Below are 1,153,433 nucleotides of genomic sequence, written 5' to 3'. Positions count from 1 at the left end.
ATCCAACAAATCCTCAGTCTTCCTCTGTTTCTCATTCCTTGCACTCTGGCATGTGATGCCATTGAAGTTGTCTTTCTTGAATTTGCTGTAACAGCTTTGTTTCTTGCCCTAGCCATTTTCTTATCTCGTTTATTTTCTGCAGTCTTGAAATTCTCAGTATTCCCCTCATCCAGTTCATTTCTGCAGTCAAAATCTTTCATTCATCGTTTTTTTCTCATACTCCAACATTCTGACCCGTACAGCAATTTCAGCATGGCAGTTTCCCATATACACTGATTTTTATTGTTGGTGAAATATTTTTAGTCTTCCAGACCTTGCAGAGTTTTCCAAAAACAGCAGCTAGTCATATTCACAATTCCCACTGTTCATTACCAGTCCTCCAAGGTTCACAAGGGTTTTACACTTGTTCTGGTTCTTTGTCTCCAACGTTGATGGTTACCTCTGTCTCTTGTCTTCCAAATGCCCTATTTTTTTTAGCTTTTCCATCTTCAATCTGAATTTTCTGTTTTCCTTGTCTATCTTGTCAGTTATCCCCTGTAAATCCGCCTTGGTCTGTGATGTGAGGTCAATATAATCTGTGAATCTAAGGTTATGCTCTGTGCTACCCCCTAACATGACTCCTCCCATTTCAGCTGTTCCTTCCAGTATCAAGTTGAACAAATCAGGTAATAGTGAGCACCCTTGTTCCACTCCTACAGTCATCCTGAACCATTCTGTCAGTTTCTTGCCTACTCTCACCACACTCATCAATTTGCTGTAGATGTTTTCTATCAACTTGATCATTTTTTGTGGATGCCATACATTCTAATAACTTGTCATAACCCTTTCTGCCAAATGCTATCAAAAGTCCGTTTGAAGTCTATACATTTGTAAGAGGTTTTGGATGTGTTCTTCTCTGATATCTGTCTTATCACAAGTAGCTGATCTATTGTATTTAGTCCTGATCTAAATCCATCCTGTTCCTCTGCAAGCTCTCCTTCCCCATGCCGTTTTGTTCTCCTCTACAGCATCTCAGTGAATGCTTTCCTGGTGCACTCAATAAGCTGATAATTCCTCTGTAATACTTGTACTCACTCTCTCTGCTTTTTTATAAATCAGTGCTATTATTGCTTTCCCTCATTCGCTCAGCACTTGGTCTTGTCTGTAAATCTTGTTGGATAGCTTGTTCATCACTTACCATGTGTTCCTCACTTCTTGCAGCAGCTCTGAGGTTATGTTGTCACTTCCCAGTGCTTTTTTCTTTTTCAAGCTTTCTATCAAAATCTTTACTACTCCTAAGAATTCTGGCATTTGCTCTCCCTCATTTGTGCTGGGATGCTCTTTCAATTTGTGCATGTCATAGATCTTAGTTCTTGTCATTTTTTTCAATGTCTTTCAGCCTCAACCTCATTGATGCTATCATTACTTTATGATCCGATCTGATATCAGCCACAAATGATCTGTACAAGAACGTATTTGATTTCCATCTGACATTCACAAGTACAAAGTCTGTTGTGTTCTTTGTTTGCCCATGAGGTGATATCCACAACCACTTCCTCTGCAGCTTTCTTTGTTGAAATAGCAAGTTCATTATCATTAGGTTGTTGCTCAGGCAGAAATTTAATAGACTTTCCCCTCTTTGTTTTCACACCTAGTCCAAGTGTACCTATTGCTCCAGCCCAGGAATTCCAGTTCAATCCTACTAAAATTTCCCATCAGCAATAACATGTCTTGTCTTGAAACTTCTTGTATTGTTTTCTGTGGATTGTTATCAAATTTGTCAATTGCCTCCTTGAGCACTGCTGAGGTTGAAATATTTTTACTCTTGTAACTGCACTGAATTTTATTCTGATTCTCACGTTCAGCATACTAGGAGAGATATGATTAAATGCCATCAGAGCCTGGCTCGCCTTCAGTTTTAGCACCAGTGCAACCCTACAGGAGGAGCTGGATGAAATTCTATGGCTTGTGATATCCAGGAGTTCAGACTAGATGAACTGATGGTGCCTTCTAGCCGTAATGTCTATTAATCTAATTTGTTTATAAAGAGGTGCATTCGTATTCTGAAACTTCATGTTAAGGAACGAACTACACAGTTATCAGTTTTCCAGATAGTTCTTTAATGGCAGTAGGTATGCAGACTGCACTAGCATTAATGGGAGAAGGGTAGCTATATAACACAATATTGATATGATTTTTCACTGGCTGACATAAGCTCAAACCCTCCCTGGTCTGGAATCCTACCAATCATGTTCCTAGTGTACCAGCCAATGACGTTGATGAGCAACCTAATTCCTTTAGTTGGGAATCGTGTAAGCAGCCACTGCCACCTATCTCCACCCACCATCTAGCTGTTGTATGGTAGGAAGATACCCGACAGGACTGGGAGACATTAGTGTAGATATCACATATTTTTCACTGTGCAAAAAATAGGCAACTGATTTTTCCATGAATTCGTCTGATGCTTATGGAACTATCAAATTATTTACATCTACCTTGAAACCCTTACTTCTGCGCTGCTGCTGGCGGGGCGCTGCCTTCAGAGCTCTCCGGCCACTCAACTCTGAAGGCAGCGCAAAAGTAAGGGTGGCAATACCGTGACCACCCCCCTCTAAAATAACCTTGGGACCCCCTGTAACTCCTTTTTGGGTCAGGACCCCCAACTTGAATAACTCTGGTCTCTCCCATGAAAACAGTATAGGGTAAAAGCGCACAAAAGACCACATTTCACAGTGGGGAGACCAGATTTCACTGTGCATGATGCATTTTTCATTGCTGTAAATTTCGTAGGGCCCTAACAGTAGGGTGAAAACCTCTGGCATTTCCACAGTACAACTAGGAAACATTATTAATAATTTGATAACTTGAGAGAGAAATCTTAGAAATGAACTTCCCAAGATCTGTCAGTAACTTTTCTATGACAACACAAACGTATCACACTATCAAATCATCTCCTGTTTTCTCTCTCTTTACTGCAGTTGGCTCAAGCACTGAATTGCTCCTTTGATTATTTTTCAGTGAAAGGACAAACATACACACACACAAATTACCCAACTTGACAATGTTTATCAATCTGAACCAGCTTTTATTACCACTGCAAAGAGACTAATGGAATGTTCCGTTTTTATCTCAGACATAGAGAGAGCAAATGAATTATGTGTGAGGATCACTTTATGGGAGATCTATAATAAAGATCAGTTTGAAAAGGAAATTTGTTTAGACCTTTAAAATCACTTTGCACTTTTTTCCTCTCCTCAATATCCATATCAATTCCTAAAGAGTTTGTAAGTAAAATATTGGATGGAGGGAGCTACAGATACAATATATCTTGATTTTAGGAAGACTTTTCACACAATCCCATGTGACATCCTCATAAACAAACTAGGGAAATGTGGTCTAGATTAAATTACTATAAAATTGTAAAACTGTGAAACTGATTGAAAGACTGTACTCAAAGAGCATTTATCAGTGGTTTGCTGTCATACTGGGGAGATGTTTCTAGTATGACAAAGGTCTGTCCTGGGTCTGCTACTCGTCAATATTTTCACTGATGTCTTCGATAATAGAGTGAAGAGTTTGTTTATAATGCACAACTTCAAAATGGGGAATAACTGACTAAGAGGTGGTATTACTGAAAAGAATCTGGAGGTTATAGTGGATCACAAATTAAATATAAGTCAATGTAATACTGTGGGGAAAAAAGCAAACATCACTCTAGAATGTATTAGTAGAAGTGTTCTAAGCAAGACAAGAGAAGTAATTCTTCTACTCTATTCAGCACCTATAAGGCTTCAGCTGGAGTGCTATGTCCAGTTCTGGATACCAGACTTTAAAAAAGATGTGGACAAATTGAAGTGTCCAGAGGAGAGCAGCAAAAATGAGAAATGGTTTAGAAAACCTATGAGGAAAAGCTAAAAAATATGGGTGTGTTGAGTCTTGAGAAAAGAAGACTGAGGAGAGACCTGATAAGTCTTCAACTATGTTAAGGGCTGCAATAAAAAGAACTGTGATTAAGTGTTCTCCATGTCTGCTGAAGGTAGGACAAGATGTAATTGGTTTAATCTGCAGTGAGGAAGATTGTGGCTAGCTATTAGGAAAAGACCTTTCTAGCTATAAAGATGGCTAAGCACTGAAATGGGCTGTCATGGAGTTACAAGGTCTGGCTATGTCCCAGTATGTAACCAGTCTCCTGGGAGTGGCCCCTATAATGTGTTTGGCCCTAAAGACCCACACAGTTCCACAGGGGCAGGCCCATGGCCTCCATGACTCTGAGACACAGCCTTTAGCAGCAGCTATATCTGTCTGTCTCTATGGTTCCCTGCAGCGAATCCAGCCAAGCCAGAGTCCTGTAGGAGGCTCATACTGTGCTCCTTCAGGGCACAATGCTCTCAGTTAGTATTTACAGTGATACTGGCAGTGTTTCCAAAACACAGTAACCATTTACACACAATCTGAAAGTCCTGGACTGGACTCAAGATCCCTTCTGGTCCTACATTTCTAAGATTCTATACTACCTTCCTGCTATTTGTTCCTTCCATGGCATACATCCACACTCATTTGTTCTCGTAGGCTTCAAAGTGCCAGGCTGCTAGGCTTAATTACTATTATTTTCATCACTGGGGAAAAAGGAGATTAATGAACCACTGAAAATACAGAAGGGATTATAAATGGAGTTTGCAAATGGATAAGAAATATCCAAGAAAAGTAAAATTTTAAATCTTGCCTAACTGCAAAAGGAAGCCACATATTATTATTATTATTTATTATTTAAATTATTATTTATTTATTTATTTATTATTTTATGTATTTGTATTGCAGTAGAGTCTAGTGATCCCAATCATGAACCAGGTGCTCCATTGTACAAACACAGAATGAAAAGATGCCCAATTCCGGGCATAAAATGTATTCATTGACCCTTTAGGATGATGTTACTACACAAAAATAGTTGCCCAACTATGCATATTATCTTCTCCGAGAGAATAATATTTTGTAAGTCTGCTGTGTACAAGAGTCCTAACACATTTGTTGGGCAGACTCTCAGCAGTGGCAAAACATGCTGCCAACCGGCAATCTGATCAAAACACGAGCAGGTTGAAATTGCAACATGGTTTGCTTGTGTGACCAGTGAGCTGCAATGCTAATCTGTACTTAGCTCAGTGACAGTATCTCTGAGGTAGCCTATATACCACCATTATCTGTCTGTTCATTTTTTCTTGAAAAATCAAGTAAGATTGCTGGATAAAAACCGTGCACAGACACTCTTACCCTTATGTGTAGAGCCTGGGTTTTGCTACACTGTTACATGTACGAATAAATAGTTCTGTGATGCAATCAAATTCTCATCCCCTCCCATCATCACACTCAATTCCAGCCGAGGAAGGAAGGACAGCAAATTATGCAAGTGGGATTTCAGTGATGCACAAACAAATGGATCCCATCTGATGCCAAAAAAAAAAAGATGTTCCACAAGGGCTGCATCATTTCCTTGGAGATGCCTTAGGTGACATGTCATTCACATTATTAGTATTTTTACATTTCAATGTTCCTACTTTATTCATCATCATTTGAAATATCATTGGAAACATTTTGTCAGCCCTACAGTTGATCAGAAAATGAAGTGGGCAGCTGGAGGTGGGAGCAAAGAGGAAATTCACACATATCTAATTACAGGTTTCAGAGTAGCAGCCCTGTTAGCCTGTATTTGCAAAAAGAAAAGGAGGACTTGTGGCACCTTAGAGAATAACACATTTATTTGAGCATGAGCTTTCATGAGCTACAGCTCACTTCATCGGATGCATTCAGTGGGGAGATTTATATACATAGAGAACATGAAACAATGGGTGTTACCATACACACTGTAAGGAGAGTGATCACTTAAGGTGAGCTATTACCAGCAGGAGAGCTGGGGCGGGGGGGGAACCTTTTGTAGTGATAATCAAGGTAGGCCATTTCCAGCACTTGACAAGAATGTCTGAGGAACAGTGGGGGGGTTGGGGGGAGGAATAAACATGGGGAAATAGTTTACTTTGTGTAATGACGCATCCACTCCCAGTCTCTATTCAAGCCTACGTTAATTATATCCAGTTTGCAAATTAATTCCAATTCAGCAGTCTCTCGTTGGAGTCTGTTTTTGAAGTTTTTTTGTTAAAGAATTGCAACTTTTAGGTCTGTAATCGAGGGACCAAAGAGATTGAAGTGTTCTCCGACTGGTTTGTGAATGTTATAATTCTTGATGTCTAATTTGTGTTCATTTATTCTTTTACGTAGAGACTGTCCAGTGTGCCTTGCACCTGGAAAAGAATGTGAACCAGTCACTCCTTGATCTGCACAAGCTGGCAACTGACGAGAATGACCCTCATTTGTGTGACATCAGGGTACTATTGGTGCTTACAGCCATACAAACACAGAGGGAAGAGAGCCAAACCCTGCCATGAAAAGCTTACAATCTAAATAGACAAGTCAGAAGGTGGGAGGAAGGAATTATAGCTTGTTTATCTGCTTTTAAACACATTTTCTGTGCAACAAACTATTTTAAACCCACTTCCATGTGTCTTCCCCCACCTCCCCAGCCAATAATTTTGGAAATAAAACCTTAAGAACTTTCAGAAACCCATGGCCCAGACTCCCTTCTATGCCAAATTCTTCTTGGTGCAGAACAGGTGAGGGTGAGAGAGGAAATGGTTACAGCTCAGATTGATCTGGGATGGCCCCAGCATAAATTAGAGCAGCCTGGGGTGGGTTCTATTGTTTCAGCTGACAACAGTCTCACAAGCACCCTACCTCAGTTTGAAATTGCCATTTGCGCCACACTCCTGCCATGCTCTCTCCCTGCCTCTTCTTGGCCTCACGTACCATGATGTCACAGTTGGACGGGGGGATTGGCGGGGGGGGTGGGTGGGTCACAGGCCAGCTATATCAGATGGGGGAATTCTCCGCTGGGCAGATCTAATTGCTTTCTGGGAGGAATAAAGGGGCTTGAACACAACGAGAATTGGCCCTCAATCTGATTTTTACATTCATATCCATCAGTGTGGGAATTATGACGATGTCATTAACTTTCTCAAGGGCACACACCCAGCGGTTAAAAGTAATTTTGTCACATTTTTATGTCTGCACCCCATCTGAGCCATTTTTCCATTAACTTTGTCCATCATGTGTAAGTAAAGATGAGGCGATTTTTTTCTGTAAGAGAAAGAAAATAGATCTGTTACATTTTAAACATCAATAACATGCAATTTATGCTAAAACAATAGAAAGAAAGAAAGAAAAAACCCTAAGGTCTGCAGTTTTTCAGTATAAATAACCCATGAATTGCATGGTAAAAGACCCATGATTTTTTCATGAACTTGTCCCTTTTGGTGTCACTGCTGAGTTTAGCCTTTTGATTGTACAGCGCTGTTAGCCCTGTATTTCTCCATTTGCGCAGCAATGTACTTCTCATGTTCCCTGGTGACACTTAATCCTTTGCTATGCCGCACACTTTTTACTTAGCTAACAAGTGCTGCACTCTAAAATTAAACCTGATGACACCTCTCCTGGTCCAACAGCTTTCCACATCACTGCAGACACTGCAGACCAACCATAGGGAAAGTCACAGAAGCAGTTTGTTTATGAACAGCAGTTTCATATATGAGTGTCACATCATTGAACAGAACTAATTATCTATTTGCCCATGTCATTCCATTCCTTATTACAAAAAATACAGTATTGTACAATAATGGCCCAATATATTACAGCTTATAATAATGTTACTCCAGTGTTTTGTACTATGACTGTAGAATATTGATGTAAAAATAATATCGACTGAGGCTGGGAACTAAAGGTTTCAAATGCTGATGTTTTCCACTCAGCTAGCAGAATGAATGTTGAGGAGGAGACGTGCCCATGCAGTAGCTCCTTGGTTATTTCTACTAGGTGGACTGTAAGCAAAGCAAGGATTTGGACAGGTAACATTACATTCAAAGTTTGGGATAAAAATAATGAGCAGCTATAGATTAGTGTGATGTCTACCTCCTCTTCAGTGCCCCATCACAGTCATTCCAGACCTACCAGATTGGGCTGGGACAGAGTGGAGGAAGTTTGCACTGCTTCTGCCAAGCAACTGTGCTCTGTAGATCAAAAAAACCTTTTGGTCTATAAGGGCTGTCATTCTGGCATCTATCATCCTCACTAAAATCACTTTAATGTTTTTATACATGTATAAGGTACTTATCTGGCCCCCATCACCATAACATCTGAGCACCTCATAATTATTAATACATTTATTCTCACAGCACCTTTGTGTGATAGGGAAAGTACAATTACCCCCATGTAACAGGTGGGAAACTGAGGCTTAAAGAGGGTGACTTGCTCAAGGTCACATAGGAAATCTGTGGCAGAGCAAGGAATTTAATCCAGGTCTCTCAAGTCCCAGACTAGTGCCCTATCACTGGGCCATCCTTCATCTTCTCTCTCGCTTGCTTTCTGTCACACACACACATACTCTCCCTCTCTCACTCACACACACACACACACACACATACACACACAATATTTTCTCTCATACCTCTATTTTAAAAAGTTAAGATATACCAAGGAAACAGAGACACATCAGGACAGTGTTTAATAAGCCTTGTAAATTTCCAGTCATGTGTATATTGATCTTCATGACCTATGCAAATTTATATTCATGGAATGTTCGTGCAATTTACCAGTGTACCTGTACAGTGTACCTGTTTCCCTAGCTGCCACATTCTGTCTCCCAGTGCCTTACTCTTTGTTTACCTGGATGCATTTATCTTTGGATGACCCTGGATGTAACCAACATGGTTTCAAACCTCTCCTATGAGATGGGGCTTGAGCAAATACGTTCAAAACTCTGGAGTTCAAGGACACTGAATGTTTTGACCATTGTGTTGTGCACACCCATAGAAATGGTAGTGAAGTTGAAATAGCTGAGGGTTCCTGATGGGTATAGTAAATATCCTGTTACTAATGCTGCAATAGATCAGCAAAAGTAAATGCTGTCTCTGCTAGTAGAAAAGTCCCCAAGCCCACATTTGCTCTAACATATAAAGGCTGCATGAAAGCAAGCACAGAGTTATAATTCTATATTCATTTATATTGCATCTTTCTTCAAAGGAGCTCAAGTATTTAGAAAAGGAATTAAGTCTGACGACACCCACGTGAGCTATCTATATGTAGAGAATATTATTCTGCCTGTTTTCCAAATGGGCATACTGAGGTACAAAGAGGTTAGGCTGCTGGTGTGCTGATACAATTGCCTATCATGCTGGCCAATATTGTCTCCTGGCTTCTTTGTACTCCCCAATCTGCCTATATCCACCTGCTGTGTCTTGTCTTATACTTAGTTTGCAAGCTGTTTGGGGCAGGGACCATCTTTTTATGCTGTGTTTGTATTGCGCCTACTACAACAGGGTCCTGATCCTTGACTAGGGTTCCTAGGTGCTGTGGTTAATACCAAAAATATATAGTCATAATAAATGACTCCCCAAAGTTTACACAGTGAGTCAAGTAGTGGAGCCAGCAGTAGAATCTATGAATCTGCCCAACTAGCTCTGTTCACCATGAGGTCACATCACCTCCCTGATTGTAGCATAATGAATTAACGCATCTCAATGAGACAGATATTGAGGCTTTGCAGTTTATTATAGTGGCTTTGTACACCTTGGTTTTAACAATCACTTAGAGTTGTAAAGGTAGAGAGAATGTCAGTTGTGTGAAGCTCCAAACTTTGAAAATGTAGGAACTACTGGATTCGCTATACATTTTTATTATAAAAGATATATCTGTAGCTGAATAACTGTTATGGAAAAGGCTTGGCCTCAATGTATTTATTACTTATTATTTATTTTATTATTATTTTATTTTATTATTATGTTACTTATCATGATTACGTTTTTGGAACCTCAAGTGAGAAAAATGTACAGTGCAAAAGTAGATCATCATGGTCTAATTCACTCCCAATTGCTTTACTCCATTTTGACAGCAGTGTAACTCCTTGGATTATGATGGGTCCCATCACTATATGATTAGAGTAAAACAGTGGTGAATCAGGCGACACAAGGTCACTGAAGCATTTTTCTTGAATTCAGTTAAGTACCTTTAGTTAATATGGAAGATTCTGGTTTGGCAGCACCAGAAACCAGTGCTTGAGATGATTACCTTCACATAACAGGTACAATACAGCCGGTAGCAACACACGCTGCTGTGCATTGCCCTGCCATGATGCCTTAGCCTTGCTCCAGAAGAACCAGCTCTAGGATGGAATGAGTAGTCAGTCTCCAACTCAGTACAATACATCTCCTCTTTACCAGGATTAAGACAGGTACCAGTTTGCTGTGGCCATTTGTTCAGTAGCAATTCAGATCACAAGTTCATTTCCATAGGCAGCCAACAACCCATTTTTGGCCATTACCAGCCTGAAGTGAATGATGAGTATGGAACAGTCACCTAGACGTGAAACAGACTTGTAAATTATAGACATGCCTGCATGGGATTGGACCTCTCTGAGAATGACGCTAATTTCCACTCCCTGTGTGAAGTGATGCTCACCCACCTAGGCCCAAGAAGAAGGAAGCATCTGCTAATGCACAGTAAGAGGTTTGCTCCCCCCACTCTCTTTACTGAGGTGCAAATTATGTGTGGGCAGAGTTTCAACAGTAATAAAAATAAATTAATTAGCAAGGAGGAAAAAAGGATGACACACTCAACCAACCAATTTCTGCAAAAACACAATGGGCAAAGCACTTGGGATTTGAGTGGCGAGCAATGAGCTGCTTATTTTACAGCTTTGCTAATCATAGTCTGGTTACTGTGTCAGTTTCAGTGACTGACTGACATCATGCAATTTGCTTACAACTATTTTAAATTACCCTGAAGCATATTCCAATCCAGCCCTGTGGAATATTAATCATCACTTCACTACATTTGTCAGAAAGAGAAGTTGGAATTTATTATCACAATTTCTAATTATAGGTTATAGAGTTATGCTAAGATTGAAAGAAAAAATCCATATTATTAATTTGGATTAATGATAACCTGGTGGAGAGAAAAACAACATGTCAACAGTAGGTTTTCCTATATGATGCCAAAAAAAGTAGTATAAAACCAACTAAAGCAAAGTATCAAAAGTTCTTGTTCAGTGATTTTGAATTGAGTCACTTATTTGTGAAATATAAGGAGAATTTAACTGGCCTAGAATGTAGTTTTATGCAACTCCTTCCATGCCCTCAATTTCCCAAAGCACTTTACAAACCAATGACGGTAACCATGTAGGCAGATAGCCTATATACAACAGGTCAGATTCTTAACTGGTGTACATTGGCACAGCTCTGTTGCAAGTACAAAATGCAACTGCCCTGATGTACACCAGCTGAGGATCTGCCCCAGTAAGTGTATATATATAACATCATGGCTATTAGAAACATGTATTTAAATATAAATGGAATGTAGGCCAGAATGCCCAGTGCATTCCATATTACTTTTTAAAGATCTGATTGATCCAAAGCCCATTGAAGTCAATTGGAATCATTCCACTGACTTCAGTGGGCTGTAGATTAAACCCTAAAACAACCATGAGATCTTCAAGGAAGAAATTTAGGTAGGCAGGAGAAACTTCAGTTAATGTCTCATCCATTAAGTGGTGTCTTTATCAGGAGTGCACCCTCCCCTACCTAATACTGCACCAAATATTCGGTATCAGAATTAGCCCATACAGAGTCAAGCCTGTTTCCTTACTTTGAAAAGAAGTCAAAACAAAGCTGAATGGTAAGTCCCAACTAGAGAACAATATCTTGGAGGATGGAGGGACGGGAACAGATCTCTTTTCATGCTCACAATATTACTATTAGCATGGGGAAATGGAAAAATAATATCTTCCTAAAGATGTTTGCTGTTTGTCAGCTAAAGATTCCAGTCAGATATTACTAGAGTACTGGGTAGCAAGTTAAGAGGATGGAAGTTGTTATCTGCTCTAGCGGATCTGCACATATACTTATCTGAAGACATATTTTCCTCCCAGTAATTAATTACCACCACAATGGTCAGTGACCCTTATTACAGGCTCCATGCAGAGGCCTGGTCACACTTTGGATTCAATTACTAATGCTTTTTAATCAACCAGAGGGATTGCTGTTGAGTATCACAGGAGAAATCTTCCATTAGTGTTTGAGTATCCTCTGCCTGGGCAGGGCTCCCAAATCCTGAAAACTTAGTGAGAGGCAGGGACCATGAGTTGACTCAGTAGGGGAGCTCGAATCAGAGGGAATGATTTGGGGCATTTTTTTTTAAATATCCTGTACTTTTCTTTGCGTCCGTTTCATACACAATCAGTTGAGCCCACAAAAGATAGCAATGTGTGTCTACATGTCAAATTTCATTTGCAATCACAAATTCTTCGGTCCAAATTCAAAGGCCTCATTTGTTACATTTTAATGTGCTAATGTTACAGGACACTTTGCAAACAAAAGTGTGCTTCAGACGTTAGGACCTCACATTCTCCCGACTTTGAGGAAGTGCTCCCCGGGTGAGATTTTCAAACATGTCAAAACAAGCTAGATGCCTCACTCCTGTTAAAAATCAATGTGGACTTAATTTGCTTAACCACTTCTGAAAATCCCCCATATCCGTTGCCTGCCGTACCTGAATTAAGTTTCACACATTTCTTAAGAAATAATTTATCGGTTACACTTTTTATTTTCTTGGCTGGTCTAAGCAAAAGCAAAATGTACTGTGGGATTAGACAGGAAGGTGTAGTTAAGGCATTGGCCTAGGACTCATGAGACCTGGGTTCAATTTCTGGTTCTACAGCAGACTTCTTGTGTGACCTTTGGCATGTAGCATAATCTCTTTGGGTCTCAATTCCCCATCTGTACAATGGGAATAAGAGCACTTCCTTTCTTTCACATTTTGTCTTTTTAGATTTAAGATTCTTGGAAATGGGATTGTCTTTTACTGTTTCTTTGTATACATAGTAGAGAACCTAACACAATGGTGCCACAATTAGAGCTGGTAGACATTTTTTCACTGAAACATTTATTCAATAAAAATTACATTGTGACCAAAGTGGATATTTTCATTTTGATCATATTTTCCAGTTCCTCATCAAAAAATCCTCCAAATCCAGAAGGTATTTGGGTCAAAATATTCAATTTTTAAACCAGAAAATCACTCTTTTAACAAGCAAAAACAGTTTTTAAAAACTGAAAATGTTTTGTTTTCAGTCTGTTTTTCACTGTTCTCTAAGTGTTTGTATTAGAGTAGCACCATGAGAACCCAAATGAATTGTGGCCATCATTGGATGAGAAATGCCAATTATATGTTGTAGGAATTTTTTATTATTTTATTTTTTAAAAATTCACTGATCATACACCACTGGTAAAAACACTGGGCCCAAAGGCAGACATTCCATTGCAAGTGGCAGCTAGGCTGCTGAGCTGGGCTTTGACTTTAGCTGCCTACCCAGTATGACATTTTTTATAGACCATCAGAAATTATAGGGGAGGGATGAAGAGAGAAAAGGGTGTAGTAAGGCAGATATTGGCACCAGTGACATATTTGGTAGAGGCAAAAGGGGAGACAAAGAAGAGGCCTATTGATCAACTGTTACCAGATAATTACTCTGTACAGTTACAGGATGTGGCCCTTGAAGTTAGTAAAACTGGTTATAGGTTTGGGTGGCCTTGAGGAAGAAGAGAAGGTGGTATCAGAAAATGGTAGTGAGGAAGAGGAGAGTGAGAGTGCTCCTCCATGGTCTAAACAGGACAAAACTAAGGTATCGCTTTCTCTACCTGGATACCACCAACCATAGTGAAACTGAAAACCTCCCATAAGGTTAAACTTGTGATTTTTTTAAAATTGTATTTGTTAGTTAAGGACATTACCAGGGAGGAGAGTGGTGTGTTTAAAAACTGTGTTAAAGTTACAAGCTGTCACGTTAAATGGTAATGGGCTTCCTGGTCCTGCTTGCAGATTAGGGGGCTCTGCATGGAAGCGTGTGATCTAGGTCTGGAATAGTTAGTTCGCAGTGAGCATATTAGAGTGAGTTGTGCCTGCATCAGAGAACAGCCTGCTTTCTCTCTCTCTCTCTCTCTCTCTCTCTCTCCTGTGTTGGTTCTTGTGTGCTAAGGTTCTGGATTTTAAGAAATAGTGTTACAATGCAACCTTCCAAAAAGTGTAATCTATGTTTTTGTCTAATTTCTCTGTTTTTATGCCATGAAGATACCAGTACTTAATAGGTCCTTTCTGTTCTCCAAAGCTTACAGAATAGTGTAATATATGTGACAAGGGGAATGGATGGCATTTCAGGATTGGTAATAGGATCTGGATGATGTGACTGTTTTCCAGGTAGCCCAGATTGATACTGACCTCTGGGGCCATGTGAAATGAGACGGCATTCAGAATCCATTTCTTGATGGGTAACATCACATTGAATACCCTACACAAACTGATTGGATGCTGATGGTATAGAAACAATTTTCTTATTGTGTAGAGGAGATTTCTCCATTCCATGACTTAAGAACCTGCATGGGACCATGTGTGTATGTGTGGGGTGGGAGCTGGGGGTGGGAAAGCTTGTGCTGCTGTTGCCCAGGCTGTCTGTTTTGTTGTAGGAAAAATTTTGTGGCTGATCCTGTGAATTCAGCACCTTTCACCAGCACTAAAACCCCTCTGCTCAAAAGTACTGTAAACAATAATATCGGAAGCATCCCGGAGTGGCATCACATTCAGAAAATGATCATGATGTTCCTATCCATTTGCAGAAGAGGGGTTAGAGTTCCCCCCATGTATATAAGAGATGTCACAAACAATGTCTCCTTGCGTTTTATTGCAGTCAAGTCTCCTTGCGTTTTATTGCAGTCAAGTCAATTTATTGTCTCTAGCCTGCCAAGTGATTTCCAGTTCTATTAACACTTATTTCTAAGCAAATTGGAAAAGTGAATGGACTGCTTTCGCATTTAAATTGGGGTGTTTGTGGACCTTTTTGGAGCACTGATTGTGTCCATCCCCCTTATCAAACATCCACCACCTCCAAACAAAAATACTCAGCATTGCTAGTGTTTTTAGGTCTCTGGAGACATGGGAGGTAAAGGCAGTTCCCACAGGAATTCTTCATGAAAAGATAACATTAGCACAGCAGTTATTTTAGACTCCCCTTTGCAGATGGCTTGTCAAGCTGTTGCAAGTTACATCCCTATCTGCAATCTTTCCCCCCTTCTTTAAGACCCTGTCTAGCTCAAAACCTGTATCCCTTCTGTCCTAACGACAGGCTTTGTGTGATGAGCTTTCTGCAGATATCCGCTGATCAGCAGGATGACTCCATATCCTATTATAATCTGCCAGGTAGAAATAGATAAATCTATTATCCCAGGCTCAGCTTGTTTCATCATTGTGACAGCTTCCCATGAGCCTGCATTCATCAGGACCCTTTAAAACAGCCAGCCCCCACATCATCTGACAGCTAAATCTCCATGACTGAACTGCAGGTTAATAGATCTGTAATCTCTATTTAATTACTCATTAATAATCTAGCTCCTGGTCCCCCCCACCTATCCTTTTGTTTTAAATTGATTAGTAGCTGTTTACTAAGACCAGAGTGATGGGTAAAATTTCTGCAGTGAATGCTTTGGTATTAGCTTCCTTGCAATTCTGATCATCAAGATAAAATAAACATCAAAATATCCCCTGTAGACTTTTAAAGTGCTGAGGATATAGTCCAGTTAAATATAGCAACAGAGCAGAGGCCATGGGAAGGTTGCAATATCACCTTTCATGCTCCACCAGCCATTGTGCAGATCACATCGAACAAATAAACATTGGGCCTCATTCTTCTCCCACTAGCATTGGAGTAAATTAGGACTAAGTATCAAGTATACCAGTGAAAAAACAATGCAGGTAAAGGAGAATCTGGCCTATTGCCATGTATCTAAATGGTTGTGCTTCATTCCCTGTACAGTTGCATGAAAACAGGTTTCCTTTTACAAAGGACAGTTGCATAAAAACAGGTTTCTTGTTGCATTAGAGTTTATTTGATTCAGCTGCTTATTCCCCATTTGGTAAAGACCTGTGTCAGATTCTGTGACAAAGGGAGAGAAGCTGAGGTAAGGAAAGGCAAAAAGGAAATGTTCTTTAGGATCTCATCGTAATCAGTTAAACAATCAAATCATATCCCACTTGGAATTTGTCTTTCTCAGAGTTGTCTCTGCTTAAATCAGGATTGCATCGTAATGAGAAATGGTAGATGACTAATCTGTCAGGTTTCTGCACAGAATCAGCTTAGCCTTCTTTTCATGCAGTTTTACTATCCTCTCCTATGAACTTTAATTTCTGTACCTGGAGGTTCTTATTATATCAGGGCCAACTATTAAATAGGTTTTTGAGTTCTGTAACTCTTCCCTCCCCTTGCCACACTGACAATTTCTTGCAGCTCTCTACCTGCTTTGCTATTATCCAACTCACTAAAATTAATCTCCCATCTTTGTACTATTTCCGTTCAAGGATTACAAAAGCTAATACAAAATCAGCTCTGTCTAATACTTTAGTTCTTTATGGATAGATAAATCAGAGCTGTCCAAGCTGATATAAAGAGATGCTGTTGTGTCACCTGGAAAGATAACTGGATCCTTTCCAGATAAATCCAACTTTCCCCATAGCAAGGCCTCCCACCTGAAGGGTGACTAGGTTAATTCAGCAAGGAAATGTCAAGTAGGAGGAAGCAGAATTTCACAATAATCGCTTATTACAATAACCCTCCACCTCAACAGACCTTCTTCTGGGAAGCAAAATGTATAATCGCTGTGCCTGCTGCCCTACCATCTAATACAGGGTTCTCAACATATCTCAAAAGATCTGGTCAGTTCTTGGATGGCAGGCCTCCAAGCGAAGTACAGGATGTTGCAGGCAGCGTTGTTGCTAATAAAGTAACTGACACGCTTAGCTCTGAATTATTATTAACCCAATGTTGTTGCATGATGTTATGGGGCACTGTATAGTTTCTGTGCCTCCTGTGGACAAGATGAAAAATCTAAATCCTGTCCACATGGGCTTGATGTTCCCATCATGGATCTTGTCTGTCTCTGACCCACACCTCACTCCTTCCCCTTGTTTAGCCTCAGTATCCTTTCTGCCATTTCTCATAAACTCACCATTGTAAGAGCCTTCAATAATTGCCATTCTATATCTCCCTGGCTCATTGATTCTCCAGCTATTTTCAAAACGAAACTGAAAACTGATTGAGCAAAATTCATCCCTGGTGTAAGCCCACTTAAGTCAATTTGGTCCATTTGAGCCATCTTTCCTACCGTGCCCATGCTTATTAATATATCTTCTCAGATGAAAAAGACCATCTTAAGATGTGACCTCAGCATTTTAGAGTGTGTGACTACTAAATCTAAAAAAGGATGTAATACTGGTACATGGCACCATACCTCTGGTAGTATACATGTATACAACATGGAGAATAGTAATCACAACCTTCAGTTCTAAAACCACAGGCCTAAAAGAGAACCTCTGTTACCCATTGGAAGTGGCAGGATTTTTCATCTTTTTAGATGAGCCTCCTGAGAGCAAGCCTGTTATAAACACATAGGTAGTTCAGATTCCAGGTAGCCCAGTGTCACAGACATACAGTGAGCGAAAGAAGATGGGGGTGGATGGGGCAGGGGTTCTGGGGGGGGGCATCAAGGAACACAGGGGGGTTGGATGGGGCAGGAGTCCCGGTGGCTTCCCACTCAGGCCGAGGGTGGCGGAGGTGAGCTGGAGTGGGGGGGCGCGAGGAGGGCCACCCGCGCTGCAGCAGGTAACCTGGGGGGGGCATGCAAGGGAACCGCTCCCCGCCCCAGCTCACCTCCGCCACCCTCGGCCTGAGTGGGAAGCCACCGCCTGCTTCTCAGCCCTCCCCAGCTTCCCTCCAAACAGCTGATTCGCGGGAAGCCAGGGTGTGGGGTGGAGAAGCAGAGTGGGACAGTGCATTCAGGGGAGAAGGCGGAGCGGAGGTGAGGTGAGCTGGGGCCGGGCGTGGGGCGGGGAGCTGCCAGTGGGTGCTCTGCACCCACCAAATTTTCCCCATAGGTGCTCCAGCCCCAGAGCACCCAGGGAGTCGGCACCTAAGGCACCACTTTTGATGTGATCAGTGCAGGAGCGGCCGCTCCCCCTGCTTTCCCCCCAGCTAAGCTCCCCCGCCCCTAGGAGCCAGAGGGACCTGCCAGATGCTTCCTGGGAGCTGCCCCAGGTAAGCATCTCCGGGACTCTCCACCTCACCCCCCAGCAGGTGCATCTGGCCCTTAGGGGTGGGGTGGGCTCCCACTACAGTGGCCCATGAGACCCTCCTGCCTGGTTCTGGGGGAAGTCAGAGGACAGGGGATGGGGGTGGATGGGGCAGGGGTTCTGGGGGGGGGCATCAAGGAACACAGGGGGGTTGGATGGGGCAGGAGTCCCAGGGGGCAGGGGTTTATCTAGTCAGTTGAAATTGCTTATACACTAATGCTAGGTAACAACTAATGCTGGGTAACAAACAAGAGAAATTAAAATAGCTCATTTATGAGCATAAATTCAATCTTGCTGGTATTACTGAAACCTGGTGGGATAATTCACACAACTGGAATGTTAACAAAACTTAAAATCAATTGTTATAACCTCTTTAGGCAGGATTGAGTAGGCATAGGGGGAGGAGGAGTGACACTGTATGTCAAAAATGGCTTTATCTGTTTCCAAGCAACAGGTAACTTGGAAGAAAATGATCTTGAATGCTTGTAGATCAATGTCCTAACAGATAAAGTGCAAGATGGAGTACTAGCTGGTGTCTGCTATAGACCACCAAATTGCATTAGGAAACAGGATGACTATCTCCTTATGCACCTATCTGTAATGTGTGTGTGGGTGGGGGGAGAACTGTATGATTATGGGAGACTTCAATTTGAGTCACATATGCTGGAGTCTCATTCTGCCAGTACTAAAACATCTTTGCATCCTATGAAGTGGGTATTCACCCACAAAAGCTTATGCTCCAATACGTCTGTTAGTCTATAAGGTGCCACAGGACTCTTTGCCGCTAAAACATCTTTGGAATTTCTAAATATTATAGATGACAATTTCCTAACTCAAAAACATTGCAGCCCATATGGGGGAATTCAATATTAGACCTTGTCCTAACAGATAAAGAGGAACTGATTACAGAACTAAAAGTTAACGGCAGCCTAGGTATAGGTGATCATGACTTGATCACTTTTATTATGTGCAAGCAAAATAAAGTCCAGACCAGAAATATATATATAATTGGTGCCCTAGTAGGGCCAATTTCACAAAGTTGAAAATAATTATGTGCAAAATCAGCTGGGAGGAAGTATTTCATCAGAAAAGTGTGAACAATAATTGGGAATCATTTTAAGAACACCTTATTAGATGCCCCAAAAACCACAATTGTGGAAGAAGGCTGTGTTGGTTAAAAAAACAAAGTGGTTTAGAGGAAAAGTGAAGGCAGCTGTAAAATATGTAACGAATGGGAGAAAGGGGAAGTTGATAGTCATGAATATGAATAATCAGTTAGGAATTGTAGAAAATTGACAAGAGGTTATTTTACTTCTGTATTTGGCACTGGTGCAACCACTGCTCAGATATTATGTCCAGTTCCAGTGCTCACAGTCCAAGAAGGCTGTTGATAAATTAGAGAGGATTCAGAGAAGAACTAGGAGAATGATTAAAAGATTATAAAACATGCCTTATAGTGAGAGACTCAAGAAGTGCAATCTGTGTAGCTTAACAAAAACAAGGTGAAGAAGTGACTTAATTAGAGACTATAAATACCCAGGTGAAGAACAAATATTTATTAATGGATTCTTCAATCTAGCAGACAAACGTATAACATGATCCAATGGCTGGAAGTTGAAGCTGGACAAATTCAGACTGGAAATAAGGTGTACATTTTTAACAATGAGAGTAACTAGCCATTGGAACAATTTATCAAGGCTGATGGTGGATTCTCCATCACAGACAATTTTTAAATCAGGATTGGATGTTGTTCTAAAAGATCTGCTCTCTGAATTATTTTGGAAATTTTTGTGGCCTGTGTTACATAGGACAGCACACTAGACAATTACAGTGGTCCTTTCTGGCCTGAGAATCTATGAATCTGTGAAATAATTCTCATGCACTTGCAGTTGCTACAGGACTGGGGCTAGTGGTGAGGAAAGACTTCCCACATTTTTGCCGTGACTAGGGACTGAGTTGGTCCCTGGTATAACTTAGAGCAGCTTAAAGCAGATGTAAGTTATGTCAGCTACAGAGGGCCCCTAACGACCACCTGACAGGTGGGATCAGCAGAGCACAATGACTGGGCCAGATACACCCCAGCCATGCTTCCAAACCCACCCAGGAATGCCCACTATGTCTGCAAAGATATTCAGGAAAAAGAAAGGGAAGTAGATGGAAGTGAGCCAGCTATGTTGTCTTTATGCCTTTCATGATTCCCACCTCTGTCAAGGGAATCACTGCTTGTTTAGAATGGCACAAGGAGACTTGTCCTGGACCCAAAATAAGTTTCCACTAATAAAAGCTGGACATCAGAGTACATACAATTTTAAAAGCTTTGGTGAATTCTATGATTTCTGTTTCTCTGGGAGACTGGTAAAGACAAAATATACTTTATGTGCTTGGCATCTAATGGCTTCCTGGGGTAGCTGAAAGAGACTGGATAAGTTTATGAGGAATGTGGTAGAGAAAGAGCATGCACCATAAGTTATACAGAGAAGTAAAAATATATGACAACTTTGAAGTATATTCATAGAAACCAATATAAAAACAAAAGTTCACCCGCTATATTGATGTAAGAAATAGCTCAGATATATTTACAGGACCTTTTTATTTTATTTTATTTTAAGTTTTGAGTGAACTCAGTGCTCTTGAAAGTGAAGGGTTGGTAATACTAACAAAGGCCAGACAAACCAGGAGATAGGGATATAAAAGAATAGGTATGAACCAGAATAATACAAGCCTTACTCAGCTCTTCAGTGAAGGCAGGAGCTGCTCATGTTTCTTTCATACAGAACTGCCAGTGCCCCTTCATTCTGATCAATGATCTCCAACTGTTGATATTCTAGTTCTTAGCCCAATAGATATGTCTATACTTGAGCTGGGAGTGATCCACCCAGCACAGGGAGACAGACTCTCACTAATGGGGCTTGAGCTAGTGTGCTAAAAAATATTACAGTGTGGACGCTTCAGCTAGTGAAGGAGCTCAGGCTCTGAAGCTCCATGTCACTATTTTTTAGTGCACTAGCTCGAGCCCCAATGGCACAAATCTGTCTGCCCACCCTGGGACACTTTCTCCCAGCTACAGTGCAGAAGTACTCCTAGATCACTACCTAATGAACTTCACTCTTGACCTGAAATGTACCCTTGCTTTTGCAGTCCTGACCCTTTCTTGAACAGAAGTTGTCATGGGTGAAGTAGTTTTGTGATATAGACAGTGATTATTGCCACCAAATTCATTTTCACTGGTGATCTGAATTGGAATATTACATCACATCTCTAGATGTTAAAGGCTGATCTATTTAAACATCAGAAATAGTTCCCTTTTAGTTCTGAGCAAAGGTTCAGGTAGATTATTATTTTATCCAACTCAGTTTGCCTAGCCATGAGATTTATTATGACTTAAAAAGACACCTTCTTAGCTGGCTCCAGTTTGTTCTAATTTGTCATGTTTTAACACTATTAGTAAAACTGCAACCATTAAATTACCATATGCACTTGAAAGGAAAGCTATTTCAGCTATGAGAAAATGGATACATTTTTTATTAGTGTCTGTTTTTTAATATGGCTTTGTGGATACCTGCCAATAGGTAGAGGTATCTCTCTAAAATCACTGGACTGGGTTCTGCCCTCAGTTCTATCTGTGCATCCCAACTAAAGTCACTTTAACTCTGAGTAATGACAAGATTAGAAGGATGCAATGTGGTGGTTTATTAATACAGGTCCACTGTCATCATGATTCATGTGCCTACAGACAAGAGTGACACATTTGTCATATATATGACAATACATCTGCGGTGGCAGGTTGGGTAGTTATGATACCCAGAGTTGTTTGACTAGAGTAGGGGCTGCTGCTATTACTTCCTGCCCTTCTATACCTTGTTTAGGAAATGTCTTTGGATCAGGTCCATAGAACATCAGGTAGTGCTGCCGTGACATCCTGAATACCAAAACCATCTTTTTTGTATTCCTTCCGACGCTGCCCAGTTCAACCTCTCATTTTTAAATCTATGACTTCTCTATCAAGAAAACAGAGGAGAAATTGCTGACTGCAGTGTAAAATTCTCTGAGCTGTGAGGCTCATAGATCAGCTTTATTTGAGCTGGAGCATTTTCTGGGGAAAAACTATTAGCAATCTATCCCTGGATTAGATGTGGGCTGGGTACATAATTTCCATTCCACTCTTTCAAATGGGCCTGGATAGAATGACCAACTGCTTTTCCAATAGTAATGACCTGCTATTATAGGGCCAGGTTGTGCCCCCCTTACTCATTCTGAATAGTACCTTCCTAACCTAGTAATCCCATCCATTTTAATGGGGCTACTTGGGTTGTAAGGCCCTGCTCAAGGCAAGTAAGGCTACCCCTCACAGGCATTGTCCATATTTAAATTATTTCGGAACTGGGACTGAATTTCATATAGCTACTCCATAGTACCACTGGAAAGTTTTCCAGCAAAGCCTTTTACTCAGGCTTGATGGTGAGTCTGTGGATTTAGACCTGATTGTGTGCTGCCCACAGTATAGAATTCATATCCATAAACACAAACAACATGGCTCTGACTCATGCTCTCTTCATGTTCCATGTTACAGATTGGAGAGAGTTATTTATCTGAGATAGCTTAGTAAACCTGAGGGTACAAGAAATCTCCTAAGTGTCTCATATGCTCTTCTCATTCTCTGTTCAACCAGAGTTTGTTGAATAGCAGGACAATAGTGGGTCATATTCTGAACTTCTATGAATCAGTGTGACCTCAAAGGATCTAGGACAATTTAAACCTGCTGAGGATCTGATTTGGTATTTGGTCAGTTGTAGAGCTGCTTAACACAGAAGAAAAGCATTTATATTAGTGACAACAAAATCATGAAACTGAGTAACTAAATATTCACTGAATGCTATTTCAACTAGCTCTACTTCTGATGTTATTTTTTGTTGAAAATAATGCAAAATTGACATCTGCAAAATTTTGATGTCCAGGTAGCAGACCAATCAGATCTGAGCAGCAGCAACCTACATGGAGAAGCTGTGGCCAATGAGATGGATATGATTATGTCTAGACTATTTGAGAAGAGATGGACTTCAGAGCTATTCATCAATCAAGGAACAGTGATGATTTATAAAATGGCTTAGGAGAAGGCCCATTGGTCCTAAAGGCAGAATCAGGCCACATGGAAGGATTTCCAAATTCATCTCTTCCTGGCCATTATTTTTATTACACTGACAATATATGGGAAGAATGAAAAGTTACAGAGTTCAAATGTTTACACTAAAGATAACATTTACTGAAAGACATCCAGGTTTTTCTGCATCATGTTACAAGTCTCTCTTCTTATTAGTCAAAAAGTGTCAAATTTATTAATTAAATAAATAAATAACACATCGACATCTGGAATTTCAATCACTTCCTAATTATTGTCCTATCTATAGCTCTAGAAACAATTTCATGTTTTACCATTTAAAATTAGGGATCAAATTCTGAGCTGAATTACATTTCATTAAAGTAACTCCACGTTACACTGAAATCTAAAATTAGGGCTATATGTTTAGCTAATATAAATCGGCTAGCTGCACTGATGTAATTGGAGCTACATCGATTTACTCCAGCTGAGGAAATGGCTTTTGGTCTCTAGTGTTTCAGGTCATAAGTGGGTCACATAGATCTCATCTACGTACCAAATTTTTACTGCATCTGAACATAATTGTGAACAATTGAATTAACTTACGCGATTCTGGACACAGTTTAGCAAGGCCAGTGTAGAGCAGGAGAGACCATAATTGGTGTTGTGTTAGCTGCATTAACATTTCTGAATATCAACAAAATAGAAACATTAGGTTAAGAAGAAACATAACTCCCATGCCTCCTACATTCCATGCTATTACAAATCTGGTGTATTGGACACAACTACCATTGGATACTGTTAGAATCTGAATATCAGACTAGTAAACACGCTATGATTTTCAAAAGTGACCAGTGATTTTGAATACCTCAATATTTGAATGCCAGATTTGAGACTTCCTACAAGTGGCTGTTTATCAGAAAGTGCTGACCACACATGCTCTGAAAATTAAGCTGTCAATTAGTTTCTAGAAGGTTACTTCCATTTTTCAGTGTTTTAGTGGAATAATTTATTTTTTTAAAATGTGAGTTTTTTTAAAAAAAATCAAGGGGGGGGTTTCCTCGCCCTTTTTTCCTTTTTTTTTTTTTTTGACCAATGGGTAAGACAGGAAAATTTACAGTCAAAACTGTTTGATGACTGAAAATTAGAGTTTTGACAAAATGCCAATTTTTGTGAAAAGGGTATCCTTTGTGGGGAAAATTTTGACTTTTCTTGAAAAGAAAAGAAAAGAAAAGAAAAGAAAAGAAAAGAAAAGAAAAGAAAAGTTTCTGGTGATTCTTTAAAAAATTTGGAAATGTCCAGGGAATTCCATGGCCCAATTGGGTAGTTCAGCAAGAGTAGAGACCTTAGGGTCACCTGGGAGATGGAGCCTGGCCCATAAAGAAGAATGAGGACAATGGGCACATGAACTATAATTCCCATGAGACACCATGGCAACATTTCCAAATCAAGTTTTTCTCTTCTAAACCAAATATTTGTGTGGAGCTATTTCTGACTTTTGATTTTTTTTGCCAAAAAGTAAAAATTTTCCATGGGGGGAGAACCTCATTTTCTGACCAACTCCACAAATAAGTGATATATGAAAATTAAGGATTTTTTCTTTTAATTTTTCATTTTGACACTTAAACTTTTCTAAACTTTCTCAGCTTTGGCAAAGTTATAGATTGGCAAAAGAAAAACAAGAACACTCTACACATGATTATTTGATTGCATTCACTGGCAGAATGAAATAAAATCAAAAACAGGGAGAGGGCGAAAAAAATCAAATTTTGTGTGTGTGTTTTGAAAAGAAAACAGGTTGTTTTTTCTTAATTAAAGCCTTTGGAGAGTGTTTGGTTTTGAAAAAATGCCATTTACCACTGAAGAAAAAAGGAATATATCTTTTTTTACCAGCTCTGCTCATCACTTTTGATAATTTTGGCTGTTTTTGTATTGGCTATGGTATTGCCTGTGATTGCATTTTCTTTGGGTCATTATAGAAAAAAATGCAGAGAACTAAAACTGCTATGGTAGGAATTGCTTTAAAATCAATAAAACAAACTACACAACTACAAACTACAGTAAAAGCTGATCAACAGGGCCTATTCACCACTCAGTTTTCATGAAACTAGTTATGAAACAATGTCTAACTTAACCTGTGATTTAAATTAAACAGCCAGTTGAATTAGTTTATTTTGTAACTTTCTGTTCAATACATTTAAGAAGTGGAAGAAATATACTCTTGCCCCTTAACAGTAAGCCAGAAATCCAGGGTACTCCGGGAGTTTTGATTACAAGGAGAAATTGATGATAGTTCTTTCTTTGATGGAAACCTGTTTATGTATATAGAATATATGAAATCCTGTTTCCTTGAACACAGGAGGAATCAAACTACTGGAGGTAGTTCTTAGCTCTCAACTCCCCAAGCTTGTTTAGTTCAACCTATAGCAGTATTTTTTTTAAGAAACATTACATAGAACAGATATTTTTCTTTCTACAGTTGATATGTCTGTAAAATGACACGAATATAGCGATGATTTTAGTAGGTAACCAGAACTTTCATGGTTATTGTCTTGGTAATAAATTGGCAAAAAATTGGGCTATTCCACATGTCAGATCACATATTGCCTCACAATTGAAGCATGACTGGCAACATACAAAATTATCTGGCAGGAGCAAAAGGAACATTTGTCCCAGTTTCATTTGCATATCTACCCTCCAAAGTGCAGTTACATGAAAGATAAGCCCTTGCATTTGCATTTTGTTTTAAATTGCAGGCAATAAGTTTGTTGCCACAGTTGCCACATAGCTTGTAGATCATAAGCAACCTGACAATCCTCGTGCTTTTATCGTTCTGAAATAATATTTAAGTAACACACCTTGGTTAGGCCAACAATGGGGTATGAAACCCTTGTCTGTTAGTGATAAAAGCATGAGCCACCGCTACTTGAGCTAAAGGACTAATGCTCCTGTTCTGCAAGTCATTTAGGTATCTGATCATATGCTTAAAATTAATCACATGCTGGCAGGTGTAGCAGACCCATTAATCCCGAGACCCATACTTCTGTGAGTTACATTTTCTTACATTAAGAATATTTACATAAAATGCAATATTACAACAATTGCAACACTATGCTATGTACATGTAGTTAGACATTAAGAATGATCAGAGCCCCAAAATTCTGGCAGTTTTGGTTTGTTTTTAACCATTTTTTTTAAATGCTATATTAGGAACATGTGGATTATTCAGCTTCTGACTATTTAAATGTATGAACTACATTTGTATTTGCTATTCACAGCATGCTTACTGGTGATTTTGACCCCCACCATTCCTTCCAAGGGCAAACACATACATGTGTTGGCCTTCTCCCATGTCTAGTTCCATAGAATTTCATAACACCAGGTGTGGGAGTGTTTCCACAGCATCAGGCCTTAGGGCCATATGAGAGACAAGGCAGCACTGTGTTTTAGCATTCTAGTAGTGTGTGTCATAAGGTTAGGATATTAACTGGATGACAGTGATGCCTTATCTCTGTTTCTCTAGCACACAGGCATAACAAGATTTGTGACGGTGAATTTGATAAATGCAAGTTTGATACTGCAGGTCTAAATATACTATTTTAAAATGTTAATTAAACTCAAAGTATTGCAGGTGAGCAGGGAAGAATGCAAGGTGTGGGAGGGGGGCAAATTATGTTCTAATTATGACCGGCATGATTCCAGAATAACTCAAATAAAGCTAATGGCCAAATCGAGAGGTGAGTCAAAACTGGTGTAACTTAACACTTGCAGCATGTAAGTTACTTAACCCTCAACACTCTTTGACTCTCCTGCTTTCTGATACGTAATGTACAGGCCCCTTCATATCAGATCCAAAAATGAATCTGAGGGACTTTAGTTTGGTTTAATTTATATGCTGAGAAGCCAGAAGAGGGCAGTGTCATCAAAAAGCAGCTAACAAGAGAAAAAAATATAGCAAATAGTAAAACTACGATACCCACAAGAGGAAATAAGGAAACAGATCAACAGAGTCAGATGTGTACCCAGAACCCTCCCGCTGCAAGACAAGCCCAAGAAAGAAACCAACAGAATTCCACTGGCCATCACACACAGTCCTCAGCTAAAACGTCTCTAATGCATCATCAGTGATCTACAGCCCATCCTGGACAACAATCCCTCACTTTCACAGGCCTTGGGAGGCAGGCCAGTCCTCGCCCACAGACAACCCGCCAATCTGAAGCATATTCTCACCAGCAACTACACACTGCACCATAGTAACTCTAACTCAGGAACCAATCCATGCAACAAACCTCGATGCCAACTCTGCCCACATATCTGCACCAGAGACACCATCACAGGACCTAACCAGGTCAGCCATACCATCATCGGTTTATTCACCTGCACGTCCACCAATATAATATACACCATCAACACCAGCAATGCCCCTCTGCTATGTACATCGGCCAAACTGGACAGTCCCTACGTAAAAGGATAAATGGACACAAATCAGATATTAGGAATGGCAATAGACAAAAACCTATAGGAGGACACTTCAACCTCCCTGGACACACAATAGCAGATTTAAAGGTAGCCATCCTGCAGCAAAAAAACTTCAGGACCAGACTTCAAAGAGAAACTGCTGAGCTTCAGTTCATTTGCAAAGTTGACACCATCAGCTCAGGATTAAACAAAGACTGTGAATGGCTAGCCAACTACAAAAGCAGTTTCTCCTCCCTTGGTGTTCACACCTCAACTGCTAGAAGATAGCCTCATCCTCCCTGATTGAACTAACCTCGTTATCCCTAGCCTGATTCTTGCGTGCATATTTATACCTGCCTCTGGAAATTTCTACTACATGCATCTGACGAGTGGGTATTCACCCATGAAAGCTCATGCTCCAATATGTCTGTTAGTCCATAAGGTGCCACGGGACTCTTTGCCACTTTTACAGATCCAGACTAACACGGCTACCCCTCTGATAGTAAATTATAGTAGATGCTGTGCTAGATTCTGGTGCAGGAGGGAAGGGACAGTGGGAGAGGAAACAACACAGCAGGTTTCCTTGTCTTTTCCTCCACTTCTGCTGTACTGGATTTGGGAGGACAACACCCTTTTAGCTATACTCCTCCTCCTCCTATTTCTGCTTGCTTTGGTCAGTTATACAGCAGCACGTGTGCTGCATCCCCATCTCCGTGCTGCTGACATTTAAGATAAATGAAAAGGGGGGGAAAAAAAAACATGAGCAAAAATACCCAATAGCACACAGTGGATGTTGCACATCCCTGGAGAAGGCGTGGGCAGAACTGTAGAATGGATCCCAGTTTTCTGGTTTCAGCAGCTGTAATATAAATAGAATACCAGGGTTGGAAGGGACATCAAGAGGACATTTAGCCCAACCCCCTGCTCAAAGCAGGACCAATCCCCAATTTTTGCCCCAGATCCCTAAATGGCCCCCTTGTAGATTGAACTCAGAACCCTGGGTTTAGCAGGCCAATGCTCAAACCACTGAGCTATCCTTCCCTTGTTGTTGTGTTCTGGATTCTCTTTGTATCAGTAGAAGCAATACCTCAGCAATTTGCCAGATCTCACTACTGATATGCTGTTTAGTGAAAGCATGAGCCCAGCAGTCATATTCATTGACTCCACATACCTGTTTGTTGGGATTCACTTGAACACAAGAAATACCCAACGGTGTGTGCTATTGTCCAATACACATTTGCAGCTGTGGTAACTGTGTGCACAAGTGTAGGCATGAGATTCTGAGCGCGTTTCCGAGCACTCAGGGGGACCTCTACATTTAAAAACTATAAGCCTATGAATCACAATAACAATGCTCATCAAGCACCCCATATTAGTATCTACCTGGGGCTGAATTCAGTGAGAGATGGAATCTGTTTTACATAAATAGTAGTACACAGCACATGTGGGTGAAATTCACCCAAATGCGAAGTTCCAGCAGAAGGGTTATGCCTCATCTATATTCTTCATAAATACTCAAAAAAGACTTAAACTGAACTTAAATGGTGCTTGCCCTCCACAAAGGGTGAAGTTCACCCTTATTACATAAAACATAACTGTAACTCGCGAGATATGAGATCTTATATTGTCTCTGAAATTCATAGCAATACAGAAACGCACAACACAGAGGACTCAGAGGTGGTTGATGGTAATTAATTTACAATAGAGCAACACAAGGGGAAAGATGTCAGTGCTCTATGTAAATAATGTTAGGTATCAAAGATTCCCATCAGGATCAGGCTCCATGAGTGCAGCTGTGAACTGTTGCAAGGGAAGAAGACAAATATAACAATATTTTGAGCGTCCATCTATACGACACAAAATTTTAACAGTTAAAAAACAAGGAGGGTTGTCAGCTGTCCAATGCCCTTGAAAAATCCCAATTTCACCTCACAGTTGCTTCCCTGTTTGCTTGCTACTTTCTTCACCTGTCACGATTCCTTAGTGCTGGAATTCTCAACAGCAGAGAAGGGGGTTGCCATGTTGGCAACTGAAAACAATAATTCCAGAAAAAAGATGAGTCCGGAGGCTCCAAATGAATGAAGATGTTATAGCAGTGAGGTTAAAAAAGGAACTGAAGAATTATTACAACATAATCCTAAATAGGGTGTAGACATACACCCAAATAAAAATAAAAATCATTTATAGCCTGTTTATAACATTTTTTTGTGCAATGCTCTGAGGCGGTCAGGGCTGAACTCTTTCAGAATGAACATTTATTATTCTGAATTCCAGAAAACATAAACTAACCTTAGAGCTGCAGTTTACTAAGCCTATTAAAGTGATTCATTCAAGACTTCAAGTTCATAGCTTTAGAAGGGGTAATGCCAGGCAAGAAAAAACAAGCCCATACAGTACAATACCCTGCTTTGCTCAGAGGGTGCCATATTTATACCTGGTTGACTGGCACAGATATCCTCATTTGTTAAGATGCGTCCAATTTTCCTCTACCTATTACATGGATTGCACCAACCAGTTGACATCATTGAAAATCTGTAGCAATGCTACCATGTTAACTGGCTTTCATCAATACCATTGGATCGATAAATATACCCAGAGAAACTTCAGAGGCATTTATATAGGGGTTAGTTACTCCTCTCCTGTCTCTGGCCCCCTTCTATACTGAGGCTAGAGAGATGTCCTGCAGACAGCTACTTATCCCTAGAGGGTCTGTGCCAGAGGAGCATATCCCCCAGCCAGTCCTGCGGCTTTTATAGCCCTGTATTCTAGCACAGTGGCATAGAGGGCTGTAGTAGTAGGGAGAAGCCCTCCCAATGTCCCTAGTTCAAATAACTATTTAAATTGCTATCATTTAAAACTTTTTCCCCTACTCCCCAGCCCTCAAGCCCCCCAGTCTGTCCTATCTTTGTATCATGAATCAATTCTGGGTTTGTTTGTTGCTGTTGTGTTTTTTGTTTTGATTTTGGTTTTGCTTTGTTTTAGGTCACATTTTTGAATACTCAATGTTAAATATTAATAATACCTTCAAAATATTTATGAGATCAGTGAAGGCTCATTCCCAAAGATTCATAGAAGAAGCATCAGAAGAAGAAAAAGAGAGCTCATTATGTGTATGCATACTGGTAACCATATAACATCCAGCAGTTCTAGGTTTAGAGTGGTTGAGGCTCTGATTTAGCAACATACTTGACTACAAGCCTAATTACATGTGTAGTCCCATTGATTTCAATGGGCATTTGCTCAGGACTTTTGGTCCCAATTTAGGAAGGTACTTAACATGTGCTTAACTTTAAACATGTTCTTAACTCTCACCAATTTCAATAGGACTTAAGCACTTTCCTTTGCATTTACCTATCATAGTTGCCTACTCAATTTCAAATTGACTGAGGGGGTTCAAAAGGATTGAGGGGGGTTGAGGTCATTGTGCTGTGTCCTGAGCAGAGCCTATGTGAGGTTATTTTTATGTGAGGTTATGAGCCTATGTGAGGTTATGTTTAGGAATTCTTCCATACGGTATTAAACTAAATTGTATATCCATTATATAGGTGTTTTGTTTTTATGATGGGAGTAAAATTTCCCACAGGTTATTTTAATTCTTACTATGTTTTTATTATGTCTTTTGAAAGTCGATAAAATACTTTTTAAACAATGAATAGACCGGGCATAATAAGGTATTATTTGTATCATACAAAACAATTTCTGGCCTGTTGAGTATCATAGAAACACACCTGTTTTCTCTAATAAAGCCCACATTAATGCAGGTAATTCAGTAGAAATCTGGCATTGGTTTAAGTGAGGAATCCAAATTGAAGCATTTCTAATTGGAGGGACAAATAGCTTTATTGGTCCAGATTTTATAGCAAAGGAGAAGAAGCTAGGTCTGTAAACATATTTATCTCAGACAAAAAAATTACTTACACTGCAACTAAGACTGAAATTTGTTGTAAACCCTACAAAAACATTCTAGTTTTCTTTTAAAAACATATTCCATATATTAAAGGTGAAAACCCCCAATCATTTGATAGCAATGAAATTCATATTTAAGGACACCCAAACATGCTTAACTCTGTCCTAGCAGTGACACCCTAAGTATATGTCTTTTCTGAAAATTAAGGTGTGATTGTAGTGCAGGTAGACATACCCATGCTAGGTTTAATCTAGCTGGCACAGGTAACTATAGTAGTAAAGATGGTGTGGCACAGGCTTCAGTGAGCTGGCCACCCCTAATACAAGCCCACCCGGTATCCACAGTATGTAATTGAATTGCTGGTGAATGCTGAAATCTGTAAACAAGAACAAGTAGAAATTCTGAGACTTAACCCTCTATACTGGCATGCTCCATAACAAAGTCTTATCTCACCTCTAATTAAATAATTCAAAGTCCCTACTCTTAATCCTTAAATAGTTAACCCAAGTCTGTCTTTATTTATGGTTACTCACACGCCACAGAAAGACTTGCTTTCTCAGTTCCTGATTACATAAACGATACACTGAAGGCATTATTCTCTACTGGTCAAACCAAGATTTTATGTTCCATTAATGATACAATTTGTGTTCAAATACAGTGCCGTTGTATCTATATTTAGAAAAATAAACTTCCTGGGCCTATATCATTAAATTAGAGTACATTAAGTCTGATGCTGTTCATAAAATTAATGATCTGTTGTTCATATTTTTTAAACTTGACCCAAACTCATGCAAGGATAGTGCTTTCTCAAAATGTAAGATGTCTGAATTTATAGGCTGTGGATTTCTTGAAGCACTTTTTAAAGCATTTAAAAACAAAACAAACAAAAAAAAAGCCTCTTTACAAACAGAAAATAACATGTGATTATTCCCATTCTCTTTTGTAGCCCACATTCTCCTACTTGCTCCTACAGCGAAGTCATAATTCTGTATTTGACATTACAGTCTGATCTCAAATGATTGTGATTTCATAAATTCACTGTTATGGTGTCAGTACAAGGTGGCAGTTCAAACGGACTGTATTTCAAGACCAGCACTTGTTTAAAAACCATTTACTTTAATAGTGCTCAAAACACAAAATAATTAATCTGATCTAAAAGGAAATGGGATTTATATTCAAACTGGAGAGCTGGAGATATTTGAAGATGTACTCTTTATATAGATCACTTTTAAAAATGAAAACAATATTTATTTAACCCACCAAATTATAGTGACTTAACCTAAAGCATTAGAACTTTTAATAGGGCCTACATTGAGGTGAATTAAGAAGGAGAGAATATCATCCATTCTTGATGGACAGCTACACTCCTTTATATTTCCTAGTGACTGGCTGCTACCACTGTGCAGCTCTCAAATTACAAGCAGGAAAACTGACCCATCACCCATTTGGACACATCATAAACTTTTAGAATTTTTCCCTTGTTGGACATCTGGTAGACAAGAACCTGGAGGATATTTGGGAGAAGGAGATAATTTGCAAGCAAGGACAAGGAAACCAAAATAACTGCTGTGGTTTACTGGCAAGTGTTTGCCTAAAAAGCTTGGCTACTCAATTTCTAATTGTTTGATCATAAAGGACTGAGAGGACTGAGGTCAGCACACCCTGCCTTGTTGAAGATATTCCTAACCTGGGACATGCCAGTCCTGTGAACCATAAATATTTATTTGCACTGCACCAAATTTCAAAACTTGTTACTTCAGTTGAGACTCTTCTGAAAGGTTTAAGCACAATGGACCAAATCTTCAGCTGGTGTAAATTAACATAATTCTATTGACTTCACTGGAGCTATGCCAATTTATGTCAGGTAAAGAAGGATTGGCCTTGGTCCTGAAAGCTGAGAAAACATAGCAATGCTTTAAGAATGATGTAGTCCTGAGACTTTAGCAATAGCCAGATGAAGAAGCTGAATTCTTCCTTTTGGGAAATGCATCAACTAGCAAAAAAGTACACAGCAAATATTCTTCAGCTGTCAACAAAACAGTTGTATGCAACTGAACTGAGACCTAACTCTGGCCTACAGAACCTTAGGCTAGTTGAACTTTGGTTATGGTCTTTCTTCTACATCTTTGTGTTCACTAGTGCTCTGACATGAAAAGTCTAATTTTATTAGCGCACCCTAGGCTTTTTCTCCCTCAGCGATAATGTGACAATCTCCGGATCTTACTTATGAAACCTGACACCATGTCAGCATCCTAACAAGAACCTTCCATCACTTGTTTCCCTCCCACTTAAAGCCATCATTAAGGCAAATTGTTGGCTGCACCTCACCCAGCATGACAATTGGGGTGATCTTATGAGATACCTAAACCCAAATATTGTTTCTAAATTTATTAGCCTATAAGGGCTGCAAATGGATTTGAATGATTTTTTTTAGTTTTACTTTCTGCAGCTTGTGCATCTTTGATGGGAAAGAAGTGTCAAAGGGCAATATTTTGCAAGGACAGTCAGTGTTAAATCAATATTCGTTAAATTGGCTTAGTCTTATTTAACAAAGCATCCAAGTGTAGAGCAAAGGAGCTGCTGTGTGACTGTTTTCTGCTCCCATCTGTTATATAAGGTAACATCTCCAAAACACATACATCAGCACTTTAAAAAATACATCCTATTTTCAGCTCAAGCTGCTTACTTAATGATGTATTTAGTCCATATATGTGGTAATTTACTAGGCAGCGAACTGTGCCCTGAAATAAAGGAGAAAGCAGAGGGAAGACAAAAATATTTAGCATCCAATGAACAATTTGTATGGGGTCTCTTAACTACTGTACTTAATATAGAACATTATTGAAAAGAAATAAGCTGGTAGCAGTGTGTGATATCTGGAATTCCAGGCTGTGTTCTTTCAGAGCAAAGGCACAGAGACAATATGGACAGTTTTGTTATCGGCCAAACTGGAAACAATTAGGCAATAATGGATTTGAAACTTGATTTGTGCTGAGTTGGCACGTCTTGTGTTTTCACGAAGCAGAGCTTCCATTAACCTGTTTCTGTTTCTGTAAGGTACTATTGAGTGAAATGCATATGTGGAACAACAAAAGGTCATGGAGCCAACCTCTACAGATGGCCAAGAAAATCCAAGAGTGCTTCCTGTGGAGAGTTGTTCACGAACTGAGATTTACTTATTAAAGTATGCAGTTGTGCCCATCAGCTGTATGCATAATTCTTGGTGACCTCTGTAAGTTCTGCATGCAGGTAAAGAGTACCATATAATCCTGTGTACTGCATATATTTCCTTCTTTCTCACATGCAGAACACTAATCCTGTTGCATATAAAGCATAGACTACATATTTTATTCAGTATATTGGGGATTTTTAAAGTGAATCCAGAATCCAAGAGCTCCAGAATGACATATCCCCTCTTGCCATACATGCTGGTCTGCGCTGAATGCTTTTTAAACATTTTGGGATGTGGTTTGGCTACCAGCATTGAAACTTCGGGCACAAACTGTTTCCCTGGCATGCTTATACTCTTGCCCATCTGTTAAGGTGGCATTGCGCCTGCTAAAAATTGTAGAGCTCTGAAAAACTGTGTTGTGCATAGTAAGTGAAAATGACATATATATTGTCATTGATTTTTCAAAAGAATAACTCCTCTTTTGTCAGAAAAAGTTCCTAGAACTCCCTTCATGTGAAAAAAAAATTTCTTGATACATTCAAACAGATTACTGTTTTTACCACAATAGTATTTTTCTATTGGCAGACTTTCTGTCTTCATCTACCTATCATTAATACAGTCATCAGTGTGGTATCAAAGAGCTGCTATCTCTCCTTCCTGTCTCACATGTTGCACATATGCAGCTCATATGTTGAGGATAGTTCTTGTACTCAATTAGCTGTTGCTCACGGCCTCTCCTGGAAAGAGACAGTCTTTGTCAAATTCTTCCCAATTGATTAAAACTTTTTTTCTAGCTGACAGGAAGGCATGATGTTTGATGTGCCTCAGCCTTTATTAAGTACCCAAATATGATGGTGATGGGCACCAAATAAATATATAATAACATTTGTTACAATGTAATAACACAAAAACCTCTGTGGTGTCTGAGGGCCCTATGGTCCCCAGAATCCATCTTATTTGTAGAACCATCCATTGAAAAATTGTCTAATCCTGTGGTTGGATGGAATCCAGACAATATGCTGGATACCCTTGCTGTTTTAGCAGAAAAGGCTGATTTTAGCATGAAAATCACCCTTTTATCTAAAAATGTCAGTTAAGTCTTAGAGTGAAGTCTGTGTTTATCTTACCAAACTCGTCTTCCCAAAAATCTTAAAGCCAGCTCTGATATGTGCTGATGGATATTTCCTGTTTAGTGCCTTAATTTAATCTTCTTTCAGAACCAACAGACTGATTTTTGCAAGTAGATTGTTGTCTTCAAATCAGATACATCATTTAATATATGCAGAGCAGGGTTATCCACAAAGTTAAATTCAAAATGGAGAAGGACAACTTTAGCATTCTTTTTAGAATCCTTGTAGAGCACATCCTAAAACAGATGGACTAGGGCCCCAATACAGCAAGAATTTGAAGACCGCGGACCAGTTCATCTACTTTATGACATCTGTTCAAATGATAATATGTTGAAGAACTGCAATGTTAGGTTTGCATCTCCAACCATGTTATGATTTTTAAAAATCATATTGAAGCACATTTTCAATGGGTCATAGATACCTAAAGGAATCACTACCAGTACTATTTCATGCAAATAAGAATAAATATATATAATTTGCATTTACTTTCTGATGATTGCCCTATGCTATAATAAACACATTCCTTGAAGAATGGCAAAAGAAGAACATTTGGCATAAGCATCAGTGCAAATGATAATCAAGCTAAATATATAACACTGGAAGTTATAGAAAAGTGACATGTGTTGATTGTGACAATTGTCACAGATAATCAAAGTGACAATTGTCACAGATAATGACACTAACCCAGTGCTCTCTTTATATATTCTTCCAGTGAGGCAGATGTTGCTTCATTTACATTTGTAGAGACCAGGTAATGTTGCTATGCACCCCAACTATGTATCTGTTAAGTATAAACAAATACTTTAGCCCCTTGGATATGAAGAGTGAAATATCAACAACTGGACTTGCCATGCTCAAGAGTACAAATCTAGTCAGGATCCAAAGTAAAACGAGACACAAGTTAGGTCTCAGGTACTCAGCATGAGACTCAAGCATGCCTGACTCATGCAGACCGGTCATAAAAGGATAGATGGACATTCTCCCAGTGATAAGATTTCCAGAACCTCTCTTCTCTGAGAACTCAATAAAACCCTAACTCTTCTCTCCTCTTCCCATTGGATTATAGTGAACATTTCCAACCTAATCTTGAAACACAGAGCCAGAGACTTGCTGTACAAAGAGCTGCAACGTATTTGTGACAGTTTTCTTACAAGCATCTCTTCTAGTGCTTCATTATTTCAGCACATATAAACAACATCAAACAGAGAATGATTCTGAAGGTGGATTTTCTCAGTTGCAAATTTCTGTCACAAAGTAGCAGTTTCTGATGATCTGAGAAAACCAGAGGAATTTATTTAGACTTATTAATCAGAGAAACTCCATAATAACATAAAGCAACCCTAGGAGATGGATTGTGTACTGAAAAGAAACCATTCCCCCTAAGGAGATGACAGCAAGCCTAGTTACATCTTCACATCATGTTGCTTAAGAAGATCCTGAGTTATTAAATCCACAAAAAACTACATGCAACACACAATGGAAATATATCTGGTTCCTCTTTGTATTTCTATGTTTCACAGTGAGACACTTTGATTCTGTTGCAGCTGGCTGAAAAACCTACTATGGGTTACATATATGGATGTGTCTGGTATATTCAGATGATATATTCGGGTAGTGATCAATGGCTCCATGACTAGTTGGCAGCTGGTATCAAGTGGAGTGCCCCAAGGGTCGGTCCTGGGGCCGGTTTTGTTCAATATCTTCATAAATGATCTGGAGGATGGTGTGGATTGCACCCTCAGCAAGTTTGCAGATGACACTAACCTGGGAGGAGAGGTAGATATGCTGGAGGGTAGGGATAGGTTACAGAGGGACCTAGACAAATTGGAGAATTGGGCCAAAAGAAATCTGATGAGGTTCAACAAGGACAAGTGCAGAGTCCTGCACTTGGGACGGAAGAATCCCATGCACTGCTACAGACTAGGGACCGAATGGCTTGGCAGCAGTTCTGCAGAAAAGGACCGAGGGGTTACAGTGGACAAGAAGCTGGATATGAGTCAACAGTGTGCCCTTGTTGCCAAGAAGGCCAATGGCATTTTGGGATGTATAAGTAGGGGCATTGCCAGCAGATCGAGGGATGTGATTGTTCCCCTCTATTCGACATTAGTGAGGCCTCATCTGGAGTACTGTGTCCAGTTTTGGGCCCCACACTACAAGAAGGATGTAGAAAAATTGGAAAGAGTCCAGCGGAGGGCAACAAAAATGAGTAGGGGACTGGAACACATGACTTATGAGGAGAGGCTGAGGGAACTGGGGATGTTTAGTCTATGGAAGAGAAGAATGAGGGGGGATTTGATAGCTGCTTTCAACTACCTGAAAGGGGGTTCCAAAGAAGATGGCTCTAGACTGTTCTCAGTGGTAGCAGATGACAGAACAAGGAGTAATGGTCTCAAGTTGCAGTGGGGGCGATTTAGGTTGGATATTAGGAAAAACTTTTTCACTAGGAGGGTGGTGAAACACTGGAATGCGTTACCTAGGGAGGTGGTGGAATCTCCTTCCTTAGAAGTTTTTAAGGTCAGGCTTAACAAAGCCCTGGCTGGGATGATTTAATTGGGGATTGGTCCTGCTTTGAGCAGGGGGTTGGACTAGATGACCTCCTGAGATCCCTTCCAATCCTGATATTCTATGATTCTATGACTTTGGGATCAGAAGGCTCCTGTAGCCCCACCTTTCAATATAAGCCCTTCTAGTTGGACATTTTGAGAACAGCTTTCAGGATTTTAATTTTATTGTTGGTGTCTAGGGCTTATAAAGGTCAAAGTAGAGTTTTTCATGGGATAGAATCATAGAATCATAGAATATCAGGGTTGGAAGGGACCTCAGGAGGTCATCTAGTCCAACCCCCTGCTCAAAAGCAGGACCAATCCCCAATTAAATCATCCCAGCCAGGGCTTTGTCAAGCCTGACCTTAAAAACTTCTAAGGAAGGAATATTCCACCACCTCCCTAGGCAACGCATTCCAGTGTTTCACCACCCTCCTACTGAAAAAGTTTTTCCTAATATCCAACCTAAACCTCCCCCACTGCAACTTGAGACCATTACTCCTTGTTCTGTCCTCTTCTACCACTGAGAATAGTCTAGAACCATCCTCTCTGGAACCACCTCTCAGGTAATTGAAAGCAGCTATCAAATCCCCCCTCATTCTTCTCTTCTGCAGACTAAACAATCCCAGTTCCCTCAGCCTCTCCTCATAACTCATGTGTTCCAGACCACTAATCATTTTTGTTGCCTTTCGCTGGACTCTTTCCAATTTATTCACATCCTTCTTGTAGTGTGGGGCCCAAAACTGGACACAGTACTCCAGATGAGGCCTCACCAATGTCGAATAGAGGGGGACGATCACGTCCCTCGATCTGCTCTCTATGCCCCTACTTATACATCCCAAAATGCCATCGGCCTTCTTGGCAACAAGGGCACACTGCTGACTCATATCCAGCTTCTCGTCCACTGTCACCGTAGGTCCTTTTCTGCAGAACTGCTGCCTAGCCATTCGGTCCCTAGTCTGTAGCTGTGCATTGGGTTCTTCCGTCCTAAGTGCAGGACCCTGCACTTATCCTTATTGAACCTCATCAGATTTCTTTTGGCCCAATCCTCCAATTTGTCCAGGTCCCTCTGTATCCTATCCCTGCCCTCCAGCATATCTACCACTCCTCCCAGTTTAGTATCATCCGCAAATTTGCTGAGAGTGCAATCCACACCATCCTCCAGATCATTTATGAAGATATTGAACAAAACCGGCCCCAGGACCGACCCCTGGATAGCACATGCCAGCTGGAAAACTGTCAATAATTAGTATCCGCTAGCATCCAGGAATCACAGTAATGGGTATGGAGAGAGAAAGAAAAAAAAATGTCAAGGCTTCCTAAGCTGCTGAAATATCTCTTTACTCTAACCCAGAGCTGTATCAAGTAAAACAAAATGGTGGTTTTGCCTCAGTTTCTTTTGGACAACGTGCTCAGGGGGAAAACCTGCTTTTTAATTCTGAGTTAACGGTCTACTTCCATTTTTACCAGTATGGAAAGTGAGTTCACAAACAAAACTGGCTACGGTGAACATTTGGGGAAGGCAAAACTGCAAGCTGAGTATAAATTCTTCACAAACAACAGGTACTGTCATGAATTTTGTGAATCTCTCCTCCATGACAGGAGAAGATAACATTTGCCAACACATTTCCAGTTCCTTCTGACTTTGTCATTCCCTGAACACAAAACCTGAAACATAATGTTAACTGAAGTTGAAATGCCTCCTTCTTGGATCCACTTCTAAAATTAATAGTCATGTTTTGTTTCAAATGAGCACCTGAAAGATTGAATCTTTTGTTCTAAAAACAAGGGTGAGTGTCTTGGGTTTGTTACAAAGACTAACGGAAAGACTCTCATAGTCCTCAGTAGGCTTTGAATCAGGGTACCCTGGGAGAATGAGAGGGATTTCTTGTGAGATTTCCAGTAGTTGCTTCTGTTTGGGTCGCGATCTTTCTTGCAGTTGCTGCATTTCTGTGTCCAGTTAGGACAAGGAGTGTGTAGGATGATTATGAAATTAAAAAGAAGAATTAAAGTTCACGTAAGTATGGTTAAGACAACAATATATTTGCTTTATGGTTTGTGGCTAGTAAGGAAAAAATCCTAATCAGCAAGTAAAGGAAGTCCGTGAGAATTACTTATTACTTGTAGTGTAGAAAGGAGATGTATGGTTAAAAAAGTAACGAATAAAATAAACAGCTGTAGTAACAAAACAAAGAAAAACTGCCTTAAAAGAAACAAGCACAAACCTTCCCATAGTTCTGCTGAGAAGCAAGAAAGAAGGGAAGAGATGGGGAGGAAAGACCTTGGGGAAGAAAGGAGATTGTCAACCTTATCTGGATTAAGACTGGAAATAAAGGTGAATTGTCTCAGATTGTTTTTTAGCTAAAGTCAGTAATTGGCAATGACACCACTTCTTTGTTAAAGGCTATAAAAAGTAAACTGTCGAAGATTCATTGGTAATACCTGTGTGACCACACAAGAGACGATCAATATGGGTGTAAGTGCCCCTGGGTTTAGCCTGTTTGTAAATATCTTGCTCAAATGCCTATAAATGTTTTGTTACTGTTTGGACAGGGTAAATTACTTATGATCAAGGCTTTTCATAGGCATGTGTAGAGCAACTGTATAAAATACCATTTGGCCTTTGGAGTTAATAAAGGGATTTATGGTTAAACTAGAGTTTGGTTTCCCATATTAATAATTTCAAATATTATTAATAATTCCAACAAGGTGCTAAATAAAGAAGAAAGAAAAATGTTACTTAATTTTGTCAACATAAAAACATTTACAAAATGTTGGGGCAGAGGTTCATGCTGTTTTGGAGGGTTGGGAGTTGTTTGTTTGTTTCCATTTTATAACAAACCAGCCAAAAAATAAGTGTGAATTACTTCTGGACATGTGACATAATACTAAGAAGCATGTTTTTAACAGGGAGGGTAAGCAACTGCTGAAGCAGCTTTCCTAGAGATGTGGTAATCCCCTATCATGTGGAGACTTTAAAGCAAGACTGGACTTGTTTCTAAAGAGATGCTTTAGTTCAGCCATATATTACGGGGCTCAGTGCAGGAATCACTGGGTGACATTTGATGGCCTGTGTTTTGCAGGTCAGATGTAGGTGATCATTCAGGCCTGTACAATCTATGCACTTATGAAGATGCTATTTCTATTTACCGCACAGTTGAAATCACCACTTGAGCCACCTCCTCCTCACCAATATTTTCTGTTTTTTCCTATTCCCTATCCATGATATTATTGCTTCCATTCCATAGGAACCACTTGCAACAGTAAGCATATCATCGAATTTCCTATGTACTCCTTCTCGTCACAGGAAACCACCCATTGATGATCAGCCAAAGGAGATGCCTATTCACCAATTTATCTCCAAATTAGAAGACTGGCTGGTTCCATACACCAGAGCTGGTAACAGGTGAAGTTGATGAAACTGGCACACAGGAAGGGCTACTATGCAACTGGGGTAGTTATCCGTTGCTCTAATTTTAAATAATTATTTTCTTCCTGCTCTTCTAGGCAATAACTGTATGACGGGAGGTTTTATAATCTCCCAGGCCTGCATTGCAGTTGGCCACTGTGCAGGGGAGTGAGGAGGGAGAAGGTTGCAGGGTATCTTTTCCTGTCCTTGCAAAGCAAGCAGGCCCATACCATAGCAGCCCCTGCAACTCCTGTTAGAGTGCTAGCCACCATAACGGGGATATAGAGGCATCAGTCCTTCTCTCCTCCCATCCTTCACACCAGCCACCGCACCCTGTAACCCTAATAAGTGGTGGTGCAGTGAGAGCACACCCTCTATGAAGTTGAGGAGGGATTGTGCCTCCATGAGGCGTGATACAATCCCGGGGCCCACCCAAGCGTGGTATGACTCTGCTCAGCAATGTGGACCTGTGACTTAATGGAACAATCTGCCCTTAAAGCTTGGTCTTCCCTCTCCCCACCACTCCCCACCAAGACATAGTCACTGCCATAGTGAATTACTCCTCCAAAGAACAAATCCTATTAATTCAGTCAGACTTCTTCTCTGTCCACGTTTTTTTTTTTTTTCTCTTTAGGTTTCAAAGAGCAGAATGCACAGGCTCTGCCACCTGCAATACTAAATAGGTTGATTTGCTAGGATGTCAGTTTAGCAAAACAAACAGAGCAGACTTTTAAAAAATGGAATATCAGAAACAAGAGGGGAAGAGAGGAAAAAAGGGATGCAATATTAAATAATGAATCAAAATTTGACATGATCATTTATATAAGGGCTTCCCCTGCCCCCCTCTTCCCCCAACCATTCAAAAAGAGTTTCCTTTGAACCAGTTTGTCACAGAAAATATGTAGTGGGAACCAAGGAAAGGTTTGTCTTTAATTAACTGTCATCAAGTTGAGAGGGAGAAGAAAAAGCCTCTTACAGCCTCTAAAATAAGAAAGGTCCCACAACATAGTGACTGTGCTAAGGAATTGTGCTTTCACATACCATGCTCCTGAATATCAGTTTGCTTTGTTCCTTTCTGGCTGCTTTTGCTGTAATGTAAAACACTCGAACTACAGCACCAAGGCCTTAGGCAAATGATGTTCAGAAAGCCCTGTGATGCTGCAGTTAGTACTATTAGATTCAGGGTTTAGCAATCTGGATTGTTAATGTGTTCTCTAACAGCTCGTTGTTGTAGGTGCATTAGCTTGAGTGTCCCCTTTAATGTCCCCTTTCAATGTTTAATATAATCTGCTTGTGATAAATGGTAGGGAAATTTATCTCCTTCCTCTCAGGAGAGGGGGAGCACATTAGTGAGTTCAGAAATGTCAAGATGGCTAGACTCACTTGCCAGAGAGCAGGTCTAAATCAGTGCAGTGTCCATTTCTTTTGCATGCCTGATCCTGCCTTCTTTGCCTACTGACAATACAACTGATATATGACATACTGTGTTTTGTTAGTTTTTTTCCTCCCAGCTAAATTCAGATCAAACTGCCAAAATGTTTAAAGAGACAAGGTGGATGAGATAATAGCTTTTATTGGACCAACTTCTGTTGGTGGAAGAAACTAACTTTTGAGCTCTGTGTAAGAAGTTGATCCAATAAAAGCTATTACCTCTCCCACCTTGTTTCTCTAATATCCTGAGAGCAGCATGGCTGCAACAACACTGCAAACAAAAAATGTTTTAAGGGTAATGTTAGGGGGCTTATTCCTTCACCCACTTACTTCCCTGGTCCTTCTCGCATGAACAGAGAGCAACAATACCCAAAGTCCAAAGGTGCAAACAATTCGATGTTTATTGGGGTGAACTTCCAGCAAGCATGATTCCAGTTTCCTTCCTTAGTATCCTCCTTCCCAGCTCTGACACCACAGAGCCTTACACCTGTGTCCCTGTTCCCATTCCTACCCTTAGCCAAACATGATTCCAACTTCCTTACTCCCATTCCCTGTTCCCATTTCTCCCTTTAGCAAAACATGATTCCCAATTTTCTTACCCCCATTCCCTGTTTCCATCTCCCTCCCACCACACACACCCACCCCCACCCCCTCCCACCCACACCCACACCCACACCCACTTCCTCATTGACTACAGATTATATAGTAAAACTTGAGTTCTGCTTAGCTATACCTTAACCAATCATTTTCCTGAAATTTAACTAACCAATCCTAACATATTGTAACATGATTATGTAACCAATTATATCCCACCACCTTAATTAGTTTACACCCAGCAAAATTAATTATACAGCAGACAGGAACAATCACAGAACCAGACAGAGATTATACAGACAAACAATAGCAAAGTGGGAACTATAATGACAAAACAATACAGAAGTGAGGATTTCACATCCCAGCTATTGATAAGTGAGTTCTTGCCAGACAGGATGCTATCAAACTAAGTTTCCTTTTACATTTTCTAGGCACTTCTCTTTCTCTGGAGGTGATAGGAATACAATCCTGTCCTGATAGTGCCTAACAGCCCAATAGCACCTTATTTCAATGTGACTAGTTTGGAATGTGAGGATGTGACTGTTCGCTTCCTAGCTTATGGCTGCCTCTGCTGCTTAGCCAAAGGCCTTAGCCTAAGAACAGGGCCTCAGACTGTCACACTGTCTTACTGTCACAGTAAGAGAAGGCCCTTACACCAGCAGATAGCGATTTTGATTCTTTCTTTTATACCTCTATAATTAGCCAAGTGATAAGAATACACCTAAATTCTTAGAGTATAGGCCTTTACAGACAGGCCTGAATATCTATATCCTAACAAGTAAGACTATGAAAACCATTGTTCTCCCATCATGCAGAATCCCCAGTCACCCTGCTATTGCTAAACATGTGGCTTTCTGCTCCTTTCAGGATGTGTGGAAATTCACAAAATTGATTAAGAGAGAGAGAGATTTTCTTCTTCCCAAATATACCAAACCCTGCTTGTCCTACTTCAGCAGAACTACCATTTAAATCAAGAGGAGGTTTAAAGAAATAATGACAGTAAGGAAGATTTGGCCTGGAGTGTCTCACTATACTCTGGAATTAGTAAAAATAACTCTATTACTTTAAAGTATAATAAAAATCATTGGGTTTATCTCTCATGGTGTAAGGGCTGGTCTACAATGAAAACTTGCGTCGGCATAGCTACATCTCTATCTCACACGCACACCCCCAAGAGATCTAGCCCAGAACAGACAATGCTAGGTCAACAGAAGAATTCTTCTGTCTAGGTAGCTACCTGCTCTCTGGGAGATGGAATAGCTACAAGCACAGGAGACAAGCCCGAAGAGAGTAGACATACTCAAAGTGTGCCATTTCATTCATTTCTTCCCAAGCCCAAACCACTAAAAAAAAAAAAAAAAAAGTCCAAGAGTTTTCAAAAGTGCCTGGTGAGTCTGTGCCCCCAAACATTTGGGATCCAACTTGAGACCTCTTGAAGAGCCTGATTTTCAGAAAGTGCTGAGCAAGAGCATTGTATCGATTTATCTTAATTTAATCTGCTACCAAATTCGGCTCAGCTGATGTTAGCCATTCTGAATCCGATTTCATTGTGTCCATCCAATGAGGTGGCATCCATTTAGCTACCTCGATTTGGAAACTGACTAATTAAATCGGTGCAATTTCTCTCTGGACCAAGTTCTTCTGGGGCAAGGACTTCTCGTTATATGCTATATAACTACTGAAGCTGGAAATAAGAGAGAGCCATTATGACTTTCCACAACAGACATTTTGGGCTTGCATGGTATAGCACCATTCCACTACATCAGTATCAAATACCTTTCATAAGGTTTTTCCTTTGCATACATGTCAATTATTATAATTAAACCCATTTGGAGCAGTGGCTGTGTCCTAGATTCTCCTTTGTTCTGCTGACAGAGAAGAATGAACATAGATGGTCCACTTTTTTTTTTTTTCATTTTTGGAGACAGACATTGCATTAAAATGTAATGGAGGAGTTTATACAGAAAAGAGAGTAATGTCTGGCAGTTTTTGTTTGATCTTAGATTTACAGCACAATTACAAACTTAAAAAAGTTTATTATAACAGAGTATTTTCCATATATCCAGCCAAAGCCCCAGAAAGAGGCTCACCTTTAGACGTATGACAGTTACCTGTCATGGGGAACAGCTGTAAATTACCTGGATAAAATGCCACTGTGAAGCATGAAATCAAGTGCCTTGTTCAATACTCTGGACGTTTTCTTCTTAATAGTAAGTGTCTTAGAGAGAACACTGGGTAAAGACAAACAATTCTGTAGGAAGGAAATTACAAGTGTGAGATTCTTTTATTTAAGAAGAAAACTTGCTTTGTGTTGACAGTCCCTGTGTTTTCAATCCACAGATGTGAAAACCTCTATTGACTTCATTTTCATTAATATTGCTGTAAAGAAAAACAAAACTAGGAGTACACATACACTAGAGAGAGTAGAAGGGGAAGACGGAGAGAAATTTAACCATTTTTCTTATATCTCCCATACCAGCTGCATATCCAGTACTTTATCTACCATATCACAAATTGGAGGGGGTACCTGCTAACAGGGATCCACGAGGCCTCTCCTCCAGTAACTATAGCATGGCTTTTCTGATTGCCAGGGGGGCAAGATGCTGCAGGAAGCTCAGTCTTCCAGTCTGCTTTCCTGGAGTGAAAGAATGCATCAGTTCATTCACTGACTAGACCTCAGGCTAAACCTTGATTTCCTTTCACTAGCTCAGAACACCCAGCAAAATATTCTGCTTTGTTACAAGCAATCAGAGGAGCTGAACTCATCTCTCTCATCCTTAGAAGGTTTACCCAGCCTACGCCAGGGTGGAGAACATTTTATAAACCACTATTCAAAAGAGTCATATATGGGCAGTGAGGGAATCAAGATAGATAACAGCAGAGACAACTTAATTCCTCTGGGATATGCAGAGTGCAAGTTGAATTCTGAATGACTTTATTTAGCTTTGGCCATCTTTCAATGCTGAAAGGCTGTCTTGTTCTATATCTCTTTACCAGCCTGCAGGTAAACAAACAGATTCAAAGACAATTACAAAATACAATATAGCAAACTTCTTCCCTATTATAATGGGCAAGCACATGCTTATAGTATGGCCGTATTTACCTTGAAGACTTGGATTTTTACACATTTGTCTTAAGAATGAAATAGAACATTACAATACAAGTAATCTTTCACTAATGCTAAAACATTGTCAGCTGGCAACTGAAGTGCAGCAGTCTGAAGGATGCTGAAAAGCACAGATAGAATATTTCCTGCATACTATTTGCTGTTAATGTCAGTGCTTCTTCCTGGTTTGGACTTTTAACCTAGCTGATAACCTTTGGTTTTCCCATTACAGGGGTTTAGAGTACCAAAAGGTGATCTGTGACTGGCTTTTGTATTTTCAGAACAATATACATTTATCATCCAATTCTGTTTTCCTTGTGCCGGCAATGCACCCACCTCTTCAGTAAGAGCTTTGTCTAGGCAAAGCACTACAGGACCAGTCCTGAGTTCAGTGTTCTGTATTATCCCTACAAGGGATACGATAGGTCTCTATGGTCATGTCTACCCTGCAATTAAACACCTGTGGATGACCTGTGTCTTGCGGGCTTGGGCTATGGGGCTATTTAATTGCAGTGTAGACATCTGAGCTCAGACTGGAGCATCCAATTTCTGGGTTTCTCCCCACTCGTGGGGTCCCAGAGCCTGAGTTCCATCCCAAGCCCAAACATCTACACTGCAGCTAAACAGCCCCATCGTCCAAGACCCATGAGCCCAAGTCAGCTGACACTGGCCAGTCCTGAGTGTTTAATTACAATATAGACATATCCTAAGGCCCCATGTACACATAAAAATTGCATCAGTTTAACTTAAATCAGTTTTTAATCAGATTTTAATTAAACCAGTGCAAATCCATGGTTGAACACATATTTCAGTCGGAATGGCTTGTTTCAGTTTAGTTTAAACCAATTCCTAACCGACTTTAGTTAAACTGAAATGAACCCAATTTAAATCAAAATTAGAGCATCCACACAGATTTGTGTACATATTTAATTACATTGGTTTAAAAATCACACCTTCAACTAAACTGGTGAAACTTTGTCATGTAGACAAGGAGTAAGTACAGCATGGGAGGAGTCAATATATTTCACCTCAACATCATAGATTCTAGAGTTCAGTTCACACTGAAGGCTTGTCTATACTTCCGCACAGTTTGGACCATGAGAGCATAAACAGCCATGTGCACCAAAGTCCTGCATTGTAACACCCCTGGATGCTGCAGGCACAAACTAAAGGGTTACTACTCTGCATGAACGTAGTCCTATATGAAGAGGACTATATTAATGCAAACTAGGAACCTTTTTGTTTGTGCTCACAGCATCCACATGAAGAAGTTACAATGCAGCACTCTATGCACATTGCTCTTCACAACTCCCACAGTCTGAACTATGGGCAGAATAAACTTGCTGAATACCACTGATGCAATCATCTTCTGCTGAGGAAAGCTGTGGGAAATAAAAAAGCAGCAAGAGGCCAAAGTGAGGAAAATCCAATGTGCTTACAAGCTAGAGAGTGGATAACATATTCTTTGTGTAAAAGCATTTATGCACAATGTTTAAAGACTACAGTATATTTCCATTACAGATTAGGAATATTTGTAGGTTTTCTTTTTTAAATATAAGAAGCTTTGAAGCTCATCTTCAACTTACAGAGACAGAATCTGATGAGAAATGTGAAGTCCAAGAATTTGTGTTAAATATGTGTATTCTTAAAATAGATTTCTCTTAAAGGAATAAGTTACTGCAACCCTCGGCTAGACTTTGCCATTTAGTGTCTATTTTCTGTAGGTTTTATGGGCCCATTTTACTCTGCTATTTCCCCCAAATGGTTGTAACCTTAGCAACTGCCAAATCACATACATATGCTTGTTCTGAGATGCAGAGCCTAAAATGTATAGAAAGCCAATATTTAAGAAGAGACCAAGAAGCTGGTGTAAACTATGGGTTTACAGATGTTCTCATTGAAATCCACCACTGTAGAAAACTTAATATTTAATTCAGAAGAAAACAAAGAAGGGAAGAGAAATTCTAGGGACACGATGATGCATTCACAGTGTGAGTATGTGTATGTAATGAGATTATTAAGTCAGATGCAGCAACGTTCTGTCCTTTGGATGAAATATTGAACTGGCCAGTCTTGCCCATTACTGGTGTGGTTGTCCATCCCGATACAAGATAAATATTTGGCAGGGACACACTGCTGGGGATAAAATTAGAACAAACTTGAAACTTTGCCCAACCCTTGAATTCAAACTTTTTGTGAAAAAAAAAATGTTGGAAAACATCACTCTATTTGTTACCAACCCCTGCCGAACCAGGCCTTTGTAACTAATATTCTTTCAACTGAATGGGGACTGTAACCCCATATTTATCAGCAAACCTCTCATCTGCCACATGTAGTCATCTGCTTCCTTCTCCCCCTTACATAAGGTGACGTATCTAAATAAGCATGCATCAATACAGGGATGTCACAGGAGGGAATGTCAGCTTGATATTAAGGGCATTCTTTTCACTTAGTTTTCCAGCTAAATTCCTGAGTTGCAAGTAGGCAACTGATTTACCTAAGTTTACAAAGTGAGTTATTGGCTCAGCCAAGATTATAAACTTCAAAGATGCTTCCGTTTCACAAGCCTTAGCTTTGCCTACTTTAAGCCACATCACTTCCTCTTGCAGACCACATGGCTGACACGCTGTGCTGAAGTCCCACGACAATGATCTTAAAAGTGTGCACTACTATTGATATTGATAAAGTCCTTTCTGAAAAAGACCCCTCAGGGATTTTTGTTTTCCTTAGTTCTGCTTTCAGCTCCACATTTGACTGGAAAAAATAACTCGATATCACTTGCTTAAATAATTTAGGGGATGGAAGTAATGGGAGAATTTGCTTAACTGTTCTAATCATGCATTCTAAATTCATTAGGCACCATTGCAGCAGCTCATACCAATAGTATACAAAGCAAGAGGGAAGGATCAGGATATTTTACCCAATAGAATACACGGGATCTGAAACCAATCTGTTTTTTTTCCTGTGATCTGACAGCCCCAGTGTCAGTCAATTTCCTGGTTCCTTCATTGCATCATCAGTCCCCACAGATCAGTTTATAATTTATCTCTGGAACCATCACAGTTTACACAAACAGTGATGTAGGAGAACAAAGATGAGTGCAGGGGATTTGCCTTTTCACGTAACATGTTAAAGTCACCATCATACAGACATACTCTGGCTAGCAAAGAAAAGAACAAAATGTAGGGAAAGAAAGAGAATAAAGGAGTTAAAATGCTAAGCCTCGTGGCCTTATTATTCTTTTTCTTACAGATAGCCCTGTCACAGGCGAAAAGTCAAAATCAGCATTTTAATAAAGTGCCATGCCAGGGATCAGCTCCCCTTTTCTAGAGGAGAAACTGAACCAAGTGCTCTATTTGCCAGAATGATCTGGGGTCCCAGCATGAAATTCAACTGTGATTTTATTTTAATTTTAAAAAAAACGTGTCAATGTTATGGCACCATTGTTACATCCTGTTCTTTTCCGATCCCTCATCTCCCCATTTGCAATGATATTCCCTCATAAAATCTTCTATAAAGTTCAATATATTGATCAAATGCCACGGGCTTTTATCCTCTATCCTAAGAGGCACAATCCACTAGATGAGAAGTTATTTCATCTGGTGTACATAATAATAATGACAATGATGGCTATAATCATACTTTACATTTCACTAGCACCGAACCCTTGAAGATTTTTCTATTGAGGACGGAAAGAGCCAGCTAAGAGAACAAAATGAAAGAACAAAAATTCTATAACCAATCCAAAATTAAGACCTAGATTAGAAAGATTATAAAGGAAGTTTGACACGGAGATGACCTAACTGAGAATCAAGTCTTCATTTTTTAAAAAATAACAATAACAGGCATGGATGCTGCAATGCTGCTGATCCTTCGATTCCAGTCAAGATCTGCCAGTGGGTGATATACATGTGTAAGAATAGTAGAGTAGTAAAGCTGAGCACCAGCTTGTGGATAAGAGAGAAGAAATTTACTTTTAAATTAAAATGTTTAATGGAAAGAGAAAAGGGAGGAGGGTCTAGTTGAAAGAGAGAGTTGAGAATGATCACAGAACCACAAACTGCAGTTGGAAGTGGGTAGAAACATGTGTCTACATTCTTTTAGGTAAAATTGTAAGAAAAAGTTAGAAAAACATAACTTAAAATAATTCACAAGAGCAGAGGAAAGATGTTTATAACCTTGTCCCAGCTATGATCTCTTATCCTACTACCATATTAAGAGGGAATGGATTCATATCATGTGGCCTTAAAGCCACCTGCCCCAGACCCTTCATTATATTTTTAAATTAAATGTAAAATCATGTAGCTCTACTCTAATAGCAATAATCCACCCAAAATATGATTAGCAGACTTTTGGTGTATTTCTTGGGCAGATGAGTGCACAAGGCAATGGTAACATACTAATGCAGTAATTAACCTTGCTTATGAACTAATTAGACTACTTGTGCACACCGTGTTATTCCTTACTGCTACATTGGAAGAGGCATTTGAGAAAATAAAAATTATAACACAGACATAGAATTGCCTATCTCATTTTCCTCACCAAATTTCAGTATGAATAATTGTATTCTGCCTACCTTAAATTCACCCATGTCATTTCAAATGTATTTGACATTTTTCTTCATTTCCTGCCCTTAACTGTTGTTGTGGTTGGAAAGGCAACATAATTTAGAGGTTAGAGTATGGGACTATGAGCTAGAAAACATGGGATCTATTTCTCAATGGGTGACTTTGGGTAAATCACTTAATTTCTCTGTCATCATATTACTCATCCATACAATAAGAATAAAGAGATCTGTTTGATTCATAAGGGTTGTGTGCGGATTAATTAGTGATTGCAAAATTCATCAAGAATTTTGGATAAAAGGTGCTACAGAAGAGCAAAGTATTGCAATTATTAGTGCTGTTAAACAACTGATACATTCAGCCTTCAAACAGTGACTGTAGCTCAGTGAAAAAAGAAAAGGAGTACTTGTGGCACCTTAGAGACTAACCAATTTATTTGAGCATGAGCTGTAGCTCACGAAAGCTTATGCTCAAATAAATTGGTTAGTCTCTAAGGTGCCACAAGTACTCCTTTTCTTTTGGCGAATACAGACTAACACGGCTGTTACTCTGAAACCTGTAGCTCAGTGGCAAGTAGTGTGATTTGTATGTATTGTATATAATACAGAATAGATTGTAAATTTCTTTGTTATTTATTGAGATGAAAAGTGCTAAACGTAAGTCATTACCATTATTGGAAGACTTTTGTTAGGATGCTTCCTTGCTGGAGTGAGTAGCTGTGTCAACCCAAATGGTATTTTTCTGGTTTACTGAAAGAGATTTTGGGAGAGTCTGTGAGAGGAAATTGTCTGCTGCCATTTAGGAGGTTGGATGGATTAGATCTGAATGTTCCTTAATAAAGTTCAAGTGCTGTTTATTAATAAGACCATCTCTGCTAATTATGTTTGCAATCCACGAAGCATTCTGGCCTAAATATAGCAGCTGCCATTCTGGTGTGGTTTCCTTATAGAGATGGACTTTAACCAAAAACCTAGAACCCAACGCAGAGCCAGATCGGAGTTTTGCAAGTGAACCATTCCTTTACAATGGGCCAAACAAAATCTTTGGATTCAGTCACCGAGTGTTCATAATCCAGATGCAAATGTTACAACTTGAGCTCATCTGTAGTTCTGTTGCCAGTGTTTGCCAGTCAGGAGAAAAACTTAGCTCTAGTTGAATGCTTTTTGCACCTGTATCAAGGCGTAGAGAGGGAATCAGGCCTAACAAATGTCTCATTTGAGTGAGAGTCACTAATTTTTTGAAGTGCATCCCACAGAAGCTTCCTTTGTGCAGAAGAAATATGGTAGCAGGATCCATTTATTAAAAAAAGGCAAGCTTTGGCTGGAGCCTATACTTCCTGATGTGTCAGAAGAGCTGACAGATGGAAAACGATATCCTTGGAGATCAAATCTATCCCCAAATTAATTGTCCCTTGCTTTTGCCAGAGGTGAACAGGATCATCATGAGCAACACTACCTTGAAGGCAGTTGTCTACCAAATAATTATTCACTGGCAGTAAATACTGCACAAGAGTTGGCTCAGGGTGCATGCAAAGGGAGTGCTCGGAGATTACAAGAAATTAGAAAGGAGAGAAGAAAATTAACAAAAGCTTATATAAAGCCCAATGAAAAGATTCTCATTGAGTTCAATGGACTTTTGATCAGGCCCCATGTTAGTAAATGGTAATATGTGTCTGTGTCATCTCTTACCACCTTAGGAACTGCTCTCTCATTTTCAACACAATTTTTATGCTTATCTCAAGTTTTTGTTAATTTCTTGAAAAGAAAAGTTAGGGATTACATACTGAAAGGAGAAAAGGGATTAGGGAATGCTATTGCCTTTTGCAGTAAAGAGACAGAACTTGGTGGTAAAGGGGTTTACTGATTGAAGCTGCTGGGCACAGACCTCACCTGGTTGTTTTCTTCATTTCCTTAACTTCCATAACAACTAAATTCATCAGCAGTGGCTATTGATGCCTCACACAATCTCCATGTCTTTGACTGATCAAAGAAGTAGTGGAAGGCCTTGTTGTCCATACCACAGGAAGAATCATAAATTGTCTAGCAGCACAGTTCCAAGCTCCACTCCCTCCCTTCCTCCCTCCCTGCACTGTTGAAATAAATGTCATTCAACCTTCCACCCACATTCTCTGTGCAGTAAAGGAATGGATCAGCCAATCCATCAAAACACCAAGTCAGAACAGTAGAGAAGAATAAAGGAGACATTAACATTCTGAGAATTCCTTCCCCTACCAAAAAATAGAACAAGAGTCTTGAAAATAATTATCCCCAACAAAGATTGCAAGAGGAACTGAAAAGAGAAAAAGTTAATGCCTTATCATATTCTGATCCTATGATGGGTGTCGAATGTATCAAGCATACAGAGCATAATACTGAAGCAAAACTATAAAAATTACTGAAATTCACAGCTTAGCAAAGTATCCAAATAGTTCCACAAGAACCTTGCAGTATCCAGGGAAAAAACTCCCATGCCACGCAAATTACATGTTTTACATACATACTACATTTATCAATGTTTTTAATAAATAATATTCTGTATTTTCCAGGGATAACCATGGCTGAGAAAATTTGAAGAACCTTCTTAGCATAAACTCCCTTTTCAAAGAGACATAGAACCACACAAGAACCTTAACTTCTTAGCAACTGACAAATCTTCAAGAGCATAATTTTCACATAGGATACCAATCTATGCTTCACAAATTTTCATACAGTTCATGTCTTGCTGTCTTTTAAATCTTCCATTCTGCAACATGATAGAAAGAAGTGATGAGAGGATTAGCCACAGACTCATATTTTGCTTCTACCAACTTCTCCCCACAAATCTGCAAAATGAAACATTGGACTGGGAGGCAATCTTCATGCTTCTGATTTTCATCCATTAAATTAAAAGAAGAAAAATCAGAGGGAATTCTGACTAATGGAAACTCTTCTGGATACTTTATTTTGTTCAGACATTTTGATGTTTTTATTTGAAGAAAATTCATTTCCACATATCAACCCTCCAGATAGGGAAGTACTTTTATTCCAGAAGTTATCTCGTCTCTTTAGCAATAATCTTGCTTAAGGAGGCTGAGTTTTTATCTGCTGCAAAAGCCAGTCTAATGCTGTGCTACACTTGCTAGAAGACTGGAAGAGGTTATAACACGTCCTACAATAGACATATTAACTTTTGTTATCCCAGAAGAAAAAAAGTCACCCATGTTTCTATTTAGCAATTCGTATAATAATAAAGGGTCAGACCTTCAGCTGGAATAAATTGGCATAGCTTTGTTGTCTTCATTTGAGCTGTGCTGACTTACACTAGCTGAAGATATAGATGTTTTATTTTGCCTCAGTGCAGGGGAATGGAATGGATAACCTCTTGCAGTCCCTTTCTGACACTGTAAGATCTGATACATTTCTGATACTGTAAGATCTGGTTCTCTGTTATGATCATTATGTTTATGAAGATGGTTTTCAGTAATTATAGTGAGCCAAGTGTCTTCAAGAATTGCTGCAAAGCATAATATTTTATCTAAACCTAATAAGGTTATCTTATGCCTTTACACTGTATTTTGTTTCCTGCCATTGTTGGGTCAACAAAATGCATGTATATGTTTTAACCTTCTTCCTAGCCTGTGTGCTCTAACTGTCCAAAGCATGCAACATTCCAGTGTATGTGGTGTTACAATCTCTTCTATGATGATAAGTATGATGTTGCAAGCTATGGGTTTTTTCACAATTAAGCCATGAGTCAGGCTGAAATGAAAGAAGGAAACTTTAGAATGGGGAGAGCTTTATATGACTGATTTATTTTCTTTGGTGGGGTCCAATCCTGGGCTCAATAGCATGGAGGATAAAGCCCACAGAACCTCAACAGCCTGCCAGCATAGGGGGGAAGTCTTTGCTGAAGAATCATTTCATGGCCACCCAACTCCTACTCCTTTTCAGAAGTAGTGTAGTCATACGCTCTGCCCAGGCTGAGAGCCATAAGTGGCAATCAGGTGCATGGAGAGTCCTTGCACTGGAATAACTCCTGCATCAAACATAGCTGATTTGAGAAGGAGGCAGAGAGCTCATTTATGTTAGTTACCAGTACCTCTAAGAACCTCTGCAGCTCCTGCCTGCTGTTTGGGTAATGGACAGCCTTCCACAGGGTCTCTGAGAGCCCTGTCTGCAGCCAGTTTATGCTCTCCATAATGCTGAAGAACAGACTTGAGGGCATGACTTATAGTTTGCACTAGTCAGCAGATGATGGAGAGGTGCCTGTATCTACATATGCATAATAAGATGGAGGCTGCCGATCACAACTGGAGTCTTCTAGACATTTATTTAATCCCTTCTCAACCTGTATTCTTGTATCTTGTATATTCCTGTATTCTTGTATCTCTACAGTAGGTATATTTTTTACTATATTTCTTTCTGTTTATTCATGAGCTTCATAAAACTATGCTTATTAAACTTTTTTTTAAAAAAATTCTATTTGCAAGCAGCCAGGAACACAAAGTGAATGACAATTCATAGGGCTTTAGTAATATACAGAACATTTACTGAAAAGAAGGGAGCTCAGTTGTTGCATATGTTGCAGAACTAACAATGATCTTGGAAACAATGTGTATCACAGGAGGAATGATTGTGCAAAAATACTTTCCCTGTCACGCGAATACAATAGGTGTTGTGTGCAGTGGTAACATATAAATAATTATGAACATTAAGTGGCAGGCACAGCTGCCGTGACATTTTTTAGATCGTAGATGATAAAACAGTTCTGCATTAGAAACCCTCCCCATTCTGATGTAAGAGGGTTTCTTTCAACCAGCACTGATCACATATGTCACCTTGGTATGGCAGTTTTTGCTGAGCTTTAATTTGAGAGCTTTCACAAGCAAGATGAGTGACCATAGTAAAAACAATCTAGCAATCAATCTCACCTTTCCCACCCTTTAAAATGGGCCCTGAGCCAAAATCCAGATCAACCAGCCCTGAATTTTTGGGGATGAGGAAAGGTCCGATATGAAAATTTGATCTGGATCTGAATTATGCAACTGGCACCTATCTTTAATATGGGTTTATTGCATATGTAACTTTTGTCTTCTGTGTAGCACACTTTTAAATTTCTGTATGCCCACACTGTGTTCAGAAGGATGAACCAGAGGGATCCTTTTTGGATCATGATTCTGAGTCAAGTGTCATAGGAGACACCTACCGAGTATCTGCTTATGGATACTTCATTTTTATCCTTTCTAGTTTTGTTGTTCTTTAAATATAATATTGATGTTCTGTGTATGGGAAAATGGTAGGGTCAGAACCAGTGTTCAGTATCTGGATCTGAATTTTGCAGACAATGACCAGGTCTGTATTAAAAAGAACTTTTCATGTATTGAAGCCAAAGTTATGTTTTCTGGAGCAGAGGATTAGAGGGTAAAGGATGAGGAATGGCTAAAGAAAGTGTGGGTAGACACCGCTCCTGTGATTGTAAGACAGAGATAAATATCTCAAAGCAAGAAGTGAGTGGAGAGAGATCTGGAACTTTTCTGTGAGGAAGGGAAGGGAGGGGAGAGGAGGTACTGGAAATCAGACCACAAACTGGAAACTGTAGCTATGGATAAAGTCAAGAAAAGACTCTATATATTTTCAGGGGTGCTGGAACAATTTTTATAGTGGGGATGCTGATGATGTATTTGATGTTTGTTATTACTACTTCAAGCCAGGGGTTGTGGAAGCACTCTCAGCACCCTTAGTTCCCTAGTTGTATATTTAGATAGATAAGAGATGGATCACAAAGATCTAAGACATAACTGGTGAGGGCTAGAGAGAGGCAGGGGGAAGGAAGGGAGGATGAGAAGTTATCAGAGACTTAGAGTCATATAATGCCTGAGCCATTGTCTGGAAACTCAAAAGCAGCTGGAGTCCCATTAGATAGAAAGGAAATGTTTCCCCAGTTATCTCATCTTAATACAACTTGGAAGGCTCAGTACTTCAGCAGCACCTAACCTTGAGAAATTCAGATGGTATCTTGAGTAGTCACATGACCTTGATTATCCCAAATCTGCCTCCTTAGGACAATTCATTGGCACAGACCTGGTGGAACTTCTCATGTATTAGCAGCAAAATGATGAGGTATAAACCTCCTAAAGTTAACCATTAGAGATAATTGAGAAATAGATGATAGAGGGAATGATGAACCCACTAGGTGATTCTGAATTCACATTCATCTGCCTGATCAAGAGCTATAATTACACAAAATTACAAATTAAGTGTGGTTTCATTAGGTTCACACCAAGAGAGATAGGTTTTTCTAATGATACAAGTAAATTTACACCAGGGGACCCTGAATACCTGAGCCAAATGTTTTCTTTCAGCTCCAAAAGCCTTGAATGAAGTTTAAATAGTGTCCATTATCTTTTAAAGGTGTATTGCAAGAGCTGAACCCTGCACTGAAGTTGAAAGTACATTGAGCACAACTAATTACATGAAATCCTCCCCACAACATAGCCCCATATTCCCGTTACCTCCAGGGCAGCTGTGTCTCATTTCTGAAGTAAATTAAAGCCATTGTTCCAAGATAAGCCACTTGTTTAGGTTCTTAAGAGCAGCTGTACGTGAAAAAGTTCAATACTGTAGAATTTAGTAAGTGTTTTGTTTCCATAAATAATCAAATAATTTTGCATAAAGAACCCCATCCTCCAACATGGCCTGCAACACACTTGTAAATCATTCCCACTATTCCAAGTACCTGTAAAGATGAATAGAAGAAAAATGTATGTAATCTCTGTGACATGACTGGATTCTTTATCCTTGAATTCAATGTATGTAGCACCCCTTATTGACTAGGCATTAGCTCACTGGCCCAATCCAGCAAAACACTGAAGTGCATGCTTAATTTTAAGCACAAGTAGTCCCATTGAATTCACGTAGTTCATGAGTAGTCCCAATTCAGTGGGACTAATCATGCTTAAAGTTAAGCACATGATTAAATATTTTGGATTGGACCACAGTGCTCCACACCCTGTAGGACTAAGCTCTTTATTCATTGCTATGTATATGGTAGCTTTATTTATCCACAGTGAAGGAAATTGGTTGTTGTCTATGAATAAACTTAAACTATGTATTCTAATAACATATCACAACAAATTAAAATTAAACAGGCCCCAGTGTTTGCAGGAGTTGGGGGTCTTGCCTGTGGACCTCACAAAGATCATGAGACAGGTTGATCTGATGGTGTCTAGCTCCAGAGGATGGAATTTCCTTGAGATATTGCCTATTGGTTGCAAGCCAGCAGACCTTCAAATTTCAATGCAGTTGAACTTTCCTTTTTAAAAACGTCTTTTTTTTCTCATTAAAAATAAAGGAAATTCTATACAAACATGAGGAGAATAGTAATCATTCAAAACTCAGAAAATGCAAAGGCTTCTTTTGCATATGCATTTTGAGAATAATAGTGAACATATTCTTGTATACTTAGCCCATATAAGTTCGCAGAGAGATCTCTGATTTTTTCATGAGCTCTGTGTAAGCAGTGGAGCCTCCCACTGATGACAATGTCTGCCCAGATGGAGTTCACTGTGGGATCATGGCCTCAGTTTGCTTTATTGTTAACTGCACCTAAGAATGCTACACACATGAGGAAAAGAAAATGTATGGGACATAGCTACTGGTGAAAGTACTAAAATACAAAATTTAGACAGATGAAAACTTGAGAGGTGAAATCTCAGCCCTATTGACTGTCAATGGAAGTTTTGCTATTCAAAAGAGCCAGGATTTTATCCAGGAAGTCCAAGTCAATTAAGATATACTGGGCCATTTTGTCAATGAAATTAGTATAAGTTTAAAAAGGGAAAAATCTTATCTTAGTGACTGATAATGTTTAGATATTGTAATATAAAGACTATATCATAATGGATGTGCTCAAGGGAAAGAGATACATATGCATCATTAACTTTAGTATCAAAAGAAGTGATATTCTCAGAACATGCTTTTTATGGAGTGTAATAAACAAAACTAACTTTCCCACCCTTCCATTGTCCCCCAAGTAATGCTAAAAGCTTGTTCTCTTTCTATAACCCCACACTGGAGCCTTGATGCAAGTCTTTGGCTTTACTGGAGCTTAAAATACAAACTAGAGAACTGCAAAGAACAAGGAATATGTGAACTTGAGACTGAACCAAATCAGGAAAAGAAATGGTGACATTCCAAAACAAATATCTTTATGATATTGGATTATATAGCATTCCTTTCTTTCTAGACAGATGGAAACTTTGGTGTGGGGTTCTATTGATCCCACTGGCTGAAAATAGCAAATATAGTCAAGATCTAAAACTTCACCCATTAGTGCCAGGAACTCAGTGCCTGATCAGTGCTACTTCAGCCAAACTGGAATAATGGCATTTCATTTGTTAGCCTAAAACCTAGGTTTTCTTCTTTCTAAGTGGCAAACACTGTCCACATGAGCATGTTTTTCTCTCAGCAGTGTGTGGATAAACAGCAGACAGTTTCTTATTTCTATGTACAGTGTAAGAGAACTCCGTCATTTATTAAGAGATCTGATGATAGAGCCACACTTAGCCCCTTCATACCAACTCTTTCAGACCCAGTTCCTGGAATGTTCTTTCTGATGTATTCCTAGTGATTGGAGGATCCAGATCTGGGGTCCATCATATTCCTGAGGATTCAAGTTTGGGCTTTATCTCTTCACAGCTAGGTCTTCCTGTTTCCTTCCTTAAAGATCTTTTCTCTTTATCCTCCCCATAAGGGCTTTTCTATATCTGCCCCTCCACTGTGGAGAGGGGAAGGAAAAGCCGGTGGTGGAAGTAGACTTTTTCTTCTCCCTCTCTACAGAAGGGAATTGAAGGAGGCCCATACTGTTTTCTTTCTCTATTTCTGTATGCAAGGCCCACGGTTGTTCTTCTTTCCTTCTCCCTACACTGCTGAGAGATTAGGAACATGTCCTTTAGCAGAGCAGAGAGGGCACTAATTTGTGGGAAATGCTTCCTGAAAGTCCAGCTGTTCAGGAATTTTTTGATTAAATATTTTTTGTTGAAAAATGCAGATTTGTGAGAACTAAATTTTTTTTCAAGGAAAGGATGCATCCTGACTAATTTCCTCTTCTTTGAAAACTTTTTTGGAAAAAACTTCCAAAACTGTTGAAATGTCCCATGTTGACATTTTCTAAGTGTAAAAGTTATTTTTTTCAGTTTTAAACAAGTTTTTATTTAGAAATTAAACTTAATTTATAGTAAAAAAAAATTCATAGAAATTTAAAAGTTCAAAATTAAAACTTTTTTTTAGAAGTATCAGATGGAAATGTTGTAATTGACCTGATCTGATTTTTTAAATAGATTTTTCAGTTCATGAACATTTTCAGGATGTGGACTTTTTGCCCTGACTCAGAATGGAAATAAAAATGAAGTCTTGAAAAGACTCACAGGATGAAAAAACTCTTTCCTGCCTCTCTCTACAGAAAAGAATGGCAGACCAAGACATACTTGTGAGAGCACTTGGCCTAGTTAGAAACCATGATTAAAGCTGTGCAAAATGCAGTTGTCAGATCTGAGCCTTTTTCCTGCTTGTGATTTGTCAACAAACCAATTACAGTTTGGGGGTATTTATTTGTTATTCAAAATATGTTGACAATGAGGTTTTACCATCATAACTGAGCCTTGCATTTTTGGCAAAATTGTCTAGTGAAAGTGCCCCTTAAACACTATATTTGATATTCAGAATTCTGTACTCAGTTTGTGCCATTATGTCATGCAGTATGGTTTCTGTTCCCTGATTGGATAATTTCACTTTTATAAATAGGAGCAGTGCTATAGGAGCATTGAATCTTTCAGGGAATAAGTGGGGAGCCTCTAGGAGAATGTCGCAGAGGTAAGCAGACCTAAGGAATTACAAGAGGTCGTTTGAAATATTTTCTATCCTCTTTTGCCCAAGAAAGATTTTTATATGTGACTGTGTACATGACACCTAATTATTTTTTAAGAGCTGGATTCCTTCCTGACTAAGGGGAAAAGATATAAACCATAATTATTAGGCATTGTCAGTCTTTGCATTCAAGTTTTTTCTCATCACATTTCCAACAATTGGATATATATGTAAAGGGAGTTGGTCGGTTGGCAGATGAGCATCTCAGTAGGAAGGTACCAGTCATCATGAGTAAAGGTGGCAGAATCAGACTGGTCCAGTGGATAGTGCTCTGGGTAAGGACTCATGATTTTATTCCCAACTCAGCCACTAAATTGCTGTGTTCCCTTGGGTGCAAATTGGTTCACCTCTTGTGCATCAGTTTCCTCATCCATAAAATGGGGATGACGATTGTGATGGTTTCCCTCCGGGATGCCATCTGGAACACTGCCACCTGCACGTTGAGCCCTCTGCCCCATCAGCCTGGGCTCCTTCTCACACTGTGCTGCTGTAACAAGTTGCAAAGCCCTCCAAGCTTGCACTTTCTCCAGCATTCACACAGGTAGGGACATACCCAGCTGCAGTCACATGCAGGCTCTCTAACCACCGGCTTCCTAGCCTAGGACCCCAGAGCAGAACCATCCTGCCCTGGCCAAATAGGGCCAGTATATGGATTTAACACTTGGTCCTCTTCTCCCACAATGTGAAGAGGATCATGCACGTTTGTGGTAAACAAGCTGAGACTTTCCCTATACATCTTAGTCAAACACACACTGGTTTGGATTAAAACATAAAATGAGTTTATTAACTACAAATTGATAGATTTTAAGTGATTATAAGTGATAGCAAACAGATCAAAGGAAATAACCTAGTAAATAAACAAAACTGCAAACTGAGCTTAACACACTAGATAGGTAGGATATGAATTAGCAAATTCCCACCCTGAGTGATAAACAGGCTGGCAGATTTTTAAGGCACAATCTGCCTTGGCTTTGCAGCTTGGCTTTCCCAGGTTTTCATACACAGGCCAGAAATCACTTTAGCCTTGGACCATCACTTCCCCCTGGTTCTGTCTTTATTCCTCAAGTGTTTCCAAGTGTGTTATTGTAGGGAGAATGAGGTATCCCCATGATGTCATTTTCCCCCTTTTATACCTTCTTCCCACTTGCTGGAAAGCTCTTTTGCTGTGACCTGGGTCAAAGAGTTCCCATTGTGTAATGCAATCTCTGAGAGGTTTCTATTGTACACAGTTCTTGGGGTAATCCTTGTGCTTGTGTGCATTTCCTCAATAAGTCATTAACATTGTTTGACATTTTTACTGTTGTACCTGAAAGGCTGCTTGTGGCTGTTTTCAACCTCACAACATGTTTCAATAACACATACTTAGCCAAACTTCATAACTTCATACAACATACAATCCAACAAGATATTAATGTCTAGCAGATCAAGACTTTTAGAATGATACCTCACAAGGCATACTTTGCACAAAACATATCCTAATTACATGACAGAGGTGAATATTGGGGTGCCAGGATGTCACAATGATTGCATGAGTTCTTTTGTAAAGTGTGTTGAGATCTCTGGATGGAAAGAGTTGTATAAGAACTAGATACTATGATGTGTTTTTAAAAGCTAGAATATAGTTTATTCTATATATAATATATAGAGACTATAAGTATGTAAGCTTAAATGTAGTCAGGACTATAAAGGGAAGAATGTAACCCTGCTACAGAATATGTGTTGCTCTGTGCATACCATCTATAATTTCCATTCGCTATGATGAGTGCGAGTGTGTGTCACACATCTAATGGTTTCATTGGGAATACTCATGAAATAATGTACTACTCAGTGTGAGTGAGGATGGCGGAACTGAGTTCAGTGATTTGAGGAGGTTGTTTGTTGTTCACATTGTGATTTTTCCTTCTTGTTCTTAGTTACTATAGGAATAGGCTTTTTTTACACCATTTAAATAGAAATCCCCAATGACTGAATATATTGAACATATTATCCTGTCAGTGCTGAAGGCTCAGCTTAGAAGAGAATTGAAGTTATGGTAGTGATGGAAAGTGTAGTATTCTCTGTTTGACTCCTAGTAGATACTTGGTCCTTCCTCCTCATAATAACACCACCAATCCCCAAGCAATCTGGGTTTCTTGGCAGCGTTGCCTTCACAAGTGTTGAGGGATTGAAGGGATATACATACAAGTCATCCTCTTGCCTTTCCCTCCTAGGAAAAGAGATTTCTCTTGCCAGGTCCCCTTGATATGCTGGAAGCAGAGCAATTTAACAAATCTGATTAAAGTAGTTGGGATGCAGTGTGTGGATTATAAGGCACTTGAAAACTACACATTACCTGTAGTATTTCTGGCCAGGGTGAGGAGAGCACTTGTGTCGCCCTCCTTCACCTCTCCTGAACTGCTGGATGATTAGAAGAATCACAATTATAGACTGGCAAATCATTCAAATAAAAGAAGAAACTACTCTGATCTTTGTTCAAAGCTTAAGCCCAACCTGAACTGAATCTTCTTTGAGGTTTGCATGGGGCCTGTCTAGCACTGATCAAATGCTCTATATGATCAGGAAAAAAAATTTGGACCAAGCAGATTTGGTCCTTGCACATTCTTTACTCCTATCCTAAAACCCTCTTTCCTCAGTCCTTGCTTTCAATGGGAGTTTGTCTGAGTTAAGGACTGAATAAAAAGTAAGGAGCAAGAGAAAGGATGTTTTTGTGATTAAAGCACTAGACTGGCATTCTGGAGATCTTGGTTCACTTCCTAGCTCTGCCACAGGCTTCCTGTGTGATGCTGGACAAGTCACATCACTTTTTGTACCTCATCCCCATCTGTAAAATAGGGATAATAATGCTTTTTCTTCCACTTTTGGTCTTTTATTTAAATATCAGGGGTCCTAGGGACTATTGTAATTTAATTAGGACCTCAGGATTTGGCCCAACAAAAAGGCATTTTCATTTACAAAGGAGATTTGCTAAGGAAACTATTTTTTTTAATTAAGAGTTGGCAACTTTTAGAAAAAACTTTAAAAGGATATGATTATACTGACAACTATTTTCCATATGAAATACAAGGAATTACTGTAAGGACAATAAAGAGTCCAGTGACAGGGTGCCATGCCCCCAGGCCAGTGGGAAACAGATGCTCAGGTATAGCCTGGCCATTATGAAGATTTATACACTGGTAAGGGGAGTGGGACAGTGCAAATTTTCATCACTGCATATCATGATCAACTGCAGTTAATTGTCTTTTTCCTTTACAGTCTTGGTGCTATGGGCCAGATTCCTCAGTTGGTTTAAATGGGCCCTACTCTACAGACTTCAGCAGATTTGAGCATATTTCTACTAGCTGAGGATCCAATCTGATATTTTTAAATGAAACAATTCTTGTGCGTTTCTTCTTCAGTCAACCAAAACCAACTTAAATATCTCTCCTGGACCTAATACTTTTTCATTAAAGAGATTCTGCTTGCTCCGTTGATATGTGTATGGTTGGCAAAGGCACTTTCCCTTTCATTCTTTACTTAAACCTTTATTTAATTTCAGAGTGCTATATCCTATTGTAGGAAGGAGCAATAGCACCTGGTCATTTTATTCGGTTCCAAATAGCCACGTATCATGGTTGGGTTATCTTATATTATTAATTTTTCTCTTTGTCCCCTTCTCTTGCCCTTTTTCAATCTTGCGTTAAAATAAATCAATATTCCATTGTGTGTGAAATATCACAAAATGCAAATAAATCCACGGCAAACTGATTCAGAAACAGGATTTTAATTTCATCATAAATCCCTCTATTAAATAAAATTTTATTTTTCTTAAAGAATTTTTTAAAAACAATCAAAAGCATCTTAAACACTTCCTTTTCCATATGGCAACTCACACTGGCACAAAATATGGGCCTGATCCTGAGATCAGTTGCCATACGATAAAAGATCAGTTATGCAGTAAATAAGATGTTCTCTGCCTTCTCTCCTTACTGACCAGCGTCCTGAGTGCTTGTTTTTAATTACAAAATAGCACAGTCATTTCTAAGGCCAATAGCCATGATACCACAGAAAGAAGGCAGTGGCTTCCCCCCACAAGATGGAGAAGCTTCTGTTTGTGAATGACAGACTCTTCAAATATATATCTTCAAGGCCACCAACAAAAACAAATGGTGATTGACCACATCAACTTTTTCCCTTTCAAATTTATTCTGGTGTAAGAGTTCTGCGGTAAAGTAGGCAACCTGATTCAGGGGATGTCTAATGCACGGTGGCACCGGTTGGCCTCTGAGAGACTGAGGGAATTCCCTGTAATCCCTGTCTGTCCTCAATGTTTTACTTTCCTGCCAAAGCTTAGACTCACAAACTGTAGCTCAACAGTCAGGTATCCTGACTGAGAAGCTTTTGAAATATTGCTCATTTTGGCCAAGCTGATTTGATGGTTCTGGAGCTAGCACCTCCCATCAGTAACAAAAGATATTGGCTCAGCTGGTGCTGACTGGGAGCCAGTCCTGAAGTTCTTAAAGCAGGAACTATGGGTGTTCTTATTCTGGCAGGATTGCAACTGAACCAGCGTGAGTTTTCCTTGAGAAAGGATTGAGCTTAATCTACTGCACAGTGTGGAGGTGAGCAAATCTGCTGGGGCAGATGTGGTAAGTACTTGAAGTTGGAGAAAGGAGCTAGGCAGAATATTCATCATACTTCTGTGTAGCTAACTAACCTCTTTTGCAAATATCCATGTGGCCTCTTTAAGGGGGAAAGGCCTATGGTTGGTAGGAGGAGCTGTATTAAGTTATATGCTATCTCCCAAAAACTCTGTGGGGTGCTCCTGAGAAAATGTTGCAGAAAGCTACCTATTCCCTTCTATGGAGCAACAGAGGATAACTGGGTCAGTGAGCCAACTGCTGCCTAGCAATTGGTCTTCCCATGCTCAGAAAGGAAGCTGGTCCAGAGATTAGGATGCTAGCCTGGGATCTAATCTTGGGAGGCCTGCATTCAATCTCTTGCTTCACCCGAAACTTCCTACGTGATGGGCACAGCCTTTCTGTTCCAGTTTCCCGTCTGTGAAATGGGGATAATAATAATTCTCTAACTCACAAGATTGTTGTGATGATAAATACATTAGAGTCAGTAAGACATTCAGATACTCAATGTGGGACATAGAAGTACCCAGGATAGATGGAAGGCTTACCTCCTAGAGGCCTACAAGGGAGTGCAGGAAGAAATCCCTTCACAAAGATAACTGAGATCTGCTTGGTTGAGGGCCTTTCTGGTTCCACCCTCTGGCTGCCGCACATCTCCACTGATGCTGCAGGTAGGAGGAGATTGTATAAACTCCATAGGTCCATTGGAACCCCTAAGTTTTGGCATTAGTTTGTTCTTGTCCCCTAGTTTTTGTGCAGGAAGGTAGCATATGACCTGATTAAGGATAACAGGTTTTAGCCTTTATTTCAGTTGAAGTGAGACATGGAAAGCAACAGCTAGAAGCTTTTTTCAATGTGTTTATGATAGCTCTATTTGTCTTGAGCACAATATTGGACAGAATTACCTAAATTCACATCTGGACTTATAGAAAATATTGATGTGAGTAATTACTCCTTGTCCATATATTTAATTATTTTTGATTGTGGAGAAGGCAAGACTTGGAAGATTTTTTTCCAACCACGGGTCATGAAGAATCATTGAGTCAGCTCACAGGAAAGATTTCAAGATATGGAAAGTGAAGGACTGTAGCAGCAGGAAAAACAGAGAAGTTTTTCACTGTAAAAACATAAAAAGCCAAGAAATCTATCACAATGGTTAAAAGTTGCTGCAAGAAGGGACGCTGAATATGACAAAGGACAGGCCATACTCAGAATATATCAAAGAAAAAAAAATGAGCAAAGTGTCTTAGGGAAGGATGTTATGTTCTCCAATTCTTATTCTGCAGTGAGAGAAGGAAGAAGAGAAAATGAAATAAAAGATGGGAAACATTTAAGGTATCACAGGGTTGTACAAGAATATTTTAGAGACAAGGAAAATGAGATGCCACTGAACACTGCAATTACAACCAAAAAATTACATTGAAATTACATAGCTGGATAATAAAGTGAATATTGATATGGGGTGACCCTTAAAGATAAAACTTACAAGGTCAGGATATATCACTGTCTTCAGACTCCTCCCGCCGCCCCCCCAAAAAATGGGGAAGGAAATTGCCCCCAAAGGAAAGAGAAAGATAATAAATGGGGATAGGAATGAAAAAACATTTAGAGCTGTGTGTCTCAACCTCTCTCAAGTGATCACAGTAAATTTCTGTATTTGTGGGTCTGTCTATTTTAGTACCAGATAGCGCAAAACACTACCTCAGTTGGCTTTCTGCAGAGAAGTAGCAACATCCAGTGATTTTTTTTTATTTTCAGTTAATTTGATCTATGTAGGTGGATCACCTGTTGTGTATCTTAAGGAGCTATCCCTTTTTTCACAGCCAATGTACCTTGTCCCAGACAAATGTTGATAAATAAGTTGATGTATCATTTTCTTACTTTCATACATCTGTCATGTATTTTGAAATGCAATGGAATTCTCTCTCTCTCTCTCTCTCTCTCTCTCTCTTTAATTTATTTCTTTCAAAATAGACTTTGTGGTAGTTATTGTTTGAACACTGTTTTTGTACCGTCAACTCTGACATGAAACAGTCTCCAAAGCTGCTCAAAAATTGGCCTTTCCAGGAAGATGTCAAAAAAGGTGTCCTGAGCTCTTCACCACAGCTGACCTGAGTTGTCTTTGAAGCTGTATTACTGGTGTAGTTGCACAGCATTCTTTTATTCAGGATAGCATAGTCCTGGCATGGCAAATTCAAATTCTGCCTTTATATACACAGTAGAGTCATGTGGCAAATGTGGCAAAGATAGAAAATTATTTAGATTAGTTACGTCTAAGAAGGCTTGTGAAGAATCTCAGAAAGAATTCTAAGGCCTGGTCTACACTTAACGTTTTGATTGGCAGCTGAACCACTACTCAGGGGAGTGAAAAATTCACACCACTGAGAGATGTATCTATACCAGCTGAACCCTGGGGTAGATACAGCTATCTAGCTACCACCATTTAGGAAGGAGGATTACCTACAGCAATGGGGGAAAAAAAACAACAAGAAAAAAACTTCCATTGCTGTAGGAAAAGTCTACACAATAACACTATCAGGGGATAGCTACAGCATCATAACTGTGCCACACCTTTAGTGTAGACTTAGCCTGGGTGTTAGGAAATGTGATGACAGGTCAAACTCAGTGTGGAAGAATATAAGGTGTCATGAAACCTGTAAGGCACCTTGGAGACGAACAAATTTATTTGACAATAAGCTTTCGTGAGATACAGCTCACTTCATCGGATGCATTCAGTGGAAAATACAGTGGGGAGATTATATACATAGAGAACATGAAACAGTGGGTCTTACCATACACACTGTAACTGCTGGAAATGGCCCACCTTGATTATCACTACAAAAGGCCTCCCCCTCCCCGCCCACTCTCCTGCTGGTAATAGCTCACCTTAAGTGATCACTCTTGTTACAGTCTGTATGGTCGCACCCATTGTTTCATGTTCTCTATGTATATAAATCTCCACACTGTATTTTCCACTGAATGCATCCAATGAAGTGAGCTGTAGCTCACAAAAGCTTATGCTCAAATAAATTTGTTCGTCTCCAAGATGCCACAAGTACTTCTTTTCTTTTTGCAAATACAGACTAACACAGCTGCTACTCTGAAACCTGTAAGGAAATAGGTTGCAACTAACCTGTGTATTTGGAGGAGAAAGATCTAGCTACCGCTGTGTGTGACTCAGCAAAGGACTCACCTCAACATGCAGCAACAGTGAATAACATGTGAGGCCAATAACAGTATTAGGAAGAGGGATATAATAATTACAGAAACTGACCATGTATACTCACATGTATCAATGAAAATCATCAAGTGCATAAGCTGAACTCTGAGTTCACTTTTTGCCACCTCATCTTCTAAAGGAAATATAGTAGCAGAAAGAGAAAAGTCTAGAAATGAGCAGTGGGAATGATTACAGGAGTGGGATGGGGGCTTCCATGCAAAAAACAGAGAAACAAAAAACAACCCCCCCTCCCAAGATTTAAAGGACTTGGGTATGACTTCTCAAAGTTAGATGTGTAATTTTCATACATGCTGAGCAACTGAAGCTTCTATTTACTTCAAGGAGGAGTACAGGTGCTGAGAACCTTAGAAAATTAGTGTCTGTTAGTGGGTAAATACAGATTTGGGTACGTAAAGTTCGAAACTAAACCCCATATTTTGACAGCAAGATGAATGGTCTGATTTTCAGTTAAAAGATTGTGCTTTAGGTTTATTTATTTAGACTATTTATTCTAGAAAGGGAGACAATAAGATTCCTATTTTTAGTGAGGGTTATTACCCACTGGAACAACTTAACAAGGGGTATGGTCCAAGGCTTTCTAAAATATATTCTCTATTTCAAGCACAAATTTTTAGACTAGTTGCAGGACTCACTGTGGTGAAATTCTATGCCGTGTGTCATGCAAGAGGTCATCTAGTTCATTTTAATGGCCTTAAAATCTATGCATTCTGAATGGTAAGAAGTTATAAGAGGCCTGCAATTTAATGCACATCATAGAGAAGATCTGCTCTGTGTTCCTATTTACCCTGTCCTATAATAAAAGGAGACATCCAAATAAAACCTCAGCACATTTAAATTTGCTCATTTTTATGTATCATATAATTAGCCTCCAAAATGTTTGGCCTCAAGATATTATTGAGGCAAATAGATTAGTATAGATTTTAGAAGGATAAGAAACTTATCTGAATAAGAACAAAGGATAGTCTAGCTTTGTTGTGATCAAATGGCATTCTTATTCATATCTGTTTCTTTACTTTTAAAAAATCTATACAAAGCTATTTGACTCAATCATATCTTCAGGCAGTATGAGCCTGATTCAAAGGCATTGAAATTAATTATAAGATTCCCACTTACTTCAGTCATCTTTGGATCAGGCCCTAAAAACTGGAGGCTGATTAAATTCTGATTCTATAGTGCATTATTTCAGTTTTATGCTGGCATGAATCCATAAAAATCAGATATTAAAAGGCACCTGCAGCAGAATTACAATTTGTATTTACAATACATCTGGTTGGAAAATGAAAATTCTCTTTTGTTTTGGTTAAAAATTTGTGTCCATTAACATTTTTGATAAGCTCTAATTTCCATAATTCCTCCCCATATTTAGAACACTTATTCACAGGAATATTATTGACTCCTATTTCTGAATGAGCTGTGTGTGGCCCTTGGGGTCTTAAAAGCAGGCTGAAATGGAAACTGATGATGAGCAGAGTTTACTATGATGGCTTATTCTTTGCTTGGTGTGTGCCAATCACCTCACATCAAGTTCTGTCCTATTATGTTCTGTTTAGGTTCTTATTAAAGCTGCCAAAATTTTTCACACAAAATATTTTCCCTCCCCCGTAAATAAATAAATGACCTTTAAAAATGGCAAAACATTATCAACCATCTCTTTTCCAAGCTGAAAAGTCCCAGTTTTATTAATCTCTCCTCATACGGAAGCCATTTCATACCCTTAATCATTTTTGTTTCCCTTTTCTGAATCTTTTGCAATTCTAATATAGCTTTTTTGAGATGGGGCAACCACATCTACACACACAGTATTCAAGCTGTGGGTGCACCAGGGATTTATATAGAGTCAACATGATATTTTTTGTCCTATTACCTATCCCTTTCTTAATTATTCCCAGCATTCTGTTCACTTTTTTGACTGTCGCTGAACATTGAGTGGACATTTTCAGAGAACTATCCACAATGACTCCAAGATCTCTTTCTTGAGTGGTAACAGCTAATTTAGGCCCCATCATTTTATATGTATAGTTGGGATTATGCTTATCGGGTATTGGATTGGGACTCAGGAGACATGAGTTATATTCCTGGCTCTGCCACTGGTTTGCTGGGTGATCTTTGTAAGGTCACTTCCTTTTCTGTGCCTCATTTTCCATATCTGTAAAATGGCAATAACGATACTGACCTCCCTTGTAAAGTTATTTGAGTATTATGGGATTCAAACCACTATATAAGAACTGGGTGCTGTTAATATGAGTGTCTTTTGGCACATGTAATTCTTAATATATTCTATATATATTCTAAATATTCACCAGATCTCTGTGGATATATGGATAGTTTGATTGACTGAGAAGGCTCGTAGAGACAGTTTAAGGGTTTATTTACATATTCCTTTATTTTCTTATTAACATCAACTTTTGTTAATTATTTAAATTAAGAAATAACATTTTCGCTCTCTTTTTTTGTTTTGTTCTTATTTTATTCCCTCTCTCTCTAAACCCTTTACTGGATTTGGTTAAACTTGTTCTTTGCTTCAGAAGCCCTGGATAACTGAGAAGCATTTAAAAGCAAAATGCATAGACCTTGTTCATAACTAAGGCCCCAGTCCTGGTAACACTTTAGTACTTGTTTAACTCAATAGGATTATTCATACTCTCAGACTTGTTCATGTGCTTAAGTATTTAAAGGGTCAGGACTTTAGGGAAAAATTCACCCAGTAAAGAGGTCCAGTACTTAAATCATTTAAAACTTATTTTGAGGACTGACATAGAAATTATATGGTGGTCTGTAAGTGGATTTCTCTCTAAGAATGTAATTTTATCTCACACAGCACTAGACATGGCCAGAAACTGACATCTGAAGAAGAGCTCTGGGTAACTCAAAAGCTTGTCTCTTTCACCAACAGAAGTTGGTCCAATAAAAGATATTACCTCACTCACCTTGTCTCTCTAATTCTGTTTCATGATGACTTCTGAGTTTAAAAAAAAAAAAATCCCTATCAGAATGAAACCAACAAAAACTTGTCAAAATGTCTGTTTTCAGATTAAAAAAAAAAAGGACAGGTTTTCTCTGTGTCTCTCTTTTCTTTCTCTCTGGAGTTGGACAGTGAGTTCACCCTGGACACCAGAAACACTTCCATTGAAAATACTGTCAGACTCAATACATCTCTGCAAAATGTATGTACATTTTGATTTAGACAAAAATAGCATTTGCTGATGAAAAAATGTTTAATCAAAAATGTTCCAACCAGTCCTACCCAGCACTCTTATTTGGCTCTTTTTACTAATCATACTTCATTGTACGTACAATGTACTTTTTACTAATTGTACTGTATGGGGTGCAGTTGAGTTGACTGATCTGATTTCCAGCTCTGACAGGGTTAAAAATGACTTGAATTGAAATTGAAATAAATTTGGTGATCTCTGTTGGTTATATTTAATTGTTTCACTTCATACTGAAATAAATTGGCATAGGTCAGACTTTGCTCATGAAAACTGCAGCTTTGGGTTTGCAGGCAAGGAGTGACTCATGAACATAGCAATGTAGAGTCCCAGGAAGAGGAGATCCTGGGCATTACAAATGAGGTCGAGAGTCACTGGAAGAACTGATGGGTGAAGAGGCTCAAAGCTTACAAGGCAGTACCTACCTAAATTCTCTCTGCTCCGAGCTAGCATAATTATTCTGTACTTTTCATGAACACTGAGATGTCAAAAATAATGAATATAAGACGTATGAGATGTGAATATTTTGAGGAAGATCAACAGTTCTTTGAAAAAAGTAACTCAGAGAAAATTAAAGAGTATCTGCCTAGAAACCATACTGAAAACCCCTACACTACTGAATGGATCTGAAAACAATAATCATCTTGAGCCCAAGATGACTAAAAAAGAACCAAATATAAATTCCCCATTTGTGGAGATCCATAGAATACCATGCATGAAAAAACTCAAGAAAACTGAAATCTTTGCTGAAATCTTTCACACTTTTTATGGGATCCCCACCCCCTTAGATGTAACTGCATTGATTTCAGTTGAGTTAATCCATATTTACGCCAGTAAAAGAGAGATCAAAATCACAGTCTCCAAATGGGAGAAATTAATGATGTCTCTGATGACTTGTCAATTAATATTAGTTTACATATACAGTATATGAATGATGGAGGATGATTAGAATGAGCAGATAGAGATATACATGAAAGCTACATGAAAGCTACAGCCAGTAATTGAATAATCTTTCAGCTGTATTAACCCGCTGACAATGGCGGATTTAGAGTTAGTGGGGTCCTGTGCGCAGCTTCATTTTCACACTCACCCCCCACCTTGGGACCCAACCAAGAAAAAGAACATTCTCTCTTATTCACACACACGCATGTCTGGTTTTCATTCTTTTTTTCTTCAGCCTCCTCCTATATTATAAGTAATGGGAAGTAAATGAAAATAAAGTGAGGTACCTTGATTGGGGCAGGGGGTTGGGGTTCAGGAGGGGATGCGGGCTCTGAGAGGAAGTTAGAGTGTTGGGTGCGGGCTCTGGGCTGGGGCAGGGATGTGCGGGAGGGGTCAGGCTCTGAGAGGAAGTTTGGGTGCAGGCTCTGGGCTGGGGCAGGGGGTTGAAGTGTGTGGGGGGGTAGGGGGGCAGTGCTTACCTTGGGCGGCATGGCTCCCAAAGTGACCGACACACACACACACCCCTCCAGCAGTGGCTCTTAGGCAGGGGTAGGGGCAAGGGGGTCTCCGCACGCCACTGCCCAATGGGAGTTGCGGAGTCGGCACTCAGGGCAGGGGCAGTGCACAGAGACACCCCACCCTCACCCCCCAGGGGCCGCAGGGACATGCCAGCCGCTTCCGGGAGCGAAGTGGCGTGGAGGGAGGGAGGAAAGCAGAGTGGGCAGGGAGCCACCTTAGGCCTGTTGCTGGCATGTCTCTGTGCACCCCTTGGTGGGAGGGGAGCAGCCCCACCCCAGCCAGGGGCATGCAGAGATGTGCCAGCAGCCAGCCACTTCCAGGAGTGGCGTGGAGCCACCAGCCATAGCATGCAGGCAGCCTGTCTGCCTGAGCCCTGCTGCGCCACCGGCTTGCATTTTGGGGGTCCCCCGTCACAGGGGGCCCCATGCCACCGCACAGTTCGTTTCATGGTAAATCCGTTCCTGTCAGCTGAGCATCTGGCTTTAAGGCTTTGCGTCTGATCCTGCAGTCTTTGCTACATAAACTTCCATCAGCTTCAGTGAGTTTTTTGCTTGAATAAGGACTGCAGGACTCAACACTTTAAACAGCTTTTAGCACTCATTTAGAATTTTGAAATAACTCTAAATATTTAATGAACATTATCAGCCTTATAACAGTTCTCATGGTGTTTCTAATGCTGAGGCTTTTTCAACTTTTCATGAATTCAGAAATTAATTTAATTAATTCCCTGAGAGAAAAATGCTTGTCTTCAAAGCAAATAAATAAATAAAATTAATAAACAAAACCCTTTTTGTAATTTCGTGAATGTAACACTCAAATGGAGCAGTTTGTTGAAAGCAGCAAAATGCCAATAAACCAATATGTTAACAAAGAAGAACTGTGGCTGGAGGAGCAAATTTTGTTAGGCTTTTCCCCTGCCCTTTATTTTGTAGACATTTAGTCACTGTTGTAAAGTTGCTGAGTCCGTGCTGAGCAGAACCAGACGTTTACATAATTATTAATTATGGGACAAGAAAACAAGAAGAACACAAAAAGCCCATACATTTTTGAAGAGATCCAGTGTTTCAAGGTTTTATACTGTCAGAAGACAGGTAACCACAAAGGGTATGTCTACACTACGGAATAAGGTCGAATTTATAGAAGTCGGTTTTTTAGAAATCGGTTTTATATATTCGAGTGTGTGTGTCCCCACAGAAAATGCTCTAAGTGCATTAAGTGCATTAACTCGGCGGAGCGCTTCCACAGTACCGAGGCTAGAGTCGACTTCCGGAGCGTTGCACTGTGGGTAGCTATCCCACAGTTCCCGCAGTCTCCGCTGCCCATTGGAATTCTGGGTTGAGATCCCAATGCCTGATGGGGCTAAAACATTGTCGCGGGTGGTTCTGGGTACATATCGTCAGGCCCCCGTTCCCTCCCTCCCTCCGTGAAAGCAAGGGCAGACAATCATTTTGCGCCTTTTTTCCTGAGTTACCTGTGCAGACGCCATACCACGACAAGCATGGAGCCCGCTCAGGTAACCGTCACCCTATGTCTCCTGGGTGCTGGCAGACGCGGTACGGCATTGCTACACAGTAGCAGCAACCCCTTGCCTTGTGGCAGCAGACGGTACAGTACGACTGGTAGCCGTCATCGTCATGTCCGAGGTGCTCCTGGCCACGTCGGCTGGGAGCGCCTGGGCAGACATGGGCGCAGGGACTAAATTTGGAGTGACTTGACCAGGTCATTCTCTTTAGTCCTGCAGTCAGTCCTATTGAACCGTCTTATGGTGAGCGGGCAGGCGATACGGACTGCTAGCAGTCGTACTGTACCATCTTCTGCCGAGCAGCCATGAGATGTGGATGGCATGCAGTCCTTCTGCACCGTCTGCTGCCAGCCAAAGATGTAGAAGATAGATGGAGTGGATCAAAACAAGAAATAGACCAGATTTGTTTTGTACTCATTTGCTTCCCCCCTCCCCTGTCTAGGGGACTCATTCTTCTAGGTCACACTGCAGTCACTCACAGAGAAGGTGCAGCGATGTAAATCTAGCCATGTATCAATCAGAGGCCAGGCTAACCTTCTTGTTCCAATAAGGACAATAACTTAGGTGCACCATTTCTTATTGGAACCCTCCGTGAAGTCCTGCCTGAAATACTCCTTGATGTAAAGCCACCCCCTTTGTTGATTTTAGCTCCCTGAAGCCAACCCTGTAAGCCGTGTCCTCAGTCGCCCCTCCCGGCGTCAGAGCAACAGCAAACAATTGGGCATCTGAGAGTGCTGTCCAGAGCAGTCACAATGGAGCACTCTGATGGGGCTAAAACATTGTCGCGGGTGGTTCTGGGTACGTATCGTCAGGCCCCCGTTCCCTCCCTCCCTCCGTGAAAGCAAGGGCAGACAATCATTTTGCACCTTTTTTCCTGAGTTACCTGTGCAGACGCCATACCACGGCAAGCATGGAGCCCGCTCAGGTAACCGTCACCCTATGTCTCCTGGGTGCTGGCAGACGCGGTACGGCTTTGCTGCACAGTAGCAGCAACCCATTGCCTTGTGGCAGCAGACGGTGCAATACGACTGGTAGTCGTCCTCGTCGTGTCCGAGGTGCTCCTGGCCACGTCGGCTGGGAGTGCCTGGGCAGACATGGGCGCAGGGACTAAATTTGGAGTGACTTGACCAGGTCATTCTCTTTAGTCCTGCAGTCAGTCCTATTGAACCGTCTTATGGTGAGCGGGCAGGCGATACGGACTGCTAGCAGTCGTACTGTACCATCTTCTGCCAGGCAGGCAAGAGATGAGGATTGCTAGTAGTCGTATTGTACCATCTTCTGCCAGGCAGGCAAGAGATGAGGATGGCTAGCAGTCGTACTGTACCATCTTCTGCCGAGCAGCCATGAGATGTGGATGGCATGCAGTCCTTCTGCACCGTCTGCTGCCAGCCAAAGATGTAAAAGATAGATGGAGTGGGTCAAAACAAGAAATAGACCAGATTTGTTTTGTACTCATTTGCCTCCTCCCCTGTCTAGGGGACTCATTCCTCTAGGTCACACTGCAGTCACTCACAGAGAAGGTGCAGCGATGTAAATCTAGCCATGTATCAATCAGAGGCCAGGCTAACCTCCTTGTTCCAATAAGAACGATAACTTAGGTGCACCATTTCTTATTGGAACCCTCCGTGAAGTCCTGCCTGAAATACTCCTTGATGTACAGACACCCCCTTTGTTGATTTTAGCTCCCTGAAGCCAACCCTGTAAGCCGTGTCGTCAGTCGCCCCTCCCTCCGTCAGAGCAATGGCAGACAATCGTTCCGCGCCTTTTTTCTGTATGGACGCCATACCAAGGCAAGCATGGAGGCCGCTCAGCTCACTTTGGCAATTAGGAGCACATTAAACACCACACGCATTATCCAGCAGTATATGCAGCACCAGAACCTGGCAAAGCGATACCGGGCGAGGAGGCGACGTCAGCGCAGTCACATGAGTGATCAGGACATGGACACAGATTTCTCTGAAAGCATGGGCCCTGACAATGCATGCATCATGGTGCTAATGGGGCAGGTTCATGCTGTGGAACGCCGATTCTGGGCTCGGGAAACAAGCACAGACTGTTGGGACCGCATAGCGTTGCAGGTCTGGGACGATTCCCAGTGGCTGCGAAACTTTCGCATGTGTAAGGGCACTTTCATGGAACTTTGTGACTTGCTTTCCCCTGCCCTGAGGCGCATGAATACCAAGATGAGAGCAGCCCTCACAGTTGAGAAGCGAGTGGCGATAGCCCTGTGGAAGCTTGCAATGCCAGACAGCTACCGGTCAGTTGGGAATCAATTTGGAGTGAGCAAATCTACTGTGGGGGCTGCTGTGATGCAAGTAGCCAACGCAATCAAAGATCTGCTGATATCAAGGGTAGTGACCCTGGGAAATGTGCAGGTCATAGTGGATGGCTTTGCTGCAATGGGATTCCCTAACTGAGGTGGGGCTATAGACGGAACCCATATCCCTATCTTGGCACCGGAGCACCAAGCCGCCGAGTACATAAACCGCAAGGGGTACTTTTCGATAGTGCTGCAAGCTCTGGTAGATCACAAGGGACGTTTCACCAACATCAATGTGGGATGGCCGGGAAAGGTACATGACGCTCACATCTTCAGGAACTCTGGTCTGTTTCAAAAGCTGCAGGAAGGGACTTTATTCCCAGACCAGAAAATAACTGTTGGGGATGTTGAAATGCCTATATGTATCCTTGGGGAGCCAGCCTACCCGTTAATGCCATGGCTCATGAAGCCGTACACAGGCAGCCTGGACAGTAGTCAGGAGCTGTTCAACTACAGGCTGAGCAAGTGCAGAATGGTGGTAGAATGTGCATTTGGACATTTAAAGGCACGCTGGCGCAGTTTACTGACTCACTTAGACCTCAGCGAAACCAATATTCCCACTGTTATTACTGCTTGCTGTGTGCTCCACAATATCTGTGAGAGTAAGGGGGAGACGTTTATGGAGGGTTGGAGGTTGAGGCAAATCGCCTGGCTGCTGGTTACGCGCAGCCAGACACCAGGGTGGTTAGAAGAGCACAGGAGGGCGCGGTACGCATCAGAGAAGCTTTGAAAACCAGTTTCATGACTGGCCAGGCTACGGTGCGAAAGTTCTGTTTGTTTCTCCTTGATGAAACCCCCCGCCCATTGGTTCACTCTACTTCCCTGTAAGCTAACCACCCACCCCTCCTCCCTTCAATCACCGCTTGCAGAGGCAATAAAGTCATTGTTGCTTCACATTCATGCATTCTTTATTCATTCATCACACAAATAGGGGGATGACTACCAAGGTAGCCCAGGAGGGGTGGTGGAGGAGGGAAGGAAAATGCCACACAGCACTTTAAGCACAGCACTTTAAAAGTTTACAACTTTAAAATTTATTGAATGACAGCCTTCTTTTTTTTGGGCAATCCTCTGTGGTGGAGTGGCTGGTTGGCCGGAGGCCCCCCCACCGCGTTCTTGGGCGTCTGGGTGTGGAGGCTATAGAACTTGGGGAGGAGGGCAGTTGGTTACACAGGGGCTGCAGTGGCAGTCTGTGCTCCAGCTGCCTTTGCTGCAGCTCAACCATACACTGGAGCATACTGGTTTGGTCCTGCAGCAGCCTCAGCATTGAATCCTGCCTCCTCTCATCACGCTGCTGCCACATTTGAGCTTCAGCCCTGTCTTCAGCCCGCCACTTACTCTCTTCAGCCCGCCACTTACTCTCTTCAGCCCGCCACCTCTCCTCCCGGTCATTTTGTGCTTTCCTGCACTCTGACATTATTTGCCTCCACGCATTCGTCTGTGCTCTGTCAGTGTGGGAGGACAGCATGAGCTCGGAGAACATTTCATCGTGAGTGCGTTTTTTTTTCTTTCTAAGCTTCACTAGCCTCTGGGAAGGAGAAGATCCTGTGATCATTGAAACACATCCAGCTGGTGGAGAAAAAAAAAGGGACAGCGGTATTTAAAAAGACACATTTTATAAAACAGTGGCTACACTCTTTCAGGGTAAACCTTGCTGTTAACATTACATACATAGCACATGTGCTTTCGTTACAAGGTCGCATTTTGCCTCCTCCCACTGCGTGACTACTCCTTCAACCTTCCCCCCTCCCTGTGGCTAACAGCGGGAAACATTTCTATTTAGCCACAGGCAAACAGCCCCGCAGGAATGGGCTCCTCTGAGTGTCCCCTGAAGAAAACCACTCTATTTCAACCAGGTGACCATGCATTATATCTCACTCTCCTGAGGATAACACAGAGAGATAAAGAACGGACGTTGTTTGAATGCCAGCAAACATACACTGCAATGCTTTGTTCTACAATGATTCCTGAGTACGTGTTACTGGCCTGGAGTGGTAAAGTGTCCTACCATGAAGGACGCTATAAGGCTGCCCTCCCCAGAAACATTTTGCAAAGGCTTTAGGACTACATCTAGCAGAACCGCAAATGCCAGGGCAAAGTAATCCTTTCACATGCTTGCTTTTAAATCATGTATAGTATTTTAAAAGGTACACTCACCAGAGGTCCCTTCTCTGCCTGCTGGGTCCAGGAGGCAGCCTTGGGTGGGTTCGGGGGGGTACTGGCTCCAGGTCTAGGGTGAGAAACAGTTCCTGGCTGTCGGGAAAACCGGTTTCTCCGCTTGCTTGCTGTGAGCTATCTACAACCTCGTCATCATCATCATCTTCTTCGTCCCCAAAACCTGCTTCCGTATTGCCTCCATCTCCATTGAAGGAGTCAAACAACACGGCTGGGGTAGTGGTGGAACCCCCTAAAATGGCATGCAGCTCATCATAGAAGCGGCATGTTTGGGGCTCTGACCCAGAGCGGCTGTTCGCCTCTCTGGTTTTCTGGTAGGCTTGCCTCAGCTCCTTCAGTTTCACGCGACACTGCTTCGGGTCCCTGTTATGGCCTCTGTCCTTCATGCCCTGGGAGATTTTCACAAAGGTTTTGGCATTTCGAAAACTGGAACGGAGTTCTGATAGCACGGATTCCTCTCCCCAAACAGCGATCAGATCCCGTACCTCCCGTTCGGTCCATGCTGGAGCTCTTTTGCGATTCTGGGACTCCATCATGGTCACCTGTGCTGATGAGTTCTGCATGGTCACCTGCAGCTTGCCACGCTGGCCAAACAGGAAATGAGATTCAAAAGTTCGCGGTTCTTTTCCTGTCTACCTGGCCAGTGCATCTGAGTTGAGAGTGCTGTCCAGAGCGGTCATAATGGAGCTCTCTGGGATAGCTCCCGGAGGCCAATACCATCGAATTGTGTCCACAGTACCCCAAATTCGAGCCGGCAATGTCGATTTAAGCGCTAATCCACTTGTCAGGGGTGGAGTAAGGAAATCGATTTTAAGAGCCCTTTAAGTCGAAATAAAGGGCTTCATTGTGTGGACGGGTGCAGGTTTACATTGATTTAACGCTGCTAAATTCGACCTAAAGTCCTAGTGTAGACCAGGGCAAAGTGAGATAAAGGCCTGTTTTGTGTTGTGGTAAGAACTCCAGAGCAGATGCTTAGGTGGTTCAGGGCTTATGTTTAACTCTCTGATCCACTCTGTATCTAGGGAGAAGAATGGCTGATGCTTAAGAAGCATAATTCTTAAGTATTTGCCTAACTATAAAAAGCTAGGCACCAAATCTCCGAGCATATTAAGTCACTCACATTATCATTCACCAATAAAACAGCAGCTTGCAAAATGAGGAGAAATGGATAGCACAGTAGTTGCTTTTAGACCTGATAGAGGCTGCTAACATTTGAAAAGTGGTGTGCTTCATTAGAGTCCAGAAAAATCCAACAAAATGGGGAGTAGATGGGCAGAAAAAAATCATTTTTGGATCAACCTGAAACAAATGCTGCCCCACCACCACCACCATTTTTCAGCACTTCCAGCAAACCAACAAAACAACTCTAGTAAGGGTACACAAGTGAGCACATCCCTACAGATACTGGAATGCCTATACCAAAGGTGGCTCTAACAAACAGCTTTTTAGTTTGGACTGGGGTTTTACAAGCCGGGGAAAATATTGGCTAAATTTAAGTATTCCATGAACTATTTGTTTTATTGTGCTAACAAACAGTCTAAACTGGACACTGGCTCATGCTACTGTCTGATTTATTTAAGACACAGTCTTACAAAAAAAGTCATGTTTCTAGCCAAGCAAATTTCCTTAAACAAAATATGTCCAAAAATATCAGCTAAGACAGAAAACAGCTCAGGTGAGGCTTTCCAGCAGTTTATATACAACCACTTTCCATACTCTATCAACTCCAAATGATCCTTGCCTCTGTGTCCACTGGTACTCATAGCTATACATATTCCTGCTCATATATCTGCACAATCAAATACATGCCATATAACTAACAGGCTCCGGAATACATATTATTGGTATTATGACAGGTTTATGCAATCAGTTCAGGTATATGACCTTTGTTTTTAATTTCTCTCTTCTGTGCTTGTTCTTGTCTGCTTAGATTTTTCAGCAATCATTATTTTTTAAAAAAGAAAAATCAATCTTCCCTAAGAACATAATTAGCAATACAGATTCCCTCGTTTAAGGCTTCATTTCGAAGGATTTTTGAACATTTGCAGATCCCATTAAAGCCCTTCTTCAGAGCCGGTCCTTCATGTTCATCACTTCAGAAATGGCCTTGCAACTGTTCACACAAATGGAAGATTCTGAGATTCTCTCAGTGATATCATAGCAATTTCAGAAATGCCTCATCTGGATTATACTGTTGGCTTTTTTTCCTGTGGTTTCAGTTTTAAAACATCAATAAATCACTCCTTAGATGGCATTATTAAAGAACTATGACTGTCACTGTTAAGGTCCCTCAGCCATTAGAAGTCTCTCATAAAACAATCTGAAATATCGACTTTGATAACATAATTGTTCATTCGTGGGTGTAAGTTAGAGTTGATGTCAATTCACAGGTTGAGTTTTAAGTTAGGATTCAGGCTGGTTTTGTGAATCGGTTTAGGACAGGGGTGAGTTTGAAGGCTTGGACTAAAAATACACAAACAAAATAAGCCTGGGGGCCTGACTTTAGTCTCCAGCTCAGAGTAGATTTAGGGTGGGTTCTAGATAGGGGTCAAGCTTGAGGTAATTTTGTAGGGGCAAGTTAAGCTTACAGCTAAAATCCTTTGTATGAACTATGGTTAGTTTCAGTGCCAGGTGAAGGGTGTATGCTAAAGTTAATTGGGGGCTGGTTTGTGAACCTGGGTTAGGGTTAGGATTGATACCAGTTCCTTGGCTTGTGCCAGGATCAGTAATGGAGTCTGTTCAATGGTCCAGCTTGTGAGCCCAAACAAGTACTGAAGATTGGGCTGTTTCTCTGGCCGAAGTAAATGAGAGATTTGGGGCTGGTTTGTGGGGCCTGGCTGAGGCTAGGAGTGGCAGTAATATGGGCCTCATTCTATGGTTGGTTTCGGGGGTGGTTTTGAGCCTGAGCTTAGGTAGAGTTTGGTGCCAGTTTGAATGCAAGTTCAACAGCTTGAGTGTCCCTTATTTCGAGACTCCTTTTCACCACTCTGGCATTGAAAAGGGTCCTTAAAGCAGGTGTAAATGATAACACCAGAGAGCGGCCTAAGTATTGTGGAAGTATAACATTGTATAAGTATAAGGTTGTATAAGGGAACATGCTGGATACATTCTATATGAGAGGGCATGCCAAAACATGTTACAAAGTATCTGAGGGAGCATACGTAGGGACAATTAGCTTTTGAATGGAGAAGCAATTAAGATAGAGCCAGCACGTCTAAGAAGCAGGCATCAGAATGGAAGGTGTGAAGGGCAATTAGTTAAGTTAACTGGAAGCTGTTAAAGGAGATTGTTAAGGGTGGCAGGTAATTGAAGATACGTGACTGGTCTCAGGGATCTCAAAGGGTGGTGACTAAAATCTTTTTCTTCTTTTGTCTGTAACTTCTCTGTAACTTGTGCTCCAAAAAACTGTATAAATTAAGAGACACAAGCCCCACTTGGGGGGCTCACTTCTAAATGTATTAGCAGAGCAGCTTTGCTAATAAAACAGAGTGGTCTGATAAATTGTGAGTCTGAGTCAAACTTTGACAGTATAAATGGGGATCAAGCCTCTATGTTCGATAATATAGTAACATCCTAATTTCATTATTATTTTTTACATCATTATATTTATTTGGAATATTTTTAATTAATTCTCTGTGTGCCATGGTAGCAGCAGGAGGCAATTTAAAAACACACATTTTTTATTAATTCTAAATAATTACATACATTAATGAAGGGTTCATTTAGCAATGTGACAGACAGATGGAAATCTACAGAAAGAACACAACAAAGATAGAAATAAGAGTTGACGTTGGGAAGAATTAGGTAAAAATAATGTGATTAATTCACTTCCAAGAGAAGAGAAGGTGGAAGTAGCAGGACAGTGGGTAAACAAAAAAAAAAAAAAAAACCTTACTCCTACAGCAGTTCATGCTGAATCAGTGGGTTCCAAGATGAGGTCACCAAAGCTGCATCTGCGTCTCCTTACAGTGGTTTTACTTTGCAAACACCACAGGTGTGCAGCCTACAAACTCCACTGAGGGTCAGGGCATTCAAGATGAGCGTCAAAGTTACATATGAATACTAAAAGAACTGGCAGCAGCGACAGTGGCTGAGACATCAGTCTGTTGTCAAACCTCCTTGGCTCTTGGCACATTACATAAAATGCACATTTACGTCAAAGTCTGTGCATGTACCTGACACTTATGTAAAGCACAAACTTAGTTCAGGGAGAGTTTCAGACAATTTTCTTCCTCTTTTTGGGGAATAAAAAAGGAATGAAAGAAATCAAGCAGAGGATGCATAAAATAAAGAAAACGGATTATGAAACAAACAGCGTTTGGGGTTAGAAAGAATACAGACACTAATCAGTGTTTGTTACAACTAGGACAAAGCCACGTAGAATACATATGTTATCAGGGTTCAAAAAGGCAGGTTTCCTAAATTTAGGAAGTGAGGAGGAAACTGTGGCTTGGATATGACTGTTATATCTGCATTTTTTTCCATTGAGCCCAAAGAAAGAAGGGGACAATTGATGAAACTAAGCAGAAGTCAACATTAATTTAGCGCATAAGGACAGACCATCCCAGATAACATGTCTTGGGCATAGATGGACAAGTTCAACAAATGTGGACAAATGTGAATAGAAAGAAAGCTAATGTAACTTAAAGGAGGGGTGAGCAGTAGCAGATCATCTCATTCCATTAAAAGATATTTCAGTCAATCAACTAGGCCAAAAGTAGGTTGTGTGTTTGTGATAAGGGGGCACTTATTGCATGAAATCAGAAAAACACTCAGTATTTGCAGAGTAACCCATACACATCCAGGGGATTTATATTTACTACGGTTAAAATTAAAGCAATCCTATTTTGTGTGAAAAATTTTGTGTATAATAATAGGATGACTTCACATATTTCTTGAATACTTGATTTAGAGGCATTAAATTCCTGTCTATGCTGGGCAGGGCTGTTTTGTTCTCATTAAATGTTCCCAGTCCATTTGTGTAGCAGTTCAGATGATACTCTTAACAACTGGGGTCTTGGCTGGGTAGGCAAGTGAGAGAGCCTAAAGCACTGGACCTGGTGTAAGAGCTGAGCCTGAACCATAGTCAGCAAAGTTAGGCCATGTCATGAATCAAAGTCAGACCACAGATTAAAGTGGATGCTTACAAGCTCACTGTTTGATACATGAATTTGGCAAGGGCACTGCTTGTGTTGCTAAAACACAGGCACTCCTAAGAAGCAACGGATACTGGGTACATACGTGAACACACTCCAAAAGGTTAGCTCAGGTGCATCCTGGCCTAACACCAGATAAGAGGGTTTGACCAACGTGATGAATAGGGATGTTTTTTCCCCAAGCTATCAAGCAAGATACAAATGGAGGTAACAAGCAGATGTCATGAAACGTGTAAGGTGGTACATACGTTGTTTGTCCCAGTCTATAAATGTCAGGTTACCTTGCCTTAACCCTTTATCCAGCCTAGAGGGCAGTTGAGAGTCCCGTGGCTGACTGAGCTGGTCCATTGTAATGAGCATACATGTATACCTGTAGCGTCTATGGGGCATTAGTACTGTGATTCGTTAATAAGAAACCTAGCCAAGTGCCTTCAGCATTGAACAGAGCCTCTGGTCTTTATGGCAGTTCCATCAAGGTCTGCTGAGCCAGCTAGCTGCACAGGGCTGGGACAGCCCACAGAGAGAACATACACATGCAAGTCAACTAACAACAATCTGAACTAAACCAAATTTTGGAACCCTTTGAGAATTGTACTTATCACTAAGGGCCTAATCCCATGAGCTTTTCTGTTAATTCAACATGATCTGACGACTTCATAGGACTGAGCCACAATATTCTTTATATATGTGTATCACGAATAGTAGCACTAAGATCTCTAATAGATATGCAGACACTAGAGAAACCTCAAACAAGCAATATGGCCATGGCCATATTGGTTTAGTCAAGAAAACAAACCAGGAAGCAAGTTCTAATCCTGAACACCACTGTTAGGGGGCTTATTCCTTCACCCACTACTTCCCTGGTCCTTCTCAAATGAACAGAGAGCAACAATACCCGAAGTCCAAAGGTGCAAACAATTTGATGTTTATTGGGGTGAACTTCCAGCAAGCATGATTCCAGTTTCCTTCCTTAGTGTCCTCCTTCCCAGCTCTGACACCACAGAGCCTTACACCTGTGTCCCTGTTCCCATTCCTGCCCTTAGCAAAACATGATTCCAACTTCCTTACTCCCATTCCCTGTTCCCATTTCCCCCTTTAGCAAAACATGATTCCAATTTCCACACCCCCATTCCCAGTTTCCATCTCCCCACCCACATGCATCCCCTCCCACCCACACCCACCAAAGCAACAATCTAATCCCCCAGAGCCATCCCAAGGCTCAGTGTTCCCATCATTCCTCCCCTTTTCCTTTTCTTTTACCACACAAAATTCTCTTTTGCCTAACATTTCTTGCACTGTGATTACTCTTTTACACAACTGTACCCCGATTACACTTCCATCTTGTACAACTAGACACAACCAGGAGCAGCCAAGTTAAGTTCCAATAGAAACCCCTTACATCCTTTAGTGATTTTGATTACATTACCCAATAGTCAAATAATTTTGATCAGATTCTCTCTCTGCCTGCTGCCTGCAGCAGTCCCTTATAGACCATTTCTGGGGAAAAGGGCCCATTTTCCCTCAGAATAGCTGTAAAGGCTTCTGGGGACAGAAGCATAGTGGTGGTAGTAGCCACTCTACCTGACCCCCTTGGATAATTTAATTACCAATCTTCCATCCAATGTGACTGCACAGAGTTGCACATACAGTTACATGTATATAACTGGGTTTTATCATTAAACAAAAACTTCTTTCTTGACATCTCACATAAGTATCCAAAGTACCCTTCATTAAAACTTCAGAAAAACAAAAGAGTGTGGAAAGGCAGGTTGCACTTTGAAACTTTTTTTTTTCTCCACTCCCCCAGGACCAAGTCTCAGATCCAGTCTCTAAAGGTAGTCTGTTAACTCTGCTTTTGACTTTAAACCCTTTTGTGCCAAATCATCTTTAACTACCCCTAACTAATTTACAACCCTTCAGCAGCCCTTGCTGAAGCAGCACCAAACTTGAAAGATTACTGGCAGCTTCCCATAATGCTGCCCTTACTTCAAACCTCTCACAAGCAGACTGAAGTGCCTCCTTTCCCTGGAAGGCATTCAGTCCCCGTGGGCAGGGACCTTCTTCCACTACCCATGTACCAAGGAGGGTGGGCTCCTCAGCCACCCCCCATCCCTCTGGGTCCCCTAACAACCACAGCTAGAACTTTGGGATTTGAATGTTTTAAACTGGAATCTATATCAGTATTATGGGGCTCCTGAATCTCCCCTTGAGATACATCTAAGACAATGCCATTATTAGTGGGCCATCACATCACCTCTTTGTAGAGTGAGCAAATAGTCTTGGCAATAGGAGTTAATAAAATTATTGGTTATTGGTTTAGCATCCGTACAAAGGATCCATGGCTGTAATTACCCGACCAGCCGCCCCTTCATATTGGATATGAATTAAGCCTATTTAGAGTTGAAGGTATTTCCCACATGTGGAGCTCTGGCCCTGGGCAAAATGATTATTTTCTAGGATTACGATTCTTTGACTGGGCTAGGTAAGTGTTGAAAAGAAATAGCCCCTTCCTAGCCTGGAGCTGTTTCTTTTAATTATTGAAAGTGAGTCCATTTTTATTATTCATAGAAACTGGCACATTGTCCCTCGAACAGTGGGATGGTTCCCCCTACGTGTCTAAAAGGCAACGTTTTGTCAGCTTAAAGGTAGTGTCTCTCCTGAGACACCAGTGATGGAAGGTCCTGTATCTAAATGAAAGCACAGTAGAAATAGCTCCTGAGAGGGACAAGCCTGCCCAAATGTGTCTGGGTAAAACACCTTCTTTTGCAAAGTGAGAACAGAACACAGGAATATGAATCATGGCAGCTGACAGGCCAATTTTATCACTGGCAGAACACTTTCCAAAACAATTCCACTGAAGCAGCAGTCTCTTTCTTCACTATTTACTGAAAAATGTCTCACTCTTTTAAATGCTGAGTGCCACATGGTATGGTATAATCCAATAGGACACAAAACAATAGAAAAGAAAGAGAACACAATACCACATAGCATTGTATCCCACAGTGAAATACATCATAATGCATCACAAATAATACACTAGAACAAAACAGATACTTGGAGAGACCCTCTTTCCTAAAAAAATACTGTAGAAGATGTTTCCTGGGATGTAGATGGATTGGTTAATTAGCTTGGGAGACTCTGACAAGCCTGGGATAAGCATATTGTGAAAAGGAGAGGAGAATAGAAGAAGCTATTTCCCCATCAGTGCCCACTTTGTGCCCTGGGCAGGAACTAATCATGATCTCAGTTTTTGCACTCCCCAAGCACAAGGATAAAGCAAACAACAGTAGGATCCTCACTATAAGGCGTCATGAGGGTTGTGGTTACGCAGGCACTATTTATGTTATTCCTCATGATTGTATAACTATTCTCATAATACTTGGTGTTTTTCTTAAAGCTCCAGCTCCTGGACTCCTTTGATTATGTGAAAATCTCAGCTTTCACTAAAAAAGCTAAATTTCTAGCCCTTGGGTCTGAAGATAAAAGCCTGAAAATGCTATCAGAGTTCATACTAAAGGCTCAGAAACAAGAAGACAATGAAAAAGAATCCCAAAATCTATTTACAAAAAAAAAAATCTTGATTTTGAGGCTTGTTTCGTGATTTTTGAATGCGTGGGGTTTGCTATAGAAGAGGCATCAGTGTGTGACTTTTCCCCTACACCAAACAGCAGGATGGAGACATTTGAAAGCTCTACCTGTGCTTCTTCAAACACAAAATCTCTGGGAGCTCCTTCCTGGTTCATGCACCTCCATAACTACAGCCCCCTTCTGTGTGATTCTGCCTTAAAGTACAGCCCATTGTCATAGCCCATTCATATGAATGGAGGATCTGTCCCTCAGAGTTTAGACAAATCTGATCCATAGATAGTCCACTCCATGATGTCTAAGTGTTGAAGCTGCTTTGGTTTGTGAAGTTCCTTGTAAACACCCAAAGCAAAACATTGAATGTAAAAGACTTTGAATGACTTCACATTTATCGATTTAAGTCAGGACCTTATCTTCATTTACTCTCATTTACTCCTGTATATTTAATGAAACCTTTAAAATATTTTTAATTAAAGTATTTATTTACACTTTCTGGCAGAACTGAGTTCTCACAAAAGTGAAGAGTTAAAATCTATTACCAGGCATTTTGTTGAAATATGCTATTCCAGTCTCTGCCCACTCTTTCTGTGTACCTCAGTCCTGAAAACTCTCTTGATATTTTAGTCCCAAATAGCACTGCCAGACTTCTGATGACAGCTTCCAGTGGGACCTTTGCAAAATTTTATGGTTCCTGTTATGTTTTTACACATACAAAGATCAAACACATACTCTGTTTTTAAATGGCTTTTAATTTAGAGCAAGAAAAAAATAACAAAAGAAGAAAGAACAAAAGTAATGTCTCCCTGAGAGATAAAAAGTATGTGTGTTCTCTTTACCAAGCTACAACTGAACTGAACATGTAACATCAACTGCCTCCAGTTGCTTAGAGATTTTAAGATGTAGTATACACGTGCATGCACACACACATACATTAAAAGTAATACACACTACAAATTCCCTTTGCAAAGATCTGTGCAAAGATGTTGTTTCTTTTCTCTACATGGGTTAACCACTCCTTAGATTTACTTTGAATTTCACATTTAAATGAAGTGGAAAAACTCAAAACAAAGCTAAGTCTTAGTTAAAAGTACCACATCTAAAATGTTGAACACTAACTATCATCTAGGGAGATAATCATGGAAATAACAAAGAGATATTGATGCTGATGCTTCAGCTTTTATCCGTCATGCCTCAGGAGACTATTTTTTTCTGCCTAAATAGAAGATTAGTCAACTGTGTCTAAATTAAGCTGAAGATGGTTTATGTATTTGGTTGGTTTAAACATAATGCTATTTTAAGAGTGATTTTTTAAAAATTATATTATGTTTTCTCTATTAAATCTTGGAGGGATGGCAAATGAAAAACTTCTCTGTGATAAATCCTAATGCAATCTGTACCTTTTTAATATGACAGCATTTTATATTTTAAGTCTCAAGAAAAGGGAGAGAAGCATTTGGGAGGAAGCTAGGATTTATTGTAATCATCTGTGTTTCTGCCCATATGCAGAAAGCAGAGCAGAGAGCATAGTTACAAGTAGTGTGAAAAGTCCCAAGGACCAATGCTACCATTAAGAGTACAGTATTCTTTATATTCCTCATACTCTATATTGAGGCTGACAGAGCTGGAAAGGAGAGAAGTTCATTTATAGGAGCTGATGGGAATTCCTCTCAGACTCAGCCAGAAGAAGCTCTGAAAATGTGGTTGCTATCATGACTGAGATTGCAATATTTAAATTAAGCTAGGTCTACACTGCACAGTTAACTCGGGCGATTGGTACCACGTTTGAGCACCCAGATTTGTGTAGCTCAGTTGTGAGCATCCCCACTCCAGTGCTGTTCTTGTCTCTTCACTGTTTCTGCACTCAGCCACATGTCTCTGGGACATACTCCAAGGCTGTTTTCACTGAGAAGCTCTAGGAGTCTTTCCTAGTCAATTGTATCAGTTGTGGGAGCACTTGTCATTCCTTTGGGGGGAAGCTGTGGGAAGGGCATTGGTAGACTGTCAGCACGCCAATGACTTAACCTGAATCCTCACTGCAGAGTTACAGTGAAGCCCAGGCTCTAACCCACACCCGCAGCTAAGTCAGTTAAAGCACTTCCAAACCAAGGTCAGATTTGTTCTGTGTGGATGATAGATGGGTTAAGGCTGAAACCCATGTAAAAGCCCAGATTAACTCTGCAGTATAAACATACCATACGTGTTATTCAAGCCTTTACCCATTGTACAAGTAATGGATGGTTCACCATGATGTGTTTTACTGACATAGACAAAGTTCTAGGAGAGGAGTTTTTGTCACTTTCAGTTGCTACAGAGCCCCTACAATTTGCTTTTAACTATTACCTAGTTGCTTTAAATTGGGAATCTGTCTCATTTAACAAGGAAAAGAAAAGATGCAGAAATCAATGAGACTAAGGATTTGTAAATATGTTATCTGAGCAAGCGGGGCTTACTGGGAAAGGCTAGTGTTGTGTGTAAGTGGAACCCTATGGAAATCCAGGAAGTTAATTTCATTGTGATGTTGTTCCGTGGCTGCACGCATGATTTCCTATCTGACCAGACAAACTAAGGAGAGAGAGACAGCCATTAAAAGCATATTAAGCACTGTTACTTTGAAGGACTTGCAGACTAAGCTAAGAAGGCAGAACCAGAATGATAAAACAAGAACAAGAGCCAATGCAGATTTCATTCCTGCTGCCATATAGGCCTAAATTGCCCAGAATCCCTTATGGTTATGCCCAGGGGAACTAAAAAGTGTTACGTAATTTTAAGAGTATTGAACTCATGTAAGACATGCCCACAGAAGGAATGGAAATGTGCCTAGGTCTTGACCAATTTTTTGTATCTACAGCATGACCTCTTTTTGCAGATGTATAGGGTAGTTTAACCACATAATCAAGTGTTATAATATAAACTGGCAGAACTGAGTTAGGTACCACATGTGACCAGAGTCCCATGAAGCTTTGCAGCATGAAAAGTTACTGGTGTGATACATGTGCTATCAAATGTAGCAAATAAGGAGTACAATTGTTAGGCAAAATGTGATTGGTTCTCTTACTAGAAGAACAAGTTGTGTAAAACTGAACCAAAGCAGAAATCGGTAGGTAGACATGTTGCATACATGTAGGGTGTAAAACTGAACAGTGCTGTGACTGCTGTGGGACATTAGGAGCATGTGAGCTGTAACTAATGAAAAACTGTTTCCCAAATTGGCAAAGTATTAACTTTTCCATACTGTGCTGTTTAATCTTGTCTAATAAACTGATTGAGCCTGGTTGTCTGACTTCTTATCAATAAAGGAATTGATTCCTCAGTATTCCCATTCTTCTTAAATAACTGAAGAATTCAGGAAAAACTATGTTTTAAATTGGAAATTATCCCGGTGTGGCTGATAAGCAGAAGTTCTAGGCAAGTTGAGCATTTAAAATGTAAATGTAATTCCCAGAATTGACACCCTTCAACCATTCTGTGGGCCTTATATGCCAAGATAGGCATAGCTTGGAGTCTGGTCAGCCTCTAGAATGTTTATAGCTTTAAAAATTGTATTAAATATGAACTCTCATAGTATTGTGATTTTAGAGCATAAGAAGTTCAACTATTTTGATGGTTGTAGAAAGAAGGTGCTGTCACTGAGCTAAATTCAGGCAAATAAAATCTAGAAAAAGTGACTATAACTTTATTAAATGTCTCTATGATAGGCCAATATCAGCAGAGACATGTATAAAAGTGTCAGTTAAATGACAGGTACACATCTGTCAGAAAACTGGGGTAAATGGATCAAAGTGACAAAATAACATAACTTGAATCAATTTAGATGCACAAAACTAGTATTATTTGTATGGCAAGAGGTGGGAGTTGAGCAGGAAACCATCTAGCAAGAGGGTGTCAAACAATGGAGAAAAGAGATGGCATTAACTCTATCTGCACCTCTTTAACACTTAGAGCCAAATTCAGGCCTGGCTCTGGGTTTCACTCACAGAAGTTTTATTCGGAGTTGCATAACTTTACACATTTTGCACAATCTCGGAATGCCAAATCAGGGCTGCTTCCTCTATTTCACAATATACACCCATTTCCTGGCCAATTTACACCCAGGGGAAGATTTTTGAAAGCACAAAGTGCCCAACTCCCACTGAAAGTCAATGGGTCTTAGAAGCCTAACTCCTAATACAACACTTGAAAATTCCTCCTCATCCCCAGTGTGTACCTTACACCATATTTATATCTATATATGTTAAATGTGGCTCTTTACGTTGGCCTCCATGTCCAAAAACATCAAACTCGCAGACTTTAAAGCAGTTTAAGATACATTTCTAATTTTCTACAAAGCCAGACAAACAGTCCCCAGTATTCTACCAATACCGTTTCCATAAAGGAGCAAGACTAATTCCACTGGGACTAAGACAGTCCTGTGATCTGACAGATACAGATAAAGATGTTCTCATAAAGATGTCTGGATGAGCATTCATAACTACCTGATGCCAAAAGCAGGAGATGAAAAGGAGAATATCCAGATCCAAAGATTATTACATGTAAGAATGACAAGACACTCCAGAGAAGCTTTCTTGAACAACAATTTGCACTCAGGGCAGAATATGTTAAGGGCAGGAAAACACAGTGTGAGGCCAAGGAAAGCCTGGCCTCTGGGAGATCCTGTGCTGCAGTCTATCATTTAAAAAGTAATGTACACTGCAGCTGCTTGATGAAACTCCACTCGGGAAATTTAAACTGGCATGTAACTTACTTTTCAACTGGGAAAGCTACTGTCAGCTCTACAACAGCTTTTCCTGGCTGAGCAAAGGACATCAGCTTAACCAAAAACAAGAGAGAAAGAAGTAAAAGAAATAGTCTATTAAGGAAACTGGCACAAGCAAAAGGTTTCTACAAAATACTGAGTAAGATCACACCCAGGGGTCTGTGGAAGAAATCTACCTAAGGATCCCCTTGCAGAATTTATATCTGCCTCTCTCCACCAACCCAGGATGAGTCCTGAATCCCATCCGAACCCAAAGGATCCTGGATAATCAGTAGGTATCCAGGACCCATCAGGTAGAGGACCTATGTCTTTGTAGTAGCTATAGCCATTAGGGACGGTTAAGTTTTTTCAGAGTTGCTATGCACTTGCAGCTCCAATTAATATCATTTTGGAGCTGGGAAGGATCAGCACCTCTAAAATCTGGACCAGAGTTTATAAAAGTGGGCCTCAAAACCTGGCCCTTGGTGAGTTACCTGAGGTCATACAATGAGTCAATGGTAGAAATAGATTCTGGGTTATCTGATTCTTTCCAGCTCTGCTCCCTTAAACTAGACGCCCTCCCTCCTTAAGAGTAGACAGGTTCTTCATAGATGTGAAGGCTAATAGTAGCACTGAATCAGGCACAAAGAAGAGCAAGTCTTTGGGCCAGATTCCCCTCCATGGCTTTACCAATGCACCTCAGTCCAGGCCCTCAACACCACTTTCTATTCCAGTCCGGGGCCTCACAAAGCTCTTCCAATTGTTTTCAGTACTGAATCACAGAATCCTGCGGTACTGCAATACTGGGCCTCACCTGAACTAAGTCAGCCAATGTGCTAATTTTCTGAAACAAACGACAATTTAGCATGAAAGTCCTTTCTGGATGGAGCTAATAATAATGCCGCTGTGGAATTTTTAAATGTCATAATATAAAGCGAAGACAACCAGACTAAATCTCCTTGCCCCTTACCTCCTACATAGCCTGCTGTTGCCATTCTATGCTCTGCTACAGGCTACTTACCAAGGTATGACCTTGGGTAAGTCACTTAACTTATCTGTACTTAGGGAGTCAATCCTGCTAAGTGCTAAACACTTTGGTGCTGATCCAGAAAATCACTTACGCATGTGCTTAACTTTAAGCATGTGAGTGATCCCACTGAAGTCAATATTGTTGAGTGGAGCCAGAGAGCTCAGCACATTGCAATGCTGAGTTCTCAATAGCTTTTCCTAGTACACCTCTCTGAGTATGTAAGTCAGTCCCCATCTGCAAGTCTCACTCATTTTGTTCATTCACTGAATGCCAGTTTGAGACAGGTATTACTAGTTAATCGTGTGTTCAGACCAATTTACACATGAGATGTAACATACCCGAACTGAATTTGGTCAAGACACTTTGTCCTCATTTTTAATTTGTACCCACAACTAGGTATATCTGAACACAAATTACTCACAGAAACTGTTTGGAAAATTATGTTTGAATAATGAATAAACAATAGAAAACTCATGATGATTCATAGACAATACACACAAAGAGATGAAATTCATCAACTCCACTATTAACTACAAATTATTCATCCATCTCTAATATACATGCTTTCCCTCTCTCTTTAGAGGAGAGCAAGGATTACATTCTTAAATGTATTTCCATTTGATTTCTGCACTTGTCAAAAGGGTTTAATTTGAAAACCATATGACACTATCAATAACCTTCTTGAAAATGGTCTATTCCCCTATGCCAACCTACCATTTCTCATCTCAGTCCTGTCCTTTCAATCTCACACCTTTTTACACTCAAACATTAGAACTATAATTCCAAATTTCCTGAGACCTAGAAGTCTCTCTCTCTTCTTCTGATCTGGGAGGATTCACAATGCTGCTTAAGCAGAACAGACAGAACAAAATCATTGTGTTTTTATTTTAAACAGCTGGGTTTTCCCGTCTATAAAGTTAATAGCCCCAGACTAGATCAGCTGCAATGAAAAGCCAGTATTATAATCCTTCTGCTATAATAAGAAAGTGATTTTCTTTGCTCTTTGGAATTCATCAGGTTAAATGTTTTTGTCCATCTATAAAGATGGAAAGTGAAAAACAGTGGACTTTCAAGAGTGACATTTTTTCCTGAATTTTGTTTGCAAATGTTGAAATTTAGAAATCTGGGACGACCCCCTCTATCCCCTTCACACACACACCTATTAGCTCTAGTAATTTTCTGTTCTAGGTGAACTGAGGGCTGGAGGTGAACGTGGTATTTAGAAGTCAGGACTGAGATGCATTGAAGAGCTATGTAGAGCCCAGTATTGCAGTCACAGTGGGGTTTGCATGTGAGGATTGAGTAGCACTAAGACATGGGAGTGGTCCAGGACAGGAGTTCTAGAGCAGTGGTTCTCAATCAGGGGTACACAGAGGTCTTCCAGGGGATATATCAACTCATCTAGCTATTTGCCTACTTTCACAACAGGCTACATAAAAAGCACTAGTGAAGTCAGTACAGACTAAAATGTTATAAAGACAATGACTTGTTTATACAGCTCTGTATACCACACTGAAATGTAAGTACAATATTTATATTCCAATTGATTGATTTTCTATCTATAGCATAAAAGTGAGACATCAAAGCATTTTTTGCAATAATAGTGTGCTGTGGCACTTTTTTATTTGTATGTCTGATTTGGTCAGCAAGTAGTTTTGAAGTGAGGTGTTACTTGGGGAAAGCAAGACAAATCAGGTTCCTGAAAGGGGTACAGTAGGCTGGAAAGGTTGAGAGCCACTACACTAAAGAGTGCAGTGGGACTGATGTAGGTCAGTAATTTTCTGTCCTGTTCCAGATCAACATTGCCTTTTTATGAGCACTACATTCACCTAAGTGTTTATAAACAAGGGTCTTCTTCACATTTTGCTCCCTAATATTGGCTGATTAATATTTCACAGCTTCCATGTTATGTAAGTTTATATCTAATCTAATCTATCTATCTCTTATGAGAAAGAGAGAGCGAGAGAGAATGTTTAACTTCTTCCCCCTATGACACTGGTCTGAGGGATAGAGGGGAAAGCCCTTCTTTTTGATACACATTAAGAGCATGAACTAATGCGCACTGCAGGCTGAACTGGGTTTTCTAGCAGGGAGGTACCACGCTGTGTTGCGGGATGGGGAGTCTTCTTGACTAAGTGAGATTCTGAAAGACTCCTGTTGTGTTAATTTAAATGTAATATATGGTCTAAAGGCATTAAATTGACCCTGTCACTGCCCACCATTAAACAGTGTTAAAATCTGGTATTTGATGCACAGAACCTACAGCCTGCTTAATAGCATGGCAAACACTATAAAACTCAGTCCAAAGGTTAGAAATTTATTGATTGAAAGATACAAAAGGAGAAGAATAAAAATTAGGTAAAGAGCATTTGAAATTGATTGTTTATGCAAAACAAACAATCAAAACCCATCAAAGTCCTTCCTAGAGACATTGATTATTGGTTAAAGACCTTTAATCAGCCAAAGAGTCCTCCTTAGTGGGGAAAGACAGGAGTTAGTTCTGTTGTTCAATTCTGAGATGAGAATGAAAGTCACTTTCCTGCCTTAAACAAAACAGACAGACACAGAAGGGAGAGATGAAAGAGGATAGCAAAGATGAGGGAAATATAGCTTTTGTTGACATTCTCAGTATATAGGGTGGTTGGTCAGTCATGGACAGAAGCTTTGGGCTGGCAAGTTGGCCACGAAAATTGTTGCTTTAGCCCTGGGCTCACCGTCCCCATCAGGGATATCATCTGGTTGGTCTGGTCAGGTCCACCTCCGTCACTGCTCTTTCTCAAGCTGGGAAGAGCTGGATGGACCATCTTGCTGGGCTGGTGCCATGCAGTACAGTTGATTTGGAGATCCAATGAAAAGCTGAGGGAGAGACAGAGGACAGGAGGTAGATGGGGAGGTGTCAGAAAGGACCACATGAGAGAGGGGAAGACAGACCAAATTCAGTGGAGGTATGTTAAATGTAGGTGTTCATGGACTGCGCCCATGGGCAGCAGGTGAACGCGCCATTGGGGAGGCTAGCCCCTGCCCCCCCCAATGCCTGATGCCCCGCTCCTCCTCTTCTGCCCTCTCACCCCACCAAAGCCCGGAGCACGTACACACACCTCCCCGCACAGCCCCAGCCCCAGTGTGCCAGGTAGGCTGTGCAGCCAGTGCACCTCCAGCCACAGTACTGGGTGGGTGGGCAAGCAGCCGAAGCGCCCTCAGCCCCAGGGCGCTGGGCGGGTGGAGCTGCTGGAGCATCCCCAGCCCTGGAGTGCCCCCGGTCCCAGAGTGCTAGGTGAGTGGCACAATCCCAGCGCCCCGAGCACTGGATGGATGGATGGGCGACACAGCTTGCCTCAGCCCCAGTGCCCCCAGCCCCAGGCCTTGTGTGCACTGGCCCAAGCCTGCCTGCCTGCCCAGCCTCTTGGCCACAGAAGAGCTAGAAGGGAACTGGAAACAGGCAGGAGGGAGCCTGTAATAGGCTGTTTGGGGAAGCACAGATGCCCCTGCCTATACTACCCGCTGCCCATGACTGCGCCTATAAAGCAAAATCACTCTCATTTTCACAAAAAAAGCATCCATCTATGTAATTGGTAACATTTGAATACTGTAAAGTAGTTCACTATATAAATTTAATAGTTAGCACATCCATAATCACTATACCCAAATGAGGGCATGTGGATAGGCATTTGCCTTGCAAGCTGGAGACAATCTATGGAACCAGCTACAGCTGATCAAAAGATTTTATCTCAAAACTTTGAATTATGTAAGTTGTTTCCATTTTGCAGGGTTCAAAATGGAACTTTCTTTGTTTTTATTTTTCAATTTTTTGGTTTTTAATTTTTTTTCAATTTTTCATATTTCAAACAAATTGAATTTTCAGAAATTTGAACGTTCATTTGAATGTTCATGTCTTTTTGTGACTCAATGCAATAAAATTATATTTTGTTCCCTTTTCCGATTATCCTTTTTCTTTTTGCTACTTTGTAACTTTTGAATTTGTTGCATAGTGGCAATTTGTTTGAAAAATGTTACCTGGGGCAAAAAAGAAAATGAAACTCTGTTACTTTCAAAAACTACTCTGGCTTATGAATCGTTACAGATTTTGTTTTTCTTTTGCCATTATGACTTTTCCAAAGTTGAGGAAGTTTTGAAACGTTAGAGGGGCAAAAGGCAAAATGTAAAAGTGAAAGAGAGAAAGAGCTGTTGTATTGCATTCAGAGAGGAAAAACACTGAAATTTCTAAATTTTCTATTTCAATGAAAAATTACAAAATTCAAAGAAAAATTTTTTGTGAAAGTTTTTTTTTTAAAGGTCATTGTTGGCTGTAAAAAGGAACGCAAAGTTCTGAGTGTAAAATTTAAACCAGCTCTAGAAGCAGCATTGGGATGATTATCAAAGAAGTAGTTGCTACAAGTGCCAGGCATCACATAATCAGCCTGAATTTAACTCATTTTTGGCTATAACTAATGTGTCCAATTTATATTCAGTAGACAGTATGAAAATAATTTGAGCTCAAAGGGGACTATGAATCAGAAGAAATGCCAAGAGACTGGGATTCTTGGACATGTTTCAGAGTCAATTTTTAGCTAGAGGAGAAAGGCAGTTTTCTCTACCAGACAGCGGGACAAAATAAATACTTGAGTCTTAGTGGGTTAACTTGTAAGCTTAGTAAGCCTGGAAGACTTTACAGGTTCAGATTCATACCCATTAAACTGCCAAAGAAGGGGGGAAATGCTGTTTGTGAAACCTCTCACCATACAGAGTCATTTCTTCAATCTCCTATTCAGGAACTGACGACCTCCCCAGTGGACTGCCCTATCCTCTGCTAACTAAATTTCAAAAAAGTGTTCACGCAGTAGTTTAATGAACTGAAACTCAGTGAGTAACTGCCTGGTTATACAATAATTCCTTCCTCATAACTATGTACTACAGGGCTTTTACTCAATGTTGCATTAAGACACACAGGAATGCTGATGAGCAACCCTGGCAAGGAAGGATCAGAGTCATCTTACAAGTGGAAATGTAGAGAGTTTAAGTAATTAGAAGGTGAGATGGTGGCTTCTCGGTTTGTAAGGCACTAGAAGATACCCCAGGATGTTTGGAGTCTCCAAAAGCAAGACAAGACAGGGGGATGAAGTGGACTCTCCTTCCCTCCCCTCCCCTCCCCTCCCCCACCCCCCATCTTCTATACCCCAGTACACATAACCCTGTGACATTTAGCTTCTTTTTATTTTCCTTTTATTCAGTACAGGCTGCACTAGATAGGCCTGGAAAGTTCATGGCAAAATCATGAGCATGAATATTCATATTTATATTTGGATGTAGACATATGAAGTGTTTAGTTTTTACTGAGATTTGCTTCAATAAAATATAAATTAATAACAGAAGACATGTAAACATGACATGAATAATGAACAGTCAAAAAAGATCTACAAGGAACAGTGAATAACTTTGCAAGCACTGTGAATGTGAGATCCATTGGAACAATTATGATCTATGTTTCCAGAAGGAGAAGTGAAAGCCACAAATCATAAGTTTTATTTTTTACTCAAAAATTTGAAAGTAAATGCAAGTATTGACCTCCCTCAATATTCATAATTGGTACTAGCCATGGACAGACTTACCAACCCTGTAACGCATACAGGCATCTAGCGTCCAAGTCTAAAACCTTTAGTATATTCCTCTCTTTCCATGTAACATCCCAACTTTTTCCATCTCTTCTTATAGAGCGCCCCTGGTCACTGGCTATAGCCTATGGTTTTAACTTTATCAGGCTAGAATACAGTAAGCTCCTTAGATTCTCGAGGAAAGGCTCTTCAGAAGTAGGATGCATTTGTGTAGATATACTAGGCTTCAGTGAGTATAAGGGCTGCTCTACATTATGATTGATTAACAGGGATTGTTGCACTAGCAAAGGATCCCACACCTGCCTCTTTCACTTGTTCCCCCACCCAATCCCAGCCCCAGCCATGTCCCAATCTACCCCCAGTACATCCCCCTACAAAGAAGGGACAGTAGGTGGCATCCAACTACTTATACCAGCTTTCAAGACACTAAATTATTCACTAAATGATCCTAATTTGTCCCTGTAGGGAAGTTCTCTGGTTGCTTTCTCAGAAATCCATAGCAGCTAGACCCCAGGGGCTGAGACTTGAGACCATTGTATTAAAATAGTAATGATAAAAAGATGGCATTAACAAGGCCTTAAGAACAAGGAGGCAAAGGAATGATAAAAAGAAATACTTCATACAACAGTCTGCCCTTCATCAACATATGGTGTTACAGTTTACTCCTCCAAAAACCTCCATTACCAGCTCAAGCAGTCAGTAACTTTGGCTCATGCTGATCTTTCCCAGAGGAATATTTGTGAACTTATCCACTTTCATAATCCAACAGGAATGTTATCTCTGTGAATCTCTTCAGCTAAGGGATTCAGATATTGGATCTTCCAGATAGTGCAAAAGTAATAAGAGTAGGATTATTTAGAAATGCTGGTGTGTTCCATGAAAATGTATGTTTGCAATTTTGAAGATATCGATAACTGATCTTTAAAAGGGATAGTTGCCAAAATATTATTGGTTTATTTTGGGGAGTGGGAAGACAGGGTAAGGAGGTAGAGAGATGATGTTAACTGTTTCTGCATGCTAAACTCAACCAGTGCTGTGCAACTAAATTTAACTCTATCCAACACTTATAAATCTATAAAATCTATATCCATCTTATATAGGATAGCACCATTACAGATGTTCTTATGGGTTTGGTGATGCAGTGGATTACAGTCGACTCCTATTCTTTAACACATGGAGACCTGCATTCAGATACTGATTTAGGCCTCATGTGGAATTCAGTTTATTGATTCTTTCCTCATCCCTCTTTATCCATATCATAAAACTCTTCTGCAGTTTGGTATAATTAGTAAGGCTGGGGCAGTGAACAGGCGATGTTACTGATCAGAATGGAAGAGCACTGTGGCCAAAGAGAAAGGTTGAAAAAAATAGCTGTACACAGTGCATTCACAGCAGCTGTTTTCACTCAGTGTCCAATATCAGTCAGTGGCCAAAGAGATGCCCTGCCCTGGCAATAGAACTGGTGTGGTATTGTAGTGGGCACACAGGGAATGTGCACCCTGCATGGCATTGAGCCCTGTTCCACAATAACTCCCTGTACACAGGTATTAGGTGGGAATGGGGCCGGACTCTTGAGTTTGCTGTGTCATGGTTTGAAGGCCACTTCAGCCAATCAGCTGAAATACTGGTAGCCTCCATGGAGCCAATCCAGAGAAGTTCCAAAGCCTTCCACTCCGACACCTCTGCCTAACATCCAGTCAAGTTTTTTGTGAGGACCATGAGGGTTTGTTGCTTAGGGAAATCTTACACCGGTGATTTCTGTCCCTCAAGTTCTTAAACACCAACATCATCTGAAAAGATTAATAACATAAAAAGATTTCCAGCTTTAAGGACTGCTTTTTAGGGGATTTTGTGACACATGAAAAAGTCCTATATGTTCAACCCCTTGTGTGGTAGAAATAAAATCTTGATTTTGGAATTTGTCAGTGCTATAGTATTAATTTAAGAGGATGAAAGTTCACCTTACCACAGATTGCATTATAGGGTGTATTTCAATTCTTTTCTTAGCACAAGACCACAGCAGCACTGTCCCACACTCTGCAAGAAGAAAATGGTGGGATTATAGTTTATCATCTGCACATTTTCCCTGGATTCCCATATTCTAGGTTCTTTACTTTGTTTTCCCTCTGTATTTTTCATTGCTACCCAGTGGTTACAAAGGGGTTAAGACTACTGCTGGACTAGCACAGGAGACAGGAGATGTGTGTGTCACCCCTGTCGGTTGGAATGAATGGGTCATTAAAGAACTGGTTGAAACTGAGGCCTATCAACAGAGGATCTGAAAAAACAATGAGACGCCCCAATGACTGATCAACTGACACATCACAGCAGAAAACCCAAGCAGCTGGAACTAGGCCAAAAGGGCTGCCCTTAGGAGGGAGTCAGCAGCTCTCATCTGGGTCTATGAACAAAGGAGGAAGACAGAGACAGAAATAGGAGGAAGACAGAGACAGAAATAGAGTCTTTTACAGTGCACTGGCTTGGCCAGGATGGCTTAACCTTTGCTTTTCTTTGCAAACCTAAGGACTTTCAGATTCTGTATGCCAGGTGACTAATAAATTGTTACCTCATTTTGAAACGACTGCCTGCTGTCACTAAGAGCAGGGTCCAGTACAAGCATCCAACAGGAGTATGGCTCAGCAGTACAAGCATCCAACAGGAGTATAGTTCAGCTGGATTCACTGCAGGAAGCCACAGATTGCTGGAGTCTGAAGGCCAATTTTCAAAATCTTGGAGGCTATGGACCTACCCCTATGGAACTGTGTGTGTCTTGGCACACTAAAGGGGTCACTCTCAGGGGCCTGGACACAGTCTGGGGCATAGATTAGACCTGTTGATCCATGACATGGCTGATATAGAACTCAGCCATGTGTTTGTTGTTTTATTATTTTTGAAAGATTTTATCATGTTTTTCATATAAACACAGTGGCAGCACATGAGCCTGTTCAGGACAGACTTCATGGTAAATCTCACAAGCCACAGGGAAAAAAATTCTAGTACATAAGAAATTATTTTAAAAAATACATTGTAAGGGAATCTGTGAAAAATGTGGACTGTTTGTCTAGAAATTTCAATATGGAGAATTGTTGTGTTATTCAGCTGGAAAGTGCCTGCTGGAATTGCAGTGTAATTCAGCTGGAATGTGATTTTCTATTGATTTCAGTGGGTGAAAGCGCCTAGGGCTAGATTCACAAAGGGCACTTAAGCTCTATGCAGTTTTCCTTATGCTACAGAACTGGCAAAATGTGGCCATCTTTAAACTTCCAAAAGCTCAGAAAGTTTTTGCGCTAATTTTCTGCAACTTGTCAAGAATATTTGTCTTTTTGCAATGAAAAAAGATACTGAGCAAAATATTCTCTTGAAATAATTGCATTTATTGTGCATCAGCATGGTATCTCTATTAACATTCAAAGAACTGTGCAAATCATTAAAAACATTGCTGCCTCAAGAACGAAACCTTTTGTCTCTCCATGTAAAGGTTAATTGGCTAGTGCAGTTGTTTAAGAAGCTAACTGGCAACTTTGCATGTTGCAGGTACATGAACGTGGCTGTTCATGCTGCTATCTCCTATTGTATTTTAAAAGGGCAAAAAGCAGATCTGTGCAACATTCCTGTGATATTACTTAGTGGATTACATCGAAAGCTGTTGATCGCAACATTTAAGGGCAACTAAGTACAGACCTGGCTCCTAACCCCTGTTTGTGCTGAAACATAATTTTAGGGGATCTTTTAAGTCTTATCGGATTTGGAAAAGCTTTGTTGAGCCAAAGTTAAAGGGTTAAAAGTGACAAAAGACCATTTTAACTCCTAAAGTCACGTAAAGACAATAAAAACAAGAACAAAATGGAATCCAAGCATTTGCATGAACTAAGTTTCTTTAGGCTGTTATGAGGTTGTGATCTCTAAACAAGTACACAACAAAGTGTGTGGGGAGGGCTCAAGGGGCCAGACTCCCTCCCTGGCCCCTTTCCCCAGGCATAGAGGGTATAGCCTCTCCTCCTGGGGCTCTGGTTCCCAGCACCACCTAGATCCAGCTCTCTGCTTCCCAGAAGCCCAAGCCACCATCTCCTCATGCTGCCTCTTCTACCTCTTAAGCTTCCAGGCTTGATCTGGAATGAGACATCGAGCTCAGTGGTGACATACATGTGCCGTAAAGCAAAGTGAAGAGGAAGAACCCCATGCACATCCATGCATACATTTTGGAATGCAATACCTGCATAAAGCAAGATCACAATGATGAGTAAATTAGGAATGTAGTGATCTTTGCTGTTAGTCAGGTAACCCTGGGTCCCCTCCTTAGGAAAATTCTGCCTCTATGGATATAATGAGGTCAAAACTTTTCATTATAATGGGCTAGAAATTCTCTGTAATAGAAGGAAATGCCTATGTTTGAAGAATAAGAAATAGAGCTGCGCAAAAATTTTCAGATGAAAGTTGGTTTTGGCAGAAAAATGCAAATTCAGGACGGCCAAATGATTTTGCAAACTTATTTTGAATTTGCTAAATTGTTTGGATCAAAAACAAACACACACAAAAAGTCAAAATGTTTCATTTCAACTTTTCATTTAAAAAAAATGGTTTTGTTTAGAACTTTGTTTCAATTCTGTTAGTTCTTTTTAAAATACAAAAAAACCCAAAACAAAACAAAACACAAACCCTCAAAAATGAAACAAAGTGTTTAGTTTCAGGTTGAATGAAAAGCGTAATGCAAACTGAAACAATTCTTTGTTACTTTTTCAGTTCATAAAACCAAAATATTGTTTATTTGAACAGTTTTGATTGGGCATTGTGTTGGTAGGGTGGTGATAATGACAATGACCCTTTGGGGCATTTTAGAGAAACCCAGGGTATGTGTTTGAAGGATCCTTTTGGATCTGGAAAGTTCTCATAGAGAGAGATCCCAATTAAAGGGCAACACCCTGGGGAGTACACCAGTACATTCAGGTTACAAACAGACTTAACAAAGACAGCAGGAAATTGATGGCTGAATCTTAAGCAGCCTCTGCTCTGTAAAATTATAGAACCCTCTTCTCCCTAAAGTATCATTTAATCTCCTACTATTTTTCCTTGCCTATTTTTCTTTTTGGTTTCTGTCTAATTGATTCCAAGGTTGAGTAGCTTTGAAATTAACTAAACTCCATGAGATCATTGCCAAAACCAGAATGACAGGCTAAATCACAATGAGTAATCTCATCCCAGCATGAAGGAGGACCGTTGGGAGAAGGCCAGAACACTCCAGCCAGATGTCATTCCAGACCTGGCAAAGTACTGAACCCAGAAGTTAAAGTGATCCTGTGTATGACTGACCTGTCTGTGCACAGTATTCTGCCTGCAGCATGTGAATGAGGCAAGGGTAACTGAAACAGAACATTTCCTTTCATATCCCCTTATGAGTATGCAATGATCAGCTAGAGAGGGGGAATAACCTTACAAATAACCATTGAGCCCAACAGTGGGTTCATATTTTCTTTTACCTTAGAGACCTTTGGGTCAAGACCCTTTTTAGTCATTATTTTTTTCTTCAAAAGAGTTTGTGATGTAAATAAAAGAAAAGGGGAATTTCCCCAGAATGAATAAATAAAAGGAGGTGTCTAGAAACACCACACTGAATATTCCTTCTTCACAACCCTGCATTGGAAAGGATGGGAAAATAGCAATATTTTAAACTCAAGAATGCAGCTGACCCTTTCTCAAGAAGGTACAGTTTGTGTGTGTGTGTAGCAATATAAAGAAACAGGAGCATTCCTATGAGTTTTAATTACAAAGCTTCTTTCATATCTTGTGAAAGACATGTGCAGATTTACTTCTTCAGAGAAACCCAGCATGTGACTGCTAGCCTGGAACTGGAGTAGTAACTGCCTAGAAATGATACACTGTGACTCAGGTTTTCTGCTTGTCGGCTGGTGTGACTGTTCCAGCTGTTGTAGAGTATCTTTTCTACTGAGAACATGTTTGACAGCAGTTAGATCAGCGCTCATTACAGTACCTACAAAAGCCTTGTATCAAAGCTCCTGCTGCTGTTTGAAATACTGAAAGGCATTTCTCCAAAGCTGGTCCAAAGGTAGTAACGGCCAAGATTTATCCTGGTAATTTTGGTCTTGGCCCATTGGAAATGTTTTCTAGCCTTCAGACTTGCTGCTGGCCAAAGCCTTTCCAATGGGATCTGAGCCCTAGACTTTCTCAGTCATCGTAGCTGAATGATTTTGCTACTCAGCTATGCAGAAGCAGCAGGCCTTCAGGCTAATTAATAAATCATCAACGCATTTGTGGTGTGAAAAATGAAATATTTATGCTTGCCAGAGTAATATTTCTGTCTTGCAGCCCCATGCTCTGTTGATGCCTGATGGAGGATGAAGTAAATACCAGCTGGTGTAGAATGAGCAGAATATAATTACTTTCTACAGAGTTAACTGAATATTAAAAACAGAAGTCAAAGAAACTAGCAAAAATAAAATATAATAAAAATAAAGAAACTGCATGAAAGGCAGGGTACAGCCATCACAAGAAGCTTCATGGTGCTGCAGGGCTTGGGAAACTGCAGGATCCATATTGTGTAGAAATGGCTCCTGCAGAGGTCCTTTTACTGAGTAGTTAGTGACCAGCTGGAGTAGTTAAAGGCCTGAAAGGAAGCCAAGAATACTTTCATGTTCCAGTAGGTCATCGTTAAGGGACTAGTGAAGGACTTATAACATCAGATGTTGTTGCTTTTCTAAAATGTATCCACTATTTTTAAAAAGAAAATGTTACTGTTGTTTTTTTAAGGCAATGAGTAGTCATTTTTGTTCTTTAAACTCTGACAATGCAGTGGGTCCAAGGGAGATGCAGCAGGTTTAATTCTGATTTTTGCAATCACTTCTCCAGTCCTTTCCCCGCATTCAAAGTATGTGAGCACCAGACCAATCAGGCAACTCAGGAGAAAAGCAGTATCATGTAAGGAGAATTTAACCTTTTATTTGAAGGGGAGAGCATCTTTACTCTAATCATATAAAAGCAATCTACTTTTTTGATTTTTGAGGAACTGATTTTGATATTGATGGCAGCTGCAATCACTGAAATTGAAACAGTCAACCATCCCAAAAAGGAGGGCAAGACATAAGACTTTTTTCTAGTTCTGATTTTAGTATATAGATGTTTGAAAGTTGTTATTTTGTTTTGTTTTTGGGGGGAGGGGCGATGTCACAGTTTCTGGCCTTGGTTCATCCCTTCACCTTCTGCTCAGGTGTTTTAGACCCTTGATTATGGGATTACCCGTGTGCTTTGCTGGGCCAAAACCTGTGTGTGTCCTTCCTCTGTCCTTGTCCTCCTGCACTTATGTATTCCTCCACTGGACAAGACATATTTTGTCTTTCTGGGTAATAATATAGTAGATAAATATATATACCAGCATTTATAATTATATGTTCATGGATACATTTCTTGTTTTTAATCAGGTAAATTTCCAGCCCAGAACTGGGAGGTGCTGATTGCTCAAGAGCTCCGTTTAAAACTATGAGGGCCCACATGCGACTTCTTGGAGAATTCTTGAAATATGAAAAAAGTTTGGTTAGATTTCTTTTTTCTAGCTAATTTTAATTCAAGTCCAGTCCCCACACAGTCACATGAACATTGCTGGGTTCTGTCCACAAGTGGCCCAAACTCTGTAAGACATCCTGTTCCTGTGAGATTTCCCGCTGTCTTTTGTGGACCCAAGAGCTAGGGTTTGGAAGAGCATCTGAACTTGAGCCTGTGACTGGATCAAATCTGAATGCTAAATCTCAGACTTGGCACATGTCAGGGTTCCTTCCCCACTCCGAACTCTAGGGTATAGATGTGGGGACCTGCATGAAAACCCCCTAAGCTTATTTTTACCAGCTTAGGTTAAAACTTCCCCAAGGTACAAACTATTTTACCTTTAGCCCTTGGACTTTATTGCTGCCACTACCAAGTGGTCTAACAAATATATAACAAGGAAAGAGCCCACTTGGAAACGCCTTTCCCACCAAAATCCTCCCCAAACCCTAGACCCCCTTTCCTGGGGAAGGCTTGATAAAAATCCTCACCAATTTCCATAGGTGAACACAGACCCAAACCCTTGGATCTTAAGAACAATGAAAAAGCAATTGGGTTCTTAAAAGAAGAATTTTAATTGAAGAAAAAGTAAACGAATCACCTCTGTAAAATCAGGATGGTAAATACCTTACAGGGTAATCAGATTCAAAACAGAGAATCCCTATAGGCAAAACCTTAAGTTACAAAAAGACACAAAAACAGGAATATACATTCCATTCAGCACAACTTATTTTATCAGCCATTTAAACAAAACAGAATCTAACACATATCTAGCTAGATTACTTACTAAGTTCTGACAGGTTTCAGAGTAACAGCCATGTTAGTCTGTATTCGCAAAAAGAAAAGGAGTACTTGTGGCACCTTAGAGACTAACCAATTTATTTGAGCATAAGCTTTCGTGAGCTACAGCTCACTTCATTGGATGCATACTGTGGAAAGTTTAGAAGATCTTTTTATGTACACACAAAGCATGAAAAAATACCTCCTCCCACCCCAATCTCCTGCTGGTAATAGCTTATCTAAAGTGATCACTCTCCTTACAATGTGTATGATAATCAAGTTGGGCCATTTCCAGCATAAATCCAGGTTTTCTCACCCCTCTCCCCCCACACACACACACAAACTCACTCTCCTGCTGGTAATAGCTTATCCAAAGTGACCACTCTCCTTACATTGTGTATGATAATCAAGGTGGGCCATTTCCAGCACAAATCCAGGGTTTAACAAGAACGTCTGGGGTGGGGGGGGGGTAGGAAAAAACAAGGGGAAATAGGCTACCTTGCATAATGACTAAGCCACTCCCAGTCTCTATTCAAGGTCACACAGCAGATCAGTAGCAGAGAGGGGAATGGACCAAACCCAGCATACCTGAATCTCAGAGTTGTGTTATGTCCATTGAACCACACTGCCTCTCACATTGACTGTGTTTTTAATGATCAGGTGGGGCATCTAGAGACTGAGCTAGGTACTCTTTTTCTATCTATATGCTGGGTGGGGAAGCATTCAGGGAATTTGAAAAATAGATATAACCATTTCAGAAGAAGGTTACTTTAAAAACTTCAAATATTATATTTTGTGGCTATCCATTTGAGAATGCCCCTTTATAATTGAAATTTTACAAAGGGTAATAAATGCTTTTTTCATATTTCCAACAGGGATTAGAATTAAATGTCATATTTTAGCTCTCATGCTTACGTGTTTGCTTCAATGAGAACAGACAATTTAAATGCCACTTATTATAGCTTGTCAATAAATTTCACAATCTAAGCAAATTGAGCCTACATGACTGACAGCTATAAATTAGTTTCTTTTTAAATAACCAGCCAGGACTGCACTGCCATTGTTGACAAGCGTCAGTGTGTAACGCTAATAGCTCAGCAAAGCATGTGTGCAGTTGTGTTGTTATGGAGTGCAAATTGTGCAGACTTTACTTTTCTTTAAAGAGAGAAATATTTAAGGCCTGGCAATGTTCCTTCAGGGAAAATGCTCATCAGTGTACAAAATCATAACCACCAGTGTGGATGGTTTAAAAAAAAAGGCATGTTCTGTTACAAGAGAACAGCAGAAATATTGTTGGAATTAGTATAATCACACAGCATAAAGTCAGTGGGAGCTGCCAGGTGTGCAGAACTTCTGCAAATCCAAGCCACTGAGTCACACACAAAAATAAGGGTTTAGGAGTCTATGTTTAGACACCCATTTGTAAAAAATATTGGTGTATGTAAATATTAAAGTTTTGTACCTAGTAAAATATTGTACCCGTTGAGGTTCTGGAACAGCCCCCAATAGGAGTGAGCAAACAATTGTGGGAGCAAACAATGTATATAGTTTTAAGAGATAGCTGGACAAATGTATTTGTGAGATTGTACGATGGATGGGTTTCTTTGTGATGGGGCGGGGGGAGGGCTCAACAGCCTTGGGGTCTCTTCCAGTTTGTCTTATGTTCTTAAAAGCCCCATGCCTTAGGACTTCAGCTGATCACCTGAAAGAGTCAGGGAAGGATTCCTTCCCCCCTCCTGTAATGTATTCTGCTTCTGGTCTCTTTCCTCTGAGGCATCAGAGCTGGCCAGGGCTGGGGATGGAACATTGCACTGGGTGGGACAGTGCTCTGAGGTGACCCCAAGCATTATCACTCCCATGTGCATAATGGCTGATTCTTGCTCAAATGCTCAGGGTCCGACTGCCAATGTTCCTTTGGGGAAGGAATGTTTGCCTAGGCAGTGCATTGGGGGTTTTTCCTTTCCGCTGCAGTGTGGGGTGCAGGTCATTTGTTGGGATTATAGCTCAAGGGCTGCAGACACTGGTGCACCTTGGTCCCACCTATTCTTTGCCTGTGCACATAATGGTTTAGTCTCCTTAGGGCTATAATACTTTGGTCTAATTTTGGTTGTTGGATTTAGTATGCAGGTGCTGGGTGGTGTCAATGGCCTGTAACATGGAAGAGATCATCTGGTGATCCCCAATGTCCTTAAGCTCTCTGATTCTAAGACTCCTCTCACTGATTCCAATCAATACGCTTGCTTGTAAAGGCTCAACTTTGTTCCAATGGAAGCAGGCTCAGCTCCTAAGTATGGAGGTATAATTTACAATAGTCAATTAATCTGGCTCCCCAAACACTCTGACCATTCAGAAATTAAAAGATCTCTCCGAAACAACATACAATTAGGCCAGTTGGCGGGATAGACTGCATAATACATTGTAATAGACATTTAATGGGTTGTTCTGTGGCCATTGTAGCATGGCACTATCACTAAACACACACACACTATTGTTGTGCTTTCTATTGATGTCATTATAGTATTTTTCTCAAATTCCCAACAGACTTTCTAGATTACATTCTAGTGTTCTGGAATGTACTGGCACCAGTGTATTTATATGAGTAAAATATTATGCCAAATTCTTGCCCTCCATACATGACTCTGTATGCGCCCATAATCAGCCAGATTTTCCAAAGAGCTCATTGGATGTGCCATGGGCTGCGCACTTTTGGAAATCTTGCCACTTCACTTCAGTGATGGCATGTAATTATCCAGACTCTGATAAATATGGGAATGGAAGACCCACTGAAAGTCAGCTACCAGGGTTATCCAGCTTTTTGAAAACCCTGACAGCTTGTTCCGCAGACAAATTTTTTCAAAACTTCCACTGCTGTAATCTTAATGAGCTAAAATCATCCTATTAGGCTCATGCTGTCCCAAGCTTATTAAACTGTCCTGAGACATTTAGCTTCAGTCTGTGACGTCTTGCTCAGGTTACCCTGTACTGTGAGCCACTGTGCTACTGTTCTGCTTTAGCAAGAGTGAGCTTTGCTGCTGCTAAGCTGTGTGTCAGCTCCCTGTGACACCAGCTGGTCAGCCTTGCCAACAAACTTCTCAGGACCCTGCCAGTCCAAACCTTGCCTTGCAGGTAACAATCAGTGAACCCCAAGTCCTGAGTTTCCCTAGAGATATCTTCTTGCAGCATCCAGTCTCTCTCACTAAATACTCACAAAAATGATTGTTTGCTGCCTCCAAAGACACAGAGCACTCACCAGCTTATTAGGTTAGCTGCAGAGCCAGACTTCAGTTTAATACACAGCACAGAGATGGTTTTGTAATAAAGCAATAGTAAGTTTATTAATAAAGAGCAGAGATTTAAGTAATAAGTAAGAATAGATATGGTTCCAAGTAAAACATAACAAAACATGCTTTCTCGTGACTAAAACTTAACTTGAGAAAGTTCTGATCTTTGTCTAAGCAAGTTTTTCACCTATAGTCAGTTACCAGCGATTTCAACCCCATTGGCTCAAGGATCCATCTTTCTAAGATTATAAGAGCTCTAGCCAGGTGATAATACCAATAAGGTTTTCTGCCTTTGTTTATATTTCCCAAAATCTATTGTTTCAAGAGCCAGGAAGGTTTCTTGGAAGTGAAGATTCCATCTCCCATTGTGATCATTAGGGATCCTCCCCCAGCTCATTTAGCTTGATAGCTTTGTTTACCTTCTGTGTAGATGTACTTTTCATTGTTCTCTGAGGTGTTACTTTGTTCAGTTTATATCGGAAACAGAGATGAAACAACATTCCTCTGCTGAGGACAGGCTAAGCTTATGCAGTGTTTGCAAAACACCTTTTAAGGACATATTTCCAGCACTCAACTATAATACTTTATACACCACACAATAATATTAATGACCAATGTGTTACCAGGTTGTGTATGATATTGCCCAGGAGACCTTTTAGATAAAGATTATGACAACAGTGTGTGAGCAATGAGTGTGTCAGGTCTTATGGTTTGCCTTCTCCCAGTTGGCACTGAGGGACCCTCTGGGTCACATGGATCTCATCTCATCCATGTGTAAGTGAACTTCCTACTACAAAGAATGAAATATTTACAAACATTAAACTCCTGTGTTTCCTGCCAGAAAATGTTTCCACTTCCTGTCCTCCTAGCGCTCTGGATCTCCATAGAGTTGACTGATTGGTTGAGAATGTTCCAAGAATCCCCAATATTTGCATGCTATAAATGTGTCATTCCAACCTCCTATGCAAACAATCCTACAGAAAAAATGAATGTGGTATAAATAGAATACGTAATGAAATTGGTCGTGGTCTGAAACTCATTAATCTGGAACTCATAGACACTGTAAACCCAACAGGTAATAGATAAAAGGTCACCCTATTTCATGCACCTGGTTTTGAGATAAAATAGCTGCTAGAGTTAATAATTCTCACTATAAATCTTTGTACTATAAGGAGCGCTTTTATACAGCTCAAGTTATTTTTATAACAGTGACCTTAATTATTATAATGATCCCTTCATTGTCACATAATTTGCTTAATCAAATATATGCAGAGACTACAGGACTCCCCAAAACAACCACTAGGGAAAGGAGAAGATAACTTCATAGTATATGTACAAGAGGTAACTTATATCAAAAATGAATTGACTAGTCATAACAGATTCATGAACAAATTACATAATCTGTTGACTACACATAATGAAGTGCATGCTAGGAAGATGCTTGAGTTTAACCCTTAAGTTTAACTGATGTGTTCAATTTAAAAGTCTTTTTTAAATTGTTTTTATTTATTATATATATGGCCAGATACTGAAGGTGAGCAATGTGGGGGAGAGTTTACAGTTCTGGCTTTGTGCACATGTGAATGGGACAGCCGGGATCTCACTGGTTGCACAGGTTAGCCCACAAAGTGGACATGGACACTCCAAGGCAAAGGGATCATGCACAATGTAGCACATAATAATATATATATTTACAATCACTGAAGAGCTGTATAATACAATAAAGGACATGGATTTCTGCAACTGTATTTATGTTCTCTTTTAGACCCTAAACTGCCTCATGCTGATACCAAACCTACTTGCTGGTATCCAACCTTACACACCTTCGGAATGGCATCATCTTATTTCTGTTCCAGGCAATATTTATTTATTGAGTGATCTTTAAACAAAGAAGCTTGAATTTTTGTATGAACCTAATAGGGTGTATTTAAGTACCCTGAGTATTTGGTCAAAATGTTTTGGAGCTATATGAGGAGTTCTAGCGTATGTCTACACTGCACACTAATCATGGACTGTGATTGAGGTCTGAGCCCAAGCCCCGTTTCTGTCCACACCCAGATCAGCCTGACTCAAGTCAGCCAGTACTCAGCACCCTGGGGGGGAAGAAGGGAGGTAGGCCAAGGCCTGACTCCCACTGTGACTTGGGTCCAAGCCCTGTCATTTTGCAGTGTGGATGCAGCTCAAGTCACAAACGTGAGTCAGAAGATCTGTGTGCTGCATTATGGATTAGTTAGCAGAGCTGTGAGAACTGGGTCCAGCAACTGTAAACCCAGATTTACAATGCAGTCTGGACACTCTAGCACAGGCTTGGAAACACTGTGTCTACAAGCCCATCCCAAAAATCTGGGTTTACATTGAAGAGCAGACATACCATTAGTCAGGGGCACCATAATGGGGCCGGGGGGGAGGGAAGCAAGGGTTTTGAAAGTGGATTGGCCTGGTCTGTCCACTTTTCACCACAGGCCTGGCCCCTGCCCTCCTCTTCCCCTGAAGCCCTGCCCCTCAGCCAGGCAGGAAACTGGAGCCCAGCCCTGGTAAGAGCTGCCTGAGGAGCCCAGGCAGCTGTGGGGAGGCGCTGCAAGCTTTCCACCTGCCCGGCATGGGGGCACCTGAGAGCAGCCCCTGGCCCATGTCCCCACCCCTCAGGCCCCATGCCCAGTGCAGGTGGAGGGTCCATGGCTCCCCACAGCTGCCCACACAACTCTTACCATGGCCTGGCTGTGGCTCTTCAGCCTCTGAGGCCCCACCCCCATGCCAGGCCAGAAGCCAGAGCTGGGTGGGTGTAAGAGCTCCGGCTTCAGCCTCTGGCTTGGCTGAGAGGTGGGGCAGGGTCACAGAGGGGGTGGGTCCTCATTCCTACCCACCCACCCACCCATCCACGCTTTTAGGAAGAATCTGTTGCCCCTGCCCTTAATACCACAAGCTGTGGTGATGGTCACTTACATTTGATTTTTGACATGAACATAAAAAGCAATTTGATATCTAAACAGAATCATTTTTGAAATTCTGCATTTCAGAAGGACAAGAGGAAAAAATGCTTTATTAATCATCTGAAGACTTGTAACTTGATTCTGTAAAGAAAAAAAAACAACCTACAGCATGCTTGAATATTCCTCATGGATTTATAGTTAAGTGGTTGTTATGAGATAGTGTTTTATTTCAAAACATTATTATGGCTGGATTTTTTTATATACATGAGTCCTATATAGTTTACTTGGCCAATAATATGTAACTTCATTTCCTGGCCTTAACTGTAGTCTATGGGAAGTGTACCAGTATAGGACTGCCAGGCTGGACCACATGTAATTAGAAACAATATTAATTGCTGCTTAAATTTTGTAGATTACACAGCAATCATCATACAAATGGCACTGTATGTTAACATTCATAGTTAAGCATTCAAAAGTCAGGATCTGCCAATGTTAATGTTGCCCACACAACCTTAATTCTGTCCCCCTCATGTGCATTTACTAGGAGCCTGACCCAAAGTCTTGCTGGTTATTTCAGTGGGGGTATGGGTCAGACCTCAGGCTAGCATCTTTAATTATATTTTTGTATACTGCTTCTCATAACACAATATAATACCATATAAGTTTGCCACTACTTCAAAAGGCGTGTGTGTGTGTAAAAAGCAAGCCAAAGTAAAAGTAAATGGAAATTGCAAGAACACAGAGAGGCAAAATACAGGCAGTAATTTTTTGACATTAGTACATACTGAATGTGTGGTTTCATTAAGAGTTCTGCTTCCTGGTGACATGTAACCTTTGTTAAGGTGTTTAGCATTTGAATTTCCCAACTGATAGGTATTTGGAACATTCAGCTTTTGGAATTTTGTAGGTATTGACAGTATATTTACTTGAACCATCAATTCTTTTTTCCTGAAGGTACTCAGTAGAGATCCTGTAACTGTTTTTTTCGTTTCTTTTAAGTGTTCAGCATTAGCAAACTTAGCACCAGTCATTTCTTGTTGAGAATAAAAGCAATGCCTGTCACTTTTCATCTCCAGGACTGTACATTTATTCAGTTCTATTTTGATATTTATGATTCTTTCAGGTTCAAAGATATTTAACAAGTGCAGGAGATGGAGATCATAGGAATTTTTTTGGAGTTTAGTTAAGCAAGCTGCCACTATGCAAATATTAGCAGTTCTTCCTGAATTGCTTGAAAGCAAATACTAAATAAAATCTGAGGAGGCAGCGATTGACTGGTGGACAGAAAGGTCAGTCAGCTATTTTAGAGAAAGGGTTAATCTCTTCCATACCACTTTCTTCCTTTATTACCAGACCTCTCTCCTACCTATCCATGTTTTAACAGTCCTCCAATATTGCCTGTCTGTAGATGTCCATCAAAATCCTTTTGTTGCTAGTACTGTTAGCTACTGCTCCTGTCAGAATTCGTAATAGCTCCCAAAGATTTCCCTGCTTTCTCCAACTGCCTTGCTATACTTTACAGTACCTTGGAAATATTACCTATGGACTGCAAAGGCCAGATCATCAACTGCTGTAAGTTAGCATCACAAGAGCGACTTCAGGAATTTGTCCCTATGCATTGACAGGAGAAGATGAACACATAATTAAATAGCTGGGCATGGTTCATTTTGTATCATAGCAGTTAAAAAACTGGAGTAAATTACATCCCATTAGAAGAGTTATATACATGGAAGCCAGAGCTAATCCTTGAGTAACACTTCTGCCAGGTGTTGTCAGCAGCAAGAGGGCTGGATTCAAATGTCTAGGTGTCCCTGTTAAAATTACGAAACACCCTGACTTGAGCCTCTATCCAGACACCTGGGAAAAGTCAACCCACGCCCTGGCCAGCTTTCACAGGCAATAATTCCCAACTTGTATGTGCTCAGTCTGTGTATGAAAAAAGGGGAAGCTTTATCAGGGGACAAGGGAACACAGCGTCAACTTGGGAAAACACAGCAGCAAAAAATGAACAATATATCTATATGAATAATAAGTAAAACACCCACTGCTTCCGTGGTATCTTTGGCAGTCATCTTTCACCTCAAGTTTCCACCCACTAGTGTGAATGTCCAATAGGCAAATGTCCCCTTAATACACCATGTCTCCTTCCGCCACACCCCATGGTTTGATGTCAGAGGGTAGCCTCTTCTCAGAGGCCAAGAGTACACTCGGGCAGTTCTGTATCCAGCCCCTCCAGCCTGGACTTGTCCTGAGGTTCTATCACATAACCCAGCTGTAGAGATTTCAGATTTACTGGTGCTAGGTAGGGGTGTCAACACCGGAGATCACCCAGCTCCGTTGCTGCCCTCTGCAGCTTCATTGAAGAGCCACCTCCGTGCTGCCTCCCACCATGAAAGTGACCCTTTCCCCCTGCTTCTCTTTCCTTCTCAGTTCTGTCCTACTACCTAGCCAGTTGTGTTCAGTTCTGGTAACTCCCCAAGGTGGCACTTGGATGATTGATGGGTAGAAAATAAACTCTTTCTATAGCAGTACGTTCCCTTTTCAATAATAATAGATGGTGAAAGAGAGCCCCTTCCCTGTTCTTTCCCCTATTCATCAACAGCAGAGAGCTCCCTAGCCACTAGAGCCTCAAGGCACAGTTTTGTTATTTTGCTTCCCTGGCTATCTTTAACCTTGTGGGGCCATATCTTCAGCTGGTAAATTGGTCTAGCTCCATTGACTTCAATTGAGCTGCATTTAGTTGCACTAACTGAGAATCTGGCCTGTAGTCTTGTAGAGTGTTTTTTTATTTAATCATCCTGTAACTGTTTTGTTGATGTATGACAGTTTAGATCAGGTTTGGAAACATGACATCACAGCATGCTGCAGTTGTGTGTTTTAAGTTGGAGGGAGGACACAGAATCTGTCTGGAGTCTCCAGGGGATCACAGCTCAGTTGCTTCAAAAGAGGCGGGTCTTTTAGTGACTTAACCTAGGGGTTCCATTTAAGGTCTAAAGATATATATGAATTCTCTCAAGCTTATTATAAATGAGGTATGACACTTCAAGGAGAAAAATCTATGATTTACCATAAAAAAGAAACCTCTTTGGTTTTCTGCTATTTGGCTTGACTATTCCACTGCGCAAGCAGAATAAAAATTAATATGCTATTAGATGACATTAAATTAATGTTGCTCACAAAGCAACAGCTTTCTGGGCAGCATTCTTATGTGAATAATTATACTATAATTATTTGTGAGATTGTTTGATTTTCTTATGACCTTTTCTTTTGTATTGTTTTGTTTGAAGTATGCCTATGTTTATAGAATTGATTTCCGCCCCCGCCCATCCCCGTGTAATAATATATTGAGGGAGCTTATTCAGTGATATATGACCCTGTCTATATGATTCTTTTTTACCTACTGCAGTTTGTGAGCCATTCTGATTGTGTATCCATTGTACATGAAAGCTTTGTCTCAAAGGACTTAATCTGTTAAAATAAAAGTTTTGATTGACTGAGTAGCCAAGTGATTTCTCCTGTAGATTTCTGCATAACACAGGACAGTCAAGTATCCTAAAGACTGAGCCAGGAAGAGGTTTGCACCAGGCTGACTGTGTTTGCTTGAAAATTCCACCTTGTTAGCAGGTGGCAGTCCTGCTGGAAAAAATTTAAATGCTTTTTGCTAACTCACTCTTGCATGTGACTCATTACCCATTACTCACACAAGCAAATGGGAGTGGCTCTCTATAAAGAGGATATAAAGTGTAGGCTAAGTAATCCTCAGGGAGGAACCCTGGGAGCTGTCAAGGCTAGGTGACAAACTGGACTTTGTGTTATTTTGTTCTGAGTTTCTTTGAGGAACTCAAATCACAGGCCGACATGCATTTTCTATCTTAGCTATTTAAGTTGTTTGTGGCAGGGACTGTCTCATACTATGTGTATGAACAATGTCTAAGAGAATGAGGTCCCATCTTGATTGCAGTCTGTAGTTGGTACTGTGATTCAAATGTTTTCCAACAATAAATCCATCAATTCAGTTTCTCACTAACTTCACCTGAAGATGAAAAATGCCTATATATATATATATATATATATATATATAAACCAAAATGGGTCTGTAAAGTGCTGAGAGGGAAACAGATGTGTCTTTTCTCCCTATTCCTAAGAGAGCTTGCTGAAGTTTTGTGTGAATGTGTATATAGAAAGTATTCTTAGAGGTTCAAGTTCTAACTTGCAACACTGAGTTAACCTGCAGAGTTGGTCTGGTACGAAATCTTGCAAATATATAATGCACACGCAGAACCCTATAGGGGTTGTCCAGATCTAATTATAGATCCCATTGTGCTCTCTTAACACAAGATAAGAGGTCTTTCTAAAATACATACTCTAGCTCAGCCAGAAGTTATGGGTTTGATGCAGAAATTACTGTTTGAAATTCTATGGCTTGTATTACACAGGAGGACAGAACAGAGGATCACAACTTCTAGCATTAATATCTATGAATTGTGTAATGTTATATCTTTATATAGGGGCCAGTTTGCTCTAGATAGAACATAAGATGCTGGGATCTGTAGTCTCTCTAGACTTCAACTCCATATTGAAGATGAATTGGTTGTTGGGCTGTATTATAGAACTCCATTATTCATATTTGGCCCATGGAAAGTACTTTGGCCATCTTGACTCTAGATTTATGGAAGCTACAAAGCCATTTTTACAAATGTTCTTTGGCAGGAAGAGGAAGAACATGAACATTTGTCTCGGTGATTGCCCATGATCATTTAATTAGGGTTTTGAGATCACAGGGAAAACAATATTGGAAAAACAAAAAACACTGAGGGGCAAATGCAACATTTTCCAGGAAATCATACATATCGCTCCATTATATTTAGTGTCCTGGGAGTAAAGAGAATACTCTACATTACATTATTTTATTGAAGAGTGTAATAGGCTTTGCCTTCCGAAAGCTTCCAAATAATTTGTCAGGTTGCAATTCATCAAGAAATGCACTTGATGTAAGTCCAAAAGGCACTTTCATAACTCAGCCTTTCTCCTGAAACACCACTGAGCTAGAAGTAAAATTGCAAATTGGTCGTGTGGTTGATCAGGACAAAATGATTTTGCAATGAAAAAAGAACAATAATCCTAAAACTAGCCTTACAAAGAGTGTTGTGGACTCTGTCATCGCTCAGGGTGGAGTATTATTTGTTACCTGCCACTGATGGCCTTAACTAATGGGACTGAAACAGATATTCAATGGGCCCCCTAAAAACCCAAGCTGCCTGTCTCTGATAGTAGAACGCTTGCTCAGAATGGAGTGAGGGTGCCCAGAACATGCACTGAGTTAGGTAATTTCCCACCAGAGAGTAAAGCTGCTGTATGAGGGCAGGAGCCTGAAAGGGAGAGTAAAGTTGTACTCCCACCTCGGGCATAGCTGCCTGGGTGAATCTAGCCCAATGGCTTTCTTTAAAAAAACAAAACAAAAAGCACAGATCACTCATAAAAATATATTTAGATAATAATATAGGCCCTTGACAAAGTAGTTCTTTGAATAGCAAGGGGGATCCAAATTACAGTGTCTTTGTTTTTAAGATGTGATCCATTTTTATCCTTCTTGTTCAATCTGCCTGTGATAGACTGTATCCTCCCACTTTTACAAAACTATGATAAATGTTATGCCTTGAGAGGTACCATTTGAAAACTCATAATTCACTGATCATTATTGTCCGGGTAAAATATGTGTGGTAACATTGTATGTGAAGTTATAAGATTCTTTTGTATGACTTTACTAAGACATGCTCCAAGTTTAGAAAAGCAGGCACAGACCAGTTCCTCAGAGACAAGAGGCAGAGTGACACCTCAGCCTGGTGTCAACAAAATCAAATGCACTATCACTGGGTAAGCGGCCATTCTTTGGCAGGAAGAATGATGTGAAAGTTACATCTTGGCAATAGAATAGCTGGCGGTTCCCATATAAACAGATTGGCTGTCACCTGAACCCCCTACTAGAGCTAATCCTCAAAAAGGGGAGAAGAGTATAAGTGACCAGTTCTGACTTTTATGGCTCATTACTTGCAATCACTTAAATCCAAAAACGCTTGTTTAGATAAAACAGTAAAACAAGTTTATTAACTACAGAAAGACTGAGAATTTGTTGGTATCACTCTGCAATATAATTCAGGAGTGACTGGCTAGAGCACTCATATCATTCAGCTGGGAGTGATTTTGCATGCTAGAGTTCTATGTGAACAGGCCAGTAGGGCTTGTTCTCATAGCAAAGCATTGTAAATGGATCCCAGTTTGGGGAGTTGAGAGAACACAACTGTTCAACCGTCCAGACTGTACTCTGAGTAATGTCATATATACTGAATGCGAACAGAATGTAGCTTCTGTCTATCTCTGAACTATATCAGATTCCTTTTCTTCTGGCCCAGGACCCAATTCTGAATTGGATCAAATATATTCTGTTAAGATTAGAACTCTAGGTACATGAACGAGAAATGAATGAAAGTGGAGTTAAACTAATGTAAAAATGCAGGGCTGTAAAACTCCTTACAATGTCAGTATGACCCAAGTGACAGACCTCTCACTGTGAGTTAGAAGGTCAAATTCCATTGCAGGCCTCTAATCAATGTACACATTACAGTGTAGTCCTGGAAGGATGCTGTTATATAAATCCTGACACTGCTGTATAAAGATGGAGGTAAAAAAAGAAGCTGGAATTTGGGCAATGCTATTGATCAGCTAGTTTGCTGATCAATAGAAGCTCCTCCACTTGTTAGAACACCACAGGGGATGTTTTAGAGTGCTGTGGTCTTCTGAACCAGACACAAATGGTGTAAACAGGATGCTCCTTTTTAACCTTTCTCATAATACAAGTGTAACAGGGTCTACAAACCCCATACTGAACATAGATGGGGAAGGGGGAGAGAGTGCCTCCTGTTTACAAGCAAGCGGCTTAATCACCATCCCATGCAGCTGTCAGAGCTTCCACTCACAGATGCAGGCACCCACAACTGCAACCAGTAGAGGAAACAAAGCCTGCTATAGAGGGGAGAGCACAGAGAAGAAAGGCAGAAAGGCCTGGGACAGCAAATGGGGTGATAGCCTCACACCAGGCTGCTTCCAAGGAAACAGCCAGGAGACTGCAAGCCCAGAAAGTGAAGGGCAAACAGGCTTAATTGAAGGTGGGGGTCCAAGAATTGATCTGACTGAGAGCAAACTAAGGAGGGTCAGTCAGAAGAAGCTGAGGCCCCTCAAGAAACCATCCCAAGAGGCAATGACAAGAATAAAGGCCTATTCAACAAGACTGAAACTGAACAAACTTAAAACTAATCACAAGAAATATGTATTATACAATGCCAAATTTCCATGTGGAATTCATTGCCACAGGGTATCACTGAGGTCAAGAAATTAGGAGCTTTCAAAAAAAAAAAAGATTAGAGATTTAAAGGAACAGGCTATTGGGGTTATATTCAAAAGGAGGAGTTAGGCGCCTAACTGCCACTTTAGGCTCACAATCTGGCCAAGTGTCTAAAAGTGATGTGAAGTCTAGATTATATGTAAATGGACTGATTTCTTACAGCACAAAATACTTTTTTTTTAACTTATTTTCATGGAAGGACTTTTATTTTGGTTAGCTCTTATTTCCCCTAGCCCTTAACCCACACCCTCTTGTTGGCTAGCAGTTACCAGTTTACATGTAAGTAGTTAAAAATTCAACTTGATGAGTTATAGGTTGTTGCTAATATTTCAACTCCATCTCAATGGCTAAACTTCAAGAAAGTTATCAAATCTGTGTAATCCATCATGCAATCTGTTGTGTGTTCTACTTTTTTCACACAAGGAAATATTAATGCTTTTAAGATCTTTTACATACGACCTAGCAGTTATTTAAGAAAACAGTAATTAAACACGTTGAGATAATTAACAGTATGCATACGATTAACAATGTGCATAGAAAGCTTTTTAGATGCCAGGCATTAATGGAGTAGATGCCAAATACATGTAATCCTACACTTCAGTTAAGATTTTAGTTCCTAATTACATTAATTTGCAATTTAAAAATAAAATCCTCTATTCAGAGTTCACTCATTTTAAAAAATGGAGAGGCTAGAAATCACTGCCTTCCACTTTGTGGAGTCATTTATACCTGTGCAAAATGAGATCACACTGACACCAAATCAAAATAATAGTGTGTTATGCCGCAATGGTGTAAATTAACTCCACCAGGTGCAAGGCAGTGGAGATTCTGCCCTTAGATTTCTTTTTTCATTCCAAGCATGTTGACATTAGTAATGCTGAGTTATCTAAGTAGCAGTACACTATACAAGATAGGCACATAGTCCAGGTAAAAAGGACAATGTAATTCACTAAAAACTAGAACCACAGTTTGACTCATTCAACTCTTTCACTTATATAATTCGTTGTCTAGCTAATGTACCCACCGATGTCAAACCAAATGGAAAAAAATTATGGTGGTGCGATGCGTTTGAGCTTTCCCTGGAACTAAATTATTTAAATGACCTGTTATTGTTTCAAAATTAAACATTTAAGGTTGCTAAATGGCTGCTCTTCTGGCCCAGTGGTTAGAGTATCATACTTGGTATTGTCTAGCCTGAAGTTGGAGACTAATAGTGGGTTATCTCCTCAGCCTTTTCAACACTAGATTGTTTGTTTTCTTTAAAACATCCCATCGTTGCTAAGAGTGGTTCAGTTCCTCTGGTGGTAACACTGGAGGTGAGCACCAGTGTAGATAAGGCACCAGCAACTATACCATGTTAGCTATCATGTTATACAGACTGACCCTTGGCAGGTTTAGGCTGTATAATGATTAAAATGGCAGTAGCTGCCTGGAGTGTTGACTACATTAATTACTACCCCCGGTAGAACTGCATTGGTTTTAGCAATTGTGGGAAAATTGTATTTTCAGAATACAATACAGAGATTTGGACGAGTGGATGAGAAGCTGAATATGAGTCAACAGTGTGCCCTTGTTGCCAAAAAGGCCAATGGCATTTTGGGATGTATAAGTAGGGGCATAGCGAGCAGATCGAGGGACATGATCGTCCCCCTCTATTCGACATTGGTGAGGCCTCATCTGGAGTACTGTGTCCAGTTTTGGGCCCCACACTACAAGAAGGATGTGGATAAATTGGAGAGAGTCCAGCAAAGGGCAACAAAAATGATTAGCGGTCTGGAACACATGACTTATGAGGAGAGGCTGAGGGAAGTGGGATTGTTTAGTCTGCAGAAGAGAAGAATGAGGGGGGATTTGATAGCTGCTTTCAACTACCTGAAAGGTGGTTCCAGAGAGGATGGTTCTAGACTATTCTCAGTGGTAGAAGAGGACAGGACAAGGAGTAATGGTCTCAAGTTGCAGTGGGGGAGGTTTAGGTTGGATATTAGGAAAAACTTTTTCACTAGGAGGGTGGTGAAATACTGGAATGCGTTACCTCGGGAGGTGGTAGAATCTCCTTCCTTAGAAGTTTTTAAGGTCAGGCTTGACAAAGCCCTGGCTGGGATGATTTAATTGGGGATTGGTCCTGCTTTGAGCAGGGGGTTGGACTAGATGACCTCCTGAGGTCTCTTCCAACTCTCATATTCTATGATTCTATGATTTGCAGTGTCTGAGTTGATTTTACCAGTGATAGCTGGTGTGCTGGGGAAAAAAAATGTTTATTTTCCATTGGAATTGCCTCCAAGCTGGTGAGGTGGAGGTGATGTGTGAGACATTTGGAAGACTTCTCTCCAAAACTCTTCCTTTACAGAGATGTTGGCATTCTAATTCCCGGGTTTCTCTTATGCACTGTGACTGTTTTGACGCCAAAAAAGAGCTGCATAATATCTGGCAATTAGTCCTTTAAATATGCCTCTTTGTCTAAGTTTTCTTATTTCAGTTTTCAATGTGGACAACAGTGGGCATATGTTTTTTTTTCCCCAGGATGATACTGTGTTTAGGAATTACTGCATCTGGTGATAATTATGAAAATCTGACCTTTCTAGTTTGTGCTGTTCAGATCATTTTAGGGCTGGGAGAGTTGGTCTAATTGAGTCAATTTCCTCTGCTTTTATTGATCTGCACCGTGTCATGAAAGAAGGTAGAGATAAACTCTGGGGTATCAGAGATATGTATTAGTTAGATTCACATATTTTAAGGGCGGAATGGAATATTATCATTACTTAGTCAGATGCTTTGCGTAACAGGCCACAGAGTTTCACCCAGTGATTTTTTTAAATGGATCCCAATAACTTGTGGTTGAACTACAATCAGGATAAAAGAATTATAATGCCCAATTTCTTTTATACATCTTTCCAGCTAAAGGACCAGATCTTCACTTGATGTAAATAAATACATACAGATTTGAAACAGCTGAGTGTCTAGTCCAAATTGTTTGAACCTATTTTGCCCTGAAAATGCTTTGCTATTTTTATTGTCTATAAAAGACACTGACTTAAGAAACACAGTGAAAAGGTCCAATTGTTCCTACATGTGTGATCTCTGAAATGCATTACGGGCAATATTTAAAGGAAAGGGTTATTTAATAGTGTATGGTAAAGTTCTGTTCTTAAACACACAAAGAAAGCTCTACATGAAGTCAATGGGACCAGCTCACATACATCTGTATCTCAGGGAAGAATATGAGCAACAAATGGGGAGTATATTCCTCACAGGGAAGGCCCCTGAGTGGATGAACACCAAGGGGCTAGTGGGTTATTGTAACTGAAGAACTGAAAGGGTTGTCCCAGTGCTTGTTAGCATGAGGAAAAACAAGGACAATGTTAAGATGAATGAATAAATCTAGTGAATGCAAATCAAAGGAAGTTATTCTAAGAGCTGGGCGAACTCACATTTGGAATATTGTGTTCTGTTTTTATTGCCTGTTTATACAAGGGATGTGACAGGAGAGATACAGTGGAAGGCAAGCAGACTGATTCAGGGACGTTTGCTACACGAAAAGACTTGAGACTCTAGGCCTCTATTTTGGTGGAAAGAGAAGACTGAGAGGTGAACTCTTAGAGGTATGTAACATTCCAAAGGGATTAGAACACAGATGATACAAGACGATTTGAGCTTGTGTCAAGGCATAAACTAAAGCAAAGAGAGGGTAAAACTTTAAAGGAATTCAGGCAGCATTCATTTTCACACAGAGAACTTAAGCTGCAAAATACTCTTTTAAAAAGGCAGAAATCAGACCAATGTATATAAATAGTTTCAAAAGGAGCTAGACCATTAATCGGAGAGAAAAGTAGTGTGCTGCTGACTCATCATAAAAGTCAAAGTCAATAACCTGGACAGGCTACCTGATGTTCTTCTATCTGTTTCCTATTATTTAATAATAACAGTGAAGGAACATTAGGCAGGGAAGTTAGTCATGATAATATTAATTCCTTGACTTCTAGGGGTCTGTTTCTGATCCTTGATGTTACTCTAATTGTAGCAAAGCATTTAAGCACGTGATTAAATTAAGCATGGGTAGTTATGACCAAATGTATATGAGTTGCTGGATTAAGACCTAAAAGCTCTTAGAAGTCATGTAAAGTCATATCATCTTCATTAAAGAGATAATACAGTAGAAAATTTTGGATTATTCAGTTCAGTATTTCCTATCCTGTACTTTCAAAACTCATGAGTAACGGCACAAAAATTGAGAGATTGGCTTAAAATTCATGTTTGTTTAAAATAATATATTTGGGGTTATTTGGCGTTCTCTTTATCAGCCTCCTGATTATTGGACCTTTAGGGACATTCCAAATATTGCAAAGCTTGTAGTAAAAGCATGAGAACTGGCAACACTATAAATACCCCTTTTGTTATATTAGGAAAGCAGATTCATGACCGAGTCCTACAAAAACTTAGGCACTTGTTTAACTTTAATGATACGTGGAGTCCCATTAGTTTCGCTTGCACAATTGGAGCCTAAAAATTACTAGCTGTAGCTAATTCTACAAGGTTACGGGACAGTGCTCATCCCATATCAAGGCTCAGAATCTACCTCTACATGTCTGAACAAATGCATGGTTTACTTTAAAACAATCCAACAATCGAATGCAATGCATATCTTGACATTGTTTAAATGTAACAATAAAAGAAACTATAAGTGCTTCTATTGTTTGTATGAAGAACTTCGCCTCTTGAAGAAACCCTACTGAGTTAATCTTCCTCCCCACATTTTTATCTGTATGACAAAGCACTGCATGCTTGAATTTAGATAGTTATTTGTCCATTGAATAAAATTTCATCTGCATTTTTGGCTCTGGGGTCTTATATATTTAAAGCTATTTATTTTAAAAGTCAAATATAATTTCTAAGTAGGGAAGATTCCTAAAACTGCAGAAAAACTCAACTGTTTAGCTTCTTCTGTAATTATGATAACGTTGTACTTAGAGGCAGGAAACCATTTCACTTATAGAAAGGGTACTTAGCATGCCATCTCCATTGTTTAATGATGTTTTGGATTCTTGGCTAAAGTGTAACCTGGCGAGTAAGTTCAAAAGTAAAAGTGACAGTTCTCCAGGTGGAAAGTATGTTTTTTTTAAAAAAAGAGATCCATGAGTGTGATGTGAGCATAGAATTTTATTTTATTCCTAATGTGAGTGCTGGCAGAAAACTGAGGCATCATGTAGTGTGACTTGTGTAGCTTTTTGTGGTAATCTGAGCTCAATTCAAACTATAATTAGCTAATCACTGGCAATTTTCAGATATGAGTCAAGCTAATTTTCAGACAATCAACCCATTAGATGGTTTCATTGAACAGCCCTGGAAACAATGTTTATGTTTATGTCCATCAGCATTGTAGCTGATAGTAATGTTGAGCTGTGAAGAAACAGGTCTACAATCTGAATTGCAGAGCATAGAAGACTGCCAAATATTTTGTACTCACTTCCCCATCTTCCTGGTAGGCTTCTTTAATGGAGAGTGAGTGTTTGGGGATGCAGAGGAGTCATTTAGGACACTTAGTCTAGTGTGAAATCATGGATTAGCTTTTGTTCAGCTTTGAAGGTCAGAGTTTTGACTGAGCATAAAAAGTAGTGAAAATAAAAGCATTCTTTTAATCTCGGTCAGTCAATGTGTTCATTTCTTTTTCAAGAGGTTTTGTGTTCAAACTCCATGCAACACCACTGACATACATCAATGTACAATATGTAAATCAGATGGGAATTTGACCTGTTTTATTTAAGTTTTTCTGTGTCTCCTATTACTAATTCTTCAGCATCTCAGAGACATTAAGGAACTTATCCAAACAATGCCCCTGTGGAGTAAGGAAGATTATCCATTTTACAGATACTGAGTGACATGTTGCTAGTCACAATGGAAATCTATGGTGAAGGAAAAGAAAGATTTCCTTAGACCAAGTCCAATGACTTAACCACAAAATCAGCCTTCATTTGTAAAAGTGTTGACTTGAGTCATAAGATCTATGTGTGTGAAAGGGAGCAAAAAATACTTAGACAGAGTGTGATCCCTGCATCATTAAGTCCAAGGGAGTCTTTCCATTTAATTTAATGTTGGGTCAGATCAGTCTCTGAGGTCTGGTTCTTGGAATAGTAATGTTCAGGACACAGGGACATGAACTTTACCAACAGGGCTTTGTAGCACATGACTGCCGTTGAAATTCAGTTTAATAAAAACCTCTTTGAAGTCATTCCCTGCATTCCCCTGGCCATCCAAGCTCCCTTGATGCCGAACCAGTAGACAGACACCTCTGTTCCCCTCAACATCTTAGAAGCATAGAAATGTAGGGCTAGAAGGAACCTTGAGAGATGATCACATCCAGCCACCTGTGCTGAGGCAGGACTTCGTAAACCAAGACCATCCCGGACAGGTGTTTGTCCAGTCTGGTCTTAAAAATCTCCAGGGATGGAGATTCTACAACCTCCCTTAGAAGTCAGTTTCAGAGTTTAACTACTCTTTTAGGTTAGATATTAGGAAGTTTTTCCTAACTATATCTCCTTTGCTGCAGATTTAAGCCCATTACTCTTTGTCCTGTCTTCAATGGACATGGAGAACAATTGACCACCATCATTTTTATAGCATCCCGTAACATATTTAAAGACTGTTATTAGATCCCATCTCAGTCTTCGTTTCTCTGGACTACACATGCCCAGTTTTTTTAACCTTCCTAATAGGTCAGGGTTGCTAAGCCTTTTATCACAGTTACTCTTGTCCGGACTTTCTACAGTTTCTTTCCTGATGTGTGAAACCCAGAATTGGACACAGTACTCCAACTAAAGCCTGTAGTGCCAAGTGGGACAATTACTTTCTGTGTCTTACATACAACACTCCTGTTAAAACAACTCAGAATGATATTATCCTTTTTTGCAACTGTATCACATTGTTGACTCATATTCAGTTTGTCATCCAGTATAACCCACAGAAGTTTTTCAGCAGTGCTTCCACATAGCCAGTTATTCCCCATTTTGTAGCTGTGCATTTGATTTTTCCTTTGTAAGTGAAGTATGTTGTACTTGTCCTATTGAGTTTCATCTTGTTGATTGTAGACACGTTCTCCAATTTGTCAAAGACATTTTGAATTCTAATCCTGTCTCCAAAGTGCTTGCAACCTCGCTGAGCTTGGTGCCATCCACAAAGCATACTGTTCATTCTATTATCAAAGTCATTAATGAAAATATTGACTAGTACTGGACCCAGGACTGACCCTTGTAGGAACCCACTAGATACATCCTCCCAGTTTGACAGAAAACCATTGATAACTACTTTTTGAGTATGGTTTATCAACCAGTTGTGCACCCTCCTCATGGTAATTTCATCTAGACAATATTTCCCTAGTTTGCTTATGAGAATGTCATGTGGGACAGTGTCAAAAGTATTCCTAAAATCAAGATTTATCACATCTACTGCCTCTGTCCATCAATTAGGCCAGTAACCTTGTCAAAGTAGGAAATTAGATGGATTGGCATAATTTGTTCTTGACAAATCCATGCTGGCTATTCCTTACCAACCTGTTATCCTCTAGGTGCTTACAAATTGATTGTTTAATAATATATTCCAGTATCTTTCCAGGGTTAGAAGTTGGGCTTGCTGTTTCCCTTTTTAAAAAGAGGTACCATGTTTGCCCTTCCCCAGTCCTCTGAGAGCTCACCCGTCCTCCATGAGTTCTCAAAGATAATTGCTAGTGGTTCCAGGATTGCTTCAGCTAATTCTTTAAATACTCGAGGTTAATTTCGTCAGGCCCTGTCAATTTGACTACATATAATTTATCTAGATATTCTTTAATCTGTTCTTTCCCTATTTTCGCTTGTTTCTTCTCCCTTGTTAAAATTGATTGTGTTGAGTTTCTGGTCACCATTAATCTTTTTAGTGAAGACAAACAAAATAGGTATTGAACACCTCAGCCTTCTTGATATAATCACTTATTAGTTCTCCTTCCCCACTAAGTGGAGGGCCTACATTTTCCTTCATCTTTCTATTTCTCCCAGTGTATTTAAAGAATCCTGGTGCCTGTCGTGAAAATGGATTCTCTCAACAACTTCCAGGTGGTTATGGAACAACAACATTGATGTCTTCTACTACAGCCGCCTTATCTCAATGCTCTTTTAGTAGAGAACGGGAATATGGAAGGCCAGGTCTTCTTTTAACATGTCAGGGTATTCTAAATGTACACCCACTTAAATCCTGGAGGGAGAATCTGAACACAGTCCTGGTCCAGTTAAAATGACTTCTTAATTAAGAAGCAAGTTCTAGTGACCAGTGTGGTTTAATATATTTATTGAAGATCTTGAAAAAGGGTAAAACTGTGAAGTGGCAAAATTTGCAAGTGGCACAAAAATATTTATGGTAGGTTAGCCAAGTCTAGAGTAGGCTGTGGGGAACTTAAGATTGATATTTTAAAAAATAACCTAGATGATGGCAGATGAAACTCAGCTATGTAAGGAATGATTTAAACTGCTCATACACATTACTGGATTCTAAATTAACTGCAATCACTCACGGAATAGACTTGTGAGTCACTATGGACATCCCAAGAGAGATCTCTGCTCAGTGTGCAGGGGTGGTCAAAAAAGGCAAACAATATGTTAATATGTATATGGATGGAATAGGCAATAATCAAAAAAGTATAATACCCTTATATAAATCAATGTTATGCCTCCATCTGGAATACCATGTTCAGTTCTGCTCACTCTATCTCAAAAAACAAATGGCAGAAATAGAAGTTCAGAGATGGGAGACAAAATATTTGTTGGCATGAAGAATTTTAAATATGAAGTGAGATTGAGAAGACCGGGACTGTTTAGTATAGAGTAGCTGAGTCAGACTAAACATGATAGAGTTATACAGAATAATGAATGGTATAAATATGCTCATAATGTATCTTATAAGATAAAAAACATTATGAGATTCAATTCATTTAAAGGGAAACACATTTAATATTGATAAAAGTTAATTCTTTTTTTATACAATGAATATTTAACCTGTGGGACTAAAAATAAGTGATATCACTGAGGCTAAAGGCTTACTATGATTCAAAAAAAGATTGGACATGTATATGGATAGTGAGAACATTCCCAGTTACATTGGAGATAATTATATAGAGAGAGAAACATAACCTATAGTGGCCATTCCATGACTGTCCATTAAGGCTTACTTGTGCCTTCATTTGAAGTATTTAGAAATGACTAATGGCAGAGAAAAGACACTAATCTAGATATACCATTGGTTTAATCTGACCTAGTAATTCCTATGTTCTGTCATGCATAAGTCTCAAAACAGGTACAAAATAATGCTGCAAAAGAAGCCATATTTTGCCCATCTTAGCAGTGCCTTTCCAACACTCTTATAGCTGCCAGTGCAATTGCTCATGACATGAACACACACAATCTTAGCAGGGAGAGCCCTGGGAGAGGATAAGTACTAAATCGCAAATGTTTTTTGCAGAATAGGTCAACAGTTGTGGGTTTGGGGAGGGTACAGAGGCAAAAACATGTGTCCAGCTTGACTGTGTCTTTTCCCTGTACACAGAAAAGACAGCCTGAATCTCCTGAGATTTGCAGGAGACATGAATATCCCCAGAGCTATGCAATTTGGGGGGTATGGCAGACGTTCACAGATTTTCATCCTCCGTTAAGTATTTCAGCCACACTTAAGCCATTGATTGTTTGTTTTTGAGATAAGCACAGACAGATGTGACACCGGAATTTCTCTAATCGTTTAATAGTTTAATAGTTTTACTGGATTTGTTCTGATCCAGAACATTGCATTGTATTGCCTGGGAAAGATGAAGCATAGTAACTAGTACCAACATTCTAATGATTGGCAAAATTGTTTTGATAAAAGAAGAAACAATACAATGTTTAAGTATTAATGTAAATCGGGGTGGCCAACCTGTGGCTCCGGAGCCACATGCGGCTCTTCAGAAGTTAATATGCAGCTCCTTGTATAGGCACCGACTCCGGGGCTAGAGCTATAAGTGCCAACTTTCCCATGTGCCAGGGGGTGCTCACGGCTCAACCCCTAGCTCTGCCACAGGCCCTGCCCCCACTCCACCCCTTCCCACCCCCTCCCTTGAGCCTGTCATGTCCTCGCTCCTCCCCCTCCCCCCAGAGCCTCCTGCACACCACAAAATAGCTGATCAGGAGGTGGGGGGAGCGAGGGGGAGACGCTGATCAGTGGGGCTCACGGTGAGTGGGAGGTGCTGGGGTGGGGGGAGCTGAGGGGGGCTGCTGACATATTACTGTGGCTCTTTGGCAATGTACATTGGTAAATTCTGGCTCCTTGAACCTGAACCCAAACTTCAGAGTTTTGGACAAGTGTCATATATAGATTTGTATGTTCCTTGGTGCTCACACATTCTCATCTCTCTGATCCAGTTTGTAGTTTCTGCAGTTCCCTTTTACCTGGGCTTTGCTTCTTGAATGAGTATTTTGCATAACTATGTTTAATCTTTTAATTGAGGGCCCATCACTGTGTGTCCTAAATGCTTCAGAGAAAAAAAAATCAGGGAAGAGAGGTGTTGTTTCTATTTCTTTGTTCCCCTGAAATAGAGGAGTGTAACGTCATGTGTACATTTGTTGGGTTTTTTGGTGTGGGGTTTGGTTGGTTTTTTTGTTTTTGTTTTTTTTTTTTTGGTTGAGTTTTGTTTTTACTTAGATCAGTAATTCTGTGTAAAGGCTTTATTGAAAAGTTGTGTTTTGAACACCTTCATTCATGCTCAGTCTGATCTCTTCCAGCAAGTCTTTGAAGAGCCAGGCTTCTCCTGCTGCTGAAAATACTCTGTGCCCAGTGCCTGATAGCTGGAACTGGACCTATGCAGCTGCACCACCCCTGTGGAGTGTAGTCTTGAGGGATCATGGAGGGTAAGGGTGATTTCAGAAGTGGATAGGTTCCAATCCATTAAGTGCCTTGTAGATTAGGACCAGGACTTTGAACTTTGTGCTGAAGCAAATGGGGAGTAAGTGAAATTTGAACCCACAGGTGTGATGCATTCCCATCAGTCTGTATGGCTAATGAGGCATGCTGCTGTGAGCTGTCCCAGCTTCAGTCTTTTGGTAGTGGTCATGTCCACACCCCACACAGTGTAAGTTACAATAGACAAATCTGGGGATAACAAAAGCAATGGAATGTGCATTCTCTTGTGTCAACCTCTTTATCTTCCAGTTTGCCTGCTCTGGTACATTTCCCTGCGTGATCTGCACAAGTGCATTGTGCACTGTCTTCTGTAAAGGTGCATTGAGCAGCGTGTCATCCATAGTTCATTTGCTTATTTTATTTGTGCTATACAGCTTGTCAGAGGTGCATATTAGAGTGATACAAAGTACAAATTTTGTCTGTTTCAACTCACAGGCTAAAACAAAGTATCTGATCCTTTTGCTATGAATTTTCTCCTATTTTGTGATTAGATACATAAAAGTGCATGCATTGAATTATAGCTGCTTTAGTGGCTACTTGGTTAGCATTGTGTTGAGCAACCAGTGCTATGCTTGGCAGGAAAATGTGCCCCAATCCTGATACTGAGGGAGTTTTACCATATTAAGTATTATCACAAGAAAGCATTGATACTTGATGAGGTTTCTAGCACATTTATTTTAATGAGTAAAAAAAAAATTCAACAAATTTTTCCTTAATTCCTCATCACATTGTATCTGTGAACAGATTGCAATTTCCCCACGTGTATTCATTATTCAAAATAATTCAATTAATTTTATATGTATATTTTAACACAATAGACTGATTGCAAACAGTTCTCTGCAAATATTTTCTACTTTTATGCTTTGATTCTTCTGTGTTATTTAGACTATAAACGTATTGGGGCATAGATCATCTTTTTCTCATGAGTTGTATGGTGCCTAGCACAATGGAGGTCTAGGCATTATTGCAACACAAACAGTAATATTTGATATTCACTGTTCTCTGTTGTAGTTATGTTGGTTAGCAGTGATTGATCACACAAGTCACATGATTTTGTTTCTGTTCACTGATTGTATGAGTGTGGGAGCATTTCCAACATGAGTACTCACAAAGGGAAGTTTGAAATTGGCTTTCTATGAATATTTGTGTGAGGAAAAAACTGTACAAAGGTTCATTGAAAAGTAGAGTCAAAGCAAAGCAAAAGTTACAAAAAGTTTTCAAAATTTGTGTCACTGACTAGTTTTTTAATCATAACTGAAGCTCCAAACTCTGCTGGATGTTGATATTTTTAGTCCTCTAAAGTCAGGCTGAGTAATAGACTATCGTAATATTACTTTGCATTTTTGTAAGAACTTCTATTTAAGGAGCTCTAAGTATTCTATAAACACTGATCAATTTAGCCCCACAATATCCCTGTGAAGTTGGGACATATTATTATCCCCATATTACAGGTATGGAACCTGAGGCACAGCGAGATTCAATGACTTGTCTATGCTCATATAGGAAATCTGACATATCTAGAAATAGAACCCAGGTGTCCAGACTCCCAGATCATTCATCTAGTACCAGTGAGCAAGCCCAATGCCATTTTTTCCAGGAGCTACTCTCCTCAAAGGCAAATAGTTATGACAAAGAGAAAGGTGTAATATACTGGGAAGTGTACCACTCCTTTGAAAAGACAGACCAAGTGGATTGGAGGGATTATGAAATCAACATTTCAGGTATAAATAGGGATTAAGTTAGTCTCACACTAATTTGATAGATAAACAATTTTGCATTAAAAATAAATCCAGAACAATCGACAGGAAATAGGTTATAGTAAAAGAGAAAGAAAGTGGAAGAATACTTGGTGCAGAGACAGACTGAACTGTAATCTTTCCCTGCTCCTCTCACAATTATTTTCTAGCAAGATTAAGATTTATTGAACCCTGTTTGTTCAAGATGAACAATGGTTTCCTTCCCAAAGCTAGTTATTGAACTGAAAGAGTTCATTCCATAGGGCTATGTAGTGGATACCGATTTATCTCCTTTTTAGGGCCATACTTTCATGAAAATGATTAAGGATGGTATGCGAGGTAAATATCCCTGGTAAAGCTTTCAGACACATCAGCATCCTAACCTAAATGATGGTTTGAACCATTGCAAAGTAAAAAAGACCAGAAAAACCTTGTCCACTTCAGAGTTATCCAGAAGGAGCTATCCTTACAGCATATATTCAACTATGTGGACAGTACCTATGCAATGCCTACAGGGTTGCAAGGAATTGAGAAAGGACTAGGTTACACTTGCAGCATAGTTTATAGTTCACTTATCCAAGACTAAAATCATAGAGAATCATAGAATATCAGGGTTGTAAGGGACCTCAGGAGGTCATCTAGTCCAACCCCCTGCTCAAAGCAGGACCAATCCCCAGCTAAATCATCCCAGCCAGGGCTTTGTCAAGCCTGACCTTAAAAACTTCTAAGGAAGGAGATTCCACCACCTCTCTAGGTAACGCATTCCAGTGTTTCACCATCCTCCTAGTGAAAAAGTTTTTCCTAATATCCAACCTAAACCTCCCCCACTGCAACTTGTGCCCATTACTCCTTGTTCTGTCATCTGCTACCACTGAGAACAGTCTAGAGCCATCCTCTTTGGAACCCCCTTTCAGGTAGTTGAAAGCAGCTATCAAATCCCCCCTCATTCTTCTCTTCTGCAGACTAAACGATCCCAGTTCCCTCAGCCTCTCCTCATAAGCCATGTGTTCCAGTCCCCTAATAATTTTTGTTACCCTCCGCTGGATGTTTTCCAGTTTTTCCACATCCTTCTTGTAGTGTGGGGCCCAAAACTGGATACAGTACTCCAGATGAGGCCTCACCAATGTTGAATAGAGGGGAACGATCATGTCCCTCGATCTGCTGGCAATGCCGTTACTTATACATCCCAAAATGCCATTGGCCTTCTTGGCAACAAGGGCACACTGTTGACTCATATCCAGCTTTTCGTCCACTGTAACCCCTCGGTCCTTTTCTGCAGAACTGCTGCCTAGCCATTCGGTCCCTAGTCTGTACCGGTGCATGGGATTCTTCTGTCCTAAGTGCAGGGCTCTGCACTTGTCCTTGTTGAACCTCATCAGACTTCTTTTGGCCCAATCCTCTAATTTGTCTAGGTCCCTCTATATTCTATACCTACCCTACCCTCCAGCACATCTACCTCTCCTCCCAGTTTAGTGTCATCTGCAAACTTGCTGAGGGTGCAATCCACACTATCCTCCAGATCATTTATGAAGATATTGAACAAAACTGGCCCGAGGACCGACCTGTGGGGCACTCCGCTTGATATCGGCTGCCAACTAGACATGGAGCCATTGATCACTACCCGTTGAGCCCGACAATCTAGCCAACTTTCTATCCACCTTTGGACAAGAGCCATTGTCCCATCCCCTCCCATCCCCATCACAAGTCTTTGAGGCATGTGGTTTTTTAATGAGTTGTTTAAGACTCTTGGAGGTGAAGTAACTTGTGCAAGATTACTTAGTGATTCATTGAGATTAGAAGAGATTCAGGATCCTGCATGCTCTGAGGTCTATCTTTAATTATCAGTATCATAAAGCTTTCTTGTAATATATTGCTCTAGCCGGCACATACTTTGCATAGGATTAATATTTATTCATATGCCAGATAGCCACCCATGCATCTGTGTTACCAGGAAAATTCTACAGCAACCCTAACCTCTCCACAGTCCTGAATGATTCCAGAGTGACTGGAAAAGGGATATCCAGAGAGCATAATTGTTCCCTAAGTGTTCTTATTAGCACCTACATCATCTACTGCCATCTGGCACCTCTTGTTGGGAGGTGCTGTAAACAAGAATTTAAGAGGCTCAATTTATATATATATATATATATCCATGAAATATATCCCCAGCAGTGTGACCATGCTACATAACTTTCTGGACTCCTATCTCCTCTTCTTTCATTTCACTTCCCTAATGAATCTGCATAACAAGTGGGGTTTGTGTGTATCTTGTTATTGCAAACTATAGTTTATAGAATAATACTAAATGATGATACTTTTAAGTTTGTTCTTAATAGTAAAGGGCAAATCTCAAAATGTTTAGAGGTTTTGTTTTTTTTTAGATAAGCACAATTTTGGATGCTTATCCATACCTTATGCCAAGTCACCTGGACCCTCTTCAGTAATAAAACAGAGCTGAAGTGTAACTGGCTTTCTCACAATATCCCTAGAGAGGTATGTTTTTAGCAAGAAGTAAAACTTTCTGCAAGGGAAAGCACTAAATGGAAAACAAATCCTGTCTGAGAATTGCCAGTGTCATCACCCAGTCTAATCTCTCAGGGTACGTCTATGTTACAATCAGAGTGGGTGATTGCAGCAAGTGCAGACATACCCAAGCTGAATTCTGTGCTTCTACAACTTCACTACTATTTGTATTTGTGCTATGGAGATTAAAGCTAGCTCAGGTATGCCTACACATGCTGCAGTGACACCTCCAGTTGCAGTGCAGACACTGTAAGCCTGAAGCTAATCTTTAGTAAAAATTGAGTCTGGAGTACAGGATGTATTTTTTTTTTCCAAAATAACTTGCCTTCAAAATGGCAGCTGTGCATCTGATGTGTTAACATGGTAACATTAGTAGTTATAAACATTATTGTGCTTGAGAGTCCACAGTTCAGAAAGGAAGCTTTTTGGAGTAGGGAACCATATTTTTCCTCTTTTGTTTGTACACAGGCTATCACAATGGATCCATGAGTACCTCAAGACAAATAAATAATCATCATTATTTGACTAACATTGGCAAACCATTCACTGCTATATGTCCTCTTATAGTCACTCATTCATTATCATTGTACACTCATCATAAACATCAGCCTCTTTCCCTTTCAACAGCTCCCTCCATCAATACAAATGGCTGACAAAGAGTAAGGTCAAAACTGTAGTTAGTGCAGTTATATTGTATCTGCATAAAACCTGAAAAAAGAGAGCATAGAAGAAAACAGAATATTCTGCATTGTGACAGGAGTTCACTTAAACAACTAGGTCCTGGATTCTGTTTGAATTCTATTGGCTGTAACAAAAAGTTGTCCAAGGTTACCATAAAACATAGAAGACAAGTGTACTCTTCCTTCCTTTTTGCAACGCCTAATTCTTGCTTCCTAAATGGAAGAGTTCATGGTATATATGTCAATCACCCATGATGAAATTCTTTTAGTTGCCAGTAATTAAGTTTGGCTAAATGGAATTGTACAGTAAATCTTAATTACGACCAGATGTGTTTGAATACAGACTTTCATCCCTTGAATTGCCCAATATGCACTCTCTTGCATTTTGAATTTATCTCATTAATTTACTCATTAAATAATTACAGACAACTATCTCTGATATAACTCTAATGAGGGATCTATTAACTCAGGAAAAAGAATAAGAACTAGACTGTGATTTGGAATACATTTTTCAAAAGTACCTAAGTCTGATTTTGACAAGTTACTTAGCCCTGGTCTACACTACAAGGTTAGATCAAATTTAGCCACGTTAGGTCAATTTTAAAATGAATGCGTCTACACAACCAACCCTGTTCCATCGACCTAAATGGCTCTTAAAATCGACTTCTGTACTCCTCCCCAGCGAGGGGAGTAGCCCTAAAATCGACCTTGCTGGGTCGAATTTGGGGTAGTGCAGACGCAATTTGACAGTATTGGCCTCCAGGAGCTATCCCAGAGTGCTCCAGTGTGACCCCTCTGGACAGCACTTTGAACTCTGGTGCACTAGCCAAGTACACAGGAAAAGCCCTCGGAAATTTTGAATTTCATTTCCTGTTTGGTCAGTGTGGTGAGCTCAGCAGCACAGGTGACCACGCAGTCCCCCCAGAATTGCAAACGAGCTCCAGCAAGGACCAAAAGGGAGACAATGGATATGATTGCTGTATAGGGAGAAGAATCTGTGCAGGCCGAACTCCGATCAAAAAGAAGAAATGCTAATACACCAGACCCTCGCTAGAACTTGGGATTTGGGATCCATGCAAGGTATTGCATTAACACGGGGACCTCATTATAGCAGGGACCATGTTAAAATGAATTCCAATTAAAATAATTAAATTTGAGATTCATGGCCGTGACCACATTATATGTGAACTCATGCTATATTGATGCGAGTTCTAGCAAGGGTTCGGTGTATATATGCCAAAATCGCACAGGGCATGGTGGAGAGAGGCTACAACGGTGCTGCATGACAGTGAAGTAGCTCAGGCAAGCATATTAAAAGACAAAGGAGGCAAATGGTCGCTCCGGGTCAGAGCTCCATACATGCCACTTTTATGATCAGCTGCATGGCATTCTAGGGAGGGACCCTACCACTACCCCACCACTGTCCATGGACACCTGCAAGGGGGGAGTCTCACACAACAGGGAGGAGGATTTTGTGGATGAGGAAGAGAAGGAGGAGGAGAACGTGCAGCAGGCAAGTGGTGAATCCATTCTCCCCGGCAGCCAGGACCTTTTCATCACCCTGGAGCCAATACCCTCCCAAGGCATGATCCCCAACCCTGAAGCCGGAGAAGGCAGCTCTGGTGAGTGCACATCTGTAACTACAGTACAGGGTTTAAAAGCAATAGTTTTTAATGTTTCATTTTTCCTGAAGAATTGGGATGCATTCGCGGCCAGTACAGCTACTGGAAAAGTCTGTTAACGTGTCTGGGGATGGAGCGGGAATTCTCCAGGGACAGCTCCATGAAGCTTTCCTGGAGGTACTGTGAAAGCCTTTGCAGAAGGTTTCTGGGGAGGGCTGCCTTATTTTGTCCTCCACGGTAGGACACTTTACTACGCCAAGCCAGTAGCATGTAGTCTGGAATCATTGCAGCACAAAGTATGGCAGCGAATGGTCCTGGGTTTTGGTCGCATTCAAGCAACATTCGATCTATATCTTTCTGTGTTTGCCTCAGGAGAGTGATATCATTGATGATCACCTGGTTGACATAGGGGAATTTTTGTAAGGGAATAGTAAAAGGACCCCGTTCATGCTGGGTTATTTGTGCTTGGCTAAAAGGGATCATCCCAGAAAATAGCCATGAGGCGGGGGGAGGGGTGAAGGGATCATTCCAGAAAATAGCCACATGGTGGGGTGTGGGGAGATGTGTGCTGCACATTCACCCAAAAACCGCAGCCCCTCCTTTTAAATGTGAAACCCAACCGGCATTGCTTGCTATGGGAAAGGATGGCGCTGCAGTTTGAAACAATTCCCACATGTTATGAATGCATAAGAAGCCAACCCTGCGTACCAAAAGGCTTACCATGGCTGCCTGGAAACCAAATTCTGTTGCCCAGTCATTTGTGATGTGTCACCATACTGGCAGGCGCTCAATATAAAAGGCAAAATGCGATCTTGTACCTAAAGCACATGTGCTGTCTGCTGTGAATTGCTTGATTCACTGTGAAAGAGTCTCCCTTTTGTTCTCAGAAATATATCATCTTAAATTTTACTCTCCCTTTTTATCTCTCACCAGGTGCAAATGTTTATATGCTCCCCTTATCATCTACGTCCCTGAGGTTATCACAGACTAAAAGGCAAAAAAAACTTACTCGCAATGACATGTTTTCTGAGCTCATGCAGTCCTGCCACACTGATAGGGCTCAGCTTAATGCATGGAGGCATTCAGTGGCAGAGGCCATGAAAGTATTAAGTGAGCATGAATAGCAGAGGCAGGAGGCGATGATGAGGCTAATGGGGGAGCAAACAGACATGATGAAGCACCTGTTGGAGCTGCAGGAAAGCCAACAAGAGCACAGACCCCCGCTGCATCCATTGTATAACCACCTGCCCTCCTCCCCAAGTTGCATATCCTCCTCACCCAGATGCCCAAGAACATGGGTGGGGGGAGGCTCCGGGCACCCAGCCACTCCACTCCAGAGGATGGCCCAAGCAACAGAAGGCTGTCATTCAAACAGTTTTGATTTGTAGTGTGGCTACAATAAGCAATGGGGCCTTGTCCTTCCCTCCTCCCACACCCCACCCCACCCTGGGCTACCTTGTCAGTTATCTCACTTTTTTTTTAATTAATAAAGAAAGAATGAATGGTTTCAAAACAATAGTTACTTTATTTTTCTTTGCCAGCTGTGATTGAAGTGGGGAGCGTGGTTGGCTTACAGGGAATTAAAATCAACAAAGGGGGCAGGTTTGCTGCAAGGAGAAACACACAACTGTCACCGTAGCCTGGCCAGTCATGAAACTGGTTTTCAAAGCCTCTCTGATGTGCAGCAGGCCTAGCTGTGCTCATCTAATCGCCCTGGAGTCTGGCTGCTCAAAATCGGCCACCAGGTGATTTGCCTCAACCTCTCACCCCGCCATAAATGTCTCCTCCTTACTCACACAGCAAGCAGCAATAACTATGGGAATGTTGGTTCGCTGAGGTCTAACCTAGTCAGTAAACACTGCCAGCGAGCTTTTAAACGTCCAAAGGCACATTCTACCACCATTCTGCACTTGCTCAGCCTGTAGTTGAACTGCTCCTTACTACTGTCCAGGCTGCCTGTGAATGGCTTCATGAGCCGTGGAAACAAGGGGTAGGCTGGGTCCCCAAGGATAACTATAGGCATTTCAACATCCCCAACAGTTATTTTCTGGTCTGGGAATAAAGTCCCTTCCTGCAACTGGCAGAAGAGCCTGGAGTTCCTGAAGATGCGAGCGTCATGCACCTTTCCCAGCCATCCCACGTTGATGTCGGTGAAACGTCCCTTGTGATCGACCAGTGTTTGCAGCACCATTGAGAAGTACCCCTCAGGGTTTACGTCCTGGTTGGCAATGTGCTCCAGTGCCAAGATAGGGACATGCGTTCCGTCTATCACCCCACCACAGTTAGGGAACCCCATTGCAGCAAAGCCATCCAGTATGACCTGCACATTTCCCAGAGTCACTACCCTTGATAACAGAACATCAGTGATTGCATTGGCTACTTGGATCACAGCAGTCCCCTCAGTAGACTTGACCGCTCCAAACTGATTCCCAACTGACCGGTATCAGTCAAGCATTGCAAGCTTCCACAGGGCTATTGCCACTCACTTCTCAACCATCAGGGCAGCTCTCATCTTGGTATTCCTGCGCTGCAGGGCAGGGGAAAGCAACTCACAAAGTTCAAGGAAAGTGGCTTTATGCATACAAAATTTTGCAGCTACTGTGAATCATCCCATACCTGCAACACTATGTGGTCCCACCAGTCTGTGCTTGTTTGCCCAGATTCGGTGTTCCACTGTATCAACTAGCACCACTGACGCCATGATGTCCCAATTCCCACAGCCAGTGCTTTCAGGAACGTCTGTGTCCATGTCCTCATCACAATCGTCCTTGTGCTGGCATCTCTTAGCCCGGTTCTGCACATACTGCAGGATAACGTGTGAGGTGTTTACAATGCTCACAACAGCAGTGGTGAGCTGAGCGGGCTCCACGCTTGCTGTGGTATGGCGTCTGCATGGACAACCCAAGAAAAAAGGCACGAAACCATTGTCTACCATTGCTTTCACAGAGGGAGGAAGGGAAGGGCGACTGATGACATGTACCCAAAACCACCCTCAACAATGTTTTTTCCCCATCAGGCATTGGGAGATTAACCCAGAAATCCAATGGGCAGCAGAGACTGAGGGAACTGTGGGATACCTACCCATAGTGCACCGCTCCGTAAGTCAATGCTAGCCACAGTATTGAGGACACACTCCGCCGACTTAATGCACTTAGTGGGGACATACACAATCGACTGTATGAAATCGATTTCTAAAAATTGACTTCTATAAAATTGACCTAATTTTGTAGTGTAGACATACCCTTACAATGGGGCTTAGGCTCAGAAATGCATAAAACACTTTTGAAAGTGAAATTTTTTTGAAAAGTCATAATGGTTAGATAAATTTCTTAAATAGCTTTGTGAAAGAGAAGTCAAAATGTTTGATCCCAAATAGTCAAAATAAAACATTCTGAAACAAAAAGTTGAAATGTTTCAGTTCAAAATAGCCAAAACTAATTAAAATACTCATTAAAAATGAAATGTTTCATTAAACCAAAACCACTTTGCTTCTTTTCTTTTCTTTTTCTTTTGTTTTCTTTTTGTTGTTTTGTTTGAGCAAGAAAAAATGAAAAAAGTCAGTTAAAAATTATTTTTGTTAGTTTTTGCTAGTTTTGACACCCCCCAAAATTAAAACCCCCAAAGAAAGCCAATTAGTCTCTCAGCCCTGGTCTACACTAAGGATTTAGGTCGAATTTAGCAACATTAAATCAATGTAAACCTGCACCTGTCCACACAATGAAGCCCTTTTTTTCAACTTAAAGGGCTCTTAAAATCGATTTCCTTAATCCACCTCTGACAAGTGGATTAGCGCTTAAATTGGCCTTGCCGGGTCGAATTTGGGGTACTGTGGACGCAATTAGACGGTATTGGCCTCCGGGAGCTATCCCAGAGTGCTCTGTTGTGACCGCTCTGGACAGCACTCTCAACTCAGATGCACTGGCCAGGTAGACAGGAAAAGGCCCGCCAACTTTTGAATTTCAGTTTCCTGTTTGCATGGTCACCTGCAGCTTGCCACGCTGACCAGAGCTCATCAGCAGAGGTGACCATGATGGAGTCCCAGAATCGCAAAAGAGCTCCAGCATGGACCGAACGGGAGGTACAGGATCTGATCACTGTATGGGGAGAGGAATCCGTGCTATCAGAACTCCATTCCAGTTTTCGAAATGCCAAAACCTTTGTCAAAATCTCCCAGGGCATGAAGGACAGAGGCCATAACAGGGACCCGAAGCAATGCCGCGTGAAACTTAAGGAGCTGAGGCAAGCCTACCAGAAAACCAGAGAGGCAAACGGCCACTCCAGGTCAGAGCCCCAAACATGCCGCTTCTATGATGAGCTGCATGCCATTTTAGGGGGTTCAGCCACCACTACCCCAGCCGTGTTGTTTGACTCCTTCAATGGAGATGGAGGCAATACGGAAGTAGGTTTTGGTGATGAAGAAGATGATGAGGAGGAGGAAGTTGTAGATAGCTCACAGCAAGCAAGCGGAGAAACCGGTTTTCCCGACAGCCATGAACTGTTTCTCACCCTGGACCTGGAGGCAGTCCCCCCCGAACCCACGCAAGGCTGCCTCCTGGACCCGCCAGGTGGAGAAGGGACCTCTGGTGAGTGTACCTTTTAAAATACTATACATGGTTTAAAAGCAAGCATGTTTAATGATTAATTTGCCCTGGCATTTGCGGCTCTCCTGGATGTACTCCCAAAGCCTTTGCAAAAGGTTTCTGGGGAGGGCAGGCTTATTCCACCCACCATAGTAGGACACTTTACCACACCAGGCCAGTAGCACGTACTTGGGAATCATTGAAGAACAAAGCATTGCAGTGTATGTTTGCTGGCATTCAAACAACATCCGTTCTTTATCTCTCTGTGTTATCCTCAGGAGAGTGATATCATTCATGGTCACCTGATTGAAATAGGGTGTTTTTCTTAAGGGGACATTCAGAGGTGTCCGTTCCTGCTGGGCTGTTTGCCTGTGGCTGAACAGAAATGTTCCCCACTTTTAGCCATGGGGGGTGGTGAGGGGCTAGCCATGTGGTGAGGGGAGGCAAAATGCGACCTTGGAATGAAAGCACATGTACTATGTATGTAATGTTAACAGCAAGGTTTACCGTGAAACAGTGTACCCATTGTTCTATAAAATGTGTCTTTTTAAATACCACTGTCCCTTTTTTTTCCTCCAGCAGCTGCATGTGTTTCAAGGATCACAGGATCTTCTCCTTCCCAGAGGCTAGCGAAGATTAGAAGGCGAAAAAAACGCACTCGCAATGAAATGTTCTCTGAGCTCATGCTGTCCTCCCACACTGACATAGCACAGATGAATGCGTGGAGGCAGACAATGTCAGAGTGCAGGAAAGCACAATATGACTGGGATGAGAGGTGGCGGGCTGAACAGAGTAAGTGGCGGGCTGAAGAGAGGGCTGAAGCTGAAAGGTGGCGGCAGCATGATGAGAGGAGGCAGGATTCAATGCTGAGGCTGCTGGAGGATCAAACCAATATGCTCCAGCGTATGGTTGAGCTGCAGGAAAGGCAGCAGGAGCACAGACCGCCACTACAGCCCCTATGTAACCAACCGCCCTCCTCCCCAAGTTCCATAGCCTCCTCACCCAGACACCCAAGAACGCGGTGGGGGGGCCTCCGGCCACCTGGCCACTCCACCCCAGAGGATTACCCAAGCAACAGAAGGCTGGCATTCAATAAGTTTTAGAGTTTTAAACTTTTAAAGTGCTGTGTGGCCTTGTCCTTCCCTCCTCCACCACCCCTCCTGGTGCTTCTTCTCCTCCACCACTCCTCCTGGGCTATCTTGGTAGTTATCCCCCTATTTGTGTGATGAATGAATAAAGAATGCATGAATGTGAAGCAACAATGACTTTATTGCCTCTGCAAGCAGTGATCGAAGGGAGGAGTGGAGGGTTGTTAGCTTACAGGGAAGTAGAGTGAACCAAGGGGCGGTGGGTTTCATCAAGGAGAAACAAACAGAACTTTCACACCGTAGCCTGTCCAGTCATGAAAACTGGTTTTCAAAGCTTCTCTGATGCGCACTGCGCCCTTCTGTGTTCTTCTAACCGCCCTGGTGTCTGGCTGTGCAAAACCAGCAGCCAGGTGATTTGCCTCAACCTCCCATCCCACCATAAACGTCTCCCCCTTACTCTCACAGATATTGTGGAGCTCACAGCAAGCAGTGATAACAGTGGGAATATTGGTTTCACTGAGGTGTAACTGAGTCAGTAAACTGCGCCAGCGTGCTTTTAAACGTCCAAATGCACATTCTACCACCATTCTGCACTTGCTCAGCCTGTAGTTGAACAGCTCCTGACTACTGTCCAGGCTGCCTGTGTATGGCTTCATGAGCCATGGCATTAAGGGGTAGGCTGGGTCCCCAAGGATACATATAGGCATTTCAACGTCCCCAACAGTTATTTTCTGGTCTGGGAATAAAGTCCCTTCTTGCAGCTTTTGAAACAGACCAGAATTCCTGAAGATGCGAGCGTCATGTACCTTTCCCAGCCATCCCACATTGATGTTGGTGAAACGTCCCTAGTGATCCACCTGTGTTTGCAGCACTATTGAAAAGTACCCCTTGCGGTTTATGTACTCACCGGCTTGGTGCTCTGGTGCCAAGATAGGGATATGGGTTCCATCTATGGCCCCACCACAGTTAGGGAATCCCATTGCAGCAAAGCCATCCACTATGACCTGCACATTCCCCAGGGTCACTACCCTTGATCTCAGCAGATCTTTGATTGCGTTGGCTACTTGCATCACAGCAGCCCCCACAGTAGATTTGCCCACTCCAAATTGATTCCCGACTGACTGGTAGCTGTCTAGCGTTGCAAGATTCCACAGGGCTATTGCCACTCGCTTCTCAACTGTGAGGGCTGCTCTCATCTTGGTATTCTTGCACCTCAGGGCAGGGGAAAGCAAGTCACAAAGTTCCATGAAAGTACCCTTACGCATGCGAAAGTTTTGCAACCCCTGGGAATCGTCCGAGACCTGCAACACTATGGGGTCCCACCAGTCTGTGCTTGTTTCCTGAGCCCAGAATTGGCATTCCATCTCATGAACCTGCCCCATTAGCACCATGATGCCCACATTACCAGGGCCATACTTTGAGAGAAGTCTGTGTCCATGTCCTCATCACTCACGTCACCGCGCTGATGTCGCCTACTCACCCGGTATCGCTTTGCCAGGTTCTGGTGCTGCATATACTGCTGGATAATGCGTGTGGTGTTTAATGTGCTCCTAATTCCCAAAGTGATCTGAGCAGGCTCCATGCTTGCTGTGGTATGGTGTCTGCACAGAAAAAAGGCGCGGAACAGTTATCTGCTGTTGCCCTGATGGAGGGAGCGGGGACTGACGACATGGCTTACAGGGTTGGCTTACAGGGAATTAAAATCCACAAAGGGGGTGGCTTTGCGAGAAACTGAATGGCCCCCTCAAGGATAGAACTCAAAACCTCAAGGACAGAACTCAAAACTGGGTTTAGCAGGCCGTTGATTTCACAGAAGGAAGGAGGGAGGGAGGAGAAAATGAATACAAAACAAATCTGGTCTATTTCTTGTTTTGAGCCACTTCATCTATCTTAATACATCTTGCTGGCAGCAGACTGTGCAGTACGACCTCTAGCCATCATCATCATCTCCTGGTTCTTGGCAGAAGACGGTGCAGTATGACGACTAGCCATCATCTTCTGCTGGCTGGAGGTTAAAAGACAGCGCACTGCCGGTAGGACTGAATCGCCATGAGACAAAACTTAAAAGGGAAATAACCTGGCTGAGTCACTCCCATGTTTGCCTAGGCGCCTGATTAAAAGAGCACCCTGGACTACGTCGATGATGGCTACCAGTCATACTGCACTGTCTGCTGCCAAAAGGCAATTAACTGCTGCTGTGTAGCAATGCAGTACCACGTCTGCCAGCACCCCGGAAACATACGGTGACGGTTAGCTGAGCAGACTCCATGCTTGCCATGGTATGGCTTCTGCACAGGTAACTCAAGAAAAAAGGCACAAAACAATTGTCTGCCCTTGCTTTCACGGAGGGAGGGAGGGAATGGGGGCCTGATGATATGTACCCAGAACCACCCTCAACAATGTTTTAACCCCATCAGGCATTGGGATTTCTACCCAGAATTCAAATGGGCGGCGGAGACTGCGGGAACTGTGGGATAGCCACCCACAGTGCAACGCTCCGGAAGTCGATGGTTGCCTCGGTACTGTGGACACACTCCGCCGACTACATCCACTTAGAGCACTTGTGTGGGGACACACAATTGTATAAAACTGCTTTCTACAAAACTGACTTCTATAAATTCGACCTAATTTTGTAGTGTAGACATACCCTCAGCTGTAGTCAAGACCTATTTTCTATAAAACCATGTTGACTGGCATTAATTATCATTCTGTCCTTTAATTCTTTATCAGTTGAAACCCTTGTCAGCTTTTCCATTATTGTGCCTTGGATTGAGGGCAGGCTAACTGGCCTATAGTTACCTGAATCATCTCACTTGCCCTTCTTGAATATTGGTCCAGGATTAGCACTCTTCCATTTTCTGACAGGTTTCAGTGCCTTGCATAATGACAGTTTTTTTCTGGAATTTCTCCAAGTCAGTTGGGTGCTTTTGAAAATATTGTCCCTGGACTATATGCCTCCACAAGACAATAAGGCTACATTTATACTTGGAGCTAAGGGTGTGATTCCCAGCTTGCATCCTGAGTACCCCCCGCCCCCGAGTCCTGGGGCAATGTACTCAGCATGGCGAGCAGGTGGTGCTGCTGCCTTCGCTACCCCAGCTACACTGCTACATTTAGCATGCTAGCATATCTCTGTGAGCTGGAAATTACATCCCCAGCTCCCAGTGTAGACATACCCTAAGAGGGAGTAAGTAATTTTTAGACTCTGCTCTACCTGTTCCTTGGGCCTGGCAGCATATGAAGGAGCAAGCTATTTACCTTGCAGGAGCAAGTGAGTGAGGAGTGAATGGGGAATGGGCAGGGCCGTATTTGCTGTTCAGATGGATGGTTAGTAATCAACTGCTGCTATAGGGAAGTGCTCAATCACTGCATCCTTGCCCCGATAGCAAGAAGGAAGGAGAGGAGGATTTTGGCTCAGAAGTGGGCCACTATGCCTTCCAGGGACATTCCTGTTGACACTATTCGGAGTCACTGTGCCTCCCAGGGACATTTCTGTTGGTGCAGTTTACACCCTTGTTCAGGGCTTTGCTGAAGTCACAGCCTAGCACATGCAATTTTCATTCTCATAAGAGAAGGAGAGCCCTTTGCCTGCTGGAAATGGAAAGGTCCTTTAGAAGAAGAGAGAAGCAGACCTATGTCTACAGTGCATTTCTTTGCCATTTTTATGAGCTGTTTGTGGAATTAGCCCTTGTTGTTTCATCTCTCTCCAAACTGTCTCTCTCGTGTAAACTTGTGTTTTCTAAAATAATGGTATCTCCCACTAGGGAAACAGGGCAGAGTTTTTAGCATTTGCTCTGGAATGTTTGCTGAATGGCTTAAAGGCATGATAAAACATTTTTCCAGCAGCTTATTTCAAGAGTTTATTTAATACAGCTATCAAAGAAATTGATATTCTAATACCAAGCAACATCCAGGAGTGCTGATTCATAAGGAACTTATTTTGTTTATTAAAAAAAAGGTAATGAATCTTTCCAATTCCTTTTGAGTGTATTCAAGCCCAATCAGCTCTCCATCACCAATCATTCCTTCCGTTTGTGCAGAAAAGAGATTATCACTGGACAGTTATGTGGTTAATAAAGCAAATATATAGTAGACATATTTTTCATTTCCAGATCAATAGCCATGTGAGAATGAAACAGTCATGAAGCTAGCTTTTCCCATGGCAGAATTCAAGTGATGAAGGTGACAAATTTTTACAATGTGTTGACCTGAGAGGCCCAGAATAACAAGGTGTAGAATGAAGAAGGGTGTGTGGAAAATAAACCCCGGCTTAGGAATGAAAAAAGAAATATTGTCTGTATACTGCAAACACCTATATGCCACGAAGGGCTGAGAAAAGTAGCAGGCTCAAGTTTGGGATAGTGAGAAAATGGAAGGCATATTTTAAAGACAGAGTTTTGTGCAATATTCCATTTTTGAGGTACCTACAGTTAAAAATAAAGTATTTCAAGAAGCATTCATTCCTGGAAGTATTTAGAGGCTATCTGAGAGATGATGGATTTACAAAGTCTCATGGAGGGAAAATGGCACATAGCATGTATATGACCCAACACAAATATGTCAGGGAGGCTGCTGAATTGGTACCAGTTTTGTGCTGTGGAATACTTTCTTTGAAAAGCTACTAATCTTTTTGAAAAAAGCCTTCCTTTCCAGAACCTGAGCCTCCTCCATGAGAAAAAGTAGATTTGTGAGGCCTATAGTTGAATTCTGAAAAGCAACAGCTGGGGCTCACAGCAGAAGAATCATGCCCTACCTTTAGATTGCTCTGGAATGGATCAATTTTCAACATGGAGGATGGGCAACAACTGATTTTTGAATGTTCAACAGCCTCTCAATGTACCCAGCTTGTTGGATGCTCTGGCTCCATCTAAGCCCTGGTCTACACTGAGGGGGTTGGGGGGGGGGGAATCGATCTAAGTTACGCAACTTCAGCTACATGAATAGCGTAGCTGAAGTCAACGTACTTAGATCGACTTACCGTGGTTTCTTCACCACGGTGAGTCGACTGCTGCCGCTTCCCCATCGACTCTGCCTGCGCCTCTCTCTGCGCTGGAGTACAGGAGTCGACGGGAGAGCGCTGTATATTTTCATAGTTTACATGTAGACCAAATTGCTTGCCTGTCTTCTGCTTATATGCTAGAATGTGTTCCTGTGTGAGTAACCCTGGTGAGTTTCAAAACATGATTTCTTTTTGTTGCTTTTCTTAGTTTGTGTCCAAGACCAGGTACATGATGTCTTGACTCCTTAGGGTTTGATTAATTATAATTTAGTTGCTATAAAAATACTTAGTCTTAAACTACAGTCCTTCTAGCTCAATCTTCTTAGACCTCTGCATGAGCAGACCCCCAGCTCCTACCTGGAGTAGAACTGACTTTTTTTAGAGCTCACGGGTGCCAGGGGATACCCACATGTAGATCACTCTAAGACCTTAGTTATTTCTCAGTGTTTTGTGTTGAGCTGTGAGCATTAACCTGCAGCTTCCTTGGTTTGCATATCTTAACCAAAGCCAAACTAATGCATTCTTCTTTAAATGCCCCTCAGTGATAGTTCGGAAACAGTTATTTAAAACACAATAAATGGCTGTTGTCAAGGTTCCTCCCCCACTCTGAACTCTAGGGTACAGATGTGGGGACCTGCATGAAAACCTCCTAAGCTTACTTTTACCAGCTTAGGTTAAAACTTCCCCAAGGTACAAATTAATTTTATCCTTTGTCCTTGGAATAACCACTGCCACCACCAAACTCTAACTGGGTTTACTGGGAAATGTAGTTTGGACATGTCTTTCCCCCCAAAATCCTCCCAACCCTTGCACCCCACTTCCTGGGAAAAGTTTGGTAAAAAGCCTCACCAATTTGCATAGGTGACCAGAGACCCAAACCCTTGGATCTGAGAACAATGAAAAAGCATTCAGTTTTCTTACAAGAAGACTTTTAATAGAAATAGAAGTAAATAGGAGTAAAGGAATCACCCCTGTAAAATCAGGATGGTAGGTACCTTACAGGGTAATTAGATTCAAAACATAGAGAATCCCTCTAGGCAAAACCTTAAGTTACAAAAAAGACACACAGACAGGGATAGTCATTCTATTCAGCACAATTCTTTTCTCAGCCATTTAAAGAAATCATAATCTAACGCATACCTAGTTAGATTACTTACTTAGAACTAAAAGTTCTAAGACTCCATTCCTGTTCTATCCCCAGCAAAGCAGCATACCAACAGACACAGACCCTTTGTTTCTTTTCCTCCTCCCAGCTTTTGAAAGTATCTTGTCTCCTCATTGGTCATTTTGGTCAGGTGCCAGCGAGGTTACCTTTAGCTTCTTAACCCTTTACAGGTGAGAGGATTTTTCCTCTGGCCAGGAGGGATTTTAAAGGGGTTTACCCTTCCCTTTACATTTATGACAGCTGTTTAAAAGAAAAGGCAAACAGGCAAAGAAAAAACTAAACGCCATTTCCAAATAGAAAATAAAAGCTGCCTTTATTTTTAGGACTGAAAGCAGCTCAATGGCTCTTATATCATTTTTGTGATTCCTTTCTCTTTCAGTGAGTGAAAGGCAGTGAGAGGAAGAGAGAGAGAAATATTTTTTTAAAAAGAAAAGCTGTATCAGAAGCCTTCTCTAACATGATTTTCTTTGTTAACTCATCCAAGGATAAAAATAAAACGGAATCTATTTGAATAAACTCATAATTTGGAAGCTTTGAGTAAGTCTTACCTTAGAGATTAGCCTAAATAGATGTCATCAAAGACTTGATAAGTGCAGTGTGGGATTTTAAAGACTTCTAAAACTAAGCATGAGTTGCAGAACAACTCCAGAGGAGTGAAAATTCAAAATGTAGTGGAAACAGAGTCTGAACTGGGGAAATTGGGGTACAAAGTGCCCCACCACATACTGCTGAGAGGGAGGTTGGATTCAGTTTTAAGGAACTACACTGGGATTCAGGTGATCTAGGTTCAATCTTTGGCTGTCATGCATTCACTATGTGACCCTGGATTGGTCATCTGCTTCCAAGTATGCCTCTATACAGACTCTAACTAAAAGGGGCCCCAATCTTAGTTGGGACTTCTAGGCATTTGTGAGCAAACAATAATGTAGAATACCTTTACAGCACTCATTGTCAACATCTACCTTGTAAACAGCTCCCTTGAATTCATTACATTTTTTTTATTAATTTGAAGAATTTTTTTTTTTGGTTCTGAGATGTATTATAGCACTGGAAATATCTAATTCGTTCATAAAAGTTTTAAACAAAAGGTCCTGTGTGGTAAACATTAGGCTTCTCAATCTAAATCAGCTCAGAGTCTTGGAATACTGACATCAGGCTTCCATGCTGCCTTGCACACACCATACTATACATACTGTATTTCTCTAAATGGTGACTGAGCCACCAGCCATGACAACAGGAAAAACAAATAGGAATGAAGTGAGCTGTAGCTCACAAAAGCTTATGCTCAAATAAATTTGTTAGTCTCTAAGGTGCCACAAGTACTCCTTTTCTTTTTGCAACGCTCAATAAATCTTTCTGCAGACCATTCCAATAGGCTGAGTTCTTGCCTCTTCATTGGGGTGATGTAAGTTACTCTGGGAGTCTGCTAGATAGTGCTAGAGCACAATTATGTATTGCTTTTAAACTTCTTCCCCAGGGCTAGCTCCAGCTAATAAGATATCCCCCAAGAGCACTGTAACCAGGACTCCTTGTAACCTTCACACTATGTTGTAAAAACCCACTTTACAATTATAGATAGTGGGGATTCTCTGTTAACTCAAGTTACTAGAAATTTAGGTTTTCAAGCTGGGTTTTTCCATCACCACAGCTGTATAGGTTTGGTTTAAGAGACAAACACTATATCTGTGGGTCTGTCTCTACAAATCCGTTATGTCATCTTTTATTTTGTTTGTATGTAACATATTTAAAAGGGGGAAATGTGGGATTTGTGATTATAAGAGCACACATTTGTCATGAAAAACAGCTCAGACAGGGAAAATTGCATGTTGAACCTGGTAGCATTCTGCCCAGTATAAGCAGCTGCATTGCCAACAAGCCACAGGTTTACTATATCTGGGAAGCTAAAAATGCATTTTTGAGGGATGTGAGCAATAGTAGTTTTAAGTCCATAATCTATTCATGGCAGGAGCATGCATGCCTCTACTGTTAAGTTAGGTATTTTTACACACCTTTATGGAAAAGTCCTTTAGAATTTAATAGAAAATAACCTTTCTGTAGGTTTTTGAACTGTTCTATACAAGTGAATCAAATGGTTAAAAAAAAACCTATAGATTTCTATAGAACACTACTAACTTGCTTCAGAAACTGACTTGTTTCGTTCCTAAGTCTCAGGGAAGAGCTTTTTTAGAGAGAATAAAGTGGTGAGCCTCTGCGGTATGTTTTGATGATCAAACATTGACGAGATATGCAAGTACAGCAGCAATAGAAAACAGGCTCACCATGGGCTGATCCAAAGCCCACTGAAGTCAATAGAATGACTTTCATTGACTTTAGTAGGCTTGCCCACAGGTAAGTGAGATTTGAGTAAGATATTTTGAGATTGGAATTGTATCTAGAATCATATCTTACTCAAATCTAGATACATGGATTACACTGTAGTGATTTCCCTCCTTAATAAGCCTGTTTTTGGCTTAATGCTAGAAGGCTTCTCCTAGCAACTTCTCCTAGCAACCACACTATAATTCTGGTCTTAATTTGGAATTTTATTAGCATCAAGAAGAGGTGTATATCAGGGCCTGAGGGATAGTGTTTTGTAGTTATCCCTGCTTTCTTGAATTTACAAAACATAATTCCCAAATCCACTAGTTCTCAAACTTTTTTCATAGTAGGATCTCCTCATCCACACTGGGATCAACCCCATTCAGGTCAACCTCCCATTTATAAAAGACCTTCTCTCATTTAGCAGTAAGACTTGAGTTAGTAGCTGCAATCCCCTGACACCTGTTGCAGGGATGGCAACTCATAGCTTGGGAAGCTTTGTCCTAAGCTAAACAAATCAATGATCATGATAATACGCCCTCCGAATAAGCAATTACATACACTACCTCCCCTCATCATCACACTTTTAAGAAAGCTCCTTCCACTTTCTTCTCAGTGAATCTTCATGGGTCCACTAGAGCATAATAAAGAGTCAGATTAAATGAAATGGTAGTGAATATTATTTTTGATATGCAAATAGCTATGAAGATTTGTGTATAGTTTGAGCCTTTGAGAGTCAGGCATGTCTATTAAAGTGAAATATTATATGCAGTGTTTTAGCCATGTCAGTCCCAGGATATTAGAGAGACAAGGTGGGTGAGGTAATGTCTTTTATTGGTCCAACTTCTGTTGGTGAGAAAGACAAGCTTTAGAAAGCCTGTTGCTCTCACCAACACACGTTAGTCCAATAAAAGATATTACCTCACCTACCTTGTCTCAGTGAAATATTAGGCATTTCATCCGTGCCTAGAAAAGTTCAGTCTCAATTCTGAGTGAATGAAAATATTAAAAATGTTGTTGATATTTTTCTGCTAAATTGGGTTTCTCTTACCTAACCTTATGTCAAACTATGGTGTTTTCAATGAAAGAACTGGGACTAAATAAGGTAGAGAAAATGATAATATATATACCTCTGTTGTACAAGATACATGTGACTTATATAAGAATTAAAAAAAGAATGATAACATTGGAATTTTTCTGGATTCCTCACCAGAGGTATACACGCAAGAAAATGAAAATGAGAGATGTCCAAATAAGATGGATAATAACAAGTTCTTTTCAAGATTCTAATATACAACAGTTTAGAAAACAACCATTTCATTTAATAATTCCAGGGTGGTCCCCTCAGCCTTCCCTCCGCCTCAAGGGCCTGATTCTGCCATCCTTATTCACATTAAGTAATATCTTGCTCTGGACTAGAGTCTGACTTTAGGGATAGTACTGAGTATGGGGTGATTTAAAGCCACATGAATACAAGAGTAGCCCTGTGACTCTGATATACACCTTTCACTTCCCATGCATCTTCCTTCGTCCTGAGGGGGTAGTAATCTATTGCTGGCCTAAATCAGCAGTAAATTTGTTACCTCACCACCCACACTGTGCAGCTGATAGTGGGGTGGAGCCACAACTCTGCCCATTCCCCAAACCTCCCGACCCTCTCCTCCACCTGATCTGGGTGAGCAGCTCTGTGTACTTTGACATGCCCAGATTCTAGGACCAGGTAATTGGCATAGTGATTTAAGGAGGGAGGTGGAGAAATTTTATTCCCTTGCCTGGCCATGTAGTCTGAATCAGAATGTGGCCTTCAGTGAATAGTTCCATTGGGATCATTGAAGGAGTATCAATCCCAAATGATTTAATCTAATTTTGTAACTATTTTTCACTCAAGAAAACTCACCACTGAGCAGTGAGTGACCCATGTCATGTAAGGGGCTGATTTTTTTCCCCCTCTTTTTTGTGATTACCCTTTTGTGGCTCTGCTAGCAGTTTTCCCCTTATATTTTAAGGACTCCAGCAGTTTTTCTTTCATCCAAGAAAAAGAGAGTAGAGAAGCTGTGAGGACAATAAGAATTAAACAGCAGATTCAATGTCAATAGGCACTTTTCTAACAAAATAAAACCCTCAAACTCTGTATTTCAGTGGTATCACTCTTTCTGCCTCAGTGCCTATTTGAATAAGAACATAAGAACGGCCATACTGGGTCAGACCAAAGGTCCATCAAGACCATTATCCTGTCCTCTGACAGTGGCCAATGGCAGGTGACCCAAAGGGAATGAACAGACAGGTTATCATCAAGTGATCCATGCCCTGTCACCCAATCCCAGCTTCTAGCAAACAGAGGCTTGGGACACCATTCCTGCCCATCCTGGCTAATAGCCATTGATGGACTTACCTTCCATGAATTTGTCTAGCTCCCTTTTGAACCCTGTTATAGTATTGGCCTTCACAACACTCTCTGGCAAGGAGTTCTAGAGGTTGGCAGTGCATTGCATGAAAAAATGCTTTCTTTTGTTTGTTTTAAACCTCCTGCCTATTAATTTCATTTGGTGGCACCTTGTTCTTGTATTATGAGAAGAAGTAAATAATACTTCCTTATTTAGTTTCTCTATACCATTCATGATTTTATAGACCTCTGTCATAGCCCCCCCTTAGTCGCCTCTTTTCCAAGCTGAAAAGTCCCAGTCTTATTAATGTCTCCTCATACGGAAGCTGTTCTATACCCCTAATCATTTTTGTTGCCCTTTTCTGAACCTTTTCCAATTTCAATATACCTTTTTTGAGATGGTGTGACCACATCTGCATGCAGTATTCAAGGTGTGGGAATACTATTGATTTATATAGAGGCAATATGATATTTTCTGTCTTATTGAAGTTGTTAAATATTCTTCATAATATTTATTAAATATTAAAGGGTTTTTCTATACTTTTAAATGAAACAGCATTGACATGCTGTGGGACTGGATGCTGGGTCTCCCACCTCTCAGGTGGGTGCTGTAACCACTAGGCTGAAAAGTCATTATTCTTTCTCATGCCCAATTACTCTTTAATTATGTATACACAGTGGAACAGATTCAATACGAGAAATTAAAGGGGTATGTCTATAGTGATTGATCCAGTGGGGGTCGATTTATCGTGTCTAGTCTAGACGCGATAACTTGACCCCGAGCACTCTCCTGTCAACTCCTGTACTCCACCTCCGCAAGAGGTGCAGGCAGAGTCAATGGGGGAGTGGCAGCAGTCAACTCATCGCAGTGAAGACACCACGGTGAGTAGATCTAAGTACATCGACTTCAGCTAAGTTATTCTTGTTGCTGAAGTTGCGTAATTTAGGCCTGGTCAGGCTTTGTGAAGTGCAGTGTTGTTCCTGTAATATTCTCGGGGCCTAAAAGGCAGGCATTCCAATGCTGAGCATCCAGCTTTAGGATGGGCAATGTCCAAGAGCTTGTGTAAAGAAAAGATAAACTTTTGCTGTAACTCTGAAAGTCTGAATTGTGCTGTTTGGCTGTGCATTTCTATGCAAAGTCTATAGATAGGGATTGTACATACGTAAAAATAGATGGGTATAATGTATTAATCAGGAGTCTGCTATACATTTACTTCCTCTCCTAAAAGTGATAACTCATGCTCAAGTCAAGTGTGCTAACTGCTCAGTACTCCCAGATTAAAGAAACTGACTGCCACATTAATGATTAAAACAGCATCTGGCAATGATTTGGAGCTGGTTAACAAGCTTTAGTACCTTGGAATATGGGTAGAGCCCACTCTTATTATTAGCAAATTGGCCTGCGGTTGGGAGTTTGTATGGTTAGCCAGTACCAATTTACACTGGGATTCTACTACATATCACAGGCTAGACACAATAGACTAGTCATTAAGCACGTAATCCAACTTTCACTGAAGACTTTCCTTTTGACTTCAGTGGTGGTTGATACAGGTGGAACATTGTCAGGACTAAAGACAGTTCCTCAGCTACTGTATGTATTGATGTTGATGATTCAGTAGGTGTCATTTTGTCCTCAAGGCACTATTCAGTCAACATCACATTTTATTAAGCATTGCGTTTTTGGAGAAGCCATCTTTGGGTGAGACCATCTAGTAACGAGAGCTCAAATTCCCTGCTCCATGACCAAAATCCACCCTGTGATCATTTCTCTGCCATGCCCAGAGTTCAGATAGTCACAATCTCAAACAAAACTAAATAAATAGTATTTAATTACATTAAACATTTTATCATTGGGCCCAGTTTGAAGTTCTTCCATTTAATCATTTCTCCTTCTTCCACTCAATGAAACATTTGACCAAGTAAAAACTTCAGGATCAGACAGTGCATTTGATATAGACATATATGAGTCACAGTGCAATGGTCAGAGCTCATAATAACAGTTTTTAATGTATATTAAAATTTATACTCATATACCATACATAATTTTTAAAAGAATGGCACTCTTTTTCATTGTTCAAATAAAGACCATTGGTAAAACTAAAAATCTGACTATGTGTACAGAATCTGTTTTAAAGTTTTTGTTTTTCTTCAGGTTAATTATCCCCCGGTGCAAAATGTTTTTAATCAGAATTTTGTGATATAATTTCTATTTCTCAAGAGAAAACAATCTAGCCATTGTTCTATACTATATTTCAATATTGAGAGAAACAAAGAATAACATTAAAGCCAGTATTCCCCAGAAAAGAAATCTAAAACACATTCTCACATATTCCCACTGGAAGACCTGAACATCTGTCATGCATCTGATGTTCTCTTGATATGGAAAGATGAAAACTCAACATACCGTCTCCAAAAGAAAAAAAGCCCCAAAGTTCACAGCCTCAAACAACATCAATATTCATTTTTATGTTGCACCAGGACTTGCAGAAAGAAGCTTCAAAAGCTGACTGTTCTCACAAAGGATACTTGAAGACTGCAATGCTAACTGTATCAGCAGAGGATTCTTCAGGTCAGGAATTCTTCATTCTCTCTCTCAATTTACTGACCATTAGATTGGAAAGGTAATTTTAACCATCAAGGTGGTTTTAATAAGAAACATGGGAAATATTCTCAGGCAATGGAATTTCTGGATAGAGCCTATCATATTGCTGTTAGACTATAAACCCTGCACAGTTCATATTAAAAAGTATGGGATGAGAATAAAGAGAATAATGAGCATATTTGGATTCAGTTGAAATCTGTATTCACACGTACTTGTATGTGGATGATATTTACCTTCAAATCTCATATGTGGTGGAAACTGAGCAGATAAACTTTTCAACTAAGAACTTCATGCAAATGATCTCGACTAATAAAGAAGAAAAAATATATGGCAAATATGACATTTCAGCAGAATTTTTATTAAAAATAATAGATTTTTCAAAACTGTCTATTACACCTCACCAACTATTTAATACTTCCAAAAATGTAGGTAAACATTTGATTCCAATCTAATTAGGTCTAAAGTTTCATGACTACCATTGGCATATGACTTTAGTTCATTTGATTGTATCTCCCAGAAACAAACATTTTTGTTGATTTGTATTGTATTTTCACTTCTTAATTCTGATATTTTTTAACTGGCAAAACTCCTGGATCACTGAATGTATAAATAAATATCTGAATAAAGTAAAGCAGCCAATTAAAAAGATGTAACATGAAAACCAACTTGTTTTCCTGCATGAACAAGTCAGGGTGTAAGAAGGTAGAGCTCTTTTTGAGAGGAAAATGGCTATTTTACAGACACTGTGGTGTTATGATTACATTATTCCTTCTTGATAGACATGATGAGCCAGATTGTGACCCGCTTGCTTGCACTGGACAGCAGTTACTCACACAAACTGTTCCATTGCCTTAAGTGGAACTACTTGTGTAATTGCTGATTGAAGTGAGCACTACCGTCACAATCTTGATTTATATCATTAAGATAAAGTACTAAGTATGCTGCTGCTTTTTTATTCAGTGAGTCAGAACTTAGATCCGTTAGCCTGACTATAAGTACCTATAAGTACATCAACAAGACCTGAGATCCCTGCTGATATCCCCTGGTGATATCCTCCTTTAGTCTATGCAAGGAGCAATGTTTGTAGGCTCTGGAGGAAACTGAGACTGACTAACATCTACCGTAGGGGAAATTATCGTTACATGAAGCTTTTGTGGGAGGAAGGGGTGGGCAGTGAGTAAACAAAGAAGTTCCTAAGGTCTCCAAGGAATTCTGAGGATACCCCACCTCAGGCACAAAAATAATTTTGTTGTAGTGTAACGTAGACAGACCCCCATCATCAGTGGGCGGGATCGAACCTGGGGCCTTTGGAGCTTAGGGCATGAGCCTCTACTGCAGAAGCTAAAAGCCATCTGCCTGTTAGCTGAGGCTGTAGTGGAGACCTCCTGCCCGCGCCCCCCCCGTCCTCAGTGGTCTCCGTGCCACTACATGAGACAGAACACCATAGCCAAAAGGTGTGTGTGGGTTACAGTAGCACAGTGGAACATGTTAATAGGGGTCACAACAGAGGGACTCCATATATGTTGGCTGTTTTAACAAATGTCTTCTTAATACAAAAGACTGAAAAAGAGCATTAGGACATTGTTCTTTATGGACATGTCACATGCAGACATGTATTTCAACTCACTTTCCCCATATTTAAAATATCCTGAAGTGTCTTACTTTCTGGCCACATTGCCAGATTGACTGTAATGCTATTAATGCATCTGTGATGCAGATATCTGGAAACGGGTTGAGGGATTTTGCTTTTCACTCCAGTGAGTTAACATAGAAGAGATAGGAAACCTCACGGGAATATCTGGTGGGAATTAGTCAGAGATTTCATTTTGAATGCTCTAACACTCCCATGAGGGTCACATCTATCCAAGACAAACTATTAATCTGATCAGATTAAAAGCAATGGAAATGGGCTGGATGACTCAGCAGGCTGTTCATGGGATCTGGGGCTTTTCACCTTTATGTCACAGATCAAAACCCAGCTCAGTCTGATAATGACTGCAGTAACATAATGGAACATTTTTAATAGTGGGCCTGCATGAGGTAGGTTTGATGGCCCCAGTCCAGTCCCCAATGCACCACTGCCCACATCACAATTGGTATTCTATTGGGCTGCCTCAGGAGTCGTCAAGTTGTTCATAATACTTAGTTCTCATACCATGCCTAACATGCTTCTCAAAGTGCTCTGCAAAGGAGGTCAGCATCATTAGCCCTGTTTTACAGATGAGGAAAGTGAGGGACTTGCCAAAGGTCACCCACCAAACCAGTGGCTGAGCTAGGACCACGCCTTCTGAGTCCCAACACAGTTCTATGTCCACTAGGTTACATAGAAAATTTGGCCCTGGGCCCTTAACTATAGACAGGCAAAGACATTTAGGCATCTAAAGCTGCAGACAGATGCCTATTGAGATTTTCAAAAGCACCTAGAAGCCTCTGGGAATTACGCTCATAGATGCTTTGGAAAATCCTACCAAGTGCCTATTTGCATGTTTAGGTGCCTAAATACCTTTGAAAGTCTGGCCCTGAAGGCATATAGATAACTATAGAGATTGTCCCTCCATGCATATAAGGGGTCAGACGAGAAGATTGCCCTGCTACTGCCCATCCTGTACCAGAAGATAAACAGAGCAATAAATACAGCCTTCAGAGAAGTCAGTCTAACGCTTTTTATCAGCATTTTAAAAATTACACAAAAATCATTGAAATAAATAAGCGGAAAAGTCTCTACTAATAATTGAAATCTTGCCCAATTTATTTGTGTGTTGTTCACACTAACAGTTTAGTTTCACGGTTTTAGCAAATAATCTCTTGATTGAGAGACAGTAATAAAAATTCAGAAGAGCAGAGCATTTGACGTCTCAAAACTTTTACATGTTTGCTAGGATTAAAAAATAAAAGGATAAAAACCAAGGCTGTAAGAAAGGCCAAGAACTTCTCATCCTTGAAATATGTGTTTTAAAATTCCCCCATTCCTCATAAATCAAAACTGAATAAACAGATCCTAGAGTTGAGGAGCAGGTGGTAAAACTGACTAAAAATCTTTTCTATTATTTCAGCAGAGAACTAATTTCATGTTGAAAAGAATGGATCATTTTTACTATTAGTTTAGCTACATGGTTCCAAGGTACCCATTTTGTGAAGCATGATCCATTTTCACTATGGGTCATTTGTTTCCTCTACAAATTTCCTGGAGATGTATGGATCTGATGCTCATAGATTTTTTTCTATGTATGTTTTTGGCAGTGCATAATGATGATTGGCTGAATTATCTTTCCTTCAACCTGTGGAGGACATGACAGAGAGAGCAAAAATCTTATCCTGTGTCAGATTGAGCAACATTTTGATTACGGTGGCTGAAAGAGACAGAAGCACTGATGCCCTATAAATTCCCCATTTTCCACTTTCTTCTAGGCCAGCTGCAGCCACTAAAACCATTTCTACTAGGCACAATTCTCTTGGAAATAGAGGGATATACGTGAGAGCTTTTCTGGAAGAAAACTGATTGCTAGGAGAGTTTTGAGGAATGGGTGCATATTATTTTAATATCAGGGGAATATAGTTCCTCCCTATTAAAATGAATACTGATTTATACCCATATTATGCATATGTTATATACAAGTATACAGTTAGATATCACACACATTCTTAATTCTTATCCAGAAAGAAAAATAGAAACTGGGACAAGACTTTGATTACATGAGCAGAATAACTCTCAATGTGTTCAATCACGTGTCATGTGGAAACCTAAATAATAATTTTCAGTTTGCTGAGTGTACTTGTTAGGATATAGATATTCAGGCCTGTCTGTAAAGGCCCGTACTTTAAGAATTTAGGCATATTTTTATCACTTGGCTAGTTAGAGGTATAAAAGAAAGAATCAAAATCACTGTCTGCCAATGTAAGGTCCTTCTCTTACTGTGACAGTCTGGGGCCCTGTTCTTAGGCTAAGGCCTTTGGCTAAGCAACAGAGGCAGCCATAAGCTGGAAAGCGACCGGTCACATCCTCACATTCCAAAGCAGTCACATGGAAAGAAGGTGCTATTGGGCTGTTAGGAATATAATCCTGTCCTGATAGTGCCTATCAGCTCCAGAGAAAGGGAAGTGCCTAGAAAATGTAAAAGAAAACTTAGTTTGATAGCATCCTGTCTGGCAAGAACTCACTTATCAATACTGGGATGTGAAATCCTCACTTCTGTATTGTCTTGCCATTATAGTTCCCACTTTGCTATTGTTTGTCTGTATAATCTCTGTCTGGTTCTGTGATTGTTCCTGTCTGCTGTATAATTAATTTTGCTGGGTGTAAACTAATTAAGGTGGTGGGATATAATTGGTTACATAATCATGTTACAATATGTTAGGATTGGTTAGTTAAATTTTAGTAGAATGATTGGTTAAGGTATAGCTAAGAATATTACTATATAAATTAGGGGCAAACAGGAAGTAAGTTGGGATTCGGAAATAAGGAAAAGGAACTTGTATTTAAGCTTGCTGGAAGTTCACCCCAATAAACATCGAATTGTTTGCACCTTCGGACTTCGGGTATTGTTGCTCTCTGTTCATGTGAGAAGGACCAGGGAAGTGGGAGAGTGAAGGAATAAGCTCTCTAACAGTACTGAATAGGAATTTATCTCCAGTTCATGCTAATGTATTAAACATGGTGTGTGACTGTGTAAGGAAGCGTATATAAGCAACATGAAGACAGATACTGCGTGTATTTAATGAAATCAAGGACAGATTTTAAGCCATTTCACTTTTATCTTGCATTTGCATTTGATGGAGACTCTTTCCAGCAAATCACTGAAAAAATGTGCTTTTTTTCAGAAGTTTACACCAGTATGATGTATAAAGCTTTGAATAGCACATCATGTTAAAGGATAAAGGCATTAATATATAACATCTGAGAGAGATTGCCACTGAGCCTGTATGAAATTAGGCTATAGAGCAGGGATTGGCAACCTTTGGCACGCGGCCCCTCAGGAAAATCCGCTTGCGGGCTGGGGCGGTTTGTTTACCTGCAGGGTCTGCAGGTTCGGCCGATCGCATCTCCCACTGGCTGTGGTTCACTGTTCCAGGCCAATGGGGGCTGCGGAAACTGGTGTGGGCTGAAGGATGTGCTGGAGGAAATGTTGGGACCTCTCAGGGGGTTGCGAGGTTATTACATGGGGGGTCACGAGCCGTCAGCCTCCACCCCAAACCCTGCTTTGCCTCCAGCATTTATAATGCTGTTAAATATATAAAACGGTGTTTTTAATTTAATAGCGGGGAGTTGCACTCAGAGGCTTGTTATGTGAAAGGGGTCACCAGCTCAAAAGTTTGACAACCCAGCCCTGGCTGCTGCTGGTTCCACCTGGCAGAAGGGTTACAAAGGTTATCCATATCACTAATTTCTACCATAAGGAAATGAGCATTTTATGCATCCCAGAAGTAGTAGGACTGTGCAACTTAAATGCAGTAGCAGTGACATTGCTGAATATAAGTATGTGTGTGTTTTTCCCCCCCAGCACAGTGAAAGATAAGACGGATGTTGGGTAATGATTATGCTGAGCTTAGGGCTGCAATAACATGATTGTGGGCATGATGGAAACTATATAATACAGAAATATTGTTCATGATTTATGGTTTCTGAAATGAGCTAAGTTTTGCTGCACTTCTGTACATTTAGCTCAGAGCACTGAAAGAAAGGATTTATTTAACAGACAAGCCGGTATATTTTAAAAGAATGCCATTATACTTAAAAAAAAAGAAGTTGGTACAGCACTTTCAAACACATTGAAACTATTCCTTAAGCCTGCTAACTCCTCAGTTCCCTATGCTGATATTTGGAGGGCCCTTTAGATTCCTTCTGAAAGTATGAGCATTGTTCAGATTTTTCTGCTTTATTGTTAAATCGTTGTTGCGCTCCATTTTTGGGGCGGTTGCACAGTAATGGTAGATGAATGTACTTACATAAATTTCCTCATGCAAATCTATATCACACATTTTTCACTTGGTTCTGTGCAGGGAAAAAACAGACCACAAAAAGTGCAGAATATGAAACAGAAACCTACCATTCAGACTGAAGAGGAGATTATAATATATAAATAAAATGAACACAAACACAATGTTTGTGTGAATGCACATACACACACAAATGTGTAGTACAGTATATGCGTACGTATAAGGTTCTCAAGTATTCTAGTTTAACTCTAACAACACCAATAGTATCATACATGTTATAGATATTCTTTTTATTATATGGGTTTTGTGGATTTAATGGGAAAATGGCCAGACCACATTTGGGGGCGATGACAGCTATTGGTACTGCCCCAGGCTGAGCTGAGCACTTCAGAGACAGTGATCTGAACCTGAAGTCCCATATATGTCAGATATTCCTGCAGTTGGCTGCAGTAGGGTGTCCCAGTGAGAGCAAGGATGGTAGATACGTAGCTTCCAGGGAGCCATCTTCTACTTTACCTGTAGATATGGAAGCATAAACGCAGGGTGCATGTGAAAGACCTGAACTTGAGGTCTGGATCTGGGCTCCTGCAGCTTTCTCCACTCACACTAATCTTCCCTGTAGTCACACACCCTTGAAGTAGTCTGCAGGCCCTACAGTGGTAGAGGGTGGGGTAATCCCCCCGATGAGGAACAACTGCCCAAAGCATATCTATCTCTTGACTAATTATCTCACATTTGTTATGCAAAGTTTCAGGGCACTGAATACATTCTGCTGTTTATGCAGGGAGCATTGGAGCTTAGAGTACAGCTGGATTATATCACTCACAAACCTTGGTTCCCCCAGCGGACTAGTTATCACTCCAAGTCTTTCCAGTTAGAGTAGCAAGTATAATCCTCAATTGTCAGGCCCGAGAACTCATTACTTTCACTCACATGTACCAGCTTATTTTGATTTCGCCCAGAACTGAAATTGTCTTGGGTTAATAGGAGGCACAAATATTCAGGGAAATCTCCATATGGGACTTCTTCACATTGGTTAATGTCTGAACTGGTTCCCAATTCAACTTTGTTACTGAAAGACAAGCACTTTGGAAGAGCAGATATAGGCTAGATCATTAAAACCAGCCTGAAAATTAGACACGTTTAAAGCATCAAATGATAGTAGGTAGCAAAAGCTTTGCCTTCCAAGGCAAACTGAGAAAGCAGATAAAATTAATGGGAATTAAAAGGTGTAACTCTAAGGATAGAATCTGGGCCCTAAGGTGCCTAAATGGCACCTCAACTCACTTAAAAATCCATCCTCAGTTACAAGTACTGTGCGTTTAACAATCTAAAATGTATGGGCTAGCGTAGAATTGAAATAACTGTGTGGTGCACTCAGTGGTAGCTCACAGCTCTATGGAGAGATCCTGTTCTAGCCATGAATAAAGAAAAAAGTAAAACAAGGTGAAAAGATAATCCATTTACAGTGAAATAGTTAATTTTTTTATGCTTGATTGTACATTCCAGTTGCAGTAATTTGTCTGTAAATTAACAGGATTATTTTTAACTGACTGAGGTTAACAGCATTACCTGTTCAGGTTTCATTTACAGAACATAATCATAAAAAATAAATTCTCTGTAATTAGTTAAATTACATTAGTTAATTTAAGTTGCCATAAAATATATATAAATTGATAAAATTACAGACAGCTGGGGTGCATGATGAACTGCAATAAACTCAACCAAATCCATACTCAAAGGAAAACAGAAATGCTAAATTAAGTGTGTCAGGTTAACCATTTAAATAAGGTAATTTAACAGTGATAAAGACAGTTTAAACCCAAGTCCTGCCTGACTTTATACCATATGGATATGAAGTTGTAGATAACTACTGATAAACAGACTGGTGCTAAAGGACAGCTGGGGAATAAGTAGCTGGACCAGTAGTTCTTTCCCAACTAATTTCCCATGTCCCTAATAGTTTTCAGTAAAAACTTCAATTGGGGAAATTACTTAGGCAAGATTGGTTTTGGTCCTGGAAAATTATTAAGGAATAATGTTCATAGCAGAAGAGCATACGAAGCAATAAATGGCTTTTGAGGGTTCCTTGAACAAAGAAGCAAAGCTGAGGCATTTGATAATTGCAGAAGATGGTTATTGCAAATATACATTGCTGCTGCGAATGCATGACAAGATAAAATAAAGGGATCCCATAAACCAGAACACAAAAAATATTGACAAAAATATTATTTCCTTTCTACCTGCAGGATTGAAAGCCTTATAATGTAGCTTTTGCTGAGCAGCTGACAATGTCACATTGGGGGCAAGGCTGAAGAAGATAACTGAGCAGGGATTCATTTAAAACAGAACTGCATGCTAAAGGTTACTGCTTATCTCGAGTTAGAAGTGTTGTCAATGGACACACTCTCCCCTTTTTCATCTTCTCCTCATGATTTTGTTCACACTTCCCTTTAGACTTGAAACAGTGTCTCTATCCCCCTATAAAACAAGTGATCTCCATCTTTTCCCACAACTCTCTCCTTGAATGCAGTTCAGCTAGGTATTCTAGCACTAGTTCTCTTCTGGCACTGTGTGGACTAGATCCACAAAGGGAACTTAGGCTCATTGTGATGCCTGACATTTAAGGGCTCTGCCACCCACTGGAATCTTCAGCCCTGAGACAGGTGCCCGGGCTCCCTGTGTAATACATGGGTACAGTTAGGTGCATAAGAATGGAATTAACAAAAGCCAGAAAAATGAGCAGGAAGCCACCTAAGCTAGGCAGTAGGCAATACTGAGGAGAGGGCTGTGGTCTAAGCCCTACCCCTCAGAGGGAGTTCGGTGCCTGAGACTGGGCTTGAGGGAATTTATAGCTGTGAACCCTCCTCTGAGTTAGCCCCCTCCCCAAGCCAGGTCAGCCCTTCCTCACAAAACACCAAGGAGGAAGTGGTATCACATGCCTCCCCCCTTATACCCTACATTCCAGTAGTTAGATCACTCACCTAGGATGTAGGAGAGTGGGGTTCAAATCCCTACTCTGCCTCATTCAGAGCAAGGAGGTAGGTGCCCTAACAACCACTGGGGCAGCTGAATGGGGGTTTTGGGATCTACATTTTGAAGTTAGGTGCCTAAAACCCTTTGTGGAACTAGCCCTATTTTCCTACCACTGTTGTAGCTGACCCTTACTAGTTTGTGTAAGACTTAAGGAGCCTGATGGCACTCCCTGAGCCAGTCATGTATCTCACCCCTCTTGCTTGAAAAGGGGAGTCCACTGCCACCCCAGAATGTTGGATGCCGCTGAGCACTCACTGCAGAGTTTGGACCCATTTGGGAAAGGGTGGTGAAGACTGGGCAAGTTGGGGCTAAGGGACAGGGCAGTCACATTTTATATGGCACAGGCATTTTATATAAGGCACAGGATCGTGGACAACCACGTCTTACCTCTATATTGACCCTACAGAGATAGACCCTATATTGACCCTCAGGAAGGTAACTCAGCCAACAGCCCTCTGTGGTACAGAACCTCTCCCCCCTTAAGCATATCCCTGGAGAGTCATGCTACCAGAGAGCCGTGGGGGTACCACTGGATCTGTAAAGCCAGTGGACATGCCTTTTTATGCAGGGCCCTGATACTAGCTACTGAGTCACAGAGCTTTAAGGATAGGCCCATGACTCATTCTGCAGAGGATGGGGACCCCTCCCACCTGACAGAACACGAGTGAAACTCCACGAACAGAGCTCATTAAATTTTCCTTCCTTTCACCCCTATTCCCAGGATTTTTACTATGGGAAGAGGTGTAAATCGACCTTACATAAAAGTTCCAAACCACCCCTTAACCAGAACTGCCATTGAAGAGAATGGGAACTCGGTAAGCAGAATGCACAAAGGCTCAGGCCCCTTGCTTGTAAATTCCTTGAAGCAGGGAACTTGTCTTCCTTTGTCTTTGCAAAGCACCACAGATGCTTAGTTTGTTATACAGAGAATAATAAAAACATATAGGATCATAAAATGTTAAGGTCAGCTTCATTAATGAGAGAATAGTGTTTGGTTTTTCTAGGCCAGGGGTAGGCAACCTAATGGCACACGTGCCAAAGGCGGCACACGAGCTGATTTCCAGTGGCACTCACACTACCCAGGTCCTGGCCACCAGTCCAGGGGGCTCTGCATTTTAATTGAATTTTAAATGAAACTTCTGAAACGTTTTAAAAACCTTATTTACTTTATATACAACAATAGTTTAGTCATATATTATAGACTTCTAGAAAGAAACCTTCTAAAAACGTTAAAATGTATTACTGGCACGCGAAACCTTAAATTAGAGTGAATAAATGAAGACTCAGCACACCACTTCTGAACGGTTGCCGACCCCTGTTCTAGGCTATGACTGCCTGCAATCCCCGATTGTCACATTGTATCATTCATAATAAAGGTATTTATATGCTCTAATATTTTAATTGATTCCCATCGTTTGCAGCAGTGAAGAACTGTTTTACTTTGCAATTTAAAATCCGTCAAGTAGATTCACAGCCTCATGTTCAAATCACAGAATCAAAAGAGAAGAGAACTTAGAAAAATAATTTTTCATGTCAAAAGCATTATTTGGAGTTGGCTACTAAATAAGAAGTTTTCTTTTTGGATATTTGAAATGTAATTAAGTATGATACCTACAGGTCTGAAATGCTAATTTCAAATATATTAGGGTTTACAAGATGTTCATCACCAATAATTTAGTGATTAAATAATTTGGTAATTAAAAGAAAAAGCTAATCAACTACAATCAGTCTCCACTTAGCTATATGTATTAAATGCATTTGTCAGAATCTATGTTCCTCCAGTATACAGAAGATCTCATCCCCCAGATCCCAGGTAACAAAACAAGAGAAGAAATTATTTTAATAAGGTTTTGAGATCTTTTTACAGTTGTATGGTGTGTGGTCATGAAATATATGTTAAAGAAACAGAGACAAAATTGCTACGTGCCATCCATTGCTTTTCTGGAATGCAAAATAACAGATCCTGACTATCACACAGAAGGAATGATGATGATATAACCCTTATACAGTACGTAACTTTCACAGACCTTTGACATACTTTTTCCCCTATGTAAATGTTTTATAAAATCATTAGTTTCCTTCCTTCACGTAGCTGTTGCATTCCCCTTCTGTTCATGTTTACATAGAATGGACAAAAATTTAAAAAAAACATACAACAAATTGACATTATGGAAATCTTGAGACCTTATAAACACGTAAAATCCATTTGGATACTAGCCATGAGAGAATGCTTTCAGTTGATGGTTTCATGGGAAATCACTGGTTCAATTTCATCATCCACTCCTTCAAGGATGAAAATTCCTAAGATTAACATACCTGTAATGCCTTGTTTGACTTGTTAGGAAAGATATCTGAACACAGAAAAGGAGAGTTACAGATAATAGATGGAAAGGTTTTCAAGTGGACATATATGTCAATTACCATAGTTTATGCAACACACTATGACCTTTTTTGGCATGAGTAATCCCACTGACTTTCATAAGGCTACTCACATAAATAACCCATGTAAAGAAGTGTTGCAGGATCAAACCCTTAAATTGGGAGCCTTATTAGTTTGAACTATTGGGCCAGGTTCCGCTTCACCCAGGTGAATCCAGAATAATTCTCACCCAGGTGAATCCAGAATAATTCTCTTGTCCAGATTTACACTAGAGAGGAACGTAGCCTACTGTCTTTTACTTGTTAGTAAAGTATCATACATATTTACAGTAACAATAATCAGAAGTGATTAATTGAGGCTATAGATCTGATTCACCTTCAAAGGCATGCTGATGGATATGGTATTATAGGTGGAACTGACCGTGTCACCTAGAGGTAAGGTTGCCTGATGCTTTCTATTATAAAACCCTATTTTTTCAGTTGCTTATAACTTTGTCAGACTTTAACAGTTTGGGCTGAAATTTTCCATGACAGATGTTTGCCTTAGGTGTTTTTAACATTTCAGCAAATATGGTTCAGCCATTTCCAAGAATAAGCGTAGGGAAAATTCATTGTTTTCTTGTTGTTTTTAACAGCTGTTTCACTGAGCGACTCCAAAACCTCACTGCTTTGGAGCAAGGACTTGAAATTTGGTCTTTGTGTCAGGAATATGCCCTTTTGCCATCCCTGTGGGAAAAAATGCCCAAATTTGGCCAAATTATAAAGCATAAAAACCTTTAACTTTGCACATTGTCTGTAGAGACTTTTCAGAGTTTGGTAGGTAAATTCTTCAAAGATTTCATCTGCCCTGAACTGACTCCTGCCCAGGTCTGATGGTGCTGAGCAGGATTTTCCCTGCTATTGCTGTTCCTGCTATTGCTGATGAAAGCTACTATGATTGTGGGCACAAGACAGATTGGAGGCAGAGACGGGCAAAGAGACCGCAGCCACTGGGACCAGCTAGGTAAGGAGCCTGTCTGGGGAACTTTCTCAGTCAGAATCATGAGAACAATGGCACAGTAATGGATCTTGGAGTGAGGCAGAGCATGGGGTTCACTAGGTAAATATCAAGATGGGGAGAGGGGAAAGGAATCTAAAGTAATGGAGAGGGTGGAGTGGAGATGATCAATGACTGAGTCAAGGGAGAGGTGAAGAATGAACAAGAAAGGGAGGGATCAGGACAGACAAGAACCCATGGATATTCTTGATGGATGCGATGAATACATTAATAACTTTTATTAGGCCATTAAAACATTTGTAAACACATGCTTTGGGGGCAAAATCGCTGACTTCTCTACGAAAAGGCTTGGCTTTTGAACAGTCTATTTATGTTTGTTAAAAATATATTGGTTTAAATTTCCAGCTAACAGGTTAAAATTTATAGCCGTGGATTTATGGTACATTAAAATTTAGTATAGTATGCACTCCCTAATATAAACAAAACTTGTTTTTATGTAAATAACTAATTGCTTATTATTCCAATCATTACGTGGAGAACAAATACCCAATTGTTCCCCCTTCACTGTTAAGCTGAATGGGGAGCAGTAAACTGTCTCGTGGGTTTCCTTCGGTTTTATTTTCAATGCTGATATAATAAATCCTCTTAGATAGAAAAGTGGGTAATGAAAAAGTACTATTTCATCTTCGTGCCAGCCAGCACACTTCATCCATCACACAAAGAGTAATTTCATTAGTTGGCTACTATCGTGCGGGCACTGTGTGAAGAAAACAGGGCAAAGGAGCAAGCAATTGTGTCTGGACTGGACTGGCCAGTTCTCAGGATTACAGCTGGTGGAAGTTAGAGGCTTCTTTTCACATTGGAATGATAACTGTTCCCTCTAAGCTATGCGTGTGTGCGCACGCACACAGATCCTAAACCCCGCGCACACGGTGAAACACCGCGAGCACAAAAATTTCCACAGAAGCACAAAAATTTCCACAGAAGAAATTTTTTGCGCACACGGCCTGTCAAAAATTTGCACAGAAGAATTTTTTTGCGCACACGGCCTGTCAAAAATTAGAGGGAACATTGATGTAATCAGAGTAACTTCTGAATAGTATTAAAACATTAGGAACTTTGATGTTTAGATCTGAATGATATTTGTATTCAATTTAGTCCCTCATCCTGACTGTCTGCTGTGTTCCAGCAAGATAGCGCTGTAGCAGGGATGGAAAAGTGATCTCTTTCTACCTGGGGCCAGATTTCTTTTAAAAGTTCAGAACCAGGTTTTCAGGTGCTCAGCACCCACACTCAGAGCCAGGTTTTCCAGAGAGCTCAGCTGCCATCTGTAAGGGCCAGATTTTCTAGAGTTCATCACCTAGCAGCTCGTACTGTGACCTTTCAGGCCAGATTTTCTAAAGAACTCAACATGTTGCTCTTTGGAAAAACTGGCACATACTGTTCAGTTTTTAAAGCCAAGTGGAATATTTCTAAATTAAAGACTCTATGGGCCACCCCTACACCAGTGGTTCTCATACCGGTCCACTGCTTGTTCAGGGAAAGCCCCTGGCGGGCCGGGCCAGTTTGTTTACCTGCCACGTCCACAGGTTCAGCTGATCGCGGCTCCCACTGTCCGTGGTTCGCCGCTCCAGGCCAACGGGGGCTGCAGGAAGCGGCGCGGGCCAAGGGACATGCTGGCCGCCCTTCTCGCAACCCCCATTGGCCTGGAGCGGTGAACCACGGCCAGTGAGAGCCGCGATTGGCCGAACCTGCGGACGCAGCAGGTAAACAAGCCGGTCTGGCCTGCCAGGGGCTTTCCCTGAACAAGCAACGGACCGGCTTTGAGAACCGCTGCCCTACACTGTAGTATTCAATGACACTCTTCTCAGACTACAGTATTAAAGTGCCCCAACATACACATAAGGTTTCATTTGTATTATATTTACAGAAGTAGAACAGGAATAAATGGAATTTACTAGCTGTGTGGATTATTACGTACAATTCATATCAATATCATGCCTAAGAAACCTTGGTAAAACTTGTAGTACAGAAAAAGAAAATAATATTACTGTTTGATTACTAAATATTTCAGAGGCATTCAGTTATGGGCATTTCCCCCCAGCGCTTTTTATGAAAATCATGGTTACTGGAGAAGAAAGTCACTGTCATTGTGGTTTTGCTACCGTTGCACTAATAGGGCAGTCCATCTTTCCAAAGGGCTGCTTTTTTTTGAAGAAAGCTACAGTAAATTGTTTATCATATTCACAATTCAATAGCTCCCTCTAGTATTGCATCCATCTTTCACTGATTAATAATGATGCAATAATGAAAATGTTCCTCTCTGCCCCTGTGCTCCCACCGATTAAACATGTTGCAGAAAAATGCAGCCTTTGGAAATTGTTGTTTGTCTTACCATCTAGTAAAGAATTACATTGTGTACTAAGAACATTGGTAAAACAAGTTCTGCAGTCACAGGATTCAGATGGGTAAAGATGGATCCTTAAACTGACATTTAAGAGTCACTGACTCTCAAATACCACATTAGTAATCAGAAAATCAACGGTGTTTAGAATAAATGTAATTACCCCTGTATGCTCTGTTTGAAACGAACACTGTAGCTATTTGCCTGACTAAATGCCAAAGAGAAGAAATGGGAAATATGTGGGTTTTATTGGAATGCATTATACTTTATAATTTTTCTATTAAATGACATTACTGTAGTTCAACGTGGGTTTTCCCTATTAACCAACTAAGCTTTTGGAACAGCTGCCAATCTTTCTTCTGCTTTGGTCTTAATTAAAGATTAGATTAATTAAAGGAAGGAGTATCATATAAGTGGATCAAGTATGTGGTAAGTTATCAATATGTCTTCATTTCATCTGTGAAAGTTAGTGAGCCCACAGTTTGCACTATATTCTATAATACATCATTATTAATTATGGATTAATAGAATCAATTAAGTGTTGGGGAGGTCAAGCAAGCAGATTACAAAAAACTGAGTTCTGAGTTGGTGAAGTTACTGTGGAGAGAGATTTTTTAATGGGATACAGGACAGTGCATTAGGTCAAATCCAGCCCACATTGGGAGTGATTTAAAGTTGTCATGATTTGGTATCTCCTTAGCCGTTCATGTGAAACAACTTGTGGTCTCAAACCATTTCATGATGGAAGGTGGCCATGTTCCAATTTCCGTTAGTGGAAGTCTCAGGAGGGAGACTAAGGGTTAAGGACTTGATCCAAAGTCCAGTGAAGTCAATGAACAGATGCTCATACACTTCAATGGACTTTGGATCAGGTTCTAAATTGGCATGGAAATTTAACTACCACTGTATCCCCAAAGTTTATCCTTCCAGAATATGGTGTGGAACAATTTTAAAAAGCTTGACTGTAGGATCCAGAACTATCACTTTGGTACCTTTTACAGGCACAAAAGCCACCTACAAATGGTGCTCTGAAATATCACACACATTTCTAAAGAGGGTTAGAGATCTCCATTACCAAACAAAGGCATTAGTGAAAGAATCTAAATAAAGTTTGGAGACTGACTGAAAGTATCTGGTCTTTAGAAGTTAGAAGAAATAGTTCTATCACATCAGGTCTCATTCGAAAGCATCAGGTCTCATTCAAACTTTAATCAGCCCCTGTAATCAAGAAGTCACGAACTACTTGCTTCAGTTGAGTTCAGAGATGTACCCTCTGTTCCTCCCTCTTGTCTCTGTTACTCACATTAACCTACCATTAGCTGTTCGGGGCCAGATTCTGCAGTACATTCCAGCTGCTTTCACTATTCAGGTGATGTAAAGCAGGCATAAAGCCTATGTAAACAACTAATTAAACTAGATTTACAGCAGCTTTTCATAATGAGAATATAGCAAAACAGCCAGTTCATACCGTGCACTCTGACCCTCTGTACACTCATGTGTTCACAGATCTCTGAAGTAGAATAGTATTGCAGTATCTGAGGGTTTCAGAATCTTTATGTACTCAGTCTCACGACCCCCCTCCCCTTCAAGTTAGGGAAGTACTGCTGACCCCATTCTACAGATGGATAATGGAGGCATGTAGAAGCCATCGCTCAGATCTTCACAAGTGCTTAAGCATTACTCTGTGCAGCATAGAAATGGGGAGAACCCCCATTTATTTAGCATGTGCATAGTGGTCTAGCCAAGCGATGGCATCTTCAGTGGCGTGATGCAGTTCTTCTAGGCCACCGCTGAACCTAGTCAGCAGGCATTCATCGACAATGTGCATCCTCGTCCGTGTTGCACCACAGCTGCACAAAGGGCTACCATGAAGGCCTCAGCGATACTGGTTGGAACCCCCTTGGGGAGAACCCAAGCTAGGGTATGGATTGTTTTCAGTGTCTACCTTAATTCAATCTCTCTCCCTATGCTGTGTTCATTTGAACCTAATTGAGTATTGTGACAATGGGACATTGGTTCACCACTTCTGTGTGGTTCAGTCTAATTTTCTTGGGGTGGGTAGAGTAAAATATTGGTTTTAAAAGGCAGTTACCAACCAGAGACACTGTTTCAGAATTTATTAAATAACATGCAGGGCTTTCCAGATGAATATTTGGAAGGTTGGAGCCAAGGGTTATACTCAGCTCCCTAAAATTAGTTCAGGTGATGGCCAACAGAGGAGTCCTGCATGTTCCCAGAGATGGAAACAATGGCTCTGGAGGCATTTTTATCATAGTTGATGTACATGTGAATGGTGCAATTAGCTAACTGTTGGCAGTGGCATCACTGTAGCTGTAAAAGTGCACCTGAATTGCTACCAACCCCGATCTATTAACACCCTGATCTCTGACAAGCTCACCTTAAACACCAGCCTGTGAGGAAAGGGGATTGTGTTTTCCTATTTACGGTCAGATCTTCATTTGAGAGATGACAGAGGTGATTCTAAGGCATCTTTATGTTCACTCATTCTCTGATGCAGCCACTGGAATTATTTAGAGCAACGTTGGGGGGTGCCCAAATTTACTATGGCTTGTAAGAGCCCCCGAGGAACCATTTTGCCAGCCGAGAAGTGACAGCATGCCCCCTCTTGCCTCTAACACTGCCAGAAGTTGGGAAGGAGGCAGATAAAATGGGCTGATATTGGGGTAGCTATGCTGATTCAATGGCAGCCAATGGTTCCTTTCTGAGGCATCTCTTTGGCCCCTTTGTGCAATTCCAGATCTAGCCCTATACTTTGAAATAGTTAAACATTTACACTGGCAATAAAAGGTAGAGAAAAGCTAAAGCTTATGACCCTTTTTTCCATGAATATTACAGTGGAGCCTAACTCAAGTTAATGACATTTATTGTGAAATAAGTATTATTATTTTGATGCCAGTCACAGCTAGAACTTGCTATATTTTAACCTTATTAATTTGTATAATGTCCTTATCTTGTTAACAAAAACACCTCAGCAGTGTAACATAATATCACCTGAACTGAAGGATATTGCTTTGTGAGAACAGTCCTGTGGCACAAAATCCAGAGCAAAATGGATAAGGACTATGCATTGGATTTAAGAGAACTCCACATTTTGAATACAGATCAGGAAAAGGAGATAAAGAGGAGGGCAGCATATATTTATTAATTCCCCCCCACACGCAGACGCACACACACTTATTTCCATTTAGCATATTGACAAAGTACACTGATCTAGCCATGTAAGGGGCCTTAAAGTGGATAAAATTACATTTGGCCTCTTTATGCTGTCAGAGTTGTGTAAAGGGTCTTAGTGTAAATGAAGATCAGGCTCTTTAAAAAAAGTTCACGTTTTTTCTTTCCCACTAATTATTCCTTTTCACGTTCAGTGCCTTCTGATCTCTGTCTGGGATCAGAAGTGAAAGTGCTAAAATACGGTAGGAGGCACCCACTTACAGATGTCCTAGTATGTGCAGGACAGTATACTTCAACAATGTCTTAGCAAAATGGCTTACAGATATAGAGTTTATGCACCTTATTGTTAGTTTGCTGCAGGCCATCAGCGTTTCAAAGTCCTGGACACTTGATATCCTACCTTTTAAGGGTGGTTGCTTTAAATTATATTTCTTTCCACAATATTTTTTTGAAAATGTATATGAAAATTTATTAAAGGCTGTCTGGGTAGGTATTCAAAACTCCAAAGCCATGGTTCATGTTGCATGTGCAAACTTAACTCTACACCCTTGTTCATATGCATTATGATGTAAGGCCACATCCTGATGTTAATAACAATGAAAAGGAAAAAAAACCCTACTCCAGCAGAGGATTTGATCTTTATGACCACAGACTATTTCTCAAATACAATATATTTTTTTTAAAATGTCTACAACCTTAGTTGCACATATGTAGTGCCTAGCATTGCTGTGAGAATCCACAGAAGTAATGTATGGGAAGTGCTCAGCAAGCCACATTAACATGACAATTTACTACACTCCTACATTGTTGTGTATTCCACTATAATATTTAATATACAACACTGAATTACAGTGATATTTGGTAGGATATATATGCCACCTAATCTTCTAATCCCCGAAACACATGCATGAACTACCAGTGGGTCTACTTATAAACTAAGCACTTGCAGTATCATTGTCTATATTTACAATGAGCTTATCTTAATCAAAGCTTAGTGCCTCAGTCCCTTAAATGCACCAAAGGAAGGCTGTGCTGGTACATGGGAAATTTATTGTACTTGGACATGGATGGACCTGTTTGGCTACAATATGATGCAGATAAAAGCTTTGCATATCCCTAAAAACAAACAAACTGCAAAAAATTCTCCAGAAGTGTTTTTTCTGTAACACTGGTTCATTTAGTGCTGCCCCCTGTCTTGAAGAGATACTACAGCTCAGTTCTGAGGACGTTCAGTAGCGGTGACCACAAATTCACAGTGTATCTATGGAAGTCCGGATCTCTAAGGTGTTGTAAATGTGCAGTAGGAGGCCAAGCATCATTACCTCTTATTGCAGTGGAAAAGCCATGGAATTTCCCCTAAGAAACTTCTACAGCTAGCAGGGCAGGGGAAAAACTGCACAGTGGAGCTAAGCAAATAATTCTTAACAAATCATTTACTTAACCAATTTGGCCTGTTTTTCTGTTTAAAATTACCCATGAGCAGATAAAGATTTTCTTGAACATATTGATTACTTGATACCAAATAATGTCTGTGAATAATCTCTGGTTTGTAGCTTCCAATGCATTTGGATCAATGGTTATGGTCAAGTTTGAGACAATTTCTTGCATTTACAAATTCAAAACTTATTGTTTGCACAAGCATTTCTGCCCAGGACAGACATATACTAGCGGAGTCGCAGAATGACAATGCAAAACAAAGTCAAAGCAACCGCATTTCAAAAATTGAACCAATATTGGTGGAATGGTTTTACCATATCCTCCCACAAATGTGCATAACCTCCCCTAAGATGGATGCTACCAGGAAAGAAATAAAGCAGCCCCACAACTAATAAAAACACATGCCACATGTGCTAACATACATAATGGTAAATATCTGAGTATTCAATATCCTGGATATTGAACCAATGGGCAATGTGACATGAAAATTGGCAATACAGTTTGAAGGAAATGTACTTATGAGACTTTTTTGCAGTTAGAGTCTCAAGTTTAACTTTGAATTTAAAAAGCATTTTCAAAGTGAAATATCCTTGCTTAATAAAAGTAAAAAAGAGGAAAAAAAGAAGAGAAACAATGATAAATATCCAAGCTAACCCTGCCTTACCATGGTGCTCACAGTTCTGTGCCCTGCCTCCTCCTAACTGCAACACCTGAATCTGACCCAGTGCCCAGGTTCCAAGCCCTCCCAAATCTGAGAAATGAATAAGGAAATATAATGGCAAGGTGGAGAAGTTTAACCAGAACTAACTGAAATAGCACCTGCCGTTTGCTGCACAAGTGATACAGGTCCCACTGCCTCCTATTTTTGCTAGAAGTCTCCCGTATAAGCACTACCCTAGCAAAATCTTGTTTACTTTATGAGATCTGACAAATCACAGCCCTTTGATAGCAGCTATTATTACCATAGAGAAAAGCCTGACACCTACCCGTTATTCTCATAATGTCACCCCTCCAAGTTCTAATAATACCTATGGTTAGCATTAAAATTAGGCAACATCAAGTTTATTCAGACCAATCAAAGCACCTGCTTGAAGCACTAAGCAACAGCTCTTTGAGCTACATCTTACCATGATTCCTATAATTTCTTCAACGTAGAATACACTCATCAACTGTAAGATATAAAATAGGATTCTGAACAGTTATCAGCCTGAAGCCAAGCTCTTTAAGCTGCATACAAGTTTGCTGTATGATAACCAGACATGACTGAAAGACTACATCGTCTTCTAAAGCATTATCTGATTTTCCAGTGCACATTAAGAGATGTTCCAAGGCCTGGTGCATTATACCCAGTTGGCATCCACTTCATGCCCATCAGCATGTTCACCACTATGATCTGGTGCTGTATCAGGCTCTGTCAGGTAAAATTTTCAAAAGTTCCTAAAAGTACGTCTATACAGGAAATGAAGGTATGATTGTAGTGTTGCTATGCAGACCCATGCTAACTTTCATCTAGTTAGTGCCGCAACAATAGTGGTTTCAGAGTAGCAGCTGTGTTGGTCTGTATTTGCAAAAAGAACAGGAGTACTTGTGGTACCTTAGAAACTAACCAATTTATTTGAGCATAAACTTTCGTGAGCTACAGCTCACTTCATCGGATGCATAAAGTGAAAACTTATTTGAGCATGAGCTTTCGTGAGCTACAACTCACTTCATCGGATGCATAAAGTTTCTACTTTATGCATCCGATGAAGTGAGCTGTAGCTCACGAAAGCTCATGCTCAAATAAATTGGTTAGTCTCTAAGGTGCCACAAGTCCTCCTTTTCTTTTAACAATAATTGTGTATATATGGTTGCATGAGCTTCACCATGGACTAGTAACATATGTATTTACCATGCTCCCTGGCAGACATGTACCGGGGGAGCTAGCCCACACTGGAGCCCATGCCACCACATCATCACTACTATTGTTACCAGCATTAGCTAGATTAGTGCGGATATGTCTATCTGTGCTCTAATCCACATCTTCATTTGCTGTGTAGATGTACCCTAAGTGATATAGGAGTCTAAGTCCCATTGATAGTCTACTAGAACATGCTGCCTGTGGTAATTAATAGCTTTAGCCAACAATGTAAATGTCACATGTAATAAACAAACAAACAAAACTCATCACAGGGACAAAATCCTTATGGCTGTTCTTTTATTTAAAACATACATAATATCCTATTTGGTGGATAGAGAAACAGAATGTACTAGCCCCAAACCAAAATGTGCTAGACATATTCTTAAAGGCCATTTATGCTTTAGTGTAACTTCATGAATGGTAGAGGGTGAACAGCTTCAAAATTGCCACTAAGTTCACATTTTAATTTTTGAACCTAATGTGTATTGGAATCATTGACCTATTTTGAGCAAAACTCACCAAGTGAGCAGAGGAATAAAGCAGTGCAGCTTAACAGGAGTTCTGTCTAACTTTGCTTCCTTGTGCCCTCGGAGCTATAGGGACTAAATACAAGAAGAAAAGCCTGATCATAAAGCTGGATACCATCCAGAAGTTTAGAGCCTTCAAAAGAGCTCTCTGGTGAACATGCAGCTACTTAACATTTTGACTTTTCCCATCTGTTTGGAAATAAGAAAAAAGTAGCTAGTTTTAATTAGCGGTCACAACAGACTTTATTGTTGTTAACTGCAGTAAGATGTTGCAGGTTGTAGAGATTCAGCACAAGCATGTCTCTGTGTTAAGGAATACCTGGAAATGGTACATACTGTACATCTCTCACTGAGAAAGACTCAGACCAATGCTGTCAATATTTCAGCCCCATTTTTAGGGCTACTGACAGTCCATGTGTAAAAATAAGGATGGGCCCCGATGTTTTTATCACTATAAAAGACAACAATGCATTGCAAAGGAGAAAACAGAGTAATTTTGCCAGTGAAATGCTGTCCTAAAAGCTATTATGGATTATTTTAAAACTCTGCAATAAACGCTTTGAAGAAAGGCTTCCCCACTGGGAAAAAAAGAAATTGATATCCTTCTTATATACAAATCCTTGCATTTGTAGTTTGCCTCTAAATGCTAATGATCATATGTCCTCTATCATGGGACTATACCCTTCCCTTGCTCATAGATGGAATTAACGATCTAATAGGTATTCTCCTTCTATGTTTCATTTTCAAAAGGGACTCCGCTTCCACATTTCTTAGGCTTCTACTCTTTATTCTTACAGAAGGATTTTAGCACAGATTCTGTGGCATCTTATTTTCACAGCATCAGGCCCTGTGATGTCCTAAGTAGTAAAAGATGAACTAAAATGGGTTCAGTCTGGATAAATATCTGAAAGTATGGACACTTATTCAAACTTCTTTAGCCTAGAAAGCAGACTGGAATATGTAATAAGAGTACACTGTATCTCAAGATCTTCAGTACTACTGATTTCAGACAGGTCAGAATTAATGCAAAATTAGACTCGTGTTTCTTGCTTCAGAAAATGTAGATGTGCGCAGAACTGAAAAGTAATAAGCTTTCACCAAAGTTCTTTGAACCCCAGAAAAGTTTCACTTTGGATATTGACTCCATTACCAGATGCTTCATGTGACAAATTTTCATTTTACCTACACCAGTTAACCAATGGTATTTGGCACGAATGCATTAGCGATTACCAGAAGACAAAAATTCTGTTTCACAGCAACTTTCCCTGTTTCAAAATTTGTTTTTGTTCCATATTGGAACATGTGGCATTTGATAGAGGTTACTAGAAGGTCAGGCTAACTGATGAGTGTTAAACTGTGTTGGGAAGAGGTAATTATCCATATACAGTAGTAAGTAAGTATGTACCACAGGTAAGAGAGGACCAAAAGGCAAAAAGAGGAGGATTTTTGATGAGTTATTGTGCTTTACTGGAAACATACCATCCAATGGGAAGATAATCACCAGAGCAGATCTAAATGCTGTGATACAGCATGGCCAGAGGACAGCAGGAGGGTGATAGAGGGGAGATATGTAAGTCCCAGGATGATGAGAACCTTATTCCCTGTAGAGGGAAGAGAGGTTGCTATAGATTAATTAGAGCAGCTGAAGCCAATTAGAGCACCTGAAGCCAGTCACCTGATAAAACGCTCCTGCTTCAGTCAGACAGTTGGAGGAGTTGAAGCAGAGTGGTCTGGTGTTGGAGCAGAGAGCAGTTCGAAGGAGAGCAGTTTGGAGAAGTGCTGTGGCAGGCTGGAAGACCAAGACCCTAGGTAAAGGGAAACCCGGCTTGTGCAGAGCAGAGGGACTCCACAGGCACAAGGAGTTGGGATAAACCTGGCCCAAACAGAGAGAGGGCAGGAAGTCCCACAAGATGAAGATCTGGAGAGGGAAGTAGCCCAGGGGAAGGAATTGCTTGTTCAAGTGGTTTGTCGCTATCCCTAGGGCCCCTGGGCTGGGACCTGGAGTACAGGGTGGACCCGGGTCCCTCTCTCTCCACTCCTCTTCTCTGGGATACTAGTGGGACAGTTGATACCCCAGATCAGGGGTGAGAAATGGTGCCCTGAAACCTACCTCCCCCCGTGCCACAAGAAGAGAAAGTGTGTGACCCATCACAGTAATGCCGGCAATTTGCCACAATACATACATTGGAACTGTGAAGGTTAGATAAGTAACAGTCCATGGAAGGCATGTCTTGGAATGAGAACCTGAGGGGGAAATGGTCCTACAGACTTGTCCAGCATCTGACGTGCTGATTGAATGACACCCAGATTCAGACAAGAGAAAGCCACCTCATCGCTTATGCCAGTGGAGGACAAAAGTCCAAAACTGATTTCTTTTTAACAAGATTTCTTTTAAAATCTTTTAAAATCAAATGTAAGGTAATATGTGGTGAGTACATTGTAAGACAGCACAGACTTCTCCTTATGGACTTCAGAATACAGAGACTTGGAAGCAGCTGAATCCCTGGGCACCCGAAAGGCCTAAGTTATAGAAATTTAAAGATGGGAATGAAAAACTTCATGCAAGGAGTAATGCATAGACTTCCTGATTACACCAAGGGATGTGTGGAGAATCGGTTGAAGGGGGGGGGAAAGGTAATCGTCAAAAATGGCAGGCTAATGGCTTGAGCTGTGATAAGATGGTGTACATGGAGGCAAAAAAGGAGTCTAAAGGAAATGTTGCAACAGCTAAAATATGGCCCATGACGTGCTATATAATCGACTAGAAGGACATGAGGGAGCAAAGATCATCTGTAGGCTTTTCAAGGCAAGAGAGCAAATGATGAGAGATGTGCTCAAGTTTGCTGACAGTAGAAACGAATGTTGCATATTGCAAACAATGGTGAATCAATCAAAAAGTTTGGAGTGATTATTTTGAAAGAGTGGTGAATGAGGAGAATCCAACGGTGGAACTAAGAACATGTCAGCCAAATCAGGGCAGGATACATTGCAGGAGGCAGAGGTTGCAGATACACTTAGAAAACTGAAAAAAAGAGACAGCATCTGGGTCAGGTGAAGTACCAGTAGATGCACTGAACTCACTGGGAAGGGAAGGCATTAGGTATCTTACAAGACTGTTCAATGATATTCTTAACAAAGAGAGAATGCCTGATGAATTATGTAAAAGGTTTGTGGTGCCTTTTTTACATGGCCAGTGGGTCTGTGACCTGTGGGGTATACAGGCCAGTCATAAGGGATGAGTAGCAGACATTGGATACATCTGCAACCTAGTGTCTGTATCATCAAAGACCGCATAATTGTGTAAGGCTGCAGCACACTGGTAGGCGGAGAGCTAGTCTAGCCCCGAATAGGCCTTGCACAGAAAACCCTGTTACTTGGCCTCCAGATGAGAATTTGTCCCAAATTAGCATTTTCATAAAATTATGGTGATTTTATTTGAGAGTCTGGAAGGGCTCCACTCAGAGAAATGCATGATGAGGCAGCTGCATTGCCAAACATCTGTTAATTAACTGTCATTAAAAAAATAATAATCAAAAATAGACTGTCAGAAGTCAATTAAAAATGTACATGTCAGTAAAAAAAATAGCAAGCTCATTTACAAAAGTATTTTCCTCTAATGTAGTATAAATTACCAGACTGTGGGCAAAATTGGGAGCTACATCTCTGCAGCCTCATCAAATTCACTGAGCTTGTCCCGACATAACTAAGGGCAGTGATTTACTATTTAAATCACATTTGTTGACATTTTGTTGATATAGTATCAGTTTTTACACAATTTCACTCTGACCCTGAACAGAGGTTGTACAAAGCCAAAAGTGCTTTAAAATTCTAATTTTCTCAATTATATTTTTAATCCGAGAGGAAGGCTGGGTATTATAGTTAAGGGACTAGACTAGAACTCAGGAGATCTGGGTTCATTTCCTGGTTCTGCCAGAGACTTTTTGTATGGACTTAGCTGGGTAAGTCACTGAGAGCAGATCCACAACAGGCTTCTGGTGCCCAACTGCCACTTCAGGCACCTGCATCCAAAATGCAGGTCCTCAAAACCCACACTCAGCTTCTGCCTAAGCCCACAAGCATCTAAGTTTCCACCAGTAAAGTCCCCTCAATTTCTGCTGGTGAGCATGCACAAAGCCACCGAAGTCCAGAAAGCACTGAGCAGCTCAGCACCTAAGTGCCAGCATGATGCTCAAAGTAGGCATTCCCCAACCTCTCTCACTTTTGGGGCATGATACAGGAGGGTTCTCAGAACACACCTAACCCCTGGAAAGCTCTCTTTCAACTTCCCCGCCGTCAAAAATTTCATTGGAATAACCACGTTGCCACAAAAGATCTTAATTTCTATAAAATTGCATTTGCTAATGGAAAGCTGTTCAGCCTAATTATAAGTAAATTGGGTAGAGGAGGGTTGGCTGGGAGGATTTGTATCTTCGCTAGGTCATAATTCCACACATTAGTTATATACTAAAAAATTGGCACATCCTTCCTGGTGTAATCTTTCTTAGCAGGATTCTTGTAAACATGCATTTAGAACTTTTCGAGTTTAACAAAAACATACACACGCACCCTATTTCATTAATAAAGTGTGGAATTAACACATTAGGAAAGAATAGATTCTTGCAAGACTTAGATGGATAGATATTAAGGTCAGAAGGGACCATTATGATCATCTAGTCTGATCTCCCGCACAATGCAGGCCACAGAATCTCACCCGTCCACTCCTGCAATAAACCTCTCACCTATGTCTGAGCTATTGAAGTCCTCAAATCATGGTTTAAAGACTTCAAGGAGCAGAAAATCCTCCAGCAAGTGACCCATGCCCAATGCTACAGAGGAAAGCAAAAAACCTCCAGGGCCTCTTCCAATCTGCCCTGGAGGAAAATTTCTTCCCGACCCCAAGTATGGCGATCAGGTGAACCCTGGGCATATGGGCAAGATTCACCAGCCAGATACCCAGGAAAGAATTCTCTGTAGTAACTCAGATCCCACCCCATCCAACATTTCATCACAGGCCATTGGGCCTATTTACCATGAATATTTAAAGATCAATTAATTGCCAAAATCATGTTATCCCATCATACCATCTCCTTCATAAACTTATCGAGTTTAATCTTAAAGCCAGATAGGTCTTTTGCCCTCACTGCTTCCTTTGGAAGGCTATTCCAAAACTTCACTCTGATGGTTAGAAACCTTCATCTAATTTCAAGTCTAAACTTCCCGATGACCAGTTTATATCCATTTGTTCTTGTGTCCACACTGGTACTGAGCTTAAATAATTCCTCTCCCTCTCCGGTATTTATCCCTCTGATATATTTATAGAGAGCAATCATATCTCCCCTCGACCTTCTTTTGGTTAGGCTAAACAAGCCAAGCTCCTTGAGTCTCCTTTCATAAGACAGGTTTTCCATTCCTCGGATCATCCTAGTAGTCCTTCTCTGTACCTTTTCCAGTTTGAATTCATCCTTCTTAAACATGGGAGACCAGAACTGCACTCAGTATTCTGACTTCTTGTAGTGCAGTTTAAGAGATGCATCACTTCAAACTGGATCTTGCACAAAGATAGATAGATAATCTCCTGGTCCTTTTTTACATTATAGATATAGATATATAGATAGATAGATGAATGAAATCTTAAACCAGCAACTTCCTGGGCAGAGGAGTGGTTTTGTTTTGTGATATGGTTGGGTAGAGAAATAGGATTTATCGCTATATTAAAGGAGTCAACCCATTGTTTTGAAGACATGAATGAATACAAGTGACCATAATAGGCTGAAAATGGTGTGTATCAAATCTCAGTCCAGACAAAATGTTGGTGACTAAGGACCTATTCCAAAGCCTACAGAAGTCAATATGTTTCCTTCCATGGACTTCAATGGGTGTTGGATCAGACCCTGTTTTAAATACACGGTCCCCAGCCATGTACATATAAAAGCACCCTCACCAGTAAAAACATCTGTTCGGAGAGCGAGCAAGCATTGGGACTAGAACTCTTGAACTTTCACCACAAAGCATAATGCCACCACATTCACCACTTAATGGAAGGGGAATCTTCATCCAGTATCATTAATACAGTATTAGGTTCTGTGTAGACCAGCTTCACAAGGTCTGGTTCCATTCAGATGAAGGCAGTAGTGTGCATGTGCACATATAAGTCTGAATATTAAAGAAAACTGACACATACTCACAACAATGACCTCCCAAACCATGATGGCATGGTTGTATCCTTAAGCAGATAAGATGGCAGGTGATCCCCATTAATATTCTCCACAGTAACACACATCACTATATTTATTTCCAGATCCTGTTTTCAAATAAATGTGGCATTAGGAGCCATAAAAAGAACTGAATAGGGTGATTCAGTCCAATTAAACATGCAGCAGATTTTAAAACATGCCTGTTCCCTGATGCCAGAGCTGTTATATTAGAAACTGCTCTAATGAAACTCCATTTCCCTCTTGGGTTTTCTTTGTGTTTATTTCTCCTCCCCTTCTATCCAGGAAGCGAATGGAGAGAAAAGGAGAGATTTGTCTGTGTTTTCAATATCAACTACAGTTACATCTGAAGGGTAAAATAAAAAGCAGATGATACTCTGAAATATAGCTGTGCCAAATCTGGAGTTCCAGCACAGCCAACTACAACTCACAGCTCCTAGGTTTCCTCTCCACCACTTGTTCTTCCTACCTATGGTAGTTATTTTCCCTCAAAATATAATTTGTGCTTTGTGATGAGCAATGAAGATGTAGTATTAACTGGGCATTGCTCCACTGTACATGGCATAGATTTCATGTACCATAAAATATTGTTTATTTACTAGGTAACTGTTAACAATTTAGTTATATAGTAAACACTTTGCAATTACTTTTGAAGCTGAATTATATACATTATCACTTATCTCCTGTAAAAGAGATTGCAGATTACATAATACAGTGAGTTCCACTTAAGACAGGTGTAGATTGTTCAAACAATTGGATAAAATGCAGTTATCATAAAACAAAAAACAAATCTTGCATATATTTTTGTCGTTACTGATCTATAAAGTGGCTTTTGTGTTTGGCTTAGATATTTTCTTAACCCTGCTCCTCTCCCCAGCCTGATCACACTTAAAATCCTTCTCAGTCTTCCTCAACAGCTCCCTAAATTTTTCCTGTACTTTCTTCACTCACCTACCTATTGGTTGCCAGCATGCTTCCCTCTTCCTCTTCAGCTTCTGTCTCCTTTCCAAAATTTCCCCTTTATTAATAAACTTTTAACAAATCCCCATAATTACTTTAAATGGATGTTTGTTGAAACTAAGATCAGGCCTTTTCAGTGAATCCATTAGAACTAGCTCACACGATATTTATTGCTGTTTTTTTTAATTGCTACAGTATCTAGTACAATTGTTCTTCAATCCTATAAACATTTATGAATGTACAGGTGAGTCACATCGTATGCGCATTTAGCTTACACGAAATCAACTATACGCGCTCGGCAAAAAAAAAAAGAAAAATAACAAGATACCTGTAAATAGTGCAGCTGATTCCGCCCACCATTCCACTCAGTGAGCGTATGCCCCGGAGTGAGCATGAGATGGGAGACGTGAATCTGCTGTTCCCTCAGTTGGTCTCAGTTCCTGTGTGCCTCTCATAGTGTGAGCATCTCACAGCGCTGAGTGTGATTCTAGTGTTTAAAGATATGTATTTTTCATACAACATGGCCCCTAAATGCAAGCCAACTACTTCATCTGGTGCTCAACTGAAGAAACAGCGATCTGTTCCAACGCTGGAGGAAAAACTGGCTGTGTTGGACTTATTGAGAGATGGTATGTTGGTCTCCAAAGTGGCACGTAAATATGGCCGCAACGAACCTAGCATCTGTGCCATCAAGTTTCGAGAGAGAGAAATTCATCAAGCCGTGTCATCAAGTGCTCCAATAACTGCTAAGATGATGAGCCAGGTGCGTGATAAGACTTTAATAAGGACTGAAAAGGCATTAAAGTTATGGCTGGAAGACATGAACCGTAAATGTGTGCCTATCGATGGCAACACGTTGCGAGAAAAGGCTCTTAGCCTCTATGCGCTGTTCAAACCTCCCTCCAAAGAGGGACAGCCTTCTGATGAGAAGGAATTCTCATCCTTCATTAACAGTTTTAGGAATCGCTTCAACCTCAAAAATGTGCAGACGACTGGTGAAGCTGCATCTGCCAATGAAGAGGCAGCAAAAGCCTGCCCCAGAGAATTAAAGAAAATCATAGAAGAAAAGGGCTATCTTCCGGAACAAGTTTTTAATGCTGACAAGACTGGGCTCTTCTGGGAAAAAAATGCCCAACCGCACTTACATTTCAAAATCAGAAAGACAAGCCCCTGGCTTCAAAGCAGCTAAAGACCGTGTGACTGTATTGTTTTGTGGCAATGCGGCTGGGCATTTAATAAAGCCGGGCTTGCTGTACAGGGCAGCAAATCCCTGTGCCCTGAAAGGCAAGAACAAAAATCTCCTGCCTGTGTTCTGGAAATCAAATAAAAAGGCTTGGGTGACGGCAGCATTATTTCTGGATTTGTTCCAGTATTTCATTCCAGAGGTCAAGCAGTACCTCGAAGAGAAAGGACTTGACTTTAAAGTGTTGCTGATCATAGACAATGCTCCCGGTCACCCTGCGGCACTCCAGTTTGCGCATAACGAAGTTGAAGTCGTCTTTCTCCTCCCCAATACCACCTCCATCCTCCAACCTCTTGACCAAGGCATGATTCGCTGTTTCAAGGCCACATACACGAGGCTTACGTTCTCACGGATACGTAGCGCTATAGATGCTGATCCAATCTTAATGTGATGGAGTGTTGGAAGTCCTTCAACACTGCAGATTGCATCACTTATATTAAACAGGAAATGGATGCAATCAAGCCTGAAACAGTCAATGCATGTTGGCGAAACCTATGGAAAGAATGTGTGAATGATTTTAAGGGTTTCCCGACCATTGACAAAGAAGTGAAACGTATTGTTCAGGTGACCAGGCTAGTGAGTGGTGATGGCTTCATCGACATCCTTGAGGAAGAAATTGAAGAATTAATTGAGAGCCATAGAGAAACATTGACTAACAAGAGTTAGAGGAACTGATAAAATTGTCTACAGAAGACGAAGATGATGACGACGAACAGGACGAGCCAGCAAGTTGGAATCTTCATAAATTTGCTGAAGTGTTCAAAGCAGCGAAACACTTGAATGATTTAATTTCTGAATACGATCCCTCCATGGAACAAAGCCTCAAAATCACACATAGTATTACGGACAATATCAAGAAATGTTTGAGCAGCTCAAGAGACAAGATCAACAGTTGCTGACCACCATGTTTTTCAAGGAAAAACAACCAGCAGCAGATGAGCCTACACAATCAACTTCTCGAGCTGAACCAGAGCCAACCACTTCGTCTACGACTCGCTCTCCATCACCCAAGCTCTCCGTCACCTCCATCTCCTGGATCAACATCAAGCCCTGACGACCCCTTGTAATTACTCCCCTGTAGTTACCCCCTGTAATTAAAAATACAGTACTGTAAATTATATTTTGCATATGTACTCTTTATTATATACTGTACATTACTGTATACATTATACATTTATACATATTACTGTACAGGGTTGTTTACACAAAACCATGAACTGTACTTTATGGGCGATTTAAGGGATTTTCAAGGGTAATTTTGACTATATGCAATTTTCGCCTTAGGCGCTGACTTTAGAACCTAACCCCGCATAAGATATGACTCCACTGTACTTAAATTTACACACTGTGAGGAGTCCCCCTTGACGGTCTCATGTCAAGTAAAACACAGGCATAAGTTTTCACAGGATCAAGTCCACTTTGCATGACAATGAGTGAGTCATTTATCTGAAGAGTCAGAGGCCACTCATCCATCACCAACAGACATATCCTTCAGCTCTGCAGGCCTCAATCTCCCATGCACACCCCTGAAACTTCCACCCATCTGTCTTCTTCTGCTGCAACTAATTGTTTCTTCCACCTCTCCCCAGTAAGATTCCTTGCCCAAACCTTAGCTCCTCCTACCCACTTTCTTCCTATCCCCAAATAAAAAGGTGGGAAATTCAAAAGTGATAAGAAGAAATACTTTTCCACACAAGGTGTAATTAAATTGCGGAACTCGTTGCCACAGGAAGTCATTGAAATCAAGAATTTAGCAATTTTCAAAAAGGAATAGTACATTGATAGAGATAACAAGAATAGCCAGAGATATACGTATTGACAACAAATTTTGGAAGGGATATTAAACTTCATGCTTCAGGGATTAAACCAATCTCCAACTATTAGAGACAAGGATGAGAGGGCAGATTACTGGGTATCTACCCACTGCTGGATTTCTACCTTTCACTGAAGCATCTGCTAATGGTCACTGTCAGAAACAAGCTAATGGAGTAGATGGTCTTGGGTCTGATGCAGAAAGGCAATCACTGTGTTCCACTGTGATCAGCCACAGTTCCATGACCTTTCAAAATACACTGTTTCATTACCTCTCTGAAGGGCCACAAGTGCTTGCCTTATGAAAATGTCCTATAGAATTTAATAGAAAATGATAACCTTGCTACTGAATCCTATACTATATGAGTCTATAAAATATGAGAATTGTATAGAATTAGGATTCAGTTGGACAGGTTTTTGTTTTGTTTTAATCTAGAGGAAGCTTAACATTATCTATAAAATTGTATAGGTTTTTATATATGACTAATTTCTATTAACTGAAGGAACCACCATCCAGGATAAATTAGGCTTTGACATTGCAGCAATGTACTCATAAATGTCACAGTCAGGGAGAATAAATCATTTTAAACATGTAATATACATAATTTTGCCATTAAACTAATGTTTTGCTTTAGTATAGATCTTAGTCACTAAAATATTATTATTTACTATTTGCATTGCCATAGAGCATGGGATCCCTCATTATGCACCAGGATGACATTGTATTAGGCACTGTATAAACACAGATAGGCGCTGAGGAGTAAATAAATGACCAACTGCAAATGTTGCTGTGCTGTAAGGTTAACATGGGGCTGTTACTGCTACAGAATATTTCCCTTTTCTTTTCAACTGTTTATAGAGATTAAAGGTAACCTTGCTGTACTTTAATATGGTGTATATGCCTTGATTTTCACACAAATACCTGAACTGCCCACATACCTTTAAACAATCCATCTGTTAAGGAACACCTCAACGTGATCACACTAAATAAGTTAATCTCAGCCTGTATAATTACTATTGCCCCATTCTATCTCCTGTATGGGAGCTCAGGACTAGACCTCGGCAAACTATTTGTTGTGAAAAATGTATTCTCACGTAAATGCTTTTTTCCTGTTCATGAATTATCTGCAGAGACATAATTGGCAAATTTGTTCTTTATTCAGAGTTCTTCAAAGAATGGTGTATGTAAACATATGGGAATGTATGGATTGTTTACAAAATATATGAAGGGCTATAGCTTCACAAATTTTCTATTCATGCTGTGTTATTCATGTGTTGTTTCTGCCATCTGATTGGATAGGTCTGCAACCCACATAGCCTTGGAGATGGCTCCATTGCTGGTGTGTATATATATATATATATATATATATATATATATATATATATATATATATGCACAAGGGCAATCACAAGTAAATGCATGCATACATGTATATTCAGGCAGGAGGGGAGAAACCACCTGGAAGACTTGGATTGTCTGTGTTTAAGATAGAGAAATAGGGATGGGAACAGCAAGAAATTCAAGTACCAGAAGCAAAGGCATCCTCTACTTTCTAGGAAGCACTGACTAACAGTTTAGGCTAGCTAAGTTAGCTGTGTCTGTAGCTTGCCTGCTGCCTGCCTCCACCCCTCACACAGACCCCTAAACCTGCAGGGAAGCAGCCAGAGGAAGGGCATGAGTGTTTGTTTGGGGGGCAGTGCTGACATGGAGGTGGCTCATTTCCCCCGACCCTTTCCATAAGGGGAAGTGTAGCTCCACGTATGATGAGTCTCCTCCATGAGGAGGGCATGATCTGGTTTTCAGTCCTTTAAATACATGAGCCAAGATAAAATGCTAAAAATGTTTAAAGAGCCCAACCCTATGAGATTCCTCTCCCCACCCCCCCGAAACCCCTCTGTTTAAAAAGAAGTCAAGATTGAAATAACATTAGCTCTGTTGTTCAAACTCCTTAGGATACACATTGTAAACAGAATCCCTCCATGACATGATGGAAGGAAGGCTGGGAATTCACAAGTAAGTTATCATAGTGGTGAGCCCGGAACAGCTTCCCCACATGGACCTCCCAGGTGCCACTACACAACTACAGATCACCCTAGAGGAAAGAAGTCTCTGTCTCTGGTGTTCACTGAGGTAAGCTCTTGCCCACCAGCTAACTGTCCCTTCAGTCTTTGAGGGGGCAGATGAACAGGCCTAACCCCAAAATGTTCTTAACAAAAGGTAAATAGCTCAATACTGAGCCAACTAACAGCCTGCCCTTGGGGTATCCCTGCCCTTTCCTTTAGGCTTGGTTCCCCCAACAGTCTCTTACACAGAATGTCTCTTGCTCCTTGGGATCTTACTCCTCCTCCCCTGTGGCTGTTCTCCCTTTGGGCAGAGCACCATCTTCCTTCTTGGCCAGTCAGCCCTGAACTGAGCCAGGCTCTTTCCATGTATTTCCCTTTGGCAGTGGCTGCAGATATATTGGGCGGGGGGGGCAGGGAGGGAGCTAGCTGGGTCCATAGGTTATCCTTAACCCCTCCTCTGCTGGCATGGAGCCTCTCTGCCCCAGCTCCATTGCCATGTAGAGTAATAGGGTATTCAGCCCTAATCCTGCTGCCATAGATGTCAGTATGAGGGTTCTCATTGACTTCAGAGGTACCAGCATCAGGCCCTTGATGTTCAGTCAATAATGTACTGTTTGTACAAGTTTAATGACAGAATGGAGTGTTGAAAGGGAGAATATTAATGTATGAATGGAACTGGAACTCCCCCCGCCACCCAATTAATAACTTTGGGGGGGGGGTTATGTTGGTGGAGGTAAGTAAATAATGCATGCGCTGCTTCATAGTGAGTGACTCTGGATAGTGTGATATTGGTGTGTGATGTTAAATTTATTCATTACAAAGAACTGTTTCTGTTTCATGACTATACTTTGTTACACTGATGTCTGTTAATTTTTGAAGATTATGTAAAAAGGCCAGATTAAGGCAGAGTGAGTGGTAGAAATCCATTGGGATGAATGGTGTATTATTACATGGCTGAAACAGATTGACTGGATACTCTGACTGTGGCCAGTTGTACCTCCCTGATAAATAAATAGAAGACTCCATTCCCCAACACGGCTAATCTGACACTTCTGATGAGCGTTACATTCAGTTTTAAAAGTCCAAATACTGGAAACGGTCTAAAATTTTGTTGTGCAGGTTTCCTATCCTCTTGTGGTTCAGGATGCTGTAGAACATATACCTTTTTAATAGAGCATATTACATAAGGCAGGATAAATGTATAAAGTAGAGATGAATTTGAACCCTGGTTCTGAATACAAATTTTAAAAAAAAACCCACTAAACTTCAAAAAAACTTTGGATTCATATATGAGTTTGAACTTCACAGCTCAGATCCATGTCTAGTTTGTATAGTGTTAAATGGAAGCACTATATCCTCAACATGCGTTTTGATGCGTGAGTGAGGGTGAGTTTTACTTGAACAAGATTGCAGACAAAGTTAACATCAGGAACTCTCTTGCAAAATACCATCTGTCTCCCTGAATACATCTACAGTCATCTCACAGCTTGAGAAAGAGACATACAATCACCTGAGCCAAGTTCTCCCTTGGTTTAATTGCATTGATTTTGGTGGTTTTACACCAAGGATTAATCTGCCTCACTTCTTGAAAATCTGAAACAGGATTGATGATTCTAAGAATTCCCAGTTCTCAATACTGAGTTTGATTAGAGGCTTTCTCCTAATTGTTACAATCATTACAGCTGACTCTGGTAGCAGGTACAAATTATCTCACGGCTAACACTGAAGCACAGAGAAGGGTGAGCAAGAAACCAAAAGGTAGCTCTCCTGGTATCACGGAAATTCTTTAATTGAAACTGCAGAGGAATTACAGCAAAAGTACATAAAATATCCACATTATGCTGAATAAATTCATTATGATTCATTTTATTACAATGAATAGCAAATGAATTAATAATGGAGGCATTTAAAATTCCACAAAGTGCTACCTAGCTAGGCAGCCCTGCACTGGAGGGAGCATCTAATGGAAAAGCCATGTAAAGATAAAAAGCAATGCAATTATAGGCTCCAATTGCAGCCAGTTTTAGAGAAGAATCAGATTAACTGTCATAATCCTACAAACTAAGTTTTTTAAAGGAGAAAATGATGCCAGATTTCACTTCTGAGCCTCTTTTTCAAGCTAAGTTCTTCTACATGCAGAGTCATAAGGGTCATTAACCAGAGGTACCGCAGCGGTAAGAAATAAAGCCTCCACAATGTGGGTAGGGGAGGAGCAATGTCGCTTTCTATTCCTGCAAGTTAATACATAGAGCAAACAGTATTGGCTGTGTTCTCTCCTTGCCTTTCTGACTCATGCAATAATAAATCTGGTGTGTCAGTTTCAGGGAATGCACAGTTGACAACCTTGCCTGCAGCTGCAGCTGCTCTGCAAAGCACAGCGAAGGTCGCCGTTGGTGACTTCCTGATTTCAGGTCACTGTTGTGCAGAAAGCCTCCCTCCAGCGGTATATGCATTTCACACCTAGCTGCTCCTTTTGTCAAGCTGTCATATATAATTAAAATGCTGAAGGCTTTAAGGATCTTTACAATGTGTAGAAAATACATAAGAGCAGCACTTCACACTTTTTCTGGCAATTATTCTCTTCCTATAGTAATTTCATTTTCTTTCTCTGTTTCTTCCTCCTCCCTTCTCGTTACCTTTTTCCCCAAGAATGGCAGGAAAGGCCTCTTCAGTACCCTGAACTATTTGACAGAGATTTGTCTTCACCAGTAGCTATCTCCTCTCCTCTCCCCTCCTTACCCCCCCCCCACTGCGCCCCAGCCCCCCGGATATATTTCCTCAACCTTTTTCTGTTTGAGGAAAAACTCATTTGGGGCTGCTGAAACGAGGGTCCTTTCTGTGCATCATAACAAAGGAGCTGATCATTTGATGAACAATGCAGGGACAAAGCCCCTCTTCAGAGGGAGGTAATTTTCAAATCTCCAAGTACAGTCACTAAGTATTTATTGGAAATTAATAAGAAATGTGGCCTCTGCTATTTATTGTCCACTCCCAGTGTCTCTGGCAAAGGTTATCAACATCTATCCCGAATGGGACTAAATTCTGCAGCTGTACTGGTGGTGCTGCTCTTCTTTTGTTCACAATTTCATCCTCACAATCTATTGCCACCAGTTTGCATTAAGAAGTTTTCTGAGACTGCACAAATCAATGTTTGATACACTTCAAGTAGCACAGAGACATATATGCAGGCTGGGATCTCAGTGAGTTATGCACTCAATTCCCATTGAATGTTAATGAGAACTGGGCACCTAACGCCCTTATTCTCTTTTGAAAATGCAGTCCTAGTCCTTAAAAGTATATCATCAAGTTATTTCTCATGCACTATAACATCTTTATCTTGCTCCTTGTTGTTTTTAAATGTTGTAAGCATTATTGAGAACATTGGACTTAACTTTCCCTCTTTTCAAAGATTTCAATGAGGTATTTAACTTCCATCAATGCAGGGCCACTAGGGACCATAGCTGAGATGCCAAGTTTTCAAAGGTCTTTCGTTTGCCCTCCAAAATCTATTGAGACACTTTAGCATCATTTTAATTTACACAAGAGGGATGCTAGAAGTGCCTGCTGGTGCAATGTATATGTACAGCACCTAGCACAACAGAAACATGAGAAGAGACAGGGCTTATCTTAATAGACGAGAGAGAAAGTGTGGGGAGGAAGAAATGAAGTATTAATGCCATTGTGCAGACTGAGGCACAGCGAGATAATGGCATACACTTGGAGTTGGTGGAGAGAAATAGCCACAGACCATTGTGAATCCGTGATTCAGACCCACCACATCCCTCAGGAAGAGTATTCCAGTGGAGGATTGAGCACAGTAGAGGTCCACTGAATGACATCTTCTCCCTCTTTTCCCCATGCCACACCTCTGGAAAGCTTGGACAAGCTTTCTCCTTCTCCTTATGCTTGGTATAGGAGGCAGTTAGTGTATGAGGTGGCAGAGCCACCTCCACCAGATATACAGCTGTGGACCATTCCCCTGTACACAAGAAATCTCCCTTGGCGTGTCTAGCACAGAGTGACATTAATGAAGCCACTTACTTTGTATAAAGTGGCCCTAGAAGATGGAAGACTCCTATTCCATGTGACTTGCCCAGAGTCAGACAAGAAATCTGTGGCAGAGCCAGACGCTAAAACCAAATTTTGTCAGTGCCAGTTCAGTGCCTTAACCACAAGGTCATTCTTCCTCTCAAATTCATTCCAGTTAGCACAGGAATTTATTCTCTGCTGTCTCCGGTAGGAGGAGGCTTGATTAGAACTAGTTTGGTTAGTTTGTGAGCTCAGCAACTTACCAAGTTAAAATTGTTGGAAAAAAAGTTTGGCATCAGGAATGGACAGCAAAAAGGCAGCTCAAGTTCAAGTTGATTAAAGCAGAAAACACCATCCATGAAGTGAAAATGTTCATGAAAATGCCCTGTGACACTCGGTGGGAGAGTTCAGTGGGAGCTTGCTCATTGACTTCATCTCCTTATCTGAAATTCCTGACTTTAGTATAGCTTGACTGGCATAAAACTGGACTAATGCAATGGTGATTTGAGCCTATGGTGTCAAAAGACAGGGATCCAGAACCTAAGAAGCATAATGACATCAGTAACTTCCATGGGAGTTGCAGGCCCACCACACCTTTCAAAATCCGGCATGAGGGGGTCTCAAGCTAGTCACACTGAAAGCGACAAATCTGAAATTAGTGAAAACAACTGAAAATGTTGCCGTTCAGAAATTGAGCTTTGGACACAATGCTTCCAGGAAGTGAAATGATGGTAAACACATTTTAAATTTGCATGTGTAAATGGTAACACCAGGAGTATTTGTGCACTCATTCAATTAGTGCAGAGAAATAATTATATTATGTATCTGACCAACAACTAACCAAAACAGCTTGATTAGCTAAAACAAAACAAAACAAAATAGATATGCACAGAGGACTGTTGCAATCAATCCATTCAGTGAAAAAGTATAATATTATAATTTTAAAAAAAAAAAACAACTCTGTAATTACTATGCTATAAAAAGATAAAGAAGCTACATTCATCAGCTAAATTATTTATTTTAATTACTCTGCTCTAATAGATACATATCTAATACTTATACAGGACAGAGAGAGTCAATAATAATCCAGCTGGCTCGTTACCATCTGTGCAGTTTCTGTTCCCCACTGCTCAAAGGAAATGGTTTATCTGCTAGGACATGTGTAGGGTTGTGAGGGCTATGCAGGGAAATGCACATGTAGACCATATACTGTATTGTGGGCATTACATCGAACTACATCATATTTACAGGTTGATGCTGAAGATGTGCTTCCTGAAAAGGGTTTTTTCTGGCTGCATTCTTTAGAAATGGGAGAACAACTCTTAGTACCATTTCTGTCTTTGCTAAAGCAGATATATTTAGCTGCTAACATGGAGTGTTATAGCATGCAGAACGGATGAGTTAAAAATCACCTGCAGTGCTAGTCACATCTGTTTCCTTTGTTCATCCAGGAGATATCAAATAACGAACGTGGCTGCTTTCAGCCCGTCCTCATTCCTGGCTGCCAATATGGAACCTCTCCCTCTGAACAGGTGCCAGCATTGCTAGGAGAATCAGCTGGCAAAGGGGACTAAACTGTGATGGCCAACTATTTCTTGGCCTCGCAATCACCCTAACAGCAGCATTAAGTGTCTGGATACTGGCCTGCATTTGCTTGGGGTGGTGAAAAGAATCTTAGAAATCTATGACTGAAAGAGACCTCAATACACGAGCTAGTCCTGTTCCCTGCGCTGAGGCAAGACTAAGGGCTAGTCTACACTGCCATGCTACATCAGTGCAGCTGCATTGCTTCAGCATGTCTGGTGAAGACACACTATGCTCTCCCATCAGCATAATTATTCCACCTCAAGAAGAGGAGGAAGCTATGCCAGCCCGAGAGCATCTCCCACTCACATAACACGGTGTAGACACCACTTTAAGTTGATGTAACTTACATTGCTCAGGTGGATGGCCTTTTCATACCCCTGAGTGACATAAGTTACAGCAACTTCAGTGCTAGTGTAATAAGCCCTAAGTATTAACTAGCCTATCCCTGACACTTGTTTGTCTAACCTGTTCTTAAAAATCTCCAATGATGGAGTTTCCATACCTTCCCTAGGCAATTTGTTGCAGTGCTTAACCTCCCTGACAGGAAGTTTTTCCTAATGTCCAACCTAAACTTCCCTCGCTGAAATTTAAATCTTTTACTTCTTGTCCTATCCTCAGTGGTTAAGAAGAACAATTTATCACCCTCCTCTTTATAACAACCTGTTACGTACTTGAAGATTGCTATGAGGTCCCCCTCAGTCTTCTCTTCTCCAGACTGAACAAACCCAGGTTTTTTTTAAATCTTTCTTCATAGGTCACATTTTCTAGACCGTTAATCATTTTTGTCTCCCCTGCATTTTCTCCAATTTGTCCACCTCTTTCCTGAAGTCTGGTGCCCAGAAGTGGACACAATACTCCAGCTGAGGCCTTATCAGTGCTGTGTAGAGTGGAAGAATTACTTCCTCGAGTCTTGCTTACAACACTCCTGCTAAAACTCCTGCCAAGAAATCCCCAAAGCCATTTCAAAGACTGTCTCCAAGCATGTCAAACCCTAGTAATATTGCCTGAATGAGCTGGCTTTCTCCTGCTTTATTAATTAAAAAAAAATCTTGAACTTTATAAGTCTCAATATGATAGTACCTGGTTCTATTCTTTGGGTGAGATGTAGTTATATGGCCTGAAGCTTGGTCCCTTCTCAAGAACGTAGATTTACTCTCCAGTTCTTTTCTTTTCTTTTCTTTTCTTTTCTCTGTGCCACTGTTTATTTTTTCCCTCATAATTATTAAACTAGGTGAGATTCACAGTGACATAAACCTAATAAATTGAAAGTGATTTTTACCTAGCAGAATGTCTGCTTATTGTCAGTTTTATGCTGCTTGAGCATGCATGTGTGTGAGTGTGTGTATCTTTGGCTTTCTGTCATTACAGCTGTGTGTGTGTCTCTTTCCCTCCTAACCATATTGTAGTTCCTTCATAAATCTCTCAAAACACAATGAAGCATCACTTATTTATACAGAACCAATAATGTGGGAATACATCACGGTGTGTGGAATGGGCTCTTAACTCTTCCATTGTTTATTAATCTGCTTGAAATGCACAGTGAAAACACATCAATATTGTTAAGGTTAATGACTGACTGATTCATAACGAGAGAGAGAAATGGCATTTACAGTCAAATGATCCTTAGTAATTGTTGTAATAAACACGGTAGATAATCCCTTTAAAAAAAAGGTACACAGCTATCTGCAATAATCTCTTTCAGATGGGGCATCATCTGAATTTCTCCTGGGAATGTGGGGCGGGGATACAGTGAAGGTGATGTCATATGCTAAATTAATGTCCTTCCTGGCCAAAGTAATGCACATTTAGCTGCTACCACTGCCAGCCTTGTTAAATGGAGAGTGAGCCACTGAGACTCAATACACCTTCTGTGACTTGCTATGCATTTCATTGCTCTTTGGCTAGGAGCTAGATGTAGAAAGGAAAGGAGCTGTTTCTACTCAACCAAAAGAATCCTCTACATTGGGACTGATTCATGAAGAAGGACAGGGGAATTAATAACTCCTTTTGTCAGTGTTCAGAGACTTGGTTCCATAGTGTAGTACAGTGCAACTGTGCTAATCAGTATTCTTGTAGCTTTTGTGCAAGTCGTAGTGGGCTAAGTTGTGTGATTGCAGTCTGCCCTGAGTGCCAGGCACTCTCCCGTAAACTGCTCCAGCGTATGGGAAAAGTGACTCTAAGTGTCCCTGGGCTCCCCATTTACTGTAGGGAGAAAATACTCTGCTACTGCAATAAACTACACAAATAGACCAACTGCAGGTTACTGACCATTCTGCACTGGCTCACCTTTGCCAGCTGGTGAGTTGGGGTGGGCTTTGATGGAGCCTGGACTTTGTTTCCTGCCCCTGCTGTTCTATTCTTTCCTCATCTATATAACAGGAGGAGAGGCCCCATAGAGGCTACTCTTTCCCCCATTATGGGTCCTGCTAGGCATGTAGTTCATGGAGAGGAGTAAGGGGGCTCCTTTATACGCGTCAGTGTTCCAGGACACTCATGTAGGGCAAGGGCTAACATAGCAGCAACTACTTGCGCAGCATATTCACATCTTACCCTTTACTAAAAGGTGACATACAATCAAGAATATTTCGGGGGAGACCTGTTGAGAAAAGTGGAGACAACTATCAGATGTATAAATTTGTCATATCAAGGCCTTTTTCTGGTCTGTTTTACTTGTAAGTGGTAAGGGAGTTATAGTTTGGAACCACACACTTTCCTCTCTTGTGCATCTGTTTTTATAACACGTGCAGGCAGTAATCTGGACTGGCAGCTGCATCCATCTACAAACAGCTGTATTGGGAGTTAGCAGCCCATGGTGCTGGCAAATATGCCAATAGTGAACTTTATACCATGTGAAACAGCAGTCGTATTTGAAGTGACTGCAGAAGGCTGTTGCCAGTTCTCATCACTGCCTAGATTATAGCCTTTAGCTTTTCCAGCCATCCTCCCATTTTAGGGAAGGCTTTAATTTTCATAGCCTATGGACAGTGTTCACGGAACTGAAAGGGACACAGTCAATTTGAAACCCAATTAATTGAAAAAAGTGTTAAAAGTATTTCATGGTGCTACACATATCTGAGAGTGCTAATTTTTGTAAATAGTTTCACCATTGCATTTTCTATTTATAGAAAACACCCATGAAAACGGCAAGAGAAACTAATTGACAACTGAAAGGGAACTGTGAAAACTGCTTTACAGAACGGCCATTGGACAATACACATGAGAATTTACTTACATCCTATTGATGCCAATGAGATTTGAGCATGTACCTAAAGTTAAGCATCTGCTTAAATGCTTTGTTGAATTAGGGACAAAGGAGCAGATTTTCAAAGGTATTTAGACACCTAAAGAGGTAGCTATGTACCTCATGAGATTTTCAAAAGGGGCTAGGTGCTTTAACACCTAGCTTCCTTTAAAAATCAGGCCCAAAATGCTGTCAAATGCATAAAGAAACTCAAGAAATAAAGACAACTGTTTTTCCTCTACTTCTGTCAGTTAGCTTTTAACTTGTAACATGGGAAGGTATAACATTTTCAGACAGCAGTGTGATTTATTTTTTTTTACTCACAGTATCCCTTTACTTAAAGGTGCATTCTAGTTATGTCAGAGGGATGAGATTTGGACTATTTCTCAAAGCAGAAGAGGTTTTGAAACTGGCACTTCAAAAGCAATGGCAGCAGGAATTATCAGAGCTCCCACTGGTGAGCGACTGACACCACACAGCTTGCTTGAGAACTTGTCAAATAAGGCGTGAGAGAAGCAGAAGCAGCAAATATGACCCTTGCTTTGGATTGGATGTCTTAGTGGCCATAAGTTGTGGAGTTATTCATTTCTAGCTCCATGGCTCAAGTTCCAACCCTAGTTGGTAGACAAAACAATTACGGATGGTCATGTAATGACCCCTGCTAAATGAGTTGATTATCTCAGTCCAGGTCTTACAGGTGTCCATATCATAAAAACTGCCATCATAGTTAGCTCTGATTTCAAGTCTCAACACAGAGGATTAAATGATTAGGTAGAATGAACTCCTGGTAGAGATACATTAGGGGGGCAGTGTGGGTGAGGCTTGTACTGCTTCTTTGAGGCCCTTAATAATACCTGTCACCCAAGATGTTGTGTTCTGGTAGTGCTTACTATTACTGGATTCCCTTCGAAGAAGACGTAACACTCTGTTTTCATTTGCCCCTTTTGTTAATAAAATCCACTCATCCACCTAAGCAGCATAATTGTGAGCAAGACTGCAGTTCCATTAATCTTGCCTTCCCAGTTTGATATTGGTTATCTGGTGGTGACCTTCTCTAATGAACTTTTTAACTTTTCCAATAAATTATCCTTTTGATAATTAACCGCATACCTCTGCAGCATGCTACATCCAAAAAAGTATAATTTTGCAGATAATACATGTGTCATCTGCATTTGAATGAAGCCAGCTGTGCCATTCCCTTCTCAAATAGCACTTTCACCCTTGTATTTGTTTCAAAAAGATGTCAGCCCTCAATTTGTCCTTCCTAGAACCCAAAGGAAAAGAGAAGAATGTACTTAGCCTTTGATCAAACAAGAGATCTAAACCCACCCCAAGCTTTAAGAATTGCTTTTTATCCAGGGCTAGATTATCGCTCAGCCTTTGCACTGAGGTGAAAACACCACTTTACCTCCATGCAAGCTAATCTTGTGTCAGGGAATGCAGTAAGTAAGGTGTGCCTGCTGGAATGGGGAGCGGTTGTTGGCATCTTGACTCCACATCCTCTCCATCCCCACAATATGCTGGCCAGCAGAGTTGAAACTGCATGCCAGGGTGAGTGGAGCCATAATTAACTTTTACTACGGACCAGTAGCAAATCACTACCCCCTTTGAGTAAGGGAGAGTGGGGGAGGGAATTGTGGCTCACTGGATCACAGTTTCTACCCTGGAATGATCTTGGGGTGCCACAGCAACACCTTGCCATTAACTGTGCCCATGTGGCACAATCTAGCCATTACTCAGCATCAGCGAACAGCTCTTAGGACCAAGTTTTACAGATCTACACCCTGTAATCAGGACAGAATTTTTCCTTTGGGTCAAGGCTTACCTTTCTTTATAGAGGACTGAAAACACCATAAACTTGAATTAAAAACAGAGGCAACCTTTGTGCCAAATTCTGACCCCAATCCTCACTTTGGCACCCTTACTCATGGGGAGTAGTACAGTGCACCACATGTATTCCCAATTGATTTCAATGGGACTAGTAGAGGAATAAGGTGCTACTTAAAGTCAAGGTGGCAAAATCTAGTCCTAAGTAGTTCCATTGTAAACAGTGCACCGTATTGTCACCTGTACAAAATCTAGTCAAAAGTAGACCTGCTGCAGGTGAAGGTACTAATGGCAGCAGAATGCAGCCCAGTGGGATTACCTCTGAGAGGTAAAATTCTATTCAAAAATAAAGATGGAAATAGCAGGTCTCCAGCTAGGGTTCTCCTTGTGATAGACTGGTATTCCCAGTAAGCCTCATAGGCTTTGGAAGGTTTTCACGTAGAACTCTTATGAGAGAACCAAAAGGGCTCATCGAGGCTAGGACACTGACGTTAAGAGACTAACTTGTAGGAATCTTACAACCACGGGCTTCTGCAGGGAAAGAGATCGAAACAGTAAATAGGACTATGTGAAAAGTTCCTTACTGCCAGAGGAACTTGCCAAAAATATCATGACAACAGGGAGTATTTTTTAGGTTCACCTGGATTCTCGGGCTGATTTTCATAAAAATGAAAGGCTGTTTGCATAAAGGGGAAAAGTGCTATTTTTCTGCAAATACAGTTTTCACCATAAAAATAGTAAAAATATTGCAAGCCAACCAGTATGTTTTCCCCATGAGCAACTCAGGCAAAGTCCTTACATTATCAGTGGTGAAATTCACCAGGGGTCAATTGTCCCTGCCACAGGCATTCCTGTGAAAGTGTACAGGGAGACAAGGTGGGTGAAGTAATACCTTTTATTGGACCAACTTCTGTTGGCGAGGGAGACAAGCTTTCGAGCCATACAGAGCTCTTCTTCAGGTCTGGGAAAGGTACTCCCAGCTGCACAACAAAATACCAGGTGGAACCGACTGTTTAGTATAAGTAGCGAGCACATACTGACTTGTGAAATGAACAGACAGCCACACCTAAGTCCTTGCATTCTCCTGAGAGCCACCCCAAAATGAACAAGCAGGATATGGGGCAATGCCCTCCTATATCATCATCAATGGAACAACCTAACTGTGCAAGAGATGCACAGACTGCAACCTCCTACGCAGTGGTGTGGTGTTCATGCCCCCATGGTGCTCTGTAAAGCTCAATGGCTCAACTGAATTCACAGTGCTTCCTATAGTTCCCCTCCAGGGTTCCACCAACCTTCTCAAAGATCCATAGTGTAACCCCCTGGTTGCAGAGAAAAGTTGTGTTCACCTGCAGCAATACCGACATTTCCTCTCAGATCAGACTCACAAATATGAATAATAATCTCACAAATTACAAAAAGGTTTAGCAGCATCTAAAAACAGAATTTTCAATGTCACAAATTCACATTCGTATAGATACCTTCAGGTAAAGTATATACAGTGAACAATTTAAAAGACGCTTTGCTAAATTTAGAAACAATCTGGTTTGGCTCGGCCCAGGATTTAGTTTCTGGTATATGTTTATGGCATATGTATCCCTTAGTAATGAATAACAAAAGTTCTCAGGAGGAATAGAACACATTTAACTTGCACTTTAGTAATTGTAAAATAGCTGAAAGTAAGGAGGGGTTTTTTTAGGTTATAGAATTCCAGCTTAAAATTTGTGTAATCCTTTTACTTTAGGATGAACCAGCTATTTTAGGATTCTGTTATCTCTCACACACACTCCTCCCTATTTAGAAAGAAAGAGAGGATGGTCAAGTGCTTAAGGCAATGAACTGTGACTTAGGAAACCTTCCTGTGTGACCTTGGGCAGGGAATTTAATCTGTCTCAGATTACGGTCTGCTTGTCTATTTGCATGCTTTATGACAGAGCTTGTTTCTTAGTGTGCCTTCATACAGCACTTAGCACCCTGATCTCACCTGGGACTTTATGTGTTTCTGTAATACAAATAATTATAAACTGCTTACTCAAAATGTCGCTAAAATAATGAATCCTCAAATAAGTGGGAGATCATGCTGCAAGTCCCAGTACTGGATCCGGATTGCTCTGGGTATGACTACACTAAGAGGTAGGGGTGTGATTCATCTACTTGTGTACAAATACATGCGCTCGCTGTCATCAAGCTAGCATGAGTATAAATAGCAGTGTAGCCGAGGTAGCACAGGTAATAGTATACTGACCAGTTTCTGACAGGATTGTACTTGGCATGGCTCAGCCGTGCCTCCCCTGCCACTATCCGTTCTACTGTGGCTACACTGCTATTTATACTCACTCTAGGCTTGATGAGAGTGCAAATATGTGTACAGAAGTAGGAGAATCACACCCCCTATCATAGTGTAGACATAGAGGAAGAAAGACATTTGATTCCATAAATACAAGAATGAGGCAAATGTACTAACAAATTTCTTAAACTCTTAAAAGATCATTGGCCAAATTCTGCCTTCTGAAACATAAGCAAGGGGGTTTTTTTGGCTTCAGTGGAAACCCTGACTATGCATCAGAGTCTATAATTTTACCTTGTTTTGATTTTTGATTGCAGAAGACAAAAATGGTTATTCTGTCCCTATCAACTTGCAGAATGTCTTGTCTCCAGCTATGAAAATTGTGACAGTCTGCAGTGTACATGGCATGCATCTTAGGACACATACTTCAGAGATGTAGCAGAAATGTCTGACTTCAAGAAAAACTATTTGCAGATATTTCATTTGAATGTGAAGAGATATATTGTGTGTCAATGGAAAGAAGGGATCCGCCACAGTCAAAGAAAACTTCACAGAGCTGGTTGGATTTATATAATGATTTGTTGAAATCTTTTTGCTGGATAGAGTCCATTTTGCCATGTTTCTTGACTTGGCAAAATTTTGAAAATTTTCTAAGCTATAAAACCATTTCACTTCAAACTTTTGGAAACAAAATGTCTACTTTTCAGGTTCAAAATGACTATTTATTTTTAAATTTAAGCTAACTTTGGTAGAAAAAATCAAAAGTAAAAGTAAATCTTTCAAAATTATCTAAACAAAACGTTTTAATTGACCTGAACTTACTCTGTTTTTCCAGATTTTCAGTCGGTGAAATTTTTTGTCCTGATTTAGGATAAGAATTTTTTTGAAATTTTGAAAATTTTCACAAGAGAGTAAGAAGGCTTATAGAGAAACCCATTGTATATTTGTTTACAGTTATGTTAGAGCATCTCATGTAATTTCAAAAAAAAAATTCTTTGGAAATCCTATATGTATCTTAAATTGTCTTCCAACTTCCAAAGTATAACAAAACATATTGCATATTTTATGTTATTAGTCTAATAAAGTTGGTGCATGCCCCTGTGATGGGTTGGATCACAGAAACCCACTTGGGAACTGCCAATTGATGTGTTGAGACGACTTCTGTTCCTGCTTTCCTGCCCTGGCAGCTTAGGACTTCAGTGCCCTGCTTGGTTTGAGCCAGACCTGCTAGCCTGCTGCAATCCCAGACCCAGGTCTGAACCACATCCCCTAGCAGCTGTAGGCTTAATTGAAAGCAGCTTAAGAAGTGTTCCTGTCTCTAACACTCAGATGCTCAACTCCCAATGGGGTCCAAACCCCAAATAAATCCGTTTTACCCTGTATAAAGCTTGTGCAGGGTAAACTCATAAATTGTTCACCCTCTACAATGCTGATAGAGAGATATGCACATGGCATATGTAGCATAAAACATATTCCAGTTATATCATATATATACATTCATAAGCATATTTCCATATAGCCTTATGGGGTGCACCATCACAGCCCCCTTCTCTGTCTGTGGTGTTCATATGTCTCATGACCAAGGTAACTTTTGGTTACTTTTGGTCACTGTACCCCAGAAACCAAAATAAAATGAGGTGTAATCTGATCTGGCCATAGATCTGCAATAGAGCATAAAAAAGCAAGCTGACGTATAGATTTATTCTATTACACCTAGTCCAACAGATAGGCAAACTTATGTCTGATTCCTATGGGACTTCAAGGCTTCGATGAAAATGTATTCTGGGCCTTCTATATGTAAAGCAGGAACAGGATTTACATTTTGAATAATGAAATGAGCAAAAGGTGTATGCGTGGACATAATATAGAAAGAATCAAAATACAGTGTTTCTTCTCTTTCATTCGTTTAAAAGTGTACATGTGAGTTTAATGCAGATGTTTACCCAAAGAACAGGTATAGCAATGTCAGCATCAATACAAGCTTCCCCCACAATATCCTGCTAATGTGACTCAACCCATAGGCCTGGAAGGAGTATCTCTAGATGTGGGAGGATAGTTTTCTTTCTATGCTTATTTGATCTTTGGCCCCTGGACTAGTCTACCAATTCATTCAGTTCATTGTCCACTGAAAACCAGAGGAAGACTGCCGGTTGAACTCATATAGTAATTTAGGCATATCTGATACTTCCTTAACAATAGCTCTCCTCCTCCACAAATCATCCCATTTTATCAATAAATGTAATCTGTTACTACAGTTCTTGGGGGCTCTTTGCCTTTCTTTCTTTTTCTTTCTTCTTCTCAAAGACAGCTGGTTAAAGCAGTATATATACAGGGCCATGGCAGGGTTTTTGTGCTTTTCTACAGCCATGGAAACACATTGCCACATCTGTCATAATGTTGAAAAGGCATTTAGAATCCTTCCCATGCTTTCCGTGGCAGATTTTTTTATAGCATTTTTCTCCAGGGGAAATAAAAGAATGAAAAAGTGTTTCAAAAGACAGAGGCTTCAGGGTACCCATTATCAACTACAAGGCAATAAGCAGACTTACTAACACCACGTGAAACACTTAGAAAACCAACATTAATATAATTGCTTTAGGCAAAGTTAACAGCCAAAACACTTTCTAATAGCTCTTACCAAGCATCCTTCCCTGTCTGTGAGTCTTTGGTGATTAGTTGAAAAAGCAGGGACATTTGCAGTACTTAAGTACCATCACTTGATACATACATACCTACAGTTCTTACTCAGTGTAATTTTTGCAAGCCTTGGAATTAGATTTTTTTCTTTGTTTTTGTTGTTGCATCATTTCTCTCTAATAATCTATAACTGACATAGTGCTTTTAGTATCACATGCACTGTGCTGGATTATGCATCATGCTTTTTTTAAACATTTTCTGTATTTTTGTAGATATTTTCATTCTAAGGAACTACAAAAAGCACCTCTTAAAGGGGCCCCATCAATGCTGAGAGGACAAAAATAAAGCTAATCTTAAATTTCATATTTCATTTACACTGGCTTATCAATGATCTCTAGATCGCTGTGATCATTGGTCTTCTCCCACCAAAACCTCCAAATTTTCTCATTCATGAATACACCCTCCTCCTGTGTTGCCCAAAAGAAATCGGCCAACCAATTATGGCTAGGCTGAGTGGCAATTAGACATAACTCACTTGATTTGGAATTACAAAACTGTCCAATAGCTTTCTAATGAACGTATTTGATCTTGTTACTGTTACCATCTTTCCTCCTATTTTTTTCTCACTCACTTTTGTCTGATCTCCTAGTAGATCCTGATCTTGCAGCTAAAACATGTACTTAACTTTACACACTGTGAATAGTCCCATCAAGGTTACTCACAATGTATAAAGTTAAAGCACAAACATAAGAGTATCCAGGATCAGGGCATTAGCTGGTAAACTCTTCAGTGCATGAATTGTAGGTTCTATATATTTATACAGTGTCTAGTGTTCATTGACATGTTTGGGAGCTGTCACAATATAAATAAATAAAGTAAATCATAATACCCAACCCTAACAATACAACCTACCCTACCAAAACAAAGCCCAAGGTAAAATGAGTTTTTTTCATGATTAGGGATGAATACTGGCATTTAACACTTTCCATGCCGTGAACAGAATCAGTGGCTTAGAAGAAAGTTGCTCTTAGTTATACAAGTTAGTTATATATGATTTTGTCATAAGTCTGAGATAATTATTGTTTTCCTTAAAGCTCCAGCTCCTGGAGTCAAGTGGATATGTGATGATTTTCATTCTTAAAGAAAAAGTAAGTTTCTAGGCCTTGTGACTGTGGAGAAAGCTTCAAAATGTACCCTAAAGGTTCAAAAAGCAGAAGGAAAATTATTTACACATAATTTAATTAGTTTAAAGCCAATCTCATGATTTTTGAGCATTTGGGGTTGGCAATACTGCAATACTCTCATAGAGCTGCATAGCTTTATGTGCTATCTCCTTGGACAACAGGACACACATGGAAAGGTATTTCTTCCACCTGTATAAAAGGCTTGGATGCACTATTTATGTAAACAGCTGTTCAAATAGGAGACATATACAATACAATACACCTTAAATGTACTTACAGGTGGAGAGATGAGAACTGACGTGCCTACAATGAGCTATACTAAGCTAATATATGTATGTCTCCCACTTTTTCTCTCTCTGTATCTATTCAATTCTTCCTAAGACTTTTCAGTTGCCTATTAACAGACCAAAAATATCAATATCTAAAATGTACTCCATGGTGTTACCTTGGCTAGTAAATCAGTTTAAATTAACAGTGACATGTTGACATTTTGAAGGCTAATGATCCAATGGCTTATGAGATAGGAGACATTTTAACTCCAATTGTTAGTATTAATTGTTTTATGGAACAACATGAACCAACATTGATTTTATAATTCTGCATTCATTGGAGGCAGTGATTTGTCCTGTGCTGTATCAGTCACCATTCATTGTCTATGTCCTACGGTTAAGTGGCAGTTAGAAAAACCTTTTCCAGAACTTCTCACCTCAACTTGAGTAAATTAAAATTAAAATTAAATTAATAATAAAAATTTTCAGTGCAATCCTGAGACTGCTGAGTTAGAATCATAAGAACTTTGAGCAAGGGGAAACATAGAAAAATGGTAAAAAGTAAATAAAAATATAACATATGTTGAAAAAAGATAGCAAGATAGATATTTTTCAGCCTCAGTCAAGATTCCACTGCCTAGAAGGTTTCCTTTCTGATTGCCTCTTTAATGTTCTGTTTAGGTTTTTCTTCCAATTCATTCATAAACATGCTTAATTTAGTGTTGTACAACAAGGATGAGTGTTAACTCCAGACTCCTTTTCCCAATCTAATACGCTGCCATCCAGTAATACTCTGATGTTGGTCTTCCAGACAGTTTTTCAGTCCACATGACAGTGTTCGTATCCAAGCCAATCTGAATTTATTTTGAGAGACTCTTTCATGTGATACTATGTCAGGCATTTTACTAACATTTCAAGGGCCTGTTTTTGACCTCAGACTAGTTTTAGATTGATGTAATTCCTTTGACTTTAATGGAGTTACTTAAGATTTGTGCCAGTGAAAACAGGAGATTTAGGTCCCAAGTATTTAATGCCCAGTGTATTTTTTTCAAATGCGAATTTTGAAACTGTGGCAAAATAAATAATAAATAAATAAAACAAAAATCAATCAAGTTTGCCTGGAAAGATTTGTTCACCTGATGTTTCATTTCATTTGTGGGAAAATATGTTCATACATACATACACACTGAGAGAGAAATAGAACATGACTGCATTCTGCAGGATAGATAATGCTATAATTGTGTACGTTTTCTTTTAGTGGAGGTACAATAGCCGCTAGATCCCTTAAACAGTGATTGCCAGGGCTAGTTGAAAATTTTCTATATAGACACTTTCTTTGATGGAAAATTGTGTTTTTCACGAAACAACATTTTTCAAGAAAAGTATCTGCTTTCTATAGAAAATGAGAAACTTTAAATTTTGCATCAAAAAACTGAACACCCCAAATCCAAAATATGTTAGTTAAAAACCAACATATTTCAGTTCTGAAATGGGACCAAAGTGCCTCATGGGAGTTGTAGTTTGTCTAATACTCCCATTCTTTTCTATGGGCCAGACTCCCCAGGTGGACCACATTGGTACATGCATCCTGGCCTTGCACATGCCATGACATATGGCTTCCCTTCACCAAAAGTGGAAATGAGAGCATGAGGCACCCAAATGCTCAAGAGGTATCACTGCAGCATTTCTGAATAAAAATATTTCAGCTTTTAGCTGAGATATTTCATTTTTTTTATTTTTTGCTGGAAATTCAAAATTTTCAGTGGAAATGTTCTATGATTTTTTTTTTATTTTCATCCAATTTTCCATGGGAAAAAAACAATTTTCCAATCAGATGAAATCATCACTATTACCTCCCAGCTATATAGTACTTGCAGTAGCTGAAGTGCATGCATAAATCTGCAGCACTGAGGAGAAAGAAGCTGCTATTCCAGAATAACTTGGCCATAATAAACCTCTTAAAATCTATTGCCTCCATTATTTATTTTGCCCAAACTGCAGCCAAAAACATACATGTAGAATGACAAAGGATATTTTCTTCTGATGTGACTGGTTTCAAATAAATATAGTTTATATCTAACACTAAAAAGAAGCCTCCTTATACTTATGCAGTGCATTTTAATAAGTTGCCAAGAGAAGTGACAATATGAAATATATAGGTTACAGAGTGGTAGCCGTGTTAGTCTGAATCAGCAAAAACAACAAGGAGTCCTTGTGGCACCTTAGAGACCAACAAATTTGGGCATAAGCTTTCGTGGGCTAAAACCCACTTCATCAGATGCATGGAGTGGAAAATACAGTAGGCAGGTATAAATACACAGCAAGTTGGGGGTCAGTGCTAACAAGCCAATTCAATTTAGGTGGAAGTGGACTATTCTCAACAGTTGACAAGAAGCGGTGAATACCAAGGGAGGAAAAATCACTTTTATAGTGCTAATGAGGTCAATGTAATCAAGGTGGCCCATTTCAAACAGTGAACAAGGTGTGAGTATCAGCAGGGGGAAATTAGTTTTTGTAGTGACGCATCCACTCCCAGTCTTTATTCAGGCCTAATTAATTCCAGTTCTGCAGTTTCTCCTTGGAGTCTGTTTTTGAAGTTTTTGTTGTTGAAGAATTGCCACTTTTAAGTCTGTTATTGAGTATCCAGGGAGATTGAAGTGTTCTCCTACTGGTTTTTTAATGTTGTTATAATTCTTGATGTCTGATTTGTGTCCATTTAGTCTTTTGCAGAGAGACTGTCTGGTTTGGCCAATGTACATGGCAGAGGGGCATGGCTGGCACATGATGGCATATATCACATTGGTACATGTGCCGGTGAACAAACTCCTGATGGTATGGCTGATGTAGTTAGGTCCTATGATGGTGTCCCTTGAATAGATATGCAGACAGAGTCAGCAACGGGGTTTGTTGCAGGGATTAGTTCCTGGATTAGTGTTTTTGTTGTGTGGTGTATAGTTGCTGGTTGGGGTGCTGTCTGTAAGCAAGGACTGGTCTGTCTCCCAAAGTCTGTGAGAGTAAGGGACTGTCCTTCAGGATAGGTTGTAGATCTGTTGCCGGCACTGAGTGCTCAAGGCAAGCAACAGCTGGGTTCATTGCCCGGTGTGCATCGTGCCAATGACCACAATGGGGTGGAGAAGCAGAGAGATTTATTTGAAGCTTCAGATAGGGCACAGGGAGACTGAGCTGTCTCAAATCCTGCAGCCCGGCATGCAGATTCCAGTACACATTTTATACCTTTGCCTACTTCACTACACAAGCTTATGCAACCAATTACCTGTTGCCCCATACAGTACCGTAGCCAATCAGCTAAAGCAGCCAGTTGTGTTTTTCCTCAGTAACATTGCCCGAGCCTTGCCTTATTTGGGTCTATTTGTTACTGGTTTTTGCTAAACAGTTCTGCCTTATCTATACGTTTCCCAGGCCGAAGCTGGCCTTGGCTGGCGAGCCGTGCGCAAACCTGTCTGTTTGTGTGCTAGCTTCCTCATAGTTGTGCCAGGTCACAGACAGTTCAAGGAGCGGGGGGCTTCAGTTTGCCTGGGCCTAGAGCAAGAGAGCTTCATCGACACTCGTGGTCTTCCACCCTCCTGAGTTACCTAGAGTAGTGCCCAGTGTCACCAACAGATCCTTGATGATGCACTGGAGAGGTTTTGGTTGGGAGCTGTAGGTGACAGCTAGTGGTGTTATGTTACTTTGTTGGGCCTGTCCTGTAGTATGTGACTTCTGGGCACCCTTCTGGCTCTGTCAGTCTGTTTCTTCACTTCAGCAGGTGGGTACTGTAGTTTTAAGAATGCTTGATCCTGTAGGTGTTTGTCTCTGTCTGAAGGGTTGGAGCAAATGTGGTTGTATCTTAGAGCTTGGCTGTAGACAATGGATCACGTGGTGTGGTCTGGATGAAAGCTGGAGGCATGTAGGTACGTATAGCAGTCAGTAGGTTTTGGTATAGGGTGGTGTTTATGTGACCATCGCTTATTTGCACTGTAGTGTTTAGGAAGTGGATCTCTTGTGTGGACTGGTCCAGGCTGAGGTTGATGGTGGACTGGAAATTGTTGAAATCCTGGTGGAATTCCTCAAGGGCCTCCTTGCCATGGGCCCAGATGATGAAGTTGTCATCAATGTAGTGCAAGTAGAGTAGGGGCCTTCGGGGAAGAGAGCTGAGGAAGCGTTTTAAGTCAGCCATAAAAATGTTGGCATCCACCTTTGAAAATCAAGTCCTTTTTACAGTGTCTTACGTTGGGCACCCAAAAATTGAGGCATGCAAAATCACAAGTTGCTACTGAGAATTCAGGCCAATGTGTGTTGGGATTAGGCCCAACCCATAAAGTCTGGATTCCAAATACCAGAGCATTTGGAGATAACTTGATACAGGATTTTAGGTTGGTTCACGGTTTTGTTGTTGTTTGTTTGTTTTTTGTAAGGGGCTATTTGCAAAATTTGAATCCAGATTCAGATAGTGAACATCCACTGCCCCTTCCAAATTTAAGAGTGGTTGGCTCCAGGGTTTGGTCTGGTTCCATATCTAGTTGGGAATTCAGAGTTTTGTCTTAGCAGGATTACTTCTTGGGAGACATTGTTAGCTAGTAGGTGACAGTCTACAAATGAAACATTTTGTATTACTATTTGGGAAAATGACATGAGGGGATTGGTGAAAGGCCACAATCAGAGGAAGATACACTGGGGGAAGGGGAGAGTTAAACATTAGAGCTGGCTGAAAATTTTCAAACAATATTTTTTCATCAGAAAATGATGTGTCATCAGAACTGAAACTTCCTGTGTCAATTTCAATTAAATGTTTCAGGAGAAAAAAAGCTAAAAAGTGTTCTGACATATATGGAATGGAACGGAATTTCAATTTCATATTGAAAGAACTTTTCAACTTGAATTTTTTAAAATTTTATACTATAGAAAAATTGTAAAAAAAACTTTAAAAAGTCAAAATTTCAGTGAAATGAAATTTACTAAAAAGAAAAAAAGTTGATTGACCTGAAACAAATTGTTTCTGAAAAATCCATTTTTTTGGGAAGTTACAAAATTCTTTGGTTTTGTAATTTGTTTAGTTCTGAATTGGAACAAAAACAAAGAATGTCCTCTGAAATCAATATTCCAGTTCCCAAACAGCTTTAGTTAACACTGAATTCTGTGTATTAATCAGTTAAGAATTTGACTGCCAATGAGATTAGCTGCACCAGACCTAGCAGTCACTCCTTGTCTCAGCTGGAGGTACATTTCAGCTATCAGCATTGAAATCTACAGAACATGGAAAAGATCTGAGCACATTTTCAAAACACCTATGCCAGTGGGATTTCCCAGATGTTTAGAGAACAAAAAAGGTAGCTGTCAAATACAGTAGAGAAAACAATTCTGCCAGTGTTCAAATCAGCTGTCAATTTACCCACTTAGGTGACCTAACTTGGGCTCCAGGGGGAAGACCAACACACGCAGATGGAAACACAGAAGGCTTTAAAGCCAGACCTATTCAATTTCCTTTGAAAGTGAGAGACTAGCTACAGCAGCACTTACTTGAACCAGAAGTGAGGTAAGCAGGAATATCTACCTATTTATATGGTGCCCATCAAGGAACTTGAGAGACAATGTAATTTCTTTCTGTAGGTAATGCAGACTTTGTACCTAAAGTATTTGCACTCTTTCTTTCCTCCAACCCAAATGAAGAGGGCTCCATTTACAGCTGTATGAAACTAAAACTCAAACAGTGATAAATGAAAGGTTCAGTGACCTGCATGCAAAGCCCCCCTCAAAGGGGCCAGAAAGCTGTTTATTATTTCCACTCAGACCTATGTGTTTTCACCTGAGTTCCACTTTGAATTTTCAGGCTCATCAGAAATCAAAAAAAGGTTAAGATTAAACCCTCTGTAAAGAAAAATCACCAAGTTTTGCACAGGTTTCTTTCTGTTAAGGACCAAGGCCAAACTCGTGTTTTATACAGCAACCACTGGATTTACCCAAAGGTAACAGCTACAATTCCAAGGACAGTTTTGGATTACCAGATGGTAACATTTTCAAATAGGCCTGAGTGATTTAGATGCCTCAATCCCATTGACTTTCAATGGGATTTGGACACCTAAGCCGTCTACACCCTTTAGAAAATTGTATTAATAATTTCTTTCCTACTAACCATACTGGAATGCTCTCAACACTTCCCTTACCAGATTCAATACAAAACTAGCTAAACAGTCAGATCAGTTGACTGCACTTTCCACATCATTGTCTTAGCAGATTCCCTACAAGCCACAAATACTAAAACATGTTTCAAATGAGCTCCTCCTACCCCCCCCCCCCCACACAATACAATATGCAAAATAGAAAAATCATGAAACAAGATGAATGTGCATCCTTTATTTGGACTGTCATTTTTCCTGGTTGGAAGAAGTATCATTCTTAATGATTTTTAGAAGAGGTTGGGAAGGTGGGAAGAGGTGAAAATTAATAGTCCTTTTAGCAGAAAGCAGAGCTGTCAGTTGCCTGATCCAGGCATTATGGGGGCTCTGGTTTTTCCCCCTACAAGGACATCTTTAATTTGAAGTCATTTTAACCTGAAAATTACACATATATAGTTGGAGGACTGACAATCAGATTATCATGCTAACAGCACGGTGTGAAAATATGAGCACCACAGTATCCATGCAGATGTGCTGGAGAGTTTAATTGATTGTTAGGTACAATACAAATAGCCATGAGAAACACACACTATTAATGTAGGGAGCCAAGGACAAATGGTATAAGTCAGACAGACAATTAAGCTACACTATACTACAATTAAGGTAGTTACAAATGCTATTTCATATTTTAACCCCATAAAAGTTATACAGGCATATACACATTGCCCGATATACAACATCACCCTACATACAACCTTTCAACAGAAAGAGGACATGACACATGCAGCTTCTGCTACATCCACTGTAAATGTCATGAAGACAACAACAGTCCTATTATGTGTATTTGAAGATGAAGCTGTGAAGGGGGGGTACGAGAGAGAGAGAGAGAACGAGAACTCAGAGGGAATTTTAGATGATAAAGGCTTGTTTGTTTATGCATTATGCACACAAAATGTGCCCGATGAAAGTATCAGAGAGAGTTCTAAATATGTGAAAGGTCTGTAACATTATCCGTAACCAAATTACAAACTATGCTGATCGTCTGAATATCTGGGGTTAAATGGATAGCAATTGAAGCTAATACTGTAGTGGAATGAAGAGAAAGTATTAATTCTGTCTTACAATTGGAAGCTGAGAGATAACCCGTGGTGCTAAGGGCTTATTTTGTATGCAAGACTTTCAAAGAACACTGGGGGAGCCTTTTTACAGTTAAGCGACTCAATGAAATTCCACTAGTTAAGCCCCAGAGTTACCATCAGAGAAGTGACCAAATTAATTGATATGCAAATCTTCCTAGGGTTTCTACATGGGGGGAGGGGTAGTATTTTATAGCATTTGGGCCATCATTGGTACTTTAGTTGATTAAAGTATATTCCAAAGCCCACTGAACTCTTTCAATAAAAATCTAAGGCCTGTGCAATGCAAGGGATCAGAAAAGATGATCATAATATTCCCTTCTGGCCTTAAAAACTGTGAGTCTATAAATTACTTCATTTAGCTTTTTTATCAGGCCTCATATGGTTTATGCAAGTGGAGAAAAGAAAGAGGAAGCCTTTTTCAGCCTCTGCCAGCTCAGTGCACCAGAATCACAATGGTTCCACTTTGTAGGGGTAACATTTGTCCCTGAAATGGGTGGGGAGTCACATTCAAATAAAACACTCTGCTTTATATTGTATAGGTGGATGCATGCACTATATCCACCTTACAGTGTGTGATAGAGAAGAAACTAAAAACGTATGTGTCATAAATAAAAGGGAAGGGTAACTACCTTTCTGTATACAGTGCTATAAAATCCCTCGTGGCCAGAGGCAAAATCCTTTCACCTGTAAAGGGTTAAGGAGCTAAGGTAACCCCGCTGGCACCTGACCCAAAATGGCTAATAAGGGGACAAGATTCTTTGAAATCTGGAGGGGGAGGGACAAAGGGTTTGCTCTGTCTGTGTGACGCTTTTGCTGGAACAGATCAGGAATGCAGCCTTACAACTCCTGTAAAGTTAGTAAGTAATCTAGCTAGAAAATGAGTTAGGTTTTCCTTGTTTAATGGCTTGGAAAATAAGCTGTGCTGTAGGGAATGTATATTCCTGTTTGTGTCTTTTTGTAACTTAAGGTTTTGCATAGAGATTCTCTCTGTTTTGAATCTGATTACGCTGTAAGGTATTTACCATCCTGATTTTACAGAGGTGATACTTTTACCTTTTCTTTAATTAAAATTTTTTTTTAAGAACCTGATCGATTTTTCATTGTTCTTAAGATCCAAGGGTTTGGGTCTGTGTTCACCTGTACCAATTGGTGAGGATTATTATCAAATCTTCCCCAGGAAAGGGGGTATAGGGCTTGGGGGGATATTTTGGGGGAAGATGTCTCCAAGTGGGCTCTTTCCCTGTTCTTGGTTTAAAACGCTTGGTGGTGGCAGCATACTGTTCAAGGACAAGGCAAAGTTTTTACCTTGTGGAAGTTTTTAACCTAAACTGGTAAGAATAAGCTTAGGGGTCTTTCATGCAGGTCCCCACATCTGTACCCTAGAGTTCAGAGTGGGGAAGGAACCTTGACAGTATGCTACTTGATATATTTTCTGAGGGGCACATATATAGCATAAGCTATCTCATATCACAAAAAGGGATTGAATATGAGAAATTTCCTGCCATGCATTTAAGCAGGAAAGAAATAAAATAAATGGTAATCACTATCCTACCTCCAAGCTATAGCACTTACTGGTCTCTTGGTTATAAAATGTCATATGCAACACTCAGGGCTCATTATGCCACTTATGTAGTGTCATAAATACTATAATCTTTGCTTTCCAAAGATGGGAGTCTTCATCTTTTGTGGGAGCAGCAGGTAGCCTTGGGTAGTTGGTCTTGTGACACTGTGCAAAAGAAATAAAAATAGGAGATCATGTCAACCTAGATTTACATAAGAATGCCTACTATATGTGCAGACCATGTAATATAAGGTTTACATCTAATCAATGTCATACTACAATGTCACACCACATGGAAGAATCCCCTCCTGAACAGTTTTAGAGGTCATATGGAATCTAGTGCATTATAGGTTTAGTTTTACATGAATAACAGTTCTACTGTTACTTCAGTTGGTTTTAAACAGCGTCAGAGACAAAAGTGATTTATTGTGATAAAAAGCAATGGTTAATAAATGTCAACATCTCATCTGTAAGTATTTATAATCCTAGCACTTTAAAAATGGTATCATTTTGTAACAGGTCACAAGTAAAACAAACACATTTTTCATTGTAGCAGTTTGTCTTTACAAGCTTAGACTGTTCTAATCACTTTTTTTCCTTTCCACTTGAATAGAGAATTCTATTGTTTCCTGCAATTAAAGGAGCTATCTAAAATATGGAACACATCATAATGTGCTATGATATAAAAGTTTTGTCAGAATATATTTGGGATGATCAAATTACTTACAAAACAGTAACTTTATTAGTTATGAAGATCATTACAAGTGCATATAAAACCTTCATACCACCTCATTATAGGAATCAACAGTGTAACACTTGCAAAAAAAGCAAATATCTTTCTGGGATGTATTACCAGGAGTGTTGTAAGCAAGACACACAAAGTAATTCTTCTGTGCCATGCTGCATTGATTAGGCCTCAACTCGAGTATTGTGTCCTGTTCTGGATGCTACATTTCAGGAAAGATGTGGACAAACTGGAGAAAGTCCAGAGAAGAGCAACAAAAATTATTAAAGGTCTAGAAAACATGACATATGAGGGAAGACTGAAAAAACTGGGTTTGTTTAGTCTGGAGAAGAGAAGACTGAGAGGGGACATAAAAGTTTTCAAGTACATAAAAGGTTGTTACAAGGAGAAGGAGAAAAATTGTTCTCCTTAACCTCTGAGGATAACCTCTGAGGACAAGAAGCAATAGACTTAAATTGCAGCAAGGGCAGTTTAGGTTGGACATTAAGAAAAAATTCCTTCCTGTCAGCATGATTAAACACTGGAATAAATTGCCTAGGGAGGTTGTGGAATCTCTGTCATTGGAAATTTGTAAGAGCAGGTTAGACAAACACCTGTCAGGGATGGTCTAGAGATAATACTTAGTCCTACTATGAGTGCAGGGGACTGGACTAGATGACCTCTCAAGATCCCTTCCAGTCCTATGATTCTATCTATTCTACATATGCCACGATGAAAGAAAGAGAGAAAGAAATAGAGAAAGAGAAAGAAAGAATACTTTTTAGAGCATCTTAAAAAATATATTGGGACTATTTCTTCTACACCTGTAAGTGTAAACCAGGTACCTTAATTAAAACAACCTTAACTGTACAAGGCTCAGACAGAGAAAATTTAAAACACATCTAAAAATTACCAACTGCATCTTTAAATATCTCACAACTTGGAAACTTCCAGAGCTAAAAGTGCTATCCCATTGGAAAATGGCACTGTCCCCTTTCTAAAGAGATAAAACTTCTATTTCCAGCCCCAGTGGGTCACATAATATAGGAAACCTATCAGTGATCCCGAACTGAATATTGCTCATTCTGCACCTTCACGCATTGTAATTTTCTGGAAGAGGGTAGAAGGTCAAAATTAGGAGTAAGAAATATATCTTTATGTCAAGCAAATCTTATAAGGAAATAGTAGTTGTTTGAATATGCTCAGGTAGGTCTTGGGGAAATGAATTTGTGGTGAGAGTGCAGGTAAGACAGTCAAAGAGTCATGTTAAGGGCAACTTACCATGTAGCCATCTGTCACCATGCAGAGTTTATTTGTACATGTGTTTAATTTTAAACTCTCACAAACCATCCCATGGCAGGGTGGTGGGATTTTGTCGATAGAGCTAACTCCATCAGTTTTGTGGAATACCTAACAAATCAATTTGCATGCTGCAATCTTAATAGTTAAAATGCTGAAAAATTTTCCTTTTTGGGGTGGGGTGTTCTTACAATTATAAACAAAGGGCCAAAACGGAGGCACACTGAGTTACAACTGGCTCACAGTATCTAAATGCCAAAGCTCCATCTTCTCCATTGCCCTGAAGCTTGTGTAGTCATTTGCACCACTGCAAAAGTGGGTGAAAGTGATATTCTGATTTGATAGCATTTTACATCCACCTTGCATTGTGTAAATGGCCATACAAGGTGCAGGGCAATGGTTAATTTGATCCCAAATTCGTACCTGGTGAAAGCAGGTGATGCGCTACTGAAAGTGGTGGTGTTGCCTCTGCTAAACCACCTCTGAAAATTCCCCACAAACTTGAGAGTCAACATTCTCTTTCAATTTGTTATAGGTGTGTTTGTTTCATATATATCAGTAGCTGCACTTGAATTAAAGATGATTAAAACATTTTCAACATTTTTCCCCATCAGAAAATGCTGATTCCTTGAATTCATAACCATTTGTGGAAAGGATTTGTTTCGACAATTTTATCATTTTGAAAAAAAATAATCAAAACAAGTTTTGAAATTGTCAAAATGTCTCATTCTGACATTTCCTTAACACAAAAAAAAAATTCATTTTGGGGATTTGATATAATATTTTGTTTTGAAATTTAAGCTAATTATAATAAAAATAGAGGTCAAAATTAAAATGAAACATTTCAAAATTATTGAAATGAAACCTTTTGATTGACTCAGACTGAATTTTTCGTCAGAATGTCAGTTCACAAAAATTTTCAAGATTTTGACTTTGCATCCTGATTCAAGATGGGAAAGATTTTCTAATTCTTGAAAATTTTCCCAGGATGGGAAAACTATTTCCTGCCCATCTCTAAGTGAAATACCCAAGATATGCCCATCTTGACTTCTAAACTGAGTTCCCCTCTGCTCTCAGCGTTCCAGCATAATCAAACAACTGATTGGAATACAGTAGGCATCTGCATTGTGTGGAGAAAAAAAAGAAGTTCAGCTTTTTTTCCAATACATGATGAAACCCTTCCCCAGCAATTTACACAGGCCTGCAGCTCATTGGTGGAATCAAAAGTTTCCTTCTGCAATGTTGCCTTTCAAATTTCAGGGACCCTTAGATGAGCTTTTAGAGCCCAAGCCCATTGACTTTCAAGGTAATGTGTGTGCAGACAGTGGGGGGGGAAGAAGTAATGCAAAATTTATGCCACTCTCCTACTGTTCCCCTGTTCCTACTGTTCTGTGTCAAGAGAAACCTCCATCTTCCTGCCAGAAAACCTGATAACCTACTGTGGAAAGGTGCTTCATGTAAATCAAGAGAGGCTGAGAAATGACAGGTAATAAAAAAGAGCATAATGCATTAAAAAAATAAAAGAGGATTTGGCATATTATTCTCTCAGTCCATGCTGAGGCCATCATGTGCCTCATACTGGTCAGGCAATCCAAGCAATTAAACTTCAATAAAGCAGACAAAATTGTGTTGTTGGCTAAAGGGAACAGCCAACAACTTTCCTCAACAGATCAGATCAGCAAGTCGAAATAAATGTGAAGTTCAAAGCAATGGACAAGGCAGGTGTGTGGGGACAGGGAGAACAAGCAAACTGTCTATGCAGCTCAGACACATGGTTTGAAACCTAGTGGTTGGTCATTTATATTATGAAATGGTCTTCAGATCTTGGATGGTGATCAGTTAAATGCATGTGCCCATGCAGATGTTTTGCCACTCCACACAAATCAGGATGACTTTCAAGCAGAAGACAGCAACACAGTCATAAATGGCATCTTGGGAAAATATGTCAAATACACTGTAAAGACTAGTTTACGCTGTTCCTTTTGAATCCCCTAACTTCTCCCCATTCCGCATATCTTTGGTCTCTCATCCTGGGCCCTTTCTGCCTTCTTGCTCCCTTCTGTCATTTGTCTCTTCTCTTGACCCTCTTCTGTGTCTTTTATACACTGCTGCGCCCTTTATTGATCTCTTCCCGGCTCAGCAATCTACTCTTTTTCTAATGAAAAGCCCAGTAGGTAGCTGTTTAATGTTCACTGTTGGGTTTTTCAGTAGAAATTTAAACCAAAAGACTAATTGTAGCTGCAGAGCAGCAGGGGGAATCTTGGCTTTAGAATCCCTTTGAAATGTAACAGTTTTCGTTTGTCTCTCTAAAGTGGGGTCATGGCTGGGCGTCACCCTTAAATCTCTCCTCCCAACCAGAACCCATCATGAGACTGCATTAGCGCTTTCATTTAAATTCCTCTGGAAAAACTCCAGTGTGGGGCACGCATCAACTCCCAACTAGGCAGTTTTTATAGAAATTTAAGCTAAACTACAAAGGTGGAGGCAGAGGACCTTAGCTACATTTGGGCTTGAAGAGAGCTGCATGGGCTCAGAGGAGAAGGCAGAGAAAAGTGCACTAGCAGCTGGGAAATGAAAGAGAAAGGGGGGAAGAAGGAGGTGAATGCACCACTCAAATAAATAGTCAAAAAGCTAATTCCACAGGAATTATGTGATGTGATAAGAGAATATTTAAAACAATCTAAATATTATGAGCCAGATCCTGGCCTCCCAGTCTACCTGCATTGTGCTTCTTCATTAGCAGGCAGAAAGACACCTTAAGCAGCCAGTGGTGATTCCCCAGAATAGGGAAATACTTAACTGGAGCAGGAGGGAGAGGACAGCCAGCATGTTGCTGTAGTCCTGACTGTAGAAGAGCCTTCTGTGGGGGAGTGAAGGGAAAGAGAGGTGTCTGTAGCCAAACAAAATTCAGAGAAGCCCTGAAGCTGCTCTAATTTACACAGAGGCTCAGATTGGCCTCTAGCTATCCCCAGGCTTGGGAATTGCAAAGATGGTTTAAAGCTACTTTAGCTGTGCTAAACAGAGATCTAGCCATGTACTTTTAATAACCTTTTTTATAGTCACAGTAAGACATATTAGCTCATGTTGTAGAGCTGAGTAAAACTTCTGGGACACGTTTGGAACGTGCAATTTAACCTCATGTCTCTCTACTGTGCAAAAAGTGCACCTCTCAGCACTGCCATGTGATCTGAATAAATTTGAGAGTAAATCAGGAAGTCTGTGTTATTAGGGGTGAGTATAGCTGTGTAACAAAGAAGAGGTCATTCTCTTTTCTGCACACTTCCCCATATTATAGAGGAGTCTACACTTCCCTGCTGCCATTTTTGTTTCAGTTCAGATGCGGAGTAGTGGCACAGTGAGTCATTGTGTTCTTTTTGTCTTGGAACATTTTTATTTGTACTTCCTTTCTTTGGTTTTCTTAATCAGAATTGTTGCCATCAGGCTCAAAAGCAGATGATTTGAGCTTTGTAGGGGATCACAGAAGGGGAATGCTAACACCTTTTAGGAATGCAGTGGTTATTTAGGGAGTAGATATAACTTCTGCATATAAATGTAGTTGCTATACACAGAGAGTATTTATGCCAATGATTCTGTCTGAATCATTTATGTCAAAATACCGGCTCATAGCATTACGACTTTTCTGAATTTTAGAATATTAGAAACAGTCTTTTTTTCCCCCTTTCTCCCCGAATGTGTAATAATGCCCATTACCTCAGTAACTGGGTGCCTGGCTCAAAGATACTTTTAACAACGAAATAAAGCCCTGAAAATAAAAGACAGCATCGGAAGAGAAACCCAACTCCTTGCCATTAAGATGATAGAATGGTAAGGGCTGGACCAGACAACACTGAACTACACTAACCTAATGATCACCAAACATAGGCTCACAGGAAAGAGCTCCAAATCCAGAGGTATGGGATCTCCACTGAAAATGCCATGACACCCATCCTTGCGCAGAGGGTGCATGTGAGTCAGGGAAATGCACCCCGCCCCCATAGGACAGAGAAAGAGGTGATTGTTTGCAGATAAATTTCCCTCTGTGGCAGCCGCCATAGCTCAGGTGGAGGGCTCAGCTGCCTGTCTCTCCCACACTAAAGATCCTTAGGATTGGAAGGGTGAGCAGTAGCTTTGTCTGGCTTCTCCCTGCAAGGACTGATAGAGCTCTAGAGAGAGACTGCACTGTCAGCCCCCACCGTCTTCAGTCAGGCACTTCATGCATAAAACTCCCTCCTTGGGGGTGCTCACCAGCATCCCCTCTATGGTTGTTTGAGACCTTTTCATGTGTTTTAATATGAATTGCTTTTCTCATCTTGTTGTATCTGACTGAGTGATTCTCTTGACCATTAGGTCCTGTTCTGATTCACTGTAGTTTTAAATTAGCACACCTGCTCAGATATCTACTCAGACATTTAAAAGATAATAGGCAAAATGAATCACTGAAACTCCTAAAATACCTGTTTTAGGTGTTGCTGTTCCTCCTCAAGTCACTGCACTGATACAACCAGTTAATAGCATTTCAATGTAGAGCTCTTTGTAATCACTAATGCAGACTTATTTAGTCTCGGCAGAATTTAATTTTTATTTATTAATAATTTCAACAGATATCTTTTTATTTTAGGCATTTTTTCAATTTTTATCTATTTAAATTTTCACAGTTGCAAGAAGTGGCGGTGGTGCCAGACAATAAAAGAGGTCAAACAACTATTTAATGACAGTAGATGCTTAGACTCAAAAAGTTAAAGCTTCATAACCATTAAAGCACAAGTTGTCAACATCACATCAAAATATACAAAGTAAATATCCTTATATCAAACTCTAATAAGTTCTCAAGAGCATTTTTATTACTTTGTCTATCTGTAAATTTCAGTCATCATTGATAGACATATTGGTTTGTGTATGTATGCTGAAATTGACAATTACTGATATTTACCTTTACAAATCTAATCCTTTCAAGCCTATCCGTGTTGCTTTCTTTCGTGCTTTCATCTTTCACTATCACAGTCTGTTCCCCATAGCCTCAGCTCAATATACACCCCCTCTTCAACACTTTCACTTCTAAGACTGATACCTGAATCCCAGTTTGAGAATCCAATGGTTCTTTTATAGTCAGGTGACTGTGCTGTGGAGCAGAAATGAGCATAAATCACCATCTCAGTCTGAGGGTTTTTTGTTCTGGGAGGGAGGAAGACGGTGGGGCAGCACTTTGGGAATTAGGCTGCCTGACCATTTGGATACAGAAGGATTGGGACAGCAGCACAGGAACCTGAAGAGAAGAAAAGATGATGAGTTAAGAAGTGAAGGGAAACAGCAGAAGGGAAAGTAATCATATTCAATTAACAGAAATGTACAAGACCACCTCCCCAATGAAGTGGCAAATCTTTGAAACAGATAATGAGCCAGATCCTCTTCTCATTTATATCAGTAGGACTCCATTTTTTACTTCCACATTGTTAATCTGGATGTCAACTGGTGTAAAAAGAGACCCAGGCTGAAAATCTGAATCAGTCATTTCATAATGATACAAAAATAATTAAAATTAAATTAAGACATTTCAATTCAGACTATTTAACAAACTTTCTGAATGTACACACAGTTTAATGAAGTGATCTGAAATGTGGAGAGACTTTGCCACCCTGCCTGTTTGGGAAATAAATGCAAGGATTCAGCATATTCTGCTGCCAATCAGAATGCACTTTCCAGTCAAAGTCATTTTATAAACACAACAACATAAGGTATGACATAAGGCTTGAATAGGCTAGAAAGAAAGGACTGTGAAACATAATTCTGAGGAATATTTTCATTGATTTTCTTAACAAAAAAATCTTGGCTATCAAACACTATATCAAATATATTAGGCATTTTAAAAGATAAAACCTGAAGATAAGACATTGCTTCTTTATGGTCTTGCCAGAGGCATACCCAGACTTTAAGGTCAGAAGGGACCATCGTGTTCATCTTGTCTGACCTGCACACTGCAGACCACAGAACCTCACCCACACTCCCCTCTAATAGACCCCCAACCTTTGGCTGAGTTACTGAAGTCCTCAAATCATGGTTTAAAGACTTCCAGTTTCAGAAAATGCACCATTTACACTAATTTAAACCTGGCAGTAACCCATGCTGCAGAGGAAGGTGACACCCCCCACACAGGGACAGCTTCTTAAATGTGGCGCCAGAGAGAAACAAAAAATGGAGATGAAATAGGAGTTTGGTACATTTATTATACTTATATAGGCCTGAGCAAAGTAAGCATTTAAATGAGCATTTAACGTATGCAGGTATACCTCCTTATTCCAGAGAAGGTGTCCACCTTAACTATACCTTCTACATACTGAGATACACACATCAGCTGAGTTTTGAAGTGTAACTGGAGTGAGCGTGTCTGAGTTCAGCTAAGGGTCCTGAATTTTAATTTTTTTAAAGATAGATCTCAAATGAACCTGTAGTGAGCCAGTGTGGCTCCCCGCCCCCCACAGAGAGGGAAGAGCCCATCCGGCAGTCGGGGTGGGCAGAGCTAGGGAGCTCTGAGCCCGCCCCTCAGAGGGTCAGGCGGTGACCTGGAAGTATAAAGGCTCGCCCTCAGAGCCCACTGGAGGGCCAGAGGCCCTCCAGACGAGACCCCTCCAGCCTAGCCTGCGACTGGGAAACCCCTGCGGTCCAAGGTGCATGCCAGGACTGGCCTGACTTGCCCTGTGCCTGCTACCTGAAGAAACCCTTGGTGCTGGACCCCCTGGAGGACCCCACTGTGACTCAGGTACCACAAGAGGGGGAGTCAGGAAGTAGCTTGGGGGCAGCCAACCCTAGTCTGGCTGTAGCACTGCCAGAGCCCATGTCAGTGTGTTGCGGCCAGGATCCCCACTGACACAGCAGCGGGTCTTCTACCGCTGCTAGGGCCCCGGGCTGGGACGCAGTGGAGTGGGAGGGCCTGCGTCACCCCCTGCCACCCAACTCGTGGGTGGCAGTCTCCCCCTGTCCCAGACTGTGTGGAGGCTTGGGCCTACTGTTACTACTCAGCCCTGCCTGAGGGCCTGAGCCCCCGACGCCTTATTGCCCCGCCCTGACCCAGGGCCTGGGCTCACTACTGTTTGTACTGCCACTGCTCAGCCCTGCCTGAGGTCCTGACTCAGTATTGCCCCGCCCTGACCTAGGACTGGGCTTACTACTGTTTATATTGCTACTGCTATCGTATTATTGCGCAGCCCCACCTGAGGGCCTGAGTCATTGTTGCCCCACCCTGACCTAGGGCCCCGGCATAACTGTACTTATTTTCTGCCTCCACAAGAGCTGCCAGGGAAGACTTCCGCGGCTGAACTAATTCTCCAATCCTCAGCTGTGTGTAGTGTGCCGATTTGGCTCCCGCTGCCCCGGAAAAGGTCAAGCTCTGGCTAACCCCTTTACAGAACCTTAGACCAAAGAGCTCATTTAAGAAATATTTCCAATATTTTGTGTTCAGACAACTTATGGCTTTTCTAAAAAACAGCATAAAATTCATGTAGCATTCAATGAGGATTAGTGCTTTTGGCATCTGTGAAGAAATTTGGTTGATAAATAATGAAGTTATAAGTGTTTCATACCATATACTCTAACTTTTTAATACCAAACAAAGATATTTTTTTCCTAACATAGTCTTGTGTGAGCAGGGCTACTATTTATTTCGACCATATCATTTCAAAATAAATACAAACCCTATTCCAAAAAAATCATTTCAAATAAAACTTTATTTGTACTTCCAATTAACATGGATACGTATGGATTTCAAACTAACTTGTTCATTCATTTTAAGATATGCAACGTAAGTATATTTATTTGCATCTAAGATCATATGAATAAATACTGCCCTTACTTCATTCTGAGATTGTGGACCAGATCCTCTTGTGGTGTAAATGGCCATAGCTCCATTGAAGCTAATGGGGCTGCATTAATTTACACCATTTGAGAATCTGGTCCACTGTTTGTCCAATTTTATAATAGATCAGAATTTCCTTTTTTTTCCCTTCTCAGTTTCTACTAGTAAATATTTATGTTATGTTAGCACTCAGTTCACAACCTGAAGGTCTTGTCCATCCATGGCAAGAATTATTTAGCCTGGGCTTTAGTGACCAGTTGCAACTAAATTCAAACACCCTAATCCAAATGCAAAGTAAAGGGCTTAATGCATCCGGAGTTTCAAAACAATCACATGTCAACTAAAGTCACTGAACCCCCATGAGCCTAGTCCTCAGCGGATGTCATTCAGCATAGCTGATTCAATAAGGCCATACTGATTTATACTAGCTGATGAGTTGGCCCCAAATTTGCTTCCTAAAGCCAAAGGGCCAAATTCTCCCCTCACATTACATCACACGAGGGCAGAATTTGCCCCAAAGATATTTAGATGAAACTAAAGCTTCCTGCAACTAGAGTTATGGAAGTGGAGGAACTGCAAGACTGCTTATGCATCTGTCTCATTAAGAGACTACTTCTGCATTTCATCTACCTTTCAGCAAGAAAATTATTTTTAACCCTTCTCCTTTGTTATATTTAGTTTTCTTCTACCTGGCTTGGTAGTCGTCCAGAGCTGAATATTACCCTAGTGCCACAGTTGTCAGTTCACTGCACTATCCCTGACAAACATTGGGCAGTATACACTCTAAAACATTTTCCTCTTTCTTGGTAAAAAACGAAAGCCTTCAGAGAGTTAAATTCAAGGGTTATATTTTAAGCATTGGCAACCCCAGTGCCATGAAACAAAATATTGATCAGCTCCTGTGGGAGCTCAACGGTAGAATGGAGCGACCACTATTCCTATCTCATGCTCATACTGAAGTTACACACTACCTGAACACACCCAAGTTAATCTGATACGGGACTTCTGCATCAGAAGACAACTGCAAATAAGACAAATAACCCACCACATTTTTTTTTCATCCCACACTGAGTGCTCATTTGAAGTTAGATTTGCTAAGAATGAACCAGTAGTCTCAGATCTGAGTTATATTAAGAGTCCATGGATGACAGATGCAAAAATACAAAATCATCGAGTGGATAGGGCAGCTGGGTTGGGACTCAGGACATAAGCTATATTTCTGGTTATGCTGAGTGACCTTGGGTAAGCCAGTTCACCTCTTTGTGCCTCTATGGCCCTTGCTACTCTTTGTTAGTTTTAGATTTAAGCTCTTACTCTTGTCTCTTACTATGTGTTTGTGCAGTGCCTAGTACAATAGACCCGGAGTCTTACTTCATGCCCCTAAGCAGTACCATAGTACAAATAAAACAATATGCTTACATTACACATCATGAACGAAAAGAGATTAGTCCCTGACAGATGATTTCCTGGGCACCCAACATGAAACACTCCCATGGGATCAATAACTATCTAGCCAATGGTCCAGGTTCTCTCTGCCAGGTCTCTTAATGGTTGTCACCCCATGAATCAAGAGCTCAGCCTCTGCAGAAACAATTGTCCAAGGACATCCATATCCCCAGCTGAGAGCATGAGTGTTTAACCAAACAGCAGCTCCCAACGGAGGAGAGATCCCAGAACTGGAGTATTAAGCAGGGACCTCTAAGTCAGAATGCCAGAGGCAAGGTGTCAGATCCATGTTCTAACAAAAAGTTCTTCACTTCCCAATCAAATACGAAAATTCCAAGCAAGATGGAAGGGGAGGGGGAAAACTACAAAACAAAATATTTGCCTCATTTGTTGTTGACATTTATCTATTCATATTTGGGCATATTCGGATATACTTCATCAGCTGAATAGTACCTTACTCCCTGTGTTATCCATTTGAAATTAGGGAGCTTTTTTAGCATGAGACATTACTCAACATGAGCAAGTGCATGATCTTTTTTCCTTATGATATCATCCAAATAAGAACTATTGTCAGCCTCTCTAAAAAGCAAGCACATTTCTGTTACTGTACTCTTAATTGTCTCATTTATTACTTTCAGTACAAAACTAGTAACCTATATATCAACCATTATATTAATATTTAAAAACTACTAATTGCAAATTCTATGAACTCGATACTGTTACACGGTGCTAATCAGATCAATCATCATATGAGTGCTTCCAGAAAGGGTATGGATAAACACAATTTGACTTCAGTATGAGTATGCAGCATCAAATACTTACATTTTGGCAGAAATTAGCCCAAAGCTAAGACTACTGAAGCCTATCACAGTGTACAAATAGCCCTGGGCAGTAGCAGAAGCTCAGCATTGCACTTCTGTACTGGAATGAACAAACATTCCATTTAGTTTTGCACTGAGAGAACTGATCATCATTCAACAGGGCGTGAGAAATATATTCCTATTCACAACAGAAATAAATTGAGTTTTTAGCCTTGCCACGAACTCTATACTTACTGTATGAAGAACAGGATGTAGTTCTGTACACAGTAGCACCGTTCATACCTTGAATATTTCAAAGGGCATTACAGAAAATACTGCAGATGAAAATGGACAATGGCTGACTAGGCAGAGAGCAGCCATTATTATACTTTCGCCTCCCTCCCCTCTCAATACCCCACCAGTCTCATTCTTTCTGGAGTGAAAGTGATTGTGCCTTGTGTAAATAAAACAAGTCAAATGGAATGTTTTAATTAGGCTCTTTAAAGGATTTTTCAAATCTTATAGACTATCAGTGTTCCTGCAGCAAGTATCTGTGACATAGCAAATTGGTTGCTTACTTTAGTCATCCCTATCTCTATAAAGTATCTCATTGTAAGATAGCTGTGCTTTTTCCCATGAAAGGAACTATTTGAAAAGAAATTAATTTCCCACCACAAGTGCTATCGAAATACAGCTTTTTAATTCAGCAGATAGGCTGAGCAGTTTGCACACTTGTGAGAAAACTGTTGTTTTAGTAGTGTCCATAATGTTTCAAAGGTGACTGAGGCAGGTTTTCAGATGAGCTATTTCTTGATAGCTTAAAAATAAGTTAGTTATAAAGTACAAAATAGTATTGATGCTACTATAACCTAATGTGGCTGCATTGTCTGTCTCAGCCTCTCCAGCTCACTCCTGTCTCTGCTTGAGAACTAGTAAAAGTCCTTGTCACTGTGGCAACTTTACAATGCTTGCTGAAGCTTAACTTTTTTATAGGATTTCCCTGTCTTTAGTCTATCTCTGGTGTAAAGCCCAGTCTTTAGTCATGTCCATGGTTTTAAAGTCCTTCCTGTCTTTCACAAGCTCAAATGATCAATCCATGTGGTTTTGTTCTTCAAATGTGTCTGATCTCACCTCACTCTCCTTTGCTAGTTGTTCAGTTTTGTCTCTCACCTTCATTATCGGATACCTTTAGCAACTGTTTACAATTTGCAACCATCATAAAAATAGTTTCACTCTTCATGATCACTGATCTATAAATGAGGGGATGTCTTTAAATCACTGTAGCTTCTTTGAGACAGTGAGTCTCTTGCCATAGTCAATCTGAGGCAGAGATTTTCAATGGATTCCAATTCTGATTAAAAAAATCAATCGAACTTTGGGTACTTAATTCCCTTATGCCTCCCCTTGAGAAGCCCAGCAGAGTCTTGGTACTTTAACTGTAGTAAAGGTCACAATAGGTAGTTTTGTTGACTGCTATAATCTCTTTTCCTAGATCACAGAACTATCAGTCATCCTTTGGTTACATTTCACCTGATTACTGAGTGTGTGTGTGTGTGTATATATAGCCGGTTATTTGTTAATTGTACTCTGTAGTGCCTCAAAGCCCCACTGATGGATCAAGACCCCATGGGGCTAAGCACTGTACAAACACAGAATAATAAGACAGTCCTTGCATGTTGGTGTATTGATTTTATGGGCCAAAAAGAGTTGAAAAGGTGTTAATAAACTTTTCTTACTGTCCAACATTAAAACAGTGTTACTTTGGTTTGCAGTTTCATTCTACAGAGACTTGGTTAACTGTTTCTTGGCAAACACTGAAAAGCATTCATTGTAAAGTTGAAAGTGGATTTATCAAACACAAGAGAGAACAAAAAAATGAAACAAGCATTTATATTGAAACTTTAATTGAGTGATTATGCAAAACAAATAATCAAAGACTATTAAAGTTTCTCTCCTTTTGGAGGCAAAATATCAGTCTTATTTTTATTAACAACCTTTCTTTGATGAAAAGGAAAAGGTTAATCTTACTGCCAGTCCTGATGCATAAAGGGTATTTAGTTCTCCTGTTTTTAAACAAAGAAACAAACAGACAGATTCAAGGTGGAGAGAGAGGATAGAAAAGGTGGGAGAAATGTGGCATTTGTTGATGTTTCTGGAACAAGAGGAGGCTGATAATTTACAAATGGATACTTTAGCTGGAAAGTCAACAATAACACCTATCGCCTGGTTCACATTCTGGTTAGAGATGTTATCTGTCTGGGCCTTTTCTCCTTTGACAGGACATAAGTACATAGAACATAAGAATGGCCATACTGGGTCAGACCAAAGGTCCAACCAGCCCAGTAGCCTGTCTGCCAACAGTGGCCAATGCCAGGTGCCTCAGAGGGAGTGAACCTAAGGGTAATGATCAACAAAAAGAACGAGGAGTACTTGTGGCACCTCAGAGACTAACAAATTTATCTGAGCATAAGCTTTCATGGGCTAAAACCCACTTCATCAGATGCATGCAGTAATATGATAGAATGAACATGAAAAAATGGGTGTTGCCATACCCACTATAATGGGAGTGATCAGTTAAGGTGAGCTATTATCAGCAGGAGAAATAAAAAAAGCCTTTTGTAGTGATAATCAGGATGGCCCATTTCCAAGAGTTGACAAGAAGGTATGAGTAACTGAAAAAATAAGCATTGGGAAATAGTTTTACTTTGTGTAATGATGCATCCACTCCCAGTCTTTATTCAAGCCTAATTTAATGGTGTCCAGTTTGCAAATTAATTCCAATTCAGCAGTTTCTCATTGGAGTCTGTTTTGAAGGTTTTTTTATTGTAGTATTGCAACTTTTAGGTCTGTGACCAGGGAGATTGAAGTGTTCTCCGACTGGTTTTTGAATGTTATAATTCTTGACATCTGATTTGTGTCCATTTATTCTTTTACGTAGAGACTGTCCAGTTTGCCCAATGTACATGGCAGAGGGGCATTGCTGGCACATGATGGCATATATCACATTGGTAGATGTGCAAGTGAATGAGCCTCTGACAGCGTGGCTGATGTGATTAGGTCCTATGATGGTGTCCCCTGAATAAATATGTGGACACAGTTGGCAATGGGTTTTGTTGCAAGGATAGGTTCCTGGGTTAGTGTTTTTGTTGTGTGGCATGTGGTTGCTGGTGAGTATTTGCTTCAGGTTGGGGGGCTATCTTCTGTAAGCAAGAACTGGCCTGTCTCCCAAGATCTATGAGAGTGAGGGATCATCCTTCAGGACAGGTTGTAGATCCTTGATGATGTGCTGCAGAGGTTTTAGTTGGGAACTGAAGGTGTAGTTCTGTTACTTTCTTTGTTGGGCCTATCCTGTAGTAGGTGACTTCTGAGTACCCTTCTGGCTCTGTCAATCTGTTTCTTCACTTCAACAGGTGGGTATTGTAGTTGTAAGAACGCTTGATAGAGATCCTGTAGGTGTTTGTCTCTGTCTGAGGGTTGGAGCAAATGTGGTTATCTCTTAGAGCTTGGCTGTAGACAATGGATTGTGTAGTGTTGTCTGATGAAAGCTGGAGGCATATAGGTAAGTATAGCGGTCAGTAGGTTTCCAGTATAGGGTGGTGTTTATGTGACCATCACTTATTAGCACTGTAGTGTCCAGGAAGTGGACCTCTTGTGTGGACTGGTCCAGGCTGAGGTTGATGGTGGGATGGAAATTGTTGAAATCATGATGGAATTCCTCAAGGTAATGATCAAGTGATCTCTCTCCTGCCATCCATCTCCACCCTCTGACAACATAGACTAGGGACACCATTCCTTACCCAGGACAAGACTGTAGTCATCTCACCTCACTGTGCTAATGCAGTGTAGCTGATTTGAGGAATCCATGAAGAGACAGGACAGGAGGAAAGCATGGAGCAAAAAGTAACGCAACAGGGAAGGAAACAGAACATGAGCGTACGTGTTTGCTCTGTGGTGCTGGCAATTAGGAGTCCCCACTGAATGGCTGACGATGTCATGATATGATGACTTTCAGAACTCATAGGTGAAAACGAAGTTCCTTGAATAGGAGCAAGACTTGCTGGCCCTTTCTCTCAGAAAGAAATTCCTTCTCTGATCTCTTCTTTTTGTCTTGGGTTTGGGGAAGATAAGATGAGTCAAGATCTGGGAAATGAGAGCTGGGATGAGTTGAGCTGGGATGCAAGGTGGATTGGAAGAGAGATTAAATGTTTTTTTTTTCCAAAGTCTTTTTAAGAATCCCTCAAGAGTTACAAATGGGCAGCATAGCTCATGCCCTCATTATTTTGCCCATCAGTTAGACCTAATATCACTTGTATTGATCAAGGACTGCATGTGTTTGTATACTTTTTAGCAAAATCCAGGAATTGCTTAGTTTTCAGATGTGGTCCATTGAAGTCCAGGGTCTATAAAAACGGACAATCTAGATATCATATGCCTGGTCACCTTGGAGACAGTGACATCTCCAAGAGTCTCTACCACTGGAAAATGATGAAGAGTTTGTTATGATCAGGTTTCAGAGGAACAGCCGTGTTAGTCTGTATTCGCAAAAAGAAAAGGAGTACTTGTGGCACCTTAGAGACTAACCAATTTATTTGAGCATGAGCTTTCGTGAGCTATCTGATGAAGTGAGCTGTAGCTCACGAAAGCTCATGCTCAAATAAATTGGTTAGTCTCTAAGGTGCCACAAGTACTCCTTTTCTTGTTATGATCAGGTGATCACAGAGCAAACAAATCAATTGGGAAGTAGTTCCATGGAGCCGCAGGCTGTGTATGTGAAATCACAGCTCCTTTCCACTGTTCATTACAGAACCTTAGGCAAATTCCTCACCTTGTTCACCTTCATCAATAACATTCCTCATCTGTGCCTAGAATACACCTTCTCCAACCTATCTTTTTGACTCCATTATTGCAAAGTTCTCTCCATGAATTCTTTCAAACATTTGGGTAACTGCAGCAACTGTTATTTTGTGCCTTTCAAGAATTCTCACAAAATTCTCTGAAGTTCATCTTTATATTAGGAATATGCAGGTGGGAAACATTGTTTTCTCCATTTATTGCTTTTAGGTATTATTGCTTGAGACTAGTTTCATCCTTAGCTGTTTCTATTTCCAGCTCATCCCATATGCCTGGTAATACAGCACATGAATGCATCTGTCTGGTTCACATGTACTGTTACAGCTTGTTCAAGATTAGCTGGTTGTGTATCATTAAGAGGAGCACACACTCTTGGAAGCATGTCTGGAATCACCATCTTATGTCCTGATTGCAACTCTAGAGTCATACCATACTCTGGAACTCCAAGAAAAAAAAATGCTGTACCCTTGGGCATCCTTTTTGTTGTGCATTGCAGTCAGTAGTTTATGGTCAGCTCCAGCTCTGAAGCTATGAAAATTGTGAAGCGTGCTACAGCCACTTGCAAGGCCCACCATCTTTTTTTCAAATTCTGAATGCATTTGCTCTGCCCTGGTTATAGGCAGACCCTAAATCTCATAGCTCTGCATCCGTACAGCTTCCAACACACCTTTCAAAGCATCTGTGAAGAGCTTGAACTCTTGCAATAGGTCAAAGATTTGCAGTACTAGTGCTTAGGTCAGTATATGGTTGAAATCCATGAAATCACCTTCATGCTCTGTCATCCATACCAATGTTTAATCTTTAGGAAATGGATTTTTTTTAAGTGAGTTGTTCAAGTTATATAATTAGGTATAAAATTACTGGCAGAATTCAGCATTTCTTTCAGTTTCCAGTTTCCTATACATCTTTGAGTCTCTCCATGTTCACTAAGCATTGAACCTTAGGCTCATCAGCCACTATTCCCTTTGTAGTCAGTTTACCTCCTAAGCAAGTAAGTTCAGTTGTTTGAAGCTGAACTTGGACTTGCACAATTTAAGGCCATTTCTTCTTACAAATTCCAGTAATCTTCAGAACATCCCTCATGCTCAAAAGCAGCGCCACCCCAGCCATTTATGTCATCAATATGCAATTGCATTCCTGTCAGAGTTTCCAGCATCTGGGACATTGGGTGTGGCGAAGTATTTCCAGTGCTGAACATATCCTGACATGCACCCTCCAGAAGTAGTATCTGCTAATTTGTGCACTCAAAGAACAAATCTGTGTGTGTCTAGGACAGTGGTGTTCAACTTGGGGTCCGCAGACTATGTCTAAGATTTCCAAAGGGGTCTGCAGCTCCATTTAAAATTTGTAGTGATCTGCAAATGAAAAAAGTTTGAACCAACTGGTCTAGCAGAACTGGCCAATAATTCTGAGTCCTAAAGAATTTTATTGCTGCAATCTTAGGTAATAAGGTGTTCTTTGTGTACAAATGGAAATATTTCCTCTTGATGCTTTTCTTAAGCTTCTAAGAGTCAATTCAATGTCTGCATCCACTTCCTCCTCTCTAACATTCCTCAGGAATGAACCGAAACTTTTGGTTCTTCTGTTCTAAAAATGCTGATTATGTTGATGTTTTGCTACTGTTCAAGTCTTTTATTCAGAATTTGTGGAACGCTCTGAGCAGCTCATATAACAGGCTTTGTATCTTATTACCATATCTTGAATGTCACCAGGAGACATCTTCTTAGAGAGCAATTAGCCTTCATATTGGTTCAGATTTGTTACCCCACTTCGTCAGGCACCTCACAGATGTGCAAGTACAGGACTGTTTGCTTCACTTTGTTTACTACTACTTACTCCCACCACCTTTTTTTAAAAAAAGTACTGTTTTGCCTTTGTACTATCCCATAAATTGAATTTATTCCTCCTATAGAAGTTCAGTCTTACCTTTGACTTTTCTAGCCCTATACTGTCTTTGAAACATGGTATCTTAACATTTAGTATTACAGTCACTTGTACTTCAGTGTTTATTTTGTATGACACATGCAGACCATTTGTGCAGGCTTCTATGAGCCATTCCTTTGAGTCTGTAATAGCTTTTCTTACTGTGTTTATGAACAGCTCATCCCCTTCCCTTGAGGAAGTCTCACAGATAGGTTTAACCCTTGCATTTTCCTGCTTTGCCTACATACTTCTGAAAAGTGGTTGAGTCTTACTATAGTTCCCATATGTTTATCTGAATTCTGGGCCTTTTCTCTACATCTGTCAGTCACCATGTTGTTATTGTTCCTTATTGTGCTCTTTTTCCTTCTTCTTTTCCCCTGGTTTTGTATTTTCTATAAACGTTGTCCTTACTTTAACTATGTGCTCTCTTCCTATCTCTGGGGGAACATTTGTCCGTTCTGCTGCTTGGCATATCAATATTGCCTTTTAAAGTGTTAGATCCATGTTTGTAAGTAGCTTTACATGTTCCTTTTTACTGTTATTTCAACAAAACTACTGGGTCTTGAGTGAAGAAGTCTTTTCACACCACTTTTAAATTTTATGTCTGGGGCACACTCCTCTACTGCCTCCCCTTCTCCGGGCAAGAAATATTAAAAAGATCGCATTTTTTTCAAGGGGTAGAGTGAGCCACACCCCTTTTCATTACTTATTGAAAGCTTTCTTGTTCACTGTACAAAATGCTTTATATGTATAGATCCATTGCTTCTGTACCAGGCATTGTTGAAAGCTGTGCACTTCTTTGTTCCTCTTACTAGCTCCTGTGGCTTTCATTTATGGTTCAAATTGCTGTTTAAAGCTTTGCCTTATCTGCTCAGCCTTCTCCATATTTTTTAAGGCTGATGAGGGATTCACATAGTGCAGTCAAACAGGTGCCACAGCAGCATTTTTTATTTTTATTTTTGTAGTTAGCAGTACATTCACCAAACAGATGCAGGCTGCTGGCTCTTTTTCTGGATTCCTCAGCATTCCATGCCTTTCACTTCTGCTACAATGCTGTATGTAATTCAGGAAGGTCTGAGACTGGTTTTCAGATAGCTGTTTAACAATGAGAAATAAGTAAGAGTCCAATTCTATCACCCTTACTCGCTCCAAGTAATATCTTACTCGGAAAAGATGATCCTCTGGCCAAGATCTAGTAGCCTAGAACTTGAAACCTAGGTTGTGCTATAGACTTCCTGTGTGACCTTGGGCAAGGTACTTTCTTCCTTTGTGAATCTAGAGCTATTCAGCATCACCTTGCCTGTCACCATGGCTAATGTTTAGGTGGCTAGAAAATCACTGTGATTCACAAAGCCTGAGGGCAAGTCCACACTACAGCGCTATATCAGAAGAGAGAGCACTCTCCCATTGGCATAATTACTTCACCTCAGCAGGAAGCTCCTCTGTTGGTGGAGAGTGTCTCCTGTTGACATAGCGCAGTGTGGACAGCGCAAAACTTTCATCAGTTGGAGGGGCCTTTTTCGGACCCCTAACTTATGTCACTTAGATCGACTTAAGCGATAGCATAGACTTGCCCTGAGTTAGGGGCCTACACTCTCTATGCAATGAATGGGAAGAGATAGGTAACTCAGAATGGGAATCACAAAAGCCAACATACTAGGCAGCTCCCTACCTAAAGTAGCCAATAGAGATGCCAGGAAAGGGATGTGTCCTAAGCCTCACCACCTCAGGGAGTTTGGCATCTAAATTCAGTCTAGGACAGTCAGGCTGCAGGGAGGTACCTCCATCTGCTTGGGATTCTCAGCTGCCTACAGTGATTTTGTAAGAAGCTGGTGGGGGACCATTCTCTTGAATTTTAGCCCACTGGTTAGGATGCTCACCTGGGATATGGGAGACCCCACTTCCCCCTCCTGTTGAGGGGGAGAAAAGATCTGAATGTCCTAACCACTAGGCTATAGGATATTCTGACAGGGGGCTCCTTCAACAGGAGAGATTGAGGACATGCCACTGTGGAAAAATAGAAGAATCATTGGGAGACAGGAAAGAGAGAGAGAGCATGTGCCCAGGCGAGTGCACTCACACACATGAGCACAAGCAAGAGAATGAATCTGTAGCCTCGTGGCTAAAGCAGGGACATAGGAGGTAGGAGACCCAGATCTAGTACCCATGATCCAATGACTTATTTATTTAGCCACAGTGGAATAGCTTCAACAGGAGAGACTGAAGAAACCCCACATCTGAATATATCCTATAGCTCAATGGTTGGGGCACTTACATAAGGGGTGGCAGATCTCTGTTCAAATCCCATTTATCCCCCAGGCAGATGGGAGCCTTCAACTGGCGTCTCCCACATCCAATATGAATACCCTCACGACTTGGCTAAAAGTTACAATGGAACGGCTCCTCCTCCCCAGGGCTGTTTTCCATACAAGGCCCGATCCAGCTGTGTTGCCAGAATCTAGGTCAGCATGTTTCAGTGGGGTCCCCGCTGATCCAGTGGCAGAACTCTCTGCCACTGTCACGACACTGGGCTGTGACTCAGTGGAGCAGGGTGGGTCCGAGTCTCTCTACCCCCTTAGACGGGTCGGCCTGTGTTTGCTTATTGCTCTACCTCACCCCGGGGGTCCAGAGCCCCTAGACTGCTTGTTGATTTGCTCCACCCAGAGGGTCAGAGCCTCTTGTCTGCTTGTTGCTCTGCCCTGCTCAGGGGGGCAGAGCCCCTAGACTGCTTGTTGTTCTGCCCCATCCAGAGGGTCAGAGCCCTGAGATTTCAATATTTAATAGGGGACTAAGCATTTATAGGCACACAGTACTGAGAGGGCCTGGCCTCCCTCCGAAACTGATAGGGACGCACAGCTACGAATCATTACAAAGGACAATTCGCTTCCCAAACTCTGATTATACTTGTCCTCTCTGACAAACTACCAATGAAAAATGTCAGCCAGCACCAGTTGAGGCTGTGGCTATTGTTATACGGACACTGGTCTACTAGTAAACAAATTGAGAACAATAGTTCATGTAATACAGAACATTAAAGAGCCCCCACATAATGGTCATACTGCCAAAATGGGCTGACTTTGACCAGGATCCTAGAAGTAAAAGGCTCCTTGGCTGAGGCTTTTTGTGTGTGTGTGTGTGTGTGTGTGTGTGTGTGTGTGTGTGTGTGTGTGTGTATATATATATATGGGACACTAAATTAGGTTTCCAAATACATATTTAGGTACCTGAACAGCTTGCCTGATTTTCATAAGTGCTGACCACCCATTGACTGCAGTGGGAGTTGTTAGGTCTGGAACACTGATGGAAATCAGGCAAGCTGTTTAGATACCCATATATAGGTGCCTAACTTCTAACTATTTTTTATACCTCAGCCCACATATTTTGCCATTTCTGTCCCCACTTGTGATACCACTTTAAAAAAAAAAGGTGTAACGAGTATCACAACAGTAACTAGTTTTACTGGACCACAGTTAGAGCTCCTCACTTAGTGCTTTTTTTCTTTGCACTTCCGGGAACGTTGCTTTGAAGTTCTGTATCACTTGTTGCCATTCCATTTCATCTAACAATTGCTGATCATTGATGTCAAGGGAACATTTGAGACTGCAAGATGTTGTTGACAAAAAACTCTTAGATTTGATGGTGCTGTCAAATATGAAAGCTTTACCATTAAACTGTCCTTTGTCATCACTTTCCTTCTGACCGGGCCCACAAGTCAAACCATCAAGCACTTTGCTTTTGTTCTTCCTTTTCAAAGGAGAAGCTATGTGTGAGAGTAAAAACTCAAGTGTTAACTCGGTTAATCAGGTGCAGAACAACAAGAATAACTTGCATCAGGGAGGTGGGAGGGACAGCTGAAAAGAAGTGCACAGGGACAAAATAACTGACCCAAAGACTTGCTGGGTGAGGAGAAGAGGCAGTGGTGCAATGGCTTTTCACTCCCCAAGTTCAAACCCTGCTCTAGAATACAAGTATGGTGATCTCAGTCTGGTTCCCAACTGTGTGCTTCATAAAAATACTGCACAGTTTGTAATAATTCAACATGACTGAGACACTCTGTTCGAGAGCAGCCCAGGACTGAGATTTACAGGTCAGAACTGAAGGTGTATTGGCCGGAATAGCAGAATTGAAATAATAAAGGAGGGGGAGGAAGAAGTTTGTACAGTATTTGCCTGTATAATTCATGTCCCTGGGTTCCACACTTTCAGAAGTGCTACCATAAATTCATTCTTCAAACTACAGGAATTCTGCCTTCTCACTTCAAGAAATCATTGTGCATCAGTCTATTGGAGCTCATAGACCATGCAGTAGAGTAATTTGGGTAAGTGCTTAGACTTTAAGTCCAGAAAGGATCATCATGATCATCTAATCTGACTTCCTGCACATCACAGGCCACAGAACCTTATCCACCCACTCCAGTAACAGGCCCATAACTTCTGGCTGAGTTACTGAAGTCCTCTAATCTTTATGTAAAGACTAAGTTCCACACAATCCATTTATAATGACAGGTTTCAGAGTAACAGCCGTGTTAGTCTGTATTCGCAAAAAGAAAAGGAGTACTTGTGGCACCTTAGAGACTAACCAATTTATTTGAGCATAAGCTTTCATGAGCTACAGCTCACTTCATCGGATGCGAAGAAGTGAGCTGTAGCTCACGAAAGCTTATGCTCAGATAAATTGGTTAGTCTAAGGTGCCACAAGTACTCCTTTTCTTTTTACAATCCATTTACTCTCGTTCAAATTAGCAAGTGACCCATGCCCCATACTACAGAGAAAAGAAACAAAGAAAAAAATACTTCAGGTCTCTGCCAATCTGCTATGGGGGGAAAAATTCCTTCCCAAATATGATTATCAATTAGACCCACAGCATGTGGGCAAGACCCACCAGCCAGGCACCTGGGAAAGAATTTTCTGTAGTAACTCAGAGCCCTTCCCATCTTCCCCATTGGAAATTTTTGCTAATAGTAGTTGCAGATTGGCCACATATCAGTGTAGGCAGTTTGTCTCATCATACCATCCCCTCCATAAACTTACCAAGCTCAATCTTGAAACAAGGGAGGTTTTTTGTCCCTACTGCTCCCCTTGGGAGGCTGCTCCAGAACTTCACTCCTTTGATGGAGAGAAGCCTTTGTCTAATTTCAAGCCTAAATTTGTTGATGTCCAATTTGTATCTATTTGTTTTTGTGCCAACATTGGCCCTTAACTGAAATAAGTCCTCTCCCTCCATGGTATTTGCTCTAGATAAATAAATGAGAGGGATAATCATATCTCCCCTCATCCTTCTTTTTGTTAGGCTAAAAATCCAATTTCCTTAAGTCTTTTTGTAGATTGTCCATTCTTCTAATCAGCCTAGTAGACCTTCTCTGCACCTGTTCCAGTTGAATTTATCTTTCTTAAACAAGGGAGACCATAACTGCATACAGTATTCCAGTTGAGGTCTGACTAGTGCCTTGTACAATGGCAATAAAACTACTGGAAATACCTTGCCTGGTGCATCCTAGGATTGCATTAGCCTGTTTTACAGCTGCATCACACAGGCAGCTCATAGTCAACCTGTAATCAACCAATACACCCAGATTTTTCTCCTCTGTTGCTTCCAAATGATACATCCCCAGTTTATGGCAAAAATTCTTGTTGTTAGTCCCTAGAGTGCATGATCTTGTACTATTAAATTGCATTCCATTTCTATTACTCCAGTTTTCAAGATTGTCCAAATCTCAGATGATATTTTGGTCCTCCTCCATATAAGCAATACTCCCAACTTTGTGTCATCCACAGATTTTATTAGCACACACCTACTTTTTGTGCCACGGTCATTAATGAAAATGTAAAATAAGATTGATCCCAAGACTGATCTCTGAGGAATTCCCCTAGTAACCTTCCTCCAGCCTGAGTTCACCTTTCAACGTAACCTATTGTAGTCTCCCTTTAACTTGTTCCTTATCCACCTTTTTATTCTCTTATTAATCACTACCTTCTCCAATTTAATAATTTCCCATGTGGAAATGTTTAAATGTTTATTGAAATCCAGGTAGATTAGCTCTACTGCATTTTCTTTGTCTATACAATCAAAGAAAGAAATCAAAGAAAATCTCTCTCAAAGAAAGATCATGTTGGTCTGGCATGATCTACCTTTTGTAAAACTAAGTTGTATTTTATCCCAATTACTGTTTACCTTTATGTCCTTAACTACTTTCAAAATTTGTTCTAAGACCTTGCAATTGACAACTGAAGTCAAAATAATGGCGTGTAGTTTCTCGATCGGTTTTTTCTCCTTTCTTAAATAGAATTACTACATTTGTAATTCTCCAGTCATAGGGATGACCCTCAAGTTTCTGGATTCTTTTAAAAGAAATCTTGCTATTGGGCTTGCTATTTCATGTGCCAGTTCCTTTAATATTCTTGTATGAAGAGGATCTTGCCCCCTCCCCCCCAGTTTGGTCCTGTTAAGCTGTTTGAGTTTGCTTCCACCTCAGATGTGGTCATTTCTACTTCCATATGATTTTTCCCAATAGCCACCCAGCCACTGTCCCCAAGCTCCTTATTATTTGTATTAGAAACCGAGGCAAAGTATTAAGTGCTAGACTATACCTAGATTATCTTTAGTTTCCACCCCATCCTCAGTACTTAGCAGGCCCACTTCTTTCCTTTTTTTCTTTTTATTTATATGGCTTTTACTATTGGTTTAGATTTCCTTTGTAAGGTCCAACTCAGCTTTTGGCAGTTTCAACTTTTTCCCTACACTTTGACAGTCGAGATAGCTTTCCTTGCTGATCCATCCCTTCTTACATTCCTTGTAGGCTTTCTGCTTTCTCTTAACTTGTTTGAGATGTTTCTTCATACAGAAGGGTTGCTGACCAAACTGGATGAATTCCCTCCCCCACTCCCCCTTTGCTTAGGATGTAGGCTTCATATAGTTTCTGCAACTTAGAGCTCTTCTGACTTACTTTATTTATTGTTCTTCAAAGCAATGAAGCCTGTGACAAACTTTCCAAAACACATTCTAGAAAGCAAGATACTTTTTTTTTCCTTCTGGCCTTAGAATGATCATGTAAGAAATTTCATCCTAAATCTATCCTGAGCACAAGACATTTTATAACAAGACCACAGTTCTGTATGAAGGGGTACTAAGTATGGAAAACCATGCTATATCTGCTTTTGAATGACTTTGGAGGTTATGTGCTGCAGCTGAAAGCTGCTTCTGTGTTCAAATAGAGCTGCTCTCCAACTGTTCTATATAGATGTACAAATTGCCAGTGTCAAATAAATGACCCCTGGATATGAAGCACCATTCATACATATGCTCTGATATGCAGATATCACTTGCAAGTGTCAGAGAGGGGTTTCATTAAGGATGAGCCCAAGCTAAAACACCAGATATGAAACAAAGAATGTAGGTCATACTTAGAGTGGTGGATGCTAATCTGGGAAGCACTGCTCCTGAAACAGATTTGGAGATCATGGTAGATAATTATCTGAAAGTGAGCTCCACGGGTGAGGCTGTGGTCCAAAAAAAAAAAAGTGACTCTTGAGTAACAAAACAGAGATGTGGTCAGGAAAGATGTTTTCCTCAAGGAATATTATTCATAATCAGAAATCATAATAAATTAGCATAAGCAAAAAGGTTACCATAAACTTTTCAGCCTAGGGTTCAAGCAGAACTATGACCCCATATGTGGATTCCTGCCTTTGCATAGGCATCAACTTTCTCTAGTCTCCCAAGTAATCATGTCATAGTCCTTCCCCTGAGTAAGGGGAGGAAAAAGATAATCCAAGTTTTAAAAAATTGTATCTACCTGTAATATTGACTATTGTCTATGCCTTCTGAGCAGTAAATGAGGGAGTCCCCACACTAGCTTTAGAAGACAATGGAATTGCCTGAAAAGCATAATGAAATACCCATCCTTGTAAATAGTCATTGCTGAAAATCATCATCTATATATTTTTTACATCAGTGGATATTTTCAATCAGTGGGACTGTGTGTGGTTGTGGGGAGAAGTAGGAATAAATGGTATTTAATGAGGTAGAATAAACAGAATAAATTAGAATATTTATTGTGGTAGTGCCTACAAGCCCAGTCACAAATCAGGATCCCATTGTGCTAGGCTCTGTTCAAATGTAGGACGAAAAGACTGTCTCTATCAAAGAGTTTACCATCTAAGTAAATTAATGTACCACAAAAACTAGGAGTTGCTGTCCAGAATTTAGGAGCTGATGCCACAGAATTTGCCAGAGTACATAAGGCCGTGCTAAAAAGGTAATGGGACAAGAGATAGAGTCCATGAGAACACAATGGATTCTGGTATTTTTACACAACCAAAAGACCCACCCTCACATATGGAGACTTCCTGGTCATTGAAACACATGCTCCTTGCTGGGATACCGACAAACAGACATGTTTGCAATAGGTGGCTAAGACAAAGATTTCTCTCACATATAAAGTTTTGATCTTGCTTGACATACAGGAGATATTTTAAAATTACAATTTACATGCACACTTAATGTATCTGGTCTTGCTGAACTAAAATTCCTAAGCTTAGAGCCTACCTAGTGACATGTTTCCTAGTGATTAGACTAGCTGTGTTTATATTCTGCTTAATGTTTATTCTGATTATCTCTTCAGTTTCTCCTTGCAAATAAACCTTGCTGTTATGCAAGATACAGCAACTGAAATTTGTGGTGGGAGTGACTTTTGTGGAACAATAGTTGGATGCTCTAGAGAGAAAGGAACTGATTTTTTAACGTAAGGTTCACAGTCAGATTTGGGCATTCACTCAGCAAGATTTCACCTGTTCGAGCCATAAGGCATGGGCTCTTTTGCAGTAACTTTGAGGATCCCAGCCAGTAACGCAATGCTCAGCAAAGGTGACAGCAAATGCTTTTGCCTCTCATCATCTGTCTAACAACAAGACGCCAACAGACAAGATTACATGTTAGGAGATCCAGCGGGAACTCCGCAAAAATCTTCAACAATGCCCAGAGGAATCCCCACTCTCTTCTCCATATTCTGTCAAGGAGATCAATGTTGTGCTGTTGGAAACCAAAAGCCGGAAAGCTGCAGGAGTTGATGACATTCCTCCAGAGTTTCTCAAGAATCTGGCGACATGGGGATGGGAATCACTGGCAGTGCTTTTTATTGCTGTGCATAGAACCGGAGAAGTGCCAACAAGCTGGTGACAGGCAACAGTGGTTGCCCTACTGAAGCCTGGGAAACTCCCAGAGGACGCAGCCAGCTACCACCCCATCTTTCCTCTCAACCACCAGCAAGCTCATGGAATGAGTGCTGCTCCACCATATTTCTGATATTATTGAAGACATCCTCCCAGTAGAGCAGGCAGGATTTCGCCCGAAGAGGAATTGCTGTGACGAAGTAGCTTCACTTACCAGCCACACTGAGGCAGGAATCCAATGTAAGTTGAAGACCGGAATCACCCTTGTTGATCTGTCCTTGGCATAAGACACTGTTTGGAGACAGGGCTTCCTCCTCAAGGTCTCCAATGTTATTCACGGTTGGCGAATGAGCCGCCTCTTGGTGGCAATGACTGAGGACTGCCACTTTAAAGGTAAAACCTTAATGGCCCAGATCAGTAGACCAAGAACTCTTAACTCGGGCAACCCTCAGGGCTCTGTCCTGGCTCAAATACTTTTTAATCTATACACCGCGGCTCTACCAGCAACGGAGTGAAGGAAATTCATGTATGTGGATGATATTGCCCTAGCAATTCAGCATACAAGCCTCCATACCATCCGCTGCACCCTAACCTAAGATCTTAGCATAATGGCTGATTATTGCCAATGCAGGAAAATGAGGCCTAATCCCCCCACCCCCCCAAAAAAAACCCATGGTAACTGCTTTCCATCTGAACAATAAAATGGCTAACACCAAACTTTATGTGCAGTTCTGTGGTGATAGCGTCAACCATGAAGCTAATCCAAAGTATCTTGGCATTACACTGGACTGGAATTTGACTTTTCAACAACACCTCGAACACCTACAGTGAGGTCAAGTCTCGTGTCGCATTTATCAGAAAATTGGCCGGAACATTATGGAGCTCCAGTCTACAGACCTTACAAACCTCAACAATTGCCTTGGTATACTCTGCAGCTGAATATTGTACACCAGTGTCGTCTCATAACAGTCACACTAAACTCCTTGACACTCAACTCAATAATGCTATGTGCACAGTGTTGAGGACACTCAAATCTACTCCAGTTGACTGGTTCCCGGTCCTATCACATATCCAGCCTCCGCAGATTAGAAAAGGGGATCAGACATCTTGTTTTCTTAGTCATGTCAATGTAAATATGAGGATCCCACTTCATCATGACCTGCAGAACCCACCAAAGATGAGATTAAAATCACACAACCCTCTGTGGAACCGTATCAAGATCCTTACACCCAAATTTGATCAGAGGCTCAATGGGGATTCACAGGGAGCACTTTGACCATTCAAAACAAACAGTTTGTCATTGATCCTGCTGAGGAAGCACTGGGTTTTGATTTTTGTCAGACTGGTGCAGATTGAATGCATCAGGACATCTCATGGAGATGTGGACAAACCCTCTTTAAATGTGTGTGCGATTGTGGTCACCAGGAACAAACAATAGAGCACATTGTTTCTTAATGGCCCCTTCGTTCCTTTGCTGGAGGCCTGAAGGACATTCACAGCTCACTGCTGTGGCAATGTGCTGGCTATGAAACTTAGATATAAATTTGTTGTTGCTGCTACCTACGCAAGCCATATGAAAGAAGAAGACAACTCAGCTAGGTGGACTCTTGTTTTGGCTCCCTGAATGGTGACAAAAAGACTGATAAATGGGCACAGGAAATGCCAACAGGTCTGATTACAAAGCTTTAAAAAAAGTTAAAAAATGAAGTGTTTGATCGCCACTGAAGTCCCAGTCATGTCCAAGTTGAGCACACTTTTTATGAAACTAAACTATTTCAAATGTTGTTACATGCCATTGTCATCCGCGCACTGTTAAAAGAGACTGCAGCACCACAAGTGCAGGAGAGTAGTATTCTGGGTCTCCTTAGTTTTGTTTAGGTGAGTTTGGTTCCTGTTGTAGGACTGACCCAAAAGGAGTGATTAACATGTATGATTTTGCTACAGCTGTTACCTTAGCAAAATAGACTAACTTCCTGTCCCTCTTCCACTGCGGGTAACAGATTGGCATTCTTGTCATAATAACTGCTTCTTCTATTATAGCTTCTTGGCACATAACTCCTTTGTAACTATTTCAGGATTAACTCTCTTTGGCTCAAGAAGCTTGTTAGATGTTGACATTAAAGATTTTATCGTTCCATGAGTCTCTGAACTGTTGGTCCTAATTAAGCATTGTGAGAAATGTTGCAATATTCTACCTATGCTAAGAATGGATCTCTTCAATCCACTAGGGCTTACTTAAAAAAAAAAAAGGTTTTTTGCTCTTTATATTCTTTTGCACTTTGTGCTGAGGGCAACACAGTTTCACTGGATACCTCTGCACAGTGTTGTAGCTGCTTTCATATTGCTTGCAAAAACCATGGCCATTTCTTGCAGCAACCTGGCTTTGACCTAGAAATTAGCTATATCACAAATAAGCCAGTCCATTTCTTAACCATGCACATTCACATTACTTAGCTTTATGATGTGGATTTGCAATACAGTCCATGCTCTGCCCCAACAGCTAGTTTCTTTTTTGAATATATTCTTGAGGTTTATTAAAAGCTTTTTTGTTTAGCAATTTCCAGCCCTACTTCATGCTCCCTGTGTAATATATATTTTACATCATAAATGCCTCTGGTCCGCCTACATATAGTTGAGTGGAGGATTTCACCCCATTCAGTTTTTATGCAATACCATTTGGTTTTAACTCAAATACTGTCACCACCTCCTCCAGTTCTCTGTCAGGCTGATGGGATACATATGGCTTCATTTGTTCCTTTTTTGCCAGAGATTGTTTTCTTTTATGCACTCAGGATGTGAGAGAGTGCTGGTAGGAGACTGAATTTTATACCTTGGTATCAGTCACTTAGCATTCAGCATTACAAAGGATTATACCCAATGTCATATCACGGGGGCCAGTACTAGAGCAGGGTGAGAAACTTTTCCCACCCCATGAACTTTTTCAAGATTACAAAAAAAATTCATATCCGAAACCAGGAAGAAGAATCAAAGAAAAATTTCACAAACTGAAAGTGTTTGTACAGTTCAAAGGACAACATTGATAACTTTAAAATTGAAACAAAAGATTTCAACCTTTTACAACTTTTTTACACTGTATATTAACTTAATTTTTCCAAACAAAAGCCCATATTGAACCAAAAACATTGAACTTTTCATCTTTAAAGTGTCAGAATGGAATATTTCAAGAATTTCATTTAAAAAAAATCAAAACCAGGAAATTTGTTGACACTGACCTTTTCCTGCAAACTTTTGGTTTAGATAAATCAGCATTTTCTGACAAAATAGGTAAAAAAAAAAAAATCCCTCACCAACTCTAGTCAGTATCCACTGGCTCCTATGGCAAGAATCACCTTGCAACCCAACAGACCATTAATGCAATGATGCACTCAGATAATTTCTTAGTTACTGTTTACTCAAGAGACCCATTCTTGGTGTTGCCAGTGAGCATTTGCTTTGCTGCCTAGAGTTTCCTTCTCCATTCCTAAGGAAATTCTCTCCAAAATATTTTTTAAATGCCCTACACATTCAATAGACTCTTTGGACATAAACCATGACTATATCTATATATGTACAAAGCCTAGCATTGATTGGAGCCTCTGGATACAACAGCAACACCTTTATGATCTGAAAGAGGGGAGGTACTCATGTAGGAGATGGGATAAATTCTCTCACTAAGGTAATACTTTCAGGAAACTCAAACACCATTAGCCACTGGAGAATCCTCGATTTGTTATTTATTTATTGGTGGTGGTGGAGTTGATGCAGAATGTAAGAACATGTGAGACAGAAGGGGTGATTTTGATTATTCACTGTTTCAGTAAGATACGGAGGAATGCTCCCTTACCATATGTTTCAGCTAAGGTAGAACCCATTACAGTATAAAAGCCAACATGAAATACAGGGCTAAACATATGATTGACACTTTGGAGGCTTAGAAACCATACTTTCTAGGGGAAGATCTTCAGGTAGGGTAAATAGTCGGCGCTTCTACTTTTCAATGGAGTTATGACAGTTTACATAAGATAAAGATCAGGCACTCACTATCAAACGACATTGCTTAATGCCAAGTGCCCCCCAGAGCTGCAAAGTGTGTGTGTGAGTGGAAAAACTATGCGGACAAAAGGAATGTCCCATATGATGACAGCAATATCAATTCATGAGGGTTAATGAACATAGGACAAAGTTAATTTTTTTCAACAGTAATTGCATGCAGAGCTGTCAGAGAAAAGAAAAGTATAACTCAGAGTCGATAATGTAACCCTCCATGCTCCTCTTCATTGACAAACGCAGCACGCTCCCTAAATGTCAAAACCATTATAGTACGTTAGCTAGGTATAATGAAAGCAGGGTAGCCAAGTCACCACTTTGCATCTCTAATGACAGTGCTTGCTTTTGACGTTTATCTTAACACACCAGTTTACAATGATTTGAAACAAATTGTTTTAACGAAAAGAAAGAGGCCACGGAAAGAAAGAAAAATAAAGCTCACAAGTTAAACTTCTTAGAATTGTTTCCATCACTCAACAAATATTGATTTCTTTATTATATCCGTAGAAATGTGTCAGTGCTATCAGTGCAGGATTGATTCCCTTGCCTCTGGGAATGTTCATTATCAGTGTCATTACAGTGTTACCATCAGTACATTTTCACAATCCTTTCTGACATTTCTGCTCCAGTGGCAAATTAGTGCCATTTTGACTTCTCCCTTCCGTGCACCAGCTACCAATGAGCAAAAAGGATCTCTTAATCTCTCCTTCCAGAAAAAAGGGGTTATTGACTGTAACAGTAGAGAGGGGTTAACTGGAAATGATAAAATAATAATAGCCATGTCTCCTTATAATGCATTTACTGAAGCTGTTTTTCCAGATGCATTTAGTGCACGTGCAAAATTGTAACTTTAAAATTCCTTCAATATGAAAACAGATAACTTTTTAAATCTCAAGGATTATGTTGCATTACCATACTTTGTAAGTAAAGAATAAACCAGCAGATTCTTCCGAAAGCTACTGTTTAGATAGATATCCCCAACACATTTTGGGATTGTGGTGGTGGTGGTGATTCACCACAACTCCACTGGAGCTCAGTACCTTCCTGAATCAGGCCACTTACTAGCACCTGAAATGTATTCAGTCAAGTGTGTACTAGGTAAAGTTGCTATAAAATGACAAATTAAGCTAACATGTCCCACGGGTGATAAAGCCCATTATTCTCTTCAGGACCAATTGAACTGTAAATTTCACCAAGATTTTCAAATTTTACTCTCTCGGACATTTTATCTGTGAGTAAAAATCCTCTCTTCTGCATGTTTACAAACAGAGAATAATGTGTCTGGAAGGAGCTCTGGCTCAGTCTACTGATTTATCTCACAAGACATCATTTCAAATCACCTCTTCTGTTACAAGTGAAAATGGGTTTGGTATTCTGTTCTCAACTTCTCCATTTTTGTACACAGAGATGGGGGAATTGATTAGAACAACCTAAACCTTCTTCCAAGCCAAGAATGAAATTGTACCTGAATTGTTACCATCAGGTTGACATTTATCCAGTTTCCTCTGGATGAGATCATAATATAGGACCAATCCAAAGCCTGCTGAAGCCAGTGGGCTTAGGACCAGGCCCATCATGACCTCATGGGTGCTTACATACAGAACTCTCAGTCATGAGCGATGATCCTTGGGGATCCCAGGTCCTTCAGCAGCAAGACTCCAAACTTACTTTAGACTTGAACCTGGATCTCCTACATCCTAGGTGAGTGCTCTGACTGCTAGGCTATTGGTTATTCTGAGGTCTCTCTCTCACAAAAGTGAGAGTGAAAACCAATGTCAAAACCTCAGACTTGTTCACAAAATTGAATTCTTGCTCCCAACCCTACCTATGACCTCCCACCCTCAACATATTTCTTTTCAACGCACTGGTCATTGCATTCAGACTGTTCTCTCTACTCCAATTCACAAAGTCACCTACAGAGTTCAGTATGGCAAGTCACACCTCAGAAATTCCTCTAATAATAATGGTAATAATCTTTTGGGGTTAACTGGGCTGGTGCAGGTTGGGTCCTAATGAGTCCTCTAATAGGTTCCTTCTATCCTCTTTCTCTCCCTATGCATTATACACACGTGTCATGTACAAAGCCCATTATTTATAAACCTCTATAACATGTATAAAACAGCTTTGATTTAATATGTGATTCATGTGGGGGAGGGGGGAGGTTCAATCACTTATTTGTGTGTGTCATGGGCAACTGGTTCAAGATGCTCACATTCGGTGCTTATATTAAGAAAAAACAGTTCCCTCATTCTCTACTTACCAGAGACAACTGTAAATTATTTAATCATGTGTTCAGTAAAGAGATTTTTTTTCCCCTACTGAGGTTAATTTAATTTTTTTTGTACATCTGCATAAACATAGCTCCCAGGAAGATTTTTAACTAAAAGGTTGCAGAGACCTCTGGTCTCTTAGAGTTCCCTTTGCTGAAATTATTGCATTACCAGGTTAGGGACAAATTCACTTTTGCTGAACTCCTGCCCTGACAAACATACATTTACAACAAATAGATATGTGCATAAACAATTCAGAGGGATTACTGAGATTACCTGCGGTTTTCTCTGCTGCTGCCAACATAACAAACAATCTCCCTTGTAATGAAAGAGCCTGTTGGACACCTGCAGTACTTATAAATTAACTAAACTTGAGAAAGAAATACATTCACTGGGAAATGCCAATGCAGGGTGCATATACACACACACACCACCACCCCCGCCTCCCCTAGTCAGAGGGATCAGGTTAGAAATAGGCAGACTCCTTGAAATAACAGATTCAATTCCCACCAGGGTCAACTCTTCCCAATCCAGATAAGTTGAGTTCACTGTATGTGTGTGGTGGGGGAAGTGTCTTTCAAGTGAGACCTCAAAAGCATGTGAACAGTCCTATTGATCTAATTGGAAGTAATCATGGACATACAGTGAAGCACGTACTTAAGTGCTTTGCTGGTTCAGGGGCTGTAAAATTAAGGCTAACCTACAAAGGTCAGATAAAGCGGTGGGCTTTCCGAAATGGAAGGAAAGATGGAAACATGCAACATGTTGAGGGGCACAGAAATTTGGAGGAGTTGGAGTTAATAATAAAACAGCTGATGAATATTACTTGTCTTTTTGTACCATGAGTAAATTTGTCCACTTTTAATAAGGGGAGATAAACATGTGTCTGTTCCGTGCTCAGTATCCCTCAGACAGAGACAAACACCTATAAGATCTCTATCAAGCATTCTTAAAAAACAATACCCACCTGCTGAAGTGAAAAAACAGATTGACAGAGCCAGAAAAGTACCCAGAAATCACCTACTACAGGACAGGCCCAACAAAGAAAATAACAGAACGCCACTAGCTGTCACTTTCAGCCCCCAACTAAAACCTCTCCAGCACATCAAAGATTTACAACCTATTCTGAAAAGTGATCCCTCGCTCTCACAGATCTTGGGAGACAGGCCAGTTCTCACTTACAGACAGCCCCCAACCTGAAGCAAATACCAGCAACCAAGTACCACACAACAAAAACACTAACCCAGGAACCTATCCTTGCAACAAAGCCCGATGCCAACTCTGTCCACATATTTATTCAAGTGACACCAATCATGTAAGCCGCGCCATCAGGGGCTCGTTCACCTGCACATCTACCAATGTGATATATGTCATCATGTGCCAGCAATGCCCCTCTGCCATGTACATTGGCCAAACCGGACAGTCTCTGCACAAAAGAAAAAATGGACACAAATCTCACATCAGGAATCATAACATTCCAAAACTGGTAGGAGAACACTTCAACCTCTCTGGCCACTCAGTAAAAGATTTAAGGGTGGCAATTTTGCAACAGAAAAGCTTCAACAACAGGCTCCAATGAGAATTAATATGCTGCTGAGCTTGAATTAATATGCAAACTAGATACCATTAACTTGGGTTAATAGAGACTGGGAGTGGCTGGGTCATTACACATATTGAATCTATTTCCCTATGTTAAGTACCCTCACACCTTCTTGTCAACTGTCTAAATGGACTGTCTTGATTATCACTACAAAAGGTTTTTTTCTCCTGCTGATAATAGCTCAACTTAATTAGCCCCTTACAGTTTGTATGGCAACTTCCACCTTCTGTGTGTGTGTGTGTGTGTTTCTTACTATATGTTCCATTCTATGCATCTGATGAAGTGGACTGTAGCCCACGAAAGCTAATGCTCTAATAAATTTGTTAGTCTAAGGTGCCACAATACTCCTGTTCTTTTTGCGGATACAGACTAACATGGCTGCTACTCTGAAACCTGTCAGTATTTTCTTACTGTCTTAATACAATCCCTTAAATTGTCTATGCCAAGGAGGGCTGTTGGGGGATGGGGAAGGAGGGGATCAAGCTAAGGAGAGGTCCTTCAGCTGCATCTCTACTAAACCACTCTGCTGTCATTCTCAGCTCCTTTAGGTGACCAGAATTCAAGCATTTATGAAGAACAGGGCAAAACACCATTGTTTTCAAACCAAGAGGCACACTGGGACAAGCCCCAGAAACAAGAGAATCTCCTATTAAGATGGCTAAGTTGAACAGATAGTCTGCATGCATGTGGCTGGAATGTTAGTAGCAGCTGCAGCACTTCTATAAATAGTTCTTTTAAGAGCAACTTTAGTTTTAAAAGCATGGAGTCCTTTCATATTATCACCCAGCATGTGGTATGTTAAACAATGTGGTACATGAGTTTTTTGCTTGTCTGTTGGCCTCCACCTCAGATGTGGTAGAATTTCACTAGTGCTGTCTGATTAACTGGGGAATTCTGTGGGACGAGAGGTTCTTTATAAATACAAAATATCATGTCTGTTCATCTCTCATGTACTATGATGCCAGCAGATAATGGCACTACTAACAAGGTTGCTCTGCAAACCACAGTTTTTCCATCAGCTGACCTTCCTGAGTTAAGCAGAACCTTAACTATGAGTGCTAAACATGCCAAGTTGTGTATCATCTGCAAAAACAAGTTCAGGTTTTATTTGTAAATTAAAACCACAAATATACCTTTATCTACCTTTTCTATTAAACAATAGCTTTATTAATTAATATTCCACAGGAGTGAGATCTGTGTGATGGAGCATTACTATAACATTTTAAAAATGAAGTTCCTGTTCTACTTCAGCTATTCTGTAAATATTTGGTAATCTATCTTGATATGTTCCTGTCTGTCAAGGGCTGTTACCTACCTGATGCTTTTGCTTAAAAAAGCAGACAGAGGGATGAGGAAGCACCTTCCTCTGATTCTAAATCCTCTTTTTTTTAATTGTACATGAGGCTGAAGCTGCAGTTTCAGTGTTTTGAAGTTGGTATGCGACATGAATAATTACTAGCAATGGATAATATTTATGGCTGGCATTTAGCTGTGTGTAAAAGGATAACGATGCCAAACAGACAAAGGTTTCAGTTCTACTTTACCTACAAGTAAGGACAAATACATACCTTTCAATGATTATTTAACACAACAATTGCCTGGGAAAATTTGGGTACAAACACCTGGCTTTATTTTTATTTTTTTAATCACTTGTTTATTAAAAAGGGATGTGACAAGCTTGATAGACCTAAAATGTGATTTACCAGGGCCATTTTCTTATATAGCCTCGCAAAGTCCTGTACTGCAACTCTCTTTGAGATTTGATTTTGATCATGATTTTCCTGGATATTAATTATGTGTAATTGCTTGGTTTTTCAAAATGAGTCACTTCTTTTTACTCTTATTTAAGAGCAATGTGAAAATTCATAAATAACCCTACAGTAACTAACCAGTAGGCACAGCTCAACACCCACAAGCAACCCTAGAACAAAAAAAAAACAATGCACATCTCTAGATTCATTAAAGGTTCTCAGATTTAGGTTAAACTTCATCTTCTGTTCAACATATTGTATTTACAAAAGCATTTGAATTTATGGGATTTTTTCAAACTGCCTGTAGTGGATGCTCTTTCAAGGATATGATATTTGGTCACCTGGTATGGTTCTGTTCCCCATTGGACAACCAAATGTTTATAAACAGGAGCAGCAACTGAAGAAATCAATGGGTATTGAGAGGGGAAGTAGGAAGTTCTCTAGGTAGGAGGGAGATAGCAAGTGATAAGATGTAGGAAATTTTAAGGACATTTTAAATGTTTACTTTCTCTTTTGCACAAGAAAGAGCGTTTTTGCCTTCAAGTGATGTGTATCCTAGATTTTAAGATAGCTGGGTTCCTTCCTTCTCCCCAAAGGAGGGAGAGGAAGAGAAAAATAGCTAAGATGTAATGACTGTCTAACTGATCTCACATTCAGTGTACCCCTCACATTCATAGCACATACTTGTTGCTGTTATCACTGTCACTTTAACTGATGTTGCTTGTTTTGACCCCTCATTTCTACCTGACAAAGGCAGGGGGGCAGATGACTCTCCCATTACCATCAGTTCTTTGATGTTGAACAATGTCTGGCCCCGTGTCACGGATAGAGTGGTTGACTCTTGGTGTTCGTCCTTCTAACACATTATCTGGTCGCTCTATAGACACCTTGCCCTGCATTCTGAGGGAAGGGACATATTGAGAGTGTGGATCCGGAGAAGTGATAGTCCTACTGCTCAAACATTTTTCTCTCTGTCTCCTCTCTTCCTCATGCTGCCGATGTTCATGTTTGTGAAAGAAATTGCCTTTAAAAACCTCTTTTGTTTCCTCCTTCTGTCCCAACACCCTCAGTTCCAAATGCACAAAGCCTACAGGAACAAAGATGGATGAGCGAGCACTTGTTGCACAACTACTAATTGTGTGCAAATACACTAATTGATGTGCAAATACCTATAATTGCACAAAGAGCTGCTTCCCAAATCTTCATTTGAATGAAAACCAGTCACCCTCATGGTTCTGAAAAAGGACTAGAAAGGGTACAGACACAGCCAGATCCTCAGCTTTGTAGATCAGGATATCTCCATTGAGTTAACTGATTTACACCGGGGAGAGCATGGCCTTTAGCAAATGCGTGCAGATATGTTTTCCCTCACCAAGCAATCTTCTATTCTTCTACTGTCCTTCAAACACATCTGCTACATGGGCATGTCTAGAAATCCTTCAAAAGATCTAGGCTTTGATGCATGTGAAATGAATCTGGTCATCCCAGTCAACAAGTGTTTACATAATTAAAAAAAAAAATCACAGTTGACACCCTGGGAAGCAGAAAGACCAAGAATGGGACATGGAGCCTATCCTTTCTCTGCTAAATGATGATTATTTAGGAGTTATTCACTGACTGCCCCAAAATGGACTCATACAGATAAGAGAGAGACAGTGTCTCTGGGCCAGTGCCAAGGTGTATTGAAAAGGCAGTAGTTCAGATCCTCAGCTGGTGTAAGTCAAAGTAGCTCCACTGAAGTATCTGATGTTACACCAGAGTTAAGCCATTCTCCCCAGCTAAGGATCTGAGCAAGCATTGAATTGCTCTCTGCTGCTGCGTCTTCTGTACCGCTGCTATGGGACAGATGACTTCAATGTCCAGGTCTCTCACCCTGGCACGTCACATGAGCACTCGCCGAAAATCTCACAATTAACAAACCCAAACCCATAAATCTAGATTTCGACAGTTAAAATGTAAACAGCCACCAACGCTCCCATACTTCCCTAGCCCATGACATGGCTTTGTGTCATCTCAGTATGTCCCCATATCAGGGGAATCCTCAGCTCTGTGGTTGGGGCAGTCTTAGAATCCCATAGAATAGAAGGAGCAATATTAGTGACCAGGCTGGCTCATTGTTCTGTATAAAACAAGTGCAGAATATTAATGAAGGCTCTTCTGCAACAACAGCTTAATAGAGCTAGTCTTTTCCAGCCCCCTTCTGTTTGGATTTCAATCAAAAGCAGCTTTTGTGGGCTTGGGAGATGTCACTTGAGTCTGTAAACCAAGCCAAAAGAATCCAAAATGCTCTTTTCCTCCCTTAGCTAGGTTTTATAGTTACAACACTGCCAGCTTTTCAGCAGACCTTACTGACTGCTCAATAAACAAGTTAAAGAAACCAAGTTTTACCCTCCATGTGTGTGTCATTGGATCAGATAGTACAGTACACTGCAGATTTATGTTGTATATCATCTTTCATCCAGTCTATGTTCTAAGACATTTAACTAGAGTTACAGTTCTCTCCAGAGACAGAGAATTAAGAAGCCCGACAAAAAATATTTTCCATGATGAAATTTCAAATTAGCTAGAGAATCAACGGTATTTAACAATACAAGCCCATTCCAGGGGCAGGAATTACTGTAACACCCACTTGGGAATTTCCTCTGGGGGCTCTATTCAAACACCTATAAGTCAGATGGCTACCAAAGCCCTCTGACCCATTCCCAGCATGCTTCGAGTCAGGCGTGGGGACAATCAATTAAAACCCCGACTGGTGCCAATAGTGAGGATTCATAAACAAACTAAGGAAATACAACCTAGATGGAGCTACTATAAGGTGGATGCATAACTGGTTGGAAAACCATTCCCAGAGAGAAGTTATCAGTGGCTCACAGTCAGACTGGAAGGATATATCGAGGGATTAGTTCTGGGTCCGGTTCTGTTCAACATGTTCATCAAAGATTTATATAATAGCATAGAAAGTACACTGTGGCAAGGCACCTCTTTTTTCTTGCCAGCCTTCGTGCTTTCCCCTCTGCTGATGGTGGGCGTGGGGTAATCAGCCCCCCTCAGGCAGGGTTTGACTTCCTCCTTCTGTTGTCCCTTGGTCGTATTTTCAGGGTAGGCCTGAGGATCAGCCTAAGGGGTGATCCTCCACCATACAAAAAAGAACCAGTCTTATAAACAAAAACCCAGGGGGGTACCTCTTGCTTGCTCTGGGGCAAGGTGTTGTCCTGTTGGTTGCACTCAGGTTTAGCTGTCTCCCCTATGTGAAGGAGCACAGCCTCTCACCCTGGAGCAGTTTATTTCCCTGCTGCCACTAGCCTGGCAGCAGCTTGCTTTTTTTTTTTTTTTTTTTTGTGTGTGTGTGTGTGTGTGTGTGTGTCACTCACTCACTCACACACACCAGAGGAGGAGATTTTTAAAGGCCACAGGCAGCCCTTAATTGCATTCAGGTGCCCCTAATTGACCTGAGGTAACCCCTTCTCAGCTTGTAGGAAAAAGGGCCTTTAACCTTCTAGGGCTAATATATCCGACTCCCAGTACCCTCTTGCAGCCGTCCCACCTGACTTTGTCACAACACCCATAAAGTTTGTGGACAATACCATGCAGGGAGAGGTTGCAAGTGCTTTGGAAGATAAGATTAAAATTCAAAATGATCTGGACAAACTAGAGAAATGGTCTGAAGTAAATAGGATAAAATTCAATAAGGACAAATGCAAAGTATTCCACTTAGGAAGGAAACATCAGTTGCACACATACAAAATGGGAAATGACTGCCTAAGAAGGACTACTGTGGAAAGGGATCTGGGGGTCATAGTGGATCACAAGCTAAATTGACAGGTTTCAGAGTAGCAGCCGTGTTAGTCTGTATCCTCAAAAAGAAAAGGAGGACTTGTGGCACCTTAGAGACTAACAAATTTATTTGAGCATAAGCTTTTGTGAGCTACAACTCACTTCATCGGATGCATTCAGTGGAAAATACAGTGGGGAGATTTATATACACAGAGAACATGAAACAATGGGTGTTACCATACACATTGTAATGAGAGTGATCAGGTAAGGTGAGCTATTACCAGCAGGAGAGGGTGGAGGGGAAACCTCTAAATATGAGTCAACAGTGTAGCACTGTTACAAAAAAAGCAAACGTTGTTCTGGGATGTATTAGTGGGAGTACTGTTGTAATGAAGACATGAATTCTTCCACTCTACTCTGTGCTGATTAGGCCTCAACTGGAGTATTGTGTCCAGTTCTGGGCACCACATTTCAGGAAACATGTACAGATTGGACAAAGTCCAGAGAAAAAGCAACAAAAATGATTAAAGGTCTAGAAAACATGACCTTTGAGGGCAAAGTGAAAAAAATGGGTTTGTTTAGTCTGGAGAAGAGAAGACTGATGGGGGGTGAGGGGGACATGATAAGTGTTTTCAAATACATAAAAGGTTGTTTCAAAGTGGAGGGAGGGGAAATTGTTCTTGCTAACCTCAGCGGTTAGGACAAAAAGCTATGTCCTAAATTACAGAAAGGGCAGTTTAGGTTGGATGTTAAACTCGATAAGTTTATGGAGGAGATAGTATGATGGGATAACATGGTTTTGGTAATTAAATATTCATGGTAACTAGGCCCAATGGCCTGTGATGGGCTATTAGATGGGGTGCGCTCCAAGTTACCCAGGAAATAATTTTCTGTAGCATCTGGCTGATGAATCTTGCCCATATGCTCAGGGTTTAGCTGATTGCCATATTTGGGGTCGGGAAGGAATTTTCCTCCAGGGCAGATTGGAAGAGGCCCTGGAGGTTTTTCGCCTTCCTCTGTAGCATGGGGCACGGGTCACTTGCTGGAGGATTCTCTGCTCCTTGAAGTCTTTAAACTACGATTGGAGGACTTGAATAGCACAGATATAGGTGTGAGGTATTTTTTGTAGGAGTGGTGGGTGAAATTCTGTGGCCTGCGTTGTGCAGGAGGTCAGACTAGATGATCATAATGGTCCCTTCTGACCTAAATATCTATGAATCTATGTTAGGAAAACCTTCCTAATATCAGTATAGTTAAGGAAATTTCCTAGGGAGGTTGTGGAATCTCCATCATTGGAGATTTTTAAGAGCAGGTTAGACAAAAAACTGTCAGGGATTGTTTAGATAATACTGAGTCCTGCCATAAGTGCAGGGGACTGGACTAGAAGACCTCTCAAGGTTCCTTCCAGTCCTATGATTCTATGATGATTCTTCATGGGATCAACAAATAGTCTGCTGGACCACTTACAAGCCAGAGCAAAACAGCCCACATTTAGTCAGCTGCGGAAGAGGTGACAGATTGTAAAGAAAGAGTTTTAAGTTTGGAAACAGGAACAGAGACAGTGTGCCTCAGAGATTCCCTGCTAACTTCTCATTCCCCAGAAAGGGAGTATGTATGTAAGCAGTGTCAGGATGAGCTCCACCCTGACATCTGGTGGTGAGGTGTGGCAAGTTGTGGAAAAGAACTTCAGGGGCCGATCTCATTTGCATAGGCACACCCACCACGCCTAGAATGAGACCATAGCTGCCCAAATGGTCACTTTGGCTGCTGTGGGATCCCCAGTGTCTCTGTTATTGGGGCAGGAAGAATAAATTGTTATTACCCTGATTATGGGAACTGTGCTTGGAACTGTACGTGGCCTTTTGTTATGATGGAGGGATTCACCATCAACTAAGTAGCACTCGCTAGGCAAGGGTCATGGGTTCCAAAACTGTGTGAATGGAGAGAGGCTGGGGACAAGTATTAATACTTGGTGGCATGGGCCTCTTGGTGAGGGCCTTACATGCTAATTGCACTTCCTCCTCTCTCCACTGTGGAATATCAGCGCTAATTTTGATTTCATTAGAAGTCTAGTTATAGGCTGCTGAGCTCACTTTGGGCTGACAGTGCTCCAGCACTAGGGCTCCCCTACTACAAGCTAAATTCACCTAAGAGCTGAAATCACTGAGTGTTGTGTTAAGTAGTGGGGGAGCCTGGAGCTATATTGTGGAGCGGTTGGCGGGCCGGCTGGAGTGCCTTGCGGACCGGCTGGTGGAGCAGTTTGTGGGCCATGGAGCTGAGCGAAGGAGTTCGTGGGGCGGCTGGCAGAGCGGAGTGCAGCTGAGCGAAGGAGTTCGTGGGGCGGCTGGCAGAGCGGAGCGCTGCTATGGAGCTATGGGGCGGTCAGCTTCAGATCATGTAAGGTGCCTCTTACCCCCGTCCCATTTCCACCCAGGTTGGGAGGTAAAGCTCCGCAGATAAACTTTCGAACTCTGGGGCTGCCCTGACCAGGGACAGAGACTTTTGGGGCATTGGACTTTTGGGAATTTGGGTGATTTGGGGTTGCTGGACTCAAGAACCAAAGGGAAAAGGGCATGCCCCAATTTGCTTGGGGTGGGTTTTTTTTGCTCATGGGTTGTGTTATGAATCCTGTTGGTGGTGTTTCCCAAACATAATGCCACATTGTTTCTCTCTGTTATTAAAAGGCTTTTGCTACACTCAGACTATGTGCTTGCGAGAGGGGAAGTATTGCCTCTTGGAGGCGCCCAGCGGGGGTGGTATATATTTGTCCCAGGTCACTGGGTGGGGGCTCGAGCCGGTTTGCATTGTGTTATTGGAATGGATCCCCTAGATATTGAACCCGGCCCTTGTTGCTGCCAACTCTGACGGGCAGAAGGGTTACATGTACATCTCTGAGACTCAATACAGAGATCAGCATCCAGAGAGAGAGATCTCTAAGCTGTCATCAGCAATCAAGAGCCAGCAGAGACCTGGAAGATGGGAGGGAAGAAGCTGATCAAAATAGTGGTGATACTAAGCACCTGGAAGAGAAATGGGAGAAGGCTTAACACACACCCCAGGGAATTACATTGATTGTGGTGAGACTGTATGATGGCACAGAACGAAGGGCTGCTGTAGATTAAACAATTATGTTCTACAATGGGGTAAGTTTGAGGGTTTTATGACGATGGAGGACAATTTTCAACTAGGGTCTGAAAAGATGTCTAGTAAAGGTGTTTGGAGATTGACGCAACACTGTCAGGCTTCCTAATGTGTTCGAGAAGGCAGTAGGAATGCTGGAGAGCTGGAACTTGGGGGAAGCAAAGTAAAAGGAGTTGTAATTGTCAGAGCAAAAGGAGATGATGTCATGGATGAGGAGTTCAGCCGAGATGACTATGGAGAAAGTACCACCACAGACTTTACTTGTCTACTTCACATTAGCCACATATAACCTAAGAGGTTTATCTACACTGGAGCTGGAAGGTTGAGTTTCCAGCTTAGGTAGACATAACCGCACTAGCGCTCATTGAGCTAGCACACTAAAAATAGAAGTGTAGACACAGCAGCAGTAGTGGCAGGTGAGGCTAGCAGCTTCAAGTTTGTTTCCATCTGAGACAACTTACTTGGGGCAGCTAGCACATTCCTGCTGCTCACACTGCCATGGCTACACCTCTATTTTCAGCATACTAGCTTGATCACAGAGAGTGTAGCTATGTCTCCTCAAGTTGGAAATTACACCTCCAACTCCATTGTAGACATATCCTAAGTGTGTGATGTATGTGCTTTTGTTGCTTAGCTACTGTACCTGGATTCAATGCCACCAATTCCTTCTTTTGTCACCTTCCAATGAAAGCTGGGGGAACTCCTAAATTGTCTGTGGATGCTGCAAGAGATTCTCTCTCTCTCTCTCATATGAAACCTAGCATAAATAAAGCCCTAGAAATCCTACACAGTTACTAACAAGGGTTCTCATTGGCTGTTGGCAAATTTAAGGTAGCAGACAATCCAAGAACTCCAAGTCAAATGTAAAGATTTTCGGAGAGAGGATTTATGGCACGTATGTATGGGTGGCATATGATATGCTAGCTAGCATTTTTAGACGTGAGAATACCTTAATTAACATCATATTATTGTCTTTATGATAAAACATTGCTGTTGTCAAATGTATTGGGAATCCACTCTTCACACCCACTTGTAATCTGACATTTAAAGCTGTATTCTTTACCAGCTCCTTATATCTGATACTATTTTTTTTAAGATTCCCAGCTAGCTTGCCCATAAGAACTCCCAGCTCCTGTCCCTGCAAAACAAGGTTATTTTCTATGGTAAGCTGCTTCTTTTCTGTATAAAGGTAGCCTCCCATTGTCAGTGAAAACTAATCCTCCAGCTGGGAGCCAAGGTCATTAAAAAGAGACAGATTCTTGCTTTTAGATACTTTACATTGTGTTGCATTTAAAAGTGTGGATTTCAGTTTCCATCTATGATGGTGGCCACTCACAACAGCGGCGCCTCCTGCTGGCCATCACAGAGATTTCCTCCACCAGCCAGTGTGCCTTCTCCAAGTGGTGCCTCTCCTGTCATTGTTTCACCTACAGACCCTCCTCAGTCCAAAAATCATAGCATCCTCTTCATGACTCAGCCCTCTGGCCGAGTTATGATCTGTATATCCCCCTTCCCAGGTACAGTCCATCATTACAGCCACTTCCCCAGTGGTTAAAAGAGGTGCTGGGGTGAGGGAAACCTGGGCCCACCCACTACTTGGGTCCCAACTCAGGGACCCTGTAGATAGCAGCCTCCTGCTGCAGTTCTTCAACTAAATTGAGCCCAGTAACTTCTTCATACTGACCTCAGGGCATTCAGCTAGCAAGTCCCAGCAGCTGGCCAGAAATTCCCTCTTGTTCCCATGGGCCCTGCCATCAATTGTTCTGGACAAGGTGCTACCCTTCGTGCAGCCTACTAGGAACACAGTCCTCACTCCTTGAATTCCCCTCAGCAACTAACCCCTGCTCTGCTCTACAGCTTCTTTTGTACTAGCCCACTGGGCCTTGATTGGCTGCTCCATTCAGTCTCTCTAGGCCACTTGGAGGATTCACCTCCACTGCTTCTTTCTGGGATGGGGTGTGGAAGACCCACAAGACTACCATTAATACATTTCACACCCATGTGGGGTGAACACCCCCATCACATCGTATCAGGTAGAAAATGTCTGTTTGGGTAGAAGAATCCCTCCTCCCACTAAATGAGGACCAATTTTATAAGTGCTCATTATTATTTTTTTCCCTGCTTTATAATTCCACTTTCCTCTGTGCAAGACATGGTTTTAAATAAAGTGTATCAACTGATTCTTGATGAACAGAGATGCAAATAGAAATATGTCTTGGATCTCATATTTATATAACACCTTTATTAGGTCAGGTAATTCAGCTGCTAGTTAACATAACACTGCCTGGGCTAAATTTCTGTGTTTCTTTCTTAACTAGCATCTTAGACTTATTTTGGAAATCTTTATTAATTTACTTAAAGAATAGGATTTCCTCAAGGAGACCACACAGTATATTTTAAATATACAATGTGTGTCTGTGCACACATACAACATATAGTGCTTTTGGGCCTTAATCCAACTCTGGTTAACTTTAGTGGAAAGACTCCCACTGAGTTCAATAAGAGCAGGCCCTTGCTGTTCAGTCCAGTCACATGTCCCTGTAACATTATGGGAATGTTGCTGGCACCCAGTGCCGAGAGGCTGAACAACAGCTTGAGTTGGTTCGTTACCCGGTGTGCTGCACCCAATAATCACAACGGGGTGGAGAAGCAGAAAAGTTTATTTGAAGCTTCAAAAAGGTACAGGGAGATTTGAATCTCAAATCCTGTACAACAGAGCAGGAAGTTACACAGGCTTTTATACATCCTTTTTCCCAGCATACTTATCCAATAGCAAGCTGCTCCAAGTATCCATATAGCCAGCCAATCCAGTTCCCAGCTAGTTCCCTGATTCTCTGTATCATTTGTTAAACTATACATAAAGCTGCTTTATTCAGCATTGTTCTTCCATATCTCCCCTGTTTGGCCTTGCTTAGTTTCAGGCAGTCTGACTCTGCAACATACTGTTGCAGATTCTCAGCATAACTGCTGTGTGTGCCTCCAGGCGGGGGGGCCAAGGACACTTGGGCCTAGCACGCAGAGCTGCTGCAAGTGCCTCCAGGCAGGAGGGGGGGGGGGGGCAAGGACACCGGGGCCTAGTGCGAGGGGGCTTCATCGACACTCGTGGTCTTCCATCCCCTCGAGTTACCTAGTGGCCATGCCCCAGTGTTCCCAACAGGAACAGTAATCATTTTGAAAAAAGCCATTAGTATGTTAAAGTTATTTAAAAGACAAAAAAAATCTGGTAATAGGGAGGTAGAACAATAAAGAAAGAAGCTTGTTATGACTTTGAGTAAGGGCCTGTTTTTTTGGCTCTTCCATGAAGCTTGATTAAATGATTTAAAGGGCCTCCTGAGCCTCAGTGCAGGCAAACCCACAACAGACTGATCGCTTCCCGTTTCTATTTGCTCTTGAGATAATTGACAAAGTATGCATCTGCTGTAATTGGCAGTCTCAGAGTTGTAGATTAAGCTTGCAAGAAGACTGAATAACCACTCAAGCTTGATAATCAATTGGCAAAAGAAAAAAACCTACCTGTACTACTCCTAAATTACTATACAGAGCCGAAGGTTAAAAGTGGCAAACTTTGCTCTTTGCATTCATAAAATAACTAGAACACCGAGAATAAAAATGTCACTAGCAACAATTAGGATAAGATACCTACAATGAGGAGCAAGGCATACACTCCCTCAAGGGTCCGTTTTAGTTAAGTACTTGTTTCCTTCTTTAAAGCTGTGTGAAATATTCAGCTCAAAATTAAAGACTTGGAATTCCCCTTTTTTTACAGCTCATTGCTGTTGGCTGCATTTCCTATTAAAATGTTTCACATCAGTGAAAACTGAAGTCACTGGAGTTACTTTGATACAAAGGCCTGGTCTACACTGGGGTTGGGGAGAATCGGTCTAAGTTACTCAACTTCAGCTACGTGAATAAAGTAGCTTAAGTCAACGTACTTAGAGCTACTTACCATGGTGTCTTCACTGTGGTAAATCAAGTGCTGACACTCCCCTGTTGACTCCACCTGCGCCTCTCACTCCGGTGGAGTACTGGAGTTGACGGGAGAGCACTCAGCGGTCAATTTATTGCATCTTCACTAGATGCGATAAATCAACCCTTGCTGGATCGATCGCTCTGGAGGTAAGTGTAGACATGAGTGAGGGCATGTCTACACTTACCTCCAGAGCGAGTAATCCAGCGGGGGTCGATTTATCACGTCTAATGAAGATGAGATAAATCAACTGCCGAGCACTCTTCCGTCGACTCCGGCATAGGCGCCGACTTCTGCTGGTGCCGGTGGGTGCTTGATCCCCCCTTGCCCCCGGCCTTGCCCCAGCTCCACCCCTGCCCTGCCCCCATTCCAACCCCTTCCCCAAATCCCTGCCCCAGTCCCGCCTCTTCCCCAAGCTTGTTATGCTGCGAAACAGCTGTTTCATTGCGGCAAGTGCTGGGAGGAGAAGCGGGGATGCAGAGCCCTCAGGGGAGGAGGCGGAGGTGAGGTGAGCTGCAGGGGGGCAGGATGGGGAGCTTGGCTGCCAGTGGGTGCAGAGCACCCACCAATTTTTCCCTGTGGGTGCTCCATCCCCGGAGCACCCACAGAGTCGGCGCCTATGGACTCTGGTACTCCACCAAAGCGAAAAGCATAGGCAGAGTCAACGGGGGATCATCAGCAGTCAACCTACCACAGTGAAGACAGCATAGTAAGTAGCTCTAAGTACATTGACTTCAGCTACGCTATTTTCGAAGCTGAAGTTGCGTAACTTAGACCAACTTAGCTCGCCCCCCCTCCCCAGTGTAGACCAGGCCTGAGAGTAGAATTAGGCCAAGAAAAAGAGGTATTTTAAATTGTCTTGACCTGATTGAGTACCTAAGACCTGATTTTCCTCTCATTACACTGGTTTACTATGTCAAAAATCAAAGGCACTATATGGGGGTGGGTAAAGGAAGAATTGGGTCCACAGACTCAGACATAGCTTGCCTATTTCCTGCTCCAATTTGTTTGTAGTTGCATTAAAGTGACTGGGAAAAAGTTGTGGCACGACCTACAGAAAACATCAGAGTTTCAAGTATCAGAGGGGTAGCTGTGTTAGTTAGAAGGGGAACTACACGATCCATTGTCTACAGCCAAGCGCTGAGGTACAACCGCATTTGCTCCAAACTCTCAGACAGAGAACAACACCTACAAGAAATTCACCAAGCATTCTCAAAACTACGATATCCTCATGAGGAAATAAGGAAACAGATCAACAGAGTCAGACGTGTACCCAGAAGCCTCCCGCTGCAAGACAAGCCCAAGAAAGAAACCAACAGAACTCCATTGGCCATCACATACAGTCCTCAGCTAAAACCTCTCCAATGCATCATCAGTGATCTACAACCCATCCTGGACAACGATCCCTCACTTTCACAGGCCTTGGGAGGCAGGCCAGTCCTCACCCACAGACAACCCGCCAACCTGAAGCATATTCTCACCAGCAACTACACACCGCACCATAGTAACTCTAACTCAGGAACCAATCCATGCAACCAATCCATCAATGCCACCTCTGCCCAAATATCTACACCAGCGACACTATCACAGGACCTAACCAGATCAGCCATACCATCACCAGTTCATTCACCTGCACGTCCACCAATATAATATACACCTTCAACGCCAGCAATGCCCCTCTGCTATGTACATCAGCCAAACTGGACAGTCCCTACATAAAAGGATAAATGGACACATATCAGATATTAGGAATGGCAATAGACAAAAACCTATAGGAGGACACTTCAACCTCTCTGGACACACGATAGCAGATTTAAAGGTAGCCATCCTGCAGCAAAAAAACTTCAGGACCAGACTTCAAAGAGAAACTGCTGAGCTTCAGTTCATTTGCAAATTTGACACCATCTGCTCAGGATTAAACAAAGACTGTGAATGGCTAGCCAACTACAAAAGCAGTTTCTCCTCCCTTGGTGTTCACACCTCAACTGCTAGAAGAGGGCCTCATTCTCCCTGATTGAACTAACCTCCTTATCCCTAGCCTGATTCTTGCGTGCATATTTATACCTGCCTCTGGAAATTTCTACTACATGCATCTGACGAATGGGTATTCACGCATGAAAGCTCATGCTCCAATACATCTGTTAGTCTATAAGGTGCCACAGGACTCTTTGCCAATCAGAGTTTCAGTACAGCAATTACGTGAGCACAACTGACATCTAATCTGGCAGCTCAAAGAAAACTCAGAGATCGTTCAAAGATGGAAACCATTTATAATCTGTGACTTTTCTGAATTAGAAAAATCAAACCCATTGATTGTTTTAACCAAAATATACCACCTTAGAGGGAGAAATGCTCAGGTAGCTCACACATCACCCCCACTTTCAGTTCCTATTGCACAGCGCATATCTGGGGAAAAGGAAGCATGACTGCAGATTCCCTGTGCCCAAGTGATGCCCAACAACTGATAATGCCCCTTAGGGACAAGAGCAGCCAAACATAAATTGAAGTTGCACTAAATTACACCAGGTTGGCCCCAAATTCAGGGGTATAAATGTGGCTTAAAGCAATATTTGCACACTAGGCTCAGAAACAGTCCAAAATGTCAGCAATTAAGTTTAATGAGGTTTGCCTAGTGTGGAAGAGTGGACTTGCTACTAGACCACCTGCTTATGGCTGAATGTGGTGTAGAATGGCCTCTTCATTTAGCATGCCCGAATGATGGCCACTCCTGTCCCAAAGTGATGTTTCTTCTTACCACTCACCCCTCCAGTCATGGTCACAGTTTTGTCCCTCCCCTGCTGAGACAACAGAAAGTCTAACAAAAACAAATGTCTGATCCTTCCATCTGGTCTGCCGCCCTCATTTCTGGACCCAGTAGTCCGTACACCCTTTTCGCAGGGCGTCGAGTAGTCCACCTCCCCTTCTCAGGGGCTTCATACTGGGACTAGAAGGGGAACCCAAGCCCTTCCATTACACTGGGTTCTAGTCCAGGGACCCCAGCCCAAGTAATTAGGGTTCAGTCTGCCAGACTCCTTGCTGCAACCTCCCTGGAAAAGTTCTTATCAAGTCTGTTGGCAGACCTTGCCTACAGCCTCTCGAAGTTCACCCTTCTTTCAGGGCCAGGAGTCGCAGGGCTCTTCCCTACAATCCCCAAACTAGGAGTATGAATGTAAATCCACTTCTGCCCTCCTCATACTTGACTCACTCCTCTATGTTCTTCAACTGAATGTCTCTTAAGACATTAAGATCCTGCCCTGTTATCAGGGCTCAATTTGCACTCTCAGCAAATTTGCGGATGATACTAAACGGGGAGGAGTGGTAGATACGCTGGAGGGCGGGGATAGGATGCAGAGGGACCTAGACAAATTGGAGGATTGGGCCAAAAGAAATCTGATGAGGTTCAATAAGGATAAGTGCAGGGTCCTGCACTTAGGATGGAAGAACCCAATGCACAGCTACAGACTAGGGACCGAATGGCTAGGCAGCAGTTCTGCGGAAAAGGACCTAGGGTGACAGTGGACGAGAAGCTGGATATGAGTCAGCAGTGTGCCCTTGTTGCCAAGAAGGCCAATGGCATTTTGGGATGTATAAGTAGGGGCATAGCGAGCAGATCGAGGGATGTGATCGTCCCCCTCTATTTGACACTGGTGAGGCCTCATCTGGAGTACTGTGTCCAGTTTTGGGCCCCACACTACAAGAAGGATGTGGATAAATTGGAAAGAGTCCAGCGAAGGGCAACAAAAATGATTAGGGGTCTGGAACACATGACTTATGAGGAGAGGCTGAGGGAACTGGGATTGTTTAGTCTGTGGAAGAGAAGAATGAGGGGGGATTTGATAGCTGCTTTCAACTACCTGAGAGGTGGTTCCAGAGAGGATGGTTCTAGACTATTCTCAGTGGTAGAAGAGGACAGGACAAGGAGTAATGGTCTCAAGTTGCAGTGGGGGAGGTTTAGGTTGGATATTAGGAAAAACTTTTTCACTAGGAGGGTGGTGAAACACTGGAATGCGTTGCCTAGGGAGGTGGTAGAATCTCCTTCCTTAGAAGTTTTTAAGGTCAGGCTTGACAAAGCCCTGGCTGGGATGATTTAATTGGGGATTGGTCCTGCTTTTGAGCAGGGGGTTGGACTAGATGACCTCCTGAGGTCCCTTCCAACCCTGATATTCTATGATTCTCAACACTGTAGCTCTCTCCATCCTGGTGGCATCTCCATGTTTCCCTATTACGAAGAGACTGACGACAGAGTTTCTCCCTACATCACTCTTCTCCTACAGACTTCCTTTCTTTATAGTTATCACCCAAGCTCCTTTCCCAAAATGGCGTCATCTTTAACTGGAGCTGGCCCACTCTCCAAGTGCAGTCAGGAGCATTAATTGGCTTCCCAGGCTCACTTTAACCCTTTCAGAATCAGGATGGGGTATATACCCCATCACACCCATATATAAGAAAAGGTTCAATTTTGGTTCCCCCAACCTTGCTCAGTTTTTTTAGAGCACTGACAATAAAAGTGACTGTTAGGGGGCTTGTTCCTTCACCCACTTATTTCCCTGGTCCTTCTCGCATGAACAGAGAGCAACAATACCCAAAGTCCAAAGGTGGAAATAATTCAATGTTTATTGGGGTGAACTTCCAGCAAGCATGATTCCAGTTTCCTTCCTTAGTGTCCCCCTTCCCAGCTCTGACACCACAGAGCCTGTGTCCCTGTTCCCATTCCTGCCCTTAGTCAAACATGATTCCAATTTCCCCACCCCCATTCCCTGTTCCCATTTCCCCCTTTAGCAAAACATGATTACAATTTCCCCACCCACATTCCCTGTTCCCATTTCCCCCACCCAGCCACTTCCTGATTGACTGCAGACTATATAGTAAAACTTGAGTTCTGCTTAGCTATACCTTAACCAATCATTTACTGAAATTTAACTAACCAATGCTAACCTATTGTAACATGATTATTTAACCAATTATATCCCACCACCTTAATTAGTTTACACCCAGCAAAATTAATTATACAGCAGACAGAAACAATCACAGAACCAGACAGACAGAGATTATACAGACAAACAATGGAGAAATGGGGATGTGACAGGTTTCAGTCAGTCCTCCAAGCCCCTAGGGGACGATGGACAGCTATGGTCCCACTGGCAGGCCTTAGTCACACCTTTCGGGCACTGGGGAATTAGCAGGGAAGGTGTGCCGGCCGGAGTCTGCAGCGCGCCCCTCAGTCGGGGCGGGGGGGGGGGGGCGCTGGCACGAGTCTGTAGCGTGCCCCTCAGGCAGGGGAGCGCTGGTATGGGTTTGTAGCGCACAGTGCTACCCAAGGCAGGTTGGCCGGGGTAGGGGAACACAGGCCCACCCAACTCCACTGCATTCCAGCCCAGGACCCTGACAGTGGCGGGAGGCAAAGGTCCCGCCACTGGGTCAGCGGGGGGCTATCCGCTCCCGCTGACCAAACACACACACCCCACGGTGCAGTTCTGCCCCTGGGCTACTTCCTACCCAGTCTCTCAAGCGGGTCTCTCCGGTCCCTCCAGCTCGTCCGGGTATTCCGCTGCTGGCAGCTCCAGCTCCCCCTCTGTGTCGGACTCACACTGGCCCGGGCTATAGCCGGGCCCCTCCAGGTCCTCCGGGTACTCAGCGGCTGGCAGTCCTGGTCGCCACAGGCCTTCCTCCCGGTCAGGTTCCTCCTAGCCCAGGGCCTCCCCTGGGTCAGCAGCAGGATAGCAAGGGAGCAGCCTGTGCCTGTCTCCCTCCCTGGTGTTCTCCTCACTGGACAAAGGGCCCCGCCCTTTGTACTTCCTGTCCCACCCCTCCCCTTCCGGGGATTGGCGGAAGCTTGGTCTGGCCCCGCCCACTCAGGCTGAGAGTGTGGCTCTTTACCCTCTGGTTCAGAGGGAAGCCACCCTGGCTCCCTACATACCCCACCCCTCAAATCCAGCTCCCGATCCTCGGAGGTGGCGTCCTCACCCTCTCCGAGGCGGGATAGGAAATCCGCATTGGCATTGTCCCGTCCCACCCAATGGTGAATCGTGAAGGCATACGGCTGCAGAGCTAGATACCACCGCATCAGCCTGGCATTATTGTCCTTCATCTTATTAAGCCACTTCAGGGGTGTGTGGTCCGTAATCAGTATAAAGGGGGCCCCGAGGATGTAGTAGCAGAGAGCATCGACCACCCATTTAACTGCTAGGGCCTCTTTCTCCATGATGGAGTAGTTCCGTTCTCTGGGGAACAGCTTCCGGCTGAGGTAAACAATAGGGTGTTCCTCCCCATCCACCTCCTGTGAGAGGACCGCCCCAAGCCCTACACCTGAGGCATCAGTCTGAACGATAAAGTCACGATGTAAGTCAGGGCTGAAGAGTACTGGATCACTACACAGCCGTTCTTTGATAGAAAGGCCGTCTCGCACTCGTTGGACCAGTGCACCGGGCGGGGACTGTCCTTGGTCAGGAGCTCCGTTAGCGGGGCTGTAATGCCTGCGAAGTGGGGTACAAACCACCGGTAATAACCAGCTAAGCCCAAGAATTGACGCACCTGCCACTTCGTGGTCGGCACCAGACATTCCTGGAGTGCTTGGACTTTCCTGATGAGGGGGCAGACCTGTCCTCAGCCCAAGGTGTACCCCAGGTAAGTGGTTTACTCCCGCCCGATTCGGCATTTTTTTGGATTGGCCGTAAGCCCAGCTGTGCGGAGGTCCCGCAGGACCGCCGCTACTTGGTTAAGATGCTCCTCCCAGTTATTGCCATAGATGACCACATCGTCCAGGTAGGCCGCAGCGTACTTCGTGTGTGGTTGCAACACCTGGTCCATCAAACGTTGGAAGGTTGCCGGGGCCCCATGTAGGCCGAAAGGCATCCGGGTGAAATGGTATAACCCTGAAGGGGTGGCAAATGTGGTCTTCTCCTTGGACCTGGGATCCAAGGGGATCTGCCAGTACCCCTTGGTGAGATCTAAAGTGGTGATATAAAAGGCCTCCCCGAGCCGGTAGAGGAGCTCATCGACGCGGGGCATCGGATAGGCGTCAAATTTTGAAATGGCATTTACCCTCCGGAAGTCAATACAAAACCACCGGCTCCCATCTGGCTTTGGTACGAGGACGACGGGGCTCCGCCACTCGCTCTAGGAGCGCTCAATAACACCCAGATCCAACATCGCCTAGACTTCCTCCTCTACGGCCTCCCGCATTCGCCTAGGCAATGGCCGGATTGTCTCTCGGACCACCACCCCGGGTTCCGTCTGGATCACATGGTAGGTGAGCATAGTCCACCTGGGTTTCATGGTGAATGTCTTGCGGAATGCCCTTACTAAGCAGAGTGCCTGTTCTTGCTGCTCAACTGTGAGTGTCTCTGCTAGCTGGGGCTCACCATTATCTGACTTCTTGGGCGGTTGGGGCCCCAGGTCTGGTTTGGGGGGATATGGGGCAACTAGGAGCCCTTCCCAGTCCTGCCAGGGTTTTAAGAGATTTACATGATAAATCTGCTTTTCCTTACGGCGACCAGGTTGCCGAATTTCGTAGGTGACAGGCCCTACCTGGCAGAGGACCTCATACGGACCCTGCCAGTGGGCAAAAAGCTTTGATTCCTCCGAGGGGAGGAGGAGGAGTACTCGGTCCCCTGGCCCAAATGATCGAGCCTGGGCGCCTCGATTGTAGTGTTGCTCCTGGGCTCTTTGGGCTGTATTTAAGTTCTCCCGCGTGAGCTCGCCCGCCTGTGCCAGCCACCCCTGCAGTTGTAAGATGTATTGCAAGAGACCCTGTGTTGCGGATGGGTTGTGTTCCCAAGTCTCCCTCAAGAGGTCCAACACCCCGCGGGGTCGCCGCCCATAGAGGAGCTCAAACGGGGAGAACTTCGTGGATGCCTGGGGGACTTCTCGAATTGCCAGTAGTAAAGGAGGGAGCAGCTGGTCCCACTGGCGGAGGTCCTGGATGGGGAAACACCGCAACATTCCCTTCAGGGTCTGGTTAAACCGTTCAACCAATCAGTCAGTCTTGGGATGGTAGACCGAGGTCTGCAATTTCTTAATCCCCAATAGGGCACATACCTGACGGAACAGCTTAGACGTGAAATTGGTCCCTTGATCAGTGAGAATCTCCCGTGGGAGGCCTACCCTTGCAAAGATCTTCATGAGCTCCACAGCGATAGTGCAGGTGGTTATACTTCTTAAGGGGACGGCCTTGGGGAAGCGGGTGGCGTAGTCCATCAGGACGAGGATGTATTGATGGCCCGCCTTACTTTTTGGAAAAGGCCCGACCAGGTCCATTGCTACCCACTCATATGGTACACCTATGACTGGTAAAGGGACCGGGGGGCCTTCCGTACCCCTGCCGGGGCTGCACGTTGGCAGTCTGGGCACGACACACAGTAATCCTTCACCTCACGGTGGACGCCGGGCCAGAAGAACCTGGCCAGGACCCTGGCCACAGTTTTTTCCTGCCCTAAGTGGCTGGCAGTCGGGATGTCATGTGCAAGCTTCAGGACAGCCCGACGATGACCTGGGACATTGGGTGGTGCGCTGCGCTTCCACGACCTCACCATCCACCCAGGCCAGCTGCTCATAGGCAAACCGGAGCGTAGGGTCCTCCCTTTGATCCCGGCTAAAGTCCACCAGGTCAGGAGGGGGACCAGCCATTTCCAGTCCATCCTGCCCCAGCATGGGACCTGGGTCAGCTCCAGGGTTGGAGCTCAAGTCAGGTCCTGTCTTCTTCTCAGGCGGGGCTCCCTCGAACGCCTCTTTGGTGGGTAGGGATTGGAGCACCTCGACGAAGTCTGGCCAGTCACGGCCCAGGATCACTGGGTAGGCGAGGGATAAAGCCACCGCCACATTCATTAACTGAGTTGCTCGGTTCACTGTGATGGGGACCCGAACCCTGGGGTACGATTTTACGTCTCCGTGGATGCACTGAATCCGTACTTCCCCAATGGTCCGCTTGGTGTCTGAGAAGAGCGCCTGGCAGACAAGGGTCTGCCCACAGCCCGAAACAACTAGACCCACCACGGGGACCCCAGCGACTTCCATGGGAGCTGTCAGTTTGGCCACGGAGGGCGGACGGGCCCGTCGCTCCCTGGCACACACCAGGCCAAAGTTGCTTTCCATTGCAGGACAGCCCCGTTGCAGATGATCATACTTGCCACATCGGAAACAAGGTCCTACCTCTGGGTGCGTCGGCCGCATGGGGGCACCAGTGGGGCTGCAGAGTGGACTGGGACCCGGTGGTCGGGTTAAGCGTCCAGGGCCGGAGAGTGGTGTGGACTCGGGGCGTCGGGAAAACTCGGTCCTGCCACCATCTGGTCATTGGGTACGGTGGGGTGCATTGGTTTGGGAGGTGGGCCCCCTCCGTTCAAGTTTCTGTGCATTGGGTCCAGGGCTTGGGGGGCGGGATGCTGGTCCTATCGGGGCCTCTGCCTCAAGAAAGTCCTCCATAAGCGTGGCGGCTGTGCTCAAACTTTGTGGCCGGTGCCACAACATCCAAGCCCTCCCCTGGGGTGGGAGGATGTGCACGAATTGTTCAAGGATGACCTGTTCAGTCACCTCAGCTGCGGTTTGACGCTCGGGTTGGAGCCATCGGGTACCTGCGTCCTTCAGTTCCTGGGCCACGGCCCGGGGTCTGGCGCCCAGTGAGTAGACCTTTTCCCGAAACCGTCGCCGAAAAGTTTCCAGGGTAATGTCAAAGGCATCCAAGATAGCTGTTTTCACTTGAGCATAAATGCGGGCCTCATCATCTGGGAGCCCACAGTAAGCCTTCTGGGCGAGCCCCGTCAGATATGGGGCAAGGAAGGTCGCCCATTGGTCGCCCAACCAGCCACTGAGGCAACCCGCTCGAAGGTCACCAGATAGGCCTCCGGGTCATCCTCAGGCCCCATCTTGGCCAGACGGATCGGTGGGAGGGGTCGGGGTGGCTGCCCTCTCCGGTTGAGCACCACCATGGCCCGGCCACAGGGTTGCAAGCTGCTGGAAGCATTGGGTTTGTTGTTCATGGTGCTGGGCCCCAAGGGTTTGAAGCAACTGCTGCTGGTGGGCTCCCAGCTGCTGTATGAGTTAGTGCTGCTGCTGTTGCTGGCTCTCAGCCAGGAACTTGATAAGCCTTTCCGTCTCCATCTTTCCAGTAGGGGAGCTTCAGAGGCCCCCTCGCGCTAACCCCTTTCTGCAGGGATAGGGATCGCCTGCCCGCATTCTCCACCACTTGTGACAGGTTTCAGTCAGTCCTCCGAGCCCCTAGGGGGCGATGGAGAGCTATGGTCCCACTGGCAGGCCTTAGTCACACCTTTCAGGCGCTGGGAAATTAGCGGGGAAGGTGTGCCGGCCGGAGTCTGCAGCGCGCCCCTCAGGCAGGGGAGCGCTGGCACGAGTCTGTAGCGCGCCCCTCAAGCAGGGGAGTGCTGGTATGGGTTTGTAGCGCACAGTGCTACCCAAGGCAGGTTGGCCGGGGTAGGGGAACGCAGGCCCACCCAACTCCACTGCATTCCACCCAAGGCCCTGACAGTGGCGGGAGGCGAAGGTCCCGCTGCTGGGTCAGCGGGGGGCCATCCGCGCCTGCTGACCAAACACACCCACCCCTCCTAGCCCAGGGCCTCCCCTGGGTCAGCAGCAGGATCGCGAGGGAGCAGCCTGTGCCTGACTCCCTCCCTGGTGCTCTCCTCACTGGACAAAGGGCCCCGCCCTTTGTACTTCCTGTCCCACCCCTCCCCTTCCAGGGATTGGCAGAAGCTTGGTCTGGCCCCACCCACTCAGGCTGAAAGTGTGGCTCTTTACCCTCTGGTTTGGAGGGAGGTCACCCTGGCTCCCTACAGGGGACTACAGTGATAGAACAAACACAGAAATGACGATTTCACATCCCAGTATTGATAAGTGAGTTCTTGCCAGACAGGATGTTGTCAAACTAAGTTTCCTTTTACATCTCTAGGCACTTCCCTTTCTCTGGAGGTGACAGGCATTATTAGTTCAGGATTGTATTCCTAACAGCCCAATAGCACCTTATTTCAATGTGACTAGGTTGGAATGTGAGGATGTGACCGGTCACTTCCCAGCTTATGGCTGTCTCTGTTGCTTAGCCAAAGGCCTTAGCCTAAGCACAGGGCCTCAGACTGTCACAGTAAGAGAAGGACCTTACACTGGCAGACAGTGATTTTGATTCTTTCTTTTATACCTCTATAACTAGCCATGTGATAAGAATACACCTAAATTCTTAGAGTATAGGACTTTACAGACAGGCCTGAATATCTATATCCTAACAGGTTTCAGAGTAACAGCCGTGTTAGTCTGTATTCGCAAAAAGAAAAGGAGTACTTGTGGCACCTTAGAGATTAACCAATTTATTTGAGCATGAGCTTTCGTGAGCTACAGCTCACTTCATCGGATGCATACCGTGGAAACTGCAGAAGACAGTGACTTTCTACTTTCAAAATATTTTTAAGAATGACTCTGGAGAGTTTATTTAAGAGTTTGACCTTACCGGTAACAGGAGGAAAGCATTTAGATTATATATAAATATCATCCATCAGCTATCCTTCCACTTCTTTTCCTTTTCAATAATTAATCTTCAGATTTTCATTATACATCAATATCACTGAGCATAGGAATACTTAAGAAGCTTGGGCTCGGCTCAAAGTTTTAGGTGTGAAAGATTGCAAAGTTCAGCTCAGTTTTACAGGGACACCATCAGGTAGTTTAGGCCCAAACAGTTTGGAACTGCATGTGCGGATTACAAACCCTAATATGAACAAAGAAATAGCACCATGACTTTTTGATTATGGTCTTCTCCTGCCTCTGCTTTTTTGCCTCCTAATCTCTGGGAGCAGTTATGGCTCATCTTCATGCCAGCATCTATTCTTGTGTGCCCTGCTGAATGTCACTAGCAACAGAAGGTCGGATTTTCATCCCAAATTTCCATTCATTTCAATGAGAATTGGGTGTCCAGCTATCTTAGGCATCTTTGAAAATTTTAGCCAGGAAGTCCACCATGAATCAAAGTTCTGGCAGCACAAAGGAGTAGTATCCTATCAAACCAAGCATTAGGGAACCTGCAAGCTCGAAAACTGGGCAGCACTCAGTCGGAAGGGGTGTTGAGTTAAACTGGCCAGAGAGAGAACTGATTGAGTGCCTCCCCTCAAAATCTCCCGCTCTACAACCCCTGCAGGAGTTGAAGTAGCCCCCTCCGGCCATCCACCAGAAATGAATTCTCTATCTGGCACAAGGAGCTACTTCCTGCACCTGCCTTTATGAACCTGATCTGATATTTTAATATCCGGTATTGGTTTTATTTTATGAGCTAGGTGAAGTAATCCAGGTGTGTGCCCTTACAGGAAGATATATTAATTGTGAATTGAAATCCTCTTTGGGAGTCAGGCTGCACCTGATATCCAAGTCTTTTTTATGTATTTATAGAAGGTGTGTATATTTTTTTTAATTTATATTAAGGTTGCAGTTTAAAAATCGCAACGGGATAGGAAGTGCAAAACCAAAAGCTCTCACATCCTCCATCTCAATGCTGCACAACCTGTACATTCTCTGGTTTGCATTTTGCAAAACAGAGAATAACACGAAAGACTAAGATATGTATTTCAGCAGAAAGTCGAAAAGAAAAAAAACATGGCATATTTGCAACACAGCCTGTCATAAATATAAAGGGAAGGGTAAACCCCTTTGAAATCCCTCCTGGCCAGGGGAAAGCTCCTCTCACCTGTAAAGAAAAGGAGTACTTGTAGCACCTTAGACACTAACCAATTTATTTGAGCATGAGCTTTCGTGAGCTACAGCTCACTTCATCGGATGCATACCGTGGAAACTGCAGCAGACGTTATATACACACAGAGAACATGAAACAATACCTCCTCCCACCCCACTGTCCTGCTGGTAATAGCTTATCTAAAGTGATCATCAAGTTGGGCCATTTCCAGCACAAATCCAGGTTTTCTCACCCTCCACCCCCCCATACACAAACTCACTCTCCTGCTGGTAATAGCCCATCCAAAGTGACAACTCTCTACACAATGTGCATGATAATCAAGTTGGGCCATTTCCTGCACAAATCCAGGTTCTCTCACCCCCTCACCCTCCTCCAAAAACACACACACACAAACTCACTCTCCTGCTAGTACTAGCTCATCCAAAGTGACCACTCTCCCTACAATGTGCATGGTAATCAAGGTGGGCCATTTCCAGCACAAATCCAGGCTTTCTCACCCCCCCCCCCTTTTTTTTCCCCGGGGACACACACACACACACAAACTCACTCTCCTGCGGGCAATAGCTCATCCAAACTGACCACTCTCCAAGTTTAAATCCAAGTTTAACCAGAACGTCTGGGGGGGGGAGTAGGAAAAAACAAGGGGAAATAAGCTACCTTGCATAATGACTTAGCCACTCCCAGTCTCTATTTAAGCCTAAATTAATAGTATTTAATTTGCAAATGAATTCCAATTCAGCAGTTTCTCGCTGGAGTCTGGATTTGAAGTTTTTTTGTTTTATGATAGCGACCTTCATGTCTGTGATTGCGTGACCAGAGAGATTGAAGTGTTCTCCGACTGGTTTATGAATGTTATAATTCTTGACATCTGATTTGTGTCCATTTATTCTTTTACGTAGAGACTGTCCAGTTTGACCAATGTAAATGGCAGAGGGGCATTGCTGTCACATGATGGCATATATCACATTGGTGGATGTGCAGGTGAACGAGCCTCTGATAGTGTGGCTGATGTTATTAGGCCCTGTGATGGTGTCCCCTAAATAGATATGTGGGCACAGTTGGCAACGGGCTTTGTTGCAAGGATAAGTTCCTGGGTTAGTGGTTCTGTTGTGTGGTATGTGGTTGTTGGTGAGTATTTGCTTCAGGTTGTGGGGCTGTCTGTAGGCAAGGACTGGCCTGTCTCCTGAGATTTGTGAGAGTGTTGGGTCATCCTTTAGGATAGGTTGTAGATCCTTAATAATGCGTTGGAGGGGTTTTAGTTGGGGGCTGAAGGTGACGGCTAGTGGCGTTCTGTTATTTTCTTTGTTAGGCCTGTCCTGTAGTAGGTAACTTCTGGGAACTCTTCTGGCTCTATCAATCTGATTCTTCACTTCCGCAGGTGGGTATTGTAGTTGTAAGAAAGCTTGACAGAGATCTTGTAGGTGTTTGTCTCTGTCTGAGGGGTTGGAGCAAATGCGGTTGTATCGCAGAGCTTAGCTGTAGATGATGGATCATGTGGTGTGGTCAGGGTGAAAGCTGGAGGCATGTAGGTAGGAATAGCGGTCAGTAGGTTTCTGGTATAGGGTGGTGTTTATGTGACCATTGTTTATGAGCACTGTAATGTCCAGGAAGTGGATCTCTTGTGTGGACTGGACCAGGCTGAGGTTGATGGTGGGATGGAAGTTGTTGAAATCATGGTGGAATTCCTCAAGGGCTTCTTTTCCACGGGTCCAGATGATGAAGATGTCATCAATATAGCGCAAGTAGAGTAGGGGCTTTAGGGGACGAGAGCTGAGGAAGCGTTGTTCTAAATCAGCCATAAAAATGTTGGCATACTGTGGGGCCATGCGGGTACCCATAGCAGTGCCGCTGATCTGAAGGTATACATTGTCCCCAAATGTAAAATAGTTATGGGTAAGGACAAAGTCACAAAGTTCAGCCACCAGGTTAGCCGTGACATTATCAGGGATAGTGTTCTTGACGGCTTGTAGTCCATCTTTGTGTGGAATGTTGGTGTAGAGGGCTTCTACATCCATAGTGGCCAGGACGGTATTATCAGGAAGATCACCGATGGATTGAAGTTTCCTCAGGAAGTCAGTGGTGTCTCGAAGGTAGCTGGGAGTGCTGGTAGCGTAGGGCCTGAGGAGGGAGTCTACATAGCCAGACAATCCTGCTGTCAGGGTGCCAATGCCTGAGATGATGGGGTGCCCAGGATTTCCAGGTTTATGGATCTTGGGTAGTAGATAGAGTATCCCAGGTCGGGGTTCCTGGGGTGTGTCTGTGCGGATTTGATCTTGTGCTTTTTCAGGAAGTTTCTTGAGCAAATGCTGTAGTTGCTTTTGGTAACTCTCAGTGGGATCATAGGGTAATGGCTTGTAGAAACTCGTGTTGGAGAGCTGCCGAGCAGCCTCTTGTTCATATTCCGACCTATTCGTGATGACAACAGCACCTCCTTTGTCAGCCTTTTTGATTATGATGTCAGAGTTGTTTCTGAGGCTGTGGATGGCATTGCGTTCCACATGGCTGAGGTTATGGGGCAAGTGATGCTGCTTTTCCACAATTTCAGCCCGTGCACGTCGGCAGAAGCACTCTATGTAGAAGTCCAGTCTGCTGTTTCAACCTTCAGGAGGAGTCCACCTAGAATCCTTCTTTCTGTAGAGTTGGTAGGGAGGCCTCTGTGGATTAGTATGTTGTTCAGAGGTATTTTGGAAATATTCCTTGGAAATATTCCTTGAGTCGGAGACGTCGAAAATAGGATTCTAGGTCACCACAGAACTGTATCATGTTCGTGGGGGTGGAGGGGCAGAAGGAGAGGCCCCGAGATAGGACAGCTGCTTCTGCTGGGCTGAGAGTATAGTTGGATAGGTTAACAATATTGCTAGGTGGGTTGAGGGAACCATTGCTGTGGCCCCTTGTAGCATGTAGTAGTTTAGAAAGTTTAGTGTCCTTTTTCTTTTGTAGAGAAGCAAAGTGTGCGTTGTAAATGGCTTGTCTAGTTTTAGTAAAATCCAGCCACGAGGAAGTTTGTGTGGAAGGTTGGTTTTTTATGAGAGTATCCATTTGTGAGAGCTCATTCTTAATCTTTCCCTGTTTGCTGTAGAGGATGTTGATCAGGTGATTCCGCAGTTTCTTTGAGAGCATGTGGCACAAGCTGTCAGCATAGTCTGTGTGGTATGTAGATTGTAATGGATTTTTTACCTTCAGTCCTTTTGGTACGATGTCCATCTGTTTGCATTTGGAAAGGAAGATGATGTCTGTCTGTATCTGTACAAGTTTTTTCATGCAGTTGATAGATTTCCACTCCATACGGCTAAATGCAGTGCCTTGCATAATGACAGGTTTCAGAGTAACAGCCGTGTTAGTCTGTATTCGCAAAAAGAAAAGGAGTACTTGTGGCACCTTAGAAGCTAAAGGTAACCTCGCTGGCACCTGACCAAAATGACCAATGAGGAGACAAGATACTTTCAAAAGCTGGGAGGAGGGAGAGAAACAAAGGGTCTCTGTCTGTCTATATGCTGTCTTTGCCAGGGATAGACCAGGAATGGAGTCTTAGAACTTTTAGTAAGTAATCTAGCTAGGTACGTGTTAGATTATGATTTCTTTAAATGGCTGAGAAAAGAACTGTGCTGAATAGAATAACTATTTCTGTCTGTGTATCTTTTTTGTAACTTAAGGTTTTGCCTAGAGGGGTTCTCTATGTTTTTGAATCTAATTACCCTGTAAGGTATCTACCATCCTGATTTTACAGGGGGGGATTTCTTTATTTCTATTTACTTCTATTTTTATTAAAAGTCTTCTTGTAAGAAAACTGAATGCTTTTTCATTGTTCTCAGATCCAAGGGTTTGGGTCTGTGGTCACCTATGCAAATTGGTGAGGCTTTTTATCCAACACTTCCCAGGAAAGGGGGGGTGCAAGTGTTGGGAGGATTGTTCATTGTTCTTAAGATCCAAGGGTCTGGGTCTGTAGTCACCTAGGCAAATTGATGAGGCTTTGTACCAAACCTTGTCCAGAAAGTGGTGTGCAAGGTTTTGGGAAGTATTTTGGGGGGAAAGACGCGTCCGAACAGCTCTTCCCCAGTAACCAGTATTAGTGTGGTGGTGGTAGCGGCCAATCCAAGGACAAAGGGTGGAATATTTTGTACCTTGGGGAAGTTTTGACCTAAGCTGGTAAAGATAAGCTTAGGAGGTTTTTCATGCAGGTCCCCACATCTGTACCCTAGAGTTCAGAGTGGGGGAGGAACCTTGACACAGCCAAACTGACATTACTGTTGGTAAAAATAAGTGAGCAGGGCCTCGATCTTTCAAAATGTCTGTCTTGTCTCCCTGTGTAAAAATCAATCTTATATTATAATGAACAGGCTAATATATGTGGACTTCTGCCTTCCACTGGGTGAAATCAGAACTATTCAACTGTGTATGATAGGCCTAATATCACTAAGTGTTAGTGCAAATACTAGGAGCCTGTGCTGCAGGTGGAGAATGACCTTTGTGTATAGCACAGAGAAAACAATGAAGTTCTAGGTGGACTCAGGTTTGCTACAATAACTTCATCTAATATATGAGCTGTGTCATCATTTCTCTGTGATTTTAAGCCAAGACTGGTGATCCACCAGGAGCCTTTTACTGCCTCCCAAGCATCCCCTCATATCTAGTGTTGCCTCTGTGTCTATCCTGCCTCTATTTCCTCTTCATCCAGGCCCCTTTAAGAATTCACTCAGTCTCCAATAACCTTCTATATCCAGTCCTTTAATTCACTCTTCACTAGTTCTCCTGAGGCTGGCAACAGAGTTGGTCACACGAAAAAAAACAACCCAGAATTCAAAATGTCAAAACCAGAGTTTTTCAGCTCATCTTCACTTCTTTAAATCCCATTCACAGCCTTCACCTGGCTAGGGTTCTACAGTCACAGCTACTCTCTCAGCCCCACCCTCCCCTGCAGCATCCTTTTTCAGTGGAATCTCCTGATTCCTTACAGATGGCTCTCATCTTGCAATCAGGGCTGGCTTAGCGTCAGGCTTACCAGCCCACAGGCAAGACATGCTGTTAAAGTGGAAATCCAAGAAAACACTTAGAATCATAGAACATCAGGGTTGGAAGGGACCTCAGGAGGTCATCTAGTCCAACTCCCTGCTCAAAGCAGGACCAATCCCCAGCTAAATCATCCCAGCCAGGGCTTTGTCAAGCCTGACCTTAAAAACCTCTAAGGAAGGAGATTCCACCACCTCCCTAGGTAACCCATTCCAGTGCTTCACCACCCTCCTAGTGAAAACGTTTTTCCTAATATCCAACCTAAATCTGCCCCACTGCAACTTGAGACCATTACTCCTTGATCTGTCATCTGCTACCACTGAGAACAGTCTATATCCATCCTCCTGATCCATCCTCTTTGGAGCCCGCTTTCAGGTAGTTGAAAGCAGCTATCAAATCCCCCCTCATTCTTCTCTTCTGCAGACTAAATAATCCCAGTTCCCTTAGCCTCCCCTCATAAGTCATGTGCTCTAGACGCTTAATCATTTTTGTTGCCCTCCGCTGGACTCTTTCCAATTTTTCCGCATCATTCTTGTAGTGTGGGGTGCAAAACTGGACAAAGTACTCCAGATGAGGCCTCACCAATGTTGAATAGAGGGGAATGATCACGTCCCTAAATCTGCTGGCAATGCTCCTATTTATACAGCCCAAAATGCCGTTAGCCTTCTCGGCAACAATGGCGCACTGTTGACTCATATCCAGCTTCTCGTCCACTGTAACCCCTCGATCCTTTTCTGCAGAACTGCTGCCTAGCCATTCGGTCCCTAATCTGTAGCGGTACATGGGATTCTTCCGTCCTAAGTGCAGGACTCTGCACATGTCCTTGTTGAACCTCATCAGATTTCTTTTGGCCCAATCCTCTAATTTGTCTAGGTCCCTCTATATCCTATCATGGTAGCCTTTCCTCTGCTGCTCAGCAAATTCTAAAGATAGGCCTTTAGTAGATCTGTACTTTGTCTTTCAAAGCCATTGAAACTAATGTATGTCTAGTTTCAATAAGATTATTAGATTTGCAAAATCGGAATCTTGGGCATATTTTTTCCTACATTCTTTTAGGGTAATGAAATGCTCAGATAAAATAGTGGCAGCTTCTGACTCAACACCACAAATATTTCATGGAATGGAGGTTCTCTCCAGACACTCAGTCTTCCTAGTGACTGTAGTAAATGACACCAAGTGTTGTTCACATTCACTTTGACCAAAAGATCCACTTTGATAGCATCCACACTCATGTGGCTTTTCTCATCATTCCCAAAATTGCTCAGCATGCTGATCACTTGTTTTAATAGACAATGTGATTCTACTTCATGCAGCTACATCTGCTGAAGAAACAACATTTTTCGTTGTGAATTTAAAAAAAACCCACTTTTTGATCAGTGAAATGAAAACCCAGGATAGTTCAGGTGTATCTAAAGAGTCCCCAGGACATCATATGAAAAGTGAAGACATATGGTCCCTTTAAATATAGATGGAAATTCAGGTTACTCTGTCCTGTTCAAGTTAGCAGAGTCCAAGACTAACATTCAGAAAGTATTTCTGTAATCTGAACTACCTTAGAGAGAAGCTTTAATTTTTAAGGCATGTCACAGTGTCCAAGGGCCAAATAAGGAGTTGTTCATACAAATTCTATTTTGGGTATCACTTCTGTCTGTGAAGAAGGCAAGCTTATCTCTGACACAATGTTCTGTCCAGAATGATGACCTTGGAAAGTAATTTTGTTGATCAATATTTGTTGGGACTGAGATTAAGCAACAGCAAGTGCTTGTGGGCAGACTGCAGAAGAAGTGAATTTCAAACTAGTAAGAGACTCTTGTGGCTTTGTCTTTTACTGTACAGTTTTGACTGTTACATCTCTGAAATCAATTTTACTGCTTGTCTTCAACCACTTATATCAGTACAGTCGTTTACTGCAGCTACAAACCACAATAAGGTTCTGCAAATTAACCCTTTGTATTCGGAAATAACAGGTAAAAAACCAGAGAGATCCCACAAAACATTTATAGTGCTCATCACTGCAGACAAGCAACAATATGTACTCTAAGGGCTTGTCTACACTACCACGCAGGGTCGATCTAAGATATACAACTTCAGCTACGTGAATATTGTAGCTGAAGTCAACGTACTTATATCTACTTACCGCGGTGTCTTCACTGCGGTAAGTAGACCGCTGGCACTCTCCTGTCGACGCCGCTTGCGCTTCTCATTCTGATGGAGTACCGGGGTCAACAGGAGAGTGTTCAGAGGTCGATTTATCGCGTCTATACTAGACACAATAAATCAACCCCCGCTGGATCTATCACTGCCTGCCGAGCCAGAGGGTAGTGTAGACAAGCCCTAAGGCACCAGACCAAGCAGTAATAAAATTCCAGTTTTTGCACAGGGAGGTTTAGAGAAAAATAGAAGTACAAAATAGTGCAATATTTTTGAGTCACAACTATTCAGTATTCATACATATCCAGAGAGCCACTGCATTTTCTCACACTCTCTCTCACACACACTTTAGTCCCACTTGACACAGAGGGTTGTATATATGGAGAGCCAGATGGGATGCATCTCAGAGCTAATCTACACTGCTCCTTAGCTAATGAAAGAGGTTATTGTTAAGTGATAGGACACACCCAGCTGTTAAGCACCACCTCCAAACACTTCTAGCAAAAGACCAAGGGATGGCTTCTATATCTATATCCTGGTTCTCAGCATTTTCAGCTGAGGGCCAGAAATATTACTTCAGAATGTCAAGGGACCCAATCAGGAAGGCAGTTTACAGCTGACTTTTCCTCCTCCAGGTCTCAGTTCACGTTCCTCTATCTTAAGTTCTAAAGAAAATTAATTGGGAGCCTAACTCAAGTCCCCCTGAATACCAGATTTTATGTTCAAAGCTGATCATCTGTTTTCTCAGATTACCAACAGGACTCAGAGGGGGAAGTGGTGGCTTCTTTTATAAAGTCTTGCCTTCAGCTCCTCTACCCTCAGAAATACACCCATCTCTGGCTTCTTTCCTACCCTATCCCTGTGAGACCACCCTCCTCAGTCCCAATTCCTGAATGAACCATTTGCTTCCCTCCCTGGGAACCCTCCAACCAGCCTCTCAGGAACTCAGCCTCTCTCTCCCTTCACACACACAATGTTCCCAGATATACTCCCTAACCCTGAACCCTCCCCACCGGGATATGTCTCACTCCTCAAACAGTCTCTCCCTTTTGACTCTATTCCACCCCTTCCCCAGTCAATTACTGAGGTCTGTATCCCACCCTAAAATCAATTGCTGCTACTGCCACCGCTGCCCCATATGTCTTTTTAGGGAACCTCTGCAATTGCTGTTCCTCTTCCTAGCATGCTCTTTCCTGGGTACAACAGCTCCTTCTCCTGCACGGGTTGTTGTGCTGCTTGCTTACTCCCCAGCTTATAAAGACTACATGACTCCAGCATTCTGGTCTCTCATTACCCGTTCCCCATCTCTTAAAGGGGCAGCAGTTCACAGGCCACAGTGCTCTTCATTCCCCTTCTGCTCCTGAAAAAGAGCTATCAATGGTCACATTTTCAATTTGTAATCAAATACAAATATACATTTTCTTCCTAACATGGCTTGCCCCAAGGGCCACAATTAAGAGGCTTAGGCCACCAGTTTGACACACTGTTCTATATATGTGTAGCCCTTCTCCCAGGTGCCAATGTCAGCAATGATGGCTAGAGGCAATAATATGTCTATGGGACCATTTCTAATTCAAACTAAAGATATAACTCAAGCTCCCACCTAAAATTGTGTCCATTCCCTAGCAACTTAAAATTGTAATTTCCTGGCCACCTTTCCAGGTAATTATTTCTAGTTTTTCAAGCACACAATAGTCCCTTTGAACATATATGGGAAAAGCTTTCAATAAAACCAGAAAGGAGTGTGCCAAACCCCTTGAACCCAGTCGTTAATTGACCAGCATGCTGGGGTCAAGACTCTGTGTAAGGCACACAGTCCTATTTAGCTATGACATCATACTCATATTTAAATAAATTCAGTAGTGGCTTAAATGGTCCCTAGGATGCCGACTGTCTGTTTCAGTTCAGCCCCACCAGATCTATGGCTGCTCTAACCTGTGGGCTGCTCTGCTACCACCTATCCAGTTGTGCCAAATTGACTCCTTTTCTATTGCTGCCAGTCCAGTACTGTAGTGAGCCTTGCAGAGGGGGTCAGTATCTCTGGGTAGACAGAGTCCTTGATCTGTCAAAGAGAGCCCTTTGAATCCTCTCATTTAGTTTAGATTTATCTATCTACTGGACTCCACTACCTGCCAGATCAGCATGAACTACTAACCATACGGTATATAGCTTGCATAATAAATATATAAACTATTATCTTTTATCAGAACATAAACTCCAAATAATGGAGCTCAACATACTACATAAAACTGGGGGTAAGCAAAATTATATTGATGCCTATCAGCTACTTTTTCACTTTTTTTCCTGTGCGGAGGGGAGCAGAGAGTTCCATCCCTTAGTCTAAACCTTCTCAATGTGGAGCCTTCTTTTTTACTGAACCTGCAGAAAAGGAGCTATTTGCTTATTTAGTTATATTTTATATGTTCAAGTTTTCTTATTGTTCTTGGTGATACTTTACGGTGTATAAGAAATCTATATTTGCTGATTTCCATTGGAGATGGATACGTTTCCCGTTTGTAATAAAATAGCTCTCCCTAACCTTCCCAACCACTGGTTTTGGGAGATCTGTGTTTGCCATGATGATCAGACACCAGCTGAGTATGGGGACAAGTTTATGTTGCTATAACTATAAGGGAATCTCTGTAACATACACAACACACCTTTTTGCTTTATAACTGCACAATAGGAAATTGCTTAATCTTTCCCATCCGTGCTATTAGCATGTTTTTTCCCCTAATTTTATTTTCAAGTGATCAGAAATATGATCAGGCAGCCTGCCAGGAGAGGTAAGATAATGAAACTTCTGCAACAGCAGTTAAGGAACAGTATATGCCCCCTTTATAAAAGATTGTTAACGTGGTGAACCAACTAGGTTAGGCTACGCTAACTGTGTGGAGAGACAGAAGCAAATCAAGACAAAAGGGATAATTTTAAATTTTTAGAACTTTATAAGGGAAAACCCCAAAATAGTACCCCTAGCATAAATAATATAGAACATTACAAGATACTTCTTACATATAATACTACACTCTAGGTTACCATCTCATTAACCTTTGTGAGTTTGTACATGCTACTCTTCTTTATTCTGTGCAGATAATTCCAAATGCATTATTATTAACAAGAACAAAATAGATTACTCAACAATATACTGTGTCACTTCAAAGAAGAATCAATTTTTCTCTCTTTGGCTGTAAGTCCAGCTCCACTCTTGCTGTCCTTTTTCTTTGTTTCTCTTTGGCTTTAACTGCTCCTTAATGTCAATATTCCTGTGGCTATAACTTTTCACTAAGTTTATCCACAAGTGTGGTTTCTCCACCTAGTGGGCCTTCACTTGTCCATTAGGCACCTTTGAACCTAAATGTTCAGACAGTCATTCTCTCTGTTCATATATTTTAGACCCTTTGTGGGTGGGCTTCTCATTTCTTCTTTTCGGGATCTGTTTTCATCTAACACAGCTTTTTGATCAATTCTCTTTTTCACCAATTATATTTCCTTTCAGGTTTTTTTCTTGATAGTCTCTCTCTGGTATGTCTGAAGGTTTTATTTCCCTCTACTTCCCTTCTCTACTAGTGTCTGCTCACACACCCAGGTATGGATTTTTTCTGGTTCTCCTGAACTGAAACCTTTCCTATTTTCCTTTGTTCCTCCTTCTCACTCCCCAGGCCCTATTTTTATTCTCTGGTTCTTTTATTTTATCACTTCTCCTCCTACCCAGGCTCCAGTTTATCCACTCAGCATCTCATTTTTTCACCTTCTCTCACAGCTTTTTTTCCAACTGCCACTTTGGGTGGATTCTGAGTCCCTCCCCAGCTTGAGCTGCCCTCTCATTTGCTCTTTCTCTCCCCAGGACAGCATTCTATATTGCTGCATCACAGCTGCAGCAGGTGCTATTGCCAGGGTCCGGGTTACTACACTAACTCTGAATGGATAAAGTAGACTCAGTATATGGATGGGTGGATGAAGGAAGGGTAGGAGAGAGAGCAGACGGATAGAGAGATACAAAAGAAATGTAAAATAAAAATCCCATTTAGCCTATGCATGAAATGGGGAAACATACATACCCCACACACTGCTGAATCCTGAACTGATGTAAATAGGCATAGCTGGCTCATTTTTCATAGGAACTGTGATCAGATAAAATCATGGATTACATACAGTGGATGGCTTTCCGTGTCTGTTCCCTGGTTCATTTTTATGGAGAACAATTAGTTCTGTTTATATTTTATGAAACTGCAATATTGTCCTTCCCATGTCTGTGCAAACTTCCTATATCCTTGAGCTCTACCACATGATGTTTCAAAAGATTATCTTTGCAAAAGAATGACACCTAGACACACTGGAGCTATTTTAATCCCATCAAGGTCATTATCACAGACTTTTTAAAAAGCATTTCTTTTCTATTTAACTATCCTATTTATAGTCTGAGTTTATCTACAGATTTCACATTCAATAAATGTAAAGCTTGTTCTGATAAGCCAGGGTGCATGAGTTGTTTCTCCCCCTGAACTTGCTTATAACATTTTGCTTCCATTGAGAATACAGCTAATGTAACAGAATAATATTTTTAGAGTGTTTAAAATGTGTAGCTAAGACATTGTGGCAGAAAGGGGACATTGATGAAGGGTTGGCTACATGTTTTAGACACTTAAAGGTGATACCAGTGTGCTAAGATCTCTCTGCTACTATATTTGTAACTAATTAAAAAGGACAAACAGTAAATGGGAAAGAAATCAGGAAAATGTAGGTTATATTAAACAGACAAAAATCAAAATAGCAATAGCACACTTTTGATCGAGGCACTAAGCAATTTATTTCATTAAGTAGAGACACCTGAGGGGGATTAAACATTGCTAAAGAGGTCGGCTGAGCACAGAATTTGTCAAGGGAATTTCTATACAGCCTTTCACACCTCTTGGTCACAGATTTTAATCCAGCCGTAGGCCTTGACCGAGCAATCTGATCCGAGCAGTCAGACCACCACACTAAAACAATGACTTCAGTGAGACACCTTGTAGGAACACGGGTTCATCTGCATGGACCAGACTGCATGATAGGACTTAAGTAATAACCTAAAGTTATTACCATTTAACAGCACTTTGGTGGCAAAGCAGAAGCTATCCTCCCTCCATTGCTAGCGGAAAATCGTCCACTTCACCTGCAAAAAATCGAACATTCCAAATGTCATTACAGATCACAAGGCCTGAAATGGCCAAAATGCTCTGTCCTCTGTGGAGGTTGAATCTCTGTGTCAAAGCTGAAGCGCAGTGGGGCTGAGAAGTTTGCACTGCTACCTGTTCTGTGGCTATACGGAGAGCTTTATCTTTATTTGTACCACCCGGCCATCAAAAATAGGGCTGCAATTGTGAATGATCTCCAGCGGCCAATAAACTTTCCAATAATCATAAAGTAAGCTGGGCGATGTGAATACAACTGCACAGAGAGAAGAGGGATAATTCAACACTGGCTGACAGAGATTGATCACTTTAGATAAGCTATTACCAGCAGGAGAGTGGGGTGGGAGGAGGTATTGTTTCATGATCTCTGTATATAATGTCTTCTGCAGTTTCCACAGTATGCATCCGATGAAGTGAGCTGTAGCTCACGAAAGCTTATGCTCAAATAAATTGGTTAATCTCTAAGGTGCCACAAGTACTCCTTTTCTTTTTGTGAATACAGACTAACACGGCTGTTACTCTGAAACCTTCCTAAGAATGGTTTTGTTAAATACCCTGTCAGCATTTCACTTCAATGTATGTTGAGGGGCTTCCAGTTTCACTAGTTCAGCTGATCATAACTGAATCAGTAATGCATGGGAAGAGAGACTACCAACCCCGAATTCCAACTGGAAACTTATTGGGAACCAGAGGAGATCCCAGAAAACTGGTGTTATGTATGTCTGGGGGAGTTCCACTTAATACAGAACAGTTGCATTCTACATGCGTGGTCATAAGTAAAACTGGGTGAAATTTTTAGTGCAAACCATTGTTTTCCCCAAGAAATGCAGATTTGGGCTGATTGAAACCGTTTCTAAATTTGAGTCATTTACAGCTAATAGTTTTGGTAGAATTTAAAAAAAAACTGGAACTGTTGAAAAGGTACATTTCTGGAACACAACATTTAAACTTTTCAATTCTGAAAGATGATTCTTGTCAGAATTTCACTCCTTTTTCTTTATAACATATTATAGAACATTTTAAAACCTCAAAAATAAAACAAAATATTTTGTTTGATGCAAAACTAATTTTTGTTTGTTTGCTTGTTTTGTTTTACCAGAAAAAATTATTATTTTTTTTTGTTTCCAGTCAACCTTAATTTTTTTTCCCATTTTGTGGGGGGAGTGGGAGGCTTGGCCATCAATAAAAAAAAATTAGTTCTTCACACAGCTCTAGTCTTAAGTCAAGGTACCACATAGGGTTCAGTAAAGTGATCTAATCTTAAGGTGATAGAAGCATGTTTAATGGATTTTATTCCCTATGAGTACCCTGAATTGACTAGTCTTTAAATCTAAGCTACTCCAATTCATATTTCTCAGAGGCATTTGGCTAAGTGATACCGTATTCACAAGGGTAGGAATGACCACAGTTTCTTTGTACCCCTGAATATATGTGAATCCACCTGTTGTCTCTTCCTTAGCTTGTAAGCTCTTTGAGGCAGGACATTGCCTAGCACAATTGGAGTTCTGGTCTATGACTGGGGTTTCTACATGCTATGGTAATACAAATAAATAATAAGCTAGCGAGATCCCTTTGCTGGAGTTGAGGTCAGTCTTACTAGAGCCATTTTATTTACATTCAACTCCACTGAATTCAAAATCTCAGAAATGGCACATGTAGGTTTTCTGACAAGCAGTTGACTGTTAATATGACAGTTCCAAACCACTCTGTGTACAAGCTGACCTAATTCTGACCTGGCAAGTAACAGTTAAAGAAAAACAAATCTATGCTTGCAATGGCTTATCATTAACTGACTGACGTGCTGAATATTTTTGTTTCATTTAAAAAAAAAACACAAAACAAGCATTGTGAAATGTCATTACTCATACCAAAATAAAGAAAAAAAATCTATGAGTGACAGGGTGTGATTATTTCCTCTCAGCACACCAAACTAGTATTTAGAAAAAAGGACTTCAGAGAGAATCAGCCTCTTGGTTCAAAACCAAGCTACATAGCACTGGCTAGATTGCTCTCCAGAGATGGTGTAAAATTGTTCCCTGCTCAGAGTCTATAGAGAGTAGTGCTAATCGGTGGGTGGGGCTTCCAGGGCTTGGAAAAGGATAAAAATAAAATCAAAACAATGGGCTTGATTCCTCTTCTCATTTGCTCAGGGGTCAGTGGAGGTGTACTGATGTAAATCTAGCAAGAGAGGAGAATACGGCCCATTAATAGTTTTAAAAACAAATTTTTATTCTCCCTGACCCTCAGTGTACCTATGTAGCACCTCTAAATTTGGCCCCATGAGCTTTACCTTAACAGCATGGACCAAATTCAGTCCTGTGCTAAAAGGATGTAATAACTCCTACTGAAGTCAACGTGAACTGCAGCCATTTACTCCAGAACCTGACTCTGCTCTCACTCACACCAGTGTAAATTTGCCGAGGTCAATCAAGTTGATTCTCAGTCTAATAACATATTCAGTATTCTGGATACTGGCCAATGCACCTTGAGTGTAATTTATGCTTTACTTTCCGTTGTCCCCATCCCCAACCCTCCGGGGCCTTAGCATACAAATATCTGGAGCCCAGTACATTCTGATCACACACCCTGCCTCTAGTTCCTTTGTTCCAGCGGCTGGGTATGAGGTGGACATATGGCTGTCTGAAAAGCTCCATGCCAACTGGGGAGCCCCCTTACATTTAGGATTCTGGCCCCTAAAAAGCCACTTTGCACCACGAGAGTGGCATGATGGGGCTTTAGAAGAATGTAGAGTCTGACGCAATGTATTTATCATGTTATAAAGCTGGCATAAGCAACAGGAATGAAATATGGCTCCTTATTAGAGCCGGGCAAAATTTTTCAATTGAAACCTTTTTTCAATCAAAAATGCAGACTTGGGTCAAACAAAACCTTCCATGAATTCTTGTCAAATTCACCAATTGTTTCATTTGCAGGGAAAAAAAGTATTCTGAAGAAACCTAAACTTTTTATTATTTAAAATAAAACATTTTGATTTCTCAATTCAAAATGACTTTTTGTTTCGAAATTTCCTTCAATGTAATTTTTTAAAGGGTCTCTATAAAAATGAGACATTTCACTCAATCCCAAATGATTTTCTTTTCTTTTTAAATTTTCAATTCATTGAAAATTTTGAAAAAAAGATTGGTTTTGAGTCATCCCAAAACATTTATTTTTCAGCAAACCAAATGATTAGACAGATAGAGAGATATCAGACATTTGCACAGCACTACTTGATATATTATCAACAGTATGATTTTTTTTCTAAGTAAAAAATTGGGACACCTCAATCCCCTACATTTTTCAGGACAATATAATCCCTTTCTATGCATGACATCTAATGCACAATCAGATAATTGACGTACTGTATATTGCAATGGGGGAACATATTCTAAATGGTTTGGGTCATTGCCCATGGGTAGGAGATAACTCTATACCTCTGTATTGAATAGAACATTTCAATTTAATTCCACTGGGACATGTCAGAACTCTTTCAAATACATTTATATTTTAATAATGGATTAGTGATATATCAATTAATATGTACCAATAATCCAATTAAAAATATTCTCTGAATAGACATTCTGGCTGTATTCCAAATTTACAGACTATATAAACAATCTAATGGAAACATTAGGTGCCGGGATGCATATTTTGTTTTCTAATTATGGTAATATTTGGCTGACATTGAACCAATTTACATGTAGAAACCAAACAATTTAAAAGGTCACATAACTAAAACGTGTGCATTTTATATATGCAAATTGGTATGTAACAAATTAGCATGTGCAAACAAGACTGAACTTTATTGCACATGCACTCACTAACACATGGAGATGAGCAACTAATTTGTGCCTTTATTTGCATTTTATAATTGCCTATCATAAATTCTAAAAGCAGAACCAAATTCATATTAAAATTAGAAAATAAAGTTGCAACCAATGTTGTGAACATTCTGGCCTCCATCCTCTTCCCACTGAAGACAATGGGAGTTTTGTTATTTACATTAATGGGAACAGGATCATGCCTTCTGGGGGAGTTTTTGGACCATGTGGGCCTGAGAGGAAGAATAATCCGCATTTTTCTGAGAGTGAGGTGTGTGTGGTGGTTTGAGCAAAGAACTGGGAGCCAGAAATTCCTGAGTACTAATTCTGCCTCTGAATTGATGTTAACCCTTCCAGAAACATAGACCAACTTCTGTCTCAGTTTTCTTATCTACAAAATGAGGATATAATAATCATTTCCTTCAGACTGCTCTAATTTCCATAGAACCAGATAGGCCCAGAACAATAGAGTAAAATGAGAAATCTTGAAATTAGGGCAGTGGTCAGGAACTGATTTTGGCTCTATATGACCTTTGTCAAGTCACTTAATCTCTTCTGGCCTCAACTCCCAATCTATAAAATGGGAATAACTACCTGAGTTGATCAAAAATATTGCCAACTAAATTATTTTTCCCCTGAAAAAAATTAGGTATAATAGAAATTTCTGGTTTCAGAGTAACAGCCATGTTAGTCTGTATTCGCAAAAAGAAAAGGAGTACTTGTGGCACCTTAGAGACTAACCAATTTATTTGAGCATAAGCTTTCGTGAGAAAGCTTATGCTCAAATAAATTGGTTAGTCTCTAAGGTGCCACAAGTACTCCTTTTCTTTTTATAGAAATTTCTGTTTCTGTGGAAAAATCATTTTAAGTGAAGATAGCAGGGTTTTCAATAAATCTTAGAACCAATTTTATTTATTGATTGATTTTTGACAATTGACAGTCAAAAAAGATCAGTTTTAGGCTGAAAACTTTTCAGTTTTTGTTTGTTGAAAATTGAAACTTTTTGGTTTTGTTTTCCAAAACAAAACAAAAAAGTTCTCAATATTCAACAAAACCCACATTTTTTCAGGGGAAGTTTTGACAAAAATGATTTTTTTTTTTAATTTTCATTGAAATTTTTTACAGGATAAACAATCACTTTCTGACCAGCTGTAATAGTAACACTTCTTTTTAAACAACATCCGAAACACCGGCCTTGGTGGTGATGGGGGACTTCAACTATCCAGACATCTGTTGGGAAAATAATGCAGCAGGGCACAGATTGTCCAACAAGTTCTGGGAATGCATTGAAGACAACTTTTATTATAGAAGGCAGAGAAAGCAACTAGGGGAGAGGTTATTCTGGGTTTGATTCTGACAAACAGGGAGGAACAAATTGGTAATCCGAAGATGGAAGACACCTTGTGTGAAAGTGATCATAAGAATTCATGTCTCTAAGGAATGATGGGGGAAACAATGGAATAAAGACAATGGATTTCAAGAAGGCAGACTTTAGCAGACTCAGAGAATTGGTTGGTAAGATCCCATGGGAAGCAAGTCTAAGGGAAAAAAAAATTCAGGAGAGATGGAAGTTTTTTAAAGCGACATTATTAAGGGCACAAGAATACACTGTACAAATTCACAGGAAAGATAGAAACTCTCTATCAAAATGTAAAATCAAAATTCAAAATGTAAAAGGCTACCCTGGCTTAATGGTTAAGCCTTAACCAAGAGTTCTTCTATGACCTGAAACTCAAAAGACTATCATTCAAGAAGTCGAAACTAGGTCAAACTACAAAAGATGAGTATAAAATCCCCCCCACAAAATTAGAAAGGCCAAGGCACAAAATGAGATTAAACCAGCTATGAATATAAAGGGTAACAAGAAAGCATTTTACAAATACATGAGAAGCAAGAGCAAACAGGGTAGGACCATTACTAAATGAGGAAGGAAGGAGAATAATAGAAAATGGGCGAAGAGTTAAATGTCTTTTTTGTTTCAGTTTTTACCAAAAAAATTTAGCACTGATCTGATAACTAACATAGAGATCATCAATGTAAATAGAGTAGGATCTAAGGCTAAAATAGGAAAAGAACAAGTTAAGAATTACTTAGACAAGTTAGATCTCTTCAAGTCAGCAAGGCCTGATCAAAAACATCCTAGCAGACTGAAGAGATCTCTCAGCCATTAGTGAAATTATCTCTGAGAGCTTGTGGAGGGAGGAAGATGGGAAAATGGCAAATATAGTACTGTCAATAAAAAGGGGGATAAGGACAACCCAGGGAATTATAGACCAATCAGCTTAACTTTGGTACCTGGAAAGATAATAGAGCAAATATTCAAACAATCAGTTTGTAAGCACCTAGAAGAAAATCAAGTTAATAAGTAACAGGCAACATGGATTTTTCAAAAACAAATCATGTCAAATCAACTTAATATCCTTCTTTGATAGGGCAACAAGCCTTATGGATGGGAAGAAGCAGTATACATTATATATTTTAATTTTAGAAAGGCTTTTGATACTGTCTCACATAACCTTCTCATGAACAAACTTAAGCAATATAGCTGAGATGAATTTACTGTAAAGTGGGTGCACAGCTGGCTGGAAAAACCATACTCAGAGTAGTTATGAATGGTTCACAATTGAGCTGGAAGGGTATATTGAGTAGGGTTCCACAGAGATTTGTCCTGGTTCTGGTTCTATTGAATATCTTCATAAATGATTTGGGTAAAGTCATAGAGAGCACACTTAATAAAGTTTGCTGGTGATACCAAGTTGAAAGGGATTGCAAGCATTTTGGAGGACAGGATTAAAATTCAAAATGTTCTTGACAATCTGGAGAAATGGTCTGAAGTAGGATGAAATTCAGTAACAACAAATGCAAAGTACTGCAGTTAGTTAGGAAGAAATAATTATTTACACTAATACAAAATGGGGGAAACTGCTTAGGAAGGAATACTGCAGAAAAGAATCTGGGGATTATAGTGGATCACAAACAAAATATGAGTCAACAATATAATGCTGTTGCAAAAACAGTGAACATCATTCTGGTATATATTAGCAGGAGTGTTGTAAGCAAGACACAAGAAATAATACTTCCACTCTACTCAGCACTGATAAGGACTCAGTTGGAATATTGTTCCAGTTCTGGGTACCACACTTAGGACAGATGTCTACAAATTAGAGAAAGTCCAGAGAAGAGCAAGAAAAATTATTAAAGGTCTGCATGGGAAGACTGAAAAAATTGGGGTTTTTTTACTCTGGAGTAAATTTACTCTGGAAAAGAGAAGACTGAGGGGGACATGATAACAGTCTTCTAGTACATAAAAGGTTATTATATAGAGGAGGGTGATAAATTGTTCTCCTTAACCACTGAGGACAGGACAAGTAGTAACAGGCTTAAATTGCAGCAAGGGAGATGTAGCTTGGACATTCGGAAAACTTCCTAACTGTAAGGGTAGTGAAGCACTGAACCAAATAATCTAGAGAGGTTGTGTCATTGGAGCTTTAGGTTAAACAAACATCTGCCAGAGATGGTCAAGATACTTAGTTCTGCCTCAGTGTAGGGGACTGGACTAGATGACCTATCAAGGGCCCTTCCAGTTTTATATTTCTATGAGTCTATTATTCTTTTCTGCGATCCTTTGTCTGTCTAGTCTATTTACCTGGGGAAAACTCATATAAAGGTTAGGGTTTAGCGTGCCAGTGGATATTTAGATGATAAGCTGTTTGGGACAGGAGCTGCTTCTTATTATGTGTATGTTCATTGCCTAGTTACAGTACAATGGAGCCCAAGTCTCAGATGGGACCTTTAGACTGTACTATAATACAAATGAATAACAATAAGGAGGAAGTCCCTTATCAGCCACAAATGAGTATCTGGCCCTAGATGTCAGTGAGCAAATAGTGTTTCCAAGTGATGGGGAATGCTCAGTTGTTGATGAAAAGGTAATGAATTACAATACAAGTGAAAAGGCAAACATAATGGAACCATCACTGTTTCCTGAGATGTTTGATCATTTATTTAGAAGAAAATATTTATTTGGCTTCAGCATTGGTCACATGACATTCACAGGCAAATCTCAGACTACAATTCTATCCTAGCCTGCTGAAATGGAGTCCAACAAAGCATCCGATACATGGGAAGAAATACAAAAGATCCAAAGGTGCAAAAGGGTACAAACTAGTTTAACGATAAAAAGGCTAATTTGAGAAACAGAGCTGTGATCGTTTCTTGCTCACAATAGAGACTTTTAGAATGCATAGCTGTTAAGATTAGTATGATATCCAGGGGATAAATCATTAATTCTTTAGTAGCAAAAAATAATATCTACAGGAATGGGAATTCAGATGAACAGAGACTTTTACTATTTATTGTCAAGCTATATTTCTTTCTTTCTTTCTTTCCTCCCAGAACTGCATGTGCACACGACACCCAGTAGTTCTTTGGTTCCTGAGTTTCCCTGTGAGAAATAAATGTATCCATCTGAAGAGATCTCATTTAATAATGAACCCTTCCTTTAAGAAGAAAGCAAAGTTTCCACATAGGCAGCTCCCAAAAAAGGGAGCTAGGAGTGATAAGATTGGAGTTATTGAAGCTTCTGGATCCAGACACTGACACAAGATGGAGTCACTGGAAAGGACAAAGAGACAACGTCTAGTAGATGAAAGACAGTGCCTTTTTACTGGGGGGGGGGTGTGGAAGAGGTACAGGTTTTTGGATGAACAACAGGGAGAATCCTAACTGTGAACTGAGGCACTGTCACAGCTAACACATAAGATATCATTACTTATCTGTGTCCTTTATCATGTCAGTTTCCCAGCTCATAGTACTGCAGATTCCCACAGCTGTGGCTACATGAGAATATGAGTAAATGCTACCCTTCCCCACTCTTTTCCCTAAATAAACAATACCCTGTTGAAATGCAGCTAAAATTGACGCTGGTTTGTGGATCTGGAGAAGTTGTTTACAACTGCTGTCTCTATATTCCTATGAACTAAAGGGGTCAGATCTCCAATTAGTGTAAATCAGTGTAGCTCTATGGAATTAAACATGACAGATGTGATGATTTGGAAACATGGAATATTCAAATACTGTTGTATCAACTTTATAAATGTTATATGTATCTTTATGGGCTCAATAGTTATTGTATTCCTGGCTCAATGAGTGAGCTAAAGGATGCTCCCTCTAGGAACTACAGTCACAGTGTGAGTGGGCGAGTGAGATGTGGTTAATGCAAATCCGTAATGCAAGTGGCAAATCTGTGGCAGTTTCATTCCCTGGGGAAATGGCATATAGTGGTTTGACCTGGTTCAAAAAACCTGAGAACACAGAAGACTTGAGACTGTACAAATTAACTGCCCTGACTTAGGTATAGAAGTCATTCACACTCAATCGAAGAACAGACATGACCAAGAGAGACAAGCCCTGGGTAGCAGAAGGTGCCAGCACTGGAAGTAAGGGTTCCAGGCGGACATAAAGTGAACTCTCCGGTCTTAAGGATGCTGAGTTACGGTGACTCATTCTGGCTCTATTTGGAAAGAATGGTTTCCAAACTTCACATTCCTCTTCCAGATAGTCTTACAGAAAGCAACAGGTTGGTGTGGTCAATTACTCCTCCTCCTGCTGCTGTAACCTTATTTAAAGAAACTCATTTAGCAATTCTCCATAATACAGTACAATAACTACCCTATTCATTGGATTGCTTAGAGGAAGACCTGGGATTGGCTTTTAGGAGGTTTGTTTTTCCAAAGTTCATGAACAGAGCTGGCCAAAACATCTCATACTTTGAAATTTTTGATGAAAAACGAGGACACATTTTGTTGTGAAAATGTTCACCAGAAGACTCATCCTATTTTTGACCAAATACAGAGCTGGACAAAAAAACTTCAATGTTGATTTGTTTTTCAGCAAAAAAGAGAGAAAATTTTTGTGACGATTTTTTGGGAAAAAAACAACAACTTTCTATTTGTTTTCACCAGCTCTATTCATTAGATTTGTTTCTGACAAATGCTTGTGCTATTCAATTACTGCACCCAAAGTAGCTGATAGGCGCAATGTAACCAATATATATTAAAAAATAAAGAGGAAAATATTTCTCTTTCCCATATCCCTCTGCAAGGCATAACATTGTCCTTGTGTTCACATGCTAAGCAATTTAATCCTGTATTTAGGCTTAGTTTAATGAGACAGCAGATGCAGTATGAAATATTGCACTAAATTAACAAAAGGAGATAAAAATACCAACAGCATTAGCATTAAATGAATATAAGCATATTAATATATAGTTTCATTAGAAGTCTCTTCAGAAAAAGTCCTTGAAATGTATTCTCTCTCTTCTGGATCTTACGGTCAAAGAGACTCACTGTTGAACTGTGGTGAAAGTTTTATGAACAGTCCAATCTCTTCATAGCACTTAAAGTGAGCATAAACTTCGTTCTCTGAACTATAAAGGAACTAAGTGTATCAGAATACCCAATATCTGAGGTACTGAGATGCTAGAATGAGACTGAGTCATTGCTAAGTTAAATTCACTATGTGCTCACCAGAATCTTGCCCAGTTATTAAGTGAATCTTAGGTAGTATGAAATTCAGAACTATGAGGAATTAAGACACTCCTTTAAGTGATTATGGTGCACAACTAGTGTTTGGTGGTCCACATTAGGTACAATTTTATACTTTAGTTTTTGAGCTGTTCAGAAAGCATGTACTTTTAGAGTTTTTTTCAATTGGAAAAACTGAAAACCCAAAAATGAAAAGAAAAAAAAAAGTTCAGGATTCAACAATCAAAAAATGAAAGAAAATTTCAGACAAAAATTGATGAAGATTGGAAAAAGTTCTGCTGAAAAGTGAAAAATAGGAGCCAAAAGTTTTTAGTTTTCTGATGTAACATTGACAAGTTTTGAGGAAAGCAGACAAGTCTTGATGGAAATTTTTCAATCAGCCTTAGTATGGCAAGTCATTCTATCACTAAATAGTTGAGTTGTATCTTATCTATGAGAAAGTATCAAGAGGTAACACTAAAAATTGGGTGGGTTCATTGGTTGGAGTTAGATGGATTCAGGAGAAAGATGGACATGAACATCCCAGGTATAGTGACAGTATCTTTGCCATGTACTGTGAAAGGCATAACCCTTTCTCTAAATAAATAGGAAGCCTTTTCCAGCTTGTGCTTCATATTCACAACCTGCTTATAGTAAATGGTTGTATGCTGATATATCTCTGAATATGGCAATTGTGCTTTGCAACCCGAGAGCATAAAGGGAGGACTTTGGTGAATGGTGGTAGAACACAAGGTTAAAAGGCAAATCCACCATAGTAGGATAAAAGTATTTTTCTTCCTAATTAGAAACAGTACACATGGCAGACCAGAATACTAATAACTCCTATTATCCAGATGTCTTGTGGGGCATCTGAAACCATATGTGTAATCACAGTTTTATAAATATAAGTTTTTTTATTTCTCTGTTATTATTTATTTGTATTACCAAGATGCCTAGAAGCTGTAGTCGTGCACCAGGACCCTATTGTGCTAGGTTCTGTACAAACACAGAACAAAGACTGAATTTTGTCTCAGAGCCTGGGCTCCAGCCCAAGCGAGAAAGTCTACATTGCTACTTTTAGTTCCATAGAGTGAGCCCTGCACACCCGAGTCATTTGACCCAGGCTCTGACACTCACTGCTGAGGGGGGTGGGGGGCTTGCAGTGTAGAGATACCTTAACTCCCTTAGGCTTCTTTGAAAAATCACAGCTTTAATGTTTATGCTGAAAAGTTCTGACCTTTCCATGCTCATTGGCATGAGAGGGGAAGAGTGGGTATTTCAAGGGTGGGAAAGAAAAGATGTTTCTCTACAGTGCTTGAGAAAACAATGATGAATGACATTTAGACATGTTCAACTTATGCTACTATTAAACCTCTCAATAGTGATTAATAAACCTATCAAAACTAAAGCTGGGTGAGTAATTTATAACTAATTATTCATTCATTAAATTTCACTCTGCTGCTGAGTTTCAGTGAAAATTTTCTTGACTGTATTTGTCTTTCAAAAATGTTCACTAAATAATTTCTATGAATAATTTTTAATCTATAGCTTATTTAGTGAATGTCCATTGCATTATGAGTTCATGTCCTTACCAGATGAATTCCAGTCACAAAAAGACCAGAAAATCCAAATAAGCAGCAAATCACTCTCTCACTGATTTCTTTGAAACGTTGCTTTTGTTTAAGGACCTAGATTGCAGCAGAACACCCAGCATGGAACGTGCTAGACCTCTTGCAGTCTTCTGATAAACTGGGAGTTTTTCTTAGAATAATCAGTTATTACTTGAATAGGCCTCCAGAGCAGACGAGGGTGATCTATGGATGTATGGAGCTGTCAGATGCCCAGATTGACAGATATCTGGATTTTGCACCTTCTAGTCAGGATGGAATTTGTTTGCTGCATAAAAATTATGAGGCTTTTATTCTAAAACAGCCATGGGACTTGTTCACAATAGACCTATACCCAGATAGATATATACTGTTTTTTCTTCTGTCAGTGGATGTAAACAAACTATATCTGAGATAAAATATGGTTTACAAGCCCAGTGAATTGATAGAGCTGCATATCCTTTTGTGCCAGATGTTACAAATATGCAGACAGACAGTTCTTATTGATCCAAATGGTCTGAAGAAATTCCATTTGAAAGCATATGTATTTCTGCCTGTCATTTTGATGTGCTTGACATGGCAATGCCAGGAATGCAAATATGTGAGAAGAAAGTATGCTCTCATGTTATAACAGCAGATTTCTCTGCCAGACAGTTGGAAATATATTGCACAACTAATCATAGATCAGAGGAGACATGATCATCATCATAACTCATCTAAAGACATAAAAGAGGACTTGATATCAAGCAGTGTGGACTTTTTTTTTTAATTTGAACCATTTCAGTCTTGCCTGTTACAAATATGAACCCACCAGTTGCTCTTCTTACAATCAAAGTACAGTGGCTTCAACTGGAAAGCCTTCCAAAAAACAAAATAAGTCTTGCAGGTCCTTCCCATACAGTGAAAGAAATCACAGCCTTCTCCCTCAAAACCCCACAAAGACCTGTAGCATCCAATGTATTCAACAACAAAATTTACAAAACCATGTGATGGCTAATTGGCCTGAAAGCCAATTAGTTAGCCTTCTTCAAATCTTATCCTCTTTTGGCTTTCATGAGTCTGTCATCTCCTAGTTCTTTTCCTACCACTTTAATTGCTCCTTCAGAGTCTTATTTAGTGGGTCCCCTTTGCCCCCTTCCAGCTCCATCTTTGGCCCACTTCTTTTCTGCCCGTACACCTTATCTCTGGGGAAGGCTCTAATTCTACTCTGCTCCAGATCTAGTCTTCCTCATTCCAAACAAAAATCTCACCTTGTCTTTCCAATATCTCATGGATGTCCAGCTACCAACGCAACAATATGCCAACACTGAGCTCTTGATCTTCATGCCACAGCCTCCCCACCCTCTTTCTCATCATATGGACAACATCACCATAAGCATGTAATTCGGGCCCTTAATCTGAGTCATTGAGCACTCTCCCTATACCCACACCTCCAGACCACCATCATCTTGTATTCTGTAACCTCTGGCCTTCATGCAGCCAGACTTGCCCCCTTGAATATATTCAAAATGCAGCTGCTTAAACTATCTTCTGTTATTCTGACTACATCATTCTTTCTTTGTGTGCCTCCACTGGCTTCCTCTTCTTTATCATATCACATACAATCTTCTTATCTTCACCATTAGGGATCTTCCTGACTGAATCTCACTCTAGCTAGCTGTTCTATTAACTCATTTTGACATTGATTGTCACTTTTGACCCACCAATATTCCTGGCCTTCTACCAGTGAGCTTTTGTAACTCATCTGTCAGGTCACCCTGTCTGCAAAACCTCTCAAGCAGAAAAATCTGTCTAGCCACCTTTGCATCTATTTTCAAATTCCTCCTTAAAACTCACCTCTTGCTATGATGCCAATGAGGCATTGTCAGGTGACCATGTTAAGGAAAGTGGCAAACGGTAACTAGTGCTAATTGTACCAAGATATGCTTGCCTTATTGTTAACCCATCTTCCACTTTTGAGGTGGTGGAAAGCAGAATAAAAAATTATAAGTGGGCATCTGCCAATATTTTCACAGAGAATAATGAAGTGACATCACCTTCCATTTTCTCTGCCCAACTTGGCAGGAATAGAAGCTACTGATTTCAGAATGTCAATGGGAATATTTGTGCAAGGACATCTGTGACTGTTTCATTGAAGCACACTCGTGTAGACGCCACCTGTCACTGTGTGACATGGCAACATCATGTGTTTGCAATCCCACCAGGATCCCATGATTGTAGGGGTTCTCTGCAATTTTTTCTGCATTCTGCAATATTCTGCAAATTCAGAATTTTAAATTTGGGGGGAAAGTGTTTTGCATCTTTTTTCACTTCCAGGTTTACAGCCACCTAATGTGCTTCTTCAGTGTTAATTCACCTTGCTGAAAGCTGGGCAAAATTTTGCTCTCCGAGCGCTCTCCCTGTATTGTGGTACCGGAATTTTTCCAGTATTATTTGCCTCAGATTTTAAAGGAAAACTATTATAAACGTTGGGCCTGATTCTCCATTGAGTGCATGTTGTGTAGTCATTTCTACCCATGTAAAGCTACAGCATTCTTATATGTTAGCAGTTTAAATATACCTATATAATAGTGACTATTCAATATAGAAATCCTTGATTGTTGTCAGATTCAAAGCATGTTCATGAAAGCTCAGTTGCTTTGGTCAACTTGAGACTACCCAGAGCCACAGTTTATGGTCTATTAAAGCAGTGCACCTGTTCTCATGGTGGCCAATACAAACAATATTAAGACATATTGAAGTCAAATTTGAAAGCACATCAAGTTGACCTCCAACAACTGGGAAGCAACAACTCTTGAAAGACCAAGATGGCATCAGATTTGTCATGTCACCATTAACTACTTTGATATAAGGCCCATTCACACCTTTTGTGAAAAACATGAACAGCGCAAAGCAAGGATACAACATTTTGCAATGGTCATGGACAAACTTGTCTTTACGACATGTAAACATGTTTTCTATTCTGACATTTGTCTGGACTCACATAAACAGGTCGACATATAGTGTTTTCTGAATCCTCATATGTTAACATCGGCATAAGAATCCCAGTTCAGCAAAACACTTAGCATGTGGTCAACCACATCTCTAGCCCGCAACTCATTTAAAAATGGTCGTGTTTTCCTGATCTGAAGGATAATGGCTACACAAGGTTCAGAAAGATGGATTATCAGGGCCAGTGTGTCAGGATGGAGACAGTCTTGATAAGCTAATTTTTTTAATAGTTCATCATATTGTTATGCTGTGTTTCAGTACTGATGCCACATGAAAAAAAAACTTGAAAAATATTCTCTTCAGGGAAGCCTGTGTGTCTGAGATATATCTTTTGCCTGTCTTCCCCTATTCTGTATTATCGGTCAGATACTGCATGCATGAAAACGCAATCTTTGTGCTTCAGGAGTTTATTAGTCTCAGATGTGCATGCTTATCTGCTCTTCCTGCTGCATGCCTCATCTGAAATTACAGTCTCCATTGGTGTCCTCATCATTAGTTGCAGTGGAAATATCAGCAAGGAGGAAATAAAAATATTAATAATGGGCCAAGTTCTTTTAGGTTACTTAATTCATTAATTAGATTGTGAACACTTTGGGGCAGGGACTGTTTTTTTGTTCTGGGTTTGTACAGTGCCTGGCAGAATGGGGTCTGGGCCATGACTGGGGTTTCGACATACACCACAATAACTCATCCCTAGCACAGTTACATCAGGGATGAGTTTATTAGTAAAGTTTGACCTGGTAGAGCTTTTACATGAAAGTTTAGGGCTATATCCTCAGCAGGCGTAAGGGGCTGCGGGGACACAGATTTATACCAGTTGAGGATCTGGTAAACGGTTTAGAGCATTATCAAGTAAATAGTCCCAACTCTTAAATAATATAACAACATTTATCCAGTACAACAAATGCTGCTTTTATTTTGATTTTCTAAAAAGAAAAAGAAAAAAATGAGGCTACCGCTTGTATAATGGAATCTATGCTTCTGATACAGTATTATAATAATAGTTCTGCTGGACATCTCAAATAGATGCATTGTACCCCTCCCCCCCATTCATTATTACCTAATATTTTACTTTTCTTCATAGCTTTTTCTTTTATAGGTCCCCTTGCCTTTTTCCATTGGTGCAAAAGGATATGGATTCTTTGGGAAATTTCCAATTGAGTCCTCAAATGAGTTATATAGACCTAGCTCTTCGTTTAGCCATTCACAACATAAATTCAGCTAAGTGAACGGAATAAAATATGGTCTGAACGTTGTAGTTACTATACTGCCCCATGAATGTAGTCTCCTTTAAAAGAAAAGTTCCATTTGTCATTATGTCACCAACTTCTAACCTCTGTCAGAGTGGAGGTGCACCTAACTTTGAACAGGCTTTGAGAAGAAATTTGTGCTTAAACTAGTTCATCCAGCAGCTATAACTAAAATCCCTGTTAATTGGCCAACAAAGTTTCTTTCTGAATTTCATTATTAGCACTTACTTATAACATTTTCTTTTCAGAGCCAGCAGTGAATACAGATTTATAAGAAGCAGTGCTTTCAAGCTCAACATTAAGGGTTTGTCTATATGACCACTGAGCTTGTGGCAAGCCGGGGTTGGGGCAATCCCTACTTCACACTAACCCTTTGCTGCTGCTCACTAAAAGTTCCATAGTGCACTTTGAGCTAACCTGCTTTGATCTTCTACTAGTTTAAATCAGCCTGGGTCTAATGCAATCAATGGAGCTATGCTGATTTACACCAGTTGAGGATCAGGTCCTGAGTATTTTATTCTACCAGCAGACTAAGTGAAGGTGGGTTATTCTTGCTCTGCTTAGGCTTCACAAACAGTGCAGTAATGCCAGGTTATAAAAGCAAGGCAGAATGTTGGGAATTTCACTTTGCAAGACAAATATTGCACACAAGTAATTATAACTCAGCATTAAAAAAGGTCCTATCAAGTTTTATCTTTGAAATCTAAAAGCACAATTAATATTGTTTCATTGCGACAGGAAAACATGACACATTATGCAGAAATAACAGCAATGCATTCTCCAGAGCTAGTGGACTGCAAGCAAATCTAAGAAACTGAGTCACAGTTTTGTATGAAAATAAAGTATTGTTTCGAAACTAATGGATTAACAGAACAAGAAACACTACAAGTGCTGTGCCACAGATGTCACACTACCAGAAATTCATCAATAAAAGAGCACAATCAAACAAGGTATAGGCACTCAATTTCAGCTTTGCAATGTAAACATCTTGGAGAACCTGGAACACTTGGGCCCCTAGATTATCCCCATTTTTAAGCAGAACCATTACACTCTGGTACACTCCTTGGGGAGTTCTGTTTAAAACTCAAGGGCACAATATGGCCCTCATAGTTTACAGAAACTTATGCAACTTGCTTCCTCTTCATGTCTGCAAAATATTTAAAATGAAGGGCTAGATCCACTGCTGGTATAGATAGGCATATCTCCATTACTTCACTGATTTACACCAATTGAGGATCTGGCCTAAAATCTTCACTTATACTTTAATTCATCTATGAATAACTCTGTCTCTGTGTGCATATAAATGCATGAGTTTATGGTGTATGCATACAAAGTCAACATGTATAAAAATGCTTTGAACAGTCAACATTAAAATAGAAATCTAAAACATGGAAGTAATACATTCTGAATTTGCTTTGAAAATTGAAATATATTGGGAAATAAATATTTTTAATTCTCCCGAGAGAACTTGTTGATTTATTTAAATAACCTGAAACTGAAGCATCAACACATGAGAGATCTAAAAGGCTCTGTCATGATTGATGGGTTCAGGATATAACTATCTAAGTTTTTAATAAACTAATCTTCTCTAAAGAGTGGGAGACTCATTGTGAATTGCTAATTTCACAGTCTAGCCCTTGATGCAACAAAACACATGCTTAACATTAAGCAGAGACTAGTCCCACTGAAGTCAATGGCAATATTCGACATGTGCTTCACGTTCAGCATGTGCTTAAACCCATTTTTAATCAGGAAAGCACTTAAGCATGCCACTAAAGCATCTGCTTCAATGACACCAAAGCACATGCGTAAAATTAAGCACACATTTAAGTACTTGCTAAATAAGGATCATCATGGGCTTGATCCTGTACTCTATATGCCATCCTGCCAAGCACTTAAACGAGTATTTAACTTTAAGCCTTGAGTAATCCCATTGACATGAATGGGACTACTCACATGCACAAAGTTAAGCACACACTTAAGTGATTTGTAGCACCTTGCAGGATCAAGCCCAAAGCAAAGACATAATAAAAAATATCAATGCTAAAGGAGCCCCAAATGTACTTTGTTCATTCATTTCATAAATGTAGTTTAATATAAATTGTTTATGATGATGCTTTAAAACATACTAATGAAAGTTACATAATTTGTTTTCAGAAAGTAATAAAGTCTCAGTAAAATGAGATTTCACTATGATCTTTACTGCAAATAAGTGAGTATTGCCTTTTTTGTGTGTGTAAGGGATGCAGATTAGAAAGATTCTTCTGTTCTTGTTTCCTAATAGCATTGACTCAGGTCCAAGTTTTGGCCCAGATCCACAGATGCACTAAGGTTGCACTATGATACTGCAGCGCCAGTTCAACATGACCCTAAAGTCTTTTATAGCCAGCTACGGGAAGATCATAGTGGGGGATCCTCTTGGTCAATGAAGCATAGTAGGCTCCTACATCATGCCTACTCCTTGGAGGCCTGGCCAGGGGGAAAGTGCTCATGGCTGGGGTGCCCCTACAGGCAGCTGATACCCAAATGTTGTATGGGATCATTGGCAGGCATTGCAAATGAGAGGAGTCTTCAGGGCTGGGAGACCTTCACTGTACCCACACAGCCCAGGATCAGGGGAGATCTAAGGTGGCTTCTTCTGGATCACACTCATTGGTCCTCAGAAGCAGCTAAAGATCTGGGCTTTACTGTGAATTAGGGAAGAGAGGACAGGGAGGTGACCGTGAGGGACACTTTCAAAACAGATGCTTCAATGCTTTTCTCTTGTTAAATCATATATACATGTGCACAGCGTCCCAGCATGACCAATCTTAAAAACATTGTACACATGGCAGATGAACAATAGTTTCAGTAAAAATATTAAATTTGGCTGCAAATGTTCATAACTTGTTACAAATATGGAGGAAAATAATTTTTGGGATGCTGGTGTGGAATCTAAATGGACCAAATCTATCACTGATGAAAATCCAGTGACAAACATTATTGTTGTCTATTTTTAATTAGTTTGAAGCAGGAAGTACAACTTGGCCAGATTGCAGAATGTTATTGTCTACATCAGGAGGCAGCTTGACTGGAGATGCTGGAATTAATCACCACTGGAATACATCTAGCAGCAAATTGTCAACATTCCTTAGTTAAAAAGTAGTGTTGTAAGTACACTTTTTCCCTTGGGTAGTTTTTCTATCACTTTTGATTCAGTTTTAGTGTTTCTTCTCTGCTTAATCATTTAATGCAGGGCTTTTCTAAAGAAAACAATTCTTGGAAAGTTATCACCCCATAACTAGTTGAGTAATTATGCAAGCCAGTATACCAGACAATAAATTCAACTGTTTATTTCTCCAAATGCATAACCCACACTGTCTGCTTCCTCTTGGAGATATGTATGCATTTTTACTTTTGTTCAGTCACTTTTTTTTGGCCTCAATGTAGGCAGTGATTTTGCTGCACCCGATGATACTGCATTTTCCAAATGATCATGTTCTAACAATGTGAAGAAATCCAACTATGCCTGGAAATAGCAACCTTGCTATTGTGACACGTTTGAGAGGTTACTAAATTACTCAAATTCTGAAAGCCAATGTTTGCCCAGGAGCATCAGAAAGGAAGAAAAAAACCTAGTTACCTGAGCATCTGAGTCACTATTTGGGAAGGAAACAATGGTTTTGAAATGTTCATGTTAAACTGAACTGGTAATGTTCTCAGACAAGACATTAAGCTAGCTCTATGTGTTACTCCATCTTTTTCCGTTGATTGAGTTTCACAGCAAAAAACAAACAAACAAAAAAGGCATTTGATAGCCGATTATGGACATAACCATTAAATGCTTCTTTAAATAAATCAATGGAAAAAAACAGAAGCTGTGCTTATAGTCATGAATTTAGCCTAGTCATTCAGAGATATGACTTTAACAGAGAATGCTGCCTCCATTATACAGTAGTCCTTGAAACATAAAAGAAAGAAATCATACCATAGGGCTATAGTCCCTGTAACATGATCATTGCCTCACTATCAAATAAAGGTTTCAGAGTAACAGCCGTGTTAGTCTGTATTCGCAAAAAGAAAAGGAGTACTTGTGGCACCTTAGAGACTAACCCATTTATTTGAGCATAAGCTTTCGTGAGCTGCAGCTGAAGTGAGCTGCAGCTCACGAAAGCTTATGCTCAAATAAATGGGTTAGTCTCTAAGGTGCCACAAGTACTCCTGTTCTTTTTATCAAATAAAGCTTTGCCTTGTTTTATTCCTTTAAGTCATTGGTTCCATTCCACTTTAACTTGTGCACACAAGAAACAAAAAAGAGCTGATTGCAGGTTTTGCTTCATAGCCTTATCCATAACCTTATTTATCAAATATTATATATATATATATATATATATATATATATATATATATATATATATATATATATATATATATATAAATAAAACACATAAGGGTAAATTAAAAAAGCCACACAGTACGCACATAAAACACAATTCAGTAAACCTGTGCTTCAACTTAGAAACTGTGTGGAAATTTAATCCCTGTTAGAAGGAAAGAGTTCAGTTGTTTTGTTTATTGTTTGCTTGTTTATAGTTATAATTCAGGTTTAAAACATATATTACTGCTTTGCTAATATCTGCTGTTAGCTTTTCAAGCGAACTGCCACCATGGCTATGAAATAGGGTACCAAGAAGAAGGAAGTGCTGAGGAGAGTAAACTTTTACAGCAACAAATGGATAACTTTACTGCTTTAAAAACAAAAATAGTAAAACAAAAATAGAACAAATAAGGAATAAGGGTTGAAATCCATGATATTTTGTTTAACTGCCCTCAATCCCAGCAACAGGTCTTCTTTGGCACTTGAGAACGATCACAAGTAGTTTGCCTTTTTATTCATATAGAACAAAATTTACAAAGTCATTCATACATTTTTTTTTCTTTTCGTTTTTGTTTTTTTGTTTTGTTTTGTTTTTTTACTGACTTTGAAAATTGGGAATATTCAAAATACACTTTTACCCCACTTCATTCTTTCATTATTTACAGATATGTACACGAAAAATGTAAAAGTTTTTGTTTTTGTTTCAGATTGTATTAAAAAGCTCTGCTGGTTGTTTTTTTGTTTGTTTTCATTATATGGATGTTCCATGGGAAGGCTCCATGGCTTCTGGAATGACTCCCCCTGGCACAGACTGAAATGACATCGGGATAGGTGTTTTCACGGGGCTTTGACGAAACAGTCCTCCATTTGGCGATCTGTGTTTACACTGTATAGAGGGCATGGTGGCTGAGCTGCTAAGGGGCAATGGCAGGTTACTACCAGAGGCAGTTGTGAGTGTCCTGCTGGCACCATGACTTGTCTGTTCTGGTAAAAAGGTGGTGACAGAAAGTTGTGTGTTCTGGTATTCGCGTACTGGCTCCAGGGTCTGACTTGTCTGCATGCCACCAATCTCCAAGGCTGAGATTTCAATGGACGCTGGAGAGATTTGCTTGTGAGCTATGTCTTCATCAATTAAACTGTTCATACGTCTGTGGACCTGCTCCAGATTTACTTCTTTATCCTATTGAGTTAAAAACAATTGAATCAGTCCAAACAAAAATCTCTCTCTCTCCCCACACTATGTGGTGGGAGCCACTGTTTATTCATTCACTTAATTTGATTTGCTAAGGTAAAAGCTCTAGGTACGCATAACAGCTCAGTCTTAAAAACACATACCAAAAAAAAAAAAAAGTTAACTCAGTGACAATCCACAACTGAACCCCTTAAACCACTCCCTCTTTGAGGCAAAACCAGAGCTCTGGTTCCACCCATACACAGTGGAATGTCACATCAGCACCTTCCTTGAGCTACAATCTTGTCTGCCAGAACCTCAGTTTTCATTCTGGAGCAAAGAGTGAGTTTCTAGCTGTTATGGTTATGAAGAAATCCCACCTCCCAAATGTGAACGGAGTGTAATCGATACAGAGATGTCAGAGAGCCTGGAACAATAGTGCTGGCTGGGAGGTGTGAACTGCCCTATTTATCTCAGTGAGATGAACTCAGATGCTCATTCACGACAATCTAAATATCAACATTGTTAAATATTTCATTTCTCATATCAGAAAAGAGAGGAGGATCACAAAACTGTACAACATACTGAGTGATGGCTCATTTTGGGAAGCAGTTGGGAGATACAATCACATACTTTTTCACGAGTCAAGAAGGAGCCCAGCCCAAGAAGCCTACTGGGCATATTCAAGCCCTACCAATGGTGAGCCATGCTCAGGAGGTTCATGTGATCTACTTGGAGCAGCAGCTCATTCATTCATTTTTTGTTGATTCACATGGAGGTTATTTTGAGTCACATGGAGTTTATTTTGTAGGAGAAGCTTGGAAGCACACACTCACCTTTTTTATTTCCCCCAGTTTTAGTCCTGAACAAAATAGATAACAGACACAATATGACCTGAAGGTTGACAAATATGGCCTGTGTCAGAACAAAGGAAGGACTTAGTTCCAAAGTTGAGTCCTTCCACTGAGATTGCCTTGCCTTAAACTCCCTTGAGGGACTGTCAGCTCAAGCATCGCAGCAGGTTGTAGTGGCCAGGATAAAAACACAAGGGGAGAGCTGGTCTTTAAAACACAAACCAGTGAGGAACTAAAATGGGCTGCTTACTGCATCATTATTGTATTTCCCATATGTAGAATGGAAAGCAACATAAACTGCATGGCGAATGCAAGCACCAGGGTGGTGTTTTTAGAGAGGACAATGTAAGTGGTAATGTTATATACCTTCCACATATTTCATAAAGCAGACCTAAAGTATGTAATATTTTTAAAGTACAGAATTTGATTATTTGATCTCATTGAAATAGTGGCCCAGAAACAAAGCATCTGTTAGCCCACAAACTCTGGAAGAGAGAAGATCCCACTTGTATTCTAGACTTCAAAAGTGATATTGAGCTTCCATAGTGAGAATGTCCTGGGTAAAAATGTATGTGATCTGCATCTAGAGGATTCCCTGGCTGCTGAAATAGTCTCATAGGGATGTGGGTGGCTGGGTGCTAGGTAGAATAGCTTTGCAGATTCTCTGTCTTATGCCAGAGAATAACCCAGTGACCCTGGGAATGAAGGGATGTAAAACTGGCTCCAGCCCACATTTTCCCTATGGTCCTGTGCCAAGCAAAGTTCAGCTGGACTAGAGAATCTGATCCAATTACACAATAGTTCTTCAGTCATCAGCTGCCAACAGTCTGTATCTCCATCTTTTAATTAACGATGAGCCCAAATCAAAACCCTGGATTCCAAAAATTGTCAAACACTAACTTTGTGACTTGGGTCAATCTCTACTTTTCAGTACCATTTAATAACTGACTTGCTGGTCCCCCAAAGGCCTGAAGATCAGAACACATTGCTGGCGTCAAACCTGCAGGCCTAGCTCAGGCTAAACTCCTATTGAATCTATTGGGAATTTTGCTTATTTAAAGGTTAAAGGCATGGAACTGATCCAAAGCCCTTTGACACTAATGGAAGGTCTCCTAATGACTTGCATTAATTTTTTAATAGGAGCACATTTCTGGCATGCCAAACTCTTATAGCTGCTCCTAGAAAAGTAACAATGAAGCCTGACACACCACAAAATCATCACCAGGAAAAAAAAACTTTTTTGCCAAATCATTTATATATGTCATCCATTCCCAAATTAAGAAAAATCACTAGAAAATTAGAAAAGAACCCTTAAAGACAAAAATAGAATGTACCCTACTTACATTTAACAAGAGGTCTATTACACTTTTAGTAGTGTAGAAGCCCTTTTAATGACTTCCACACTTGAATTATCATTCTTTTCATTCATGAAGGTCGACAACACATTAGCTCTAACCTATTATGTGTTCTCTCTCACACACACAGTAGCTGGGTATCCAAAGGATTTGTAATACAAAGTCTCAAAGGAAGCACTGTAATGCGCCACTGGTTTGTCAGTTTAGAAAAACCTTGAAAAAATTGACTTTGGGGGAAAAGATACAGTCATTGGACTGGCTGTTTATATTGTAGCAGCCACTAGGGAACAAATGCTGTACTTAAGATGGCTAAGTTGTTTTCATTAGAACCTACACATCCTACCTGGGTCTACCACTGAAGGTCACTTGCAAGCTTTATCTAATTCAACATATGATGAGCTTCCTGCCTGGCTATGGTAACTACAGAGAGCTTATTACACCAATTCTTCATGAGCTGCCCTGGACTCCTATTCACTTGAGGGTGTACTTGTAAGGGGCTGCTGATTTGGGTCTAAAGAGCTGAAGGCTTGGGTATGTGAGAGACCACTGTTGTTGCTCTAATCAGGGGCAAAATTAGAGTGGAAAGAATGCTGGAAACTTTTTCCCTGAATATGTGTTCAGATTCAAAGATAAATTTTAATTTTTACTGTGTTCATGATATGTTCATGTCTCTTGATTTCTGCTAGTGATCTTGTAAAATGTAAAACTAATGTTAAGCAAAAATATACACCAACATTGCTTACTGGTATTTTTATGGCAATATTAATAATTAATTCTGTGCTGCTTTGTTACCTGAGTCAGGAACAGAAATAATATGACTGGGATAATGAACCAGTAGGGTGAAAATGGTAAAGTTCTAATTAGGGCTGTCGATTAACCGCAGTTAACTCATGCAATTAACTCAAACACATTAACTGTGATTAAAAAAATTAATCATGATTAATCGCAGTATTAATCGCACTGTTAAGCAATAGGATGCCAATTAAAATTTATTAAATATCTGTGGATGTTTTTCTACATTTTCAAATATATTGATTTCAATTACAACACAGAATATGCAGTGTACACTGCTCACTTTATATTATTTTTATTACAAATATTTGCACTGTAAAAATGATAAACAAAAAAGAAATAGTATTTTTCAGTTCACCTCATACAAGTACTGTAGTGCAATCTCTATCATGAAAATGCAACTTGCAAATGTAGATTTTTTTTGTTACATAACTGCACTCAAAAACAAAAAAATGTAAAACTTTAGAGTCTACAAGTCCACTCAGTCCTACTTCTTGATCAGCCAATTGCTAAGACAAACAAGTTTGTTTACATTTACATCTTATTTACAATCTCACCAGAAAGTGAGAACAGGTGTTTGCATGGGACTTTTGTAACCAGCATTCCAAGATATTTACATGCCAGATATACTAAATGTTCATATGCCCCTTCATGCTTTGGCTACCATTCCAGAGGACATGCTTCCATGCTGATGATGCTCTTTAAAAAAATAGCATGTTAATTACATTTGTGACTGAACTCCTTGGGGGAGAATTGTATGTCTCTGGCTCTGTTTTACCCACATTCTGCCATATCGTTCATGTCATAATAGTCTCGGATGATGACTCAGCACGTTATTCATTTTAAGAACACTTTTGCTACATATTTGACAAAACACAAAGAAGGTACCAATGTAAGATTTCTAAAGATAGCTAGCTCATTTGACCCAAGGTTTAAGAATCTGAAGTGCCTTCCAAAATCTGAGAAGGATGAGCGTGGCGCATGCTTTCAGAAGTCTTAAAAGAGCAACACTCCGATGCAGAAATTACAGAGCCCGAACCACCAAAAAAGAAAATCAGCCTTCTGTTGGTGGCATCAGATTATGAAAATGAACATGCGCTGATCTGCACTGCTTTGGATTGTTGAGCAAAGCCTGTCATCAGCATGGACGCACGTCCTCTGGAATGGTGAATAAAGCATGAGGGACATATGAATCTTAAGTGCATCTGGCATGTAAATACCTTGCAATGCCAGCTGCAACAGTGTCATGTGAATGCCTATTCTCACTTTCAGGTGACATTGTGAACAAGAAGCAGGGAGCATTATTTCTGCAAATGTAAACAAACTTGTTTGTCTGAGCGATCGACTGAACAACGAGTAGGACTGAGTGGACTTGTGGGCTCTAAAGTTTGACATTGTTTTATTTTTGAGTGAGGTTATTTCTTGTACATAATTCTACATTTGTAAATTCAACTTTCATGATAAAGAGATTGCACTACAGTACTTGTATTAGGTGAATTGAAAAATACTATTTCTTTTGTTTTTACAGTGCTAATATTTGTAATAAAAATAAATATGAAGTGAGCACTGTACACTTTGTATTCTGTATTGTAATTGAAATCAATATATTTTAAAATGTAGAAAACATCCACAAATATTTAAATAACTGGTATTCTATTATTGTTTAACAGTGAGATTAATCATGATTAATTTTTGTAATCGCTTGACAGTCCTAATTCTAATACTTGCAACAAACAGGCTATGAGCTATTTGAAGAGCAAAAACAAAATTGTGACTAATCTAGAATTATGAATAGATTCAAAACTTCTGTGATCTTCTCACAAACAGAAAAAGAGGTGAACGTCAACACATAAATTCTTCCTTGTGATATATTCATCGTAGCTCTTTTAAGATATAAACATGAAAAGGCTACAGACAGGGCATTCTCAGTAGAGGAGATTCAATTCAGACATTTTAAGGCCAAGGAACTATTGTGATAATCTAGTCTGGAAATCACGTCTCCAACTGGTCTGAGAGTACGAGATTGGTTACCTTTTTGACATAGTGTATAACACATCTCTTTTGAAGGCCCTTTTCCGAAAGTGTGAATAGATAAGTCATTGCATGTTTGCAACTCATTTGTTTTTATTTTGGCAGATGTTCACATTGATTTCAAGGAGGAAGGATCAGGCACAAGATCATTTTTACATAGGTGCCCAGATTATTGTGTAAGTATAAATGAACACCCTTCTTTTCTGCCATTTCATTCACTCAAAAACTCTGAGAAATTCTGTGTTAGATGTGAAATCCTGGCCCTATTGAAATCAATGGGAGTTTTGCCACTGGCTTCAGTGGGCCAGAATTTCACCCTATGTCTCCATTCTAAAGTAAAACATGTTTTGTGTGGAAAGTTTAATGAAAACTGGTTCTGCCTCTTTGAGGGTGAGAAATGACACATTCTTCCTATTTTTTAAGCTTTTTTTCTGCTCACCATCTTTTTCCCTGCAGAAAAATAACTGAAAAACCAAGCTTCAAAATTGGCATGTGAAAAGTTATCAGTGAGGATTGATGATTCGCCAATTTTTTAAAAAACTTTAAGATAAAGTTATGAGCACTTAAGGTCATGAGCCTGAGCTGGCACAACAGACAATTTCTGTAAATTATAACTAAGTTGCGACTGGAGGACAGAGAGACTGGGCACATATGTGCAGCTGGGGCCAAATTCTTCAAACAATCCCTATTCAGCGATGCACTTAAACACATGCCTACGTCCCATTAAAATCAATGTTAAGCAAGTACCTACATGCTTTACTGAATAGGGATGGATTTAAGCATGTGCTTAAGTGCTTTGCTAATTTGGGGTTGTAGAGAAGTGTGCTTTTTAAACTGCTCAGGACTCCAGCCACCTCCTGCAGAGCTCTTAAATCCTCCAGCAAAGCATTCCTATTCCTATACAACTCCTCAGCTTCCAAGCACAGCAGTCCAAGTCCTGTAGAATCTGAAGTTCCCCAAATCACAGCCCTGCTAAAAGCCCCAGCAAGACAGTGCTGCTTTCATGGAGAAACAAAGTTCCCCAAAACCGCAGCCCCAATGAGGTTTAAGGAAAGTACAGGCTCCACTAATAAAGTCAACAGAACTTGTAAACTATAAGCTTAATCAGAACTAATTGCTGTTTCTTTTTTCTTTAAGGCTTACCTAGGAAATTAAATAGAGAAAAATGAGTTAATGAAATAGTAAAAGCCAGAGAATGTAAAAGTTCAGATTCCAGGTGCTTTAATCCGGCCATTTTCCCCTTCTGTAATTCTTGTCAAATATGAAGCTTTTTGTATTACACTTTATGTCTTTCTATGTTTACCATAAAATGTACAGGCCGCATGGTGGGTTAACATTGCCACTGGATCCTTGACTTTTGCATCTCTTGATGCTTTGTGCTTTTAATTGTGCAATGCTAATGTAGTGTAGCAAAAGTCAAAAAGAGTCTTTGGGCCTATTTAATTCTATATTTGTACAGTGCCTCACAAGACAGTGACACAACCTGATTGGTCTCCGGGCACTATTGGAGTAAGGAAGATAATTAATAATAGTTAATAATTGCTGCTCAATAACTTTATTGAACTAATTATCTGAACTGAGGCTGTTCAGCAGAATTAATGGTATGGCTCATTGCAGGAGACAGTGCCTGAATAGATGTGATAAGCAACTCAGCTCCTGTCTGCAGCTTGCTATAATGATGCCATTACAAAGGGACTTTTAATCGGCTTCAGGCAGGATAAAGAGGCATAGGAGTCATCAATTGTGCAGGGAAGAGCAAAGGACAGAGAAGCAGTTTGGCTGGAGATTTTGAACACAGAACTGTGTTGCACACTGGGACTTGAAGTCTGGTTACTAGTCTGGAAGCTTTGTTTCTGTTCTTCCCACATATTTCTGACTATCTCCACTCATTTCACTTCCAAAGGTGAATAAACCTCTCCAGACTTGACTGTTTGGAGGCTGGGTCATTGACATTCCTGCAGATTTTTGCAGTTAATATGTATACGGTATATTCATTCATACTGTATATATTTATGTAATATCCATACTGATGTATATTTCTATCAATGTATGTATTCCATAGGGATATGTGTATTATTTAGATATAGCTGTGTCCATACTTACACACTATCAGATAAAATGTGTGTGCTCTCACACTTTTTTATTAAGTGCCATTAATGTCAACCATATAATGTCATTTTCTTTTACTCTCTCAATACATTCTCTTTCATTATTTTTATGACGATTATTATTACATTCCTTGAAGGTTATCTGAAGAGAATGATCAGTGAAATGGAGCAAAACACATATGTATATGGAGGATGAATATAAGTGCCTGTACTCCTCTTGATTGAGAAAAACAACTAACCACCCATTTCTGCTGGGTAAGCAAATTATCTTTCATAGAAGATTAGGGTTGGAAGAGACTCAGGAGGTCATCTAAGCCAACCCCCTGCTCAAAGCAGGACCAACCCTAACTAAATACTAATTTGAATTTCATTCTTTCCCCCAGTAAATTGAGCTAGAAGAGGGAAAGGGAAAGGCAGATTTCTGAAATATTTTAAGAAATTGATCATGAAAAACAGGTCCTGTGACTATGGCTATTGGTACCCTGACTGACAAAGTACACAGCTATGATCGCTCCTACAGAGAACTGAAGGCTGCCCTCAGGAAATTCCTTGAAACAACTAACCCTCTATGAGAACAAGTACAATTAACTAAGACTCTCTACCCGGGATAACTTGGGTATCATTTTTATTTTTGAGAGAGATTGTGATCATTAACCACCTTGTAATATAGTTTTAAGGAGTAATCAATACTCTTTATGTAGGTGTGCAGATATAAACAGTTTTTTTGTTTTGTTTTTTCAGTTTTTTTTTAAATGAGTGTTTGGAGAGAGTTTGGACAAACATGGGAATTACCTTGGATACTTTTTGCTAATTGACGTTAGCAGTGCCTCATTGACTTTGAGAGAGGAGCTGTTGAGTGAAGGATGTCTAGAAGGATATCCAAAACCTTCTGAACACAGCTAATAAAATGTCTAAGTTCTTAGCAGCATGGCTGAAGGCCGGAGATTCCTTGAGGGAGGGCTTTTAGGTGAGAATCTTTTCTTTAAGGAAACTAACACCTCTTCTTTATTCTCCTCAGACCTTATCAATGAGTTCAGTGGAATCCCCTTGACCAGGGAAAGTCACTACAGGTTAGTGAAGCTGTTTTGGACAAGTCAAAAGCAGATGAACCCAAGAAAGGTGAATGGTCAGGTGATGGATTACATAACTAATACTATGATAAAGAATGCCTACACCAAACGTATGCTAGCAGAACCACACTGGACTGAAGGGTGGAGAGGAAGGTCGCTGAGTATCAAACAATAAAGATTTAGAAAAACAACATGCACATACCCTGAGGGACTATGATGGGTGTATTGACATCTCTAGGTCGCATGCAGCCATCTCTGCCTCGAGTATTAAAGTGATGTTAATGCAGTTCTTAATATACCTGAGGTATGCATGGTCTGTTTATGGTAAAATTTTCTTAAGCCTGGTCTACACTAAAAAGTTAGGTTGACACAGTTACATCACTCAAGGGTGTGAAAAACCCATACATACCCCCTGAGTGATGTAGTCAAGTCCATTTAACCCCTTGTGTAGACAGCGCTACATCAATGGAAGAATTTTTCTGTTGACCTAGCTACTGCCTCTCAGGGAGGTGGATTACCTCCGCCTATGGAAGAAGTGCAGCTGTGCTACTGTAGCATTTCAAGTGTAGACAGGCTCTCAATCATCATTCATGGACCAATTTCTCTCTCTCTACATATATATATATATATATATACATATATGAAATGTATGGAAGAATGCCACTTGAAATATATGGAAGAATGATACTTGAGGTTTGACCAAAAAGAATAAAATAAAAATATGAAACTTGCATTGTGTAAAAGAAATTTAATAAAAAACAAGCAAGGATGATTCTGTGGTCATGGCAGTGGACTCGGACTCATGACATCTGGGTTAAATCCCCATTTCTGTCACATTTCCTGTGTAACCTTGACCAAATCCCATGCCAATCTCTCTGTTCCTTAGCTGTAAAGCAGGGATGATAATATTCTTAGCTCACAAGGTCATGCTGAAAATAAAGGTATTAATGATTGAGACACACTCAGAGTGATGGCACACACATAAATATCCAGATAAGTGGAAAATGAACTCTGAGAAACTTTTAAGCCCTGCTGGACAGCCTGTTTAAAAAATACAAAAATCTTAGAGGCAGTTTTTCATGCTCTAGTATCCATAAGCTATACTACTGGTTCAACTCCAATTAGCCCACATTGAAATCAATATCCCCAACCAACTACAAAATTCCAGGTATTCTTTTCATCAGACATGAACTTTTCAAGCATGTGGTTGCTGAGAAGTGAATGGAGGACAACCCATGTGTATAAAGTATGACAAATAGGAGAGTCATTTTGAAATCCTGAATTCACTACATTCACTATTACTTTTGACTTCATGTAATGCATTTGCAAAGCCATAAATCAATTTCATTCCATCAGGCTCAGAGAGAGGTAAAAAATGGAGCTGATAATTGGTCTGCCCAAAGAAAGAAACAGGAATGATATATATAATTCGGTATATTTTAAGGGGGGAAAAACCCTGATGTGTTATGTTATATGAGGCTAATACAAATAATAATTTAAATATAAATTAGTTTCCACTCTCATTATTCTAGGGTTTCATTAGTCAGAAATATGTGATATGCAGACAGATGTGGAAACTGACACAGTGATGTATGTTTGCTGTCATTAATTTACCTCAGGCAAGTGACCTAGTCAAATAGCACTTAATGTTACATAAAATTTGCTGTGTTTTGCATGTATTCTGCTGGATGCTGATTTGAATACTGTTGTATCTTATTAAATCTGACTAGAGATGCACCTCAAGTCTGCCTTTACAAATAGACCAAGTTCTGCAATCAAACTTGTTGTGAGGATCCGCAGGTCCTGAACCTCGGCCCCCCCAGCCAGTGTCTCTACCAGTGACTGGAGCATTGGGAGCCCTCAGGCCTTACATTCCACTAAAGGTACCACCCGTAGGGACCTGACTGGAGGAGCTTCGGAATCCCTGATTGGGCCAGGTGCACTATTCAAGTTACAAAAACACAGGAAGTTGTCTGTGCCAAAAGGTGGATCCTAGCTTGAAGGCTGCTTCAGACCTTGCTGTGTATGCTACCTCACTCGTGGTCTCACCTCAGGTTCCTAACTTGGACCCCATCCTGTTCCTGGCTCCTGCCCTCAGCCTTATTCCAGTCCCTGAACCCTGTTGCTCTGTTTCGGACTGCTCTGGCTCTCACCCTAGAGTGCAGTTCTTTGGCTTCTGACTCAGCATTGACACTCGGCTCCTGTTTCCTGTCTAATCCTGGCTTCAACTTTTGGCTCTGACACCTGGCTCCTGGTTCAGACCTGCCTATTGGTCTCTGGTTCCTGAACACAGAGGTGATCACCAAGCCAGACCACCCACGTCCTGGTTGCTGGTAGCAGTCTTCCACAATCTTCTGTTCATATAAGTGGAAACAATACTATGTATTTTAAAATAGTAATTAACTAAACAAGAAGACCTCAGTAAGACTGACATTGTCCACTGGACTCTGATCCAGTTGAAAGGAAAAAGAAATTAGATGAGTTGACAATGTAAAATTATTTTCAACACATGTGTCAACATCTTCACAGAACACAAAAGCTTCAGCTAAAGCTATTTGGTAGAGATGACCTGATTCATTTGGAATTGGTTTGCTTAATTAAATAGAAGAAACTGTACACCTTCACACAAAAGAGAAATTGATATTACTCTTCACTTCTAACTGAAAGAAAATAGGAAAACATAATGAACAAAAGGATGCTGGCAAGAGCTGGTCAGTGCAATAGTCTTTTCTTTCAACTACATTTCCAGTTTTCAGAGTATCAGCCGTGTTGGTCTGTATCCGCAAAAAGAACAGAAGTACTTGTGGCACCTTAGAGACTAACAGATTTATTTGAGCATAAACTTTCGTGGGCTAAAACCCACTTCATCAGATGCATGCAGTGGAAAATACAGTAGGAATATATATATATATATATATATATATACACACACACACACACACAGAGAACATGAAACAATGGGTGTTATCATACACACTATAACGAGAGTGATCAGTTAAGGTGAGCTATTACCAGCAGGAGAGAAAAAAACAAACAAAAAAACCCAACCTTTTCTGGTGATAATCAAGATGGGCCATTTCCAGCAGTTGACAAGAATGCGTGAGAAACAGTAGGGGGGAAAAAAACATGGGGAAATAGTTTTACTTTGTGTAATGACACATCCACTCCCAATCTTTATTCAAGCCTAATTTAATGGTGTCCAGTTTGCAAATTAATTCCAATTCACCAGTCTCTCATTGGAGTCTGTTTCTGAAGTTTTTTGTTGTAATATTGCGACTTTTAGATCTGTAATCAAGTGACCAAGGAGATTGAAGTGTTCTCTGACTGGTTTTTTGAATGTTATAATTCTTGACATCTGATTTGTTACCATTTATTCTTTTTACATAGAGATTGTTCAGTTTGGCCAATGTACATGGCAGAGGGGCATTGCTGGCACATGATGGTATATATCACATTGGTAGATGTGCAGGTGAAAGAGCCTCTGATAGTGTGGCTGATGTGATTAGGCCCTATGATGGTGTCCTCTGAATAGATATGTGGACACAGTTGGCAACGGGCTTTGTTGCAAGGATAGATTCCTGGGTTAGTGTTTTTGTTGTGTGGTGTATGGTTGCTGGTGAGTATTTGCTTCAGGTTGGGGGGCTGTCTGTAAGCAAGGACTGGCTTGTCTCCCAAGATCTGTGAGAGTGATGGGTCGTCCTTCAGGATAGGTTGTAGATCCTTGATGATGCGTTGGAGAGGTTTTAGTTGGGGGCTGAAGGTGACGGCTAGTGGTGTTCTGTTACTTCCTTTGTTAGGCCTGTCCTGTAGTAGGTGACTTCTGGCTCTGACAATCTGTTTCTTCACTTCAGCAGGTGGGTACTGTAGTTGTAAGAATGCTTGATAGAGATCTTGTAGGTGTTTGTCTCTGTCTGAGGGGTTGGAGCAAATGCAGTTGTATGCTGTAGACAACGGATTGTGTGGTGTGGTTTGGATGAAAGTTGGAGGCATGTAGGTAAGTAAAGCGGTCAGTAGGTTTCCAGTATAGGGTGGTGTTTATGTGACCATCACTTATTAGCACTGTAGTGTCCAGGAAGTGACTCTCTTGTGTGGACTGGTCCATGCTGAGGTTGATGGTGGGATGGAAATTGTTGAAATCATGGTGGAATTCCTCAAGGGCTTCTTTTCCATGGGTCCAGATTATGAAGATGTCATCAATGTAGCACAAGTAGGGTAGGGACATTAGGGACAAAGCGCAGGAAGTGTTGTTCTAAGTCAGCCATAAAAATGTTGGCATACTGTGGGGCCATGCCCAAGAAACTCCGAGAAAAAGCACAAGAGCAAATCCGCACAAACACACCCCTAGAACTGTGACCAGGGGTATTCTATCTGCTACCCAAGATCCATAAACCTGGAAATCCTGGATGCCCCATCATCTCAGGCATTGGCACCCTGACAGCAGGATTGTCTGGCTATGTAGACTGCCTACTGAGGCCCTACACTGCCTTTGAAACACCACTGACTTCCTGAGGAAACTACAATCAATCCGTGATCTTCCTGAAAACACCATCCTAGCCACTATGGATGTAGAAGCCGTCTACACCAACATTCCACATATAGATGGACTACAAGCTGTCAGGAACAGTATCCCCGATAATGTCACGGCAAACCTGGTGGCTGAACTTTGTGACTTTGTCCTCACCCATAACTATTTCACATTTGGGGACAATATATACCTTCAAATCAGTGGCACTGCTATGGGTACCCGCATGGCCCCACAGTATGCCAACATTTTTATGGCTGACTTAGAACAACGCTTCCTCAGCTCCGTCCCCTAAAGCCCCTACTCTACTTGTGCTACATTGATGACATCTTCATCATCTAGACCCATGGAAAAGGAACCTATCCTTGCAACAAAACCCATTGCCAACTGTGTCCATAGCTATTCAGAGGACACCATCATGGGGCCTAATCACATCAGCCACACTATCAGAGGCTCGTTCACCTGCACATCTACCAATGTGATATACACCATCATGTGCCAGCAATGCCCCTCTGCCATGTACATTGGCCAAACCGGACAGTCTCTATGTAAAAGCATAAATGGACACAAATCAGATGTCAAGAATTATAACATTCAAAAACCAATCGGAGAACACGTTAATCTCTTTCGTCACTCGATTACAGACCTAAAAGTCGCAATATTACAACAAAAACAATTCAAAAATAGACTCCAATGAGAGACTGCTGAATTGGAATTAATTTGCAAACTGGACACCATTAAATTAGGCTTGAATAAAGACTGGGAGTGGATGTATCGTTACACAAAGTACAACTATTTCCCCATGTTTATTTTCCCCCCCTACTGTTTCTCACACATTCTTGTCAACTGCTGGAAATGGCCCATCTTGATTATCATTACAAAAGGTTGGGTTTTTTTTTCTCTCCTGTTGGTAATAGCTCACCTTAACTGATCACTCTCGTTATAGTGTGTATGATAACACCCATTGTTTCATGTTCTCTGTGTATACATATATAGAACACACATATATATATCTTCCTACTGTATTTTCCACTGCATGCATTCGATGAAGTGGGTTTTAGCCCATGAAAGCTTATGCTCAAATAAATTTGTTAGTCTCTAAGGTGCCACAAGTACTCCTGTTCATTTTACATTTCCAGTGTTGACTCACACTCCTGTACCAAATTAATACAAATAATTTTAAAGAGAAATAAAGAAAGAGTTTAAAAAAACACGTCCCAATAAGGTAGAATAGACATAATGTCTACACTACAAAAGCAAGTAATTTCATGACCTTACTTTGTGCAATCCATATCCCTCCCTTCCCCTTCCCACCTTGTCTGCTGCCATTTAGGACTTTGTCATGAGGGCCTGGTCCTAAAGATTATTCATACAGTGTTTGTAGGATCAGTCCCATAAACTGAAAGTACCATACCAGATCTTCAATTGGTATAAATCAATGTAACGCCGATAAGCCAATGAAGTTCTGCCAGTTGAAACCACTGAAGATCCAGCTCCATTTTTTATATTTGTCTCTATATCAACAAACATCCATATTGTATGGTGCTGTGTTAATAAACATGCAGAATATACAGTACATGTGGGAAGTACATCACAAACGAGGTGATTGCTGGTGAACATGCTAATGCCTCGTGGCCATTTGCAGAAGTTCAACACCACACCTCATTATCTAACTGCAGTAACTAGCATATTTGATGGTCTTTGTTGCTAATAGTAGAGTCAAACCCAAGAAAATGGAAGGAAGGAAGTCTCATAGCACTCATTTGTTACTGCTATAGAGGGCCTTTAAGCCACAGGGTGAGGCAACCAGGCTTCTGAGTCCTTATCAAACCTAATAAAAAAAGAATGATTGGGCATATGACACGTCCACAGGCTTCAAGAGGTTAAAATAAACAGCACAAAAGGAGGGTGCATGGAAGCATTTTCCAGCACAAGCAACAGGCATATGCAGCATCAAATGAGTAGTGTTTTATGAGCATGCCAATATCTTTTGAAATGGACTATTTGGGAGAGAGAGAGTTGCATGTTGAGAAAATAGCTACTATGTTCACATTATGTATACAGTAGCTATAGACATTTGCCGCAATAGGAAGGTTAGGATCAAGGGGGCTTTCAGGAGGTGAAGATGAGAAAGTTAGCAAGGGCTAAACTGTGCAGCACTTTCAACAATAAATCAAATATTGGTATGTGTTTTTTTATAAAATCTCACCATAGTTCTGAGGCCCAGCCTCACCTCTTTGGCCATCTCCAGATAGGAAAGGGAAAGAAGAACAGGGAATAAAAATGGATCAAAATAGTGATGCTAATAGTATACTTAATATTTTACTCTTTTTAATAAACATTTTCTGCCATATGTCTAACGTCGGTGTTTGTTTTGGTGACAGTATATCATATTCTAGCAAGATAGCCCCATTGCAGCCAGAGTCACATGCTAAAATAAAGCCTATTTTTCATGAGGCAATACATAGACCATCTAAAACTGTAGTGTGATCAGATAGGTTGATTGGCTCTCTGTAACCCTTTCATCATTCTGATATTTAAAAAAAAATTGAATTCACTAAGGGCCTGATCCAAAACACATTGAAATCTATTGGAGTTTTTCCATTGTCTTCAGGGGGCCTTGGGTCATGTCCTAAATCATTGGATGTTGACATATAAAGTGCTTGATTCTGCATTCTGTTAGGGCTGTACCTGTACATCCTGACTTGCACCAGTGAAGGAGCTGGCATAGCAGAGCCATGCTCTGTCATACCCCTTACCCTCTCCATCCTGTCCAGGCCCCACCGCTGAAACACCCACTTTTGCCCATTATGCTGGGAGCATTGAAGGCAGCTGGCAGAGGTCACAGAGGGGTCTCTTCCACCAGCTTTATGCCCATGGAGAGTTTCCCTGCACACGTGGAATACTTCACTAGCCATCTCAGAGTTCTTGTAAGTCACTTTGATCTTATCCAGTGCAAATCAATCTTAGCGAACTGGGCAATCTAGCCTAACGTCCATAGTGGTCTCCAATAAAAGCTAGATTTTCAAAAGTGCTCAGCATGCACCATCTGAAAACAGCTCCACTCCCATTTAGGCACCAACAGATTTTCAAAAAAGCTCAACACAGTGAAAGTTGCAATGGGAGCTGCTGGGTGCTGAACACTTCTCAAAATCTGGTCCTTATTTAGTGCCTAAATGGGAGCTGAGCTCTTTCAGAAACCTGGCCGCGTTGCAGGTGCTGAATTTGTGAAAATCAGGCCCTATATGTCAACTTTTACCAACAATTATGACATGTTAATATTTGAGATTCCTCAGTATTTCTCTGTGTTTAGGATGGGGAAAAATAACTTACCTCAGATACTGGAAAGTAAGTTGAGATCTATATAATTTTATAGTTTTATATAATTCTAAATATAATTATATACAGGTATAATATAATTATTCTTACTAGTGGTGATGCTTGTGAAATTTAACGGTCACGATAATAATAGAACTAGGAAATAATTTTGTTTTTTGGTGGGAGTGAGTTCTAGCTCTAAATATGTTGTTTTCAAAAACAACCTTTCGGGCCTGATTACTTTCTAAGTGGCTCTTAGTAATCTGTTGTCAATAGCTTTTAAAATACTGAAGGTATTTACGTTAAAAATGTGTTACTATAACATTTTTTTTTGCCAGAAAGTAATTATGCCCCGATCCAGCACAACCCTGCAGCACATGCATACCTTTCAGTACATGATTAATCCAGGCTGACTTCAAAGAACCTAAGGCTTGATCCTCCATCATTAAAGTTAATGGGAGCCTTTCCATTGATTTGAATGGCAGCAGAATCAAGACTCTACTCATGCACTTAAAATTAAGTATGTGCTTAAATGATTTGTTGGATCAAGGCCTCAGGCTTTACAAACCTCAATGTGGGGAAACACTGTTACATTTCATTTTTTAAATTCTGATTCAAATATATGTTTTAATTATCATTGAACATTCACTGTCAAAACAATCAACTTGGAAATACCACTGTGAGCTGAGATAAAACACAACAACAACAACAAAAAGGCCTTCAACGCACAGTGTCAGGAACCTAACTAGCTACAACCCCAAGTTCAGCAAGATACTTAAGCACATGCCAAACTTTAATCACATGATTAACCCCACTGACCTCAATGGGAACACACTGTAATTAAAGTTAAGCACATACTCAAGTTGCTTGCTGAACTGAGACTTTAAATGGTGTTGTTTCTAACAGCATGCCTCGCACTCCAAGGGGACTTGTTTTATGCTCACTTTTGTCCAGGGATATTTTTTTTCCTAAGAAACATGCTGCTAAATCATGTTCTAGTCTAGACTACCCCTCTAGGACTCTTATAGCAGGATTTCCTAATATGGGTCTCAGACAAGAAACTGCTGCCCCCAAAGGACAGGAAAACCTTAGTGGTACTAAGCTAGCAACAAACATATTTAAATATCACAGTAGCTGGCACAGTTCTGGTCCCAGTGTCAGCAAGCAAAAGAATGACATGTCATCCTCAAGTCACTTAAGGCCCAATCCAAAGACCATTGTGGTCAGTGGTGAGATTCCCATTGACTTCAATGGGCTTTTGATCAGCCCATTTGCTGTGACTAGGTATTGCAGAATATCTGGTTCTGCTCAGAAAAGAGGTGAGTTTTCAGACCATTTATATTGCAATTGTTCAAATAATCAGTAAGAAGTGTATTAAGGCTGTTTAATTCATAATTTCTCAGTTTTTATCAATATCTGTACAAGGGAGAGTACAGATATTTTTTCTCTTCTTTTTGTCTGTACCTCCTCCCTCAAGCTTTGTGTTTTGTCATACAACAGCATGAAGCCCTGCAGCCTAGAGTGATTGATGGTTGCTTCTGAAACCTCATTGCTGGTTTAAAGCTGCTAGTTAAGTGAAGTTTGCCAGTTCTTATGTTCATAGTTAGTCTTGAACCTGTGTTTTCTGGGTGGCATTACAATGCACTATTTTGCCAAAGTTTGTATTATTTAAATTTCCCCCTCAAAAAACTTTATTTATTCTTAGAAAAAGTAGAGTACAATACAGTTGTACAAACAAGTGATCATTTATATGTAACTGAGCAAAAAATGTACAAAGATTTCAGACATGTCAAAATACATAAAAATAATTTAAAAAACAACATAAAATATAAAGAACATACAATGAAGGGAAAATAAAATGTCAGTTCAATTATCTTGTGTTTTCTTTCACCATCAGAAGTAACTGTCCCAAGGGGGAATCAAATAGTCAGAGAAAAAAGATAGCAGCAGAAAGAAGGCAAGTGGAGAAGAAAAGAAAGGTAAGAACAGGAAAGAATAAAGGAAGAGAAAAATTGGTGTAAGTATAAGAACCTTTAATAACCAAAAAGGTGGCTGACACCATACGGAAAATGTGCCAGGACCTATGAAATAATATCTTGTTGGAGATCTGAGGCGAGGTAAACTTGATCCTGATTAGAATTCTCAGCAGTAATCATCTTTGACCCATTATGATCATATTAATAAACTCATATTTCTATTTCCGAGATACAGTGGGTTTCAGGTTACCAATTCCAAAGAGAAAGACTAAAAAGCTAAAGCTGTAAGTGCAGATTTTTTGAGGTAGGTTAAAATAGGTGTGTCCTCATCCAGCAGAGATATATGATGCACTATAGGGAAACTTAAGGCAGAAGATATAAGGCTGTGCATCCCAGTCCAGAGAGATAGGTTGTTGTTTTTTGTTATCCCCTCTCCACAGACCAAATTACCTGTGACTATTTCAGGGCAATTTCATCACCTTCCTCAATCCTGCACAGTTAGAAAGTTTTGCAGAGTGATGACTTGTGGGGTTGCAATAGTATCTATTGAAGTTATTTTGTTGAAAACAGAGTGAAAGCAGTAATGATGACATGATGCTGTTACAAATATATGAGTCAGTTAGTATAATTCTGTTCCTGCTGTGGACAGAGCATTAGATGTCGGCCTCCTTAATCTGAAAAATAGAGGAGAAGGAGAACACTGAGGACAGGAGAAAGAAAAAGACTGCTCGGTAGAATGATTTTACACTGGCTGATTAAAACGATGAGAAATTATAAACCAAGCAGCTTTAATTCACACTGTGATAGTTAAAGAATTGCAAATATATGGTATGAAAGATCCTTAGGGTACTTAAAGGAGAGAGAGGATGCAATATCTAATTGCAATTGAGTAAGATGAAAATGACGTAATTTCCTAGCTAGCAGGACATTAAGGTTCCATGTACACCAGCATTATAACTGTGATTTGTGTCATGTTCCAGTCTCTTCAGATTAAATACATTTATGTTTTATAGTCCACTTCATTCTAGATAAGGAAAGATCGAAAGAGAAATTTGATGAGCAAGTTGTAATAGTGGCAAGATGTGGCTTAACGGCCAATGTGTCAATCTTATCTTCTATAAGTGATGCAATACATTTCAGTTCTTGGCAAAGGAATCATTCTGTAAATAGCTGAAGAAAGTCAATGATTAGCCCAAAGTTGCTAATTCTCCTTAATGTGAAGATGTCACATAATTTGTTTTCTGGGATTAGATTGCACACACAGAGAATTTTACAGGATTTCCATGGTTGACTTTTTTATTCTTCTCAGTTTCAAAGTTTTAGTTATATAGAGTGTAACATTTGATATGGAAAAAAGGGAGGGGGGGGCTACAATGGCTTGATGACTTTGAGGATAGCACAAGAGAATTGTTCTTCTGGGGGGATAGCTGAGGGCAGAAAGACATAGCTGATAAAGTATCGATGGAGCCTGCTAAGTCTATTACAGTTAGCAGCCATGTTGGGTCATAATGGCAGTGAGCATTTGGAAACCATCTTTCAGACTGTCAAATAAATTGAAAAATAGCCAAGACTCGGTGTTGTGGGAAAGCCCTCACAAATTGACTGACCCAAATTATATTCGTTTGTTGAGCTTGTGAAAGACATGAGCAGCAATTGTACTAAAAGGTTACTGGACTTAGGATGCTCTGACCCTCTGTACCTCAAATTAGCACCCTGGAACCACCATATTCACCACTGTGATATTATGATATTTTTGTAGAAAGTATACCTTCTGAGGTATCATTTCAAAAGCCTTGATCTGCTGAACATTAATATCCTTTTGATTGTATGTACTATCATTGTATGTGAAGTTATGAAGTATTGCTATATGTGTTACTGAAATATGTTGTGAAGTTGGGAACACCCACAACAACAAAGTTACAACAAAGGAGTTACAACAAAGGAGTAGCCAGCAACAGCCAGACAGTGTCAATGGCCCATCAACACCCATCAAGAAAAGAATCCACTATCCCAGAGACTTCTCAGAGAGATCACGTATGCAATGGAGACTGCTTGACCAATGGCGACTGCCTGATCCCCATGTGACAACAAGGATCTTTCCAGCAAGCTGGAAGACAGTATAAAAGAAGGAAAGTGATATCATCACTTGGCCTGTCTCCACCCCTTCCACCCATCTCAACATCTGGGAACACATCTGGAAGACAAAAGCTTTAAACTAAGAAAGTTTGGTTCCAGGCTGGAAAGGGAGTTCAGCCTGTATATTGGGGAACTGAAACCTGCTTGTGCCATCTGTCAGGATGAGAAAAGCTGCTTGATTCAACTCTTGGTTAGACTAAAAGTTTAGGATTTAGCAAACATGTTTACTTTTTATTTTCTTAAGTTAACTATCTTTGACCATTATGCCTACCCCTTATAATCACTTAAAAGCTATTTTTCTGTATTTAATAAACATATTTTAATGTTGTATCCTTATAAGTGAGTTTGTGTAAAGTGCTTAGGAAATCTCAGCTCAGGTTACAAAGGCTGGTGCACGTCCACTTTCCTATGAAGAAGTGGTGAACTAAATAACGAAATTACACTGGTCAGGCTTCTGACCCAGTGCAAGACAGTACAGTTCTGGGGTGCGAGGCTGGGGAATTGACTGCAGCTTCCCTGTTAATGGTTCATGAGTGACTGGGAAATCATTCATGTATCAAAGTTGGGGGTGTCCATGCCTGTGTATGTCTGTGTAAAGGGCAGTGCCTGTCAAGGTTTTGCAACTTGACATTAGCATCACAGTGTGAGGGCCAACCCAGGTTGGTGGGTTTGGAGGGCTCAACAGTCCCAAAAGCCAGGTGGCACCCTGGGGACCCCATCACAGAGACACTATTCATTTTCTGAATTTCTTTTACTATGAGAGAGAGACTCTGTTTTCAATATATGTAAGTGATTAATTTATAATGTAGACCACACTGACAGACACACGTTAGAGGTCGGGGACCAATACATTACTTGCTCAGTTATTCAAAAGGGACAGAGAATAATCTAGTTTAAAGTCCAAAATGGTCATTAGTTTGAATTTTTCACTCATTTTACTGACTAAAAAGCTTCTAAAGACAATATTAGTATCCAAAATATTACATATAAACTATTGTGGATCAGTAAGAAACAGCCTAATATCACTGGTGCAAAATACACACTTCTGTTTAATGGGCCAAGTTATGATGCATCTGAAGATTTGTGGAAGTGCTCTGATATTCATGACCAGGATCAGAGGACTGGCCACTGAAAATAATTGGAACAATACATTGCAGAAAATCTAGTCAAAGTTAGAAGAGATTGTCTATAAATTGTAGAAAATCTAGTTACTGAAGGAAGATCAAATATAATTTCCCCAAAGTTAGAAGTAATCAAGGCCATTTAAATGTTTCTAAATGTCTTTTGAGCATTAATAGACTATAAATGTGCATCCTACTGGAAGATTCTGGCATTGTGGTGCAAATATAATTTTTTTCTAATATCATCATAGGCAAGTCTTCCTTTCCACAAACCAGTTTGTGTTACCAGTACATTAATTATTTATGTATGCTGTGTTGTAGTCATGTTGGTTCCCAGATATTAGAGAGACAAGGTGACCTGAAGAAGAGCTCTGTGAAAGCTCAAAAGCTTGTCCCTCTCACCAGCAGAAGTTGGTCCACTAAAAGGTATTACTTCACCCACCTTCTCTCTATAATAATTTATACCATTTAAATATCTGAGTACTTGATTGCTCCAATGTACATGAAGAACAACGGGCTCACCTGACCCAGAAAACACCAATGTGATTCTAAGTGGAAGAGGAAAATGCTTTGAGGAACTGGCAAATATCAGTACTTCATCCTCAGCTGAAGTCAAGATAACACACAGCCTTCGGGTCATGCTGGACTCGGTACTGACTCTGGAAGCACAAACTGCAGCAGTTACTAAAAGTGATCTCTCCCCTCTCCAGGTAGTAAGAAGACTCCATCCATTCCTCTGGTGAATTAGCAAAAGTGGTTTGTGCACTTGTCACCTTTAGAATATTTCCCTCTTCCTGGGCCAAGATAAGAAGTTCACAAAGAAGCAGGAGTTGGTGTAGAGTTCCGTCTACTGAGTGGATCATACCATTCATGTTATGCCAGTGCTTTTCAACAAGAACTGATTTAATCCTGGATTCACTACAAGTGTCTAGAACTGATTTACAAACCCATTAATGAGATACGGTCATACTATCTGAAGGATTGCCTCTTTTGTTTGACAAGCCAGGGAAACTCATTGCCCAGTACCCTATGGCTAGCAGAGCCAAGTATAATCTTCAGGGAACGAGAGACTAACCCTCTTCAACTGCTCTGTTTTTCAAAAGGGATAGAGAATAGTCTAACTGAAAGTCCAAAGCGGTCATTAGTTCGGATTTTTCACTCTTTATTTTACTGGTTTAAAAGGAAGTACTTCTTCACACATAGCATAGTCAACCTGTGGAACTCGTTGCCTCTGTATGTTGTGAAAGCCAAAACTAATACTGAATTCAAAAAAGAATTAGATACATTTATGGAAGATAAGTCCATCAGTGGCCATGCACAGGGGGTCCCTAGGCCTCTGACTGCAAGATGCTGGGTCTGGATGACAGGAGATGGATCACTTCGTAATTGCCCTCTTCTGTTCATTACCACTGAAGCCTCTGGCATTGGGCACTGTCAGAAGACAGGATACTGGCCTAGCTGGACCATCGGTCTGACCCAGTATGACCATTTGTGTGTACTTACGCTCATACGAGACTCTGGAACACTCTTCCAAGGGTGATCCAGAAAAATCTAACTCTCACCATTTTCAGCTGACATTGCAAGTCACATGTCTTTGCCAAAGCCTTCCAAAAAGCAGAAGAGAAGAAAAATCCAGCAGTGTGTTCAAAGTTAGAAGCTGTTAATTAAACTACAGAATTGGATGGTATATTGACTGCACCAGTGGGACAGATTTCACTGTTTTCTGTAATCCATGTGTTTATACTTTACAGTGATTGGCACCATAGAAATGCTCTTTCTCCTCCTCCCCCATATCCTGTCCCTTCATAATGCTGAAACATTTTTCTATTTAACATTATCAGAATATTCTCTTTTCAATATCCCAACTACTTGCACTTGCATCCTTGGTGGACATTTCTCACCTTGACTACAGGAACCTACACCTCTTCATCAATCCTATTTCTTACTTCACCTTCTAGTGCATCCAAATGCTCCTTCTACCTAATCCATCTGGGAATTTATACAATAATGAGAAGTATGGTATCTGAGTGCCTGCTAAAGTCATCTTCCTCTCTGGTTGCTCTGACCTTTTTATGCCATCTCCTTGAACCACTTTACTGGCTTCCTGCATTTTATTTAATTAAATTCAAGCTCCTTGTACTCTTCTTAGGGCCTTACATAATCACTATTTTCATTTCCTTCTACCTCATGCCTGCTCCTTATACTTCTCCAAGACCTTTCATTACTGATTCCTTCATCTCCTTCTCCCATTCTCAACTTTGTACCTTCATCCATTCTGCCACCTGCATCTGGAAAAGTCTCCCACATTTTGTCCATGCAGTACCCTCTCTCTGCTAAAATTAAAACCAGCTTCTTGCAGGACTGCACCCTCCTTGTTCCCTTTCCCAGTCTCTCCACACACACCCTCACTTTCTTGACCTGTTCTCCTGTGTCTTGTCTTAGTTTAATTTGTCTTGTTTACCTCTACCTTGGAAGTGCTTTTGGCTCAGACTTGAAACCACTTATTCCCACACATCTGCTTATTCCCACAGATGAGTGATCTTCCTGGAGTAAAGCTGTACCATACATCCATCTGTTGAGTCTGCTGAAGTATTTTAGTGATTTTTATGTGGGAATGTTAAGACCCTGAGCATTCCAAGAAAGAAAGTTAAGGGCGGCCATAATTTAGAACAGTAAAAGCCTAAAGCATTGTATTTCTGATTAAGAAAAGTGGGATAGGGGAATGATGAAAGCTGTAAGAATTTCAGTTAGACACAGAAAAAGAAAAAGAAAATAAGGTGAAGCAGGAGCAAAGGAAGCAGAACATTAAAGATAAGAGACACAGATCCTTCCCCAAGGAATGGGAAATAGAAATAAAATAGAGCTTGGGATATCTTGAACTAAATCAGTGACTGACCTTATCTAACGCTTACTTTACCTTTTCTGTTTTTGTCTCTGATTTTTGGGTATATGCTCATTTAAGTCTGCAAAGATTTATGCATTGGACTCCCTGAGCATTGAAAGGAGAATACACCCAGAGTACATCACACCCAAATATGGCTAATATTAGTGGACTTTGAATAGTTACCACCTTTGTCCATGATCCTGCAAGGTATTCTGCAAAGGTGAGGAGGTCCCCCTGCATAGAGCTCCCTTACAGGGTATGGGCCTTATTGTGGAGTAGCCCTCCACAGTTCTAGTGGGGATGAGGTCTACAGTGTACTAAGGGAAAGGCTAAAGCCGTGCATCAAAAATATAAATGCATCTGTCTTTATAGGCAAAGCTATTTGTCCTCACTGTGTATGCTCTCCAAATGCTATACTGTGCTAAGCAAAATGGATACAAAATTTCCATTATCAAAAGGCTCCCTTTCAGCAATATACATCGTGGAGTTGTGTGCAAGTGACTTCACAGGTTTGGCCCACAAGCATGATATGGATGTTTATCACTGAACACTTTGTGGATGAATTAAAATGGGTGAAGAGGGAACACAGAGAATGGAATCTTAGTGACAAATATTTGATAACATTACAGACTGCAACATATATTTTCAGATTCCATATGCCACAATTGTTTATGTGTGGTAGGCATGTCAATTATTGTAATACTCCTAGAAATTAAGATTGGAATTGATGGGCTTTGTATTCTTTTCCAGCAGTGATACAGCTTGCCTGTAACAAATACCTGTTCAAAATGTAAGAATCTGCAAGTGTCTCAATGTTTAAAAAATTCCCAGAGGTTAGCTTGTTAAACTTTTTAATTGATGCAAATAAATACATGCTTCATGCAAGATAGCTCTGCATATGGACTGTTTAGTCTACCATAATGTTACTATTAGTTAGTTTGTACTGTTGCAAGAAAATTTTTGCAAACAAGTCATTCCAAATGGTATTGTTCTAGGTAAAATATTTTATATGAAAGGCATTTGCTCAGAAAAGTCATTAATTTTTTTTAAAGGTTCCAAAAGTAAAGTTGTTAAACAGTGTTGGTGGCTGCCTAGCGTACTGTATTAATAATGGGATCATTAACTTTTAATCACTAAGTCACCTGCTCCAATTTGATCTAGATTGGTTGTAACCAAAAATTGTTGCCATCTGATGGCAGTTATGTTGAATGAGCTGGGTCACAGCCCACTAGACAAGGATCCAAATCACAAAAACATCAGTTGGTGCCAATTAGTATCCTTGCTATCAGTCTTAGCAGAGAGGCCAAGGGCATGGTGTCTCAGCTACTCTCTTACCCCTAAAGCTGGTCTCTCCAGGTCAGGGTTGAGGCACATTGGTGGGACAACGTAGGGAAGTTTGCACTGCTGCTGCCCATGCTGTAACTGCTCTATAAATAAATAGAGGACTTTAGTCTCCAGGGCTGTCAATTTGGCACCTTCCATGAAAGTCACATTTAAAAAAAATCATAAACTTCATGAAATAATTTAGTATCTCCAATCAAAACAAAGTGAGTGTATTGGTACGAGAGCACCTAAAATCCCACAGCTTCCATTTGCTCTCTGTATTTTGTGTTTTCTACTCTTAATTGTGATAAGAATAAAAGTTATGGACCTCTTTTGGAGTTTCTTGATGACAACGGTTGCTGTTCCACCACAACTCCAGCGCTGCCACCAAACACGCAAGAAGAAGGCCTACTGCTAAAATGCAGAAGACGCCTGCAAAACTGTGAAGCTTCAGTGCCTTGCCATCTGTCTGTGCATTGGTGTGGCTGTTCAGGTCACAACGTCCCATCCGCGGCCACCATTTCTGTTTGAGTACATCCAAGTCTCCAGTGTCTTGTAATTCTAAGATCCTGCAGAAATTTTAAAACAGCCATTATTTCAGTTGATTTCTGTATATTGTGTATGCATTTATCAGCAACTCTGCAGCCCTGGAATCCTGATATTATGATTGGGCTGCAGAAATTATCTTTCGACAGGAATTCAGTGTTATTCAGTGGAATTCTGTCTTTAGGGCAGAGCATCTCCAGCAGGACCGGTGTAATGCTATGGTTGCAGGACTTTCTTGCTCTCTGTCCATAATAAATCAGTGAGGTAGATTTCCTGCATATCAAATATACACTGTACATTTTCCTTAAGCACTGAAGTGGTTGTGAGAGTGCCACTTTCACAAGCATAACTTTCAGTAAGTAACAAGTTTGATGAATATCTCCTAGTCAAATGTAATTTCATCCAAAAAAATCCCCCTGGGAAGGGGTGAAACTAGCTACTCTTTTATACCAAACTTCATACTGTATATTCCAGTCCAGAGCAGCCACAAGACTTCACAGATCAGCTTTAGAAATAAGTGTGACTTTAAAAACTGCTCTTAATCAGCAAAGCTTTAGCTAGGGCTTCACTTAAAATTTTGGCTTTGGTCAGATTTCCAGTAGATTATAATGGTTATTGAAGAAGAAACAGCTCATGAAAGATTCAACTCTCCCACCCATACATGGTCCATCATAATAATTTCAAATTATATTTGAATCAAGCATGCAACCATTTGCACAGTACTTAATACAAATTGGTTTAAGCAGCAATAGAGTTGCCTATTTCTGCTTTGAGCTACAGCAAATGCAGCTCATTCAAAAGTATTTTACTACAATGCTATTACTTTACTCTTGAAGTAGTGTGTTAACAATTACTAATTAATCATTGTTTCCCATTTGTGAAGTGTCCCCTCTCTCCATGAATGATTCATTTTGGGTCTAGTTTGATAACTGTCTTTGCTATTTAATAACAAGCTTTCCTTTTGAGGCAACTTTGTCTCTGGTTATCACGAAAATTCAGGCGGACTGCAGCTGGTGTTTTACCGCTTCCTAAAGAATAATGCACACAAACAGAAAGTTTGCCTTGGCTTTTTGCATGTAACTCTGTGCTCAGCCACTTTCTACTAAGGCTGCATGTATCTACATCACCGGGCAGATGTTTGCTTTAGCATAAGGGGAAAGTATATATGTATACTTTTAAAAGATTCTGATAGACTGGGATCACTGAATTGTGATAGACGGAGTAGAGTCACTATCTTTCTGAACCCATGCAATCACTCAATTCCTATTATCTGCCTATTCTATAATGATACATAATAGACAGCATTGCTTTTCTCATATGGATCAATGCTCCCCCCGTCTAAAGACAAAATTGTGGCTTTGACACAAGCCCTGAGTTTCACTGCCCCAAAAGCAGCCTGGGAAGCAGATTGTGACTCAGAGAGTTACAGTCTCCTTCCCAGTTAACCCACTGCTCTGGGGAATGTATCAGGCACACCATGGGCTGCCCGGAGCGTTGGGAGCACAGCCAATGTTCCATGCATTTCCAGCTCCCTCCTACCTACCCTCTGACCACATGCACAGGAGAGGAAGTAGCAGCTTTGTTGAGGTTGTTCCCCACCCCTCTGCCCTAAGCCCTAAAGGAAGAGAATTGGTTAGTCTCTAAGGTGCCACTAGTACTCCTTTTCTTAATTCAAACAACTGATTTCAAAAGATAGAGATTCATTTAATAAACACACATTGCCAAAGTTAATCAGCTGTGAACACGAGATTTGTTGTTGCAGAGAGGAATCCTATGAAATAAGCATGGTTTTGCATTACCTTTGGGAGAAGAGATCCCTGTAGGGGCTGCCATGCTGGAGTGCGATCCCATACCCTTTACTACTGATGCGGTTTCCAATGACGGTCACAGAACACTCATCATCTGTCAAGGCTGCATATTCCACAACTGTTACATCCCACAAAAAAGCATAGTTGCCTTTCTTTGCCTGCAAATGCACCACAAATAGAACTAAATTATATAGTTGATCGAGGGCTTAAATGGGTCTTAAAGTCATGCTGAGCCTTTCATTGACCAGTGCTGGCATTTTGTTAGTTCATAACAACATTTTAGACCTCTCACATCTTCAGACACTTCTAAAGCCCCCACAACAGTTCCTCATCTACTTCACACCCACCTTCGAGCACTCCCATTGTTTCCATGAGCCAGAGAGGTGCAGAAGGCTGGGTGCGAGACTTTTTGTGTGTGACATGGCTAACTTCAGGCCTCACATGGGTCTGTTAAATAATTATAACTTAAAAGATATCACTTTAAATTATATTATTTGATATGGTTTCCCTAGGATTAGTGAAAGCATATTACTTCTTCCACTTCTACACAGTTACACACCTGGGTAGACACACTGTAAGCACTATGGTATGTTCTAGCAGTCACGGTCACCAAAATGGTAGTTACCAAAAGCAAAAAGAAAACCCTTTGAAAAGAGCTACTCTAATCTGCAACTGTCATAAATATAAAGGGAAGGGTAAACCCCTTTGAAATCCCTCCTGGCCAGGGGAAAGCTCCTCTCACCTGTAAAGGGTTAAGAAGCTAAAGGTAACCTCGCTGGCACCTGACCAAAATGACCAATGAGGAGACAAGATACTCTCAAAAGCTGGGAGGAGGGAGAGAAACAAAGGGTCTGTGTGTCTGTCTATATGCTGGTCTTTACCGGGGATAGACCAGGAATGGAGTCTTAGAACTTTTAGTAAGTAATCTAGCTAGGTATGTGTTAGATTATGATTTCTTTAAATGGCTGAGAAAAGAATTGTGCTGAATAGAATAACTATTTCTGTCTGTGTATCTTTTTTGTAACTTAAGGTTTTGCCTAGAGGGGTTCTCTATGTTTTTGAATCTAATTACCCTGCAAGATATCTACCATCCTGATTTTACAGGGGGATTTCTTTATTTCTATTTACTTCTATTTTTATTAAAAGTCTTCTTGTAAGAAAACTGAATGTTTTTTCATTGTTCTCAGATCCAAGGATTTGGGTCTGTGGTCACCTATGCAAATTGGTGAGGCTTTTTATCCAACATTTCCCAGGAAAGGGGGGGTGCAAGTGTTTGGAGGATTGTTCATTGTTCTTAAGATCCAAGGGTCTGGGTCTGTAGTCACCTAGGGAAATTGGTGAGGCTTTTTACCAAACCTTGTCCAGGAAGTGGGGTGCAAGGTTTTGGGAAGTATTTTGGGGGGAAGGACGCGTCCAAACAGCTCTTCCCCAGTAACCAGTATTAGTTTGGTGGTGGTAGCGGCCAGTCCAAGGACAACGGGTGGAATATTTTGTACCTTGGGGAAGTTTTGACCTAAGCTGGTAAAGATAAGCTTAGGAGGTTTTTCATGCAGGTCCCCACATCTGTACCCTAGAGTTCAGAGTGGGGGAGGAACCTTGACAGCAACAAAAGGTAGGATTCAAATTTTAGAGACCAATTTTCTCCCTTAGCACGGAAGAGTCACCAGATTCTCCCACTAGCTTTATTTGTGACCAATATTGACTTATTTTAGTGCACACCTATACAGCTGTCCTCAAATGTCAGCCTTAATTGGATTCAAACTGATGCCTGAGTGCACTGCACATGATGAATGTAAATTACTTTACTTAACATAAGATGTAAGAAATGTCTCTGGATGGGGATTTTAATAAAAAAAGTCATTACTTTGCTTGGTTAAAGTAATAATTGATTTCCTAATGTATTTAAGTAATACGTTTTTTAAGTCTCTAGTGAACATACAAAGCACAGTGGAACAGATGGGCTGGAGAATCTCATGCAAATAAATGAGTAATCATAGATGCAGGCTTCCAAGACTTAATTTTTTTAAGTTTGGGTGATTTGTCTTTTCTCATCAAGTAAAAAAGAGTTGGCAAGGCAGGAAGCTGACATTCTACATATATTTGTTTACAAGATTAAATCCTCAAGCACTCTCAACTAGCGGCCTCATTTCTGACCATAAGCAGTTCCCAGTGGTTCTTTTCCATCTCCTTGTAAGATTGACCTAGAAGACAAGACTCTCTCAGTTGTTTTATATCAGCTGCTGCCTGCTGGAGTCTGGGCTAGGGAATTAAACCCATTTCCCTTTAGCATGCTTGGTGCTTAATGATCACAGTACACTGAACTCCTTGATGGCTATTCAAAAAGAACAAGAAACCAAATGTGGGTGAGTGGCCCTCCAGTGACAAGAACCCAAACAACCAGAAAGGAAAAGAAACAGTTCTTGCTAATATTCACCCCAAACCAAAACACCCCAAACCAAGTCCCACTGTTCCCCCTCTTCTGGGTCAAGACACACAAAAATCCCAAAAGCCCCCTGGAAAGAGGGGCAGGAATCCCAAAGTCCCTTTCTTTAGGGTTTAAATAAACTGCATCAATTGTTTTTAGAAGGATTTCCTTGGCAGGCAGCTGGCTTCCTTCAGCATGGCTTGTGTGGCTTTCCATTACAGCCATTCCCCAAAGGCAGCCCATGTCTTGTTCTTTCTCCTCCTCTTATATGTTCCAGGCTAGTTTCCTGGAACGCTGATGGACTCCAGCTACTTCTCATCTGCCCATATACCCCTAGCTCTTAGCACATTATCTCAGGCCAGAAAATCAGCCCCAGACAAACAGTATATCCCATCACACCAAACAACTACAGTAAGGCAGCAAAATAACAAATTCATATGTTCAGAAGGCTAAAATAATTCATTCATGTAACATGCTTTGAGAGGCTAGGATGACTCTTGCTGTATTAGTACAAAGTATTTTTACAGTTCCAAATACCACTTGGGCTAGGCAAATAGGAAGGACATGTGCCAGCATCGTGAATTAAGCCAGAGAGTGACACATAATTATTAATTATTATTATTATTACTATTATTAAAATAGTCCAGAAAATGCCAATTCCTAAAAAGGCATCTCTGAGGTATTATACCACACCAAAACAACCCCTCAACATATTAGTATGCCTGACATTTCAGGCCCATCTGTCTACATTCCAAGTGGGCAGAGAGAGTTTGATGTGAATGGGGCAGGAATCAAGGACGCAGTTATCCCATATGGCTGGAAACATAAAAGTCTGTTTCTTCAAACATGTACAGCCGTCTATGTGTGTACTGAATGATCCTCTACCCCCAACCATTGGAGTTAGTTGCAAATCTGTTCATATCAGTCTCTGTCCTACCTGTGAATATGCTTGTCTCTTTCTTGACTATTCCAATTTCATGTTAGCGGGAGTGTCCATTGTAGGACCATACTTCCATATCTGTGATCGATCTGACAGGATTTCTGGTTCAGGGCAATATGCATCTTTTATAACCACGTCCACTGTTATACATAACAGCCTATTTGTATATTTTTAAGCCTAAGCTCCATAATAAATAATGCACCTGCATTATAAAGATGCAATTCTGCTGCATATACGTACAATTACACAAGAGGCCAGAAGGAACTGCTATGAAATCATTTGGTATCCCCAACACAGAATTTAGTCAAAGTGTGTAGAGCAATAAGGCCAGGGTGACCAGATAGCAATTGTGAAAAAATGGGATAGGGGGTGAGTAATAGGTGGGGGTAATAAGTGCATATATAAGAAAAAGTTCCCCAAAAAATGGGACTGTCCCTTTAAAAATGGGACATCTGGTCACCCTAAATAAGGCAAAAAACAGGCTTAGTGCTAATGGAGAGATGGGACTCATAAGAGATGGACTCTGAGACAGGTTATGTCGGTCTTGTTTTCTTCTAGTTTTCACATCTGTAAGTATTTGTTGCTTCAGAGTTGATCTGCAGACAGCTGTCTTGAGCTTCCAGTCTTCAGAAGGGGAGCAGAGCCAATTTCTATACTAGCGTACTCTTATTTGTCTCAGGGCTGCTTGGGGAAACATTAACTTCCTCAGGCATTCCATTTCCATTACAAGGCAATGTCTGAAAAATCATGCAGCTATGGCCTCTATTACCCAAGCTGCCCTGGATCTCTATTTTGCCCAGAGAAGCTTCCCACTACTGAGTTACAGTTGGTGGGAAGCCTTTTGACAAGGTCAGTCTCTCTCTGCCGTTTATGATATTGCTATCCTGATGATGATCTGAGACTATGAAACAGTAAATAAAGTCCACCAGGCCTTTGTGTATCAGTTATATATTTTTGTGATATAACCAATTCTGCCCAGTGCCATCAGAACTGTATATCATTATTTCTCTGAAATCCTCAGGATTTTAGCATAAACAGAAGTCTGAGTTATAAACCCTTAATTATGCACACTTCTCAACCTCCAGAAATCCTGGAGGAGGTAAGATTGTTTTCTTTCTCTGATTGCCAAAGAGAGAGGTCCCAAAGATCTTTTTTCCATGGAGATGATTTTCTTTTCTGCCGTTTCCTCTACTTTCATAATATTTGCTTCTTTAAAGAAGGGAGATTCCTTTCTCTTAGTATTTATATTACATAAAAAGCTTCCTGTGTGACCAAATATTTGGCTGCAGTCTAAATTCAGCACACTTCAAATCCACATTAACATCCAATCTGACAGGTAGGCAGTATCATTTGTGCAATTTAAAGAGGGGCTGTCGCACTGGGAAAACTTAAAATTATATGCAATATAGTTACCTTTCATATGCTTTTCATTAGGAATGTGTGAAATGAGCTGGAGAAAATACAAACTGATGAGAACTTTCACCCCAAATCCTAACAATCTCTTTGAGTAAGTCCTGTTAACTTTTGTTTTCATTGCATTTTGAACTTCTTGACATTTTCAGGTCCAAGCCAGTATCAGAAATGGATGGGTCAAAGTGCCATAATTAAGGCTTTTTTCATGGTATTTGGGACCCAAAATGAAATCTGGAAGTGTTAGGGGCAGCTGTCAGTGGAAAGATATATGTGTTTATAGACGGTGGAAAGAAGGGGGCAGATACACGAGGCAAGAAAGGGGCTAGGGTTCTTTGGAGGAGCAGGAAGTGTGAAGTGGAATAAGAAATACCTTAAAATGTATACATTGGGGATTGGGATTTGAATTTGACTCAGTCACATATATTATGCCCATGATTGGAGTCCCAGGGTGCATGCAGGTAATACATCAAAACTAGCCAGAGCTAAACTAATAGCTTGTGGTGGTAGCCCTGATGGTGGTGTTTTTTCCCCTCTGCCCATAAAACATGCTTTCAAATGGAAATCCAGCAGATGCTAATAGAATGGGACAATTGCCCTGGCTAGCAGGGAAAGAGGTATGGTACAGACTAAGAGGGTAAAGAGGAAATTTGAAGGAAAAAAAGCCCCAAAGTTATATCAACAAAATTTCTTCTTTACATTCATCAAAATGGGTTTATCAGACTCCCAGGATATAAAAGGGAAAATCAAAGAGGATAAGGAGAGTGCAGAGAAGAACTCAGTAATTGCTTTCCATTATTCCTCACTATAGAAGAAGACTGGAAAAAGACCTGTCACAGGGCCCTTGTTTATTAGTAGTGAAGTGAGGCTTTTTTAGAGAACAGATTGAAACAAGAAATGATGAAACAACTTGACTTTCAAATAAATACCCAGATGTGGCTGGAATTCATCTGAAACTTCTGATGAAACTGACACATGAAGCATCTTGAATTACAAACAATACTGCATTCATCATTACAAGACAGATCACTTCTTCGCACAGCTAATATACTGGCAGATAGAACGGTCACCAACATTGTACCCTTCTCTATAGTGTACCAAAGAAACGTAGAGGAGTTTGCTTTATTCTGGTATCAGAAAAATAGATCAGAAAATCTATAAGGATAGAACTATAGAGCACCAAGCTTGGTATTAGAGAATGGCAAACAATCATGACTTGTATAAGGAAACAACTAGGTTATTTAATATGTTGTGACTATTTGAAAGAGTTAACAAAATAATGGATAAAAAGCCAGTGGATATTTAGGCTTTCAAAAGGCATGGGCAAGAGACTATTGAAGCAATTTTGTAATTTCTGGGGTTGAGAGGTAAAGCCCTACCATGGATTACAAAAGGTTTCAGAGACAGGAAGCAAAGAGTAGAGATAAATGGTTGATATTTAGCATACAGAGAGGCTAACAGAAAAGTGCCCCAGAGATCAGTTTGAGGCCATGTATTGCTTTGTCTAAAGGTGTGAATTGTGAGGTGGCAACATTATTGGTGACAGAGAATGTAGATCCGTCAAGAGAACAGGAGGGCTGCAAGGAATTCCAGAGGACCTAAGAAAATGCATATGGTAACTGGACAGCACAATGGTATATATGAACAAAGGCCATGTATACTGGAAAGAATAATCTAACTATTCCTATGCACCAACATTTTGAGTGAAGTGTTGTAATATCTCAGGAAAAACAATGATATGTGGACTGCTCAGTAAAAAATAAAAGCCCGGTTCAACATTCAGTGGTGATTTTAAAAATTAACAAGATATTAGGAGGCTGTTAAAAGGGGAGAGAGAACAATATAGAAAAATATTATAATGCTATTATATAAATCAATGCTACATCCTTACCTTAGATACTGTATTCGGTTTAGGTCACTTCTTGCCAATAAAACATAGCAGAAATAGAAAAGATTCAAAGAATGGCAATGAGAATTATTAGAATCAGGAGAAGGAAGGGTTCCAACAGGGAGAACTTTAAAAGATTATTGCTATTTAGTTTGGAAAAGAAAAGAGTAAGAGGATTTATCATGTCTACATCTGAAATAATGAACAGTATAGAAGGAACTTATCAGGTCATCCTATTTATCCTAACCCTATCATGAAAACACGCACAAAATAAAAAAAAGGCAACAATGCAAAATGTCTAAAAATAAATATTTTGTATGCAACATACACTTAACCTGTGGAACACATTATCACAGGATATCATGCAGGCAAATAGCTTACTAAGCTTCACAGAGGGATTAAAAATGTATATGATTAAGAATAGTGTTTTCAGTTGCATTACCTAGGATAAAATTACAGGAGCTACCAAACTTCATGCTTCTTGGTGTACACTGATCAATAGCTGGAATGAAAAGGAAATTTCCCGCACAGAACAGTATTGCTGAATTAGTTTTATTTTGGGGAATCTGCACCAGTATTCCCATTTTCAGTACTGTATTATATGGACCATTGTTACCATCAGAGACTTTTGAACCTGTAAGACCAAATTTACAGTCCAAATCAACTCTCCTCACATATCTTTGGAGTTAAACGAAACCTCACTTGACTCTCTGAGTGCAAATCAGAAATACATTTGTGTCATTGCAGTGCTTAGATACCTTTTGTGTGGTTGCCATCAATGTTTTTAGAAGCTGTGCCTTGAGACAATGGTACATGGTCACTCTGGATGTACAGACCATATCTTTTATGAAAAGATGCATTTTCCATGGCAACAGAAATGCATGAAAGCTTTGAGAACCCTCCTCAACTTTATCTTTTTGTTTTGAGCTGCTTAAAGAGTTCAAATTGCAGAAGCTGATAGGAAATCCTCCGCTAGATTAATGGAGGTGAGTGGAATAGGGCAAAATTGACATGTCTAACACTTATCTATAAAAAAATCCCAGACTCTCTCTCATTGCTTCTCACTGCAGTTGGCATTGCTTTTCTTAGAAATGCACTGGTAACTAATGTCCATTTTATAATCCAGTGTAACTGAAAGATATGGGGAAACTGAGAAGAGTCACAGAAGTTTGGGTTTCAGGGAGAAGTCATATTTTTTCATTGTGCTTACAAAAGTCCTTGTTCTGAAAGATGCACGAGAAATATTTGTGGTTTTGTGCTACGGAGAAATTTAGATTTTACACTGCAAAATATCAGAGTTTTAAGACTACATTTACATTTCACTTTTGTGTTCTAGGAAATGTATACTGATTAAAAGTCCAGTTTCATTGGCGAACACTGATTTCTCTTAAAAAAAAAAAACAATTTCTAGATATGATATTTGACATGAGCAACTTGTCTGTTTGTTCAAGGAGCTCAATGAGTTGCGAAAAGAGACATTTAAACTATAAACACCATATTTTACTTGACAATTTTATTAAATATTAAGCCTGATTTAGTAAATGTTTAATCAAATGGAAGCACAGGTCAGCTATGGGACTGAAGAGAAACTGGATTATAGTCAATGTTATTGATGGAGTTGATCAAGTTTTATATATATCACACCAGAACATTAAAATCAGACTTAATTTGACACAGTTATTATCATATAAATTTGAGCCACTTCCCAACTCTGCACTGAATCCCAAAGTTCTTCTAATTGGTATTCTAAACAGTTTGCCAATCTAAAGCTAAAACCTGAGGCTTAAGTAAATCTAGCTATAATAAATGGAAGCCCGTAATAGGTTTATAAAATATGGATATTTACAGCCTTACTGTTGTTGAATATCTTATGACATACTACGAGTGATACAAGGAAAATACATTTAAATACATCCTGCATTTTTCTACAGTTTTAATTTTTTTTACACATCAATGCATGTGACAGAGTGCTTATCTATATTTTGTGTATTTATTTTTACTATTTTTTCATGCTGAGAAAGCCTCATGAAATAGATGTCTCATTTCCATACATATCCTAAAATCATACACCAGCACACTTTGTTACACCCATATAATGAGGGACAGTACATATAAAAGAAGGAGAAACGGTGACTGGGCCAAGGGCAAGGCATTTGGCAAAGTCAGCCTAATATTTTACAGTGGTTACAGGTTGAGGCAAACTGTGGCGAAGCCAAAAAAAAAAATAGCTGAAGTTTATAGCAAGAGGACTTGACCCAGAGAAACCGTTACTAGTACAATAATATTCCTACGAGAGAGAGAGAGAGAATGAACAAGCCTGACCCCAGGGTCATAGCAGTCAGTGAGAGGCTTTGCATTTACTTTAATGGGCTTTGGATCAGGCTTCAGGTGCAGGGTTTATTCTTCTTCTGCCTCATGCTGTTTTAGGCACACACTGTGCACTCACTCAGTCTTTCACAGACAGAGCAGGGTCAATAGCTCCCAACTGCAACTGCATCCTGCTCAATACTGTTAATGGCAGAGCTGAGAGAATCATTTTCAAAGAACATGTTATCTGACAGATGTAGCCTCACTTTATTCTCCCAGGATCTCTCTGAGAGCTCAGCACCATTTCCTAGAACTGATTTGTTATCTGAAACTATCTGTGGCTTTCTTCGTTTTTTAAATTCTCTGGACTGACTGATCCTGACCAGTTCTCAATGGGCATGTAATAGTCAGTATTTGAGCTGGGTTGGTTAGCTGTGAGGAGTCAAACAAGTCACATGATATTGTTTATGTTCTGTGCTTGAACAGCGTGCACGTACTTCCAGCCAAAATGTTAGTGTTTGTGAATCCAGAATTTGGTTTGTACAAATTCTTGTACATGCAAACATGAAATCCACATTTGTGCCAAAAACTAGATTGCACTTATATTTGCAGAAAGTAAACAAACAAACTGGTGCAAACAAATTTATTTTAAAATTCCACATATTTTACAGGGAATTTGTTGCAATGTACATATAAATTCAACTTTTATATGTATTTAAAAGGTTACCCAAATAGCTTCATATGTAAAAAGTGAAAGTGGTGTCTCCTTTGCTATTTGACAGCAGTGGTTTCAGAGTGATAGCTTTAATAACAAAAGTATTTGGAGGTAGAGCTTAGAGACAACTTTGGGAACAGAGGTCTTGAGCGAAGCAGTGGGAAGAGAAACCTCTGCATGATGGATGCAGCTGTTCAAGCACAGCTGCAAATGCTGGAGTTCTGAAAGTGGAATTACACCTGTGATATTTTAGCGTGGCTGCTGCTTTTGCCAACAAAATCTGTTCAAGCATGTAAATACTTGTTAATAAAGTTGATTAGGAATAGAGTATTTCTGATTGAGCATCCACACTTATTTTCCCCTAACAATGGAATATCCCTGGCCTGGAGTCCATTCTTTCCCACTAACTCAGCCTGTGACATTTTAAAAATCTGAAGATTTTAATTTTTCTCTTTGAGCTTCTAGAAAAATAAATATAAAACATTTGAAAAAGTAAAATCATATAGACAAGTCTACATTTTAGTCTCACCTTTTCAAAAGCATAAAAAACTTGTAACACGGTTGTGGACCCAGAGATACGAGTTTTCAGTTTACACCAAAATAAACTGATCAATGATTTTACATTTATAATATTTTATTTAAAAAAATTAAAAGACTGATAAAAATGAGAATATGATATTCCTCTAAAGAAAGTTTTAACTTTCATTGACTTCCTGTGCACTGTCTGCTGTAATTTACTTCTGATTCACATTTGTCATTCACTTTCTGGCCATGCAGAGCTACAGCACAAGAAATGTGTGTATGCATGCACGCATGTACACTTCTAAGCAACTGGTTGGCTGAAAGTTGAGTGTCTGATTCCTGTGTCATTGCTCTGGATCAAATTCCATCATTTCTTTGTACTAATGAGAGAACATATTTCAATTAGAAAGTCACAATTAAAAGAAATGGTCACAGGCTTTAGGACCCTGAACAAAGATCATGGCTGCTTGAATCCTGCAGGAACAGTTAATTTTGCTTAAAAATAAGTGTGTGTGGGTGTGTGTGTGTGTATGCACGTGCGTATGAGAGAGAGAGAGAGAGAGAGAGAAAACAGGTGAGTGAATATATTAGTGAGCAGATAACTGCATGAATGGGTAATATGTGAGTGGGTAGATGAATTTTTGAACAACTGGAGCACCATTGTATAAACAAAAATGACCAAAAACCTGGTTTATACTTCTGCCCTAACGTAAGTGGACATGATTTTGCTGAAGTGAATAGGACTAAATTTAATCCACTGACAACAATAATCCTGGGTAAAGGACAAGTTTCAGCACCCAGGGAAAATATAAGATGACCCAAGGTAACTTTTTCAAAAGTGTTTTAGGTACCTAGGTACCACAATCTCATTAAATGTCAATGAGACTTAAGCCATAAAAATGGGACTTACTTACATAAGAAAAGTTTACCTTCAGTCTTAAAAAGAGGAATGGGAAAGGTGCAGAAGAATTAGACATTGTAGTGGACTAGAACAACAGCCGCCTTTCAGAAATGGAGATCTGAGTTCCATGTGAGAGTTGGCCAAAGGCTGACATAATTTTGTTGGGAAAAGCATAATTCCTTAGTAGAAGCATAATGCAATCAACAGCTTTGTCCTCAAACCAATTTGCAAGCTTTACTTAAAAGAAACCTAGGACTGGAATATTTTTTTTTTTAAATCCTGCCTTTACCACATGACAATCATTTTCATTCATTAACTCCATGAAAGCTACACAAACACAACACAAAATTTAAAGTAAAACAGCACTATTAATCCATTCTTACCTTCCTGATGCCTTCTGAAGGGTTCGATACACAGTTATCTGCCCCATTATTTTTACTGATTGTCCTCCACAGTTCAGCAAATGTGTTATCCTGCTCCAAAGGGTTTGTCCCTTTCGCTTTGAAGTATTCATACACTGCTGAATCCCTGACGGTACCGTAAGACATATCCATTTGTTTGGACAGATCTTGAAATGTTCTGAAATTCAAGAGATGTTGAACTATTAGTGTTATCTAGTACAATAAAGAGATTTTATTAGTTAAATGATCTCTTTCTATGGCTGTCTTTAGAGAGAAACAAAACACCTACCATCAATCAGTCTCATTTGCATGTCTCTCTTTTATCATAAAAGGAACCCAAAGTGTAATTCAGCTGCACTGAAATCAAATGAGGTTTAATTTTACCTGAGTTCTTTTAGTGAAGAGGTTTATGTGGAAGAGATGCCCATCAACATACTGAAATCATGTTGCTATGCTTGTTCAAGAGCACCCAGCAATCAAGATTTATTAAAGCATGTGGAAAACAATGTTTAAAGATATAGGTCAAAATCAGCTCTAATTTACATCTATGTAAATAGGGAGCACTTCCACTGAAATTAGTAGGGTTACTCTGGATTCACCCCAGTGTAAAATTGGGCCAAAAATCAATACACTAACTTTCAGTGTACATAGGGCATTACATTCCAAATCTCTTTCCCACACCCTCCAATAAAATAAACAGTTTCCATATGGGCCTAATTCTTATTTACACTAAAGTTGCTTTATCTCACTCTGACAGTGTGGCTGGCCCCAGGGCCACTCCAGCAGCGGCTGGTGCAGCTGGCTGCAGGGCTGCCCCAGTGGTTGGATACAGAGCCGCTCCAGCAGCAGCCGGTGTGGCTGGCTCCACCAGAAGTGGCAGAGGTTGCAGAAAGTCACTGAATCTGTGACTTCCACGACTTCCATGACAACATGGAGCCCTACTTATAGTGCTTTGCTGCTGGAGGCCTTATCCTGGGATGCTCAGAGCCAGCCTACAGACATACAGGTCACACCCTGAGCATGTGTGTGCTAGATAGCCCTATACCAGCAGCCTGTTTACAGCCCCACTCTGGCTTCCACCAGTCTTGGCTACAACCAGCAAGGCGACCCCAACATGATCCTAGTGCAGAGTTTCCCCAAAACCATGTGCTCTGCAATGTCCAGCCCTCTCCTGGATAGCCCAGAGAAATAATAAGGTGTGTTTTTTTAACTTTAAAAGAGACCAAAGCAAATCACAGCATATTAACTGGGATAGATACACTCTTTCCCTCAAACACAGTTCTGCGTTGTTTTATAGTAAAATAAAACAAATTTATTAACTATAGGACAGAGGTTGAGTGATGCCAAGTAAAAGAAACAGAAGCAGAGATAGTTACAACCAAATAAAAATGAAAACGCATTTTAAAAAGTCTAAATCTTAATCTACCAAGGTACAGGTTTCGTTCAAGATGGTTTCTCTCACCAATCCACATTCTTCTCAGCCACAGCTGACTTTCCTTCTGTCAGAATCCCGGAACAAACTTAGTGTCCATAGTACTTCTGGCTACAGGCAGCATGATGGGGTCCATCATACCCACATCTGGTTGTCTGCCAGCCCCTGATCAGGCAAACCCTTATGTCATTCCTTCTGGGATCCACGGGTGAGACTTGTCCCTCCTCTTCTGTCTGAGCTGCCTGTGTTTCTCCTGGTCAGCAAGCTTCCACTACTTCAACTCTGCCTCCCCACTAACACCTGGCCTCCAGCTCTGCCCATCTCTCCTCCACTAGCAGCTTTTTCCACTGTAGTCTCCACAACTCTGGAGGCCATTGCTGCTGCTGCTGCTTCTGGATCATCTTGGGAAACATCTGCTTGGTCTCCTGCATGCTCTGTAGGAGAAAAATGGACCCTGCTTCTTGCCACCTGGTTTGTCCACTAGCTCCAATTTCTTCTGATTAGCTGCTGACAGACCTCAATACACACCCAGCTTTTCTAACTTCTTGGTGAGCTCAGCACCTGCTCCTTTGTTGCTCATCTTTCCTTTCTTCTATTTCCAAAATAAACAGAACACAATCAAACTGTAACATTTCTTTGACTGTGCCCTTTCACTTGTAAATCACTTAAACCTATTTCACCAATGCTTAAACTGTAAACCTTAGTTAAATTAACAAGTTTTGTGTAAATCCTTTTTAGATTACACCAATTTCATGAGGCTCAGGGGTGCAATCCAGACCAGTAGGAGATTGTGTCACCACTTGCCCTGCAATCACTTTGCTGCTGGAGCTCCCAGCCTGGGATGCTCCCAGCCAGCCTACAAGCACAAAGGTCTCACCCAGAGTATCTGTGTGCTAGAATGTCCTGGTTCAGCAGCTCTGACCCAGCAGCTTGTCTACAGCCCAACTCTGGCTTCCACCAGCCTTGGCTACAACCAGCAAGGTGACTGCAACACACTCCCAGTCCCAAATTTCCCCAAAACCATGTGCCTGGAATTTTCCAGTGTCACCAGGACAGAGAAATAATAGGGTTCATTGCTCCTTTAAAGAGACAAAAGCACATTACAGCTTATTAACTTAATTGTGGTAAGTATACCCTTCCCTACAAACATAGCACTGAGTTGGTTTATAGTAAAAACAAAGCAAATGTATTAACAACAGGACATAGGCTGAGCAATACCAAGTAAAATAAACAGAAGTAAAGAGGTTAAAAGCAAATAAAAGTGAAAAAAATGCATCTAAAAGTCTAAACCTCAACTTAGCAAGGTACAGGTTTGGTCAAGATGGTTTCTCTCACCAATCATTCTTGCCAGCCATGACTGACTTTCCCTCAGTCAGGACCTTCCACAGAAGAACAAGATGGTGGCTTCCCTTGTCTTCCTAGATGAAAGATCTTTGCCTAAGCATTTTTCTCATCTACATCTATAGACTTCAACCCCTCCTTGTTTGAAGGACCCATCTTTCTCAGCTTGCAAGAGCTCTAATCCCTTGTGTCTGTCTAGAGATGGATGCCAAAGACGGCTTCTGTCTTTTCTTATGTCTTCCAAAGTTCAATGACCTTGTTTCAAGAGGCAGAATGACCTCATGCTCTTTCCCTTCCTGTGGGCTTCCCATCCCTCTGCTACTGTCTATGAAAATGGTACTTCCCATATTTTGGTCACATCTTGCTTAACTTCTTTGGAGACAGGTAGACAGCTGCCCTCCCTCCTGATGGAGGAAAGCCTGTTTAACACTTTGTTTGGTCACAGACTGGAAAGCATATAGTGTTAATACATATATTCCACAATGCTATTAATCACCAGTGTTATAGGTTTTCATAAAAGACCTCACTCAGTACACTGTTACAATACAGTAATATTGTATACAATCAGTAGAGTCAATTGCTTATCACTTGAGGTTCAGCTCCTCTGTCTTTATAGACTAGTAAACTTTTGCAATGTATTCTTTGAAAAGTAAAATCCGGCCCAAGCTTCTGTCTTCTGCCAAGTTTAGACACTGTGCTGTCTCCTCCTTCACTTGTAGCCTGATAGCTTTGTTTACGTAATATTAAATGGACCTTCATTGTCTCTGTCTGATGTCCAGGCTGGTTAGAGAAGCAAATACATTTTCCTTTGTCTAGGGAAGATCTGTTTCCCAATTCCCCCTGACATTCCACGCTAAAATACATTTTAGTCATCGTTCTAACATATATAAAACATTCTACATGCATTCATCACACAAGAATCAGTTTTCCAATGACATATTACATGACATGTTTTAGTTAGAGATTATAATCATTGTGAGTAGTGGTACACAGAATTGGTCAGGCCAGCTGAAACTCATGCCCTGATACCAATGAGCCCCTTACCCTCCAAATGGTCCTCTGTATCATAGCACAGTTTATCTCTTTTTTAACAACACACAACAAGGCACTCTGGGTGCCTTCGACATTATTTAAAACAATGACACTAAAACAAACAGCAAACCTCCAGCAAAAGTATCCCCTCAACCTAAACCAATAAGTGGGCCTTTCCCCATCAAATCTCCATCCCCTGCAAACAATCACTCCCACCAGCCTCCAAACTCTTAACAAAAAAGGCAAAAAGATAGGCCTTGCACTGTGCTCATTTTCATGGCTTATAGATGAAAGAAAACATAAAATAATAAATTCAGTGAAGAGATCTTTCTAATTATTGTTCATTAATTATATCTAATTGCAGCAAGATATTATTTTGTTTCAAGAGGTCTAAGGGTTATTACTTTGTCATAATTTTATTTTAATGAAAATGGGGGGGGTATAATCTTTTGCATACTTTTTATTTTTCTCATTTTAGTATAAAAATAAATAAATCTTTGCTGAATGGAGAGCATCAGAATGAATTACATTGTTGACCTTAATAAGGAACCACTCTAAATTATTGCAGGGCCAGCCACAACAAAATTAATAAATAACTGTCACACTGCTTTCATCCAGTATATTTGAAATGGTAATTTCCTCCTCTCTATTAGTATTTATTCAGGGTGTTTCTAGTGGTCAGACAAGGAGGAAATGTCTTCACAGGACATGAGAGCAGTTCCGCTCTTTGAATTTTAATATCCAGTTTATTTTTTTAACGTTATTCACTATTCTTCACTTCAGATCTGCAACTCTTTCTTATGAAGAGCACCTTCATATCAGCAGCCCCGCTCTATGGGCCAGATGTCTTCAGAGCTATGCCAGTTTCCAACAGCTTATGATGTGAGCAAGTAGTTCTGTCTAGGTTCTTATATCTTCTTCATCACAGCAGTGTTTAAACACCTATCACTTCCACTACTTGCCATTTGGTTTCTACAAATAGCCTACTCCACCCCGGACACACAGGTACCCACACTGCAGTCTACTTGGATTTTCTTCAAACAGGTCCCTACCCACAAGGCATCCAACTACCCCTACAAAGTCTTCAAGCTCTTAAGCTCCTTCAAGCATTTTAAGTGGTTTAAGCTCATAAATTGCTTTAGGGACTTGTATCAATTTAAGCTGTTAAGTAGCTTTAAGTATGAGTTTGTGAACAGCATGTGTGGACCTGGGATGAGTTTGGAGCTATACAAGAATCCCAAACCTGGTCTTATTTCAGTTGCTCTCTATTTAGCCAAGATATAATATTAACACCCTAACAACTGCTGGTGATTAAAGAGACTAATGTACACAAAAAGAGTAAGACTATTAGTCTAGTCTTCTAGCATTATTATAACTCTGAAGTGTGTATTCTGGTCTGCCTAAATTGCCTCTGTAATTTCAGTTGGATACGTTATTCTTCAAATACAATTCTAAACTATTATACATTACTGATGGCCCTGTTAGGGCTTTCATCAGCTCAACCATATGGACTTGGTTACATTATAGTGATGAATTTTATGGATGCATTATATTCATACACACATTTATGTATATTTTATATGCAACTTTCTAGTAAAGGTACAGTAGAAGGGTACTCAATACATCTGGGTTTTTTGGTGGCACTCTTAAGGATGCCTAATAATGTTGGTCTCTTGTACAGGTTATTGTGTGTATACATAAACATATATTACATTGTAGGCAGAATAGCTTTGACAACTTTAGTTAATATTGCCTAACACTTTCCATTACAGATCCTTCCTTTCAGTTGCTTACAACTTTTGTATACTTCCACTGTTTAGGAAGCAATATTTGAATGTTTAATCAGACAAGAGTTAGGCCAACCTTAGGAACAAGGTTAATGAAAAATTGATAGTTTTTCCAATGTTAGAATATTTATCTGGCCATTTTTAATAGCTCCACTTTCTCTGTTGTTTGGAATAGGATCTTGACATTTGGCATTCTACAGTCTTAAACTCAGAAAGTGCCTTTTTCCCTCCATGAAAATCTGGCCAAGCTATAATCCACTGAAAATCAACATTTTTACACGCATAGTACATTTTTTTCAGCATTTGTCCTTCAATTTTCTGAACATACGAGTGCACTAATTTCAATAGGACTAATGATGTACTTAAGTTTATGTGCTTTGCTGAATTAGTGTGGCTTAAATGAATACATGATGTGGGTGGCATTAGTCGGGGAGATTCATGTTATGGTTATGGTCATCTTCTCTTGGATGGTATGAGTGAGATAATCATCCATGACACAGACAAGCTAGTATTTGTGAAGGAACTATTCTTTCAAAATATAGACAACCAATATTCCAAAAATAGAATCTAACATCACTGAGAACAGGGTTGCAGTTTCTGGACTATGGTGGTTGAGCGTGAAATAAGGGAGATTAGGACAGATTTAGGGTATGTCTACATGGGAACGTAAACCCAGGGTTAGTAAAATTCAAGTTAGCAGATCCTGGGTTTGTTAACCTAGGACTTGAGCATTGACAATCATTTATAACCCCAGGAATATTTGAACCCTCATATTTGTACCCAGGAACCCTGGGTCCTCATCAGGGGCTCGTGTCTACACTGCATTATGGGGGCTCAAGTCCAACGACCCATATCCCAGACTTCCTAGGGCCCTCCCAAAATGTGGCCAGTATCGCTCTTTGTTCATGATGCAGTGTGAGAACACTTGACTATCCACCAAACTTGACTGTCTAGAGGACAAAGAAAGTCAGCCTGTGGAATTGTGGAGTACTTTTGGCTGACTCCAAGAGAACGACACCAGTGGGGCTGCGTCTACACTGCAGAGCGATAAGGCTGGTAGCCAGATCATAGCTTGACTCTGGCTCAGACCCTCCATCCCTATGGGGTCCTGGGACTGAGCCTTGGACCAGTGTGATTTGTGTGTAAATGAAAGAGAAGTTAGGCTTCAGCCAGAGTTCAATCCCTGGTCTTATATTGCCATGTAAATATACCCATGGTTTCCTTCCTTCCTCCAACAAGTTTTCTGAAGAAGTCTCAGTTCAAACAAAATTGTGTGAATATACTTAGCCTTTCCCAGTGTTTTCTGGTAGTGCTGCATGCTTGTGTATTTTCTTGATGTAGTCTGTAAATATCATTATAATTAAACCATTTGCTTTATTTATAACTAGAAAATGGATGGCTACTTTAAAATATAGAGGTTAGCTGTGGACCATAAGATTTGCCTTTGAGGCACATAGTTAGCACTACAGGAAAGGAGAGGAAGGGTTGGGAAGTAGCCTCTAGTAACAAATAGTCTCTGGTGTCAGTGCATTGGTGCAAAATATACAAGGTGAAATCATAGCCCATTGAAGTCAAAGGCAAGCTCACAGTATTCATCCAGATCTAAGCAAAACATGTAAGGAGCTTTGTACCAAAACATTTGTAGCATAATAGGGATCCCAATGCAATTCAATCAGCTGCAAAAAAATCTTTTCACCATTTTATTTATAGAATTAATATGTTTTACAAATCACATCATCCTCCCCAGCCCGTAGTGTCATTGCAATGTACTAATATGACTTTGGAACATTTCCCACTACTCCTACGGCTCCATACATGGAAGATTCCATCAGAGAATGGATCTGCGCTCCTTTATTCAAAAGGGGGTAGAGTTGGCAGTCACTTTTATGGCAGTGTTCTCCACCTCCTAGAGAGGTGATTCTGTGGGTCCGGAATCAATCTGTAAGGAGGAGCAGAGGAACTGAGCATGCTGTGAGGGAGAAGTAGACAGATTACAGGTAGTGCCATGGGGACACATATCTTTTCCCCTTTTGGCCCACAGAGATTCTCTGGAAGAAACAATGCAGACTGGGATGGGCTGTCTTTTCTGCAGTGTTCCACTTAGTGGACCCTGAGAACAGCCATGGCCAAGGGAAGTCCCTGGTAGCATAGTCTCATTGGAATCACATTGCCAGGGAGCCAGTAGAGTACTGAAGGAAACAGCCAATATAGGTTTCAGAGTAACAGCCGTGTTAGTCTGTATTCGCAAAAAGAAAAGGAGTACTTGTGGCACCTTAGAGACTAACCAATTTATTTGAGCATAAGCTTTCGTGAGCTACAGCTCACTTCATCGGATGCATACTTTGGAAAGTGTAGATCATCTTTTTATATACACACAAAGCATGAAAAAATACCTCCTCCCACCCCACTCTCCTGCTGCTAATAGCTTATCTAAAGTGATCACTCTCCTTACCATGTGTATGATAATCAAGTTGGGCCATTTCCAGGGGGGATGGGGTGAGTGAGAAAACCTGGATTTGTGCTGGAAATGGCCTAACTTGATTATCATACACATTGTAAGGAGAGTGATCACTTTAGATAAGCTATTAGCAGCAGGAGAGTGGGGTGGGAGGAGGTATTTTTTCATGCTTTGTGTGTATATAAAAAGATGATCTACACTTTCCACAGTATGCATCCGATGAAGTGAGCTGTAGCTCACGAAAGCTTATGCTCAAATAAATTGGTTAGTCTCTAAGGTGCCACAAGTACTCCTTTTCTTTTAGCCAATATAAAGAACCCTGGCTTTCTACCAATCCCTGAGCATCTACCAAGTTTGTGAGCAGGTGCTGTGGTATAACCTGCAAGAAGGCGGGAGGATGCGATAATAACTCTACCCATTTCCCAAATGGCATAATTAAGTAAGAATTACCTCCAAAATGATAATTCTGGTGAAGACTTCCTCTCCTACAGATACTCTACAATAGGGGATGATCTAGGCCATGGTATTTACCAAACAAATCTTTATTGCTATATAAAGTAAAGAAATGTGCATGAAATGTGTACCCTGTAACCGGAAGTGATGCTGAACGTTCTCTTTGCAGCAGAAGAAAAAGGCCTGCAGATGGTTAAGACTTGGAAGATGCAAAAGAAAGCTGTTATCGCCCTATGCTTTGTATGATGAATTAATAGCCAGCACAGTGCAGTTTTCCCAGTACTTTCTCATAGCCTTTTATTTTAAACTTTAAAAACTAATCCCTGTTTGCTCAAATACCAGGCAATAAATCTTCCACTCCTAGTGAAAATCATGCTGCTCTAATCAAATTTTGGATTCTGATCAGATCTCAGGCTTGTTTCATTCCTTAAAGCCAGCTGCTGTCACCACTCAGATTTTATTTCCTTTTGTAAACAGCCATTAGTTGAACTCAGCTTCCTTAACTGTCCATATTATATCTCACCACTCCAACGAGAAAAGTCCCATGCACTTAATACTGGAAAATATTTGCAACAAAAATCTACCAAAAAGCAGGATGGCCCCATTAACTGTACCATCAAAGTTACTGGATCTCATAATCCGTTACGGGACTGCCTGTTAAGTGTGATTAAAGTTAAAGCCAGTGAAGCAGCAAGAGACAATATACTTTATTTACAATTATAAGAGCAGAATTTTTAATTTGTAGATAAACAAGTCCATTATGTAGATATTAGGCAATATGCTGTAAACCAATTGTTTTAAGTAGACGTCTTTTTTGTTAATCAAAACAAAAATGTGTCTCAATCATTTCAAGCTGGTATATTTTAGAACTATATTATTGGCTAAGAACATATTTAGCATATATTCTCACCTGCTAGTTAGGATGTAATTTTGTGATGTAATGTATGTTACAATGGTGTTGCATTTGTTTGACATTAATTTAACAGAAAGATAGAGTTGTGTCAGTAACTAACAGAATTTAAGAGAGTCCTGGAGCATACCATGACCAGGAACAAATATTTGTGTCCTAGAATGAACATTTCTGAAGTTTCTATATTAGCATTTATAATTGTGTTATGCCAGGTCAACACTAAACACTTTTGACAGTATAGCAATGTAGCTTGGGTTATGGGCTATTTTATGATATTTTTTTACCAGCACACCTCCGGAACATTCATTCAGCTTATATTAAACAAGCAAGTACATGGTTCTGCCCATGTCACTTATTTCTCTCAGGGAACTGGTATAAGCTTTGCTGCCAAAAGCACTCATTTGGTGGTTTAAGCTGCTGAGACACTAGCACAGACCTGGACCTAGGTAACTAGAGTTAATTGGTGATCAGCGAAACAAACAGAAACTATATACTGGGCCTCAGCTTCAGGGAGGGAGAACTAAAACTCGAGCTACAGCTTCATGTAACATCACTATTCAGGTCCTCCAAAGATCTGGGTGAGGTCTTCCACCAAGAGAGAAATGAGAATCTAATATTTCTCATGTGGAAATCGACCAGTTTTGTTTTGTTTCTTTAACATTGAGATGGCCTTTACACAAAGGAAAGTTAGTGTAAAAAGCAAAAATATTTCTTGTTTGTTTTTTTCCTTTGTAGTTCACTTTTTAAAAGGCTTGGAGAAAGCAGCACGTCTGGATGCTAGTGTGTAAATTCCATTACTGTAAACAAATTATATAGTTATCAGTGTGATGTCATTTCAAAAGTAATCAGAAGTCATGTCACAGCAATCAATGGCATTTTATCTTGACTGCAGCCTCACGGGATAACCATAGACAATAATGGAAACACTGACAGATCCTTAATTTAGAAGTGCACTGTTATTAGCATTCACTGCTGCAAATGCTCGGTACTGTAGAACTGAGGATTTTTACAGTACAATGCTTTTATGGAGAATTTTCCTACAGCAGTTACTGAATTTACAATATTGTTTGGAAATGCTGAAATACACACACTTTTCGTTCCTGTGTGCGCAATGCCCCAAAATAGTATTTATTAATAAGTTAAAGTTGAGAAATCAAACAGTCAAGAGTCAGATTTTTAAAAAATACATGTTCACTACCCAGCCTTAATTCTACCACCTCGGGAATGTGCCTTAAAATATGGTCTTTGTTCATATCACTAAATATTAGTTGTCAAATAATACAAGTTAGAGATCTGTTCTCTTAAGTGGAATTCACACATGTTGTTAACTTATGCTATACAATATTTGCATAAATTAAGATTTTCCAGAGATCGTTAAATACATTTACTACTTATCCAGTTTGAGCAAGGACATTGTTAACCCAAAAGAAGCCAATAAGGGAAGCGTTTAGCTCAGGGTGACCACACTAAGCTTTTAGTTCAATGGTACAGCTAAGCTTTTACCAGAAGAGCGCCACTAAGATGAAGTGCTGCTAAGTGCATGCAATGTTCTAAGCCATTCTTCTTAAACAGAGGCTCAGAAAAAGAACAGAAAACATATATTACAAATGTTCCAAATTCCCAATTTAAAAACTCCTAACTTTTAATCTTCTTAGTAGCTTTTCTTCAAACTTGGCTCAAATGCTGGAGCTCTCTGACACCTATGAAATTAGATCAATTTGAGGTTTATAGCTACAGCTGCTTTAGAATTATGTGAGTGCTAAATTTTTGATCAGAATGTAAGGGAAAAACATGTATTTTTACACCAGAAAAAGGAAGATGGAGGATTTGTAAGTAAAAAATCAAACAAATAGCTGAACTGATGTTGCCCTCCTTCTGAAAACAAGCCTCTCCAAAACAACTATGGATCGAAACCAAGCATGATTAATCTCATCCCTAAAGAAATTTTTTGAGAAAGTGATCAGCAGCAAGCAGAGGAGGGTTAGAAGCGAATTCTGAATCCAAGTTCAACTATATAAGACTGTTCATGTTTCAAAATGTATAAAACTGTTAAATTCAAATGGACTTGTCAGCTTCCACGGAGACAGAATGATGGCTCCAGGGGACAAACGCCGGCTCTTCTCTGTCTGAGTTCCAGACAGATTTGATCACTTGGGAACCGGAGGTGTAATGTGTGCTCCGGGCCACAGCCTGTGACATGTCCTTACTGGCTGGTGAAGACTGGCAGAGAAAAGCTGAGTCCATTACTTTTGGAGATTGCCAGTTGTCATAAATATAAAGGGAAGGGTAAAACCCTTTGAAATCCCTCCTGGCCAGGGGAAAGCTCCTCTCACCTGTAAAGGGTTAAGAAGCTAAAGGTAACCTCGCTGGCACCTGACCAAAATGACCAATGAGGAGACAAGATACTTTCAAAAGCTGGGAGGAGGGAGAGAAACAAAGGGTTTGGGTGTCTGTCTGTAGTCGTCTTGGCCAGGGACAGAACAGGAATGGAGCCTTAGAACTTTTAGTAAGTAATCTAGCTAGGTATGTGTTAGATTATGATTTCTTTAAATGGCTGAGAAAAGAATTGTGCTGAATAGAATAACTATTTCTGTCTGTGTATCTTTTTTGTAACTTAAGGTTTTGCCTAGAGGGGTTCTCTATGTTTTTGAATCTAATTACCCTGTAAGATATCTACCATCCTGATTTTACAGGGGGGATTTCTTTATTTCTATTTACTTCTATTTTTTATTAAAAGTCTTCTTGTAAAACACTGAATGCTTTTTCATTGTTCTCAGATCCAAGGGTTTGGGTCTGTGGTCACCTATGCAAATTGGTGAGGCTTTTTACCAAACCTTGTCCAGGAAGTAGGGTGCAAGGTTTTGGGAAGTATTTTGGGGGGAAGGACGCGTCCAAACAGCTCTTCCCCAGTAACCAGTATTAGTTTGGTGGTGGTAGCGGCCATTCCAAGGATAACGGGGGTAATATTTTGTACCTTGGGGAAGTTTTGACCTAAGCTGGTAAAGATAAGCTTAGGAGGTTTTTCATGCAGGTCCCCACATCTGTACCCTAGAGTTCAGAGTGGGGGAGGAACCTTGACATGGTGGCACAGTGGTGGGATTAACCTGAAATCATTTTGAGATCCAGTTGAGATTTTTTTGAACTAGAAATACAGATTTTAAAAAGGAATTTTTAGGAAGTCCAGAAGGCAGCTTTGAAACTGAAAGCAGCTTGGTTTCTCTCTGCTTTGTGGCCAAGCAGAGACAAAAGGGGATTATCTTGTGAATTGCAGGTTTCATTTGCCTGGAGGCAGGGTACTTAACTCCTGCAGGGAAATTCACAGTCTTCCAACCCAGAGGTTTTTTTTTTTTTTCTTTTCTTCCTAAAAGTAAATAGGGGGTGTGTGCTCTACCCATTTGCCTGGAGACAAAAGTGGCAGGGTTTTTTTTAGGATTTTGATTTTTTTGTTTTGTTTTACAAGGAGCACAGGTTTGAAAAGAAATTTTTTTTTTCTTCGTTGGGCTGGGTAAGCAGGTTTCCAAGTAGTTGGAGGTTTTTTGCTTTAATTTGGGCCCAGAGCAGAGACAAGGGAATTGTCTTTTTCTGTAGGCTGACAATCACTATCAGAGAATAGGTATTCTATTCCAGCACAGCAAAATTTTACAGCCAAGTTTTGTTTGTTTATTTCTAAACCTCAGGTGTAAAGTTAGTTAAAAACAGAGAGGTTAGAATGACCAAATCCTCAGCTCGACTACAGCTGGAATTAGCCAAATTTCAGGCTGAGGAAAAACAAAGGGAACATGAAAGACAGATAGAACTCATGCAGCTGAAGAAGGAACAAGAAAGGGAGGCAGAACAACACCAAGAGGCTGCCCACAAGAGGGAAATGGAGGCAAGGAAGCATGTGGAGGAGGAGAGGGAAAAAGAGAGGAAGCATGTGGAGGAGGAGAAGGAAAAAGAGAGGAAGCATGTGGAGGAGGAGAGGGAAAAAGAGAGGAAGCATGTGGAGGAGATGGAGAGGATAAAGGCCCAGCAGAATATACCAACAAACCCTAGCAATCCTTCTCCAGGTACCACTTCCCATCCCAGAAAGTTCCCCACCTACAAGGCAGGTGATGATACTGAGGCCTTCTTAGAAAACTTCGAAAGGGCCTGCCTTGGGTACAGCATCTCTACTGACCAATACATGGTAGAGCTGAGGCCGCAGCTCAGTGGACCCTTAGCTGAGGTGGCAGCTGAAATGCCTAAAGAACACATGAACAAGTATGAACTGTTTAAATCCAAGGCGAGAGTCAGAATGGGGATAACACCCGAGCAGTCTCGTCGGAGGTTCAGAGCCCTAAGGTGGAAACCAGACATGTCATTTACCCGACATGCCTACCACATTGTGAAACATTGGGATGCCTGGATATCAGGAGCAAGTGTTGAATCTCCAGTAAATTTGCCCTTCCTAATGCAAATGGAACAATTCTTAGAGGGTGTTCCTGAGGAAATAGAAAGATACATCCTAGATGGGAAACCCAAAACTGTAATCGAGGCAGGAGAGATTGGAGCCAGATGGGTGGAGGTGGCAGAGAAGAAGAAAACTGGTCGCAGTTGGAGCGGAGACCAGAAGGGACCACCCCAGACCACACCCTATTACCGGGGGCCGCCCAAAGCCCCACCTACCTCCCAAAGAACCCTCCAGACCCCTTATCGTCCCACCACCCCGTTCTCCAGCAACCCTCCTCGTCCCAGTGACCCGTCAGCTGGACGATGTTTTAAGTGTAACGAGCTGGGGCATGTAAAGGCCAACTGCCCCAAGAACCCCAACAGATTACAGTTCATTGCACCGGAATCACACCAGAGGTCCACAGGCCCAGATACCTCCCAGATACCCTTGGAGCGGAGGGAAACTGTGAGTGTGGGTGGGAAGAAGGTCACCGCGTGGAGGGACACCGGAGCACAAGTGTCAGCTATCCATGCTTCCTTAGTGGACCCCAATTTAATCAACCCAGAGATCCAAGTGACGATTCAACCCTTCAAGTCCAACTCTTTCAATTTGCCTACAGCCAAGTTGCCTGTCCAGTACAAGGGCTGGTCAGGAATGTGGACTTTTGCAGTCTATGATGATTATCCCATCCCCATGCTGTTGGGGGAAGACTTGGCCAATCATGTGAAGCAGGCCAAGAGGGTGGGAATGGTCACCCGCAACCAGGCTAAACAAGCCGTGAGGCCTAGCTCTGTTCCGGAAACTTCTATCAGGACCCAGTCAGAGGTGATGGACCTGGACCCCAGGCCAATGTCTGCAACAGCAGTAGTGGATCCAGTCCCAGAGACCCAGACGGAACCAGTCCCAGAACCGGAACCAGCCAAACAACCAACACCAGACCCCGTGTCAGCACTGAATCCAGTACTTGCAACCTCAACACCAGAGGGCCCCACCGAACCTGAACTGGCAGCAGCCGATAACCCTACACAAGAGGCTCAGCCGGAGCCTGAATCCCAACATAGTACACCAGCGGAGAGCGGTTCACAGTCAACAGAAACAGCTCCATCCCCTATATCGCTTCCAGAGGGACCAAGCCTAGGTCCACAATCCCATGAGGAACTGATGTCTCCAGCATCAAGGGAACAGTTCCAGACCGAACAGGAAGCAGATGAAAGCCTCCAGAGAGCTTGGACGGCGGCACGGAGCAACCCACCGCCTCTCAGCTCTTCTAATAGATCCAGGTTTGTTGTAGAAAGAGGACTTTTATACAAGGAAACTCTTTCTGGGGGACACCAGGAAGACTGGCATCCTCAGAGACAGTTGGTAGTTCCAACTAAATACCGGGCCAAGCTCTTGAGCTTAGCCCATGATCACCCTAGTGGCCATGCTGGGGTGAACAGGACCAAAGACCGTTTGGGGGGGTCATTCCACTGGGAGGGAATGGGCAAGGATGTTTCTACCTATGTCCAGTCTTGTGAGGTGTGCCAAAGAGTGGGAAAACCCCAAGACCAGGTCAAAGCTCCTCTCCAGCCACTCCCCATCATTGAAGTTCCATTTCAGCGAGTAGCTGTGGATATTCTGGGTCCTTTTCCGAAAAAGACACCCAGAGGAAAGCAGTACATACTGACTTTCATGGATTTTGCCACCCGATGGCCGGAAGCAGTAGCTCTAAGCAACACCAGGGCTAAAAGTGTGTGCCAGGCACTAGCAGACATTTTTGCCAGGGTAGGTTGGCCCTCCGACATCCTCACAGATGCAGGGACTAATTTCCTGGCAGGAACTATGAAAAACCTTTGGGAAGCTCATGGGGTAAATCACTTGGTTGCCACTCCTTACCATCATCAAACAAATGGCATGGTGGAGAAGTTTAATGGAACTTTGGGGGCCATGATACGTAAATTCGTAAATGAGCACTCCAATGATTGGGACCTAGTATTGCAGCAGTTGCTCTTTGCCTACAGAGCTGTACCACATCCCAGTTTAGGGTTTTCCCCATTTGAACTTGTATATGGCCGTGAGGTTAAGGGGCCATTGCAGTTGGTGAAGCAGCAATGGGAGGGATTTACACCTTCTCCAGGAACTAACATTCTGGACTTTGTAACCAACCTACAAAACACCCTCCGAACCTCTTTAGCCCTTGCTAGAGAAAACTTACAGGATGCTCAAAAAGAGCAAAAAGCCTGGTATGATAAACATGCCAGAGAGCGTTCCTTCAAAGTAGGAGACCAGGTCATGGTCTTAAAGGCGCTCCAGGCCCATAAAATGGAAGCATCGTGGGAAGGGCCATTCGTGGTCCAGGAGCGCCTGGGAGCTGTTAATTATCTCATAGCATTCCCCACCTCCAACCGAAAGCCTAAGGTGTATCATATTAATTCTCTAAAGCCCTTTTATTCCAGAGAATTAAAGGTTTGTCAGTTTACAGCCCAGGGAGGAGACGACGCTGAGTGGCCTGAAGGTGTCTATTACGAAGGGAAATGTGCTGGTGGTGTGGAAGAGGTGAACCTCTCCATGACCCTTGGGCGTATGCAGCGACAGCAGATCCAGGAGCTGTGCACTAGCTACGCGCCAACGTTCTCAGCCACCCCAGGACTGACTGAACGGGCATACCACTCCATTGACACAGGTAATGCTCACCCAATTAGGGTCCAACCTTACCGGGTGTCTCCTCAAGCTAAAACTGCTATAGAACGGGAGATCCAGGATATGTTACAGATGGGTGTAATCCGCCCCTCTGAAAGTGCATGGGCATCTCCAGTGGTTCTAGTTCCCAAACCAGATGGGGAAATACGTTTTTGCGTGGACTACCGTAAGCTAAATGCTATAACTCGCCCAGACAACTATCCCATGCCACGCACAGATGAACTATTAGAGAAACTGGGAAGGGCCCAGTTCATCTCTACCTTGGACTTAACCAAGGGGTACTGGCAGGTACCGCTAGATGAATCTGCCAAGGAAAGGTCAGCCTTCATCACACATCTCGGGCTGTATGAATTTAATGTACTCCCTTTCGGGCTGCGAAATGCACCCGCCACTTTCCAAAGACTTGTAGATGGTCTCCTAGCGGGATTAGGAGAATATGCAGTCGCCTACCTTGACGATGTGGCCATATTTTCGGATTCCTGGGCAGACCACCTGGAACATCTACAAAAAGTCCTTGAGCGCATAAGGGAGGCAGGACTAACTGTTAAGGCTAAGAAGTGTCAAATAGGCCTAAACCGAGTGACTTACCTTGGACACCAGGTGGGTCAAGGAACTATCAGCCCCCTACAGGCCAAAGTGGATGCTATCCAAAAGTGGCCTGTCCCAAAGTCAAAGAAACAGGTTCAATCCTTCTTAGGCTTGGCCGGTTATTACAGACGATTTGTACCGCACTACAGCCAAATCGCTGCCCCACTGACAGACCTAACCAAAAAGAAACAGCCAAATGCTGTTCAGTGGACCGGAAAGTGTCAGAAGGCCTTTAACAAGCTTAAAGCGACACTCATGTCTGACCCTGTACTAAGGGCCCCAGACTTTGACAAACCGTTCCTAGTAACCACAGATGCATCCGAGCGTGGTGTGGGAGCAGTTTTAATGCAGAAAGGACCTGATCAAGAATTCCACCCTGTAGTGTTTCTCAGCAAAAAACTGTCTGAGAGGGAAAGCAACTGGTCAGTCACTGAAAAAGAATGTTATGCCATTGTCTACGCTCTGGAAAAGCTACGCCCATATGTTTGGGGACGGCGTTTCCACCTGCAAACCGACCATGCTGCACTAAAGTGGCTTCACACCGTCAAAGAAACTAACAGAAAACTTCTTCGGTGGAGTTTAGCTCTCCAAGATTTTGATTTCGACATCCAACACATCTCAGGAGCTTCTAACAAAGTGGCTGATGCACTCTCCCGTGAAAGTTTCCCAGAATCAACTGGTTAAAATCGTCCTTGAGATGTGGAAAATATTGTTAGTCTTTATGTACTTGGTAGTATATTTAGAGATGCATGTGTCTTATTAACTCTGTTTTCCTAGAGCTCCAGGAAGAAATCCCAGCCAGTGTTTCACCCTAGCTGAGATTTGGGGGGCGTGTCATAAATATAAAGGGAAGGGTAAAACCCTTTGAAATCCCTCCTGGCCAGGGGAAAGCTCCTCTCACCTGTAAAGGGTTAAGAAGCTAAAGGTAACCTCGCTGGCACCTGACCAAAATGACCAATGAGGAGACAAGATACTTTCAAAAGCTGGGAGGAGGGAGAGAAACAAAGGGTTTGGGTGTCTGTCTGTAGTCGTCTTGGCCAGGGACAGAACAGGAATGGAGCCTTAGAACTTTTAGTAAGTAATCTAGCTAGGTATGTGTTAGATTATGATTTCTTTAAATGGCTGAGAAAAGAATTGTGCTGAATAGAATAACTATTTCTGTCTGTGTATCTTTTTTGTAACTTAAGGTTTTGCCTAGAGGGGTTCTCTATGTTTTTGAATCTAATTACCCTGTAAGATATCTACCATCCTGATTTTACAGGGGGGATTTCTTTATTTCTATTTACTTCTATTTTTTATTAAAAGTCTTCTTGTAAAACACTGAATGCTTTTTCATTGTTCTCAGATCCAAGGGTTTGGGTCTGTGGTCACCTATGCAAATTGGTGAGGCTTTTTACCAAACCTTGTCCAGGAAGTAGGGTGCAAGGTTTTGGGAAGTATTTTGGGGGGAAGGACGCGTCCAAACAGCTCTTCCCCAGTAACCAGTATTAGTTTGGTGGTGGTAGCGGCCATTCCAAGGATAACGGGGGTAATATTTTGTACCTTGGGGAAGTTTTGACCTAAGCTGGTAAAGATAAGCTTAGGAGGTTTTTCATGCAGGTCCCCACATCTGTACCCTAGAGTTCAGAGTGGGGGAGGAACCTTGACACCAGTGTCGTTCTCCTCTGCTCACATACGTAAATTAGGCTCATGCTCAGTTGCCTTTCTTAATTGGAGCCAAAGAACACTTATGAACCAGATAGACCCCCAAGCCCACAAGTTAACACCACAGACTAGGTAACAGCGAGTATTCTAAACCTTTTAAAACCAGTATTAAAACTGGTTGTAAACATATTATGTAAGCACAATGAAATAACTGGACAATGTGATAAGAGAAATGTTCCATTGTTAAGGATGACCTATAATAATCACTATGCCACCTAACGAAGAAAAATCTTAATATCAGATTGCCCAGAAATTCACAATGTACTGTATAGAGATATTACTAATGAGATATTACCATGAGAGTAGGTTGTGTGACGTAATATAACATATTCTAATGTCAATGTCTACTTCGAAGCAATAATGCCAAAACTGTTTGAAGCTTGGTTGAACAAGCACTTGTTTTAATAGAGAGTATATTTCACTGAAAGATAGTCCTGATCTAGATACAAACATTCCCAAATTCTGGGAGGTTCAGATCCATAGCTTTAGTTTGTGCCCAGCTCTAATTTAATTTAGGATTAAGGATCAGATAGATGAGCTCTTAAATCATCCATCATTAGATTGCCAGCCCCTCTGCAATGACATTATAGAATTCTGCACTGTTCTGTTTTACTGCAAATCAAAGTCATATTTAATTATCCCCGACTGGGGCTTGATCTTCCAAGTGCTGAGCAGCAGGGTCCTGATCCAGCAAAGAACGTAAGCATATATTTAACTTCAAGAATTTAAGTGGCCCCATTGAAATCACACGCAGAATGTTCACCTGGCAGCAACAAATCCTTCTCTAGTAGCTACACTGATCCATATTTTACATAAAATTTACGTTACTGGTTATAATTGGGGGGAGGGACCACAAAAATGCTCCAAATGACTCCCAGAAATCCTGGCGGACAAAGCCTCATGGGAGTTTTTACAGGAGAAGCCACACGTATTAGAGCCTGTAAGAAGTGATGCACTCTGTAGCATTGCAAATATCTGAATGGAACACAGAGATGTAATATAATTCCAGAAAACACTGAATAAATATTTGTGAACTCTGCCAATTTATGATCTTTTTGCAACATGATTTAATTTTCTCAGTGCGGTAATGAACAATGAGGAAAAACGCTTCCTTTCAGCTGAACAGGAGGAATTCTTTAAAATATTTGCATTTAAATTCTTCAACACAAAATACAGAGCAGAGGCTTCCTAAAAAGGTCTCCAGGAGTTGGTGAGCTACTCAGAGTGAGCAAGCTCCCCAACATAGTTAAAAGATCTGCAAATGCCCCATGGAAAACTCCACAGAGCACTCAGTTTAAAGAATGTTCTGTCTGTACATGCCCAAGTTGTTAGGTGGCTGTCTAGTTTACTGGGCAAGCTGGGGGTGATTTGTGTGCTCCTGCTTTTGGCAGTGTGTGATACCCTAAAGAGGGAGAGAGTGGTGGGGACAGTCCTTGCAGAAAGGACTCAAAGGTGGCAGGACATGCTAGATTGGGGTGGGAGGAGGATAGCACCTGGCTTCCCCTTCCCATTTGGCCTCTATGGATCTACCAGGCCCCCAGTGGTTCTTCTCCCATCTCCCCGACCCTGAGACATAGAGTGGAAGAGGAGCCAAATCTCTTGGAAGAAGTGGACACTCAATCAATGGCACCAGAGGCATTTGGAAGTGCTAAAGCAGGAAAGGAGAGGACAGAGAAGCCACCTCTTTCTGAACCAAGGGACCTTAGAGATATCAGAACCTCAACTCTTACATTTGAAATGTTGACATTTTGCTGTCTGATTAGACCAGCGAATCTTCAGGAACTCTCCCCGCACAACCATCCTCTCCCTATGGACAGCAATGCCTTCTCTTCTCTCCTTGCCCTTTTTGCTGCTGAGTGCTCCCCTCCTCAAGACTCCTTCCCCAACATCCTGTGGCTCTATCCTTAGAGGAGAGAATGAAGAGCTGTGGGCAGAGAAGCAAGCTTGAATGGACCTTGGGCAATAGGGTAGTCACTCTTCCCTGATAGCTGACAAAGGCATATGCTCAGAAGAGGAGGATAGGAAGTCAACATACCTGAAAGATGGACTCCCTTATTGAATTACCCCATTTGGCATCTGCATAGCTCCAAATGAATAAGCCTCATTGGCTCTAGGGGCCAAGAGTTCAGCCTGTTCCTTTGGAACAATAATATTTTGCAGCTCCTCCTCTTCAGCCTGAAACATGTCCCTCTGCTCCTACTCATTATCAGCACCCTCACTGACACCCTCCATGCCTGATTTCAATGTCATCCTATTCATTAAGTCAGTCTAACAGTATATAATCTTTAATTGCAGCAACATCTCCATCAAGATCGAACCCCTACATCCCCAATAGCTTGGTCCCTCTTAGGGATTTTGCATTCAATCTCAGTTTTAATGCCACAGTGCTTTGACATTTAGAGTCAGAACTGCCTGGTCAGGAGAAGGAACATTATGAGGAAACTGTGCTGCTTTTGCCCTTAGCCCTCTTGCTTCCATGTTCTTGGGAATGTTGCCTCTATCAGAGCAATGCTTTCTGATGTTTTGCATGAGGTATCGCCTCTCCTCCTGTTGTTGAAGTGATTGCTGCTGATCCTTGCCATTTGCTCTGGAAGCTATTCTGAAATAGACCTATATGTGGGTAGGGAATTCATCCATGGCCTAACAGGGAACCCTGGCCTACAAAATAAAAACAACAATAATGCCTTCTACTTAGAGATGGAAACACTAGCAAGGCAGACGAACACTCTAGATCAAACTGATGTAGTGTAAGCAAGTTATATTCGACTAAAGTCAATGGAGCTGCAGCCACTGACACCAAGTGTGAATGTAGCTGAATATCTAAAGGAAAAACTGATATGGGCCTCGACTGCTGTTTATGGGCTTCTTATCATCAGTGAAGCAGCAACAGGCTCTAAGAGTGGTTTAAACTAGCAGAGACCTTTGTCCTGCTAAATAAAATGATAAGACTTTCTACTTAGGAATGGAATTTATTTTATTTTTTTTACAAACCCTGTCACCATGGCAATGAGTCGCTTTCCTTACGAGTAAAACAAAACATAAACTAACCCTCGGCAGACTAAAACACTACTAAAAACTAAAACACCTAGTTATCATAACTGTCACTATTTGGCATCTAAAAGCCCCAGTCAGGATTGTGGCCTCATTGCACCAAACAGTGCAAACAAAGAGCAAAATACAGTCCCTGCCCCAAAGAATTTAGAATCTAAAGCCCTGATCCTTCAACCAATTACACACATATGCGAGCAGTCCTATTGAGTTCAATGGAACTACCCCTCCATGTAAAGCTAAGCACATGCAAAAGTGTTTGAAGGATCAGGGCCAAGAAAGTCAGACAGAAATAGACAGACAAAAAGTATTAGCCAAAGAACATATATACAACACATCAAAAGCACGGAACTTGTCAGAAACTCCCACCACTACTTAATGTCTCCAAAACAACCTTCTCCCCTTCCTGCATGACTTAGCCCAGATGAAAAATACAGAAAACAAGACAAATACAAACAAAAAATACCCTTAAAAGCTTCAGTTCTGCCATGAACTCCAAATGGGCTCACAGCAGTCAATGGGGCTCTACCTTTACAGAGATTATTAAAGGATCAGGGTCTAAATTAACAAGAAAACATACTAACCATGCAAACAAAAAGCTGAAACAAAATGATTAACTAAACACTAAGCTGAAAAAATGGCCTATAATATTATTTATTATTGGTTCCTAAATATTAATTAATACTAGCTGCACATGCCATAGCATCAAACTTTCTTTGGCTTTGGGCAGCTGCTGTATTTGAATGAGACTTAACCGACAGGCACAGACATTCGTCCTACACAGTCAACTGAAATATCACTTTCCCCTCACAGATGGAATTACTAATTGTGGTATTTTTGCCAAAGGGGAGGCCCTCTCCCACATCCCCCGCCCCAATCCCTCCTAAAAACAGCCTTCTTTCCGAGCTTACTCATACTTTAGATAAAGACAAGGCCTGATCATCTTCCCATTAAATCAAAAGGGAGCGGGATTGAACGCTTGGTGATTCATTGTGCAAACGTTTATTTAAAAACCTGTAATATCTGCAGGGTTGTCTTTTGAATACAGGAATTAGAGCTTGCCTAATCACGGCCTCGCTCCTTGAGACCCCAGCCATAACTGGCACTATCAATGCTGTTTATTACAATTATTATTATTTAACATTTATATTGTGATGGTACCTCAAGGCCACAATCGCGTTGGTCCCCACTATGGTAGGTGGTGTGCAGACAGATAATAAATGACAGTCACTGCCCAAGGATATTACAATCTAGAAGAGAGCTTACAGTTTACATAGGGTAGACTCTGCCAGACAGGAACCCATGGGATCTTTTATAGTAACCCCAATTCACATCCCAACCAATGGTCCAATCCTGCATTTGTGTGTGTGGCTGGATTACTGCATCCACAAGTTAGTGGTACTTGGCACAGGGGCAGAACTCTCCCCACAAGCAACAAATTGGAAAATCAGGGCCCAAGCCATTAAAATTCATCTTTTGAAGAGTCTCCCCTCTCCAGATAGGAAGCCAACTGTTTTGCTCAGTTACTACCAAAACCTCACATACTGGGGGCGAGGGGTGTGGAGGGGGAGGGGGGAGTTCAAATGAAACACAGCTTGTTCAAATGTTGTATGAGAATCTTGAACCAGGCAAGTTTCTTTTGGGTTAGAGCTACCAACATTTCATGTAGCTCTGTATAACCAGCCAGTGCAAATATCTGGCAGAAGCCGTGACAGATAAAGCCCAAAAAGAGAACAGTAAGTATAGGAAGTTGCATCCAAGTAGCGTTGTGTCATTGTGGCAGCTGATTCTGCGCTACAGCTATCCAAATGACACAAGGAAAATTAACATCACCTCAAATACAACTGAGTAAACATCTCCCTACACATGCTCTTTTAGAAATGTGATTCCCACCCCCATGCACTGAAGAAAGTTTTTGGGGAAATGTTTCAGTGCAATTGAATAATAAAAGTCAAACTGGTTAAAGATTTCCCACCAGAACAGTATTCCATCAGTAAATGCTGATTTAGTGGAACTGGGACCCCTGAGCCCCAGCTGCCAGCCTTTTTGTCTGGTGGGCTATCAGGAAGTCAGGTATCCCTGGGCTGGCCAGCTCCCCAGGCCCCTGGGCTGCCTGGCTCTTCAGCTGCTCAGCTAGTGGGCTACTGAGGAGCCTGAGAGACCAAAGAACATACTTCATTTTGGAAACACCAAAACGTTCCCACTGCTAGAAAGCTGTGGTGTTTCCAAAATAAAATACTGAGGAATTTCTGTTCTTTGAAGCATTTCTGGCTTTTCATCATGATTTGGGATGAAAAAAAAATTCCAATGAACTCACAATTTTTTACTGAACTGAAATTCTCTCTCCTGGCCAGCTCTGAACCAAAGGTTTTTCAGCACGCATATGGACAATGAATTGCTAAAAGAATGAATACTTTGTTTGTGTGACTCTCTATTTGTAAACTAGAAGGAAGAGTCATCATAGTGCATTTGCACACCGACTCTCACAAACATATAGGCAGGGATATATACTACATATGTGGAAGTGATATCCATAAGCAAACTAGGAAAATATAGCATAGACAAAACTACTATGAGGTGAGTGCACAACTGGTTGAAAAACCATATTTAGAGAGTAGTTATCTCCTAAACAAATAAATGTGCCAGTTTACAAGGAAAAGAAAGCATAATTCCCAGCCCTCCAAACTCACATTTGGATCTGAGTCAAACTGGGGTCTTCTTATCCATCATTACCAGAAATAACAGTTCTTCTGTAGACCAAATCAGGCCCTCAATTACACCAGTCCATCCCAATCATCTTCAAATTATGCACTCTAACCCCCAACTAGTGCCAGTGGTTTCTGCTGGCTCAGTGGTTTCCACAGGTATATCTGATCAGCTCCATCTTGCATCCTGCTTCTGACCCAGCATAGCTCTTAAACATGCACTTAACTTTAGGCATATAAGCAGTCCCATTAAAGTCAAAGGGACTACTGAAGCTGAAAGTTAAGCATGTATTTAAGAGTTCTGCAGGGATCAGGACCAGAGTGCTCAGAGCCTTTCAAGCCCTTAGTGAACAATTCTGCTGATACTGTACAAGGAGGACTGAAATCCAACTCTTACACCCTCGAACCTTCTGGCTCTGCAGGGTAAACAAAGTCAGAGTAATACAATTTTTCTCACTGAAGTAATCTCATCTGATGCTGAATATACACAGAATAGTTCAGTTGCAAAAGAGGCCATTTCTACATGCTTATTTTTCAAAGTAGAACCACACTTTAACCACAAAGTCATTTTCCCCTCTCTTCTTCCACCACAATGACAATTGCTTACTATTGTTATTTGCACTTGTTATTTATATTACAGTGTCACCTAGAAGCCCCACATGAGATTAGGACCACATTGTGGTAAGCATTTTTTAAAAGCTCTATTTTGATGCTGTATTGATAGCATAAGAAGAACAGAGGTACAGTGGCAAATCAAGGCTGACTTTCAAAAACAGTAGCCTAAAGTTAGACTTCTAAATCTATATTTATGCTCCTAAATGACTGGATAGGCTTTCAGTACTAATCAATTGATAATCTTCACCCAACGGCATGTCTTGAAGCCTATAGATCCAAATCCAAGGCCCAGAAAGGGCCCATGAGCATCTGAAGGGCGGATCTGAAGGACAGCTGCTGTCAACTCCGAAAATCTGATAGTGTTGATCCCTACATCTGAACCTGGCCCAAGATCCACCCTTCATTTATCATTAGAGAAGGAAATGAAATATAGAAAATTTAGGATCTACCATAGACAAGGAGCCACTGCAAAGCTGGCTGCAGTTATTTTCTGAAAACAAGGAGCAGGTTTTTAAAGTTCACATTGGATTATTAAAAAACAAAACAAAAAAACATCCCCTATGCCAATGGTTTTCAACCTTTTTTTAATTTGTGGTCCCCTAAAAATTTTCAAATGGAGGTACAGACCCCTTTGGAAATCTTACACAACCTGTGGATCTCCAGGAGTCTGTGACCATGGGCTGAAAACCATTGTTCTATGGTAACAACAACCTTTCGCTGATCCCTGAGTCAGAGTATATAAACCCCCAGGGGTCTGTGGACCACAGGTTTAAAACCATTGCACTAGGCCATCATGCCTTTTATTTGAGTATTTTGAAGGGTTATTGTGTAAATTAAAGCAAGGTATTCTACACTTCTTGCAATATTAATTAAAATAAAAACTGCAGCTGGTGTTTAACTACTACTCAGTCCCAGCAGCAGGTTTCAGTCACTTTACCTAAATCAAACATATCATAAAGTTGGCATGAAAATCATATTGTCTCAACCAAACACATCTGGTGAGTGACACATGTTTTCACTTAAAATGAAAATAACAAACTACCTCTATTACTAATGCAGATGTGTTTTTAAACTGTTCACCGTACTGATTTCTTCTACCACTCACATTTGGAAAGCTAAAATCATTAGGGAGATTAATAACTAAGATGAAGAAAACAACAAGTTCATTCTTCTATTCTGATATCATAAGCGTCTCATACTTCATTATGAAGTTGTCGCAGTGTGACTTTGTAAAGAAAAATAATTACTTTTTGTTCAGATGGTAATCTCTTTGGGGAAGGGATCATCTTTTTGTTCTCTGTTTGTACAGCTCCTAGCACAATGGGGCCCAAGTCTATGACTGGGTTTCCTAGATGCTGTGGTAATATAAATAATAATAAATAGCAATAATTAAATAGTGTCAAGAATGAGTACACCTGGTAGCTTGTTGCTAGATTGTGATATTCCTACTAATGCTGAATAGCACAGTACACAACTATTATATCTTTATACCATGAGTAGTTCCACCAAAGTCAATGAGACTACTGGACTATGGCACCACTCAACTTTGTTGTGTGTGAGTTTACTGAAACTGACATATAATCTAAAACTGGCTGAACTTGGAGCACTGCGGAACCCAGTGAATTTAGGATTTAGTTGCTGCAGAGTAAGTTGGGGTGTTGCCTGCATCAGTACCACTAATCTCATGGCCAAGGAGGACTGGAGAGGGATCCTTTTGAAGCTTTGGCCCTGGTGCCTTTGGCCCCTCCTGTACAATAAGCCATTATTCTCGCTCTCCCTCTCCCTCAGTTTGAACACCAGTCTCACTTTATTTGTGGGCCTGATTTGGTATCACTGAAAGCTTTAAAGCAAAATCAACAGGCTGCTCCATGCGTTGATGATAACCATTCTTATTAGGCCAGACTAATCACGTTTCTTAGCTTGAAAATGTCATCACTTCTCTAGCTAAGAAACAGTATTTTTTTTTTTGCCATTTTGATGGTTGTTCTCTATTTTTCATTAGATCAGTGGTTCCCAAACTGGGGTTTGCGAAATGTTACAGGGGGTTCTCAGGAAAAAATTCCCTAATGGCGGACAGAGCAGTCCCTAGGAACCCCGGGCAGCACGGGGCTAGCAGCCCAGAGCCCCTGGACTTCCAAGAGCTAAGCAGATCAAAGCGAGCATATCTGTCACACTGAGGAGATTTAAACTTCAAGACTCCTTATAAGAAATGGAAAGAGAGGTGGATATTTTTTGCTGTTTTTAAAATTAAATAGGCAACTGGTATTGTTTTTAAAATTATTATGAAGAACAAGTTTAAGCTTTGTTGTAACGTGTATTGTTTGCCTGGACTGCTCAAGACCTGAATGCTTGTGTAGGAGGAACTCTGAGTTGGCTTCTTAAATACCTTCATGCTGTTTCACATCTGATACTCCTTGACGAAACATAGGAGCCTTGTCTTATAACAGGCTTATTCAAAGTGATATAAGCTACAAAAGTGAGATCCTGGAAAAGTGTTGCTGTTTGCATAATATAATAAAAATACTGTAATGGTAAATAATAACTAATAATAAATAGTGTGTAATAAGCATGTCATAAGAACAAATTTTATATTTCCAAGATCATTGCTTTTATTATGTATACTCAGGTAAAGGACAAAATCCCTGGAAATATTCATGAATAGGAGGGGGTTTGAGAGACTTGACATTTTAGTGAAAGGGGTTCACAGGTTGTTAAAGTTTGGGAACCACTGCATTAGATGGATATGCATAGTTATAAAACAATGAAAATAAGTCAGTGATTTATTTTCCTAGACTGACTCCAACATTTTGGGTGGAGATGCAAATTTCGCTAACTGCATATGATTATTAAGGTAGGTTTTGCAACTGTACCAACATGGCTTCTCTAGAATACTACTACTCTTCTCCTGTACACAGATGAGACTGGAAACACTCCAATACCGAACAGCTGAAGGAAGCGCACACACAGAGAAAAAGAGGTTTTATTCAGCAAAGCTGATGAGTTCAGGAAATGATGATAACATATACCACCTTCCCATTATTAAGAGATTGATTGTTCCAGGAAAGCTGTTCTCCTTATTAGAAAACTATTTGGGATATGACAGTGATAACTCATTAAAGATGCCAGTGCAGGAAAGTATTCGGTAAATAAATAAATAAATAAATAAAACCCAACAGCTCCACCCCCCAAAAAAGTGATGAACACTTTCAGTAGCATGTTATTATCACGAAAATTAAGAACACCAATTCCTGTCTCACAAAAATCCTTTAACATTCGATTAATCCATCAGGAGTAACACAAATAATTCCAACTCTACTTAAGAGAATATAAGATTTTAAAAGCCTCAGTGAGTAAAAGGTTAATCATGATCCATGGTGAAATGTAAAAGAACACTGAAAGCTTCTGGTGGAAAATGGAGGAAACAACGATTGATTAGCTTGAGAAAAACAAATAAACCCTGCTTCCAATCCCAAACCTCCTGTTCCTCTTTAATAGCTAGTCATTCTTATACTCAGAGAAACCTGGTAAGGGTTCTGAAGGTGCTAGTAGGCTATGTCAGATAATAGGGAGAGAAAAGAAAAAAAGAGTTCACAAGGGAAACCAAGCCATTATAAATATATAATGTAAATAACATTATAAACGTTAGTTTGAGAAAGGAGAATAAAAGAGATTTCAGTGCTACAGGAGTTACAGTTTGAAAGGATAATTGTGTAAAGACATTTTTCTAGGTGAGTAACGTATTCCATATCTTCACCTTTTTTGGGTGGATCCACAATTCTGGGCATACAGTTGGTTAATTGTTAACAGATTTAATACACAAAAATACAAAGTGAAGTGGTTCCACTTTTAATTTTTGTCACCACAAAATGTTTTTATTTCCTTTTGTGGCTATATCATTTTGACAGCAGATGCACCTAAGAAATCCTTCATGGAGAGAACTACACAGCTACTAAGACAAATTAAACCACAGCTAATAATTAGTATTTGTCCAAGATCTAACTGCCTATACATTCAGTTAAACAGAATTTGTAAGACTTTTTGTAATAGTGTCAAATGGTGACTCCAAATAATAAGACATTCTTTCATAGCGATGAGAATCACCAAAGCAGAGATGTTACGAACAAGGGGAAAAAAATAAAGAAAAGGAGTGTTTTTATTACAGCAGAAACTACAGATATGAACAGAATATTTTACAGTGAATTCTAAAAGTTCCTCAGAAGTTTCAAATATGTGCACAATACTGCTCCATATCTTAAATGAGCTAAAAAGTGTTATATACTACCTTGAGTTCTCATTTTTCACTGAAGTACATCAAACTTAGGCTCTGGAAGACCATCCTTTGGGGTTATTATATGAATTGAACTTCTAGCTATATTACATAACTTAGTTCAACACTTGAAATATGAAATAGAAGCAAACCTATAGCAGTATGATGTTGGTCACTGTTTACCACTCTAATATTGGCCAGCGTTGTTCTAGTAATAAAATAAATATTTATATTTTCAGCTGTTTAGAGCAACATTAGGGAAAGGGTTCCCTTGCATTATGGGATCGTTCCTGCATCTTTCTGGTAAAAATATAAACCAAAATATACTATAACCAAAGTTCTATAATGGCACGCTGTGATTCCCATATTCATCTTGGTACCACTGAGCACATGGTATCAGAAAATAATTGGGATACGTCCCTCTTGCTGTCAGATATGAAAGAAATACTAATATTTTCTAACTAAAGTGACAGCAAATGAAAAATTGCTGTCCAGGAAGGAAAGATGAACTCTGCTTTCCTAACAGGCTTTCAATGATAGTTCCTAGTTACAGATCTAGGTCAGTATTTTAAGAGAGGTGGTGGAGTTGCAACTCATTGTAGCTAAATATATACTGATTAATTACGGGAACTTTTCAAAGTGCACCTCAGAATTCTGCTGTGCTCATCAGTGAAATCCTGTACCCCTGTTGCTTTGGAGCCCTTTATGAGATTGTGCTCTGCGTAGCTGGGTAACCGGAGAATATGGACACTTCACATGGAAGAGCTATTCTCTTACACTAATAACTGTAGATAGCACAGAGAAATGGTATAAATATAAAATGTATTTTACTTTAATTATATTTTTCTCTGAGTGGATCAGTTCTGCTGGTAATTCCATGAAAATAGCTACCCTTTGTCCCAGGTTCTATCTGGCATCCTACTTTGAGATTCTTAATACTGTCTAAGGAAGGATATATCCAGTGGATGGGACAAGATTTGACTGTACAAAAGAAGAGCAAATACAGCCAACAGGCAAACACTGTATAGGGAAAAGACACAGCTACTAAAGGGATTGGGGCCATATAAGTATCTAGCTAGAATATGGTATAGTGGATAAAGGATAGACTCCCATCAGGCCCTCTCAGAGGTCCAGAGAGGCCCATGCCACTTCCAGCTTTTGAGGTGCTAGCCATAATAAAAATTAAAAATGACAACACATGAAAACAAAATAAGGCACCAAAAAACAAGTCTGGAAACTTATCAAATGCCAAAAAATTAACAAATTTTTGTCTAAATTTGAGGCCCCCTTTGAGTTTGAGGCCCAGGCCAAATTACCCTCCTGGCCCGCCTTCTGATTGGCCCTCTCTCCCATGTCTTGCAATGGTGAAACACAAAAATTCAAGTATAGGGTGTTAGTTTGCTTTGCATTTGGTTGTTCCTAGGCCAGAACAGATTTCCATAACGGAGGACACAGTTAGTTTTTCTTCTATTCTTGGCTTGGTCCTTAAAAATGATGGATGATGGCAATCTTTACAGTTAGGAAATGTTTGCAACTTTAAGACCTGTTCTGTCTTAACTGTTGTAGTAATCTTTATTATGCTTTATTGATAACCTTTTTCATTAGTGTTTTTTATTGGTTCATTCAGGGCACTTTGTAAGCATCTTTACAGTAGACCAATGGAACAATAAAATGTTGTACTGGAAAAAAATTGACTGCTGCATCCTGCATTCTCTCCTCCTGTAGCAGCCAGACAGAAAAAAGTATAAAGGGGGGGGGGAGGAACCATATAGAAGTGGGGTTACTGAGTGGAACGATTCTTGCCGTATAAAGAAACCAAATATAAATAGAACAGTGAATGGAACAATGATTAGGAGAGCGGGCAGAGCAATGAAAGATGATACAAAATGCATAAAGCAGTTCTGCTTCTGAGATTACAAATGAGTAGGCTATATTAAAGAGAAAAGCAGAACTTCAAAGAAACAGAGAGGTGAGAGGTTCGAAATCCCAAGATTCGAATGAGCCCTTTGAATATTGGCTGACATATCACGAGAACTGCTGCTCTTGTTAGAGTTCCACCACTGCAGTTGAGCAAAAAAAACCATGTAAAAGCCAAAGATTTAGCAGGATATCCACTGTTGTGAGCCAAAGGATCAAGAGCCCAGCTGATGAATTTTGGCATAGTCATATCCAAATCACTGTCCTTATTTGGCCTCTAATGCAAATGTTTGTCTAAACTTAATCTGGATCTCAACACTGACTCCTCAAGCCATTTCAACTACAGAACTTCCCTAGAAGGGGAAGAATGAATAGACACATCACAGAATCATAGAATATCAGGGTTGGAAGGGACCTCAGGAGGTCATCTAGCCCAACCCCCTGCTCAAAGCAGGACCAATCCCCAATTTTTGCCCCAGATCCCTAAATGGCCCCCTCAAGGATTGAACTCACAACCCTGGGTTTAGCAGGCCAATGCTCAAACCACTGAGCTATCCCTCCCCCCCATAAATTACAATGCAGCACAAGAAATTATAGAAATCCACCAGTACTTCACTCTTCCAACAGCCTCCACTATAAACCTTCCTTTAAAAATCACAGCTGGAGATGTGTAATGCATGTTTAACTTTCAGTTGTGCTCTCCAAATTTTGCACCCACAAAAATGACTCATGCTAGTGTTTGCACCTATACGTTGCACACATGCCCAACTGGTATGAAAGGTTAGTATCCATCTCATCTGCTGCTGAACTATGAAGATTCACTAGTAGAAATAGACACCGGTGTGGAGAGCTCCTAAGAAGCTCCAAATTTTGTGTAGTATGGGGCTTCCCAGGAGCACTTGACTACTGGCGTCAACACTGAGGAAAGTCAAGTGAGGCAGCAGCAGCTTTATTACATTTCTGCTTGTGGCTGGTCTTGGGATGGGGAAGGAACAGTGCTGGCCCGGAGGACAGCCGAGTCTTTCCCCTGGAATTTCTGTGCCATGGTGCGTCAGCAGCAAAGCATTTCCAAAGAAATGCTCCTCTGTGTGCACTGGGAGTCCAAGCAAGCCATACAGAAGACTCAAAGGCAACTATTACACTACAGGTGTTTTTCTCCTCTCCTAGTTAACTCACTTGAGTCCTGTACTCTTTTTAGCCATCTCTTTTTTATGAGATCCTTAATCATGATGATGATGGGTTATTTTTAATAATGCCCCCCCACACACACACACACACAAACCCTTCCTGTTTAGGTGCCCGAGGTGCTGCATAGACATGTTAAAATACTGTAAAAATAAACAAAATTAACAATATAAGAAATATTGAAAATCAAATCCTGTCGCATCAGTAAGAAAAGGGCTGCTTTCAAGCTCAAGCAGTTCCAATTCAAGGTCCCAGCAAGTGCAGATACCTACGAGTTTTCTTGCTACCAAAAAAAACCATCGTAACAGTTTCACAGTAAGCCTCTCTTTATTCCCCAAAACGAGCTTTTTCTCTAAGGCCATATCTACACTACAGGGCTAGCCCCATAGCATAGATGCAGACTACAGTGGTATAAGGGGTTTCTCTATTTCTGCAGGAATAACACCTCCCTGGGAGATGGTAGCTAGATCGACAGAAGCATTCTTCCATTAAGTTAGCTGTATCAATGCTGAGAATTCAGTAGGCATATCTATAGCACTCAGGGGTGTGGATTTTTCACATGCCTGACCAATGTAGCTATTTTGACCTAAATTTTAAGTGTAGACCAACCCTAAGAAGTAAGCCTTCTACTACTTTTTCCACTATCTGGGATTTAGAGGAAGTTCTCCTTGATTTTCTTTAATATATATATATATATATATATATTTTCAATGGAACTTAGAAGTCTATCTTAGGTACTTTTATGGCCCCCATTACTGTAGTATCTGAGTAACTAACAATCTTTAAAGAATTTATCTTCACAACACCCCTGTGCACTACGGAAATGCTATTAGACCCCTTGCACAGATAGAGAACTGATGCATAAAGAGGCAAAGTAATTTGTCCAAGGTCACACAAGAAATCTGCGGCAGAGGAGGAACTTCTCCCTAAACACTGGCCCATCCTTCCTACTAGCATCCTGGGAAAGCAGGCAAGCTACTGTAAAATTTCAGCTCTCAAAAACAAAACAGAAACCCACACCAAAAACAGGTAAACTTAGGAAGTAGAGCACAAATAAAGAAACCCCAAATCATGAGATGACACAAGAAGCAATTATAACATCAGACATAATATACTCTTCATGTGCAATCAGCAAATGAACATGTACAGATGCATTTAAAATATTCATAATGTCTGATGCAAGGACCTATTTGACAAAAGCTCTAATTTAAACTCTTTCAAATTTGCAGACAGCTTACTTTATGCCCTAGTTTTTTTACGATGCGGTACTTAATTACCATCAGGAGAGCTCTCCTAAACCTGAGTTTTGGAATATATATGTAACTGTTGAACTGCTTGTATTTTGCTTGCTAACAAGGAGCAAAGATGGAAGTTACATCATTGCTAATTAAACTCATAATTACATATGGCTGGCTTAGTCAGACAGCAGATCACATGGCTGTCAGAAAACACAAACAAATCAAAGCATAATCTATCATGTAAAAGTTTAGATCATTTTTTTGTGGATTGTCTCATTGGAGGGCTCCATACTTTACACAAAGTTCTGAAGTTGGCAATTGGAAAAGCAAAGTAGAATTGCTTGGACCTAGCAAGAAAGAACACTTGGGATTTACCTGGGATGGCCTAGTGATCATTTGATTTTAACTGCAAGGTCCCTGTAAGGTTTTTGCCCTTAAGGGACTGATATAGCCCCTCAGCCTTCCTTAAGGTGTTTGTCTGAAAATTTCTCTAGATTTTCAAAAATGTTTAAAAATTACTCAATCAGTCCTGGTAGAACTTGGATCATTGCCTTCTCATCCCCAGCAGCAGCTCCTCACCAAGTGCCACAAATCTGGTCCCTTGCGGACACTATATTCATCTGCTCCTCTGTCCCAACCTGGGTAATGTCTGGACCTTGAGGGCCTTATTTTCAGATGCCCCAAGCACTCACTACTTCCAATTATCTCAACTGGAGATGTGAGTGCTCAGCACTTCCCAAAATCAGACTCTAGGACCTCATTGTCTTGTTGTTTTCTGCAGCATCCCCATGGTCACTGAGATCTTAAGTGTACACAATCATCAGTGTTCCTCAAGACATCCACCTTGCTTAGTATTGTAGATCTGGGAACAGCAGGGTATCAGAGTTAGGAGGAAGTTGAAAAGTGTGAAGCCAAGACAGGAAAAGGGGATGTGGCGAAGGCCTTTAAAAAGTGGGGCTACAGATGGTTACAGAAGCATAAAGTGTAGTTCACCAGGAACTGGAGGATGGACAGGATGGCCCAGACCTTCTCTGTGCTATCTACACTGTGTTTGAGCTCCTAAAACATAGCCAACCATCAGTGCAGTTCTGGTGCTCCAACATCCAGAATGCTGGAAAACTCCTGCAATGTGTGGGAACTCCTGAGAACCTTAGGAAGTCCACAAGAGGGGAGTCATGTGCTTTTGGAGAAGATGCCTCTCCTAACGGATTCATAGATTTGGTCAGGGCACAGCCCCTTTTCTTCTGGGGCTAACAAAGTCTTTGAGCAACCTTCTCTAGCCTCCTCTCGGATACTGCACTATCTGGTGTGTTGGGACTGCTTTCTTCCCCCTGTACTGATGCTCCTAATCTGACTAATTTCCCTTTCTGTGGACTTTAGGAGGGGCATTGGAGCTCAAACAAGGGTCTGGCAAATCTTGTAAAGCTCATCAGTGCCATGATCTTTAAATGGCCTACTGCCATTCTGCAGTTTCTAATCTGACATTTTAATTTAATGAATTTGCTTTCCAACAGCTTGACTTTGCTCTGGTGCACATCTCTTGAAGATCTTGCTAACACACACTATTTGTGGTTTCTCTGAAAAGCCGTTTTGTAGCTGGCATGCGGAGAACAATGAGTATTAGTAGAATGATTGACATCTGTTTATTTTCTTCTATACTTCAGCTCTCTGCTAGTCACAGATAACATGCGGCAAATTTAAATTCTAGAGGGAGCTTGGGAGCAAAATCAGGCTTGTAATGAACTTAACTATGTTGCAGCTACTGCTGCACCATAATACTAGTTTCTCCCCTGCTGGCAATTTAACAGCAAGCAATACTGCACACCAGAAGACTCTTCTATGGAGAGAGAGCGATAACAGCATATATTATATAGGGGTTCAGTTTCCTAACACGGAAAAAATGCAGGAGGATTTGATCGCTCTCAGTTGGTGGTAAAATTGTCAACTATTATTTATGGTGCCTCAAATCTCACTATGGGAGGGAAAAAAAGAAATTCAAATATATATTTCCCTTCTACAAAAGGTCTTATCTGGAAAAGTTCCAATGACTAGTATAGAAGGGAGACAAAAGTTATTTGCATTATACATTACTTCACTGAAACCAAGTAGTAGTAAGATCAGGAAACACAGATGCCAACTTTCACTCGTTAAATAAGCACCCCGACTTTCACAATAAACCAGAAATCAGGCTAATCCCATTTCAAAACAAGCCAAATCCCTAAGAACCCCAATACTCTATGTGACTAGATCCCCCCAGCATGCAGTCTGGGACTGTTGTGGTTCCACTGTTCACCCCGACTCTCTCCCCACCTTGTCACTGTTTACCCTTTGCCCCTGCTTGCCCTCCCTTGCACTTGCTTGCTGGGAGCTGATCAAAAAAAAAAAAAAGAAGAAGAAGCAACAAGCTACATGAAGCCAAACACTAGCCAATAAGCAACTCACAAGCCAGTTAAGCCAAAAACAAGCCCAATTTCTGTGTTATTTTCACAGGTTTGGCATGTCTGTCTGGGAACTTGCAGACTAGGGTCTGATGCAGCAGAAGAAACACATGGCAGAGATGAAGTTTCAGCCTCAGGGAAATCTCCCACTCTGTGGCTGGTGATGAATTAATTTTTTACAGGAAATCTGTGCCTACCTGGCTGGGGCATGAAATCATCTCCACCATATTGAAGATGGAAGGGGGCAGCCAGTCTTTTGAACACGTTTAGTATTGTTTTCAGGGAAAGTGGCACTAAGGTGACATTAGAAGTTTCCAATAAAAACCAAACACAAATCTTAAAAAAACAGATTCTTTGCAGAGGAAAAATCAGGTAGGGACACAGGTGGCTTTCAACCACTTTTACATCCCTCAGTGTTTAAACTTTCTGGCCCCTACTATAAGTCTGAGCAGCCTTCAAGCTGCTGTAAATTGTGCTTAACTACTCATAGTCATAAGATACTCTTCTAGCAGCTGGGGACTGTCAAGGAATAGGACCACCCTGACCACCTAGGGATTTTCCATTGTACAACCAGAATTCTCAAAGGACAAGATCTGCCAGCTTTCTACCACCAAAGAGGTGTAAAACAGCTATAGAAAGTGTGACAGGGCGCTATCAGCAGCATCCCGATCACTGATATTGCCTCAACCTGAGGAAGGCCACAGGCCCAGCTGGGGGCAATTATACATTTTCTGTTGGGGGACTGGGAGCACTGGGTAACAATCACTGGTCCAACAAGGTAATTAGGGTGAATATAAGGGGAAGAAACAGGAATCAAGGGGCAGCTCAGAAGGAAGCTCAGGGGATGAGGGCTACAAGGAAGCCTACGCTTTCCGTAAGGCTGTGTTGCACAATATTACTATGTAAGAGGGGAGCAAATACACACCTTGGTGGAAGATAAACAGCCCAGTGTGTGTTTGTGACTGTGAAACCATCTGAACTGACCAGGCAGTGAGGGTCACCAGGCAGTGATGGAGGCACCTTGTGACAGAAGGGCTGAGAATTTGGGCCAACATCTTTCTACTAGTTACTGAAGAGACATGTAAATTCAACCTCACAAATACTATTTTTTCAATTTAACATAATATTTGAATAGGTAGGGATTTTTCCTTGCCAAGGCATGAATTTAGGACTCTGTGTGTGTCGCCTTAATGACATACCAGCGTTGAATTCCCAAGACTGCTTTTTTTAATAGGATATTTTGACACACCATTCCCTGTCCCAAGAGTTAGAAGCTTCCATTGTCTGTTATCCTTCATTCAGTTTTGGAGTAAAATGGGAGGGAAGACTCACTTGACCAATGTCTGTGAAATAAGTCTATGGATAATCAGAAAGGGCAAAACTCCAAACAACAAGAAAGTTGAAGACCCAACATTAATTACTCTTGCCAGCATCAGGGCATGCCATAGAGTTCTGAGAGTGACCTGCTCTATTAGAGATGCACTGTATGAGGGAAACCAAGTGTTATTGTTCCCTCATCTTAGCCTCACTATTCAGGCCAGATGGAAGGAACTGGCCATTTAAAGGTGCTCCTTTTTAGATGAAGGAGTTAAGGTCTGAAACATATTTGTAGCAACAGTCAAAACAAGGGTTTTTTTAGCAGCTAGCACTGCAAGTTCAACACAGCTTTGTTATCAGATACCAGGTTGATTTCTGCCTTGTATATCATCACTGACCATAAGGAATCTGTTATTGGGACCTGGCAGTTGCCATTTTGTTGACAGTTGGCCACAATTACATTTCACGGGCCAACACTGGAAATGCACTCTGTGTCATAACTCAAGGTAAAAGGCTGATTGCTTTCTGAGGTCACAAGACAAAGTCAAATGGGTCCTGTAACTGAACTATCATTTTAGAGATTTAGGTAGAGATTTTCCAAGACACTTAGTGGATTTGGATGGCCAATTCTGATTAATTTCAATAGGAATTAGGTGTCCAAATCCCATGAGAGGTTTTGAATACTTCAGCCTGAAAAATCTGCTGTTGATTTTACCTCTCCACTGAAATTTTTTTACTGCATCTATTGTGCTCTTGTCTTCCACTGAAATCAGAGGAGTTTTAGGAAGCACCTGACAGATTGCACAACGAACTCCTTCTACTACAAGAAACTGTAACATTCAGAAGTAGGTCATTTTTCAAGCTCTACAGCTCATTGTTCCTGACTTGAGTTTAACACTGATTTGCGCATTGTGCTTCCACCTCAAACCCATATTACAATTTGTTACCGAAGTCAGGACTGAGCATTGTGGCAATTTGCAGCACTCATTGTCTACCATGAACAAAATCTTCTTATACTTGCTGTGCGCATGAAGCATTTCCTAACGGAGCATTCTCTGTTTGCAACATCACACCCAGACCACTATTATAGGATGTATATATAAAATGACAAGTTATGGTATACAGGTTTTATTAACGTGAGTTTGGGATGACAATATTACTCATGAGAGATTAAGTCAACTGGACTTAATCAACTGGACATTTAGTTGCTGGACTACAGAGAGGGAAAAGGGGATATTACTGCAACTGGTTGTGGGAGTTCTCCTTTAGCTTATGGAGTAGAGGTCTCTATGTTAGGACAAGGATTCTAGTCCTACCTCCCCCGTATGTATATTTGGGAGATATATAGTAACTGTGTCTATTTGTAGCACAAGAATTCATTACATCAGCACCTTCCACGGTTAGAAGAAGATCCTGTGTCCCTTCATAACACTGGGAATCTTCCATTTCCAGTGGAATAAAGCTCTCATTTCACTTATGGGCCACAGGATATCAGACCATAAATCTGTCACTGGGGAAAGACTGATGACAAACTGCCTGCCTTGCACTTCATTCAAGTGTATAAGGTAGTGGCCGTAGTAAGGATGTTTTATTAAATGTGCATTTCTCTGCATATATGTTGGCAATATCATTGTGACAAATTACAGAGCCTTGTAATAAACTGCATTTATTCTGCACCTTTATCCTCCTTACCTTGCACTCATTCACATCTGATAAGAGTATTTCCAAGCCTCTGGGCAGTTTTTGGACAACTGCCATTTAAAAAAAACCAACTTGCCAGCGAAATGCTTCCTTTTTTCCTCCTAAATATGGATAAACTTCCCAAAATTACACTGGCAAGAAGTGCAGGGCTCTTAGGGAGTTAGTCCATATTTGAGAAGAAAGAAGGAGACATTTCCCTGCCAAGCTGATTTTTTTTTTTTTGAATGGCAGAAATTCTGCCCAGAATTCCCAAAATTGCCCAGAGGCTTAGAAATACTCTCATCAGATGTGAATGAGTGCAAGGTAAGGAGGACAAAGATAAAGAATAAATGCAGTTTATTACAAGGCTCTGCAATTTATCACAATGATACCGCCAACATATATATATGGAGAAATATATATTTAATAAAACAACTTCCTTACTGCATCTACTACCTTAGAGTCTGATTCTGCCATCCTTTCTCCCTTCCTAGGAGTACCTTGCTCTTCAAATAGTCATAATAAATCTGGTCTTTTGATTTTAAGAGTGTGCCTATCATTTGGTACATGGAATTTTGTGTGCATAATCATTTTCATGCAGTACTATATAAAACTGCAGATGACAACATACACAAAATTGCACATGCAAAACTAGAAGCCATATGTTGCACGATGTCATAGAGATATAAATTCTATACCATTCTTTCAGATTTCCTCTTTTACAACCAGAAATATTAAGACTCACAAATATAGGTAACCTAAATAGTGACGAAGAAAACCTGCATAAGAAAATGAGTTCTCTCAGTTAGGGAGATTTGTATTTTCCTTTCAAATCAGCAAAAGTTTTCTCTTAAAGTCTAAGTGCCATGATCTTCCTTATACAAATGTGAAAACTGCTTGGCATTTGTAGGAAAAAGAGGGAAATAGGGAAGGGAGAAATGCAGACACTGAAAATAAGGAGAAAATTCCCTCCAATATTCTCCTTCTCTCAAGAATGAACATTCAAAGGGATGATGCATATCTATGAAATTGAGGTTTCCAGCTCTGTGTAAAGAAAGGCACTTACCTTATAGGATTATCCATCCTTGATACTGTGAGAAATGCTGCTAAATTAGCTGTGTAGGATGAACACACAATAAGGGTAAAGAGCCACCAACTTCCCATCACAATGCGCATAGCCACAGAATTGATAGCAGATTCACCACCTACAAATAAGGAGAGAAATTGAGGTCTCACAGAAACCTGCATTTAAGATCACCTACAGTACATGTTCCATGTCTAAAGTGACACTGTGAACAATCCCTATGAATTTTACTTGATGTTCAACTTGCATTAACAGATCACCCCATCAATATGTTCAAAGACCTATCTTAAGTAGGTCTGATATTTTATAAAAACATACTATCTAACTGCTAAGTCATCCAGAAAGTTGTAGAATACTCTGGTGTACTGGTGAGGTTGATCTGCAACAAAAAAAATACTAACCTGTGTTAAAATCACTGGTTTGAATTAAATCTTGTAAAATTTCTACATCAACCCTCTGATCCCACTTGCCTCTCACATAGTCATAGAATAATGCTCTCAAGAAAATCCACACAGGGCCTTACCCAGAATTGTCAGGATCTAATCCACAGAATGACTTCCATAAATACAGGCAAATTAATAATAAATAATAATAATAATTAATAATGCAATATCACTATCTAAACATAGAGGTTAAATATTCAGAGTATATCAGAGTAGACCTATATTGTCTGTGAGGGGGTAATATAACTTTTAAACTGAGTACAACTGTTCAAACTTCTGTATGCTACTTATGCTGAATTAAATAATATGAGATTGTGGCATCAGCTACACCACACTGCACTATAAGGTGAGTAGAAAGTTGGCTAGATTGTCGGGCTCAACGGGTAGTGATCAATGGCTCCATGTCTAGTTGGCAGCCGGTGTCAAGTGGAGTGCCCCAGGGGTCGGTCCTGGGGCCGGTTTTGTTCAATATCTTCATAAATGATCTGGAGGATGGTGTGGATTGCACTCTCAGCAAATTTGCAGATGATACTAAACTGGGAGGAGTGGTAGATATGCTGGAGGGCAGGGATAGGATACAGAGGGACCTAGACAAATTGGAGGATTGGGCCAAAAGAAATCTGATGAGGTTCAATAAGGATAAGTGCAGGGTCCTGCACTTAGGACGGAAGAACCCAATGCACAGCTACAGACTAGGGACCGAATGGCTAGGCAGCAGTTCTGCGGAAAAGGACCTAGGGGTGACAGTGGACCAGAAGCTGGATATGAGTCAGCAGTGTGCCCTTGTTGCCAAGAAGGCCAATGGCATTTTGGAATGTATAAGTAGGGGCATAGCGAGCAGATCAAGGGACGTGATCGTCCCCCTCTATTCGACATTGGTGAGGCCTCATCTGGAGTACTGTGTCCAGTTTTGGGCCCCACACTACAAGAAGGATGTGGATAAATTGGAAAGAGTCCAGAGAAGGGCAACAAAAATTATTAGGGGTCTGGAACACATGACTTATGAGGAGAGGCCGAGGGAACTGGGATTGTTTAGTCTGCGGAAGAGAAGAATGAGGGGGGATTTGATAGCTGCTTTCAACTACCTGAGAGGTGGTTCTAGAGAGGATGGTTCTAGACTATTCTCAGTGGTGGAAGAGGACAGGACAAGGAGTAATGGTCTCAAGTTGCAGTGCGGGAGGTTTAGGTTGGATATTAGGAAAAACTTTTTCACTAGGAGGGTGGTGAAACACTGGAATGTTGCCTAGGGAGGTGGTGGAATCTCCTTCCTTAGAAGTTTTTAAGGTCAGGCTTGACAAAGCTCTGGCTGGGATGATTTAATTGGGGATGGGTCCTGCTCTTGAGCAGGGGGTTGGACTAGATGACCTCCTGAGGTCCCTTCCAACCCTGATATTCTATGATTCTATGATTCTACAGTAGATTTCTCTGTGACGTTTCCAGCACAATTATGCTTGACCTTTAGTTAAAGACAAAACTCTGTTAAACAACTGATTTTTGCTAGTCCCTCTGGTGTCTGCTTATGTTAAGAAACATAAGAAAGGCCACACTGGATCAGATCAATGGTCCACCTAGACCAGTGGTTTTCAAACGTTTTTTCTGTCAACCCAGTTGAAGAAAATTGTTGATGCCCATGACACAACAGAGCTGGGAATGAGGGGTTTGGGACATGGGAAGGGCTCAGGGCTGGGGCAGAGGATTGGGGTGAGGACTGTGTGGTGGGGACAGGGATGAAGGCTTTGGGGCGCAAGAGGGGGCTCTGGATTTGGGGCGGCTCAGGCCTGGGGCAGGGGATTGGGGTGTGGGAGGGAGTCAGGGCTCTGGGCTGGGGGTGCAGGCTCTGGGGGGGAGCTAAGATTGAGGGGTTTGGGGTGCAGGAAGGGACTCTGGGTTTGGGGGGGCTCAGAGCTGGGGCAGGGGATTGGCATGCAGGGTTGGGGCACGGGCTTACCTCAGGCAGCTCCCAATCAGGGGCATAGCAGGGGGACTAAGGCAGGCTTCCTGCTGTCCTGGCACCGAGGACCATGCTGTGCCCCAGAAGCTGCCAGCAGCAGGTCTGGCTCCTAGGCGGAGTCACGCAAGCGGCTCTGTGCGGCTTTCACCCGCTGGCACCGCCCCCCCGCCAGCTCCCATTGGACAGGAACCAGCCAATGGGAGTGCAGAGCTGGTGCTTGGGGTGGGGGAAGCATGCGGAGCCCCGTGGTCCCCCTGCCTAGGAGATACCTGCTGCTGGCTGCTTCCAGGGCGTAGTGCAGTATCAGAACAGGTAGGGACTAGGCTGCCTTACCTGGGCAGCACCACCGACAGGACTTTTAATGGCCCAGTCGGATGTGCTCACAAGAGCCGCCATGACCAAGTGCCTTATATTCCGAGTACCAGTAATGGGTCGTGACCTACAGTTTGAAAACCACTGATCTAGAACAGCATCATGACTTCCAACAGTGCCAGATGCTTCAGAGGGAATAATGAGAACAGGGAAATTATTGAGTAATCCATCCCCTATAGTCCAGCTTCCAGCAATCAGAAGTTTAGGGACACTCAGAGCATGGCGTGGCATCCCTGGACATCTTGGCTAATAGCCACTGATGTATCTATTCTCAATTCATTTTGGAACCCAGTGATACTTTTCACGTTCACTACATCCACTGGCAATGAGTTCCACAGGTTGACTGTGCATTGTGTGAAGAAGTACTTCCTTACATCGGTGCCGGCCTACTCCTTCGTACTGAGATTGAAAAGTACTGACTGTAAGATATTAAATGTTGACAGTACCTTGCTGAACAAAGGCCCCATACACAATCCAAATGGCACTGTGAAGCGTGGAGGAAGCAGAGGGACTGGGATGTGAAGAATTCTGTGCTCTGACTGCCTGGATACGGTTTAAAACAAATATCAAGACACCAACTACAGGGATGGCAGCTGCAATGCAGGCCCAAACCGCAAAATCAAAGGGAGCAAAGAGAGAGAAGATGCTGATTTTCTCTTCAGGCTTCTTGATTAGAATCCCCACTGAATAATCCATGTACCGCTTGCTGAAGTCCACAACACTTTCCCGTTCCGGTGTTATAGTGATAGCTGAGATTGCCATATCTGCTCTCTGCAAGAGAAATGCAACAAGTCATATTTCTTCCTGCCCCTAGCAAGCACATTGTTTAGATTGGGCAGATTTGGACTATAAAAGGAGAAGCTCCAAAGCAGCCAATGGTTTACGTATTTCGTTGATTTCTTTCTCTCATCTAATTTTAAATTGAAGTCTAGTTCAATGCGTAAAAAGCAGTAGAATCATTTCAATTTATTGAGAGAAATTAATAAAATAAAAATATGTACTAGTTGAAAGTGGAGTACTGAAATGTACCCTGTGAAATTACTGTATAACAAAGAGCATCTAATTGTCTTACAGGTGGAATTTACTTAACCTTTCTGTCTCGCTTTCCTCATCTACAGAATGGAGGCTAATAATCCTAGCCCTTACCTAACTGGGGCATTGTGAAGATTAATGAAAGAGTCATCATCAATATAAAAATCACACTCCGCATAAACACTTCTTTTTATCTACTTTTGTTACAAATAACTTCTGCAATTACTCTAACTGAAAGATATTAATGGGAAAAAAACCCTACTGTATTTCCCCCCACTTTGTTTATTTTGTGTACTTTGTGTATAGTTAGATTTCACTGTTTTCTCGGTACAGTGCATCAGTTTTCCATACTCACATAAGATTTTCATGCAACAGCCAGGGAGACTGTTTTGTTTGGTCGGTTGGTTTAAAAAAAAAAAAAGGGATTAGGACAATGTGATTGTACAGCCATAAACATTGGAAGAAGGTTTCAGGGACAGTTTACCTCCTGAATCTATTTTAAACTCATTGTTTAAGTGAATAGATTTCATGGTAACAGTCCTGCTGGCAACCTTTGTGGAAGATAAACATTTTGTTTGAATGTTAATTTGAAAAAAAGTTTTTAAAACATATTTTCTGTTTCCTAACTTCCCTTTTGGGAAAGAACTCAGGGAGGAGAGGCTGATATAAAGCTTATTGAAGTCAATGGAAAGACTAGTAACAGAAATACCATAAGTACTCAGTAGCTCACAAGAAAGCCTGATCTCATGGGACCTCTAACCAGATTTCCAAATTAATTAAATTCAGAAAAGCTGGGATAACTTTAGAATAAATATGAAAATATCTAATGCTTACCTAACGCACAATGTAATGAATATTGATTATAGATATGTATTTATTACATCTGTTCACTGAACTTGTGTTTTGCTTCAATTTTCATCTCAACCTCCTCTTTCTAGTAATACTAAGTAACGATAAACCTTTTACTTTCCGTTAAAACATATACTGCAGCAGAGCAACCTCCTGTGCAAAGGACAACACCATTGGATATTAATTCCTCTAAATGTCCTTGCACTACATTGATTTTGATTGTTCCATGTTAGAAACTACTACGTGCATCTCTAAGAAAACATATTTCATTTCCTCTAGGGATTCTTGACTATAATCAGTTCTCGGTTATTTCAGTGGTGTTCAATTGTACTCTTCCTGATTTACACAAGTGTAACTAAAAAAAGAATCTGGCCCTCCAAGTGTTATCTGACTGGATCATCTTGAGACCAGCTTTCCATTCTTCTTCTTCAAAATGTTCCTGTACAATACATCCATTGAAATCAAATAGTTGATTATTATAAAACCATATTGCTACAAAGTAGCTGTCCCAAAGGAAGTTTAACAGAGTTAGAAATGAAGTTGTAGTAGCTTTGAATTAGTGGCAAAGATATAACAGAAAGTCCTCGAATGATAATGGAAGTGGAATACATATTTTGGTATCTATTTCCCATATGGTAAATGTGCATAGTCTATAGTTACATGAGCATAGCTTACATTGTCATTAGGAGTTACCTTTGCTGTCACTGACAGAATAATATACTCTAGAGTCTTTGTTTTGTGGAGATGGGCCAAAAGCACAAAAGTTTAGATCAGGATCCAAACTTCAGGAATGTTTAGAATTGGGGTTTTCATTCTGACTCATCCCTTGTATTTTACTGGGGAGGATTTCACTATACCCTTAAAAAAAAGTTAGCTGTACTCTGCCTGAAGATCTCTTCTTCTGCTCTCTGTACCTTGTTAATAAGTTCTCCAATCATGCCGTTCCAAGAGCTGTTATGGAGCTGGTGTCCATACTTGCCATCAGGAGATTGATAAATCTCATACTTGAAGCCCAGATTCTTGGCAAGTGCATCCAGGACATCAATGGAAAATCCTTTATAGCGCTTCGGTTGCCCAAGTATGTTCTCTGCCACCATCACAAAAGGCTCTTCCTGAGAAAAAAATAACATCGAAGCTAATATTTAAAGAAGTTTTTTTAAATACCTAAAAAAATGGATCTAACTCTCATCAACCCAGTGCTATTGTTGGCTTTTAGAATACTGAGATTGTCCAGGCCAGAGTAATGTAGTTTTAGATATATTTCTTTCATAAGGTAACAAACGTATCATCTACACAGGACACACACTGAAATAATAACTAGAAAACCCTTTGATTATTTTTCTATTATTTAGCATTATGAACAATCCAAGAATAGTTCTTACAGGGGTTGGCCCCTGAAGTGCTTTTAGAGTTAACAAAATGCATTTTGGAAATCGTGCAATAGGGAATCCTGCAGGGCGATGGTGTTTCAGTCTGACACAGGCTGTGTGCTCACTTGCCAAGGGAATGCCAGCTCTACTGATTTTACAGTCATTGCTGTTGGCCATGTCTGCAAACTGGTGCTGACATCCACAAAGAAGGGAGATATGATCACTGCCTTTACCCGCTAGAGGGAAGAAAGATAAAAACAGATGGAAAGAAAACTGTCCTAATGATCTCCTACAGTTCTCCAAATCTCTCTAATGCACTTTGATCTAGGAGAAGAGAGAAAATACACATAGAAAAATAAGTAACTTAAGAAGTGTGCATTATTTACATAGCCAACTATAGTATCTTTCAATCAGAGGATGACATTATTATAATGAAGAACTGGCGTGGGCATATAGTTTTGGTAAAGAAGAAAAACAACATAATGAGGTCACCATGTTCAGCATATTAAGCAGTTATAAAGTAACTGCTCCCTTAAAAAGTATATCTTGGTGGCTTAGCCAAGCAGAAAATTAATGAACTACCCTTTTATCTCTGGAAACAAGTTCAAATCCTAATTTATTCCCAATGTAGCTTTAGCTAACTTGAGCTCTAGTACCTTCTAAGTTACTAGTGGGAAGTGGCCCTATACCATCTCATAACATGACAAGATTAGAAGACTTCTCCAAGAAAGCCCAGGAGTCTTTATAAAAGATATACTTTACCTCAACAAGCAATTATGGACTTAATGAAAGAATCGCTTGATGAAATTCTATGGCGTGCATTATGCAGGAGGTGAGAACAGATGATCACAATGCTCCTGACTGGTCTTAAAAATCTATTAATCTATGGGATCAGTACAGGAAAATGTTACAGGTCAGAGTAAGGAGCACTGTGGCTGAAATTCACCCCTGTGCAGAGGACTAGTACAAGTCCTGGGCACCATTTGAGCAATGCACAGGCGTTGTATTGGTCATCTGAATGGAGGTGAATTTCAGCCTGGGTGACTGTTTGAGACTAGCACACAGTCTCAGTATGCAGTTCTCTAAACCCCTGATTTTAATGAGCATCAACAAAGTCACACAAAACCATAAAAGTCCTCCATCTCTCTTCTCTTGCTTATGCAGCTGGTCAGCCCAAGTAGATGATAAAGGATTAAAAGACTTAATGAAAAATTATGGGGGCAGGGGTAACAACCAAATGTCCTATCACATCATTTTTCTTTTGAGTATTTTGTCTCCTGAACTCAAATAGGATCATACCAAGACAGTCACCACTTTCAGTGTCAGTCCTTGCAAATCACTGCCCAGACGCCGTTCTTGTAGGCTGCCATTCAGTCCCTTTTCAGAGTCCCATGTTGCCAACTACAAATGGAAATAATACAGTGAGTATGAAGGCAATATTAGGCACGCACATTTTTAACATTTTCCTAAAATGCTCTAACAGCACTTTGACTGAATGGTTATTCTCAAAAACAGTAGAGAATAAAAGGGGTAGGGGGTAGAGAGAATGAGGCATTTTTGCTCCCCATTAGTGTCTGGATTATGATGAGTGAAATTTAAGGGGATAAAAATGCCCAAGTACTTTGGCTGAATGTGTTTTCTTCGATACATCTCACAATAACTATGCTTTGTTATCTACAGTACTTGTCATATCATTTAACCAAAGTCACTTTGATAAGACTTTTCTTTTTGGCAAGTTTCTATTGCCTCATCACCATCAAGATTACCTGTGGTCTCACCACCGCTCCCTCTGTGTTCTCATTCTCTGCCTATATTTCAACCCATTCCCCACCGCTCATCAAATGCCAGTTCCTTTCTCTGGTGCACAACCCTGTATCTGACCAATAAGTATCTCACTTCTCACTAATAAAACAATCACATCCATTTCTCTCAAATGCCATGGTTGCTGAAGATCAAACATCTCCTAAGCTTTAAAATAAGCTATAAACCTTGTGTATGCACCCTGCTTAACCCCAGCCCTGCAATATTTATTGATGCAATGTTTGTCAGTATATCTAAATGCATTAGTTTTCAATTAAATATGATACAGCACATCAAACTAAATTGTACTGCATTTTCTGACAAGAAGTCTAATATGGTAGTCAGCCTCAAAAGACCTATTGGATTTTTTCACAGTGAATACTCTCTCCTTAGTCAGTAGCAGGCTGCTCCTTTTACCTTAGAATGGAATCCATTAAATTGTTTTGTTCTTGGACGGAAATAAGTGATATTGAGGTCAAATCTCTTGTGTTTGTCATCAGCCCTGCACTTAGAGATATGTAGGCCGGTATATATGCTGCTAGCTGTAGGCATACCCCTCAGAAATTAAACATAGGCCATAGAACTTTAAAATGTGGCTTCTTCCAGTTGGGTATCCTTAATGTAAAGAGTCAAAGCTTTTCTGAGCGGGAATGTATTTTTCTGATAATGTCTCTGGTTAAGAGTTCTACTAGACTTACTTCTGTTACTTTAATTTTACCATTCACCCCCAAAAGTTGGACAAGAACACAACAAATAATTGGGGACCACATAACAAATCCTCAGCCAGGGCTTTGGATATAGTGAGTGCAAAAAAAAATAATCTCACAGATCCATCTTAGTTTGATGATTGGTTGGTCATATGAATGAAATGGGCACTAGAGTTATTGTAGCTGTCACAACAAGATTCACGTACCTATGAAAACTGGGTACAGTATAGGAAAGTCAGGAATTAGGCTACATCTCTCTTAACACATCTGTGATTGCTAAGAGGTGGGAGGTATAGGTGGTGTCAAAAGCTACAATGACCCAAACTTGAATACTCTCCCACTGATATGTCATTTTGGAAATATCACCCACTCGGTGCAGTAGTAATTCCACTAGGATGGTCTCCTATGAACACCTACAGCTATGGCTAGTGGAATTTAACAGGAACGTTTAATTTTAAATTTAATGTCATATATTTGCTCTCAAAATAAATCTAAATAAGGATTTTTCCTATTTGTTTGTTGTTGTTGTTGTTGTTATTTAACAAAGCCAGCCAGATCCCCAACAAATATAAATCAGCATAACTTAATTGACTGAAAAGGAGCAAGTCCAATTTGCACCAGTTGAGAATCTGGATATTTATTCAAAACTAGGAAGCAAAACACAACCTTGTATTACTCACCATCTCGTCTTTCAATGTCTTAGCAAACAATTCCTTCTCCCACCCTTTTTCTCTTCCCCACCTTTAAAAATAGCCTTTATCTGAAGACTAAGATATGAATCATTTGAATATCATCTAAATACATTCCTCACCAAGGCTGGGAGCTCTCAGAGAGGAGCTGAAAAATATGCCAGCATAAATAAGGATTTATTTCTTTTGCTTGAGTTTAAAAGGGAAAAGGGGAGAAACTGTCTTCTCATATATTAAATAGGATGAGGTTCAGGGAGGAGGGGAATATGCCTAAGATATTTTTATGGTTTCTCCCTATTTCATTTCAGCCTCAACTGCACACTGTTTTGTATGCAGAGGTAAACTTTGCAGTCTATAAAAAGTAAATGATGCAGATAAGGTTGATAAATGGAACATAAGGAAAAGGAATTTACCAAAAGGGATTCTTCCTCTGAATCCTTGAGCTTCAGACCATTTCATTTGTTCATAAGTGTGTCAATTTTGACTTCCACTTGTTCTTGTAGACAGAATTTTGTTTATAGGATCAATGAATTTACGCTTATATACACCAGTTCTTGACAGCTGACCTGTCAAGATCAGTCCCTGAAAAACTAATTTCCAGCACTGTTAAACAAAATGAGTGCTGCTGCTATTTGATAAGACAGTTACAGTTTTCATTCTTTGTAGAAATGTGCTGTACTTCTACCAGGAATCTGAAGCCAGAGGTTACAACACAATCATCAATTGATAGGAGATATATGGCTTCTAAATCTGATTATGACAAACAACTGCTCAGAGGATCAGCCACTCATAGAATAAATTTCATAAACCACTGGTCTCTGGAAAATATATTTGCTGAAGCAATCCAGGGTATTCTTGATTCTCAAGTTATTGAATTTCAGGGTTTGGGTTTCCTGGTTGTGTCTTTAATAAAGCTTTTGGCTTAAAGCCTTCTATCTAGGCTGTCTGTCTGATTAAGGCTTATATTGGGCATAGCCATATTACAGACAAATCCTACATTCCCTTCATAAAACAGGTGGTCAATCATCACTGAAGCCTAACCTGGAGAACGAGCTACAAAATCCTGATGAAATTATCATTTATCTGGAAATTCTGGCACAAGGCATGGTGCTGATATTTCTCAGATAGTAGTTGTGTTTAGCTGAGAAAATCTTGGCAAGAAACTAACAAGCGTAATTGTATTTTACAGCACATACATGCAGAACATGGTCATGCACATACAGCATATACAACAATGAAACACTGTTACTAGTTGGTTAATGAACTGTTAATGATACATTGTAAAGGGTTTGATCCTATAAGCTGCTAAAAGGCCCTGCAATGCGCTGAGCGCCTTCTACTTCTCCTGACTGGGAGATCAAATTGCTCAGGACCTCACAGGAGGCACTGACATGTTGTGTGCTTGGACTCCATGTGCTTCCATCAATAAATAAGGAGCCAGATCCTGCTAGTTGCCAATGGGAGATACACACACACAAAAGATGGGCCAGACGGGACCCTATGTTAATATAAAAAGAAAAGAAGTACTTGTGGCCCCTTAGAGACAAACAAATTTATTAGAGCATAAGCTTTTGTGAGCTTCAGCTCACTTCATCGGATGCATACAGTGGAAAATATAGTGGGGAGATTTTATATACACAGAGAACACGAAACAATGGGTGTTACCATACAGACTGTAACAAGAGTGATCAGGAAAGGTGAGCTCACCTTACCTGATCACTCTCATTACAGTTTGTATGGTAACACCCACTGTTTCATGTTCTCTGTGTATATAAAATCTCCCCACTATATTTTCCTATGTGTGCATTCGACGAAGTGAGCTGTAACTCACAAAAGCTTATGCTCTAATAAATTTGTTAGTCTCTAAAGTGCCACAAGTACTCCTTTTCTTTTTATGGATACAGACTAACACGGCTGCTACTCTGAAACCTATGTTAATATAGTTCCTGATCTCTCACAGCCTTACTCATGTAATTGGTCCCATTCAAGTTAGTAGGTCTAATTGTGCTTTCACACCAGAGGAGATCTGAAATAACACCACTGAAGTCAATGGAGTTACATTGATGTAAAATTGTTGAGTAAGAACAGAATCTCAGCCAATGAGACTGCTCATAATAATAATGTTAAGTCATGTAAGTAATGTTTGCATGGATTGTACATAGGTTATAAGTAAATTATGTCTTATATGATAGACAGCATATAGTAGCAACGACATATATTATCCATAACTAGCAATATGCTTTTATAACCATTTGCTTATGCATCAACTGCCATTGCAAATGCATTTTCTTTAAGAGCAGTACTTTGATATAAATTGTACAGCTATGTTCAGTAAGCCATTTATAATTAAATCCACAGCCATTTCAGTGAAAAAATGCAGACATTCTACTGACAATTAGACAGTAAACATTTAATAAACCTCATGTAATCAAGTGCATGTAGAAATAAATGTCTATAATAATCAGTTACATTTCAATGTACTAGATACTTAAATTAACAGATATAAGTGGAAAAATATGTATTTTATCTTTTCTACTAAAAGATGAAAATTGTCCCTTTCACCTATCAAGCAAATATAGCTGAAAAATTAAAAGTGACATAAAAAGTGAATATTTATATTTATACCAAATCAGTAACTAAGCCCACCCACATCTGTATTATTTAAGTTTAGGCTACAGTAGTTACTGTCAAAATAATCTGTGCCACTATCATCTTACTCTCCTATTAGATATGACATCACCTAACACGATCTACTTTTCAAAGAAAATGCGGTCCCTTAGCAAATAAAACATTATCATTTTTAGCAGAAGCACATTAATTGCTTGAAGGGGCCTGCATTAACCAAAAATATAGATCTTCAATCCCGCCAAGAAATAGCAAAACCTTGCTTGGGAACTTCTTTGTAGCATAAAGACCTTCTTGGACTTTTAGCACTAGGAAGAAAGCAAAAGAGAGGAATGTGTGTCAGGCAGTCATTTCTCAGAGCATGAGACATGGACCTCTAGTTCAATGCAAACTATGTTTCCTAGAAATGTGGAAGCTCAGTCCAAGCATGGAGACAGATAAACTGGGGCATCCTATCCTCAGTCAACCTGATTAAAGTTATCTGAAATGGACTCCTAGGCCCATTGCAATTCCAATACAATACATTTTTGTATTTTATGGCAAAGGAGTAGATATCAGAATTTTTTAAAAATCTTCTTGTGCTAAATTAATTTAATTACATGTTGGACCACTCTGGTTAACATTGCTAGTCATTTATTGTACAGTCAAGTTAAACAGATCATTTGGGAGGTTTCTTGTGTCTTCCTCCCAAACATCTGGTACTGGTCATTGTCAGAGACAGGATACTAGATACGACTTGACAAGTGAGCTCATCCCAAATAGTGTTACTGTGTAACACCACCTGCTCATGTTGCAACAGATTTACTTTTAAATATTATTATATACTGATTTCATTTTACAATACTTTTGTGTTAAAGACGTAGCCTGTTTCTGAACATTCACATAATTGGAATGTCAGTATTCAATGAATGGGTATAATCAGTTTAAGACAGATACTGTAACAAGGAAAGGAGAGATAGAAGGTGGGCATTATATGGTCAAAAGCCTCTGTGAGGTAAAATCTGACAATGGCAAGTTTGGGACTGGGATAATTTGGTTGAGAATTCCATCAGAAATGAAGTAAAGGAGAAACACAGTGCACCTCTGCCACTGATTAATAGGACTGGAAGACAGCAAGAACCAAGAATTCCTGGATCAGCTCCTGAGGTGCTTGAGCAGTAAGAAACCATACTAATAGGGGACTCTCACTGCCCAGGCAAACAGAAAAGAACACCTCAAAGCAGTTCTTAGACTACATGAAGGACAATTTTATGATCCAGAAAGCAGAAAACTCAATCAGAAGAGAAGTCATGTGATTCAAATAGAGAAAAGCTAATTAAGAACATGACAATAATAGTGATGGTTAGTTTCATTCACTGTGAGATATATGAATTCAACATAGGACGGAACAGATATATAGCCCACTGGTCAGCATATACTGTGCATCCTCTCTATGCACCCAATCCACAAAAGGTATGAGTCTGTTACAGATGCCAGCTACAGACCCTAGCTCTTTAGTTCAAACTGTGGAGACTCATGCTACAAACTCTAAGAGCTGGATTTTCTAAGATATTTAGGCACCTAAAGGTAAGCATGCAGGGTTAGGTCCATCCATGGGATTTAGACTCTGCATTGCAAGGCCTAGCTTTTAGGCTCTCAGCCACCTAATGGAATTCACAACCCTGACCTAGATGTCCAGGCTCCCTCTACAAAGCGTGGGGAGCACTGGGAGCCTAAGAATGGGACTCACAAAAGGATGCAAGCTGAGAAGGAGCTATTTAAATTAGCCAAGACAAAATGCTAAGGATAGGGGTATGATCTAAGCCCCACTCCTCAGAGAGTGTCAGTCACCTAACAGGAGGCACCACTCTCTGCTTGGGATTCACATCAGTGAACGCTCTTCTGGAGTCGGGGCCAAAGACAGGTCGTCCCTTCTTCACAAAAGATAGCCCAGTTCAATGGTCAGAGCACTCTTGCAAGATGCGGGCGATCCCACCTTCAGCTTCTCATTCTGCCTGATGTGGAGCAGGAAACTGATCCCAGAAACTTCAGCTCCCACCTTTCCGGTGAGCAATTCATCCAGAGTACCCCATAGCCCAGTGATTAGGGCACTCATCTGAGAAACCCAGGTTACAGTCCCTGTTGCAATGAATGTGGGATATGCAGGCCACTGAATCCCATGGAGGAAAACTTTGTTCCAGTTTTGTTGATCCAAAAGACAGTCCACTTGGCATGGCAAGGGGCCTGCAAAAAAATTGCTCAGCCATTCAGTAAATCCTCAGAGCAGGGAAGAGAAATCATGTATGTGTTCTCTGCCACTCCAGTGGTCTTTTGCTGATTCTGGCTGCCATATCTTTTCCAAGTAAGCCCTTTAGAGGCAGTGAGTTGCTCTTGCAGAGCAACTTCTGCAGGGAAAAATCGAGGACTAAGGAAGGGAGTACTGTACAGGAACTGCCATGCTAATGCTTGGTTCCCTGCCACAATTCTGTAACCTATCTGAGAGAGAGCACTATGTTCTTGTCCAAGAGAATGATGTGTGCTAGCAGTGTTATTGCAGTGTAAATGGGCCCTTAGAGTATGAATTCTTCAGGGGAAAGAATGTCGCTTATTCTGTTTTAAAGTACTGTGCAAATTTATGGTGCTATATAAATGATAATAAAACATTTCTGGAGAATAACTGAAGCATGAGCATTAAGCAGTATAACTTTATAATGAACAAATCATTCTAGACAAACTTGATTGCTTTTTTTGATAGAATTGCAAAATTAGTAGCTAACAGGAAAGAAGATGGCATACAATACCAGTATCTAAATGTAAGTATTGTACTTCAGTCAGTGTCTCCTGAAATCTTACCTCGCACCATTTGAATTAATTTCCTGGGGAAAGGCAATACCACATGGCTTACAAACTACCTGATGAACCACAGTCAAGGGGAACAATCAAGAGTGATGTATCAAGCTGAAAGGAGGTCTCTAGTGGATGCTTCAGGGGTCAGTGTTCAGGTCTAGTCTTATTTAACAGCATTATTAAATATTTGGAACAGGGAAGAAATAGCACACTACTAAAATGTGCCGATATCACCAAATTACAAGGTATTGCAAACACGAGTGAGGATAGAAAAGAAATATGAAGAGAGAAGGAGCAGTTAGAAATATGGGCATGAAATAATTTGTCTTGGAGAAATACAAGCTAATACCTCTGGGGAAAAAGAATCTAACACACATATATGCAAGTGGAAAGAGAAACCTGGTAACAAATGTCAAAGAGATGTATTGGAGTGAAACTGGACAGAAAATGAGTGAAGAGTTTGCAATGTGATATGGTTGCAATATTGCCAATGTGATTTTGGGCTGCATAAGTAGAGGCTGCACATGGCAAATTGCCCGGGAGACAGTCCCTCTCTATAAGTAACTGTGGTGAGGCCACACTGAAAATATTGTGTTTAGTTCTGGGAAAATCAATAGCAGGAAGAGGTAAGAAATATTGGACAGAGTTCAAAGGAGACCAAAAAAAATTATTAGAGGGCTGATGGAACTGGCTTATCCAAAATGATTAAAGGAACTAAACAGGTAAAGCTAGGCTAAGAACAACTAACAGTATGGCTACACTGAAGCTGGAGGTATAATTTCCAGCTCACGTAGATGTACATGCGCTAGCTATGATGAAACTAGAATGTTAAAAATAGCAGCGTAGACGCAGCTTCCTGGGCTTATCTGACACCCTAGCTATGCAGCTGGGCAGCTAAGCTCATCATGCTGCCTGCACTGCCATGGCTACACAGGTTTCAGAGTAGCAGCCATGTTAGTCTGTATTCGCAAAAAGAAAAGGAGGACTTGTGGCACCTTAGAGACTAACAAATTTATTTGAGCATGAGCTTTCGTGAGCTACAGCTGACTCCACTGAGTGCATCCGATGAAGTGAGCTGTAGCTCATGAAAGCTTATGCTCAAATAAATTTGTTAGTCTCTAAGGTGCCACAAGTACTCCTTTTCGTCTCCTAGCTACACAGTTATTGTTAGCATGCTAACTCAATCAAAGCTAGCATACGTACAACTACCCAAGCGAAAATTACAGCTGCAGTGTAGACATACCCGAAGACATGCAGGAAATTTATATGTACCATAAAATAATAATGACTATTACTACTTTGAATCTATATAACGTCTTTCTTATGAGGATCCAAAACATGTGCAGTTTGCAAAAAACAAAAAAACTCATTAAGCCTCGCTGCAGACTTTGAGATAAGAAAAGGACATAGAAAGATCAATTCAGCAGTGCTGAAATGCAAACTTTGTGGGATGGGACATGTAACAATGTACAGCAACAGTTTAAGGTCTTGATCCTGCAAACATTTTGTATGTTCTTCATTTAAACACACGACTAGTACTACTGAAGACTATAGGATTACTCAGCTGTAAAGTTAAGGGTGTGCATAAATGTTTGCCAGATAAGAGTCTAAGACAGGAAGTAAAGAAGGATATCATATGCAAGTGAAGATGAAGGAGAGATTTAAATAGGTAAAATGTAATTACTTGAGTTGGAATTTGGTCAGGAAACATAGATATAACCCCCTATTCTTTTGAAAAGCATACAGCAAATGGCAGGACTTAGATTCTACATCTCATCTGAAAGACAACACTTCTAGCAACATCAGGCCCACAAACCATGCAAGGGAGTTGGTTCAATATGGGCACAGAGAGAAGAGTACCACCCACTGAATCGCCATCACATAGATATTCCTAGGAGATCTTTCATTCAAGTACTGATCCAGCCCAGTGCAGCTTCATTGTGGGATCAGAATGGATCATAGCGCAAAGCAGTATATTTGTAGGTTGTGAACACCAAGGATGGAGAGAAATGTTTTAGGGTGGTGCAAACAGCTAAAATCTGGTGTAAAGGAATGAAACTAAATAAAGACAATTTGTGGATTAGTATTAGAAAAATCTCTTTGACAGTAAAATCATTTAGAGTATGGAATGGTGCTCCCATTTAAAAAAAATAATAGAAATGTCATTAGAAAACATATTATAAGACACAATCACCATTGTCCTGGGGAAGGTCTGGTGTTCTAATAGGGGTTTTTAACTCTAATTTTTTGAGATTCTCCAGAAGCCTCTTTAAAAGCACTGGACCACATTATGTTCTCTGTTATGCTGGTGTAAAATCACTGAAGTCAATGTAGTCAATCTGGATTTACCTTTGTGTGACAGAGAACAGAACCTAGCCCTACTATATTTGTGGTTCGTTATTGCAGAGGAGTAAAACGTTACGAAGCCAGATGCAGTAGTTGTCAGATGAAATCATTAACCAAAACTAAATTTAGTAAAATGCCTTGTTGCCTTTTGAATAGTAAAGAGAGCTCTGTGATATAAAACGAGTAGTATAATTGGTAGTATACTTATATCAGAGGAAGCCATGACAGCCCTGTACAGTGAGCTCTAGAGGCTGCTTACAATATTTGTGATTGGTACGTCACACACAGAATACACATAAGCCTAAGCCAGTGGCTGTTTATATTTCCTGTAACTGATATATATCACAAGGGACAACATAATCCATTCTTTGACACTGTCCAGTCACAGATATATCTTCAGCTGTGTATTGTGGATGGGTCAGCCCACCTGTGTTACACATTCAGGGATCTACATGTTGATTATTAATTGTATGCTCCCATGCTTCCAGTGGGGTGGCAGATCCATTGTTGTTCTACACGATAGGCAAAATGAAACATCACCATGACCAGATAGTTGAAGCAGGATGATCGGATACTGCAACACAGAAACAAAAGCAACCCAAAAGCAGTAACTATTAATGATCCTGCAGCTGCTTTGAATAATGAAGAAACACATTCATCCCAATGCTTTGACCAAAGCTTGAGCAAAATGTTATAAGGGGAACCAAATACACACTAAATAGAAAGAGTAACCAAGCAGAAGTGACAAGGTAAATGTAGCCCGTTAATTTTAGTGCTATAAATGTATAAATATGCCATCTCCACCTCTGATAGAATAAATTGCCTCAATTAATACTACTCTTTGTAGAAACAGTGACAGCAACATGCTAATGACGATGAAACAGAGGAAATTAGTGGGGGACATGGGCTGCCGTGGCAACGTAGGTACTGAGTAAGATACAGTATTTAATAAAGCAATCATAACAGTGAGGAAAACAGTATGAAAAAACACATTTTGCTTTAGTGGCTTTTGTGTATAATATTGGCAACTATTGCATTGCCACAAGAGATTTGTATACTATTTCCATAATAGAGTAAATCAAAGGTATGGAAATCAACATGCAAAATAAATTAAATGTTTTTCTTCCTTACTAGTTCCAGCATGTGTTTGTAATGTAAAAATAGAAGAGTCCCCCTTTTTGTGCTCTTCACACCTTCCATCCATCTCATCCACTTAAGAGTGAACAACATCATACAATGGAACAACAGTGCTGCTTAATTAGCTAGTAGGGTTGCTGTGACATAACAAAAGGTATACTCTGCCCACCAACCTCACTTCCTGAGCTTGAGCATTCTGCTTCCAAACACCTGAGAGAGACTACCAGATCAGGTACAGAGGTTCTGGGAATCAAACCCAGATCTCTGCATGGTATTGCTGACTACCAGTGTTTATGGCCAGCCACCCTTCTGTACATTAAGTTTAAAAATGATAAAGAATAATAATAATTGGACCAAGCCAAGTGGAAAATGTATTAGTGAAGGCACTAGGAGGTTGACTGAGAAACAATTCAAAATTGCCTCTTGAAAGTACATTAACCATTTGGGAACCAAAATAGCTGTCCTAGCTCCTTTCACAATTGCATAGGATTTTAAGACAAACAAATTGTTGTCCAATCTACATATGACAGGTGCTTGGAGTCAAAATGAATTCTGAAAATTCTGCATGCTGCTATCAAACCAGGAGAGGGAAGGCAGATGTGCACCAGAGTTGCTGTTTGTGGACAAAACAACATCTACTGCATCTGCCATTGCTAACTACCAGTGGATTATAATGAAAAAAACCCATTTCACACGGATGGACTTTTTATATAGCTACCTAAGTGAGAGGGCAGGGAGCAACTAGCTTCTGACAGCAGAACTATTCTGTTATCTGTGAAGAAGTGAAATGGGGAGGCTATTTTGTGATGAATAGGAAATTCATTTGAAAAAGTTGAAACTAACCAAAAAAAAAACCCCCACAATTTCTACTCTCTATAGATTTTCACATCACCCTCATGACCCTAGTATCTGAGCACCTTCCAATCATGATGTCCCAATTATAATCCCCTATGCTAAAGAGGAAAAGGGAGAAGGGGGCTGTAGCTATAAAATACTAAATATTTGGTATCTATCCCGAATTCTTCACATAGAAACTCTGTACTGATGCAATTAATCAAATAATTGTAACTGGTTATGCCAAAACATCTGCCGTTTCTGGCAGTTCTCATTCTGCTATATATGCAAGAAGTTCTTTTCTTCTCTGTCCATAGCTGGACTTTTAAGTTGCGTGGTTCACTGGACAGTCCATTCTGCCACCAGATTGGAGACTTGGGTTGAAGGATAACTGAGCAGTGGCATCTTACATATTTGCTGGATTCATAACATGAAGGGACAATTGGAGTTTTCACCCAAACTATTTGCTACAGGATGACTAAAGTCCATTTCCCTGTGTGCAAGGCCCAGAGCTGAAGAAAATACAAAATGAACATTTTTCTGGGAAGATATTCTAAATCTTATTTGGCCCATATATGAATGATACCCATCTCCCTCATTGATTAGTGGGATGTTTCATATCATCCTGTCTAGTAGTCAGCCCAAAAGAGAGTTATGTAACTCCCTGACTGATGGCAGACTGATAAAAAATAGATTTCTAACCCCAACAGGAGCAAAGGGTGAACCGCAACCTCAAGTTTTAAAAAAAATAAAAATCTGACCTTAATAATGATGTACTATTTAACCCGCACTCTTTCCCCGTCTCTAGTTGCAGAATAAACATATGGGCCAAAGTGTGGTCAGCTTGAAAAAGAGACAGAGAGATTGGACTGTTGGAAAGTTATCAGTGGGAGGGGGTAAACTGGGATGTCTGAGATATTTATATCAGATAAACTTCAGGAAAACTCAGGAGTAAATTCCTGATCTTATAGAAGTCAGTGGCAAAATTCCCATTGATTTCAATTGGACCATGATTTCACTCAACTTATGGTCTTCTGAAGTTCATTCATTACCAATACATTCTCTCCTTGATCCCAATTAATGGGACATAAGCACCTAAAGAAAAAGGAAAAAAAGAACCCTTCAGTCCCTTTTTCTAATGTTGCAAGTAGTGGAAGATAGACCCATATCTGCACAAAGTTGGAAATCTTGTGTTAAGGTTACAAATGCATTTTTAATTTTTAAGTACTTTTCTCCCATTTTTGGCATTCCCCTTTCAAGTTTTGCTGCCTATGGGACTGATCACAGCTACATTTAGGTTTTGGGGGCTCTTTTCAACATAGAAAATAATACAAAGGAAGTCAGGATCATTCTTTAATGGGTAATTAGCTCTCCAAGAAACAAATTAAACATAGACCATACTATTAAAAACACATGAATGTTCATCTGCATAATGATATGCATTTAATGGTTTTAATTTACAAGAAAAACAATTTAAAAACAGCTTTTCAAGATATATTTTCTCCCTTTGGTTTTGTTGTATACATATAGTGAGTTTTGCAAGCCAATTACCATCAGCCTACACACAAAGCTAATTAGAACTGGATGTACAAATTTGCTATATCTACAGTTAGTGTTATAATTTCATGATTCCAACACTATTAAAGCATTTGCAGTGTCCATAACAACATACTTTGGCTGCCTCTATTACTCTTCCTAGTCATGCCGGCAACCTTGAGTGATGTGAATTTTAATTACAGTTTTTTCTTATTTTTCTTTTCAAAGTTTTTGTCTTTCTTTGACTGTGTTTTTTCCAAGGTATATTTAATGCTTTTTTTAGCCTTTTAAAAAATGCCAGCAGTCCTGAACTTACGAGCAACCTTACAATAACAAAGCAGTGTATCCAATGGCCTAGATTCCCAAAGATCCCTAAACCCCAGACTTTGGCACCTAAGTTTCAGGTTTAGGTGCTAAAACTAGCTCCACTGTGATCCACAAAACTCCTGCCACACCCTGTAGGTGCCTAAGCTCACTTGGTGCTTAAGTTTTAACAGTAAAAGTTCCTTAGATGCCTACATTTCAGTCTCTAGGCATATACGCTGCTGGCCCCATCTAGGCATCCAGACACCTATCTCCTGCCTAACCCCAGAGAGTTTCACAAACCAGGAAAGATAGGCATTCAGGCCACCTATGTCACAGGTGGCACCCAATCCAGTAGGTGTACTCAGAGACCAGTCACTGGATCAGGTTCCATTCAAAATGCATTTGGAGGAGCTGCTGCTGCTGCCCGCTCACCTTGTAACCCAAAAGTTCGAGCACTTGGCTGGGATGTGGGAGAGCCAAGTTCAATTCCCTCCTCTCTGACAGAGGGGGAGAAAGGATTTGAAGAGAGGTCTCCCCTCCCTCCGGTGAGTGCAATAATCACTGGGTTATGGGATATACTGATGTGGGGCTCCCTCCATCTCTCCTGTTTCAGAATTTCTCCATAGCTGAACAGTCGTTGGGCCAAGGAGAAAGCAAATATGCATGTGAGAACGATTCTGTAGTCCAGTGGTTGAGGTACCCACCTGGGGCCAGTCCCCCGCTCCAACCACTTCATTGTTTATATGCAGTGGAACAGTTTCAACAGGAGAGACAGAGGGAATACCATCACCTCAGAATATCGCACAGCTCAGTGGTTAGAGCACTCGGCTGAGAGGTGGGAGATCCTTCTTCTAATCCTTCTCCCCCTCTACCAGAGCGGGGAACTATACCTGGTTCTTCTACAACCCAGGTAAGTGCTCTAACCACTAGGATAAAAGTTATAAGGTGGGCACCGACCCAGACCTCCTCCTCTTCCTTTGGCTGTTTTGTGCGTGAAACAAGGCAAGTGCCTACCCCGTTCTCTCAAGAAACACCCTAGGTGTCTAAGCCGCCTGACTCCAGATGGTAGGTTTCTGCTGAGGATCACTACGCAGAGATAGGCACCATTGTCCAAGGGAAGGGGACTTAGCAGACTCTTCTCATCAGCATCTCCCCTTGGTTGGCTTAGGCAGCTTCCTGCCTAACATGCTGGTTTTTGTGGATCGAATTTTCTGATGGCTGTCTCTCCCCATTCATTGTATAGGGAGCCTATGCACCTAACTCAGGCTTTGTGGGTTGCATTATTGTTTCTGGAATTTTCTAAAAGTTAGGCATTATGATGCTTAACTGTTGCAATGCCTAATTCTCTTTATGGATCCCACCCAATATGACCAAGAAATATTACAGACCTCTCTCCATTTCCACCAATAAGCAACATAGCAAACTAGCTAGCAAACTCCAGCCATATTAAACTACATTTTCCTCTGGTCAATTCAGTGAAGTAATTGGAAGCAGGAAATTTAGCAGAAGGTAAAGTCACATGAGTAATGTAGACAGTATCCACACAGGTGTTTTGGATACTGATGCATTAAGTAAAGGGAAAGGCAGACAGGTTGGGACTCAGGAACAAGGTAAGAAGGGCAGCTGAAAACAGACAGCCAAGAAGCTGGGAAACTACACAAAGGTGCTGTAGATATAGTGCTGTATTTGGTGGATAAAACACATTGTGAGTTGTTAGCCAATACATATTTGTTATGTGCATGGCATATCAATATGCTCTAAATCAAATCAATATGTATAACATGCATGTAATTAATATTGTACACATTAAATCATATATGAATGCTGGGTAGTTGTGTTAAATTGTGTCACTGTGAGTTATATTATGCCTTTCCCAGAATGCAGTAAACTCTTGTTCACTCATGCTAACGTATATCCCATCACACTTTGCACAGTTGAATTCCGTCCTTGGACAGACACATACAAAACCTGTCAGAAGCAAGATGCATGAATGGTGTGCCCTAGTATTGTTAGGGAGTGCATTAATGTCCCACTGTTACCTGGAATGTGGTATCCAAGACAAAGGTAAGGAAGGTACACTACTTATTTTTCTGTACTGTTGAGACAGGTGGGTGAAATACATATTGCACTCTAACTTATAAACAACTGTGCTATAAATCTACGTAGTTTTCACTGCATATTTTCAAAGCACACCTTTTATAACTGCGTCTCAGAAGTACTATATGTATGCCTCCTTTTTGTATTGTACTGCTTTGTCTTTGACTAATAAACTGACTAAGCTTGGCTATTTGGTATCTTAAATATTTTTAATATAGAACTGTAAGTGGAGTATAATAATTGGCTATTCTTAGTTAACAGAGTTATTCTTAAAATGTATTTGTAATGTCTTGGCAACATCCCCTGCAGAATCCCGACCATGGCTTTGAAACACAGTCTCAGGTTTAGGTTAACTAAACTTGAGTTAACACTGCTCTGCAAGAACCTTTGTGAGGATGGCACATCAGCATGTTGGGACAGGATTCTGAGAAGTTAGTAAGTGTTACGTGAACACCTCAGCGAGCAGACATGATCACTAAAGCTCATTCATGGATTTCAATATCATGCCTTGGTGCTTGGATTTAAGGACCTCCCAATAAACTAGGATAACAACCATATCCTTCAAACTGCTGAGGACCAATTGCAGGACACAATATGTGACAAAGGCCCAAAATGCAGGACAATCAATCAATTAATAAATAAATAAATTCAGGCAGGAAATGAAGTGCCGCAGGATTCATTCCTTTAGTGTAAATAACTCCCTCTGCAGTTGCAGTTTCATGATTTCCCATTTCTGATGTAAACAATTTTCAGCAATAAAAGTGAGGACACACCAAAGCTGTTTGGAACATTGGGACTAAAATGAGTAATGCCCCTTCAAACAAGGGAGTACTTGAGAGATATGGATACAGCAACACTGTGCAGATTTATTGCAAATTATCTGAGGAGAAAAGGAACATCATACATTCATTAAATCTTTTTTGAATAACTTTCACTTGACATTCTTCAGTTGCTATGGTGATTATTATCTAGCTGTTTGTATATTTAAAGAACAATCCAGTATTCTTTCTTATGAGAAACAGACTTGCCAATTCAAGAATATCAGTGATCTCCTTTTAGTGAAATACAGTAACATAGGTTGACCTGTTTGTTTCAGTGTTTCAGAGAATTGCTCCATCTTGGGAGATTTTAAGGTAAACTCAGACTGTCCCCACCTATTCAGTCTTAAGGGGACAGCCATGATAAAATATGGTATTTCCTTGATGAGCAAGGAAGGAAACTCAGACAGCAGTGCAGAACACACAGACAGACACAGATAGATTCAGGCACAGGGTGCTGGAACAATTTTTATAGTGGGGGTGCTGATGATGGAAACCATGTATTCAGTGTTCATTATTACTACTTCAAGCCAGGGGGTGCAGCAGCATTCCTTGCTCCTCTAGTTCCAGCACCACTGTTCAGGCATAAAAAGTTAGTGAGCCGAGATAGTGGCCACCCACGGAGGAAGCAGAGATCCCAGTTCTTTTCTGCCAAAGCAGCTGCTAAATCATAACACAAACTATTCTGGACTGTGAACTGCTTTGTCAGCCTGGTGCCCTCTTCCAAAATCCAGAGCCTAGCACCCGCCACTGCAAATAAAGATAAGACTACTTCTAAGTCATCTACAAGAAAGCACCATTCAAGACATCTCTAACCAGACACAACACCTTCCCTCTACATATGGCCTGTTCACACAACAAATGCACAGTAGCAAATCCTGCAAACACAGTCCTTGCCCTTTGTGGCTAGTAAATGAGCACAGAATAAGCATCTGGAACAGATACAAATTGATGTTAAAACCTCCTTTGAAGAAATCAGTCACCATCCACCTAAAGCACACCATATTACAGTCAATATTTAAATCAGCACCATTCAGTTCTACGGACCTCCTCAGCTATCACCGAGTATCTAACCTCCAAATCCTGAATAAGTTAACTGAGTACCTCAGTAAGGGTAGACTCCAATTTTAAGTTAAATTGGCAACTGCCAATATCCCCAGCCTTCCCAATACAGAGCTAGGGCAGAATTTGGAATGGAGAATCACAGCACTTCCAGAATCAAACGTAAACCACAGATCTTTGACAAAAAACTCCTCTCTCTCTCTCCCGTCTGATGCTGTTCCTAAGGGGTAATGTCTAATATACTACTGAGAAGACTTACCAGACTCAGTCAATATGCACATTCTTTTAAAAGTTATCCACTCAGTAGAAACTAATCCACACAGCAGTTCAGAAACTGGAATTTCCATCCCACGGGAAATTCCAACAATTTGAAATTAGTTTTTGCTCCAAATCAGAATGAAAAGTTTAAATTTTTAAATTTTTCTCAGAAGTTCTGAAAATTGCAGTTCAGAAACATCAAACACTTCTTTTTAATAATGTTGGGTCATGTCATTTTCATAATATAAAAACATTTTAATGTCAACATTATAAAATATTACATAAATATAAATATAAAGATAATATCAAATACAGTATTTATATAGATATTACCTTATTAAAATTATTGTAATCATATGAAAGTTCAAATACAACATTTCAACATTACTAAAATGAAATGAAAAAGTCTGAATTATTCATTTATACACCTTTCAGTGAAAAAACTGTCAAAATTGACATGTTCCTGGAAAACATTTTTATTGGACAAAACTGCATTTTTTGATGGAAAACTTTTATATCAAATTACTTTTTGGCCAACTCTCCTAATCAAACACCATTAAATGAGAGGGACATCCCAAAACCATGATATCGAAGTGAGTTCTGAAGACACAGTAAGAAGAACAGTGTTCCCAGTGCCACACACTACCCGGTTAAAAACTTGTTTGTTTTGCATGTGGCCATGAAGGTAGTTTTTGTTTGTCATCCCTATCCTCTTCCTAAGTTATCAAGAACTTCAATTCTTCCTCCAACTGGCATACAAGAAGTGACTCAGACACATGATAAATGCAGACACCAATTAAGGTTTTCCTTGTAACAAATAACCAAGAGTATGAGAGGCTGTCTTAGGTTAGCAAAGCTGATTTTACAAGTTTTCAGAGGACCTGAAAAAGTCTCCTAGGGGATGCCAGTTATTCAGCAAAGCAGCTAGTTAGCAATTTAATTGTGATTTTTTTTAAAAAAGGGGGTGAGGGAAAGAAGCCAATAAAAAGCCCCTTTGGAACTCCACATCCCCAGTGGTGAGCTGTAAAGACATTATAAATAATGGTCAAAATCAGTCCCAGGAAACTTTGGCTTTGGAAGATTCACAGATGCTCTGTAAAACCTTTATTTAAAGGAAGCTCAGGGGAGTCTCCCCATTATTCTTTTTAATGATGCATTTCAGAATTAAAATCTGTACAGTTGAGCAAGGAAAAAGGAGAGCAAACACCACTTGCCAAACAGAAACTCACTGCATTTTGATAAGAGACTTACACTAAGAAAGTGAAAAAGAACTGCTTGCCTAGTGTATGCAGAATGATATGTAGAATTATCCAACACTGCTTGCAGGGAGAAACTGCACTCACTGGAAGAAATAAAGGAAACATGCATCATGTTGTTTGGAGATTTTTCCTAGACTTCTTTTTTTCTTGTTTTCTCCATATACATGTAAAACGGGTCAGGGAACGCAAAGCAGACAGCACTGGCTCCACATAATATCTCTCAACTCTGCCAATTCCCATGAATAAGACTGGCAAGGTCATGGCTGGATGGTTCTTAGGTATGACATTGTCTCTCCTCGAAGCTAAAGGGAATTTGCAGCATTTGCAGCACTTTTTAGCCTGTCAGCATCATCTTATGCTGCTTTCCTGCCAGAATGTTAAGTGTGAAGGAACACCAAGGCTTCCTTGTATGCTCCAACCCTTTACTTGCAGACCTCAGAGATAACTCATGAGGGGTATGAACTAAAGGAAACTCACAATTCTTAGTCCTTACAGTTGCTTATCTTCTCCTCCCCCCGCTAATGCCTTATTTGTTTGAGCCAGGCATAGTGCAGGCACCAATGATTGAAAGTCATTGTCCTCTGCTGGCTGTCCATTGACCTTGAACTGCGAATGAATTGTTGGTTACTAGTATGACAGGGAGATCTAGGTTCAAGTCCCTGCTCTGAAACAGGTGAAGCTGAATCTGGGTCTCCGACAACCTAAGTGAGTGCCCTAACAATCGGGGTATAATCTCTCTCTGGCCCTCTGAAAATTTATTTATACAGTGGTACAGCACCAACAGGAAAGACAGAAAGAGTGAGAGTAAGACAGACTCTAAAGCCCAGTGGCTAGAGTGCTGACCTGGGTCACTGGAGACACCCCTGCTTCACACCAGCCAAAGGGAGGATTTCAAACTAGGTCTCCCATATCTTGCACGAATGCCCTAACCATCATGCTGTTGGCTGTACTGTGGTAGGCCTCTCACTTTTTCACAAAAACTTCGAAAGATCTAGCTTGCATTCTGACGTGGGACAAAAAATAATGTGGCATTCCAATAAATGCTCCTTTTTAGCGTGACTCTTCTGTCCATTGGAATTGGCAGCAACAAGGGCTGGGTTCAATATCTAGGGTTTCCTCTTCAACAACACAACACAAAACCGGCTCAAGCCCCCACCCAGTAACCTGGGACAATTACATATCACTCCTTGGGCACCTCTAAGAGGCAATACTTCCTCTCTCGCAAGCACAGAGTCTTAGTGTAGAAAAGAAACTTTTAAAAAAAGGAGGGAAGTAACCTGGCATTAATTTGGGAAAACACCACAAACAGGGTTAAAAAACATAAACCATGAGCAAATATCCACCCCCAAGTAAGTTGGGCTGTGTCCTCTTCAGACAGGTTCTTAAATCCAGCAACTCAAAGTCCCTTTAACTCAAAGTCCCTTCTCTGCACCCCACTCACAGTTATTGTTCTTGGTCAGTGCAGACCCAGAGTCCAGAGGTGCATCTGCAGAGTTCACCTCCCACCCTGGGTTCGGGGTGCGGAAGGGAGCAGGAGAAGAAGGCACTTTACTTGCACTGCTGTCCAGGCATTTGCTCACCACTCCTCTTCACCAGATGCACTGCCACCCTGCTTGCCAACCACCACACCTCTATATCAGTCACCTTGCTGGCCGATCTCGATGCCTCTCTGCTGCCTGCCCTGCCAGATACTCACCAATCTGCCGAGATGTCTTCAGATCCCACCACTTAACACAGCTCTCAGTGGTTACAGCTGTTAGTGGGGAGACTCATTGCTGGTACATGGTGGAAAGTCTCTTTCATCAGAAACACTGTCTCAAAGCAAATCTAACACTTAGATCTACGTACCAGTGATTTCAGCTCTGCGGTGTGCAACACGACTCTCAATTGAGTCTAAATTAGCTCTGTTATTACACAGTGGAGAAAGGAAGGGTCAAACGGTACCTGGGGCCCGTAGGCAGGGCCCTCACCACCAGGTACAAGTACCTGTCCCCACCCGTTCTCAACTCACTGGGCTTTGGTACCCATGTCCCCTTCCTAGTGAGTGCCATTTAGTTGAGGGTGAGTCCCTCAATCAGGATATGACAACTATAGTTCTGCTGCCCTTGATTCACACAACAAGGGTAACAACACTTTATACTCCTTCCCCAGTAACAAAGAGACTGGGGATCCCACATCAGCCAAAAGTGATAATTTGGGCAAACATCCCTGTGATGGTGCCCCATGGAAATATGCTTATATGACGTAACTGGAATATGTTTTATGCTACATATGCCCTGTAACATATTTATGTAAAGGTTATGATCTACTGAATCTATTAATCCTATTTGTATGCATGTATCATTTTTGTACTCAAAGTTACGAATACTGGTTTGATTTCTAAGCAGCCTTCGTAGAGCATTTGGTCAGCTTCTTGAGAAAGGAATGTGCAAATTAGGTGCCCAATCAAGAAATACTTAAAGGACAATGAATCTTGTAAGGCTCCAATCCACATAAGAAGTCTACCTGAGGACGTTCAAGGAAGCATGTGAACCATGGCTTCCACCTATAAGTTCTGAGTCATGTATGGACAGGTGTCTCAAAAACTCCATCTTGGTGCTGGACTTTGCATAGGAGAGACGAGGGGGTCTCCACCCCCAAGAGAAAATCTATATAAGCCCGTGGGAGACCCCTCCCTTTGGTCTTCAGCTGGCTAAGGAGATAGCCTCTCCACCCCCAAGGATACCTGAAAGAAACTGGAACAAAGGACAGTAACTACAGGGGGTGTGAGTGATTGCTGGACCCAGACTGGAAGAGTCTAGTCTGTAAAAGGAAGCTTACTGGAATTCCTCTAAGGCAGAGGTTTTTATCTGTATTCAGAGTTCTTACTGTATTAGACATAGACTTGCGTGGTCTATTTTATTTTGCTTGGTAATTCACTTTGTTCTGTCTCTTACTACTTGGAACCACTTAAATCCTACTTTCTGTATTTAATAAAATCACTTTTTACTTATTAATTAACCCAGAGTATGTGTTAATACTGGGGGGGGGGTGTCAAACCGCTGTGCATGTCTCTCTGCGTTATAGAGGGTGAACAATTTATGAGTTTACCCTGTATAACCTTTATACAGGGTAAAATGGATTTATTTAGGGTTTGGACCCCATTGGGAGTTGAGCATCTGAGCATTAAAGACAGGAACACTTCTTAAGTTGCTTTCAATTAAGTCTGCTACTTTGGGGCACATGGTTCAGACACTGGGTCTGTGTTGGAGCAGATGGGTGTGTCTGGCTCAACAAGACAGGGTGCTGGAATCCCAACCTGGCAGGGAAAACAGGGGTAGAAGTAGTCTTGGCACATCAGTTGGCAACCCAAGGGGGTTTCTGTGATCCAACCCATCACAATCCCATCATGCTGAACACCTAGGCAGGAGGGGTGTGCCCATGCAAACAAGATCAGCTCCTGAAGTCCTCTTCCACAGCTTATAACTGGGTGTCAGGGGAGAGCTCATTCAGACTCTGCTTACAACACAGACAGCTCTTCCAACAGAAAAAGATTGTGCTCACCCTGCTGAGTGACAACATTCAGCATCTAAGCTCAACACTGAATGAGTTAAAAGTATTTCTGTTAAAAATATACCCCTTTTTATGTTCAGCCAGGGCTGTCATATAAAATGGAATATTCTCATCTCTACTCTAGGGAACATACTGCTTTTGTGATATACATAAAGAATCACTTGCAATTAGCATTGGCAAGATATTGTTAATTTTTAATTCCATTCCATCCTTTAAACCTCACAGTAACTCTGGAGACAGTTCTGTCTTAAAGCAAGCTCACAGAATGAGAAAAAGAAATTATTCCTTCAGACTTTGATATACTTTTCTGAGCTTGTCTTCATGGCTATTTAACATGGTTTTCTTTACTCTTTTATTTATTTATTTAGGTTGGATTTTGTCAAGACTGAACTGGTGCCAAATTACTTGGGGTGGGGGGGGGTATTAGACAGTTCAAGAAGCAAGAGTTTGCTGTTAGCCTGCATAATTCTGCTGTCATGTGATTTATATACATCAGGCTTAGTAAACTTGGCTTTCAGTCTGCACCACACAGTCAGTGTTATTGAAGCTGCTCTGAAACCACATGTATACAATTATTTTGAAGAGAGAAAGTGGGTATATTCCTCCATACAAATACTTTGCTACTTAGAGTTAAGTACTGTTAAGATTTCTTCTATCATCAAACCACCCACACCGCACCAAAGCTAATATCTTCTCTAACACACACAATTTTACTTCTCTAGTACTGTCGCCCTGAATGTATTAATCAAAAACTGATCACAATGCAACCCACAAACCTAACTTTGGCCTTCCAATTATCTCATTTATTGTAAAATGTGATAATTGTTATAATATCAAAGTTCAATCATATCATACCTCTGATAAGAAAATAATTACAATGTGACTATACACTCATTCCTTCTGAAAACATAAACCAACCTATACTATGTATTTACTTTATAATCTGAAAATCAGATCAACTATGACACTAAACAGAACAATCCACAAATATGTTTTATACGTACATTCATAATATGATATCAAACAAAATGACAGACAAACAGTTTGGAATTAAGGTAAGGCATTGTAGAATGACTTTTTTTTAAGTTTTACTATATAGTGTTTGTCTGAAATATTCTAAAGATTAATTATGGAATGAAATTTAAAATCTGTAGAACTTTTGTTTTAATTTAGAGGAACCTAAAGAAATATCAGAAAAGAGTTCCATGTTTCACAAAAGGGAGTACTTTTAAAGGTATTCTCTACTAAAGTTGCAAATGCTGTCTAGAAAACTCAAGTCCCTTCATGTAGGGGAAGATGAAGGACATGTTTCTCTTCTTCCTTTTATTTATATGGTGTTTATTTTAAGGAAGGCTGGCTGAAAATTTTCCAATTGTACAGAAAATTTGGTTTTGACTTTTGTTTTGTTCATTTCCTGTTCATTAAAAAAAATAATCAGAAAACTGCCCTCCCCCAATTAGGCAGTTTTTTGGCCAAAAATTTTCAGTCTTTGTTTTTTGACAAAAGTAAAAAAAAAATTCTCTTTTTTTCCTGACCAGTTCTAGCTTTAAGCAGCTCAAGGGTTTGCAGTTATCGAATCAATTCTGGGGACATGGAAGAAGAACAGGATAGATAGTTAAAAGCAGTCACAGAGCTGCTATATACATATATACATGCTATTATAGCTCAGGACTTTAGCAGCCTCTGCAACTGGTGCACCTTTGCAGGAAGAGTGGTCAGTGGATCCAGATACCCACAGAGTCACAGACCTTGTCCCCATCTGTTCTCAAACCCTTTATATAGGACGGGTGCAGCTTCCATGAAGCTGGAATCTATGGCACGCACCAGCTGCATGCCAGCTGGCTGGGGTCCTAGCATGACGTTCCAACCTTGTGCAGTAGAACCAATTGTGCCATAAAGAAGATCTTTTCACAGCCATGAAGGTGGTGTCATGATTTGTCCCTTACGGAATAAGTGACTTGGGTAAGAAAATAGATCAAACAGTATCAATGAGTTCAGAAAATGCCTCAATTTGTTTCTAGAGAAGCTAAAAATAGAAAAGAAAGGTGAAATAGTTAAAAATAAAACAGGGTAAAGCAGGCACATTAGGTTAGATGGCTTTAATACACCTCATAAATTTATTTTGTTCAACTTTTCCATTTTTGATGTAAGACCATAGTCAAACCTGATGTAAGTGGATATAATTCACTCCTGCACCATTTACACCAGCTCTGAATTTGGCTCTTACCATTTTTATTGCTTTTTGAAAATATTCTAAGTTCTGGATGAGAAACATGGTCACACAGCTCTCATTGCCGGTGAACCTGCCTTGTTTCTCCTGGAATCCATACTCTTTCTCTTGTTAGTTTCACCACTACTTTTTTGTCCTCATATAGCACTGGCATAAACACCTTATACATTTCAGACTGCTGTCACTGCTATATGTCTTTCCAATAAAGTACCTTTTGGACAGCTTTCCCAATCTGCAGTGTTTTTTCCTTAATGCAGTAATTTTATCCACCTGTATCTCACAACTATTTCTCCCTCCCTCCTACCCACCAAGGTCTTGCTGCACACTAGGGTTGCCAATTTTGGTTGGATGTATTTCTGGAGATTAAAATCACATGACATAATCTTTAATAAAAGATTAATCTTTAACTCCTGGAGACTCCAGGCCAATCCTGGAGGGCTGGCAACCCTACTGCCCACCTTAACTCTCTTCTAAGGTTTGACTGGCTTTGGCAAATATATTACTAGAGGACTTTAATCCACTAGGGCTGTGGCCCTGAAAGCTGTCCAAAGCAAGCAGAACTCTGTGCTCATTGACTACAGTAGGGCTCCAGGCTGGCACTGGGATGGAACAGCTTGCAGGATAGGTGCCTAATTTTGTAATTAAAGGATCAGCTAAATCCAATCACAGCTCCAAACATCCAGTAGGAACACAGAGCAATCACATAAAAAGCAGGGGCAGAACCAGAAATGACAATGCATGAGTCCTAGGGTTACATTCAGGGAGACATCACAAGGATGGGAATAAGTTGGATAACAGGAGATGTATGTCCCCTACAGGGGCAGCAAGAATAGTTTTGTAGGCCTTGTGACAATTTGGCTATTGCTAATGCGAATAGCATCAAATTTTTCTAACCCATTACATTTAAAATAAATAAGTAAAGTAAATTTTATCAGCATCCAGAAACTAATGGGGGGGGGAGGAAGGGGAGTTGGTTTGTTTCATTACATTGAAAAGCATAGAGTGTGCCAACCAGCCCCATTCCTATATAACCCCAAACCCTTAATTAACAAAGCCTGATATTAAGTTGTACTCAGTTACATATGTAATTTGCCATTGTGCTCCCAAAGCTAGTCCATACACTTGTGTGGCACCTTTTCAAACTCTCTTTTGGGCACACTATGACTATCATACAATGTGCTTGTAGTATAATTAAATTTGGCATAATTACTTTACAGAGTGATCAGTGACATTCTATTGTTCAGGAAGAATTAATCCTCTGAGCCTTCCAAAATCATTTGAGTTCCTAGTTCTAAATGAGATTTCAAAAAATGTAATTTATAATAACCCAAATCCCTAATGCACACTTTAATATAGCTTTCCTTTGTTACAGCAGTTCATTGGTAAAATGCTTCTGAATTAGAACCCTCCTGGGGTAATGAGTTACCTATGCTGCATCGGGCCTCCTGAATTGAAGCAGAAACTTATTAAGAATTCTTAATAGCTTCAATTTTTGATGCCCCAAAAAATCTTTATTGATACTGTAAGACATAAAACTAATTCATTTATTTAAACATCTACTTTAATTGTTAAATATGTCCACTTTCAGAGAGCAAGACAACAGATCCTTTAACCTAAAACCACATATTAAACTCCCCACACATTTTCAAAATAGGTATTATGATTAGAGCTGAGGAAAATTTCAACAATTGTTTTTGTCCTGAAATGAGAAAAAGAGTTGAAATATCTTTTCTGCAGAATGAAAATTCTAAAAAAAAATTGATTCAGAAATGTCAATACATTTTGATTAGATTTCTTCAAAGAAAACTAAAGATTTGGAATAGTGCCAAAATAGAAACGTTTCATTTTGATTTGTTGAACATTTGAGCATTAACATGCATTTTTCTTTTGTCCATTGGGAAGTTTTAGATCCAGTTCCCATTTTCCTCTGTGGGTCAGGCTCTTTGGCCAGACTACATTTCCCATAATGCAGCTAGATTCATATAATTCAGATGCTACGCCACACAAAAAATGCGTTGTGGGAGCTGAAGTCCTCCGGGGAACGAGGCCCATAGGTGAGAATTGGAGCTGGAACTACTATTCTCATAAGGCAATGTGTCATAGGTAAATGCAGTGGTTGTTTTTTTTTTTTAAGGTTCAAATAAAACATTTGATGTCAGTTCAAAACGTAAAATATTCTGATTTGGGTAGAACTGCCCTGACATGATATGGTTCATTTCAATTACAATTTTTTTTGCAAAATCAAATCCCATAGAAAATTTTGATTTTGTGAAAACTGCAGTTTCCATTAAAAAAATCAGTCTGATAGAAAATTGCAAACCAGTTCTAATTATGATATCTGATTTCTGTTGTGTTTTGTTTTCAAATAAAGGGCACACAAAATAAGAAAGCTTTTGTCTAGTCAATGTTGTAATATTTCCTCTGAGCTACATTGGCTCAATCTCATTTAAAGTAAATGGGATTGCATTTTATGGGATATTACATTTCAGACACTTAGATACCAACATAATATTTAGTTACCAAAATGATCAGCACCTTATAAATACAGTATTGAACATGTTAGAAGTGAAAGTCACACTAGAACACATTCTGAAAGCCTGACAAAATTTGTATGTATTTGTAGCATTGCCACCTGGTGGGTGGAATATCAATTTGTTCAAACATTATCAGTTTATTTTACTGGCTAAAATAATGTAGCAAAATTGGACAGAAGTCTATGATTCCAGTGCCAAGTATTGGAAGTTCTATTTCCCATGTTGCTTGCATGAGGTCAGTTACTAGCTATTGTATGCCCCAATTATCTTTTGAGGATAGCAGTGTTGCCAGCTCTTGCAATTTTATCATGAATCCCCAAACGCTGGTGTTTTTATTAAGCTCCAGTGTTGAAGTCATGTGATTATGGGAGAATCTCAGGGAACAGGGAGTTTGTCTTTTAAGTCTAGTCCTCCTGTTTATAGAGAAAAAGGCTGAAAATATGAATCCTAAATACTCCAAAACCATAAAGCAAATAAAAAGGACCCAAAATTATTTTTTAAATCTCGTGATTCTTAATTGACTCATGATTTTGAGGGCTGACTCCTTTATCTCCCTTCCCAATTTCTGTCCAAAGTTTATTATAAAAAGAGCCTTTGCTTGAAAAGTGTCTTAAATAACATCCAACCTTCTTGTTGGAAAAAGGAAATTCCCTTTCAATGGTAGCACTCAGGGTCTCTAATTAAAGTCCAACCATTTGACTTCTTAAAACAAAAGTACAAAAAGGGGCAAAGAAAAAAATAGCAGAAGACAAGAATATGCAACTTCCATCTCTGATCTCTGCACAGTGCATTCTTTAGAAGACCACAAACACAGCACACAGACCATTCCAGAACCTCAGCTTTACTCCTCTGGCTGTGGAAAACTTGGCTAGGTTGCATTTATTTTCCTCTGGCCAGTCTGTGAGAGAGAAAGCTTTTTTTCAAACACAATAACCAAAAACTGAGATCAGACTGTTCGGGAATTCATTATAGCATGGCAATCTGGTTACATCAAAGTGCTGCAAGGTCCTGGCTGGCTCATCTGGACTCCATTAGGCAAATAAAATGAGAGAGAGGAAAGCAGAAGAAATAAGCGTGACATAGAAATCGATACAGTAATAGGGGAAGCAGGAAACTCAGATTCACACCTCAGGAGGTACTCAGGACACAGTCATGGAGACTGGAAAGTCATCTGGTCTGGCCTGGTTAGAAAAAGAAGACTCAGTGGTAAATCCCTATGTGTGGTACTGGTGACTCATAGAAGCCCCTTGGCTTGATTTCTGCAAAATGTGGGCTCCCAAATAAAGTAAACTTCATGACAACACTGAGGCAGATAAAGGAAATATAAGGATCGTTTCCTCTATTACTGAAATCCAGGTTTGGAAGATAGCTGCTATTTATCAGCACACAGCAACACTACACCATAATTTAGGATTGAAAGTGGAGATGACTATACCCTATTTAAACTACAGGAAGACTGTCATGTAGACAGGAATTTAGCCACAGGACAAAAGACTATTAACACTTCTCTTACTGATGGGCAGTAATATCAACCCTAAAATAGATTGGAGGAGACAGAATGTATGTATGCAGAAGGTGTGAGAGACACAGAGGGTCCAGAGGAGGGGGAGAATTGTCTCAGGCAGCAAGAATAATACTGTGGGGAAGACAGGAGAGTGTTACTTGGGTACTGGGGACCCACTGGACACCTCAGTAAGCCTGGATGACCAGGTAGTATCCGTATATAAAAATGCCTTCTTTCACCTGCTTCTTCCTAGGAAACTTCATCCCTTCTTCCCAGATAAAGACCTGGCCACAGTGATCCATGCATTTGTCACCTCCCGGCTGGGTTACAGAATGCAGCTACCTGCTTTCTCCATAGCTTAGGCCACCACAAGCATTTCAGACTTGTGCACCAATCCCTCTACTGGCTTCCAGAGCGTGTCTATGCTGCATTTTGAAACCCATGACAGACAGTCCTAGAGCCTGGTTCTATAGACTTGCACTCATGCTACTGCTCTAAAAGCAGCTGTGTAGACATTTGAGCTTGGGCTCTGAAATTCATTCCCTACCCCAAGCTTCTGAGCCTGAGCATTTACATACCTGTTTTTAGCACCGTAGTCTGCTATTTAAACTGCAGGAAGACTGTTATATAGACAGGAATTTAGCCACAGGACAAAAGACTATTAACACTTCTCTTACTGATGGGCAGTAATATCAACCCTCAAATAGATTGGAGGAGACAGAAACTCAAGCCTGAGTTTGCAGACCCAGGGTCTGAGGCTCGCTGCTGTGGGTTTTGAAATGCAGTGTAGACATACACCCAAGTTTGCTTCTAAATCCAATTTAAGGCCTTGGTCCTATTTTTCAAAGTAACTAACGCATCAAACCTTAGCCACACTGAGGAGTGATTTTTGATCTATGAACCACAGCAACAGCTGCACTCCTCTAGGACAATGCATACCACGCAACCCAGGACGATGCACCTGAGGGCTTGGGGATAAAGCATTTTTGGACAAGAGGATCCAGCTATGGAACAATCCTTCAGAAGAGATCAGGTGAATCCAGAGTCTGTCTTTACAACATGAAGCAAAATCTTCCTCTTTGAAAAAGCCTTTCCAAAATCTCCTGGCAGCAGCAACAACAACCAAAAAGAGGAAATTAATAAACTAAAACAAACCCTAGCAGAACCCCTAGCAGAATTGTTACCTACAAAGAGGGAAAATGCCAGAGACTTAATGAAGCCTACTAGGGACTTTGCTATTGCTGCTGATTTTACATGAAAGGCACTCCAATATTATGGTGATGGGCAGTAATATAAACCCTAAAATAGATTGGAGGAGAGAGGAAGAGAATGAGAATGTATGTATGCATAAATGTATGCAAGACACAGAAGGTCCATGGGATTGGGAGAGCAAGGCAACGTGTGTGTATTGGAGGGGCAGGGGGGAAGAAGGATGAGCAGCAGAGAGGTATGGGAGGGGATGGAGCATGAACTATGAAAGGAGAGTGAAGACCGTGGTGGGGGAAGAGGTGGCCGATGCAGGCATCCAGATCCTACTTTGCTTGCTTGCATCCACCAGAAGCATCAGCTACTGAGACTGATAGGCTGATGGGGATGTTTATTTACCAATAAAAAAGATATGGGGAAAAGAACATTTATTTACCTTTTCAAAGCTGTTCCAAAATGTCATAGCAAAGTACTACTGATGGCACATCTGGTGAATTGTCTAATAAAGTTCCTCTCATCCTCCAGTTTACATAATGTGACTAATCTGAAATTATTTTGTAAGAACTTAGTCTCTGTCTTTAACACAAACATTTCTCCTCATCTACTGAAGCTCACCTATGAATGATAAAATATCATTCATTAATGTCTTCAAGCATGCTTATGATTTATAATACAAATCTGAGCTTATTATTACTGCATAGATATACAAGCAAAAGTGAAGCAGATGCATTATGCTTACGCTACTTCTGTTAATTTTATATCTTTCCGTGTCTTTCTTAGAACTTGCAGTATGTAGACAGTTTTGAATAAGTATAACACGCTCATTAACTATAACATTAGCACTGACATTTTAATTTAATCAGAATTTTGGCAGACAAGTGAAGTGATTCTCTCCTGTTCATACATAAATAGTATTATCTTTTCATTTCAAAAGGTGCCAATACGTGATCAAGGAAGCTTGGGAGTTAATTACAGCATTGTATAGGAAAACTCTCACAAAACCCTCCTCAAAGATCTTTTTGGACTGGATTTAGACATTGTGTGACACTTTTTGCCCTTGGATGCATGTGTGGGGCTTCCATGGAAGTCAACCGGGGATCACATGAGTATCAACAGGCAGAATTTAGGCCCAAACTCAGCAAAGTACCTACACACATGCCTAACTTTAAGCACATGACTAGTTCAATTGAACTTAGTTAGGTTGTATTTCATAACCTTGCTGCATCAAGATCTTAGCCCTTGAAGATTAAGCAGTACATAAACATGGAAAGCTTGCTAGATAATTCTACCAGTAACTAGTGAAATGTAAACAAGAACAAGAACCTTCAGACAGAAGTCAGATTACCCCTTAAGAGTACAAAATCCTTTGAAATATACACTCTTGGTCTGGTTCTCCATGGCCTTCTACCTTGTGCAATCATTTATGCTTGTGCATAATGGACATACAATGCTACCGAATCAAAATTCTCCTCTCCAGTCAGCCCTTTGCATTCGCTTAGTACTCACTTTGTCAAGAGTAAATGATGAGACAATGCGAAAGGCAGTAGAGAATTAGGCCAAAAATGTATCTTATAAGCCATGCAGACTTTAGGGCCATTTCGACATTGATTTTATCAGCTGTTGACACTTTGCTATGCCAGTATTCATTAGTATTCATTCACACACCAAGACTCTTCAAAACCAGTTCCAGATATCACCTTAGGTGGTATTTGTCTGGATCTTGTTGACCAATGTTGCTACCTTGGCTCTACTGTTACCAGTAGTGTACATCGTGATGCAGAGTTCAATAGTAGAATTGGCAAAGCAGCCAGGAAATTTGGTCTTTTGCAAGACAGAAACTGGAACAATAACAAATTGTTAACTAAATTAACTAAAGTGTAAATTAACTAAAGTTAACTAAAGTGTAAATCCATATTTATGAGACGTGTTTTATTCACTCTTCTATATGGCTCAGAAACATGTAGGACTAATTTCAAGCATACCAAAAAACTAAACAACTTTCATATCAGATGTTTGTGTAAAATTCTTCAGATAATATGGCAAGATACGGTGACAAATGTGGAAGTGCTAAATAGTGCTGGTATGTCTTTATGGGAATATTGATTAGTAAGAAAAGACTCAGGTGGCTTGGGCATATCAAGTGAATGCCGGATTACAGGATCCCAAAGAGCACACTATACTCTGAAGCTTGTGAATGGTCTAGAAAGAGAGGCAGACTGCTGCACAGATTTTGGGATGCTTGATCCTTTGGAATCTCTGTGCATGATTGGAAAATAAGAGCAGAATGCCACTCCGGTTGGCAGAGTCAGCTTGTAGATGGAGCGAGGCGCCACAAGGCCGACTAGATCAAGCTTTGTGATCACCAGCATCAGAGAAGGAAAGAATCTGCTGCTCGGATTCAGAGCATAGCTAGTGTGCAGGTGTGCCCTACCTGTGGACAAGACTGTCACTCACACATCGGACTCAGCAACTATCAAAGAACTCATCTGTGCATATGCCATGCTCTGTAAAGAGTGACGTGCCATTGGTATTCATTAGACAAAGACTCTAATCATGCACCTCTCATTCAGGTCAGTAGTCTCATATAAATTAAGTCACCAGAGCTACTCATTTAAGCAAGGGCTGGAATGTTAGTTTTTTGGCATGATACGGCACAAATTAAGTCCTTCACAAGAAAACACATTACAAAATCAATGGGCCTGATTCTCTTCTCCCACCAGTTTAACCGTGTAACTCCACTGGCATTAGATAGTCTTGACTCTCACAGAGGTTGGCTCAGAATCAAACCATGCACTTTATTGAGTAAACAAAACAAACACCATGGATCAAATTAAGGGCCTAATTGCCATCAGCAAGACCAAGGCTGGTGGCCACCAGCTGTGGGCAGAGTGAGACAACCTGCCTACAATCCCCACTTTGATGGTGGACACAGAGTTTAGTTATGCATCCTGCAAAGTTAGCATGGTCACCTGGGGAGAGCATAGGGCCAGAATAAGAGCTGAGTAAAGCCTCATTCCAGGAAAATCATATTCCACAGGAGGAAATACTAGAAGCTCCAACAGAAATCACACATATTTCCAAGATCACTGAAATGCACAGGAAAGATCCCCAGCATGGTTCCCTGTCACTAAGACTTTGGAAAAATTAAAGCAGAAATAGCCATCAAAGGATCAATGCCAAGTTTTGCAAAAAAAATTTTGCTTGGATAGGACAATGAAAGTTTTAATTAGACCACCAACCTTTGATTTTTTTCTATTTATTAGTATAATACCAAAAGGAATATACATCTTGAGAGTGTGTGTGTGAGTATAAACAATATAGGCAATAACGTAGGAGCTCTGTCTATATAAAGGAAGTTTACACTGGGGTGACTATTTCAATATAGTTACACCAGTGAGAATCCCTAATGTAGACATGCTGCAACAGCCAAAAGCAGGACTTGCATGGATACAGCTCAGTCTGGTAATTTACCAAAGCTGTGCTGGTCTAAACCTTGCTATAATAATGTCTACATTAGGGTTTTTCACTGTATTAATGCAGTTATATTGGTGCAAATTTCCAGTGTAAACAAACAGAGCCTTAGACTTCTTACCCCATGGAAAAGTCTATAGTATATCCCACAATCTCATGCGCCCTGCAAAACCCCGAGAAAATAGTTGATCCTTATACTGTGCCATGAAAATTAACAGAGTTGGACTCTGCTTGGGAATTGATTTCCATTGAGAATGCTCTTCCCTCAAGCTCTAGTTGTTCAAATGTAAGATAGCATTACACTCCCAGGGGCATATTACACCTATGTAGTCAAAGCTTCCCGCTCTTGATATAGTCAAAGTTGTTAGCTCTTTAACTTATTACTGAGTCTGAGTTTTACTTTTGCTTTTATAAAAGGTGGAAATGATCAGCAACACCATGCTTAAATACATCTGTACTCAGAAGATATGTAAACAAAGAACAAGCAGTTGTTTCAAATTGCTGTCATAGGGTGATTCAGAGCCTACTGAAAGTAATGGAGAGTATCCCATTAACTGCACTGCACTATGGATCAGGTCCATAGGTTCAAAATTATTATAGTACATCAATGCCATCTGAGTCCAGAAGGGAAGAACTCTAAGTGGTCTAACTCTATGGTTTTTTCTCTGTGGCAAAATAACACTATAATTGTACTTTCTTCTATGTATCCGTAACTAGAGCTGGTAGAAAAACAGGAAATGTTTGCAAAGCATTTCAAAATGTGAGGTTGTTTCTACTTTTCAGGATTCAAAATGGACATGTTTTAAATAAAAAAATCATGAGATTTTTGCATGTTTTTCTACTGAAATGTTATCACATATTTACTGACCATTTAAAAATGTTTTGTTTATTAGCAAAATATGTTTTTATGGAACAAGAAAAAATCAAATAATTTTGAGAAAAAAAATCAATAATACAGTAAATAGAAAACCATAACAAAATTTTCATTGAAAATTTTGAAAAAAAACCACATTTCGATGTCAATTTTTCATAAAGTTTTGTTTACATTTTAAGACCAAACAATTTTTTTGTGCATACAAATTTTGACCAGCTTCACTAGTAGCCTCAAGTGTGAAGTACTAATATAACCTTGATTAAATTAGAGAGGGATTAAAGTTGAAAAAATGTGGATCTGTAGTTGAACACACTAAAGCTCGGAGTTGTTTGCATCACTAGCTTTGGTTGGAGACCTTCTGAACTCTAAACTGAGTTATTTTCCCCTTTCAATTACATTTTTCCTCCATACAATCAACACAAACCAATAAATACAGTAAAATAGACTACAGATGGCCAATGTACTGACTACTTTGTAGGAACCTAGTCCAACAAACATTTCAGACAATTGCTAACATCACTAAAGTCTAAGTGGCATAGTTACATTGGATTAGCAAACAGTCCTTTAGTCTGCCTGGTTGTTTTATAGAGATTAAGTTCTCTAGTCCAGTAATTTTGGAATGATGTGTTTTTATGTTATTATGTTCTGTATGTGGATGTCTTTGTCTGGCCCCCGTAATTTAAGTGATTGTGTTATGGAAAGAGGGCTGGTTGGGAAAGTTCAATTTCAGTTATGTTCATTGATGTTAACATTTCATGTTACTAATCTATATTTGAACCAGCAAGAGCATCAAAAGAAAAATAAGGGAAAGACAAAATACTCATTCTTTCTTTCAAAGAAGCCAGAAAGAAAGCACAACTGAAAGACCATCCAGTGGAAATGTCTGGGCTATATCACAGGTAATTTTCAAAGCTGTGGAAGTCCAGCATTTGAAGCTGAAGGCCAAACTTCATTTGATGGATTAATACGGCTGATGACAGAAGTACTTGGCCTATGCTGAAGGTCACTTGACTCCTCTATTTTTCAGACTACTCCTGATATTTCATCATGGGCTAAGCTCTGTGTAAGCATCTAACAGTTTTTCAGTGTGGGAGATCATTTTGCATCACTGAATATCAGGATCACTTTTTGGTACCTTGTGGTCCTAACAATGACATAACAATAAGCTTTCTTAGAAAAAAACATGTTATGCTGTTCTGAATCGCTCCAGAATGTCACATTTCTCCAATAGCCTGGCTGGAAAATCAATAACGAGACTAGATATGTCCTGCAGAGGTAGATTTACAATGAAACACACAGTGCCCTGGCCAACCCCGCAGTCTCCCCACAACCGCAGCCCTGACTCCTGCATCCCACTCACGCACACCCAGCCCCCTGACCTCCCTGACTCCTGCCCCCGCACACCCAGCCCCCCAACACCCCTGCCCTGACTTCTGCCTGCCCCCGTCCCCACCTGAACACCAAACAGAAGCTGCCCCAGGTAAGCGCTCCACACCCCAACCCTCTGCCCCAGCCCTGAGCCCCCTCCCACACCCCAACTCCTGGCCAGACCCCACACCCCAACTCCCAGCCCGCTCCTGCACCCTAACTCCCTTCCAGACCCCACACTCCAACCCTGAGCCCCCTCCCACATCCTAACTCCTGGCCAGACCCTGCACCCCAATGTTTTTTTACTTTTTTTTTTTTATAAAGCACTCTTATCCAAAGCACTTTACAATCGTTAGCTAACGGTACAAACAATATTTGGAAAGATCATTAGGTGGTCTGCCGAGACCCCCAGCGATTTTCAAGTGGTCTGTGAAAAAAAAGTTAGACTACAAAAAAAATCAAGGTACCTCACTTTATTTTCATTTACTTCCTATTACTTATAATATAGGAGGAGGATGAAGAAAAAAGAATGAAAAACAGAGATGGGGAGACAAGATAAAATGTTCTTTTTCTTGGCTGGGTCCCAAGTGGAGGCCTCAAAAATGAAGCTGAGCAAAGGGCCCCACTAACTCTAAATCCGCCACTGATGTCCTGCATAATAGGAATCTTGCCCTTTGCTTCGGATAGCGACAGAAGGACAGAATTAACCCTGATAACTACATGAACTGTTGCAGGTTATAAAAGTTGCTCTATGAATATTGAATTCTGTTGTGACATTTGTCTGGAAGGTCCTGTATTGGCTGCAGGCTAATGATCTGGCATGTCTCAAATATTTGAGGTTGCTCTACAGTTTGAAGTTGGCCACTGTATCACTGCTAGTAGACACATGGTCCGTGACACCAACCCAGTATTAATCACAAGGGAAATGGACTCACTTCCTAAAATGATACTAACAAGAACTTTCATCTACTGTGAGTTTGGTGCCATGGTTGCAATTGTTCAGCTATGCTGGAAGGAGCATGGGAGACACTGGATGTGGTTTAACTAGGCCACAACTTTATTCCTAAATGTCTGGGAGTACCAGGCAGATAAAATTATACAGTACAGGTAATATATCCCCTGGGGGGCAGTGCCAGCCATCCCCCTTACCCATTCTGGTCCCCAGCCAACCTACTGCTCTTGCCACCACCCCACCTCAAATCAGGATTAAGGGGGGGGCTATAAAGGAGGGAGGGTTGACTCCCTGCTGTACCAATCATAGGAGCCCTGAACTCACCTCCCCCCAATCTCTTCCCACTCCTTTAAAGAGTACCTTCTTTAAATCATTTCGCAATCCAATTTCTCTGATCACTGTCTCCATTCCCTACGGAGTAACTGCACCAGAAATCTGCCCCAAACTTACATAAGGAGTTGCGACGTCATAGCTTAAGCCCCCTTTCATTCTTTGGGGGCTTAGTGAGGAGCAACCAACTGTAAGAAAGGTGAAAACCCCCCGTCTCGCTTTGGCCAATCTGGTGGTGAGGGAAAAATTCCTTTGCAGGAAGGAACAACTAGCGTAATTCCTGCAGCGGATCGTAACAAAAAGCTGCTGCTGCTGCTCAGCTTGACAAGAGGGCTTTTACTGCACAGACATAAGCATAAATAGTGCCCTTCTCTTCCAGTCATCTGGGGAGGGGGAATGGGTCAGCGTTCCCATGCTGCCCTCGTATGGAGCTGCCTACATGTGGCAGGTGCTCTCTAACCGCGCTTAAAGGAGCAACAACACCTTCTCCAACCAGCCCAGCAAAAGATCCCCTCCGTTTAATATGCCTTCTGCTGAACTGGTGCCTTTCCAGTGGGAACAAAATGGATGATTTGTAAACAGTTGCTTATCAAAGATATACTCCCTTGGCAGCATGTCATAATCAGAGCCATTGCACCTGCCCTCTGTACGGAGAAGCATTCCTTTTTTTGTATGATGGACAAGGGGTCCTTGATAATTAACACAGGAGTATGAATTCTACTGTTAGGTGGAACTAAAATTGATTCAAAAAACTGGGGGGGGGTGGAGAAAATGGGGAAATAATCACATTTCTGCATACTGGAAAGAATTTTCTATTCTGTTATGTTTTGCATTTTCCAGCTTCCATGTTCATAACTTTCCTCAGAATTTTACTATGAAATCAGATAATTTCAAAAACAAAATGTTCCAATTTTTAAAAAGTATCCTATCATGTGACTATGCTGACCAATCATAACTTACACAATGGCGATATACAAAAATGGACACAGCCCTCCCCCCAGCCCAAAAAAGAGGGAATTTTAAAAAAAGTCAGAGTCACGTGCAAGATTAATTTTTTCATTTGAATTTGCTAGCTTAATATTTTGGAAAATTCTAAATGAAATATGTTTTTAAAAGTTCTGTGTTCAAATAAAGGCCAGGTCATGGGGGGAGGGGGAGGGTTGCTTGTTTTTTGTTTTGTTTTGTTTTGTGCATAAGAAAAATTCCAGTCAGTTTAAAGGGCTTAATTGGGACTCAGTGGGACTCTTTCAACTGAATTCAGCAGGCTTTGGATCAAGTGGGTATTCTGCTCAATGTGAATGTGTGTGTGGCAAAGGGGCATTTGAAAGCATTTCTTTGTAAAACTCCAGTGTATGTATGCTCTCTTTTGGGTTATTGATTGTTTTTAGTTCTCCTGCTTTTGCCTTAGCATTTTTTTCTTCAGTTTTTAGTTCTTTCATAGAAGTAGTTAAATCCACAATAATTTGATGCGGTATTAAATGCAAGAGAATGTAAGGTTGTAACTGGGTTTGATAATCCCAACTACAAGTGCTTCGCAGTTACAGTTAGCAAAGACGATCCTAACAGTGTTAGCTTAGAGGACTAAATAAACTACAGAAAAGTAATTTTTCAAGTCTACTTCTCTCATAGGCCCCAATTCAAATTATTCAAGGACAGTAACTCCTCACTTAACGTCGTCCTGGTAAACTTGTTTCGTTGTTACATCACTGACATATTAGAGAACACACTCATTTAAAGTTGTGCAATAACGTTGTTTGGCTGTGGGGGCTTGGAACCAGGGTGGGCCAGCAGCCATCCTATCAGCTCCCCTCCAGCCCCCCACTGCCTCCTGCCCACCAGCGGCCCTGCGGATCAGCAACGCCCCCGCGCCTCCCGCCTGCAGCAGTCAGCTGTTTCATGGCATTCAGGAGGCTCGGGGGCGGGCAGGAGGAAGGAGCTCGCTCAGGAGGAGGAGGGAGTGGAGTAGGGGCAGGAAGAGGCAGGGAGGGATTGTGGCCTTGGGGAAAGGGCTGCAGTGGGGGCGGGGACTGGGGTTGAGCCAGGGGTTGAGCATCCCTCAGCACTTTGGAAAGAACAGCAAGAGGAGCAGCCAGACGATCCACCCACTTTCACCCTCTGATTCTGCCACTTCAACCAAGCTTCACAATCATCATTGCTGAGTACAATATTACATTGTTTGTTTAAAATTGTTTAAAACTTATACTGTATATGTATATAATGTCTTTTGTCTGGCAAAAATAATTCCCTGGAACCTAATTCCCCCTTCCCCCCTCACCCCTCCCGTTTACATTCATTCTTATGAGGAAATTGGATTCGCTTAACATCATTTCGCTTAAAGTCGCATTTTTCAAGAACATAACCACAGCGTTAAACGAGGCGTTACTGTACATGCTTAACTTTAGGCTAACTCTAGGTGCTTTGTTGAATTGGGGCTACTGTGCAGAAAAGAACACCACTCTAAAAGTTCCTTTATTACTTCTATTGGCAAAATATTGCAGGCAAGATTCTCAGCTGGTATAAATCGATACAGACTCATTGACTTCAGTGCACCTGCATCAGTTGAAAATCTGGCCCTCTCTTCTACTAGCAATCTTTATTCTGCACTACCAGTAGCAACTTTAGTAATAGAAACTGCATTATGTTTCCTTTTAAATTACAGTTCTACACTATGAACCTCTGGCAGTTCACACCACAGAATTTATCCACCATAAAATCATCTTACAACATTCTCAGTGAGAGTAATACCCTTTGGGATTCTGTGCTCATTTACACCAATATAACTCTTTACTGACTTAATTGGGGTTCCTCTTGGTTTACCATCAATATAAGTGAGCAGTGAATCAGGCCCTTTGCATTTAGTGAAGCACAGTGAAAGCCTTAAATTGTTTTAATGCATTGAAGTGCGAAAACGACAATTCCATTTATAGGGAACATACGCTTACAGTGAAGTTGTTCTGTGAAATAAAAACAGAGGGCTTCCCTGTATAAACATAAAGGTACAGGAAATACACAATAATCTGTAAACAAGTCAAGAAGAGAAGTAAGGTTTATGCACAAAATAAAAAAGAGACCTTTTATAAAAATAGTCCTACATGAACTATTTATTGGCTGTTTGTATCTTTGTAAATTGCTCAAAATGTACTGCAAGCTCATGGGCAAATTAAAAAAACCCAACAGGTTTGTTGCTTTACCCTCCCTTCCTTCGCACATTCCTCTCTTCATTTTTCACTTAATTAAAACATGTTAATATAGAAAGGCTTCAGATGCATTTGACAGTGTTATCCACAATACCAGCAGAAATATGACAAGGTTAATCATTTGGTTTAAAAGACTCTAACTTCCCCTCGCGGGCAATTCCTCCTATCAGTTTTCTTACGGATGGACAGTCAATAATGCCTCCTAATCTCTTACAACAGACAGCACAAACATCCTATTACATCCCAAATAAAAAAAGAAACTTTAATATTAGACCTGTCTGTCAAAAAGACATTGCAGTAATTACTACACCAGTAGCTGGGTTATTTTTAACGAATGAGCCGTTTAATCAAAATGCTGATTACAAACAATGACCATTAGGACTGGGTGGAAAAAAGTAATTCTGTTTCATGCAGGATTCCTATATTTCAAATTTTGGTTTTGTTCTGATTCAGAATGAAAACCTATAATTTCTAAATTCTCCATAGAAGGGAATGGAGTTGGAGTTCCAGGGCAGCCTGCCAGGTGGACTGCCCTGGAGCCACGGATCCTGGAAATACTGGGTCCACAGAGCTGGAGACCCTGGCACCCTTGGGAGCCCAGATTAGTGAGAAGCTGGAGGACTAAAACCCTGGGCTCTCCAGCAGCGCACCAGATGGGCTGGTAAAGTGCTGGGCTGGTGAGCTGACTGGATACTTTCCTGGCAGGCAGGGGTCCCACTGGAATTCTGTCTGGGTTCCATTGGCACTTTGTCAAAAATCAAACTATCTTCACAAAATAAACACATACATTTCTTTACTATTTCCACTGATGGGTCTAAATCTCACATTTAAAATCTGAATCCCAATCAAGCCAAAGTTATAGAGTATTTGAATCCAGGTTTTTGGTTCTGCCCACATTATAGAGGAGGGATCTCAAACACGTGACCTGTGGGCCGCATGCGACCCGCGGAGTTTTTTGCTGCAGCCCGCCAAGCTCCCCACCCCCCACAGAGTTATTTCCTGCAGCCGCCAAGCTCCTCTCCCCCACCGCCACCCCCCAGCGCAACGTGTCCCCGATCCTCTGCCTACCTCCAGGCGCTTCCTGCCGCCAAACAGCTGTTTGGCAGCATTTAGTGCTTTCCAGGAAGGAGCGGGGAGGAGCGGGGAGCCGCACGCTTAGGGGAGGAGGTGGAGAAGAGGCAGAAGCGGAAGGGGTTGGAATAGGGGCAGGAAGGGGGCGGAGTTGGGGTGGGGAGTTTGGGGAAGGGGTTGGAATAGGGGCGGGGAAGGAGTGGGAAGAGGTAGGGCAAGGGCCTCATGGAAGGGATAGAGTGGGGGTGGGAGCGGGATTTGTATCTTTATATGAAAAGGTGTCAGTGATGCAGCCCTCAGGCCAATATACTAGTCCTCATGTGGCCCTGGTGGTGATTGAGTTTGAGATCCCTGTTACAGAGTTAGAGGACAGCTATGAAATCCACTTCCTGATTCAGATGAATAGATTAATAGATTTTAAGACCAAAAGGTCTTGATAATCATCCAGTCTGACCTCCTGCATAACACAGGCTCAAGAACCTCACCCAACAATTTCTGTGTCAAGCTTGTACCTTCTATCTGAGCTGTAGCATGTCTTTTAGAAATACATCTAGTCTTAACTTAAAGATGGAAAGTGATGGGATAGATGATAGACCACATCCGTAGATAAAGTGTTCCAATTTTATTCCAAGTGAATTACCCTCATTGATCAAATTTGCATAATATCTGATTCTGACTAGCTCCTCTTGGCCATCTAAACCGATTTTGTGCCTATGGATTTGGTTTTGTCCTTCTCTATTTTTTCCCCCATTTTATTTTGTGACAGGTGAAAAGCAGAATGGTCCAGTTTGAAAACTTATCCAAAACTAGCAGAACTGTCCGGATCTCCTTCAAAACTGGGTTAGAGACTGAACATGAACAGTCTTTTCTGCCAACATTTCCAATGCTTCCTGCTTCTGACTAAGCTGGCAATATCGTGACAAAAGCCTTGTTCTTAGCCAAGTGTTCTTTGGCACTTACATTTTCTGCCCCAGCTGGAACGTGAAAGTTTACAGGCACCAAATGTTCACCATTAGTAGGGGCCTTGATTTCATGTCTCATACAAAGACTGTATCCCACTCATTCAAAAGACTGTAGCCCCCAGAGCACATTGCTTTCCAGAACTTTGTTCTTGGTTTTAAGCTATTTCAGAGAAAAGAATGCCACTGTTTTGGCTGGTTCTATTAGTTTTCATCAAGAAACAGACAATAAAACATACAAAGGTAAATGAGTTACAGCTTATGTATGTTTCTAAATACCACATGCTTTACAAGATCTCCAGTAGAATTATGCAATTATGAAAATATATGACTTATCAAAGCACCAAGACCAGACAATAATACATAGACATAACATGTTAGGGTGTGGGTAACCGTAATAAAATAGTAGAAGACATAGATGAATAGGGAGAGGAGGGAAGGATGAGACTGGGGAGGAGAAAAAAAAGTGGGGTTAGGTGGAATAGAGGTCTGGCATTCTTTGAGCCATCACAGTATTATTATTATTATTATATATATATATATATATACACACACACACACAGAGAGAGAGAGAGAGAAACGGGATCCAGAAATCTTCAAATTCAAATAATTGCTCTCTATGGCAATAAGCCATTCTTTCTTTGGCTTCTAACTCAGACCACTGTATTAGCAATATCATTATCCAAATGTTTTCCTCCGTGGCCTGCCACATAAGTACCAATTCCGCTTATTAGACCATATTTTGACATGGCACTGTAGTGGGTCATTGTAGCAGGGTGGTCACCCCGCTCCACTCAGAAGGGGTTAAAAGCCAACCCTTGGAGAGGGCCGGGGCTGAGAGAAAAGACTAGGCTGACTGGGGAAACAGCCACAGCTGGGGCCACACCCCAGTCAGGCCAGAGCTGGCCCTATGAAAGGGCTGTGAGCAAGGAGCTCAAAAAGAGTCTCTCTCTAGCTGTAAAGAGAGAAGGACCTGGCTGCCTGGGAGCTGAGCAGGGTACCTAGAGTGGAGCAGGGCTGGGGGAAGGCCAGGGGAGCTCCAGCCTGGAAAACCCCCAGGCTGCAGGCCTTGCTAAAGGCTAGAAAAGGTACTGGGGTTACAGAGGTGTAGCCTGAAAATAGGCAAAGGTAGAAGGTCCAAACCCACCTTGCTGATGGTAAGTGGTTTACCGACTGCAATCTGCCCCAGTGAGTGGGGGCTAGATGCTGACTGGCAGTAGCCACTGAAGCAAGGTGGGGACAGAAGGTTGGGGGGTTCCTCTGGGAGGGGAGACCCAGAGTGGGGCACTGCCAGGGGGCAGCCCCCCCACGGTAAAGGGGCACCAGGGTTCGGGAGGGACACAGGGGCCAGTGACAGGCAAGACACTGGCCTGCAGAGGGCGCTCTGGGCTGGAAGAGCTCATTCCCCAGACAACCAGCAGGAGGCGCCTTCACTACAGTCATAATATGCTCTGGAATATACAATAAGAGGTATATCTATGCTGCTGATGGTATGCCTTCAACTGCTACTATTACATGCACAGAATTTCTATTAATGCTATTAATATTAATTAATATTAATGCTATCAGTTATAAAATAGACCCTATCTGTCATGGAGTCCCCGGGCGATGCTCTGGAACTGCTCCCTACAAAGCCAGTCAGGACTCTGGGGAAGTCTCCTCTCTGTGAGCAGACTGTCTTTATGGCAAAAAGCTCACACAGCTTTCACCTTCCTGGGTCTGACACCAGAGAATTCAGCATCCTCTCCCCCTCCGTGCGCTTCCCACAGCGAGTCCACCCAGGCGGGGTCCTGGGGAAGCCAGAGGGTCCTGCACCCCAACTTTGCAGTCAGACATGACTCTTAGCCAGCCAGTAAAACAGAGTTTATTAGATGACAGGAACATGGTCTAAAACAGAGCTTGTAGGTACAAAGAACAGGATCCCTCAGCCAGGTCCATTTTGGGGGGCAGTGAGTCAGACAACCACGTCTGCACTTCACTCCACGTCCCCAGCCAGCCCCCAACTGATACACTCTCCAGCCCCTCCTTCTCTGGGCTTTGTCTCTTTCCTGGGCCAGGAGGTCACCTGATTCCTTTGTTCTCCAACCCTTTAGTTCTCACCTTGCAGGGAGGAAGGGCCCAGGCCATCAGTTGCCAGGAGACAGAGTATGGACCATTTATATACACTGGCCCTTTGCTCTGCAACAATTATACCCTCTTATCCCACCACCTAGAGACTTAAGAAATGCATAGGGGAAACTGAGGCACCCCTAAAGTATTCAGAGGAAGCATTAAGAATGGTCCCACTTCGTCACACTATCACATGCTTTGTCATTGTTAAACTAATGGGTGATGGGAGAACAATGATGAGAGAACAGACCCTTTCATTTTAACCAGGCAGCTTCTAATAGCATGAATGGCTACACTTGCATGTTGAAAGAATGGCCATTTTTTAGCAATTTTGACCCTTTTCATCTGCAACTTACTAATTTTCATTGCATTTCCTAAGAACATTTCTCTTTTATTACAGTTCTGGTTTCAGCTAAAAGTTAGTATCTTGTTTCAAACACATTGGGCCATTCTCTTACATATTGGCGAAAAGCTTTTTAAACAATCAATTCAAATATAATGTCTGCTGTGCTATTCACTGCAGAAATGTTCAAGCATACATTCCCTGGATCATAATTGGAAAGAGAATAAGCTCCTGAGGGCATAATGTAATAAAATCCCAAAGTTTCAGGCTTGTTTAAAACCTAATTCAGGTAGAGGTCTGCTATTTTAATCAGCAAAAACCTATGACATTTACAACATTGTTTCTGAATCTTTTTGCCTCTTTTTTTCACATGCAGTCTGGAATTTCATTAGAGATTATAATAACTAATCATAAATAAGTTTGTACAGTGATTTTTCATCCTACAGGATCACAAATTGCTTTACACATGTATCCATGCATCATTTCAACCACCACTGAAATGCAGCCACCTCTGGGGTAGAGTGTAACAGATGTTTAACAATGCTCTGCAATTGAAGACTCACTACACAGTAGTTTGCAGTATACAACAGTGCAGGACACAAAGGGCCCAGGTTTCAGAGGTGCTGATTCCCAGCATGGTCCCATTTACCTCCTCAAGAATTGTGGATGTTCAGAAACTCTGAAAATCAGGCCCAAAGTGAGAAACAATACTGCTGAGATTGAAAATACTGGGGAAAATTAACTAATCCCAGTGGACCAAATTCACTTCAATTTAAATCAAATATTTACAAAAGTGATTAATGTGGCACAGAGACTGGCGCGAACATTCTTAAATGTGTAAAAAGACTATAATGGGATTAGATCTGTGCAAAATAGTCTCTTAAATCCCTGAAATCAGAGTGGGATTGGGCCCCTCTCCCAAATTGAAACATTGTCCCAAATTCATCAAAGTTCAACTGAACTAGGCTGATGGTGTTCTCACAGCCTTATTACTTCCCTTTCCACCTTCCCAAATCTTGCAGCCACCACTCCTCCATGTACCGTTAGCCATTTTTGGAGTGGAGGGGAGGAATAAAAGGGGTAGATCCTTTAGAACTGACCTGGAGCTCTCCTTTGGAAGGGGTGAACTGGGTAACTACTCCCCAGAATCTTCAGGTACTGCTAAGAAAAACCACTCCAGGCCCTAATGTGAAGCATAGTCTCCCATTGGCCAGGAATCAAACCACAAGATACTGAGAGCCAGCAAGCTGTCCCACTCTAGTAGTAGCATCACAGACCAGTGACCGAGAAAGCAGTGCCCCAGGAACTAGTAAAGATTCTGGGGAGCTGCTCAGGAGACACTCAGATGCTGGGATAGTAACAGAGGAAACGACTCACAACTACCCCCAAAGAGGATTAAGGTTGTATGGGGAGCTATGTGGGCGGGGTGGTACATGACACTTCATGTTTGCCATGTGAACTATTAGGATTCTGTCAGAAGGCAAATCCTTACAAATCTGGAAGTTAAGTTGACATAACTTACATGAACGAAACCCAGAAGAATTCCCATGCGAGTTCTTTGATAATCACAAAAGGTCAAGACCTCAACTTTATATCTCACTCAAAAGACTAAGCCAGATTCTTGGCTGGTGCGACGCATACTAACTCCATTGACTGCCTGGCATCTCCACCAAGATAATGTTCCCTAACTCCACGGGGAGGCACTGGTTCTGCACAAATGGGGAGGAAAAGTGCTATTCACTGACTACCAGCACCACTTCCTGAATCACATGAAGAGAGTGTCTCTGCCACTCAAGTACCAACCAGAACTGGCAGCGGCTCACAGCATCTGGAGATATCTGTTGAGATCACAGCCTATACAGCTATACCTGCATATTAACTGATTGTTTTTTAAATCCAATAACAGCCTCTGTCCCTGGCCAATAAATATCAAGATTATACGAAAACATTTATTTTTACTAGTAGCTGAGCAATATCGGGGCACAAACTCAGATTCTATTTACCAAGGCCTCAGATATAAACATTTAAATAGGTGGAAGAAAAAAAGATCAATGTTAATTTCCCCAGATGAAGATTGGTGAAGGAGGCATCAGATACCGCTCATTTAAAATCATATAAAATGTACGGAACTAAACAGTGAATTTTAAAGAAATTAAATTAATAAATCATTTGAACTACAAGGTTGTCCTTTTGTGCTCTGGATACTGGTACAATACAAGGACTTTACTGGTACTTTTTGGAAAGAATGCATTCTGATTCTGAAGGCAGGTTTTTTTTTGTTTGTTTGGCTTTTTTTGATTCTGAAGGCAAATGAAAAATGCTGTGACATAAGAGAACAATTTGGAGTAAGGGGGCACCAGCATTTGGAAGGAGTGTCTAGTTCAAGTGCAATTTGGGTGGGTGTGAAAGGAAACCAGCAGCTGAGAGGCAGAGATGACACATTCCTGCCGATCCCGGGGCGGCGGCGGGGCGGGGCGGGGCACAGAGTGAGGTCAGTGGCTTCAGTAGATGTTATGAAGCATGCTCAGTCTGTGGGAGCATGCTTAGTACAAGCCAAGCAGCAACTCTGGGGGCACATGGCCCCCCGAGCCCTGCCCCAGCACGTTGCCTCTACTGAGAGGTGTGTTGAAGGAGATTTATCAGTTGGGAGGACGGATAATAAAAGCAATAAATGAAGAACTAATAGGAAGTTGGCCTATAGGAAATCTGAGTAGAGGAATAATGAGTTATCCTTAGATGCAGACCAAGATTTTCAAAAAGATTAACTTATTGCCATAGAGAACAATTATATGAATTTGAAGACATTTGGATCCCATTTCTATATACATTTGGATAAAAATGTTGATTTGGATCAGAGAATACCAGACCTCTATGACAATCAGGATCCAAACACTCCAAGGAGCCGAAGCCCCCAAAATAAACAGTTTGAATCAACTGTTTATATACAGTGTCATTGTACTGTAAAATACATCAAGTTCTTTTATTTAAGCTTGTAATGCACTCAACTTAATAGTCATGAGATATGTATACAGACTATGATTATGAATTTATGTATTTCTGTATATAGAAAACTGTTCTCATAAGCTGTGGGGCAACTTCAGCTATACCTCACAGCACAATGGTGAAGCAGTCAAGCAGGAAGGGACACCTCCCAAGCTAGATGTTTAGGCAAAATCAGCTCCAAGAAATCATCCATTGACCAGCCTAGGAAAAGACAAGGATGGGCTATTAGAGTTAATGGGAAGACATTGATATACCAGCGCTATCTTTTTGCGAATACAGACTAACACGACTGTTACTCTGAAACCTATCAAATTAAGAGGGAATTTCCCCCACTCTGCATAACCATGACTCATCACATGCCAGGAGAACAGGAAAAAGGAAAAAGCCTTGGAAAAAGAAAGCTTGAATCTGTGGTTTTCATCCAAAAACTGAGGGACAAGCTAAAGGCAGGTGTCAGGGAAACAGTGAATCCCTCTCATAGCTAGGGGGTAACTCCAGGAAACCGTTCAAAGGCAATACATAAACTTGGATTTGAAAAGGGGTTTTATCTCATATGGAAGTTCAAAGCCTGAGGTTGCATCTTTACGCTTATTTACTGTGTAACTTGTATGTGATTGCTCTCCCCTTACTATTTCATCTTTGAATCTGTGATTTGTTCCGTTAAATAAACATTTTATTTTTACCCCAAGCATGTCTCTGGTTTGCAAATTGTGCAGAGTGTATGTGCCACAGCGAACTGATAGCTGGGGGCTAGTTTCAAACCTTGAGAGGTGATAAACCAGAGAGGAATGGTCCAAGTGTCTGGTAATTAAGAACTCAGGGTGGGTGGATTTGGGGAGACTCAACTGGACATGCTGTTGGTGTCACTCTGCAAGGAGTAGTTAGGCTAGTAAAACCTAGGGTGAGAGCTTATGCTCCTTGGCTAGTGTCAGAGACAGCACAGTCCCCAGCTGCCCTGAAGTTACAGAATCCCTTCCCAGTATGTCACAACCTTCATTCCACATAACTCATCCTTTTCTCAGCCCCACCCAGTCCCCTCCTTCCCCTATTCAGATATGTCTTCTCCTATTTTATTACTCTTACCTCCATCCTAACATGTCTACATAATATTGTCTGGTTTTGTATTGTATAGTCTTGCCAACAAGTGGTAAAGTCACATAATTGTATAATTGCAATGGAGATTCTGTGAAGCATCTGGTACTTGGAAACATATACAAGCTGCAAATCATTTACCTTTGGGTACTTTTCATTGTCTGTTTCTTTATGAAAAAAACAATGCAAAATGAACCATAAAAATGACTTATAATTATTCTTATGGCCAGTGTCAATAGTGATTAATGATTTTAGGTGCCTCAAGGGAGCTGATTTTCAGAAAGTGATCATCACCTGCCCGGCAAAAATCAGCTCCTTTTAAGAAGTCTTCAGTTGGACCTATAAAATTTTGGAGTCACCCAAAATCATTAATCACTGTTGACACTTGCCTTTAAAAGATTTAAGAAGAGTTTAAATAAATAGAGAGAATTAAGTGTATTTTTATCTTACTTTTCCATATTTAATTCATTATTTAAATTCAACAGATCACACAAAACAAAGAATCCTCTGCCATAAGGTATGTATTAAGAGGGGGGAACTATCTAGATAAGACAGGTGCAGACAGCCCATGGATTGAATACAACTGTTCTGGATTGGAATATATTAGCCAATTAATATAGCTGTGTAACAGAAAACATTTATAAAAGTAATAACTCCACAGAGTACAATTATATATCCCTGCTTCGAAGGTGGTTGACGATACTTGATTTTTGGCCTCCTGTCTCATAACACACCTGAGGTAAATATAACTATGCAACATGTTGTATGTTTTGTTTTCAAAGGGAATATGCAAAACTTACCATGTACAGTAACACAATGCTGGTGCAGGAAAAAAAAGCTTTGTGCTGTCCATTAATTTCATTAGAATCATTTAGTAGAATCGTATCCCATGCCTCTCTGAAGGAGTCAGTCAGTAGTAGAGTCATCCTCAAAATTGTACGTACTTGATACCCAGCTATACTCTTGATGAAGCCTGGGTAATTATGTTTTCTACATTGGGGAATATGCTACCTCACTACCTGGATGCTATTGCTGCTCTTAATATAGCATATGTATAGCAATTATAACAGTCAAAAGAAGTAGTTCAATAAGAACATGTTCAAATAGCTCAGCACGTCCCTGTGTCCTTTCAAACAAAGCAAATAATTTTGGCAGCTAGATAGGTCTCAGCTGTGGATAATACCATTTGGAATTCTACCACATATGCAAACTTCAAAATACCTGTAGGTACAGCACTTAACATTAGAGTTACATTTTTCTTGTTTTTTGTTGTTGTTGCAAAATCATTGATTTATCTTTGACACTTCTTTACTCCACCAAAAAATTAAAAGGTCATATCATAACTCGTTTCCAAGACAGCATTGTTCCCCCCTCCCCCCAAACAAAAATAAATATCTGCAGATACATCAAGGTCTTCATGTGAATTGCCAGGCAAGAAGCAGTAGAGCTGGGGAGAAAGCATTTAATGTAAAAAACAACAGTTGCAGTAGCAAGCAACAACAACAAAATCCAGCTGGCTTAATGGTCATCATCCTTGTTCTTTGCAAAATTTTCATGACTTCAAGTATTCTGCTTCAGATGATGAAAAGAAAAGCCCCAAGAAGAGTAAATGATTTAAAAAGTAGGCTTTGATATTTAGGGAATCTGAGATACACAAATAGACATAGGATATATATAACATTGAATGGTCTGTTGACTAAAGTCCCATGATATATGACAGTGATACAAAGCCAAATGGTATTGATTTAAAACTGCTGGGGACGGAAAGAGCAAGAGGGGACACTTCAGGAGTTTCAGAAGTTAGCTTATGAGTAGCACTGTTTACAGAACAGAACCTCTAACAATAATATCATAAAGCTTTCACAAATGCTAAATAGTATGACATTCCTTTTCAATGGGAGGGGAGTTGTCAGTGCCTAGCACCTCTGAAAATCAGACTCAATTGATTTAGGTGCATAATTGTAAATGCCAAAGTTTAAACATTTCAGTCCAATTACTTACAAAACATAGAATACATAGGCCATTTCTTACTATAAGGTTTTTAGGTGGTTTCTGATCTTATATACTTGCTACATTGCACATGGATTGCATTGTCTGTCTGGGAGTAAGCTAGGAAAGAAAACCAAAACTGGTCTGATTAATTATCACTACTACTTTTTAGCTACTGAAAAAATTGGGACATGCTGTAACCCTTAGACAGTGCTGTAACCTTTAGACTGCATGACACAATGCCTAATGGTTATAGTGAAGACCTCCTTGAGCATACACCTGATGGGATTTCATGCTCACACGCCACGCAGTGGTTAGGGGTTCCACTATCATGCCTGAAATCAGTAGCTGACTGAGGTTTTGCTGTGGTGACCCTGGAATTGGACCCTGGGAAATGCTTCCTCCTGAAATCCATCGTACTTCATCTCTCCCCAAATTTAAAAAAATACCTAAACAATTATTTTTTTGCCAGAGGTACTTTTAAATTACTACCACTGTTGCAGTTATTTTTTGTTCTGTTCTCATTGTATTTTGTATCTACACCTTGTTTGTAGTTGTACTCAGGTTGAGATGTTCTTCTTGTTAGTTAATGAGAAATTGTTTTTATAGGTGGTGGTCAGCATCCTGGATACTTTGGTGGAGTTTGGGTTCTTCATTATAATTATTTTATCATTCATTTGAACTATTTTTGTGTCATTTGGGTTAATTTCTGTTCTGAGGGTGTTGAACATGGAAATGAAGTAATAACTTACATGACAGGTAATTTTTACTGGCTAAAAGTTTGACTTTTGTTATCCAAGTGTGGGAAGGATGGAGACACAAGCTACTGCATTGTTCCTAGGTGTTTCCTGGAAACACATGGAATTTTAGCAGTTTTTGCCATCACCCTAGTTTTGCTTTCCTTAACTCTAAACCAGAGGTGGGCAAACTACGGCCCATGGGACCACCCTGCCCAGCCCTTGAGCTCCTGGCCGGGGAAGCTAGCCCTCCAACCCCTCCCCTGCTATCCCCCCTACCCCCAGTAGTAATTTACAACTAAATAAAATAACTCTTAGTGTACTGTTTTTAGATGTCAGCTTTCCCAAACTTCACTACCCCCAATTCCTTTCTTGCAATTCTGTATTTCTACTTGGCAAGCCGGACTTCTCAAAAACCACATTTTTAGAATCTTAATAATTTTATCTAAGTAAAATTTGAATATTATTAAGACTTTTTTATTTTCTAAATTTGTGTACAGGAAGCTCTCAATCTGCACGAACCATGTTTGAAAAATGTGTTAGAGACCCACAGGAAAGAAAAGCACATCTCTAAACACCTCAGAAGGGAGATTAAGATCATATGAAAGATTTATTTCTTTTAGGGGTATAATGTTTTCTATAACGTCAGATATAAGAGTTAGCTTTTTGATGCTAGTAATTTACAGTAACAAATAAGGAGAGAACACTGGGATGTGGGAGAGCAAGCAAATTTGGATCTAACTAGTGCGATGATCAGGCACAGTTTAAAGGTCTATACCCTTAAGCACAGCAGAAACGCATTCTTGCTATATAAACAAGGCCTGATTTGGTGTAAATCATAAGTAACATCACTGAAGTCAGTAGAGTAACACCAGTTGAAGAGAAAAGAGGATCTCTCCTAAAATATACAACTAACGTACCACTACTGATAGTAGTCAATGAAAGACGGAGAGTACAGATCACAGTGCTAATTACAAGGGGTGCTGCAGAAGACTGCCTACCAAAGTAGTCACAGTATGAGCAGCATTACACCACTGCAAGCAGACTTGTAAATTGAAACACTGAAGGAGGGAGTTCAGAGATGTAGCCTAGATCCAGGCCAGATCAATGTGCAATAAAACCACTGCATCTTCAGAGCTCAGACAAACTAGCAGTTCCCAAATATGTCTGCTAAGAACAAATAAGTGAAAGTTTATATACTGCAAAATAAAGCTAGCCCCTGCAATGTCACCTTAGCAAGTGAAATTCATGGAAATCTGTTGCAAAAGTGCCAGTTGCGTGCAAGAAAACTTCCTAACTGCTGCACGTTGATTTAATGCTAAGCCCTTCCTTTCAAGGTTTTGTCTTGTTTCAGTTTTAGATCACATAACTATAGCGTTTAGACAATTTAAAATGCCTGTCAGTCTCTACTCAGGTTCTCCAGTAACACCCACGGTGAAAATAGCAAAAGGACTATGGAAAACTACCAGTATTGGTCCAAATTCTGCCCTCAGTTGTACTGGTTTGAATTAGAAACAGATGAAATTTCCTACTATTGCCCGGCACTCCATGCATCATGCCCAGATGATTAACTGAAAAAATACTTGTTAAAACAAAGTTTACTAAAATCACAATAACTAAGAAATTGATAGGATTCCAACACGGGCAGACCACAGAGCCTAACAGTCCACAAGACTGTTACACTAGTTCACCGAAGCCTTTGAGGGACTTCAAGGCAAGCAGGATACTGAAATCAATGGCATGAAAAGTCCTGGGGAATTTTTCATTCTTCTTCTTTTGGGAGTGTGGGCCTTGTGCTTTCATGCCAGGGAGTGTTTAGACTTCAGAGAAACTTACACAAAAAAGCAGTTGAGAAAACTGGGTGTAAGGCTGCAAAATTTCAAACCATTTTAATCAGGATTCAGATGCACTGGCAAAATTGTGTGGGATGCCTGAACTGGAACTGCAGATATTACAGGCTTCTAAAATACATCTTACTTCTGCTCTGCAGATGCTATTCCTACAATTTCACAAGTACCAATTCAGTCCTGACTCTCAGTGTTCCACTTAGTCCAGTCCTGTGAACATATCCAGCTTTGTGCATTAAAACACAGTTATTTGCTAGTGGAGAGGTTTTAGACTAGAAGAACTGCACCATCTTTTAGTTATATATCTGTACAGTACTGAGCACATGGAGCTGAAAGCTCGAGGCACGGATGCAAAATAAATCAGAGTGATCCTGCAGATCAGTATTGAAGTATAGTGCCATCACTGTGGCTCCCTGGACAGGAAGAAAGAGTGCGGCAGATCAGGATTTAAGTGTATTACAGGATTTACATATGGGAATCTTACACGTGTAAGCCGGGGAATGGGCCCGCTATTGTGGGGAACTTTCCTGGCTTCTGCACTACCCCAGTGAAATGGGCGAGCGCAGTAGTTCTCAAACTTTTGTACTGGTGACCCCTTTCACATAGCAAGCCTTTGAGTGCGACCCCCCCCTTACACATTAAAAACACTTTTTTATATATTTAACACCATTATAAATGCTTGAGGCAAAGCAGGGTTTCGGGTGGAGACTGACAGCTCGCGACCCCCTATGTACTAACCTTGCGACCCCCTGAGGGGTCCCGACCCCCAGTTTGAGAACTGGCTAGCAGAAGGATCTGAGTCCTCGCTCCCACTTCCTTTACCCAGAGGCCTCCCTGCCCTTGAGGAATCCCCTTCTACTCTCCTGTCTGGCAGAGTGTCACCCCAACGGGACTGGGCCCAGGATTGCTGTGGGGCTTGACCCCCAACCTTGCTGTGATCACCTAGGACAGGGGCTAGGGTGTCCCCACTCCAGGGTACTCTCTGCACTGGACACTTCCCTGACCCACTGATCATTACATACAATTTAAAGCAAATAAAATGTATTTAATCAGCAATTAATTTAAAAAGGAATAAGGAAAAATGGGAACGGTTAAAGGAAAACACATCACCCTGCTCTGTGGCAGGGAACATTACAGGGTCTCTTGAATGCCAGGGCAGTTCACAGTCTCTTCCTTGTAGGTCCCAGGCCTCCTGCTCAGGCCCTGGCTGTGCTGTAGGGATGCTGTGGGTTGGACACTTGCTCTGGTGGTGGCACACACACTTCCGGGCTTTGGGTGCTGGGACTCCTTTTCCCAGCGTCAGCCCCCTGTCGGGTTAAGGTCCCCCTCCCAGTCTGGCCTGCAGAAGGACCCTTGGCTGGGGGTGTCTTTCTGCGCTGGGTCCTTTGCCCAGGGTCCCCCCTTGGCTGGCCCCAGTTGCTCACCCCACCCAGCTCCAGACTGCCCCAGCTCTACTGTTCTAGCTCTGGCTCTACTCTGCCTCAGCAGTGATGCTGACACTCTGCCTCCAGTCCCTTGGGCTACTTCTCTGGCCCCTCTGGCTCTGTGGCAGCAGCCCTGCTCCCAGCACAGGGCCTGCTCTCCCTGGGATGTGTCTCTGGCATTGTGGCTGCAGCTCTGCTCCCAGCACAGAATCTGCTCCCTCGGCTGCTTTTCTAGCCCCTCTGGATCTGGCACAGCTCTGCTCCCCAGCTCAGCTGGGCCCCACTCTGTCTGACCCAGGCAATTCCAGCTCACATGGAGGATAGGACCCCCTGGCCTCCTGACTCCCTGATTAGCCTGCTCGCCCTGTCATTCAGGCTGACCTGGAGCATTGGCCTCCCCCCCTTGTTCCTGGGGACTGTCAGTCTCAGGTACCTGATTTCCCATCGACCCTTCCCCTTTCTTTTGGCACTGGGAGTTAGCCCACCAAAAATACCCTCACTGAGTTTTAGTAAGGGGACAACAGTCCCCTTACACACGGCACCTACAGTTATAATTACTTCAGCAGATTAAATTACACTATATAGAGATTTAAAAACCTAATAACTGATACCAGATCTATTTAAACTGATTTTTTCTCTTTTTAATATCAAATAGGCTCCAAGACTTTTTTCCATGCAGGAAATTGCTGATTTTCCTAGTGTCACGCTGCTTTCTCTGGATTGTTAAAGCCTCTGGAGACTACACACTTCAACTGGTGCAGACATTCTGTTATCTTCCCAAGTGAAGTACTGTATTTCACAAGTTTTAGCAAGGTATGTAGACATATACCTATTTTTACCTAACAGTCACTCGAGTTTTAATAACATACACAAGAATTGGTATCATCCAAATAAAAAGAAATTCACAACTGTCTATTTTGCAGTGTATGTGACTGACACATAGCAGACTCTAACTTTATCACATGGGCAAGGTAGACAAAGATAGGTTTCTTCTGTCCTGAAAGAGAAGCTCAATCATTACTGTCTCTCTACAGCAGGGGCAGGCAAACTTTTTGGCCTGAGGGCCACATTGTGTTTCCAAAATTGTATGGAGGGCCAGTTAGGGGAGGCTGTGACTCCCCCAACAGCCAGGCATGGCCCGGCCCCTGCCTCCTATCCAACCCTCCCCGCCCTCCGCTCGCCCCCTGACGGCCCCCCAGGACTCCTGCCCCATCCACCACCCCTGCTCCCTGTCCCCTGACCACCCCTGGACCCCCCACCCCTGACTGTCCCCTGCCGTCCCATCCAACCCCCCCGCCCTCATTCCTGACTGTCCGCCCCAGGACTCCTGCCCCATCCAACCCACCCTGTTCCCTGCCATTTGACCGCCCCGACCCCTATCCACACCCCCGACCCCTGACCACAGCCCCCAAACTCCCCTGCCCTCTATCCAGCCCCCTCCCACCCCCTTACCACACTGCCTGGAGCACCGGGTCAGGCTGTGGCTCTGCAACTGCGCCTCCTGGCCGCTCAGAGGATTGCACCGCCGGCACAGTGAGCTGAGGCTGCGGGGGAGGGGGAACAGCAGGGGAGGGGCCGGGGACTAGCCTCCTGGGCCTGGAACTCAGGGGCTAGGCAGGAGGGTCCTGCAGGCCGGATGTGGCCCACGGGCCGTAGTTTGCCCACCTCTGCTCTACAGGGACTCCAAGCTTTCTCTCCTCCTTCTTTTGACACTTTTCCTCTCAACAAAAAATGATCTCTGTGAAGTCTTTTATCTAGATGACAGTAAAATTAACCTAATTTTGTAACATATAATACCCACATTTCAAAGAGAACATTTTATTTCAAGTGAACTGGATATTGGCAGTCTATAGGTCTATTGCCACCCTTAAGACAAATAAACTCTGTTCCAAAGAAATCCATGAAATTCTTCTGAAGAGTTATACATGAATATCATCTGTCATCCAATGATCTCAAATCACTGTACAAGTATTAATAATTGAAATAAGAAAGCAACGTCACACAGGGTTCACACCGCATCTTAAATTCATTGGCCGAATTCTCTTTTGGCTTTTTGCATACCTTACACTTTTTAAGATTCGTATTTATAATAATTTGATGTTGACCAGAGTGGGAAAATGTACATGCTTTCTCAACATGCAGTTTGATTTCAGGACAGTTACATCATGGTTCATAACAGAATTTAGACTGTACAAGTGATTTGGCTGATCAGGATATAGTTGACTTCAGTTCTTTTGCATGTTATCCTGTCACCTCTAGGCTGGACTAATAGAATGTGCTCTGAGGCAGCTCTTAACCAAGCCTTCAGAAACAACACCTAAGTTTGCTGGGCCACTGTCAGTAAATAACACTTGTTTGTGTGATCTACTAGCAACCATTTAAGTTCCAGCTGCCAAACAAGTTGCTCGTGATCTTTTCAGCTCAACGTGGTTTGGAACCCACTTACTTAAACCACCTCCAACCCCATTTTCCATTCAATCAGTTGAGGTGCACTGAAGCAGAACCTCAGTTTTACAAACTCTAATCTTACCAACAACCAGTTATATGTACCATTTCCCCTGACTTCCCTCCCAAAAAATCACAATGAAAATTATGCCAGTGAAGAACTTTCTGACTCCTTTAGTGCCTTGGAAATCACTTTCCACTGGTCAGAAGGACAAGAAAGTGATGTTGTGCACTGGAGACTAGACCGCATCTTATGTACCAGACCTAGTGTCATTCTGAGATATTAAATTTTATGAACTTTTTCATTTTATACATTCCTCCATGCCCAATTATTTCATAAAATAGACATGCTAATGTATCTTACTGTCAATGGCAGGAACTTGGCTTCCTATGGTAAATAATAAGGCCAGTTCAGTACAGGGCTCCTACCACTGGAAATCACTCCCTGTAGTTTTCCATCAAAGCCTCAGCTTGGCAAGCTTCAGTTCTCCTGCTGCAAGGCTTTTTTTTTTTTTTGGTTCACTCTAATTTTTAATGGAATAATAATATGTTGTTTTAGTTAATGACAATTTCAGACTAGGGGGGACATATGGAGAGCTGACTATTTTTCAATTGTTTTGACTTTAGAAAGTATTATTGTACAGTGCCTACACACTTCTTTTATACTAGAAAATGCCACATAAGACATCCAAAACACATTTTTAGTATTTAAAGAAATATATTTTGTTTTATTGATATCACAACTATACAATATTACCTGTGGGTAACCATATATGTTATACCATATAATAACCATATAGGTTTTAGATTCCATACATGCATTTGTATATTACACAAACGTGCAATGGTCACACTTCAGAAGTTTCCTCCATTTTGAGAGAGGTTATCCATTTCAGGAGCATTCCTCATTTTTAGAATAGGAAATGTTTTGAAGTATGACCTCTGTAGATTACATAAAAGAACATACATACGCACTCAGAGTTCTACTGTGTAAAAGTGGAATATTGCAGGCCCATTTATTTTATAAGTTGGTTTTTAGATATTTTAAAATTTGATTTCTTTTTAGTTGGTACTCAACCCTGCAAATGTCAAAATTATCCATGAATGAGAATTGCATTTCAGTTCCGGGGGTTTGGGCTGAAGAGCCACAGACCCTGAAAGCTTTGGAGTCCTGACTCAGAGGCAGTCCTACCTGCGTTTCCTTTGCAACTTAGTTGAAGTTGAGCCATCTTCATGCAATGTTTCAATTTAAACAAATTAGCAAATTCCAACAAAAAAGTTTTGTCTGGATTTTTCCGACCAGCTCTAGCATTTATCTCACAGCAACTCTGTGAGATGGGGAAATATTGTTATCCCTATTTTACAGGTGCAGAACTGAGACACAAGGCAACTATGGGGTTTGTTGAAGATCAGACATGTATTCTGTACCAGAGCCGTGAGTTGAGCCCCGGTCTCTCAGGTCTAAACTAGTGCTCTAAGAACTGGATCATCCTTCCACTAAACTTGAGTTGACATCAGTTTGACTACTCATGTAAGTGCCTTCCAATTTAAGGGTTGAATAATCTAGTCCTAAACGACAGAAACAAAAGCAGAAATATATAGAGAGAGATTTCAGTAATAATTTTCATCTTCTGTTTCTGGCCACTTTCTTGAAATTAATAATAATATAAAATCATCCTGAAACTTTCCGCATCTTCTATAAGAAAAGCATGATCTTTCCCATGGTTTGCCATGAGAAACAACTAGCCTTAATTATATGCCTATCAATGTCAACCTTGTGTCAGTTTCCCCTGTCTAAATCCAGAATGGAAAACAATGGAATGATATGGAATTAAAACATAATTGAGATTATAATCCAGTCCATTGAGTATGTTTTGTGCATATATCTATATGTAGCTATATTTCCAATCAAATGGTACTAAATGCTATAATAATTAGAGGAACTAACTATGTTTCACATAACTCCAGAGAAGGGAACATGCGCATGCAGGGCTTGCCTGTTGGCATATAGTCCTTGCAACTGTCCTTGACACTGAATAAATGATTTTCCACTAAAAGTGAAGAGATGATACAATCTGTTTAGTTTATGTATGTATTACAACCAAGGTGACATCTATTATTTTATTTGTTCATTAAAATAATTTGGTTTACCTTTTATGGCACAGTCATTAATAACTTTCAAACCCATTGTGCTAATCAGACAATGTGGTTAAAAGCAAGTCTGATGGCACATAGATAATTCTTCAGGCTTTGGTGATACTTTAAATAGCAATCATGACTCAGGAAGATTCATCATGGTAGGAAATGTTAGAGAGGAAGAAAAACTGTCATACTTTATTCTGAAATGCAGAATTTACTGCCTTGGTCCCTGACAGATGCTGTGTAATTGGGAACAGCAAATAATCTCTCTCTTGACATTTCCAAAGAGGTAAAAGGAACTTGTCGGGGTGTTTTTCAATATTTTCCCCCTCATTATAATAAGATCATAGCATCTGGAAACTGAAATCTGTTTCCCCACAGAAATTATTTTCCTCCATGGTGGGCACACATCAGTTTATTATTGCAGAGTTCTTTATAAGTGCTGAGCTACTGGAATTAATTCCTCACCCTCACACCACCCTCCATTCTGTAGGGTCTTCAGTAAATTATGGTGCTTTAGTAGAAAGTCCATAGTTAAGGTTGTGAGACACTTACAACAAGGTTGATTGCAATATCCCTTTTAACACCCGAAGATTTTGCGTATGTATAAAAGAAAAAAGCTGGAGACGGCACTCTTGTAGAATTTACAACCATGATATTCTATTTGTGAGATCAATGGATACTCCAAACATCAAAAGAATGACACTGCTGTATATGTGCAGGAGTGAAGAAGCCTCAGGAAAGTAGTTAATTATTGAAAATATGCTAATCCATTTAGGACTCGAAAAGAGGAGTGCATTTTGAAAACATGGCCTCTGTGTTCACACATACAGATGGCATATAAACAGATCCACCAGCACAGACTGAGACCTGCATATACCATTATATATATGAGCAATAGTTTATGCAGAAATATGTGTATAAATTAGTATGGACCCTTAGACAATTTGTCCCAGAATATATAAAGAAATAAAGAATTTCGAATAAAAATATAACTGCCATATGTTTGGGACACACAACCACTTCAATGAATGATGACACTCTTATCTATACCTGGCTATACAATCTTATTTTAGAATTTAGAGTTATAAAATTTTGCTATAGAAACTTATTGAACATTACAAGAAAATATTGACTTTTAAAAACTCAGTTGCAAAATTCAAACAAACCAGTACCTTGCTTCTTATCAAGATAAACACGCACACCAATTGCTATGAAGTTTACTCAATAGTGTAATTAACTTTTTTATTAAAATGTCTTCCTACATTTTAAGACATAATTTTCTCCATAAATAAGGCACTTTATAGAATTTCCAATTCTTATTTTGTAAGTCACATACTGAATAACATCTAGGTGCCTTCTGGAGAAAATTATAGCTAAAAGTGTAACGGATACTTGTTATTGTCACAGGGCAATATCCTAGAGTTCCCATTGAGCTTGGGTCTCTATATGTATGGTATAAATAGTAGTAAATCTTTTTCCAATTTGGTCTACCATGACACTCAGTTTTTTTAAGAGGATAAGGGAAAATTAAACCAAATGTAAATATATAAGAATTGTATTTTGTCCAGGACATTGGTCTATTACCCCTATTTCTCTGAAAAAGTGCCATTGGATCTTTAAAGACCACAACCAGGAAGAATCTCAGTTTTACATCTCATCTGAAAGACAGTGTAGTAACATAGATTAACCTGAATTACTAAACCCAAATGCATGTTTATGAACTGCTCAGATAGGAGATAGGCATCTGTTTTACAGCTAAACCAAGGCAATTTGGTTAGGTATTTTTCATATGAGTAAAACTGATTCAATTACTGTAGTAACTACCTGAGATAATTCCCTGCAATATATTACTTTTAGAAGCCGTATGATGACTTTGCTGTATTCTTATGGATGCAGCCATCTAATAACTCAGACTCCTGAACAATACAGGCCATTTGCTAACGAAGAGGGAGCACAAACCGTTGGTGAAAGAATGGTGATATTTCTTCCAAAAGTAACAGTTTGAAATAAAGTGTTTTATCTGACTTCACCAGCAAGTCTTCAGTCAATAACAAGCGAATCACAGAAGTAGCAAAAGTGACTTCTGCAATCTGCCTGAAAGTGCAAAGGGAAACAGTAAGGCTGGTTTATGAAGCAGATGCTATTTCAAGAAAATCAAGTTTTCAGAAAAAGACTTGGAATGACATAAATGAATACCCAGTGGTAAATGTTATCGTTCTGAACAGAGTGTGTCTTGTGAAATACAGTATATGTGCAAAATATTAGCTCTGCCTGCATTCCAGCCAGCTTGGGAAATAACTGCAGAGCTTGCTTTAAAAAAAGTAATAAAATATCATAAATAATAACACCACTTTGTACATACACAGCATTTTCCTGCTAAGGATGATGATGATTATAATAATATCAAAGCTCTTTACAAACATTAATTAAGTGCTTGTTCACATGAACAATTAGACTGTGGCAAGCTTGGGTATGACTCCATCCTGCTAAGTGTCCATTCGCACCCTGCTGATGTGAGTTAAATTTGTTACAGAGCTTTGATCTAGTGCCCTTTGAAACAGGACTAACTCAAAGTGCGTTAATGAACAGTTCACATGTGTCAGCAGGACACACAGAGATAGTTAGATCACGGCAGGCTAGTGCCGGGTAGGTAGCGTCACACCCCATCTTGCTACAGTCTAATTGCTCTTTTACAAAGCCTTAAGCCTAATAACACCCCTGTGAGGGTAGTTAATTGATATTATGCTCCTTTTATACATGCACAAAGAGGGACAGATAGGTTAATTGCCCAAGACTACAGAAGAAAATTGTATACATTCAAAAGCTTGTCTCATTCACCAACAGAAGTTGGTGTAATAAAAGCTATTACCCTACAGACCTTGTCTTTCTAATACCCTGGGACCAACACGGCTACAGCAACAATATAAATGAGACTACAGAGTGAATCAGTGATTTTCTGGGACTACAACCCTGGAGGCCAGGCTCCCTGTTCTTTGCCCTGAACACTAGAGCATTAAAAGGAAACATATAGGATAGATTTTAGAGTAGCAGCCATGTTAGTCTGTATCCACAAAAAGAAAAGGAGTACTTGTGGCACCTTAGAGACTAACACATTTATTTGAGCATAAGCTTTTGTGAGCTACAGCTCACTTCACTGGACGCATGCAGTGAGCTCTCGCTCACGAAAGCTTATGCTCAAATAAATGTGTTAGTCTCTAAGGTGCCACAAGTACTCCTTTTCTTAATATAGGATAGAATCCACCCACGTGCACAGGCATTAGAGATAGTAAGCGTCTTGCATGCCTTCCCTTCCCCTCATGTTGAGATTTTCATTAATAAAATAAATAACTTAGATCTATTCCAGATTTCCTGCTTAGTTTGCAGTATGGGGAGAAAAGCAAACCCTTTCCTGCCTCTATCCTTACTCTAGGGTAAGGAGACCAGACCATACTGAGAGAGCAATACACACTTCCGTACAGCATGACCCACGGGAACACTCTGCATGGAGAATCCCCTAGACCTAGCGATGTAATCCGGTTCTTTATACTTAAAATTATTAACACCACCACCTCGCTCTTTCATCAGGAGATCTCAAAGCACTGAACAAAGGAGCTCGGTATCATTATCCCCATGTTACAGCTTGGAGAAGTCAGTCACAGAGAGATGAAGTGACTTGCCCAAAGTCACACAGCAGGTCAGAGGCAGGGCCTGGATTAGAACCCAAAGCCAGGTCTACACTATACATTTATATCAATAGAACTCCATCACTCAAGAGCGTGAAAAATCCACATCCCTGAGTGACGCAGATATACCGACATAACCTCCAGTGCAGACAGCACTATATTGATGGGAGGACATAGTCAATCCACCTCCGTGAGCGGTGGTGGATTAACTATGCTGATGGGAAAAGCTCATTGTAGCGTCTTCACTAAAGCATTACCGTGCACTGCACAGCAGCACTGGTGCCTCTGTAGCATTTTAAGTGTAGACCTGCCCGAAATCTCAGCCCGCTGTTTTATTCATTAGGCCACAAATGGAACTGAACAGAATACTGGTTTTAATACAGGACTGTTAAAAATACATATATTGTTGCTGAATAAGCAAAGAGAAGAAAAAAATATTTTTAAACGGGGAAAAAAAAGGTTTGTAAATGAGTGTCTCTGAGCTCAGAATAAGAAAGTTAGCATGTGACATTCAGTAACAGAGTGTAATAGCAGCTAACTTTGGTGTTGAGTTCAAACCAGGCATCCTTAAAGATACCTTAAAAAATGGAGGTGGGGGGTGGGGAGAACATTTCTCCTACAAGTACAGTTGCCAGCTATAATGAAAACATCAAAACACATGAAGCACTTTGAAGAAAAATGGCTACTAGACTCACTCTGGCTGCTCCTTAGGCTCTACCTGAATTCTGCATGCCAATTTATAGCATTTCACCACCTTTCTCTGCCTCCACATTTCTCTCCCGCTCACATTTCCTTTGCTTTAAAAACTCATCAGCAGAGGTTCTGCTCATAGACGCACCTTGCTTCAGTGGCTGTAATTTTCGCTTTTTGATTGATTGATTTGGCCATTTTTTACTTTTTTTATATGATGATCTTTGAACTTAAAATTGCATTTGCCTTCCTCTCTCAACTCATATCAAGCCAATTTCCCTTTGGAAGTGGTAACACTTTCAGGCTGGGGTTTTAAAATGAGTATAAAGGAATTAGGCACTTAAATCCCATTGAAGTCCAGTGGAGTTGGGAGGCTCCGTTGAAAATCTCAACCTTAAGTCTAAAAAGCATTCATGAGGTCATCACAGCCTCCTCTTTTCCAGTGAAATATGTCACACGTTCTCAGTCTTCGTTTAGGATGTACAGGAAATAGGAAAGACCCAAGTGATTACCATCTAAGGCAGGGGAACCTTTACTGAATATGGTATTAAAGCTAAGGTACTAGTGCCTTATACACAGGGTTTGCGGGAATGGTTATTAAATATGTATCAGTCAAAACATCCACTTCTTCATAAGATTTTTAAACTGAGGAGTTTTTATTTATTGTTTTGGCAAAAAGAAACAGAGAATTTCCTGTCATTCCAGTCTGGCAAATCTAGAGGCAAATAGAGATATCATGCCAAGTAAGTCACAAAGGCTTATATCCTCCACCCCCACAAAAATATGCATGGGGTGGACACTGGGCGAGGAAGGAGAAAACTGAAGATTCCTTCACTCCATGTTCCCTGAAATAGTTCATTTTTATGGCAGAGTACAGTAGAACCTAAGAGTTATGAACACGAGAGTTACAAACTGACCAGTCAATCACACCTCATTTGGAACCGGAAGTACACAATCAGGCAGCAGCAGACCAGGAAAAAAAAGCAAATACAGTACAATACTGTATTAAACGTAAACTACTAAAAAAATAAAGGGAAAGCAGCATTTTCCTTCTACATAGTAAAGTTTCAAAGCTGTATTACGTCAATGTTCAGATGCACACTTTTGAAAGAACAACCATAACATTTTGTTCAGAGTTACATTTCGGAGTTATGAACAACCTTCATTCCCGATGTATTTATAACTAGAGGTTCTACTGTACACTTCTAAAGTTTCCAGATGATATCAAGCTGGGAGGGGTTGCAAGTGCTTTGGAGTATAGCATCAAAATTCAAAATGATCTGGACAAACTGGAGAAATGGTCTGAAGTAAATAAGATGAAATTCAGTACAGACAAATGCAAAGGACTCCACTTAGGAAGAAACAATCAGTTGCACACATACAAAATGGGAAATGGCTGCCCAGGAAGTACTGCAGAAGGAATCTGGGGGGTCACAGTGGATCACAAGCTAAATATGATTCAACACTGTAACACTACTGCAAAAAAAGCAACATCCTTCTGGGATGTATTAGCAGGAGTTTTGTAAGCAAGACACGAGAAGTAATTCTTCCGCTCTACTCTACACTGATTAGACCTCAACTAGAATAGGAGATGAATATGAAAATCTAATAGAGTTCAAGAGAGGAGTGAGACAAAGTTGTATAATGTCATCAACTTTATTGAACATTTACAGCAAGTGTTTGATTAAATTAATCGAAGAAATAGAAGAAGGTATTAAGATAAAAGGAAAATGGATGAATCACATTCACAATGCAGATTAAAAAGAAGGTCTGATGAAGTTAGTGGAGATTTTATATGAATATGGTAAAGAATATGGTCTAAAGTGAAATGTGGACAAGACAAAAACTATTGTGGTATGCAAGGTTCCTGGGAAAACATGCAAGATTCCAGTGAATGACACAGCCATTCAGTAAATGAGAAATTATTGCTACTTAAGAAGCATTATTGCAGACGATAGAAGACTGGATAACGAAGACAGCACCAGAATAGCAAGAATGAAAGAGACATTCGGGAAGAATAAAAATCTGATGAGAAGGGACATAAATTTGAAGGCTAAATTCTGATTGTTAAAAGCTTACATCTGGTCTGCATTAAAATTACTGCTGTGAAACATGGACAGTCCAACAATCGATAATAAGGAAACTGCAATTCTTCAACTTATGGTGTTATAGAAGAATTCTGAAAATAGTATGGTTAGACAAAGTAGCCAATGAAAATTTGGGGAGGATACTGATAATTGGAACTCAGCAAACACTTCTCAGAGATCTTACAAAAGGAAAGATTTGATTTGCAATGCACATTTTAACAAGTTCAGTGGGTGATGCATGTTTATGAGCACTTGAAGGGAAAGTTGATAGCAGAAAAACATGAGGTAGAAAAAGATGATCTTGGATGGACAATGTGGTATCCTGGGTGGATCAAAAGGAATATTCATCCACAAAGAGATTAGCAGAAGATCATACAGAATGGGCTACCCTGGTTGCAAACCTCCAGTAACAGAGATGTCACATAAGAATAAAAGAAAAAGAGAAAGAATCAAAATAACAGACTCATGCAGATACTAGAGTACTTATGCTGTGAAAAATATCACCTCTTCCAAAGGATTTCCAGTCAGATACTCTTTCTTTACTATTTCCACACATTAAACTAAAAGGTAAATACATGTTTTCAGAATCTTTTCCTGCTCAAAGCAGTACATTGCAATAAGCAGCTCTCCACAGAGTTCCTCTCTTTCAGAAATATATCCTCTTACATTCTTTGCACTGGATACCATTGTTCATTAACAATCAAGGTGTCTGAGTAGACTTAAGCACTCCTCCATCTAACTGTTTTGTCCCAAATTATTACGTGATCCTCTCACTTTAATATCAATTATAAACTTAGAAATCTTTCATATAAACAAATCAGGAGATCAAACATGAAGCCTTGTTATATCCTATTTGTACATCATCATCTTTCCCCAATCCAATTAGTCAGATAATATTTCCTTTCTTGTCTTAGAATCATTAATGAATAACCTTATCTGGTCATTATAAGGGTGCATGGATTTCACCTAAGTTAAGCCAGTTTGTTCTGCTCCAATTTACTGTAGGAACTCTTGCATGTATGCTGGCAGAAACTGATGTAAATAATAAAAATAACCATTTACACTTACATGGTGATTTCCATCCAAAGATCTGAAAGTATTTCTCAAGAGGGGTAAGCATTGTAATACCAGTTTTACAGAGAGAGAAGCTGAAGCATAAAGTTAAGTGACTTGCTCAATGTCACTGAAGAAATCTGTAGCAGAGACAGTAATGGAACCCAGGTCTCCCAACCCAGTTTTGTGCTCTGCTCAACAGCCATTTTTGCCTCCCAAAGTGACCTTAATTTTCCATTAGTGACATGGAGTGATTTCAAAAGGAAGACAGCTGCAGACTTGGAGAGGATTCCTTCTTTCAAGGAAAACAAGTGTGGAACATGCAGTAAAGTAGACAGAAAAGTAACCTTTTCCTACCCACTTGAATACAGAGAGGGTTCATACCCTAATCTAAATTCTTCAGAGACAGTTCCTGGCCAAGTAGGAAGTTTAATATCTAATCCTTCAGCCTTATACATTGAAATGATTTTTTTTCTGTTTTAATGACCATTTCAGGACATAAGCTCCCTCTGCAAAGCCCTATTGACTTTCTGAAAATCAGACTCCTTTAAGGTATCTCAAAAATTGGGCATCCAAAATTAGAGGAGAATGTTTGAAAATCTGGATGGATAAACACAAAATGTTATTGCTGAGCCTGACAAACTTCAGACAACTTCTGGCCATTTCTGTTTCAATTAATATTTTTTAAGTAAGACTGTAGATGTGTACCTTTATTCATTTGTCCGTTAGAGAAATTCAGGGAGATGAAATTTGGATTAATAAAAACAAACAAGACAAATAAAAAACTAAAATTTTGTAAACTTTGAGCCACTATGAAATCCTGTCTCTTTACTCACTTCTGCTTTTTCAGACAAAAAGTTTATTCACCAAAAAGTGCAGTTTTTGGTTGACTGAAACTATTTGGAAATTTAATCAAATTGAATGCGGTGGGGAAAAAACTTTTCCCAGGCCAGCAAACCATGTGTATACATCTGTCCTCTTTATCAACTTGTAATGTTCTATCTTCCTGATTCAGAAGAGGAATTTGAATCCACGTCTCCTACCTCCCAGGCGAGTGCCTTAATTTCATCAGGCTATAGAGTCATTCTTAGGCCACCTCTACACTACCCGCCGGATCGATTTATCGGGGATCGATTTATCATGTCTAGTGTAGACGTGATAAATCAATCCCCGATCGCTCTGGCATCAACTCCGGAACTCCACCACGGCGAGAAGCGGAAGCGGAGTCGACGGGAGTGGCGGCTGTTGATCCCGCGCTGAGAGGATGCAAAGTAAGTGATTCTAAGTCGATCTACGATACGTCGACTTCAGCTATGCTATTCTCGTAGCTGAAGTTGCGTATCTTAGATCAATCCACCTCCCTCCACCAGTGTAGACCAGGCCTTAGTCCTCTCTTTGGCAAGGTGGAAGAAGTCCATCAGGAGAGATTGAGAGAAGCCCACCCAAAATAACCCATAGTGTGGTGATTGGGCTACTTATCTGGAACAGAGGAGATCCGAGTTCAAATCCTTACTGCAGAGTGGGGATTCAAACTTGGATTTCCACTTCCCAGGCATGTGTTTTAGCCACTGAGCTAAAGGTAATAAATGGGGACATGCTCACAGTCAGTTTGCTGGCCCGAAACAGACTTTCCCTGTTTGCTGACAAATTCCAAATATTTTTTGAACTGAACCAAATCTTTTTTCTGATTTTTTGGTTTGCTGTCCCAACTGAAAAAAAAAATCAATTTATCTCCCAGCTCTGCTCTGCACTGCACAGTATAAGAAATACCATGGTAATGTGAATTATTTAAAAACAATATTTTAACAGAAACCCCTATATATACCTATTATGTGGGAATTTTTCAGCTTCTGTTTCAGTCAAAGCCAATGCAAATCAACTGTTCCTATTCATGTTCTAGCCTTAATTTACAGTCCTCCATCTGTATGAACATTTCCTACTAAGCTTTCTCATCCTATGGCAGCATATATTAATGCTCATTTTTTAGCAGTCCTATCTCCCATCTCATTCCAAATGGTCTCTGCTCCACTAGCTAGTTTTGATGTCATTCCTGTCTTCAAATATAACATCCTCCTCTCACATTACTATACCTACTCCAGTTTTCCAGCTTCTTACAGAGACTGTACTTTCAAAAGGCTTTATGTGTTCTGGTAATTTAATATCCCAGTTAGTTTCCTGATTAGGACAAGTCTCAGTTATGCCAATTATATTATAATTCACCTGAAAGTCTTCACTATTATCCTCACCGCATCACTATAGAATATATTAAAGAATACTGCACATTTAAGAACAATTTGCAGGCCTCCCTTCTGATGGCATAAAAGTGTTATCTTTCAAGGTTTAAGTATATGAAATATTATAATATATTATTTCTGTAATAAGTGACTTTTGTACTGTGAGCAAAAGCACTTCTTCCATTCTTTCTAAAATGATAGCATTTTCCCCCAGATAAACAGGATCTCTCTCTTTTTCAGGGGGGGGGGAAAAAACTGAATCTTTACCCTCCGCACATCTTTGCCAAATGTTTCGCTATAGCTGGTGCCCAGTATTTCAAACTGGACATAGGGGTTGGAGCCGTCTTCTCTAAATTCCATAACGCCAGTGAGCCCAGTTATATGGCCCTAAGGAAACAATGTTAAAGATATTAGAATACAATTTTTATAAAGCACCTTTCATGCTCCAGGTATCCTAACATGCCTTGCAAATGCTTGCAATTAAATTAATGTGCAGGCCTGATATGCTCTGCAATAGCTCACACATAGCCTTAGACAAAATATACGACCTTCCTGAGAAAGAGACCGTTAGCCAAGACACATGTACTACTCGTTTTGAAAAATGCCTTGGGATCTTTAACTTACACAAGGAGAGCCACCAGTGAAAAGTAGACAGAACCTTAGCTGAATCTGAAACTATAACACTTGTAACATGATTGAGTTTGCCTAGATTCCGGTGTACAACACAAAGCCACCACTTTCAGGCTCAGAAAAAAAGAGCTACTAAGTCAGGCTGAAAACAATGTATTTTTAGTGTTATTAAAACTTCAGTGAACAAAGCTCATGCCAGTTTAACAGTGGCGTAACTAAAAAAATATTTAACCTTGCTTTAAATTATCAATGAAACAGTGGTGTCATTAATCTTGGTTGGAACATTTTCACCAAAATGAAATTTCACCAACACATGCTGTTTCACTGATACATATTGGTTTCAATGAACATTTTGTCAGAAAGGGGTGTGTGTCCAGGGCATAGTGAGAAAGAGTGCATATGAATTGGACTCAGCATTTACTCCAGATTTACAGTAGTTTGAAATCCGAATCAAGATATTAGATTATACAATGCACCATTTTTCCTCTTGTTTCCTAAAAGCCAAACACGTTAGCAGCTTTGCTAAGGAATTTACATCTTATCCATGGTCTACTCTGACAACTACTTAAGGTTTCATCTATTTGGTGGAATGCATAAAGCTATATGACTATTCATCATTACATGACTTATATAAAACATAGCCATGACATCACCAGTTTAAGAGGAAACACCTTCATGACCACACAGTTTCATTAATAACAACTTAAAATCAAGGTTAAATCATTTTTGAGAAGTTCCTCTGAAAGAAAAAATCGGAGTACTTTGGTTCTTTTGGAGATTTTATTGCACATTTGGCTTCCAACCTTGTCCACTCTTACCTTCTTAATAGTCTCCAACATGGATCGACCTCCATTCCAAGGTTTGGTGGATTTCCTCATGCAGTTCAAACTTGCCATGCTGTGCCATTTCCTGTCTTCCAGCTTTCTATGGAAGGCATTGGCCAACATGAGCACGCTGTCATATAGATAGAGGTTAGAGACCTGCAAACAATAAAAAGAGTAAAACAGAAATTGTACTCTTGAAGATCTCCTCAAAAAAACAACAACAACAACAACAACAAAAAAACCGCTTTAAATGATAAAACACAGGAGGACTAGTAAACATGAATATGGAGCTTTTCACTTCAAGTGCACCAGTTCAAATACACTAGGCTGGTAGTTATTACAGCTTCATCAGTAAAATAGTCACTCAATGGTACCTTGCCAGTCATCTTAACAGGGAGACTAAAGAGTGAATGGAATACCCTGTCATCTTCTATGCTCACTCTACCTCACTCTCTCTGCAACTTTTTACACAGTAGAGCACAAGGTACTGCTAATAAACCTACCAGGCACAAATGGAGTAGATGTAGTAATGCTGCTCTGACTCCAATCATTTCTCTCTAGCATAACCCTCAGAGTGGTGATGGGTAACTGCTCCTGGTCCTCTTTCCTGAAGAGGAAGCTTGCAGGGTACTGCAGGATCCTTAATATCCCTTCTTTTTTATATGAGAGTATTTGAAGAGACAGTGAGATGACAGCGGTTCCACTACCAATCACTGATAACAGCCAAATGAATACATCATTCTCCACCGATATAACCATTACCACTACTAAAATGTCATAATGACTACAAGACATACAGCAGCTGCCTCAAACTCAACCAAGGCAAGACTGAAGTGATACAGGTTGAAAAAATATCTAGACGCTGTGCCATGTCTTCCACTGAAAGTATACAGCCCCCATTTGTCAAAATTATGCAAAGCCTTACGGATCTTCTTTGATTCCTCATTGAGCTGGGAGGACCAAGTAGCATCAGTAATGAAAAGTGTCTTTCCCCTGTAGCTCATTAAGAAATAGCACCCCTTTCTGCTGGACAAAGACCTGGCCAAAGATCCATGCATTTATCACCTCGAGATTTAATTTCTGTAATTCACTGTATCTGAAACATGGAAACAGTGAAATGCACACCATGCAGCTGCCCACTTCCTCCAAAGTTCAGGCCTCTATAAGCACATCAAGTCTGTGCTCCAGTCCTACTGGCTCCCAATCGACTTCTGAGGCCAGCGTAAGGGCTTAATCTGCCAGGGATGGTCTAGATAACACTTAGCCCTGCCTTGAGGGCAAGAGACTGAAGTAGAAGACCTTCTGAGTTCCCTTTGAGTCTACAATTCTATGATCTTCAAAGCAATAAATGGATCAGGTTCCCTAATGTAGGAGGCCCCAGAGGAAATGAAACAATCCAGAATCAGATCAGCTTGGAGAGGGCTGAAAACCTTCCTATTTGGCCATAGCCAGAATAACAGTAAACAAAATCATTTAAAATGATAATTTAAAAATATATGCAGACACTCCCTAAAAAGTGATATGCCAATAGAGGTTATTGCCTTCTGTAATTCCCATGAAGTACATATCTCTATATAAATGTTCATCTTAATTAGCCGTATATTTACTTAACATATCGTATCACTGCAGACAACTTGGTATTTTCATAATGAACTAATATTTCTACAAAATCCAGGACTAAATCAAATGTGAATTAAACAGGCACACAGCTATACACTACTAAAAAGACCTATGCATACATTTTAAAAAAGACATCTTTTAGGTGGTACAGAAAAGAAAAATGCAAAAAGAGGGATGCCCATTTATAGAGTGAAGAGTAGGGCTGATTAATTATGAAAAGGGATTTTAATGTTGAAAACATACAGTGCGTGAGAGATACTTTCTTAGGTAAAAAGCTCTTCCATTTTACACTATCACTAAATAAAATCTTTCCCTTCCCCAATAGCTACACATCCTTCATGTTCATTATTTTACCCTTCTACTACTGTCTGATTATCATGCTCCTTGAAATAGCTTACAAAAAATAGCCCCTTGCCAGATTTCTTCTCTTTTTTTTTCAATAGCAAGTGTTTAAAGAGTTAATGAGAATGGTCCCAGTGACTATGCCCCTGGTTTGGTTAAGTATCTGCTGCTTCTGCTCAGCTGTGTATCTCCTTATACTGTAGATCAGTGGTTCTCAAACTAGGGGCTCTGCTTGTTCAGGGAAAGCCCCTGGCGGGCCGGGCCAGTTTGTTTACCTGCCGTGTCTACAGGTTTGGCCGATCGCGGCTCCCACTGGCAGCGGTTCGCCGCTCCAGGCCAATGGGGGCTGCGGGAAGGGCGGCCAGCACATGTGCTCCTCTCCCATCCTCACCCTTCCCATCTATCCAGCTGTTGTATTTGATCATACCCTTGAATTGTAAGCTCTTCTGGGACCATCTCTTGGTTATATGTTTGTACAGTGGCCAGCACAACAGGGTCCTATCTTCTGAGGGCTACCAAAAGACAAACAAACAATAACAATTACTGATGTGTAATTTCATATCTCTCATGTCCCATGCACACCCCTAATCTCTATGGCCAAGACTTATTTGGAGTCTGACAATGCTACGTTTAAATTAGCAATTATTACTAAAGCCATGTCTACACTACAGACTTATGTCAGTATAAATATGTCACTCAGAGGTGTGAAAAATCTACACCCTGGAGCAACATAGTTATACTGACATAATGCTATGTCAGGTAGTGCTATGTCGATGGGAGAGCTTCTCCAGTCAACAGAGCTACTGCCTCTCGTGGAGGTGGATTAATTACACGGACAAGAGAAGCTCTTCCATTGGCGTAGTAGCGTCTTCACTAAAGCATTAAAGCTGTAGCACTGTACGTGAAGACAAGTCCTGAGTGCTACCAGTATCCCTTTCTGCCCAGGAGTTAAGCATACCATCTCTGTAGGACTCCCAACTCTGGCTAGTCCAGACTGCACGACCTGGAATCAAACCCAGATCTCCCACATTGAAGTGCAGAACACTGATTACTTGGTTACCAAGCTAGTCCGTCCTTTTTAGTTTGACCAACAGAACCATAACCACGTTGTCAAGGCAGATTGATGTCACAGTGCTATGCTTCATTCCTACTTTGAAGCAATTGAGGTAGCTGTCAGTAAAAGAAGTATCCACAAAAGTGAAGGTGATGGTACGCTGTCCATTTCTTTCGGTCACTACTCTGAGGATCTTTGTTAATACTGAAGAACTGTTATAGCATGAAATGGAAAGATTATCATCATGAATGTCTTGTCCTTTAAAAGGAACCACTGGAAAGCTGGTCCTCCGTTTCTCTTACAGAACAAGTCTACTCTGAAATGTTACTATGTAAATATGGCGCCTTCTACCAGCAGATCCACTCCTTCCGTTTAGTCACACTCGTACGTGCTTACTTAAGTGACAAAAACATATATTTTATAATATTACATTTTACTTCTATTAGCATTGCAGAGCCCATATAGCTGTGGAACAGGAAGCTGAAGTCTATTCTTATTCTCACTGTCAACAACATTTTTAACAAAGTTGCAGAAATTTTATCACTGGTGATGTATTAGCCAGAATTTTTTATAGTGCACATCTAATCCTATATATATCTATTCTGGGTAGCTTTCTGGAATCTTAATATGGTTTGTTCTGTTATTACTTCCAGTGAGCTGTAAAATGTAAACAATTCCAAATCTGATTGTTTTATGGAAAAAAAGTTCCTGTGTTCTGTATACGTTGCCTAACAACGTTTCCAGAAGCACCCATTGTTTTCCGTTACTGCATATCACAAATAAATTCTTATCCTGTTCTTTTTTATGCTGCTTTTATGCAGAAGACTGAGAACCTTTATATCCTCTTTTCCAAATCATATGCACTTTTCAGCCTGAAGTCATATCTAAATAGGTACTTTCCTATGGAAAAAGGGATCTCAAAAGAGCATTCCAGGTCTGCACTCACCTATCCACATTCCCTCGTATAATTTCCATTGTTTTCTTTATCACAGTCCTTTTCATGAAGCAAGAATCCCACAGGCCTCTTCTGCTTCATCTAAGCAAGGCATTTGTAATTTCATATTACTGCCATTTAAATCCCCTTCAATGGCACCATCAGCCACTGTATCTTAGAAGCAAAATGATTTTCCTACCATCCCCTACAAATGTGATAGATTGTATCTGCAACATCACAAGTTTGATGCAAACTCCAGGAAGATGATGCTGTGAAGAGGAAGACAGGCCATCAGACCAAGCTTGTTTACACTTGTTACCTCAAGTGTTCACACAAATTTCAATTTGCAGCTAACTATAAAAACCCACTGGATACAGAAATGTACCATAAAAGGCAATTCATGTAGCTACCTGAACAATCAGTAAGACCCCATGGCTCTACTCCTGCAGCCTTAGGCATAAGGAAATAGGAAATTAAAAAATTAGCATTAGAGTAGCATGCAGGATTGGAAGAAAAATAACACTGAGATGAAAACAAGGTGATTGACTTGTTTCCTTTGGGCTTTCTGAGCTCTGCAACACTGCTAATTTTTCCTTTTTATCTATTTAGGACGGGAGATAGGGCATTCTTCTGTCTGCAGAAACTCCCTTTCATATAATGAAAATTTCCAGAGGAAAACAAAAAAAGTGTTTCACTTTTCTTACCCCGGCAGGGGGGAATCAAATTTTAGTTCCTCTTTCACTTACCTGCTAAGATCTGCATGAATTGAGGATACCAATGCCTAACAAAATCCAAAGACTTAATGAAATGCATTTTGGGGGTCTATCTACATTATCTATACCACACCCATTGGTGTGGAATCTGAGAGCAATAATGCCATGAACTGTTAGTTGGAAAGCATGAAATTCTGAACTAAGGACTTACCAGTTGATGAATGAAAGCTTATCTAAATATTGTGTTTTGAAATGTACATTTTGCACCTGAAATTTTTTTAAGTCCGCATACACATATGCATTCTGTAAGTCATTTGGGATCTTGCTTCTTTTAAAACTTGTTTGTCCACATGAACAGAAGCTTCTGTTTAGCTTCAGGTGGAATACACAGGGAACCCTTCTCTTGTACCAAGTAACAGACTTTATATACAAATAGGCAAAAAGCAGAAATATGGAATCAGAACAGGATATTTCCATAATGCATTAAAGGTAAAACATCCTTTTTACAGAGAGACTAAGATTCATCCAGATTTACTACCAGACCTTATTTTTAAAGTTCTATAATGGGAATAACTTTTACTTTCCTTCCAAGCATTAATCAAATGGAACTTGCCACCCAGAAATACAATGTTGCACAGCAGAAGACTGACCCTGATTCAGACCCATGGGCCGGTTCAGAGCTGCCAGCAAAGCCAGAAGTCCAGCCAGAGAAGAGGCCAATGGAGAAACCAACTGGAAGACAAGCTGACACCCACATGCCACTGCTTCAAAAATTCATTCCCAAGTTGGGCATCAGAGTCCTGCAGCTGCCAAATTCACCCTGGGAGTGTCCCAGCAGTCAGCTCCAAAGATGGAGACAGACAGAGATGGATGGCAAACTGGAACACACAGAACCGTGCCAGTGACAGAAACATGCATTGCCTAATGAGTAATACAGTTGTTTTGGTGCACACCAGTATGCTCTGAAGTTGTGTTTCTATCCCCGAAGCCCAGGTTGTGCCAGAAGTGATGTTGCATGGTGTGACTCTAAAGCAAGGCAGCCTCTATCTGTGCTCTTTGAAAAGAGGAGAGGTGATGACTGATGGTTTACTTACTGTACAGTAGTATGCTTAGAGGGATGCTGTCAAGGTTGGGAAGCTGACAATCTGACCTACCTATTTTATTTTCTCAGATCAGTTTGCAAAGCCCACGTGACATGTTGTGCGTGCATGTGTTTTAAATAAATGCTTTATTGCTCCTGGAGAACAAAATCACAGCCAGCAGCCTGACACTCATGAGAAAGCCTACAATAAAATAATAGCGGCAGTTGCATGTCGTGTAAGAAAACAAACTTCCATTAAAGAATCAAATGTCAGTTTCAAACGGCTATTTATTATGAGTTAAATGAAAGAATACATAAAAGTATCATAGAACCATAGCAAACAGACCCTTATTAGGGTAACTAGTCAATCCCCCCTTGACAGTAGGATTTTTTTTTTACACTGTTATCTAGATTTTTGGCCATTCAAGTTTTACACATCACAAATGATGGTGCTTTCAGCAATTCCTTTGGGAAATGATTCCACAATTTAATAGATCTCACGGTCAGGACATTTTTACTGATATACAGATTCTATATTCATTTCTTCACTTTACACTGAGCTATAACTCTGAAAGAATTCTTCTCCCTCCTTATGGTTTATATCTGTCTAATATCAAGTGTCCTTCAACCATGTATAGTTATTTCTTTTGCATCTGTCTGCAAGAAAAGTTGAACAGTAGCCACAGGGGCACAAATTAAACTACATTTTACATGTAAATCTCATCCCTAGGGGACTATCCTATGTGTCACTAAATGTTTCAAAAAATTGGCATGATTAACACACACACTGATCAGAGAAGGACTCAATCTAGCAGAGGATGTTTGGAAATCAGAACTAAAGTGTACTGATAGAGCTGAAGGGAGGAGAGGAGAGGAAAAATAATACTGAAATAGCAGAGCAGAGGAGGGGGAAAACATTGGTGTTTTACATTGTGTTGTATATAAACATGAGCTATAGTTTAGATTTGAATTGTGTTGACAGGAAGTGCTTGTGTGGTGGCATCGGCCTGCATTATGTTTGCTACTAGCAAGTGCTCTCAGTCTTTTAATGAAGTACTAAACAAAAAACAAAGTTGTCATAAATATAAAGGGAAGGGTAAACCCCTTTGAAATCCCTCCTGGCCAGGGGAAAGCTCCTCTCACCTGTAAAGGGTTAAGAAGCTAAAGGTAACCTCGCTGGCACCTGACCAAAATGACCAATGAAGAGACAAGATATTTTCAAAAGCTGGGAGGAGGGAGAGAAACAAAGGGTCTCTGTCTGTCTATATGCTGTCTTTGCCAGGGATAGACCAGGAATGGAGTCTTAGAACTTTTAGTAAGTAATCTAGCTAGGTATGTGTTAGATTATGATTTCTTTAAATGGCTGAGAAAAGAATTGTGCTGAATAGAATAACTATTTCTGTCTGTGTATCTTTTTTGTAACTTAAGGTTTTGCCTAGAGGGATTCTCTGTGTTTTGAATCTAATTACCCTGTAAGGTATCTACCATCCTGATTTTACAGAGGGGATTTCTTTACTTCTATTTACTTCTATTTCTATTAAAAGTCTTCTTGTAAGAAAACTGAATGCTTTTTTCGTTGTTCTCAGATCCAAAGGTTTGGGTCTGTGGTCACCTATGCAAATTGGTGAGGCTTTTTATCCAACATTTCCCAGGAAAGGGGGGGTGCAAGTGTTGGGAGGATTGTTTATTGTTCTTAAGATCCGAGGGTCTGGGTCTGTAGTCACCTAGGCAAATTGGTGAGGCTTTTTACCAAACCTTGTCCAGGAAGTGGGGTGCAAGGTTTTGGGAAGTGTTTTGGGGGGAAAGACGTTTCCAAACAGCTCTTCCCCAGTAACCAGTATTTGTTTGGTGGTGGTAGCGGCCAATCCAAGGACAAAGGGTGGAATATTTTGTACCTTGGGGAAGTTTTAACCTAAGCTGGTAAAGATAAGCTTAGGAGGTTTTTCATGCAGGTCCCCACATCTGTACCCTAGCGTTCAGAGTGGGGGAGGAACCTTGACAAAAGTAAAACAAAAATATTAAAAATTGTGACAAAGGTCCATGGCCTCTTTTGGTCCAGATAAGCTGGACCGAGTGGAGGGGCAATGATGGCTTTGCATTACCCTTGAGTTCCTCTGATCTTCAGCATCCAGCTTCCAGGCTGCTGTAACTCACAGCTGCCAGCAAAATCCCACAATGGGCCACTGTGGCATCTGGGGCACTGCTGGAGTGCAGTGCATTCCAGTCATGCCCCTTGTCCCCTAACATGCCCCTAGTTAAGCTGCTAGCTGTGATAGGAGGAAAGTAAAGCTACTGAAGGAATCCCAAGCTGGCCACAGAGGCCAATTTGAGACTGCTTTTCATTCTCCAAGTGTTGCAAAGTAGTCTCACTGGACCGAGGGTCTGGCCCAAAGCCTCTACATAAAGTCTTTGTGAGAAGACGTGACATGTGTGTTTGTAACTTAAGGTACATTTTCATAGAGGCCTCTGGTACGGTGAATTAATGCTTTAATTCTGCAAACATTTACTATCAGCTGTAGTGCTTAATAATGTGATGAATAGCTCAACTGACAACAATGGGACTCCTCTGCTGAGTGAAGTGACTCATATGGATGCTTGCAGGATCGGGCCCTTTGAGAGCAAATGGGACACTGTCAATTATGTTTCACAGGTTAAACCAGTCTGCCTGAAAGGTCCAATTACAGCAGTTCCCTCAGTAACTCCTAAAAAGAATACAATGTGTAAGGAAAGTGTGGACGCTGAAGGAGCAGCCCCATTAACTGATGCCTGGTAACATGTTCAACGGTCAAGTCTGTGAAGGACAAAGTTACACTTACATATGGAGAGGCAAGCAGTTGTTTGAAGAACCTGCCCTCCTCTGCCTTCTGACCTACCCTCTCCAAAAACATCCAAACAACGTCTGGAACATTGCTAAAGTAAAGAAGTGGGACTCTGATGACACTGAGGAATAATTGCACTATTCTTCCATTGCTGTATGGAGTCCCATTAGTTTTAATCTTGCTGCATATTTAGAGTCAAACGTTAGATGCCCCAGGCCTTTATAACATGCTTGAATCCAAACAAGGCCTCAGAAAGGGTGAACTAAGTTATCAGCTGTATAAATAATAAATGTGATCAACAACAAATAAAATAAAAATGGAATCATGACAAAGAAAATTATCTGAATCACAAATCAAGGACAAAGACATTTTCAAACCTCATGTAAAGCAAAGGGAAGAGGTTGGGAGGAGGAACTAGACAATTAAAGTATTTCCAAACTCAAGAGTCTAAAACAATATGTCATATAGTTCAAGCTGCGTAACAGTGGCAGTCTTGTTGCACAGAAGTACCAGGGAGGTGGATATATTAGGAATACATTAGATTAACAAGAATACTTAGCACGTAAATACCACTTTTCATTCATAAATATCCAAGCACTTCACAAAGGTGGTTTAGTATTATCTTTCCAAACTCCAGATGAGAGTCAGAGACAAAGAAGACAGACAGGCTAGATATGGCTGATGCTTAAAAGGAGTACAGGATGCTGGCTGCCAGTGTTAACACAGGTCACCAAGAAATAAGAATGAGAAAATGCATATAGACAGAAAATAATTTCTGAAGAGTTGGACACAGACTAATGCTGTCCTCCCTCTAATGTCAAATGAAGCCTCCAAGACTGGCAATTTTAGAAAGGACTTTCTCCATTTTAAACAGAAATACAGTGGAGTTTATTAAAATAATGCTTTCTTGGCTAGGAATAAGAGCATGTTGCCAAGGACAGAGTAAAACAGGACTTCCACAAAAGGTTCTGAAAAATTAGCTATGCATGAATTTGCAGAATGGTCTGATCTTTCAAGGCTCATCAGACTCCAAGCCAGGATGATCACCCCCTAAAAAACAACTTCCTAGGAAGTGGTACTAAAAATACTAAGAACTGAGTTGCTCCAAAAGGATTTTCATTAATTTAGCCAAGACAAAGTTAATAATCCATGACCTAAATGTTTTTTTCTTTATTAGGTTGTTTTAAATGTTATATTCTCCCAAATAAATTTAGAAGCTGGCAGATATTAGTTTCCTTTTACAAAGTCATTAAAAGAAAATAAAGAACCAGCCATGGCTGGTAACAAACCATGACAGGGAATGTTTTGTAATACAAAATAATTCAAGTGGGTCTGGTGTAATACAAGATACTAAATCTATTTCCTACCCAAAAAAGAAAATAGAAAATGTAGAATACTTGAAATTAAGGGACCATTAACAATGTGTAATTCACATTTATGAAATAATTACTAGATGCATCTCCACAAGGTGTGCTCTGATGGGTATTTCTTCAAAGTACCTGATAGATCTGGAGCTATATAATAAGTAAGCTAAACCTGGATAAAAAATTCCATGATCAAAATCTGTATAATTGTAAAATATACAGGGATTGGATGGTTTGAGGGATCAATAATGGGGCACAGAGCATTTCATCCTGATCTCACAATTTACTCTTTGGAAACTCTTCAGTGGTCATGAAGAAAAAAATACCCTGGTGGTTTCTGAGTTAACTTCCTAGTAGCTAACTGTCCACAGCACAAGAAATACCACAACACTTGGCTCCCCTATTGATCTTTTGAGCAGAGGACGTAAGATTGAATGGGCATGGAGATTTAATTACTGTTTCATTTGCAAGGATGCTTTCTCAGGTGGGGTATGACACACGATGGAAGGCAGGATAATACTTCCTTGGAAATTTTGTTAATGGAAGAGACTATCATCCCTCAGATGATTTCCCTTTTAAATGTGAGACATGCCTTTGCATTTTCCCTGTTTTCACCAAAATGAGGTAGGACAAAGTAAATAATTGATTTTTCGGTTTGCTATCAGTTCCAAAAACTGAAAAGAAAAAAACCCAAACCACAATTGAAAATGCCCCCCAAAAATTCATCAAAGAAGCTGACAAAATTTTATTTCAGGTTGAACAAAATGTATCATTTTGGAGCACTTTTTCAAATAAAAGCAAAGGAAATGAAGGGCTAGATTCATAAAACATCAGGAGGAAGAAGAGGCGGTGATGCTCACATTATAACCCTGTAGCCCAGTGTTTAAGGGCACTCACCTGGGGATGTGGGAGATCCAGATTCAATTTCCCACTTTGCCTGACAGGGAGCAGGGATTTGAAATTGCATCTCCCATGCTGCAGTAGCGTGCGCTAACCACTGCACTATGGGATATTCTGATGTTGGTCTTTCTCAATTTCCACTGTTGAAGCTGTTCCGCTTTGTTCCACCATCAGCTCCTCCTTCGCTGCCTCCCTCCCCCTAACCCCCATTTTGTGAATGGCACTTAAGTCCTGAAAAGAATTTTGGGCTGAAACTATTGAGCGAATTTGGGTCAAATTCACAAATAGTTTTGGGTTGACAAAAACTGCATTTTTCAGTGAATAACCCCCCACCCCTCTAATTAGTGGCCAGGCTTTCTCCCTCCTTAAAGATGATCATCCCTCAAGTGATTAATTTGCGTGATTTATACAAAAGTAGCTTGCTCTGCATGCAGATAAGATCTCAGAAACATCTTGTATGTTACCAAGGACCACACTGGGCTAATTTACTATCTAAAATCTATAACTGGATTTCTGAGCAGCCTGTGCGCTCACAGATTGCTCATCTCTAGAAATGCTGAGTACTGTAGCTGTTTTCACCCCTGAGAGACCAATTCTTCAAGGAGTCAGGAGACTACTTAGCAGAAACCTGTAGCTTTATTGTCAATACAGTTTAGAATTATGAAACTAGGTTATGCACGCTAGCAAACATATTACTGTCTTGACACATAATAACTCAGAAGAAGTCTGTCAGAGGAGTCCTTCAGACTAGTCTCTGAAATGGATTTGTGCATAAGCAGATGGGCAATAATATTCAAAATCCTGCCATGATGTAAAATTGTTCCCCAATTAAGTCATCTGCTGGTGCAATGCAAATTATTTTCTCAACAGCCCAGAATATACTCAGATTCCCTGAAGTAAGCGGCCTGTGTTCTGACTCCAGGCAACCTGGATTTATCCATCTTGGAGGTCACTAACACAGAACAAAACTTCTCATTTCTATGCTTTGGTAGTTATACAAGTCTTCTTGGAGCAGTAAGACAATATAAGGGGTTGTTAATGTTTGTGGAAGAGACACCTCTCAAACTCTTTCACAGTAATGAACTTTGATAAAGATTTAATTTGATTTGAAAGGGACACTTTCAAGTTTTCCAGGATATAGCGCAAAATCTCACCAACCGTTCATTACCAGTATCTGCTTATAAAATCCATCTAATTTGTTATGGCCTGCCTTTTTATATTTTATTTAAATAAAAATAATATTGTTTTTTCTTATAAAACAATAAAACCTGACAGCAATCCAGCACTTGAGACCTGACCTTCAGTAAGAAATCAGGGTGCCTTCACAATAGAAGCAGCTCTCAAAAATTGCAAAATTTCAGGTGATTAAAACGAGTAAATATTGAATTTGAGAAAATTATGAAATATCTTGACAGGGTCCTTTTAATTAAAAAGGAATACTGATTCAGTAAAAGTGAACAGAAAGCCTAGTTCTAAGGCTTCAAAACGATTTACTGAAGTAATAAATCTTTACTTTAAAATCATACTGTCTGAATCTACTTGCCAATTACATCACTATAATGCAGCTCTATTTCTATATAGTATCTGACTATATGATGCACAGTATTCAAATATACAGTGCCTGGAGTTGCAAAAAGTACATTACCCACACAGGGCCAATATCTGCTATCAGTGACACTTGTTACAGCTGGTACCCTCATTGGGTGGATAGTATTAACTTGACCAAGGATAATCCCATTTACTTCATGAGGCTTTGGATCAGGTTCTGAATGAACATGGACTAGGAACTACCCTTTCAATTACACTGATATTCTCCTGCCCCGCCCTATCAAGTCAGTGTTCTGGCACATTGGCTGGGTAGCGTAGGAAACTCCTTGTTCTGCAACTGCCTTTGCTTCACCTATCTTGTGAATAAATAAAGGTTTTCAGTTCTATCCAGCATCTTTCATGAGTACTATGGATGCAATTTTTAAAAGTGCCTCAGTGATTTAGGATCTTCATCATATAGTTCATCAAATATTCTCTAATCACTTTTTACTTTCACTTAATTCACTAATTGATGTTGCACCTTATTTTGAGGAATCTTAGCACCTGGAATGGATGTCTTGCTAATAAGAGATATCTTCAAACAGGGCTTGAGATGTTGGTTTCAATAGCCTAGACTGTTACAGACTGTTACTAATAGCAGTAGTGCATTTCTCGTAGGCCAAATAGCCATCAGATGTTAGTGACATCCAGTCACGGCTGCTGATATAGAACAGATATAGCATCAGACACTTGGAAGTAAAAGGCTCTATATCCCAATACATAACTTAACTCATAAATTAATCCTTTCACATGAAATGGCTAATAGGCATAAATGCAGTAGTTAGGCAAAATTGGAATTGCATAACAACAAAACGTGATACTATATCATCTATATATCTACACACAGGGGTGTGGGGGGAGAAAGAGAAAAAAAACTAGATCCCTGATGGGATGAAATGCCCCAAATCAACTAAGAGTCAATGTAACTGCCTGCTAATACTTTATGCAGACAATGTCAGATCTAAAGCACCCAGTCCCAGGAAAGGAAAGGAATTAGATAATTAAGGATAGTCACGAACTATGCCACTCAGATTCAGCATGCTGAGATTTAAAGTATTCATTTGACTTCTTCCTTCCTTTGGTTCCTGTGAAACTTCACAATCACACACACAACTATCTCATGTCATGTTCTTAAGGACCCTTGCACGCACCAACACTTTACTGACCTGCAGCATCTGCAGATAGCCTTCTTGTGGATCACAGAGCAGTGAAGATATTCTATGATTATTTCTCATGCATCTCTGATTGTTGTCTCTTGACAGAGGGAAGATTTGCCGGATAACTGTCATCCTCCCGAGAGCACTGTGTACCAGTTCTAATATTTCATTATCACTGATTTCCTGTGAAGAGAAACACAGTTCTTTTATACAAAACAAAAAACAACACACATATTTCTTGTATTCCTGCCATTATTTGATCAAATATTCTAAATGGAGTATGACCCTGAATTTTTTTAATAGATTCAGTCCAGGACAAATGATCCAATTTTGTGTATGTTAATAGGAATGTTTTATATGCACCATTTAAAACAGACTAGAACTCAGCATTATAAGCAACTTTCATGCCCAAGCTATTTTAGCTTTTCTTATACATTAGCTACTTAGCTTATCATAGCAAAATAACGAGATGGTTAAAATAGCTTGGTTAAACAAGGACCAATAAGCACTTTCACCCAAAGTGTAAACTGCATTCAAGCAGAAAGTAAGTTGGTTAATATTTTTAGGTTTTTCTTTTTTAAGAGCTGTGTCATTTTGTGCCTCATCACATCCTGATTCTGCTTGGGTCCAAAAGCATAAGTGGCAAAACATATGAAAGTTTGTTCTTACATATGAAAGGCTGTTCTTACAGTAATCCTCGCCTGACCAAAATCTCATGAGAAAACACACATTTTGCAAGACTGACAGCCCTATTTTGCAGACTAAAGGGTATGGAGAGTTCTGATAAGCATCTGAAATCTTTTGAGAGTTTAACTACATTAGCAAAAGAAGTCAAGATAAGGTGAGGCTTTGTTAACACATGCAAACTAAACTTGACATAGCCATGATGTTAACCTGCATCTATGTTAAGGAAAATATCTTTTATCTTAATTAAGTTGGTTGAGATCAGCCTGAGACTACCCCTACATTTTCACTAAGGAAAAATGGTTGCCTTGAGCTCTTTTCCTAATCTTGGACATTTTTCTGAATCAACCGCCAAACCTTTTGGGTTCCCTTGTTAATAGCACTGTAATTGTGTAGATATTTGGAAGTGCATTACGCTACCAGTGATTTCTCTCATAGCTTTGGATGTTAGAATGCATTTTTATTTTATTTGATCAGGATGTTAAGAATCTTCTCTTAGATTTCGACCAAGATGTTCAAAAATAGGTGCCTAAAATTGGACTTCTAGGGCCATATTTAGGCAACTAAATAGGTAGCCTGATTTTTAAAAGCTCTAAGCCCCCGACAGCTACCTTTGAAGTTGAAAGGTAAAGTTTGTTCTTTTTAGATACTGCATATAAGTGAAAGGGAGCTGCTGGGTGTCCAGCCCTCTTGAAAGTTAAATCATTGACTTACGTGTCTAGATATGGATTTAGGCACCCATTTTTGAAAATTTTGGGCTGAATGTTTTTGACTTTTTCATTGCAGAAAAACATCATCACAGATAATGAAAAACACTTAAAGATCATGACAAAGAAAAGAAAAAATGCAGGATAGAAAGAAGACAAAGTAGTTGAAGGAAAAGAGGAAAGAAATGGACCATGTTAAGAAGAAAATCCAAAGTCGTTTGGTCAACTTCCACCTCAACAGTCACCAGAGACAGACAAACAAAAAAAGACTGTAGGTTCAAGAGTGTAAAGTGAGTGACTTATGCCATGACACATATGGCAACACGATTCTAGAGGCAACAGGTTTCATGGTGGTGAACAGACTGTCTTTTTTTTCTGATTCATAAGTCCTTTTATTAACACACTGATAGGCATTTATAGCAAGCTGCAACACCATGATATATTAAATGATGATATTCTATGTAATAGCAATTCTGTTTTGTGAGATTATGGACAATATGAGCTGAAGACATTTGATTGCTCAGTGTATTTGTCATTTTTAATTGCTAGGTATATCCTTGGCTTCAGTTTATCAGCTAACATGCAGGGTAATAATGAATACTGTAGTATCTTCACTGTTCCAGAGACATTTGGAAGAAGGAAAGTAAAGGAAGAGAGGAAGAAGCAAGGAACACCACCAATCTTGCCTGGCTTGGGACAGGCTCCCACAGGAAACTGTTGAAGCTTTCACCGTATTGCTTCATAATGCTGAATTTGCTTAAATGTAGCACAGAAGACTTCAGAAGTTTCACTGCTACTAATGAGGTGCCATTGTTAGAACACTATCTTCTATGGTGCTGCACTTGTTCCAGTCTGAATGAGTGAAAAAATAGAGCACGTGCTTTCTGTTGGGTGGTGCTAGTTTAAATAAAGTATATACCATGGCAAAGTAAACGTACAGGTTGGGAGGAATAAGAAGAGAAAGGCATCTAGTTGAAGAATGCCTTAAGAGCAAGAAATGAATTAATTTAGGAATGTACATGTTCCTACACAGAACAATTTTGGGTCAAAGATGAGGGTAAATAGAGAACCACAAACACAGACCACAGCCTAAGTTTCTTCTCCAAGCTTGGTTAGTTTCCCTGCCAGACCTTCAATGTCCTAGCTCCATAAACCCCTTTAGCACAAAAAGATGCTTCTGTACATGCTTCTGTTAACTGCACATGGTTTACATATTTAATATTAAAAACTATTTTTTGACTAGGGAAATACAATAATTTTAAAATCCTGGGTTTAGTTCGCAACTGAAATTGCTGTAGGGTTGCTATTTGTTAACTCCTGTTTCCTGTGAGGGATTCCCCTGAGAGAATGGCAAACAATGGCACTGCCTATTACCTTCCCTTCTATGTCCCATTAGAAAGGAAGAGTTTTTAATTCTGGCTAGAGCTCCACAGAAGCTTCACTAGTGAGATCTGCATGTCTGCATCAGCTCTTCTCCCAGGTGCTTTGGCCACACCTTCTCCACAGCTGGTCCAATCCAGTTTCTAAGCTGCACAAAGCAGCCCTGAGCCCTTCGTGGAATGGGGTTTGCTGCTGTGCTTCCCCCATTCTGTTAAGGAGCCCTGCAACTTGTGTTCTGTCAGCAGCAGTGAATCTGGCCCTCTATTTTTAACATGAAAGAAATAAGTATTTTGTGTTCATTTCACTTTTGCTCTCAAGCTGTGAGTGAAATGACCATGAGGCTATTATAATTACTTGGTTTGGTAGACTAGAACAGCAGCTTTGGCTCGTTTTAGTCCTTTTCTGCCAATTTCCAATCTGTTTTAGGAATTTTGATTTTTTTTTTAACTTTGCAGAAGGTAAGTATCCTAGTACTAATGACAGGCCAACTGATGGGGGTAAAATACATAATATAGTCTCACAGAAGTTGGAGGGCTTTTGAGATTTGTTACTGAATTCAGACAAGCTCCTAATGCTTTTACTGCAGAGGTGGGCAAACTGCGGCCCGCAGGACCATCCTGCCCGGCACTTGAGCTCCCTGCCGGGGAGGCTAGCCTCTGCCCCTCCCCCGCCCCCACAGTCACACCACCATGCGGGCAGCACAGCTTGCGCCCACCCACCTCCCAGGCTTTCCAATAAGCCAGTTCTGCCGCTCTGAGAAGCATGGTAAGAGGGAGTGGGGAGGGGGGCTTAGAGAAGGGGCAGGAGGTCCTGGGAGGCAGTCAGGGACAGGGAGCGGTTTGATAGGCATGGGAGTCCTGGGGGTCGGTTGGATGGGGCGGAGGTTCTGCGGGGGCGGGGGCGGCAGGCAACAGTTGGACGGGGCAGAGGTTCTGGTCAGGGGATGGGGAACAGGGGCGTTGGATAGGCATAGGAGTCCTGGAGGGTCTGTCAGGGTGCAAGGGTGTGGATAGGGGTCGGGGCAGTCAGGGGACGGGGGGTTGGATACAGGGTGGGGTCCCGGGGGTGCAGTTAGGAGCGGGGGGTCCCAGGAGGGGACGATCAGGGAACAAGGAGCAGGGGGGTAGGATGGGTTGGGGGTTCTGAGGGGGGCAGTCAGGGGACAGGAGCCAGCCTGTTTGGGGAGGCACAGCCTTCCCTACCCGGCCCTCCATACAGTTTTGCAACCCCAATGTAGCCCTTGGGCCAAAAGGTTTGCCCACCCCTGCTTTACTGGAACCAAGGGCATGCCTTGCACAGACGCTCCACAGATGTCCTGCAGGCACCAAAGGGTCCTCCAGGCAAATTGCTTGATGCCTGAGGTTTCTCTTCTCTGTGAGAAGCCATACAGGGTGCCTAACCATTTGGCATGCTGGTCTGAGCAAGAAACATTTTCATGGGATACCTCTTGCCTCACATCTTTTTCTCATCTGTTATCCTTCTTGGGCAAGTCTCTTCACAGACAAACTCCAAAGGAGTGAGGTTAAACAACAAGAAACTTCTTTTGTTTTTTCAAGAACACAATTTAAATTAGCAAGAACTTTCAACTAGCCTACACAGGAGGCAGAGGCTAGTTCAATGGCTGCACCAACTGATGAATAGATATTTGGGTGCAGGGTCTCAACCTCAGGTCCGGAATACTTGATCTGAGATGTATGAGCATGTGCATGGCTTAATTCAGTGAATAAGTCTGAGCCTCACTTAGCAGGACACGCTGTTCCTACAGTGGAGATCGGCAGAGAAACTTCTTGGAGGAGAATAATTCTGTTCAGCCATGGTATCTTTCACCAATCAATCACCCATATCTACTAGTGGATAAATCCATTTTAGAGATGTAGAAACTGAGGTACGGTGAAGTTAATTGACTTTTCCAAGGTCATAAAGCAAGTCAATGGCATGGCCAGGGACTGAACCCTAAGGCGTCAACTCTCACCTTGGTGTTTTAAAAACTAGACACTGCATTCCATTTGTCAAAACGCTTGCAGTTCTAGTTTTTTAGTAAGTATGATAAACATCATGCAAAGAAAGTTCATCTTAATCCCAAGAATGAAAATGAAATAAAAACTCACCCAAAAAAGGACAAAAAATATGTGCAGTGGATTCTTGTTTTATATCAATCAGGACAAATGTGTGTATTCAGAAAATAGTTTTCCACGAAGGCAGAAAAAAAGCCATTTCAAAAGATCTTATAATTAAGCCCTAATTTGTCTAATTATTTATTTAAAAGTGATGTGTTTTCCTTTCTTCACATACATGATTCAAAATCTTTCTTCACTTTGTGAAACAAATAGAGGAAGTCCTCTGCTTAACTATTTGGCCACTGAGTTTCTGGGTTTTTGTTTGTTTGTTTTTTAACTGAAATGAAACCTGATTTTCCAGTAATATGAGGGTCATTAGGGCTGTTATGGCACAAGGCAGCTGCAGTGCAGGGAGTGGGGATGTGTAAATGCTGGATACTACATCTGCTCTATCATTTATCCTAGTTCCAAATAAATTGGTTAGTCTCTAAGGTGCCACAAGTACTCCTTTTCTTTTTACAAAACCTTGAGTTCAGTGTCTTCCAGCTTTGATCCCACCGTGCCATTACAATGCTGTGACTTAAGCCCTTACCAAATGTAGGGTTAATTGGTTTGTTTGTTTCAAGCATTTTCTTTTGAAGATGAAAGACTTGATTCCCCACTGCTCAGGCCTTTGAGCAGTCATTTCCTCCCATCCATGGAAAGTACTACCAAATTTGAATTACTCACTCACTTATATCACTGATAGCATTTTATACCAGCTTTGCACTCACTGGCCCAGATCCTCTTCTATGGCTCAGAGGTACATAGCAGCCTGTAGGAACAGGAGTGCAAAATGTCCTTTTCTGCTCCCCTGATCCTGGGCTGGCTGTATGCCAGTCTGTCTCCCGTGCCTAACTGCTGAAAGCAAGGGGTTGATTCAGCAGCTGGGAATAGCATGGCATAGGGACAGCAGACCCTCATTCCCCAGTCCATATGCTGTGTTAGGGAGCATGTGACATAAGAGCTACAACGAAATTCTATGCCGGTACACAGACACTACAGTGAGGGAGGCCTGATAGAGTGAGAGAGAGCAATATCGTGTCTAACATGTTTTAATGATGATCATAGCACACCTGCCAGACAACCAAGATGTTGGAGGGTCCTACCCTGGCTCTCCCCTATTTTCTAACCTTGGTCATTTATTCTCAGTTATCTCACCCCATTTTATACTAGGCTGAAGAATAAGAAAGAAAAAAGAATAGAGATGGAAGGAAAGAGCATCAGCCAGCTTCACCTGGGGGAAAGGAGCTAAGAGCAGCTCCCTGGAGCACACCCATTCTTGCCTTGAGTACAGCATGCGAAGATCTGGCACGTACTCCCCATACCATTGGGACATCACACACGCCAAGGGAGGGGAGATGGAAGCCTCCATACCTTTAATAATGTGTTGTGATTAAATAAATTATGTAAAGTTATGCAAATACATGCAAATGTGAACAGCATATTTTATTCATGCTGTTGTTACATATGAATAATCTTTGAGGAAGGATAAGATTACTAGGTAAAGCCCACAGCCCAGACTCAAAAATAAAATGTCTGCCCTTCCTGGTCACATAGACTATTACACGTAAAGCCTGCACTGCAAGTGGTGGTCAGTCATAGCATCCATTTATCTATTTATACGCAAAGAACCTCAATTAGTTAGTTTGGAATACCTCACCATATGCTCAGGGGAATATTTAAATCTAGTTTAGTTGTGTTCAGCTATCATATCACAAATTGCAAAATGAGACAATTATGTTTCACATTAAAATCTCTATTTTCCTAGAGGTAATGGCAGAAAATTATAACCTTTAACGATATTAATAATTTAAAGAACCAAAAGAGATTTCCAGAAAGTAGGTCCCTGAGAAAATCAGAGGATTAACCTGAATGGCAACAAGGACCATGAGTTTCATGAACTCACAGCGGTTGGCAACCTTCAGCACGCGGCCCATCAGGGTAATCCACTGGCGGGCCGCAAGACATTTGCATGCATCCATGCTGATGATGGGTTCTGCTCGATAACAATCCAAAGCAGTGTGGACCAATGCATGTTCATTTTCATCATCATGAGTCAGATGCCACCAGCAGAAGGTTAATTTTCTTTTTTGGTGGTTCAGGTTCTGTAGTTTCTGCATCAGAATGTTGCTCTTGTAAGAATTCTGAAAGCATGCTCCACCTCATCCCTCTCAGATTTTGGAAGGCACTTCAGATTCTTAAACCGTGAGTCGAGAGCTGTAGCTATCGTTAGAAATCTCACATTGGTACCTTCTTTGCGTTTTGTCAGATCTGCAGTGAAAGTGTTCTTAAAATGAACAACATGTGATGGGTCATCATCCGAGATTGCTTTAACATGAAATATATGGCAGAATGCGGGTAAAACAGAGCAGGGGAAATACAATTCTTCCCCAAGTAGTTCAGTAACAAATTTAATTAACCCCTTTTTTTTTAAACAAGCGTCATCAGCATGGAAGCATGTCCTCTGGAATGGTGGCCGAAGCACAAAGGGACACGAATGTTTAGCATATCTGGCACGTAAATACCTTGCAATGCCGGCTATAAAAGTGCCATGCAAATGCCTGTTCTCACTTTCTGGTGACACTGTAAATAAGAAGAGGGTAGTGTTATCTGCTGTAAATGTAAACAAACTTGTTTGTCTTTGTGATTGGCTAAACAAGAAGTAAAACTGAGTGGACTTCTAGGCTCTGAAGTTTTACACTATTTTGTTTTTGAGTGCAGTTATGTAACAAAAAAAATCTACATTTGTAAGTTGCACTTCATGACACAGAGATTGCACTACAGTACTTGTATGAGGTGAATTGAAAATACTATTTCTTTTGTTTATAATTTTACAGTGTAAATATTTGTAATAAAAATAACATACACTTTGATTCCAATTACAACACAGAATACAATATATATGAAAATGTAGAAAAATATCCAAAATATTTAATAAATTTCAATTGCTATTCTATTTTTTAACAGTGCAATTAAAACTGCGATTAATGGCAATTAATTTTTTTTAATTGCAATTAATTTTTTTCAGTTAATCATGTGAGTTAACTGCGATTAATCAACAGCCCTACTTGAACATGTCATATTTCATGTGTCAGATATAAAAAGAGAAAAATAAACATTCTATGGAAAAAGCTGTATAGGGCCAAATATATTAGTCATTTAAGACATGGAGTTAAGGAAGATTTCTGTAGGCAAATATAAAATACATATTACCTGGAACTGGATTGGGGTAATTTTAGAGATATTCAGAATTATTAAATTTTGCTTGGGAAAATGTTCTTTGCTAAATCTGAAATAATTGCAAAGAATAATAAATGCTTAGACTGTACAGAATTTTGTCTTGATTTTCAGTATGCTTTGTGCAATTCTTTGTTATTTTTGAAGAAAAGTCCCTCCATTTTTGTTCAATTCACCTGATTTTGGAGTTATTAATTTACAAGTGTAAGTGGGGCATTCATTGCATTTTATTTTTTAAATAAATACCTGCTTTCTTATAAGAAAATAAAGTACAAAAGCCTCAGACAATTATTAAGGAAAAGTGAGACTTTTTTTTAAAACAATTATTATATTTAAAACTTCGCTGTCCTTCGCTGAATACATACAGCTAGATATACAAATTCCAGATGTAAATCAGCTTTAACTCCATTGAAGTTAACAAAGCTACACCGATTTACAGCAGCTGAGGATCTGGCTCCTAATTCATACTATGTGCATACAATATAAGGAAAGGCGAGGTCCAAATCTTCTGGCAGATTTGCTTTAAATTGAAAAGGGAAGAATGAATAATAATCACTTTGGGATCATTTGTGTGAATCATATGTTTCCCAACATTTCCCTACAAGTACTGTACTGAGCTAAACACTGCTGCCTATTATTCTATAAATAAAATATTCTCTTGTAGGAAGAGAAGGGGAAAAAAACCTCTTAGCTCCTCAAGATTAATTTCATTTGATGATTTCCATCTCTTCCCTCCCTCTTATTCACCAATTGTTTTCAACCTTTTGAAAATATTTTATAAAGGAAAATGATGGCCTAGATTTCAGGAAAACGTAGCCTAATAAGCGAATAGCTTAAATCACTTGAGCCTCAAAGTAAGGGGGCAAGGAACAATGGTTTACTGGGTATGTCTGGCATTGTAAAAGGAAGAGAGAATGCCAAATGGCACAAATGATGGAACTGCAGGCTGGAAATGGAAAGTAAGAAAATCCAGACCAGAACAGACATTACAAAACACTGTCTTGTCCATCAAATAATAAATGGCTTCCTACAACTGGAAATACAGGAGCAAAGAGAAGAGGGGCCTACAGAATGGAGCAGAGAGTGACAAAGACTAGAGTTAGATCAAGAGTACAACAAAAACTGGAGGGAAGACAGGTTAAATACGCCTGGTGGGATGGAAGAGGGAACAGGATCATTAGAACAGATATTTCTCCTCTACATGGCTTTGGCTGTTCAGTTAAGATGGGTAAACTTATAGTTTTTTTGGGTGTTTATTCCAACCAAATCAGTCAGCGAGATCTCTGGAGATTTAGAGGATAGTAGCAATACTACTGTAGATGTAGTACACACCAGTAACCCAACTGGGAAGAGATAATAGTGAAGAATGAGGTCTACTGCAGCCTCATCAATTCTTTTGATTCACATTCTAGTGACGCTGTCATCCAGATATTCTAATCAGTTTATACAGGATTCTTCACACTCTCTGGGCATGGGTGTTTTTGTTTTTTTTTTGGTTTTTTTTTTGAGAGAGAGAGAGATGATTTTTGCCATTAGTGCTCAAAGTCCATGCCTGACTCTTCCTGCTCCCATTCTTGAATCCCATTCTGTTTCTCCCGCTCAATCTGCTTTTTAACCTTCTTCTTATTCTTGCAAGTGATAGGAGGCACTTTCCCCCCAGAACTCTCAGCATTTCTCTAAGCTCAAAAGCTTGTCTCTCTCACCAACTGAAGTATATTCAATAGAAGATATTACCTCATCCACCTTGTATCTCTAATATCCTGGGACCAACATGGCTACAACACCACTGCACACAGCATTTCTCTTCTCAAACATCCGCCTAGTTTTGAAGAAGTTATCCAGATGCGTTGGAATTGCAGTCGCTAGAGTAGCTGCTCTTTATCGCTACCCTAAAAGTGTTTTCAACCGCACCTTTAGTGTATGCAAGTTCTTTCTGCCAAGATATTTTCTGTGGATTAAAGAGAGCAAATGCCTGTCCACTGCCTTCATTGGGTGCCATTTATGGGTTCTCTTCTAGTTTGCTTTCCAATGCATTTTATAACCTGTTTATTCCTGTAGCTATTAGCGTAAAGCTAGACATTTCAGATTTTAATACTGCAAACACCGATTTTCATCTGTGATAAATTGGTTCCTGAAGTATTAAATGCCTATATTTATGTTTAGCATCATACACATTAAAAAATAGAATAAAGTATTCATATAAAACAAAATATTTAATCATTTTAAGTTAGCACAACCAGATGGGAGAGGAGAGCCCTTAGGAAATGCTATCAGCAACAATCAGCCTTATTTGGCAAGAACAACTCTGAATGCAATTTATCTATGCTTTACCAATCTTACAATTCTTACTTGGTATTTTCTTCTTTATACTACAAATAACAAATTCTTTCTAATGACAGGAAGCGACGAAGTAAACCATAGAGAGATTTTTCCCCCCATATAGTTTACACATTATGTGACATTCAACACATTCAACCCTGGACTAAAGCATTTACTCCAGGATTGATTTTTGCTTATACATCAAGCAATCAACTCAAGCACGACCCTGTTCTACATAAGGACATATGAGCGGCCATACTGGGTCAGACCAAAAGTCCATCTAGCACAGTATCCTATCTTCCAACAGGGCCAATGCCAGGTGCCCCAGAGAGAATTAACAGGGACAAGTTATCATCAAGTGACCCATTCCCTGTCTCTCATTCCCAGCTTCTGGCAAACAGAGGCTAGGGACACCATCCCTGCCCATCCTGCCTAATAGCCATTGATGGACCTATCCTCTGTGAATTTATCTAGTTCTTTTTTTTACCCTGTTATGGACTTGGCCTTCACAACATCCTCTGGCAAGGAGTTCATCCTTTGGCAAGGAGGTCTTTGGAAAGGGCGCAAGGTAGGATAACAAAGAAAAGCTTTGCTCTCACAAGTCTAAGACCTGACAAAAAGTTACAGGACCACAGCTAACTGGAACCTTGAGGTAGCATAAGAGAAGGTTTCAAAAGTATGAAAAGGATTGAGAAACTTAAAACTTTCTTAAGGAAGATAAATGTTGATGCTCCAGGGCACACACCAGCTACTAAGTGATGGAAGTTAGGAAGAAATGTTCCATGTGGACAGGCTAGTCCATAATTGTCCATTATTGCATTACTTTTACCTTCCTCTGAAGCATCTGGACCACAGGACTGGTAGGTATGGCTGTTTGATGTTCCTAATAGAACAACTGTTCATATTGCTATGGGGTTCAGAATTATTTATGTGACCTGAACATATTAAATATATTAACAAGGAAGGCAAGAAAAGAAAAGAAAAGAAAAGAAAAGAAAAGAAAAGAAAAGAAAAGAAAAGAAAAGAAAAGAAAAGAAAAGAAAAATGAGCTTAATACCTAGACTTTTGGAAGGTAGAAAGGTTAGACTCCTAAGAGCTCCACACTTCATCTTCTTTCCTTCAAAAGTCCATCATCAAGTGAACCTATCTGCTGTCTGGGAACAGATGACAAAGCCTGAAGGGGAAACTGAGGCACAATATGAAGTGTTTTCTCTGCCTCCTGCCATTTTCACAAGGTAGCAGAGAACCAGCTGTGGTTCGGCTATGTGCCAAAGCGTATATCCCTGCTCCAATTAAATTTTCTTGTGACGCTTAATGTGTGTGTCTCAAAAAAGAACCAGTTTGAAGGGTAATTTGAGAACAGAGGAAGGGAGCAGTAAGACAAACCAAGAAGAGCAAACCTGTTACTATTCTCCAGTTTTCACCATTTCCTAACTTCTTATATGTATCTCATATTTCAGATTTATCTTATATGTAGCTCAGATGTTTAGTGCTTTTTTGATATTTCACATAGGCACAGGCCCAAGTGATTTGCAGTAGACACCAAAAAAACAAAACAAAACAAAAAAAATTGAGGTCCCCCACCCTGCAAGTAGATGCACTAGTAAGAATTTACATGAGTGCTAGGAGCTGTGCTGATGAATCAACTTGCAGGATCAAGGCCTAAGTTTCTCCCTTCTTTAGATAGCTTTATTTTTCACACCAGCACATTTGGAATCTTTAAAGTGTTTCAGTGAAAATCATAATGGATCTGCACACTTATTAACAAAACCTTTATAGAAAGAAAAAAATATGTATCTCCTCCCTAAACAACATAGGGTGACAAGTTACTAGACTAGTTACTAGATGTAAGATAGGAGAAAATGCTTGCCATAATTCATAATTCAGATAGTAAAGATCCAATGTCTCGAATCCCCATCCTCCCTCCACCCTAGCCCAAACATTCAAATTTTCAAAATTTACAAAAGACTGCAGCTTGACTTATAGTGCTTGTTATTCCTTCAGGTGCTATATGTGATAATTATAAGATTGAAAAAGAAAGGTAATAATATGTTATTGTAAATTAATAATAAGGACCTTTTTGTATCTGAACAGATGCAGGTTAATCTGAATCAACCACAATCAGTTTAGTGGAAGGGCAACAAATGGAAACTGCAGTCAAGTAGAAGCTCTAAGTTTTCAGACTTATTTTTCACACCTTATAATTAAATCTATTTTTAAAGTACTGAAAGCGTCAGCAATTCACTTGCTGTACATCTTTCTCAAAACAGTGTAAAATTACAATATACTTTTCCATTCCAACTGACTGATGTCTAGAAACATAGAGCTGAATTCATCCCTGCTGTAACTAAAGTCACTGCAAAAAGAACGAGGAGTACCTGTGGCACCTCAGAGACTAACAAATTTATCTGAGCATAAGTCACTGCAGTCACATCAAGGATAAATGTGGTTCAGATATAATAGTTAAGGCTCACTATACTGTAGACATAGAGGGAAATTGATTTGAAGTTAAATATGAGACACACAGTTCCCAGGAACTTCAAGTTTATCAGCAAAGATATTGAATAAATGATTTGATCTGAAGTATGGACAATGATTTCTTGTTTAAACTTTCACTGACATACATATTTTGCATTAGTTGAAAAAAAGATATATGCAAAAATGGCAGTGCAGAATGTGCAAATGAATGATAGTGACTGGCACTCACACTACACCTTTATTTTTATCTTTAAACTGGAACCACCAGAATTATTAGTATTTGATAGCACATAAGAGTTAAACAGGATACATAGAATGTTAAAATATTAAATAATAGCAGTGCGAGGTAGAAATTAACAAAAAGTTGACGAGGTTGAAAAGTACAGCTGAGCAGCTGACTGAACACATCATAAAACATACAGCCGAGGCTAATCAGGGAGCTCCCCCGGAAGGTTGTGAGGAATGTTTAGGGAGGTGGGCCTGGGACAAAAGGGATACAGCATGGTGCTGGTGCTGGAGGAAGTATTAAAAATTCTAACTAAAACTGGTCGACATTTTTCATGCAAACAGTTTTTCAGTGTCATATGCTGTTTTCACTGGAACTGAAACATGCTGATTTCAAAAAAATTTAGTTTTTCAAAAAATGAAGATTTTTGGATAATGTTAACATGTCCCATTTCAAGATTTTCAGAATGGAATGTTTCAATTTTTCATTTTGAAATGATTGTTTGAAACCAACACTATTGTTTTATATAAAAAAATTTAAAAGTGTTAAAAAGCCAAAGCTGGAATGAAAAGCTTCAATTTTGTCAAAACAAAATGCATCAATTGACCCAAAATGTTTACTTTTCTGAATTGTATTTTCCAGGACATTTCAAACTTGTTTGTTTTCATTCCATTTCAGAATAGAAAAAAAATTCAAAACTGAGGAATTTCCTCGGAAATGGAAAATCCGGTTCCCATCCTGCTCTTTTCATAACCCCAGATCCACTGCAAAATTCAAGGGGGGGTGGGGGAAAGGAATGTAAAGGGAATAGTGGGGGGCAGGGGAGAAGAGATAGAAAAGAAAGCAAATATTAAGATAAAAAAAGAAAGGCATCAACAACACTGCCAGGGCATGGCACCAAGAAACACAGGAAGAGTGAGTGGGTGCCAGGCCACCACAGTGTGAATGGCTCCAACAAAAACTTCAGGGCACAAACGGTATTTTTCAAGTTCTGTTGCTGAAACGTGATGACCTTCAATGACTCTGACTGCCATCACTGGGGGTCACAGGTTCGCAGCACTTCTTGGAACCAGGACCCCGGAAACACACTGCGTGGTTCTGAAGACACTAAAGTTATCACCCTCATTTGCTTTTGCTAAGGCTTACACAACCACAACTTCCAGTCTGGCTTTTTCAAAAGTATTTGAACCATTTAATCAAATATTTAGACTCATCCCTGTCCAAAGCATCACAAGGCCCATCCACAAGCCAAGAATGTAAAAGGAAAAGTGCATGTAAAGCAGGACATTTTAAACCCTTTGGATGAACTTCTTAATACATAATAACTTGGGCCCCAACGTTGGTTTCCTGGTTCAGTTCTCTATTTTTGACTAATCTACAATTATAAAGTGGAAATAAGGTAACTATGGGCTAAAATGGGGGATCGTTGACAGGTACATTTTTTTCCCCAAAAAAATCACACACACAAAAAGACAATTTACAGCTTTTGACTTGTCAGCAATTTGTAATTATAAAATACCTGCAATGGAACCAGCTAGATACATTACAAAACATTTAAGAATATCAAGTGTATCTTGTGAAGATGGGAGGATCATCATTAAAAGGCGATTCAAAAGGTAAAATATTGGAAGTAATTATCTATTTTCCCTGTTTACCCAGGGTATTTTCCCCATCCTGAAAGGCTTTGCACTGTAGCATTCCTTCCTCCACTGGCCTGATTCAGGTTCTACTGAAGCCAATTTAAATATTCCTCTTGACTTCAGTAGGAATTGGATTGGGCTCTTGCTTGAAGCTGACTGGAACCCTTTTGAATCCACCAATGCCACTCCTAATTGAACAGTGGAGTGACTAGAAAAAGAATCAGGTCATTAGAGAGCACCACATGCCAGACACTGATGTGAATTGGAGCAATGTAATCCAAGACTGGTCCACTGCTGCTCTCAGACTTGGTGATATTTACTTATTTTAAAGATTAAAATAGAAATTCAGACTCCAAAGTTGAACCTCAACCTCATGGTGTCAGAAATGGGGACATGAAAAATAATCAAAACATCCATTCACTTATCAAATAATGATAATTAAATAGTCTAATTATAGCAAAACTGCAATAGACACTTCATACGAATAAATCAATGCTGTGTACTCATTCAGACTACAGCAGAGTAAAGAGATGGGCCTGAGTCATGAAGTTCAGGTCTGGATTTGAACTTAACTTGATTTGGGAAATGGGGAACAGCAGGGAGAGGAATTGACTCCAGGGTTCCAGGATTCCATAGTTTATACAGTAAACAAAATATTAAGGGCCAAATTGTAAAACCTCTCCTTCCCATTGATGACCAGGTACTCCCATAAACCATCCCATTGCCTACAATGGGAATAATTAGGTCATTAGCTGCTCACTGTTGCAAGCTGGGGGTTTACAACCAGGCCCAAGAATATAAAAGATGAAAGAAATATTACTATGGTAGTTTGTTTCTTAGAAGTCGAACTAATCCCCATGGTGCAAATCAGTTAGCTTAGATGCCTGTTCAGGTCTTCCACATCAAAATAAGGTGTGATCAAGACTTACAATGTGCCTCATGGGAGCATGCAGGAGAGTGGCCATGTGATTGTAATGTGCACATAAGGCTTGATTCTACACGATGCTGAGCACTCCGGCCCCAGTCCACCAAAGCATTTAAGCACATGATTAACTTTCAACAGGTGAACAGCCCCATTGGTGCACTTAAAGTTAAGTACATGCTTATGTTTTTAGTTTCATCCAGACCAGAATGCTCAGCACCTTACAAAATTGAGTCCATACTGTGGCCAGACTATGTTTAGTCTTTATATGGATGAGCAAAGGAGCAAGAGGGAAGGACAGAGGTGCTTCACCCTGCAATTTTGCATTCCCTTTGCAGGGGACAAGACACAGTGTAGGCTTTGTGCTTGCCTGAGTTTAGGGGCTCCTTCTTGCTACTGCCCCTCAGGATTGTCATGGCTCTGCCTCTTTCTGCACTGGCATTGGAGCTGGCTGGCCATTAACAGAAGAGTACCCTGAAACCCTCAGCAGGCTGCGCTTCCCTGGATCTCTCTCTGGGAGGAAGTGGCTGTGCACTAGCCCCAATATGTGCCTTTTATGATATAGGCCCAATCCGGCATACTACTCATGGAAGAAAACATTGAAAATAATGGTTCCAATTGCTTCTAAAAAATTGGATGCCACAGGTGGATTAAATGCTGGATTCCAATCTGAGAATCAGAGGCCCATGTCAGTGCATGTCCAGGGAGTGGCATTGCCCCAACATCCCCACTGATGTCAAGTGGACATTGGTATGTAGACAGTGGTATCTGGATGAGGACAGGATGCTCTCTCACTGTGCATATATATAAGCACAAAGTTTAGATATGCACAAATGTATGCCTGTGTATCTCAAATTAGAATTAAGTCCAAAGGAGTCTGCCCTTCTATAGATGTAGGACAGAAGAATGTACATTAATAACTCCTGCCAATACATATTGGAGGTCAAAATGGTAACAACCCACATCTACCCATTCCCATTAAAATGAAAGAATTATGACATTTCTCGCACTTTTAGCTTGCATATTCCGGCTCCAGAGTTTCATGGATTTGAGGTATTTATTTTATAGTTCTCTTTTTTAACTCAATTGGATTTAATAGAGTCTATAAGATTTTGAACTGATATTTATCACTGAGTAATATTTATGTTGTTATTTCTACCTGCAATAACAAGTCCCCCAGATTTTATTACATTATATGGGAATTCTAATTTGTTCTTGTCTCGTGAACCATTGATTGATACTTTAGATTTGCATTTTGCCAGCATGGCTTCCCCATCCACCCTCTAGCAGAAAAAGAGATGCATATTTTGTTTCTCTCAAAATAAGAGCAAACCTGACACCTTTTGAAGATTTGTTGTGGTGGTAGTGGTGATTTTTTTGTTTGTTTGTTTAAGGGTATTTAGACTTAGGCTTTATGAAGTGAATTTTAACATCTGAACAACAACAAAAATCCCAAACAAAACCCCATAATAAATACTGTAGGAAGCATTCAGTGTGTTATCTTTATGTGAATATGAATAGTGACACACTGTGTGCTTTGCTGATATTTTTACTGGGCCATTACAGTAGGTGACAAAGGAGGAGACACACAAATGTAACAGGGATAGGGAAGAAACTCAAACCTTTGTATACAGAGATTTTATTTTCTCCCACCTGCATTTTCTGCATTGTGTCACTAGTTATAGTGACACAATGCAATTTATAGTTACTGTTAATAGATAAGGTTACTTTAACCCAAAACTATTTGTTAGATGCAAAGAAGAGACTGAAAAGCGAACAAAGGAATCAGTAGTTAAATTTGCTGTTGTATGTATAAAATATGAATCTAAGGCAATGGATTGAGTCACTTTTTCATTTAAATATTATATTACCCTTTATAACAATATTATTATTAAAGAACACAAATGTCTAAACTAATATGGCTTCTCTTAAGCAATTAGAGATGTATAATGATTATATTGGCATATCTGGGATTCTAGTGTATAAAGCTTTCTAGGGTAGAGACTGTACTTTAACACGTGTCTGTATCGATCCTGATTGGGGCCTCTTGGTGTTAACACAAAATAAATAATAGTTGTGTCAGGACAAGATACAGGGTCCTTCCCCTCTCCACCCCTCCTTCCCTTCCCCCCCCCCCCCCCCCGCCCAAGGACATGATAGGAAATTGACATCTTAAATTGATATTACTATGACCAAAAGATCAACATAATTCTGCAGTAGAGTTACACCACATATCATGTAAGTTCATGTTGTAATAGGCCAACAATTGATAGACTTTAAATCCAGCCTCACTGTTCTTTATTGTTGTCAGTGGTTTCTGACTGCGAAGTGAGGTGAGGTGTCTTTTGAACAGCTCTCTTTGCACTAAAAAGCTAATGGAATAGATCACTATGGGGGGGGGGGAATTAACAGCCTTTCAGTTGTTATCATATACACTGGGGACTTTATTTTGGTATTCAGCGTATGCCAATCCAAATGAGAGACTAACTATGAAGCCACACAAATTGAATTATTGTATCATCCAAAAGCAAAATGGAAAGTGTATGCCTCTGTCTGATTTGTTTAAATGCCTGGAATAAGAGGAACAAAAGTAGATGAAAGAGTTAACACTAGGACAAAACTAGCTTATCTCTTGGCTATCTTACCTCATTTACAAAGACCCAGTGACTATCCTTTGAAGCAAGGTTGGTTTCCACAGCCTACAGAAAAAAATAAATACACACATAAATAAAACTAAATAAAACAAAGATATTCCAGAGTTAATTTATAATTTCTGATAAAAGGACATTATGTTACAATTACAATGTTCATTTTGACATGTGTTTTCTTTGTACAGTTCCCTTTATTCATACTGCTGCTAATTTGCTGAAAGCCATCTACTCTCTTGTGCTCATGTTTCATTTTGATTTGAGTATCTGCAGCAGTATAACCTACATGTGCAGAGTTGCAGCAGAGCAGTGCATCACCACCATATGTAAATCTATGCACAGAAGCAAACTTAGCATTCTTTGGTCCATGGCTGAGGGCAAGTGTATGGTATATGTCCCAAGGCGTGTCATTTTTAAAGCTACTGGGATGATATTCCTTAAGGCTGCTGGTAGGATGTTTTCTATATTCAACAGGCCTCTCATTAACATACACAGATAGATCTTGTCCAACTGCAACCCTTGGGTTAGTAAACGTATTGAAACTCATACCCGTGCAGAAAGCCAGCATAAGGCATGTGGACCACTTAAGTCTCCCCTTATGTTTTTCACAGGCCTTGTCCTGGCTTGCTGCACAGGGCTGAATTTCACATGTTAGGCATAAGGGTCAATTTATTAGCATACTTATAACCTCTCAATGTAGACAGACTGTTACAATTAATAGGCTCACTAACACAGTAGCAGGCAGTGCCTAAATGTGATGGGGAACTGAATGGAAAGGGCCTGACCAATGTGTACACGCAATTAAGTTTCTAGCTATCCCCTGCTTCACTCCTCTAGCAGGCAGAGTTGATCCCATTCCAGAGATGATGAGGTCCCTTACAGCTGCAGTTGATATTGCCCTCAAACAGGTGTCAGGAGAGCTGCAATCTGTTGCCACAGATGTGGGGTTTGTATAGTCTGGGAGAATTAGTGGTGTTTTAAAACATGTTAGCCAACGTATGCTGCTTAACACATTTCTAAACACATCGTGTAGTCAGAGAGATCAGTGTTTATAAATGTGCTCCCTGATTGTGGTCAAATCTAGTTAAATCACTCCATTTGTAAACTACATAGCGAGTTAGTAGCTAATGCTGTCTGTAAGCTACTTTAGTTACAACCAGTTTTGACCATAGTCAGACAGTACCTCTATAAACATCACTGTATTTGTGAACACGAGATGTTTTAAAAATGCCATAAATAGCACGTTAGCTGATCTATTTAAAACCACCACTCATCCTCCCAGCCTACACGAGTCTGGAAAATCACTTCCTCACTTGATACCTTCATGGTCTCCTCTGTAAAACAGGGATAATTCCTACCCACCTTTGTAAAGCTTTTGAGAGCCACAGAATGAAAATAGGATGAAGTAAGGACACATTATTTATCATCATCAATAAAATACCATTGTGGTAGTTTTAACCAAGACAGGTCTCAAAGTAGATGAGAAGGTTCTAGGGATACACATCCTTGGGGTATAGACAAACCTCTCTTAAAAAGCTGGTTTTAAGTTGCCTCTGATAGAACTATATCATGCATACATTTTTAGAAATTAAAAAAGTAGAGAGGCTGAGGTCACTTAATTTGAGGAATACAAGTTTTAAGAAAGCTATTGGCCTCCAATAAAAACAACAGTAAAAATCTGAGGTGACATCCCCACCGCCTTTCCCAAGGTAGTACAGAGAGAAAGCTATTTGCTTAGCAACAAAGACCATGGTGCTGTATCATTTATTAGAGAAAGAACCATACGCTGTCAACATTAGAAAGGCAGAACTAAGGAATGCTCACTGCAGCGTGATTCTTCTGGCTCCATTATGTGACTAAGCTGCAACAATGAACAATTTGCATCAGGCTAGGACATAAAGCAACAAGAGACAGGAAATGTAAAGCTAATTTCCCTAACTGCCTCTGAAGGGCTTCAGAATTTGGGCCAAGACTTTTAAATCTGACTTCTATGTACATATTTAGGCCCTTATTGTGCTGAGCAGCCAATACCTCCTACTGAAGTAAATGCAAGTTGCTGGATGCTCCACACTTTAACTGAGTAAATGTGGATTTAGAAGCTAACTTTAGACACTTAGGTTCAGGGATTTCCCTATCCCCCTCCCATGGGGGTGTTTACCCCCCATGAATTTCCCCAACACCCCTCCCCCCCAGTTTTGTGATTTAGTTAAATGCAGTGTTGCCAATTTAGTGATTGTTTGGAAATTTGAATTGAAATTGAAACATTAATACACAATTTAAAAGTATATAAAGTGTATGATAAAATACGTGTATCTAAAAAAGAATAATCAATTTGAAAAGTGTGAACATAGACTAGCTTCCTTACAATGCTGTTGTTTTTATGACCATGTCAGTGCATTCATTTGTAAGCAAAGTCTAAATGAGCTCTCCCTGACAGCTAGTGATGAGCTTAACAAATTTAACAAATATTACAGGTTCTTCCGTTTATCTGCTTGATATTATCCTGTCTGCCTACATGAAGTTGAATTAAAAGGGGTTGCTAGGAAGAGCAAGCAGGAAACAACAAAATGGTCAGAGGTAAGACAACTCTAGGTAAACAGTTTCAGTGGGACAAGGGCTGAACCATTCAACAGGGAAATACTTTTCTGAGATGCCAGATGAACATTACCTAGCTGTTTGACCATGGCCAAAGTCTAGAGATCAAAACGACTGTAAATAGTTAAAAAGCACCCGCTCATGAAAGGTGATGGGGGAGTGAGTGTTCAGCAGCTTCTCAGGGGGAGAGATAGGGACAGAGACACAGAGAGAGGTAGAGAATCCTGCAGGAGCAGTTGGTCTGAGACAGAAGACCTGTAGGATGTGTCTGAGGCAGCTAGGCTTCCCTAAACTTTGAGAGAAGTGATAAGGTTTAGGCAAGACCTTGGCATGCAGACTTTTTGTGGTTTTAACCCTTCTATCTGCTTGCTATGTACCTTGGCGTGGATAGTCAACACTGCAGTTTGAATTACTTTAATCAGTTGCTGGTCACAGGCTCCTAGAGAGAAGTGTGTTGCAGGTGCCAACACAGCTGGAAACAGGGAGGCTGCTGCTGTCACCGCAAGATCCAGTCAAAGAGTGGTAGAACCACAGTGAGGTGAAGGAAACAAAATCTGTCACCTAAGAGGTGCACTCCTAAGGGACTGTAAAGGAATATAAAGCACTGCTTGCCCTGTAACCATATAGTGGAAACACGGGGTGTTATAGATTGGTGATCCGGACTAATGGAGTGAATCGTCGACTTCCAGTTGAGAGAAGTGCAGGTAGAGGCCTGTCACTTGGAAAGAGTGCCCTCGGGGAGAGACCACAGGTGCAGCTCATTCCTCAACCAGGACAGCTGGTGTCAGCAGAGCAGATACATCTGCAACACTACAAGCTTTCTCACATAGCATTGCCCAAGCACCTTTTCATTTGAAGAACGCTCCTGAACAGACTGGATTTAATTGTTTAGCATTTTTTTTATGCTAGGACAATCCCATATGGTACCTGTTGGAAATGTGGACACCTGTCGACTGGACTGGCACCACCAACGCATCTCACATAAACCATCGAGTGTCAAACTTTTCTATACTGGGACCTGAATTTCCATGCCAAGACAGCCCCCAAGCTCTCTCTCCCATTGACCTAGACCTTCCACTTCCATTTAGCAATATCTGAAGGGCACAAAAACCCTGACACCTCTTTCTGTCTCCCTCACAAATTATGATCAGCAAGGTTTAGACCTATTTCTGAGTCTGTCTGGAGATTCAGGCAGGCAGTACTACTTTGGTTTATGATCAGTTCACATTTTAAAAGTTAGCTCTGTAACCATAAGGCACAGAATTTTATTTTATTTTATTATTTATTTACTTTCTTACTTATTTAACAAGAGGGTAAGAAATGACTGGAAAGGGAAGGTTGTCAGGACCTCCTCCCTCCCCCAAATCTATTTGCAAATTCCTGTGGGAGTCTCAATCCTAGATCAAGATCCTCAGACTTCTGCCAACAATTCACTTCGCATTTGCCACCAAGCAGCTGTGACAAGGCAACAATTTTCAGCCACCGTTGACCTGGGCAACATTCCAGCCAGTGGCTGAGAGGTGAAAGGTTCTGTATCCCAGGAACCATCCCTGGGTCTTCAATTTCCTTCACACCATATACCTAGCCATGATTTATCTAAGTGCATTTTGGGGGGTTTTTAAAGCAAAACTTTAAGGAACATTTTTAACCTTTTACACTGAGAAAACAGGACACACACTTTCACCAGGAATTTAATACACTTTAATAAACCTCAGCCAGACCGACCTCAAACTGTTTCAGCTCTTTAGTAGGAGATAGATTTTTATATTTAAAAAAATCGGCAGCTTTGTTCTGGATATACATGGACAGGAAAACATAACAGGACTTTTAGCAAAGCCCAATTTCCAAAGAGAGATGTAAGGCCATGTTTGGAGTATGTGACAGCAATTAATTGGATAGTATCAAAGTGCAGCCATTATCTGAGAAATCTTGTATATGTCTTGGATACAAATGAGTAGAGATAGTAGATATGGGGAAGTCAACTCTGGTGGGACAGATGGTTTCAGATCTTAGTCCCACGATATTTAATATATATTTAGAAACTTCTTCAATTAAAATATATGCAGCTCATGTCCAGCAGTGACATGTTTCATATGTAACAAAGTCTCCCACTTCCCCCCTCCCCGCACATACTTTATTGTAATTCTTTTAATTCATTAAACCTTTTTTACTTTTGCATTTAAATAAATAGTTTTTAGTTCGGTATCCCCTGTAGGGCACATCTCCTATGGTGATTAATAGATGAAAAGAAAAAGAAAATGAAGCTTTCCTCATTCCAATGAAGAAAATGTTTCTACTATTTAAAGGGAAAATGTCAACCTATTCTGGACTTCCTTATAATGGTTATAACCTAGCGATAAATAGTCCGTATAGGTTTTGCCTCCAAAGCATTAAATGGTGACCATCCTTACCACGCATTCGTTGTCCTGTACGTTTACACACACGCACACACACCCTTTTAACTTGATCCAAAGCCATTAGTGAGTACCCATTTTCCAGCAGTTACTGCAATATTTCCCTACACTTTCAACAGAAATTAATTGTGGAACCTCAAACTCTTGCTGCATGTTAACTTTTGAACAGTGACCACTGGAGTAACAAACAGAAGAGATTTTTTTTTTCATCTAAATTTCTCCATCATTTGGAGTGTACATTTTTGGTTGTTTCCCCCCATCTCCAACTCTTCATTAAAGTCTTACTCTAAATTCTAAATATGTTTTTCTAAAATACATCACTTCTTTATGACATTTTTAGAAAAGCCATCCCACTCTATGTGGGATATCAAAACAAGATGCATGTGCTCCCGCTGCTATTCAAGTTAACTGTACTACTAACAAAAGCTATTCTCCAAATAGGGTACCTCCCTGTAGGTATCACTAATAAAAATGTTGCACAGGTAATTTCAAAATAGTGCTCTGGCTCTGGACTAATTCCAGCCAGTTTGTGCTGATCCATGAGCGCAAAAAAGGCCTAAATCTGCAGCTCTCTGGAGGATTTCCTCTGTGAAAGGGATGTCCATGACGACTCCTATGCAATCCTGCCCTCCTGCCTGCTTGCTAACATAGGGGACCTGGCTGGGGCTTCCACACATTGAGATCATAGCTCCTTGATGATATTATCAGCTAATATCAGTTAAAGCAGGGGTTCTCAACCTTTTCCTTTCTGAGCCCCTCTTCCCCCCTCTTCCCCCCACATGCAATACAAATTCCACGGCCCAACTGTGCCACAACTGTTTTTCCGCATATATAAGCCAGGGCCAGTGTTATGTGGTAGCAAGCAGGGCAATTGCCTGGAGCCCCATGACACAGGGGGCCCTCCAAAGCTAAGTTGCTCAGGCTTCGGCCCCGGGTGGCGGGACTTGGAGCCCCAGGCTTCAGCCCCAGGCGGTGGGGCTTTGGCTTTCTGCCCTGGGCCCCAACAAATCTAATGATGGCCGTGCTTGGTGAACCCCCCTGAAACCTGCTCATGGCACCCTAGGGGGCCTGGTTGAGACCCACTGGTTGAGAACCACTGTATTAAAGCAGCCTTCAGGCTGCTCTAACTTGTGCCAGGATTTCTCTAGGTTTGGAAGAATGCAAAGGGCTCTTTTGCATACTGAAGATTTGGATTTCCATGGATTTCTAAGTTAGCATCTGCTCTACTAAACAGGAGAGAAAAATGCTTCACAAAAAAAGTACAAAAAATACTGGTAATAAGGCAATGTGAGTTTATTTTCTATTTTTGCCATACCTAATTAGCAGCAACAGAAAAAAAATATTTCTGAAACACTGTTGATTTATCATTTGTACAGTTCTACTGCTTTTAATTCTAATCAGCATTATTATGTCTATTGCATGCTAAATAGGAGTATGCATTATATTTTTAATATATCAGGAGGATGAACTGATAACTCAGATTAACAAATAGTAGTAATATTCCTTTATTGCTTTTACTGCACTAATTCCCAGAGGCCTTTTTGTGCTAGGGGATGTACAAACACGAAGAAAGAGACAGTTCCTGCCCCAATGACCTCAATATTTAAAGACATAAGTAAGTTTAACAAACAATGGGAAGGATGAGGGGGATGAGTAAGAAGATCACATGATTACAGAAGTTAGCTATGTGCAAAACTAGATAGTCACTGGAATTGCTTTTTCTACTATAAATAAATAATATTAGCCACATAAGCTTAGTATGTGAATGGGTTTTAGATAAATGCATACATGTAAAGCTAACGTAGGCATAACGCAATATTTTCTGGCCTGAGGACTATCATATGAACAACGCTACTGCTATTGAATAACTATCATGATGAAAGGGGCACCAGAAATTATGTTACTTTTTTATCATTTATAATTTAATTTAATATATTAAGACTCATGCATTTATTTCATTTCAAATCAGGCTTATTTAGTGGTAAACAAAAATAAACGATTGGATATGAAATTATTCCAAAAACATTGGTAAGAATTTATTTTAAAAACCTCTGTGTGATGGGGTCTACAGGACTCATGCTGAACTAAGGTGAGGACTAGAACAGTACTGAGCTGGAGACCCTACCCCCTCGACAGGTACAAGGCATGTTCTCAGTGGAGGAATAGTTTAAAATTACACTCGTAACCCAGCGGAAGGGGGCAATGATCTGCATGTGGCACCAGGAATCAAGGCTGATGCTGAGAACTGTGCAGGGAGTGGCAGCTGCTTTGTGGAGGGTTCACTAGAATCAGGAATTTGGTCTCCCCCACCTCTTTGGGAGTTGAAAGCCCTGAGAGAGATTGACTAACTCAACTGGACAATGAGAGACTGAGGAGAGTCTGCTAGGCCTGCCCGAAACTGAAGAGCGCGGTTCTATCAGGAAGTATCCAGGGGGTTACATAATTTGGGGGAGCTCGGTAAGTGGGCTGCACACTCTGAGGGACACCGAGGGCCTTGGGTCAGGACCTGTTGGAGTGGGTGGGGTCAGGACCCCTCTCTCCTTGCCCCGCCCCCCCAGCTTCTTTGTAGTGACAAGTTTTCATGAGAGCCACCCGAGTAGGGGAGGAGGGGAAGGGAGAGGGGTGATTGAAGCTGCAGCCAGGCTCCTCTGGGATGACTGTACCGGCGGAACCTTAAAGTCCACAAGCTGACTAGTCCACTAGGTCAGCCGGTCACCAGACCTTCCTGGTGCACTTAAATGGCACATATTTATATACACGTTAACTGTTGACCATTCAACTACCTGGTACAGCAATGACACAAGATAATCACACAGGTGTCAAGAAGTAACAGTTCTTTAAAGGCACACTTCTAACATTAACTAAAGAACATAACCTCTCAGGAGTCTTGCACTTCAAGTTTTATCAAAGACTTGTCCCTGAAGAGACACAGATGTCTCTGAAGAGTGTAATGACCAATTAGTGCTTATTCAAGTATGTGCAACTCTGTTGAAGCAAATGGGATTGTATGCGTATAATTGAGAGCAATATTACCCCTCTCTGTTTAGAGAGGACTCTTCTTATCCTTTGCCATTGTTTTTAAAAAGATTTGCTATGCAATATCATAAGATAGGATTCACTAGATATGGATGCCAACTTGATTTTCTCCAGGAATAACAACAACCCCATGGCAATAATAATACCTAGCTCTTTTATAGCTCTAGATTTCAAAGCACTTAATGCAAAGGAGGTCATCATTATCCACATTTTGCGTATGGGGAAGCTGAGACACAAGTAGGGGAAGTGACTTTCCCAAGGTCACCAAGCTGGCCAGTAGCAAAGCTAAATGACCCAGTCTCCCGAGTCCCAGTACAATGCCCTAGCCACTAGGCAATGCTGTCCCCCTGGAAGAAATACTGTCAGAAACTTTACAAACAAACACAAAAAAGTCTCCTAATAACTGCATGGAATTGGAATAGACATTTTAAAACTGGACATGGATGTGAAGTGTAACAGAGAGCATTCCAGGCATAAGCCCTTTGTAAACAAACCTATTTTCATGCTGGATGGTCACTATCAATCCCATCCGATGAAGTGAGCTGTAGCTCACAAAAGCTTATGCTCAAATAAATTTGTTAGTCTCTAAGTACTCCTTTTCTTTTTGCTGATACAGACTAACACGGCTGCTACTCTGAAACCTATCACTCTCAAGAATCATAGAAATGTGGAGCTTGAAAGGACCTCAACAAGTCATCTAGTTCAGCCTCTTATACTCAGGCAGGACCAAGTAAACCTAGACCATCCCTGACAAGTATTTGTCTAACCTATTTCTTACAAACCTCTAGTAATGGGGATTCTGCAACCCTTTTGAAGCCTTTCCAGAGCTTAATTATCCTTATAGTTAGAAAGGTTTTTCCTACTATCTAACCGAAATCTACCTTGCTGCAGAGTAAGCCCATTACTTCTTGTCTTACCTCCTGTTGACATAGAGAACAGTTGATCATCACCCTCTTTATAACAGCCTTTAACATATTTAAAGACTTCTTAGGTCACCCATCAGTCATTTCTCATGACTAAACATGCCCAGTTTTTTTTTTTTAACATTCCTCAAAGGTCAGATTTTCTAAACCTTTTATCATTTTTGCTGCTCTCCTCCAAACTCTTTCCAGTTTGTCCACATTTTTCTTAAAGTATGATGCCGAGAACTGGACACCGTACTCCAGTTGAGGCCTCACCAGTAGAGCAGGAGAATTACCTCATGTATACTTCCTATAGAACACTCTTATTAATACATCCCAGAATATTAGTCTTTTTCACAACTGCATTACATTGTTGACTCATTTAATTTGTGATCTGCTGTAATTCCCAGATCCTTTTCAGCAGTAAGCCAGTTAGCCCCCATTTTGTGGTTGTGCATTTCCCAATTGTAGTACTCTGCACTTGACTGAACTGAATTTAATCTTGTTGATTTCAGATCATTTCTTTAGTTTGTAAGGTCATTTTGAATTCTAATCTTGTTCACACATAGCTGTCATCTGAAAATTTTATCAGCATATTCTCCACTCAACTATCCAAGCCATTAATGAAAATATTGATTGGTACTATAGTAATATAGACTAAGCAGTGACCCCTGCAGGACCCCAGTAGATACACCCCCCAGTTTGACAGAATAACTGATAACTACTTTGAGTATGGTCTTTCAGCCAGTTGAGCACCCACCCTATTGTAATTTCATCTTGACGACATTTCCCTAGTTTACTTAAGAGAATGTCGTGGGATTGTGCCAAAAGCCTTACTGAAATCAAGATATGTCATGTCTGCTTCCCCGCATCCACTAGGCCAAAAACCCTGTCAAAAGAAGCAAATTATGTTGATTTTGCATGACTTGTTCTAGACAAATTCATGTTGGCTATTCCTTATACCCAATTATCTCTATAAATTAGATTGTTTAATAATTTGTTCCATTATCTTTCCAGGTATCAAAGTTAGACGGACTGGTCTATAATTCCCAAAGTCCTCTTTGTTCTCCTTTTAAAAGACAGGTACTACATTCACCCTTCTTCAATTCTCTGGATCCTCACCCGTCTTCCATGAGTTCTCAAAAATAATGGCTCATGGTTCAGAGATTGTACAGTAGGATGAATTTTATCAGGCCCTAGTGACTTGAATACCTTTGACTTATCTAAATATTCTTTAGATCTTAGTTCTTTCCCTGCGTTGGCTTGTGCTCCTTCCCCTTTGTCGTTAATATTAATAGTGTTGAGTATTTGATCACCATTAACCTTTTTCGTTAAGACTGAAGTAAAATAGATATTAAACAGCTCAGCCCTTTTTGATGTCATCAGTTATTAGCTCTCTTCCACGAAGCAGAGGACCTATACTTTCCTTCATCTTTCTCTTGTTGCTAATATATTTAAAGAACCTCTTCTTATTGCCATTTACATGCCTTTGCCTTTCTGATTTTGTCCCTACATGCTTGTGCTATACTTTTGTACTCCTCCTTGGCAATTCAGACACGAGTCCACCTTTTTTTGATTCTTTTTCAATTGTTCAGGTTATTAAAGAGCTCCTGGTGGCCTTTTAATATTCTTCCTATCTTTTCTTCACATCAGAATAGTTTGCAGTTGTGCCTTTAATATTTCCTCCTTGAAAAATTGCCAGCTCTCCTGAACTCCTTTTTTCCTTAGATTTTCTTCCTCTTTCTTTTGCATCAGGATAGGTTGATGTTCTGCCTCTATTATTATCTCTTTGAGAAACTGCCAGCTCTCCTGAACTTTTCCCCTCAGATTTTCTTCTCTGGTCGGTCCTTACATACCAGTTCGGTCATTCTGTTAAAGACTGGTTTTTTTAAGTCCATTGTCCTTATTTTGATGCTCCCACTCCTTCCTTTCCTTAGGATCAAGAAATCATCATGTCATGATCACTTTCACCCATATTGCCTTCCACCTTCACATTCACTACCAATTCCTCCCTGCTCGTCAGAATCAAGTCTAAAATGATTGCCCCCTCATTACTACTTCCACTTTCTGAAACAAAAAGTTGTCTCCAATACATTCCAAGTGTCTACTATAGACCACCAAATCACAAAAAGGAGGTGGATGAGGCATTTCTAGAACAAATAACAGAAATATCAAAAACACAAGATCTTGTTGTAATGGAGGACTAACTATTCAGACATCAGTTGGGAAATTAATATGGCAATATTCAATATTTTTTCTGATATAAATAACCATTCAACATTTATAGTAAAATGAATGTCAGTATGCAATGTAAATCTTATGCATTATGCCTTCTCAGCTTCCTTTATAAAGAATAGTTTAGGTTCAACCTCAAGCTGCTTCAGCAAGTTAGGTTTCATGTTATAGAGTATAAGCAAAATTCAGGTCTTGCTGTTTTGTAGGAAAAACAGACAATACCTATAGCATTATATAAATGCTTTCTAACAGACAAGTAGCACACAATAGTGAAGAATAATTCTGTCAGCCCCCTTTTCTCTTTTAAAGTGACTAATGATGATGATGGGTGCCTTAATGACAACATTGACAGCTGAAGCCCTATACGTTCAGAGAACAGGTATGGAATGGCATCAACCCTGATGTGCAGAGACCAACTGCTGGGATGGGGGCAGGTCAGTCTCCATTACTATTCAGTCCTGGACAGGTGTGAAAGTAATAATAAATTCTTACCAGTACGGGGACCGGCTTTGGGGCAGGGCCTCAGGGTCAGCCTCCCCCAGCCAACCCATCCGCGCTGCCTGGCCCCCGCCGCTCGGGGCCCTTTTAAATCGCCGGCCCTGGGGCAGCTGCCCTTTTGCCCCCCACCCCCTGTCAGCAACCCGGGGATCAAAAGGGGCAATGACATTAAAACACTGCCAGTAGGGTCCGTACCACCAGGGCCACCGATGGGAGAGGCAAGAGGGGCAGGGACGTTAAAGCGCTGCCGTGGCAGTGCTTTAATATGGGCTGTGTACGGGGGCCGGTACCGGCTTCTTACCGGTACGCCGAACCAGCTCACTTTCACCCCTGGTCTTGGAGTTCTCCAAGTCCCACTCTGAAGTAGTATAGCAAAAATGCCAATGCTGAGGCCACACCCTTTTAGTCACTACTAATCTGGCTATAAACCCCTGATCTATGTGAAAGGTCACATAACCCATAACCCATCTTTTCATCTATTCAGATCTATTCTATCCCTTAAACCCTTCCAAACTGCTGTCTGGTTTAAATACTAGGGAAAGATACTAACATCTTCCAGCCCTCAAACAGGTTCACTTTCTAATCCATTTCTACAAAAAATACTCTTTTCACACCCCAAATAAATACGCACATAAATAAATTTTAAACAGAACTGAGGACCTGCTCATCATAACCAAAGCAGAACGTGTTTCACATTTACTAGTAGTTACAAGGGAAGGCTGTTTCAATCAAAACAACCTCAGCCTGGTCCAGTCCACACAAGAGATCCACTTCCTGGACACTACAGTGCTAATAAACAATGGCCACATAAACACCACCCTATACCGTAAACCTACTGACCGCTATTCCTACCTGCATGCCTCCAGCTTTCACCCTGACCACACCACACGATCCATCGTCTACAGCCAAGCTCTGCGATACAACCGCATTTGCTCCAACCCCTCAGACAGAGACAAACACCTACAAGATCTCTGTCAAGCTTTCTTACAACTACAATACCCACCTGCAGAAGTAAAGAAACAGATTGATAGAGCCAGAAGAGTTCCCAGAAGTTACCTACTACAGGACAGGCCTAACAAAGAAAATAACAGAACGCCACTAGCCGTCACCTTCAGCCCCCAACTAAAACCCCTCCAACGCATTATTAAGGATCTACAACCTATCCTAAAGGATGACCCAACACTCTCACAAGTCTTGGGAGACAGGCCAGTCCTTGCCTACAGACAGCCCCGCAACCTGAAGCAAATACTCACCAACAACCACATACCACACAACAGAACCACTAACCCAGGAACTTATCCTTGCAACAAAGCCCGTTGCCAATTGTGCCCACATATCTATTCAGGGGACACCATCACAGGGCCTAATAACATCAGCCACACTATCAGAGGCTCGTTCACCTGCACATCCACCAATGTGATCTATGCCATCATGTGCCAGCAATGCCCCTCTGCCATGTACATTGGTCAAACTGGACAGTCTCTACGTAAAAGAATAAATGGACACAAATCAGATGTCAAGAATTATAACATTCATAAACCAGTCGGAGAACACTTCAATCTCTCTGGTCACGCAATCACAGACATGAAGGTCGCTATCTTAAAACAAAAAAACTTCAAATCCAGACTCCAGCGAGAAACTGCTGAATTGGAATTCATTTGCAAATTGGATACTATTAATTTAGGCTTAAATAGAGACTGGGAGTGGCTAAGTCATTATGCAAGGTAGCCTGTTTCCTCTTGTTTTTTCCTACCCCCCCCCCCAGATGTTCTGGTTTAACTTGGATTTAAACCTGGAGAATGGTCAGTTTAGATGAGCTATTACCAGCAGGAGAGTGAGTTTGTGTGTGTATGGGGGTGGGGGGGATGTGAGAAAACCTTGATCTATGCAGGAAATAGCCCGACTTGATTATGTAAAGAGTTGTCACTTTGGATGGGCTAGCACCAGCAGGAGAGTGAATTTGTGTGGGGGGGTGGAGGGTGAGAAAACCTGGATTTGTGCTGGAAATGGCCCACCTGTTGATCACTTTAGATAAGCTATTACCAGCAGGACAGTGGGGTGGGAGGAGGTATTGTTTCATGATTTCTGTGTGTATATAAAGTCTGCTGCAGTTTCCACGGTAAACATCTGATGAAGTGAGCTGTAGCTCACGAAAGCTCATGCTCAAATAAATTGGTTAGTCTCTAAGGTGCCACAAGTACTCCTTTTCTTTTTACAATACTTGCTTTCACTTATTCTGGAATTCAAAGACCCTTCCTGCACACAGGAGCAAACAGCATTTCCCTTCCACTCCACTGCATGGACATAGCACCTACATGTCTTCTGTGTACTGGTTAAACGATAATTCCCTCAAACAGCTTTGAAACAAAACCAGGCCTTGAGAAACACCCAGTAGATATACAAAGCCAAATTCTGCCCTCAGGAACGTTCACCCAGCTCCCACTGACGATAGTGAAGTCAGTTGAACAGAATTTAGTCCACTCAATCTGTTTGCTTTAAAACCTGTTACCAATAACCATTGTGTATATACCTATCCTCTCCCCTGAAAACAACATGCCAAATTCTGCCCTCAGTTACACCTATTCAATCCCACCAATTTTATTCATAAACTTGTAAAGAACTAAGTGAGGCTAGAGGACAGTCAAAACACTGTACATTTTATTCTCACAGACACATACCACTGACAGACTCTTACACATACACACACACACACACACACACTTACTTTTCTTTCACTGATTTTTTCCCCTCTCTAATGTTTGATAAATTTATTTAGCATTTCAGCTGAAAACATTGTCATAAATATAAAGGGAAGGGTAAACACCTTTAAAATCCCTCCTGGCCAGAGGAAAAACCCTTTCACCTGAAAAGGGTTAAGAAGCTAAGATAACCTCGCTGGCACCTGACCAAAATGACCAATGAGGAGACAAGATACTTTCAAAGCTGGAGAAGGGGGGAAAACAAAGGTTCTCTCTGTCTGTGTGATGCTTTTGCCGGGACTAAAGCAGGAATGCAGGTCAGAACTCCTGTAAAAAGTCAGTAAGCAATCTAGTTAGATATGCATTAGATTCTGTTTTGTTTAAATGGCTGACAAAATCAGTTGTGCTGAATGGAATGTATATTCCTGTTTTTGTGTCTTTTTGTAACTTAAGGTTTTGCCTACAGGGATTCTCTATGTTTTGAATCTGATTACCCTGTCAGGTATTTACCATCCTGATTTTACAGAGGTGATTCTTTTACTTTTTCTTTAATTAAAATTCTTCTTTTAAGAACCTGATTGCTTTTCATTGTTCTTAAGATCCAAGGGTTTGGGTCTGCGTTCACCTATGTAAATTGGTGAGGATTTTTATCAAGCCTTCCCCAGGAAAGGGGGTGTAGTGCTTGGGGGGATATTTGGAGGGGGAGACGTTTCCAAGTGGCCACTTCCCCTGTTCTTTGTGTAACACTTCGGTGGTGGCAGTGTTTAACCTAAGCCGGTAAGAATAAGCTTAGGGGGTCTTTCATGCAGGTCCCCACATCTGTACCCTAGAGTTCAGAGTGTGGAAGGAATCTTGACAAACATAGATGAGCTTCAGTCAGTCACAAAGCTCAGATCTGGATCCACATTTCCACAAAGCTTGTAGGAATAGGTTTGAGATCCAGTATTGTGACTCAGACAAGTCTCAAGTTACAATAATATTACTTTCAGCCTTACCATGTGTAGAAATTTGTCAATAAGTATGATATCTTAAAAAGTATTACACCAACAGGGTAGAAATAGATTTGATTGTTAATACATTTGTCACCAGTTTTTCCCTCTCCAAACAGTTTGCATGCTGGAAAAATATACTGTGATTTTATTTTAAAAAATTCAATACATCTAAACAATTTCCAGTCCATCTAATTCAAATGATCTCCTCTAGTGTTTACAAAGTTAAGGACAAATGGGTTTTTAAAACTGACACTTTCTCCACTGTCGAAAAAATCTGCTTCTCTACTAACCACAGGGAAACCCACATTCATTACAAATCATTTTCAATTCTTTTCATGAAACTGAAACATTTTAGCATTTGTAAGTATTGTAATTTTGTTTTTGCAACAGAATATAAACAATATACAGATTAACATAGAATATCCATGTTTCTGAGTTTTCAGACAAATTGAAAGCAATAAAAAATATGAAATTAATAGGCTTTTAATTTTAAAATGTGTGTGTATTCGACTTATGATGTCTCATCTGATTTCTATTATCCTATCAATTTACGGAGGGACCGACAAGAGAAACCCATTATTGCTAATGAAATTTACCCACGCCTCAGTGGCAAAAACAACATATATATTGTATCATTTCTGCAGAATGACCTTAGAAAAACACATGTCTTCATTTTAACCTACTAATCTCTCACTGAGAGAAAAAAAATTCTGCCTCTTCTGACAGCTAATCTCAGTCTCAGTCACTGCACCCCAACCCCTTGCCCCAGCCCTGAACCCTCTCCTGCACCCCAACAATTTGCCCCAGCCCTGAGTCCCCCTGTACCCAAACTCCCTCCTAGAGCCCGCACATTCTCCTGTACCCCACCCCAGCCCCCTCCCAGAGCCTGCATCCTGCACCCCTACCCACTGCCTGAGCCCCCTTCCAAAGCCAGCACCCCATGCCCCCTTCTGCACCCCAACCTCCTGCCCCAGCCCCCTCCTCCACCCAAACCCCCTCCCAGAGCCCACACCCTGAACCCCTCCAGCACACCAACCCCCTGACCTAGATTCAGCCCAGAGCCCTTCCCACAGTCCGAACCCCTCAGCCCCAGCCCAGAACCCCCCCTACCCCCGGTGCATCCCAACCCCTTGTCCCAGCCCAGTGAAAATGAGTGAGGTTGGGGGAGAGCGAAAAATGGAGGGAGGGGGGATGGAATGAGTGGGGCAGTGTCACACAGGGGTGTGGCCTCAGGGAAGGGGCAGGGCAGAGGGCAGGGCAAGGATGTTTGGGTTTGCGTGATTACTGTTATTTCTACATTTTCTTTGCAGTAGATCATAGAATCATAGAATCATAGAATATCAGGGTTGGAAGGGACCCCAGAAGGTCATCTAGTCCAACCCCCTGCTCGAAGCAGGACCAATCCCCAGTTAAATCATCCCAGCCAGGGCTTTGTCAAGCCTGACCTTAAAAACCTCCAAGGAAGGAGATTCCACCACCTCCCCAGGCAACGCATTCCAGTGTTTCACCACCCTCCTAGTGAAAAAGTTTTTCCTAATATCCAATCCAAACCTCCCCCACTGCAACTTGAGACCATTACTCCTCGTTCTGTCATCTGCTACCATTGAGAACAGTCTAGAGCCATCCTCTTTGGAACCCCCTTTCAGGTAGTTGAAAGCAGCTATCAAATCCCCCCTCATTCTTCTCTTCTGCAGGCTAAACAATCCCAGCTCCCTCAGCCTCTCCTCATAACTCATGTGTTCCAGTCCCTTAATCATTTTTGTTGCCCTTCGCTGGACTCTCTCCAATTTATCCACATCCTTCTTGAAGTGTGGGGCCCAAAACTGGACACAGTACTCCAGATGAGGCCTCACCAATGTTGAATAGAGGGGAACGATCACGTCCCTCGATCTGCTTGCTATGCCCCTACTTATACATCCCAAAATGCCATTGGCCTTCTTGGCAACAAGGGCACACTGCTGACTCATATCCAGCTTCTCGTCCACTGTCACCCCTAGGTCCTTTTCTGCAGAACTGCTGCCTAGCCATTCGGTCCCTAGTCTGTAGCTGTGCATTGGGTTCTTCCGTCCTAAGTGCAGGACCCTGCACTTATCCTTATTGAACCTCATCAGATTCCTTTTGGCCCAATCTTCCAATTGGTCTAGGTCCTTCTGTATCCTATCCCTCCCCTCCAGCGTATCTACCACTCCTCCCAGTTTAGTATCATCCACAAATTTGCTGAGAGTGCAATCCACACCATCCTCCAGATCATTTATGAAGATATTGAATAAAACCGGCCCCAGGACCGACCCTTGGGGCACTCCACTTGATACCGGCTGCCAACTAGACATGGAGCCATTGATCACTACCCGTTGAGCCCGACAATTTAGCCAGCTTTCTACCCACCTTATAGTGCATTCATCCAGCCCATACTTCCTTAACTTGCTGACAAGAATACTATGGGAGACCGTGTCAAAAGCTTTGCTAAAGTCAAGAAACAATACATCCACTGCTTTCCCTTCATCCACAGAACCAGTAATCTCATCATAAAAGGCGATTAGATTAGTCAGGCATGACCTTCCCTTGGTGAATCCATGCTGGCTGTTCCTGATCACTTTCCTCTCATGCAAGTGCTTCAGGATTGATTCTTTGAGGACCTGCTCCATGATTTTTCCAGGGACTGAGGTGAGGCTGACTGGCCTGTAGTTCCCAGGATCTTCCTTCTTCCCTTTTTTAAAGATTGGCACTACATTAGCCTTTTTCCAGTCATCCGGGACTTCCCCGGTTCGCCACGAGTTTTCAAAGATAATGGCCAGTGGCTCTGCAATCACAGCCGCCAATTCCTTCAGCACTCTCGGATGCAACTCGTCCGGCCGCATGGACTTGTGCACGTCCAGCTTTTCTAAATAGTCCCTAACCGCCTCTATCTCCACAGAGGGCTGGCCATCTCTTCCGCATTTTGTGATGCCCAGCGCAGCAGTCTGGGAGCTGACCTTGTTAGTGAAAACAGAGGCAAAAAAAGCATTGAGTACATTAGCTTTTTCCACATCCTCTGTCACTAGGTTGCCTCCCTCATTCAGTAAGGGGCCCACACATTCCTTGGCTTTCTTCTTGTTGCCAACATACCTGAAGAAACCCTTCTTGTTACTCTTGACATCTCTGGCTAGCTGCAGCTCCAGGTGCGATTTGGCCCTCCTGATAACATTCCTACATGCCCGAGCAATATTTTTATACTCTTCCCTGGTCGTATGTCCAACCTTCCACTTCTTGTAAGCTTCTTTTTTATGTTTAAGATCCGCTAGGATTTCACCATTAAGCCAAGCTGGTCGCCTGCCATATTTACTATTCTTTCGACTCATCGGGATGGTTTGTCCCTGTAACCTCAACAGGGATTCCTTGAAATACAGCCAGCTCTCCTGGGTTTCCCTTAAATTCAAAAAGTGATCTTGTGCTTAAAAAGGTTGGAGATCACTGATCTATGGGTATTTAGCTTAAAAACTGAGTTCATACCAAAATAGTCTAAGAAAAACAGATTAGTTTAACTATATACACACACACCAATAAAATGCAGTCTAACTTTTGCTCTCTACTAGGACAGCACCTGTCAGAAAGCAGTCTTTTAAATAAAAAAAAAAAAAAGGACCAAGGGGAAGTGTGGAGACATATTCAGCCTCTTTGCTAAAAGCCCAACCAAGTTCATATTTTATATCCTGCCACACATCTGAAGCTTGGAATAATTTCCATAAAAACTAAACTAAAAATCAGGAGTTAAATCCAGATATTTACCTTATAATCAAAATGCTTCATTTTCCTATTAATCGTGTTTGCCACTTTGTCCATTTTTGAGCAATTTTTTAAATAAACTATTTATACCTCTGTATATGTTCACCAATATATACCTACGCACTGTGTAATTGATAGACAAATACTAAATACACACAAAAATACATTTAAAATTTCTTAAAACTACAGTCAGAGCTTTTCACTCATTTGCTTCTCCAAGTAAGTTCATGTAAGCATAGCCTGAGATCACAGAAGCATATTTAACATTACATAATAAGTTCTGCCATTGGGATTCTTTTAAGGGCTACAATAAATCCCTTGCCCATGCTTTCAGAAAGAACTGCAGACAGAGTTTATCTTCATGAACAAAGGTTACATAGTGGACATTGGCCTGGGCAATTCATGAGGCATCTCTGGGGATTGGTCCTGCTTTGAGCAGGGGCTTGGACTAGATGACCTCCTGAAGTCCCTTCCAACTCTGATATTCTATGATTCTAAGGTTCCCAGTAGTTCTCAGACCTCTGACAGTCCTAGGTTATCTGGACCAAGTTGATGTGTTCATCAGTGTCTTAGCGGTAAGAACTGCCAGTCCACTGAGAGATCTCAGGCTATGCTTGATGCAATAAAAGATTATATTCAAAATGTACTGGACACCACAGAGATTGCACAGGACAAAGGCCTTATCCTCTGGTGTTTGTTGGTGCTCTAACAAAGAAAAATGAACCCTGGTGCATATGCTGTGGGACTGTCCAACTGTCAAGCAGCTGTGGCAAGAGTTACAACAGTGCTCAGCTTCAGCAGCCAAACCTCAGCTGAAAGTTATATCCTGGGTCATTTATCCACTAAACTGTGTTTATCTCTGCCCGAAAAACTTTTGTTCTTGAGAGCTGCAGTGATCATCAAGAGCATGATTTTACAAGAAGAGGAGATACCTATGCCCAGAATAGAGCAGTGGTATTTGGATGGTCTGAGTTAGCAGCCAAAGAACAAAAACCTTAATGCTGTAGAAAGCAATTATATGAATTGGGAAAAATGTGGACCCTATTTCTCGATATAGTTGGACAAAAATGTTGAGATGGCAGATCTCCATTTCACCTAACTTCTCCCCCTTTTCCTCTCCCACACCTATCCCCATTCCCTCCTTTCCTCCTCTCCCTATCTATGCATCTCTTCTCCTATTTTATTACTGTTCCCCCCACCCCCCATCCTAAATTGTTATATCTATGTAGTATTGACTGGTTGTCTATTGTCTGGTCTTGCAGCTTGTAAAATTGAATAATTCCATAATAATTCTCTTCTGCAGACTAAACAATCCCAGTTCCCTCAGCCTCTCCTCATAACTCATGTGTTCCAGACCCCTAATCATTTTTGTTGCCCTTCGCTGGACTCTTTCCAATTTATCCACATCCTTCTTGTAGTGTGGGGCACAAAACTGGACACAGTACTCCAGATGAGGCCTCACCAATGTCGAATAGAGGGGGACGATCAGGTCCCTCGATCTGCTCGCTATGCCCCTACTTATACATCCCAAAATGCCATTGGCCTTCTTGGCAACAAGGGCACACTGCTGGCTCATATCCAGCTTCTCGTCCACTGTCACCCGTAGGTCCTTTTCCGCAGAACTGCTGCCTAGCCATTCGGTCCCTAGTCTGTAGCTGTGCGTTGGGTTCTTCCGTCCTAAGTGCAGGACCCTGCACTTATCCTTATTGAACCTCATCAGATTTCTTTTGGCCCAATCCTCCAATTTGTCTAGGTCCCTCTGTATCCTATCCCTGCCCTCCAGCGTATCTACCACTCCTCCCAGTTTAGTATCATCCACAAATTTGCTGAGAGTGCAATCCACACCATCCTCCAGATCATTTATGAAGATATTGAATAAAACCGGCCCCAGGACCGACCCCTGGGGCACTCCACTTGACACCAGCTGCCAACTAGACATGGAGCCATTGATCACTACCCATTGAGCCCGACAATCTAGCCAACTTTCTACCCACCTTATGGTGCATTCATCCAGCCCATACTTCCTTAACTTGCTGACAAGAATACTGTGGGAGACCATATCAAAAGCTTTGCTAAAGTCAAGAAACAATACATGCACTGCTTTCCCTTCATCCACAGAACCAGTAATCTCATCATAGAAGGCGATTAGATTAGTCAGGCATGACCTTCCCTTGGTGAATCCATGCTGACTGTTCCTGATCACTTTCCTCTCAGTAAGTGCTTCAGGATTGATTCTTTGAGGACCTGCTCCATGATTTTTCCGGGGACTGAAGTGAGGCTGACTGGCCTGTAGTTCCTAGGATCCTCCTTCTTCCCTTTTTTAAAGATTGGCACTACATTAGCCTTTTTCCAGTCATCTGGGACATCCCCCGTTCGCCACGAGTTTTCAAAGATAATGGCCAATGGCTCTGCAATCACAGCCGCCAGTTCCTTTAGCACTCTCGGATGCAACTCATCTGGCCCCATGGACTTGTGCACGTCCAGTTTTTCTAAATAGTCCCTAACCACCTCTTTCTCCACAGAGGGCTGGCCATCTATTCCCCATGTTGTGATGCCTAGCACAGCAGTCTGGGAGCTGACCTTGTTCGTGAAGACAAAGGCAAAAAAATCATTGAGTACATTAGCTTTTTCCACATCCTCCGTCACTAGGTTGCCTCCCTCATTCATTAAGGGGCCCACACTTTCCTTGGCTTTCTTCTTGTTGCCAACATACCTGAAGAAACCCTTCTTGTTACTCTTAACATCTCTCGCTAGCTGCAGCTCCAGGTGCGATTTGGCCCTCCTAATTTCATTCCTACATGCCCGAGCAATATTTTTATACTCTTCCCTGGTCATATGTCCAACCTTCCACTTCTTGTAAGCTTCTTTTTTATGCTTAAGATCCGCTAGGATTTCACCGTTAAGCCAAGCTGGTCGCCTGCCATATTTACTATTCTTTCGACACATTGGGATGGTTTGTCCCTGTAACCTCAACAGGGATTCCTTGAAATACAGCCAGCTCTCCTGGACTCCTTTCCCCTTCATGTTAGTCCCCCAGGGGATCCTACCCATCCGTTCCCTGAGGGAGTCGAAGTCTGCTTTCCTGAAGTCTTCTTAGTCTCTCCTCATACGGAAGCTATTCTCTACCCCTAATCATCTTTGTTGCCCTTTTCTGAACCTTTTCCAATTCCAATATTTATTTTTTGAGACGGGGCGACAACATCTGTATGCAGTATTCAAGGTGTGGGCATTCCATGGATTTATATAGAGGCAATATGATATTTTCTGTCTTATTATCTATCCCTTCCTTGATGTTTCCCAACATTCTGTTCACTTTTTTGACTGCCGCTGCACATTGAGTGGGTGATTTCAAAGAACTATCCACAATGACTGTAAGATCTCTTTCTTGAGTGGTAACAGCTAATTTAGACCCCACCATTGTATACGTATAGTTGGGATTATGTTTTCCAATGTGCATTAGTTTGCATTTATCAACATTAAATTTCATCTGCCATTTTGTTGCCCAGTCATCCAGTTTTGTGAGATCCTTTTGTAGCTCTTCACAGTCTGCCTGGGACTTAACTATCTTGAGTAGTTTTGTATCATCTGCAAATTTTGCCACCTCACTGTTTACCCCTTTTTCCAGATCATTTATGAATATGTTGAATAGGACTGGGCCCAGTACAGATCCCTGGGGGACAGCACTATTTACCTCTCTCTATTCTGAAAACTGACCAATTATTCCTACCCTTTGTTTCTTATCTTTTAACCAGTTACCAATCCGTGAGAGAACCTTCCCTCTTATCCCATGACTGCTTATTTTGCTTAGATAGCACAACAATGCATAGTGCAGAAATCCAACAGCAGCAGCAGCTTGGAGGCACCCTCAGGGTTTAACAATAAAGGCAAAATGTACATTTAAATTATTCCAAACTGCAGCAGGGCTACTAGAGTTAATATTGAATTGACATTTTCATTAGAAATTCAAACATTCAGGGTTTAATATCTCAGCCATTCCAAATTGCATCACCCTGAAACTTGGCAAGCAACTTCTCAACTTCAATACAATTTCTTTTTCCTAAATCCAAATTGTTTTTAAAAGATTAAAGAGTTTAATTTTTTTTAAAAGCAATAAGGACTAAAGTAGCAAACTTTTATCATTCTGATAAGGATTACCTAGCATAATCTTTATTGTTCATTAAAACCTGATTTTTCAGAGTAAAGAAAGCCTTTACTGTAGATGTTGCTATTTCCTGCATTTGGGACGAGGGAAAAGGGGGCATAGAGTAATTGCAGGACTGAGCCACTTAGCAAAAAAATTGGGGACAGTCAATGCAGATTGGGTGGTTTGAACAGTTAGTAGTGAGCTATGAGGTGAATTCCAAGCTCCACTGAAGTCAATGGCCAAGCTCCCACTGACTTTAGTGGGACCAGGATTTCATCCTTGAAGTCTTTCATCTCTCAGAAATGGATTCAAATATGCCCCAGATTAGTTGTGACTGGAAGTCATTGCTATCTGACAGCTGTTTGGTAATCTACTTGGAACAAGTGAAGAGTTTCAGTTGAGATCTCCACAAAAATATGCATTTTTTGCATAAATTCAAGTGTGTTAACGTCTCAAAAAGCAAAGAAATATGGCCCTTTCACTATGAGAAAAGACAGGAGTTTTGCAGGCGAAAAGATGCATTTCCACCTGCCGGAGGGAAAACAAACAAACAAACAAAAACGGAAGCACACATCACTTGGGACTTTGGAATTAATAAGTAAGATATATCCTTTTTTTCCCCTTGGCCTTTTTTCCCCTTTTACCGTCCCTTTTGGAGGCCTCCAACTGATTGGTTCCAATGGGGTGTCCTACAATAACCTTCTCATATACTTTAGTCTATGTGAAATTAAATTTTCTGCCCTCAGTCTTTGTTATAGTTACAATTGACTCTTTTTGCCATATTCTAGTCCAGCGTGTGTTAACTACCACCAGGCTGCTGCCTCTCACTGTAAGGCCTGGTCTACACTAGGAATTCACAACAATATAGCTATGTCTAGGAAAAAACCCTCACCACATCCTTGAGAGACGTAGAAATACCAACCTAACCCCCTGTGCACACAGCACTAGGTCAACAGAAGAATTCTTCTGTCAGCCTAGCTACTGGCTCTCAGGGAGTTGGATTACCTATGCCAATCCCTCCCATCAGCGTACGTTGTGTCTACACTAAAGTCCTACAGCAGTGCAGCTGCACCAATGTAGCAGTTTAACTGTAGACATAACTGAATATAGGCCCTGAATAAACACATACTAAGAGGCAGTTCCTGCCCCAAAGAGTTTACAGTCTGCACAGATGAGACAAACATATATGTGGAAGTAAGGAAGTATGATTATCCTCATTTTACAGACAGCAAATTAAGGCATGGCGAGATTAAGTGACTTGCCCAAGGTCACACAAGAAGTTTGTGACAGAGCAGAGAATTGACCTCAGATCTCCCAGTTTAATGCCTTAGCAACAAAACCATCCTTCCTCATTAAAAGCTGGATTTTCTCTCTTGACCTGAGCAGCACCAAAAGGAGCACATCACAGCAGAGAATATGCTCCTTTATCTTCATACAGATAGGAAAAAAGTAACCTATGTGTATTCAGAGATATGTTGTTGAAGGTCGAGAGACCTTTAACATTAAGCCACTTTGACAAGTGTCCAGTTTGACAGCACTTTTTTAATTATTATTTTGGGTATACCTGCTATTGCATGGGCACACATCTGTGTACTTAACCCAATTCTCTATTCCAGAGCTTAAACTAAAAACAAAGCCATGATTTCCTATGTTGCACAGTAAAACTGCATTTACAAATTATCTCCCACTGTGTCATGGCTGCAACTAATATTAAGCTTGCGGTTTGATTGTTTTAAATTGATTCCTACAGCAAGTTCCACATTTTCAAAATCAGCTAAAAAAAATAAAAGCCCCTAGAAAAACATGTAAAGATAGTACTAAAAACTGTGAGGATACCATGGTGAAAGATGCAACTCCATGAAGGATGGTTTTGTGGTTAAGGCCCTAGAGTGTGACTCAGGAAATCTAGCTTCAATTCCAGTCTCTGAGATCTGGGTGAAGTTTGCCCAAGCTTTCTATGCCTCAAGTAGTAATTAGTATTATTAAAAAGCGCATGTTTAGAATAGGGCTGTCAAGCAATTAAAAAAATTAATCATGATTAATCGCACTGTTAATAATAGAATACCATTTAGTTAAATATTTTGGATGTTTTCTAAATTTTCAAATATATTGATTTCAATTACAACACAAAATACAAAGTGTAAAGTGCTCACTTTATGTTTATTTTTATTACAAATATTTCCACTGTAAAAAAACAAAAGAAAGAGTATTTTTCAATTCACCTAATACAAGTTCTGTAGTGCAATCTCTTTATCGTGAAAGTTTAACTTACAAATGTAGAATTATATACAAAAAAACTGCAGTCAAAAATAAAACAATGTAAAATTTTAGAGCCTGCAAGTCCACTCAGTCCTACTTCTTCTTCAGCCAATCGCTCAGAAAAAACAAGTTTGTTTACATTTGCAGGAGATAATGCTGCCTGCTTCTTGATTACAATGTCACCTGAAAGTGAGAACAGGCATTCCGATGGCACTGTTACAGCCGGTATCGCAAGATATTTACGTGTCAGATGCACTAAAGATTCATGTGTCCCTTCATGCTGCAACCACCATTCCAAAGGACATATGTCCATGCTGATGATGCTTGGTAAAAAAATAATACCTTAATTAAATTTCTGACTAGACAAATTAGAGGATTCCTAGACAAATTAGAGGATTGGGCCCAAAGAAATCTGATGAGGTTCAACAAGGACAAGTGCAGAGTCTTGCACTTAGGACGGAAGAATCCCACGTACCGCTACAGACTAGGGACCGAATGGCTAGGCAGCAGTTCTGCAGAAAAGGACCTTGGGGTTACAGTGGACGAGAAGCTGGATATGAGTCAACAGTGTGCCCTTGTTGCCAAGAAGGCTAACGACATTTTGGGCTGTTTAAGTAGGGGCATTGCCAGAAGATCAAGGGACATGGTCGTTCCCCTCTATTTGACATTGGAGAGGCCTCATCTGGAGTACTGTGTCCAGTTTTGGGCCACACACTACAAGAAGGATGTGAAAAAATTGGAAAGCGTCCAGTGGAGGGCAACAAAAACAATTAGGGGACTGGAACACATGACTTATGAGGAGAAGCTGAGGGAACTGGGATTGTTTAGTCTGCGGAAGAGAAGAATGAGGGGGGATTTGATAGCTACTTTCAACTACCTGAAAGGCGGTTCCAAAGAGGATGGATCTAGAATGTTCTCAGTGGTAGCAGATGACAGAACAAGAAGTAATGGTCTCAAGTTGCAATGGGGGAGATTTAAGTTGGATATTAGGAAAAACTTTTTCACTAGGAGGGTGGTGAAGCACTGGAATCCATTACCTAGGGAGGTGGTGGAATCTCCTTCCTTACAGGTTTTTAAGGTCAGTCTTGACAAAGCCCTGGCTGGGATGATTTAGTTGGAGATTTGGTCCTGCTTTGAGCAGGGGGTTGGACTAGATGACCTTCTGAGGTCCCTTCCAACCCTGATATTCTACGATTCTATAACTGAATTCCTTGGGGAAGAATTGTATGTCCCCTGCTCTGTTCTACCTGCATTCTGCCATATATTTTCTGTTATAGCAGTCTCGGATGATGACCCAGCACATGTTCATTTTAAGAACACTTTCACTGCAGATTTGACAAAACGCAAAGAAGTGCCTTCCAAATTCTGAGAGGGACGAGGTGTGGCGCATGCTTTCAGAAGTCTTAAAAGAGAAACACTCCAATGCAGAAACTACAGAACCTGAACCACCAAAAAAGAAAACCAAGCTTCTGCTGGTGGCATCTGACTCAAATAATGAAAATGAACTTGCGTTGATCCGCACTGCTTTGGATTGTTATCAAACAGAACCCATCATCAGCAAGGAAGAAAAAATGATGATGAATGCATGTCCTCTGGAATGGTGGTTGAAGCATGAAGGGACATACGAAATTTTAGTGCATCTAGCATGTAAATATCTTGAGACACCGGCTGTAACAATGCCATGAGAATGCCTGTTCTCACATTCAGGTGACATTGTAAACAAGAAGCAGGCAGCATTATCTCCTGCAAATGTAAACAAACTTGTTTATCTTCGCGATTGGCTGAACAAAAAGTAGGACTGAGTGGACTTGTAGGCTCTGAAGTTTTACATGGTTTTGTTATTGAGTGCAGTTATGTAATTTAAAAAAAAATCTACATTTGTAAGTTGCACTTTCATGATAAAGAAATTGTACTACAGTACTTGTATGAGGAGAATTGAAAAATAAAGTTTTGTTTATCATTTTATAGTGTAAATATTTGTAATAAAAAAAATATGCACTTTGATTTCAATTGAAACACAGAATACAATATATATGAAAATGTGGAAAAACATCCAAAATATTTAATACATTTCAATTGGTATTCTATGGACAGTGTGATTAAAACAGTGATTAATTTTTTTTTTAATTAATCACATGAGTTAACTGTGATTAGTCGACAGCCCTAGTATAGAAGTATTAAGACTTCCTTTCTCCATCCATTTTTCTGTCTAGATTATAAACTCATTGGGGTAGATGCTGTCATTCTTATTGTGTATTTGTACTAGTGGCTGGCACAATGGAGCCCTGATTTTGGTTGCAGCCTCAAGGCATTTCTTTAATACAACCAGCAACAATGAAGCTCCTGTTAATTTGTGAGAAATTACAACAAAATATCCTGATACATGATACAGCAACTAGATTGTTCCTGACAGCATTTCTGTATAGTAGAGGTGCCCAGTCTTTGCAACACTGAGGGTCCCATTGACAATTTGCCAGGAACCCAAGGGCCTGGTAACTATTTATCTGAGGGCTGTGTTTTATGGTTCCATGGGCCACCGCTGGCATTGGGGCCATACTTCAGGCATGCCTAGTGTAAAACATGTAACATCATGAGATCCCGGTAACCAGAACATTCAGAAGTGAATTCTTGCTACATGGCTAAGTGTTCCTCTTTCTCTTCAAAATTTAATCAAGCCAATTTCAATGACATCAAAGCCAAATATGCCTATTACTCTCTCTTCCCTGAATATGTTGGTACATATGCCAATCCTGTGCAAAACAATTACACAGTGAGTCAACTGGCCAAATCACAAAAGCCACAAACTAATTTTTTGCCCAGATCCCTAAATGGCCCCCTCAAGCATTGAACTCACAACCCTGGGTTTAGCAGGCAGGGCTCAAACCACTGAACTATCCCTCCCCTTACTTCTCACACTGAAGGAAGCTGCTCATAGTGCTACATCATGCTACATCACATGCAGGACACACAAATGTATTTTCAGCCAAACCACAACAAAAACCCCCTTCCTTTTTCCAAAAATAAAATCCTCTCAGATATAACAGTACTCTATGGAACAAAGTACCTGCCTCAACAAGTGGCTCTCAGTTTTACTAACTCTCTGATGCAATTAGTCTACTAAACGCTTCTCTTCCCAACCCCAAGCAACAATTTGAAAAAATTAAAGAAAAAAACAGAAAAAAATTCCATATCTCCAAGGAATTACAAATCTCCCTCTCAGGTACATCAACAGCATAGTTATTATTCACTACCCATCTCTCTAAAAACAGCATTTATTCTTGCAGACACTGGCATAGAGCCGCCAACACAGAGTACATATGAAGTGAGGGGGAGAGAGATCTGTTGTGATTAGTATTTTCAGTGCTGGCCATCCTAGCTGATGTCTGCCTTTTTTATACTGACAGCTTGCTGGAAAACTATGTGGCAATACAAAGCGCAGCCAATCACTCTGATCGCTTGCTGTGCCAAACTATCTGACAGAGGGCTCTAGCTCATAAAGAACCTCAAATGCAGGATGCTGCAGCACAAAGCTCAGCTGCACCTCTCGCAGACTGCAAACTAAACAATGACATGTATTTAATGAGAGCAGCTTAACACTGCTTGGTGACGGCGCTTCTTTTTTTTTTCTTCCTTGTCTAAATCCACGAGCTATAGTTTAAGTCATTTAGCGTGTCCATTTACCACAGCAATCAGCAAACAAAAACAGGTAGCCACAAGGGAACATTCAGCTACTTTGTGCTTTAGCAACTGGAGGTTGGTACCAATTGAGCTGTGGAATGCTTCTGGTTTCCCAAGAATGCATATAGAGCTATAAGCCCCCAGCTACACAAAGGACTCAGGCTAAACCATCTTGAGTAGATTGCCAAAAGAGAGATTTTTTTAAAAGCAAATACAAAAACACCTGTCAAGCAACGTGAATTCAACTGTAATGGCAAAAGCAGCAGCAAGAATTAAATGTGCCTTTGTGCAATTTAAGTTGTTTTTCTGCAATATTACTATTACAGATGGGCCCTTCTGTTAAGGAAACAGAGACGGGACAGGGATGCATTTACCATTCTCTCTCTTTCAAGCAAGGTGGGTCACAAGTTGCCTGCACCGATGGAAAGGCAAGCTAATGGAGAACTGTCTCCTCTTTGGACCTATTATCAGGAAGAGTTCTTCCTCTCTCATCCAGCAACTTAATGGTGACATGAATGTGTCTGAGCTGAGAAATGCTGTAACTCAAGATCAGCACTGAATGACCATCTTGGTTTAGCTCATGTATTTCAGCAATAGATCAGATCAAGGGAAAGGTAGGCTGAGTGAGATGCAGTAGCAGCCTAAGTCCACTGAGATACTCCAGTGAATCAGCTTACATTGCAATGGAGAACTGCTCCTACTGTACTGATGAAAAGTGAATTCAGCTCAGATGGTTTAAAGGTTTTGTTCAGGTACTTATCTGAACCCCTGTATCTGGAAATCAGTCTGGAAGACTTCCAATGATTCTGTCTTTATGTGCCTCTATTTTGGTATTTCAGTGCTTCCACGTCAGGCCAAAAGCCAGAAATGCTACAACTACATGACAAATTGTGTTTGCTGTGTTTGTAAACAAGTGGTAATGTGATGTAATTCTCCAATTTACATGCCACGTCTTGGAAGGATAAATGTAGAGAGACCAGAATATCAGTCGCAATTCAATATGTGGATCTGAAAGGCAATATTGCCTCAGGCCACATACATGATTGACACAGGGACGCAAACTGCTGTTTTGATTTCTCAGTGAACAGAGAGTTGTGTAAGGTAGTGTTAATGACAGATCTGTATTAACAGCTACACTAACAAATAAATTGAAATATCTAATTTTATACATAGGTCAACTGATTTAAATTTTGGTTTACACACTTTTAGCGAGAAGGTGCTGACTAGTTAGACACTTATTTTTAAACCAACGCAAATGACTGGATTGCACACATAGAGCCTGAGTTTGCCACTGCCTGTTTGTCCTGAAATCATTAACTTCTGTGGAAAGCAAGTGCAAAATCGCAGATCAGAAAAGTCGCATTTTATGCACACTCTTCACAGTTGTAAATGACTCCATAAGGTACCAAGCAGTTTCAAACCAGGCCCATTGTTAATTTTTTCCCTCTTAAAGAAGCAGATTTTTTTTTTAAAGTTTGCCTGCATTTTTGGCTTATGAAACATAATTGTGTGCAATGATTTAAGTCTGCTAATTTTTCTGAACCATTTTTGTCCATCCCTAGAACAGAGATACCTTTCCTATCATATGTCTGTACCCAGGGCGGTGCAACTTCTGAAACAGAAAGGTAGGAAGTCATTTCTACTGTAAGCTTGCTTTTTACCTGCCTTTGAAAACCCATTTCATCACCTCAGTTAACTGTGTCAACTGAGACAGCACCTGACTGAATTCGTTGCCAATCGCTTCTTCCAGCAGGCTAGATACTGTGCTCAAACATCACCTGCCCTAACCCCCAATTGTTCTTTGCTGCTTTTCATTAGTTCTTCCATTCAGCACCTCTCTCTAAAAATTCATGTCTTGGCTGTCTGTCAGCTGACTTCTCCCTGCCTCTTTCAACAAGCAGAGGACTCGGTAGCCTACTCACCTGCTTGAACTGCACAAGTGAAAGACAGAAACCTATCAGTATCAGCCAAAGTAGAAGGGAATAGCACACTATTCCATAGCATGATTTTGCTTCTCTTTGGTTAATCAAGGCAATCCATGGCTGAGGCACATGGCCTTACAAAATTCACTATAGGGGTCTGTTGGCCTTTCTTTGAAAGTCCTTACCAGCTGCTTCCCTTATTCCAGGCACTGGTTAGAGTGAGCGATATGCCTCCCCCGCTACACCCACAGCTATGATTTTTGTTCTGCATTGGGAGCTCTTATAAGCAGAATTATTCCCCTCAACATTACCTTCCACATCCTGCTGTGTGCCACTTATTAATACCTCTCCCTCCTTCCTCCCAAAACAAACCACTCATTCATCTACACCACTACAGCTGCAATCGGAAACTTCAAATGATTTATTAACTCTGAGCATGTGATTTTTCTCAGCCTGTTACAACACAGAGAAAAACACATGATTTTTAGAGCCAAACCTTATCCCTTCCCTACATCCAGATGATTGACTTAATTAACAAGTTAATATAAGAGAAACAACCTAAATTCCAGCCTAAGCCTTCTCCCCAGGTTTGGTTCCTCCTAAGACGCCTCTCTTCAAATTGCTCCATCTCAGATGCTGGAATCCTCTCTAAAGAGCCATCCCCCACTGGAGCTGGTTGGAAATTTTTCAACAAAATGGTTTTTCATCTCAACATGCCAATTCGCCAGAACTTTTCATGGAAATGTTCAACAGAAAGGTTTCTCAGGTCATCTAGGATGGCATGTCTGAGGTATCTGGGTCTCCCATGTGCCAGGTGAGTGCCCTACTACCAGGCTATTGGCTATCTGAGTTCTCTCTCTCTCATTTTTCCTTCTGATGCAGAATGAAAACTATTTTCGAAAGCTAATTTTTTTCACAAAACAGAGTTCTTTGTTTTCTGGCCAGCCCTATTCCCCACCTCCTTGATATCTAGGGCAGAGTTGACAGCAAGACTCACTTTGCATCTTTCAAGGAGGTTCAACACCTCCCATTGTGGTCAACCTACAGGACTATTCGCCATCTCTCCCCACCCTCCATAATTATACACCTGGCTAGTTATACAAATGGTGAAAACATTTCCTCTTTCCACCAGTTTACAAAGATGTACGGCCTTTGTAACTCGTGATCCTAATTAGTGTAACTGCAGATGCCATGTCTCTCACTCATGTAATCTTTGAATAAAAGCCATGCACATCACACATACTCTACACCAGTGGTTCTCAACCAGGGGTGTGTGTACCCCGGGGGTACACAGAGGTCTTCCAGGGGGTACATCAGCTCATCTAGATATTTGCCTGGTTTTACAACAGGCTACATAAAAAAAGCACTAGCAAAGTCAGTACAAATTAAAATTTCATACAAATAATGATTTGTTTATACTGTTCAATATACTTATATCAGCGGTTCTTAAAAACTGTGGGAAAGTTCATTTTCATGGGGTCACCCGGGCCAGCGTTAGACTCGCCGGGGCCCAGGACAGAAAGCTGAAGCCGGAGTCCCGCTGCACGGGGCTGAAGCCAAAGCCTGAGTTTTTAAGTGAGGTGAAACTTTGGGTATGCAAGACAAACCAGACTCCTGAAAGGCATACAGTACCCTGGAAGGGTTGAGAGCCACTGCTCTGCACCACAGATTGGAGCTGCCATCATGCCCTTTGCCAGGAACCCATCAAAAAAGTCTTCCTTGCTGTGTTTAAGTGGCTGTCTTATACTATTCCCAATTCAAAGTTCAGTTACTTCAACACTCAAGAACTGCCGCAGCCAGGAAAGAAAACCCCCAGGATGGATTTTAAATACTCTTCATGGAATTTAAAAACATCTTGAATGTCACACAACTTTGTCAGGCATCATGGGGGCCTGAACTCAGCTCTGTGGCTACCAAGCTCAATTAACTCACACAACCTGATTAACTGCTGAACAGACCAGTTCTCAAATCCCGTTCTTAAGCAACATGCCTTGTGTGGCTTGAGACCTCTCAGATTCACTGAAGAGGAAAAATTTCCATACTACAAACTGAAGTAAGGCTATGGTGATGCAGGACTCACCACCTGTTCCTGTTTAATAACTGTGTGGTAATAACAGAAATAAACAGAGAGGTTTTAAATTTAAACACTGTTAGAAGTATTATCAAGAAGCATCAGGCTCCCTGAAACAGAAAAATTATTGGGAATATCAGCAATCTGGTGAAAATAGAGTTAATTTAAAATTAGCTGCTAACAAAGAGTTTGGATCTTCAACACTGATTTTTAAATGCTACGGGATGATGCACGTGTGAGTAATCTGAGTGATGGAGGTTGTTCCACTGGATTCACATGGGGACATGCTTGCCCTTAGATCCTAAACAATTATGCCATGATTTACACTGTATAGACCATAGTTATCAGGGCTATGATGGAAAAAAGGGAGATGTTGGCGAAACTTTGCAATACATACAGTATTCTCCTTTCCTAGAGTCAGATTAATCCCACGGACCATCATGGTTTCCACACTGCCTCCTGTGTAGGGCTGTGGCTTAAAAGAACAATCCACCTCTTTGAGTATATCAGGTTAAGTCTCCCAATTTGGAGGCAAGATTTTCACTATAGCTGGCAGAGTTTAAATCAGTCTAATGGTCTGTCCGTCTGCTCCAGATCATTGGGTCTGACACATCCTGTATAGTGGCTGTGAGAGGTTGGAGGAGGGCAGCATAGGAACTAGCTATGCCCACTCTATACTTGCTCAGAACTCCCTCACACCACAGGAATCTCCAGCTGGGGAAAAGCAGCCAGTCACAGCCTGCTTTCAGAATCACAAAGGGAGCAGAGGTGGCCAGGGAACCTTGCTCATTGAATTTAATAAAGAAAGTGAGAATTCATAGCTGGCTTATGGTGACTCTTTTGTACCCACCTGGTCCTGGGCTGTTTCAGAAGCTGGTAAAATTCAGAATTCCCTGGGTGCTTGTCTAAATTACAACATCTTCCCTGGGCTTCAGTACTGTGGCCGCGCCCCCTATGTTGGGGTTTAGGAGGGGTTCCTCAGAAGGTAGCTTTACCACTATCTTCTGCAGTGCCTGAAACTGAGAATCGTTTCTGGCTGTAACCATGGCTGATAGGCTCATTTATATTGTTCCAGCTTTTTTGTGTGTCATAAAGGACATGGAGCAGGGGTGAGTATCTCACCCAGAGTCCACTGAAGACATTGTGAGACTTTCCCTTGACTTCAATGGGCTTTGGATCAGGCCCTAGATAAAAGAATATGAAATAAACCACTGTGATCTGTTTTACATTAAAATATTTTCATTAGACCTTATCTTTTTTCTTTGGGAGAACTGTTATGATCGTTTTAATTAATATCTTGTCAGAAGAAGTAACAATTTACATGGGAGGGCAAATTAATATCTAAATACTAAACCCCTCTGTGCTTTGAATTCAATTCTTCACAATTGTGCCATGCACACATAATGTGTGACTACTGAACAAATGACTTTGAATAAATGAAACTGACCTGAAATTAACAAGGTTGTAAAAGGAAAACTGAATCTTTACCACTGTGCTATTGACTCCCTAGGAGAGCAGGATATACTGTTCCACTGCGTATAATGTTAATGTTGATAATAATTTTATTGTGTCCAATGTAAAAGTTCACATATGTGGGATTTTCTGATTAATGAAATAGCTTTAACAGTGAGCAGCTTCTTTCCAATATTAGAGCGCAAACTGGTGGGTGCCAATTCCCCATCATTCAAACTGTTAATGTTCAGTGCCTCCAAATTCTATTATTCCTTTGCCTATGAGCCATCCATTTAATGAAGTGAAATTAATTTACAGTAATAGGAAATTCTCAGAATTACAGCCTACATGAAAGCCCAGGCTTTAACATGAGAAGAACAAATAATTCAAAAAAATCTAAAAGGCCTTTATACCCTTTAAGTTGGAAAGGTATTAGTCGAGGTACTATATTCCAATCAATATGATAGATCACCAAATACCTCTTTGGAACAGGAACCAATTATGCAAATTTAGATCTATTTTCTAAATGCTGGGAATTTTTTTCCTTTTAATATACTGTAGAATTGTATGTCTTTCTTGGATAGATATATTACATCCATCTTAAAAACACACAGTGTTCACCTCCTCCCTAACGACATGCTTGTACCAGGATATCTGCAGGAATTGCCAACTGAAAACAGGTAAGAGAGACAGTCACTAGGGACTTCTGGTTCATATTTTGCTGGCCTCTGTAAGCACATGTTCTTATTAATATTTCTTATAGGTGGTTGAAATTCTCCCCTCCCCCACCACAAAATTGAAAATACTTTTGATTTCTTCACATTTTCTGATTTGACAAAATATTTCCCATGCTGCTGTATTTCATTCTTGATGGGGGGAAAAAGATCCCACTTTTCTACCTTTTTACTCCCCCCACCCACTAGAAAAATATGTGGGAGAGTAAAAAAAAATCCACAAATGAAATTCTTTTCTCAATAAATACACAAGTAGTGAAGATTATTTAACAAAATGAAAAATTTAACAAAAATGTTTGAGAGCTAGTTACCTTTTTTGACCAGCTCTGATATTTCTCTCATCCTCCTTCCTCCCATCTGAGTGTTTGACACACATACTTCTAATGTCTTGCTTTAATTAGATTGCAAGCTTTTTGGGGCAGGGACTTTCTCTCTCTGCTCTTACAACACTTAGCACAATGAGGTTCCAGTTTTGACTGGGGGTTCTAGGTGATATCAGAATACAAAATAAATAAATGTTGACCACAGGACATTTGTATACATACACATACTGCTCTGTGCACATACATTAATAGCAGCATCTAGTTTTTATATAACATTTTTCATCAGTAGATCTCAAAGCACTTTACAAAGGAGGTCAGTGTCATACTCATTTGGGGGGATTGGGAAACTGAGGCAGAGAGAGTCATGACTTGCTCAAGGTCAACTCAGGAATCCAGTGGCAGGGATGAACAGAACCTAGGTCTCCTGACTCTCACTTACCTAGATGATCAGTTGAGTTTACCAGGCATCTGGATTAAGGCACTATCTGGAGCCATAGGTGCACTGTAATATGGGGACCCAGTCACTCTGCTCATTTGGTCCCACAGACCATGCCTACTCTCCTGACTGCATGGAATGGCAGTAGAAGGACACACACACACACATCCCTTCCAAAGAGGCTTCTCTCCCTCACCCAGAAACAGGAGTAGAGACAGGAAGACCTCTCAATACCTAGCCCAGCAGCTGTTTGGGTAGAAAGGGCCTGCTATACACTTCTCCAAAAAGCTGTTTAATATATATATATATATATATATATATATATATATATATATATATATCAGTGTGACAAAGAAATGTTTCCTTCTTTTCTTCACAAGCATGGAGTCTTCTTCACTCTCAGATGGACCAGCAGTTTCTTCTAGCCCCGGGAGGTCCCAAAATATTAGACTTTATTCTTATGGAAATCTCTTATAGAATGGTTAATAACTACCAATAGAATCTTTCTTTTCTATTTTATTTTATTGGCCTTTTGGTAAAGTTAAAATAATAGCATTTTTATGTACAGAAAAGCTACTTTTGGCCCATTTTAGATGTTTTCAGAATTTTATTAGTTATAATTTCCTCTCCCTGTGAGTCCTGTATGCTTGGACTCACAGTATAAAATGTGCCTGATGTTAGAGACTGAGGGATCCCAAATAATAGTCCCATCACCATTTTTTTACAGTTGTCAAACCCCCCTCTAAAACAATATTTCTGCTAGAATCACAGCATATATAGAGTATATGAGTGTGTACATAATGTGATATAATTATTTTATTTACTCGTTTGTGATGTTCTGCATAACTCATGAATGGCTTCACCAATTGTAGTGAATGGGGTTCATCCCAGATTCATGCAGCTAAAATCTTTACATCACACTCCCTCATGTAGTTTCTTTTTCCTCTGTCTCTTCCTCCTCAGTACACAGATACACACCCTTTCAATTTATACTTCTTCCTAACATAGCACAATACAAACTGTGGGCCAGGCAATGATGTTCCCTTCCTAAGTATGGTGGTGACATTTGATATCTACGTATTTGAGAGAGACAGAACGAGCTACATGTATGGAAACTTAATAAGAGTTAATTGGACCAAGTATTTTCCACTGAATGCATCCAATGAAGTGAGCTGTAGCTCACGAAAGCTTATGCTCATATAAATTTGTTAATCTCTAAGGTGCCACAAGTACTCCTTTTCTTTTAACTGCACCAGTGTAACCCGAACAGCAAAGTTGCAATTCAGATTTGGTGTGTTAGCCTTTCAAAGTGCATTTCATATTTTAAAAAAAATGGTGAATTGTCTTTTCTCATGGTTCAAAGAAGCAAAACATTTAAAAACTGATTTTTTTAAAAAACTTCAGAATAGTTTTCATTCCACTCATATTTGTGGGTGACTTATTCCCTATAGTTAATGCTCTTTAAAAGGAGTGAGTTTTGCTGGCCTTTTAAGATCATTAAGCCATTTTACATGTAAAATCATGATCAGACAGGTGAAGCAGCTCCCAAAGGAACCCCATAACGCTGACCATTTGTGAATGAGCAAAACTTCCTTGGACGACTTATACAAGAAACACTTGTGGAGAGATTGAGGCCCCAATTCTACAACAGAATCCAAGGGCTCAATTATGTCTGTGTGGAATCCATGCCTTTAAACTATATACTGTTGCCAGTGAAACACAACTCAGAGTATTTATCATTAAGGTTTTTTTCTATCCTTAACCTTATATTCACACTTTTTAAATATCTAAATGCATTCCAGCTCAACTCATTACTCAACAAATGAATTGTTCAGTGTGGTTTTTGCCACAAAGAATGCATATTCAATAAGTAAACTGGAGGTTAGTTTACTTGGGATATCTCTGATGGGTTCTGAGAAGAAAACAGACTCTTTGGCAGAGACTTCACAATTGGAAGGCGCTGTTAGGTCCTTAAGCAAAATGCCTCTGATTGTTTCACAAAAAGTGCGACGTGTAAAGAAACTCTCTGTATAGTATATCAGATGTTTCATATCTAAGGCCTAGTCAAAGGTCTCTCATTCTGCCTGTGTATGCTCACCTCCTTCAGTAAATTGGATATTTCCTCAGCATATACTACATTACAAATGCAGTCTTTCAAAAGCATGTTTTCCCCATTTCCTGTTTAATTTTTCTTTTTTGCCAGTGCACCTAAATCTTCAGTAATTGAAAAACAGTATGTATAAATGGCTCTGCTAAAAGTGAGTAGCAAGTGTTGCATTGATAGTACGTTAAAAATAAATTCAAACCTTGGTTCAATAATCCCTCAGGAAACATTCTAAGGATCTTAATGTTATAAACATCAGCAGCTCAGGAAATTCATAGAATGGAAAATAATTACATGTAATCATGATTACATTATAGATAAGAGGAAGATGACACTTACAGGTTGGGTGCAGGTAGGAATCGAAAGACAGGAAAGAAACAATATCACAGTCCCTGATTTAATGGGGTTTACCTGCCATTTGCGGTAGGAATCGAAAGACAGGAAAGAAACAATAACACAGTCCCTGATTTAATGGGGTTTACCTGCCATTTGCGTCCAAGGTTTGCAACGTGAACAGTCTTACTGGATCTTTTCCTGCTTCAGAACACTCTGATAGCAACCAAAGCTGCCTACCTCCACCTGCACTGAGCAAGATATTTGCATTCTTTACTCACTCCATGCCACTGACACCTTGAGGGTTGTATTACTTCAATGTGCTCTAAAGCCATCTGGACTATTAGCACCAACTTTCATGCAGAGAGAGCATATTTTACATCTGTGCTCTGTATGGTTTGCCAACTGATTTTCAAGTGGAGTTCAAAGTATTGGTAGGTTAAATCGCCTGGGATGTGCCCATTTGAAATACCACCTCTCACTGCATGTGATACAGTTATGGTTGTGATCATCTGAAATGTCTGAGTTTAGTATAAATTTTAGCCAGTATAAATAAGGATGGCAAAAGTGTGATCCTAGAGTAAGGTCATTGGTTCTGGAATGAGATTCTGAACTACTAGAGCCAATATTTGGACCTTCAGGAAACATCATTAGATTCAGCTGCTCTCCCAGATTTTCTTTGTGGGAGAGGTTCACTGGGGGGATAAGTGAGTAAAGACAGGAGACTCTTCATGCATTTGGGAAGGTTTTCTCTTTTAGGAGGTGTAATTCTTACTCTCTCATTTTGCTAAGATTTGTGTAATATCTGTGGTGATCAAACATGTCTGTGACTGATCAGGGACTACAGCCTGCCTGAAAACCCTGTGTACGGGGAGAGCATGCCGGCCCCTGGATGGTGAGGCTGAAGCTTAGGAACTGGGGTCAGTGTTGGGACAGTTAATTGCTGCAAAGCAGGCTACAGCTGGAGATTTGGTGGTTTTGCTATTTTCAGTTTGACTTTAAGTGAAAGACTTTGAGTCCCCAGAATGGGTTGGACTCTTATGTGGCTTGGGTGGAGGACCCAGTCAGTCCTCTGGCCAAAGACAACACTGGATAAACTGAGGCAGATTGACTGCAATATCACTTCCAGCCACAAGGTGGTGTGTTGGGTGGTGCATCTAGGAAAGTTACCATAAGACAAATTTTAACTAGTTTTCCGTTTTAGAATTTATACCAGGTATCTTTGGAGGCAAGATCATCAGAGTTCATCAGCCCCTTCCACACATAAATGTTAGGAATTGATAAGTTTAGGATATTTTTAGCAGACGTTTTATTGAAAAACAAAAACAAACCTACCCACATGAGACGAATGAGCATGTGATTTAGGCAGTGGCTGTGACTCATAAATACTGAATTGAATTCCTGGCTCCGCCCCAGATTTCACATGTAACCTTAAGTTGCCTGGAAATAAAAAGGGATGTAAATCATTTCCTAGATCACAGTGATTTTGTGAGGATAAAAAATCATGAATGTTTGTGAGGCTCAGACACTAGCTTGGTGGGCCAGAAAAGCACGTAGACAGCAGATAAATATTTTTGTTTGATGGAATTTTCTCATTTTGAACCTAAATCTGGAAACCTTAACTCAAACTTCATTCATACCTACAAAAGTGTTATCTTTAAACCGTGTGGTATTGGTAACTGTAACTGTCTGAGAAAACTGCCTGTGTAAAAATTAGAGAGAAAAGGTGGATGAGGTAACTTCTTTAATTGGACCAAATTCTGTTAGTGAAAGAGACAAGCTTTAAAGCTCCACAGAGCTCTTGTAAAGGTCAACAAACATCATATGTAAAACTTACGGGTTTCTGTTTGATTTTATTTACTCTCCGTATCATTATGTCTCACTGTAGATTGAATCTGCCATTTGCTATCAGGGACTGTCAGGTACTGCACTGACCCTATCAAAAAAGCTGTAATAAGAACATCAAGACTTATTAATATTTGATAGGTCTTCCTTGGCCATACAATGAATTGGCTACGGGGGAGGCTGAGCTACCAGGAACCGTTTTTTGCCCTTACCAGGCTTGGACTTCAGGTGGGTGTCAACCAAGCAACAGCTCACCGGCTGAGGGCTTTGAGGCTGACCAAGACAGTCAAATGACAGAGAAGACTGGAAAGTTATAAAAGGACAAGGTCTGTTCAGAGTAGCTCTCTCACTAAGAAGAACAAGGTAAGATTGGGCAGGAGGAAAGGAGGAGTCTGGGACCTTGGAAAGACTGACCAAAACCCAAAATGGGTTCTTGGAGTGGTAAGGATATTAGAGGAAAGGTTTGTGTGTACCGGATCTGCACACACAAACCTTTAATTTTTGCCTGGATCTGCAAGTCTGTTGTGCTTTCTCTATCAGTAAAGTGAACATATTTTAGAAATCCTTTTGTTGAGTCTGAGTGTTAGACAGTTCCCAATCCTTTTGTTGAGACTGGGGTCAGACAGTCCCCAAAGAGCAAAACAGTAAAACACCAAGGTTGCCACATTTTGGGTGGTACTCAGAGCATGCAGCAGCTACTGGGGAGGCTTGGGAGAGCTGGGCTAGTTTCAGAGCCTTGGCAATTGGACCATGGCGTCTCCTCTGCCAAGAGGGGTGTCAGACATAGGGTCAGCACCTGGAGTGTGGGCCTAGAAGTCTGGAGCCAGAGTTAGTGCCTAATTCTGTCTAGAACAAGCCAAAGGCACATGGGACCCAAGGTTTAAGTCTGGTACAGCAGCCTGGTGAGTGTTTAGCAGGTTTATAACTAACTAATAATGGCAGATGTGAAAGCCTGGTTTTAAGTTGTCAATACTAATGCCTATAAATTATGTTTTATCTAAAGGAGAAAAAGTCAAGAGATTACTGAACATGTGTAAAAAAGGGGATGGGGCTGAATGTGACATCAAGAACAGCCCCAGGGCAAAGGGCACCCAGATATCTGGTAAAGAATTAGAGCTGGTTTAACCAGTTCAAGTGTCCCCAATTCTTTAATGTCATGAAATTATCTGATAAGAGTCATGCAAGGTGTCAATGAAAAGCTCATGACTTACCCATTAACGACAATTTTGTGTAATGCAGATGCAAGCAACTGAAGCAAAGTTATGGACATAAACTGAAATTATAATTCTTAAAATGTGTTTGCCAGCCAAGCAGAAATCCCCCACCCTAAAAAAAGAATTTGTTTTCCCTACAGGGGAGTTACTTCCAAAGTATTTTGAAAGACAAAGAGAATGTATTTACATATCACCTAAACAGACCCATCAAGCTAACAAGGGGTACAGGCAAAGCTCACACTATCATGGCGGGGTGCTGGGGGGAGGTCTTGAGAGATCTTGGGATTGTCCAAACCTACAACCCATTTGTATTTACTGTTAACAAATGATTCGTCCCAACAGGGTTTTAGGCAGCAAATCCTAATAAGAAATTGACATATCCTATATAATGCAATTTTTCTTCTAATAAAAAATGAAGAAGAATCAAAGAACTATACCCAAAAGTAATTGTAAAGACCCCTGCATCTTGTACAACATTTGACTTGTTTGGGCTTTTTGGTGAGGGTGGGATCAAGAGAGTTACTAACGTAAGGGAAAGCTTATGACACAAAGAACCTTTCACATCTGACACTGGATCAAATCCAACCCAGGTCAAAATTGAAAGTTCTTTACCCCATCTGTCAGGGTTCCCTCCCCACTCTGAACTCTAGGGTACAGATGTGGGGACCCGCATGAAAGACCCCCTAAGCTTATTTCTACCAGCTTAGGTTAAAAACTTCCCCAAGTGTCTTCAGCTGCTTTTTGGAAGCTGTTGATAGAGCAATTCCAAAAGGGCAAATAAAAGTCTGGTGGAAAGGGGCAGGGTGTTAGAATATTGACTTGTATGGGTACCAGTCTAAGATCTGTGTTTACTCCTTTATAATAGGAGGTCACTAGATCAGTGTTCTTGGATCTGAAAATAAGTTGCATTCCCTTGACGCATGCATTCAGCTAGCTGATGTCTGTAGCTGCTGCCCTGAAATGCTACTGGGTTATTTTCAAGGTGCTACTGCAATTCAAAATCAAAACCAACTAAACCATAAAACTATGCAAAGTTCACACATTACACTTTAAAAAAAATAAGAATGTGTTTTCCAGGTCTGAGACCATGGATGGGATTATTAGAAATCTTTGTTATTTTGTCTGGATTGAGTTAATTTTTTCTTTTCACACAGCAACCTAGAAAATGGATCATTCAATAAAGTGTTAATTTGTGATCCCCAGGGGTTTGCTTTTCTTTAACAATATCATATTCATCCAGTGATGATGTAAGTGTGTTTGGAGGTTTTTTGGTCTTAAATGGACCATTCTTCAGTTAGCTGAAACAGCGTCCTTTCATTCAAACAGCAAGGGGTATTTTTCAAACGAACAGTCAGGAAAAATTGCTAATGATTCATAATATTAAATCTCTTTTAAAAGAGGGTCAAGGGTATTTTCTTATAAGAGCTATTAGGTTTTTGATGCCTTCCATACAGTTCTATTTAATCTCTCCTAATATTATGATTCAAATACTTCTCTCTGCTTCCAATAAAAGGTTTTCGTGAAATAAATGTGACTGCCAACCTGAATATTCTTGTCTCTTAGCCTGGCTAACTCAGACTTCCTCATGGAGATCGCTACTACACTCTGCTGTAGATATTGGCTGCAACTCTGATTTTTTTCTCATCATAGTTCTGTTAGATAATACCATTTACAAAAATGGTAAAAGGAGCCCAATTTTGCTTTTAAAGGGAAAATATTCCTTTTCTCCTATAGTGGAAGTCCTTTGTGTCAAAATCAAAGTCCTAAAGAATCTCCTATTTATGCACTTCTTCACCTTCTAGGTCCTTTCTCTGATTATTAATTATTTGTAACACAGTAGCACCTAAGGGCTCCAACCAAGATTGGTGCTAACTGCTGTATAGACCCATAGTAAGTGACAGTCACAAACTATCTTTACAGACACAGAGAAGAGATTACAATATAAACTGACAGGATAGATGCAGGATATGAGGGAAGCAGAGTTAACAGAGGTGAAGTGACTTGACTAAGGTCACACAAGTCAGTGGCAGAGTCAGGAATAGAACTCAAATTTTCTGAATCTCTCACTTACACCAGTGCAAAGTCAACTAGAGCACAAATAGAGAATTAGATCCAGAGTGTCCAGTTTATGAGAGTCTAAAATCAAAAAGATCTTTATATCCTTTGAAGATCACAGCACTAACATGGTTTGGTTTGCTTTCCTAACCAATCTATCAACCTCGCAATCAAGCTGCACTAGTCTTCAGGAAACCCAGATTCTCATCCTGTATTCTCATTTCTAAAACTAGTAAGGATCATGGAGGCAGCTTTATTGGAAGAGTAGCAGGACTGATGGAAGGAGGCTAGCCACAACTCAGGAATTTTGCAGATGTACTTACAATGTGAGGAGCAGAATAAAAAAGAATTTTCAGGGTTATGATGCAGACACTGGTCACAAGCTAAATATGGATCAACAGTGGAACACTTTTGCAAAAAGAAGAAAACATTCTGGGATGTATTAGCAGGAGTGTTGTAAGCAAGACATGAGAAGTAATTCTTCTGCTGTACTCCATGCTGATAATGCCTCAACTGGAGTATTGTGTCAAGTTCTGGGTGCCACATTTCAGGAAAGATGTGGACAAATTGGAGAAAGTCCAGAGAAGAGCAACAAAAATGATTAAAGGTCTAAAAAGCAAGCTATGAGGGAAGATGGAAAAAATTGGTTTGTTTAATCTGGAAAAGGGGGACATGAAAACAGTTTTCAAGTACATAAAAGGTCATTACAAGGAAGAGGAAGAAAAATTGTTCTCCTTAACCTCTGAAAATAGAACAAGAAGCAATGGGCATAAATTGCAGCAAGGGCGGTTTAGGTTGGACATTTGGAAAAGCTTCCTAACTGCCAGGGTAGTGAAGTACTGGAACAAATTACCTAGGGAGGTTCTGGAATCTCCATCATCTCTTCATACAATCCATCAGGTGCCTAACTCGCGCATGAAAATTCCACTAGGCAGCAGAGCATCTGAAGTTAGGTGTGGCAACACTAAGCTTTAGAGCCTGTTGTGTATCTGACCCACTGAAGTCAATTAATGGTTAAAGCTAAGCACAGGTTGAAATATTTTACTGAAGTGGTGTCCAAGTTTTGATTGAACAATCTTATATTTGTATTTTCATCTAGTCTAACACATGGTAAACTAAAGAAATGTATATCTGTTCAAAATATAGATTGTAAAAACAAATAAAATGTAAAGTACTCTCCTTATTCAATGTTGACTTGAATATAAAATTCTGCCTTAGCTCTAGATTTTATAACCAAAAGGTTCTCTAGTCACTAATTTCAAATTCACATTAAAAGAACAAGTAAATATAAAAATCAAACAGCCTGGGGCAAAGAGAAAAGAATGTAGCTACTTCTACTGTAAATTGGAGGCAGGGGCTGGCAGGAATATGCGTGCACCGAACTAGAAAATAAGAAACACTTGTTTTGTTTTATTAGACTGGAGTAAAGTTATAAGAATTTTTTTAAATAGATTTTTGCCACTGTAACCAAACTTTAAGAGCACCATCTCAGATGTCCTGCTACTGCAAAAGGCGCTCCTGAACTTCGCTATCTGCCCCTCAAGTTAGGCATGTTCTTCTCCTCTGCTACATAAACTTCCCTCAGACCTTGACACCGGTCCTTGACCATGTCTGCAAATGCAGATGGAGTCATAAAGATTCTTAATGTTTTTTTCAATTCTGAAATTCTCATCCTTTGCCCTAACACACACATACCCTTCTGAAAGATAAGTCATAGCCTACTTTGCATAGCTTTCCTAGATTACATCTGCACCACAATGTTGCCCCAAGTCATAAACCCATCTGCATGAAAAAAGTGAACATGATTATAAAAGATGTTTGATACTAAAGCCCAAAACAAAATACTTTGCTTCGAAAATCAATTAAGGTTGCTATGTGACAATATACTTCCTAGCACATCATTAATGTAGTTAGTCATCACATTCCTGTTTTTTAAAAGCAAGGACATTAATAGATATGGATGTCCTAAATAGTACATTGTCACATCACAAACAGAACATTGTTATTCCTGAATACCAAAAAAAAAAAGTATATTTCATCACAAAACTACCCTGACTCATAGAATCATAGAATATCAGGGTTGGAAGGGACCTCAGGAGGTCATCTAGTCCAACCCCCTGCTCAAAGCAGGACCAATCCCCAACTAAATCATCCCAGCCAGAGCTTTGTCAAGCCTGACCTTAAAAACTTCTAAGGAAGGAGATTCCACCACCTCCCTACGTAACGCATTCCAGTGTTTCACCACCTTCCTAGTGAAAAAGTTTTTCCTAATATCCAACCTAAACCACTGCAACTTGTGACCATTACTCCTCGTTCTGTCATCTGCTACCAATGAGAAAAGTCTAGATCCATCCTCTTTGGAACCCCCTTTCAGATAGTTGAAAGCAGCTATGAAATCCCCCCTCATTCTTCTCTTCCGCAGACTAAACAATCCCAGTTCCCTCAGCCTCTCCTCATAAGTCATGTATTCCAGTCCCCTAATCATTTTTTTGCCGTCCGCAGGATGTTTTCCAATTTTTCCACATCCTTCTTGTAGTGTGGGGCCCAAAACTGGACACAGTACTCCAGATGAGGCCTCACCAATGTCGAATAGAGGGGAACAATCACGTTCCTTGATCTGCTGGCAATGCCCCTACTTATACATCCCAAAATGCCATTGGCCTTCTTGGCAACAAGGGCACTCTGACTCATATCCAGCTTCTCGTCCACTGTAACCCCTAGGTCCTTTTCTGCAGAACTCCTGCCTAGCCATTCAAATCCCTAGTCTGTAGTAGTGCATGGGATTCTTCCATCCTAAGTGCAGGACTCTGCATTTGTCCTTGTTGAACCTCATCAGATTTCTTTTGGCCCAATCCTCCAATTTGTCTAGGACCCTCTGTATTCTATCCCTACCCTCTAGCGTATCTACCTCTCCTCTCAGGTTAGTGTCATCTGCAAACTTGCTGAGGGTGCAATCCACACCATCCTCCAGATCATTAATGAAGATATTGAACAAAACCGGCATGAGGACTGACCCTTGGGGTGCTCCACTTGATACCGGCTGCCAACTAGACATGGAGCCATTGATCACTACCTGTTGAGCCCAACAATCTAGCCAGTTTTCTATCCACCTTATAGTCCATTCATCCAGCCCATACTTCCTTAACTTGCTGGCAAGAATACTGTGGGAGACTGTGTCAAAAGCTTTGCTAAAGTCAAGGAACACCATGTCCACTGCTTTCCCTTCATCCACAGAGCCAGTTATCTTGTCATAGAAGGCAATTAGATTAGTCAGGCATGACTTGCCCTTGGTGAATTCATGCTGACTGTTCCTGATCACTTTCCTCTCCTCTAAGTGCTTCAGAATTGATTCCTTGAGGACCTGCTCCATAATTTTTCCAGGGACTGAGGTGAGGCTGAGTGGCCTGTAGTTCCCAGGATCCTCCTTCTTCCCTTTTTTAAAGATGGGCACTACATTAGCCTTTTTCCAGTCATCCGGGACCTCCCCTGATCACTATGAGTTTTCAAAGATAATGGCCAATAGCTCTGCAATCACATCCGCCAACTCCTTTAGCACTCTCGGATGCAGCGCATCTGGCCCCATGGACTTGTGCTCGTCCAGCTTTTCTAAATAGTCCCGAACCACTTCTTTCTTCACAGAGGGCTGGTCACCTCTTCCCCATGCTGTGCTGCCCAGTGCAGCAGTCTGGGAGCTGACCTTGTTCGTGAAGACAGAGGCAAAAAAGCATTGAGTACATTAGCTTTTTCCACATCCTCTGTCACTAGGTTGCCTCCCTCATTCAGTAAGGGACTGTTTTTAAATGTATTATTTTTGCTATCTCAATTTGAATGTCTAAACATTGACTTTTAAGGGATACTGTTCAATTGATGTAATTTACCATCTTAATTAATGTACTTATCAAATGACTATTCAGGGGGTTTGGTTTTGTTTGGGTCTGAGCGGGAGGCTAGAACCTTTTTCTTGAGAACAATGTTTTGTTTTTAGTTAACAGGAAAAGTTTGTAAGCTTGTTGATTTATGGTAAAAATTGATATGTATGAAGATTCACATTAAAGGCTGATCAATTTCTTTTACAGGAGAGTTTTGTGTTGTGTTTATATTTTAAGATTACAAATAATAAAACAGTATTCATTTGTCTCAGACTTAAGGGTGCTGTTTGGTCATAAATATGCATGTCTTTGCACTTGGCAAGAAACATTTGTTTTATTTTGATATGGGTAGTGTAAGCTTTATGCTATCCTTAAACTTTAATTTCCTGGTATTTACATATTTTGGGGTTATTATATTTAATATGATAAACAAGTGCGATTTTTCATTTAGCAAGCATAACTGGTTTCTAAAAATAGTTTTTGGCTGGTTAGTTGGTGGGTTTTGGAATCATTTTTTAACATGTTCTTTTTTCTTTTTGTAATGATCCGTCTGGTCAATGAACACTTATGAAAGACTTGGCACCATGGCATCTGAACATGGTATATCAAATAAACTATAACAATGAGACTGCCAACGATAATCAGTAACATCCACCTATGTTTTGAATTTTGTGGGGAAATGTGATTTCATTGACCTGACAGACGAACACAAAGAAAAGTCTCTCTCTCCCTCACACAAAGGAGCCATTTTAAAAAGTTCTTTATTCTCAAAATGTGCTCAATCAAAAACTATCATTAAAAATATCTCTTATAACCAGTATTTTCTGAGATTTAACTCTAAAAATGTTGAATAAATGTAGGTTGTTGTTTTGTACATATTTTTTAATTAAAATATGTATAAAGTTGTTTCTAATGAACCCTATGGAAATATGCTATTATTTGCATTAGGTTAGCATGGAGACCCCAGCCAAGGAAGGGATCCCATCGCTCTAGGTGCTGAATACACACATTACTCCTGGGGGGAATTCTGCACCACTGCACATGTGCAGAATTTGTGTCTCCCAAGGATTTCTTTGCTTTCTTTCAAATGACTTTCTCATGGGGAAGCAAAGAGTAGCCACAAGAGTGCATGCGACCCTCCCCAGCAGTATGTTCCAAGTGCCGAGGGCAGCTGGCAGAGAGGTAAATCACTGTGGAGCAGGGGCAGGACTGGGGAAGACAGCTGGTGGCTCCTACCCCGCGCCAGGCTCAGCTGCTAGACCCGGCTGGTCTGGGGAGAACAGGACTTCCTCATCCCGTGCACGGCATCCGGAGCTGGGTCAGACCCATCCCCAGATTTCTCCCCAGGCTGCAGGAAGCTCTGCAAACTCCCTTCCCCTCCACTTCCTAAACCCATCACTCCTCTGCTACAGGGGGAGGGATCCCTGTACAGGGAACTGCTCCCCCATCTGCCCAACCCCCGTGCATCCAGACCCCCTCATACCTAGACCCTCCCACCGAGCCTCACCCACCTGTACTCAGAACTCCACCCCCACGAGCCCCACTGCCCGTACACCTGGACCACCCTGATGAGTCACCCTCATCTGGATCCCCACCCCACTGAGCCCCAACCAGCTGAACCTGGATCCCCGCCCCACTTCTCCAGCATCTGGATCTCCCATTGAGCCCCCCACACCCAGACCCTCCTGCTGAGCTCTATCCCCACACACCCAGCCTCCCCCACTGAGTCCCAACCCCCTTCACCTGGACCCTCCTGCAGAGTCCCATTACTGTTGCACCCAGAACCCCCCAACAAGACCCTGTGTATCCAAATCCCCGCCCCACCACACCCAGATTGCCCCACACAGAACCATCTCAATCCACACCTGGATCCCCCCACACTACGCCCCTTCACAGTTGGATCCTGCCTTGCTGCGCCTGCCTGCCCACACCTGGTACGGAGGGGCAGGGCCCTGGGGTGTTTCTGGAACAGGTCCGGTCCTTTCGCTGTGTCATGGCGGGGTGCAGTCTCACCACAGAGTCTGTGTCCCAGTGGGGGAGCTGCACAGTGATCTCCCACCTCTGTGCAGCCAGTTGCCTGTGCTCCCCAATGCCATGATGGAGCCTCCACATTTATTTGACAAATACAATTTGCAGAATTTTAAAATATTGTGAGCAGAATTTTTAATTTTTTGGTGCAGAATGCCCTCAGGAGTAACACATAGTAAGAGACAGAGATGGTGCTCAGCTGTAAAGATGCTGGAAACCAGCTGGATCTCCTTATTGAAGAACAGCTCCACACAAAAGGGCGGTTCCCTGTTTGTACACGGCCCTAGGGCCTGTTGTTGTATAGCAACAGAAACATTTTGGAATGTGACTAGCATAAGGTTGGAATATGGGCTGAGCTTCGCTCTGGCTCCTCAGCTTATTGACTGACTCTGGAGGACAGTGCAGTCAGGGCATAAGTTAGAACAGTCCTTATCTACCTTACAACAGGGCCTCAGAATCTTTTTGCCCATCCCTGTTCCATCTTCAGGTGTGTGGAGCTCAGTCTCAGCCCAGAATCAGGATACTAAGTGGAATAAGATAGTGTGGTCATGTCATAAAAAAAGATATAGTTCAAGGCATTGACAGCGATGTACTGGAAGGAACTATTGACTGCTCCCAAAAACCTTTTATTACAATTCTACCACCAGATTGGAGGGAGGTTTAGTATAATTCCCTGGCCTCTGTTAAGAGCCACCCTATATCTGAATTCTGCTTTTTTTCTTGATGGAGATGACTATTTCTGAGACTGATAAAAATACTTCTTTGGAGCAACTTTTCTGAGTTGCAACATACAAAGTTGCAACAAATGGCAGTTATTCCTGAAAAAAACCTGACTTGTCAGTGAAGTTACTTTTGATTTATATCAGTGTATCAGTAACTGAGCTAAGTATCTTGCTCCCAGTATCTGTTGCATACACCGTTATTTATGTCACCACTGATCTTGGCCTGATTCTCCTCCACTACCTTTTCAATAACTCCATTGAGGTCAAGAGTTTCACACTTAGGATCAGATCAAGACCATAGTGCCAGATATGAATTGTCAATTTAAATCAAATTTTTAATATTCTAACAAACTAAATTTCTGGGGTACAATTCTGGCCCCATTAAAGTCAATGGGAGTTATGCCACTGATATAATTTAATGGAGTCCAGATTTTACCCCAGTACTTAGCAATGCAAATAAATAATTATTTTGCTGTATGTCAGATATTCAGGGCACTATTATACCATTCATTTTCCTGGTCATAGAATGAACATTTTGTAAAAAGCATCAAAAGAATTGAAAGAGTAAAGGCAAAAGTGAGCAATACTTTTGTTAATTTCTTCTTTTTCATCTCTCCTTGCTCTTTATGTATTTGTTTAATTTAGCATGTCTTGTCAATTTTGAATCTCCTGTCCTAACATCTCTTTAGACTATGAGAACTTCAAGCAAATTCCAAGCTTTTTTGATTAATTTTTTATGGCTGAAAACTGTAACAATAAATAATGACTAACTCAAATTATCCTGAGGAAAGAGAGAGAAAAAATCAACTCCCATCAGTGCTATATAAAAAAAATCAATCTTCCTTTTGGAGAAAAGTTTTATCAAATTCTCTCCCTCCCTATTAGTGCTTTAGAACTTCTAGGCTGCATGAGTCTTTAATGAAATATGAGCTAGTGCAAAACTTTTGAACTCCATGTAATATCTTCTCTCCTTCTTCCCAATCAATCATGATAAACTCTCCAAGTGGAAAGGAAAAGAAACAAGAAACAAAACCTTTATAACTTAGACCTTAAAATAGAAAATACAGCATTTTGCAGAATGATCTTGTAGTGCCAATTAGCATGTATGGCTTTGTACTTATATAGTATTTTAGATGTGAAATATCAAAGAGATTTAAGAGACTTACAAAGGTATGTAAGTTAAGCCAAAGTTGTGCCTGTGTAGCATATAACAGCACCAGGATTTAGGCATCACTTCCTTTTTGGGTTGGTATCCTAAAACCCAGAGCAGCACTTCTGTGAAGCAGCATATACCTATAACTCACATTGTATTGCACCAGTAATAGATAAATCTTCAGCAACACCTGAAGTTTTGGTTTCATTCTCAAATATTGCAAATCTCAGGACATGTGGGGCTCAAGTTTCAGGTCCATGTACACCACTAGCATCTCAGGACATGTAGGGCTCAAATTTCAAGTCCACGTACACCATTAGCATCTCAATCCCTTGAAAGCAATGTCTATGGCCAGTTTAGAAGTATTTGACAGGTTCTGACTGTGTCTCAGAGTATTCTTCAGCCATGGAAATGGTGGCGGAGATAAGGTTCTCAAAAGTAAGAGAAAGAAAGTTGAAGGGGGATCCCAAAGGATCTAGAAGAGACAAAGATCCCTAGCATCAAATCTAGATTTTAAGGATTTTTCTGATAATAGGTTCCTTTATATTGGCAAGTAAGTTAGCAACAGAGGAAAATCCGTCTTACTTGGCCACTCAAAAGACCAGCAAAAATCAACTGCCTACTAGAGATGGTCTATAACTAGAGGTTAAACAATATTGTGCCGGAAACTTTGAGATAACTAATTATCATTTAGTTAGTTAATTAATACAGAGTGCTATCAGTGGTGCAGATTTTCAGTGTAGGTTTCATATCAGATTATTGCTAGCCAATATATCAATGTAGCAGCATTTTATTATCCACATTTTCACAAAAAGTTCAAAAAGTTATATACATCTAAAATTATTCTTCCTGGAGCTGAATGGTATGTCTGAATGCTTTACGACTTCACTGAAGCAAATGTAAAAATAATGAGTGTGTTTAACATTATTCATTTAGTAAGTTTTTAAGAAAGTGTATTCTGAGGGCTTTCGTTCCATGCATCATGCATACAGAATGCATGACTCTACTCTGTAGTCCTCATTAGCTCTGCATTAGTCATAAGACCACTACACTGGGAAATGACAAAATAAATTGTTTTTGACCTTAAAATAATGCATACTTAAGCATTACATAATTAATATTTTCATCAGTTCTTTTAAACCTTCAGGAAATAGCTAATTCCCAAGTGAATGCTACTGGGAAGTGACTAATATCTTACTTTCTTTTGGAGAGGGCTAATGGAGGATGCTATGCCAGTGAAAAGGAAGGATATGTTGCTCTTTGGAGGTGAAGCCTTATTTGGCAATAGGTGGCAGGCTCCCAACACTCCCTGGTTCCTCTTAACCAACATCCTGACATGACATAATACTTAGCAATTTTGAGCATGTTTCCATTATGACCTTTTAAATTTAACTTTTTCTTTAGTATATCATAACTAAAGGTTTTTTCAAATTAAAATACAAAACTTTTCATTTCAGAAGTGTCTAAATGTCCCAATTTAACAATATTTCAAATTAGGAAATTCATCAAAAGTGACCCTTTCACACAAGCAGTTTTACTTTTGATAAATCAACATTTTTCAACATGTTTTGTCAGAAAATTTCTGAGTAGGTCTAGTGTGTACACCTGAAGCTAGGTCTCAGTTCCTCCCACTTGGGGACTTATTTCATATCTGAAAAGTGGTTTGACATGATTTAATGAAAGCCACTACATGAGGAGATACTGAGGCTCTGTGCTTTTGAGGCTAAAAGACATATGTAGAAGAATACGTCACAGGTTGCCGTTCAAACTGTCATGTATGGGTATGAGAAAACAAAAAACAAAAGCATATTCCCATGCACAAGCCTATGCAAACAATTAAGTATCTATCTATCGAGCTATCTTTTCTTGCATGCTATATGCTTATGTTGGAACTGAGCTGGAATGAGAAGGAACAGAATTTCTTTTAGTATAAGGTAAACCTGTAAAGGTTCAGTGGCTCAGCTCAGTTCAAATGAGCATCCAAAAGTTTCATTGTTCTCATAACTCAGAGGCTTCTCATACAACACTTATGCAAAGTGAGAGCTTATCAAAATCCAGAGAGTCTTAAAGAACCATTGACCCCCCCCTTTGATAAACGACAATATTCTTCAGAATCTCTCTCTTTGCAAGCCATGTTTTCTCTATTTCTCTTAACTGATACTTGATTACAAAAGGCTAGAACAATAGTTATCAGATAATTTATTCTATCCTTTGGAGCGTGGACCCAACTCTATTTTAATATTTGAGCTACAAAAGGAATAATTTGGCTTAGCATAAGCACTACTAGTAATTTTTTTTTTTTGGGGGGGGGGGGGAGAGAGAGAAATGAAACCAGAAATATTATCCAAACTATTATTGAGCATTGACAATATGTTCACGCTTTACAAATTAAATAAGGATATGGTCTCTGCCCCCAAGGAGCTTACACTTGTATATAGATGTATCTAAAATAATTCTGACACATAGAAGACTGATTTCAATGTATTTCAATGATTGGGCAGATCCTCAGCTGGTGCCAAAGTGTATTGTGTGTTGGTGTGAGATTAAGGTGGATGTTGCAATGTTGCTGAGGTCATTTTTTAAAGGCTTCATAGAAGAAAAGCAATTTGAGGAATGATTTGAATATGGACAGGGATCTTGTTTGGTGTACAAGAGAAGAAAGATTATTCCAAGGCTAAGGGAAGCATGGAGTATATTATGATCATTATGAAAATGTCTCTATCTAGAAGATTTTTTTTCAAAATCCCCGATGTTGGTTTTTTTTTTTAAATATAAAGGTCCCCAAGAGAACACTATAGTGTAGTTGGTATGCTCCAAACAATCCAACCCCTGGAAAGACTTTTTAAGTTAATGGTATTGGCGGGGGGAGGCTCGTGAGATCAGAAATATAGAGATGAAGAAAAAGAAAAAGTCAGTGAAACAAATAAAACAATATAGAAATGAGCATGATGAAAGATACATCACTGATTCACAGCAAACCCACCCAACAAATGGGTTCCAAATAATAGCAATTCCATACCTAGGAGACATTCCAACAGAATCCTATAAACAAAACCACTGACTTTTGTAACCAGGTGACCCAAGGAAGTACCTGACTCACCCTGGAAGCCAGACCTGGCAGTTTGAACACCTCCAAATCAGAGATGTGAAATGCGGAGAGGCTCTCTGAAGAACGAAAATACTCATAGATTCTAAGGCCAGAAGGAGACCTTTGTGATCATCTAGTCTGACCTCCTGGATAGAACAGGCCATAGAACTTCCCCAGAATAGTTCCTAGAGCAGATTTCTTAGAAAACCATCCAATATTGAAGGAGGGACAGGAAGTCAGACTGAGAAACACATTTTTAAGTACTGCTGCCGTCTTTATGGCTTTGCAACTTTATTGAAGACAAGGCAAATCTCAGGAAGAGAATGAGCGTTGGACAATACCCTATGTATATGTATTGTGTACAGGTGAATGTCATGGTGCCTCTGCCCATTCAGGCACTCCAAAGCATTGCTTCTCTAATTAGGGTATGTCTTTACTACAGACTTATCTTGGGTGATCAGCACCTGAATCTTAGCAACAATGTTAGCCTAGGCTGGTGTGAGCAGCCACACTGCAAAGCCTTACCTGAGTTATTGTGTCCTCACTGATGCTATACTTGCCTCTGTGTGTCGCTTGGACTATTGGAGGCATATGCCATGGCTCCTTGCACCACAATTAGCTAAACCATTCTGATTCTTTCTGGGTGAATTGTAAAGAACTTGTTTATCCTTCTGGGCACACGGGGGGGAATTGTGGGAAAGCATTGGAGGACTATTAGCACTGTATTGGTTCAAAGTAGGCAGGTTAGCAGCCCAAGAAAAAGCAGCACCTAGGCTTTAACCTACATTCCCAGATGGACCAGCTAGCTAAAGGTGAAACACCATTAAACTTTAATGAGAGGATTTTTTGTGTGGGAAGGAGGAGGGTTAGACGCAACACCCAAGTAAAAACCTAGGTTAAATCTGCAGTAAAGAATACCCTTAGAGGTGAGCTCGACATTTAATTTAGCTTTATAAATGGGGGACTATTATAAATAATAGTCAAGCTAGAGTGGCAAACAACAGAAATTATTTTCCAAAGGAAGAAATGGATAAGAGTAGTGGTGAAAGCAAAGTAGACACTTTTCCAAGTAGACTAAGCGATGGAAGAACATATGAAGAAGCTCCACAGACCTTTGAAGTTCTAACAATAAAGTCAGCTAACTTTTTTCTCTTTGGTTTCATTTCTATTCACTCATTTAAACATCTGCATTTTCTGTTCCAGTGAAATGAAATACATCACCAGAAATGGAAATATCTGCACCTGCAGCTCCTGCTGATGTCAGTTGGAATGTTGAGCTCAGCATGTTGAAAATGAGATTCCAGGACTCTCATGTGGCGTACCCAAAATTAGTGGCCATTTCTGAAAAAAATCAATTTGTTCATGTGTATCTGTGATGGGGGAAAGATGTGTGTGAAAATAACGGAACTGTTACCAGAAGATCTCATTAGAAAACCTTTCTGTAACTGTTGTTCTGAGAGATGTGTTGTACATGTCCATTCCACGTTCGGGGTGTACATGCCCTGAGTGCAGTCACCAGAATTTTTTCCCTCAGTGGTATCTGTCATGTCAATTCTGGTGCCCTCTGGTGCTGCCACTGGGGCGGGCTAGTGTGTGCAAGCGGCTCACACGCTCCCGGACAGGAGATGCAGGTGACTGTGCACATGGCATGCACACACCTAACATGGAACTGACATGTGCAAGCACTCAAAGAAGAACTTTACTTATGCTCTTCTCTGGAAAAATTACAAAATGTTTAAATGTCTAGAAAACATGACCAATGAGGGAAAATTGAAAAAAAGTGGTTTGTTTAGTCTGGAAAAGAGAAGACTGAGAGGGGACATGATAACAGTTTTCAAGTATATAAAAGGTAGTTACAAGGAGGAGGGAGAAAAATTGTTCGTCTTAATCTCTGAGGATAGGACAAGGAGCAATGTGCTTAAATTGCAGCAACGGAGGTTAACGTTGAACATTAGGAAAAACTTCCTGTCAGGGTGGTTAAGCACTGGAATAAATTGCCTAGGGAGGTTGTGAAATCTCCATCACTGGACATTTTTAAGAGCAGGTTAGACAAACACCTGTCAGGGATGGTCTAGATAATACTTAGTCCTGCCATGAATGCAGGGGACTGGACTAGATGACCTCTCGATGTCCCTTCCAGTTCTATGATTCTATGAATAACCCACAAACATTCTAGATATCACAAATCTGGTGATGAGATAGTGAAAATTGGTCTAAGGGGAGTGCAATAAAACAACAAAGCAAAATATTCTACTGTCTCTCTTGGGTATTTCTAAGGGCTTGTGAAGAGTTAATTTGAGTTCTAATTTGAGACTTGCCCCTAACCAGATTTCCATCCACAAAGACCCTTAACTCGAGTGTGGTGGTGCTTTCAACTTGAGTCAGCTAGCTTGTCAGGAGGTATAGGGCTAGCACAACTCATGAGGAGTGTAGATAACTCAGGCTATGTCTTCGCTGCAGAGTTAACCTAAGACAACCCTCACCATTGTACATACACACCATAGGTAGAGTTAAAGGGGTTGAGAAAAATGAACATGATTTTGTTTAGCTATCTGGAAAGATGACATCACCGAACTATCAACTAATGGTATAGCTGTTGATGAACAAGCAATTCTGTTCCCAATCCCCCAGAACACAGTGGCTTCAGGTAAACAAGACAGACAATATAATGAGCTCACCCAAATACTGATGAGCCATTATAAACCCAAACCAGATCACTGTAGCACAGTTCTGATTTCACTATCAAAATAAGAAAGATGAAGTTTCTGACTGCACATTATTTTGTCTCTAAAGCAAGTATCTACAAATGGCACGTTTGGAATATTTCTAAATGAGGTACTCTGGGACACATGTCTTTGTCTGAGATGTTGATGACTGAGAACGATGTTACTTTTCCAGTTTGCCCTATGGAATAGCATTAGCAATGGAGATGGCCAAGAATGCTACATTGGAACTGGCAGAGCAAAACACATCATACAAATTGGTGTGAATAGAATGTTTGGTGCATTAAAATCAAAACCATGTGCTTCTGCTACCAACCTCCACAGTCATATGATATTCTTCCATTTTAAGGGAGTGAGAAGCAAGTCCAGATCATGCACAAAAACATTATGAATGTGAGGAATGAGCAAATGCCTAACGGGTATCTATATTTAAAAAATCAGACAATGCTTGGAGCTGTAAAATGAAAAAATCCTAGCTGTTGCTCAATATATTCTTGCTGGCTTTCAGCAAGAATGAGAATAATTCTTCGGGACTATTTGCATTACAGCTAGTGAGGGGAAGAAAGAGTGCCTAAAAAAATCTGCCTTGCTGATGCACCTGTGAACATGCAGTTAAAACAGGGGCAAATACATCAGAAATCATATGTAGTTTGTCTCACTTACCACTATAAAGGAACATAATGCAGTCAGACACACATTCAAGAGAGAAAAATCCCTGTACTAGAGCAAATAAATATCCCTGTTAAATGTAAAAAAAGTGGCTATATTGTGCAGCGCTATAGCCAACTTTGAATTTATCAGTGAGTTCCTTAAAATTGAATAGGGCTGTCATTGACTATAGGTTTGTAAAGTGCCTCACATTTGGATCCCAACCAGATGATGGTTTCTAGATGCTACTGCAATATAAATATTAAACTACAACTAACGTTCACCTCTGGCATGGGTCCATTCCCACCATGTCTAAACAATCCCTTCCTTTCTACCCAAGTCTCTCTGATTTCTCCCATCCTTTAAACCCAAACTTCTAACAATATGGGATTCTTTCCCACTTGCCTTCTATATATCCAGAAACTTATTTTTATAATTAGCAGTTATTATTTCTCTTGTGGTAGTGCCTTCAGACCCTAGCCCCCAGATGCTAAGCATTGTACAAACACATAGATGGCCCTTTTAATATCGGAACCGCACAAAGAATTCAGAAACAGAAATACCACTCTCTTTTCCTAGATGAAAGTGAAATAGAGTGATTAATTTATAATCGGGGGGGGGGGAACTATTCATGGAAACTAAGTCTAAGGCCTGGTCTACACTACAAACTTAGGTCGACAGAAGATGCCTTAAGTCGACCTAATAATGTATGCATCTACTCTACCAGGTCCCATCCACTGACCTAAGCCATCTGTAACGTCCATACTACATCTCTGTGAAAGGCATAGCACTTAATTCGATGTTTTGTGATAAATGCTGAGAATTATGAATACTTGTGGTCATACTTATCTCCTGCAGAAGTGAGTTCCATAGTCTAGTGCCAACTCCTGTGCAAGTTGTGTCTTTGGTGATCACAAGCCTCATTACACTGGAAAAGGAGGATGGTCTGGCAGTTTTGGTCCTGGCCTGGGATGCAAAAGACCCAGGTCTAATACCCAGCTCCAATACAGATGTCTTTTGCAAGTCACCTAGACCCAGACTTTTAAAGCTATTTCAGCATTGCTGCACTCACCGTCACAACACCTAACTGATTTAGGAGCCTAAATCTCATTTTCAGAAGGGATCTGGGCACTATGTGGCAATTAGATTTAGGATCCTAAATCATTAGGCATTGTGACACTGAGCGCAGCAATGCTGAAATAGCTTTTAAAATCTGGGCTCTCTGGGTGTTTTTGTCCCTTACCCATAAAATGGGAATCCCTACTTTATAGGAGTGTTTTGAAGATCAGTGCTCCTATTGTGGCAATAGGGACCACATAAATACTGAGTATTACCTGTTTTTCTGATTGTAATGTACCATATCTTGCAGGTATCAGAAATGCATTTTCTCAATAACATTTAACAACACAGGGATCTCAGTAGTGAATCACTAACAGACTCTGTCTTAGGAAGAGTTTAGTCGCTGAGAGCAGTATAGAGTCAGTATTCAGCAAGGCAACCTGCAGTTTTTACAAGGAAGTGTTCAGTGTCTGGGAGACATAGCAGGTAGTGAAAGACTACAGGTAAGTGTTAATAAGGTTACAACAATAACTAATGCACCAAAGCCAAAAAAGTCTCTGAACTCAGATTATGTTTAGGCCTGTTAAATTACTATGACTTCTTCATAGAAAACCTCTGAAATACATTCAGTCCCTTAAATGAGAGTTTACAGAAGGCGAAGCTATGGAAAGGGAATGTGATACTGAACTTAATAAACACAAATGGTTGCTAGACAAAAGTGCACTAGTGCAATCTGACATTAACTTTATTTTATTCTCATCATTATTTATCTCTGGCAGCCTTGCTTACTGACATGGGAAGCTGGGGGCCTTTATCTCAATAATCAAGGCCATTACGTCTCCTTCCTCACTATTTCACTAACCAAAAACTCTCTACAGTATGTCAATGACTGATGAGTACCACTAGAGCATCAGCTCCCAAATTTTATGGGTTCACATACTATCTTCTTACAACACTGTTGTAGAGTCAACTGATGGCACATCAAGCTTATGTAACACCAGTACTCTTGCACCACAGTTGGGGAACTCCTGTACTAGAAGATTTGAAATCTTTCCCCACATTACAACTTTGGACCTATTAAAAACCTGCCATGTCATTCTTAGTCCCCAGTGAAAGGTCCATATTCCACAGCCTTTACAGTTATCAGGTGGAAACAGCCACAGGATACATGAAAGTATGTTATGTGCAGTGTTTATCTCAGCATTTATATGGCTTTTGCTACTGTGGTATCAGAGCATCCTCAAAGTGGTAGCTGAGATTGGAGAAGAAAGGATGTTAGACAAAGGTTGATTCTATATGGTCAGCGTCACAAGATAAAGACAGCTTGAATCATAATTGGACAAGAAGAACACTGAGCCTATACGTCTGTAAACCCTATATCAGGGATCTGAGATTGCCAGTGAATTATTCAGACTATTCTCTCATTTCTATTTTTATTCTCTTTTGGAATCACTTGACAAAAGGCAGGTTTAGAATCTTATTAGGATACATCTACAATAGGAGCTTGCCGTGGGATTCCCAATTCCATAGACATACTCACACTGGCTGTCATTTAAAAATAATAGTATAGCCATGGTAGCATGGGCAGTGGCAACATGGGCTAGCCATCCTGAGTACATTCACATGGGGTATAGGTTGGTTTGGACTTCACACCACTATTCCATGCTGTCGTCCATGCTATAATGACTACACTACTATTTTTAGTGCACTAGCTCAGATAAAAGCTAGCACGAGTGTGTATACACAAGCTGGGAATAACACCCCTAGCTTGTAGTATAGACAGATCCTGAAAGATAAAGAAGTTGAGTGAATAATATTCTACTATACAGCCCTTCAGGGTACCCTAATGTCATCTGTATAACTAAAGTATTGATTTCAAAATTATGAACTTTGCATGAAAGCAACATTTACTGTGCAAAGATAGTAGACAAGATTTAATGCTTTCTTCTTCTACTAGCCCGATAGATGTTGCCAGGGGGTATCTTGTGGGGCAGTATAGCAGCTAACAAAGTGAAAAAACAAACAAAATGTATGGTAATCCCCATAATAGAACCAGAAGAGGTGAATGAGAGTGTCTCTCTCATATGCAGAGAAGTTACAATTTGGCTTATTCTATATTTTTGGCCTTTTTCTTCAATAGTTCCATATTATTAATAAAATTTGCATTAAATTGGGATCTTTTGTTCATAGGTTTTTATTAGTTCCTGCTGTTTATCCCAATGACAATTCTCCATTTGTGATCTCACAATAAAGGGGGTTGAGAAGCATAAGAGGGTGAGCTTTTAAGAAATAAAATCCTATTTCATGGAAATTATCCTAGTGGAGGTTCAGAAAAGGACAACAAAAATGATAAAGGGCATGGAACTGCTTCCATATGAGGAGAGATTAATAAAATTGGGACTTTTCATCTTACAAAATAGACGACTAAGGGGGAATAGGATACAGGTCTAGAAAATCATGACCGGTATGGAGAAAGTAAATAAGGAAGTGTTATTTACTCCTTCTCATAACAAAAGAACTAGGGGTCACCAAATAAAGATTAACGGGCAGCAAGTTTAAAACAACAAAAGGAAGTATTTCTTCACACAATACACGGTCAACCTGTGGAACTCTTTGCCAAAGGATGTTGTGAAGGCCAAGACTACATCAGGGTTCAAAATGAACTAAATAAATTCATGGAGGATAGGTCCATCAACGTCTATTAGCCAGGATGGGCAGGGATGGTGTCCTTTGCTTCTGTTTGCCAGAAGCTGGGAATGGGTGATAAAGGATGGATAACTTGATAATTCCTGTTCTGTTCATTCTCTCTGAAGCACCTGACGTTGGTCACTGTTGGAAGACAGGATACTGGGCTAGATGGACCTTTGGTCTAACCCAGTATGGCTATTCTTACGTTCTTATGACCAAAGCAAGGCAGAAGAGAAATATGGAAAATTATATTGTATATTAAGATAATTGTTTCTACACAGAATGTTTTCTCTTCTATTGCATTTTAATGCAATTCAAGAAAATAAGCCATAGCTGGGAATAACAGAATAAACAGGGCACAATTTTCTAGATGTGTAATGCAAAAAAGAAAAAGTAAGTTGGTTCTGAGATGTTTAAATGTGCTTTAAGGAACCATGCCAATTTAAAAATCATATTATAAGCAAATAAAACAAAACACTAACTGTGTTAACTGTTAGTTCACTTTCTGCACTGCTCTCATATTTGAAAATAAAAATCAATTAACTTTGGCTATGAACCAAAGTGAACCTATTTCCCTTTTAGGTTTTCTCTGCTGCAATGTTCCAGTTGCAACAATGCAGAAGTATTGATTTGTTTTAAAATAAATGTTTCCATTACAATTAAAACAACAACAAAATGGAACATTTCTATGCACCTTTGATTTTGGAAAGAAAGCTTAGTTTCTTAAAAATATAAATGTTGGCAATATTTGAGTTGACACTATTCCTTTAATTATTGTCTTTCGCTCCAACCATAGGATATGTACCCTGTATCTGCAGAAACTAGAAAAGTTTGAGTAAGGACAGGAGAATATTGTGTCACATCAAATAAACAAGTGCCTAATTAACAAAAGGATCATGATACACCATACCTTATTTTACCCAGATATATTAAAGCATTAAGAATAAGAAAAAGAACGATATCTGATCTTGCACATAAACTTCTCATCAGCTCTAATAACCAAAGTCTATATAATAGAGCTTGTTGGGAATTTTCTGACAAAATAGTTTTTTGGAAAATGCCAATTTTTTCAAAACCAAAGCTTTTCACAGGAACGTATCAATTTTGCCAATAAAGTTTTCTAAGGTCCAAGATGGAATTTCTGTTCACAATAACACACATAGGCACCCCTCATCCCATGGTCTGTTGGTTAAGGCATTCATCAGGAGTGTGAGAGATAAGGTTCAAGTCATTGCTCTGTAACAAGCTCACCTCAAAGGAAATACTGGAAAGCTTCTAGATGTTTACCTGAACCTAATTTCTTAAGCTGTTCAAGTTCACTAATCATTAGTGCACTAACTGGGTAGTTAGTTAATGTATGAGAGAATGTCTGAAGAAAAATCTCAGTGTAAATGGCCTGCACAACCTGGCAGGAAATCTACAGAGAGATAATTGATGGGCAAAATTATATACATTAAATTTATTTTAAGATATCAGAAAAGAAACCACCCACACAAGTGTACTAGAAATCTTAGGACTTGTCTACATGGGGACATCCAGGAAAATTAATTCAGATTAACTAAACTGAATTAATGCTACTTTAATTATGAATTAGGTTGTTTACAAAAGAGTTTAATGCCATATAACTAATCCACTTCAAATTCACACTTTTAGTTAATCTGGATTAATTTTCCATAATATCCCAGTGTACACAAGCCCTAGAGATACCTTAAAGAAGAGTTAAACCAAGGAGCTGTTGGTTGGATAGGGAACAGGATCCATATTTAGGCATAAGTTTTGATTTAAGATCAGGTCAGGGTTATAGTTAGGATTTGGATTTGACAATGTTAGCTGTGCTTGGAAAATTTCAGTTATAAATTCAGCATTCATTATCTTGGGTGTAAATGTTGTAAAAGGCTTATCAGAGATTTTTGCCATCTCAGAACTAAAAGCATAAAATCTATCATTTCTCATTTTTGATCCAATCAAGAATCAAAACAATAAAGGCAGGTTATTAAAACAAAAAATTGTAAAACCAAACCAAGACTAAATGGCTAAAACGCAAGGATTCTAAGGGAAGAACACTTTAGATCCACTGCAGATCCATTTCAGCCCAGGTAGTCTGACTTTTGATCTGCTCTGTTTTTCCTTTCACATTTATTAACTCTGAGAGGTTATAGTCCAAAGTTCCCGTATGGCTATCTTTATTTTTCTGCAAGAATAGAATCTTCTGCATTTCCTCATTTGGTATTGGGTCTTTGGTTCTGCTAGGAGAATCAATGCAAAAGAAAACTTGGTTATCTTTAAGCTAGACCTCCACTTTCTGGCTTTTGAGGTACACGAGATGGGATCATAAGGCGTTTCTTGGCAAGTTTTAGAGAGATTTATTCTCCAAGTAAATGTACAATAATATTATACAATATCTCTGAAGCCTTGTCACCACATATCCATTCCACTTTCAAAAAAAATTCCAATCCCATCAAATGTATCTTAAAGGCTTCCAAAAAGAATCATTTCAATTCTGCCTTAAATTCTCCAATTTAATCAGTTTTCCTTATCTAACGTTTTGACATCAGCTAGTAGTGAGCAAGCCAGTTTATCAAAACAACAAAATATATAAGGAGGTTATATAAGCCCCAAAGTGTCATTTAGTACAAGTCTGTCAAATACAGCTGGGTCCTTTTGATACCACAGTCTTGGCATCTTTATAAGCTATTATTAACCATGTGCATTTAATATCAGTGGAATCTGAGCTTCACCAGGAACATGAGCAACAGCCATCCTGCACACAAAGACTATTTTACAAGCTACTTAGAAGCTTTGTGAAACAAGATCATAAAAATTATTCATCACAAACCATGTTCACTTTCGTGTTGTTTCCAGTGGACAATCTAACTTATGTTACCGCTGGTCATATCTCATACAATAGTAAAACTGCCTTTTTAAAAAATGGGAACTGATAGCAAAGGAACAACCCCCCTCCCTTTCACCATTGCAATCCCGGCAATTTGAACATTGTGCCTACTGTATTCAATGAGAGTCAAAGGACCTTTTCTCCAGGAGTGACATTCCCAAAAATCCAGGCTCTAAAAGAGGGCTCTCAAACTCAAATCACCTCGAGGGCCACATGAGGACTAGTACATTGGTCCGAGGGCCACATCACTGACACCTTTTCATACAAAGATACAAAAGCCCTCCCCCCGCTTCTGCCCATGCCCCGCCCACACTCCACCCCTTCCATGAGGCCCCGCCCCTGCCCCATCTCTTCCCCGTCCCCATTCCAACCCCTTCCCCAAATCCCCACCCTGGCCCCGCCCCTTCCCCTGAGCATATGGCATCCCCACTCCTCCCCCCCAGTCCTGGAAAGTCCTAAGCACCGCCAAACAGCTGTTTGGCAGCGGGAACTGCTGGGAGGTAGGCGGAGGAGCGGGGTTGCGGCGTGCTTGGGAGGGTGGAGGCGAGGGGTGAGGGGAGCTATGGTGGGCTGCAGGAAATAACTCATGGGCTGCGTGTTTGAGACCCCTGCTCTAAAATTAACAGACACTACTTAACAAACTAAATTACTTCTGTCGCAGTTATTTGCCATGTCAAGGAATTATCTGACAATTTGTCTCACCACCCTCATGCACACACAAGGGAAAGGAGGCACATGTAATGAAAACCATGCCCAAAATAAACATTTACAGTTGGACCAAGTTTTCTAACTCAAAGAGCTCTCAATGCTTAAAAAAAACCTATCCACATATAGGAGCAACTTCAACAATGACATATATGTTTACTTCACAGAGTGGTACAGACAGGCAGTGTTTACAGTAGGTTAAAACACGAGGGGCAGCCAGGAAGAGGGGGAATCTGTATGGAAGAGCTATTTATGCTAGACAGAGAAAGGAAGGGGAAGCTCCTTTTAGAAGAGGGGAAGCTATGCTTCCATTCCCCACTTTAACCCCAGAAGCCAGTGCATAGTGCAATGAGACGGGAAGGCTGCTGGTGCTGAAAAGTGCCATGAGATATTTCAGTGTAGAGCAGACAGAACCCTTTCTGTAAGATTTGACTGAAAATATTCTCATATAGCAAATTCCATGGCACACACTAACTTCAGATGGACAATATTTGTGTTGCAGGTCTCAGGATTTGAACTTGTGTGTGTCTTTGGAGGCTAAGTATTACACACAGAAATCTGTATTTCAATCACAAAACCATTCTCTTGGACTTAAATTATACATGCGCCTTAACGAAAATCTGCACCATAGCAAAAAAATTTTCACTCAAACAAGCAAATAAACAAGAGGAAGCCTTTTTTTTTGTTTTTACTTCTGACATTTTCTTGAGCAGAAATCAGCAAATACTCACCCCTTCCCAACTCCAAAGTAGCAGGTTGTCCAAACTATCAAGTGTCCAGTGTTGAGAGATAATTTACTGCCAGACTTAGTGGCAAGATTCTAATAGCTGGAGAGATTGTACTCTTCATCATCCATAAACAAGTTTCTTTGCAATTAAATCTGGGTGTTATATTCTGCCTTCAGCCTGCACTGTAGCTTCTATTAATTCATAGATTTCAAGGCCAGAAGGGACCATTGTGATCATCTAGTCTATTATTATAATCTATTAAATGTCAGTGTGAGTTACATGCCATGCCATAGCGATCATATACCCTGTGGAACAGCAATTCTAAGTCTGAGATTGTAGAACCAAGATGCTGATATTTTTATTTTGGAGGAGGGGACTGGGTACATCTATTTATTTATTGAACGTTAGTGCTTTATCTAAATGTTGTAATTTTTTTATTGATGTGGAATATGGGTTTGAGGCAATTAAAGTGTTACCCTACCTTATTTCAGTACTGACCAAAAACTGCTCCATATGATGGCTTTTTAGTGACTTATCTGAAATGAGTTAGTGTCAGTCAAGTGTATAGCAGACAGATGCCCAAAGCGCACATACACACAAAAACAACCCACCATCACAACTGTCACCCTTGTTGGAAAGATTGCATGATCATGAAAAAGGAAAGATAATGTCACTCCTAGAGTATCCTTCAAGCTAAGGGCTGAAGTGGATATTTGGCGCTGTATGGGAAAGCTTGCTCTGTTGCTACCTGCTACACTGTACCTCCTATGTGGTTAAAGAGAGGACTTCAGAGTCCAGAGCTTTCAATCTAGTTTCTTCCAAGAACAATAAAATTTGAGAAGTAAATAAAGTAATATCACTTAACAACAACTTTCTAACAGTCAATACTGGGCTGAGAAAGTGTGTGTTACTGATCAGCGGATGAAGGCTCCCTGATTATGCTCATTGGCAAGATTCACTGAAACACTTCTCAGTTATTAAACTATGAGAAAGATGTACCAAGAGGTTTAACAGGGATAAAAGGTGATGGTGCTTGGCAGATGAGTTTATGGCATGCCTGAATGATGACAATGTGATTCTTCTGCAACAGAAGCATTATTTCTACAAGACTGACATTGTTGGTTCACAGATAAATATTCAAATAGCCTATCTACACTAAGTTATTGGATGAATGTATTTGTAACAAATGCATAAATACACACTATTAAGCTCTTTGATTGCCAAACATAGTTTGTCTGATCTAAAATAATTTTGCACAGTTGTCCTCTTTAGCTGGTTAACTTGTTTTTAGTCTGGCAAACCATAAGTAGAAAAGCCAGTGCAAACCACATTTAGACCCTGAATTTGAAACTTGTCAACTTATTTCCCACTTAATAGAGCTTGTGGGTTACATCATCTTGTTTTTCTGCTGCTTTTTAAGCTTGCCACACCACAAATAGTAAAAATCCTCAGGGCAATATTAATGAAAAATAGCAGCAAAAAGATTTTAAACATACCAGAGTGATGGGGAGATGTGAATATGAGGAACACAAGCTATGAAGTCTGAGTGGAATTTTCAATTAAGTATATCTAAAATGGTTATGGGCCATTGGTATTGGACCTTTGCTACAGATAAAGAACATGAACATAATGTATCATTACATGAAGTGAATACATGAATAGCTTATTCTCAATATTTTTTATAAATTTGTATTGCTATGATAAAAAGAAAAGGAGTACTTGTGGCACCTTAGAGACTAACCAATTTATTTGAGCATAAGCTTTCGTGAGCTACAGCTCACTTGCTATAATATTCATCTCATATTTTTCAACATACACCACATATATTGAGTGTTGCTTATGTTCTGAAATTGACATCCATTTGTATATGTACCTTCAGTGCAGAAATGCTGTTGGAATCGACATCCAGAACTTTGCACAAAACTGCAGGACCTGTAAGAGACACTGAGGGTGCTGCCAGAAACACGAAGAATGCCTGTGAGGGTGAAGACAAAGATGTAGCTAACACAGCTTTATTTTGTCATTTAGTTGGTATACTCTAAGTCTCTTCCTATGTGTATATACAGCCTCTATAGCAAAATGGGGTCCAGGTCTCTACTGGAGTCTCTAGCTTCTACTGCAATACAATCAGTAACAACAAACCAACCCCTGCAATCTCTTTTTGACTGACCACGCATACTCTTTTCAAGCTCTTGCGAAGTTGTATACTGGTGCTGCTTAAACTCCTTGGGCACTTCTGCCACTGACTATTACTCCTCCATCACCAATGAATTCAGCTCAGCAAGTTTCTAACTGCTCATTAGCCTGAAATGTAATTGCCTTTCATTGTAATGTAAACAAAGCATACCAAGCAGCATAAATGTAAACAGGCAACTCACCTGAAGTGTTTAAAAGTATACAATATCTATACACAGGGAGAAAACATTTTGCAAGAGCAAGACTGGTTCAGTGAACAAGAAAAATGTATGTCTAGCATAAAAGGCACTGACAAGTTACCCACTTATGGAAATTCAGCCTAATGTTATGTGACCTCTATTACCAAGCACAATCCCTCATTTTCAGAGTCCAAAAGGGGCAATGGCTGCTAGTCTAGCTTGTCCTCCCACCCCCCATATTCTGATCTCATCCTTGTCAGAAGGACTAAATGTTTATTGCAAAAGAGGATACAAACTGCCCGCTCTTCCTGACATTTATTGAATCAATGCTCAGCATTAAGTTTCCTCTCTGGCATCCTAGAGTGAGATAAATGGGGATTTAAATGGCAGAGAGCAACAGAGGCTCAGGAGATTTTTATTTATGCATTAATTCTCCCAGAGTTAAGAATAAAGATGTACCAGAAAACAACATGCACAATAAAAGTTAACAACATCGAACTATAGGTCTTCTCAAAGAAATGGTATCTAATCAGTCTCTCTCTCAGAAGCTGAGTTTCACCTGATCATCTATAATGAAATCTACCTTACACAGAGTTGCTACATAATAGGCTTTTATTACACAAACAAAACTGTGCACTGAAAAGATAGTGTCACTGGTGCCACTGAAAAGAAATCTGAAGAAAAAAGTTTAAAGGTAAAGCCATCTTTCTTTTACTCAGATGTGAAGCTACGTTTATATAAATACCCCTCTCCCAACCTGTTTTTCAGACTATCTTTGTTCCTCAAGTGTTAAACCTCCTCTCTTCAATTCCAATCCTTCCTCTGATGGCAGAGCTTTCATTCATGCAGGCCCCACCATCTGCAATGGCTTGTCTGAACTTAACTGATCACTTGGTCTCCTGAAATCTCATCTCAAGAACCAGCTGCTCCCCATGGGCTACACATTTTTAGTCCCTGATCTTTCCAAACAAACATGCCCTAAATCCAACATCTTCCTATTACCCCTGTGCTTATTCTCACAGAAATATTGTTATTGCATTCTTCTTTACTCCTGCCAGCCATACAGGGCTGGCCTTACCATGAGGCGAACTGAGGCGGCTGCCTCAGCTGCCAGACTGTGTGGGGGCACCACTAGGAATGTAGAAAATTTTGTCTACTGATGGTGCTGTTGGGAACACTGGGGCATGGCCACTAGGTAACTCGAGGGGATGGAAGACCACGAGTGTCGATGAAGCCCCCTCGCACTAGGCCCCGGTGTCCTTGCCCCCACCCCCTCCTGCCTGGAGGCACTCGCAGCAGCTCTGCGTGCTAGGCCCAAGTGTCCTTGGCCCCCCCTGCCTGGAGGCACACACAGCAGTTATGCTGAGAATCTGCAACAGTATGTTGCAGAGTCAGACTGCCTCAAACTAAGCAAGGCCAAACAGGGGAGATATGGAAGAACAATGCTGAATAAAGCAGCTTTATGTATAGTTTAACAAATGATACAGAGAATCAGGGAACTAGCTGGGAACTGGATTGGCTGGCTATATGGATACTTGGGGCAGCTTGCTATTGGATAAGTATGCTGGGAAAAAGGATGTATAAAAGCCTGTGTAACTTCCTGCTCTGTTGTACAGGATTTGAGATTCAAATCTCCCTGTACCTTTTTGAAGCTTCAAATAAACTTTTCTGCTTCTCCACCCCGTTGTGATTATTGGGTGCAGCACACCGGGTAACGAACCAACTCAAGCTGTTGTTCAGCCTCTCGGCACTGGGTGCCGGCAACAGCGCATATGTATTCTCTTTGCTCTAGATGCACAGAGATGGTGGAGTGCTGTGCTGGAGGAAGGAGGGCACAAGAGACATAACAGGCAGGCAGGAGAAAAGGTGAGAGGGAATAACAGAAAGCAGCAGGAGCTGCAGTGAGAGAGAGGAGAGGAGCCTCTTATGTACCTCTCTAGCACCCCCAGGAGCCTAGACTGATTAACACCAGCTTCTCAGGGAGCTTCCTGTTTTCTGCAGCTTCCCTGAACTCACTTGAGGAGAACAGGTAGTCAACTGAAGTAGTAGGAGCCAGTTAGGCCCTTAAACGCTGGTATCTTCCCTCACTCAGACCCTGCTACCAGCCTGGTTATTTGTCCCCTTCAACTGAGTGTTGAGAGCCACTCTAGCTGGCACAGAACAGCAGTCATGAGTAAAAGAAGAAAATGCCCCTCTGGGGCAGCATTCAGAAAAAGGAAGAATGCAAAGGAAGCTTTTCTATCTAAGCAGGAAGGAGCTCTCCTGCGATACATAGACACAAATGTTCACAGTGAGCCTTCCGGCCCCAGTGAGGATGTGAGTGCTGAGGAGATGCTTGATCTTCCAGTTAGTGAGAGTGCAGGTGACCTGGCAGCTACTGCAGCATCCATATCTCCATCTCAAATGGACGTAACCATGCACATTCCTGAAGAAAAGTGTAGATCAGAGAAGAGTGTGGTGGAGGCCCAAGAAACAGCTGCTGCTGAGTTTAGTTCCTTAAGTCTAGATGACCCAGGACTGTGGACCCACTTGAGCAGTAGCCTGAGGAACTTCCTTGTACTGCATGGGCCACAGCAAGTGAAAAACGTCACAATGAAAATAGAAGTTTCCATCCAAAACATTACTAGTGTGAAATCCGCAATCGCGACAAAGTGGAGAGGCCATGGCTTGTGTACTGAAAAACCAAGAATAATGCATACTGTTTTTGTTGCCAACTCTTCCAGTCAAATGTCCCAGGACATTGGGTTCTACAGGAACAATGAACTGGAAAAATCTGGCTAGAAATCTGGCATGCCATGAGAAGGCAGCAAATCACCAGAGATCATTCCATAGGTGGAAAGAGCTTGAGATGAGACTAAGGTTAAAGGCCACCATAGATGATCAGCATCAAGAGAAGAGTGCATCAGAGTCTCTTTACTGGCAAAATGTTCTGAAAAAGCTCATTGCCACTGTGAGAATGCTTGCTACCCAAAACCTAGCACTGCGTGGCACTTCAGATCAGCTGTATGTGCCAAACAATGGAAACTTCCTTAAAATTGTGGAACTGACGGCTGAGTTTGATGCTGTACTCCAGGAGCATCTAAGAAGAGTCACCACCCAGGAAATGTACACACACCACTACCTTGGAAAAACAATTCAAAATGAGATCATACAGTTACTGGCAACAAAAGTCAAACAGAAGATTGTGGCAGATCGGAAGTCAGCAAGATATTACTCTGTTATTCTGGACTGCAAACCTGAAATTAGATTTCCCCTTTTCAGTCTTCTGGGACACTCAGTGGGTACAGAGTTTGGCTAGCCACTCAATTTTCTAATTATCCTTAATATTTTCTAATAAAGGTGAGCAAATTAAATGTTCATTCTTGTTCCTTTGACCCATCAAAATTCAGATCAGCTCCTGAACCAAGGATTCCGTGTGAACCTCCAAGGTACTAACCTGAGGACTCTCCATCAAATTCATTGCATGGTGGTACAATTGCAGAGAGAAGGGAGGTAGTCTTTCTATTAAGAACAGTCAGTAATCACTGAATATCGCTTCCCAAGATTGTTTTGTTCACTCAAGATGCTGACATATAAAGGTCTGAATCCAAGCTACAGTATAGCAAATCCCTGTCCTTTGGGCATGATCTCTAAATGCGTGTACAGTAACTGTATTTCTACTCTGCAGAATTTTAAGCGAGAACAGATTCTTCTTAAGTCTTATCTGGTGGTAAAAACTGCACTCAGTGAATTTTAGAATGACCATATTTGAAGAGGAAGCTTCTCTCATACAAAGCTAGTTCCACTTCCACCCTCTCAAGTCTACATATTGAATGTCCCCTGTTCAATACATACGTGATCTTAAATGTTTTGGCTGAAATTTTCAAAGCCCCCTAAAAGATTTAGCTACCCCATTGTCCGGCTATACTGAAAGGACAGGAGCTATTTGATATGGTTTTAATCAGGTTACAACTTTATTATAAAAGATGTCTGGGACTAACCAGCAGCTAAAAGTCCAGGTAACTCTATGTTCATTCAATATCTACCCAGAGGGCTTCCGCCAGACCCTCTCTTTTTCCATGCAGGTCCACCAGCCAACCAATTGGTGGGCCCTTACCACCTCCCCGCCCCCCAAATGAGGGTTAAGGTGGAATATAAGAAAGGGGGTTGATTCCCTGCCATACCGGACATAGGAGCTCTACACCCGTCTGTTCCACTACTTTAACCAACACCTCCTTTTTAATTCCTTTCTCAAGCCATTTATCCAGTCACTATACACCTTACTTATGGAGTCCCTGCCCTGGACATCCACCCCGTACTTATATAATCAGTTGCGACATATGCCTAACCCCCTTCCCTCCTCATCATAACAAAGCCCTCCTTGAACCCATGTGGGGAAGGAGGAACCCCCCCCCCCAACCTCCCCGCACACATACACACACACTCCACCTAGGCCAGGGGTTCCCAATCTTGGAAGGGCCGCCTGGGGGGTGGGGGGAAGTGGGGCAATTTGCCCCAGGCCCCCGCAGACGGGGCAGGGACAATTTCAGCGGCAATTCACCAGCGGGTCTTTCAGTCCCTCTCTTCCTCGGCGGCGGCACTTTGGCAGCAGCTCAATTGCTCCGCTTCAGTCTTCTGCGGCAATTTGGCGGTGGGTCCTCCTGTCCTCTTCTTTCTTCGGCGGCACGACTTGGATTTTTCTTTTTTTTTTCCCCTTCGCTGCTTGGGTCGGCAAAACTAACCTTTTTTTATGGAAGGGGCCCCCAAAATTGCTTTGCCCCAGGCTCCCTGAATCCTCTGGGCGGCACTGAAACTTGGTTCATGGTTTGTTCCGGGTAAGCCCCTTGTGGGCCACGAGGCTCTTTATTTACCTGAGCGTCCGCAGGTACAGCCGCTCACAGCTCCCAGTGGCTGCAATTCGCCGTTCCTGGCCAATGGGAGCTGTGGGAAGTGGCACGGACCGGGGCACCGCTTCCGATAGCTCCCATTGGCCAAGAACAGTGAACCATGGCCACTGGGAGCTGGGAGCGGCTGTACCTGTGGATGCTCAGGTAAACAAAGAATCTCACGGCCCGCCAGGGGCTTACCCTGAACAAGCCACAAACCAAGTTTGGGAACCCCTGACATGGGCCAATCTGGTGGTGGGGGAAAAAATCCTTCCCAGACCCCCTAAAAAGGAGCAGCTAGCACGATGCCCACAGCCAGTCCTGACCAAACGTGATATTTTGCCACCTCAAGGGGAGAGAGGGTGGAAAAGGGGCTTCTCCCACCCAGGCTTGCCCCTTTTCAACTCCTCAGCACATGCTGACCCACCCCCACTTTTGAAGCAGCTTCTGAGCCTCTTTTGCTCTCCTACTGGCAAAGCTCTGTTCCCTCTCCTTCTGCAAGCTGGACAAAACCCCCTGCATTCCCCACCCCCTCGCTTAAAGGTGCGATCATTCTCACTAAAATGAAGTGAATGTCCTAATCCTATAGGTGGTTTAGAAAATCTCAGTCTTTGGCTCTATTGTATCTGGACAAGGAACATCCACAGATGACCACAACTGCATCATTCCCCAGGGACATTCTGCCCGTGGAATATATTGTTGTTATAGCCATGCTGGTCCCAGGAGATTAGAGAGACAAGGTGAGGTAATATACTTTATTGGACCAATTTCTGCTGGAGGAAGAGACAAGCTTTCAAGCTTACACAGAGTATACGAACAGACAGATTGTCTCTGGCGACACGGCTAGGCAGACAGGAGCGAACGCACAGAAGGTGGCTCCTAAACTTCAACTTTGAAGTACAGCATGTGCTCCCTCCACCACAATCACTGGAAAGGGATAAAGCCATGCCCCTAACTCACGGTTGCTAGCACCAACCCATGGAATACAGCAACTATTCTGTCTGAGGGTGAATGGAGGGAAGGCTACTTAGGGCCTCTGTCTCCCACCCCCATTTGTACAGTACCAGCCTCAGTTTCACCCAGTGAATGCATTTTTTATTCTAATATTTGTGGTTTCCATTAAAACCCATATCACCTTTTTCTTTGAATTAGCCGCATGCCATTTTAAACTTGTATTTTTTTATTGTTGTTGGACAAATCTGAATGTCAAAATAATAATTTTACTTAAATTTGCCTGTGTTTACTAAACTAGAAGGTTATTTTAAGCTAATTACTTCAAAACCTCATTTTCTAATTGATTTTTAATTAAAAGGAAATAAATTCCATAATGTCTTATAATCCAAATCACACTACCCACCATATATTTTATTTCCAGAACAAGACCTTTTGGTTCCAGTCAGTGTCTGTTAGATTTATTAGAACAGTTTTGACTTACTGACATAAATTGTATTAATAGGAACTCGATTACAGTGATTGTGCAAAAACGAACTACAAGCAAAATGAATATATTAAATTAAATGTATTATAAAATATATATTAGAAGTTAGAATCTCCCACCCCTTGAGAATCAAATATTAAGGATCACTGGCATACATGATAAGATTTTATAACTGATATTAACATATATTCTGCTTAATTGAAAAGTGCTTTATAATGGTGGGGGCTTTGCCTAGATAGTTCATTATCTTAGGAATTTGCCTTCCCTAGTAAATGGTAATGCTTGGTAATTAACTCAGCACAGTATTACCATAAATTCTTCTTAATTGGGATGTACTTTACTCCTACCAAGTAAAGTGTTACTTCACACATGCTAATTTCTTCAAGACAGGTTCCTTTTTTCCCCCACACGGATTCCCTAATAATGTTTAAATGAAGAAAAATAACAATGGACAAATGAATCCCTGTAGAGAGCATAATTTTATTCTTGTATTTTTAATTAATTTCAATATTAATTCTAATTGATACTATTAATTCTCAGAGCTGCTGTAAATTATGCTAAATGTTCATGGCCCCCAAGGGCTGTTTACACCAATTGAGGATTGCTGGAGTGCAGCAACGTTGTGGCCAAACCCCTTTCTCCTAGGCACTGCCTTCTAGGAGGAAAGGAAACAAGTTTGGGTGACACAAAGCTTCCACATAAATTCCTTCCTGTCTTGGAAGGAAAGCAGAGTGTATTTGACTCTGTCACACCCTCACCTCACCAGTATCCCAGACATACTATAATAAGTATTATGATATCTTTTATAGTTTGAACATAGCAATGGTTCTTTCCTTCAATCCATTTCCATGTTCTAGTTTAGGAATAAACAAGGATCTTTTCTTTTTGTTGTTGTTCTGGTTTCTCTACTTCACTTCTGTAAATAAGTCATGGAAAACCCTTGAAAATAAAAACTTGCTGCATTTTTTACCTAAAAAGTGTGTCCATTAAACACAGCTTATTCTAATTTAGAAGATACAATTATTATTGTTCTCATTCCATCAAAAATAAAGAATGAAATTATTAAATTCACTTTTAAAAAATGTCAGTTATCCAATAGCACGTCTGCCTTTATTTCCCCTTTCCTCCCCCACTCTTCTTCTTTTTAAGAGATACAGAAAACTGACTGAGTACAGAAGTGCTGGATGAATAGTTCTGGATATCTTTATACAGCCACAGAATATTTACAGATAGCTACAGTGGATGTTTGTCTCACATTGCCTTAATGATGTGCCAGAAACATTTCTGAAGCAAGTGCTTGTAAGAGTTGGAGACTAGTTCCTTCAGCTAATCAAGAATAGTAGAATTCATTCTCCTAATGAGACTGCAAAAAAAGAGATAGCCCTAATATTGATTTTGGTGATTGTTATATTTATCCACAAGAAATGGCCCAAGATAAACTCAGTCACATACTGAAAAACTATCAAATGGCAAAGATGCTCAATCATTACAGACTGGGAATCAGTATCAAACATATAACAGAAGTAAAAAGCTTCACATCCTATTATCTGACAATGGAGCCATGCATTCCACTTTGAGATCAATTTCACATATTCATGATCTCTATAGTGGAGCCAGCAGAGGAGAAAAATGAAACAGGATGTATGTTCATTGACAAAGGTTGTATTTGTGGCAGCTAATATTCTGAACAGAATGTGTGAGTAGATATGAGTATTACATACACTTTCTTTAGTATTTTAAGATAGCAGGGCAGGGCATGTAAGTTTTTTGTTTTTTAATGACATGCTTTCTAATGTGGCCGCTGGGTGAACATGCATCACAACAAACCACTATGAACAGATATTTAAAAAATCATAATTTTTCCCCATTACTTTTCTGTAACTTAAATTTTACAAAACTAGACAAAATGAAGAATGATAATTTTGTTTGTCAGGTGATGAAAATGGAACACTATGTTCACCATGAAATCTTTATGTCCATTCTCCTCACAGGATCCTGGGGCTTAGATTCTACAAGACAAGCTCCAAGCAATTATGTTGCTTTCCGTTAGCTTTTGACATTGCTTTTCCAGGATTCCCTGATTCATTCAGAAAACATCCTACCATTATGCTGAAATTTCTTTCTCTCGTCTTTCTTTTTTTCTTTTCTTTTTTTAAAGTCTTTGAAGGAACTGGTTTTCCCTTTCTGTCACACACACAACCTAATTACTGCAGTACATAGAAAATTATTTGTGATGCATTTTAAAGTTACAGCAAGGGGGCCTAGAGTATGTAAGTGACCTTTAAAAGCATTTGCATAAATCTAAATGAAAAATAAGAGCCAGATCCTACCACTCTTACTCACATTGCATAGTAACTCATCAGTCCAATACCCAAACATTGTAATGGAACTGTACAGGTAGTAGGTACTTAGTACTCACTGTGAAAAAGGCAGTACATTCTGGCCCTGTATACGAGTATAAGTCTGTGTCAATCATCTTCACACAGGAACATTGCCAAGTTAAAATGGACAGGACAAATAAAATGAAGAAGGAATAGGAATAAAAAACACCAAATCAAATAAAAAAGGTTGGTTCTACTGGAGTTTGATGATACACGTATACACGATTTTACACATACTAAGTACCTTACTACTTGTACAGTTTGATTCAAATGTTTGGATATTGGACTGATGAGTTGCTATGTACATGTTAAACCCGCACCCAACAAATATTCAAACACTGCATATCATTGACCTCCAATAAAACCAAGCCTTTTAAATTTGATTTGTTGGGTCTTTTTATCCCTATCCTTTCTAGATTTTGTTTGCTCCATATATTTTAACTGGTTTGGCAATGTTCCCTGTGTGAAGATGATTTACAAAGCAGATGTGTTAATACTGATCTCCATGAGAACTTTTCTAATAAATAATTCTGACCTGACACTGCAGGTTACGCTCTTATTCTGTTTTGTATCTAAGTCTACACACTGCATCAAATCCAATCATGAATCCATGTGCAATTATCTTAAATATATGCAAAAGATCCGTATTGGCTACATACATTTTAACACAGAAGGGCCATATACACATCACATTCTGAAATATTTTCATATAAATGAAATATTTTAAGATGTGTTCTTATATTTGATGGCAATATATAAAATATATATGTACTGCTTTTCTTAAAGCCAAAATGATAATCTTCCACTGCACCAATCATTGGAACTGCACCAATCATTGAGTCTGTTAATTTTTAAAATCTCCATCACAGAATGTCTTTTTATTAAAATGCTGGCTATTAAAGTGCTTCATTAAAGAAAGCTACTACATCCCAGCAGAATGTTAGTGAAATTTTTACCTTTGTTTACCTGGGACAAATTAAATACTTAAGCTACAGCTATTACATTGTGAAACAAAATAACAACATCAAGTTTTGCTGGTGTGCAGCAGATCACCTAGGGGCTGATTTTCGAAGCTCAAATTGCAGTTAGGTGTCTAACTCTGATTGAAAGTCAGTGAGAAATCAAGCCAGGGGACAGATTTTCCAAAGATAATCAGGAGCCTAACAATACAGATGGGCCCCTAGTGAGATTTTAAAAAGTGCTTAGGTGTCTAACTCCTATTTAAATCATAAGTGCCTAAATATGTTTGAAATCTGGCCCCTCATTGCCATTTGTACCCTTTAAAGTCTTTCCCACTAGTCCATCACCAAACCTCATGGCAGAAGCAAGCTGATTTTCCACAAGTATAATCAAAATTATAAATCTTCAAATACACATCAATCCTTGTGTTCAGTCTATTGACCTTGAGTAGCTCTGTACATGCTGTTGGGTAGTCACCTCAATAGGCTACTGAACCTTGACATGAAAAAGATTTAGTCTGTAATCAAACGCAAGCCTCTGCTTAGTTTCAAATCAGGCCCATATGTTACATAATGATGTTATCTGCTAACATGAACTAAGCGCTTTGTGATGTTTCTTAATGGTCAAAACAGAACAGCACTCCAAAACTAGCAAGAGTAGAAACTGTGTGGAGAAGATGATGATTATACCCAAAAGAGGGCCAGGCAAAAGGCCAAATGGAGAGAAAAGGAAAACTTACCTGGACAATATCATAGGGAGAACGAGCATCACAGGAGGAGACACAAAGAGAAAACAGTGACAAGTACAGGATGGCCAGCATTAGCCCAAAGGAGCCTTAAACTACTTCTTTGCAACACAAGATGCAGGATCCCCAAATGGAGGAATAAGATATCAAGTCCTAGTAGTATTCTGGCATAGGGGACAGACTGCATCTGACACAATGGGAGTTTGGCCATTAACTTCAATGGGAGCTGAATCAGGCCTGTGAAAAAAAATTATTCATTATCTCCATTAACTCCAATGTAGGTCAAGCCGGAGCAATAAGCACCAGATCCTCAGCTGATATAAGCTGATGTAGCTCCGTTAAATCAATAGAGCTATACTAATTTACATGAGCATGCATGCAAGACAAGGACTGATTCTGTAGTCCTTACATGTGGAGAATTCTCACTGAAATCAACTGGAGTTGTATATGCGGAGAGGCTAAAAGACTGATCCCCATAAGGCTTTTAAAAAATCTAAAAATGTGTTAATATAAAATACTGAATATTCCTTTGCTTTTTAAACATTTGCTGGTTATAAGTGATACATGTTTAAATGTTATGTTAAGTGCATGCATACGGATGCAAAATATTCTAAGCACATTAATTAGGTCCTTGATACAGGTTTTACATATACTCAGAATATATACACACTGTAATGGGTACATTAACTTCTTGATATGTCTCCTTAAAGACCATAAATGCTTGCCAGGTAGGCTTATGAGTGATGTCCGTAATACCTCCCAATTCAGTATGAACTGCAGATTTCATTAATACGCTGTATATCCCTTCTTCAAGATGAATAATGAAGATAATAAATAAAACCAGACCTAACACTGACCCCTACGGCTCCCTCTCTATGCCTCCTCACAACTAGACAGATTGCCATTTATTATTTCTAAGCAGCTGGTGTACTGAGTCCACCGTCTATGATGCTGACCAATATTTTCTTATTGTTTCCTTGCACTCCTCCATCTGTCTGTATCCACCTGTTTTCTCCTGTCTTACAGTGAAGTTGTAAGTTCTTTGTAACAGGGACGGTCTTTTTCTTCTGTGTTTGTAGAGTGCATAGCACAATATGTTACTGATCCATGGCTGGAGTTCCTTGGCATTACCACAATAGAAATAAAGAATACATAATATTTAAGCCATTGTTAGTGCACTGACAGCTGAAAACTAGATTTGTTAGTTCCCAACAAGAAGATTATTACTTTCCATATAAAGTATGCTTTTCTAACTTGTGTCTGGTATTTTAAGGAAATTGTTTTATTTCCTTTGAAATATATAAAGGAGACAAATGGATATCAAGAGAGGTTTCTTCATATACTCATCTATGTGCTATTTATTTATCTGCTCCACAGAAAATACAGATTGCTCAGTCTATATACTGTAATTAAATTAATATGGAAAAAGTCTTGTTAAGGAAGAAAATTACATATATTTCTATCATCTTCAGAATTCTACATATGTTTGGATAGGAGGAGACTACATTTTGGACCAATTGAACTATAAAAATACCACGACTTTAAAAAATAATGAAAATTTCTTTGTAACTAGATCTTAATGTCCAAGTAAATGATTCTAAACATATCAATGTCGTAGCTATTGGACAGAGATGATGACAGACACCATCTCTCTCTAATAACCTGAAGTGTGGGCTAAATATTTATTTAGTTTCATAATTCACTTATTATGTCACCATTCTCTATCACCCCTTCACTACAGTATGTTCAGATTCTCTGCCTCACTGATCTTTTGCTTTTGTTGTGTATCCATTGTAAAAAAAAAAAATGGACACTATTCTGAGCTTTTGGACTTGACTTGTAAACACGATTCCTGCTCAACTGCAGTGATGCACAGTTTGGTGCCTAGATGCACGGGCATTAGGGTGACCAGATTTTAAAAACTGAAAATAAACACTTTCCTCAATAATTTCATGGAGCGTGGAAAGAGCAATTTCAGGAGGACTTTGGCAACTCTGAATAGGGTTGGGGTTGTGGACCCTGGTCATAGGTGATGTTTAGTTGTTATCTTCCCCTTCTTTAACCCACTAATCTTTCAGGCTCTTTCCCCCAGCCAGACCCCAGGTATGCTTCTGTACCCACAACTCCTTCCTTATCTTTAGGCATGCACTTAATAGTCATGTAGTGTGATGCTCAGTAGAATCAGGGACACACAAAATCCCAATTTCAAAAAGACTAGGATTCAGAGTGCCCCAGGCACTACTGAACATTGGGATTGCACAGACATTCTACAGAGGTGTGCCGTGTCATGTCATAGCACAGAGAAAGCTAAGAACCAAATTCATCTTGGTGCTCCGAGGGCTGTGTTGTGGACTTTCAGTTAGATGGAGGTGCTTATACAGGTACAAATTGGGTTGATAAAGGTATTAGTGCTGACCTAATATACTTAGATTCTGTAAGGCATTTGACTTGGTACCACATGACATTTTGATTAAAAAACTAGAATTTAAAATTAACATGGCACACATTAAATGGACTAGAAACTAGCTAACTGATAGGTCTCAAAAACATAACTGTAAATGGGGAAAATCATCATCATGTGGGTGTGTTTCCAGTGGAGTCCCAATAGGATCAGGTCATGGCCCTACACTATTTAACATTTGTATCCATAACCTAGAAGAAGAACATAAAATCACCACTGATAAAGTTTGCAAATGACACAAAAATTGAGAGAGTGGTAAATAATGAAGAGGACGTGTCTCTGATTCAGAGCAATCTTCATCACTTGGTAAACTGGGTGCAAACAAATAATGTGTGTTTTACTAAGACTAAATGTAAATGTATACATGAAGGAACTAAGCATGTAGGCTATACTTACAGGACGGGGGAAGCAGCGACTCTGAAAAAGATTTGGGGGTCATTGTGGATAATCAGCTGAACATGAGCTCCCAATGTGACACTGTGGCCAAAAGAACATGTGGTCCTGGGAAGCATTAACAGGAAAATCTTGAGTTGGCGTACAGACGTTATTTTATCTCTGCATAAGCTTTCATGGATAAAAAGACACTTCTTCAGATGCATGGAGTGAAAATTACAGATGCAGGCATTATATACTGACAAATGAAGAGAAGGGAGTTACCTCACAAGTGGAGAACCAGTGTTGACAGGGCCAATTTGATCAGGGTGGATGTAGTCCACTCCCAATAATTGATGAGGAGGTGTCAATTCCAGGAGAGGCAAAGCTGCTTTTGTAATGAGCCAGCCACTCCCAGTCCCTATTCAAGCCCAAATTAATGGTGTTGAATTTGCAAATGAATTTTAGTTCTGCAGTTTCTCTTTGAAGCCTGTTTCTGAAGTTTTTTTGTTCAAGTACAGCTACTTTTAAATTTGTTATAGAATATCCAGGAAGATTGAAGTGTTCTCCTACTGGCTTTTGTATGTTACCATTCCTGATGTCCGATTTGTGTCCATTTATTCTTTTACATAGGGACTGTCCAGTTTGGCCAATGTACATGGCAGAGGGGCATTGCTGGCACATGATGGCATATATAACATTAGTAGACGTGCAGGTGAATGAGTCGCTGATGGTGTGGCTGGTGTGGTTGGATCCTCTGATGGCATCACTAGAGTAGATATGAGGACAGAGTAGGCAACAAGGTTTGCTGCAGGGATTGGTTCCTGGATTAGTGTTTCCATAGTGTGATATGTAGTTGCTGGTGAGTATTTGCTTCAGGCTGGGGGGCTGTCTGTAAGCGAGGACTGGCCTGCCTCCCAAGGTCTGTGAGAGTGAGAGATCATTTTCCAGGATAGGTTGTAGATCATTCATATGCTGGACTTTATAAAAATGAGACAAGCCATTTACAACGCCCACTTCACTCCTCTACATTAATGTGCCACCAGACTCCTTGTTGTTGTTGTGGATACAGACTAACACGGCTACCCCCTGATATTTTATCTCTGAATTTTGCATTGGTGCAACCACCGCTGGAACACTGTGTCTGGTTCTGGTGCCAAACATTCAAGAAGGATGTTAATAAATTGGCAGAGGTTCAGAGAAGAACCATGAGAATGACTAAAGGATTAGATAACATGCTTTATATTGATAGTCTCAAGCAGCTCAATCTATTAGCTTACCAAAGAGAAGGTTAAGGGGTAACTTGATTATAGCCTATAAGTATCTACATGGGGAACAAATTATTAATAATGGGCTTTTCAATCTATAACAATCTAGTGTCTAACACATTCAGACTGGAAATAAGGCATACATTTTTGACAGTGAAGGTAATTAACCATTGGAACAATTTACCAAGGGTTGTGATGGATTCTCCATCACTGACAATTTTTAAATCAAAATGTGATGTTTTTCAGAAAGATAAGTTCTAGGAATTATTTTGGGCAAGTTCTCTGGCCTGTGTTATACAGGAGGTCAGACTAAATTATCACAATAATTCCTTCTGGCCTTGGAATCTACAAAGTGATGCAAGATGGCATCAGAGAAGTGGCATCACCAATGGTTCATAACCACACTTCTTATGTGGAACTTCAACAGTGATCCTCAGCTGTAATGAAGCCTACTGGGCACTTCTGAGGTCAATTCCCACACGTAAGCACTCAGTAGGGCATTTGGTTGGGGTTTTTCTTTTTTAAATCCAAGAGACTCTCCTTCTACCAAAGGAAGATTGGATTTGGCTCTCTTCAGATTCAATGCTTCAGCTTCTTTGGACAATCACAGGTTCTTGTGACCCAAACTTGTTTTCCTCATAAGGCAACAAACTGTCTAACTGAGGGCTAAATCCAAAGTCCTTTGACATCAGTGAAAAAAATTCCGATTGACTTCTGTGGGCTTTGAATCATGCCTCATTCATCTGGGACCACGGGTAGCTGTGCTATGTGTGATTTACTTCTAGATCAGAGAGAACAAACAATGGATTACACCAGGATTACACTATTAACAATGGAACAGAGGAAGGCAGTGGCCCAGCTTAAATTTTAACCTGCCAAATGCAGGACATAATAAGTGACAAAGGCCCTATTTGAAGAAGACACAAAAAATTATTTGTGTGGGAAATAAACTGATGTAGGATTCAGTCCTTGAATGCAAGCATTCTTTTTATAGCCTCAGTTACATGATTTATTTTTTATGTACATAATTTTGAACTGTAACAATGGGGGGTCCCAATTTGTGCAGAAAGTAGGTAGCTTTGGGACTAAAATGAGTGATGTCCATCCATCAAAATGAGAGACATTGAAGGGTATGTGACCCATGAGCCCTTCATTTTTCTTCCTTTATTCTCATAACTTATATTTATTTTAATATTTTTAGTAACGGAGAATTCATAGAAAAAAGGCTACTACTCTTTTTTCCTTTGTTCTTCTAAATGGTATTTTAAATCCATTTCAAGTACAGTTTCAATTATTCCCCTATAACTAAATGCTTGTCTACACAGTGGGATAACGCACTGCATGCGGGTGTAATTTCTAAAGAACACTAACATGCTGCATAGTCATTGGTCTGTGTGAGCCCTGCTGGTGTGCTTTATTATAATGTTGTTTGAAACTGTATTACCGTAAAGCACACTAGGGAACGTTTAGGGTAAACCAGCAGGGTCTAAATGGAGCAATTAATGCGCAACACCTTACTGTGCTTTAGAAATCACACCCTGTACACTATATTACCCTGCTGCATAGACAAGCTCTCAGAAGAAATGGGCTAGGACTGGAATTTCTTAACTAATGCCTTCTGATTTTGGTGAACTGGAATTTGCATCCTCAGAGCCGAACCTGTTCTAAAGCAGAAACCACAACCAGAAAAGGGCTATTTTCCAACGCTAGTTCAGATGCAGCAGAAATATACTGAGATTTCTACATTCTGAATGGATAAAATCTCACAATATCAACTCATGAGATTTTTGTCTTCATATATGAACCCAAGCCTGAATCCTAGCCCAGATTTAGGGCTTGTTTTCACATACAGCGCTGCAGCTCTCCTGTTGACATAAGTGACAGACACCAGGGGTTAGGTTCGTATAACTACCTCAACTCAGAGGTGTGGATTTTTCATACCCCTCAGCAACGTAGTTATACCAATGTAAATTTGAGCGTAGACCTGGCCTTAGCCTCTAATCCGAACCAAAAACCATATCCAAATCTGAATATCACTTCCCCAGCCTGTCCAATATTAAGGTGTTCTGTTTTCAAAGCACTCTGCTGGGTTTTAGCCACAATGCTCCCATGAGCTTTAACAGGGTTCTCAGCCAGCTGAAATCCCATCCACTACTGTGGAAAGAGTAACCCTTTAAAAATATACTTTACTAAGTTCTCTATACTACCACTCTTTCACTGCCTCTTGAATTTACACATCAAAGCCTGATCTACATCCCATCTTCATAATATGAAGTGCAGTAAATGGGAGTTCTGCATGAGAAAAGACTGCAGGAGAGCAAAGGGAAATGTAAATGAAAAAAATATACTCCAGTGTGGTTTCTAATCAGGGCAAAATTCCACAGCTTTTGTGCAAGGAGAACTTTGGCACATAAGTGCCCCAAATTAGATTTCTTGAATGTGATCTTGAAGGTTAAAACACAACTAAATATAGCTCCTTTCAGCATTTTTGTTTTTAAACACTTTTAAAGACAAATTCTATTTATATTGCATGTCAAGTTTGCACTAAGTGCCTTAATCATATTTATAGCTCAGCCCTGAGCTAAGATACTATCACATCTGTTAAAAATAGTTTCCTAACAATTTTAAGTGATTTCAGTTTGACTGATAGCCCTAAGAGACAAAAAGACTCCAATTAACAGCAGCATAGGTATGGGATGGGCAGTGGTAATGCAAGCTTCCCCAAACGCCAATGTATCTCAGGTCTGACCTGGAGGGGCCACCTTCTAGAGATGAGCAGGCAGACCAATCTCCCTACTTTATCCAGTCCCTGCCCTCCCTACAGAGTCCTCCAAGCTTGCCATGAGGTTTTTATGATGTGGACACTGGTGAATTGAGATTAGTATTTCATTTCACATTAACCACCAAAAAACACGTAGATGGCAACAACTTCTGATCACTGTTAATGTAGACAAGAGTCACAGTGGTTATCTAGAGGTCTAAAACTCCTTATCCCAATACCAGATTTCTGAGCTATCCCAATTCCCTTGTTTAGATATTTTGGCAGAAATAACTTGAGTAATCAAAAGATGCCAGAAAAGGCTTTTCTTTGGTGCCAGAGGAAATGACTTCCTTTGTTTCTACGCTAATTAGGTTAGTTTTGCTAGAAAATGAAAAACATTTTACATGACATTTATGCTGGTAATTTTTATCAAATAATATTATAGCGGCAGTTCACAGTGTCATTTGATTCATCAATAAGGTTGTAGTTAAGGAAAAATATACTAATGCTGCTGTAGTTCAAAAAGGCCGAAGTAGCCTATCAGAAATGAAGAGGTTTTCATATTGGCAAAATGTATTTTTGTTCACTCTACAAATGCTATTTGGCAGCAGGCAAGCTTTTTTTTTTTTTTAAATGTATGCAGAAGAATTGCTGTTGGCTTATTGACATGCGGATCAGGTACTGACTTCCTGTTAGCTCATATGACTCAATCCAGCAATGCAGCTGGATTTCAGTATAGAAATGATAATAGACAGTCCAGCCATACATTAACTAAATACAAACAAAACAAAACAAAAACCCACCACAGGATAGTCCTGAAACTGCTTTAAGAGAGACGCTTTATGCAAATATTCCTTTAACACAGTCTGACACGAACAAAGCCTGAACAAAGTGGACACAGGGTTTTACAAGTGTATTTAGCACAGTAGAATTCAATAACGTTTGATTATATGTGTCTGAAGAAGGAAATAAAAAAGAAACCCAATTTAAGAATTCACTGTGTGAACAGGATTATTTTAAAGACCTGTTGATAGAACATAGAAATTTAGCAAATACTTCATATATAGACACAATTTGGCTTGTCCTTCTTAGAATCATGGAAATTAGAGATTGAAAAGCTCTATTATCTTATCCCATCCCTCTCTATGACATGGAAGAACTGTTCCTCTACAGTAAATTTACTAGCGTTTGTCAATTCTAGTTTTAAGGTCTCAAGTGAATTGATTTCCACAACTTGTCTAGATAGATTATTCACAACCTAGTATGTCTCTGTCAAAGTTTTCTTGATACACAATTTTTAATTTCCCCTCCTTTCTTAATTCCATCCCATGTGAGCTGTTCCACTGATTTCAATAGGACTAAAAATATGCTTAAAGTCAAGCACAGGCTTAAGTGCTATGCTGGATAAGGACCTAAGTACTTTTAAATATGCAACAAAACAAGCTTATGAAACAGACCATGTTTTTGAAAAATATGACTTTGAAGCCAGTTCATTAACACAGACACCATGCAGATGCTACATAAAGAAAAAACTCCTTGCATTTAGCTTTGAAGAATGAAATCTGCTTCTTGCGCATAAAGGTTGAGTGGGAGAAGTGTGGCTGAGTTGATGAGGTGAAACAATACCCTCCTTGCAGCCTACAGATTGGAGTCCTGGCTACAGATCCTTCCATACTAATTACCTGGAGTGTTATGATTACTCTAGCCACATAATCATGGATCCCATGGCTCCTCCCGGGACTAGCTCCAGCCCACTCCCATCTCAGCCGCTATGTTCTTTCATGTTGTGAGGGCAGGCACCTCTTCATGACTGCTGTGCTCATGGATGCTCTGCACCTTAATGAAGGGTTTAAGTGCTGTGGAAGATTGTACACTCTCTTTCCACACTGTAGGTGAATTTCCCCCTAAAGGGAAAGAGATGGAAATAGCTTGTCTGCTACTAAGCAATATTGTTAGGAAGATAAAATATGTTGTCTCTGTGTGAAAACTTGCTAATTTCTTACTATTTCTTTATCACCTTACATCAATTTAAGAACAGGCATATCACTAAAGACTGAAATAGTATACCAGATTTTAACAAAGCTCTAGTGGATGTCCAGAGAGTAATTGCATAAAGAAAGTAAAACACCTTACAGTAATCATGAGAAAAAACGGTAAGGGTGGTTGTTTGGCTATACCTGCTATGGGTACTTTCATTATTATATCTAAAATATAGTAGCCACATTTCAGTATCAATAGTATAGGTGTTTTTGATTCTGGTAAACTTCTTTGTAGAGGACATATCTCAGGAATGGCCTCAGTTCTTGTGATCTACCGTAACATTCAAAGCAGCAAAGAGTCCTGCGGCACCTTATAGACTAACAGACATATTGGAGCAAAAGCTTTCGTGGGTGAATACCCACTTCGTCAGATGCAACGTATTCACCCATGAAAGTTTAAGCTCCAATACGTCTGTTAGACTATAAGGTGCCACAGGACTCTTTGCCACTTTCACAGATCCAGACTAACACGGCTACCCCTCTGATACTTGAGTAACATTCAGGTATTTTTCCCTGCTCTAAATTGTACTGACGAAATAAAATAAAACAATAAGCTGTCACAATAATGCCCTTTATTATCTGTATTACAATAGCTAGCGAATAGTGTCTTTTTGTGCCAGGCTCTGTACAGACACATGGTAAGAGGCAACCGTGCCCTGAAAAGACAAGGCAGAAATGGTGGAAAAGGAAACAGAGAAGTGAAGTGATTTGTGTAGGGTCAAATAGCCAGTCAATGGCAGAGATAGACAGTGAATTCAGGCCTCCTGACAGGGATTCAGGAGCTCTGAGTTTAATTCCAGCAGTACCACAGAATTCTTGTGTTACTTTAGGTAAGTCATGTAATCTCTGAGTGGCCCAGTCTACACTAGGAAAAGTATGCTGTTATAAATATACAGGTATAGCTATTCTGGTAGCAAACCCTCCTAATGTAGACACAGGTTATATCAGTAAGAGAGTGATTTTGCGTGTGTCGCTTATGCCAGGTTATACCAAGTCCCCAGACAGAATAACCTATACTGGCAGAAGTACTTTTACTGTGTCTACAGTGGACATGAGCTGCTATAAAAAGAGGTTGTTTAAAAGAAAAAAAACCCACACCCCTAACCAACATTGCTATACCACCAAATATTTGTCTCAGCTCGCCATGAGTAAAAAGGAAATAACAGCACTTCTTTTACTCACAGGGTTATTTTCAGGATAAATTCATCATTAGTACCCAAAAGGAGTTATGTATCTAGGTACATTAATTACCATAGTAACTATATAGCTTTGTCCTTCTTTAGGCAGATTGTACAAAATATTCTTGTTCAAACTTTTAAAAATATAAATGCAATGTAGGGATATAATTTTGGTGCCTTCTGCTTCATTCATGCTCTGTTGAATGCACAATTTTATTACATTCTCAGAAGTGTCAGAAACCATACCATTTACATTGCAAACAACACTGTATTTGCGATTTTTTATTCCTTTTGGCAGGACTAATTCAAGAACTTGATCACAGGCAACAGAATTTTGTCATTTAATCATTAGTGAATGACAAATACTGGATGAGAGGGAAGAAAGGAGAGCATCAATGGGAAGGGGCAAATAATAGAAATGCACTACAACTTCATTTCAGACAGATCAGCCTTTGCTATTGACATTTTAGGGTGTTGCCATGCACTACACCAGGGGCGGGCAAACTTTTTGGCCTGAGGGCCACAGTGGATTTCCAAAATTGTATGGAGGGCCGGTTAGGGGAAGCTATGTCTGCCCAAACAGCCAGACATGGCCTGGCCCCCACCTCCTATACGACCCCTCCCACTTCTCACCACCTGACAGCTCCCCTGGGACTCCTGCCCCATCCAACCCCCCTGTTCCCTGATGGCCCCCCCTGGGACTCCTACCCCATCCACCACCCCTGATCCCTGTCTCCTGACCACCCCCGGACCCCCACCCCTGACTGCCCCCTGCTGCCCCATCCAATCCCCCCTCTTATTCCTGACTTGCCCGCTGGGACCCCTGCCCCATCCAACCCCCATGTTCCCTGCCCTCTGACTGCCCCGACCCCTATCCAACCCGCCCTGCTCCCTGCCCCCTTACCACGCTGCCTGGAGCACCAGTGGCTGGCAGCACTATAGTCACGCTGCCCAGAGCACCGGGTCAGGCCGTGGCTCTGCAACTGTGCTGCCCGGCCGCCCAGAGCATTGCGCTGGTGGCGCGGTGCATTGAGGCTGGGGGAGATAGGGGACAGTAGGGGAGGGGCTGGGGGCTAGCCTCCTGGGCCAGGAGCTCAGGGGCAGAGCAGGAGGGTCCCGCGGGCTGGATGTGGCGCGTGGGCCATAGTTTGCCCACCTCTGCACTACACAATTGCAATTCATCTAATGATTAGATGGATAATCCTTTAGTCTGCTTATTTTTCTCAACTAATTTTTAGGAACAAACTGCATCAAAAGAACCAGAAACTCATAGATATCAAATTATGCCTTAGTCAAAAAAACTATTTTTATCTCACTGTCTTTTTCTGAAAGATTTTCAACCAAAGGCCAGTGTGGTTTACTTCTTTAAAAAGGTACAGAGATTTTTAAACTTGTATCAAACACTAGGTGCAAGGAGCGTAAATCTCGTCAGTAAAAGCCACTAAATTCTGACTTTCCAGTCCTAAAAATAAGCATAGTTGCATTAACACAGATAAAGATCTTTCATTTCTTTGAACATCAAAACAAATGATTCACTTTTAGCCTTACTAGCTATTCATGATGGTCACCAATTGATCTTTGTTAAATACACTGCAGCATCTCTGCTTGGTGTTTATAAACTAGAATTTTGTATGTTTAAAGGGGAACAAAACCACTTACCAAAAGCCAGTACATGGATTTAAATAAGCAGAGTATTATAAAAGAGACTACTGTCCTCCTTGTATCTAGATATGATGGAATTACCACATCTAACATACAGGTATGGGAATGTCCTTACACACAGGAGTATAAAAGCACAGGCTGCATATACAATGAGCTGGGCACACCTGATTAAAACAAGTTAAAAATCACTTATTCTGCATTAGTATGATTAATAGTGTGGGCCCCTTGCTAAGACTTTGCAGCAGCCCTGAGAAATGGTGCAATTATTCCTTTTGAACAGGAAAGTTAAAAGACTTGTTACTAAAGGACAGCACGCACAATTTGGTGGTTAATTAGGACTTTTAGTGGACTGCACCTTTAAACATCCTAAACAGAGTTCCTGACCGAATCACTTTCCGACATTTTTATTGTTATGAAGTAAATTATAATTAATGAATAAATTGACCATCCTGCCATAATTAAAAATTAATGATCATTACTTCAAACTTACTTTGTTGCCACCTTAAATCAATCTCCGAACCTCCTCACACTCAGATATGGACATTGTAACTGCTGAGTGCTAGAGATGGAAAAGATGAATTATGTCATTTTAGAACACACCTCTGCCAGAGCAGGATACTTTTCCTACTCTTTTAGTGGTTTGTCCAGTCTGGTTTCAAATGTCCCAACTGATGGGACTTTTACCACTTTCGTTTTGTTTTACAGTCTAATGAGCCTCGTTATTTATTTTACAGCCTAATAGATCTCACCATTAGTAAGTTTTTCCTCCACTATCTCTTCCTGTTCTTCTGTTCACCAGCCAACAATTTTGTTTAAAGACTTAGGGTAAAAAGTTTTAACTGCACAATAATTTGCATTTCAAATACAGTTATGTAAATAAATGAAGATACATCTTTTCACAAGAAAATGTAAGCACCTAATATAGCTAGAGAACAGGACATTTTATGCATAAATTTGCAGCTAACTATTGCACAAAATACAAAGTATCAGATTTTTTAAAACACTAGTGGGAAGTGCATGTAGGCAGGCAGCTGAATGCTGACCATCAACTAGTAACTCATTAACATAGCAGGGCAGGCCACATTCTCCCCTGCATCAGAACTCCAGCTCTGTACAGGGATGGAATAGGGCAAGGTCAGGGAATCGATTCTTGGTCCCAGTCCTAACCCTAATGCCACTTAGAGCTGCTGATCGATGGGTGAGAATGTTATCTCTGACAGGCAGCTCTAGATTCTGCCACTGGCTTAGGATCCTTAATATCCTTTATAATATAGTATATCACCACCTCCCTACCAGCTCCCCATCTCCAGCATGTCCTTATACCAGAATGAGGAGGCAGAGGAACAGACCCAGAGCTGGCACTATCAAAGAGTTCCCCATCTCAAGGGAATTCTCTACTGACTATCTGCTGCTAGTTTCCAGCTTCTTTGAACCTCCTGCGTAATGCTTTAAGGGCCGGATCAGATCATCCAGGTCAAAATCCCCTCTTATCCATGCTTTAGTTTGTATTAAACAGATTCCATCTATGCTGTAGTTCATGGGAAAAAAAAGAAAAGAAGACACGCTAACCAACACAAAAAACAATAAGAGGCAAAATCTTATTTTAGAGTAACTGAGATAAAGCGTTCCCAGTAACAACCTAAAAAATGTATATTTTAATTGCGTTGGAACAGAATAATTGAAATATCAAGGTAGCAATTCTAGAGTAATGGTTGAAAAAGTAATTTGCATCAGAAATGCCTATGTTCAGAAGCTCACAACTTTTCCAAACATAACTTTTGGACTTTGTTATATCTTGCTTGGACTCAGGCTGCCCACTGGTAAAACATTTTGGAAAGTTTGAAGAAATCCATTCAGTCACTTCTGGAGTTAGAGGATGAAAAACCTACTATTTCACTGCATTGTCTTATGGAACCTTGGTGTATGATGGTTGCTAGTGCAGTGCAGAGATCAGTAGCTCTGAGAACACTGCAGAGCTATGAGAGAAGTTTTAATGATTTTCTGCAATTTCAGGAGCAGAAGGGCCATTGATATGGCCCATTATGGACGAATGGATGATGCAGTACATGATGTCATTAGAAACCCCAAAACTGGTGCTATCAACCATCTCCACTTGCCTACCAGCCCTTATGTTTATCAGTAGGCTGAATGGTTACCCAGATTCTTGTAGCAGGTTTTTAGTGGGGTGGTCTTAAAGCACCGGCCCTATGGAGGATACTTGTCTCATCACTGTTAATACATTTAGGGACCTGTTACAATGCAGGGCATGGCAGGGAGCTGTGAAGTCCCTTCAAGTCAACAAAGCTAAGAGGTATGTGAATAAGGAGGTGGCCAAATTCAGGGGGTCAGTAACTTCTCATCCGGACATAGCATACAGGGAACCAGAATTATTCAGCGAGGATGGGATCCAGCTGTCCACATATTTTGACCTATATTAAAGAGAGCATTCATAGATGAGTGGGAACCCAGCTAAGTAGTGGCGGGGGGTGGGGGGAACGGGACAGTAGGGAGGAAGCCAAGCTAACTGCTGGTGCCTCCTTGTGCTGGATGTCCAGCAAAGGTGCTCCACAGGGAAGGAATACAGAGATCAGATAATATGCGTTGGTAAAAGATTTAAATGAGGTATTCTTTGAAGGAGAAGAAAAAGGAGGGGTTTGGGGCAGCAGGGAGACAACACTCCCCCACTTTATAGCCCACCTTAACCCTCATTTGAGAAATGAAGTGGTGAGGTCCTTGCAGCAGGTTGCCTGGGATCCAGGATGGGTAAAGGGGTAACGTTGACAGCAGCTCTCCTCCTCACCCCCAGGTAGATGTACATAATTATGGAATTACTTTCACTGTACACTTGTATCTCTTGTATTTCACTGTACACTCGCAGACATTTAGGAATAAAGTTGTAGTCTAATTAAACCATATCCAGTGCCTCCTGTCCTTCTTCCAACATAATTAGACAATAGATTATGAATGGAAATCTTTATGCACCACCAGAGTTAAGCTTCTACCCTTTGGAAAAGCAAGAACAATCAGGGAAGTTGTAATACAAATGCTTACATTAATGTAATGTTAAGGTTACTAATTTTAATGCTGAAAAGACAGAAAATGCTATAGTTAAGGTTGAGTGTGCCATCTTAACTAGCTTCTCTCAAGTAACAGTAACACACTTCTCACTTTTCTCATACTCCCCCTTAAGCATGAAAAGGGCTTCCTGTAAATATCTGCCAATTGTCCTGCTTTAGAATCAGAGTTGAAGTGATTGTAACATGCGTCACTCACACATTTAATTGTATCTTGTGAATGCTAAGAAATTCACGAAAATAAACCCTCAAACAATTGCAATTCAATAGTTGGAGTGTTTTCCTGGTGTTGGATCTCCAGGCATGGCTGTTTTATCCTTTCCTTGATCATCTGGGATGCTAAATAATGCTACCAAATGCAGCACAACATCTTGTCACAAGAGCTACTTGGTAGCTCAAGTGTAACTTCACTAGAAAAAACAATACTTTAGGATATAGCTACATGTCAATCAGGATGTGACCCTGCAGCACATGTAGGTGCACCCGAGCTAACTTTGATTGAGCTCGCTCACTAAAACAGCCATGATTAAGCCACCGCAGTACCGGCAGGGGCATAGGCTAGCTGTCAAAATACGTACCCAAAGTCCCAGGTTGGCTTGTACTTGTGCAGGTAGCCTGTGCCACTGCCCATGCTGCCAGAGCTTCACTTTTTTTTCCCATCAAGCTAGCTCAATCACACCTAGCTCGGGTACCTGCTGCAATCGCACCTCCTAACTGCAGTGTAAATACACCTTTGGTGTTCACACAGCAATTGCTTTTGCCATGAGATAGCTCTGTAAACCTGTGTTGCCTCTATAGCCATTACCCTGCCCTCAAACTAGTCCTGAAGATGACTGGAGAATTAAAATCTGAATCTCAAGTATTAATATATTAATCACACCTTTTTTAATATTATATGTAGTTGATTTATCCCATTGATGTCCCTCTAACTGCCGAAGCTCTGAAAACTAATGAGCCATGGAGGATGCCTCAGCTTAGACTGTTTTCAAATTTCATGAAGTGAGATAATGCAAATGAAAAGTGGGTATGTGCTGAGCCTTCCAAAGCTCTGATAAGGTGTTAATAAGCCTTAGAAAATCCTGATTAGGGCTGTCTCATTATGCACATTGCATTCTCTACAGATAGCAGTGTTGGTAAATTAAAGGTCCAGAAATGCTAAATTTGAATTTGATCACCTGAATGAGCAATGATAAGTAACAAAGAGCAGAACACAAAATATCCCTATTATTTCTGGAGGTCTTTGTGCAGATTTTTTTTTGAAGGGGGGGGCGTAATTTTTTATCATGTCTGTTCTATTTCTAATCTATAGGTCCTATTTTAGGAGTCCAAATCCCACAGAACACAATATTTTACTATGCAAAGGGTTTTAATGGCAAACGTGCAGGTGGCCTATATGATCATAAAATAATAAACTAAGCAATAGCAAATGATTTTACCAAAATATCTCACATTCTTCAGAATTATTACAGTTTATTAGAAAACTGATAACTCTACAGCTGCTTTGCTGTGTGAAGAGTATTATTCCTAACTACTCAAATGTGTCAAGCAGAAATATTAGAAAATACAATTTTCCACCTGGTAATAAATTCCTGAATAGATGGAAGTAAGTTGGTTATTAAGTGAGCGTCTTGTTCAACTCAGAGAACTTCCTCTACCTCAAACATCAAGATACCTGCTTATCCATAGATTTGATAGGGTTTCCAGCCGTCAGGAGATGACAATATGATTGCAAACTAGAAAAATATTTGATTCTAGTCTTAACTCTGCCGCTGACTTGCTATGTGATTGCAGGAAGTCACTTACTCATTCCATGCCTCAGTTTCCCCCAGGCACTGCATCTTCAGCGCCCCCCCCCCCCCCCCGATCTACAGCTGACCTTCGTGTTGCATGCAGTTTTAGAGAGGTAAGGCACCCCCAGAACGCCAGCGCTCCTAAGCACTTGCCTATTGTGCCTAATTGGAAATCCAGCCCAGCAGGTCACTGCACTACTTCCTATTCTAGTTACAGAGGACTTGCAATATATGTGACCATAGTTAGAGATTGAGAGCCCTGGGGAGTATTCTCTTAGCTCTGCTATAGAACAGGTACAATGATTTTTCATATTGGTCCCTTGGCTGAAAATCCTGGCCTCACTGAGTCAATACAAGTTTGGCATGGATTTCAATAGGGCCAAGATTTCACCCCTGGTGTATCACCATATTGCTGTGAATGATTCAGCATAGCTCTGTTCTGCCGTATGTAACATCTATGCTGTGTAGCTAAATACTCCTCCTCCTTTCCCAGATGTGTTCGTAGAAGTAGTGAGCAGAAAAAGCACTTATAGAAAAAAATTATTATTTGTACTACGGTAGCCCCAGACATCCCAACCAAGCTCAGGTTTCCATTGTGCTAGGTGTTGTGCACACACACACACACAGTAAGATTGTACATTTTGAGGGAGGCATTATTTAAACAGACAAGACAGACACAGGGTAAGAGGAGAAACATAGGCACAAAGACATGGAGCAACTTGGCCAAGGTCACACAGCAGATCAGTAACAGATCCAAGAATAGAAAACTGATCTCATGACTCCTAGTCCAGAAGCCTAGTAAACTGGCCACTCCACTCATCCAACATTCAACTGCTATCTGTGTAAATCTTTTCATTAAAAAAAATACAAATATGAAAAATATTCTGAGCTGTCTAGAACTATAGCGAACAGGGTTTTCATGCGTGTGTGAGAGAAAGAGGGCGATCCCAAAAACTTTGTTGGTTCTTCCTTTCCTAATGAGTTATCCATTTTCTAGAGGAAAAGAATAAGTCCTCAGGCTTGTTAGGTCCATGCTTTTTTGTTCTGTTCTAATACCTCTGACACTTATCCATACACTTAGGTTTAATTAAAAAGTGTGGCTTAATGAATGTTCAGGGGGATGTAATACTTAAATAGTGTCATTCAAGGACAACTTTGTTTTCCAAGGCTGCAATCAGAGTCACCCCAATCAAAATAAAAACAATAAAGTGAAACTCAGCAAATCAGACAGCATTAATAACTACAGATCCCATCTTAATCACAAAAAACAGTTAGCAGCAGTCAAATGCTTTTACGTGAATTAATCTGGGTAAATCCTCTTTCCATGCCAGCTCCATACAGCAAAATCCATTACTTCTTACACTTTTGGATCATACAGAACAGCAAAGCATTGGCTTATGTGTGCTTCCCAAGGAATGCAAGAAAAGAAGAGGGAATGTTGCCACACTCCACTCCCCTCTTCTCCTCCCCACCCACACTCATATTCTATTCCTGTTTGATTTGTGCTGACAATTCCCTGCAGAAGGGGATGAAAACCTGCCAAGTATATATAAACACCTCCCAAATTTTATATACATATGTAAAATTTGGGAGGTGTTTTGGTTGTGGGTTTGCTTGTTTTTTTAATCAGTTCAGCAGACAGTGCAAGTCTCCTAGGTCAGTAGTTGGTCTTCTCCATTCTGATACTATTTGTAGTTGTGTCTGCCTCTGCAGATAATGCGATGGCTGCAAAATGTGTCAGAGAAATGTGAGCAGAATTCTAAGCAGGCTCTGTCTGTTGTTAAAGCACTATAAAATGAGGATTAAGAAGGCTGAGTGCATTACAATTAGAATCATCACACCATGGTCTTCCAGATGACCAGTAACCTATAGGTCTTTTCTTTAGTAGTGTAGGAATATTGCGGGAATTACTATACCACAGAACACTGACTGCATTGACTTTCTACTGACCACATCTTCCTCACAGTAACTTAGTTCATAATGCTATTGTTAAGGCTCTGACAGCATTTCCATCAGAACCTCTTTTTATTACGGGCTTATAAAATGAATCATAAAAATGTGTGCCAGGCAGGCAGTCAAAACAAAGGTCCAGCTTGGGAGCACTCAACATTTTAAAGGGAATTTAGTGTTTTTAACAGCCTTGGAAACCACAGTTCATTTTATGCACAGCTACAGTAAGGGTGAGGGTAATGCAAAAAAACCCCTATGCTTTCCCATCAATGTTCCTCATCAGTGACATAGTGAAACCAATTCTGAGAATGAGTCTCATTGGCCATTCATTACTAGTCTCTCAGCTGAAGCAGACATGAGATACCTCTTCATCCCAAGTGGTGATGGGGATGCTTGTCCACTAGGAACCAGTCACCCGACAACAGACAAATGCTAGGGACTTTCAAGTCAGTAAAGATGTAGGCTGGAATCACACTGGTAACTGGGAGGCAAAAGGCTCAATATTGATGGAAAGGGAGTTGAGAGTTACAAGGTGGAAGAATTAGCTCATTCTATTAAAAGTCCACCACGTGCCATTTGATCACCACGCATTTCACTTTATCCCAAGTTTGTTGTAAAAACAAAACAAAAAAATAGCTTAAATTTTTGTTATTTTACACATGGACAAAAAAACCTGGGGTTTTGCACTTTTCAAAACTTAAGAATCACAGGACAAGATCTGGGTGCAAATGGTCGCTTCACTACCTAAAGGGGTAGGGGTTGACTAGGTTGCAGGAGGAGGAGGCAGCTTGTTCTCCCATTTCCCTTTCCTCCTCAGGTATGGTCCCAGCAGCAGGCATGTTTGTCAGTAGGGCTGGATTAAGGCAATGGATTTCAGGTCCATGCTTAGGGTCCCAGCTTCTGGAGTGATGTAACTACATCAGATGCTATGCTTTCATTAAAAACCCGTCAGTGTTTAGCTCTCATGACTGCACAGAAAACTTCAAAGTATGGCTGGATAGTGACTGATGCAGTAACATCGGCTTGGGTCTCCAAACTGCCTGTTACAATAAGGCTCTCCATGGTATGTTAATTCCAAGACTCACTGCTCTGACGGGACCCCCACAACACCACCCTGGCAGAAAGTAGACTTCTCTGGGCCAAGAAGGTGGCCTTCCTCCTCCTATTCCTGAAGGGAAGGAGAGGGGGCTGTTTCCTCTTCTGCTGTACCAGAGAAGGGTTACTGTTCCTGGGACAGAGGGTAGCCCGTTGCCGCTATCCTGGCCTCTCCTGAGTTGGAGAAGGGACCCCTGCTCCTGCACAGGGCAGGGTGAGAGCATGAGTGTTGGGCAATGGGGGACCAATGTTGTAGTATGTCCAGGGCTCTGGATTGCCTAGTCCAGGTCTGTATATGCTTGTGTGGAAGCTTCCTTCATAAGCATCTTTCAGCTCACTCCTGTGTTGGGTGGAGTCAAGGTCTGGTATCTCCATGGCCTGTGAATAGCTGTTGTGGGAATGTGAAGATCACGACTGGCATTGGACCCACTCTTCTCCAACCTTTGAAGGGCTCTTGGTGCTTGATTTCAATGAAATTACTCACATTCTCAAAGATAAGCATGTGTTGAAGTGTTGTGCTGAATGAGGCCCAGAGTGCTCAGCAACCTGTACAACTGCACTCAAGCTCTCCTTCCTCAGTCCCCACATTTACCCTTTTCTGTTTCTCATCCTCTCTTATAATTGCCAACTTCTCCTTTCTTTCTGACCTAATTCTTCCTTCTTGTAATTCTCAACTCCCTTTCCATTAATAGGCCCAGAAGGAGGCAATGTAGTGTAGGAAGTAAGGAATTCCTTGCCACAGATAAGCGACATACAGGTGGATTTCCAAAGGTCCTCTTTAGAGCACACTGTAGAGGATTTGGCTGACCAGTTTTGGGAACTCAGGAAAAAATGGGAAATGCTTGGTCTTTGAAAATATTCAGTTGTGTTCTACAGGGTGCCCAGCAACTGGGATCATCTAACCACTCATCTGAGCTATATAATCACAAAGATGCACTTTGGATCACAAAGACATTGATCTGATTCAGCTTTTGATTTGGTAATACACAGTAGGAACACTGAAACTGCCGTAGCAAATCAGACCACTAGTCCAATATGGGCTTCAGAGTCAATTGTGCAATACTGTACACTGGGAAACCTTCTTTTAGAATGTGGTTTGAGTTGGTTATTTTATTTTCTAAGCTTTAGTCACTCCAAGATTAAATTCCAAATTCATCTCAGGTGAAAATCTCATTCTGGTTCTTGTTTGAGCATATCACAAAACCACCTCACAGTTTTGTCCAATGAGCTGTCTTTGCTCAGGAAAACTTAAGACAGTAAGAGAACAAGTACTATGCAGTCAGTATTGAGATGCTTTGAAGAGATGGGCATAGAACAAGTTAGTATGGCCACTACCACATCTTACTTGATCTATTGCTCTCCCACTGCCAGTAAGTAGCCCATCCCCACCCTGACCACAAGATTGCCCTGAAGAACTGCTCCTTACTGGGTTTCCTCTTCATGAGCTGGCCTGCTGTCGTCCTCCAATCAGAATCCATTGATTTCCCTGTTGAGATCTCTGATCTGATTTTACGTTTTGCTAGATTGACACTTCCTTACAATTTCCATGCCAATCTGCACTGTAAGGTTATAAAAATCACAGCACGTCATTCCCTTCCTTTCACTGGTTGAATGTGAGGGATGGAAACAGCTTCAAGTCTTGATCTTATTTTATCTGAACCAGTTCATTTACCCTTGATCTCAGTAGATCAACCAGTTCAACTTCAATGGCAGGTACATTTTCAGATTAAAGCAAACCACAACAAATTAATTGTGCTTTTAATGCTAACAGCCCTGGAGGTGCCATTGCAGTTCTCAACAGCCTGAGTGCGTCTGATATTAACTAAGGGAATCTTATATTAATACTTTCTTTCCTATATCAGAGAGGTGTTGTGAGGAATAATTTATATTTGTAAAGTTTTCAGAAGATAAAAACTGCTGTTGGATTAAGTATTACTTAATCAGTGGTTCCTTTTTAAGTAGCAGCCAATATGGTTTAAAAGGCAGAATGACGTTTCCGTTAAAAATATTAACAGAAATGTTGCAAAATTAAGATTATCTGAAAAGGCTTCAACTGGTCATAGTGTATGACTATTGTGCTTCATTACACCAACTTTATTTACCTAGGAATGAATGACAGCAGCTGGAAAGTGATGAATGAATGAAGTGCTTGTTGGTTCATGTCACATCTTTAACTTTATTTAAGTATCCTTTCCGGGCATTATAAGCATGTAAAGAGGTTCAGCTATTCTAGGCAAATATAGTATAAAAACTAAAGAATAAAGGAGTATAAATGAGCCATTAGTATATAAATCCAGTGAGTGGTTCATAGCATAAACATCAGACTTGTAAGATTATACCATTTTAAGTCTCAGATTTGTTCTCATAGTTTACAAAGTTTTAAAGGAAAAAAGCAGCCCACACCTATATATCTTTCCTTTAAATAAATACATTGAAGGGAGAAGAGAGAGACGAGGTAGCAGGCATGTGTCTGGACTCCCTGTCAAACTTCTGTGCACAAAGATGGTGAGGCAGAACAACTCTTTTTTCAATTAACATAGAGATTGTCATAATGGATCAGACCCATGGTCCATCTAGCCCAATATCTTGTCTCCAACATTGGCCACCATCAGAGGCAGGTGTAAAACATCCTATTTCTTAGTACACAGAGATATGCTTCAGGGTTTAAGGATATGTCTACACTATAGTGGTACAGCTGTGGGTGCTGCAGCTGTACCACTGTAGCGTTGTAGTGTAAATGCTTGTTACATCAATGGAATGGGTTTTTCAGTCAATGTAGGTAATCCACCTCTTTGAGAGGTGGTAGCTAGGTCGATGGAAAAGCTCTTCTGTCAACTTAGCTGTATCCACAGTGGGGGTTATGGTCAACCTAACTACACTGCACAAGGAGTGAAGTTTTTCACAGCTCTGAGTGATGTAGCTAGGTTGAGCTAATTAAGTGATATTCAGACTTGGGCTTGCAAGCGGCTCTTTAATGCATCTCTTATGGCTTTGTAGCACTATGGTATTGAAACAGTGTGATGTAATTATTAACCAGTCTGAGTTAGTAACCAATCAGGATGCTTTTACTATGTTATTAACCAATTATTGTTGATGAAATAATAATACTTGGCCAGTCATTTTGCTGTTTGAATAATATATTTAAACTAAATACTTCCCCTGTGATACTGTTTAAATATAAATATATAGTATTACAGTAAATGAAATAATGAATCCACACTACTGTGGCTCTTTTGGGTAATGTTGATCACTAATTTGGCTCCTGAACCACGGAGGTCTGAGTATCAATGATCTAATTTTTAGGGGTAGACCAGGCCTAAGTCCGAGATTTAAGGTCTCTTCCCATATTTAGGTTAACATTAACTATTATAAAACAGGATATTCTTGTTATCCATATAACTATCCAATCCACTTTTAATATTGTTACATTTATGGCCGCAATGATATCATATGGCAATGAGTTCCACAATTTAATCATGCATTGTGTGAAAAGGAATCTCTTTTTTAAATCGAGGCATGGTTACATACAGTGTTTCGGGGCTTTGTTTTTTCTCACTTGGTGTGTAAGGAGGTGGGTAACTCAGCAAAGAATGATTCGAAAGAAATGGAATGGTTCCAGGTTCCCACATCTGTGACGCTCTGGATACATGGGATCAGGGATTTTCACCTGTTACATTATCTGTGCATGAACTTCCAGCTAAAGGATTATTGCAGCTGTTTGATACTTAAAGCTTGAAACTGTAGTCCATGCACATAGCCAACGTAACATGCAAAACAAATGGAGTCTGCAGCATTCTCTGATCCTTCACACTGCCACCTTGGAGTTGACATCAAGGCAGTAGCATCACAGGTCCTCCTTTCATTTCTGAAGATCAAGAGGGCAAATAAGCAATATTAGGCCTGATCTTGCTCACAGTGAAGTCAATGGAAGTTTTGGCTTTAAAGGCAGGCCAGACTGATTCTCACATGAGAGAACGTCAGATACAAAACTGCACTGAAGTGCAACCAATTTTAAGTAAGTGGTCAAGCAAGCCACTCATCTTCAGAGACATGCAAGTGTGTATACTCCCACAGTTAAGGAGTGCCCTCTTCTGAATAAAACAGATAATCAGTTCTGCTGCCTTAGTAACTGCAGTAACTGCATCCCCAACATGGTCCTGAACTGTCACTTTAAGCTATAAAAAGCATACTAGATCTTATGTCCCACAGTACACAGCAAGAATCAATAAAAGCCCTCTTTTTGCATCCTCAAGAGGAGACATCCTCCAGTTCTGAGAATTCAGCAACCCTTGCAGTGCCCAATGGGGCACACATTCCAAGAGGAATTGAAAATCTAACAAGAGGCAGATCAGTGGACCCAACAGGGCACTGGCTGGATCTCACTAGAACCAGGAGGGGAAATGGGTCACTCAGTATCTCCCTTACAAGGAGTCACTTCCTCTGCAGGGCTAGAGCAGATTACCAGGCCTCTCCTCCAAGAGGAGGGAAGCTTGTGCCTGATGGGGGAAGGAGGGAATTGTGTGGCAAGTGAGGAAGGAAGGTCCAAAATCGGGGCTAGAAGCAATTTCCTTTCATTGTTTAATTGCTGAGTCCCTCTTGTGGCAGCTTTATCTTAGTATTCCCCAAATATTTGTCCCATTTTTAAACAAATTCACCTCTGTCGTGTTCATGTCCCATTTGCTTTTGTTTTCTTCGAACAAAGTAATCAAGTTCTAAAGGCAAAATAGCATGGTGAAAGTGCATTTCAAACTTGCACAGATATTTCTGAAAAGTCTATTTTAATTTTTTCAGGGACTGGGGGAGGAAAGAAGCTAGATAGAGAACACCACCAGAGGATCTGTCTGTTTGCATTTTGTGCGTGTCCGATAAGAGCAATAGCAGTCCACTGGTGTTTGGGGTTTCATTACACATTTTTTTAATGTTTTAATGCAATATACTTTCCCACTGGCAAAGTTCTCTCTCATTCCAAGGGAAGGCTTCCTCTATTTTTAAGATTGCCTAAACTCCCTTGTCTAAGCTCTTCTAATGCAAGAAATTGTACTCAATCTTCTACAGTTTGCAAGGAGAAGACTCCCAAATCCTCCGTTTAAATTTCTCTTGCCTCCCCATTGTACACCCACTTTTGTTTGACTTATACTACAGGCCTGTGCTGTAAGTATAAGATGGCTGTTGCAATTAGTGCAATTTTGTCTAACAAATGTGTTACATGCTTTAAAACTGGTCAAACCAAAAATAAAATAAAGTTAAAGCCTTGAATACTTTCTCAAAATGGTCATGCAAGTGAATGACACTGTGTGGAAGAAACTGTCACAGAATAGACTGATCCCTTTGAAAGCTGATGACAGCTACTAGTAGAGGGCTTAAAAGAGTTTAGCATATTTCCAAGTACTCTTCAAAGTTTCATCATGAATGGGGAGAAGTTCTAATTTTTTGACTGGATTGAGCTAAATGGACAGACTTAAGTGCCAGATTATTTGTCTCTAATAGAATAAAAAGACTGCATTGCAAATGGACAGATCTTTTCAAATGTCTACAAAATTCATCAGCGACAGGCATTGAGATCAGGGGAAAATCAATGAGTAGCCAACAATCCTATGGAGTGAATAGAAAAAGACATACAAAATGAAACAGACTCTGCAGTGAACAAATTACCCATATGTAGTGAGGTGGTGTGGTGCCCTACCACCCCGCCGAGGGAAGAACCTCCCCAGACACCAAAGTGGGTGGAGCCAATGGATCCTGCGCCTGCCCCACAGAGTCCAAGGTGCAGGACAGGAAGTAGAAAAGCCTAACCCTGGAGCTCAGTTGGGCAACAGCAGCCGGAGAGGCCAGGTGCCCGTGGCCTGGCTCTGGCTTGGGAGACCCCAGCAAACTACGGACAACCCAAGGACTGGCTGGACCAGCCAATGCCTGACGCAGACCGACGCCCAGAGGAGCTGCCACGCCTGCCCCTCACCAGCTACCCAGAGGAGCGACCAAGTCTACCACTCGCCGGTAACCCAGAGGAGCCCATGGTGCTGGAAACCTCCGAGGACACCACCCAGACCAGGGCCTGGGCCAATACTGAACTATTTGCTCAGCCCCTGCCTGAGGGCCTGAGCACCTGATTGTTTGTTTGCTGTTCCGCCCTGACCCAGGGCCTGGGCTTATATCGAACTGCTTGCAGGGCTCAGCCTGAAGGTCTGGGCCATAGACTGGGTATTCCCCAACCCAGCCGAGGGTGTAGGGAGGCGGTGTGGTGCCTCACCACACTGCCGAGGGATGAGCCCCGGCTGAGTTCCCTTACACATGGTGGAGAATGGGGCACGAACCCTTGACCCCCGTGAGAAGGGGTCACGGGGTGGAGGGGCGGGGGTTGTCCCCCAAAGGAGTCATGGATATGTCCAGACTTTTTAAGCTCCTGACACGAGCCAGGAGCAACAGCAGGTGGCCCAGCTCCAACAGCAGCAGCAGGCGCCCACCAGCAGCTCATCCAGCAACTGGGGATCCAGCAGCAGCAGCTGAGGATCCAGCAGCAGCAGCTGATTCGGGGCCTGGCGGTGCAGAACCAGGAGTTCCAGTGACAAGCATACAGCAGCTGACAGCAGCTCTGCCACAGCCCCCCAAAGCCCCAGCTGGGAGATGCGGCTGGGGCACCCCAGCCCACTGCGCCGGTGCAACTAACCAAAATGGGACTGGAGGATGACCCCGAAGCCTTTTTGGTGACTTTTGAAAGGGTGGCGAGGTCGCAGGGTGGGCACCCAACCAGTGGGCCTCCCTCCTGGGCCCGTATCTGACCAGGACTGCCCAAGCTGTATACCGGGGGCTATCCATGAAGGACATGCGGGATTACACCCAGGTAAAGGCAGCAGTTCTAGATGCCTTAGATGTCAGCCCGGAAACCTTCCGGTAGCAGTTCCGGAGTCTGACCTACACCACGGGCGCTCGACCCCGGTTGGTGGCCCAGGAGCTGAGGGAGGCATGTAAGCGGTGGCTACAGCCCGAGAAGCGAACCCCAGAGGAGCTCACTGAGCAAGTCATCCTGGAACAGTTCATCCACATCCTCCCACCACAAGGAAGGGCCTGGGTCCTCCACCATCGGCCTGCGATGCTAGCCGCTGCCATCATCCTAATGGAAGATCGCCTTGCGGCTGAAGCCCCAGTGGGACCGGCTATCTGAGCCCACCCACGAGGGCCTGACCACCCTAACCTAGAGAGAAAGGGGAACGCCTGGATCGAGCTGCGAAACGCTTTGCAGGGCCAGGAGCCCCGGTATTGACGTCCCTCAGGCCCTGAGACAGTGGTCGGAAGGACCAATCGAAGCCCCCCACGGTGGCCCTCAAGGCACCCGGCCCAGACTACCAGAGCTCGGGCCCTGTTTCACCTGTGGAAAATATGGACACTTGCAACGGGACTGCACTGAGATGGACTGCAGTTTTGGGCACATTTGCGCGGGGGAAAACCGCACCTGAGGGCTACAGGCCACCAAGATTACAGCGCCAGTAGTTGTCAAGGATTGCCCAGTCGTGGCCCTGATTGACTCAGGCTGCGGCCAGACCCTCATCCGCCAAAGCTTAGGCCTCTCAGCGGACCCCAACTTGGGGTCCATCCAGTTGCAGTGTATCCATGGCGATGTACGGCCCTACGCCATTGCCCGAGTCCAGCTAACAGTGGATGGGGTCATGCGGCTGATGGTAGTTGGCCTGGCCCCGCGACTAGCCTATCCCGTGATCCTAGGACACGATAGGCCAGAGTTCCCAGGGGGCCTTCATTTGAATGCTGTGGAAGGCCCAGAAATCACTCCAGCACTGGAATGAGGCTGCCTCGAGACCCACACAGAGGAGGGGGAGGTAAGGGAGCCCAATGGACAGAGAGGAGAGCCCGAGGACCCTCTGCCGACATCTGCCAACAAATCTTGGGTTAGCATCGACTTCTGCCGGAACCAAAAGGAAGACCCTACCCTTAGTTGAGTCTCTGTGTAGCTAGCAGCTATTAATGAGACCCTGATCGATCTGTGCCGAGCAAAGGTGTAGCCCCATTTCAAGTTATGCTGTGACCGTCTCTATTGGGTGGAACGAAATCCCCACAACAGAGAGGTCCAGACTCAACTGCTAGTGCCGCAATGTCATCGACGAGCGGTAATGAAACTCGCCCACAACTTCCCAGCTGCAGGGCACTTGGGACAGTAAAAGACCCTCACCCGAATTTTGACATGGTTCTTCTGGCCCAGGGTGCACCAGGAGGTGAGGCACTATTGTAATTCCTGTCCAGAATGTCAGCTGGCTGCTCCCTCATGGACGCCTAAGGCCCCACTGATTCCCATGCCCATTGTAGAAACACCATTTGAGCGAGTGGCCATGGACTTGGTGGGCCAGCTCTTGAAGAGTATGGCTGGGTTCCAGTACGTGCTGGTCATCGTGGATTACGCTACCCATTTCCCCAAAGCTGTCCTGCTACGGAGCATCACCAGCAGAACCATCGCTGATGAGCTCGTGAAAGTCTTTGCCTGCGTGGGCTTACCCCAGGAACTCCTTACTGATCAAGTCACCAACTTCACCTCCAAGCTGCTACGGCAGGTGTGCAACCTCCTGGGGATTAAGCAGCTATGCACCTCCATCTACCACCCGCAAACTGATGGCTTGGTGGAATGGTTCAACCATACCCTCAAAGACATGCTACACAAATTTCCCCCAGAGGACCTACGCCACTGGGACCAGCTGCTCCCGCCTTTGCTTCTGGCCATCCATGAGGTACCCCGATCCTCCACAAAAGTTTCCCCTTTTGAGCTATTGTATGGACATCACCCGATGGGGCTACTGGACCCCATGAGGGAGACATGGGAGCAAGCCCTGTCACCAACCCAGGGCTTTTTGAAGTACGTCCTCCCGCTTCAAGAACGTCTTGCTCAGACGGGAGCTCTGGCTCGGGAGAACTTGAAGGCGGCTCAGGAAGCTCAGGCCCAAACATACGAACGGGAGACCCGGGTCTGCGATTTCAAACCCGGTGATTGGGTCCTGCTCCTCCTGCCCTCCAGTGAATCAAAACTACTAGCCCGTTGGCAGGGGCCTTATGAGGTAGCCCGAAAGGTTGGACTGGTCACCTATGAGATTAACCAGCCTGACCGGTGTAAGAAAACAGTACCACGTTAACCTCCTGAAGCTCTGGCAAGAGTGAGAGGGCCTTCTAATTAACCCCCGCTCCCCGGAGCCCAAGTTGGGCCCCCGAGTACCCCTGACCGAGGACTCTGCAGCATCCCAGCTCGGAGAAACCTTGACCGAGGAGTAATGTAAGCAGACCCAGTGCCTCCTGCAGGCATTCCCCAGAACTTTCACAGCCCAGCCGGGCCACACGACCCTCATTCACCACACCATTCAGATGGAGCCTGGAGTGGTGATCCGGGAATCAAATAGGCCCTTGCCACACCGCATGCAGCAAGTTGTCGAGGAGGAAGTCTAAGCTATGCTAGACTTGGGGGTCACTGAACCATCGCAAAGCGAGTGGTGCAGCCCGGTAGTGCTGGTACCCAAACCTGATGGCACGCAGCTGTTCTGTATTGACTTCCGACGCGTCAATGCCATTTCAAAATTCGACACGTACCCGATGCCTCGGGTCGACAAACTGCTGAGCCGCTGAGGAGAGGCTGTCTTTCTCACCACCCTCAGTCTGAGCAAAGGATACTAGCAGATCCCGCTTGACCCTGCCTCCCGGGAAAAGACCGCATTTGCACCTCCATGGGCCTGTATCAGTTCACTCGAATGCCCTTTGGTCTCCATGGGGCCCCAGCAACGTTTCAATGGCTGATGGACCGCTTCCTTCAACCCCACCGAAAGTATGCTGCCGCGTACCTGGACAATGTCATTATTTACAGCTGCCATTGGGAGAACCACCTGGAATGGGTAGCCGATGGGATTAACCGCCAATCCAAAAAAATGTCGCACTGAATGGCAAGAGACCACCTATCTAGGGTACACTATCAGGAGAGGACAGGTAAGACCCCTCGTGGGAAAAGTTCAGGCCCTGGCAGCCTGCCTACCACCCACCACAAAGCACCAAGTGCGCCAGTTCCTGGGACTTGTGGGCTACGACCGGCGGTTTATTCCCGGTTTCTCGTCGATCGCAGCCCCTTTAACCGGGCTTTTGACAGCCCCCGACGTATAGTGTGGACCTGAGAGTGCACGGACGCCTTCCAGGCACTCAAAGACAGCCTCTGCCATGAGCCCGTCCTATACAGTCCCAACTTTAACCAGGAGTTCATCCTCCAGACAGACACCTCGGAGATAGGATTTGGGACTGTTCTGTCCCAGGACGTGGTTTGAGAAGAACACCTGACCTTATACCTCAGTCGGAAGTTGTTTCAACGAGAGAGGAACTAAGCGATGATAGAGAAGGAGGCCCTGGCAGTGAAATGGGCCCGTGACGCATTGCAATACTACCCCCTTGGGGCCCTGTTCCTGCTGGTCACCAGCCACGCCGCGCTTCAGTGGCTGGCCAAAATGAAAAATAATAATATGAGACTAACGCATTGGTACCTTGCACTGCAGCCCTATGCTTTTACTGTCCGCAATAGGCAGGTAAGGACCACGCGAATGCAGATTTCTTGTCCCACCTGGGAGAGTTGGAAGGGTCTGGCCCTGATGAACGGGAGCCAGTGTAGTGAGGCGGTGTGGTGCCCTACCACCCCGCTGAGGGAAGAACCTCCCCAGACAACAAAGTGGGCGGAGCCAATGGATCCTGTGCCCACCCCACAGAGGCCAAGGCGCAGGACAGAAAGTAGAAAAGCCCAAACCCAGAGCTCAGTTGGGTAACAGCAGACGGAAAGGCCAGACGCCCGTGGCCTGGCTCCGGCTTGGGAGACCCTGGCAAGCCGCAGCCAACCCGAGGACTGGCCGATGCCTGATGCGGACTGACGCCCAGAGGAGCTGCCGAGCTTACCCCTCGCCAGCTACCCAGAGGAGCAGCCAGGCCTACCTCTTGCCGGTGAGCCAGAGGCACCCATGGTGCCAGAACCCTCCAAGGACACCACCTGGACCCAGGGCCTGGGCCTATACTGACCTATTTGCTCAGCCCCTGCCTGAGGGCCTGAGCACCTGAGTTTGTTTGCTGCCCTGACCTGACCCAGGGCCTGGGCATATATCGAACCGCTTGCAGGACCCAGCCTGAAGGTCTGGGCCATAGACTGGGTATTTCCCAACCCAGCCGAGAGTGTAGTGAGGCGGTGTGGTGCCTCACCACCCCGCCGAGGGACAAGCCCTGGCTGAGTTCCCTTACACCATAATTAGCTGTTACCCTGTCTAAAAACAGTACAGTAGTGACACCAGATATTTTATCTGCACTTCACATAAACAACCATCTTCTTTTCTGCCTAGCTGATGGATATTATACTGCACATACTCTTATTACTGAAATAATTCAGGTTACTCCCGGCAAGCTAAATCCAGAGAGGTACTAAGCAGCTATATCGCACCTTCGACTCATTCCCCTTGAAGTTTCACAGCACCTTTAAGGATTCAGCTCCACATGAAATCAGCAGCCAACTCAAAAGACTTATTCCTTGCCTTGCTGTTTACTCACTACCACCACAGTGCGATAGGACCGAGGAGGGCTTTATTAACTAACAACCTGTTTTTCAGAAGTGCTGAGCACAGAACCACCAGTAACAGCATTACTCTGGATCTTTAAAGATCAAGTTACAAATAACTCATCATTTCTGATATCCAGTATTTGTTTTATAAATGCAGCAGGCAAAAAAGAAAAGAGCTTCAGTATGATGCAGTGGCTCAACTACAGGATCCTGAACTGGCGATTCATAGGGTTCACTATACAGAGTGCTTAGTAATTAGATATCAAGTGACCAAGGTAAAAGGGAAAAAAATTGGCTTCCTCACCCAATCTTCATTTTATTAGTGTGAATGTTTAGTGTCAAGCTTGCAGGCTAGTCTCTGTTGCACTAGCCTGTGACACGAATGCAGGATTTACCAAGAGATACAAGAAAAAGGTTTCCTCTAGAGACAGCAGAGGTCAGCAAGCCACCACCAGCAAAGAATGAATCTCCTGGGACAGAATAAATATAGGAAAATACGGAGAATGAAATGGAATGAGACAATGGACAGAGAGCAGGGAAACCAAAGAAAGGAAACATACACAAAATAAAGATGTGTAAGAGACACATGAGAAGGATGAAGTAACATGAGAAAAGGAACAAAAAGGAGGTGCACATGGGGAGGGGAGAAGTAACTTAGTTTACAGTGCACATTCTTAATCTTCACATAACCACCTCCTCTCCTCTCTATCGACTTTCCTAAATGACCCATTTGTGGGGCAGTCTCAGTCCATGTAAACATGATCCAATTAGTGCCAAGGTTTAACAGAGGAACTGGTCAAATAATAAAAAGCAAACGTGTGAATAATCCATTAATACGCTGAGGGCCTGATCAAATCCTACTGAAATCAACATGAAGATTCCTACTGCCTTCAATCGGTTTTGGATCAAGCCCTGAATGAATCAATGAATAATTGACAAATATTATTTGACCAGTTCTGTTTAACTCTGAGGTATGGAATTTACATGGAGGACAACACAGTAAAATGCAGGAAGAGGTTGCCAGGCATTTCTACTTTTATCTAGAAGGAAGAAAGCCTATAGGCGTTTCCTATTGGCAAGAGATTAAAGGTTAAGGTAAATGATGCCAAGTTCTAGTGCCCTCTTGCATTCACCTCTGCCTTACAAACCTCCTGCAATATTATATTCTGCACTATTTTTCACTTTAGACGCAGTTCTCCATTACTACCAAATGAACTCTGGCTCATTCCACTGTTAAGGCTGCACAAAACTACTGACATTGAGATGCAGATCTAAGGAAACAAGACAGTAAGGATCTCCCTCAGATACTCCTGTTAATTTGATCTTTCTGATATCCTTATCAGCTATGTCACATATAAAAATGTGCACTACCTTTACAGCATAGAAATGTAAGTTATTCTTACAAGGAGCTATGCTTAGTGCAAATTTTTGGTTTGCTTGTTCATTTGTTTTGATTTGGGGTTAGTGTAAAAATATTTATGTGCAGCCAATTAAAGCAAATACCTTCCAAAGTGCAATCTTAAAATTTCCCCAGAGCTAAACTTTAAATATACATAATTATTCAGCCAAAGGCTTGAGACAGAATAGTTTACATTTTTAATAATTCTCACTGAAAGAATATTCTACCAAAGAACCAGTTAATTAACATACAAACAGCAAAATAAAATAGCAAAAGTGTGAAAATTGGTAATTTATAACAAAATAAATAACTTCCACATGAGATTTCTAACACATTTTGTTCCAGAAATAGTTGTTTAGGAAGTAAATTATTCATTCGTTGAACAGATCTGAAATAACAACTGTTTGTGGATGTGTTTTTACTGGGTTATTTTAAAAGGTAACATGCCATCATGCAAATCCTTGAAGACCTTCTAGTAAAGCAACAGTTCTTCATCTGTAAATACAGTGATCATCCTTTAAGTCACTATGAGCCAATGGTTATAACAACTGTCAGAGATAACAGGAAAGTCTCCCCTACGTTTAGCAAATGTTGACTTTGTAATAGTTTCCAATGTATATACTTTCCTTCGGTTTTTTTTTTCATTTATTGCTGAGGACTTAAGCATGCAAAGAAGATTTTTGACACGATTCACTCCCATTTAAAACAAAACTGTACAGAAGAACAACTTAAGTGCAAAGGGTCAGTGGATACACAGCATCACCCTTATATACCCCAATCATTATGGCAGACGGGGCCGTGGGCATAGGCTAAGTTGTGTGTCAGATGAGGATTTTTGAACCCAAACTACAGATACTCAACAAAAACTCTGGCCATGAGTACACAGAGTGCTCTTCAAGCTTGTTCCAGATGTCTCATCATCACCTCTTGAAGAAACCAACCAGATCTCTTGCTGCATTGCTATTGCTTTTCTGCCAGGAGTTGCATTCATGCAATACCCTCTGGTATACAAGGTATGTAATGGAAACTAATGTTCATATAGTCTGTGTTGCAACATGCAGGGAATCTTGTAATTTACAGCACATTTGCAGGGGAACTTGCCACTTAAATCAGCTCATTCTACCCCGATCCACGCTGTTCTGTATTGCCACCTATCATAGCAATTAGTTGAAGGAACTACTTATGGAGTGAGATTATGTGCATTAATCAGACAGTATGCAGGGCGTTCAACTGGATGGGGTTTGTGTGTGGGGGCAGAGAGGGGGTGTCAGACTTAGAAAAACTAAATCCTCTTGACTTCTGGTAGTTTCATAAAACTACATTAAATTATTGTACAAGAGATGGTCAGACTCCAAGCAACATCCCCATCCCCAACCTCTCCCATCTGTATCTCAGCTGCTTTCAATTCAAGGTTTTGTGAAGGATGAAAAATTAAAATCTTCCTCTGACTTTTGGTAAAGACAGCCTTGTGGCAGCAACAGAAGATTGTATACCATGCTTATCACCACAGAATGTAAGCAATATGGTGACAAGGTTGATAATATAGAATAGCCAGACTTCTACTCACCTGGACATTTAGTGCATTACAGTAGAACCTCAGAGTTCTGAACACCAGAGTTACAAACTGACCAGTCAACCACACACCTCATTTGGAACCAGAAGTACACAATCAGACAGCAGCAGAGACAAAAAACAAAAACAAAAAAACAAGTACAGTACCATACTGTGTTAAACGTAAACTACAAAAATAAAGGGAAAGTAACATTTTTCTTCTGCAGAGTAAAGTTTCAAAGCTGTATTAAGTCAATGTTCAGCTGTAAACTTTTGAAAGAACAACCATATCATTTTTGCTCAGAGTTACAAAGATTTCAGAGTTACGAACAACCTCTATTCCCGAGGTGTTTGTAACTCTGAGGTTCTACCGTATTTGCATTTATCAGCCTCCTTCCAGCTCCAAGAAAGAGCTTATATCTTATTTATTGATTGTTTTAAATATTCATCTACTTCTACTTTTATTCCCCACCTGATGTCATAATCCTCTGTGGCATCACTATGAACGTCTGTATTTCACAAATAGAAGAAACATATAAAAAAGTAGCAGAGAAACTCTTGAGAAACAAAGATCTCCTTTACCAAGAAAGAATCCTTAGAAATAAGTAATGAGGTAAAAGAAACAGAATATATTCCATAAACAGAAAAGTTTCTATACAGACTGTGTCCATAGGGAATTAATAGTTGTTTAATACCATGATGTAATAGACAACACCAGATGCCCCTTATGTAACATTTGCCCACTATTAAATGGGATTTTGTTTGTGTCAGAAAAAAGTGATATTTTATAATACAACCTAGGGATTCAGTATGCATGAAAAGTCTGCTTTGAACACTTTTTAAACTATTAGGAGTTCAAAATTGTCCCATATCTCCTTGAAAACCTAATTTTCCATAGGTTTTCAGTAATGTCTCTGATATGATTTATGGGCCCACTGTCACAACAAGATGGGTATTCTTAATACAGGAATGGTCAGCCTTTATCTCCCTCCTACATTACTAAGATGCTTTTGATTAGAAGGCCAATTCTGGAAGCACAGTCCCCCCCTTCAGAACAGAGAGCTCTTTCCCATTTGTAATACTGCATATTCATTTATTTCTTTGTTTCAAATGCATTATAAATGTGTGCCTATTGCTAGGCTCTGTGTGACTTTGCCATAAACTAAAAATGGAATTGCACAGAAAGACTGAACCAATTGCTGCTCTTCTCCCTCCCAAGAAAATAATGAATCAAAGATTAAATCAAAATACCAAAACCCCATCAATACCCTCCCTTATCACAAACACCAGCTCTTATCATGCTGTCCCCTCCCCACAAATCCTGGGCTGATAAATGAGATATGTCCTGAATGTCAACAAATTCTGATTATTTCTGACCAAAGGAGTATGTCCATCCCATTGCTTATGCTGGTGGCCACCTGTGACTAGCATACCCACTGGGAATGTGCAAACACACACCATTACTATTATCTTGATCCATCTCCATCTGTTTATCTACCTCTTATGGCTTCTCACAGTCAGATTGGGAGAAGCATGCAACAAAGATTCTGTTTTACTCATTCACACAGTGCCTGGCACAACAGGGCATTGACCCCTGACAAAATCCTTTTGGTGCCAATACAGTAACAACAAAGAGGAGGAGCCTGACAGAGAACACCCTGCCAGCACTTCCCTGTCTTTTATAATAAGAAACGTCCAGCTCAAGCATCTCCACTGACCACAGCTGTGGTAATATGGACCAAGAAGAGCAGCAGTTTCTCAGCTAGACTACTCCCAAGCCATTCAGGAGTTTATAGATCACAGCTGACACCCTGAAATGACAGACACCCAGTGTAGTTCACAGAGCTCTAGTGTCATGAGTTCTCAAGAAGATACACTGCTTAATAAGTCAGCTGCATTCTGAATTACCTTGCTCTCCAAAGTTTACTTTGTGTTAGAACTAGTGTTTTAATAGTGTCAATTTAAATTAATGCAACATAGACTCCACAAACCTACTACCCCAATATGAAACTGATCTGAGAACAAGATGGCTGAAATATTTCAAACTTAAAATTTTATTACATAAAATTCCTGCTTTTGAAAATATGCATTGCATGTGAAAAATTGTGACCGTTGAAAATTTTCTCCTTTCGTTTTTTTGTGAAAATTGTCATGACTTTTTTTGTTTTTCATTTTTATTGAAAGTGTCAAAATAGTTAAAAACTGATTTTTCAGATAAACAGAAAAGTCAACAACCATTTCAATAACTTTTATGAGAATGATTTGGATAAAAAAATATTTTTTTAATTGCAAAAAAATTGAAAACAAATATGGAAAAAAAAATTCTGTTTCAGACTCCTGAAAAGGAGAACAGCTCTGAAATTTTTCACAGAACCAGTTTTTTATTTTGTGAGCAGCTCTACTGTGAAGTACTGTGAAAAAGTCACCTAGGTCTTTAGATCCAGTCATGCTGTACTCAGTGCAGTATCTTGAGAAGAGCAAAAAGGAAGGTGTCTGTGGCCTTGGGAACAGGTCATGCCTGCAACTGATACATCCCTCCTCTCCTGGTCCTGACCCACAGTGCTTCTATGCTAGGGCTGTAAGTGTATCATGATCAGTGGAACTGGAGACAGAGACAATGCTCCCTGAGGGATTGTTATGCAGGGACACCAGGAAAAGAGGGGACATTGGGAATTAGGCTGGAAGCAACTCAGCCACATGGACAAAGAAGTGCACGGGGTTTAATAAAGTTCCACTTGTTCAATTTAACCTGCATTCAGCTTCACTCTTCACAAATGAAATATAGGGTATGTCTACACAGCAATTAAAAACCCATAGCTGGCCTGTGGCAGCTGACTCAGGCTTGCTGAGCTTGGGCTAAGGGGCTGTTTAATTGCGGCGTAGATGTTAGGGCTCAGGCTGGAGCCTAGACTCTAGGACCATGCAAGGTGGGAGGGTCCCAGAACTCAGACTGCAGCCCAAGCCCTAACATCTACACTGCAATTAAATAGCCCCTCAGCCTGAGCCCCGCTAGCCCAAGTCAGCTGGCACCAGCCAACCGCAGGCTTTTAATTGCAATGTAGACATACCTATGATGGCAGTGTCTAAGCCATGAATTCTCTGAAGTACAGCAGCTAGGAGCATGAGCCACAAACTCAATCTGAAGCCCCAGATTTTGCAGACACAGCAATGGACCTCGTGGAGGGTGGAGTTTGAGCAGTACACAGACCTGGCTATGCAGGAGGATGACAACAGCAAAAAAAACCCCCAAAAAACAACAAACACAACACCTGTTACTTTACCTTATCGGGGAACAAGGCATCACTGCCTCCAGTCTCACAGTAGCTCTAGGAGCCCTGAGGACCTATTGCATCCCAAAGCAGAGTGACACAGCTTTTCAGTAGAGACCAATCTGAACGGGAGGGGACAGATGCCTGTGTTGCTACCATAGCCACACTGGCTGCTAGGTACAATTTTGAAGACTTGACAGGCTCCTTAATTTGGGACAGGATAGTCTGTGGCACTTGGGATGCAGGAACAGCTGCATCAGGAAGGCAATCTCATATTAGACCATTGACAGAGATTGGGGACGGCCTGAGGACTATTTTCCCTCCCTCCCCAACCAAAACTATATACCAGTCCTGGGGCAGGCAGCAGGAGACTCCTGCTGGAGCTGCAGTTGCTGTGATCACTTCACCATGGGAGGGGGGGGAGTGAGCACAGTTTGCAGAGATATGGGGAGGGGAGGAGGCAGCTGTGGGTGCTTTTATCACAGCACTCCAGAGCCTGCCACAGTCACCCCCACCTCGGCAGTGATGCACACAGGCTCTGCCCACTGCTGCCAAGTCCCCTCAGTGTGCAGCAGGATGGGAGAGCAGCCAGGTCTCCAGGGGCTACTTCCCCCAGCTGGGTGCTCCTGCACCCCAAGCGCAGCTCAACCAGGTAAACTCCTGGGGGAATGGGGTGGAGAATCATCCAAAGGCAGGTGAAACTCCTCCAGGCATGTAACCATCAGGGAAGTACAATGACCACCATGGTCACATGAAGAGAATCCCGCACCTACCCCAATTGCTGCCTGTCTGATTAGGGAAAGGAGCTATTAATAATGGGCCACCCTCAGGTGTTGTTTTGCTGGCTCTCTCTTCCTGTGAATTCCGAGTAGAGTTTCATCTAAATGCATGTACATGTAGCAAACCAAAATGAGATTTTTTTTCATTAGCAGTTTATCACCTCTGTGAACATTATGTTTCTTCTTGCCTGTGTTGTGAAGTTTGGGAGGAACCAACATGCAATGAAAGACAGACAGATGTATAAAGGAAGCACGCACATAACCAGCTGAAGCATAGCTGGAGTTTGGGGAGAAAAAAAAAAGAATCATATCAAAGTGCCTCTCCAGCAAGAGTTACATGTAAAAGGCACTGATGAAACATTGAATTTTCTGTGACGTGCTTCCAGTCTCATAGCACACCACAATGTTTTTATATAATAGGCAAACAACAGTCATGGATCACAAAAGGAGCAGTCACTTTTGAGTGAGTTTTTGAACATCCTAGTTCAATTTACGCCTGCTTTTGTTAGTTTTATGGTATATGTGTGAGAAACACCTCAGACTTTATTCTGCCCCCCCTTACCCCATGTTATTGATATTTGTATTCCAGTCGCACTTAGAGGCCACTGAGATTGGAGCCCCATTCTGTGGGGCACTGTACAAAACTACACCAAGTCAAAGACCTTGGTCCAAAGGACTAGCAATCTAAACAAACAAGACAGAGAACGTACATGTCATTACACCACCTCAGAGATATGGAACTGAGGGAGATTGAGTGACACACCCAAGATCACACAGGAAGCCTATGGTAGAGCTGGAAATTGAACCCAGCTTTACTGCAGCCCAGTCTAGTGCATCAGCCACAACCCTACCCTTTGCCTCATGAGAAAAGTCCCCTAGGCTTGCACAAATGGCAATCTTTACACTGAGAAAAGATGGGTGAGGTAATATCTTTCATTGGACCAACTTCTGTGGGTGAAAGAAACTTTTGACCTACACAGAGCTCTTTTTCAGGTCTGGGAAAGGCACTTTACCCAGGTACCTTTCCCAGCCCTGAAGAAGAGTTCTGTGTAAGCTCACAAGCTTGTCTCATTCACGAACAGAAGTTGGTCTAATATAAGATATTACCTCAGCCACCTTGTCTCTCTGATATCCTGGGACCAACATGGCTGCAACAACACTGCAAATAGTTTTTTTCAGGTAAGTAATAGGAAATTTGTCCTATCAGTAAGGTATTTTAAGTTGAACTATCACTGACTACTTCGTGAAGTCCTTCAGTGCCCAGGTTAGATATCAAGATGCCATGAGTAAGTTTAGCTTTTCTTCATTCTTAACAAAACAGTCATTGTCAAATTCACATTGGGGATTCTGATTCTCATTCTCAGCATTCATGATATTTTCACATTCATGTTTAAGTTTCACATTTATTGTGGATTCCTAAGAAAAACTAGAACTGAATACACCTCCACCACAGATCTACTTTTACAGCACTTTTTAGTTTGTAGGCACCGCCTGCATCAGCAGTTTCATAGGGAAAGTATATTTAGGTTTTTGACTTTTTGAAAAAAAACTTTCATGCTTTAACCTCGCAAGGTGGGTGCTGTTTATACTAAAGAAACTGACCACTGCTGACACCAGGAGCCTAGCCCTGGATGACTAAAATCAATGAAGTCAATAGGATCTTTGCCATTGACTTCAATAAGCACCAGGTATCAAACATGGAAATCCCCCTCTGCTACTGCTCTTAGTTAGCATTGAAACAATGATGTCAAACATGGCAGTTTAGGCAGTTTAAACAGGACCCTAGACGTGATATTATTGATGTAGTCAACATTACAGCACAACTATTGTAAACTATTCAGATACTAGTGAAACTGCAATTCATGAATAAAACAAATTCATTTCATTCTTTACGCTCAACTCCAGGCTATGAAATGATAGAAAATTGAGTGTGCAGCAGGAAATGCACAAACACTGCTAAGAATCCATGAACCTTTCCTGGAGAAATCCTGTCATAACTTCTTTACTAAGAGCATAGAATGTTAATAGACATTTAGGGCATGATTTCCAAAACCAAAACTTTTTGCAGGAAAGGGTCAGTTTCAATGAGTTTTCTGTTTAGAAAAAGATTTCAAAACTGTTGAAATGTCCTGTTTCCACAGTTTCAAAATGAAGGGTTTTTTGGTTCAAAATGATTTTTTTTTCAAATGAAAGTTAATTTCTAATTAATAAATATTAGAAAAGAGAAGAAAAAGGTTGAAATAAAAACAAAGATTTCTGAAATGATCAAAAAGAAGCATTTCAATTGACCCAATCTGAATTTTTTTCAGACTTTTTGTTTACTTTTTTTTTTTTAATTTCAACTTTTTGGTCTGATTTGGGATGGGAAAATTGTTTCCCACCCAGCACTAATGCTGAGTACTGATGAAAATTCTACCCTTATTATGATATACAATATCTTATCAAAACAACTGTTCATTTAAACATTTCAATAATAGACTAAACCTTTGGGAGCTTTCAAGCCCACCAGACACTTGGGCCATTAGGTGTCTGGCCCAGCTGCTCATACTGTTCCTACACCACTGGAAATTACTGTTTGTCAGAATATCAAGTGAATGTGTAGAGATTTATCTATTTCTATTGCGACAAAGCTCTGTCCTTGCCTCTGTAGGTCCCACGTTTCCTGGCAGATTTCGCTAGCCTCAGAGGCTCACTGTGACCCTCCACGTAACCTTTCTCTCTCTAGAGACAAGGGTCACAGTCTACTGAGCCATTTTCATCATAAGCCAGCGAGGGAGGTGAGGAGAAGTTATCCTTCCTTGCACAGTCTCTGTTGTCTCCCAGTCTCAGTGATTAATTAGGGGGCAAAGGGGTGGGGGAGCCCGGGCCCACCCTCTACTCCGAGCTCCAGCCAGGGACCCCAATAGTATCAGCTATGGTAGCTGACCTTTTAGAAACATGACATGTACAATTCCCTGGGCTACTTCCCCCACAGCAGCCCTCGCTTCCTCAAGCTCCACTTCTCTCTTACCTCAGGGCCTCCTTCCATGTGCCTGATATGGTGTGTACTACTCAGTCTCTCCAACAGCATAACTTCCTCCCACAGCTCCTGACATGCGTGACCACCTGACTAATTGGGAGGCTTTTAACTAGTTTCAGCCAGCTCCTGATTGGCTTCAGGTGTCCCAATCAACCTAGAATTCTCCCTGCCTTCTGGAAAGTTCTTAATTGGCCCCAGGTGTCTTAATTGACCTGGAGCAGCTGCCATTTCACTTATCCTGGTACCAGGTATTTGTTTAGCCTGGAGTTAATATATCTATCTCCCACTACTTTTCTATAGCCATCTGGCCTTGTCCTGTCACACTATATTAAGACAAAGTTTATGTATCCCTAAAACTATAGACAGGTTTCAGAGTAGCAGCCGTGTTAGTCTGTATCCTCAAAAAGAAAAAGGAGTATTTGTGGCACCTTAGAGACTAACAAATGTATATGAGCATAAGCTTTCGTGAGCTACAGCTTACTTCACTGGATGCATCTGATGAAGTGAGCTGTAGCTCACGGAAGCTTATGCTCAAATAAATTTGTTAGTCTCTAAGGTGCCACAAGTACTCCTTTTCTTAAAACTATGGAGACATGATTTATAGTTACATGAAAGTGCTTAGTAAGTATAAATTAAATTTCTGACTGAACTCCTTGGGGCAGAATTGTATGTCCCCTGCTCTTTTACCTGCATTCTGCCACATATTTTCTGTTACAGCAGTCTTAGATGATGATCCAGCACATGTTCATTTTAAGAACACTTTCACTGCAAATTTCACAAAATGCAAAGAAGGTACCAATGTGAGATTTCTAAAGACAGCCACAGCACTCAACCCACGGTTTAAGAATCTGAAATGCCTTCCAAAATCTGAGAGAGACGAGGTGTGGACCATGCTTACAGAAGTCTTAAAAGAGCAACACTCTCATGCGGAAACTACAGAACAACCAAAAAAGAAAATCAGCCAACTGCTGGTGGCATCTGACTCAGATAATGAAAATGAACATGCGTCGGTCCGCACTGCTTTGGATTGTTATTAAGCAGAACCCACCATCAGCATGGACGCATTTCTTCTGTAATGGTGGTTGAAGCATGAAGGGACATTTGAATCTTTAGCGCATCTGGCACAAATATCTTGCGACACCAGCTACAACAGTGCCACAAGAATGCCTATTCTCATTTTCAGGTAACATTGTAAACAAGAAGTGGGTAGCATTATCTCCAGCAAATGTAAACAAACTTGTTTGTCTGAGCAATTGGCTGAACAAGAAGTAGGACTGAGTGGACTTGCAGTTTTTACATTGTTTTATTTTTGAATGCAGGTTTTTTTGTACATAATTCTACATTTGTAAGTTCATGATAAAGAGATTGCACTACAGTACTTGTATTAGGTGAATTGAAAAATACTATTTCTTTTGGTTTTTTTACAGTGCAAATACTTGTAATAAAAATAAATATAAAGTGAGCACTGTACACTGTCTTCTGTGTTGTAATTGAAATCAATATATTTGAAAATGTAGAAAACATCCAAAAATATTTAAATAAATGGTATTCGATTACTGTTAAAAGTGTGATTAATTGCACAATTAATTTTTTTAAATTGTTTGACAACCCTACTAATAACGTACAATGAAAGCATAATGCAGCCCATTGGAGAATGTGACCTCATAGTAACTACCCAAAAAATAATAGATTGTATCAACTGAAGTTTGTGGTGGTAAGCACCACAGACCCCTTTTGTGGAATACAGCCATACAGGCCAGAGGTCTGATTTGGGTGCATCGTCAGAACTTCATAGCTGCAGGGAAACATCGAAAAGGAGAGTCCCAAGGACAATGGAGACAATTTTAAAAGCATATGGGAAGCTTTTCAAAAAGCAACGGGTACCTTGAAGCAAAGCTGCAATGAGAAGTAGACCCCACAGGAATCTGTGCACTTACCAGAAAGAAGAATTCCATTGGCACCAGATAATGCAGCATGCAAGGAGCTTAAAAGTGTGCAGTAGATGGGTATCGTAGCACCTGTAGAGGCTAGTACAGCCTGGACAAGCAGTATGATGATGGTAAAGAAGCCATCAGGCAAATTATGCACCTGAAAAAACCCAAAGCCACTGAATCGGACATTGAAAAGATGTCACTATGCACTGCCTACAATTGATGACATCTTGCCAGAACTGTCCAAAGCTAGAATCTTTACAGTCTGATTTTGATGATCTGAGGAACAGGTTTTAGCACATAAGCCTGGATAAAGAGTCCAGCATGCTAACAACCTTTGGTTGCTACCCATTGCTGAGCATGCCAATGAGCATAAGCCCAGCACAAGAGGTATACCAGAGAAGACTCACCCAAGTGCTAGAAAGATTGCCTGAGGTGAAGATAACTACAGAGGATATCCTCATTGTAGGTGAAAGGAGCAATGATACAGAAGCTGAATGAGACCATGACAGAAAACTGCAAGCTTTTCTACCATGATGCAGGGGCAAGAGCATAAAACTTAACCCACAACAAATGCAAATCAAACAGAGTGATATGACGTATGCTGGATTTTGGCTCACAGTAGAGGGCCGGAAAGCAGATCCCAACAAGATCAAGGCAGTCAGAGACATGCCAGCTCCAATGGATGTTAAAGGGGTACAGCAGTTCATATGGATAATAAATTTTCTGACCAAGTTCTGTCCACACCTAGTTGTGGTAGTGGAGCCCATACATCAGCTCACAAGGGACGATGTTGAGTGGGAGCGGGCAGGTCCATAACAGCAAGTATTTGGCATACTGAAACACATGATAGTTGATGTCCTTGTCCTGAAGTACTACCAATCAGGATAGCTACTGACACTCCAGTCTGATGCATTGGAGAAAGGATTGGGTGTAAATCTTTTTGCAGGGGAAGCTGGCAGCTTATGCCAGAAGAGCCCTGTCAAGAGGAATGCCCAAATAGAAGAAAAAAAGTTTCCGGCTTTGGCATTTCAAGCGGAACAATTCCATCACTACACCTATGGCCACCAAGTAATAGTGCAATCAGACCACAAATCCCAAGAGACCAACATGGTAAAGTCCTTTCTTAGCACTCCAAAGAGATTGCATTGCACGTTGATGCTCCTCCAGTGCTATGAGGTAGAGATCAAATATTTTCCAGGACAGAACAATGGAAACACCACCGAGAGGAGACAGCCAACAATCAGAGAAAGCAGGCACTAGTGTATGAGAGATTTACCTACCAGTCCTGGAAACAGGTACTCTTGTGTGGATCCAGCCATTAGAGAGACACCAGGAGGAGTGGACTAAAGGAATCATGAGGGGTGCAATAGCAGCCAGGCCATATGAGGTGATTACACAGTAGGGGAAAGCATGCATTTATTAGCCAGCAAACACCACCCAGAGTGATACAAAGGTCATCATGGAACAGAGAGACAGTCATCCAAAGGCCAACCCCACAGGGAGGGAGGAGAGTCCACAGAGAGTTTTCTAGACTCAGACAGTTGACAGGGAGACAGGTGGTCACCAGACTATGTAACCAGCTGAGTCTGTGGGAAAGATGAGACTCCAACTCTGCTATGAGCTAGCAACCTATGGCGAAAGGGACACAGAGAAATGGACTGGGTGGTAATTATTTGATTGTTAGTGTTTATAGTAATATATAATGTTTGTTTATAAAATAGGAAAGCTGTATTATCACTGGAATGGCAGACAAGGGGCTCATGTTCCCTGGAGGGACTGTTTGTGATCGGACACCCAGAAAACAGGGAACTTGGAGAGTTATGCTGGAAGCAACTCAGGCACATGGACAGAGTAGTGCACAAGGTTTAATAAAGTTCTGCTTGTTCAACTTAACCAGCATTCAGTATCTCTTTGCAAATGAAATAGTAAGCAGAGGTAGCACAGGGCTATGACAGTCTTCAGAGGAATCATTAGATAGCTGCATACACTGGCTTTATGGCTGCTTCCATAGTCTACACAGGAGCAAGAATCCAACTTTTGGGTCTTTTCTTAACACAACTGGACATACCCTCAGCTGATTAAAATGGCTCTAAATTGTAAAATACGAGTGACTGCACAAGCCATATAGTTCAGTCCCAACATAAAGTGGAAAATGTAGTAGACAGTTTTTGCTAACTGGAACTAACTTTGAAGTAATAATTGGTTCATTGGAGTGTTACTATAAAAAAAGTGTTATTGTGATTGGGAAGAGTATTTAAAGCTTTGCTTGATTGTCATGTATTGTGGGAGAAACAATAAGCAGCAGAGTTTTGTGTGACAACAGAAATCAGCACTGAATGAACCTCAAGATGTAGGAATCTCTGAAAGTTTCAAAATATTTGGATTTTTATCTGAATTCATCTAACTTTTTGAGCTCTCTTTCTCTTTTCAAACAGCTGTATCCAAAATTCCTTTCCTTACAAAAACTGCTCCTTTTCTCACACAAACACACACACTTTCCCAAACCCAACCCCTCTTCACAAGACAACTGCACCCTGGAAACTGTCCTATCCCATTCCTGGATCCTCCCCCAACCTCCCATCTTTAAAGAAGAACTTGCTATCCAAATATTTAGTCTGTGATTCCTGTTAATGCCTTGTGCTCCAATTCCTATGGTCTCACGGTTCTTTGGGCTTTCTTGGATCAGAAGCTCATTGTAATGCTTTGCATGTCTGCAGGAAGTATCACAGGAAGCAATTACAGGCTGGTAAATCTAACTTTAGTACCAGGAAAATTGACTGAAACTATAGTAAAGAACAGAATTATCAGATACATAGATGAACACAATTTATTGTGGAAGAGTCAATATGGCTTTTGTAAAGGAAATCATGCCTAATCAATCTATTAGGATTCTTTGAGGGGGTTAAACAAACGTGTGGAAAAGATCGATTCAGTGGATATAGTGTATTTTAACTTTCAGAAAGCCTTTAACAAGGTCCCTCACCAAAGCCTCTGAAGCAAAAGTAAGGAGTCATGGGATAAGAGGCAAGGTCCTCTCTTCTATTAGTAACTGGTTAGAAGACAGGAAACAAAGGGTAGGAATAAATGGACAGTTTACAGAATGGAGAGAGGTAAAAAGTGGAGCCACCCAGGAATCTGTATTGGGACCTGCGCTGTTCAACATATTCATAAATGATCTGGAAAAAGGGGGTAAACAGTGAAGTGGCAAAATTGACAAATGATACAAAATTATTCAAAATAGCTCAGTGCAAAGCAGACTGTTGCGCATTACAGTAGGATCTCTCAAAATTGGGTGACTGGGCAACAAAATGGGAGATGACATTCAGTGTTGATAAATTTAGAGTGATGCACATTAGAAAACATAATCCCAGCTATACATACAAAATGATGGGATCTAAATTAGCTGTTACAACTCAAGAAAGAGATCTTGGAGTCATTGTGGACAGTTCTCTGAAAACATCCACTCAATGTGCAGCAGCAGTCAAAACAACTAACAGAAAGTTACAAACCATTTGGAAAGGGATAGAGAAGACAGAAAACATGTCAGGATATAAATCCATTGTATGCCTACACATGTAATGCTGCATGCAGTTGTGGTCGCCCCATTTCATAAAAGATGCATTAGAACTGGAAAAGATGCATTACCGAGATGGGCAACAAAAATGATTTAAGGATGTGGAACAGCTTCCATACGAAGAGAGATTTAAAAAGCACTGGGATTTTTCAGTTTGGAAAAAGAGACGACTAAGGGAGGTTAAGATAAAGGTCTATAAATTCATGAATGGTGTGGAGAAAGTAACTAGGGAAGTCTTATATACTCCTTCACATAACACAAGAACCAGGAGTCACCAATGAAATTAAGAGGCAGCAGGTTTAAAACAAAGAAAAGGAAATACATCTTCACACAACGCACAGTCAGCCTGTGAAACTCATTGTCAGGGGATGCTGTGAAGGCCAAAATAATAACGGGGTTCAAAAAAGAACTAGATAAACTCCTGGAGGATAGGCCCATCATTGGCTATTAGCCAAGATGGTCAGGGATGCAACCTCATGCTCTGGGGGTGCCTAGTCTCTGACTACCAGAAGCTTGGGAGTGGATGACAGGGAATGGATCACTCAGTGATTGCCCTGGTCTGCTCATTCCCTCTGAAGCACCTGGCATTGGACACTGTCAGAAGACAAGATATTGGACTAGATGGACCATTGGTCTGATCCACTATGGCCCTTCTTATGTTGACACTGGTGAATTAGAATAGCTGTCCATCGATTTAATGGTTTTTAATATGCAATAGATACTAAGGTATTTAACTTAAAAACTTAATGGGATGCATAATGTTGGTCAAGTGTCTAAACGCTTAATGATACCATCTGATTTTAAATAATACATTTGCTAAGATTAAAAACCATTTATATCTATTATAGCTGTTTCCAGCAATGACTGTTTTAGTTAAAGGGTTTAATAAAGTTTCCATTTATAATCTCATTTCACATCATCATAACTTTCTGAAACATTTTCTTTCTTGGCTGAAATCTGCCAAGGTCAATGTATTTCTCCCCTGTTTAAGGTTGTAAATATCCTTTCAATAATTTCTGAGACTGGGGAGAATGAAAAAAAACAACAAAAAGACTGTGTACATTTCTCATCATTTGGGAAAAAATGCTACCACCACTTGATTTTAAACAGGGCTGCAGCAACAGCAGGTTTGAAACTTGGCATGGGAAAGCTTTGTTTTGTTTGAAAGAGATTGGTTTTGACTTGAGATATGACCATTAGAAGTTATATACTGAGCAGCCACAGTAGAAAATGTCCTTAGCCCTACAAGTCTGAATTCAAATACAGATGTCCTGTGTATGCCTGTAAAGCTAGACAAGGGCTCCTGTTGAACTGTAGCTTAAAGGTAGCAGTCACAGAGCCTGTTCTATCCCTATTACCACACCCAGATCCAAGGTCCAGGAAGACTGTGCAGGGCAGTTGTTCTATGAGTGCCATACTCTGCTTTACTTCCCTTTGCAACTGCATTAGGGACAGCCAAGATCTGGCCTGCTATTACACAACAAGGACATAGAACAGCCAATTACTGACAGGAAATAACTTTTTATCGAAACGAAATGAAATCTATACCTGAGCAACTTAATTAACATATCGATGTTACGCCTAGATTCTAGCTTCCAGGAAGAGTGGTTGGCACAGTTGAAATTATCTATTTTTAAGCCAACTTTGTCTGCTTCAACCTTGATGTAGATGCACATTAAATAATAACTCCTTTCTTCTTTTAATGGAAAACAGGCAGCTCTAATTGTCAGTCATTTGTTAAATTATGGTGGCTGGCACCGAGGTTAGTAATGGTTTGGAATGTAGGTATTATTATGGGTGCTTTATTGATTTTTATTATTACACACTTGCACCAATGTAACATGAGGCCAGGGCCCTGTTGTGCTATGCGCTGTACAACCATATATTAAATGACAGTCCCTGCCCCCATATTTAAATCCGTTGTAGGTCTATCTGTCTAAGCCCTGGTCTACACGGGAGGGGGTGAATAACGTAGCTGAAGTCGACTTACTTATATCGACTTACCGTGGTGTCTTCACCATGGTGAGTCGACTGCTGCCACTCCCCCGTTGACTCTGCCTGCACCTCTCGTGGCACTGGAGTATAGGAGTTGATGGGAGAGCTCTCAGGGGTCGATCTATCATGTCTAGACTGGATGCAATAAATTGATCCCCGCTGGATCGATTGCTGCCTGCCGATCCGGTGGGTAGTGAAGACATACCCTTAGATACTTATATGACCATCATATGAGTACCTTATGTAGACCCTGACCATCTCACACTGTAAGGTTTCTATTCAGACAGCACAGCTTGTGAGGTAGGGAAGTAGTACTATCCCCATTTTAGAGATCAGGAACTGAAGTACAAGGAGGCTAAGTGACTGGTCCAAAGACAAACAGTAAGTCTGTGGCAGAGCAGGGAAATGAGTCATAGACTAGTATCTTAACCATTGGACCATGCTTCCTCTCTATAGTTTAGGTTATATCACAACTCTTATTATAATCCCTTTCTTTCAGTTGCTCAGAAATTTCCTAAAATGTCACCTTTGGGGATGGAGAGTCAAGGTGGGTGAGGCAATATCTTTCATTGGACAAAATACTGTTGGTGAGAGACAAGCTTTCGAGCAACACAGAGCTCCAAAAATCTTGTCTTTCTCACCAACAGAAGTTGGTCCGATAAAAGATATTACCACCCCCACCCCCACTCCCCGGTCTCTCTAATATCCTGGGACTGTCATGGCTACAACTACACTACATATAACCTTTGGAGCTGAAATTCTCCAGCTGTGGTTTCAGCAGAGAGGTGATTTTGTTTTGTTTTGATAGTTACAGCAAGAACACTTCAGAAATGTGTCAGTTATGAAAAGGTGAAAATAAATTATTCTTTTCCCATTTTAAGTATATTTTAAATTAATGTTTTGCTCACATTTAATTAAAAAGTTATCAAAATCTACAAATGGAAATGTCATGGCAGGAACTCGGTGGGTTTATCTTCACTAGGCAATTTAATCCTGGTTCTGCTCAGTTTGTAACAATCGAGTAAGGTGACAAGCAGCTGACCATGACTGACTGGTTAGTACAAACTGTGATGTGCCTTGTTCAGCATTATGTCCTCTAATCATGTGTAAACCCTAGTTCCTGTGATTTTTACTCCCAACTAGCTGGCACAATGCTGAAAAGAAACTGTCCTTGTCTACACTGAAGTTTCTGAATGGTGTCAGTTTACTTAGTTATCAAAAGCAGAGTTTAAACTGGATTAAATTTCCAAGTAAACGTAAAGCCACTGAGGACTAAGCACATTTCTTGTTTGCAAAAAGAAACAAAAACAGGGGTTTAATAATTCAGGTGCATGTGTTTGCAGTAATAACGTGTGCTAACATTGGGAGCTATCATATAAGTTAGTAAATTGTAGCTAGCTAGCTTCATGGCTAATAGCTATACAGAAAGCTTATAAGTAATTTAGGGAATTTCTACATTGTGCACAAGCCCACCTGGCCCAGAGGCATAGTTTATGAACCCCCTTGGCCTGATTCACTTAAAACTGTCCAAAAAAAGGAAGCCCATTAAGCTCTTCTAACCTGATAATTCTGGATTTATTTATTCACATACTTTAACAGAAAAATATAAGTTTTAAAAGTATATATTTGTGTTAAGGTTCAAAATGAGGGCCCCAGTCCTGCATTTCACAGCATGTGAGTGGACTGCCATACTCACCTAATGTCCCATTGAAGCAAGTGTGAGGTTAAACGTGTGCATAGATGTTTTAAGACCCCGCTCTGGCAAACTCTTATACTGTACACACAGAAGTTTGGGTCTACTCCCATGTGTAAACGTTTGCAGAACCGGGTCCTTAAATATGTTGACATCAGGAAATACTGAAGGCTGAATATGCCTCCTTAACTTTGCCTTCTTGTGCACTATTATAAAATCTGACATTACAGTTACATGCTATTTCTCATGTTATACTAGTTGCGCAGTTTTTTCTCCTTAAAATAAAAGTTAGTGTTAAGCACTCACAAGTACATTTAATTTAAAAATAAAAACACAAACAGAAGAATTTACGTAGGGTTTTAAATGTCTAATAATGAATAGTACAGTATTTCATAATTAAAAAGGAAACCTACTATACATTGAAAATGCCCTTTTATTTAATAGTTACAAAGAGAATCTTGTAATGCTGCGCCAGTTTGAGTTTATTTCAATACTTGCTCCACTGAACTCCAGAAAAGTACTATTCCCTTTCCACACGTGTGTCACTATGGATTAACATTCTTACTATATATTTAGAGATGGGTGCATGTGAATATGAAAGAGAATAAAAGAAAGCAAGAAGTTGTACTTTCCACTCAGTAACAGGTTTCTCTGACAGATAAAGTGTCACTCCATGCTCACACAGTTCACGCTGAGATTCATTTACCTGACAAATTACTCCCACAAACTTCTAGCTTCATTATTTCCTCACATAATGATGCCTGATTTTTTTCTGGAGTGAACTTTGGAACTGAGCAGCTGGCATCATATTATACACAAACGTCTTTCCCATTAATATAGAGAAACAAATGTTACCTTAAAAATATGTTGTTTTGCAAAAAGGGATTATATCATATAAACTTTAAATATATGTACATTAAAATGTAAAAAATATATAAACATATTTAAAGTTTACCTATGACATAATCTCCTTGCAAAATAAAATATTTTTAAGGTGACATTTGTTTCTTGATAGTAACACACACGCAATACAACAGAAGGCATAGACCCTTTTATACTATAATGTCAGTTACTTTAAGTACAGAATGATTGACTCAAACAGCAATACGCAAATGTTTATTGAAAAAGGTACATTTTCAAAGAGTGGTCATTAAGTTCTGTGCATCCTTATTACTACCTGTAGATATCCCAAACCTGAATTCCTAGGTGTTGTTATGAAAACATTGTTTTAAAGCATCTTATTTATCTACAGATTTTGTTGTCATTAAAGAAAACATTAGACATTAGGCAGAGTTTATACCCCACTTCTTTTTCCCCAAGCCAATGAAGAAAATCTACATGAACTGCATCATCAAAATATCTAAGAGAGTGCTAATTCAGTTAAGGGAATAGGTATGCCAATATGCTGACATCTGATTTGCGTGGGCTCCCAGCCAGTAAGTCCTGAACATCATTCAGTGTCGTAAACAGCGGGAGATGATACATTTGGTTCCTTGATGGATTTAATATACTATACAAACTTCCTTCATACAGGCAATTGTATTTTACAACTGTCTCAGGAGCAGATTGAGAAATTCAATCAAAGATGAAATTAAATAAATTTAATGGGGAGCTGGGAAGAGAAAGAGAAAAATTTAAATCTGATCAGACAGAGATGTGGGGGACTTGTTAAAAAAGCATTTTCCTTGACATTTTTTGCCTATTCTTTTTGCAGTTGTTCCAGACATTTGTATTTAAATAACAGTTTATGGTTCCCTCCACCCCTCCCCTCGCAATAGCTGGGTTTCATTTACTACATTTTGCACTGGAATTGTATTCCCGTATTTGACACTTTGGGATTGGTCACACATTCTTGCAGAAACACCTATGGCATGTTTTCCTGGAAACATTCCTCAGGGAAGAGGATTTGGATGCACCCACCCCTCTAGAACAAGCACCAGTCCTTTCCCTGAACTCTGTGTCGCTTGGGAGATCTGTATGCAGCCATACTTCGCAACTAGGGTTGCCAACTTTGTAATATTTAAAAACTGGACACTCCAGCAGGAGTGATGGAACCTCCCCCAAGACCCCACCTCTGCCCAGGTTGGGAGGGACTTGTCTGCAGAGCTGGGGATGGGAGCTGCAACTGCCTGACACAGGTAGGAGACAGCCCCCAGCTGAGTAGGGGCTGGCATGGGTTGATGACCCAGCACCTCCCCCACCCGCAGTAATTGGACTTTTGGTGTCCAGTCAGTAGATTTGACCGGACACTGTCAGGTCCCCTTTTTGACCGGACTTTCTAGTAGAAAACTGGGCATCTAGCCAGCCTTCACAACAGTTTATGACATGGCGTTCATACCAACAAACCTTCCTGGAGTTTACTGGGCATAGGTACTGGAAGAAGAATATAGTTAATCAAATTGGAACAGAGCCAAAACACAAGCTACTTAGAATCTTGTAGAAAGTGTCATGTTTAATATCTCATTAGACATATCAAAAGCAAACAAAGCTGATGTATTGGGTTAAAAAAACTGGAAACTACTGAACACCACTTCCTACTGTATCTTTGGAGAAGTTCTGTCACAGGGCAAACTACTCCTCCCCCTCATGCCAAGATGTGGTGTTGCAGGGGTTATTCTGCTCTAGCAACCTTGCTTGTCACCAGGGTGCTGTAGCAGACTTCAGCTTCTATGGCCTGACCATCTGGGCAGGTTACCTTTCAGGGTAACAAAAGTCTAATAGCCTTTAGGCCAGCCCTTAAGTGCCCAGCTGAGAGTCATCAGTCTATCTCTTTTAGTCCTGAGGCGTATTGCCCCCCTCGCTGGGGGTGTGAGATGGGGAAGGGAAATGAAGACCCACACCCATTCTGTCCTCTGGAGTTCTCTCTCCTCATGCAGCTTTTTCCTAGCTGGCTACTGAGGCACGTCCTCAAGACCATACTCAGCCTCACTGACATAAACCCCTCTGTCTGAGCTGCAGCCTTTTATGCCAGCTGCTACTAATTAGGCCCTGAGTGACAGCTGGAGGGATACTTGGTCCATTATTAACCCTTTCCTGGCTGTCTACACACCCCATCACAAGTTCCATTCAAGTAACAGCCAACTCCAAGGCTGCTACGGCTGAAGACTAAAAGTACCTTATTGAAGAACGTTCCAACCAGATAGCTACTCACTTTTTAATGTCACTGATTGTGACTGATGCAGGTGTGGCAACAAAAAATAATGTTGTTATATCTCTACAACCTCATTTCAACCTTGGAAGGAAAAGGGGAGCTATAAAAATGGTATGTGCATTGAACAAAATCATAGTTTAAAATTAATAGCAATACTAAATCACATTAGGAAAATATTTTGATATAAAGTTCTCTCCATAACACAATCCCTGCAGTTATGTGTGGTGTCCATCAACGAATGTAATAACAGTAAACGGAACTAAACTAGATTAGAAAAGCTTAGGAGAGGCTTTAGAGGTCAGCTAGGCAGTTATTTGTCCAGTGTCCCATTACTGACAGACTCAGTCAACTCTATGTGCTCTTAAAAGGCATCTGGTTCTGAAGTTACACTAATAAGGTCTATTTGCAACATTCTGAAAGGCAATGTGTGAAAGTTGTGAACTAGGACGGTCAAGCCTTAAATATAAAAAGGGAATTAATACCCTGTTGTTCACTAGCTGGTTGTTACTTTTCTGCTACAAATCTACCACTGGTAAATTAAATGTGACAAAACTGATTATCTTTTTTCCGCTGAGCTTCTTTGGAAGTGCCGTTTGGAGCTAATTTTCTTTCCTTCATTTATGTCTGAAAGGGGGGAAAGTAATTACACCTAAATCACTAAAACTATGTATTCTTTGGAACTGGAAGATAGTTGTACCCATTTTGCATAGTACCATGCTCGGAAAGCTCACATGCTGATAAATCTTTGTCCACCATTCAGGAAGTCCAAATAGTATAAAATGACATGTTAAATTACAATCAGTTTTTTGGAGCTTTCTTCCAAGGGCCACCAGATAATATGACTGAAATTTAAACTTGCAATGCTCCTCACATATGGCACCAGCATCACTAGTTTCCATCATGCTTCAATATAGACTTAACACTCAGAAGAACTTTAATAAACCGTTAGGTGTTTAAATTAGCAGTCATAAGGTGCATGCTGTAAGCCAGCATTCAGGTAGCGGGAAGGAAACCAATTTCCATTCACTTTCATTGGACTTTATACTGTGGCACAGTTATTGTCATCAGTTAGGGAGTGAACATGCCCTCACTGAAATGAATGGCAGAACTCGTATTCACTTCAGTGGTGCAGAAATGGGCCCCTGCAATATGAAACACCTCCAAAGATCTCAAAGCCCTTTTACCAACATTAATCGATGAAGCCTCACAAAACCCTGGCCAGGTAGCTAAGTATACACAGTTTACAGATAGATAAAATAGATGGAGGTATTAAGTGACTTAACCAATGTAAAACAATCAGTCAGTGCCATAGCTGTAAATGGAACTCTGGATATCTTGACTCCAAGTTCCCCTACTCTAACCAGTAGACTACACTGCTTTTCTGGAATACTCTTCTGTCTGGGAATGTCATTTTTCAAAAAATGTTGATTTTTTATCAGATTCTTTGAATTTTAATACATTTGATAGTTTGTACATCTGAAGCAAGATTTGTACTGACCCAAACGGGTGCAACATTGTTTTAAGGTAGCTTTCCAAAAACAAATAGACACAACCAGAAACAACATAGTGAATCCAAGCAAGGTTTCCTCTTTGTCTTCAAAGCTGACCACCTCTCTGATTGGACACCTCCCAAAAAGTAGTAAGGGCTGCTACCAGTAATAGATCTCACTAAACATCAAAGCTAGTACCTTAAAAAGTCCATCAAACAAATAGTTGGTGCTGCAAGTATGCATTTGGTTTTGGAGGCGAGGAGGACATGCAGAGGAATCCACTCTTCAAGAGTAAATTTATGTTTCCAATAATTAATATACATTTACAATGCATTTTTCCTGTTTATTCATTTCTATTTCAGAGCCCCGTTCCGATAAATGCTTAACTTTGCAATAAAGCCAAAATATAATATAAATAGGCTGGAGGGATTAGATTTTTTATCAGTAAATGTCAGTGAACATCAATTTCATGGCACACACAAACTGACAAATGTTTCCATAGATAATAATCAAAACGTACAGATATGCAAAGTAAGAACAATGCTGCTAGACAATCTAGTAGAGTTTGATTTAAGGACATTCTCTTTGTATATTTTGATGTTGACAGTTTGTGTTTTATAAAGCTTAACTTTTTGAATCTCAACATCGAATGTCACTTGACGTATCCCCCCATTAATTTCCTGCAACTATTAAAATTTAAATAGATAAAAATAAAAATACTTAAAATATGCATCAACATTATCTGTCAAAATTATTTAAAAAATTAAAATTGAGTTCTGCAAAGCCTAATATGAGCAATGAATGAGCTTCTTTACTGAAAAATACCCCCCATGCACATCACCTGGAAAATCTCCAGCAGAACAGAAACAGAAGAGGCATCACAGATTGCTTTTAAAAGAAACATGCTCTCTAAGCAAGGGGTCAGACCATCACCATAAAAGAAGACAGCTGTGGGCACGAAGGGCTTTGCCTTCCCTAAGGACACTGATGGATCCCAAGGACTCTCGGGAGGACTGAAAACTCTGAGCGGGAATTGTGTTCCGACATTTATTTTTTTGCATAGATTTACAACTCTTCTGTGCTCAGTGGCCTTGATAATAATACACTTCAAATGTCTGTGGAAACATCCTTATGATTCATTGACACAACAGAAGGGTTGCACTAGGGAGAACTATTTTCCCTCTACTTCCTAGCAGAAGAGGTTTGACCTTTGTTATGAGATTTGTGCTAAAAATAAAAACAAACAGGTCCCTTTTACACTGATAAAAAAAAAATAGGACACGCCTTCAATGTAGAGAACAAATAATGAGGGCAAGTACGGCCTGAGAAATGATGTGTCTTTTTGTTCCATGGCTGCTGTAGATAAACTTCCAAAAGATGTCTCTTAATGATGGAGGATCCCATTATTTTGTCTTTAAATAAAACTGATCTGCCCAAACACCACAGTGAGTGATCACTCACTTTATAACCGCACTGATTGTACAGAAAACTAGAAAGATGGATAAGTGTGGTTGTTCAGAAAGGTGGTGTTCTAAATAGTCTCTGGACTGAGTACCATCATCTGATATATTCTGAAAACAAACTGACACAGAACTGGCATAAGTGGAATAGGTGAAAAGCATTAATTCCATTTAATTATTTTTACTGCTCATGATCTTGCCTGGTCCTCAGTACACTGCACCTTAGTCTCCGAAACTTTGAGAATTGCTCTCCCTTCCTAAGTTGTTTGCATCTAAAGTAGTTAAACTTACATAGTTTTATCAATCAGTTATTACATGGTGGCCTTCCATTCTGTCTCGTCTCTATTGTCCTTTGTCTGTAATTGAGCTGTCTCTCAGACTGTTTTAATTTGCTTGTTTTCCTTAAATGTTTTGGTCTGTGTTGGTTCTTGTTTTATCATCTCTGTCCTTGATCAATTCCCTGTCAGAATCTCTCACTTTCTCTGTCTTCTGTAGAAATACGGGCCCTCTACCCAAATCCTTAATCTTTTGATAATTTCATAACTTGATTTACTTAAGTTTGTAGCTGTCCTCTTCTTGAAGCAGCTGTTTTTATCAAATCCTGTATGGTTCACATTTTGAACTTTCCCTGTCTCTATTTTATGTAGCAGTCTCTCTCTCTCTCGCTGTGTATTTACTTGTACTAGCTTTATACAAAAGTCTGTTACTTATTTTGATGATTTCTGAACGTTGCTCAGTTTTGGCCCTATCTTTCTTCACTATCCATTCCCCTGTAGATGTGTTCTTCCTTAGCACCTTTTCCAAACAAATTTCTCCAACAGTATCGCTCTGTGGATGTGTGCACATGCTCATCCCCCTACACCATATTCAGAAATATCCAGGTGATCCTTTTTTGCTTTGAGTTATTTTCTCTCTTTTTTTTCTTTTAAAATAAACTATTATTACTGCCTAAAGCCTCATGCTTGAACAGGAAAACATGAATGAAAGTGATTTAAAAAAGGTAAGACGACAAAGCCTCAGCATTGAGTCAATTACTAAATTTTGTTCTCTGGAGTTTTTTATGCTACCAGTTCAGGACCAAGACACTGTACAAACTGACTGGTTTAAATGTGGAGTGACTCCACTGAAGTCAGATTTATATGGGCGTAATTGAGAACAGCAGTTATTGTTCTCTTAACACTTAGAAATAACACAGTAAAGAAAGCCTTCTTCCATTGTTTAGACAGATTAAAATAGAAGTGTATTCTTCCTATTCCTCCTCTCTCCACTCCCCTCCAGTCTTTTATACTTAGAGTATCTAAAAGCACTTTACAAAACAATGAGTTAGATACTGGGTGCATGCATTCGTAATAGCTCGAGCAGCCTGGGCATTAAGGGCTGATCCTGCAACACGTTTACTACCTTCTCCAAGCAGGGGTGCTGGACCAATTTTTATAGTGGGGGTGCTGAGAGCCATTGAACCAACTGTAAACCCAGTATATAATGGAAACCATTTCAAGCCAGCAGTGCAGTAGCACCCCTAGTTCTAGCACCTATGCTTCCAAGATGCTGAGGGACCTCAAACACGAATGGCTTCACTGTCATCTCTCTGTTACAGCACCTAACAGCACACATTGTGTGGAATAATGGGTTCTCCCAGATTCTTTTTGAAAAGTGCCGAAGGATCCTTAATTTCTAGTTATCAGGGATAAACGGAAGGGATGGAAAATAGATACAATGAGCCAAATGAAGTACTGGTCTAAGTAGACACCACTGAATATAATGGATTTACTAATCTTCCATCAGTCGTAAATTTTGGCCTGTAACATGCCAAATCCTATTGGCCAGTGGCAGTTGCTGAGTGAAGGGTGTGATTTTTCTTTCAAGATCTTCAAGTGAACATCTGTTTTCCTCAAAGCTGTAAATGGCAAGTCAAGAATTTCCAATTACACTCCCCTCTGTTTTATTTAGTGTGAGGATATTAGAGGCATAATTAGTTTGTGATGAAGTTGTGCATCATCCCCTTTCCACCAAAATTAAATATATTTGTAAAATTCTAATGAATAAGAAATGGTGGCAAAAAAGAATTAAATGAGAGAGAAGAAGCCTATGAAGATGCCTACAGTAGCAAATCAAGAAACAAAGCAGGAAAAATTTACAGGTTGATTATGGCAGCAGGCAGAGCAGCACAATCAGGATTAGTTCCTTGTGTAACATGACAGAAGACACACATGCTGTGACTCTCTCCTTCTTAAAATCTCCTAATGAAGAATTGCCCCTTAAGCCAACAAAAATGAAGCTGACGAAGATTTAAGATTGAGTCTTGCTCATCTGTTTTCTATCTATAAATCATTTTAACTGTTAAACATCTGTGGGTTGCTTTTTGGTCTTGGATTCAACTCATAAATATTCTGCTTTTTAATCAATGAGGCATATTTTGTTAATTGTCTCAGCTGGGTCTCATAATTGCAGCTCCCCTCATCAAACATGTTGGCACTTCAAAATCTTCCCATAAGAAACAAAACCACAACAAAAAAATCACCTTTTTAACCCATCGATCTGTGCATATTTCATTAGCCTGAATCAGCAATGAAACTTTAAGAGATGTTGATGAACATAGACAGCAGCACGTGACTTGAGCTTCAAAAGGCAAGCACTTTAGTTAAACCCAAAATACAGGCAAGGTCGTTGAAAGTTCAGAGTTGAAAGTTCAATTATTCAATCAGTTGGCAGTAGCCTCTGTTTTGCTACACTCTATTCCAAGGCAGGAACTCCTGCCATCAAACCCCTCCTCTTTAATTGGTTAAATTCTTCATGGACTTTATCTACTTTATTTCTTTATCCCTTTATCTACCTACTCTCAAAGCCCTTCCAAGTCTGCAGCTTCAGTCTTTGCCTCCTATTAATATTGCTATTACAGTTGTGCCTGGAAGACCTAGTCAGAATTGGGGTCCCATTGTGCTAGGTGTGGTGAAAATACATGTGCAGATATGGCCCTTACTCTGAAAAAGCTAAACTCTTTACTGCAACTTTTCTATTTAACAACAATAATAATTAATACATACAATATGCAGCATGTATGTATCTGAGATTAGGTTTATACCTAATGTATGCAACACCATGGTCCTGTAAAGGTGTAGTCTAGCTCTTTACTGCTCAACTGGTGAACCCTCTTAAAACAGATTGATTTGTAAGCAATCGCAAATGTTTCACCCCCTTACATAATCTACCAAAATGCATACAAGTCATAGCCTGTGACTCAAGGCTGAAGCCAGATATCATGAGGGAAGTTGAAGATATCACAGAGGTTTCTGGTATAATAGGAAGACTAATAAGAGGCCATTATGACTTCATTAGGAGCTCTTTAATGACCTATAAATCAAAAAAGGAATCCTATAAAAAGTGGAAACATGGACAAATTGCTAAGGATGAGTACAAAAGAACAGCACAAGCATGCAATGACAAAATCAGAAAGGAAAGGCACAAAATGAGTTATACTTAGCAAGGGACATAAAAGGCAATAATAACAGGTTCTCTAAATATATCAGGAGCAAGAGAAAGATGAAAGAAAGTGTAGGTCCACCACTTGGTGGGGAAGGAGAGCTAACAACAGATGACATCAAGAAAGCTGAGGCTATAAGAAACTCATGCAGCCTGTGCAGGATTTGTAACTGAATTAGTATAGCTTACACCCATTGGTCATTGCCCAACAGAGGCCACCCACCCTGGCTATATAAGAACTCAGTGAGTGTCAGTCAGCGTCTGCTCAATGCCACTGCTGCCTGGCTCCTTACCAACAAAGGAGATGTTCTCAAAATAAAGCCTGAAGCTGCCTCAGCTGAATCTGAGTCTGTTGTGAGTGTTGTCCTGTTCCATGACAGAGGATAGAGGTATTTAATATCTATTTGCTTCAGTCTTCATTAAAAAGATAAACTACAACCAAATACTTAATACAATTAATATTAACAACAAGGGGGAATGAATGCAAGACAAAATAAGGAAAGAACAGATTACAGATTATTTAGATAAATTAAATGTATTCAAGTCACCTGGGGCAGATGAAATTCATTATAGGGTACTTAAAGAACTAGTTGAAGTGATCTTGGAACCATTAGTAATTCTCAAGAGAACTTATGGAGGACAGGTGAGGTCCCAGAGGACTGTACAAGGACAAACATAGCATCTATCTTTAAAAAGGGTAACAAAGAGGACCAAGGGAATTATAGACCAGTCAGCCTAACTGATACCTGGAAAGATACCAGAATAAATTGCTATATTATCAGTTTATAAGCACCTAGAGGATGATAGATTTGTATAAGTAATAGCCAACACGGATTTGTCAGGTACAAGTCATGCCAAACCCATTTAATCTCCTTTTTTGACTGTTACTGACCTAGTAAATGCGGGGGGGGGGAGCAGTTGACATGATATATCTTGATTCTGATAAGACTTCTGACACAGTCCCACTTCACACTGTCATAAGAAAACTAAGGAAATATGGTCTAGATATCATTACTATAGGTGGGTACACAACTGGTTGAAAGACCATACTCAAATAGTGCGTTGTCAAATGATGTATCTAGTTGGGTCCAGCACGGATCTATCCTGTGTCTGATACTATTCAATATTTTCATTAATGACTTGGATAATGGAGTGGAAAGTACACTTATAAAACTTGTGAATGACACCAAGCTGGGAAGGGCTGGTAGCACTTTGGAGGACAGGATAAGAATTCAAATGACCTTGACAAAGTGGAGAACTGGTCTGGAATCAACAAGATGAAATTAAATAAAGATAAGCGCAAAGTACTATACTTAGGAAGGAAAAATCAAATGCACAATTACAAGATGGGGAATAACTGGCCAGTAGTAGTACTGCTGAAAAGGATCTGAGGGTTATAGTGTCCACTATGGGTGCTCCACTCTAGGGGACTCCAGAGCAGTATCCCTGAGGGAGTGTTGGGGTTTTACTCTACTCAGCACTGGTGAGGCCCCAGCTGGAGTACTGTGTCCAGCTCTGGGTGCCACACTTTAGGAAAGATGTGGACAAATTACAGAAAGTCCAGGGGAAGAGCAACAAAAATGATAAAAGGATTAGAAAATCTTTGACCTATGACAAAAGGTTAAAAAAGGTCACATTTAGTCTTGAACAAAGAAATATGAATAGAAATTTTCAAATATGTTAAGGGCTTCTACAAAGAAGATGGTATTCAATTGTTTTCCATGTCCACTGAAGGTAGGACAAAAATACTGGGCTTAAGCTTCCGCAAGGAACTATTAGATATTAGAAAAAACCTTAGAGCAATAAGGGTAGTTAAGTTCTGGAACAGGCTTCCAAAGGAGGTTGTGGAACCCCATCACTGAAGATTTTTAAGAACAGGGTTGTCATAAATATAAAGGGAAGGGTAAACCCCTTTGAAATCCCTCCTGGCCAGGGGAAAGCTCCTCTCACCTGTAAAGGGTTAAGAAGCTAAAGGTAACCTCGCTGGCACCTGACCAAAATGACCAATGAGGAGACAAGATATTTTCAAAAGCTGGGAGGAGGGAGAGAAACAAAGGGTCTGTGTCTGTCTATATGCTGGTTTCTGCCAGGGATAGACCAGGAATGGAGCCTTAGAACTTTTAGTAAGTAATCTAGCTAGGTATGTGTTAGATTATGATTTCTTTAAATGGCTGAGAAAAGAATTGTGCTGAATAGAATAACTATTTCTGTCTGTGTATCTTTTTTGTAACTTAAGGTTTTGCCTAGAGGGGTTCTCTATGTTTTTGAATCTAATTACCCTGTAAGATATCTACCATCCTGATTTTACAGGGGGGATTTCTTTATTTCTATTTACTTCTATTTTTTATTAAAAGTCTTCTTGTAAAACACTGAATGCTTTTTCATTGTTCTCAGATCCAAGGGTTTGGGTCTGTGGTCACCTATGCAAATTGGTGAGGCTTTTTATCCAACATTTCCCAGGAAAGGAGGGGTGCAAGTGTTGGGAGGATTGTTCATTGTTCTTAAGATCCAAGGGTCTGGGTCTGTAGTCACCTAGGCAAATTGGTGAGGCTTTTTACCAAACCTTGTCCAGGAAGTGGGGTGCAAGGTTTTGGGAAGTATTTTGGGGGGAAGGACGCGTCCAAACAGCTCTTCCCCAGTAACCAGTATTAGTTTGGTGGTGGTAGCGGCCAGTCCAAGGATAACGGGTGTAATAGTTTGTACCTTGGGGAAGTTTTGACCTAAGCTGGTAAAGATAAGCTTAGGAGGTTTTTCATGCAGGTCCCCACAGCTGTACCCTAGAGTTCAGAGTGGGGGAGGAACCTTGACAAGGGTGGACAAACATCTGTCCATGATTGTCTTGGTATACCTGGTCCTGCCTCAGAGCAGGGGGCTATACTAGATGATTTCTCAAGATCCTTCCAGTTCTACATTTCTATGAATCTGTGGTAGAGAATTAGTAGGTTCCAGTGAATTGCTGTGAGTAGACCTGAATGAAATTGAGTTAAAAGAGTTTGTCTACCAGAGGCAGAGAGAACTCTTTCAGAATCCAAAACTGGAGCTAGATAGGACATACCTGTTCTGGTAAACAGGGTGTAACAACAGAATAAATCGACACCTCTGTGCAGGGCCATACCAGCTCACGCCTTACAACAGTCATAGTCTATTCAAATGGAATAATTTGAGTATGAACTTGAATGGGATCTATAGAAGAAGATTATAATAGAACTAGTCATCTAGTCCAGATCACTTTATATAGTCAAACACAGACTTTTATAGTCTATAGGGTTAGTTTCTATTAGAGTCAAGTACAGTATTTTGCTACTTTAGAAAAAAATATTAAACATTTACAAAACTACTGTGCTAGTTCATTATTCCTCTATGAAACAATTAGCTAAGATTATCTAATGAATAAAATATGTTGTTGATTAAAATATATTATTTTGAAACACTTGTTAAGTTTGCCTATAAATATATGATGTTATAAAACATGAGACGAGTTTAAAAACAGATTTTTTTTATCGTTAGAATAAAAAGGCACTTTTTACTTTTCGGCTACTTAACTGGAAGTATTAATCACTCCAAGAACATTTTGTAATTTATATTATTCATTATAAAATGGCAACAGAACAGAGGGAACAATCAGTATTATAGCTGGTGAAACCTTAACTAATCCTTTCACATGAGATGTTAACCCCATTTGTAAAAACTAAAGACACTGAAAAACAACAATACATACCTCTTGTATAGTGCTTTAAAAATGAGATATCATTATCCCCATATGAGATAGATCTCAAAGTGCTTTAAAAATGAGATATCATTATCCCCATTTTACAGGTGGGGAAACAGAGGCACAGAGTGGGAGTAACTTGCCCAACCCCACCCAGCAGGCTAGTGGCAGAGGCAGGAATAGAACACAGATTTCCTAAATCCCATTTAATGCTCTATCCACTAGGCCATGATACTTCTACCAATGGTTTTAAATGGTGCACATAATTTTTTATTTAGTTGTTTTTAAAGGATTTTGAAGTTTTCCTTCTTCTAAAGCACAAATTTTGTTTTTCACATATCTAGGTTTAAAGAACTCTCAAAGTCTCCCTTCCCTCCCCCAAAAGTATTTATCAAGCTAGTGTATTCAAGACTCTGTTTTTATTGCAAATGGACTGTAAGTGTTAATTATTTGAAATTGCTATTACATTAAAATGCAATCATTGGTTTAATTGCAACAATGTCATTTTAAGCTTATTGCCAGTTTTGTCTTGATGATTAAACATCATCTCATAGCCCTATGATTCCTGATTTTTCAGATATATTGTATTAGGTTAACTGACTTCTACTAGTCAGCAACTCAGATTCTAAATGTACTCAGTAACCTTGGTCTACTATACTTCTCCTTAGGTCCAACTTAGAGATAACCTGCAAAGGCAGATCACGATAGATAAGATTGAATCCTTCCTACCATATGCTGCTGGCAACTTTAATCTTCAATGCTGTCAAAAATATATCTAAGACAATCTTTAATCATTATTAGTAAACTAGATGAGTGTAGAAAAAAATTGAGTTGTAACAGACAAAATATGAAAGATAGTAACCATCTGTCATTTCACTTCTGAAACTGAAAAGCATTTTCCATGTGTCATACATTATATCAAATTAAATAAGTGTCAGCCAGTCAAATAAAGGGCATTGATTAATTGAAAGAAGCACCAATGATAAATACTTCATCTGAATGTATCAATAGTACTTACAGAATTACTTGATTTGAAATAGCAGCACTTACTAAAAGTTTGAAGTGGCCTCTGATTGGCTGAGTAAGTCCATTTTCCCAACCATAGTATATCTTCTCAAGAGCACTGCTTTGAGAGCATCACTGTACTACACCAATGTCAAAGGTTTGAAAATGGCTTGTTAGATCACCCACTCCATGGTGTTTTGATTGTACATTTCATGTACCCAAAATGTACCTGTCTAGAGCTCGTGAGAGATGCCATTTGGACTGAAGTCCTATTTAGTTATAGGGTAGGAACACCCTAGGTACAAGAACTGGAAAGGATTCAGAGACAGGTAATGAGAATGATCAAGGGCATGGAAAAACTCATATGCATAATATTGAATAGACTGGAATTGTTTATCTTAGAAAGGAAATGAATACGAGGGGGCATGATAAAAGTATATAAAATAATAAATGGTCTAGAGAAGGTAGACTGGTAGTTTCTGTTCTCCCTGTCTCATAACATAAGAGCAAGGGACACTGAATGAAATTAAAAGGTGGGGAAAAAAACAAAAAACAATCAGAGTAAATACTTTGTTCACACAACATGTAATGAGACTGCAGAACTCATCACCACTGGAAATCATGTAGGCCAAGAACTTAGCAAGATTAAAAAAGGGACTGGATATATATGAAAATAAAAACAACTCCAGAATTATCACAGTTAATGAAAAACATTTTGGAAAGGATATTAAATCTTGCTTTGGGGCTGAAACCAGTCTCTATCAGAGAACAAGATGAAACATAATGGGTGAAGCAGATTACCACACGTCTGTCTATCACAGGGTTCTTACAACTTCCTCTGAAGCATTTGGTACTGGCCACTGTCAGAGACAGGATATTAGACTAGAAGGTTCCTGAGTCAGAAATTCTTATTTTTCTATGACAGCCGTGCAAAAAGTTCCCCATCAGTGAGCATCTCAATCAATCTGGAGGGATTGCCATGTAATTAGATTATTCATTCTCCAGTACTCTTTCAGGACCTTCTCCAGGGACTACGGATAGGTGATGGTGTTTTTTTTGTTTTTGTGTAGAGAAACAGACACCTGTGTATTAGGATCTGAATAGATACTACTACGGTGTTCTTTGTGAAATTAAGAGAACCTCTCAGAAGATAATTACCTTTGGTCAACATCAACCTGTCTAACCGTCTGGCAAGCATTTGACCAAAAAACTCAGACTTGTTCAAAGGTGATAATTTCACAGGGAAAATGTAAAGCATATTTGTTTGCTTACTACTGCAGAAGAAACTCCGTAATAAAGGATTGGCTTTCTGGGGGTTCTTCACGTGTGAGTTGAGCAAACTTTGAAGAGGAACCCTGAGAGCAGCCAAACCTAAGAAAAAGACTAGAGCTGGATTTTATTTTATTTTGAGTTCCTTCCATGAGTTCCTTAGTGCTAGGAAGGGAGCCAGTAAATTGCCCTATGCCTCTCTCCTAACTCTAAGACCCACTGTGTTTGGGTGTGGTGCAGGGGAGGGAGCAAGGGAACTGTCAGCACCAGCCTTGTAGAACTCTGTGTGGCAGGAAGAAAACCGTGTTGCAAGCCCTGGACACTCACCCAAGTGGATATGTCTGGCTGCTGAGATAAGCACTGAGAGTAGATACTCCCACCCTGACTGCCCACTACTACCAGTCCTACCTTTTTAGGGGAACCAGAAGAACCTATCATTGACCCTCCAAATGGGGAACCAGCCAAAGGGGGCTCCATGTTGTGGTGTGCCACGGGTCCTGGATTGTCTTTATCAAGCCCTGGGTTCATCTCTAATTTTATCCTAACGGCATTTATTTAGGATTAACTAACAAGCAAGTCTGTATCCTAAATTACCTTCTCCCATAGAATACTGCAGAGTCAGCTCTCAAATGGTCTCCTGTGTCAAACTATATTTGCTTTAGTATCCATTTAAAAAGATCTAACTGATTGGGTACAATAAATGAGAGGAATTAAATTAGGTAATTGGATGCAATAGCCTTCTGCTTTATTAAATACTCTATTCTGCTTCACCCAGTTTCACTTGCAGGATAAACACATATATATCAGTGGCAAACAGTACCATTTCAAAATCCTCCTTAGAACTAGGATTATAATGTGGTCACTGTGTTTGAGTTTCGTCAAATCATAAACCCATCTTCTTGGATCTCAGGCAGCCACACAATAAAACTGTGCAATACCTAGATCCTTACAGCATAACAGATACTGCATTTCCACTGGCTAAAGAATACTTATAGAATGTGTAATCCAAATACTAATTCTTTAAAACAAGAATAATTCCCCACAAATCATTTATACTAAGAGTTTGTATGGTCCAAAATTCCACACTTTATGCAGGCTAAATGTATGTATTTTCTTGAATGTACATGTTGTCTTGGATTTTCAATTCACATGCTGCTCCCCACACCCAGCCATGCCACAATCACACATTCCAGGCATAGTTGAGAGTCAGGGCAGGGGTGGATAAAATGGCCATAAAGTTAAACCAGAGATGAACATGATTTACCCTCAAAAAGTTCATTTTAGAACCAGGGTTCCACTTGCTCTGTGATTAAAAAGCAACGTAAAAATAAAATACAGGCTACCTGTATGACCACAGGAAAATCCATCATGCATTTCTCCTGTAATTTTTTTCAACTCATTTTTTGGGATAACTTATTACAGACCTGGTCATTTCCTTTTGGCTGCCTTGAATTTTTATATACAGTTGAACAGTGTGTCACTTCATCTTAGGTATTCTCCACTGGGCATGCAGCTTGATTTCAATGTGTTTGATACAGCTGGGCATGCTAATAATGAATCATTAACATGTTGCATTACTACCTACTATGGTTTACATAGTAGAAATAGCAATCTTTGAAGGGACAAACATTTTGGGCCAGTAAATCTGTTAATATTAATAAGGGAGCATTAAGACAGCTTTCACTGTACCAATTAAACAAAAGAAACATGCACATTTCTTAATAGCTAATCCTAGGAGTAATATAAATCCAAATACAGAAGTATCCAAAAATTGAATATTTGGACCACTCAGTCAGGTCAGACCAGACCTTGCAACATAGACAAACTCAAGGAAGATTCAGAATCAAACAAAATCAGACACTTCAGTTCCCAAATCCTATACGTTTCACTGGATGGAACACTGTACTGACTACCCTCATCGAACCATCTGCAAATAAATGATCCTTAATAAGGCCTTTACGGGAAAGCTCTTTCATAATTAAGGCTGCGAGTCTGTCATGGATTCCATGACTTTCCAGGACCTCCGTGACTTCTGCAGTGGATGGTGTGGCTGGCCCAGGGGATTCCTGAGCACCTCCAGGATCAACTGAGCCGATGCTGAGGCAATGTTAAGCTATTGCACCCCCCACCTCCCAACAGCAGCAGGGGTCCCAAACCACTCGCCACAGCCTGCCCCCCCAGCAGCAGCGGCGGCCCGGGCCACTGTGTCCCCCACCCCTCCCAGAGCACCCGTGGCGACCCCAGGCCACCCACTGCCCCAAAGCACCCAACATTTAGTCATGGGTATACAGTACAAGTCATGGACAGGTCACGGGCTGTGAATTTTTGTTTACTGCCCATGACCTGTCCATGACTTTTACTAAAATACCAGCGACTAAAACGTAGCCTTATTTATAATCACCCCCTGTACCACTCAACCAGCCTCCTCCCCAAGATAAATAAGTAAAAAAAACTTGCCCATGGAGATGACAGAGGAATTTTGATGCACAGTATTCTCTTCCCCGTTTCCCATGGTTGGTTGCCCAAGCAGGATATTTCCTGAAATAGGAAGCTTTGAGGGCGGGTCATGAACTGAGGAAAGCCCATTTGACTCCACATCAGGAGGTGATGGGGTGGGGAGTTTGGACACAGAATTTTTATATTTTGAATATCTTGGTGCATGATTGTATAGAAGGCCAAACAAAAATGCAAGAAAACACAGAACAGGGATGCATGAGCTCTGGGAACCCCCAAGTTCAATGTGAAAAAAATCAAATTGTGAAAGCACATAATGAGATCCCAGAATAGGGTCAAACTAGGGAGTCTGTGGACCCATTGCACATGTGATAAGAACAGACAGCTAACCAGATAAACCATACAGCAGTCACCCATTTTCACGCAGCTGCTAGAGTCCTATATATATTGGCAGGCAACCTTCCCCTCCTCTCATCCCCCTGCCGCTCCATTCCCCATCTCCAGTTTTTGCAAAGGCTGAATATATATGTTAAAGTTATCATGTCTTTTTAGCTTGACATGCAAGAAATCTTTCGTCACTACCATGAATGATTCAGGATACATGACCTACTTGTTGGCAGAAACGACAGCATACAATTTAGGGCCCCCACATTTTTCTGAAACATACAAAATTGTTTATGTAACCCCTACTCACATAATTAATTACCACACCTGAACACACAGACATTTGCACCCACACATGGGGTAGCTAGGTGCTCAAATACTTCATTTGTGAATACAAGTATAACTATATAAATCCATGGTACGCCCACATCTTGAATACTGCGTGCAGATGTGGTTGCCCCATCTCAAAAAAGATATATGGAATTGGAAAAAGTTCAGAAAAGGCAACAAAATTGATTAGGGGTATGGAATGGCTTCCGTATGAGGAGAGATTAATAAGACTGGGACTTTTCAGCTTGGAAAAGAAACGACTAAGGGCGGGGATATGGCTAGAGAGAGCTTCTGAGGGGTATGAGAACATCCTGGTTCTAACAGACATGTTTACCTGATTCACTGTTGCAGTTCCAACTAGGAACCAGACGGCATGGACGATGGCTTACGCCCTCATAAAACACTTGTCTGTGTACTATGGTTGTCCGGCATGGTTACACTCAGATCAGGGGAGGAATTTTGAATCAAAGTTGATATCTGAATTGTGTAAACTGTATGGCATAGCCAAAAGCCGAACAACACCCTATCACCCGCAAGGAAACGCTCAGTGCGAGAGGTTTAACCAGACATGCTAAGAACACTCCTTCCTGAAAAGGAGTGAGCCTGGCAGGAGCATCTCCCTGAGCTAGTGTTGGCCTGTAACAGCCATGTCAATTTGTTGACAGGTTACGCTCCTTTTTTTCTCACGTTCAGGAGGAATCCCAGGTTGCCATTGAATATTCTGGACAGAGAGGGCCCTGAGGAGGATGAGGTGACCAATTTGGAAGACTGGGTCAAAGGTCACCATGACAGGCTGAAGATAACCTGTGAAGTTGCTCTCAAAACAACTAAAGACACAGCCCAAAGTAGGAAAAGGACGTATGATCATAAGTCCAGTGGGGCTCTCATCAGGCCTGGTGACCATGTACTAGTTCGTAACCATAGACACCGGGGACATAACAAAAATCAAATCCCCACATTGTAGTTGCTCACAACAATCCCGAGCTACGAGTTTATACCATCCGGCCTAAACAAGGCGGTCCTGAGAGAGTAGTACATAGGGACCAGCTAAAACATTGCACTCTTAGGCCAGTCAGGGACCATAGGAGGCACAGATCAGCATGCCTCAAGGAGACAAACCAATTGGGGGTTGGTTCTAGTCCCACAAACTGAATACACAGGGGAACAGAGTGGGAACCCAAACCCTAACAAGAATGGCCAGATCCCTCAAACTTACCCAGTATTACGCGAGGACTGGGAAATAGAAAATATGGGTAATGAACCACCAGTCTTAAGAAGGTCCCAGAGGGTTAATAAGGGTGTACTGCCTGTTAAACTTAGAGACGATTATGTTATTGGTTCTATGTAGTGTTTTAATGAATATTGTCATGTACAGTATGAAGAAGTAGATGTAGAATGTTAAATATGTTAAATGTTCTTTTGATAATTGTTAATGAGTTTTTAATATGACATGATGTGGGTATATGCTGTTAATATGGGGCCCAGATGTACTGGTGTGAATATTGTGACTTTGGCAGAATTTTAGCAACGGGGAAGGTAAGGGGACTGTTATCCTCTCCTAAAACTCAGTGGGGGTGTTTTGGTTGGCTAGCTCCCTGTACCAAAAGAAAGGGGAAGGATTGATGGGAAATCAGGTCCCTGAGACTGACAGTCCCCAGGAACAATGGGGAGAGGCCAATGCTTCAGGTCAGCCTGATTGACGGGCGGGCAGGCTAATCAGGGAGTCAGGAGGCCGGGGGGGTCCCCTCCTCCATGTGAGCTGGAATTGCCTGCGTCAGATAGAGTGGGGCTGAGCTAAGGAGAAAGCCGGGGCTCAAGCTGAGCTGGGGTGCAGAGCTGTGCCAGATCCAGAGGGGCCAGAAAAGCAGCCCATGAAGCAGGTCAGTGCTGGGAGCAGAGTCACAGAAGCAGTCCACAGAACAGACCTGCAGCAACCAGAGCCAGAGGGGCCAGAGAAGCAGCCCAGGGAGCTGGAGACAGAGCAGCAGCAGCCGTGCTGAGGCACAGTGGAGTTGGAGCTGGAGCAGTCCGGAGTTGGGTGCGTGAGCAGCTGGGAAGAGCGAGGGGACCCTGAGCAGCAGGCCCAGTGCAGGGAGACTTGGCAGGCCAGACTTGGAGGGGGACTGTAACCCCGATGGGGTGGTAGCGATGCTGGGAAGAAGGGTCCTGCCACCTAGAGCCTGAGAGCATGTGGCCGCTGCCAGAGCAAATGTCCAACCCGCAGCGTCCCTGCAGCACAGCCAGGGCCTGAGAAGAGGCCTGGACTTGTGAGGAACAGACTGAACTTCCCTTACATTCCAGGTTGTAATGTCCCCATTCCACAGAGTGGGGTTATGTGTTTTCCTTTAACCTTTTCCATTTTTCCCATTTTTTTAATTGATCGCTGTTTAATAATTTGTATTTGCTTTGAACTGTATGTAATGATCAGTGGGTCAGGGAAGCATCCAGTGCAGAGAGAGAATGCACTGTAACCACAGTGCAGACAGAGAATGCCTTCCGTAACCCCGGAATGGGGACACCCTAGCCCCCTGCCCTAAGTGACCACAACAAGGTTGGGTAGAGTTACCATATATCCATATTTTCCCAGACATGTCCGGCTTTTTAGATCTTAAATTGCTGCCCGGGAGAAATTTTTAAATAGCTCAAAATGTCCGGGATTTTGCAGGGCAGGGAAGAAGATGCAGAACCTCCGTGCTCAGGCGGCAGCAGGGAGTAGAAGTCTGGAGGCTCTGGGCTGCCTCGGCCTTTGGGAGGGGCGGGGGTGGAATTTGTGAGCCCACATTGCCCTGGCTGCAGCCAGCAGGACCAGAAGCCCGCAGGAGACACTGGAGAAGGAAGCCCAGGGAGCCGCGGTAGGAGCTTGGAGCAGCAGGAGGACAGGGCTGCAGGGCAGAAGTCCCAATCCCAGGCTGCCTCGCCTGGGTGGAAGACAGTCAGTCCCCAGCCTGGTCGGAGCCTGGGTGCCTTGGCCGTTGGGGAGGGGTGTGTGGAATTCCTGAGCTCCAGATGGAGCAGGGGAGGAAGGATGGAAGCCCCGAGCCTGGGCTGCCCCAACCCCTTGCTGGAGCTGGGAGAGGCCCCGAGCCCAGGCTGCCCCAGCTGCTGCAGCGACTGGGAGCAGAAGTACCTCCTCATTGATCAGCCCCATCCACTGTGTGGCTGCTAAGGTTGCAAATATCTGGTCCTACTACTTCCCCAATCCCCAGGGGGACTTTCCATCCCTGGGGGGCTCCACTTCTGGGTCCCCCAGGTCAGAAGCTGCCAGGACCAGGGGATAAATCAAGGCTGTGTCTGCACAGTGCTTTGCAGATGAAGCCAGCTAGCAACGAGCGAAAGGTTCTTCTTAACTTTGCTGATTTGAACTTTTGCCTCTGCAACTCTTTGCATTGAAACGAAGAACCATTTCCCATGTAAGCTGCAACTTCAGCCTGGCTGGGCATTGTCCAGAGTCAGCCTTAAACACCCTCCCCTGTCAATGGGAGAAGGGAGAGTTGTCTGTGCATGGACCACGCAGCTGGGTGAGGGAGCTGCTGATTCGCTTGAGGCTTGGTCTAGCCGGGACGTTACTGCCCGGCAAGCCAGGGTGTGACTCTACAGGGCTAGCAAGCTGCTTGGTGACAACCTTGTGTCTCTTGCAGGTACAATTTTTCCATTTTTGGGCCCTGGAATTGCTCAGGCAGCCTAGGTGAACACAGGGGGGATGAAACCAAGGCAGGCTTAACCAAGTTAAATGTTTCTGATCTCTCCTAGCAAACACGCTGGCTGGGACCCACGCTGCTGACAGATGATATTTTCTGGTGGTTCTTTTTATTATTATTCCCTTGCATCCTATTACTACAGAGACTTGCTCAGAGCAGCAGCCAATTTCCTTTGCCCCAGCAGCTTGCTTTCCCATGCAAGCCAGGCAGTGGGGGCTGAATTTGACCCTTAGCTGGGTGGGATGTGGATAGGGACCTGTGCCTGTTGCCCCGGGCTGGTTATGGTCTATGTGGCCTGGTTTGGGAGGTGTAAGGGTGTAAGGAGAGGCCAGGAGGATGCAGGGGAAAGAGAGCCTTGACGTGAGCACTTGCAAAATCAAACCAGCAACCAGTCAAAGAAAATCAGACATAGATGGGGCAGGATGAGCCAACAGCTTTTGCGTTGCAATGTTTTGTCATGCTGCTTTTTTAGGTTGTGATCTACTTGATTTCCCCCCTCTGCTCCCCCATGAATGAGCCCAAAGGGAAAGTGCCATAGAAATCTCAGAACTTCACCTGGTTCTGAGCTGGAGCCGTGAATCTTTCAGCTGCACAATTGGGCTCAACTTCACCCCAGAGACTTAGTTTGTCTCAATCAACTGATTGAAGGGCGGGCAGGCTAATCAGGGAGTCAGGAGGCCAGGGGGGTCCCCTCCTCCATGTGAGCTGGAATTGCCTGGGTCAGACAGAGTGGAGCTGAGCTAAGGAGAAAGCCGGGGCTCAAGCTGAGCAGGGGTGCAGAGCTGTGCCAGATCCAGAGGGGCCAGAAAAGCAGCCCACGAAGCAGGTCAGTGCTGGGAGCAGAATCATAGAAGCAGCCCACAGAACAGACCTGCAGCAACCAGAGCCAGAGGGGCCAGAGAAGCAGCTCAGGAAGCTGGAGACAGAGCAGCAGCAGCTGTGCTGAGGCACAGTGGAGCTGGAGCAGTCCGGAGTTGGGTGCGTGAGCAGCTGGGAAGAGCGAGGGGACCCTGAGCAGCAGGCCCAGTGCAGGGAGACGCCTGCTGGGAGAAAAATCAGACCTAACCTCTCAGGGCAAACTTTGGCTGTGACTTCATAATCAGACCTCATGGGTGACCCGAATATCCCTGAACCCTGAGGTCTGGGCCAAAGTGAGTTCTGAGCTGGGTCCAAACTCTGTAGCTGAGGCTGGTGTCTGCTGATGAGCTGGCACCCTGGGTTTGAGTCTAGAACAGGGGTGGGCAAACTTTTTGGCCTGAGGGCCGCATTGGGTTTCCAAAATTGTACAGAGGACCAGTTAGGAGAGAACTGTTAAAGATTGCACAGTTCTTCTTTGCTATTCCTTCTCACAATGCAAATATAGAGCGAATTTTTTCACTGATGCAAAGCCAGTGGACAAAGGAAAGGAACAACTTGAATGTTGAGTCGCTGAAAGGAATGCTACTTGTACAGTACAACTTCTGACAAACTTCTTGTAAAGACTTCCATGCCTTCTTAAAGAGCAATCAACCACTGCTGAGAAAATGCAATCTGCAGAGGCGTATGTGTGGCCACATGAGGAGAAAGAAAACTGAAGAACTGGTGAAAGGAAAGGACTCACTACATATAAGGAAGTACAGTAAACTTTAAATAATTAAACTTCACTTTTGAGGCCATATCACTTTTTCTTATATATACTCAATATAGACGACATGTAGTGCACAGCATATATAACAGTAGAATAACACATTAATACAACGCAAGTTGGTAGATACTGGTTCAAATACCGCTCCCCTCCCTGTAGAGTGTCCTCTTTTTTGAATGTTCAAATGTGGTAACCCTAAGGTCGAGCCCCCAGAATCCTCGGCCCAATCTTGTGGGAGTTACAAGGACTCCGCCACACAGGAGAGTGGAAGGGGAGCCCTTGAGGTCAGGTAGGCCTCTGGGTAAAGGAAGTGGGAGCGAGGACTCAGATCCTTTCACTAACCCACTTCACCAGGGTAACGTATAAAGCAGGAAAGTTCCCCACAATAGTAGGACCATTCGCCCACTTACATTTGGCAGCCCAGACAACCCCCGATGGTTATTTTAATGAATTGTGAGAGAATAGAAACTATTTCATCTTTTTAAATGTTTTTTTCAAGAAAAAAAGAAGACTACATGGAAATGCAGTGTCAGAACTAACATAATAGATCCAGTGACATAATAGATCCAGGTGAGTTTTAGTGTACATAAAGATATTTTCAGAAAACTTTTAAAGTTTACAAATCCATTTACACTCACAATCTTTGAAAGATTATTACGCTTCATCCTGTGAACTTGCATTCAGGCAAATTATATTTTATCATCTGAATTGTCAGCACAATATTTTTCATTTTCTCCCACAGAAAAAAATGTTCTTTTTCACAAAATTACAATGGGGTTCTCCAAACGGTAGTATGGTCCCTGAGGCAAAAACAAACGATATTTAACATTTTCCTGGGACTGCACTGAAACTCTTACTGTCACCACAGATGAAAGACATTAGACACAGGTGAACCTCAGCATTTTAGAGGCTTGACTCCATTCTAAAATTATGAGGCTAAACTTCTCACTTGAATTTAGCTCTAGCCCTCACTTACATTCTAATGTGCTGGCCTTCTGCACAGAAGTGTATTTCACCCTAAATATTAGGCTGAACGTCCTGGCTTTCCATCCCTTGACCCCAAAAGGCTGTCTGTCTCCTTTCCTCTCTTCCCAACAAGGTTTTGTGACCTTTCTCTATGTTCTGCAGTCGTTATTAGAGTACCCTCTGCTCTCAGTCTGTGCTTCAGACTCCAGCATGCAGATTAGACATCCACAGTCTGAATACTGATGTATGATCCATGCTTTCTCTGTAGCAATCAGTCCAAGTGGTTTGATTATCTGGCAATATTTCATGTGCTCTTGGGCTTTCTCCACTAGTTGCTGTCATCATTTGCACCTCAGTGGGTTAATTGGTGTAGGATTTATATCAAGGCACTAATAGGATAATCCCTCACTCCAATCCCTGCATTCAACAAGAAGCCCAATAGCGTGCCCACTTTGAACAGTAAATATTCAAAATACAATCAATCTCCAGCATAACCAGAATAACATTTACAAAACTGCCACCTCATCATCCCTCACTAAACCCCCTTCCCCACTCCCCCTAAAGCAGGTTGTTTTATAATCTGAGGAGGGAGAAGAGCTGAAGGAGCCAATAAATCTATTAGGGATCTCACTATGCCAATCTAATACCTGTGACACTCAAACAGCAGCAATAGAAAGCAGTACAAAGGCAAATGGACAGACAGTATTTCAGTTAATCACAACTCAGAAAGAAGCTACCAATTTCCCTTTTTCAAAGACACAATGAAATCTTCTTTGACACTCCACATATCTAATCACATCACTTTTCCTGACATACTTTCAAATGATTATTAACCTTTCTAAACACACAAACAATTTGTAGGTAGGATTTAAAAACAGATAAAGTAGAATTTGATTGTTCCTATCATCCTTTGTAATGATTATTCTATTCTATGGATCAAAAATTACTTCTCAAAAGTGATTTTATGTTACTGTAAATGCATTTGCCTATTGCATATGCTTATCGTGGTGCATTGAGTTGAAGGTTCAGAGACAAGTAATTTATTTTAGACTTCAAAGCCAGGAAATAATATCACACCTTTTTGAGAGCTTCTCCGATACAGGTAAAGAACGTTACAGCATATGGCTGGATAAATTGCACCCAATTATAATGCGATTGATGTGCTTTGGCATTCCAATGTTTTCTTCTTGTAAAATGAAAAGGAGTACTTGTGGCACCTTAGAGACTAACCAATTTATTTGAGCATAAGTTTTCGTGAGCTACAGCTCACTTCATCGGATGCATACTGTGGAAAGTGTAGAAGATCTTTTCACATACACACATAGCATGAAAAAATACTTCCTCCCACCTCACTCTCCTGCTGCTAATAGCTTATCTAAAGTGATCACTCTACTTACAATGTGTATGATAATCAAGGAGGGCCATTTCCAGTACAAATCCAGGGTTTAACAAGAACGTTGGGGGGGGGTAGGAAAAAACAAGGGGAAATAGGTTACCTTGCATAATGACTTAGCCACTCCCAGTCTCTATTCAAGCCAAAGTTAATTGTATCCAATTTGCAAGTGAATTCCAATTCAACAGTTTCTCGCTGGAGTCTGGATTTGAAATTTTTTTGTTGTAATATCACAACTTTCATGTCTGTAATCGCGTGACCAGAGAGATTGAAGTGTTCTCCGACTGGTTTATGAATGTTATAATTCTTGACATCTGATTTGTGTCCATTTATTCTTTTACGTAGAGACTGTCCAGTTTGACCAATGTACATGGCAGAGGGACATAGCTGGCACATGATGGCATATATCACATTGGTGGATGTGCAGGTGAACGAGCCACTGATAGTGTGGTTGATGTTATTAGGCCCTGTGATGGTGTCCCCTGAATAGATATGTGGGCACAGCTGGCAACGGGCTTTGTTGCAAGGATAAGTTCCTGGTTGTTCTGTTGTGTGGTATGTGGTTGCTGGTGAGTATTTACTTCAGGTTGGGGGGCTGTCTGTAGGCAAGGACTGGCCTGTCTCCCAAGGTTTGTGAGAGTGTTGGGTCATCCTTTAGGATAGGTTGTAGATCCTTAATAATGCGTTGGAGGGGTTTTAGTTGGGGGCTGAAGGTGATGGCTAGTGGCGTTCTGTTATTTTCTTTGTTAGGCCTGTCCTGTAGTAGGAGACTTCTGGGCACTCTTCTGGCTCTATCAATCTGTTTCTTCACTTCCGCAGGTGGGTATTGTAGTTGTAAGAATGCTTGATAGAGCTCTTGTAGGTGTTTGTCTCTGTCTGAGGGGTTGGAGCAAATGCGGTTGTATCGCAGAGCTTGGCTGTAGACGATGGATCGTGTGGTGTGGTCAGGGTGAAAGCTGGAGGCATGTAGGTAGGAATAGCCGTCAGGAGGTTTCCGGTATAGGGTGGTGTTTATGTGACCATCGTTTATTAGCACTGTAGTGTCCAGGAAGTGGATCTCTTGTGTGGACTGGACCAGGCTGAGGTTGATGGTGGGATGGAAATTATTGAAATCATGGTGTAATTCCTCAAGGGCTTCTTTTCCATGGGTCCAGATGATGAAGATGTCATCAATGTAGCACAAGTAGAGTAGGGGCGTTAGGGGACGAGAGCTGAGGAAGCGTTGTTCTAAGTCAGCCATAAAAATGTTGGCATACTGTGGGGCCATGCGGGTACCCATAGCAGTGCCGCTGATCTGAAGGTATACATTGTCCCCAAATGTAAAATAGTTATGGGTAAGGACAAAGTCACAAAGTTCAGCTACCAGGTTAGCCGTGACATTATCGGGGATACTGTTCTTGACGGCTTGTAGTCCATCTTTGTGTGGAATGTTGGTGTAGAGGGCTTCTACATCCATAGTGGCCAGGATGGTGTTATCAGGAAGATCACCGATGGATTGTAGTTTCCTCAGGAAGTCAGTGGTGTCTCGAAGGTAGCTGGGAGTGCTGGTAGCATAGGGCCTGAGGAGGGAGTCTACATAGCCAGACAATCCTGCTGTCAGGGTGCCAATGCCTGAGATGATGGGGCACCCAGGATTTCCAGGTTTATGGATCTTGGGTAGTAGACAGAATATCCCAGGTCGCGGTTCCAGGGGTGTGTCTGTGCGGATTTGATCTTGTGCTTTTCTTTTTGCGAATACAGACTAACACGGCTGTTACTCTGATTCTTGTAAAATGGAGATTTGGCTTCTATTCATGTGACCGATTTAGGAAATGCATTGTTTTATGGATGTGGATAGAGTTATCAATCAATATACAACAACAATCAAAATAGGGATTGTCCATATCAGTTCCTATAACAGGATTTCACTTTACATTAGATAGATATAGAAAAAAAAAGAAACAAAAGCTTACATAGTACTTTGCCTCAGTCAGAACATTAAGTCATGTGGCATCAAAAGTGTAAGTTATCCTTATTTAAACTCAGCCCTCCCCACTAATTTACTTATCTGGGTTTGCCTCAATTTGATGTCATTGAGAGTCAGAGAAAAAGGTACCTCGGCTTTTCCAAGCCTTCACGGGGGTTATTTTATTTTGCCTGCTCTGTGATATTGTGTAATAGTAATAATCTCTGTTATTCTGTTGTATACTCACAATAAACAGCTTTTGAGATTGATTAACAGCCAAATCAAAGCTGAGGCTTTTAATAAATCTCAGGAGCTATTCATTGCTTTATACGCTATAAAGCAAAAGAGATTATCCTTTAAATAACTTATAAACTCATTATACCTGTAAACAAAAACTCGATTCTGTCCTCACATAACACTATATCTAGGATTTAACCATTTTTTTTGCGGGGGGGTGGGGGAGGAGGGGAGCCTGTAAAAAGCCACAATATAAGAACATAGTATGTCACTCAAAACATTCAGCTTCAGAATTCCAGATGGGGCTGAGACCTGAATACCTGAAACAAACTTGCACATAGAATTCTTATCAAATATAATCCTACTATTGAAATAAAATACATACAATGTATGGAATGAGCTCCAGGAGAAAGCAAGGTCAATCCCAGGAGAGGGGACTGGCACAGAGAAAGTCTGGCTACCATTGCTGCCAGAGTTCTGGTTGAATGGACTCTAATTTAACCTCTCTAGCAGCCATCCTGCCAATAAACAACAGCAGGAAATGCACAAGAACAGCCATTTTGACACAGTTCACTTGCATATAAGAGGACTTCATGTACTCTTGTCAAAAGCAACAAAGACCTGGAGGGACTTTCTTCAATAACATCCTGACATTCTTTAGAAGATCCAGCTGATGAGCGGAAGGAAAAATGAAGCCAGGACAAATGTCACACACTGATATTCTGTGCTGTCTTTCTTGCCTCCAGTACATTTTATGTCAGTCTCCCCATCTCTCTCGCTCTCTTTTAAAAGAAAACCCCATTCCCTTTCCTGCATTCCCTCATAGGACCAAGGAAAAGCTTTGCAGGATTTTGAGGGATATGGATACATCAATGAAGAGGCAGTTTCAGAGACTGGTATGACTTAAGGAGTATTACTGCAGAAAGAGGCATACAGGCAATTGTTTCCAATTCCACATTGTTTGTTTTTAATTAAAGAGTTAAACAAAAGTACAGTATTGTCCATTTCTTTCCTTCATCTTACAGCTTCATTCTGGTGATTTAAAAATTCTTCCATCACAGTACATTCTAGTAGTTTTAATTATTGCAAGTCCCCTTTGTTAGTTTTCCTGACCCTTCCACAGGCAAATCAAAGTGATAAATAATAAAATCCAGAGCCCCTGGAAAGCTGCTACATCTTGGCTGGAATACTTTGCTGAAGTAATGATGCGATTCCAACAAACAAACAGGCAGGCTCATTTACAAATCAATATCAATGAGCTGAGTGGGAAATTTGGCGGGTGTCATTGCGCACTAGAGCAGCCCACTAGCCTGTTGATTTATCTGTTTGCCCACAGCCACTGACAGTGTTCATAGCTTCAGTGATGTGGTAAACAGATGGGACATAAGTGTTCACTTTTAATTACAACTCTTGGCATGGAAGCTTCAGTGGTTCTGGATTTTTTTTTTTTCTTGACAAATTTTCGGTCAAGGTGAAAAGAACTGACTCCAGTTTTATACATAAGCAGAGCACCTTCACCTGACAACGTTTTAACTGGGCCATTACCTCCCTGTAAAGATTTATATGTACTCTTAATTCTAATTTTAGGTTAGTGACGACAACAGCACTAACACGCCCCATTAAACATCCATGCAGATCATTTTAACATCTCCACCAACATTATTTACAATTAACATCTTTTAAACTCAATCTATTTTTCAAAAGAATTCACTTAATACAAATTTACCACAAGGAGACTTATTTGGGAGGAGGGAACGAAGAAAGAGAGCGAGAGAGAGACATAAATCGTCCTCACTGTGAAAAGCTGAATTTCATTTTTTAAAAGCACTAAAATCTAGCAGAGATCAAAGATTGTGTGCAGCTACATGTGGGTACATTACTGTGACTTATAGTTCTAACATACAAAATAGATACCACCAAACATTAGTGGTTTTCTAGCCAGATTGGTATGAGCATGCCCAGAGCTACTGTATTTTAGAGAGTGCATAGACTACGTGACACATGTTCACCTCAACAGCAATATATATGTAGAAATGCTACAGCAAGTCTCATATTTGTAGTTTGTGCTGATGCCATAGTCCTGAACAAGCAGTTTATAATTGCACTAATGATAAGGTATTAAATGAAAAGTTCCAGGGCATAAAAAAACCACAAACTCAAATATGCAAGATATTTGAGCACCTAAAAGCAAATTAAGCAGCTTCATTCAAACCTAATATGTCACTGACCTAGTTTGATACGATACTACACTTTCTCAGGGTTACTCCTACTTTCTATTATACATAATCCTCCAAAAAAAGTTGCAATGCTGGCAAAAAAAAATAATATTGAATTTTGCTTCTTCACTGTGTAACAAATCTGCTGCACATCAGAACTTCATGGACATAAGCAGGGCTAGGAATCAGATCCCTCTACGCCACAAGCATAGGGTCACACCACTTGAGTTAAAGGACAATCTTTTTTAGCTGTATTAGTATTTGGGCTTATGATACACTTATGGGTCTGACTCATTCCAATAGAGGTCATTGTTATGGAAAAGTAGTAGCCCACAGGCCATTATTTTTTGTGAAGAGGACAAAAATACTAATATTATCATGCCAAAAGATGGCAAGATACCATGGCTCTCACCATGGAACTATATTTTCCCCTCTCCCTTAACAGTTAATTATGCTTGATCTTGATTACTCATTTGAATGAAAGTACTTGAAAACAGTAATGTATATACCAGTCCTGACAAACACTCTCAAATAACAGGTTTCAGAGTAACAGCCGTGTTAGTCTGTATTCGCAAAAAGAAAAGGAGTACCTTAGAGACTAACCAGTTTATTTGAGCATAAGCATACGATGAAGTGAGCTGTAGCTCGCGAAAGCTTATGCTCAAATAAATTGATTAGTCTCTAAGGTGCCACAAGTACTCCTTTTCTTTTCACTCTCAAATAATACATTTGAGTATTTGAAGGACATACTTCATTTACTTATATATTATCTATAAATAAAATATAGCATTAATCAGGCCCACTTTTCAAAAATTTAATGCTGGTGAAATGCCAAACATACAACATTGGAGACTGAAGTCCTCTTCTATTTACCGGACAGCATGATGAGGCAGATATACAAGTATAATTGCTGTTTTACAAATGCAAGGAATAGACACAGAGTTTAGCAAAATCTGTCTGCAAATCCTGTATTTAATCCTCTAGTTTATGCTGCCTCTCCTTTACACTATAAGAAAATATCATTAGAGTGACTCTGAGATTTGGTCACTTAAAAGCTTCAGAACAGGGGACAGTCTTGGAGTAACTCGCCTTCCGTGTAAGAGCTACTTTTGGGGAAGATTCAGCAACTAAGTAGAGGATCACAATGCTAGTCACTGGGAGGCACAAGGAGAGTTCCAACAGCTAGTAAAGAGGTGTTGGATCAGTCTGCTTGTCAATTTGGGGGAATGAAGGGTTGCTTCCTTTTCCCAGCATTCCCCTCAAATACATCTTTCAAGATGGGATGTGGTCGTAACCTATATGGAAAAGTTCTGTAGAATTTAGTGGGATTAAACCAGTAAGGTTCTAAAAACCCATAGAGAATGCTAGCCTCTGGTTATTTGAACTATCCTATATAATTCTGTAAACAAAGGTATGATTTTCTATTTACATTCTGCAGGATGGCCCATAAAACATTTAGACTTTTCCATTATATCCTATAGTACTTCTGCACAAGAAATCAGTAGAGTGGCAAGGGTGCTAGCTGCTGACATGGCAAGAATCCCTGTGTGCCTGTCCGTTTGCCAAGGACCACATCTGAGGTTTATGGCAGCACCTCAGCCATTTGGGGATTTATGCAGAAGCCAGTAGTGACTGAACAGCCTAATCCAAAGACTCCCATTGACTTCAGTGAACTTTGGATCAGTCCCTAAAAGTATTTTTGTCATCATTTTATCTCTGTTGTTTTTCTCTCTGGTATTTAGTAGTGCTGGTACAAACACATCATTTTTCTGACTAATACATATACACCGCCCCCCCATACACACACACTTTTTTGTGCTGGAAAGTTGTATCCTATTTTAATTACACAATGATATTTACAAGTTTAGGGTGTCTCTTAGTAATATGTGCTATCTTGAATGACTTTGACAAGTGCTGCACTTGCTAAATTGTTCTGACTTTGAATCAAGATGCATTTAAAACTAAAATGGTTTAGAAACTGAACACTGAAATTTTTGTATCTATTAGTCCACATAGTGGATTCTATATGATTTTCCAGTTTTATGGGGCACTATATTGGGGAACTTTAAATATTCTGAAGCTATGATGTTTTCATTAACAAGAAATAATCATAATCCATATTTTGTTTTTTTCTTGATACAATCGAAAAAACAATTCTAACTAATTTTTCTCTCTTTAAAAAAAAATCTTGCAAGTTGAAAGTAAAACATGAATTACACACCTGGATTGATCATTCAAGGTGCTTTCGTTAAGAGTGTCCTTGGAACTCAATTGCCATTTGCACACACATTAATAAAGTGCCAAGCTATTTAATCTGATTGCTTCAAGTTGAATGGATGGGTCAGTGCCAAACAAACTGATCTCATCCACTGAGTGTTTCCACAGCAAAGTTTAACTCCATTAAAATGAAAGGACCCAAATTCAATAAAAAAAATTACCTGAGCAATTCTTCAAATGCCCTGTAAGACTATGTGCAAGTTTGGTTACAAAGCTAGTTAGAAAATAAAACTAAAAACGATGTTTGTTATTGTCAAGGTTCCTTTCCCACTCTGAACTCTAGGGTACAGATGTGGGGACCTGCATGAAAGACCCCCTAAGCTTATTCTTACCAGCTTAGGTTAAACGCTGCCACCACCAAAGTGTCTAATGATAATAACAGAGGAAGTGCCCACTTGGAAACATCTCTTTCCCCTCCCCAAACATCCCAAGCACTACACCACCTTTCCTAGGGAAGGCTTGATAAAAATCCTTACCAATTTGCATAGGTGAACACAGACCCAAACCCTTGGATCTTAAGAACAATGAAAAGCAATCAGGTTCTTAAAAGAAGAATTTTAATTAAAGAAAAAGTAAAAGAATCACCTCTGTAAAATCAGGATGGTAAATACCTGACAGGGTAATCAGATTCAAAACATAGAGAATCCCTGTAGGCAAAACCTTAAGTTACAAAAAGACACAAAAACAGGAATCTACATTCCATTCAGCACAACTTATTTTGTCAGCCACTTAAACAAAACAGAGTCTAAAGCATATCTAACTAGATTACTTAGTAAGTTCTAAGACTCCATTCCTTTTCTGTTCCCAGCAAAAGCATCACACAGACAGAGAGAACCTCTGTTTCTCCCCCCCTCCAGCTTTGAAAGTATCTTGTCTCCTCATTGGTCATTTTGGTCAGGTGCCAGCAAGGTTATCTTAGCTTCTTAACCCTTTACAGGTGAAAGGGTTTTTCCTCTGGCCAGGAGGGATTTAAACGTGTTTACCCTTCCCTTTATATTTAGGACATTTATTATAAGAGGTTTATAATATTTGATCTAGAATGAATTAGAACCAACAAAGTCTTACTCCAGATCACTGGAGTGATGGACTGGGAGGAAATTAATATACTGTCCAGCAAGTTCAAATACCGTAGGTAGGGGTCAACAGTGAAACAAATATAGCTGACAGCATCCCATGGCTGGATGATCTTTTGATTAAGGTGTTGAACTAGGACTCAGGAGATCACAGTTCAATCTTTGCTTCCTGTGTTACCTTGTGTAAAGCTCTCTGTGCCCAAATTTCCCAATGGTAAAATGGGAAATGCTTCCTTTTCCCACCTTTTGTTTGTCTTGTCTATGAAGAGTGTAAGCAGCTTGGCGCACAGACTTTCGCACAATGGAGCCCAAATTTCTGTTAAGGCCTCTTAGTGCTACAAATCAATCAATCAATAAATAACTCTGGGAAGAAATCATGCTGCATTGCAAAGAAATTCTGGCAGAACTCTGAAAGATGGTAATGGAAGCAGTGACGCAAAAATAAATCACACCAGTGGGCTGAAGCATAGAAGATATGTAGATGGAATGAGTGTAGCACGCACCTTACTACAGATGCACAAAGAGTTCACAGCTTATAGAATTTTCTTGGATGTCCCTGTTAGGAACAGGAGAGATATCAGAAATTACCCTCTGTAAGGTGATGAGTCATCCCTGAACTAGAGCCTGTTGATGAGTCATTCTTGTGCTAGGCTCCAACCAGTCTACAGCCAGGAGCTGGTCTGGTGCCTCAGGGCAGGTATACAAGTCTTGCAGGAGCTCAGTCTGCTCGATGTCACTTAATGTTTTGGTATGATAGTGATAATAGATTCCACAAGCCTTATCCTGCTCCAGCCCTGTTCCAACCTCTCTCTTGTTTCAGCCTTGTTTCAACCTTGCTCTGGGCTCCTGATTCTGGCTCTGACTCCTGACTCCATCTACTAAGCCCAACTGCCACAGCTGTGACCATCCCCATCACGGTTTCTGACACTCTCTGTTGCAGAGTTTACATATTGCCACGTAGGTCACAGTATGGGAGCCATTATTCATTACTTGTATTGCACTGGCATTGACAGCGCACATAGATAGAAAGATATTGACCCTTGACTAAGTAAGATAAAGAGTAGGGATTTCTACACAGCCGTATCCGTTATCCCTAATAAAACCTACAAGGAGAAAAATCTTTGCAACATGCTTTGCAATAGATGTAGGGTAGTAAAAGAACAGCATACTAGACACCTTGCATATCTGATAAGGATATAAAAGACAAGAAAAACTAAAGCATGCTCCTAGTTTTGCAGTGCAGGGAGTGAACACACACCTCCAGAAAGGTGATGTAAGCACCATCTCACAGCGCATCCTGTCTGCCTCCCTCATCCACAAGTACAAAATTCCCAGCCCCTGGCACTTCTCTTCACATCTTTGCCATGATCGGTATTATAATAATTACAAAATACCACTCATATCATTAGCATTTTAGCCCATCTTACATAGATTTAGCTTGCTCTGTACATTAATGGAGCAGTATAAATAAATAATTAATGCTAATCAGCATTCGTGGCTAGTTCAGTTTTGGGCAGACGTCCAACAACACAGAACATCTCCCTGAATATTGTCTGCATCTCTGTGCCTGTCCTTTCATGGTGCTTGTGAAGTCACTAATATCCAGTGAAGTATAGTGTTCTGAATCCTCTAAAAATGTTAATGTTCAGAACACATGGGTAACCAAGGTAGGTAAGATAAGAACTGAATATTTACTTTACTCAAAACTCAACCACATACATGCTGAAGTTTGAAAATATTCACATAACTTTATCCTTCCCCACAAACTTATGTTTATTTTCACACATCTCTGGACTTCCTGGTAGCATTTGGGACAGGAAGCAAAAACATGGGATAAGACCGATATGCTAAGAGAAAACACTGTTTATGTCATTTCCATTTCCTAGCCCATATGAAAACAAGGAGTACCAGAAATCTCACAGTAAAATCCCTTCTTGCAGGACTTCTAACCCAACTTTGCAGACACAAATTTGGGAAAGCATCTCAAACCAAATCTGTAGAGATTTAAGCCTTAACTAGTTTCCATAGAAATTCCTCATAGTCCCCAACGCATTTCATTCCCATCCCAATGTCACAGTCATCTTACTTATCAAACCTCTCATCTCTATAGAGATCTCTCTCAGGACTGTGCTCAGTCTGCCTTTCTTTTTGCCCTCTCCATTTAACCTCTTGCCATAAATCTGAGTATTTGACCTATTATACCTTCAGGGTATACAGGGGATGAAGGCAACTAAGACATCACACTCTCTGCTGATGATGTACTGCTCTATTTGTCTGACATAGAACACTCTTTGCCTGAGGAAATGCAGTCTTATTGTACGATTATAGCATGATCTTCTGTTATAAATGTGATTTAATCAAATCCGAGTGCTTGCCCCTGACAAACAAGGTTCCCAAATATTTCTTTACTTTCATTTTCAATGGGCTCCCATGAGGTTTACCTGCAGTACTCTTGAAGTTTTCATAAAAACCTATACTCTGAACATAAAAACCTAGTCAAAGTCTTAGGCCCTACAAACCTTTGTGCTGATCCACCAATGCAAAGAAAACCTAAACCTAATGGACCCAGGCCCTGGAGCATCTACCCAGTGTCGATGGAGCTTCAGGTGCCATAGGGCTGCTGTAGGTCATTCTGCTTGCTGTTACTGAAAGAAGGAATATGGTCATTGGAAAGCCAGGATACTTTTGTCCTTTAGCTAGCTACCACAATAGACCTTTGGGGTTACTGGCACAAATGACCTGCTATAATCTGAAACAGGAGAGAAGGTCGACTAGATAGAGCTTTTTGTCCTAGGACGAGTCTCCTCAAACTTTCAAGGTAAGTATTGCCTAAACTTCTGTCTTGTGTGCAAACGGTACTCTGCCATATTTCCAAAACAATTATTCAAGACTCAAATTATTTTCCAAATTTATTTGGAACTAAAAATGTCTTGGGTAAATATCACTTTATTTCATTCATGAAAACTGATATTTAAATGAGCATTTGAAAAGGTACAATCAAAGTGCAAATTAGTAACTATCCTATTACTTATCCTTTTCCAGGATAAAAGGCCTGTTCCTCTATGATCTCTTGAAATTAGGAAAGGAGTAAATCACAGAGTCACTTCCTGAATCCAGAATGGCAGGACTAAATTTGTATCTTCAGGGAGGGAGGGATGACTTTTTTTGCTTCTGTCTTCACGAACAAGGTCAGCTCCCAGACTACTGCACTGGGCAGCACAGCATGGGGAGAAGGTGACCAGCCCTCTGTGGAGAAAGAAGTGGTTCGGGACTATTTAGAAAAGCTGGATGAGCACAAGTCCATGGGGCCGGATGTGTTCCATCCGAGAGTGCTAAAGGAGTTGGCGGATGCGATTGCAGAGCCACTGGCTATTATCTTTGAAAACTCATGGCGATCGGGGGAGGTCCCAGATGACTGGGAAAAGGCTAATGTAGTGCCCATCTTTAAAAAAGGGAAGAAGGAGGATCCTGGGAACTACAGGCCAGTCAGCCTCACCTCAGTCCCTGGACAAATCATGGAGCAGGTCCTCAAGGAATCAATTCTGAAGCACTTAGAGGAGAGAAAAGTGATCAGGAACAGTCAGCATGGATTCACCAAGGGCAAGTCATGCCTGACTAATCTAATTGCCTTCTATGACAAGATAACTGGCTCTGTGGATGAAGGGAAAGCAGTGGACTGTCGTTCCTTGACTTTAGGAAAGCTTTTGACACTGTTTCCCACAGTACTCTTGCCAGCAAGTTAAAGAAGTATGGGCTGGATGAATGGACTATAAGGTGGATAGAAAGCTGGCTAGATTGTCGGGCTCAATGGGTAGTAATCAATGGCTCCATGTCTAGTTGGCAGCCGGTATCAAGTGGAGTGCCCCAGGGGTCGGTCCTGGGGCTGGTTTTGTTCAATACCTTCATAAATGATCTGGAGGATGGTGTGGATTGCACCCTCAGCAAGTTTGCAGATGACACTAAACTGGGAGGAGTGGTAGATACGCTGGAGGGTAGGGATAGGATACAGAGGGACCTAGACAAATTGGAGGATTGGGCCAAAAGAAATCTGATAAGGTTCAACAAGGACAAGTGCAGAGTCCTGCACTTAGGACGGAAGAATCCCAGGCACCGCTACAGACTAGGGACCAAATGGCTCGGCAGCAGTTCTGCAGAAAAGGACCGAGGAGTTACAGTGGACGAGAAGTTGGATATGAGTCAACAGTGTGCCCTTGTTGCCAAGAAGGCCAATGGCATTTTGGGATGTATAAGTAGGGGCACTGCCAGCAGATCGAGGGACATGATCGTTCCCCTCTATTCAACATTGGTGAGGCCTCATCTGGAGTACTGTGTCCAGTTTTGGGCCCCACACTACAAGAAGAATGTGGAAAAATTGGAAAGAGTCCAGCGGAGGGCAACAAAAATGATTAGGGGACAGGAACACATGACTTATGAGGAGAGGCTGAGGGAACTGGGGATGTTTAGTCTTCAGAAGAGAAGAATGGGGGGGGATTTGATAGCTCCTTTCAACTACCTGAAAGGGGGTTCCAAAGAGGATGGCTCTAGACTGTTCTCAGTGGTAGCAGATTACAGAACAAGGAGTAATGGTCTCAAGTTTCAGTGGGGGAGATTTAGGTTGGATATTAGGAAAAACTTTTTCACTATGAGGGTGGTGAAACACTGGAATGCGTTACCTAGGGAGGTGGTGGAATCTCCTTCCCTAGAAGTTTTTAAGGTCAGGCTTGACAAAGCCCTGGCTGGGATGATTTAGTCAGGGATCGGTCCTGCTTTGAGCAGGGGATTGGACTAGATGACCACCTGAGGTCCCTTCCAACCCTGATATTCTATGATTCTGTGACAGGCCATCTTAGTGGAAGACTCTTGCAACAGCTCCTGTACTTACAAGAGAGATACAGTAGTTGCCATTAAAATCTCAACATTTACCCATAATTACTGTAAGTGGTGCCTAAGGCATTGGAAAATATCACAAGATTGAAAATAACTACTATTTCAGTTCTATATCTTCTAATGTATATATCATCTGATCCTTTCAATACATCTAGTTAAAAATAATTTGAAAATGGCAAATTCTTTAAATAGTTATTGGTAGTTACATTACTCAGATTTTACACGATAGAACTGGTTCTCTTACACACAGACACAGTAATTCTGCTAAAGTTTTAAGATCAGCAAACCAGAGGATAATGAAATGCAAATGTAGGGTCATATTTAAAAATTAATCACCCATAATTAATTAGTAATCTCAAGCATTCTGGTAAATTATACTAAAATTGCACACAATTATCCTTGCTGTGAATGATAAAGTCATTGCCTGAAGATTTACAATATTTTGTAGAAAAACATTTTGCATACATTTACGTGCTCTATAACCACAGATATGTCAGAATACTTATTTTAAATTTCCAATTCATTTTTGAAAATTTTTATCTTTAAATTGCAGGATGTTCAAATATTCAGGCAAACTCCCAAAAGTAAATGATTTGAAAAGAAAATAAACCTTGTACATTTATGAAGGTTACTCTTGCATCCCTCAATTCAGTGTATAAGAATAACAAAAACCTCGGTTACTCTGTGTGTTTAAATATGCATACATATAACAATTTTTTCAGTTAATTTAAAAACTTTTTCTTCAAATAAAGATTACATGAATTTTCTAAAAAAATATGTTTGATGCCAGGACCTACTGAATAAATAAGAATACCAACAGTTACTTTACATAAATGTCTTTCCTCATGAAGGATGCCAAAAGGACCACCACTTTCAAAGTTCAGATACACTTCAGGTTCTATTCCTTTCTGAAGAGTTAACTTTACTACTTCAGAACTGCATTTGAGAGCTGCACTGCTTCTACAAAAAAGGCAGAGTGAAGGTAGATCAGGTACTTCTATATGCCATCTTTCATAACACAAGAACCAAAAGGGATAATGAAAAAATCCAAAAAATGGCAAATTTAACACAGATAAAAAAGGAAATGCCCTATGGAACTCATTTCCACAAGATCTCATTAAAACCAATAGCTTAGCAAGATTACAAATAGGATTGGAGAATTATATGGAAAATGACATCCGAAGTTACAAAAGTAAGGATTTCTTAAATAAGAGTTTTGAAGAGATATAAAAGCTGATGCTTCAGGGCATTCAACTAAATGGTCATTAAGAAAAAACTTTCCTTTAGGGCTTTTGTGTGTTTGTTTTGTCCCTCCACTCACTCACAAGTGACTATTGCAGGGTTTCTTGCACGATCTACCTCTGAAACAGCTGATACTAGCCTCTGTTGGAGTCACGATACTGAACCATATGTCTGATCCATTGATGTCAATAGGGCTGCCATCCATGCAATAAATACAGGTATATATAATTGGAGAACAGCAAATGTTAGGAATTGCACCATGCTTTAATACAATAACAAACAGGAATCTACCCCAGAATGTTTAATTGAAACAGTGAACATACTACTCAAACATGTTCCACTTACTCTATTGCAGAGCAATAAGGAGAAAGTTAGAAGTAATTCACAACCATGCATATGTCTGACATATAACATTGTCAAAACCTGGTTCTGCTGTCTGACAGATTGCTCTTTGTAAGGGAAACCCTGTCAGCTGAACATACTCAGCTATGATCCAATGCAGTTTTCGAGGTTAAGTGACTCAGCAAAAATGTAACCATCTCCCTATTTTCTTTTCCTCCTAGTCAAGCACTGATTAACAAAATTAGACAGTGTGTTTGTGTAACGTAGGTGTGCGCACATGCACACTGGGGAGAGGAAGGGGAAGCTGCTAATGCAAAAGCTATCATACCTCTTTTTAAACTTGAACAAAATGCATGGGAATCTAGGGAGAAAATCTGATAAGGCTAGTAATGCAGATTATTTACAAAGCATACTGCCCACACTTGAGTGTTTTTTTTCCCCTCTCACAGCTATGTAAATGATATGAGCATGTTACATAAACAGCACTAGGAATGCTGTCAGTTTTAATAAGAAAGTACAGGCCATAATAAATCTGGTCAAACTACTATGTCTCTTAGTAATTTTATATGATAAAATATCTTCCGGTACACTATGCTGTAAAAGATATTTATGAAACTATCAGAAGAGCACAGTCTGAGCATTTGGAAACAATAGTGTGACATGATTTAATAACGTACAAAAACTAAAGTATAACAAAATTAAGCACTGTGGTCCAAATTCATTGCTGTTATAATCCACTGTTCTCCAGAGGGATTATACCAGTGATGAATTTGGTCTAATATCTGTTTAGGGTTTAACATATATTAACTGAATTACTCAAGTAACATACGCAGAGCTCAGTTAAAAAAATTCCTTCATGCATGCAACTACTACAAGTGAAAAACAAAACCTAATTCATTATAAATCATATATTTTAACTCAGAGGATAGAACAGGGGTCGGCAACCTTTCAGAAGTGGTGTGCTGATTCTTCATTTATACACTCTAATTTAAGGCTTTGCGTGCCAGCAATACATTTTAACATTTTTAAAGGTCTCTCTATAAGACTATACATATAACAGTAGTTTGGTTATATAAAGTAAACAAGGTTTTCAAAATGTTTCAGAAGCTTTATTTAAAATTAAATTAAAATGCAGATCTTATCAGTTTAGTGTGATCCTTGCCCTTGCTTTTCCTTGCTGAGTTTTCCAATGTCTGGCACGTATTTGGATACTTTAAGCTGAACACAGGCTTCTGAGTGATCAGTTGTTAACCGGCTCCAAGAGGCACAGAGGACAGATTTCATGTGTGAAAATACCTGTTCACACAGGTATGTGGATCCAAATGCTGAAAGCATTGCAAATGCAATTTTCTTCAAACAGTTAAATTTCACTGGCAAGGACAACCAGCAGGTCAGAATAGAGGCCCTATGATCCCTCTCGGTAGCTTCAAGTGCGCTTTGCAGATCCACAAACTTTGATGTCCACAATTCTGAGCTTTTTAACTGAATGAGTTGCATTTCAAAATCTTCAACACCCATCCACTGAAATACAGGCACATCCAAGTCGCTTTCGTTGAACTTTTCAGGTTTAATTAGAAAAGAAAGCATTGGGCCAAATTGCTGGAAATCTTGAAATCTGTCAGAAAATTCTGATTCCAGTTCTTGCATGTACTTTCCAATCTCATCGACATTGACAGTGCAACATGTTGATAGCTCTTTTATGAGTTGGAAGTAGAGGAAAGTAGAAGTTTGAATAACCCTGGAAAAAACTGCTAGTTTCACAACAAACGCTTTCCAGGCTTCATAAAGATCCAGAACCCTGCACCCTGGAGACAGAGGTTGAGTTCGTTTAGGTGAGCGGTGATATCAGTTAGAAACATGAGCTTACACAGCCATTTGTCATCTTCCAGTTCGGGGTAGTTTTGTTCTTTTTCTGACAAAAAGGCCTTGATTGCATAAAAACAGTTTACAAAGCACACCAAAACCTTGCCAAGACTTAGCCACTGAATGTTGCTGTGACGTGGGATGTCGTTATAAGCACTGTCCATCTCTTTTAGCAGTGCTTGAAATTGTCGGTGAGTCAAAGCAGATCAAGCAACAAGGAAATTCATAATTTGCACCACTATATTCATCACATTATTAAGCTCTGAATTAGAAATTTTAGCATACAGGTTTTCTTGATGGATGATATAGTGAAATTTACTATCGGACAGCCAATTTGATCTTCAAGTAACTTTACAAATCCCTTCTGTTTTCCAAGCATAGCAGGAGCACCATCTGTTGTCACACAAATTATTTTTCTGATGTCAACTCCTCGGGCTTCAAAACGGTTTACAAAACTTTCCAGTATATCTTCCCCCTTTCTTGTGCCATGCCAGGGGTTTTAGGCAACAAAGTTCCTCCTGGATTTCATCGGTAGCACAATATCTTGCAACAACTGCCAAACGTGGAACGTCGTTTGTACCCACACTCTCATCAGCTGCAACACTAAACACTGCTGTGTCTTTCAATGCAGTCGTCTGCTTTTCCTTAATGTTTTCTGCCATTTCACTTATGCGCCTCTCAACTGTTCTGGCAGAGATGGGCTGTTCTTTTATTCTAGATATGATTGTATCTTTATTTGGCAAATCATCGAACACAATCTCCAAACTGCTGAGAAAAACTTATTTTATATATTCCCCATCTGTAAACGGCTTTCCATTTTTTGCAATGCACTGTGCAATCTTGTAACTTCCTTCTGTAGCTTGATTTTTACTTACACTTAAGCTTTTAAAAACACTGCTTTGCTTCTCATAGGCTGCTACTGCCTTTTTGATCAATTCAGTCTTGTCTGCTTCGTCAAGAAAGGTTTTTTCATGCTTTGTTTCAAAATGTTGTTGAACACTTGATGTGCGACAAACAAAACCCTCTCTTGCCTCAAGTGCAACCCTCACTGTCCCAGGCTGGGGACAGTGGGCCACAGCAGGGAGGCTGCAGAGCACTGATCCAAGGCCAGGAGCAGAGCCCAGGGTGGCCTGCTGGGACTCCAGGCCGGAAAGCAGGCTGAGCAAGGCTGCAGATCCAGACCCTGGCTGGCAGGAGGTCAGTGGCTGGAACCCCAGATCGGCAGCTGAGGTGAGTAGAGCTGGCCGCTGGTACCCCAGACCAGCAGCAGGCTGAGCAGGGCCAGAGGCCTGGACCCTGTCTGGGAGGGGCCTGAACTCCAACCAGAAGCAAGGTGAGCGGGGTTGCAGCTGGGGACCCCTGCTGGCAAGGGGCCAGCAGCCAAACCCCAGAGCTGCGACTGAGCGGCTCAGCCCACCGCCGCTCTGGAGTTTCGGCTGCTGGCTCCTGTTAGCCGGGGTCTCAGCTCACTGCCAGCCTGGGGTTCCTTCACCCAGGCCAGCAGCAGGTGCTGAGTGGGACCAGTGGGGGGACCCCAGAGCGGCGGCAGGCTGAACGGCTCAGCCTGCCCCCATTCTGGGCTTCCGGCCCCCGGATCCTGGCAGCCGGGGTCTCAGCCCGCTGCCAGCCTGGGGTTCCTTCACCCAGGCCAGCAGCAGGTGCTGAGTGGGACTGGCGGGGGACCCCGGCTGGCAGGAGCTGGCAGCAGAAACCCCAGAGTGGCATCAAAAATCAGCTTACGTGCCACCTTTGGCATGCGTGCTGTAGGTTGCCAACCCCTGGGATAGAACAAGAAAGCATGATGGGAGAAATGCCAGGGAAATCCCACAGTCATGGAGCCTTAATCTCTGGCAGAAAGAAGTGCCCTTTTTAATTAGTAAAGGGAACAAGCATAGGGAACCCAGCTAGAAGGTGCAATGATCTGTATTCATTACCAATATTTTGCCATCCCACAGGATCAAAGAGTGGATTCACAGAGCTCAACAGGGACAGGATTAAGCCAAAAATCAATTTTAAAAACTGTAGCCAACAAATGAAGAAATCCACTATCAAAGTATATGGCAATTCTCAGTACCCAGGCACTGCAATGAGTCATGTGCCAGAAAACCCATGGCCAGCAGTGGGAATGGGGAAAGATGTCAGCCAGTATTGTGTGTCACAATAACTCTGTGGGGAAGCTGTCCTGCAGGTCCTTAATTGCAGGAATCAAGAGGTACATTCTAGGTTAAGGTCTGGGGTTCGTGATGGCTATATGTCTATTCATATTCATCTCCACATGCAGCTGTGTGCACATATTTTTCCTCTAAGCAACTCACAGGGGTAAATTGGTCTGCTAGGATGAAGATTTAGAACACACAGTTCCTTTACATCATACTTGAGAGATTGTTATACCAATTTCCTTGAATTGGTCAGAATTTGGTCCCAGATCTAAGTCTAAATAGCTCTTTGATTTTATAATAAATAATCAAATAGAGAAATCTAACAGAGAAAACAATATCAAGTGATAATGCCATGGGCTAATGGAAAAACACTCAAATACTGGAAAAAATATAGCAAACCAAATTAAAAATAAAACACCACAACAAACAAACAATCAGGTACACAGGTAAAGCATTACTGTCAGTGTTCACGTTAACATCAAGACAGACTATATATGAGTAAAATAAATGTCTGCCATATTAGAATTCATGAGAGATTATTAAGCCTACCCATGACTTTATCTGAGTTTTCATTTCAAAGAAGGGTGTTTAATGAATATCTTGTTTTCCACTAACTTTATGCAATCTTCCACCATAGTGTGCTGCCACCTATTCATGTGATAGCCACACGCATCATATTTAGTCATGTTGAAAATGAGATTTGTGAGAGATTTCTCCTTGTTTATAATTAATTTAGCTGCTAATATTATCAGTAACTCTACTAGAGTTTCCTCGATCACTCCTAGGTAAGTTTGTAATCCTTTGCTCAAAAGGATTAAACAATGAAGAATGTGGAAATCTAAGTGTATATGTGTTTGGATTAATTTTACTATTTGTATATAGAACAATCTAACCAACAGACAGCTAAACAGTCAGGGGCAAATTTATCAATGCCGTAACTACATTGAAAGCTAATGATGTACCAGGAATGAATCTGAATACTTATGCATAAGTATCCACTTATCAGATTCAAAATTCTAGCAAACATCTAAATTCTTTAGGCCAGCCAATAGTCTCACTGCCTTACATGGTATTAAGTAAAAAGACTAATACTACAGCAGATTCTAAACCTTGTAAAGGCCACCCACAATCAGGGGCGACCCTAGACTAGCTGCCAGCAACTGGCACGTTAGGAGAAACACGCAATCGTGCTTCTCCCACCCCCAAACCTCAAGGGAAGATCTAGGCTGAGGTTTTTGGTAAACTGGGAAACATTTTGGCCCATTTTTCCTTTTAATGTTTAAGCGTTTGTTTTTTGTTCTTTTTAAAGAGAGGCTTAATTATTCGGTTTGCCTGTCTGTCTGTCAAACCAATGTTTCTGTGATCAGATAAAATAGAGACAAAAAGCTTTCAGAATAGATTTGTACATGACAGTTAGATGATATTTTAGTCCAATTTCAAATAAAAATGCATTAAAAATGTTAATTATAATTTTTTATTATTACAAATCCAAAATCATCCATTTTGCTATCCTGCTTTAACTGCCATTACCACCACATCCAATATAGAAAGAAATAAGAAAACTCTTTAATGAACTTTAACCTGTATTTACAAAACACTTTGGGCTCTTAAAATATGACTTTTCTTGCTTTAAGTTTTGAAAATTCAGTCACTAGTTCTTTTAGATCCAGTTTTCCAGCTATTTCATGCTCTAGTGACATTGTGGCAAGTCCAACAAGTCTCTCTTGCACCATTGTTGAACACAATATGCTTTCATCAATTTTAACTTTGAAAAGCTACGTTCCCCACTAGCTATGGAAACTGGCAAAGTTAAAAGAATGCGTAGAGCTATAAAAATGTTTGAAAAACTGTCTGAGTTTATTTTCACAAACTTCAGTACTTCTTCAGGAGCGGAATGTTTCTTAAGTCATCTTGAAAAAGCCTGAAGCTCACTACACAAATCTGTAGCATCAATGTCTTTTGAATTTTCATTAGTCAATGCTGACTCCAGTTTTATACAAAATTTTCTTATCTGTTTTGCTGTTTTCTTTTGCAAGCTGTGGATACCATATAGAAAGCCAAATACTGACTCTAGCTGCTGCATCTGTTGAAATCTTTCGTCAACCAAGTGAATAACAGTATCAAGGACTGCGAAGTAGAAATTCACCTTGAACCTTTGATTTGGGTTCTGAATGGGTGTGTCTCATCCTTCATATGAAAACTGCTGTTTCTTTTGCTGAATGTGAACTGGCTCTGGTTCAAATTTTGTTGGAAAGTCTATTTCTTCAGCAAGCTCGAGAGAATCTACCAGTGTTCTTTTGAACCCTTCATCACTTCTGAATTCCTCCAGAATATTTTTAGTTTGCTGCAGTTTTTGAATAGCAGAATGTATGTTCAGGTTCTTTTCCTGAAGCTGCTTACTAGTGAGGTTAATCTCAAAAAAGATATTATACCACAAAATGAGTGAAGTCACAAATTTGAACTCGGAAAGGCCATTTGCAAGAGCTTCTGCATCTGAACGTGCCGTATTGCCAGATGATCCAGTAAAAGCATCATCATCAGAAATTTCAATTAGGGCATCATAAATGTTTCCAAGTTCATAACAAAGAGGCTTCAAAGCATCAGTGCGACTCTCCCATCTTGTCTGACTACGTGGTTTCACAGTTAGAGAATTCACATGGCGAGTCAGAATCTCCCAACGGCATGTTGAGCCTGAGAAAAACACATAAACACATTGCCTCCAAACAGCATCTAGCAGCATCATTGACAACCAAATTCAGAGAATGCACACTGCAAGGAACAAAAAAGGCCCTAGAATTGATTTCCATCATTCTCCTTTGCACACCATTGTCTTTATCCTGCATATTACTCCCATTATCATAGCCTTGGCCACGTAAGTTTTCAACAGATAATGACACTGTTTCAAGCTCTTGTAGAATAGTTTCAGTCATAAATGCTCCAGTCGTCTCCTTCAGTGGTACGAAACCCAAAAAATGTTCCTTTATGAGCACTTCAACATTATCTTCATCTGCAGACTTTTCCATATCCACAAAACAAATGATAGTCATTTGTTCAACATGATTCACATCTGGTGTACAGTCCAGTATTATTGAAAAGTATTTTGCAGAATAGGCAGCTTCTACAATTTTCTTTTTAATGGCATTTGCTAGGATTTGAATCAGTTCATTCTGCATATTTGTTCCCAAGTAATGAGCCTGTTTTTCATAATCAGTTATTTTACGTAGATGCTCCTTCATGACTGGATCAAACAAAGCTAGGTATTCAACAAATTTTAAAAAGTTTCCATTACCTGGAGTGTATAATTTTTCATTTCTACCACGGCTGCGGAATGCTAAATTTTGTCCACAGAGAACACTCACTAAAGCAATCAGATGCTCTAATATTTGTTGCCAATATTCTTCTTTCCTTGATCACATGTAAATTTTCTTCATCCATAGTTTTTCCTTTTTTCAATCATAATTCAAGTTCTTTCCAATTTTTAAAACATTCCAAATGTTCTGTACTTCTTTCATGTGAAGAGAGACCTGAAGATCTGTTTTTCCAGTCCTTCAAACCATTTTCAGTAAGTGATGTACCAATTGCCTGATTTCTAAACAACTTGCAGCAAAAGCAAAACACAGAGTCTTTCGACACTGAGTATTGTAACCAGTTTCAATGAATTTCTTCCCCATTAATGAGTTTCCTCTTGTAATGCTGAGCAGAAAATTTTCTTTTATTTCCATCCTTAGGGAAGGGAAATTCATGAACTTGTTCGGGTCCACATTTCATGAGAATTTGCTGCACACTGTCATCATATCTGGGCCATGAAGCTGGGTCCCCATACTGTAACTTGTTTGTAACTTTCTCATCCTTTCTTCCTTCTACTTCATTTACTTCAATTTCTGCATGTGTCTCTGAAGATGAATAAATTTTCTCCATTCCATATCAATCTGATGCTGTGAGCTGCCTTCATCTAGAAGTAAGTTTCCATCATCTTGGGTTTCCAAACTGATTTTTTGTGGATGTGAGCTACCCTCATCTCAAAGTAATATACCTTCATCTGGATGCTGTAAACTGCGTCCATCTTTATTTTGATTAAAGAGAAGATATTTCAGGAAGGATCCCTGCTGTTTTGCTTGATCCTTTTCCTCCTCAGCCTTTCGTTTATGATACTCAGCTCCTGAGGGTTTTCTTTTTCCTCTTTCTACCATGGGGCATTTGAATATTGTTTTGTACTGTGCTCCCGACTGCAAGCATTATCGCATTAAGGATGGCTGACACACCCACCATATGACTGGCAATTTAAACCACATTGAACCTTTAAGCGGAGAAAAGACATGTTGGGATGGCTACAATGATTAGTAACATACACTCACTTACCTATTAAAACAGTTAGTTACAGCATTTACATGGAAACAAAATTACCTTTTTCCCACGTTATAACCTGCCACTGGTTGTTTGGAAAATAATCCTCTTCCTTATGGTTACCCGCTTGGAGTGGGATGTCATTACTTTCGTAGTCTATTAAGCGTTAAATGCTGTTACTTTTCTTTTATGGACCTTATTTATTACATGTTAACCAGTTGTAACAAAGAAATGTTCATAATTATACAGCCCAATAACAACGTTAAGGTTTAACAACACTTAAAGATACTCAAATTTTGGATTTATAATGCTGAAAGACGTTATTCTTTGGCACCAAGAACACAATTTTCCACAGTATTCACTTGATTCTTAACCATCTACCTGCGACGTGTGTTAAAATGACCGTTTGACATGTATCAACTCGGAATATCTCTGCTGTACAAGAATTTCTGGCTATGCAACCTTAATGTATATTCTAGTTAGGTGTCACTAGCATTGCATCCGCTGGTGGATGTGTTTCATTGTGGCTGAGTTATTGATTTTCAAAATTGCGGAGTGGGTCATCTTGACCCTACATCGCAAATTGAAAAAAGTTTGCTAAAATATTATTTATTTTTGCAGCAAATAAAAGATTTGACATATTAATAAATTCTCAGAAATGTAGAGAAATGAATTATAATTCATATTCCCTCGGTACGTGCATAGGAATTGAAATAATGACATCTTCATTATTTTATTTGTATTTTTTTCCATTTGATTTTTTCCCTCAAATTTGGCGCCCCATTTAACTTGAGAGCCTAGGTGACCGCCTAGTTCGCCTATATGGACGGGCTGCCCCTGCCCACAATTCCTACTAATCCTCTTGTATTTCCACAAACCAGTCATTTTCCCATCTTTGTTTCCCAAACATCCACAGACTTGTTGCTATTGTTTACTATTAAAGTTGTATGAATGGGTGCTGCTTTGTGTTCTTCCTCTTCATAATCATTACAATGATTTTCAAAATCTGATGGATCACAGATAGCTGAAGCCAACAAAAAGGATTTTAAAAATGTAATCACTTAAAGATAATTGAAACAAATAGGAAGGTGTTGTACATAGACTCTGCTGACTAATCCATATAAAATAATTTAGCCTTTTCACAAATTGTCTACAATTTATATTAATATTCAAACAAATATTTCTGTATGGATTTTTGTTTTGTTTTTGCATTGCTCCTCCAGCTTGGATTACTTGTAGTGAAAAACTGTATTCTTCTGTTAAATCACCAAAGGAAAAGAATCTGTGTTTAAGCCAATTTACTCAAGATCAAGAAACATTACTTTCAGTTCAGGTTTGAGCAGTTAAGGATTGTTTATTTGTTTTTCTTCTAAATTTTAATTATTTTCCTTTAACTCCAAAAGGTCCATTTGTCCGAAATGTCATCAATGCCAGACTAGATTTTAGTTTCTGAGAAGACACAATGCAGGCTGGATTTAGACAAAGTAAAGGTACAGCGGTTTCTTCTAGCCCTATTCAATGAAGAATTATGTTATTCCCACAATTTTAATGGTTGCTAGTTCACCCACACAAAATTAGCCAATCACTGCTATTTAAACAAATATGTTAAAGGAGGCGGGGAAGAGGAAAAACAAACTTTGCAGACCAAATTCCTCACAAAAGATTTCTAGCTCATTATAAATCACTCTATAAAGAGCATATACATAGCCACATGTGTGTACATAGGTACAGGGATATAAAGACAGGTGTCAAAAATGAATGCCAAAAGCCAAAACATTAAGTTTATCAATATGAAACATGATTTCCTGCTGAACTTACTATAAAAGATAAAGGGTATTTATTTCCTTTAAAAATGATTTCATATAGGTAAGATTGTTTTCCTTGGGAGCGGAGGATGTTCAAGATACCGTATATAATTTTTATAATTCCATTTGTGGGATAGGGTGTCACATCATGGGGAATTTAAAAAGACAAGCTCAATTTCTTGCACACAAGCTAGCACAGAGGGGCAGGAAGAAGAGGCAGTACCATATACCACTCTGTACTGACTTCCAGTACTGACTCAGGAGCAGCACTGACTCAACCATCTGACATAGGGGAATGTAAAGGGAAACTGAGAGCAATCCTTGAACTCCAGTAAGAGCTCTGAGCTGAACACATAGGGAGGGCAGAGAAAGAAAACCAGAAAAATTTTACTGGATCTATGACCACCTAGGAAGTTTACAGATGTGACGGCACATGGCTGTCAGAATTCCATGGTGACATTAGGAAGAGAGCTCTGATCCTCCTGCTCCAAAGGCACTGGCCTTTATTATTAAGTAGTTCAAGGAAAGTCTTCATTTATTGTGGAGGGCTTATGTCAGACAGCTGAGCAGTTTTGATTCTATCCAATATTAATGCATCTACGCCAGCCTTCTCATTACAATCTCCGTGCTATTTTTTAAACAACTTAAGTAGACCCAATCTATATTTCCATCTTTCTCAGCAAACATACACTGTATTCATAGTTGGGCCTTTTTTAAAAGCACATATATTTAAGATCTCATTGAAGTTGGCAATTAACAAGTTTCACACAGTTAAAGGCCATGAGTTCCATTCCCTTCTCTTACTGATGAGAGCTTGCAATTGTCTAATAACCTACAGTTTAGGATCTATTGGTCTAGAGAAGTGAGAAAATTAAAACGAAACAAACTGTATGGACTCAAATCACCTTGTCTTGCGTTAAGTGATCGAAATAACCTGTGGTTTGAAACACAAATCGTATTAAAATGCATGTCCATTGTAAAATGTAACTGGTTAGGAAAAAATATCCAACAAGTTACTCTGAAACCTAGATGTACAGTAACAGCCATGTTAGTCTGTATTCGCAAAAAGAAAAGGAGTACTTGTGGCATCTTAGAGACTAACCAATTTATTTGAGCATAAGCTTTCGTGAGCTACAGCTCACTTCATCGGATGCATACTGTGGAAAGTGTAGAAGATCTTTTTATACACACAAAGCATGAAAAAATACCTCCCCCCACCCCACTCTCCTGCTGGCAATAGCTTATCTAAAGTGATCACTCTCCTTACAATGTGTATGATAATCAAGTTGGACCATTTCCAGCACAAATCCAGGTTTTCTCTCCCCCTCTCCCCCCACACAAACCCACTCTCCTGTTGGTAATAGCTTATCTAAAGTGACCACTCTCCTTACAATGTGCACTGTACATCTACTCGTTCCTCATCCCGCATGTGGTTATACAAAATTCACCAGTCTACATTAATTCACACAGAATCATAGCAGAAAGGTCTTGAAAAAGACCATCTGTGTCATCTAGTCCATCCTTTGAACTAGTGCAGGAATGACCTCTACACTGCCGTTGAGTGTTTCATCTAGAGTACTCTTGAACACCTGGAGTGATGATGCCTCAATCACATCCATTGGCAAGAGGCTCCATTGTCTAATTGACCTCACATGTTAGAAAGTTTCCTCTTTTTAGTTTTACGTCATTACTTCCTGTTATACCTCCCATAACCACCTTAAATAATTCCTCTTCCTCTCATGCTACTTCTTCTAAGCACTGGTTACCCTTTTGTCAGGTTGTATAAAGCAAGTTCCTTAAAATTCTCTTTAAAGGTCATGCTATCCAATCTTTTTATCATTTTTGTCACCCTACTTTGAATTCTCTCCAGCTGATAGATGCCTTTATGTAGTGAAGAGCCCTCAGCTCTAAAAAATAGCCTGTTCAAATTTACTTCCTTTAAGAGGAAAGCCAAGGACCCATCACACAGCCCTAGTAGCAGGCTGGACTCCTGACCTCTCCACCAGTGACCTCTCCTTTCCCAACCCAGACTGCAGAGGCTGAGATAGCCCTTGTGGCCCTGCCTGCCAGTGGATGAGCCAAAGGAAAAAACAACCAGGTAATGGATCGCCTGGCTCCTTTCCCTCCCTCCCTGTGCACTGGTTCCTTTTCCTCTATGTGCCCATCCCCCTAATGCAGCCCAACTTTTGCACATTAACTGTGCAACAGTCCCAGTCCCACTGTTAGAGGGAGTTCCGCATGTGTAGAAGAGGGCATTTGCCCCTTGATGATTGAAGTTCATGTACTATTTCTCCAAAAGGAAGCTCACTGCACTGACACTAGGTTTGCTTCAACACCCAAAGTGAGCTTGTAGTGCAATATCTGCAGATGATGACATTTATAACACATTTTAGGGGTCAAGCAACACTACAGTCAGTTGTCTACAAAGACTTTCAATGCACATTTTCCTCACTGCCCCGGAAGAGGTTTCTCTCTCTCTCTCTCTAGTACAACAGTCTCAGCAGAAAATAAAGCTTGAGAAGCTATGAGCATGGACTATCACATAACCTATGAGCAGTGAGCACAGACTGTCACAGAACCGGACGTTACGGATACTAAGCCAATAGAGGAGAAATGATGTCTAAAACAATGAGAGATAAGCCCGAAACAAAACCCTACAACTGCACACCTCTGAGCTTTGGGAATTTCGGAACCCTGACCTGGATGTGAATTCCTAAGTTGGTCCCTCTCTCTATAAATCTAGATGCCTGATCTAAACACCCCTGAACTTCGGGTAGGAGGTGACTAGGGCTGAAATCTAGATCCACTTTTTTTAGATCAGGGCCATCTCTAAAGAAAATGAAGAATCTCTCTCTTTTTGCACTGATTAACAGGCAAAGTACTATCTGCTGATTTCAACTAGTAGTCATTGAACAGTCTCAAGATACTGGATGAGAATATGTCTCTTACAATAAAAGAAGTTTCATTAAAATATCTTAACTTTTGTTTGAGTGTGTCTGTGCTCAAGCATTATCCTGCATTCAATCAGGACTTTATTAGTATCCTCATTGATGTTAACAGAGGTAGTTGGGAATTTTTCAGTGAAATATTTTTTCAGTTCTTGAAAATTTTTCCAGGAGAGGAAAACTGTTTCCCATTGTTTATAGATATGAGTCCTTCTATATGTGTAATTTGGTAACTGTAGGTTTCTTGCCTTCATACTAGTTTCCTCCTCCTTCTGTATGCTTTGAACACCTATCTCTGTAAATTAAATAAAAAACAATTGATCCGAAAGTTGCAACTCAACACTCTATATTGTATTGTGTACAATCTGTATTTATGCCTTACATGATTATAGAAGTACACAGCTCCACAGAGTCATATAGACACTAGAAATGTAAGAGACATATTGAGTCCCATTTAAGTTCATTCCCTGCCAATGCAGGGTTCTCCCCTAAAGCATATACTCAAATATCTCAAGCCTTTGGGGAGTTGATTTTTATTATTTAAATATTCTTTCGTAAAGCTTTTCTGAATCAATCAAGATTCAATAAAAGAAGATTGTCCAATAAATTACTTCTCATTTCTGCCCACGGTTATACTCCTGCAGGGATCTGGACAAATACCAGGATCATTATCCCTAATACGTATAATACCATACTGCTTTCAGAGGGGCTGAGTGGTAAAGTGGTTTAATGCATTACTCAAAGTCTAGAGACCTGCAGGGCTATTGTCCTGTCAGTATAACTCTTATTAGCATTTCTGGGAATTATGAGTATTGAAAGGAGACAGACTTTATATCTGGCTGAGGTTAGAGTGATTTGTAAATGCTGGTCTCAGTTTAGTACCAGTTTCGGACATTTCATTTGAACAGATCTGAATACCAACCCAAAATTCTCTGTCATAGTGGGCCTCCAATGAAAAAACAGACAGGGACTACTAGCTGAGCTGAGCATAGCTTTCTGTAAACTCTTTGGGCTGAATTATGACCTCAAGTGCTTATGCATAACGCTAATTGCAGTCACTGAGACTTTCATGCGCATATCTGAGGACAGAATTTGACTCTTTATCTTGACCTTCCCATGGTCTTAGACTGCCTTATTCATCAGCACTAAAATTAACCATGTTCATCAAAAAATAATTACACATTATCACAGTTTAACATAAAATGAAAGGTTTATTAATGCTGATATGAGCCAAGAAAACTACCAAACAGTGACTGTACTAATTCAATTTAAAATGATTTTATTTTTTAATATAGCAGGCTTTCATGTAGCAACACACTGACAACTGGAAATAGGCCTTACATGTTTGAATTTCACAGTTCAGTTCTCTGGTGAATTAAAGCAAAAGGGTACAACATTTAAGGCCAAATTCTTAGCTAGTGTAGATCAGTAAAACTATGCTAATTTACATCTGCTGAGGATCTGACCTTAGATTTCAGGCTCTTCAGCACAGTAAGCAATCCAAAGTCATTCTTTACCTCATACTGGAAAAACGTGTGGAAAATAATTAATGTCAAAACAGTAGCCCTTGGCACAGTGTTAATTACATCTTTACCTAACAGCTACATGTTGTTCCTAATTAATTTCACTGATCTCAAGAAACCATAAAGAAATAAGGCAACTGTATTTGTAGTAAAAATACTGTGATTCCACTGCCACACTGAGAGTATATTCTAGAGACCTTTGTAGTAGAGACGTGAACAGCATAATTCCTTTTAGCAAGGATTTGGGAATTTCCTCGGTAAAGTTGACAGTCACCGATAAATATAGCTGCTTTTCTAGGATAGTGTATTGGTCTTTCAATTCACTTGCAGTATTTAGGTAATCAAAAGTATGTTACAACCATTTTCCTGAAACGGGACATCGACTAAGATATTTAGTAACAAACTAACACATGTAGGTCCACATTTTCAAGATGTGCCAGTTTGGAAGATTTGATCCCTACTGTATAAAATATCATGCATGTTTTTCTACTGCACAATTCTAAAAAGAACAATGCACTGACCTCATTGATGAAAGTTTGGGCTCCCCTGGGGCTTAGAAGTAAGATTGCTCTTCGTAATGTGTCACGGTAGCGATTCAACTCTTCAGTTTTCATGGTAGTAAAAAGGCTGGCAAAAACTCTGCTGATGTTTCTGTCCACCTTTTGTAAAGATACATCAAGTCCCAGTCTAGAGGCCTGGTCCAGAAATCCTTGCAGCCCACGAATATCTATAAAATAGGAACAAATTCACAGTCCAAGTGTCAGCTTTTTAAGTTAAGAGCATAGCCCTTACCAAACAAGAAGCAATGGTAATATGTTCCTAATTATTATTATTTATATTACCATAACACCTAGGAGCCCTAGTCATGGACAAAGACACCATTGTGTTAGGCACTGTACAAACAGCAGAAAATGATAGTCCCTGCCCCAAAGCACTTACAAGCTAAGAATAACACAAGAGACAACAGATGGTTGCAGACAGACAAGACAAGGGAGTACAAGGAAAGAATTAGACCATATTGGTCACCATGATAGGCAGTGGTCTGAGCACAATAATCAGCCTGTTGTCAAGTTTTTTGTCAGCATGGTGGAAAAGGAGACTTTTAAAGATGGTTTGGAGGAGGATAATGAGGAGGCAATAGCTTTGAATAGTTTGCAGGGAGTTAAGAAGATAGACCTCTTGGCCTTGTTTCTGCTGATATGCATCCCACATTCCTGCTAAATTGCATGGGAGTTCTCTGTGAACAGCAATGGTAAGATCATGCCCTTTATTGATACTGGAGCAGCCAAAGTTACATCGAGTTACAATAAGATAAATTCTACATATTCAAAACACAAAGTGAAATATTGCAAGCAGCTAAAAATATTGCAGCTCCCATAAAGTCAATGTGAGATGTGCACAGGCATCTGAAAGCAGAATGTGACCCAATGATAACACTTAAATTTCAAATTACATTTGTTAGTCTCTAAGGTGCCACAAGTACTTAAATTTCATTATCTTGTACACTGTCTTTCTTCTGAACACAAGGCTTAACAATAGAAACAAATGGCATCACAATGAAATAGAAACAGAGTTGACTATTATATTAGTAGTCCACTGTTTACCATAAATGTGTGACCCCTTATCTCTGAGTAATCTCATCCACAAACACAAATGCGTTTTGTTTTAAACATACTTCAATTAAGTTGGTGGAAATGTTGTGAAAACTATTCTAGGTTTTCCATAACAGAAATGGAAAAAAAAAACCTAGTTAGCAATAATTAGTTACATCTTACAGATTCTTAGATTCACAGGCAAGAAGAGACCACTATGGTCATCTAGTCTGGCCTCCTGTATAATACAGGCCATTGGTCTCTCAATATATTTCCTCTAGCTGGTCAACAATTTTTTTTAAGTCTAAAAGTCTGACTAAACCTGGATGGAAAATGGTAAGTATTTTCTGTCAAAATTTTCAAAAGAAATGAACTCCCTGCCCCAAACATGGAAATTGTCAATTTTTTCCAATGGAAAAAAAAAACTTTTATAGTTTTTGAAACTCGTCAGAAACCATAAGAAATGAAAACTTCCCCAAAATATTTAGTTTATTTAAAAAAGCCATTTATTGTCCTTTTTTAATTAAAACATGAAAAATTTTGGACCAGATTTTCTGTTAAGTGACATCTGTTAGCTGATAAAACAGATTCCAAAATCCCAGTCAATAATCTATCTACTGCTACTGATTGTTGATTTGCAGTGGTTGCCATTTAAAAAGTCAACATTTGCCAGCAGACACTGTGTAACTCAGATATCCCACCAATTTCTGATTCTAAGCATGGGGGGAATTTTAGGTTAATGTATCTTTTGTGCTAAATGTTGTTGGCAAATACTGAGTAGACCAGGACAGATAGGAGAATGAAACACAGCTAAGGAGATGAGTTTTAAAGTGGAAGACCACAACTATATTAACGTTTAACCCAGGCATTTATTTGGGTTCAGGGAAGTGTTAAATGGCTTCATGACAAACAACCAATATTCAGGATTGGCCCTGTTCAGCCTATGATTCAGCCCACTTCTGACTCTTCTCACCTTTCCCCCTAAGAGGTGGAATGGGAGTGCACATGACGGGTACCTCTGTCTGCAAGGATTTAAGATTTTCCCTTCTTCCTTCAGGCTAATAGCATCCCCCAGTAATCTCCTGGATCTCTTACTCATGTTTACTTCTGGGCCCTTTAAATCACTCATCCACACTGCACTCTGGCCACAAGTTGTGATGCCATTGCAAATTCCCATTATAAACAGACAGCTTTCTTACTCTCCTTACCAACCTACCTTCAAGCCCTCAGGATGCTATGAGGAAGGTGAAGAATCTCAGCAGGCATCTTGTCAATCTTGCTCTGAAGGAAAAATCCCTTCCTGATCCCAAAAACTGCTAATCAGTCAGACCCACAGGATCTTGGAAGCACAGGTCAATCTATATAACTGCACAAATCTGATAGGCAGGGAGAGCAGGACAGCAGCCACAGAATGACTGCTGCATTCCCTGAGGTCTGAGCTGGCCCCTCTTCGCCCTTTCTCTCAGTATCCGAGGGGTTGTTATTCCCTGTTGGTCTGATCAAATATCCCCCTCCTGTTAGACCATAAGAATGGCCACACTGGGTCAGACGAAAGGTCCATCCAGCCCAGTATCCTGTCTACTGACAGTGGCCAATGTCAGGTGCCCCAGAGGGAGTGACCTTAACAGGAAATGATCAAGTGATCTCTCTCCTGCCATCCATCTCAACCCTCTGACAAACAGAGGTTAGGGACACCATTCCTTACCCATCCTGGCTAATAGCCATTAATGGACTTAACCTCCATGAATTTATCCAGTTCTCTTTTAAACCCTGTTATAGTCCTAACCTTCACAACCTCCTCAGGCAAGGAGTTCCACAGGTTGACTGTGCACTGAGTGAAGAAGAACTTCCTTTTATTTGTTTTAATCCTGCTACCCATTAATTTCATTTCATGGCCTCTAGTTCTTATATTATGGGAACAAGTAAATAACTTTTCCTTATTCACTTTCTCCACACCACTCATGATTTTCTGTACCTCTATCATATCCCCCCTCAGTCTCCTCTTTTCCAAGCTGAAAAGTCCTAGCCTCTAATCTCTCCTCATATGGAACCCGTTCCAAACCCCTAATCATTTTAGTTGCGTTTTCTGAACCTTTTCTAATGCCAGTATATCTTTTTTGAGATGAGCGGACGACATCTGTATGCAGTATTCAAGATGTGGGCATACCATGGATTTATATAAGGGCAATAAGATATTCTCCAACTCTATCCCTTTTTTAATGATTCCTAACATCCCGTTTGCTTTTTTGACTGCCGCTGAACACTGCGTGGATCTCTTCAGAGAACTATCCACGATGACTCCAAGATCTCTCTCCTGATTAGTTGTAGCGAAATTAGCCCCCATCATATTGTATGTATAGTTGTGGTTATTTTTTCCAATGTGCATTACTTTACATTTATCCACATTAAATTTCATTTGCCATTTTCTTGCCCTGTCACTTAGTTTTGTGAGATCTTTTTGAAGTTCTTCACAGCCTGCTTTGGTCTTAACTATCTTGACAGTTTAGTATCATCTGCAAACTTTGCCACCTCATTGTTTATCCCTTTCTCCAGATCATTTATGAATAAGTTGAATAGGATTGGTCCTAGGACTGACCCTTGGGGAACACCACTAGGTACCCCTCTCCATTCTGAAAATTTACCATTTATTCCTACCATTTGTTCCCTGTCTTTTAACCAGTTCTCAGTCCATGAAAGGATCTTCCCTCTTATCCCATGACAACTTAATTTACGTAAGAGCCTTTGGTGAGGGACCTTGTCAAAGGCTTTCTGGAAATCTAAGTACACTATGTCCACTGGATCCCCCTTGTCCACATGTTTGTTGACCCTCTCAAAGATTAGTAAGATAGATAGATTAGTAAGATATAATTTCCCTTTACAGAAACCATGTTGACTTTTGCCCAACAATTTATGTTCTTCTACGTGTCTGACAATTTTATTCTTTACTATTGTTTCAACTAATTTGCCCGCTACTGATGTTAGATTTACCAGTCTGTAATTGCCAGGATCACCTCTAGAGCCCTTCTTAAATATTGGCGTTACATTAGCTATCTTCCAGTCATTGGGTACAGTAGCTGATTTAAAGGACAGGTTACAAACCATATTTAATAGTTCCGCAATTTCACATTTGAGTTCTTTCAGAACTCTTGGGTGAATGCCATCTGGTCCTGGTGACTTGTTACTATTAAGTTTCTCAATTTAATTCCAAAACCTCCTCTAGTGACACTTCAATCTGTGACAATTCCTCAGATTTGTCACCTACAGAAAGACAGCTCAGGTTTGGGAATCTCCCTAACATCCTCAGCTGTGAAGACAAAAGCAAAGAATTCATTTAGTTTCTCTGCGATGACTTTATCATCTTTAAGTGCTCCTTTTGTATCTTGATTGTCCAGGGGCCACACTTGTTGTTTAGCAGGCTTCCTGCTTCTGATGTACTTAAAAAACATTTTGTTATTATCTTTTGAGTTTTTGGCTAGCTGTTCTTCATACTCCTTTTTCTTTTCTTATTACATTTTTACATTTAATTTGGCAGTGTTTATGCTCCTTTCTATTTACCTCACTAGGATCTGACTTCCACTTTTTAAAAGATGCCTTTTTATCTTTCACTGCTTCTTTTACATGGTTGTTAAGCCACTGTGGCTCTTTTTTAGTTCTTTTACTGTGTTTTTTAATTTGGGGTTTACATTTAAGTTGAGCCTCTATTATGGTGTCTTTGAAAAGTGTCCATGCAGCTTGCAGGGATTTCACTGTGGTCACTGTACCTTTTAATTTCTGTTTAACTAACCTCCTCATTTTTGCATAGTTCCCCTTTCTGAAATTAAATGCCACAGTGTTGGGCTGTTGAGGTGTTCTTCCCACCACAGGAATGTTAAATGTTATTATATTATGGTCACTATTGCCAAGCGGTCCTGTTATAGTTACCTCTTGGACCAGATCCTGCGCTCCACTCACGACTAGATCAAGAGTTGCCTCTCCCCTTGTGGGTTCCTGTATCAGCTGCTCCAAGAAGCAGTCATTTAAAGTATCGAGAAATTTTGTCTTTGCATTTCATCCTGAGGTGACATGTACCCAGTCAATATGGGGATAATTGAAATCCCCCACTGTTATTGAGTTTTTTATTTTGCTAGCCTCTCTAATCTCCCTTAGCATTTCATTGTCACTATCACTGTCCTGGTTAGGTGGTCGATAATAGATCCCTACTGTTATATTCTTATTAGAGCATGGAATTACTATCCATAGAGATTCTATGGAACATGTGCATTCTTTTAAGATTTTTATTTCATTTGATTCTACATTTTATTCACATATAGTGCCAACAGCCCCCCCCCCCCAACCTGTTCTGTCCTTCCGATATATTTTGTACCCCGGAATGATTGTGTCCCATTGATTGTCCTCACTCCATCAGGTATCTGTGATGCCTATTATATCAATATCCTCCTTTAACACAAGGCACTGTAGTTCACCCATCTTATTATTTTGACTTTAGCATTTGCGTACAAGCACTTTAAAACTTGTCACTGTTTGTTTATTTCCCTTTTCTGATGTGTCAGATTCTTTATGTGAATGTTTCTCGTCTGATCTGGCCCATATTTTATCCTCTTTTATCCTCTTCCATCCTCTCCTCCTGACTAGAACCTAGAGAATCTCTATCAATAGACTCACCTCTAAGAGAAGTCTCTGTCCGATCCACGTGCGCCTCTGCAGCAAACGGCTTTCCCCCATCTCTTAGTTTAAAAACTGCTCTGCAACTTTTTAAATGTTAAGTGCCAACAGTCTGGATCCACTTTGGTTTAGGTGGAGCCCATCCTTCCTTTATAGGCTCCCCCTTTCCCAAAAGTTTCCCCAGTTCCCAATAAATCTAAACCCCTCCTCTCTACACCATCATCTCATCCTTGCATTGAGACTCTGAAGCTCTGCCTGCCTACCTGGCCCTGCGCGTGGAACGGGAAGCATTTCTGAGAATGCCACCACCGAGGTCCTGGATTTCAGTCTCTTTCCTAGCAGCCTAAAATTGTTGCAACAGGGGGCATTTTTAATAGCAACAACTTTAACCATATCTTGGATAGGAAAACAAAAATTGCCACCATACAGCTTTTCCTTTAACTATGATTGCAATCAGATCAGAGAATTGCAACAGGAACGTGAAGATATGGGACCAGGTCAGCATAATTAAACTGAGTCAATTATTTTTAAATGTAGCCTGACAACCACCCATAGTAAAGGCATATTTCCCATAGCATAGTAAAAACCTGATTTTCTGAACTCCGTTTAACTGAAATTCCCAGTTAATCATAGCTAGACTATTTGCAATAGGTTTGCCCTGAATAAAGCTCAGCAGGAAACTTTACAACAGCTCTAATCTCACAGAATTTAGGACATCCAAAGGTCTGAATCTAAGTTTTTACAGAGCTCCTGAGAACCTCTTACAAACTGATTCTCAACATTTGAGCTTTGCAAGACTGAAGCCCACTGACCCTGCAGACCCACAACTGAAAGAACGCTGTTATCCCAGGTTTTGCTCAGGTTCCAGAAGTGCAATCCTGGCCCCATTGAAGTTAACGGAAGTTTTGCCATTGGCTTCAGTGGGGCCAGGATTTCAACCAAGATGTGCTCTAAGACCATCACAGAACCCACCCTGAATCACACTAAGAAATTCTATAGGAATTTATATCTTCAGAACATTGCACAACTCAAGTTCTCAACATATTTATGCCAATTTACACCAGCTGAGGATTTTACCATATATGTGGCTGCAGTCCATAATGGTCAGTGATCCAACAGATAAGATCCAAAATACACAGAACAAAAAGTACCTTTTATATCTGCACCTACATACTTTTATTCAAAATGGAAGATTTGACAATGTGATTAATTTAGCCTCAGAAAAGCTATATTTACAGAGAAATCTCAGAAAGCAACAGAAACCAGGCCAGGGATGTGCCAGCTGCAGCAGACACTTTAATGCTTGTTTAGGTCAGGTTTATTTGATATGATAATCACCCAAATCAATTTCAGCACCAGAAAAGATGTACTCAAGAGAATTCTTTTGGTGACTTAAAAAGCTGAGTCATATAGAAATTCTATCACATTTCTACTTGTGTACCATATTGGTTTAGGCTCCAAGAAGCCTGAGTCATTAGAAGGTACGGGAGGGCAGGGAAGAGGGCAAACATAATATTGTGCAGGCATTTCCAGAAAGTGCCAGAAAATAATTGAGCACTCATAATAATTACTACATTGTGCACACATGTCAAAATAATGACAATGACAACGCAGCATTATTTATAGGCAAAAATATTGTATTAATACTGTCAAACTAAGCTTTGGATTTTGCAAATTTAAATTCAGTAAACTAGCCTTCATTACTACACCTTTTGTTGACTTGTTTTCTGGGTCTGTGATTCCGGCTCACGAGCGCTTGAAACAAAGACTGATTTTTGAATGCTGTCTAGTCCTTCAAATATTACAGCAGAGTGTGACAAATACTAAGAAAATCCTCTTTTTTTACTTTGCTTACGATATGTCATTTTATGCCAACATCTAAAGTTATCTCTGAGCAAAGAGAAACTGTTTGCAAAAGATTAACTATGATGCTGTTGTTTTGGATTGACTTTTCCTTATGTTTTCAGCTGACCTGCTGAACTACTGGATCAAAAGACAATAAAATGGTAGAGTTGTGTGAAATATTTGACACACAAGGTAAAGCTGTTTGAAATTGGAGGTGGGAGGTTGTTTGTTTTTAAAGTGAAAATCAGCCCATTTCCAAGTGAAAAATCAAAGAGGGACTCAAGAATTCAGACATTTTTGTGTTTTCAATTTGAACAAACAAGAAAAAATTGAAAAGAGAGAAATTGCCTAAAACAAAATTTTACATAAAAAATGTACACCAGTTTTGAACGACCCTAAATAACTGTTTGTTTAGCCATCAAAATAAATTAATAGATACATCTTACTGAATTGCGGCCAGTCTTTCCCTATATAAGATTTGTTTCTTGTTGGAGCTCATGTGGAATTTGGAGCAGTGGGACATTTTCAAAAGTGACCAGTGATTTTTGATGCACAGCTTGAGACAACTTAAAGGGGCCTGATTTTGAAAAGGAGGCTCTTTGAAGGGGCATCAAAATACGTAGGCACCAAAGACAGCCACTAATAACTTTTAAAAATCTTGTTTGCAATGTTGTTGGAGCTGTGTTGGTCCCAGGATATAAGAGACAGGGCAGATGAGAACTTTATTGGACCAATATTTGTTGGTGGTAGACACAAGAGATTGAGATTCACAGAGTTCTTCTTTAGGTCTAAAAAGGTTACCAGAGTATCACACTATTTTTTAGCTGTGACACTGGTGACCTGTTCCAGACCTAAAGAAGAGCTCTGTGAAGATCAAAAGTTTGTCTCTACCACCAATAAATGCTGGTCCAATAAAAGATTTTACCAACCCATCATGTCTCTTTTTTTAAAAAAAAATTGACTATTGTGACTGGGTAACCCTTCCTGGCAATTTGCCAGAAGTTCTTTCATTTATTTAAAATACATACAGTAACTTCTTGCTTAACGTTGTAGTTATGTTGCTGAAAAATGCGACTTTAAGTGAAACGATGTTAAATGAATCCATTTTCCCCATAAGAATTAATGTAAATGGGGGCGGGGGATTAGGTTCCAGTGACTCCACTCTAAGTGCACTGCCTTTTTAAGTAGATCAGCAAGTTGAGGCAGCCTCTGCTGCCAGCACGCTCCCTCCATCCAGGACTCTGTTGTCTCTTTCTTATGTACCTAGAATAATTCCATGCAAACATTTAATTCAGGAAACAGGGATAGCCAATGTTTGGGATTAAAGGGTCTGATCCAAAGTCCACTGAAGCCAATGAGGTTCAGAACTTATATTCTCTCTCAAGTCACATGAAAACATGAATTTGGGGTGTCTCATTCTTTTCCCCATTTGTGCAGATCACAAAATCATCCTATAATCAAGAAGAGTGGTGGATCTGATCTAGGGAAGTCCAAAAGAAGATACATACACAGAGGTGGGAGAAACCTAGCACAACTGTCTTCCCTTCACTTTTCCCTGGACCATGCTAGTAGTCCTTTTACTTTCTTGAATACAAATGACACTCACAAAATTCACTTGAAATTAAAAATAAAACAAATGGATTCTATAAATCTGCTGACTGATCAATTTCATTAAGTCTCTGACAGTGTCTGTCTGGTTAGAGATTCTGTTTGAGGCATTACATTAGTGAAAAAATTACATTTAATGAAAGAATACTATGAAAACTAATAGCCATAGCTCCGTTTAGTTTACACATCACAGGAAAATTCTATCAATTCAAATTCAATCAAGGTCAAAACCTGTGTTTAGCACATCCCATGAATGAAAAGCAACATACTGTAACTATGTATTGTGGGACAAATTTAAAAAGGAGCAGCTTCTGTTTGCCATCAGTTTTCCTGGTACATGTTTTCACTCAAGGAGAAACCTATATTTGCATGTGCCAATAATGCTCTAGTTGCACAAAAATGTACCAGTTATGCTTGCAAAATACACATGCATTCTGAAAATGGTAGACAGTTTTTGAAAATTTGATCTTATAAATGTTAGATTCCTCGAGGCTCTGCACCACCTATACATCGGAAACAAAATGACACCACACAAAAGTACAGGTCTGTGTATATTCCTAGCAAAAGTGAAATACATTTTAGGATTTCTCTATTAAGCAAAGTGCTAATTTCCCCATGTGTAAAGTATACTATCTCAGCTAAGTGAGTGAGAAATGAGCAAGCCAGATCTGGGACAAAACTCAGTTAAGGAAAGTCTCATGCTGAAAGCAGCTTACAGCATCTTGCAGAGTTTGTGTCTATTCAATTTTGTAGAACAGATATGGTGAAAGTATTTTCATGTTCCAGAGCACCATCTTCCTAACTCCTAGGAATATACCAGTTTGCAAGACTTCCCATCTGATGTAAAAGTATTTTCAGGATTGGATACCTATAATTCTATCGGTATTGATGTACTGCAACTAAATAATTAAATGTATAACACTTTTGGATTGCATCTAGTAAATGTATTTTGTACTGGTTGCAAAACAAATGTCCACTATAAAAACAACTTTCATAGTAAAGTAAGAATTAAGAGACAGATGATTTCTTGCCTGGGCTGATGTTAAATACCGAACTGTTTGAAGTAAGATTGTAGAAATGGGATGATTTGATTTAAAAAAAAACTAAGTTGTATAACTTTTTGCAATGATAGTTTCCTATATAATCAACAATATATTATAACCCATAACTTGTGGTCCTCATCTCTACTGTATTCTTATATTGTATATCTGTTGCCTACTCTAATTTTTCTTATGTAGAAAATAACTTGTGCTGTCAACAGTAATGTTTCCCTCTCATAAAACTGTAGGACCAGGTTTTTGGCCTTGATACAAGCTGCTTTGCATACATTGCAAGGCAGCTGTGAAGTTGCCCCTGAGGATTGTCCTTATGGAAGGATATCTCATAGTGGCTTTACACTAGCACCTTCTCTCCCCAGTTGAAGGGAGAACAGCCAGGTAAAGAGGCTATCCTATACCCTGGGAATCCCTGACTGGGGATAGCTTGGAGTAAATTAGAATAGGCTCTAGGGGATGAAAGGAATTTTAGTTAAGGTGGCTTCAAGAAACCTATCTTTGTCCCTTCATTCTGGTCCTCCTTCACTGAAGACAGTTTGGCTGGACCAGAGAATCTGGTCTACAGTATCTAAAGCAGCCTATTGTATTATTTGCAATAAGATGGACTTAAAATGTGTTACAAAGATCCTCTTTTCACACAAACATTTGAAAATGGGAGAATTGTATGAGGAGGGGAAATAATGAAGTGTAGAGGGAAATTTCAGCTTCTGAGTTATCTGGTTTATTGGTGGTGGATTCTAATCAATTATATTGCTATGTTTTTTTTTTGCGTTTGAGTATTAATTTGTTTGTATTTATAAGCAATGTCAAAAATGCCTAGCATAGGTTCATAGGCATTTTTATAGGCATTTAACACTTATATACCTCTTAATAAATACATACATTATAAATTTTCCCAACGTCTCAAAAAGGACAATAGCAATGTATTTTCAATTTGTTTCTTATACAGTGTTTGTCAAGATAATAACCACAATAGAAGGTGGAAAGTTGCATCTGTTTTCTCACTAATTGTTTCTTTTCTTCATTGCACATGCCCTCGGCTTCATTATTGGTGGGTCAATCCTGAATGCTGGGCAGGCTAATGGCTTTGCTATTTCACTTAGAAAAATAAAATCAAGAAACGGTAGGTCAAATTATAAGGGTCACTGATTTTAAGGATGTCCTAAAGGCCTTCTTAAAAACATATCTTTGTCTGGGACCAGGACATGGGCAGTCTGACTTAGTGCTTAGAGATGGTTCCTTGCCTAATGGTTAGAGCCAGGAACAAGAGCTGAGAGTCAGAGACAATGGTCAGAGCCTGATGTGAGCACTCAATTCTCTCTGACAGCGAGAGGTCCCGAGCAGCAAGTGAAATTGCATGTTGCAGAAAAGAAGCCATGAATTCTACTATTATGGCATTGGGTGAAATTCGACTGAATGAGCATTTTCCTTGGTTAGCCCTGTGCTTTGGGGAATAGTGAAGGAGGCACTCATTGATGAGACAGACCGGTGGGTACCACTGAGCTAGTACACAGCACTAAGTGACCAGCATTAGTAGAAAATGACATCCCTAGGGAAGTCGTATTATAAACAAACGACAAGGGCAGACAGATAGTGATTGAAAAGTGAGATGTTTTAGGCCCCGATCCTATAAATATTTAAGCATGTGCATATATTTACTCACGTGAGTAATCCACTGAAGCCAAAAGAACTTCTCATATGAGTAAAGTTATGCATGCGGTTAAATATTTGTAAGATAGGGGCCTTAATTATTATTTAAGATGCAAATCAAGGCACATATGAATGTAGAGGAGGGGCACATACATGATCATACTTTACTAACATCGTAGTCCATGATCCCAAGTTTCAAGCTTTTTAAGAACAGTATTTTAACCAATAAATATGCATGAAACAAATGAGATAGTAAACTGCAGCCCAGGTTTTCATAATGGCATGTACTCAGTTTGCATGTGCTGTAATTCTTCTTTCAAATTACATATATTTTCAGTTTTGTACATGCATACTTATGAAAATCTGGGAGCATGACGATGATTAGCCAGGTTATACTGAAACCACAGTTCTACCACCTGAAAATCAGCCCTAAAATAACTATCATGAAATACAGCAGCTTTTTGCCTCTGTTTTTCCTGTATCTCTGAAACCATCACTGAAGGTGAATGTTAACAAAATCTGTAAACATTGTTCTCTTGTTAAAATTTCATTATATGTTACTACTATATAATAGTATAACTATATAATAGTATAATGGGAAATGGTGAATAAGACTACATGGTTTCTGGGTCTCAATGTCTTCATGAATCTGCAACGTGTCTTTTAAATTTAAGTGTCATTAATTTAATCAGAACAAAGTAGCCAAGCTAGCACAATGAGAGGGTCCCTCATGTACAAGCCACATCTAATCCCACTTCATTCCTATGGTCAGTCGCCAATAACTCCAGCTGCAACTGATTGACAAGTCTTTGCAACTCTGCATTCCAGAACATGTGAGAGATTAAAGGTGGAGTAACAAAACAGTACCATCACATTCTTAAAGCTTCATAAAGAATAGAACTATTCAGGATTCATTAAAAAAACAAAACAACCATGTAACTAGATAGAATACTTTGCAGCCTGCAAGCTTAATATGTAGGGGTTACTTTTACATATCCTGTATGTATTAGAGATTGATTGATTGAAGAGGCAAAGCTCAGATCCCAATTAAGGTTAGATTGAAGTTTGAATTAAGGACACACGTAGGCTAGGGTTTGGATTCAACTTCCCCAAAAATCTGACAAGTTTTTCTCTCCAGATTTTGGCCACAAATGGTGGAACTCACAAGTTCTTCTGCTCTAGCCCAGACTTTAGTTTTCACTGAAGTCAATGAAAAGGGCTCCCAAATGAAGGTGGATCAAGCCCCTAGTGTGGTTTCTGAAATCTTGGGCCACAACCAAACTGGATTTGCAAATAGAGGTTGGAGACGACTGAAATGGAAAATCTGCAGGGGTTTTCTTTGTTTTGTTTTATAAATCCAGGACGAAGAAAACCCTTCTTACACATATTTCTGGAAACTGAGGTATGTGCTAATCTGAAAATGCTGTAAGACAACTTTATGCATTTTGTTTCAGTAAACTTATGGTGAAAATGTAAAAGTTCACACTTACTCAAGTATTTCAGTTAAATCTCAGTTAATGATAGTGTAGGATCCAGCTGCATCCTATATCTGCTTCAATTACAAATATCAGTAGTATATACACTGCGATTTCAAAGAACCATTTCTATGGGTTTAGAACAATACCTTCATTTCATCTCTCAGTGAAATGTCCACAGTTTCTCAAATTAAGAAATCACTTTTTATTAGGATATACCCAAAACATCTTGATGTTAAGATCTGAATGGAGAAATCCACTTTTTTTTCTAAATGCTGAGGGAAAGAGATTAATGTCTTCTACAATGGTGGCAAGGAAACACACTGTTTTGAAGATATCACAAAGAAGCCCAAGATGAGTTCCTTTTGCTGGCTTTACAGTACCAAATAGGTATCATAGCATTGGCAGTTTGCGGGCAACACTGGTTGTCACCTCTACATGCCCAAATTAGTAAAACAGAAGTAAACACTGTGCTCATTTCAGCTATTTTAAAAAACACAGAGGGTTTGAGGCAGGGGAGAAGATGGTCTGCCAAAAAAGCTGTCAAGCTTCTGAGAAAGTCAAACAAACAATGGAAAGTTTAAAAAATGTAGTTATTGACCTTTCATTTATTTCATATACTTTAGTGTTGAACTATGAGAGTGGGGGAATTGATCTAATCTGGTGTACTCTCTTTTAAACTGCAGTGACAAAAAAAAAAAGATTTAAAATACAACTAAAAACCCTAGCAGACTAACACATTTTACTTACCTCACTTGGTATTTATAGCTGCTGAGAGAAGCCTAACTCTGCAGAATTCATTGAAAAAATATTTTATCATGAATAATATATGCAAGTGGATTTAGCATAAAATGAAAGTTTATTTGAACTTTGGATGAACCAGTTAGAGGTGGTTCTGAAGTAACAGAAATGTTGAGATAAAAATAAAGGCTTGTTATCTTTATTTAAGCCATGAGGGTCTTTCTGATTTCTACTTTTACCCTACCCTACAAGTGTTATTTACTCCTTCTCATAAAACAAGAACTAGGGGTCGCCAAATGAAATTAATAGGCAGCAAGTTTAAAACAAACAAAAAGAAGTATTTCTTCATACAATACACAGTCAACCTGTGGAACTCTGTCAGAGGATATTGTGGAGGCCAAGACTATTGATAAATTCAAAAGATCTAGATACATTGGAGGATAGGTCAATCAATGGCTATTAGCCAGGATGGGCAGGGATGGTGTCCCTAGCCTCTGTTTGCCAGAAGCTGGGAATGGGTAACAGGATGGATTCTGCTCATTCCCTCTGAGGCACCTGGCATTGGCCACTGTTGGAAGACGGGATACTGGGCTAGATAGACCTTTGGTCTGACCCAGTATTGCTGTTCTTATGTTCTTATCTGCCTCAAAATAAAACTGATCCTGCCTCCATTCCTTTAAGCACCACACAATAGATCTATTCAAGAGAATTACATTCCAGGATGTATATGGTGGGAATATGAATCTTCCTTCTCCATGAGAAATGCTCACAACCAAATCCTTCATTCTTACAACCTGGCTATGCACTATAACATCTCTGAACCTCTCTTGGTGGTCAACGCTAGAATTCAGTCATTATGACAACCACAGTGCTTCAATGATCATATATATATATATATTCTCTAATATAGCTTTGCACACAAAGGTATGTCAAGGTTCCTCCCCCACTCTCAACTCTAGGGTACAGATGTGGGGACCTGCATGAAAACCTCCTAAGCTTACTTTCACCAGCTTACGTTAAAACTTCCCCAACGTACAAATTAATTTTATCCTTTGTCCTGGATCTCCACTGCCACCACCAAACTCTAACTGGGTTTACTGGAAACGTGATTTGGACACGTCTTTCCCCCCAAAATCCTCCCAACCCTTGCACCCCACTTCCTGGGAAAGGTTTGGTAAAAATCCTCACCAATTTGCACAGGTGACCACAGACCCAAACCCTTGGATCTGAGAACAATGAAAAAGCATTCAGTTTTCTTACAAGAAGACGTTTAATAGAAGTAGAAGTAAATAGAAATAAAGGAATCACCTCTGCAAAATCAGGATGGTAGATACCTTACAGGATAATTAGATTCAAAACATAGAGAATCCCTCTAGGCAAAACCTTAAGTTACAAAAAAGACACACAGACAGGAATAGTCATTCTATTCAGCACAATTCTTTTCTCAGCCATTTAAAGAAATCATAATCTAACACATACCTAGCTAGATTACTTACTAAAGTTCTAAGACTCCATTCCTGGTCTATCCCCGGCAAAAGCAGCATATAGACAGACACAGACCCTTTGTTTCTCTCCCTCCTCCCAGCTTTTGAAAGTATCTTGTCTCCTCATTGGTCACTTTGGTCAGGTGCCAGCGAGGTTACCTTTAGCTTCTTAACCCTTTACAGGCCAGGAGGGATTTTAAAGGGGTTTACCCTTCCCTTTATATTTATGACAGGTATTCATACCACAGAGTACAGGTACATGGTCATGCTCCAAAGTATGCCTCATTAATGAGATTAATATTTCTCTGGGAGGGGAGGATAACTAGATAGGAGGAGGGACAGACTAGGATCTAGCCAAGGACAGTTCTTCAGGTAGGCAGATGGAAATCATTAGAAGGCAGAGAAAGCTTGAAGATCTTTTTTTCTTTTCTTTTATTGTGTGTTATGACTACCTCAGGTGCTTAGCAAGGATGAGGTTCATTCCAATTTAGGTATTTCCTCCTAACCACTTCACTCATTCCTAGAATCATTGTCACTACTACCAGCAGATTGCTCTTGGTTAGTGAGTATATTAAATGTTTTCTACTTTTAACTTTCTCACCTTTAATATTTATTCTGATATGTTTCTCCATAGATAAATACCAGGCCTTCCACAGTGGCACAGAGAATATAGCAGTAAACATCTGAGAGCGAGACAACCCTGTGAGCTGTTGTAAACACGACGTCTCCGACTCAAGGAATATTTCCAAAATACCTCTGAACAGCATACTAATCCACAGAGGTCTCCCTACCAACACTACAGAAAGAGGGATTCTAGGTGGACTCCTCCTGAAGGTCGAAACAGCAGACTGGACTTCTACATAGAGTGCTTCCGCCGACATGCACGGGCTGAAATTGTGGAAAAGCAGCATCACTTGCCCCATAACCTCAGCCATGCGGAACGCAATGCCATCCACAGCCTCAGAAACAACTCTGACATCATAATCAAAAAGGCTGACAAAGGAGGTGCTGTTGTCATCATGAATAGGTCGGAATATGAACAAGAGGCTGCTCGGCAGCTCTCCAACACGAGTTTCTACAAGCCATTACCCTCTGATCCCACTGAGAGTTACCAAAAGCAACTACAGCATTTGCTCAAGAAACTTCCTGAAAAAGCACAAGATCAAATCCGCACAGACACACCCCTGGAACCCCGACCTGGGATATTCTATCTACTACCCAAGATCCATAAACCTGGAAATCCTGGGCGCCCCATCATCTCAGGCATTGGCACCCTGACAGCAGGATTGTCTGGCTATGTAGACTCCCTCCTCAGGCCCTACGCTACCAGCACTCCCAGCTATCTTCGAGACACCACTGACTTCCTGAGGAAACTTCAATCCATCGGTGATCTTCCTGATAACACCATCCTGGCCACTATGGATGTAGAAGCCCTCTACACCAACATTCCACACAAAGATGGACTACAAGCCGTCAAGAACACTATCCCCGATAATGTCACGGCTAACGTGGTGGCTGAACTATGTGACTTTGTCCTTACCCATAACTACTTCACATTTGGGGACAATGTATACCTTCAGATCAGCGGCACTGCTATGGGTACCCGCGTGGCCCCACAGTATGCCAACATTTTTATGGCTGATTTAGAACAACGCTTCCTCAGCTCTCGTCCCCTAAAGCCCCTACTCTATTTGCGCTATATTGATGACATCTTCATCATCTGGACCCATGGAAAAGAAGCCCTTGAGGAATTCCACCATGATTTCAACAATTTCCATCCCACCACCAACCTCAGCCTGGTCCAGTCCACACAAGAGATCCACTTCCTGGACACTACAGTGCTAATAAACGATGGTCACATAAACACCACCCTATACCGGAAACCTCCTGACCGCTATTCCTACCTGCATGCCTCCAGCTTTCACCCTGACCACACCACACGATCCATCGTCTACAGCCAAGCTCTGCGATACAACCGCATTTGCTCCAACCCCTCAGACAGAGACAAACACCTACAAGATCTCTGTCAAGCTTTCTTACAACTACAATACCCACCTGCAGAAGTAAAGAAACAGATTGACAGAGCCAGAAGAGTACCCAGAAGTCACCTACTACAGGACAGGCCTAACAAAGAAAATAACAGAACGCCACTAGCCGTCACCTTCAGCCCCCAACTAAAACCCCTCCAATGCATTATTAAGGATCTACAACCTATCCTAAAGGATGACCCAACACTCTCACAAATCTTGGGAGACAGGCCAGTCCTTGCCTACAGACAGCCCCGCAACCTGAAGCAAATACTCACCAACAACCACATACCACACAACAGAACCACTAACCCAGGAACTTATCCTTGCAACAAAGCCCGTTGCCAATTGTGCCCACATATCTATTCAGGGGACACCATCACAGGGCCTAATAACATCAGCCACACTATCAGAGGCTCGTTCACCTGCACATCCACCAATGTGATATATGCCATCATGTGCCAGCAATGCCCCTCTGCCATGTACATTGGTCAAACTGGACAGTCTCTACGTAAAAGAATAAATGGACACAAATCAGATGTCAAGAATTATAACATTCATAAACCAGTCGGAGAACACTTCAATCTCTCTGGTCACGCAATCACAGACATGAAGGTCGCTATCTTAAAACAAAAAAACTTCAAATCCAGACTCCAGTGAGAAACTGCTGAATTGGAATTCATTTGCAAATTGGATACTATTAATTTAGGCTTAAATAGAGACTTGGAGTGGCTAAGTCATTATGCAAGGTAGCCTGTTTCCTCTTGTTTTTTCCTACCCCCCCCCCCAGATGTTCTGGTTTATCTTGGATTTAAACTTGAAGAGTGGTCAGTTTGGATGAGCTATTACCAGCAGGAGAGTGAGTTTGTGTGTGTATGGGGGTGGGGGGAATGTGAGAAAACCTGGATTTGTGCAGGAAATAGCCCAACTTGATTGTCATGCACATTGTGTAAAGAGTTGTCACTTTGGATGGGCTATCACCAGCAGGAGAGTGAATTTGTGGGGGGGGGTGGAGGGTGAGAAAACCTGGATTTGTGCTGGAAATGGCCCACCTGATGATCACTTTAGATAAGCTATTACCAGCAGGACAGTGGGGTGGGAGGAGGTATTGGTTCGTATTCTCTGTGTATATATAAAGTCTGCTGCAGTTTCCACGATATGCATCTGATGAAGTGAGCTGTAGCTCACGAAAGCTTATGCTCTAATAAATTGGTTAGTCTCTAAGGTGCCACAAGTACTCCTTTTCTTTTTGCGAATACGGACTAACACGGCTGTTACTCTGAAACCCTCTCTTCAAAATCTTCAGGCAAGCAGCTGCACATGCAGTTTCACGCTTGATTTCTTTTGAGATGTCACCAGAAGCACTAATGTTCTCATCTGGTGTCAGTACTTGAAACTTCACATCCCAACCACCTCCAAGGCTCTAGTTCCATGTTTACATGCAAAATAATCATTCTTGTTCCCTGGAAACAAGTTTTCAGAGTTGGTACGAACAAGATCTGTTGCTCAGAAGAATGGGAAGACTGGTCAGCAAAATGTGCTTTAATGCCAAAAAAACTGAGAGCAGGCATTTAAGCACTTTTGGAATGAAGAGGGCACTGGATAAACTCTTCAGGGGCAAGGATCATCTTTTCATTATATGTGTCTACAATGCCTAATGCAATGAACCTCAAACGCTGACTGGAACTTCTAGGTGCTACCTGAATGTAAGGGGAGTGTTGCCCCCTTACTAACATTTAGTGGGGGAGTTTTGGTTGGCTTGCTCCCAGTACTAAAAGGGGAAGGGTCTATGGGAAATCAGGACCCTGAGACTGATAGTCCCCAGGAACAATGGGGAGAGGCCAATGCTACAGGTCATCCTGAATGACAGGGCGAGCAGGCTAATCAGAGAGTCAGGAGGCCAGAGAGGTCCTGTCCTCCGTGTGAGCTGGATTTACCTGGGTCAGACAGAGTGGGACCGAGCTAAGGAGAAATCAGGGGCCCAAGCTAAGCTGGGGAGCAGAGCCGTGCCAGATTCAGAGGGACCAGAAAAGCAGCCCAGAGAGAGCAGACCCTGTCCTGGGACCAGAGCTGCAGCAACCAGAGCCAGAGGGGCCAAAGAAGCAGCCCAGGGAGCTGGAGGCAGAGCAGCAGCAGCAGTGCTGAGACAGAGTGGTGGAGCTGGGGCTGGAGCAGTCCGGAGCTGGGTGCGGTGAGCAGCTGGGGAGAGTGAGGGGGACCTTGGGCAGTGGGCCCAGCACAGGGAGACACCTCAGCCAAGAGGCTCTGCAGGCCAGGCTTGGATAGTAACCCCAACAGGGCGGGGGCAACACTGGGAAGAAGGGTCCTATCACTTAGAGCCTGAGAGCGTGTGGCCACCACCAGAGCAAGCGTCCAACCCACAGCATCCCTACAGCACAGCCATAAGGTCTGGGACTTACAAGGAACAGACTGTGAACTGCCCTGACGTTCCAGAGACACTGTTTGTGGTGTTCCCTGCCACAGAGCGGGTTGATGTGTTTCCTTTAACCTTTCCCATTTTTCCGTACTCTTTTTAAAATTAATGGTTGATTAAATAACTTACATTTGCTTTAAATTGTATGTAATGGTCAGTGGGTCAGAGAAGTGCCCAGTGCAGACAGAGTACCCCAGAGTGAGGACACTCTAGCCCCTTTCCTAGGTGACCACAGCAGGGTTGGGGGTCGAGCCCCCCAGGAATCCTGGGCCCAGCCTTGTTGGGGTTACGAGGACTCTGCCAGACAGGAGAATGGAAGGGGAGTCCTCAAGAGCAAGGAGGCCACTGGGTAAAGGAAGTGGGAGCGAGGACGCAGATTCTTTCGCTAGCCCACTTCACCGGGGTAGTACAGAAGCCAGGAAAGTTCCCCACAATAGCGTGACTATTCCCCCGCTTACATTAATACAAGTGACATATACAACAACAAGCCCCTGTTATCCACTAAGGTGGACAATATTCGTTTGCATAGGGACTTGAAGTTTCCCTGTCTCTTCCATTTGTGTATTTCTACTTCCCTAATTTATGCAACATTCATCTGTCCATCCAAATATTGTATCCTCTTACATGCCTTTTCTTCTTCTAATCCAATTAGGTTGCATATATTGCAGCTCAGTTTCTTTAAATTTCCTACCACATACCGAATATTTGTGCTATTGTGTTATATCAATTCAATAGACAATTGAAAAAGGGAATTTCAAGCTGTTGTCTCCTAATAGATTAATCAGTTATGTATTCCTGCCTAAAGCCAATGACTGCTGATTGATTCTAAAATGATCATAAGTGAGCAGGGTGGTGGAAACTTGAAGAGTAATTTAATATATCTAATGAGCCCGATTCTCTGGTTTATTAAGTATACTTTGCGCTAGCCCCTGGCATAAAGCTGACTTAAATCCAGCAAGTCTGCTCCCTGTGGTTTCTCTCAGATGGTGGCATAGGGCCACCAAATATGTTCTGGGGACACCACTTGTTCTGGCTGCTGATGCAGGATGCATCCCCAGGAAATGGTGTCATGACCAGGCCAAGCTGCCCCTGCTTATCCCCAGCTACCAAGATACCCCCGCGGTCTTTTACATCCAACACAAAACACAGAGGCCTGAAGGCAAGTTTCCAGTAGCCCTGGAACAGGGACATGGAAATAACAACATGGAAACTTAAGGAAGATTAGAACAAAATGTGGATTACTTATTTGAGGATACGTGTGTGTGTGTGTGTATGTACACACACACACACACTGCAGTCCATTGACTATGACCTGAAGAGTCTGTAAGGATAAAATCTACTTTAAGAGGAGATCTGATCTCTTGCAAGAGAATTACTGAAGTGCACAATCCCAAGGGCCAAAGGGATGTAAAACAGGAGATAGCAAAATGTCTTTGAACTACTGTCAAAATCCATTGGCTGGACACTAAAGAGTGCCATGGGAATATGGAGGCAAATTCTCTCACCAACTAGTAAAGAACAGAAATTGGGGAGGGGAGGGAACTGAATGTTTTTGAGGTTCCATGAAAGCCAATTCAAAAATGTAAATGTAAGGAAGAGAGGATGAGAATAATCCAAACAGCAAAAGCATCTTCTTTTCAAGCCTATTTTCCAGAAAAGAGAAGATATTTCCAATGGTAAAGCAACTAAATTTATAGAAATTGTCATAATGGGAAACTATCAAGGACAAAGCCACCAAAAGTAGAGTACAAAATTGATGGCCACGCTTTATCTAAACACTTGGACTTGTTTTCCAGGGGATAGTAGAGCAGAAGTTAAAAAAGAAAAAAGTAAGATATAAAGCATTTTAGACGTGTTCAAAACCAAGCATAGGCTGAGGGACTTGAGTGTAAAATCTCAGACAACTTGCCTCTTATCCAAGACAGAAGAATATACAAAATGCCAAAAACTTTGCAAGATTCAAATATGGATTGGACTTTTATATGGATAACAACTATCCAGAGTTGTAACAGCCAAAAGAAGAATTGAGGAAGGGATTGAAAACCTCATGCTTCAGAGTTTAAGATGATCTCTAACCATTAGGGATTGGCATGAGACCTTCATGGAGGCAGATTATCCCACATTGGCCTACTACAGGTTTCTCCCACCTTCCTATGAAGCATCTGATTCTGGCCACTGTCAGAGACAGGATACTTGACTAGATGGGCCATGGACCTGACTCAGTCTGACAGTTCCTATTTTCCTATACATAGGAACATAAGAATGGGCATATTGGGTCAAACCAAAGGTCCATCTAACCCAGTATCCTGTCTTCCAACAGTGGCCAATGCCAGGTGCCCCAGAGGGAATGAACAGAACAGGTAATCATCAAGTGATCCATCCTCTGTCGCCCATTCCCAGCTTCTGGCAAACAGAGGCTAGGGACACCATCCCTGTCCACCCTGGCTAAAAGCCATTGATCGACCTATCATTGATGACCATTGATGGATCTATCTTCCATGAATATAGCATGGATTCTCACATAGGAAAACCTGAGGAAAGGAAAGGCCCTACACTTCAGTGGTCATTTCCAGTAAGATATCCTCTTCCCATCAGAAAATTCTTTGAATCATACCAGGAAATTTTGAAGGGCAGAGTATTAAATTGATTACACGTGTTATTACCAATTAAACATGAGCTGCTAGTACAATTCTACAGCAAGAAAGAAAACACAATCCTTGCATAAACAGGGGAATATCAAGTAGAAGTAGGAAGGAGATATTACCTCTGTATATGGCATTAGTGAGACTATTATTGGACTATGTCCAGTTCCAGTGTTCAGACTTCAGAAAGGATGTTGAAAAATTGGAAAGGGTTCAGAAGAGAGCTACAAGAATGATTAGCAATTTGGGGAATGTACTTTATAGTGAGAGACTAAAGAAGCTCAATCCATTTTGTTTATTTAAGCGAAGGTTAAGAGATGACTTAACCATCGTCTATGAGAATCTATATGGGAGACAATTTCTTGTAACAGACTGCTCTTTACCCTAGCAGAAAATCTATCCAATGGTTGGAATATGAAGCTAAACAAATTCAGATATGAAATAAGGAATACTTTTTAAATTATTATTATTACTACCAGAAAGGGTAATTAACCATTAAAACAATGTACCTAAGGACATGTGGATTCCCCATCACTTTGGATCTTTAAATCAAGATGGGATGGATTTTCTTAAACCAAGGTTCTGGCCTTGATTAAAAAATTGAGTTATGTAGGATCATCAGACTAGATTATCAAGTAGTTAATTAGATTTAAAGACTATAAGGAACTATTTGTTTTTTTCTTTGTTTACTTGTTTTAAAAGATTACTTAAAAAACAAGACAAGGATATGAATCTGAAAACTGGAACTAATAAGTAAAAAACCAAGTATGACCTCAGCAACACCCTATTGGAGGTGAGGAAATGATTAATATCTATAACAGTGTGCAAAAAGGTTCATTGAAATTTCTATCTCATCACTTCAAGGGGTTAAAGTAGAGAGTTTGGGGAAATAAAAAGAGGAGACTATCTCAGGATGGAAAGGACATTCAAACCTCACTATCATAAACCAGGCACCTAGATACCATGCCATGTGTATTATCAGACAGGACCAGAACCCCACTCAGTGCATAAAATTCTCTGTATGAAGAGAAGATAGAAGCTGATTATCTAGCTATTGTCTTAATTCAGCTGTCATATCAAAACAGATGAGACTGGATTGTTAAATTTCCATGTTCTTGGATTTAAAATAAAATAAATCAATTGAAAACAAACAGCTACTCTGGAGGTTCTAGATTAAAATCAATACAGAATAAATGTTTACATTGGAAAAAAAGACCAAACAGTACTGCAATGCTATGAATTACACAAGATATACCAACTAACCAATTTACACAATGATCAGAATTTGCATTGTATACTTATTATAATGAAAATACGTTTATAGAATAACTGTTTACAAACTTCTGCTTGGCTCTGATTTCATTATTTACTGTTGGATGAAAATCTGTGATGTTTATCTACCACTTTCTTTGATGTTTCACATCTTGAGTTTGTTTTTTCTTTATTTTTATTAACCTGTCCCTTATTCCCAATGCAATAAATAGCCACTTTGATTTGCAATTCCCTTCAGCCAACTGAACAGAATTATAGTTAAAAAAAACCTGCAGTAATAAATTATTTTGCAGAATTTTCAAAGCAAGAAGGGTTTGAACTTTCCTTTATCCTGTCTATAATTAAGTATTTATTTTATTGTGTTGTTGTCACAGAAATGACAAGCGTTAACTGCAAACACATCCTTTCAAGATGTTACTTCAACAGAGGCTTTTAGTTTCAGTTGTTGCACTGACATAATAATAGAAATATTTTCAGCAGGCGAGTTTAGGGAGGAAGAGAATGTAAGAACCCAAGATTACCTTCATCCTCTTTTAAAGATGCATTTAGTTTTACTTTATTTCTATGAAGCATTCTGAAAGACCTATCTATAGCATATATTACTCCTGAGGGCATTCTGTGCCAAAAAATTAAAAATTCTTCACATAATATTTTAAAATTCCGCAAATTTTATTTGTCAAATAAATGTGGAGGCCCCAGCATGGCATTGGAGAGCACAGACCGCTGGCTGCACGAAGGTGGGAGATCACTGTGCAGCTTCCCCCCACCCCCCCGGGACATGGACCCAACCCTGACACAGGACAAGGGCCCAGGGCCCTGCCCCTCCATACCAGGTGTGCCAGGTGTGGGTGGGCAGGCTCAGCAAGGCAGGATCCAAGTGTGGAGGGGCTCAGTGTAGGGGATCCAGGTGTGGGTAGAGAGAGTTCTGTGTGGGGCAATCTGGGTGCGGGCAGCTCAGTGGGGGATCCCGGTGCGGGGGTGGAATCTGGATGCACAGGGGGTAGTTGGAGGGTTCTCAGTGCAGTGATAATGGGACTCTGCAGGGGGTCCAGGTGAAGGTGATTGGGGTTCAGCAGAGGGCAGGGTCTGCGTGTGGAGGAATAGAGCTTGGAATGCGGGGGTCTGGGTGTAGGGGCTCAGTGGGTGGTCCAGATGCTGAGGGAGTGGGCTCACTGGGATGGGAATCCAGGTACAGCTGCTTGAGGCTTTGTAGGGATCTGGGTGCAGGTGGCTCATTGGGGTGATCCAGGTGCCGGGAGAGTGGGGCTCTTCGGGGACGGGGTATTCTAGGTGCGGGTGGGGTGTGAGGTTTGGTGGGAGGGTCTAGATATGAGGGGGTCTGGATGCACAGGGGTTGGGTGGATGGGGGAGCAGCTCCCTGTAGAGGGAATCCTACCCCTGCAGCTGAGGAGTGATGGGTACAGGAAGTGTGGAGGGGGAGAGAGTTTGCAGAGCTTCCTACAGCCAGGGGAGAAATCTGGGGGTGGGTCTGACACAGTCCTGGATGCCGTGCAGGGGAAGAGGAAGTCCGGACCTCCCCAGCCCAGTGGGACTAGCAGCTGAGCCTGGCATGGGGTAGGAGCCACCATCCAGGTGTTCCCCAGTCCCATCCCCTGCCCTACAGTGATTTACCTCTCTGCCAGCTGCCTTGGGCACCCAAAACATACTGCTGGGGAGGGTTGCATGACCGCTTTTGTGACTTCCCTTTGTTTCCCCATCAGAAAGTTATTTTTCTGCGGGGAAGCAAAGAAATCTGCAGGGGACAAAGTCTGTGCATGCGCAGTGGTGCAGAATTCCCGCAGGAGTAATATATTGACCCAATTTATGTGATGTCCAGTGCCCATATGGTAGCAGCCCGTCACAACAACTAATTTGGGTGTTTGCATGTAACTTGTTATTTGTTCTCTTATTAATATGTTTTGCATTATGTGCTCTAATGATGATTAAATAGCAGTCTTCAAGCCAACCAAGTTAAAAGCTTTCCCCTTTTTTTAGTCTTTATTGAAAATAGATATAAATAATGACTGTAGGATTTAAAATGGACCCTGAGATTTAAATGTTTTCATCAAAGTTTCCATTAAGAAAAAACTTGGTACTATTTTTATAAGCAACACCCTATGGAAAGTAATAAGTCTGTTGTTCATACTTTAATTCTGACAATAGATGAGGTTATATTGAGATGGTTGTGGGTTGCCCAGGACAGACAGTTACCTTTTTTACCCTCCCCACCCCCAACCTTCAGTAACAGAGATACTTGCTGGTGCTTAACTGTGTGCCAGCTCCATGACACCTTCAGTCTATTAGCTACCCAAACAGCCTCATCACTATGCCAGCCCTTACTTTGTCTTGCAGGTTAACAAAAGGTGCAGAGTCTCCGGGTCCCATTGAAGCATTCCACCTATACTGTTCTGCTCTTTAATCACTGAATGCTCACAGTAATACCAGGTTTGCTGTCCCCATAGGAACAATGTGCACATCAGCTTATATGATTCAATTCAGGGTCAACTCCTTGTATAATACCACAGCAATGAGATATATTTATAGTGAAAATAATCATATATTTACTATCAAAGATTAATATTTAAGACAGAGAGAGAGTCAGGATAATGGAAATAGAAGGGTTACATATAAAACAAAATCATAACAAGAAACCTAAAGACTAAAGTCAACAGCTTAACCTTCTGCCTAAGTACGTTTTTTGCACCCCAAATGTCCTTTGCAGCATTTCAACTGAACCTAGTTGAGATCCTGTTTTCATGAATGTAATTGCGTTTCCCAATGACTTCCTAGGTGCAAGGTAAAGGGGCACCTCCTTGCCTTCTACTAATATCCCCAAAGTTCTCTGTGTGTCCTCAGAGACAGTAAGAACCTCCACTGCTTGTTTCTCCTGTTGACTTTGAATATAAATGACTCCAGCATAAATACAGCATGCTCAAGCAAGTATTGTTCATTCTGATAGAGAAATGCTTTTATCTTGGTCTTTCATTGGATGTGTGTATTATCGCTTAATATCCTACTACAGAACTGGATGGGTGAATTTCTGTAGAAAATCATTGAACTTTCTCTGTAGCATGTGAAATTCAGTTAAACTCTTGCTACCTCACCTCTTGACTGTAAATTCCTAGTGTTCTAAACCTCTCTCATTCACCTGACAGCAACTAAAATTAAAACACAGTTCAAGTGTACCATTCACAGATGGAGAAAGACGCAGTCTATGGCAGGTCTCTTTGGATAGAGGAAGGATATTTGTAAAAAGGGACAAAATGCCAACCTTTCTTGAAAGAGCATATTCTTTTACGGCTTCTGCTGCCTCGGTCCTGAATCCTATGTAGCAAACTGTGCTAGTAAATCTGTATTCCAAATGCAGTAATGTCATTTTCAGATGTACTGAATCTCTTTCTGTCCTATCTCAGGCCTCTCCTTCTGCCCCTCCACCCCCACAAACATGATACAGTTCTGTGGTGATCTAGAATCCTATTTTCGACATCTCCAACTCAAGGAATATTTCCAACACACCTCTGAACAACATACTAACCCACATAGACCTTCCTACCAAGACTACAAAAAGAAGGATTCTGGGTGGACTCCTCCTGAAGGTCGAAACAACAGACTGGACTTCTACATAGAGTGCTTCCGCCGACATGCACGGGCTGAAATTGTGGAAAAGCAGCATCACTTGCCCCATAACCTCAGCCGTGCAGAACACAATGCCATCCACAACCTCAGAAACAACTCTGACATTATAATCAGAAAAGCTGACAAAGGAGGTGCTGTTGTCATCATGAATAGGTCGGAATATGAAGAAGAGGCTGCTCGGCAGCTCTCCAACATGAGTTTCTACAAGCCATTACCCTCTGATCCCACTGAGGGTTACCAAAAAAAAACTACACCATTTGCTCAAGAAACTCCCTGAAAAAGCACAAGAACAAATCCGCACAGACACACCCCTGGAACCCTGACCTGGGGTATTCTATCTGCTACCCAAGATCCATAAACCTGGAAATCCTGGGCGCCCCATCATCTCAGGCATTGGCACCCTGACAGCAGGACTGTCTAGCTATGTAGGCTCCCTCCTCAGGCCCTATGCTACCAGCACTCCCAGCTATCTTCGAGACACCACTGACTTCCTGAGGAAACTACAATCCATCAGTGATCTTCCTGAAAACAACATCCTGGCCGCTATGGATGTAGAAGCCCTCTACACCAACATTCCACACAAAGATGGACTACAAGCCGTCAGAAACAGTATCCCCGATAATGTCACGGCAACCCTGGTGGCTGAACTTTGTGACTTTGTCTTCACCGATAACTATTTCAAATTTGGGGATAATGTATACCTTCAAATCAGCGGCACTGCCATGGGTACCCGCATGGCCCCACAGTATGCCAGCATTTTTATGGCTGACTTAGAACAACACTTCCTCCACTTCGTCCCCTAATGTCCCTACTCTACTTGAGCTACATTGATGACATCTTCATCATCTGGACCCATGGAAAAGAAGCCCTTGAGGAATTCCACTATGATTTCAACAATTTCCATCCCACCATCAACCTCAGCCTGGACCAGTCCACACAAGAGATCCACTTCCTGGACACTACAGTGCTAATAAACGATGGTCACATAAACACCACCCTATACCGGAAACCTCCTGACCGCTATTCCTACCTACATGCCTCCAGCTTTCACCCTGACCACACCACACGATCCATTGTCCACAGCCAAGCTCTACAATACAACCACATTTGCTCCAACCCCTCAGACAGAGACAAACACCTACAAGAGCTCTATCAAGCATTCTTACAACTACAATACCCACCTGCGGAAGTGAAGAAACAGATTGACAGAGCCAGAAGAGTACCCAGAAGTCACCTACTACAGGACAGGCCCAACAAAGAAAATAACAGAATGCTACTACCCATCACCTTCAGCCCCCAACTAAAACCTCTCCAACGCATCATCAAGGATCTACAACCTATCCTGAAGGACGACCCATCTCTTTCACAGATCTTGGGAGACAGGCCAGTCCTTGCTTACAGACAGCCCCCCAACCTGAAGGAAATACTCACCAGCAACCACACACCACACAACAAAAACACTAACCCAGGAACCTATCTTTGCAACAAAGCCCATTGCAAACTGTGTCCACATATCTATTCAGAGGATACCATCATAGGGCCTAATCACTTCAGCCACACTATCAGAGGCTCGTTCACCTGCACATCTACCAAGGTGATATATGCCATCATGTACTAGCAATGCCCCTCTGCCATGTACATTGGTCAAACTGGACAGTCTCTAAGTAAAAGAATAAATCAACACAAATTAGACGTCACGAATTATAACATTCAGAAACCAGTCGGAGAACACTTCAATCTCTTTGGTCACTCGATTACAGACCTAAAAGTTGCAATTCTTCAACAAAAAAAAACTTCAAAAACAGACTCCAACGAGAGACTGCTGAATTGGAATTAATTTGCAAACTGGATACAATTAACTTAGGCTTGAATAAAGACTGGGAGTGGATGTATCATTACACAAAGTAAAACTATTTCCCCATGTTTCCCCCACACATACACTGTTCCTTAGACTTCTTGTCAACTGCTGGAAATGGCCCACCTTGATTATCACTACAAAAGGTTCCGCCCCACCGCCCACCCCCGCTCTCCTGCTGGTAATAGCTCACTTTAAGTCATCACTCTGGTTACAGTGTGTATGGTAATATCCATTGTTTCACGTTCTCTATGTATATAAAGCTCCCCACTGTATTTTCCACTGAATGCATCCGATGAAGTGAGCTCTAGCTCACGAAAGCTTATGCTCAAATATATTTGTTAGTCTCTAAGGTGCCAAAAGTACTCCTTTTCTTTTTGCGAATACAGACTAACATGGCTGCTACTCTGAAACCTTTCTGTAGGTTGTTATTCCAACAAATACATTCCAATTCTGCCAGAATGCTTAGGTTTTAGTAAAACACTAGCAGGAAGGTCTTTGATACCTTCAGATTTTGAGCCCGATAAAGCCACTTAAATCAAGTGTATTGGATGAACACACACATTACTAATAGTCATCTAGGCAGGAATCTTACATATACAAGATTCAAGAGAAAAAATCTGGTATAAACCTTTATGGATTGATAGGGACAATATGGAGTAGGTGGAGCAATACTTGGCAAATACTTCAAAAATACTGGGCCACTGAAATCAATGGAGCTATGATGATTTAAGCCGCCTGAGGGTCTGGCCTATTAGCTACATACAGCATATGCAAATAGAGTCAAATACTTTCAGTACCAACTGTGGCACTGTTAGCAATGCAAAAATACAATGCATTGAAATGCAATATATAGCATTAGCAGATTTTTTTAAATCAGTTTTAATAATTGTTATACCAAAAAGTTAAGTTTGATATCTTTTAATAAAAGAATAAATGGGCATGTAATTATTACATTCAGGAAAAGCCCATAGCCCCGGAAAGACTTGAGACAGAAAATGAAAGAGATCACAGTTCATTTAGATGAGTGGCTCTCAACCTTTCCAGACTACTGTACCCCTTTTTGGAGTCTGATTTGTTTTGTGTACCCCCAAGTTTTGACTCACTTAAAAACTACTTGCAAAATCAGACATAAAAATACCAACATGACACAGTACATTACCACTGAAAAATTGCGTACTTCTCATTTTTACCATACAGTTATAAATCAATTGAAATATAAATTTGTACTTACATATCAGTGTATAGTATATGGAGCAGTATACACAAGTCATTGTCTGTATTAAGTTTTAGTTTGTACTGACTTCACTAGTGCTTTTATGTAGCCCGTTGTAAAACTAGGCAAACAGCAAGATGAGTTGACATATCCCCAGAAGACCTCTGTATACCCCCAGGAGTGCGCTAGACCTGGTTGAGAACCACTGATTTAGACATATAAAAGCTTTATATGTTGAAGTGGTAGTGTTGCAAAGTAAGGGCATTTGTAATTACTATTTCAGATGTGTAAGTCTGCCCAAATCTCATTGATAAGGAGGGAATGTTTCATGAGGGATTAGTCTTTTCAGTAATATACTATAAGATATGTACACAATATTTATATCCTTCCAGATACCCAAGACATAGTACTTATAGAAATATCTGTCCAATCTTCTCCTAGGTTGCCCTGTGATGTCAAATTATTTGTATTGCAGTAGAACCAAGATTGAGGCCCCATCATGCTAGGTGCTATCCGCACACACAGTGAGAAAAAGTCCTTGCAATGAAGAGTTGACTATTTAAATTGACAGGACAGACAAACGTTGGGGGAGGGAGGAGGTACAAAGAAATGAAGTTATTTGCACAAGGTCACATAACACATTGATCATGGGATGAAAGGACCAAGCAATGATGTTCTGCGTGACATAAGCTGGGATGGTGAGTGTCTACTATTATAAGTGAGAGATCACAAAAATATGATGGATGGACAAACCAGTATTTGTGCTTTACTTAAACGCTCATTAAAACAAAGTTGGAGGCTACATCACCAATGATTAATGGGAATTTTAGTAAGATGCACTATGTCTTATTATGCAAGCTGCCAATTGGAAAAACACTTCACTAGTCTCTCAATGGATCCAGGTAAGGATCTTCAGCATACAACAGAACTGCTAACAGAATGTTGGAAATCATTAAGAGAGGGATAGATAATAAGAAGGAAAATATCACATTGCCTCTATATAAATCCATGGTATGCCCACATCTTGAATACTGCGTGCAGGTGTGGTCACCCCATCTCAAAAAAGATATATTGGAATTGGAAAAGGTTCAGAAAAGGGCAACAAAAATGATTAGGTGTATGGAATGGCTTCCGTATGAGGAGAGATGAGTAAGACTGGGACTTTTCAGCTTAGAAAAGGGACGACTAAGGGGGGATATGATACAGGTCTATAAAATCATGACTGGTGTGGAGAAAGTAAATAAGGAATTGTTATTTACTCCTTCTCATAACACAAAAGCTAGGAGTCACCAGATGAAATTAATAGACAGCAGGTTTAAAACAAACAAACAAAAGGAAGTATTTCTTCACACAATGCACAGTCAACCTGTGGGACTCTTTGCCAGCGAGTGTTGTGAAGGCCAAGACTATAACAGGGTTATAAAAAAGGCCTAGATAAATTCATGGAGGATAGGTCCCATCAATGGCTGCTAGCTAGGATGGGCAGGGATGGTGTCCCTAGCCCATCCTGTTTGCCAGAAGCAGGGAATGGGCGACAAAGAATGTATCACTTGATGATTACATGTTCTGCTCTTCCCTCTGAAGCACCTGGCATTGACCACTGTCAGAAGACAGGATACTGGGCTAGATGGACCTTTGGTCTGAGCCAGTACAGCCATTCTGATGTTCTTATGTTATGTAAGAGAGGAAGTATGGTCCAGTGGTTATATGCTAGTCTGGGATTTGGGGACATGGGTTCAATTTCCTGCTCCACCACAGACTTCCTGTGTTACCTTGGACAAGTCAGTTAGGGCCAACCTTATAAAGTATATAGATGCCTAAAAGGTGCAGATATCTGCATCTTTAGACACCTAAATACTTTTAAAAATCTGTCTCTTAGGATCTCCGTGCCTCAGTTCCCCAATCTATAAAATAGCGACAAAAGCACTTCCCTATCTCACAAAGGCATTGTGGGGATAAATACATCGAAGATTGTGAAGCACTCAGATTAGTGATGGAGACCATATAAATTCCTACATTAGATAACCGAGGCAGGATTCAATGGATCAGTGAGCCTTCAGAAGGCTTATTTTAATTCAGCTCCAAACCTAAGAAACCTACCTCAGCCCAACCGTTGCAGTTTTCCTCAGAAGGAACAAAGCTATTTTGTAGCTGGAGAAAGGATTTACTGAAAACTACTTTTCACTTTTAAACACTGACAGAAACACTCAAATTATTCATGCCCAAGCAGTTCTGGCGAAAAGACAAACTTTTGCCAGCTTCATGCAAACGACAAAACATCCCTTTGTACAATATTCCTGTAATCTACCACAACATATGCTTTCCCTATATATGTTTGTCTATGTACTTTTGCCTCTTCTATCAGGCATCTTTCCACATGGCATACTTATAAGTTAGTCACTGTTTGTGCAGTGATGAACTTTGCAGAATGTTTCTGCTTCAACTATGTTATTCTATGGTTGGGGAGAAGTGTAATATTGTCCCTGTGAACTGTGTTTTACACCTTAGAGCCAGGCTAATATTTCTTTTTAATATTTTTCCTTCCCTTCACACACAAATAGACCAAACTCTGACCTGTAATTCCTACAAGTATTGTCAACAACCACAAAACTATTCTGGCTGCAACTCTCTTCTGACTTGGAATGCCACTTGTTATTCCAGTCCTGGATTTCTCTTGAAAGCCCACCCACCATTCTACAAAAGGCCACAGTGATTTTGAAACTAGCACTGATGGAGACAAGGATAAAATTACCAACATCATTACAGTTTTTAAAACAGTTACCAGGAAAGCTTGAGTTGAGTTAAAATAAAAATGAAAACCAAACAAAATAACATTTGAAATCCAGGTTGCAGAGTAGAGTCTCTTCATAGATTAAAGCTGTTTGCATTTTGCTACAGGAGCTGCTCTACAATACTGCTGACGGTCAGAAGGATGGAATTCAGTATAAAGAAACTGGTGGTCAGTGACTTATTGAACACACATTCAACAACCCTTAAAAATCAATTCTTCTACATCATTTTTAAAAATACTAATTAAAAAGCTATACTGCCAAAATAATGCTAGTCTAATGTGATCATGGCAGAATCAATCATAGCTTAATCACATCCCACCATCGCCTCTACGGGAGGATTACATATGAGAGGCTTCAGGGGAAGGGAAGTTCTTTCGAAATATAATTTAAACTTTACTTCTGAAATATCATGACCATCATGATGAATCACCCACAATCACTGCCCAGAACCACAGTAAATCAGAACTACGATTCACCAGCTATAATCAATCACGTGAGAGCAGTCAGAAAAAATGGTATTGCCATATACAGTACATGCATTTCAGATTATGTTCACTCAGTAGTGATATGGTGAATTTAGCACTAGTAGAATGCACAGGACTAATAAAATCTTATACAGCATCTAATCAAAACAAACAAAAAATCTAAAGAGATTCAACTGGAGAAAGCTGCATTGCATAAGGTGAATGGGAAATAGTGATTATTTACACTTTGGAAATGAAAAGCCTACTCAGAGGTGGTGTTTTGTGCCTATCCATCATAAGGAAGTAAACGACCTTAGACGAAGGTTCAAGCTCAGAGGAGCTATTAAAATAGAAAAAATACCGAATTCCCAAAACTTTATTGTGGATTGTTAAGCAAGAGCCTCAAGTAGAGAATCTTGGAGAGGGACAAGAGTGGTGTAGGTGGGCAGAGGGAGGAGGAAGGTTGAATAATCTACTACAGGCCCTGATTTAACAGAATACATAAGCATGCGCTCAATTTTAAGCACATAAATTGTTGACTATTGATACTTATATTTAGGCATATGCTTAAGTACCTTGCCAAATCAGAGCTGGAAAGCAGCTCTATTCCAGAGCAGCCCTACTCACAAAGTCTTATTCTGCATGCCCCAAAAGCCCACTTTATAAGGCCATGGATGGTATTTTTCTAAATTACTCCACGCAAGGATTAGCTCAGTACCAGGGCCGGTGCAACCACTAGGGGAACTAGGCGGTCGCCTAGGGCGCCAAGTGGTTGTAGGAGGCAGTGGAGTGGAGGTGAGGGGGAGCAGGGGGGCGCAGGGAGGGCCGCCTGCAGCGAGTAACGGGGGGGGGCGCACAGGGGAACGGCTCCCCACCCCAGTTCACCTCTGCTCCGCCTCCTCCCTTGAGCATCGCCCCACTCTGCTTCTCTCCCTCCCAGGCTTGCGCGCCAAACAGCTGATTGGCGCCACAAACCTGGGAGGCGGGAGAAGCGGCAGCGTGCTCGGGGAGGAGGCGGAGCAGAGGTGAGCTGGGGCGGGCTCCCCGGGCCGAGGAGAGGGGTGGCAAGGTGGAAGTTTCGCCTGGGGTGCGAAACCTCCTTGCACCGGCTCTGCTCAGTACTTACATATCTAGAGGCAACTGATCTTATTGTCAACAGTAGTTTGGACATTCTTAGCTGCCCTAACAATCCAGAGGTGACCTTTTACATCTTCTTGGATAGCTACCAAAGATGGGCAGAAGGGACCTCAGTTAAATGCCTCATGCTAGACTTTAAAAGGATGGATGATTTTACTCCTTGTGTCTTCTTTTTTAAAAAAAGAATCAATAATCTTGCTAAAAACTTGCCTATCCTTACAGTGCACAGTCATATGGTTCATTTAATGTACCAAAAGCCTTGAAATTCCACAGAAGAAATTTTGAGCAACAAATCATTCTCTGGAGTCTTGTTCTAATTTACAGTACATAGACATATACTGAAGTCTAATCTCCGTTTTGAAAAGTTGCACAATGCAGGCTACACATTTTTAATGAATAAATTGCATTCATTTATTGTGGGTATCAGAACTATCTTTCTTCAGTAAACTGCAGATGTATTTTAAATGAACTTATGATAAGAAACAGGAGATGTAAAATTCAAATTCACAGTCAAGAGTTTTCATTTTGATTACAGTGATTTCTAGTTTAGAAGGACATGAATACTCAGGAAAGTATTCAAAATTAATCCTATCCTCTGAAGTAGCAATGTAATTAAGAGTAAAATATGATTATTTCATTTCAGATCTTGACATCTAGAGAAAAAAAAGATACAACTGTCTATTTGGTAGTAGCTTAAGGTAGACGGAGGTGTGAAATACTTGAACTGAATTCTAAAATTTCAATCCCAGCTTTGCTGCTTTCCTTCATAGCTGATAGATCAGTGAGTTTAGTAGTCATACATATTCTTTCAAACAGTGAGTGTTAACAGCATCAGATTTGTAAGGAGGTAAGGAGCTGTAGAAGCTGTGCATGCATAGAGACCAGCCCACCTCTCCCTTCCCAAATGCAGGATCAGACACACGAAGGGAGATAGAACACTCTGAGAAATGCAGTGAGAAGTCTGACCACCATTCCAAACCTTTCCTCCTCCAATTAACTACTGTGCACAATTTCTACTAATGGTAACAGGAGCTAGACAATCCCATCAAGAGAACAGGAACCCTCTGAAGCATAAATGTAGCAGTATTGCTACTGTTAAAGGCTCATCATAATAGGAACACAAGTAGTTAACGTACCTGCCCTTGTTTGGGTTTTCCTACTCTTACTTTCCTGAATTTACCTTTCAGGCCAGTCACCCAGAACCAAATCTAGGTGTCCCTTGGCCAAAACTGACCTCCTTATCTTTTCTCAGACACCTTTTCTACCTCCCACATCCTCTAGCAGGAGTGAGTGGACAAGACCGCCATTTTTCCTGTCAGCCCCATAACATGAAGGGCACCTTCAACTCCTCCATCTCTCTCACCTAGCACATCTAGGTTGTGTCTAACACTTGCTGTTACTTTCTCCATAACATTTTATGGTCTGTCCTTTTCTTTCTGTCCAGACAGCCAATATTCTTCTCCAGGCCCTTCTTATCTCCCCTCTTGAATACTGTAACTTGTTTCTCTCCAGCCTCCCTAACAACTACAGCACCCTATCCAGTCCATACAACATGCAGCTGCTAAGGGCATCTTCCTTGTTCATCATTCAGACCACATCACCTCCAGCCCCATGTGAATACCTCCACTTACTCCCCCTGCTTCACTACATCAATTTCAAGCTTTTCAAGGTCCTTCACAATCCTACTCCCCCTTCCTACCTACCTCCTCTAGTTTCTTACAGCATCACACCCCACCCTCTGTGCTTCATCAAAAAATACCAGCCTCATCCACTATATTGCCAGCTTCTCTACAGACCTCTCCATGCCTTCTGGTGTGCTGCCACTCCTGCATGGAACACCCTCTCTGTATTGACCTGTAGGCTCACTACATTGTCCTTCAAACCACTACTCCAAGACCTGCCTCCGCCATGTTGCCTTAAGAAATCATGACATTAAGAGGCAGACGGGGTAAGCTGACATGTGTGCACATATACACTCAAATATAAGTTGCATTTATTTGATTTTTTTTCCCTGTCCCCCAGCATTGTTACTTGTAAGCTGTTTGAGGAAGAGACCATGTCATCCTCTGTCAGTGTAGAGTACCTAGCACATTGGGGGCGCAATCCTGAATTGGGCATCAGGACACTATTCTGAAATAAATAACTCCTCTGGCTCCAACTCATGCATATACTTGAAAAGCCAGAGCCTCAGCTGGTGTAAAATGACAGTGTCATTGACTTTAATAACTTTCCTTTCTAACAATTCAGGTACATAAGCAGGTGTACAATTTTAAGTGTGTTAAGTAGTCTCAGTGAAGTCAGTGGGACTACTCACGTACATTGCTGCATCAAGGCATTATTCAAAATGCCTGAAACCTTTATTCTGCCAGTCATCCATGTTTATTCTTAGTTTCTCAATGTTTAAAGATCCCCTACTCCTTGAACCTCTCAGCAATGGGGAAAACATCTCTAGCAAACGTGTCAATGCCCTTCAAATATTTCAAAACTTTACTTGTTGTGTCAAAGTTCTCTCTCATATAAGGGAGAAAATCCCAAGGCATTTAATTTTTCCTCATAATTTAGATTCTTCAGCCTTCACATCATTTTTCCTACTTTTGCTCATTTCAGGCAAATTAGTAAACAAGAAGTAAATTGAACCATTTCAAAACATTTCCCATTGTCTGCATGCCTAAACCTTAATTGGCTTAGACTTGGTGGGCAATTTTAAGCGGATTGTCCCTGAAAACATTCTTACGTGGACAGAATCATAAATAGCAAATCCTACCACTAAGAGCACTGTAATCAGAACGTAGAAATATAGGACGTGACACTCACCAAACAGTTCTGTGTTTCTTGGGTTGTTCTACAGGTACCTACAGTTCATATGATCTCATCCTACTCAAGGAATGAAGAAATTCCCTGCAGAATCTTATAGGAAACTGCTGGGAATTCCACTCAGGGGAAGTCATTACTGACATCTTCTGCTTAAGATTTCATTTATATATTCAATTAGACGAGTAACTTATTTAACAGCAAACATTTGGGTTAGTTTTTAGAACACACCAGTATCAATTAAGTGACCCCATTTAAAGGCAATGAGAGTCACAATGATAACAGGCTAAAAAATATTTTTTTCAAAGTATTTAACCTACAAGGGCAGTCTTAATATAGAAGAGCCTTGCATACATGGACTAGATGTACTGTGAATAGCTAATTTGCATCTAAGTATTTATGCGATACTTGTCACTCTGATATCCAATACAAATGCTTTATGATGCTTCCTCCTTCCCACTCTGTTTATTTAACCCATACTTGTTCCATAATCTGACATACACTCAGAGCCACTCCTTTTCCTGGCATGGCATATACCTCAGACATTTCATAATAGCTTGTGTACATTTAACCATGTAATTTCCACTGATTTTAAAGGGAGTTGTGCAGCCAAAACTCTAAACAATGGTTTGAAACTTTAGGGCATAACATCCACTTATCAGCCTAGACAAATCCATTTCCTGGACTGCACCAAAGTCAGTAAGTGTATGGTAACTTCTTATTAATTCAGAGACTACCCACTCTAAAGTGCATGACCATAAAGATAAAACTGACCATCCTAAAAAGCTCAGTAAACAATAAAAGATAAAATATTAAACATTAATTGCAGCACATTCTATGAGAACACCATAGATACCTACATATACAACTCCGGAACATAGACAAATGTACTCACGTTTGGGTTTTTTGTTATGTTTTATTATGGGTCTATTAAAACCATAATCTTCCTGCCCGACATCACCCCCATGCAGACTCTGTGCTTTCCCACCACTGCTGGCTCCTCAACGCAGGCTCCACACACCATACTCCCTACCATCTCACAGATACAGGCTAATATTTTTGCAGCAGATGGCAGCCACACAGAGACTAATTCAATCCCTTTTTGTCCCTCTCGCTTTCTCTAAAATCTGACAACCAAATACAAAATACCAGCCTGAGTCAGTTATGGTTTCATCCTGCCTGCAACATTGAATTACTTTAATAGTGTCTTTTAAAAAAAGGCCAATTCTATTTCAGAAACAACAGGGGAATAGCATGTGCACACACACCCTCACTTGATTTACTGAACCGCTAGATTTACATCACCAGATAGGTAAGAATATATTTCATTGCAACCGACATTGTCTGTCAACAAGGTTCAGCAGGTAATTTACTCAATTTCATATTTCCCTTTGCTGGTCTGTCCTGCTTCTAATGTACTTACTGCAGTTCTGTATCCTTGCAATATGCCTACTGCATCTTTATTGTTTTTATGCCCTGTCATAGCAACCAAGAAAAGAATGCAAAGTTCATTCTGGGGACAAGCCAGGAGAAGGGAAAGCCATATGTTTAACCTCTGCAAGACTAATTTATTTTTTAAGGCTGGTAGGAAGGGGAAAAAAATACTAACAAGCATGATTCATTTCCTATTCACAGAAAGATCTATTCAATTTACTGCACCAACAGTACAACAGAACAAGGATGGCTCTTAGACATAGTGAAGGTCAGTTTGACCTCTGCGTCTAAACTCAGGCTGAAAACTTTAGAAGGGAACTATCGGGCACTAAAGGTGACCACTTAGCATGCATCTGAAATCACCATAGTGCTGAGCATCTATATAGGACATTGTGGGACATGAGAATCTTGAAACAGATAGGGAGAATCTCGAAGAGCTTATAATGTTTGTTATTAGAGATGGGCCTGGACCCAGATGCAAATGTCTCCAATATTTCAGGTTGGCCCATAAAATGGAATGTCAGCCCTTTAAGGCAGTCCCATAGACAGGCACTGCCCATGTTCTTACAGTAAGGCATGTTAGGAATTGTTGTGTAGAGGTGCACTTGAGAGTTGGAGACTGGCAAAGAAATGTATGCTGGAAAAGGGAGCAGGAGCTGCTGGTGGGACTCTCCAGTGAAAAGACTAGAAGGAAACTAAGGAGGAAGCAAGTCCAGTGGTGGGTTTCTCCAATCAAAGAGCCTGGTAGGGGGTTAGGAGGAAGCCTAGGAGATAACCTGGGCAAAGGCTACAATTATGTGTAAAGCACCCTAAGAACTAGGTGTTGTTTCGCTGAGTGCCAGACATAGATGAATCTCAGAAAAGAAGCAAAGGAGCTGTAACAGAGGCAAAGAAAGTAGCCTTGAGGGAGAGAAGTGGAGAGTCTGGATTTGGGCCTGGTGCCTGCTTTGTTATATGGGTACACAGACTGGTGGAAAGAGACGATGGGAGCCCTCTTCACTAGTGAGGGATTACCTTAGAAAAATACTGGGTGAAGACTGATTCAGACTCTCAAGGGAAGGATGTGAAACAGAGAAACAGACAATGGATGAAGGTTCAGACTTGTATCTGTAAGTTTGTTAATTTGGACTCATGTTACCTTGGAAGGAGTAGAGTTTTGGTTTAGCTGAAGAGCTAAACTAACCAACCAGTGGAGGAAACTGACCACATTAGCACACTGACCAGCTAAGAGAGCCTACCTTACAGGCCTATGATACAGGCTGAGACCAGACATGTAGTATAGATTTAGATCTAAGCTTCCACAAAGTTTGAGGATGTTTTACTCTAGGGTTTTAGTTCAGGCCCATCTCTATTTCTTGTATCTATTTGAAGTTTATATTGTATTTGTATTTATTTGAACATTCTTAGAATGTGGACAGAGTAGGATGTAAGAGCCACTAAGTGCAGAAGAGTCTGAAGAGACAAATATACACTGTTTGACAGCTACAAATGGTACACATAGGCTTTTTGAGCTGTCTCCTGCTCCCTTTCTGTGCAACAGTGGTTGTTTCTACTTTTGAAGTTAGGAGGCATCCCCTAAAGAATATCTTCCGAATGATCAGAGGAAGAATCCAAGTGTTTTGACAACTACATATAAAACTGCATTTAAAAGTGCTTCTCCTATAATGTTATGTAAGGCGGCCACAATTTAAACAAGAAAATTTAATAGTCCTTAGCCTAAAATCAAACAGAGCTAAACAAAAAAACCCCACGCATCTTTTTTTGCACAGCAGAAAATGTGCCTCTCTGTTGTAGGATTCTGCATAAGACTTCAGATATCCATCTCAGAGGATAGGCGAGTGACTGATTACATGTGAAACAAGCAATGGCATTTGACTGTCTAGTATGAAGGGCTTTGGCATGAAGCAGCCAAACCTCTACCTTCTAAAGACTAAACCCAACTAGCTCAAAATCCCAGAGCCTCAGAAGGTCTACAAAAGTGATTCTTCTGCTTGGCGTACCATGGGACAAACCAGCTTACATATTAGACTCTTGATGGCTCGTGGAAACCATAAATTAGAAACAGTTCTACCTTAAAAATGATGTTTAAGAGATCTACTATCCCCAAAACAATTCACCACAGTTTGTTTTTTAAATTATTAATATTACAAAGGACATTTGCAGAACAGCATTATCTGCTTTCAGAGGCCAACATCTGCTGCTACTACTTATTCTCTTCTGGAACTTATATCCCTGTATTTTGGCATAATTATAGTCATCTGCTCTAACCAACTGTGATGCCACTAAGGGAGGTTTACATGGCTTCCTCTCAAAATCATGACTTGGCCCAGTTTTCCTCAAAATTCAGTTCAGGCTCACTGAAAGGTTGTGAATGTAAGGAACCTGGTCCAAGTTTTGAGTCTGCAATGAAACACAAAACCAGGGGAAAATAGCACTAGAAACTCAAGGTTTACATTTATTCACTGAGTCTGTATAGTACAGGAAGCAATAGTGCAAGCTTCTCCATATTGCTCAGTATTCTAAAGAAGGACCATCTTTAGAGCCCCATCCTGCCCAATAAGGCCTCTATACTACACACACTTAATAGCTGGTTTAACTTTATGCACATGAGCATTTACACTGAACACAATGAGATTATTTACATGAATAAAATAAAGCCTTTGTCTAAGTATTTTCAGGATTAAGGCTTAATCCTTCTCAGTAACAGTTGCCAAGCTGTAACAATGGTTTTAATGATGAACAATAATAATTTCATAAAATCTAACTGACTTTGAAGCCTAAGTCCTATTTTCAAAAGTGACTTAGGCACTTTTGTAAATCTGGCCTTAAGTGCCTATCTGTCACCTTGGGCACTTGGGAGGAGATTTTTAAAGATATTTAGGCACCCTCATCAGTTTTGAAAATGGGAACTAGGCTCCTAAGTCATGTAGGAAAATTTTAGCAGTAGAGAGTTGGCCACTGGGAAATGAATAGAGACAGCCAGATAAATCACCAAACCATTCTTACTTTTCTAGTTATGAACTTAATTATCTAACTATTGGAAGCTTTTCTTCTTAGAGTATGTGCAACATGCCTCAGGTGGCATGTGACCAGGATTCATCTCCGAATTTGGTCCTCTGGTTGGATCATTGGCTTCCCCAGTGCAGGCCAGGTACTGACGGGGAATGCAGTGTGAATCATATCCTGTATGTGTGAGGCCAAGACTGAGTGAGTTCTGAATACAAAGTCAAACATAAGGATTCAAAACTCAGTCAATGTCTTTTACTATGCTGAATGCAGAGAAATAAAATAAATCAATTCCAATGTGAACATCCACTTAGAAACCATCAGGAAACATCAAATACACCACAGACTTGTACCCTAGGAGTTTACAGTGCTGAAATTAAATCAGTGTAGAAAATAAAGCAAAAAGACTAACTTCTTGGTCCTAAGTAAACTATTATAAAAAACCTACGAAGTAGAAACTTAGACAAAGAGAGGAACACACATGCAAAAAAGTGTTAACTTGTTTATTTTAATTCCACTATATTGGCCTTGGGCGGCCCCCAGTAATAAGAGTGTGGTCTGGGGTTGTCCCTTCTGGTCTCCGCTCCAACTGCGACCAGTTTTTTTCTTCTCTGCCACCTCCACCCATCTGGCTCCAATCTCTCCTGCCTCGATTACAGTTTTGGGCTTCCCATCTAGGATGTATCTTTCTATTTCCTCAGGAACACCCTCTAAGAATTGTTCCATTTGCATTAGGAAGGGCAAATTTACTGGAGATTCAACACTTGCTCCTGATATCCAGGCATCCCAATGTTTCACAATGTGGTAGGCATGTCGGGTAAATGACACGTCTGATTTCCACCTTAGGGCTCTGAACCTCCGACGAGAATGCTCGGGTGTTATCCCCATTCTGACTCTCGCCTTGGATTTAAACAGTTCATACTTCTTCATGTGTTCTTTAGGCATTTCAGCCGCCACCTCAGCTAAGGGTCCACTGAGCTGCGGCCTCAGTTCTACCATGTATTGGTCAGTAGAGATGTTGTACCCAAGGCAGGCCCTTTCAAAGTTTTCTAGGAAGGCCTCAGTATCATCGCCTGCCTTGTAGGTGGGGAACATTCTGGGATGGGGAGTGGTACCTGGAGAAGGATTGCTAGGGTTTGTTGGTATATTCTACTGAGCCTTTACCTTCTCCATCTCCAGTGCATGTTTCCTCTCTTTTTCCCTCTCCTCCTCCACATGCTTCCTCTCTTTTTCCTTCTCCTCCTTCTCATGCTTCCTCTCTTTTTCCTTCTCCTCCTTCTCCAGCCGCATGAGTTCTATCTGTCTTTCATGTTCCCTTTGTTTTTCCTCAGCCTGACATCTGGCTAATTCCAGCTTTTGTCGAGCCGTGGATTCTGTCATCCTAACCTCTCTGTTTTTAACTAACTTTACACCCGAGGTTCAGAAATAAACAAACAAAACTTGGCTGTAAAATTTTGCTGTGCTGGAATAGAATACATATTCTCTGATAGTGATTGTCAGCCTACAGAAAAAGACAATTCCCTTTGTCTCTGCTCTGGCCCCAAATCAAAGCAAAAAACCTCCAACTACTTGGAAACCTGCTTACCAGCAGCCCCCCCAAAAAAAATTCCTTTTCAAACTTGTGCTCCTGTAAGAAAAATCAAAATCCTAAAAAAAAAAGCCCCTGCCACTTTTGTCTCCAGGCAAATGGGTAGAACACCCCCCTCTTTACTTTTAGGGGAAAAAAAACTTCTGGTTTACCAAAACTGTGAATTTCCCTGCAGGAGGTTAAGTACCCTGCCTCCAGACAAAGAAAACCTGCAATTCACAAAGATAATCCCCTTTTGTCTCTCCTCTGGCCCCAAAGCAGAGAAAAAACAAGCTGCTTTCCAGCAGCTCCAAAGGAGAAAAAAAATTCCTTTTTAAAATCTGTATTTCTAGTTCAAAAAATCTCAAATTGATCTCAAAATGATTTCAGGTTAATCCCACCACTCTGCCACCATGTCAAGGTTCCTCCCCCACTCTGAACTCTAGAGTACAGATGTGGGGACCTGCATGAAAACCTCCTAAGCTTACTTTCACCAGCTTACGTTAAAACTTCCCCAACGTACAAATTAATTTTATCCTTTGTCCCTGGATCTCCACTGCCACCACCAAACTCTAACTGGGTTTACTGGGAAACGTGATTTGGACACGTCTTTCCCCCCAAAATCCTCCCAACCCTTGCACCCCACTTCCTGGGAAAGGTTTGGTAAAAATCCTCACCAATTTGCACAGGTGACCACAGACCCAAACCCTTGGATCTGAGAACAATGAAAAAGCATTCAGTTTTCTTACAAGAAGACGTTTAATAGAAGTAGAAGTAAATAGAAATAAAGGAATCACCTCTGTAAAATCAGGATGGTAGATACCTTACAGGGTAATTAGATTCAAAACACAGAGAATCCCTCTAGGCAAAACCTTAAGTTACAAAAAAGACACACAGACAGGAATAGTCATTCTATTCAGCACAATTCTTTTCTCAGCCATTTAAAGAAATCATAATCTAACACATACCTAGCTAGATTACTTACTAAAGTTCTAAGACTCCATTCCTGGTCTATCCCCAGCAAAAGCAGCATATAGACAGACACAGACCCTTTGTTTCTCTCCCTCCTCCCAGCTTTTGAAAGTATCTTGTCTCCTCATTGGTCACTTTGGTCAGGTGCCAGCGAGGTTACCTTTAGCTTCTTAACCCTTTACAGGTGAGAGGATTTTTCCTCTGGCCAGGAGGGATTTTAAAGGGGTTTACCCTTCCCTTTATATTTATGACATAGACAGATCTAGACATAGAAATCCCCCCAGTTTATTATTACTGTTCCCCATCATTATTTCTTCACGTTCATTGTATAGGAAGCCTAGGCACCTAACTCAGGCTTTATGAATCTCAGTGATTTTCTGGGTGCCTAAAAGTTGGGCATGGTGAGGCTCAGCATCACTATGCCTAAGCTTCTTTGTGAATCTAGCCCAAGGAGCCTAACAGAGCATGTGAGATAATACTCTGAATACATACATAATTTATTGTAACTGTAATTTCGTTTTGGCATCGCAAGTGGGTGGAGTTTGATTTATAGGCAGTCCACAAATTCAATCCCAAGTATCAGCTCTGGAGAAGTCCATGAATAAACTATTGGGGCGGGGTGGAATACTGCAAATAAAGAGTGAGTTGCATTGGTAACACTGAAGAGAAAACCTGTCCAGTCACTCTGGGTGGCATAGCACTGATTACCTCATATACAAACCAAACCAAGTGAAGAAACATGCTCCTTCACTTTTATGTTCCTTTATTTAAGCTGAGGTTCTGGCAATAGACAATATATTGCTAAGAGCAATATTCATGTGTCAAACATATACACCTCTGCAGTGTTCACGGTCATCTATTTTATACACAAGACAAATATAATAATTATGGTGCAAATAAGGCCTGATCTAGTCTCCCATCAATTTAAAAGGGATTTGGACCAGGGACTGAATAAGAATGCATCGGCTCATGTTCACCACTGTTGCAATTCTTAATAAAAGGAAGATAGCATATATCTTACCCTCACATTTATGATACAGATGACTGATAGAGTAGCGAGAGCTCAGCAATCTCATTAAAAATATTTTACAGGAACTTAAGTTTCAGCATTTTTTGCTCTCCAGACCTCCTTTTCTCTTTGTGCCTGTCTGAGAAACAGTACTGAGCCCTGTAAATTATTCTCCCTTCATTCTGTATGTTACCAAATCCAGTCCTTTTAACAGTAAAAACATAAAATAAAAATAAAAATGTTATCAGGCTGTATTGTAAAAACTTGGAATAAAATATCCTTGCCTGCAGAAATATATTTTGCTTGTTTTTTTCACATTTTAAATGAAGTTTGTTAAGCCAGTTTCAAAGTCATACTAGTGAAAATATTAAAGCTTAACAAAGATTAACTTTCCCCCTTCAATCAGCTGGACAGGACTTTGATTTAAATGTATTATACTGAGTGACTAGTCCATAAGATTCCCAGATTGGTTTTGATATTCGTACGGAGAAAAAATGCCAAATAGCCAAGATCCTATTCTCTGTGTTCGTCTGTAGTTTCTGTCCTTTTCTGTCTCCAAATGTGTCACACACCTCCTTTTGGCACTACGAGTGGGAGGCACTTGGGAGAGTACCATCACTTAGTTCTTTCCCCTGGTTAGAGCTGTGCAATCAACAAGCCAAAGAGCCATCTAGACTACAGACTGAGAACACCAAAGTGATCACTGTGGACCTTCAAAGCCATGGAATTTTTCTCAAACATGGAAGTAATAACCCGTGTCATTGTCATTTTCTAACTTGAACAACTATGTTATACTACAGGTTATTTAATCACTCTGTACCTTGCAGTATTTAGTATTTTTTCACATCCAGTTCTAAAAAATGCTCTCATACACCATTGCTGCTTTCCACCTCAGAGGTGGCTGCATTTCATCAGTGATTTCTATTGACTTATTATTTGTATTTCAGTAGCATCTACAGCATTGTAGGCCCTGACCACATCTGCAGGAAAGCCCCAAAGAGCTTATAGTCGAAGACAACCGAAACACCAAAGGTAAGGAGAGGGCCAGAATCTGAATATCCTCAATGTTTATATACATGATAGGGAAACACCCTGCAAATGCAGGACAGCTGCGAATATCCAATAATAATATCCAATATCCAGTTGTGGACCAACGGGCGGCATCTCCCGGCAGCATATGGTGGGGTAGCTGGTGAGGCATACCTCTATAAAATGCCACATAGGCCCTATAACAAAAGTTCTGGTAGGCAGCTCACCTAGGAGAAGAGAAACTCCAATTTCAAACCATGGGTGTCAGGCTTGGTTAGCCAACCTATAAAGCTCATCTAATAAATACGCTCAAGTGAACTGATGTCCATGTGAAGTGTCCCTCAGAGAGTTAGGATGGTCCCCACAAGCGAGGTACAACATCCATGCCTGTTGTAACTGAGCAAGGTCCACTTATATTGGAAATAAATTGGCAGAGTAAGACTAAATTATTTGACTTGTCCCACAAAAAACTATGTACCAGATTCTGATTTTACTTACATCAGCTTTAGACTACGATAATTTAACTGACTTTCATGGAATTACTCTTGGTTTATAGCAAGATCAAATTTATGCCCTGGGTGTCTACGAGTAAAAGGAGACACTTGCAAACTAAGCTATGAAAAACCCACGCACACGTGGATACATTTGGGTTTTGATAGGAATCCTGTGTTTTGCTATATTTGTCACTTATTTTCAGTCTAGACACCTTGTTCGTTATAGTATAGGAGCGTTCATAAAAAGTCTGTTAGAGGGGACTTAAAAAAAGCTTTCACATCTTACAGCAGTCAGTGTTATAATTCTTCTATTTTGTGAACAAGTGCATAATGTACAATGAAAAAGAGCTAGCATTTTACAAAGGGGGAAAATGTAGAAGAAAGAATAACTCAAGACACTAAAAAAGAGGAGGCCAAATTCTGCTCTCTTATGTCACTAACTGCTTTCAGTTATATAAGTGCAATTTAGTTACCCTATTAAAATTGTGGTTGTCTTTGTAACCGAGGGCAGAACTTGGCAATTAGTGTTTAAGTGGTATTTCTGTAGTCTCTAATAGAACGGAAAGGAATTTGAGCCCTCTTTATAAGCACTGAGATTTGCTAAATTCACAAATCAAATTAGGTTTTACATTGCACCTTTCAGACCTGACCTGATCTAGAGTGCTTTTAAGTGACAGATGCTGGCAATGGCTGGGAGCAAAAGCAATTGCACAAGTAGTTATGCATTTAGAATAGCTCTCACAGCCTTGGCCATTAGAACTTCATTTAATGAGAGAGAATATTGGCCAGGACACTAGGGTCATCCCTTTCCTTTTTTAAATGGTACCACAGAACAGTTAATTTCCACATGGACAAGAGTCACCAACCGAACACACAGACAAGGAGGGGAGGGATAGCTCAGTGGTTTGAGCATTGGCCTGCTAAACCCAGGGTTGTGAGTTCAAACTTTGAGGGGGCCACTAAGGGATCTGGGGCAAAAATCAGGGATTGGTCCTGCTTTGAGCAGGGGGTTGGACTAGATGACCTCCTGAGGTCCCTCCCAACCCTGATATGCTATGATTCTACAAGCATTGGTTCATCATCTCAAGTATAAAAAAAGTTCTCTCTCAGTAGCAAAGTCAAAGAAACTAGAATCTAGAAACTAGAATTCATTGTCAAAAATTCAAACAATATTCTGAATGTACTTGGGCATTCAAAATATCCTGAAGAGGAAGATGCACAACGTAAGACAAGGTTGCCTCAAGGCAGGTCTATAACTTGTGCTCTGAGCATTTATAGGATGCAATGTTTTAAAACCATGTATAGCACTACTGCAGTGTTCAGCAAAAAAGGAACCTATGCTAATACATTTGCTGTAGCTCACTTTTATAAAATGACACCACCTTCTCCTGACCAAAAAGCAATTACAATCTTTTGTGGCATATTCAGCAGATTTCTAGGGACATGGATCTTATAGATGAATAAGTGGAAAATGTTATACATATCCAAACAAAATTCCTGGTTTATTTCATTGTGTATTAGTGTTGCTACTGAAATAATACAATTTTGGTGAAAGGAAGTGTGAGCAGGGCCAGTATCCCTTGAGAATGACTTTCAATCTCATCCCCCCCGCAATGTTAGACTGCTAGGGTGAAATCCTGGTCCCACTGAATGCAATGGCCAAAGTTCCATTGACTTCACTGGGGCAGATATCAACCCTTAAATTTTGTCGACTGCCCCAGGTCAAGCTATGTGAAGTCTTCATAACTAAATGGAAAATTACTTGAAATTAACTGATTTTTTGTTTTGCATTTCAATAACAAATATATAGACAGATTGCCAAAATGATCCCATCACCTAGTTAAAATGGGTCCAATTTTTAACAGAAAAGATTTTCTCCTCAAAAGTGTATTAAAATTCATATTTTTTAACATTTTCAACCAAAACCCATGTACTTCGACAAAACTGTAAAGCAAGAAAGCAACACTGATTGGGACGGGGGAGGGGGGCGACAACAAATGTGTACGCAGTGTCAAAAATTATTCTACTAAAGTTCAGTCAACAAAAAATAGTGAATTTTGCACAGTAAAAGCCCTGTGAGGAAGCCTGTTGTGAGCTTACCACTAGTCCTTCTGTGGAAGAAAAGGTGTGTATTTTCATACTGATCAGATTCCCCCATCTGCTTAATCTACTCAGGCATGCAATCCACAAAGGTACATTTCCTTAGTCAGAATCTAGCATATCCATGAGCTTGTGCTTTTAAGGGCCCTATTTTAAATTCCAACTAATCAAACTACTACAATTAATTACAAAGTGCCTCGAATTATATTAAAATAGTAAAATCTGGAATCTCTTGAAGGATAAGAAAAAAATAGGGTAACTGATTTAACCAACCACTGTATGGCACTATTTCCCACACACCAAATAATCCTCCTGTCCTCTGCCTCCACCTCAATATTTCTGTATTCTTAAAGATGGACTTTCATGATAAGGCAATCTATCAAATAACTCCCACTCTCACAAACGCACCTATTTGTCTTTCCCTTACTAACATTATTTTCCTTGGAACTTTTGCTTAACAAAAGCATTGTGTTTTTATGGGGGCATATACCAAGCTTACCTTCAGTAAAGTCCCATTATTCCCTTTTCCCAAAGTATATGCACCACTAAGTAATGTTAAAGGCATTTATGCATGTGCAACAAGAGAAGAACAGAGATTATTCTGCTGAAGTTGTGATATCACAATCATTCATGGCAATAAAGGATTACATTATAATAATAATACTCAGCACTGAAAGACTTTTACACATCTTCAAAGTATAGTAAAAACATTAACTGAAGTCATCCCGACACCCCAGTGTGCTAAGTATTACCAACAAATAAACACTTCTTCAGTGCAGGATACAACAGAAGCTGGATTTTCAATATTGCTGAATGAAAAAATAGGGAAGAAAAATGTATAAACTATTCAAATTGCAAAGGAAATTTGGATTTGACCATGTTTAGCATGCCTTTGTTTTTACTGTCCATGATCATTTAAGCACTTGAGCTTTACTTCTGCAAAATACTCATACGAAGCACATTTGAAACTTCAATTTTCAAATTTTCACTGAAAGTGACTGTAAAATTTGGCACTGGTGATTCAAAAGGTTCAAGTTAATTATACTAGTCATCCCAGTCAGAGATCAGAAAAATGACCACATAGACCAATGTAACTAGGCCACAGGTACTGGAACAAGGGGTGCTGCCGCACCCGCTGGCTTGAAGTGGTAATAACAACCCAAATACAAGTTTTCCGCCTTCAGCACCCATACTGTAAAAATTGTTCCAGTACCACTGAACTAAGCAATACAAACTGTGACGGTTCACAGATTGTGATCCATCTACAAACCAAGTTTCAATCACTTGAAATTGGAAAATAATTCAGAATTCATTTCTACATTTTAAGATCTGTTTATGGACAATTCAACACACATGAAAAAAGGAGAAATTATTTGCTCAGGTCTAGTTGTGAATAGAGCTGGGAATGAGCTGCACAGCACAGCTCCAAGTCTGAACCTCCTGCAGATTTGACTCAAAGAGACACTACATTCCAATCTGGATGCAAAATTCCATGATGTTTGCATCTGGGATATTGTTCAGACCTATTTCTAGCTGAGAGAGCGAAACTTCTTATTCAAACATAAATTACACCACTAACAAGGGGAATAGGCATACTTACTGGCAAAAAAATTGTATGTGTTAGCTGAACTTTCTATTTGTATTACAAAAATCTCTTAATTTGCCATATTGCCAAAGCCTCTTTTTTTAAAGACCTGATCCAATGTAAGTCAATAGACATACTCCCACTGACTTAATGAGAGTTTGTTCTATATAAATTGAACCTCAAGGAACGTTGCCTGAGATTAAGCCATATCCAAGTTACCTACCTAAATCATTACTACAGTTTCAGACATGCATTATTTGTGCCAAATGTCTTAATAATTTAGGAATTCAAAGTTTCACAAAAGCTTGGTTCACAGCATTACAGATGGCAAAACCACACTTTATCTTTCAGAGTTTGACTGGACAGTGGTATCAATCCTGTATGAAGAATACATCAGTTAATGAAACTGCTGTAATTTATGTAGAAAATTACAGAGATTCAAAGCTAAATGGAAACCAGTGCTCAAATTGCTATGATGTAGACAGAAAGGGAACATACCACCAATTATGGTTGTTTCGGGAGGTATATTTCATTCTCCCCAACAGCTCTGAGAATAAAAGAACATTTTACAAGTACATTCTCAAGTAGAGCTGGGAAAATAAATTCAAGGAAAAGAAGAAACAGCTTGAATTTTAATTCACATCTCAAAATGAATCAATTGTATATAAGATGTATTTTTAATAGTGAAGAACCCACCCTCTTTTGCTCCCTTACCCAAGAAGTCTGTTTCACAAATGTTGTGAGTCTCGGGGGTTTAGTAGGCTCCAAAAATTAATTACATTTTACCACTGACAAAGGGAAATCCAGAGAGGTTGTCTGAAACTCAGTAGAAAAAGTGCCAGTCCAACGATTCCCACCTCTTAATTGAAATATGTGGCAAAGTATCATGAGGTCAAGAAAGAAGGGGTTGGAAAGCAAGTGCAGTAGGACTATCGGGTGTGGATACAACTTCCACCCGCGTGCACCTTTCCCCACCCAAATCTATCTAAATTTCTTCTGCCCCCAAAATAAGAGATGTTCTAAAGCCACTGTAAGTGAAGGGATAAGATGTGAACGGAGAATGTTCTAAATTGGACTATGAAGAAGGGAATATGGATTATGTAAAAGGAGGAAAAAAAGGAGACACACCATGTTCTCCTTAATTTTTGGAGCATTTCTGAACCAAAACTCTGCATACCTGCAAAGGTTAAGTTATCACTACTGTAAAGTCACTTGCTAATCATTTGACTTTTTAAAAATTTTCATTTGTTTGAAACAACCCTCTCTGCATACTGAAAATAAAAGTCTACCCTACTGTAGTGATTACTCTTGTGCAATTTGTCAAACCTTTTTTCCCCACAGTTCAAATTTGGCTTGAAAATAATTTTATTTTGTTTACTTCCTTACTAGTGCCCCAGCAGCATTCATTTATGTCAGCAAACTACTTACGCGGTGTCATTTATGTTGAAGCACTCCATAAACTTATGGTATTAAAGACCACACATCATCATCATCAAGTAGCTCTGAGGCTACTGTCTGTTAGTTTACTCCTGCTGGCCAGACAGCAGAGAGAGAGAGAACAAAAGTACATAAAACATACAATTTTCTTCCAAGTTCTAAATATCTTTAATGTAAAGAATATATTTGTAGTGCCTGTATCAAGGATATTTACAACTTGACAGGCATTATCCACATTTTAACAATTTTAAGCTGGGTCAGATTTTGAAGCTAATTAACTGAACATTGTCTTTTAATGTATTTTCAATACAACTAAATACTCTCCCTGCTCTTATTTACGTCACAAGATGTAACAGTTGTAAAGAATTTTAAATATATTAAAATAATTGTTGCTTTTCTTAAACTGTCAGATCGGCTAGAACTGTGAGAACATCAGTATTGTCAAAAGCCAGGAATCGTAAAGACCAGCAGCTCCTTGTAAGGCATCTCTGCTAATGTGCCTCAATCTTGACCTGAAAAGTCCCGGCTGTTCCAGTCCTCAGGCTCTCATAGGCAGAGACTGCTGGCTGTGACGAATTTTAACTGAATTGAATGCAACTGAAAGGCACCAGATTAACAACAGTGGAAAATAAAGCTCCCTGTTTACCTTCAGAAGAGAAAAAAGAAGAGCAAAATCAAGGCAAGATTGGCCTAAACTAATCCCAAAAACGTGCCTCAAACCTCTTCAGGAAAAGTCACTAAGGGTGAAAGACTAGTTCCAGCTGCGCACACACCCAGGTCTGTCTAGACTAGAATTTGGAAGATGTTAGTTAACCCACATTAATAGTGTCATAGGCTTTTTACTCATCCAAGTTAGCATGTGTTAAAGGCACATTGCCTTGACTATACTATACTGGTAACAGTTGTCGCTTAACTGACATTTTCCAAATCCTAGTCCAGATGTTGGTTAACATTTGTTATCTAACATTTTCCAAATCCTAGTCTAGACGTTCCCCAGCACACTGAGATTTTGCTGATATTAATTAAGGATGATTGATTAAGGATTTTGGGACAGAAAACAGATTGTAACCACTATTTTTTTCATACAGGCCACTAGACAGCTGCACAACAGTAATACATTTTAATCATTACCAATCCATTCTGTATTCAAGTAGGTGAATAAACAGTGAAAGGCTCCATATCTCTTTATCAATTCTTCCCCACTTGGTGGGTTTAGGTCACGTTTTTATATGCAGAATATTACAAAAAAAAGCATTTATACCAAAACCAGTATTAGAATTGGCTGTGCATTTCACTTGTAGTTTAAAATTCAGTATCATTATTAAGTCTGTTTGCAAAGTCAAGGTAACTGGATTTTCTCTCAGTATACTGCACCAGAGAAATTTCTTTCATTTTAATGGAAAACTGAAGGGTAAGCTAAAAGCTAATGCAATCTTCTTGACAAATGCACTAATGGCAAAATATCTGCTTCTTAAAGCATGTTCTTCAATTCAGTGGTCTGTATCTACCACTGAATTTTGTCCTTTAAAACTCATTGATTTTTTTTCTGCTGACTTTTACAATACAAATGTCATTGTTAGATAAAATAATTGAACCAAGTAATCTATTCACCAACTGGAGAGAGAGTCTTTCACTGACTTCATCCTCATCTATCACAATCTAATGTGAATCTAACATCATTTTGTTAACAGGCAAGTTGTACTTACTTTTAATTTGAGTCACTAGATATGTTGAATACCAGGAGCACATACTGAGGAGGCATTTCTGAACCTGTAAACTGTTGGTAGTTGTCTCAAGAATGACAACTTACTATGAGTGTGGGCATTTTTCAAGACTGGCCCTATGTACTAGCAGGCTGTAGTTCAATTCCAAACCAGAGTTTTGTCTCATATCCAATATTGATACTGCTATGCAATACTAGATGCTGCATTGTCAAATGTGCCATATTTGAATCAGTCACTATGTGCAAGCAGAACTTACATGGATCCTATCGAATTTTACAAACATAACTGGGAATGAAATTGAGGTCCTAGCTGCCATAAATATAAAGGGAAGGGTAAACACCTTTAAAATCCCTTCTGGCCAGAGGAAAAACCCTTTCACCCGTAACGGGTTAAGAAGTTAGGATAACCTCGCTGGCACCTGACCAAAATGACCAATGAGGAGACGAGATACTTTCAAAGCTGGAGGGGGGAGAAACAAAGGTTCTGTCTGTTTTTTTTTTTTGTCCAGGAACAGAAAAGGAATGGAGTCTTAGAATTTACTAAGTAATCTAGTTAGATATGCGTTAGATTCTGTTTTGTTTAAATGGCTGATAAAATAAGTTGTGCTGAATGGAATGTATATTCCTGTTTTTGTGTCTTTTTGTAACTTAAGGTTTTGCCTAGAGGGATTCTCTATGATTTGAATCTGATTATCCTGTAAGGTATTTACCATCCTGATTTTACAGAGGTGATTCTTTTACTTTTTCTTCAATTAAAATTCTTCTTTTAAGAACCTGATTGCTTTTTCATTGTTCCTAAGATCCAAGGGTTTGGGTCTGTGTTCACCTATGCAAATTGGTGAGGATTTTTATCAAGCCTTCCCCAGGAAAGGGGGTGTAGGGTTTGGGGAGGATTTTGGGGGGAAAGACATTTCCAAGCAGGCTCTTTCCCTGTTATATATTTGTTAGTCGCTTGGTGGTGGCAGCAATAAAGTCCAAGGCAAAAGGTAAAATAGTTTGTACCTTGGGGAAGTTTTAACCTAAGCTGGTAAAAATAAGCTGAGGGGGTTTTCATGCAGATCCCCACATCTGTACCCTAGAGTTCGATGCTGCATTGTCAAATGTGCCATATTTGAATCAATCACTATGTGCAAGCAGAACTTACATGGATCCTATCGAATTTTACAAACATAACTTGGGATGAAATTTAGGTCCTAGCTAACATCCCTCAAGCTGCGTATGAGCCAAACTACATTAAGGGCTTTTCTACATGGGGATTGTAAACCAAATCAAATTGAGTTAACCCGGTTTGGAAATGCTTGAGTTCACACAACGCAATCCATCACTGCTGGAGTCCGCTTGCCAAGTGGACTCGGTTTGCTTCACCTGATATAGCATGGCCTTTTGTTCCTGTTCATGTAATAGGTGTGCACCACTTTTTGCATGCTTCCAATGGCAATCCCACAATGCTTTGCAGGTTGACCATTACTGACCTGTTTACTTGTATGCCTTCCCTGCCCTGATATCAAGAAGGACCCTTCCCCTCTTTAAAAAGTGACACAAAGCCAGATTTTGTCGCTTTGCGCCTGGATCCCAGTGTATCATTATTGTGGGGATACAACCATGATAGCACTCCAGGGGTCCCACAACACACCTTTCACAGCTGCTTGAAGTTGTCCTGAGACCCTAAATCTCATTGCCCTCAGTGGAGATGCTTAGGTTCAGGAAGCTCTCATGCCCAGCCATAGGAATAAGGACCTTTTTGTGGACATTGCAAAGGAGATGTCCGTGAGGGGTCACGACTGGACACCAACAAGTACCGAAGAAAGAGCAAGCATCTAACAAGAAGTACATTGTTTCATCCCTTAATTCAATCTGGTAGGGGACAGATGACCTGCCCACTTGTTGATGAACTGGACAGGATTCTACACAAATTATAGTACAACCCATCAGAGACTCCATTCGGAGCCAGCTGCCTGCACTCTCCCTGCCACCCGCAATGAACAGCAAGACCTACTGGAGGATGAGCAGGAACAGAGAGCAGACACCAGAGAAGAGCTGCCCTGACAGCAGGATCTTTTTGTGACTCGGTACCCTGACAATGGCCAGCTGGAAAGCCAGCCCCACTCCTGCCCTGCTACTATGAACCCTGATTCCTATCCTGCTTTGGCTGACACAAATCCCAGCCAAAGAGTCAGATGACCTGGAAGGAACTTCAGTATGTTAGTACCTTTGTTTACAGTTTATTTTTGGTGGCAGATGAGACCTAAGAGCTCCCCTCGTGCTGCCCACCAGCATGATGCATTCATTATCTGTACCACACACCCAGGGCATATTTAAAAAAACAAAAGCATTCATTTGTGCAAAATTCAACAGTTTATTGAGACTGTTCTTACAGGGGAAGAAATATGGTTAGTCTTCACAGTTCACATGAGATGTAAGTGCACTTTGCAAGTCCGGTCAAGGCACATACAATATTGCTCCCTGCTGATATTCAAATGCCCAACAACACACACTGTAGAAGACAGTCATTGCAGGACCCTATCTATTTTTCTCAGCACTTTCTCCATGTTTGCAGGGAAGATATAGCAGAAGTTAAGACTGCAAAATAGCTCGATTTTGTTTGGCGTGTTATAGGGAATAGCCACAACCCCAGCCTCCGATATAGTTTGTACATTCTTTCCACACCTGCCTGCAGCACTTCTGGGAGGACTATTCTCTGCCTTGTAGTCACTTGCCTCAATGTAATGTCACAGGGAGAGAACAGACTATAGGGAAGTAGGGGAGATTACCATCCTGTTGACCCCCATAGCTCCCCCTCTTTAGATTCCCAATATGAGAGGAGCAGCACCAGTGCACCATCAAAACTGCAAAAAACAACCTGGGGTGAGGGGTGGTTGAGGCTAACTGCATGAAAGCAGATACAGCAGACTGAAATCCAAATGCACGCAGCAAGCGCCATACACCCAGACTACTTACCATCTCTGAGTTTTCCCCAATGAATGGCAGGAGTCTCAGGGAGGAAAGCACATTACATGTACTGAAGAAAGCTATCACGATTCATCTGTAATATGAACGAACAATAAGCAACTTGTTTCCCCACTACTCCCACAGCCACAGCACCTGCAACAGCCAGACCATTGAGGACAGGGCCCCTATGCACCGCTGAAAGTACATACATGGCCAACCTGAGGGGGAGAAAAAGGAAGACTCAGGGCAAGATGTTTGCAGAACTCATGGCATAGTCACAGAGGAATGCCCTGCTGGTTGAGAAGTGGAGGCTGTACATGAGGACCCAGAGGGAGAGAGAAATGCAGTTCTCCCAAGAGATTGTGGCAGTGATTGAGGACAGCATCACAATGGCCCAGGCAAAGTGTGGCTGTGGCCAAGGACAGCAATACCACAGCAAAGGGGAGTATGGCAAAAAGAGAGACGCAGAGGCTACTCATGGACACTGTCCTGAGCCAGAATGCCCTCCTGCAAAACATGCTCTTGCCAGGCCAGCAGGCTCTGCAGTCCCATAATTTGAGACCCAGCCATGTCCTTCAGTCCCTGGACAGTGCTGGCTACTGGGACTACAGTAAATCCTAAACTCCACATCCCTAGAGCAGTGCTCCCAGCAGCTCTCATTCACCTCTTAGATCCAACCTCTGGGTACCTGGGAGTCCAGCTCTTTTGAGTTCTGGCAATGTCCCTGAAATTTCTGAGCCAAGCCACTTAACACCAGGACCCATGTGGTCGAGAACAGCCAGAGGCAAGGCATATGCAAGCCTTTAACACACACCTCCCATACTCCCTATTGTTATACTTGGAATGTTGTTACTATTGCATTTTTGAGTTTTGTTGGCAGTGTCACAGGAATGAAAGGTTGTGTGTATAGTTGGTTACTTAAGAAGATTGTATCTGGAAATACATTTAACAAACCAATGACATTTTTCTATTGCTTTTATTAAAACTATTATTGGATTTTTGTTGTTGTTTCATAACAAAAGTGTTGTTATTTAACAACATTTAACAGAGAGAATCTTTTAAGTAAAGCAGAAATAATTCACAGGGTTTTGACAAAAGCACATGGGGAACGTTAATCTTCAACGACGCACACACTCTCACAAATCTTGGGAGACAGGCCAGTCCTTGCCTACAGACAGCCCCGCAACCTGAAGCAAATACTCACCAACAACCACATACCACACAACAGAACCACTAACCCAGGAACTTATCCTTGCAACAAAGCCCGTTGCCAATTGTGCCCACATATCTATTCAGGGGACACCATCACAGGGCCTAATAACATCAGCCACACTATCAGAGGCTCGTTCACCTGCACATCCACCAATGTGATATATGCCATCATGTGCCAGCAATGCCCCTCTGCCATGTACATTGGTCAAACTGGACAGTCTCTACGTAAAAGAATAAATGGACACAAATCAGATGTCAAGAATTATAACATTCATAAACCAGTCGGAGAACACTTCAATCTCTCTGGTCACGCAATCACAGACATGAAGGTCGCTATCTTAAAACAAAAAAACTTCAAATCCAGACTCCAGCGAGAAACTGCTGAATTGGAATTCATTTGCAAATTGGATACTATTAATTTAGGCTTAAATAGAGACTGGGAGTGGCTAAGTCATTATGCAAGGTAGCCTGTTTCCTCTTCTTTTTTCCTACCCCCCTCCCCCCAGATGTTCTGGTTTAACTTGGATTTAAACTTGGAGAGTGGTCAGTTTGGATGAGCTATTACCAGCAGGAGAGTGAGTTTGTGTGTGTATGGGGTGGGGGGGGGGGTGAGAAAACCTGGATTTGTGCTGGAAATGGCCCACCTTGATTATCATGCACATTGTAGGGAGAATGGTCACTTTGGATGAGCTATTACCAGCAGGATAGTGAGTTTGTGTGTGTGGTTTTTGGGAGGGGGGTGAGAGGGTGAGAGAACCTGGATTTGTGCAGGAAATGGCCCAACTTGATTATCATGCACATTGTGTAAAGAGTTGTCACTTTGGATGGGCTATCACCAGCAGGAGAGTGAATTTGTGTGGGGGGGTGGAGGGTGAGAAAACCTGGATTTGTGCTGGAAATGGCCCAACCTGATGATCACTTTAGATAAGCTATTACCAGCAGGACAGTGGGGTGGGAGGAGGTATTGTTTCATATTCTCTCTGTGTGTATATAAAGTCTGCTGCAGTTTCCGCAGTATGCATCCGATGAAGTGAGCTGTAGCTCACGAAAGCTCATGCTCAAATAAATTGGTTAGTCTCTAAGGTGCCACAAGTACTCCTTTTCTTTTTGCGAATACAGACTAACACGGCTGTTACTCTGAAACACAATACCCCTGTGCATTTACATCTGTAAACCTGTAGCAGTGGTCCACCAGTCCTTGGAGTACCATGGAGAAATAACCCTTTCTGTTTATAAATTTTGCACCCTGGTGAGGGGAAGGGTAGGGCACAAGATAGGAATATAACATAAGGTTATAAGAACATAAGAATGGCCCTACTGGGTCAGACCAAAGGTCCATCTAGCCCAGTATCCTGTCTTCCAACAGCGGCCAATGCCAGGTGCCCCAGAGGGAGTGAACAGAACATGTAGTCATCAAGTGATCCATCCCCCGTCGCTCATTCCCAGCTTCTGGCAAACAGAGGCTAGGGACACCACTCCTGCCCATCCTGGCCAACAGCCATTCATAGGACCTATCCTCCATGAATTTATCTAGTTCTTTTTTGAACGCTGTTATAGTCTTGGCCTTCACAACATCTTCTGGCAAGGAGTTGCACAGGTTGACTATGCATTGTGTGAAGAAATACTTCCTTTTGTTTGTTTTGAACCTGCTGCCTATTAGTTTCATTTGGTGATCCCTAGTTCTTGTGTTATGAGAAGTGGTAAACATCTCTTCCTTAACTACTTTCTCTACACCAGTCATGATTTTATAGCCCTCAGTTGTATCTCCCCTTAGCCATCTCGTTTCCAAGCTGAAAAGTCCCAGTCTTATTAATCTCTCCTCATACGGAAGCCATTCCATACCCCTAATAATTTCTGTTGCCCCATTCTGAACCTTTTACAATTCCAATATATCTTTTTTGAGATGGGGTGACCACATCTGCACACAGTATTCAAGATGTGCCAGGGATTTATATAGCGGCAACATGATATTTTCTGTTCTATTATCTATCCCTTTATTAATGATTCCCAGCATTCTGTTTGTTTTATTGATTGCCGCTGCACATTGAGTGGATGTTTTCAGAGAACTATCCACAATGACTCCATGATCTCTTTCTTGAGTGGTAACAGGTAATTCAGACCCCATCATTTTATATGTATAGTTGGGATAATGCTTTCCAGTGTGCAAAACCATCAATAATCTCCTGAGCACTACCTAGGTCCCTGACCCGGTTAGCGAGCATGTTATCCATGGCATAGCAGACCTGTATGGGAATGGCCCCAAAAGTTGATCTTCCTATGCCGAATTGGTTAGCTACAGACCAGTAACATTCTGGGGTGGCCAGCTTCTACATGGCAATTGCAACCCATTTCTCCATTGGTGTAAGGCACTGCATGTTGGTATGCTGTCACTGAAGCTCCAGGGCCAATTCTGCACAGATCTCAGAAAAGGTAGCCCACCCCATCCTGAAGTTTTTTTTGATGCTGCTGGTCATCCCAGGTCTGCAATATGATCCTCTCCCACCAATATGTGCTGGTTTTCTGGCCCAGAAACAAAGCTGAATGCTGCGTAGGTGATCCAGGAACTCATCCTCTTGCTCCAACAGTTCTCATCCTCCTGTTCTTCCACTTTCTCCTGCTGCCACCACTGCAGACTATCTTCCTGCTGCCTGAGGAATTGCAGCTACTGCCATAGATAATTATCCTGCTCCCACATCATCTGTTCAATGGTGTGATGGGAGAAGTTCAATGCCAAATTTCTCTGGAGCTGAGTGCTGTAATTTAGCCCAAGCAGACTCTACGATATTCAGATTTGTCACCACAGTGACATGGAGCATTGTTGGCCATGACCAGTTCTTAAATGGCACAAGCCAGTCCAGAAAGAAGGTATGGGATGAAGACAGTAGAAAAAACTATTTTTTTAATTGAACCCACCTGGCTTCCCACAATTCACAGCAAGAAGTATCCGAGGATGCACTCTGCTCAGCAGCAAAGCAAAGAACCACAGATACCCTGGAGTACGCTACGTTCTCAGTTCACAGCAAACTCTGTGTTCACACAATATGAATTGAAAACTGAACATGTGTTCTGTGTGCTCACAATTGGTATGACTCGCATACGGTAAGTTACCAGCCATGCATCAGAAAGCTTTGAATTAACCTTAATTCACTAACTAACCTTAATTTGAAACACCTTAAGAATCCGCCTCCCCACCCATCACACCAGATGAGTTTAAGGGACAAAGGAAGTAGTTTACATCAAACATCTGATGTCAACCAGTAGACTACACTAAGGTTAAACAACAATTAAGCTAAATAATACTACTGCTTTGCACTTATAGGGCAACTTTCATTCAAAGCTCTCAAAAGCGCCTTGCAAACATTAATTCATTCATACAGTGCCTCTGACATAAGAATTATAATTAGTTTACAGATGGGTAAAGTAAGGCCTAGAGTAGTCAATGACTTCCTCAAGGTCAGGGAGCAAGTCAGTGACCAAACTCAGGGTAGAGGCCAGGAGTCCTTGACTGTCAGGCATTGTCTCTGAGCTTTTAACAGTACTTCTTGAATGTCAATATTTTTAAAGATGGTGGAATTTGAGGCTAGATCCTCACTTAACCCACCCTGCTTGTCGCCATTAGTGAACAATGCCAGTTCCTTTCCAGAGAAACTGCATGTGCTGTTGAAGCCACCACTTTTTCAACCAAGAGATGTGTAATTAAGCAAAGAGGAGGAATGCATAGTCTATAAAAAATGGGGGTTTATTTTAAAGGGGGGGGGGTGAATTTGCTGGCTAGCGTTAACTGGGCAATCCAAAAGTAAGCTTGCAAGAGAAAATGAGCCTACTGACTGCATTATACAGCAAAGCTGTGAATGCTGAGGAGCCTATTAGAAGTTTTACATCTGAGAAAGGAGAAGGGACAAACTTGGGGAAGCGGCGCACCGCTCACTTTAACAAAGGGATGTCTGCTCCAGGAAACTTCAGAATGATAATTAGTCTCTTCTTCCAAAAAATACATATTTCTTTAAAGTAAATGAAGCATGAAGAAAACCCAATTATAATAAGTCCGGAAATGAGCTGAACACAAAACTGAAATGTCAGTGGTCTTGCTGTGCAACAGCATCCTGCTCCCTGCAGTCCGTCCAATTATGGGTATATTTAATTCTATTATCAACATTATCAACACTTTAAATACCCCTTTTATATTTAATTTCATTGATAAAGAATTGTTTTCATTATTTTTAATTAGGCAGAGATGTCTCAATGAATCCAGCTTTTGTTGATTATTTCAAATCATCGGTAGAATCTCATTCCAGGCAACTAAGAAATCAACTGATTGAAGTGGCTTTTCTCAGTTCAGCCTCTAACTATGCATGAGCCTGTCATTGCCTGAACACACTTGCTCAGGACATGCCTGAAATTTCAGGTTAAATTTTAGCCTGAGCAATCTAGCCCTTGGTTACGGTAGGAGGAAAGAGCGATCTGTACCAGACATATACCTGGCTGGGATTATTTCCTTTTCCATGATGGCTCAGCTGGCCTGGCTGGCATGTTAGGTAGAAACTGCCCATCTGCATGGGATGGAGAGTACCAGACCCAGAGACATTGCTGCCCTACCCAGCTATCAACAAAATGGGCAGTCAATATAGGAAAGTCAGTAGGCTCCTTACACCTCTTTTACTCCCCTATATGGGAACACAGAATCAAGCTCTTAGCTAGCAAAAAGGCCAATATTTAGACTGCAAAAGGGGCACTCCTCCTGCATTTGGACAACAAGACTCATAAAAGTCTCTTCACCATCCATGCACCTAGATAAAAATTAAATCCTGCATTCATATCCTTGCCAATGCCTTAACATATCTGCATATCTTAAAAGAACCCCTTATATTAGAGCTACACTACTTTTAACACAAAGGGGCATGGAAGGAAATAAAAAGGATGTATCTGATTTTCAGCAGCGCTTTTGTGCTTTATAACTCAAAATTATTCTACATCAAATATTGTTCTACACAGAGCTGAGATCTGATTTTTCAATGCTTGTATAATAAATCTTTATCAGCTAACATGCATTTGTTAATCTTTTTTCCATAGTGAAAAATGGAATCAAAGACCGTGCCATTCTGTTTGCTCTTTTAAGATCAGATTTTAATGTCTGCTTCAAGGAAACACAGTGATGTAGCTAGACTTTAGACTATGCATTCTCAACCCTTTGTCCAAGGTTTTCTACACAGAAAGCACCACATGCAAAAGTAATTTGATATTCACCTTTTGGTGCTGCATGCTTCCTGTCTAACTCCAGTTAATGCTAAGGTTCTTAAGCACCTTGTGTTCATGAGATGCCATTTTGGTGGTGATCAGTGGTGCAGATTATGAAAAGATTGCAACATTAATGTTATCAAACTGAACAGCAGAGTCATCGCTGAAGAAATCCCCTTGGCACTGTACTATGCAATCATTGCTCAACCTGTCTAGAAAGGAGGGGTTTACAAGAATTAATCACCTGTAGTATTCAAGAATTTGCATGTGAGAAAATAAATTTTATATCTCTATCTATATATCACACCCTAATAAGTAGTAACTTCCAGTAAGGTCTGTTATGTTCTCTCTGAGGGAAATCTGGGTAGCACACAGTACGACAGTCTTTTGGAAACAATCAGTGTCTCTCAGCTATAATTCATTTTGATACTCACTGAAAGGACCATGTTGCTGAAACATGTGCTTGGTCAGCCAAGATGTGAATACACATCAAGCTGCAAGGGACATAAAGTAGGCATAATTTCCACTTCTCAGTGAGTAAAGTGATGCGGATGTTTTGCACCAAATAAAACAGTCGCAGAGGCATTGAGTCAGGACCATTACAGTGAAGCACTAGCTATGATTTGTCAACCATTTAGCGATCATGCAAGAAGAGAACTAACAGCAGTAGACAGAGCCAGGGACTAGACAGGTAGGCACTGTGCAAGAGACAATTCCCTCTACATCCTTCAGACCCACTAAGTTTATACACACCCCCACCGAGTTAAGCTAATGCAATTCAGTCCTGACCTACAATACCACCCCTCCCCACCACATCCCATTCCAGTGCTAATCCTCTCAGGGAGGATAGAGATGGCTGCATTATTATTGATGATGGCTAAAGAAAGCAGTGACCCACAGATGTTCAGTGAAATGTTGCAAATGTGCACCAAATGTTTAGAAATACCTCATAAAAATACAGAAATATTGCACAGGTACCTGAAATCCACAGTGAGCTAATTCTATGGCATAATACTGCCTACTTCTGCTCCTATTTCTGGAAGGACCCCAACAGGCAGAGATGCAAATAGTAGGTGAGGAGAAATGTTTTGGAGTCTCCCTAGCTAATGCCTGAGTAGATTACACAGAGCTGTGATGGCACCTGTGATTATCACAGAACTTGTAACTGCTTCCCTGAGACCACCAGAACCTTCATTCTTGGTATCTTTTAAAAAAATAATATTTTAAGCCTCATAAGCTTTGTAGCATCAGTATTGCCAACCCCAAGCATTCAAAAATAATGAGTCAGGCCCCCCAAGAATCATAAGATTGGCTTAAAAATCATGAGGGTTTTTTTATATAATAAATTTGGCGCTTGCCTCTCATTTTCTGAACTGTTATTTTACACATTTTCAAGTTTTTCTTGCAACCATCAGAATTAGAATCAATTAAAAAAAATTAAAACGGAGATCACCACATAACCCCATGACTCCAGGAGCTGGGTCTTGAAAAGAAAGACCAAATATCACAAGACTCACGAAGAGCTGGCAAAACTGATGTGCACAAATGGAGACAAGGACGAGACACAAAAAAGTCACCTTGATGTATACTGAAGGTTTTACTGGTGTACCACCACCATCCTGTCTCCGAAAATTATTTTTTAAAGTTTTAATAGAAAACTATTAAGAAAGTTAAGGCAACAGAGACGTGTATTTTTATTTCTTACAGGGTACATAGCAGATCAAAATCTCCCTGATCAGGCCTAACTCCTTCAAGAAGATCTACAGTATAACACTAGATTTGGTACTGAGATGTACTCATCACTTTCAACGGGAGTTGCAGGTGCCCAGCAACAGGTATAGCAGTTCCCAGGAACAAGGTGTGACAGGGCCGGGCCAGATGGCTATAGGAGAGTAATAGAAGGCAGATATATTAGCCCCAGGCTAAGTAGGTCCCTTTTCCCTGGGTAAGGTAACAGGGAAGGTCCAGAACAATCAGGAACCCTCTGGAGACAATTAAGACAGGCTGCTTAGAACACCTGTAGCCAATCAAGAAGCTGCTAGAATCAATTAAGGCAGGCTAATCAGGGCACCTGGGTTTTAAAAAAGAGCTCACTTCAGTTTGTGGTGTGCGTGTGAGGAGCTGGGAGCAAGAAACACTAGGAGCTGAGAGTGAGAACGCGGGCTGTTGGAGGACTGAGGTGTACAAGCATTACCATGCACCAGGAGGAAGGTCCTATGGTGAGGATAAAGAAGGTGTTGGGAGGAGGCCATGGGGAAGTAGCCCAGGGAGTTGTAGCTGTCACACAGCTGTTCCAGGAGGCATCTAGACAGCTGCATTCCACAGGGCCCTGGGCTGGAACCCGGAGTAGAGGGCGGGCTCGGGTTCCCCCCAAATCCTGATCAGACACAGGAGGAGTTGACCTGGACTGTGGGTTCAGAAAAATGGCCAAGCTGAGGGCTGCTGTGAAGCTCCAAGGCGAGCAAATCCGCCAATAAGCGCAAGACTCACCAAGGTAGAGCAGGAACTTTGTCACAAAGCTCTTAAGGTAGGATTAGACCTCTGATTGAAAACTCCTTGGGGGAAGGGTGCTGCTGTCAGATCTGTGCTTTGTGCAGTTCCATGAACACCTATAGCACTAAATTAATAATAATAATATTCGTGCCCATGTGTGCGTATGCAAGTACGCATATAAACCCACAGTATATGTATAAATAAACTACCTTTGTTAAATATAAGCCAAAAAAAAGAAAATAGTCAGCCAGCAAATTGTGAAACTAATGCCTAATTTATTTTTATCTTTTTGTTGGCATCAATGTGCCAGCTGTTACATACCCATGTAAGGAAAACTGGATATTAATAATCCTGTTCTCAAAATATATTTGAGTACTTTACTCCTCCTTGCTCCATAACAAATATATATAGATGTGCTGTGTGACTGGGGATGGCTATTTTTAGGTATTTTAAAAGATGAGCAACAACGAAAGAAGTTCATCAGGATCCGCCAGTGCATTTTTTTTCATGTTCATTAAAAGTGTCATCCCAAGAGATGTTATCCTAACTCCAGTCAGCTCCGCTGATGTGAAAAATAGCAAAGAACGCAATAAAATGAGAGTGACTCAGAGCAGAAGAAAGCTCATGAGCCAGCATGGAAGTGTGCGACTAGACTGTTTGTGGAGATGATTCCGAGTGGGAGGGTGTCTCAGCCACAGTATAGGAGTCAGGCAGAGTGGGTGTTGTCATCCGAGTTCAGGAGACTCACTGACAGAGATTTTGAAGGACACTTTTTCCTGATTGTATATTCTGCTGCTGAAATGATTCACAATCAGCAAACAGAATGTGAAGAAGTTCATTCAAATGAGCAGTCTAAGAGCATGTAGGGTATGAACCTCTGTGCATGCTATCCTAGCTACAGTGCTATTTTTAGTGGCTTAGCTTGAGCAGAGCTAGCGCAGGTACGTCTATGATAGCTGGAAATTACACCTCTCAGCTCAAACACAGGCATACCTAAGACTTTAAGGCCTGATCCTGCACTCATTGAAGCTGTTAGGAAATCTATGGACTTTAGTGGGAGTATGACTGGGCCCTTGTGAACAGACTAAAACTACTGAAGAGTGGATTTGAAAGAGGGTTTTCCCAGTCTGCCTCACCATCAGTAGTCCCAGCAGAGAGGGCTCGGATAGAGGAGGAATGGACCATGAATTAACCTCCCACCAGTAACAGCTAAATGTGGCCTGAATTGCTTTCTTTCCCCCACCCCACCCTCCTATCTTAGCTATGAAGATTTTCCAAGTCAAAAATAAGGACACTCATGATGGAGGAATATCATGGTGAAGGGTTTATCTGGGCCAAGAGGAGACTGACAGGGAAAGAGTCCTGTGTTCCAAATGTGAAGAGCAGAGAAAATGTCAGAAGGAGATTTTGAGATTATAACAGTATGTAAACCCTAGATTTAGCCAGCAGTTAAATTTGTGCCCTAGACTTTAGCTGGCCATGCCAGAAACAGAGCAATGCTATTCTAGGAAAGGTGCAGCTGGGTTCCTCTTGATGACTTTGGTCACTAGCACATTTCAGAAAGGGATGGAGGAATCAGAATGATTAGCCAAGCAATAATTCCCAGTGTCCTATATGCCAACCCCACATTCTGCAGTCTCAAACCCCTCTCAGATTTGCTACATCTGTTAAAAGCAGCCATATCCTTTGGGCAGTGCTGCTTTTGAAGTCATTTCAGATAAATGTGGTATTCTGAATCCAATCCAAATACAGTCAAACTAAGTTCTGTATTTCTTACTTTGACATTTTGAAAATAGATATACATGAAAAGGAACTGGAGTATTTTATTCATCATATGTACCCTTTGTTCTTGGGCGGGGGGGAGGGAGCATCTTACTTAGGATTTTGGGATTTGCCTCCAGCTATGTTCCTTTGCAGCAAAAGGCTTTTTAAACAATACTCCCCTGCTTTCCGTTTATACTGTTTTTATCCCAGTCTCTAGTGCACTGGTTCTCAACCTTTCCAGGCTACTGTATCCCTTTCAGGAGTCTGATTTGTCTTGCATACCCCAAGTTTCCCCTCACTTAAAAACTACTTGCTTACAAAATCAGACACAAAAATTACAGAAGTGTCACAGCACACTATTAGTGATAAATTGCTTACTTTCTCATTTTTACCATATAATAAAATAAATCAACTGGAATATAAATACTGTATTTGCACTTTAGTGTATAGTACATAGAGCAGTATAAAACAAGTCATTGTATGAAATTTTAATTTGTACTGATTTTTTTAGTGCTTTTTATGTAGCCTGTTGTAAAACTTGGCAAATATCTAGATGAGTTGATGTGCCGCTGGGAACACCTCTATGTACCGCCAGGGGTACATGTACCCATGGCTGAGAACCACATCTCCAGTGACACATTTTGTGCCAACAAAATTTGTTCTCTTTTCTCCTCTTTTAAACAAAATGAATATTGTGTGTGTGTGTAGCGATCACAGTCCAGGTCAAATTGACCACACTGAAAATGGAAACCCTTTCTCCATATAAACAGGTAACTCCCAAGCAGTGCTTATTTGGTTCCACTATGAACCAGTATGCTTCAATCCTAACCAGTCAGTACTATCCTCAGAGAGAAGGGATTACTCATTTCCATTCCCATTGGATATCAGGTCTGCCTGTTGAAGCTGTCAGTAAAGGTCCCAGTTGTGTGGAGGTTGCATTTGTTTGTTTTGTATACATAGACCTCTGTCCAGTAGGAACGGAGACTAGAAAGCCATTACAAATACTTCCATTATAGGGTAACAATGCTCCTGCTACTGAACAGTAGTCAAGTCAGTGATTGACAAGTATGAAAGGTTCTGCATTCCATTGTCGGTTTCCTGACTCAGCCAGTACTACATAAGAACCTGTTACTTTAACAGTTTTCATAAATACAGCTTTATTTAATCACCATCAGTGAAAGAAATAAGGCAAGTGTAGAGCTTTGTTATGCATTTAGAGTGACAAAATAAATGGCTGCAGCAAAAACATGCATTTTCTAATTCAGCAGAGCTCCAAGCTTCTCCAGCTGACGGCAATGGCAAAATTCCTATTTAATGGAACAGGATGAGTCCTAGGTTTGTTTTCATGCTGCAATACAAAAACAAAAGAACACACACCAATGTACATCCCCAATACCTGGAAAAGTTTCTTCATGTTGGTCCCTTTGGCCATCAATGTACTTTCACTGCCTACATTCTCTTTCTTCAAGGCTCTCTTTCGACTTCCAGAAGTCTTAACTCTGGCCTCAGTGCTCTTAGCTATGCCTCTGCTAGGCACTCCACTTATGCTTCTCTCACTTTGTGTTTCTGAAGATCCTTTCTATTCAGTATCTGTGCTGCTTAGAGGATTTTGAAATCTGGAATCTGTTCACTAGGAATTGTCCTGGAGCCTCCTTATTTCACAAATAGCCATCAGAATATAACAACTTTTCATAGCTACTTAGCTGCCTGGCCTAGATTTGAACCAATGAGCAACTGAGGAAAGGCTCTGTATACCCGTCCCGAGTCATATCTAGTCCCTTTTCCTTTTTTTCGCGGTTACTGTCATTATTAATTAAGGGAAACTGTTGTTTTCTAAAAACGCATATATCAATCTGAAAAAAGACTGTTTAAAGATAGTAACTAACTTATTCTTGAACTATCTATTACCTTGGTTAGAAATAAATGGCAGGATGCTTAGGAAAGAATAATAGCCATTTGTTCTTTCAAAAGTATGGGTCCTTCATTTTGAGCAATTCAATAGACTACTATGCAATTTAGGAGAAAAACAATTCACTTCATTCAAACTAAATCAGCACATCAAAATACTCAAGAGATCAGCACTAGAAGTTATCAGGTGTCTATTTGACAACCACATGTTATATAAATCACTATTTAGCAGACACATTTTCAGCTGAGCGTATATTTTTCAGTGTGCAGACTGAACCAAAACAATAATTTCCCTACTAGTACTTTGGGTGAGATATGAAGTTTTTCCAAAGGTCACACTAAACTAATTGTATAACAATGCAGAGGTTCTTATGGAAGAAGTATGAGGACATAAAATACCATTTACCAAATACTCCTAGCACTACTTTGTATACAGTGGTACGCTCTCATACAGTGGCTCTCTGATGTACTAGTCTACTAGAATTAGAGTCTAGAACTGTTGCGGTGCATTAGAATATAATGCATATTGCAACTCTGCCTTGAATGATCCTCAACATATAGAGCAGCACTTCTCGAACTGTGGGTTGGGACCCCAAAGTGGACCGTGACTCCATTTTAATGGGGTCGCCAGGGTTGGCATTTTAATGGGATCACCAGGGTTGCTGCAGCCTGGGGCCAAAGCCAAACTTGGAGCCCCACCACCTGGGCCGAAGCCCGAAGGCTTCAGCCCTGGGTGGTGGGACTCAGGTTACAGGCCCCCAGCCTGGGGCTGAAACCCTTGGGTTTCTGATTTGGCCCCCTGCTCTAGGTGGTGGCGCTTTGGTCCCCATGTGGGGTGGTGAGGCTCAGGAAGGCTCAGGCTTCAGTCCCCCTTCCAGGGCTCATGTAGTAATTTTTCTTGTCAGAACGGGGTCGCGATACAATAAAGTTTGAGAACCCCGATAGAGAATCTGTTCTGTGAACAAAGCAACCTCACTATACTTGCAACACAGTATCCTGAATTAGATGGGGTGTACTTTCCTGTTTCCAAGCAACAACTGGTTAGACTGCAGTATTTCTTCCTCCCACAAAACACTTATAAGTGGCATATCCAATACACATATTCTCCCATGCATATCATCATCATGTTTACACACCAGCAGCCAACCTCCTTCCTGGGACACACCATGGATAGCATAATGTTCTGGAACACCAGAAGTGGCTGAAATGGAATAGAAGCAGTATTTCCAGAGAAAACAGCATTTTATATGAGGAGCCAGCTGCAGAGAAGCTGGCAGAATTTGTACAGTACAGCACATGTGTACATAAGTGTCCTGTTTATCACTACTCAATAGCAGCGACTACTGCAGACTTGACCCAGAAAAAGAGAAAATTGGAAAAGGTGAAAAGATAGAAGAAAAAAATACAAATGGTGACGAAGAGGGGGAAACACTTTAGTGGATGAGATAGAGGGGGAGGAAGTGACAGATGGTCCCCTCCATGTTTGGTATCCCACAAATTTTCCTCAGCATGGGCCACCAAATTATTTATTTCTGGTTTTCTACTAGCCTATCATGTATACATATACTTCATACTTTGCACACTTACATGGAAGCTTTAATCTGAGGATATCTAAGTAGCATACAAATATTAAGCCTCAGAACAACCCAAATAGGTATTACTGTACTTAGAATATAGAATATCAGGGTTGGAAGGGACCTCAGGAGGTCATCTAGTCAGACCAATCACCATCTAAACCAACCCAGCCAGGGCTTTTTCAAGACTGACCTTAAAAACCTCTCAGGAAGGAGATTCCACCACCTCCCTAGGTAACCCATTCCAGTGCTTTACCACCCTCCTAGTGAAAAAGTTTTTCCTAATATCCAACCTAAACCTCCCTACTACAACTTGAGACCATTACTCCTCGTTCTGTCATCTGCTCCCACTGAGAACAGTCTAGATCCATCCTCTTTGGAACCCACTTTCAGGTAGTTGAAAGCAGTTATCAAATCCCCCCTGATTCTTCTCTTCCGCACACTAAATAATCCCAGTTCCCTCAGCCTCTCCTCATAAATCATATGCTCCAGCCCCCTAATAAGTTTTAGTTGCCCTCTTTCCAATTTTTCCACATCCTTCTTGTAGTGTGGGCCTAAAACTGGACACAGTTCCCCAGATGAGGCCTCGCTAATGCCGAATAGAGGGAAATGATCACGTCCCTCCATCTCCTGCCAATGGTCCTACTTATACAGCCCAAAATACTGTTAGCCTTCTTGGCAACAAAGGCACACCGTTGACTCATATCCAGCTTCTCATCCACTGTAACCCCTAGGTCCTTTTCTGCAGAACTTCTGCCTAGCCACTTGGTCCCTAGTCTGTAGCAGCACATGGGATTCTTCTGTCCTAAGTGCAGGACTCTGCACTTGTCCTTGTTGAGCCTCATCAGATTTCTTTTTGCCCAATCCTCTAATTTGTCTAGGTCTTGTCTTCTTTTTGAAACTAGTAAATTAAGGCACAGAGAGGTTAAATGATCTGCCTACTATCACACACAAAAACAGTGTCACAGCTAGGGACAGAACTAAAAAGCCTCGACTCCCAGTCCTCTGCTCTAGCCACTAGATATCATTTCTTATCAGATCCCTTTCCTCTTTTGCTAAGTGAAAGAACATGATATATGATACAATAAAACTTGAGATATTAGCACAAAAATTCCCCCAAGATGGCACTTGTGCAGGAAAATGGGATACAAAAAACCCACAAGGTTCTCAAGCAGCAGCAAAAAAAAAAAAAAAAGGTCTGCCCTAGAACGAGAAGACGGAGATTATATTTTTTTTAATTCATAAAAACCAGACAATGTACAAAATTCCTTTTTACAGCAAGATAGTCTTTTAATGATTCTGAACAGACAACAGATAATTGTGTTATAAGAAGCTCCCTGCCATTATCTAATGGATCTGCCTCTAGTCTAGGTTGTAATGAACATACGCATCACACATCTCTAAAGCAGGTGTTCCATTATCTATTGTATAGGAATTAGTACCTTCCAAATTACAGGGTCTGGCATAACTTTTACAAAGCCAAATTTACAAGTATTTTACATTTGTAGTGAGCAATTCACTAAGGGCCAGACCACCTTTTCTGCCTCCATAAGAGGAAGGGATGAAAAACCAGTGACTGAAAGGAATTACTCCAGGTTTATCTTGCTGTCAGAAAAAAAGTCAAGCCTTTTTGCATTTAGGACACTGAGAGGTACTCTAATTACCATGCATCTGCCTCATCTAGATTTGCTCCTATGAAGTTATTGTGTTCTAGACCCTAGCTGTATTGAAGCCTGCAGTCCACATCATTTAGATGATGTACACCATAGTATATTTAAAATCCATAGCTACATATGGTTGAGAATAATAGTACACAAAAGTAGGGAATTCAAAGTAGTGGTTCCTATAGGAACCACAACTGGGCTTCTGGCATCTTTTATATTTCTGACTGTATGGAATGTTAAATTTATGCCTGAATACGTATGTACAATGAGATATAGTTACAATTGCCGTGGAAACCATAAAGCTGAATATTCTGTCTTTTTTTAGAAAATTGTTTGGCATTGAATCTCTTTGTTGTTTCTTTTAATGAAGAAAAGAAAAAAAGAAAACATTTATTGCACATTAAACCAAACACTGTGATTTGAATGTGCAGTGAGAGATTCAAACGATTGCACATTCAATTAAATGCACTGCATGCAGTTACTCAAACATGGAATGGGAGGTTGAAACAAAACAGTACGCACATTTGAGCGTTCTTGCATTTACCATGCATAGGATCACACACACAGAGTTTACTCCAATACGCAGAGCTTCAGAGACAGGAATGGTATATACACTGCTCCGTATATTCATACAAGTAGCTACATATGGAGCTTTATTGTTTGGCATTGGTGCATTGGAAATTACACACTGTGGACACACACTATGCAATTTTCTAACAGTTGCAAATTCATTATTTCCAAACTACCAGAAAGGACCATGTCCTCGCTGAAGGATACAGCCATAGCATGCTTGAAGTTTTTTTCAATATCCTCTTTGAGTAACCGGAAGATGCTTTCTTGGGGTCTAATCCAAAGCCTATTGAAGTTAATGGAAAGAATTCCATTGACTTTCATGGGTTTTGAATCAGACCCTTCATACTTGGATGGTGCAATGCTGGAGTGACATACTTTGAACCAAATTAAAAAGATTTTCCTTCTTACTGACAGCAAGATTAAGAAATTCTAGCTCAAGGAGTAATAATTCTTGGGAACGTTAAACATAAAACAAATGGCTACAAAGTGCTTCTTCAACCATGACTTTAGTACAGGGGTTCTCAAACTGGGGGGTCAGGACCCCGCAGGGTGTCACAATGTTATTACATGGGGGGTCACAAGCTGTCAGCCTCTACTACAAACCCTGCTTTGCCTCCAGCATTTATAATGGTGTTAAATATATTAAAAAAGTAGTTTTAGTTTGGGGGGGGTCCACACTCAGAGGCTTGCTATGTGAAAGGGGTCACAAGTAAAAAAGTTTGAGAAACACTGCTTTAGTACAAGGCCATTAAAATCACAAATTCCTGGGCAACATATACCAAAGTACTCTACGAACTATTTGTAAAAGACAGTGCTTTGGGTGCATGCAAGACTCTTGATAGTACATGAAAGAGAGAAATACATATATAGGGAGTGCTTTGAAGTTTGACAGCAGCACACTGTCCTGTGGAATAAGACTTTTGGAAGTGAGAAAAGGTTAGAGTTCCAGGGACTGGGCTGATGATGACAAACTCAAGTAGTAATTGACTGAGTCTCTGCTGGCCTCCCAGCTCATCTGTAGACTCCTGCTGGACAGCCACAGACAAGCCTTGATTAGTACTTGGCACATCTGAAGCAAGATTCAGCAGCAAGTTTAGTAGGGGAAGGTTGGAGGAGTAGAAAGACTTAAAAGGAACAACCAGTCAACATTTTCTAATCATTGTACTATAGTTCCGGCTCTAAGTTAAGTACTAATAACCCAAGTTGCTCTCTCACTTGAGCATTTTTTTATTATTTGAAAAGATGGCACAGTGAACGAATGCTCTAGATTATGCCACTCAACACCTGGATTTCTAATACTCGCTGAGGTTAAAAATGGAAATTAATTTGGTGTGATCCTCATCCTACTCACCAGGATTAAATTAGTGTGACTGAAGGATCAGTCCCTTTTTAAGTCATCCCATTAAGGCCAAGCATAGCAGACCAAATGGTACCTCAATCCTGCCAGCCTATGCATGCAAGACAGACCCCTGCATGAGTGCAGGGATCACCTGAGAGTATCAACTTTCAGGACTGGGGCCAGAGATCATATTCTGAGGTTGTGTTTCTGAGCTATTGTATTGTATTGGGATGGGCTGTTCTGTCAAGGTTCCATGAGAGCTGGGAATAAACAGATATGTGAGTCCCTAGAAGGAGTTGTGTGCCCAGCTAGCTCCTGCCTATAAGCAACAAATGTAAATTTTCCAGTAAAAGATACTTTTATATTTATCTTCATCAGCTTGTGTGATAATACTAACCCAGTCTACCTCCAGAAGAGGGGATTAAACATTGATGATCTGATGACCTCTACTAGATGAATATACCACTGTAGTGTTATTATAAAGGGAATAAGGAGGCTGGTGGCTAAAGGTTAGATCCAATATCCCTTGAAGTCTGTGAGCTCTGGATCAGGCTGCTTTACTGGATCAGGGCCTTAGAATACCAGCCTGACATCTCTAGAAAGCTTGGTCCAAATGATAATTTACTTCACATCAGTCTCATGCTTCCATGTAACAAATCCATTGTACATTTGGTAATTGTTATTTAAGAGAATCCAATGACTGAAATAAGAAACTGATGGGACTATTGTATTGGAGAGCATCACTTCTCAAGTCATTGACACAGATTCCTCACTTACATAATCACTAAATTCACTCGAATATATTTTGCAAACATTATACATAGCATCATAGAATCATAGAATATCAGGGTTGGAAGGGACCCCAGAAGGTCATCTAGTCCAACCCCCTGCTCGAAGCAGGACCAATTCCCAGTTAAATCATCCCAGCCAGGGCTTTGTCAAGCCTGACCTTAAAAACCTCTAAGGAAGGAGATTCTACCACCTCCCTAGGTAACGCATTCCAGTGTTTCACCACCCTCTTAGTGAAAAAGTTTTTCCTAATATCCAATCTAAACCTCCCCCACTGCAACTTGAGACCATTACTCCTCGTTCTGTCATCTGCTACCATTGAGAACAGTCTAGAGCCATCCTCTTTGGAACCCCCTTTCAGGTAGTTGAAAGCAGCTATCAAATCCCCCCTCATTCTTCTCTTCTGCAGGCTAAACAATCCCAGCTCCCTCAGCCTCTCCTCATAACTCATGTGTTCTAGACCCCTAATCATTTTTGTTGCCCTTCGCTGGACTCTCTCCAATTTATCCACATCCTTCTTGTAGTGTGGGGCCCAAAACTGGACACAGTACTCCAGATGAGGCCTCACCAATGTCGAATAGAGGGGAACGATCACGTCCCTCGATCTGCTCGCTATGCCCCTACTTATACATCCAAAAATGCCATTGGCCTTCTTGGCAACAAGGGCACACTGCTGACTCATATCCAGCTTCTCGTCCACTGTCACCCCTAGGTCCTTTTCCGCAGAACTGCTGCCTAGCCATCCTCCATATTGAATTATATTGTGTTTGAATATTGGCAGCATTTCCATTTTAAAAAATAGTGTTTAGAGAATGATGGGTATAAAAAAAATAGGCACTTAGAATTCCTTGGCACCGTCCAGTGATTTTGCATCCCCATAATTTATCACTGTAATCTTATCATTGTTATGCCAATGACACTCAAATCTACTTTCCTCTCTGTGGCAATATATCTTGGGTGACAGAATGCAAGCTACCATCTCTTGGCTGTGAAGCTGTGGCTGTCAAATAATTTTTAAAACTAGACACTGACAAAACTGAAGTGCTTCTTCTTGGGCCTAAGTGATTACTTGACTCAGTGCCTTCTTTTTGCTTTTTCCTCTCAGCAGCCATCACATGGTGCCAGTTCAGCTCGCAATTTGGTTAATTTTTGGATTAACACTTGACTATTCAAACACATATGAAAAATCATTCCTTTACGTATCTTGGGACTATACTTAAAGCTAATTTCTTCCCCACACCCCATTTTATTTATTTATCTCAGCATCTTTTTATTGTTTCATTTGTACAAAAATCCCATCGGATTTTTCTTCTTTAGTTCTTTGCTCATACAATTTGCTGCCACTTGAAATTAGAAATTCTGAAACTCGTACTCGAAGTCTAGACTGAGGATTTCTTAACATAAACGGGGTATCATTTCTTTATCTCTTGATAAAGCAGTGCAAGATACTGCCTGTGAATTTTTATACAGACTACCAACAGGCAGAGACCTGCCTACCCATGTTTTAGTTTTAAAACTGAATTCCAATTTGAGGTAGAAATCATTCTAGACTTATCATGGAGGACACAGTCTGACCCTTGAGTATAGTAGCTGGAAAAGGGCTATTCAGGTTGTTTTTCTTTGGTAGGACCTGGCACGTGATAAGATATATAGCAAAGGGTAGGGGTTGTAGCTTATCATCAGCAAACAGGAGACTAATGTTCTTCTCAGTTCCCCCATTCTTTTGAGAAAGATAATGAGGCAGAACAGGAGTCTGCAAAGCTATCATTTTCTCCAGAAGGAAGGCAGGAAACTCCATGAAAGTAGGTGCTTCAGAGACAAAGGTAGAGATGTCTTGCAAGACACTAAGTCATTTCAGGACGGAGGCAGTAACCCAGACTGAGGTTTTATGGATTTGCTTTTGAGCAACACAAGATCAGTTTTCAGAGTGGTAGCCGTGTTAGTCTGTATCAGCAAAAAGAACAAGTAGTACTTGTGGCACCTTAGAGACTAACAACTTTATTTGAGCACAAGCTTTCGTGGGCTAAAACCCACTTCATCGGATGCATGCAGTGGAAAATACAGTAGGAAGATTTATATATACACACACACAGAACATGAAAAAATGGGTGTTGCCATACACACTATAACAAGAGTGATCAATTAAGGTGAGCTATTATCACCAGGAGAAAAAAAACTTTTGTAGTGATAATCAAGATCAGTTCGTTTGTTATTATTACTCTTGCACTGTGCAACTTTCAGGACGTAAAGGGCTTGATTTGTTCCTTCCCCAGAGCTCTCTCAGCACAGAAGAGTAGAACTGGGGACACATGTCAGTAACACACTCTGACCACGAGTTAGCGCTGCTTTTGGGAACATTCATCTTCTACCACTTATGCATGGACTAAAGCTGGTGGAAGAGTGGTCTGCTCTGCCACACCCCCTCCATGTCTCCAACATCCCTTCTTCCCACAACACACACCTACACCAAGATGCAGGGAGCAAAGGTTCAGGGTCTGGCAGAGATGCACATGCACCAGCAGGATGTTCCCTTCCAGAAGGAGAATTCGCTGAGTGATGCAAAGATGCTGCAATCCATCTTGAGAATCTGGCCTAAATACCTTGAGGAAGAGAACAGTCAGAGATTCCCTTGTATTCAATGTCATGCTAGATGAACCATTCCACCAGATCACAGCCAGGAAGACCTTATTTGCTGTTCCACCAGGAAAAACTGCATCCATCATATTTAGCATCTTTGAGATGTGTTAAATTGTGGTTAACAGAAAGATAAGCTAGACAAAGCTCTATTTTCTCAATTAACCAGAAAGACTAATTATAAAAATGGTAGAGAAGACCTCTTGAATCATCAGGGTCCTAATCCAATGTCCACTAACATCACTGACCTTATTTCAAGCACTCTTCTTTGTGCAGTCTGCACCTCGCTTGCCAAAATTTTCTACTCAGAGCATCTCTCATTTGGCTCAGAGTAGAGTGATAGTGATGATAGAGAGACGTGGAGGAAAAGAGATGTCACATTTCAACTGACAATACAACATCTAGGGGCAGATTAAGGCAAGAACCCTAAAGCCAGCCTTGTCGTCCAATAAGGCCCTGAGCATCAATGGGAAGCCAAGAATCTATCCAGGAACAGAAATTCAGTGGGTCCATTGTGGATAAGAATTTTAAATGAAATAGACTATGGTTAAAAAAATTATTAAAAGTAGATCCATGTTAAAATAAATTAAATATGCAAATGTTATGAAAGAACATAAAAAGAGGCAAGGTTAATAAATAGAGAGGGTTCAGATTAAAAATGGAAAACAAGCAATAGTTCAAGAAAAATAAGAAACTTGACAAGGCTTAAAAAACTAAGAACAATGAAAATAGTGTCATTTACCAGAACAGATGAGGAGCTGACAATGGGCAATACCAATCCGCATTTGGAATAATTTATATATTTTAAAAAGAAATTAAGTCCTGGGCCCATCACTTCCCAGGGTATTTCGCTCTTGCGTTGCATCCCTTCCCACCAACTTCCAACTTTTTATTACTTTATAGGCCCCAATCCTACAATCAGATCTGTAAGTGTTAGCCCATGAAGAGTCACACTAATATCAATGGGTTTCACATAGATGCAGTGGACTTCTGATATAGGCCTGCTTGAAATTTGTGAGCTTTAGATAGTAAATAATTTTTGGGAAAAGGGGCTGGGTCCTGTGTGTCTTCGTGGTGTCTAGCACACTTGAGGCTTTATTGTTACATACAAATTAACTATTATTATTTTTCAGAAGAGAAGGACTGGAAAGCTAAAATCAATATGTGAAGACCTTCCAAGGAAGATCAAGAAGGTGGGCATATGGGAGTATCAGCAAAGGGGATGTTATCTTTATGAACCTTCACAAGTTCTTGTAAAACCATTCTGATAAAAATAGCCTCTCAAATCCAGTAATATTTGAAGTACCTATGCAAATAATGAAAACTACAGGCCAACTGCAAATGGCACATAATATGCGGGAGGGGGGGCAGCAATAGAAGTCTACAAAGATCTGTGTCAAGCAAATAAATGAATTAAAAAAACCCTAAAACCCACTCAACACAGATGAAATAGTGCTTTCACCAGGTAGTAATCGCTTTAACAACCGACTTTTTGGAATGATCCCTTTTAATTCCTACCTCATTACCCATGAGAGGTAACAGAGAAGGTAGACACATATTAATGGTTTGTAGTACATTTGTACTGTTTTGCACTCAATTATAAAACAGTCTGCCAGAGGGTATTACATTAGCTCTTTGAAAGCCCACCCACTCTGTACATCTTCTTATTCAAGATAATGAATAATATTAGGATAATTACCCATGCAGGCAGTAAGACAATATTAATCTTCTCATGGACAATTCAAGGATCACCTAGCAATACAGACTACAGACTAACATGGCTGTTACTCTGAAACCTAGCAATACACGGCACTCACATTTCACTAATAAAAGGAAGACAAAGATCCAATATCTTTTCAACACTTCCATCAACTGGTTCATACACCAAGAATTTTGTAGAAAGTAACCAGTATCCCATTCTGACCTGGGCAGTCTCCCCTTTTATTATTATTTTTTAAGAGGACTGTCCCTCCATATTGAAGGGTCACAATACTATTTAGTATATGTTTTAAATTTGCCTCACATTAATTTTGTTCCATTTTATGGTTAACGTTATAATGGTTTCTTTGTTGCCACTTCCCTTTTGGCTTAATTTTTGCCCCTACATTTTGTTAAGAAATCCAGAGACCCTCAAGGGATGTATATACAATTATTCACATAGTATATTCCAAAACACTTTAAAGAGATTACACTACACAGAGGATTACAAAGAGTGTCAGACACAAAACAGCAAAGAACATAAGAGTAGGGAATAGAATAAAAGAGAAATTACATTTTAAAATGGTAGAAAGCAGTATTTTTGTATACAAGTAACAGAGGGGGAAGGATGTAATAGTGAAAGAAAAGGTTAAGAACAAAGTGTATTTGTCACGGCTAAAGTTATGAGGAAAGTCTGAGTTCACAATGTGAATGAAAAAGCAATTTGTGGCGAGAAAGGGGAGGCAAATTCTCCCTAGTTGCAAAAACTAAAGGAACACTCAAATATGGAGAGTCTTGGAGTGGCAGAACAGAGAGGAACTCTGTAGAAGGGCTAGTTCACAACTGGAGTGACCCCTCATGTCTGGGTGTAGTATAACAGACTCTCTCCTTTATAGCACTCCCTGCCATCAGTCACTTCAGGCCGATGATAGTCTGCCTCTTCATGGTAGTCTCCCTCTGGCCAGATCACGTTTAGTCGCACCACTTCTGGGATAACAAAAACAAATTTCCAGTCTATCCATTTGGTCTGTTGCCCTCAATTCTGAGTTTAGGGATTTATCCACCCTTTTCTAAGGACCTCTAGTAGTCCATATCTCCAGGGCTTCACACCACCAAGTGGCTGCTATGGAAACCTAGGCCCTCCTCCTACAGTGAGTCCCAGTCCGGGGACCCTATGACAGGCAATCAAGATTCACTCCACCAGACTGCTGCCACCTCCCTGGATTTCTTACCAAGACTTTCCTTGGGCTTTCCCTTTAGCCTACAAGAGCCTTCCTGTCCCTATAAGTCTCATCACTCCATACTAGCAGGGGAGTAACTGCAGAATTTCCCCTGCTACCCTTTCTGCTCCAAACTTCCTCTGTTTGTAGCATCATCCAGCCCTCACCAGCTGGGTTTCATCATTAATTAGGCCTAGTCCACCCTCCAGGTGCAACCAGGTGGGGTTGATTGGCTTCTCAAGCCACCTATTACCTGTGTGGGATAGATGCCCTATCACAGACTCCAAATAGCATCAACAGAGTTGGCAGACAAGGTAGTAGTTAAGATTAGATAAATTTCATGGATAAAGCACCCAGATACCCTGTAGATTAGCATGGCATAAGAACCTAAATAGGCAGACAGCTAAAATAGATCAGATCCAGGAAAGTTTTCAAGAGGAGCAGGGCGAGCCCAAGGCATTTTGCCACCCAGGGCAGAAAACATTTTCAGCGATCCCACAAGCTGACCAGCAGAGCAAAACAACTCCTCCCCACCTCTCCTGGAATGCTCCTTTGCCATCCCTATCAAATGGCACTAGGAAAACAGCCCTGGTCATTTGTTCCTAAGGCCAACGCTGAGGAAAAATAATTGTCGCCAAGGCACAGGATGACAAGGCCAGACACCTGGATTCTGACCCTAGCTCCATCGTGGACTTGCTGTTTGACCTTGGACAAGTCACTTGCTCTCTCCAGGGTTGAATCTACATTAATTAATGCATGTGAATAGCTTTGAGATCCTCCAATGAAAGGATCTGTATAAGTGCCAAGTATTTTTACTACCATTATAGTGCAACTCAACCCCTCAAGTAGTAGATGTCTCACTTGGAAATCTGACTCAGTGTCCCTGCTTCTGTCACTTAGATCAGACAGGAAGATGGCAGACTGAGCTTTGAAGTTGGCTGTTGTCCCACTAGGAAGTAAGAGGCAATTGAACATACCTTTCTGGTAATTAATCTTTTCAAGGAAAAGCTATTCACCATGAAAAGCCTTAAAATGGATTATAACAAGACCTTCACAAATGTACCAAGATGGCTGATTAACATTCCATCCAAGTGTTCTCAATTTGACATCTAGCCTTTGAAATTGAAAATAAAGATCTGTGCCTGTGTAGCTGGAACCATGTAAAAAAATCTGTCCAATAAATATATATATTTTTAAACTGGCAGGTAAAAAGCAAACATAGCATGTAGATAGTGTATAAAGTCAGCCTTCAGAACCCATCGACACATTTAAAGCCATACCTGTCCTGTGTCACCTGCAGATGTGCTGTAGCAGGTGTAGTGAGGCCATGCTAGTGTCAGAAGAGGAAGTTACTCACCTTGTGCAATAACAATGGTTCTCCGAGATGTGTCCCCCTGTGGGTGCTCCACTTTAGGAGTCTGTGTGACCCTGACCTCTAATCAGAGATTTTTGGTAGCAGTGTCGTGTTGAGCCCGTGCATGTGCTCTCCCTCCCTCATAGTCTGTTTTGAGGCTATTTAGCACTGCACGGGCGAACCCCCTCACTTCCTTCTCTACCACAGAGCCCTGTAGAGAACTCCAAAGTACAGAGGAGGAGGAAGGGTTGTGGAGCACCGATAGGGACACACATCTATAAGAACCATCGTTACTGCACAAGGTGAGTAACTTCCTCTTCTTCTTTGAGTAGTGTCACTATGGGTGCTCCAGTTTAGGTGACTCCTGAGCAGTACCCACCACTGGAGGCTGGGACTTCGGAGTGGAGTCTCTTACTAGAGAGAGTACTATGGCGTCCAAGATGGTGTCAGTGGCCAAATCTTCAGTAATCGTATAATGTTCTGGGAAAGTACGGGCAGAGGCCCAAGTCATTGCTCTATAGATTGCTAAGATAGGGGTATCCCTATAGAATGTGACTGAGGTAGAAACTGACCTCGTGGAGTGTGTATGGATTCTGGACAGAGGCAAGTTGTGCCCTTGATAAGTGATTAATGCAACTAGAGACCCATTTGGATAGTCTTTGAGGCGACATCACAGAGCTTTTGGATCTTTCTGTGGACAAAAGGAAGAGTTTAGGGGATTTCCTGAAGTCCTTAGTCCTGTCCAAGTAGAATGCTCATGTCCTTCTAAGATCTAGCATATGCACAATTGTCTCCCAGTTGTCACAATGTGGTTTGGGGAAAAAACAGGGAGATGGATCTGTTGATTCATGTGGAAAGTGCAGAAGAAGTAGGGAGAAACTTGGGATATTACCTTAGAGTTACGTTGTCTTTAAAAAAAAAAGAAAGGCTGTGTATGATGGGTGTGCCTTCAGGGCCACTATTTCTCCTATGTGCCTCGCTGAGGTGATGGCAATTAGAAATGCTGTCATCATGGACAGATGTAAGAGAGAACAGGTTGCCCTGGACTCGGAGGGATGTCTAGTCCAAGTCCTGAGAACTAGATTAAAGTCCCATGCTAGACCGGGTGATGTCACATGGGGGAAGAGAGTCCCAATGCCCTTAAAGAATCTATGCATTAGTGGTTGAGCAAACTCCAAGTGGGAAGCCATTTTCGCCATGAGATGTCCCTTAAGGGAGCTGAGTGAGAGTATAAAATGTAGAGCAAAATCAGAGGGAGGAAAGATGAGGTTGGGTCTGTCCGTTTGGAATGGTACAAACTTGGAGTCGTTTCCATTTTGTAGATAGGTATGTGGAGTGATCAATTTGTGGTTGTGTTGCAACAGGTGTTTCAGCTTGTCAGAGCATTCTGCTTCTAAGCCTTGGAACAAAGAAAGATCTAAGCCTGGAGGCGGAGGACCCATGGGTTGGGGTGAATGGGTCAGCCCATTGTTTTGAGAGAACGGGTGAGGAATGGGCTGACGTCAAAGGAACAGGAGGGCATACTGCCATCTGCGTCAGTTAAGGGAGCCAGACTTGTCATAGTCAAGAGGGCAATCACAATAACTCTCGCTTTGTTTCGTTGAATTTAAACAGAATCTTGGATAGGGTAGGAAACTGGGAAAAGACATACAAGTGGGCCCTGTCCACTGGGAAGATGATGGCAACTGCCAGTGAATGTTTCCCCAAGCCGGCCCTGGAGCAGTAACAATGACCTTTCTTGTTCCGATAAGTAGTGAAGAGACCCATAGGCTGGGTTCCCCAAAGGGTGGCTACATCTAGAAGCAGCTCTGAATTCAGTATACACTTATTGTCGTGACAAAATTCCAACTGAGACCATTGGTTATCCCATTCTGTATCCCTTGTAGACAGATAGCTGAGATGAGCACATTGTGATGGATGCATCAGTTCCAAAGTTTGAATGCTGTCTTGAAGAGGGAGGGAGATCTGGCAGTTCCTTGGCAGTTTATACAAAACATACAGGTCACATTAAGTCCATCATAACCTGAGTGTGTTGTTTTTGATGAAAGACAGAGTTTATGCACAGGCACTCCTGACAGCCCTTAGCCCCAAAAGAGTGAAGTGGAAGGTCATTTCTGTGGAAGGCCATTTGTCTTGAACCTTGTGGTTGTGTAGGTGAGCTCCCCAGGGCATTAGAGAGACGTGTCCCAGGGTGGTGAATGTGGGTAGCGAGAGGAATGCTCTCGCTTGTACTGCATCAGGTTGGTGGTGATAAAGTCCGGTTACTGTACTGGGGTTAGTATACCACTACAACAAAGAGAACCTTGGAGACCACCCTGCGTGGAGCAGTCTGTACTGATAATGATCCTGCCCCAAAGGTAAGCAGTAAGAAATCTCCTATACGATGGTTGTACTGAGATATGGAAGTAGGCACCCTGTAGGTTCAGGGCTAGAAATCAACCTCTTTGTTCTAGAGCTGGCCCTAACTGCTGTGTAGTAGGGTAAGGTGACTTCTGAGTGGCGTGACAGGCGTATAGATGGCAGCTGATGCTGTAAGATATCACTGTTCAGGCCCTTGATCAGCTCATCGAAAGTGCTTATAAGAGGGAGTTTGAGAGGTCACGGACTGGGGTGCAGACTGTTCACACTTTTGAGCCCTGGGCCTCTTACACTGTGGCTCATAACAGCACAGAGAAAAGTGTGCTGGAGAGGTAGCTTTCTCTTCAGGTTCTTTTTTCCTGTTCTGAAAAAGCTTTCTCCTCCCCTGGCTCAGGTGCCCTGGACAGCCAGGCTGTAGCAAACCATCTGGTGGACTCTCTCTGAGAGACACCGGAGATGGTCATGACATGTGTATGTATATACCCGAAGAGTTACAATATGGCCTTGCGGGGGAGAGGGAGGAAGGTGGGCATGGGCAGTGGGCTTACCTCAGGAGGCCTGTACCTCAATTGTAGGTTGGTGTGATGGAATTGGGGAGGACCCTTGAAGTGTGATGGTGGGCCACAATGAGGGGCCAGGGAATGATCTCCTCCTGGCCAGTGTCAGATTCGTCAGTGGGTAAGAGTGCCGCTGACTAGGGTATTGGCAGTATACAGCCCGGTGCCAAGAGCAATTCTGGGTGCCGGGATGAGTTCGATACCTGGGTCCTGGTGCCAAGTAACGGGGATTGCGGTTCTTCCCCAATCATCAGGTCTCCAGGGCACCAGAGCTCCTGCAGTACCATGGGTTCATTTGGTACCACAGAGAAGTGTCGATGGTATGTTGTTAGTACTGACAGTTGGGCAGAGCACTCCTTAAATGAGAGTTTTGTTGTGTCCAGTACAGAAAGTTGTTGGTGCCACTGTTTTTGAGATGGTAAAGTAATTGTCTCTCCCTGGGTACTGAGGCCACAGGTCTCCAGACTATCAGAGCATGTGTGTTACCATAGGCTCACGTGGTTCCACAGAGGGGTGTCTGTAGTATGTTATCAGTATCGATGGTTGGGAAGGTGCAGAACACTTCCTAGATGGGAGTTTTGTTGCACTTGCATGCCTCAGAGCATGACTGTGGAAGCCCCTGGCATCTCCGGGAAGGGAACGGTGAGAGCAGAGCTCACAGCAGGTCAGAGCTCACAGCAGGAAGCCCCTTCTCAAGTTCCTGCTTCAGAGCTGCGGTGCCCTGCCGCAGCAGAGCTCACAGCAGGAGGTTCCTCTGCTGGTATTGTCCTACCGAGGTGGCTGCTCTGAGGAGTCCCACTGGCTGGCCAGCTACTCGGAACCCATGTGTTGGGATCGGTGCTCAGATGGCCGCACTGGGGAACCCCTCTGGCTGGCCCGTTGCTCGGGGGAGCTCTTTTTACGAGCCTTTCCGGGGCGAGTCTGCTGGTGGCTTTTTTTTTTCCTTCTCTCTCTTCTCCACGACTCGACCCCTTTTGAAGCGAAGGCTCCGGGGATGATCCGAGGCCAGGACCCACCAGAGTCCCCCGCAGACTGAAGTGTTTTCTCCATAGGGAAGAATTTTAACTTCAGCTCCCAGCTCCTGTGAGGCTGCAGTTTTAGGTGTGGCAGGTAAAGCACTTCTGTGAGGGTCTCCCAGGCACAGTGAGCGCCTGGCCATTACAGGAACTGACTCCTGGCAGGAGAGGCACCGCTTGGAGCAAAGAGCCAGGCAAGCCCCTGGGCAGGGACTGTCATCCTCTAGCAGGGAGGAATATGCAGAAGAACATCGTCTTTAATTTTTTTTTTTAAACTGAAAAAGAAAATAAATTATGAGTCTACTAGATGCCTGGAGGGGGGAATGCCCCCAGACAGAGAAGGAGAGTGAAGTTCTTTTTTCCGTTTTCTCTTTTCTTTTTAAGCCAAAGGAATAAAATAAAATAAAGGAACACTAGCCTGAGTACTTTTAAGGAGAACAAAGGTAACAAAACAACCACCACTTATGCTAATGACACAGATAAGGAAGAGATGACCACTAGACTAGACTGCTCGTTCTGTCAGAGGCCAAAGGCAGTAGAGAAGGAAGAGAGGGCGTTCAACCTTAGAGTGCTAAATAGCCTGGAGGCAGACCACGAGGGAGGGAGAGCACATGGGCGGGCTCAACGGAACACTGCTACCAAAAATCTCAGATTAGAGGTGCTGGGGCGCACAGACACCTAAAGTGGAGCACCCATAGGGACACTACTCGAAGAACCACCAAATTTCTCTTCTGTGACTCTAAAACCACAGTGCATCATAGGACCTAAATGTTATCCTCCCACAACAGCCAAACATCAGCGTTTTGATATTCTGGTGGCCTGTATCAGAGAAAAATGTGCCCCCTGTCCCCCCCCCCCACACACACACACGCTTCTCGCCTTATGTTTGAGAAATCAGTTTTTCTCAGATACTATAAACTAACAAAAAGGGATGGAGATTTCAGGACATATACATTTTTTCTGCAAAACAGTTCACCAGTTTTGACCCCATGTCTCTTTTTTTCCGCCATCCCCACGCTCTTTTGTAAGCTGTGAATAGAAGTGTGGAATGATAAGGTGGAGAGAGAGGCTCTCTCCCTGAGTAGCTTTCTGCACACACTACCAACAAAGGAAAGGGAATGAAAAGGTTTATTTTAATTGGGTTCAGATCCTGTGGTATGGAAATTCATTTACCATTTCAAGAAATAGATTAATAATTTAATGCATAATAGGTGGCATTATTCACATAGGTGTAATATTGGCACAAGCTTTTAAATAGGTTCTTGGAAATCTCCTCCCCCAAGTGACAGTTTTCTGAATAATCTGTGTGCCAATGCTGACTGGGGGGGAACAATGGGGAGGGGAGGAGAAATCATGACCGTTTATTTGAAAATGTTCACAAAATACTGAAAATTTCATTTTTAGATTTTGACTTTCTGGAAGTTTTTCTTTTTCCATTTTACCACTGAAGGGGGGAACAGAGGGGGAAAAGGGAGCGGAAGTTTGAAAAAAGAAAAAAAAATCAACTAAACTTTTGTTTTTGTAGTTTTGTCAGAAAACCCTCAATTTTGAAAAAAAACAAACCATGAATTTCTTATTTTGGAAAAAATTATTCCAGACAGACAGACAGACAGACAGAAAGAAATGCTGACCAATTCTACTATTACCTCTTCCAAGCATTGCATTTTGAAGTTTACTTTATTGCTCAAAGAGGACATTTGTAGACTTTTACCACCACCATGGTCCTGTATAGTGAGGATGTTGGCATTTTACTTATACTAACCCACAATCATTAGTGCTCCATTGTGGAATGGCTGAATTATTACTTCCCAGTAGTGAATGTGGTTCTTTACCCCATTACAATGGTAGATTAGTAGAGTACAAAGCTGGCTGAAGCTGGAGAATGTGAAAAGACACAAAGCAGAACAGATCATTGCTATTTTACACACAAACTTAGTATAATAAAGTAAATCTGAAAAACACAAGATGGAGTGTTTACAAAATGAAACAGTCACCAAAACACTACATTTTTGCTGGGTTTGTATCCTTGGATACGTTATTATAAGTGCTTTGACTATATCACTGGGCGATTAGATAATGTAAATAGCTTGGGATATGCTGTTCCAACATATACATATGTATAGATATTTATAGTAGTAATTAGCATAACTATTAAATCTGATATAGAACAGATTTGTATGCAATTTACTGGGACAATCTCATTTCCATATTTTGCAATATGTAATTGGAGTTACTCCTCATTTACACCAGTGTAAGTTTGAAGAGAATATAAGTGGAACTAGACAAGTTTAAAATTGGTATAAGAGAAATTCATGACCTGATTCTCTTGTTTGCTAAATGGTGCACATTTTCTAAATCAAACTTACATTTAAGAATCCGCTTTGTATTCTACCCCTTCATCTAAAGTGTTTCCTCCCCTCATTGGTACCTTGCCACATTCAGTCGCTCATTCTTTTTGGGACTCATGATACTGGCGCAGCTTTACATTTTAATCTGCAGTTGAATGGAAAACAGAAAAGTCTCACACATTTGTAAGACATTTCTCTGCCACCCAGACCTATCTCATATAATAATACAGGCAACAAATTAAGCATTATGCTGAAAAAAGAATGCATTATGGAAGGATAGGAGAAGTCTAAGGAGTTTTAGTGCTGATTTGCATTGACGAAACCCAGCATGATACACTAGAACTCATTCAATGCAGACAGCAAGGAAGAAAAACAAGATGAGATCCAACAAACTGTATTTTAGCCTGAAGATACAGAGTATAAATGCTGGAAAGGGGTGGACTGGTTTGGGTTAAGTGAGACCCAACCCAAATCTTTGGCACAGCTCAAACTGAACCTGATGGCCAGGGCACATTGCTCTTCCTCCATCAGTACAGAAGGTATGTGGGATTTCAGGGGGAAAGGCAGTGCATTCCTCTTCTCCCAGCTCACTGGATAGAAGATGGGTTATCATGGTAGGCAGGGAGGAGCAAGAATGAGATAGTTGGCGTATCTGTGCACTTACCTTTTCTTGGCAATGAATATGATACAGCCCTGTACATCACTCCCGCTCCCCTTTTAATTTTGTATTCTTCCATTTTTCTTTTCCTATTGTTAGAAGTAATTTTAGGGGCTGTGGGTGCCAAAAATGCACATTTTAATGGCAGAATGTGATCACTGACTGACTGTTCATCCATCCTAGGGTAAGGCCCAACAACTAGCAGAGCAGCGATCAGTGTAGGAAGCAGCAAATATGCTATGCTCTGGAGCCTAGTATCAACGATGCTATTTGTGATACACTTGCATCCTCAAATATCTATAATAATTGGGGTAATTGGTTTTGGTTTCAGTCCCTTATCTTCACAATCAGATCAAGTCTTCTCTTTATGAGATACACATTGATCATGTATAGTTTTACTATTTATTTATGGTAGTGAGCACAACTGCTAGGTACTGTGCAAATGGGACAGCAGCCAACTTGCCTGACACACCAGGGAACTGAACCAGGGACCTCCAGGACTAAGAACATGAACTGCTACATTTTGTGCTCAAGACCCCAGGCTCCCTAACTAGGCATGTAACAGAATTACAGCCTTTGCAGATTGGCCACATTGCCTTGAACTCTCATACACACCCCAGCTGATTACACACACTACTAGGAAGAGGCACGGTCCTTGCCATACTAATTACAATAGTTCTGAGCTTTGTTTTATTTTTGGAGGCCTGAAATGAAAGGGCGCTGTTTTGACTGAGTAATGGCACCAAGTGGAGCAAAACTCACTATACAAGCATACTGTAAATTAGTGGGTTTACATATGTTTCTCTTTAGTGTTAAGGAATACATCTTCCACAGGCTCTCTGAAATAATGCTTCCCTGTGATTCATGGATGCCATTGCAAGTTTTCTATAAAATCCATGTTACTAAGAGAAAGTGCTGTATGTAGTCTTTCATTTCCCCTGTGATATTAACCCCTGTCCCTCTAAAGAGTAGTTTGAGGGCAGCCAGACATGCCATTTCCTCTGTTGAATGATGTTAAGGTAAACAGTCTTAACAATAAAGATTGCTCATATTTATTTAGGTGTACCCATATAATTCTTGTGCAGATAGGCCCAAATCCTCAGCCCAGTATATTGCATAACCTTGTTTGGCAAGGTTGGGGGGTGGCTAGGAAAGCACAAATCTTCCCTGAGACTTCATTTATCATTTATCACCATTATTGCAGCCCTGAGACCCCAACGCTAAAACAGATGTAACCCTGCCAAATCCTGCCTCCCCAGTGCAGGACATCAAGATCTCCTCTGCACCTTCAGAGCAGGAGGCATCATCTGAACTAAGGTGCATCCCAGTATGTAGTTCACTGAAGTTTGTGGAGATGAAAACACAATTAACATGCATGTCAAGTCATTTACACACACAAAACACCCCTCTCAACATCAGTTCTTCAGCAGCTCCATTCACTTCAGCTCACAGTAGTTCAAATTCAATCAATAAAAACACAAAAAAATGGAAATTGAAAATTTTTGACCAAAGGCCATGTTAAAAAAAATAGGTTCTTTACCCCCACCCAGAAAGTTGCTCAAAATTTTTCAACAATTGATATTTAAAATACTCCCCACAAAATGTTTTACTGCTTTTTCAACCAACTCTAACTTAGCATATGCAGCCTGGAAAAATTGTACTGAAATCATGTAAGAAAACATGGATTTCATGAGTTACCCAGACCTAATTTTCAAACCAAAAATGTTCAGAAAAACAATAGGGGATGTCGCCACACTGGTCAAAGATGCAGTGGCACCTAGTACAAAGCTAAACTGCACTATACTTCGATATTTCAAATATCATCAGTTTCTTCATTTTCACAAATACTTTTTATATAAACAATTTGGATAACAATTTTAACATAAAAGTATAATTAAAAAGAGAGATATCTTAGACTATCTAGCGGGCTTGATGAACTAAGTCCTTTAAAAAGCAGTATGTTTTTTCCAAGACTGCAGATAAGTTCCAATTTGTGCCATAGGAACTAGAACAGATCATAACAAAATTGTAGGGTTAGATGTACTGAGTATGACAGGTTCGGTCACAGAGACCCTCTTGGGACTGTCACCTGACGTGCTGAAACTACCTCTGAGCCCGTTTTCTTTGTCAGCTTGGAACTCCAGAACCCTGCCTTGTTGAGCCACGCCCCCAAAGCGGCAGGCTTTAACTGAAAACCACTCAGCAAGTTACCTATCTCCAGCACCCAGACACCCAGTTCCCGATGGGATCCAAACCCAAAATAAATCTGTTTTACTCGATATAAAGCTGTTTTACGCTATATAAAGTTTATTCATTAAACTCATGAATTGTCCGCCCTCTATAACACTAATAGAGAGATATGCACAGCTCTTTGCTCCCCCAGGTATCACTCACTCACTCACTCAGTAAATTTTTCACTAATCAGCTGGTGCATACAAAGAACAATGTGCCAATAGTGGATTGGAGCTGTTCAGCCACAAAGTGCCTCTGCAGCTTTCCTGTTATCAAAAGGAATCAAGGGGGAATAAGTCTGGAGCTAAAAATAAACATTTTCCATTTACTGTATTAATTTATCAACCAGGTATAAAAAATATATAGAAAAGCTCAGAAGATAAATGAAAAGTGAAATGCCTCCCTCAGAAGCCTTCAGAACATTACTACTGCACTGAGAACTATCAAGTTTCCATTGTCCCAACAGCAGTCTGTATTTGAAATGAATTTGGCTCTTTTATCATAAAGACAGGTATGAAACCGTAATAGTGTTTAATATTTTATCCCTGGAAGTAAAAGTATGTTAGTCATGCACATTGTCCAAGAATAAAAAAATCATACCCCAAAACAAACAAACAACAATGAATAAAGGAGCCATTACATTTTGAGCTGATGTTTTTGGTATGCAAGTGAACTTATTTTCTTTTTTCTGTTGGTCAAATGGACTTGGCTGACCTGGTAGTTTATCAATGGCAGGTTTGGATGATCAGAATCAAAACACAGCTTTGGTTACCAGGTTTAGGGTTCCATCCCCCAATCCAGTGATGTCCGAGAATGCTATGTTTCATGGGGGCAGGGGGGAGAAGGTATTCATAGTTTCATTCTAGAAAATTTTGCAGGCCAGAAATGTTGATTTATGGGGAATTTTTCACATGACAACTAGCATCTCATCCAGACATGCAAACTTTCAACTGTTCATATTTTGATGGAAAAATAATTGATCTATGTTCAAATGTAATTTTAAAATTTAATATTTAGAGTTTTTTGTTGGAAATAGACATTGAGTGAAACACCCCCCCCTTTAATTTTTTTAAAAACGAGGAAATGTATAGAGGTTACATAACTGTCTCTACACAATCAAAATGCTTAAAATAAAACAGAATGTGAAAACTTTGCCCTTTGAGGGTTTTGCAAGATATATGGGTATTTCAGAATTTTGCAAGATATATGGGTATTCTCGAGGTCAGGATTGGACAGTGTCTTATGTGCATGGAGCAGCTACTATTGAGACGTAATGTGTATAAGTCAAAGGTCATCTTCCATTTTGTAAGGTGGGGTTCTGAGCTGCAGGATGCTGCACCAGCTTCTGGCTGTTATTGTGTTCGGTAATGTTACCTAAAAATAACTGATGTATTAAATACAAGTGCTTCATGTTATTCAATAACAACAACTCCTCTAACTGATTGAGCTGTGGGTTCTTGGTTTCCCAGTACCATCCATACCTCCTAAATTGGAAGTACTGTTTGTTGCCTATGAGCCAACACTTTTATTAAGGATACTACAGGATGCAAAGACTCCGCTTCCAACAACAAAAAATAAAACCTCATTGCTCTGACAACTTGCATTCATGGCTAACACCATGAGTCTGGAGACAGGCCTTACAATTTTGATCTGCCAACAGAATTTGCCGGCAATGGCTTAGGGAGCTGTTTCACTATTACTAAGTAACAGGACAGGCAGAGTTACTTGTAGAAAAGAGATCTTTATTAAGCGTGCAAAGTAGCCAGTGTTCCATGAGATGATGCTTTTACATTTTCAGATGGGAGTGTGGCCTCTACCTGCAACTCTAAACTGTTGGTGTTCCACCAAACTAGGTCCCTTCTGAAACCTGGCTCTTTTTCTCCAGTGCCACCCATCTACTACCAGAGGGGGATGCCAACAGCCATACATTCCCATCCCTTCTAAGCGAAAATGACAGATCCCCATCCTGGCCAGCTTTCTGATGAGGCAGTTGATATGAACTATGATAAAATGATCTATTTCTTCTGTTGCAGCATTTCCCACACTGTGGGTTGCAACCCCAAATGGGGTCATGCCATCAACAGATGGGGTTGCAGTGATACCTAGTTTGCAGAGGACACCATTATGCTCTGCACAGTGTGACCTAGTATGTATGGTGCATGCAAGGTCATGACGGATGGAGGACCTTGCACACACCATATGTATTAGGTCACGCTATGCAGAGGATTCGATTTTGTAGAGCAAAATTATGTTCTCCATGTTGTATGACCTCACATATATGGTGTGTGTGCAAGGTCATGCTGAGCGGAAGATGCTATTTTGAAGAGCATTCATGCTGTCTGGCGTCCCAGGAGAAAATAATTCATTAAAATGAGGTCATGCTAGCAAAATGTTTGGGAATTCCTGTCCTATTGTCTTGGCAAAGATAATTTAATGCAACTGATTTCACCAGAACCTGCCATACAAATGGTCCTGAAGATACCATGAAGCATTCTGGGCAATCCCTGGGCTGTCAGGGAGTCTCTAAACTACATTGCTGAAAGGAGATTACCTCCATAGCAATATCTTCTTTCATGAAAAAGTTTCTATCTATATAAATCCCACATTCAAGAGAAAACACAAAAGCTTTCATATAAGAAGAAACTTCTCTGTATGCACAATAGATAATGCTCAATAATAAATATACAGCCACATTCTTTCAAGAAAACCTGTGTTAACTGAAAGCATAACCCCCCAGTCATGAGCTGTTTGCCATACAAGTATCAAAGAGTATTGTAACAAAGGCAAATGTAGTGCACAGGCAAGATTAATATGGAGCACCAGGATCGAAGATCTTGTAATCATTGTGCTTTTAACAAAAGTTCAGTGGCAAAAACAAGTTTTCAATTATCCTAATGTCTTAGGGAAAAAGAACTAAGCTGGCCATCTCTTTTCTCCTTTATTACCATTATTATTTCTTTGCAAGACTGTACATCTTTTGTTAACTACCCTAAGAATGACATGAAAAACTGAACCTTACGGAGTGGAAACATTTCTACTTTCCAAAGGTTATCAAAACACAGAATGGAAGAATAAGATAGTGATGTCATGTCTATTTACAGGTGAAACATCCCCCAAACAGTTTCTTGAATAATACAGAGACATAAAGCCTACCCATTTGGAGGGCTGAAGTCCTTGAGAGCATGATTAAGTACACACTAAACATATTCCACTAGCCTACATCTTTCAAATGTCTTAATGTCATATATAATTTTTATCTCCCTATTTAAAGCAGGGCATATGTTAAATCCCCGGAAGAGAAGTTTAATTTCACCTTGAGACAGAAGAGCCCTTCAGTGAATCCTACCTCTATGTTGCGTAGGTTAAGGCATATTTCTAACATAACTAACATCGGTAATTATAAGCCAGTGAGTGCCTGCATTTATTTGCTACTTTTTCTTTAATTATAATAGGTACCTAGGCTACCTCAGTGTGTAGGTGTCTTCAAAACAAATCACAGCTGCCAGGAAATTCCAAATATGAAGGTCTATGGCAACATCTATTTGGCTCCATTGCATATTTTATGTCATGCATTATAGTTTGCATTGGAGTAGGGAAATCTGACTCAAAAATACTAGACATGCCCATCCATTATGTGGCAAAGTCAATGGCACCAGAATCACATAATTTTGGGAATTCCATAATTTTTGAGAGCTCAATTCTCACTCATATTATGTTGCTTTAATGCTAGTTTTTCCATTTAATAGGACAGGGTAGCCAAACTGTGGTTCATGAGCCACATGCAGCTCTTTTAGCATTAAAGTGTGGCTCGTGGAGCCCCTCCCCCACCCCCACATTCTCCACCTATTAGGCTGGGTGGGAAAGCTCAGGACCTCTGCCTTGCAGTGAGGTGGTGCAGTAGGGGCTTCTGCCCAGTGGCGATGGGGGGGGAGGTGTCTCGGGGCTGAAGCCCCAACCCCCAGCTCCTGGCAGGTGTGCCACACTCTCAAACTTCTAAAGGTTGTTGAATGTGGCTCCAAGGGCCAGTATGTTTGGCCACCCCGTAATATGACATATATATATATATATATATATATATATATATACACACACACACACACAATTTAAGTAAAACAGAAAAGGAAAAATGAGTACAAGATAAGAATAACTGGGGTAATCAGAGCTTGCAGTGATTATAAGATCATTTGGTTTTGCCACCAGAATTTATATGTTCAGTGAATCAACACATTCCATCTTAGTTACATACATAGCTTAAACTTTCTAGCGTTATGCACTTTCCGGGAGAGAACAAGCACGGAAAATTTCAGCCTAAAAGTTGAATGTTCCAGAAAGCTTTGAGGATGTGAAAACAAGGTTATAGTCAACTGTTTTACAGCCCTAAAAAAGCAGGCACTGCCAAACTCCAGCTTTGATGTATTATATTTATATGTACCTGCAGAGATAGTGTAAATATCTCTTGCGCATGCTGAGTATAATCAAAGGACATAACACAGGAAATTGTAAGCTCCATCAGGAGTTCTGATGACAAGATGGTATCAAATATAGATGTAATGGCAAGAAGATTCACTGGTCACCAGACTCAAACTTTCCCCCACGTGGCAATGCACTTATTTTTTTTTAAGCTCAGAAAGTTTTGGGTTGATTTGTGTGAAGATACAGATTTGTATTTTATCCCAGTAGGTTCACCCATCCTTTGTCCAGTGTATCTAACCAAAGCATACAAGACTAATGTCTGATTCAGGAAGATTTATTTTATGCATTCTCTGTGCTTCTCTATATATCGCAATCCCCAAGTGACCCCTTGGTTCACAGCTATGAGCTAAAACACTTTTGCTCCTTTAAAAAAAATATGTATATAGGATTATACCATATGTTTTTTCTATTTGTTATTTATCTGCTTTCAAATTTTAACTATCATTGTTAACAACCAGTATCTGATTTACAGAATGGCTATACATAAACAGCAGTTTGCAGCAGTCTGATGCACACTGGTTTTCCCTAAATATAGGTGCTGGCTAGTTATCTGCTGCCACAGTGTAATTAATAGTTTAAGTGATATTCCTGAAGAGGTGTATCTCCCTGTGATGTTACTGATATCAAACTGGGACCGTATAGATCATTGTTGCAACTAAGGTCCTGTAGTGGTACCAAATCTTGTATAAAGGAGGTCAAAAAGGGTGTCTATGACAAGATTATGATTTGCTGGTTATGACATTATCTGTATGCATGTATCATTTTTGTAGTTAAAGTTATGAATATTGGCTCTATACTGTCTGTATTTCAAACTTGTGCTACACTTCTGGGGAACACCCCAGACAAGTTGGTGTCAGCACTCCCTAGCCTGCTTGATGGCCTATTAAGGACCATCAGCTATACAACTGACCCATTGAAAGAAGGCAGATACACCTTGTGACTCAGCAAGGTATGCAGGGACATGCCTATGGACAGAAATCTGAGGCTTTTCCATGCCATGTGATGGACAGCTTATCTTTGGGACAGAGAAAGCAGAGACCACATGGCAAGAGACTATAAAAGGCTGATGCCTCATTTCCACCTTGTCTTCAATCCTACTTCTTACCTCTGGAGGGACTTTGCTACAAACGGAAGCTCTCCATAAAGGACTGATGACCCATCCCAGCTGTGGATGCAATCCAGAGACTTGATTTGAACCTGCAATTTATTTCATCACTGCTACAAGCCTGACCCAAGAACTTTGCCATTATTGTTTGTAATTGATTCCATTTAACTAATTTTATTTCTCATCTATATCTTTTTCCTTTTATGAATAAATCTTTAGATTTTAGATTCTAAAGGACTGGCAACAGCGTGATTTGTGGGTAAGATCTAATTTGTATATTGATCTGGGTCTGGGGCTTGGTCCTTTGGGATCGAGAGAACCTTTATTCTTTTACTGGGGTACTGGTTTTCATAACCATTCATCCCCATAACAAGTAGCACTGGTGGTGATCCTGGGAAACTGGAGTGTCTAAGGGAATTGCTTGTGTGACTTGTGGTTAGCAAGTGGGGTAAAACCAAAGTCCTCTCAGTCTGGCTGGTTTGGTTTGCCTTGGTGTGCATAGAAACCCCAGTTTCTCAGACTCAGTTGGGTCCCACCAGAACCAGCATCGTTACACTCCCATTCATTAAGAGTTAAAGGGATGGAACAGGATCTACTCATACTTATCCCCCTGATTAACATGGCCTAATGTGTCCACAGCTTTAGCTGTTGGGAGGGAAGTCTCCGAAAGCTCATAATCGAGAGGAAGACAGAATGGTAACAGTCCAGGAGATTTATATTTAAGTGAAGTCTATAATGCAATTTGTGATCACATTGGAAGAAGGGCAGAACCTTTTGAAGGCATTGATATGCAGCTTCAGCAATTCAAGTGAGATACAAACCTTACTGTGTAATAATAGTACAGTAGGTTTGGAATTTCACCAATTACTTCTAATAGTTTAAATGCTTGGGAAACTGTTTCCCCACTGCCAATATCTGCGTGAAGCCAGTGTAGAAAGAGAGAGGAGAATAGCTTAAACGGATATTCAAACTGAGAGGTACATGACTGTCAAATGATCCACAAATGGACTAAGTGCTTGTCTACACAGTGTGTTTAATCATCAGGGAGTTGATGTGCATCAGTTAATGGACAATATGCTCTAATAGTGTGAACACAGGATTGCTGTGCCCTCTTTCAGTTTGCATCATATTGTATATGGTGGGGGCTTGCTGTCTATGAAGTGTGTGGCATTCACCGAGGGTACTCATGGTTCTATAGTTCACTGCTGGGCAGTGTGCATTCTGGGATTTCTGCACGTTGTGGGATACATAGCAGAAGCCAGGCAGAAAGCAGTGGAATTCTGGGACATGGGGTCAAATTCAAAAGAATTCCATGATCCCAATCTCTCTATCCCATCTTTTTGAGCATGCTAATGCCATTTTCAATTACTTTCAGACAGCTTAGACCCAACAGTACTCCATCCTGCTATGCTGGCAACTACGAACAGGCAGAGGAAGCTTGGTACTTCAGTTCTCAAAGCTGAGTGGCTTCAGTTTTGGACTTTGTCCATAGCACTACTGAGCAAGTGATGTGACTGCTGCAGCAGGACAAGGAAGATGACGATGACGCTGATCAATGGCTACTACACGAACTGTTCCTGGAGCAGCTTCACTGGAGCAGCATTATTTCCAGACTCAGGAAACCAGAGTGAATAGCTTGGAAAGAGTTATTCCACAGGAATGACCAGCCACGGCAAGAGAATTTCAGGATTCCAAAGGTGACCTTTTTTGAGAAGTGTGCTGGACTAGCCCTGGAGCTGCAGCATACCAACATGCAGTGCCCCATACTCACTGAGAACCAAGTCACCATTGCCATCTCGAAGCTGGCCACCTCCGAATGTTACCAATCCATAGCCAAGCAATTTAGTTTAGGTAGATGGACTGTTGACACCATTGTCATGCAGGTGTGTGCTGACATGCATAAGCTACTGTTGCACCAAGTTATAAAGCTTGGTAATGCTCAGGAGATTATTGATGGCTTTGCATGCCTGAGGTTCCCAAACTGTACTAGGGCATGAATGGTAGCCGCATGCCTATTATCATTTGCCTTTCATACTTGGGCTCAGAGTTTAAAAATATAAAGTTATTTCTCCATGGTGCTACAACAGCTGGTAGACCACTGTTAACAGGTTTACAAACATAAATGTAAGGTGATCTAGAAAGGTCCACAATGGTAGAGCGGAGTTCCAAAAGATCCTATTTACCTTAATGAATAAAAGACAGTTTGTCCCCAAGATCACTATGGACATTAATGGTGTGAAGATTGCTCCAGTTATCCTGGAAGACCTAACTTATCCTCTGCTGTCCTGGGATAATGAAGCCATTCCCAGGCCACTTGGACAGAAGGAATGAACTGTTTAACTATCGCCTTAGTAGCTGCACAATGACGGTGAGCGTGTTTGGCCATCTGAAAGGAAGGTGGCTCTGTTTGTGGAACAAGTTGGTAGCTCCAGATAAAGAAAAAAAAAACTTGCCTAAGCTGGTAGCTGCATGCTGTATTTTGCACAATGCATGTGAGAGTAAGGGATAAAGTCTTAATGGGTGGGAGGGTGATGTGCAGAGATTTGCTTAGAAGTTTGAACAACCAACAAGGTGTCCAATAGAAAATGTAAACGGCTAGGGCAGTACTGTCCACTGCTCCCTCTTTGAGACTGAGGCATGAAAATGTGCACCCATACATCCCGCTGCAATCCCAAGGCAGGGGGAAGGAGGGGCAAACCATGAGCAGTGCTGTCTCTTTTGCAGGTAGTAGAAATGGCATGTGGTGGCTTCCTTTACCTTGTGTTTTTGCCTTTACACTTTTGTAAAAACTTATGACTTATGCAAAACATATGGATTTGCTGTGTAAGATGCATTGCCGACTCTTTATGAATGTATTTCTAGTGGCTTTTATTAAACAATTTATTATATAACAACCTAAAATAAACTCTTAATTAAAATGAAAATGAGTGAGCTTGGTCATTTTAAGATTTCTCTTCCCTGTACCCTCCTAACTATGAATCCAGCTGCCCATCAGGTCTCCCTAATTTGTTATTAGAAATACTAATCTGGGGATAATTTGATATGAATGGTTTTGGTTTTCTAAGGGAAATTGGCAGCTGAAAGTAGACAGTCAGCAAAATACAGATGAACTGTGCAGCCAAAGTTTGAGACTTGAGGAAAGGGTGAACAATTCAGGGGGGAAAGGTCTAGGCTGAGACTTTCAAAGGGCACAAAGAACAATACAAAAGGGAGTGCCAGTGGAGGGATTCAAAGTCAAGGCTGATCTAGTCAAAGTGATGGGCTAGGAAAATGAGCTTTAGCAACAGCATTCTGAATGGATATGAGTGGGGCCAGATTGCATTTGTCAAGGCCAGAGAGAAGGAAGGGTGTTGCAGTAATCAAGATGTGAAATGTAACAAACAGAACTTAGCTGACATTAAAAAAATATCAATAAGAGTTGGGCATTTAACTGCCATTTGTGCCTTTGAAAAATTGCCCACCTGACAACAAACTCCAAATTGCAGAGAAAGAGCGTTTTTACCCTTTACACAAACTCCATTGCTGCACCACAAACTACTTTTTGTAGTGGAAGGATACAATACATAAATCCTGCTATATTCGTTTAATTTCTTTTTTATTAGATGACATCTCCTACTAATAACTCTAACAATAAGCCATAGCACGGTGGGCATTAGTAGGCTCCTGGCCTCAAACAACATGACTGCACTAAGTATCAAAAGTATCTGCACAACTTCTGGCTATGCTGGCACATCTCAGCAGTCAAATCAAGATGACATCCTACATTGCCACTACAGTTACTTTCATAATGAACAAAAACAATGTTTTAATTCCCCTTCTGAGACTGTCAGAACCAGAATCTTCCTTTTTCCCTAAAAGCGATATATTCTCCTTTAAAACATCCCTCTGATAAAAGAACAAACCAGATTTAAAAACCACCATCTTCCCATCCAAAATGTGGACGGGAGAGCTAATTGCCTATATTCCCATTTCTTCTTTGGCTCACCCCTAACATTCAGCTATTCATTTTTATTAGCATGTGTCGCTAAAGAGAATACTCACGCCACTTTCAATTCCTAATAGGGATATTTCAGCCAGAGGCCTTTTTCCAAAGAGGTGGATAAAGTGACAACAAACATCCCCTTAATTTAGTAACACTATTTCAATAGATGCCTTCCTCTCCAAACATTGTTCAATTTTACCTGCAGGTCAGAGGTGTGATTAAATCCCAATTTTCTAACAGATTCGCTATCAACACTTGTGTCCCTACAGACTCTCAGCAGCAGCATTAAAAAAAAAAAAAAGACATTAACAATCACAAACAAGCGGAAACCCACCTTTATACAGTTGCCAATGTTTTCCAAAGGACCATATTAGAATCCTCAGAGGAGTTTCCTGTTAGTGTAAGTTTTAACACTTAGATATTTATTGGTATTAAGAATCAAGCATCTAATTGTTTTTCTTTTTCTAAATTATGTTAATATTTTTATACCCAATGGTAATATGTATAATCCTGTAGTGAATTAAATAATGTGCACCACTGTCCTCCTCTGGATCGAGTCAGAACTGCAAAACTGCAGTCAATTTCTGTATTCATAACAGTTAATGGAGGAGATCCTTTAGCTCAAGTGGTATGGGCCCATGAGAATCTTAGTTTACCTCATATCTACATGAGGATGGTGTGATTTCAGCACAGTGAAATCCATGAAATCCAAAGCACAGGAAATGGAACCCTGACAAAGTTTGAAAAAGAAATTAAAGCAATAGTGTACATCCATGTCCAAAATGTTATATCAGTACACCACAATATCATTGTCATGTCTCTGGATACAGACAATGTTGTAGACAGAGGATATTCTTGTTTACTTCATCCTAAATCAATTACTTTTTACAAAAAACAAATCTTCTTAACATTGAGGATATAAGAGATTATTTATATATTCCCTGATATTTTCCACAATAAATATAAGGTTTTCCCCCCAAAGAATGTAGAAGGTAAACTAACAAGAAAAAGAACTGAAATATGTTAAAACTAAGCCACTGGACCAACCAATCCTCAAACATTTACCTGTTTCCATCCTGCAAACACTTATAGACTTGCTTCCCTTTACGCTGGGACTAGTCCTGCTATCCAACCAAAAGTTAAGTACTCTGGGGGATTGCAGGTCTCAAATGCAGGTCTGCAGCGGTCTCAGACCTTAGCCACCACCCAGGAGCTCACTGGGTACCAGCAGGGAGTTCACAATAGTCAATGCCCACAAGGTTTCCACTCGGAGGACACCTCTGATCTCTCCAATTGGCTCAAACTCACTATTTAAGCCAGGAGGTGGTGCAGGAAGTTGTCTGAGCAACTAGGTGAATCCCTAGTGAGCCGCTACATCAGACCCTGACTTCTTGCCTGAGCCCTGCCTTGTTCCAGATCCCTGCTTCTAAGTCCCATCCTAGCTACTGACTCCAGCTCCAACCGTGGCTTGATTCCTGACACTGTCTCCAACTCCGATCACTAGACATGACCACCACTGCTTTTACCACTAGATCTGACCACCTACATCCCAGTCTAAGTGTTTGGACTGTAGAGGCCAATACTGTTCTCACCAACTTCACTTGTGCAGCATCAGGTCACATTATATTAATCATGGTTCTTATGCTCAGAAACAAATGCATTTGAGGATATTTTGTGGCTGTATTAGAACTTAGAACCCATCCTAATGATTTCAGATAGAGACAGACCACCTCAAACCTAATCCTGCAATCACTCACTTATGTGCTGAATTCACGGAGACTACTTAAAATTACTCACATGTATCCATTGATTGTATGATCAGGGAACAAACAGTTACATAGTTTTCCTCTTTTACACTTTTTAAATTTAAACCAAACTGATTTAAATTACTTTAATCTGCAGTAGCGCAAACAAAATAAAATAAATCTTAATCTAATACAAAAAAACAATGCTGCAATACTGCTAGCTTTATTAATCCTTCCAGTTTGTTTATTTTTTAAGCGCTGCATTGAAGTTGCTGAGTAGGTGAAATTAAGTCCCTTTATCATCTTTATAACGTCAATTAAGCCCATAAAGACAGGCTGCTAACTTTGTACTTTTCGCTCTTGACACTTCTATTTATGGTTAATGAATTTTTCCCGCTAGCAGTGTGTTCTAAAAGACTGAAATGATTTCTGAAGCAACAAACTCTAAGAGGCACTGATTTCAGAGTAACAGCCGTGTTAGTCTGTATTCGCAAAAAGAAAAGGAGTACTTGTGGCACCTTAGAGACTAACCAATTTATTTGAGCATGAGCTTTCATGAGCTACAGCTCACTTCATCGGATGCATCAGATGTAGCTCACAAAAGCTCATGCTCAAAATTAATTGGTTAGTCTCTAAGGTGCCACAAGTACTCCTTTTCTTTTTAAGAGGCACTGAGTATCTTAAACACTCACTCTACAAAACCAAAACATTCTAGATTTACATGATTATTGATGTGCTAATCTCCTCACTGCTCTCTTCAGGCAAAAACCACACCTGCATGCATCACCTTTGAAATGTCAGAATTCAAAGAAATGCCTCTACTTTCTACTGTCACAGCCTAGAAGATGCTAGGCAAGATCAGTAGTGAAATGGTTACATTATACTGTCCAAGATAGCAAAAGTATTGCTAGCTGATTAGAAAGGGCCCTACCAACAAGGCTGGCTCCCTCCCATAGGAAAGACTATAGATTCCTCACAGCCCACTTGTGATGTGACACTGGGTGGGTGCAATGAGCATAACTGCCACTCCAGGGAGAAATTTTAAAAGGCTTACATGACCAGAGGAAGGAGTCTCTCTTAATACCATTATGAACCCCAGTCAGGGAGATGATGTTGTGTGGGACAACAATACTGAAAATGTGTCTTTCCCTAATCACTTCTCCACTAAAGAGCAATTGGAAGAGTTATCCCCACTTTGAGCAGGGAGAACGTGCCTTACTATGCATGGTAAAGATCCTCATTTTCTATGAATGTAGGGTTAGGAAGATGGTAGGGGGAGGGGCAGGATGAGGAGAGAGACTCACTGTCTAGCTTCCCTCTGGCATGGTGGGAAAACCTGTGACGTTATCCAAAACGTATGCAAGCGAAACACTTCACCACACTCTCAGAACTATATGCTTGAAATTTCAGCTAAGAAAACATTTGGGCAAATCCAGGCTGACAATAATTACAGGGTGGTGATGTTTGCTTAAAATATATTTATAGGTGGGCTTGCAGGGTTAATCAAACATGCACATTAAGACACTGAACACAGGAATGAGAGAGAGGGAAAGGTTTAATGATAACATGTAAGGGCTAATGTTCCATCACAGAGAATTTTCCTCCTAAATGACACCCCTCGTCACAGGTGAGGGGATATGCTGACTCCAGTAGCTTCTCCTGGCATTGAGGCAAAGTTCCTGTTGTAGCACTGCCCCCATTTGCCGTGCACTGTGTCACCCAAACTCATTTTGCTCCCATCTTTCTAATAAAGTGCTAATGTATGTAGCAAGACAAATTAAGAGCCCAAAGGTCAAATATCTGTAATAGGTTCTCTTGACGCTATTAAAACCATCTGTAATGCATAGTTAGTCATGTCTAACATTTATAACATCAATCATTTATTAATCGTTATTGGATGCTCAGAACCTATAGTGATGTTCTTCTAAAACAGACTCCAACGAAAAACTGCTGAGCTTGAATTAATATGCAAACTAGATACCATTAACTTGGGTTTGAATAGAGACTGGGAGTGGCTGGGTCATTACACATATTGAATCTATTTCCTTAATTTAAGTATCCTTACACCTTCTTGTCAACTGTCTAAATGGGCCATCTTGATTATCACTACAAAAGTTTTTTCTCCTGCTGATAATAGCTCATCTTAACTAATTAGCCTCTCACAATTTGTATGGTAACTTCCAACTTATCTTACATCTTACTATATGTTCCATTCTATGCATCCAATGAAGTGGGCTGTGGCCCACGAAAGCTTATGCTCTAATAAATTTGTTAGTCTCTAAGGTGCCACAAGTACTCCTATTCTTTTTGCGGATACAAACTAACACAGCTGCTACTCTGAAATCTATGGTGATGAATGTGCTATAAGAACCTATTTAGAATAGAACCCTTTATAAACCACTTACAGATGGAAATTTAATACAAACTATGACCAGACAATCTAATCAGGGAGTACTACAGCAGACCCCACATCCACAAATCAGTACTAGGAAACCTGACTGGATCTTCCTATACAGCGAGATGCATGAACCTGTGGGATCTTAAGACTCGTGGCCACAAGAGATACTTTTTAAACCTTGCCTTGTGGAACAACTTTTGCAAAATAACTTGGAGCCCTGTTGTGAAACCTGCAGATCTCTGAAAGTGTGGAGAAGTGAATATTACAGAATTCCCACTGAATACTCCTTACTATGGAATAGGGTTTACCAGCCCACAGACAGAGGAGAAGGCATGGCCCTTTGAACTAGTGGAAACCGGGGATCTTCGGGTCACTTGTGCTTTCAATCCTGCAGATCCCAGGAACAGAGTCTGCTCCTTTCCAGTGCAGGCTCCTCTTCTATCATGAAGCACAGACCACATCTCCTTTCCTGATATGGTGAGGATGATTTGGCTCTGAAGTTTGTATAGCTTCTAGGAAAATTTACTTCTCCATGGAATCTTATCATAAAGACAGCATTCATGCAGGGGAACACAATGAATAGAACAGTTCCTCCTTGGCCCTGCCCTGGTACCCAACATACCTCTAATTAATGCTGAGATTGACTTGGAGGGATTCTTTTGGTCTCCCAAGGAAAGAGAAGCACTATGCACAGCTGCTGCTGCTCCAGTTCCACTCCTTGTATAGTATTTTGAGTGCAGTTATGTAACAGAAAACCCTACATTTGTAAGTTTTACTTTCATGATAAAGCGATTGCACTACAGTACTTGTATGAGGTGAATTGAAAAATACTATTTCTTTTATAATTTTAACAGTGCGAATATTTGTAATAAAAAATAATAAAGTGAGTATGTACCCTTTGTATTCTGTGTTGTAATTGAAATTGATATATTTGAAAATGTAGAAAAACATCCAAAATATTTAATAAATTTCAATAGGTATTCTATTGTTTAACAGTGTAATTAATCGCGATTAATTTTTTGAGTTAATTGTGTGAGTTAACTGTAATTAATTGATAGCCCTAAATTCAAGTAATCAACCAATAAAAGTACATTTCAAATGTACATCTTTCTCTGACTTCCATTTTTTACTGCATCACATCCTGTTTTTCCTCTCTCTTTTCTCTACCAGTATTGCTTTTAGCAATGCACACAATGTTGTATTAATATTATGATCTATTGTTCTATTTAATTAGAGTTAAATCCTGCCCAGGCCTTCTCAGGTGCACGGTGGGGGGAGGGGGAGTAGAGATGAACAGCCATCTTAGCACTTTGTGTAATGGGAATGTTAGGAAGGTATGGCACACAGTCATCTAGCAGATACAGATGGCTAACGTGACAGGGGATGCACCTTGAACACAACAACTGTTTGAGGAGAAATATCTGTGGTTTTCACAAGAGTCTGGTGAACTCATATGCTGCCATCCAGAGGAAGCACAACTGCACACCATTAACACTGAACAACATGGCTCTAACGTAATGTAGCAATAAAACACACCCTACTGCACAATCAGCCAGTAGGATTTCTCTTGCTCTGAAAGTGACTCACAGAATATCTAATCATGTGCTGGTGCTCACACTGCATAAATTTCTGGGTATATTGCTATGATTGGACCTCTAATTACTTGTCCAAAGGAGAAGGATTCATAATCCTACCTGGAATATAAATAGAGAAGACAGGGCTCTTTTCTTCCAAGATTCCATCATTTGTAGGATTGAAGGTAATAAAGGAGAAGTAAAGTATTGGATCTGATGGGAGCCTACACTTTTCCTTTACAAAGTTCTCCTGCTGTTACAACATAGTTTTTTTGGATACTAGACTAGAATTTATTTAACTCCAGCATACATGAATGTTTGATGTCAACTGGTAAAATCAATGGGCCAAATCCTGAAGACTTTGCATAATTAAAACTTCTATCGACTTCAGCAAGAGTATAGCCTGTGTAAGGACTGAGTGAAGCCATCAGGACACAGCCCAATATGCACTGGAGATTAATAAATTGGGGCCAAGTAGACTCTTTACACAGATCTTTCTATATATAATAGAAGAGGACTGTTCTGGCCACAGTACAATTCCCCCACCCCACTCACCCTGCACGGATGACCTTCCAATGGAATTCTGTCAGGAGTAGAGTTCTACCAACTTTTGGTGGACAAGCCAAGAATGGAAGGTGAGTCAGGGGAGATGCTGCTCTCCCTGGCACCAGGAATAAGTGAAATTCAGACCAGCAATAATATAGCTCACAGCTGAATTAGCACTCTCTTGGTCCCTGCTTCCCAAATCTTCAACTGCATAGCGGGAGGGTAATCTGGCCACAAACTGTACAACTCCTATTGCTGAATGGGAGAGGAGGGATTGCAACCAAGGGGCATCTGTGCAGATTGTTCTTTTCCTGGCATATCCTTGGTGGGCTGGGATGCACCACAACCTCCAAAAATCTGGCTCCCCATCAGAGGGAATTGTTAAAAGGAAACTCTTGTGAGAGGGAACCTTCCAGTGTTCCTCCCTCTCTCTACCCCTACCCCTTCCCCAAAACTCCCCTCCCAACTCTATGTGCTTTCCGTAGAAAGGGCCAATCTGGCCCTTCATTACCAAATGGAGAGAGATGAGCAGAAAAATAGTACCTGCTGTATTCAAAGGATTTCTTTGTGCTTAAAATTTTTCCCAACAATTAAACTAAACTCATTCACTCATTTTCATATGGAAAAAATGCATTGCTTCAGTTTAAACGAATGTTATAATAATAGGATGCATATTAGATCACCCTCCACTGAAACTCAGTCATCCAGCTTGCATTTCAGGGGCTCTAACTTTGGAGCATTAACGTTGTGAAGCTCCCCGACACAAACAACCTTTTAAAAACAGCCTCTGTCTAATATTTCTAGTTCTCCTATATATAGCCTGAAATAATTTATTTTAAGAAGATTCTGCCCAGTCATAGACAACACATTTCTACTTGAAATGTTAATGCTAATTTGAAACTCCTGTTTAAGCTTGCAACTGCAAAATCCATGTTTAAAGTTGTATGCAAGTGTACTTCAATGGGACAATTTGTAGTTTAAAGTATTATTCAGCATGAGCAAAGGCACTGCAATCTGGTTCTATATTTCATTAATTAAGTTGTATTGGACCCATATATTATAGATGAGACAAATATAAACTGTTGTGTTGCAAAAAGTTTTCAAACATTAATTTGGAATACTAGGATTTAATTCTCTTTTTCTTCTAGCCTTCCACCTGTAAAATTAGGCATCTTCATTCCACAAATCCCAACTGTGAAGGGCTTAAAGGGTGCAATACAAACCTCAAAAAATTAAAATAGGTTTACTGATTTGTTTTGTTTAAAAAAAGACACAATGTTAAAGTCTCAACAGCCTTTCCAGAGCTAGAAGTTTTGGGTTCACCTCCCCTAAATTTAGAATGTCACACACCTCCACCCCACCCCCCAAAATAAAATAAACTGATTTGAGGCATACAGTTGGTCAATAACAGCTTTACATGATTTTGGAAAAGAAAGGATGGTCCCGTAGCTACGGCTAGTTAGGACAGTAGCCGAGGACTTGGGAAACCTAGGTTCAAATCCCTGCTCTGCAAGAGATGAGTTTGAAGCAAGTAATAAGAAAGGATCAGACCAATGGTCCAACTAGCCCAGTATCCGGTCTTCCAACAGTGGCCAGTGCCAGATGCTTCAGAGAGAATGAACAGAACAGGACAATTATTAAGTGATCAATACATACCCCATCGGCCAGTTCCAGCATCTGGCAGTCAGAGGTTTAGGGACACCCATAGAATGGACCTTCGTGTAATATCCATTGATAGACCAATCTAATTCTTTTTTTGAACTCAGTAATCCTTTTGGCTTCACAATATCACCTGGCAATGAGTTTCACAAGTTGACTTCGTATTGTGTGAAGTACTTCCTTATATTTGTATTAAACCTTCTGCCTATTAATTTTGAATGATTAATAACCACTGATTTCTTCTGGCCCTCAAAAAAGTAGAAAAAGTTATTCTCTTCTGTTTATCCCAAAATAGGATCCACCTAAGAAGTAAAGACAATAATAAAATGGTTCACTTTGTCTAAGGACCCATAGATCAGGAGTTCCACTCCCCAAGAGCAGAAACTAAAATGGCCAAATGAAAGTATTGTTAATCACCTAGATGAAAATCTCTCAATTTGCCTATGGATGATACATCTCTTTCTCCCTCACAACCCAGCTAAACAGAACACCAAGCAACCAAGCAAAGGTGCCAGTGGAGGGGATGGGGTGGACTGATATGAGGCCATTGATGGTGGGTACAACCATCAATAAGGGTCCATGCGGGTCCTGGTGCCCTGGGTCCTGTACTGTGGGCTCCAAAGATATGGGTACCACCCAAGCAGGACTGGCATGTAGTGCATCGGAAAAGGTGGGTGCACCCAGGAGTCACGCTATGCTGGGAGACTGGGGACAAGGATGGCTCTTCTGCTAAGAAGCCCTCAGAATCTGAATAAGCTTCTGGAAATGGCAGAGCTGTCAGTTTGGGCAGTACCACAACCAGTGGAGACAGGTCACAGCTCAGTGGGAGTGACTCATCCACTGGTGTAGGTAGCTGCAGGGGTGGGTACAGTAGTTTGAGGTGGGGATCAGCGGATCCATCCGGCCTGCTGTCCAGGGCAGATTTCATTGTCCGCTGAACTGAGGAGGAGTATGTGGAGTGGAGGCCTGGAGAATCCTGCCATGGCTGAGGATTGTGCACTGGCAGGCTATCATAACCCTCAGTCACCGCAGGAGCCGGCAGCGCCAACAAGTCTTGCTTCTGCTTCACCTTGCCCCTGTCTAAGGGGGTGGCCCTGTGGGGTCATCACACGACATCTCACCTGACTGAACCTGGCTCAGGGAGGGAACGCGATATGTCACATTGGTCTGTGACAGGGAATTGCTGTGTTCGTGAGAATGCTTGTGGCTCTCATGTGCCTACTCAAGTCTCTGCAGTGCCGATGGATCCGGGCATGAAGCCGAGGGCAGAGCGCTAACTGCCAGTGAGTGGCAGTGCACCATGTTAGGATATAGATATTCAGGCCTGTCTGTAAAGGCCTATAATCTAAGAATTTAGGTGTATTCTTATCACTTAACTAGTTATAGAGGTATAAAAGAAAAAATCAAAATCACTGTCTGCCAGTGTAAGGGCCTTCTCTTACTGTGACAGTCTGAGGCTCTGTTCTTAGGCTAAGATCTTTGGCTAAGCAGCAGAGGCAGCCATAAGCTGGGAAACGTATGGTCACATCCTCACATTCCAAACTAGTCACATTGAAATAAGGTGCTATTGGGCTGTTAGGAATACAATCCTGTCCTGTTTCAGAGTAGCAGCCGTGTTAGTCTGTATTCGCAAAAAGAAAAGGAGTACTTGTGGCACCTTTAGAGACTAACCAATTTATCTGAACATAAGCTTTCATGAGCTACAGCTCACTTCATCCAATGAAGTGCTCAAATAAATTGGTTAGTCTCTAAGGTGCCACAAGTACTCCTTTTCTTTTTGTGAATCCTGTCCTGATAATGCCTATCACCTCCAGAGAAAGGGAAATGCCTAGAAAATGTAAAAGGAAACTTAGTTTGATAGCATCCTGTCTGGCAAGAACTCACTTATCAATAGCTGGGATGTGAAATCCTCATTTCTGTGTTTGTTCTATCACTGTAGTCCCCATTTCCCTATTGTTTGTCTGTATAATCTCTGTCTGGTTCTGTGATTGTTTCTGTCTGCTGTATAATTAATTTTGCTGGGTGTAAACCAATTAAGGTGGTGGGATATAATTGGTTAAATAATGTTACAGTATTCAGAGTAACAGCCATGTTAGTCTGTATTCGCAAAAAGAAAAGGAGTACTTGTGGCACCTTAGAGACTAACCAATTTATTTGAGCATGAGCTTTCGTGAGCTACATCCGATGAAGTGAGCTGTAGCTCACGAAAGCTCATGCTCAAATAAATTGGTTAGTCTCTAAGGTGACACAAGTACTCCTTTTCTTAATGTTACAGTATGTTAGGATTGGTTAGTTAAATTTCAGTAAAATAATTCGTTAAGGTATACATAAGCAGAATTCAAGTTTTACTATATAGTCTGCAGTCAATCAGGAAGTGGCCGGGGGGGGGGGGGAATGGGAACAGGGAATGGGGATGGGGAAATTGGAATCATGTTTTGCTAAGGGGGGGAATGGGAACAGGGACACAGGTAAGGCTCTGTGGTGTCAGAGCTGGGAAGGGGGACACTAAGGAAGGAAACTGGAATCATGCTTGCTGGAAGTTCACCCCAATCAACATCGAATTGTTTGCACCTTTGGACTTCGGGTATTGTTGTTCTCTGTTCATGCGAGAAGGACCAGGGAAGTAAGCAGGTGAAGGAATAAGTCCCTAACACACCGTCGGTACCGATGGTCTGGAATCAGACTCCACACAAGGCCAGAGTGCCTCTGCCATGAGGAACTTGCTGAGTCACAGAAGTGGAGCGCCACGGGTCCTTGACAGGAAGGACTTGCTGATATCACAGAGGGTGACAAGGTGCGTCTCACCTAGGCAGTAGAGACAACATGTGTGCTCATCACTCACGGAGAATGAGTGAGGGCATAAGGCACAGTTCTTGAACCCCAGGATGCAGGGATAATCCCCTGAAGAGGCCAGGGGAGGCCCTGCATGGGTCTACTATATACACTAACTTATTTCCAGAAGTAAGAAGAAGCAGCAGAACTAAATAACTGTGTCTATAACCGTCTTTCACACAGAGGCTACGAGTGCCTAGAGAGGATTCTGATGCCGACCATGTGGTAAGAGAGAACTGAGCGTGCATCGCCCACACTGTCTCTTATAGCCTCACATGGAGCATGTGGCAATGTAAGATGACCGTGTGAGCCAACGGACGCTGCAGCTGAAAAACTTCTGGCTCCGGCACATGCACACCCATATTTGGAATACATATAAGGACCATCACTTGAAGAACTCCTCCTCCTCCCCATCACAGAGTTAAGAGGATAAGAAGTGAGGTTTCATTTCAAAGATTATACTAAAGAAATAAAAAGGGAAATACAAACAACTGTAGGTTATCTTGCTTAAGTCTACGCTCTCTAGTGAGAACTCAACCACCATATTTTAGATGTTTAACTCCTTTCTAAGTCCAAGCAAATTGGCCTAAGAAAGTGGTTTTCAACCTGTGGGTCCGCAGACCGTGTCTAAAATTTCCAAAAGGATCTGCACCTCCATTCAAAATTTTTTAGGGATCTTCAAATGAAAAAAGGTTGAAAAGGCTAGCCCTGTTCTTCCCTCCCTCCCCTTTGCATTGCCTTCCTCTGCCTCTTCTTATTAGCCCCCAGTTGATGGGGTAATTGGCTCAACCAGCCAGGCTGATTGACTAATTACTCCCATCAATTTTCTCCAGGGGAACTAATTAATATTGAGTGATCAGAGTACAGGCTCACCTGTTTGCATCCTGCACTCTGTCACAGGTGTATTTACAGGAGTGTCAGGTGTAAGAGACGGGAAACAACTGTCCCACCCTGGTTGGCATTGGTGAGGCCACAACTGGAGTACCGTGTCTACTTCTGGGTGCCACACTTAAGGAAAGATATGGACAAGTTGGAGATAGTCCAGCAGAAAGCAACAACAATTATGAAAGTTTTAGGAAACCTTACCTATGAGGAAAGGTTAAAAAAATCAGATATGTTTAGAAAAGAAGATTGCGATGGAGATGAACCTAATAACAGATTTGAGATATATTAAAGGCTGTTAGAGGATGGTGATCAATTGTTCTCCCTGTCCACTGACAGGACAAGAAGGGAAATTTAGACTAGATATTAGGAAAATCTTTCTAACTGTAAGGCTAGTTAAGCACTGAAATAGGCTTCCAAAGCAAGTTGTGGCATCCTTGTCATTTGAGGTTTTAAAGAACAGGTTGGACAAACACCTGTCAGTGATAGTCTAGGCTTACTTGGTCCTGGCTCAGCAAAGGGGATTGGGCTAGATGACCTTTCAAGTACTCTTTGAGCCCTATGTTTCTATGCTGCTGCTTCTGGCAATGTCCAGTAGTTAATGCTTCAGTGACAGAAGTAACCTCCACCAACTTCTCACCTGGCCAGGTATGCAATGCCACACATGGAAGGATAATATCTTTCTGGTTTCTAATATCTGTTCATAATTAAATGAATGTTTATATTACTTAAGAATGTACTACTAAAAATTAATTTACAAGCAGTAGTATGAAATGACATTTTATTTAATTACATTCAGTGTTTTGTATTGTAATGCATTACTAAATAAAAAAATACTAACAGAAATGACAAAAATCCACTCTTAATTTGCGTAACCCAATTATATTAAGTGCTGTTACAATCAGAAAAGTCAGAATCAGACTTAGACCATAAATGCAGGAACACAAAATTTCATTTCTTCAATGCCTTCCATATCAACTTTGCTCAATTTAGAAGTCAAAAGGTTAATTTTTTCCTCTATCTGTCAGTATTACAAACTCAGCATGGGATCTGAAGAGGAAAAAAAAAACAAGCTCTGTTCTCTCTGCTCCTGACATCTTCAGAAGTAATAACAGGGATTTGTAGACACAATTGGCTAACAACTTAATTGATAATTAGAGCTGAGAGATATTTTTTGGCCTTTTTGAGGGGCAGAGGATAAAAATATGGATTTGTTTTGACAAGCATTTTGCAGGATTGTTTCAGTCAAAAAAAGTTAAATTCAGAAAATAAATTGAAAAGTTTTGATTTTTCAGTGCAAAATGACTCGTCTAATTCCCTTCAATTCCATTTTAGAAACATTAAAAATGTTGGAAAATCAAACTGAAATATTTAGTTTTGAGACAAACAAAATGTTTATTTTCACCCCTATGATTTTCCTCACCTTTTCAGTTCAAAGACTTCAATAAATTTGTTTTGGGTTGACCTGAAAGGATTTTCCCTCCATATTTTTCAGAACTGCCAGCAAACCAAAAAAAAGTCATTTATTCACACTGTTCTGCTGATGATGCAGGAAACAGAATAAAAACCAGCTCGTTCTTAATTCTGATCGGTATATAAATCAGCTAGGAGTCGAAGACACAAAGTGGAACAGGTATGTTTAAGGTGCCATTTTTTTTATCTATAAACTAAATGTTCTCCTCCCCTACGCTCCCTGGAACAGAGGATAGTCTATGCTGCATAGACTAGGCTCCCCAGCTAGGGAGGCGTGAAAGGCAGAGCAGCACCTACATGGAGTTTCCATGGGATTCTGGCTCCACAGCTAGGGATTAAGGCTGGATTCTTCTAGATTTTCATTTCTCTGTACCTGGGGGGAAACGAACACAACTGTAAGATTCAGAGTCTGCAATGATTTCTGCTGAATCTACTTCGATAGTGGGACAGCAGCAGTCCTGAAAGCCAATGGCAGCAGGCTCTGGCCTACAATGGATCCCCTAGAGCTGGAACTTAGGGTTGAAAATTGCGTTCCTCTTTCATGGGAGAGGTAAATCTGACACACCCCAAAAGAATTCCAAGGGCACTTAGTAAATGGAAAGTCAATTAGTTTCCAATCCCTTACGGAGGCATAATTTTCATAGGGGGAAGTTGGCACCTAATTGCTAGAGTTTGCTGAATTTTTCTTATGAAAGAGGTTAATATTTGTCTAATTTTTTTTTCCAAACCAAAAAAGTTTTCTTTTTTACTTTTCCATAATTATCTCCCATTTTTCAGAAAACTACCCCTGTCCTGCTCCAAAACACACCCACACACAATTTTTGGTCCATGAAAGTTTTAGAAAAATGTGTGTGTGCAGATACACGTTTCTTTTGAAAATGTTCATGGAAAGTAATTGCCATTTTCCAGTCTGCTGTATTAGTCACTTTTTTGGCACACAGAATTAAGAGCCAAGCACTGCAGCCTCCTTTCACATACGTAGTGCTGTCACAGTGGCAATTTCGGGCCCTAAATGAGTAATTGTTTTGCTTGAATGTGTTTGTGTATGGAAATGTAGAGATCTTCAGATGAAACCCCAGCACAAGAGAAATGTTTTCCAATCATAAGACTAACCTAAAAACACAACTATTACTCATCATCTCTTGGGAAACAGAATGACTTTGTATTCCTCACAGCCAAGCAGATTCTTATCGTTTATATTTAGTACATATTAAAGGTGGTGTTTGGTCAATCAGTGATGTACTGGAGATGCAGCATGTAGACCCAACCCTGCACTCTATATTTAGGGAAACACTCCATTGGTTGCCACTTTCCCACCTAGGGACAGTACTTTTCTATAGCAGTTATAGTGCTGTTTATTTGCTCTTGCTAGTAGCAGCACTTCACAATGATTAGTGCCAAATCTCCCCTTATTGCAGGCATCCCCACAGCTCTAACCCCTTGAGGTCATCTCACAGTTTGGTTAGGTTCTTCTCTGTGCTCGCTACCCTGCCAACTTTGGTATCAGCCAATTTGATCATTGATATATCTACACCAGTAAAACCAGTGATGAGCTGCCAAAAGCGGGTTTCCTCCTCACCCCACAAGGGGGTTGTTGCCCACCCCCGCCCCCCAGGACTCCTGCCCCATCCAAACCCCCGCGTTCCTTGACTCCCCTCCCCAGGACCCCTGCCCCATCCACCCCCCTCCCCTGTCCCCTGACTGCCCCCAGAACTGGGCAGGAGGGTCTCGTGGGCCACCGTAGTGGATGCCCACCCCACCCCTAAGAGCCAGAGGCACTTGCTAGGGGGCAAGGTGGGGAGTCCCGGAGGTGCTTACCTGGGGCAGCTCCCAGGAAGCATCCGGCAGGTCTCTCTGGCTCCTAGGGGCAGGGGAGAATAGCTAGGGGGGGAGCAGCGGGAGCGGCCGCTCCCCCACTGATCACATCAAAAGTGGTGCCTTAGGTGCCGACTTCCTGGGTGCTCTGGGACTGGAGCACCCACAGGGAAAATTTGGTGGGTGCAGAGCACCCACCGGCAGCTCCCCGCCCCACGCCCAGCCCCAGCTCACCTCACCTTGGCTCTGCCTCCGCCCCTGAATGCACTGCCCCACTCTGCTTCTCCGCCCCCTCCCCCGGCTTCCCACAAATCAGCTGTTCAGCGGGAAGCTGGGGAGGGCTGAGAAGCAGGCGGCGGCTTCCCGCTCAGGCAGAGGGTGGTGGAGGTGAGCTGAGGCAGGGAGCGGTTCCCCTGCGTGCCCTCTCACCCCTGGTTACCTGCTGCGGCGCGGGTGGCCCACCTTGTGCCCCCCCCAGCTCACTTTCGCCTCCCTGGGCCTGTGTGTGAAGCCACCGCCTGCTTCTCAGCCCGCCCCAGCTTCCCGCGTGAACAGCTGGGGGGGGCGGAGAAGCAGAGCGGGGCGGTGCGTTCAGGGGAGGAGGCGAAGCGGAGGTGAGCTGGGCTGGGGGTGGGGTGGGGAGCTGCCGGTGGGTGCTCTGCACCCATCAAATTTTCCCCTTGGGTGCTCCAGCCCTGGAGCACTCATGGAGTCAGCGCCTAAGGCGCCACTTTTGGCCGGTTAAATTTAGAAGCCCTTTTAGAACCAGTTGTCCCTTGCAGAACAAACAGTTCTAAAAGGGCTTCTAAATTTAACAACCGGTTCTAGTGAACCGGTGCGAACTGGCTGCAGCTCACCACTTAGTAAAACCCATGAAACAATAAGCAAACAAAATAGAATTGCTAGCAAATTTCTTGAAGGCATACAAAGCAGCCCAGAATACAGTCCGAATACACTCACCTATGAAACTGGAGCGTTCCAACCTGCCATGATCGCCTTGTATTCCTACTGCAGATTTTTCCATTGTCATGGCAACAACTCCACAGACCACAGTAGGAGAACCACTAACATGCTTAATGCAGACACCATTTTTTCATAAATTAAAGCCAATTACAGTCATTAATCTTTGTCTTCTAAAAATCATCCTAAGAACGTGTCCGCTTAATATGACCATGGTTCCTAAGGTAAATGCATATGGTTATAATTACATTATTGCCAATTAATACTTTATAGTTCTACAGCGCCTTTCCCCTGAGGGCCTCAAAGTGAATTTCAAATACTAGATAACCCATTTTACAGAGAGGGAAACTAAATCATATTGAGATTGAATGGCCTTCCTGAGAGAACAAAACAACTAAGTGGTAGAGCTAGGGCTAGAATTTACAGCGTCTCACTTCCACACCTATGCTCAGACTGCTCAGCCACACTCCAGAAGTTCAGACTGTGAAGAGACTTAATTTAGTTGTCTTATAAAACTATCGTAAACACAGTGCACCAATTTCCATACCTAACTCTGCAGGCATAACTTCCACTGGTATCAATGAGGAGTTGCATGTGCAGATTCAAGAGTACATTCTAGTCTGTTTGCCCCTTTTCTTCTTTTTATGCACACATGGCTGCAGCAAATGCAGCTTTTCTAGTTCTCAGTGCCTCTTCTGAAATTACATACTTCTTAGGCACGAGAAAAGAACTGTTAAAAGTGAGGGTTAGCAGAGTCATAAAGTACATTATCTATGGAGAAAACATGAATCCCCGTGTTCCTTCTACAACGTACAAAAGCTATATGGAGACATACCAATTGATCTTTTCTTCATCAATATGACCCAGTAGGAGAATGTTGTATATTGAAAAAAGGTTTTATGTCTCAACCTTCAAGATGGAGGTCTTTGAAAGGTCCCTTCACTACATTAAAAGAGGCTATTACTCATTTCTTCTCCACAAAAATGGCAAAAATTTAAAAGCTCCAGTTTCAACACAGCCTGAATATCACAGATAGAAAAGGCAAAAGCCTGGTTCAATTTAGCAATTTTTCCCTCTAGTTGCTAGGTTCACTCCTATCTTTCCATTTCATGTCAAGTTTAAAAACATGATTTTGGGGCATTCTACCAAAAAGGAACATCTTGCACTCTGCAAAGTTTGTGCATAGAAATTTCTCTCTCTAAAGTTTGTGCCAAAAATGTCAAACAAGCCATGTTTCATCATAGCCACAGCTCTGTAAGAGTCCCGTTGAGGTAAGGACAAACATTTGACTTTCCATGTGTACATATTTGCCAGGTCAATTTTACATTAGATTATTTTTGTTCTAGATCAATGCAAAGAGTGTGTGATGGGGAAGATAATCAATATGTAAACAAACTTCAGCTTTAAGCTCTCCCTGAGGTTATAAACAAAGGTTTTGTTTTTTTAATTATGCAAGATTCCTTGACCACATTATTTTGTCCTCAGAAAATCTGACAGTTTGATAGGTAGATGATATGCAGAGTCTGGTTGGTTTTACAGATGAATAAATGAAAAATGTTAGTTCAGGGAAAAGTTATGATTTCCAAAAGCTGCATAGATGAGGACTGTTTACTGGAATCAATCACAAATGCCTAGTGCTGTAAACCCTCTGTGATCATAAGGACATGTTCTCCAAGCGACCTGCATCCTCACAGTCAGTCCCTGACTCAGAAGTCAAATCAGGAATGCTGAGCTGGGTAGTCACTCAGCTGGAAGTGCAAAAGCACAGGTCTGGTGAGAAACTAAATAGATGGCAGAGGAGCTAATATTAGGTGTATGGTAGTCAGTCTTTAGCTACTCCATGTGATTTCCTGCCAACTAAGTTAGCAACTACATGTCCATAGGCTCTCTCCCACCTCCCTTTCTCAACAAATACCTACTGGTATCTTTAAAAAAAAAAATCCTATCCTCCCCGCCCCACACACACACACACAAAGCCTCCTGTACCAGATTTTCTGGTGTGCTCGGTTTAATTTTTTTTCTGCAGAGTGAAGGCAGTGGAAACCTGTCATAACTCCCCAGCTGAGTACGCCTCCAGCATAAGGGAGTCTCCAGTAGGCCTGGAACTGGCTTCTACTCTTCCTTTCCCTCCAGCCCCTGTGCAGGGAGCATGACAGGGCCAACCAGGAGTATACAGGAAAAGAGATAGAAAGCAAAGCACAATCCTCAGCTAACATATGGGAACAAAAGCCAGCTGGTGCAGTTTAGAGCAGCTCATAGGATGCCGTACACTGCACTGAAGATGCCGCAGAGATGTGGCTCCCTATATTTGTGGAGGTGGTTCACTGAGATACATTGCAGTGAATCACAGTAACACAAAACTGTTTCCGTTGAATATAGAGATGGCGAAAATGGAATTATAGAGTGCAGAGAAATACATTCCCCAAGAAAGTTTACCACTACAACTAGTATCAAGTTGATGCATTAAAAAGAGACACACAAAAATCCAAATTTAAAGAGGACGTTCTTTCCTGATTTCACACTAGTGGGGAGGAATAAAGCAAAACAAAGATAGGAAAGGTGAATGGATTTACTCTCAACTATTACTACCAATTTATTCACATTGGCTGATGTTACCCTATAATATTAATTTAATGTCATGTATTCCTTAATGTATTCCTTAGTTTAAACTTTAGAGACTTATAGAATCATTCTGGAAGCCTCTAAAATCTCTAAAGGTGTATGTTGTTTACTCCAGAATCATATGAATACTAGTCGCAAGAAAGCACAGTATTTGGTTTTGGGAAAAACAACTACACATTTGCTCATTTCTCCCAAGTCATGCAGTCATGCCTAGAATATTTCCCCCCTCCCCGAAGATGGCAATGACTGACCCACAAAAACAATGAGGAGTCCAGTGGCACCTTACAGACTAACAGATTTATTCGGGCATAAGCTTTCGTGGGTAAGAAACCCACTTCTTCAGATACATGGAGTGAAAATTACAGATACAGGAATAAATATATATTGGCACGAGAGAAGGGAGTTACCTTACAAGTGGAGAACCAATGTAGAAGGCCAATTCAGTCAGGGTGGATTTGATCCACTCCCAGTAATTGATGAGGAGGTGTCAATACCAAGAGAGGGAGAATTGCTTTTGTAGTGAGCCAGCCACTTCCAGTCCCTATTCAAGCCTAAATTGATGGTGTTAAGTTTGCAAATGAATTGTAGCTCAGCAGTTTCTCTTTGAATTCTGTTTTCGAACTTTTGTTGAAGTATGGGCTACTTTTAAATCTGTTACTGAATATCCGGGGAGACTGAAGTGTTCTCCTACTGGCTGTTTTATGTTACCATTCCTGATGTCTGATTTGTGCCCATTTATTCTTCTACGTAGATGCACTCCATGCATCTGAAGAAGTGGGTTTTTTACCCACGAAAGCTTAGACCCAAATAAATCTGTTAGTCTTTAAGGTGCCACCGGACTCCTCATTGTTTTTGTGGATACAGACTAGCACAGCTACCCCTCTAATGACTGACCCAAATGCTCCCAACTCTTCGCATGGTTGGAAGGGAACAAACACCTGCACAAATGGACAATGGGGATAAAGTGGAGGGGAGAAGCAGGGTTCCCCTGAACCCATATTAGCCCTTCTGCATGGAGTACTGGGTATCAGAGATTCCAGGCATAAAGGAGGAATGAGCACCTAAAGGAAGGGACAGAGGGGAATAATGTATTATGAAACATGCTCCCCTAGGAAAGAGGCTTGAAGTCTGTGATGATTTGCTACCCAACAGTAGTGCTTCTCCTATGAGTACTACCTCCCCAACTGAGGGCCAAATAATAACAATCTTGATCATATGGAATAGTATTTTACACCATGTACCTTACTTCTAGAACAAGATTCTATTCAATGTCAGTAAGAGTACCACAGTTAGGCACTGAGATATTAATTCCTTGCAGAGAGAGCCAATGTGACACTTGCAAGATATTTTGAGGGTATGGAAATAAACATTAATGTAATGACAGGTTTCAGAGTAGCAGCCGTGTTAGTCTGTATTCGCAAAAAAAAAAAAAGGAGTACTTGTGGCACCTTAGCAACTAACAAATTTATTTGAGCATAAGCTTTCGTGAGCTACAGCTCACTTCATCGGATGCATAACATTAACGTAATGTTACCTTCTGCAAGCCAAATATTTTGCTGCATATTAATTCTGAGAACAGAAACCATTCACCTAGTACACTGTATTTCAGCCCTTTCAAGAGAGATATGTGTATAGGACAAGGAATCAAAAGCAGTTTTGTCAAGTAAGGCCTGCATGATTGGGCCTTTGGTTTTTTACCCTACAGATCATCTAAATTCAGAAGTTTAATGTAAATCTGCATATTGAATCCACCCTTAAGACATTTCTACAGAACTGATACTGTTTTGGAGCTCTAGATTGAGTTTCTGAATAAAGTCAACAGCAGCGGCCACATTCTGGTTCTTTAGGAATGGGTGAACCTTCCTCACAAATGGTTTTTGGGGGCAGTTCCCAGGATTTGCAAAACTAGCCTGAGTCAGAAACCCTTTTAAACATAAATCTAAATTTAAACCCATTTTTATTTTTACCAAGAAGGATTCCTTTTAAATTAAATGAAAAGCTGTGTTTTCCCCAGCTAGCTAAAGGGAAGCTTGTGCTGTGTAGTAGGAATAGAACAAGAAAGCTCTGCTGGTGTAAGTGGACACACTATTCCATCTATACCATATACCTCTAATATAGTTTACCACTACAATATTTCTCTCTTTCCCTCTTCTTATTTCCCAACCCTCCTCCCCACTCCTGCCACAGTCTCTCCATATTAAGGCACAAAACCAATAATGTGCAAGTCAAACTTCAAACAAAAATGCTTGCAGGGGATTGAAATCAGGCAGAACAAGTCTGCTGATCCCTATTCAAGAGACCAGGTCACAAGCTGATGGCAGTGAATACAATATCAGTAGAGCCATAGTTTCATCACTGGAATGCAAAAATAATAAACTTAGATTTTTATCTTTGCAATGTGAGAGTTCAGCAACACGTAGATTAATTTATTTCCACTTTGGAATACCTAATTCACTCAAGCTAAGATTTCTGTTTCCCAAGTTTCAGCCCAGAATAAAATTTTGCTGACATATATAACTCATATCAAACACAGGGGAAATGCTAACTCTACCCTTTACTATAAATGTCATGAAATGTACCACTGTGATACATGCTCCAAACAGAGAATTGTGAGGGGAACCATATAGAGAAGTTAGTACCAGAAATTTTGAAAATTAATTTTTAAAGAGAACTGTGCTCAGCTTTGACAGGAAGCATATTACAAAGGATTAGTGTAGAGTTCTTCTTGTACTCCATTGCATACCCATATGAACATTGCCAATCAATGTCAACAGCTTATTAATATTTTACTGAAAACCTGTAAGATGATTCAAACTTCAGCTGTCTTGATAGGGTGTTACTAAGCGACTTTGCTGCATGTCTGAGAATTAGTTTTCACAGCACTTTTTCACTCAAAACCACAGATCTATATTGGTACATTCAAAACATTTTCCTCATAACCTGCAATAAGCTCAAACAACTGTTTCCCAAAACTGTATGTTTGCACCACCTTTTCCAGCTAAACACAAGAGAGACTCCACGGTGTGTCTCAAATGATGCACTGCACTCACCGTAATCACTGTCATAAAATACTATGAATTTTTGCCATCGAAGTTCGGTGACGAGTTTCAGCATAACATCATTGAGGCGGACAGGCGGTCTGGCTGCTAGTGTGTATTCTTCCTCCTCAAGACTAGGATTTAGGTGGCAAGCAGTGCGCGGGGAACCTCCCGAGTTGCGCTGTACAAAGAGGTGTGGAATGTGCATGGCATCTGTCAGGGACTGCAGGGCATTGGCTGAGGCACAACCAGTGGATGTCACTAAGGCTAAGATTCCCAGGGTCATCAGGTCACAGGCTGAGGAAAACAAAGGAGAAAACAGGGTTAGAGCAACTTCAAACTCCTTTGGTCTAGCTAAGCACTACAGACAACGAGGTAGATACAATTTCTGCCCTGAAGAGTCGGACATGCTCTGATTAGTTATACTACAGTTATGCCACATTGCTCCAACTGAGAGCAAAACCCCATTGAGCGAGGTACTGTACATATACAGTCAGAAGCAGTTCCTGCACCAAAGAGCTCACAATCTAGGGTGACCAGACATCCCAATATTACCGGGACAGTCCAGATATTAGGGGCTTTGTCTTATATTCGCAACTATACCTGCCCCCGCCCCCCAAAAAAGTGTCCCGATTTTTCATACTTGAGATCCGGTCACCCTATTACAATCTAAGTTGGGAAAACAGACCAAGGGGTTGGGGTGGGGGGAAGATGGAGGAAGAAACAATGTCTCCATTTTTTAGATGTGAAATGGAGGCAAAGGTTAAATAACTTGCCTCAGGTCATACAGGAAGTCTGTGACTGAGACAGGAAGTGAACTCAGAACTGCTGAGTCCCAGTCCAGTGCCTTAGCCACAAAACCATCCTTCATCTGATGTGTATTGCAGAGATCAAAATGTTGGGGCCCTAAAGAGAGATTTCAGTCTCAAGCATTTGGTTTATACAAAGTTCTGAAGGATTTTTAAACTTACAAAAAATCCTGCATCTTTTTAACCAAGAAAACTCTCAAAGTATGTTTTAGAATGAAGGGAAAAGCATGAATGACGAAGCATTTAACAACACTGTAAAGTTGTCTTTAAAAAATCTGGGAGAGCAGCTGCAATTTAAAAGCAAATCTGAAACCATCTGCTACTGAAAACTGAGTGTCACACAAATTCTAAATACCTACAGTGTTAGCTGTAAAACCTAGCCCTGGGATCTCCAATTTAGCAAGCTATTATTTTGTTTAAAAGTGCAACTGACACATCTGTTATATTTTTCCATACACAAAGAACAACCATGTACTTTCAGTCTAAGTTACTTTTATTTTAGATTATGGGAAAGAACAAGAAAGGATCACAGTAAAGTTTCCATGAGAGAGCACAGTGTCGCTGTAACCTACCAGTCTGCGTGTTATGCAATCCCACCCCCACCCAGTGTCCAGTTTACAGAAGAATCTGTTATACCTCCCACACACACCCCAGCTAAAGCATCGGGGCTATAAAGAGCCATGCTTTCAGCTCTGAAGGTCCCTAATACAGTCCGCAGCACCTGTCTCAGGTAATTATATACCCCCATTACTGTAGTATCTGAGCAACACACACTCTTTAATGCATTTATCCTCACAACAGTCCTTTGAGGCAAGGACGTACCATTCTTCACATTTGATGGCTAGGGAACTGAGGCATGGAATAAGTGATTTGTCCCATAAGAAGCCTGTGGCAGAGCAAGGAACTGAGCCACATCTCATATCCTTGCTTAGTGCCCTAATCATTGCACCATCACCTTCCTCTATTAGATAGTGCCGGTCACGTAAATAGGGAGTCATCCGGGATCTAAAGTGCTGATGAGCTTCCTTTGTCCACAGGAAATTTGCAACCTATTGGTCAATGAATGGTGTGTCCACACTGCACCTGATCCACAGAGGAAATGTGGTAATTACAGCTATCAGCTCTTGAGTCTGAGCTGTAGACCCATGCTTTTAGATCTGGAGGCCCCTCATTCAATGCCCGTTCTGCAGAAAGGAGGCCCCTAATGGAGAGGTGCAGTACAAATAGTACAACACTCAAACAACTGCATACACCACAGCTACTAATATTCATTATTCAAACAGGGGGAAAGTAGCCACAAAAATCAGATATGGAGTTTGAACAAGAAGTTCTAGAGTTTAAATCCAGAATAGAGTCCATTATAAAGACACTCTCCTCCTCTCCCTCATATCCTCCCATGCCCGTCCCCCTCCCAAAAAAAGTTCTGCATTTTGAAGCCCACACATACTCAGTATGTTTCCAATATATTTTCTGCTCTGATCATACAACAAAAACAGGCCTCTTGTGCTATTTCTGTGTGACCACTTTGGTCTTGGATGGAACCTGAAAGTATGAAGAGTTGGAAAGTGAAGGAAAAGAAATTAGGGATCCATTGAAAAAAACTCCAAACGTGCCAGATCCATCCAATTGGCCTCCCTCAGTTCTCAGAAGCAGAGAATCTGTACAGGTCACTGGTAATTACATACCATACATTTTTTAACACAACCAGTTAACTATTCTACAGAAGGTCTTTTTAAAAAAGCACGGAAAACACAGTGATTTCACTTTGACATCGGACGTACATACTTCACTGTATGGGGAATGCTCAGCAAGTAAACTAATCAAACAGTGAAAAGGTGAAGTGCTTTTAAAACCATTTCCTTGATGGTCCTTACAATAAATGTGTCATCTGCATTATCTAAATTTACTCTGTGTTACTTATATAAAATTGTTGTTCTGCCCCTCCCCGGGGAGCTGACCTGATTCAGCAGCAGAGAAGCATTGCATTGCCAAACAGGAGACCTACAGTTGGTAACAGATTTGATTTCCCAGGCCAGTTGCCAGACAAAGCAGAACATGTCACATAGGTAATTTACTTAGTCATAGTACGGGAGGGAATGGGGAAGAAAGAAGTAGGGATAGAGGAAAGAGAATAGCCCAGCTGAGACACTCCTGGAGGGATCACCAACCAGTGAGCTTTGCCGTCATCTAAGGTGAGAACAACATGCCTGGATCTACAATTCTACTTGTAAAAGTAGCCAGAGGAAAAGCAAAACCTTTTCCTAACAGTGTGCATTGTGGGAGACACCATGGCTCAGAGATAGGTAATGAGTTATAGAAGCAATCAACTGTGGAAAATTTGACCTATGTCAGAAGCAATAAGAAATTCTTACCATTTCACTGTTGCTTCGTGATCTAAGTGAAATGAGAAGGCTTCCTCAGTATAGCTCAGACTCAGACTTTAAGGTCAGAATAGCTGCTAATAATGGGCAAATATCCATGTAACAAAAGATAACCTCATACAGTAGTTGGCATTAACTGCTAACTGCTCCCTTGTTGGCAGCTAAGAGTACAGTGATTCAGGGGATTGTTGAAACAGGGCCCTCTGATCTCTCAGGATACCCTGAGCACATGGATTATGCCAAGTGTGTGGTTGGGGAATTTTGACCTGCTGCTGTACCGTACATGTTGACTGGCTAAGTAGAAGAATTCAGTATACAGGGCTCTTAATCTAGTAGCTTTCACAAGTTCTAAAACATCTGTAATTTCATTATATTCCACATTTAGAGTCTGAAATAGTATAATCAGAGAGAACAATACAAAAATGGGGGAGAACTCTAAACAATGTGATTTCACACTGTATTAGTCACGTCCTTCTTACTACAAAGTTTGTGTAACATGTGAAACAAAAAGAAAAGGAGTACTTGTGGCACCTTAGAGACTAACAAATTTATTTGAGCATAAGCTTTCGTACTCCTTTTCTTTTTGCGAATACAGACTAACAAGGATGCTACTCTGAAACATGAAACAAAGCAGTTGATTTTTTTAAATAGAAAGCCTCTACTGTATAAATTACAATATGGTAGAGTCCAAAGAGTTCAACCAACTTTCCAACGCTAACAATTCTGTTAGGATTTAGTACATTAAGAACAAATGCATCGCCATCCATCTGTATGCATCAGTGAATAACTCTGAAGGTATAACATAGAATCCAATCCAGTTTTATTTAATATCTCTCTCATTCATGAGGCATCTTTAAAAGTGGTTTAAAGCAAAGTAATGACCAAGAATAAGAAAAAATCTGAAAGCAATTTTAGGGACATTTGTCAGGATCCCCCTCTCCCTTTTGCTTCCAGCTGTTGCTGTGGTATGAGAAGAGATTTGTTAATTTTCTATTCTATTTTTTTCTGATATTGGCAGGGAGTGCTATCTAATGGTTAGAACACGACTGGGACTCATGGATCCTTGTTTGCACAGAATTCAGTTGCTCCCTCAGTATATGACCTTGAGTAAATCACAAACTCTCTGTACCTCACCCATATATAAAATACTAAAAATGCTTTGCACATGATTGGTGCTTTTCATTTGAAGATGTCAACGTGCTTTACAAAGGGTGATAGTTTGCTTGTCTGTAAAATGGAAAACAAGATGATGTGATTTTAAGGGAATTGTTCAAGATCACACAATGACTCACTAGTATTGGGGAGAAGAGAATCCAGGACTCCTAACCCTCATTCCTCTTCTCTAACCATTAGACTCCAGTACCTCTCACTGCTTCATCTAAGACTGTTACAATAGCAGCTGCCTACCTCACAGGGATATTGTGACATTTCATCAAGTAATGCTTTTAAAGTCTTGAGATCCACAGCTGAAAGACAGAATAATTTAAATGACCTACCCTCAGGGTTTCACTGATTAACAAACAGTAAGATGTATTAGTCTAACTGTATTGCCTTCATCGCTGATGGTCCCTGTTTTACAGAAGATCTCACATCCCACGAACTACTGGGCAGGACTCCTGCAGTTTATTAGCTGATGGCAACATGAACCCACTATTGCCATCATTTCTAAAGGACAATAATGTATAAAATAGATCTAGTGAAATTTTTATTGCCTCTGATCACAGATCTGTCATCCTCCTACTTAATGTTAATGAAGCTTTCAAAACTATAGTCTTCATATGCCTTGAGCAAGAAGCATCTCCCACAATCTCTTTTGAATTCTGCTTTCATAAGCTCTCCTTTTTACTTCTGAAGGAGGATTTTCATCTTTCTAACACCTCCTCCATTACTAAGTACTCAAGGCTCCTTGGCCATGTTCTCCATCCATCTTCTCTAAGACATTTCATTTCTAGCTTCTACCTTGTATACCATCACTTTCTGTCGCCTCTAACACTTCTTAATCTGTCTATTTTGACTGTTTGGTCCTGGCTACAGTATACCACAACTTTTCACTACTCCATTGACCTACGTCTCCAACTCCACTCCATTCAGACTATACGTTAGCTTGGAAGTCCAGATATTTTGCAATCATTCTCTATCTTACACATACATTTTCCTACCACATTTCCCTGTCAGTGGATATGCTGAGGCTCATGATTATTTATGGAATATGGTAAGAATAATTCTTTATCTTGACCCGAACATCTATTTACTATTAATTTAATCACTACTGCTATTCCTTCCTGAATTGCCATCTTATTTCTAAAGACAAGTACAATCTGTAAAGTTTGAATTTGGAACTAATTTTCCCCAAAGCTCAGGGAAGTTTGGATTCTGGAGTTTGGTTCAGGCCCATCTCTAACTAAATCCTTAACTCTCTAAACTTCAGGGAGTTTATGTATTAGAGGCAGACTAATATATTGCTCCAGAAAACAGAGGCATAACTCCAACTTCCAGTCTCTCTTCTACTGGTTTCCCATTCATTCCACAATATGACTGAAAAATTGCTCTCATGCTGCCACAATTATCAATAAACTAGCTCCCACTACATTGCCAGCCTGAACAATATATCCAAGTACTATAATTCACTCTGCCTCTCCAATTTTGACCTCCTCTCTACTCCTCTGCTCTGTTCTTAAGTAGTTGGATCTCACTTCTATTTATGTTGCCAAATCTATCCTGGACTCTTTCCCTGATTTCTTCTGAGATACTGAATCACCTTAACCTTTTTAAGGTTAAACCTTTCCTTTTCACTTGAATTTGTGTGTATCTTTCCCTTTACTGCTATCTGCAATATGGCTTATGAGAGAGACGCTATAGAAATAATTGCATTTTATAATATTCGTCTACTCGAATGTTGAGAACTCGCTGCCACGTTGCTAAGGAAGTTCTTTCAAATCTGGCAAGTGTGCATGCATCCACTAGACTTCATATACCCAATACTTCTAGCGCAACACTCTGCAAAGAAATGATTAACAAAGTTGCATTTAAAGTGTTTGGAATAAGGCTTCAAATCTAGCAGCCCATTGAGATCAGCCTGTGGAGGGGTGGGAGTTCACACTTGCTTTGGTGCAATTGTTTCAGTTACTCAGGCTAAAGAATTATCATAGAATATCAGGGTTGGAAGGGATCTCAGGAGGTCAGCTAGTCCAACCCCCTGCTCAAAGCAGGACCAATCCCCAATTTTTGCCCCAGATCCCTAAATGGCCCCCTCAGGAATTGAACTCACAATCCTGGGTTTAGCAGGTCAATGCTCAAACCACTGAGCTATCCTTCCCCCCGATGAAGCTTATCTGCATAAACCAGAAGGGCTAGGAAATTCTGGGTTTGTTTATTAAATGAAAGCCCATATTCCAAAGAATACAGTGAAATCGGGGGGGGGAGGGGGATCTATATAGATTGAATCCCTTGAATTCATTGACTACACTTGATCTTAGCTCTGAGGAGCCATTATCCATGCCTGCAGATTTATACAGTCCAAGGTCGATAGCTAGCTAATAGCCTACTAACTTACCTAATAACCATGGCATATGCAACAGGCTGAGTTATATGTTCAACAGCATCTTACAAAAACACTTGGATATTTGAATCTGGTTTTACTAAGAAAGAGAATGAATACAGAGGAAAATAGAGCTATTTAATTCACTTTTTGTAAAGTGACAGGAACTTTTATTTTCAACTGGAGAAAACACTTGAAATTGGAACGTGCATATACTTGACTTAATTCAGCGTAAATCAAAGAATGTCACTGAAGTCAATGGAATTATACTGGTGTTAAACAGATATATGTGAATTTGGAATTGCGCCTACTGGTCAGCAAAAGGCAACTCTGACATTCAACAGCCAGCCACAGTGTATCAAAGCATCAAGCACTGCAAGTCTTGGCTGAAGACTTGAATATGCAAACTTCTGAAGCAAAGCTGTAATTTACACTGTATTCGTATTACCAACTGAGCCAGACAGAACTAATTCCAACCAGCACTAATATTTACACTTTTTCAAACCATGAAAGGCAGGCTTATAAACTTAAAACTTACAAAAGAAATTTAAACTTTGAAATCAGCTGTTCTGCTACTAATGTATCATCAGCCATTCAAAACTAGAACTGTGTAAACAGTTTGGGTTCATTAGCAATTCTGGGGAAAAAATTGCTTCAGATCACCCAAAATTAATTTTTTTTAAAAAGTTTGGCAAATCAAAAAGTTGAAATTAATGTAAAGTCAAACAAGATATTGGCTGATCCAAAACAGAATGCTTTCTTTTGATTTTGTGCTCCCTTTATGCTGTTCATGTCCTTTAATTAAAATAAAAAGTCTTTTGAAGTTGGAATATCTGAATGTTTCATTTTGAAAATGTCAAAACAAACATGTTGAGTTTTTTTAATTCTTAAGTTTTGTTTTCAGCTGAAACAATTAGGTGAAATTGACATGAATTCATGAAATGTTTGTCATCAAATCCATTTTTCACTTAAAAAAAAGGGCTCAGTGGAAAAATTTTGCCCAGCTTTATTCAAATTCTCAGTCTAATCAGATATGGTTTTGAACACGTTTGTATGATGGAAAGTTTTCTTTGGAGGAGTAATTAAGAGCAGTAAAGAACTAAATGATCAGTACGCATCATGTTGATTGTATATATAACATTGTTTGATTTACACTGAACCTAGTCAAGTATATGCACAAATTATCAGAACGCTGAATGCTTAATATCTTCCAAGAGACACATCCTTGGAGATATTCATATTTCTTTTTGCCAATGACGTCAATGTTTAAGAAACGCGTGCAGGACTGCTTGATTGTAATGTTAGAAAGGGATAAATATGGAGAGTAATGTAACATGAAAAAAATAATATGCCACCAAGCAACAGATCAAAACAAAGTATGATGGTGTAATTCTTTGCGTAGTGCTAAACTGAAGGAAACAAACTGAAACAGTGGGTATCTATTATAGACCACTAGATCTAAAGGAGAGCAAAAATTAAACATTCTTTCACTACTACTTAGTGTTAGAATGGTATCACAGGACACCATACTCATAGGGAATTTAAAACCACACCGACACCTTTTGAATAAGAAATACATCCTCATACACATGGTCAAGCAATTTCCTTAATTACAGTATCCATTAGACAACATAATGATGCATAAAGTAGGGAATCCACCCAGAGAAGATACCCTGTCTCTATGTCTTACCAACAAAGGCACACTTCGTATGAGAGAAGGCAAATTACCTGAATTTGCCTTAATAAGGGATGGGTTCCCAGAAAACAGCAACATAAGGCAAATGGACTTCAGGTCAACCAAACTTTAGAAATTAAGACATCTCGTCACTAAGGCGTAATGGGTGGCACTATTAAAATCTAAAACTAAAAAGTGGGTAGGGCATCTCCAAAAGAGTTCACTCACACTGGGGCACCTCCTCATCGCTGTATCTGGGTGATCAGCTCTCATCTGGTCAAACATCCCATTTTAGGGTATCAAAGTCCGTCCAGCCCAGCTGTCTGGTTGGTGTCTCCAACAACCCTATGCTCCATCCCATTGACTTGTAGGGGAACCTAGGCCCACCTGCTACTCTGGGTTCCAGCCCATAGATCCTACAACCAGAAACTAAAGTCTGCGCAACCTCAAACCTCACTGCTCCCTACTCCACCTCCAACAGACTCTGTTCTCCACCCTTCTGGATAAATTCTTCTCTCAGGGCCAAGATCCCAGGGATTCTCTTTCTCCCTGGGTTTCCTCCTTTTCCCTCTCTAAGTCCAGAAAATGACTACCAGCTTCCATTCTGCAGCCCCTTTCTGCTACCAACTTCCTGGCTTTATATCTTAGCCATCTTCTCTCCCAGTGGATCTTTATCAGGCATTAGTCATTTTCAAATCAAGCCAGACTCTCCCCCTGCTGCAGCCCACAAAATTAGGTGGCCCAGTTTGTACCACCTTAACTTTTTCAGAGCTGGTGTGGAGTGAGCACCCCATCAGAGCATCTTAAAAAAAGGTACAGTCTACAATTCCTCTGAGAAAAGCAATTACAGTGTGGTTAAAAGAAAATCCTCTTATAACTGGATTGAGAAAAGCGGGAAGCAACCAAAGAATTCATTCAAAACAGTTAATTAAGTCTTGCAGGAAAAAGATAAATGTAGCAAAAACAAAATAAATTAATTCTTAACAAAAGGGGTCAAAGGGGAAAAGGACACCTTTTATAAATATATTAAAGGAGCTAAAAGAGGCCCATTAAAAGTAAGGAAGGGGATTAAATTAATGATGGTTCAAAAATGGCTAGAAACTGAATTGCTTTTAAAATCCAACTTTAAGAAACAGTTTAGACTATTAGGAAGTGAAAACCTTGTGAAAACAGATATTAACATGTTAGTAAGGGAATACTTGGAAAAATGTAAAGACATACAAATCAGAGGGTATTGATAATATGCATCCAGGAGAAATAGATTAATTAGTTCATTAACACTATATTATTGACAATTATTTCTGAAATGCCAGAATACTAAGAAGGTATCAGAGCACTGGATAAAATACCGTGCACTTCCATAGCACCATCGTGGGGAAAGCTTGAACTCAAACATAATTACTAGAGCTGGTCAAGAATTTTTTTATCAGAATGATTTTGACAGAAAATGCAGTTTCTACAAAATTGAAATTTTCCAATGTGAAAATACTGGTTTTGCTGAATTGTTTTAATTTTCCATTAAGAAAATTAATATGAAATATTTCATTGATTCAGTTTTATTCAGATCAAACATCTCATTTCAGATCAGTTAACAAAAAAATAAACTACACTTTCCTACAGTGCATTGCCTTGTACGCACTGTAGTTCTGGCTCCCATTCTTTCCTATGGACTGGGCTCTCTGGGAGGACTGCATCTCCCACAGAATCATAGGACTGGAAGGGACCTTGACTCCCCTGTACCCAAGGCAGGACTAAGTATTATCTAGAGCATCCCTGACAGGTGTTTATCTAACCGGCTCTTAAAAATCCCCAATGATGGAGATACCACAACCTCCCCAGGCAATTTATTCCAGTGCTTAACTACCCTACAGTTAGGAACTTTTTCCTAATGTCCAACCTGAACCGCCCTTGCTCCATGCTCCAATTTAAGCCCATTGCTTCTTCTGTTATCCTCAGAGGTTAACAAGAACAATTTTTCCATCTCCTCCTTGTAACATCCTTTTACGTACTTGAAAACTGTTATGTTCTCCCTCAGTCTTCCCTTCTACAGACTAAACAAACCCCATTTTTTAAAATATTTCCTCACAGCTCATGTTTTCTAGACCTTTAATCATTTTTGTTGTTCTTCTCTGGACTTTCTCCAGTTTGTCAAGATCTTTCCTGAAATGTGGCTCCCAGAACTGGACACAAACTGAGGCCTAATCAGTGCAGAGTAGAGCCGAAGAATTACTTCTTGTGTCTTGCTACAACAGTCCTGCCAATACATCCCAGAATAATTTTTGGGTTGGGGTTTTTTTTTGTTTTTTTGCAACAGTGTTACACTGTTGATTCATATTTACCTTGTAACCCATTATGGCCCCCTGCTCTCTTTCTGCAGTACTCCTTCCTAGGCAGTCAATTTCCATTTTGTGTGTGTGCAAATGATTGTTCCTTCCTAAGTGGAGTACTTTGCATTTGTCTTTATTGAATTTCATCCTATTTACTTCAGACCATTTCTCCAGTTTGTCCAGATCATTTTGAATTTTAATCCATCCTATGCTCTAAAGTACTTGCAACCCCTCCCAGCTTGGTGTCATCTGCAATCTTTAGAAGTGTACTCTCTATGCCATTATCTAAACCACTGATGAAGATATTGAACAGGACTGGACCCAGAACTGATCCCTTCAGAATCCCACCTGATATGCCCTTCCAGATTGACTGTGAACCACTGATAACCGGTTATGCACCCACCTTATAGTAGCTCCATCTAGGCAGTATTTCCCTAGTTTGTTTATGAGAAGGTCATGCGAGACAGTATCAGAAGCCTTACTAAAGTCAAGATATACCACATCTAACACTTCCCCGCTATCCACAAGGCTTGTTACCCTGTCAAAGAAAGTGATTAGGTTGTTTTGACATGATTTGTTCTTGACAAATCCATGCTGACTGTTACTTATCACCTTATCTTCTTCTAGGTTGGGTACTGAAGTTAAGCTGACTGGTCCGCAATTCTCCAGGTTATCCTTATTGCCCTTTTTATAGATGGGCACTGTATTTGTCCATTTCCAGTCCTCTGGAATCTCTCCATTCCTTCCATGACTTTTTCAAGACAATCATTAATGGCTCAGATATCTCCTCAGTCAGCTCCTTGAGTGTTCTAGGATGTATTTCATCAGGCCCTGGTGACTTGAAGACATCTAATTTGTTTAAGTAATTTTAACTTGTTCTTTCCCTATTTTAGCCTCTGATCCTACCATACTTTCACTGGCATTCATTAAGTTAGATGCCCAACTGTTACTAAACTTTTTTGGGAAAACCAACAAAAGTCATTTAGCACGTCTATCATTTCCACATTTTCTGTTGTCGTCTTTCCCCCTCATTGAGTAACGGGCCTACCCTGTCCTTGGTCTTCCTTTTGCTTCTCATGTATTTGTAGAATATTTTCTTGTGATCCTTTGTCTCCAGCTAATTTTATCTCATTTTGTGCCTTGGCCTTTCTAATTTTAACACTACATACTTGTGTTTTTGTTTATATTAATCCTTCATAATTTGACCTAGTTTCCACTTTTTGTAGGACTCTTTTCTGAGTTTCAGATCATTGAACATCTCCTGGTTAAGCCAAGGTGGTCTCTTGCCAGACTTCCTGTCTTTCCTATACAGTGTGATAGTTTGCTCTTGTGCCCTTAATAATGTCTCTGAAAAATGTCCAACTCTCTTGAACAGTTTTTCCACTTTGGCTTGGGCAGCACATAATTGACTTCTTCTGCATAGTACATAATGAGAGAAAATGACCCTGGGTACATTATAGGAGATGTAGTCCAGCCAGGCAGCCTGGCCCATAAGAGAGAATGGGGTCCAGAACTACAACTCCCAGAAGACAATAGGGAAACACAGTTTAATGTTGACATGTAGTTCAATGACCCCTAATTAAACATTTTTATTTCAAGAAAAGACTTATACAACAATCCTATTAATGTTCTTATTAAAAAAAACCTCTATAAAACAAAATATTTCTCTACAGGAAATATAATTCCTACTTATCACTGGATTAGTTTATTGTTGCTGTCATAAATATAAAGGGAAAGGTAAACACCTTTAAAATCCCTCCTGGCCAGAGGAAAAACCCTTTCACCTGTAAAGGGTTAAGAAGCTAGGATAACCTCGCTGGCATCTGACCAAAATGACCAATGAGAACACAAGATACTTTCAAAAGCTGGGGGGAGGGAGAAACAAAGCCTCTCTCTCTGTCTGTGTGATGCTTCTGCAGGGGACAGAACAGGAATGGAGTCTTAGAACTTAGTAAGTATTCTAGCTAGATATGCATTAGATTCTGATTTCTTTAAATGGCTGAGAAAATAAGCTGTGCTGAATGGAATGTAGATTCCTGTTTTTGTGTATTTTTGTAACTTAAGGTTTTGCCTAGAGGGATTCTCTATGTTTTGAATCTGATTACCCTGTAAGGTATTTACCATCCTGATTTTACAGAGGTGATTCTTTTCACTTTTTCTTCTATTAAAATTCTTCTTTTAAGAATCTGAATGCTTTTTCATTGTTCTTAAGATCCAAGGGTTTGGGTCTGTGTTCACCTATGCAAATTGGTGAGGATTTTTATCAAACCTTCCCCAGGAAAGGGGGTGTAAGGTTTGGGAGGATTTTTTGGGGCAAAGATGTTTCCAAACTGGCTCTTTCCCAATTACATACCTGTTAGACATTTTGTGGTGGCAGCGATAAAGTCCAAGGGCAAAAGGTAATATAGTTTGTACCTTGGGGAAGTTTTAACCTAAGCTGGTAAAAGTAAGCTTAGGAGGTTTTCACGCTTGTCCCCACATCTGTACCCTAGAGTTCAGAATGGGGAAGGAACCTTGACAGCTGCCATGAAGAAATTTGTTCAGATATTTGCTGACCACCTAAGCACTACATGTCAAGTTTCATACATCATGGTCTTCTTTTGAACATTTCCTCTCAACCTCAGGCATAAGTCTTCAGCTTTTACCCAAGATTCATCTCAGTCCTAAATTTGCTTTATTACCTGAGAAAGGCCATTCATAATGAAGTGATACCATTATCATGCATTACCATGCCATTGCAAACTATGGGTTTAATGGCCCATATTCATTCTTCTTTCTTTGGATACTTAGCAATATAACTATTTTCTTTTATTTGTATCTCCTTTATGTACATTTATGTACAGTTTCTCCCTCTATTCCTTTTTAAATACCAGAAAAAGGTTGTTTCAATTCTGAAAACAGCACAGGTGTCAATAAAAACTAAAAACAACAACAGATTACATACTTTGGCACGAGTGATAAAAAGATTGTGTGAGAGACCAGGTGTTATTTTTATTGTTGTATCATATTATATAGTCAGTCAAGGAAGCAGTAGCATGTCACCCTATGATCCATCCTTTTTTCAGCTGAAACAAGCTTTATTCCAAGACCAGAAAACAAATTGTACAAGTATTTTGTTTCAGTTTGGGGGTTTTTTTTGCAAATACTTATCTAACCAACCCAACCTCAGATCCACAACAGCGTTTAAATCCAAGGGGTATTTTTTTACATTCCTCTTAAAATTTTAAATGATCAAGTCATTCTTGATGCTTTTTGGGCCAAACTTTTGACATTTTTCAGTTCCATGTTGCTGGGCAACTCCTTGCTGCAGTTCCCAGTTGCCATAGTATTGCCCCCACTCACTATTGTTCAGTAACAAAGCTTGTAATGCCAGGTCTTCTACTAGAGATGAAGTGAAAAACATGAATCTGTTTCCTGTGCATAGTAATGCATTGTAAGAAGGGCCCATAGAGAACATCTGAGTGAACAGTCCAGCACTCAAAAGACTAAAGCAACAGCCCACCGAATATTGAGTCACTTGCAATCAGAAAAAAATAATCAGACACAGAAATCCACATAAGCCAGCAGCACAAGTGCTTTTCAAAGGGAAAAACCATCTTGCATGGATTCTGAGAAACATACTATACATGCAGAACAAATTAATCAGGTCTGTCTGTACCTTACACAGAAATAATGTGAACACAAAAATGCATTCATTCAGTTTCTCCAAAAAATCCTCCCCTTCAAAGGTATTATGCAACCTATCCTTCTAGAGAAGGTAGGTTAGATACACCTTCTTCTGAAACACATCAGTGCCACGCATGGTGGGTCATTTGGAGGAGTTCACCGTAGAACACTTGTTCTCATCAATTAAACATATTTTCTCTCTAGTTACACTCAGCCTCTGCCAGCCCAAGAGCTGAGGACCAAGCTCAGAACCTGGTACAAACACATCACCAGTGGACCATCATTTCTCAGTACAGTAGAACCTCAGAGTCAGGAACACCAGAGTTCCAAACTGACCGGTCAACCACATGCCTCATTTGGAACCAGAAGTATGCAATCAAGCAGCAGTACAGACAAAAAACAAAACAAAGTACAGTGTTAAACGTAAACTACTAAAAAAATTAAGGGAAAATATTAAAAAGATTTGAAAAGGTAAGAAAATTCTGTGCTTATTTATTTTAAATTAAGATGGTTAAAAGCAGCATTTTTCTTCTGTTTAGTAAAGTTTCAAAGATGTATTAAAGTCAATGTTCAATTATAAACTTTTGAAAGAACAACCATAACCATTTTGTTCAGAGTTATGAACAATCTCTATTCCTGAGGTGTTCATAACTCAGGTTCTACTGTCTGTGTAACATGAGGCCCCTGGTTGGGTCATCAGCAGCCACAATCAAACCTAAGACCACTGACAGTAAAAAGCATCAGCCTCTACTCCCTGAGCTAAAGACAACCACATCGGTTAGCTAAGGTTCTTGAATGTTTCAAATTGAAAGAAGTCGAGCTGGTCAAAAAAGGGAACCATTTTTTGTTGAGAGTGTGTTCTTTTTTCCATCAAAACATTTCAAAATTTGAAACAGCAGTAAGAAAAAAATTAAAGAGAATAAAAAGTATGGTACTTTTAATCTTTTTTAAACTTTCTGAGAAGGCAATGTAATGCATGCAAGAATTGATATCTCTAGCAAACGAAAACTTATCCACAGAACAGCTACATCACAGTTAGCAGCAGTAGCTTCATATTCCCTACAATATCCTGCCAGCGTGCCTTAATCCTGAGCGGAAGCCACCACCTCCACAGGTAAGAAGTTGGCTCTATTTTCATGCCTATTCAGGTTCTTAGCCTCTTTGCTGAGACTGTCAGCAATGGTGCCCATTACTTCCTGTTGTCATTACTGAGATAACTGTTGTGGTAAGAACACCTGTCCCCTAGAAGCTGGTTTGAGACCTTCAACTCATTTCATATTGACCACCAAATTGCCATCAGGAAGTAAGTAATCATTTTTGGGGACAGATCCTCAGCTGCTGTAAAATGTCATTGCTCTGTTGATTTCAACTGAGCTATGACAATCTACATTAGCTGAGGCTCTGCTCTTGTTTTCTAAACTCTCGTCACAAGTAGTACCAGTCCACTCAGCTATCCCCTCTCACCCTATTTCATCTCTTTAGTAACTAACTGATGTTTGATGTATATACATATCAACACCACCTAAAATGTGGCATGAATATTTGCCAAGTGTCCTCCCTTTACATGAAACGCTCACGTGATAATGCCATGCAACCCTTCGTAGGCTCTCCACGTCTGAATGACTGGACATGTCAACTGAAGATTTAAAAATATTGGCATGGAAAGAGCAAACAAGCAGCCTGAACTTAAAAAAGAAACCTCTCCCATATCAGATAAATTCATTTCTGTTGATGAAGTCTTATTCCTTTTACCCAACCCTTAAAATCCACCTGGAGTGCTGAGAATGGAGTTTTCTTCTTCTCAAAGCAGTAGTGAAAAGCAATGTTTCAACATGTAATGAAGAACCAAGTTCTTCATGATCACATTAACCTGACAAAACATTTGCTACCATCCTTTAGAAATTAAGGGAAGGGGGAAAGAAATCTAGCTTGTTGTTCTGATGGTCTTTACACAGGTAAATAGGAACTATAAAGCGAAACACCAGAGAAAGGGAACAAGGTTATGAAGCTACAGCTATGGCTTTCATTTCATTTACTGAAGCATATGAATAGTTCACTTCATTCTTTATTACTCTGGAATAACATTTTAAAGTGCTCTCACATGAAGCACAGAAGCAGAGTAGCCTGGCTGGTGAAGTGGACACAGTTCCCATACAACAGAGCGATGCCATCAAGTGGTCAATCAATGCACTGGTTGTCGGGCAGCAGGGATTTTCTTAATCTTCCTTGAACAAACTGGATGTGTGTGAAAAACCACCATAAAATTAAAATACAATTCATTTTACCTGAATAAAAGAATGCTGTATGTTACACAGCAAGGGAAACTGAAACACCTCATCTATCTCCAAAAGAGAGAACAGCGAGAATACTGTGAGGGGTAAGCATCCAGGTCTCTAACTAAAACACTATTTTACATTCTTATTGTGGTTTTGCAGTGGGATAGAATTGGAGAATTGATCTAGTGAAAACAACGTACTGAAAACAAAAATTTTAAATGGTTTTAAAGTAATAATTCAGCTATGTAGATAGTTTAGAATTTGAAACATTACAGCAGTACAACCTTTCCTCCTGTTTCTGATATAGTAATAAAAAGGTATCTATAGCCTCTAAATGGTGTTTGGCAGTAAGGAACCCCTCTAAAAATCTCTGCATTTCTGTTGTGCCAACAAACCATAATCCCATTAGCAACATTTTCCTGCCAGAAACATCTCAAAGTTTGTTTTAACACATTGATGTGCATTTCTGATAATTTAGAATGGAGAACTATTCTACAGAGCTGCAGATCAATCATAATGTAATTGAAATACTATTTTGAAGCACTAGACAGTACAAAATAACCAACTTTGATTTTTTTTCCCTTAAATACCAGGTCTAAGGCAGGATTAGTTATAAATGATTTTTAAAGGATATATCTAGATAGATAGATAGATAGATTTTCTGCATAAAGTATATTCAGACTTCATTCCTAGCAAGTTCTGTAATTGTTTAAATTTCTATTTTCCCATTTAATTTGGGACAGAATACAAAGCAAATATTTTCACATTCTCTGCTGCCATCACCTATAATTCAGTACTGATTGTACCGTGAAAAAAAAAATTCATGCCCAGATTCTCACACTGTGAAGAGATGAGAGCTTCGTCACCTGCATTTATTATGGATGTTTGACTTTACCTCCTTCTTTGGGGACTATTACACATACATATGAGAAATATTAGCATCATAATGTCAGTATAGTCCAGGATCTCTTCTGGGACAACAGAACAGAATACTATTCTGTCATTTACAAGAATACATGGCAGTCAAATGTAGGAACTCCAGATGAGCTGATAAACCCAGCTCTTTGGTATTGTACAGCAAACTTACATGGATTCGAAGAGGTAATGACAAACCAGGCATGTTAGCCAAACCTCGCTGTACCTTGGAAAGTGAGGCTACAAAATAAAATACTAATGTAAATAAATATTCCTTCCTGATTTTTCTCCTGTTATTCCCCTTTGCCCTTATATTAAGCCTTGCATTTCAAAGTAGAAAAGATACAGCTCATTCCAGAGCATCGCAACACTGTTCCCAGGATAGCTGCAAAGGGTCATTCTAGAGTCACTTGAGTCAGTTTTCTCCCAACACCCCAGGAGCATGAGTATACTACTTCTGCAGCACTTTCAGCCTCTAATACTACATAAAACTTAGAATCAGTCCTGAACCATGATCCCCTTTCATATCCAATATCCTGACATTCCACTTCAGTGTTTCAAGGACAGAGGTGCTGAAGTCCTTAAAATTAAACTGAGGTGTTTTTTGCTAGTCTCTGGTGGACTGCCAATACAATTTTTATGTGCTACTCTAATTTAAAATACAGTGAAAACCATATATATTATACACACACACGCACATACACACACACTCTATGTCCTCATTAAAACAGGCAGGGCCAAATAAAGTAGTATCTGAAAACATCTCTGAAGTGATAATGATTCAGTGTTGCCAGTTTTAAGCAGTCAAAAAGCATGACAGGCTCAAAAAACCACAAGATTGTATTTAAAATGTCATGATTTTTAAGCCAATTTTGGATTTTCTTTCTTTGCTTTCTTGTTTCCAAGCCTTTGGGATGCAGCTGGATCACATTTTAAGCATTTATCTGAAACCAGGTGGGCTTCTTTTGTTGTTGTTATTGAAGCAAAAACTAAGATTCTCACATAATCACATGACTCCAGGAGGTGAGACTTTAAGGAAAAACACCAAATATTGTGAGATGTACAATAAAATCTTGAGTAGGCAATGCTGGTGTTTTCAGCTGCTTCTTAAATGTGGGGTACCAAGGGGGAGCAAGTTCCATAACCTAGGAGCCAACATAACAGAAGCATGACCATATGCTGAACCATATTGTGACAGAGGAACACTTAAAATGTAAAATGGTGTTAAAAGTCCAGAGACCCACTGGGATGAAGCTGAAGAAGGGCGACCCTTAACAGATCCAGAACTATGCCATTTAGGGCTTGAAAAAAAAAACAAAAAACAGGGCCATCTTAAAGTCTCTGTGCTACCTTGCAAACAGCCAGTGTAAAGAAAGCTATGTAGGTGAGACAGGGTCATAACTGCTCCATCCCACAAGCAGGAGTGCTGCTGTATCACAACCAACTATAAGTGACGGAGGAGCCCTGATGGTGTGATACCATAACTGAGTTTCCTGCTTGCAAAGCTTCTGGTCACACAAGATGTTGTCAGGTCATCACAGGATGGGATGAGGTTTGTAAAAGTAATAGAAATCAGATATTTGACACGCAGTTCCTCAATTCAGTTCTGACTGAACATGGCACTCTGATATCACGGTGATGAATGTGATATAAATACTTAGAGAGATGGGCCTTATTTTCCGTAGGAATTGGGCCTCAGTAAGATCAAATATAAACTAATTATTTCAGTACTTAGTCCCAGCTGTCTATTAAATCATTACACCCCAACTCCACCCACCAAATTGGTCAACAATGACGTGAAAGCCATATGAAGAACCAGAGAGCTGTTTGTACAGCTGGAGAGGCAGCCTGATGAGCTGAAATTAACAGGTACATGCACTGTAAATGTATTTATAGCATTTTATGATTAGTAATATTTATATATATCAATTTCTTCATTTATGAATATATAGCATCTTTATTAAAAGATGCTAGCCAAGTGATATATTGCAAGGCCTGTGCTATGTATCACATACTTATGACTACATAGACTGCTTAATAATCTTAAGATTTATTCTAATTTTCTAAGACCACCAACAACTTAAAACAGTCACCATTGATTTTGTTTGGTTGGTTTTACAATCAACTTGCAGGAAGAATGATTCCTTCTCTCCCTTCCCACAAAATGTGTAATTTCCCACAAGTTACCCTTGCCCAAGGCTCACAACAGGAAAGATTCTGTTGTGGGCCAGTGCTAGCTTTTTCTAGCCATAAAAATGTCAAGCTTTAAGATCTGAAACCTTATGGCCATACTGAGCTATAAACACTATGAATGAAGATCCTCCCTTCCCTTTGAGTCCAGCCATTGCTTCTAGTCCCAAAAGAGCTTTGATATCAGACTTTAAGTTCATACCTTATTAAAGTTGAGGCAATTTCTAGAGAGGTTTTAGGTTTATTAGTCTTAATCTCCCTCTTTGAGCCCTGCACATCTCAACTTGTTGGAACAAATTTTGAAAGAGCTCAGCATCCACAAGTGGGGCCAGCTTTTCAAGGCCTCAGCACCCATTTAGGCTTCTAAATAAGAGCCAGCTATTTGTAAATATGGAAAAGGGTCTCTACCATGTAAGGGGATATATAATTTAGGGTGTTTGCAGGGTGAATGCACTGGTTATTTTTCTATGGAGAGGAGGTAGCCCCTCTCATGAGAAAGTGAGAGGAGATGTAACTTCCCCTCCTCCTGAGGGGAGGAGCTAACTGGAAGAGGACACGGGTGACAGTGGTGGAACAGAGGCCGGTGGTATGGAGCCTGAGAGAGAGAGAGAGATGGAGACACACAAAGCAAGGGGAGAGGGGCTAACCGAGGGAAACCAGCCCTGAGAGCAACCCAGAGTGAGTGCTCCCCCTCCCCACAATAAGTAGCATCCATCTCTTTGGCATCAGTATAAAAACAGTCATGTTGACAGTTTTGGACTAGAATCCACATCTGTCCTGTGGTTAAGTAGCTCATGACCTGTGTAAGCTACCTAGACCTCATGAATGCTATTTGCCTTCAACTCATTGCCACATCTAAGGAGTTTCTACTCATTCATGTGCATCTCTTTTCCACACATGAGGAGAGTGAGTGAGTGTGTGTTGTGCTTACAACATGGAATTAATTAATTAATGTAATGAGAGTTCAGAGAGCTGTTAAACAGAGCCTGGTTAATTTCATTTTTCATTATGAGCCATGAAGAACTTTCTACAGTGGCATCTGTATACAGTATATTGTTACTGAATAACCATTTTTATATAACTCTTTACTGGATATACATGAATATTTACAGTTTATTCCACCAACCCAACCCCCTATCAGAAATGAAAATGATCACTCATAAGCTCAGTTGAACTTAGCCTTTTACCTTTTCTCATCCCCTAATTTTTCCTTCATGTCTTTTTTATTAAGATGTTATACACCGCAGCTATTGCTGATATCCAGGTTGTTATGGGTAGTACTTTAAATCAAGTGCTAATAAATGTTTCATTAATAATTATGGATAAATGATTGAGAAAAGTGATGGTTAATAAATTATGATAAGGTATTATAAAAGTTTGCAGAGACCTATAATTTTTAATGTTAATCTTTTATTAAATATTTTTAGAGGCAAATGAAATTAAATAGAAATGGAAAGTGCTAAATGTGAAACTCATGATAAACATAAGTAACAGGATGGAACAGAGACCATAAGAACAAACATACAATGAGCCCTCAATGCTAAAGGGCCCAGTCCTGAAAGGTACTGAGCACTTACCGGATACTGTTAAACATCCTCAGTTTCTATTTAAATAATTGGAAGAGATGATTAGCAGCCTTGTAGTTTGAGTATTAAAGGCTCTGTTGTTTGAGGAGCTTCGTACCCTCAATTCTTAATGAAATCAACTAGAAATGAAGGCACGTACCATCTTGCAGGAGGTTCTCAAAACCTCACAGAATTCACCACATCAGAAGGACCATAAACTGGACACTAAGAATCTGTTTATATATGAACATATTATAATATATCTGGTAATACTTTACCAGGGGAATCAAACTTTGACATCATTTGATAATTACTAATGAAGTATTTTCCAATATTATTTCTCTCTCTCTCTCAACACCTTTCTAATAAAGCCTCAAGATCAAGATTACGTTGCTGGAAAATGTTAAGCCCAGCGAACTCTGAAGACTTAAAAATAATAGGATTGTACATAAACTAATGTTTCCAACTCTTTTTACACACAGCCTTGAGATCATAAAATTTATGCTGCCATAAATACTTATTCATGCTAAAACCAAGATGTGTTGGGTCCTGTTCTTGCACCACAGGATTTGAACTCCTTCTGAAGTCCATGGAAGTTATCTGAAACCTCTGCTCAGAGAAAAAGGCCCCACAAAAACAAACTTTAAAAACATAAGCACATATCTATTGGGAAAGTAATTGTCAAAAGTTATTTTAATAGCAGATCCTACTAAACTTGTTTTCTACATTGTATAATACTACCATTCAATGTTGGTATAGAGACAAGTTTCAGAGTAACAGCCGTGTTAGTCTGTATTCGCAAAAAGAAAAGGAGTACTTGTGGCACCTTAGAGACTAACCAATTTATTTGAGCATAAGCTTTCATGAGCTACAGCTCACTTCATCGGATGCATACTGTGGAAAGTACAGAAGACGTTTTTATACACACAAACCATGAAAAAATGGGTGATTATCACTACAAAAGGTTTTCTCTCCCCCCCACCCCACTCTCCTGCTGGTAATAGCTTATATAAAGTGATCACTCTCCTTACAATGTGTATGATAATCAAGGTGGTCCATTTCCAGCACAAATCCAGGGTTTAACAAGAATGTCTGAGGACGGGGGGGGGGTGGAACAGGTTACCTTGCATAATGACTTAGCCACTCCCAGTCTCTATTCAAGCCTAAGTTAATTGTATCCAATTTGCAAATGAATTCCAATTCAACAGTTTCTCACTGGAGTCTGGATTTGAAGTTTTTCTGTTGTAATATCGCAACTTTCATGTCTGTAATCGCGTGACCAGAGAGACTGAAGTGTTCTCCGACTGGTTTATGAATGTTATAATTCTTGACATCTGATTTGTGTCCATTTATTCTTTTATGTAGAGACTGTCCAGTTTGACGAATGTACATGGCAGATGGGCATTGCTGGCACATGATGGCATATATCACATTGGTAGATGTGCAGGTGAACGAGCCTCTGATAGTGTGGCTGATGTTATTAGGCCCTATGATGGTGTCCCCTGAATAGATATGTGGGAACAGTTGGCAACGGGCTTTGTTGCAAGGATAGGTTCCTGGGTTAATGGTTCTGTTGTGTGTTGTGTGGTTGCTGGTGAGTATTCACTTCAGGTTGGGGGGCTGTCTGTAGGCAAGGACTGGCCTGTCTCCCAAGATTTGTGAGAGCGTTGGGTCATCCTTCAGGATAGGTTGTAGATCCTTGATAATGCATTGGAGGGGTTTTAGTTGGGGGCTGAAGATGATGGCTAGTGGCGTTCTGTTATTTTCTTTGTTAGGCCTGTCCTGTAGTAGGTGACTTCTGGGAACTCTTCTGGCTCTATCAATCTGTTTCTTCACTTCTGCAGGTGGGTATTGTAGTTGTATCCTGAAGGATGATGCAACACTCTCACAAATCTTGGGAGACAGGCCAGTCCTTGCCTACAGACAGCCCCCCAACCTGAAGCGAATACTCACCAGCAACCACATACCACACAACAGAACCACTAACCCCCCTCCCTCCCCTTCCTCAGACGTTCTTGTTAAACCCTGGATTTGTGCTGGAAATGGCCGACCTTGATTATCATACACGTTGTAAGGAGAGTCATCACTTTAGCACTTTAGATAAGCTATTACCAACAGGAGAGTGGATTTGTGTGTGTGTTGGGGAGGTGGTGGGGAGAAAACCTGGATTTGTGCTGGAAATGGCCCACCTTGATTATCATACACATTGTAAGGAGAGTGATCACTTTACATAAGCTATTACCAGCAGGAGAGTGGGGTGGGGGGGGGGGAAGAGAAAACCTTTTGTCGTGATAATCACCCATTTTTCATGGTTTATGTGTATAAAAACGTCTTCTGTACTTTCCACAGTATGCATCTGATGAAGTGAGCTGTAGCTCATGAAAGCTTATGCTCAAATAAATTGGTTAGTCTCTTTGGTATGGAGACAAGAGTTCTTAGACACAGATGGAAGATAAATGCTTAAATTTAGGAGATTAGATCTCATATAGAGTTTCTTCCAGTGAAGTAAGTGCCAAATACAAACTCCCCATCTGGACATGCAGGGAGACCAATTGAAGAGATAGAGAAGACACCCTTCAAAAAATGGACACAAATGGTAGGGCCGAGACAAGGAGACTGAATACATGCCAACCTTCAAATATCTAGTTCCTATGCACCAACTGATGAATAAAAATGATGCAGTGGAAAGGTGATTTGTAAACAGAGGAATCATTATGAGTGGGAATTTTTATGCTCCCCAGTCTCTACAGGTTTTTCACTACATCTCCAAGTGCATATCAGCTATTTCATCATTTCATCATGCAGAATTTATTATACCATATATTACAGAGTAACATCTCAAGAATGTTGAAGTCAAATCAAAAGCTAGGCAAAAAAAATCCAAAGAACTGTGTAATGACCTGCCAATTGTGTACATGTACCAATGACCTCTATTGGATGAAAGAACTGTACAACCAACTTCATGTCATAGACCCTATTCCGCTAACAGTTAATGGAGATTGTCCCACAGTTCAAGTTTTAAGGGCCTGTGCTTTTGCAGGATGATAATCCAAGTACAGCTGGCCAAAACTCAGGGATTTCCAATTTGCAAGGAATTTTTATATTCAAAATTTGGTGTCATTCCAAATCTGATTGGAACAAGATCAATTTTTTTAAAATTTATCCCAAAGTGGAGATATCAAAAATGTTTCATTTCAGAAACACAGATACAAAATAGGCTTCCTAAAACTAGTAGATGCTGACTCAAATTGACATTCTTGTCAGCGGTGGAACTGATAGGAACATCAATTTCATTCAGCAGCTGCCCAAGAGCCCCCTGGGCTTCCAGACTCCTGAGCCAGCTGGCTCCCAAGGCTGCCTCCTCCAGAGTGTAGCAGTATGGAGAGCCAGCTGGCCCAAGAGTCTGGAAGCCCTGGAGAAGCCCACATGGCAGGGCTGCCCTAGAAGTATAGATTGTGGGAGCCCTGGAATGTTCAATCCCGGAGCAGTCACATGGCAGGGCTGCCCTGGAGCTGCAGATCCTAGAAGCTCAGGCTCCCCAGAATCCCACCAGGTAACCAGCCATGGAAACCAAACCATTTGCTACACTGATTCAATGCAAGTTCCTGAAACCCAAACTCTTTCCACAAAATATTTCAGGTTCAAATACAAGAAAATTTTGTTTTGCCAGAAAATTTCTGACAAGCCCTAAATCCAAGTTCTAGCCCTATTGTTACTTTGAAGTTACGAATGGCTAGGACATGCAGCAAAGTGACAGCTGTAAATTCCTAAATGGGTGTTGTTAGAGTATAGCATTCTACTCTCTGGGATATTTGAGTTATCCTCATACGGATTTGAATTGCTGTCTCTATGTATGCACATCTCACCACAGCCCAATTAGATTGTATACTTTTCTGTATTTTTCTTTTCCTGTAATTCCTAATAACTAATATATGTTTCATGAAGCGATGTGACCATAAGAATGGGACAAAAATTCATATCACTATTTAAATCATCCGCACCACCAAGTTTCTGTGAGTTCACAAAAGAACTACCTGTTTTTGTAGAAAAGGAAGTATACAAGGGCAGAAAACTCATTTTCTTATGTAAATTATTGAGATGGCAGAGATTATAGCTGTAGTCACCTCTAGTCACAGCCCTAAACCATCCAATTCTGCATTTTAGCAGCTATCTAAATACAAGTTATTACTCTCACTGTATTCTTTTGGCCTTTGTTACACTCGACTGTTGTCTCTCATCTTAAATTAGATTGTAAAGCCAGGGCAAGAATGGTCTCTCCCTGTGTGTCTGTACAGTGCGTAGCAAAAAAGGGCCCTAATCCTGATCAGGATCTTTGGGTCCTGCCACAATATAAATTAGTAACAAGTTAAAATAACAGTCTGTATAAAAATGCATCTTGAAAAGTCTGTCTCAAGCGACAAATTTCAGGGAAGTATACCTTTAAAAGAAGTTCTTCAGTGATCTTCTCTAACCGCCCAAAGTATAGTAGAACTACTGTGTACTAAATGACAGGTTTCAGAGTGGTAACCATGTTAGTCTGTATCAGCAAAAACAACGAGGAGTACTTGTTAGTCTCTAAAGTGCCAAAAGTACTCCTTGTATACTAAATGTTTACTATACCCATGAACTCATTAAGCGTGTTATTTGCTGGCTACTTTCAGTATGGCTTGGTAAATTAGGATAAGTTACATGCGGGAAATCACATGTTTACTGAGCATCACTGTTAGGCTAAGCCTATCTCATGTATAAGGAGAGTCTGCCTAGCTTCTACGTAAGGCATGTCCGTTGATATCTCAGAGGGGCTGTATGTCAGTTAAGCTCCCTGATCTGTGTATGGGAAACTATTTTGTCCTAGAGTGCCAGCTTACATCTTGACTCTGGCAGATAGTGACCTTGTACATTTATTACTCTCTGTAATTCCATGAGGAGGTGTCTTATTTTTATGATATATTTGACTTGACAAGTATTTCCCAGTTTTGCAAGAGAAAATTTATTTGTTCACTGATATCAGAGTTAGAATCATAGAATATCAGAGTTGGAAGGGACCTCAGGAGGTCATCTAGTCCAACCCCCTGCTCAAAGCAGGACCAATCCCCAATTTTTGCCCCCGATTCCTAAATGGCCCCCTCAAGGATTGAACTCACAACCCTGGGTTTAGCAGGCCAATGCCCAAACCACTGAGCTATCCTAAGTTCTTTTGTTCTGTCAGCCTCAGGCATAATATATTATTCCTGGACACAATACAGTACTATAAACCCAAACCAAGCTCCAGATCCAAAGATGCTCAAACTTTGGGAAAGTTTGGATCTGAATTTGGATCCAAATTCTGCAATTCAAGCTCATCTCTATAGATCATGCACATTGTGGTCAAGATCAGGGGTCTCAAACATGCGGCCTGCGGGGTTATTTCCTGTGGCCCGCCAAGCTCTCTGTGCCCCCCCCTCACTCCCCTAAGAGTTATTTCCAGAAGGCCACCAAGCTCCCCTCCCCCCTACTCCTCCTCCCCCCAACATGCCACGTCCCCGTTCCTCTGCCTACTCCAGGCGCTTCCTGCCGCCAAACAGCTGTTTGGCTGTGCTTAGCGCTTTCCAGGAGGGAGGGGGGAAGAGTGGGGAGCAGTGTGCTCAGGAGAGGAGGCAGAGAAGAGGCAGGGATTTGGGGAAGGGGTGGAATAGGGAAGGGACAGAGTTGGAGTGGGGGTGGGAAGAGGCGGGGCCTCATGGAAGGGGTGGAGTGGGATCAGGGAGAAGGTGTCAGTGATGCAGCCCTCGGGCCAATGTGCTAGTCCTCATGTGGCCCTCACGGTGATTCGAGTTTGAGATCCCTGGTCAAGATCCTATGCTTCTCCTGAAGAGTGCATGATGAGGTTTATGGGAGACAAAAATAGCCGTAAGCCACTTCTTTGTGTCCCCCAATCCTGCCACTGGAATGGTGCTGGGGTGATTCCCAGGTGCTAGTGACAGCAACTAGGATGCCTCAGAGACCATTCCAGTACCCAGGGCACAACAATACACTCTCTAAGTCCCCTTTCTCCAGGCCATGTCCCTACTTTGGTTCCAGAAGAAGGGGTGGCATGAAGCCACTACAGCAACCTGAAACGAGTAGAGGATCCCCTTCACGTGGCAGGATCCTATGGGTTTATATCTGCTTTTTGCCAGAGTGAATGGCACAAAGCAGACTTAATGCACTGCAGAATCAGGGGCACCTCTAATTCTCCCCATTAACAGAAAATACCTTTGCATTACTATAAATTAAATGTTTAAATCTCCCAGTCTTACAGGAGGAAATTTCCCTTATGCATTAATTCTCTTGTGGCAGCAGAGTGAGGTGTACTGTATTGTTCCTGAACAAGAGAGATTTTACATTAGCTTTCCTTCTAATAGCCAGAGTATGAATAAATACTCTAACCCAACACAAACTTGCAGCATTACCCAAGGAACAAGCAGAGAATACAGTTTTACTGACTTAACATTTATCTTATGTAGATTTGCTTGCATTCAGGTACAGAAGTTTTGTGTATAGTAACAACACACAGAGAACTGTAGATAGATAACTGGAGCTAGCTAGCTCATGTACCTTTAGTGCATATCACATTTTATTAGGTAAAGTGGTTGTTAATATATCTGGTCTCTCTCTTTTACACTTACACAGTAAGTGTATTCAGAAGAGCACTATTTTCCCCCAAGATGCCAGTGACTTAACTCTTCATATATTATGCATGCCCCATTGCTGTTGTTTTACTCTGAAAGACTGCTGGATAAGGCCAGTTTAGCTATTGCTACCTCTACAAAACTTTGATTTGCTCTGCTTTAGCTCTGTGACTCTTTGCATGCAGATTCAGTTGTTTTAGCTACACCTTATCTATAAAAGAGGTAATACCCACCATTTAAGGTAATACTGAGAATTAGAGCTTGTTTGAATATGAACACAATTTTGCCTTCATATGAATAGGAAATGTATGAATTAGCAACTTTCAAACTGCATTGATGGGAAAGCATGTGGAATGCTGTGTAAACTGGAGTTGAGGGAGCTCATACAGTTGTATTGTAAATCTTTATTAGTTTCCACATTTTTAAAGTGAAGATATAAAAATACTGCAAATTAGGCTCAGACATTTTACAGCCCTCTCTAGATATGTTTACTTCTCCCCATCTACTGACCACTTATGTACACTCGGACCTTTTGAATGCAAATGTTTATTTAGTCCAACAGGTCAGCACAAAACACCATATCTTGTGTCTAAAATAAAGTATCGTATTACATATTTTGAATTCAAACCTTACAACTAAGATTTTCTCCTCACAATGTTTATTTGCTTAGTTTATTTGCTTCTTCTGATCAAGAAGATCAATTATTCTCTGTCCCAGAAGGCAACAAATACACAGAGAAACATACCACTGTTATCAGACAGCTGATACATCTCCTTTAAACAAGATTTTTGGCTAACCATATAAAGAATGGTCATTTGCCACTCTGGATCTTATTGCAAATCGCAAATGCCGAATAGAGCAGAACATATAGGACTTAAATTCAAGCCATCTTTTCCCTTTAAAGAAATATTCTGAAAGATGTGTTCCTGTTCACATATAAATCTTTTAAAAATTTAGTATTAGAATCAGACTTCAGGTACATGGGCAGTTGATGGGTTACTCATATCTAGAGGTGACAATAAATTCAAATAATAGAAGTTTCTGATATACATGTATTGAGAAAAGTCAAAGTCTTCCATGTATTCAGTCTAGGGCTGTCTCTGTTTTGTGTTAATTAAAAGAAGACTTTTGCATAGTGTGGATATACCCTTTTTAACATTCAGGACAAAATGTTCTGTATCCAACCAGCTGGACTTCATCAAAGCCCCAGAAATTGATTGGCCAGTACTGTTTCCTAGCAACAACAGGCACCCTGGATGCATTCAGAGCCTTGTATGAGATAAGCAGCTAAATGGTCTATTTGTGTCCAACAATGTGCTAATGTACTGGAAAGCAGATAAAATTCTAAAGGAATAAGCATTTTCAAGTGACAGCTTCTTGCCCACTGACCCTTGCAGAAATCATTTAAACATGAAGTATAGACCGATATGGTACAAAGCATAAAGGAGGAAAGTATGAAATTATTAAAAACAAAAATCACTGAAACTTCAACATAAACACCACAGTTTTTTCCTTCTTTTAAATTTCACAAAAAGGAAAATCAGTGCATACTTTTATTTGGTTTTGCTTCTGAATTTGAGAAGTGAAATGCACAGTGATTAAGCTCACACCCACAAATATTAAGTCTAACGGTGATATACACGTGTGGTCTCCTTTGGTCTCTGCCTATCCCTTTTAAACAGAGGAAGTACTAGTGTACGTTCCCCTACTTTGGATCCAACACTGGGCATCTCAAACAACAACTGCAAAAGTAACATGGTTCAGTGGTTCTTGTTCTAGGTGAGGCCGCTAAGAAAAAACCTCATGCAGCCATGACACTGATTTGCAGTGATGCCTGTATAAGGATACATCTACAAAGCATCTCCCATCCTTTCCAAAGTAAACCTGCACTGTTAAATGCCACTCTCACAATCACCTATAGACAGACTACTGCTTACTCTCATGTACATTTGGTAGAATAACCCACACACAAAAACATACCCTACATCTACTAGAACCTCTCGGTGACAAATCGTAAGAGAAAAACTCACTGTGGACCAAGTGCTAACATCTGCTTTGCAGGCAGTGAACCCTGCCAGAGCACCACAGATCTTGAGTGAGCCTTGCAATCCATGGACTCCTCTGTGATCTCTCCAGAGACTGCTTCATCCGAGCCACTTCAGCCCACAGCTGCAGTAGATACCACAGAGCTTTGGGGAAGACCGAGGGGATTAGGATCCAGAGATGAATAGTGGAGGGAAGAGGAAGCTCATGTGCATGAGTTCTCCACCCTTTATTCTGAGGCTCAATCAATCACAATCACACAGTAGTTAGACAATCTCTTCTTACCCCTGCTGCTCCACTCTGGCCATCTTCAGGACAGGTCGGGCCAACAACAGTCCCACTGTGTACGAGTAAGAGACTTATTGGCTTTTCAGAATTTGGGCAATTAATGTGCAATGCACTCATGACTTGCCCCTACACATATAGTTTAGGATCTATCATCAATTATAATCCAGTTGATTATGTTTTTTGTTAGGGTACACACTATGGCTACAGTTCATATGCAGTCTGTTTTGGGAATGCACAGGCTACAACGGCGGCTGAATCAGTCAAACACAATTTCCAGTGACGAACAACTGGAGTCTTTGTCCAAACTGACACAGTTTACTACTCCATCAAGAGAAGAGAATAATTATCACTGTTTGAAATTGGTATAATGCCACAACAAGCACAGTACAATAAGCTAGGCTACGTGAATCAAGTCAGAATTAATGTTTTGTTAGCTTGGGGCAAGCTGCATTTTCATTTAGTTTAAACCAATACACTTCATTTTCTCCATCTCTGCACGTGCACAAACCAGACAAAAAATTTTAAACATGACACATGGATATTTTAGCAACCTGTGTATTTTCTACTATTTGTATTTAGGTTTCAGAGTAACAGCCTTGTTAGTCTGTATTCGCAAAAAGAAAAGGAGTACTTGTGGCACCTTAGAGACTAACCAATTTATTTGAGCATAAGCTTTCATGAGCTACAGCTCACTTCATCAGAGCTGTAGCTCACGAAAGCTTATGCTCAAATAAATTGGTTGGTCTCTAAGGTGCCACAAGTACTCCTTTTCTATTTGTATTTAGGTTTATTTCGGTTTTGGCCATCTATTTCCTGTTTCCCCCCTCCCCCAACACACACATTTTCTTCCATGCTCTGGGGTGCTATTTGTGTGTCCAAAATAATAATATGAGAAATCCTGCCTTGACATGACATTTCAGTTCCTTGATGATGAGACCTGATTCTATGAACAAGTTTATTATTTTTTGTCTTCCTAAGGCAAAAAAGTGTGAATGTAACAAGTAAATACCAAGACATTGGACTAATAAGATTTCTGAGAGGTTATAAATAGGCCACATATTTTCATTGTACAGGGTCATTACGTCCTGCGGCAGTAGAATATCTGATTACAAAATATGATAGCTGTCTTGTTCAATATATTCGCTCAGTGTCATACACTTAAAATTAAAAAACAGTTTTAAAATAAACTTTGTTTCAAGATAAAATTGTTGGAACAATTTCATGATAGCCAGTACAGTGACTTCTGTCATTGCATCTTCACCACTGTCATTTTATGACTGGTTTATGTCCTGAAGCATGAGGGTTTACAGCTGCTGTAATTTTTTAATTCCATCTAATGTAATTGTGGATTCTCTAATTAACTGTAGAAGTGTCTGGTCCTTTTTTTAAATTCTACAACATATCACTGTGGTCAAGAACTCAGTAACAGTGAGTTCCACAGATCAACTATGTGATCTGAAAAAAGTATTTCTTCTTTTCAGTGTTAAATATGGTGCCTATGAGTTTAATTGAATACCCCTTTGTTCTTGTATCACATGAAAGGGTAAATAGAAGAGCCTGATTTGCCTCCTTGCTATCATTCACTACTTCGTATGCTTCCACACAACCCTTCATTTGTTTCTTCTCCTAACAGCCCCAATATTTTCATTCTCTCTCTCTCGGGAAGTCTTTCCATGTCTCCAATCATTTTCATCACCTGTCTTTGAACCTCCCTCTATTTCTGACATACCCTTTGTGAGACTGGGTGGCCAGAAGTAAATACAGTATTTCAAGTGAAGAACTACCACTGATTTATATAATATCAGTATAATATTCTCAGTATTATTTTCTCTTTCCTTACGAATCCTAACATCTTATTTTCTTTTTAAACCAGAGAAGCTTTCATTGAGCTGTCTGCAATGACACACAGCATATTTTATCCTGAGTGATGACAGTAAATTTAGAACTGAGCAACACACAAGTAATTTTCTTTTGCAAGTGCATTGCTCTGAGTTTCTCAATATTGAGTTTCAGCTGCCATTGTGCTGCCCCATTCACCTAGCTTTACTAGCTTCCATTGTAGCTCCTCACTCCCTTCTCCAGCGTAGACCAATGTTACTCTGTCAGGTGGCAAAATTTGCCACCTAACCATACACTCCTTTCTCCAGATAACTGATGAATATATTAAATGCCACTGTTAACGCAGAGCCTTGAAGCATCCCACCATTACATTTTTGCCATGTTGAAAATTGAATATCTATTCCTATTCTTGGTTCGGAAAATGGCTTAGAGATAGAACAATGACAGTACTTGACCTCCCACCCCATGACTATTTCATTTCTTTAATAGCCTCTTCTGAGGGACTTTGCCAAACTCATTATGAAACTCCTAACAAACAAAGTTAAACAGTTCCCCTTTATCTGCTATTTTGCTGATATGCTCAAAGACTTTACAGAGAGCCATGATTTATCCCTATCATTTGTTTATTTAAGGGTTTTATAATTTATAGTTTTTGCCTTGGTAAAGATTGCTAGATCTGGAGCAAGGTCTAAAAATCACAACAGAACTCCAATTGCTAAGTGGAATTTCAACTGCTGTATTGAAACAAAACATCTCGTACAGCCCCTCATTTGACCTCTAAAAGAAAGAGAAAAAATAAAAAATATATTGAGGGGGGGTCATAAAATGACTTCAGCTTCCTAAAGATTTAGGGCCACGGCCTGGCACTTCTTGTGGTTCTGGAGAAGGCAACTTTACATTCCCTGCATAACCGTGGTCCACTGTGACAATGGTGGCAGCATGCAGAGCATTTTGGAAGTGGTTAAATTCCATATAAGAGTTTGTAGCAGGGTCTGTGGAGCAGTTGTACTGGTGCTTTCCTGTTTGAGAAAAAAAAAGAGTCTTATAGGCTGTAATTGGGATGGAGAGAAATAAGCGTCTATAGAATTTGCTCTAAAAGCCAATTCAATTTCCAAGATACTGGTATGCCTACTACAGAATGCTTAAACCAAACTGAGATTTCATAGCATATTTTGTCCCTGCACTAGAATCCCATAGGGAGCTTTAAAAATGCTCTGGAAATGTTACTCTATTTAATTCTGTAGAGCTTTTCCATAAGGGCTTCACCCTGCAACCTAGCTCATGGGGGGGAGGGGGATTCCATTCCTGCAACCATCACCATAGGTTTCTTTTACAAAGCCTATATACTCATGTTTGGTGCAGATGATTAGGGTTTGGCTCTTAAAGTTGTACATAAGTATTCTTTGGGTTTTACTGACTGACAGGTATGCTGATACCCACAATATACATAACCAGTAGGTTGTATTTATACCTCAGGGGTTCTGATGACTGGACCTCTCATTGTTTATTTCATCATCACAAACTCAACAAAAATACAGCTTTAGAACATACAGCTGTGAGCAGTTTTATATAGATGAGTGCTGGATTGTATCATCAAAAACAAAGACATTGAATCCAATTTTGTTCTCCACAGCTTCAGTGGGAGTTTTACCTTTGATTTCAAAGGGAGAAGGATGAGGCCCATGCTTTTTATTCGTAATCTTTGTATAAGAACGTAAGAACAGCCATACTGGGTCAGCCCAAAGGTCTGTCTAGCCCAGTATCCTGTCTTCCGATGGTGGCCAATGCCAGGTGCCCTAGAGGGAATTTATAGAACAGGCAGTCATCAAGTAACCCATCCCGTCACCTATTCCCAGCTTCTGGCAAACAGAGGCTAGAGATACCATCACTGCCCATCCTGGCTAATAGCCATTGATGGACCTATTCTCCATGAACCTATCTAGTTCTTTTTTGAACCCTGTTATAGTCTTAGCCTTCACAACATCCTCTGGCAAGGAGTTCCACAGGTTGCCTGTGCATTGTGTGAAAAAAATACTTCCTTTTGTTTGTTTTAAACCTGCTGCCTATTAATTTAATTTGGTGACCCCCCAGTTCATGTGTTATGAGAAGGGGTAAACACTTCCTTATTTACTTTCTCCACACCAGTCATGATTTTATAGACCTCAATCATTTCCCTTCCCTAGTCATCTCTTTTCTAATCTGAAAAGTCCCAGTTTTATTAATCTCTCCTCATATGGCAGCCATTCCATACCCCTAATCATTTTTGTTGCCATTTTCTGAACCTTTTCCAAATCCACTGTATCTTTTTTGAGTTGGGGCAACCACATCTGCATGCAGTATTCAAGATTTGGGCATACCATGGATTTATATAAAGGCAATATGATATTTTCTGTTTTATTATCTATCCCTTTCTTAATGATTCCCAACATTCCGTTTGCTTTTTGGACTGCCGCTGCACATAGAGTGGATGTTTTCAGAGAACTATCCACAAGAACTCCAAGATCTCTTTCTTGAGTGGTAAACAGCTAATTTAGACCCCCATCATTTTATATGTATAGTTTGGAGTATGTTTTCCAATCTGCATTACTTTGCATTTATCAACACTGATTTTCATCTGCCATTTTGGTGCCCAGTCACCCAGGTTTGAAAGATCTTTCTGTAGCTCTTCACAGTCTGCCTGGGACTTAACTACCTTGAGTAGTTTTGTATCATCTGCAAATTTTGCCACCTCACTGTTTACCTCTTTTCCAGATCATTTATGAATATGTTGAATAGGACTGGTCCTAGTACAAACCCCTAGGGGACACCACTATTTACCTCTCTCCATTCTGAAAACTGACCATTTACTCCTACCCTTTGTTTCCTATCTTTTAACCAGTTACCAATCCATGAGAGGACCTTCCCTCTTATCCCACAACAGCTTACTTTGCTTAAGAGCCTTTGGTGAGGGACCTTGTTAAAGACTTTGTGAAAATCTAAGTACTCTATATCCACTAGATCTCCTTTGTCCACATGCTTGTTGACCCCCTCAAAGAATTCTAGTAGGTTGGTGAGGCATGATTTCCCTTTACAAAAAACATGTGGACTCTACCCCAACATATTATGTTAATATCTGTCTGACAATTTTGTTCTTTATTATAGTTTCGACCAGTTTGCCCAGTACTGAAGTCAGGCTTACCAGCCTCTACTTGGTGGGATCACCTCTGGAGCCCTTTTTTAAAATTGGTGTCACATTAGCTATGCTCCAGTCATTTGGTACACAAGCTGATTTAAATGATAGCTTACAGACTACAGTTAGTAGTTCTGCAATTTCACATTTGAGTTCCTTCAGAACTCTTGGGTGAATACTATCTGGTCCTGGTGATTTATTACCATTTAGTTTATCGATTTGTTCCAAAACATCCTCTAATGGCACCTCAATCTGGGAGAGTTCCTCAGATTTGTCACCAAAAAGAATGGCTCGGGTTTGAGAATCCCCCTCACACCTTCAGCCATGCAGACTGATCCAAAGAAATCATTTAGTTTCTCTGCAATGGCCTTATCATCCTTTAATGCTCCTTTAGCATCTTGATCGTCCAGTGGTCCAACTGGTTGTTTAGCAGGCTTCCTGCTTCTGATGTACTTAAAAAATTTTTGCTTTTACTTTGAGTCTTTGGCTACCTGTTCTTCAATTTATTTTTTGGCCTTCTTAATTATATCTTTACACTTCATTTGCCAGAGTTTATGTTATTTTCTATTTTCCTCACTAGGATTTAACTTCCACTTTTTAAAGGACGCCTTTTTGCCTCTCACTGCTTCTTTTACTTTGTTGTTTAGGCATGGTGGGACTTTTTTGGTTCTCTTACTAGGTTTTTTAATTTAGGGCATACATTTAAGTTGAGCCTCTATTTTGGTGTCTTTAAAATGTTTCCATGCAGCTTGCAGGGATTTCTTTTGGCACTGTATCTTTTAATTTCTGTTCAAATAACCTCCTCGTTTTTGTGTAGTTCCCCTTTCTGAAATTAAATGCTACAATGTTGGGCCACTGTGGTGTTTTCCCCGCCACAGGGATGCTAAATTTAATTATATTATGGTCACTTACCAAGCAGTCCAGCTACATTCACCTCCTGGACCAGATCCTGTGCTCCACTTAGGACTAAATCAAGAATTGCCTATCCTTTAGTGGGTTCCAGGGCTAGCTGCTCCAAGAAGCAGTCATTTAAGATATCAAGAAACTTTATCTCTGCATCCTGTCCTGCGGCGACATGTACCCAGTCAATATGGGGACAGTTGAAACCCCCCATTATTACTGAGTTTTTTATTTTAATAGTCTCTCTAATCTCCCTGAGCATTTCACAGTCACTATCACCATCCTCGTCCGGAGTCAGTAATATATCTCTACTGCTATATTATTATTATTCAAGCATGGAATAATGATCATACAGATTCTATGGTACATTTTGGTTAATTTAAGATTTTTACTTCATTCGATTCTATGCTTTCTTTCACATAGTGCCACTCCCCCACCAGCACAACCTGTTCTATCTTTCTGATATATTTTGTATCCTGGATTTACTGTGTCCCACTGATTATCCTCATACCACCAAGTTTCTGTGATGCCTATTATATCAATATCTTCATTTAATATGAGGCACTCTAGTTCACCCATCTTATTATTTAGACTTTAGCACTGGTATATAAGCACTTTAAAAACTTGTTACTTTTTAGCTGTCTGCCATTACAGGATGTAATTGAATGGGACTTTTTTTTCATTTGACTGTTTCTCATTAGATCCTACCTGTATTTTATCATTTTCCATCCTCTCCTCCTTAGTAGGACATAGAGAATCTCCATTAATAGATCATCCCCCAAGGGACGTCTCTGTCTGAACCACGTGCTCCTCCGCACCCGTTGGCTTTCCCCCAGCCCTTAGTTTAAAAACTGCTCTTTTTAATTTTAAAATCTGGTTCCATTCTGGTTTAGATTGAGCCCATCCTTCCTGTATAGGCTCCCCCTTTCCCAAAAGTTTCCCCAGTTCCTAATAAATCTAACCCCCTCCTCCCTACACAATCACCTCATCCATGCATTGAGACCCTGCATTTCTGCCGATCTAACTGGCCCTGTGCGTGGAACTGGAAGCATTTCAGAGAATGCTACCAGGAGGTCCTGGACTTCAATCTCTTTCCTAGCAGCCTAAATAGTGTACCAATTCATAACAGCACAATGAGAATTTTATATGCCACATGATTTACTATTACACCAATACCAGTAAGGTTAAAACCACAGCTCGGAAAGCACTGGCTAGACCTCCCACACCCATAAAAAGTATATTATAAGCAGATCTATAGCACTTCATATCTTTATAGATAGTATAACCTGAGCTAATTCAATTGTACATATATGGATGAACTCTGATTTGATCAAAAATACTAGGTCGGTTATCTGAGCCACTTAAAATGCAGTATTACAGTGATTGAGTTTTTACTCTACTGCTTCAACATCCATCAAATAAAATTATTAGGTTCACGTCAACCATCTGACAGAACAGAAAGAAAATCATAGTAATAAAACATTGTTTCAGGTGCTCTGATTTGAAGAAAAACTTCTCAGATTTTCCTTCATCATCTAGGTTTGGTCAGTTTGGCCTGAGATTTCATCTCCTAGCAAAAGTTATCACTCACCCGTGACAATATCCTATTCCATGTATGTTATCTGTCAGATTTGCCGCCTCAGCTTCAGAAATCATAGTATCAATGTGAAACCATATTAATACAACCTGATTCAGACTGATTTACCCTGATGTAAATCAGGAATAGCCCCAAAGAAGTCAACAGTTACATCAGGATAAAACCAGAGTAGGTGACATCAAAATTAGTTCATCTGGCTTGACTGATTTGCCTATGGGAATGTTACTAATTTACAGGCAGGACCGACTCTAGGCACCAGCAAAGCAAGCACGTGCTTGGGGCTGCACATTTCCAGGGGCGGCATCCCGGCCATCCCAAGCATGTGCTTGCTTTGCTGGTGCCTAGAGCTGGTCCTGTCTCCTTCCTCATGAGTATGCCCGGGGGGCTTGGCACTGCCCTCCGGAGCTGGGCATCGCAGCCCTGTGCTGGCAGAAGCAAGCAGCGGGGATGGCGGGGGCTGCCCGGTCCCTCCACCCACGGCGCAATCACCTCCACTCCCACGGCGCCAATCCCAGTCTGAAATAGCTGTAGCTGCCCTGCCCACAGCCCCACGACTTGCTATGCAGCGCAGGGGGGAGCCCCCCCCCCACATCCTCCCCCAGTGGCTACAGCCATTTCAGACTGGGATTGACAACAGCGGAGCAGAGGTGATTGTGTCCAGGCTGGAGGGACTGGGCAGCCACCCCCCAAACGCCCGCTGCTTGCTCCTGCCGGCACAGAGCTGCGACGCCCAGCTCTGGAGGGCAGCGCCAAGCCCCCGAACATGCTCGCAGGAAAGGAGAGACAGTAGGCAGAGCTGTTTGGTGCCTCCCACACAGCTCCAGGCCCCTCTGGTTACTCGGCAGCGACAGCCAGGCTGGGCACCCCGCCAGCAGCGTGACTTGGTCCGACCTGCACAGACCATGTGAGCCCTGGGGTCGGCGCTGACTTCCTCCCTTTGCCAAGGCCTCTGGTGCAGGGGCAGCCCTAGCTCTGCCCAGGCAGACACAGCCCAGCTCACTCTATGGCTGTCCCGGTGAGTAAATGAGTGCACTAGTAGGAAATTGTTTTATTTCACTAACTACAAATTCTCCGTTTTAATTTTTTTTTAATGTTAAACAGTCAAAAAACAAAAACAAAAAAAAAACTGCGAAGTGCAAACATGTGTAAAAGCCAAAAAGGGGGAGGAGGTGCGGCCAAAAATGTTTTTACTTGGGGCAGCAAAAAACCTAGAGCCGGCCCTGTTTACAGGCCGCCTCCAGCCTGGGTACTTCCATGAAGAACAGTGAAACTCAGACAATTCAAGATAGAGAAGCTCCCATCCCCCAAAAGCTGCATTTTCACAGCTCCTCCAGTCTTTGGGTGAGGGAATGGAAAATAGTCCATAATATATGTACAGATGGTGAGAAACCTCAGGAGCAGAAAGTAGGGTGCAAGGAGAAGCTCTGGGCTTTGTGCCTGGGAAAGGCCTATGAATCAGGAGTTTACAGGCATAATTATTAGTTTAATTATTTATATTACCATAGCACCTACAAGACCTAGTCATGGACCAGGATCCCACTGCGTTAGGTGCTGTATAAACCCAGAATAAGGCAGTGTTTGCCCATAAGAGCTTACAGTCTAAGACACAACAGATGGATTCAGACAGCGGGACAGCGTTGGTCCTAACAGGCAACGTTGGTCAGCACCCCCACATCCCAACCATTGTCAAGATTTTTTTGTAGGCATCATGGAAATAGAGGGGATTTGAAGAAGGATAATGCATTAGTTTTGCAGATGCTTATGGGAAGCGCCTCTCAAGCAGGAGAGGCAACAACGGAGAAACCACAAAATGTGTTCACTTAAAAAGTTTAACAAGTAGTCAATGGAGACTGGAATCATGGACCAATCAGAGGCAGGAGTCTACATCTCTAAAATACAGCCATTCCTATCCATCCACATGGCGAAACCTTTCATCCAGGCTCTCCTATTGCGTTTCAAGTACTGCAACATGCTTCTCTCCGGCCTTGACAAATACAATCTTGCCCTGTATGTATCCATGCAGAATGCTGCTATAAAAGATCATTTTCCTCACCTGTTACCTTGATCATGGCATCCCTCTGGTTCCTCTTCTCTATGGCCTCAAACACAAGTGTTTGTCTTCACTTTCCAGGCCCTTAATAGGCATAGTGTAGAAGCGCTCATCGAAGGTATATGGCGCATGACTTTTATCACACAGACCTCACTTACACACAGTACATACACTATGCACACAATGTGTATGTGAATATGCATACAACTACTCTGGATATATATAGTCCTAACAAGGATGCATAGGAAGCTAACAAATGATCCTGTAAAAATTCACGATGAAGGAATTCCTTCTAAAGCTAATAATTACTGCTAAATATCTCTATATTCCTAATCTTTGTTTGCCTTTGTATTTTTGTTTTCCAGAAAACATGGTGAACATCCTTACCAGTCAGTGAAATCCACAGCATATTATGAGGTACCGCAAGTTATCTCCTTGCTGGGATTTTCTATTTGTTGTTTTTTGATTATCCAGGCATGCTTTCATTTGCACCCAATTGAGCACTGCTACCTCACCGGGTACTTTATAATGATTTGCTCATTCACTGTGCAATAACTTTTTTGTTTTCCAGTTGGTGATTCCATATCTGAGCATCTATCATCCATTTTGCGACTTTATTCAATTTCACAAACTTGTCACTGCAAATTATTTACACAAATGGAGAATGATTTCTCTTTACATTACTTTTCGCCCTTAGCTGGTTTTTTCCAATCATACACTTAGCTGCAGTGGGGCAAACCGAGGGGCTCAAGGTGTAATGGAATGGCATAAACAACAAATAGAGCCTAATGAACTCTAACATTAGCGAGGCACTCTACCTTGGCAAAAGCAATAGTTATTATAAATGCCACAGGAGACAGGAAAAGCTGATTTTCCCTCTGCCCCTCTTGGAACAATGATTTCTTAACATACTGCAGAACCACTACTTACAGAGCAAATACCCCTTCTAAACAGTTAATTTAAAGGAAAGGAAATAATAAATTGAGACACTCCGAGCCAATATTAACTGAAACTCAGAAAACACTGCAGCAGCAAAAAATTACAGTATCTGTCTTTGCATCAAAATAGAAGGCAGGATTCCAGCAGGGTTTGAAGAACAGACCATAACCCTGTTGCCATCAAAATAGATCTGCCAAGTGAAACATGCTTATTAAATAGTTTTTAATATAGGAAATGCCAAAAAATGCAATTTACACTCTAAAATTAAATGAGTACCAAGAGAAAAGGAGAATGTCTGGGACTGCAAGAAGCTGATTAAGAAACATGTTTTAGATGCACAGAATATTAAATTTCAATCTGTAACATTAATTCACTAACCACCATAATTGTATATTGTTTTTAACCCACTAGATGACCCAACTTGTCATTTTAATCAATGTCACAATTTAAAGTCCTTTATTGTGTATTTCATCTTATTTGGGTTCACGTTGGTCTGAGTAAAATAAATCAGTTGTAATAATTTTTTCTATTAGTACTGTATACACACACACACTAATGGCAATAACTGACAAAGTACATGATTCTCTGATATTAAGAGTAGATGCTCAGCACTTTAAAATCAGGCCTTTTCTGACACTTCTGAAAGTCTTGGATTTCAGACCCAATCTAGTTCTCAGTGAAGTCTATGGAAAGACTCCAAACTGACTTCAGTTCATAAGGGCCCAGTCCAACTCCCATTTGAGTAACCTGCCTCTAGGCAAGAGTACATTTTTTCAAGGCATAACAACACAATATGGTGACTTTAAGACGACAATTTACACGAGCAAAGGCTACAGTATCATACCCTCACATTTTGTATGTATACAAAACTCACATAAATGTATCCCACTGGATACATTTTTATATTCTACCCACCTCCTTATCATCAGTCCAGTCATGCTTAAATTTCCTCAAAATGGTTCATCTCAAATTTAGGAACAGTTCTCATTTCTCCTAACCAATTTGCCCAGGCCTAAGGTTAAGATTCTATATCATTTATTTTTAGTAAAAGTCAGGGACAGGTTGCAGGCCTGCAGAAGCCCACAACCTGTCCCTGACTTTTACTGCTAATACCTGGGGCAGGACGGACGGATGACAAACAGAGCACTGCCAATGCTTCCAGCTGCTCTAGCCATGCCACTGAGCCCACCCCGGCTGCTGCTCCAGCAGCCCCAGAGACCACTGTTCCTGCTCCCCTGGCACCGGGGCTGACAGCCGGCAGCTGCTTCAGCCCTTCCACTGCTCCTGTGGCAGGTGCTGGCCCAACCCCAGCCGCTGTTTCAGCCCTGGGGCCACTGCTCTGGCAGTCCCGGAGCGGACAGCTGCTTCAGCCCTGCTCTAGAAGTAGTCACGGAGGTCCCAGAAAGTCCCAGTCCCAGTCCCTTACTCCATGCTTAATCATTCTCCTCATGGAGAATCTGATGGAAGTACATTAAACAGGCAATAACACTTTTTGCCTTTCAAAAATTACAATTGTTAGTTTAATTGAAAAAAAGTATACCCTGATTCAGATTTTAAGGCCAGAAGAGACCATTATGATCGCCTTGTCTGACCTCCTGCATAACAAGGACAATAGAATTTCACCCAGTAATTTTTGCATTGATCCCTGAAGCTTCTGATTGAGCTAGAGCATATCTTTGAGAAAGACACCCAATCTTGGTGTAAAGATTTCAGGTGATGGAGAATCCACCACATCCCTAGCTAAGTTATTTCAATTGATAATTACCCTCCCTTTTAAAAATTTACACTTTTAGCCACGACTTGTATGGCCTCAGCTTCCAGATGATAGATTTTGTTAGGCTTGTGTCTACTCGATTAAAGAAACTTCTAGGATGAGAAACCTCCCCAAGGATCAGTGCTATGCCCCAAGCTTTGGAACAGTGTATAGAAGGAACCCTTCCAGTTGGGGCCAGACCCCCCATGGATCTCACTCTTTCTCCTGGGTAAGTTACACTGCCTTCTTAGACAGGCTTGCTGATTGCTCAGAGGTCCAGCTTCACACTATGAACTCTGTTCAGCCAGTCCAACTGAGCATGTCTCCTGGTAGAGACTTGTACTCTCTTCAGGGATTAATGCACCTCACCAAGCATTTGCAGTGACACTCAAACAAACAGTAAGGTATAGTAGTCAACTGGAACACAGCACAGAAAGTCCTTAAGTTACAGTGATTCTTAACCTAGGGAGCACGCACCCCCGGGGGGTGTGAGGCATGCCAGATTTTTTTAGAAGGTAAGTCATCGAAAACACAAAATTAAACACAGGCATGCAAGTACAACTACTTTGTTTCATCAAACCTATATATTTATTAAAATTATACATTTTTAACCATTACTGTAACATACAAACAACAAAATATATCTAGGTTTAAAGACCTACTTCAACAATTTTTGATAAGGGGTGCGATAACATATTTTGAGAACCAAAGGGGTGCAGGCTGCAGTAAAGGCTAAGAACCTCTGAGTTAAAACATCAACAAATTCAGGTTAGCACAGAGCCCAGCCAAGCTGTAGTGAATCCCATTGTTCAAGCTCCATCTGTGTCTCAGTCGTACCTCTTTGATCAGACTCCAGGTAAGAGCCCTGACTCCTTCCAGCAGCCAATTCCTATCCTCCCCACCTCATACCACTGAGTCCTTGGTTCTCAAGTTGCAGGGAAGTTTCTCAGCTTCCCTGCTGAGAGGTCAGGGGGGAAGGGAAGAGAGGGAACAAAAAAAAAACCCACTATATTCCTCTGGATCATTAGTTGCTAGGTGCCAACGTCCCAGTGAATGGATTTTCCATTGCCTTCTCAGATGCTCCATTGATATGGGGACTAAGGCCTACACAGCTAAGTGACACCCACACCTATGTCTCTTAGCCTCCACAGAGCAAACTGTCCTTTTCCAACCCACTGGGTAACAATGCCACATATAGGCCAAACTGAGGCACACAGGACTCAAAAATATTACCCCAAATTCCCACTTTGTCCCATTGGTACTCACAGAACACGATCAAGTTCACATTTTCATATGTAAGCTAAGTAGATGGAGCTTCTTTAGTCTCTGTAACAGCAAGTCTTCCAACCCTCAGATCATTCTTGTAGTTTCTCAACTCTTTTCAATTTCTCAACATCCTTCATTAAGTGTGGATAACAAGTGCATGTAGTGTTCTCACCAACACTGTATCCAGTGGAAACACCATCTCCCTTCTTCTACTCTATATTCCCGATTACACATTGCCACTGCATATCACAAGTGTCACAGAAGCTAGCCAAATACATTATTTTCTGAATGATGGCTTTCCAGAATACATTTCCCCATCCTATAAGCATGACCTGCATTTTGTTTTCCTAAATATATGAACTTGCATCACTTTCAATATGGTATCTCAACACAATATGGTTTGAAATATTAATGAAAAGTAGGCAATATTGTCCCAAACTTTTTTTCAGCAACCCATATGGAAAATTCTTACATAATTTAACTGAAAATTATAGCCTTTCTACAGACTTTTAACCACCCTATAGAATAAAGAATTATAATTTTGCTTTCAAGTTATCTAAAGTGATTTTAAAACCCATAGAAAGTATATGCTGCCTTAGCAAATATTATTGGTTTTTGAATAATTTCTATGAAATCTTATTTTTATTGAAACCTACGATTTCATCCCTACTAAGTTCTACAGGACGTTGCTACAAGGAATATAAAGAAACTCATGGAGGGTAAATAGACTACTGTATGCAAATGAGCAAGGATCAGAAGATTGCAGCAACCGGTCAATTTTAAATATCCACCAGCTTTTTTTTTTTTTATTAATGTTGTGTCTGAAATATATCCATACTTCTCTCCCTCTGAGCCACTGCTTGAAAAATCATAAATGTTCAGTGAAATTGTAGCTGGTAAGCGCTCTCTCAGGATGAGGCTCTTAAGCAGGATATTATGCATTCCTAGGCATCTTGCTCTATAAAAAGCTAGAGCCATTTTTCTCATCACTAATCAGGCTTTATAATACTGTTAAATCTGAAGTACTAAGCTTGTTTCACCTCTCACTTACTTGAGAGAAAGTGAGGAGAAAATCTATTGAAGTCAATAGAGGCAAACCTTGGTAATTGAATAAAGAACAAAGCCTACTGTGTTCACTTAAAGAACACTTTTTAAAAATATTATGTCAATGTAAATTCTGGTCTAGGAGTTGACCAGAGGCACCCAAACCTTTTAAAAAAAATAGGCACCTTATTCACAGATGCAATGGTCCCAGGATTTATTTTCAGATCTCAGCAGGTCTGCAAATACTAATTAGGATACAGTATAGCAAAAGGTCATCTTTGGATAACACAAAGAGAATTAGTATACAGCGTCCTTGCTGTTTTCTTTGATTTGATTGTGTGTACACTGCAAGGAGAAGATTTAATGCTATGCATTTTATTCATATTCACTTTGTCAAACACCTCATGTAGAAAAAGTGTTAATCCCAAGATGCATTTATTCAGATCTAGAAAGAAAACTTTGAAAAACTGACACGCATATTAAATTGTATCTTAAAGAAGAATTGGACAATGTCTATTCCCTCTATTGTTACCCATTGATTGTATATTAACCGGTGCTGTTTAATCACGTAGCCATAAAAGAGATTACAAATAGCACAAGCCCATAGTTTTCCTTCCAATTTTACATCTCATAGTTAACTGCAAAGACACAACAATATCCTAAGGGACAATTTCAAAGCTGGTAGGCCTGCTGAGACTGGTCAGCTTGGTTTTGGTTTATGGGTCATGCATGAAAGGCAGCTCTTCTCATTATGCAGCAGGGCATGGAAACTAATAGCACTTGAGTACAGGATTTTTGTACATTTCACTACACTTCCAACTCATAGGAATGGAAGTGGCAAGCAAAGTGGCAGCACACAGTAAGAGGTTCACACCCTGTATCACTCTCACACTCTCCAGCCAAAACAAATTCAACCTTGTAAATCTGGGGGCAGTGGGCCATCCAGCTAAAAAAACACTGCCTTCACTTTGGAGGAATAGTTCCCTTTGTATCAGGGGGACATTAAAAATATTTCAGAGATTGGGGGATTGCAAAAGGCAATCAAAGTTTGTGCATGTCAGGGTTCTCCGTGTCCTTTTCATTACTGGGCCTCAAAGTGTCACTGTGCTCTAAAGGAATTGCAAAAGGAAATTCTGCACACTGTATTGCCTTCCTTGAAGTCACATTCATTCAGGGTTCCTCCAGCCATGCCAATCAGCTAAGAGACATCACCCAAGAGTTTTGGGGAACCTCAGATAATGAAGTAAGTGCCCTCAGTTGTTGCTGCTGTGGTGCTCCCAGCTCTCCTTTGAAGTTACCCCTACAAGTAACATGGAAGACAGAAGCCTTATTATGCTTCTAGCAACTACGAAGAGGAAATCCACAAATAATCCAGTTTCAGACTATTTCTACAGAACTTTCAGCCAACTCACTAATGGATGCAATACCAGAGGTAAATGTCAACAGATATTTTCCAAATTTCTTCTTCATGGGTTTTGGAGCTAAAAGACTTTGTTAAAGTCTATTCCCAAACTCGGCCAGCACCACAGACAATGAACAGGGTAAAGCCTCATTCACAAGATTTTTCTACAAATTTTAGGAATATCTAAAGTTAATACATTATTTGACAAAGCTTCCTCTGTACTGTGAAAATCTCCATGCTGTGTGTCGCCTATCATTGCAGTCATTAAAACAAAAAATCCCAGCTTATTTCTTTGTACAAGGAAGCGAGCACTATGTTATTCAAGGTCATATTAGGTATTATTGGAAACAAGCCTCTGCTCCAGACTTCAAGGTCTAGCTTCTGTGCAGCATTCTCTGGCATATTCTACATTGGTTGAGCAACACATAGCTTGCCCATTTAATGGCAATGCCTGTGCCTTGAACACCAAAGATTCACATTTTGGAAAAGAGACCGTAATGTAGAACAAACAAGAGAATTAATATGGAAGTTACTATGTATTGGTCAATGTCCTCAGACAGCAATATATATGGATATGCAACATGTACATTTTCAAACCAAGTACTACACAAATTTCTTTTTTCAAAAGAAAAACACCCTTCCCTGCGCTTGTAATTGAAAAAAACCCAAAGAGAGCTTTGTAAATTGACTGGAATAGGTAAATCCTTTCCTCTCCTTCTAAATCTTATTACAAGCTCATGCTGAATTGTCTTTCCATTATATATTGCTGCTTTCTAGGTTCCTCCCTTTTAATGAATAGCCATGTTCCAGATTATGTTCCCCAAGATACACTATCCTGCATTTTGGAAGATCAATCTCAATAGTGTTATTTTTGGTCCATGTTCCTAATCTCTCAGGTGTCCCTTATTTATCTGTTTTCACTTTTACTTGCAACTCCTCCCAATGAAGTATCACCACTGAATTTAATTAGATGCTGTTTATTCCCCCTTCCAGATCATTAATGAAGGCATTAAATACAAGACCAGATCCAGCACCATTCTCTCCCTAGACATCTCCCACAGTTCCCACTACATCTATTTGTCAGTACTCTTTGTTTATAATTATTCAATGAGATTAAATCATACAACAGAATCAATTTGAATTATTTTTTCAAGTTGGATTTCATGCGTGTATCTAAAGCTTTACTAAAAATCCAAATAGATTACATTTACTTCATGCCCTTCATCCATCAAATCTGTAATTCTATCAAAAAAGCAATCAACTCTGATATGCCTTTTCTGCTGTACTTTTAACTTTCACAGCTCCAAGCAGAATCACATTCACCATACTGTGTTCACAAAATTCAAACGCATTGTACTTGCAAAACTGAAGAGACCAGGCAACAAAGTATCAGGGCTGCATCAGATCCTACTTTCATGAACACAGACTGCACTTGTTTAAAATCTGATCTCCCACATTAGAGAGCTGACCCAGTCATTACAATTCAGTATGTACACGAATATATAATGATTAAGCTTCTTTTGATATAATTTGTACAACTTAAAATAACCCCATAAATCCAAACTCAGAGCTGCATGCAATCAACTTCAGTCTACACCATCCTGGCACCACAACCTGTTAGTTCTCTGTAACATATGGGTCTCAAAAAAACCACCTTTTGATTCTTTTTTTGATTCCAGGAGAAGCCAAACATTATGGCCACTTCTGTGGTCAAGCTGCGAAAACAGTGGAACCAAGAGACAAGTTGGCAATTTCTCTTCTCATTCATGGCTCTGAAGATGCATGTTGTAGTGGCTGGGGATTCCCCTGAGTCAGCCTGCACCTAGAGGCTCATTCCTTTAATTCAAATATAATTTGAAAGCAGGAATGTTTATTTGTAAGTGTGAATTTGGAGCTCATGAAAGTGATAGACTGAAAGCACTGAACAAAGACTCAGTATTAGCTACTGCTGTACAAACCTCTTAACCCGACACAGCAGTCTTTATACATTTCATTTTGTACCCAATAATCCCACCTCTCCAAATTACTCCAGCACTGTGCCTGGTATGACCACCCTCAAAAAAAAGAATAAAGGATAACTGCCTGAAAAATGCAAGACTAAGCTTAATTTCAAGGGACACCATTTCAAAATGCACCCACCTTTTGCGAGATTGATGTTTGAAAAAGTCCTTATTCATGGGCATAAAACAGGCCTAAATTCTTGCAAGGCTGAAGCCTAATTTAGAGATGGTCATTACATTCCAGGATAGATGGTCTTTATGTGACAAGAGAGACTACAAATAGCACTTGCTTTGATAGTAATGTTGCGATTTGGTCCATTCAACTAGTGACAAGAAGCCTGACTCTGCTCCTTCTGAAGTCAATTATAAAAGTCTGGCCAACTTCAATGAGAGTAGTATTGGGCTCGGGATAGGACCCATACTCTCTTCTTGTGGTAATGAAGACAAGAGTCTACTTTTGACTAAAGATCTTCAGAGAGGAAGTGAAAGGAAAAAACCCATCGCAAAATGGAGCCCCTAGAAATTAACGTGCCAGATCCTCATCTTGTGTCAATCAGCGCCACTCACTGACATTAATGGAGATGCACCCATTTCCACAAACTGAGAGTTTAGCTCCATAGGTTATGTTTTTCAATGGAAGACAAAATGGCATGTTTGAAGAGAATACAACTGCATTGCTATCTTTCCACAGCCCTTTATGTTCTCTCTCTTGTTCCGTACAGTCCACTTTCTTGGTGTTTTCTAGGTACATTTGTCCTTAAAAACAGAATCAGCTCACAGATGCCACTCCCACTCATCTTATTTGTGCACCTGAGTTCTGTTCATAAGTCAGAAGTTCAGGCTGAAGCATGCCCAGTACATCCTGCTACACAGCAACTGCAGTCTCCTCACTTGTCAGTTGCTTCTTTCTGCAGCATTAAAAGAAATACATGGGCAAAACAATCTTAAAATGTTTGCAAATCTTTGATTTAATATACATGCAATATAAATGAACTATGAGCCCCTGGCAGAAATTAAACCTACCACATTCCGAAGGGAAAAATCATTTACCCTCCCTTGGGGCAAGCCCCCAGTAGAGTGGGGAGAGATGTGACTTATTCCTCTTTATTCCTTCAGTGTACGTGATCCACTCACTGCAAAGTACCAGGAGATTCTCTAGTGTGGCAGATTTTGCTGCCCTTACTCCATTAGCGCAAAGTAACGCACAATCGAACACATAATCCCAACTATATATACAAAATGATGGGATCTAAATTAGCTGTTACCACTCAAGAAAGATCTTGGAGTCATTGTGGATAGTTTTCTAAAAAACATCCACTCAATGTGCAATGGCAGTCAAAAACAAAATCTAACAGAGTGTTAGGAACCATTAGGGAAGATAATACAACAGAAAATATAATGCCACTAAATAAATCCATGGTATGCCCACACCTTGAATATACTGTGTGCAGATCTGGTTGACACATCTCAAAAAGGATATATTAGAATTGGAAAAGGTTCAGAGAAGGGCAACAAAAATTATTAGAGTAGGGGTGGTCAACCTGAGCCTGAGGAGCCAGAATTTACGAGTGTATATTGCCAAAGAACCACAGTAATATGTCAGCTTCCCCCACCCCATCAGCTCCCCCCTCCACACTCAGTGCCTCCCGCCCACCAGCAGCCCCACCAATCAGCACCTCCCTCTCGCTCCCAAACAGCTGTTTTGTGGCATGCAGGAGGCTCTGGGAGAGAGGCAGAAGGGGCAAGGGCACTGCAGGCTCAGGGGAGGGGACAGGAAGGAGTGGAGTGGAGTGGAGGCAGGGCCTGTGGCAGAGCCACGGGTTGAGCAGTGAGCACCCAGCCTCCCCTGGCACATTGGAAAGTTGGCACCTGTAGCTCCAGCCCCGGAGTCTATGCCTATACAAGGAGCCACATATTAACTTCTTAAGAGCTGGATGTGGCTCTGGAGCCACACGTTGGCCACCCCTGGATTAGAGGTATGGAAGTTTCCACACAAGGAGAGATTAAGAAGTTGAGACTGTTCATCTTAGAAGAGAGACAACTAAGGCGGGATATGTTAGAGGTCTATAAAATGATGAATGGTGTGGAGAAAGTGAATAGGGAAGTGTTATCTACCCCTTCATATAACACAAGTAGTAGGAGTCACCTGATTAAATTAATAGGCAGCAGATTTAACACAAACAAAAGGAAGTACTTGACACAATGCACAGTAAACCTGTATAACTCATTGTCAGGGGATGCTGTGAAGGCCAAAAGTAAAACTGGGTTAAAAAAAAAGAATTAGCAAAGTTCGTGGAGGATAGGTTAATAGCCAAGCTGGTCAGGGACACAACCCCATGCTCTGGGTGCCCTTAACCACCGCAAGAAGGTGGGCGTGGATGACAGGGGATGGATCATTCAATTGCCAGATGATTCAGAAGGAACAGAACATGGCATTGGCCACTGTAGAGGCAGGATCAGGGCTTAAATTCAGCCAGAGCCGACCACAGCAGAGCTTCAGTAAATATTGCACCTTCCCCCTCCACCCAAGACGAGGCTAAAGCCCCAAGCCCTGGTGTCCCTCCCCGCTCCTCCTCTTCCCCTGGCCCCAGGGCTAAAGCCCTGAGCCCCGAATGTGGAGGGGGGGATCCAGGAAATAATCTTTGAGAATTTAAGCCTTGGGCGGGATACTATGCTAGATGGGCCATTGGTCTGGGCCATTGGTCTGAACCATTATGGCCATTCTCATGTACTCATGCTAAGTATTATTTCACTGACTGGGCACTCAAATCAATAGGACTATTCTTATAGTCAGGTGCTACACAACAGGAGTATAGGGGGCAGATCCATTATGTCAGTGTTTCTTACAAACAATAGATTACTAACACTACAATTTAGTAATTGTAACAACTTACAAGTTGTTGGGGGGAGGGATAGCTCAGTGGTTTGAGCATTGGCCTGCTTAACCCAGGGTTTTGAGCTCAATTCTTGAGAGGGCCATTTAGGGATCTGCGGCAAAAATTGGGAATTGGTCCTGCTTTGAGCAGGGGGTTGGACTAGATGACCTTCTAAAGTCCCTTCCAACCCCGATATTCTATGATTCTATGAATTTGACTCCACTGTCAGCCAGGCTTCCTCAACATTGCCAGTGTAGAAAGTATATTACTGTACGTTCCTGTTTGCATGAAGTACTGAAGCTACAAATTAACTTGCTGTTAGCATTCCAAAAGGGCCTTAATTGACTGCTGCAAGATCGACACCTGAAAACACTTCTTAACTAGAAACACTCCAACCTGTCTCAAGTGTGTAATTTTGTTTCTTCTATTTTGAAAACTCCTATTGACATTACCTTTAAGTTATCGGAGCACAAAAAATTAAGAAATAAAACAACAACAAAAAAACACCATATAGACTTGGCATTACTCTCATGGCTAAAGAAAATTCAGGAAAAAGACATCTTTTAAAACAAACTGTAAGTTAAGAAAAAGAAAGTTATAAACATTGCTTGGATAATGCAGGATTTGTATCTGGGACAGCTGCTTTATATTCTGTTTAGATGTTGATGGAAGTTGTCATTAAATACACCTTAGGCAAATTCACAACTTTAAAAAAAACAAAAACAAAAAACAAAAACACTTTTCCCTGTACTATGTGCTCTTTAGAGCTGGAACATTTTATTTTCCAGTTTAAGGTCCTTGTTTTGTTGGCATAGCCCATTTAGTCTTCGAGCAACCGGAGAAGAGAATACAAACTGGAGTTGCAGGAATTAGAGTCTACTTGTGTTGTGTGTTTCTTGTGTAAAGTACATGAGATGTGACACACATGACTAATACAAAGCAGAAATAAGATCACCCTGGCAAGATCAATCTAGTCAGCAAATAGAGATTATAAACTCTAGCTCAGTCAGCATTTAACTATTTTGGTGTGAGTGTGAGTGAGAGAGAACTGGTCATAGTGCAGGTCAAGGCTGCATGTGAAGTCACACACAGCTTTGCCAATGTACCAGAATTCATAGCTGCATCACCACTTCCTGTTTCAGCCCTGGGTCACATCAAATCTCTCACAATGCTCTTCAGTCCTGACATGCAGCACTCTTCCCATTTTACTACTGGGCTTCTGGATTCCAACAAGCATGAAGGTGTGAACCTGCTTCTTTTGCCCATAATGCAAAGTAGGTTATTTTATATAATATAGAATAAATTAGATTATAAATCAGTGTTGACCATTAAGCTACACTAACCCAGACTATCAAATGATATTTAAAAATGAGTAATTACTCCAAATAGCACGGATAAACTCTCTGAAACTGTTTAACTTCAAAAGGGAAAAAATGAATTACTCAAACAAATTCCAAGAGATTTCTGAACATGCAGTTGTGTCAAGTTTCCCCTTCATACAAAATGCTAGCATTTTGTTATTTATTATTTGTATTACTATAGTGCCTGGAGGCTTAGTCACGGACAGGACCCCAGTGTGTTAGACACTGTGCAAACTCAGAGGGGGGAAAAAAAACAAAAAACGAACAGCCTCTATTCATTATTACCATAGCTTGGAAACAAAGAATGCAGAAAGACATTACCACCCTGGTTTAGAATGGATCCCAAAATAGCAGCGTAGTACGATTAGGGTTGCCATCCCTCCCGCATTCGCCAGGAGTGTACCGGAATCGCCCTCAATCTCCCAGTGACTATTAAAAGCAATCCAGGAGATTTTAATAGGCCAAAAGTCCTGTCAGCAGCTTAGCAGGGCTGATGCAGGCTCCCTACCTGCCCTGGCTCTGCATGGCTCCCAGAAGTGGCTGTTATATCTGGCTCATAGAATATCAGGGTTGGAAGGGACCTCAGGAGGTCATCTAGTCCAACCCCCTGCTCAAAGCAGGACCAGTCTCCAACTAAATCATCCCAGCCAGGGCTTTGTCAAGCCTGACCTTAAAAACCTCTAAGGAAGGAGATTCCTCCACCTCCCTAGATAACGCATTCCAGTGTTTCACCACCCTCCTAGTGAAAACGTTTTTCCTAATATCCAGCCTAAACCTCCCCCACTGCAACTTGAGACCATTACTTCTTGTTCTGTCATCTGCTACCACTGAGAACAGTCTAGATCCATCCTCTTTGGAACCCCCTTTCAGGTAGTTGAAAGCAGCTATCAAATCCTTCTCATTCTTCTCTTCTGCAGACTAAACAATCTCAGTTCCCTCAGCCTCTCCTCATAAATCATGTGTTGCAGTCCCCTAATCATTTTTGTTGCCGCCCGCTGGACTCTTTCCAATTTATCCACATCCTTCTTGTAGTGTGGGGCCCAAAACTGGACACAGTACCCCAGATGAGGCCTCACCAATGTCGAATAGAGGGGAACAATCATGTCCCTCGATCTGCTGGCAATGCCCCTACTTAAACAGCCCAAAATGCCGTTAGCCTTCTTGACAACAAGGGCACACTGTTGACTTACAACTTTGCGTCCACTGTAACCCCTAGGTCCTTTTCTGCAGAACTGCTGCCTAGCCATTCAGTCCCTAGTCTGTAGCGGTGCATGGGATTCTTCTGTCCTAAAGTTATGTCTAGTAAGAGACATGTGCATCCTTTCCAAATGTGACAGAGTGAATTTAAGCACGTGAAGGACATGGGTTTTTCAGATAAAACATTACTCAAAACTTGAAACAACAATTACCTCACATATTGATGATGTTACAAACATGCTGTGGGCTCCTTAATGATGTGGTAGTTATACACTCATTCATTCTGTTTGCGCTATGCTAACCACAATTATTTGTGTCCTCTGCCCTTTTATATCATCTCTTGTATCTGCCATCTGGAGACGACGAGGTTCACGGTTTGAGTCTTACCTACATTTGAGATTGGGGCCACACATACATCTGCTTCAGCTTTGACAGAGGAAACTGATAACTGAAAATAATCAACTGGCAGCTAAAGTGAGAAGTTTGAAAATTGAGACTAATGCAGAATATCTTGACAAAGAGTAATATTCCCTACAGAGAGATCTCTTATAAGATATACATAGAACATCTGCCATTCTGAGAGAACAGCTCAAGGATGTGGTAAGAGGTTATACACAAATTCACCGGAACTATAACTACTGCAGGGCACCAGTCAATTGGAATCAGCAGTTATCACAGAATGGTCATTCAGCAACCTGTGGTAGGTCTCAGTCCAGTTTCAGGTAAATCACAAAAGAGACAGTAGTAGTTGTCACCCTCAGTGACAATCTCAGAAGAGAAACTAAAGAAAAGATAGCCCTGGAGTCTGAGCTTTACCCCACAGAAATAGTCCTACCAGGTCAAAATTTGGACTTATTGCTGAATATGGTAATGGCCAAGTACTGTGAGTAACAGAGAGCTTCAGTTCTGCTTTGTCAACCCAGAATCTTTCATGGAAATGAATTCATGCAAATGAAAAAAAAAAATCTACCTTTTAGCTCGCTGTGTAATTAATTACACTCCAGGTTTCAAAGCATTTTACAGAATGAAGTTCTCTACATCTCACTAATGTAATTGTCTCAAATTGCAATACATGGCAATTCTGAATTTGAGAGACTACTATATGTTACTAACAGTGGAAAATAGTGCAGGGACATTTCAGTATGTGTCTGACATAAATACTTGCAAAAGCAGGTAATAAAATACCTAACTACCTTAGGACAAGAAATGTAGTGAGACAATAAAATAAAATAAAATTTAATCAGAAAGCAGAAGTGATATGACCAGCTTTCTCCTAATGCTGGATTTAAAATTCATTCTAAAAATTTCAGTCCAGTTTCAATCTCACCCAGATATTTGTTTTGTATTATCAATCCAAACTTCTAGAGCTTGCACACACAAAATTTGATTGGTCTTAAATCTACACATGCTATGGGGGTAGATATTAACACCCTGCTATAAGCAAAAAAAACCCAAAAAAACAAAAAATAGGTGGGATAAAGCTATAATCTACCCAAATCTTCAGTGAAAATCCAAACCAAACCCTTCTTGAACACTCAAGTTAAAAAAAATTTAAAATCAGAATTATCCCTCCACTCCCTTTCATTTTCATGGTCCTCAGCATTTTGTAGTTTCAGACAATCCACATGTTAGAACATAAGAGCTTCCATGCTGGGTCAGACCATGGTCCATCTTGTCCAGTATCCAGTCTTCAACAATGGCCCATACAGAGAGATTGTACAGAACAGGGCAATTATGGGGTGATCCACCCATCTTCCACTCCAGGCTTTTGATAGCCAGAGGTTTACGGTCAGTCCAAGGATGGTGTCGCCTTCCTGACCATCTTAGCTAATAGCCAATGAGGGGTCTATCCTACATGAACTTATCCAGTTCTTTTTTGAACCCACTTATACTTTGGGCCCTCACAATACCGCATAGCAATGACTTCCACAGGTTACTTGTGCTTAGTATGAAAAAGTACTTCCTCTTGTTTGTATTTAGCCTGCTGCCTATTAATTATGAGGTGATCCCTGATAATTTATTGTGTGAAAGGGTAAATTACACTTCTCTATTCACTTTCTCCACACCATTCAAGATTTTGACAGAATTCTATCGTATCCCTGTGATGTTGCACTCTATATGATTTTATGAATATATGATAATGAGTGTGAATAAAATGTAACTGGAATATGCTTCATGCAAAAGGTCTCTTATAAGGTACCATTAAAAAGCTTATAATCTACTGTGTGTGGTCATCCTATTTGTATAAATGTATCACTTGTATCTGAAACTAGAAATATGAAATATAACTCTGAGGTCCTAACTATGCAAAGTGTGGGCCATTAATGGTGGTTTGGAATCTTGATGGCTCCCATTAACTAGGACAATTGACTGTAGATGGCTCTATTTACTTGTAAGTCTTCCTGTATGCGTGTGTGCTGGCAAGTGAGTAATGAAGTCTTACAGTGCCACGTGATCATGTCACCTGAACTGGAATCCATCTTTAACCTGGTGCTTTTCTATTTAGAAGGAGGGGTGGGAACCCAGAGAGGGACAAAAGATTCCTGCTTTGTGCAAAAGCTATATAAGTGGGTTACAGAACAAAGGGGGCTGCAGTCACAAGAAATCCTCTAGCTACCACCTGAGCTAGAACAAGGACTGTACCTGGGGAAAGGATTGGGCCCAGACTAGGAAGGAATCCAGTCTGTGAAAGAAGCTTATTGAAACATCTGAGGGCGAGATTATCTGTATTTAGTTTCTTACCGTATTAGGCTTAGACTTGCGTGTTTTATTTTATTTGGCTTGGTAATTCACTTTGTTCTGTCTATTACTTGGAACCACTTAAATCATACTTTTTGTATTTAATAAAATCACTTTTTACTTATTAATTAACCCAGAGTATGTATTAATACCTGGGGGGGGCCGCAAACATCCATGCATCTCTCTCTATCAGTGTTATAGAGAGTGAACAATTTATGAATTTACTCTGTATAAGTTTTATACAGGATAACATGGATTTATTTGGGGTTTGGACCCCACTGGGAGTTGGGTATCTGAGTGCTGGAGACAGGAGCACATCTTAAGTTGTTTTCAGTTAAGCCTGCAGCTTTTGGGGGACGTGGTTCAGACTTGGATCTGTATTTGCATCAGGCAAGCGTGTCTGGCTCAAACCAGGCAAGGCACTGAGATCCCAAGCTGGCAGGGAAAACAGGCTCAGAGGTAGTCTAGGCACATCAGGTGGCAGTCTCAAAGGGGTTTCTGTGACTCAAGCCGTCACAATCCCACTTTAGTCATCTGATTTCTAAACCGAAAAGCCCTAATCTTTGTAGTCTCTATTTATATGGAAGCCATTCCATATGCTTTATCAACTTTGTTGCCCTTCTCTGAACCTTCTCCAGTTCCACTATATTCTTTTGAGGGGGGGCAACCAGAAATGGACACAATATTCAAGAGGTGAGCTCACCATGGATATAAATAGTGGTATTATGATATACTTTATCTTATTTTCTATCCCTTTCCTAATAGTTCCTAACATTGTTAGCCTTTCATGAAAGACTTGGTGAGAGAATAGAATTTCCATTCCAAGAGAAACTGAGAATTTCAAAATGTGTTTTCATTTCACATCTGAATAAAAAGCCAAAATTTAGAAGTTTCCCACAGAACAAATTTAAAAAAAATTCAGGACCATCGAAGTGTTTTGTGTTACTAATGTTGAAACATAATATGAAATGTTATGCATAATATCAAATAAAAGGAGTATATTTAAATGACTATTATAAAGCGTCTAAATTTAACGAATCAATAAAGTCAAAATGAAATGTTTTGAGATCAGCAGCAATGAGGACTCCCATATCAGGCTGTTGAAAGCAGGTCTCCAACATGGATACCCACCACTGAGCTCTCTGGGAAATTGTATTGATGGTTTTGAAGATGCCCATGAATCTAACGTGATTAGTTGGCCAATATGCTGCCTTGCTCTCCCTGTACAGTTATTTCATTGCTATTGAAGAGTGGTACACTTTTACTGTTTGACCTTGAGAATAAGTACCAGCGTAAATTCCCCCTGCGATTTGTGGGCATACAACCTTTTTTGTGATTAAACCTACAGTGCTTCACAATAGGCATTGATTGTGTGTCAACTACTCTTAAATTCACCCACTTCCTAGCAGAGGTCAGCTTTTATACAGCTTCTCAGCCACATCAAATTGTGCATAGCTGAAAACAGCCTTAAAATACAATTTGTACAAGGCTGTCTAGACATTTCAAGATATTAGCAGTCAGAAATAAAGCAGAAGACAGATCTGCTATTTGTTGTAAGAAACCACTGGTAACCAGAGTTTTTCCCTTAATTCCCCTTATTGAAAGACCCCATCCTTCCAACCAAGGAAAACAGATCTTGACTCCTAGCAAACCTCAACCCCAGGCCCAGATCTGCCACTACTCAGTCAATTAAACTCCAATGGTAATATCACGCACTGAGTGGCTGCTCAATTACTCCTGGATTAGATTCAGGGAAGTCCACCAAGCCACAGAAGGTGCTTCATTAGCCACTGACCTCACCCCCACCACACACAAAAGTCTGAATGCAATAACTCCCTAGCACACTAAACCCCTACCAGACCAAAGAGAAAATGACCAAGCTTTTCCTCTAAGCTCTGATCGCCATGTAGCATTCAGATGGCCTTCCATTTAAGAAAAAAAAATCTTGAATAAATTTAGGACCTTGGCTACCTCAGGAACTATCACTCTCCTTCCCTCTCATAGAACTTCTTCTGGATTGCTCTTGTCTACCCCCAGGCTTCAACTCCTGCTAGTGGATACAAGGACACTCTCCATTAAAGTCCCTCTTGCCTACAATTCACTCCCTCTTGGGGGATGCTAGAGCACAAATTCAGTGAGGGCGATTTTAGGAAGCACTGCAAGATGTATTTGTTAGCTTTGACTTTTATATACACAAGGCTTGAAGGGGCTAACTTTGTCAAATGGGAAGGGGTAATAGACATTGTGGTGAGGTTGATTTCTCCAAATAATGGGCCAATATTGCTTAGGGGTTGTGCAGATGACAGGTACTAATTATTATATATATATATATATATATATATATATATATATATATATAATCTATCTTTGTACTAGCTTAGTTAAGAAACATTCACACAAATAAAATTTAGAAATAAATTAAAAAAATAAGTACAATTACTGTAATGTACACATGTCAAGAACACCAACCTGTGCTTTGTGTAAATCTTGGTGCCTCTTTGGACACTTCCAGTTAGACCTATGACCTATATAAGGCCCTGATATCTGCAAACCTATCCTTATGCCTGTAGCATTTACTCATGAAAATAAGAACTGTATGAGTAAGAACTACTGGCATGAGTAAGCATCTGCAGGGCTGGGCCCTAGAATTGTAGGCTTTTAAGGATCAGGACCCTGCCTATTATTCTCCTGAAAAAACACCACATACACCTAAGTAACTGTATAAATAATAATGATACAGACTGTCAGAGATACAGCAGAAGTACAGTGGTTCTGGTACTTCAACAAAAGGCAATTGTCACTTGGATTATCAAATCGATTTCATGGATTTTGAAATAGGGCCTTAGTGCAGAAGCTGTGTTTTCAAAATGTAATTTCAGAAAAATACCAACTACAATCTCAATTTCTTTTTTGTTCTGTATTCAAATATGGATGAATACTTGTGAACACTGGCTTTTAAAAGAGCTAATTTACAACCGGTTTGTAAATATCTCATTTGCAATTTTGCACTGGGATTGAAAAATTCCAGTGCTGCAGCTGCAAAGGCAGATGAACCTGCACCACTTTCTGCCCACCCATCCACAGTTACTCAGAAAAATATTTGGGCTGCTGAATTCTTTCAGCCATGTGTTTTCCAATGAGACCTTTTTTAGTCTCTAATTGTTGGGGCTTTGGGTTACATAACTGGATGGGATGTAATGAATTAATATGTAATATAATCAGATGCAACATGAAAAAAGTATCATCAGATAAACAGCACTGCATAGGACTGTCTGGCTGCTGTTTGTTCCTCCTGTCACCACATATGTCGAGATCTCCATGTGTGTTTAGTAAAAATGTGAAGGAATCTTTTAAAGGGAAAAAGATGCTTCACTAATAAAATTGCAATCCCTTCTGTTCTGCTTCTTTAATCTCCAACAATCTTTACTAATAAGACTTTCCCATATAAACTGATTAAAGACCACATCTTTCAATTACAAAAAAAAGAACGAACAAGCAGCACTTTATATTAATTTTTCCCAGATTATGATTAAACTATTTTGCAACTGACAGCTTCCGAAGGTGAATTTATTTATGGATGTCATTGCTATTAAATGAGGGCCATTACAGGCAGCCCATGACATTTCAGCATCTAAAAGAGATCATGGGCAACTGATTTACTGTATAATAGTAAAAGTATCAAAGTTAAATAATAAAATCAGATTTATTATCATTATTAAAATGTAGAAATGAAATTACTTAGGGAGTTAGCTGAAATTAAGTTAAAACCATTAAAACCTCTCAGCATAAGTAAGCCAATATCAGTCCCCATTTCAGGACCTAGTAAATAAATACATGTAACTCCAGGTTAACATGACAGAGTCATGCAACATTTAAGTGGGAGAATAGACCTTCCATAATGGAAGTGAAGAGTCTATTAATACTTTGAGGCTCCTGTGTAAGAAATAAGTGATCAGAATGCAATTTTTCATTACATCCTTTTATAGCCCCCATTTCAATTTAGAGATAGTGCAAAGCATCTTAGCCAGAAAATAGTCCTCCGCTCCCTGCAGAGAAAACTCCCACAAGCAAGTCTTCCTCTGCTCCAAAACCTTCCCCCAAGTTGGACTGGGCAGCAACTAGCACAATCTTCCCTGAGAGAAAGATTCCTTGTCCTATAGGAAGCAGCAGCCAGCTTTGCCCACATAAGGAAGCTGGGGATTCAAATCATACCTGGAAGGCTCTCAGTGAAAAAGAAGGGAGGGGCAACTTCACCTAGTGTTCTGTGTCCCTTTGCACCCAAAATTGCTGCAGTCACCTTACCACCTTGCTGAAGCAATTACCAGACACCAGTACGTTCAGAGGGAAAGGTTCAAAAATCAAGCCCTTTGTTGTGCTGAAGGGGCTAAGGATGGCTTCGGCTTAAGAGGACTTACATAGGGGTGGTTTCCTGTATGGGCATCCCTGCGAAAAGTGGGCAGAAACAGAACAGAGTCACCGCACTTGAATAATCTCTGGTTGGAACTCTCCTGTCAATGCCTTCATTGGCCTATGTATTTCGTGATTTTTACTTGGCGATAGTGAGGTGGAAAGGCAGGTTGCCTCTGCTCTGTCTTGTAAATCATGCTATTTCATGTTACCACCCTGAGGCTGTATCACAGCGAAGGATGTATCCTTTCAGCAGATCTTTTGAAAACGTGGTAAGCTAAATACATTCTATACATTATGGATACAACTGTCTAACCCCATTAGCGAGATAGATGGAGGCTTTGAATCATAAACCCTGTCTCACGCATAACATAATCATTGTCCTGAATAAGACAAGGAAACTGTACCACAAGGGTACGCCTCAGTGTCAGACTGTACCAAATGCTGAGCACTGAATGGACACGGTACCAAAATATGAGGGAGAGTCATGAGAGTCTGAAAATGTCCACTCAAACAGTGTAATTTAGCTTGCAAATACAACTCATCCACACAAAGATTACTATGGGCTAGGTTGAGCCTAGCTCCACACAAGTGCACAAGAGTAGGGAGAAGTGAGCATAAGACCTTCATAGCTCGGTTAGGCCCAATCCAGTTACTTTCAGACCTGATGGGGCACTGACAGCAGCATTAGAAACTACAGAGGGTGAGGCCATAGCTAGGGCTAGAACCAGAAGTACACAAGCCTGACACCCCGTCAAAGGAGTAGAGGGTTTAAGAGATTACACTGTCCTCCCTCAGTGCTCCACTTCAGGCACAATGCTGCTAGAATCTGCCTTGGACTGACAGGCGGCTGCGCTCTACTCAATGTGGTTTAAAACCACAGCCTAACCCCATGTTGTTATTGCCTCCTTAATTAGGCCAGATTTAATACAGTCATTGCCTGGCTCCTGGGTAAACATGAATAAACATTTAGTGAGGGTTTTGTTGCCATATGCAGGCTTTCACAGTATGGAAGCCGAGAAGAGTATTTAACAAATTGGGTCTCCAATAGTTGTAGAGCATGGTAATTACTCACACTTTTTATAGTGTTACCCAAATCATTTGATTGTGTTGTTTTACGAAGAGAAACTGCCAAAATTGAGCTGCTCAAAATATGACCTATCATTTCCTTACAAGTGAATGCAAAACACACTTAGTTCCTTACATTAAATTTTGTTCTCCAGAGACAAGTGATTCAGTGTTCTTCTGAACAAACAGCTGCATGTCAATGGCCCCACGCTACCGTAGAACAATGGGCCAGGATCAGTGTATGATGAAGAAACACAATAAAAAGAATAGAAATTAGAGATGGAAATGATTTTTAAATTATCTAATTCATTGCTTCTTTTCCTCTCCCAATGCCCAGAGGTTGTATTTTGCAGTATAGCTTTAAATGTCTCAACCTTTGCATTCCCACAGCTCTTTCCATCTGAGGATCTCAACGCATTTAGAAATATTAATTAGTTCTCAAAATCCCCTCATGAGATAAGCAATCACTAATCTGCATTTTTAAGATGGAGAAACAGACAAGGTGAAAGCCTATCCCCATTTAAATCAGTGGGAGTTTTGCCATGGATGTCAGTGGGGTGGAAGTTAACCCAGAGAGTTAAAACAGTTACCTAAGGTCACAGAGGGAATCAAATGGCTGAGCTGAGAATAGAATTCATACCTCCCAATTCATAGCCCCACACTTTAATCACAACACTATCCACAATATCTGCCAAACTTATTGGTGGAGAGTGGTCTAATCTACAAAAGTTTAGCTCCGTATCGGAGCTTCTCAAAAGTCCTCGGATGTTTCGATCAGGTGGTTTGGTTCAGGCCCACCTATAATGGTTTAGTTAATTAATATGCTATACAGTTGGAAACAACTGCCTCAATTTGTACTTAATTCCTTTACAAGTCCCTTCAACATTTCTTGGCTAGTTATAACAGGCTGCCACTATTTTGTAACCTATCCTAAATTTGAGATATTCTGGTCTCACACACTATTTTTGTTCATCAAAGCAAAGTTCCACAAGGATGGCTACAGCTGAACAAACATACATCACTAACTGAAGAAGAGCTGAAAGCAAAAAAAATTGTCCATCAGCTAAAGCAAGAGTTTCAGTTACACCTGGTCTCATTAAAATATTAGAAACTTCCCTTGTTGATGTATATACACAGTTCCCACAATTCCAGGGTGAGTCTCAAGATGGGAACAACTATTAATTCTTTGAAGCCAAATTGGGCAATAACATAGCCCAGCTCTCAGCTTCTTATTAGTGTCCTCAGGATCCACAAATAATCTGTATTCTCCCAAGTTCTCCCACTGGCCTGGCAGTTTGCAGAACGGGGCCATAATAGAGTTACAATGAGCAGTCTGGTTCTGATGTAATCCTCTCAACACCACTACATAGTCCTACAGAGCAGTATTGCTTTGGGGGAAAATGTCATTTCCATCATGGTTTACAGTTCAATTTCTGATTAAAGATTAGGCTTTATAATAATGATTCTGTATGATGAAATTAATTTGCAACAACACATTTATTTGTTCATGCACACTTCACAAAGTGAGGTGAAACTTGTTGAACAAATCCTTTATTATGAATTTACCCAGTTTCAGTAAGATGACATTCCTATTCAGTTTTAGCTTCTCTGTTGAGACTGCCAATAAGGATGTTATGATGGCTGTTTTGTAACGTAGACACCTGTCTAACAGGAAGCAGACTGAAATCCCTATGTCATTTCTCATAGGCCAATGATTACACCTTGATTGACTTAGGCAGATTCAAAGCAATGACCTAGGGTGGAAAAGGGTTTGTATCCCATTACCAATTCTCTGTAGCTGCATCTTAGTAGAGAACCATGGTTTGTTTAATGTCCTGTTCTTCAAATAATTTTTTTGTTTCTGAACAGGATTTTTCCATCATCATTATGTTATGCTGAAACAAACAACAACCAACTACCTAGTGAAGGAGAAACCCAAAATCAAACAAGCCAAACTCAATGGTCCCTGCAAAACAGGCTGCACACATGATGAATAAAATTCTATACTAATGACTTGCCAAGTCCCCATAAAATCCCAATATTTGGCAAGCACTGTTCCATTTTACAGTTTAACATCCTCTGGCATAAACTGTCATGCCTTAATTAAACACCGAATGCAAAGCACATTCCCAGGAGGCGATACTTCTAGCCACTTCTCTTTCAGTAAGCCAGGATGGAGATCAGCCATCATGGAAATGTAATGCAGAGAGAACAAGACAACTACACATCTTTAGGGCCTGAGCTGCCTGATGCAGCAGCACCACCCACTTTCCAAGGTACTATTCATTACCTTGCTGAGGGAAGAATACCTGCAATGTTAGCTGAGAACATGTTGCTCACAAATAGACTTCCTATTCACAGGTGAGAAATAATTAGCACATAAGATTTTTGAACTCTAGGTTTCAGTCCCAGCAAAGACCGAAAGGGCTTGACTGGCCAGTGTATGCTAATAGATTTTTCACTTAATATCAAAGCTCTTCAAGACTCTAAAGACTAAAGTTTACCCTAAGGTTTTTTCTGTACTGAGCTTTTTCCTAAAGTTTTCCACTGGTGCAGGCCCAGTGGGGAGGAAGTTCAGAGCATCTTTCAAAGACATTCAGTACAGCCGCACTCCCTCACCACCACTCCCCAGCCTCCTACTTTCTCAGGCATGTCCTGCACTTGCCTGTACACATACTGTAATTTCTGAAATATGAATTGATTGAGGCACACTCCTCCTATTCACTCATGTTCTACCATGGCTTGGCTTCATATAGTACTACTCATATAATAGTTATAGTTGCATATCAGGTTAACTGAATCAGTATCACTCATTCCGCAAAGGAAGATCCATGACAGTGCATGATTTCAATCCAGGGCTTTTTGTTAGAATGCTGAAATTATACACTATTCTATTACTGTAGTGGCTAGAGATTCCAACCAAGGAACACAGTACACCCACTTAGTAGGAGCCATTTCCGGCCCTGAACAGCTTCCAATCTATATAGACAAGACAGGCAAAGAATGGGAGAAAGGAGGTGTTGTTATCGTCATTTTAAAGATAGAGAAACGCAGCACAGCCAGTCTGTGGCAGAGCAGGGAATTGAACCCAGATTTCATAAAACCTACTTCAATATCTGATTCACAAGATCAGCCTACTGTATGCTGAATCAATCAAAATTCTTTTCAAACACCTTCATAAAAAGACAGCACACAGTGTGCTTGGCTTTAAGATTAACTTTAAAGAGATACTTCAATGTGTTGTCCAATATTAGCATTAAATGTTTGCGAACAATGTGGGAGATGTCTATTATATTTATAAATTGTGTGTAGCTCTGTCGGTATGATTACTCTCATGCTGTTTGCTACATGAGGGCAAAGAGTTAACTCAATCCTGGGTGTTTTTACAAGCGGACAATGACTAATGGACAATACAGTGAATCTACTGCTAGGAATCTTCCTCCTCCAACATCCCCAGTGAGATGCATAAAACCAGACTGACCAGCTTCAGGGGTCTCAGGACAGACGAAGAACTTTGAAATGGATAAAAGGACTGTCTGTAAACTCAGAGGGAGATAGGGTGACCAGAGGTCCTGATAGAATCGGGACTGTCCTGATATTTAGTTGTTTGTCCCGTGTCCCGACTGATGTACAGTCAGGACGCCATTTGTCCTGATATTTTGCTTTGGCGGCACTCCGGCTTTTTTTTTTTTTTTTTGCTTGGGGTGGCAAAAATCCTAGAGCTGGCCCTCGTGGGGGGTGAGCCTGTGACTGCCCCCCCATGTGTCCCAATATTTTGTTCTTATTATCTGGTCACCCTAGAGGGAGAGGCACTGACTGAGGGTCAGCCCGAGACAGAAGAAAAGGCTGAAGGTTGTCTCACCCAGCCCCAACACTGGGGGAGGAGGGAGCTTGAGACAATTAGGACTTACTTCAACCTTAACCTTTCCTTGCAAGTTTAGGAAAGGTAATATGCATAGAGCCCTCCTGTTTTAGCAGGTTCCTTTCTGTTACGTTCCTATGGATAAATAAATAATATTTTGTTTTGAAGATGCTGTTGTGTCACTGCATTATATCTACTGGCCACAGGTTCCTGAAGGGAAATCTATAGCATGAGCCAAAACCCTACTGGATGTGTGCAAGACACACGTGCTAAAACGCATGGAAACTCATGTTTACCCTCTTTGTGTGACACTTCTTAGTGCCCTTGGGTAGTTATGAAAATTATACTATGTAGATATTCTGGTTAAAGTACATGGTTGACATTACACCATAGCCTATTGTTTCACTGAAGTATTTCACTGATGCCATAGGCAGGGACATGTCTTTTTGGCTAAAAGTGAGACGCAGTACTGTAGTGATTAAATTAAGACACTGAGAGGAAAAACAGCTCTGGAGTAACTCAATTTTCACAGAAAAAAATAGACTAATACGACAAATGAAATAGCAATTAACTTCTGGATGCTTTTCCTCCTTGGGTGGTTCACTTCCAAAAATTTTAATATTAGCTATTTCAGAGAGTCCAAAAGCTAAAGGTGGCACACTAAATTCATCCTTTAATTAAAAAAAATATGAATGATCTCTGCTGATAAATATCTTCATCTAGATTTCTCAACTCAGGGATCCATCAGACTTTTTAAAAAAAAAGCAAAAAAAAACAAAAAACAGGGTAACAGAAGAAAAATTTCAGGCAGACATTTCTAACAGCCCACTCTTTCCCTGTCAGTATCACAGAATATCAGGGTTGGAAGGGACCTCAGGAGGTCATCTAGTCCAACCCCCTGTTCAAAGCAGGACCAATCCCAACTAAATCATCCCAGCCAGGGCTTTGTCAAGCCTGACCTTAAAAACTTCTAAGGAAGGAGATTCCACCACCTCCCTAGGTAACGCATTCCAGTGTTTCACCACCCTCCTAGTGAAAACGTTTTTCCTAATATCCAACCTAAACCTCCCCCACTGAAACTTGAGACCATTACTCCTTGTTCTGTCAACTGCTACCACGGAGAATAGTCTAGATCCATCCTCTTTGGAACCCCTTTCAGGTAGTTGAAAGCAGCTATCAAATCCCCCCTCATTCTTCTCTTCCACAGACTAAACAATCCCAGTAACCTCAGCCTCTCCTCATAACTCATGTGTTCCAGTCCCCTAATCATTTGTTGCCCTCTGCTGGACTCTCTCCAATTTTTCCACATCCTTCTTGTATTGTGGGGCCCAAAACTGGATACAGTACTCCAGATGAGGCCTCACCAATGTCGAATAGAGGAGAACGATCACATCCCTCGATCTGCTGGCAATGCCCCTACAAATACATCCCAAAATGCCATTGGCCTTCTTGGCAACAAGGGCACACTGTTGACTCATATCCAACTTCTCGTCCACTGTAACCCCTCGGTCCTTTTCTGCAGAACTGCTGCCTAGCCATTCGGTCCCTAGTCTGTACCGGTGCATGGGATTCTTCCGTCCTAAATGCAGGACTCTGCACTTGTCCTTGTTGAACCTCATCAGATTTCTTTCAGCCCAATCCTCTAATTTGTCTAGGACCCTCTGTATCCTATCCCTACCCTCCAGCATATCTCTCTCTCCTCCCAGGTTAGTGTCATCTGCAAACTTGCTGAGGGTGCAATCCACACCATCCTCCAGATCATTAATGAAGATATTGAACAAAACCAGCCCCAGGTCTGACCCTTGGGGTACTCCACCTGATACTGGCTGCTAACTAGACATGGAGCCATTGATCAGTACCCGTTGAGCCTGACAATCTGGCCAGCTTTCTATCCACCTTATAGTCCATTCATCCAGCCCATACTTCCTTAACTTGCTGGCAAGAACACTGTGGGAGACCGTGTCAAAAACTTTGCTAAAGTCAAGGAACAACACGTCCACTGCTTTCCCCTCATCCACAGAACCAGTTATCTTGTCATAGAAGGCAATTAGATTAGTCAGGCATGACTTGCCCTTGGTGAATCAATGCTGACTGTTCCTGATCACTTTCCTCTCCTCTAAGTGCTTCAGAATTGATTCCTTGAGGACCTGCTCCATGATTTTTCCAGGGACTGAGGTGAGGCTGACTGGCCTGTAGTTCCCAGGATCCTCCTTCTTCCCTTTTTTAAAGATGGGCACTACATTAGCCTTTTTCCAGTTGTCCAGGACTTCCCCCAATCGCCATGAGTTTTCAAAGATAATGGCCAATGGCTCTGCAATCACATCTGCCAACTCCTTTAGCACTCTTGGATGCAGTGCATCTGGCCCCATGGACTTGTGCTCCTCCAGCGTTTCTAAATAGTCCCAAACCACTTCTTTCTCCACAGAGGGCTGGTCACCTCCTCCCTATGCTGCGCTGCCCAGTGGAGCAGTCTGGGAGCTGACCTTGTTCGTGAAGACAGAGGCAAAGAAAGCATTCAGTACATTAGCTTTTTCCCCCATCCTCTGTCACTAGGTTGCCTCCATCATTCAGTAAGGGGCCCACACTTTCCTTGACTTTCTTCTTGTTGCTAACATACCTGAAGAAACCCTTCTTGTTACTCTTAACATCTCTTGCTAGCTGCAACTCCAGGTGTGATTTGGCCTTCCTGATTTCACTCCTGCATGCCCGAGCAATATTTTTTATACTCTTCCCTGGTCATTTGTCCAATCTTCCACTTCTTGTTAGCTTTTTTTTTTGTGTTTAAGATCAGCAACGATTTCACTGTTAAGCCAAGCTGGTCGCCTGCCATATTTACTATTCTTTCTACACAGTAGGGAAAATATCATACAATTTAAGTAAAAAGAAGAAGAAATACTCATGGTTAAATGAGCATCTGTGAATGCTAAAATAGCTGGGGACCTCCAAAGGTAGGTGAAGACTTTGGAATTTCCGCACAAGTCATTCAGAGGGTGGAATTAAGTATTAATTCAGTATTAATCCAGTATTAAGGAGCCAGAATAAGAATAGAGCTTTTAAGTATCAGAACTATTCTTTAAAATGACTAGATTACAGAGCCATGAATTCAGGTTCTGCTAGAACCCAGGCCAAAATCTGAATGCTTAATAGGCACCTCCTGCATATTTGAGACCTGATTCAAAATCCATTGAAATCACGTTAATGTCAATGGGCTTTGTAGGGCCCCATGTCAGCCAGGCACATGCTTAAGTCACACTGGAGTCAATGGTACTTAAGTACATGGTAGGAGTACTTTGCTGCATCAAGACACTCCCCATCAGTGATCTGAATTTTGGAAGATCAGAGCCTGCAGCTCTGATTGATTCAGTAGGAACAGCCAGTGCTCAGCAGGTCTGAAAATCCAATTACTTCCATATAGATACCCGAGCATAGATTTCAGAGCCTATATCTGAAAAAATTGGTCCCAAAAAATGAAAATATCTGTGTGTGCCCAAAACAATTCAGTAAAGCAGGTCTTCTCAGGAATTTAACAGAAATATAATGGACAGAAATGTTAGGATATAGATATTCAGGCCTGTCTGCAAAGGCCTGTCCTTTAAGAATTTAGGTGTATTCTTATCACTTGGCTAGTTAGGAGTATAAAAGAAAGAATCAAAATCACTGTCTGCCGGTGTAAGGGCCTTCTCTCACTGTGACAGGCTCAGGCCCTGGTCTTAGGCTAAGCCCTCTGGCTAAGCAGCAGAGGCAGCCATAAGCTGGGAAGCCAATGGTCACCTCCTCACATTCCAAACTAGTCACATTGAAATAAGGTGCTATTGGGCTGTTAGGAATACAATCCTGTCCTGGTAATGCCTATCACCTCCAGAGAAAAGGAAGTGCCTAGAAGATGTAAAAAGAAACTTAGTTTGATAGCATCCTGTCTGGCAAGAACTCACTTATCAATACTGGGATGTGAAATCCTCACTTCTGTATTGTTTTGTCATTATAGTTCCCACTTTGCTATTGTTTGTCTGTATAATCTCTGTCTGGTTCTGTGATTGTTCCTGTCTGCTGTATAATTAATTTTGCTGGGTGTAAACTAATTAAGGTGGTGGGATATAATTGGTTACATAATCATGTTACAATATGTTAGGATTGGTTAGTTACATTTCGGGAAAATGATTGGTTAAGGTATAGCTAAGCAGAACTCAAGTTTTACTATATAGTCTGCAGTCAATCAGGAAGTGAGTGGGTGGGGGAGTGGGGAAATTGGAATCATGTTTTGCTAAGGGCAGGAATGGGAACAGGGACACAGGTGTAAAGCTCTGTGGTGTCAGAGCTGAGAAGGAGGATACTAAGGAAGGAAACTGGAATCATGCTTGCTGGAAGTTCACCCCAATAAACATCGAATTGTTTGCACCTTTGGACTTCGGGTATTGTTGCTCTCTGTTCACGCGAGAAAGACCAGGGAAGTAAGTGGGTGAAGGAATAAGCCCCCTAACAATAAATACTTGCAATAAATACTTTTGCTAGAAGAAAAGGAGGACTTGTGGCACCTTAGAGTCCTTGTGGCACCTAACAAATTTCTCTGAGGTGCCACAAGTACTCCTTTGCTTTTTGCGGATACAGCCTAACATGGCTGCTACTCTGAAACTTGTACTTATGCTACTACTCACTTCCCTACTAGATATCAAAATGTCTCTTCTGCAGAAAGCTTTCCCTTTGGGTGATTATTAAATCCATCTTAATCAGCCATCACAAAAAAAAGCTAGGTTTTGTGAAAAAGAATTTAAAATGCTGGTTCTGAAAATGGGGGACAACAGGGTGGCTGTCCAACCTTGTGTAAATGTAGGCAGTACCTAGGAAACATGAATGTTACCACAGAGATTGTAATTGGAGGGATGTGCAATTGTTCTTTCATGTCTTGGTCTAACTTGCAGATAGGCTAAGCCAAACACTCAAGGATCTTAAATATCCCCAATTTTTTTAATATATTTTTGTGTGCATGTGCACTTCTACACACATTTTTAATATGCAATTTTTCATTTATCAGTCCACTGTAGTAAAATATCCTAGTTTTGTTTTTATTTTGCACTTATTCTTTTAAAATTCTGATTTAATTAAAATATTTCACACTGCACTAAGCAAAAACTGGAAAGTTTAGGAGTGTTACATTCCTGGGGCTTTGTTTCAGCCCATCTCTAGCTAAAACACATGAGAAAACACAGACACACCTACCTAATTAGAGCCACAATCATACAGCTAGTCTTCCAAACAGGACATGTGTTTATGCCTGATTGTGTAGTCACTCAAGCACTAGAACCAACACTTTAAAACAATTCTTCATAAAGTAAAGGTGATAGTGTGTGTGTGAATGTACACATTTCACCTTTTACAATTTTGTAGAGAAATGCAGTATTTCCTCTCCCATTCCACCCTGCTTCCCCACTAAACTGTCAGATTTTTTCCACTGGATTATTTTTTCAATCCCTTAGGACAAAAATGCACTGTAAAATTCTTGCCTTTTCAGAAGACTATTGAAAATGTGCGCTCAGAGGTATCCATTTTAACCAGCAGGGGCTTTCCACCCAGAATTTATATTCTATTATGCTTAAGTGAGTGAAGGAATATCACCCAGCATATAGAGAAGCTGACTCAATTATTTAGGCACCAGAGCCCCCCAAAAAATCATAATTCAGAATAGATCATGTTAGTTCAAAACTCTCCATGAGACCCTCACTGAGCCAATCAATCCAGGCTTAAGTTTGTCTGGTTTCCTGACAGAAGTTTGCCCTGCTCTCAGGTTCTATTTCTGACTCTCTCTCTCTCTCTGAATTTGAGCAAGCCACTGCCTCGTTGTGCCTCCATTTCCCCATTTAGGAGTGTTGTGATCTTAACTAAAGTTTGTAAAATGCTTTGATATCTTCAGATGAAAGGTGCTACTGTAGTGCAAAGTATTATTGTTAGGATATCAGGTTAGGCAACATCTAGCTTTGTCTACAATGAAATGTCCTTTACCACCCACTCAACTGCTCGGAGGAATAATGCAGATATTGATGTGAAGCCATGGATTAAAATTTCATGCTGAAATCCATGAAAAGTAGCTTCACAGAAAACTTTTTTTTCTTCAAGCAGCGTAGGCAACTTGGCAAAGACTGATTGATAAGCCAGTTTGTTTCATGGTGTAAATCTTTAATTTCATTTGCTGCCCTGGTTACTTTGACCCCTGCAGTATTCCATAAATATTTAGGTAGCTTTCACCCAGCTTGTTTCTGTTTTTGAATACTAATGCTGGTTATAGTGAATAAAAGGGGGAGTTGCTGTAAAAGAACTAGGGACTAGCTGTGAATATCTCGTCTGTTGCCTGTCAGGAATTGCGTTTGCTAGAATTAAAGTAATTACTAGTACCCAGGAGCCCATTGCATTCCTTAATGAATTGCGAGTCTGTGTTGTGAAAAACAAATATCTTTACCTGAATAAGCATTAATGTTGTAACAACAAGCAAAATCAATAGCTGTATAAAGCCTAAGGCTAGGGCCAGAAAAACAAGACTGACATGCATGCAGATAATCTTACTAATGAAGAAATCAAAGGGTTTCTGGTTTACTGTGCATCTCATTACTGTGTGACAGATTAGCAGCAACTTTTAAAGTAGCCTTTGATATTTGTACAGTCAAGGCCTGGAGACATGACCTCTTAATACCTACACTTCCCCATTCTGCAAACACCCTTAGTTTATCAGACTTCAAAGAGAGGAGTTTACAGTACTGCTCTTGGCAAAGCTGTGGCATGGGATAGCCTGGTGAGTCTTCCCAGTGTTCCACGCCAGGAGCATTGCAAGCTTGAGAGGAGAGCCACAGAATGCCCCTTGTTCACTGGGTCAGCAGATGCAGCATGCACATGCAGTCTCCAGGGGGATAGGGTCATTCATCCTACGAAGAGGTATTTTCCCTGCCAGCTGGCCAGAACTATCAGAGGCACCAGATGTAGAAGCAATAGTTTGCCATGCCCAGCAAGAAGAGAGGTGCTGAGCATAAGTAACCATCAGCACTGAAAGAGAAGCAGCAGCAAAGATGCCAAAATTCATCCATACCTTGGGCCTTGCTTCTGCTAAAATCCTTATTCAGGCTTTAATCACTTCCTGTCACTGCTATTGAAGTTTCCTTTAAAATTATCTTGTTAAATTACTGTGCTTTCTAAACTGCAGAGAGGAGTCCAGAACACTGCAGCATGGCTCCTCTCACTGCAAGAAGTTAGGCCACGCACTCTCATTGACCTTGAAAGTCAAAGTTACCTTCCTGGTCTTTGAATCTCTCAATTTATTTTTCTGCAGTTCTGGACTTAGTTATTCTTCCCTTCCACTTCACTTTGCTCTTCCACTCCTCATCTTCTCTTTCCCATTAGTCCTGAGACTCTCCAGAGTGGAGTTGGAAGTGGGGTCGTTTTACTTGTACCTAGACTAGGGTTGTCAATTAATCGCATATAACTCACAAGATTAACTGAAAAAAATTAACTGTGATTAAAAAAATTAATCATGATTCATCACACTGTTAAACAATTGAATACCAATGGAAATTTATTAAATATTTTGGATGTTTTTCTACATTTTCAAATATATTGATTTCTGTTACAACACAGAATATGAAGTGTTCAGTGCTCACTTCATTTTATTATGAATATTTGCACCGTAAAAATGATAAACAAAAAAAATAGTATTTTTCAACTCACCTTATACAAGTACTGTGGTGCAATATCTATGGTGAAAGTGTAACTTACAAATGTAAATGAGAAAGTTACTCACCTTGTGCAGTAATGATGGTTCTTCAAGATGTGTGTCCCTATGGATGCTCCACTTTAGGTGACTCCGGAGAGTACCCACCACTGGAGGCTGGGACTTCGGAGTGGAGTCTTTTACTAGAGAGAGTACTGTGGCGTCGAAGATGGTGTCAGCGGCCAAATCTTCAGTGACTGCATAATGTTCTGCGAAAGTACGGGCAGACGCCCAAGTTGTTGCTCTATAGATTGCTGAGATAGGGGTATCCCTATGGAATGTGACTGAGGTAGAAACTGATTTCATGGAGTGCGTATGGACGGAAGCAAGTTGCGCCCTTGCTAAGTGATTAAATGCAACTAGAGACCCATTTGGATAGTCTTTGAGGCGACGTCACAGAGCTTTTGGATCTTTCTGTGGAGGAAAGGACAAGTTTAGGAGATTTCCTGAAGTCCTTTGTCCTGTCCAAGTAGGATGCTAATGTCCTTCTAAGATTTAGCATATGCACAATTGTCTCCCAGTTGTCACAATATGGTTTGGGGAAAAAACAAGGAGGTGGATCTGTTGATTCATATGGAAAGTGCAGAAGAAGTAGGGAGAAACGTGGGATATGGCCTTAGAGTTTTTAAAAAAAAAAAAAAGAAAAGAAAAGAAAGGCTGTGAATGATGGGTGTGCCATCAGGGCCGCTATTTTTCCTATGTGCCTAGCTGAGGTGATGGCAATTAGAAATGCTGCCGTCATGGACAGGTATAAGAGAGAACAAGTTGCCCTGGACTCGGAGGGAGGTCTAGTCCAAGCCCTGAAACTAGATTAAAGTCCCAGGCTGGAGTGGGTGATGTCACATGGGGGGAAGAGAGTCCCAATGCCCTTAAAGAATCTACGCATTAGTGGTTGACCAAGTGGGAAGCCATTTTCGCCATGAGATGTCCCTTAAGGGAGCTGAGTGAGAGTTTAAAATGTAGTGCAAAATCAGAGGGAGGAAAGATGAGGTTGGATCTGTCCGTTTGGAATGGTACAAACTTGGAGTCGTTTCCATTTTGTAGATAGGTATGTGGAGTGATCAATTTGTGATTGTGTTGCAACAGGTGTTTCAGCTTGTCAAAGCATTCTGCTTTTAAGCTTTGGAACAAAGAAAGATCCAAGCCTGGAGGCGGAGGACCCATGGGTTGGGGTGAATGGGTCAGCCCATTGTTTTGAGAGAGAGGGTGAGGAATGGGCTGACGTCAAAGGAACAGGAGGACATATTGCCATCTGCGTCAGTTACGGGAGCCAGACTTGTCATAGTCAAGAGGGGCAATCAGAATAACTCTCGCTTTGTTTCGTTGAATTTTCAAAAGAATCTTGGATAGGATAGGAAACTGGGAAAAGACATACAAGTGGGCCCTGTCCGCTGGGAAGATGATGGCAACTACCAGTGAATGTTTCCCCAAGCCGGCCCTGGAGCAGTAACGACCTTTCTTTTTCCGATAAGTAGCGAAGAGATCCATAGGCCGGGTTCCGCAAAGGGTGGCTATATCTAGAAGCAGCTCTGAATTCAGTATACACTCATTGTCGTGACAAAATTCCAACTGAGACCGTTGGTTAGCCCGTTCTGTATCTCTTGTAGACAGACAGCTGAGATGAGCACATTGTGATGGGTGCATCAGTTCCAAAGTTTGAATGCTGTCTTGAAGAGGGAGGGAGATCTGGCAGTTTATACAAAACATACAGGTCACATTAAGTCCATCATAACCTGAGTGTGTTGTTTTTGATGAAAGGCAGTTTATGCACAGGCACTCCTGACAACCCTTAGCCCCAAAAGAGTGAAGTGGAAGGTCATTTCTGTGGAAGGCCATTTGTCTTGAACCTTGTGGTTGTGTAGGTGAGCTCCCCAGGGCATTAGGCAGATGCGTCCCAGGGTGGTGAATGTGGGTAGTGAGCAGAATGCTCTTGCTTGTACTGCATCAGGTTGGTGCTGATAAAGTCCAGTCACTGTACTGGAGTTAGTATGCCACTACAATGAAGAGAACCTTGGAGAATACCCTGTGTGGAGCAGTCTGTACTGATAATGATCCTGCCCCAAAGGTAAGCAGTAGGAAATCTCCTGTACGATGGTCGTACTGAGATATGGAAGTAGGCACCCTGTAGGTTCAGGGCTAGAAATCAACCTCTTTGTTCTAGAGCTGGCCCTAACTGCTGTGAAGTAAGGTAAGGTGACTTCTGAGTGGCGTGACAGGTGTATAGATGGCAGCTGATGCTGTAAGATACTATTGTTCAGGCCCCCGACCAGCTCATCAAAAGTACTTATAAGAGGCAGTTTGAGAGGTCATGGACTGGGGTGCAGACTGTTCCCACTTTTGAGCCCTGGGCCTCTTACACTGTGGCTCATAACAGCACAGAGATGGTGAGTATTGAGAAGATTGTGATCTGTGGTGTGGTTGAGAAGTATATCTTCTCTTCTGTCCCACAGTGTAGATTCCTAAGGAGTGTAATGTGGTCTGAGAATCCTTCAGGATGTGGAGAGAAAAGCTGTCTTCTCCACAAAGAGTTTGGCCCTTCAAATTGGAAGTCTGTAGCTCTTTGGGTAATCTAGAGAGGTGTAGCCAACAACAACAACAAAAAACCCACAACCCACCTCAGTACCACTGTCATGGAGACTGGGGCAGGCAGCTGTAACAGCTACAGCCAGTGGTGTCTCTAGGACAGGTCTGGCTATTAACTGACCTTCTCTAAGAATGGTCTGAATCTGTTCTTTTTGTAAAAAGAAATGGAGGACTTGTGGCACCTTAGAGACTAACCAATTTATTTGAGCATAAGCTTCCGTGAGCTACAGCTCACTTCATCGGATGCATACTGTGGAAAATACAGAAGATGTTTTTATACACACAGACCATGACATCTTCTGTATTTTCCACAGTATGCATCCGCTGAAGTGAGCTGTAGCTCACGAAAGCTTATGCTCAAATAAATTGGTTAGTCTCTAAGGTGCCACAAGTCCTCCTTTTCTTTTTGCGAATACAGACTAACATGGCTGTTACTCTGAAACCTGATCTTTTTGTGTTTCCAGTAATGTTCCCGAAACATCCTGGGTTTCCCAAGATTAACAAAATTGTTTTGGCCATGACAGTTTGGTAATTTATGACTCTAAACAGTAATATTGTCAATGACTATGCCATCTTGCGAAGCCTGATCATATGCAGTTGACTTAGCATTATGTTGCTTGCTTCATGCATTAACCACATCCACTATGATGGAGTTGAGTTGCAGATGCTGAAAACAAAGTCTACCTCTTTGGGTAGAGATGTAGGGTTGTTTTTGTTTACACTCTGTTGCTGGTTGGTGCGATGGAGGCTGGCTCTGCCAGATGACTTTGGTAGGATCTAGAAACACCTCATTAATTGAGAGGACAGTTCTAGATGAGAAGGTAGCGTGCAGAATTTCCACCAACTTGTGATGTGTATCTGCCACCTCCTGTAAGGGAATCTGCAGCTCGTCTGCCACCCTCTTGGTAAGATCCAGAAAGTTCTTAAAATCTTCACCTAGTGATGAGGTGTGGGCAGCACAGTCTCATCTGGGAGAGATGAGGAGAAGGGTGCTGAAGAGGTAGCTTCCTCTTCAGGTGGGTTCCCCGCCCCGGCTTCTTTCCTGTTCTGAAAAAGCTTTCTCCTGCCCTGGCTCAAGTGCCAGGCTGTAGCAAACCATCTGGTGGATTCTCCCTGAGACACACCAAAGATGATTGTGCCATGTGTGTGTATATACCCGAAGGGAGGCCTTGGGAGGGAGAGGCAGGAAGGCAGGCACAGGCGGTTGGTGTGATGGAATTGGGGATGACCCTTGTAGCGTGGTGGTGGGCCACCTTGAGGGGCCAGGGAATTATCTCCTCTTGGCCAGTGTCAGATCTGTCAGTGAGTAAGGGTGCCGCTGACTGGGGTATTGGCAGTATACAGCCCAATGCTAAGAGCGATTCTGGGTGCCGGGATGTGCTTGATACCGGGGTCCTGGTACCAAGTAATGGGGATTGTGGGTCTTCCCCAATCATCAGGTCTCCAGGGTACCAGAGCTCATGCAGTACCATGGGTTCAGTTGGTACTGCAGAGGAGGGTCCGTGGTACATTGTCAGTACTGACAGTTGGGCAGAGCGCTCCCTAAACGAGAGAGTTTTGCCCAGTACAAAAAGTTTGTTCGTGCCACTTTTTTTAGAGACGGTATGGTAACTGTCTCTCCCTAGGTACTGGGACCACAGGCCTCCAGAGTATCAGAGCACCTGTGGCACCATGGGCTCCTCTCGGTATCAATCGGTATCAATGGTTGGGAAGTTGCAGAACACTTCCTAGATGGGAGTTTTGTTGCATCTGGTACCAAAGGGTTTCTCTATGCCGCTCTTTTAGATATGGTATGGTAACTGCCCCCTCTCCTTCAGGGATGGTACCATTGCCTCAGAGCATGAGGGTGGAAACCTCTGGTGTCTCCCTAAGGAAGCAGAGCTGACAGCAGGGCTTCTCTGTGTTACTCTTTTAGAGATGGTACAGTAACTGTCCCCCTCTCCGTGCAGTAGTTGCCCAGAGTAGAGCTCAGAGCAGCACAGAGCTCACAGAAGCCCCTTGTGGGTGCGGAGAGCAGAGCTCAGAGCAGGGCAGAGCTCACAGCAGGAAGCTCCTTCTCAGGTTTCAGCTTCCAGAGCTTCAGGGCCCAAGGCAGCTGAGCTCACAGCAGGAGGTTCCTCTGCTGGTATTGTCCTACCGAGGTGCCCACTCTGGGGAGTCCCACTGGCTGGCCAGCTACTCGGGGATCAGTGCGGAGATGGCCGCACTGGGGAACAAAATACACACTACTTATGCTAGTTCTGTCAACAGTGCTAAATAGCCTCCAGGCAGACCAGGAGGGAGGGAGAGCACAGGGGACACTGCTACCAAAAATCTCCGATTAGAGGTGCAGGGGCACACATACCTAAAGTGGAGCACCCATAGGGACACTACTCAGAGAAGAATTGTGTGTTACATGACTGCACTCAAAAACAAAACAATGTAGAGCTTTAGCACCTACAAGTCCACTCAGTCCTACTTCTTGTTCAGGCAATCACTAAGACAAACACGTTTACATTTATGGGAGATAATGCGGCCTGCTTCTTATTTATGTCACCTGAAAGTGAGAATAGGCGTTTGCATGGCACTTTTGTAGCAGGTGTTGCAAGGTATTTACGTGCCAGATATGCTAAACATTCGTATGCCCCTTCATGCTTCCGCCACCATTCTGGAGGACATGCTTCCATGCTGATGATGTTTGTTAAAAAAAAAAAATAGTGGGTTAATTAAATTTGTGACAACTCCTTGGGGGAGAATTGTATGTCCCCTGCTCTGTTTTACCAGCATTGTGCCATATATTTCATGTTATTGCAGTCTTGGATGATGACCCAGCACACGTTGTTTGATTTACGAACACTGTCACTGCAGATTTGACAAAATGCAAAGAAGGTACCAATGTCAGATTTCTAAAGATAGCTACAGCACCCAACCCAAAAGTTAAGAATCTGAAGTGCTGTCCAAAAGCTGAGAGGGACAAGGTGTGGAGCATGCTTTCAGAAGTCCTAAAAGAGCAATGCTCCAATGAGGAATCTACAGAACCCGAACCACCAAAAAAAAAAACAACACACCCCAACCTTCTGTTGTGGCATTTGATTCAGATGATGAAAATGAACATGCATCAGTCCACTCTGGTTTGGATTGTTATCAAGCAGAACCCGTCATCAGCATAGATGCATATCCTCTGGAATGGTGGTTAAAGCACAAAGGGACATATGAATCTTTAGCACATCTGGCACATAAATATCTTATGACACCAGCTAGAGCAGTGCCACGAGAACACCTGTTCTCACTTTCAGGTGACGTAAATAAGAAGTGGGCAGCATTATCTCCTGCAAATTGTAACCAAACTTGTTTGTCTGAGCAATTGGCTGAAGTAGGACTGAGTGGACTTGTATGCGCTAAAGTTTTAGATTGTTTTATTTTTGAATGCAGTTATTTTTTGTATATAATTCGACATTTGTAAGTTCATCTTTCATGATAAAGAGATTGCACTACAGTACTTGTATTAGGTGAATTGAAATATACTATTTTTGTTTTTTACAATGCAAATTTGTATTCAAAAATATAAAGTGAGCACTGTACATTTTGTATTCTGCATTGTAATTAAAATCAATATATTTGAAAATGTAGAAAACATGAAAAAATATTTAAATAGATTATTGTTTAACAGTATGATTAATTGCAATTAATTTTTTAATAGCTTGACAGCCTTAGCTTAGGCCTGACTTTTGAGCCCTGCAAAACTGTATCTATTTCCCCTTCACCTCTCACCCCCACCAACTTGGAAAACTGAGTGAGTAATGAAAAATGTTGGTTTCTTTCTTTTTGACAAAAAGTTTCTAGGCATTTTCTTTGTGAAGAGCAGTTTGAAAGCATAAACAGATTGCAAGGGCTGAAAGGAACAAAGAATTCAGTTCCACTTTTGCAGAGGGGTAGAAGGAACTAGACCCTGAAGCACACAATTTTTATGTAATGAGAATCACATTTGGGGCAACCCCCACTGCCTGCCCCCAAAATTAGCTCACTGGTCCTGTCCAAAACCCTCTAGATGGCCTATCCAATAACAGTATGGTCTTGTGTGACTAGAATCGTTTACATTTGCGGACGCTAACAAAATGTTGTTCCGGGGTGGGCCCACAAACACTATGTTTGGCACTGCCTATACTTCCTCATCTTCTCCTGAACTGGAGGCCATGCCTGCTGAAAGCAAATAGGTATGCACAGTCCAAATTACAGCAGTGGGTAAATATTTAGAACCAGATTATGAACCCAACTCACATGACTGCTCCCATCGGACTCTATTCAGGTGAGTAGTGGATCAGTAAGGGGTGCGCAATCTAGCATATATTATCTGACTCAAAAGTGAGTATGTAATAACTACCTTGAGGAGCCTACACTGTGCTCCTGCCAAGCCAAATGCCATTTCCTCCTTTCTTTACCAAGTTACTGTGTTTCATCAATTCTCATAAGTAACCTGATCCTGTGTGTGCAAAAAACATGGACACAAATAATCAGTCTTCCTACCTGCTCCCAAAGTCAGGTAAGTAGAGGTCTATATAGTATAAAATGTGCCTGCAATTACTGGCAAGCACAAGAATGTGGGTTACATTGGAGGCTGACTTGAGCCTGTTCTGAAAACTAGGGCCTAAATCTCACTTTTAAAATCTTGCTTTTCTATTTAATCCAAAAGCTTAAGTGACTCTTTCTGTAAATCAATTTGCAAGGCTGTCTGTTAAGGATGCCAGGGTAAGGTACAATTGTATTTCAGTTGGGCAGTATCAAAAGGAACAGAACTCATAATGGTATGTTTCATGCTACTGAAGAATAAGCTAGCTTTACTACAAATCTCATGGTCACCACCAAGATGCAAGAGCTCCCTGAACAGAGCAAAGAGTCTTAGTAAGATGAAAACCTCTCTCTTATCCAAATAGGGAGTTTTTTTATTGCTATTGCAGTGGGATTGTGATTTTTCTTTAGGAGATGAAGTGCCAGTACAATATTTAGGAGTACATTTAACAGCAGCTATTTACCATTGTTGTAACCCCCGCCAATGACTACTATTTTCATGTTTTCATTATTACCATTCAGTATGATGAATTCAGATTGGATCCAACAGGATTGTGGCCATTTATCAGCTTCTCTGTGCATGTCTTTTTTTACAGTGCACCTCTAACGTTAAAATATCTGTGTGGTTCAGTAGCACTGTCTCAGATTGTTTATAAAGAAAACATTAATGCAGGCTCCATGCTAGGGTAAATAGCCCAAGTAGTATTCCAATCATGTAGCAAAACAAACCTTTTCTAAAGAATTTATATTTGTTTTAAGCATAATTTGGGCTGTAGAGCTTAGAAGAGAGATATAAAGGCATTATTTCATGTGAATTTGGATCTATTAGAGCATTAGTTTGAAATTTGTGAGCACTGAGTTTGCCACTCCATTTAGCACTGACATCCTGTGATCTAATCTTTGGTCTGAGGAGTTATGACTAATCAGTTAAATTCCTGGGAGAATGAGGGAAATCGTCTCCTTCCATGGGGAAAAAACAAAAAAAACAAAACAAAAACACCACCACTCCACAGAATGGGAGAGTGAGGTGAGTTTAGCTCTAACAGCATGCAAATTGTGTTCTGACACGAGGACTTGTAGATCTCTGGTAGTCAGTTGAAAGCACTCAGTCCCCAGGCATTTCCAGAAGCTCCAAAATACCATGCTCATTCTTCTCCTAAGCCCTGGCTTCTTGACAACATGCTTCCAAGGGGGGAGTTGTTGGGAACACTGGGGCATGGCCACTAGGTAACTCGAGGGGATGGAAGACCACGAGTGTCGATGAAGCCCCCTCGCACTAGGCCCCTGTGTCCTTGCCCCCCCCCCCTCCTGCCTGGAGGCACTCACAGCAGCTCTGCGTACTAGGCCCAAGTGTCCTTGCCCCCCCCCCCCCCCCCGCCTGGAGGCGCACACAGCAGTTATGCTGAGAATCTGCAACAGTATGTTGCAGAGTCAGACTGCCTCAAACTAAGCAAGGCCAAACAGGGGAGATATGGAAGAACAATGCTGAATAAAGCAGCTTTATGTATAGTTTAACAAATGATACAGAGAATCAGGGAACTAGCTGGGAACTGGATTGGCTGGCTATATGGATACTTGGGGCAGCTTGCTACTGGATAAGTATGCTGGGAAAAAGGATGTATAAAAGCCTGTGTAACTTCCTGCTCTGTTGTGCAGGATTTGAGATTTTATTCTCCCTGTACCTTTTTGCAGCTGCAAATAAACTTTTCTGCTTCTCCACCCCGTTGTGATTATTGGGTGTAGCACACCGGATAACGAACCACTCAAGCTGTTGTTCAGCCTCTCGGCACTGGGTGCCGGCAACACTTCCACTGCTAGATCCCCTAGAGTCTGCAAACCCTGCTATAGTCAGAGTGAATCCAGCCCTTTGACTAAAGCCTAAAAGTGTTATTTTTTAAAACATCTAGAACTTAAGAACAATTTGACTAACTGCTGTCCAGCTTTCAAAAGAAAAAGTGCTACTATATGCTGAAAACAATTCCTAGCTGAAGATATGCTTCTTGTGCAAAGTTAAGGTGCGTGAATACAGGGTTTATAGCAGAACCTTATAAGCAACATCAACTAGAGACCTCTTATCATGGACACTACAATCACAGTAATTCTTTACACAAAGTGAAAACAGATGGATACCATGCTGCAAAGAATCTATTACTACAAGTGAACACACACCACAATTACCAGCAATACCACACCAAATTGCAGATCCCCGATTAGAACCCTTAACTTAAGCTCCAAGAGATCAGGCCTCTATCACTTTATCTCAATGGCACTCTCAAACACTGTCCTTCTATAGCTTACACCCAAGAGTCTCAGCCAATGCCCACTGGTCAGTAGAAAGACTTTAGGTTCTCTCAACTGCAGAGATCTGCTCAAGGGTAACTTGCTTATACGCTATGACTATTAAAATTGATAAAACAGTCAATCACTTTACTGAATTACAACCTGTTTTCTTCAAATACAGTCTATAGACTACCTTTCAATTAGATCTAATGATAAAGTTGGAAGGTTTAGCAATAAGGAATTTTTTGAGCTAGAAGGACCTAAAGAGACATTAGAGACTATATGTCAAACCTCTGTAAATTATTAATGACCTGTCACTCAACACCAATTTGATAAATTGTCTTCAATCTTTGCAGAAAAAAAGTTATCCTTTAATCTTCAAAAGAAACCCAACCATTGCTTGGCCAAAGTAATTTTCCTAGCCAAAGTTTTGGGACCAAATCTCCTCAGCTAAAGTAAATCATCACAGCCCCATTGAAGTCAATGGAACTTCACCAATTTAACCAGATGGTGAGCTAGACACACACAATATATACTGTATGTCTATAAAAGAGTCATGGCCACTCCCCAAAAGATTTCCAACCTATGCATTTCGAAATTAGACTTAACTATGTGTAAATTCTCCTTTGTGTATGGATAGCAAGACATTCAAAACATACAGTATGCTGCCTAGAGATATGATCTCATTTACATTATCTCAAAATATTGGCAGTTGTCGTTAATGGTACTATGGACTATCAAATAACAAATTCGGAGCACTGAACTAGTCAGAATGAACTGTGGTTAACGGATATTACTCTAAAAAACAGACACACCACAGAGAAGTTACTGTCAAATAAGGAATGACTTTCAAGTGGGTTTTCTTTCCCCATGCTTCTTCAAGATTAGGATTCTCAGTAGTAGCACAGCACCTGTAAGTGCTGATACAGTATATTTGAAGTATTTTCTCGATAACATTATCTCAGATGCATCAGCACTACGGCTCAGCTGACAGCAGTCTGGATTCTGGGCCAAGAGGGCACCTCATGTTGAAGTCCTCACAAGAACTTGGATTTATAATACCCCTGCTGGCCTGCTATACAGCATGAGGAATTTGGACTGTTCTGATGCACTGGTAGAAGTATTATCTTTTAGATGAGTCTTTAAAATTAGGACTCTTCTGCTTATCTCCAGTGGTTATCTAAATGGAAGTTAAGGACTCCGTTGTTCTTTTCAAAAAGAACTAGAGGGAATTAATCCCGGTGCACTGGCCCACACTGCCTTAATCCATAAAATAGGTACTATAATGGTTGCTGTGTTTTCCCGATGGCCACTGCACTCCCGTATTTAACTCTAAAAATGCTTTGGGATACCTCAAGGATAAAAGACATTGTCCTGTGTAGGATATAGGAAGTTAGCACTTGAGAGTCAGAGAAACAATGAGACAGACCCTCAGAAAGACTGTCAGATTGGTTTAAGTAGTGGCTGTGACCACTTGATAGGCTATTGCACATTCTATGGTGTGGCTGTTGCTAATAATCCCTTTCTGTGATGTGGCTCGATTTGCTTTCCAGAGCAGAATAAAACAGGTTGCCTCAACAGCTCATTATTAACAGGAAAGGAACTCACTCAATATAGGTGCTGAGTGTGTTTGTTTAGGAACCATTCTTCAAGGACCCTTTTCTGCCTGTTAGCTCCTGTGAAGGTCCCTAAACTCACCATTGTTAGTGATGAGACATTTGAAGTGGTACCACTCCTGGGTACTATATTGTGATTATGCCTGGAGCGCTAGATTAGATTACAGTATAGCTGGATATTTATGAGCCGATTGGCCACACAGTTGCCATACATAAGTATGCAGTGAACACCCTTCACCAATTAGACCACATGGCAATTGTGAAAAAGACATTTTAGAAGCCATTCTATGGAATATTTTGAAAAAGGATTTACTTTAATTTTTTAATTTCTCTAATTAGTAACTTTTGAAATATCCAGTTTAGATGCCTCTTTTTCCTATGAGACTGAGCTGCACAGGTGACCACTTCACAGATGAGGGAAAGGATTTTCTATCTTGCAGATCCTTTTAAGGGTGGAGGCTGCTTTTGACCAAGACCTCCCCCTTTACTAATAATATCCTGTTCCAAACCCCCCTGCCTGTCCTTCCATCTTGATGGGTCCCTCCTTACCAGAACTCCTTAGGTAAGTCGCCCATAAAAAGAGCTTTGAGAGTCCTGGCTTTAGACTACAACCCCAAAACATTTTCACTGGAACAGTAGCTGAACTATACCTTCCAAAACCAATGAAACTGTAATGTGGTAGCTTTTTTTAATAAATATTGTTACTACATAGACCATTCTCTTAACTAACTAAAAGATAACCCAGCAAGGATCATTGCATTAGCATCAGGATCTCAGATCAGACTGATCAACCTCTTTAAGAAATGCATTGCTGTCCCAAAAATACAAGAGACTTGAACAATGGGAGACCTGATATAGGAGCAACATGAGTGAGAGAGACTATGGTTAATAGGGTACCTTCTGAGCTGAAATTCACCAGTCATTCACCATCTCCTGAATGTACCTAGCATTGTACCAGAATGGGGAACAGGCAGGGCAGTGGCTATGACTTAAAACAGCAGATGAAGACTGGCTGAGGGCTTCAGGAATGGACCTTGCTAGGGAGTGGGGCAAGGGACACTAGGGAGCCAGTGAAACAATTATATCAGCTCTGCTTAAAGTAGAAGATTCACAGAGGAGAAAGCTTTAAATAATGTTCAACTTTTTTACCTTCAGAGACCAAAACCTTTTCAGGACACTGCCGCTCCATATGAAAAGCTTTGAATGGCACAAAAAATGTAGCTGGAGCACTGGTTAAAACTAACTCATGCAAAGTTATAAATGGCGATATAATCATTGACCGGTTCCATACCCCAGGACTAGACTAGCCTTGTTCTTCAGCCCTAGGTGCTCAGCTCTTAATATCTAGATAAATTGTTTTAAAAACTAGAAAACTCCCTGTGACTAGTTTGCTCTACTCACCGCTGGAGGTTCTGGGGATTAGCTCAGACAGGACAACACCCTTTCCAGTGGTTATATCTGGTCAGTTTCTTCTCTGCAGCCCCTCTCTCACTCTCAGAAACCAAAGCTGTGGCCTTTGTGACTCAGCCATCTGGCCAGGTCACTATTGTGGTTTCCCCTCCCTGGGGGCAGGGCAAGAGGGTGTATACAGTTTCCTGACCTCCAGCAGTCTCAGATGTCCTTCTGCTTCATTACCTCACAGTGCCACTCCTGTAGCAGCTGGCTGGGAAACCAAGGCCCACCCTCCAGGTTTGGCTCAGGAACCCTCTTCACAGCAGTGAAGGTCCATTCCATACACCTTGCAGCCTTTCCCTGAGCTGCTTCCATATCTCCTGGCCTTCCCTGCTCCTCTGGTTTGCCCATCTCTTCACTCCCCTCTCCCAGGGAGTAACTTTAAGCAATTCAGCTCTAGCAGCCCCCAAACAGTCCTTCCCAGGGAATGATTACATCCTTTAACAGCCACCCCTTCTGTTGCCAGCCTTCTGGCTTTTGTAGAAGCCCTGCCTGTCCCTCGCAGGTGAGATTCTGTCTAATTAGCTGCCTCCAACCTAAAGCTTCCTTGTTTGCAGCCTAATTAGCTGATTGGGCCCACCTGGCCCAATTCAGCTCTTGCAGGGCTAGTATGTGGAGCACACCTCATCACACTTCCCCACAAAGAACTTCACAAGTCTAGAGAGTTTCTCAAGTATATTTCCTCACAAGAACACAGAGAGCAAACAGATAGGAAATCATAACACAATATTCAGACCTAACACAATACTAGTCCCCAGATGCTGGCCCAATACTATAATTAATCAGACTAGCATACTAATACTATCAAGCCCACTACATTCAATGCAACAATATTGTCACCCTCTGATCTAAAGTCATTTGTGTTTTTGACAAGAAACCATTTTGAATATGTAATTAAAGTTGTATTCCTTTTCTGTCTGGCATATGTCATGTGAAGATGTGAAGATTGTGATAAGAGAATTGTAAGTTAAGGTTGTGTGTTGTAGCATGAGTTTTAAATTCTTTGAAGTGTATTGCTGAATTTAAAGTGAGCATGTTAGAACGGTGTTAGTAAGTTGGTGTGGTTGAGTATCATGGTGGAGCTAATGCATGGCGTTTGGGAATGTGTTAGGCGTGAATTATGCCTTTTTTCTTATTATTTGTATTACAGGAGCACAGATCAGGGCCTGTTATACTAGGCACTTCTCACACACACACACGAACAGACAGTCCTTAAACAGAAAAGATCGACAAAGAAATGGAGTATTATTAGCCCCAATATATACTTGAAGAATTGAGGCACAGAGAAATTACGTGCCTTGCCAAAGATCACATAGGAAGACAGTAGCAGAGTAGGAACTGAACCAACATCAAATATTTCCAATGGTTTATATTTGAATTATCTTCTGTGGGCCAAGTTCAGCTCTGGTGTAAGCAAGTGTAACTCCTGTGCCCACTTTCACAAGGTCTAAATTTCATCCGATAATTTTCCTTAAAATAATAATCTCTGAAGTTGACTTCCATTATACGTTGGCAGGTAATTCATAACCCACGCCAAGCACTAACACCTACAAAAAGCAGCTCCTATGCTCTATGCTGTGCTCCTAAAATCTCCTCTCTCACTCTGGTGTAAATCAGATAAATCCACTGAAAACAACTGAGTCACACTGAGGTAAAAATGTCAACAATGGAATCAGCGCCTGTACGTCCTCATTTACTACTAAAGTTTCTGACAATATAGAAGGGCCCAGAGTGAATTTCATGCTCCAAGTATATATAAAATGTACTCTAGCAGTTAAGTCACTCAGCTGTTATCACTGTGGGAACCATTGATATAGTTGAGCTGAGATCAGACACCTATACCTGCACATGTGACCAATTACTGGAAGGAATGACCAGTAAAGGAGAAGCAAATACAGTTATACTATTTCAGCTCAGTGCATAACCAGTGACACTGAGGTCCTGATTTGCCACTGTCCTGCAGCTTGTGTCCTCATTTACACCCTTCAAAGTGGGTGTAAAACTCCACCAAATCAGAGCAACAGTGCTTTACACCAGCTTTGAGTGACCCATTCCCTCTCATCTAGTCCCAGCTTCTGGCAGTCAAGGATTTAGGGATACCCAGAGCATGCAGTTGCATCCCTGACCATCTTGGCTAATATCCACTGATTGACCTATCCTCCATGAACTTATCTAATTTTCTTTTGAACCCAGTTTCACTTTTGGCCTTCACAACATTCCCTGGCAATGAGTTCCACAGGTTGACTATGTGTTGTGTGAAGAAGTACTTCCCTTTGTTTGTTTTAACCTGTTGCCTATTAATTTCATCAAGTGGCCCCAGATTCTTGTGTTAAGTGATGGAGTAAATAGCACTTCCCTATTCACTTTTTCCACACCATTCAGAATTTTATAGACCTCTATAATATCCCCCTATAGTCATCTCTTTTCTAAGATGAACAGTCCCAGACTTTTTAATCTCTCCTTGTATGGAAGTTGTTCCATATGCCTAATTATTTTTGTTGCCCTTCTCTATACTTTTTCCAATTCCAGTATATCTTTCTTGAGAGGGCACAACCAGAACTGCACACAGTATTCAAGATGTTGATATACTATGGATTTATTTAGTGGCATTATATTTACTGTCTATTATCTATCCCTTTCCTTCTGGTTCCTAACATTATTAGCTTTTTTGACTACCACTGCATATTGAGCTAATGTTTTCAGAGAACTATCCACAATGACTCCAAGATCTCTTTCTTGAATGGAAACAGCTAATTTAGACCCCATCATTTTATATGTACATTACTTTGCACTTACCAATGAATTTCAGCTGCCATTTTTTCCCCAGTGACCCAGTTTTGTGAAATCCCTTTGTAACTCTGCAGTCAGCTTTGGACTCAACAATCTTGATGAACTTGAATCATCTGCAAACTTGCCAGTTTATCCCATTTTCCAGATTATTTATGAATATGTTGAACTGATTTCAGTATATTGTACTGGTTCCAGTACAGATCTTCGGGGAACCCCGCCATTTACCTCTCTCCATCATGAAAACTAACCATTTATTCCTATCCTTTGTTTCCTGTCTTTCAAACAATTACTGATCCAGGAGAGTGCCTTCCCTTGTCCAAGTGCTTATTGACCACCTCAAAGAATTACAATAGATCAGTGAGGCATGATGTCCCTTAACAAAAGCAGTGTTGATTCTTCCCCCAAAATAGCATTCATCTATGTGTCTGATAATTCTGTTGTTTACTATAATTTCAACCAATTTGCCTGATACTGAAGTTAGGTTTACTGGCCTATAATTACCAGGATCGCCTCTGGAGCATTTTGTTTTTAATAAAATGGATGTCACATTAGCTAACCTCCAGTCATCTTGTACAAAGGCTGATTTAAGCAATAGATTATATACCCACAATTTGTAGTTCTGCAATTTCATATTTGAGTTCTTTTAGGACTCTTGGATGATTCCCATCTGGTCCTCGTGACTTGTTTATTTTATCTATTCGTTCCAAAACTTCTCTACTGACAGCTCAATCTGGGACAGTTGTTCACATCTGTCACCTAAAAAGAATGGCTCAGGTGGGGGAATCTCCCTCACATCCTCTGCAGTGAAGACCAATGCAAAGAATCCATTTAGCTTCTCTGCAACAGCCTTGTCTTCCTTGAGTGCTCCTTTAGCACCATGATCATCCAGTGACCCCACTAATTGTTTGGCAGACTTCTTGTTTCTGATATACTTTTAAATTTTTTTTGGTCAGTTTCTGACTTTTGCTAGTTCTTCAAATTCTTTTTTAGTCTACCTAATTGTAAATTATATATATATATTATATATTTATATAATTATTATTATTATATATTATATATATATATATATATTTAGCCCTACTGTATATGCTTAAACCGAAGTGACTGTGAGAAACAAATCTATTAAAAGGGTAGAATTTCTCTATTAAATTGTATACTTTTCTGAGAATAACTTTATAACTTTTACATAACCCTATTGGTTTCATCCTTATTGAATTCTACAAGCCTTGACCATAAAGTATTATGTAACATAGCAAACATTTCATAATCCTTATTGGAGAAAAACAGTTTTCTCAACAGTTATCACTAGCCCACTCAATGTGTCTGGTTATCATGCATGTTTCCTTGCCAAAAATCCACACTAGTTATTCCACTACTAACAGTGATAGTGTCTAACTCAGAAATGGGCATTCAGCATAAATATGTTACATTTTCCTCCTTGAACATAAATAAACTATGGTTAATTTATCTGGATTTTCCTTGAAGTTTCAAATCTGAGCACTGATCTCAATGTCAGGTATTAAGAGTATGTTCACGTTTATTACACAGAAGTACAAATCATTCTATATTTTGTACAACATTTGAATAGATTTGTTTACTTCTGTGTAAGCTGCATATAAACCATTAATACCTTCTGATTTTGAGATCACTGATCAGGTCTGAAGCTTTAAGGCAAATCTAAGGACATTTATGTTTCCTGTAACATGAGTATTACTAGGGTGAGTTTATGGCTAACCATTCTGTGCCAATACATGAGTACCCAAGTGGTAGTGTAAGGGTATGTCTACACTACGGAATAAGGTTGAATTTATAGAAGTCGGTTTTTTAGAAATCGGTTTTATATATTCGAGTGTGTGTGTCCCCACAGAAAATGCTCTAAGTGCATTAAGTGCATTAACTCGGCGGAGTGCTTCCACAGTACCGAGGCTAGAGTCGACTTCCGGAGCATTGCACTGTGGATAGCTATCCCACAGTTCCCGCAGTCTCCGCTGCCCATTGGAATTCTGGGTTGAGATCCCAATGCCTGATGGGGCTAAAACATTGTCGCGGGTGGTTCTGGGTACATATCGTCAGGCCCCCGTTCCCTCCCTCCCTCCGTGAAAGCAAGGGCAGACAATCGTTTCGCGCCTTTTTTCCTGAGTTACCTGTGCAGACGCCATACCACGGCAAGCATGGAGCCCGCTCAGGTAACCGTCACCCTATGTCTCCTGGGTGCTGGCAGACGCGGTACGGCATTGTTACACAGTAGCAGCAACCCCTTGCCTTGTGGCAGCAGACGGTACAGTACGACTGGTAGCCGTCATCGTCATGTCCGAGGTGCTCCTGGCCACGTCGGCTGGGAGCGCCTGGACAGACATGGGCGCAGGGACTAAATCTGGAGTAACTTGACCAGGTCATTCTCTTTAGTCCTGCAGTCAGTCCTATTGAACCGTCTTATGGTGAGCAGGCAGGCGATACGGATTGCTAGCAGTCGTACTGTACCATCTTCTGCTGGGCAGGCAAGAGATGAGGATGGCTAGCAGTCGTACTGTATCATCTTCTGCCGAGCAGCCATGAGATGTGGATGGCATGCAGTCCTTCTGCACCGTCTGCTGCCAGCCAAAGATGTAAAAGATAGATGGAGTGGATCAAAACAAGAAATAGACCAGATTTGTTTTGTACTCATTTGCCTCCTCCCCTGTCTAGGGGACTCATTCCTCTAGGTCACACTGCAGTCACTCACAGAGAAGGTGCAGCGAGGTAAATCTAGCCATGTATCAATCAGAGGCCAGGCTAACCTCCTTGTTCCAATAAGAACAATAACTTAGGTGCACCATTTCTTATTGGAACCCTCCGTGGAGTCCTGCCTGAAATACTCCTTGATGTAAAGACACCGCCTTTGTTAATTTTAGCTCCCTGAAACCAACCCTGTAAGCCGTGTCGTCAGTCGCCCCTCCCTCCGTCAGAGCAACGGCAGACAATCATTCCGTGCCTTTTTTCTGTGCGGACACCATACCAAGGCAAGCATGGAGGCCGCTCAGCTCACTTTGGCAATTAGGAGCATATTAAACACCACACGCATTATCCAGCAGTATATGCAGCACCAGAACCTGGCAAAGCGATACCGGGCGAGGAGGTGACGTCAGCGCGGTCACGTGAGTGATCAGGACATGGACACAGATTTCTCTGAAAGCATGGGCCCTGCCAATGCATGCATCATGGTGCTAATGGAGCAGGTTCATGCTGTGGAATGCCGATTCTGGGCTCGGGAAACAAGCACAGACTGGTGGGACCGCATAGTGTTGCAGGTCTGGGACGATTCCCAGTGGCTGCGAAACTTTCGCATGCGTAAGGGCACTTTCATGGAACTTTGTGACTTGCTTTCCCCTGCCCTGAGGCGCATGAATACCAAGATGAGAGCAACCCTCACAGCTGAGAAGCGAGTGGCGATAGCCCTGTGGAAGCTTGCAACGCCAGACAGCTACCGGTCAGTTGGGAATCAATTTGGAGTGGGCAAATCTACTGTGGGGGCTGCTGTGATGCAAGTAGCCCACGCAATCAAAGATCTTCTGATATCAAGGGTAGTGACCCTGGGAAATGTGCAGGTCATAGTGGATGGCTTTGCTGCAATGGGATTCCCTAACTGTGGTGGGGCCATAGACGGAACCCATATCCCTATCTTGGCACCGGAGCACCAAGCCGCCGAGTACATAAACTGCAAGGGGTACTTTTCGATAGTGCTGCAAGCTCTGGTGGATCACAAGGGACGTTTCACCAACATCAACGTGGGATGGCCGGGAAAGGTGCATGATGCTCGCATCTTCAGGAACTCTGGTCTGTTTCAAAAGCTGCAGGAAGGGACTTTATTCCCAGACCAGAAAATAACTGTTGTGGATGTTGAAATGCCTATATGTATCCTTGGGGACCCAGCCTACCCCTTAATGCCATGGCTCATGAAGCCGTACACAGGCAGCCTGGACAGTAGTCAGGAGCTGTTCAACTACAAGCTGAGCAAGTGCAGAACGGTGGTAGAATGTGCATTTGGACGTTTAAAGGCGCGCTGGCGCAGTTTACTGACTCGCTTAGACCTCAGCGAAACCAATATTCCCACTGTTATCACTGCTTGCTGTGTGCTCCACAATATCAGTGAGAGTAAGGGGGAGATGTTTATGGCGGGGTGGGAGGTTGAGGCAAATCACCTGGCTGCTGGTTACGCGCAGCCAGACACCAGGGCGGTTAGAAGAGCACAGGAGGGCGCAGTACGCATCAGAGAAGCTTTGAAAACCAGTTTCATGACTGGCCAGGCTACGGTGTGAAAGTTCTGTTTGTTTCTCCTTGATGAAACCCCCCGCCCCTTGGTTCACTCTACTTCCCTGTAAGCTAACCACCCGCCCCTCCTCCCTTCAATCACCGCTTGCAGAGGCAATAAAAGTCATTGTTGCTTCACATTCATGAATTCTTTATTCATTCATCACACAAATAGAGGGATGACTACCAAGGTAGCCCAGGAGGGGTGGTGGAGGAGGGAAGGAAAATGCCACACAGCACTTTAAGCACAGCACTTTAAAAGTTTACAACTTTAAAATTTATTGAATGACCGCCTTCTTTTTTTGGGGCAATCCTCTGTGGTGGAGTGGCTGGTTGGCCGGAGGCGCCCCCACCGCGTTCTTGGGCGTCTGGGTGTGGAGGCTATGGAACTTGGGGAGGAGGGCGGTTGGTTACACAGGGGCTGTAGTGGCAGTCTGTGCTCCAGCTGCCTTTGCTGCAGCTCAACCATACACTGGAGCATACTGGTTTGGTCCTCCAGCAGCCTCAGCATTGAATCCTGCCTCCTCTCATCACGCTGCCGCCACATTTGAGCTTCAGCCCTGTCTTCAGCCCGCCACTTACTCTCTTCAGCCCGCCACCTCTCCTCCCGGTCATTTTGTGCTTTCCTGCACTCTGACATTATTGGCCTCCACGCATTCGTCTGTGCTCTGTCAGTGTGGGAGGACAGCATGAGCTTGGAAAACATGTCATCGCGAATGCGTGTTTTTTTTTCTTTCTAAGCTTCACTAGCCTCTGGGAAGGAGAAGATCCTGTGATCATTGAAACACATGCAGCTGGTGGAGAAAAAAAAAGGGACAGCGGTATTTAAAAAGACACATTTTATAAAACAGTGGCTACATTCTTTCAGGGTAAACCTTGCTGTTAACATTACATACATACCACATGTGCTTTCGTTACAAGGTCGCATTTTGCCTCCCCCCACCGCGTGGCTACCCCCTCAACCTTCCCCCCTCCCTGTGGCTAACAGAGGGGAACATTTCTGTTTAGCCACAGGCAAACAGCCCAGCAGGAATGGGCTCCTCTGAGTGTCCCCTGAAGAAAAGCACTCTATTTCAACCAGGTAACCATGAATTATATCTCACTCTCCTGAGGATAACACAGAGAGATAAAGAACGGATGTTGTTTGAATGCCAGCAAACATACACTGCAATGCTTTGTTCTACAATGATTCCCGAGTACGTGTTACTGGCCTCGAGTGGTAAAGTGTCCTACCATGAAGGACGCAATAAGGCTGCCCTCCCCAGAAACCTTTTGCAAAGGCTTTGGGAGTACATCTAGGAGAACCGCGAATGCCAGGGCAAAGTAATCCTTTCACATGCTTGCTTTTAAACCATGTATAGTATTTTAAAAGGTACACTCACCAGAGGTCCCTTCTCCACCTGCCGGGTCCAGGAGGCAGCCTTGGGTGGGTTCGGGGGGTACTGGCTCCAGGTCAAGGGTGAGAAACAGTTCCTGGCTGTCGGGAAAACCGGTTTCTCCGCTTGCTTGCTGTGAGCTATCTACAACCTCCTCCTCATCATCATCTTCTTTGTCCCCAAAACCTGCTTCCGTATTGCCTCCATCTCCATTGAAGGAGTCAAACAACATGGCTGGGGTAGTGGTGGCTGAACCCCCTAAAATGGCATGCAGCTCATCATAGAAGCGGCATGTTTGGGGCTCTGACCCGGAGCGGCCGTTTGCCTCTCTGGTTTTCTGGTAGGCTTGCCTCAGCTCCTTCAGTTTCATGCGGCACTGCTTCGGGTCCCTGTTATGGCCTCTGTCCTTCATGCCCTGGGAGATTTTGACAAAGGTTTTGGCATTTCGAAAACTGGAACGGAGTTCTGATAGCACGGATTCCTCTCCCCAAACAGCGATCAGATCCCGTACCTCCCGTTCGGTCCATGCTGGAGCTCTTTTGTGATTCTGGGACTCCATCATGGTCACCTCTGCTGATGAGCTCTGTATGGTCACCTGCAGCTTGCCACGCTGGCCAAACAGGAAATGAGATTCAAAAGTTCGCGGTTCTTTTCCTGTCTACCTGGCCAGTGCATCTGAGTTGAGAGTGCTGTCCAGAGCGGTCACAATGGAGCACTCTGGGATAGCTCCCGGAGGCCAATACCGTCGAATTATGTCCACAGTACCCCAAATTCGAGCCGGCAAGGCCGATTTAAGCGCTAATCCACTTGTCAGGGGTGGAGTAAGGAAATCGATTTTAAGAGCCCTTTAAGTCGAAATAAAGGGCTTCATCGTGTGGACGGGTGCAGGTTTACATCGATTTAATGCTGCTAAATTCGACCTAAAGCCCTAGTGTAGATCAGGGCTCAGAGGATCAGTGGATTCATCCTTCCAGGCTAAAGCAAAAATTGTATGATCAAATTAAAGAATGATTTCATAAACTGATTTCAATTGTTTGGACAGTGTGTATCGGGGCAGTCACTCAGCAGAAGGAAGTCAGGCATTGTACTAATCATACACTGAAATAATGGCACTAAAATAATAATAATTCACAATTTCTCAGGAGTCACAGGCATACTTTAAAATGGAAATCAGATCAAGATAAACTAAGCTATGCAGAACTGGAATAATGTGGAGATATTAAGTTATCAAAATCAATTTTTTTTTCAAGACACAAAGTCTAATGCACAGACATGAGCTGAAATTGAAAAAGAACATATTTCAAATGGGATTCTGAGGGGTATTTAACAGGCCAGCAGTGGCTTAAGAAGCAACAAACTGTATGGAACAGGAGATGTGAGTCACTAAAAAAGTAATTGACTGTTAAGAGCAATAATGATTTAGATGTTATATCCTTGACGTCTCTAACTGATACATAGGATCAGTTAGATTAAATAGGATAGGTACTGAGAGCAACTAACTGCACTTTGTGAGCTTGAAATCAGCTTTGACATCTGCTATTTATGCTAACCAAGACAATATTGTCATGATCTAGTCTAACCTTGCTCATAAATCATCATCTCTGCCAGAACTTTAGCAATGGATTAGCAAGTGCATATTGCCCACATGAAAATGTGAGGAGATTTTTCAAGGACTTTTCCCAAATTCAACATTGGTCTATAAATTGGAACCAAAGACTGGTTCCGAAAAACCCTCCTCACTTATCACACCAATAGAGAGGTTCAGTGACACAATTGTACTTCATTTTATAAGATTATTTTTAGATAACCAAATGGAGGTAGCACTTACAGGTTGTAAATTATGTGGGTTGAGCTAATGAGAACTATATATGTATGTTCCATGCCCTACTGAACCACAAAGTCTAATGAATTTTAGAATACATTCCAACATAAATACTTTCGCACTTGGGAAGATTTTCCTTCACCATTTTAGACATATTTAAGCACACTGAATTAAAGGGAGCAGTAGTGCTGAAAATTACAGGTTTGATTCCTGGGAATACAGTTCTAGCTTGTTTAATTAGGCACATCTCATTGATTACATTTAATTTTTAAGGCTGGAAATGGCTCCTATATGAAATTCAAAGAGAAAGGAGAACTGCCTTGACCCATCTTGTATATATTCTCCACCCTAACAGGACTTGAAAGTAGTAAAACCAATGGGGATATTCAGGATCACAGTAACCCCTTATTATTAAATGACAGTAATCACAATCTATATTGACTGAAGTTTTCAAAGAAGGCCTCTGTGCTGCTACTATGCTGTTCCTACTTATTGAGTAATGTAGAGTCTCCTTCAGCTCAAGAGGAGGAGCTGTTTTTAGACCCTAAGACATCAGTGTAAGTTTGTGCCTTAAACTGTTGAACATGTGTGAAGTTCAATGGCCTGACTACTCTGACTTCTGGAACAGTAGTAACACAACCTCTAGGGCAACAACACTCTCTACTTTCACAGCCAAGCATGAGGCACATAAGAATTTCAACAGCACAAAAAGAGCATGAGTCAAGGGAAAAATTTACAAGGGGGGGGGAAAATCTATCTTCCTCAGGAAGAAGAGGTGAATATTTTCCCCGTTCACATGTCTGGAGGATATTCCCACAAGGGCATTTTAAACTGAACCAGATAGGGAAATAGATGAATTTTAAGGCATAATGTTACATTGCTTTCTTACAATGTCTGAGCTGGGTAATAAATTCTCTGGGCTTGATATTCAGATGGGCCTTAACTCAATCTACTAATATTGTTCTACTCTCTGTTCTACCCGTATGCTGGAGAATGGGGTGAAAGAGCAGCAAGCCTGGAGCCCATCAAAAGAAACATCAGAGATGAGATGGGAAGGGAGCCCACCAAGCAGCATCCTTGAAAACTGGGGGCGGGGGAAAGGAGCAGGCCACAAAGCCACCCTTAAGAATGCATTGAAGCCAGAGGGTTTGTAATGCACTGGAGCACTTTCCAGAACACTTGTGGCACCTTAGAGACTAACCAATTTATTTGAGCATAAGCTTTCGTGAGGTACAGTGAAGTGAGCTGTAGCTCACGAAAGCTTATGCTCAAATAAATTGGTTAGTCTCTAAGGTGCCACAAGTACTCCTTTTCTTTTTGCAAATACAGACTAACACGGCTGTTACTCTGAAACCTTTCCAAAACACTGTTTAAGTCATGTGGATTTGGGAACCCATTAGTGTGAAAGGGACTCCATGTGAGAAGGGGAGTCCAAGGGCCAGCTAGACTGGCTATTGTGGAAATGGAAGGAGGTGATGAAGCATCACAAGCATTGCATAGGTTTATGTCTGGCTTGCTTGCCTTTTCTGGGTTTCTGTAGCACCTAAATTTCCAACAAACCCAAAGGATAGTAAACTCCTCCAAACTTAAGTGGCCACATTGGTTTGCAAAATCCACGTTAACCAAAAGCAGCAAGAGTTGTACAGCCCTAGTCACGATCTCATTCTGAGATATACGTTGTCTGTGTGTGATGGTGAAGATTGGGGGGATAAGTGTAAGCCAGAGTGCTCTGGTCCACTTTCTACACTGGCTCTCTATTGCCTTTCAAAGTCCATTTCAAGGCCCTCCAAAGGATGACCCGAGCTACCTGAAACATCTCCATTTCCTCCACAACCAACATGACCTCCCAGGATACCTACATTCTACCAGAACAATGAAACCACAACTAATGAAACTGATACAAATGTGGGTGATGCAGCTTTCACATCAGCTGCACCTAGACTATGGAACTTATTTCTGCAGAAAATAAAAACCACCAAAGACATTTCCTCAAATTAGCTTTACCACAATAATTTACATATGCATGCTTGCTCTCTCTCGTGCTCTCTCTCTCTCTCTCAGACAAACACACACACACACACACAAGCTGTTTGTACTACATAGGCTTGGAAGGAGAAAAAAACACAGCTATTTTTAATTATGTCAGAGATGCTCCGTTACTATGGTGATGGAGTCCATATAAGAAAGTACAGCAGTGACAGGCAGATCTAAACACACATTTTAGCAAACTATTTCTATTTTTTCAACTCTATCCCACTAAAAAAACTATCCTCCTTCAATATTTTCAAAGATAGGATAAATAAATAGCTAAAATAGTTGAGACAGAGGTGACGAGCAAAATACAACGTGGCTAAAAATACTTTTCTTTGGGTTTTTATTTTGTTTGTGCAGGGGTGAAGCAATCAAATATAAGTGAAGAGGCATGTGAGGGAGAGAGAGAGGGCTGATTGAGCTGTAAAGCTATAAAATGTTCTAAACAAATACCTCAACACTTGAATATTTAGCATATATTCTACTCAGGGAAACATCAAAATTGATGTGTTTACTTGACAGGTTAACATTGACTGAAGTGAAACTGAGGTCAATATGCTGCACCTCAAGATACAGTAAATCTTAATTTTGGCTAAAATGAGCCGTCAACATTCTGTACATTCTAGTACAAATATTAATTGTGACATGGAATTCAATATAATTCAATCTTACAGAGACAGCCCCGCAGAGTCACAGGGCAGCACACAGCTTTGTGAAGGATGCTGGTTCCAAACTGGTCCCCTGTTTGGCCCTAATGGCTGGAGGTTGGGTATATTGGAGGGCAATGTATTCATTCAGTTAGGCAAAAGTGCCTCAGTGTGCTTGAGCCATTGTCTCTCACCAACTCAAAAATGGTGGCGATGGGCTCTGAATGCAGCAGCTTTCTGTCCTCTCTAGACAAATGCTGCATCAAAATGCTGTCCTCTCTGGCCTTTGAGGCTGGGACTTTTGAAGGAGCCCCACAAAGTTAAGCATTCTTCTCCCACTGAAATTTAATTGGTATGGGGCATGTAAAAGCAAATGGGTAATGGAGGTCTCAGAAGCACCACTCCCTACCTATCTCCCACCACCTGCAAAAAGTTTTATTGCAGCCAATGAGAATTCAGAACATATAACAACCCTCAGGATCACATTCTAGGATATTAACATCAGACTGGATGATACTCCGGGTATTTACATTCTGTTTTCACTCATTTTGATCAAAGAGACATTTGGCATCAAACCTAAATATTAGCCCAAGCATCTGACATCACCTCAGGCTGGCACACGACTGTTTTCAAACAATCTACATTTGGCAGCTGAGGTCAATGAGTTTTCTCAAGTTTAGCTACTGACCACTCTGACAACAAAATAATTGAACTTTGCATCTGAACACTGAAACTTAATGACTTGTCACATGACTGATTATATCCAACCAGGAGCAGTTAAAGGTTTCATGTACTGTAACAATTGATACTGATTTATTCCGGTTATTTTTGTGAGTCCCAGAGTAAAATTTAAGGGCATGATCCTACCCCTCTTAACTTAAATGGGAACAGGATTGTGCCTGATATATGTATTTTTTCCCAACCCATTTAAATAATGCTGGTAACATCAAGGCTTTATTCTACTGACATGGTGACCATTTTAAACATAGACATTGAAAAAGCCTTACTTAGTTGGGTAAAACAATGTCCACTGAAGCTTTCTCTGAACAGAAAATGTAAGTCTAAAATTTACTTAGAGTTTGGAAGAAGAAACAAAAAGAGTTCAGTATAGCTGTTCTGTATACTACTGACCTAGGCCAGAATGGAGCTAGTGTACCTAATCACTTGTCATCTCTTCAATGGTCTACCGAAAATACTGAAACCTGTACTTATTGTTGAGATAGTGGTGTCATTAATTAGCATCCTTTGTAACTCATCTCAGAGAATTCAAGAACTAAATGACCAGGGAGGCTGAGCTACCTTCTTTCCCCTAGAGCTATCTTCTCCATGTCAAGGCTGCATCTGGCAGGCTGGAATGGGGATGTTTGCATTGCTGCTTGCTCTTCTGTAGAGAGAGGACTACATTTCCAGAATTGTCAACCTGACTTCTTTCACCATTCACTTAAGAAGAAGATGTTTTTCACCTATTGGTAAAATTTGTATTACAGCAACTCTGTCATGTATGCTAGGCTTTAGCTTTAACCAGGTTGGAGTAGAAATAAGAAGGGTAGAAGTATAAATGGGAAGTTGTGTAGATACTCAGAATAACAAGGGAAATTGGAACTTGCCACTCTCTTCCCTTTTAGAGGATAGTCATAATGGATTTGAAATCAACATGGGAATACTAACTGGAGTCTAAACCAGCCAGAATGGGCACCTCTTAGGTTGAATAGCAGAAATGTATCTTCATGCAAGTCAAAATATATACACATACCAGTTCAGAAAACAAGATGTAGCGTCAATTTGATCATTTTACATTACTATTTGCAGTGTGCAACATTTGATTTTCCCAGTTACGCTACTGCTAGGTTATTTGCCCTTTCTATGTTTTGCATTGCAAATGAATTTTCAACAGCAAAAAGGTTAATGGTCATAGAAAATGCTGCCATCCCTACTAAAATATATTCCCACTTTACAGTGGCATTTACTAAACTACTTTGCTTGCTTATTAAATGCCTTTCTAATATCTCTACAACCTGGTTTCCTCATCAATGGCTCTCATTTGTCATTCTTAGAACACAAAAATGACAATCTTTTGCTTGCTTCAAAAATACGAGAGCTTTGTTATGAAGGGTTTATCCACAATCTGTCACCTTCAAATACTCAAACATGTTCAAACAAAATTGGTTAGGTTTGTTCGTCTGCTGAAAAGGTCATTTTCCAGAAGTAAGGCCAAATCTTCCATCTCACTCTAGCTTCATTTGCACTGCTCTGGTGAGTGCAAAGCAGCCTTAAAGCCAGCTTAACTGTCCCCTTTAGATTCTCCTTGGGTGGCACAGAGTTTCTTTTCAGTTCATTGTCTAGTGTGCCTTACTGGAGTAAAAGGGTGTTTTTGCACCTGGGTGGTCCCTGGTTTCTGGAACAGTTGACAGTCAATGTAGTTTAAAGCAGCCCTGAGACTGCTCTAATCTATGTTGGAGACAGGGCCAGTGCAGAAGCAGCTACAGGATCCAGGTGCCTCAAATATGGCTTTGCACCCTGCCCTGTGCTCCCAATAACTTTCCAGTTTGCTCTGAGCCAAACTATAACATCTGGCCTGTGCTGCCTGTAAGTAAACAACAACTACACTTACCTAACAGTTATTATTGATAGTTATTTCATTAACACTCAAAAGACCCAAGTGAGATCAGGCCACATTGTGGTAGGTATTGTCTTAACCCATTCAAAGAGAGACAAAATTTAAAATAAAATAAAAAAATCAGGGGTGAGGAGGGATACAACATACAAGTAAAGTGATCAGAACGAGGGTGCCTTGTTTCATTTCTATATCATTTATTCATTTTATTTAGTTATTGTGGGGACAAGGAGATTAAGAGAATGGGAGGGAGTGAGCAAGGAAGGGAGGAAAGGAAGGAAGCCATTCAGTTCTTGGCTTCTCTCATAAAGGGTGCTAATTAATGGCATTGAGTGAGAGAGAGAGAAGTGGAAATGTGCAACTGAAAGGACAAAGAGAGGAAAGAGGGAAGGATGGAGGAGTGTGGAGGGCAGGGAGAGTGAGACTGGCAGCCAGGGGACAGTGAGGAACAGGAACTTGCAGGAAATTAGGGCAAGCAATATTCATCAGACAAAAAGTAAATGCCCATAGTCCAGATTGCAAAAAGCAACCCGACATCACTAGCAGGCTGGGAAGGCTCAGGGAGACCTAGGCCAAGTCACTCCCTACTCCAATGCTCCTGGGGAAGTCTCTATTGCTCCTGCTCCATCCTGCAAAGGCCTGTCTTGCTTATATAGCTAGGGAAGGGTGCAGAAATAACGGCACCGGAATCAGTGCCCTGGAAGAGGAGGCAAATTATTCTAGTTTTCATATGAATGTAATGTCACACTACAACACTAAACTGAAAACAAGAGGCTTACGATGCTGCTAATGTGATTCATTTCAATCATATTGAAAGCTGTCAAGAAACGTCACTAATATTTGAATACCTCTCTCCTTCACTCACTGAGTAGAAACATTCACGTAGTACTACAGCCAGTCTCTACTTATGAAACAAAGGCTAAATTTAATCAAAGGTACATGAGGTTCTAAGTCACTTACAACTTGCTAAAACTGGAAACTCCTTAGGAATCAAAGGCAGTTCTTCCTTAGATTTTAATACATTTAATACACTAGCAGGCCTGATTATGCAAGTTTATAAATAAAAAGTTTTCTCCCAGTAATAACCCTAGTGCTGTACCCAATTTTCTGCTTCTTGCATGCCTTCAAGGACTGGCCTGAAAACAAGCATTCCATTTCATGCAAAAATTTCAAGATTTTAACATTTATTTTCATTTGCATTGGAACAAAACTAGACCTTCAGGAATTTTCTGTAAGAAACAGAGAAGAGACTTGAACCTGGGTCTTCCATATTCCAAGTGAGTCTCTTAGCCCCTGGGTTATTAGCTATTCTAAGAATTGTTTTTAGTCTCCCAGAATGCCATCCTGGAGCTGAGAAAATATCATTGAAAATATCATTTCATAATATGTTTCTGTAAAAAAAAAAAAAACACTCTGTTTCAAGACGTCTGCATTTTCTGACCAAAAAAAGTTTAGTTGCAAAATTCCTAACCAGTTCTAATTGCATTGAACTTGGAAATTCAACTGGGTATTTGTTTTTGTTGGTATTTATTGTCACAGACAAAATACAAGATGAGCAGACATGAGATTAAATGTAAAAACTGACTATGTCAGAGAAAGCTGGTTTATCTTTGTTTCCATGTATTTAGTTTAAAACAACTAGCATTAAAACAATTCAAAGGACTGAATTCATGCCATTTGAGAATAGACAAACGTGGCTGTTTGCTCTCTGTTAACATGTAAGGGCTCTATGGAGGTTGCTGAATGTACAAAACAAGCCGCTTTGAAAGATTCCTGCACTTCATATATCCGATAGCTCAATGACTCTCTCTGTTTGTTGTGGTTTTTTAAATAACCTACATTGCAAATGACAAAAAAACCTGTAGCCAGTATAATGAAAATATTTTATACACTAGAGCTGGCGGAGAAACAAGATGAATATATCCAAACATTTCCTGAAAATAGGTCCCTTTTCTTGTCAGAAAATGCAGAAGATCGCCTCATTCACTAAGCACTCCTGCATAAAGTGCGTGCATGCGCCACAACAGAAGACACCACGCACACACACCAAAATGAGGGAAATGGAATTCTGCCTGGCATAGAGACCCAGACCCCCTCCTTTCTTTTCTGTTCTTCCCTCAGCTGAATCGTGCCGGAAAAAGAATTCATCAGTCACATTGGCTGTGTATGTTTCGTGCTCAAAAATGTTTAGAAATAAACCTGCCTGGTAGGTGCCTCGAGCATTCCTGTTTTTTACCTTCTTGTTTCTCTCATTTTTCAATAATATTTTGCTTTATTTGTTATTAATTTGGCTCAACACTGAGCACTTCACACAATCAGGCCAGTGAGAATATTCATTCCAGAACTTCTGATTCTGTCCAACAATAGGTAAGAGGGCACTAGGATAGCCTATTGTGAGTATTTGAAGTGTGTAAGTACTACAGAGGAAAAGGAACTCTGCATAGTAAAATTAAGAGCAATGCAGAGAAACTGAGAAGACAGGAGTTTAGATGAATAGAAGGACAAATTTCTAAAGGTTGGACATGGTGGAATAATCTCCCAAGGTAAACTCTATTAGTTTAGTCACTGCAAATTGGACTGGATAAAGCACTAAAGAATATCCTGTAAAGGACAACCTGCACTAGGACAATGAGATTGGATCAATAATCTTTTTCCTTCTCTATTTTCTATGATTTAGAGCATGTGCATGTGTGTGTAAGTAAAAAGTATAAGATATTTCCATGCATAAAGTACCAAAACTTAACTAAATACAATTGTTTTGGTTATTGCTCCTTCAGAGACAAAAATGGCCACCTGGTCATACTTTTGACCATGTTTCTCCAAACCTTTGTTGAAATCTCATCAAAATTTTCTGGCTCAACAGAGTTGTGCTCTTCCTTTTCTCTCCCATGCTTTTAAATACCACAGTACCTCCCAGTGTTGAGTACAGGTGTACTGAGGCTTGAAGTTTGGGTCAATATCTAAAAAACTTTCCCAAAGTTATGAAGTGTTTGGATTTAGGGTTCAGTTCAGTCTAATAAATTCAAACCCAAATCGGAACTTTCCCATTGATATAGGAATTTCAGATCCACTGGTTTGGACCCACCTGTAACATTAAGCAGATGTGCAGTTAAGAAAAATCAGTGCTCTGATATCCAAACTGGTCAAAAAATATCAGAATTATGAGGAAAACCTGAATCCTAAATTTTTTAGTCCAATTTCTAGGTTTTCAGAATAGAGATTCAGATAAACATCCATATTTTCAAATTATTATTAAACTAGTTGCACCCTTTTTCAGGTTCAAAATACTCTCTCTGCTTTACTGTAGGTATCCTTGCAAATGCCTCTGGTTCCACAATTTTAAACAATTTGTTCAGCTTGAATCCTATTTCACCTATGCATCATCTTTTAGCCAGGCATTCCCACAAAAAACAAGGGGAGGAGGGAAAAGACATTTCATTTCCTCCCACAAAATATTCTGAAGGCAGTTGGCTGAAACTCGGGTTTTCATGGTAAAAGAAAAATAATAAATGTTCCTTACCTGATTTCTCTTTTGTTGTTAACAAAATTACACAGGCTAACATCTAACATAACCCTGTGTTTTAAGTCTATATTTACATAGTTTGTATTCCCAGAGATAATGTTGCAGTCTCTGAGGTGCCTCTAGTCCAGTGCAAGATACTAGAGAATAGTATGAATTATCTCTACAGTGATTTCATGCTGAATTTGCAGTAGTATGTAGCAAGCAGTAAAAAGTAAAGAGAAATGCTTTTCTGGGCGCATACGGTACTTTATCTTTCAACCAGAAAATAAGTGCTAATAATATTTGTAATATGTTTACAGACAGAACCCCAGGCTCTGTGGAGATAAGTCTTCTGACATAAAATACATAACAAAGATGGAAAATGGTATTACTTGTGTTAAATTCAAAATGAGCATTTTGTCCTACAGAACCAAAAAAGTAAATGTAATTAGCTATCTGAGGTTACAATAAAATTTGCAAAAGGTGTTCTTTGACTCTTGGGTAATTACATTTACTGTAGCTATAGAAACAAGCAACATAAAATCCTTGTCTATGTGCAAGCTTTGTATAGACCCAAAAATGTTGTATCTAGTTAATGCTGCACAGTGAAGGCATCTAGCATTCCAGAAACCGTTATCTGCCCATGTTTGGGCCCATATTACAGTTTTGTTTATTTGTTTTTAAGGCGGGGACAAGAAAAAAAATGTATATATGGGGAGGAATGGCGAATGGTTTAAAACATTGAAATAAAATACTAAGAGATGCTAACTTTCTTCCCTTAGCTGCAAGTTTAAAGCCAGTTCATGAAAGATGCATCTGAGTGTTTCAAAATAATTCATGTTACATTGAGAAATCTTAAAGCTAATTTAGTAACTGTGGTAATGCAATGGGTGAGGAAGGAAAAAAGAAAATATTTAGTGTGTCTTTAAAAAACAGTTTAATCTAATAACTAAAACGCCTTAATCATACTGGTATTACATGGCATCATTGTAAGGCAAAGTTAATGCTGGGTGGGTGGGTGCCTTAACTGTGTCTTCTACCTTAACAAGTTTGGATTTCATTCAAATGTAATCTTAATTCTGAATTATCTGGGTTTAGAATGCTAGGTTTTGGGATAATTACAACATTCCTTGTAATGCTTTACTTTAAATTACTGATCCATACTCTCAATCTTACTCCAACTCATTTTGTCTGTGAATTGAAATACATACTAATAGCTAGGTTCTAATTTTTTTAACAGAATATTGCTGGCACTTTTTAAAAAAAATCTTTAATTTTATTTAAATCAGTTTCCAGTAGAGCCTGCCTAATGTTGAAAAATATTGAACAGCCTCCTTAAACATTTGCTATTACAATGTGTTGTATAGACACAGCAGATCTAGAGGTAATTTAAGAACTATTTTTCTTTCTACATGTAACCACTTCTCATGGATACTCCTCTTTCATTTTCCTGGGTCTGTTTCAAACTGAGGATAGGTCTACACAGCAAAAGATATGCATGGGCTAGCCTACCTTAGCAAGCTTTAATCCATCTTGTGCAGGTAGCAATAACGGTGAAGACAGACCAGCGCTGGCTTCAGAGCAGGCAAGCGACCTAAAGATGTACTCAGCATCTGTGCTAAGATGGTGCAACCCACTCTGAGGCCCACCCTGTGCTGTCTTCTCTGCTATTGCTACCTGTGCGAGCCGGATCCAGTGAGGAATGTAGGGTGCGAGGATGTTAGTCCGCAAATAACGCATTAAAGCCTATAAAAGGCCTGTGTTAGGGGATGAACATGACAAACATAAAAAAAAATACTTTAAACACAGCAATAGCACTTTGGGTGTTTTATACCAAAAAAGAGGCTGCTACACACCATTCATTGGTATAACTCAAGAGCATCAAACGGAGGACTTTTCTGATACAGGAGATAAGGCAAGGGCGTATACATGCTGCTGCAGTTAAAGCAACATGAGTTCACCTGATTAATCAAAGGAACATGAGAGCCATGGGGGGGGGGGGGGGCGGGGAGGAAAGAAGGGAAGACCAGCCAGATCAGTGTAGCTGTCTTTTGGCAATTAATATTTTATTTCATTCAAAAAGGCCCAGTGAAGGGGGAGATTGGCTGGAGGAAACACTAGCACAAGACAATTTCGAACAACACAGATAGGCTTTAAAGGATGGCTAGCCCTCCTATGGATTTAAAACAGGGAGAATACAAGAGATTCTACATCGCTGTGTGAATCCATTAGCAGGTGATGTAAAATATTAACTCACAGGGTACTAATGTTGGTACATATGCATGGGCTAGCCTACCTTAGCAAGCTTTAATCCATCTTGTGCAGGTAGCAATAACGGTGAAGACAGACCAGCGCCAGACCATTATCTCTTTTTATAGCCCTTCCTGTGCAATAGCCCTATCACTGTAGTATGTGATCCGTTGAATGCATACTTGCAAGACTCCTGCAATTTTACAGATGGGACACTGAGGCACATACAGGCTAAATGATAGACCAAAAAAAAAAAAATCAAAATCACGTAGAAAACCAAGGCAAGACTGGTAATTGAACCTTGATCTCCCGAATTCCAGTCCAGTGCCTTTATTGCCAGACCAATTTTCACTATAAGTTTATAATCAAAGCATCTTTCAAAAATGTATGAAATCAGCTTTATGCTGATAAAAGGGTCCCCTAGCCAGCAAGCTCCTATTACCAGCCTGCAAGGAACCAAATCCCTTTTTAAATATACATTTTTAATGGAGACTACTGTTCACTGGGCTTATTTTACTCTGATTTCAGTTAAGCTAGGATTTCAGAGGTGAACTCTAGTTTACTAAGTGACCTATCCAGTCTGCAAAAATAGATGATTGAGAGTTCAAGCTCTAATACAAAGCTCCATATTAAAGCCCTTTTTAAAAAGCACGAAGTCTTGGAGAACAGACACTTATTATAGAACTGGCACAAAAATCCATCCTTCCCCTCTTCTCCCCCGCCCCCAGCGGAGCTAAATGTGGATTGTCAGAAACAGAAACAAAATAAGAAAGACCACCAAACATCCTCCATTCAGACTTTTAGAACACAAATATTTCTCACTAGCCTGAACACCCACCCCCCCCCATACAAATGAACTACAAGGCAAGTAAGTCATAGTAGTTTTTGAGGACAATAAAATACAGGTAAGCCTAGAGCATATGGAGGAAAAATTCTCCAGGTGGAGTAAAACCTTCCCAGACAAATAATGTTTAAACAGCACAAGCTGATGACTTTTCAAATAGAATTGTGTACAGTATTGTAATAAAAGAGTTTAAAAGGAAGGAAACCGAAGAGGATTTTTATTATATGGACAAAGTACTCTGAGACACTACAGTACTGTTCTATAAGTACTGTGAAAGCAAGATGTTCTTGGCAGTCAGCATAATTCACTGTTTGCTATGCTGATTTCATTAACTATTACATCATGCTCGATTTCCATAATTGGCTTCAACTCTTCATTTTATAATCTACTCAGATTCAGTTTTGATGCATATTCCTATATATTTAACACATCGAGTTCTCCACATAATCCTTCATGGGCCACATAGAACATTCATCCTTCACTACCTCATGTAGCGTTTTCCCTAAAAGCAAAACTACAAGGACAAAGACCACAGTGTCTAAGATCTGACCTTTTCTTTTAGTCCTGACAGCTAAAACTCTCACCCAGGCCCTCCCCATCCACCATCTTGACTACTTCAACCTTCTCTTCTCTTGCCCTGACACACACACACACACACACACACACTCTTCTCTTGCCCCTGACACACACGTGCACGCACACACACACCATTCCTCCTCCAGACTATTCAAAATATAGCTGCTAAAATAATCTTGGAAGTCTCTTGATATGAGCATGTGACTCCCTCTAAATCCCTCCACTGCCTCCCCTTCTTCATCACAACTTCAAAATTCTTGCCCTAACTTGCAAGATGCTGCACATATCCCGTATAGCCACCCTGCTCTTTTTGGCCTGTTCTGAAGCTCAGTTGTGTCAATAAAAAGACTCCCATTGACCTCAGTGGGCTTTGGATCACCCTCTTAGTACTTTGCCCCTAAGTCCTCCTCCACCAATGATGCTCCATGCTCAGATTTTCAACTTCTCCCACAACCATCCCTACAGTGTGTTCCGTGCTGCCCTCTAAGCATGGCATGTCCTTTCTGAGCTAGAACAGCAGACCTCCACGTTCTCATTCAAATTCCTCCTCAGGACTGATTTCTATCACAATGCCTATACAAGATGAGTCAGCAGAGACAATTATTTATTTTGTTCCACCATTCTGTGCACCTAGCTTTTGCTAAGTAAACTCAGAACCTTACTGCTGTAACTCATTTCCTTCCCACCTTTCCTCTTCCCCTCACTTCTGTTACCCTCTTCATTTCAGCATGTCTGAAATTAGAGAGTATTCTTTTTCAGGCCACTGACCGGGTCTTCTTATCTGCACTCTGAGGCAATTTAGCACAATGGGTGGTACTGTAAAATTATAATTTAATAACGTTTTTTAAAACACATGGAACACAACAATGCCATTATCCCTTTTCAGAGTACAACCACACTTAAAAAAACCCAAACAATTATATATAGAGAAAGGGAGTTATTTAGGATAGTCTTGTTATCCACTTGAGACTAAAAATTGCTTATTTTAATCATGCAGATTCTGTATACGCTAGGGAAATTTTCCATTGCTAACACTACACTAAAGCTTTACTAAAGCAAACATTATTGACACCAGCAGTACTGAACAAATGTTAGCAACAACAGGAAAGTTTCAATGATTTTTCCTAGACAAGCCCTCAGTTTCCGTTTGGACAGCACTGACATTCTGTATATTTTAGTATGTAAAAAAATTGACAGAGAAACTTACTAATTTTAGGTTGCACTTCACGGAAGGAAACTTTCCTCTTCCAGCCAAACTCAGGTTCCACAGGGGAAGTATTTGTTCAGCTCAGAATTAAATAAGTTATGATGTTGCCAGCTCATGATTTTATCACAAAAATTGTGATACTGTAAGTTTTTCTTAAAGCTGCACTTGCTAGAATCCCGTATATGGGAATCTCAGCAATCACATATATGTAACAAGTATTATAGCCCTTAGAGGTCACATTGCAGTGAAAAGTTTGAATACCATCAGGATCTTGCAAGATCCTGCCTATGATGATGACTTATCCGAAATAGTGTGGAAGAGAATTGTTTAGTGTAAAGAAGTGATTTCTGGGCACCCTTTTTCATCTGACTGATGTAGGGTCTGGTAATAATAAGTAAATATGGAACAAATGTCTTGGTCTTAAGTGGAAATTAGATTTTTATGATCCCATGGATCTTACTTCTGCTATTTTTAAACTGACCATTGCCAATGGTTTATTGAATTTGGCAGAGATTCTTGATTTAGGGGAACAAAGGACTCTGGTGGCTAAGAATCAAATTACATTATGTGTCAACTTTTAGAAAAATCTTTATTCTGAAACTGATTTTGATCCAGCCACAACAATCTAATGTTCTCCTCTACTCCTCTACATCTTCGATTTGTGCATTATGAAACATATACTGCTTCCTAAATCATACCAAAATATATATCAAGAGTCATATTTATCTGATATGATATTAGAGGGTTCAGATTAAGGCAGAAGCCTTGGGATCCTGGCCACAGAATCACAATCCTAAACATGAGCCAGTGACCCATAGATAACACTGTGCATAGCTGATTGCTACCAGCACAAGAGTCAGACAGGAGTAAATGCTCCCAGATTATATGGTGCCCCACCAGTGGAACTCCAGGAAAAGGAGACATATAGGCAGAGTTTTGTTGCTGCAATTCTGCCAGCAGGTACATTTCATCCTGTTGTGTAGAGGGCTGAAAGATTTTGGGAAGAGAGGGGGGAATTTTATATATGACATTTTGATGAATATGGACCCATTACAATTTCAATTCAAACCTGGATACTCTATCCCCTGAATTGTGTGTGTTTCCACAAAACATGCAAATATAGAGAGAGACAACAGAGAGCGCAGAGATGGGCGAAATTCACATCTTGGGCCCAGTCCTATAAATGCAACTGATTAACTTTATCTACCTGAGTAGTCCTATTGGCACTACTCCCAGGGTGAAGTTGCTCACTTCCATACGTGTTTGCAGAGTCTTGCCCCTGGATTTCAAACAAGTCAGATCCAAGTTTTTGCTTCAGCCTAGTTCAAATTGTGAACTGTTCCCATTCCATGATATTTTTCTTCCTTTTAAATTAATTACTCACTAGCCCCTTGAAGGCTTGAAACTAAAAAAAACTGTTTGCTAATAAAAGTGAGCTCTCTGCCACTGCACACTGTTTTTTAATGATACGAATGTTGGGGAGACTGGGGCATGGCCACTAGGTAACTCGAGGGGATGGAAGACCACAAGTGTCAAGCCCCCTCGCACTAGGCCCAAGTGTCCTTGCCCCCCCCCCTCCCGCCTGGAGGCACTCACAGCAGCTCTGCGTACTAGACCCAAGTGTCCTTGCCCCCCCCCCCTGGAGGCACACACAGCAGTTATGCTGAGGATCTGCAACAATATGCTGCAGAGTCAGACTGCCTGAAACTAAGCAAGGCCAAACAGGGCAGATATGGAAGAACAATGCTGAATAAAGCAGCTTTATGTGTGGTTTAAGAAATGATACAGAGAACAAGGGAACTAGCTGGGAACTGGATTGGCTGGCTATATGGATACTTAGGGCAGCTTGCTATTGGATAAGTATGCTGGGAAAAAGAGGTATAAAAGCCTGTGTAACTTCCTGCTCTGTGTGCAGGATTTGCACCTTTTTGCAGCTGCAAATAAACTTTTCTGCTTCTCCACCCCATTGTGATTATTGGGTGTAGCACACCGGGTAGCGAACCAACTCCAGCTGTTGTTTAGCCTCTCGGCACTGGGGGCCGGCAACACTAACGCAGTTTGGAAAATAAAATTAAATTATCTAGACTATGAAACAAAATCAGGTTATAGAGAATTTAAACCTACCAGCCTTGATAATATCTCATTAACAGAAAGTTAAATGTTATATATACTGTGCATTTGTGTGTGTATACTTAGCAAAAAGCAGTTGTAAAGAAACACATCATTGTAGCAAGTATCACACACACTGGCTTTACTATATCAGTGGAGCTGGTCAAAAAATGTTTGGCTAAACTTTTTTCTGTCTAAGTCAAAATGTTTTGCAGAAATATATCCATTTTCATGATATTTTCATTGGAAAGGTTTCTCGGGTGCAGCTGACAGGTAAAGGACTTGAATCTGGTCTATGGCATACCAGGCCAACATCCTAACCCCTTGGCAAGAGAGCACACACATGTGCTTTAGAGACTCTCTTAGGCTATGTCTACATTACGTTTCAAAACCCATGGGAGCAAGTCTCAGAAAACTCTACAAATTCAGGCAAGTGCCATGGCACTAAAAACAGCCATGCAGACACTGCGGCTCTGAAGCCCACCTTTCTTCCTGGACTGCCAAGCCCAAGCCACAATGTCTGCATAGCTGCCCCTAGCGCCATAGCACAAGGCCTGCAAGCCAGAATCTGTAGACCCAGGCTCTGAGACTCACTGTCACAGGTTCCAATATGCAGCATAGACATACCCTCAGTCTCTCTCCTTGTTGTTTACCACTGCATACGAGTTCATATGTTTCATGATTTAGAAGATGGTCAGTGTATGTATATCAAAGGTGTAGTGGGAGAGAGGGGACCCCACAAGGGCAAATTCGAATGACAATGATCAGAATGTTTGGGTTTGCTGCTAAGGGAGTTCATGTGAAACATCCCAGCACGGTAACATGTCAGGTATTTCCAAGGCCAATCCACAGCAAAAAGTTTCTAGGAATGCACAAAAAGATTAGACTTTTTTTTTTTAAATGGTGCCAGGGTTTTTTGCCCAGATTCAGTTCAGCACAGGCTGTAAGCCCACAATCTATGGTAAGTGCATTTCTACTCAGCTTTCTGATCACTACCAACAGACTTTACTTATTGTGGCTTTTGCTCAGCAGGAGCTTTGTGTCCTAGATCTCAGCAAAGCAGGTTTTATTCTGACAGTATTTATACCACTTTTGTAGAAGTTGACATTCCGCCATTATAGTACATCAGGCACCAAACAGGCCTCTTAAACAAGAAACTTAAAACTTGAAATGCTCCTCTGTGTACTGAAGTAATCTATTACAAATCTGCTGTGTGCTTTACTCTTTTTATTGTAGCTGAGGGACTTTACGCTTAGAAATACTGGACGCTTTACCCAGGCCACCTTTTTCATTGCCTCTAGATATGTGGACATACTTTAAGTGCCAGTTATTTCTTGGTATATCACAACACCCAGTTCCATTGTACAATATCTTCCCAGCTATGCTAACTGCAGGAATTTCTGTATTTTAAGATTTAAGAGTCAAGATAACTGTTTCAGAAAGAGGGATAATAGCAGCTGTAATTTGTGACAGACTCCCACAGGCAGGCTCCAAGCAGACTTCTCCACAATCTTGTCAATCCTGACCTGTTTACCCCTTCGCTGTCTCAGTTCTGAGCCTCCCTGAGCAGAGAAATTCTGTTGAGCCAAATGATAGTGGTTTGTGATGTGGGACTTAAGGGATATGAAGATCATTTTCTCTTCTGATCAGTCAGTAATTGAATGCAGGTATCCAGAAGCCAAAGCTTTAGAGACAAAGGCCAATGTGGTAGCTTATCTAGCTGCCAAGACTCTATCAACTCTTAATCTGTAGTAAAAAACAGAGGCAATGAAGATTCTCTTGTAACTTAAGATTCCGTAATAATGCGTGACTCTTATATAACTCCACCTTTGAGGATCTCAAAGTCCTTTATAAACATTAGTTAAGACATGACACAGGAGACTGATGAACTGGTGTTTTCCCAAGACACAAGTAGGCTGCAGCAGGAGAAAGGGATAAAACTCAAGTCTCCAGCTTCTAGTCCTGTGCCCTAAGCACAGACCATTCCTTCTCACTTTCATCTTTACAGACCTCTTGCTCTATGGTGAATCCATTTGGCTACCATATGGTAAGAAAAGGCTTCTCATTGTATATGTGCCTATCGATTACAAATGAACCCATGTATAGCTAAACATTTCTTCTGCAACAGAGAACAAAGGTTCATAGGCACCATGCTAATGAGTCTAGGGAGCATGGAAGCAGGGGAATAACTACTACACTGCCTACTACCCTTCATTTCTAGCTCCCACCATACTCTCTGAATATCAAACACACACAGCTGTTGGTGGGGGAAGGGCCAGTGATAGTTGATGGTTGGTGGGGGATAATATTTAGAATCAGCTGCTTTTCAAGTTACACTTGTAAGGTATGTGGCAAATCATTATGTCTCTTAACACGATGCCATGAAGTGCTGTTCTTCAGCTTTTACCCTTCTTGGGGGAAGCGGTAGTTTACTGCAATAGACAGGCAGTCAGTGGTGGCCAGGGAAGAAGAGGGACCACAGAGAGAGAAGCCAGACCAGAGAGAGAGAAGGACAGATACTTACATGTACATCCTGTGATCCATGCAGTTTTAAATACAGGCTAATGGCTCTATCCAGACCACTGCTAGTATCTCCCCCTTGTTCATAGACAACACCATGTTTTCCTGTCTGCCATTTCAGTGCTTTTGCTGTTTTTATATTCCCTTTCTGTAGGACAGGCATTTGTACTTAGAATTAAGTTTTTCTATTTTTGAACAAAATGTCCAGCTTTGTAATGTTCAAGCGTGGTAGTTGTTGCTTTTAAAGCTTCCCTATATTGAGCAGGGCTTCCAAGACTAAAGTAAGGTCAGTGGAACATGTAGGAACTATGTAACACAAGTACAAAAACAAACCAACCAGATCAGAAATAATTTTTTTTTAATTTCCATGTATGTCCTACTTAAACTGTACTAGTCTGACTAGTCACTTAGATGTCCCCGGAACCCTCATCCACACCATTTCTTTACTTTGGCAGTATCAATAATGTCAACAAATTAAAACTCTCAGTAGTCAGTACATTAAGTGGTAGGAGCCATACAATGAAACCACTCAAAATCCATTTCCTAAAGATTTCATAGAAAACTAATGCAGTATTCCACATCTATGTAACAAATAGGGTTCATAAAAATAAATTACTTGTTAGAAGGGAATTACTGTCTCGTGATTATAGCAGACAATCAAGAAGCTTGCGTTCTCATTCCAGCTCTGTCACTAACTTAGCCCTGGTCTACACCGCGGGGGGTTGATCTAAATTATGCAACTTCAGCTACGTGAACTACTTACCGTGGTGTCTTCACCGCGATGAGTTGACTGCTGCTGCTCCCCCGTCAACACTGCCTGAGCCTCTCGCGCTCTGGAGTACAGAAGTTGACGGGAGCGCACGCAGGAGTCAATTTATCACGTCTAGACTAGGCACAATAAATCTATTCCCGCTGGATCGATCGCCGCCCACCAATCCAGCAGGTAGTGAAGACATACCCTTAGTGTGTGATACTATGTGTGACTCAGTTTACCCATCTATAAAATAATACTTGACTCAAGTGAGTTATATATAGCTTAATTAATGTTTATAAAGAGCTCAAAGTTACTTGTGCAATAATTACATACACAAAACTACATTAAAAACATAATTAAAATTGCATAACCAAGCATTCAGAAGCTAGGAAATGCCAGAATTAAGACTGCCTGGGCAACTTAAATCAGTCCCCTTCTGCATATGCATTATGATACAGACTTTAACTACATGATCACATACCACTTTTTCCAGAGGAATGCTCCCCCATCTAGTGCACAGTTCTCAATTAACAAGCAGCTATTTAATATTTTATTTTATCCTCATAGTTCAACGTGTGGCCTCATGCCTTATTTACTGCACTCTATCCAAACTCTTCTCTGAAGACAGCATTATTAATTTCATTGTGGGCTTTCTATGGCACTCATCACTATAGTATCCCCATTTTACTGATGGAGACCTAAGGCAAAGAGAAATTAATGTCAAAAGCATTCACTAATTCTGGGTGCCTAATTTGAAACACATGGGGCCTGATTTTATTAGAGTACTTAGCATTATACAGCACTTTATATGTTTAATCACCACTCCCGTTGATTTCAGTTACAACTGAGTTCTCAGCACTTCTTCAAACCAGGCCCCAAGATCTCAAGCCAGGCACCCAGAAAATAAGGAACAAATAATTAGTGACCGCCTGTGAAAAGTTGGGTTTACATGACTTTCCCTGCATTACACAGGAACTCAATGGCAGAGAAAGAAATAGAATCCAGTTTTCCAGGACAGCATTCAACTGCCTTAACTGTGAGGCTGTCCCTTCCCTTCCCATAATCTCCTGACACATTTACAGAAGATTTTAACATTAATAAAACTATATATTTTTCTCAAGCCTTGTTCTCAGAAATGGCTGAACCTTTTTGGCTGAAGTTTTCCAGACAATATTCAGCCTGAGGCAGACACATGACCTGGAAAATTTCAGCTTGAGTGATTAAAGTTTGGCAAAGCTAAAAGCAACTAAAACCACGGTCTTAATAATAGGCCGTGTTACCAGGTCTGTCTATAATAGTGAGCAACTACATGCTACTAAACAGGTGTGCAAGTCTTAAAAAAGAGTATCTGATATAATAGAGCCTATCAAGGTACTGAGGAAACATACAAGACCTTATTTCAATATCAATTGACAGTCCTGTTTCCAAGCCCAAAGGCCAGTTCACAGAAGGTCTTTGTGTTCCTCACCCTACTTCATCATTCTGAAACAACAACAACATGCAAACCATTCCACTACAATCTGAAGGAGAATCAAATTCTAGACCCAATCTTGGACCTGAACCTTACAGCTCAGAGAAAGAAATTTTCTACTATCAGGAGTGTTACCTTGAGGCCAATCAGCAGAATAAGAACTGTACTGAGGCAATCTACAGTTTGCAATGAATCCAGCTGCTACCTTTGTGTAGGCCATTTCTGTAACTGGCAGAATGCAAGTCCTGCTCTCATCCCCTCTAGGCTCTCGCTCCAAAGGCTTGAAATCCATATTCAGCATGCTGTCAAACACCCAGCTGGCTGCCAGCACACAGATGACAGTTCATTTTGATAAAGGTCTGAATCTCCCCAGAATACCACTCTCCTCTCCACTCCTGCCTCACAGAAGGGGAGAAAGATACATGTGCAGAAAGAAGCCAATTATTTAGGATCAGAGGAGGAGATTTTCAAAGGCACAAATGGCAGTTAGGTGTTCAATCTGCACTAAAAGTCAATGAGAACTGGGCACCTAACTCCCATTTGACCTTAGAAAGTGTTGCCCAGAGACCTTAATCATTTGACATCGATTCTTATTTAACAAGACCTGTACTGTGCTGGGGTCACTCAAGCAAACAGTGCCTGAAGTTGAACTCCAGGTAGGCGTGTAGCCAGATGCTCTCAGGGGGGAATCTTTCAATGTAAAATTCACTTACTACACTAATTCACTTGTGCAAGAGACTAACTGGCACATAGTGCAAAGCCCATCTCTTTCCATAGGCTATGGGGAGCAGGGGCTGGCTGCAAAATTCCATTTCAGGGAGCATGACAATCAGGATCCAGATTTCCCAAGGGGGAGAACATGGGGTTTGAACCCCAAAGAATAAACAGTTGAATCAACGGATTGTATACAATATTATTGTGCTATAAAAATATGTTGAGTAAGGTCTTCTATGAAAGCTTGTAATTTTTAAGCTTAATAATTATGTGATGTGTACAGTCTATGGTTATGAATTTATCTATTTGTGTACATAGCTGGGCTCAAATTTTAGCTCCACCTCACAGCAGGACAGTGAGTGATCGGACAGGGAGAAGAACCTCCCAAACCAGGTGTTTTCTTAAAAGCAGACTCAAGCAAGGATTTACTGTACAACTCAGGAAATGGCCACAATGGGCCATTAACTTCAATAGTAAGACATTGAAACAACTAGGGATTTCCCTACATTGAGTATCTATAGTGACTAAAGAAAAAAAAACTGCAAACCCTTTTAAAAATTGAAAGGATTTGAAGTGAAATGAATCCAGAAATAGAGGGACGGCCTCTAGGCCGGAAGCTGTCCGAAAAACATTGGATTAGGTTTCGCTAGGGGGTACACTGTTAAACTGTTCAAAAGGTGACAGGCAACTTATATTAGAGAAGGGATTTTACCTAATATGGAAATGTAAAGCCTGAGGTTGTGTGTCTTTATGTTTATTTACTGTGTAACGTGCATGTTTGCCCTCCCTTACAATTTCATCTCTGAATTGGTGGTTTTTATATTAAATAAACATTTTGTTCATTTCTACCCCAAGCAGGTTTCTGGGATGTAAACTGTGTGGATTCCAAGGTAAGTTGGTATCCAAGAGAAAGGGTCTGCTTTCACATCTTCAGAGGTGATGAACAAAAGGGGTGGGAGTGTCCACGTGTCTGGTAGTTAAGAATTTGGCAAGGAAGGATGTGGGGACACTCCAAACTGGAAGGGCTGTTGGTGTCACCCCTGCAAGAAGTAATTAGGCCAGAGGAAGCTGAGTGAGACCTTGTGCTTGTAGACAGGCTACTGGTGTCAGGGCTCTGAGCCACAGCAGCAGAGCATTAGTGCACCCCAAGATTACAGAGCAAGGAGTGACAGAATCCCTCAGAGGTCTAGGTAGGCCTCAAAGCATCACAGTGGCATAGTTGGTAGTTGTCTCAATGTCTTTTCATAGTTGGCCCACCGTTGTCTTTTCCTGGGTTAAACAATAGATTGTTACTTGAGCCTGGTTTGTGTAAACACCTGGCTTGAGAGGTGCCTCTCCCCGTTGGATCAGTCACTGTCCAAAGTTTGAGCCCAGCTATCTATATACATAAACACATAAATTCATAACCATAGCCTCTACACATCTCATTATGCTTTAGTTTAGAACATTACAAGCTTTCATAAAAGACCTTACTCGGCATATTTTTATAGCCCAACAACATTGTACACAATCAGTTGATTCAGCTGCTTATCCTTTGGAGTTCAAACCCCCTAGTCAACCTTTAGGGTATCTGGACCTTTTTGTCACAAGGATTCTTGTTTTTCATCTGACCTTTCTTTTTTTAAATGTTATTTTTAAAAACTGTTTACATGTGTTCTGAGACTTTTGTAACTGGTCACATTTTATGAATCACTCATATGTGCTCATTCCAGCGTGCTCTTAGTACTATACACGTGCATCACTGAATAATATTTTGGACTTTAGGAATACAAAGCTTTCACCTTTATATGACTAATTCAAATCCAGTTATCCCCAGTTCAATAATCACTAGAATTCGATACCAACTGTTTCCTCGCTCTGCAAAATGAGTTGGTGGTCTCAGTCCAGTTCTTAATGGACTGGTATCCACTTCCACAATTCGCATGGTCAGTCTTGCTGCCCATCCCATCAGAGAGGACATGGCTTAATCTACATGCCTATCTTCTTTCTCTTAAAGCACCCTCCAAGTGGAGACACAAGGCAGGGTTGTGCAAGGAGACTTCTTCAGCCACTGTTCCAATCCACACTGTACTTTACCTGTCCTGTGAATAAATAAAGGTTTGTCTACACTACCATGTAAGTAGTAGTAGCAAGTTGCAGTAGAACCTCAAAGATATGAACACCAGAGAGTTACAGATTGCCTGGTCAACTGGATACCATGTGAAACTGGAAATAACCAATCAGGTAGCAGCAGAGACCCAAAAAAAAGCAAATATTGTACTGTGCCTGTATTGCATCTTAAAAGTAGACACATCTGAGCTGCCAGTCCCCTTCCCCTCCCCACCCCCACCTTGACCCCCACACATGGGGAAACCACTTACAGCAAGATGCTGGGGCTGCCAGCTCAACACAGCCAGAGCCAGCCAGCAGAGCAGAAGCAGCACTGGGGTTTACACCACTTTCACCCCTCCCCCCTCCGCTGGGAAGGGGACATGCTGTTTTTAACACCCCCTCTCCAGGGCAGGAGGGGGACGCTCTGTTTTTCCTCTCTCTCTCTCTCTCTTTCACACACACACACACCCTCTGCTGGGAGGGGGACAAGCTTGCAAACTCATACTATGTAGGAAGCTCAGCTACAGCTGAAGCCTGGCCTGGAGTATCAGCTGCTGGATCTGGAGCCCAAACTGTGCTTTGTTCAAAGTTACGAACATTTCAGAGTTACAGACAACCTCTATTCTCAAGGTTACTCAACCTCTATTCTGAGGTTACTATAACTTACATCGCTCACGGATGTGAAAGCACCACCCCCCTGAGTGACATACATTACATCGACTTAAAGCGGTGTCTACCCCGCTCTAATGTTGGTGAGAGATGCTCTCCCAACATAGCTTCCTCCTTTCGTTGAGGTGGAGTAATTATGCCGACAGGAGAGCACTCTCCCATCAGCGTCTTCACCAGACACGCTACAACATCACAGCCGCACCAGTGCAGTCTCTGAGGTTGTCAATTCAGCACATTTCATTACATTAAAAAAAAAAAAACCCTAGTACTAGACTATGAATTAATGTTACAGCATCTTACTCAGTTAAGTGAGTTTTCCTTTTCTTTTCAGATACTCATGAAAGGAGAAAAATTCTAAAACTTAATAAGTTCAATCTGTTTGATGCAAAAACTAGACATAGGGGAAACTGGTCAGAAAATGGGTGCCAATTAGTTTGAGAAGCAAAGTGATGTGACTTGCATTGATTTGGTATCCAATGGGTGCACAAAATGAATGAAACACACATTAAGGACCATGTTCTTCCCTGCACCAGTACAGAACTTGGCACAGAGACTGTGGGGAGGATAATTGGCCGCTATTCTTTGAGTTGCCCAGGAGTAGCTCAGCCATTGGCACAGACTAGATCAGGGCTGATCTGATTTCTTCCTTGCTGCAACAGCCCCCTTGAGCTGTTGCACACACTGCAAATTAGCAACTCTAATAAATATTTGGCATTATTTGCTCTGCCTTAATTTGGACCTAACTATTTTCCCTTAGGAAGGAGATCTTGTACAACCCTCCTTGGAGCCTTGTCCTGGCTGCCCTGAAAAGTGATTCTTACTCTGCCAGTGTCTAACCTAGTACCCACTGAGAGGAGGCATCTGCAGGTGCTGAGCGAGACGTAGCATCACATTTCCACAGTCTCAAAATAAGCTCTCAACAAGACACATCTGTTCATTTGCAACTACACTTCAGTTGCCAAAATTGACACCACCTCCCAATAAATCACCAGCCCCCCACTCCAAAACTCATTCTCACTAGCATGTAAACCTGTTCAATGACTAAACACACACTTGAAGAATTTGCATTTGGAAAACAAGATGAACTTCAAACCTTGTAACATTAACCTGAAGCAGGAATGAATATAATAAGGCAATTAGGACAAGCTCCAGGAAAAGAAAACTTGAGCTCAGTGAATATTTTGAGGAGCAAACATTGGTAGCTTGCCACATCGCTATTTAAGATAGTCCCCTGGAAACAACAGAGCTGACTGCACGCTGCATGTTGTATTCATTTCTTGCCATTTTAGAAGATTTTCAGAGGAACGTCTGTCTTACTGTACAGTGACACTTTTTCCCTGCAGGTTTTCTTTGATGCTGTCTTCAGCACCCATCATCACCACTAACTGAATGAAATTTCACCCTTCTTGCCTTAGTAAACCTCTCTGACCATGATGTCCATAAGACCAAATATTTTTCTGCAAACAGAAACTGTCTGTCGTGAATTTCCTACATTTAAAAAAAAATTGCCAACAGCAGCACTCAGCACTGAGAGACACACAGGGTAGCACTGAAACAAGAAACAAGGTCCTCACAGACTGCCTCATGGAAGGACCTATTGACAAATGAGGAGGCTGATCCAAAGCCCATTGAAATCAATGGGAGTTTTTCCATTGACTTCAATGGGCTTTCAGTTAGGCCCAAACGTTATGCCAACGTGAGAACTTGTAGAGGACAGCACACAGAAATCATAGAAATGTAGGACTGGAAAGGACCCTAATAGGTCATCTAGTCCAGTCCCCTACGCTGAGGCATTATCTAGACCATCCATGACAGGTGTTGGTCTAACCTGTTCTTAAAAACCTTCAATTACAGAGATTCCACAACATCCCTTAACTACTCTGACAGGAATTTTTTTCCTAATATCTAACCTAAACCTCCCTTGCTGCAATTTAAGCCCATTACTTCTTGTTCTGTCCTCAGTGGTTAAGGAGAACAATTTGTCCTCCTCTTTATAACTATTGCTACACACTTGAAGACCGTTATCTTGTCCTCCCTTGGCCCCCACAGTCTTCTCTTCTCCAGACTAAAATAAACCCAGTTTTTTCAATCTTCCCTTATAGGTCATGTTTTCTAGACCTTTAATCATTTTTGCTGCTCTCCTCTGGACTTTCTCCAATTTGTCCATGTTTCCTGTAAGTGTGGCATCCAGAACTGGACACAGCTGGAGCCTTATCTGTGCTGAGTACAGTAGAACTACTACTTCTCGTGTCTTGCTTACAGCACTCCTACTAATACATCCAGAATGATGTTCACTTTTTTTGCAATAGTGCTTCACTGTTGACTAATATTTAGTTTGTGATCCACTATAAACCCCAGATCTTTTCTGCAGTAGTCCTTCCTGTGCAGTCATTTCCCATTTTGTATTTGTGCAATTGATTATTCCTTCCTAAGTCTGATATCCTTCCATATTTCAAGGGGGGAGGCCACCCACTTTGGCCCATAAGGTACCGATAGCACTTGCTGAGTGAGTTCTAATGGCGCTCGTGGCTCCCCGTCTGCAACCAAATTATTATTCTTTATATAGTGCAACAGATATGTCTGGTACTTTATGAGCAAATAAGCCATGTTGCCCTGACCCCACACAGCTTACAATCTAGGTTAATTAAGCTATGTCATGATATTGGGAGTCATGTCAACAGCACGGCAAACAGAGGAATATTACTTGCATTTTGTTCATCATACCCTTTCCGTATTTTGTTTTAGAGTCAAATAAACCTCCATAATGCAATTGTTCTCATAGTTATTTTATTAGTTCCCTTTGTATGTCCCCTGTTCCACTGTACTGTATTGTAGTCACACTTCACGTTGCTTCTCTTAACCCTACCAACCTCCCCCTCCCCCCAGCACCTCCTGCCGGCCCCGCCGATCAGCACCTCCCACTTCCTCTCAGCGCCTACCACTGATAAGCTGTTTCACTGCATCCTCTGGAGGAACTGGGTGGGGAAAAGGCAGGGTGGAAAGAGGCAGGGCAGGGACTTGGGGAAAGGGGTGGAGTGGGGGCAGGGCCTGGGCAGAGCTGCAGGACCTCCTCACCTATGTCCCGGGCCCCGCATCCCCCTACAGATGGCCATGCCTCTGGGCACAGTGTAGATGTATGGCATTTGGGGGAAGCATAAAGAAAATAAAAGCTTTGTCTCAAATAAATCAATTATATTTCCATGGGAGGATGGGAGGGAAGAGAACCCAAACTTGTTGCTTTGCAAGAGTAGCACATTTATAATACACCATAGGTCCAAGGGTAACAAACTCTGCACAGTAGACTCTCTCTCTTTCTATGGTAAGTTGGAAACCCAACTACTTTGTTCTTTTCAGAAAAAAGCATGACTCCTCTTCTCATTTTAAAATATAGATGCTGAAAAAGCAATTTTGCAATATCATTTGTTGAAGAGTGAACAAAAATAAAAAGCCTCATTTTTTTTATTTAACCAAGATCCTCAGTGTGAACTTTAGAAACTCCAAAGAATACAGTAAAATGTCAGCAAATCCTCATCACTCTTGATCCAAACACTGAATTACTTTGTGTGCTGAAGACAATTGTAAGGGAATAGTGGGATTCGGAGAACAGTCTTCTGAATTAAGGCTAATTGTGCAGCTTTTACAAAACAATACTAAGAAATGTTATCTATTATTCTTGTATTGCTAATTAATGAGACATAAATTAGTTTCCTTCCTCTGACCTTTAACTGGGTTTTCAGATGACAACTGAAACCCCAGCAGAAATTTCAACAGTAATATGCAGCATCTTCAAAATGCCATAGCTCTATAACAAATGCAAACAAATACAAGAGTATGACGGGTTTTATACAGGTTTGATGAATGTCTAGCACAAGGAGCTTTGTCATCATGTTATCTTCCTGCAAATGCTCTACACTGAGTAACTATATATTGCCTTAAAAATGACATGACCCTGTAGAAACTGCACAATGCTTTAGACAAATCTGCTTCACAATCTGATTTCTCATTTTGTTTTCTTTCTACAGTTGCATATTCCCATCTTCATTCTCACCATACCCGTGTTCCCAATTCCAAAAAAGCTTCCCTTTATTCTTTGTCTGTACCTTTGCTCATTTTTAGGTCCTAATACCTTCCTTTCATTGATTATTCTGTTTCCCCTTGGTTGTTTGTCCTATTTTATCATCCAGATTGTAAACCAGTAGGGCCAGATCTTGTCCTCTGCTGAGTGGCTGGGATAGAGAAAAGGCAGCTCGGGGATCTTCCCTTCATCCTTCCCTCTATATCGCGTGCTGGATTCCCATTTACCGTTCAAGAAAGAGTTAAGGATTTGTACCTGCCCCTTCCCTAGCATAGCAACAAAGGGGGTGCAGTCTGCCAGCTAGGGGTTGCCACCAACCCTGCAAACACACATGAGCTAGGAGAACATGCAGTTCTTTTAACAAGGATCATTGACGTAGACGCCACTGTGTGGTGCTGTGGTTACTCCATGGAATCCTGCAAAGACGGGCAGGATTTGGAGAACAGATGCCACAATGGCCAGCAGCACTGTCCCCTCCCTCAGCTCTGGCCAAAGCAGGATTTATTCCCTAGTTTTTAAATCTCTCCTTTTCTGCGTATTATCCCCACTCTTACTTTATAACAGAGCTTGTTATCTTGATTGCCAGGGAGTTTCACCTGTAAATTCCCCAGGAATTGATAACCACAGAACTCTTAGGTGCAGCATACTGAACAGCAGACATATTCAGAGCTAATAGGGATTGTTGCAATGGAATCTCCCATCATGCTCGGACCTGAAGATTGCTAAATCAGTCTGGGTAAAATAAGCAATCCACTGCACCTTCACCCAAAACTCAGGACAGTTTTTCAAAACTGAATGAGTTTGGCTAACCATTGACTTTTCATGCTATCCCATGTATGCACAATTCTCAACTAATTGGTCCCAGCCAGGATCAGACCTGTAATACCAGAATTCTTTGAGAAAAACCTTCTTCTCATGTGATTTACAGGCCAATTTTGCAAGTTCAAGTGTTTCCTATAAGCTTCAGATGTTTATTTGAAATGAACCTGAATTCAAACACCGTTTTGGAGATTTACCCATCACTACTCAGTAAACACATGCACTTTCTGTTCATTACTACTCTAGGTCTTCTAACGGTTGATTTAAGTGTTGCACAGAAGCCTTCCTTCATCCTCCTATATAAATATCTTTCATATGAAGTTCTACTTTCACTATCAAGGCTGGTAGCCCTGAGATCAGAATATAAAACTAATTTGACTTTGATCTCCCAGCCTGCATATGAAACTATCCACTCTGCTTTGTGTGCCAGTTCTGTTCTTGTGAGGAGACTGAAATTTACAAGGACCCTTGAGCACCTGATTCTTGTAAGTTACACATTCCCTGTTGGGTCACAAGAACAAAGCCCAAAGCAGGGGTGGGCAAACTACGGCCCACAGGCCAGATCCGTTTTAAGCCAGCCCGTGAGCTCCTGCTGGGGAGCCAGGTCGGGTGCCACGCCATGCAGCTTGAACCAGCTCCGGTGCTCCCGCCGGGATGGGGACCACACCATGCGGCTCGGCCCCGCTCTGGTGCTCCAGCCTAGAAGCTGGGTTGGGGGGCGCACCACGTGGCACCTGGAAGCTGCGGCATGGCCCCACTCCGAGGGTCGCGGGCTGCTCCATGCCTAGGAGCCAGAGAAGGGACATACCACTGCTTCTGAGCCGCTTGAGGCAAGCGCCACCTGGAGCCTACACCCTTGAGCCTCTCCCTACGTCCCAACCCTGTGCCCCAGCCCTGATCCCCCTCCCACTCTCCAAACCCCTCGGTCCCAGTCCAGAGCACCCTCATACACCCCAAACTCCTCATCCCCAGACCCACCCCAGAGACCACACCCCCAACCAGAGCCCTCACCCCCTCCCACACCCCAACCCCAATTTTGTGAGCATTCATGGCCCACCATACAATTTTTATTCCCTGATGTGGCCCTCAGGCCAAAATTTTGCCCACCCCGGCCCAAAGGCAGAGTAAGACACACAACAGGCAGGCATTACACAAAAACAACCTCAGATTTTACTGTTGGTCAGACATCCTGCTGCGAAGCTGAAATTTTACCTATACTGAAGCCAGCCTTCTTTTGGAAGGTTAAGAAACTAATTAGGAAACATTTAAAAAGATGTCATTTTTCAGAGCTGTGTAAAGCTGGGGCCCATCATCCTTGACAACGTTCCTTTAAAACAACAACCCTGAGTTTTGGGAAAGTTTGGATTGCCATCAGAAACACACAGCCCAGACTCTTCCCTAAAGAGTCTCTTTTCCGGATATAAAATTCTGGAAACCCTCAAGATGCTTGTCATTATGATAGCAGAGGCTGGGTGTAATCTATAATTATGATATTCTATATGCTACTTACAACAAGGGATGCCAGTTGTGCTGCAGCACTGGTACCAATGTAACAAGCTCCAAAAAGCAAAGGGTTGGTGAATGGGTATCTACTTTGAATCTATTTTAACACTGGATTTGAAATTCATACTAACACTAGTGAGTGTGTGTTCTGTATAGGGGAGACCACATGCAGTTAAACTGGCTTACAGTAAAGTCTGGGGGAAAGAAAGAAGGTTGTTGGTTTATTCATTATTTTACTTTTACAGAATGACGTTATTGTACACGGAGTTTCATTGAAGCTTGGCATTTTAGTGGTTGATGTCTCTTCCATTCTTACCCTAGTAGTAAGGGCAACAGGGTTTCCTCTTCTCTCTGTCCAAGGCACAGCACAGGTATTGAAGGGTATGTGCTGCTCAGGAAAGACAGAAATAAAAGTAAAGGAGGTAGAGTAGCACTGTATATTAATGACGAAGTAGGCCGTAAAGAAATTAGAAAAGATGGAATGGACAAACCAGAGCCTGTTTGGGTCAAAATCACTTTGAGGAAGAAAGCTACTCAAAGGCTCTCCAAGATAATGCTTGGGATATGCTACAGTCCCGAGGATCCAATTTGGATATGGATAAAGACCTCTTTAATAGTTTTAACTAAATAAAAACTACTGGGATTTGTGGCATTATGGGAGACATTAACTTCACAAACAGATTAGAGGACAAGTCCTACTAATTATAGTAGGACCCTGATTTCCTGGGTGTGATAACGAACACATTTCTTCACCAAATAGTCGCCAAACCTACAAGAAGTGATGCCATTTTAGATTTGGTATTGGTGATTAGTGAAGACCTCACAGAAGACCTGGTTGCAGGGGACAACCTTGGTTGGAGTGATCTTCAGCTAATTCAGTTTAAACTAAATGGAAGATAAACAAAAATAGATCTACAAATATGGTCCTTGATTTCAAAAGGGCAAACTTTTTTTTCCCCAGAGGGAATTAGTTAGGGAAGTGGACTGGATCAAAAAACGTAAGGATCTGAATGTGGCGGCAGATTGGAATTCCTTCAAGTCAGAATTGTAAAAACTATCTGAAGCCTGCATCCCAAGCAAGGGGAAAAATTCATAGGGAAGGGTGGCAGAACGACCTGGATAAACAAACATCTCAATCAGGTGATTACGAGAAAGATGAGATGGATTAGCAAGGAAAGCTACCTCTTGGCGGTCAGAAAGTGTAGGGACAAAGTGAGCACTGCCACAAGCCAAGAAGAGAATTAAAAGGGAATTAAAACCAATAGTAAAAGGTTCTATAGCCATATAAATGAAAAGAAATCAAGGTAAGAAAAGTGGGCCTGCTAACCACTGAGGATGGGTTGGAGATTAAAGATAATCTAGGCAGGGCTCAACATCTCAACAAATACTTTGCCTCAGTTTTTAATAAGGCTAATGTAGAGCTTAGAGGTAATAATAGGGTGGCTAAGGGGAATAAACATATGTAAGTAGAATATCAGAGGGCGAAGTCAAACTCAAACATCTTAATGGGACTATATCGGGTGGCCCAGATAATCTCCATCCAAGAATATTCAAGGAACTGGCACATGAAATTGCAAGACTAATAGCAAGGATTTTTAATGAATCTGTAAACTCGGGTGTCAGACCCTATGACTGGAGAATTACTAATATAGTTATTTTAAGAACGGGGGAAAGTGATCTGAGAAACTACAGGGCTGTTAGTTTGACCTCCATTGTATGGAAGGTCTTGGAACAGATTTTGAAAGAGAAAGTAGTTAAGGACATAGACGTGAACAGTTACTGGGATAAAACAGGTTTCAGAGTAACAGCCGTGTTAGTCTGTATTCGCAAAAAGAAAAGGAGTACTTGTGGCACCTTAGAGACTAACCAATTTATTTGAGCATAAGCTTTCGTGAGCTACAGCTCACTTCATCCGATGCTCAAATAAATTGGTTAGTCTCTAAGGTGCCACAAGTACTCCTTTTCTTTTTGGGATAAAACACAACATGGTTTTACAAAAGGTAGATCATGCCAGACCAACCTGATCTCCGTCTTTGAGAAGATAACTGATTCTTTTAGACAAAGGAAATGCAGTAGATCTAATCTACCTGGATTTCAGAGAGGCATTTGATACAGTTCCACACAGGAAATTATTAGTTACATTGGAGAAGATGGAGATTAATATGAGAATTGAAAGGTGGATAGGGAACTGGTTAAAGGGGAGACTACAGTGAGTCATACTGAAAGGCTGGAGGGAGGTTACTAATAGAGTTGCTCAGAGATAAGTCTTGGGACCAGTCTTATTTAACATTTTTATTACAGTCCTTGGCACAAAATGTGGGAGTATGCTAACAAAATTTGCAGATGACAGAAAGTGGTAATGTACTGCTAATATAGAGGAGGTCTGGAATAGCATGTAAGGGGATCTGGAAAACCTAGTAAACAGGAAAAATAAAAATGGAATGAAACTTAATAATGCAAAGTGAAAGATCATTCATTTAGAGCCTAACAACAATAATTTTTATTGTAAGCTGGGGACGTATCAGTTGGAAGTGACAGAAGAGGAGAAAGAACTGGGTGTATTGACTGATCACAGGATGACTATGAGCCATCAGTGTGATGCAGTCATGAAAAAGGCTAATGCAGTCCTAGAATCCATCAGGCCAAGTAGTTTCAGTAGGAGACAGGGAAGTGTTAGTATCATTATATAAGGCATTAGTGAGACCTGATCTGGAATAGTGTATGCAATTTTGATCTCCCATGTTTAAAAAAGATGAATTCAAATTGGAACAGGTATAGAGAAGGGCTACTATGATGATGCAAGGAATGAAAAACCTTCCTTAAGAAAGGAGACTCAAAGAGCTTGGCTTGTTTAGCTAACCAAAGGAAGGCTGAGGAGAGATATGATTTGTCTCTATAAATACAACAGAGAGCAGAGGAGTTATTTAAGTTAAACACCAATATTGACACAAGGAAAAACGGATATAAACTGGCCATCAGCAAATTTAGACTTTAAATTAGATGAAGGTTTCTACTATCAGAGGACTGAAATTCTAGAACAGCCTTCCAAGGGGAGTAGTGGGGGTGAAAAATGTAACTGGCTTCAAGACTGAGCTTGATAAATTTATGCAGGGGATGATATGATGAGACCGCCTACAATGGCATGTAGCTGATCTGTGACTGCCAGTAGCAAATATTTCCAATGGCTGGTGTTCGGATGCTGGATGGGAAGGGTTCTAAGTTACTACAGAGAATTCTTTCCTAGGTATCTGGCTGGTAAGTCTTGCCCACATGCTCAGGTCTAACTGATCATCATATTTGAGGTTGGGAAGGAATTTTCTCCCATATCAGATTGGCAGAGACCCTGGGGGGTTTTCACCTTCCTTTGAAGCATGGGGCACAGATCACTTGCAGGTTAAACTAGTGTAAATGGTGGATTCTCTGTAACTTTAAGTCTTTAAATGATGATTTGAGGACTTCAGTAACTCAGCCAAAGGTTAGGGGTCTATTGCACAAGTGGGTAGGTGACGTCTGTGGCCTGCAACATGCAGGAGGTCAGACTAAATGATCATGAATCTATGAGCAGCAGTGATAAGAAGAGGAGCACAGCCAGGATTCTATGGGAAGATGGGGGTAAGACGAGTGTGTGCAGGGTTCCTAAAGGCCATAAGAGCTACAGATCAAGAGCTGGCAGCGTGCCCATAATGTAAGAGCCCTGTGGAAACTCAAGCAGTGCTCCTTCTCTTCACCTCGCTACTACTGCAGGAGGAGGAGAAACCTGGCAGTTCTCTTCCCTCCTTCCCCCCAGCCCTGCTGGGAGTGCCTTTGCTTCAGCTCACAAGGAAGAAATGCTTCACAAACAAGTGTTGCACACAACCACAAGTGTTTGAGAGGTTCACAAATTCAAAACTCTGATGGGCTCCCCCATTCTTGCTGAAAGAAGAGGTTACTTACTGTAACTGGAGGTTCTTTGAGATGTGTGGTCCCTATTGGATTCCAGATGTGGGTTCACATGCCAGAGCCGAAACCATTTTGTAGTAGTGTCTGTTGACCTGAACATGTGTCATTTGCATGTTTGTGTCTGAGGCTATAAGAGGCCGTGCGGGTCAATGCCACTCCAGGGTCCCTCCTACCAGCAAGCAAAGGATGGAGGCACATACTGGAATGCAAATAGAGACCACACATCTCACAGAATCTCTAGTTACAGTAAGTAACCTCCTCCTCTGCTTCGAGTGATGCTCCCTCTGTGGAGTTCAGATGTGGGCAGGCAGCAATATGTGGATGTAGGGACTCATGAGAAAGCTGTCTGTAGGATGGAATGTCCGACTGCTACATCCGTCACTACGGCTGGAGCGATGGTGTAATGAGCAGTAAAGGTGTGGACAGAGGTCCATGTGGCCAACTTTCAAATGTCCTGCCAGAGTACATCTACAATGTAGGCTGACATGGTGGCATGCACCTGCGTGGAGTGAGCCACGGATCCAGGAGGCAGAAGAACCTGAGAGAATGTAGCATTCCTCAATGCAACAGGAGATCTGTTTAGAGAGGCATTATGAGGATAGGCCCTGCAACATTCAGCAATGGTGACAAAGAGCTTGGGTGAAGCATGAGTGCATGGGAGGTGCCCATGCTGACATAGAGAATGAAATGTTTTTGCTCTGAGAGAGGAGTACTGTTTGGGGTAGAAGATTGTTTTGGTTGAGGTGGAACAGGGAGACGGGGTTAAACATGGAGTGCAGGCACAGGGAGACGTTGTCTGTGTGTAAGATGGTACAAGGGGGTTCAGCCATCATAGCCACCAGCTCCCTAATGCATCTCACCAAGGTGTTGGCCACCAAAAAGATCACCTTCATGGACAGGTGGGTGAGAGAGCAGGTCACAAGAGGTTCAAAGGGTGGTTTAGTGAGGGCAGAGAGGACACTGTTCAGGTCCCAAGTGGGGGGTAGGTTTTCATACTGGTGGAAAGACATTCAGCAAGCCTCTGAAGAAGAGAATGGTGATCAGGTGAGTGAAGACATAGGAACCATCCACGGGGGGAGGAAGGCACTGAGTGCCACTAGGTGTACTCGTATGGAGGTGTATGCATGGTGGGGCTGCTTGGGTCCAAAAGTCTCTCTTTAATCCCTTCCTTTCTGGTGAGCGGTGTGCACACCCTGTCGACAGGCAGGTATCTATGCAGTGTTATTATAGTTATGTTGGTCCCAGGATATTAGGGACTAGGTGGGCAAGATAATATTTTTTATTGGACCAACTTCTGTCGCTGAGAGAGACAAGCTATTGAGCCATGTAGAGTTCTTCTTCATGAGCTCAGTGAGAGAGAGAAGCTTTCAAACTACATGGAGCTCATGACCTGAAGAAGAGCCCTGTGTGGCTCGAAAGCTTGTCTCTCTCACCAACAGAATTTGGTCCACTAAAAGATATTACCTCACCCACCTTGTCTCACAGGAAGGGATCATCTTTTTGTTCTTAGTCTGCACAGCACCTAGCACAGTGGGGTCCTGATCACATACAGCTGCTAGGCACTGCTGCAGTACAAATAATAAACAACAATAAACTAACAAGTCTAACACTAACTGTTGGCAGCTCTGCCCCTCAACTTCTCCAAATTGGTATTGTTCAGGTTCAAAGGTGGATGAGGAAGGGAGGAATCATATTATTACATTATTGGTTCTGAGGTAGTAGTGCCTAGGAATCCCAATTAAAAATCATGACTCCATTGTCCTAGGCACTGTACAGGTGAGTAACCAAGATGATAGGCCCTGCCTCAGTGATAAGTGGTCACTATAAAATGAATAAGTTAGGCTATCTGCAGGCTCTAAGTAATTGCAAAATGTGTTCTACAGCTTTCCTCCTTGGCCTGTTTATTTCATAATTTGCAAACAATTGAAATACCCTATCTGAAAGTTACAATGGGTTATGCCAATTAAGAAAATCTACTGGTGCTTTGATCCAATAAAGAACAGCATTGCATATCTCAAAAATGTTCATGCATTTTATCTTGTAATTATGCTGTAGTACACAGTTAAATTGAACAATATAACACCTGAACAAGACCTTGTTTGGGAGGGGTGTAAGTCACAAAGGGAAGAAATTTTCATTTTCTGGTTGGACATCCAAGATTCTCTCTAATGCAAGAGTATAAGAGGCATGGTTCCTTCATTTACAAACTGATTTTGATTCCATATTGATTATTTCTTCAATCTCAGAGATACCCTCGGGGATTTACAAAAATTCTGTAGAATCCAAACATCCTAGCAAATCTGCACTGATTGGCCCCTGGCCACTGTAAGGAAATGTGTCCTGCATGGCTGTTTTAGGTAATGAATGAATCTTACAGCTTTCAGTCTGCAAGATTCATTCCGATTTAGTCATTCCCAGTTAGCATCCAAACGTGTAGATGCTTAACTCACCCACTTTGGTCTATATGTTGTGTGGAAATGTCACAAGAATAGGAATTCACTATGTCCAATTATGGGCGGGTCAGAAATATAAAGAGAAGATCTCTTCTAATCATGTTTTGCTACTTCCACTGCAGTTCAAACTAGAGAGGCACAATTCCTTCTTTGCTCCTATCTTGCTTCAATGAGGTTGTAATATGCTACTGTATGAGCCAACATGTTGGAGGTGGAGCCAAGGCTTCACCTACTCCCTACTTAATTGTACTGAAGAAGTAGTAGTGCCTGGCACAGAGCCCCTGTTCCTCCACAGTATCTGCCTACAGTGTTGATCAAGTAAGACTATGAAAAAGAATCCTTAAACAAAAATAAGTGGAGTACATTGTTTATTTCAAGCAAAGTTGTCCACTGTTCTTTGAGAAGCAAAGGAGACACTTGCCAAATATCTGTGGCAGGATTTCCAACAAGTCCAGAAAGGTTTTTTCAACATGAAGTTATGCTGCCTTTATAAAAGGTGGATGCCCATATATCTTTCCACACAAATAAATTTAGAGAAATTTTTGTCAAGTGCAACAGACTCCTACTGATCTACAGTAGCAGCTAAAAAACGCTGACATCAAAGAAAGAATCAGTGGAGTGGAGGATTACTTGAATTGTATAAGGTGGGAAACAACATCCCACTATGAATTATTTTAAATCTCTCTCTAAAGCAAAGAATTTGGAACCAGTCACACACATTCCAATTTACACTCTACAGGATGTGCCTGAGTTGCATACACAAAATGGGCACTTGCATTCCCAGTGTCAAGGGCAGGCAGGCAGACATTTAAATGACATATTTAATAGATGGTGTTTAAGATTGCAAAGCAGCTTCCATGCCTAAAGAAAAAGCCAATATAAGAGGATGACTCTGACCAACTATTTAGCCATGCATATACATTTTCAACCTAATTAAAGGTGCAAATTACTCTCCCACTATCAGAAAATGAATATTTAGGGAAATAGTTTACAATGTCAAAATGGTACTAGCAACTTCTTTTCAGATTTCCACCAATAAGCTTAGGGTCAGATCCTGCTGCCTTTAACTCCCTCTCAAATCAGTGGGGGTTTGGGCATTTAAGACCCAACTTTCAGATATGCTGAGCACCTGCATCAGCAACTGAAGTCCGTATGAGCTGTAGGTCCTCAATCCCTCTGAAGAAACTTAGGCCCTTGGTGCACTACATGGCTAACAAATGCTGAAAAGCATGTTGCTAAGCATAAAATTTGAAACCCATGAAACTAGAAAATCTGACCTCTCTCTTAAGCCTCATTTTCAAGCCTTTTAGTAGGTATTAATGAAAAGCACTGTGTTTTTAATGATCCATCCCCTATTTCCTTCCACTCAAACTGGTGAAGGAGGCGTTTGATCCTGAAGGATGTTTCCATTGCTGTTTGTGAAATGCGTTCTTGTTAAGCAGTCAGATACCACAGCCAGCTCAGAACACAAACTAAAAACAGAACAAAAGGTCCCACTAGATTATCATAATCTATGGATTTATTAATCAAGATATATGTATATATTTGATTCTTGGAGACAAACGTTTTTAAAAAAACCCTTCTACGTAGTGAAAACCATTTGATACCCAATGATTCTAAGATGGAAAAAAAACTAAAAAGAACCTGCTATGATTGGGTAGATCCACTTCTGCATTTTTAACAGGAGCCCACACAACTTGTATGTTTGTTTTCAAGCAATCCAGCCAACGGTAACATAAATCACCCACTCGACCACTTTGCTTCCAACAAGTAGCTGGAACAATCCTTTACGTTATTGGTATTTTGTGTGGCAGATTAGTTTCATATCAAGAAATAGCTTTTCTTTTCTTTTCTACAGCCAGGGCTCTGTTCTAGAAGGTTGCTGTTGGGACCTTACATGCTTCTTTCAGTAACTGAAGAAAAGATTCCACACCATGGACCTGAAGAACTCAGGTCTCAGGGAAACTAGATTTTTAAACAGTGCAGCGTTGGGGAGCAGTGGTGCACAAAGAAGTAAAATACTTTTCTGACTACCAAAGGGACGAGTCTAATTGAAAATAAAGGATTTGTGTGACTCCAACTGTGCACCTAGCTGAGTGCCCTCATTTACACCCTCAAGAATCATCAGTCTTTTAACAGTTTCAGGAAGAAAACTTTTTATGCCAACATTTGCACTCTGATCAACAGTTTCCCATTAACATAGAAGCAGCCTGCTCTTTGTGTTCTTACTTGCAGTATGTTTTTGCTTCCGACAGAACTTTTTCTCTCTCTTTTCAAGTTAAGGTCACTGTAACAGATGAAAACATACAGTAGGTGTGAGGTTATTTTTAATGATGGAGAGACCAAATTGTTGTATAACTAAAAATGTGAGACTTTCCTCCTTCCCTCCCAACCCCTGAAATGCCTCATAGGTATGTCTTAGAACTTGTCATGCCTGACTCTGAGGCACTTTCACACAATAGTTGCACAATAGTTCAGCACCAACCCTTGGTCAGTCTAATTTATTAGCACAATAAAAGAAATCTCTTTCTCAGCCCTCTCACTTGCCTCAGACATACTGTACTGCAGGATCTACATGGTAGAGATTGTAGGGATTTACATAGGTAGGTTTGGTCCTGTACAGAACATGTAGTTCCTCCCGGTGATTCATGAAGGTAGTCATGGTGGAACAAATGCATGTCTTTTAGAAAAACATTCCATTTTGATTTAAGTTCCAACTGAGAGAGAATCTACCAAGAATATGTATACTCATCCATGTTGTTTTTCACTCAACACTATTAATTTCCATAGAGAGCATAACTTGTGCAGCACACATCCACATGGCTTCTTAAAGATTTGTTGCTTTTGAAATCTTGCTGGACAGAATACAAAGTTCCATCCTAGATGAAAGATGCAATCTATCGGGAGGCTGAGGGGAGACCTGGTATAAGGGACAACAATAAGGGGCTCTCATTACCTGGTAAGAATACTTGTTTCTTTCCAATTTTGTTCTTTAGAAGGAGAAAATTCAGGACGTGATCATGGAAGAAATCCAAAAATTAAGTAGGCAGTGACTAAAAGATTTTTCCAGCCTCTCAGGTCTTGGTCACAGTATTTTATAGCTTGGTCACAGTATTTTATAGCTTCAGTTACATTTAGCCAGCTTTCCATGCCTCAGGCTCTATCTCCAAGCTAGAAGCAATTCCCCCACTAAAAGGAAATTTGGAGACCGCACAGCCATTCTAGTTTGCTGACTAATTGTATTTGAAGGATAAAAATTCATGTGTTGGACCCACATCAGCCAGACATTGGAAAGAAAAGGATTTGGGGATGAAGGAATAAATGTGTGCTTTGGGATTACAGGTTCTGCCTAAAGATCCTATGGCACCTCTTATGAAAACTGAAAAGCATTCTATATAGCCAATCTTGCTGATATGGTGTAGCATGTATTATTGGTATTTCTCCTTTCTCTTTTAGTCTGAGGATGCTTACATAAAAACAGGACCTCTGCTGCTTAGGAGTTTATGCTCTACTTACTCCTTCCCCTCATAAAATCCTAATTGCCTGTTTGTGTGATCACAAGTAGCTTCAACTCTACCACTAAGTGTGACCTCACACAGATTTTTAGAGCTTTTTAAGGGGAGTAAACAGTAAAAGCAGATGAATTCCAGAACAGAAGAGATCTTGTTTCTTTACAGAGTATTTAGAAACAAAAAACAAACAAAGGAGAAAGAATGAATAAGGGAAGAAAAATAGAAAATACATGAGATGGCAGCATAATTGTCTCCAAATAGAATGCTCTGTAAAAAGTTTAGCATGAGGGTCAGCAGCTTTTCAAGTATAAATGTTGGCAATTTTTCCATGTCCGGAGGGCATTCTTAGTATTAAGCACTTCTGTATGTTGGTTGGAACTGTACAGTATATTTGGTTGGTTTAGCAAAAACCAGCTTAGTTCTATCTTGCATAACTAGGTTATAAAGTGTGTGTATGCATGTGCACACATGAGTATGTACAGGATCTCAGTTTTTAGGGTGCATATGATAGAAATAGGGGGAAGAAAGGAAAATACAAAGCGGATTTCTCTGACTGACCACAGATAACATTTCCTGTTGGCATGCAGCTCTTTGAAATCTGGCCTCAGCCTCTTTGCTGCTCCTCACAGAATTGTGACCTCAGTCAGGTTGATAGCCATGTTTGAGAAGAACAATTAGTAGTCCTGGCTGTACCTCAGAATATGCTTTTGATACTTGATGAGTTTCATGGTGTCTGCTAATTGTTCTGAATATGAAACTGCATTTGCCTGCTAAATAAATTCTTTTGGGACCCGCTGAACAAAACTAAATCAGTTTGGCATGTGGAATCTTAATCCAAGCTGCTAATTCACTGCATCTGTAAACCAGAGAAAAGAGCCTGCTTTGCTTACAGAACACTCTGAGGGTGTGAGAATGGGATGCAGATTCACACCTGTTTCTCCACTCCAAGGAAATTCCCCAAAGGTTATGTCTTATCATTGAAAGGAATGGAATAACATGCCATCTGGAAGTTCAGAACAACAGAAATCTGAATGATTAAAGCTCAGAGTTACCACCATATTCCCCCACACGCCATCTTCTCCCAACTGATCCCCAAATTCTTCCTCTACTAATAAGCTTAGTGAGCAAGAAACCCCAAAAGCTTGTGAATTAATGTGACAAGTATTTTTGCTACTGCAGAAACCCACTGTGGATTCTCAAATACAGAGAACTTTCAATCCCCTTAATACTAACCTTATATTTCACCTGTCTCTATAAGGGAAAGCATCTCTAAAACATTACTGTGATGGGAGGTATAGAAGCATAACTGGGTAGATGAACTTCAGTTGGTATCCCACTGTAGAGCATGTGATCCAGAATTTTCAACCTCTGCAAACACTGGTGAACTGCGAAACGTATTATATCTGCAGACCTATTCAAGAATTTTCCTTCTGCCTCCCATTTAGAGCACAATTTAAAAAATCACTATGATGCTGGATTAAGTGAATGGCAGAGTCCACAATTTAAAGTCTGCTGTATACAAAGATCTCTGCAGTCATCATTATACTAACACTAGTACACATACATAGGTGAACAGCAAGTCTGATTCAGAGTTCCTTAATGCCTATGTGAACCATGCCTGCCTTAGCAGTTCTGTAATTGTTCCCTTTAGCCTGTGATCCAATGACAAGCTTAGATGATTGAATGAACGCGACATGCTCCATCCCCCTTTTCCTAATTCTTCTGGGATTACCAAGTAGATCTTGGCAGAGTTTCAGAGCGGCTTTGGCTAACAATTCAATCTTGGCTTTGCAGTCTTACAAATCCTACTGTGCAGGATGTTAGAAAGGACTGGTAGGTTGAGAGAGCTAGACTAGCACAAATCCTTACAGAAAGCAAAACAATTAGTACCGGATCTTGCCTACACAGGCTAAAATTTGAAATGCCCAGAAAATCATGTTAGAATCATTACAAACAAAAAAGTAATCTGCAAACTGAGTTTCTAATATACATGACTTCACATTCAATTAAAACAGAATAAGGTAATTATTGTGTGTTACACAGCAAATTAAAATAATAGCTATGTAATAAACATGTATTGACACCATCAAACATTAGCATGTGTCACTGTCTTAACACAGAGTTACAACGGAAATTTGTACATTTTCAAGTTCAGGGGGGTAAAAAAAAAGTTCCTCTTTTAAAAAAAAATTGATTGTAATAATGCCTCCATATTTTGAGATTCCATTTTATTCTCAATTGATCTTGGACAGTGATAATCCTTCATCACTGGAACCAACTGCTGTACTGAGCCATGTGAATGCTCCTGTCACTACTGCTTCTGTACTTCAGGGACTCTGTCACTACTCACCAGCTCCTTCAGTTTTAATTCATCCACTTCCAAGTCTGCCTGAAATACAGCTGAAATCAGTAGAGTACACCCTCGCTATAAAGAACCTGTCGGGATCCAAGCCTTGTGTTTGTTATAGCCAGGGGTCATTACCGCAAAAGGAAATCAAAATAAGCCATAAACTCCTGGAGTAGGTTTATGAAGTCACCTTGGATAAAGGCATTAGCTAAATTAATTAATTTATTAACAACAATGGCTATAAGTTGGTCAGGAAAGGAGATTTTAGATGATTCCTGTGACTTTAGCTCCAGGATCTGGGCTGTCAGCCCCCGCAGTAACAGGAGGTAGGGTGGAGCCTGCTCCTTAGTTTCTGCCCTTGGGCTCAACCCTGGACAAAAGATGCGTACAGATGTGCAACATCACCCCCCCCCTTTTAAAAAAACAATACAGTACTGAACAGTAGTTGGATTCCAGGGACCGGTTCATTATAGCTGGAAGTTCATAGTATGAAGGGCGTTATAGCGAGGGAGTATTGTACCATATTTCAGGTGGAGGTGTTCTGCAGCACCCGCTGCTAGAGAGGATATGAAAAGCACGGCATTCAAATCTGTCACATTCAACCCAAAATGCAGGTGGACCAAAAACTAAAGCAATGGTATCTGATTCAAGTCTGAATGCTTTTCATGCCCACCCCACCTAATGAAGGCTGCTGATCACCACCTGCTGAAGAGAGGAACAATTAATTAACAGCATTGTTTGCCTCAGCTTCACCCAGACCATGACTCAGATGGACTGAGTCCAAGTGGTTGTCTGGAAGGAGTGAGCAATGAGAGACAGACAGCTGCAGCCCCTGATAGTAAAGCAGCCACAACAGAAGAAGTTATTGTAATTTAGGAAATTGGAGGGTTCAGGATCCTACAAGCAATAATATCTATTGCTCTGGAGACTGACTTCCACCTGCACCAGGAATTAAATGTAAGAGTTTGAATCATGCTGCAGATGGAAAAATACTTTTAAATGTGCCTGATGTTGGTACTGTCCAACAGAACCTCCTCATTTTAAAAGCAAACATTTTAGTACAACCACACTTCAGTAATGCTTAGCTCTTATGCAGCACTGAGTATCCCCATTTTAAAGAAGGAGAAACTGAGGCACACAAAGATGCAGCAGATATGCCTTAGGTCACACAATGGGTCAGTGACAGAGCCTCAGCCTCCTAATCTAGTGTTACATCTACTGGCCTACACGACCACCCCTTAATGTTATAGAATTTTAACTCAAACAGGGTTAACCAATAAGAGTCTACAATAGATGGAAATATCAGGAAACAGGAACACTTTACAGATACAAATGTGGCCAATAAAATATTATAGTTATAAGGAAAGAACCTGCCTCTCTCCAACTTATTAGTTATATGGAACACTGATTAAAAGCAATACAAAGAGAAAGGACCTTTCAAAAGCCAGGCAAGCCCCAAAGCATAACACTACAGCTGGAAATATACACGACCCTTTCCAGGTCTTAATACATTTGGAAAATAAAGAGCCTTTTAAAACCTTTACACAGACCTGACTGCCAGCACAGTATCTATTTTATTAAGACAGCAAAAGATACTCTCACCAGCTTCATCCAAGCCATCACTCACAAAGACAAGGTAACTATGCAAGGCATATTGTGTATCATGCTGAACTGGACAGTTTTACCATTTTTTTTTAATTTGGACACAGGGCTTCAAACTTGTTCACATAAATGAATTCCAGGAATACGGGAAGAAAACTACAGCATAGTCTCTTGATCAGCCACATAAGGGATCTCCATATTAGCCCTTGAATGTTACCATATATGAAATCAATCTTGCTCAGCATGGGAATAGGCAGAGGAATGACATGGAACAGATTAAGGTATAGATCCTTGGATCCAGCTGACCTCCACTTGGCACAAGGCAAGCGAGTGGGCAGAAGGTTTCTGACACTTTAAGATCTTGGGTGTGACTGGAGGCTGGTTTAGCTCCAAGCACAAATTAAAGAATCTGCAGGATGATCTAATTTGTGCCAGCTTGCAACATTCCCTGGGATTCACTACTCTGCCAGGGATGGGCAGAAAAAAAGGGCTCTGGTTACTTCCCAACCTGCCCTACGCCCGGGTCAGGCATGAGGATAGGGCATAGAACTGGCTACACTAGCTTTACACCATATAGAGATTTCCCTACACAAGGGAAATCCTCAGCTGCCCTGTTAATGCAGACTTGTGTCCCTTTTGCACCACATGAGTAAGCAAAGAGAGGCTAGAGCAGGGGCACAGATTGGACCCACTAAATCCACTGAAATAACTGTAGGTATTATCCTTGTCAAAGTGCCTGATCTCTTATTTTAAAAAGCAGACAGATTCTCCACTCTACTGCTTAGCTCAATACAAAGCCACAGGGTTTCAGACTAATCCTTTCAGTCAGTGGGACAGTCCTGCATTGAAGCCAATGGCAAGTTACTTGCTAATTGACTTTAATGGGAGCAGAAGCAGGCCCAATCTCTCTTCATCCAGATCACTTAAATTGTCAGAACTCACTCCAAAAGATTCATTAAGCACTTGGATCTGACTCTCATTGAAGTCCTGGCAAAGTTCACAATCATTTCAGTGGCTCAGAATCAGATTCTAAAGGTCTTTTAGCATGCACAGCCCACACTAAGAACATTTTGGTAAAATGGTAGCTACTCCCATGATATAGAAGCTGTATTCAAAAGTTTTTGTATCTAGGTTTTCCCTACAGTGTAAAGGACTAAAGACTTTAAAATAAATTAAAAAATAGATATAATGACCCTAAAGATTGTTGGACTCATTTGCACGTATAAACTACATTAGCTGACAGAATGCACACATTCTCCCCTCCTCTTTACCCCGTTTCCCATTCGTATTAGCTAGCAAGCAGTATTTCCTTTGAGTAAACAGATTGTCAGTGTCTTGACCTGTATTTTCCACATATCCTGAATGATGACGGCACTCAGGCGTCAGTAAGGTTATCTTTTTTTTAAAAAAATCAGTCTGATTACATTAAAAGTTCAGTTCACTGACCATTTCTCCTCTCATTAGCCTCACTTTTAAAAAAAAATAGCACCGATGCAATCCATATGGCAAAACCAGGAAAGATTCTGCCATCAGAGAGACAAGTGGGCGAGGTAATAACTTTTATTGGACCAACTTCTGTTGGTGAAAGAGACAAGCTTTTGAGCTACACACAGCTCTTCTTCAGGTCACACGGCCACAACAACATTGCAGATTAAGATATTGTTAGAGTTCTTATCTTTTAGTTATGTTTATCTGGAAATGTCTTAAATGATAAATCATCCATTGTTCAGAATGCTGCTACCTCTGCACAGCAAGAGGCAAAGGAGAGTATGGAGAAGAGAAGCAATGTTCAAATTTCCCCTTTGAAAATACAGGAGGGACTCTTACAAATCGTAAATTGGATTTGTTCAGTCAACTAAAACCACAATGTTTATTCTGCATGGGACCCCATCACCATACTTCGTAGTTCATCTACCAGACATAGGAGAACTGACCTCCTATTATTAGAGACACCGGGAGTCCTTCACATTCCAGTCTTGGTGCTGGCTCCGTTCCAATACTGCTTCCTGCTATCCCAGTGATTCTTTGTCAACCTAAAGTAATCTCATGGCTTGTGAAACTGAACATTGAGCAGCTGTAGTACTACTCGATGCAAGCAAAGTTGTAGGACAATTAGCATTTTTTAAAAATTAAAACATATCTGGAAAGGTTTGTCTGAGATTCAGCTAGTCTCATTTGCGCTCTAAACTTTGCTGCGTTCCAGACAATTTAGCAAAGGCAACAACGTTGCCCTTTTAGATCCTATCTATAGTTTGTGTGAAGTTTTACAGCTAAAAAGCAAACAAAATTTGCCACTGGGCACTCGGATAACGGACTTAAAAAGGAATTCCAAAGCATATTTATTCTTCAGATTTATATTGGAACATCTCAGACTCCTCTTTATCAGTAAATCACTCGAATGCTACACTGGTATTTATTATTTAGCCCCATTTCTCACAGATGGAGGAGTCACAAATAATTAGCTTAATTGGGATTGGGTGGGAGAAGGGGCTCCTGCCCACAATGAGATTTTGTTTCTTTGAGCAATTGCGTGGATTTAAGGAAAGTACATAAACAAAGATGGGCGTAGGGAAGGGAAACACTGTGTAACATGCTTTAGCACTAGGAGTAATACAACATAAAACTCAACAATGAGCCTGTAAAACCAGGGTGAAGATATACAAAAAAAATGTGGAGAGTAGCCAGAGCACAACCTCATTCTTCTCCATACAAACCAAAGATAGCAAGATGAAGTATCTGAAAGAGTAAAAAAAGGAAGCTATTTTTATCCAAGACATTTAACCATAGAGAAACACACTGCCTCGTTGGAAAGAGCAGGCTTTTTATTAAGACGGGGGTTTAGAAGGCATGGTGGGAAATGGTGCACTCCCATTTGAAAACATTAACTCTGAAATACATCTGAGAGGTACTGAATTCAGTCCATTTTGAAGAGTGATAGAGACCACACTCTTGTAAAAGCAGACCCTGCTGTCTTCTCAGTGGAAGATCTTTCATGCCAAGTTCACTAGGAGTTTTAGCTTTAAAACAGAAGGGAAAAAAAAACATGGAAGAGGCCCTTTAAAGCAACAAGGCTTTCTGTTCTTTTTGGTATTGTTTCACAGAACAGAAGTTTTTCACACCTTTATACAGAACCGTGAGAGGTGCTGCAGTAGTTCTCTTGGTGAAAATGAAAGTACATAAGATTAATTGGCCACCTTAAGGCACTGAAACAGAAGGGCATTTGAAACAAATATGTAAGGGTGAAAAATGGAAAGTAATTAACCTTTTTGGCTCATCTGTCTCTTATTTCTATGCTTGCAGTGCAGCGTGCAGGTTTGTCACAGCAATGCAAACTTTACTGGGGTTTTATTTCAAACATACTGGAGTATCAGCTTTAGAGTTCTTCAATGTTCTTTACGTGATGGAAATAAAATGTTCCTGTTTTGATTCCTCAGCAGCCTGGATGTGAGACTATATAGTCTATTTCCAAAAAGGCAAAAAAAACAGCAAGATCAAAGTGAATTCTTTATTCTGGGAACACCTTTAACAGCACTTTTCTCTCAAACCCTTTCCTAATCATCAGTACATTAGGCTTGCACTAATAATAATGGTAGACAGACAGAAGCTTGGAGCTGTTCTCTTCAAGTACTGCCATGTGCTCCTCAGAAGCTGTAAAAGACATCAAAAAAGCCACAGATGGCCAATGGGAGCCGTAAGTACAAATCTGATGATGACTATACACTGTCTTGCAATGCAGACTAGAAAGATTACCAGTGTCCAGACTATAGCCTGAGAAAAGGAAAAATAAAGATTCTATATTTTAAACATTGAATGGCTTATAAAATATTTTTCAAAGCAAGTATGATATTTTAGATCATCCTATTACTCTGTGCAAGTGTGATAGCTTTAAGCTTTAAATCCCTAACAACCTTTTGTTTCTCACATTTGAAGTGGGCTCTCTAGAAGTCTCCTTTGATTAAAGGTTCTTTTTATTTCAGAGTGCCTGATCCTGCCCACTCTGAAATCAATGGCAAGACTCCCATTGGGGCAGTCCTTCCTCCTGCTGCTCTGTGGGTGCGAGTACGGCCAAAGTTCCACAGCTTAGCTGAGATCAGCTCCATTGAGTACTCTTCCCGTCCTGGATGGGAGGCCTGCCACCAACAGCAGTGGCCACAGAGGTCTCTCCATGCAGAGACTTTGGTACAATCTGTTCTCAGCCGAGTGACGTGTAGGAAGCTCAGCCAAGGGAACACATGCCACCAGAGTTGGTGGATAGTGTCAACAGTGTTGTCAGCCAAGACCATGAACTCATTGACGTGAAAATAGTCTCCTTCTGAGAAAACTGAGTGTCTGGAAGAGCTGCAGAATCCCACTGTCTCCTTTACCCTCCCCAAACCACCACCATGACCTTCCCATCACCATACCAAAAACTCCACTGTCCTAAGTATACCATCTTCTCACTGTAGTATTGAGAAAGAACCAGAAGCTCTCAAGGGTCTTTTCACAATGGAAGGGCCAGTAAGGAGTGTTTGTTTCCTGCAGCATTCGTCCTATTTAATTTAAGAAAGAGAGTCTTCTGCGACATGGACATGTTTCCTTTAAAACTGCCAGCTGTTTTTTCCTGTAGGATTTCAGACACACAGGGATTTTTCTTTCTTATATGAGATGACCATTTCCTACAATTTATCATAAGACCAAATGGAAATCTGCCAAAATTAAGATTTATTCCCGATAGTAAGAAATTGATTATATCCAGACTCCTTACTAAATTGCATTGCAGTAGACATCAAGAGAGACAAAAAAACTCCTTACAAGCTAATATACAAACTTGACTAGGTTTGAATTCCACACCGTCTCTGGTCATCTTAGAGCTTTACTTTCCCATTCCAAATATATTGTAATGCTGTCCTGGAGAGCACACCCACTGATCTTCAACACCCTGTTCTCTTCCCGCATCACACACGATCTGAAAACTGATGCTGTGCTTGCAGCACAAAAACAAATAGTGACAGCAGGATTGCCAAAGCTTGAAGAGAAAAATCTTGGCACTGCAGAGGCTACAAAATATGCCAATGGCTTCTGCTGAATACTCCGTGCAGATGTGGTCACCACATCTCAAAAAAAATATATTGGAATTGGAAAAGGTTCAGAAAAGGGCAACAAAAATTACTAGGGATATGGAATGGCTTCTAGATGAGGAGCGATTAATAATACTGGGACTTTTCAGCTTGGAAAGAGACGACTAAGGGGGGATACAATAGAGGTTTGTAAAATCGTGACTGGTGTGAAGAAAGTAAATAAGGAAGTGTTATTTTTTTCTTCTCATAACACAAGAACTAGGGGTCACCAAATGAAATTAATAGGCAACAGGTTTAAAACAAACAAAAGGAAGTATTTTTTCATGCAATGAACAATCAACCTGTGGAACTCCTTGCCACAGGATGTTGTGAAGGCCAAGACTATAAAGGGGTTCAAAAAAGAACTAGATAAGTTCATGGAGGATAGGTCCATCAATGGCTATTAGCCAGGCTGGGCAGGGATGGTGTACCTAGCCTCTGTTTGCCAGAAGCTAGGAATGGGCAACAGAGGATGGATCACTTGATGATTATCTGTTCTGTTCATTCCCTCTGGGGAACCTGGCATTGGCCACTGTCGGGAGACAGGATATTAGGCTAGATACTCTGGTCTGACCCAGTATGGTCATTCTTATGTTCTTAGGTCACTAGTCTGAATTTAGTCCAATTCAGTAGCGAGCAAAGGTTGTTGCCATCTGATGCTTTGATTTAGTAAGATGCTAAGCAACTTCAGCTTCTGAGGGCATGCAGCATCTCATTGGGTTGGATCCCAGAAGGCCACTTGGGTACATGTTTGAAATGGGTTGGTGAACTCAGTCCACAGTTGGGGCAGCTGCACATAAACACCATCATCTCACTTGTCACCTTTGCTGATACTCTCAGCAGAGAAGCCAAGGACCTGAATGGGTGTGGAAACTGAACAACCCTCCCCACTCCACACTAGAGGTGGTTCCTCCAATAAGAGCTGTGGCATATTAGTAAAGCTTTGTTAGAAAACTTGCAACTATGCTGCTCTGGGAATTGAGAGAGAACTGCAATCCCCCCTGCTGTCAATAGGGCACTTTTCACTGAGCACTAAAATTCACATGATAAAAAGCAAACAACCTCCTCCCCAAAAAAAACGTAAACAGGCACCACTGTGTGTGAACTGAAGGAGAGCAAGAATAGCAGACAAGCATTATAAAGAAAACTCATTTTAATTCTACAGTTAAAGTGTAGTTACCATTAAAGTAGTAATTAAGTAATATATTCTAATTAAAACTAATTTGTTTACAATCCTATAGTTTGACACATTTAGGTGTCTGTATGTTTCTGTATATAACTTATTTATGCAAATAAATCACCATGTGGAGGTGATATTAATGTGATAAATGCAACACATTTTATCATGCCTTTTTGACCACTTCCCCTGCATTATTCCATCCCCCGAGAACAACTTTCACTCCAACCTCCTGAGGAGCTTCAAACAAACTTAATTTTTGAAAAAATGATTGTCCCCCCCCTCACCCCCCCCAAAAAAAGTGGAATTCCCTTCTGTCCTCCCACCTGAGAAAAGAAGTAGAGAAGAGAAAGGGGGGAAAGATTGGTCTAAGCTACAAAATACAATATTTAGTCCCATTCCACTTATAGGTTTACGGTTCAGTATCACATAAACCCACAAAATTAAAACTCTGAGCTGCTCAACACAGCATTTAGTTCTAACTCTGGAAGTCCCAAGACACTGGACTTACAATTTGTAACATTTTTATGGATTGCAAGGCTGTTTTAGGTCACTTTTATGAGGTGTTTTTAAAATGTATACGTTTTAATTTTCTCCTTCCTCAGAGTACAGATACTAAGGCAGCCTGACTGTGTAGGTGGAAGGATACAAAAAATTGATCCAATAAAAAACTAATATTATAAAACATTTTTACTCCTTTTTTTTCTACAAAATGTGTTGCATACACAGAATACATGATAGCCAGGGGTCATATAAAACAATTTATTGGCATGCATTTTAAATGTCCACTCATCCATCCCAAACATGTTGATAAAATCATTATGTCCCATGTAGTCTCAATATATAACATGAGGGAAAACAAATAATTTAAGGTTCCTAAGTGAAAACAATGTCACCTACCAGTATGTCCTAATTTACAAAACCCATACACTTAAAAGGAAATGAACAACTAAGGACATTATTAATCTTTCACTGCCCACATGATGACAAAAATTCACTGCCCACACGATGACAAAAATCCACACGATCTGTACCAAGTGTTCATATTTCATCACAACTTTAGCCCTGCATGTTGGTTTTATTTTTTTCTATTAATTTTTCCTTCTTGATTTAGATATACAAATATTTTTATGGGATGTTATATGGGAAACATTAATATATGTATTGACAAAAATATGAATTATAGTGTAGTTATATGTTTTTATAATTCCATAGCAAAAAGCATAGCTATTCCTTCATAGAGAAATTATGTACAGAGCTTGTTGAAAAAATAGGAAAATACTTCACAAACTTTTTCACAAAAAATTTATCCCTTTTTTTCACAGAAAAATGTTGACTGTCTTTTTTCAAGTCAACTCCAATTATGTGTGTGGATTTGAGACTTACCAGGACATTTCTTTTTAAGAATAGTCTGATAATGTGTTTATACTATGAAATCCATTATCCTTATTCTGCTCCTTATTCAGGTAATTCTAAAAGTGGCAATGCTTCAACAAAAAAACTTCAAAAACAGACTCCAACGTGAAACTGCAGAACTGGAATTAATTTGCAAACTGGACATCATCAAATTAGGCCTGAATAAAGACTGGGAGTTAGGATTTAAGAACAAACCTATACATTGTAATAATGTAATGATTTGGTAGTAGTTTTCTTCTGGAAGTTAAGAATAGTACCGCCAGTTTTGTCATATATGTGCTGAAGTGTATCAAATAAGAACATATGAGTAGTCATACTGTAGTAGTCAGTTGCATTCGCTTTATGCATGGCAAAACAGATCATCTTGCTTCACTGTTTTGTTACCAACAAGAACATAAGAACAGCCATAATGGGTCAGACCAAAGTTTCATCTAGCCCAGTATCCTGTCTCCCGACAGTGGCCAATGCCAGGTGCCCCAGAGGGAATGAACAGAACAGGTAATCATCAAGTGATCCATCCCCTGTCACTCATTCCCAGCTTGTGGCAAACAGAGACTAGGGACACCATCCCCTGCCCATCCTGGCTAATAGCCATTGATGGACCTATTCTCCATGAACTTATCTAGTTCTTTTTGGAACCCTAAAATAAGACTCTAGAAATTACTGAAATGCTAACAATTTTTTCTTATATAGACCTGCAAAGAGAATATGTTGGACTAGTGAAGATAATTTTTAACTCAATTTTTTGGGCGTCAGGTGAAAATCTCTAGGTTATTATAAAGTGGACTTGACAGAACAATTATACTACATTCAGTTCTAGAAAAAATAAAATAATGTTTGTTTGCACGGAGTCTCCAACCCAGTCATTCTCCCATCCCATTACTGGACAGGACACAGTTTCATCAAACTGACCTCTTGTGCTGGACCATACCCAGTATTCTTATGTTAATATACTGCTCCAGTTGGACTGAGACAAAATCTCAGTGACAGCTGATGTGTAGCCGTGTTTTAGAATACATTACATACATCCTCGTCAGCTAACGTAAGCCATGAAAGTAGACTAAGCTGGCAGCAGTGAAGGCATAAATCTCATACATCATAGCCTTAGAATTCTTTATTGTCATCAGCCTCATTACTTAGCAGCTGTTTTATCTTCTATCCTGCATTCTAACCTTTTAAAACCACATGGCATGGAAATGCTAAAAGGCTGTAAAAAGGCATTTTTGGAAAGGGAAGGACTGTTTGTTGAACTTTAGTCTGCTGCTGGCTGACTTTTCAGATGGATAAAATTGTTTATAGAGATGCATTCCCTTGCTAATAGAAACATCTTGCAGTTGCTTACCTACAAGAAGGTTCTGAACAGCACTGTACATATTTTTCTAAAGTTTTCAGTATTCCTTCTCAGAGCAAGTGTGAAAGCTGTTGTGAATGCAAACTGCTGGTTAGAGGTTTGGGGCCAAATTCATCCCTAGAGTAAAATGAGTGCAAATCATAACAGTAGTTATGTCCACATAATTAGTGAATTTGGCCTTAAAAGGCCAAAATTTAGCAGTGATGTCCTCCTTACAAACCCAGTTACAGTAGATATTGCTGACAATTGTAGAAACCATTCTCTGGATCTGACAAGAGCTGCAGATTCCTATGACAAATCGTAATGGGCCAGATTGAAATGAGGTCTAGTCTAATGTTCCTCATGTGACAATCAGTGATGGCTACTGTAGCTCAGAGTTTACAAAGCAGCATATAAGTGATTCCTATATTTTAAAATATAGGACTTAATGGCTACACTTGTGTACATGCATAGTCAGGACTTAAACCAGCAGTCCAAAAATGATGGCTGTATCAGATGAACAAAATCTCCCTGGAGAAGTGGGTAGGAACCATGCTAAGCTTTTCACAGTTGAAAGTATATACACTGCATAGTACATTAGAGAAGCCATAGAATGTATTGTAAGAGCTCATGGAAATACAGGTAGTTTTAGAACTCCCATAGCTTCAGTTTCTATCTAATAGACTTTTCACATATATTTATGTTTCCACGGTCTGTAAAACAAATTAATACAACTTTCTTGTAATTCGCAACATGCCATTTAGGTTTACAAAAGGTGAAATAGTTTTGCTCCTGTTCTGGGTAAACTATCTCACAGCATAATTACTAAGATCTGCAATAAGCCTATGCAAAAAATTATCTGTAACTTCTGTTTACAAAGAGCTAATTATTAGGGCACTGCAATAAAGAACTTGTTTAATTTCATACACTTGTAATTTGTATGAATAAGGTATCTAATAGAGACAGAATAAAAATGAGCTCCCTGTTAAACTGCCAGGAAAAGATGTACCTAATTATAAATTACAATAGGACACAACTGATGCTTGAAGAAAGTTGCTTTGGTTTCCTAATACCCGGTCTTTGTAATTATATTTGGAATTCAAACTATCAGGTTTTTCCAAACAGTCTGACTGGTTGTTTTCTTCTAATTTCTCAGAAGAGAATATTGTTGCATTGCACAAGGTACTCACTGCTTTGCACATGATGTAATCATACCTCTGAAATCAGGTGTACAACACTAGCACTCAATTTGCTGCTTGCATTTTACACCCACTCTGCATAGGTGTAAACAGTTATACAAAGTGTAATGGCAGGGGAGTGTCAGGCCAAACATTTACCTTGCATGGGCCTAGCCAGAGTCTTTATTCACAGCATGAAACTAGATCAGCAACTTCTGACTGTACAACCTTCTGGACTGAACTCTGACCTCTCAAAATTCCCACAATCCCTATGGTTCATTGAAAGGAGAAATACCATCATTAATTTCTTGCATATAATTCTAGAACATGAACAGACAGACATAGCTTGTAGCTTCACATTTTCTGAGAAGGAGGAGCATAAAATTCAACAAAAAAGCCTAAAATGTGTCAAATCAACCTATAAAAATGGAGATACCCAAGTATTTCAGCTCACATCTCACACTTCCTGCGTCTAGCCCCCTTCACTGTGGTAAGTGGTTGCCCTTCTGCTCTGGGATAGCTCTGGAAATGATTAATCCTTTGCCTAGCTATGCTTTAATGGTGCACACTGTATTTATAATAAAATGAGAATGTACAGTTAGTAAAAGCAGTAATTAAGTCTGATTTGTTAACCACATAGTTTTAATATGTGCTGGTGAAATGCTCCTTTCTTGGAGGGCAGTAGCTGACGGCTGACATTTACCATACGAACATGTTTCACAAGCATGCCAAGTTTTCTGTTCTAGCTGCTTTATGTGATGACTGCTGCAGCTCAGGTGTTCAAAATATTCTTTTTCAAGCTCTAAGACAGCTGGCTCTCCATGGTACTAGTCAGGCCTGCACAGATTCTCTGTTCTCTTTGCCTCACCTCTTTATTTAGGTTAGCCTGCATCAGCCAGCCCATAAACTCACTCCTTAACCAATCCTTTGCTGAGCTCTATAAAACCAAGAGAAATCATTCAATAATACAGGAAGGCAACCAAAGAAAAGTGTAATCTGCTAAAAGAGCCAGGTGGCTCTGGGATTAACCCTGCTCTCATTGCAGTCAATGGCAAAATTCCCTACTCACATCTATAGGAACACGGAGAAGCCCCTGTGAGAAACCTGGGATAATTTCAAGGTGTAGGGAGGGGAGAAGATCAGTAGAGCCCATAGTGACATGAACAATCTGTTCTCTCATAACAAGCAAATAGATCTGGAAAAACTGTGGGAGATACACAACTACCTCTTCCCTCATAACATTAAAGTCTCTCTCTTGAGCCTGAACATCCTAAAGTCCATTTCCAGGCTTACAGCAGGCCCAATCCTGTTTCCACTGCAATCAGAGAAAGTTTTGCCACTGCCTTCACTGAAGCAAAAATGAGCCTATGTTTTCAATTGGCAAACTCATATTCTGCCCCTCAAACAGATCACATATTTTTTTTAAAAAAATGCAACACCTGATTACTTGCACTGCAGAACATTGGAAATATTTCTGAGAATTAAAATATATATTACGTGTTAACCTTGCTGTGAAATATTTGTGTGTGAACAGTCTAAAAGGAGACTGGAATTTTAGAGACGGGACAGAAATCTAATTTCTCTATATATCATGCATTAGTGTAAAATCCTAGTAAAACCACCCTACCAAAAACATGCAGACAACTGTTTGCCTGTTCATCTGCAAGTTCAATTTCTAGAGTTTGTCAGATTTAATAGCAGCCAAGATGTATTGTTTGACGGAGAAAAGGAAACCTGCAGCATGCATTTGAGAGCTTGGATTTCATCTGAAAAACATGGCTCATTTCCAGGGGCGAGTGGCAAAACACTCTCCAATCTGGGCTTGAAGTAATATTTTCCCTGCCTGAAAAAGTTTGCTCTTCATATATAGCTACAGTCAATTTATTTTTTAAAAATGAGTGTACATAGCACAGTCTTCATCCATGTAAGACTAGTATACCCCTAAGCATACATAATGCTGTAATTCTGTCAAGATTCTGAAAATAATAGCCACTGAAATAATAAATATTAAATCTAATAAATAGCTAAATCTATTAATAGATTCTGACTTCAGACTCAGCTCTGAGCAATGGGATGGTACGTAGGCTGCTCCTCCCCAGAAGCAGCCCTAGGAGGCATTAGACTAAAATTCCAAGTAGTCCACATACAGGGTATTAATGCCATATCTTACTCCTCTGAGTGGGTGCATATTCCAAGTCAGAGTCTAGGCCAAAGTGCTTCCATAACCTTGCTGCACATAAACTAACAAATCCTCACGAAATGCTATCGGGTGAGGTAAGCGATACTAGCCCATTTCACAGATAAGAAAACAGATACACCAGGATAAGACCAAAGTGTTCAAATATAGATGGCCTGAAGATAGGCAACTAAAGCATAGAGGTGTATATAACAAGAAGTGATTTGACTTTCCAAAGCCACCAACAGCCTCCACTAAATGCTCAGCACCTCAGCTTTTATTTTAAGAGTCTTAATAGGGATTTAGGTGCCTAACCTCAGGGACCTGAGTTTGACCTCTGTGTGACTATTGGCATCTCACTGTCATGGCAGAGCAGTGACTAGAATACTTGAGTTCACAGCTCTTATTGCCTGCTTCATCTACCAGACTATCTGCCTCTCTGAAAACAAATGTCAAGCAATTTGCTTATGCCCCAGAACCCCCAGGTGGACGCATGGTTCTAACATGTATTTCAGGGATATGCTGCTTTAATGTCAGCACACCCTCCGCCCACATAAGCCCCACCCCATCAGAGTCTGATGTCCTTTTCATTCCACTTCCCACACTGATTTTTCCTCCTCTCAGTCTCTGTATCTTCAGAGTTTTATTTTTTAGAATTATATTCCCCAGAGTATTTAATATGATTTTTATGTACTTTGACATCACTTGCAATATCAGCAGCACAGAAGAGACATTAAGAGAAGTGCTGGAGGTTTTCATGTAGCCTAAACCCAAGGAAGGATAGTCCTGTGGTTGGTTAGAGTATGGGATTGGAAGGTAAGAAATCTGGTTTCTAGTCCCAATTCTACCACAGGCTTGGCAAGTCACAACCTCTTCTGTCTCAATTTTCTTATCTGTAAAATAGGGGGACAACAATACTCTGCCCTATGAGGGTGTTGTGAGGGTTACTTTGTGTGTGTTTGCTTTGTCCTCAGAGATCCTTAAACTGAAGTTGCTACAGAAGTGTTTAATGTAATATTTAACTTCCGAGACATAGTCACTATTACTACACCTCTACCTGATATAACGCGACCCGATATAACACGAATTTGGATATAACGCAGTAAAGCAGCTCTCCAGGGGGGCAGGGCTGCGCGCTCCAGTGGATCAAAGCAAGTTCGCTATAATGCGGTTTCACCTATAACACAGTAAGATTTTTTGGCTACCGAGGACAGCGTCATATCAGGGTAGAGGTGTATTACCATGTGCCGAGCAACCGAGTGTGTGGTAGGAGCTCTTCAAATATGTAATGTGATAAATAATCCATAGAGTTTACAGTCCAAGGCCCTGATCCTCCACACACTACAGCACATTTAAATTTACTGACATTACTACTACCAGTGAATCTTTTTAAGTCCATAAATTTGTACGATTGCATTATAGGGCCTGATCAGCATCTGTTCAAGTCAGTGGAGTCTCTCTTTTCTCCCTTTTCTGTCCCCTTTTTCCACCTCCCTCTCCTGATCCAGCACTATTACTTAATAAACCCATAATGTGCTAACCACCACACATTTAGCTTGTTTAGAAACCAGTAAAATCCTTAAACACATTGTACGAACCAAACTGTGTCATATCATAGTGATGCTGTATCTTAATAAGAAAAATAAAATTATTTCTAAGTCACCTGGGACATTTCCTTTGTTAAACAGTGTGCAAGACTTTCAAGGAGGATGGAAAATTAAAAATGAGGCAGAAAGAGAAAGGATGTGATCAAAAAGTATTACACCATCACGTCTGAGAAGGAACAGACCCCCCCCCACAATATGGTACACTTTAGCAGTACATTCTGCCTCCCTGTGCCCCTGCTCTATGGAGTTTTGGAGTACAGCAGCTCACTGGTGGGGAATAATGGGAGGATACCTTTCTAATCCTCTCTCTGCCCCTTTCCTTCCCTCCAAGAAGAGTGCATGCCTGAGGCAGGGTGGACTAGGTCCGGAGGCTGCCTGATGGAGGCCTCACGGCCCTGCATCACCCTGCCCCAGAATAGAGCAGCGAGAAGTCCTCCAGGCAGTCTAGAGTGGCTGCAGAAGAGCGACCAATTAGATGGGCTTATGGCAAAACCAAACCGGAGCCAGAAGAGCCCTATATAAGACCAGCAGCAGTGCAGAGGAGTTCAGTTGCTGGATGGAACTTGAGGAGTGAAGGCTGGATGACTGGTTGGCTGAAAGAGCAGCAGTACCACGGACAGCTCACGTGGAGATTTCACTGCAGACATGACTGAAGCCCAAGGAAGGCTGTTGAAGACCCGGTGACTGACTGGCGGGAAGAGCAGCAGGATCAGCGGAAGGTCAGTGCAGGCAGGCTGAAGCCCAGGGGAACTGAATACAGAACCTGTGCAGGCCAGCGAGGATACCAAGATGGGCCTCGCTGGTCTGCTTGACGACTGAGCCCAAGGAGGCCTGCTGAAAGGACACCAGCTATGGGTACCAAGATGGGCCCTGGCTGGGTGGTTGAAGAAGACAGTGCCTCTGGGAAGATGCCTAAGAGCTATGGCCCCATACCAGGAACATGATAAGAACTTGGGACTGTATACACCAGAAGAGGGAGGGACAGTGTATGTGGCTTGTCTGGAAGGCTGAGTCGCTGAAGACCCACGAAGAGAACCATCAGCTGGGGTGGGGGGGAGGTGCTCATGAGAGGTGGGTGCCACCCCGATATAAGAACTAAAAACAAAAGCAGGCTGGAACATTTCATCTCCTCTTCTTTTCTAGAGAAATGTGTCACAGCCCACGCAGCTCCCTTCCCACCTGGAAAAGAAATCAACTCCTGGGCACCCTTTCTCCTCTCCATAGAGCAAAGAAAGAAAAGGGACCAGGGACTCAGCAGCAGGTTCAAAGACTTTCTTAGGGACAGCAGATATAGAGCCCTGCAGATAGACAGGACTGTCTGAAATGAAGACGGGGGAGCTGAATCAACTGTATTGGGGTCTTAGGCATGGGCCACCCCTTATTCCCCAAGTCAGCTTCTTCCCCCTTTTTTCCCTGAGAAAACAAACAGATACTCTCCCTCCCCCCAAACCTTCAACAACATGGGCAGGGACCTCTCTCTACCCAAACCTCATGTGTAAATGATTATAAAATTAGTTATTTTAATTGACACAACAATGAAACATCCTTAAAAATGGTTTTATACTTCAAAACCAATCTCCCAATAGTAAGACAACAAAATATAGATTTTTCCACACTTTAGTCATTTGTGACACACTTCAATGGTTTAGGTCACACATTGGCAGGTTTAGTGAGCCAGTTTTTAAAAAAGCCTCTAAATTTCCCCTCTGTTTTGTTAAAAAATGTCTCATTTGTGGGCCCAAATAGCAAAATGCTCACATCCAAAAATGTGGTTTGCTAGCAGATGCCCACTGATCAGGAAGTTTTCTTTCAAAAGCTTATTTGCACTTGCAAATGCTCATGTAAACAAAATTGAAGAACAAATTAAAGATGTGGCTTGAGTCTATTTTATGTCTTGTCAGTTTCATCCTCATACACATATACAAAACCTTCTTGCAAGTTATTTTACTCTGCCTAAAATGTCTCTAGACTTCAGTTTCTACTTTTTGCTCAAACACTGAAATGATGATTCATGCCTCGATTACCTTCACTCTGAGTCACACCAGGGCCTTTTTAATCGATTTCCTTGATATCTCTACCAGACTTACAACACAGGCACCAGGTTCTCACCAACTCCAAGCTTTTCCAGCTCATTTTCTTACTGATTAAATCTAGAGCTAATCACCATTAGTGTCATAAAGCACCTTGGGAACAAGAAATGCAGTTGTATTTGATGACTTTGTACCTTCTCAAAGCCATTTCTATGTTAATGACTTTTTTTATTATGTGCAGTATTACATTTCAGACATAAAACTACAATCTCAGCCCTGTATTCTTGTGCTGTTTCTATTTAGTAGTAGTATTACATTGTGCCAGGCACTGTACAAATTTTAAGTAAGTGACATTTCCTGCCACAAAGAGCTTACAGTCTAAATTTCAACACATATCAGCTGTTTGAAACAAGCATATGGAAAGATGCAAGGAGACAGATAACAATAAGATGTTTTCATATATTTTCAGTAGAGTTGATCACTTCTTTCTAAATTTCTCACAAAATGTATTTAGCTTTCATTTCAAGCAATATGGTATTTTATATCCACTTACTTTTGTGAAACCAAAAAATAAAAATACATCGGGCAATAATATTATGGGCTAATCCTTCAAGAATTTATGCAAGTGTAAATCCAAGTATTTCTCTGTGAGAATAAGGAAATGAACTGGTGCATGTATTTATTTGCACGCACAGCCCAGATATGATTTTATCTATATTAAAATACTTACATGATAGTCTATCTCAGAACTCTGTCACTGGAATTCTGTAGGTGTATTTTAGGAGAGGACATGACAAGATAAACTTCTTTGGCATTATCACCTCTGAAACTAGTACATTCTACAACGCACAAGGTGCTCACATTGCTGTATTAGCCCACTGAAACATAGTTCATGGCTTTCACATTCCTCAGAGAGGGAAAGCAAAATGGCTCCTAAGTGAGTCAGAACAATGGGAAGGAGTGGTTGAGACTCTGTAAAGACTGGGCCTTCTCCATGTGGAAGCACCAGATCTGTGGATTGTTTCACAAATTTTAGGGGTATGCACAATTACAGAGTCCCACCCTCTACCAAGAGAAGACATACGAGTGGGAGAATGGAGAAAGAAACACAGGTCTTCACTTAGGCCCTACCCTTGCAAACACCTCCGCTTCTGGCACATACTTGAAATAACCCCCTTTGGGTTACATTTGCAGCCCACATACCGACTTTCGAAGGTGAATGCAAAATATTTGGAGTTTCAGTCCAACTCCACCACCGAACAGTTTAGAAACTTAACTAAGCCTCTTCAGTCTGTAAAATTGGGCTGGAAATATCACAACAGACTTTTTGGTGACATTCCAACATTTTGTGCTTCCAGCTAGGCCAGAAGCAGGGAGTGAAGAACCCCATTACCCAGTAAATACGTGGAGGGGGAGTGCAGCAAAAACAAAAATCCAGAATTAGTTATTAAAATATTTGCATTTCCCTTGCGGGGGGGAAATATTAATTCAGGTTGAGTTTAAGCTTGTGGCAGAGGCTTGTTCGGCTCAGCTATTTTATCTGCACCAGCGGTTGCACCTTAATTCTGGCATGGCATCACATTTTTATTTTTAAAGGGACAGTGAGAGTTTTCATAAGAGAATCATTGTTCTTTTTCCCCGGCCCCTGCTAAACTTTCTCTGCTGTCACTTGCTCGGTTATCCTTGACACAGCACCTAAATAAGTGCAACAAAATTGAATTCATTTGACATAGAAAGGAACTCTGCCGTATCACAGAATCTGCGTAAGTGTTTGTAAATAAAGTCTATAGCCAGGACTTGCAGACAACCAAGTAGAAATTGTGTGTGTGTTACATATATCTATGTATAAAGGGTACATTCTTACTTACCCATTAGTCCTGCCAATCTTCAGGTTTTAAAGGTTGTGCACTTAATGTATTATCCTGTTTCAAGGTCATTAACGTACATGGCTTTAAAACTAACCTCCCTAAATATCAGAGACAAGCAAAATTCCTCTCCTGATAAGGATGTATTATTGGCTACCTGTTTATGAAAGCAAGTGAAGAAAAAACTGAAGTCAATTAACACCATCTGGCTCTGAAAGTCATTATGATGCCCCTCATTTTAGTTTCTGTTGTTCTCGTGGCCTTCTTCTGAAGCACAGCAGCAAAAGAAGAACAGAGGGATTGAAAGATACCACATTGGAGGTACACCAGTGATGCATCTGGCCCATTATTTTAATGCAACACTAATGATGCATGGACTCCATGCAGCAGCAATTAACAGTCTATCAGAGAACAGCGTTTTTTCAGGCTCAGCAAGCCATGAATAAGGAAGTATATGAAAAAAGACAGGCATAGTGATTCCATAGAGTTTTGTAATTTACCACGGGCCAAGCAGTATGCACAGAACAATGAGCCAAATTCATCTCTGCTGTAACTCAGTTGACTTCAGTGGAATTATGCCAGGGATGAGCTTGGCCTAGTAAAGTTTCTTTTAGTGGAACATTAACTGAGTTGTGTATGAAGTGGAATGCCAGTTTAACTGATCAAGATCACTTTATATAACCTTCTGTCTCTTTTTAATATTGGCCATGTCACAAATGCTCCCAACTTTACAGGTACCTTGAAAGCACTCAATGAACAGTAACTTTACTCTGGCGGTTCCACAAATACAGCCACATTTGTCGCTATTCACCGAATAGACAAATATTTAGCAAGACGATCCAGCAACTGGCCACATGTTGGCTGAAGAAAGCAGAGTTAGTGCTCCTAATTCGCCAAAAAATGTTCTATATCAAGTACGTCACAGTGTTTATCAATCTAGGGGAGAAATAAGCTATAGTGAAAGTCACTGAGGTAAGAAAGTAAGCATTGCAGAAATGAAGATGAATGTAAGAAGTAAGAGGCAACTGGAAATGAGAAACAAAACCTGACAGAGAAAAAGCAAGAATCAAATACCCGGGGGGGGGGGGAACCCAGACAAATACTGCTATAGATGCTGATGTCAGTTTTGACAGCAAGCACAAAAATTAGTATTTGCTGCCAGGTAAGCCTGGAGGAAAAATATTCTACACTTCTGCCCTTTCACCAGTATTATTCAGCTGCATTGACCTGTGTAATTGGGCCAACACTAAATTAAGCACGGTTAGAGCTGAAACTCACATGTTCAGATATAAATATGTGAAACTAATTCAGAGGTTTTTTCTAATGGGAAATCAATAATCATGTGTTTGTGCGCCATCTGGACAACTAAGATGATGTGTTCCTTTCAATTAAAAAACTGTTCACATTTACAATGATTAAAGAAGGTCAAATAAATAAAGATTAATCTTTTAGAGGAAAGAAGGAAACGTAAGAGCCAAGGTCTATGTCTGAGATCAAGAACCTCATCCCCCACAAATTTAACTAGAGATGGAGGGCATTTCCAGCACAGTATTTGAGATGTATCAACAAGAAGCACATTATAAACATGCTTGTTCTGAATGATTAATGAAGCATAACTTCTGCCCTGTTCTGGATAATTAGAAGGCACTGAGCCCCAATTCAGATACCCATTGCTAGGTATTTTTCAACCTCAAACCTATAAAGCCATTGATGAAGCAGGAAAAAGCCTCTTGAATTACCTAGCCCAAACACCTGCGTAGTAAAGGATTGTTCCCGTTACTATATCTGTTTTCCTGTCTAACCCACTTCTGAACCCCTCAAGTACTTACCTGAGCAAGGTATTCATTGTTATACTGTAAAAAAACTACTTTAGCACATTTATAGAAGATTCATTTTCCAGTGTCTATTATTTCTTGTTATAACATCCTTACTCACCGTAACAAATTCCTCCCCCTCATTAACGTTAATACTTAATATTATTTGTAGTCCATTGTGTTCCCAGTCTATTCTAAAAGCTTCCCTAGGGACTGGACTGAAACTACCAGCTCATTTTATCCAGGCCATCTAACAGTTCTCAGATAGTAGCCTCTTTGGGTCACTACTAATCGCCTTGGACTCAGACCAGTGAGAGAGATGAAATATCCCATACTCTATCATCAATCACCTGAGTCATCCAATCATGCTGATTAATTTTTTAAAATCAGCACTAATAGATCTGTAACCTCTCCTAAAAGTTCTTTTGACTCAAAGCTTTTTATGAGGACATTTACGTTAACAAACAAAACAAATCATTCTGTTTAAATATACGCTGTAATCCCATGATATAGAATCATAGAAGGTTAGGGTTGGAAGGGACCTCAGGAGGTCATCTAGTCCAACCCCCTGCTTGAAGCAGGATCAATCCCCAATTTTTGCCCCAGATCCCTAAATGGCCCCCTCAAGAATTGAACTCACAACCTGGGTTTAGCAGGCCAATGCTCAAACCACTGAGTTATTCCTCCCCCCATATGATTTTTAGCTAATTCTAACAGAGGGTGGACTACAAATCCAGATTTCTCTGACCTCCAAGCTAAGTGGGTTCAGAAATCTTGTTTTGATTTTAAAAGTTAATCCAGCTTTGAGCTGAAGTAGCCATGGTATATCCTTGTAACTCTTTGCCTGCATATATAGACACGTTGACACTGCTCGACCGGAAAGTCCAGGTTCATCCAGCACTTGTTGCTCATGTGTGGTATTTTGAATTGCCTACACTTGGGGCTACATGTTAAGATGACAGTGCACTCACTCAAATGTTGGGTCACCAGTTTCATTAGGACAAAAGCACCAAAGAAAAGACAGTTACCTTTTCTGTAACTGGTGTTCTTCGAGATGTGTTGCTCATGTCTATTTCACAATAGGTGTGCATGCTCGCCACGTGCACTGGTGCTGGAAGTTTTTCCCCTAGCAGTACCCATGGGGGGAGCACCCCCCGCAACCCTTGGAGTGGCGCCTGCCTGGCGCGGTATAAGGGGAGCTGCACGCTCCCCCCACCCTCAGTTCCTTCTTGCCAGACAGAGGGGAAGGAGGGTGGGACGTGGAATAGACATGAGCAACACATCTTGAAGAACACCAGTTACGGAAAACGTAACTGTCTTTTCTTCTTCGAGTGATTGCTCATGTGTATTCCACAACAGGTGATTCCAAGCTATATCTGTTGGAGGTGGGTAGGAGTTCATAAGTTCCCAGGATGGAGGACAGCCCTGCTGAACCCGGCGTCATCCCTGGTTTGGGGGACAATTGCATAGTGCAAGGTGAACGTGTGAACTGAAGAGCACATGGCAGCCCTACAAATGTCCTGGATGGGGACGTGGGCCATGAAGGCAGCCGATGAGGCCTGCGCCCGAGTCGAGTGTGCCCTCACAATGGGTGGTGGGGGGACACCCGCCAGCTCATAGCAGGAGCAGATGCACGAAGTGATCCAATTGGAAAGCCGCTGAGTGGAAATCAGCTGGCCCCTCGTGTGCTCAGCCGAGGTGACAAACAATTGCAAGGACTTTCTGAACGGCTTGGTCCGCTCAAGGTAGAAAGCCAAAGCCCGCTGCACATCGAGCATGTGGAGACGGCGCTCCTCGCTGGACATGCGAGGCTTCAGGCAGAGGACCAACAGAAAAATGTCCTGACCCATGTGGTAGGCAGAGACCTCCTTCAGGAGGAACGAGGGGTGTGAGCGGAGCTGGACCTTGTCCTAATGAAAGACCGTGTACAGTGGCTCGGAGGTCAGGGCCCTGAGCCCCGGGACTCGCTTGGCCAACATGATTGCAACCAGGAAGGCCACCTTCTATGAGAGGTGAGACCAGGAGCACATGGCCAGTGGTTCAAACGGGGGCCCCATGAGACGAGCCAACACCAGGTTTAGGGACCGGGGGTCTAGCATATGGAAAAAGACAGCCTAAACCCTTGAGGAACTGGCAGGTCATAGCATGAGAAAATACCATGTGCCCTTGCATTGGGGGATGGAAGGCCAATATGGCTGCCAGGTGTACCTTGACCGACGAGGATGCCAGGCCCTGGGCCCTCAGGTGGAGGAGGCGGTAATCAAGGATAAGCTGGATCGGGGTGGCCACCGGGGAGACACCCTGGTTCACCGCCCTCCTAGAGAACCGGGACCACTTCGCCAAATAAGCGCAGCTAGTGGAGAGCCATCTACTTTTGAGGAGGACGCACTGAATCTGTTCTGAGCATGTCCTTTCCTCTCTGCCTAACGACTGAGCAGCCACACCATGAGGTGAAGCGCTGCTAGGTTGGGATGGAGGAGGCAGCCCTGGTCCTGAGGGTCCCGTACCAATGGTGCCTGGGTCACGCCGGGGCAATCAGGAGGACCTGGGCCTTGGCCGTCTTTATCTTTTCCAGGACCCTGCTGATTAGAGGGAAAGGCATAGAGAAGCCAGCCTAACCAGGACAGGAGAAAGGCATCAGAGATAACACCCCTCCCGAGGCCCCCCTGGATCAGAACTGGGGGCATCGCTGGCTCTGCTGAGTTGCAAATAGGTCCACCTGGGAAGTTCCCCACCTTCGGAAAAGCTAACGGGCTTCGAAAGAGCCGGGTGGAGGGACCACTCGTGTTGCAATCCACCCTCTTGTTCCGGGCGCCAGGTAGGTGGAAGGTCTTCAGGTGGATGTCGTGGGTTATACTGAAGTCCCACAGCCTGAGGGCTTCATGGTAGAGGGGAGAGGATAGGGCCCCACCTTGCCTGTTGATATAGAAAATTGAGGCCATGTTGTCCATGAGGACCCTGACTACCTTGCCCTCCAGGTGCGAGCGGAAGGCCATGCACACCAGCTGCGCTGCCCTGAGCTCTTTGACATTTATATGTAGGGTCAGGTCCTGAGCCGACCACGGGCCTTGGGTCTGAAAGTTCCCCAACCCAGGTCCGACGTATCAGACACCAGCTCCAATGATGGGGCTTTGTCCCTGAACAGAACCCCTTGGAGCATGTTGTTTGGGGCGGACCACCACGGTAGGGAGGTGATCACAAAGTCCGACACGATAAGGACCTTGTCTATCCTGTCTGTGGCCTGGGAGAACTTTGAGGCCAACCAGAGCTGGAGGGGCCTCATCCTGAATCGGGCGTGATGGACCACGTACGTGCATGCCGACATGTGACCCAAGAGTTGCAGGCAAACCCTGGCTGTTGTCACCGGGAACCTTGTGACCGAGTCGATGAGACCTTTCAAGGTCTTGAATCTATCTGGCGCCTGCATCCCAGAGTGCCCCAATAATCTCTGTGTGTTGGACCAAGACTAACGTTGACTTGGGGTTGTTTACCAACAAGCCCAAGGCGGTGCACGTGGACAGGAGGAGCACCAAGTGATCCCTCACCTGCGACTGGGAGCTGCCCTTGACAAGCCAATCGTCCAGATAGGGAAATATAGGCAGCTACCACCGACAAGCATTGAGTAAACACCCTGGGGGCAGTGGACAGACCAAATGGGAGGACCGTGAATTGGTAATGAGTCTGCCCCACCATGAAATGGAGGAAGCGCCTGTGCCCCTCGAATATGTGGATGTGGAAGTACGCATCCTGGAGATCAAGGGCAGAGTACCAGTCCCCGGAATCCAGGGAGGGGATGATGGAGGCCAGAGAGACCATGCGGAACTTGAGTTTCACCATGTACTGGTTCAGACCTCACAGGTCCAGGATAGGCCTGAGCCCCCCTTTGGCCTTCAGGATAAGGAAATAATGGGAGTAATACCCCTTGCCCATGAACTCCTCGGGCACCGCCTCTATTGCTCCTAATCCTAGGAGCCGCCCCAACTCCTGCTCGAGCAGAGCTTTGTGCGAGGGGTCCCCCAAGAGGGATGGGGATTGGGGGGTGGTTGGGTGGGGAGGAAGTAAACTGGAGGGTGTAACCCCAGGAGATGGTGTTGAGAACCCATCGGTCCAAGGTTAGCCACAAACATTCCGGGAGGAAAGCACACAACCGGTTGGAGAAGGGTAGCTTTATTGGGGGTGGATCCCTGGTGAGGACTGGTGGGATGCCCCCAAGCTTCCCGTCAAAAATGCCTTTTCCCCGCCTGCTTGCCCTTTAAGGACCCAGGCTGGGGGGCAGGCCGAGACTGCCTCTGAGGGCGTTTCTTATAGTCCCGCTGCTTCTTATGGGTGGCCTCATATTTCGGGAGGGCAGCTTGGGCAGGAGTCTGCTGTGGCTTGAACTTAGGTTTTGCTGCAGCCGGACATAGAGGCCCAGGGTCTGGAGGGTCATGCAGGAGTCTTTTATGCCATGCAGCCTTGTATCTGTTTGCTCCGCAAACAGAGCCTTCCCATCAAACGACTTCCTTTGTCATCTTGGGCAAGCTGTTTAGTCTCTCTGTGCCTCAGTTCTGCATCTGTAAAATGGGAATAGCAACATCTCCCTGTGTCCCAGGAGTGTCGGGAGACTAAATACATTAAAGATTGTGAATCACTTAGATACTATGGTGGTGGAAGCCATATAAGTACCTAGGAAAGAAAAATGTTATTTATGTACCTTAACTTCGGTAGGAATCTCAGTAACTCATTTACGGGTGTAAGCTTTACTTTTGGGGAGGAAAGGCACATAAATTATTAGTCTCTTGCATCCAGCCAAATGTGTATGCATTTAGTAAAACTTGCATTTCATCTCTCTTTGCAAATTACCTCTTTCTTATTTTTCATACAAACAAATAAAATATTCCCTCATCTCTAAATTACTTAGGTTAGTTTACATTTAGGCTATTCTGAAATGTGTTAACTACCATCATATTTACAAAATAAGACATTTTTGTGGGGATAATTCTCCAAACAAACAGAAGTCTGGGGGTTGCCACAGCTGCATGAATTTTGGGATGACCATTCTGCTATTTTTATGGATATCTTAATGATCAAGGCCTCAAAAAAAGAGAGAGAGAGAGAGAGAGAGAGAGAGAGAGAGAGAGAGAGAGAGAGAGAGATTTCAGGTAGTTCTTAAAAACAATTTCTTACCAGACCAAAATCATATGTCCTCTGCCCCATGTGTTCACACAATAACACAGTAGAATGTACAATTGCATTATTGTGGTGAAATATAAGTTAAAGAAATTTATAAAATCATTATGTGTTAAAAACACTTATAAAACCATAATGGGAAAGACCCAGAAAGATCCTATTTTTTCATACCTACCTAAACTAGGATAATCCTAACCCAGCCCCAGGACTTCCCCAGCCTCTCCTCCCCACAACGTGCATGTGCACACACACCCCTAGCTATCTCTCACCAGTGCCCAGCTCTCTTCTGTCTTTTATGTTCTTGAAGTGAGGCCTGGTACCCTGCTAGCCCACTAGGCCCTCTGATATGTTAGGAGTGGTTATTATGCCTCGTTTTCTTCCTCTTGTACCTTTGTGGCCCATTTCCCCCTTCTCTCCCAATGGCCTGCTCCTTTCAAATCACTTTCTCAGAGCTCCTCATTCATTTCCCCCTCTACCAGTGAACATCTGAACTTTCCTCTTTTCTATTCCCTAACTACAATTAATCCCATTTCTCCCTCTCTCTTTGCCACTTATCTTGCCTCCCTCTTTTTTCTCTCAGTGTCTCCCCTCAGGGTCATTCTCTCTCTTCCTCCCTTCCCTACCATGTCTCTTCTCTTTCGTTACCCCTTGCTCCAAGAAGAGATGAAGCAACTCCCTTTGCTGAAGTGAGAAAGAGAAAGAAGCAATAAAGCAGCCAGGGAAGTGAGAGATGAAGCTGGCAGTGGAAGTGCTGGAGGGCAATAGACGAAGCCTTTAGTAGTCACAGCCAATAAGAGAGGTTTAGGTCACAGCCAATAAGAGAGGTTTAGGTTTAGGCAAGAGTATCACTCTTCAGTCCCAGTTATGTAGGACAGATGTCAAAAACTGAGGGCTGTCTCTTCTAACTGACTGCAGTTTGTTACCTGATGGATTAGTGAGGCCCCTTCTGTATAACAATTTTAAACTCACTCTTGTAAAGCCCTTATAATGCCTTCTTGGTTGCCTTCTCTTCACATATTATTAATTATTATTATTAAGAAAACAACAGATCAGAAGAAATAGATTCTGACAGCTATAAATGAATCCCAGATTCACGAGTCTGTAAAACTGTTAGGAGATCTCTTTAGAGTTTTGAGGTCAATGCTCTCTGCCCCAAATCCTCATCCCTTCCACTTCATGCAGTTGCACAATATCTACAGGATTATAACCGTCCATGTGAATGAAATGATCCTATCTGTGTTATATACACCAATAAATGCTTTGTTCCTGCTGATGCAGTCTTTTTTTTATCTTCCAGCTCTGAGGGAAATCCATAACCAAGACTAATGTACATTACTTCACAGACACTATAAACTAGCTGAAACGAAGCCATGGTCCCAGTCTAACCCAGTGTAGAGATCCTTGCATACAGAAGATATTAGTGATGGCTTCTATGCTTTCACTATGCAACCTTCAGCCCTCTAGCTATAATCATTTTTGAAGTTGATGAGTACACCAGATAAGTATCCTATTCAGATTTGCATGACTGAGTGCAATTCAGACACACTTTAACTTATGTAACCGCCTTCTTTGGGATTCTTAACCCTCAGGAAGACGAGGGAAAAGCACAATAGGACCTTCTGAACAAATGGTATCCAATGGTAGCATGCTCTACTCAGAGCACCACCACCATTTAGATCATCTAATAAGGGTAATATTCTGTTTCACTGAATCTCTGTTGCGGCATTCGTTCTGAGATCAAGCTGGTGAGAGAAAACACAAATTGAATGTCCAGTTAGTAGCAGAATCTACATAGAACATAATCTGGATGAATATGTCAAGAGTTGAATATTGTTGAATATTGTTGCTGAACAGAATTAATTGTTAATTTGCTGTGCACATGACTAATACACCGGAATACATGTGGACTCCACTTTCATTCTACAGCAGAGACATCTCTAAATTCAGTTACCATCTGTAAGGTCGATATGGCTGCCGTTAAACAAAACGAAGTGTAATAGCTCCTTCATTGCCAACACAACGTGTTCTTAGGTCCAGTTCCATTTAAGACGCATTAGTAGGACCCAAAGGAGTCCAAAATTCCCCTCCAGGACTGACTTTTATCTTCTGCTACTTACTGCAACTCCTGCACTCATCCAAATTTTATTTTTTTTTAAAAAAAAGATTTTCAATTGCTTCCCTTAGCAGTTAAGCTATGTCTACAATTGGAACTGGGGATCTGCTCAAGTAGACATTTGAACTAGCTCTCATCAAGCTATTACGCTAAAAATAGTTCATAGGCACAGTAACACAGGCTCATCACCCCAAGTACATAACCATGGGGTCTAGGCAAGTGTTTACTAAGGGCAGCTAGCCCATGCCATCATTCATCGCTGCCTATGCTACCATGGCTACACTTCTGTTTACAGCATGCTTGCTTGATGAGAGCTAGCAAGAATATGTCTCCTGGAGCAGGGGAATCACACCCCCAGCTCCAAGCATAGATGTAGCCTTTGTTCATTACGTTTCCTGTTCTCCATGTAAAAGGTTCTGCCCAGATTCAAGCCTTCATTTGCTTATAGTACGTTTTGTTCTAACACCAAATACTAGCTTAAAAAAGAAGAACACACACCTCTTGCAGCATCATTCCTCCCAGCCCCTTTGAGATTGTGTACCTGTGGCACTGACAGCTAGCCAGTTCAAAGCACAACCTCAAGGAGGTGTTAAATCACTGTGTGTGGGTAATCATGGAATATAAATAGATTAGAAGACACAAGGCCATTCACTTGTGTTGATAAAAATCAAGAATAGATGTTAATTGTATTTACCTACATCCTGTTAGATATATACAGCATAACCAAATTAACCTGTAGTTGCTAAATCCTTTTCATGTCTTGTAACTCTATATTACCATTACATTACATATGCAACTATACTCAATTGTCATTAGCTCAAAAGGCATGTATGTAACGTTTAGGTGTGAATTTATTTAATGGAGAATTATATGACTGGAATTTTGTGTTTACAAAACCAAAGCCTTAGGGCTGAAGAATTCAATCTTCAAAGCAAGTGCCATTGGGTCTTTTCCCAGACTCAAGTATCTATTCTTTGTCAAAGGAAAACATATGCTGTGAAGGGTTTTCTGTGAAGACACCTGTCAGCTTCCTCTCTGTGTGGGAGAGCTATAAATAAGGATTCATGGGATTGATCCAATATCTCTGATCTGCTGAACTCTAAATAGGGGGAGTTTGAGTCATTGGACTGAGATCCCCGCAAAAAATCATTTGAGGACACCCTCAAAGATTCATGGAAGGACTCTAAGAGACTTATGGAGAATTAGCAGACATATCTCTGCTAACTACTGGACTCATATGCTGATTCAACTGTGATGTATTTTATCTGCTTTGACCTTTTAATAACTCATTTCTTCTCTTAGCAAATACATTTTAGTTTTAGATACTAAAGAAATTGTCTACCAGCATTGTCTTGGGGAAATCTGGAGTATAGGGGTTTGGAACAGGTCCCATATGAGGAAAGATTAAAGAGGCTAGGACTTTTCAGCTTGGAAAAGAGGAGACTAAGGGGGGATATGATAGAGGTATATAAAATTATGAGTGGTGTGGAGAAAGTGAATAATGAAAAGTTATTTACTTGTTCCCATAATATAAGAACTAGAGGCCACCAAATGAAATTAATGGGTAGCAGGTTTAAAACAAATATAAGGAAGTTCTTCTTCACTCAGCGCACAGTCAACCTGTGGAACTCCTTGCCTGAGGAGGTTGTGAAGACTAGGACTATAACAGGTTTTAAAAGAGAACTGGATACATTCATGGAGGTTAAGTCCACTAATGGCTATTAGCCAGGATGGGTAAGGAATGGTGTCCCTAGCCTCTGTTTGTCAGAGGGTGGAGATGGATGGCAGGAGAGAGATCACTAGATCATTACCTGTTAGGTTCACTCCCTCTGGGGCACCTGGCACTGGCCACTGTCAGTAGACAGGATACTGGGCTGGATGGACCTATGGTCTGACGCAGTATGGCCGTTCTTATATTTTGACCTGGGGTAAGTGACTCATCCTTTGGGACTGGAAGAACCTAATGTGTGGTGAATTTTGGTTTTAATAGTCTTTCATCATAAAGTCTAATTTGTCTGGGTGGTAATAAGGTCTGGAATGCCAAGGGGACTGTCTGTATTCCATGATAAAACTAGCATAGCGGTCCAGGAGTACATTTTTATTGCTGGTTTGGTGAAATCTAATGACAGAATATATCACCAGTTTGGGGACAGTCTATCCTGAGTTTGGTGTTCTCAGCTGTAAGTCACTCCAGGCACCATGACAGCCAACAACAAGACCATCTCTTAAAATCAAAGCATTCAGATTCAAGTTCTCACTTTTTGAATAGTTAAGCATTGGGCCTCACTATTATTCCTCATGCACTTATGTTCCATTTACATTGCTCTTCCTTTAAATCAGAGTGACCAGCACTGACGAGTTGGGCCTCATCATCACTAGTTACTAATACAAGCAGAAAGCAATTTCTTCAGGCTAATTGAATTCATTTCTGAATCCTGCAATTTCTTTTGATTCTATATTCTTCCTTCCCAGGCATTCTGCCAAAGGAGTCAGGGAGGGGGTTTTGGCTATAATTCCTGTATGCTTCCCTGTTTTGGTGTGTTGAAGTCCACAGTCATGCATGGAGCCAAGCAGTACTCTATAACAGAGGAAGAAGTAAACCATGTGAGATTGGTATTAGAGTTAGGAAAGTAAAGATCTCATACCAAGACAAAGCATTCTGGGGAAAAGAAGGGTCTGGGAGCCTTTAAAATAGACTCTTCTCCCTCTTGGGCATTTGTAGGGAAGACAGCATTGAAGAAGAAAGTGATATCTGTATGTCCAGGAATGACCCTTGATGCAGAACGCAGTAGAAACTCGGAAAGGTTCACCCATCTTAATGGCTTCTGCACTTTAATTGCTGCTGTAGATGTATTTACAATTTTAATTCCTATGCACTTTGGGAGATTAACCTGTATGCCAATCATTATTGTTTCACTGTGACATGATAAAGGCTGTTTTTAAAGGGCCACTCTGTTCTCCTTTATCTGTGGTGGACAGGCGGATCCTGACACTCCATTGCTGAAGTCAGAAGGTCTGTTTTGGAATAAGTTGTTTTCTTGGTGAGAGAGACAGGAACAACCTAAAATATCATTAAACAAATTTATGAAGTGAGGATTTCAGCCTAAGGAAACAGGCATATTCAAACCTAAGACAGCATTTGCTGCACTTTGCCAGCCGTCATCTATGTTGATCGCAAAGGGCAATCTATGATGCTCTGCATCCTCAAACAGATGGATGAAGGCAGATAAAACCCCAAGTATGTGGCACTAGGGATAGAACTCAGGCCTTCTGCTTCAAAGGGGGGAGGGATAGCTCAGTGGTTTGAGCATTGGCCTGCTAAACCCAAGGTTGTGAGTTCAATCCTTGAGGGGGCCATTTAGAGTTCTGGGGCAAAAATTGGGGAGTTGTCCTGCTTTGAGCAGGGGGTTGGACTAGATGACCTCCTGAGGGCCCTTCCAACCCTGATATTCTATGATTCTAGGAAAACTACAGGCCCCTACCACTTCAGCTAAAGGAGCATCTCCAGTCACTGTAACAGTATTAGGGCTTTTAGTCTTGGTAGAGCAATATAAATCATGAGTATTTAAGCAGGCCAGACAATCTGTCCAGAAGGCGGCAAAGATATACATACAAACCTATCCAGTACGTTACTGAAATTTTTCCCTACTTCATATTACCGTAAGTGTGCCAATACACTTGATAGTGGCACTCGTACCAGTTCAAATTCAACAGCTGGCTAGCCACCTGTAATGCAGTGGTAGGTACAAACAGCACAGATGCCAGCTGAACTAAAGAGTTTTAGAATCAGGGAAACAGCCTAGCACCTTCACTCCAAGTACTCAGGCCCCTGCCACTTGAGCACAAAGAGGTTGTCTTTTATTCAGTGTCTATAGTAACAACACTTTTATTCTTTCTATAGCATGCAGCCATCAACTAGAGAGTCAGTCTCTTTCACAAACATGCTTACACGCAAAAAATTATGTTACAACCCATCTCTGAAGCTTTAATGTTGACAGGTATCCTTGCCTCAGGGAAATATTCAGAAGATTGTGAACTTCAAAATACCCCAAGTCCTGTTTCAGTCCCCTACGGTGTTAAGTTATAAGAATGGTAGGGACAGTATTTTTAGAAGGGGTCAGCTCCCACTTTAGATGCCAGAACAAGTGACCAGATTTTCAAAAGAGCATTGAGAACCTGCTGCTGAGAACCTCGCTATTAGTTTCACAATAGGAGATGCCAGGTACTTTTGAAAATATGGCTCCTATTTAGGTACCTAAATGTGAGCTAAAGTCTTGTGAAAGTCGGGTCTTGAGCATTTTTGAAAAAAAAATCTAGCTGTATATACTTACTGAATAGGAGATACAATAATGGCTTTGCAACTGGTGTACTGTGAAGAAAGTGGAGTCAGCTGACCAGATTTCAGGGTGAGTCTGGGGAAGCTCCCCTTGCATGTTTCCTTTAACTATTGGGGCATCTGTGGGGAGAAAGACCTCCCTTGAGTCTGGATGTGACAGAACAGAGTAATGAGGCATAGGTTACTTTTTCAAGTGCTGGAGACATCTAGTTATTTTATAGAGACCAGAAGGTCCTCAACAAGTAGAAACTGACTATTAATAATGGAATAAGCTAAGCTACTACATACAGATATATGTGTCATCTTATCTTTGAGGTCTTTTCAACCATACGACAGTAGGATAGATAACTAATGTATCTAACAAAAAAAAAAGAGATTGAAGCAGAGAAAAATAATACAAGGAAACCAAAATTGTTTGAGCATGTAGTTCCAAGATGCATCTTGACATTCAATCACTTACCACACAAACAATTAGTGTCCTGCTAGAAATATTATAATTTAGATGCTTGTAAGATGATTTGGGGGACAGGAAGGGACTGGCCCAAAGGCTAAAACATAGGGAGAGGAATCAGGGATCTATCTAGATTCTATTCCCAGCTGTGCTACAGGCTTCAGCAAGGTCTTTAGCCTCTGTGCCTTAGTTTCCTCATCTCTGAAATTAATAACTATTTACCTAATAGAGCTGCTGGGAGACTTTATTGAATTAATGTTTATAAAACTCTGACGTCCTCAGATAGAAGTTGCAGTGAAAGGGCAAAGCAAAGCATTGGTATTAAAACATCACACAGAGGTCCCTTCCAACCCTGATATTCTATTATATGGCTCTACGTGAGTAAGAGAAAAATCACTTTTGCCTAAATTTCTCCTCCTTATTCTCTACCCAAAGGTAAACTCTTTGGGTGGGAGGACCTCATTTTAGCTATTTTTAAGTTAGCTGAGCCTGAAAAAACAAAATGTATTAATTTTTTAAACAGTTACATAATTTTAATTTGGGGAGGGGGCTCAGTTAAATCAAAACCATCTTATATTTAATATCAGAGTTGCTGATAACATCTTGAAAAATTTACAGCTATAATAAAAAAAATGTAAACTTTTCATATTTAATGAGAAATTGCTATTGAACTAGAATTACTCTGTATCTAGTAACAGCAATCATTATTAAGATTCTTCATTTGTCAAATGCTATTCCTTCAGTCATTGGTGTTGTTTGGTACTCTACCTCAAAAAAGGAGAAACTGTTTATACTTTGGGGTGCAGTGTAGAAAAAAAGTCCATAGCCTGCATATTTCTCCCCAAACACACACCCATTTTCTGATTTTTTTTTTAATTGGAAGAATTAAAATCGAGTTGTTCCTGGAAAACAGCTGAACACTGTAACCAAGTGCATTTAAACACTAAATGCCACGATATAAGATGAATGGCAAACAAGAATTGGGGACTGAAATAAATCCCTTGCTACCCATGAGAATATGGGGTTAAAGGATAGCAGTTAAATAGGATTTTCTGAAATTGATACATTCATTAAACTTCATTATTCATTAATACAGGAAGGCGGATGTTTCATCAAAACTTCACGTTTCTCAATGAGGATTCTTTGTTTTGTTTTAAATATCTGAATTTACAATGCATGAACGATGCTAGGATTGACAGCACAGGAAACTGAAGTGGTTTGTCCACATATCAAAAACCAATAGGGCAGCACTAATGCAAGCTCCCCAACTCACCCTGCCAATATGGGGACAAAACTGGGGACAAGATGGTGGCACAATCTACAGAGGGTTTTTTGTTTGTTTGTTCTCGGTCAGCTGCTGCAGAGGAGACAATGCCAATGGTGACAATGCTGTTTGGTGAAGTGAAGGACTAAATGAATTTCTGAGTTTCAGACCCTGGAAATTAATTTTTTAATTAGTTAGAGAAGAGATGGCCAAAGTGTGACCCTAGGGCCACAGACAGCTCATCACAGTCAAAATGTTCACGTGTTCAGCCATCTGTACAGTAACTGAGCCAAGAGTAGCAGCCAAATAACCTGCTTCTGTTGACTCCTGCTGTAGCTACATTAAAGGCCAAATTCTGCCACTATCCTCTAATTGCATAGTGAAGTACTGCTCACCACAAGTGAAGGTAGCACAGCAGGCCCCATTAGGGATAGGCACAAACTCAGGACAAAGGAAAAACGTCAGTATTTAGCACACAAAATGGAAATAAGGAATATGGACTCTGGCCCCAAGAGAGCACATCATTAAAGAACATACTTAAATTCATCCCTATTCAGCAAAGAACTTAAGTACATGTTTAACTTTAAACACATGCTTAATTCCCATTAACTGCAGTTGGAGTTGAGCCCATGCTTAAGTGTTTTCCTGAACTGGGACCTATATTGGGTCCAAGTGTAAAGCTAGTGCAAGATTAGTTCTAAAGCACCTATAAATAGAGCTATAGCCACTTGGGAACAAAAGAGGGAGTAGCGTGTGCCCTCCATCCCACCCCACTCCACCCACACACTTCTGCTGTCCTATTTCTGTTTCTCTCCACGCATCAGCAGAACCAATGCATTCTCATTCCTAGTCCAAGTCCAACCTTTTTCATGTAGTTGCACCACTGTTAAATACCATTTAGGCAGACACAAAGAAGCTGTAGCCTTTGGGATAGCTGCAGCAAGAAGTCCATTCTAATGATTATTGGCCTCCAATCCAAAAGGTTTAGCAACCCCTGACAAGGAAAATCTTAGCTGATTAAGTAGCTTTGATATTGGAAAAAAGGCTCTTGTGGCATCAGCTGAACATTGTACTTGTACTTTTGCAGTTTTGCTTTTAGGTCACAAAACAAGAAGCAAGGCTATGTAAAGAGGTCTGACTTAATGAAGTGCTGGTTTGTCTGACTGTATTCATATGGATTTTTTTCATGTATAAAATATTTTACACATTTAGGGAAGATTTTTTGTGTTTGTTTCTGAACATAGGAAATTGTGGTAGAACAAGTTATGGCTGGTTAATTCGTAACAGTTCATTTTATTTATGGTACTCTACAATGCCTATTCTAGTGACGGCTCAATAGAGATCATGCTATATATTCATTAATCTGTGCACTTGTAACTTCTTAGGAAATAGATGTAGGATTTTCTCTTCCACTGCAATACATTCCTTCTTGTCTTGCCATATATTTACAATACAAACATGAGCACTCAGGACATGCAACTCCATTTTTAAACTTGCCACCAATTTTACAAGTAGTAAATGTGGCCCCTTGTTCGAATACATTTGCAATGCCTCGTTGCAACAGCATGAGGTTAAAACAGAGACAACAGCCTTTACTTGGAATTCACTTGAGCAGTTTAAAGCAGTCCCCTAGCATTATCAGGATGCAAGTGTTGCCTTATTCAAGTATACTTTTCAGTGGATGGGCACACTGAAAATGCATTTAATAGCTGGGAATTCTGAATTTTCTCTCTGATCTGTAATATGTGACATGCCAGCTATTCTAATCTGCATGAGGGGATTTAGTGGTTTCTGTGATTTGAAGTACGCGCTCCTTAAAAATATCAAGTTACCCAAGTGAAATAGCGCAGGGCAGAGGGTATTTTATGGCACAAGGTAATGGCAATGAAATAACTGAAGTTTCAAGATTTGGGATAGGGACTGAGGCCTGTTATCATTTAACAACAGGATATGGGAGCTACTGTAGTATGTTCTTCCCTATTTAGTCCTCCTTAATTCCCAGTGAAGTTTCACATCAGACTTCTGTTTCATCAGAAATCCCTTTCTTTGTAAGAATTGAAACATGCTTAAGACATGTCAAAAGGAAAAAAAATAGCATTAGTTGCAGAAGCATTTTCTGTTAGAGAGATTGGGCCCAGACCTTTGGCTCCCTTAAGTCTGCTTTGCATCACGCTGATGTCACGGACCAGACTTAAAGGCCAGCTGAGTATTCCGCAGGGCACTGTGGGCATGGCTGAGAAAAATGCATGTGGCTGGAGAAATCTGGTGATACCCAGCAGCTGGAACAAGACTTTGGAAGGTGTTGCAGCCACCTCAAGTTGGAGTAGCCCATAAGAAGGTGCCTGGTGTCCAAAAGATAAGGGAGCCTTCTTAATCTGCACCTTCCCCCCCCTCTTTTCTGAAGCTTTTTGATGGTGCCTATAGATCTGTAACAATAAGTGCTGATGAGGACTCCGGTTCCCTTGCTGGAAGAGTGAAAATATTCCCTCCCCTATCTCCCCCGATGGATTGTTATGCCCAACATTTTGCTGGGTCTTGAAATTCTTTGAGACTTGGCCAGTCTATGTGTTAGTACAGACTGCAATGCATCCTGACTCTCCCCTGCTCGCAACAGCCTCATAAACTGGAGGGAGGAGGTACTACACACAAAAGAGGTAAGACTGGAAGAGCTATATGACCTTTTCTAAGTAAGGTCTGCCAGGCTGGAGGAGAACAATATGTATTTCCACTACTCTCTACAGGCATGCCTGGCCTCCTTCCCGTCCCCCAGTGTGGACCTTGGATGCACAGAGAGGGCATCACCATGCTCTGGGTGGAGATGGTGACAGTGCAATGGGATGTAGTAGATACTTGTTTCCATGAGGAAAGAGGGAGATCAGCACATCGCCCAAAGGGTGAACAATATTTTGTTGGGCTATTGAATCATTTCCAGCAGCTGCATGGGACAAGAACATGGGTAGACAATGGTCACCATAATGTTGCCTCTTCTCAACCCCTCCCAATCTTCCCCAGCTTTCCTATTTATAGGAATACCTGATCTTTGTCTTTATGGAGGGGGGAATGAAAAGAGAAAGGTAAAAAACTAGATACTCTTGAGAATTGACACAATCTAACAATGGTTAAGAAACAAAACTCCAACAACCCCCATTAGCATAGATTTTATACCATTTATTGTCAGTATGACAAAAGCTGTGCAACACCATGCTCTGAACACAGAATGCGATTTTTCCCCTTCTTGCCAAATGCTAATTTCAAGTGTTTCAGTAAGCTCTGCAAGGCAGTTTCCAAAACTGCTTACCAAATGTCAAAATCTCAATAGCGAGATATAATCATAAAATGTACTCTATCTAGCTAACATTGCCAATAAAGCTTAAAATCCCCATCATGCAGGAGATCTATAGCTACATAAGAACCAATCAGTAATGCAAAGTTTCTCCAAATCTCAGGTGTCAACAAATCCTCTGCTCCGTTGTTACCTTCAGATAATGCCCCATTATTTTCCCTACCCCAATGGATTTACAATTTTTTAATCTTCCATAATTGCATCCTTTTACTTTCAATTCCTATATATTTTTAAACCACAGCTCCAGCTGCTTAGACCGCAAGTCAGAGAGTTGTGCTTCACTACCGCCTGAGCAGCCATGGTTTGCTCTAGTGGGTAACAGTTACATTACAACCCTTTGTAGGTTATTTTACTTGTTAATTATCTACCAACATCTCACACACATTTTTATTTCCTGAAAGCAGCATTCACACTGTGAAATGTGGCATTAATTACACATCAGACTGAATAGCGTTAGTCATGTAGCTGTGCACTATTATAATGTATTAGGATCCATCTTGCTGATGTGTTGTACACTAATTTCTAAAAGAAAAATCATATTTTTGCAAGTTTTAAATTATTTCTAACAAAAAAGTATTAGTAAACTGAATATATATGTCCTATATTAACATGCAGGCACAGCAGACCATTCATAGGAAGAAAATCACTTGGAATGCAAGGAATACATTTGAGCTATTCCCTTTCTTTTAAATTCATTGTGTGAACTAGAAGAAAGATTATTTCACACACTTTTAAGTAACACTTTTCATGGTTACTGAAAAACTCTCATTAGAAAACAGCCTCAACCTGGTCCTAAAAAAGGTAGTTTTAAACCAAAAAATGTACTTATAAAATGTGCTCAATTGATAATTCAGGAAGCTGAAAACTTCTGTTCATCTAAAAGACAGATACAGCCTAGGCAATTATGGATGATCTTTTTCTACATTCCCCTTCCATTATGCCTCAAAGCCCATTTGGTCCTTGACGTATCTGTTATACTGTCCAATAGCTGAGCAAAAGGGATATAGGATTCAGCAAAGCTTCTTGTTTCCTAGTTTATATCAAGATCTACATGTGTCTGAATCGCCATGCAAAGCTGACATGACCATGTCTTTTTGTCCGTCAATAAAATAAAAGCAGAAGAATTTTCTAATTCTTAAGAAAAAAAACTTCTTCAGAAATAAAAGCACATATATTAGTATTCATCAGTATTTTGGAGTAAATGTGTCTTGGCAAAAACACAAAAGGTGAAATCCACCCTAGTGCAGAGAGCTTACTCTTTAAACTCTATTTAAGATCACTGCTAAGACCTTGTTTGAGTCCTTTTGACTGGGGTGATTTTCAGCTAAAGAGAATAAAGTTCCAATGAGTGGAATTTTCAGGGCATTAAATATCGCACATTCCCTATCAAGTCTGGGTGCACTTTTGCTACTTTGGCTGAGTCACTATCACCACTCACTAAAATGACCATGAAAGGCACTAATTCATTGTCATTATTACTAAAAAGATTCACAACATTACCAAGTTTGCACTAAATTAGCCAGTCTTCCATTGCTAAGCAATCTAACTACTATTATTAACCAGATCCAAATCTTATTACTTGTGCCTCCATGCACCACTCTGTTTCCTTTTAGGCAAATTGATCTTTAAAAAAAAATTTAATGTCATTGCTTAGACTGTATAATTTGCCCCAAAATTAGCTTATTTCACCTTTGCCTGCCTCTTATAATGTTTGTGAACACATCAGAGCCACAGTTTAGTCTGAAGCTCTTTCTTAGGCCAAGGCACTTACCCTACAAGTTTTAAAAGATATTAGGCATATTTTAAAAGAGAGAGCACCATTTGATGCCTTCAGTCCGTACATGTATTTCCATTGACATCAATGAGGCACGCTTCTGGATCAAGGTGTAAGTTGCTCATGGAGAAAGCACAAATACATACTCTCTCTTGTGTGGATGCTCACAAAGGACTTCATACTGCACACAGATGCTCAAGTAAGCACAGGCATATAAATGGGGACATTTAGAGCCTGATCCAGTGTTAGCTGAAGTGAATGGAGAGCATTTCTGTTGATTTCAAAATTGACTTACAATCAATGAGCACACCTTAACTCTCCACCACCCATCCCTGCATTTGAACAGGCCCTGGGTTACTGCACCATGGTCCCCAAGATCCTGCACTTGAGTACATACTGCTTCTTTGCAAAGGAGAAGGATTGTATAGGCTGCAGCACATTGTGGCTGCCTGTCCTTGCCCTTTGCCAACAGGATGGGTATTGCATAAGACACGTGAGCAGTTCACACGGTGTGTCTCCTACTTGGCAGAGCAAGATTTTACAAACAGATTCCAAAATACAAGATGGAGAACTCTACCTGCAATCAACTAGTGTGGGAATTTTTGCAACCTACTAGTCCCTCAATGGGGTGACAATTAACTTGGGGTGACAATTACCCCTCAATGGGGTGACAATCAGACTTGTTTCATGAGCTTACAGAGATATTGCTAGTGATTCTATTTTTGTACATCATGAGGATCCCTGTGTAGAATGTTAGTCATGTGGAGTCTATACCATCCATATTTGTATAGAAATGTATGGCGCATGTCTGGTACAGAATGGCATTTGTTGGGTACATGGTGTTATAGAGTAAAAGCATTGAGCTGTACTGAAGCTCATTGAAAAGATCAGGAGTAATTAAGTGCAAATGCTTGAGAACACTAGTGGGAGCTTGAGGAGATGTCAATGAAGAAAGCAGGAGAAAACAAGATGAATACTGCTGCTGTGTTTTTGAGAATCAACTGGGATATAGAGTTAAGTTGACTTCATTCACCATCCTTATTCATGTCAGAGACCTCTCTCTCAATGCAGGCCAGACCACCCATATGCCTGCTGACCCCACAACATACCATGCAGCCTCCCAGCGTGGGCCACAGAATCCCCTGTCTCTCATGTGGGCCGAGAGGCTGGGTGTGGGTTATTATACCACTATACCATTAAGTCCAGGCTATTGTCACTCATGTATGTAATGGGACAGACTTGGGTTTCTTTCACTTGCCAGCTCATACTGAGGCAAAGCTAAAGTTGGTAATGGAACCTTGACTGAATTTCCAGATTTTTATTTGAGAAATTTATAACTTACCAATCTTGATTTAAACATGACTTTGTTTGGTCATGCAAAAGGAAAGTCTTCTAAATGTTTCTCTTATGTATTTTCTCAGATGCTGACAGAATCATGGATTATTTCTACTAGTTTGCAATCACTTAGAATTTATTAAAAAGGGAAGTGTCAAATTATGTAACAAGCCTCCTTCTGTTAAATTACTGAGGTTAGACAAAAAGAAAAGGAGTACTTGTGGCACCTTAGAGACTAACCAATTTATTTGAGCATGAGCTTTCGTGAGCTACAGCTCACTTCATCGGATGCATGTCGTGGAAACTGCAGCAGACTTTATTTATACACAGAGAATATGAAAAAATACCTCCTCCCACCCCACTGTCCTGCTGGTAATAGCTTATCTAAAGTGATCATCAGGTGGGCCATTTCCAGCACAAATCCAGGTTTTCTCACCCTCCACCCCCCCACACAAATTCACTCTCCTGCTGGTGATAGCCCATCCAAAGTGACAACTCTTTACACAATGTGCATGATAATAAAGTTGGTTAGACAAGTGAGATAGTATGTTTCTTTAAACAGCTTTTTGGTGATGTTTCAATACCAGATCTGTGGAAGGGTGGGAGAGGAAAGTATTTCAGAAAACACACATTTATGAACAAGCCATCCAGATAAAATAATAATATTTCTGAAGTTTGTAACCAGGAAATAATGTGACATTTGTCTGTTGAGAGGACATACCCATTGTTTTTAAATCTAAGAATTATGGGTTATAAAACAGCAAGAGAATGTAATTAAGCCAAATGTTGTTACCGCTACTTATTTTTGTTTAAGGAAACAGTAAGCACATTAGAAAACCAAAATAATTTAGAAAGCAGTGAAGCATGTATAAGCAAAGTATATGAATATATATTTTACTGATGGAATCACACTTCAGTGCACATGGATTATCCCAATAGGAAATTTACATTTGAAGTAACAAATGTTAAAAGTACACAATTACAAACTCTGGTGCAAATAAAAAGCATTTTATGCAACTATTTTAGCCATTACATAGATTACTACAGTGACAGTTTTATTAGAAATCTGCTGAAATGTTTAAAGTGTTCAGATTTGTTTTCCCCAAATTATTCTGCATAATGAATATAGAGTTAATAAATATTTAACTTACTAAATCATTTTAATTGCTAATTAATTTTATCCCCCCACTGGTATATTCATTATCAATTCAGGTTTGCACTTAAGTCATGGTTATCCCAGAGCTCCTGATAGCAGTACCATTGTAATGACAGTGGCTACTGATTCAGTATTTCACGTAGCTCATGATACAAGTCCATACAAAACAGCAACTGATCAAAGGAAAACAAAATGTTCCAGGGGCATAGGTACATCTACAATGTCTCTTCATACACATTCTTCATTCTCTAAATGTATTTATAGAGCCCTGTGCAAACCAATATACAAATTTATGCATCTTCATTCCTTATAAGGGTATTTATAGAGAGCAAAAGAATCAGTGATGAAGGAAGTTGTCTTTAGTTCAGGCTTTTGAGGAGAGCAGAATGGTCAATATCAAGGTATTCCTTACCTTTAAAAAAAAAAAAAAAAAGCTGAGCAGAGGGGACAGACCATAAGCACATGAATGACGGCTGAACATTGTGACCAACATGTCTATCTGGCTAGAAGTGTCATCTTAACGTTGTGATCTATTTATTTCCTGGGCAGTTACAAGAGAGGTCAAGGCAAAGTCATTCCAATCCTGTATTTCAGAAGGTGCTTGAGGCTTTGTCTGTGTATTTAAAAAAATAAAATAAAAAACAAAAAAATAAGGTCTGCCCTAAGGGTAACAGATATGGTAAGTCTGCCAACTATGTCTGAATCCTGGGAGGCATGCTACAATGCATTCAGATACTTCCAACAGCACAAATTTACTAGAAGTGACAGATTCACTATGTTCAACTTGAATTCATACGTTTCTACCAGAATATTGTGGTTCAGATGAAACAAAGGAAAAAATTATTTGGGACAGTGAGCTTTTTCCTGAACAGCTGAGGCAGGGGATAAATAGACAGACAGGATGGTATCAGACACAAGACACTGTATTTGGATAATTCTACTTGGGTCATACCACCACTTATTCCTGTCTTCCCTTTACTTGGAAACCCTCATCCCAGTCCAGTGGTTCAACGATACCTTCTTTATCCTACTATTTCTATATCATTCTGAAATAACTCCTTTCTCCAAAGGGATTTATGGGACATTGAAGAATAAGCAAGGGGCCAAGTCCCCAGGAGATTCAGTCAAAGCCAACTGCTGCTGGAAAAGTAAGGATTTAGGTTCAGAAGAAATAATCCAAATGACATCTCATGGTGTCTATTTCTTCTAAATAATGTGGGAGCTGCTAGTTACCCATAGTTTATCAATGCTTCTCTAAAGCCATCGCTGTGGTATATCTTCCTCAGTTTCACACAGGAATATGCAAGTCTTCAAAGTGACTTCCTCTTCATTCTACAAATCAGGATCCAGGAACTGCAAGTCTAAGTGCAAATTCTTTTAGTAGAAATAGGAGGATTTCTATCTATGTGTAGGAGGGGGAACAAAACAAAACAAGAAGGACCTTATTTATGAACCTTTAACTTTTTCCATTTTACCTCAGAGTAGTATTGCAATTTGTTTATTTAAAGTATTTGACTCATCTTTCTGCCTATTTATTGGTGCAGACAATTACAAAGCTCCAAATCACAGTTTGAGTTTTACTTGCCTACGTGGAGGCTAAGAACATGGTCAACGAGCAGGAGCAATCTTCCTTGCTATCAAGAATGACATGAAAAGAAGAAAAGGCATCTCCAAAGGAGTCTATGGAGAAAGTTTTAGATACCCACTTCTTATTCTAGGTGGCAGATCTCCCTCATGATTTTTAATCCATTGAAGGCAGTTCTAGGGTGGCCAGGAACATAGTATCTGAGCACCAGATACATTTTAGTATATTTAAATGCAGTAATGATATTTGTTAGACATGGTCTATTATGGCTAGGTGGCACTCAGTCCCACTGTCTGACTAACGTGTGACACAACCATAAAACATTAACAAATATAATATTGACTGAATTTTAGAAGGCTTCGCAGAGTGTCCCTTCGAATCGTTTAAGGCTTTCATCGGAAAACATGTTGGTAATATTAGCTAGACAATGCTAATGCCATGTACAACATTAAAGGGGCGCTAATTTAGCATTCCCTCTGGGTTAAAAAGTTTTATGTTGCTGGCCTGTAAGTAATTCTGCTTCTCTTTATTCACCTAGTATGGCTTGAGTGGAAAGTTGCTGCGAGCATCCTAGAGATGGGAATGAGAACAAGTGTATGAGATAAACAGCTTTTAGAGTCACTCTTCAAATCTCTCTTCTTTCTGGCGTTTTAGTTCCCCACATCTCTTACAGTACACAAGAACTTTAACAGGGTCCTGCAGGGGATGGGGGGGGGGCTATAAGCTGTTCTCCATGCAGCAGGTTGTGGTGTCAAGGTTCCTTCCCCACTCTGAACTCTAGGGTAGAGATGTGGGGACCTGCATGAAAGACCCCCTAAGCTTATTCTTACCAGCTTAGGTTAAACGCTGCCACCACCAAAGTGTTACACAAAGAACAGGAAAAGTGCCCACTTGGAAACGTCTTCCCCCCAAAATATCCCCCCAAGCACTACACCCCCTTTCCTGGAGAAGGCTTGATAAAGATCCTCACCAATTTGCATAGGTGAACACAGACCCAAACCCTTGGATCTTAAGAACAATGAAAAAGTAATCAGGTTCTTAAAAGAGAATTTTAATTAAAGAAAAAGTAAAAGAAAAACCTCTGTAAAATCAGGATGGTAGATACCTTACAGAGTAGTCAGATTCAAAACATAGAGATTCCCTCTAGGCAAAACCTTAAGTTACAAAAAGACACAAACCCAGGAATATACATATATACTTCCTGCACCAATAGTTTAATTTCTTGAAGCGCAAAGTTGGCTCTCTCAGGGCACAGACAGGAGAGCCTCCAGTCCCTAGAGTTTCTTTTTTAAGTTTTGAAGGAGAGATCAGTCACAAAGAATGTACAAGTTAAAGCAGGACCAGAAGCAGTAGCAACTGGCTTTGCAGCAGGCTGTGTCAGAACATCATTGTGAGACTTTTCTGGGCTTTGCACTTGCATCCTAGGTGTATTTACAGGGACCAGAATAAAGATAAAGACAGGCGTGACTTCTAATGCACAATTCAAACTCACAATTTGAAATGTAGGCTCTCTCTTAAAATAATAGATGAAACGAAGTAAGTTGTAGTAGGAACTTAGCATGCAGCACATGTAGCTATGGGCCTTAAGCATTTCAGGAATAGACTATAAAGCAGAATATAAAGCAGAATACAAACCTATAAGCTGCTGCTTAAAACGTGCATGAATAGTTAAAGTCACCCCATCCAAAGGAGACTGTGCCCATAATCAACCCTCAATGATACTAGAAACCCCAAACTATCATAGAGAAACAAGTTTCTCCTCTTGACCACTGCAGTGAGAAATATCACAAACACCTCCTGGAAGCAGTTTACGGCAACACAACCAAGCACAGTGTCTACACTGACACTTTGTCAATATAACTTTACCATAAAACGCTCTGTGCCTCTCATCTAAGTGGTTTTATTTTGTCAGCAAAGCATGAGAGTTTTGTCGGTGGAAGGAGCATTGTACTGTGTACTGTTTTGTCGATGAAAGCTGACTTTTGTCTGGAAAGCTGTGTAGTGAAGCCAAGGCCTTACATGGCTATTACATTGAAATTGACCCCTTTGTTCCTCATCCCACAAGCTAACATTACCACTAACCCAGATGCTTTCTGGTTTGGCTACACTACCTGAGTAGAGTGGGAAACACTTTTCTAGAATAGTTCATTTGCTTTGTGGTGTTTATTCTGCTCCAAGCAGTATTCAGTCCATCAGAAGCAGGTGCTGCTGGCATGTGTTCTCTCTTCTCATCCTTAAAATGACAACTGATTGGTGGTATTAGCCCAGTGCGTCATTATTTTCTTCTGTAGAAGAGAACAAAATTATTTTCTTTTTGGCACAGGTAGCAGCCAACTTAATTAGTGATTGGCAAGAAGATGCCCTTTATCTCACATCTTTATTGAAAAAGAAAGGAAAAGGAAGATGTATAGACTATGCTCTACAGCTAAAGAGGAGATAGGTTGTCCTTTTATGCTGTGTCTACCATTTTTTGATCACACTACTAATTATCTTAGAAATCTTTAAAAACTGCTGGGCAAAGAGAATGGAGCCACCTATAACAACTCTAAATCAAATACAACTGCTAACATACATGGGATGATATTGGAGAAATGGATAGCTCAGAGAATGCGTATTGGTATAGAGAGCGTCCTTACCCAGTAGGTTGTCAGTTCAAACTCAGCTCAGGTCAATAGTAAGAAAAGGATCTTACCATCTCACTAGCTGCTTGGTGATCTACAAGAAATGAGTACTGTGGTCTCCATTCAGATCCTACTGAACAAGTGTCCATTGTCACAAAAACACGCCATGTTTGGCATCCTTGCTGGTAGTCTCAGAAGAGAGGCAAGAGACTGAATGAGCAGGGATATTGAATTAAACTCCTATCCCTCGTAGTGGTCTGCGTAGATCTGGGTTTAGGCATGCTGGCACAATTATATGGTCCATCTCACGTGCTGGTTTGAAAGCTCTGACCATGTAGGCCACAGTCCAAGAATATGCAGTAGTTAAGAAGGGAAGGTACCCAAACTTTTCATTTATATTTTTCACACACACACTTTCTGATGGATCTGATCCGTATAATCAGAAAAAAAAAAAACAGGTTGTAAGGTTGCCTGAAACGCCTCAGGTCCAGCTTTAAATTAGAACTTTAAATCATTCTGCCGAGTTCACTACAGAACTACAGCTTGTTTTCTTTCTCCCACTCCCATAAGAGCAGCAGTATTTTTTCAGGAATTTATAAGAATATGGATGTTGAATTAAAAAATGCAAATTTAGTGTAGGTGGGATCACCCACTGGTACAGCAAAGTGCCCAAGAGAAACCACAGCTCATAGAAAATTCAATTAATATTTAGTCTTATTTGCAAACTTCTACAAATATCAGAAATTCTATGCAACATAATCTTTAAAAAATGTACATACCAGATGTACTATATATTATGGCAATTGCTCTTTTTTCCACCACTTGTTTTTCTTTAGGTTTAAGAGAGACTCTTACTGTCCCTCACCATCAAATGGCCCATGCCTAACCCTCCCTCTAGAGCTTCTCAGTGCTCCTTTGAACATTGCTAGGGCAAAAGATTCACTATGGGACTGAGGACATTGCACCTGCAGACCACCAGTGGACAGACTGGCCTTGAAATGGCAGGATGTGCTTTGTTCAGAACTCTCAGACTGACCTAGGTGTTTTTATTCTCCTGCTTTCTGTTCTGTAGTGCTGCTCTCATTTTCTGTTGCAATGCGTACATAACAACTGATCATATAATCCGATTACCACTATTGTGCATACCTCACAAATGTACTGGTGTCCATTTTCAAAACAAATACTTTATTGTCAAACATTTGGAAAACCTATTAAAGGTATCCTTATTTGAGAAGGCATCATAGCAACAGACACACTTACATGCACATAAGTTAGAGAGGATGGATGGTCTTGATGCTTAAGGAACTGGACTCGGCAGAGCTGGGTGGGAATGGAACACAGACTTCCCATGTCACCTTAAGTAAATCTCAAATCTCTCTGCGCCTCAGATTCCCATGTGTAAAACTTCGAAAATAATACTCTTCCCTCCTACCCTGTCTTGTAAGCTCCTCACTGCAGGGACAGTGTTCTTATGTGTTTGCGTAGTGCCTAGCACAACAGGATCTTGATCTCAGCTGGGACCTCTAATACCTTTGTAATACAAATAAAAGTAATAATAATGGCTATTACTATATGGATGTGTTGAAGAAAGTGTGCCTGACTCCCCCAGTAAGAGCTAAGGGGACAAATTCATCCCAGTTATAACTGCATTTTAACTAAATAGAGTCACACTAAAAGAAAAATGTGGCCTCAGAAAAAAGCTGCTTGCCTAATTAACAGCATTAAAACATCCCATCTTGACCACTGAGCAATTACTCACTAGTCAAGATGCGCACAGAGCTAAAGGGAATATTTCCATGTCTTGAACTGCAGCTTTTCACTGTCCTCCTCAAGTCTGAGTCTGGTGTTTGCATCCGTTCTCTCATTGTAAAGGAAAATAACTTTTTGTAGCCTGAATTAAGTTTCAAAAAGGCCACGATACCCATGCAGAGTTAAAAGGGAGGGGCGTTGGAAGATGATAAAATTACAAAAATCACCATGAAATAGGCTCATTCCATCAAAGTAGATGCTGCAATGCAGAATCTTCTGTGCTGTGGTGCCAACCAGTGTCCAGACACTAAAGCAAAATCAACCAATCAGCAAAGTTTTCTCTGTGGTGCAGGCTGTGTTGTGCATCTACCCTACACATTTAAATGGCTGAAACCTCCATGTGGCATGCCTAACAAGGAAGCCTCTCACCGGTTGAAACAATGGAGCTTCAAAATCATTCATGCATCTCTTATATCCACAAAAAAATTAAGTATGATCAGTTTCACAGAGGGGTGGAAGAAGGAGAGTTGACCCTCATTCAGTATGAAAAACATTTTATATACAGTTTCTCCTCTTTCCCTCCAGTTCAGTGGACCAGTTCATAAATTATTCTGCCATAAACTGAGATAGAGCACAAGACTATTTGATGCCCTCAGAGAAATCTGAACTATTGGGCCAGGACAAATGTTTTGAATTATTGTAGGAAACAGACTTTTCTGTTCTCCAGGACACATCCAATTTCCTTCAGGGGCAACCTGTATAATTATTTAGAATGAATTTAGTGCTAGTGAAAGATGCCAGATAGACAGCTCTGTAGAATGAAGCCTTCTTTTATCCATTAAGAATGAACACATGGAAAGTAGTGGCACTATAAATTGCTCTGCCAATTTTGCCTTGCTGATGACTTGGAGAGCCATTCTTTAGCGGTGAGAAAGTAGTTTCCATATCCATTCAGATTTCCCACTTCCCTTCTGTGACTGCTAATAAGGATGGTAATTATGATGGTGGCTTGAGTAATGTGGACCAATATCCTATAGGCAACTGAACTGAGAGCCCCAACTCATTTCACAGACAAAAAGCAGGCTGATAGTAATGACTTCCAGTTACTTGAACTGGATTTGAACTGGTGATCCAGAGCTGAAAAGCTCTGATTTCCAGTCCCTTAAGATATCCTTCTCCCTCTCAACTTGTAGAGCCCAATACAAAACTCGGTCAAATGAAGCATTTCATTTCTCACTGTTAACAAAACATAAAGCCTGTAAGTCAGTTTCCTCACCATGTCTACAACTTGTAACATTTCAATCACCTCTCTATCAAGCATCTATTCCATCTCTAAGGAGGTGGTATTTAAGCTTTGCAAATAGTTTATGTTGCCTTAGGTTCTGTTGTGCTACACGGAATCATCGCACTGCAGCCAATGTGAAGTCGTGTGGACGTAGCTAGTCTAAGGTAGCATTTGTCATAGGTTAGGCTGAAAGGAAGACACACTACTCTGTGGACTGGACAAATACCCTGTATGAAATCAGAATTAACTATCCATTATTGAAGGAAAGCAGAGAACAGAAATTAAGCTAATTTGTCAGTGGTCTCTAAGATATTTGTCATTGTCATCACTGAGGAACCTCCTTTCAATAATAAATAATAAACAACAAGTATGTGATTGAGAAACATGGATCCAGATCTGTGTTTGACCCTCTATTCTAGTCTGTTTTAATGATTTATTAGGCACTGTACCAGTAAAGGGAATTAAATGACAGTGAAATCTCTAAAGGGGAACATGCTCAAATATATGGTGCCAAGATACTGAACCCCTTTCATTATTGAAGAGTTGACTATAGAACAAAATCAGGTTTACTAGTTCAGCAGCACTGGGCTCAGATTTTCCTTTTAATTATACACCAAAGGGACACTCGACACGCACAAGACAGATATCTGAATCAAAAACGTATACAGAGAGCCTATGATTTTGTGCTATTGCAGTTCTAATATATCGGTCATGAAATGTTTGCAAATCTTGTTCATGGAGTTTGATGAATCTGCTCTCTCTCAGTGACATTAAAATAGCCTGGGCTGTATCAAAGATAGCAATATTGGGTAAAAAAAAAAAAGCTAGCCATACAATGGGCTCCAACATTGATCATTATTGCTGTTTTATACATAAATTGGTCTAATTCTTCCCTTCCTATGGATGCACAATGCTCCCTAACGTTAACGGATATGATGTGCATGGATCAAAGGAAAAGAAGACCACCCAAAAACATCAGCATAATGTTGCTATATGGTGAGCATTTTCAAGTCCTATTGAACTCAACACAAGTTGAAGGTGCTCAGCACCTTTTAGGATCATCACTCACGTTAGCAGCAGCACAATTACAAAAATAATTATGGTGCAACAAAAGTAAGAACGCATCAGACTTTAGAAGCATCACCAACGGAGATTAAAATAGTAACGGGGAGGACATGTCTCCTTCAATTGCTCTGTGGGTGCCAACATTTTCACCTTCATGAGTGGTTGACGAGGGTCACATTCGACATGGGTTTCCCCTAGAAATAGGCTCTCTGTATAATGGCCATGGCAATCTCGGTATACGCCAGATAAATAAGAGGAGAAAGGAATATAGTTTTACAGGATGTGTGCACAAAGATCAGAGCTAGAAAGGTTAATTATACTTATTCTTTGTAAAAGCTTTAAGAATTGATCCAAAAATGAATCAGTGCCAATGTCTTTGAAATGTCCTCAGAGGCATCCTAGAATTCCACAGAGGGTAGTTTTGTTGGGGGGAGGGGTACTGAAGGCTGGGGGGCGGGTTACTATTGTTTGTTTCCTGTCAACAACTCTGTTGGAGCCAAAAAGTAGAATGAAGTCTGACCTCTGGAAATAAAGCTTGCACTTCAGTATAGGTTTCAGAGTAACAGCCGTATTAGTCTGTATTCGCAAAAAGAAAAAGGAGTACTTGTGGCACCTTAGAGACTAACCAATTTATTTGAGCATAAGCTTTCGTGAGCTACAGCTCACTTCATCGGATGCATACTGTGTAAACTGCAGAAGACATTATATACACAGAGACCATGAAACATACCTCCTCCCACCCCACTCTCCTGCTGGTAATAGCTTATCTAAAGTGATCACTCTCCTTACAATGTGTATGATAATCAAGTTGGGCCATTTCCAGCACAAATCCAGGTTTTCTCACCCTCCGCCCCACCCCACCCCACACACACACACACAAACTCACTCTCCTGCTGGTAATAGCCCATCCAAATTGACCACTCACTCTCCTGCTGGTAATAGCCCATCCAAATTGACCACTCTCCTTACAATGTGTATGAAAATCAAGGTGGGCCATTTCCAGCACAAATCCAGGTTTTCTCACCCCCCCCCCAAACACACACACACACACACACACACACAAACTCACTCTCCTGCTGGTAATAGCTTATCCAAAGTGACCACTCTCCCTACAATGTGCATGATAATCAAGGTGGGCCATTTCCAGCACAAATCCAGGTTTTCTCACCTCCCCCACCCCCACAAACTCACTCTCCTGCTGGCAATAGCTCATCCAAACTGACCACTCTCCTTACAATGTGTATGATAATCAAGGTGGGCCATTTCCAGCATAAATCCAAGTTTAACCAGAACGTCTGGGGGCGGTTAGGAAAAAACAAGGGGAAATAGGCTACCTTGCATAATGACTTAGCCACTCCCAGTCTCTATTTAAGCCTAAATTAATAGTATCCAATTTGCAAATGAATTCTAATTCAGCAGTTTCTCGCTGGAGTCTGGATTTGAAGTTTTTTTGTTTTAAGATAGTGACCTTCATGTCTGTAATTGCGTGACCAGGGAGATTGAAGTGTTCTCCGACTGGTTTATGAATGTTATAATTCTTGACATCTGATTTGTGTCCATTTATTCTTTTATGTAGAGACTGTCCAGTTTGACCAATGTACATGGCAGAGGGGCATAGCTGGCACATGATGGCACATATCACATTGGTGGATGTGCAGGTGAACGAGCCTCTGATAGTGTGGCTGATGTTATTAGGCCCTGTGATGGTCTCCCCTGAATAGATATATGGGCACAGTTGGCAATGGGCTTTGTTGCAAGGATAGGTTCCTGGGTTAGTGGTTCTGTTGTGTGGTGTGTGGTTGTTGGTGAGTATTCGCTTCAGGTTGGGGGGCTGTCTGTAGGCAAGGACTGGCCTGTCTCCCAAGATTTGTGCTGGAAATGGCCCACCTTGATTATCATACACATTGTAAAGAGAGTGGTCACTTTGGATGGGCTATTACCAGCAGGAGAGTGAGTTTGTGTGTGGGGGGGGGAGGGTGAGAAAACCTGAATTTGTGCTGGAAATGGCCCAACTTGATTATCATACACATTGTAAGGAGAGTGATCACTTTAGATAAGCTATTACCAGCAGGAGAGTGGGGTGGGAGGAGATATGGTTTCATGGTCTCTGTGTATATAATGTCTTCTGCAGTTTCCACAGTATGCATCTGATGAAGTGAGCTTTGGCTCACGAAAGCTTATGCTCAAATAAATTGGTTAGTCTCTAAGGTGTCACAAGTACTCCTTTTCTTTTTACTTCAGTATAGTTCACCACATGCAATATAAGGTAGTTAAAACCCCAGCGGAGGCAAGAAAAAGTCAGTCAGCTCATAGTCCACCAGCATGCCAGGTGAACTGCACGTAACTCTTGATAAAAGAAAAAATACTGGGGAAAGGAGTACATTTAAACCAAAGCCCAAAAGTAAGGCAACCACTACTCCAGGTACAAAAGTACGCAAAATGACAGATTCACTGCTATGTTCAGAGAACAGACCCTCCCTGCCTTAAAATATGACTTACCTGTGGAGACACTTTGCTGGACATTACACCTCTGGGGAGGAGATTTGTAGTTTGATTCCTATCACAAGGTGAAAAGCTACAGATAAGCCTTTACTGAATGCTCACGTCTTTTCAAATGTGGCAACATACAAAGAAGGAGCCTGATCAGGAAAGTGGAGAATGGGTTGACATACCCTAGAAACCTTTGCTCACAAATTTATCTCTCTTTGAAAGGTTTCAGAGTAGCAGCCGTGTTAGTCTATATTCGCAAAAAGAAAAGGAGTACTTGTGGCACCTTAGAGACTAACCAATTTATCTGAGCATAAGCTTTCATGAGCTACAGCTCACTTCATCAGATGCATTCAGTGGAAAATACAGTGAGGAGATTTTAAATCTTGTATTTTCCACTGAATGCATCCGATGAAGTGAGCTGTAGCTCATGAAAGCTTATGCTCAAATAAATTGGTTAGTTTCTAAGGTGCCACTAGTACTCCTTTTCTTTTTGCTCTCTTTGAAAGGGTCCATGGTTTCAGGCTCGCAGTTTCTGAAAATCTAGTGACAAATTATCACATGAAGAAAAAGAATATTGAAGCACCATGAAACTGCTGTTTGTTTCACACACACTGGCAAAGGATTTGCTCATGAGTGAGTTTTCACCCTTACAACCAGCAAACTCAAGTTTTTGCTGCAAACGTGAGGAAATGGCATCCTCAGACAAATCGGGATAAGGACTGATGTTTTCACAGCACTCTTTATTTTTGAAAGACTGATTTGTTTGTTTAAAATAGCACAAAGTCACATTTTTGTGGTGTGCTTCATTTTCAGGGAGATCAGAAAAGCTAAAGTTCTCCTATGAAGCTATGACAATCTGTAGAAAGAAAAAGCAGCAGCATGCCACAGAATTATTCACTACCAAACCACAAAACTTTTTGCCAAGATGCCTTGAGAAGCAAAAGGAAAATATTTTTATTTTAAGCTATAACAAAGCCAATATGCTGCCAACATAAAAAAGGAAGATATTTTGTTAGTCATCTGAAAGATTTAAAATGCTGAATATGCCTCAAACAACTTACTTTGAGTATAACTTTACTCCATGAGTAATCCCATTGACCATTTGGACTGCCCTTTAATCTTACAAATATTTAGTCTATATCTGAAGGCATACAGAAGATAGAGCTGTAAATAGAGGTAACACAAAGCTAAGTATGATGGGACTACTTGGTCATAATGCCTGCAACACAAATATCCCACACTTTAAATCGCTCCATGACACTCTGTCAAAGCAATAATACTTTGTAAATATATGGAGAGAACTCAGGGTTGCAACATTGCAAATCTTGTCTGGTGGGATTGCCCTAAGGTTGGCTACTGACACTGCCGTGGTTCTGACTGAATGAGCCTTGACATATCCCTCAAGTTTCAGTTTTACTAAAGTATAATAATGGGACATGCAGACCTAGAACCAACTGCAAAGGACTCTTTGGGACACAGACTGATCTAATGTACTGCTGCCAAATGAAAACACAAACAACAGAGAGGTGAAAGAGCAAGTGTGCACGCTGGTCAAAAATTTTCCATTGGAAAATACAAATTAGACAGAATCAAAGTGTTCCGTGTGGAGATGCTAATTCCATAAAAACCTTCAGCGGAAACCATGCAGGCAGGCCAGCTTTTTCTGTAATGGACTTTTTTGAAAGTGTCCCTCCCAATGAAAATTTCACAGATCTGACTTCTCATTCCAATTTGGAAATGCAAAATTTTGTATGGGTCAGAAATTGCAGTTCCCACCCAAGTTCCAATAAAAGACTTTTCTATCCTTCAAAAAGAGAAAGAGAAATTCCAGACAAAAATAAGTTTTACAGCCAGTTGATAGAGCAAAGCTTTTAGGAGCAGGCATGAAGATAATAAACTTTTGGTCAGAACAACTGACTGATTGTGATTGTACAAGAACATCAACTTTGGAAGGAATTTTGGAGAAGCATTGAACACTCCTGATTTTTGTAGAGTTTTGCATAGGCCGGGATTTTCAAAGGAGCCTAAGAAAATTAGGGACACAAATCCCATTAAAATGGAACAACCCTTAAGATCCTTTTAAAATCCTAGCCATAAAGACTGAAACGTTTCCAAAGCTTGAAGGTCACAAATCAGATTTATCATCCAAGAATCAATTTTCTATATAAAGTACTAGAGTTCCCCTCAATCTACTTGGCTGGAAGGAAATAATTAGGAAACGATGCAAGTAATCAGTCTGTAATGGTCCCAACAAACAGTAAATGTATGCTTCATTTATGGGGAAGAGTAGACATTGCATCTGCCAAGTGAATTTTACAAGGAAGTTTTGAATATATTAAAACGAGGACCACACTGAAATAAAAGTTGCATAATACCACTATGGTGTTAAATAGTACTAGTATCAATAGGATAGAGTAGAATTTTTAAAAAATCTATTTTTTTTTAAATGTTGCTAGCCAGATTTAGAAGCGACTAGAATCCAGAGCAATCAACATAAGAGACACCTAAGCAATTTCAGTGGAGCACAAGGCAAAAGGATCAAGCTACTTTATCTGACACAGATTGCTGATCCATTTTTTATACGTTTATCTAATGGACTCTTTTCAAGCAGCTAGGAAGCCCTAAACCATTTCATTAATATCTTAACAGGAGCAAAGCTATGAGAAAAAACAAACTCTAGTACTGAGCAACTAAGAGTGGTGTCCTAGCTATATTTTAATAGTGCAATTAAAATACAGCTTTGGCACCATTTTGAGTTGCTGAGAACTACAGTTTGTTTTTCCCCTCAGAGCTTCACTCCTGTTAAGCTCAGTTTTATGCATTATTTTCCCATGATTGCCCTCAACCTTTACTCTTATGCTTAGATGTTTACTGTATTACACAACATACCCAATTATGCCACATTGCTTGTTAACTTCAGAAAAGTGATTTATTGAGAACCAGGTGTACTGCTTTGAGACAAAGTGACAGATATTTGGTTTTCATTATGAAATGGAAGACTGATCGTTATTCACACCTTCCCACAGAAGATAAAAGTTACTTTATCTTGGTAGATACTTTTAATTATTCTTCAATTCCAATGCACCTCAATGCTTGATCTAAAGCCCATTAAGATCAATAAGTATCTGTCCACTGACTTCAATACTCTTTGGAGCAGGACCTTTTTAATTATTATTTATATTGGCACCCAGGTTCCAAGCAGGATCAGAGTGCTATGTGCTATGACTGGTGTTGAACAGTTAGTGCAGTTTATGGGCATATTTAGGATAAATTCTCCTCTCCGAGAAACATAGTAGATCCCAACTGCAATATTCTGTTCTCCATCCATGACTGAATCTCCAGTTGATGTCTCTGGGATTTGTACACATCTATGGAGAGCAGTGTATCTTCTGTGCAGATCTGAGGAGAGAAGTCTCTTACTGTTCTTTGAGACAGAATAGAGATTACTGATCTGAATATTATTGTATAAATTGTGGATTCCCAGGATTTAACAGATTCCTTGTTCAATCCACGCATTTATATAACAGTCAAATATTTTTAAGTCACTGCCCCAATAAGTAAAGTGAGTAACAGTTATTAAACATCCTACCATAACTTAAATGGTGAAGAAATACTTTTGTCAAAATATAAATTAAACTGTCTACAATGCACATACATTCTTCAGTGAGGGAACATGAAAACATAACTCAAATTGTGAAATTAACATTTGAATTTTTAAGTTGCAGCTAAACATTAACTTCACCATTCAGTAACACTCCCAAATAAGAGACATTCCCTCACGTGCAAAAGCCCTAACTTGGAAGTGCCAGTGCATGCAGAACTGCTATTGATTTCAGCAGAGGGCGAGCAAATATGCTTGAAGAACTCTAAATACACAGTGCCAAGAAAGAAAGACGCTACATGTTTTTTTAAAAATTGCTGACAGCTACTGTGTGTCCCAGGTACAAATGAGATGGGATTTCCAAAAGTAGCAAAAGGTATGTCTATACTTCAAAAAAATAAAAACAAACAGATCAGAATAGCCAGTCTTAGAACCCAGGGCAATTGTCGCAAGCTCACAATATGTAGAGCCCGGCAAATCTGTAGATATCCGCGGACCGTGTGTGCGGATCGGATGTGATTACAAATTTTGTATCCACGCAGAGCTCTAAAAATATGAGGCTAAAAATAGCAGAGTAGACATTCCCCTTTCTGCTGGAGCCCAGTGTTTGAAACCCCAGCCCTCTCACTGGGTTTCAGAGCCCAGAAACATCTACACTATTTTTAGCCCCAAAACATGAGCCTAAGTCAGTTGACCCAGACTCACTGCCGTGGTGGATTTTGGGGGAAGGGGTTGTTATTGTTGTTGCTGTTTGCAGTGTAGATACACCTTACAAGAGTTAGCAACAATGAATTTCAATGAGATTTCAGCACACAACCCCCTTTGAATCTTTTGAAAATCCCATGGTATGTCCAGTCTGCCTTCTCTGTTATTGAACCCATATGCGCTATTATTCCAATGACTTCCCCAAAATGAGAGCTTCACAGCAAGCGCATTGGAGAAAGAGGAGTACAAGGTATAAAATTTGAGTCTGAAAGTCTCAATACCTTGAAAGAAGAAAGCCACTAACAAAGATATCAGAAATAGGCATCCAAGTATTAGATTCTTGTAATGTCTCTTTTAAGACCTATTAGAGGTACTGTTATGTCAGACAGCTATCCTCCTTATTAATGAAGAGGAGAAGGTCACATTCCTGTCTAATTTATTAATGTTATACAAATACATGTTTGAAGAAAATATGAATATTTTATTGTCGATGCTAAACTGGTCCCTTAGGCTTTGCACTATTGAGTATATTGGGATTGGATTTTCAAAAACACGTTGCAAAAAAAAAAGAAGAAGAAAATTTTTTTTAAAAAGCTAGCCAAAGAGGCAGAATCACGAATAGCTTGGAACTGCACCCAGCAGACGGAGGAGGAGAGCAAGGTATGGGCCTTATCTGGAAAGAAAGTCCCTTATTGGCCATTACTGTTTTGAGAGAGGGTACACTATTGTGTAAATTGTAGTAATGCCTATAAATTCCAACCAAAATCAGGATCCCATTGTGCTAAGTGCTATTCATTTATGTAGTGAGCAACTGTCTCTGCCCCCAAGATCTTACTACCTCAATAGATAAAAAGGAAATATTACTTATTTACAAAAAGAAAAGGAGTACTTGTGGCACCTTAGAGACTAACCAATTTATTTGAGCATAAGCTTTTGTGAGCTACAGCTCACTTCATCAGATGCATGCTGTGGAAAGCTGTCATTACTTATTTACAGAGCCTAATATCAGCAAGAACTCCACTGGAGTTAGTCCAGCTCATTAGTGCAAAACTGATGCAAGTGAGAGGAGAGTCAAGGCCTCTATTAGGCACATGATATACATTTTTAGAAATAATTAGTGACCAAGAGGCATGAGTACAATTTGGCTTCTTTGTGCCCTTTCAGTTAGGCAAAGCTGCCCTAAACCAGACTTAACTGGCCAATCATTTTTGTATTGACAGAGTGACAAGCAGCCACAACAGAGAATCTGGTCAACTGTATGTAGCACACCACATGCAAACATCATCAATCTGTATGGCATGTGGCTTTCAGAAAAACAGCATTTCTTCAAATGAAAATTAAAGGAGAGTTTTTGCTATTTTCTAACTATAGCCATTTTCTGTATTTGACAGGTTTCAGAGTAACAGCCGTGTTAGTCTGTATTCAAAAAAAGAAAAGGAGTACTTGTGGCACCTTAGAGACTAACCAATTTATTTGAGCATAAGCTTTCGTGAGCTACAGCTCACTTCATCGGATGCATACTGTGGAAAGTGTAGAAGATCTTTTTATACACACAAAGCATGAAAAAATACCTCCCCCCACCCCACTCTCCTGCTGGTAATAGCTTATCTAAAGTGATCACTCTCCTTACAATGTGTATGATAATCAAGGTGGGCCATTTCCAGCACAAATCCAGAACGTCTGAGGGGGAGGGGGGTAGGCAAAAACAAGGGGAAATAGGCTTGAATAGAGACTGGGAGTGGCTAGGTTATTATGCAAGGTAACCTAAGTTAATTGTATCCAATTTGCAAATGAATTCCAATTCAACAGTTTCTCACTGGAGTCTGGATTTGAAGTTTTTTTGTTGTAATATCGCAACTTTCATATCTGTAATCACGTGACCAGAGAGATTGAAGTGTTCTCCGACTGGTTTATGAATGTTATAATTCTTGACATCTGATTTGTGTCCATTTATTCTTTTACGTAGAGACTGTCCAGTTTGACCAACGTACATGGCAGAGGGGCATAGCTGGCACATGATGGCACATATCACATTGGTGGATGTGCAGGTGAATGAGCCTCTGACAGTGTGGCTGATGTTATTAGGCCCTGTGATGGTGTCCCCTGAATAGATACGTGGGCACAGTTGGCAACGGGCTTTGTTGCAAGGATAGGTTCCTGGGTTAGTGGTTCTGTTGTGTGGTATGTGGTTGCTGGTGAGTATTTGCTTCAGGTTGGGGGCTGTCTGTGGGCAAGAACTGGCCTGTCTCCCAAGATTTGTGAGAGTGTTGGGTCATCCTTCAGGATAGGTTGTAGATCCTTAATAATGCGTTGGAGGGGTTTTAGTTGGGGGCTGAAGGTGACGGCTAGTGGCGTTCTGTTATTTTCTTTGTTAGGCCTGTCCTGTAGTAGGAGACTTCTGGGTACTCTTCTGGCTCTGTCAATCTGTTTCTTCACTTCTGCAGGTGGGTACTGTAGTTGTAAGAATGCTTGATAGAGCTCTTGTAGGTGTTTGTCTCTGTCTGAGGGGTTGGAGCAAATGTGGTTGTATTGTAGAGCTTGGCTGTGGACAATGGATCGTGTGGTGTGGTCAGGGTGAAAGCTGGAGGCATGTAGGTAGGAATAGCGGTCAGTAGGTTTCTGGTATAGGGTGGTGTTTATGTGACCATTGTTTATAAGCACTGTAATGTCCAGGAAGTGGATCTCTTGTGTGGACTGGACCAGGCTGAGGTTGATGGTGGGATGGAAGTTGTTGAAATCATGGTGGAATTCCTCAAGGGCTTTTTTTCCATGGGTCCAGATGATGAAGATGTTATCAATGTAGCGCAAGTAGAGTAGGGGCGTTAGGGGACGACAGCTGAGGAAGCATTGTTCTAAGTCAGCCATAAAAACGTTGGCATACTGTGGGGCCATGCGGGTACCCATAGCAGTGCCGCTGATCTGAAGGTATACATTGTCCCCAAATGTAAAATAGTTATGGGTAAGGACAAAGTCACAAAGTTCAGCCACCAGGTTAGCCGTGACATTATCGGGGATAGTGTTCTTGACGGCTTGTAGTCCATCTTTGTGTGGAATGTTGGTGTAGAGGGCTTCTACATCCATAGTGGCCAGGATGGTGTTATTAGGAAGATCACCGATGGATTGTAGTTTCCTCAGGAAGTCAGTGGTGTCTCGAAGGTAGCTGGGAGCGCTGGGAGCGTAGGGCCTGAGGAGGGAGTCTACATAGCCAGACAATCCTGCTGTCAGGGTGCCAATACCTTGATTATCATACACATTGTAAGGAGAGTGGTCACTTTAGATAAGCTATTACCAGCAGGAGAGTGGGTTTGGGGGGGGGAGAGGGGGGAGAAAACCTGGATTTGTGCTGGAAATGGCCCAACTTGATTATCATAAACATTGTAAGGAGAGTGATCACTTTAGATAAGCTATTACCAGCAGGAGAGTGGGGTGGGGGGAAGTATTTTTTCATGCTTTGTGTGTATAAAAAGATCTTCTACACTTTCCACAGTACGCATCCGATGAAGTAAGCTGTAGCTCACTAAACCTTATGCTCAAATAAATTGGATAGTCTCTAAGGTGCCACAAGTACTCCTTTTCTTTTTTCTGTATTTGGGCATCTATTATTCTTAGCTTGGCTCGTTTAACAAGTTTATACTCATAATATTTTATTATGAGCAAAAGACACCCACAGGCAATGAGGGGTTCACCTTCATTTTGTCTCCCAAGATGGATGGAGTGAACCCTCTTCTTCCAAGGAAGTGTAACACCGACAGAACACCACACCCAGAAGGTGTGTGGGTTACAGAAGCATAGGGTATTGTGTGTTGTTTTGGTTTCTTGCTTTTTTAAGATCTGGGTTTGTAAGGCCTTTTGTGTAAGCCTGTTCCCTTGGACATAGCTTTTCCAACAAGCTCTTCACTGCTTTCTGGACCCAATTCCAAAAACAAACACACAGCATTTAATGCAAGGTAAAACAAGTTGGTTAAAAGTGAATTGTTTTAAACAGGCAATTGTCTATGAACTCTTTCTGTAAATGCCCACACTGCCTGCTCTTAGACACGTACTGTTGACTGACACCATTCTAGCAGCCTGAAGCAAGACCCCAGACCCAGAGAGAGCTATACACTTCAGTACTCTTCAGACAGCAGAAGCTGTCTGCTGTATGTTAAGCAATTCACTATAGCTTTATACACTTTCAGGGCTAGTTTTAATTTGTTTTTGATACACACCAACAGAAGATGTGTTGGAAACACATGTTTACAATACTCAGGTAAATTGCAGGGCTCTTCTGAAATTGAAGTTAGCAGAGAATTTCATGTTACTAATACAGTGAGTCTTAAAACTGATCTGAAACTGGAGCTATGTGGCACAGATTCTACACTAGCCTTTCACTTCCTGAGAAACAAATCCGAGTTCTGGCAAAGATCAGAGTTGAATGAGTCGGGTGCCCATTTCACAAAACCACCATATAATGTGGCACAACTTACAATTTTTGCTGGAGACTTAGGATTAGCACTGAATAGCAGGAAGCTCTGCAGAAAAGCTCCGAGATTCATTATCGGAGCTTTATGGAGAAGCTTTCACAACGCTTGTCTGCAGGATGCTCATCCACACAATGCTTCAGTGTAACCACTGCCATGGGCCCCTACGCAACAGATTCACTGACTGATTTAAAGGAAAGAAAGCAGTACCAAGCTACCAATAGGTTAGGAGTCATAGCCTGTGCTTTAAAGGCTCATTACAGCAAAAGGTATGTTATGAGTAGCAGCATCTGGGGAGAAAATAACCCACAACTTCTGCCTTTTCAGAAATATTTATAACTCCATCAGCACAAAGGTATTGTGTGTGTTCTCTTTCAGTAGCTATTATCACCAAGGACTCAAGTGGCCCAGTTTCAGCAGCAGGGTACATGGACACTGTTGCACTAATAAGGTAAACTTTGACATTTCCTTTTCATTTTTTCTCAACAGCAAAAGTACTTTTCTGTGCCGCCGAATTTAATGAAAAGAAAAAAAACACACTCACTTAAAGAGGGTTTCACTGTAATTGGTTAAGGATCACTAACACTAAAGCATCTGTTTCAAGAGGCTGGACCTTTATGTTCACTTACCAGTGTCAATTATACATTTCCTTTGAACATGCAACATGCCATCTAAGAGTATTATTCATAAACCTGATTTCTAAACCATATGTCCCCAAAACAAAAAAACATCTATTGTGCTATGGGGGCCAGTACCTTAAAAATTTACTGCAAGTAATGGAGAATTAAATGCTGGTTCCAAGCAATGGCACTGTAAGCTTTGTGGCTGAACAGTCAGTGGGCATACTACTAGTAAGTCAGAGGACATGTCTTACTGCACTGTTTTAAGGGAAATCCTTTACATATTAAATTAATGATACCTGTGCTAGTTTCAGGCAAGGAGAAAGAGGGACTAATCAGAGTCTGAACTATAAAAGTTTTTTAATTTATGTAATAATCATGACATCTAGGTACCTGCACTACAGTTGTTTTAAGAAAAAAAAATACACAAGTAACATGTTTGGTAATATTCATTTATAAAAAAACAAATTTTCAAGAGTTCCTCCACTGGAGAATTCCAATATTACATGTATTCCCTTGAAACCCTGGGCAATTAGATAAGAGCTGAAAGTCAAAGTGACTTTATATCTCCAGGTATGAGAACAAGGAGCCAGAACGCATCATCTCCGCCTTAACAGCAGCATCTCAACTGTCTCCGCTAGTGGTCTCAACTACACATTGAGCAGGAGGGTGACAGAACAGAGTTTGTGCCACTCCAAACCACAGAGAATTTTGAGCAGATGAAAGCTGCCCAATCACACTTTCTGGCATTGCTCAGAGAGGAAAGAATTGGAGACACTCAAATGACAAACAGTGTCTCACATACACAGGTTTAAAACCAGACTGAAAAGGGTAAAGAAAATCTAAGGACTCCAGGTAATGTCAGACAGTCGTCTCACAGCAGTATTCTCTATCACTTTTGCAAGTAAGTAGGAAAACAGACTTATGGTCACCCCTTTCACAAGACTATGATAAATTCTGTACAAAGTATGCCTTATGAGGTATCATCTGAAAACTCATAACCTGGTAAAATGCATGTGGCAATACTGTATGTAAAGTTAAGATTGTACTGTATATTACTGACACATATTCCAAGTCTGCAAAAACAGCCACAAACCAATTTCTCAGAAACAAAAGGCAAACTGACACCTCAGCCAGGTAGTTAATAAACTTATTCTATTGTTCTATCTAAACCATTGTGTGTTTGCATTGAAGTGTTCGGGAAATTCTGTTTGGGATCATAGGATTTGTGCATATCCTTTTCTATTAATTAAATGATGGACTTCACAGAAGTTTGTATTGTCCAAGAGAGAGCTGGACAGCACAAGACATACATTTCTGAGATAAGTCTGATACTGGAAATTTGCTGGTGTTGCTCTGCAGGGTAATTCAAGAGTGGCTGGCCATAGCACTCATATTGTATTGCTGGGAGTAATCTACATGATGGAGGCTGTGTGTGAGCAGACCAAGAGTGGTTGCTCCCACAGGAAAGCAGTGTAAAAGGCACCCCAGGTTGGAGAACTCAGGGGATACAGCTGTTCAACAGTCCAGATTGTACCCTGTGTAATGTCTCACAGACCACCATATTGCTCCTATAGAGAGCTGGTCAGGAATTTTCACCCAGATGTGTTTGTCAGAAAATACTGATTTATCAAAACTGAAACTCTCTGCAGGAAAGGATTGTTTTCAACAAATTTCCTATTTTGAAAAAAATCAAGAGAGGTCTGAAAAGTGTCAGAAGATCCCATTTTGACATCCTCTAAATGAAAAAATTGAATTTTGGAATGTGGACATCAGTTTTCATTTAAAAAATTTAATTTAGGGTAAAAGTCAAAACTCAACACTTTCATTTACCCAATCCATCATTCTTTTCAGATTTTCAGTTTGTGAAAAATTGAAATTTTCACTCCATCTCAATTTTGGATGGGAAATTTTAAAATATCTTGAAAATTCTCGTGTCATGGGTGAACTGTTTCCCCACCCAACTCTGTTTGTATATTACATGCTTGTGAGCATCCAGAGATTATATTTTGAGCATTCACCTCTGCCTTGCTCATATGAACAGGCTAGCACCTTGCCATCCTAAAGAGAATATTGGTGATTATCAACACATTGGCCAGAATCCTCCACACCTTGTAACCATCCATAAAAGGTATGGACCAAATCATAGATTGCAGCTCCAACCCTCCCCAGTACCTCAGCAAGGGAGATTCATTTAAAACACATTGGCCAAGGTTTTCCAAATGTGACTGATGATTTTGGGACACCTTGAGGCAGTTCAGTGGAGCCTGGTTTTCAGAAAGTAATGCATCTCTCAAGTTCGGCACCCAAAATTACTAGTCACATGTGAAGTCATGATCACCATTTATATCCCTCTCACATGGTAACGTGGTCAGGAATGCAGCCCGTCTAGCTCAAGTCCAAATCAGCTTTCATGAGAAAAGTACTTATTAAATTCGATTTATTAAGTGCTTATCTATCACTCTAGGTGCTTCACATCACTGTAGAAAGCACATTTTAAAAACCAATGGAAAAATCTCTTCTTACAGTGAGAATTATTTGAAATGTTACATAGTCCATTTCCCTGTTAATGTAAGCCAGTTCCCTCCCATAGAATTTACAGCTTTGTCCAGTCCAATTTTAAATGATGTAAGTGATGTAGTTTCCACCAGTTCCTTTCGGAGCCTACATCATTGTATAACAACCTCATGCTTTTTTGATATTCAGGCTAAGTTTTCCTTTGCTCAGCTCTTGCTCATTCCTATCTGTGGCCCGTGGACCATCCTAAACCATCCCTCCTCTTCCTTTCTGCAATGTACACCTTATAATTTTTTGCAGTTAGGTTTCAGATCCCTCTTACTCAAACATGTGGACAATCCCCCTGAATAGAAATTGGAATTAACCCATTGGGAGCACTGCTAGATCAATGCTTTCATCATCCTGAGCAAAGATAAAAAGGATGATCTCCAGTCTGCTGCACTTGAAGGCAAGCAGTACAAAACTCTCATTCTATCCCAGTAGGGTGCCTGCTGACAACCAAAACTTCCAGCATGGACACCATAGTTCAGGAGGATCCACCAAACCAGAATGAAGCAGAGGTATGAATCAAATTGGAAACAAGGGTCTGATCCTACTCTCATTGGCAAACTTCCACTGACTTCAATAGTGGAAAAACATCTGTACATCCCTTTTCTCTTACACTTTTGAAGGATAGATGTCCTTTGTGTGCTATTGACTAATGCTTAGACCTACATCCAGATCAAATTAATCTATCCCCATTGAGGGAGATCAGAGAACACAGAGATTGTATGATTTCTGAAACATGCCTCTCTATTCAAAAAGTTTGTGCTATTCTTTTAAGTTAGGTCAACATAGCTACATCAGTGAAGGGCACGAAAAACAAAACAAATCCCTGACTGACACAGCTATGCCAGTCTAGCCCCCAGTGTAGATGCAGCTATGTCAATGAAAAACATTCCATCAACGTAACTAACTTCATTTGAGCTGGTGTTCCTACACCAATGTGGGGAGAGGGGTGGAACACCTTCCTTCTGCATAGGCTGGGTCTACACTAAAGGCTTTGCCAGCATAGTTATGCCAACATAGCTGTGCCAGTATAGTCTCTGTAGCACAGACACAGCCTAAATTACAAGCCTTTTGCCCTTTGTAATGCAAGAAAAATATACCCCAATCTACAGTGCCTGTAGTTTATAAACTTGGGAAATCCTGTGTACTGCACCTAAAAATTGGAACATCTGAAAATCAATAAAAGTTTAAGGCAGAAACAAAATCAGGATAGGTGCATTTTAATAAAAGATGTGGAATAAGTCACATAGGCCCTGATCTTGAGAGAGACTAAACACCCACAGCTCCCACTGGAATCGCTCAGTCCCTGTCTCAGTATCATTCCCACAAACCAATAATGCTTAACTTTTGACTGGAATGAATCTCACCAAATGAGCTGAAGCTCTGGGGATATTTGATTCTGATTAAGCTCCTATACTGATGAAATTAACTCTTCAAAAGGTTTGTTGATCACTTGACAGGAAAGAAAAATGCCTTCCCCTTCCTGCACTGTATGTTTTGTCCTAATGTGACAAACATCAAAAATGACTGTACAACCAAATGTTTCCACAAAGATACAAGCAGATTATTCCATGCTCTGTGTGTGTATATTTTTGGTATATAAATATTGTCTGTAGCTTTTCTGATACATCTGCTGGGGAGGTTTTAAAGCTTTTAAATTGTTCAGAGGATTAAAAGAGGATGCTTTTAATGTTTGAACTAAACACAGTTCAGCTAAGAGTTCATTTTGTGTAGAAAGATGAAATGCTTCTCTTTTCAGTCAAATCATCTAGCCAAGTTCCTAGATTTCTTTGAAACATCAGGAGAGTTGTTTGTCACAAGTCAATTTAACAAGTCAATACTTCCCCTACTAAATTTCATCTCAGTTGTTTTCATTTTTAAAGCTCACATACTGTTAAGTAGTAACAGAACCCATCTGGTACTTAGTTGTGTGACTAAGAGAATAAGAATTCACACTGTCTGGGGGGGCGGGGGCGGGAGTGCATGCAAAAAAAACCTCTGCCAGTTTCATGTACGAGCAAAATGCCATGCTTTTGTCCAAAATATTTTATTTATATATATATATATATATATATATTCCACTGTTTTCCCATGAAAATCAAGAGGATATTTTCCCATACAATGGGAATATCATTGCAAGACGGGGGGAAATTTTGCCTATCCAAATATCTGAAAAATTACATCGTGTTCCTAGAAGAAATGCTGTCATTTTCTGCTGTAACCCCTTGGTTATACACTACCTTCAGTCTACACACAGAGCCCCTCAGTGACATCAGTAAGGAATTATTCAGTAAGGCACAAATCCTATCCCCAATGTGGAAACAAAATAGTCAGGTTACATACTGGAGAATTCTTGTGGGCTGCAGAGGCACCATGGAGATAGTCCTTAGCTGCTACTTCAGACTGAGGACTTGTGACATGCTCATCCTTCCAGTTACATGTGAGGGACTTGTCTAATGAAGCCACCACCTCAAAATCACTCCAAAACTGCCATTGCATCATATACACTTGTCATGAAGGCTTCCCACATTCTTCACACCTACAGCAAACTGACAGCCTTCCACAACTACAGAAGTGGAGAAGGATGTTTCCTTCCAACAGGTTGGAAGGGAGAGAAAAGCATGCATACATACACACACAAGCAGAAATACAGCCAACCTGAAACATGATTTCCACTAGTGAAATTTCAGATAAGCCAAATTAGAGGAAAGGAGTGGTCTTGTGGTTGAAGGCATTGGCCAAGGGGGAGGTTAGTTTGGGGTGTCAGGAGATGTAGGTTCATTTTCCCAGTTCTGCCATAAACTCCTGTGTTTCAGAGTAGCAGCTGTGTTAGTCTGTATCCGCAAAAAGAAAAGGAGTACTTGTGGCACCTCAGAGACTAACAAATTTATTTGAGCATAAGCTTTCGTGAGCTACAGCTCATCTCATCGGATGCATGCAGTGGAAAATACAGTGGGGAGATTTATACACACAGAGAACATGAAACAATGGGTGTTACCATATACACTGTAACAAGAGTGATCAGGTAAGGTGCGCTATTACCAGCAGGACAGCGTTGGGGGGGGGGATCTTTTCTAGTGATAATCAAGGTGGTCCATTTCCAGCAGTTGAGAAGAACGTGCGAGGAAGAGTAGTGGGGGGGGGGAGAATAAACATGGAGAAATAGTTTTACTTTGTATCATGACACATCCACTCCCAATCTTTATTCAAGCCTAAGTCAATTGTATCCAGTTTGCAAATTAATTCCAATTCAGCAGTCTCTTGTTGGAGTCTGTTTTTGAAGTTTTTTGTTGAAGAATTGACACTTTTCGGTCTGTAATCGAGTGACCAAAGAGACTGAAGTGTTCTCCGATTGGTTTTTGAATGTTACAATTCTTGACGTCTGATTTTTGTCCATTTATTCTTTTCGTAGAGACTGTCTGATTTGGCCAATGTACATGGCAGAGGGGCATTGCTGGCACATGAAGGCATACATCACATTGGTAGATGTGCAGGTGAATGAGCCTCTGATAGCGTAGCTGATGTGATTAGGCCCTATGATGGTGTCCCCTGAATAAATATGTGGACACAGTTGGCAACGGGCTTTGTTGCAAGGAGAGGTTCCTGGGTTAGTGTTTTTGTTGTGTGCTGGTGAGTATTTGTTTCAGGTTGGGGGGCTGTCTGTAAGCAAGGACTGACCTGTCTCCCAAGATCTGTGAGAGTGAGGGATAGTCCTTCAGGATAGGTTGTAGATCCTTGATGATGCGTTGGAGAGGTTTTAGTTGGGGGCTGAAGGTGATGGCTAGTGGCATTCGGTTATTTTCTTTGTTGGGCCTGTCCTGTAGTAGGTAACTTCTGGGTACTCTTCTGGCTCTGTCAATCTGTTTCTTCACTTCTGCAGGTGGGTTTGTAGTTGTAAGAACGCTTGATGGAGATCTTGTTGGTGTTTGTCTCTGTCTGAGGGGTTGGAGCAAATGCGGTTGTATAGTAGAGCGTGGCTGTAGACAATGGATCATGTGGTGTGGTCTGGATGAAAGCTGGAGGCATGTAGGTAGGCATAGCGGTCAGTAGGTTTCCGGTATAGGGTGGTGTTTATGTGACCATCACTTTATGTGACCACCTGCACTGTAGTGTCCAGGAAGTGGATCTCTTGTGTGGACTGGTCCAGGCTGAGGTTGATGGTGGGATGGAAATTGTTGAAATCATGGTGGAATTCCTCAAGGGCTTCTTTTCCATGGGTCTAGATGAAGATGTCATCAATGTAGCACAAGTAGAGTAGGGGCATTCGGGGACGAGAGCTGAGGAAGCGTTGTTGTAAGTCAGCCATAAAAATGTTGGCATACTGTGGGGCCATGCGGGTACCCATAGCAGTGCCACTGATCTGAAGGTATACATTGTCCCCAAATGTAAAGTAGTTATGGGTGAGGACAAAGTCACAAGTTCAGCCACCAGGTTTGCCGGGACATTAAACTCCTGTATGACACTGAGCAAATCTCTCTGCACCTCAGCTCCCCATCTGTAAAATGGGGATAACATTTCCTCTCCTCCGCCCTTTGCCTTTCTTGTCTATTTAGATTCTAATCAGAAATGGTCTGTTACTATGTGTATGTACAGCACTGCATACGAGGCCCCAATCTCAGTTGGGGCCTCTAGGCACTAGTGTAATACCATTAATAATTATACTAAAATTTCTGGTGAAACTTGTGAAAAATCCCAGATTTGCATGCAAAAGTGAAAAATTTTGCAAGTTTCTACTACCAACCTGGCACTCTAATGGTCAAACCAGAGATAAAAAAAATCATGTTTAAGAACTACAAGGTTTGTTCTTCTATCAGTGTACAAGTGTAATTCCCTTAAGCCTTAAACAGAACTGATGCAGCAAGGAGAAAGAATAGACCCTCTGTGTCTGGGAAGTAGGCAAGGGGGTTGCATTTGCATAGTTTTAGGGAAGATAATACAACGAGGGAAGCTGTTTATTTTTAAGCAAATTCCTGACTACAGTAGATCACTTAAATTACAGCCAGGAAGATCACAGCTTCACTATTGAGAGGCAAGAGAGAAATACTCAGAGTCGGGCTGCAAATGGAGCAAATGAGATAGCATACAGAAAACAGAAAAGCTGATTGTAACATTCCAGCCAAGGTAAAGTTTTAAGCAAGTGTATTTATATTTCTTATTTAGCTGTGCTGCATATGTATTACAGTACTTTTCTTCTTCTATTCCATCAGCTGGGGTCAGGTGACCGTACCAGTATCCGCCATCTTCATCTATCTGAGGCAGCTCTAAGTTCTACCTTCTTACCGTCCATCATTTCCTCAGTTTTCCTTGGAGTCTCTTTCCTATCACCTTCTCCTGCCATGCTCTCTTCACCAAATCCCCTTCATTCATTTGCATGCATCCACACCACAGAAGCCGTGCTTCCTGTATTTTGTCAGCCACATCAAACCAACATCATCCTAATAGCCTTATTTTGAAATCTGTCTCTTCATGTAACTCCTCTTATAGCATTAAGACATCTCGTCCCAAACACCTGCAGGCATTGAATCGGTCATCTCTGTCTCCCATGTTTCTGCACCATACAGCATTGTGGGGCACAACCCTGTTCTAAAAGCCCAACTGTACTGTCTCAGTGGCATACACTTGTCATACACAACCCCCAAGGTGTTATTTTAATTTTCAGCATCCCTCCCCACCCCAATCTGGACTGTATCTCACCTTAAAACTTGACAGTCTTCCATAACCTAGCCACTCGTGGTACTTCAACTGGTCAATCTGGTTTAGTCTCACTCCATTAATCTCTTTGTCCAATTTCCCTGTGGCATCTCTACTGGCCCACAACCTCAGTCTTAGGTATGTTCATGTATTCACACAGTACAAGCTAGGAAAAGAAATCATAATAATTTCTCTTACAGTTCTGTCCTTTTATTTTTTAGTTTACATAACTTGTTTCTAGCAATGGGCAAAACAGTTTAATGGGTATGGCTTACATATCTAAGCGTCAGGTTTGAAATACCTAGACATCCTGTGACCATAGGTTCAGACTCCCATAGACTTCAATAAGCTCTAGATCAGACCTCAGTAAGAGAGATTATTACAGTACTTCTCTGATCCGTGGTGCAATACTACTGAGAACACAGCCCCAAATTGCACTGACATTTTTGTTGTCACATCGCATTTCAAGCTGTTTATCAAGTTGCTGTTCCCCACGATCCATAGGTTTCTTTCAGCACTATGGCTTTTCAGGTTTCTCCTTCTTAATGAATTACTGCATTCAGGGTTATTTTTCCCTTGGATTTATTAATTTGTACTTTTTCCAAGTTGAACTTTAGTTTGTTATTTTCTGCCTATTTTCAAATCTCTCTTGGTGCACTTGTGTTACTTCTCTTTCCTCATTGGTGTTTGCAATACCTCCCCACTTAGTTTCATTATTGAATTTCATTAACATTTTTCAACCCGCTTGTATATAATTAAGATGCTTACAACACAAACTATCACAAATCCTATCATTACCCCCACAAAAGTCTCCCCAGGTCAATACTTTGCCCTTTACCATTCCTCTTTTTACTCTCCTTCCATCAGTTATCATTGTGATACTGGCAGACCAGCTGCCAAAGCCCCAGCCCTATTCACTTTGCTCTATACTGCTACACATGTGATTGTTAAGTGTATAAGAGTGTATTTGGTGTTTAACCTTTATGAAAACTAATGGGATGTTACCCGCATTGTTTTCACTTATCTGTATCCCTTTATAATGTAGTAGCAAACATTTACATTGTGTAGACCATTATAACTAAATAACCCATCAAATGAGAAAGAAGCCTTGTAGAATGCAAATGAAGAACATTAAAACAGAAAAGTACTAATTTTAAAGCAAGTGGTCATTGCATGTGATGACTGGAGTGTGAATAAATTGAGCAACTGTCTTGTCAAGCTTGAACGAAATAAAAGTATTGCAAATGTTAGGCCTCAAACTTCCGTATGCTTTAAAATGCAAGCCTTGGAAAAACAAAGCTTAAGCTTGTGGCCAGGACACACTGCAACCAGATAACAATTTATGCTGACTCCTATGTACTTATCAACCCCAAAATTACTCTCATTCAAGATCTAATTGGCTACAGAAAATAAACAGGCCTCAATTATACGAACAACTAACAATTGGACATAAAAATTAAATATGCATCAATTATACAACTAGGGCAACCACATAAACAATGTGGCCCACCCTAATTGGTTGGTCTGTTCTAAAACATGACTGTCAGACCAGATAAAAAGAACAAAGGCACGGGACTGTGTGTGTGTGTGTGTGTGTGTTTTTGGTAGCCACACCCCCTGAACTGAAAGGACATGCACTTCTCAACTGTTTGTACCTGGCCAGTGTGGAAAACAGCTGACTGAAGGGTAACATATTTTCAGACGAATGCAAGGTAAGTCTTTGGAGTAAAGAAGTCTGGTCGCCCGAGCCAAATTGATCATAGTTGTATCAATACTGTAGTATAAAATCAATAGTAGGTAGCTGATGCATAATAGCTTTGAATGTATTAGTGCTTGTCTTTTAAGTAAATGCATGCAGCAAATGCATGTAGTGCTGTCGTTCATCAGCTTTATGTTGCCTTTGAAATAGTATGTCACCAGGAATGATAAAGCTGGTGAATAATAGCTTTACTTATGCTTGTCTTCGGGGCTTTTATTATAACCTGCCAGGACCAGCACATGTAGAGTCACTGTTCAGGAACTCGCAAATGGTCCACAATATTACATGTACTTGTGCTTGTCTTCAATATAATCTGCCTTTTGTATTAATTCTTATTCAGTGCTGGTCTTTGGTTTTCCTTTTCTTGTTTTGTTTATGCTGTTGTTATAGTCGAAAATCATTAAAAGCCTTTCTTGAGGAATAATTAGTAGTTATTTCTTATTTTATACGGACACCACTTAACCTCATTTTATCTGTGTTGGGTGGTGGGAAGTAGCCAACACCCCGGGGTGAAAGAGGGCCCCAAGGCATTCCTCCTTCTTCCTTTATCTCCGCATGGAGGTCGAACACTCTAAATGCATTCCTCGCTCTCCGTCAAAGGAAGAGCCGATGTGAGTAGTGACCCTGTCAGCTTGTTTTCTGTGAGAAGAAGCTATAAAAGTGTGAATTCAAAAAAAGATCCTTCATCTCTGTCTGCTTGGATCCTAACAGGGTAGAATAACTGAATGAGAAGATGGAGATCCCCATAGTTATTCTAGTTAGCCCTGAAAGACTTCTGGGAAACTGGCAGATTATTACATCTCTGCTACCATTTGGAATTACAGACTATAACTCACCCGTACATATATTTTACCTGCTTTAACCCCTCAGTAACTCATTTCCTTTTCTTAGCTAGTAAATCTTTGGTTAGTTTACTATAGAATATGCAACCAGCATTTGTCTTTGGTGAAAGATCTAGGATACCAGGTAAGGGACTGGTCTCTTGGCACTGGGAACAACCTGAATGTGGTGTGATTTTTGGCGTACGTGACCTTATATCATGAAATCCAGTTTGTCTGGGTAACAAGATAGACTGGAGAGTCTAAGGGGACTGTCTGTGACTCCACGGTAAGACTAGTATAGTAATCCAGAAGTTCGTATTTGTTACAGGCTTGGTGAAATCTAATTATGGAACACACGGCCAGTTTGGGATGTCTGCCCTATTTTCTGACTGTCTGCCCCCCAAGGTAGGGACTCACAGTCGTGAGCCACTCCAGACAGCATGACAATCCTGACACTCATAGGCAACTGAACTAAGTTAGGCCTGGATTCTGTAAATCCGCCCTATTCAGGAAAGCACTTACACACATGGTTAACTTTGAGCATGTACTTTGCTGAACAGGGACGGAGCAGGTGCTTAAAATTAAAACACACATTTCAGTGGTTTTCCTGAATCAGAGCATTAAAATAAAATTGCGTAAGAGATTGTACCAAATGTATTCAGATCAAAATAGGTATACCACCTACAGCATTCTTTTCATCAGCTAATTCTCCAATAAATGGCATTTGTCAAGCAATATTTATTCTTTATAAACCCATGATGCTTATTGACCATGGTTCCATTATGCTCCAGAGTGACTTTATGACAACTAAGAGTGCTCAGATCACACTTTTCCTTTTCTGAAAGTCTGTATGACATTTGTGTGTTTCCAGTTCACTGGTACCTACCAATTTTTCCATGATGTTTAAAACAATAGTAAGTTCCTTTGCTAATTCCCTTAATATATTAGGATGCATATCAACCTGTTTTGTAAATGTTCTGATTTTCCAAGTACTTCCTTATCTGTTCTTTGTCAATAGCTATTACTAAAAGGTCTTCCACACATCTTAATTACCAGATTTAAATAAAAATGTTGGTCAATTACATGAATCAATACATTTGCCTCGCAATGTGCAGATATTTACATGCAAGTCCCACATAGTATAATAAGAATGAAATGCTATCTCAATTTAATATGGTCTGAAATTCTTTTAGACTGCAATCCTGCTAGGTGCTGAGCACTCTGGTCCTGATTCAGAAAGATGTTTAGTTTTAAGCACAGATGTAGCCCCATTGATCACATGGAACTAGTCACAAAGTAAGATACTACTCAATGAGAGTAAAAGGTGGCAGAAACTGGCCTTGAATGACAAATGAATTCCCTAGTCCTTAGATGAGTAAAATTCTCATGAAAGGTAAAAGGAATTCTGATTTATTAAGGATCATAGAATTTGTCCCTAAATGAAGCAGGGAAATATTTTTTTTCCCTAACTATACCTGGACAATTATTCTTAACATGTTTGGAGAAAGAACAGTGGCTACACTCTGGAAAAAGCACTCTGAGGAACAGTATCGTTACAAAGTCAATAAAACAACCTAGCTGTAAATTCACAAAGCTATTTAATCAGCAAAAATCTATACCCAAAGCTGAGAATGTTGCCATAAAAAGCAATCCATCACAGTAGTTACCTCTTTACAGTTGTTCCCACCACTTAATGTAGACAAAGTTATTAGGCCCCCTGTGTAGCAATCCATGTTTTAAAGGCTGCAAACTTCAGTTAAAAGCCTGGATTACAGCAAAGAGATCTGAAAATCAAGTTTAAAACACTTGTCTAAAAAACGCAAACTACTGTAACTAGTCTCTCTCTCTCACACACACACACAAAAATACTAGCAACTCAATACAGCAACTCTAACAAGCTAAAAATATTTCAAAGCATATATGATTAAATACCTTCAAGGTGATAATGATGAGAGTTAAATAGTCATATCAATATAAAATAGAATCCATGAGATTGCTGTTTTCTTACTTGCTTGTGTTTTAGATTTACATGAAGTGGATGTGTCACTTCTGTTCTCACACACACACTGCAATGATATTCTTCCACCAACATACAGCTTTCAAGACTTTTTCAGGCAAATTCAGGTTTGGTGAGCAATTACAAGGAAGCTTTTAAGGAATAGGAGTTCACCTATTAAAACAAGACAAGCTATATAAATATTGCTGCTTTCAGGGAAGTGCTCTCCCCTTTTTAGTGTTCCACAGATATAAAATTGAAGTTTTAATAAATACCTACTGTTTCAAAAAGCTCTAAACGCTGTTATTTTTTAAAAAAAATGTATTTAAACCTCTGTGAGAGAGGAAAAAAAAACAAACCACACCACACCTTATCTCCAAAGGGATATATGTCAAAGCAACCCCAAGTGTCTGCTGTAAATGTAAATGAAGTGATTTTGTTGAGTTGGCAGCCTCTGTAATATCACAGGGTGATATTGAATGAAGTCAGCGACATTTAAATGACTGCACCTGTACGCATATTGAAATGATTTCCTAATGAATTAGTTCTGCAGCTCTTGTATCACTTTAACCTAACACAAAAATATATTTTACAGATGGCCAGTAAGCAGGGAATATGAAATGCTTCTGATTTCCTTAGTTCATCTTCATAGGACAGGGGCAAATATTCATTTTAACACATCACTTAGGGGCACGAGGAAAAGAGTCAATGCAGATACGCTTCTGTAGCATTGTTATTTGTAGAGTACATTAATACACATGGCACTTAAGACACAAGATGACACGGTCTCTGAGCAGAGAAAATTGTACTCTAACACAGAAAGATACACTGCGCATTGTAAAGAGCAACACACCAAACTGGGAACAGTGTCATAGAGGCTATTAGTGTTGGAGAGCTAGGCAAAAGAAGCCCCCCATCTGCGCTCCCAAGGAGGGATTTGAGGGAGGTTTAATGGTACATGAGAAGATGGGAATTACAGAAGGGGTGGTAGGAAATGGAATAACCAAAGGCAACAGGACTGACGAGAGAGGGTTAATTTATGTCATGCTAAACGTTTGCATCAAGTATACATACACTCTTGCATTGTTGCTTTGTTAGGGTATCTGCATAAAAATGCAGATGTTTTTGGTGATCTTAAAATGTGTTCATTACGGCACCATATTTAAATAATATTAAAACAGAAACCCTTGTATTTCAGGAAATTTACTTCTAGATTTCACTGTGGTTTTACAGATGGCAATCCAACATTTAGCTGTGTGACAGGTTTCAGTCGGTCCTCTGAGCCCCTAGGGGCGATGGAGAGCTATGATCCCACTGGCAGGCCTCATTCACACCTTTTGGGCGCTGGGGAATTAGCGGGCAGGGGAGCGCCGGCCCGAGGCCGCAGCGCGCCCCCCGGGCAGGGGAGCACCAGCCCGAGGCCACAGCGCGCCCCCCGGGCAGGGGAGCGCCGGGGTAGGGGAACTCAGGCCCACCCGACTCCACTGCGTTCCAGCCCCTGGGCCCAGTCAGTGGCGGGAGGCAAAGGTCCCGCCGCTGGGTCAGCAGGGGGCCGTCCATGCCAGCTGACTAAACACACCCACCCCACGGTTCTGCCCCTGGGCTACTTCCTACCCGGTCTCTCCGGCAGGTCTCTCCGGTCCCTCCAGCTTGTCCGGGTATTCTGCTGCGGGCAGCTCCAGCTCCCCCTCTGTGTCGGACTCACGCTGGCCCGGGCTGCAGCCGGGCCCCTCCAGGTTCTCCGGGTACTCAGCGGCTGGCAGTCCTGGTCGCCACAGGCCTTCCTCCCGGTCCGGTTCCTCCTTGCCCAGGGCCTCACCTGGGTCAGCAGCAGGATCGCAAGGGAGCAGCCTGTGCCTGTCTCCCTCCCTGGTGCTCTCCTCACTGGGCAGAGGGCCCCGCCCTTTGTACTTCCTGTCCCACCCTTCCCCTTCCGGGCATTGGCAGAAGCTTGGCCTGGCCCTGCCCACTCAGGCTGAGAGGGTGACTCTTTACCTCTGGTTCGGAGGGGAGCCAGCCTGGCTCCCTACAAGCTGGAACTAGGAGATGCAATTCCCCTACCCCACACATACACCATTGGGGGGGGGGGCATGTTCTTTCCTTTCCTCTTTGTTCACTTTTGCTCAGTGTTTCAACTAAACACACTAATTTTCACAGGTGAAAAAATAAAGATTTTTCATGACAAGTTGAGTGTGTGAAAATGGCACGGGGGGCAGGAAGGGGGAGAGCGGCTTGATGTTGGAATTGGGATAGACTGACAATATCCTGTAATATCCATAATATTTGTTCTGGAGTTAAGATAAATGTTACTGAAATAAGTTAAACCTTATTGAATTAGCGTAAATACCTTTGGGGTACATTGTATTAAAATTCAATTATGTATTAGAGAGTATTATTAATTGTCCTTAGGATAGGGTTAGAAGAATTGGCCTACTGAGGCCTTATAAGGTCGAGTGCTTCTTCTCAGCTGAAACTGTTATGAACTTGTAACCATAAGGAAACCCACCAGGTGGAGGGGAGAGGGAGTTGAAAGACTGCTTCTGCCTGAACTCATATTACAGAGTCTCTGATACTGGGGAAAATACATCAGCTTATAGCACTTAACACCCTTTAATCCTGATGGGGGGGGGCACATAGATATGGAAGAACAGTGAAAGGATGGCTGGGGGAGAAAACTTTTAGGGCCTGCTAACTTTGCCCATGTCTATTTAAAAAAAACAAGTAATTTCTAGGATGGTGTGAATATATTCCAATGCCTGATCTACAAGGTGCTGCAGACTCAACTTCTATCAAGTCAGTCCTACTCCTATTGAAGTTCATGGGAGTGGAGGGTATTCGGCACCTCTCAGGAGGCACTTTGCAAAACAGAAACCAGATCCCAAAGAGCACTGAGAAGTTCATGTGCATTCTTGGTAGGAGTAAGATTCCACAGGCTCTGAAATATAAGCAAGTTCATTTCAGCCGGTTTCCTCTCAATCGTTCCATGATTACTTAAATTGGTCTACTTTAGAAAACACACGTGGGTGCTGCTAGGAGAACGTTTTTCTAATGAGGGAGTGGTGGCAGGGGAGAGGAGCTAACAGAGCATAAAAACAGAGAGTAAAGTCTCAGATTTGGCCAATATATGGTTTTCTTGTCCTTCCATCAATATCATTACACAATAAATACAGGACCCTAAAAGTAATAATTCTTTTCAGACTCTTTTTAGTTCTATAGGTAGCCCTCTGGGCTTTAAATAACCAAAGTACATGTTCATTCTTACTGGATATTCTATCAACTCAACTCATTAGAATACATTTTTTACCATAGCCTTTTCAATATTTTAGAGTGCCTGGAACATTTTGGTCACTATATCAACAATCATAAATGAGACACTAGTTACCTGCATATCTGGATACTGTACAATGCTCTTATGGCTTTCAGAAATTGATGGCTTGAGTGTCATATTAAATAAAATTCAATGAAAATCCCACTCATATGTAATAATTTTACCCCTGGACATCAGGTGAAAGGATCCCCCAAGAGAGAGTGACTTTGTTGCAACACTTTTGATTTTACTGCAAGTCACCAAATATCTGGTATGTTTCTTAAAGTCATAGCTCCTTGAGGCACGTTATTAGGTAAGAATCTCAGCTTTCATTTTAAAAACATTATATTTTTTAGCTCTCATAGTTGTGGAGAAAAGTTTGAAATCCTGAACCACAGGTACCCCAAAGGCTCAAAAGCCAGAAGAGAAATAGAAAGAACTAAGAATTTATTGTTCTTTAAAATTTCAAGATTTTTAAGCCAAATGGCATGATTTTTTGAGGCATGACTGATGATTGAGTGCTTGGGATTGGCAATACTCATCACTCTCCCCCATACTTATGTCATACATTGATCTTTCCAGTTTCAGGACAGTAATTTTGGTGGGGTCAAACTGTCTATGTTAGCCTTATTTCTGTTCCCTCAACCTGGCATGTCTTTCAGGAAATACTGCATCAAGCACCTCACCCGGTGCCTTTTGGAAACCCAGACAATGAATGGATTTCTCAATGTGCCACTATCTACTGCAAAAAAAAAGGCAACAAGTCGTGACTTCACAATGTCAGTATCAGCTCATCATGCGACTGCAGAACAGTGCAGCTAACCAATCTCATTACAGGGCCACAAAATACCATTGAAATTAACCCACACTTATCATTTAACATACAGAGTGACAAATTCCTGCCTTCTTCACAAGCCACTTCCTGTCAACCTGCCATTCAGGCCTTTCCACAGTTCTTCTCTTTGGTCATGGTTATCTCACTCCAGCTACACTGAAAAGGTCAGTTTACAGGAGAAGCCCCAAAGATATCAGAAACAACAGTGTACCAGTTTAGCCATTTAACATTTTCGTTTTAGCGCACATAGTCATCTGAAAAGGTGTTTGTGCAAGAACTATATGTTCACAGCACAATTACAATAAGCACCTTGGGTAAATGTCTCTATTTCAGCATTCAAACCATTATAACAGTTAATGCTTTGTGGGCTCCAGCACCTTCAACAGCATTTACTTTGTCCTTATAATAATGACTGGAAATGGGGAAATAGCCTCACTAAATAGCAAAGTCGTCATGGTCCTTCTCCCCCTCCCCCCCAAGGCTCAATTCTTCCTTCAGTTACACTCATGTCACCCCACTGAAATTGGGGGGTTGTATGGGTGTAATGGAGAGCAGAATTTGGCAGACTGTTTTTCTAAAAGATCTGGCAACAAAACAGACAGAATGCCCCATCCACCGTCAATTTGTACGTTGCATTTTTTTCATTTATTTCCATGATGTCTGCCTATTTAGTGTACAGAACTTTTTAACTGTTTAAGTATGGTCAATGGCCCTAAAGATTAGATTGCCTGGGATTAACATAATAAGGACTTCACCTTGTGTTACACGATCTCAAGGCTGAGTGCACGGTTTCCTTCTACAGCATTAATAAAAATATTCAAGGTTAGAAGGACCAGCTCCTGCCCTATCCCCATCCCAACTCCACTTAGCTTGTGAGGTGTAATAGGATCACAATGCAAGTGACAGTGCTGCAGATGACAAAAACAGAAAGGGGACTTGTGAGTATAGTGTAAGAACTGATGTCTTGCCAAGCGCACAATGCCACTTACATTTGCCTGCACATTTGTTACATAACTGGTGACTAATCTCATTATTTTGTGAAGTAAGCGGAGATTTCCCAATTATGAAAGATGAGATCCAGACAGCTCTATAAAAAACAAATTCTGTTCTATTATCAGCAACCTCTCTCCATAATCTGATACATAAACATGCCCACAACTCACGAACCAAAGAGCTAATTTCCTTGTCACCAACTTGTCTCATCCACACATTGCTACTTCGTATGCTATTTAAAGTATAATGCATCAAAAATTAATCAGTCCAAGTGAAGCTTTTCATGTTCTAACAGAGAGCAGCTTTTCTCATGTTAACAGAGAAGATACACGGTATGCTTATTTGTTACACCACTTTTTCATTGTCTCAGTTTGAGACTGAAAACTGCAGTGAGATTACAGAGACAAAGAAAAGTGAATGGGGCCTATCCTACACTCATTCTGATTACAGGACTCCCATTTTGTTTACAACATGCCCCTAAGTGTGGTGGTTAAACTAATCATTTGACTGGTGATGTTTCTTCTTCCCTTATAACCTAGGCTGTCTGAAGCAGAAAAAACTGAGAAAGAGGGAAGAGCAGCTGCTGCAATAGTGCTTTACTTCCAAGGTGTCTGATGGCTAAGGTCAAGCATTCTCTTCAAAGCTGCGATAACTGCTCCACACTCAACAGGGGATAGAACTGAGCAGAAGCCACCTTCATTGCCCAGTATAAGTGCCATTCACCATTAGGAAACCACAGCATTTACTGGAGCTTCTACTCCTCTCCCCTCCAACGTTTTGAGTGCTCAACTTTAGGTATCTAGGATCTGAGTTTCGGAGGTGCTGGATACACACAATCCCAAATGAAGTCAATTGGATCTGCAGGGGCTGAGCATTTCTGGAAAAAGATTCAAGACCTCAGGTGGCTGTGCACCCAACCCCTGAGTCATCCCCAACAAGACGAGCTACTTTTGAGCATGTGGACACACGCCTGTCCGGACTTTGTAAAAAGCCGCAGGCTGGAATCTGGCATACTGAGCTGTAACGCAGCAGGCACTAATTGAACCTTCTGTGTAATCAGTAACTAGCAAACAAGCTCTTGCACCAGTTGCCACTGCTTTAAAAACTCACCTCCTTCTCCCTCTCGCTGCCCACAGGAGCTGCAGCTAAGCTCCCAGAGATCAACAATGATGCGACCTGGTTACGAATAATTGGGGGCTGCCAGCAGGTGCAGTCCAAAAATCCCACTCCAAGACTGTAAATGACCTAAAGCAGTGTTTCACAAACTTGGGACACTACTTGCTCAGGGAAAGCCCTGGCGGGCCAGGCTGGTTTGTTCACCTGCAGTGTCCGCAGGTTCGGCCGATCGCGGCTCCCACTGACCGCAGTTCACCGCTCCAGGCCAATGGGGGCTTTGGGAAGTGGCGCGGGCCCAGGGACATACCAGCTGCCACTTCCCGCAGCCCCCCTTGGCCTGCAGCGGTGAACCGCGGCCAGTGGGAGCCGCGATCTGCTGAACCTGTGGACGCGGCAGGTAAAAAAACCGGCCTGGTCCGCCAGGGGCTTTCCCTGAACAAGCAGCATGCTAGGTTTGGGAAACACTGACCTAAAGGAATCATACTTCAGTCTTATCTGCCTGGCTGTGCAAGGGTCATGCGAAACCCACAGACTGGCTGACAAGAACAGACTGGTGTTGCTCAGTCTCAAACTCCCCCGCCTCTTTTTTGCGGGGGAGTGGCCATGGGGGAATATCTATGTTTACAAAATGCCCTACAAGCTGAAAAGATCACTGGAGCCTTGCTCAGTGTCTAAGGAACACTCTGCAACTGGCTTCACTAAATTCAGAGTGAGGGAATTTAGTCTTGCCTGTATCCACCCACTGGATAGGTTTTAGACATCAGTGCAATAGGGCTTTGTCACAGTCGCACACAGTTATTCCAAAAACACTGTACAGAGCTGATCAGTTTGCCAGCACTTGCCTTGAGCATAAGATTAGCAGACAACAGTATCACCCACAAGTGAGATGAGCTATACTGTAGTAATAACGCCACATGTAGCAAGGGGACTGTTTGAAAGGAAAAGGACCTTGGAAGCAGGGATTTTCCTACATGCCCCCCATGGGGGAGTTTACCCCCCATGAATTTCCCCAACACCCCCCCAGTTTTGTGAATTAGTTACATGCAGTGTTGCCAATTCAGTGATTATTTGGACATTTGAATCGAAATTGAAACATTAATACACAATTTAAAAGCATATAAAGTGTATGATAAAATTTGTGTATCTAAAAAAGAATAACAGATTTGAAAAGTATGAACATAGACTAGCTTTCTTATACAGCTGTTGTTTTTATGACCATGTCAGTGCATTCATTTGTAAGCAAAGTCTAAAATGAGCTCTCCCTGACACCTAGTGATGAGCTGGGGGGAAAGGCTTCAGGACCAGATTGTATTTACATTCACACCTAATCTACCTAGCTATCCAGCAAATAGAGCTGTGTTGCCCAAGTGATAGATTTTGGCTGGGGTTAGGTTACAAATCACTTGATTGCAGGGGGTAAAGGAATGTTGTTATTCTTACTGTCTGAGTAAAGGGCAATAGAACTGTACTTTGCCTGTGCTGACTGAGGGCATCAAAAGAGGGTGGGGGCAGGTGTTTTGCTTGATGGTCTGCCTGAGTCACAAGTACGATTTGACCTGCCCCTTTCCACTGTTTAAAGACAGAGCTGATTAGGCTCCATAGATAGTCTTTTGTTATGTTAAGTGACCACTACAGCTGAAATCACTGAGAATCAGGTCTAAGTGCTTAGACCTCCCGTGGGACAGTGTTTCTGTGGAAGAGACGGCCCAGTCTGCACTAGCGATGAGGTTCCCCCACGGAGAGCTCAGCTGAAATCACTGAGAGCTGATGGAACCTCAAGAGACCAACTCACAGAGGTCACAGTGGCAGGTGGCAGCAGAAGGTGATGGTGCAGGGCCATTGGCAACAGAGCGATGGAGTGAACGGTGGCACAACAAAAAACAGTGGCCAGAGCGAACAGTGAGCAGCTGGAGGAACAAGCAAGGTGCCTTCTTGCCCCCTACCTGGGAGGTGAACTCATGTGAAAGCACCTCTGAACTCTGAGTCTCCACTGACCAAGGACAACACCAGTGAGTGTTAATGAGGCTGTTAAGAATGCTGGAGACACAACACAGTTCATGCGAACAAACATGGCTGTGGCATCCTACTTCCTATTTAGGCAAGAGATACCACACACTACAAACTGGAGGCCAATGTTAAGTGCATTGTCACTTGTTCATCCTGAACTTGAACACTGGTTCCGAACAAGACCAGCAAATGCTCACTATCTTTCCGCAAGAAACTCATCTGACTGGCTAGACGCATGTGGTGCAACAGTGAAAGACTCAACAGTTGAAAAAGTGAAGCACTCTCTCACCACATTCAAAAAATTTGCATACATGGCAGATGAATGCACCAATGCAAATGGTCATCAAGTCATTGTGGACGTTATCTTGATGTCAGTGGTAGGCCAGTACATGCATTTCGAGATGTTCAAGTTACAGAAGACAGATTGGCTGCATCTGTGACAACCCCCATCTTAGAAAAATTAAATGCTTGTCAATTGGACCCCAAACAGATGGTTGCTTGTGCATTTGATGGAGCTGCAAACTTCTCTGGAAGACATGGTGGAGCACAAGCTTCGCTCAGAGAAAAGTGTAATCCTAGTCTCTCCTATACACACTGCAGAGGCCATCTACTGCAACTACAGCTAGTACGAGCTGCAGACTCTTCAAAAGACATTTAAAAAGCTATAAATTTAATGTCTTCATTATATTCTTTTTTCAGCAAAAGTCCAGAAAGACTGAATCTCTTGAAAAATATAGAAGATACACTGGGACTGAAGTTCAAATTAATCCAACCTGAGAAAACTCTCTGGCTTTCTCTTGAGCGATCTTTGGCTGTTGTCTTAAAATTACTCCAGCCATTATTACTGGCTTTGGAAATATCTACCAAGATGGAATGGATCTAAGAAGTGAGGCTGGTGGATTACTTTTGCTACTACGTTCAGAGAAGACTATTGCCATTCTCTCTCTTGTAAGTCTACCGTTGAAACCACTTGGGTCATTAAACAATGCCTTCCAGGCATCTGCTACAACAGTAGTAGATCTTTGTCCAACAGTAGAAGCTACATTTGGATTAGAGAGCTATCCATTGAAAAAGTACTGGAAGAAGCAAAGACTTCAGTCCAGAAGTTGACTAATGAAGGCATTTATATTGAATCCTTAAGCGAAGAGGACAAGAAGTGTTTGTTAAGACAACTGAAAAAGTACACAGACTTGATTCTTAAAAATCTACAACAGCGACTTCTAGATTCTACTCAACCTCTACGTAGCTTTTACAGATCCCTGTCTTATAAAACACAGACAGTTGAGTAGAGTGAGGCACTACCAGCAATGGGGCTGCCATGTGCTAAGGACAGAACAGAGAATTTGAACACAGAGTGGAATATCATACAATGAATGAATGAAGATTTGACTTCAACTTCTTTTTTATCATCACTAGTGGCTCGACCCGATCTTTATGCTATGTTTCCTGGGCTGAAAGAAGTAGGAATTCATCTCTTGCTACTCCCAGTCACAACAGCTACAGTTGAGCATTCTTTTTCATCATTGAATAGAATTTTGTGCTTTGAAAGAAGTCGCCTTCTGCCTGATCATGTGAATGAACTAATGAGCATATCAATTGATGGAACAGAAGTACCAGACACACGAGAAGCCATCAAAGATGAATGCACTGCATTCAAGAAGTTCATTAACAGAGTTGTGCAAAATTATAACAAGAAACCAAGAAGGATGTAGATGTAGTGCTTCATAGAAGGCTTGAGTAGCCAACTTTAAATTGTGTGATGATTTTAAAATCTAATAAAATGGTCATGAAACATTTTTCAGTTTTTACTATAGTGCCATATAGCCCACCTTCACGGTCTCACCCCTCATCGCCCTGCCCTCTCCTCTCCCCCCCCATAAATTTGAACGCCCTCCCTAATTTCAATTCCTGGGGAAAACACTGCCTGGAAGCATCTGGTCCTGTTCCATAAGTCTAGGCCTTTTTAAAGCATATATCAGAGCTGCAATAAAACTACTTAATGTATTTTAAATGGTGTTTTTCAGTTTAGCAATAATACACCATCTGCAGTACAGAAGAGAGATAGTCTCACTTAGCCACTCGCCCTCATGTGCCTGTGACTAAAAATGCCCTTCCTGACCCGTTACATATGGGATCTATTCTTCCTTTGACACTGGTACATAATTCTCATTAACATGAATGGGAGTTGTGTGTGTGCACAGAGGAGAAATTAGACCCACGTGGGCAGCATGTTGCCTTTCCTTGAGGGATTAGCTACCATAATAACTACTAATCACTCTCTTTCAATGACATTCACTCCCTGCTGTAAATTTGTTTTCTGCTTCTAAATCCCCAGAGGAAAACATTGCCAAGTGGACTATTCCTTAGCATATTGGCAGGTGATTATAAGCTGCATTTTTTGAAAATGAAAAAGTGCCCATCCTCTGGCATTTGCTCTGGAAGTGCCTCAATAGCTTCTTCCTGGACTGTCTCCCTCATTTATTTGAAATTAGTTGCTACAAAACAAACTACAGTGGAGCATGTAAAAGTCAGGAATAATCCCCAACTAGTCTAGCTTCCCAGAAGTGTCCATAATAAAAACAATTATGTTTTTTCAAATGAAAAACACTTCCAGTGTCAAAAGGAAGGTGTGTGTCAGGGATCATCTCAATGGAAAGCCAGCATGGGAATGTTGGAGTGGTGAAATACAGGAGAAGCACAAAGAAAATTCAGCTTCACAGATTGCTGTAGTATATATTTGTTCCCAAACTTCCGTGTTAGTCCTGGTGGGAATAAATTTTCATTTTATTTTGCTCTGGTTCACAGATTATTCATTAAATAAATAAAAATTGTATAACCTAAGATTCAAAAAAGATCTTCCACCGCCCACAGGAATGGAATAGACAACAGAAGTCTGAGATTTTTCCCGCTACTGTCACAGATCAAAATTGAAATTATAAATCTTTTTTTGTTCGACGCACAAAAAAAGAACTCTGATGATTAATGAAGTGCACAACAGGAAAAAAAATATGAAGACAAAGTAGGTACTGTGTTAAAGAGTTTAATCTTCTGCAGGGAAAATTCCACTTTAAAAATAAAACCACACAAACTATGTGAAATATAAAACTCAGTGGTAACACTAGCCTCATGAGAATGCACTGCTAAGCAAAACAGATTGTGCCTCCTAGTTGGCAAAGTACAATACAAACCCAGGGGCAATTGTGCAGTGTGCCAGAGGAGAGATTGAGACAGAGATGCAATTTCTATTCTAATGTCTGAAATAGAGGTAAGTACTAGAAAGATATTTCCTCAAATGATCAAGAAAAAAAAATCCAAAAAGTGACAAGGAAAAAGTCTGCTTGACTCAGGAAGAAAAAAGAGAAAGATGGCTGCGATGGCATTATGAGATTACATCAGAGATTAGATCACTATGTAGCAATTTGCCATGACGTCAGTATTTACAAATGAACAAAGGGAATCAATCCCCTATAATAGTGGCATGTAGCTCTGCCCAAAGCAATTAGACCCTCAGATATCATTAAATACTGTTTCTTTTATTTACACTTTGGCCATACTTTTATAGCTTGTTGTGCAAACGTACCCATACTGAAAATTAATGGTAACAAGAGTGTTTGCTTATATGTGGAGTTCATCAAAAACTTTTAATGTTTTTCTCTTGGAAAATGCTGACAATGAAATTGAAACACTTGCACAACCTATGAAAAATACTGAAAAGTTCCATTTTTATAAGGTTGAAATATTTTGTTTTGACCATCATTCCAATGATATTATAATTTATCCTTTGAAATATAAAGTCAAAATGAAACACTTCAACCTTGTAGAAGTTAGACTTTTGATAAGGTTGAAACAAATTTTTAGAATATTTTGTTTCTCAAAAAATTCCAAGATTCCAATTTCTTGTCCTGATTGGATCAAAATTTTGAAATCTCTGAATTTGCCACAGGACAGGAATTAGTTTTTCAACCAGCTCTTCCTATTTGTATATCATACTTGGTGCCTAGATACCATGCCTAGGCCATGGCTGCTCTAGGAATAAAAGAGGATATGAGCAAGACATGCACACATACAGTGGAGGGAAAAGGGGGAAAAAAAGATAAGGGAGAGAGATTGGGACAGACAGAGAAAGAGAATGGAGAAATAAAGGATGGGTGGTTATGTGGCTGATACATGGGATGGCAAGTTTGGGTTCTATTCCCAGCTTCTTCCACAAACTTGCCCCAGGTCAGACAAGAAGTTTATTTAACTCTCTGTGCCACAATTCTCTCACCACCCCCATACCATCCAAACTGTAAAACAGGCCTATGAAGCAATCTTTTGCCACTACTCCCCCTCTCTGAACAATCACTGTTATAACACCATTATCTAAATGGCCAGCTAAAGAGTTTTGGTGAAAGTTTGAGTGACAGTTCTGTGGGTTACATACACAAACTTAACTTGCTCACTTCAAAATGTAAGAACTGGAGGGGGAGGAGGATTAATCTGTATAAATCAGCTCTTCTGCCTCCTACTGAAGAACTGGGAGCTGGCTGTTTGTTCCCTTCAGCCCTAGTAATAGGTTTACAATGATTTGTATAAGTGTACATTTCACAAAGAAAAGTCTGTAAATCTTTAGTTTTTTCTTTTTAAAATGGGATTTGAGATGCTCATTTAGGTGTTTATTTTCCCCAGTCAGGAGACTTATGGAGTCTTAAGATCCAATCTGTTTTTCTTGTATTAACCACACACAAAAGAGCTCATCAGTTATTTCATTATGCCATAGGCCTTTTATTGGTTTGCAGTTTAAGAAGTGTTGTCAGGCTTCTTCTGTTACTGTATAAACCTGAATGAAATATATTGAAGCCCTTTCTTCCTCACCAAAGGAAAGTCAAAAGCAGATTCTACACTCCAATAGGATTAATTCTGCCAGAGATGACAGTGTAGCATATGAAAACCTCAACTTTCAAGGAATAGCTAGAAACTCAACTCCTATAAATCGGAGTTGCTCACTGACCAACTATACTCTCAGCCCAGCAGAAGCAGCTGTTCTATCTCGGGGCCTCTCCTTCTGCCCCTCCACCCCCACGAACATGATACAGTTCTGTGGTGACCTAGAATCCTATTTTCGACGTCTCCGACTCAAGGAATATTTCCAAAATACCTCTGAACAGCATACTAATCCACAGAGTTCTCCCTACCAACACTACAGAAAGAGGGATTCTAGGTGGACTCCTCCTGAAGGTCGAAACAGCAGACTGGACTTCTACATAGAGTGCTTCCGCCGACGTGCACGGGCTGAAATTGTGGAAAAGCAGCATCACTTGCCCCATAACCTCAGCCATGCGGAACACAATGCCATCCACAGCCTCAGAAACAACTCTGACATCATAATCAAAAAGGCTGATAAAGGAGGTGCTGTTGTCATCATGAATAGGTCGGAATATGAACAAGAGGCTGCTCGGCAGCTCTCCAACACGAGTTTCTACAAGCCATTACCCTTTGATCCCACTGAGAGTTACCAAAAGCAACTACAGCATTTGCTCAAGAAACTTCCTGAAAAAGCACAAGATCAAATCCGCACAGACACACCCCTGGAACCCCGACCTGGGATATTCTATCTACTACCCAAGATCCATAAACCTGGAAATCCTGGGCGCCCCATCATCTCAGGCATTGGCACCCTGACAGCAGGATTGTCTGGCTATGTAGACTCCCTCCTCAGGCCCTACGCTACCAGCACTCCCAGCTACCTTCGAGACACCACTGACTTCCTGAGGAAACTTCAATCCATCGGTGATCTTCCTGATAACACCATCCTGGCCACTATGGATGTAGAAGCCCTCTACACCAACATTCCACACAAAGATGGACTACAAGCCATCAAGAACACTATCCCCGATAATGTCACGGCTAACCTGGTAGCTGAACTTTGTGACTTTGTCCTTACCCATAACTACTTCACATTTGGGGACAATGTATACCTTCAGATCAGCGGCACTGCTATGGGTACCCGCATGGCCCCACAGTATGCCAACATTTTTATGGCTGATTTAGAACAACGCTTCCTCAGCTCTCGTCCCCTAAAGCCCCTACTCTACTTGCGCTATATTGATGACATCTTCATCATCTGGACCCATGGAAAAGAAGCCCTTGAGGAATTCCACCATGATTTCAACAATTTCCATCCCACCACCAACCTCAGCCTGGTCCAGTCCACACAAGAGATCCACTTCCTGGACACTACAGTGCTAATAAACAATGGTCACATAAACACCACCCTATACCGGAAACCTACTGACCGCTATTCCTACCTGCATGCCTCCAGCTTTCACCCTGACCACACCACACGATCCATCGTCTACAGCCAAGCTCTGCGATACAACCGCATTTGCTCCAACCCCTCAGACAGAGACAAACACCTACAAGATCTCTGTCAAGCTTTCTTACAACTACAATACCCACCTGCAGAAGTAAAGAAACAGATTGATAGAGCCAGAAGAGTTCCCAGAAGTTACCTACTACAGGACAGGCCTAACAAAGAAAATAACAGAACGCCACTAGCCGTCACCTTCAGCCCCCAACTAAAACCCCTCCAACGTATTATTAAGGATCTACAACCTATCCTAAAGGATGACCCAACACTCTCACAAATCTTGGGAGACAGGCCAGTCCTTGCCTACAGACAGCCCCGCAACCTGAAGCAAATACTCACCAACAACCACATACCACACAACAGAACCACTAACCCAGGAACTTATCCTTGCAACAAAGCCCGTTGCCAATTGTGCCCACATATCTATTCAGGGGACACCATCACAGGGCCTAATAACATCAGCCACACTATCAGAGGCTCGTTCACCTGCACATCCACCAATGTGATACATGCCATCATGTGCCAGCAATGCCCCTCTGCCATGTACATTGGTCAAACTGGACAGTCTCTACGTAAAAGAATAAATGGACACAAATCAGATGTCAAGAATTATAACATTCATAAACCAGTCGGAGAACACTTCAATCTCTCTGGTCACGCAATCACAGACATGAAGGTCGCTATCTTAAAACAAAAAACTTCAAATCCAGACTCCAGCGAGAAACTGCTGAATTGGAATTCATTTGCAAATTGGATACTATTAATTTAGGCTTAAATAGAGACTGGGAGTGGCTAAGTCATTATGCAAGGTAGCCTGTTTCCTCTTGTTTTTTCCTACCCCCCCCCCCAGATGTTCTGGTTTAACTTGGATTTAAACTTGAAGAGTGGTCAGTTTGGATGAGCTATTACCAGCAGGAGAGTGAGTTTGTGTGTGTATCGGGGTGGGGGGGATGTGAGAAAACCTGGATTTGTGCAGGAAATAGCCCAACTTGATTGTCATGCACATTGTGTAAAGAGTTGTCACTTTGGATGGGCTATCACCAGCAGGAGAGTGAATTTGTGTGGGGGGGTGGAGGGTGAGAAAACCTGGATTTGTGCTGGAAATGGCCCACCTGATGATCACTTTAGATAAGCTATTACCAGCAGGACAGTGGGGTGGGAGGAGGTATTGTTTCATATTCTCTGTGTATATATAAAGCCTGCTGCAGTTTCCACGATATGCATCTGAGGAAGTGAGCTGTAGCTCACGAAAGCTTATGCTCAAATAAATTGGTTAGTCTCTAAGGTGCCACAAGTACTCCTTTTCTTTTTGCGAATACAGACTAACACGGCTGTTACTCTGAAACCAAAAATGAAAGAGGTAGAGGTAAGGCCAACTCTATCCTGAACTAATCAAAGCCTGATTGTTTTGTTTTAAACCTTTAAAACCTTTTAAACCTTTTAAACCTTGCATTTTTTAAAGAAAAAAATGCAAAACTTTTTCCCTGTTAGTAAAGAATGAAATTTGATTTGTCTTTAGGAATAGTCTATATTAGAATTTCAAAATAAGATCTATAAATTTCCAATCTTAATTGGAAAATTAAGCAAGTAGAACTGAACCCTAGTTCTATTAATTTTTAGGTAGGAATCTACATCGTATCAGCCCCCAGTTATCTGAAAGGTGATTGGGAATGTCACATTAATTGGGAAGGAACTAATATTAAACCTTTACAAGCCAAATGACTAATGGAATTTAAGAATTAGCCTCTTAATAAGACATACAGTACTGAGTGAGAATTATGGAAGCTCTGTTTTTTATAAAATAGAGCAAATATTTTGGGATCCACATGAAATTGCTTTCCACAAAAGGGGATACATTTTCAACATTCAGCAGCTAATCTACATCTGCAAATATATGCAGACCCCTGTTGCACATGACAAAAACCCAACTATGATGGAAGCATGGTCTAAACTGGTTACTCTTGAAGACTAGAAGTCACTTCTATATTCATATATTCTAAGGCAAGAAGGACCATTATGACCATCTAGTCTGTCCTTGTGTTTAACACACTCCCTCCCCCCGCCCCCAAATTCCTAACTATACATCTTTTAGAAAAAAAAGATCCAATCTTTGTTTTAAAATTGCTGGTGATGGAGGATCCACCATGACTCTGGGTAAATTGTTCCAGTGCTTACTCTCACTATTAAAAATTTACATCTTATTTCTACTCTGAATTTGTCTAGCTTCAGCTTTCAGGCTTTGGATCATGCTATTTCTTTCTCTACTAGATTGAAAAGCCCATTATTAAAATATTTGTTCCCCATATAGATACTTGTAGACTATCATAAAATCACCCCTTATCCATCACCTTGTTAAGCTAAATAGATTCACCCTTCTTGAGTCTGTCACAATACGGCATGTTTTCTAACCCTTTAATCATTCTTGTGGCTCTTCTCTGAACTCTCTCCAATTTACATTCCTCTTGAATGATTAGCACTTGAACTGGACACAGTATTCCAGCAGCACCTCTGCCAAATACAGAAGTAAAGTTACCTTTCTACCTGTACTCAAGATTCTCCTCTTCATACATCACAGGATCGTACTAGCTCTTTTGGCCAGTAGTTATACAAATTATTATTATTTCAAACCAGTTATAGTAAAAGGACTGCAATAACGAGGGGGAAGAAAGTGAGTGGGAGTTCACTAACTGGATCTATTATCCTTTTGGATTTAATCATGCTGTTACTTACTATATGTTAATTATATGTCAATTAAATATTAAACATTCAATGAAATTTAACAGTTAACACATTTACTTTACATACAATGGTTAATTGATCAATATGCTCTTAATAATCAATTTAACAAGTGATAACTATGCTATTAAATTCAAATTAAATGGCTAAATTAAATCACAAATGTATATAAGTAGTGATGGCCAATTTCATTGCATGTACTCATCAGTTCTAAAAAGTGATGTTTTACTAACAGCAAACCATATACTGTAATGTTAACAATACTGTGATATTTCCCTACTAGGATATAAAATAATTGTGTTATTTTAAATACTATTATAAACAAAAACAATTAATTTAAAAGAAAGTTGACTTTTGGCAGCAAAGTCAAGCACTTAGAAGTCAGGAAATGCAAGATTTACATCTCCCTTGCAATCTTACTTCTGCCCTTTTGTGCATCCATCCTCTGCACTGGTTGAGGCAGGGTCCTGTGGAAACAGTAGTATATGATCATGTAATTAAAGACTAACAATACATACACACACAGGGGCAGAGTTAAGTTGGGTAGGCAACCATAAATCTGGCATTTCATATCTCAAATGTTGAACTTTACCATCTAAATGAATGTCTGAACTGGGTTTTTTGTTTAGCTTTTTACATGCAATGTCTGCTAGATTCTATTTCTTTTTTTATTATTATTATTTATTTAAGAAGAACTGTAAGAAACACAGCCCAGTCATGCCACATCGGCTGGGTTTGAACCCTAAGCCTTCAGCATGGACTTTACCATCTGAGCTACAAGACTAATGACCTCAGCGGACAGGAACAGAAGACTTACCCCCAGAGAGGCGACTGGCCATTAATGGCATGTGCTGGGCCTTGAGATTATTCAGGAGGAACCCAGCTCTCACATTTTTCTTCCTATGGGATTTGAGAACCTCATGTCATATAATATGCCCCCAGATGTGGGAAATGGGACACTGGGACCATGTATCAGGTCAAGAGGTGTGACTGGAAGGGGCAGCCTGGCCTTGCTCTCTCCCACCCCGCCACTACAGCTGCTCTGCATCTCCCAGGTGTTCCCAGTGCAACAACTGCTGCTGCTGCACTTGGAGTTGTGGTCTGACTCTTTAGACTGTTCACGGTCAGTTATTTTGACAGGATGCTAAAACTTTTGTGAGGAACACAAATGAGAGAATGGAAACAGCAACTTTTAAAAGTCTATTTCATAGAACAAGGGAAAGGCAGTTCTTTAGCTTGAGGGCTTTCTCCCTAAATTTCAAATGCCTGTTGAAACAATGGAGGTGTTAAAATTTCTCAAGAAAAGGTCACAATAATCTTTTATAATGGAAAAGATAAGGCAACTTAAATAGCAGGGTTGTTACCAGTTCCCCTTGTAGTGATGTAATAACTGTTAGTATGTGTTGACCTTTCAATAACATTTACGTATTAGGCTTGATCCTGAAAACGGCTGAAAACCCAAAATTCAGTGCCGTCAGTCCACACCCATGCAGTATGAAAGGGATGCTCAAAAGTGTGGATTGCATAGAAAAGAAGTTTTAAAAGGCACTATGATAATTGCTCTAATACTTTCTGGGGAGAGGGGAGGGAAAAAAATCCATGAGTCAATGATCATATTACCCTATGCAGTTCTCATCTGTTTTGCTAAAGCTATTTTTGAGAACACTATCCTTTGCTGCATTACTCCCAATAACCTTTTAAAGCAAGATAATGACCTTTCCTTCAGACTCAATGGTCCTCTTGAGGTTTCTGTCCAGCCAATAAATTCCCCCAGATTGTTAAAAGACAACTAACTTCTTTCAGGTCTCAGATGATAAAGATTTCTTCAAACATGAGCTTTATTACCTCTCTTTTATTGCACTGAGGAGAACAAATTCCACAAGGTTCTTTGTGAATTTGTTTTCCAATCCTGTGTTATGTGGCAAATACAGTGGAATACATTGAGAATAAAGGGCTCCCTGGGACCTCTCTGAAAATAAGTTTGTTACTATTTCTTTGTTCCTATCAACTTTCTACCAGCAGATCAGCTGTTACAGACAGAAGCTGGAAAGGAGAGAAAGGACAAAGAATGTCTATGGAGTGAGATATAAAAGACAAGTTTTCTAAGCAACTACAGCATGCCTTAAGGAGGGGCAGTATGACAGAAGATGGAGGAAACCAAAGCAGAAAGGTAGGACATGTGAGGTTATGTATATAAAATAGGCGAGTTCCAGGCAAAATTGTGGAGAGGGAGACAGAATAGCATCTTTGCTTATTCTTATCATGTTCCTTGGTCAGTGTTAGAAGGAAATATTTTCTGTACCATTGTCACAGAACTGGAAGACATAAGGCCAAAATGATGAGGAAGTGTACAAATCATCTTTAAAATGCACCACATTATTACTCTCCTTAAATGGATATTAAACATTGACGGATGAAAGATGTACCTGTATATTTTACTGGGAATTACTGAGTGGTACCAAATCAAGAAGCTACAATTGTTTCCAGTATCAAAACAGAGTGCATATTAAATATTTAAGTGCAAAACTCCTACCCAGTTAACAACTGCATGTATAAGTCCTACTAAAACAATGATCCCAAAATAACTGAATTGTAACAAAAAGGACAACATCAGAGCTGTGTCAAAGATGGCTGGGAGCTCCATAAATCAAAACATTGCTATTTGATAGCTACATAGTTGTGACATTTATTGATGGTGGTGTCTACATTTTACAAGTATCCATATATAACTGACTACAATTCCTCAAGGCATGTTGGAACATGTCCTGGGCTCAGTTGTGAAACCTGGGATGGATTTTCTTTGGGGAGTCTCTTTGGTCCAGAAACCTGCACAGAATGGGATATGTCCAGGGAACTATGCTCAGAAGTAGCAAAATTATTGTATCCTTTCATATTAAGGTTTTCAGAGTTTGAAAAAAAAAAGTGATTTTGAAGCTATACCTGAAGAACACCAGGAGGAAGAAGCAAATGATGTCATTCAATTAGAAATTCACATATAGTAATATCAGTTCTTTCTCCAGGAAAAAAAAATGTAGATTTTGTGAAACAATGTCAAAACCACCACGGTCACACAGCGTTAAAAGCTATATTTTAATCTCCTCGAAACAAATTTTACTAATTTATGCAATTTATTGACTTTTTAGTCCATCCTTGTTCTCTAGAGAAAAAGGACAATTTAGCAACATATTTCAACCTTAAGCCTGCCTAACATCCTCAGCTACTTGTCCTGTCAAATCCAAGTTTGTACAGAAGAAGATCTGGAATATTTATGTACTGCAGCCAGCCCTACACCCTTGAGTGGTGTAATCAAATGATGGATTAAATAGGAGAAGAAATCAGAAATTATTGTTCCTGGTGGAAAGAATATATGCAAAAAATGGATTGATTTAATTCAAGCATAATAGGCCTAGTTGGGCATTTACTTACACCCACAAGATCCAATTAAGTCTACCTCATCAAGTAATTTTCTATGTAATCAATCAATCTAATCTAATCCTGCATTAAGGTTACCTAGGTATAAATGAAGAAGGAATTTGATTAAATATGTTTATCTTTCAGCCTCAAACGCAAACCAAAAACTATTCTAGATCACTAGAGACCATAATATGCAATGTATTAAGTTTATATTTACTGTCTTTATACCCCATAATCTTTTATTTTACACTCTGGTTAACAATGGAAGAGAGGAAACTATTTTCCCCACATATTTGTTTTTAAAAATTCAAACACATTCTGACCTCTGTGTGTTCACTTTCCACATCAGAGCTAGTTTTAATGAGAATGACTGTTTACAGAAAGTGAGTTTTAAGATCTTAAGACTTTAAGAAAAAGAGTATCTTTACTGGAACCATGATTAGCGATCCGAAAATATTCAGTATGACTAATCACAACCAAACACATCTTATGTTTCAGAGTTCAAATAGAAAGTAACAAAATTCACCAGAAGTTTCAATGAATAATTTCAAACAGTGAATGAATTTGAGGCTATCATGATCAGTTCACGGATATCCCAAGAACAGAAAGTGAGGTGAAATTCATCCACTGAATTGTTTGTTATGAGCTATTCACTCCGTGTTAGTTAATGGCCCCATTGGACTTTACCCAATAGAGACAAATAGTTTAATTAAATGTGTGTAGAAACTGGACTAATGCACTCCAGAAAGGTTGAAGATCTTGGCTCCAAATACTCTTTTGCTTAAGTTACTGACCTGGATGGCTGGGATAGCAAATCTGCTTTATAATCATCACGTCTGTCTCAATTAGGCAAACCTGTTAATTGTAAGATACAAACAGATAACCAGAGTGAGGCATAAAATGGAGCAATCTCCTCAAAGACCTCAAACCTGCAACCTTCCAGAGTTCATGGTTTCTCTACTGAGAGGACGAGGCGCTTTTAAGAGAAAGGGAGTAGGGAGAAGTGACAGGAGCAAACATGACACCTACGGGACAGACTTGCCACTGAGGAGGGGAATGGTAATAGAAGAGTGACATGCACTGGCCATAAGAAAGGAGAGAGAAGGCGGCACAGAAAATGAATGTGTGTATTTTGGTGGGAAAGTGGCATCTCTGCCAAACTATTCAACTCCAGACTATTAAGTTCTTTGGTTGAATCTGAATATTGCACTTGGGGCAGAGTTATCTGCACTGAATTTTAAATAAACTAAACTTAGTCAATATACTGTGGACTAAGGAGGAAATTTTTCAAAGGCCCAAAGGGGAGCTGAGCACCCAAAATCTACCCCTTATTGCCAACCATCCTTTTATTCTTAAACAGAACCCATTATCCATCTGTTAACAAAAAAACTCAGAACAGGAAACTTTTTGACCATAGCATTTGACAATAAAGGAACCAAAAAAACTCTTCAAAGAACATTATCAATATTGTTCATGGATCTTCTTGACATGGATCTTCTTTTCTCTATTACCAGCAACATCTTAACATTATGAAGAGAAAAAGACTCAAATTCATCCCTATTGTAACTCCACTGATTTCTATGGAATTCATAAAGGGGGACTGCACCAAAAATTTTAATACCCTAATTAATTTTCACCTTTCATCGGTTTAATTTACAAACCTCTGAACTGAAGCACAAACTACATGGTTTATAATCAGTTTTGTAACCAGACTTCTATAAAGTACATACCTTTAAAATATTAGTTCATAGTGGTAAATGCCCAAGTAGCATAGTTGGATTCACATAAGCACCCAAATGTTTGGGTGCACCTCTGTATCTTATTTACATGATCAAACCGTATAGCACTGCTATTTTTCCCTAAAACTTGTGGTTCAAGGGTCTCCCTTCATGAGATCTTCACTAATTCTTGCTTCAGGCCCATCCACGAACAGTTTTTTCTCAAGTAGTTTTGGCACAACGTCCCCATCAGAACCAGAGTCAGCGAGGAGCAGACAGGAAATGAAAAAAAGTTAACTGAACTTTTTATCAACTTCAAAATCAAGGTTTGTTTCTGGTTCCAATGAACTCTTTGGCGGGATCATTTTAAACAAAACTAGGGAGAAAGGCCTGAATTCAATCCCTCTTTCACAGCCAAATCCAATTTTTCTAAAGTACGATGCTGGGTTTGAGAAGTTCTGCTGCAGATCCGCCTCCAGTCTGAACTGGCTTCCCTATCCCATACATTATGGGTGGTCCAAAAAGACCGAAGTTTAAAAAAAAAGAGTGGCATCACTGGTGCATTCAACAGATATGGGAAAGGGAGGGCAAATGATCAGACTGCTACAGATGGCCCATCAGAGCTGCAGATGAAATACAAGGATATGCTTATAAAATGCAAGCAAAAAGAAGGTTCATAGTAAAATAACCTCCCCCACTCTAGTGCAGCAGTTTAGCACTGAGGGGCTTCAATATACAAATTGTGACTCAAGGAGCCAGGTGTGTGTTTATTAGCTTTGGGCCCTTGAAAGATGAGAAATTCACCATGAGAAATAAAGATGATCAGCTTTGCAGAAACTTGGCTTTTATCTTCCAGCACTGTACACAAAAGCACCATGATGTTTTCCCCACAGCAATTCATAAATCATTATGGACTTTTTAAATGCTTTACACAGAGTTGGGTCCCACATCTTACTGCACTAAGTCTCTGTACACATATAGACACACCTTGTACGAACACCAGCCCTATCAGCTCTTTCCCTGCCATGTGCAAAGATGGTGAAGATCTTCCAGGAGGCAACAGGCCTTGATGAAAATATTCATCCTCCTCCAGCACAAGACAAATGGCCTCCTACTTGGTTTATGACATGGATAAAGGGTTGGGGGAAAATGAAGTATCTGTTATATTGTTACCATGGCAAACATCCCCTTTAGAAGGCCAAGTTCTTTCAGTTTGTTGACAGAATGATTTGTCACAGAATTTTAGAAAAATATACTGTTTGTCATATTTTGACTGAAACAACTCATTTTTAGCATTTGCTTTTTCCTTTTCTTTCAAGTGCAGGGCATAAAAATTCCTTTTTTATCACAGCTAAAACATAAGAAAATTTGTTGGTGTGATTTACTGCTCTTAACCCCTTGGCACCGTGAGTCCGGGAGGAATCCAGCTCAGAAATAATAATGCTTTTGCATTAGTGGCTAGCATGAAAGTGTCCTGTTTCTTTGCACCAAAATGCTGAAGGGGAGGCGACATATTTTAGATGCACTCTGAGTGCACACTGCAATCTGGCTGGAGTAAAAGAATCCAGAGTCTCAGCTGCAAAGTCTAGGCAAGAACACAGGCTATCTAACAGCACTGCTGTACTGGTACAGCTCTGATGAACAATGGAGCCTGTACCAGTTGGGACACTGCACAAACTCATCAAAAGAGAGAGGGTAAATTCATATTAAAATAAATGTATCTGCACCCAATTCTGTGGCACATTCACAGCTGCTTATTTAACGAAGTGTTTATTCCACACAAAGGAACCAGGTGGTACAACTGCTTCAGATTATATATTACACATGCCCTAAGGGCTTGTCTACATATACCCACATACGGCTGCTCCTCCCCACTGTAGTGCTTCGTGAATACACTACCTGCGCCAATGGGAAGGCTTCTCCCGTCGGTGTAGGTATTCCACCTCCAAGAAGCGGCAGCTCTGTCAACGGGAGAAGCCCTCCCATTGACATAGCCCTGTTTACACTGGGCATTAGGAAAATCCACACCCCTGAGCAACGTAGTTATACCAACATAAATTGGTAGTGTAGACCAAACCTAAGTAGGCCACAAAGGAGGAACAGCAAGATTATATCGAGCAGCCAGAGCACAGCACTAAGTGTCACGTTCACCAATGGGAACATAAACTAAAACAGGTTACAGTGCCCCCACTAAAAACTGATGCACTGGTGTCTCCAAGTCTAAGCCAGAGCTGCAACTTTGCCCCCACCTTATTTGTCATTGGATCCTTTAAGGAATTCAACTCTGAGCAGCTTTAAAAAATGTGATGTCTCAGAAGAGTTTGAAAAACATTATTTGATAGGGCATTTGGTCTTTTTGTTTTTTCTTCCTCAGCATTTTGTTACCAGAGGCATTTAAGAAAGCAACATGAGCTTTCTTCCTTGAGAACCCTTAAATTTCTTAAGAGCTCCATCTGCTCATTCCCACCTAAAAAGTCTAACCCCTGTTTTGGGTACTGCAGCCAGTTGTTTTAGAAATTATTGCAATGGCAAATACACGGGATGAACTCAAGTGGGGAAATTAGTACCAGAAACTGAAAAAAGGACTGAACTTTGCCCTCAGATCAGCGCTAAATTCAGACTGTATCAAAGGTCATTTGGCCACAAAAAGCAGAGATCCTGGGCATGATTCTGATCAGTCTTACACTGGTGTAAATCAGGAGGTGCTCCGCTGAAGACAAAGGAGCATAAAACTCGTATAACGTTGCCTAGAAACAAAAGGCCCGATTTTCAGCTAATATATCCCTGATACCTCAGAATGACATAAGAGAAACAACAATTTAAAAAAAAAAAAAAAAAAAAAGATTATGGAGCAGGCTAGTTCTCAGTCCCTATGAAATGTCGCCCAAAATTTCCTCATCAAATTCTGCATCAACTGCTCTTTACATACAAGACTAAAAACAAGTGCAGTTTACTTCAAGTTTATTTGCATGCACGGAGAATTCAAGGGTAACCAACAGAAGGTCATTCATTGGGTCAGTAGTATTGTAAAAGTCATCACCACAGCTCAGTCAATTCCCTGCCATTGCAGAGGTCTCAGGCACCGGTACATGTCCATCCCTCCTATTGCCTGCCTGTGGGTCATAATCGTTTAGTCTCCCGAGGGCTGTAATACTTTGGTCTAATTTTAGTCGTTGGGTTTAGTGTGCTCGTGCTGGTGTTGGCAACCAGTAATATACAAGTGCTCAAACTAGATGATTTAAAGGTTCTTTCTGGCATCAAGAATATGGCCTAGGTACCCAGGTACTCTGGTGAATTTAAGTGCCAGTGTTAGGCTGCACTGTGATGCACAAGACTCTTGCTGTACTCTGAGAGTGTCCAAAGTTGCTCAACCCCCTACATCTTTTCAGTAAAAGTTCCTCAGGTGCTCACGTATCTGCCTCTAGGCATGTGCACTGCTGCCTCCCATAGGGGCCTGGATGCCTATCTCCCACCTCAGCCACAAAGCAATTCCCAAACCAAGGGAAGAGAGGCGTTTGGCCACTTAATCCACATGCAGGGCCTGATCTGATAGGCAGGCTGAGCGGGCACATGCTGGATCGGTCCCTTGGATGAGCTCACATGCCACTGCCACAGCAGCCACAGCCACTCCTCCCTTATAACTTTGAACTCAGTGGTTCAGACCCTCACCTGGGATGTTGGTGACCCCTGGTTTAACTCTTCCCTCTGCCTGAGGGGGGGAAGGGATTGTAACAGGGCTCTGCCACCTCTGAGGTGAGTGCTCTGACCGTTGGGCTATGGGATATTCTGATGTGGGGCTCCCCTCAGTCTCTCCTGTTGAAACTGTTCCACTCTGGATAAATACAGAGTCACTGGGGCACGGGGACTGGATCTGGATCTCCCACCTCCCAGGTAAGGGCTCCAGCCTCCAGGTTAGAAAGTCATTCTCATGCTTGAGTGCTCTCTTTCTGGCCAAGGACTATTATTTATAAATGGTGGATAAATTTTTCAACAGGAAAGATTGAATGAGCCCCACATCAGAACATCCCACAGCTCAGTGGTTTGAGCAGATCCCAGGTCAAATCCTTTCTCCCGCTCAGGTAGAGGGAGTACTTGAACCAGAGGTCCCCCACATCCTGAGTGAGTGCCCTGACTGCTGAGCTAAAAGGAGCTCCTCCTTCTCTTCCACCCCCACCCCCCAAAAAAGGCCCTAATTCCAAAGAGTGTTCCTGATGCCTACCTCTGTGAGAGGGACAGGGCTTAGCATACACAGGCAGCTCACTGCCCAGCATGCTGGCTTTTGTGAATTGCATTCCTAGGCATCTCTCCCCCCTCAGGCACTATATAGGGAGCCGAGATGCCTAACTCCAACTTGGTTAATTCCATCAATTTTCTGGGCACCTAAAAGTTGAGCGGTGTGACGCTCAGCATCACAGTGCCTAACTTTCTTTATGCACCCAAGCCCATGTCTCTAGGGCTTGGATGAGGATTGTGACATTACACTCCATATGCTTTATGGAAATATGCTTATGAATAGCATATAACCAGAATATGCTTTACACACCCCTTGTGTGATGTCATTAGAAAGCTTGTAATCTACTATGTGTATTCATCCTATCTCTTTGCATGTATTCTTTCTATACCTGGAGTTAGGAGAATAAGATATAAATTTTATCACTGATGTAAACATATTAAGTGAAGGCCATGAAGGGTGCCTCAGAAACAATCAGTTGTAAATGGCCTTAAGTTACTTGAAAGCCTTCCTGTGTACATGTGGGCCAGCCCATGGGGAATGGAGACTAGAGGTCTTATCAGGGGACATGTGACCATGTCACCTGATAATGAAATCCATCTTAAATCTGGTACTTTTCCATTTAGAAGGAGGGGTGGGGACCCAGAGAGACAAAAGATTCCTGCCTTGTGCCAGAGCTATAAAAGGGGGTGGAGCAGGACAAAAGAGGCTGCCAGTCATGAGAAAACCCCTGCTTACCACCCGAGATGTCTGCTGGAACTAACAAGGACTGTACCGGGGAAAGGATTGGGCCCAGACTAGGAAGGAGTCTAGTCTGTGAAAGAAGCTTATTGGAACATCTCTGAGGGTGAGATATTACCTGTGATCAGTTTCTTAATGTATTAGGCTTAGGCTTGTGTGTGATGTTTTATTTTGCTTTGTAACTTACTTTGTTCTGTCTTCAAGTAATAACACCCACTTAAATCCTACTTTTTATACTTAATAAAATCATTTTTGTTTATTAATGAACCCAAAGTAAGCGATTAATACCTGGTGGAGCAAACAGCTGTGCATCTCTCTCTATCAGTGTTATAGAGGGCAGACAATTTATGAGTTTACCCTGTATAAACTTTATACAGAGTAAAACGGATTTATTTGGGGTTTAGATCCCATTGGGAACTGGATGTCTGGGTGCTGGAAATAAGTAACCTGCTGAGCTGTTTTCACTTAAAGCCTGCAGCTTAGGCGGCATGGTCCAGACCCTGGGTCTGTGTTTCAGCAGGATAGCATGTCTGGCTCAACAACGCATGTCTGGCTCAACAACGGGTTCTAGAGTCCCAAGCTGGCAGGGAAAATGGACTCAGGAGTAATTTCAGCACATCAGGTGACAGTTCCAAGGGGGTCTCTGTGACCAAACCCGTCAAAAGGATGTTCAGCAATCTCCACCTTACAATCAGAGTAACACTCCAACAGTACAATAGTGGGTTAAGCATCTGTGAGAAAGGATGGGATTTCAAGACAAATAGTAACCTAGAGTTAAAGGTCTTGAGCTTGTGTGGGGCTCCCATCTTCAACCAGGCCAGAGCACACAAGTCAATTGTTTAGCATGGGCCCCGTTGACATACACCCTGGCAGGGAAGCCTGTGTCCATTAAATAAAAGCGACAAAACAGAATAAAATTGATAAATGACAGGTATCCAGAGCTAGGTACTAAAACCCATCAGTCAAGATAAGGTCTGCTTCTGCATTCTCCTTAGCATGACAATGTTCTAGACTCATTGCACTTCAGAGTAAACCCTCCAGAAGAGTTAATTACAAGAGTAGTTTGATATTTATCTGCGAGATGCCATTCCCCAGCATGCAGTGTGCTTTTACTCTCCACTGTTATGAAGCATACATTTAATCTTTTATTGGTTTATAAATACTTCACGCTGTGTAAAATATTGCTGAATAATAATCCTCTCCTCATACAATGGTAAGCAAACGTCCAGCCATCTGTTTGACTAATGAGAACAACCACCCAAACTACTTTTTGAGCATAACACGTCCCAGTTTGAAACTGCTTTCAGTGTAAACACCTGTTCATACATATAAATTAAAAAGATAATTACTCAGTTAGTGAATATAATCAAAATAAAAGTGTTACAGCCCTACTGCTTACTAATTAAGACTGCTGAATGCACTGGTAGTATTCCTACATTACTTTTTCTTCCTGACCCATCCTAAAAATCAAACCAATTTCAAGTTATTCTCAGGCTCTGCAAAATCCACTGCTCATGAAAGTATATTTACAAACTCAGCAAGGCAGTTAGGACAAATCCCAGTTGAGGTGGTTCGAATCCTCACAGTTAAAGTGAGTTTGGAGATAATTATTCTTTGGTCCCTTTTATCCACATCACAAAAGCATCAGACAAATTGACAAAATTTAGTGCCATTAGCAGACACTATTCAACATTACTCCCACAAAACCACACAAGCAGGGGAAATTATTAAAGGTCATGCTTGAGATGCAGTAACAGCTGTGTGTAGATCTCTGTGTGGGAAATTCATTTCCTTGTACTTCAGCACAATACAAAAGCAAAATATTTTTGTTCCCATCTTAATGAAAGCAGACGGCAGTATTTAAAGGCAAAAAATTAGTCTTTCGTGGCAAAATGCTGTATTTGTAGCAAGTTTTCTTTGCAGGACTGATCTAGTCTTGCCTAGGATCATTTGCTCAGAAAATATCTGTTGAAGTACAGAAAAACTTATTTTGCACGATTCTGCACGTGAGACTGAATCCTGGACAATATCATCTGCACCCACTATACTGAGGCCAAACCAATGAAACAATCAATGGATCAGATCCTCTAAACCCACTTTATACTCCAAAAGCACTACAACATTACTTTAAAGCTGCTCTGAAGGAGCAGTTAAGGTTCCCAACATTAGGGAATCCTGTGCTGGAGTAAAGCCTGTCTGGAGATGAAGGATGGGGGTGGGGCCAGAGCTGGAGTGCAATTCACTCTGCCAAATCCTATCAGGACAAACAGGTCCCTAATGGACAATTTCAATTGGCATAAATTAGAGCAATCTTATGGCTGCTCTCACTTGCACCAAGGGTCAATTTTGACCTCCTCACTGGCCCCAGCATTGTGGGGGCAGTGGAGGACAAGCCAGCTACCTTTGCAGGATCAGCTCAATGGACACAAATTGATCTTCTTTTTACACTTTGAAGACATGCCTTCAAAGATGACAGACCAGTGGATCATCGCCCATACCTCTATTTGGATGCCATAGCGCCTCTAGATTTTCAGTAGAAGTGCTCCATCTGTGATACAGTAAAATCCAGAAAGGGTAGAGGGGAGCTGAATTCAGTACAACTGGTGTTTTCAGTCAGACTGCATAACCATCACTGGAGGCAAATCCTCTCATGGAACCCATTATCTACTGAGAAAAACATTGGGAAAGATCATGTACATCCATGTACATACAAAAGGCTTCAGCTGTCAAAAGATTAGTGCCACATTTAGAAGGAAAAGATGTGGGAGGGAAAGAAGGAAAAAAAAATTTTTCAAACTGATCAGAAGCTGGACTTCTTGTCCTTGTAGTATGCCCTCATCACAAGCTAACTGCTATTTTAAATTTTTCAGTAAATACACATTATATGACTCAGAGTCCAGAGCTGTCCTTTGACATCAGAGATGTGTCAGAGTCCTGAAAATTGCAGTACCAAAAACAAAAAAAGTGGTAAGATATAAGCAAAAAAAAGTGTCCTAAAGGTTACACTAGTGCATTATACACTTTATATCTGAAGTCTGACTTGAGTAAATTGCCAACTCTTATTAACAAGGTATTGTTGATCCCAAATAAGTAACATGTTGGTTTTATGACTTAAAAAGGGGCAAATCTCTCAAGATGAATACTGTTTTCATGCTGTTCCCACTGTTATTTAAGTGGAAAAGATTTGAATCTCCTATGCACCAGCAAAAGGAGTTAAGAATCATGCACATTACCACCCCAGAAAAGAGCCAGGAAATAAGTCTGATGGGCTGGTAGCTGTTCTCTATCGCAAAGAAAAAGTACCTGCTTCAAGAGAGACAAGCCAAATTTGCCACACTCACATAATCTTCAGAACTCTGGGAAGAGGATTAGTTATTATATACAGTCACTTTCTCAGCAATGCACATCACACAGCTACCTTAGTGTCAACCTGAAAATTCAGCCCAATTGCTTCTCATGAAACCTAATAGTAGTAGTAATTGCCTTGAGAATGTGAAGATTAGATGTCTCCCAGTAAATCTGCTGAACAAAAATGAGTGAAAAATGTAGCTTTTAAAGTAACTCTGCTGATCTATAGCATTTTCTAGCAAAAAAAAAAAATTATGAAAGCTACTTTGAATATTCTCTTATGCTGTGATGTGCCATGTGCTAGCTATTTATTAATGTATACTGTGATATGCACTGAAGATCTTTTTGATGAAACAAAGCTTCAACCCAGGCTTTACAGGCATACTTATTGTTTTAATTTCTTCTAAATCCATATTTATTTGAATCTCAATTTTCATGTCACTAGTTTAGGATATGATGCATAATTAAAACAGAAAAACCACTGTCCAGTTAATGGTAACGCACCAGAGCTTAGGTTTGACATTCTTAAGGATACTGTTGCATACTTTTAGAAGGAACATACAGATACAAAAGCTTTTTTGAGTAACTGAAGAAGCAACTGTATTGTAATAAGAATGAAACAGTCAGAGCAAGCTCCCTTAACTTCCCTGGATAGAGTTCTCCTGCGCCCCCCTTTGAACTGGGCTTCAGTGACACTAACAATTTGCCCAATAAATGAGAAGAATCAACCAGTTAACTAGAAGGGCCCACTTGTCTCCCTATACCTCGTCTCTCACTCCCTCTTTCTTCTTCTTGGATCAGTTTAAGTGTCCCTTGAGCCAACCTCCAGCTTCATAGTGACCTACCAGATGGGAGTAATGATGAAAGACCCCTAGTACTCAAGCCTGGAACTCTCCCCCACTTCAGCTTTCCTTTTGACTGAAACATGCAATTTAACTTTATTGGGAAAGTGCTTTTAGAATAGAAATGTCACTGTGCTCTGCCAAAGCAAATACCAATATGGCCTCATCTTTCCACATCCCTACAATATATTTATCCCTTTTAAAAAGCAAGGGCTAGAGAGGCGGCACAACAGAACAATGATGGCCTTTCACATTTGGATACTAGTCCTGTTCAGCTCATCTGTGTTTTTCTTTTTAAAAAAGGTAGTTAATGAACCTCAACTTAGCCCCTGTAGGCTTGACCCTCCAAGTACATCTGCAGATAAAATTTGATGGAACTCTCATTGATTCAATGGACATTCAAGACTGCAGGATCAAATATCACTTGGCTACATCACAAAACCACTACTCACATGCAGTCTTGATGCCATAAAAGCCCAGGACTGGAATACTGAATTGTGAATAAGCTCATGAATAAGATGCATTGAGAGAACAGTAAAAAAGGAAGGTTGCACAGTGCTTGCTTTATTTCTAGCTCTAATGAGGGTGATCAGTCTCTCACTTTCATGAGCGCTAAAATTTACTCACAACGAATAAAAATTGGTCTCAGGACACTGTATGTCTGATTACATAAAGCACAAGCTTTATTTCAGAACCCTCTCTACTTGTAATCACATTGAAGGATGCACTACATTTTTAGCATTGTAATTTCATTGGGCATCTCCCAGCAATGGTGTTACTTGATATCATGATGTTAAACTCCCTGTACAATGTGATGAAAACCAAACAGCCAAGAGTGCAGCAAACAGCCACAAAAGCCTGAAATGACTTGTGCCCTGATCTTACAATGAGCTCTCGTCTTTCTCTACAATGTTTACTATTTCAGAGTTCTGCATTGCCAGTAAGGAGGCTAGTGTCATGATATGGATCTGACCTTTGAGGTATTATTCCTTCATTTCAATTTATACAAATTCCAAAGAGAGCTGCCTATCCAGTGTCCTATACTCTACACATGTCACAAACCCATTGGGTAATAGTTTTTCTTTAGTCAATGCTGACCTGAAGCTTATTTTAAATGAGTCACAGAAGTGGGAAGCAACACTAAAGAGTTGTGTAGGAAGTCTGCAGTATGGACAGTAGAAGTTATAAGTTCCCATTGATGCCTAGGTTGCAGGGTAATATTTACCTGAGATGGGTTACTCCTGAGGTGGCACTAGGCATAAGTGAACTACACAATTACTTAAGGCCCCAAGCAGCTCAACAGGATCCTGATTCATGGGGATATTTTTTATTATGTTTAATCGGAGCTTTGTCTTTGGCCTATTGTACTAATTTACAAAAATATGTTTTAAATTAAAGTGATCCAAAACCCATCATTTGGTAATGTGTGTGTTGGGTTGGAATATTTTGGGGTTTGTGGAAGTAATGCAATTAATATTTTTAGAGAGTGGGTGAGGGGGGAAGGGATACCCAAAATATTCTGGCCAAGGGCCCCCAGTGGACTAGTACTGGCTCTGGGTAATTCCCATTGACATTAATGTAAAAGGGAACCAGGAAAAATGGGAAAGGTTAAAGGAAAACACATCACCCTGCTCTGTGGCAGGGAACATTACAAACATTGTTTCTGCAATGCCAGGGAAGTTCACAGTCTCATCCTTGTAGGTCCCAGGCCTTCTTCTCAGGCCCGGGCTGTTCTGCAGGGATGCTGTGGGTTGGACACTTGCTCTGGTGGTGGCCCCACACCTCCAAGCTTTGGGTGATGGGACCTTTCTTCCCAGTGTCAGCCCCCCATCGGGTTAAGATCCCCCTCCCAGTCTGGCCTGCAAGGACCCTTGACTGGGGGTGTCTTTCTGCGCTGGGCCCTTTGCCCAGGGTCCCCCCTTGCCTGGCCCCAGTTGCTCACCACACCCGGCTCCAGAGTGCTCCAGCCCCAGCTCCACTCTGCCTCAGCACTGATGATGCTGTTCTGCCTCCAGCCCCCTGGGCTGCTTCTCTGGTCCCACTGACTCTGTAGCTGCAGCTCTGCTCCCGAGCTCAACTTGGGCCCCTCTTCTCTCCTTAGCTCGGCCCCACTCTGTCTCACCCAAGCAATTCCAGCTCACATGGAGGACAGGACCCATCCTGGCCTCCAGACTCCCTGATTAGCCTGCCCGTCCTGTCAATCAGGCTGACCTGGAGCATTGGCCTCTCTCCATTGTCCCTGGGGACTGTCAGTCTCAGGGTCCTGATTTCCCATTGACCCTTCCCTTTTTGGTACTGGGAGCTAGCCAACCAAAACACCCCCCCCCCAGTGAATGTTAGTGAGGGGACAACAGTACCCTTACAGATGTAAGCAGAGTCAGAATGAGCTCTACCCCCACATCTGGTGGTGAGCTGTGGAAAAGGACTTCAGGGGCTGATCTCGTTTGCATGGGCACACCCACCCTGCTTAACATGATGGTCTGCCTGCCCAAACGGTTACTGACTGCTGTGGGATCCCCAGTCTCTTTGTTATTGGGGCAGGAGTAATAAAGGGTTGCTATCCTGGTTATGTGAATCAAGGACGGTAAAACTGTACTTGGCATTTTATGATGGAGGGACTTGCCCTCAACTAAGCAGCACTCGCTAGGCAAGGGACATGGGTTCTAAAACCCAATGAATTGAGAGTGGCTGGGGACAGGTATTTGTACCTGGTGGTATGGGCCCCAAACACCAATATCACCCCCTCTTCTCCCCAATGTGTAATATCAGAACTAATTTTGATTCTATTAGGAGTCTGGTTACAGGCTGCTGAACTGAGTTCACTTTGTGCAAATGGTGCACTAGCACTGAGGTTCCCCTACTTTGAGCTGAAATCACTAAAGAGCTAAAATTACTAAGAGCTGAAATCACTGAGTGCTGTTATGTGCAGGGGGGGCTGAAGACCAGTCAGTGAGCGGCTAGCAGGATGGAGAGCGGAGCAGAACAGATAGCACGGCAGCTGGCAGCAAGTAGAGCGGTTAGCACAGCAGCTGGTGGAGAGGAGCAGCAAGCTGGCGAAGAGGTGCCGCTGGCGGTGAAGACTGCAGCAGAACCCATGGAGAGGCATGGCACGCAGCAGTCCACCTGAGCAGCAGAGCACACAAGATGACCCCCACACCTCCCTCCACTTCCACCCAGGCTGGGCGGTGAACTCTGCAGATGAACTCCTGAACTCTGGGGACTGCACTGACCAAGGTCGGAAACTGCAGGTAGGGTGACTGTTGGGTTGCTGGACTTTCCACTGCAGGGGAAAGGAACACTGCCAAACTTACTTGGGGGTGGGTCTTTTGCTCATGGCTCGTGTTATGAATCCTGTTTGTGATGTTTCCCCAACATAATGCCACATTATTTCCCTCCTTTATTAAAAGGCTTCTGCTACACTCAGACTCTGTGCTTGCGAGAGGGGAAGTATTACCTCTTAGAGGCACCCAGGGGGTGGTATGTAATTGTCCCAGGTCACTGGGTGGGGGCTCAAGCCGGTTTTGCATTGTGTTATTGAAACGGAACCCCTAGATACTGAACCTGGCCTTTGGTGCTGCCAACTCCGATAGGCAGAAGAGCTACACATATGCTCAGCCTAACTGATTGATCTCAATACGTTCTTCAAACAAGAAGGGAGTTTGTTTTTAAAAAAAGCATTACAACTGGGGGAGGGGACACTATTAGATTTCACTGATGTGAACAGCTATTATTTACTTTGGATAATACATTTTATCCCTAGATACTCTTTCATAGTCCACTGAAGTTTGGCTGTCTTACAAGAGGTGTTTAATATTTTTCTTTCTGTTTATTCACACACAATCCATCAGAATTTGACTTTAAACAACAAGGATACATGATCCAATCATAACAGCTCCCCATATTGTAGAAGTGTCTGAAAACTGACAGTAATTTTATTTAATATTAGCTTGGCCTGGGGTGAATACTTCCACCATATGTATAATTCTCTAAAGACCCTGGTAGACAGAAACCATTTTATCTGCACATATCATCAAGTACACCCTGTCGTGTTGAAAGATTTGTTAGCTTAAAATCACCCCAACCCATAACAAAAAAATAGGAGGAGCAATTGTCTGGTGCACAAGAAATGAAGGATGACTGAGAAAAGATTTTTAAAAGGTGATGCACTATATTGCATTTTACCCAAAGCGTTGAAAATACTTTCCAAAGATGCATTCTCAGAAGTTATTATTCTCACAAGAAACTCCCCCAAAAGGGAGCTGTTTGCCTTTTGCAGATAGGGAAACTGAGACAAGAGAACTGAAGCCACTTTCTCAAGGTCACTCAGGGAACAAGATGTAGGACAGTGTATTTAGTCCGTTACGCTATCCCTAACAGAAAGTAAATTATCAGCATCTGTTCAAGGGAGAGAAAATCATTGTTAGATGGTTTTGAATGCATTTGTGCCTAATTTTAATTCAAGGAGCTGTAGGAGACAGATATGCATGTGTGAGTCCCTCTGTGATGTAACACATTTTCTTAAAATTGCTCCTATTTCAAGTTGCAGTTTTATTTTTGCAGCTGGATTTTGAAACTGCCACTTCATCTGAAACATGAAGGTTTTCCTATGTTGGACATTTGACTGTATTCAGTTCTTGATATTACATATCTAACAGGCCATAATGCCTCAGGATTTATCATCCGAGGCATATTTCAGGCCAGCTTTTACTCAAACACAGCACTTAGTGGTGTTTTACACTAGTCTGGTATGTCCAAGAAAGAGAAGAGTTGAGGTATTCTTTAAGGCCCAAATGCAAACTTCAGCTAAGTCAATGGAAGCTCTTCCACTGACTTCAATGGGCTTTTGACCAGGTTCTAACTCAGGGGTCGGCAACCTATGGCATGCGTGCCAAAGACTGCATGCAAGTCAATTTTTAAGGGCACGCTGCTGTCTACCGGGGACAGCAGCGTGCAATTAAAAATCCTGCCTGGCCCAGCCCACTCCTCTATGCCCACCGCTCTCTCCTTTCAGGGCAGACAAGCTTCCCCCTCCTCCCGCCTCTTCCCCCAGCGGGCAGGGTTCCTGCCCCTCCTCCTCTCCCTCCCTGTGGCTGATCAGCTGACGGTCCTTGCTACAGATGGGGAGAGGAAAAGCGGAGCCGCAGTGTGCTCTCTGCTCCGGGGACCTTGGGGAAGGAGGTGGAATCAGCATATCCCCTCCAGCCCCCTGCAGTGAGTCGCTCAGGGCAGGGGGCTGGGAGCACCCACACGACCCCAGTCCACACCCCCAGCCCTCTGCCCTCATGCCTGCACCCCCACAAACACACCCCTGCCCTGACTCCGGCACTCCCCTCACACACCCAGCCCCCCCACACCCTGACTCTTGCACCCCCCCACATCCACACCCCCACCCTGAGCACCAAATGGGAGCTCCTGCACACACCCACATTCCCACCTACACCCCTCGCACCAAATGAGAGCTGCCCAGGTAAGTGCTCCACACCCAAACCTCCTGCCCCAACCCTGAGCCCCCCTCCCTCATTCTAGCTCGTGGCCAGACCCTGCACTCCAACCCCCAGCCTGCTCCTTCACCCCCAGCCCTGTTCTCAGTGCACTCCCACCCTCATCTCAGTGCAGAGAGGGGAAGAGAATGGTCCAGAACCAGGGAGAAAGTAGGTACCTACTCTATGTGGACAGGGCCGAGACCCCAGACCAGCAGCGAGCTGAGCGGGGCTGGCAGCTGGGACCCTGGCTGGCAGGAGCCGGTGGACAGAACCCCAGAGCGGCAGCAGACTGAGCCGCTCAGCCCACTGCCGGCCTGGGGTCCCGACCGCAGGCCCCGCTCAGCCCACTGCCGGCCTAGGTGAATGGAACCCCAGGCTGGCAGCGGGCTGAGCAGGCCGGTGGTGTAAGATCAGCATTTTAATTTAATTTTAAATGAAGCTTCTTAAACATTTTGAAAACCTTGTTTATATATTATATAACTAAACTACTGTTGTATGTAGACTTGTAGAGAGAGACTGTCTAAAAAACGTTAAAATGTATTACTGGCATGCGAAACCTTAAATAAGAGTGAATAAATGAAGACTCAGCACACCACTTCTGAAAGGTTGCTGACACCTGTTCTAACTGATTAACAGAGCAAACACATTGGAGAAGTTAGTGTTGAGTCTTTTAGGAGCCAGCAGAGCAAATGTAAAAGCACAGTACAGCTGTGGGGGGAGGAGGAAATCTCTTAATACATTATGACTAGGGAATACTATTTCATGGCAGGTAGTAGTGAGATCACACTCATCAACCCCACATTAGCTAAAGTCGGATGTTCTCATCTCACTAATAGAAGCAGTGGTTAAGATGACTTGGTCCTGCACTAAGCCAGTATGGATAAGATCAACAATAGCTGTGTTGGCTAACACTACACAGTTTAATACTAGCTATTTACTTTGCTTTTAGCAACATTCCTAATCAGTTACCTAGCACAGTGGGTTCTTCCTCTCTGGTATTGGATGTTCCCCTACCTTTGTTTCCCCTCTGGAGCTTTGCCTCAATTTCCCTTCTGAGCTGCAGTCACCACTTGTAATAAGAAAGATTTAAGAGTTGGATTTTGGGAGGGGGGGGTTGCCCTCTAGCCAAAGCAAAATTCCTCCCCTTGTGGGACAACCAAAAGAGTCCCATGCAAAAAACACAAAGCGTTCTTTGGTCTCCTGAGGATAGACAATCTTCTATCCTGTTGATGCAGGGCTAAACAGTCTCTTGCTTCTCCCTAGGCCATAGATTTCATCGCTGTCAATGCAGAGGAGGAAAGGGGACTTCTTCCCACTAGCATAGGCGCTGACTCCGTGGATGCTCCAGGCTGGAGCACCCTCAGGGAAAAATTGGTGGGTGCGCTGCACCAACCAACAGCTCCCTACCCTGCACCAGTTCACCTCCACCCCCGCTCCGCCTCCTCCCCTGAGCACGCCGCTGGGTCCTGCTTCTCCCCTCTCCTTCCCAGCACTTGCGCCGCGAAACAGCTGTTTCGCGCAGCAAGCCTGGGAGGGAGAGCGGAGGAGGGGAAATGTGGCACGCTTGAGGGAGGAGGTGGGGCCAGGACAGGGATTTGGAGAGGGATCCAATAGGGGCAGGGAGGGGCGGAGTTGGGACAGGGGCGGAGCTGGGCGGAGCCAGGGGCAGGCATGAGCACCACTGGCACCAACAAAAGTTGGCGCCTGTGCCCACTAGGTGCTTTGGCTTGCCCCACTAAACCAACACAAAGGTGGATAGGTTCAAGCTCACACCATTACTGTGTTGCCTCAGGTCTTTTCCTTCACACACTTTACACCTCCCAGGGTTCCTGCTTGTCTCTAGACACCTTGCAAGGTCCTTTTCACAGCCCCTTCTGGGCTCTTTCCACAGCATTCTTGGAATAACACTACACCCTAGTCTGCCTCTTCCAGGCCTCCCTTTCTTCTGAGGCACAGCTGCTCCTTATATTCCTGGCACTCCTTCCAGCATGCCTTGAAGCAACCTACAATTCTCAGTGTCTTTCTGGAGACTAGAACTCCCAGAACTACCTTCTCCCATGATGAACCATGCCTGGGCCATGCTTGACCTATAGCCTCCCTTAAACCACTAGTGAGCCCAAATTCAAATACTGCATCTGCTCTTAGAGCCTGGTGCAAACATACTGGTCTTTGAATATAAAAATCTAGCTTTATATTGTCACCCAACACCATGGAACATCTTTCTTACAAAGTTACCTGGCATGATCTCCCGTGACAGACAGCATGAATGACTGAATGAATGAGTATCATGGCAGGTCAGGGACGTAATGTAGTGCCACTTGGAAAACAAAATATAAAAGCTATAAGTGGGATGTTCCAAAAGCACCTTTTTGTCACTGTTCACATGAAATTTGCATTCTTTCACATTATAAGACTTCGAAAGACATACTATATAGGAAAAGTCTTTATTTAGTATCTACAGCTGAGTGATCTGTTTCTAATAAATAAAGTTATCTAGCAAATGTAGCCTTTATATGTTTGAGATTTCTCTGCAAAATAAAACACAGACATCTGTAAACATCAGTGCAAGTTTTCATTGAACGCTATATGAACTTACTTCAGCCTCAGATAGGGAAAACTTTCTGTACTTTCACTGTTGGCATTCTTTCTAGTCCCTCATTGGATGATTTAAACTTGGATTTTCCTTCTTGTAATTAAAGATTTCAAAATGAACGTGAAGTCATTTCTGACATGAACCTTTATTCATGCAAAGATAATTCAAGAAACTTTCACTTCCCCCGAGAATTCTTGCAAGTAAATGTGAAATTTTTGGTATGAATGTTTGCAAAAAGAAATGAAGTTGTAAATGTAAGGGTTTTATTCATGCAATTGTTCAGGTGTGCTCATTTTGGAGAGTTCACCTAGCTCTAATGGTCTCTATTGCTCCTCTCCATCATTGTATGTTACTGGAGAGAGATTTACATGAACACCAGATCTTGGTTTCCTCATTTGTTCATCAGCTCACTTCAGTTTATTACCCATCTGTTTGTAAGGGTAAGGGTATCAAGAGTTTCACAGCCACCAATTCAGGTATCAATCTTCAGTTTGTGATGGGAACAAACAAATGATGCAGACTAATTCTTAAGAAAGAAATCCTGCTTTCCTGAAAATACTAATGATAATAAAGAATTAGGGAACAGAGGATATACGATATTGGAGTTTAATGGTCTCTGGAAAAAAAAATAGTGTATTTTACAAATTTCTATGGGCTAGATTTTCACTTTAAGCACAGTGCTGAGCAAAACTGCACCATCCCAGGATAAGCCCTGGGATGCACTGTAATTCAGAGACAATCTTCTGAGTCATAGTCGCTGCCCCTTGCAGCAAGGAGAAGCAAGAAGGGAATTGTTATAATACCCCAAGTGCAAGCTCAGCTGCACAGAGCAGTGAATTGAGGAAGAGGTGGGAGGATAGCCAAGGATCAGCCCATTCCATCCAACTCCCCACCCACCTACTCCAGAGAGTGAGTAAGCAGGGGTGTAGCTGTTTACTCCTGCATACCCGGCCCGAGGTCAGGATAGCTTGCCAAGTGGTATAAGCATTCTTCCTCCTCCTACTCCCTGGCACAAGTACATAGTCTAAGTCACAATCAATAATAATTAATCACTCACTCTCCTTTTGGCTTCCCCAGCACATTGCATCTGAGTATCAAGATGTTCTGAAAACAATTCCCACAAGCACTCCTCCTATAGGATCCTTATACTCATCCATTAAGAGCAAACACAGAATGGTTAAACAATGTGCTGGAGTTTACACAGCACTTCACTGGCAGGTTCCTCCCAGTCCTGTGCTCTATTTAAGGTGGAGGTGCAGGGACTGACAGCAGTCTGCACATTCCGTTTATACTCATTGTTGAAAACTTTTCCCTTCCCCTCACAATCATCTTAATTGTGATGGGTGTGTGTATAATTAACCAAACTCACAGGGGCACTGAATTGGCAGCCAGCATTAAAATCTAAGGGCTATTCAGTCAGTCTCCCCCAAGAAACATGAAAAGAAAAGTTGTGTCAAGTCTTCACAGAAACAATGAAAATACACCAAACCAAACCCAGATATTTCAAACATCCATCTTGGATCACTTGTGTCTATGAATAATTAACCACCCAATTTACATTTCTCACACATAAAACTCTCAGCTGCATTCCTCAGAACATATGGTCTACCAGTGTGTTTTATCTAATTACATCTGTGGAGTTAATTGTGTCTATCATTTGTTCCCCATTGTGGTATTTTGGTCAAACACAAAAGGCTTTCAACCCCATTTGTTCGAAGATTACCTTGAACCATTTTTTTTTGTATCGTAAAAAAAATTGAGTTCTGCATTTGCCTTGAGCTCTCTCTCTCTCTCTCTCCTTCCCTCCCCTGCCCCAATCGATTTATGATCCAATCTACTCAGCAGAGATCGACATAGGCATCCAGTTTATCCTGAAGCTGTCACACAAGGACACACCTCCAGGTGCACATGGTGATGGACAATGGTTTCCTCCTTATTATTGCAATGTATTAAATCAAGTCCACATTTGACAATTGTCAGAGGTTTCACTTCATGTGTACAGTTGGAAAATGCCCACTGTCAGCAGATATGTAGCCAGTTACTAGGGGAAGATTGCAGTAGAGAATGGTGAGAGAGAGAGAGGCAAAACCCCAGTGTGGCATTTTTCCTCTGTGACTATTAGCAAAAAATCCAGCCCCTTTTTGGATAGTCCACCTTTGCTTAGAAATTATGTATTCTGACTGCTATGGAATTCAGCACGGCCATCATCTGCCTGAGAAAGCCCATTTATATGTAACTGGGTGGCAACTGCAAAATGAATCACAGGAAGCATTCTTCAAAGAGGGGGCTATTGACAAGGCTGTGCTGCAGAAAGACAGCCCTGTGAACAAGATTATCCGTCACAAGATAACTCACTATGAGATCAAGCTTTGACCTTGCACTGACAAGGCAAAAGAAGCTCTCAGGAGGCAACAGAAAGGGGTTGTTAGAAGGTGGAATTGGGCCAGATTTGCTTCCTTGAGAAGACTGCAAGGAACAGTCATTGCTTTTAAAAGGGATTAGCTACCAACACTGGATAGCTAGAACCTCGTGGGTTTTTCACCCTGATATTTAAAAAAAAAAAAATATCCCATCTCTTGCCCACTATGCTTTGCCACTGAGAACACAGGAAAACCTGCACTGAATATATTCCATTATTAATAGCTCCAATTCTCTTCTCACTGATAACAGACATAAAAATCATTGAAGTCAGTGGATTTACACCACCGTAAAGAGAAAAATCGGATCTCAGATATTGTCTTGGAAGACCAGCAGCACATCAATCAGAGTGTGAGTGAGACAAAAATATATAGAGTATGAGCCCTCAACATGGAATATTGAAAAATTACCTGCATAAAATTAGTCAGGCAGAGTCCTAGTCATGTGAATCATAGAATATCAGGGTTGGAAGAGACCTCAGGAGGTCATCTCGTCCAATCCCCTGCTCAAAACAGGACTAACAGGTAGTTTTCTGCCCCCTCCCAAACACCCATTTATGGGGAAATTTCACAGATGCACATGTGGAATATTTCAGAACAAGAATGGCCACACACAATTATAACACAACATAAGCGCCTTGAGCATCCCACTTGACATCTTTGAAATCCATTCTATGAACTATTAAAATGTGTCCGTTTCAGATGAATTCAGCCCTTAGCAGCACAAAATGCCTTAATGATCCCCAGATGCTGCTTTGGCCCTGTACCTCCCTGATATCAATTCACCACTTTATACTAATGCTTATTTACAATGAATGTATAAAGTAAGATTGCATAGAAGAAGATACCACTCTTCATTATCATTTTCTACTCACAAGTGGCTCAACCCCAGGGTCCCAAACTTTGACTATCCGCTCGTGGTTTTTTTAAAAAATTGGGCATGGGAGAGATAGGGGAATAGAGAATATAGCCCACTGTTTCCTCAAATGTGTTTTTATTTCAATTCTCTGAAATGCAAGCATCACTTCCATTTTTCCCCTTGCACCCCAAATTTTACTCAACCAAGTTCCAGGATTCAGACACCTTTTTGGTTTTTCAGATTCAAACAGGGGAAAAAAAACATTTTGCTGGACTAAAAAAAGCAAATTCTGATCCCATTTCCATTGAAATCAGTGGCAAAAAGGCAATTGATTGGGCTTTAATTACTTTTGCTATTTTAAAACTTGTCTACTGTGTGTAGCCAGTATATTTTTTTCACCAAGTTTCATGTGGATTTTTAGATAGCATTACAAAGTGTAATGCTGTAATTACAAGTTTCAGCAATGGGATGACATAATTATATGTAATTGTGCTCATTATGTAAATTCAGTGCTGTAAATTAAAAAAATACTCCCCCCCATCCCCCGCGGGGAGTTAGAGCAAAAAAAAAAAAAAAAGGATACAATTTCACAAAGTGAAACTATCCATGGTTCATATAAGTACCCACATATGAACTCTCTACCTGTCTCCTTGTAATCAAGCAGTGTTTTAATTAAGAAAAAAATTGCACCCTTTATTAAAAGAAGAAAAAAGCCAAGAAATAATTTTGAGTTAAAAAAATTATTCTATCAAAAATACAAAATTCTAGTTCTGAAGTCAAAGGAATCTTTATTAACAAACAGGAAAAAGAGAAAAAGCATGCCTCTATCTAGGCACAACGGGGAAGTACCGTAGTTCACATATTAAACCTACTATGGTATACTGTGGAGGTCTAGGGACAGATTTTGATATCAGTTACTCTGGTGTAAAACCTAAGTAACCATAGGTGCTGGAACTAGGGTTGCTGCCACACCTCCTGGCTTGAAGTGGTTTCCATCGTATACAGGCTTTACAGTTTGGTTCAATGGCTCTCAGCACCCCCATTATGCAAATTGTTCCAGCACCCCTGTAAATAATTCTATTGAAGTCTAGATTTAAACCACAGAATCTGAAGGCTTTAGCCTGCTCCCATTAAAAGAGTCACATTTACAAGACCGAATGAAATCCTGGCCTCTTTGCAGCCAATGGTAAGGTTCACAGACTCATAGATATTAAGGTCAGAAGGGACCATTATGATAATCTAGTCTGACCTCCTGCACAATGCAGGCCACAGAATCTCACCCACCCACCCCTGCAATAAACCTCTCACCTATGTCTGAGCTATTGAAGTCCTCAAAATCGTGGTTTAAAGACTTCAAGGTACAGAGAATCCTCCAGCAAGTGACCCATGCCCCATGCTACAGAAGAAGGTGAAAAACCCCCAGGGCCTCTTCCAATCTGCCCTGGAGGAAAATTCCTTCCCGACCCCAAATATGGCGATCAGCTGAACCCTGAGCACGTGGGCAAGATTCACCAGCCAGATACCCAGGAAAGAATTCTCTGTAGTAACTCAGATCCCATCCCATCTAACATCCCATCACAGGCCATTGGGCCTCATTTACAAGATACTTCTATTACTGGTAGGCAGGCTTGAGTCCTGAACTGTAACCTTTTCCACTGTGATACCCTCATAATTAATATTCTCTTAAAGGTGGGATACCAAAGCTTTTTTTGGTAGTATCTATTTTTAAGATTTATTTTTAATAGCCGGAGAGCCAAAACAGTGCTTTGGCCAGGCTTTAGATATTAATGTTGCCATTTACAATGACATCCTGGAAGCATGGAATTCAGTGCTGGAATCTTGGCAAGGAAGTGAGGAGGAATGGATTTTCAAGTGTTTTGTTTTAAAATGTTGGACATGCATCACTGCGAGTCTACACCTGGACACATTTTTATTCTAGTCTTCAAAACCCAAAAAGATTGATTTTATAAAGTTTAGCAGTGCCCCTTTAAGCATGGGTTTAGTTGACTGTGCAAGGTTGATGTAATGGTCATGAAATTTTTGCATGGAGGAAGTGAGGGAATCTTACTGCCTGTTCCTGCAAAGTGCCATGTATACACAACTCCCACCGAAATACAAGAGGCCAGAGGCTGGGTCTTGATCCATATAGTTTCAGTGAAAGTAGAGGGTGTTCACCAAAACAGCAACAGACATTCACTGTCCAGGACTGGGCCCAAAAGGATTTCCTAGATGCTACAAATGGTAGGAGTATAAAACATCTGGATGCTATTGTATTCAGTGTCATGTAAAAAAAGTTTCACATAAAAAATATGGCAGACATTTTATAAACACCCTGTGGTACCCTGAGGTGGAAGCTAAGGCTTATAGGAAACATGTGCTTCAAAGACCCAAATTGTGGGTTACATGTAGCAGCATGTGAGCAGCCGTTGGTCAAGTAGGTGTGTGTTCTAAATCAAATATGGGGTTAGGAAAATCATTTGTTATGATCCATAGAACAACTCGTCATAGGTTCACGGTCAGAATATCCATGGGACTCTGCTTAACAAAAAAAAGCAACAGCCATTATATGATATGATTCTGCTCGCCTACTGTCACCACCACAATGCACAAGACAGAGGACTGGAGCAGCCAGTCCGTCATTTTTGAGTCCAGCCATCTTCCAGGAAGGAAAACAAAAAATCCCTTTTGTTTTTATTCGTTTGCACATCAATGGCAGTTCTTCCAAGCCTTTAAAATTCAGGAGTACTTCTCAGGTGTTTTATAATTGAATTCAGTGCCCATGAAAGCTATGCAAAGGAAATGGGAACACTGGAAATTGAAGTCCACTGTTAATTCATTAACAGGTGCCTAACATTTGCACTGGGGATAAATTACCCCACCTCGCCACTGCACAACACCTGAGCAAGAGGGCTGTGTTAGGAGTGACTCAGGGGCTAGCAAAGTGCACTCTAACCACTGACCCATGAAGGAGTAAGGACGATGCTTAGGCAGTGTCTATATTCGAAGTTATACCCCTGCAACCTTAAACAATGCAAATCCTGTGATGACACAATTCAGTTTATGCCTGGCTTATATCAAGGAATTGATACACACAGTGGTCTACATCAGTTTAGCTGAATCATTTTTAAAGCCATACAATTGGTTAAACCGATACAACTTTGTACCGAGACAAGGCCTTAGCCACACACACGTTTATGGCTGCTAACTGCATGATTGCAAGTTAAGTGGTCAAACCCCCTCCCTAAGCTACCCCCTCCACACTGGCCTATATGGTGTATGCAGCAGTTAGTGAAACCACCACCGTGCCATGATTCAGAAAGACTATCTTGGGAGCTACCCAGTCAATTTATCCCCCCACTGTCCCTATGTACCCTTTGGTTTCCTTTTCTTGTTCTCAGCTTTGTGCCTTCTTTCATACCAGCCCCCACACTTGAATCAACCTCCCACTTCTCATCTGCTTAAGTATCCATACCTTGTTGTTTAAAAAAAAAGAAGAAGAAGAAGAAGAAGAAGTTAAAGCCTTCCAACACCGATCTCAGAGGACATTCATCACCTTCCCTGCTTGAACTGTGACCCAGTGTCTCACACATGCCTATGGCTACATCTACACTACATGCACTACAGTGGCCCATCTGCAGCTATCTTGCTGTAGCACAAACACTTATTACAGCAACAGTTTTTCCCATTGCTATAGTAAATCCTCCCCCTCAAGACATAGTAGCTAAGGTGACAGAATAATTGTTCCATCAACCTAATGGTGTCTACACCAGGGTTAGGTCAACCTAACTACATTGCTCAGGGGTGTGAATTCACATCCCCGAGCAAGACAGCTAGGTCAACCTAATTTTAGGTGTTAAACAGGCCTCAGTTACATAGTGAACTGCTTGGAGCAAGCACCTTGTTTTCTGGGTGTTGGCAAAGCACCATGTACATATATGGAAATATAGAAATACAAGTAATGAGAGCAGTGAAAGCAAAACATTCAACGTGGCCTGAGGAGTGGCAAAAGAAACACACACACACACACACACACACACCCTTAAAGAATCAGGGCAAACTGAGGGGCTGTTATGTATGTATTAGGAAATATTGGGGAGGGCGAAAAGAGATATGGAAGCCAGGAGAGTTGGGCTGTGCATCAGGTGCAGCTGTTCACATCTGTATCTGTTTTCTGTGGACAAAGCTGACTTCAGTTTGATGGCAGGTTTTGCAGACACTCAACTACAAAATTAATTTTATGCCACACTATGCAATAGGCAATTTATTTTTATTTAAATAGCTGAAGGCCTGATTAATAGACCTGTGAGAAAAACTTTGAGACTACATAAGCAAGGATATTGAGCACATAAATGACGATTTCATGCTTCTGCTATCCATTAGACTCTACTTCCCAGAATTATACATTCCTAAAATCACTATCTCCCCACAAAGGCTAACCGGGTTTAGAAGAGACAAATAAAAAGTAGAGGGGAAGAAAGAGAAGCAGCTCTCTGCAGAACTAGGGCAAAAGTACACCAAATAGAAAATATCTGAGAGGGGCATGGGGCAGGAAATTCTGTGACACTGAATCTTCAGGGTTTCTGTCTAATCTTCTCTCAAAAGCAGGATACGTTGGTTGGTGATGCAGGTAATGGTAACAAATATTTATCAGAGAGAATTCCACAACAGAGCGTCCTCTCCCTCCTATCTCCCAAAACCCCCAAGGAAGAATTTCTTCAGGATCCCTATGTCGGGAGCAGAGAATGATTCTGAAAAGTCAGTTCGTGTGTCCCCTTGGGTCATCTGCCTGAGCAATAGTCTCTCTACCCACAGAAGTAGAAGGGATAGCCTGAGTCCCAGACTTTAAAAAATGAAGCTTTGATAAGTATGATGGGAGATTCCGATAAATTAGCTCCAGGACATTAACAACCCATAAGACTGCTATCCTGTAAACCTTTCCCTCTAAGGGTATGTCTACACTACGGAATAAGGTCAAATTTATAGAAGTCGGTTTTTTAGAAATCGGTTTTATATATTCGAGTGTGTGTGTCCCCACAGAAAATGCTCTAAGTGCATTAACTCGGCGGAGCGCTTCCACAGTACCGAGGCTAGAGTCGACTTCCGGAGCGTTGCATTGTGGGTAGCTATCCCACAGTTCCCGCAGTCTCCGCTGCCCATTGGAATTCTGGGTTGAGATCCCAATGCCTGATGGGGCTAAAACATTGTCGCGGGTGGTTCTGGGTACATATCGTCAGGCCCCCGTTCCCTCCCTCCCTCCGTGAAAGCAAGGGCAGACAATCGTTTCGCGCCTTTTTTCCTGAGTTACCTGTGCAGATGCCAAACCACGGCAAGCATGGAGCCCGCTCAGGTAACCGTCACCCTATGTCTCCTGGGTGCTGGCAGACGCGGTACGGCTTTGCTGCACAGTAGCAGCAACCCATTGCCTTCTGGCAGCAGACGGTGCTCCGAGGTGCTCCTGGCCACGTCGGCTGGGAGTGCCTGGGCAGACATGGGCGCAGGGACTAAATTTGGAGTGACTTGACCAGGTCATTCTCTTTAGTCCTGCAGTCAGTCCTATTGAACCGTCTTATGGTGAGCAGGCAGGCGATACGGACTGCTAGCAGTCGTACTGTACCATCTTCTGCCAGGCAGGCAAGAGATGAGGATGGCTAGCAGTCGTACTGTACCATCTTCTGCCGAGCAGCCATGAGATGTGGATGGCATGCAGTCCTTCTGCACCGTCTGCTGCCAGCCAAAGATGTAAAAGATAGATGGAGTGGGTCAAAACAAGAAATAGACCAGATTTGTTTTGTACTCATTTGCCTCCTCCCCTGTCTAGGGGACTCATTCCTCTAGGTCACACTGCAGTCACTCACAGAGAAGGTGCAGTGAGGTAAATCTAGCCATGTATCAATCAGAGGCCAGGCTAACCTCCTTGTTCCAATAAGAACAATAACTTAGGTGCACCATTTCTTATTGGAACCCTCCGTGGAGTCCTGCCTGAAATACTCCTTGATGTACAGCCACACCCTTTGTTGATTTTAGCTCCCTGAAGCCAACCCTGTAAGCCGTGTCGTCAGTCGCCCCACCCTCCGTCAGAGCAACGGCAGACAATCGTTCCGCGCCTTTTTTCTGTGCGGACGCCATACCAAGGCAAGCATGGAGGCCGCTCAGCTCACTTTGGCAATTAGGAGCATATTAAACACCACACGCATTATCCAGCAGTATATGCAGCACCAGAACATGGCAAAGCGATACCGGGCGAGGAGGCGACGTCAGCGCGGTCACGTGAGTGATCAGGACATAGACACAGATTTCTCTGAAAGCATGGGCCCTGCCAATGCATGCATCATGGTGCTAATGGGGCAGGTTCATGCTGTGGAACGCCGATTCTGGGCTCGGGAAACAAGCACAGACTGGTGGGACCGCATAGTGTTGCGGGTCTGGGACGATTCCCAGTGACTGCGAAACTTTCGCATGCGTAAGGGCACTTTCATGGAACTTTGTGACTTGCTTTCCCCTGCCCTGAGGCGCATGAATACCAAGATGAGAGCAGCCCTCACAGTTGAGAAGTGAGTGGCGATAGCCCTGTGGAAGCTTGCAACGCCAGACAGCTACCGGTCAGTAGGGAATCAATTTGGAGTGGGCAAATCTACTGTGGGGGCTGCTGTGATGCAAGTAGCCCACGCAATCAAAGATCTGCTGATATCAAGGGTAGTGACCCTGGGAAACGTGCAGGTCATAGTGGATGGCTTTGCTGCAATGGGATTCCCTAACTGTGGTGGGGCTATAGACGGAACCCATATCCCTATCTTGGCACCGGAGCACCAAGCCGCCGAGTACATAAACCGCAAGGGGTACTTTTCGATAGTGCTGCAAGCTCTGGTGGATCACAAGGGACGTTTCACCAACATCAACGTGGGATGGCCGGGAAAGGTGCATGATGCTCACATCTTCAGGAACTCTGGTCTGTTTCAAAAGCTGCAGGAAGGGACTTTATTCCCAGACCAGAAAATAACTGTTGGGGATGTTGAAATGCCTATATGTATCCTTGGGGACCCAGCCTACCCCTTAATGCCATGGCTCATGAAGCCGTACACAGGCAGCCTGGACAGTAGTCAGGAGCTGTTCAACTACAAGCTGAGCAAGTGCAGAACAGTGGTAGAATGTGCATTTGGACGTTTAAAGGCACGCTGGCGCAGTTTACTGACTCGCTTAGACCTAGGCGAAACCAATATTCCCACTGTTATTACTGCTTGCTGTGTGCTCCACAATATCTGTGAGAGTAAGGGGGAGATGTTTATGGCGGGGTGGGAGGTTGAGGCAAATCGCCTGGCTGCTGGTTACGCGCAGCCAGACACCAGGGCGGTTAGAAGAGCACAGGAGGGCGCGGTACGCATCAGAGAAGCTTTGAAAACCAGTTTCATGACTGGCCAGGCTACGGTGTGAAAGTTCTGTTTGTTTCTCCTTGATGAAACCCTCCGCCCCTTGGTTCACTCTACTTCCCTGTAAGCTAACCACCCGCCCCTCCTCCCTTCAATCACCGCTTGCAGAGGCAATAAAGTCATTGTTGCTTCACATTCATGCATTCTTTATTCATTCATCACACAAATAGGGGGATGACTACCAAGGTAGCCCAGGAGGGGTGGTGGAGGAGGGAAGGAAAATGCCACACAGCACTTTAAGCACAGCACTTTAAAAGTTTACAACTTTAAAATTTATTGAATGACAGCCTTCTTTTTTTTTGGGCAATCCTCTGTGGTGGAGTGGCTGGTTGGCTGGAGGCCCCCCCACCGCGTTCTTGGGCGTCTGGGTGTGGAGGCTATGGAACTTGGGGAGGAGGGCGGTTGGTTACAGAGGGGCTGCAGTGGCAGTCTGTGCTCCAGCTGCCTTTGCTGCAGCTCAACCATACACTGGAGCATACTGGTTTGGTCCTCCAGCAGCCTCAGCATTGAATCCTGCCTCCTCTCATCACGCTGCCGCCACATTTGAGCTTCAACCCTGTCTTCAGCCCGCCACTTACTCTCTTCAGCCCGCCACCTCTCCTCCCGGTCATTTTGTGCTTTCCTGCCCTCTGACATTATTTGCCTCCACACATTCCTCTGTGCTCTGTCAGTGTGGGAGGACAGCATGAGCTCGGAGAACATTTCATCGCGAGTGCATTTTTTTTTCTTTCTAAGCTTCACTAGCCTCTGGGAAGGAGAAGATCCTGTGATCATTGAAACACATGCAGCTGGTGGAGGAAAAAAAAAGGGACAGCGGTATTTAAAAAGACATTTTATAAAACAGTGGCTACACTCTTTCAGGGTAAACCTTGCTGTTAACATTACATACATAGCACATGTGCTTTCGTTACAAGGTCGCATTTTGCCTCCTCCCACCGCGTGACTACCCCCTCAACCTTCCCCCCTCCCTGTGGCTAACAGCGGGGAACATTTCTGTTTAGCCACAGGCAAACAGCCCAGCAGGAATGGGCTCCTCTGAGTGTCCCCTGAAGAAAAGCACTCTATTTCAACCAGGTGACCATGAATTATATCTCACTCTCCTGAGGATAACACAGAGAGATAAAGAATGGATGTTGTTTGAATGCCAGCAAACATACACTGCAATGCTTTGTTCTACAATGATTCCCGAGTACGTGTTACTGGCCTGGAGTGGTAAAGTGTCCTACCATGAAGGACGCAATAAGGCTGCCCTCCCCAGAAACCTTTTGCAAAGGCTGTAGGACTACATCTAGGAGAACCACAAATGCCAGGGCAAAGTAATCCTTTCACATGCTTGCTTTTAAACCATGTATAGTATTTTAAAAGGTACACTCACCAGAGGTTCCTTCTCCGCCTGCTGGGTCCAGGAGGCAGCCTTGGGTGGGTTCGGGGGGTACTGGCTCCAGGTCAAGGGTGAGAAACAGTTCCTGGCTGTCGGGAAAACCGGTTTCTCCGCTTGCTTGCTGTGAGCTATCATCTTCTTCGTCCCCAAAACCTGCTTCCGTATTGCCTCCATCTCCATTGAAGGAGTCCGAGAACACGGCTGGGGTAGTGGTGGCTGAACCCCCTAAAATGGCATGCAGCTCATCATAGAAGCGGCATGTTTGGGGCTCTGACCCAGAGCGGCTGTTCGCCTCTCTGGTAGGCTTGCCTCAGCTCCTTCAGTTTCACGCGGCACTGCTTCGGGTCCCTGTTATGGCCTCTGTCCTTCATGCCCTGGGAGATTTTGACAAAGGTTTTGGCATTTCGAAAACTGGAACGGAGTTCTGATAGCACGGATTCCTCTCCCCAAACAGCGATCAGATCCCGTACCTCCCGTTCGGTCCATGCTGGAGCTCTTTTGTGATTCTGGGAGTCCATCATGGTCACCTGTGCTGATGAGCTCTGCATGGTCACCTGCAGCTTGCCACACTGGCCAAACAGGAAATGAGATTCAAAAGTTCGCGGTTCTTTTCCTGTCTACCTGGCCAGTGCATCTGAGTTGAGAGTGCTGTCCAGAGCGGTCATAATGGAGCACTCTGGGATAGCTCCCGGAGGCTAATACCATCGAATTGTGTCCACAGTACCCCAAATTCGAGCCGGCAACGTCGATTTAAGTGCTAATCCACTTGTCAGGGGTGGAGTAAGGAAATCGATTTTAAGAGCCCTTTAAGTCGAAATAAAGGGCTTCATTGTGTGGACGGGTGCAGGTTTACATCGATTTAACGCTGCTAAATTCGACCTAAAGTCCTAGTGTAGACCAGGGCTAAGGGTACATCTACGTGGCAAATCACGGGTGACTGTAGTGCAGACAGAACACATCCACACTAGCTTTAGTTTAACTAGAGTGAGTGAGTAGCAATAATAGTGAAGATATGGCAGCTCAGGCTTCAGAGCTGACTAGCCTCTCCAATACAAGCCTGCTGGTGAGCCTGCGTACATGCTGGCATGTACAGAAGCATGCCCTGCAGCGCCTGCAACTGCTACTCTCATCTTCATTTTCAGTGTAGATGTACCCTAAATTTCCTTAAAGGAAAACAGGCAAACTGTAGTGTAATGTAAGCAATTCAGAGGGAAATATACCAATGTACAATTCGTCTGGTGTCATGCCATAGGTTTCATTCTCAGACTCAAATTTTCTCTAAATCATGACATTACCCCACAGTGAGTATGGCTGGCCTTTCAAGGGGGATGTAAGAGATGCTGTTATCAAAGTTCATCATTTATTATGAAAAATTGTAGGAGGAGGAAGAAGAGGAGGATCTGAGCCAATCATCCTGTAGAGGAAACAACAGCATACCAAAAGAATAGGTATTCAAGTTAAAAAAAAAAAATCAAGTAATTAAGGGTCTGAGTCCACAGCTTTCATTTTAGGCAAAATGCCCAAAGACTTTCATAAGAGTGTGGACTGCAAGACTGAGCCCTAGAATTTCACTGAAAATGATGAGTGAACATAAAAGGACATTCCTCCAATATGAAATGTTTTCTGAAACATAAACCAATAAAGCTAAAAAGTATCCTCCTGTCATTGTGAAACACTGTTTAGTTTTTCTTGTAAAAATTCAGTGTTAATCCAGCATGCATGTGCTATATATTGACTTTATCTGCTTTTAAGGCACTTCTCATATTTTGCTCAGATATTACTCTTCATCATATATCAGGTCACATGGAACTGAAATAAAAAAAATCAATCAAAAGTATGCCAGTCACATAAAAAAATAAATAAAACCCAGGTATTTCCCACCCCCATGTGTTTCGTATGTAGCATAGTTTACCATTTTTGGATTCAAGTCCTTAAAAACACAGTAATTAGTACACACTAAATCTGTCTATAGATCAGCCACCTCTTGGATCTTGACACTGCATTATCTATAATGTTTCTCTAAATTAATTCTTATCTATAGGTATTGCCAAACTTATTGAAAGAGGACTAGACACGACCATTGTCATGATTTTTTTCAGGGCTAAGTGAAAAGATCCATCAAAATCATAGAATCATATAACTGGAAAGGACCTCAAGAGGTCATCTAGTCCAGTCCCCTGCACTCATGGCAGGATTAATTATCTAGACCATTCCTGACAGACATTTGTCTAACATGCTCTCAAAAATCTCCAATGATGGAGATTCCACAACCTCCCCAGTAGGGTGACCAGATGTCCCAATTTTATAGGGAGAGTCCCAATTTTTGGGTCTTTCTTATATAGGCTCCTATTACCCCCACCGCCTGTCCCGGTTTTTCACATTTTATGTCTGGTCACTCTACTCCCTAGGCAATTTAATTCCAGTGCTTAACCATCCTGACAGTGAGGAAGTTTTTCCTAATGACCAGCCTAAACCCCCCTTGCTGCAATTTAAGCCCATTGTTTCTTGTCCTATTCTCAGAAGTTAAAAACAATTTTTCTTCCTCCTCCTTGTAACAACCTTTTACATACTTGAAAACTGTTATCAAGACCCCTCTCAGTCTTCTCTTTTCCAGACTAAACAAACCCAATTTTTTTCAATCTTTCCTCATAGGTTGTTTTCTAGATCTTTAATCATTTTTGTTACTCTTCTCTGGAATCTCTCCAATTTGTCCACATCCTTCCTGAAATGTGATGCCCAGAACTAGACACAATGCTCCAGTTGAGGCTTAATCAGAGTGGAGTAGAGCGGAAGAATTACTTCATAATTTAGAATGTGATTCAAGGCCCACTGAAGCCAATAGAAAAGCTCCTATTTACTTCAATGGGCCTCAGATCAGACCTTGACTGCATGGCGGAATTAAATCAGCTTGATATCCAACATGAAAAGATGGTAGCAGAAAGGAAACCAGGGCCATTGTCTCCTTGTCAAACCTAAAGAGACCTGGCCTTCATTTAAATAGTACTTTAATATATTTTGTATTTCGCTCCTCTAATATTGCTTGTCCTTGTCAGAGATGCATACTCCCATGTTTTCTATCCCTCGCAAAGTGTTGTAGTTACTATTATTGTACCTATGTTAAGAAAGGCAATGAAGTTCTGACAATTTAAAAAAAAAAAAGTGTCCATTAAGTAGTGTGTGTGCGCATGTGCACACACTTTCTGACACTCAAAATCAAATAGAGTATTATGCTCTTGGGGTTTTGGGTAGACATTTACTTGATTGAAACACCAGAAGTAGCTCTGGAGTCCTTTTTTTAATACATGTGACTGTTATACTTTATATGAGTAGATACAGAGTTTTGTATAGTATTCTCTCTCAAGCATTAGAGGTCTGATCCAATGCCCACTGAAGTTTACAGACCTCACTGTGCATTGAATCAGTCCCCAGCTGATTAATTATGGAAAAATGCATGTTTGTCTTGAAAGCCCATTAGCACAGAGAGAGAAAGAAATATAGGCATACGGGACTATATCTTCCCATCATTTTCAATGGGAGTTCTGCACACAGATGGATGACATGATATGGCCCAGACTTTAAAAGAATTAAAGGAAAATTCTGCCCTCAGAATCTTGTGAGTAAACAATGCCAGCATCCCTTAAGTCTACCTATTCATGAAGCTCCTATTGACTGTCACGGGAGCTACGAACACATCTGAGGAGAGGATTTGACACTATTAGCTTATTAAAACCTTATGAGGAGAGAAAATAGATTTGTTACGTTACTAGCTTTAGAATAAATTTAATCCTAATTAAATCCATTATGAACTTTTCCCTTCTGACCAGAGCTATGCTAAGCTAAGATTTTTCACTTTGCACATTGAGTTTGAAAGCTGGTATTTCACAATTTTACCAAATACATATTCAGCACACACACAAAAAAACCCAACAATTTTTCAGAGTCATAAGAAGTGAGTCATAGATTGTCTGTTTGATGTACTGGAAGCTCCTTGTATATGTCCCCATGAGTCCAAAGGAGAATACATCCCCCTAATATTTTACAGCAAGAACTAACAAATGCCACATTTCACAAACTCTACCACAAGGCACTTGTTTCAGGGTTACTATCTCCCTCAAGCATTGCTCATGTTAAGTTAATAATTTGAAAGTAATTAAATTCAATAAACCATAACAGATTAAATAAAGATCAACCAAGGCAGATGAATTGCTGGCTCTCACTCACATCACACATCTATTGTTCTGGGCAATACAACAACAGGAACACATGATGAAAGTAAACAAGAGGGAAGGGGAGAAAGGAAACACTAGCAATTGAAGCACATTGCACTATCCGTGAGTAAAGTTACCTCTCACACACACATACACACCCCCCTCTGCATCAACTAACGAGCTTGTCTAATGAGACCTGTCAGGGGACTTTTTTCACAAGATTAGGAAAGGGACCAGAAGCAAAAGTGTTTCTGCAGAAGCAGGAAAAGGAATTACATTTAATTAGCCCCACTGTAATTCCTAACAGTCCATTCCTAAGGAATGGTCTGCTAAAGCTATTGGCTTTGAGATCCAATTGGTTATGATGGAGTTGTTGCTGTTGTTCTGCTTATTATACTTGTTTGTATTGGAACAAACCCAGGAGAGTCCTTTGTTGATGACTGTGAAAACATTCAAGTGTGCCTAGTGAGCACCAATATTATCTATTAAAAAACTTTACAAACTGAGGCACTGTATGGCTGACAGCTGGATTATCAATTGCATATCCCCATAACCATAATCTTGTGGGCAGAGAGCATTCATTTCTTCCTTCAATATTAGAGATGGTCCCAACTGAATTTTGCATTCAGCTCCCTACAGAATCAGATAATTTACTTCTGTTGTGTGTTGTCACTATAGCTTATTCTCATACATAATTCATTTGTTACCAATGAGAAGGCAATTTTTAAAGATTTTTTAACTCCCCTTACACCATTCCTCTATACAAGTTATTGCCTTCTATTAGACTTACTCTAGGATTAGTGCAGCACTAGGGAATGTCTGGTTTCCCAACACACACACACACACCGCCTTACTAATCAGGGAAATTTAAGATCGTACAACCATTTCAAACATTGCCAGATAGGAACACTTCCTGCATTTATTCATGCTCCCACTCCATCTCGTTCAGTTTGCATCAGACCATTCCAAAGAAAGGGTAGGTTGCTAGTTAGTTGGATAATTTTATAGATTTAATTTAGTAATTTAGATTCTATTATGTTATATGGAAATACTGCAAGATCACCAGCCCTAGAAGTCACATCCATCAAGACCACACAGATCTGATAATTTAGTGATCTACTGACAAAGAGGAAAGAAAATAAATTCCTTTTGTTAATTAATACAGTTCTTGAAAGCTCTTATAAGTGAAGAAATTCACAACTATGGAAGAAAACCTGGGGGAAAGGTTTGGTCCATGGAAAGTGTCAGACTTTCTTCCACTAAAATCAGTAACCTCAAATATAAGCAGTATTTGACTCAACCTATGGGAATGCCTACAAAAGGATATGTTCCTTCCATGAGCCTGAGCTATTACACAAGCCTCTTATTCTTAACACTTAACAGCCAAGATTAACATCACATCCTCATAGCAAACAAGTTCTCAACACAAAATGAAGATAATATACTGTAACTTCTCTTCCTCACAGGATGATTCAACTGTTAACCAGAGTAAAACAATGTTAGAAGTACAGATTTCCTAGGGAAAAAAAATCACCAAATTTCTCACTCACGAATCATACAAAAGTATGAACTTGTCTACTGCTCTATGCAAAAGATCTAACCATTAAAAACAAGAGCTGCAATTTTGATAATTAACAGATTGTAAACTGGGTAAAAGCTATTACATTCATGCACCAAATTTTACCTTTGAAATTTACATTGAAAACATTTTTATTAACTGAACAAAATATTAAGAAAGTTTCCTCTCCAAAGGGAACACTGATAATACACTGAATTTACTTAAGTTTCATTAGGCTACAGATTCTCCATTGCTTTTCCCCCGGCATAGTCATTTACACATCTGCCAAGCAATTGTAAAATGCTACTACTGATGTGAGTGGAGAATTCTGATCCAGTAATATTTTACACTTTTCACATGGTTACAAAAGACTACACAAGAAGCAAGACAGTGGAGACTTAAGCCTGTTGTCTCGGTCACTCTATTTAAGATATATCAAAACTCCTGGTTACAAGATCATTTGTTTCACACAAACTTAGAACTGTGCTACAGTTCAGTATCTTAATTATTTCTTCCCACATTGCCAGACATTATTACTCCTATCCCTCTGGAACACTTATCAGCTGCAAGCTTCGGAATCAAGTTGCTTCCGGCTGCCATTTCCTTCCACTACAACAGTTTGAGCACACAGGATCATCCCTGTGTGGATTCAGCACTGCAGCTGAATGACCCTGATCCGTTTTGTTTCTGTCCTCCACTCCACCTGCATTTTTGTTCAGTTTTGTCCCAGTTAACCTGGGCCTACTAAGTCTTCTGCTCCAGTAAGCAGTTCATCTCATATTCACATACTAGGTCCCTACTAGTTGCAAGATCATGACCTAGGACTACAGTGTTCATTAAATCAAATCTATTATAAAGCAGCTAGCACATTTTTGGTCACTGTAATCTACTATTACAACTACAAAAATCATAATAGGATTGCTCACACAGCTAGTCTTATCAGAATGCTCTCTGAGTTTCTAAAAGTTTGGTATAGTCAGCATTGCCACTTACCTATACCCCAATCATGAGAGAATTCAACAATGGTACTAGCTAAAACAAGACCACGGCTGATGAGTTTGCCAGCTGTTATGCACGGAATGTTCTCCTGAACTGGTATGTACAGACAACTGCCTTCTCCTCAAGAGCTGAAGAAGACTTCTGTGAGAGCTCAACAGCTTGTCTCTCTCACTAACAGAAGTTGGTCCAATTAAAGATATTACCTCACTGAGACATACTGAGGCACAATCCAGACTAGTGGAGGGCTGTGCCCTGCAACCCTGCGTGTCTTACAATGCTTTGCTGTAGTCACTCCCACCTTGGCCGGTCACAAACAGCCTTCCAGCTACACCCTGGCTCTTACCAGCCTGGGTTACACTGCAGGGTGGCCTCAACACCCCTCAAGTCCTGGATCTTCCCCCAGAAATATATGTCCTGTACTTCCCAGCCCTCTCCTGGACAATACAAAGTCCATTATTCCTTTAAGGGAACAACATACAAGTTTATTTACTTAGTTATCCACACACTTCAGCTTAAACACAACGGATCAGTAACATAAGTTTATTGACTACAAAGAGATGGATTTCAAGTGAGTACAGGTAATGAGGCATAAAAGTCAGAAACAGTTACAGGAAAAATAAAAAAAATACTGGTGCCCAACTTAAAGTAGATTACAGTGGAACTCAAAACTTTAGCAACCCGAGGACCCCCATTTTGATTTAAAATTTTTCACAGACCCCCAAGCTGGCTTCTAATTTTCCTTGGGGGTTCTCAACCCCCACTCAGCCCCAAACCCTGCCCCACCCCACCCCTCCTCTTCCCACCTCTTTCTGCCCCCTCCCCCAGGCACGCTCCATTCCTGCTCCTCCCCCTCCCTACCGGCGCCTCCTCCACACTGCTGAACAGCTGTTCTGCAGCATGCAGGAGGCACTGGCAGGGAAGGGGAAGAGGTGATCAGCAAGGCCAGCTGCCCTGGACATGACTCATGGTCCCCCTGGAGCCAGACATGACTTGCAGATGCCCTGGAGTACCCGTGTGGATCCCAACTGCTGCTATATTAGATTTGAGCAAAGTTTGTCACCACGTGCTCCAGCAGATTACTTGCCAACCTCTCCGCTCAGGACCCCTCCCTCAGATTCCAACAATGCTTCCTTTTGTCTTCTCTGGTACGGAAGCAGAAAGTGCTGTCTTGCGGTGTTTGTCCCTCCTTTTTGTAGTTTTGTCCCCTCTCTCGAAAAAAACATTTGCAGCTGAGAACCAGGAGCCAAAAAACAGTATGTGGAAGGATATTTCCTGCTGGGTTTTTTCACCTGTGTGAACTTCCCTTATTTTCCCTTCCTGCTTGATAACGGACGGTCTACTGCTTAAATACAAGCAAAGGCTAGCACACATTCCTTCCTTTGTTTAGGACAGACTTGACTTCTGCCTGAGCGGGGCTGGGAAGTTTGGAACATGTGTTAATAACATCATACAGGGAAATCGCATAACTTCCCATACAGTGTTGCTATACATTTTATCTGGACAATACTGACCAGCAAATTATGAGTTTTCAAATGATACTTTACAAGGCATGCTTTGTACAAAGATTATACTAGTGTGTAGGGTGTATTCCATCACACTCATGTGTATTGTCTCTCTCCTCAAGACATCTGCTGGGACTCCTACAAGGAATCAGCCAACTAAGGATATCAAAATAGAGGGTAAGAGTTGTGGTAGCTAGTACTTAATATTAATAAAAAATGAATGACTGGTAACTATCAAGCTAGGTACACCAGACCTCATCCCAGTGTTCCCATGCATTTCAGTAGGCTTGGAATCAGACACACGGTTAGCCTAGCTAACTGCAGGAAGTTATCCTCATTCTTCCCTTCCCTTCTATTGTTTGTCACATTCACTTTCTCTGATGTGTCTCCAGTTAGATTATAAACTCTGAAGTAGGCATTATATTTGTATGCATTTGTACAGCATCTAACACAACTGGGATGTGAATATTGGGTTGAGGTTTTATAAAGGTGTTCAATTAGTTTTACTGGTTAGAAACACGTACCAGATATTGGTGACATGTCACAAATGAAAATCAAAAACAATAGCTCTTAATGTTACTGAATGCAAACCTTAGCAGCCAGTCCAGCCCTGAGCTACAAATACTTACGCAAAATAGACCAGATGAAACCAGACAGATAAATCTTAATTCAGCTTCCAGTGGGTCAAACCACTAAAGTCAAGCAACCTGTTCCTATTGAATTGGAAACGATCACTAGCAGATCCATATATTTAGTGTGGAAAGGCCCCACTCCACACAGGAAGTCAGACACTGCAGGGGAGGTGTCACGTACTTCTGGTGACTCTCCAGAGGTAAGCATCAGACGCCAAACATGTTTCTCCAACTTGATAAGACCAAAACAGTTTATGACAACTCTACAATAGTTTAAAGGAAGTTACAAAGCAAACAAAATGCAGCTCTTACCACCTCTTTGCTATTTTAAAGTAAAAATTCCAGCAGTAAGCAAGACAGAGGAGCCCACCAGAAAATTCACTATCATCCTAATTACCAGGCCCTAGTGACTCCACTTCCCAGGCCATATTTTAATCCGAGTATAATTTTAGTCTGCCTCCTGCTAATTAGTGATGATTGTCAGACATAGCCAGTCATGCAGACCAGATAGAATCTATGGGTTTTTAAACATGTCCTGAAAAGTGGAGATTTCAAAGGCATAAAGGGCATTTGGGCTCCCAGCTTCTGCCAAAAGTCAACAGATTTTGGGCATTTAATTCCGCTATTACAAGGGTAACTTCAGTATCTGAGGCAAAATAAAAAACAAAGGCCCCGAGCCACTTTGATGCCAAGGCATTTTTTTTCATTGCTGGAATGGTGTAAAGGGGCCCTGCCATGTTGGAAAATTCAGTCCTGAATGTTTTCTGTTTTTCCCATAAATTTCCTTAATGATAACTTTTTTACGCTTCAATTTTCTGCTATTCCCTCTGCACAGCTTTACGTGTCATTTGTACTAGGCTCATGCTATTAGCTTTGTACGGCATTGGGGCTTGCAGAAGATATACATGGTCAAGTCTGAAACAGCTCTCTAGCAGGTGGCCTGATGTTAGCATTCTAAACAGATCCTCCCCTCTGCCCTCCATTATAACACATTATATTGATCAGTGGATGCTTGTACTCACGGGAGATCTGCCTTTAATGAATTTAATTCTCTTAGCTCCAGCTAAGTAGCTTCATGCCGTTTTATTACATACAGCCAATCTTGTATTGTTTTGATCATTAACAATGTACTATTTCAAAGACCTTTGGGTTCATTTAAAGGGGCTCTTTCTCCCTTCATCAGTGAATTCTGCAGTCATACTGGCAAAAGTTTTCTTGTTTTCTAATTATCTAGAGCATAAAGAAAGTAGTGAGTCTCAAATAAACTGAACATTTCCTCATGAATATATTTCATTACAGAAGTGTGGGTTTTAAAAGTTTACGCAGTCTATTAAGATAAATTGCTTCCAATGCACATCTTCCGTGAGGCTTCATACTGTATGACAGCAGGTGTGAAATCTGTTATTTTATCTGTCTCTGGTTATTCAGTTAGATCACTGCCTACTTTTCATTCTGATCACTAGTCTTATCACAGACTTACCTTCCTCCCCCCACATTTATAACTGCACTTTATAGTTCTTGTGTAATCCAGATTTCCCCTTCAGTTCAGAGGAAAATGGACAGTGCTGGTAGAAAACCATCAGAAGCTTAACAGAGCTTAAAACTGTATTAGTCACTTAAATGCACTTAATACTGATTCAGTACATGTAAAAGCTAGAGACTGGCCTGCTATAATTTCTTTTCAAATGACTCCAGAAAAACTATTAGGAGAAAAGGGGAGGGGGGGGGAATAGCAGTTTTAAACTCCTGCAATGAAGACCATATTGGAAAAAGGATTTGGTACATGTAGAGGATATTCAGCTCAGGGAATGTTACAATCTATGCATAATGCACTAATTCACAGTGAGCAGACAGTACTTAGTTATCTCTGAGTTTTACTGCAGTCAAAGCTAGTATGATACAGATTAATGAGGAAAATAGATCCAACCATAGGGTTTTATGTTTTTAATTATCAAACCACCATTTGAATGTGTTGGGATGCTTGAGGTCTGACAATTATAAAATAATTGAAGAAAGTGCAATCTAAATAGCACATAATGATTCTGAGTTATGTGATTAGTTCTGATTGGTACAATTATGATATCCTAGTTAGTTAAAACGTGCAAATAGCCATTGTAAAGATGCCATAATGCCTTCCAGAACGTGGAGTCACAAGACAGCATGCTTCTTGGGTGCTGGCTGGACTAATCCTTCAGCTTCACATTTCCCACCTTTTAGTTAGATTATGCTCTAGACGCACACAAAACACCAATCCCTGTCATGCACTATTGCTTACGTACTCCGAAGTAAAGTGTCTCTCGGTAATAATCGCCTAGGCTCTAATTCAGGAAAACATCCCTATTCAGGAGAACACTTACGCACATGCTGAACTTTAAACACAAGTCCCATTTGCTTCAATGAGACTTAAAACACACGTAAGTGCTTGTCTTGAATAGGGATGAACTTAAAGTCCTTAAGAGCTTTCCTGACATGGGGCCCCAATGGGTTGACAGTGAGCAGGTAGCATTTTATATTTTTGTACTAAAACTCTTCTACAGTAGAAGCAGTGCCCTTCCCTTTGAAAGGGACACGAATTGTTGTTGCTCTCATGCAGCTGTTCCAAATCTACTAGCTTTGACTAGACAACGTAATATTACTAGCTCAGTAGAAAGTTGCAAATATGACATCCAGTCCTCAGAAAGATGGTTTAAGTAAGCGCGTGTGTGTCTTTTACCAGAAAACAGCCCACATGCAGAAAGAAATAAAGAGATGCATTGGGAAGACAAAAATCCATCCCCTCACATCTGGCTATGGTCACTGTTTGAAGTGTTCACCCAGCTGCACCAACAGAAGCAGAAGCCTGTTATGCAATAAGTGCTAGCACTAGAAACATTTTTCACCTGGCTTTGGGAGTACACTAGAAACACCACCAGTTCTGTCAGTCTATGAGCATCTTATGATTGTGCTTCAAGTCAAATTTGATTCTCAGGCTTCAGCTATTTTCCAGTTTCACCTATGACCAGATGAGCTTATAGCCAAATTATTTTATTGGATGCATGCAGTTAACTACTGTTGACTTCAGTAAGAGATGTTTCAGAGTAACAGCCGTGTTAGTCTGTATTCGCAAAAAGAAAAGGAGGACTTGTGGCACCTTAGAGACTAACCAATTTATTAGAGCATAAGCTTTCGTGAGCTACAGCTCACTTCTTCAGATGCATATCGTGGAAACTGCAGCAGGCTTTATATATACACAGAGAATATGAAACAATACCTATTCCCACCCCACTGTCCTGCTGGTAATAGCTTATCTAAAGTGATTTCCAGCACAAATCCAGGTTTTCTCACCCTCCACCCCCCCACACAAATTCACTCTCCTGCTGGTGATAGCCCATCCAAAGTGATAACTCTTTACACAATGTGCATGACAATTAAGCTGGGCTATTTCCTGCATAAATCCAGGTTCTCACATCCCCCCCACCCCCATACACACACAAACTCACTCTCCTGCTGGTAATAGCTCATCCAAACTGACCACTCTTCAAGTTAAAATCCAAGTTATGCATCTGAAGAAGTGAGCTGTAGCTCACGAAAGCTTATGCTCTAATAAATTGGTTAGTCTCTAAGGTGCCACAAGTCCTCCTTTTCTTTTTTCAGTAAGAGAGTTTCCCCCATGCACACAAGGGTAGAATTTGGTACCAAGACTGGTAGAACCGGTAAAAACAGTGGCAGAACATGTGAAAACACACCACCACACATCAGAACAAATCCTGATGGTTATCATTAGCAGTGTGTGCTATTTCAAAATGAGAAAGGCACAAAAAACAAGGATTTTGAATCCAAGATAAAAGTAAAGCGCCAAAGAAGCAGCCACATTAGCGAAGGTCTATTTATTTAAAAACATACCTTGGTGACTATAATTTATTCTTTTTACAGTCTAGACAGCTTGTATTTCAGATTAAGAAAAAAACCCACAAAGGACAAATATATCATCATCCTGATGGTGAGGCACTAAGATGCTAATCTGGAACTGAATAGCAGGCTGCTTCTGTCACAAGGAAATGGACTTCTCTACATTTAAGGTACATGCCACAGAAAACAGAACGGCATCATCTTCCTTTCAGTTGAATAGCTACCAACTCCACAGACTGATCTGATTCTCTTAAAGCTGAATGGCAAAAGGCTAGTCTGCACATTAACTCTAATTCTATTTATTTAGACTTATACATAAAGCTAGAAAGGGGTAACCACTCATATGCTCTAGGGGCCCTTGACATTATTTGTACATCAGTCTTGTATTTTAAATTAAAGCACAGCAGCACAATGCAATATAATCCACCACCAGCAAATGATGTCACTGAAAGTCTTAAATCACCAATCTCTTGCAGCAATTCACTACCCAGTAATTCCCCAAGGTACAGAGAGGACCATTTACTTCCCATGCTCATTCTACCTTAATGATGCATACACATTTTAAAGGGTTGATTCTCACTCAAAGAGCACATAGCACCAACAGACTAGCTTTTTAAATGAAAAGGCAAATCTCATAGATGAATACGGCACAAGTGAGGAGCGATTAGTGCTCCTTCACATATGAGTAAGGCTTGAATAAGTCATTGGCACCTTCAGCACTCACAAATTAAGATCCTTTCATATTTATGAAATATAATCACCCTTCAAGGTTGAGATATCAGAAAACTCACCAACATCAGTGTCTCCATACTGAAGCAAGGATACCTATAGCAACCTTTGTATTTGCGACTCTGTTGAGAGGGATGAGGACTTGTTAAAACAGGTTGGTAAAAAGAGAGTAGCAGAAATAAGTCACGCTTTATAACCACAGTTGAATTATATCAAATCACTGAGGTGCAGTGGTCAATCTTTTAAACTGCTACTTTGCAAGATAGCATCTCAGAATTATTTTTGTTACGAAAATTCCATGAGAGTTCATTTTAAGCAGTAAGATTTATGCCAAGACAAAATGGAAGCTATTAGTCCTTTAGGCTAGCGTAAATGGCAGAAGCTGAATAGAATATCAGAGTTGGAAGGGACATCAGGAGGTCATCTAGTCCAACCCCCTGCTCAAAGCAAGACTAATCCCCAATTTTTGCCCTAGATGCCTAAATGGCCCCCTCAAGGATTGAACTCACAACCTTGGGTTTAGCAGGCCAATGCTCAAACCACTGATCTGTCCCTCCCCCCAAGCTACAATAATTGCTCTTGAAATAAAATACAGTCTCCACACAGAATTTAATCTTTTAGAGTAAAAAAAAAAAAAAAGACAGCAAATCCTGGAACACCCACACATAAAAATCACATTTCTGCCGCAGACACATGGGGTAATGTTCTCCGAAGTACTTGCCAGTAATGATAACTACACAGAAAACAATCCCTTATTTCGACCAATACCTGCTGATTGGTAGAACTCAGAATAGACCAAACTTTAATATTATCCTAGTGTATAGCTATACTTCACTGACTATCTCACTGATATTTTGTTACTGCTATTAAAGGAAAATTGTGAAAATAAGTCACATATCAAATACAGCCGTTAACAAACTACTATTGAAGTCAATAGGAAATCCATATGCTGATATGACTACACAATTTATTCTCATGTATTAAATATATATTTACCTCTGTTATTAATTCAGTCTGTGTGTTAAATCGAAAGAATTTTAAGCTCCTGTTTTCTAATCTACATCACAAATCGGGACTAGGCAGTCATGCCTAATGGTTGGGGCTAGATTCAGCAGCCAGGAATAAGCACCACAGGTCAGAGCTGGAGTTAGAAATCAGCTATTGGGAACCACTCAGAGGAGCAAGGCTAGGCTGGACTGGACAGGAGCAAGGCTAGCAGCAGAACAAGTAGAGGCAAGATCACAGCTATAAGCATGTAGATTGAGCAGCAAGAAATAAATTGTTGTTGTTGGGCCCTTGAGCAATTTTGCCTGATTGACCACTCTGACAACCACACAGAGTGGTCAATCAAGCAAAGCTGCTGTAGCTCAGGTGTGCTCATAGGCTGCCCTGTGACTGGGCAAGCACAGGTGCAAGTATTCATTCCTGACAATCTCTTATGCCCTTGTTTTACTTCTACTTTCACTGTGTTTGGAAGGTAACACCTGAGGCCAATTTTATGCTCATAGGCATTTTGCCTTTCTTGATCTAATGAACAAGGCTTGTAGGGGTTTCCAGTACAGCATGGGAATGGAAACTTTTTAAAAGAGGTTTCATATTAGGGTTTGTAAAACATCTGCTGTGCATGCAAACCTAGATTTTGGGGCTAAAGTAGTTGACAGTATAACTCTAATCATTGCCTAATATGGACCCAATCCTGAAAACACTTTGCACATGAGTTGATTTCAATAAGACGGCTCATGCAAGTAAAGTTACTTATGTGCATAAGTATGTTCAAGATTTAGTCCTAAACAAACATGTGAACTTTTAAGTTAAAGCAAAAAAGTTGCAATATGAAGTTATTAATGACCGCCCCACCTCCTCCCCCCCCCCCAAAATTGGGGACATTTCAACTTATTCTATATTTCAGTCAGTGGTTGGGGCAAGGTCTCAGAATGAGACTGAACATAGCATAGCGTGCAAAGCAAACGTATTTCCCAGTAGTAGAGTAGACAAAACATGAATATAATTAATGACTGTACGATAAGCATCATGTGCTTTGCACACTTATGGTATAAAAAGTTTGTAGGAATTATAAAACCTGCACATTTCTATTATTTACAGAACCATTTGCTTCTTCCTTTCTCCCCAGCACAAAGTGTCCTTTTCCTCAGTCCTTTCTGTGCACACAATAACGAATATGACTTTGGTTTAGATGGTGCTTTTCCTATTGAATGCATCTTACAAAAACACTTTGCAGTTTACTAAATGAATTTGTTAATGGTAGTGCAGTTACCATGTGGACAGTTACTATGAACTCAACCATAGTGTTCTGGAGCTAAGCAAGTAATTTTCAGCTAATAATTTATTCAACAAATTTCACCTCTTTCTGTTTGTGAATTGTCTGTGGACACCTCACAATTCTCAGGCTTACTAGGTACTTGGCATTACTTTGCTGAAGCATTTCTGTGACTAATTCTTGGCCTGTATCTCATCTTAAAGCAGGTGATTATAAATATGTGCTACTCCCCATTCAAACTCTGCTGGTTAGTTCTGACTGGACAGATAGGCCACATGGCACATTTCTGTTCTCCGGTTGATGACTCAAATATGCAAGGTCCAAGGAGCAGTCTAACCCCCAGTTCAGCAAAGTACTCAAGCATAGGCTTAAACTTGAGTATATGAGCAGTCCCACTGATGCTAATGGGACTATTATGAAAGTGCTTCGTTGCTTTGCTGGATCAGAATACTGCATGCTCAGTACTTTGCAGGATTGAGCCCTAAAGGAGCATAACTCTTAGAGTGTTGTTTTTAATTTAAATGCTCATACATTCAAAATTTGCTGCCTGTGCATATTCTCCAAACCTGTTGAGAGTTTCCCTCTGCTAACACTGTTCACGAGAATATTTGCAAGACACTAACAAAAGGGGCCTGAACAATGTTAAAGCAATTAATTTAAATACTTGATCAAACAATTATGATTTTTTTTGGCAGCTCTGCAGCAAACACATATCCTTGGAAATTAGAATCTGTTTTATTGAGTGAGAACATTGGCTCATAAACCAAGACCATCGCTTACTCTTTTTTATTTCCACTTGAACATTCACCAGTGATCTGCAGAACGGTCTTTCTCCTCCTCTTCATCCTCCCAGCCTAGTTCTGACTCTACTTCAGCATTTGCACTCTAAGAGACTTAGATACTTTCACACGTGGGGCAAATGGGGAGAATGTCAGACCTTTATTTCAAATTTGAAAATCATTGTACAAGTTAATATATACAGGTAGACTAACTATTCACTTCTTTTAACAGCATTTAACCTCACCGGGAACTGGGAACTGGGTGAAGTAACTAGGCCTCAGAAGGTATTTTACTAGTATACTTAAAAATATCAGTCACTAACTATGGTGTACATAGCACACACTAAAATGGGATAGCTGCTGACAAACTATTAATGAAGTTTTATTACCAAGTCTATACTGCATTGCCCAACCCTCAATGAAATATCACAGTAAAAAACTTTAAAGATAAGGACAGTCTCATCTGAGGTACTAAGAACTTTGCCCCTAGTATGGTAGTGATTCTGGAGATATTTTACATAAGACCTACGTGAATATCTATCTTTATCAAGTTCTCTCTGTTTACTTACATTGCTAGAAATCAATTTTTAAAAAAGTGTTGCTTTATGTATACCTTTTGGGCCTGATTCTAATGTACGTGATGAGGACCTACATTGACTGAGATCAGCTACAATAGTATAAAAGCGATGTGAAGCAAACAGCATGCAGAAATCTGCTGAGAGCACAAGGACACTACATTTTCCCCAAAATGGGGTATGAAAAAATTTCTAACACTTCATTTTCTATGGTGTTTTAAATCCCAAAGATCTTAAAAAGCCACCACACACTCAAACTCTCATCTGCTTTTGCTCTGAGACTTATCTTCCAAATGACAGAGTATCATAGTGTAACAGATAGTGCTTGAGCATAACCCAGCCAGGTATATATTAGCGCCCCTTTTCCTGGCATGAATTGAAATATTTGTGCAAAGTATCCTTTCATGGGTTATATGCTTTTAATGCCAAATAAGGGCCTTGTACGTCAAATACACAGCACTGTGATAGAATTACACACTAACGAATAAACACCACTCTTCACACAGTATCTGCTGTTAGACCAGAAGCTTGGTCTCCTGAATTAAAACACTATAATGTATCTCTCTGCTTACCAATTATGTACATAAGGCAAACAATTCTTATATCAGCAGCAATTCCAAGTCAGTAAAACCGAATCAGTGCCACTGTTTAACCAGTCTCAGGAAGGTATATGCATTTAAGCATGTACAACTTAATTTTTATATCATTATTACCTAACAGAAAAGGGCACTTACTGAAATCATCAAGGATCTGCTTGCAAATGAATACAAGTTAGAAGGGATATTTGTTGGCATCTCTATATTTGGTGTCTGTAATATTCACTGCATGAACAAGATTTACATAGTTCACTTATTCCAATTCTACTCAGTAGAAGTAATGGCTATTTAGAAAACTGAATTCTCACAATCTTTGATCGGTTCCTCAGAATTATCTCCAGCAGCTGATCACCAGCCTCTTTCATCAGGAACAAAGAATAAATCACCCTAGCCCTACTCCACCCCTAAACACTTGAAGCTTAACCTCCTAAAAGTGAGATCCTGGAAGAACAGAAAGAATCCGGAGTAGGAACCAATTTCTCTCTTTTTTTATCTTGGACTAGAAGACTAAGAACCAATACTACAGGATGTAAACTTGAAATTATTAATCTGTTGCATGGAAAACTCTCCTCAAAAACATGGTCAGAGGCTGGTAACACCTGGGCCTGATTCTCCTTTCATCCCACTGTTAATCAGGAGTTTTAAAAAAAAATCTATTGGGAAAGTGGGGAGAGGAGGAATCATATCCCGTGGGGACACAGTCAGTGCTTCTTAACTGTTGAATGGTGTTTAGATACCATGAGGGTGGGAGCATTAGAATCAGCAGGTGTTCTGCATGCTTACCATGACAATGAAGGGTTCCTCAATTTCAAATTCTCAGAATTTTGCTCTCCTGGGTACAGACAGTAATAAGCAATAACAGATGTACAGTGTTTATGCCACTAGTATCAGGACTACAACCTCATTGACAGTATAAAAACACTGAAAAATTCACTCCATTAGTCACTAGAATGCACATTACCATCTATTTTTTATACTACTGAAGCCATAGTCAATTGGTAATTTAAAAGGCTCTTAATGAAATGAATGCAGCCCCAATCATATTCTCCTCTTCAATTAAAAATGTTAAAAAAGCATAATCTAGTTTAGGCATAATTTGGCTCCAGTAAGCAATCTTTGTTGAAAGTAATTCTGTGAATTATGAACCTAAGGAGAACAAAATAGGCTCTTACCATAGCTCAAGTAAAAGGTGCCTTGCAACTTCTCCGGACCTAGCAGATGACATCCTCCAACTCTTCTCTGTGCCAATATTTATTTACATTATACAGCCACATTTTGTGGCCAGTCTCCAGCATGCATCGTCCTTTGGATTCAATGGAAATCATGCGTGGGCAGCTGAGGGCTGAATTGGTCTCTAAGGGTTTATTCACTTCACATTAATGTTAATCCCACATGCAAGTCCACCAGGAGGAAAACTGTACAATATATTCATGGTTTATAAAATCAGACCAGTCTCTGTTTCTGTTCAGGTACTCTGTAATATCAAAAGCAAGTTCTGCAAAATTATAATTTACTTAAATTAACTTCAAACACACACTTTTACATAAGAGACAGATTCTGAAATAAAAATGGATTTTTTCAAATATTTTTTGCCCTCTATCTATTGCGGGTAATATCTTCTTCAAAGTCTGAAGTGAATTCTTTGTCCCTGTTTTGTCCTTTTAGCAGTCTCAAGAATATTGATTTTATCTTCACTTTGTGAATGGATCTGAAATTACTAAAGCTATTTTTTGTTGAATAACTTCAACTTATATAGCTTCCCATCCGCCAGTACATACTTGCACAGGCATGCTGTTTTTCTATTGTATTTGCTTCACTCTGGCAATTACTGCTGCAAGGCCAGCAGGAGGAGGCTCAAAACATTGTGTTCTGCATAAAAGAATCTTTCTTTTGTTGTTTTGTTTTTATCCAAAGAGAATTTTCCCTGGGAATAATTTTGATGTTCTAAAAACACTGGGCCTGATTCAGATACCCTTCCTTCTGCTGAGTAATGCCCTATTTCAGGAGTAGCTCCATTACTTTCTATAGCCATATAATAAAAAGAAAACAAGGAAAGAAGAAGTGGGCTACAGTTGCCAGGCATCAGGTTTTTGTCCAGAATACCCGGTTGAAAAGGGACTCTGGCAGCTCTGGTCCACACAGCTGACCAGGCCCTGTGCCAGCATGTCCATCCAGCTCCTAGGTGGAGGGACGGCCATGGGGTCTCTGCACACTGGCCCTGCCCACAGGCACACCCTGAACACCGGCTCCACGGTTCCAATTGGCCAGGAAATGTGGCAAATGGGAGCTGTGGAGGTGGCACCTGCGGAAAGGGCAGTGCCCAGAGCCCCCTGGCCACCCCTTCGCTTAGGAGCTGAAGGGACATGCTGCTGCTTCCCAGGAGCCACCTGGCTTTCCTCTGTCCCTGGGAAATGTCGGGATCACCTGAGATAAGTGCTTCCCGGAGCCCGCACCCCAAACCCCTTCTGTCAAGGTTCCTTCCCCACTCTGAACTCTAGGGTATAGATGTGGGGACCTGCATGAAAGACCCCCTAAGCTTAGTCTTACCAGCTTAGGTTAAAACTTCCCCAAGGTACAAACTATTTTACCTTTTGTCCCTGGACTTTATTTCTGCCACCACCAAGCGTCTAACAAATATATAACAGGGAAAGAGCCCACTTGGAAACGTCTTTCCTCCCAAAATCCCCTCAAGCACTACACCCCCTTTCCTGGGGAAGGCTTGATAAAAATCCTCACCAATTTGTATAGGTGAACACAGACCCAAACCCTTGGATCTTAAGAACAATGAAAAAGCAATCAGGTTCTTAACAGAAGAATTTTAATTAAAGAAAAGGTAAAAGAATCACCTCTGTAATCAGGATGGTGAATACCTTACAGGGTAATTAGATTCAAAACATAGGCAAAACCTTAAATTACAAAAAGACACAAAAACAGGAATATACATCCCATTCAGCACAACTTATTTACCAGCCATTTAAACAAAACAGAAATCTAATGCATTTCTAAGACTCCATTCCTTTTCTGTTCCTGGCAAAAGCATCACACACAGAGACGGACTCTTTGTACTCCCCCCCTCAGATTTTAAAGTATCTTGTCTCCTCATTGGTCATTTTGGTCAGGTGCCAGCGAGGTTATCTTAGCTCCTTAACCCTTTACAGGTAAAAGGACTTTGCCTCTGGCCAGGAGGGATTTTATAGTACTGTATGCAGAAAGATGGTTACCCTTCCCTTTATATTTATGACACCCTCCCATGCCCCAACCCCTTGCCCCAGCCCAGAGCCCCCTCCCGCACTCCGAACCCCTTGTTCCCAGCCCAGAGCCCCTTCCTGCACCCCAAACCCCTCATCCCCAGCCCCACCCCAGAGCCTGGACCCGAAACCAGAGCCCGCATCCCAAGCCCCTGCCCCAGCCTGGTGAAAATGAGCGAGTGAGTGAGATTTGGGGAGAGCGAGCAACAGAGGGACGGAGGATGGAGTGAGCATGGAGTGGGGCCTCGGGGAGCGGCGGGACAGAGGGCAGGGCAACGGTGTTCAATTTTCTGCAGGTAGAAAGTTGGCAACTCTAAGTGGGACCACTAACCACTGAAGATGGGTTGGAGATTAAAAATAATCTAGGCATAGCCCAACACCTCAACAAATACTTTGCCTCTGTTTTTAATAAGTCTAATGAAGAGCTTAGAGATAGTGGCAGGGTAGCTAGTAGGAATGAGGATATGGAGGTAGAAATTACCACATCCGAGGGAGAAGTCAAACTCAAAAACAGTGCAGGGGTTCTCAAACTGGGGGTTGGGACCCCTCAGGGGGTCATAAGGTTATTACATGGGGGGGGGGAAATCATAAGCTGTCAGCCTTCACCCCACACCCCACTTCGACTCCAGCATTTATAATGGTGTTAAATATATAAAAAACTGTTTTTAATTTATAAGGGGGGGGATTGTACTCAGAGGCTTGCTATGTGAAAGGGGTCACCAGTACAAAAAAGTTTGAGAACCACTGGTTTAATGGTACTAAATCAGAGGGGCCCAGATAATTCCATCCAAGAATATTAAAAGAACTGGCACATGAAATTGCAAGCCCAATAGTAAGGATTTGTAATGATTCTGTAAACTCGAGGATCATTCCTTATGACTGAAGAATTACTCATATAGTTCCTATTTTTAAGAAAGGGGAAAAAGATAATCTGGGAAACTATAGGCCTGTTAGTTTGAGACCTCAACTGTATGCAAGGTCTTGGAACAAATTTGAAAGAAAAGTAGTTAAGGACATGGAGGTGAACAGTAATTAGAATAAAATCCAACATGGTTTTACAAAAGGTTGATCATGCCAGACCAACCTGATCTCCGTCTTTGAGAAGATAACTGATTTTTTTGACAAACAAAATGCAGTAGATCTAATCAACCTGGATTTCAGTAAGGCATTTGATACAGTTCCACATGGGAAATTATTAGTTACATTGGAGAAGATGGGGATTAATATGAGAACTGAATGGTGGATAAGGAACTGGTTAAAAGGGAGATTACAGTGGGTCATACTGAAAGATAAACTGTCAGGCTGCAGAGAGGTTACTAATGGATCGGTCTTGGGACCAATCTTATTTAACATTTGTATTACTGATCTTGGCACAAAAAGTGGGAAAGTGCTAATAACATTTGTGGATGACACAAAGTTGGGAGGTATTGACAATACGGAGGAGGACTGGAATATCATACAAGATGATCTGGATGACCTTGTAAACTGGAGTGATGGAAATGGGATGAAATGTAATAGTGTAAAGTGTAAGGTCATGCATTCAGGGACAAAAGAAGAATTTTTGCTGTAAGCTGGGGATAGATCAGTTAAAAGTGACAGAGGAGGAGAAAGACATGGGTATACTGGTTGATCACAGGATGACTGTGAGCAGTCAATGTGATGCAGCTGTGAAAAAGGCTAATGCAGTCCTAGGATGCATTGGGCAACGTATTTCAAGTAGAGACAGGGAAGTGTTAATATCATTATACAAGGCACTAGTGAGACCTCATCTGGACTACTGTGTGTAATTCTGGTCTCCCATGTTTAAAAATATTAATTCAAACTGGAACACATGCAGAGAAGAGCTACTAGAATGGTCGGAGGAATGGAAAATCTACCTTATGAGAGGAGACTTAAAGATCTTGGCTTGCTTAGTCATATCAAACGAAGGCTGGGGGGAGATATGATTGCTCTCTAGAAATACATCAGAGGGATAAATACCAGAGAGCAGATAAGTTATAAGTTAAGTACTAACGTGGACACAAGAACAAACGGAAATAAACTGGCCATCAACAAGTTTAGACTTGAAATTAAATGGGTTCTAACCATCAGAGGAGTTAAGTTCTGAAACAGCCTTCCAAGGGGAGCAGTGGAGGCCAAAAACTTAACTGGCTTCAAGACTGAGCTTGATAAGTTTATGGAGATGATTGTATGCTGAAACTTCCTACAATGGCATGTAGCTGATCTGCGACTGCTATCAGCAAATTTATCCAGTGACTGGTGATTGGACACTAGATGGGGAGGGCTCTTAGTTACTACAGAGAATTCTTTCCCAGGTGTCTGGCTAGTAGGTCTTGCCCACATGCTCAGGGTCTAACTGATCACCATATTTGGGGTCAGGAAGAGATTTTCCCTCATGTCATATGGGAGGAGACTCTCGGAAGTTTTCTTGTTTCTCTGCAGCAAAGGGCACAAGTCACTTGCAGGTTTAAACTAGTGTAAATGGTGGATTCTCTGTAACTTGAAATCTTTAAATCATTATTTGAGAACTTCAGTAACTCAGCTAGATGATAGGGGTCTATTAAAGGAGTGGATGGGTGAGGTTCTGTGGCCTACAATGTGCAGGAGGTCAAATTAGATGATCATGACGGTCCTTTCTGACCTTAAAATCTGTGACTCTATGAGTCTCAACAGAACACCTCCCGGATTAAAGTATTACTCACATCAGAAAAGACATCAGAATCTGGCCCATCAACAGCATCCTTCTATACAGTAAATGTTTTCAACTAAAAAAAAATAAATCACACACTGTATTATGCAATCGCTGTCAATTAGAAAAAGTCCCATACTTTGACCAACCTTTCCATAGATAAAAGACCAACAGCCACAACAAATGAAGGTTGTAACCAAAGTCTCCTGATACATTACAGACCAAATCCTTCTCACCTCACACACACAATCCTGTTGAGGTCAATGGGAAATTTTGCATAACTAAAAGTATGAAGGATACAGCTTTATGTGGCAACACAGAAAGGTAAATTAGTTCACTGCTCTTCACTATCGAGAAGTGGTACAGGATGTATCGGGAGGTTTTCCCAGTAGTTATTGCAAATGCAACATGTAAAAGTAATTTTTATTACATTTATTCACATACAGTGTGAGACATTGCAGTTATTTTCCAATTTAAAATATAGAGAAATTCTGTAGTATGTCAATCACTGCACTGCTGTGAATCAAACATTGACTTTTTAGTGGCGATCGCAGCAGATAATTTTCTAGTTAGGTATGTAGTGAGTCTGACATCTATTTCAAACTATCACTGGTTACTAAAACTAAATTAATAAGCCCACTGTCTTATGAAACAGCGTATCACTCTGCCACAGACAGCTGGCTTCCATTAATTCCTCCCGTCCTATGATGATGCATTCTGAATCGATGTAGATGTGGATCATTTTAATAGTACACTGTGCATTTTTTCCTCTCTTCACACCCAGTTTGTACCTCCTCTGAAGATCTGAGTCAATACAGAAAACACTGGCAGGCTGCTGCCCCTCCTCTTCAGGCTGCCTCCAAAGAGATCGGTCAATATACAAAATCCTCTAATAGGAGAGAACACTACAGCTAACATTTCTAAAGGCAACTTGGTACTCATATAAGTCAAACTTTAAACTCTCAGACCATCCTAATTCTGCAGTTCCTGTTTCCACTTGGTTTCTCTATATTTCATTTGTTTATGCTCCTTATTAATAACTAAGAAAGGTGAATTAAAGTGCTTCTCTGGGGAACAGAAACCTGAATTGGAAATCAGTGGGTTAAAAGCTTTGGAGCAGTTCAGTATAGTTGGAAGCTTGTAATCAGTTCTGAGTCTCCAACAACCTGCTTCCTAATTAGAAAGTGACCTGAATAGGAGAACATTCCACGCTTATCTTCAGATTTATAAGATTAAATTGAAACCTGGGGCTTTATGAAAACCAACACAATTGACAAACTGAATCCCTGCTTTTGTAAGCTCAACTGCAGTATTATAGCACCAATTAGGAGAAATGTGTAACCTGAAGAGAATGTTATACTGACCAATTCTGCCCTAAACTTTTCTGAATTAAATCAAATCAAATAAAAACTAAGCACTCACAAGCATATCACCTTTTGTCAATTTGTCCCCAGGTCCCAGAGATATTAGTGCAACTGGGCAAACCAGAAAGGAAGCTAGTAAGCATAGCATGACACTGCAAAATTGCTATATAAAGTGGTTTTTCAGCTCAAGCAAGATAGAACAGATTGGCATTGGTCTGTCAATAACTTACAAATGAGAGAGTGGAATTAATATTAAGAGAAAGTTATAGTAATTATATGAACTTTGTCTCTTCAGACTCACATATGAGACAAACAGTGAGCTGGGACACCTTCAGCCCAGACAATTAATATGCCAAGGCAAGGCCGTTAGCCTGGGACAAAGGGCAGATGGTGCTGGGAGTACTTATTTAGAAATAGGAAATTAAAGGTATACAGAGAAAAGGAGCATAAACTGTTTATCCAAATGGATGATTACAATAGTGAAGGACTTTGAAAAACATACAATGGATATGGCATGTGCCATAAACAGTAAATATCTTTTCTCTGTAGCGTCACTGGTATATGCTCCTTTGGCTCCATCAGCAATAGGAATTTTAGCAACAAACTGTCACTGGTCTAGTGAAACCTATGGTAGCACTAGTGTTTGGTTTGGGTTTTCTTTGTTTTGTTTTTGTTAAAATACCCTAGTTTAAACAAAGCCTTTGGGACAAAAGGGTCTGATAGTACACCAGGGACATCAAAGAAATGAGAGGTTTCAGAGTAGCAGCCGTGTTAGTCTGTATTGGCAAAAAGAAAAAGGAGTACTTGTGGCACCTGAGAGACTAACCAATTTATTAGAGCATAAGCTTTCGTGAGCTACAGCTCACTTCATCGGATGCATCCGATGAAGTGAGCTGTAGCTCACGAAAGCTTATGCTCTAATAAATTGGTTAGTCTCTCAGGTGCCACTAGTACTCCTTTTCTTTTTTTAAAGAAATAAGAGAAGTCTATCTCTAGACTACAAGCTGCCTCTTATCAGTAGCCCTGCTAAGAGGGTCAGAGAGAAAGGGACAAGTTAGACAGAGAGGGTATATGCTTTAGGAATAGGAGATAATGATTTTTTTCCTCTAACAACACGAACAGTACCTATTTAGGCTACCTTTTGCAGTGTGTTGGACTAGATATGTCCATGAGAACAGAATTTAAGGGCATAACATGACAACCCAGGCCAAGTATGCAACTACAGATGTATTTTCTACACTGCTAGAGCCAGTGTTCAAAGTAATCTGTGTGTAGAGGAAAGAGGAAGGATAAAGTCCTTTACAAGACGTAAGAGGACCTCATTCTATGGAAATTTTTGGTAAGTACCTGCCAAGTGGGTCTGTCAGATACATTCCAAAGGAGAGAAAACTGCTTCTCACAAGCAACACTAAATAAAGAATTTAATAAAATAAGACTAAAACTCATATCTGGAAGAGATTGTCTGGCAATACAAAGAGACAGAAAAGAGCTTAGGGAAGAATAAAAATCCCATAACCACAGTTCAATATAAAAAACAGTTAGGGCTTATCTGCCTGGTATATCATCCTGAGCTGGGGTAGGTAGGTGAACCTAAGGATATGGGACAAATCTTACTGCTGTGTTGTGCTAGCAGGAACGGTAGAATGCTTTTAGCCTTTGCAACTCTGAGAATGTTTAAAACACACCCTTCTCCACATAGCATTGTCTGGGAGTGGATTGATGGATTAGACATAAAGAGGGGCGGGGCAAGAGAGTGATCGCTTTATGGTTCATGGGAAGATAAAAATGTCCAAAGAATGAGGGGAAAGATTATTACAACTTGAGCAGCTACAATTTCCATTTTGTATTCAGCAGGGCACTGGTCAGCTCCTACGTTGCTTTTGTGTGCTCGTTTGTTTGCCAAGCTCATAACAAGGTCCACTCAGGGAAAAAAGTAATTGTTTGGGAGGAATGAGTCTTTAGAAGGATCAAAAGGAGGAGAATCCTATTACGGTAACAGCACACTGTCTGCAGAGAAATACCCTTCTGAAAACCTGGCCTGCAGAAACGGAGGAGGGGAGAGTTCATCTCCTTCATCATAACTCCCGTTACCTATAATTGCAGTTACACAGACATAAGAGGTAAAGAAACCCAAGCAGTCTAACTACAGTCAGACAGGCATGGGGAGTGACCAAAAACAGTTCCAAAAAATTGCAAAGAAGTTTTCTGTCAATATAATCCAGCCAACTCTTAACAGCTATGAAATGCAGAAGTGTTTAATACTCCCTTTAGCCCTCTCTGCTTGCTCTGCAGATCATATAAGTCAAAAGTCTGTTTGCCCCTGCATTGTGATTATTCTGCAGCAACTGCTCTTCTGACAAACATGATTTTCACTGTAAATGCATATTCTTTTTCTCTGAAGATGTCATTAGAATGCCCTGTTGCCTGTTTGGAAAGAAGTATGCTGGGATGTTCTGTTAACATGTACTTACTTATCCATTATTAGTTTTGGCCTTAAGACCCTTATAGCTTATCCACCACGCCTATCACCAGGATATCTGAGTGCCTCACAAATTATTCAGAATCAACATTCTCTCTCCTCCCTTTCGCATAGGCACGGAAAAACTGCCTGCTTTGATTATAGCTTTTCTCTTCTCTTTCAGTTGAGGATTTTTTTTATGCTTGCTTGGTTTTAATTGTAAAAAATGTATCGAAGCAAAAGATAATTGAAGAAATGAGTTCAGCATCGGGGGCATTACCCAAAGCCCATTAAAATCAATGGGTAGACTCCAAATGATTTTGGTGGGCTTTTAATGAGGCCCTTATTTCTGAAATTGGTAAGGTCCATTGTCATTACTGTCTCTTGTCCTAGTGAGTTCCACAGACATCTCCTGAGTCTTCACTGTTGGTCATTAGTGCCTTTAGAACATAGCTGAGACCAATTTTATGAAGGATTTTTAATATTAAAAGCAGACACCTTGAATTTCACTCTGTATTAAATGGGTACAGTGAGCAAGACAAAAATGATGTGCTTAGGGAAGCTAGCAGCATTTGGTATAAAAGGTGGAGAACAGAGAATCTGGAATGTCAAGACTACTTTGTATAGTATGCGTCATTTATAGCTGATTTTTCCTCTCAATCTATGGAGGCTTTCTGATGTTGCATTTGCTTATTAAAATCAATACAAAGATTATTTTAAAACAGAGATCCTAAGTGTTTGGATGGAATGAATGATGAACTGGTAGAAAAAACAGAATAACCACAGGAAATTCTGACGTGTCAACATTTGTTTTTGTTCCAAATTGGGATAGAAAGTCCAAATACAGAAATTTTCACAGAAAACACCTATTTGGAAATATCAGAATTAAACTATGACATTTTCTGTCAAAATGTCTCAACACCATTTTTCAGTTTGATTTTCTCAAATCAAAGAACATTGTTGACATCAGTATTTTCCAACAGGAAATTTTTTTGGTCAGAAAACACTGAACAGCTCTAATAATTAGCACCACAATGAACAACTTATGATCACAACAAGATTTCACCTCCCTGCCTGAGTATGCAGGAGATTTTTAACCTCTCTGTAAAAGAAAGAAAACTGACACGTTATAAGGCAACATACTGTGCTCCCCATACTACGGCTACTAATTCTGGAAAAGGTCTGCCACCAAGAAACCAGGTTACAAACAGGTTAGGGGGCAGGAATTACTGCTATCTCTATAGCCAAACTAATGCAGAACTGGATTTGTGTTCCTCCCCCAGGTATAAGTACCTAGCAGCACTATTCCAAAGGAGCTGAACTGCCAGGAAGCCAGGCGGCACCAGAGCAGCCATGGGTGCAGAAAGCCTCTGCCCAGATGAGCCTCATCTCCTATTAATGCCTGTGTATCCACCAGGTTAGAGATGGGTCTCAGCCTTCTCCAGGTGTGTACCTGACACTTTAAGCCACCTCAGCCATAGCTTACAGTGCTCTGGACTTCAACACCTGCAAAAGGAAGAGATTCATCTCAGAAACATCAGCATTAGTTATTTTCACCTCTTCACCTACTTGCCCTTCTCAAGAGATGTTTTTCTAAACAGAGTGGAACCTTATAGACTGACAAATTTTGAAGCCACACCGTTCATGCTGATTTAATATTTTCTGAAGTGTGCCCCATATGCAACAGAAAACATTCCTGGTTCAACAAATTAAATTCAGTTCCTTTCCAATTTTCTAAGAGAATAACTGAGTATTTAATGTTTACTTACAAAACCCACAAGGATAGGTTAATAACATGAAACACTTTGCTTACTCCTTTGGAAAATTGGCATAAAGTGAATTTATTTAACTAAAACAGAGTTTATTTTGTAAGCCACCCTTTTCATGTGGAATTACAGATTTCAAAGGGGCTACCATTTCATGCTATCACACACACACACACAATGTATCATTATTATTACATACATTTCTAAAATGTCCATCTCCCCTTTGAGTCTTTAGATAACATTTACTGCTTAATCTGAACAGTAGAAATGAAAGATGTGTTGAGAGGCATATGGAGCCAGTCTAGGGACTATAATGGAAGCCTATTTGTGACTATAGTGTTTGTTGCTACAAAAATAACAAAACATCAAGAATGTTGCACTTGTTTGAAATATGTCTATTCCAGCAATCTAGCCATGATGATACACTGAGGGAAAAAAAAATCTTATGAGAAGTAACAGCCCTAAATAATTAATGCAAGCTACAGAGAGAGTGATGATAAATGAGATCCTAAATCACAAATGATGTCAAAAAGATACACATGTATGCTTTTCAGATCTGCATGGCCTGCATCAGTTCTAAATGGATTGCAGTCTAAGGTGCCACAAGTACTCCTTTTCTTTTTGCGAATACAGACTAACACGGCTGTTACTTTGAAGTCTGACCCAGTATATTAGCCACATTTGTACACATCTAATGTGAAAGCAAAAGAAAGCAGGAGACGGTATTAAGAGCAGAAAGGAGAGCAAGTGATGTTTATAGCTAGGTTCCCCAGCCTGGGGAGAGCTGCCAGACTTCTCCATGGGGAGTTATGCCCATCCTTATCGCTTGTTACAGGCAGCTGCCAAATGCTAGCTGCCCTTTTGCTCACCCTCCCCTAGGTGGTAGTAAATTACATTCCTTCGTGGAGGCTTCCTGCGGGCACTGTAGCAACAGGCAGCCTGTAGCACAGCTGCAGGTATTTTAAAAAAAAAACACAAACAAAAAAACACATAACCTGGAGATCAGCTGGCAGAGAAGGGGGACAGAGGTAAGATTACTGTGGGGAGAGGCAGGACTTAGAGGAGAGGTGGGCAAGAGAAGGGAGAGGAATAAACAACAGTGAATAACACAGCAAAGTCAGAAAAATTGAAAAAACAAATAGAGAATGAGCAAGACCGGCAACAGACAGAATGGGAGGGGGGAAAACAGATGAGATGTAGAAAACACTTCATAGCACAGTACAAAGATGTGGGGACTGTGGGGGAGGCTAAGAAGAACCGGGCATCAATCCATCCCGAGAGGAGAGCTCCAACCCAGAAAGACTAGGAAGTACTGATTTACAGAATACAAAGTGAGTAGGTGCTGGGAAATAGTTAGCCACATACTGAGAAGTGGGAGGAAGGAGTTGGGGTGAAGTTGGCAAAAGAAGAAACAATAACATGATCGAAATAAAGAAATTTGCTTCCTAGGGCAACAGAGGTACAGATCATAATGAGATCTGAAGGGAGATAAACTCAGGGACTGAGGAAGCCAGCAATGCATTCTGACAGCTATCAAAGATGTGTACCAAATGAAGATCAGTTTAAAAAGTAAACTGAAACTGTGCAGTTTTAATTTATTCTTTTGGGGAGATTCAGGCAGCTATTAAGGGCCAAACTCTGCCCTTATGTAAACAGATCAGATCTCTCTTGAAGTCAGAGAAGAACAAGAGGGAGAGGTTGCAGTAAAACAGGGGGATGATTCAGGAGAATTTCAAAGGTGGGTGGATTGGACAGGAATTGTTCGTAATCAAATGACAGCAGCCGGCCACCCACAAGGAGATTTACAGGATAGCTAACCCACTGTTTGTATTATATAAATACCATCCGTCTGAGAGCCTGCCTTTCTCTGGCACTCAGCAGGCTTTCTGACTAATAAAGATCTAAACCTAGTGGTTGACCACAGGGAAACATAAGAAAAGGCAGGTGGCAAAGGAGCATAGCAGAGATATTATTAATGGGAAAGGTGAGATGATAGGCATCACCTGTATTTAAACCATAATTATTCTGCTGAACACAGTGATCCTAGTGTTGCTGTCCCTGGCTCTGTTTCTCTGGCTTGCTATTTATTTTCAATGTTTATGTAAACAAATCTAGTGCTACTGGTTATGAATAATACAATCAAAACAACAATCATAGTAATTCTTTCTTCCTACCATTTACCAGCATGGAGCCCGGTGGCAACAGACTTCAACAGATAACCTTCCCAAGACGCTATTTCATTTGCTAGGTCATGTTGACTGCTATCAATTCCTTTTCAGAATCAAGATCTGGTGGAGGAAAAATTAAATAAAACCATCGAGGAAGAGAGGCTAAGAAAAGAAAAAGTTTGGCACAAAACCACGGAAGGGTAATAAAAGGGTGGGCATTCCCAGCCAGCTGTTTATCTCCAGTTGATGTGCCCTCAGTGCAACTGAAGGACTTGTGCATATCCACTCCTGGGACTGCAACCTTTTATTTTTAAGGCAGAGGTGCCATGTAACCCTTTATTCCAGAGCAGGAGGAGAGAAGAAACACACTGGAGGTTCTTTTAGAGAAAACATAAACCTTTTTTATAAAATGCTTAAGAAATCAAAATCCCTAGCAACGGTATGTCACTTTATCATGCCTAGGAGCTATACAACCTCTTACTAATTAATCCTCACAATGCCCATTAAGAAGGTAGGGCAGAAAGCATTATGTTTATAGCTACAAAACAATCATGATGATATTTGTGCACTGCTAGATAATCAAACACACTCTAATATGTTTAAAATATAATTCAATTTTTAAACATTCAGATTGACTGGAAAGCAACTCGGTGGGCTCCTTACAGTAAATAAAGATTGATATATTTAAACTCCCCTTGACAAGTTCAAAACTTGTAACTATTCTGAGCAATCAATGCATTTGCATATTTCTGTCTCTTTGAAACATTTAGACTGTAACAAACTTTGACATTGCTAAAATGACAAAGACTACATGTGAAGTAAGTGCGTAATGGTATTGCCTTGCCTTTCACTGTTCAGCTAAATCCTTCTTGATAAAAGCCCTTTTAGATTCACTCACAGTGAACTGACAGTTGTTATGTAAAACACAGAGGAGATTTATTCTGAGCAGGAATCCTGGGGTAAGCAAACTCCTCCTTTTTCCCAGTAGATGGACTCTAAAGCATTGTCATTCCCAACTATTGGGGGAGATGAGAAAAATTCACTGTCCTGCAATACTATTCTTTTGACTAGATCTCCCACTCCCATCGATGAGGATCTGAAAACTCTTTGCAGGTCACCCCCCCCGGAGTTCCTTCAGAAACATTCCCACAGGTGGGAGGGCGGTAAAGGGGCTGCAGAGTGGGAATATATGAAGAAATGGCCTTCCAGTTTTCACAGACTCATGTTGCCCCTTCTGAGTCCCCCCTACAACTGCTCAGTAGCAGCCATGATGGGGATGCCACAGAAGTCAGTGCTGCTTGAAGCACCATTAACTCCTGATTAGATTTCCACCTAGAAATCCCCCGGGGGGACAGTGCCAGAGAGAATCAGCTAACAGCCCCATCCCCAAAGCACCCAGCAGAGGTGAAAGGAATGGCATCACGGAGGCAGCATAGCTCCTGTCAAGAGCTCACAATCCAGCCCTTACCCATCTATGTAGGTATTTTTGTTACAATCGCCCCCATAGTACAATTTCTGAGCACCTACCTAATATTTTGTTTCCACGGGGAGAATATTAATTCAATCTCAAATAAGAACTGTCAGAAACAGCCCCCAATGCCTTGATCTTCTCTGTGCAGGAGAGAGCGAATCCTTTAATTCTTGGAAATTTTTCAAAGTAGAATTCTAAAAAAACTAAAAAGCGATCACAGACATTGTTTCTTCAAATGCACACACAAAATGTTTCTAGTGCCTTGTGAAAAAAGCAGTTTTGGTCACTACCAGACATGGAGATGTGTATGTTCGTGGAATTTAAACTTGCCCCATTAAATTGAGAAAGGTCATGTATTTCCCCAGGGGATAAATAAATACAGTCAGAAAGGCAAGCCCCCAAATTTGGCCCAGTGGATGCATTTTGTTTTTGCAATAGCTAGTGTGAACTCAAATACATACGCACAGAAAACAGGATTTATACATATTTCATTGCATTGCCTGCTCACATGAGGCAAGATAATTAGACTTAGTGATAGCTTAGTATATCATGCATGGAACTGATTAAAAAAAGGCCTTGGATGACAGAGAAATTCCTGAAGCCTGGGTCTGTTCTTGCTGGTGGGATTTTCTATTTTCGGGATGCTGTTAAGGAGGGAAACAGGGTGGACCAGATCCTGAGCTGGTATAAACCAGTGTAATTCAATTGACTTCAGTGGTACTATGCTGATTTATACCACCTGATGATCAAGCCTAGTGTTTTTAAAAGGGATTCTCTGTTACCTTTGGGACCATCAGCCTTGACACTGTCCCTTTAATCAGAAGGGTAGCCGTGTTAGTCTATATCCACAAAAACAATGAGGAGTCTGGTGGCACCTTAAAGACAAATGGATTTATTTGGGCATAAGCTTTCGTGAGTAAAAACTCACTTCTTCAGATGCATGATCTGAAGAAGTGGGGTTTTTTTACCCATGAAAGCTTATGCCCAAATAAACCTGTTAGTCTTTAAGGTGCTACGAAACTCCTCATTGTTTTCGTCCTTTTAATATGCTTCTCTTGCAAAAAGTTGAATATACTGATTTTGACCACAATCAATAATCAGTATCCCTCTGCAGACTTCCTAAATTGGGAAAAGCCCAAGAGACAGCCACCCCTCTGATAGAAGATAATCTAAGAAGAGAGACTGTATGCTTCTCTAGACAGAATTATCCATCTAAGTACCTGTCAAGGTTCCTTCCCCACTCTGAACTCTAGGGTACAGATGTGGGGACCTGCATGAAAACCTCCTAAGCTTACTTTTACCAGCTTAGGTTAAAACTTCCCCAAGGTACAAAATTATTTTACCCTTGGATTTCCACTGCCACCACCAAACTTTATCTGAGTTTACTGGAAAACATGGTTTGGACACGTCTTTCCCCCCAAAATCCTCCCAACCCTTGCACCCCACTTCCTGGGAAAGGTTTGGTAAAAATCCTCTCAATTTGCATAGGTGACCACAGACCCAAACCCTTGGATCTTAGAACAATGAAAAAGCATTCAGTTTTCTTACAAGAAGACTTTTAATAGAAGTAAAGGAATCACCTCTGTGAAATCAGGATGGTAGATACCTTACAGGGTAATTAGATTCAAAACACAGAGAATCCCTCTAGGCAAAACCTTAAGTTACAAAAAAGACACACAGACAGGAATAGTCATTCTATTCAGCACAGCTCTTTTCTCAGCCATTTAAAGAAATCATAATCTAACACATACCTAGCTAGATTACTTACTAAAGGTTCTAAGACTCCATTCCTGTTCTGTCCCCGGCAAAAGCAGCATACAGACAGACACAGACCCTTTGTTTTTCTCCCTCCTCCCAGCTTTTGAAAGTATCTTGTCTCCTCATTGGTCATTTTGGTCAGGTGCCAGCGAGGTTACCTTTAGCTTCTTAACCCTTTACATGTGAGAGGATTTTTCCTCTGGCCAGGAGGGATTTTAAAGGGGTTTACCCTTCCCTTTATATTTATGACAGTACCTAACAACAGGATTTTGACAAGTCAGTAACCCCTTTAGTGAGCTTCAGTATGAAAGCCAGTAGTATCCTTAATGAAGTTGTAGGAAGTGTTCCTGAACCATTTGGCTGAACAAAGAGCAAGAGGGAAATATTTGCCATGAAAATATCACTATCTCCCGTACAACTGCATTGAAAGGAATTCCTGTCACAGCAAGCTACAGCACATATGGCATTATATATCAGAGCAATGCTTTCAAAAGCTTCAACTAGGTAGAAATGGATTTGAGTTTACATGTATTAGAACACAGAATTCATCTCCCTGGCAAGGGCAGGACACACCTCCCCAGAGAGAGAACATATCAGATTTTCAGTGGGTGTTACACTAGATCATTAATAAATATTTCCTGATAAATACAGTCATTCAGAATGGTTATATGAGTCTTCTTACCACAACATAATTATGGCTGTGCACAAATAAATCCTGTTAAGGGCACAAAGCGTGTGTCCGTGAAAGCTTTAGGCACTAGATCTATTGAAGGAGCTGCAGACACCAGGACCTGTAGTTGAACACATATGATCTTGAAAGATCTCAGGAAAGGCTGCTGAGATGCAAAAGAGGCCATGAATCTAAGCTGCCCCCAGTGGCTGCAACCTGCCTGTTTTGAAGTTTAACTGCTAGAGTCTTACCAGGAGACGCCTCTGCTGGAACCTCATGACATCTTTCAGGAGCCATTTGCAGAGAGAACCCTGATTTTAAACGCATGCTTGACTCTAATAAGACGCTGCAGAAAATGAGGAGTTTCTAGCTCTGAAGAGAGTGATGTTTGCCATAGCAGTTTCGTTTTTCTTTCTATGTCCGTTGCCTTTCGGCAGCCAGTCTCCAAATGAGGATAGAATTGGTTCTCTGACATTGCAATTTTCTGTCTGGTGGTGAGCACCGTTAGCCCCTCTGTCAGGATCACCCCCATTTCCAAACCAGTTTCTTCTGGAACACATGGGAAGTTCAGGATTATCAGCACAGGTTTCCACATGGGCATTCTATTAAAGATCATTAATTTCAAGGTACTTAATGGCAGTACCTCTCTATATCTAATGAAATACTGAAATACCACAAACGCAGGATATGGGAGATCATTTGGTTTGCCCAAGTCCCAGCTTTCCACAGCTGGGCTCAATCCTGTGCTCTTTGCTTCAGCACAATTCCCATTTGAGTTTGTTAATACACTGACTTCAGTGGTCCTTCTGCTTGAGTAAGAGACCAGATCGTCAACTGTTGCAAAAAAATTACTCAGTACAGCAGGATGGAAGGGGAGTTGTAAAGATGGCTTAGACACCTTTGCTGGCTGGTCCCCTGGCTCAGATTAATGCATCTTGCAGGCTGTTCTAGCCTGTGCTAGCTGTCTGTGGGCTCCAAGGAGCTGCTATTGCAGCCAGCGATTACCAAGATACAGGGACACCTTGTCCACATCCCTCTTCTCCTGATCATTCCCCCTTCATCAGCTGCAAGAAAATACAAAAACAGCTATACCACTTGAAGATCCGCTAACTCAAGGGCCGAGCCTGTTTTAAGACAGCTTTCCTCTGGTGGAAGGCTTCCCTAACCCAGCCCATGACCTGGCCCCAAGGTTGAAAGGAAGGGCCTTTGCAGTTATGGCATTTTTAAAGAATCCTTATTGAGGTTACAGGGACAAACCATCCCAATGTGCAGAAAGAATAGTAAATATGGCAGGCGACCAGCTTGGCTTACCAGTGAAATCCTTGCTGCTCTTAAATACAAAAAAGAAGCTTACAAGAAGTGGAAGATTGGACAAATGACCAGGGATGAGTATAAAAATATTGCTTGGGCTTGCAGGAGTGAAATCAGAAGGCCAAATCACACCTGGAGTTGCAGCTAGCAAGAGATGTTAAGAGTAACAAGAAGGGTTTCTTCAGGTATGTTAGCAACAAGAAGAAAGTCAAGGAAATGTCAATGTGGGCCCCTTACTGAATGAGGGAGGCAACCTCGTGACAGAGGATGTGGAAAAAGCTAATGTACTCAATGCTTTTTTTGCCTCTGTCTTCACGAACAAGGTCAGCTCCCAGACTACTGCACTGGGCAGCACAGCATGGGGAGGAGGTGACCAGCCTTCTATGGAGAAAGAAGTGGTTTGGGACTATTTAGAAAAGCTGGACGAGCGCAAGTCCATGGGGCCGGATGCGTTGCATACGAGAGTGCTAAAGGAGTTGGCGGATGTGGTTGCAAGAGCCATTGGTCATTATCTTTGAAAACTCATGGCAATCGGGGGAGGTCCCAGATGACTGGAAAAAGGCTAATGTAGTGCCCATCTTTAAAAAAGGGAAGAAGGAGGATCCTGGGAACTACAGGCCAGTCAGCCTCACCTCAGTCCCTGGAAAAATCTGGAGCAGGTCCTCAAGGAATCAATTCTGAAGCACTTAGAGGAGAGGAAAGTGATCAGGAACAGTCAGCATGGATTCACCAAGGGCAAGTCATGCCTCACTAATCTAATTGCCTTCTATGACAAGATAACTGGCTCTGTGGATGAAGGGAAAGCGGTGGACATGTTGTTCCTTGACTTTAGCAAGGCTTTTGACACGGTCTCCCACAGTATTCTTGTCAGCAAGTTAAAGAAGTATGGGCTGGATGAATGGACGATAAGGAGGATAGAAAGCTGGCTAGATTGTCGGGCTCAACGGGTAGTGATCAATGGCTCCATGTCTAGTTGGCAGCCGGCATCAAGTGGAGTGCCCCAGGGGTCGGTCCTGCGGCCGGTTTTGTTCAATATCTTCATAAATGATCTGGAGGATGGTGTGGATTGCACCCTCAGCAAGTTTGCAGATGACACTAAACTGGGAGGAGTGGTAGATACACTGGAGGGTAGGGATAGGATATGCGTTACCTAGGGAGGTGGTGGAATCTCCTTCCCTAGAAGTTTTTAAGGTCAGGCTTGACAAAGCCCTGGCTGGGATGATTTAGTCGGGGATCGGTCCTGCTTTGAGCAGGGGGTCGGACTAGATGACCTCCTGAGGTCCCTTCCAACCCTGATATTCTATGATTTCCTTGCTATTTGTTTTTGTGAAGGCAAAGCCTGTCACAGCTTTTAAAAGTAAAGACACACATTTGCCATTTGTGTTTGATTCTTCTAAAAAGTGTGCGGAAAGGAACCTTGTGACACCCAAGGAAAGAAGGATGTTGAACGCATGCAGTGTTCTGTCTCTGACTCTTTTACAACGGATCTACCATGAGACAAAAGAGGGCCCATGCCAGGTGGTGACTCTTGCCTATAGATTGACACTGCCCAAGACTCTCCTAATATAGGAAAGTATGTATTTACCTGGATACTTATACCATACTCATCACCCTGTAGAGCTGGTCAACATTGTGTGACCAAAACAATTTCTGACCCCAGAAAAGAGGCTGTGTTGAAAACCAATTTTCAGCGAGTCAGGCAACAAAAGTCTGGGTTTGGTTTTTTTTCCCCCAAGCAGGAAGTTTATAAATAAAAAATGTTGTTTAATTAAGAATTATATTTTTTCTTTGGCTTTCAAAAATCAAAACTAAAAATTTTCACTTTGGTTTGAAATTTCATGCAAAAACATGAACATTTTCAAACAGTTTTTCCTTGGGGGAAATCAAAAAGGCTTTTAAGTTATTCCTATTCTCATCGTGCCTAATTGTATAACAGAAGTGCTGGTACGCTATGAGCTATACAGTTAATTTAAGAATGCAACACCATGGAACACTTCCACATTTTGTGTATATACACATAGGGTCAGTCTCCATTATGTTCTGTACGGCGCTAAGTATGCTACTGGCTGTCAAATAAATATTAATACATAGGGTAAGATGCTATTTTTAGAGGGAATCACACGTGTTTCAGTATCTGTATCTAGTATACAGATACTCCTCATGTCTATTATGCCTCTGTATCCTGAGACTAATGGACACAAGGCAGTTGTAATCAATGGAAACCTTTGTCTTGTATTACAGTTTTAGGATATTCCCGAGAATGGCAAACATTTGGCTGGCACTGGAACCTACCAGAGTCTTGTGTGGAAGTGTCTACTGCAATTCCACTGTCATCTGCATTTAAACTTCGGCTGGCTCTTGATTACTCCTGTGTAAGAGTCTGCTATGATATGAGAAAAATATCCGATTCTGGTCCCGATTCTGTGAGGTGCTAAGTACCTCTTTGGAAGGGCTGGATACCTTCAACCCCAAATGAAATCAATGGAAGTTAAGAATATCTGTGCTTAGAATATCACAGGATCAGGTCCTTTAAAAGCAGTACTATTTTGCACTATTTCCCAACACTAATAAAATAGATTATACCTTCTATACCTTTATATTTTACTTAGATGAATATTTATCCACTCTAGGTTCCATGGCAACAGACTTGCAATAAACATTCCTGAGACTAACAGAGACATTCAAATACCTTTACTGACCTATTTATATTAAACAGTAGAGCCAAGTGAATAATTTGCAACAAATAATTTATTTCACAAATACAGTCTTTATTTTTGCACACAGAATATGTTATCAAAATGCATATTTAGATATCAATCACTACACATATCTTTACTCTACAAATTGATCAGGAATATTGAAAATCTTGCTTAAATGTAACTGATTGTGTAAGTGACACATTATCCTTTCTATTCCCTGACTGGCTGAATTTGCGAATGTTTGTGACATCACTATTTGCATGTGAGTTATTAGAGTGGGATTTTCAAAACATTCAGCATTGGCCTAACTCTAGTCCCATTGACTTCAGTGGGCTTCGAAGCTCGCCTATATGGCAGTGGTTCCCAAACTTGTTCTGCTACTTGTGCAGGGAAAGCCCCTGGCGTGCCAGGCCAATTTGTTTATCTGCCGTGTCCGCAGCTTCGGCCAACTGCGGCTCTCACTGGCCGCGGTTCGCCGCTCCAGGCCAATGGGGGCTGCGGGAAGTGGCACGGGCCAAGGGACGTACTGGCCGCTGCTTCCCGCAGCTCCCATTGCCTTGGAGCAGCAAACTGCGGCCACTGGGAGCCGCGATCGGCCGAACCTGCGGACGCGGCAGGTAAACAAAACCGGCCCAGCCTGCCAGGGGCTTTCCCTGCACAAGCGGCAGAACAAGTTTGGGAACCACTGCTATATAGCATAGCTGCTTCTTTTCAATTATTTTTCCATCAGTTTGACTGTTTAGGAAATACGAGCCCAACTCAGCAAACAATTATGCATACAAGGAACTCTGAATCAACTCACATACACACGCATAAGCATTTTCAGGATCTGTCCCTAAAAGAGTAAACTGCAACTATTCAACAGAAACTGACAAAAACAAGCCTCAAATGAAAAGGTAACTGCAGTCATAGACTGCAATGAATAGGCATGAATAATACAAATTCATGCATTTGGTCCTTTTAAGGTAGATTCGTGCCCCCTCACTGATTCTTTCTAAAGAACCAGACTAACTCAGAAGGAAAAAAAATCCTAAATCTGTATTACAAGTGCGTTCAACATGGATTTGTGAGATGCCATTTTCAAAAGGTCGTATGCATGTGACATTTGGAGAATTTTCTATGTACAAACTTCCAGCTAGCTTGCACAGTTAAATACAGTTTAGAAGGGTTTGCAACCAATCACTCATGCTCCAGAATCTCAGCTGTGATAGGACTGAGAATCCAAGGCACAGGAAATTAATGAGTTTACCTTTTCAAACTCTTATTTTAGCAGAGCACCTAAAAACTGGAAAAAAAGCAGGTGGTGACTTTCAATTTTTAATTAGACTTCTGTGAATTAAACTAGGCTGCAAGAACTTTTGTAAAAAAATAATAGTAGAGGAGTGAAACATTAACAGAAACTCAACAGTTATTATACGCAGTGATTCATGTTAGAATTTATTCATATTTCCCAACAGAGTTATCAGTTTATCAAGAGCCTGATCGGAACAATACTTTATTTTTTTTTATTTTTAAGTAAGAAATTGGCCTGAATTTTCACAGAAATATCTGGCAGCTATTATGTGCCATTTTCCCTTAGATTGTTCGAGTGCAATATACAGAAGGAGGAAGAACTTCAAGGATTTGGCTGCAACCATTTCAATGAATTTGGGGGTGTGGGATATAGGCATCACCTAAGGTTGAATGAAATTAGTACAACTATAGTTATATGATATTACAAATGTTTGAAGATGCTATTAATATGACATATGTTTTCCATTGTCATGTGCTGTATTAACAGTGACAAAACCCTTGAGAATTTTCCGGGCCTTCTCTACACAGTATGCTTTGATGAATAGTACAAATGGGAGATAACATAATCATTCACTAGCTTACACGTATTGAAGAAGAGCTATCTAAGATTTTTAGTCTGCATTATGACAGTGAAGCAGTTATGCTTAGCAAATAGGATGGCATTCAGCTTAAAACTGTCAGATTTCCTGAATTCCTGTGTCCACCTCATTTCATCAAGCTCCATTACTGCTGAAGAATCACATCAGTACTCCTTCACACTATATTATCCTATAGAATCTACCTGAGAATAGCAAGTACTGGGGGGTGCGGGGGAGGGGAAGAGGGGGACGACCTTACACCAAGGCCCAGTACGTAGATAGTTCCTGGTACATCAACAACAAAACAGTCGGTCAAACTCAGTAGCCCCTGTAAGTGGCGAGTGGTGTGACAGAGACCTTCGGCTCTGCAAACCACGCAGCCAAATTAAATAATATGTCAGGCCATGTCAAAGAAAATAAATGGCAGGAAGTTCATTTGAGTCAGTATATTTATGCTCCATACTTAGGGAGTTCTGCACTTCCACTACAAACTTGATTGAAACTACTCCCTCCATTAGATATGCTGGCCAAGAGTTTTCAGATAATGATTCTCAGCCACTAGAAACCTGAGTCAGATTCAAACCCATGAACTAGCGGTGAACGCTTAGGTGACTGAAAATTAGATACAGAACAAGTGCTCAGAAAAATTCATTGCCCTCTCTCTCTGTGCCAAGATAACCAATATCTTGACAAGTTTACTTCCCTAATTAATGATTTTCTATATAAAAAGGAGATAGACTAAGGTAAATTCTCTATGAAAACTAATCAAAAGGGAAAGGATGATGGAAAGGATGGAAATGGTCCATTTCTTATACCAATGTATCTATTTTAAAAATCATCTCCAAAATATTTTTTATTTTAGAGCATTAACAATTTTATCAGCATTTCGGTAAGAAAAAGACATCCTCAGGGCCCAGTGCTGCCAGCACATATTTCCTGTCTCCAGCTATAATCTAGGGACTATTCCAGATGGATGCACTAAAGGATCTTTCTTCTTTAATCACTGAAGCTCAAAGTCTTCTATACTGAAGGCCATACTTCTAATGTGAGTTGTTATTCGCAAATGTGGATACCAATTATGGATGGAGTGTTACCTGTAAACCTTCTGGATTGGACACATTGCAGTTTATAGGGGAGTGTCCATATTTTAAAAAGTTGATCTAATGAATTGTCTGTTTAATAACACATGTTGTATGACATTGTGACCAATATGCACCTATATTGATATCTAGCTATGGTTTCATGATGCTAACAGCTTACTTAGTGATGTCACATATTTGCAGGGAAGTAGAACTGGTCAGAAAAACTAGATCTTTTGATGAAAACAAAAAGGGACAATTTTAATGAAAAAGTTCCCAATTTTTTACCCTGTCTCCTGGGAATACTTATGTAGGGAGCCACGGTGGCTCCCCTCCGAACCAGAGGGTAAAGAGCCACCCTTTCAGCCTGAGTGGGCGGGGCCAGGCCAAGCTTCCGCCAATCCCCGGAAGGGGAAGGGTGGGACAGGAAGTACAAAGGGTGGGGCCCTCTGCACCGTGAGGAGACCACCAGGGAGGGAGACAGACACAGGCGGCTGGTTGCTCCCTCGCGATCCTGCTGCTGACCCAGGCGAAGCCCTGGGCAAGGGGGAACCTGACCGGGAGGAAGGCCTGTGGCAACCAGGTCTGCCAGCTGCTGAATACCCAGAGGACCTGGAGGGGCCTGACTGCAGCCCGGGCCAGTGTGAGTCCGATACCGAGGGGGAGCGGGAGTGGCCCGCAGCGGAATACCCGGATGAGATGGAGGGACCGGAGTGGCCCGCAGCGGAATACCCGGACGAGATGGAGGGACCGGAGCGACCCACCTGAGAGACCAGGTAGGAAGTAGCCCAGGGGCCAAACTATACCGTGGGGTAGGTGTGTTTGGTCAGCGGGCGCGGATGTCCCCGCTGACCCAGCGGCGGTACTTTCACCTCCCGCCACTGTCAGGGCCCTGGGCTGGAACGCAGTGGAGTTGGGTGGGCCTGCGTTCCCCTACCCCGGCGCTCCCCGGCCTGAGGGGCGCGCTACTGACTCTTGCTGGCGCTCCCCTGCCTGAGGGGCGCGCTACTGACTCCGGCCGGCACACCTTCCCCGCTAATTCCACAACGCCCGGAAGGTGTGGCTGAGGCCTGCCACGGAGACCATAGCTCTCCATCGCCCCTAGGGGCTCAGAGGACCGACTGACACCTTGTACAAGTGGTGGAGAATGCGGGCAGGCGATCCCAACCCCTGCCGAAAGGGGTTAGCGCGAGGGGGCCTCTGAAGCTCCCCTACCGGAAAGATGGAGACGGAAAGGCTTATCAAGTTCCTGGCTGAGAGCCAGCAACAGTAGCAGCACCAACTCGTGCATCAGCTGGGCGCCCACCAGCAGCAGTTGCTTCAAACCCTGGGGGCCCAGCACCAGGAACAACAAACCTAGTGCTTCCAGCAGCTTGCAACCCTGTGGTCGGGCCATGGTGGTGCTCAACCGGAGCGGGCAGCCACCCCGCCCCCTCCCGCCCCACCGATCCGTCTGGCCAAGATGGGGCCTGAGGATGACCCGGAAGCCTACCTAGTGACCTTCGAGCGGGTTGCCTCAGTGGCTGGTTGGACGCCTGACCAATGGGCGACACTCCTCGCCCCATATCTGACGGGGCTAGCCCAGAAGGCTTACCGTGGGCTCCCAGATGATGAGGCCCGCATTTATGCTCAAGTGAAAGTGGCTATCTTGGATGCCTTCGACATTACCCCGGAAAACTTTCGGCGACGGTTTTGGGAAAAGGTCTATCCACCGGGCACCAGACCCCGGGCGGTGGCCCAGGAACTGAAGGCGCGGGTACCCGATGGCTCCAACCTGAGCGTCGAACCGCAGTTGAGGTGACGGAACAGGTCCTCCGCGAACAATTCGTGCACATCCTCCCACCCCAGGGGAGGGCTTGGGTGTTACGGCACCGGCCACAAAGTCTGAGCTCGGCCGTCGCGCTTATGGAGGACTTTCTTGAGGCTGAGGCCCCGATAGGACCGGCCGCCCGCCCCCCAAACCCTGGACCCAATGCACAGAAACTTGAACGGAGGGGGCCCACCTTCCAAACCAACGCACCCTACCGTACCCGACGACCAGAAGGCGGCAGGACTGAGTTTTCCCGACAGCCCGAGTCAACACCTCTCTCCGGCCCTGGACGCTTAACCCGACCACCAGGCCCCGGCCCACTCTGCGGCCCCACTGGTGCCCCCACGTGGCCAGCGCGCCCAGAGGTAGGACCTTGTTTCTGATGTGGCGAGTATGGGCATCTGCAACGGGGCTGTCCTGCAATGGACTGCAACTTTGGCCTGGTGTGCGCCAGGGAGCGACGGGCCCGTCTGCCCTCCGTAGCCAAACTGACAGCTCCCATGGAAGTCGCCGGGGTCCCCTTGGTGGGTCTAGTCGATTAGGGCTGTGGGCAGACCCTTGTCCGTCAGGCGCTCTTCTCGGACACCAAGCGGACCATTGTGGAAGTACGGATTCAGTGCATCCACGGAGATGTAAAATCGTACCCCACGGTGCGGGTCCCCATTACGGTGCACGGAGTAACTCAGTTGATGAATGTGGCGGTGGCGTCATCCCTCGCCTATCCAGTGATCCTGGGCCGTGACTGGCCAGACTTTGTCGAGGTGCTCCAATCCCTACCTACCAAAGAGGCGTTCGAGGGAGACCCGCCTGAGAAGAAGACAGAACCTGACTCGAGCTCCGACCCTGGAGCTGAACCAGGCCCCACCACTGGGCAGGATGGCCAGGAAATGGCGGGTCCCCCTCCTGACCTTGTGGACTTTACCCGAGATCAAAGGGAGGATCCTACGCTCCAGTTTGCCTATGAGCAGCTGGCCCGGGTGGATGGTGAGGTCGTGGAGGCGCAGCGCACCACCCAGTGGCCCAGGTTTGAACTCAACCACGAATGGCTCTACTGCCTTGACTGAGACCCCCCAGACCCAAGAGGTCTGGACTCAACTTGTGGTCCCCCGCATCCATCGTCGGGCTGTCCTGAAGCTTGCACATGACATCCCGGCTGCCGGCCATTTAGGGCAGGAAAAAACTGTGGCCAGGGTCCTGGCCCGGTTTTTCTGGCGCGGCGTCCACCGTGAGGTGAAGGAGTATTGTGCGTCGTGCCCGGACTGCCAACATGCAGCCCCGGCCAAGGTACAGAAGGCCCCCCTGGTCCCGTTACCAGTCGTAGGTGTGCAATTTGAGCAGGTAGCAATGGACCTGGTCGGGCCGTTCCCAAAAAGCAAGGCGGGCCATCAATACATCCTCGTCCTGATGGACTACGCCACCCGCTTCCTGGAGGCCATCCCCTTAAGAAGTATCACTGCCCGCACTATCGCTGCGGAGCTCGTGAAGATCTTCGCAAGGGTGGGCCTCCCACGGGAGATACTCACTGATCAAGGGACCAACTTCACGTCTAAGCTGTTCCACCAGGTATGTGCCCTATTGGGGATTAAGAAATTGCAGACCTCGGTCTACCATCCCCAGACTGACGGACTGGTCGAGCGGTTCAACCGGACCCTGAAGGTGATGTTGCGGTGTTTCCCCACCCAGGACCTCCACCAGTGGGACCAGCTGCTCCCTCCTTTACTACTGGTGATTCGAGAAGTCCCACAGGCGTCCACGAAGTTCTCCCCATTCGAGCTCCTCTATGGGCGACGACCCCGCGGGGTGTTGGACCTCTTGAGGGAGACTTGGGAACACAACCCGTCCGCAACACAGGGTCTCTTGCAATATGTCTTACAACTGCAGGGGCGGCTGGTGCGGGCGGGCAAGCTTGCGAGGGAGAACTTAAACACTGCCCAAAGAGCCCAGGAGAAACACTACAATCGGGGTGCCCAGGCTCGATCATTCGGGCCAGGGGACTGAGTACTCCTCCTGCTCCCCTCGGAGGAATCAAAGCTTTTTGCCCGCTGGCAGGGTCCATATGAGGTCCTCCGCCAGGTCGGGCCGGTAACTTATGAGATTCGGCAACCTGGTCGCTGTAAGGAAAAGCAGATTTATCATGTAAACCTCTTAAAACCTTGGCAGGACCGGCAAGGGCTCCTAGTGGCCCCATATCCCCCTGAACCGGAACTGGGGCCCCAACCACCTGAGGAGTCGGATGATGGTGAACCCCAGCTAGCAGAGACACTCACCGTCGAGCAGCGAGAACAGGCACTCTGCTTAGTGAGGGCATTCCCCAAGACTTTCACCACAAAACCCGGGCGGACTACGCTCACGTACCATGTGATCCAGATGGAACCCGGGGTGGTGGTCCGAGAGACAACCCGGCCATTGCCTAGGCGAATGCGGGAGACCGTAGAGGAGGAAGTCTAGGCGATGTTGGAGCTGGGTGTTATTGAGCCCTCCCAGAGCGAGTGGCGGAGCCCCGTCGTCCTCGTACCAAAGCCCGATGGGAGCCGGCGGTTTTGCATTGACTTCCGGAGGGTCAACGCCATCTCAAAATTTGACGCCTATCCGATGCCCCGTGTCGATGAGCTCCTCGACCGGCTCGGGGAGGCCTGTTATATCACCACTTTAGATCTCATCAAAGGGTACTGGCAGATCCCCTTGGATCCCAGGTCCAAGGAGAAGACTGCGTTTGCCACCCCTTCAGGGTTATACCATTTCACCTGGATGCCTTTCGGCCTACATGGGGCCCCGGCAACTTTCCAGCGTTTGATGGACCGGGTGTTGCAATCACACATGAAATACGCGGCGGCCTACCTGGACGATGTGGTCATCTAAGGCAATAACTGGTAGGAACATCTTAACCAAGTAGCGGCAGTCCTCTGGGACTTCCGCGCAGCCAGGCTGACGGCCCACCAAAAAAAATGCCAAATTGGGCGGGAGGAAACCACTTACCTGGGGTACACCTTGGGCCGGGGACAAGTCCGCCCCCTCATCAGGAAGGTCCAAGCACTCCAGGAATGTCCGGTGCCAACCACGAAGAGGCAAGTACATCAATTTTTGGGCTTAGCTGGTTATTACCGGCGGTTTGTACCCCACTTCGCAAGCATTACGGCCCCGCTAACGAAGCTCTTGACCAAGGACAGTCCCTGCCGAGTGCATTGGTCCAACAAGTGCGAGACAGCCTTTCGAACTATCAAAGAACGGCTGTGTAGCGATCCAATACTCTTCAGCCCCGACCTTCATCATGACTTTATTGTCCAGACAAATGCCTCAGGCGTTGGGGCGGTCCTCTCGCAGGAGGTGGACGGGGAGGAACACCCGATTGTTTACCTCAGTCGGAAGCTGTTCCCCAGAGAACGGAACTACTCCGTCGTGGAGAAAGAGGCCCTAGCCGTTAAGTGGGCAGTCGATGCTCTCCGCTACTACCTTCTCGGGGCCCCCTTTATACTGGTTACAGACCACGCACCCCTGAAGTGGCTTAATAAGATGAAGGACAATAATGCCAGGCTGATGCGATGGTATCTCGCTCTGCAGCCCTATGCCTTCACGATTCACCATCGGGCAGGACGAGACAACGCCAATGCGGATTTCCTATCCCGCCTCGGAGAAGGTGAGGACGACAGCTCCGAAGATCGGGAGCTGGATTTGAGGGGTGGGGTATGTAGGGAGCCAGGGTGGCTCCCCTCCGAACCAGAGGGTAAAGAGCCACCCTTTCAGCCTGAGTGGGCGGGGCCAGGCCAAGCTTCTGCCAATCCCCGGAAGGGGAAGAGTGGGACAGGAAGTACAAAGGGCGGGACCCTCTGCCCCGTGAGGAGAGCACCAGGGAGGGAGACAGACACAGGTGGCTGGCTGCTCCCTCACGATCCTGCTGCTGACCCAGGCAAAGCCCTGGGCAAGGGGGAGCCTGACCGGGAGGAAGGCCTGTGGCAACCAGGACTGCCAGCCGCTGAATACCCAGAGGACCTGGAAGGGCCTGACTGCAGCCTGGGCCAGCGTGAGTCCGATACCGAGGGGGAGCGGGAGTGGCCCGCAGTGGAAAACCCGGACGAGATGGAGGGACCGGAGTGGCCCGCAGCGGAATACCCGGAGGAGATGGAGGGACCGGAGCAACCCGCCTGAGAGACCGGGTAGGAAGTAGCCCAGGGGCCGAACTACACCGTGGGGTGGGTGTGTTTGGTCAGCGGGCGCGGACCGTCCCGCTGACCCAGCAGCGGGACTTTCGCCTCCCGCCACTGTCAGGGCCCTGGGCTGGAACGCAGTGGAGTTGGGTGGGCCTGCGTTCCCCTACCCCGGCGCTCCCCTGCCTGGGGGGCGCGCTACTGACTCTTGCCGGTGCTCCCCTGCCTGAGGGGCGCGCTACTGACTCCGGCCAGCACACCTTCCCCGCTAATTCCCCAACGCCCGGAAGGTGTGGCTGAGGCCTGCCACGGAGACCATAGCTCTCCATCGCCCCTAGGGGCTTGGAGGACCGACCGACACCTTGTCACAACTTAAAAAGGGAAAGAGAAGCACAGTGAGCATATAAAAAGACTTGTTGAAAAGAGTTGTTTAGATTGTATTCATTTAACACACACACACACAAGCTGAGGTTTATCCCAATTTCCTAAACCAATTTGCATTTTGTTGGCTCTAGTGTAAAATTTATCTTTACAGTGATTTTCAGGCTATTCGTTATCATTAGGACCAGCTGTTTCAGCCCATGCAGAGCTGATGTAAAACTCCAAATTTCAAAGTTTGCCCTATGAAACCTTTAGGACCTCTGATTAGTCCCCAGTTAATTCACTCATTTGAAATACTGCAATTCCAAATTGTCCATTTTAAGGAACCCAGGAAGAGAGAGTTCCGGCTTTTAAATGAATGTGTCATCAGAATACATTAGTTCCTTGTATGTTTTGAGTCCAATATTCATCCCAACTATGCATTTCTCCTTATGAGGGGGTACACAACCCGAACAATGATTGACTTAAATGAAAATTTGAAGTGAATACGTATTACAGGATTGGGCCTTCTCCATTCATTTTCTCTTTGTACAATTGCCAGGGGTTCTGAAGCCAAATCAAAAAATATGGAGCCAACAGAATCATTTCAGCTGCCATTGCACATTTCTACATTCAAAGAAACTCCTTCTACTTTATTTTTTACTTTGTGAAACCCCAATCCTGACTTGTTAGTGCACCTAAATCTCCCAGGAAAGTGAACCAAATTCAAGCAACAGAGGCTTGAGCCTTTTTTCTTCTCATTCACCCCCAATCTCCCGTTCTTTTCATCTTGTCCGTATGACTTAGATTCACTTGAATCTACAAGGGCAAAATGTCATTTGCATTTACCATACACATTGCTTCTTCAAAGCCATATGATTAGAGTTGGGTGAAATTTTTCTTATGAAACCTTTTTTTAACCAAAAACTGAAAATTTGGGGTAACTGAAACAATTTGCAAATTTGGGTCAATTTTAGCTAATTATTTTGCTCAAAAAAATGTTGAAAATGTCAAAGTGGCTTGTTTTGGTATTTCTGGAATAATACTTTTCAACTTTTCATTTATTTCCCTTGATTTAATTTTTAAAAATATTTTAAAAACCTCTGTCAAAATGAAACATTTTATTTTGGGTCAACACAAACCTTTTCGTTGACATGAAACATAACTTTTTTCAGCGTTGCAGTTCTTTGAACATATTGGAACATTTTCTTTCAGCTTGACCCAAATTTTTTGATTCAGCCACTGAACTGAAAAATCAGTTGTTTGCACAGTTTAACATACAATGCTGCTCATATTTACGTGTCACAATACAAATCTATTTCAAAAGAAAAGAATGTTTCAAAACCACACAACACTGCACTTGCATGCCCTGTATTGTATTTTCCTGTATCTGTACTTTGTGTTTTGTGATTGTAAGTTGTTTGGCACAGGTATGTTTTTATTTGTTTGGTACACCTTACCACTATACAGCACAGGGCATGCCTTACAGCACTTATAAAAATAAAGTGCAACATCTAATATGGATTATAATCCAAAACTGGCATGCTACAAATCACTGAATTCCAAGGTCAATTTTGTCATCTTGGCTTGCAGAAAAGGGCATTCAGCTTTTTCAAGCACATTTCTTGTTTGTAAAGTGGAAAGACGATAGTTCCAAATAATAGTATTCTTTGTGATAATGTTTATTTGTTCTTTCTTTACTTTCTTTTACAAAATATAAATGCAGATATTTCTGAACAAACAAACAGAAACAGGGCCACAAGATTAAAACTAACCAGTCCTGCTCCAAAGATTCATTGCCTCCCTTTTCACAGTCCTCACCTCAAAAACTATACCACTTTCTCTGACTTCAATAAACTATCTAAAGCAGTTTGACTCCTTTGGGCCAGCTAACTCATTCAGTTTCAGAAGTCTGTCTCCTGTAGACATGAAAGAACTAAAGACGGGATGGTAGGACTGGCAAGGTACTTGCCTAAGGCCCCAATCCTGCAATGAGTTCCAGGTGAGTGGACCCCTGCACATGTGCAGAAAACATTGCAGAATCAAAGTGTGAGCAGCAGTATATCTCCACTCAACCTTCATCCAGCCTCCTCCACTTCTTTGCTAAACAAAATGTAGCTATTGTATACCCACCAGAAGCCTCTTTGTTCACTGTTCTGTCTAAATGACAATTGCAGAATTCAAAAACAGCTGCTTAACTGCTGGATAATAAACCCAAAAAGACAAAAGAGCAAAAGTGGATATACAGGATTATTCAATACAAAAGCTATCAGGAAAGAAGGAAAAGAAAAAGGAAGGGAAGTATTTATGTTATTCAATCAAATTAGTGACATTTTATAAAGTATTATTTTTTATCAAAGTGGCCAATCCATATTTTAATTTGCATGAAATTAACCGTCAATGCTGCCCGCATGCTCTGCAGAAAATGTAACTGACTGCTGCTGTCAATGTTGTTTCCCAGATTTTTCTTGATGTTAATTGCTCCTTAGATCTACCATCAGATCCCTCCTTTGGGTATTGTATTGATCTTGAGCTTTTGTTTGTAAGTGTATGCTTTCCTTTTTCTGATGGGGTTAAAGAAATGCAGCTTCCAAAGCTAAATTAAACCAAAACAAAGAACTGTGTGTTTTGCCAATGAAAGCAGGAGGAGGGTTTAAACTTTTCACCTTTCAAGCCCAGGGTTCTCTGGTGTAGATAAGCCAGAAGGTAGCTGTGGGAAGGTAAGGAAGTTTTGCAATGGAAGCCACTGAACAACGCGACAAGTCTTCGTAAGGCACATTTCCCCTTCCTGTAATGCGATTGCATTCCTTTTAGTTCAAATGGCAAAAGGGAATAAATTTGTGGTGCTCTCTCTAATGTAGATATATAACCATTTTCAAATCCTACGGAAAGTGCTCGGAAAATCAGCTATGTACTGCTGCCAACAGATGTTGTCATAATGATGATTAAAATGCAATGAAAATATAATAATCCAGTAAATCATAAAAGGAGCACGTTCAAAATTCAATTGCACTGAGTGCGAGATGGGGATCGGGGGAGAATCAGAGACACACCATGCTACTGAGCAAGAAGACGAGAGATATATAGCAGGAAGGAAGAAAGTGGAAAGAGACGTCAGTATTAGGAGAACTGATTTAGAAGTCTAACTAAAAGACAGAGTTAAAATGGTGATGGATCTGCTGTATGTATAAACTAGGGCACAGGGCCCTTGGAGGCAGAATGCCCACCATGGGGAGGCTGCCTAGACAGCATCACCTAAAAGAGAACAGCTCCAGACAGAAGGTGTGTGCCTCAGGTAGCCAGGAAATGCACTAATTCAATACCTCTCCAGAGCTGCCTCTGCCATCAGGGCTCCTATGGAACGCTCCGAGGACACTAGAGCTGATGGAAGGGACTTGTTCCACTGACCATGGGAGACTGCCGGGAGCAGAACAAACAGGCTCCAGGAGGCAGATCCTCCTCAGTGGAGGAGCAGAATGCCGCAGAAGGGACGGTTTGAGAACAAGAAGCGGTAGTGTGATCAAAAAGCTGTTTGAGGATTGGAATTTCCGTTTTTGATAAATGTTCAATAAGACACAGAAGTATCTCTCCTTGTCTATCAGGGGCTGTCTACCCTGCCCTCCATCCTAGGGGTGAAACCCTGGCTTCATTGAAGACAATGGCAAAATTCCCATTGATTTTCCAGTAAGGACAGGATTTCCCCTTAGGTGTGGGCTTTGTTAGTTGGTGGCTGTGGTTTTATGTTCTATTTGCATTTGATAGTGTTTTTTAAAAGCAAGATGTAATTGTAGCCATTAGAGTACTAGAGTAGCCACTAGAGTCCCCTCTCAATTTTGTAACTCTGAACCTCTCTTATTAATAGCAGTGCTACTGTCAGCATGGGCTCTGTTTCTGGATCGAATTGTGGGGAGGTGAGCAAGAGGACTACAACATCCCGGTTAAATAATGCAGCCTTACATTATTCTTCACAGTATTTCTGTCTGCGTGCTCCAATGGCTCTGGGAGTGCCAGAGCTGAGCCAAGCCCCCACTGGCAGCAGGAATGCCATGCTGTATGTCAGCGTGTGCCAAATTGAGGCTCATTCAGGATACTGCTTGACTGAAAGCCAATTCTTGTTCTGTCTTTCCTTCCGAAAAGCACTTCCTGATAGCTCCCACAGTTGCTCCTCATCTTCTCAGCCCTTCTTTCAAAGCCAGCCAAGTAGCAATGAATTCTGAGATTGTTATTTTTGAGTGTGTTTCAGTTTGTATAATGCTGCAATCTGGACATAGGCTCCCATGCTCCACTATGATCCAGCAAGAGTGGCAGCCACAGGGGAACCACTCACCCCCAGTGCAAGTAAGGGCTGCAGCAGGACAGAGACCTTACACTAATGGGGACCAGGTATAATAGAACTCCACTCCACCATTCTTTGCTGATATACCCTCTCCTTCCCCTTACACAAGTGTTGGCTGCTGAAGGAGCTGCCTCCAGCTGAACACTAGCCAAGATTTCCTCTTGGCAGCCTGGTATACTCCCTTGGCCTTCTGGGCCACTTTAAGAATCCAGCCCTATGACTTACAGTCACCTTACTCACTATGGAATGTTGAGCAATTCATGGAATTAGCAGGCTTTAGTCTGCTCTTGCTGATGTCACTAAGCTCCACCCATACCAATAAGATTACTGTTTCCATAGTAACTGAAGTACTTCAGAGAGAAGAAAACAGAGAGAGAGAATGGAAGAGACTACAAAAGATTAAGCACAAGGTAAACATAAAATTTATATTGTTGTGTGATTGGAATTGGGACATACAGTATGGGGAGAGACCACTCATCACCTCTGCATCTTCTTCCATGCAGCCTTCTGCACCTGAAACCCCCTCTGACCAATACTACTATGCCTCCTTCCTCTCCTCGTGTGGACTCTAGTTACTGATGCAAACCAAGCAAAATTCTGTTTCACTTTATTTCAACCACAACAACAACAAAAACAAGCAAAATTCATCTAGTTTCTCTTTTTCCTTTGAGTTTGGGAAGGTTCATTTAAATCAAAGCAAAATTCAGGTGCGGGTGAACCCAACATGGAATGGAACACAAGAGGTTCAAATCCACCACAATGCAAAACCACTGAGTTTTACTCAGCTCTCCCCTTACTCATGGGTAGTGCTGACATCCCAAAGGGCAATGACAATGTTGCACCTCATCTATATATATAGGTTCTATATATACCATGTGGTAACAAGCAGAAGATGATTATCACCTCCCAATGCACAGCCAACAGCATAAAGCCTTGGTCTTACAGATGCATTCACCTGCTGACAAAACCAATTCTCATTAACTTTACAGACATTTCCTTCCACAGAAAATCCTTGTATTTATTCACTTTCTAAATAAGAGTGAGGAAGAGGACCAACGTGATCAAGAAGATGATATTACAGACTATTTTATGAATGACGTTGCTAGCTAAAATCTCGAAGACTGAGACAGCAAGTTAAAATGCAATGAATTAAAGGACTCGACTAAGATACTGGGTGAATAACGAGAGCTGGGATCCCACTGGGTAGGGTTTTTTTGGGGAGGTGGAGGGGGCTAGAATGCAAGTTATTCCTCAGACATTATTCAGCTGAATATAAGCAGAAATCATTTCAGGCCCTCCTTCTTACCGTCCTTTTCCCCCCTATTTGAATGGTTGCTAAGGGAATGGTTCTCAGGAAGGTCAAGCAGTAGAGACCCTGCTGGGTGGTTTACTGCAGCCAAACAGCACTACTTAAATTAATACCTCTTGGTTCTTTTTACCCTTAACTGAAGATCATTAGCGCTTCAAGATCTCATTTCTTACTGCACATTTAAACTAATATTAAAAGGGGAGGGTGAGAAATAGATAGGAATCAAGAAGCCACAACAAAGTCAAATGAGAATTTCAGAGCAGAACCACGGATGTGGGGAAAGTTACCCACCAGAGAAACTAAGTAATGTTTTGATCAAGCAAACCTTGCAAACCAACTAAAAGCATTCAAAACTCACAAACCTGAAAATAGTTTCAAGCACAGCAATCAAGTCTCCAAATTATAATTAAACACAAGCCATTAAGAACTACATAAAAGAAAACCCTCTCAACATGTTTCTCATTTTTATGTACTTACTGCCTTAAAGCTATGTAAATGAGAGAAATCTTGGCATATTAACATATCATTATAATCTGTCCCTGAAATTATTACACATCTTCATGCACTATGGAATAGATTTTCAAAATGTTGCATGCTAGTTAGCGGCCTCACTCCAATTTCTAGCGGACAAGTATCACATCACCAAATACTACTGCCACAATTGGCATTAATTGGCCCCTTTATTCTTAGTCTCAACCCCAAGAGACCAGCAGTTGAAGGGACACAGAGAATAAACTGGCTTCTGAGTTCTAGAGGTGGTTTCTATAGGTCAAGGTTGAAATGCACTGGTATTGGGAAGATTGCAGGTCCTCATGCCCTAGATGTATCCCATGATTAGTAGACTTCAGTCTCCAGGCCTGACAGTCTAGCACTTTTCAACTGCACTAAATTCTAAAAAAAATCGAAAGCATGTTATTTCTGTATATCTAAACAGAAGTTGTATGCTCAAGTGCATGAAGAGTTGCCAAACATAAAATTGGATATGTGCAAATATGTATGCATGTGTCTGTGTGAACTATGGAAAGCACGTGTGAAACTGGGATCACAAAATGTGATTTTTTAACATGACACTTCTATTTTGCTGGGGCAGATTTAGAGAAATTAAAACCTCCTCTAAGAAAAGGTAGATTTCAAGTCAGTGTACAAAATTTACTGTACAGAAGCAATGCTTCCAATCAATCATTTTAGTCTAGGTGCCTCTACGGGGTTAGATAAGAAGAGCAACCTTTAGTAGCATCAGATGCCAACATTCCACCAGGGAACAAATAAAAATACAGAAACAATTCATTTTAGAATCTCTCAGAAGAATAATTTTTAGATAAGTGTATGACAAGTTATATCTATAGCTATCGATCTATATATAGATAAAAATATCTATTTTTGCAAGAAAAACTGAGTAAAGTCCAACACAAGATTTATGTTTTACTTAGAATAGCAAAAATTACATCATCTTACATTTCAGCCAAGAGCTTCTGCTTATCAGCTGGCCCCTAAATATTGCTTTACCTGCCTATTGAGAAGTCCTCTTTTTATACTGTCCATATCATTCACTTGAAAGTATAGAACAATGTCCTTTTTAACTGCTGCAACCTGATCTTTTTCTTGGGGAAGCACGTAGTTATTTGTCCAAAAATGTGATCTTTGGGAGGCAGAGTATCAAATTTTACTTCCATCTCTTCAGTAACCATTTTAGCCATAGGCTCACTGAACACATTAACTTAGAGCCACTATTGTAAGAAGAACTCATCACTATCTTTTTTGTTTATCTTTTTATGTATAACTATACTAAGCCATGGATGATTTTAATAAACATGGTAATAGCCTCTCTGTTCAAAGAGCTATAGTTTGAACTCCTATTACTCTGTCTGGACCACAGAATGATGAATCACATCAAAATATGAAACTCCATCCATTCTTTATATATTAAGATGCAATTTAAAATATCGTGCTTGAAATATAGGGTTCCTTTAATCACTTGTGGCAGTTAGAGTCTAGGAATGCAGATAAGATCAAGATATTTTTCTATTCAGTGCAAAAGAGGTTTACAATATATCTAGCATCTAAATCACTTGTATATATACACACAGTATGTACAGTGTATTGTAATAGTTAGGGAATAGGAATAGTTATTTGATTTAACAATTCTAATACCAAAGGTACACAAATACAGGGAGAAAAGATCTTTCAAACTCATTTCACATTTATAGCAGAACTCGCTAATCAACAGTAGCGACTGGGGAGACCGATCATGCATTACCAAAGTGTGCCAATAAATAAGAAAAAAAAATACAATTTATTTTTAAAATAAAAAAACGTCATTGACATATGTTCATTTACATTTTTATAAACACTGCTTAAGCTTGATTTGTGATGATGCTTCACAGTACACTGGTTAATACAGTAGCATATTTTGTATAAGTAAAGAAAGTAGCATAACACCCAACTATAGCTCCCTGGTATTAAATCTTTGATGAAAAACAGGGTGAGACCATTTGGTATTCTAGGAGAACAGTGAGCCAATCCTGCAGCCACTTGGTGAATTAAATTATTTTGAAATCTATGACTGTTCCACACCTATTGGTTGCTAAATCAAGGTATTAGCAGGTTGCATATTAGCAGGGAGAAAAGAAACAAGGTCAGTCTGTAATATAGGCTATTTGTAGGTCATATGCTACCTTCATTCTGTATTGCCTTGTCTAACGTTTTCTAGGAAATCACCCAGCCTATGTCTACTCTAGCCTTTTCAGAAGCTTTTTCCACCACAGAGAGCATGGATGCAGTTCCACCTCGGCAGAAGTAATAGTGCAGTTCGGGCTCCAGGCAACTCCAGCATCTAACCACTATGTCACTTAAACTTGTTAGCCACTGTGTCATGTAGACCTGCTCTAAGAAGCCCAGAGCAGTCACAGGCTTGGCAAACCAGCTGTGCCAAATTGGCTACTAACATTTAGCAAGAGTAGCTAACAGTGTAACAGAGAGAAACAAGCCCACTGTAAACAAGGACCATTGTTATACTGCCATTCATGGAGCTCCACCATGATAGTAACAGTGGGAGTTTTAGAATAGATGCAGTACTGCCATTTTTTTTACTATTTAGGAAGTTTTAGCAAGTTTACATATCCTTCCCATGTAAATATCAGAAACAAAACAATCATTACAACAGTTAGCTTTTGTTTAAAGAGACATTTTACAGGAATATGGACAACAGATCTTTCTATTTATCAGGGCGTCACCATATTACAGAGTGAGCATCATCACAACACGGATGTCATTTCTAATGATTTTATTAAACTCAGTGAAATCTCTACATACACATATTTAACAGAGCAGGCATGTCTATCAAATGTTAATATTAAAAACATTGGACAGGTGTGCAATGTTTTTTGCAGGTGAATGTATTTTGTCTGAGTACTGAATAAAACAGGGGTGGGCAAACTTTTTGGCCCGAGGGCCACATCGAGGTTGCAAAACTGTATGTAGGGCCGGTTAGGGAAGGCTGTGACTGCCCAAACAGGCTGGCCCCCACCCGCTATCCACCCCCTCCCACTTCCCGCCCCCTGACTGCCCCCCTGACCCATCCAACCCCCCCCCCGCACCACTCCTTGTCCCCTAACTGCCCCCCCGGGATCCCATCCCCTATCCAACCCCCACTGCTCCCTGCCCCCTGACTACCTCGACCCCTATCCACACCCCTCCCCCTGACAGGCCCCCCAGGATTCCCATGCCTATCCAACTGCCCCCTACTCCCCGTCCCCTGAACCCCCCTGCCAGAAACTCAGCCCCATCCAACCGCACCCTGCTCCCTGTCCCCTGACTGCCCCACAGGACCCCCTGCTCCTTATCCAACCCCCCTGCTCCCCGCCGCCTTACCATGCCGCTCAGAGCAGCAGGAGCTTGCAGCCCCACCGCCTGGCCAGAGCCAGCCACACCACCACACTGCCTGGCAGGAGTAGCGGGGCCAGGGTGCTGGTGGGGCAGCGACCTGAGGCTGCAGGGGAGGGGGGACAGCAGTGGGGAGAAGCCAGGGGCTAGCCGGCTGGGAGCTCAAGGGCTGGGCAGGACAGGCCCGCAGGCTGGATGTGGTCTGCAGGCCGTAGTTTGCCCACCTCTAGAATAAAATGTAACCAAATATCTAGGTATCTATCTGTCCTCTTTCCACTTTGCTGGGTATATAATTGGTGTGTTGATTTTTCCATAACCACAACCTCCCACAGTTTTCCTCCATGGTTGGCCTATTTTTATTTGTTTCCAGTGAGAGGTTACCAATGGCCAAGCAGGTACTAGATGATGAGAGATTAATTCTTCATTTCATGCTGGTCCTCTTTTCTGGATCAAACCCCATTCCTCTTGGGTAACTTACCTATTCACATCCTTTTCCCAGGGTGTCATATATGGACAAGCTTTTGTTAGGAAAGCTGTCTGCAAAGTTTGATATGAATTAGTTCTAATTTTTGTTTCCCAACTGACCAGATTCCATTACACCTAGTAAAGTTAGAGTTCTGTACAAAACCAGTATTCTAGAAAGTTGAGAAACATAACCCCTGACCTTAGAGTACTAGTACTAGGGAGAGTGGGCAGTCCAAGTGCATTTTGATCTCTAAATAAGTTAGAAAAGTTTCTTTACTGGATTGTGAGCACAGGCATTTTTAACCACACCCGAAACAAAGTTAGGCAAAATAGTGGTGAAAGTGCCTGAGTTGCCACTCCCAGTAGCACTGGTACAGCAGCACCAGCAGTAGCGCAAAGCAGGGAAATTTCCCAAACCTGTTAAGTAGGAACAGCCGAAGCATGAAACCCCATGGATGTCATGTGTTGGAGGCAGCACAGAACTTAGAAATTCACTACATATTTTCCTGATCTGCATATTCGTGAATGCATTACATTACACATGGTACAGAGCCAGAACCATGTGGCTGCTTTTGAAGGATACGGTTTGAGAGGGAAGAAAATTCATCCCAGGGCTGTATGCTCTCTACAAAAACAAAAATAAAAATATTTGGGGTATCTTTTCAAAATGGTAGCCTCCCAGGTGCAAGATATCTTCATATTTTTGCACCTACAATTGAACAGTGAGTAGCTATGCCTCAAAATACCCAGCTGTAATTAGAGGTATGTGTACTTGGATTTGTTGCTTGCAATTCATAGGCTGCATTCATCATAAGCCTAACTGAATCTGCCCCCCTTTATGAAATACTGGCATATTTGTTTCAAACTGAAGGAAACACAGGGTCCTTGCCACTAACATAACATAACAAACATGCACATGCAGGGAGAGATGGAGATTTCAAAATGTTGTTTTCTTTAATTTTGTGAAGCATTCTAGCCAAGCCATACAACTAAAGAGCATAAAAGCACAGGCAGAATGAGATGACAGTGTCACAGATGCCTTCACTGTGGCAGTCCTTAACAAGTCTCAGTTTGGTCTCGGAAGGCATGAGGAGGTAAAAATGTTAAGCACATTCACCCCACTGAGCAACAGCTTTTAACCACAGTAGACTAGTTAGAAATATGTAGTTACACAGCCAGGTCTCTAGGACTAGGGGAGCAATCCCCTGCTTACACTGTATCTGCCTGGTTTTGAGAATGCTTTGAAAGCTCAGAATGAAACTAGAAATGATGTATATAACAATATGTTCACTCTGGAGAACTCAGAGTTCAGCTGCCAAAAAGTTCTAAATAAGACAGTGTATCCCAGTGAAACCTGCTTGAAAAATATGCTCAAACGAGCTGTAAGAGAATAGCAGATAAAGGAGATGCTAAATGAGAGTGAAAGACACATGAGAAACCACTAGCAAAAAAATTAAATGACAGCACATTAATAAAAACCAACCCTTTGCAAGTCTGGCAGACAAAATCTAGAATCCTTTTTATATTTACTATTAAATATTTAACCTTAAGTACGAGGCATCATAGTATTTCTTAACCAAGCAATACATTTGCCCACCCAATGCAGCCAAATCAATACAATCTTATATTTTTTTTAAAAAAATCACTTCATATGAACAAGAATATATTAGAATTCCTGAGATCCATTATGGTTTGCAATTCTACCCTGACCCCCACCCTTCTTCTCCCCATGTTCGGGGACTAAACATCTTAAAGATATAAAATATAGTGAAACCTCTGTTATGTTTTCACCTCTGGGGCCATGCTTTCATCTAAAAACTAACCAAACAAATCAGAATGCCTTATGTCATGTTTACATGACACCATTTTAGCCTAGACTTATATATTGACCTGTCCTGAGCTTGCCCAAAGACTGAGGGGGACACTTTCACCATGGCTGGCAGGCATTTCTCCGTTTATTGTTTATGTGGCCATTTACACTTAAAGCTGAGCTCAACCCAAAGAGAAAGCAGTATCTGCAATTGAAAGCTGAAGACTCTATCCAGGTATAATTGCAATACAGCGTCTGTCCCCGATATGAGTTTCTACTCAGAGTGTCACTCTAACTACCGTGAAATAAACTTGTAAGGGAGGGGGTGGGAGAGACAGACCCAGAACCTTACAGAAATTCACTAATTGCCTCTACAGTTCTATACCCTTAGGCTAGGCATGTGTTTAGGTTCTGCTTTGAATTTTGGCTGGGTAAACAAATCCTAGAACAACAAAGATAATGCCCCTGTTTCGCTGTTTCACTTGTACATTTAGGCATATACATGCAGCTCGACTTACATCTAAACAAACAAAAATGCTCAATACCTACTGTTTCTGTAACTTGAAATGTATGTACATGGCTACGGCAGTTTGAGAACTTCCCCATGCACACATCCTTGCCAAGTCCCACATGCAAGAGACAAGGGAACAGCTTCACTCCAAGGTACACAACATGAACACACAAATAACTCAAAAAAGTCAGCAGCTGTGAGTCACTCGTGTACAACACCAATATGCATGGAATAAACAGGTAACTAAAATCAACCTATGGAACATCATCCTCACTCTCAACACATGTACTGAATTCCGAAGTATTCTCAGCTTTCCAGTCCTAATAGCCTTTTACCCTCAGCAGGCAGGCAAGGTTGCTCCAATTAGAAACAATTAATTTTAAAGGAACCACTGTCTATGAAAATAGAACAATTTGCAATTCTAGGAAAGGTTGTATTGGCATTTCAAAACAGTTTCAAGATTTCTGAATAACTACCTCTATCGGATCCTCTCCCCATGATGCACTGTGACAGTTAAAATGGCAAAAGGTTTTTTGGACTGTTAGCCTTTCTGCCCCAACGGTGTTTAAAAACATTTAGATCTCCTGATGAACTATTTTATACACACAGAGATACACACATACTTTTTTTTTTTAAACCTTAAACAGCCGTATTTTTAAGACAGGCTAGAAACTGATTTACAGTTGTCTTTTGGACTCCACTGTGAAACATACACTCACTTTTCCTCAACAAGATCACTCCAGCAGCAAGTACAGAAATGGCAATTTGAATTGAAAACTTTCTTTTCCAAATATTTCAGTCTTATCTGTAAAAGAGTTCCTTATACCTTTGAGCTTTCAAACTTCTTAGCTCAGAAAAAAAAATGCATCATTTTAAGGAATTGCTCAGGTTACTGATAAAAACATTATTTGCACTAGTTCACAACTCAGCACTTTTACAGATGTTGGGTTAACACTTGGCACACAGCTTCTTTACAATGAAGAGAACAAAAGGGATCAACAATTAAATTAACATTGCACCATGTAATATTGTGCAGAAAGGCTGCTGCTGATTTCTATAGAACAGCCAAACCAGAGTAACCATTCTCAGGTTTTGATTTTTTGCCAGCTATTTACAATGAACATGTTTTTTTCTCTCAGTTAACACTAATTGTCATAGGCATAAAGACCATACTCCAGAAAGTGGCATTCCAGTACATGAGCACAAATATAAAATCAAGTCCTATTTTATATATACATGAAAGACACCAGATTTCATTGTTATGTCATACTTTTCCGCTGCCCACATTTGATTGTTTCATCCACTTGTTGCATCTTGTTATAAAACTAGATTGTGAGTTCTGTGGAGCAGGGACTGTTTCTTTACTGGTTGTTTGCACAACCCTTAGCACAATGAGGCCTTGACCATTGGCAACTAGGCACAACTGTAATACAAATTATTACTGAGTCATAAGAGGAAGTTTTCCCCACAAGATGCAAGCTGAACTACTTAGGGTCATGTTTTAGAACTAGGCTCCATGTTAACTGCTATGCTCAAGCATCTATAAACCCATTAGCATGGAATTCCACCTAAACAGAGAGAGAGAGACACACACACACACAAATACTCAGCTCTCATTTACCTATTGCAGTTACCGGGCATTCACCATCACTGTATTCTGTTGAGCAAAGAAACCTATAAAAACCCTATAGCTTTTTCCAATGTCTAAGGTATATCTGTATATCTCCTAGTGTTGAAAATGGCTTGGTTTTGAAAAATAAAATACTTTAAGTAGGCCATTACTCCTGGAAGTGAACTGATCCTATCGAAAAAATACTGCTGCTTTTCAAATTTTTTTGCTACCCCTGCAAAAAAATCTTATACTAAATACCAACCCAAGTGCATTGAAAAAATATTATCAGTAATTAAATTCTTGTTACAGTGTAATAAACCTTGTCACATGGAGTGTTTACTTTTCATAATATTACCTTAGTACCACTGAAATGAAGTGCCTGCTTGCACCATTGATTTAAGTAGGAATAATTCACAGTGCTACTGGGTAATGCTGTTTATAAAGGTACTTGAAACAAAAAATAATATTGTGTGCCTTGTTTGATTCTGTGAGCTACTCTGGCCGTAGTATCACACTGGACTATTTCTACTCCAAAGTGTTTTGTACTACACAGCGTCCCATTACAATGAGACTAACGTTTACAACACCGATTTCCATGGGACCGCTTAGAAAGACATTACACAGGAAGAATAATGTGGGTGTCAGTGCATTTTATATAGTAATAGCAACATTATGTGAGCAGTTAGAGCAGCTGATTTGCTCCAGGTTATTTTGACTACTGTAAACAAAGTCCTAGTGAAATGAGTAGGGCATCTGCATAACTGATTGCAACAAAACTTTGAATAGTAAGAATGACACCATGTAATTTTGTGCAGAAAGATACTGCACAGTACAAATAGCATGGTTACTAGTGCATCCCATGCATCATTCTGTCAGCATATTGAATAACAGTTGCAAATGAAAGAAATTCAAACCCCAAAAAGGGGGGGAGGGTCTGACTTGAACCAATAAAGCTACCACTCTGTTTTTTACTCACCCATTGTGGCAAGATACGATCATTTTGAGGTCCCAGAGAGAAGAGGATGACATAAGCCTTAACAGCTAGGTGAAAAAGGGTGATTTTTCAATGTAATTGTAACGTTTATTCCATATTCCCTCTGGTCTCCAGTGTGTGATCAGAACTGCAGGAAATTATTCTAAATTTAGGTGCCCACTGCCCATCAGTGGGCATCTCCAAGAAAATCTGGGTCCTACACTTTTTTCAGGCACTGAAGATATGCTGTGGTGCCTAATGATCTGTACCAAATAGATTAAAGTCTGACCAGAATCCTTCCTGTGGTTTCAACACAGTTTTCACAGTGAATTATTACTTTGGAAATATTCTTTCCTGGAGGTACTGCTATTCCTGCAGGATTAAAAGGGAAAAAAAGAAAACTACCAAGTCAAGAAGTATTCTCTAGTTTGGTCAAGTTCCTCAGAACAATCTGAGCCATTGGACTTGCTGTCCACAAGACTGTCAGCTTATATCCCAATGTGATCAAAGTAGTTTAAAGCTTTTACTTTTGAGAAGAGGAGACACTGTTGGAAGCACTTGTTCAGCCAGCCAACTACTGTCATTTCCATGAATATGAATAAACTTCAATATAGGATATTGACATTTTGAAAATGTAGGAAGAGCTGATCCTTCAGTTAGTCTTTGACAATAATAAACCCTTCTATTCCATAGTTTGTGACTATGTATTTTTCCCCAGTCACAAGCACCTTTCTTGCCCCATTTTCAAGAATGTCAGGCCTGATCCAAAGCCTACTGAATGAACGTCATCTATGTCAATGGGCTTTGGATCAGTTCCCCAGACAGGTTTATTTTGTTGCTGTCTTGGATTTATGTGACAGCAAAGAAGCAGGCATGGTGGCAAAAAGATGTCAGAAGGAATTGTTTGGGGTTTATGAAAATGAATATTTGATGCAATTTTGTAACCATAATTTGCATGTACACAAGTTACACATAAATACATATGTATGAATGCAAATTTTCACAGAGGAAAAGATTATTTTCCCTGTTCTGTAATATTAAGGGTAAGACTAGTGATGAATCATTTTTTAAAATATTGTTGGGGTATATAAATAGCTCTCTTTTCTAGAATAATTATTACTCAAAAACCCTGCTGCTGAAATAACCCAGGCAATAATCAACCTTGGCTTCTTCATCAAACCCCAATAACATCTTTTTAAAGTCTTATTTGTAAAGGCAAGCTGATTAATCTCAAACATTTTCCTTTGCAATAAAAGCTAATTGAAATGATTTACCGATGTAACTACTTGTCAGATCTTATAAACGCTAGGAAAATGCTCAGCCAGTTACTTAGCTACCCCATTTAATCCACATGTAAAACCTCAGTGGAATCAAAGACTGTGAAATAAAACAGCTGTTTTTCAAACCACTTTCCCAGTTTTCTCCCTACTTTCAAAACTTACTTCTCCATTCATCCACACAATAGGGGGTTAACATGATAATAAAGTATTAAACACAACAGCAAACTACAAGGACAGCATCCTCGCCATTCTGAATAGACTTCTCACCCAGTCCTTATTTTAGTCTAGCTGTATTTGATCCTATCTGTGACTGGGAAAATCTAAACATATGTAAATCAAACTATCCCTCACTCTGTGAATCAAAACTCGCTTGGGGGGGGGGGGGTAGAGAAGCCTGAAGCCTCTGCCTGGGGTGGGGGGGAAAGCCTAAGCCCCTTTTAAAGTGGGGGCTTCAAAGCCCCTGCCATTGCACAACTTCTCACATTTATTGCAGTCCCCGCACATTGCAGCACTAAGCCTCTTTATTGATGGATGTTTAATATTTCCTTCCATTTTCAGCCCTCTCTCTCCCAGCAACAAGTTAGGACAGACCTTAGAGATGGCACAAGGTGGCTACGGGCCAGCCTAAACGTTTGGGCACCAATAACGTGTTTTGGTTTAAAGAAAAGGAGGACTTGTGGCACCTTAGAGACTAACCAATTTATTTGAGCATAAGCTTTGGTGTAGCTCAAGAAAGCTTATGCTCAAATAAATTGGTTAGTCTCTAAGGTGCCACAAGTCCTCCTTTTCTTTTTGCGAATACAGACTAACACGGCTGCTACTCTGAAACCTGTGTTTTGGTTTCTTACCGAAGACTGCTCAGACTGTGTCTCACCATTCACATTCTTTGAAGCAATCTTTTGAGTTACTAGACCTCACGCACACACAAGCACCCCTGCTCTGCGCCAGTCCAAGGCGGTCTGCGGGCATGGGGAGTTCAAGTCAGGAGACAAACGAAACGAGAATGCAAAACTAGCCCAACCCACACTCACTCTGAATCCTGCGGGGACATCGCACAGTAACTACCAGGGCCCTTTAATTCCCGTAGAAAGGAATTGTTCCCTTACACACTTGCAGGCTCCACTTCCGACCATTCTCTCATCGGTGGCTTAGACTTCCCTGTACCGCACTGAACTGCCTTTACATCACAGAGTTATGGGAGGGTAGTTTGGCCCCTCGCTCTCCCCCTCCCCCCCCCAATAAATAACATCCGAAGCACCTGCCAGTGAGCGGGGCTTTCAGGTGCCCTTCGCTCTGGCACCTGTTGCAACTCCAAGCCCCGTGCTCACATTCTCCCTTCCCCACGGAAGGGCTCCTCAGCCGGATCGCCCTTCCCCAGAGCGCAGGTTGCGAGGCCGAGAGAGGTCGCCTCTGTGCAGCGCCTGAGCTGCCTTCCTTCCCCCAGCACACCCCACAACGCCTGACATCCGCCACTGCTCTGGCCCTGCGGCCAAAGACCAGGCGCCGCCGCCCGGACCTGCCCAGCGAGACACGGGGCACCAGGCCAGATGCCCGTGTTGCGTGCACCGCCGGACACACGTGCGCTGCCCTGCCCTGCCTGGCCGCTCACACGCGCTAGCGAGCGGCTGCTGCTCGGGAAGGAGTTTCACAGGAATGACAGCTCTCCGCGAGCAGGCACCTCAGCGCCGGGCAGCCTCCCGCTCCGGGCTCTTTCCTTGTGAAACAGCGCCAACCTTCGGCCGCCGGAAAGTTTCCAGCCCCAGCAGAGCTGCCCGCGCCTCGGGAAGAGAACCGCCTGGGCCACAGGGCTCCCGGCGCCCGCCTCCAGCCCGATCGTGCACCCAGCGCACGGGGCTCCAGCAGCCCTGTCAAGCTTGACAGTAAAAGACAGGAGCGGGGGGGGGGGGCGACAGTAAAAGACAGGAGCTGGGGGGTCCTCAGCTGCTCTTTGGCGCCAACACCCCTCCCCCCTTCCCGCGTATTATTAGAGGGGGAAATAACGCCCACGGGCGGGAAGGCGAGTCAGCCCGGGCATACCGCCCCTGACAAACACCTGCAACAGACGCGCGAAGCAGAACTACCGTCTCCCCCGGCCCAGCAGCCGGGGCTCTGCGAAGCCCTCGCCGCGGGTCTGAGCCGAGCCGAGCCGAGCCAAGCGGAGCCCCCGCCGGGGCGCTTACCTTCCTGCACCGCATGGAAGGGGTTGTTGGCCTCTATGAGCTTGATGGAGTACGTGATTTTCTCGCTCTGTAAAATGTCGTCATTGAGGTTCAGATCGGACACCGCCTGCTTGAAGACTTCGTCGTCCTTGGCAGCATTTCCTTCAAAAATGGCACCTGTTGACATGACCACATCAAAATTTGATCTTTCTCAGGAGGACAGAGGGGTGGGGGACTTAATGGAGAGACGGGGAAAGTTAAGGCTCCCTAGCCTTGTTTATTTTCCCCTGCCTAAAGTTTCATTTATATACATTTATATAAATCAGCTACCTCTCTCCCCCCTGGAGTGCAGTGTTTTAACACGGCCAGTTCAGTGTGGCCCTGAGAACGTTGTTGAGCTCGGGTCCATGGGAGAATTTGAAAACAAGTTAACAGAAAACAGCTTCCTTGCTCCCAGGTTTATCGGTGACCGTACAGAGGCATTTGTTGTTCAGGCGCATTAAATCACACACACACGCAAAGTCTTCATGAAGCCTTTTCTTGCCCAATAGGTTAAGTATGCTTCACCAACCATCACTTACTGGTTTTTAACCAAATCCCCTAGAAAAAAAATTGCTTTGTGAGTTTGAATGTAATAGAAAAGGAGAGGTGTTAGAAAAACAACCAACTTTTGCTCTGGGTTTTTTCTGCTGTTCGCCTGGTTTGTCATTGTTTTGGGTTTTGAATCTCTGCTGCATACACAAACACACACTGATTTAGAGTCAGCCTGTGTGTTCAGTAACCTGAAAGCTTCTAATTTCAAGCCGTGTTTATGCAGTTAAGGTGAAAACATCTGGCGAGCTGGGTTACGTAACATACTCTGACTACGGGAGCGTGTGTGTGCACTTTAGATTTACTATTTTGTTATGCAGATCAAGGATTTTTTAGGTTAAAGGATTAAAAAAAGGTCACTTCCCTCCCTGGTACAATATTGCTTATTCACACTAGTTCTGTGTCCTGAAGTCTTACAAAGATTCGCGTGTAAATTCACAAATCCAGGTTCAGGGGGCTCCTCCCCTTCAATCTTTTGAAGCCCTTATTTCGGAAGAGGCGCTAAAATATCACTAAGGCTGAAGTGTGGGGCAGGTATACGAGCCACGAATCTATAGCTGGCCTTCACCTTGTCCATTGGCAGGCAAAGAGGCAGAGAGGCTTTGTGGACGTCTGGCCGCCATCAGCTGCTGTGTCTCTGGACTCCCCGCTCTCCAGCTCCACTGATGAGAAATGGGGCGCGCTTTCCTCCTCTTCAGCAAAGCGCGAAAAAAGTCAGAAATCTCCAGTTTGCATCCAAGGTGAACAACGTGCTCCTGGTGCAGCTGAAATCCTGTAAGTGTGTCCAGCGCCTGAGAGGATGAGACGCAACCAGGGCTTCCCCGCCGCCCTCCCGCCTCGCCCCCTCGGAATTCGCGGGTAGCTCAGAGCTTTCCTCGCACAGCGGGCAAAGTTGACTCGGTCTCTTTTCTCGGCTAGATCCGCAATGCTGTGGGCTCTGGCCCTGGCCTCAGCCTCCTGGTTGTTTTACAGGGCTGGTGTCTGAGCATCCTCGTTCTCCCCGCCGCCACCACATCAGCTGGTGCAAAATCGGTCCCCCACCCCCAGAGACATTCCCCCACATGCTCGCCCCCGCGCCCTCACGCGTGGCGCCTGGAGGGAGCAAACTTGTTACATTTCGTGTCCATCAGGGCACAGGCGCGCGCTCTGTAGCTCCGGACTGAACTCCCACCCAGCCTCTCTTGCTCCATGGCTTCTCTCTCTCCTCCCTGAGGATTTTCCTCCTCCTCCTCTAAAGGCGGATGGGAATCATTGCTCTTCATTTCTCCGCCACTCTCCATCTCCTCCCCTCTCATCTGCCAGAAGCCCGAGGGGTTTGTGGAGGATTTTGTCCCTCTCTTTCCCCCACCCCCATCTTTATTCGATACCCGCCAAAAGGTGACTGCAGAGCCTTTGCCTTTTGCTGGCCAGACTTTCCCTGGACATTCCTCTACCCTGCTCCTAGAAGCCACAAAAGTTATCTGTCCAGCATGCGCCATTGCCCCAGCCTCTCCTTCTCCCTCCTCCTCCTAGCCAGGTTTCTCCTCGCTGGAGATTTCAAGCCTTGCAGCCCAAAGGTTTTAATGAGCCCTTATTCAAACCACAACAGTTGTGCGCGCACACACACACACACACAGCTACTGCGCATCTAGCATCTCCTAACCCTTTCCCAGCCAACTTGTCCCTCCTGCATTCCCGTTATAGTAGCATCTGCTATGACTGGGGAAGGGGACGGTGGGGGGATTTTTGGAAAGTTTCCCCTACAGGATGGTTCCTATTCTGTCTTGCCTTGTTTACTGAGGGTGGCGGCGGACGAGAGAAAACCTCGCACGCAAACAGGTCTGAGCCCAGCATCTAGTACAACCAGAGAAACGGCAGCAGCAAACCTGCGTCCTGTCTCCAGAGAAACCCCTGCAGCGATTCAGTACTAACGTGCTTGCAGCATCCTTGCAACCAAAAGGGACCCCAGCGTCGCTTCCTCATCTCGCTGCTAACTTTGCAATTCGGAGGATTCGGGTGGCTTTTGTGCCCCCCTCTCTGGGGAGTTAATGGGGCTCGCTCGCCCTCTGCCCGTGACATGATGGGGTTTTAAGGAGACACCATCCCTTTCTTGTATTTGTTGCTTTCTCCCCCCTTCACCCCCCCCCCCTTCTTACCAATGTGGATGATGGAGTCCGCCCGCACTGAAACGCACTGAAATATCCAGGGGAAAAGCCAGAGCATCACCACTTCCATTTCCAGCCTCTCGCGGAGCACATCAGCCCGGATTTGATGGAGAGACAGAGATGGGGGGAAAAGAAGAAGGGGGGAAAGGTACCCAGATTAAAAAAAAATCAAAAAATCCCAGACCCCGAAACCCCAAGGATTTTCCAAGATTGAGACGATGGAGAGAACGGGGAAGCAGGGGGACGACAGCAAGAAAAAGGTGGGGGCTAAAAATGTGTGCAGATGGATAGATCCTGGGTGTCTGCGAGGAAGCAGCAGCAGGGCAGAGACTTCAGCAGCAGCTCCTCACCACTCCGTGTGTGTCTGAGCCCCAGCGCACAGCAAACTGCGGAGGACCGCCCCCCCCCCCCCCCCAGCACCACGTGATTGCAGAGACTCACCACTCAATATAGTCTGGGCGAAACACACAAGGAGATGGAGAGAAGAGCGTAGAGCAGGGAAACAGTGGAGCCCAGTTCCACCCAGGAGCCTAGCCAAAAACGGGGGCTGGAGGGGGTGGCACGAGGAGATGGGGAGAGAAGAGCGAGGATGGCACAGGATGGGAGAAAAGGTCTGTGGCGACAGGGGGGGCTAAGGAGGCTTTCAACAGGAAGGGGAGTTTGAGATATGAGAGGAAGATCTCTGCCAATCAGTGAAACTGACTACAATCTGACCGGCAGAGAGCAGAGTGGGACGAAGAGGCGCTCTGACACAAAGGGGGGAATCTTAGCTGATCCCAGCAGCTCCACGGTTGCCATCACTTGCGGGGAACAGCTTCCCCCCCACAGGCTAGTGCGGATTCTATGGAGATGCCCGTATCCAGCAGCTGCCCAGGCTTGCTTTACTCCCAGCAGACGCTATCCACTCGTGCTCCTCCATTCAATCCAGCTTTCCCAGTGCTGAAGAGGATGCTGGCTCTAGTCTTCCCCCAGGACTCTTGTGTCCCCCTCTCCCCGGCAGCACTGTGGAGGGGACCGAAGTTCAGAGCGCCGTTAACAAAGATTTGGGAGCCTCCATAGAGGGAGTTTAATTCCTTGAACTACCTGGAAATCTTACCGACCTTTTCCCTGGCCAGTCTGGAAACTTAGCCTCTGAATCTCAGCCCTGCTGCTTTATTTGGTTTCGGCATTTGCCCCCACCCGCCCTCTCGCAAGGGAAGCGCTGGCTAAAAGTTTGACGCTGGAGTGATCGGCTGCATTAAAAATTGGGGGGTTCTGCTTCACCTCAAAGGGGGGGGGGACTTATTCATCAATGACGTCATTAGTGTCAAAAATAAACAGCCCAGGGGGAAGGGTAAGGGTGAATGGAAGCCGCAGATTTAGAAAATCTTAACACTTGGTTCCAGGTTTTTAAACTTCAGTGACAAAATTGTATCGTGTTGCAAAGTAAAAAGGAACAAGAACGCGCGTGGCTGGTGTAATAAAGATGCTGCTGAGGAGGGTATGAAATTCCAACGTTCCTGTTCCAATCTCAAGTCCAGGATTTTATTTTCCGTTGACGATCGAAGTGAAAACGTGATATTTACCCCCACCCTGGGAAAGTGGCACCACAAAGCTGTCCTCTCTCTCGCTTTAAGCTTTCAATGGAATCTAATTCCTAAATTGGACATGCTCAGAAGACTAATTCATCCCCTAAAACAAATGCATCAGTGATTGCAGGCATCCAAACGTGATAAGAGTTTAAATATGACAAGGATCCCGGGGAAACAAATTCATTCAGGAGCCTGAAACGTAATTAAAACTACTGCCAGGAAAATGAGTTGAGAGCAGGATGTTACTAAGATGATTAAATCGCTCTGGGGCTGAAGCCTAGACTGCTTTAGCAATGGATACATGTAATGGCAGTGTTTGGACATTTTGAGGCGGGACCAAGGATGGTCAGTCATCCTGCAAGTGCAGAGACTAGGAGTAAAGCGTTAAAGTTAGATCTTTCTTCCACTGAAGTCAATGACACTTCACTGGGAGCAGGATCTGGCCTCTGCTTGTTTGCTATCATGGAATCTGTCTACAGCCTACCTAAAATAGGGGCTTTTCTACATAATATTTGGGTGGTCCATTTCCCTCATCCTTTATTGCACCAGTAATTTCAAATCAATGGAGCATACATTTTATAACCAACACCTTGTTCAGTGTAGAGAGCATTCTTCATGCAGAGCGTAGTACCATGAAAACGCTTGACACAAAGGGGTAGCTAAAACAGGTAAGCTTTACTGTCCTGGATGAGGGAGGAAAAACGAATGGATGGAGTAGAGTAAAGGAAAAGGAAGATGAAATTGAAATCGTGCCAGGGAGGATCCCTGTTCATTGATCTGGGTCAGCTTGCTATTGAGTTTGTTATAGTCACAGCTTTTGATCAGGAAGAGACAGGGGGTAAATGAAACAAGATACACTTTTTTAAATAAATCACATTCTATCTTACAGTGTTTTGGTTTTACACATGCAATTTCCCATTGATCAGTGCAAAATGATTAAATACCATACTCAGTAATCCATGGAATAAAAACATTTAATCCAGATCATTGGCTTCTAGGACAAAGATCAATAGAAACTTTCCTTATCTGACTACTTTAGCAAGTAAAAATTCATTCTAATTTACATTTGTTTCAAATCAATATGCACTTACTGACCGATACTGTGAAGAAGGGCACAGAGCTATTCTTCTGGTCACTTATGAAATTAAACACCGATATTCACTGCAGTCATGTGTACTACTACACTGTAGTATGTGTACGGGATTTATGAGAAGAAAATAATTCCATCTTATAACCTCTTTGCCTTAGTCCCTCTATCTGGAAAATGGGGTTAACAACATAGCATTGTGTGGGAGGTAGTTCACTCAAGTTTGTAAAGTGCCATGGGATCCTCAGACAGAAGGCCCTACAGAATTACAAATGTCATCCTATCTATTTATGAAGGCATCCCAACACCATTCATTTAGACTTCAAGCTGTTTGGAGCAGGTTTGTCTCCTATTGTGTGTTTGCACAGTAGGTCCCTGACCTCAGCTGGGGTCTCTAGGCACTACTGTAATAAGTAAGTAATAAAACAGTAATGCATAACTTTGCAACTATAACTAATGAAGAATCCACCAGCCAAATAAATTAGAAGGGAAATCAAAGTGCAAGCTACTTCATCCACATAAAGGATTGATTCCCAACAGGGAAGAGTAGGGAAAGAAAAGAAGGGAGCTCAAACTATACAAAAATAGGCCAACTGAAGAGATACCAATATGAATGTACTTTTGTCTCTGCTAACTGACAATGTGAAAGAAAGACAAATAACTTCCATAAAAAAGAGCTTTACAATTTAAGTAAATGTACAACCTCAGCTAATAAAGGAAACCAGAACTCAAACTGAAATTGTGCTCAGACTGCTAATTGTGCCCCCAAGCCAGCACCTGTATTTCAGTGCCCCAGTCTTCCCTTTGAAAACTGGTCAGCCTACAAGGAGAGGGCAGAGGGAAATAAGAAGAGGCAAAACCTGCAGCCACATCACTTGCAGTCAATAGGACTCTGCATGGGTGCCGGGGCCTATCCTCACAGAGCTCAATGCAGGTTTGGGGTCTGTATGTAGACTCATTCAGTCTTCCCAAAGCCCTCCAAAGCTACCCATGAAAGAGAAGCATGAATGTTTGGTCCAATCCTGCTAGCCCATCACATGCAGGAGCATGATTGATTTAATAGGACTTCTGCACTTGGAGGACTTGTAAGATCAACACCTTAATGTTGGATTTTTTTTTTCTCGCTTTAAGTCAAACACTTACGATTATTGACCAACCGCTTGTATTTAACTTCTGTTTGGATGGCTTTGCTTTCACAATGCTCTTTACAAAGGGTAACAAAATAGGATTAGAATTATGTACATCAGAATTTGAATTCTTTAAGCACCATATAAATGGAAGGTCATTTCAGTTCCTCCATTCATCATCTGATCAGAAGAGCACTCGCATTTTGCTACGGCTATCCATAGTTCAGACACAGCACTATGTACTAAAAAGCGAATCCATTTGCAGGCATTTTGCATAGTAAGAATATTATTACTCACCATAATATTCCATCATCATTGTGTAGGGGCTGAGCCATTACATGAGACACCACAGAATTTTCTGTGTCAGTGGAAGATTAATGTATCATTAGAAATAGGTAATGTAGCTACTGCACTATTCAAAGTTCAATACGCTGGCAACAGAGGTGAGGCTGAGTGCCATTATAAAGTTCACCTGCCTCTGCAAACCACCTTGGTGATTTTAAGCTAACCCATCATAAGATATTGCTGTACAGAGTTCTGTTGTCGGAATGAATGTGAAATGAAATGTATGCTGATGGGCTAGCCTACTCTACAGGCACAGTTTGAATGAAGCTCTGCAAAATTCATTGAAGTAGAATTCTTGAACGTCTCAGAAAGGTGAACTGAAAGGCTTACCAGCCGCAGAGGTCTAGACTTCAGAACTCTCTCTCCCTCTCTCCTGCCACAGCAAATGCCATCACTGGACTTTACAGCTAGTTCCAACAGTGCTGCCAAACCTGCAACTGCCCAAGGTGCCTATACCATGGGGGGCCCACCGATCTCAGCATGATGAAAATGCTCCACAGTGTGCACAAAGCTGTTGATGAAAGAGAGCTCTGCAACAGGGGCCCTTGCTAAAAAAGGCAGCTAACACCTAAAAGTAAATGGTGTGGCTGCAACTTCCAACTTTTCTTCCTCCTCCCCCTACCTTCCATCCTCCCCTTGTGGCTAAACCATATTCTCCCAAGTGAAAATGGGGATGCTGTTCAATGTGGGGTGTTTGGGGGCAAATTATGAAAGTTGATTGGGAAGTGGGGGGAAGGGGAGAGAGATGCACCAACTCTCCCCTCTCTGACTACCCTCCCCTTTGCAGAATGAATAACTGCAACACTTTAAAATAAAAGGCAGGGGTGGGAGAATACACGATTGATCCCCCTCTTGTTCCTTCACAGCTCTGTCCCAGTCCTCACTTTTTCTCACCCTTCCCCTGCCACCATTCAATCTAGTGCTTATCGTCCTAACTCCCCCTGTTGTCTACCACCCACAAGTTACCTCTGATTCCTGCATCCCACCAATTCCCCCACATTCACTCGACCTTATTCACCAATTTGCTTGTTCTTCCATTGATCCACACACTCAACTCTATTGTTCACGATCAGGGAAATTAATGCGCTTCCCCAGCTGTCATCGGGGTGCTTCTGGCCAACAGAGCATTTGCCAGCTCTAGTACAGATACTGGGCAGAGGTGGGGAGGGGCTGCTCAGTCCCCTCATTGTCTGTTGAGCTCTCACTTAGCTGGGGAGACTGGCGAGGCATCATCTTCCCCAGTGACATGCCCTGGCAATCCCACTCCAACATATGGAAGGGGGCAGAGTCAGGAATTCTAGCTGAAGGAAAACGGCAGCTCAGCTGTAGAGTAGCCCCAAAGCTATTGGGGGGAGGTGGGAGTTAGCGGGAGTGGCTGTCCTTTGGGATTTCCTCCCACAGTGGAGGCACAGACCATGGCTAGGCTATGGAGCTATCACTGGGACCTCAGGATCTGACCCATAAAAAGTTTATATTTTTTATCCCACTCTGCCCCATCAAAAGAGATAGGAATTGCTACTACTAGCTCCTCTTGAGTTTCCTATAATGTGAAGCAAGTATCCCAGCATATTAGCTGTTTGTTCTAGGGAGTATAAATCCTCCTAGATCTGTGCTAATTAAAAAAAAAAGAAATCAAGATTATTTTGTTTACTGCATTTTAATTTATTTTTGCAAACAACAGAAAGTAGGTTTTTTTTAACTATTTCGCAAATTAGAATTTTATTGTGTTTTCCAGTAAAAGCTTTATTCCTAGGTGGGAACAGTACTGCAGAAACCAAATCCCATTATATAGCCTCAAGTTTGATGGACAGGATTCCTGGAATTTTTTTAGATCCACCTCCCCCTTTCCCGATTTCCCCAATTTTAAATTGCTTTGTTGCCGCTTCCTTTATTTTGGTGAACCCCACTTTTCTTTTTCCAAGGTTGTTCACGTAGTGAGATAAATCTTGCAGGAGGAATAATGGACTGGATTTTCTCTGTGAGGAAGGGCTTCTGAATCAGATTTTTCATACAATGCTTGATGTTCTTGATTAAATTTGTTGTGTGTGTACTAACCAAATGAAAGTTTGCTACAGCTGCTATGATGCTCAAGATGATGTCTTTTAACATGATAGCAGTTTGCCTACCTTATTTCCAGATTTCTAACTGGTTTGATTCAACAGAATGCACACTTGCCTTTAGCATGTATTTGATTTAATT

The 1,153,433-nt window shown here is 41.1% G+C and overlaps 1 protein-coding gene across 5 annotated transcripts; it reads right to left on the bottom strand.

The window, feature by feature from the left end:
• Positions 1–313,083: 313,083 nt before the first annotated feature.
• GRID1 (glutamate ionotropic receptor delta type subunit 1) lies at positions 313,084–1,147,465 on the bottom strand. 5 transcript variants are annotated; one of them, XM_073353360.1, is made up of 18 exons: positions 1,147,096–1,147,465; positions 1,144,391–1,144,546; positions 811,461–811,745; positions 688,537–688,742; positions 503,548–503,601; positions 485,220–485,393; positions 471,634–471,795; positions 470,453–470,572; positions 401,059–401,160; positions 399,304–399,501; positions 396,955–397,279; positions 393,725–393,863; positions 353,436–353,631; positions 341,936–342,102; positions 339,919–340,159; positions 339,603–339,694; positions 329,042–329,077; positions 314,067–314,109 (listed from the first exon to the last, which is right to left on the bottom strand). In XM_073353360.1, exons 1-16 carry the CDS (start codon positions 1,147,172–1,147,174, stop codon positions 339,605–339,607), a joined length of 2,694 nt encoding a protein of 897 aa, XP_073209461.1. In that variant the 5' UTR covers positions 1,147,175–1,147,465; the 3' UTR covers positions 314,067–314,109; positions 329,042–329,077; positions 339,603–339,604. The 5 variants fall into 5 exon arrangements, with proteins under 5 accessions (XP_073209458.1, XP_078709920.1, XP_073209459.1 ...); XM_073353357.1 differs by lacking the exon at positions 339,603–339,694 and having other exon boundaries at positions 313,084–314,109; XM_078853794.1 differs by lacking the exon at positions 339,603–339,694 and having other exon boundaries at positions 313,084–314,109; positions 401,071–401,160.
• Positions 1,147,466–1,153,433: the final 5,968 nt, after the last annotated feature.

Source organism: Lepidochelys kempii, chromosome 7 (genome assembly GCF_965140285.1).
Source record: "Lepidochelys kempii isolate rLepKem1 chromosome 7, rLepKem1.hap1, whole genome shotgun sequence".
Taxonomy (NCBI): Eukaryota; Metazoa; Chordata; order Testudines; family Cheloniidae; genus Lepidochelys; species Lepidochelys kempii.
Note: the sequence above shows the minus strand (reverse complement) of the source record. Positions and strands in the feature narration are given on the sequence as shown.

Coding starts and splice junctions, on each gene's coding strand:
- GRID1 (XM_073353357.1), bottom strand. CDS start 1,147,174: ATGGAAGTGGTGATGCTCTGGCTTTTCCCCTGGATATTTCAGTGCGTT. Junction 811,746..1,144,390: donor CTTCCATGCGGTGCAGGAAG/GTAAGCGCCCCG, acceptor TGTTTTCCTCAG/CCTGTGACCTGATGACCCTG. Junction 353,632..393,724: donor AGGATGGATAATCCTATAAG/GTAAGTGCCTTT, acceptor CTTGAATTTCAG/AACATTTCAAGATCTGTCCA.